The 1,153,433-nt window shown below is 41.6% G+C and overlaps 11 protein-coding genes and 1 long non-coding RNA gene across 33 annotated transcripts in view; 8 read left to right on the top strand and 4 right to left on the bottom strand.

Moving 5' to 3' along the window:
• Nucleotides 1-81,696, top strand: part of ST3GAL6 (ST3 beta-galactoside alpha-2,3-sialyltransferase 6) — a 96,670-nt gene extending 14,974 nt beyond the window's left edge. The window contains exons 1-11 of one of the 3 annotated variants that reach the window (XM_048817150.2): nt 20,892-21,001; nt 31,377-31,554; nt 31,885-31,975; nt 37,230-37,307; nt 45,889-45,992; nt 48,791-48,854; nt 62,924-63,019; nt 69,303-69,489; nt 70,872-71,009; nt 74,071-74,223; nt 77,292-81,696. In XM_048817150.2, coding sequence (XP_048673107.2) covers nt 31,548-31,554; nt 31,885-31,975; nt 37,230-37,307; nt 45,889-45,992; nt 48,791-48,854; nt 62,924-63,019; nt 69,303-69,489; nt 70,872-71,009; nt 74,071-74,223; nt 77,292-77,372 — 999 coding nt within the window. In that variant the 5' untranslated portion in view covers nt 20,892-21,001; nt 31,377-31,547 and the 3' untranslated portion in view covers nt 77,373-81,696. Of the gene's footprint in view, nt 1-20,891; nt 21,002-31,376; nt 31,555-31,884; nt 31,976-37,229; nt 37,308-45,888; nt 45,993-48,790; nt 48,855-62,923; nt 63,020-69,302; nt 69,490-70,871; nt 71,010-71,585; nt 71,672-74,070; nt 74,224-77,291 lie in introns of those variants that run through there. The other 2 variants (XR_012664657.1, XM_048817141.2) reach the window with 2 other exon arrangements.
• Nucleotides 81,697-83,390: 1,694 nt separating this feature from the next.
• On the bottom strand, nt 83,391-201,812 carry COL8A1 (collagen type VIII alpha 1 chain). The gene is made up of 4 exons (XM_048817019.2): nt 201,689-201,812; nt 126,232-126,358; nt 91,144-91,459; nt 83,391-87,055 (listed from the first exon to the last, which is right to left on the bottom strand). The coding sequence occupies exons 3-4, from the start codon at nt 91,454-91,456 to the stop codon at nt 85,149-85,151; spliced, it is 2,220 nt and encodes a 739-aa protein (XP_048672976.1). The 5' UTR covers nt 91,457-91,459; nt 126,232-126,358; nt 201,689-201,812; the 3' UTR covers nt 83,391-85,148.
• LOC142068782 (uncharacterized) lies at nt 190,974-333,588 on the top strand. The gene is made up of 3 exons (XR_012664658.1): nt 190,974-191,569; nt 297,106-297,227; nt 333,484-333,588. It is a non-coding gene; the product is annotated as an uncharacterized LOC142068782 (long non-coding RNA).
• Nucleotides 333,589-497,965: 164,377 nt separating this feature from the next.
• Nucleotides 497,966-560,883, top strand: DCBLD2 (discoidin, CUB and LCCL domain containing 2). Of its 3 annotated transcripts, none has more exons than XM_075118600.1 (15): nt 497,966-498,112; nt 518,953-519,180; nt 526,171-526,308; nt 527,708-527,759; nt 529,883-529,955; nt 531,002-531,135; nt 534,021-534,061; nt 536,345-536,560; nt 539,625-539,749; nt 551,942-552,089; nt 552,530-552,664; nt 554,449-554,542; nt 555,136-555,185; nt 556,373-556,510; nt 558,257-560,883. In XM_075118600.1, the coding sequence occupies exons 1-15, from the start codon at nt 498,016-498,018 to the stop codon at nt 558,682-558,684; spliced, it is 2,097 nt and encodes a 698-aa protein (XP_074974701.1). In that variant the 5' UTR covers nt 497,966-498,015; the 3' UTR covers nt 558,685-560,883. The 3 variants fall into 3 exon arrangements, with proteins under 3 accessions (XP_074974701.1, XP_048673010.1, XP_048673026.1); XM_048817053.2 differs by lacking the exon at nt 497,966-498,112 and adding an exon at nt 509,553-509,622; XM_048817069.2 differs by lacking the exons at nt 497,966-498,112; nt 518,953-519,180 and adding an exon at nt 520,171-520,187.
• On the bottom strand, nt 554,566-596,187 carry LOC125620868 (uncharacterized). 2 transcript variants are annotated; one of them, XM_075118599.1, is made up of 16 exons: nt 595,850-596,187; nt 593,844-593,954; nt 592,172-592,273; nt 590,322-590,412; nt 588,012-588,152; nt 586,805-587,014; nt 584,923-585,048; nt 573,739-574,418; nt 569,886-569,991; nt 568,330-568,448; nt 565,733-565,834; nt 564,436-564,662; nt 563,047-563,110; nt 562,236-562,298; nt 561,442-561,639; nt 554,566-557,578 (listed from the first exon to the last, which is right to left on the bottom strand). In XM_075118599.1, the coding sequence occupies exons 1-15, from the start codon at nt 596,051-596,053 to the stop codon at nt 561,442-561,444; spliced, it is 2,544 nt and encodes an 847-aa protein (XP_074974700.1). In that variant the 5' UTR covers nt 596,054-596,187; the 3' UTR covers nt 554,566-557,578. The 2 variants fall into 2 exon arrangements, with proteins under 2 accessions (XP_074974700.1, XP_074974698.1); XM_075118597.1 differs by lacking the exon at nt 554,566-557,578 and having other exon boundaries at nt 560,395-561,639.
• Nucleotides 596,188-602,196: 6,009 nt separating this feature from the next.
• CMSS1 (cms1 ribosomal small subunit homolog) lies at nt 602,197-970,463 on the bottom strand. Of its 7 annotated transcripts, none has more exons than XM_048817164.2 (11): nt 970,125-970,463; nt 819,320-819,401; nt 635,984-636,090; nt 626,015-626,086; nt 622,968-623,097; nt 619,018-619,077; nt 615,516-615,618; nt 609,138-609,198; nt 607,876-607,963; nt 606,454-606,542; nt 602,197-602,429 (listed from the first exon to the last, which is right to left on the bottom strand). In XM_048817164.2, exons 2-11 carry the CDS (start codon nt 819,393-819,395, stop codon nt 602,346-602,348), a joined length of 870 nt encoding a protein of 289 aa, XP_048673121.1. In that variant the 5' UTR covers nt 819,396-819,401; nt 970,125-970,463; the 3' UTR covers nt 602,197-602,345. The 7 variants fall into 7 exon arrangements, with proteins under 7 accessions (XP_048673121.1, XP_074974694.1, XP_074974669.1 ...); XM_075118593.1 differs by lacking the exon at nt 819,320-819,401 and adding an exon at nt 774,362-774,411 and having other exon boundaries at nt 970,125-970,187; XM_075118568.1 differs by lacking the exon at nt 819,320-819,401 and having other exon boundaries at nt 970,125-970,462.
• On the top strand, nt 662,252-958,450 carry FILIP1L (filamin A interacting protein 1 like). 7 transcript variants are annotated; one of them, XM_075118558.1, is made up of 7 exons: nt 662,252-662,568; nt 803,990-804,079; nt 848,181-848,454; nt 851,656-851,829; nt 866,832-867,010; nt 936,915-939,663; nt 956,384-958,450. In XM_075118558.1, exons 3-7 carry the CDS (start codon nt 848,197-848,199, stop codon nt 956,570-956,572), a joined length of 3,549 nt encoding a protein of 1,182 aa, XP_074974659.1. In that variant the 5' UTR covers nt 662,252-662,568; nt 803,990-804,079; nt 848,181-848,196; the 3' UTR covers nt 956,573-958,450. The 7 variants fall into 7 exon arrangements, with proteins under 7 accessions (XP_074974659.1, XP_048672943.1, XP_048672937.1 ...); XM_048816986.2 differs by lacking the exon at nt 956,384-958,450 and having other exon boundaries at nt 662,253-662,568; nt 936,915-940,151; XM_075118551.1 differs by lacking the exons at nt 662,252-662,568; nt 956,384-958,450 and adding an exon at nt 706,032-706,056 and having other exon boundaries at nt 936,915-940,151.
• On the top strand, nt 822,586-824,771 carry LOC125620912 (uncharacterized). The gene is made up of 2 exons (XM_048817189.2): nt 822,586-823,631; nt 824,220-824,771. The coding sequence occupies exons 1-2, from the start codon at nt 823,049-823,051 to the stop codon at nt 824,384-824,386; spliced, it is 750 nt and encodes a 249-aa protein (XP_048673146.2). The 5' UTR covers nt 822,586-823,048; the 3' UTR covers nt 824,387-824,771.
• A 4,295-nt stretch (nt 970,464-974,758) lies between the features above and the next one.
• TBC1D23 (TBC1 domain family member 23) lies at nt 974,759-1,032,316 on the top strand. 5 transcript variants are annotated; one of them, XM_048817030.2, is made up of 19 exons: nt 974,759-974,916; nt 988,927-989,038; nt 989,310-989,415; nt 995,939-996,143; nt 999,001-999,124; nt 1,001,573-1,001,697; nt 1,001,804-1,001,850; nt 1,002,991-1,003,094; nt 1,003,777-1,003,899; nt 1,004,971-1,005,063; nt 1,015,892-1,016,062; nt 1,018,015-1,018,057; nt 1,018,876-1,018,985; nt 1,021,153-1,021,295; nt 1,022,571-1,022,615; nt 1,025,557-1,025,645; nt 1,027,184-1,027,319; nt 1,028,518-1,028,712; nt 1,030,567-1,032,316. In XM_048817030.2, the coding sequence occupies exons 1-19, from the start codon at nt 974,882-974,884 to the stop codon at nt 1,030,646-1,030,648; spliced, it is 2,088 nt and encodes a 695-aa protein (XP_048672987.1). In that variant the 5' UTR covers nt 974,759-974,881; the 3' UTR covers nt 1,030,649-1,032,316. The 5 variants fall into 5 exon arrangements, with proteins under 5 accessions (XP_048672987.1, XP_074974645.1, XP_074974650.1 ...); XM_075118544.1 differs by lacking the exon at nt 974,759-974,916 and adding an exon at nt 977,613-977,819; XM_048817038.2 differs by lacking the exon at nt 974,759-974,916 and adding an exon at nt 987,621-987,642.
• A 3,601-nt stretch (nt 1,032,317-1,035,917) lies between these two features.
• NIT2 (nitrilase family member 2) lies at nt 1,035,918-1,060,905 on the top strand. The gene is made up of 10 exons (XM_048816927.2): nt 1,035,918-1,036,023; nt 1,040,808-1,040,926; nt 1,046,908-1,047,028; nt 1,047,172-1,047,260; nt 1,050,202-1,050,295; nt 1,051,825-1,051,899; nt 1,053,994-1,054,072; nt 1,054,920-1,055,018; nt 1,057,683-1,057,738; nt 1,059,769-1,060,905. The coding sequence occupies exons 1-10, from the start codon at nt 1,035,996-1,035,998 to the stop codon at nt 1,059,858-1,059,860; spliced, it is 852 nt and encodes a 283-aa protein (XP_048672884.1). The 5' UTR covers nt 1,035,918-1,035,995; the 3' UTR covers nt 1,059,861-1,060,905.
• A 1,516-nt stretch (nt 1,060,906-1,062,421) lies between these two features.
• Nucleotides 1,062,422-1,099,046, bottom strand: TOMM70 (translocase of outer mitochondrial membrane 70). Its single transcript, XM_048816914.2, has 12 exons — nt 1,098,730-1,099,046; nt 1,088,498-1,088,671; nt 1,086,954-1,087,080; nt 1,084,016-1,084,125; nt 1,081,886-1,082,034; nt 1,080,331-1,080,538; nt 1,076,495-1,076,629; nt 1,075,471-1,075,578; nt 1,074,630-1,074,746; nt 1,073,896-1,073,993; nt 1,073,201-1,073,323; nt 1,062,422-1,066,323 (listed from the first exon to the last, which is right to left on the bottom strand). The coding sequence occupies exons 1-12, from the start codon at nt 1,098,991-1,098,993 to the stop codon at nt 1,066,170-1,066,172; spliced, it is 1,767 nt and encodes a 588-aa protein (XP_048672871.2). The 5' UTR covers nt 1,098,994-1,099,046; the 3' UTR covers nt 1,062,422-1,066,169.
• A 12,953-nt stretch (nt 1,099,047-1,111,999) lies between these two features.
• On the top strand, nt 1,112,000-1,134,683 carry LNP1 (leukemia NUP98 fusion partner 1). Its single transcript, XM_048816939.2, has 4 exons — nt 1,112,000-1,112,235; nt 1,120,844-1,121,089; nt 1,131,774-1,131,866; nt 1,134,271-1,134,683. The coding sequence occupies exons 1-4, from the start codon at nt 1,112,086-1,112,088 to the stop codon at nt 1,134,367-1,134,369; spliced, it is 588 nt and encodes a 195-aa protein (XP_048672896.1). The 5' UTR covers nt 1,112,000-1,112,085; the 3' UTR covers nt 1,134,370-1,134,683.
• Nucleotides 1,134,684-1,153,433: the final 18,750 nt, after the last annotated feature.

Below are 1,153,433 nucleotides of genomic sequence, written 5' to 3'. Positions count from 1 at the left end.
GAAACTTGCAATGCCAGATTGTTTCCTGACCTACCAGTAGCAATCTGGAGTCAGGAAATCCGCCGTGGGGGTTGCTGTGATGCAAGAGTGCAGAGCCATTGACGAACTCCTCCTAGGCAGGTCTGTTACTCTGGGCAATTTGCAGGACATAGTAGATGGGTTTGCTGCAGTGGGATTCCTAAACTACAGTGGAGCAATAGACACAATTCATCTCCCTATTTTGGCACCAGATCACCTTGCCACTGTGTACATCAACAGAAATTACTATTTGTCTGTGATTATGCAGGCATTGGTGGATCACTGGGGTTGCTTCACCGACGCCTGTGGACTGGTCAGGGGAGGTGCGTGATGCTCACAGGAGAGTTCAGAAAGCTACAGACAGGGACTTTGTTTCCTGACTGGGAGATTACCATTGGTAATGTTGAAATGCCAGTAGTGATTCTGGGGGGCCCAGCCTACCCCTTGCTCATGAAGCCAAACACCTGTTACCTCACCACCACCAAGGAGCTATTCAACTACCAGCTCAGCAGGAGCAGATTGACAGTTGAATATGTTTTTGGTTGTTTGAAGAGATGCTGGTGGTGGTTACTCACAAGGTTGGATCTTGGTGAGAAAAACATCCCAATGGTTATACCTTCCTGCTGTAGCCTGCATAATATATGTAGCCAAGGGGGGAAAGTTTCTGCTGGGGTGGAGGTGGAGCAGCTGTCTGATGAGTTTGAACAGCCAGATACAAGGGCTATTAGAGCTCAGCATGGAGCTATACAGTTCAGGAAGGCTTTGAAAGACCATTTTGATAGTGAGCCAGAATAGTGTGTAGTGTTCTAGTGTGCTCTATGTGGCCCATCTCTTTTGTGGCCTGGTAGGAATTGTGTAGTGATTGTTGTACATGTAGGCATAAAGCATTGTCAATGCTGCTATTATTTTTGATTGTCAATGATCTGATGAGTTGTGTGACGCTGTGCCGTAACAGGTAATTGGTTGCTTTCAGAACTGCTTAGTGCTCAGCAGCATGTATTGCAAACTAATAAAGATGAATTATATTCCAAATAATAAAATTGTATTCTGTAACAAAATCAGTGCAAAAAAACCTACGCAATTTTAAAACAAATAAATTACAAACTTAATAAATTAAGAGAACAGACCTGATGAAGGGAAAAGAACATTGTGCCTATGTCAGCTGCACATGCACCAACCATGGCTTTTACAGGTTTGTAGTGTAAGTGAAGCTGTGATTGTCTTTAATGTCTTCCAGGGTGGAGTGGTAGAGGTTGTGCAGTGACCCCTGATGCTGTGTGGAATGTGTGTGTGGGCATATAGGGAGGTCACGATATTGAATTCTTGATGGACTGCAGGGGGAGGTGAGCCCTGAATCACTGAACCTGCAGATCCACCAGAGTCTGCAGCATCTGTGTTTGCTGTCAAGAGAAGCCCTATTATGTCCTGGTGCATCTCCCTCTTGTTTTCCTGCACTTTTCTCTTCTCTACACTTTCCTTCTCCAGACTGTCCTCAATGTTTGTCCTCCAGGCCCTGTGCTCATGGTCTGATGCAGCACTGGCTTGCATGATTTTGCTGAACGTATCATCCCGAGTCCTCTTCTTTCTCTTCCTTATCTGGCTCAGGTGTTCCATGGATATGAAGGGAGAGACCCGGAGGGTCACAGTAGCTACAGATAAAACACTACACGTGTATCGTGGTCAGTGCATTCACTATAGAAAGCGAAACTTAAGATGCTGAACTCATGCCCCTTGCCCCCCATAAGTTTTAAGCCATTCATTCTCACTTCTGCTTGGAATTGCTTGTGCATGGTGGCAGTCGCAGTGCCAGACAGGGTGAGTATGGTCTGCTGGAGGGGAGAGGAAATTAGAAGAGAATTTCTTGCCTGCCTGCTTCTAGCTCTATAGGACAATGACACTGAATACTGGCACCGTTTTCTACAGGAAGTGGTAATTTTAGCTCATGTCTCACTCCTGAGCGTAACAAAAGCAGTCAGAGCACACACAGCTGCTGCAGGCATCCTGAAGCCACCCGGGCCCGTATGCTGCTAGCCTCTTTACTGCAATGGTGGTTGCCCAAGTTGTTGCTGAGTGGCATGGGAAAGTCTCCTACCACGGCGGAAGAAATAAGGCTGCCAACCCTAGAAACCTTCAGGAGAGGAATCATAGAATATCAGGGTTGGAAGGGACCTCAGGAGGTCATCTAGTCCAATCCCCTGCTCAAAGCAGGACCGATCCACAATTAAATCATCCCAGCCAGGGCTTTGTCAAACCTGACCTTAAAAACTTCTAAGGAAGGAGATTCCACTACCTCCCTGGAAGTTTCATCAAGATCTCTCAGGAGGATTCAAAGGATGTCCCTATGTACATAAATAAACAGCTTCACACAAACCCTCTCCCCCTACCCGGCTCTTGAGGGGAAGAAAAAGCAGATATAATACTCTACCTCTCTTGGTTGTACCATTACCTCCTCTAGTATGAGCAAATTAATGTAAAGTCAAAAGACTGTGTCCTGCTACTCTGGAGGAGGGGCATCCCTTTAATTGAAAATTTGTATACACACTTCTCTGAGGTTCCTACCCCTGCATCGGGTTCACCTGTGCTCAACTGGCTGAACTGCAGTGGAATCAAAAACCGGTCTTGGCCCACTGCACAACTGGATCCCCTGGTCACCTGTCCCCTATACTCCTCCTCCTCCTTTCTCGTATACCACCACCTCCTCCTGGCTCTTCATGGCAGGGGCTTGTGACTCAGGCACCATGGTGCTTTTTTGTGGGCGGGGAGGTCTCTGCCTGGGATGGCATGCAGCTCTTTGTAAAAGCGGCAGGTCTGCAGCTTGACAGCAGATCGATTGTTGACCTCCTTGGCCTTCTGGTATGCCTGCCACAGCTCCTTGGCCCTGCTGCTGGTCCCTGTCGTAGCCCTTCTGCATCCCCTGAGCAATCTGCTCTTGGATGTCCACATTTCTGTAGTTGGATTGGAGTTGTGCCTGCACAGCCTCTTCTCTCCAGAGGCCCGAGAGAGCCAATGTCTCCTGTCTACTTCAGGCAGGAGTGCATCTGGAGCATGTAGCCAGCGTGGGCAGCTGCACTCGGCAATGGAGAGCCACTAGATGTGCTTGCCAAGCCTGGTAATTAGGAAAAAGGAATTTCAAAAATCTGTAGGACTTTAAAGGGGTCTCTGTGACCCCTCCTATTGGAGTTCACAGTGGTGACCAGAATGGTCAGTTTGGGGCATTGTGGGACAGCTGTTGGAGGACACTTATGGTCGACGTAACTAATGCAGTGTCTGCACTCACTGCACTGGCCTAAGTACGTCGACCGTTGCTCTACTCTATTTGCGGAGGTGGTGTTATTAAGTTGGCATAATGGGGCACTAATGTCGGCGGGAGACAAATTGAAGTGTAGATAAATGTTATACCAATAAAATAAAAACCAGCAGGATCTTATTAAAGGGGAAAAGGCAAAATGCCACATTTATTGTGAATACAGAAAGAATCATAGTAAGCAGTTGGTTATAGCTATAACATTCCATTCAATTTCATATTTACACACACACACACAGGTTCTGCAAGGTTGTTATCCTAGTTACTAGCCTTAGAGTTGCTCATGCCAAGCCACTGGCCAGGTGGCCTGGACATGAGGAGGGAGCAGGGCCTTGTCAGATGCTCATCTGATGCTCCTGGAAGTTGGTTTGCAGAATCAGACCCCAAAGTTCTCACTTTCTAAAGTCCATTTTTATAGGAATTTCTTCCTATGCCAGTCTATGGGAATTGCTTCATCATGCTGTTGCTGAATCAATCAGCAGATGGCACATTCCTGACGGCTCCGTGCTGCCAGAAGTTATCTTGTTCTTTGGCTCTCCCATTCTTGAGGCTGTTGGGTGGATTCCAGTCTGCCCTCCAGGGGTCCTCTGGTTATTTCCACTTGACGCCTTCTTAGCCGATGGACACTGGATTCGTAGGCTGGCACCTCCCTGGTCATTCAGTTATTATCCACGCCAAGCATCCATCCACATACATCTTCTATCTCTATTTTAATCACAATTGTTAACAAAGCGAGATGAATACAACAAAAGGGCGGTGAGTCTCCGGGTGCTGTTTCTGTTGTTACAGAGTATTGTTTTGAGTCTCTCTCTGTGTGAGTAGTTGTTGTTATAAAGAATTGCTTTGAGAACAGACTCTGTCTTAGAATGTACTAACACAATTAGCAGCTTGCAAGTTTCACACACAGTGGGAGAGAAACAGTACCAAAAACCAAGAGACCTCTTAATTAGTAATAGCCTGGAATTTAAACTATGGGGAATCAAACTCATTTGTGATTTTAATATGGAACTTCTTTAATATGATCCAACACACATGCACAACTAGATCGACATAAACTGCCTTATGTTGACCTAACTTTGTATTTCAGACCAGGCCAAATACAGTAACTGTGTGAGGAAGTTCAGGTGTAATTTTTTTTTTTTTCTTTTTGGTTTTCATGTTTGTCGTGGTTTGGTTTCATTTTTCAATCTAAGGGGACAAAATGATACTCTTAATACTCAATTCTTCTCACTGACAGATTTGTGAACATCTTCAATTAGAAAATTAATTGCACGTTTCCCATCATTTTGTATTGAAAGTTGATTATCTGATGGATCCTATCCTATGATTATCTTTTGAAAATAATATAGAGTCAGATTACATGTACACTGTAAGCCAAGGGAGTGATTCCCCTGCAGGTGTGCACACACTCGCTGTAGAGCAGGGGTGGGCAAACTATGGCCCATGGGTCAGCCCGCGAGCCATTTTAAGCCGGCCTCTGAGCCAGATCAAGCAGCTCGGCCCTGCTCCGGCCAGGGCGCTGGATCCAGGGCTGCACCACGCAGCTCGGCCCCGCTCTGGCGCTCCAGCCGGGGCACTGGGTCGGGGGCTGCATCACGTGGCTCAGCCCCACTTTGGGAGGCGCTGGGTCAGGGGCCACACCCCCGAGCCTCTCCCCACACCTCTGCCCCAGCCCTGATCCCCCTCTTCCTCTCTAAAGCCCTCGATCCCAGCCTGGAGCACCCTCCTGCACCCCAAATCTCTCATCCCCAACCCCAATTTTGTGAGCATTCATGGCCCTCCATACAATTTCTATTCCCCAATGTGGCCCTTGGGCCAAAAAGTTTGCCAACCCCTGCTGTGGAATTCAGCTCTCTCCACCAAGTAAATTTGCCACTCTGGAGTTTCTATTCTATTGTAAGCTTCATGAACTATCCAGCCCCACATCAAGAAGTAGTTTTAAAATAAGAGAAGGGCATTGTATGCAGTTAGGATGTGGATTTCCTCATGCGGGAAAGAACGGAGTGGTTTCTTTCTTTAACTTAAATGGCATGTAGAACTCAAATAGCAGTCACAAGCAGAACTTTGCCACTATTCCCGGAACTGTTGACTTCCGTGACCTTATTCCCTGTGTAGCATTGTTTTTAGTTAGGATCCCTTTTCCTTTAGTGCTAACTTAAAAGAAAATTTCCTAAATACCAACTCTCTTTATGCCAAATGTATTGTTTCCTTGGTGCATTCTCCCTGGTTGAACACGTCTAGTTCAACCAATTCCAAAGAACATGAAAGATGTCCCTGTATAAACTTAGACTGTAAGTTCTCCAGAGTGCTTGGCAGAATTTTATATAAACTTTCAATGGATAATATTAATGTTTATTTTTAAGCATTTTTTTTTCCAGATTTTTGTCTATTCAAATTTTCACAGTTGAGGGAAATTATGGGGGCAGGTCAGACAATGGAGGGGGTCAGACTTATTTAATGACAGGAGACACTGAGATTCAAAAAGTTAAAGCTTTACAATCATTAAAACGCAAATTGTCAACATTGCATGTCAAAATATACAAATTTAAATATCCTTAAATCAAACTCCAATAGGTTCTTAAGCAGCATTTTTCTTACTTTGCCCTATTTGTAAACTTCAGTTGTCATTGATGGAAATATTGCTTGTCTGTGGGTGTGTGGTGAAATTGATGGAGGACAGTTAGGGCAGACGTAACTAATGCAGTGTCTGCACTCACCTAAGTACATTGATTGTGGCTCTACCCACAATCAATGGGGAGGTAGTGTTATTAAGATGGTGTAATGAGGCATTTATGTCAGCGGGAGAAAAATTGAAGTGTAGACACATGTGCACAACTAGATCGACATAAACTGCCTTATGTTGACCTAACTTTGTTGTGCAGACTAGGCCAAATACAGTAGCAGTGTGAGGTTCAGGTATAGGGTTTTTTTTTCCTTTTTGTTTTTTTTGTGTTTGTGGTTTGATTTCATTTTTCAATCTAAGCCTAAGGGGACAAAATGATACTCTTAATACTCAATTCTTCTCACTCACAGATTTGTGACCATCTTTAATTAGAAAATTAATTGTGTGTTCCCCAACATTTTGTATTGAAAGTTGATTATCTGATGAATCCTATCCTATGATTATCTTTGGAAAATAATATTCCGTCTACACTGCAAGCCAAGGGAGTGATTCCCCTGCGGGTGTGCACATACTCGCTGTAGAGCAATGAGAGCTAGCTTGAGTGTAAATAGCAGTGCAGCCATGGTCGCAGGTGCAGCGGCGCACAAACTAGCCATGCTGAGTACATCCCCACTGGTTTCAGGAGTGTTCGCGGCTAAGTCATGCCTCTGCTGCAGCTGACCTTGCTACTGTGGCTACACTACTATTTATACTTGTGTGAGCTTTCAGCAAGCAACAGCGAGTACGTATACTCAAGCAGTGGAATCACACCCTTTAGCTTGCAGTATAGACATTGCCTAAGGGGCAAAAAGATTTTAACACTCATCACTTACAGGTATAAACTTTTTGATGCCTTCCCCCTATAATGTAAGTTTGCCAACTTGAGGGCTAAATATATTGCTTGCATCATCTGGTGTGTTCTTTTTAGAGCCAGATTTGCAACTACACTGTGTATTTACTAGCTCCTGAAATTTTCAGCTCTGCTTTGCATTATTGGGTGTGTTCATTTGCTGATGATAAATTCATGTTTAAAAAAACCATAGCATTCCAGTGATCATTTGCAATTTTGCAAATAATTCTCTGTTGTATATAACAATTCTTTGATAGCTGGAAAATCAGTATATTTTCCAATACCTTTGTTTGCATACACTGACTTATGTATTATAGAATTTCTCACTGGTGCTTGGCTTTTGCAGTGTGTGTGTTTTGTTTTAAAGAAAAAGATTAATGAACGTATTATTACTGGGAAAATCAAACTACGTATATAGACAATTGTATGAGCTTTGCAAACATACATAATATTTAAAATGCAAAAGATTTGAGCCCTTCAGACTTGACACTGCCCTTCTTTCAGATTTGGATTTAGCTTCCTCACAGTGACTAGTAGTTAAAATGCTGTCATAGTCCTACTTTTAATTTTCAAAATCAGAAAGCAGTGTGAATTTAAAATCCGAAAGGTGTTGGGTTGGCAGTCCTGAAGCTTAAAATCTTCCATGTTATTCAAAGAATAGAGCATAGGCAGCTGCAGTGCAAGCTTCCTTCATGCTTACCTGCAACTTTTACCTTAATTCTGACTTGGAAGGGTCACTGCTGGTGAAGAGAATAGATCAGTTTCCAGGACTAATGAATTAAGTGTGGTGAAATTTGATGACTCCCCCCGCCCCCCCCCCCCAAAAAAAAACTTAGCTTTGCATTTTTTACCAGTCGTGCTGTGAGAATATTGAGCGTCCTAGTCCTCCCTCCTCCCCCACCTAGCTAGACACCACAGACTAGCTCATGAAGTCTATTTCTAGGGTGAAATTTTGCTCTGAATGATTTTAAGACCGTTGCTTTTGGCAACTTTGGCTTATGGAGAGAAGATGTGGAGCAACATAGCAGTCTCACACCCACATTTATAATACATACACAGAAAAGGTCAATAGGGACTGAGGTCACCAGGCATACATGCATTCTACCTCCAAAGCCTGTATTTTGTCCTCAACCCCATGATCTTGCAAGGCCAGAAATGCCAAAGTATTAACAGTTGCAAGGGGAAGGGCAGCTGCTGCCCCATATTTCTGTTGGTTGTGAACCAGATGAGTGTCTCATGGTGCTTTGGGGCTGTCCTCATGGATCATGGTGTGGGTCCTGGAGCACCAGAAGTGTGGGTTGTTCAGTGGAAGGCAGGTTGTCCTTCTGCATAATTAGAGATGAATATTCTGCAGCTGTCAATAAGAGAGGGCTGTTGAAGTGGGCATCTGCTCTGCTGCAAATCCAGTAACAGGTGCTTCTTCTGGCCTTATGCTTCCTTTGGTCCTCCTCCAGTCTTTGGGGACATTATGGCAATCGGCAAAGCAGGAGCCTGTTAATGAAGTGTGTGAATTTTAATTGGAATTTTGGGCATCTGGGGCAAGGGAGCTCATGATCACATGGAGTAGATTCATCCTGTCAGAAAATCAGCACCAGTAACATAAGGCTTGTGTGACCATTCACAAGCAACCACATAAGTTCAAAATGTGAAAAAGGAACACCTTTGGTCTTGTATAGTTGCAGCTACCTTAACCAGTACAATTTTTGTTTGCACAAAGTTTTTGAAATTTTGTGAACTTGGTTGCATTCCATAAACTATGAACCAGGAATGTTTTGGTGGAAAGATCATTTTGTTGCAAATATTTCTAATCATCCTTACTATTCAGTCTTTGCCCTGCCTGTTGGGACTGCCAAAACAAAGGCCTATTGTGTAGGTGATACTTTATTATTATTAATTTATTTATTTTATATGTAGACAGCTGTTCATTGGGAGTTCCGAGGCTGCTCACTCCTTCCGCCAAAACCATCCAGGCAATCTCCAGATTGTAAAAACTTTTGGTCACTATTGTCCCATCCAGGAGTTGAACCAGTGAACTAAATTAAAGTGTTCTGTATTGGGATGTCAAACATCTGTCCCATCAGGTGAATGCAGCTACTTGTTCTGTTTATGCAGCCCACAGGGCACGTCCAGATTCTGCAGAGTCTCCATTTTTTTTTTTTCTTTTGAAGTAAGTTTCTAGCCCTTGTGATTGCAAAAAAACTTCTAAACATGAACCAGGGGTAAACTGATGCAATGTTACCTCCGGGAGCATGGAGACAGGCTGAAACAATGGCTCAGAAAGGCGTGAACTCTGCAGTTTCCTTGTAACCGCTCTGGAGTATCAACCACAATGATAACATTTTAATGTCAACAATAACTATGGTGTTGCTGATCCTTTAGTGGATGGAATAGGAAAATGGTTGAAGAGAAGCCCAAGAGCTAGACTTTGGGTATTGCTGCAGGGAAGGAAACTTAGAAGGAAGAACAAAGGAAAGGTGTAAAGACAAGGAAGAGGGAGAGAAATTGAGGAAGGGGAAAGAAGAGAAACAAAGGGCACAAATAGCAGTGATCCAAAGTTGGGGGAGTGAGGGGCATGGTGTGTCATATTCTTCCACTCCTTGATATTGAATGTGACAATAAAGTACTAAATAAATAATAGTAAATAAAAGTTTAGTTACTGCATTAAGGCCAGGTTCTAGCCTCCATCTTGTGTAAACCTCCTATTGACATTACTGGGCAATGTTGTGGATGAAGAGACTATGAAGTCCTACATTTATGTCCTGGATCGCAGACCAGAACTAAAAATGGAATTCAGCACTCTCCACCAAGTAAATTTGCCACTCTGGAGTCCTATATTCCATTGTAAGCTTCATGAACTATCCAGCCCCACATCAAGAAGTAGTTTTAAAATAAGAGAAGGGCATTGTATGCAGTTAGGATGTGGATTTCCTCATGCGGGAAAGAACGGAGTGGTTTCTTTCTTTAACTTAAATGGCATGTAGAACTCAAATAGCAGTATTCCCGGAACTGTTGACTTCCGTGACCTTATTCCCTGTATAGCATTGTTTTTAGTTAGGATCCCTTTTCCTTTAGTGCTAACTTAAAAGAAAATTTCCTGAATACCAACTCTCTGTATGCCAAATGTATTGTTTCCTTGGTGCATTCTCCCTGGTTGAACACGTCTAGTCCAACCAATTCCAAAGAACATGAAAGATGTCCCTGTATATACTTAGACTGTAAGTTCTCCAGAGTGCTTGGCAGATTTTTATATAAACTTTCAATGGATAATATTAATGTTTATTTTTAAGCATTTTTTTTTCAGATTTTTGTCTATTCAAATCTTCACAGTTGAGGGAAATTATGGGGGCAGGTCAGACAATGGACGGGGTCAGACTTATTATTTAATGACAGGAGACACTGAGATTCAAAAAGTTAAAGCTTTACAATCATTAAAACGCAAATTGTCAACATTGCATGTCAAAATATACAAATTAAATATCCTTAAATCAAACTCCAATAGGTTCTTAAGCAGCATTTTTCTTACTTTGCCCTATTTGTAAACTTCAGTTGTCATTGATGGAAATATTTTTTGGAGGGTGGGTGTGGGTGTGTGGTGAAATTGATGTTTACTGACCGTTACCAATACAAATCTAATTCCTCCATGCCTAGCCATAGTAGCCATGGCTTCATATATGTTTTTACTATGCCCTAGCACAGGGGTTCTCAAACTGGGGGTCGGGACCCCTCAGGGGGTCCTGAGGTTATTACACGGGGGGTCGCGAGCTGTCAGCCTCCATCCCAAGCACTGCTTTGCCTCTGGCATTTATAATGGTGTTAAAGAAACAAACAAGTGTTTTTAAATTATAATGGGGGTTGCACATGGAGGCTTGCTATGTGAAAGGGGTCACCAGTACAAAAGTTTGAGAACCACTGCCCTAGCATAATAGAAACCCTGGCTCTGATTCAGGCCTTCGGGTGTTACTACAAAAGAAATATAACAAACAGTAATGATTATATTCAGGGCCAAATTCTTTTTTCTTTCACACCAGTGAAAATCTGGAGTAGCTCCACTGAGTCAATGGAATTACTCTGGGTTTGTGCTGGTATGATTGAGAGAAGGAATATCTACATGGAGTTATTCCAGATTTACCACTGCTGCAGCTGAGCCATATTTAACTCTTGGTAGAGTTAAGCCTTTAGTACCATGGGGTCCTGGTCTGTGACTTCTCCTCCTAGACACTAGGGTATCACAAATAATTAATAATAATAATACTTAGCTCAACTTATATTTTAAATCAAAATTGCCACACCTCTTGTCCCTGATTTTGCATTCAAATTTCTTTTCTTTTTGTTCTTCAATTTTAAATGCAATTTATTATGGATTTAGACTGAGTTTTTCACAAGAAACTAGGGGATTTAGCCGCATATACTCCCCTTACTATTAATGGGAACTGAGGCTAAATTCGCAGCTCCCATTAAAATCAGTGGGAGCTGTGTGGCTAAATTTCCTAATCAGTCCTGAAAATCTCCGCTTCATTATTAAAAGGAAAAGCCAGTGTCCTCTTTTAAAATGAGACGAGCTAGGGCTTTGGGAAACATTCCCACATGTAATCAGGGAAAACTCCCTGGGTTTGTGGTTTTATTGGGAACTTTCTGAATTAACTCTGGTAGATTTGTGGTTTCTGGTAGAAATTGAGTGGGTTTGCATGAATTTTGACCCAAAGCTGGGCAAAACTTGACTGGTTTCAACTGGGCTTTAGACTTTGTGGGGGTTTTTCTTTGGGATGGTGAAGGGTTGTTTATTTGATCCTGACACTCTGGGCTGTGTCAACCCATGTGAATAGAAAACAATGATTCTGCTACGTGCCTTCCTTTAGAATGTTTTCTTTCTTCAGAACTGCAGATAGCAGACCCTTTGTCAGAGAGTAATGAAGTGTGCATGAAGGCGTAATCCGCTGCCGAGATGTGTATAAGGCTATTAATTAGGCCTGTCAAGCGATTTAAAAAATTAATCGCACTGTTAAACAATAATAGAATAACATTTATTTAAATATTTTTGGATGTTTTCTACATTTTCAAATATATTGATTTCAGTTACAACACTGAATACAAAGTGTACAGTGCTCACTTTATTTTTGATTACAAATATTTGCACTGTAAAAAACAAAAAATATTTTTCAGTTCACCTAATACAAGTACTGTAGTGCAATCTCTTTATTATGAAAGTTGAACTTACAAATGTAGAATTAGGTTGAGAAAAACTGGATTCAAAAATAAAACAATATATTACTTTACTGCCTACAAGTCCTCTCACTCCTACTTCAGCTCAGACAAACAAGTGTGGTTACAATTTGCAGGAGATAGTGCTGCCCACTTCTTGTTTGCAATGTCACCTGAAAGTGAGAACAGGCATTCATATGGCAGTGTTGTAGCTGGTATCGCAAGACATTTACGTGCCAGATGTGCTAAAGATTCATATGTCCCTTAATGGTTCAACCACCATTCCAGGGGACATGCATTCATGCTGATGACAGGTTCTGCTCGATAATGATACAAAGCAGAATGGGCCGACACACGTTCATTTTCATCATCTGAGTCAGATCCCACCAGCAGAAGGCTTATTTTCTTTTTTGATGGTTCGGGTTCTGTAGTTTCCACATCTGAGTGTTCCTCTTTTAAGACATCTGGAAGCATGCTCCACACCTCAGCCCTCTCAGATTTTGGAAGGCACTTCAGATTCTTAAACCTTGGGTTGAGTGCTGTAGCAATTTTTAGAAATCTCACATTGGTACCTTCTTTGCATTTTGTCAAATCTGCTGTGAAAGTGTTCTGAAAACAAACACGTGCTGGGTCATCATCCGAGACTGTTATAACATGAAATATACGGCAGAATGTGGATAAAATAGAACAAGAGACATACAATTCTCCCCAAGGAGTTCAGTCACAAATTTAATTAATGCATTTTTTTTTTTAAACAAGCATCATCAGCATGGAAGCATACCCTCTGGTATGGTGGCCAAAGCATGAAGGGGCATACAAATGTTTAGCATCTCTGGGACGTAAATGCCTTGCAACACCGGCTACAAAAGTGCCATGTGAATGCCTGTTCTCACTTTCAGGTGACATTGTAAATAAGAAGCAGGCAGCCGTATCTCCCGTAAATGTAAACAAACTTGTTTGTCTTAGCTATTGGCTGAACAAGAAGTAGGACTGAGTGGACTTGTAGGCTCTAAAGTTTTACATTGTTTTGTTTTGAATGCAGTTATGTAAGAAAAAGAATCTACATTTGTAAGTTTTACTTTCATGATAGACATTGCACTACTGTACTTGTATGAAGTGACTTGAAAAATACTATTTCTTTTATCATATTTTGAGTTAATCGTGTGAGTTAACTGTGATTAATCAACAGCCCTGCTATTAATTGCTTCCTGCTTTCTCAAACATTGTACAGCATGTCTCGTTAGTTATTGTCATGTGTTCTGTTTATTTTTTACATTCAAGAAGAAAGCCTCAGTCCAATGTTACTGCTGCATGCCAAGACTTATGGGGAAACAATTTAAATTGACTCAAACCCTGTTGACCTTCAGAGTAAGCAGTAAGGCCTGTTAATTTGCCAAGGTTTTTTAGAAGAGGAGTTAGAGAGGGAGCAGTTGGATTGGGGGAGCCCTAACACATGGCTGAGGAGAAGTCATAATTGTCTGGGTTTATATTGTTAATTCTCAGTGTGTCTTTTATATCATGTGCAATTTATAAATGAAAACATAGCTTGATCTGGTTAAAACTGAACATTTAGAGGATAATCTATGGTATGGCAGCATGGAAAAAAGCTTATAGTAACACAGTATTGTGATTGAGATTTTACATGCATACATGTCAGTTTGACCTGAATTTTAGAATTGCTAAAATACCCACAATTCTAGTTGAAGTAAATGGAGATTCAGGTGCCCAGCATTTCTGAAAAATCAGGCTCTCAGTCGACAGCTAAGATTTCAGTAGAGCATGCCATAAGTAGCTTGGTGGTTTGTTTTTTTGTTTGTTTTACAACATTTAGCGAGGCACGAGTCATAGAAGTACAGGTTTCAGAGTAGCAGCCGTGTTAGCCTGTATTCGCAAAAAGAAAAGGAGTACTTGTGGCACCTTAGAGACTAACCAATTTATTTGAGCATAAGCTTTCGTGAGCTACAGCTCGCTTCGTCGGATGCATAAAAGTGGAAAATGCAGTGAGGATATATAGGGCTGCCAGGGACCTTGAGAGAGGTCATCTAGTACAGCTTGCTCTGCTGAGGTAGGATCAAGTAAACCTAGGCCATCCCTAGGTGTTTGTTCTTAAAACTCTCCAGTGATGGAGATTCCACAGCCTCCTTTGGCAGCCTGTTCCAGAGCTTAACTAACACTTATCATCAGAAAGTTTTTCCTAATATCTAACATAAATCTTCCTGGCTGCAGATTAAGCCCATTGTTCCTTGTCCGACCTTCAGTGGACATGGAGAACAATTGATCCCTGTTCTCTTTATAACCGCCCTTAACGTATTTGAAGACTATTATAAGGGTCCCCTCCTCTGTCTTCCTTTTTCAAGACTAAACGTGCGCAGTTTGTTTAACCTTTCCTCAGAGGTCAGGTTTTCTAAACCTTTTATCTTGTTTGTTGCTCTCCTCTGGACACTCTCTCTTGTTTGTCCACATCTTTTCTAAAGTGAAGTGCCTGGAACTGAATGCAGTACTCCAGCTGAGTTGTTGTTTTACTTTGTATGGTGTTGATTTAAATGCTATAAATGGATGGTCCTAGTGCAGGTGCAAAAAGGGGTGGGTGGGTGAGAAGGATGCAAATATGCTTACTCTCCACTCTTGTACCCCTTCACAGAAGCCAGCCCCAAGGGTAGTCTGCTAGTGCCTCCTTGGGGCAGGGGTCGGCAACCTTTCAGAAGTGGTGTGCTGAGTCTCTTCATTTTTTCACTCTAAGTTAAGGTTTCGAGTGCCAGTAATACATTTTAACATTTTTTAGAAGGTCTCTTTCTAAAGGTCGATAATATATAACTAAACTATTGTTGTATGTAAAGTAAATAAGGTTTTTAAAATGTTTAAGGAGCTTCATTTAAAATGCAGAGCCCCCCCGGACTGGTGGTCAGGACTGGGCAATGTGAGTGCCACTGAAAATCAGCTTGCGTGCCGCCTTTGCCTAGCACTGCCTTGGGGTATGAGCCATCCCATAAGCAGTAGGGAGAAGGCAGAAGCTACGGCCTTGACCCTCTCCTCTACACAGGGCCCTGGAGCTTGCTGACTGCAGAGGAGAGCAAATACTCCACCCTTTTGGAGGTGGTGCAGTGGGCACAGCCCCCCATGGACTGGGGAGTCTCCCATTGGTCCGACTGGGGCATTGTGGCTCCACACTGACCCCAATACAGATCAGTAATTAGCTGCTGCAATCTGCAAATATATTATAAAATTTGGTGACTCTCCCCATCATCCTTCAACTCCTGACCCTGGAGGTAGCTAACTTATATCAGGAAAGTCTGGAATGGAATAAATATAATTACAGACACATATGTCTCAATAATAATTCAAAGGGGCTGTTGTGTTGAAAAATTATCCATGTATTCTCCAGCTGTGAGGATCGTGTCTTCCTTCATCATCAAACTCAGAGAAGAAAACATGAATCCAATCTTGCATTATAGTTACTGTTAAGCTAGTGTTGTTATGCTTTGTAGCTCCCACACTGTCAAGGAGAGGCCATCTCATTGTCTCCCAAAGTGGTTGACAAGTCAATTGCAAGACGACTGTGGTAAGCAAGGACACAATCTCACTGACTCCTTCCAGGGAGACTTTGCACCGCCAAAATGTAGCTTAATTACCAGCCTAAAATTTTCAGTGACATTTTTCTGAATGAGTACTTACATTTTTTCGCTTTCTTCCCCATTTCTATAATTGGTGCATTACATTTCCTGATGCTCAGTGTCACTGTTACAGGGCTAACTGCACCGTTGTTTCCTCTCTGGTCTCTCTGGGTACACCCATTCAGACATCAGAGCTCATGCTCGTTACTAACTGGGGTGGAACTGCATGATTCGCCCAGTCTTAAATCAGGTCCTGGGCTACAGCATCCCATGGATCGATTGAGCTTATCCAGCAGATCCAACTGGGTTTGGCATCTGCAGTTCTTCCCTTCGGGCATCTGTGACCAGCAGTGAATGTAGTGACCAGACAGTAGTCTTAACCATGGTACTGTATTGTTTAATTATAACAGTAGGGATATAAAGCATAACACTAGAGAAAAAGGATTTTAACACCACAAAAATTGTACACACGGCTATCGTCCATCTCCCTGACGGAAACTCCGGAAGGTCTAACTTCCTCAGACGCCCAGTGGGTGTCTTTGTGTCAGTCTGAACAACTTCTCAGTAGCAACTACCTCATCTCTGACCAGAGTCAGTCCTTTTTTAACTGTTTATAGTCCTTTTAATGTGCTGGCTGACAGCATTGGCTAAAACCAGCTTTGTAGCTTGGCTGGAGTCTTGCGGTAGGTGTTTTGTTGCTGAAGCAGCTGTAGTGTAGACATAACTTATATGAGCTGGTTATTGGGATGTTTATGGTATGAATATGTTGGTTTAGAATATCCAACCGTGAGTTACCTGTGCAGACGCCATACCACGGCAAGCATGGAGCCCGCTCAGGTAACCGTCACCCTATGTCTCCTGGGTGCTGGCAGACGCGGTACGGCTTTGCTACACAGTAGCAGCAACCCATTGCCTTGTGGCAGCAGACGGTGCAGTACGACTGGTAGCCGTCCTCGTCATGTCCGAGGTGCTCCTGGCCACGTCGGCTGGGAGCGCCTGGACAGACATGGGCGCAGGGACTAAATTTGGAGTGACTTGACCAGGTCATTCTCTTTAGTCCTGCAGTCAGTCCTATTGAACCGTCTTATGGTGAGCAGGCAGGCGATACGGATTGCTAGCAGTCGTACTGTACCATCTTCTGCCGGGCAGGCAAGAGATGAGGATGGCTAGCAGTCGTATTGTACCATCTTCTGCCGGGCAGGCAAGAGATGAGGATGGCTAGCAGTCGTATTGTACCATCTTCTGCCGGGCAGGCAAGAGATGAGGATGGCTAGCAGTCGTACTGTACCATCTTCTGCCGAGCAGCCATGAGATGTGGATGGCATGCACATCTGCTGCCAGCCGAAGGTGTAAAAGATAGATGGAGTGGATCAAAACAAGAAATAGACCAGATTTGTTTTGTACTCATTTGCCTCCTCCCCTGTCTAGGGGACTCATTCCTCTAGGTCACACTGCAGTCACTCACAGAGAAGGTGCAGCGAGGCAAATCTAGCCATGTATCAATCAGAGGCCAGGCTAACCTCCTTGTTCCAATAAGAACAATAACTTAGGTGCACCATTTCTTATTGGAACCCTCCGTGAAGTCCTGCCTGAAATACTGCTTGATGTAAAGACACCCCCTTTGTTGATTTTAGCTCCCTGAAGCCAACCCTGTAAGCCGTGTCGTCAGTCGCCCCTCCCTCCGTCAGAGCAACGGCAGACAATCGTTCCGTGCCTTTTTTCTGTGCGGACGCCATACCAAGGCAAGCATGGAGGCTGCTCAGCTCACTTTGGCAATTAGGAGCACATTAAACACCACACGCATTATCCAGCAGTATATGCAGCACCAGAACCTGGCAAAGCGATACCGGGCAGGGAGGCGACGTCAGCGCGGTCATGTGAGTGATCAGGACATGGATACAGATTTCTCTGAAAGCATGGGCCCTGCCAATGCATGCATCATGGTGCTAATGGGGCAGGTTCATGCTGTGGAACGCCGATTCTGGACTCGGGAAACAAGCACAGACTGGTGGGACTGCACAGTGTTGCAGGTCTGGGACGATTCCCAGTGGCTGCGAAACTTTTGCATGTGTAAGGGCACTTTCATGGAACTTTGTGACTTGCTTTCCCCTGCCCTGAGGCGCATGAATACCAAGATGAGAGCAGCCCTCACAGTTGAGAAGCGAGTGGCGATAGCCCTGTGGAAGCTTGCAACCCCAGACAGCTACCGGTCAGTTGGGAATCAATTTGGAGTGGGCAAATCTACTGCTGGGGCTGCTGTGATGCAAGTAGCCCACACAATCAAAGATCTGCTGATATCAAGGGTAGTGACCCTGGGAAATGTGCAGGTCATAGTGGATGGCTTTGCTGCAATGGGATTCCCTAACTGTGGTGGGGCCATAGACGGAACCCATATCCCTATCTTGGCACCGGAGCACCAAACATAGTCGTTGCTTCACATTCATGCATTCTTTATTCATTCATCACACAAATAGGGGGATGACTACCAAGGTAGCCCAGGACGGGTGGTGGAGGAGGGAAGGAAAATGCCGCACAGCACTTTAAGCACAGCACTTTAAAAGTTTACAACTTTAAAATTTATTGAATGCCAGCCTTCTTTTTTTTTGGGCAATCCTCTGTGGTGGAGTGACTGGTTGGCCGGAGGCCCCCCCACCGCGTTCTTGGGTGTCTGGGTGTGGAGGCTATGGAACTTGGGGAGGAGGGCGGTTGGTTACACAGGGGCTGCAGTGGCAGTCTGTGCTCCAGCTGCCTTTGCTGCAGCTCAACCATACACTGGAGCATACTGGTTTGATCCTCCAGCAGCCTCAGCATTGAATCCTGCCTCCTCTCATCACGCTGCCGCCACATTTGAGCTTCAGCCCTGTCTTCAGCCCGCCACTTACTCTCTTCAGCCTGCCACCTCTCCTCCCAGTCATTTTGTGCTTTCCTGCACTCTGACATTATTTGCCTCCACGCATTCATCTGTGCTCTGTCAGTGTGGGAGGACAGCATGAGCTCGGAGAACATTTCATCGCGAGTGCGTTTTTTTTTTTTCTTTCTAAGCTTCACTAGCCTCTGGGAAGGAGAAGATCCTGTGATCATTGAAACACATGCAGCTGGTGGAGAAAAAAAAAGGGACAGCGGTATTTAAAAAGACACATTTTATAAAACAGTGGCTACACTCTTTCAGGGTAAACCTTGCTGTTAACATTACATACATAGCACATGTGCTTTCGTTACAAGGTCGCATTTTGCCTCCCCCCCCACCGCGTGGCTACCCCCTCAACCTTCCCCCCTCCCTGTGCCTAACAGCGGGGAACATTTCTGTTTAGCCACAGGCAAACAGCCCAGCAGGAATGGGCTCCTCTGAGTGTCCCCTGAAAAAAAGCACTCTATTTCAACCAGGTGACCATGAATTATATCTCACTCTCCTGAGGATAACACAGAGAGATAAAGAACGGATGTTGTTTGAACGCCAGCAAACATACACTGCAATGCTTTGTTGTACAATGATTCCCGAATACGTGTTACTGGCCTGGAGTGGTAAAGTGTCCTACCATGAAGGACGCAATAAGGCTGCCCTCCCCAGAAACCTTTTGCAAAGGCTTTGGGAGTACATCTAGGAGAACCGCGAATGCCAGGGCAAATGAATCCTTTCACATGCTTGCTTTTAAACCATGTATAGTATTTTAAAAGGTACACTCACCAGAGGTCCCTTCTCCGCCTGCTGGGTCCAGGAGGCAGCCTTGGGTGGGTTCGGGGGGTACTGGCTCCAGGTCCAGGGTGAGAAACAGTTCCTGGTTGTTGGGAAAACCGGTTTCTCCGCTTGCTTGCTGTGAGCTATCTACAACCTCATCATCATCTTCTTCATCCCCAAAACCTGCTTCCGTATTGCCTCCATCTCCATTGAAGGAGTCAAACAACACGGCTGGGGTAGTGGTGGCTGAACCCCCTAAAATGGCATGCAGCTCATCATAGAAGCGGCATGTTTGGGGCTCTGACCTGGAGCGGCCGTTCGCCTCTCTGGTTTTCTGGTAGGCTTGCCTCAGCGCACTGCTTCGGGTGCCTGTTATGGCCTCTGTCCTTCATGCTCTGGGAGATTTTGACAAAGGTTTTGGCATTTCGAAAACTGGAACGGAGTTCTGATAGCACGGATTCCTCTCCCCACACAGCGATCAGATCCTGTACCTCCCGTTCGGTCCATGCTGGAGCTCTTTTGCGATTCTGGGACTCTATCATGGTCACCTCTGCTGATGAGCTCTGCATGGTCACCTGCAGCTTGCAACGCTGGCCAAACAGGAAATGAGATTAAAAAGTTTGCGGTTCTTTTCCTGTCTACCTGGCCAGTGCATCTGAGCTGAGAGTGCTGTCCAGAGCGGTCACAATGGAGCACTCTGGGATAGCTCCCAGAGGCCAATACCGTCGAATTGTGTCCACAGTACCCCAAATTCGAGCCGGCAAGGCCGATTTAAGCGCTAATCCACTTGTCAGGGGTGGAGTAAGGAAATCGATTTTAAGAGCCCTTTAAGTTGAAATAAAGGGCTTCATCGTGTGGACGGGTGCAGGTTTACATCGATTTAATGCTGCTAAATTCGACCTAAAGTCCTAGTGTAGACCAGGGCTGAGTTTACCCAGTGAAATCACACTGATCTGTTGCTAATCAGTTGCACCTTCTGGTTTTGTAATCGGGGGTGTGCTTGCAGCTCAGGTAGTCAGACCCATGCTAGTTTGAGGGCTTGTCTACACTGGCACTTTACAGCGCTGCAACTTTCTCGCTCAGGGGGGTGAAAAAACACCCCTCTGAGCTTAGCAAGTTTCAGCGCAGTAAAGCGCCAGTGTAAACAGTGCCCCAGCACTGGAAGCTATGCCTCTTGTGGAGGTGGTTTTTTTTAGAGCGCTGGGAAATCTCTCTGTCTTTGAGCATGTTATGCAGGATACTGTGTGTGTGTGTGTGTGGGGGGTACCTCTAGCTTCCTTGTCTGTGACCAGGTGCCACCCAATCTGTGTCTGTTGCCCCCCAGCTAACTTGCAAATGCAAAAGCTGCTGGGCTGTAGTACGTCACCAAATTCAACTAGAGGGGAAGCAACATGAATTGGGGGGTGGTAGCAGTAGATCCTAGATAGACAGGGAAGGAACAAGAGATTCTGAGCAAGGCAAGGAAGCTGCAAAGGGAACAAGAGATTCTGAGCAAGGCAAGAAAGCTGCAAAGGGAACAAGAGATTCTGAGCAAGGCAAGAAAGCTGCAAAGGGAACAAGACAAGCTGCACAGTCCTCCTGTAGCTCTGTTGCTGAATGCACCCAATGGCAGTACTCCAGGGCTTTTGCACGCCCGTGGAAGAGGGGATGGATTGTGTTGACTGGCTTCTCTCGCCTACATGTAAGAGTCAAAGATGGTAAATTGGGAGAGGATGAGAACTTTGTTGATATAGGAGACTCCAAGGTTGAGTGGGTTGAGAGGAGGTGGCTGTTTTTTTCCCCACCATGATTTTGGAGCAAGACTGAGGGCGTGTCTCGACTGCAAAGTTAAGTCAACGTAAGGCAACTTATGTCGATCTAACTATGTAAGCATACACGCTACTGAGTTCTTCCCCCCGCTGTAACTCTTCCGCTACGCTGACCTAGTAAATCTAACTGGATGAGTGGCGTAAGGCTTAGGTCTGTGTAGTTCAGGCAAAGCAGTGTCTGTATAGACACTACTTTTTACTTGTAGGGTTCCCGTTTTCAAATAGGGGGTGGGGGTGTTCCAGCTGTGAGCCCCAGCATTGATGACTGCTTAAGCCTCACAGCCGGGCACTGAGAGCCTGGGCTGTGGGCTCCCGGCAGAGCTCCCAGCTGGAGCCCAACTGCCATCTGGGCTCTCAGGCCTCCCCTGCACCCCGCCTTAAGTCGGTGCAAGTGCTCTTGGTGAGGATGTGCACCACTGACAGAAGGAGGGTCGTGTGGCTATGAAAAACCACAATAATTCCTATGTTAGGTTGACTTAATTGTGTAGTGTAGACATGACCTGAGAGTTGGAAGGGTGCCTGATCTGCTGGGATGGACTTTGTGTCTTGCCCTAGAGGTAATTATTTAGGAGCTTAGGGTGGAACAAAACTGTGGCACGTTGTGAATATGTAGGTTGGGGCCAGTTGGTTGTATGGGTTTTCGTCACTCAATTCCTGTGGCTGTGAGTAAAGATGCACAATCCAGGAAACAATACGGTGCAAAGTGTTTCGTATCAGTTCTCTTGTTTTTGCTTTTCTATCTCAAAAGAGAGGGGTGCCAACAGACAAGCAGCCCATTTAACCACTGATCTTGCATGAAATGACAAAGTGTTAAACCATCCCTGATTTGATTAGGGACGAGTGTGGTTTGTTTTCTTTAAAGGTGTTGATGGGCCAAGGAGGGAGAGGGTCTTCTAAGATGAGAAGGTGCTAGGGTGGTGGGGGACTCTGTACTCTGCCTATGACACAAACTGAGCCAGCCATGGTGACTACTTGCTGGGTGCCAGACACCAGCTAAATTTCTTATTCAGAAAATCATCTTGCTTATGAAAATGAAGGCAGGTTGAGGGTGAGAAGAAGGGTTAGAATAAATTTCCACTTAGCCTTGCATTCTTCACAAGGTGCTTTGAGCCCAAGGATATACCAGTCTGGGGTGAGTTACTGGCCTCAGAAGCAGCGTGGAGTAGGGAAGTGCAAGTATGTGTAAAACAGGTGCTAATGCAGAAGTCTCCCTAAAGCCTTGGGACAAAATGAAACCATGATGGTGTTTGTCTGTGCAGGGCCCAGTTGGAGGTGCTTTGCTTTCCCTTATCTGAGCCGGCTGGCAGGCTGTGCTGATGGGGAGCAGAATGGTTGTGTTGGCTCTATAACAGAGGGGGGCAAACTATGGCCCGTGGGCCACATCCAGCCCGCGGGACCCTCCTGCCCGGCCCCTGAGTGCCTGGCTTGGGAGGCTCGCCCCCAGCCCTTCCCCTGCTGTTCTCCGTCCCCCGTAGCCTCAGCTCACTGTGCCGCCGGCACAATGCTCTGGGCACTGTGAGCTCCTGGGGCAGCGCAGCTGCAGAGCCCGGCCTGACCCGGTGCTCTGAGCTGCGCAGTGGTGTGGCTGGCTCCAGCGCCGCCAGCCACCGGCGCACCAGACAGCGCAGGGAGCGGGGGTTGGGTAGGATAGGGGGCAGGGGAGTTTGGGGGATGGTTGGGGATGGGGGTGTGGATAGGGGTCAGGGCAGTCAGAGGATGAGGAACGGGGATTGTATGGGGGCAGGGGTCCTGGGGGGGCAGTCAGGAAGGAGAGGGGGGGTTGGATGGGGTGGTGGGGGACAGTCAGGGGCAGGGGTTCCAGGGGCAGTCAGGGGATAGGGAGAAGGGGTGGTTGGATGGGGCAGAGGACCTGAGTTGGGGGGAGAGGGAGAAGTCAGGAATGAGAGGAGAGATTGGATGGGGCGGTGGGGGGGTCTGTGGGTGGTCAGGGGACAGGGAGGGGTGGATGGGGCAGGGGTCCCGGGGGAGCTGTTGGGAGGGAAAAGCAGGGGGGGGGTCAGATGAGGGTGGGGGCCGGGCCACGTCTGGCTGTTTGGGGAGGCACAGCCTCCCTTGACGGGCCCTCCATACAATTTTGGAAACCCGATGTGGCCCTCAGGCCAAAAAGATTGCCTGCCCCTGCTCTATAAACACTATACTGTTGCAGTCCCTAATGTGATACCAACCTGATCCTGAAATAAAGGCAGGCCAGCCTTCAGATACTAAAAACAACTTACTGACCCTTCTGAGTGCCCCCAATGTACTGTGCAGCAATGCACAGCTTAACTGCTGGCTGCAATAGCAGGTGAAATACAGAACAACAAGATGTCAGTCTTGTCATCTACCACCTTCCCTTCTGAACACCACTGGTGGAGAATAAGTACTGGGGAAAATACCTGTTGCGAAGGAAATTCCAGCCCCCCTCCTCCCTGCTTCTGAAGCACTATGTTCTGTTCCTGGAGAACTACGTGGAAAAAATCCCCTACAGAAAGCTCACTCGCTCTGGGGAAGTACATACTGTTTTCAATGGAGGCAGTGTCTGTGGGAGTGCATTGCTCATCCAGTAGTGTGCCAGCAAGAGGAGGTTTCAGCTTCTGCAAAGCAAACAAACAAAACCATCTCTTCCCCTATCATTCAGATGGATTGGACAGGAATACCCATACATTATAAATTCTGTCCAGATCAGTGGATCTAACATAGGGGAAACTTTTTTTTTTTTTTAACTTGTAATAGGAGCACTTTTGTTGCAACACACCAGCAGGAAACCAACGATGCCATTTTCACAGTAGACTCTCAATGCGGGCAGTCGTGGCTTAGTGTGGAAATCTTTGAAGCAGATTTAGAACGACTTGCCCATTTAGAAATATTATGTAAGTAAGTTGAACTAAGACACTATTGAACTGACCATGCACAGCTGGAGAACAAAACATTGTCCTAGTCCCAAACCCAGGAAATGGAGTGTTAATTCAGAGATGGTTCATGATGATATTCAATTCATTTCCCAGCCTCATTTAAACATATAATTTTTTTTTTTAAAAAAGAACGCTCTGTCTCTTGCTAAATCGATGTCAGAATGGCACTGAAAGCAAGGGAAAATGGCAAAAAAGGGGAAGAGAGTTCAGGACTAGGTAAATATAATAAAATAAGATTAGCAAGATAAGGCCCTACCACAACTCTTTTGTGTAATGCCCATGACAGTATTTCCTTCCTGAAAAAGAGCAGAGATATCAAACAATGCAATGATATTTTGGAACAGATAGTAAACAATAGAAAAAGTCAGAATTAATGCAATGCACTAACTGAGCAGTATAAATATATTCTTTAAACCTACTCTACTGGGTATGTGTTTTGGCAGTTTATGAAGTTCTTTTTAAACATTAAGTTCTGGAATTAGCACTGCCTGTGTTTATCTTAATGAGCAGAAGGCCCACAGGAAATGTACTGCGGCGCCAACTACAGGAAAACAATATAAAGTTTTGTATTACAGTATTGCTACCTCAAGCAGTCAAAAATCATGAGTTGTGCCTCCCCTCCCCCCCCCAATTACCAGATTGGCTTAAATATCCATGAGATTAAAAAACAACAGCAACAACGAAAAAGTTTGGTTTTGTTTTTTGCAACTGGCTTTTGAACTTTTAGGTTGCACTCACTCCACATTTTCAGCTTTTCTCCACAACTATGAGGGCTGGAAGCTTACTTTGTTTTAAAGAAAGCTGAGATTCTCATGCAATCTCTTAATTGCTGCAGCTAGGATTTGAAGCAAAACACCAAATATCACAAGACTCGCGATGAAATTGCGAGAGTTTGCAATACTGGTGGTATTTATTTAAATTGCACCCAAAATCCGCTTCATAGAACTGATAAGGTAGAAGACACAAGGAAGAAACCCCTGTGAGCCCTAAAGGCTTGTCTTCACATACAGCACAACAGCGGCACAACTGTGCGGGTGCAGCTGTAACACATTAGTGAAGATGCGACTACACCGGCAGAAGAGCTTCTCCCATTGGTGTAGTTGAGCGGTTCTCAAACTTTAGCGGCCCAAGTACCCCCATTTTGATTTAAATGTTTTCGTGGACCTCTAAGCCCCGCACTCAGCCCTAGGCACCAACCCCACGCCACCCTTTCCCTCAAGGCCCCACCCCCCTCTTCCCACCCCGCTCCACTTCTGCCCCTTCCCCACCTCTTTCTGCCCCCTCCCCTGAACGCACCCCACTCCCCCCTCCCTCCAGCGCCTGCTGCACCCTGCTGAACAGCTGTTCCCCAGTGTGCAGGAGGCCCTGGGAGGGAGGGGGAGGAGTTGATCAGCGGGGCTCACGCGGACCCTGGAGTACCCCAGTTTGAGAAATGCTGGTGTAGATAATCCACCTGAGAGGTGGTAGATATGTTGAAGAGAGAAGCCCTTCCACTGACACAGCACTGTCTACATGAGTGGTTAGGTTGGTATAGCTACGTTGCTCAGGGGTGTGGATTTTTCACACTCCTGAGTGACATAGTTATACTCATACAGGTTTGTAGTGTAGACTGGCCAAAGAGTTTATCATTTCTTAGACATGATGCGATGAGTAAGGGTAACAGGCAGTAGGGAGCAGAGGAAGGGTTGAGGAAGGAAAAGGGTGGCCACATCACATGGTTCCTCAGTTTAGGTTTTGTAGCTGCTTCTGCACACACTTATTATACAATGGAGTGACCACACTATACATGTAAATTATCATGTAAATGCTTGATAGGGCACACAATTGGTGTGAAGTTGTTGCACCCTGCCCTCAGGCATTGTACTTATTGACACAGAAGAGTAAAGACTAATTGCAAATGAAAATATGGCCCCAGCAGGGATGCTGGTTCCCTATCCCAAGGAAAAAGGGTGGCTACACTGTTTACAAATACACCTCCTTACTAAGTATAGTGTATGATCTATTCTGAGTATGTCTGTATTTGAAGCCAGTGGGAGCAGGCTAAGGCCCTTGAGTTCAGAGCCGACATAGAGCAATCTTGGGTATCTGGATACTTTGTCACTTGAATATGTGGAAGGCTCTCCGAATATAGTAATAGAATCTGCTAGCTTAGTTTTCCTACATTTACACTGGGTAGTAGATAAAGTAAATTTGCAAAGGTTTATTTAGGCTCCTTATTAGAAATTCCCATGGTTCTCTCTTTACTTCAAAACCACATATCCAGTCACAGAAAATTACTCAGCAAAGGACTGTAAACAACTAATGCAAAGAATGTCTGACACTGGCTTATCACATTTCTTTTCCTTTTCTTGTAGGTATTTTTGAAGTGCTTGTGAAAGTTTGGACAGCACTATTTAAGCCCTCTGCTTACTCACCTATCACGAAGAGCAAGGCAGGTTGAACTCCCCAGGCCTAGAGATATCATGGGCCATTTTATCCTTGGCCTCTTTTATTATTAATCCTTTTTGTTAATTATTAATTATTAATCCTTTGTGTGTGTTGTGGCTACTTGTCTGATAGGAAACTGGGATGAAACCATCAACTAATTTCACATTAGCTAGCAAATAGCCTGTTCTCCAGCTTATAGCACTTCTAAATGCTCAGGTCTTAGTCCTGCTTTTGAGATATTTGGACATATGTTCATTTGTTTCTATGTAGCAGATAAACATGGTTTATTATAGGTAGGAGTGTGTGTGTGTACATGGCTAGTAACTGATTGAATACGGTATTTGGAAGTGCATTGGTATTTCTGAAGGCAGGATCGTATTAGTGGAGGAATGGTGTCTTCTGAAAGTGGGTAGGTAAAACTAATACACAGTATTTCACTCTGATCCAGTTTGCAGCCACAATTAAAGGTTATACGAACTAAAAATGTGGTGAGCAAAGCCAAGTCTGCCTACATACCTCTGGTGTCCTCAGTGGATAAAACCCACTATTGGGAAAGGATAGCATGGTTTTCAATGTAATACAAATGATCCCTGCTCCTGTAGGTTCTCCCTTGTAACTTAATAGCAATGCCCCACTCACTGGAGCCTAGATCGTTACATCTTTTAATTCTGGTTCCATTTATCAAACCAGTCTCGGGGGGAGGACTTGAATTATGCAATGGATTTTTAAAGTCCCTTAAAAGAAAAAGTTACCTTGGGCAACTTCTGCTTTCAGTTATGTCAATACCACCCCATTGGCTCCAGGTGAGTAACCTAGGGATAAATGAGGGTAGAATGTCCCCAAATCTTCTTCATCATTATCAGTTTGGTTTCTGATCATTCATAGCTCAAACCATTGTGCCCATACCATTCAGAGTCCCACTGAAGTGGCTCTTGATGCAAGCCAAGCCAAAGATAACTTGACATCTTTCATCTGATATAGGCAGCACACATTGGTTGCCTAACACTTTTTGCATCAAAACCCTCTGTCTTCAATTGCTTATTTTCTTGAAACCTTTGGGTCTGAAATTGTCCATGTCTGATGTTTGCTTTGTGTGTATTGATTGATTGATTGATTGGGGGAATAAAACCAGTAAATGCTGTCAATGTTAAAAATGCAACCTAATTTCTTCAGCAAATGAGGCAAGGATCCTATGGATAACAGCATAATTCACCGCACAAACTTCTCGCATCCTGTGGAAAAAACAGCATTTTAGCATGTGATTAAAGACTGTATCATAATGCATAATTCATAAAGGGGCAAGGTTAAGGTTGCATGAGCAACCTTTAATTCTGGCATTGTCTAACTTCTGAGTGCTTCACTGTGCAACCTTGGTGATGGTCTTTTAACATAGCTGTTCCATATGGAATTTCTATATAAATGAAAATAGTGACATTTTGTAAAATGCCTCTTGACTATGACTGACTTGTGTTCTTTTGTTTAGTAAATTTCTTTGCAAGGGTAAAGGGATACAAAGTAGTTATTAAAAACATAGATAAACATTTTCCAGTGCTTAAAATCTAAACTGAAATATAGTTTATGAGCTGAGAATTCAACTTTTTTTTCTATTTAGAATTCATTAGTAGTTCTAACAAAAGTGTTTAGGGGCTTATTTGCCTCTCATTTGCACTGCTTTTACACAGTTCTGATTCCACTAGGCCAGATCCTCAGCTGATATAAATTGGCATAGCTCCACTGAAGTCAATGAAATCAGTGAAGTCAGTGATTTGCTACTGCTGAAATTTGACCCATTGTCTTCAGCTGATTCACTCCTGATGTGCACTGATTGAAGTGGGAGGAGAATCAGGCTCTTAATATTTGTTACTTACCAATGTATCATTGTCTTCTGCTGTGTAGGTGGGTGGGTCAGAGAGTCTCTATTTTGATAGCTGTATACCCGATAATGTCACGGCAAACCTGGTGGCTGAACTTTGTGACTTTGTCCTCACCCATAACTATTTCACATTTGGGGACAATGTATACCTTCAAATCAGCGGCACTGCTATGCGTACCCGCATGGTCCCAGAGTATGCCAACATTTTTATGGCTGACTTAGAACAACGCTTCCTCAGCTCTCGTCCCCTAATGCCCCTACTCTACTTGTGCTACATTAATGACATCTTCATCATCTGGACCCATGGAAAAGAAGCCCTTGAGGAATTCCACCCTGATTTCAACAATTTCCATCCCACCATCAACCTCAGCCTGGACCAGTCCACACAAGAGATCCACTTCCTGGACACTACAGCTGTAATAAGCGATGGTCACATAAACACCACCCTCTACCGGAAACCTACTGACCGCTATTCCTACCTGCATGCTGCCAGCTTTCACCCAGACCACACCACACGATCCATAGTCTACAGCCAAGCTCTACGATACAACTGCATTTGCTCCAACCCCTCAGACAGAGACAAACACCTACAAGATCTCTATCAAGCGTTCTTACAACTACAATACCCACCTGCTGAAGTGAAGAAACAGATTGACAGAGCCAGAAGAGTACCCAGAAGTCACCTACTACAGGACAGGCCCAACAAAGAAAATAACAGAACGCCACTAGCCATCACCTTCAGCCCCCAACTAAAACCTCTCCAGCGCATCATCAAGGATCTACAACCTATCCTGAAGGATGACCCATCACTCTCACAGATCTTGGGAGACAGGCCAGTCCTTGCTTATAGACAGCCCCCCAACCTGAAGCAAATACTCACCAGCAACCACATACCACACAACGAAACCACTAACCCAGGAACCTATCCTTGCAACAAAGCGCGTTGCCAAGTGTGTCCACATATCTATTCAGGGGACACCATCATAGGGCCTAATCACATCAGCCACATTATCAGAGGCTCGTTCACCTGCACATCTACCAATGTGATATATACCATCATGTGCCAGCAATGCCCCTCTGCCATGTACATTGGTCAAACCGGACAGTCTCTACGTAAAAGAATAAATGGACACAAATCAGACGTCAAGAATTATAACATTTAGAAACCAGTCGGAGAACACTTCAATCTCTTTGATCACTTGATTACAGACCTAAACGTCGCAATTCTTCAGCAAAAAAACTTCAGAAACAGACTCCAATGAGAGACTGCTGAATTGGAATTAATTTACAAACTGGACACCATTAACTTAGGCTTGAATAAAGACTGGGAGTGGATGCATCATTACACAAAGTAAAGCTATTTCCTCATGTTTATCCCCACCACCACCGTTCCTCAGACGTTCTTGTCAACTGCTGGAAATGGCCCATCTTGATTATCACTACAAAAGGTTCCTCCCTCCCCCACCCCCCCCGCTCTCCCGCTGGTAATAGCTCATCTTAAGTGATCACTTTCCTTACAGTGTGCATGATAAACACCCATTTTTTCATGTTCTGTGTGTATATAAATCTCCTCACTGTATTTTCCACTGAATGCATCCGATGAAGTAAGCTGTAACTCATGAAACCTTGTGCTCAAATAAATTTGTTAGTCTCTAAGGTGCCACAAGTACTCCATTTCTTTTTGTGGATACAGACTAACACGGCTGCTACTCTGAAACCTAACAAATCATTGTGTTCGTTTCCTTGCAAAAGAGTCCCATACCTGACATTCTGTACTCATATAAAGCATTGCTAACAAACAGGCTATGCTGGATATAGTTTCCTTGCAGCTTTAGAGAAGGGCTTGTGGAAATCAGAGTTTCACTTTGTACCCCTAAAATGGAAGAAGACTGGACTGTGGCAAAAAGCATGCAGTCTGGATTAAGTTAAAGGTGTGGAGGAGATGCTAGGGAGGGTGATATGTGAGGGGTTGAGGTTGAAAGAGCAGTCTAGGCTAATAATACAATTCAAAACAATAAAGCAAGGCAATGTCGGGGGTGATCTCATGTCCTTCCTTTCTTTGAAATATAATTTGTTTATTGCATGAGTTCCTTACCTATGGATGCCATTACAAACCGTGGCTCCAATCCTGCAATCAGATCCATGAGGAAGGGTCTTGAACTCAATGGATTTCTGAGCAGGTGCATGGATCCTCCCTCAGGCTCAAAGCCTACATGTACTGTAATACTTTTGTCATTCAGCTTTCTGTGTGTTTTCATGCTGCAGTAATCTGGATATGGCAATAGGAAGTAGCAGTATAATGCATTAGTGTCATACAGTCACCTTTTTTATGTTTGTTATGAGTCAGGGAGATGTAATTCAGGTGTCTTAAAACCGTTAGGAAAACAAAAACAAACCAAGCCTAGTGCTGCTTAAAACAAGCCACAGGAGGATGTTCATAGAGTTACAAGGCCAAAGGCAGAGCACTTTCAGCTACCTGAGAAATATACCATTATGTGTATATTGGTGTAACTGATCTCTATTAGAGTATGGTTCATTAGCATTAAATCTCTTTTTCAAAAACATGTAAAAAGCATGGGGGACACATAGCAAAATATCGGCCTACTAAGAATGACTTTTCATGGTAGAGGGAAAAGTGAAAATAATAGAAGAGTACATCTTTCTTTTGCAAATTTCCACATCGTTTTGTGGCCAAACAGCTACTTTCAGAGAGTTCAGTGGCAGACGACATACTGATAGCTGTTGAAAGGGCAGTGTGGTAATTTGAAGGATGGTTCATTTGAAACTGTCACTTTTCCTCTTCCACCACTTCCCTTGGTCTGGCCCAGCTGCTTTTTAATTTTGATTGTTTTCTTAAACCACTTAAATTAGGTGAAAACTTTAACTTCTATCTAGCTATTTATTTATTTATTTATTTTTTAATCTTTTCCTGCTATTCCTCCCAAATTAAGTAGGTGCTTGAGTGCTCTCCTGAACTTGGACCTAAGTTTTCCTGCTACCCATTTAAAATAATGAGTAGCATTCTTCTCTCCACAGTGCAGTCACTGTCCTGAACTGATGGAAGTTTGAGGACGGCTGTGACATCATTAAGAAGGCCGAAGAAGCCAATCCCAACATGCCTTTGGACATTCCATTGATCAAAGCCTGACTTCATTAAAACGTGATGGGGGAAAAAGAAAAAGGCAGTATCAATTAAAAGTTAGCAATATGACCGGTAGGTTTCTGAGATCATATCCTGGCCTATTTCAATGCCATTAGCCAGTATATTTGTTGAACTAAGCAAATCAATAAGTTTATACTATCACAGTGGAATATTCATGTTTATAAATGCAGAGGAACATAGCATTCAGTTGCTGTTACTGAACTCTTGAATCCCTAAACTTAAGGGACCCAGTAACCCTATTTGCAGATTTTTAAGGCCTGAGGAACCATTTTGACTGAATTAAATGCAGTTAATAGTGATGATGACAGTTTGCACCATTCATCAAAATATGTTTGTGGAAATAAGTGAAAAACAAAAGTGTTTTATCTTCTTGCATTTCAGGTCTGCCAGTCATGAAACGGATTCTGCTGGTGATTTTCCTGGCTGCTGCTGTTATGTATGGTATACTTCTGTGGAAGACAAATGTCTATTTGTAAGTTTAATTTCTGCTGGGATGATGGTGGGATCCATGAAGCGATTTAGGTATTACAATGCTCTGGCCTTGGCTACCCTGGCGAGTTACAGCGCAATAAAACTGCCCAGAGAACTGTACCTCACTCCCTGTCCACAATGACGAGGCATGTACAGCGCTGCTGGTACTCCACCTCCCCAAGAGGATTAACAGCTGTTGCGCATTGGCTGAGATGCTCCAGTGTAAACGGGGAGTAACGTTATTACGCACTGATTGACCTCCGGAAACTCCCCATAACCCTTTTAACTGAAGCGTCCTCTCTTGTTTTGTTGTGAACTCTGGACGCGGAAGAGCCGTTTCAAAGCTCCGTTTCGGGGGGCTGCTTATCAAAAAAACAAGCACAGCTACTGTTTGCTTTGAATGAGTGAGAGGCAGGCAGGGGGGCTCCGTTGGAGTGCCAACAGCTAATGTTTGCTTGAAGAGAGAGGTGGGGGGTGGGGTTGGGATCCGTTTTGGGGAATGGCTGCTTATCTCGCCTATGAGAAAAAAAGAAATAGCTGCTGTTTGCTTTCAGTGAGTGAGAGAGAGAGAGAGGCGGGGTAGGGAGGGGGGTCTGTACTTACAAGACAACTCGCTGACACACACTCAGCACCCCAAAACCCCACGCTCCCTGTCACACTCCACCCCACTCCCCCCATTGGAAAAGCACGTTTCGGCCACTTGAATGCTGGGATAGCTACCCATAATGCACTGCTCCCAATGCAACTGCAAATGCTGCAAACGTGGCCATGACAGTGCGCTGTCAGCTGTCAGTGTGGACAGACTGCAGCGCTTTCCGTACTCAGCTGTACGAAGGCAGGTTTAACTCACAGCGCTGTACATCTGTAAGTGTAGCCAAGGCCTTAGTGTCACAGCACCTAACTTTTAACTCTCCTAGAAAATCACAGGAACAACACTGTGATCTACAAAGTTTGAGTTAAGCATCTAGGTGCCCTTTACAATGAATGGGGGGAGATCCACAGAAGACTGCACGCTTGATGTCGAGTTGCCTAAGCTAGCCAATAGGAGATGCTGACCAAAAGGATGTGCTAAGCCCTGTCCCTCTCATGAAGATAGGCAACTCCCTGCAGCCTGGACATAGATGACTATTTCTTCTTGCAATCCATTAATAGGAACCCAGTATCTGGACTCAGGTGGCTTAGGTGATTTAATTGCTTCTTGCTGGAATGAATTAGGTGCCTGCCTACTTCCAAACAAAAGGGCCAGAGGAGAAAGTGGTGGTGCCCACCTAAAAACATTTTGCCCAGTGGTTAAAGCACTTCCTGGAAAGTGGCAGAGACAGGTAAAAAATTAATAATCTGAATAAGTGTATGTCAAGCTATATAATTTCTTAAATGTGTATAGATATAGTGTATCCTCCTGGTTAATATAAAGAAGTAACAAATTGGGTGACTGGGCAACCCAAAATGGCAGATGAAATTCAATGTTGATAAATGCAAAGTAACACACATTGGAAAACATAATCCCAACTATACATATAAAATGATGGGGTCTAAATTAGCTGTTACCATTCAAGAAAGAGATCTTGGAGTCATTGTGGAAAGTTCTCTGAAAACATCCATTCAGTGTGCAGTGGCAGTCAAAAATGCGAACAGAATGCTGGGAATCATTAAGAAAGGGATAGATAATAAGACAGAAAATATCATATTGCCTCTATATAAATCAATGGTACGCCCACATCTTGAATACTGCATGCAGATGTGGACGCCCCATCTCAAAAAAGATATATTGGAATTGGAAAAGGTATAGAAAAGGGCAACAAATGATTAGAGGTATGGAACAGCTTCTGTTTGAGGAGAGATTAATAAGACTGGGACTTTTCAGCTGGGAAAAGAGATGACTGAGGGGTGGATATGATAGAGGTCTAGAAAATCATGACTGGTGTGGAGAAAGAAAATAAGGAATTGTTATTTACTCCTTCTCATAACACAAGAACTAGGGGTCACCAAATGAAATTAATAGGCAGCAGGTTTAAAATAAACAAAAGGAAGTATTTCTTCACACAAAGTGCAGTCAGTCTGTGCCAGAGGATGTTGTGAAGGCCAAGACTGTAACAGGGTTCAAAAAAGATCTAGATAAATTCATGGAGGATAGCTCCATCAATGGCTATTAGCCAAAATGAACAGAGATGTAAAACCATGCTCTGAAGCATCCCTAGCCTTTGTATGCCAGAAACTGGGAATGGGCGACGGGGGATGGATCCATAGGCGCCAACTTCTCCTGGTGCTGGTGGGTGCTCGTGGCCCCTCTGCCCCAAGCCCACCTCTGCCATGCCCCCTCCCGCCCATGCCCTGGTCCTGTTCCAACCCCTTCCCCAAATCCTGGCCCTACCTCTTCCACACCTCCTCCCCTGAGTGCGCCGCGTTCCTGCTCCCCCCCGCCCCCACAGCATGTTACTCCGCAAAACAGCTGTTTCACTGCAGCAAGCACTGGGAGGAGAAGCGGGGATGGTGTGCTCAGGGGAGGAGGTAGAGGCGAGCTGGGGTGGGGGGCGGGGCAGGGAGCTTGGTTGTCGGTGGGTGCAGAGCACCCACCAATTTTTCCCCATGGGTGCTCCAGCCCCGGAGCACCCATGGAGCCTGTGCCTATGCATGGATCACTTGATGATTACCTGTTCTGTTCATTCCCTCTGAAACACCTGGCATTGGCCACTATCGGAAGACAGGATACTGGGCTAGATGGACCTTTGGTCTGACCCAGTATGGATGTTCTTATGTTCTTAAATTTAGTGTAAATGCTCTATTTAGTTGCAAATCAAAAAAATGTTTTAATAGTTACCAACTAATGAAAATCAACCTTTAATGGAAAATAACTAAGAAGTACACATGCAAAATAAGATTTAAATCAATTATTTTAATCAAGTTTCCTGCTTGCTGATTTAAAGCATGATTAAAACTGGTGATCTAAATCACTTTGACTTAAATCAATCCACCTTGATTTAAAGACACTTCCTTCTGAAGGATTAGATTTGATGGTCTTTAGTTTCCACCTACATTAAACACTATTACGTGTCATTTTGTCACAAATAAGGCCAAATTGTCAAAGCCTGAAGAGCTGCCTACATGTGAAAAACTCACACATGCATGTGTACAAACACCTCAGGTAACTGGGTGCATGAGTTTATTGTGGAAGCAAACACCTATAATTAAGTTTCAAGCACAAATGTGGGTGTGCGCTCCAGAACTGTGGCCGCACATAGCCTTCCACTTCTATTTAAGTCTGATCTGCCAGATGGTGTTTATGTGGTTTGTGCTATAAAACCATGAACTCAGTGGTTAATATTTTTTTTAAACCCATATAGTATTTCTCTTAGTTTGGTTTGTTAGAAGTGCTATGTGGCAACTTGAAGTCAGAACATCATTTTGCATTTGATTATGCAACTGTAAATGGGTGGTTTCACCTGCCTGCTCCTAACACAGCACAAACACAACAGATATTGCAGAAAGTGAACCCCACTTTCATTCCTGGGCTTTGCCTTCTTAAATAAACTAAGGCAGAAATGTGCTTATGAATGTAAACATTAGGCCTGAACCCACAAAGATATTTAGGTGCCTAAGTCCCATTTTTAAGCACCACTGTGCTCCACAAAACCCACTCTCTGCTGCTGCCTAACCCTGTAGGCACCTAAACTCATTTGGTGCATAAGATTTGCAGTAAAAGTTCTTTAGACACCCATGTTTCTATCTCTGAGCATGCACACTGCTGCTTCACTCTAGGCATCCGGACACCTCTCTCCCACTTACGATCCAGTATGATCCACAAACAAGGGGAAGACAGGTGGCAGAACGCCTATCTAGCCGGCCAGACCTGAACTGATAAGCATGCTCAGAGACCACCTAGCTCTATACCAAACAATTTGAGGAAGGGGAAAGGACCTCCCAGTCCAGTGGTTAGTTACTCACCCAAGATGTGGGAGACCCCTGCTTCAAGTCCCCCCACTGCCTGATAAAGAGTGGGGATTTGAACAGGGGTCTGTCTGTGTTGCCTCTCAGGTGAGTGTTCTAACCACTGGGCTGTGGACAATTCTGATGTGAATCTTCCCAATCTCTCCTGTTTGAAGTTGTTCCACTGTAAGGAAATAATTTAAATATTAATTGGGCTAGAGAGAGACTCACTCTGTAATCCAGTGGCTCTAGACCACTCACCTGAGAGATGGCAGATCCTTGTTCAAATCCCTTGTTTTTATCAGGCAGAGTGGGGAGATTTGAACCAGGCGTCTTCCACATCCCAGATGAGTACCTTAATCACTGAGCTAAAGGAAGAAAGCGAGGTCCTCTCCTCCCTCCATTTTACATGGACTTGGTCAGATGCTTAATTCATTCTCTCAAGAAATGTCTTAGGCATGTAAGCCACCGAACTCCAGAAGAGGGTTTCCCGGTTGTTGATCACTAGCAGAGATAGGTGCCTCCCTGCAGCCTGGATTTAGTTGCCTATCTCCAGGAGAGGAGGAGGGCTAGGACACACTCTCTTGTCAGCATCTCCCATTGACTAGCTTAGGTGGCACCACGCCTAGCATGTTGGCTTATGTGGAATGCATTCTAAGACACCTATCTCTCCCCATTCATTGTATAGGGAGCCGAGGTGCCTAGCTTGCATTTTATGGATCCCATTGTTCCGGTGATTTTATTTTTTTTTCTAGACACCTAAAAGTTAGGCATTGCAATGCTCAGTATTGCAAATGCCTAAGCCCTTTCATGGATCCAGGCCTTCTCCCTCAAGCTTTATTCTGAATGGGCTGATTTCTCCATGCAGGATTTCCTCCTCCCCTCCCCATGCACTCTATCTTCTCACAGAAGAACTCAATGCTTATGTTTTTAAGTAGAACTAGTAAGACCCCACTTGGTGTGGCTATCAGGGTGAGTGAGCAAAAAGAGTTATGTATCTCCACGCAGGGCCCTAACACCTGATCTCCAGTTGTAGCAGTTTTAATAACTACTAGGTAATGAAGTTAGGTATCTTGGAGCAGCACTGAATGATAAAAATCTTACCAGTAAGAAGCATGGTATTAACTAGTAAAATTAATGTGAAAGCAACCAGAAGATTTACTTGCAAACCTTTATTTGGTCCTACATTTGTGTTTTATTCATTGGTGGGATCTATTGACATCAGTAGAACTAAAAATCAATGCATTGAACTTGATTGTCAAAGTTTCCCACCCTGTCACTGCCGCCTCCTTTAGTTGCCTGTTCAATTTATATTAATTCTTTTCTTTTAGGCTGCCGCCTACAGCTATACGAAGAAAAACTGGACTAGAAACGTGTAAATTGGAGCCACCATTTGCGTCTTTATTGAAGTAAGTCCAAATGAGGATGCGCTAACTGAAGAGAGATTTTAGTTATCAACACATTTTGACCATTAATATTTTTCATCTTAACTACCCGATCAGATGTGACCCTCAGGGTCAGTTTCCTGAGTATGCATGAGCTGCTTTGTGCCACTCTGTCCACACAGAGCGGCTGTGTGGTCATTTTATGTCACCAGGGCAGCACAAAGCAGCCAGAACATACTTATGAATCTGTAGTGAATAAAAAATTATATTTAATTATTTAATAATAGTGAATTTATTTCCATAATGGAGACACACAATATAACAGCTTTTCATGCTTGTACAGTAAATAAAGCCCTTGTTTCTAGAACTCAGTCATTCAGGGGCTTCCTCTGATTTTTCAGGGATCTGTGCTTCCACAGTTGCTTTCAGCATCTCTAAAAATCAAGCTATGAAACTGTAAACCTATCACACGCCAATCAATAGGCTAAAGCCACGGGTCCGATTCTACCTTCACTGAAGGCAGTGCGGTTGCATGGCTATAACTGAGGAGACAGAATTTTACTTGGGATGTTACTCAGTCAGTAATCCAGGGAGATTTTTGTGCATTTAGGGCCTGATCCAAAGCTCACTGAAGTTAGGGGGAATATCACTGTTGACTTGAGTGGGTATTGATATGGGCTCTAAAAGCCCAACATTTGGAGGTGCTTTCTTAACATTCTGTGGCAATACCTACAACTCAGTGGAATTGTGTCTAGTTCAAAGGCCAAAAAATGTGCTCATCCAATCAGGAAACAGGATTAGTTACATGGTATTATTTCTAACTACCACAGCTCAAATTTGTGAAAATGGACTTGAGTACACATGGTGAATGGTCTGATCAATCCATAGAGTTAAGAATGAAATAAAATTTGTTGGGTAAATTTTGAACAACAAATACATTTGGGGAAATTATCTGCCTACGGACACCATATGCATAGAAAATACTGGATGAATTTAATCTAAACGATAAATCTCAGCTCAATTTAGGACTGAATGAATAAGGACCTCAAGACTCGGCTGTATGTTTCTGTTTAGTTTGTTTTTTAATGGAAGTATACTTTTATTCTTGAAACTCACATCACATTGAAGATGGAGCTCCAACTTATTCTGGAAATCAATGCATCAAATGAGTCAAAATTAATTCCACCTTTAATGAAATATGTGAGTTTTAATGTCTGTATTTCCATGAACTAAAAAAGTGGGTTACTGATGGTTTACTTTCCATCTCTCCTTGGTGCACAAGGAATGTTTGATTAGCCTCATCCTCAGGCATAACACAACAGCTTCTACTCCATTTAAGGAAGCAAAAGTGCAGGTATTCTGGTTTTATTGTAATTTGAGAGGTAAAAGGGAAGAAGAATTAAATTACTCCTCAGAGAATTCTGCACTAAAAAATTAAAAATTATGCGCAGAATATTTTAAACTTCTGCAAAATTCTGCAAATTTTATTTGTCAATAAATAAATGTGGCTCCAGCATGGCAGTGAGGAGCACAGGCCACTGGCTTCACTGAAGTGGGAGATCACCCTGAAGCCCCCATCTCCCCCGGTACAGGGACTAGGCAGTGAGGCTGCACCTGACCCTGACATGGTGCAAGGGCTGGGCCTGCCCCAGAAACACCCCAGGGCCCTGCCCCTCTGTGCCAGGTGCACCAAGTGTGGCTGGGCAGGCTCAGCCCAGCAGAATCCAAGTGTGGAGGGGCTTAGAGTGGGGGGATCCAGGTGTGGGGTGAGAGGTTTCTGTGTGGGACAATCTGGGTGCAGGGGGCTCAGTGGGAGATCTGGATGCACAGGGACTCATTGTGGGGTTCTGGGTGGAGGGGCAATGAGACTATACAGGGGATCCAGGTGAAGGTGGTTGGGGCTCAGCAGAGGGGGTCTGGGTGTGGGGGGCTCTGTGGAGAGGTCAGGTGCTGGGGGAGTGGGGCTTGATGGGGTGGGGCTCCAGGTGCAGCTGCTTGGGGATCAGTGAGGTGGGGGTCTGAGTGTGGGGGGCTCGTCGGAGGGATCCATGTGTAGGGGGGTAGGGCTTGTCAGGGTGAGGGTTTGATGGGCCTGCGTAATGGGGGAGCCCCAGCTGCTGCCAAGGGGATGCTACATGCCAGGCTCCTGCTTCTCCCCACGATTCCCCTATCCCCTTTTCTTCTCCGTCTCCCTCCCTTCACTCCCACATTCCCCTCCCCCGCTCTATTCCACCCCCACCCCTTCCTGACCCACTGCCTCTTCCCCCTCTACCCCCTCACCTCCCCTTCCCCAGACCCACTGCCTGCACTCACTGTTGTGGCTTCCCTTTGCTTCCCTGCTGTTTTCTGCAGGGAAGCACAGGAATTCGGGGGGTTGGGGGGTGTCAGAGGTGTTTTCTGCAGGTGTGCAGTCACGCAGAATTCCCCTAGGAGTAGAATTAGGATGCTGAGCCAGATCCTGGGCTGGGGTAAATTATCATAGCTCCACTTTGGAGCTGATTTACAAGGGCCAGATCCTCCACTTATGTCACTTGTTAGATTGGAGGGATGAAAAGATTTTTAACCTTATGGAACTAGGCACTGGAAAGAAACCAGGTGCATTCACATCACAGAGTGAAGAATTAAGGTCCACTTTGGAGGGAGTAAGCTCCATCTGCCCCCGAACAGTAGGGCTTATTCCTAAAGCGATGACATAATATTGACTTGTAGGGTTTGGTATCATATCCAGGTTGGTCTCTTTATTTCAGATAAAATAACTTATATCCATAGTTTTCTTTTGTTGTTAGTATACTGTCAAATGCTTTATTAACATTAAAAATATTTGATGTTTGTTTTAGGAAGTAGCAATATTGACTCATTAAACAATGATGGAAGTATTTATTCTGCAGAACATAAAAGCAAGCCCTGAACTAACAAGTCCCAACGAACACTGCTCTGCCTATGTGTCCTTACAGCTGTTACACTAGGCTCCCTCCTTATGACAGTATTCACCAATCATTTCTCCATTGTCATTTTAATAATTTGTTGCTCTTTGAATGATGGTCCCTGTTGCGTTCCACTGAGAGTTTATGCATGCGCCTAGAGCCGGAGAATTTGAAGGTTGAATGGTCCGCTCCTTCACCCTTGCTTCGCTTCATGGTTTCCTCCAAGGTGATAAAGGGCAGGGTGGACTGACCGTGCCTCCAGTTTCTTCTCATTGCTGTATGGTCCAGGTCAGAGCTGCTAGTGTTTTGTAGTCTGCGATGCACTTAATTAATAAATAAATAAATAAATAAACAAAGAGTTTTACAATTGCATATAGTTAGTTTTATTCTGGTTTTTGCTGTTTTTAGTGTAGTTTAGTGTATAGTCATCATTTCTAAGAGATAAGAGACTTTGGGGAATCCACTTACCAGTGCCGTACCCACGCCACACCCATGCCTAGGTATTGGATTATGCTGAAGATGACTGGGTTCAAGATCTGCGCCTCCTTTCCATGTTTCTTCTCAGTTAGCAACAAGCACCAATACTGCCTCTACTTACTGCTTGGGAGAAGCCCACATTTCATCAAGGTGCAGTATCTGCCTGTCCTTCCCAAGCCATACCTGGTTCTCTGCCTCAAGAAGCACCTCATGGAGGTTGCCATGAGGTTACAGTCAGATCCAGGCTGGGGTACGCCCCCCGTGCATCGGCCTGAGAATCCTAGGAGCATGCCTCTGACCATGAAGACTGAGTCTTGTTTCGATGGTACCAGTATTACGGACCCCATGCTGGGGCCTTGTCAGAAGGCAAGGAAGCATGCACATAAGCATGGCATGGTAAGTCTTCCTCCATGCCCCTAAGGATGATGCACCTTACATGAGTTCCAGCCATGGAGAAATGGTGTGTTCCAAGGCTTGCAAGCAAGACAAGAAATCACACAGATCAGTGGTACCAAGCACTGAGCCACGCATGCCTTCCAAGTCGGCTCCCCTTAACTCAAGGGAACCGTCGATTTCAAGACAGTCCTCTGCTCCGGTTCTGGCTACAGGGAGGTTGGAAATGACGCCAGAGCAACATGAACTCTTCGCCCTGGGGGAACCAAGATCTCCATGCCTTACTCTGCTGCCTGTGCCTATTGAGGTACGATCTCCAACCCAGGGCTTACGTCGGTCAACTTACACTTCCACCTATTTGCCTACAGTTTATATGGTCCACCAGCTCCAATGGAACCAACATGGGAACTGGGATCCGAGTTTTCATCATTGGAGGATTCAGATGAAGTGCAAAGGCCACTCATCTCCTACCACCAATACAAGTGTCCTAAGGGACCACCAGCTTCGTGGCGGTACCCTACTTTCCCCCAACAGAGGAGCCATTGGTATCTCACTCCATGGGGCTCTCTGCAGCATCCGCCGGATGCATCCTGTTGGCCATATTGGGGGTCCTGGCCTCAATGTCCTCCTTTGTAGCCTTCCCATTCAGCAAGAGAGGGTTCACCCCTATCCCTGCTTGGGGCACCCTCAAGTAGGTGTTTGGAAACAGTTTTGGAGGATGAGCCACTCAGGCCAGTTCTGACAGTATTGAACAGGAATGATTCCCTTCATCCTCTCCAGATGCTGCTGTGACCTCAGCTTCTCCCACACCTGCCAGTTCCAGGATTTCCTACACAGGGTGTCTGAGGACCTTCATATTCTACTGGAAGAGGTACAAGACAAGAAGCATTAGCTTCTGGACATCCTTCATGCCTTGGTACTGACAGAATTGCTCTACCTACCAATCAATGATGCCATTCTTCAGCTGGCTCGAACTGTTTGGCGTACCCTGACCATTTACACACCTAACCCAAAGGGGGCAGAAAAAAGGTATTACGTACCAGATAAGAGGTCTGGGTTTTTATTCTCCCACCTCCCACTCAATTCCCTCATGGGCCAAGTGGCAGCACCCACTCTCCACTCCGGCAGACAAGGAGGCCAATGGCTGGACCTTTTGGGTTGCAACGTTTTCTCGTTGGCTAGCCTCCTATTTTGGATCTCGAACTACCAGGTCTTATTGGCCAAATATGATTTTCTCAGTAAATTGGAGAACTTTACTGGCAAAGATTGAGCCCATTACCAGGCTATCCTGGATGAGGGCAAACTTGTCACAGATTGAACAGACGTCAAGAACAGCGCTTCAATCTGCTGTAAATGCAGTGGATATCTCTTCGCGCACAATGGCTATGGAAATGGTTGTGCAGAGAGAATTGTGGCTGCATTCATCTGATTTCCCCAGGGAGGTACAAAATACCATAGAGGACCTCCTTTTTAATGAGTCTCCCCTATTTAACCAGAATTCTAACAGTTCCCTTCATTTCCTCAAGGATTCCAGAGCCATGTTACGATCTCTGGGTATCTATACCCCTGCGCCCAAAAGAAAATTCTACCACCTGCACAATGGTTCAGGACTCCCCAGTTTTTCCACCAACAACCCTATAAACCACCTTGCGAGTGACAGAAGACCCAGAGATCCCGTCCTCCGGGACCATCTTCACAGCCGTCAGCATCACATGCTCATTTCTCTCGGAAGCGATACTTCTGAATGCACCTAGAGAGCCACCAACCACCATGCCTCCTGCCATGCACCTGACCTACCCCCTTCGGGGTGGTCTAGCACTCTTTTTACCAGCTTGGAGTGCAATAACAACAGATGTGTGGGTCCTGGATGATGTTCGACATGACTATACAATCGAGTTCACAAAGCTACCTCATCCACATCCCCTTCCCCAATCCCCCGTCGGGGACCACACCCATGACAGCATACTCACTCTAGAGGTAGACTCTTGACTGCGGAGAGGACTGATAGAACACATTCCTCTGAACTATCAGAGCGTGGGGTTCTATTCCACTTATTTCTGGTACCCAAGAAGGACGGGTGGAGACCAATCCTGGACCTCCACCATCTCAGTTGCTTCGTCTGCAAACCCAAATTTCATATATTCACCTTAGCAGCCATCATGCTGGCACTAGAAAGAGAAAGAGGCATGTGGTTTATGGCTCTTGATATGTAGGATGCCTATTTTCACATAGACATCCATCCAACCCACAGAAGGTTCTTGGGATCACGGTAGGCCCTCAGCACTTCCATTATCAGATCCTACCATTTGGACTTACTGTTGCTCCATGGGTCTTCACCAAAGTTTTCTCTGTGGTAGTGGCCCACCTCTGGCCTCAGAGCTGTCCACCATTGGAGGAAAGAGAGCACTTTGGGGGATTGTCAGCAGAAAGTCCATGGTATGTCACTTGAGTGAATAGACTCTCTGGAGCCACAGCTGAAGACAGTGAAGGTGGTGGCCAAGGAGGGATAGGCAAGTCCTGACCAGAACAGAAGGACTGTTAACTAATTGGGCGACAAGTTCCTGCAGGATCTGGAATCTGTCCCTTGGCAGGTAGGCTCATGCTGAGACCATGTTGATAAAGGTCCCTATGAAATCCAGGGACTGTGTGGGCACCAAAGTTGATTTTTCGACATTTACACTTACACCCAGGGAGAAAATGAGTCTGAGTAACATGGAGGTCGAGGCTTGAGCCACATCTCTTGATCACGCTGCTAGTAGCCAGGCGTCAAGATAGGGGACTATAAGGACCCCATGTGCTAGATGTGGGCTTCTGGACAATGCTGTGAAGATGGTAAACTTTATAAAAGCTCATCCCTTGAATTCCTAAATCTTTTCCACTCTGTTATGAGATGTGGAATGAGCATGTCAATCTATCGCTCCACATGGAGGTTCGATGGCTGTCATGAGGTCAGGCCATGGCAAGTTTCTTGGAACTTCACTCTGAGATCAAGGTATTCTTTACAGACCACTCATTCCCTCTCTCTCACTATCTGCATGATTCAGTCTGGCTTTCACGATTGGGATACTTGTCATATACTCTCGCCTGAATGATCTAAATCTAGGACTTCAAAGGCTGTGGGGTTGGAGTTATGGAATCACTGATAGGATCACCTATTTGAAGTCGATGATGGAAAAAAAGCTGGAATTCTGGGCTCACTGAGTGAAGGAAAACAACACTGACATTTTCCCAAACATGCATGAATTCCTGACAACAAATGAATTACAGTTGCAGGACAGTGTTAAAGCTTGGGAGTCACCTAATTGGAATTGATACGAGCAATCACTCGAAGAAAAAATGGTTACTCACCTTCTCATAACTGTTCTTCGAGATGTGTTGCTCATATCCATTCCAAAACTGCCCGCCTTCCCCTCTGTCGGAGTAACCGGCAAGAAGTAACTGAGGAGGCGCCAGGTCAGCAGGGTCATATATTGAGTGCCATGGAGGTGCCACTCCAGGGGGCTCCACAGCCGACCCGATGGGTGCTGCTAGGGGAAAAACTTTCTGACAACTATGCACGCAGTGTGCACACACCTAATTGAAATGGATATGAGCCACACATCTCGAAGAAAAACAGTTACGAGAAGAGGAGTAACCATTCTTTCTTCAAGATGTGTGGTCTCTATCTGTATTCCAGTTCCACCCTCCATCTCCTCTACTGTGGATCTGTTTGATTTGCAGTGGAGAAGGAACTGGAGCATGGTTGATCCAGCCAGCCCTTTATCTCCTCGAAGGAAACTATGAGGTGAAGCAATGGCACATGCATGGACCAACGGACACTACTACTTTCAAATTCTCCAGCTTTGGACACGTGGTGCTCATGCGTAAACCCTCAGTGGAATACAGATAGGGACCACATATCTCAAAGAACCTCCAGTTACAGGTAAGTAACCTCCTCATCTAAGGCCTGATCCTGCAAGCTGCAGAGTATCTTCTGTGAGGTGCTGCATGTCCTCAATTCTTACTGAAGTCAAATCACATGCATGCTCAAATCACTTCCATGCACATGAAGGGACATTGTGCATGGAAGTCAGTGGAAGGTGAAGGTATTCAGCGCTTTATAGGTTTGGATTTACCGGTTCTATGTTTGTTTGACTTGATTTGGCAACTTATTCCACACAGTTTCTTCCTTTGTGTGATATAATCCTGCTAAACAGCTATTGAGGAGCCTCTGAACGATCAGATAACCTGTCTCCTCTGTTCAGGTTCTGACACAGTGCCACTCACCATGGAATCTGAGCACCTTCCAAACGTATTAAAGAGAACACAAGGAGATCTCTTCAGAGCAGAGCATCTGGTTAACCTCTGAGAAATCCCTCTCATGTAATTTTTTAAAAACCTTCATTAGATCTCCTCTATTTTGCCTCCAGTGTGAATAAGAGTTTTTAATTTTCAAACCAAAGTTAATTGTGGTTGTCGTAGCATATTGCAGACTCTCTCAAACTTGGGGTTAGTTATCTGCTGGTGTGAAGGGGCACAGCTGTATGGATTTCAATGGGTCTGAGTCAGTTTACACCAGCAGAGAATCTGTCCCTCTGACTTTCTTTCTGTTTGAACTTCTGATACTGTTACATTGTAAAACATTTTTCCCCATTCCAGGGGCTGTGCTGTTTCCATGCCTTTATTAGTCTCTCTAAAAAACTGATAGCATGCTATTTAAAGTATGATTTAAAAGGTTTTGAAAGTGATTGCTGGCATTGTTGGTTGATTCAAATGGGCATGTGTGTTGTATTAAAATTACTTTCTGTTCTCCCCTCCCACCCTTCTCTTAGAGGTCAGCAAATATATCCATTCCTATGTGTTAATGACTTCATGAAAGTAGCACTGTCCAATGGAAATGATAAGATTGAGTTACCTTATGGAATAAAGAGAGCAGGTAAGTATTTATTAGGGATGCGTACAGTATTAAATGTAAGCTATATCAATGGGTATATCTACACTGCACACTAAGCCTAGATCTGTGGGACCCAGGCTTGTGAACACCAGTGTTTCCAGGCCTGTACTTGAGTGTCCACATTGCATTGTACACCTGGGTTTACAGTTGATGACCTGGGTCTCACAGCGGTGCTAACATGTCCATACCACATTATGCAGACCTTCTGACTTGGGTCTGCAGCTTGACTATATCCACACCGCAAAGTGACAGGGCTTGGACCCAAGTCTGGCTCTGACATACCCCCTAGTAGGATCTTAGGACCTGGGTCCTGAGTGCTTGCTGACCTGAATCAGACTGATTTGTGTGTGGAGGGAAGTGGGGCTTGGACTCAAACCTGAGTCAGAGTCCAGGCTTAGTGTGCAGTGTGGACATCCTTAACATCAATTATTAAATGGATCTTTACTTTTTTTTATTCAGGTACAGTTCTATATAATATATATACACACTACTATTGTTAGAGAAGCAGTATGTGGACAAGGGTGATCCAGTGGATATAGTGTAGTTGGACTTTCGGAAAGGTTTTGACAAGATCCCACACCAAAGGCTCTTAAGCAAACTAAGTAGTCACGGGATAATAGGAAAGGTCCTCTCATGGATCAGTAATGGGTTAAAAGATGGGAAACAAAGGGATAAATAAAAGGTTAGTTTTCAGAATGGAGAGAGGTAACTAGCTGTGTTCCCCAGGGGTATGTACTGAGACCACTGCTGTTCAACATAGTTGTAAGTGACCTGGGAAAAGGGATAAACAGTGAGGTGGCAAAGTTTGCAGATGATACAGAATTACTCACGATAGTTAAGTTACAGGCAGACTGTGAAGAATTACAAAGGGATCTCACAAAACTGGGTGACTGGGAAACAAGATGACATATAAAATTCAATTTTGATAAATACAAAGTAATGCACATTGGAAAACATAATCCCAACTGTACATACAAAATGATGGGGTCTAAATTAGCTGTTACCACTCAAGAAAGAGATCTTTTGGAGTCATTGTGGACAGTTCTCTGAAAACATCCATGCAATGTGCAGCGGCAGTCAAAAAAGCTAACAGAATGTCAGGAACCATTAGGAAAGGGTTAGATAATAAGACAGTAACTATCATAATGCCACTATGTAAATCCATTGCATACCCACACCTTGAATACAGCATGCAGTTTTGGTCACCCCATTTCAAAAGAGATATATTAGGAATAGAAAAGGTACAGAGAAGAGCAACAAAAATGATCAAGGGTGTGGAACAACTTGCATATGAGGGGAGATTAAACAGATTGGGACTTTTCAGCTTAGAAAAGAGTTGACTGAGGTGGGATATGATAGAGGTCTATAAAATCATGACTGGTGTAGAGAAAGTAAATAAGGAAGTGTTATTTACTCATAACACAATGACTAAGAATCACTAAATAAAATTAATAGGCTGCAGGTTTAAAACAAAAGGAAGCATTTCTTCACACAACACACGGTCAACGAGTGGAAATTATTGCCAGGGCATGTTATGAAGGCAAAAATTAAAACTGGATTCAAAAAAGAATTAGATATGTTCATGGTAGGTAGGTCCATCAGTGGCCATTTGCCAAGATGCTCAGGGATGTAACCCCATGCTCTGGGTGTCCCTAAGCCTCTGTCTGCCAGATGCTGGGACTGGACAACAGGGGATGGATCACTTGATGACTGCCCTGTTCTGCTCATTCCCTCTGAAACACCTGGCATTGGCCACTGTCAGAAGACAGGATACTGGGCTGGATGGACCTTTGGGCTGACCCAGTATGGCTGTTCTTATGTTCTTGAATTCTTATGATGTAGCGAGACAAGAGTCAAGCACTACTAAATTCTCATCCCAGCTTTGCCACTCACTCACTGTGTGACCTTGGGCGAGTTGCTTAAGTCCAGACGTTTAAAGGGATTTAGGCATTGCATGTGCAGCATGACAAGGCCAAGTGACTTAGACAGCTAAGTCCCATTTTCAAACATGATTTAGGCATTTGTAGCCCGATTTTTAAAAGTGTTTAGGCATCAAAAGATAGGCACCTAAACACTGTTTAAAAATCTGGAAGGAAGACAATGGGATTTAGGCTCTTAGGTGCCAAAATCACTTGGAAATGGGTCATAAGTGCCTTGCAATGCTGACTGGAGCAATCCCTACATACCTTTAAAATTCTGGGCCTTAATCTCTTTGCGCCTCAGTTCCCCATCTGTAGAATAAGGGTAATATCCTTTCTCTACTTCATAGTCATGTTGGGAGGATGGATTCATTAAAGACGTTGAGGCATTCAAATGCTAATGATGATCAAAAGCCATTCAGTTACCTTAGATAGATAAAATGGCTAACAGTGGACCTTTTAAGATGCCATTTGCGATTCTGGTCCAGGATTCTAGTCCACCATATTTACTGTATTCATCTGTGTCTAATAGTCTCAGATCTGTAGTGTCTGAACATGAATCCCATTCTGTTCTTAGACCCAGGCATGCATGAGGGAGGTAAGGCAGCTGTTTATCCTGGAGGAGCTGTAATAAAACTGTATTGTGAACAAACATACAGTCTTAAATTATGGCAACGTTCTGATTCTATTTTCTGGGCAGACAATGAATGGACAAAAGCTTTTCTAGCTAAAAATGCTGTGGTCAAGGTGACAGGTTTCAGAGTGGTAGCCGTGTTAGTCTGTATCAGGTATGTTTATTTCTGCACTGTGAAGCACTGACCACTTTCATTTGAAACCCTTTTTTCACTTTCTGCTTTCTAGAGAGTTATTTTCACCTAGCCCTTTCAAGAGTGAATAACTGCGGACTATTCAGTGAAGATGATGGGTGAGGTTGTTTTTTGTTTTTGTTACTGTTCTTGTGTTTTACAGTGTAACTGTCAGTCAGAAAGTGAGATCAGTGGAGTTATTCTGGATATACAGTAGTGTGACTGAGATCAGAATCCGATCCACTGTATTTTATATATAGTATATATGAATGGTCCCACTGTATAATTAAGCCCAGTTTTAAATTCAGGTAGGGTCAACATTCAATAATTATCTTCTTGTGGGCGAACTTAGAATCTTGATTTTGTTCTGAAGAGGGTTCAGTGCTTTAGGGGGTTGCTAACTGAATATGGGCCCTTTACCCTTAAAGTCTTATTGACCTTAGGGAATTGCAGTTACCCCTGAAGCCCATATTATGACTTTCCTATTGAAAAGTCTGAGTGTAGGCCAGCCTAAGAAGATTTTAGTGCCAGTTCAGAAGGCAAGGTTGAGGTGGGTTTTCAACAGGTCACCAACAGTGGCCATGTCTATAATGGGGAAATTTACCAAAAAAAGAAAAAAAAATTAAAAAAATCTAGTAGTTCTAATACAGATTCAACTTCATTATTATGTGCCTAGTCTCTTCCCCTATGTTGAGCCCCGAAAGACTGTCTCTGGCAATCTAGTGATTGATAGGGAATGGGGATGGAATGGAACACACTCTGTGGATTGCTCATTGACTACCATGTATTAGGTTTTAGCCTTTGAGGTCTTCTAGGTGGACACCACTTTTTCTGGACTTTGATTTCTTAGTAGGGTCGCATATTTTCAAACTAGCTAACCACACTCAATCACCAAGCAACATACACGTCATTGTACCCCACACACCAAACAAGGTGCAGTTACCATATTTCTGGTTAAGGTGGAAAGTACTACATAAGTTTTGATACAAAGAATATCAATGCTTATTGTACTTTATTATTTTGTTTATGTCTCTTTGTCCTCAGAGAAATTAAGCTATAAATTATTGTTCTGCATCAGAATGCCAAGGGCATATTTTAAACATACTGCTTGGACTCTGCATATTGTAACTTAAGAAACTGGGGGCTAAGCCCAAGCTTTAGCTTATTTTAGGCCCCTGTTTTAAACACAGGAAAATGGTCATTTTTAACATTGGACCAATTTTTTTCCCCCAGGGAGCTCTCAATTTAAAAAAAAGCCTTCCTATTCTCACTTACAGGTGGTCTGACATCAGGCAGTCTCAGTCAGGGACGTGAGGATCAAGGGCCAGATTTGTAAACTATTTAGGCACCTAAGGCTGCCTGTTCCCACTAGCTTCCTATCTGCATCTTTAGATGCCGATGTACTTTAAAAAAACCTGGCCCCTAGAGACCAGTGCAGAAGCTGCTCATAGAGTAGAGGAGTGGCAGCTACTTAATGGCAGAAGACTTTGCACATTGAAAGAACATGCTGCTGCTCAGTGGCATCTTGAAGGAAGCAAACCCACAGATGTTGGTTCAGAAGATCATTATATTCAGTAGTGTCTATGGTGACTATGTCAAGAGTCTTTTAGTCATTTTGATAGCAGAGCAAAACCAGGTAGCAAAATTAAATTTAGCAATTCTCACTATAGATCAAAAGTAATACAATGGTTGTTTATCCATTTAATGTTGTTCTCCACTCAAAATTTGGTGTGTGGGTGTGTGTGTGTGTGTGTGTGTGTAATGTTTAGAGGTTTTTTTTCATTTTTGTTGCAGTATTATAGATTGTGTTTGTACTACTAATCAGTAGTGTGGTTACTTAACAGACAGTAGTTTAAATAAGCCTAAATGTGATGACTAGGTGCTATGTATTCTATTTTAATTAATCTAATTTGTGCGGTATGTACAGAGCATGAATCACTATAGTATCTAAGACAGGGGTGGGCAAACTACAGCCCACAAGCTGCATATGGCCCACCAGCCGTTTTAATCCGGCCTCAAGTTCCCTCTGGGGAGCGGGGTTTGGGGCTTGGCCCGCTCCCGTGCTCCACCCAGGGAGCAGGGTCAGAGGCTGCTCCATGCGGTTCCTGGAAGCAGCGGCATATCCCCGCTCCGGCTCCTATGCGTAGGATCAGCCAGGGGGCTCCGCATGCTGCCCCCGCCCCAAGTGCCACCCTTGCAGTTCCCATTGGCTGGGAACCACAGCACGAAGAGCCGCCTGGCCATGCCTCTGCATAGGAGCCAGAGTGGGAACATGCCGCAGCTTCCGGGAGCTGCTTGAGGTAAGCGCTGCCTGGAGCCTGCACCCATGACTGCCTCCCATGCCCCAGCCCCCTGCCCCAGCTCTGATCCCCATCCTGTCTTCTGAACCCCTTGGTTCTAGCCTGGAGCCCCCTCCTACACCCCAGGCCCTCTCCGGAGCCCTCACTTCCAGCCTCATGCCCTAGCCCGGATCCCCCCCCACACCCTGAACTCCTCATTTCTGGCCCCACCCCAGAGCCCGCACCCCCAGCCGGGGCCCTCACCCCCTCCCGCACCCCAACCCCCAATTTCATGAGCATTCATAGCCCGCCAAACAATTTCCATATCCAGATGTGGCCCTTGGGCCAAAAGATTTGCCCACCCCTGAACTAAGAGTTCTGGGTATATGTGTACATGTATATAAGATACTGTAGTATACAACATTAATCATTGGAAAGAATCCTCAAAAGCCCTATGTAGAACAGCAATTAAGTAATTAAACAATTTAGTATTACTGCAATTTAGCCTTGTTTACTCAAAATATACAGTGATTTGTCCAGTAATCTTTCTCATTCTGGTTCAGACTTTGTTTGTATAAAGTGGACCATGGCCATGAAGACATGTACCTCAAATCTGTATAAAAATAAGCGAATTATATGGGATACTGGTAAAACTGTCCAGAGTGAAAAGGGAGGGAAATGGTGTTGTTTTTTTATAGTGATGAAGTTTTGAAATCCAGTCTTAACTGAAATGCATATTTTGCAAAAGCCTATTTTGCAAACCCTGCCTCAAATTAGTAGTCCTACTGAAATCAGTGGAATTACTGACTTGAGTAAAGGTTTGCAGAGTTGAGCCATAGCTTTGAAATGCTGCATTGCATGTACTTTCAAGCATGCCAGTTCCTTATATGGGATACTTATATTCATGATACTTACTTGTTCTCTCATCAGAACTCTTATTCAAATCCTGGCTTCCATTAGCAATAAAAGTAGCTACTATAAATGCATTATGCAATAGTAAACATTTCTTTTCCACCCATCCCTTGCCAAATAGCCTCAAAGAAAATCATATAAACTTCTTCACAGCCTCCTGTTTAGGGAGGCTGAGATGATGCAGTGAAATAGTGGAATGAGTCTTCTATCTATTTGGAATGCCATGCTTAGGAAGGAGCTCTCCCATAGTACTTTAAACTTTAAAGGCCTTGCTTTCATTTTATAATTAGTCTTTTAACATTGGAAAATGCAAGAAGAGGCACTTTACAATAAATTAAATATTTAAATTAAAATTAAGTTTTTATAACTTCAAATTAAGAGGCTCCCCAGCATGATAAATCCAAGATTTTGTGTGTGTGTGTGTGTGTTTGGAGAAAGGAGACATTGCTGGACACATGAGTAACCCAGATATTAATATAACAGAGCAGTGGTCCTTTAGATTTCTGATCTCCCAATGTGTTAGACACAATTATTTATCCCCTTCTCCCACTACCCCCTTTTTAAATGTGATATTAGTAGACAGACAGTACTTGAGGTTCAATTTACAGTAGTTATGGTTAACTCAGAGCACACTTACTGCCAATTAACTATTAAGAGTACTTGCTAAAATGTCCTAGGAATAACTAGCTTAAAAATGGCATGTTTGATACCTGGAGCGTGGTCTTAGCAGCCCATCTGTTTCCATGTCTGCACTGGAAGAAGTTGTCCTTTAATCAGAGTGTCTCTGATCAAAGTCTAGTCCTGTTACAGATGTCTCCAGTAGTCTCTGCTACATACCCAAGGCTCCTATGAAACAGAATCAGGCCAAGAGCAGAACATATCTACGATAAAGCAACAACTATACTGTATAATTTTAATCCATTCGCTTAAACCATTTCCATCATCTCTCAAAAGTAGACAGTGATCAGATACTACTGCACACACTAGATAAGGAGGATAAAAATAATGTAGAAACAATTTGCATATGCTAGACCTCCAGTTGGATTTAACCTATTCAAGCCCCTTAGTATAGGCAGAGCTGAAAAACTGGTCTTCATGATTTGGGCGGTGATAGTTGTTGGACTCTGAGCTTGTGTATAGAACATCAAAGTATAATCAATCCACAAGTGACTTAGGGTATGTCTACACTGAGAAATTAGGTTGAATTTATAGAAGTTGGTTTTGTAGAAAGTGGTTTTATACAGTTGATTGTGTGTGTCCCCACACAAGTGCTCTAAGTGCATGTAGTCGGCAGAGTGTGTCCACAGTACCGAGGCAACCGTCGACTTCCAGAGCGTTATCCAGCAGTATATGCAGCACCAGAACCTGGCAAAGCGATACCGGGCGAGGAGGCGACGTCAGCGCGGTGACGTGAGTGATGAGGACATGGACACAGACTTCTCTCAAAGCAGGGGCCCTGGCAATGTGGGCATCATGGTGCTAATGGGGCAGGTTCATGCGGTGGAACGCCGATTCTGGGCTTGGGAAACAAGCACAGACTGGTGGGACTGCATAGTGTTGCAGGTCTGGGACGATTCCCAGTGGCTGCGAAACTTTTGCATGCGTAAGGGCACTTTCACGGAACTTTGTGACTTGCTTTCCCCTGCCCTGAGGTGCAAGAATACCAAGATGAGAGCAGCCCTCGCAGTTGAGAAGCGAGTGGCGATAGCCCTGTGGAAGCTTGCAACGCCAGACAGATACCGGTCAGTCGGGAATCAATTTGGAGTGGGCAGATCTACTGTGGGGGCTGCTGTGATGCAAGTAGCCAATGCAATCAAAGATCTGCTGATATCAAGGGTAGTGACCCTGGGAAATGTGCAGGTCATAGTGGATGGCTTTGCTGAAATGGGATTCCCTAACTGTGATGGGGCCATAGACGGAACCCATATCCCTATCTTGGCACCAGAGCACCAAGCCGGCAAGTACATAAACTGCAAGGGGCACTTTTCAATAGTGCTGCAAGCACTGGTGGATCACAAGGGACGTTTCACCAACATCAACGTGGGATGGCTGGGAAAGGTACATGACGCTCGCATCTTCAGGAACTCTGGTCTGTTTCAAAAGCTGCAGGAAGGGACTTTATTCCCAGACCAGAAAATAACTGTTGGGGATGTTGAAATGCCTATAGTTATCCTTGGGGACCCAGCCTACCCGTTAATGCCATGGCTCATGAAGCCGTACACAGGCAGCCTGGACAGTAGTCAGGAGCTGTTCAACTACAGGCTGAGCAAGTGCAGAATGGTGGTAGAATGTGCATTTGGACATTTAAAAGCGTGCTGGCGCAGTTTACTGACTCGCTTAGACCTCAGCGAAACCAATATTCCCACTGTTATTACTGCTTGCTGTGTGCTCCACAATATCTGTGAGAGTAAGGGGGAGACGTTTACGGCGGGGTGGGAGGTTGAGGCAAATCTCCTGGCTGCTAGTTTCGCACAGCCAGACACCAGGGCGGTTAGAAGAGCACAGGAGGGCGTGGTGCGCATGAGAGAAGCTTTGAAAACCAGTTTCATGACTGGCCAGGCTACGGTGTGAAAGTTCTGTTTGTTTCTCCATGCTGAAACCCCCTGCCCCTTGGTTCACTCTACTTCCCTGTAAGCTAACCACCCTCCCCTCCTCCCTTTGATCACCGCTTGCAGAGGCAATAAAGTCATTGTTGCTTCACATTCATGCATTCTTTATTCATTCATCACACAAATAGGGGGATAACTACCAAGGTAGCCCAGGAGGGGTGGTGGAGGAGAGAAGCACCAGGAGGGGTGGTAGAGGAGGGAAGGACAAGGCCACACAGCACTTTAAAACTTTAAAACTTATTGAATGCCAGCCTTCTGTTGCTTGGGCAATCCTCTGGGGTGGAGGGGCCAGGTGGCCAGAGGCCCCCCCACCAAGTTCTTGGGCGTCTGGGTGAGGAGGCTATGGAACTTGGGGAGGAGGGCGGTTGGTTACACAGGGGCTGTAGTGGCAGTCTGTGCTCCTGCTGCCTTTCCTGCAGCTCAACCAAGCATATTGGTTTGATCCTCCAGCAGCCTCAGCATTGAATCCTGCCTCCTATCATCACGCTGCCGCCACCTTTCAGCTTCAGCCCTCTCTTCAGCCCGCCACCTCTCTTCCCAGTCGTATTGTGCTTTCCTGCACTCTGACATTGTCTGCCTCCATGCATTTGTCTGTGCTATGTCAGTGTGGGAGGACAGCATGAGCTCAGAGAACATTTCATCACAAGTGTGTTTTTTTTGCCTTCTAATCTTCACTAGCCCCTGGAAGGAGAAGATCCTGTGATCATTGAAACACATGCAGCTGGTGGAGAAAAAAAAAAGAGGCAGTGGTTTTTAAAAAGACACATTTTATAGAACAATGGGTACACTCTTTCACGGTAAAGCTTCCTGTTAACATTACATACATAGCACATGTGCTTTCGTTCCAAGGTCGCATTTCGCCTCCCCCCACCACGTGGCTAGCCCCCACCCCGCCCCTCCAGCTAACAGCGGGGAACATTTCTGTTCAGCCACAGGCAAACAGCCCAGCAGGAACGGGCACCTCTGAATGTCCCCTTAAGAAAAGCACCTATTTCAACCAGGTGACCATGAATGATCTCACTCTCCTGAGGATAACACAGAGAGATAAAGAACGGATGTTGTTTGAACGCCAGCAAACATACACTGCAATGCTTTGTTGTACAATGATTCCTGAGTACGTGCTACTGGCCTGGTGTGGTAAAGTGCCCTACCATGGTGGGTGAAATAAGGCTGCCCTCCCCAGAAACCTTTTGCAAAGGCTTTGGGAGTACATCCAGGAGAGCCACAAATGCCAGGGCAAATTAATCCTTTCACATGCTTGCTTTTAAACCATGTATAGTATTTTAAAAGGTACACTCACCAGAGGTCCCTTCTCCACCTGGTGGGTCCGGGAGGCAGCCTTGGGTGGGTTCGGGGGGGACTGCTCCAGGTCCAGGGTGAGAAACAGTTCCTGGCTGTCGGTGAAAACCGGTTTCTCCACTTGCTTGCTGTGAGCTATCTACAACTTCATCATCATCATCTTCCTCGTCCCCAGAACCTGCTTCCGTATTGCCTCCATCTCCATTGAAGGAGTCAAACAACATGGCTGGGGTAGTGGTGGCTGAACCCCCTAAAATGGCATGCAGCTCATCATAGAAGCGGCATGTTTGGGGCTCTGACCCGGAGTGGCCGTTTGCCTCTCTGGCTTTCTGGTAGGCTTGCCTCAGCTCCTTCAGTTTCGCGCAGCGTTGCTTCGGGTCCCTGTTATGGCCTCTGTCCTTTATGCCTTGGGAGATATTGACAAATGTTTTGGCATTTCGATAACTGGAACGGAGTTCTGATAGAACGGATTCCTCTCCCCATACAGAGATCAGATCCCGTACCTCCCGTTTGGTCCATGCTGGAGCTCTTTTGCCATTCTGGGACTCCATCATGGTCACCTCTGCTGATGAGCTCTGGCCAGCGTGGCAAGCTGCAGGTGACCATGCAAACAGGAAATTTAAATTCAAAAGTTTGTGGGCCTTTTCCTGTCTACCTGGCCAGTGCATCTGAGTTGAGAGTGCTGTCCAGAGCGGTCACAATAGAGCACTCTGGGATAGCTCCCGGAGGCCAATACCGTCTAATTGCATCCACAGTACCCCAAATTCGATCCGGCAAGGCCAATTTAAGCACTAATCCACTTGTCAGAGGTGGATTAAGGAAATTGATTTTAAGAGCCCTTTAAGTCGAAAAAAAGGGCTTCATCGTGTGGACAGGTGCAGGTTTACATCGATTTTAATGCTGCTAAATTTGACCTAAACTCGTAGTGTAGACCAGGGCTTAGATAACCAACTTCAAAGTTCAGCTACCAACATCAGATGCTTTACCAGTAATTCAGAGGCTGCCACTTTTTTATGATATTCAGCAGTATTTTCCAATTCTCTCTAATTTATCACGAATGGGGCTGGAATGTGTGTGTTTTACCAAGCTATAAATCTCACTGAATTTTCAATTAATGGAATACTGTTTAAGCAGTTGTACTAGAACTCCAGATTAAGATCTTAACTGCACCATGAGAAAAAAATAGAATTAACAAGCTAACAACACGTACTCTAACTCTGCCAGAACACAGGCTCTGATCCTGAACTGGGCCCAACCTGTGCTCAGTGCAGCTTGGAAGACAAGGTGCAAAGCCAACTATTCCTTCCCACAACGCTGGGGCTGTCCAGCTATCAACCGGTTCCGCAGTGCAAAGAACTACTACTTCTGGCCTGAGGGGCCATTTCAGCAGCCAGGCATTGCTGAGGTGAAGAAATGCCCTGATCATGGCCCCTAAACCAAAGATTGGGAAAGGGATGGCATGAAAATTACTATGGTAGCTCTATACCACTTGGGGATTCTGCTATAGAGGATGTGTCATTTATTGGCTGGTTAACCAAACTTTAAGGACAATTTGTATCATCAGAGCAGCACAAAGCAGCCTTAATGGATGAGAGAGTGATGTCTGTAATTTTTATACCTTCACACCAAACAACCAGAGAGAATAATAAAAAAAAAAAAATGGGGTGAAGGGAGTGGGGGAGAGAAACAGTGGAGAAATCCACACCTGTCAGCTAAAGATCTGTTCATAAGTGGTGACTAGTCCATCACACTGGCAAAAATCTTTAGGGCCAGATTCTCAGCTGTGCTGACTTTTTGGAATCTGAAAAGCCAAGAAGAACAATAGGACAGGTAGCGCTAATCATGCAAATAACAGACATTAACTACTATTTATATTGCCTGGGATATCAGGGTGGTGTGATCTATATTGATCACTTAAAGAGGCATGTGGCTGCTGTTGGCAGTTGAAAAAGGGCAGATTATTATGAGGTAACCGATTCGCATTGTTAGTGCTTCTCAGAGTTCAAAGTGGAAAAACAATTGGTGGAAATGTACACATCTCTCTCCCTTGCTGTGCCCCTTCCTTCTTGGTTTCTCCCCTTTCACCTTCCTCCTTCCCCCACTAGCCTTCTATCTCTCTTTCTTTTCTTTCCATCCCTTAGAGGCTGCCTTTCTGCTTCCCTTCACTTCCCTTTCCCATGCTGCTACTCTCCTACAACCCAGCTGGTTCACTTTAAACCCTCTGATATAACTAGGAACAATGGAGCAGAATTAAGAGAGAGGATATTTTTCCATCCCAATTTCTCCAGCAATGAAGGGGGTGCATCAAACTCTGGGATACATTTGTTTGCTTCATTGCTCAGGATATCTTAAAACTAGATTGGACAAACAGCTGGAAAATCTACTGTAGGGAGTTGTCTCTTCGTGTGTTCACTGTGTGCTGCAGCAGAGTCTGATTGAACTGTCTAAGAAGACCACAGTAGTGAAGGGGTCACACGACCCACTTCCGGACAGGTCACCCCACCCCGGAACTCGCCCTGATTGGTCAAATCTCCTCTCAGGACGAAACCCATCCTGATTGGTAGAGGGCAGTGGGAGGAGTTGTTAGAGGGATCACATGACACACCTCGCATCCGGTCATGTGGCCGCCTCCCACTGCCCTGTACCAATCAGGAGGGGTTTCAGCTGCTGGGGACCACCCCCAAGAGGAGATTTGACCAATCAGGGCGAGTTGGCTGTGTGTGTGCTCCACCTGGTTTATTGTTGACAAAGCACAGTTTTAGCACCCTGTAGACTCGAAAGGGATACTAAGACATGTATGCCCGTTACAATGGAGCAGCTCAGTGAATGGCGGGACTTTCTGTTCCCCACTTGGGTGGACAAAGACACATCCCCTGTGACCCCTCTTTTATACGCTGATACAAACAAGTTATATATATTGCCCTTCTGATGTGGTTAGTTACCATCCTTTATCTTGTACATGTTGGTTTGATCAGAACATCTCTATCTGTCACCCTGACCTTACCTTTAGGAGGGGTCAGTGTGTCCTATGTTATCTTTGGGGAGTGTGCTTATACCATACTTGGTATTGGGGTGTTCTGATACTAATCTTCTGGAACGTGTTTACATGAGTGTCCTGTGCCTAGCACTTCTTAGGGCTGTTTGCGTTTTTGCAATACCAGCCTTGTTCTTGCCAGGTTCTGTGAACTTGCACATAGGCTTTTTTTGTAACAGGGCCTGACTTCTGCTCACAGCCTGACTTTGCTTTATATCAGCAGGGCCTGACTACTTCAGTTCAGGCCTTCGGCCTTATACCAGGCCTCATGTCTCAGACTCTTTCTTTCTGTTACAGCCTGAAAAGATGGATAAAAATGACTAAACAGGCTTTCTCCATCTCTAACTTCTGTGATACCAAACCACACTGAATTAAGCCATTGGCTGGATGTTTCAGCTAAAATATTCATCAAGGAATCAGTTAATTATATTAACATTCAGATGGTCATCATTGGGGCCCTACCAAATTCATGGTCCATTTTGGTCAATTTCACGGTCGTAGGTTTTTAAAAATCGTAAATTTCGTGATTTCAGCTATTTAAATCTGAAATCTCACAGTGTTGTAATTGTAGGGGTCCTGACCCAAAAAGGAGTTGTGTGTGGGGAGGTGTTGCGGTACTGCTACCCTTACTTCTGCCACCGCCAGCAGCAGCTCACTGCCTTCGGAGCTGGGCAGCTGGAGAGCGGCGGCTGCTGGCCGGGAGCCCAGCGCTGAAGGCAGAGCCGCCGCCAGCAGCAGCGCAGAAGTAGGGATGGCACGGCATGGTGTCGCCACCCTTACTTCTGCACTGCTTCCTGCAGAGCTGGGCCCTCAGTCAGCAGCCATCACTCTCTGGCCGCCTAGCTCTGAAGGCAACAGCGCAGAAATAAGGAAGGCACGGTATGGTATTGCCACCCTTACCTTTGCGCTGCTGCTGGCAGGGTGCTGCCTTCAGAGCTGGGGACCTGGCCCACAGCTGCCACTCACTGGCCACCCAGCTGCAAAGGCAGTGCAGAAGTAAGGGTGGCAATACTGTGACCCCCTCCACTCCCTCCACACAGCCCCTTTTGGGTCAGGACCCCCTGTTTGACAAAAGCTGGTCTTTCCCATGAAATCTGAATAGCATAGGGTAAGATGGGTGGGCAAACTATGGCCCGGGGGCCGCATCTGGCCCTCCAGACTTTTTAATCTGGCCCTCGAGCTCCCGTCGGGGAGCAGGGTCTGGGGCTTGTCCCGCTCCGGTGCTCCAGCCGGTGAGTGGGATTGGGGGCTTGCCCTGCACTGCATGGCTCCCCGAAGCAGTAGCATGTCCCCACTCTGGCTTCTATATGAAGGGGCAGCCAGGAGGCTTTACACACTGCTGCTGCCCCTGCAACTTCCATTGGCCAGGAACCGCTGCCAATAGGAGCTGCGGTGGTGGCGCATGTGGACAGGACAGCTTGCAGAGCCACCTGGCCGTGCTTCCATGTAGGAGCCAGAGGGGGGACATGTTGCTGCTTCTGGGAGCTGCTTGAGGTAAGCGCTGCCTGGAGCCTGCATCCCTGCCCCCTCTCATGGGCCCCAACCCCCGGCCCCAACCCTGATCCTCCTCCCGCCCTCCGAACTCCTCTGTCCCAGCCCGGAGCAACCTCCTACAGCCCCAACCCCTCATTCCCAGTCCCACCCCAGAGCCTTCACCCCCAGCTGGATCCCTCCCCCCCAAACCTCAACCCCCTGCCCCAGCCCAGAGCCCCCTGTGGCACCCTGAACTCCTCATTTCTGGCCCCACCAGAGAGCCCTCACCCCCTCCTGCAGCCCAATCCCCCAATTTCATGAGCATTCATGGCCCGCCATACAATTTCCATACCCAGATGTGGCCCTCGTGCTAAAAAGTTTGCCCACCCTGGGGTAAGAGCACACAAAAGACCAGCTTTCACAGGGGGAGACCAGATTTCATGGTCCGTGATGCATTTTTAATGGCCGTGAATTTGGTAGTGTCTTAGTTATCATTAGGCTTCTGAGCTAATACCCATTGCAATACGTGAGGCAGGTCACACCTTTCTTAGATCTATTGATTATCTGTTTGCAGAATGGTGAAAGTGACCATGAATTTGTTCGCATTTGGAAACTTTTCTTCACAACTGTGAAAGCTAGAAGAATTCTTTCCTTTTAATGAAAGTTTAGAGTCTGTGGAAACTGCTGGAGCCACCAAAGAAGTGTTGGGATGGTGTGCCAGCCCTTTGCACCTCATTTCAAGACTTGTGGCTGCTTTTTGCAAAATTCAATTTTCATAGACACCTACCCATTTACCTTTGAGATGTGTTACCGGCTGAGCAAGAATCCCCTGGTAAAGGAAAGGCATTTCCCAGTGCAGACATGGCTACAGAACAGCTGTTGAAAAGCTACTGTACAAGTGAGATCATTATAACTAAGGCTGTAAGTCAGTCACGGCAGTCACAGAAGTCACGGATTCCATGACTTTGACTTTTATGCAGCTGCAGCAGCTGGTGTGGTTGATCCCAGGGTCACCCAAGCAGCTGGCCCCGGGACCAGCTGCTGCGGCAGCCCCAGGGCCAGCTGCACTGGCCACTGCCAGAGCAGCAGAGGTGTCAGGGGCCTCGGAGCAGCGGGCAGCCAGAGGCAGTCAGCCCCTGCTGCTGGAGCAGGGCCCAGCTGTCAGCCCCTGGACCCCCCCGGCCCCGAACATCAACGCCCCAGGAGAAGCTAAGATTTAGTCAGGGGTATTTGTAGTAAAAGTCATGGACAGGCCAGGGGCCATGAATTTTTATTCACTGCCCATGACTTTTCCATGACTTCTACTACAAATACCCATGACTAAATCTTAGCCTTAATTATAACACTTTTTGACAAGGCCTGAGGGACATAGCATTGGCTCTTGTCTCACCTCTTCTGTACAGCAGTCGATTAAGGTTTTGGGGGGTCCTTCCCCACCCCTTCTGCCTGAGGCCCCACCACCATTTTGCCTCTTCCGTCTGCGGCTCTTCCCATAGCCCCACCCCTTTCTGATCCTTCCCTGGGGTGCCCCTGGAGGGTCCTCCCCATTCTGCCCCCCCCACCGCAGCCCCACAACCCCTTTTGCTCCTTTCTGCCCCCCCCTCCACTCCAGCCCTAGGATCAGAGAAGCTCTGTCCCCGTGCCATGGCCTGGGGCCACAGCAGGGCGTGAGAGCTCCTCCAGTCCCAGGGCCGCAGCCGGGGTCTGGGTGCTGGGGTTTCCCCCCCACCACCACCTGCTTTTCTGTGGGGAGCAGGGTCAGGCCCTTGGGCTTTCCCTGCTGCCCTGTGGCTTCTGCTGCAGAGTGGGTATGGTGGGTACTTGTGGGGAAGGGGGCGGCCTTCCCCCATCCTGTGGCTGCTGCTGCAGAGCAGGGTCAGGGCATGGGGACTTTCCCTGCCCCGGCAGCCGGGGCTCTGGGCTTCCGCTGCCCAGCCGTGGATTTTTTCTGGGGCCCCTGGACACAGGCCCCATTGCTAATCCACCACTGTTTCTGTAAGCTTTATTTGTCATAATTGTCTTTGGTCTGATTCCACCACCCTTGCTCATGTCAAGTAATACTTTGTTAAATCAATAGTCCCATTGAAAGAAATGGCCCTGCTTTGTATATTGAAGTACTGCTCAGTAGGCTAAATTACAGAACCTTAGTCATATTGAGTAGTACCTTAACTTGTCAAATAGTCCTATAAAACCGCCTCCAAGAAGTGCCCTTTGTAGAGTGCTGTGCTATTTATTGATTAAATATGATCTATAAATGCTCGGTGTTAGGTAAATAAGACCTTGTTTCATGGCTATGACAGTTTCCGAAATAACTCAGTCTGTGTTGGGAATGTTATAATGCCAGTGTTTGACTTCAGATGTTGCTTGCGTGCTGATGGGTACCCACTTTACCACACGCAAATCAAATCAAATCCAGACAATGGTAACTAAACTAAAAATCCCATCCTAAGCCATATTATGTTCTTGGTTTCTGTGCTATCCCTGAAACCAAATGTTCATAAGACAGGTACAATTTAAAGGAAAACATAATAAATTCGATATGTTTGATGAGCATGCATATTAAAGCTCTGTTTGTTCAACAGCGTTTTCTGTAGAAGGTGTGTTGTTGTTGGTAATGGAGGAGTACTTCGAAATAAGACACTAGGGGAGAAAATTGACTCCTACGATGTGGTAATAAGGTAAGTTGTATCTCTTCTTATAGAACAAAGTTTTCATGAGCTGCTTTGGAGTTCAGCTGTTATAGGTTAACCTGTTTAACAATAAAATTCCATTCTATCCTGGATATGCCTGACTACTTCAAGCAATTTGTAAAACAATAAATTGTGTGATACTATATTCTATATAATTAACAGATAACACTGAGTGATGGTTAAGGTTGCACCAAGACCCATCTCACTCACCCATACCTTTGAAAACAGGGAAATAACAGATAAAAGGAAAAGTCTCTAACATTCCTTGCCACCTTCATTTTGCTGTTTACAGCTCTCTCCAAAGGGCATTCATTTACATCCCCACTGCATATAGAAAAGTAATATGTACCCCAACTTTATTCAACAAGCTGTCCACAGCGGCACTTAGGTCAGTGTAACTTATGTCACTCGTGTGTGTGTGTGGCTTATTCACACCCCTGAGCAACATAAGTTATACTCACATAAGTGGTAGTGTAGACATAGTCTCACATTCAATTTGTGACCCCCAGATCCTTTTCAGTAGTACTGCCACCTACCCAGTGATTCCCCAATCTCCTACGTGCTTGCAACCCCTCCCAGCTTGGTGTCTTCTACAGATTTTATATGCATATTCTCCACTCCAGTGTCTGTGATGCTGGCTACATCATAGAACCATAGGGTTAGAAGAGATCGCAAGGGTCATCCAGTCTAACCCACTCCCAAAATGCAGGATTTATTGTGTCTAAACCATCCAAGACAAGTCATAATTTAGTTTATGTACTAATATTTCCCATTCTTCCTGTTTATTCCCCATACTCCTTGTATTTCTCTATTGACATCTAGGATTTTGAGCAGATTCCCCCACGTATTTCCCTCTTGTTGCTCCTATGACACTATTGCAATTTTCGATGTCTCTGCCCCTCCCAACATTTACCTTCTGGTAAGGTTGCCCTTTTTTCCTCATGGGGTTTTGTCACCTGCCCCCTTTGAACCTACTGTAAAGCCCTTCTCACTAGGGTGGTGAGTCAGTGCACAAAGATGCTCTTCCCCTTCCTGAAGTCCTGTGGTGAGGAGGTAAGCCCTATGTTGGATACACTGAATCTACCTAACGCCTCTGTCATGAGAAGATAACTCCTGAACTGTCTTAATAGCGTCTGACTTCATTAACGTGCCAGCCAGCACTACTCCTGTGTCTGCATTCTACTTTAGGTCATTTAGTAACAATATTGGCTTTGATTAGTAACATTGTATAATTTGTTACATCTAATATCCTGGGACCAACACAGCTGCAACAATACTGCAAACAATGTTCGAGCTGTAACTTTTAAACCTTTATATAACTCTTTATACAAAATATGTTGCCACTTTTAAACAAACTCTATTTCAGTCTTCTCCTAGAAAAGAATTTTGCATTCTTCGTTTCATAGCTCAGAGTGCTATGATGGTTTTAAAAAGGGATCCCAAGAAAATGTCAGGCGCCAGAAAAATTTTAATCAAATTTTAACCCTAGCATAACTTTACCTGTTGTGGTACCACCACCAAACTTCTTCTTATGGTACTGATATACTGTTTCAAAGGTATATTGTGGTGTAAATTCAAACAGTGCTTTACAAATACAAGACATGCTCATTCGCCATCAAGAGCGTACAATCTAATGGCATTAGTTTGCAGACAGTGCCTTCTACAGCCAATAGTCGATCTCTTTAGAGTAAATAGGACCAGTCATGGTAGTAAGCATTATGCTGCATAGCAAATGTTTGCAAGGCCAGGCAGGCCCTGAGAGAGATGAGAAAAAAATACATGAAAATTCAGGGAAAGGAAAATTATTGCGAAGAAGGAAAGATAGCAGAATTCTTGGAAGAAGTAGCTTTTAAGGAGGGTTTTGGAGAAGGGGGCAGAGGACTTGATGGACATGAAGTGGTAGTGTTGTAGGCATTGCAAACAAGATAATAGACCAGGGGTTCTCAAACAGGGGGGTTGGACTCCTCAGAGGGTCGTGAGGTTATTACGGGGGGGGGGGGGGGTCGCGAGCTGCCAGCGTCCACCCCAAACTCTGCTTTGCCTCCAGCATTTATAATGGTATTAAATATATTTAAGTGTTTTTAATTTATAAGGGGGGGGGGGGTCACACTCAGAGACTTGCTATGTGAAAGGGGTCACCAGTACAAAAGTTTGAGAACCCCTGTAATAGATGATGCAAAGCTTAGTGCAGAAAGAGCTGAAAGGAGCAGTGAGGGAAGAGGATTGGGAAGAATAAAGAGAGAGCTGGTGTGCTAAATAAAGTAGCACAACAATGAATCTAACTTTCCCCTTAAGTAAATCCTGTTTTTTAAAGGTTTCAGAGTAGCAGCCGTGTTAGTCTGTATTCGCATAAAGAAAAGGAGTACTTGTGGCACCTCAGAGACTAACAAATTTATTTGAGCATAAGCTTTCGTGAGCTATAGCTCACTTCATTGGATGCATAAAGTGGAAAATGCAATGAGGATGTTTTATACACACAGACCATGAAAAAATGTGTTTATCACTTCAAAAGGTTTTCTCTCTCCCCACCCCACTCTCCTGCTGGTAATAGCTTATCTAAAGTGATCACTCTCCTTACAATGTATATGATAATCAAGGTGGGCCTGAGGAGGGAGTCTACATAGCCAGACAATCCTTCTGTCAGGGTGCCAATGCCTGAGATGATGGGGCTCCCAGGATTTCCAGGTTTATGGATCTTGGGTAGTAGATAAAATATCCCAGGTTGAGGTTCCAGGGGTGTGTCTGTGCGGATTTGATCTTGTGCTTTTTCAGGGAGTTTCTTGAGCAAATGGCATAGTTTCTTTTGGTAACCCTCAGTGGGATTAGAGGGTAATGGCTTGTAGAAAGTGGTGTTGGAGAGCTGCCGAGCAGCCTCTTGTTCATATTCCAACCTATTCATGATGACAACAGCACCTCCTTTGTCAGCCTTTTTGATTATGATGTCAGAGTTGTTTCTGAGGCTGTGGATGGCAGAATTATGGCAGAATTATGTCAGCAGGATTGTCTGGCTATGTAGACTCCCTCCTCAGGCCCTACGCTACCAGCACTCCCAGCTATCTTCGAGACACCACTGACTTCCTAAGGAAACTACAATCCAAATCGGTGATCTTCCTGAAAACACCATCGTGGCCACTATGGATGTAGAAGCCCTCTACACCAACATTCCACACAAAGATGGACTACAAGCCGTCAGGAACACTATCCCCGATAATGTCACGGCAAACTGGGTGGCTGAACTTTGTGACTTTGTCCTCACCCATCACTATTTCACGTTTGGGGACAATGTATACCTTCAAATCAGCAGCACTGCTATGGGTACTCGCATGGCCCCACAGTATGCCAACATTTTTATGGCTGATTTAGAACAACGCTTCCTCAGATCTCGTCCCCAATGCCCCTACTCTACTTGCGCTATATTGATGACATCTTCATCATCTGGACCCATGGAAAAGAAGCCCTTGAGGAATTCCACCATGATTTCAACAATTTCCATCCCACCATCAACCTCAGCCTGGACCATTCCACACAAGAGATCCACTTCCTGGACACTGCAGTGCTAATAAGCGATGGTCACACAAACACCACCCTATACCGGAAACCTACTGACCGCTATTCCTACCTACATGCCTCCAGCTTTCACCCAGACCACACCACACAGTCCATTGTCTACAGCCAAGCTCTACGATACAACTGCATTTGCTCCAACCCCTCAGACAGAGACAAACAAGATCTCTATCAAGCATTCTTACAACTACAATATCCACCTGCTGAAGTGAAGAAACAGATTGACAGAGCCAGAAGAGTACCCAGAAGTCACCTACTACAGGGCAGGCATAATAAAGAAAATAACAGAAAGCCACTAGCCATTACCTTCAGCCCCCAACTAAAACCCCTCCAAGGCATTATCAAGGATCTACAACCTATCCTGAAGGACGACCCATCACTCTCACAAATCTTGGGAGACAGGCCAGTCCTTGCTTACAGACAGCCCCCCAACCTGAAGCAAATACTCACCAGCAACCACACACCACACAACAGAACCACTAACCCAGGAACCTGTCCTTGCAACAAAGCCCATAGCCAGCTGTGCTCACATATCTATTCAGGGGACACCATCACAGGGCCTAATAACATCAGCCACACTATCAGAGGCTTGTTCACCTGCACATCTACCAATGTGATATATGCTATCATGTGCCAGCAGTGCCCCTCTGCCATGTACATTGGCCAAACCGGACAGTCTCTACGTAAAAGAATAAATGGACACAAATCAGATATCAAGAATTATAACATTCAGAAACCAGTCGGAGAACACTTCAATCTCTCTAGTCATGCAATTACAGACATGAAAATTGCGATATTACAACAGAAAAACTTCAAAACCAGACTCCAGTGAGAGACTGCTGAATTGGAATTCATTTGCAAATTGGATACAATTAACTTAGGTTACCTTGCATAATGACTTAGCCACTCCCAGTCTCTATTCAAGCCTATTTCCTCTTGTTTTTTCCTACCCCCCGCATTCCTCAGACGTTCTTGTTAAACCCTGGATTTGTGCTGGAAATGGCCCACCTTGATTATCATACACATTGTAAGGAGAGTGATCACTTTAGATAAGCTATTACCAGCAGGAGAGTGGGGTGGGGAGAGAGAAAACCTTTTGAAGTGATAAACACCCATTTTTTCATGGTCTGTGTGTATAAAACATCCTCACTGCATTTTCCACTTTATGCATCCGATGAAGTGAGCTGTAGCTCACGAAAGCTTATGCTCAAATAAATTGGTTAGTCTCTAAGGTGCCACAAGTCCTCCTTTTCTTTCTGTTTTTTAAAGTTATGTGACAAGGGTACCTAGCTGACCTATGGTGTCTTTTTAAGTCCATGAAGACTCTTTAAAATCAACATGTATATACGGTAATCATTAACATTACATCAGAAATGAACTCACTTATTACCATGGACCTGTCCCACAAATACTGGAACCAGCTGTAACAAATAGAATTTTCCATAGTTTCTTTCTTCTTTTAAGTATTATTCATTTCCAAGCCCCTGCCCTGAGGAGTCTGCAGCCTAACTCAGACAAATGTGATACACAGTGTCATGTTTTAGACAAAGTGATAGAGATCGTCGTCTTGAGATTTTGTGAAAGCAGTGGATTTTAAGGAGGACTGGGAGAGTTCTTAGCATGCAAGGATTGGCAGATGGTTCCAAAGAGTACAGGACAGCCACAAAGTAAAGGATGTGCGATGGTGATTTGTACTAATACTTCCACCACTTGTCAGCTTGTTTAACTCTTCAGGGCAGAACAGAGTCCCCAATATCTTGGCTTCCCCCTTTTCTTTAATTCAGTGTCTCTGAGAGCAGCAGTCACTCAGCATTTACAAATATTAATTAAAAAAAAACCCCAGAAACTATATAAATGCACCACATAGGTTAAATTAAAACTAGGTAAATGATGGACACGGTCTGAACCCTAATTCTGTCGAGATATAGAAGAGAATTAATTCTCTTCATTTATCCAACACTTGGGGGGTTGTATTGTCTTCTCTGGAACCTGGATCTTCCAGCAGTTAATCAATAGCTATCCGTGCCAGGGCTTTCCTGGGGTGTTTTCACCACATTTGAGGATCTACCTAAGTATAGGATACTGTCTCCAGTTCCCCCTCTTTCTGAGCTGTTTCTCCAGCACAAATCCACCTTCAGCTGACTCTCCAGCACGTACGACTGGCCAGCAACTTTTCTAGAACGTCCCTATCCATAAGTGTACATAGATTTACCCTGGGGAATTGCCAGGGTGACTCTCCTGTTGTCTGCTCTAGGACAGTTTAGCTTTGTAGTGACCAGTTCTACCACATTTGTTACTCTCCCATCTTGGCTGTCAATTTACTAAACAAAAGAAACAAGAAAACAAAGGGCCTGGCTTCCTCCATCATGACTTAGGAGAAAATTGCTACTGAATTAAACTGAACTAGATAATCTGAAGTTTTAAGGCAGTATTCGTTTATGGGCCAAGTCAGAGGGAATCTTGCTGGAGTGGGGCTGCATGGTTGGCAATATTGTCATTTATTCTGAACCTCCTTGACCACATTTCCTAACAAGTTTGAAGACCCTGGGCTAAATTGTCAATGCAGGATCTACCTGCACATCTCCCAATTAACATTATTAATAAAAGTCACACTGCTAAATCCTTGTGCTATTTGCCCTGCAGAGCCCATCAAAATGGATTTATGGTGATCCTCTCTGTATATATTTTTTTCTCCCTTTGCCTACAGAATGAATAATGGTCCCGTCATAGGGTACGAAGAGGATGTTGGAAGGAGGACAACTTTCCGACTTTTTTATCCAGAGTCTATTTTTTCAGATCCAATTAACTATGATCCTAACACTACTGTAATTCTTCTTGTCTTCAAACCACATGACTTAAAGTGGCTCTGGAACATACTGAGTGGTCATAAAATAGTAAGTTTATTTATTTATTATATTTAGTTAGTTTTGGTTCAAATTGTCTTGGCTTTGATTATCTGGGCTGAGTGTATGCATCAACCTCTTTGTAGTACTCTTGGAAGTAAAGTGCTGTAATAAACTGAAGTAATTATCAGAACAGCTCATGCTATGTTCCTACAATTTAGCTGAAGACAAGAAAAACTTTGGAAAATAGTCTTGGTCAAAGCCTCAGCTGATGTCAATCAGTATAATTGAACTGAATGGAACTACAGCAGTTCACACCAGCTGAGGATATTACCCTCTGTTTTGAAACCATTCTACCTGTGTCATATAGTTTTTGGATTCTTTCCCCCGTCCCAACCCCCCCACACCAGGCCCCAATTCCTTCCTCCACAGTTTTATATTGCTAGGAATATATGCATGGAAACAGGATTTTATTTTTTTAAGTATTCATCCCCACTTGCTCTCTGTTCCACACCTAAATGAGAATTATTTTGATCCACACTGGATCATGGAATGGGAGCTCAACTGATTTACATGGCAGATGGAGAAGGAGAATTTTTTTATAGGACGTGGTATTGTTTTAACACGTAAGGGACATTAGGCTTGTTTCTGCTCTTCCTTACTCTGGAATCACTGGGTTATTGGGGAAGGTGGACTAGATGATCGGAATGGCCTCTTTTAGCCTTAAAATTTATTAAACTTCAGTTGAATTACTCCTGATTTTTATACCAATTCAAGTGAGATCAAAATCAGTTACTCCATTTTCAAAGTGAGTGATAAGCACAGTACCTGCCAACATTCTCAAAGCAAACATCAGTAGATTCTGAATTTGCATAAATGTATGTAACTTGCATCATTTTGAATAAATCTGCATAGTCTATAGGGAAAACCCTGTAAGGTAGAATTGGCAACCCTGTAAGCAGCAGAAGGAACTAAAATCAAAATGAATTCCCTGTCCGTGCAAACGAGCAAGCAAAGTACAGAAAATATGACTGATCAACCAAATTGTCTCAAAATCGTATAGGCCAAATTCTGTCTTCAGATACATAGGTGAAAGTGCTGTTGACTTCAGGGGGAGATGTCCCCATATATCTGAAGGTATTATTGGGCCCAGTGTTTTTCTAACTGTTCTATACTGTGCCAGAAATACTACTGGTGGGTATTTTATATACAAGAAACTCCATTATTTTTCTTATACTTAGTGACATTTTGAGAAATGTAAAAAATCAAAGACTCTATCATGATTTTTATTTATTTATTTATTTTAAATCATGTCTGTGGCTTCTCCTCTCTGCCCACTCCAAATGCATGACGTGTGAGTTAGACTTAGAGATGCTACAGAAAAGCAAAATCAACTAAGCCTAAAAGTAAAACAGTATATTTGACTATTACAGAATACTAATAGTTTCTGGAAGAAACCCGCCTTGAAAATGATATATAAAGCTAACCAAATCAGGGTACTCGACCCTGTCATTATCAGAAAAACAGCACATGAATGGCTTCAGTTCCCAACAAAGTTTCCCAGAAAAGAAGTAGGTATATTTTTGTTTGTTTCCAAGTAGATTATATAAAATTATCACCATAATCTGTTTGTTGTAATTCAGTATGTTGAAAAACCTCTTTCAGGTTTACGCTATATTATTGTTTTTTGGGGTTCTTTAAAATAATTTCATTGACATTTTCATTAGACAAAACCACACCATGGCCTTGTTTAGTCATTGACTATGAAGCACATCTGTATGTCTTAAAGTGTGCAGTATTTCCCATGCTTGTTTTGTAGTTTTAACATGAGTTAACTGGTTGAGATGAGCCCTACAGCTTTAGCTAACACACATCAAAAATAGACCTTTTATCCTAGTGTGGATATGGCTTCTGTGTCTACATAGATTCATGTAGCATATACATACAGAGGAAAAGAATACATAATAGCATGTGTGGGGAGAGGGGCTATAAAGACTTCATCATAATGGATTTGGGCTGGCTAAATTAGCCACTGGAATGAGATGGGCAATATTCAGTCCTGGAAAAATAGTGGTTTTAAGGTGTAATGGCTCATAACTAGAATGGAAAGCTTTATATCACTGGCTTCTATCCTTGCCTTCCAATAGGACATAGCCCTCACTTCAGCCCTGGAAAGTTCATAGACATTGCATCCCAACCATACAGCATTACCATGCATGGAAAAACTATATAGGTAAATTTTGCAGAAGTTAGTAAAATGTATCAGTTTTATTTTTCCTCCCCCATCCTCAGTGAGATTCACGATACTAAGCTTTTAGTGTTGGAGGAATATGAAAAATGGTGCCAATGTGGTTTTTATTTTAAACTGCCTGAAATATTCCTAAAATATTTTTGTTTATAAAACATTCAGCATAAACAGAATACCTAATGGTGGGGTTTGTTATAAAGATTTTAGTGGCACTTGCTTAGGTTGAGGTGTATATCAATTGAGCAATAGGGGCATCCTCAGTTAAACCTTTCCACCATCTGCCCCAGAGAGTCTTTCAGCATTTAATACACTGAAGCGTGTGACATCTTACCCGTTCCTTCAGAGATTAAAAAAAAGCATTGCCAAATAGGTAACACTGCTGTGGTGTTGAGTAAAGAACCACAAGAGAGGGAGAGGATACTTTTCTCAGTGGTGCCGTTAAGACTGGGCACTGGCATAGAAGTCCAAGGAGTCACAAAACCAGGAAAAAGAAAGACGTTTAGCCAGGGACGCCGGTACAGAACCCAGATTCATGGTTTTGTTATTCAAACATTGTTTTTAATGATGAAATATATTTGTAATTTATAACAAGACCCTCTGCATTTGGGGGCTATCATTCCTTAGTGGGCTCCTGCATAGTTCTGTCCTCTTCCAACAGCCTCTTTGCATTCTAGTGGAAGCAGTGCCATCAAGTGGTAGCTTTGCAAATTGAGGCAGAGCATTGCGATTGACGTAACCTCTTATTTTTATATTAAAATAATTTTAATTGATAGTTTCTTTCTAAAGAATGTTCTAACAGAACTGTAGGTTTCGACCTGTAAACCTTCTTTGTATAGGCAAGATTGATCTTAGACTGCACAGGCCTTTGTGATGTTAAGTAAATAAGCTTCATCTGCCATACCCTGAGGCCACAGACTAGTTGTTACACAAAGTGCTGTATCATAAAAGAGCAGCTGACGCCCCATGGAAATCTTTCCAAAGTATCCTCTGTAGAATAAATACCACATTTGTCTAATTTGACCTTCCTAATAGTTCTTGCTAAGCATATTTGATTTCCATGAAAGCAAATGTATCTGTTCCTGCTGCTTTTTTTTCTCTTACATTAAATCACAACTTGCATCTGCTAGCTCAGATGGGTTCTTTGGAAAGGACTGGAATGTCACAAAGGTGTTTATGGCTTCAAATGGGAGATAAAGCAACCGGAGCAGAGGAGAATCTAATGACCCTCTCAAGCCCCATAGACAGAGTGACCAGATGTCCCGATTTTATAGGGACAGTCCTGATATTTGGGGCTTTGTCTTATATAGGCACCCATTACCCCACACCCCTTGTCACGATTTTTCACACTGGCTATCTGGACTTCCTACCCACAGAAAGCCCAGTGGCTTTGTGAACTCTATGTTAGGAAATATTGTCCCCCTTAAAGGTGGCCTCAGCCCCTTCCGGGAGTGGCATGGGGTCAGGATAGGCAGGAAGCCTGTCTTAGTGGCAACTACACTGCACCGCTGATCAGGAGTTGCCAGAAGTAAGTGCTGCCTGGTGGGAGGCTGCACCCCAAACCTCTTCCTGCACCCCAGCCCTGAGCCCCCTCCCAGAGCCAGTACCCTGTACCCCCTCCGGCACCCCAGCACTCTGCTCCATCCCGGAGCCCCCTCCTGCACTCAAACACCTTCTCAGAGCCTGCACCCCACACCCTCTCCTGTACCCCAACCCCCTGCCCCCGGCTCAGCCCAGAGCCCCCTCCCACACTGCAAACCCCCAGCCCAGAGCCCGCACCCCCTCCCGAACCGTAATCCCCTACCGCAGCCCGGTGAAAGTGAGTGAGGGTTGGGGAGAGCGAGTGACGGGGCGGGGAAGGGGGGATGGAGTGACAGGGCGGGGCTTTGGGGAAGGGGTGGGGTAGATCCTGGGCTGCCCTTAAATTCAAAAAATGATCTTGGGCGTAAAAAGGTTGGAGAGCCCTACAAGAGGTCATCAGATAGATCCAGTAGTAACAATGAATTGAATATTCACATAGTCTTCCTCTGCTCTGGTAATACATTTTAATTGGCTCTTCAGAATTAAAAACTGGACACTGCTCATAGTTATCTTTAATGTACAAAGTGATGTTTTGACTTCTATGGTGTGGATATATGTTGCTGGGTCTAGTTCTAGAGACCTAAACAATTTCATCACTCTTGACAATTTTTCTTCCAGAAGAAAAAATTTTTTTTCTTTCTGAAATTACCAGCTCTGAAAAAGCTCAGAGCTACTTTTAGCAACGTTGCTAACTTTTTAGCACTGCAGAGTCATTAGTGCATTTTATGTTGTTGTTAAAACCCCCACTCTTGGATTTGTCTCCTTATATCAAGCTGACAATTATATTTGTTTGTTTGTGCTTTTAGAAACCCAAACATCCTACAACAGGGCTAATTGCCATCACGATGGCATTTCACATATGCAGTGAAGTTCACCTGGCAGGCTTTAAGTACAACTTCACTGACCGAAACAGTTCTTTGCATTATTATGGCAATGAGACCATGTCTGAGATGATTGAGGTAATGTACTATTTTCTTTTATGGGAAATGCTTAGAGAAAAATAGTCTTGTGCTAATAAGCTGGGAGACACAATGGTCTGAAAGAATGAGCATGGTTGAGGAGTCGGAAAGTCTTGAGTTCTATTCCTGGCTCTAGTACTGATTGGCTTTTTGGCATTAGTCAAGTCACTTTACCCTGCCTCAGTTTCCCCTTCTGTAAAATGGGTGGAGCTGGTCAGAAGTTTTCCAGTGGAATGTTTTTCTGTTGGAAAATGCCAGTTAGTCAAAACTGACACATTCTGCAGAAACATGTCTGTTTCATAGAATCATAGAGCTGGGAGGGACCTTGAGAAGTCACCTCATCCATCTCCCCCACACTGAGCCAGGACCAAGTAAACCTACCTAGACCATTCTGGGTAGGTGTTTCTCTAACCTGTTCTTAAAAACCTCCAGTGGTGGGGATTCCACAACCTCCCTTGGTAACCTATTCCAGAGCTTAATGACCCTTATGGTTAGAACATTCTTCCAAAAGTCTAATCTAAATCTCTCTTGCTGCAGATTAAGCCCATTACTTCTCCATGTCCCTGGAAAGTAGATAAGAACAACTGATCTCCATCCTCTTTATAACAGCCCCTAACACATTTGAAGACTGTTATTAGGTCCCCCTCAGTCGTCTTTTCCCAAGGCTAAACATGCCCAGGTTTTTTAACCTTTCTTCATAGGTCGGGTTTTCTAAACTTTGTATCATTTTTCTTGCTCTCCTCTAGACTCATTCCAATTTGTCCACATCTTTCTTAAAGTATAGCACCCTGAATCGGACACAAGTATTTCAGTGGAGATCTCACTAGTGCAGAATAGAGTGGGACAGTTACTTCAGGTCTTCCATATAATGCTCCTGTTAATATACCCCTGAACAATATTTGCCATTTTCACAACTGCATCACATTGTTGGCTCATATCAGGGGTGCAACCAGAATGACTCCTGGCTCACATCAACTTGTGATCCACTATAACCCCCAGATCCTTTTCAGCAGTACTATCACCTAGCCAGTTATTCCCCATTTTATAGTTGTGCATTTGATTTTGTTTTCCTAAGTTTAGTACTGTGCCCTTGTCTTTATGAAATTTCATCTTGTTGATTTCCGACCAATTCCCCAATTTGTCAAGGTTGTTTTGAATTCTAATCCTGTTCTCTAAAGTGCTTGCAACCCCTCCCAGCTTGGTATCAGCTACTCATTTTATAACCACACTCTCCACTCCACTATCCAACTCATTAATGAAAATATTGAATGGACCTCGGACCGACCCCTGTGAGACCCCACTACATAAACCCTCCCAGTTTGACAGCAAACCATTGATAACTATTCTTTGAGTATGGTCTTTCAACCAGTTGTGCATCCACCTTATGGTAGATGTCATCTAGATCACATTTCCCTAGTTTACTTATGGAAATGTCAAGTGGGACTGTGTCAAAGCCTTACCAAAATCAAGATATATCACATCACAAGAACAGCCATATTGGGTCAGACCAAAGGTCCATCTAGCCCAGTATCCTGTCTTCTGACAGTGGCCAATGCCAGGTGCTTCAGAAGGAGTCTACTGTTTGCCCCCTATGCAGTAGTCCAGGGACAGTGTCAAAGCAGAAAATTAGGTTTCCACAAATCTTCCAATGGAAGAGAGGCAGATTTCAAAACTTTCCTGCCAGGCAGGTTTCTGTCAGAAGGAACCGAGGAGCAGACCCACACAATTTTTGCTTGATGGGAAGAGAGAGCAGAGCTGGCCTTGAGATGCTGGGTTTTTTTCTGCTCCTTCCTGCCCTCTTGTGGAAATTATTTGGGCTGGCAACTACTTTCCTCTACACTCTGCCCTGTCTGAAATTTTTTGTTGGCTCCTGAGGAGTCAGGGGGAGCTCTGCTTGACAGGGCAGCGTTGGCTGCTGCTGTAGAAGAGGCAGCAGAGGAAAGACAGATGGCCAATCAGTTGAGGATTTCCCTAGGTGGGGTTTTTCCACAGACACACAGAAGGGTCAGAAAACCACTAGTCTGTCCCCACAGTATTTGGGAGGTTTGTGTAGGGCCTGATCCAAAACACATTGAAGTCAGTGAAAAGACTTCCATTTACTTCAATAGGCTTTGGATTGGGGCTGAGGAAGAGGAGATAGATTGGAATTTGGAGGGAGGGGCTGTTTTTGATGTATTGTCTAGAGACTGACTGATAGGACCCAGACCTGCCAAAAATTCGTCTGTGCACTATTCATGAAATCAGGTGGAGCTTTAAAAATAAATTCTTTTCCAATTCTGTATGAAGAAAGAAGTTTTCTAAATATGTATATTTATCTATTTCATATAAGCATGATGTGGAATCCTGGAAGTTAGTCATGGAAGAGGCCTCTGAGGTCACGTCCAGTCCATCTCTCTGCCACTGATAGATTATTCCCTGCAGTATAGTTTCTAATATGAGTCTAGTCTGGTTTTGACTTCCACCACTTCTCTTGGGAGGCTATTCCTCAGCCTTTGGATATATGCACACTGCACGCTTCTTTCAGTGGCTGTATAGTACATACCCAGGTAGCACCCCCAGCAAGGGTATAAATAGCAGTGTAGCCAGTGAGGGACAGTTTAGGTAGGTATAGTATGGACACACCTGAGTACATGCCCTACATAGCTCTCTACTCGCTCAAGCTGTGTCTCCCTAGCTGCACTGTTATTTTTTAGCAATGTAGTGTCCCGTTGCTCGGGCCTTTTACTGCCAGAGGTAAAGACTCTGTCAGTGGGGAAGGGCTCTGGCAGGGGGTGGACTTTCCTGCTGCCACCCCCTGCCAGAGCCTTTCACTGACAAATCGCTATGTGCTACAGTGTGGATGCAGCCTGCTTTTCACTGCTGCATGTAGCTGTATGTACACTATATGTTGTCACCAATGGTGTGCAGAGTAGGCGTAGCCTATAAGTGTATGAGTCCCTTCCCACAAACGTTTCTGGCTATAGCATTATGTAAGTAATCCATTTGATTCATGGAAAAGAGCGTACCTTTGTTGTTTGCAGTAACAATTTGATTTTGTCTTGTTTCCCCACACCCCGCCCCCCCTTCAGAATGGATACCACAACATCATTGCTGAGCAAACGTTTTTGAAGTCGCTTATAGATAAGAACTTTGTGATCAGCTTGACATGAGACTGAATAGACAATGGCAGAATGATCACTATTTTCAACAAGATAGATTTTATTTTTTGTACTGTATTTTTATTTTTTAAATGCCATATCTATTACTGAAATATTTAAAAGAAGCACGGATGCCTCATAAAGGTGGCGGTAGTGGAGTGCCACTGTCTAAGACTGATGATGAGTCGCTATCTCCTGGACACAAGTAGAGTGAACTGATGTCTGTGACTCTATTTAATTATGAAAAAATACAACCTTCAGCTAAAAAATATCAGGGATATATAAAAATATGATGCACACCATTTATTTAACAATAAGAAAAAAAAATTCAGCAACTGATGTCTTTTCCGTATCTTCCTTTCCTGTTGCCCAGAGACTTGGAAGGCTATGAAATAATTGATAAAGGGATACAAAGTCTTTCACCCCTCTCTTCTGGTTTGAAAACGATTTAGGATAAGTGTATCTGCAAATCATTACTATCTGAAGGATGTCTAGTAGCTGTATAGTATATAAAGTGCATTTTTAGTCTCAGTCCACCTCCCAGAGGGCAGATGTCCACATCATAGAAAATCACCTTCATAATTCACACAAACTGGTGTTTTCTTGTTGTCTATCTCAACAAAGAGGCCCCAGACTGAACTGCCCATGGACTTCTGGATATAGCACGTGTACACCTGGGTTGGAGACCCACTGGTATAACAGTGTGGGGAAGTCTGGATTGATTCTGCTCATGCTGTATCTAATATATGGATACATTTGTTCTCAGTGCTGTCAGTCTGATTTATTTCACAAGCACCTGAATTCATTTTTAAGAGGTAAGCACAATCTCCTTTAAACTGTGGAATTATAGAAGAGTTTTAAATATCTGAGTTGTTTTGACACTACTGTGCAGTATTGACCATTTTCAGATGGATTCACAACCAGAACACCCCAATGAATATGAACTAGAATCTTGAGTTTGTAAATTAAAATTTCTTTCAAACAAAATGTCTTTGATGAATAGATTTCCCTCCCCTCCCCAAACACACACACTCCAGAAGCCTTTGCACTTCTTATTCTCCCAAAGATGAAGATATATTTTCCAAAACAGCACAATTCCCCTCACCATAACAGGTAACTGTGAAGGGTTTCAAGAGCACCAAGAGATCATCACATGCACCAATCATCTTCTATATTTCTTGACAGTATGAGCAAAACAGCATCTGAGACACACATTGACCAATTCAGAGAATTACAATTTTGTTTTTATCTGGCAATTCCTTTGTCCTCCTTTCCTTTTATTTTTTCCTGTTCTCTTGAGTTTTAGGCTCTGTGTGTGTGTAACAGTTTCAAAAGTGCCTAAATGATTTAGGCAACTAAATCCTATTTTCAAACGTGATTTACGTACTTTGGAGCCTAAATCCTAACTCCTAAGTGCCTTAGTCATTCTGAAAATGGGGCCTAGACTTCTAAGTCACTTAGGGTCTTTTGAATTTTTTTACTCAGGATCTTCAACTATAAAATGTTTGGTGGGATAGTCATATATTGTGAACCAGTTTTCTCACAGAAGTCCATAGTAGCTCTAAGTGAAATCTGCTTGAGAATGTCACCAGGAGCTATGAAGGCCTAAGTTGCAAAGTAAAATTCCATTCTAATCATCCTATAAGGTACATTAGTCAGGGGAGGTACGTTTTAAAGCTCTGTGGTCAATTGATCGATCTTCTAGGAATCAGAAAATCACAAAGAAGTATGTTTCAAAGGAATTTTGAAAGTGGATAAAATAATCTAATATTCCACAGCAGTATATATTAATTTGAACAGAGATTAATCTAAAAAACTAGGAGTGCAGGATTGCCTTCTTCAGAAACGAGGGCATGAAGCAAAAGACTGAATCTTGCTATAGAGTATTGACCACTATTTTCTTGCGTCATAAATGTAAAAGTAAGCAAGTACCTGGTTTAGATTAGAGTGAAGTGGTCAAAGATTTTCTATTACACATTTTCTATTTCTGTCTGTCAGAATTGTTACAAGTATTTTAAAAAATTTATATGGGTCTCACCCTCTCTCTCTCTCTCTCTCTCTCTCTCTCTTTTTTTTAGCTGCTTGGTTCTAATGAGTGCTATAATTTTTTTTATCCCCGATGGTCTCAGATTAAGCTTGTTGGATTAGTCAGGCCTAAACTCTAGTGAGGCCACATCATACTACATTTTGTAAGGACATGATGATTTTGAGTAATTCCAAATGTCTTTAGAAGGTGATATTGAGGCTCTTGCTCTGTTAATCATGTTTACACTATTTTTCTCACCTCCACACTGCCATCATTTTTAGGCCCTTGCTTGAAAATTTATACGCAAATTGATCCATTGTTTTTCACAAGACCTTGAAGCTGGCTAGCATTCATTTCAATTCATTTAAAAGGCTTGTTTGTGTGGAAAGAAAACCATGAGGAGGTGCATCAGAAGAATTACAGTCATTATTTTTATGTGTTTAGTGCTGTTGAGAGAGGTTTTTATGTAATTACTACATGTGCAGCTTTCAAAAAGCACTCCGCATCAGTGCTGGCCTAACTCTGTACCCCTTGAAGACATTGGTAAAACTCCCACTTCCGTGGAAGCAGAGTTATGCCAAAAGTGAAAATTCTACCTTATAAAACTAGGAACACGGCAGCCTCATGCTGGTCCAACTACATGAGGTCTCTTAAGTATCTGTATAGAACCCATTACATTCTGGCAGTATATAGGTAGTAAAGACTTGTACCAAAGTGTCCAACTGTATCAAAGTGTCAGCGTTTAGTATGATAGTATCACAGGATCGCTTTCTAAAATTAGCTATATAATTTTCCCTCTCCTTTTGAGCATCCCCTGGTATTTATCTTTGTCATTTCTCTTTCCTTTCCTTTCCACCTTCTTCCTCATTGAAGAAGGGATACAGCAACACATAGCTTTGGAGAAGTGATTGTTCCTCATCTATACTTGTTCTCCAAATTGGTGTCGTCCATAAATCTACTCTCATCCACCTACATCTTTTCTTAAGTTCCTGTCATACGGTTTTTTGTTTGTTTGGAGACATAGAAATAAGTCATGGGTAGGTTTCAGCCAAAAGAGCTGACAATTGGGGTTTGTGACAGTCTAGTTAGTCACCTAAACTATACACACATCACCAAATGGTGACAACTGGGAAGGGGGAGATGGTTGTGAGGGAATGCAAAGAGAACAAAGTTAAGCTTTCAGAGCACTCCAATACATGCTTTGAATGCTACATATATAGAGCAGAGGGTACTGTCTTCAGAAAGCATAATTTATGGGTAAGTAATTTTATCTTTGATACTAAGCAGTGAAATAATTATTACAAAGATTTTTTTGGTAGCATAATGCAGGCTTTATAGAATTCTGTATACATTGGACCTGTTTCTCCGCTGCCATGTACCCTGTGTAGTTATTTACACCTGGGGAATGTGGACACCACATGGTTTCAAATCAGAATAGTAGCATTTTGCACCCATGTTGCACAGGTGTAAATAACTACACAAGGTGCTAGGTAGTGGAGAATCAGAATCATGGTGTCTGTTTTAAATATAACACATTTTTCAGGTCATCCTGTGCCACTGTTATTCCAACTTGCCTTGAGATTTTTCCTTTTAAAAATAAGTTGAGCAATTGGAGGAGGAACTTTTTCTAAGACTCGCTTTCTACAATGGGCCACTCTATTAAAAGCTGCTTTTTAATTTGATATCTGCAACAGTACAAGTTGAATTCCAGGATACTGCAAGCTGTAGTTCCATGTAGCGTGCCAGTATAACTGTGCCGAATACTAATGAATTTATTTCGGTTTTCCTTCTGTCAGCTGCAATAGACCATTTGCTTTAAGGCCCCAGTCAAAACACCACTGAAGTGAAGGAGAGTCTTCAGTGGCCTTTGGGGAAGATTCTTAAAGCAATGGACTGAGCTTGCTGTGTTGTGAAAGTTATCTTAATTTCTTCAACTGTAACAATTAAGGGCAATTCTGAGATGTAACTAAAAGACAGGTTACAGATTAATGCACGAAGGATGAATCTGTGAGTGTTTAATGCACATCTGTAGATTACATTTCAAATGAAAATGTATTATTCCTATTTTGGAATGACAAGAAGGGTGTTTAATAATTAGTATGTGACGTGTATTGTTATGTACACAAATAATATACGTATCTTTTTTCCAAACACCCTTACAGGGCACTTTTACATATTTTCTTAACCTAAAATATGGGAACAGGGGTGTTGTTTGTGTGGCTGTGTTGTTTTTGTATGTGTTTTAATAATTTTAAGAGTATGTGAAAATCAATGTTTTGTTTTTCTGGTTTCCATAAATATTTGATTTCATTTGCTGTTTGGCTTGATTTTTGTGTGTCTTTTACACAAACTGTATTTTGACAGTCATTGGCTGTTAACAGGTATTTTAAGTGGAGTTTTGAATATTGTGAGTCAGATTATTTTCCATATAATAAATCTGTTTTAAGGACACTGCCCTCTTCAGGCACATTTTAGCAAATCACAGTGCTAGACCTCATTACAGCACTATATAAATGATGTATGGTGGCTCTATCATTGCCGTTCAGTTGACACATTTAATTTGATAAAGGAGATGTCAAGTTTCTATGGTGGTGGGTAGAGAAATGGGGAGGGAAAGTGCCATCCATGTAACTTTAACATGAGCTGTAGCATAGTGCACAAATGATACACTCTATCAGAACGGTGGCTTTTGCTTTCTCAAAATTGAGGGGCAGGACAAAATCACTCTTTTTTGGGAAGATTGACACTTTGCAAATTAGGTTTCAAACTACTCTTTGCTGAGCAAAAGCAAAATCTTGTCACGGTTGGTGATGGTAAATTTCATCAAAGAAGAAAATTCTCTTAGAGGCAACATTTTCATGGGTTTTTAATCTTGTTCATCACGAGTCGTGTCTGGAAGCTCAATAGGAAGAGCTTGAGGAAACAGGAAGCTCACGAGAGACTTCGGAGGAAAAGCAGAGAAATACTAAAGAACATATTGTTTGCCTCAGTGCTATTTGTTTTTTCTCACTTTTTCCCCCCATGAACTTGAGTTTGGAAAAGAAAAAGCCCTTTCTTCGGTGTGTGGTTTTAGGGATTCTGAGTGTGGCCCAGTGTTCAAAAAGAAGAAGAAAAAAATCCACCATGAATGAATATGCAGGCACATTCACTTTAGTTTTGACATTTTGTGCTAGATTGTGACATTACATTTTGCCATGAGTAAGGGGCTGCCCTGCCCCAAGAGCACCTCAGGGAATGGACTGTGAGAATTAAAAATTTGTTCTCTGGTCTCTGTCTGAGCAATCAAGGCACCAGGAATTTGCTACTGGTCTATTTCAGTATCAGATTGTTTCCCACACTACGCTAGTTTGGTGAATAAACGTCTCTGTTCTACAATGGCAGATCTGGGAACAGAATTCAGATCTCCTGACTCTGGATCTGATGGCCCATCCTCAGCAGCATGCTGTACAGCCCACGGTATATTTATGCCTATTGGTAGGTTCAAGGCTTAAAAGGAGACTGTCACTAATTGCCCACCCAGAATGATGAGGATCATACTTAAGCATGTGTCTCTTGAGGCACATCCCCTCTTCCTATGCTCCACCCTTTTTTCAACCTGTGTTTTCAAGCAAGGTACATAGTTCTCCACACCAACCAGTACTCTACTTAAACTCTCTCTCCCACACACTCACTCTCTCTCTCTCTCTCTGAGCCTCCACAACACCCACGAGACATGGCTGTGCATCAAGCAAGGCCATGCAGGATTAAGGCCTATGTAGAAATGCCAGTGGTGTTTCCTCAGGGTGATATTTGCATTTGAGCACATTCAGGATTCTAGAGGCACCATCTGTTGGTAAATGCTCTGCGATTACATTGGTTTCTTTGTAATACGGATTAATAGCAAGCTTGGCAAAATAAAATAAAATGTCCTTTGTAGATCATCATTCATGCTGGTTTGTTTTTCTGCTCTGAAATGTGAATTTGGTGCTTCAAACTTTCTAGTTGCTCTGTTAATAAAAGGAAACTTTTATTTTTTAGATATTTAATAAGATATTTTTTTCAAATCAGTACAAAAAATTTAAATACAAAAATTATTTGCTATTGACATATCTCATACATATCCTGGAAACTCACCAAAGTCACCAGTGTCTGGTAAACTGTCCATTGCCACCAACATTCCATAAAATATCTGAGATCACGCACCGCACTAGAGTCATTGCAGCGCTGTGTTGGTAATACACTGCATTAAACTCTGTATTTAAATAATGGTAATGCCAGTTAAATCTTTTTTTTTTTTTTTCTGCATGGAAGTTCCTAGTTCATTTTGAATTAAATAGGGTTGCATTAGTCAAGACATAGATGTGTTCAGTCTACTTTTAAACTAATGGAATAGTGTGATGTGCAACACTGAAAAGGGAAACACAGAAAAGTACAGTATAAAGATATTTTTAAATTAATCTCAGTAATTAATTTTTTGCTGTGAGATTAGCACCATTGTTGAACAGACAGTACCTTGTAAAAATGTTGCTTCCCCCACATACACGCACATTTGATGCCTATGTATGCTCATATACAAACTTAGGCAATCAGTAACATAAATAAAAAGAACTGGAAATCAGTTATTACATTAAAAGAAATTGTTCTCAAATGAATCATAAGAGTTTAAGGCCAGTAGGGACCATTAGATTATCTAGTCTGACCTGTATATGAGAGGCCACCGACACCTCTCAGCACCCACGCACAATGGAAATGAGAGAAAAGTAAAAGAGTTTGCTTGATCCTTATTACTAATGAAAATTATTGGGCAACCTCAAACTAGTTTGTTTATTATTTAGCAAACAGAGCAAGTGCCGCTTTTGCTGTACATTCATTAATAAGCTAATTTTGGCTGAATCTCAGAACAAGCGCATTCTCTTAAAAGCCAAACAGAATGCAGTTTCTTAGGAAAGGTCTGGGAAAATGCGTGTATTTATACTACACTGATGTTCGTTGGCCAAAATGCTACATTATTTTAATAATTTGGCATAACATCCCTAAAGTCATTAGACTAAAACCATATCTCAAGTCTACCATGTCTACCTTCTGCTTTGTAAATATATATGGAGGTTTCTTGAATGCTGTGGTATTAAGGGTTGATCTATTGCCCACTGAAGTCAGTGGCAATTTTCCTTTTGATTCCAATGGCTATTTGGATAAAGCAGTGAATTAAAATTCTCTTGTGCGAATATTCTTTTCCATCTTAAGTATGTTATTAGAAGAAACTGTCCTGTGATACTGTATGTGGGGAAAATAAGGATTTCAGCTAAGAGAATCTTTGCTTATGGTGCAGGTTTAGATAAACCCTGCTTTAAAAAAAAAAGCATTACTCAAACTTATACATATATCAGATCATTTCATACTGACACATTCTGTTTAAGTTATCTTTTCATCTCACACTTTAGATCAATGTTCAGTTAAATAGGCAACAGGAGTGAGTGATGTATGCAAGATTTGACCCTTAATATTGTATTATTGTGAATGAAATGAAGTAAGTATGGTATCACAGAAATATATAATGTACAGCTAATATGTCCCCATTGGATACAGAACAACTGTTATGAACCGGATACACATCATAAAATATGTTCACCACACCATTTTTATAACAAGCTGTGCATAATGTGAAACTTTGTTGTACAAGAGGGATCTAAAACTGTCAGTAAATGCATCTTTCAATGGTATAAAAGTTTGAAGCAGAGGAAAAGAGTTGTAATTTTGTCTGGGGTTTTTGTTTTGTTTTGTTTTTACATAGGATACAATAAATATCCTGAGAAAGACGAGTGAACATATTGCCCTGCATAGAGTCCTGCTGCCTGTTCAGATGGCATCTGAATATAAACTTTGTCTCCAGGCATCAGTTGAATGACGGTGCTTCCAGAAGCTTGATCCAGGAAGCCTTTTTTATATTCATCATATGTGTACATCAGTGGCTCATTGTTCTTGTACAAAGCTACCCAGACGCTGGCCCCTTTACAGTGAATGTGGTAGGCAAAGTAGTAAATCCCAGGGATCTCACAGGTGAAGATACCAGTCTGTGGGTTATAGTTCTGCCTGCCATTGTAGAGAAGCTTGTCAAATTTCACAGGCACCCCGACCCGTGGGAAGGGTGTGGTGAGTTCTGCCGTGAATGCAGGCATTTCGTAGACAGTGCCACCATTCTTGCCTTTCTTGCCCATATAGCCAGGTGGGGTCTTCACTCCATCAATGCCAGGCCCCAGCTCTGGCAAATATTGTCCAAAGGCCGGTGGGGTGGGTGGGATTATTATTGGAGGACCAGGTGGACCTGGAGGCCCTGGAGGACCCTGAAGACCCGGCTGGCCTGGTGGACCAAGTGCCCCAGGTTTTCCTGGTGGTCCTTGCAGCCCTGAAACACCAGGTTTCCCTACTCCTGGAAAGCCTGGTGGACCGGGTACACCTGGTTCTCCTTTAGGTCCTGGAAGTCCAGGTGGTCCTATTGGGCCGCTGGGTCCTGCGATACCTGGGATTCCAGATGGACCTTGATGGCCTTGATCACCGGGGATTCCACGTTCCCCTTTAGGTCCTAATTGCCCAGGAACACCAGGCAGGCCTGGCAAACCTTTGTGACCAGCTTCTCCCTTTGGCCCTATTGGACCAGGTAGTCCTCTAAGACCCGGGGGTCCTACTTCCCCAGGAAAACCTGGCTTTCCTGGGAAACCTTGTAGGCCAGGTTCACCTTTTGGACCAATAGGACCTTGAGGCCCTACAGGTCCACCTTCTCCTTTTGGTCCAGGGAAACCAACAGCACCGGATGGCCCCATTATTCCTGGTAATCCTGGTTGACCAGGCTCCCCGGGGGGCCCACCCATGCCAGGGGGACCCATGTGCCCTTTCTCACCTTTAGGCCCCAGTGCTCCAGGGAAACCACCGATGCCACGATCACCTTTAGGCCCAGGAAATCCTGGTTTCCCAATCCCTGGTAGGCCTGGGGGTCCTGGTAAACCTGGCAAGCCTTGTTCCCCTTTTCCACCTGGGAATCCAGGCTGGCCTGGGATTCCATCTTGGCCTGGTTTTCCAACACCTGGAAGGCCAGGTGGACCTTGAATCCCAGGTGCCCCAAGAAGACCTTGTGGCCCTCGTTCACCTGGAAGTCCTGGTTTACCTATAGGTCCCTGTGGTCCTGGAAACCCAATCATTCCTGGTTTGCCTATCCCTGGGAGTCCAACTGGACCTGGAGGGCCAGGTAACCCAGGTGGACCTTTTAACCCTGGTAAACCTGGAATCCCAATGCCTTTTTCTCCTTTAGGGCCTTGAAGCCCTGGGAGTCCTGGTGGTCCTTTCATTCCTGGTTCACCCTTTACTCCTGGTTGTCCTGGTAATCCTTGACCACCTGGTTTTCCTATTCCAGGCAGTCCAGGAGGCCCTGGTGGTCCCTGTGGACCTGGTATTCCCATAGGCCCAATCTCTCCCTTTGGTCCCATCTCACCTCTTGACCCAGGGAGCCCCATTGCTCCTGGTTTTCCAGGCATTCCAGGCATACCTGGTTTGCCTATTCCTGGATATCCTTGTGGACCTGGTTTTCCTTTGGCTCCTGGCACTCCATGACCTGGTAATCCTGGGGCACCTGGTGGCCCTCTTGGTCCAGGCTCACCTGGGGGACCTTGCTCACCTCTCAAACTGGCTAACGGCATTTCTGTTTTTAAGAAAAGAAAGAGAGAGAACAACCATAATTTTACCTTTATTGGAAATCATGTATGCAGTTTAAATAGCTCGGTCTCATTTAGGTATTGCTTGGATTTGTGGTAGATACACTAGGTACTACCACCTCATGGCCCCAGTAGTTGATTACAATTAAACATGGCACTTTTATTGTTCTGAATGATTTCATGCACCCCAAATTTCACTTTTTTCATAGTTTAAGTGAAATAGTTATTTTCCCCTCAAAATCTTTCCTTAATTTTTATGTAAAAGCTATCCACACCATAGGTCAATTTGCCACATATATGGGCCAACTTTCAAGTCTGTGATGAAATGCAAAAAACCTTGAATTTTGAGTTGTTCTTTATTTTGTTATAAATATATCACCCCTCTAGTTGATGACTTACGATTACTTAGTTTACACTTAAACGTTTTGCTGGTATAGCTGTACCATTGTAACTATCCTGACAAAACTCTTCCAGTGTAGATGCAGCTTACACCAGCAAAAAAGTGCTTTTCTTCAGATAGCTTTTGCTGGTTTGACAAGCAAAATAAGCTAAGTAGCCAAACACACTTTTATGCCAGTATAACTGCATCTACACTCAGGTTTTTGCTGGCAGATGTGTTGCCAAAAAAAAAAAAAAAACCAACCCACATCCCTAACCTGTGCTGCTATGCCAGCAAAAGTTTCTTCTGTAGACCTGGCCAACAAGGCAAGATGTATCTCATTCTAATGCTTTCACTTGATTAAATTGTTGAGTAAACATATTTTGTAAAATATTCACCTCACTAATTAATATATATGACAATTTCTGTTGGGCAACTCTCTTAAGTCTATGCTTTTTAGTAAGTCCGTGTATTTCAGCACTGATGGCAGCCGGCTATACACAAAAATTTATAGTGAGATGTTAAGAATTGAATTTTAACCAACAAAAACCAGAAAAAGGTATTTACCAGTGTAATATCTTCAGCATGATCCTTAAATCTGGCATTCTTAATCTTTTCTACCCCTTTACCCCTAAATCACCCATTTTTTCCTCTCATGACCCCATATCCCCATTCTTTTCTGTCTCTGAATGTTGTGCCATTTCAGTTTAAAATATCTAAACTGATTTGATACACAATAATTTAATAAAAAGAAAAGGAGTACTTGTGGCACCTTAGAGACTAACCAATTTATTTGAGCATGAGCTTTCGTGAGCTACAGCTCACTTCATCAGATGTATACCGTGGAAACTGCAGCAGACTTTATATACACACAGAGAATGTATATAAAGTCTGCTGCAGTTTCCACGGTATACATCTGATGAAGTGAGCTGTAGCTCACGAAAGCTCATGCTCAAATAAATTGGTTAGTCTCTAAGGTGCCACAAGTACTCCTTTTCTTTTTGCGAATACAGACTAACACGGCTGTTCCTCTGAAACCTGTCAATAATTTAATAATTTGTACTGGCTCAATGCATCAAACTGCTCGGGGCTAGACTGTAGCTTTGCCACAGCCCTGTGTATGAGGAAGTATGTAGCAACACAGGGAAGGAATTGTACATCTGGGAGGCACAATTCCTGCCCTGCTTCCCCCTTGTTTCAGAAGTGGGGTGGGGGATGTTAGTGATTTGTTGACGTATATCAGCAGCAAACAATAACATCCTGTGCATCTGCTCAGCTGTTCTGGCTGGTGCTTTAGGGAGGGTGGAGTTAAAGCTCTACCCCCTCCCAACTCACTTGTGTGCATGGGTGAGAGGGAAACAGCATGTGCAGAGTCCATGTAGGAACATAAAGGGAGATCTTAATCCCCCTTAATTCCCTGCACAGGCACACACAGAGCAAGGGACAATCTACCCATAGCATTTATATAGCACTTAATATCTTCAAAGCACTGTACAAACACTAAGTGCTTTACACCCTATGCAGTAGATAAGTTTTACTTCCATTTTACATACTACTCATACTACAAGTTTTCCCTGTAGACTGCAGGTTTTCAGACCTTTCTATATAGGTCTGCAGGGAAAACATACCAGACTACAGAGAAATTCCCTGCTGATTAGCTGCCCTCCTCCATTAACCCTTGTAATAGGATGGTTTGCCCTATGCGATGGAGGGCCTGGGGATAAGCCAACCTGATTACAGAAAAAAGAATGAGGAGTACTTGTGGCACCTTAGAGACTAACACATTTATTTGGACATAAGCTTTCGTGAGCTACAGCTCACTTCATCGGATGCATGCAGTGGAAAATACAGTAGGAAGATACATATATACATAGAGAACATGAAAAAATGGGGGTTGCCATACCAACTCTAACGAGACTAATCAATTAAGGTGGGCTATTATCAGCAGGAGAAAAAAAACCTTTTGTAGTGATAATCAAGATGGCCCATTTCGAACAGTTGACAAGAAGGTGTGAGTAACAGTAGGGGAAAAAATTAGCAAGGTGAAACAGTTTTTACTTTGTGTAATGACCCATCCACTCCCAGTCGTTATTCGAGCATAATTTAATGGTGTCCAGTTTGCAAATTAATTGATTAGTCTCGTTAGAGTTGGTATGGCAACCCCCATTTTTTCATGTTCTCTGTGTGTGTATATATTTCTTCCTACTGTATTTTCCACTGCATGCATCTGATGAAGTGGGTTTTAGCCCATGAAAGCTTATGCCCAAATAAATTTGTTAGTCTCTAAGGTGCCACAAGTACTCCTGTTCTTTTTGCTGATACAGACTAACACGGCTACCACTCTGAAACCTGATTACAGAGTGAACCTCACCTGAGTGGAATCAGGCAATTCCCGATAAAGAGCAGAAGGTGACTACAGTAATAGACTGAGAGCCAGGCTTAAGTGGTGATAAATCTCAGCTGGGAAAAGCTCTGGAAGGAGAGCTAGGCAGAAAGCCTGGGGATTAAGACCAGCTCTCCAGGCAGACAGGACTGGGAGAGACCCTGATTAAGAAAGGAAGAGATGGAATCACCAAGAGAAGACCTTAAAAGGCTGGATAGGAAGTGGCCAAGAGAAAACTGCAGCTCAGGTAAAGGAGCAGACCTAGTTGTTTAATACAGGGCACTGGGCTGGAAGCTAGAGTAAAGGGTGGGACTGAGTTCCCCGTTGGCCTGAAAGAAGCACCCTAGGGAGGTGGAAGGATTTTTGTTTGTGTTAAAGAGATTTGTTTGGGACTGTGACCCTGGGAAGGGTGCCCTTAATATGGGGACCCAGCCAGAGGGCTGAGCCACTGACAGGGAAACTGCCACAGTGCTGGAGTGACTGTCAGGGGCTAGCCCATTAAGTGAGTTGTTGTGCTATGCCTGGCTGTGAGAGGGCCCCTAGCAGTGTGTGACCTTGGTTACATCTCCCTTCCTGGGGAAAGCAGTTATTGGGCTGCTCCTGCAACAGGCCGGGGGTCAGCAACCTTTCAGAAGTGGTGAGCTGAGTCATCATTTATTCACTTTAATTTAAGGTTTAGTGTGCCTGTAATACACTTTAGGAAGAGACCTTTTAAAAACTTTAAAGTCTATAATATATAATTAAACTATTGTTGTATGTAAAGTAAATAAGGTTTTTAAAATGCTTAAGAAGCTTCATTTAAAACTAAATTAAAATGCAGAGCCGCCCCCCGGCACCAGTGGCCAGGACCCAGGCATTGTGAGTGCCACTGAAAATCAGTTCGCATGCTGCCTTTGGCAAGTGTGCCATGGGTTGCCTAGTCCTGCTATTGGCGAACTAGGCAGCTTGGGTGGCCAGGCTGAACTTGACTGAGGTTGCTGCCACCCTGTGTGCCAGGTTGCAATACCACTCACTCAAGTGTGTGACACTGTGAGCTGGTGGTTGGCCCCTCCCCACTTCTACCACAAGCAGCTTCAGCCACATTCATTGGGCATGTACCCGAGTATGCTCTTCTGTGGCAGGAACCTGGCCAACTACTCAGGGTGCGTGCCAGGCTGTGTAAGCATCTGGCTGCAGAAGCAATGGGCAGTGATGTTTTATGACCATTATTTGTCTGCAGTTAAGTACTAATTATGATTCCTAAAACATTAACCCAGTGTTGGTCCCTGCAGGTCTGAGAGGAGTGGGGAGGGGGTTTCACTTGGTATGTTTACCTTTATCTTTTTTTGGCACCATCTCTTTGCCGAGCATAGGCAGCTGTGGGATTTCTTTCATGTACTGAGGCAGGTGAGGGTATTCTTTTCCATATTGCATATGTGGCACCTCCTTGCCCATGTGCTGCATTGGAGTGCCTTCTTTACCCAGTGGCATGTGAGGTACTTGTTGTCCAAGGGCCTGATATTGTGGGATTTGGTGTGGCAGCTGCTTGATCCCATAATAGACGCCCCCTTGAATGGATCTCACTAGCTCTAGGTAAACTGTTACAGCCACTGCCAGCAGCTGCACAGGGGCTAACAGCGCAGCCATGACCTGCAGGAGTAGAGAAAAGGAATAATTATTGCACATAAAAAATCTGCAAACGATATTTTCATAGCCGAAATCTTGTATCTTACCCAATGCCCCTTGCTCTCTGCTGCAAACGGGACCTAAATTCTGTAGCAAGATCTCTGGATTCTGCATCACTGGTGAAATCATTTTTAGCAGCTTCATATGCACTTTAATAGGAAGATTTGTTTAGACCTAAAAATGAATAATCCACTCAATGCAGTACTCCCTGTGTTTATATTTATTTTAAATCCAGTTTCTTTTATACCATTGCTGCTCTCACACTTTCAGGTTTCACAAAAAGAAAAGGAGTACTTGTGGCACCTTAGAGACTAACCAATTTATTTGAGCATAAGCTTTCGTGAGCTATAGCTCACTTCATCACGAAAGCTTATGCTCAAATAAATTGGTTAGTCTCTAAGGTGCCACAAGTACTCCTTTTCTTTTTGCGAATACAGACTAACACGACTGTTACTCTGAAACCTTTCAGGTTTCACTGTACCACAGGTTGTTGGTATTGTAAATGCATATCTGCACTCCAGAAGTTGTTAGGGGAGCTGGAAGTTAGAGTAACTGGATATGGGATGCCTTGGGCTTTTGTCACCTGGGCAGTGGGGGAAGCAAATTAGGATTTGTGGGATAAGCGCATTAGCTGAATCCTCTTACTAAAATCAGCAGTGAAATAGTTAACTGTGCTGTTTAAGTTCCCATCTTTGTGTTAATACCCCATTGAGAGGAACAGGGCATTTCACCTCTCAGAGCTTTTGTATTAAGCTATCTATGAGCTCAGGCAGACATTACATTGGCTACACTCAGGCCATGTGTCTGTTTTCTTCATGATAATGAGGGCTAGAAATGTAACTTTAAAAAAAAGAAAAGCTCAGATTCTGGAGCAGAAATCTGCATCATGGGGTGAATTCTGTGACTACAACATACACGGGGTCCTGATTGTATGTCTCAGTCCTTGTTCTTAGTTATAACTGAATGTCCAACCAGCTCACTTCGCTTTTGTATTGGCAGGACGTAGGGATTTGGAGAACTGAGAGTTTCCTAGGGAAGAACAGATTTTGGGGACCAGAGTAGGGTGTGGCCATAGATGATCTGAGGCAGTGGGAAGTCTCTCTATAGGCTATGCTTTACTGGGTATTTTAGTATTTGTGGTTTGGCTGCTAGTGTCCAAATGTATGCTGCAAACTTTGGGCCTGCTTCTGTCTTCCCTTACTTCCCCCAGGCCTCAAACTCAGCCCCAGGGAATGCTTTGAGCAAGGAGGTTCCCACACCTGGTAGCGATGTGTCAAAATAGCTCTTCACCACCCCCCATCACGTATGTGGAGGCATGACCAGGGCAGAGTACTCTGGGTATTCTTGGCTGTGGAACAGCATCTAGGAGGCCAGCTAGCTCCTTTACTTTACACCGGGGGCTGGGCAGGCCACTGGATGGTCTGAAAATACAGAGAAGTGCAAAGGTAGCTAAAGCCAGTTTCTTTCCCTCCCTCTCCTACCACCTCCTCTTTGCAAAGTGCAGCTTGGGGCCCAACAAAGAATTGGGGCCCTTTTTGTCTTGGTGGTGACAAAGTAAATTGTACTGAACAAGGCACTATGTCCATAATGAGGCATATTTTGGGGCAGAGCAGTGTTGCCATCCTCCTGCTCAGGCCAGGTATATATGGAGTCTATCAGTTCCTGGACCCTGTGAAGGAGGGTCCTGCCTCATATATATGGCTGCTACCACTAAGGCCCTGCCCCCTAGAGACCGGGGTTCCCTTGGTAGAGAGACCATACCATACGTGGCAGGACTCTCCATCTCTAAGGGGTGAGCTCCCCAGCTCAGCTATTAGTGGGCCAGGCCAGAGCCTGCCAGGCTCAGTGTGCATTGGACCTGGGCCTCCACCCCAACAGGAGGGGGAAGGCCAGTGGTCTTGCCCTGAAGATAGATTCTTCCTATGGAATAGGGAGCAGTGCGCCCCTCCCCCAGCCCAAGGAGGGAAGATGGGGGGGTTGACCAACCAGGCATCCCCAGAAGCAGAGGGAAAGTGGGAATGGCCACTGCCCCCTCCCAGAATACCCCGGGGTAAGTCCTACGGCAGGTCTGTGAGAGCAGAAGGGGATGTGTGAATAAGGGGCCTCGGTTCGGGGAGGGAGGGATAAGGGTGGTTGGAGCCCAGGGCGATGAGTACAGTGGTGGGGTGGGAGGGCTGCAGCAGTGGCTCCTGTTGCTGCCTTAAAAACTGGGCCTGCGGTTCTTGTCTCCCCCCTGACCCTGAGGTGATGGAAGTGGGTAGGGAGGTTGGGGATCAATGCAATGAATGGAGCACTGGCAGGTACCCTGCTCCTGGCTGTGTTGAGCCTCCTGTGGGTCACAAGAGCCTCCCAAAAGCTCCAGCAACCCACAGGGAGCAGATCCAGCAGTGAAGTGGTTGTGCATTCCACCAGCTGCTCTGACCCCACCCCCCTTCTCCAGGACCCTCAGGCCATCCTACGTCAGGGAGTGTGTAAGGAAAGTGGGACAAAGGCAGCTGGACCAGGTTAGGTTAGGGAGACCTGGGGAGCAAAAGGAACCTAGGGAAGGATCAACTTGGGGTTGGGTTGCTCCTACTAGCTCCAGCCCCAAGCTCCCCCTTTCCAGCTTAGCAGGGACCTGAGGGTGTATGTGGGGGAGGGGAGAGGGCCTCAGTGTAAGGCAGCTCCCACAGAGAACTTGCACTCTTAACAACTTTCTTGATAATCCCTTAGATAATGAGGGATCACCAAAGGCACAGCTTCTCTGTTACATTCTTTCCAGCATGCTGAGCTCTTCTGTAAATCTGACCACTGACTTTTGGTACCAAAATGGGGAGCCCAGGGTCTCTTAAAAAGCCCATAGGGTTGTATCCACTCAGCCTAATTCATATTCTTTCTCTCCTGGGTGGAGAGAGAGAGTGTTCTGAAAATGAAATGTCCGCCATTTTGGATTTTCTTTTTCAGCCATATGGTTCAGGATGCAGGGAACAGCCACAAATAAGTAGTATTTAAGCAAACAAAACATGAATGGAGAGGAACAAGATGGCAAACACTTGGGTGGAACATATACCCCTCTTTCTGGCCTGACCACTCTCAAATTAGAAGGAAAGGTAATAATAATACTTGATCAGATTATAGAAAGAGCACTTTCTACATAAGGACCTCAAAGATTTTACAAGAATAATGCCACACAACACTTCTGTGAGGTACATCAGATACGTAGTCTCTGTGTTGCATATGGGTAAAATAAGGTACAGATTGGTTAAGTCACTTGCCCAAGCTCACAAGATGGGTCAGTGGCAGAACTAGGAGAACTATATCATAATGAATAAGCACAAAGGGGCCAAATTAAAGTTGTATAGGGAGAACAGACAACCTTAATACTGGTTCTTTCTAATTTTTGAATGCTTCAGTTTGCAGCTTTAACATTCTTTTAGTGCATTTTTTGGATGTAATTATAGAATAGTATAATATCATTATTGTGTTTTCTTAATTTAGCATAGTGCATATCCATTAATCTGTCCAAGAATGATCCGAAGTCACACTTGAAAGCAACTGTAGAGGATTGAATTGTTAGAAAGAAGAACTCGGTGAATCATTAAAATAAATGAAAGTATGTTAGCAAATGTACTCTATATGGTGGATTTGTTTCATGATTCTGAACTCCCACTCCTAGGAATTTTAAGATCTCAAATATAGCTAGTTGCTTACAGTATGCAACACAATACAGCAAAGAAACAGCGCTGTCCAAATAAACAGTATGCTTAGTTTGTAATTTTGGATGTAAGAATTATAAAATCGGGATTAAATTGCTGGTACTAACTATATAAAACCCCAATTCAGTTGTCCATCCCTATTTAGCAAAACATTTAAGTGCATGCTTAAGTCCCATTGACTTCAGTGTTTTAGCACTTAAGTGCTTTGCTGAGTTAGGGCTTTAGGGTATGAAGTCTTGCACCCCTGAGCTTCCACGATACCTCATGGAAAGCCTTGGAAAACCTTCGGTTTAGAGTTAATGTTGCTGATGTTATGATGTGTGTTTTGCTTCACTTTTTTCTTATGGGATTTTATTAAGTCTATCTACTTGTGTAACATCCCTGGTTTTGCGGGATCTCAGTCATATGCACAGCAACCATTTATGGCATCAGAAGCAGGGTTTCAATTTTTAGGTACGAATTTTGTACAACTCGGAAAAACTACAGTTGTGCAGCTAACTAATGAAAGGGAGTTGCTCCATGTTTTCTTAATGAAAAGGTTTTTCCTTGAGATGGCTTCTTCAAAATGAAATTTTCACGACAATTGTCAATGTTGTTGAACTTTGTTTTTTTTGTGAACAATGTGGCCTTTTTAATTTTAAAAATTTTTATTTAATGTTTTTGGTAAACAAAACTCTGATCACTTTCATGACGTTTTCTATAGCTTCAAAAATTTTAATTTTAAAATGAAAATTTTTGATAAAGCAATATATTTGTCCATTTGCCTTTTTTAAAAATATTTCAAAGGATTGAAAATTGCTTGTGAAACTAGGTGTGTGGGGGGAGTGTTCTGTTTTTTTTTTCCAGTTTTTGACCAACTCTGTAAATCAGACTCTTTTTATTCCATTACCCATTCTAAGCGCTTGGTGTTTCTCACTTCTTCTTTTTGAAGATAGTGGAAATCTTTCTGTTCACTTTGGGACTGGATCAAGCGTTGTTGGATTAAGCCCTCTCTGGATAACCTTTCCAAAGGAAGGATGGGCAGATGTATCGCAAGAAAGGTAGGGCAGCAGCTAAGCCAAGTCTATCCTGCCTATGGCTCTTTTCTTTAACGACCTCTTAACTTTTTATTAGTAGTTTTTTGCATTCTTTGTGCTGCTTTGGGTAACTCTCAATACTAGGTTGCCAGTATCTGTGCACATAGTAAAAGTGTTCTTATAGAGCAGTCATTTGTAGATCTTGGTGTATTTCTTTTTTTTTTTCTTCAAGTATCATTATCTTCTTTTTTAGAAGTGGGGAAACCGAGCCACAGAAAGTTGAAGTGACTTGCCCAAAGTCTCCCAGTAGGTCAATGTACTAATGTCCTATTCCTTTTTTATTTAAAAAAAAATGATGCATCATTTTCAGTGTTGGTATGTCTTTTGCACCTTCTCCTCTTGTCTCCTCCGCCCCCCCCCCCCCCAATATGCAGCACACACAAGTGAAGTATGTCTCCCCGTTCCATGACTCATTCACAAGAGGATAACGGACTACTATGGCTGAAACTAATGAAATTATTTATTCAGTTTGAGTAGTAGAGTTTTATACTGAAGCTCTGGGTTTGAGTTTATTCACCATTCACATGGGGGTCATTAGGTTTACACTCTCCCCCCCCCCACCTTTTTTTCCTCCCAATTGGGGCCTGATCCAAAGTCCAGTGAAATCAATAGAAAGATTCACCCAGAGACTTTAATAGGTTTTTAATCAGGACCCTCTTGGACCCTAATCTGATTTTTGTTGTTTTTAATTTCCCTGCTATATTCTCACTGTTCCTTTTTGGTCCCTTTACTAACTGAATGGTAATTAACATACACTGGATGGGGGGCCCCTGTCTCAATGGGAAGGTGAAAGTCCCTCTCGCTAAGCATAACTTTTGTGTCCATCTTTTCCCACTTTCATCTCCAATCCAAAGGAATCTGTATAAAAAGCTTTGAAGGCACTGGCTAACTTGTGACTGACATTAAAAATTAAAATATGGGGGGCCTGGAGAACGGAGTAGTTAAATGGAAGCCTTGCCAACAACAACAACAACAAAAAGCCTTGCCCATCTTTTTGTGAAATGGAGAGAGGGGTAGTAGGCTTATTTTTTCTCATGCAATGCACTGCTTTTGTGGTTTTTATTACAAGATGACTACTGTGTGCAGGTGAGAGGGATGGAAAATGAAGAGTAGACAGTATGGACAATAAAATAATTTAAAAAAAATCAAATATCTCATGGAGATACACTAGTCTGCCCATAGTTTAGGGTGAAACAAACTCTCAATCCTAAGACTTTTTCTTTTTTTCTTTTTTTCTTTTTTTCTTTTTTTCTCTTTCTCTTTTTTTCTTTTTTTCTCTTTCTCTTTTTTTCTTGACTGACCTCTATCTTTGCCAAACCTAATCCAATTCACCTGCAATTTCACAGACAAGCAAGTACACCAGGGTGCAGGTTTCAGGGTGCATCTGATGAAGTGAGCTGTAGCTCACGAAAGCTTATGCTCAGATAAATTTGTTCGCCTCTAAGGTGCCACAAGTACTCCGGCTCTTTATATGAGGGTGGAAAGTCTGAGGCAAATCAGATAAGGCATATGGGAGATAAGACAGCTCCAAAAAATGAGGTGATCTCTCACAGTGTTTTTTTTGTAATGTTTTTTTGGCTTATCAGAACTCCAAAACAGTGTGGCTTGGAAACTTCAAATTTGTTTTAATCTATTGGTTTTGGCAAGGACTGGTGCCTTTGACTGGTTTGCGGGGTTTCTTTGTGCAATTATTTAGGGCTAGATTGTGACTTGGACTACATGCCCGTGGAGGGAAGTAAGAGTTTCCTAAGGCCCCTGAGGGAGCTACGTGGATCTTAGGATCTACAGCTGATAGCTAGGGAGAGGACAGGAAATGGGCAGAACCGTAGCTTTGTCCATCCAGCCACTGGCTAGCACAGCTGAGCCACTGCGCAAGGTGGTCTAATTTGCTGCAGGTACAGGTCAGGAGCAAACTATGGCCCCTGCTTCTTCTAGAGGAAGAGGGAAGCAGTGATGGAACTGTGCTTCTGAGAGTACCTCTGCACTGGAGCTGGAAGTGTAATTCCTAACTCGGATAGGCATATCTGCGCTAGCCCTGATTAAGCTAGCATGCTAAAAATATAAACAGGTTTCAGAGTAGCAGCCGTGTTAGTCTGTATTCGCAAAAAGAAAAGGAGTACTTGTGGCACCTTAGAGACTAACCAATTTATTTGAGCATAAGCTTTCATGCTTTGTGTGTATAAAAGATCTTCTACACTTTCCACAGCATGCATCCGATGAAGTGAGCTGTAGCTCACGAAAGCTCATGCTCAAATAAATTGGTTAGTCTCTAAGGTGCCACAAGTACTCCTTTTTTTAAAAAAAAAAATATCAACGTAGCTGCTGCAGTGTGATGGAATTGCATTTGGGGCAGCTAGCCCATCTGAAGCCATAGGTATGGACATAGGACAGCCAATCCATCCCGCTGCCCTGGCTGCTGTGGCTACACTGCTATTTTTAGTACACAAGGATCGGCCAGAGCTAGCGGAGGTATGATTGTCTGTCTGAGCCAGCAATTACACCTCCAGCTCCAGAGTAGACCTACCCTGAACCACAGTGCCTTCCAAAACTACTCCTGGGGTTGTGCAGCTTGCGTATCATTCCTTGCTGCCTCTGAGGGTCAACTTTTTAAAGGTATTTAGGCATCTAAAGACAAGGTGTGTAGAGAGGATTTTCAAAAGGGCCTGAGTACCAACTCCCATGGGAGTTAGACACCCAGCCACTGCAAATCCCACCAGGTATCTATGTGCATCTCTAGGGGTCTAAACACTTTTAGAAATGTGGCCCGTAGCTCTTAAATCAGCGTCTGCTTATTTTTACAGCTTCCATAGCCTTTATGAATTGCAGAAGCAGATGGTCACAATGCAGGTAAAAAAGCAAGAAAATGCAAGTGTAGAGAACAGGAGGGAGAAAACCCCATAGGGAGAGGCTACAGTCAAGGGCAAATGTGAACCCCCAGCAACTTAGTCACCATTCTCCAGATAGATTCACTTTGAGATGATCTGATGAGTTGTTAGCTAAGTGATCAGTTCCCCTCACAACCAGGCTTCCTTATCAAGTCTCCTGAATTGCTGTCTTATCACAGGGCTGGATGTGGTACAAAATACCTATGCTAATGCGTGAGTTCCTTCTGAGAAGCCTCAAGTGAAAAGGAGAGGGTGCTTTGACTTAAAGAAAAGAAGCTGTGTAAAGAATCCTTGTATCAGTGTGTGTGTGTGGGGGGGAATTACCCCTGTGAGTCAGTGACAGCCTCTCACCGTATTAATGCACTTTAAAGCTTCAAGAAAAGGAGTACTTGTGGCACCTTGGAGACTAACCAATTTATTTGAGCATGAGCTTTCGTGAGCTACAGCTCACTTCATCGGATGCATACCGTGGAAACTGCAGAAGACATTATATACACACAGAGACCATGAAACAATACCTCCTCCCACCCCACTGTCCTGCTGGTAATAGCTTATCTAAAGTGATCATCAAGTTGGGCCATTTTCTGCACAAATCCAGGTTCTCTCACTCCCTCACCCCCCTCCAAAAACCACACACACAAACTCACTCTCCTGCTGGTAATAGCTTATCCAAAGTGACCACTCTCCCTACAATGTGCATGATAATCAAGGTGGGCCATTTCCAGCTTGATTATCATACACATTGTGAAGAGAAGAAAAGGAGTACTTGTGGCACTTTAGAGACTAACCAATTTATTTGAGCATGAGCTTTCGTGAGCTACAGCTCACTTCATCAGATGTAAGTGAGCTGTAGCTCACGAAAGCTCATGCTCAAATAAATTGGTTAGTCTCTAAGGTGCCACAAGTACTCCTTTTCTTTTTGCAAATACAGACTAACACGGCTGTTCCTCTGAAACCTGTCATTGTGAAGAGAGTGGTCACTTTGGATGGGCTATTACCAGCAGGAGAGTGAGTTTGGGGGGGGGGGCGGGGCGGAGGGTGAGAGAACCTGGATTTGTGCTGGAAATGGCCCAACTTGATGATCACTTTAGATAAGCTATTACCAGCAGGAGAGTGGGGTGGGAGGAGGTATTGTTTCATGATCTCTGTGTGTATATAAAGTCTGCTGCAGTTTCCACAGTATGCATCCGATGAAGTGAGCTGTAGCTCACGAAAGCTCATGCTCAAATAAATTGGTTAGTCTCTAAGGTGCCACAAATACTCCTTTTCTTTTTGCGAATACAGACTAACGCGGCTGTTACTCTGAAACCTTTAAAGCTTCAAGAAGGCTGGAGGGCTGGCAAGCAGAGCCAGTTCATTGCAATAGAGGATTCAGTCTCTTGTTGCACTGCATGTGCTGAGGTAGCTCAAGTTGAGCCACAATGCACACAGCGTCACGTAATTTCCTTGCCCTATCCTAGATAAAGCAACCAGAAATGAAGAGACTCCTCTAAAGTGGCACCCACACGTTCCCTTTAATTATTTATTTTTTTAAGTGTTCCCTTTATAGAAAGCTAGGCTTGGCTTGTGGCCAACTTCAAGTAAGACTCTTTCCCAATAGTATTTTTTTTTTTTTTTCTCCTGGGAAAACTAAAAAGGACGTTTCTCTGGATATTTACTGTAATCATTGGAGACCCAGGTCTAAACATACCAGCAACTACACTTCTTAAATTAGCATTTAAAAAGTAACACTTTAACCCAGTGGCTCTCAACCTTTCCAGACGACAGTACCTCTTTCAGGAGTCTGACTTGTCTTGCTTACCCACAAGTTTCATCTTATTTAAAAACTATTTGCTAACAAAATCAGACATAAACATACAAAAGTGTCACAGAATGCTGCTACTGAAAAATTGCTGACCTCAATTTTTTTACCATATAACTATAAAATAAATCAACTGGAATATAAATATGGTACTTACACTTCAGTGTATAGTAAATGACTTGTTTATACTGCTCTGTAATCTGTATGATATTTTAGTTTGCACTGGCTTCATTAGTGCTTTTGATGTAGCCTATTGTAAAAATAGGCAAATATCTAGATGAGTTGATGTACCCCTAGAAGACCTCTGTGTACCCCCAGGGGTACCACCACCGCTTTAACCTGACTGTGTAAAGAATGCATGGAAATACTGAAATTTATTCATGTAGGACTTGTGATGTGACACCATTTATAGGTGGTCTGTCTGGTGAGACTTTTTACTGTTAGAATGGAAACTCAATTTCATCAGTCTTCTACTGAGAAGTGACTTCCCTGCAACAAATATTTGTTTGAAAGAGACAATAGGCAGCTAAGTCTGAGAATCTCTGTGGGGTATTCAGTTTGAGATTAGCTTTATACTGGCTTCCTCTAACTTGCAATTGCTGTCTGTGACAGTAAAATAACAGCCTGTCCAGGCTGATTTCATTTTTCAGCAATAAAGAGTTGAAGAGGAACAATCTGTGGTGGGGCCCGATCCCTTTCTCATTGAAGTCAATGGGACTTTTCAGTCCAAAGAGGATGAGAACTTTGTGGATTGGAGCCCATCCTGCAAACTTTTATTCCTATGAATAGTCCCACTAAAGACAATAAACCTACTCACACAAGTAAGGGGTTTGCAAGCTTAGCCCTGGATTTTCATCTTTGGGAGATCATACTGGTTATTGGAAATACCATTGGTGGTCCATTTCATTTTTTTTCAGACAAAGCTCCTGTTGATGTCCATGAGAATTTACCTAGTAGAAGGGCATCAGAATTAGACCCTTAATTTATATTGACAGGTTTCAGACTAACAGCTGTGTTAGTCTGTATTCACAAAAAGAAAAGGAGTACTTGTGGCACCTTAGAGACTAACCAACTCATTTGAGCATAAGCTTTCAAGAGCTACAGCTCACTTCATCGGATGCATACTGTGCAAAGTGTAGAAGATCTTTTATACACAAAAAGCATGAAAAAATACCTCCCCACTCTCCTGCTGGTAATAGCTTATCTAAAGTGATCACTCTCCTTACAATGTGTATGATAATTAAGGTGGGCCATTTCCAGCACAAATCCAGGGTTTAACAAGAACGTCTTGGGGGGGGGGGGGGGGGGGGGGAGGGGGTTAGGAAAAAACAAGGGGAAATAGGTTACCTTGCATAATGACTTAGCCACTCCCAGTCTCTATTCAAGCCTAAGTTGAAGAATTCTTCAACAAAAAACCTTCAAATCCAGACTCCATCGAGAGATTGTTGAATTGGAATTCATTTGCAAATTGGATACAATTAACTTAGCCACTCCCAGTCTCTATTCAAGCCTACGTCATTATGCAAAGTAACCTATTTCCCCTATTGTAACCTAACCTATTGTATGCATCCGATGAAGTGAGCTGTAGCTCACGAAAGCTTATGCTCAAATAAGTTGGTTAGTCTCTAAGGTGCCACAAGTACTCCTTTTCTTTTTAATTTATATTGGGTGGGAAAGGAGAGCTCATGGCAAACTGGGTTTGCCATTAAATGTGCAATCCTGCCTCAAACTACTCCCTTTGACTTCAGTGACGTGGTGTTTTTGTTGTTGTTTGTTTTTCTCTCCTCAAAGGGAAAAGATCTATAAAAACCTATCAACTTGAAATACATCAATTGCTCAGCATGTGGTGCTGTCTGCCTGTGATCAGCATAGAGACGTTGTTCTGGCAAGCTGCCTAAAAGCAACAAGTAGCAGTTGGTGTATTCAACTGCAGCCAGTTAGAAAGCACTTTCATTGTTGTTTGTTACTCTTCGCATTCAAAGGAAAATATACAGAAGTCAAGAAATCAACCACAAAAATCACTGTGAATAAATATGGGGGTAGGGAAAGGGGGTAAAAAAACAAATTAAATCAAAAGAAACCATTATAAAACAATACTGAGCCCTGTAAATCATAACTAGCCAAGTTTTAGATAGTCTTGTACTAGTCCATTTTAAGAAATGAAGGAATATCAACAATCCATTTCCTATGTCTCCTCTTACTGCTTTAAATGTATATGCTTCTAGCCAATCTTGATTGAATCAGAATATTTTGTGATGTGATGACAGATGACCTCTGCAGAGATCCTAAGTGGTGAAATTAATAGCTGGAAGAGGTTTAAAGGCTGAGTCAATGGTCGAGCAATTAACACTTGACAAGCCAGGCCATCACACCCAGAAGCCTCAAGATCAAAAAATCTCCTGAAGAAAACAATACTGTTCTTTGTGCTGCACATCCCCATGGCTTTGTTTGGGAGTGACTGCAGATACATGTACCCATAGCAGGTAAATCTAATCTAGCCTTTTCAGCCTTGGCAGTATTGCTTTAACAATTTTTGGGGGGCAGGGGTGGGCCCTCCAGAAGCAGCAATTAGAAAGCCACACAGGACTCTCAAGTACTTTTATAAAAAGAAAAGGAGTACTTGTGGCACCTTAGAGACTAACCAATTTATTTGAGCATGAGCTTTCGTGAGCTACAGCTCACTTCATCAGATGTTTACCGTGGAAACTGCAGCAGACTTTATATACACACAGAGAATATGAAACAATACCTCCTCCCACCCCACTGTCCTGCTGGTAATAGCTTATCTAAAGTGATCAACAGGTGGGCCATTTCCAGCACAAATCCAGGTTTTCTCACCCTCCACCCCCCACACAAATTCACTCTCCTGCTGGTGCTAGCCCATCCAAAGTGACAACTCTTTACATAATCAAGTAGGGCTATTTCCTGCATAGATCAAGGTTTTCTCACATCCCCCCCACCCCCATACACACACAAACTCACTCTCCTGCTGGTAATAGCTCATCTAAACTGACCACTCTCCAAGTTTATGTGATCTTAGGTTGAAACCATTTATTGTTCTCTCTGACTCCTTATTACAATCCCATGGTGTTGTGGGTTGCCCCTTTGTCATAAAATTTTGTCTCACTCACTAGTTTCTGAAACTGGCAAAACATTGTACTGTGTGTTCATTTTCTCACTTTGATGGTGCACACAATGTGTTTTCTTTCTTCTTGACTTCCTGCGGCTTTGCAGCGTCTTTATAAAAGCAAAAGGGCTTGGAGATGAATTGGTGCCACTTACAGCATTTCTATTTGCTGTGCTTTGAGTGTGTCAAAAAAGGCCGCTTCTGTCTCATTTTTCTTTGTGTTCTAACTTCTCAGAAACCCAAAGTGCCCAGCCAAGAGATATGTAAACAGTGGGGGGGGAGTCTGTAAAATATTTTTCTTGAAAGTACCTCTGGTCTTTCAGATAATTTTTATTGGAAGGATATTTCCATTGGAAAGGAAGACTCTTGCCTTGTGCATACTTTCCCTACCTTAATTCAAATATTAGAAGGAAGTGTCTCAATCCAGAAGACAAAACATGCCATAGCAGCCCATCCAGATGGAAAATAGAGTTGGAGGTTTAAACCTCCCATTTCTCATAATTTTGTTTGGGGTTTTGATTTTTACATTTTAATTCCTTTTTGTGGCATTTTGTTGTTTGTTCACTTTAACCATGGTAAGATGTCGTCGTCTTCTTCTTTTTTTTTTTTTTTTACAGAACATTGTTAAACACAGATGGGATAGCTTTCTTAATTCTGAACAGAGTAGATTTTATTTTCCAGGCTCTTTCTCCAAATAAATTAATTTACCGGTATCTTAATTTATGCTGAATATTTGTGTAGGGTTTTTTTATTTCAGAACTAAGGGTTTTTTTTTTTAACAAATGCTTCTAGACCATTTAATCTAGCTAATCTATGTACCAGGTCAACTGCTGGTGTAAATTGAAAGTCACTGGTTTATGCCAATTAACATCCCATGAGGATCTGGCTCCTTGTGTGTGGACCCCATCAATGGAGTAGCTGTATAATTTCTATAATGTCACCATTGCTGAATTACATTCATTTTGATACATCATCATTGCACTCCTTTATCGTGTCTCCCCGCTCCTGCCATACAGACACGTTCTGGAAATACCTCCTGGGTTTTGTATTTCTATTTGACGTAGCATTGAATGAGAACCATTTCTTTAGTATGTACTCGACTGATTAACAAGAAGGAACAGCATTTATTAGCATTTATTTTTTTTTATTACCATAGCACCTAGAAGCCCTAGTCATCTAGCCCCATTGTGCTAGGTGCTGTACAAAAACAGAACAAAAAATTATCCCTGCCCCAATGACCTGACAATTTGTTAGTTGTGAAATTTTTCCTAAAAGACTCCATGCCGTGTTGTCTATCAACTGAGAGATCCATTTTTCCTTTGTCATGAGATTATTTTAAAGACTTTCTCATGCGGTCTAGAAGCAAATATTATTATTCTTAAATAGTCTTCATAACTATCTGACTTTTTTGCCTGGTGTTAATTGCATCATTCTGTGTCTCTTTAATAATGGCTGACTTTACAAATTCCGGAGGTGTACAGCCAATGCACTTAGTCATTGGAGGCTACATTCATCCTTGAAGTCTTCCTAGTTGCACCACTACTGCTTAACATCAAAGATGGAAGGTGTGGCTAGGAGCAGGCCTTAAACAATTACTAAATTGCTGTAGTAATTGTTTAAGGCCTGCTTAAACAATTACTACAGCACCTCCAAGCCCTCATCATGGACCAGGACCCCACTGTGCTAGGTGCTGTACAAATATAACACAAAGAGACAATCCTAGGGATCCCTAATTAACATTACAGAGGATCTACTGACTTCAACAGGGGAAAATTCAGGCTTTTAGGATCTTATTCTGAGGACACTTACACATGTGTAACTTTACATGTGAGTAGTCCCATTGAAGTTCACTTGTATGACTAAAGTTTACTGTGGCTGTATGTATCTGCAGGTTTGGGCCTCTCGGAAGGCTTAAATGGGACTTCAGCAGTGCATAAGTCTTGTACTGGTCCTGAACAAAGGGTGAATTTCAGTCCAAAGGAAGATGTGCCAACAAAAAATTACTTTAAGAATTGAGAGAAAAGTAGTGTAGAGGAATTAACTGAGATTGCAGAGCTTTAACAGCTCTCTGCTTAGAATCAAGCTGTAATTTCACTTTTCCGCTCACTGGCTTAAGCATTAATAATAAGCTAAGAGTGACTGCTTTGTCCAACAACTAAGAACCTTTATCATCTGTGGGATTGTATGCAGTCCATGTTTGTGGCTAGTAATATTGTTTCCAATGTAGGTTGTTGCTAAACTGGATGCAATAAACATTAACCTGTACCAGTAGGTCACCAAAAAGGCAACATTTAAGAAAGGAAATGAGGCAAACTCACGATTCTTTTCAGTTGTCTTATTTTAAATAAATGCAATATCCCTCTAGGAGAGTGTGTTTGTTTATTTTTAAAGTGTTGCATTAGGAAAAAAAATACAAAATTCTGGCCTGGGGCCGTGTCACTATGCTCCATAATTTAGACTTGGAAAGATTAGATTAAAGCAGATAATATTGCTAATAAACAATTCCTCTATCTACCTATAAACTGATTTGAAAAAAGGTCAGCATCATAATCCTAATGAGAGAGAGAGAGAACGTTTAAAAACATCTTTTGCAGTTGCAGACAGTTTTGTGTCTCCTCTATTTAGACAAGTCCCTGCCCCAAAGATTTGTCTCGTACTATGTGTTTGTACAGACCTTAGAACAATGACACCGGGAGCTCAATTGGGGCTGGTGGGTGCTATGATAGTAGTAATGAGGCTAATATAGCCATAAGACACTAATGGGAAGAGGACAAAAGAGGGAATTTAGGAATAAGACCGTGCCTCAGTCAGCATCTGTCACATCAGATTGGCTAACTACACAACTTATTTGTAAGAACAACCAAGCTTGAAGCTTTCAGATCAACTTATATAATAATAATTAAAAAAATTAAACCCACTGTACTTCGGCATCCTAAATCAACCTTCTAGAGTTGTTTTCATTCTACTCTGGCGCACTCCTGTCCGTGCATTCCTTCCCATTTCACCACTTTGCTCTGTATGACAAATAGCTGCATCTTGTCTCTGTCCTTTTTTATAACCCTTTTGGCTTTTGTGTGTGTTTCCTGATACAAAGACTCTGAAGAGCAGTCAGTTGAAAATGATTTACTTCTTGATATTTAGCAAAAATGATGGTGAGCTGTTGCAATGTATTTGGGTTGGAATGAAACCCCTCATCATGATGAAATATGACTCTGTGAAATAAAGTCATCCAGGGTAACTTGAGATTTTTGGGCTATTTTTTCCTCCCAGTATTAAACAATACTGGGTCCATGTAGTATTGACATTGTAGTCACACAATATTTTCACCTGAAAGTCACTTCTGTTACAGAAGAAAAGACACATGGCATATATGTAGGGGTTTTTATTCGTGTGTTTTATCTTGGGCATGCAAAATTTATTAATGCAATATTCTTGTACAGTTTTCCTGGCTACTTTCTCTTGGCTCGTTCCAGACATTTGGCTGGAGAAAGAAAGACCAGAATTTTCAACTAAGCTTAACATTCGCTGAAGCCTCCTGTCACCATATAGCTCCGGAAATTCTCTCAGCAAAGTTCAGGTAGAATATAGAACCAGAAATAGACATTGGGGAAATTGATGTGGTAGTGGGTATAGCCTTAAAACTCTTGTTTGCCAATATCATTGAGGGCCAAAATGGAAGGCTCTCATTTGTGCTCTGGGAGTAAAGAAACAAAATAATTATAAAATGCCCCCTTTTGAGTGAAGGGTTGGCTTGAATCTTACTGGATCTGATCCAATTTCTACCTCTGGTGTTAATCGAAAATTTATCCACAACTTAGTTCACTTGGGGTGAAATTCATCCCTGTACAGAAGGCCAACACAAATACCATTGGCCTGCTGGGGTGAATCTCAGCCTTCAAAGAGCCACATCTTTGTTCTGTTGAAATCAGTGATTAAAAATCCCATTGGCTTTAGTGGAGCCAGGTTTTCATCTTCTGTTCGAATATCCATTCTTGAGGGGTGGAGTGGTGGCAGAATCTATAAAATAGCCAGACTGTTACATTAAAAGCACATATGCATATCTAAGTTTTGACTATCCTTTTCTAAGGAACTCATGAGAAAACATGCATATGGATCCCATTGCCTGCAAAGTTTGCTTGTTTTAAGCATTCAAGAAATCAATTGATCATACTTCAAAGGACTTTTTAGCTGGAAGTTCTGTTCATATCTTCACTGCATCTCAGCCAATGCTATCAGCCAACCCACTTCATACCTGAGGAAAAGACTACTTCTCTTTTGGCCTGCTAAGGAGCTCTGCAGAGCTGACTCCTGGCCAGCAATCAGGCCTATAAATCTCTGAGAGTATTTGTGCTTTGGAATTTCTCTTGCCCTTTGGATGAGGAAATGAGGGGGCTGCAGAGCTCCACCAGTACGTAGGAAGCTCATTCAGTTTTATTCTCTAACACTGTTATACTTTTTTTTTCTCATTTACAAAGTAATACAAATACCAAAGCCATGTGTCTGCTTATTTTGAGCAGTTTAATAATTATATTATCGGCGTCACCAGATAAGCTAGATTTTAGCCCTTTTTATAATGTAACCAAAGCAATCCTGTATATTGTGGGGTTTGGCTATATGCTTTATTGTGCTTGATCTTTACCCAGCTGCAAAGAGTGGTGCAAGAAAACACAGCAGGACTCAGTGTTCTAAATGTGTTTTGTGTTAAACTCCTCACAAGAGGCTTACATTTTAACCATCATTTGGAGCCTTTATTTTTGGTAATGTACTTTTTAGTCAATTAAACAGGCCCTAAAGAGAATGCATTTGGAAAGAAGCATCTTTGGTGTCATGTTCTTTTCATGTTGATACTGTGTAGTTGAGCATCAAGAAAAACAGCACACAGCCTTCTCCTTTGAAGGTTACTAAGCTTTAAAATGTCAGGTTTCAGAGTAGCAGCCATGTTAGTCTGTATTTGCAAAAAGAACAGGAGTACTTGTGGGACCTTAGAGACTAACCAATTTATTTGAGCATAAGCTTTCGTGAGCTACAGCTCTCTTCATCAGATGCATACGGTGGAAACTGCAGAAGACATTATATACACAGAGACCATGAAACAATACCTCCTCCCACCCCACTCTCCTGCTGGTAATAGCTTATCTAAAGTGATCACTCTCCTTACAATGTGTATGATAATCAAGGTGAAGTTTTTTTGTTGTAAGATAGCGACCTTCATGTCTGTAATTGTGTGACCAGAGAGATTGAAGTGTTCTCCAACTGGTTTATGAATGTTATAATTCTTGACATCTGATTTGTGTCCATTTAGTCTTTTACGTAGAGACTGTCCAGTTTGACCAACGTACATGGCAGAGGGGCATTGCTGGCACATGATGGCATATATCACATTGGTGGATGTGCAGGTGAATGAGCCTCTGATGTTGTTAGGCCCTGTGATGGTGTCCCCTGAATAGATATGTGGGCACAGTTGGCAACGGGCTTTGTTGCAAGGATAGGTTCCTGGGTTAGTGGTTCTGTTGTGTGGTATGTGGTTGTTGGTGAGTATTTGCTTCAGGTTGGGGGGCTGTCTGTAGGCAAGGACTGGCCTGTCTCCCAAGATTTGTGAGAGTGTTGGGTCATCCTTCAGGATAGGTTGTAGATACTTAATAATGCGTTGGAGGGGTTTTAGTTGGGGGCTGAAGGTGACGGCTAGTGGCGTTCTGTTATTTTCTTTGTTAGGCCTGTCCTGTAGTAGGTGACTTCTGGGAACTCTTCTGGCTCTATCAATCATTAAAATGTACATCTATGACTTGGCTTGACTGCACCCTGCTAGAGTGCACACATCAGAAATGGGCGGGGGTGACAGAATCCAGACCCAGAAAAGCTGAAGCTCATTACTTGAGGTATAATCTAAACTTCAACAGCTGCTATCTCTGAATTCAGATACAGCATTCTGAACTGAAATGCCACAAATGTTGCTAGCTCTCCAATCTCAAGGCTTCACTCGTCTTCATTCTCTTCACTAGTGTTTCTGGAGGTGGATGCGGGAGGGTGGGAAGGATGGATGAGGGAATAAGACTGTGGCCCAGTTACACACTGGCCTATGAGTGGAATGTAAGGTAACCTTGTGCTCGGGACACTGCCTCTGAGAGGAGAGAAGACACCTGGTTGACTTGCCACTGAATCCCTAAGCCCAGAGTGAGACCTCACAGATGTTTGATGAAACCCTCTTGTGGTACTTTCTTGAACACTCTAGCAGTGATGAGTTAAACAATGGATTAACCACTCTAGCTTCCTGGATCTAGCAAGATACAGGCCTGGCTGTGGAGACCACTGAAGGATACTCCAGGGCACAAGGCCTGATGAGTGTCTCAGAACAGCTGCTGAATGTGAAATACTAACCTATGAGCAAACTGTGCTATCGCACCTGGAAGCAGAAGGCCACAGTGATTTTGAGCCTTTAGCTCATAAATGATGAATTAAGGAAGGGACTGTTAGTGCCTCCAGAGACCTGTCCTAGGTAGGCACTAGGTCATGCTAGGAACTATATGATGGCAGCAACTGCAGCAGGAAGTATACAAGGAACCTATGAGGACTGCAATGTGCTTCCTGGGGATATAAATCTTGATTAAAATGTGGAATACTTACTTTACAATTCAAAGGTGTACTTGAAGGCAAACTGGTATGTGTTGATCAGAAGGCTATTAACGGAGTGCAAGGGAGCACTGTGCCAACTGAGGACGTACAGAGTGAAGGAAGAGTCAGTCTCTGTGTTGTTGCTTCACCAGGGTGTTTCACCTCTGGGACTAACCAGTGCAGTATAAACACCCTTCAAAACTATTAATGCACCACAAGGTCCTTGCCAGCACAGAGCCTAACTTCTGGTGCAAGGAGCTATGAAAACAGACCAGTGCAGATGGAAAATGGGACCGTGTCTGTACAATGGCTCTTGGGTTGTTCACTTTTCCATCAAATATTGGTAAAATGTCTGGTTTTCAATTATCCTATATTTCTATTTCTCCTGCCCCACCAGGTACGCTTCCTGAACTAAAAAAAGTTTGTAGCACTGCACCCCATATTCTTAAGTGATGTTATGATATGATTATGGCATAATTTTGATGTATTTTATGCAAGATGGGTCATGTGAGATCACTGGAAAGGTTATGATTTACTGAATATGATTATCCTATTTGTACATCTGTATCATTTTTGTATCTGTATGACAAATGTGTTTTACACCTGGGCAACACCCATTAGGCAAGAGGCTCTCAGTCTAGAGGGCTGGTTGGGAAGGGCCCATTCAAGTTAATGAACCGTTAGGGAGAACAATAGTCCTTAAAAGGAGTTTATTGCCCATGGAGGGAGGGAGCTTCCTGAAAGCGCTACAAACAGCCTCTGACTCATGGCTGCTGTGACACTTCAGGGACATGTGACCAGATCACCTGGTGCTGGACTCCATCTTGGGATACCAATGTTTTTCCACTGAATGGTGTGGGAACTAAGCTTTGAAACAAAGGGTTCCTGTCATAAGTAAAGGCTATATAAGGCAGGGGAATGAAGAACCATGATGTTGTCACTGACACCCCACCCAAAGAGATTCCTGGAAACACCTGAGGAACAAAGACTGAAGTGGGGGAAGTGCTGGGCTCAAGCTAAAGTGCTGGGCTTTAGCCTGTGAATGGAACACCTGGGGTTCCAAAACTGTAAGCTAGTGCATCTTACCTCTTAAAAATCTGCAACCTGCTTGCATCATTTAGGGTAAGGATCTTTTATACATCTCCAATCTGTTTAGTATATTAAGTTTAGATTGCATATTTGTTTGCTACATAATCTGCTTTGATCTGTTTGCTATCCCTTTATAATCACTTAAAATCTAGCTTTTGTTTAAGCTTTTTTCCTTTATCTAAACCAGTGTGTGTGGGAGTCATAACTGGGGGCAGAAAGCTATTGTCTATTCCTCTCCACATTGAGGGAGGAGACAGATTTCATGAGCTTATGCTGTAAAGTTCACTATGCAGTGCAGGATAGTATAATTTTGGATTTACACCCCGTGGGGGGATGTGTGCCTGAGCAGCTTGAAGCCTTCCCATGTAGAACTGATCATAGCATCTGCATGTAACTGCAGCTGGGTGTGTCCCTATCTGTATGTGTGATGGAGGGGGCTTGAGAGCTTGTCACAGCAATACAGTGTAAAGGGAGCCTAGGCTGGTGGGTCAGGCAGGGTCGGTGGCACCCCAGGGGGAACCCATCACTCTGTTAAGTGAAAAGACTGAACAGATGGATTTCCACATGCAAGTACAAGAGATAGGTCAGTCACACCAGTAATGCAATGAAAAACATTGCAGGCAATTTGAGATTAATTTTTCTGCTTCTCTGTTCTAGACTATTGTGCATAACTAAGAACGCAGTTGAGGAGGTACAATGTCAGCTGGAACTTTTATTTGATGTTTCTTCTTAGTCAGGGTGCCTGATCTCCTGCATACCTCTCCTGCTCCAAATAGAGTTTAGGCAAGTTGTATATGGTCAGACTTACCTCCTTCCTGGGGCTTGGGCTATTGATAACTCAGGCTGAGGATTATATTCTGTTTTTGTTATCTGAGTGTTCTCCTAAATCTGAATGACTTGCCTGCAAGACCTTTCTGTCTCTAGTTCCTTCTGCTCTGGTTACACCCACCTCTCCTACATCCTGCCACGAGTAGGCTCATGGGGCCTGTACTTCCCTGCGAATGAAGTCATGCTCCTCCTTGAGGCTTAGGAAGAGAGGCTGCCCTGCCATCCCTTTCCCAAAGACCAGGAAAATTGGGTCAGTATTAAACCCACTTTGCAACTCCCTAGGGAAAGAGAAATTGTGGGCTTCTCAACAGATATATTGTCCGATATATTGCAGGGCCTGCATGGCAGTACTTTTAGGTGCTTGGTTTTATCTGTTGTGAGGAAAGAGTGGTCTGGGTACTAGCCTAAGACTTAGGAAACCTAGATTCACCTCTTCATTCTGTCTCAGACTCCCTTGATGACTTTTTGCACAAGCCACTTTCTCTCTGCCTCAGTTCTCCATCTGAAAAATGGGGATAATAGCACTGTCCTATCTCAGAGGGGAGTTGAGGATAAATGTTACAGATTGTGAGGTGCACCGATACTATGGTTGTAGGGGCCATACAAGTACTAAGGTATCTAATCCATCTTCTCTATCTTTACCATGCTCCTGACCATGGAGATTGTCTTTGTTTTTTATTAAGGCTGCAATTTAGTCACAGAAGTCATGGAATCAGTGACTTCCAAAGACCTCCATGACTTCAGCCAGCACTAGCTGGGAGCTGCAGGGTCCCCTACTGTCTGCAGAGGCTGGAAGGCGCAGTGCCACCATGGATGGCAGGGGGGAGCCCCACAGCTTCCTGCCACCACTCCAGGCCACCACGGGCAGCAGTGGGGGCCCAGCAGCAAGAGGGACCTCCACTGCTCCCATCCTCCATGGGCGGCAGGGGAGATCCCCGCAGCTTGGAGCCACCAGTGGAGGGTGATCCTGGAACTCCCAGACCGCCCTCCCCCCCCACCAATTGCCCAGGCTACCCATTTTGTCATGGGTGCTTTTAGGAAAAATCAAGGACCAATCACAGGCTTTCGTGAATTTGGCCGTGACTTTACTAAAAATACGCATGACAAAAACTTACCCTTAATTATTATACAGAGAAGGGAAACTGGTGTGGGTCATAAACACCTCAAAATGCCATTATGTTCCCTCTCTTAGATTTCTCTGTTAACTGTAGCTGAGACCTTCCATAGATAACAGTCCCCATGAACTTCCAGCCTTTTAAGCAAAATGCACACTGAGCAAAAACTAATCATTCTTGTTGACTCAACATTTTCACTCTGGTTTATGAAAACACAAGAGACTGAAATACGTTTGTTAGGAAGATGAGCACTTCAGACAAACCATATTTATGAAGCCTGGAAGGGAATGAGAACTGTAAAGTCCCCCATCCAGGTTGTCTAAATAAAATCAAATAGATCTGATTTTGGATCTGTTTTTTTTTCTCATGCTAGGTACTGTTATTACTCTACTACTTAGATTTGGTCTCTCTGTGTATATTGTAATATCTAAAACCATGTGCTTGCATCATTTATTCCATTTTATTCAGATACTTCATTCATTCAAATAAGAAACTGGTGTCCACTATGGTAATTGGATACTATATTACTTTCTCTATTCTTGGTGCTAGGGCTGACAGAAAGCTACTCTATCAACTTAATTTAAACTCCAATATAATCACTCTCCCACCCCTTTAATAACAATACTGCTTCATACTCCTCATGACAGTTTGGCTTCCACTCTAGGACACTGAAAAGATGGAATAGTACTTCACAACTAATAAGATGCATTTCTTTGTCCTGACATTACAGCTAATCCGGAATTGGATCAGTATTGTGTGTTTTGGAGCAACCTCAACTTGGCTTAGCTTTGAAAGGCTTGTATAAGACACCTCCTTAACTCCAATTTAAAAACCGCCAGAACAACTTCTTGTCCTTTTTCAGTAGAAATGTGCCAATCAGTATCTTTTTTTTTCCCTTCCCTTTCTTTCTTTCCAGAAATGGTTAATTCCTAGAAAAATGTGCAGTTCTCTTAGAAGAAAAAAATAAAAGTAAAGTAGTAATAGTGATCTCAACTCCTATAAGTCAGAGTCAGAAAACAGCTATAGAGTCTGATTCTTGAGTGGTATAAATTAAAAGAAACTCTATTGATGTCAATGGAACTCTGTCTGTAAAAACTGGTAGGAACATAAGAATGGCTGGACTGTGTCAGACCAATGGTCCATGCAGACCAGTATCCTGTCTTCCAACAGTGGCCAGTGCCAGATGCCCTGTTCTGTTCATTCCCTCCCAAGCAATTATCGAGTGATCCATTCAGTCCAGTACCAGCTTCTGGTAGTCAGAGGCTTAGGGACAACCAGAGCATGTGGTTGCATCCCTGACTATCTTGGATAATAGATATTGATGTACCTATCATCTGCGAACCTATCCACTCTTTTTTTTTCTGAACCTCATTCTACTTTTAACCTTCACTACATCCCCTGGCAAATGATTTCAATGAGTTGACTGTGTGGCGTGTGAAGAAATACTTCCTTATGTTTGTTTTTAAACCTGTTGCTTATTAATTCCATCCAGTGACCCTTAATTCTTGCGTTCTGTGAAATAACACTTCCCTATTCACTTTCTCCACACCATTCACAATTTTCTAGACATGTATCATATCCCCCCTTAGTCACCTCTTTTCTAAGACCAACAGTCTCAGCCCACGTCTACACTACAAACTTATGTCAATATAACTGTCACTCAAGGGTGTGGAAAATCCATACCCCCGAGCGACACAGTTATACCGCCCTAACTCTCTGTAGAGAGTGCTATGTCGACAGGAGAGCTTCTCCCATCAATATAGATACTGCCTCTTGTGAAGGTGGAGTTCCTGTGCCAATGGGAGAAGCTCTTCTGTCAGCATAGATAGTGTGTTTTCACTAAGCACTACAGCCATGCAGCTGCACCGCTGCAGCACTGTAAGTGTAGCCAAGCCCGCAGTCTTTTAATCTCTCCTCATATGGCAGCTGTTCCATACCCCTAATCATTTTTGTTGCCCTTCTCTGTACCTTTTCCAATTCTAATATCTTTTTTTGAGTGGGTGTCAAGAACTGCATGCAGTATTCAAGATGTGGGTGTACAATGGATTTATACAGTGGCACTACATTTTCTGTTTTATTATCTAGCCCTTTCCTAACGGTTCTTCATGGTGTAACTGAAAGGATGATCAAGCCCATTGTTTGAAGTTATCTAGTCCATCCTACTGTACATTTTTTAGTGTGTTGGCCAGTCTGGATTTAAATGTTTCAAGGGATGAGGCTTCCATCACAACTCAGATTGGTGTTTAAAAATAAAGTTTAACTCACTCCCCCCAAAGACCGTTTCGCACATTTTTAAAGGAACAGTGGAATAATTCCAGCCAGACCAAAGAGCCTGTACAAGTGCAAAAAGAAAAGGAGGACTTGTGGCACCTTTAGAGACTAACCAATTTATTTGAGCTTAAGTTTTCATGAGCTACGCTGTACTCCTTTTCTTTTTGCGAATACAGACTAACACGGCTGTTACTCTGAAACCTGTACAAGTGCACAGGCTCAAGTGCAATTCTGCTGTGGAAAAAGGTGGGAGATGGGATTTGGCGACAATGCGCAGGGAGGTCACATATTTTGGACACGCTGACATTCTGCTGCAAGTGGGTTTGCTGTGCTCCAGCATGTAGGAAGCTGGAGAATGGATCCTGCAGTCTCTCTCTGGCTGCTGCAGTACAATGTTATTTCTTTCCTCTCCATGCCTGGCCACTCTCTGGAAGGGCAGGGGAGGGCAGACTCCTGGGTTACAGGGCTTTGAGGCTGCTGAATTGGCTGTGGATTAGCTGTGCTGCCATTCTGTGGTTTGGGAAAGGATTCCTTCCACCCACAGGGATCCATAACAAGGGCTGTGCACTGGTTCTAGTCTTTGGCCCTACATGATTAACAATTTGATAGCACTACTAGGTGAAGCAACTGCTAAAATACACAAAAATCCTCCCCCTGGTAACAATGGAATAGAAATCTATAAGGAAACCCTTTTTTATTCCTGTAGACAAGGGATTCTTTGAATGGACTGAACAGAGACCTTGGGTTTTATGGCTTATTACAACAACCCACTAACTCTCTCTCTTTGTCATGACTGCAGGGTTGTTAATGGACCATTCCACCTTGAATGGTCCCATAACATGTGCTAACTACTTATGCTAAACAATCTGTTCCATCTTGCATTTTTGCTATGATGGCAGGAGTCCTTTCTTGGGCCTAAAGAAGAGGTGCTGTATGTAAACTGGAAAGCTTGTCTCTCACCAACAGAAGTTGGTCCAATCAAAGATATTACCCTCACCCACTGTGTCTGTTTTGAATGGTTCTAATTTAAACACAGTTCACTGGATGATGATAAAGTCACATGCTGCTTTGTATCTAATCTCACAGGAAATGCCCTGTGCTGGGCAGTTCAGGGACAAACCGCTACATTCGTCACTATTATTTATGTCACACTTATTTGGAGTTTTTATTAGCTGCTGCAGTCTTTTTTTTTTTGGACAGACAAGTTTTAAAAGTCAAATCCAATCTTTCAATTTTGCAGATGCAAATGAGGTCCTACAGCCATCTTAACTGTTGGAGTGAATCTACAGCTGGGAGAGTTCATGTCCGCACTTGTAAACCTCCCCACACTCCCCCAGTCCATTTTCAGTACAATTTAAAAATCGGACCCATTGAATTACAAATATTGTGGAAGTTTATTTGGAAATGTTGATTATCTCTGCATTTATTTAAAATGTGGAAGATATTGCGGGAAGATGGTGGCAGATTCAAATTTATATGGAGTGATTTTTTTTAAATCAATATTAGGAAAAAAATTATTCTCTTAGGATTGCTGGGGGGGGGATAGCTCAGTGGTTTGAGCATTGGCCTGCTAAACCCAGGGTTGTGAGTTCAATCCTTGAGGGGGCCATTTAGGGATCTGGGGCAAAAATTGGGGATTGGTCCTGCTTTGAGCAGGGGGTTGGACTAGATGACCTCCTGAGGTCCCTTCCAACCCTGATATTCTATGAAATAAACAAGAGGTTAACTGAACTAGCCACTAGGTGGCACCAGTGATCCATTCAAATACACCAATGTCAGATTTTTAACTAACATGGGAAATATTTTATAACTAGGTTTGGCAAGTGTATTGGTGATACTAATTTTCTTCCTAACATTTGTTGGGGCACAATTGTATCATCAGAGATTGTGGGAGCCAGAAGAAGTAACTCCCCTGATAACAAGATAGTTGTATCCTGAAAACTTAGCATCCTCTTGACAGCAGAAATCTTTGACTCTGAATAAGGTTTAAGAAACAAATATTTCAGTCTGCTACGTAGTTTGTTGCAGACATTTTTATCTGTGGAAGTGAACAGAGAAGGCCCCACTGGACTTCTGCATTAACAATGCTCCTTTCTTTCTTTTTTTTTCCAGTTTCATTTATTTTTAACATCTGTTCTGTTTTGCCTGAACAAAATAGAGTGAGCAAGGCATAATTTTTTTCAGAAGTGGTCATGTTTCAATCATGTTGGAAATCAAAATTCAAAACCTTAGTTGCTGTGAGCCACTGTTGCTTGGAGCATGGTCTAACCCACCCATCTTTTTCTGCTTCTTGCTCGAGATAGATCAAAGCCCAACCTGTGAAACTTAACCCTTTCAAATTTAGGGCAGAAGGGGTGAATTGAAATCTGTCAATCCAGTTCTCTTTTCACATTGAGTCATGCCTCAGAAGAGCATTTGTCCTTATAAGATTTAAATCTCCCAGTGATGGGAAGCTTGAGACTTCTGGTTTTGTTGAGTCTGAGCCCTGATATGACCTCACATCCTGTAAGGAGAGCATGTACACTCCCTGCCCTCTCCTACCTTGTTAAAGTTACACACTATCCTGATCTCGGAGACGTTCTGCTCCATAACATGTATTTTAGTTCAGATTATTCAGCTGTTAAACCTAGAGGCAAGGGCCTCCCTATCCAGCTAAATAGAGAGGAGAAAGGGGAAATAACAGGAAAAGGGACAGTTAAGACAGGGCTACCTGGAGGGAGTTTGTCTTATCTGTACAGAGCATTAATGAGTAAGTGGGCAGCTAAATACCATGGTCTAGGGCTAGCCCGAGCAGACACTTGGTCCTAGGTGCAGTGAGGAAGAGCAGGGGGAGAGAGTCAAGTGCCAAAGAAGTCACAATGGGATTATTTAGCCCACACAGGGCTTTTTTTCGGTTTACCAGTCCTTTTGACAACCGGATGATTGTACCTCCCCAAAGTGCAGCATGACCCAGTTCATGGACTATTTTGATCCCAGTTTATTCCTGACAGGAAGTTTTTGGAGGGTCTGGATAGACTTTTGTTCCTTGGAGCAAGAACCCCAAACTAAGAAGCAGCTGCTGCTGTGGTAGTCCCAGTCCTCTGAGCAACCATAGCTGGGCAGTCGTCATCATCCTGCCTGGCACAATTTGAACACAAACCTGAGCCAAACTTAATCCTGATACAGACCCAAATGTCTCTGTCTCTCTAATTTAATGCCTGGTACTCTGGACTGAGACTGTTGCAGAAATCTCTCCAATGAGGGTTGGGAGTTGGTAAGCATTGGTGGAATAAATGGAACGAGGGCATCTAGAAACCATGACATGTAATTTAAAAATTGCTTCTACAGCTTCCCTTTGCTTTCTCCATCCTTTTGGCAGTTCTAATGCCTGGGGCTGGAGTGAATTGGAGCAATAAATAAATCAATCTTCTCACTGGTCTGTGTTTACCTAGAGCCAAAGCAAGACAAGGGGGTGTGCTACGGATGAAGAGTAACCAAGTCAGAAAAATAGAGAGATTTAAAGAAGTTTTCATGAGGAAAAACTAAACATACTCCATTTTCCCTCTGTTTCAATTTCCCTGACATTAGAGCAGTAGCACACAAATACACGGCCCCTCCCTCTGCCTGAGCATTAAGGGCCAGATTTTCAAAGGAATTTAGAAACCTAAAGCTGCAGATAGGTGCCTCTTGGGATTATAATACGTGCTTAAGTCTTTAGGCACTTGAATAAATTTGAAAATATGGCCTTAAGTGTAATGGTGACAGTCTACATCATGCTACAACTGTATGCCCACTGTATGAAAATATGTGAGAATAGAGCCCTTCATGTGATGAAATGACCCCTCTCCCCCCCCACACACAAAAAGATTCAGCTTGCACCAGGCACCTACAATCTCTTATCTTTATTATTTGCTTAGTAAAAACCTGGGAGGCATCTGAGTGTTGCAACTCCGTTCCAGGGCAAGCCCATCCTCGGACATGGCTTATCTGGAGGTATCTTATTGTTGCCTCTGGGACTACTGCTTCAGTGGTCCTGAAATAATGTATCCAGCAGCACTGTATTTCATAATTCCTAAGAGGACAAAGACTGTCTGAGGAAATTCTGAAGATATATCCCTTGTTCCATTTGGTGAAAATCTGGTAGATTCCAAAAGCAAAAAATAGCTCGCTGTCCATATTTTATGAAGCAGAGCTAAACCACTCCTAGAGGAGGCAGTGAAATAACCTGCAGTGAGGAGAATGAGTCCCACAGGAGACAAGAGAATCTCCTCACTTCAGTTCAAATGGTGTGTGGCAGGAATATCCTATACAAGTATTTGACATTTTAGCAGGGCTAGTCATTAGAGGAGGCAAGAGAAATATTACCTGTGGGCAGTGAACATTTTGGTACCCTCCCCACACCTGCGGTAAGTGCAGTACTGTGTTTACAGCAGTAAAAGTGAAGGCAGCTTGCATTAATTGAAATAGGGCAAACCCCGTTTGTATAAAAGAAAACTTCATGCTTTATCCTACGGAGTACCCTCAAGTAAGTTTTGTATGCCAAACTCAGATTTTTCTCATGTTCTTTTAGACTGAGTAGAGATGCTAAGTTTAGGAAACTGTGTCTATGTAGCTTCCTTACATTCTTAATTTGTATAGAGAACAAAGACGCAACACCAGGAATGCCTGCATTCCTGGTCACCTTTCACTGCAGAATGTGAACTTGCTCACTAAACTCAGGGTATATTTAGGCTTCATTATACAGGCTTCAAGCTAGTCACTCTCTTCTTTCCCTTTCTAGATCATTACTTATTAGTGACCGCTTCCCAAACACAATGAAGGGTGGGAGAACTTGTCTGAGTAAATTCCAAAATCTCTTCCAGCTTTTTCAGGCTCGAAATTGTAACCTCCACATTGAGCTTTTTCAAAAATAGCTGTCACGCAGGCAAGGTGGCATGAGTTATACCAGCAGTACCTCTTGTATAACATACTGTATATGGCAGTACTCTTATGGAATTGTCCAAAACATGGTGAAATCCTACAGTTATTTCTCAGTTAAAACTTGATTGATTTCAGCATCTCTATCCAGCATTCATTCTCTCATGTTAAATCACTGAAAAGGATGCTGAAGAGAACCTGTTGAAGTCAACGGGAGTTTCAGCTAGATAAAGAAAGCAGGGTTTGGTTTAGTGGTAACACTGTTATGAATTGTGATTTGTTAGTGTAGAATATGGCAGGGTTTCCTTTCCTCTTGTTTAAAGGATACAAATCTTTAAATGTATGCTTGTCATTTTAGAATTTTCAAAGCAGCTACGTTGTATTTGTGAGTTTAGTGCTCAGAAAGTTTAGCCCTGTGTAAGAAATATTGTGGCTGCATGTCAATTCAATATCCGAATAGGTTCAAATACTAATATCGGTATCCGTATAAGTTATGTATCTCTTGTTTAAGTGCTTCTGTAATTTTAGTCAGTTGGCAAACACTGACAATGTTCTCAGCACTGTATAAGACACAGGTATTACGACAGTTTCTGTCTCTGAAAGCTTACCGTCTGGAAAACAGGAACAGAAAGATAAGATTTCCTAGGAGACTCAGATGCATAGCAAATATATTTATCTGTAACAGATACACGATGATCTCACCAAAAGCTCTTTCATAAGGAATAATTAGTTGGATACATTTAAGTGAATTACGGGCTTTGGGGAGAAGTTGCACTTAAAGCGTTATCCTTCCTTGGTCATTGTACTGCATATGCTTTTTCCATAGCTACTAACTCCTAACTGCACCTCTGTTTTCTCTATGTTCTGCTGTTACTGAATGACCTGTTAACAAACCATACACTTCAAAGTACCCAGAACCTACAGTGACCAGGCGTTTTGGTTTTCAACCAGAACACCCAGTTGAAAAGGGATCCTGGCAGCTCTGGTCAGCACCCCTGACTGGACCATTGACTGCCGGGTTGGCGTCGCCGCACAGTGGAGCTGGCAGGCTCCCTCCCAGCCTCTGTGCCACGCAGCTCCCGGGAAGCAGCCACCATATTCCTCCACCTCCAGCTCCTATGCATAGGGGCAACCAGGGGGCTCTACATGCTGCTCCTGCCCCAAGCAGTGCCCCCGTAGCTTCCATTGGCCAATTCGAGCTGCGGGAGTGGTGCCTGCATACAGGGTAGAACGCAGAGCCAGCTGGCCACGCATCTGCATAGGAGCTGAAGGAGGACATGGTGGCTGCTTCCCTGGAGCCGCATGGCATGGTGGCTGCTTGAGGTAAGTGCTGGCCAGAGCCTGCATGCCTGACCCCCCTCCAGGGCCCCAAACCCCTGCCCCAGCCCTGATCCCCCTCCTGCTCTCCAATCCCCTCGGTCTCAGCACCCTCCTACACTCCTCCTCCCCAGCCTGGAGACCCCTCCTGCATCACAAACCCCTCAGCCCTGGCCCCACCCCAGAGCCCTCACCCCCTCCTACACCCCAGTCCCCTTAGCGATCGGGGGGGGGGGGGGGGCTAAAATCCTAAGAAATTTAGCTGGGGGTATCAGTGGCCTCCTGTCGGGGCACTGAAGAAAAACAGTCACTGCAAGGCCACTATTCCATTGTATTGACTGCAAAAGCCTCTGTATCTGTCTCAATGTGGGGAGAAGTAGAGGATTCTTGGAGCAGTAGGTCCCTCCAGACCGACCTTCCTTCCTTCCTTCCCTCCCTATGACCCTCCTCTTTGTGAGAGCAGCAGGCAGACATAGAGCCTCCCCAAATCCCCACCAACCCCCTGCCTTCTTCCCTTGGCAGTATAACTGCACTGCTCCGCTGTCGGGGTGTTTTGCTTCTGCAAAGAGTGAAGAAGAGGATTTGTACCTGTAATTTGCATCCCATCTACTGCACACTCATGAGGTACCTTTGTATCCTCACCAAGTGGTAGCAGAGTCTGTTTTGTGCCTTTTCCATTTGCATCTGTTTTAAATGTGTTTCAGTGACCAAGAAAAAAAAGCACATTGTGATTATTCACAATAACCTCTGCATTGGCTGAGGAAGGAAACACGTTCACCAATGAGAAAAGGGGACTGTATTTCTAAACTATTTCACAGCACTGCTTGAATTGAGGGGGAAAGAGACCATTTATTCCCCCCCTCCTACTCAACTTTTTTCTTTTTCTAATTACCCTTTAATTTTCTTCCAACTAGTACCAGTGAGAGGAGTATAAGGCTGGGATTTTCAAGAGGGACTAAAGGAGTTAGGTCCCAACTCCTATATAAAGTCAATGGGAGTCGGATATCTGGGATAAATTGTTCAGTACTCAAGTGATTTAGGAATCGGTCTCTTTCAAAAGTGACTAAGTCCCATTGAATGTCACGTAGCACGAGTTGATCTTAACACAGGACCAGAGCCTGAAGGAGAAAGACAAAGAAGACAGGGCAAACTAAACTTCATTAGGGTATTGGCAAAGAAGCCGGATTTGAATGGAGACAAGGTGATGAGTATAACAGAGGGGACTGAATTGGTGAAACCTGTATGCTAAGGGGCCACAGAGGAGAGTTCCTTTGAAAAAGAAATCGACAGGAGGCCATAAGGATACATAAATTGCAATTGCCCTACTCTCCACTTAAACTTCTCATTCTGGGCAGGTAAATTAAACCAGTTTAAGACCCCCAGACACTTACAGCTACTTTCCCCATCGTCCATAGCATATCTGCATTTGACCCAATATATTTTCCTTCTACTTTGTGGATTAAATTAGAATGTCTGGGAAGCTAAATTTATTCATCCTGGCCATTTTTCGGATTGCCCTCCCTCCACCATTTCAATGGCCTTTTTCAAATATTTTAATTAAAAAAAAAAAGTTATTAAAATAGTGCATCCGTCCACTTAGTGACAGCTGAGTAGGGCTAACACCGTAGTAGAATAAAGCATAGGTAATTTGAAACAAGTGAGATGCACGCATAATTGCATTTTAAAATACTTTATTACTTGAAGAACCTAAATCTCCTAGTCTAGAAATTACTTTCAGGTGATTGATATTCTTACATATAAAACTATTATGTCAAGCATTTAAAACTGTCATCAAACAATATTTTGATATCCCCAAGGGTTTCTTCTGAGCATCCTTTTCCTGTTTTGCATTTAAAATGACATACTAAAATAAGTGCCGGCGATGAAGGAAGATTCATATGTTATATTTTGTATTTTATAAAGGAAACCCAGCAGAACTGTTTGGGGGGATATTTAGTTACAGGAAACCCACTTGCTGAGTCACCCCCTACCCCTTTTCAGTTGAAACAATTAAAATGTTGGTTTTGGTTGGAGCTCAGAAATTCTATTGGATCCAAATGCCTTTCAAACATCTTCACCAGCTGATACCCAAGCTTGAAAATTTTCAGGACTGCCTATGAAGATAGGGCTAGGGCTTTATTTCAGGCTCTATATCTAAATGTCCTTGAATTCTGGCCAGGTTTCTATCAAGATCTGAACTTAGGTGTATTTCTGTGCACTGGAACAGGTCAGAAAAAGGGGGGAAATGGTAGTTTTCTTAATTTTTCACTAAAATTTTGAAAATGTACAATGCTATTCTACTTTATGTACACGTTTCTGAAAAGAGAAGGCATTAATTTTGATCATCTTAACACAGTGCTGTAGATAAAGCATTAGACTGGAGACACAATAACTGAGTTCTGTTCCCAGCTTTGCCATTGACTTGTTGAGACATTGAACAAGTCATTTAAACTGTGTTTCAGCCTCCCTTTCTGTAAAATGGGGATAATGATGCTTACTCATCTTTGCAAAGTATGTTGAAATTTATTGATGAAAAGAACTATGTGCTAATTATTCTTATTTTTAGCTGTCCGATGAAATATTCACTAGTTCTTATATAACCACTTTTAAGAATAACACGGTAGCATCCTTATGGAAAACTCCTATGAAATTGGCTAGAAAATAACCTGTCTTTATAATATTTTAACCAACCTCTCTCTAGAAATGTATAACTAGGTAATAAGAGGCCAATCCAATTCCTACTGGCGGATCTTTTCATTGGCTTTGACTATATTTTGGATCAAGGTTTGAAAGGCCTAATAAATTCAATAGGAGGTTTCAAACGTTCTGTAGAAAGGATCTCATTGTCTATTAAATTTTTGGGGTTGGATCCTTCAGTTGCACCAAGCTCACAAAGCTGTGAGAAAGATCCACCTTTCTGTTCCCCCCTCTTTTAGGGCCAGGTAGGACATAGGGCCACTAAGTCCCACTGAGTGGGACAGTCAGTGGGGACAGCTCCATTGACTGAGGATTGCACAACACTTTGGCCCTGCCTCTGTATCTGAGGAGGTAGAACAGGTGCAAAAAGTGTGTGTGTCTCTAACCAAGGCTGAGGACATAGCTCTATATGTTTTTAGAGTTCTTTTTATAGTAAGCTGTTGGTTTCATCCCAATTAAATTCTATTGGACCTTTTCTATAAAAGATCAAAACCATCAAATGTGCTTTTTCCTTCTCTTATACTGAAACATCTGAGGTATTTACATGATTCATTCTCAACAAATGGATTTTTTTAAATTAAATAAAATAATAATGTATCTTATTAGGCAACAATGATTTTTAGTTCCAAAAGTCACATTTGAGAATACATAATAGTCATGACCTGTGGATACTATGAGCTAATGTCTACTTGTAAGAAACTTTTCCACTGAAGTTCAAAATGATGTTTACCATCTACTTGCTGTTACTCAGAGATATTCAACATTAGAGTGCTGCTGCTGTGATTTTTATACACCGACTCTCACACACAGTATGAATATCATAAGTATATAATAATCATGATTCACTAGATTCTAAAGAGCCCTCAGCCAGCCCAAGAGAAAATTACTGTGCATGCTACCCTTCTCAATAGAAAAAAATCCTTTCCCAATGAAGCCCGTAACTGATCCCTCCCTAACCCGAGAAAATATTAATAGAATCCTTTAAACAAGCAGGAGAAAATGCAAAATGTTACAAAAAAGTCTAACAGTTACACGAAGAGCTACAAATTATATATTTTTTTCCTCACTTTGAATTTAGGAGATTTCCCCAATGGGGTATTTTCTTTAATTCTTTGAAAAACTCATACTGAGATTGAGTGCAAAGACGTTTTGTAGTGGAGAAATTTCTACTTGAACTTCAAACAGCATATGGCAAACACTTGAGTAACTTAGCAAGTCCTGTGGAAGACCCAAGTGATTATTTTATGACTGCTTGAGCCTTTAACCAATTGTGTTCAGGCTTAGTCATTGTGGATAGGTCATTTGGAGTGTCAAAACTGGGTATACTTACATTTAGATTTTTGGGAAAGGGCAGTACAAGTGGATCAAAGGCACTTGTGGTTCACCTTAAGAGGCCTGGATTCCGTGTCTGCTTTAGGTCAGTGGAGTAAGATATTTTGTTGATTCCAAATCCGCACCTACAAAAAGTTAGTTGTATTTTAAAACATCAGGTTAGAATTTAGACCATTAAATAAAGATACGGGCACTCTCAATAACAAATAACACAAAGTATTATTCTTTTTGCACAGACATCAAGAAACATTGACCAAGATTTTCAAATCCAAGTGGCTAAGAAACAGATGGCAATATTCCATTATGTTCTTTACCTCAATAAAAGCACATGACTCTTGTGTGTGCACTGTGCTCGGAAAAGACACTGGTTCTTCAGAGGCTTTGATCTCTGTGTGATATGCTTGGCACCTTGCTGGACTAAACTCTAAGTATGAGGATGCTGGACATTCAGGCAACAAGAGAATGCCAGTGTTTAACCACTGAGCTTCCTTTAATAAAACTGAGCGTGCACTGCTTCTTTTTCAGAATGCAAAAGAATTTAAGTCCGTTTTAAGGTAATGGCTTATTGTCATTAGTTTTAAGACAAAAATTAATGATAGTAGGTCATTGTCACTTTTTTTAATAATGTTTTTGCCTCTGAAAGTCCCCCATTAACAGTGGCAAAACACTATCGCTCTTGAATTGGATTTTGTGAATTTCTCACAAAAGCTGAGTTACCTGAAAGCTTAGATGTCCATACTATTGAGTGATGTGGTAGGGGTTTGACACAAAATCCCCTGAAGTCAATTAAGAGAATCCCTCAACTTCAGTGTACTTTGACTCAACCTGTGGATTCAGGCTCAGTCCTGCAAATTACTGAGCACTGACTTCAATGAAACTGCAGATGCATAAGTGCTTTGCTAGATCAAGTCAGAGAGTTCAGCACCTTGCAGGACTGAGGTCTTAAAAAGATTACAATAATGATAATTAATGATCTCTTCTTTAGCAGCTCAATTTCCATATTCCAGTTAGAGGAGGGCAAGAAACTGATTTTTCCATCCCTCAAAAGCATTTGAGATATTGAAAAATTTTCCTCTCCCAAATCAGATGAAAAGTTAAAATCTGAATTTTTCGGCAACTGAAAATCAAAAAATATTTTTGGTTTGGGTCAATCAAAACATTTCATTTTGTTAATCTTGGAATGTTTAATTTCAATTTTGATCTGCTTTAACTATTTTTAGTCTAAATTTACTAAAATTTCAAAACAAAAAATCATCTTGACATTAGAAACCGGTCATTTTTGATAATTTTAAAACTTGTTCTCAATATTATTTTGATGCAGGAGATTCATCAAACTGACCCTGTTTCATTAACAGTTTTGGTTTTGATGAATCAGCAGGGGACTTTTTGGTTTAAAAAAAAAAAAGTTAAAAAATTCCCTAGCAGCTCTTATTACAATAAGTAAATGTTTGGTAAATTAGAAAAGCAAACAAATAAGACTCTGCTTCCCACGGATGGTTCATTTTCTAGCCCAATTCCAGCAGAACATTAAGGCTGGCTGCCATGAAACCACATGAAAGGAAATGGAAAACACTTCTTCCAAGTCTCTAAAGTTCCTGGCCCATTTTTACATTGTCAAGAGTCATGAATTTGTTTTAAAATCTAAGTACTAGGAGATTCTATAGAACCAATAATATACTAAAGCTGAACACTTTTCAAAATATATTTCTTTTGTCTCCTTTTTAGCTATAGCACATTACTAGCTATGCAAACATAAATAAAGCAGGGGGGTAAACTCCAGGGAAGGAGAGGAGTTGTTTAAAGTTAAGGGCCAGTGTTGGTACAAGAACAAATGGATATAAACTGGCCCTCAACAAGTTTAGATTTGAAATTAGATGAAGGTTCCTAACGATCAAAGGAGTGACATTCTGGAACAGACTTCTAAGGAGAACAATGTGGGCAAAAAACTTAACTGGTTTCAAGACTCAGCTTGATAAATTTATGGAGGGAATGATCAGATGAGACTGCCTACAATGGCATGGGCCCATCTGCGACTGCTAGCAGCAAATATCTCCAACAGCCAGAGATGAGACACTAGGTGGGCAGGCCTCTGAGTTACTACAGTGAATACTTCCTCCCTTTCTGGCTGGTGGGTCTTACTGACATGTTCGGGGTCTAACTGATCACTATATTTGGGGTTGGGAATGAAGTTTCCCTCAGGTCAGATTGGCAGAGACCCTGGTTTTTTGTTTCGTTTTGGTTTTTTTTCCTTCCTCTGAAGTGTGGGCATGGGTTGCTTGCTAGTTTGCATAGAGTAAATGGCAGATTCTCTGAAACTTGAAGTCTTTAAATCATTATTTGAGGGCTTCAGAAACTCAGCCAGAAGTTAGGGATCTATTACAGGAATAGATGGGTAAGGGTCTGTGGCCTGCAATGTGCAGGAGGTCAGACGAGATGGTCATGATGGTTCCTTCTGATCTTAAAGTCTATGGGGAGATACAAATGAAAACCAATATCTTAAAGCATCCCTAAATATATGAAGATTTTGGGAGTAGGCAGAAAGACACAACCCATTCCCAATTTTATATTTTAAAACAGAAAATAACTTGACTTCCTTTTAACTCAAACTTTTTCCAGCCCACTTTGAATATATTTATCCTGTTACAGTTACCTATCTATCTAATCAGGGTTATCTGTTTAATCTATTTTAGTATAGGCAGAGCTGGTAGCAATTGCTTTTGTTAAGGTTGCCTAATACTTCCCATTATAACACCCTGTTTTCAATTGCTTATAATTTTGCCAAACTTTAATCTTTCTGACTGAAATACCCCATTCCAGGTGTCTGCCTCAGACTGATTTTGTTTTTTGAAAGTTTCAGCAAAAATGGTTCATTCTTTCCTGAGAATGAGATTTCTTTTTGTTGAGCGTTTCTAGGATCTTGGTGTTTGGAACAAGAGTTTGAAATGGGGCAAGGGGGATTGTCCTGATGTCAAGAATGTGCTTTTATTTTATCCCTGTGAAAATGCACCCAGATTTGGCCAAGTTATAAGCCTCTGAAAATCACAGGTTGCACATGCTCAGGAGAGACTCATTAGAGTTTGTCAAATAACTTCTTATAAGATTCCATCTGTACTAAGCATGTTCCAGCCTAGGATGGCAGGGACTGAGCAGGACTTTCCATGCAATTATTCCTTCCTGTGTCTGGCACCTAGTCGCAGGAACAGAGAGCAGGGAGTCTGTCATAAGAACATAAGAATGGTCAGACCAGTGGTCCACCTAGCTCAGTTTCCTGTCTTCTGACAGTGGCCTGTGCCAGATGCTTCAAAGGGAATGAACAGAACAGGGCAATTATCAAATGATCTATCCCATCATCCATTCCCAGCATCTGGCAGTCAGAGACTTAAGGACACCTGTCTCTCCTGTGTTCTCAATGCATCTCCTGCTGGCACGCAGGGGATGGAGCCAGAGAATGGGAGGGGGAGCTTAATAGAAGAGGGGTATTGAAGCCAGAGGACAGAGGGAGGGGCTGGACAGGAGTGAGTGGGTGGGTGGCTGGGGGGAGGGTCAGGATGGGGACAGGATCAGAAGTGCCTATAACCACTCCCCTCCAGAACCTGGAATCAAACCCAGAATTCTGAGTCTCTGAATTTCTATGTTCATAAACTGAGGGGTGGTAACTTTTGGTAAATGCTGATTTTTTTAAATGGATCCTATTGTATATGACCATATACCATAACGAGTAACTTAACCTAGAAGCTAGACACAAAATGTCCTAATCTGTGACAGTGACTCAAACAGACAGACAATGAGACTTCTAGTCTGTGCAGACTCCGAGATATAGAAAGAGCTTCAGTTTAGTATCCAAACTTTTGGGCACTTATCCAAAGTAATCTGAACCTCCTTTTGGGGTTATCACATTGTTGAGGATCTACAGCAAGTGGGACAATTTACCAGACATAGAACAGGCACTGTTCCTCCCTCCCCCATTCAAGTAATAATGTTTATCATCCGAAATCAGAACAAGTTAATATGCAGAAAAGAATAATAGAAAACTCCCCCAGCCTGGGGTTCAATGGTATATGTAGAACCTGACTTTCCCAAAGGCATTCTCCTCTTTCTGGCCGAGAATCTCAGCTGCACCCAGCTTCCACAGCTGAGAGTGGGGCCGACAAGGGAGCCAGCTGCTGCTTCTTGATTCTGGGACTAGTTCTATGCCAGTCCCATAGCTGGTTAGAGCAGCCCAGCTCTACTTTATTGTGACTGACTGGCTCCCCCAAGGGGCCATCTTCCAAGCAGCTATTGCCAGAGCATGATCCCCAACCCCCAACACACCCTCTGTGCTAGGGGTTGCATAGGAGTTGACTGGGGAATCTCCAGCTGGACATATATGGCTGCTTTCCTGCCTCTTTGTGCCACCTGAGCGGAGCAAAGGGTTAGATTGCTTGCGTGTGTGAGAGAGAGAGGGTCAGCTTTCAGCAGATAACTTATTGCCTTTCCCCCTCAGCACTTGTGCAGCTATGATTGCATTGCTCAATATACATTGCTACTGTGTTGGAAGTTTTTTCTAAGTGTTCTTTGAAAAATATGCACAGAAAGTTAACATTTAATAGGAGATTAAACTAGTGCATGAAGAGATGTGACAAGGCGTTACAAACGCCTGTGGCACGCATAAATCCTAAAGGAATAGCTGTGCTAAGAGTAATATACTGGTACTATCAGGTTATCTGTGTTTAAAAGCTTTGTACTGCACTTTCTTAAAAGTGGAGGGAGAGAATATGGAAGAGAAGATTGTAGAGGGCAGAATCCCCCATTCCATCCCTATGCCAAGAGGCAGCAGAGATGAAAGGAGCTTGAAAAAGGGGCTCAACAGACATCCATTGCCTCTTGCAAACAGAACAAAGATGAGAAAAGTAAAGTCATATTTTAAATGGACAGAATACAATATAAACAACGAGGAGTCCTTGTGGCACCTTAAAGATTAACACATTTCTTTGGGCATAAGCTTTTGTGGGATATAACCCACTTCATCAGATACATGTCATTGTTTTTGCTGATATAGACTAACACAGCTACCACTCTGAAACCTGTCCGAATACAGTATGTGTATTTCAAATAGCCAAGGGAAGAAAGTAACACAAAAGCCAGTGTCACACCCCTTTATCCCACTCAAGGGATAGAAGATAAAATAATGTACAGTACTTGGGTACTTAATGTGTTTCATCCCTTGAGTAGGATAAAGGGATGTGAATTGGCACCAGTTCTGTCTCATTTCTGGGTCTTGGAGATGCATCTTCTGCTCCCTAATTGCCATTTGCCTCTCAGCCTTATATCCTGCCAAGTAGGCTTCCTCATCTGAACAGCTGAGATACTCAATCCTTTGTAGAGTGAATCTATGCTCATTCATTGTTTTGAGCTCCAAAGTTCAGCTCGGGATCTAACCTTGCCCACAGTTTGCAGGGGTTTGGTTCAGCCCTTCAGAAAGGTGAAAGCCAGTCACAAATTCATATCCAAACTTTCCCAGCCAAATGACCTGCTCCTGCCCTCAATCCAAACTTCCACTGATTTCTCTGAGAGTAGGCCCAGGCCCAAAATTCATGGGTGTTTGGAGCTTTCTAGTTTGAGCCATTCTCTAATTATATTGAGTATCGTGTCTATATGCATAGATGTAGGAATCAGTTTCAGGACAAAGACATCCTTCCATTTAACTTCTTTTTAAAATTGAAACATTATAATTAAATTAAAGTTTATTTATTTATAATATGAGAAAAAGCTTGTGAGGGTTTCTACTATAACAGAGCTAGACCAATAATGCCAATGACTTTGTCAGCTGCAGCTCATGACAACAGGATGAAGGCTGTCCTGGGTGATTTGGAAAAGAGCATGCAGAGTAGGCAGAGGGCTTGGTCTTAGGGGACAGAACCTTGACGCGGTTCCTTTCTGGTGGACACAAGGAGAAATAGTCATGGGATGTGGGGGGGGAATAAAAGGGCTTCTGGAGAAGAAACATAAGTACAAGACCACCTGTTTGCACTGTTTCATCTGCTAGGTCTATATCTGTAGGTATGTTTTATGTAGATGTGTAACTGGAGAAATGAGGTAATCCCTGTTTTTGTTTTTTTTTGTACTGCACCTTTAATCACTGGGATCTCTCTGCCGGCTGCAAGTGGTAGCTGGGTGAGGCAGCTGATATTTTGTGTTTTCAGTTTGAATTCTGAAAGTCAGAGTAGGTCACTAGCCTCTCTCTCTCTCTCTCTCTCTCATGGAAGACAGTATGACACCGATTCAGCTAACCACTCACATATTTGTTGTACTGCATGTGATTAAATCCCGGTTAAGCACATGCTTAAGTGCTTTCACTGAATCAAGCCATCTACATCTTTGTTTCTTTAACCTGAAATAGAAGTAATCTAGATTGAAATACTGTTCTCTCTTTTATGGGGCAAAATAGGGCCAAATGCAGTCGGGTGCTTACATAGCAACCCTCCCATTGACTTCAGCAGGAACTTTTTTCTGAATAAGAACTGCTGAGGAATATAAGACTGAGTGTGAAGAAAAGCTGGAGGAAGATGTATATACAGCCACATTTTTCAGAAGTGGCACCATATGGAAGATTTTGTAAACTGCACCACAAAATGTATACATCATAGAACTGGTATTTGCACTTTCAACTGTAATTTTTAGTGCTGGTAATAAGCGGATATAAATTGAACATTATTTTTAAAGGGTTTGTAATATTTAAGGGTGAGAATACACATCATTTGCTCTTGTTTGCAAATCACATTCCTTTTTCGGTGTCTTTGCTTCCTTCACAACCTCTGAATTCCTTCCCCCGTCATAGAAACACAAACCTTTATGTAACTACAAAAACAACGAGGAGTCCTTGTGGCACCTTGGAGACTAACAAATTCTTTGGGGCATAAACTTTCGTGGGCTATAACCCACTTCAACAGATGCATGAAAGCTTATGCCAAAATAAATTTCTTAGTCTCTAAGGTGCCCCAAGGACGTCTCGTTGTTTCTGCTGATACAGACTAACATGGCTACCACTCTGAAACCTGTTTTATGTAACTGTGAAGCTTCCCTCTAGATGCACACCAAATTCTAGGAGAACACTAGAATTGCTTATGACCGATAAAGTCACATTACTGTTTTGTTTTGTTTAAACCATGAGAGAAATGAGACGTGGGGTAGAAATCAGTGCAGCTCAAGATCCTTAGTGCTTCATGATGCAAAAACATAAGCATCTATCCAGGTGCAAACCCCTCACTTTATTTTTTTTTAAAAAAAGTGTGAAATCAATATAAAGAGGTTTGTACTGAATTTGCAAATGCTGGCAGCATGCAATATTGCAATTATTGTCAAGACTTTGAGATACTGGAACCAGAACCAGGAGTTTAAACAACACAGGGAAAGGCATTTTTGCATTTTCTTTTGCAAAAATATATGAAATAGAGTTGAAAGCATTTCGCATGACTACATCTGAAATGATGAGCAAAGATTCTACCATTGACTGATTATATTAACAGAAGTAGGTAATGCCATGACTGTCACTTTTACCTTAAAAAACAAAAACAAAAAAAAACCAGAATTGTCCAGACAGTTACCCTGTTAAATTTATCAGATTTTTGTTCTGCAAAAAGAATTCCACATATTTTGCTCTTTGAAAAGAATCCTGTTAATCACCGCTTAGAGGTATTTTACTAACGCTTCATACATGTCTTGATTTGGCTGGATAAGGAAAGGTACCTTGCTTCTCTATTTAGTGAAGAGAGACGATAAATAGGATGGGTAACATCAGGCATTGGACTGTGCTTCTGCATGCCATCAAACTAAAACAAGGCATTAATCGTTCCAGGTTATGTGATCCAGTGATAACAATGCCTGTATTGTGAATCACCACTGCATGACGTAAGCTTTTTCTTGCCATTTAGCATATTTCTTCTTTTTGACCCAATGTCTACATAGAGGAGGCCCAATCCAGCTGCGTGCTGAGTCCCTGCACAACCGCAGTTCTCAAGAGGTGTTCAGCACCTTGTAGTTTGGGCCCAGATTTTGTTCAGTGTTAGAAGAAAGCTGTGAGAATTTCTTTCTAGATGAGCAATGGATGTTTCGGATATGAACATGAAAGAAGAATAATACTCTGAAGGCCCCAGTTCAGCAAGGTATTTAAGCACACAGGGAATTTAAGCATGTGAGTGATCATTTTTATGTCCTGGATTTGGATTACTTCAGTGGGACCATTCACATACTTAAAATAATGCACATGCATAAGTGCCTTGTTGAATTAGAGCAAGACCATGTTTTTCATTAGGTATTTTAAACCGATATTAATGATATTAGTCTGACAACACCCTTATGAGGTAGGCAAACGTTATCTTTGTTTAAAGGTGGTGATTTGCCCCACATCACACTATGAATCAATAGCAGATCCAGCAACTCATCCAATGACTCCTGAATCCCAGTTCCTTGCTCTAACCACTACCAGATACTCTGCCTTTGCAGTTCCTATGTAAAAATCCGACCCCTTCTAAAATGAAGACAAGAGCAACTGTTAATAGTGGCATGTTGCCCCAGTCTGGACAGATTTATATTATAATTTTTTTTTCATACTGCGCAGAAGAATTTAAACATAGGAACTGGAAACAAAACTTACACTAAAACAGCAAGAAAAATTAAAGATTAAAATTTCAGAACTAAATGGGTGGTTTTAATGATGCAGCTCCTATAGACTTTAGTGAGTGCATTCCATGGATAAAATCATTCAGAATTTAGCTGTAAAAATCTTAATTTAAGCCAATGAAAGCAAGAAGTTCCTTTTTACTACATTTGCCTCATTGTCTCAGAGTAATTCCCCTTTCTTACTCAGTTAACACAGTATTTCATCCCGATCTAAAATTATAAGCACAAAATATATTTCCTTTCATTTGGTTCTAGTAACTTAGAGCTAAAAATCAATACAAGTTAGGCACCTAGGCACAAGTCTCACTAGATGCCAATCTGCATCTTTAGGTACCTAATACTTTTAAAAAACTGACCCTGAATTCCTTGTGATAAGACTACTGGAGAAATCAGCAGCTGGCATGTGTGTGTGACTTGCTGACATGCAGGCACAGATGTTACATTTCCTTTAGGCTGTTGGACTCCGTAGAAATTCCGTAAAACAATTTATTCTTGTGGCACAATCTGGCTACTTATGAGATATTTACATGGAAGTGACACTCAGTCACAGTACCCAAGGAGATGTTAGATGAGTTCCCAAGAGATCTTCAGAAACAATGGCTTATGGCTACGGTGACCTTCCAACAAACACAGACAGGGACAGAGCGCACATCGCCAACCCCACAATTCTATTTGAATGGCTCTAGAGTTTCAGAGGAGCACACTGAATTATCGAGTGTAATTAAGGACTCAAGGTGCCAGGAAGCTTAAATGGAGCAATTAGGGTTGTTGAATCTTAATTCTTCTAGGCCTTCCAAGTAAAAATCCTATATCCCTGCATATCTGTGTGTGGGCACACCTGCACATAGCTGTGTGTATGATGTGTCTGTACTCAATGCACCTAGGCTGAGTTTTGTGTTTTGTAATGAAATCTGTGCCCTGGTGTGACTGTTGATTTCTTAGCTGAAATTTTCCCCAGTTCCAACTTTTAAATTGTCCAATACATTAATTGGGTTGACTAGCACCAGTCAATCTTGGTCAGCTCTGTGAAAGGTACCTCTAAAAAGAAAGATTAGGTGTAAATGATATGGTGGAATTATTGCTGGGTTATTTTTGTATGCCTCTTTAAATAAACCTCTCCATTTCCTTATTTGTTACATTCAACAAACCATCATTTTGGAACCATCCCTTCTGGAATTATATCTACTCTTGTAAGGAAAAATTTAGTGAAATGCACATTTTTGATATATCTTAATAAAATCAAAACACATAACTTGAAAGTATCTGTTGTAGCCAGTATTCGCCAGATCCAGGTCCTTAACCACAGCAGTAGCCAGCTCTGACTGGTACTATCCAACTCTTGCTGTTTTTATTTATTTGCTTATTTAAACTACCCACTCTCAGATCAAACACTTCCCTGTCATTGTCTTGAAAGGATAAATTAGAAGTACAAGTACTGTACTAATTGCTGGCTAGCCTATTCAAGGGAATTATTGTAGAGATCATAAATACAAATTGAATACTGTCTAATATTTTTACCTGGTGTTCTCATGCAGAAAGATTACATATTGTGTTAACTGCATAGATGACAGGATTTCTGGTGATTACCCCAATTTTTAGTACTGGCAGGCAGGCGTGTGCGCGCGCACACACACACAGAAGGAAACACAAATTGCATTCCTCGTTGCCAATACCTGGATCACTGAATTGTTGCACAGTAACGTAACTTTACTCACTGGCTAAAAGAGAAAGCTAGCACAGAAACACTTTGGGCCTGTGGAACCTCACAGCATATAGAAGAGGTAAAGCCTAATTTTCTTTTCTGTTCTAGTCTCTAAGGCCGCAAATTAGTAAAGGATTTGAACTACCCACATACTTAAAATTAGGCATATGTTTAATAGGAATACTCATGTGCTTAAAGCTAGGCATATGCCTAAATTCTTTGTTGTATCTTAAACCTTAAACCCAAACTGCTGAGAATGAGCAAAACCAGGCAAATCTCAAAATATAAATTGCAGAAAAGTTTAATTTATTTTTTTCAGGAGCATTCTTCTTTTATATGAAATGAAAACTGTTGATCATTACTTACACAAGAGGATGTACAGATTCTATCCACCTCTGGAGTAGGAAATCACACTCCATTTTAAAAAACATATTTATCCCTTTCCATCAGACAGTAAAATGTTTTGGGTTTAGAGAGTGACAAGTTCTGACAGCATATTAAAAAACACCATCCTTGTGAATAAAACCCCACTGTTGGCTGCAAAGGACAAAATCATTCACACTCTGCTAGCTACTCTTTTTAAGGCAAGCTGTTAAGCATTTTTCCCCCATTACAGGAAATTAGGAGAATTTTTTCAGTGCTACTATAATGGAGATAGATAGATACAATCTCCATAGTATCTGAGAGCCTCACAATCTTCAATGTCTTTATCTTCACAGCACCCCAGTGTAGTAGGGGAGTGCTATTATCCCCATTTTGCAGATGGGGACCCAAGGCACGGAGATGAAATAATTTACTCAATGTCACACAGGACGTGTGGTAGAGAAGGGAATTGAAACTGGGTATTCTACACCCCAGGCTAGTGTGCTACCCCTGGACCATCCATCCTCTCTATAGGAACATCAAACCTGGCCCAAGGTCAACAGGGCAAATACTGGAACAGGGACCTTCACATGCTTCAAAAGATCATGAAATGTACCCACACTTTAAACCATATTTCAGCTGGAGTGTACCTTGTGGCCTCAGACTAGCCTTAGTGAGCCCTGAGGAATGTATCGGGCGTTCTCAAGCACTGAATTACTGTCTATTTTTAGAATCTGTAGTTAGCTAATAAGAACATGCAGCACACAAGTAAAGTGTTCCTTCCAAGATGGGATTTTTTTCATAATTTCATCCACTCAGAATGATTTATTAGAGACACTCGGATTAGAATATTTAACAGGTGACTGAGCTGTAATACTATACAAAGACACATCGAAGTGTCTTGACATCGCAGTCATAAGATAAAGTATATTACAGGCTAGAAATGATAGTCCATTCCATCTTGCATTAGTAATTCAGAAAACTATTGCCATTGGACTGATTTTAATTAATAAAATGGTCTGGCAAAAGGACAATGTTAAGTGGTGTCTCTAAATGAAGCATTTCTTCTCAAATATTTATGCAGCCACGGACAGTTCATATACTGCAGAATACATTAAGTTCTTTCACTTAGTTGAACTCCCACAGCCAATTTAGGAACAGAAAGAACGTTGGGACAGGAGCATAGCTAGCAGGCAATTATGGAAGCAATTTGTGCCATAAAAAGCCAGCAAGAGACCAGAGCTTGAAGGATTGCTGAGACAATTCCTATAAAGATGTGCTAACAATTTGCAGACAAATGTCTAAGTCTGCTATGGACAGGAAGGTTTTGAATCCCAAAGGATAAGACTGTTCCTAATCGTAATCCTCAAGTTTCTGAAGGTACCAAGTGAGTGTAAAAAATATAGATTGTAAAATACTGACAATGGTTCTGGTAGGCAGATTAGAAAAAAATCCTGTCAAGTATAATTCAGTTTAACCAAGTAGGATTCAATCAGAACAGGTTGCTATTTAATGATGCTAGACAGTTAACTTTTTTAACATTTTTAACTTGCATGAATACAAAGGAGAGTCTTACACCAGCCACTTTTGTAGATGGTGAGAAGAGTGAGGTGGGACTACTTGTTCTTAGCACTGCAGCCAACTGAAGTTGGGTGATGGGTTATGTGAATAGATCAAATATTCAAACTATATGTGCATGAGAGAAGTAACTGCTAGTGTTAAACACCCCCTCCCCCCATCTCTTTCGATCTTGAAAACACATGCTATATAGGGGCTAAAAACCATTTGCAACAGCAGTTCTTGCTGGGAAACTTTGTCCTTTCCTCCTAGATGAAGACCTAGCTACTATGATCCATACATTTTGTCACTTCCAGGCTGGATTATTGTAGGTCACTGTACCTGGAGCTGAATGTGAAGACAATGCATAGGCTCCAGCCGGCACAGAATGAGGCTGCCTGCCTTCTCCCTGGCTTGGGCCACTATGAGCATATCGGGCCCCTGCTCAGGTCTTTCCATTGGTTTCCAGTCAGCTCTCAAAGCCAATTTAAGGCCTTTGCCCTAAATTTCAAAGCGATTAATGGGTCACGCCCCAACTATATCCAATTCTGAATTTCAGTCTAGGAACCTCCTTGACAGCTCTGCTCTTAGGGGACAATACAGATTGCAAAGCCCATGACAAAGGGCATGACAGCTGGCGATCGAGAATTCTCCGTCGAAGGAATCCAGCAATAGGAAAATACTTTTGGAGATTATCTGCTGAATCCAGACTGTTTTTAGGAAACCCTGCAAAAATCTTCATCTCTGAAAAAACCTTTTTGTCATAAGAGAGACACGCATGACACTGACACCCGCTTCTACTCAATAAAATCCCACCAACTACAAAAAAAGAGGAAACTAATAAAATCTAAAACAAGCAGAGTTTTGACCTCAAAAAGAGAGAATAATCCATGAAGTCCACTAGGGATGTAACTCTTGCTACTGATTTTTACATGGAAGGCACTCAGTTATTATAGTGATACGTGGCAGTATAAAACCCTAAGAGATAGGAGAATTTGCCAGAATCCTTGATTACTGGGAATTGGAACAATACAAAGAACTAATGTCTGTAGTTGAAAACACTGTAGCTGACCAGCCCCAATTAAATAGCCTCTCTTTCACTGAAGCTTGTTCGTGACTTTGGTTCCATATCTAATCACTGTATAAGGTTAATTAGGAAAAGTATTAGGGCTGGCCAATGTTGAAGGGATGTTCCAATTCTCAGCGGGATAGTTGGAAGCTTAAGTGGATGCCTGAGAGGTTAAAATATTTGGCTTTGATAACAGTGATGTCAAGGACTTAGTTAATTTAAATTTAAGATTAAGCTTGATTAGGGAAGATGTGTGGAACTGCAGATGTGACACTGATATCAAATACCATCCATTAGGATGAATGCTATTCCCAGGATTCCATACCTATGAACATCTTACCCTAAAATATACCCAGTAATTCCAGATTACTTCTATGATGCATGAGAAAGAAGCCTAAATTGTTTCTGGATGTACTGGAAAGAGGTACAAACGGAGGTGAAGGGAGTTAGTAGTGGTTTGTTTTCCAAAATTTAACATATTACAACATGATTCTTTGACTCTAAAACAAGCACTTTATCAGAGAAAGATGAAAAAAGCATCAGTATGGTTCCTACCAGAAAAAAAAAAAACCTTAAAGCTTTTTCTTCATTAATTGGCCTGAAGTACAACTTCTTGCAAAGTTCACACACTCAAAGAGCTTGGGCGTGGCGAGCAGGAAAGTAATGTCTTTACGATTCCAAGGCTTCTCTATGGAATAGCTCATATTCTGAGGTAAAGAAGAAAAAATGTGGATGGATTTCAGGGGATACATAAAGGTATTCAATGTAGTCAGCCTAACATAGACAGCACTAGGTAGGGAGGAAGAACAGAGTTATTAGTTCAGGAGACCACCTGCACCAGATTGCCTATGTGATGTTGAGAAATCTCTTAACATCTCTGTGCCTCTATTTCCTCATCAATCAAATAGGGACAATAATATTTACCAACCTCCCACTGAGAGGTAGGTAATGAGGCTAAATGGAGCAACATTTGGAAATGCTTTGAGACCATGGGATGGAAGTTGCCATCAAAAGTCCAAACTATTTGTTAGTATTCTTACTGCTGTACCCAGATGGTTTGCTCACATCATTTGCAACACTCCAGCAAAGAAATCTACTGGATAAATCCCAGTATTGGGTAGGTCCCCAAATGAGAAACTCAAACAATAGTTCTACATTAGCAGGCTGCTGTAGAAGATCCACCCCTTTTAAGGCTTATTGCAGCTTGGGGCTGCATAAAATACAAAGCAGTTTCAATTTATGATTCTATTTTTCCAAAGCCACTGAGGAATTGATAGCCACAGTTTGGAGTGGAACTGGAAACTCAGTCAAGCAGTGTGGAATCCCATTTGAGCAGATGTCACAACCTTTGCCTTGGACTGAAGCCTAAAGTTGATCCAGCAGAAAATAATTTTCAGCCAATTATACACCAAGGAGAATGACAACAGTTGGAACTAAAGTCAATGACACTTGCTAAAAGATGGGTGGTGAAATCCTGTCCATGTTGAAGTCAATGAGACCAAGATTTCACCTGGGGTGGCTAATGACCATTATGGTACCTACAGGTTATGGATAGTTTATGGGACTTTTATCATATCAGGGCTACTGAAAATGGTTTAGAGCTAGATTGAGGATCTATACGAGCAGAGGTCCTTGTCAGTAAACGTGCTGGAAGGCAGGAAGAAGCTGAGCAGGGAAATGTTAATTACAACTCACTGCACCAGCCTGGCTGTTCACTCCTCCACCAAGGGACCTACAGTGAATTAGCTCCACCCAAAAAGTGATCAGCACTGGCCAAAGAGAGGCTGTGGCCAGGTCAGAGGAGGATGCACTGAATCAGTACAGCCCCTGTGGCAATATTGCCTGCTTCCCCCACCAGTTTAAATTTTCCTTGTGGCTCAGGGAGCTGAAATTAATGACTTTCTGCAGCATCTTGGGTAGTTCTAGTCCTTAATCTAAGTGGCAGGCACTTTCCTTTCATCTGAGCCAATTTGAAGCTCACATCCTATACACACCTTGGTGGAGGCAACATGTTTTTCCTTCTTCCATGTAGTGCTCCTTTGCACTTTCCTGGTTCCCCCAGGAAGTACTGAGACCATGTAATAAGAAAAGATGTTCTAGTGTTTCCATTTTAATCAGAAGCAAGAAAAACAGTAGTTGTACCATAAAACTTATCAGATTTGCAGCTCCATTTTGCAGAGCAAATTTAATTTAATTCAGGCAAACATTCCAATGTTGAATGCTTCTCTCAGTTAGTCTTTGAAGCTTTTATGGTTCACACCATCTCTATTACATGTCATTACTATCTGGTCTCTTTCTTTTCTTTTTCTTTTCTTTTTTTATTAGGGTATGATTAACACCTGCAAACCAGGTTATTAAGATGTTCAGTGTTTGAGTTATTATTTCTGTGTTGCCTGTCGCCTGACTCTGTCCAGATAATATATCATGAAACAATTATAGATGCTTGGCCAAATCACACTAGTGTGTATTATACTACAATTATAGATATTTGGCACAATTCTGAGTTCATCTATATTTTAATAAATTCACAATAGCTCCATTAACTTCAGGAGAGTTACTCTAAATTCTTATTCTCTGTGCAAATTTGTGTTGTATATGTAAGTGCAAAACAGAACTCAAGTTTAATAATAAAAAGAAAAGGAGTACTTGTGGCACCTTAGAGACTAACCAATTTATTTGAGCATGAGCTTTCGTGAGCTTTCGAAAGCTCATGCTCAAATAAATTGGTTAGTCTCTAAGGTGCCACAAGTACTCCTTTTCTTTTTGCGAACACAGACTAACACGGCTGTTACTCTGAAACAAGTTTAATAATGGAGCCATGACTAGTGCCTGCATAATATCAGTTTCCCCTCTCCCTCTTTATTTGTAATTTGATTATGAACAGTATAGTGAAAATTGATCAATCCCAATTTTTAATGTCATCCCATAATACAAGAACAGTTGGTCACTATGACATTAACGGCTGGTATAAATCTCTTTTTGACGGTTTAAGTGGGATTTAAGTAAACCATTGGTCTTGATGTGAGGAGAGGAAGGAGACCCCTTCCTCTGAAGCATCGTGTATCTGTCGTTTGCTGTAAACAGGAGACTGTCTATGATGGCCTAGGATTCTGGTGCAGAAGTGCAAATTCTATTTTCTCATGGTACGTGCCATAGATATTGAGCCTGATTCTCCTCTCACTTAAATTGGTGTAACTCCATGCACTTTAGTGGGATTATTTCTGATTCACAAGGTGAAACTGTGAGACAAAGTCAGGCCCATTATTTATATTTATATTTTTTCCTTTTGCTTCTTTCTCTTGCCTTCTTTGTGTTTTAGCATCATGGCTCTGTAAGTGTCAGTGTTTGGTGCTTGAAAAAGAATCGATAAAAACAAAGGTTTTTTTAATAAACTGCAGCATGTTGAGGGAATGCTTATGCTGTTGTAATTTTTTCCAGTAAATTCCCAGGGTGCTTGTTAAAGAAACTGCTCTGACAGATGAACTTTCACAAGCTGCAAGAATTCAGATTAGTTCTGTGCTTCCAGTTTACAGCTCACTAGCTTAACAGACACATGTGAGACTTACGCAGAAGACCTGAGCAAGAGCCTTATGCTTATTTTGTCACAAATCACATGGAACGAACCATAAATCCATTGCAATAAATCACCATTCCTCTCTAAAGTTGTGGGAATCATGGGAAGAATCAGTGAGAAAATATTTCTGACCAGTTCCTACCTACATTCCATGCACCAGATCGTCTAGTCTCTTTAATGTAGCACAGGCCCTGGCAAAGAGACAAACCCCCAGAGAAAACCAGTGAGCAAAGTTTAGGTAGGGTAGTGATGCAACAGGTCAGTGGGATGTACTCCCCAACCTAGTGCTTTAGGACCCAAGTAGATCCCTAACTATAAGTGCCCCATGTTTGTACCCCAGGGTTCTCTCTTTCCTTTTGGTTTTAATGGGTAAAGTGCCCCAGAAGACCGCACAAGGGCTCTGCAGCACTTCAGTCCTATTTTGAGGGTGTTGGCACTTTGCCCAGGGGTGATTTTTGCCTTCAGACCTGATGCCTGAAATGCTTTAAGGTACATGGGGCTTGGTGGCTGGAAGGAAGTGGCAGTCATGCCAAGCACACACAAGCCAGCCTGCCTGCATGTAGGGACTGGGAAACTAGGGGTGCCTTAATTTCATATAATTCAGGCATTGCTAGAATGAGGCCACTGTTCCCACTTAGACTGTATTGCAGCTCAGTGTAACTGCTAGGTTAAGATTCTCAGTGGTTCATTTAACTATGGGATGAGAATTGGATGCAGCTCCCCACTGAGCTCTGAAGGAGGAGTGCAGAGTCCATTTAAAACTGTAGTTCTCTGGCTGTCAGGCCAATTCACATCCAGGTAGAAGAATCAACCAAATGCTGTGAAGATGCAATGAAAATGACATTGGCTTATACCCTGGTCTTTAATTTTAGTGAATGATGGGTCAGTGTTTAGGAGGGATGCTTTGAATCCAAAAGAAATACAGATGATTTAATCTCTGTTCAAAATGTAGGTGCCAGCTTGGGGTTTGATTCTGATAGGTGCTCAGAACACCCTTGACTCCGCTGGGAGCTGGAGGTGCCCAGCAATGTGCAGGAGTAGGCCCTTGAGATTCAGCTGCAGCTATAGTGGCTTTCATTCTTTATACAAATCACTGTAGATACTCTTTGACATATTTCCAGACACGAATTTAAGGTTTCCCATTTAAATGGGACTTGTATCAAGTATAATTCTGGTCGCACTTTGTGACATTTCTTAATAATCTTTAATGGTCAGATTGTGGCTTTTAAGCACTAGCCTATGCTGGACCAGATATGGAGAGGCCACACCTCAGCAGGTGCTGCTGGGCTAATTTTGTCTGACTCTATAAGAATTCTAGCAAAGAACTCCCAGGAAATGCAAGAGCAGCAGCTCCACCACTCTTTCAGTGTATGAAGCCTGTGTGCCAGGACAGCTTTAGTGGCTGCGGGGTGGGGGAAGACGAAGACCCTGGCCCCACCCTTACCCCAGTACTTCCCACCTCATTTCTTCTATAGTAGCTAGTGTCTGCCATAGCAGTAGCCAGGGCATTCTCTCCTGCATCAGTATGGTGCCTGGCTGTCTGTGCAAGAAACTCCTTGTGGCTTCCCTTCCCGCAGCACACCCAGAAGGTGGGACCAAAAAAGGAATCTTGTTTAATCCATTAAAGAAAGATGTAAAAAATAGCATTACTGCACAGTATAATTTCATTCGAACACATTACTTTGCTGAGCAGGTAACCCAGTTAAATCACTCTTACCCTTACCCATATCTGATGTAGTCACATCACGTGTAATGATGTCCTCTATGTTTCAATAGTACACTGTTTAATTTCTCTTACTTTCCTTTTTTCCCAAGTCTACCTCTAGATCCTGTAATACTCTTAACATATCAGCAAGTCTACTACAGTAGCTACTTTATTCAAACAACAAGACTTCTCCTTGAGTGAGGAATTAAGCAATCCTCGTTGGCAGCAGTCTGGTAGGGTGCTTAATTCTGAAAAGGTTGTGCAAAACCCAGGATAAACTACTGAAAGAATGTTTTAAAAAAAACCAAACCCCAGAGCTGAAGATTTGCTCTGTTGCAGTAAACTTGCATTAGTAAACTTGCAGTAAACTTGCATTAGCCGACTTCATTGTTGAGTGGCACAGAGGCAGCTGTCAGCACTAGAGCTTGACGTGCTATTTGAAATAGTTCTCTGGTTTGCGTCAACACTTAAAAATTACACCACGTGAAAGCGTTGTTCTATAAATTATCAAGGAAAACTCTATAATGTTTTACGTAAATCCCTCTTGGCAGTAGATAACTAGGGAAACTGCACTTACAACTGTGTTTGTTAACACTGATATTGGGCGCAATTGTAACTTGACCAGTTCAAATCAAGCTTCAAACAGGACTTTAGAAGGTGCAAATCAGCCATCTTTTAACAAGTATTGACTGACTCTATTGGAGTTTCATTCAAAAGTGTGTGTTTTGGATTGGAGCTGTTAGTATCTATTGATAAAATTCTGAGAGATTTCTTTGGACTGGAGTGTGTTTAACCCGATACCAAGGCTGTGGACATTAAAAAATAATGCCTAAAAGGAATTTGGTCAGAAAACTCAGAGGATTCATGCAGTGTGCTTCATACAGTTAGCAACTGAGACATCTGTTTTATTGCCTAATTTAATATGATCTGTTCTTCCACCTAACTCTCAAAGCTTGTTATGAGGCAACCATGAAGCATTATGTTGCCAAGAAAAAAGGTGATAGAATTTCTCTGTGTCGCATAGGTAGGATCATACCTAGAATACTACAGTGAGTTCTCTCTGCTAGAAATCTGAGGTAAATTTTAGGGATGTCATAGAGGAGCAACAGAAATGATTAAGGTTCTGAAAGACTATTAGATCTAAATATGCTAAACAACAAATGAAATGAGGCAGGCCATGCTAAACATGTGCAACTAGTTAGGACAGGTAAGAATGGAACAGAATAATTGGGTGGGACAAAGGGCATAATTGGTCATTAAGAAAAAGAATAAGTATGCTCAATATTATGAAAACAATTCTGACTGAGATTTATTACACTAAAACGTCCATGGAAAACACTGGAAGCCTGATGGCTTGAGACATATAAACCTAGACGGGTACTAGCACTAGAAAGTACTGGACTTCGTTGGCAATCTACTGACCTAGATGACCCGATAGCTGTTTTCTGTCTCTAACATCAGTAGTTTTCACCTTTTACCTTTCATGAGTAATCCTAGTTATCCCAGTGAGATTACTCAAGGAGCAAGATGTTCCTATTAAGTGTGAGTAAGGGTAACAGAGTCTGGAACATAATGATTATAAATATCTTTAAGGCAGAGCTCAATATTATTTTGAAAAAGCTAATTGAAATAAGTATTAGCAGCTAACATTGCTCTCAGGATTGGATTTAGAAACAGCTGGAGGTGGGTATCTCTCAGGGTGGGAAACATGGTGAGGAAAAAGAGCTGTAGACACTGAAATGACTTCTGTATTCTCCACTGAAAAGATGAACCTAGCATAGACAATTTCATAGTAATACTGTATAGCACTTAATGTTTTACAGCACTAGCTATTCCTCACAAGATTTTTATGGGGTAGGTACTGGCGAATGTTATTAATCCCATTTTACAACTGGGAAAACTGAGAAAGACAGAGGTAACTTGCTCAAAGTCTCTCAGCAAGTTAGTGGCAGTGCCAGGATTTAGGGTGGGATCCACAAAGATACCTAGGCACCTAACTCCCAGTTTTAGGCAACTCTGTGATCCACAAAACTCTTACCAAACCCCATAGGTGACTAAACTCTCTTGGCTCTTAAGTTTTCAGGGTAAAATTTCCCTTTATGCCTAAATTTCTGTCTCTGGCCAGGTGCACTGCTGCCTCCCTCTAATCTGGACACCTATCTCCTGCTTAAATCCCACACCAATTCACAAATCCAGGGAAGATAGGTGCGCATCCACTTAAATCACGTGCAAGACCTGATCTGGTAGACCTTCTCAGAGGCTACCCACCACTTCGGGTCCCATTCAAAGTCTGGCTGGAAGAGGAGGTAGCACTGCTTGCTTTATCAGTGCTAGCTCAGTGGTTGGAGTACTCCCCTAACTAACACGGCTGATACTCTGAAATAACACGGCTGCTACTCTGCTCCCCTGGGATGTGGGAGATCTAGGTTCCATTCCCCTCCTCTGTCTGAGGGGATTTCAACAGGACTGCTCAGGAGTGAACTCTAACCACTGAGTTATGTAATATTCTGGTGTGGGCCTCCCTCAGTCTTTCCTGTTGAAGCTGTTCCAACCATGGATAAATAATGAGTGATTTAACGCGGGGGACTGGATGCAGGGTCTCCTGCTTCCCAAATCTGTGCCCTAACCAGTGGACTACAGAATCTGTCATTTTTTTCACCTCCCTTCCCCCACCACCCGATGACTATTTAAGTATTGATCCACAGTGGAACAGTAGTAGTTGGGTTAACGACTAACAGTCATTGGGATAGAGAGTCAGAGTGAGAATGACTTCAGTGGGAGCTGGATGAGGCCCTAGTTTCTGAAATAATACAATGCATGTTTTGCTTTCGTAAACCATTGGTATTTATTTATTTAATTCTATAATTCAGCTTTGCTGATGGCTATACTTTAAATAATAATTCAGTTTTTACTACCACAAGCTACACATCAACATTGAGTCCATCTTTACATTTAATTTCAAGTTTTAAGTAAACCCTTCTGTTTAAACCAGTTCAGTATATATGTTAAAAAAAAGACCACATATTCCACATTTTTCAAAGAGCTGATTTCCTTATTTTTTGGATATGATGATCAGATTTCAATTTCCTCAAATCTTTTTTTAACTAGAAGATCTCACTAGGTAATGATGGTTTTTGACTGGTGTTTATTTTTGGTGTTTTCTGCATGCTTAACTCACTTGAATTCAGTCTGAATGAATAAAAAAAAAATCCCCAAACATCAATTCCATTATTGAACAAAAACTATTCAAAAACCCAAGACCTCCCTTAAAAGATCCCTTTGGGGCGTATTTTCTGGGATTTATCTATATTGTTCTTGTTTGTTTATGAATGTCCAATTCATCTGTTTTCTTCCGTCATCTTCCATTTTTGAACAGTATCTTAAAATATTTTTATTTCATCAGGGGTGTAAATAGCATGTTGAAAGCGAATAAATATGCCATTCACCTGTCAATGAACCCCCACCCCGGGGTATTAGGTCACCTCAATTTGTTTGTCTAGCCAGAGCTGGCCTCTTTTTGGGAGAATTTAAGCCAGCTTGATTCATCACCAAAATGTGAACCTGGAACTGACGCTGATTTTGCAGATGTGCATAATAAGTATCCCTGGAGTTTTAAAATAATTGACTTCAGGGAAAAACACAAAGCATGCAAATAACATAATGAATCAAGTAGAAGCTAATCCTGATTATTTTGTCTAAATAATAATTGTTGTTTTTAATAAACCCACTTAACATTCACAAATCCGGAGTATTTCTGAACTCTCTTCATGCTTATAAACAACAAAAGGAAGTGATATCATTAGATTTAGAGCTGAGAACTGGAGTGTGTGTATCGCTGCCACAATGCTCAATTTTAGAGCTTTCAGAGGGGCAAAAACCTTAAACTGAAAACCTAGTTTATCCTGGAACAATGAATGCTGAAAATATCAAACATGTTTTGAAGCAAGATTTCAATTCACTGCCCAGAGCAAGTGCTTTGCAATTGTAAATTTTGGGCTTCTAGAAGTGAACAGCAAAGCAGGAGCCCAGCTGAAAAAAAGACAATGCCCTCCTTTCTTTCCTCTCCATTTATGTAGGCTGTCATCCAAAGCTGTCAGGGAATCAAATCTTCTCAGCAGAGCTTTTTCGGGTGCTCTGTCTACTGGAAGTCAACATACAGACTGATCCAGAGATACAATGGCTACAGTAGTCCCATTGAATGGTGATTTCATTTCATTCTCTGTCCTGTGATTTAAGAATCTGACATTTAGTTTGGTTACAGCACATCTTTTGATGGGAGTTATATTTTTTATATGCTGATAAAGGCTAACTTAACTTGCTCACTTTTCCTCTCCTGACCTGGAATTGCATGACTTAAAATAGATGCTATTTTAATACTTGGCTTTTATTTTAAAACCCACCCGCTGATGCCTTATGGAAAAATTTTAAACAGTCTCTTTAGAGATAATTTGCTTGTATACAGTAAATCGTCTGCATTTCACTTCCTGCAGTTTAAATAATCAGGAAAAGCAGATTCTATAATTTTACAGTTTTAGATCTTTCAGCTTATTCATGTCTTTGCAGTGTTGTAATTACCAAAGAAATCAATTGTGATGTCACAAAAAGGAACATTATGCCCAATTTTTTAAGTGTTAGGTCTCCATTTTCTAATGGGGGCCTTAATGCAGGCTACAGTTTTGCATTCATAATCAATTACAGGTGCAACTGATGGTATTTAGATATCCAGGCCTACATTTTCAAAAGTGATTAATAATTTTGGGTGCCCTATTTGAAACACCTTAAAGTGTTTTCAGAAAAATCGGGGCCCTCTAAGTTGACTCAAGTTGGGGCCTCAGAAACTGAGATATTCAAAATCATTCTCTTGAAAATTTAGGTCCTGATAGAGTTGCCAACTCTGAGTCTGACTCCACATTTGTGAGCACAATCAAGTAGCTAAGTATCTAAATGCTGTCACTTGATTGACTGCTAGAGCAAAAATGGAGGCTTGTGTTAATATGACCCTGTTATTTAAAGTGAAAAATCAGTACAAGATGAGCTTTTAAATAATTCAATTGACATGAAAACAGATTATCTCGTTAGATCAGTGGTTCCCAGACTTGTCCCACTGCTTGTGCAGGGAAAGCCCCTGGTGGCCAGGCCAGTTTGTTTACCTGCTGTGTCCACAGGTTCGGCCGATCTTGGCTCCCAGTGGCCGCGGTTCACTGCTCCAGGCCATTGGGGGCTGCTGGAAGTGGCGGCCAGTACGTCCCTCGGCCAGCGCCGCTTCCAGCAGCTCCCATTAGCCTGGAGCAGCGAACCGCGGCCACTGGGAGCCACGATTGGCCGAACCTGCCGATGCGACAGGTAAACAAACCCCGCCATGGGCTTTCCCCGCACAAGCGGCGGAACAAATTTGAGAACCACTGCGTTACTGACCTCATACTTGGTAAGGCAAATCACATCTTTTCATGTATTTATACCTTTGTATTTTCCACTCCATGCATCTGATGAAGTAGGTTCTAGCCCACGAAAGCTTATGCCCAAATAAATTTGTTAGTCTCTAAGGTGCCACAAGGACTCTCATTGTTTTTCATAATTATCAAAACCATGGTGCTGGGAACACATGCAATTTGTTACTGAGCACAAAATGGCCTCTAACTAGAATTTGTTAATACTTTTCTTTTGAGGTGTTACTAGTGATGTTGGCTGGGTCTGCAATGCAGTCCATAATCAGGAAAAAAACAAAGATACTTTTGTGTTGCATTATAAACTCAAAACTCAATTTAGTGGCATGGAAAGGCACAGAAACCTTTCAAGTTAATTTGAGCTCATTTTCCAGATAACTTGTGGCTGTCTGCGTTTTCATATGGTGTTTTTAGAATTTTGGGGTTTGAATGTGCAAATCAAATTCAAACTCAAAGGTTCTGAAACTACATGAATCCAAACTCAGGAAAAAAGTTTCCCATGAAACCCTATAGAGTGAGACTCCTTGTATCAAATAGCTTGGATCAGTTGTATTTTTGTTACTAACTTTAATCAGTGCTGTTTCAAAGTGTCATTAATTACAGAGCTTAATATAAAATATAGTCTAGGTTTTAAAAAAATCCCTGTAAACTAAAATCTGTAAGGGGAGTTCTGTGGTCTTGCTCAGATGGTTCCTTTAAACAATATCAGAAGATACCAATGCTAGAGAAGGGAAGGAGAGGATTCAAGTCTCAATTAAATGATTGACAAAGGAGAATTATTATGACCATTGTTTCTCTAGCAGCCCTTTTAAAAATGTATTACCATATTCCACAGAATTAAATCAAAACATTATATCTTAGGTTAGAAAAACTGCAATATTTGGGTGATCACTGAAATGTAATGAGGGTTGTTGATTTTTTTTTTTTTTTTTTTAGTCCATTTGGTGAGACAAATAGAGGTGGTTTTCGTGGGTGTGTTTTTTGTTTTTTTTTTAAATGGTACAGTGAACTGTGACTTAAATTTAAATGCATATGCAATTGATTTTTTTTTATCAGTCATCAGGTCAACTCCACTTAGCAACCTCAAGCTAATGTTGAATCTCTGGTTGCACCCTTTTATGCATGCAAATGTTCCTTTTGTTTGTCTCAGACTGGGCTGTTCCACAGCCCACACAATGGCTGCTTGTCTGCTTCATGTTTCTGAACTTCTTTAATAAGATCCCTCAATCAAAGAGCTTTGGCCAAAATTTTTAAATGTCATTGCCTAAAGTTAGGCACCTAAAGCAATATTTAGGTATCTATATAAACTATATATAAAGTAAAAAGAAAAGGAGGACTTGTGGCACCTTGGAGACTAACCAATTTATTTGAACATAAGCTTTCGTGAGCTACAGCTCACTTAATCGCTGAGCACCCATAGCTCCCAGGAACCTGAGAGAGAGCTGTAAATACTTAGCCCCTCTGAAAAATCAGGCTACTTATTTAAGTGCCTAAATGTGGATTTAAATGCCATATTTTAGGGACCCAAGTTAAAATGTAGGCATTAGGGTTTTGGATTGAGTGTTATAAAACTTTCATGGAGGTTTTAGAGGCTCTAGCATGTTAAGATAAATTTTTAAGTATCCTAATTGTTAGCAAAAATGAAACAGGCAGTAATCCAATTTTTGCCCCAAATGGCCCCCTCAAGGATTGAACTCACAACCCTGGGTTTAGCAGGCCAATGCTCAAACCACTGAGCTTCTTCTAGCATTACTGTACTGCCAGTATTACTACTAATCATTTACAGAGTAGTGTTCAGTGAAAGACATTTGCCTGATATGGAGCAGGGACTTAAACCCAGATCTCACACAGGATTAACCAGCATTATGGTATTCTAGGATGGGTCTAGCTCAGTGTCTCCTGTTGAAATTGTTCCACTTTTTATGGACTATTTAAATAGTCATTGGCCTTGAATGAGAATGTGGTTGACTCTATAGTCCAGTAGTTAGGACATTCTCTTTGGAGATCCAGGTTGCAGTCCCAGCTCCAATTCCTATTTCTGTGCAAAGTAGAACTGCTTCAGTGGAAGGGTTTGAGAGAGCCAGACCCCTGAATACCTACGATGTGGGAGACCTATATTCAAGTCTCTGCCCCCCCTCAGGTAGAGTAGGGATTTCAACCTGGGTCCCTCACATCTCATGTGAGAACTCTAATGGCTGGATGATTGGGTATAAGGGATCAGAACTACCACTGTCATTGTTTTTTGTGAGAAAGGGCTCACCTAGCTTACACATCTAACTCCAGGAGAAGACTCAGTTATGAATCCTCAGCTAAGGGAGGCATCCTCTGGTAGGTACCTAGTTCTTTTTGAGGAGCAGGGGTTAGGCCCAACCTCACTCCTCAGTCTTTCAGATTAGCTAATTTAGTCACTGACTACTCAACTGCTGGCTTTTGTGAACCCCATTCTTAGCTGCCTAACTCTCCCCATGCATTGTATAAGGAGCCTGGGCCCCTAACTCAGGACTGTGAATTCTGCTAGGTGGCAGGGCACCTAAAAGTTAAGCATTGTAACACTGAGTCTAAATCCTCTTTATGGATCTATCCTTTAAGATTTCTGCCTCAGTTTCCCTATGTGCAAAATGGGTATAACAATGTTTACCCAGTTACTTCATTGAAGTGTTGTGAGAATTAATCAACTAATGCCTACACAGCACTTTGAACATGTAGATCACTTTATAAATGCTAAGTATGCTGCACATATATACATCAACTTCACTTTAGTGGTACTGTTCATGTGAGGGCCACTAATGAGAGTAAGGATTGGAGGAGCAGGCCTTACATTATATAGAATCATAGGCCTGGAAGGGATCTCGAGATGTCATCTAGTACAGCACTCTGCACTCAAGGCAGCACTAAGTATTATTTAGACCATCCCTGACGGGTGTTTGTCTGACCTGCTCTTAAAAATTTCCAAGGATGGCAATTCCACAACTTCCCTAGGCAATTTATTCCGGTGATTAACTACCCTGACAGTTTTTTCTTAATGTCCAAACTAAACCACCGTTGCTGCAATTTAAGCCCATTGCTTCTCGTCCTGTCCTCAGAAGCTAAGAAGAACAATTTTTCTCCCTCCTCCTGGTAACAACCCTTTATGTACTTTGAAAACTGTTACCATGTCCCCACTCAGTCTTAAACAAACCCATTTGTTTCAATCTTCCCTCATAGGTCATGTTTTCCAGACCTTTAATCATTTTTGTTACTCTTCTATGGACTTTCTCCAATTTGTCCACATCTTTCCTGAAATGTGGGGCCCAGAACTGGACACAATACTGCAGTTGAGGCCTAAACACTGCAGAGTAGAGCAGAAAAATTACTTCTCGTGTTTTGCTTACAACACTCCTGCTAATACATCCCAGAATGATGTTTGCTTTTTTTGGAACAGTGTTACACTGTTGACTCATATTTAGCTTGTGGTCTACTATGACCCCCCTAGATCCCTTTCCACAGTACTCTGTCCTAGGCAGTCATTTCCCATTTTGCATGTGTGCAACTGATTGTTCCTTCCCAAGTGGAGTACTTTGCATTTGTCCTTATTGAATTTCATCCTATCTACTTCAGACCTTTTCTCCAGTTTGTCCAGATCATTTTGAATTTTAATTCTATCCTCTGAAGCACTTGCAACCTCTCCCAGCGTGGTATTGTCCACAAACTTTATAAATGTACTCTGTATGCCATTATCTAATTCATTGATGAAGATATTGAACAGAACTGGACCCAGAACTGATTCCTCTGGGACCCTACTCGCTATGCCCTTCCACCATGACTGTGAACCACTGATCACTCCTCTCTGGGGATGGTTTTCCAAACAGTTATGCACCAACCTTATTGTTGCAAGATTGATTAAATTCGAAGTTCAGCCACCAGGTTTGCCGTGACATTATCGGGGATACTGTTCCTGACGGCTTGTAGTCCATCTTTGTGTGGAATGTTGTTAGACTCCCTCCTCAGGCCCTACGCTACCAGCACTCCCAGCTATCTTCGAGACACCACTAACTTCCTGAGGAAACTACAATCCATCGGTGATCTTCCTGAAAACACCATCCTGGCCACAATGGATGTGGAAGCCCTCTACACCAACATTCCACACAAAGATGGACGACAAGCGATCAGGAACAATATCCCCAATAATGTCACGGCAAACCTAGTGGCTGAACTTTGTGACTTTGTCCTCACCCATAACTATTTCACATTTGGGGACTGTGTGTACCTTCAGATCAGCGGCACTGCTATGGGTACCCGCATAGCCCCACCGGAAAGCCAACATTTTTCTGGCTGACTTAGAACAACGCTTCCTCAGCTCTCGTCCCCAAATGCCCCTACTCTACTTGCGCTACACTGATGACATCTTCATCATCTGGACCCAGGGAAAAGAAGCCCTTTGGGAATTCTACCATGATTTCAACAATTTCCATCCCACCATCAACCTCAGCCTGGACCAGTCCACACAAGAGATCCACTTCCTGGACGCTACAGTGCTACTAAGCGATGGTCACATAAACACCACCCTATACCGGAAACCTACTGACCGCTATTTCTACCTACATGCCTCCAGCTTTCACCCAGATCACACCTCACAATCCATTGTCTACAGCCAAGCTCTACAATACAACCACATTTGCTCCAACCCCTCAGGCAGAGACAAACACCTACAAGATCTCTATCAAGTGTTCTTACAACTACAATACCCACCTGCTGAAGTGAAGAAACAGATTGACAGAGCCAGAAGAGTACTCAGAAGTCACCTACTACAGGACAGGCCCAACAAAGAAAATAACACAATGCCACTAGCCATCACCTTCAGCCCCCAACTAAAACCTCTCCAGCGCATCATCAGGGATCTACAATCTGAAGGACGACCCATCACTCTCACAGATCTTGGGAGACAGGCCAGTCCTTGCTTATAGACAGCCCCCCAACCTGAAGCAAATACTCCCCAGCACCCACGCACCACACAACAGAACCACTAACCCAGGAACCTATCCTTGCAACAAAGCCCGTTGCCAGCTGTGTCCACATATCTATTCAGGGAACACCATCATGGGGCCTAATCACATCAGTCACAATATCAGAGGCTCGTTCTCCTGCACAGCTACCATTGTGATATGTGCCAGCAATGCCCCTCTGCCATGTATATTGGCCAAACTGGACAATCTCTACGTAAAAGAATAAATGGACACAAATCAGATGTCAAGAATTATAACATTCAAAAACCAGTTGGAGAACACTTCAATCTCTCTGGTCACTCGATTACAGACCTAAAAGTGGCAATACTTCAACAAAAAAACATCAAAACCAGACTCCAACGAGAGACTGCTGAATTGGAATTAATTTGCAAACTGGATACAATTAACTTAGGCTTGAATAGAGACTGGGAGTGGATGGGTCATTACACAAAGTAAAACTATTTCCCCATGTTTACCCCCCCCCCTTCCACCTCCCACTGTTCCTTGGACGTTCTTGTCAACTGCTGGAAATGGCTCACCTTGATTATCACTACAAAAGTTCCCGCCGCTCTCCTGCTGGTAGTAGCTCACCTTAAGTGATCACTCTGGTTACAGTGTGTATGGTAACACCCATTGTTTCATGTTCTCTCTGCATATAAATCTCCCCACTGTATTTTCCACTGAATGCATCCGATGAAGTGAGCTGTACCTCACAAAAGCTTCTGCTCAAATAAATTTGTTAGTCTCTAACGTGCCACAAGTACTGCTTTTCTTTTTACCTATATAGTGTCATTTCTACAATCGGTGTCTTAAAATAATTAAATAACACTCAAGACAGTCGGCAGCGTATGGTATAAACAAGACAAAAGAGGGGAGTGATCACATAGAATTTGAAATCCTGAGAATAATTTAATCAATCTTGCAACACAATATATTTTCAATAGAGTACATAATTCTAAAGTAGTGTACATAAGAACAGCCATTCTGGGTCAGACCAAAGATCCATCTAGCCCAGGATCCTGTCTTCCAACAGTGGCCAATGCCAGGGGCCCCAGAGGGAATGAACAGAACAGGTAATCATCAAGTGATCCATTCCCTGTTGCTCATTCCCAGCTTTTGGCAAACAGAGGCTAGGGACACCATCCCTGCCCATACTGGCTAATAGCTATTGTATCTAGAATGTATCTAGTTCTTTTTGGAATCCTGTTATAGTCTTGGCCTCACAACATCCTCTGGCAAAGTGTTCCAGAGGTTGACTGTGCGTTGTGTGAAGAAATGCTTCCTTTTCTTTGTTTTAAACCTGCTGCCTATTAATTTCATTTGGTGACCTAGTTCTTTTGTTATGAGAAGGAGTAAATAACACTTATTTACTTTCTCCACACCAGTCATGATTTTATAGACCTCTATCATATCCCCCCCTTAATAGTCTCTCTTCCCAGCTGAAAAGTACCAGTCTTATTAATCTCTCTTCATACGGAAGCCGTTCCATACCCCTAATCAATTTTGTTGCCCTTTTCTAAACCTTTTCCAAGTCCAATATATCTTTTTTGAGATGGGGCGACCACATCTGCATGCAGTATTCGGGATGTGCGCGTACCATGGATTTATATAGCAGCAATATGATATTTTCTGTCTTATTTTATATCCCTTTCTGAATGATGCCCAACATTCTGTTCGCTTTTTTTGACTGCTGCTGCACATTGCATGGATGTTTTCCAAGATCTATCCACAATGACTCCAAGATCTTTCTTGAGTGGTAACAGCTAATTTAGACCCCCATTGTTTTATATGTATAGTTGGGATTATGTTTTCCAATGTGTGATACTTTCCATTTATCAACCTTGAATTTCATCTGCCATTTCATTGCCCAGTCACCTCGTTTTGAGAGAGCATTTTGTAGCTCTTCGCAGTCTGCCTGGGACTTAACTATCTTGAGTAGTTTTGTATCATCTGCAAATTTTGCCACTTCACTGTTTTACTCCTTTTTCCAGATCATTTACAAATATGTTGAATAGGACTGGTCCCATTACAGACCCCTGGGGGACACCACTATTTACCTCTCTCCATTCTGAAAACTGACCATTTATTCCTACCCTTTGTTTCCTATCTTTTAACCAATTACCAGTCCATGAGAGGACCTTCCCTCTTATCCCATGACAGATTACTTTGCTTAAGAGCCTTTGGTGAGGGACCTTGTCAAAAGCTTTCTGAAAATCTCTATGTACATTATATCCCTCTTGTCCATATGCTTGTTGACCCTCTCGAAGAATTCAAATAGATTGGTGAGGCATGATTTCCCTTTACAAAAACCATGTTGACTCTTCCCCAACAAATTATGTTCATCTATGTGTCTGACAATTTTGTTTTTTTTACTATAGTTGCAACCAGTTTGCCTGGTACTGAAGTCAGGCTTATTGGCCTGTAATTGCCGGGATCACCTCTGGATCCCTTTTTAAAAATTGGTGTCACGTTAGCTGTCCTCCAGTCATTTGGTACAGAAGCTGATTTAAATGATAGGTTACAGACTACAGTTAGTTAGTAACTCTGTAATCCTAGTAAATTACTATTACTTGTGTTATATTTTATGGTACATCAGAGCTTAAATATAGTGTGTAAAGATGATTTTTTTTGTTTTTAAATCAGATTTGGATTTCTTTCATTTGCCTGCTGGTTTCTGAGCTTAGTGTGCAGTCAGGTCACATTTTCAAACTTTTCTCTGGAACCACCAAGGTTACAAATGTATTTTTTTATTTTTAAAAGAGACCTGAGATTCTCATGCAATCTCTTGATTGCAGCTCTGTGGCTTTACGAAAACACAAATAACAGGAGAGCTGGCAACACTGTGACAGGAACCTTGTTTTTCCCAGTATCCCTTTCTGTGGCTGGCTCTTTATATTTGATAGAATCAAGAAGCTGCAGCCTTAAGGGGGACATTATGCAAATGACTGCACCTCTCTCTTCTAGCTAGTAAGTAGTTTCGAATCCTGTTATATTTTTCATCCTTTTTTCTTTTGCTTTCTTCTGGGGAGATGACAAGATTGGAAATGTAACATATGGCACGAAAGGGAATTTTGAGGCTTTCAAAGTGGTTTTGTATTTCTTGTTAAATTTTACAGAACTGTATTTTAATAAGTATGTAAAAATGACACTCCACATTCATGCTGATAAAACTTCCTACCATACCTCAGTATCATGTATTGTGCATCTTGCAGACAAACTAATTTAGGAAGGATTTTTCTTTTTGGAAATATATATTGTATCCCTATGCCTGTATAGCCAAGTGCTTTAGTTACTATAAGTCCAATTTCTCTCAGAGAGAGAAACATTTAAACTAATAGATGTTAAAAAAAAAATCGGAAGTAAATTTTGGTACATTAAAAGTGGTGGTGCTTAAAAGTCCAGCATCTTGTGGTGCTGCAGGCTTGAGGGAAAATGCTGGGATCTATTGAGAAGAGTACTCCTATCCCTCACATCCAGTGGTATAAAGCTTCTTTTTCTAATCCCTGTAGTATCCTGAGATATCATACCTTAAAGCTAGGACATTTTTATGTATAGAAAAGCTGTCTGGGCCTTAAGCAAGTGTAATTGCGTGAGCAAGGAAAAGGAAGAAACCTTTCTCTGGCAAGTTGAGATATATATATTTAATAGCATCTGTTTGAAGCTGCTTAGAGGTTTGGAGTGTTAGGATAAGAGGGATTAGTACACAGATGATACTGCCCCAGGCATGTAAATTGCACAGTCATGTGACAAATTTATCACATGAACATTCTCTGCACACCCATGATGTCAATGCGTAGGTCTTCCTATCCATCTATTTACACACACAGTTCCCTACTCTGTGTGTTAAATGTTATATCTTTCTATTTATAGGCATACTCTTCTACCCCTATCCTTGGGGCTGGATTTAAGGCACAGGCATCATAGGCCTGTGCATAGGGCCCATGCTCCTGAGGTAATGTGATTACATTAGAACTTCAGTTTTCACTTAAAGTAAATTTTCTATCCTCATAGTTAGGAGATAAAAATTGAAAATGTAAACGGAGTGCAGACCAATGCAATGGGATCTGCCGGCATCTGCAGAGAGCTTGAAACAATAGCTCTGAGTGTGTGAACTGCCCCATTCGTCTCACTGGGGTTCTAACTCCAAGCCCCTTTGCTCTGAGAGGACTTGCCAGTGCCACCCCAGCCGAGGACTGGTAGGAGAAGGGTACCCTGGGTCTGGCCCACCCATCCACGTAAAAATACCTGGCTGCTCAGAGTCTTCCTCACTGTTGCTCTTGAGGTGAGGAGACTATCCCTACCGCTGTCCCTGAAGGCAGGAAGGTTGGGCCCCCTTTCCCAGTCCTGAAAGGAAAGATGGAGCCCCCGCACCCATGCTGCTGCACCCGATTCTCTGGGAGTCGGGGGCAGGGCAGGGCTACAGGTGTAAAGCCATGAAAGGCCCAGTGTTGAGGCATGGCTAGAGTCACTATCTGCCTTAATTTGGCCCTGCCTATCCCTACCCTTTTTTCTTCTCATTTTACTTTAATAATGTTAAAATATCTTAACAGGCATTGGAATGTGTACTTTACTTTTCATGGGGGATGGCTATCCCTAAATTATCCTCTGTGGACTGAGATTCTCTTCCTGAATGTAACTTCATTTAGGTGGGGAAATACTGTGTGAGGTAGAGTGATAGTGTGGGCCTGGTCCTGTACTCTTTACTCAGACAAAGCTCTCATTTTCCATGGGAGTTTTGTCTGAGGAATGAGTGCAGAAAAGGGCCCCATCAGGATGTTCTCTGAGTATCTGTCAAAGTGCAGGAACTTAATACAAATGTGTGAAAATTCCACAACCCGAAACATTTCCGCAGTGTCTGGTATTTGTGGAATATAAATTAAACAGGTAAATCAGAAGGGAACGTCACAGAACTTGGAGGGAAAATGTCTATATCCTACAAGAAGCAGTGGTGATGAGTATGGTATCCTGAGGAATGCATTCTCCTGTGTAGTCTTTTTGCCAGACTCTAGCTGAACCTTCTGGTGATTATTTGACTATTTCCAGAACCAATGAGCTCTGCACAGGTGCTGGCGTCCAATCACGACCTTTATCTGTTAAATAGATTTAATTGGCTGAAAAATTTGCAAATCACTGTTCTACAGGATGTGCCTGGAGTCTAACTGCTGTTACACTGTAATGTTCAGTAGCAAGTCAGATTTCAGCATTGTATGTCCCTCTTTACTATTGGGATGTTCAAAGAACTTTGCAGTTTAAGCTCTAATTGCAATATATTTATGAAGAACCCTTGTCAGATGAATTGGAAACACAGAGTTAATGTTGACTGAGGTCTTAAGTAACACAGAAAAACATGAATAATTATCAGTTGTCCTAATACGTTCCATGGGCCACACACACATAACTGAGGGTGGTATTTGGCCTATTGAATGAGAATTTGTTTAAATCGTCCTCTATAAAGGACTAAGGCCCAGATGGAAGTTAGGAGCCTAAATACTTTTATGGATCTGGGGTCAAGTGTTGAGCTGTGATAGAATTAGAGCTGGGCAAATAGTAGAACAAATATATTCTGCAAATATTAATTTGAAAATAAATTTTCTTTGCCTGTGTTTGCATGAGTTTAATATTCTGGAAAATGAGTTTACTGGTGGGAATATTCACTGAAGCATGTTCAGTTCCAAGTGAATACTGCTGAATATTTGCTGGCAGTAACGTTGAATTATTAATTGAAAGTATTGGATCCGCAAACTTGATCCTACAAATCTATGCTTATCCAGTCAAGGAACAGAAACTTGCCATATAATGTATGTGCCCAATATAAACAGTTCATATTTTGAATATTGCACACTTGCAACAAACTGCTTGTGAACAAGCTAAAAACCAAGAGCTATTTACAGAAATATTACAGTTAATTTCACTTAGCAATTGCTTTAGAAAATATTGTGACTAGTTACAATTTGAACAGTGAAAGATACATTAATCATTATTATTCATGCATCTCTTGCTAGAATAGCTCGTCTATCTAGAGTTCACAGTTTGCTTTAATAGATACATAGCATTTTATATACCTATATAAACAAACAAGTTTGAAAATCTGGTAATTTCTAATGGGAATTTGGCATCCAAATCCCTTAGGCAGCTTTGAAAATCCCACTCTGTATTATATGAACAAATTGTTATATGTCATTGTGAATCTTTGTTCAAGAAAGGACTAGGACTGGAACAAGAAGTCTGATGGGGCAAAACTAAGATGTCTTGGTAGACTTCATCTGGCTGAGTCTCCCATCTAGCTCCAAATAACACAGCTGTCAAGTCAAAAGGTCACTCCAGTTGTGGTCTGGTTTTATTAACTAAAAGGCAATTCCAAAATAATTCATGAACCCCCAGCCCTTTGCTTTGTTTCCACAGATTAGGTTGCTCCTAGAGTTACTTCTCTCAAGACCAGACTTTATCTATCTTTATTTTCAAGATGGAGTTTAATAAGCCACAGCTGCATCAATATGTCAGCAATAGTTACCCTGTTGCTATCCCCAGGATTCCAACCCCCTCTAGACTGAGTGGAGTAACAAGAGTATCCTGGCACCATTTTACAGCCACATTAAGTGGAAAAGGGTCTTTATACATCAGAACAGAGCAGTAAAAGGCAAAATATTTTATTTTAATTCTTGCTATGCAGGTCACCTTTGAGTGGAATTTTTGCTAAGATTGCCTCAGTTACGCAAGAGCCATAGGCATTCCCTGACGTCAGTTTAAATGGATTCCTTGTGAAACACCCCAGTCAGGCAGAAGTTCCAAATAAACGGATGGTTGATTAAAGACTGTGTAGGTATCTCTGCAAGTTTAATAACAAATTGATTTTTCTCACTTGAAGATATGTGTAGCATCAGGTGTGAATGTAAGAGGAGGTTGTTAAAAGGAAATGCATTGAAGCAATAAAGTGTAGGTCCTTCTCCTACCCCTTGTTAAAGTCAAGGGAGCAGGACTGGTCCCTAACTCTGCAATCTGGCTGGATGAGTGAGTTAAGGAAAAAACCACAAAGCCCCACTTCTAACAGCAGCATTTTCTACAGAGGTATTAGAGTATTAAGCACTGCTGCTAGTGAAGAAAGTTGGAAAAAACATTAAAAATAGTACATTGCACCAGTGAAAACATAATCTCAGCCAGAACAGCACAAGAGGTAGCATTGCAAAACACCCAGTCTTCCCTAGCATCCAATGGCATTTTTTGGTACGACAGTGAGGAATTACAAATCTTGCTGCTGGAAGTTTGTGTATACTGACTGGAATTGCACCTTGGTGCAGAAACATTCCGGATCTACCTCAGAGGTGCCAGAGCTTCTGCTCTCTAGTATATTTTTCACTTAGCCCCTTAAAATGAACTTTTATCTCAGTTTGAGTTCACTGTAGGGTGAGCTAGTATTTAGTTATTGACTGATGTAATCTCAGAAGCTTCTATCTGTCATTTTTTCCTCTAATTACCCGTCCACTGTAGTGAAATATTTTGTGGGTCTACAACAGTATGATCACCTTAACACTGAATCTATAAGAGGTTTTTCTGCAATAAATAAGATGACTTGTTGGATGTCTTTCTTTTTACTTCTTCAAAAGAAATTGTTAGTGACTTTGAGGGAGCAGCAGTACAGGCTTGAGTCAGGAATAAACTGTACAAATGCAGTAAGGAGCATAGACCGTTCTACTAATGCGTCTTACTCCTTACCTACAGCAGCTTTATTATTTTAGTCCTGGTCCAAGGCTGCCATTCAGGTAGTTGGTTTGAGATGTGCAGGAATAGGGTGAGATTAGCAAACCCATTGTCACTTGTGATTGAAGGCACAGTTTGTACCAAAGGTTTTATGCTATAGAAAGGTTAGAGGAGTAAGTGATCTACGAAAAGCTTAACACTGCCACCACAACAATTTCCACAGTGGTGATAACTGTGGGTGCTTATATAATCTACTATAATCCAGCGCTTTATGGAGCCATTGGACTGGGGCTTTCCCACCCAGAGAAAAAAGGGGGAGATGAGGCAAAAAGTTGTGCATGGAAGAATGAACATCTTTGAACTTGCCAGAAGGTTTCATTTTGAGGGATGGGTAAAGTTTTGTGTTGCATTTTTTTTATCTCCTTTCCCTAGTACATATATATGGCTGGATGGTCATTTACACTGGTGCAAAGGGGGAGAAGCAGATGTAAAATGCCACCAAGTTGGAGTGGTAGTATTTAACCCCCACTTTGCATAGATGTAAACAACTACATAAGGCAGTGGGGGAATCAGGCTGGCAAGCTCTAGTTTCACATCTGTTAAAAATGAGTATAATACGATGTCTCTACCTATCTGGCAGGATTGTTGCAACAAAATATATTTTGGTTAGTGTTTTCAAGGATCTTTGAAGATCAGGAGTGATGTAAGGGCTAAGCCTGCGGACGGTCAACATCAGCAAATTGTCTCATAGCCCGCAATCAGATTACCCTGATGGGCCACCTGTAGCCCATGAGCTGCAGGTTGCCCACCACTGAGCTAAGTTTTATTGTAAGACATATAATAAAAAGTAGAGATTATAAAATTATCCTCTTTTGAGGTCTGATTATACAAACTCTTAATCAGATGACCATTTCTTATTGACACAAATAGTGACATTAACATCATCCTTGTCATGAGCATTTGAAAGTTTATTCATTCATAGTTTCCTAGCTCTTAAGGCCAGAAGTGACCATTTGATCATCTGGTCTGACCTTCTGAATATCACAGGCCCTTTAATTTCATCCATTTACCCCTGTACTGAGCCCAATGACTTGTGTTTGGCTTAAGCATTTCTTCCAGAAAGGCATCCAGTCTTGATTGGCAGACCTCAAGAGATGGAGAATCCACCACTTACCTTGGGAGTTTGTTCCAATGGTTAGTCACCATCCCATTCGATGTGGGGAGCGTCTTTGCTCAGTTGATTACTTGAAAACGCATTCTGCACTGGGGCAATGAAAGGGGAGAGGCTCAATCCTGTGTGAGACTAAATGTCTGGTTGGTTGACTGCTGCTTATTTATGGATGTCCCACTACTGTTGCTTCCTTAATACTTTATCGTCTCCTTCTCAGAGATGTGACTCATTTAAGTATCTTTTTGCTTCACTTTATTCTTTTGGTCAAAATCAGAAACAGAATATGTCTGGCTTTTACTCCTAACTTAATCCCATAAACATTGTGCAGGAGCCCTGACTCCGTGCAAACAGTATAATTAAATTGGCAATAGATCTCATGATATGTTTATTCTTTAATAAATTAAGCTTTCACGCATGCCAATAGGCTCGTTCATTAAGTGAGCAAAGGAAAATGTAGGCTAAGCTGCAGGAAAAATATCCTAGCCATTACATCTATAGCTGACTGCAATTATCCTCCCAAGGGAGGAGGTAAAAAAAAAAAAAAATTGCTTAAGTCATTGACTAAACTGGATAAAGCACTTGAGAATATACTTTAAGGAGCACTCTGACATTGGCAGAGTCATAGGTACAGCAACCTACTGACTCTGTGTAGCTATAATAACCCTGCTGAGGCAGTCTTTGATTTTATTTCTTGTTCAGTGCTCCTCAGCTTCATTGCTTTCTGCATGGACAAGATGAATTAAGAAGGTTCTCTCATCTCTAATTTCTATGATTCCATGTTATATTCACTAAATTCTTCATCTCTGGAATGCTCTGCTGTTCACCTTGCACCAGGCTTCATCCTTTCCATTGAGATTCAGTACGCTGGGTTTCTTTGTTCTTCAGTTCATAGCATTTTGTCAGTTTCTTTCCATACTGTAAGGTGTTTGGGAGGATTTTCTTTATCATTTCTGTCTCTCATAAGAACAGGAATTAATGGAACCATCTGGTACGGTATTCCCTATGAATAAAAATCTCAGTCTCCTTTGTTATGCCATATCCAGCAGGCCAAGAGATGCTAGACAAGTCTCTAAACCTAAACCTTTGAGTCAATGGAGAAGTCTCTAAACCAGGGATCAGCAACCTTTGGCACGCAGCCCATCAGGGAAATCTGCTGATGGGCCAGGATGGTTTGTTTACTGGCAGCGTCCGCGGGTTCGGCCGATCGCAGCTCCCACGGGCCGCAGTTTGCCGTTCCGGGCCACTGGGGGCTGCGGGAATCAGCGGCCAGCACATGCCTCGGCCTGTGCCACTTCCTGCAGCCCCCGGTGGCCTGGAATGGCGAACTGCGGTCAGTAGGAGCTGCGATCAGCCAAACCTGCGGACGCTGCCAGTAAACAAACCAGCCCAGCCAGCTAGTGGATTTCCCTGATGGGCCGCATGCCAAAGGTTGCCGATCCCTGCTGTATACAATGGAAACCACTTCAAGCCAGGGGGTGCGGCAGCATCCTCAGAACCCCTAGTTACAGCACCTATGTACAGAGGTGTATGTAGTGTCAAAGCCAGGATTTTGATCCAAGAGAACCTGACTTTCAGTCCTCTGCTCAGACCATCAGACTTCCCTTCACTCTGCCATGGACTCGATAGATCAGTGAAAGCAACCACAAACTCTAAACTTCCTTCCCCATGACCAGGAATGCTACAGTTCACCTCTTGTCCCCCTATTTCTTTGGGAAATGTAATATCTGGTGTGCAGTAATGCCATCCATTTTAAGTGGAAAGCATGGTGGGGAAAGGGGCAGAAACAGAGCACAGAGTATTTGTTCACTGCTTTGCGCATTTGTTATGATGATTCTAAAATAGCAGAGAGTGCTCAATGCTCAGCTCAACACAGGAAGGGGGGGGGCACGTTTCATTAGCAGCTCATGTGGTGTTAACTTTCCATGGTGGTTGAAGATTTATTTCATAAAGAGACTTTGCCAAGCTCTCCACAATCTAAATTTGCCTTCTTCCTCACTGTTGGGAATGGTGCTGCTGTTTTCAGTTCAAGTGCTGCTGTTTATGTAGATCTAGGAAATTGCTCTCCTTAGCTACTTCCTTCAAATCACACGTGTGTTGATTCAAGGAAGCGGACAGTGATGCCTGAACCACCCTGGATCTGACTGGGTGATGCTATGGATAGTGTTAGCAATAATCCATTTCAGCAACTTTGCTGCCTTTGCTTATCACCAGGCTGTCAGTCAGCAGCACCTTCCTGCCAGCTTCCGGGGTGCAGATTCTGATAAGCAGACACAGCTGGATGGGAGGCAGCAGCTGAGATATAAGTTGTAGAGAATGTTGATGAAACCTAGTGGGAAATGTTTTATATCAGCCCAGCTTCTGTTGGCAGGGATGTACTAAGGATGGCTGAGCCATAGAGTTTTTCAGTTGTTCTGTTTAATATAAAACCCCAAGGTTTATTAAAGAAGGTGGTTTGCACACCCTGGAATATATAACCATGTGGTTCCTGAAGTTACTCATAATTGAATTAGAGGGTTCTTGTTTTGTAAGCATTTTGGCTAATGAATACAGATTCTCTCACTGGTTGGAAAGGGAACAAAACACCCTGTAATCTGATTCTACTGAGAGTCTCTCCAGGAACAATATAATTACATTAAAAAAAGTTATTTTAAACTAAAGGAAAAAAAGATTTAAAAAACAAATCATAGTTTGTTGTGACATTCACACTATTTAATCCTCTCCTCTTAGTGACATTGACTTAAAACACTCCAATGAGCTACAGTCAATTGGAAGCAGTTTCAAAATATACACAAGACACCTGATGTGTTCATTCATAGAAATTTGGGCTGAACAGCAGGGGAAAACTTCCTTGACAGTGCAATTCACCAGTCTGTTGAATAGTCTGCCTAAGTAAGTGGTGGAAGCATAATCCCTTAGGCCTTTTTAAAAAGTAGACTGGACAAAAAAACTAGGAAATGTGCTAAAGGGAACAGTCCCACATGGGCCTTCAAGAGATGAACTGGATGATTAAACAGACCTTTTCCATTTTGAATGTCTATAAAAATCTGGATTATTTATAGCCAACTGGTTCAGATAAAACACTATTTCTTTCCCTCTCTCCCAAACATCCATTAATATAATCAAACTCAAACCAAACTTTTTTTCCAGTGCATAGAAAATCCACTCCCCTGAGCAACGCAGTTTTACTGACCTAACATTGAGTGCAGACAGTGCTATGTCTACAGGAAGGTTTCTCCCATCGACATAGCTACCGCTTCTCAGGGAGGTGGAGTATCTACACCAATGGGAGAAGCCCTCCTGTCAGTGTAGGTAGCGTCTTCACTAATTACTATGGGTGCAATGGTGCTGCTACAGCACTGCAAGTGTAGACAAGCCCCAAGTAAGTGGATGGGACTGGAACCTGGGGACAAAAAGTTCTTACTGTATGTTTCCAGTCCCAGCCAGAAATAAATGTTGGAAGTCTCATAGATCTTTCTCCAGCTCAGGATTGTAGATGTGGGATAAGCTGAATATTCAGATGATTATCTGAACCAAAACTGATTTCCAAAGTTTTGCTTCCGAAGGTTTGCTTATCCCTCAGCAAGTTTCCTGATTAACTGTACATCCCTTAATGCTCTATGATAATTAAAAATAATCCAGACAGGTAATGGACTTATAGTGTAACAGAGTCGCAGTGAAGATGGTGTTCTTTACTTTTTTACAATAACTATGATTAGTACAAAACTTTTTTCCCTTTTAATCTTAGTACTTTTATGGCAAAACTTTGGGGAGGAAATGCAGCATTGATGTAAAAGACTTTGCTGTATCTTGGAGCTTGTCTTCATTGCAAAGTTAACTCAAGTTATAACTTGTGTGTTGCCCCGAATTCAGGTCCTGTGCACTCACCCAAACCTTAACTTGAGCGCAGTGGTGCTTCTGTATTTGAGCTGGCTGGCCCATCAAGGGGTATAGGCTACAGTTCATTAGCTGCTAACACAACCACTCTATAGTGTGGAAGCTAGCTAACTCCACCTGCGGGCTGCTGCTCCTCCTCCAGTGCCTTCCCATAATTCCACCCAAGGGGCCAGAAAAGACAGACAAGTTCTCCCACAGTTCACTGGGAAAGAATTAGTAAGTAGAGCGGCTCAGCTTACTGCAGTGCAAAGAACAATGGTATGTGACCCCAGAAGTCTTAGTGTCACACACGAGTGAGTGCAGTGCCAATGTGGACACAGCAGCTAGAGTGTGATTTCACTTAGGTTTCCGCTGCAGAGTTAACTCAAGTTATCAACGCTAGAGTTTGTCCTCTTGAGTTAACCTAAGTACATTCTATTGCCACAGACTGTTGTCTATTTGTTCCATCCCACCTGTTGGATAGGATGCATAAAGCCTATTCAGTGCTAATCAGTTCTCTTTTAATTAATTAATCAATCCAAGAAACATGTGCATCCTCTAACTTTATGCAGAAGAGATGCAGGGTAGAGACCTGTGTTTTTTTAGTTGTAGTCCCAATGCTGTCTGTACTGTATACAGAGGGCCCAATCCTGCTGTGAAGGAAGTAAATGGAAATTCTGTCATTGACTTCGGTGGGAGCAGGGAGCACTGTGATGTGTGTATCTGTCTGGCCCTGGATCATTACCTTATTTGTGAATGCTCAGAATTTCATGCTGCCAGAGATTTTGAATGTTTTTTCTTGCAAATAACAATGTTATACTTTTCTGTGCATGTCACATTCCTAATCATTTTTGGAAAAAAAAATTTAACATGAAAATTGGCTGCCAATTGATGATCATCCAGTTCTCTGTATTTGAGAACAAACATCTTGCTTCTCACTGTGAGAAGAGTCTTCTGAGAACAGGGCAAAAGTAGGAGAGATGTAAATGGAAAATCTTAGAAGAATGCTATCTTATGGTGGTTGTGGCTGAGTCAAATTCTGCAGCACTTTGGAAATTCTCAAATTAGATAAAAGGCATGCAAACCCCTATTCTCTCTCTTAACCATAGCAATCTGCCTGTAAGCAATTCAGTATTATAGATAGTCTTTCTGCCGTTCTTTTTCAGATCCTCTTGAAGTTCCTTAATAAAAGATATAAAGATCTCATCTTGTAGTTAATGTGGCTTGATTTAAGATCAGATTCAGTCACCCTTACTCCCACTGAGTAATCCTTCACCCCCCAAGTAGTCTCACTGAAGCGAATGCAATTACTCACAAAGTTAAGGTACTATTCAGTGTAAGAGTGGCAGAATCTGTCCCTTAGATTTTAGTTGAAACAATCTACCAGTATATTTTACTCCTTGCTGAACTTTTTCAGTTGTAAAGCAAAAAGCAACACAGAGAGTACTTTGTAAATGTTACGGTTTGTGGACTATCTTTCTGGCATTACACAGGCCCTTTATTGGAGAGACGAGTTTTTTCTGTAACATTTTGAGAGAGACTTTCAAGAACAATTCTATAGACAACAAGAAAAGTTCCTTTTCTGCCAAATTGATTCAGTCACACAGTATTAGAACAAGTTGCAACTGAAGATGTTGGGGAAGTAACACCCCAGCCCTTCCATTTGTATTCAGTATAAATGTGTCAGAAAACAAAAGACACATCCAAGAATATTTCCGTCCCTTCAAACAGAGAGACTGAATTACAACCAAATTCTTTCATGACTTTTGTTTTATATCTGGCCAGTCTTTGGAATTAGGTAATGGAAAGCTAATCTTTCATGCTGAGAACTATTTTTCAAAATCCACAACTAATCTGTCCACCTGCTCAAATATGAAGTACAAAAAGATATTTAACATTTGTTGTTCTTGTTCCTCTAAGACAGTGTTCTTAAATATTACATGCTACAATGGATTGTTAAGGTTAAATTAAACTCCCAGTTTAATAATTAATCTAAATGTCATATAGCACAGAGTACCTACCAAGGCAGTTGACTCCTAAAATGCCGGTTAAAAACATACAACTCCTTCTGAAATGGCTTGATTAACAAGAAAATGCGTTCACCGTGCTTAAACACATATCCTGCACTGACTCTTCAATCAACGCAAAATCTAGCCTCTAGTTCACTACCACTTAAGGTTATTGTGGGATTAACAATGATATCCAATGATATAGCTCCCTCTTACAGTCACACAAGTGTCTAATGCCGCAGATACTGAAAATAGTATAAATGCACGGCATAGGAACCATTGCTGAATGGGAAGAAAGTCTGTAACTCAGTGCAGCTGTCAATAATAGAGCCATTTTGGATTAAAGATTAACAGATTATTGCATCTCTTATGTGTTTGTCTATTACAGCAGAATCCCCATATTTCTACATGACTCTCAGTCCTGGGCATATTCATCCAGCCCAGATTCTCTTTCATGCAGGGACAACTGGAACAATTTGTTGTTCATACAACTGGAACAATTTGTATAGTGGGGGTTTTGAGAGCCATTGAACCAAATTGTAAACCCTGCGTATGATGGAAACCACTTCAAGCCAGGGAGATGTGGCAGCATGCACAGCACCCCTAGTTCCAACACCTATGCTCTTGTGTATTCAGTGACCATTTGGCCAGGAACATATACTAGTTACCACACCTCTCTATCCCTCTCTTGTCTTCTCCATTCCCCTCTCCAAGAACTTCTTATCTGATGGGTCAAAAAACAAGTGATGTATCAATGCTGTCAATCCATTAGGAAAAGTCTTGCAGGGGAGTCTTGTGCCCTGAGGGAGTCAAGGAGTTTAATGCAATCTCTGTTGGAAGCACATATTAAAGAATTACCCTGATGCCCATGGGCAGGAGGGCAATATTTTTGATCTTCCAACTGTTACTTAAAGAGCAGGGAAGAAGTGAAAGCTGTTATAGAGCACTTGGGTGGGAGAGTTGGCCTACCAGTTCCCATATTCCTTCTTTATACATTTCCATAGTGTGGAATACTCCTAATCCTGGAAATATCCCATTTCTAGGAACGTCAACATGTCCCCCTCAAAGGAGGATGTAAGTCTACAGATATTGGAAGGATATCAGCCCTAAGAAGGGAGAGGAATTCTTCAGTGTACTGCATGTGGGGTGTACTACTTGTGGGGATGAAATTAAGAATGGGGAAATTTTAGTTTGAATAGCTGGGAAGAAAAGGGGTGACAAGATGGGTCACGGATTCAGGCTGTGGAATACTCTTCAAAGGAACTGCTTGAACTTTCCCTCTTTTGGGACTTAAAAAACTAAGCACTAGAAAATGAACTGCAGAGAATAATGCTGCATTGGCAGGGAAATGGACTGGATGATGTAATTCATTTCCATCTTTAACTTCTATGAACAGCCAGACTCCTCTAGCAGCTTCTTCTAGACTAATTTCCAAGATATAATTGGTTAGGGATTTTGTTGTTTAATTGAAAAAAAAAAAAAGGCTAATTTTTTTTCCTTTAAAATTTTTTCTTTAATCAAGCACTCCCAAGGCTTGCTAAAGTGTGACCTTCTCTAGTAAGGAAACAAGTTGCTTCCCTAGGCTGTTTTCCCAAGCTGTGAAAGCTTTAGTAAAATTACATATTATGTTACATGTGGTATTAATCTCAGACAAATATTAGAACAGGTATGATTTGATTTCTACAAAACATTTTTTAAGTCTTTGAAGGCTGATAGTGATTTTCTTCAACCACATTTGTGAGGTTTGGATCACTATGGGGTTCTCTGTAATAAGAGCATTTGACCCTGAAAGGCACTGAGCACTGTAAAATCTAATTGGAATCACTTTTGGCAGATTGCAGCTGCTAATCACTGCTCCTTAACTGGCCAGAGATGAGCCCTTTGAAATAAGGTAAATTTCACCCACTGTGAATGGAAGATTATGTGCTGTTGAAAAGGCCTGCACTGTCAGGACTATATTCTGTTGTAATTAGAAATGAGATATTGGATGTGAACCCTATCAGACTTTAGAAATAGAATCTCTTGTCTCATGCATATCTTTCTGTATTGGGCTGAACTCCCTTGAACTTTGGATCCATATTTGAGCCTCATGATTCGGTCTACCTCCGTAGTGCTAATGACATATGTTGCTTTCTTCATCAGTTGTTGTGATGCACACAGTATGGAAACAAATTTGAAAATGATAAGAAAATATAACAGTGCCAACATTTCCTAGTCACACAATATTAGGTGGTTTTCTTAAGGCCCTAGCTCCTGGATTCATGTGATTATTTGAGAATTTTGGCTTTCATTTTAAAATAAAAGTAAGTTTCTAGCCCCATGGCTTCGGATAAAAATTTGAAAATGTGAACCTTAAAGGATCAAACACCAGAAGTCAAATAACAAGAATCCAAAATGTGGTATTTAAAAAAAATCTCATGATTCCAATATTATGATTTTTTGTGAGCCTCACTCATTATTTTTAAATGCCTGGGGTTGGCAATAGTGTGATGTGCTGTATAGATGAGAAAGAAAAGGGAGAAAGCTGGCCTCATAGTGCTGGCAAAGATTGTGTCCTGAACTCAAGTGAGCTGGTATGGCAAGAGTCTTGCGATGAATCAGCAGCCCCTGAAACACTGTATTGCAGATGCATTCCCAGAGACAGAGCTTTTCAGGCTTTATTGATGCTGTATTTAAGAGGTGAATTAGAAAAGCAATTGATTTTCTTCAGAGCTAAACTCAAACTGTATAAATGTAGTGGAGCCAGAAGGTGTGATTCTCCACTGCTTTGTATTGTTGTTTAATGACAACACAAGGTACAAAAAAGTGGAGAATCACACCCAAGAATTCCAGGTCAGATAAATTTCAGAGAAACTCCAACCCAAACAATATTCTGAGGGAATCCAATTACAAGCATTACCTCATTGTCATTGGCTATTTACTGGTCCTACGGATAGGATAGTTTTATTGGTTTTCTGAAAGTAATCATAATAAAAACTTTTACAAGGGACAGAAAGAACCTAATGATCACCAAGTTGCTGGATGTCCATAAACCATCTCCAACACAAAGGAGGGTTGTTGTGATGCTTGCCCTTTGAAACTGAAGTAAAAGAGGAGTGATTTGTGTTTGTCTACGGAGTTATAAACTTCTGAAAAGTGAATTTTCTAATGAAAATGTTGACACAATCTCTGCTACAACAGTACAAATGGCATCTCTAATTTGTCAAAAAGACCTATAGGTGGATTAGAGCAGTATTTTTTCAACAACCAGTCCATGCACTGGCGCTGGTCCCTGAGATCTCCCTGACACAGTTTAAGAAGGCAGCAAGTTGGTCCCTGCTATCAAAAAGGTTGAGAAACACTGGATTAGATGATTTCAAAGCAATCCCTGAAGTTTTGTGGTGGAGAAAAGCATCTGAGATGAAAAAAGAAGAAATTACAACATTAAGGCTTAGATACTTTTCAGACATAGAAAATTTGCTTTTATGTTTTTTCTCATTCTGAAGTGTTACCGGAACATATGGGAAACCAGATGATTATACTACAAAGAGGGGAAGATATCAAGATAACAGTGGGGCATTTTAAAAGAATAAAACTGAAGCCTTTACTGTAATAAAATTCCTTGGTTGACTTGGAAGCACTGCGGCAACCAAGCTGATTGTGAAATCTGAGACCTACCATAAAGGGAACTGATTCTGCTCCCATTAAAGTAAATGGCAAAATTTCCCTAAAATTTAATGGGAAAAGGATCAAATCTAAATACATTACTGGACTTCTCTCTCATACCCCTCTAAAGATTTTTCCTGAGAGTCAGCATAATCTTAGTACTTTCCTTATACCTTTGAACATGAGTTACCATGATTGTGTTTTAATGAAAGGTGCGTATATATAAACCTTTGATGAAGCACTCCAAATGATCAAAACCATTGAATGGTTCCCATTCAAATCAATCCAGTTCAAATGAAGAGATCTCTCTTCTAACTAAAGAGGTCCTGCTCTCTCAAACAGTTGCCCAATGCACTCTAAGGTGGTATGGTCATTTGCTCCAAATGACTACAAACTTCCCCTCAAGAATCATCTTTGACTTTGACTCAATGAAAGCAGGAAAGAAAAGATCCCCTGGAAGACCTAGAACACAATAGTTGGATGGCAACAACAGACTCCTGTCCCTCACAGGCATCCTAACCTGTAACAGACCAAATTTGGTTCAGACAGAACATCATGGACGTGCATAACATGTTCAGTGGCAGTCCATCACAGCATGAGAACTAGTAGTTCTATAGTTCAAATAGTTCTTTGGTGCGCTTTGTACTTTTCCTTCATTTAATAACGGAACTGAAGCATAAAAAAATATATTTTTTGTTGAAGGAAAAAATGCTCTGGCTTACTAGTGTGAGTTCAGTTGTTCCATTTTCTGGAGATGTGTAACTGATACATGAAGCAAAGAAATTTCACAAGTACAAAAGAGCCTATATCTTTCATATCTCTCATTCATTTAAATCAAGTATGCTGGGAGATGGGTTTAATATGATATTTTCTATACAACTATGCATTGTATTTTAACAATTTTAATTGAGTTGTTTTGCAAGATTATATGTTTTATCTATATCTAGATTCTAGGAATGTCACTCTCTCTGTGTCACGCTGAAAGCTATTATGTCTGTACCGTCAGCGTGAAGTGATGGAAGCAGCAACAAACATGGATGGGAGCTCTTTTTGTTCAGAATATCACCCTGTTGAATCATCACTGGGTTTTGCAGTTTGTTACCATCCAGTTTTAAAGTTATCAGCCATTTTTACTTTATGAATAACACTCATCTGGTGTACGGCTACCGTAAGGCATCTACCTATGACATGCCAAGAGTCCTAGATCATTGTGATAGCAGTGATCACTCAACCAATCAGCACCCATATTCTACAGTTAATTTGCATGCAACAGTGTCATTGCTCGTGTAAGGGAGACTGCACAGATGGTGAATTACTTGGCCCCAAATGCCACACCATGCACCCAGCTGCCATCCACAGAAATCAGAACATATCTCCTGGCACAACCCCCAGAAATGCAAATCAACACAATCACCTATACAACAACACACCATCATGCATGATAACCCCAAACACACACAGCCCCTCATTGTAGCACATTCCCTCACTTGCCACCTGCACAAATCGATACAATTCTGCCAGCACAACACAACCCACAACACACAATCTGCACACACAATAACCCCAAACACACACAGCTGCTCAGCCTTTTCTAGATCACGGCCAGCTATGTAAATACATGTGTTAATGAAAAAGGCAAAATTAGGGCTAACTCATCCTTCCTTCTCGATATTCATAAGTCCACACATAGGGACTCTGAGTGGGGGGGCTGTGGGTTGACAAATCAGTTTTAATTTTCTTTAACTTCACCCTTTCTAATACATAAGTCCACACATAGGGACTCTGAGTGGGGGGGCTGTGGGTTGACAAATCAGTTTTAATTTTCTTTAACTTCACCCTTTCTAATACAAATAGCCATAATGATAGCTCTTCCATACTTAAATGGTTGAAGCATTCTTTGTCTGTGATTTTCCTTTATTACTTTGTATGTGAAATATTTTTGATCAGATTTTTCTTTGGCTTTAAAAAAATTATCAGAAATAATCTACAATTGTATTGGTGCATCAAAGGTATAAAAATACCTCCTCAACAGGATTTTGACTCATCACTTTAAAATAGAAGAGAGATGGTTTACATCCTAGGGTACCAAGTCTGTAGTGAATAGCCATGGAAATCAAAAAAGGTATTGACCAAGATTTTCAAAAGTTGGGTGCTTTAGTTTTGGGTGCCCAACCTGGGACACCTGATATGGGCATGGTTTTCAGAGGGAGGGTGCTTAGCACTTTTTGAAAATCTGGTCCCTTTGAAGTATCTTAAATTATCAATTGAAAATTGTGACTATATCATTTTTTCTACTGGTGGGTTATTTTCCATTAAGGGCCTGAACCAAAGCCCACTGAAGTCAGTGGAAAGAGCCCATTGACTCCAATGTGTTTTGGATCAGGCCCTACTATACCCTGAGAATTAGGAAGTTTTTCCTAATGTCCAACCTAAACCGTGCTTGCTGCTATTTAAGCCCTTTGCTTCTTGTCCTGTCCTCAGAGGTTAACAAGAACAGTTTTTCCTCCTTGGAACAACCTTTTACGTACTTGGAAACTGTTGTTGTTTCCCTGCTCAGTCTTCTTTTCTCTAGAATAAGCAAACCCATTTTTTTTCAGTCTTTCCTCATAACTCATGTTTTCTAGACCTTTAATCATTTTTGTTGCTCTCCTCTGCACTCTCTCTCCAATTTGTCCACATCTTTCCTGAAATGTGGCACCTAGAACTGGACACACTACTCCAGCTGAGGCTGTATCAGCATGGAGTAAAGTGGGAGAATTACTTCTTGTGTCTTGCTTACAACACTCCTGCTAATACATCCCAGAATTATGTTTGGTTTTTGGTTTTTGCAACAGCGTTACACTGTTGACTCATATTTAGCTTGTGATCCACTATGACCCCCAGCTCCCTTTCCATGGTACTCCTTCCTAGGCAGTCATTTCCCATTTTGTATGTGTGCAACTGATTGTTCCTTCCTAAATGGAGTACTTTGCATTTGTCCTTATTGAATTTCATTCTGTTTATGTTAGATCATTTCTCCAGTTTGTCCAGATCATATTGAATTTTAATCCTATCCTCCAAAGGACTTGCAACCCCTCCCAGCTTGGTATCAGCCACCATTACCTAAATCATTCATGAAGATATTGAACAGAACTGGACCCAGGACTGATCCCTGTGGGACCCCACTCAATATCCTATTACAGCTTGACTGAGAACCACTGATGATTAGTCTCTGGGAAGTTATGCACTCACCTTATAATAGCTCCATCTAGGCTATATTTCCCTACTTTGTTTATGAGACGGTCATATGAGACAGTATCAAAAGCCTTACTAAAGTCAAGATATGCTACATCTACTGCCTCTCCCTTATCCACAAGATTTGTTGCCCTGTCAAAGAAAGCTGTTAGGTTGGTTTTACATGATTTGTTCTTGACAAATCCATGTTGACTGTTACTTATCATCCTGTTATCTTCTAGGTATTTGCAGATTGCTTGCTTGCTTATTTACTCCATTATCTTTCCAGATACTGAAGTTAAAATGATTGGTCTGTAATTCCCCAGGTTGTCCTTTTTACAGATTGGCACGATATTTGCCCTCTTCCAGTCCTCTGGAATCTCTCCCATTTTCCTTGAGTTTTCAAAGATAATCCCTAATGGCTCCTCAGTCAGTTCCTTGAGTATTCTAGGATGTATTTGATAAGAACATAAGAAAAGCCATACTGGCTCAGACCAAAAGTCCATTTAGCCCAATATCCTGTCTTCCAACAGTGGCCAATGCCAGGTGCTTCAGAGGGAATTAACAGAACAGGTAATCATCAAATGATCCATCCCTCTGTCACCCATTGCCAGCTTCTGGCAAAACCACGACTAGGGACACCATCCCTTCCCATCCTGGCTAACAGCCATTGATGGACTTATCCTCCTTGAATTTATCTAGTTCTTTTTGAACCCTGTTTTAGTCTTGGCCTTCACAACATCCTCTGGCAAACAGTTCCACAGGTTGACTGTGCATTGTGTGAAGACTATGCATTGTGTGTTTCATCAGGCTCTGCCAACTTGAAGACATCTAACTTGTCCAAGTAATTTTTAACTTGTTCTTTTCCTATTTTAGCCTCAGCTCCTACCTAATTTTCACCAATGTTCACTGTATTAGATGTTTGATTGCTACTAACCTTTGTGGTGAAAACTGAAACTAAAAAGTCATTTAGCACTTCTGCCATTTCCACATTTTCTGTCATTGTCTCCCCCCCCCCACCCCATAGAGTAATGGGCCTACCTGTCCTTGGTCTTCCTCTTTCTTCTTATTTGTAGACTGGTTTCTTGTTACCCTTTATGTCCCTAACTATTTTAATCTCATTTTGTACATTGGGCTTTCTAATTTTGTCCCTACATGCACGTGTTGTTTGTTTATATTCACCCTTTATAATTTGACCTAGTTTCCACTTTTTGTAGGACTCTTTTAGGACTCAGTACTGGCAGAAAGTGGAGTATATCTTTAAAATCTCAAATATACTTTGGTTTCAATTTTAAGAACTCTATTTTATCTCCCTATTTAGTTCCCCCCATTAGCTAATTAATCTGTCTTCTTTAGAGGCATTCTAAGTATTTACTGCTATCTGCATTTCAGCAAGGAAATGTAACCATTTATCTAAGACACAGTATTGAAAAAATTAATGAAAGAAAGCAATCAAGACTACTCTATCAATGCAACAGTTGATGGCATTCAATATGACATCTAATAACTTTCTGGACTCTTGGAAATTAGATACACAGACACATAGTTCTACATTGCTATTTCATTTTTTCCCTAGACTGACACATTTGTTACTTTTAGCCAGACAGTTAAAGAAAAAAGGAAAACTGCTACTATTTGCATATATGCTAATACAATCTTATCCACTTCGATTTTTTTTTTTTTTTTTTTTTGCTGACTTGTGTTTTTCAAACTCGCTTCTCCTCCTTCCACGGTGCTGGATTAGCCATTTATAATTTTGGTAATTCAGCTTCTTCAAGACTGATAGCCAGGCAACAGTTCTTCATCAGGCCCAAAATGTTTGGGAGAAAGAATAGGCCTCATTCAGAGTAAGTCATTAGCTAATACTTCTCAAAATGTATAGGCCCAGAATTTGAGCTACCTTCTGTTTCTTCTTTTGGCAAAATGAAATCTAGGTCTTTGTCTGGGAGAAGAAGCCCATATACATAACCAAATGGTAGGCCCAGAGCTTAAGCTGAAGAATTGTGGAAATAAATGCATAATTAAAAACAGTTACCCTGAATTTCTGGTGTGCATTTGGACATTTTATTTTCCTTTGTATTAGCTGCCAAAAAAGCACTAGTTTAGGTGATTGCTGGAACGGTGGCTTAGGTATGCAAATGCCTTTTGAAATATGTATGGGCTGATTTTTTATTTATTTATTTAGTTTAAACTCAAAGGCCTTGACAGAGGGAAGGAATGGTCTAGTGATTAAAACACTGGCCTGGGACTCGGGAGCCTTGGGCTCAAATCCCCACTCTGCCACAAATTCCATATATATGGTCTTAGGCAAGCCACTTAATCTCTCTGTGCTTCAGTTACCCCTCTGTAAAGTGAGGAAAATAGCTTTCTCATATCTCACAGAGACGTTGTGAGAATAACTCCATTAATGTTTGAATTGATCAGCTACTATAGCGGTGGGGGCAGTGAATAGATAGAGATGCTATGATCCAAAAGTCATATTGACAGCTACTCACCAGCATCCCTTTGTTAATAAACTGTGTCTTTATAATGGTGAACAAAAAAGAAAACTCATTAAGGAAACAGAGTACAGTTTCAGCCTTTTAAATGTGTTGTAAAGGCCCAAAGTATTTCTTATGAAGGCCAAATGTAGAACTGGGTTAAAAAAAGAATTAGATAAGTTTGTGGAGGATGGCTATTAGCCAAGATGGTCAGTGACACAACCGGTTTGTCCCTAAACCTCCGACTGCCAGAAGCTGGAACTGGACAAGAGAGAAATTGCTCTGTCCGTTCATTCCCTCTGAAGTATCTGTCAGAGACAGGATAGTGGGCTAGAGGGACCATTGGTCTGACCCAGCATAGCTATTCTTATGTTAAATCATAGTTTAAAAAAAAAAAATGGGGGCGAGAATCACTTAATTATGAAAATACCTTGTTAAATATTCTCTCTTTTCCACTGTGATTAGCTCACCTTAAAAAAGTGCATGGAGTGAAGTATATTGTTAGGACCGTTATATTGTTAGGTGCAGTGGCTGCAGTCCTTTCAAATGCCATTTTAATTTACAACACGCTAGTCAGTGAATAAACATATAGCATGAAGCAATTCTCAAAGAGGTGAAGGGCCCAATCCTCCAAACATTTGCTGCAAAATTTAATGTTAATGACCATAACAGTCCCACAGTTATGCCTGTTGCTGTTTGCAGGGCTGAGCCCTAAATAATCAGTAAATGTATGTTATGCAACTATCATTCCATTTTGGTGTTCTTGTGCCAACATAAACCAATAATGTGAAGCCTCCAGAAATGGAATTCCTGAGATGAAATTAGAGCTCTCTGCAGCAAAATGTATCTGCTTATCTTATTTTATATAATGCATGGATGCAGATTTTCTCTCTCCTTCTTTCTTTCCATGGCAACCCTTTGGTGCCTGACTTCTCCAAAGTGTGGTCCAAACAATGGCCTGCTTTTTTTCAGAGGGGTTGAATACCCCAAATACTCAGGCCCTCTGAAAATCAAGCTACGGGAGCTAATGCTCTGCCTTTAAGATGCAACCCTAGCTAAGGGGCAATGTAGAGCATAATCCCCCCCACCTGGCTTCTTCTGGAGCAGGGGGTGGCAGTGCAGCTCGCTCCCCCTGTATTGCTCCAAAGGGTCATGTCAAAAAGATTCATGACTGTGCTTCCTCTCCATTCCCTTTGGGGTGATGCAAGTCCCGAGGGACTCCTGGAGAGAGCTGTCCCTATATTTTCCTGGGCACAAGTCCTGCAATTATGATTAGTCCTGGTATGGGGTGTTCATGAGGAGGAAAGAGGGAGGAAAAGCCCCTTGATCATTTCCAACCCCGCTGCACACCTGAGCAAGGGTTAGCCACAATATAACCCTAATTAATTAATCATCAAAGTGCCCCTATGAGATAGGAAGGAGAGTACTATTCTCATTTTACAGATGGGTAAATGGGAGAGCAGGGAGGTTATCTCAAGCCATCTTGTAAAATCAAGCCCCACCGAACTTCAACAGAGGGATGATGCCTGCCCTGTAATATGAGACAGAGAGGGGAAAAAAAAAGATAAAATAACCATGAAAACCTACCAGAATCACTACCGAGTTTATCCGAGGAAAGATTTTGATGATTCACAGGTGGCTCTTGAGCTGCCAATCTTTTCACGTTGCTTGCTGTGCATGTAATGTTGCCAGTCACCTGTTGTTAATTTTAACATTCTATAAATCCAATGTTAAAAAGCCAACAGTGAGATTCTCAGTCCATGTGCTGGCTAAATGGACACAACAGGATCAAAAAGTCATTCTTCAGAGTGTATTCCTGGAGGAGTTTCCGTGAACCTGGCATTGTCACAAACTGATAGTTCTATTAAGAAAAATGCAAGTGGGTGTTTTGAAACAAATACGGATCCTGGCTTTGTATTATCATAATTTTAGGCAGCGCATCACCAGACACCACCACTGCAAGCTCTCATTTAATCAAACTAGTTTGTTGTGATGATAAATATTTTTGTTAGAAGCCACGCTACCCTCTTTTCAATGGATCTCATGACCTCTGTCTCAGTTCCTGTTTTTTGACATTATTGGAGTACCAAAGAAACATGGAAAATAAAACACAGCATGCTGAAATCACTCATTCCAGTGGCGCCCGTATGGTATTTTTGAGGACAATTAAAAGCATTTGATTTCAAGCAGAGGTAGTCAAATTCTTCCCTCACTTAACTGGGGGCAACTCCATTAAACTAGGTTTCAGAGTAGCAGCCGTGTTAGTCTGTATTCACAAAAAGAAAAGGAGGACTTGTGGCACCTTAGAGACTAAGCAATACATCCGATGAAGTGAGCTGTAGCTCACAAAAGCTCATGCTCAAAAAATTTGTTAGTCTCTAAGGTGCCCCAAGTCCTCCTTTTCTTTTTCCATTAAACTAGTGGAGTTACACTTCTGGTAATGAGGGAAGAATTTGGCCTTGGGAAAGTCACTTCACCTTTCTTTCTCAATTTCCCACTGTAAAACAGGGATAATGCTTACCCCCTTTCCCCCACAATCTCATAGGGGGGTTGTGGTTAATTTTTGTCTGTACAGAATTTTGAACACATAAAAGTTATTAAAAATATCAAGTATCATTATTGTTGACCCTAAGTCTATGCTGCCCTTGGTGCAATTCAGACAACTTCCACTTATGTTAATAGGAGACTGGCCTACAGTGATGCAAGTGGAATCCATTTCTTACTAGTACGCCCCCTCCCCCGCCCCATGTGGGGCTTGTGACCCCCCTCACGTGACCCTCCACGTGACTCCTCCCCATCCCCCTCCATGATTCACCCCCCTTACCTGGGGAGAGGGGGCTCTGTCTGTCCTCTTCCAGGCGCAGCTGCTGTACTGCCCCAGCCCTTCCACGCAGGGTCTCCTCTGTCTATACAGCAGCCAGCCCCACCAGGCCTGGGGGTGGGACAGCAGCCGTGCTGGAGGAGCTGCGGGCGTGGGGCCGCCCGGTGGCCCCGCATTCCGCTCCTTTCCCTACTGTGGTTCCCGAGAGACGCAGCTCCATGGAAGTGCGGGGCTGAGGTGGTTCTTTCCCTGCTGGGAGGGGCAGCAGGGAAAGGAGCAGAAGGCCGGCAGCTTCTCCAGCGGCTGTACCACTTCCAGCCCCCCCACCCCAGCCCTGTCCTCCGGCACAGCTGCTGCTGGGAGCCAGAGGAGACTCAGCATCATGGAAGGGCAGGGGAGCAGGACTGGGGTTCTGCTCCTTTCCCTGCTGCGGTTCCCAGGAGAGCCCTGTGGTTCGGGGCTCTCCCGGGAACCGCAGCAGGGAAAGGAACAGAACATGGGGCACTGGATGGCCCCATGCCCGCAGCTCCTCCGGCGCTGTTGTATTGCCCCCAGCCCTATCCTCCGGCAGGGCTGGTTACTGTACAGACGGGAGGAGACTTTGCGTGGAAGGGCTGGGGGTGATAAAGTTGCGCTGGAAGAGCTGAGGGCGTGGGACCACCCAGCAGCCCCACCTTTCGCTCCTCCTCTTTCCAGTACGCCATACCAGCTATAAATATCTTGCTGGTACGGCATACCGTGGCATACCGCCCTACCTGCACTGCTGCTGGCCCAACATCTAAACAGAAAGAAAACACATATTCGACACTGGTGAGGCCTCATTTGGAGTACTGTGTCCAGTTTTGGGCCCCACACTACAAGAAGGATGTGGAAAAATTGGAAAGAGTCCAGCGGAGGGCAACAAAAATGATTAGGGGACTGGAACACATGAGTTATGAGCAGAGGCTGAGGGAACTGGGATTGTTTAGTCTGCAGTAGAGAAGAATGAGGGGGGATTTGATAGCTGCTTTCAACTACCTGAAAGGGGGTTCCAAAGAGGATGGCTCTAGACTGTTCTCAGTGGTAGCAGATGACAGAACAAGGAGTAATGGTCTCAAGTTGCAGTGGGGGAGGTTTAGGTTGGATATTAGGAAAAACTTTTTCACTAGGAGGGTGGTGAAACATTGGAATGCGTTACCTAGGGAGGTGGTGGAATCTCCTTCCTTAGAAGTTTTTAAGGTCAGGCTTGGCAAAGCCCTGGCTGGGATGATTTAATTGGGGATCGGTCCTGCTTTGAGCAGGGGGTTGGACTAGATGACCTCCTGAGGTCCCTTCCAACCCTGATATTCTATGATTCTCCAACCCACTGATGAAGAAACTTTAAGTTAAAATTCTGAGTGGTGGTGGTGGTGGTGAATAAATACAAAAATCCCAATTCAGCTCTCAGTGACACGAGTCCAAACCCAGAGTAATTTATGGAGTCACTTTGATTTTAGGCCCTGATCCTGTAAAAACTAACATACACTGGTAACTTTACACATATGAGTAGTCCCACTGGACTGACTTTACACATGTGAGTAGTTCTTTCACTCACATGCATGAATTTTTGCAGGATTAGGGCCTGTCTGCTGGTGTTATTGAGAATAGAATTTGGCCCAAGACATTTAGCATATGAAAAGTGTGTGTATATACCCACATGTATGTGTTATATATATATATATGTAATCCTGTTTGTTTTAGTAACTGAAAAATAATCAGTAAAGTCCTGTTCCCTAATCATACCACCTATACAGAGGCATGCAAAGTCTCCAAAGTGCATTAGGAAGGATATATAAAGCTCCAGTACTGCAGAGTTAAAGACTTAACAAGCTCTAAGGGGAAGTTTATACAATTAATTTCTAATACACCTATCTCAGTTATGCATAATTTCTTTCTTTGCTCTACACTGATCCAACACAAAGCTAGTATATTAGTGTTCCTTGGATGAGAGACTGCAGTTTATTTTTAAAAAAATTAAAAAGTAGCTATACGTTTATTGGTTCTGCTTGCTAGAAAAATATGGCTTTGATTATTCTTAAAACTCTTGATTCAACCTAGTTTGAGAGTCAAGATACCTTATTTTTTTACTGCCCATACAACATATTGTGCATTTTATCTCAGATGAGATCCATTGGTACTGTACAATGGACTTACGTCAAAAGAAATTGGTGCAGCAGGCTCTGATTGGAAAGTGAAGTGTAATTTAAGAACTATTAACAACAGAAAGATAACACAAACAGTTCAGATTTTGGACTAGTTATTCTCCCAGTGGTTCAAAATGATGATTTTTAAGACAGAAAAAATATTAAGTTAATAAAGGAAATATTATTAACCCCTGAAAAAATAAGAGTTTGCCTAAACACAAGGCTTTAAATAGCCTCAAAGCATTAAGTGCCAGCTCTGTCCTTTCCCAGTGTTAGATTTTCATTAGTTTATTATGAAATTTTAGTCTGAGGCAGCTTGTTTAAATACATTTATAATATCCCATTACTAGTGACCAATCTTTCTCTGATACCTGTCTGTCTCTCTTTTCTTTTGTCTGGATCCCTGACCCACTGTGACTCCACCCACTTTGTCTTGCCTGAAAATGATTAATTCTTTACACCAATGGGATTATTTGACTCTATGCATCACTCAGCTGTGTCTGCAGAAACATGAAACCCTGAGAGGGTATCAAAGTGAGAACTACAGTTTTCCTGAGTTTTGTAACAGTATACAACAATAGGTTCTAGTCGTTTGTCCCAATTACAGAGAGATGGCTGAATTTGCAGCTAGCTAGTTAATGATGTAATTGGTAGTATTTGGTAGGAGAGGAGACATGAGAAACTATTTTGGGGCAGAAGATCATTGTGAAAGGCTCATATATGTACTTCAATTTCAAACCGCCTTACTGGTGTCGTCTTCTCACAGGGGAAGTTGTTGACACTTGTACTTGCTTCCAAAACTAGAATTAATGTGCTCATCCCTAAATAATGTACTGTTGTAATATTTATATGGATGAATAGGGCCAAAATCCCTCTGTCATTTAGCAAAATGAGTCATATTTCATGCTTTTGGGGTCATCGGCCACTATATTTCACAGCTGTGACATTTTGACCAGAAAAAAAATTAAGTGGGTGGGTAGCGGGGAAATGTTTACAATGCTTTTGCAAAATAAACTTGTAGTATGCAAGTGACCTAAAATCAGTAGGACAATATTTGAATGACTTCTGCTGTCCAATCTCAACATCCAATAATGGAGATAGTAGCAGTATTGACAGGTTTCAGAGTAGCAGCCGTGTTAGTCTGTATTCACAAAAAGAAAAGGAGTACTTGTGGCACCTTAGAGACTAACTAATTTATTTGAGCATGAGCTTTCGTGAGCTACAGCTCATAAGGTGCCACAAGTACTCTTTTTCTTTTTAAAGTATTGAAAGATTTGAATGAGCGAGAGCTGGAAAACTGAGAGACAAAATTTAAATATTTTATTCACAATATAAATCACCTCAGTTTGTCATGAAGGCCAGATGACAACAAATTGCCTCAATCGAAGGTAATACCTAAGTGGATTTTTTCTAAAAAACTAATAACAGTCGACAGATCTGGAATGTGCACTCCATGAAAATATTTTTCCGCTATGGCTTTTCCAAAAAAACAGAAGTTCAAAACTTAACTAATACATGTTATAAAAGAACAAATTTACCATAACACTTAAAGACGTGAGTCAGTGTGTTTGTCTTTTGGAAGGGGTGTTTATGTTACTTGTCAAGACAAGATTTGAAGCAAAGAAATTTGTTTGTTTTTATATCATTTTCAGTAAAGAAGTTATCAATACTGTATTTGACTGAATCAAAGTTATACTATGTTATGGCCCTTTCCACCTGAAGATCTCAAAGCACTTGATAAATATTAATTAATTAAAATTCACAACACTCCTACATGATAAGCAAAGTATAAACATCCTCATTTTACAGATGGGGACACTGAGTCATAAAAAGTTAAGTGATTTGACCCAAGTTTACCAGCAAGTCAGCAGCGAGTCTGGGAGTAGAATCCAGGGGTCCTGACTCCCATGTTTTCACTCTACTAAAGAATAGTCACTTTCGTTAGAGAGTTGCACACGCAAAACAAATAGTATTCAAGCAGAAAACAACGTGGAGAAGGTTCTAACATTCTATAGCTGGAACTAAATTTAATCTGTGTAACAATGAATGTGATTATGTTCTAGACTTTGTGGTCTTTTTAGTGGTGGAATTTACAGGGTACAATGGCCACTTGACCAACACTTCACCTAATGAAACCATGGGGTAAAATCTGACTTTTTGGTCAGAGTGGCAGGTGTTTGTTTGTCTCACCCTTTTCCCTAATGACATTTGGTTGGAATCTGATTCCACCACATACTTTGACACAAAGCTGCACTGTTATAGATTTTCACATGTACCCACCTACTGAACTGCTAAAATTCAGATGCATGCAATAAAATTTATTGTACCACCTACTGCATTGCTAACACCATTTTCTGCAGCCCCTGACTTCTCCCCACAGATCTCTCATCCAAGTATTAAATTCAGCTCAGCCCTCCTGGTACAGAATCTTAAATGTTGTATAAGAAGAAACCACACGACCAAGGGCAGGGCTAAAACTGACTCTTCTCACACAGCTATGCAGGTAGATATGACTAATACACTAGAGTCCTGTTAATGGGTCTGGACCTTGGCAGAAAAATGGTTGCTAATTAAGGGCCAGATAACACCTGTCTCTCTGCCAGTGTGCAAGGGGGGTGGGGAGAGAGTTCAAGGAATTTTGTCCCCTTAACCCACGTTCAGGCATAATCCTGATCTTTGTGCTCCCTGATTGGGGATCTCTAGCAATGCTGGCAGTGGGGTAAGGGCAGGTCCTGCCCCATTTCAATACCAGATCTCATGCAGGGGGAACACATGCTGCTCTGGTCCATGCCCCCACCTTACAATCTCTTGCAAGCAACAGAGAAAGATATACTCATTAGGGAAGTCAGGAAACTCTGATTTGTAACCTTGATGGTAGATAGAACAGGAGGGACTGTGGGCCCAAGAAAGCCAAGTATTTTCGGCATCGGGTAGACGCCATTTCCAGACACAGGATACCAGACAAGATGTGCCATTTGTCTGTTCCTGAATGGAATTTCCTATGTTCCCAATACCAAGCAAACTCTATTTATTTCTAATAGAGCAGCTTCTGATTTTGTATGCAGAACATTCTTTTTCTCTCTTTGTAATTCTCATAGCTAAGTTTAAACATTTTAAAGTAATTTATTTAGTAATATGAAGTTAATGAAACTCACAGGTCAGCAATTTGCTTTGTCATTAAATAAGGGGTGAATCGCTCAAGGCCTGGAAATTTGGTTCTGTTCAAGGTAAATTTAGAGGTTTCTCTGAAGCTTAGCTAAACTAACATGCACCTCCATGGGTTAGAAACTAAGCTAAAGTTCTCACAAGATCAAGGCCAGGATTTTCAAAAGTGACTAGTGATTTTGTGTGCCCACCTTGATATACCTTAAAGGAGCCTGATCTTCAACCAGTGCTGAGCACCCTCATTCTGAAAATTGAGTACCTTTAAGGTGTCTCAAGTTTGGCAGTTTCACCTCTCTGCCTCAGTTGCTCCATCAGTAAAAGGGATGAGGTAGTAATATTTACCTACACTACCCCTCAAGAGTCCAGCTTTTGATTTCAATTACTTTGGTGTAACAGAGTTCGGAATCTGACCCCAAGTGTAATTAGTTAATGCTTAAGTGCTGACAGCTATCGTGATCCTACGTGTACTATAACTTGTGTATTGTCTGTAGGGCAGAGAACAAACTCTCACGCTCATTGCTAGACATAGTCCGGACGCTTATTAGCAAAATAGATATCTTTTTTTTTTCAGTTGAGGGTTTTTTCCAATACCACTAAATAAACTTAGCTGTGTTTAGCTGTGACTGGACAAGACACAGCTGAACATGTTGGCTTATATAGAGTGAGCTCAGCCCCCAACAATAGTTTAGTCAGAGTTGTTTTATGAATTTATTTCTCTGTACGCATTTTTGATCAACAGTTGTTATATGACATTTTAGCTGGTCTACATTCTAAAAAGTTTATTAGTAATGGAACATCTCATTTTTTGTATTACCAAACTGTATTAGATCATCAACTTTTGAGATGATCTGGATGCTGGAGCAGAGGTTGAGGCAGATACTGCTGGCTGCAAGCTTAATCTCCTGGACAGAACCCTATGACAGTCCACACAGTAGACTCTAGGCAAGAGAGACTGGAACAACATGTGATAGTTTGGATAGTAGAGCTTAGAGAAGGAATCCTGAGGCTCTGTGGTGATTTGAAATCTGAGTCCATGGTTTGCACGTGGCCCATGACTTTATAGAGGCTAAAAAATAAACCCTGGGTGCTCTTCTCCCTCACACAGACAAACACACATGCACACTTTGGAGTATTCAAAAGCCAGATGCAGATCCACATTTGTCGGTTAGGGCAACCTCTAACATCGAGCAGCTGTGCAGCCGACAGAAACTCCTGTGAGGAGGCTGCTGCTCCTGCACAGCTATAGCCTAGCCAAGAACAGTGTATGCTTCTTCCTCAGTATGTAGCACAACTGCACCTAAGTGGTTGCTCGTGTTCAGAAATGAAGGAAATAGTCAATGAAAACCGTGATCTTTACCGACACGACCACCACTGTTTAACCATTATACTAGCCAGTGTCATCTTACCTAAGGGTGTCTGGAAATCTGAGGCTGATAGAGATCGTACAATATGTAGTATGGTCCCAGAAAGGAATAGCCGCACCTGGAAACAACATAACGCTAATTGGCAGATGCTGGCATCATTCTTAGCTGTAGTCCTTTCTCAAGGAGGTACCACAGTGAGGCTGTCTGGTTTACCCACAGGTAGCCGGACGTTTTTCTTGGCAGGCATCGCTATCACCAGTTATTTGACATTGTGATTCTTGCCCACATCTAGCCTTTCCTGTTTTTGCTGATGAAAAAGGACAGGCTTGTGGCTAAGGCACTGGACTGGGGATTAGGTGAGGTGGGTTCTGTTCTGAGCTCTGATAGGCTTCTCTGCATCTTTGACCAAGTCACTTATGCCAGACTTTTCAAAACTGCGCAGGCACCCATAAATGGATGGGGTCAGAGTTTCAAAAGAGCAAAGCTTCCATTTAGGCAAGCTTGAAGAAGCTCTTTGGAAAATCTGGCCACAAGTGTCACAGTGGGAGCTGCTGGGGTGCTGAGCACCTGTGTAAAAATGGCTCTTATTGAGAGGCCTATTGTGGGAATTGAGTTCTTCTGTTTGCCCCAGTTGCAGGTGCTGAGCACTTGAAAATCCATCCGTGAGCTGTTTTGAAAATCTGGTCCCGCATCTCACTCTGCCTCAGTTTCTGGTAAAATGGGGGTAATGCTATTTCCCAGAGTGCTTGTGAGGATAAGTTCATTGATCTACTGTATGTAAGATGCTCAGATGCTTCTTCAGCAAGGGGAGGGAGTTGCACTTTCTAGTATAATACCTTTCCAGACATACCAATCATCTGTGTTAGCAGAAGTGTGTTCAAGGGACTGCAGCAGGATACTGGGAGTCAGGGCTAGCTTTATGTGAAATTCACACTTCTGCTGTTTTGCAGATTTTTCATCTATTATTATTATTTGTCTTGTGGAAGCACGCAGGGGCCCCACTGGTGGACCAGGGCCACAATGTGCTAGGCGCTATACAAACACACAACAAAAAGACAATGCCTGCCCCAAAGAGCTCATAATCTAAGTTTAAGACAAGAGACAAGTGAACACGACAAACAGATGGGGGAGCACAGGGTAAATGGTTAAATACCATCCTACTTGCCATTTTCTTTCACTTGATTTTACAAGCCCACCTTTAAGATTTGCTTTATTCAGCATTTCTATCAAAAATTGGCTATTTTCATATCAGATGCGCAAAAATTGTAATTCCTCACTTTTTTTTTCATTTTTAACTCAAAGACCATCTTGGCTTAGGAAGTGAGCCATTTTTCATTCACTAGAGGCTTGGTATATTCCCAAACTGGGAGATCTGGAAGATTCTGCATTTCTTGTAGCATATGCTATCAACAGGGGCATCTGCTGGTTGGTCTTCCAACTCCCCACACCTTCTCTTCTCCTGGCAGCATGGGTCTCACATGAGTCATGGTACCATTACCTTTCTTCCTACAGATGGGTCACACCTCACTTTTCTATTCTCTTCCCTCTGGCACTATCAGAACAGTCCGAGATAACGCTACACAGAATTTTCTCATAGGTCTGCTGAAGGATATCATGCGTAATGGCTGTCTTCTGGCTACATCTGCAAAACACAAGATGCCTCAAATACGCAGTGTTTTCAGGGAAGGGAGAATGACCATTTTAGGACCACTGCTCTTTTTGGCCCCTTTGCTGTCCATTGGGATTAGAGGCGGGTTTGGATAATAACCATTTATCATTCAAAGAAAGAAAAGGAGTACTTGTGGCACCTTAGAGACTAACCAATTTATTTGAGCATGAGCTTTCGTGAGCCACAGCTTGAAGTGAAGTGAGCTGTGGCTCACGAAAGCTCATGCTCAAATAAATTGGTTAGTCTCTAAGGTGCCACAAGTACTCCTTTTCTTTTTGCGAATACAGACTAACACGGCTGTTCCTCTGAAACCTGTCATTTATCATTCAAGTGGAGGAATGCTGCAAATACTTTACAGTGCATAGCAATACCACAAAGCAATTTAGGACAGGAAGTGAAAAACCAAAATGTTGTGTCCAATGTAAATTACATGTGGTTTCTAGGGAAGCAAAATAAATACCCACATTGGAATTTGGCCATGATGATGACAATAAGTCCTCTAGTCTTGTGAAAAGTACCATAAGGTCAATAGAAGACAACTGTTGAAAACTGTAGTTTCACGTGTCAAACAGCAGGTGGCACTTCCAGCAGCCCATCTCCCTTAGTGCTATGCTGGGACATTCATTGCTTCAGGCTGACTCCAAGATAAAAGCACCACCTACTGTATTGCTAAAACCACTTCCTGTGGTACTCAAGTTTTCTCTACAGATTTCTCATTCTCGTCTTGAATTCAGCCCAGCCCTCCATAATGTAGAAACTTAAATGCTGTGCAAGAAGAATTACACTGCAAGTCTTGTGTTACTGTAGAAGCTCAGAGTTACGAACACCAGTTATGAATGTTCAACCACACGCCTCCTTTGGAATCGGAAGTACGTAATCAGGCAGCAGCAGAGACCAAAACAACAAAAAGGGGGGAAAAAAAAAGGAAAAAAGAAAGAAGAACAGATACAGTACAGTACTGTGTTAAACATAAACTACTAAAAAAAAAGGGAAAGTTAAAAAAATATTTGAAAAGGTAAGGAAACTTTCTGTGCTTGTTTCATTTAAATTAAGATGGTTAAAAGCAGCATTTTTCTTCTGCATGGTAAAGTTTCAAAGTTTCAGTCAATGTTCAGCTATAAACTTTTGAAATAACAACCATAACATTTTGCTCAGAGTTAAGAAAACCCTCCATTTCCGAGGTGTTTGTAACTGAGGTTCTACTGTACTTCTACCAGTGTCAGGATAAAAACAGCAGAAGAGCACAGCAGTATTGTGACAAGCGTTCCTGTGTTTTAAAATATCTAGTGAAATAAAACCGTGCTATTGTAACAGTTTTGAGAGTCAAGTTTACTACAGTATAAGCAACATTGTAGAAGAGTGTTTTATAGAGTGAGGAGTGATTTTAAACAACTCAGCGAGACAAAAAGTTTCTTATTACAATGATTGTTATCTTATGTGGTGGAGCAAGGGAAGGAGCAAAGGATGGGCGGGTGCTTCTTGGGTCTGAGCTTACAGGGTGCTGAGTGCCTCTGCGGAAATGCTAAGTAACTTCAGGCCCCGTTAGCTACAGTGGGAATTTAAGGACTACAGTATCCATGAGCTCAGCACTTTGCAGAATCAGGCCTTTTGTCTATGAATTTTCACTGAGTTACAAGAACACCTGTCAAAATACACCTAATGGATTTTTATATATATGTGTGTGTGTGTGTGTATGTTTCCTCATTTTCACATAACAAACAATGTGTAGCAAGAATAAAGGCACAACAGCTGGGAGAATATCTCCAACTGTCCACAAATATATGCCCCCATAAATAATTCTATTTGCTTTGCCTGTGTTTTGTGTTGACTTTCAGTGAATATTCTAGATTAGTGTTAGGAATGGTGTTGGAAACAACATTTCAAGTGAATATTAGAGGATGCTCATTGCAAGTGAATTCTGAACTTCTTAAGGGGAGTATTTATTTCTGAAATCTGATTCAAAGAATTATCTTTATCCAATTTGGAAACAGAGAGCATAGAAGCTATATGCCCTATCAAAATTAACCAACACTTTGTATTTCAGGGGCTAAGTATTTGCAACTGGCTGCTCATGAACAATCTACAGTCAATGATCAAAGTGCATTGGGTCTTTAAAAAACAAAACCTTAAAAATGATTTGGTAGTTTCACAGTGGCACAAAACCAGAAATTTTAGGTCTTCAAATGATTGTTTCCCTGTGCCCAAAAATCAGCCTTGCTTTTCAAGATGCAGTTTTACTACAAGAAATGATGCATGGATATTATTTCCAATTTCATATGACTATGGACTTTGGCTAGTGAACATGGGCAGCAACTAATTTTCGTATGCAAACTTACGGCACAATAAAAAGATGTTTGGGTCAGTGATGGCTTAAGCATGTAGGCCTAGATCCTCAAGGGTAGTTAGTTACTCAACTTCCATTGAAATCAATGGAAGTTAGGAGCCTAAATCTCTTTAAGGATCTGGGCCTCACTGACACAATAAAGCATGTCATTTCTGAGAGAGCAAATAACGGTCTATAGGCTTCTCTCTGGTTGGGCACTGGGAATTCTCAGGCAATGGCAACTTTGAAAGACAGCGTAGCATAGCTCAAATAGAGCCATGGTATGTGGAACTGGGGAGAATTGTAGGAGTCTCCATGACAGGCACAGAACTGCCTTTGGCTGCAGGAGGAACCCCTGGGGCGATAGATTAGCTTCCTTCCCCTCCTATAAGTATTTCCCAAGGAAGAAGTGATCTGGACCATGGCAACTGGAGGAGGAAAGGACCTCCAGCTCTCAGTCCATCTTGGACATCTTCCTTCCAGTTCAGGGTCCTTCACTGGAGAAAATACTGTAGTGCTATTCATTAGCAAGGCCTTGACATGAACCCTTATGGTGACGGTCTCACCCATTCACACGGGGACTGCTAAAAAGTGCACAAGTACAGTAGTGACTATGATCCTGCAGGCAGGTAGTGATATTTGAAGTATACAATCGTCGAGTGTTTACAAGTCGTCTACAGCTACACACTGGAAATTGTTCCCTGGGCAATTGTTTTGGTTTCGAAATAGGTTAAAGTGATCCCTGGGAATGATCACAGAAGATAGGGATAGGTTCTGTCTCCCATTTTCAGAGGAAAAGCTAGATTTGGTTGACCTCCCCCGCTCTCCCCCCCACCCCCCAAACACCTTTGAGCAGGGCTGGCAGGAGTCTCTCCATTCATTGGAGCGCTCCATGCAATTTGTGGGTTCTTATTCTATTCTTTTGGGTTGACCAGAATGTGGCTTTGGCCTACTGAGTGCTCCTCCCTACCTGACCAGCAACCACAAAGGCAGTTTATTACTAACAGAAATCTAAGAATCAGTTTTGGCCAGAGCTGCCTTGGAAAGTTCACTTACTAACATTGCTTTGGTTTTATTTCAAAAATGTCTTGACAAGCCCTGACATTTTTGGAACCGTTAAAGCACAAAAGATTTATTCCTAAAGGCCTAAAATGTCATTTTTTTCCCCTAGCAAACAACGTGATGTGCTACTATGGTAATTTCTAGCCACTGGTTGAAAGGGAATGAGCTCAGAGTGCTGTTTTTTATTTTTTTAAATGTATTTTATGTGGATTTAGTGCTGGTGGGAGGTACTGAATTAACTGCTCTGTAGATTTAAGTTTTCCCTTCATCCACAAAACAGGTAAAGTAAGGACACTGCAATATAAGCTTCCCCCATTAGACTGCCTCTGTTTCTCAACCCTGATGCAGAGTGACCACCTTGTAATTCCTCTGCTGAGGCTGCCAAAAAGGACCGCATTTGTTGGTTTTATTATAGTGACCTGTGTCTGCTGAGAGATGGACTAGGATCACTGATTTCACTGTCCATAGAAATGCTGAGCAATTGAACAGTTTTGAGGGTTTGGGGGAATTAAGCCAAATTTGGAGTAAAATTCTACTCTCCAGGCCAGGAAAGAGATCAGCTCTGATATCCTGTGCTGACTGGAATTCCATGCAAGGTGGGGAGAACAGAACAGCAGAGCAGTGATCATTTGTGTGGCTATGAGAACTGAATTTTTACCTAGCTTTCTTCAGTCAGATTTGATGGTCTACAATTTGAGTAGCCATGGGACCTTACCATTTTCAATTATGTTCTTTTAAAATTACATTGAATAATTCTGAGGCAATATCAGTACCTTTATTGGAGAGGTTGTAATATCTTTTTGTTACTTCAGTTCATTACAAAGGGGATCTTGTTGGGCTCTTGATTGAGTTTTGGATGTGTGGGTAGCAGCAGTGGCCAAAAATGCTTTTCTCCAAGTTCTCTTAACTTGAAGGTCAAGTGCAGACCATACCACAGTTATCTGTGCCTTCCTCACCTCCAGAGAAGATTGCTGCTGTACTGTAGAATGAGGCTCCCCACTCACTTAGCAGGGAGTGGACAGTACAGATGTTCCAAAGAAGAGTTTATTTCTGGCTTCTACTCATTGTGTTAGTTTTGACTTATAGTGCCCTTTGTGAATTGGGTCCTGTGTACCCTAAATGCCACCTCTCTCTCCATGATATCCTTGGCAGTTGAGATCAACTGAGATGCTTGACCTGAGAGTCCCTAGATTTCTGCATCTGGGGCATGGTGGATAGATTTTTCTCAGCAAAAACCTCTTGACTGTGGAACTTGCTTTCCCACCCCCACCCCCCAGCTTGGTCTGAAATAGCCGAAATGTATTGAGCTTCTCAACAGGCAGCATAAGCTGTTTACTCAGGACTTTCCTTAGGGGGTCAGGGAAGATGAGCTTGGGTTGGGATGCTCTCCCCCAGTGTCATCTGTTTAATGATCTGTAAATATGGACTTTTTATAGCAATTTTAAAACGTTACACTTTGGGGTGGCCTAGAATGTTAGTGACTGACAATACTTTAAGAAACCTTTTGAAAAATCAGTGTGTAATCGCTACATACACGGTCCTCTTGGAGAAGAGGCACAAGGTGTGGTTTTAGTATATTATGCATGATGGAGGGATGCACTAACTGAACAGTCTGGTAAATCACTGGGCTGGCAAGATGTGAGATGCTTGACAGAATGTTTCTAACCTCCTTGGAATTCAGTATTATTTTTGAGTGCCCTTCTGCTGAACTCGGTGTAGGTGTGGATGAGACCCTGTAATGAAATATGTCCACACACATGCACAGACACCACAGTCATCCGCTTATTGCATACATGCAGCACTGGGAATAGGATTTACGACCTTTTGCCTCGACAAACACAGCTGCTCCACAAACTGTAGGCTCTGCAGCCAGCAGAGGGAACTGATAAACACTCAAACAGGTCTGATTTCCCTCCCCCACTCCCATTCCCACCCCCTGCCATCTAGGAGAGGGCACTGGTTCACACTTACTTTCAAGAAGAGATGCTTACATCTAACCCCTCAGCAGCTTACCCTTACGTGCCAGATGCACTGAATTTTATTTAGCTGGCTTCTGCCGTGAAATATAAACTTTTGCACCAGATCTTAGTACATTAAAAGATGCCCATCTGCGAAATGGTGATACAATCCGATCATACAATTGACAGATTATTCATATATTACTGAAACGTAGCAATGCTTTCTCATATTACTTTGGTGTATAATGAATTTAAAGACCAAGCAGAATTATTTATTGGTGTGTAGTGTATCCATGACTGCAGAGATCAGGCCTAGCTATTATATAGCTCAAACACATGGGGCTCCTGGGCTAGAATCCTGTCAGTCAGGTGCATATGTGTAGTCCTGTACAACTTAACAGTGGCTCTCCAAGCTACTTTACCCTTTTCAGGAGTCTGATTTGTCTTGTGTATCTCTAAGTTTCACCTCAGTTAAAAACTACTTGCTAACAAAATCTGACATAAAAATACAGAAGTGTCACAGCACACTGTTACTGAGAAATTGCTTATGTTCTTATGTTTACCATATAATTATAAAATAAATCAAGTGGAACATAAATATTGTATTTACATTTCAGTGTATAGCAGATAGAGCAGAATAAACAATTCATTGTCTGTATGAAATTTTAGTTTGTGCTGACTTTGCTAGTGCTTTTCATATAGCTTATTGTAAAACTAGGCAAATATCTAGATAAACTGGTGTACCCCTGGAAGACCTCTGCCTATCCCCCCCGAGTATATGTACCCCTGGTGGAGAACCACTGACTTAAGCGAAAGAAGAATTCCCTTGACTGCTGCCAGTAGTAGATCCCTTATCCGCTTTGAGGACATGCCACAAGAGGGCAACATCATTCACTCACATAATCCTAGTATATCACAGCAGGAAAATTAGGAAGCATTCAATATAGTTATTTATTATTTTAAATCTCCTTAATTTTAATAAAAAATGGAACAAGCAGCCAATGTTCCACTGTCCTTTCTTGTTGCCTCGCGTAGCCCTTCCTAATAATCTGATGACCAAATGTTATTCTTAGAAGTGCAACATTTGTGAGAATAGAAAATTATCTCCCAGAAGGGCAAAGAATCCAGGAACACAGAGTCGCTTTAATGTCAAGAAACTGAGTAGTAATAGCAGAACGTGTGGATGTCAAAGTTCAGGGTAAAATTCAGCCCTTTGCTGGCTGAGATGTGTAAAATGAAGTGATGGTAGAGGGGTGAAAAATTCCTGAGCTGCTCTGTCTGTATACTGCAGAGTAGATGGGGTGCCTGGGTGCTACTTATTCCTGCTGCAGAAGTGAATAGCTTGCTCTCTCTGCAGTGTCTGCAGCTAGACAGTGGCAAAGTAGCCTGGTCATTTCCCCCAAACTGAACAGAACACCCTCCTCTCCCCCGGAGCTGTAGAATACGGATGGACAAGTTAACCAACCTTTCCCCCTTGCACTCAAGGGTGTTTTTCTAAGTTGATCAATAGAACTAACAAACCTGTGCCTTAACCCAGATCCATAAATGCAGTAATAATATAGACCACGGAAACACCCACATGATTCTCAAGGTACAAATCCGAGAGGTACAGGCTAGTTCTCCACAGTCAGCACTTAAGTCCCTCGGTCAATTTCATTATAATCTCTATAAACCCTTTTGTTTCAAACTGATTCGCAGCTCTTTGATTCCTTTGCAGACTCTACATTTATACCTATTCCTTAGCTTATACAGCGGTACTTCAAGGTGTGTTACAAACTGCTACCTTCCTTCACCAGGTCATTTGCACCAAATGCTTGGTCTTGGTTCTTCCTATTCTAATAAATAGCATTTCTTATTAGTGTTACTGATCTTTTAATTGTCTGTCTCACACGCTCGGAGTTCTGTCCCAGTGCTCCATGTCCACAGTGAAAACTTTTATTTTAAAAAAAGAGGAGACAGTATCCCCAAAGGCTACTGTGACAATTATTTCTTAGACCAAACATCAGCATAAGATAGACATCCAACAAATGGGGACAGGCAGCACTAACTCACTTCAGTTTCCTCCTAAATAAATATTTCTCCACAGAACTATGGACTGTCGCATATGCCAACAGCCAACCAGAGTCTGATGTTCTCATTTGTCTCCTCATATTTATCCACCATTTTGGACACAGATATGGGAGCCATAGTTCTTTCCCACATGCTGTTTTTCAGGGAGCTGAGGGTCAGGGAAAGAGTATTTCAAGTTTACACACTGCACATGAGGAGGAGGCTCAAAATTCATGAGACGTTGATTCTCCCCTCCACCTTTCTTTTAGGACAGTGCAGTTGTAGAAATTCAATGTTAAAATTGTGTGCTCCCATAAACGGGCTTTGGGAACCCAGACTTTAGGGAAAGGGCTAAGGGGAAAGAATTTTTTTGGTATTATCATGTCAGTTACAGAGATGTCACCAGGGAGAGAGTGTAAAGAGAATGGGTGCTTTGGAATTGCATTGCACAATAGCAAGGAGCAACGCCAAAGACTATAAACGGGCAGAGGATAGAAATTTGCTCCCATATTTCTCACCCCAGTGCCAATCTCTGCCAAAAAATATTAATCTAATTACCATGCTATCGTGCAAACTCATAACAAATAACATGATGCATGTAATACTCAGCATATAAATAATTTTGCATAAACACCTCCCACTTTCTATATGAACTTAATTTTTAAGGTTTATCATTACTTAGTTGTCAAGTACCAACTGTAGTATGTGTGTATCTCACACAATTTCTTGGCTATGGATTGTAGATAGAGGGACCTGTGTTTGCTCATTCTGCCTGAGGTGGCTCAGGCCTAAGGAACCAAAGCGGGGGATGCACAGTGGATAAGAAAAGATGATTTTCTGGTTAAAGCACTAGACTGGGGCCCAGAAGAACTGGGTTCAAGTCCCTCTTCTGCCACAGATTTCCTGCATGATCGTGAGCAAGTCACTTAGTCTCTCTGTGCCTCCATTCCCTACTTGTAAAAATGAAGGGTATCAGTACTTCCCTATCTTACACAGGTGTTGTGAGGATAAATTCATGAATGTTTATGAAGCTCTCTGATACCACAGTGATGGCGATTAGTATCTACAGAGTAAGTATATGGTTTAGCCTGTGTAACTAGGTGTCTGGTACAAAGCCCCTTGACATCAGTGGGAGTTTTCCCATTGATTTCAATGGACTTCAGATCAGTCCCTTAATGAATAGTATTAAAATATAGGTGCAGCCACTACAGGGAAAGACTGGACATGTCCACCCCAACATTTTTCTATCTTCATTATGTCCCTTCAATGTGGCTTTAAGATTAATGCATTCTATCAACTTGGGGGGGGGGGGGGTTATACCATGCTCATTGCACTCCTATCTGAGCACCTGTTTTCACTGCCACTTCCATTTTTTTTAATGTCTGCACTACTGTTTTTAAAAGACTGGGTGCAGTGCTTAATTTGTGCCAGGGCTTGCCACAGCAGAGCCCCAGCGCTTCTAGGCTTGGCAGTCGATAGCCCTAGCACCTTGGGGCTTGCTGCATCGGTTCTGAATATAAAAAACTTGAGCCACAGCACCTCTTTCATTACAAATTAAGCACTGACTGCATGCATCTATGGGTGTGCTTTTGGTGTTCAAACTGAACCGTATTATTTGCTCTCAGAGCAGAAATTTGTCTTTCTAAAAATCAGTTTTCATTTCAGTACCAGGAAAAAAGAGGGCTGTGTTACAAACCTTGACAGTGCATGTCTAGAAGGGTAACTTCTCTTGGATCCCTGCTGCATTCAACTTTCCTTAATCCAATGCTATGAAATGATGCTTAGCTGAATTAACTGCCCATTTTAAAGGATAAATTGCCCTCAGGAGATTCTAGTTCAGTTTAAATAGACACACAGTTTTTATGATATGTTCTAGGATGTATTTTCATATGCAAAAATAACACATTTCACCACAATCTCTACTAAAAGGTACTTCAGTGCATGCAAATGTTCTGTGCCAAATGTATTTTGTACTGTGTTTCTTCCTGGGAATTGCTCTAACAGGTAAGGCAACACAGTTCATGAGAACCAAGACTTCATGGTAGGATTTTATTTTAAGCTAAATTCTACAAACAATACATTCTTAACATTCTATTTTCTATGGTCTTCCGTACAAAAATACCAGATGTAAAGTAGGAAATAAGAATTTGCAACACAGTGTTAGAATGTCAGTTAGGGGAAAACCTATTAGGCTTTCTTTGTAAGTCTCGTGGAGGAAGTTTATGTGGATTAATTGTTTTTCAAAAAGAACAGGTTTTACTCCAACTTAAGCATGCTGTGGAATGTACTGTATTTGGTTCTTAGTAGCAACCTCAGGGTTTTTTGATTTTTTTTAAACACTTATGTAAGCTTTCAAGGAAACAGTTGAAGATGTTTGGGTTTTTTTTATACTCATTTAAAAGATAAAATAGATAATGCGTAAGATGTAGGACAGATCTCCTAGATCCACTACACAGAAAACAGTAGCATGAACAGTTATGCTGAGGTTATAAAACCCTGTCGTAGCTACTGTATTTGTAGCTATTGTGCAGAGGTGGTTATTTATAAAAAGACATTTTGTCTTAAAAAAAAAAAAAGTCTCAGGAAAGAAAGCAAAGCATTACTTGAAAAGGAGCTCTTTGGCTACAATGAAGAAAATACCAGCTTTTAACTGCAGAAATGTACTGCCTACAGAGTATGTGCATAGTAGGTACAATCAACATCTACTGTTCATATAATATTAATTCCTGATCTCTCTCATTGCTGAATACTATGGAGGCACTCTAGGATTAGGATTTGTATGATGGAATTTATGTAAACAGATAAATGTGTGTTAAAAATACCCTGACTCACAACTTGAGAAACTGGTACAGATCATTTAGATTCATCTCTGGGAGGCTGGACAGATGAACAGAGAGCAAAGCAAAAACATTTTTTTAAAAAATTTTTGCTTTAATGTGTTTAGCTTCTTAACTATCTCATTTAGGCTAAAATATTTGATCTCTTTAGTATTCTCTTCTTATAACATTTGAAATATATATATAAAAGATATATTAAGACAACTTTATATGTCATATAGAAACATAGTTCAAACAGCTATAGATATAATGAAATTCATCAACACAGTGCTTTTATACATAATGTCCTGTTGCAAGAGGTGGAATTTTGCTCTAGAAATATGTTCTTAAATCATGTTTAGTCCCAGATGGTGAATTTCCTTCCCCCCTTTCTAACATCCACCTGATTATTGTTCCTCTGTGAAGGCAGTAGTTCAAATATGTTTCTTTCCAAAGCAGTAAAACCTGGATCAGAAGATTTGCTGAAGCTGTCTTGTACATTTCAAAAACATCCCCAAATGACCAGCAGGCCTTTTGAGTGTACTGTATATTTTAATGGAAAATGTTAGGCAGCTTTAAAGTGCACTTTTGTTGACAATTTTGACTGGGCTACCCTCACTGAGATGGAAAATATTAACAGGATAAAAATTGTTTAAAATTTGACTGGCTATAGTACTGAACTTTTCTAAATCAATCAGAACAGAAAAGAGAAGCTTTTCCCAGTCACATATGTTAGTCTTTCTCAGCAAGAAATGTTTTCATTTCATTGCTAAAACAACAGTAAGTTACTAACCTAAATGTCAGATGGCTTGACATCTGAAAAAAGCTCCACCAACACCACATAGCAAGACAGTGGTTCAGCTGACACTAAAACTTCCTCAAAACTAGCCTGGTAGAATAGAAGCCTGAAGTAACAATAGCCTTACCTTGAGTGCACAAGTTCCAAGGAGAGGAGATGACTGGGTCACAACAGTGGAGGACTGTGAAAGTGCTCTGATCAGCTGCTGGTAGCATGCACTTGGCTTTTATGTGCAGGTGGGCGGAGCTAATCCTGACAGTAGGTGGGCAGCGAAGAAAGCAGGCAGGCAGAACTCAAAAGGCACTGTACAGTAGATTCTGTTCTTCAGGGAGTGAGAGGGAGGGGTGAAAGAGAGAAGGAGAGAGAGAGAGAGAGTTTGAATGGCATCACAGAGGAAGAAAAGCCTGATTTATTTGTTTTTATTACTCATGATTATAGCATTTATATTATTCCTCTCTAACTGGTACATTGTTCCAGTATATCATATATGAAGGTCCCACTTCACTTACTTTTAAGGACTTTTATATCAATAGGATAATAATCCAAAGTAGTTAGCAGAAGACCAGATAGTTCTCTTCATAGATCCTCCTTCATAGAAGAAAGCAGCTTCTTGATCCTGAAATTCCCTCCTACACAGTGGTTGGGCTCTCCTTATAGTCCATACCACCACTAGAATCATCATTCCTGAGGACTCCTCATTTTCTCTCTGCTGTGCTACCTGAATTTTTCTTGATGCAGCGGCAGCATGCACCAGCTGAATTCACCTTAGTTTGGAGCAGTTTGATGGGTCCTTGTGTCTAAATTCCAAACAATTTTTGCCATGTCATATCATCAAAAAGCAAATGTAACCAAAAGGAACACACTCCTTGTGGTTTCTGTGTACAATTATGCATTTTTCATTCAGTGCAGTCACTGCTTTGAGAACATGTGGGAGCAGACTTCGCAGTGTCTAGGGACATCCATAGCTCACGAAAGCTTATGCTCAAATAAATTGGTTAGTCTCTAAGGTGCCACTAGTACTCCTTTTCTTTTTGTGAATTCAGAGTAGTCATCCACTCTCACCCCCTTTCTTTTCCTCTCCTCTCTACCGGTAACTTAATGAGACATATATTCAGTAGCTGAGCTGACTCAGCTCTTTCTTCTAACCCCAAAGAATGAGTGCCATGCAGTTTACGGTGTTTTTCTCTTTTTGGATGAGAATTTAGACACTGAGCTCCTGTTTACGTAAATGTTAATGATCCCAGGTCTTTTTATTTTATTTTATGTTTAGCTGTTTGCCTCAATGTCCTTGGCCAAAATGTCCCCTCCTACTGTGTGCACTGTTTAGTTGCTCTGTTCCATCCCAGAGATAGCTGCCTTGTATTGGTGGTGTATGTGAATGGTCTGTAGATTATTTGTGCCCTTCACGATGAAAGGAATTCTATACATTATTATTAATAATTATAATAATTGAATTGTTGGCGGATAAGTTAACACATTTCTATTGCTAATTATAAATTAAATTGCCATGATTATTTTATTTTTATAACACCAAAAATTGCACTTCGATATATTACAGTAGACATGAAAAACCAGGGTCCCTGCCATGAAGGTCTTACAGTCCAATTTTAGACATGTTACATCAAGTGGTGGTAACAAATAATGAAGGAATGGGGTGAGGAAGGATGAAGATCACATGGTTAGTCACTTTAGGTATGTGTACATCATGGCAGATGAATTAAAAAATTACATACTTTATACCCAATACTAATCCTTCCCCACAAAACTGGGACTGTATTCAGTTGATGTGTAAAACAATTAATTAAGCAGTTCTCTGCTAGTAAAAATCTGAGTCAAGATTTTCAAAAACAGGAGTCTAACTTTAGGCACCCAATTCCTTATTCCGGTACCTAAATCAATGGCCTGATTTTCAAAAATGCTGGAGCTCCTAGCAACTCCCTTAAAGTCAACGGACACTGCTGGATGCTTGGCACCTTTGAAAATCAAGCTTCTTCTTTGGGAACCTAAATATGGACCAGAATCAACATGACTAGTGTGGGCTTGCTGAACTCTGTGTGGTTTAACCAGTTCAGTGACATATGATTCAGTGCTCCAGTACAGAGACGGCCCGAGAGTCCAGTGCTGTCAGTGATACTAACTTTCCCTAAGGGAAAGGCTGAGGGGCAAGCGCATGGCACCTCTTTGCCATTCATCAAATCTGTCCTTGTGGATGAGAAAGCACGTGCTGTGCTCTGTAGCAAAGGGTGCTTTGGACAAGCTCCCCCATAGCCCCAGGAGACACTGCTTACCTCCAGTACCAATGTCTTTGGGAGCTCCCACTGGGGCAGTGCATATCACAGGAGTCTACCATGTAGGTGCTTTCTAGCTTTCATAACATGGTAATTCACTATAATGCCTACTTCTAAAAGAGTATTAATAAAGTCTACAGTACATGGCATACAGAATATGAAAAGATGCCCTTTGGGGGCCATTAGGAGGATAAATTACTACAAAGCTTTCTTTAGGGACTTCAGATCTGATATTAAATGTATTTGCCCTTTTGCCTTTAAATCAATGGCTTCTATTAAATTAAATGGTCCCTGGGGCTTCATGCTAAAGGACATGGTGGGAGGCATCAGTTTTTAAATGTAGGGTAAAATTGCAGCTGCATAAATGAGTGGCTACTAATTGAGGGTCTTTTAAATAGAAATGTACAGTACGTAATCCGAGTATTTTTAATAATAACCTTGCATTGTTTTAGAGGACAGTGATCCTGTTTTCAAATGGATGAATTGGTTCCAGTAAAGGAACTGGTTTGTTCCTGAGAAGTCTTTTTAATCACCTCTAAGGCTAGGCCATATTCCCCACTGCATAACTTGCGTTTTACCCCATTGTAACATAGTTGAAATCAGCAGAGCTGCACCACTGTAAACTGTAGTAAAACAGGTTTCAGAGTAGCAGCAGTGTTAGTCTGTATCCATAAAAAGAAAAGGAGGACTTGTGGCACCTTAGAGACTAATAAATTTATTAGAGCATAAGCTTTCGTGAGCTACAGTTCACTTCATCACTTCGATATGCAGCCGATGAAGTCCTCCTTTTCTTTTTTTGTACTAAAACAGTAGTGAATTGGGTCCTCTGTGTTTCTAAGATTACCTTGGGTTTGTTCAAAGAAAAATGACAAGGGTGTTTGCTGTGAGTTCCACAGAAATAACTGTAGTCTTGAAGCTGAAGAAATATGCTTAGATTAAATATATTAATAAACAAAGTATTTAGACATAACAGTCTCTTTACTGACAGTCTGCAGTTGAAGGTCCATGCTAAGAAAGTCACCTGATAGGAGAATTTGTTGGATCAACTGTGGAAATTTGGCTAAAGGAGGACAGATGGTATGAATGGATGGCAGGTTGTCCCGTAGGAAAGAAATGATGGATTACATAACATCACAATAGGTGGCTAATATTACTAAGAGTGATAGTTACAAGAATTGGATTTCAGAGCAGTTGAATAGTGCTATAACTGACAGACTATTGGAAGCCAAGGGGAAAAAACAGAAACTGTTAATGCAAACCAGATAGGATCACAGGTGCCTTCCAATGTACGGCAGAGATCAGATAATAGTAACCTCATATGGTAAAAGTCCACACTTCCAACATCTTTTATGACATACCACATTTTTTAAAATACTTTTCAGATTTGTTCATGATGTTTATTATTATAAAGTCATTCAGAAAAGCCTGCAGGTAATATTTTGTTAATGTACAAAACCCTTGTGGAAAGGAATTCTTCTTTTCATTTTATTTATTGACTGTAGTACGGAAGATATTAATGATTTCTCCACTTGTCTAAAAGTGTATTTATTAACGTGTGGTTTCAGGCAATATTCCATCTTCTGTCATGTTTCCCATCGTTATAAGCTCTCCCAAAGTATTTCGGACAGATTTGCCTTTTAAAAGATTAATGCTACAGTGCTGCACTTTATATAGAACAACAAAGTTTACAATAAGGATCCACAAACCTAGGGGGAAAGTACGAGAAGAGAGGGAGCACACCATGTTTTTCAAAGTTCCAGATCATGAATTATTGATTTATTTTGCCTCCCCCGCCCCTTTGATCTTACCCTGGACGGTATCATTCAGAAGTTACTTGTTAAACTTGACTAGGGTCCTGCCAGAGTACCACCCATATGCCAATCCAACACTGGATCAGAAATTAGAATAAATTGTGAGACTTCAGGTCATGTGTTCTGGGTGACTATATATTAGGGGATGAAAGTCAACTGTGAGAGGCGAATTTAGATAAGACTCCCACAATACCCAACCAATATTGCTCAAGTGAGACAAGGTTCAGGCCACATCTGGCAACATGATTGACAGAAGCAGTGGTGGAAGAACTGAGAAGAGCTTACATGGAACGTTCAGTTTCCATAAGTGATGTCCTTTTGCATGCATCTGGCCTACTCTGACCCTGTTCAGCCTTGTTTGCCTCAAGTAATAAGATGTGAAAGTCATAAAAGTTCTAACAATTGGAAAATGCTAGGACCTTTCTCTTCCAGCTGCTTAAGCCAGTCTCCCCAAAAATCTATATATTGTATTCTTGTATTGTCCTTAATTGTTTACATCGTTTGTATCCCACATGCACTGTATCATTACAGCTGTATAACAGATAGAGATCTCTAGTGATATCCAAAGGTTAGAAGCAGAAGCTAGACATATCCAGATGAGAAATAAAGTGCAAATTGTTAACAGTGAGGATAATTAACCATTGGTACAACATACCTAGGGATGAGGTTGATTTTCCACCACTTGCAGTCTCTAAGTCGAGACTGGATATCTTTCTAAAACAGCTGGAACAGAAGTTATGGGCTTCATGCAAAAGGTCAGACTAGCTGATCAAAATGGTCCCCTCTGGCCTAAAAATCTGTGAATCTATGATTTGGGAAATTGGTCATCCCATGGAAATCCACTGCACCTTCATAGACTAATACTGATAAAGATCTCCAGTGCTCAAATTAAAATGTTTAATCTTTATCCATTGCTAAAAATAATGCAGATTTGTTACAAATGGAAATTTAATTTTTTAATGAAAATTTGTGGGATTAAACTTTTCTTCAATTCTACCAGATTGGTGGCAGTATTATGTTTTTGTGTGTGTGGTTTTTTTTTATATAGGATGTTCCTGGTATTCTTGCTCATATTTTTGTCAATTAACAAAAAAAAAGAGATATAATTGACATTAAATTTAATCTTTATGAAAGTTCAAACTATCCCGTGTTACAAAAATTAATAAACCATTAATAAAAAGCCTATAGACATTTCATCCTAGGTATCTTTTTTAAAATTTTTCTCCAGCACTGGGGAAAACTCATCCTAATTGCATGTTAATCATGGGCGATACTGCTTCCTTACAACTATCTAATGGGATAAATTCTACCCTCAATTTCATCCAACAAAACCAACTAGAAGCTGGCAGATCTGAGAGCAGAATTTGTTCCACTATGTTAGAAACATTCCTATTGTACCTTTGGATAATTTCCTTAATTAAAAATAGTATGAAATATGAAAGCATATGCCTAAGTCTCATCACTCCCTTCCAGTGTCCTATCTACTAGATTAACTGTCTCCAGTTCAAATCAATTGGACAGTTCACATGTGTACACATTATGCATCCGTCTCAAGTGTTTCAATTGGAAATGTAACATCAAAGGTTCCACATTCCAACAGCTTTTTTAAAACAACAACTGGTAATTCATAAATTAAAATTGTAACAAAAAATAAACCGTTCTCCATATAAATGAGTAGAAACTTTGCAGAGGACACACAAAACCTACATATGGTTATAATCAAACGCTTCCTTCAAAGTATATCATTGACATTTCAGTTTGAATCCAGTTTACCTGCTGACATAGTGGATCAGCTTCAATCTAGTCTTAGTGACACCAGTCTAAGTCTGGAGTAAAGGCCAAATCCTGGAACATCAATGACAAAACTCCCACTGACTTCAGTGGAGCTAGGGCCCAATCCTGCAGCCCTTACTCATGGTCTTTATTCTGGTATAATAGATCAGAATATGGGCAGGTGAATGTTTCACATGAAGAGCCTGCCAACTCAATGCAGCTTGCAAAAATTTCATAGCTTCCATTTATTTTAATTTATGTTAAGTTGTGAGAAGTATTCAGCTATGGCTTTTGGTATGCAGTTTAATGTTCTCTGTTACTCAGTTTTTAATGCAAACATTAAGCTTTGCTGACTTTGTCCCAGGAGCTGTAGGCTAATTTCATGTCTGTTAGGAGTTACAGAAGCTATTTCATGGGCTTTTTCTGTTTTGTTTTTTTAAGAAGAACTCTAATGAACTGTTCCTAAGAGCTGGGAACTTTGGAAACAAGACCTCTGAGCTTCCATTAGCATGATGACTAACAGTGTGTTTGAGTGTTCTGTCCAGCCTGTTTCTCAGGTCTCACATAGACAGCCGTTAATACCATTGTAAAGAGGCAGCTGTCAGACTGGAGGAAGCTCTGAGACGGGTGGAAAGTTTATTTCCCTCACTGTCATGCTGTTGGAGGTTACATTGCAACTTAGGGAATGAAGTCCAAAAGTGCTTAAGCTTTTTACAACTTTGATGATTTAACAAATGAAGATTTTACTTGCCACACAGTACTGTCTTCAAGTGAAGAGGAAAATAGAACTCATGCTTGCTTGACAATATGTTTATATTTATAATACTGTGAGCCATTTCCACCAGAAAAATGAAATATTTTGCAGTTTTCCTTCACAATTTTTCAGGTATTATTTTCATTCTCTCCTCAGTCAACTAGTATTTTTTTTCTTTTGAACATTCATAATCTTACCTTGAGCAAATGTGTGGAAAATTATCATTTATTCTGGAGTGGATAGGGGTAGCTCCATCACTTTTCTCTTCATTTTTCCCCTAAGAGTTCAACAGTCCTTTCCAAAATGAAGCTGGACACTTAGTTTAAAACCCTTCAACCAGTCTGATTAGGGTTTCACTTGAAGTTATTAGCTTGTCCATCTTTTGCATAAGGGATGAGATTTTCTGAAGTGCTCAGCACTGGCCTAACTGTTCCTGTTAAAGTCAGTGAAGTTAGGCCAATGCTGAGCACTTTTGAAAATCTCACCCTATGACTTTTTTTTATTGTCCTTTATAAACCTACTGGAATGTGATGAGTAGTGATGAGCAATTTGCCGAGATAAAGTAAGGGCAAGCTCAACTATTTGGTGACGCTGAACCTCTTTTGCATTTCGAAAGATGTTGGTTAATTTGATTTCATTTCTGCATGTCTCTAATTTATTAATTTACGTATATATTCATTGGTATTCCTGCGGTACTATAAATTAATTAAGCCTCACAACACCCCTTTGATAGAGGGATGTATTAATCCTATTTTGCAGATGGGGAAAATTAAGGCCCAGGGAAGCTGCAAGGAAAAAGACAAACATTGACAGTGATCTACATAGTTTTCTGTGAGCCTCTGTAGAGTCAAATTCAATTTTAAAATGACAGTGCAGAATGTAACACTGCCAGTTCTTAAGTACAATTTTCAGTGTTCCAAAAAATACATGAGGGGGATGGAGTGAGGGGACCAGGGCTGACACAGGAATCACAGAGAAGTAAGGGCTGGAAGAGACCTGGAGATGTCATCCAAGCCCAGACCCCTGCACGGAGGCAGGACCAAGTAAACCTAGACCACCTCTGAGTGGTGTTAATCCAAATTGCTCTAAAAAACCTCCAGTGATGGGGATTCCACAACCTCCCTTGGCAGCCTACTCCAGAATTTAACTACTCTTATAGTTTAAAGTTTTTCCTAATATCTAACCTAAATCTCCCTTACTGCAGATTAAGCCCATTGCTCCCTATCCTACCTTCAGTGGACATGGAGAACAATTGATCACCATCCTCTTGATAACAGCCCTTACCATATTTGTAGACAGTTACCAAGTCCCTCCTCAGTATTCTTTTTTCAAGACTAAACATGCCCAGTTTTTTAACCTTTCCTCAGAGGCCAGGTTTCTGAAACTTTTTATCTTTTTTGTTGCTCTCCTCTGGACTCTGCAATTTGTCCACATCTTTCCTAAAATGTGGAACCCAAAATTGGACCTAATACTTCAGATGAGGCCTCACCAGTACCAGGACAATTACCTCCTGTGCCTTACATACAACACTCCTGTAAATATGCCCCAGAGTGATATTAGCCTTTTTCGCAACTGCACCACATTGTTGGCTCATATTCAATTTGTGATCCACTATATCCCCCAGATCCTTTTCAGCAGTACTACCATCTACCCAGTTATTCCCCATTTTGTAGTTGTGCATTTAATTTTTCTCACCTGAGTATTAGTTTATGCTTGAATTTATTGAATTTCATCTTGTTGATATCAGACTAATTTTCCAGTTTGTCAAAGTTGTTTTGGAATCCAAAACGCCTGCAACCGCTCCCAACTTGGTGTCATCTTCACATTTTATACACATATTTTCCACTCATTCATTCCACTTTAAGCTGTCATGCACCTGGCATTGGCCACTGATGGAAAACAAGATACTGGTCTAGATAGACCTTTGGTCTGACCTGGTATGGCTGTTCTTATCTTCTTATGTCATTAATAAAAATAGTGAATAGTACCGGACCCAGGACTGATCCCTGTGAGATCCCATTAGAAACATCCTCCCAGTTTGACAACGGACCATGAGTATGATCTTTCAACCAGTTGTGCACCCACCTTGTAGTAATTTCATGTAGATCACACTTCCCTAGTTTACTTTTGAGAATGTCAAGTAAGACTGTGTCAAAAGTCTTACTAAAATCAAGGTAGCTCATGTCTGCTGCTTCCCCCTGATCCACTAGTTCAGTGACCCTATCAAAGAAGGGAATTAGGTTGATTTGACATGATTTGTTCTTGACAAATCCATGTTGGCTATTTCCTGTAACCCTATTATCCCCTAGGTGTTTACAAATTGATTTTTAATAATTTGTTCCAGTATCTTTCCAGGAAGGAAAGTAGAGATACTCAATAATTAAATTACAACAATTCTAGGGCCTCTTCATGTCAATGGAGTTTTTGCCATTGATTTCAATGGGAGCAGGTTCAAATCCCTAAACATAAACAGACTCATTCTGCAGATTGTCATGTAAAGTTTAGTCTCCTGAATTCTGTTAAGACACTATCTACTTCGTAGCCTGTTAATGTCTGCAAGCCTTCCACAGTGACTCCTGTGGATGAAATCTAAAGGGACAAACATCATACAGTTCAGGCCAGGCTTCTGTCACGGTCACCCTGAATTGGCAGGAATTTAGCATATCCTAATATCACAGGGTCCATCTTTTAGTCTCAACTTAACTCACAGAATAACTGTTCTTACTGAGTGAGATTTGCTTTTAGGTACTATTCACCTTGTTGGTCCCCCTGTAATTCCTGCAGGCAGCATGGGGACTATTTAAAAAGACCATAATAGAAGCTCAGACTAAATGTATACCCCAAAAGACAAAAAGAGGACTGAAAGAATGCCACCTCATGTGCTCACCCCTTGAATACTGTGCCCAGTTCTGGTTATCCCATATCAAAAAGGATGTGGTGGAACTGAAAAAGGTTCAGAGAAGAGCAACGAAGATCATCAAGGGAATGAAAAGGTTTCCATATGAGGAGATGCTAAAAAGATTAGGGCTGTTCAACTTAGAAAAGAGACAACCAAGGGGGATACAAAAGAGGTCTATAAAATCATGAATGATAAGGAAAAAGTGAATAGAGAAGTGTTATTTACCCTTTCCTTAAATACAAAAACCAGGGGCCACCTGATCAAATTAATAGGTAGCAGGTTTAATATAAACACGAGGACATTCTTCTTCACACCGCCCACAGCTAACCTGTGGAACTCATTGGCATGGGAAGTTGTGAAAGCCAAAGGTATAACTGGTTTAAAAAAAGAACTAGATAAGTTCATGGAGAATAGGTTCATCAATGATTATTAGCCAAGAGGGTCAGGGATGCAACCCCATGCTCGCAGTGACCCTAAACTGACTGCCAGAAGCTTTGAGGGGAAGATAGGGTGGGAGGTCACTGCCTTTGTCTTATTCTGTATAGTCCCCTGAAGCTCTGGTACTGTCAGAGGCAGGATACTGGCTAGATGGACAATTGGTCTGACCCAGTATGGTCGTTCTTATGTTCTAACACCATTTAAAGGGCCAAATTCTGTTGTTTGTTCCTCTTACAATCTTGCTCCTCCGTTGTTCTTGATAGAAATTGAGCTTCTGTAAAGAGAGCAGAATATTAGAGTCTGAATACGCTTGACTAATCAGAATTTTGTCCTTAGAGCAGGGCCCATTGGTTTCGTTGTTAGACTGGAAAGGTCAAGTGTCCAGACTTAGCGCAACTTTGTGACAATCTTGTTCTTCCACTGCTGGAGAAAAAAATGAAAGTAGTGTACCCTTTCTGTGGGAGATGGAGGGATTTCTGTGTTGATTCACTGAGTATTATTGTAAGACGTTTGAACAGGATACCCATTAAGAGTCTACTGTGAAAACAGAGAATGTTTTATAACTCCAGTCTGTTTATCGAAGTGCTCATAGTTCCCATTTTGAAGTAAAATACTTAGTATTAGGCATTTAAAATATTAGTGTAGTGTATGTCCTAACAGCACTTGATTTTGGATTGTTTGTTTTAGAAAGTGCAGGAGCACTTACTACAATAATCTGCCATACACCCCAGTTCCTATTACAAAAGACAAAATGAACTGCTATAGCTTCTCTTCTGAACTCAGTGTGTTTTGCAGTGGATATTTTGCCCACTATATGAGTGAGCCTCTCTGCTCAGCCCAGATTTGAAAGCATTTCATATCTTTTAATCATTTATTTGTATTTATATTGGATTGAGAGAGCCAACTGTTATTTTTTCTAAAACAGTTTAATGTTTACGTTTCTGTAATTTACTATTAACATGTTAATAAACACTAAGCCAAGATCATTTTGTCCCACAGGCTTTAAACTAAGTTTTTGCCAATTAGAGAATTACAGCAGCTGGTTCTTTTTATTTGTTTGTTAATTTTTTGAATATGTAGAACTGCTGTGAGCTGATCACTAGACTTCTGAACAGCACTAAAACCATTCCTCCCAAAGCACTTCAGGAATGTATTGTTATTCACCTTATGAGTTCTGTCTGGCAAAGCAACTGAGGCGACTACTAATGCTGATCACTCCTCCCAAGAGCCTAGGGATGAGTGTGACTCTCAGAAGGTTCTGAGTTCACTTTTGGTTTGGATAACCACCCGTAATTATAGATGTTTGTTTGAACTATGTGGGCCAGGGGGGAAAAAAAAAAGGCTTGGAGATGTGAGAACAGATTTTCTCATAGGATTCCAGGTACTTGCCATTTCCAGTTGGACACACAATGCCACAAATGCAGCCTTTCTCATTCTTTTAAAGGGTGATTTGGAGGGAGCATGCATTCACATGTGCGTGCGTGCATGCATGCATTCTGTTAATGAGTTGGAATCTTAGGTGGGTTTTTTTTCTGTATTTATTTTATTTCAGTGAAAGCATTTTCCATTAATCCAAAAATCATTTGCTCTGAATAGTCCATAGGCTAATTTTATGGCAGTAAGAAAATCATAGCAACCCATGTTTTTTAAAGTAGATCTTGACAGAACTGTTCAGAGTTTTGAATCTTGGGAAATAAGCCTTTCAGCCATGAGAATGCTCTGTCTGAACTGTACTGCTCTTATCTTAATGCTCCCATGATGCAGGAGAAATTAAGGATGTATTTTTAGTTTAGGTCAAGGGTGCCTAGAGCATATGGATAGGGGCCTTTAAAGCATTTGTATAATTCTAATAAATAAAATAACTACGACTGGAAAGAAATTGCAAGGAGCTTGGAGACAAGTGAGAGGTTAGAGTTTTGAGATCTGTGGCATTGCATGTCTTGCTCATCCGTGCTCAAGCAGAACTCCCTTTTGAAAGGAATAAGGATTTTTTAATATGAATTTGTAGGCTAGAGAATCCTTTTATTTGTTTTATTGTTGTTTTTTAAATGTCCTGGTCTCAAAAACTTGTTTCCTTTCATATATCCTTGAAACAAGCATATGTGTATGTGTGCAGTGGAGAATATAGTAATTGCAGCTACCACTGTGTGGTAACTGTTGGCAAGTGTTGCCTGATTATGGTGACCAATCCAAGCCTGGGTCTTAATCTTCAAGGCCTTGCAAAATGTCAGGGCAGGTCTATATCAGACACAGCCTCTCCAGTCATGACACACTGAGGCTGCTGCACACTTGTCAGACAATGCAGCTACCAATTTGTAGGATGATGTTTGTGAGACTTGGAGATCAAATGTACTTGCTCAAGGGTGCTGAGTGTGGAATGATCTACTGGAAGGGAGAAGACTCAGCCAGAGTCAGACTTTTCAGATCACACTCCAGAACCCCTGCTGGCCATGGCCTTCCTATTATAAATGAAGACAAAAGCCAGGATTTTCAAAAGTGACAAGTGACTTGAGTGCCTCAGTTTTTGAGTGCCCAACCTCAAACATCTTTAAAGGGGCCTGATTATTTGGAAAGTGCTAAGTGTCTACTCTCTGAAAATCAGTTCCCGATAAGGTGTCTCAAGTTGGACACCACAAGTTCCTCAACACGTTTGAAAGTCTTAGCTAAAGAATTTATGACGCTCAAATTTTAAAAACAATGAATGTAAAAGCAAAGCTTGGAGAGGCAAAGAGCAGAATTTACTATGATATCCTCTATGAACAATTTTAAGCAAGCCTAAATTACTGTATTTAGTGTTTAGATCCCACAGCACTCTACAACAGCGGTTCTCAAACTTCATTGCAGCACAACCTCCTTCCAACAGCGTATTAACGCCAAGGCCAAAAGGCCTAGGCCTAGGGCAGCAAATTTGCAGGAGTGGCAAATTTGTAAGAGCAGCCAGAGGCGCCAACTTCCCCCGGCACCGGTGGGTGCTCGCGCCCCCCCCCGCCCCACCCCAACTCCACCCCTTCCCTGCCCCCATTCCAACCCCTTCCCCAAAGTCCCCACCCCAACTCCACCCCCGCTCCCCCATTTGTCTTTCCTCAATCCCTGGCCTCACCTCCTCCCCTGAGCATGCTGCGTTCCCCTTCTTCCCCCCCCCCCCCCCCCGTGAAGCTGTTTCACACACAAGTGCTGGCAGGGAGAGGGAAGAAGCAGGACCCGGCAGCATGCTCAGGGGAGGAGTCGGAGTCGGAGCAGAGGTGAGCTGGGGTGGTGAGGGGAGCTGCCAGGGGGGCAATTATTTCAGGGCCTAGGGGCGGCAAAATCATTAATCCGCCATTGCCTCCTTCTGACAACAAAAATTACTACATGGCCCACGGGGGGGCAGGGACTGAAGCCTGAGCCCAAATAAGCCCCACCGCCTCAGGCAGTGGGGCTCAGGCATCGACTTCAGCCCTGGGCAGTGGGGCTTGGGTGTCGGCTTCAGTCTGGGGCCACAGCGAGTCTAACACCAGCCCTGGCAATCCCATTAAAATGGAGTCCCAACCCACTTTGGGGTCCTAACCCACAGTTTGAGAACCACTGCTGTAGGAAAACCTCAGATGGATAGATCCCTGTACTTTTGTTGCCAATCAAGCTATTAATCCCCTTGAGAATAACCTGTCTCATGTTATTTAATCATACTTCCTTCCAGTTATGGGAGAAGCAGGAAGTGGAGAAGTCCTCGAGTAAAAATGATTTAACTTTTTTTTCCCAACCTAACTTTTGATCTTCAGAAGGTTGTTTTGAGTTGGGATGACTTGTTGAGATTGAGTCTTATTTTTATCTGAACAGGTTAATCCAGCATTCATTTTAATTATTTATTTTAAAACAGGGGCTGGGATTGACCTTTCTCTGCAGCTTGGATAGTGGATGCAAAGGGAATGTGGGTATTTTTAGACCTGTCACTTTTGAAATATATTCATTGCATCAAGTAGCTATAGAAAGCGACTTAAGGGAATTTACTTAACACAAACATTTAACATTCTAAATTCCTAAAGTAACAATATTTTCATGGCATCATATTTTCCATATTCCTTAAAGAAATTTAGAATTAATGGTAACATAGCATGTATGGGAAAATAATCTATAACTTGATTAAATGTATGTATTAGCTTTTGATTATTATTCAAAATGATTGTTTATTATTTGATGTAATGAACTGGCTACTTCTAGAATGTACATGCACAATTGCCCTCTACTGGGTTGAATCAGAGCTGCTTTGTAGTGTGTCATAGGTCATATTGCTCCCAGCTAATGAAGATTCTGCTTTAGATCAAATGGTAAATGGCTTTTGGAGCTGGAGGATCTGAGGTCTAGCTCCACAACTGCCTTGATGTTCCAGTTGGCTATCATGTGCAGGATAGTGATATGGCCTGGGAGGCCCATGGATTTGTTGTATTATTTATGTATAGGTTGCCATTAACTGTATCATGGCTCTTAAAAATGTAGCCTAAACAAACCACACACATAAATTACAAATGCAGTAGAACCTCACAGTTATGAACACCTTGGGAATGAAGGTTGTTCATAACTCTGAACAAAACATTATGGCTGTTCTTTCAAAAATTTACAACTCAACATTGACTTAATAGAGCTTTGAAACTTTACTATGCAGAAGAAAAATGCTGCTTTTAACCATCTTAATTTAAATGAAACAAGCACAGAAACAGCTTCCTTACCTTGTCAAAAAAATTGTTTGACTTTCCCTTTTTTTCAGTAGTTTATGTTTAACACTGTACTGTATTTACAGTATTTGCTACTTTTCTTTCTCTCTCTTTCTTTCTCTTTCTTTTTCTGGCTTCTGCTGCTGCCTGATTGCCATTTAATGTTTGTATTTCAGCTTATTTTCCTTAATTGTATTTTCTTGTGTTTTTTTTAAACTGAATCTTATCTTATTTTCTGTCCGTGCTTCTAATCTCTGTAACTGCTTTATGTATTTCTCTGTCCTTGCTGCTATTGACAACTTGTCCCAGTTTCAGATCATCATCTGTGAATATCATTAATACTCTGTTCACTCCTGATCAATGGGGATACTAAATCAGACTCACTCAAGCATGAATCCCTCTCATACTCCCCTAGATACCTCACTCACTTTGATACTTTGCCATTCATCATTACCCTTGTGCTTAAATGCTTTCCTGACTTGGGGCCTGGGAGGCTACACTCATTTTTTAAGTAAAGGAGAAAGACTTTATAAAGATAGCTATTGATAAAGAGTGAAGGACTATTTGGAAAATGTAAATGGATACAAATAATCCCTTCCAGATGATGTATATTAAGGGAATTAACAAACACATTTACTGAACCACTGAAAATTATTTTTGGAACGTCACGGAAACTGGGACGGTGCCAGAAAATTGGAGGAAACAAATGCAGTGCTGTTACAAATGCTGTGCTGGTCATTGTGCCCTCCCTCCTTTGCCCCATCCCCACAAAATCCTGGCAAGTACTGATCGCTAAATCTAACTATTATCCCTAGTAAAATAATGGAATCAATATTAAAGAGAAAAATCACTAAACTTTCAAAAAACAGGTCTGATTCAAATTATGCATATTGATACCTCTAATAGGAGGAGGAAGAGGAGCACAACCACGTTGATCTGGTAACTAATGTGTGGGACTCCTTCAGCAGAATATTGGGATCCGAGGGTTCCACCAATGTGGTCAATACCAGATTTTGGAGAAATCCCACTGAAAATTGGGAAATTGACGGTGGTAGCAGAAGGTAGCAGGCTGTAAAATCACAGCACCTGTCACTGAAGCAGCAACTGTTGATCCCCTGATATACATTTGGATAAAGTAAATGATGGGCTAGAGCAGCCCAGGTGTGTGTGTTTGTGTGTGTGTGTGTATATATAATATGTATGTAATATGTATGTATGTGAGAGAGAGAAACCGAGAGCGAGCGATTTGCCATAGGAGAGCGTTTTAGCAGAATAGTGTAAATGAACCAACTTCTTTCACGGTTTGTTTAAACCCATTGTATTTATTTGTTGCTTGTCTATCTGCAGAAGAGTTAATCAAACATCAGTACAGTGGGCTTTTTAAAATTCCTAATACCTGTGCCCATATTCAGTTCCTGGCATGCAACCTGTGACTAACCTCCCCTTGTGAATGAGAGACCCTCATGAGGGTTCAAAGAATAGGTGGGATCCATCAGTGATTTGGAGTAAAATAAGCTGGGTTCAATAGAGTATGGGGGCTGATTTGTATAAGATGTGCACACAGTAAAGGCCACTGGGGCCCTATTCCCCATGCTGACCCAGTAATTGTAATACAGCGGGGCAAGAAGAGTGTCACTTTGTTGGTTGTTGATGGGGCAAAAAGGAGCATATAAAACTAATGAACACTATTGTTTGGCTGGTCATGTCGGCCTCTGTTCCGGAGTTGTCAGGTATGTAGCCAACTGAAAAGGCAGAACCATTTTTGCTACACTATGACATTCTTCTGTAACTGCTGTTCAGAGAGCAGTGATCTGCTGTAGCCTGTTGCAAATCTGGGTTCCTGAGCTGAGGCAGATATTGATACGGTCTGAAAGGCAGCACTGTGCTGGAGTCAAACTGAGGGCAACTAAAACCAGATTGAAATAATCCTTCATTAAAATATACAGTGTGGTCCTAATCCTGTTCTACTTGAAATCAATAGGCTTTGAAGAATACATGTCTTAGGAGTGGTCTACACTTATAAATTAGATCGCCCTAGCTATGTCACTCAAGGTTGTGAAAAATTTTGCAGCCTGTGCAACATACTTAGGTTGACCTAACCCCCGCTGTAGACACCGCTAGGTTGACAGAAGAATTATGCCATCAACCTAGCTACCACGTCTCAGAGGGGTGGATTAACTATGTCAATGGAAAAAAAAACCCTTCCGCAGACGTAGGGAGCTCCTGCACTACAGTGCTACTATAGCACAGGTGCCGTGCCATAGCTGGCCTGCTGTAGGGAGTGTTACTCAGTTCACAATAATTAATGATATCTAACTTACAGGACATTCTGCACTTATCCGTAGCTCTTTATAATGCACAAAAGTGCTGAGGGTTAGATTCTGGCTGCCCCATCATTTGCTAGAGGGGAGAGGGTGCTTTCACTAATAAGCTCCCTCCATAGAGTACTGGCTAGCCTAGCCAGTGGCACTTTACTCCCCATCGCATGATAGGCTGAGTGGGATGAGAATGTAACTAAGATCTCACCCTTACATCTAGACGTTTAAAGACTGGTGCTGGAGGAAGTGCTTTAAGAGACACTTCCAAGCATGCTCTATTTAGAGCCTATGAAGGAGTCTTATTTGCTTCAGCACTCAACAATCAAAATGCTTCTGTACATTATTTTATATGCTTTTAAAACAGGACATCAGGTCATCAGAATTACAAGAAGTATATTTTATTTCCAAATATATCACCCTTAATTTTGCAGGGTAAAGAAGAGACATCTCTGCCTCAGTACTTTTCCAGACTGTTCTTGGGGAGATCAAATCTCTTTTCCCTTTTCTGGGTACAGTTCTATATACAGCAAGTCTGAACAAAATAAAAACTCTGTCCCGAGGAATAAATCTTTCTCCATGCTATATCCATGAGCTGAACTTTTCAGTCACCAGAAGAAAGCTAATATACAACCACAGGGCAGTGTCTAGTTTTAGGTGCATTCATTTATTTATAAGCTTTCCTATGGCATTCATCCTCATAGAATCTGAGCACCTCTCAAACATTAATGAATTTATCTTAACGCCCATACAAGATAGGAAGTACTAAAATCCTCATTTTAGAGATGGGGAACTGAGGCACAGAGAAGTTAAGTGACTTCCCCAGCGTCATATAGGAAATCTGTGGCAGAGAAGGAGATAGAATCCAAATTGCTTGGGTAGCAGTCAGTGTCTTCACCACAAGACCATCCTTCCTCTCCTCTTATTTCTTGGAATTACCAGATGAATTAATAAATCAAACACTTAATGACCTGATTCTCCATTGCCTTGCACCTTATGTATCCATTTTCACCAGTGCAAAATGGGTGTAAAATGCTACCCAATCAGACTGGTGTGTTTTATGACCATTTGACACTCACTGGTGTAAATGACTACAAGCTTTGGGGAATTGGAGAATCAGACTCTTAGGTGAATAAAAACAATATCTGCAGTTAAATATGTTATGATAGAGATTAAAAGGGCTATCAGTACTCATGGTTCAGAGCATAGTGTTTACTTGCTAGGACCAAGGAGAAATTTCCCCCCACACCAGAGGTGGTGCAGTGGTAATACACTTTAATCACTGGAAGCAGCTGATGTCTAAAAAGATATCTAATTTTTTTTATCATAGAAACATACTATGGAAGGGGGGGAAAGGCAAACTAGTTAGAGACAGGTGTGACTCGCCCTTGAAACAACTGGGAGGTTTCCTGCTACGGTGACCCCCACCCCTCTTTCAAAATGTAAAAATGGGACACATGCAGGAGCCTTGCCCCCTTTGTGACCCTGCCTTCCTCTTCTGCCTGAGGCCCAGCACCCTGGCCAGGCTGGAAGCCAGAGTCAGGCCATGGTAAGAGCTGCCCAGGAAGCCCAGGCCTCTGTGAGGAGCCCCAGATCCTCCACCTGCCCTTGGTGGCGGCTGGGGTGCCCAAGAGCAGCCCCTGGCCCATGTCCCCACCTCTCGGGGCATATCGTCCCAGGCAGGTCTCGGACTCTGGGGCTCCCTCAGCGGCCTGGGCTCCCTGGGCAGCTCTTACTACTGCCCAGCTCCGGCTTCCGGCCTGGCCAGGGGCAGGGCCTCGGGGAGAAGAAGAGGAGCGGGGGAGAGGGGCTCAAGGCTGTGGGGGGTGGGGGGGCGCTAAGGCCTACCTCAGCCTCTCCCCACCAACCGGGAAGAGGCTGGTGCCGCCCCTGACCTCGGGAAGGCTGAGCAGCACTGCAGGGAGTCTGAGACTTGAAATGTACATTTTGGGACTGTCCCACCAAATTAGGGATGGGTGGTCACCCTATTTCTTTCCTGGGCCCTCAGAAAGGTAGGAGTTCAGCCCCTTTCTAGGGAGCACCATTCTTTGTTACTAATGAAACTCCCCAATTTGGGTTCACCCTCATATAGAGTAGGAGCCTTTCCCAGAAGGCTTCTCTGGCAGTAGATCCATTCCGTTTGGGAGAGACGAGCAACTGAAGCCCTAAAAGTGGCCATTTTATGTCTGGCTTCTTACTGTATCCATCTTCCTCTTCCAAGCTAGTGAGTATTTATAGCTCAGCTCTTCTCTTCTTCTATTTCTGAGAAAGTGCTACATTCTTCCATCCTAATGCTATACCCTCGAAGCATGCATCATGAGGGCTTTCTGCCTTCCCCTGAAACATGGTGGATAGGTTATTGCTGGCAGAATACCTAACTTTTTGGATGATTTATGGCATTTCCTAAGGTCCATATGGAGATGAAATGTTGTTGTGATGCAGTGTTGTGCTCCAGAACGGAGAAATCATTTGATATAATGCAGGGGACTAATTTATTTAATTATCCATTTTTATTGTATTCTATTTGTTTTGAAGTTTAATGTTTTACTAAAAAAACAGGATCTAAGTCAAAACAAGTTTGGGAGAAAAGGTTAATGTTTGTTAGCTATCAAAAGTGAAGTGGAAGACGATAATATTGGAGATGGACTCAAACTGTACCCTGGAAACCAAATTTGGGGGATATTTGAAATCTGAACAAGGATCCAGAACTGACCTTACAAATAGCCACTACCTTTGTATTGGCCTTTATAACAAATCCTATATCTTTGTATTGGAGAGAGAGAGAGAGAATATTCACTGACCAGAAGAAGGATGGCAAATGAAATCTGCATAAATGTAATTAAGCAAGCAACTTAGAAAGTCAGTGTGCAGTGGGGCTAGCAGATTTTCCTCTTCTTTGAGGGGAGTGATTTTGCATCAGTGCAAGTAAAGAGTTGTGTGCTATCATGGGTGACAGGGAGCAGAGCAGCAGTACAGAGGGGATGATTCCCTCGAGATTCCTTATTTCATGGACCCTGTATATGAGATTTTGGGAGGCTGAACACCCTGCCTCCTCCATAGCCCACAAGAGGGCCAATAAGAGGAGAAGATTGTAGCAAAATCCATGTGGTCAACTTTGCAGGCCTTAAAAGCCCTTCAAACCTTTCCCACGGGTAACCCCATAGTAGAGAACAATTTGTTCCATAGTTCTCTACCAGCCAAGGTCCAAATGGGGAAACCAGCTCTTTTCTGAATGTGTGACAGAGAAGTAAGTTGAGAGGCAAAATCCCAAGGAGCAGAAGTGGAAGTGTGAAATGATCTAGATTTAGCTTTGTTCACACAAATAACTTTTCCCATAACCTCACTTTCATGATTCAGCATTTTTAATAACAGTCTGGGCCAGATCCTCAGCTGCTATATATCAGCATAGTTCCACTGAAGTCACCAGTTTAGGATTGATGCATAGTGAACAATAGTACTTTGCCTTTCATCCTAGGATCTCTAACCTTTCTACAATGTTAAATAATTCTCGCAACACCACTATGATATAGGCACTGCAAGTGTTATTATACCCAGTTTACAGATGGGCAAACTCTCTCATTTACAGTAAAATAGAATCTCAGTTTTACAAAGACCAATCTTATGAATAACCAGTTGTATGAACCACTTTTTTCCCAATGGATGACAAAGATCACATGACAAAAGCAGTGAGGATGAAGAGCCAGTGGACATCCATTCACATTTCAATGTTATCAGTGCACTGCAAATTGTTTTGCGGTGGTTTGAAGGGCAAGAAGAAAGTGATATAGTGCACCGTACTGCTGCTTATGCAACATACCTACTGAGATTTTGAGATGTTCAATTTTATGAACTTTTCGATTTGATGAAATTCTCAGTCCCCCATTAGTTTGTATAATAGGGATTCTGCTGTATTAAGATAGGAGCCAAAACTTCAGGTTAATGCAGGTCCAAGGTAGAGCTATCCAAGTGAGTGCCTTGTGATTCTTCAGTGCAGAACACTTGGTACTGCATGGGATGTTCAGAATTGGATCATCTTTAAACAGGTTCTTATGCTTCTATTTAATGCCATTATGTAATGTCTCTTCTTCAACATCCAGGGCCTGTCTCTGCAACTTCACATATGTACTTAACCCATATTTGTAAATTTCTATGGCCCTGACTCTCCACTCTGTGATATCTGATTAGACTAGCTTAACTCTACTGACTTAATTTCTCAGATAGGGATCCTAGCCATAAATTAGGATTTGATGACTTTTCCCTGTTCTGTTTCCCCCTGCCCCACCTTTTGGTTTTCTGTGCTGTAACCAGGAACCACTTCACAGTTGTATTAAAGTGGCCTTTAATCACAGAGATATAGCAGGGGAAAGACAAGGACGTCCTATCTATCCCGCTACTGTAAAGAGCTTGTTAAGACAGAGAGTTTGATTAATTATTCTTTATTTCTTGTGGCAGTCAGTGGGCAAAATTCTTCAGTAAAAATACAAAGAGGAAAAAATAAACCAGGGAGAAGCCACGAGGAGCAATGTTATGTCTAGATCTGTAACTGAGAAATGGCTACTTTCAGAGCAGAATAAATGGTCTCAAGACAGCAAAAAGACTGTCCCCGTATACTTTTGACTGGTAATGTTTTTTCTTCCCATAAGCATAAGAGAGACTTTGTCATGTTACACCTTAGAAACTAACAAATTTATTTGAGCATAAGCTTTTGTGAGCTACTGCTCACTTCATCCGATGAAGTGAGTTGTAGCTCATGAAAGCTTAAGCTCAAATAAATTTGTTAGTCTCTAAGGTGCCACAAGTACTCCTTTTCTTTTTGCGGATACAGACTAATACAGCTGCTACTCTGAAACTTGTCATGTTAATATATCAGAACACCCCAAGCAAACATTGCTTAGTTCTAAGTCTGCCATAAATCCATCCTAATACAGTTTAGTTTCAACTATTTTAACAGGGCTCTTTTTCAATGATTTTGTTGTAAGTGCTCAGAGTTTTTATATTAATACAAGGCAATAACTATTCGAGGTATTTTTGGACAACAAAATATAAGCTCAGCTAGATTTCTGAGCTGCCTAAAGGGTTAGTAAAATGTATACAATATAGAGCTAAAGATTATTAATCGTTCCTTTCCTTCTAAAATGTGAATAGCTGACGTCACACCTATTTGGGTCCAGATGTCCCTGACTAGGCACAGGTGCACAAGTAGGTTGGGTGATGTAGCCCCCATCCATGCAGGAGCTACACATGTTCCTGCTAGAGACCCTCTCATGTGCTTGCTATTTGCTTTGTTGGTCTCTCTGCTGTGATTGCCAACATGGAGGTCAACTGAGATGATGGGCTTTCTGATGAGGCCCCCGGACATCTGTCCACCTCAATCTGATACATTTTATTCATCAATTTTCACTATGTGGTATGACCACACTGTTGCAATGTATTTCTCAAATATATCGTTTGCCACTTCTTGCCTCTCCCTACCTTTAATCAATCCAAGATGTTGCTTCTAAAGTCATCTTCCTCTCCTACCACATGAATATCCTCCTAGTCCTCTCACCTGACTGCTCCTTTTGCCTATTTCTCTTACATCAGGTCCTCTATGCTCCTATTTTTTTCTTGTTCAGAGCTGAGTCTAGTTTTGCATGGCTGTACTTTTGTACAACTGAGGGGAGTTGCACATGTCAGAGTAAATTCATAAATCTGTGGGCCAGATTCCAGGCTGTTATGAACTGGAAGGAGCTCCACTGATTTCACTGGAGCTATATCAGTTTAAAACCAACTGAGAATCTGGCCCTACGTATATACATTGAATAAAGCATATCCCAAAAGGTGAGGAAGAGAAAAAAAATCTGCCCTTTCTGTGCACTCTTCCGGGTCACCACTGGAGCTTCTCTAGGAATTTGAGTTTGAGCAACATGATTTGAAATTGATAAATAGCTCATCCTCTGGGGTTTCCAATATGTCCAATGATCTTAAACATATATTTAAGTACAATAATATGAAGGATCTACATTACAAGTGGAGGAATAAATTGTTGAGAAGTTTTATTGCTGCACCTTCTGAGTTTTGTTGAAAAACATGTGCCAATAAGTAGGAATATTTCAGCTGTCATGGGATAGGAGGCAAGGTCCTTTCATGGATGGTTAAAAGATAGGAAACAAAGGGTAGAAATAAATGGTCAGTTTTCAGAATGGAGAGAGGTAAATAGTGGTGTCCCCCAGGGGTCTGTACTGGGACCAGTCCTATTCAACATATTCGTAAATGATCTGGAAAAACGGGTAAACAGTGAGGTGGCAAAATTTGTAGATGATACAAAACTTCTCAAGTTAAGTCCCAGGCAGACTGCGAAGAGCTACAAAAGGATCTCTCAAAACTGGGTGACTGGGCAACAAAATGGCAAATGAAATTCAATGTTGATAAATGCAAAGTAATGAACATTGGAAAACATAATCCCAACTATAAATATAAAATGATGGGGTCTAAATTAGCTGTTACCACTCAAGAAAGAGATCTTGGAGTCATTGTGGGTAGTTCTCTGAAAACATCCTTGTAATGTGCAGCGACAATCAAAAAAGCAAACAGAATGTTGGGAATCATTAAGAAATAAAATACCATATTGCCTCTATATAAATCCATGGTACACCCACATTTTGAATACTGCGTGCAGATGTGGTCATCCCATCTTAAAAAATATATATTGGAATTGGAAAAGGTTCAGAAAAGGGCAACAAAAATTATTAGGAACGGCTTCCGTATGAAGAGAGATTAATAAGACTGGGACTTTTCAGCTTGGAAAACAGATGACTAAGGGGGGATATGATAGACGTCTATAAAATCATGACTGGTGTGGAGAAAGTAAATAAGGAAGTGTTATTTACTCCTTCCCATAACACAAAAACTAGGGGTCACCAAATAGGCAGCAGATTTAAAACAAACAAAAGGAAGTATTTTTCTCACAATGCACAGTCAACTTGTGGAATTCCTGGCCCGAAGATGTTGTAAAGGCCAAGACTATAACAGGGTTCAAAAAAGAACTAGATAAGTTCATGGAGGATAGGTCCATCAATGGCTAATAGCCAGGATGGGCAGGGTTGGTGTCCCTTGCCACTGGTTGCCAGAAGCTGGGAATGGGTGATGAGATGGATCACTTGATGATTACCTGTTCTGTTTATTCCCTCTGGGGCACCTGGCACTGGCCACTGTCGGAAGACAGGATACTGGGATAGATGGACCTTTGGTCACAGTATGGCTGCTCTTATGGTCTTATGTTCAGCATTTCTTTGGGATGTTTTGTAGTTTTTCATAGTATTTAATAAATAAAATAGGCCAAATCACTCACTACTTACACTGGCTCAACCCCCCCGACTTTGATATCTACCAGATATTTTATTTCATATAATACAAATTCTGTGTCCCATTCAAAGCAATGGTGTTTTGTCAGTGTAAATGAGAGCAGAACGTTATCACTGTGTGTGTTTATAAAGATAATGCTCTTTAAATTCATGCCTGTAATGAATAATTACAATTGTTAATGTCAATATGAGATATAGCGCAACTGCTCTAATATGAAATCCCCATGATGCTTGACAATAATGAGGGATAATTTTCTTTGGGGATCAGAAAAATCCTCTGTCATCGAGAGGATCTCTTTAACAGAAACTATAGGGCTTATCTTAAAGCCCACTGAAGTCTACAGACAGACTCCCATTGTCTTCACTGGACTTAGAATTCATAGATTCATAGAATATTAGAGTTGGAAGGGACCTCAGGAGGTCATCTAGTCCAACCCCCTGCTCAAAGCAGGACCAACCCCAATTTTGCCCCAGAACCCCCTAAATGGCCCTCTCAAGGATTGAACTCACAACCCTGGGTTTAGCAGGCCAATGCTCAACTTACTGAGCTATCCCTTCCCCTGGAACTTTAGATCAGTTCGCACAAACTGGATAGTGTCTGACTGTGGCAAGGGTAGTGAGTGTGTGAAATGTAGCATGCATTGTGTTCTGATCTCAACCTGAATAGCCCCATTTATATATCCTGATATATACTGATGTTCAAGCCTAACTTAAACTGTTTTGAAAGTTGGCAAAACAAGCATTGAATCAATGAAGTCATCCAGAAATGGGTTTGTGTATGTAACTGGGAAGGCCGGTAAAGAAATTAACACTCGGGGGTGGGGGTGGGGGTGGGGGTGGGGGTGGGGAAACAGTCATTCTGAACATCAGGCAGTCAGATGACATAATTTGTATACGGTTTACTAGAAAAAAAACCTTTTTCTTTTTCTTTCTTTTTTTTGCAGAAATATACACACATACCAGTGTTAAGTTTAAGTAAAGCCCTAGCAAGAATAATAAATATGTATTTTATGGGAACGTGTTGAAGCAATGAAAATATCACTGGAAATACAGTCAAGCCAATGATGAGTTAAAAGAGAGACAACCACACATGCTTCTGTCTATCAGTTTTAAACATTTATACAGCACCTATCACAGTAGTATCTAGACACTGATGTGTGCTGCTCCTGTATAAAGTCTGAGGCCCATCTGAACCATAAAGTTTCTGTGAGGGAAGAGAACTATAAGTACAATAGCATGATATTAGTATAGGTGTGACCTGCTAATGAGAAGATGTAATGTTAGTATGGATGGAATAATGCTAATTATAGGCCAAATTCTAATGCCTGTCCTCATGTTTAGTAATGTCTTACTTTGCGAGTAGTCCCATTGAAACCAATAGCCCTACACAGCATGGAACCAGCCTACCTAAAGGATCGCCTCTCCCTGTGTCATTCTGCCACAGCTACGGTCAGCAGAGGATCTCGAGCTGATCCCGGTTGTTATCAAAGAAAGGAGGCAACTGGCAGTGTGTTTCTGTGAGGGTTCTGGGACTCTGGAACAGGTTCCCCACTCTCCCAGTCCAAATTAACCTGAATTTGGTTACTTTCCAGACATGCAGCATAAGACATTTGTTTAAGAGGGTTTTTGGAGAAGGCTTCCTAGATGCTGAAGTAGGTAGCTGACAGGTTGACTGGCTGAGTCCCTCTGGCGCTGATGATTCGAATGCTGCTGAGATTTAATGTAATTGTTTATTGTGTAATTATTTAGGTTAGGACACTGGGCCAGATTTTCAAAGGTATTTAGCGAGCTAAAGTTGCTGCTAGGTACCAAGTGGGATTTTCAAAAGTGCCTAAGCATGATTAAAATCAATGGGAGTTGGACACCTAACCTGTTTAGGTGCTCCTGAAAATCCCACCAGGTGCCCATCTGAATCTTTAGGCACCTAAGTACCTTTGAAAATCTGGCCTTGGATGGGCATATTTATTATTTTAAAACTAACTAAATAAATAAGTGATTGGACTAATTGTGGAGTAACTCAGTGTGAGGGACTCAGAATCTCTCTCTACATGAGTCAGTGTACATGATATTTCTAAATTTCTCGATCAGAAAACATTGTTAGTATAGGGATACGGTTATAAATATTCTGTCCTCATGCCTTAAACAGTTTTTATCATTACATCTGTTTCTTGGTGGACGTTCAGGAGTTGATTTTGACAGTTTGATGGGGATGTGGTTGTGGTTTATGGTGTGATCACCCTGAATTCATTTTCATTTGGGTGAATTATTTTAATTGACCTCGAAGGCTGGTATCATTTGGGTAGTCATAATTTTGATCAGCAGTTTATATCATATGTATCTGATGTGCATTTATTACTTAAAATAGGTGTGTTTTTAATAAATCTCGGGGTCTGCAGTGCGATAGGTAGCTTGTGTAGCATGTGAGTGGGATGGTAGAATGGAGTTATAGGTGTCAGGCTAAATATGTAGAAGAGCTAGGTTGTGTGTGCTGGGGACAAGTTTGTGATCTACGGCATGAGTTTTCAATCTAGGGGTCACAAACGGGTTTTCAGGGGTAGTAACTTCCCTCCCTTTCTGTGACTGGATGAGAGGTCAGATCCTGAAACTTTTTCTTTTGCAACCCAGGGCTGTGGTATGGAGCTATGGAAAAGGTTGAGAACCACTGCAGTAGGATGAGAAAGAGTTTTGTATGTATATCTATTTCAGAGGCAGGTGCTAGAATCTCCACAATGGACAGCTCTTGCCCAATCTGCCCATAGGGGAAGTTGCTTCCTCATCCCTCTCCATTAGAGTCTATTTGATGGTACAAAGGCTCAAATTCCCATGGTGAATAACTCCGAAATGTTGCACTTTTCCTTATCAGAAATAGTCCTGTGGATGCCAGGGAAAATTCATTCAGAGATTCCAATGCCAGAAGGGACCATTGTGATCATCTTGTCTGAACTCCTGTAAAATACAGGCCATAGAGGTTCCTGAAAATAATTCTTAGAGCAGAACTTTTGGCAAAACATCCAATTTTGATTTAAAAATTGTCAGTAATGGAGAATCTACCACAACCCTGGATAAGTTGTTCCAATTGTTAATTGCTCTCACTGTTAAAAAACGACCTCTTATTTCCAGTCTGAATTTGTCTAGCTTCAACTTCAGCCATTGGATCCTGTTATACATTGCTATACTGCTATACTGAAGAGTCCATTATTAAATATTTGTTCCCCGTGTAGGCACTTGTAGACTGTAATCAAGCTACCCCTTAACCTTCTTTTTGTTAAGCTAATGAACAAATCACGTATGTAGTTTCTAAATTAAGCCATATTTTGAAGATATAGCCAAAGTAAAAAACGAGCAGATTTTGACATGTGACAACACCTTTTACAAAGTCCAGTTTTCCAGGAACCACTTGTCCAAGTAACCTCACACTTTCCCAAAATATGCTCCTCTGGCTACAGACCAAACATATGAGAATTTCAGGCAAGAAAAGTTAGAGGGCTCTGGGTGTGTTGGAAGAGGGTAATGATTCTCAGACTTGTAATGGAAAGGGAGCTAATAAAAATATGATAATACTTAACTTGCAACTTCTGCTAACAGTTATGTGTTACAAACCAAACTATGGAGCTGCTGCTGTTGATCAGTCCACTCCCTGTCCTAGTCATCATATATTTAAAAGATCTAGGAAATATCATGAGGCGTCATTCAGTAGATTTAAACAAAGCCGAACTTCAGTGACACTATAGATTTCCTTCCAGACAAATGTTAGCACCATCCCTTGCACTAAAGCAACATCAGCACCTGAGTGAAGAGCAGCTAGTTGAAGTTAAACAAGGGCAGGCCAGAGATGATGCTTGTTGGAAGAGGGAAACATTTCAAAAAGCTGGCCAACACCATAGCACCATCCTCCGTCAAGGGCATCTGTTTTCCAACCATTACAGTGGTATGTTACAGTGGAAGTTACTTCCCCCCTTCCGGCTGGTCTCACTGCTGCTGAACACCCAAATTGGAACAGCTGCTAGAAATGCCATATTCCATCTTAAATTGGCCAGGAGACTTTGACATATCCTGGCAGACGCAGTGCCATGCGTTTGTGATCTACTATGTGCTGCCTGGGAAGGAAAATAGGTCCCTGAAAGATGCAATGGCTGGTTCAGTATGCAGCAGCTCAAGGGCTAAGCAATGCAGGCTAATGCAAAAAGATCATCCTAGTGTTCCGATCACTGTGCTGGCTCTCTATCAAATACTAGATCACATTCAAAGAACTCAGTGGGCTTTAGCTATTTCAGGGCCCCACCGTGCTAGGCACAGCACAAATACTCAGTCAGAGTCAGTCCCTGCCCCCGAAGAATTTTACAATCTAAATAGATTTTATAATCCAAATATCTAAGCCAATGGCTATTGTGCTCTCCTCCAGAAGAGTGAAGAATGACAATGTATCTGACTGAATTCAAAATGAAATGTAACTCCTACTTCTTGGCCATTGCTTTCTCACAATTAAAAAAATCCACCCCAACCCCTAAATGAATGAACACTTCCCCTCTCACTACAGGCCCATGGAAAGAAGGGAGAGAACCAATATCAAGAGGTTACTTATAGTTACTTACAGCATTTTTCTAGAGATGCTTAGATAGTCTGTAGAAGCTTTCCCTGGATCCAGCTGACTGGATCTTAATAGCCGACTCTGCCCTTGCCTCTGGGGGCTCTAGGGAATTCTGCATTTGAGTATCCCTACCTCATGCAGGAGCCATACTGTACAAGGCCTAGAGAGAGCTAGGAATGGACAAGTGGGGGAAAGGAGTATCTTTCCTTGATGCTTCTTGCCTTTGAGGATGGGTATCCCCTGAAATCTGTGGATTTAGGGGTGGAAACCTTGGCTTTTTGCATTTATGAAGGAAAAGAAGGCCAAAATCCCACCCTCCTTTCAATGAAAGAAGTTCAAAGAAACTGCACAAGTTGAAACTTGAAGAGCAGCAACTTTCCTATGTAAGAATAACCCACACCGGGGAACAATTTGACCCTAATATTTACTGCAGTTACCATTGATAGAATTAACACATGCAGTTTACAGCGAGAAGTGGGGAAGCACTATCAATCACACAGCAAATTCTGTTAACAAAAAAGTAGGGTGTATATACGCTGTGACTTGGAATAATGTATTCCATGTTTAGTAAGGATTCTATTAAAGATATCATGTGTATTCGTCCAAGTTCCTGCCAACAAAATTTATGAATCACTCATTTTCGGATAGACATATGCCATAATATAGCTGCACAAATTTCTCACAGATGCTATCTTAGACTCAGCAATGTCCTAATTTAGGCATGGGTATCTTTTCCCTTTTTAACAAAGAAATTACAAATGCAAAGCAAGCCAGACGTGAATTTTTGCCGTGCCTGAGCAGCCATGTGACTGGGAGAAGTTGCAAAGAAAAGCAAAAATATATATATATAAAAAAAAAAACCTAGGAAGGCAAATGGCACCAATGGGATTAATTTCAAATACGTGAAAAACAGAAGGAAACAATGCAGTGGATTAGTGCTTTAGTGTGTTACCTGTCTTAAAGCTTGTCTCAGACTAAAGTAAGTTTGGTGATATTATTTTGCAGTGATCTAGTGCTTTTCACACGGGGATCACTACATACTTTACAAACATTAAGGGCATTGTTGTGGCTTTAGCTCTGAAAGCAGCAGTGATACCTGAAGGCATTCTGTCCACAGAGAATGGAAGCAGATAGAATGTCTCTGGGAGCACTGGAGAAAGTGCACTTAAGAGTAGTTCCTACAACCCTAGAGGTACAGTCTCTAGAGAAAAGGAAAATGTCTGTGGTTCATTCAATCCTTGCCATCTCCGCTGAGTCTATTAATAAAGATGCCAGTTGTGCTGGGTTTTCTGATGTGAACATTTGTCCTCTTGGAACTGGACTGAGACGCACCAGTATTCTGTATTCATTATTCAGTAAATACCAAATATAGAGCTAATTGTACAGAATAAGAGCTGGTAGCATACCATGCTATCTAAATAGTTTTCTTCACACAAAACCTCCTATTTAAGGTACCTGTATATTTGCAAATTTGGTCATCAGCCTTTTATTATAACATTGTGACATACATATCACAGAATTCATTATGGATAGAATTTCCAAAAGAGCCTAAACGACTTAACTTGAAAGTCAATAGGACTTGTGCTCCTAAGTCACTTAAGCTCTTTTGAAAATTCTGCCCCATAACAACATTGTTTAGCCCCCTAATTTTACTGTGTCACATTTAAGAATTCAAAAAGTCACCAGTCTGTTCACTAAAGAGGGCCAAAATGGTTTAAGAAAACTAGTTAAAAATCATCATTCCAGTTTTAGCAAAAGTAATTGGTTTTACTTTTTTAATTAAACCTAAGTTAAAACAGTGACCTCTGTTCATCTAAACTTTGGTAGGCCTGGAGACACACAGCAGCTAATTAAAACAAACGAAAAATAATAGACTTGGTGTATTTTATTGGACAAAATAGTTTTGCCCAAGAATGTAAAAGGCATGTGGTGATGTTGAACATGACGGCACTTTTCATTTATGCAGTGTGATGATTAAAGTTGGAAAATAACTATACTGTAGGATTAATTTCCCAGCTATTTTAAGAGTTATTTTTATAGGGGGAATTTTTAAAGGCACAAGTGGCAATTAGGCCACTTTCATTGGTTTTCAAAATCTCCTCCAGGGTGTATGCTACTTGCACTAATACTTAGTTATGAAGGCAGAGCTTTTCAAATCTACGTAAGGCATCCAAATCCCTTAGGCAGTTTTACAAATCTCAGCCTGAAGTCACAAACATTAACTGATCATCATAATTTCCTGTGTGAGGTAGGAAAATAAATATTAGCCCCATTTTACAGAAGCTGAGGTAGGAAAGGGACTTGCCAAGCAACAAAGTAGAGAGAGCTCCAAACAGAAACCCAGATCCTAGCACCTCAGTGTTCTGGGACGTCCACTTTTGGATCTGAACACAGCAGCCTGGCTACCTCTCTATTGCAGAGGGAAGCAAGGGAACTCAGAAGTTCCTAGTTTGTATTGAGATCCCTGGGCTTGGATTACAGCTCCCACAGGACAATGTCTGTGTTACTGAAATCTTGCTACAACTGCTCACTCTATTCTAGCTGTATATCTCTAAATATTGGGCTGAAACAAGAGAATTATGGTGAATCTAGAAACTGGTAAACTGCCATTTTGTGGGATGTTTGGATTTCTGTAGAAAATGAATAATGAATTTCAGTTACTCTGAACAGGAAAAGAAATGAAATTGGATATACATTAAAATGAATTAGTGGTCAAAATATTTTCCAGTGAAAGGGAACCATTGCAGCACTTATTATTCTTAGGCCCTGATCCTGCATATATTTATGCATATACTTAACTTTAAGCATGAGAGTTCAATGGGAAAATTCACATACTCAAAGTTAAGTACCCCCCATAAATATCTGCAAGATAGAGGCCTAAAATGGTCTATAAAATTTCCAGTGCTGAGTCCTAACCTTACTTGCAAGAATATATAAATATGCACAGTCTTCTGGCTTAATTCTCCCCTGACACTGGCTTTACATTAGTGTAATTCCATTGATTTCAGTGGAACTATTCCTGATTGACACTATCAGGTCCATTTTTTCCTTCCCTCATTTTAGATAATAAGACCTAGCTCTTTTATAGCACTTTTCATCAGTGGATCTCATAGTGCTTTACAAAGTAAAATTATCCTTATACAAGTGAGTAAACTGAGGCACAGAGAGACATGAAAAGGCCTAGGTAGGGAGCGTCGAATCGTGGAAGTCAACGAATGGCTACGTAGGTGGTGTCGGAGAGAAGGCTTTGGATTCTTCGACCATGGGATGGTGTTCCAAGAAGGAGTGCTAGGCAGAGACGGGCTCCACTTAACGAAGAGAGGGAAGAGCATCTTCGCGAGCAGGCTGGCTAACCTAGTGAGGAGGGCTTTAAACTAGGTTCACCGGGGGAAGGAGACCAAAGCCCTGAGGTAAGTGGGAAAGCGGGATACCGGGAGGAAGCACAGGCAGGAATGTCTGTGAGGGGAGGGCTCCTGCCTCATACTGTGAATGAGGGGCGATCAACAGGTTATCTCAAGTGCTTATATACAAATGCACAAAGCCTTGGAAACAAGCAGGGAGAACTGGAGGTCCTGGTGATGTCAAGGAACTATGACGTGATTGGAATAACAGAGACTTGGTGGGATAACTCACATGACTGGAGTACTGTCATGGATGGTTATAAACTGTTCAGGAAGGACAGGCAGGGCAGAAAAGGTGGGGGAGTAGCACTGTATGTAAGGGAGCAGTATGACTGCTCAGAGCTCCGGTACGAAACTGCAGAAAAACCTGAGTGTCTCTGGATTAAGTTTAGAAGTGTGTGCAACAAGAGTGATGTAGTGGTGGGAGTCTGCTATAGACCACCAGACCAGGGGGATGAGGTAGATGAGGCTTTCTTCCGGCAGCTCACGGAAGCTACTGGATCGCATGCCCTGATTCTCATGGGTGACTTTAATTTTCCTGATATCTGCTGGGAGAGCAATACAGCGGTGCATAGACAATCCAGGAAGTTTTTGGAAAGCGTAGGGGACAATTTCCTGGCGCAAGTGCTCGAGGAGCCAACTAGGGGGGGCGCTTTTCTTGACCTGCTGCTCACAAACCGGGTAGAATTAGTGGGGGAAGCAAAAGTGGATGGGAATCTGGGGGGCAGTGACCATGAGTTGGTTGAGTTCAGGATCCTGACACAGGGAAGAAAGGTAAGCAGCACGATACGGACCCTGGACTTCAGGAAAGCAGACTTCGACTCCCTCAGGGAACGGATGGCCAGGATCCCCTGGGGGACTAACTTGAAGGGGAAAGGAGTCCAGGAGAGCTGGCTGTATTTCAAGGAATCCCTGTTGAGGTTACAGGGACAAACCATCCCGATGAGTCGAAAGAATAGTAAATATGGCAGGCGACCAGCTTGGCTTAATGGTGAAATCTTAGCTGATCTTAAACATAAAAAAGAAGCTTACAAGAAGTGGAAGGTTGGACATATGACCAGGGAAGAGTATAAAAATATTGCTAGGGCATGTAGGAATGTTATCAGGAGGGCCAAATCGCACCTGGAGCTGCAGCTAGCCAGAGATGTCAAGAGTAACAAGAAGGGTTTCTTCAGGTATGTTGGCAACAAGAAGAAAGCCAAGGAATGTGTGGGCCCCTTACTGAATGAGGAAGGCAAACTAGTGACAGAGGATGTGGAAAAAGCTAATGTACTCAATGCTTTTTTTGCCTCTGTTTTCACTAACAAGGTCAGCTCCCAGACTGCTACGCTGGGCATCACAAAATGGGGAAGAGATGGCCAGCCCTCTGTGGAGATAGAGGTGGTTAGGGACTTTTTAGAAAAGCTGGACGTGCACAAGTCCATGGGGCCGGACGAGTTGCATCCGAGAGTGCTGAAGGAACTGGCGGCTGTGATTGCAGAGCCATTGGCCATTATCTTTGAAAACTCGTGGCGAACCGGGGAAGTCCCGGATGACTGGAAAAAGGCTAATGTAGTGCCAATCTTTAAAAAAGGGAAGAAGGAGGATCCTGGGAACTACAGGCCAGTGAGCCTCACTTCAGTCCCTGGAAAAATCATGGAGCAGGTCCTCAAAGAATCAATCCTGAAGCACTTGCATGAGAGGAAAGTGATCAGGAACAGCCAGCATGGATTCACCAAGGGAAGGTCATGCCTGACTAATCTAATCGCCTTCTACGATGAGATGACTGGTTCTGTGGATGAAGGGAAAGCAGTGGATGTATTGTTTCTTGACTTTAGCAAAGCTTTTGACACGGTCTCCCACAGTATTCTTGTCAGCAAGTTAAGGAAGTATGGGCTGGATGAATGCACTACAAGGTGGGTAGAAAGCTGGCTAGATTGTCGGGCTCAACGGGTAGTGATCAATGGCTCCATGTCTAGTTGGCAGCCGGTATCAAGTGGTGTGCCCCAAGGGTCGGTCCTGGGGCCGGTTTTGTTCAATATCTTCATAAATGATCTGGAGGATGGTGTGGATTGCACTCTCAGCAAATTTGCGGATGATACTAAACTGGGAGGAGTGGTAGATACGCTGGAGGGGAGGGATAGGATACAGAGGGACCTAGACAAATTGGAGGATTGGGCCAAAAGAAATCTGATGAGGTTCAATAAGGATAAGTGCAGGGTCCTGCACTTAGGACGGAAGAACCCAATGCACAGCTACAGACTAGGGACCGAATGGCTAGGCAGCAGTTCTGCGGAAAAGGACCTAGGGGTGACAGTGGACGAGAAGCTGGATATGAGTCAGCAGTGTGCCCTTGTTGCCAAGAAGGCCAATGGCATTTTGGGATGTATAAGTAGGGGCATAGCGAGCAGATCGAGGGACGTGATCGTTCCCCTCTATTCGACATTGGTGAGGCCTCATCTGGAGTACTGTGTCCAGTTTTGGGCCCCACACTTCAAGAAGGATGTGGATAAATTGGAGAGAGTCCAGCGAAGGGCAACAAAAATGATTAGGGGTCTGGAACATATGAGTTATGAGGAGAGGCTGAGGGAGCTGGGATTGTTTAGCCTGCAGAAGAGAAGAATGAGGGGGGATTTGATAGCTGTTTTCAACTACCTGAAAGGGGGTTCCAAAGAGGATGGCTCTAGACTGTTCTCAATGGTATCAGATGACAGAACGAGGAGTAATGGTCTCAAGTTACAGTGGGGGAGGTTTAGATTGGATATTAGGAAAAACTTTTTCACTATGAGGGTGGTGAAACACTGGAATGCGTTACCTAGGGAGGTGGTAGAATCTCCTTCCTTAGAGGTTTTTAAGGTCAGGCTTGACAAAGCCCTGGCTGGGATGATTTAACTGGGAATTGGTCCTGCTTTGAGCAGGGGGTTGGACTAGATGACCTTCTGGGGTCCCTTCCAACCCTTATATTCTATGATTCTATGATCACCCTGCAGGCCAGTGGCTCAGTTGGGAATAGAACCCGTGTCTCCCGAGGTCCAGTCCAGTGTTCTAATCACTGTCTCATAACTATCTCATCACACATTCTGTTTGCACAGATTGGCGAGCAGGAGAGTAGCGCTGGTGCTGGGGAACCTATACCTCAGACACTAGTCTGTTTTTTTTAATAGGGATTAAATTCATCTGGACAGAGGGCCACCACAAAGCTGTTTAAAACCCAAATCTGAAGCTGGAGCCTTGCAGCCCAGGGCTGAAGCCGGAGCCCGAGCCCCGCTGCCCAGAGCTGAATTATTGGTATTTTCAAGAAGTCCTGGAGGGCTCATAAAATCATGGAATCAGTGACCTCTCCATGACAGATTCATAGCCTTAATTATAGGCCTTGTCTGCCCCTCTACACAGAAGTGAATTTCACCCTATGTAAATTCTTTTTTATGTACAGCACCCAACTGCCTTTTGGTAATTGATATTAACAAATTATTTAAATAATCAACAAACCTTTTGTGTTTAAATAAACTTCTAGATACATTCTGGCTTTCTTATGATAAAACATATTTTGTTTGTTCTTTTGCACGACAATGTCTGATTGCATCCCTCATTATTTCTGACAATGTTTCAGTTCCTCTATTGCTTACCCAGTACCTACAAAAATAAAAGGAGCAAAGTCTGTATAAAACAAACTAGGCCAGACAATTTATGTTGTAATAAAAAAAAGTAAGAGGGGCCAAACCAAAACCCCAAATCCGGACACACACCCTGAACTTTGGAACATGTGGAATCAGAGTTGAATCGTGTGGCTCTGGTCTTTCTCCAGTTTGTACGTGTCCCAATTTCAAATATTTGGGCTCACAATTAGATGTTTGGGTTTTTTAATATGGGAAAAGATTGATTGAATATACTGTCTGACAAAGTTAAGGCTTATCTTGTAAATGTAGCCAAGATTTTAAACCATTATTTCAGATGTGAAGTATTTGGTTACAACAGATCATTGTTATTAAAAAGGAAGCCCAAATACATTATTCTTGGTCTGAGAATAATTTAGTTCTCTGTCAATGCTACTCACTCAACCCACAACATGATAAAGTTATATAAACAGAAAGAAAAGGATTTACAAGAAAATTTTGCTTTCGTCTAACAACACTTTTAGGGAAACAAATTAATTAAACTGATGTAGAGCACTATGCATGCTTGCAAATCCCAACCTTCCAGCCTATTTTGAGAAAAGGCTGAGGTATAGGCCAGTCTTTCTATTATAGGAGTCATTTATCCACATTTCCTTATAGCCTACTAAATAGAGAGAGGCCCACACTAGTAAATTCCCATTTCAGACACCCCCAAGTTTTGATACAAGGAAAGATTCCCATTGAAAGGCTTTGGATCAGGCCCTAAACCATGTCCAGTGCACTTAGATACTATTACAATGAAGGTTACCATACCGATAACATATACTTTCTATACATTGTATCAGCCATGTACATATATGTTTGCATTCAAATATAGACAAGGGTAAATGAGACTTATGCGAATGAAACCGTTTTCACTGATGGCACGTAAATCACTTGTTCTTGCCTCCCTGCATAAGCACTAACTGGAGCTCTGTGAACCGTTCTGATTATCCTTTGCTTACAAGCTGAAGTAAGGGATACATGGCTTACACCCATTGTTAGTTGCTTTTTCTATCACAGCTCTCTTCCATGGCCCTTAGCATATGTTAAACTAACTTTGCCTCCTCTATACTCACTTAAAATATAAAATCTGTCAGACAATCCAAGACAGAAGGCCAGAACAAGGTTTCTAAAATGGTTGGCAGCATTAACTAATTAAACCATGCTTGAACTGAATTATTTGCTAGTTCAGCAAACTCACTTTAAATTTAAGTGGCAATGAAGACAGAATCTTTGCCTCTGTGCTTGTGTCTGGTTTGGGGAGTGATGAGTCATAGTGATAATCTGGATACAGGTTTCAGAGTAACAGCCGTGTTAGTCTGTATTCGCAAAAAGAAAAGGAGTACTTGTGGCACCTTAGAGACTAACCAATTTATTTGAGCATGAGCTTTCGTGAGCTACAGCTCACTTCATCGGATGCAAGTGAGCTGTAGCTCACGAAAGCTCATGCTCAAATAAATTGGTTAGTCTCTAAGGTGCCACAAGTACTCCTGTTCTTAATCTGGATACAGTGGTCAACACAGGGAATTCTCCAAATGAATCCTCCTGAAGGGGTTTCCTTCATAGTCCTAAAGTGGAAATCAGGTTGAAATGTAGCAATAGTCAATTGGGGCACTGAGATCTGTAAAAGATGTAGGATTGAATTATGTTTCAAAGAAAATGAAATACCTTTGAAGAAATGCTATTTTTTCTTCCTTGATTGTATCATTATTACTTTAACTGTAATATCTGATATTTCATTATCTCCACTGTTGGCCTCTATATAAATTACAGACTGTATAGAATAAGAGCAGTAGTCCAACACACAATTACCTCTGTTAACGGGACACCTTTGAAGTAGTCCAAGGTTTCCAGTACAATTTTGGTTGCCCTTTAAGAAGACAACCTCTACTAAGCAACTAACTTTTGCTGTTTCCTTGACTAATTGCTTAAGACAGGTTTCTCTGTATATGTATTTTAACTTTTTTGTTAATGAGTATATGTTTGCATCTACATACTCCTTTCCCTTTTGGAAAATAAAATAAAATGTTATTGGGTTAGAAATGGTCACTGTAGTAGGGGAGTATTATAAGATCAATAACTCCTACTTAAAGGATGTTCTCCTGAGTAGAAAATGAGTAAGGACCTCAGTCTTAAGTCCCTGGGCTTTTCATCTCCAAAGTGCTTTACAAACATTATCTAATAAATACAGGGCCAGGTTCTCATTATAGTAAGTCTCTTTTATATCATTCTGTCAGTGCAAAGTGAGTACAAATGCAATTTACTTCCGCTTTCAGGCCCCTTTGTGCTGCCAGTCATATAAAAGGGCCTTAGTTGAAATGACAACCTGGTCCACAGTGTCTGACTTTCCACAATTGTTTTGTATGGTATCAGAGTCTTGACATGGAATCTGTGTTTGATTGATAATTACTCCCTATTTTATAAGCATTTTAATCCCAGTCACCAACTTTTTCAAAAGTGGTTAGTGTTTTGAGTAGCCATCATAAGACACCTCCCTCTACAACTACTGAAAACCAGGTCCCTTGAAGGTGTGTCAAGTTGGGCACCCAAAATTTCTAGTCACTTTTGAAAAGATTGGCCAGTGAATAACATGAAACATTTTTTTAATTTGAGAATTGTGCTATGAATGCACTAGAAATGAGCTTTTATGTGCTCGAATCTTCTTATCTTCATTGAGTTGTTCTTCCCACAGTGTGTATCTTTCTATTTCTTCCTGCTGTTGGTGTAATGTGTGGAAAACAATCTTTTGGTATATGTAAAATTTCCAAAACACCAAGGAGACGTAATGTAAACTTTATCTGTATGCATTGCCAGAAATATTGGCTTCAATTAACCACATACATTTTCTGGACCTTTTGATCTAACCCTCTGCCTTGTTGCAACTATAGACTTCATGCCAAATATTGTGTCCAGGGAAAAGAGAGATCTAATCTCTTTTTTGTGAGCTACAATGGATTTTTTATGATTGTTTGTGCTAAATTATCTAAGTATATTATCATTAGAGAGGTCAAATCATTTCTTCTAATTTGGACCATTTTTCTCTCAAATAATTTGCAAAAACTATTCATCATATTCAGCCACCTCATTAGATGGTCAGATATTATTCTGTGGATAATATTGTTTGTAAATATTGTCATTTTTCATTTAATAAGTATTTGCAAATAACTGTTGCCAGATTTAATTATTATGCCTGTTCCTAATTCTTGGGAAACATGATGCTCCAAGACATATTACTGGAGAATGGGTTTTCAGTAACAAAGGACCCAGCCTGCTTCTGCTGAAACCAATGGGCATTTTGCCAGTGACTTCTACCAGAGTCGCTGCCATAACTGTTGTGACTTAAATAGAAAGATAAGTAAGATGAGTGCTCTTTTAGACTTGTAATCTGCAGTCTGATCCATGCAAGTGGACCTTATTCTCATGTGAAGGTCCATTGACACCAGTGGGTTCCAGGTGGGCGGATCCCAGCACCTGTGCGGAACCCCAATGCTTTCAAGGAACCATCCAAGTGGATCAAATTGCAAGATAGGGTTTTAGTCACAAAATAGACTAAAGTGGCTTCTGAACTTGTCCTTAGTTCTTTGTGTAAGTCTTGTTTTCATCCAGAAAGACCCCTGTTGTGCCCGGGGAGCATTGTTCATTATTTCACTTTCTTTTTAAAAGTGATACAGCTTTTTTCCTTGTACAAAAAGAATTTAAGTGGCAGTGAAGCACTTACTTTTAGGAGTAAGGTCTTTACAGTAAGAAAGGTCTTTACATGCAGAGTGTCTGATCCAAGCATCTGAGCACCCTCAACTTCCACTGAAGTCAGTGTGAGTTAGGAGTGTGCAGTACCTTGTAAAATCAGGCCCTTAGTAGTCATATTCATTACATTTATGCAGATGCCCTATCATTATTATGGGCCAAATCCTGCTTGCTTTACTCACACAAGTGTAGCCACTGATGTCAGTGAGAAAAAATCTGAAACTTCATGTGGTATAAATTTTTTTTGCGGGGGGGGGGGGGAGGGGAGGAATTTCTTTATGTTTGAAACTTTAATAGGAGCTCCTAGAACTATTGATTTCCCCCCCCAAAGTGGATATTTTTTAAACCAGCCCTTTTCAGCAACCCCTTGCTTTACCCTATAATATCCAGTGTTCAAAGGGTGAAATTCATCCACAGCTCTTCAGTCCCCAGAAAGCCCCCAGCACAACAGATCTACCACGGTTCCACTGTGCTGAGGGACGAGCTACCCACTCATGCACAGAAGAGAGTCCGAGTCCCTGGTCTCTAGAGAGTAAAGGTGTGGTCACCAGTTCTAGGTAATCAAGATTCCACTGGCCAGGAACCCCCTTGTAGCTGGTATGAAAGGGGTTCAGCCCCTATTTGAGCTCAGGTGAAGGAGTTGCTCTGGCCAGGGGAAGAGGATTTCCAACCCAAACTTCCACATGGCCCCATTTACTTCAGACTGTTACAGACAATGAGGGGGAAGGAGGATGGTGTAGTTTTCACCCAAAGTGAGTTAGCATTCAGTTCCTCCTGCCTTTTATAGTGCAAAGATTGAATGATGATAGACATTGTCCTTTCTTCTCGTGTGTCACTTTGTGTGCTGCTCTTCTACTTAAATCACTTCTTCAGTATTATATAGAAATCCATTTGCCATTAGGTTCTCAGTTATAGCACAGATAATATCAGTAGTGTATGGATTGAATTCAGATTTATTTTAAATTTTCTAAATAAAAGCCTTCATTTCCCACTAACTAGAAAAAGAAGTCACCCAGCAAAAATCAATCCACTTCCATTAACCCTTTAGAATACTGGCAAGTCTCGAGATTGCCTACCACCTGAGTGTTCAGTTTATACCATACAGGTGCATGACCTCCAAAGGGTTAATTGCACACCTGGTAAAAATATCAAGCCAAAATGTTACATAGATTGTAATAGCATCCCAGGCATTTAAAATGTGTCCCCATCATGTTTTGAGCTAATGTATCTTTCTTGCTCAGATGTATATACATATATCATTAATCATTTTGCACATAACATGGGACCCAGCTTTTCTGCACAGTTTTTATTGGCAGTTTATTTTCTTAGCAACATACATCTGTTCCCAATTTGACTCCTGACTTCATACATGAACCTCCACAAATCATGTGGGGACTTGGTTTACATGTTTATGCCTCAGAGACCACAGAATAAGTCTGGGGTCCAACATCTTAAATGGGATTCTGCATGGAGACCCTTGCCTGCATACTATTGCTGTCTTCCTGGAGTCAGAAGCTATCCTGTCTATGGTTACCCAGGGGGTCTGTGATTTCCCCAACACAAAAGGGGAAGCAACGCAAATTATTGAACACTCTGTTTCTGGGAACTCACATTGGCTTTCCCCACAGGTTTGGTGGAAAGTACCTGACAGGGACATGACATCCACCCTCCAATCCTGCCCATTTCTGCCCTAGCTCCTACTCCTTGTTTCTGGATTTTAAAGCCCATGGAGCTCCCATAAAATTGCTTGGAGTGGGAGCACTCTGTCTAAACTCTGAACACCTACTGCTGCATCCCCCCCAGTCTGGATCTGCAAAACCATGCTTTCCTTCAGTCACAGGAATTGGGGAAGACTTTGAGGTCCTTAACCTCTGGACCTCAGTTTCCTTATCCATAAAATTGGGGTGATAATGATACCTTTTTTATGAGGTTTAAACAGTTAATTTTTGTAAAGTGCATTGAGGATGACAAGTGCTATATCAGTATTAAATATTGTTGCTAGCTGTCACTATTTGCAGTTGATACTCTGGTCAATTCATTGCTCTCATTTTATTTTTCATCTTTATTTCCTACACAGTAGCTCTGCATTGGTCTGGGTGCCAAATTCAAATGATTGTGCTGGCCTCCACTGAATAATTTCATGTTTTGTTTCCCCACCTTGAAGGTAGCCAATGTTCTGTGCTTGAATAATGTTCCAAACCCCAAAGTTTTGGAGTGGTTTTCCCCCCTCGAGATTTTATTGCATGTATTGATTTAAAGTGAACTTTAGATGAATTGCAGTCTATTTAACTAAGCAAGCACACAAACCCATAGTGGGAAGGCTTAACCATTCATCAGAGACATCAAATCAGTTGTTTTGGGAAGCACTGTTAAGTTTACATGCTCTTGTAGCCTTAGAGCTCAGTTCTAGCAGAGTTCACACAGCTTTAACCCAGAACTTCTTACCCATTGATTATTTGAAAGAATTTGGTGATTCTGAGATATATGAATTTGTATATACACCATTTGAATCAGGCAGCTAATATTCTTGGGTATACAAAAAGAAAAGGAGTACTTGTGGCACCTTAGAGACTAACCAATTTATTTGAGCATGAGCTTTCGTGAGCTACCGCTCACTTCATCGGATGCATACCGTGGAAACTGCAGCAGACTTTATATACACACAGAGAATATGAAACAATACCTCCTCCCACCCCACTGTCCTGCTGGTAATAGCTTATCTAAAGTGATCATCAAGTTGGGCCATTTCCAGCACAAATCCAGGTTTTCTCGCCCTCCACCCCCCCACACAAATTCACTCTCCTGCTGGTGATAGCCCATCCAAAGTGACAACTCTCCACACAATGTGCATGACAATCAAGTTGGCCCAACTTGATTGTCATGCACATTGTGTGGAGAGTTGTCACTTTGGATGGGCTATCACCAGCAGGAGAGTGAATTTGTGTGGGGGGGTGGAGGGCGAGAAAACCTGGATTTGTGCTGGAAATGGCCCAACTTGATGATCACTTTAGATAAGCTATTACCAGCAGGACAGTGGGGTGGGAGGAGGTATTGTTTCATATTCTCTGTGTGTATATAAAGTCTGCTGCAGTTTCCACGGTATGCATCCGATGAAGTGAGCGGTAGCTCACGAAAGCTCATGCTCAAATAAATTGGTTAGTCTCTAAGGTGCCACAAGTACTCCTTTTCTTTTTGCGAATACAGACTAACACGGCTGTTACTCTGAAACTTGGGTATACAAGTGTCTCTGTCGTTGATTTCTCATGTGAAACTGGTTGAGTGAAATTATCACCCAGGTCATAGTAATTCCTGGATGTAATTTGGATTTTTATTGAATTACTTGTAGGATTCCAAACCTATTTAAGATGCGTGACAGGGCTAGTGGCTCTGCCAGGTCCCCAGTAAACAAGGATTCAGCTTCCCTTTATCCTTACACAGATGCTCAAGGAAAGAATGCAAATGGGATGACTGAGAGACAGATTGGAAGAATGCCTTTGAGAAGGTCAAGAGCCACACTCCGGGTTATAGGATTGGTTTGAAACCCAGGTGGAAGGTGTGGGTGAAGTCTTCTGCTCTGGTTATAACCATTATATTTTGAGGAAAACCCTTGCTTTCTTCTTTGTGTGTTTTCTTTCTCCTGAGTCAGGCCACCAGTTTGCAAAGATGCTGCTGGTTTCTGAATGTCTATGTTTGTTGCTGCACCTCCTATGCTGAGACTGATCTCTCAGTTAAAGTTGCCAACTTTCTGATTGCAGAAAACCGAACACCATTGCCCTGCCCCTGCCACGCCCCTTCCCGAGGCCCTGCCCCAACTCCGTCCCTTCTCCAAGGCCATGTCCCTGCTCACTCCATCCCCCCTCCCTCCGTTGCTTGCTCTCCCTGACCCTTGCTCACTTGCTAATTTTCACCAGGCTGGGCAGGGGGTTGGGGTGCAGGAGGGGGTGCAGGCTCCAGGGTGGGGGCCAGAAATGAGAGGTTCGGAGTGTGGGAGGGGCCGTCAGGCTGGGGCAGGGGGATAGGCTGTGGGAGGGGATATGGGCTGTGGGTTGGGAGTGTGGGCTCTGGGGCAGGGCCAGAAATGAGGGGTTCAGGGTGTGGGGGTGCTCTAGGCTGGGGAAGGGGGTTGGGGTGCAGGGGGGGGAAGACTCCAGTTGGGGGTGTGGGCTCTGGTGTGGGGCCGGGGATGAAGGATTTGGGGTGCAGGAGGGGGCTCAGGGCTGGGGCAGGGGTTTGGAATGCAGGAGGGTGTGTGTGGTGCAGGCTCTGGGAGGGAGTTAGAGTGTGGGAGAGGTTCAGGTCTGGGGTAGGGAATTGGGGTGCAGGTAAGGGTTCAGGGTGCAGGCTCCAGGTAGTGCTCACCTCAGGCGGCTCACAGAAGCAGCCAGCATTTCCTCCTGGCTTCTAGGCAGAGGCATGACAGGTGGATCTGCGTGCCATCCCCATCCACAGGCACTGCCCTGCAGCTCCCATTGGCTACGGTTCCCAGCCAATGGGAGTGGTGGAGCTAGCTTTCAGTGTGGGGGCAGCACTCAGAGCCCCCATGGTCGCACCTCCACCTAGGAGAATGCCACCTGTTTCTGGGAGCCATGCAGAGCCAGGGCAGGCAGGGAGCCTGCCTTAGCCCCACTGCACTTCAGACCAGACTTTTAATGGCCTGTTCAGCAGTGCTGACCAGAGCCACCAGAATCCCTTTTTGACAACAGCTGGCAACCCTACTCTCAGTTGATATGTCCTTTGCAAGAGTTACATAAGGAAGAGCATGGTTTAGGGTCTGCAGTTCTAAGTTAGCTGCTGGGGATGAATGAAGCTCTCTGGTTAAATAAGAATTGATCCAACCTTCACTCATGCTTCTAACCAAACTCTATCCTTTTTTCAATGATCAGGAAAGTTCAGTTCAGGACCTTTTCCTTTCCCTTGTCCAGTCTGGGAGTCTGAGAATGTTCCAACATGATCCACATATCCATTCCCTAACTTCTAGCATACAATGTCAGATCACCTGAGAGGAGCATGGGCAAGCAGCCCACTCCTGCCTCCAACATTGAGTCTCATATTTAGAAGATGATTGGGAAATCTGCTTTCCTACTTGCACATCAAGTCCTCCTATTCAGGAAGCCTTTGTAGTCAGGAAGGTGTAGAGTCTCTTGAGAGGGAGCCTAATGGCTACTTTTGGTGTAGAGTCTCTTGAGAGGGAGCCTAATGGCTACTTCTCCACCCTGTCAGGTCATATGTCCCAAGGGTGCCAGGAACTGTTAACCTCCCGCTTGATCCTGCTGACTTGCTACTGAACTCAAGGAAATAGAGACAGATGTCTTGTACGTTCTGGTTGAAATCCTGAAAAAGCTCCCACTGATTTCAGTGGGACCATGGTTTCACCCTCTGAAAATTATCAACTATGCAGAGGATGCAAGGAAGTCTTTTGAGGCTCACCCATTACTAGTAATCACATGCCCTATCTTCATAGTGGCACATGATTCTGAAAACTAGTATTTTCCAGCATTTGAGAAGTGCAATTGCATCATAAAAGCCACATGCCCTGGGTGTGTGTTGGTTCATCTACAAAATATTGAGGTCTTGAGAAAATACTATAGTAATAATAAAGTCATAGAATCATAGGACTGGAAGGGACCTCGAGAGGTCATCTAGTCCAGTCCCCTGCACTAATGGCAGCACTAAATATTATTTAGACCATCCCTGACAGGTGTTTGTCTGACTTGCTCTTAAAAATTTCCAAGGATGGCGACTCCACAACCTCCCTAGGCAATTTATTCCAGTGCTTAACCACCCTGACAGTTAGGAAGTTTTTCCTAATGTTCACCTAAACCTCCCTTGCTGCAATTTAACCCCATTGTTTCTTGTCCTATCCTCAGAGGTTAAGAAAAACAATTTTTCTCCCTCCTCCTTGTAACAACCTTTTATGTACTTGAAAACTGTTATCATTTCGCCCCTCAATCTTCTCTTCTCCAGACTAAACAAACCCAATTTTTTCAATCTTTCTTTATAGGATATGTTTTCTAGACCATCAATCATTTTTGTTGCTCTCTCTGGACTTCCTCCAGTTTGCCCACATCCTTCCTGAAATGTGGCACCCAGAACTGGACACAATACTCCAGTTGAGGCCTAATCAGCATTGAGTAGAGCGTAAGAATTATTTCTCGTGTCTTGCGTACAACACTCCTGCTAATACATCCCAGAATTATGTTCGCTTTTTTTGGAACAGTCTTACACTGTTAACTCATATTTAGCTTGTGATCCACTATGACCCCCAGATCCCTTTCCTCAGTACTCCTTCCTAAGCAGTCATTTCCCATTTTGATTATTCCTTCCTAAGTGGAGTACTTCGCATTTGTCCTTATTGAATTTCATCCTATTTACTTCAGACCATTTCTCCAGTTTGTCCAGATCATTTTGAATTATAATCCTATCCTCTAAAGCACTTGCAACCCCTCCCACCTTGGTATCATTTGCAAACTTTATAAGTGTACTCTCTGTGCCATTATCTAAATCATTGATGAAGATATTGAACAAAACCGGACCCAGAACTGATCCCTGTGGGACCTCATTTGTTATGCCCTTTCAGCATGACTGTGAAACTCTGATAACTACTCTCTCAGAATGGTTTTGCAACCAGTTATGCACTCACCTTATAGTAGCTCCATCTAGGTTGCATTTCCTTAGTTTGTTTATGAGACGATCATGCAAGACAGTATCAAAAAAGTTTTACTAGAGTCAAGATATAACATGTCTACCACTTCCCTCGTCCACAAGGCTTGTTACTCTGTCAAAAAAAAGCCATCAGATGGGTTTGACACAATTTGTTTTTGACAAATCCATGCTGTTACTTATCACCTTATCATCTTCTAGATGTTTGCAAATTATTTACTTAATTATTTGCTCCATTATCTTTCTGGGTACAGAAGTTAAGCTTACTTGTCTGTAATTCCCCGGGTTGTCCTTGTGACGTTGCACTCCATATGTTTTATGGAAATATGCTTATGAGTGTGAATATAAAGTAACTGGAATATGCTTTATGCAAAAGATCTCTTGTAAGGTATCATTAGAAAGTTTTGTGATCTACTGAGTGTGTTCATCCTATTTGTATGTATGTAGCATTCTTGTATCTAAAACTAGAAATATTAAATATAACTCTGAGGTCCTACTGTAATTATGCAAAGTGTAGGCCATTAATGATGGTTTAGAATCTTGATGGCTCCCATTGACCCAGACAATTGGTTGTAAATGTTTTATTTACCTGTAATCCTTCCTGTATAGGTGTGGGCCAACCCAAGAAAAATTGAGACTAGGGGTCTTACAGTGACATGTGACCATGTCACATTATGTGGGAATCCATCTTAATCCTTGTACTTTTCCTTTGATGAGGCAGGGGTGGGGACTAGCATAGACAAAAGATTCCTGCCTTGTGCCAAAGCTATAAAAGGAGATGGAACAGGATAAAAGGGGCTGCTAGTCATGAGAAAACCCTTGCTTACCACCTGAAATGTCTGCTGGAACTAACAAGAACTGTACCAGGGGAAAGGATTGGGCCCAGACTAGGAAGGAATCTAGTCTGTGAAAGAAGTTTATTGGACTATCTCTGAGGGTGAGATATTAGCTGTAATCAGTTTCTTAACGTATTGGCCTTAGACGTGCGTGTTTTTGCTTCATTTTGCTTGGTGGCTTACTTTGTTCTGTCTGTTACTACTTGAAACCACTTAAATTCTACTTTTTATACTTAATAAAACCACTTTTGTTTGTTAATAAATCCAGAGTAAGTAATTAATACCTGGGGGAGCAAACAGCTCTTTATCAGTGTTATAGAGGGTGGACAATTTATGACTTTACTCTGTATAAGCTTTATACAGAGTAAAACTAATTTATTTGGGGTTTGGTTCCCATTAGGAACTGGGTGTCTGGGTGCTGGTGATAGGTAACCCACTGAGCTGTTTTCACTTAAAGCCAGCAGCTTTGGGGGCGTGGTCCAGACCCTGGCTCTGTGTTGCAGCAGGCTAGCATGTCTGGCTCAACAAGGCAGGGTTCTGGAAGTCCCAAGCTGGCAGGGAAAACGGGCTCAGAGGAAATTTCAGCACATCAGGTGACAGTCCCAAGAGGATCTCTGTGACTGAGCCTGTCACAGTCCCTATTTCCCTTTTTATAGATTGGCATAATATTTGCTTTTTTGCCAGTCTTCTGAAATCTCTCCCGTCTTCCATAACTTTTCAGATAATTGCTACAGGATCAGATATCTTCTCAGTCAGCTCCTTGAGTATTCTCAGCTTCTCAGTATTCTGGGATGCATTTCATCAGGCCCTGGTGACTTGAAGACATCTAATTTGTCTAAGTAATTTTTAACTTGTTCTTACCCTATTTTAGACTCTTCTGATCCTACCTTATTTTCACTGGCATTCACTATGTTAGATGTCCAATCACTACCAACCTTCTTGGTGAAAACTGAAACAAAAAAGTCATTAAACACCTCTGCCATTTCCACATTTTCTGTTGTTGTTTCCCCCCCATCATTGAGTAATGGGCCTATCCTGTCCTTGGTTTTCCTCTTGCTTCTAATGTATTTGTAGAATGTTTTCTTGTTACCCTTTATGTCTCTTGCTAGTTTGATCTCATTTTGTCCCTTGGCCTTTCTAAATTTGTCCCTACAAACCTGTGTTATTTGTTTATATTCATCCTCTGTAATTTCACCTAGTTTCCACTTTTTGTAGTATTCTTTTTTTATTTTTAGATCACTGAAGATCTCCTGGTTAAGCCACGGTGGTCTCTTGCCATACTTCCTATCTTTCCTATGCAGTGGGATATTTGCTCTTGTGCCCTTAATAATGTTTCTTTGAAAAATTGCCAACTGTCTTCAATTGTTTTTCCCCTTAGACTTGCTTCCCATGGGATCTCACCTATCAACTCCCTCAGTTTGCTAAAGTCTGCCTTCTTGAAATCCACTGTCTTTATTTTGCTATTCTCCCTCCTACCATTCCTTAGAATCATGAACTCCATCATTTTGTGATCACTTTCATCCAAGCTGCCTTCCACTTTCAAATTATCAACCAGTTCCTCCCTGTGTATCAAAATCAAGTCTAGAACAGCCTCTCCCCTGGTAGTGGTCTCCTCCTTCTGAAATAAAAAAATGTCTCCAATACATTCCAAGAACTTGTTGGATAATCTGTGCCCTGCTGTGTTATTTTCCCAACAGATGTCTGGGTAGTTGAAGTCCCCCAGTACTTAATTGTGACAGGTTTCAGAGTGGTAACCGTGTTAGTCTTTATCAGCAAAAACAAGAGGAGTCCTTGTGGATGGGTCACTAAAAAACTAATTTTCCCCCTGCTGATACTGACACCTTCTTGTCAATTGTTTGAAATGGGCCACCTTGATTACATTGAACTCATTAGCACTACAAAAGTGATTTTTCCTCCCTTCTTGTCTACTGTTGAGAATAGCCCACTTCCACCTTAATGGAATTGGCTCGTTAGCACTGACCCCCCCCCCCACTTGGTAAGGCAATTCCCATCTTTTCATGTGCTGTGTATTTATACCTTTCTACTGTATTTTCCACTCCTGCATCTGATGAAGTGGGTTATATCCCATGAAAGCTTATGCCCAAATAAATTTGTTTCCACAAGGACTCCTCGTTGTTAGTATTTAATTGTATAAGCCAACACCTAGATCAAAACTGAGATGCAGCTAGAATAAAAAATATTTTGCTTGTTTTTTGTTTTGTTTTTGTTTTTTTAAATCATTGCTTTCCTCTTTGAGTTGAGAGTGGCTTGAACCCAAGCCTGAGCAACTTCAAAGACTTTGCTCAGCAAATTCTGTGGTTCAAACGGAAATAGAGCTTAAAGCTGCAGACTGGAGATTTTAAGATTCTGGCGCTACCAGTGTTTCTTTTCCTGTTTGTTCTTTTTCTCTGGAATAATATGAATGTGAAAGAGGCCTCAGTGTGGCTAACAAACTCTGATTCATGTAATGGTTGTCTTGTAACTCTACAGGTTGCAACTTTTATCAACCAATTAATTTTTTCCTTAAAGCCTCCCCATTTTCTAACCGACCAGTAAAGAAACTGAAGGAAAAGGCAATACATTTAAAATAACTTCACATGCTTTATACAGTTCATTTAATCTTCCACGCAGATTACAAACATTAACTAATCCCAAAACAATCCTTTCAGATGGGTAGATACCTCCATTTTACAGGTGGGGAAAAACTGAAACAGAGAGATGATGCCACTATGTACTCAGTTTAAGACAAATAGAGACTAATTTTCAGAGATGTTGAGAGCAATAGTTCCCAGCTGAGGCCAATGGTAGTTGTGGGTGCTCAGTAAATCAGACCCTAAGGCCCAACATTTCAGAAATGTTCACAAATTCTGTCTGTTTCCATTTTTGGGGCCCAATTTGAGCCATTTTAAAGTGGCCTTATGCTCACTGAATACCTGCCCTTTGAAAATCAGGCCCTTTTAAGTTGTGTGTGCTAAGTGCTACCGAAAATTGGGTCCTAGGTGTCTCCAGCTGGAAATCCAAAAATGGAGGCACCCGAAATTAATGGAAATTTTGTACTTCATGACTTGTCCAAGGGCACAGATGGAATTAATGTTGGAATTAGCATCAGAAATTTCTTATATTGTGCTCAGGACATGAAATAACTCCTGTCTCATAGAGTTAAGGGCCAAAGAGTGTTCTTTCAGAAAGTCCTTTATAGGCATGTACTTTGTAGCTGACTCTGATTCCAAATGCCTATGATACATCTAGCATGTATTGTCTGATCTGCTCTGTCTGGGTGATGCATATTGTACCAGCAACATCTAGCAGGTTAAATAAGTCAAAAACAATATCCATGCTGACCAAATACATTTTATTTAGAATAAAATATGAAATTTAAAAGAGGACAAAGACCCTCATATAAGATTAGATTTCCAGTTACTTTTTATATCATGTTTCGCATACAATGCATTATATTTACCCAAGGGAAAAGAATCAGAAGATAATCTTGTGTCAGTGTCCACGAGATTCTAATCACATACACAGAAACCTATTGAGAAGAAATACTGATAGATTATTGCCTTTCTTTCTTACTTTCACTTGCTTCATTAATGAGAAATAAGATAAGAATTTTAGGAGTGTCTTTAATATATATCTTCAAAGGAGGCGGTGAGAGAAAGAGTATTCCAGTTTCAGATGAGTTGTGTTTATATTATTATTACTATATTTTGTATTTTGAACACTTTGCTGTTTATAAGGGTGTATATGTTTGTATTATGTAAGGATAACATGTCTTGACAAAATTCTTATAGGCATCTTCAGGTTTACAGATAACTATGACAGCATTGCTGAATAAATCAGTATTGACTTTATGTATGCAGTCCATGAAAACTTTCCAGATGTTTTCATATAAATCTCTTCTATTTCACATCCTGTTCATGATGATCTCATAGGAAGCCATTTGGGAAAGACTTCCTATTTACCAACTTCTGTAGGAATGAAATTATGTTTCCAGTGTTACAGGATACCAGTAAAGTCTGTCAACAACACCCCTGCAGCATTTCCCAAAGAAATATTCCTTGCGTCAGAGTCTAGTCTAATACCACTAAGGACACTGGATCGTCTTTCCTTCCAAACAAGGGGAAAAGATAGATGTTTAACCAAAAGCAGCTGTAAAAAGCAAACCTGCATATGACACTGATGTAACACTTCAGTTTTATTATCCTGTCCAATTTAAACTAGTTTTACACCATTTTTTCTTAGCTGAATTTTACTTTAATTATATATTACAATTACTTAATATCTGGAGTACTAGTAAGAGCTATAGTTAGCTTGCATTAGTGTTTCCATTTTAAGGCCCTGTTTTCTGCTGCTCCTAACATTCCCAAAGTTTCATTTTGGGGGTTGAAACCTTTTATGTTTATTCTCTGTTAATCTTTCGGTAACTTTGAACAAAAGTGGCTGAACCACTTTTAAGAAAGAGCGCAAAAAGTATACACATTTCCCATTATTTAAAAAAGTCAGTGCGGTGTTTTTGAACATCTGTAGTGCCAAACTGGGTGTGTTTGGTGGGAAAATAGTTAGAAAGTGCTTTATGCCTTTCATAATTTCATGGTTTCATAGAGTTTAAAGCCAGAAGAGACCAGTAGATCATCTAGTCTGACCTCCTGTATATCACAGGCCATTACATTTCACTCAGATACCCCTATGTTGAACCCAATGACTTTAGTTAAACCAAGGATCTCACTCCAACTATTGTGTGCCATAGACAGAGACCAGGGGAGACACAGGTGCCACCAATACCCCAGCCCCTGGAATGGCAAGGAGTTGATTAGGTGAGATATACCCAGATAATAGTTTAGTCTTTTCTGGGCTGTAATACTTTGGTCTAATTTTGGTTGTTGGGTTGAGTGTGCTGGGTGGTGTTGATGACCTGTGATGAACAGGAGATCAGATAAAATGACTTGGTGGTCCCTTGTGGCCTTAAAGTCTATGATCATAGCAGGCAATTCATACCTCATGCTTCAAAGGAAGCACAAAAGCCCCAAGGTGCCTGCCAATCTGACCCAGAGAAAATTCCTTCCCAACCCCATATGTGGCAATCAGTTAGAACTTGAGCATGTGGGCAAGACACACCAGCTAGGCAACTAAGAAAGTGAGTTCTCTCCACCACCTCAGAGCCCTGGTCAACATTGCTTGGTGTCCTAGTCCAGCTATGACCAATTTCTGATGCTTCACAGAAAGGAGGGGAAAAAAACCTAAAATACATCTGGCCAATTGTGTATCAGAGAAAAATATTCCTTCCTGACCCCCAGCAGGTGATCGGCTGAATCCCTGGAGCATGGGATTTGATTATAGTCGTCGAGCTGCAAGTGTTATGAGCATGTTGAGGGCAATGCAGGCACCCCTGTTCTCTCCATAGCCCAAAAAGGAAGGGAATGAACAGTGGGGCTCATAGAACCATAAATTCCGAGGCCAGAAGGGATCCCCAAGACTATCCAGCCCAAAGCTGGATTTAAGCATATCTTTTAGAAAGATGTCTAACCTTGTTGTAAAGACTCCAAGCTATGGTGAGACTGCCACCACCTCCTCTGGTAAGCTGCTCCAAAGTTTTATTTACCCTCACTGCTAGGGAATGACATCTTAATTCCAGGCTAAATCTGTTTAACTTCAGCTTCCAGACATTGGATCTTGTTTATGCCTTTGCTAGCAAGATTGAAAAGCCCCCCATCAGATTTCTTTTCCATATGTTAGTACCTATACACAGTGACCAAGCCACCTCACAGCTTTCTCTTTGATACACTGAATAAATTGAGCACCTTAGGCCTAATATCATACTTTTGTTTTCCAGCCCCTGGATCATTTTTGATTGATCATGTTGTGGCCCTCCTTTGAATTCTCTTCAGTGTTTCCACATCCTTCCCAAAGAATGGACACCAGAACTGGACACAGAATTCTAGTAGCAGTCTTATCAATGCTGTGTACAGGGGCAAGATCATTTCTCTATTTCTTCTTGATCCTCCCCTTTTCAGATATCCAAAGATCTCATTTGCCCTTTTTGTCATAGCCTTGCACTGACATGTTGAGGCAATTATCTATAATAACCCCTAAATCCTTCTCTGAGTCCCTACTTTCCAAGACAGTGCTTCCCATCCCCTAGGTATAATCTGTGTTCTTGGTGCTCAGATGTATTACCTTTAGATTTGCCTGTATTAAAACACATTTTATAGGATTATGACCATTAAACCAGGTTATTCAGATCACTCTGCAACTGCAACCTGTCCTCTTCATTCTTTTCTACCCCACCAATCTTTGTCAAATTCAAAATTTACCAGCAAAGATTTTATATCATCATTTAAATATTGATAAAAATATTAAATAATGCTGAGCCAAGAGCTGATCTGTGGGGACCCTGCTGGAAATGGCCCTGCTCATTGATATCTCATCAATAACAGCTACATTTTGAAATATGTCACTCAGCCATTTTTTAATCCATCTACTGTGTGCACTGTTACTTCCCTGTAATGCATGCTTTTAAATCAAAATGCCACATGGTACTAAATCAAATGCCATGGAGAAATCCAAGTATATTATGTCAGCACATTTGCCTTTATCGGCCAGACCTATAACCTTGTCAAAAAGACAACATATTAGTTTGACAAGTCCTACATTCCATGTAACTGTGCTGACTGGCATAATTATATTTTTAACCTCTAATTCTTTGTTGATAGTTTCCCAAATTAACCATTCCATTTTTTTACCCAGGATTGATGTCAGGCTAATTGGTCTGTTCTTCCCTGGGTCATCTTTTATCCTTTTTAAATATTGAAACTACATTGGCAGTTCTCCAATCCTTTGAAATTTCCTCGGTTTTCCTATATTTATTAAAAACTAACATTTAGTGGTTCAGAGAGCTCCTCAGCTTGTTTCTTTAAGACCCGTAGATACAAGTTATCCAGGCCTGTTGATTTGAAAATATTTAATTTTAGCAAATGCTGCCTCACATCCTCCTTTGTTATAGGTGGTAAACTTTCTAGTTCATCAACATCATCATATGGGATGGATATATTCTCCTGCTTCATTTCAAGTACAAAATAGGGCAGAAATATTCAATAGGTAATTCTTTCTACATCATTATGTACAATTTTACCACATTCATCTATACCTGACCTAGTTTTCCCCCCTAAAATATATTTAAAATGCTTACTTTTTGTCTTTAACGCAACTGGGCATTGATGCTTCATTGATTCCTTTAGCTGCCCTTATCATCTACATTTTTAAACTTGTAATTTATAGTCATTGCCATTAATTTCCCCTTTTTTTCCATCCTTTGTATATTATCATTTTATGTTTTATTGCCACTTCCACATCTCCTTTTAAACAGAATGGCTTCTTGCCTGCCTTAACCTTTCTGTATCCGTGTGATCTTGGCTTTTTGAGCATCCAATACAACATCCTTAAATGATCTTGGTGAAAATTGGGTTTGATTTTATGGAGTTATATTACCTCTTTTGGCATGTGCAGAACATTCTGAACAAGTTATTTTCCCTAAGGGCTAGATAGAGCTGTGTCAGCACAGTCCTGCATTGGGAACAGCATAAAGCCACAGCCACCCAGGGTGAGCAATGGGAGCATTCTGTCTTAAAAGACTCACAATGCCTTCTGGCGCTCCCTGGTGCACAAGGGAATGCTGCACAAATTTCTATACCCCTTTAAGGGTTGCGGCGTATTATTTCTATGTAATTCAAGTGCCTATTCTGCACAAGAGGGGAGTACTGAGGGAACTGCACTTCCCTAAGCTCAGATACTGCAATTCTGCTTCGCCTCATATAGGCCGTAGGCAAGGTGGGGCTCCTTCTTCCCATCCCTGTGTACTGAGCTGGAATATGGCCAGGATACAGGAGTTAATACTCTCTTATGAGGAGTTCCTTACAATCTTTGATGACTACACGATACTGATCCAGTATGCCCACGCTTAGCTTGTTAGATCTACAGAGTGACAGCACAGGGAGCTATTGCTATAAGGTTTCTGGTAGACTAGTTTTGGATGGTACACTAATTCTAAAATTAGATTTTTAACACCAATGTTTTTTCTATTAAAATTCGCACAACGTAAAAGGAATTAGAGTAATGGTATAAAAGCCAGTAAAATAATGCATTTCTGCTCCCTCCTAGGGTCAGGTTTTGAAGCCATGTATTTATATCTTGAAAAAATCTGATTTACTTGAACACCAGCACTTACACTACAGAGATGAGCTTCTTCAAGTAATTTAACTTTTCAAGAGGTCCATCTTACCCTGTCACAGGCTTGTCTACAAGAGGAAATTGACCATGTAGCAATTCTGCAATGGCTATTCTCGTATAACTCCCCTGCCTGGATACTCTATTCCAGAATAAAAGTGACTTAATTTTTGAATAATTAGCCCAATTTAATTACTCATTAATAATACTTATAAAATATTCAAATTTTATAATATATTTATAATAGTTTATAATTTATTTTATAATTACAACTATATAATTAATAATTACTTTTATTCCAGAATACAGTGTCCACACAGAGGAATCCTGCTAGAATAGCAAGAGTGAAATAGTTACTCCACTATAGCTATGCGGTTAATTTCCCTGTGTAGACAAGCCTCTACCATAAGGGAGCACAAGATTTATAAGGATAAAAACTCAGCACGAGTATTCAGAACTGCTATCATTAACAGGGCAATCAGCAAATTTTGTTGTTCCTTCCATGCAGTGAGGCAGTTTCACAAACCCCTGTGGAAAGTGTACAAAATTCTTTGTTTGATAGAAGAATCTTTGTTTGGCTTTACCTTTGTTCCTCAAAGAACCAGTAAATTTTATACTAAATAAAGCTCTTTCTTTTCACTTTCAAAGTTTCAAATATATCAAAGAGATATATGGCCACATTTATCTCTATAGAAAGCAAGCTCTTTCTTCTCTTTAATGTGTTCCCCTCACTGTTGGTATTCATCAGTTCACTGATCCTTCTGGCCTCTCATTATCCCTTTGTTAAGGAATACTTTCTTGAAAGATCTGCTCACCCTAGTCTCCATATGCTCAGCCTTTAGCTCTTGGACCATAGCATGATATCAGTACTTTTTTCAAAGGGCAAAGGGCAGTTTGTTGATGCTATATTTCCTCCAGCTTCTAAAGAATCCAAGCGTATTTTAAACATTACCAGTAGCCTTCCTGATCACAAAGATAGAACAAGTATTGATGTTAAATAGACTACAAATAAAAAATTTAATCTGCTATTCACTAAAATTGCAGCATTTTCATGTATGCAGTGTTGTTGTAGCCGTGTTGGTCACCGGATAATAGAAAGACAAGGTGGGTGATAGCTTTTATCTCTGAGTAACAGAAGTCGGTCCAATAAAATATATTACCTCACCCACCTTGCCCCTCTAATAATGTTTTCATGGCTTTCAGACGTCCTGAGGAACTGAATCATTCCTTTTGTGCTATCTAGTCATTACAGCAGAAGAATGGGAGCCAGTAGTCCTACATTTTAGTCCTGACTCTGCTACAGAATCTCAGTGTGTGACCTAGATCAAGTATCTTAATGTGCCTCAAGCTACCCTTCTGTAAAATGGGTATAACAACACTTCTAACTTACAGGAGTATTAGTTTACTGTGTATAAATTCTTGAGAATTTCAATATACTTGCAACTGCATAGTTTCATTATTTATTATAAAACTTGCATATTTTCCAAGCAATAGTTTGGAAAAGTTACTAAAAGAAGAGAAAGAAAAGGGATCAGAGATATCAGTAGTTGTAAGATTATGTAGGACCATCAGGGGAAGGATAAGTAACTTGAATTTGTTGGTATTAGAGACAGAAACCCAATTAAGAAATTCAGAGTTGGAGGTGATGAGCAAAAATAATTTAACGTGGCAGTATTTTGGATAGACTGGAGGATGGAATGTGAGAAGTCTGGAAAGGAGAATGTTACAGTAATCAAATTTGGAATTGGTATGGACTGCATGCATGCATTTTAGGGTAGAATTTGGCTCAAGTTGTATGTTACCACATTAGTACTTTGTCATATATTATACAGTAGAATAACATGCAGGTATACGTAGGCAAAACATGCAGGTACATATATGCAGTATTTCCAAGGGTTTATAAAAATAGAATGTTTTGCTACTCTTCTTCAGAATACTCATATCTCAGCAAATATTTAGGAAGGAATAAAAATAAAAGCTATTGAAGGAGCTCAGGTAGAGTTTAGGAATCCCTTAATCTGAACCACAAAGTGCTGATCTGCAACAACTAAGGCTTTGAGCACTGAAAACCCTTTTAATACCCTGTTTCTAATCTAATGCAATGGCACTGTGGGAAGGGGACCATAAGCACTTAATTCTGACAACTTGTATTGAGGCATGTGAGATCATTCTTGTATGGAATGATGGTGGGCTGATATATTTCTTTTATGCTCTTATTACCCAGTTATTGAATTTTGAACTTATTTTGTCAACTGTTCCAGTGACATGATCTTTCTCTGTCCATGAGTAACTGTCACAGCAGAAATATCAGAGCAGAATACTATGTATGTGCTACAATATGTGCTAGTTATCTCAGTCGATTTGTAGGAAACCAAAAATCATGACTAAAATGTGGTGAAATGGGTTAGTATGGATTGCCCTAGGGACTGCTATTTGTCTGGCGTTTCTAACAGGTGGCCCCATAAGACAGTGGTATTCATGTGGAGGAATTCCCACGGGGAATGTGATTTTATTTGCCGTGAGACTATGATTAGTCAGTGACTGTAGTTGCTAAACCAGTTTGTGTTAACATAGTTTTCAGTGTGTTTGTTAAACTGAGCCACAGCAAGTTCGTTAGAAATAGGAATGTGGTTTCTCATTTAAAAAAAAAAATCACAAAGAACAATCTACAGCTTGTGGACTAGAGTTTTGCAGCCATGGTGTTTGGGGTGAGGGGTGCAAAAGGAGGCCTTTATCTGAATGCAGAGTGCTGACATAGAAAGAATACCACTAGGGGTCTCCTGAGGAGAGAGCTAAGGGGCAGTAGTTGCTACACACTTTAAAAGAATATACTCTCTCTTCATGGAATAGGTCTAGAAGACACACAGCCCCACCCACGTTACTCAGCTATGGCTTCTGGGGATCAAGGAGTATAAGCACTGGGGTTGATTGTCCCGTAAGAGTGAAAAAGGGCTCCCTGAGACCAGGGCTGGCTCCAGCTTTTTTGCCGCCCCAAGCGGCGAAAAAAACCCACAAAAAAAACCCGATTGAGCTGCCTCCGAAGTAGAAGGGAGGGAATGAAGGGCCCACCGCCAAAGACCCGGACGTGCCGCCCCAATAACTGATGGAGTGCCGCCCCTTTTTATGGGCTGCCCCAGGCACCTGCTTCCTTAGCTGGTGCCTGGAGCCGGCCCTGCCTGAGACACCCCTACCTACCCTTTGCACATTCACACAACAAGCAGCCGCAATCTGACCCTATACTTTCTCAGAACTCCAGACCACGTCAGCCTGGTATCTTATCAGCTGCAGAACTGCAGGGAATGTCTGATTTTTTTTAGTTATAAATCAGGTTGCAGCTGAGCCTGATTAGGAGTTTGAACTGAAGCTGTCTTTGGAAAGCTGTGAGGTTTTATGGAGGAAGTGAAACCCAATTTTCCTATCCTCTTAGCTTGGCATGTGAAGTTGTTGTTTTTTTTAAAAGAATTTAAACTATGTGATCAAGGCTTTCTTCTTCTTCTTCTTGGAACAGGACTAATATGGAAATTTAAAGGTCTGAGTGGTTCCCCTCTGGAAGTTCCTAACATTGTTGTCAGTATCATTCCTTTTTATAAATGGAACCGTTACAGTTCTAAGAAATAAAGTATTCTAAGAATGCACTCATAAAAGATTATACATACAACGGAATTTTTTAGCCTCAATGGGAACAGAAAGCTTTGTTTGAGGGTTGGGGGGGGGGCGATGAATAACGTATTTAAATCACTTTTTAAAGCAATTGCTAAAGAAACACCATCCTTTGTATAATGGAATACAATGTGTGAAACAGTTATCCCCAAAGCAGCACACAATGAAAAACCAGCAGGGAAAGGAGCTTGAAATGATGTGAGATTTATTTTCTTTTACTCGTATTTCCATAACCTCATCTCATGACTCATCATTTCTGATGGAAATGAGCTAGTGTTAAATACATCACATGTGAGTGTGACTAAGATACATTTGGGTATCAGATGAGTGACAGATCTCACAGTTTGATTACAGTTCAGGTATGTCACACTTGTGGAGCACAACTTCTGCTTCTGCCAAGGAGTCCTGACTGCAGAAGCTCCTGAGAAGATGTGCTTAATCAGCATATAGTCTGACTGAACTGGCCATGCCCCTTCCATGGGCAGCATCATTGGCCCTATACAGACCTCCCATCAGAGGCGAGGTTGAGGTGCTTCCCTCAGCTGCAACCTCCCTCACAGGAGACTGACTTATGCCAGCAGGTGGATTTCAGAGCTCAGAGCCAGTGTTGCTCAAGCTGAGCCATGAAGAGATGTAGATTTTTATGAATTTGGTGATTCAGAGTTATCCAACGAATGGTTTAAGTGAATGAATCCCATCCTCTGGGTCATTTACAAACTATTTGCGAGGACAACTTTGAATGTTCTGTGCTTAAGCTGTATTATTAGTCATCTAGTTGCATGGTATTGTTTCTACACCCGAACTGGATGACTCCCAAATCTCCAAAGAGTTTTCAAGATGGCCATGTGAACACTTCCAGAGCAAATACACATTTTCACAGCTATTCATGAAACCGTCCATTTGCATGAACATCCTCATGAACAAAAACCTACTTAAATGAATGTCCATGGATAATGAATGTAAAGAGACAAAAATACCATGTAATCAAATTAATAGTTTTACTCAAATCAGTGTTCACTTTTGCACGGTATTCATCCAGAAACACACACAACTGAATTTCAGTGCCACAAATATATCTTTGGAAATTTGCTATTTAGCAGAGTTTGTTAGACACTCATTTCAACAGAGATAATATGCAAGAAAACTTGCTGGTGGGAATTGGTGTGTTTCTGCTTAGAACCTCCTTCAGGTTTTCTCATTCCCAGCCATCACATCTGGCAAGCATGTTCAGTTTAGAGAGACCAGAAGTGAGAGGTCACTGGAATGTTGCAAGCTGCTGTGTCATTGAGAAAAGGGAAGATGGACAGAGGGCTGCTCTGTCCAAAGCTGTCACTCCAGTGAGAAAACTTAGGTTAATTTGATACTTCATAAGGTAGTGAGTTCACTGGGGCCATCACTTTGAAGTAAATATACAAGTGTAAACAAGTGTTCGAAATTCCTGTTCTGCTCCTTAAATATTTCTGTCTCCTTAATTTGTATGCCCTATATTATCTAATACACTTTTAAAATATACTCTGTGAAATCGTCTTCTAACTTTTGTAGGGAAGGTAAGAGTATTCTTTAGGACTGAGGAGTGTTGTGTATGTTTTAATAGTTTTAAACTATTTTATTTTAACCTGATGTCCCACTTTAAAAAAAAGTAGATTAATGTCTAATTACAGTTTATATTTTCCAGTCAGAGTGAGAGGAAGATCCTGCCCTGTACGGTGCAGGAGCACTGGAAGAGGAAACCAGTTCTCACCCTGCATGAGCAGCAAAGCAGAATCTCTCTCTAACCCTCAGGAGATTGCTAAGAGCAACCCCTGGTTCCCATGCTGGCCTGTGCGCCATGTTGTCCATCCCCCTCCTTCCTCAAGGGATGCTGACTGCTGGCTAGAGGACTGAGCAACCCCTCTCAGCCAGCAACTGCATATATGCTGTGGTGTGAAGCCAGGGGATGCATGCTCTTTAAAAGAAACATTTTAACACACCATTCTTTCCCTCCCCCCACACTCTTGTCCCCACTCAAGAATTCATGCCCTGGGCATCAGGATTCAGTGTGCAAGAATTCTCTCTCTCTCTCTTTTCTCCTTCCCTCCCCACGTCAAATTTTTATAACTGTGCCCATCTGAGAGCTTCCCAAAAGGTAAAAAACAACCCCCAGAAAAGGCCAGAGGCCTATTTCGTATCTACCATTTCCATTCTCCTCATCAAGCAACTGGACAGAGTAGGATTCAGCCCAAAAACATTGTTTTCATCTCCTATTAGAAAACAGAAAAGGATTTGGTCCAAACCCGTTGAAGTCAATGGAAAGATCCTCATTCACTGGGCCTGATCCAAAGCTCACTGATGAGGATTTAACTCTAGTGGCAGTTTATGTGGCTGGTTCGTACATTTTAAGAATAATTTTTTTTAAAAGAGGCTTAAACTCATTTTCAAAAGATTGGAATGTTACAGGGTCTAGACCAAGTGGAATTTGGGGGCATAGGAGGAGGCAAGAGGAGTTAAACTATGCAATAAGCGATGTTAGCAAACCTGTGGATTTCTGAAGAGTCAGACTTTTGGGGTCTGCTCCTCCTCTCACTGGTGCAAATTCTGAGTAAGTCAATTGACTTCCCGGGGTGTAAAATTGGTGTAAGTGAGAGGGAAATCAGATCTGTTGTTATGTACATGTAGGGTAACTGTGCTGGCTGGGTATGCTGCAAAGTGCTAGCAGCTGTGTCAATTAGCAAGAGAAAGTCTCCTAGTTTTTAATCCAGATACATATATTAATGTCTAACTTTTAAAAAACACCACTAGGCTACAGTATTTCTTTGTTTAATTGTTTTACAGTTTTGAAGCTTCACTGCAGGGGTCACCCAAAAAAGTTTTCAGTTGCTTTTGTGACAAAATCATGTTTTCCATAGTTTTCTCCAGGCATTAACCAAAAGCAAAACTACAAACTTTGTAAGATTACTACACACAGAGGACAAGGTAATAAAGAAAATTAATTGGGGATTTGTGGCGTATCAAGACATAATATAATGATTTAATTATTACACTTGTGTACGAACTATGTAAGAACTCTTCATTCACGTAAGAGCAGCAACAGAACATTTCTGTTACATTATACTGTGATATAGTGGGGGAGATGATTCACACAAAGGAAAAGGCTAAATTTGTCTAATAAATTGTTGTGAATTGCTCAGCCATCTCCAGATACAAATGTTACCAACAGAGTGTTCAGTCCGAAGGATAGGTTGGCAAATCAATGGGTGTTACCAGTGGAGTTTTTTCTCTTTCCAGAAACCCTGCTCAAAAATAAGAGGAATTATGTAAAACCGCATAGTTATGATCAGTACCTTCCCATGTTATGAAAAATATTTTTACATATGACTGGACTGGACATTCACATGACTGGACTGTACAGGACATTAATGTTCTGAGGTAGACAACATTCCAGAACCACTACCAGCTTTTGTGCCATTACATTGATGTTGTATTCTGTCTCACATTGTGTAATTTGTACCTCGCTAAGATTATTTGCTTTGGCCAATCTGTGTCAGGTAATTGTTGACTCTTTCAAGAATATACAGATAGGTCTGTACATTTGTCTCCTTTATTTCTCATATAATTCCTAATGGCCCCTCAGACTCTGGTCCTGGACTTCATCTCAGAAACCACTAGCTCTTCATCCTCCATTGACCCTGGCATTAGGGATTCCAAACTCTGCAATATTACTCGCTTAACAGCTTCCACTGTACAATCTGTCACATACAATCTTACTAATAAGAGCTATGACTGCAACTGGAAAGAGAGCTCCCAAGTCAGCTATGTTTTAGTTGGATAACGTGTGTCTGATTTATAAGCCTGAGAAAATGAGCATATAATGGAACAGAACTTTGTTCTCCTATTTGGGAGCCTCTAGCTAACTGTTCTCAGCGTGACAGATAGGGCAATTTCCCACAATATCCTTGAAAAGACTTATTGAATTAAGTTTAAGTATCTTTGGAGTCCATTGTATTAAATGCAAACTATATGTATTATTGTGGGATTGTATGTAACTTCTCTAGTGGGGAAACATGGCCAAGGTAAATCTTGGAAAGTATTATGAATCTCAAAGGACTATTTTAAACAATATGCCAGGCAAGAAGGAACTTTTGAGACAAGTAAAGTTGAGTGGGTTTCTTAGGCAGTAACTGGAGGAAGGTGAATGCAAATTACCACTTCCAGATCCAACCTTTTGAAGCTGCGCCCTGAGGAGAAAACTGGTGTCTGCTGATTACCTATTCCCAGACTATAAAGTTCGAAAGCTCAAAGTGTATAAAGAAAAGACAGGGGTGCTTTTGTTCTGAGACAACGTTGTTGTGAACTTGTAACCACAGAAAAACCTCTTGGTGGGGGCTGAAGGACTGATTGCATACCATTTACGCTGTTCATAAGCCATCAGGGAGAAAGCAATCCATAGACTCTAGCTGTTTGGGCTGTCTGGCTTGCTGGGAATAACATAGTTTAAGAAACTGTACAGCCTGGAAAAAAATGGGTCAGGAGGAGGAGGGACCTGGGTGTCTACCCAAGAGAGGTGGCAGCTGAGAAGTCAGAAACCTAGAGTAGATGCCCTTATTGGACTATGAGGGTGAAATACAGGTGCAGTTGCCCTGAACTGTAACACTCAGCACATAAATTAACTTCTTTTCGTTCCGGTGTTAGTAGCATTATCAACAACTATTGGTTGCAAATACCTTCCCACCACGGTGGTCTGTGATCTTATCATGTCTTATCCAGTAAGCAGTGTATGGTCTGGTCAGTGTCTGGCTGGGAAACATCTATGGGAATTTTATTGCTCTGCAGGAAGTGGTGCTGCTTATTTAGTGCAGTAGGTGGCAGTGTTCCTCTCTGATTTAGTGCTGAACAGAGCTAGTAAAAAAACTGGGGGGGGGGGGAATTATTAAAATGTTAATAAAAAAAACTGTCTTTGTCTAGTCTACAAGCTCTCGTGCTGGCTGGCAGTTCTCTAGGACAGTGTTGGGAGCAACATACTCTCTGACAGGGCTGGCCCTAGACCAAATGGCACCGCAGGTGAGGAGTGTCTTTGGCACTGCCCCCCCCCCCATTTGTTAAACTTTTGAATATCTTATTTTTTTATTGGATTTGTAACCCATTTCACGACTTTGATTCATGATTTGCATGCATGAATTATGCTTGTCATATAAGAGGATAAATTTGCCCGATAGGATCTGTAAATCTGTATTTATTCATGCCATATATAATCAGACAAGAAAACAACACCCCAAACGTGGCGCCCCGCAAGCCCAGCACCACAGGCAGTCACCTGGGTTGCCTGTCCCTAAATCCATCCCTCCTCTCTGAGGTGCCATACACTCAGATGAGCTGTAAAATCAAAGTAATGGCTGATGATTAAAGCTGATTGGAACATTTTCACCAAAACAAAAGTTCATCAAAGCTGAAATGTTTCATGGAGACATGATTATTTCGATGAAGTTTTCGTTGGGAAGTTTTTTAGAGAGAGCGCTTGGGAGAGCTCTCACCCCGCATCCTGGTGGTTAAGGCCTGGCGTGGGATGGAAGACCCAGTTTAAGTCCCTGCTCTACCTGATTCATAGTGATCTAGGCTGAAAACCTCTACTCTGAATGAGGCAGATTCCCACATACCAGGCCACTGCCCTAACCACCAAGGTGCATACATGCTCAGGTTTTGATATGTTTTCATTTCAGCGTAGATTGAAAACACATTTTGAAATCTTGAAAGTTTCCCCAAAATGGAATTGTCCTCCAGCCAGCTCTACTGGTGATCATTAAGGATCCAATAAAACTTTTTGCAAGAGTAGTGGTGATTACCCAGGTATCCTGACGAAATGGTGTGTATTATGGTGTGTGTAATGGTGTGGCTTTTAGTTACCTGCTACAATAAAAATTGAAGCAATAAATGACTGACGGACTGTCCATCATCTGCAATGATGTTTGTTTTATAATTTTGACCAATATATGTTGCATTCATTAAACACTGAAGGAAAATATTGGGTTTCACTTTACTGTTTAATTCTAAGGCTGAGACATAACATTATTGTATCTCAAGCTTCCGACTCACGTTCCAATCTGCATTGGGCTGAGGGAATTCTAGTGTGGTTGATAAGTGGATCATATGTACTTTTGTTATAAAGATTTCATATAAATTGTAATAATAAAAAAGGCGTTTAGTTCAAAATGGAAGGATTTATAACCCAAGGAATCCTGGAAGGATTTCTGCTTCTGAACCTCTCTGAAGTATTGCCTCTGGTATCCTTATGGTGACAGAACAACTCAGTTTTGCACGATGAAAATGAACAGATGTTGAAATGCATGTAATGCAATATCCAATTAATCTCCTTAATTTGTTTTTCTCCGATGTATTTTTGGAAAGTAGTCTGTAGAGTTGGCAGCATCATTTTTGCTTTCCTGTAATCAATTTGTATCTGAGTTTTGCTAGGACTTTGCAGCATCAGCATTTGCTCCAATTCATTTCTTCTAGGTGGAGTGGCTTGAACACAGGTTTGAGAGTCAGGAGACCTGGGTTCTATTCTAATCTCTGCCACTGGTTCACTGTCTGGCCTTGAGCAAGTCACTTCGTGTCTGTGTGACTGAGTTTCCTATCTGTAAAACGGGGGGTAGTGACACTTACTTGCCTCTGTAAAGCACAGTGATGTGTGTAGAGGAAAAGGAATTGTAAGTGCTAAGTATGATTATTATTAGGTTTTTCCTGTGGAGTTAATCAGCCAAGGGAAGCAGAACAAAAACTCTTCCCTTTTGCAGTGACCAGTCCTCTCGCTCTGCAGCCTTTATAGATTCATAGATTCATAGATATTAAGGTCAGAAGGGACCATTTATGATCATCTAGTCTGACCTCCTGCACAATGCAGGCCACAGAATCTCACCCACCCACTCCTGCGATAAACCTCTCACCTATGTCTGAGCTATTGAAGTCCTCAAATCATGGTTTAAAGATTTCAAGGTGCAGAGAATCCTGCAGCAAGTGACCCATGCCCCATGCTACAGAGCAAGGCGAAAAAACCCCAGGGCCTCTTCCAATCTGCCCTGGAGGAAAATTACTTCCTGACCCCAAATATGGCAATCAGCTGAACCCTGAGCATATGGGCAAGATTCACCAGCCAGATACCCAGGAAAGAATTCTCTGTAGTAACTCAGATACCGTCCCATCACAGGCCATTGGGCCTATTTACTATGAATATTTAAAGATCAATTAATTGCCAAAATCATGTTATCCCATCATACCATTTCCTCCATAAACTTATCGAGTTTAATCTTGAAGCCAGATAGGTCTTTTGCCCCCACTGCTTCCCTTGGAAGGCTATTCCAGAACTTCACTCCTCTGATGGTTAGAAACCTTTGTCTAATTTCAAGTCTAAACTTCCCAGTTTAGATGGCCAGTTTATATCCATTTGTTCTTGAGTCCACATTGTTCCTGAGCTTAAATAATTCCTCTCCCTCTCCGGTATTTATCCCTCTGATATCTCCCCTCTACCTTCTTTTGGTTAGGCTAAACAAGCCAAGCTCCTTGAGTCTCCTTTCATAAGACAGGTTTTCCATTCCTCGGATCATCCTAGTAGCCCTTCTCTGTACCTGTTCCAGTTTGAATTCATCCTTCTTAAACGTGGGAGACCAGAACTGCACTCAGTATTCCAGATGAGGTCTCATCAGTGCCTTGTATAACAGTACTAACACCTTTAGAATGCAACTATAGTGTTTCACACACATAGAGATCTAAAAAAAGGGTCTCAAGCTTATTAACTGTTAGATGGGCCAACATGCTAAATATTTACAAGATACAAAAGCACTTTGGAACACTTATTGACCTTTCACTGGCAACATTAGAATTTAATATCCTCACATAAGAAAGTGTTTACACATTAAAATTATTAGAACATAGGGTTTATACATATGATTCACCTCCTTTTCAAAAAAGAAATCAATTTTATACACTAGCTTATATAGTTTGAGTATCCTACTTGACCACTGTAAACATATTCTAATCAAAATCCTGTGTTAGAATGTAACTGATTGTGACCATATTAATTGGCTAAAGCTAATTTCTTTGATCAGACAGACAATGGATTAAATGGACGGACCCTTTGGCTGCAGGTATTTTTTTTAACAGGAATGACAACTGTGCTGGTAGTCAAGGTTCAAATGTAACTTCCTTTATAACCTATCCTATCTCCTGTTTCAAATCTTCATAACTTTAACAAATAGATTCCTTTTAAAGAAAATATTCCATTCTTGGTTAGAGACAGGCAAATATATCTGGAATTTTTCAGCAACATTTATCCATCCATTTTTGGTTAGTGGTGCTATATATTAAAAAACACAATAAAAAAGAATCAAAAAAATGTGCACATGCATAATTCAATGATAGTTTAACCAAATGTGTTGAAACTTGGCTTGTTTTGTAGACCTTACTGGGACTTGAAGATCAAGCCGACCCTTTGAAGGAGTGTTTTTAAAGTTATGAAGAGTGAGCTTGATTCTTCACTCCCTTGCACTCTGTGTGATCATTTACGCCTATGTAAAGTGGGTGTAAAATGCTACTGTTTTGATAGTATTTTGTACTTACCTTGCATGAGCAGAAATGAAAATACCAGGCACAAAGGAGACAATTAAGCTCATTTTCTCTGACTGTGCATTGTATGAAGAAATGCTTCCTTTCGTTAGTTTTAAAACGGCTTCCTATTAATTTCATTGGGTGACCCCTGCTTTTTGCATTATGTGAAGGGATAAATAACACTTCCTTATTTACCTTCTCCACACCAGTCACGATTTTATAGACCTCTTTCATATCCCCCTTAGCTGACTTTTTTCCAAGCTGAATAGTCCCAGTTTTTTTGATAGTCTCAGACCCAGTTTTAATCTTACTGAAGTCAGGCTTACTGGCCTGTAACTGCTGGGACCGCCTCTGGAGCCTTTTTAAAAAATTGGCATCACATTAGCTATCCTCCAGTCATCTGGTACAGAAGCTGATTTAAATGATAGGTTACATACCACGGTCGGTAGTTCTGCAATTTCACATTTGAGTTCCTTCAGAACTCTTGGGTGAATACCATCTGGTCCTGGTGACTTATTACTGTTTAATTTATCAATTTGTTCCAAAACTTCCTCTAATGATACCTCAATCTGGGACAGTTCCTCAGATTTGTCACCTAAAAAAAATGGCTCGGGTGCAGGAATCTCCCTCCCATCCTCAGCTGTGAAGACCGATGCAAAGAATGGCCCATGGTTCAGATCTGGACCGCGAGCCATTTTAAGCCAGCTGTTGAGCTCCTGCTGGGGAGTGGGGTCTGGGGCTTGCCCTGCTCCAGCGCTTTAGCCAGGGCACAGGGTTGGGGGCCACTCCACATGGCTCTCGGAAGCTGTGTCATGGCCCCCCTCCGGCTCCTACATGCTCCAATGTCTCCCTCCAGCACTCCAATGGGAGCTGCAGGGGTGGTGCCTGCAGATGGGGCTGTATGCAGAGCCTCCTGGCCATGACAGAGGCAGAGAAAGGACATGTCACTGCTTCTGGGAGCTGCTAGAGGTGGACGCCACTCGGACCCTGCACCCCTGACCCTCTCCCCACAACCCAACCCCCTTCTCCAGCCCTGATCCCCCTCCCACCTTCCAAGCCCCTCAATCCCAGCATGGAGTACCCTCCTGGACCTCAAGCCCCTCATCCCCAGCCCCACTCCAGAGCCCACACCCCCAACCAGAGCCCTCACCCCCTCCCACACCCCAACCCCAACTTTGTGAGCATTCATAGAATCATAGAATATCAGGGTTGGAAGGGACCTCAGGAGGTCATCTAGTCCAACCCCCTGCTCAAAGCAGGACCAATCCCCAATTAAATCATCCCAGCCAGGGCTTTGTCAAGCCTGACCTTAAAAACTTCTAAGGAAGGAGATTCTACCACCTCCCTAGGTAACGCATTCCAGTGTTTCACCACCCTCTTAGTGAAAAAGTTTTTCCTAATATCCAACCTAAACCTCCCCCACTGCAACTTGAGACCATTACTCCTTGTCCTGTCCTCTTCTACCACTGAGAATAGTCTAGAACCATCCTCTCTGGAACCACCTCTCAGGTAGTTGAAAGCAGCTATCAAATCCCCCCTCATTCTTCTCTTCTGCAGACTAAACAATACCAGTTCATGAATTCAATTCATGGCCTGCCATACAATTTCTATTCCCAGATGTGGCCCTCGGGCCAAAAAGTTTGCCCACCCCCAAGTTAACCTCTCTGTGCCTCTGTTTTCTCTTTATAGCATTATAAATTATTATACACAACACAAATAATACACTACACAATATAATACAAACAGGAATTTCTCAAGTAAAATTTAAATGCAGTAAATTTCAATACAGTACATGCTATGTTCATACATGGCTTTATTCTTAAGTTTCAGTGATATCTACCAACGAGCCAAGTTTAAAGAAATTTGTTCAGAGTTTTTAAAGTTAAGAATAATTAAAGCCAGTAAATAGAAAATTTTTCATTTAGAAAATTGACTGTGAAGTTTTTAGCTTTAAGTGGATTTCACTTGTAGTATTTATGTTATGGACATTATTCATTATTTCTGTTCAAAGTTAGTGTGTTTTAGAATATTGCGTCATCTCAAAGCTCTGCAGAAACATTGCTCAGCCATTAGATCACGCTGTTATTAGAACATTACAATTTTCTCTTGTCATCTGGTATCAATTCAGTGGTTCCTAAATCCCCTCTCCAGCGCTCTATCTCTGCAGGTCAGCGTGGCGTTTAGATGAAACAGGAATGCTGGAGCATGGTTGTCAGAAATTGCTCTCTGATGCATCAGTATGTTTCTTATAAAATCACCTACCTACTGAATAAGTATATGCAAGCACAGTAGCTCATTGCAAGATTCAAAATAATATGTGACCCAAGATAGCTGTCATAACCTGCCCCTGCTTCATTTCACTTTATGCTGTATATGTAATTTCATAAACATTTATTCATAGAACATATGCTTAGCTGATCCCTTGTGCATATGTGAGTCATTTATTCTTGAATAATGTTCACTATTCGGTAACCAAAATATTATATAACCACTTCAAAAGCTGTCTGCTTGAAAAAAACCCCTAATTTATTGCTGACCTTTTCTTTCATTTTCTTAAAAATCTTTAAATTGTGGTTCTACTTTCACAAGCAAAAAATGGCACCATCTTATAAAGCTGCTGCTTGTGTATGTTTAAGTCATACAGACAAAAAAGGGGTTTCTGCTTTTTACTCCTATTAACCTCGCAGATCCAACAGCTCTGAGAGAGCGAGTTGGATTCTGTTTCATTATGTGTGACATCAACAGAGTTATCTACTAAAGTCTAATCAATTGTCCATTGAAGGCAAAGGGACTGCACAGGTGTCCCTGAGGGCTTAATTTGCTTTGCAATCACTTCGTTATTGATGACAATGCATCAGAAAGAGAATACTCAGCTTGACTCTCAGAGCTCAGGCTAAATTTGCAGGGCTGGCAGTTAGAAAAAAACATCCTTTTACTTGTAAACTCGTCTAATTTAATTAAGAGTCACTGAGATACAATAAACATGGACCTATGGTGCCAGTACAAAGGTATGAAAATTTAAATTGGAAGTAGGATGTACTAGAAAAACCCTTTGGGACCTTGATTCTGCCAGTCTTTACTTGGTGAGAAATTAGGAACATGGTACTCCAGCACAAGTATGTAGTTCTCCAATCTGAGCAGAAGTGATTTGTCAAGCCCTATCCATGCCAGCTCCTGTACAGGGTGAACAAGACGGGGAGAATGGTCAGAGAACAAGTGTTAATGAGGAGACATGGGTCTGTGTTTAAATATATTCTTCCCTATTAGGCCTTCCTAATGCTACTAGGCAGTAGTAATTTGGTGGCCACATAGCAGTTTCTCCTGTTCTCCCTACTCTCTTCATCAGAGATTACTCTGCACTTACATGTGCAGGATCCAGCCCTGAGTGAGTGTCACAGGTGCAAGGCTCGCTGCACCTCTGTCCCCTCTTTGGTCTCTCTGAATGCACTGTCTCAGATCTCAGGTCCCATGCCTTTACTTCTCCTGCTTGGAATTCTGCAGTTCTTCCCCTCAGAAACCAGGCCCTGGGTTAGAGTACCCTGTGGATCAACCGTGTTTATCCAGCAGGCCTGAGTAGGTTTGGGTACCTGCAGTTATTCCCTTTCGGAGCTTGTGACCAGCAAGGAAAATAGTGATCAGACAGCCTTCTCAACCCAAGTACTGTTTAATTTTAATCATAAGAACATAGTAATAAGAGAAAAGGCATTTTAAAACAACAAACGGTCTACACATGTCTGTCTTACCTAGAGTCTTGCCATCCTCCCAATGGAACCCGGGTAGGTCTAACTTACCCGAGACCACCGGACAGCATGCTCTGGGTTCTCGGTCTCAAAAACCTGCCCCTCTCTTGTGGGAATGTGTGTCTCTTTAGACCCAACTGGCTGCATTGACCTTCCCCCGCCCAGAAGTGGACTGATTCATTCCTGGGGAAACCTGTCTGGCAAGCCCAGCAGAGGGTTGCACCAGAGCATCAAGGGAAAGGGCTCTTGCTTTGTCTCTCCAGTGTTCTCTGAGAAGTGTATATCTGGGTTCACCTCCCTCTTCTTGGGTTCATTTCCTGACAATCGTGTTACTGAATTAACTCAATGTATGCATACAGCAAACATCGCAATAACCAGGTCAGCCCACACTATTCAGACATTACTACTGGCAGCTCCAAATCTGAACTGATTTGGTTTTAGGTTTGGGTCAAATGAAGTAGATGGTGAGAGCAAAGTGTTATTGTAGCCATGTTGGTCCCAGGATATGAGAGAGAAGGTGGGTGAGGTAATACCTTTTATTGGACCAACTTCTGTTGGTGAAAGAGACATGCTTTTAAGCTCCTCAAAACCCAGAATTGAAGAAGGGCTCTGCGGCGCTCAAAAACCTGTCTTTCTCACCAACAGAAGTTGGTCCAATAAAAGATTTTACCTCACCCACCTTGTCCGCGAACAAAGTGAGACATTTTACTACTTCTGCGCCCTGGGGTTCACACACAAGAATAAATCAAAATAAGAAAGGCACTCTTATATATTTAGATATAGTTTGTTTCTATGGATAATCCAGTGCTTAGTCCATTCCCTGCTTTTTAAGGCTGTGGGTGAGATTTTCAAAAGTCAGTTAGGTGACTCAGGAGCACAAGTTCCTTTGAAAATCAAAGGGATTTGTGCTCCTATGTCACATAGGCACTTTTGAAAATCCTACCTTCTGTCATTATCTTAAAACCACAACACTACAAAATTGGACTGTGGCAGCCCCTGTGCTATACTGTAGCTCTGCGGTGATTCTGCTGTTCTCAGAAAAGCATGTCAGGCCAGATACATGTGGCCCAATGCATTTGAGCTCAGCGATCCTGACAATAGGATGTGGTTTGATCCAAAGTGGGACATATTAGCCTGATTTGCCATCTGCAAAAGAGCTCCGCAGTTTTGCTTACATTACCCCTTGGTACCTTTCGCAGGCGGAGGCCAGGTCTACGCTATAAACGTACAGAGATATAACAACTATGTCGCTGAGCGGTGTGAAAACTCCATGCCCCAGAGTTATACCAACCTAACCCCCTGTGTACACAGTATTGAAATAGCTATCACTTCTTGTGGAGGTGAAATACCTATGCCAATGGGAGGAGCTCTCCTGTCAGCATCGGCAACATCTTCACTAAAGCACTGCAGTGCACAGCTGCACCACTTCAGCAAAGTGTAGACCTGCCCTCAGTACTTGGTGAAATTCTTTAAGGGTCTGATTTTTCCCCCTTTCTGTATCTCTCTCCATATGCCCCATATTTTCCCTCACAGGCACTACGTAAGCCACCCCTTCTGGTCAAAAAGCACCCCATCAGGGCTTTTCGGCTCTGCTGTTGAGTAAAGGGATCAGTACAAAGCATGTTTGGCCTCCTCTCCCAACTGGACAGCCTATACTTGCTGCCTCCACAGCTCTCCTGGTTAGTGGGATGTTTCCAATATTTTAACAAAGAAGTCCCCTTTATCATATGTTCAACCCTCTGTGGTAGAAGAGGAGTAAAGGATTGGAAAATCTAATCTGTTTTCCCATTAAAATATCCCTCATAACCTAGGGAAGAAGCAGCACCATTTGGCAAATAAACATATATGAAGTGCCCATTTGCTTGACATTGTTTAGACTTTGTTCCTGACGAATATATTGATAGCATAGCTCAATGCACTCTTTGTGTAGTCTGAGCCAGGGTGTGTGTGTGCAAAGAACTGTAGCTCATGTAAAGGAATGCTGGGGAGGGTATCATTCCTTTTGAAAATACTGTTCCTAACCCCTGACTTGGCAGAACCTGCTGCATTTCAAAGGCAAAATATTTGCTCTTAAAAATACCTTTGTGACTTTATAAGCCTCTGAAGGATGAATTGTCTTTGGCAGGGGTGGTTTAAAAGTATCCAGAGAGAGGATGAAATTCATCAGTCTGTGAAATCATCCCAGCTTTTCCCCCAGTTTGGTGGCAGAATTTTGATACGAGGCTCTCAGGAGGCAAAAGAGCCACCACCTTTTGGGAATAGCCCTCACTTTTGTTGGCCTTTATAAGGGAGAGAGACTGAGTTCAAAACTTAACCTGGAGTCCCCTGTGTGGTAGCTTATTGTATTACTTTGAGGCCAGCACAGCTACTGCCTGGCCCTGAGCAGCAGCAAATGTAGCTGCCAGGAGGTGGATATGGAGTAAGGGAGGTAAAGCTAGAGAGAGTTGCAAAGAAATTCAGGGAGAGAAAGGTCTGAGGGATGGAATGGAGAAGGGGAGGCTGGAATGTAATGGGAAGAGAACCAGGGGCAGGGGATGAGGAGAAAAGGTTGGGGAGTAGGAAAGAGGTATAACGAGGAAGAAAAAATGATGAAAGAGAGAGAGACTGGACTGAGAGAGAGAGCAGGAGGAAGGGAAATGCTGCAGGGAGCAAGAGAGGAAAGAGGATCTTGTGGCTAATGCACAGAGCTGGGACTCTGAACCCCTGGCCTCTGTCACTGACTGGCTGAGTGACCTTGGAAAAATCATGCCATCATCTTGCGCCTCAGTTACCCATCCATAAAATGGGGAGAATAATACTGTCATATCTCACAGGGGGGTGAAAGCACCATAAGATCCTTGGATTGAAGTATTTGCATTAATGTAGTATTTATCAGATACCAGTGAATCAGAAAAAAACTTGCTCAGTTCACTCACATCTGCAATAGCATTACTTAAGGAGCTGCTTAGCATTCGGTAGCTATGTTCACAGATCAACAGGCATTATATTAAGTGTCATTTACAATATATTGCCAAATGCAAAAACAAGTCTTTACATTTACTCCTTGTAATAATCCTTACTCCCTTCTCCCTGTGGTAAATATTTTAAAGCTACGTGTTTATATTGTTCAGATCATGTGAGTTTCTGTTAACTCACTTTTGAACATTTAGTTTTGTTCAGATTTTTTTGTTCTTGTTCTAAGCTCACATAGGTACAAGGAAAATCCTTAATATTTTCCGTTGTGTCAGGCGGTGCAGATGCATTTAGAAATTATACGAATAGTTCATCCAAGTATTTCCCATGCTATTCCTACTGCCAACATCCCTGAATGCTGAATGAGCTAAATTTCTTATTTAAGAGCCAAAGTAAATATTTCTGCCACTTACTGCTGAGGATTAGTCTGCTTCCAGTCTAAGCTACAGTAATGATGCACCTTGAAAAAGAAATAATTGACTAATGATCCTCATCCAGAATATATTAAGGAGCTGGACACATTTTGGTCATCAAGTATATATGCTCTAAATGTGCATAGAAAGAGAGCTTGTGTTTAACAATTACATTATTTGTATTTGATCATTACATATACAGCGATGTAAGCTTCAGCATGACTTAGTCTGTTCAGCCTTCTGTATCCAGAACCCCACCGACCTTTAGTCTCTGCAGCCACACACCACATCCTTACGCAATAATGGCAGCTGCTCCAGACATTGTGTGGTGTAAAAAATTTATCAGCCTGAGTTTGGACATTACAGGTCATCCCAAACTCATGCTAATAAACCTTTTGTACCACACCACCGTGAGCTTTCCGTATGCCACGCCTGAAAATGCATTTTAAGAATATTTTAGAGCATTCTATTGGAACTATTTCCTGTAACCCTCCACCTGTAATATCAGATGCTTTAGTTGCCATGAGTCCAACTGTTCAGGGATCAGAAGGAGAGAAAAACTAAAGCTAATAAAAGTAAAACGCCTCAAAAAATTACCTAAAAAAGATTTTCTATGTGTAAAAATGTCACGGGCTTTTTTTTTTTTTTTTTTTTAAGAACTGGAAGTGTTGGATCCTATTAGATGCACTGTGCCTTTAAGAAATCTGATAGTGGCACAAGCTAGGAAAAGAACTAGCTGGATCTGGCAGGCAGAATGATCTCTAACCAAGCTACAGTAAAGGTCTGCTTGTTGGAACCTCCTGTATTTTAGCTCTGCATTGACTATCTCCATGCCCTATGCCAAAATAGGGATGTTACATGGTGTCAGAGGAGTGAGCCTGTACCTCCAATTGTGGTAGAAAAGAAAAAAAGGAAGGCGGGGCAACTGAGAGAGAAAATTGATTCTTTCAGACCCCCAGTACCCACTAGCCCTACATGAAAATCATGATGAAAACCAGAGATGGTGGGAGTTGTTTCATGTACCATGCATGGGTAACAATAGGAAAAGATTCCATGCTTGTAAAACTAACTGGCTCTTTATTAAGAGAACTATTTATAGATGTGCTGCAAGAATACCTAGCATTCCACCATGTGCACACTGACTGACTTCCTACTGCCTCCTCCAAAGTCCAAATTGGAGTAGTAATCTAATGTAGTTTGGGTCATTAGAAGTGAACAGGTCTATTCTGACCTTTCCCCAGGGTCCTGGTTGGGATTTCATGAGGCAATCAAGTCTCTTTCTGTTGCCTGTCACTATATTCTTCAATACACCTTGCTCTGTTCCATTTATGCTTTTACTTGGGCATTTATGCCTGGCCTGTAGATATCTCCCTGGCTTGTCTCCCACCTGAGAAGCTTGTATCCATCCCATGATGTCAGCTCTTAAATCTGCTGGGATTACTGCTCAGTTCCCTCTAAACAAAATAGAGTGACAGTGTAAGGCCAGAAGGGACCACCAGATCATCTAGTCTGACCTCCTGTATATCACAGGCCACCAACACTACCCAGCTCCCTAACCCTAAAGCACCAACCAAAATTGGACCTCAAGGTGTTACAGCCCACAGGAGACTAAACTATTGTGTGCCACATGCAGAGAACAGGGGTACCAATGTGCATCGGTGCCTGAGTCCCCTGCAATAACAGGGAACTGATTAAGTGAGAAATACCCATATGATCATGGCCAGTGACCCTCACTATGCTGGTAGATGAAAACCCCGAAGGTCACTGCCAATCTGACCTTTGGGGAATATTCTTTCCCGACCCCACATATGGTGATCAGTTTGACCCTGAACCTATGAGCAAGAACTAGCCACGCACACATCTGAGAAAAAGGATGCTCAGTACCACCTCAAAGCACCAGTCCACGTGATCCCTGTCACATCTCCAGCCCTGGCTATCTCAGATGCTTCAGAGGAAGGAGGCAAAAAAAAGTCCAGGATCCTCTCCTGCTGATCCCTATCAGCTCACATCCTGAAGCATGAGATTTTAGGAACATAAGACATGCATCGAAGTCACCCCCAGAGCTGCTGAGCCCAGCTCCCCAACACCACAAGTAAGCCATCAGACAATCCCACTCATAAATTTGTCAAGCTCCAAACGACTGCTAATAGAAGGGTTTGATCAATGACCGTCCTGGGATTATCTCAGTTCAGTAGAATGGCCGAAAAGGCAACACATCCTAAGAAGTTATTGCTCAGAAACAAAGAGGAGTCGGGGCCAGGCCCACATTTGGTACTGAGGGAATACACCAGTGATTGATGCATGCCATCACCTGCACAAATGTTCTTGAGAAGGATGTTCCGTTGGAGCAACACTAAACTGGAATTTGGCCCCACAACTCCTAGGAGTCTGTTCCAGACCTTACTCTATCTAGCCTAATTTATTCATTACCAGTTTATACCGACTTGTTCTGTCCAACACTGTCCTTTAACTTAAATAATTCTTCACCATTCCTAGTGCTAACCCTTCTCCCCGATGTATTTATAGAGAGCAATCACATCACCTTTCAGCCTTTTTTTCCCCTAGACTAAACAGGCCAAGCTTTTTTAATCTCCTCTCATAAAATAGGGCCCTCATTCTCCTGATTATCCTAATAGCACGTTTAATTCATCTTTCTTGAATGCACAGCTCATCTCTCACCTGGTAGTAAGGGGTGGCCTCCTGTGGCACTTGCTCCTCTGGCCAACCCTGGAGTATGAATTGTTCTCCTGCATTCAGCACCCCAGCCTGTTCAGTGTTTCGTTAGGTTATTTGGAGCCCCCCTTCAGAGATATGAAGGAGTTGCAGTATTTTGATAAACTATATCTCCTGTTCCACAGAGCCATCAGTGTTGTGCTCTGCCCTGCTCAGTGTATCTGCCACCAAGAGTGGCTTCCCTGGGCAGTACCTTATTCTCACTTTTTAGGGATGGAGTCTCAGTAACGCATGTTGTAGTCACTTGGATTCACTCAGCAGTAACTTCTTCATGAAGCTTTCTAATGCTTGTGATCAGACTGCACATCCACCTTACTCCCAAAGGTGAACTGATGGAGTTATTTCCTTCCAAAGAACGCAGCCAGTAGCTCCTTTTCCATTTGACCACATCCTCCTTCTGTGTCTGTCAGAGCTCTACTAGCAAATGCTATGGACGGCTGGCTTTGCATCAGCGCTGCTCCTAGGCCTCCTTCTGATGCATAAAAGTGTAGCTGCTCCACAGGGCTAGTAGTCCTTTAGGGCTGGTGCCTTGCTTATGATTTCCTTTACTTTTGTAAATGCCTGTTCTAGGGTCTCTGACCATTCCTACACTGCATCACTGTGTGTTAACCGTTTCACAGGCTTCTGATAAGTGTGCACAGAATCTGGAAAGGTAGTTGGCTGTCTTTATAAATTGAATTCCCTTTGCATCCTTTGGTCTGGGCATTTCTTTAATGTATTTAGTTTCTCAAGGTCTGGTCAGAGTCCCTCCAAAATCAACAGATGCCTAATGTAGGGGACCGTGGTTTGTTGGCATTCTGCCTAGTATTCTGCTCCCAGAACCTGTTTAGAAGTTGTCACAGCTTGGTGATATGGTCCTGGATTGCCTATTCCTTGACATCTCCTTCCCCTACAATCAGAATATAATCAGCTACAATCCTGATGCCTGGAAGTCATTCTAATGCCTGGTTCAGTTTACACTGGAACTCCTCTGGGGCAGGGCTGAAACTTATAGGCATCCATACCCAACAATACCTGCCAAAAGGTGTGGCTAAGGTTGTCAGGTGGCTGGACGGCTCATCTAACTCCCTATGCCAGAACCCATTATTAACCATGAACTTTTTTTGTAATGGATAGTGACTTATTTTCAATGCTTCGCTAAGTGGTTTGAGGGGGTCAATGTAGAGCCTCAGTTTACCTAAAGGTTTTCTCCCTATTACTCTACTTTGTGCTAGTTTTGTTGGGTGTAGTGATGCCTCTTCTTTGCAGGCTTGCCCACTCCTTCTTTAGTGGCTCCACCAGGGCTAATGGAACTCGGTGGTTTGGTAGTCTCATGTAAGTGGTGGGTTATTGCTGTCTTCAGTTTGCCTTCTATGTGTCCATCTTCTTGAAATGTGTCCTTATATTCTGTTAGAATGCTGGACAGGGCCTGTGGTGACTGTTCTCCCTCTTCTCTCTCTTGTTGAGGATATCCTGGTGTTGTACTGTGATAAAATCTATGACTTGCATGGCTCTGCTGTGTATGAACTACTATAAACTCCAGGCAATAGCCTCTCTTGTTTCATGGGTTCTTTATTGACAGCTGGCGCTGGCCTCAGAATGATTTCATTGTATATCACCAGCACTTGGACACATTTCTCCAGTCTAGTATTGCTGCTTATCAGTGCTGATGGGATTATATGGTAGCTGGCTCCACCGAACAGCTGGAATCGAATTGATGCCTGGTCTAAGAACATAGTTGCAAATATAGCAGTTGAATGGCTGACAGCCTTCTTCACCAGTCCATGAATACTAAGAGTCTTTGAATCTGCTTACGTCACACTGCAGAGTCTTCTTCACTGGAAGTCAACATCCTTAATCACTGAATGTACTGCTGCTTTTTTCTTCTTGAGTTAGCTGAGGCATTGGGACATAAAATGGTTGTTTCCCACACTCCTTGCCCTGCTGCCCAGAAGCTGGACATTTTTGCTCTCTGCTTTACGTGTTGCTTTCCACAGTATATACTGTGATGCCTGCATTCTGAATTGGTCTGTATCTGTCTTGCTTCCTGGGTTCCTTTAGCTTGAGCCTATGTACTTGTTCCACACTAGTGGCTGTTATTGTTTCAATCCATTCTCTGGACAGTTCAGCTTCCCTTGCTATTTGGAGTCATTTATCTAAGGTTAGATCTCTTGCTCTCAACAATTTCTCCTGTAAGCTGGAAGCGCATGTCTCACAAATGATCCTGTCTCTAATTTAGGGAATCTTCAGTGTCTCCAGAGTTACATGTGAATGCCAAAGTTCTCGTCTCTGTAACGTATATATCTATTCAGTCTTCTGCTTCTTGGTTTTGGATAAAAAACAAACAAACAAACCCAGTAGCTCTCTCTACAGTCTCATTTTGTCTGGGGTCACAGTGCTCATCAAACATCTTTATCAGCTGTTTCAGTGTTTCAGGCATTACTCCTGGCAACAGTGTCTCATTTCTCATTCTTTTTTCCCAGTGAGATGGTAAAAAAGCTTTGCCTTAATTTTCTCATCTTTATCCCTCATGGTCAGCTCTGTATACAGACCCAATTCTTGCTTCCATGTTTGTGCAAGGATTTTTGTCTGGAAATCCAGCATTCCCAGTCGTCTGAACCCCCCTGTGCTCTCTGTTTGCTCTCTTTCTAGGTGCTGCTTTGTTTGTCTGTTAATCATGTTCTTTTCTTTGCTCTGGGTTTCACAAGGCTGACTGCTACAACCTCATTTCACATACCACGTGCTGAGTAACATCATGAAAAGTCTCCATTCATGTAAAGCTAAACTCTTTATTGAGAGAACTATTTAGAGGTACTGCAACTGCGCTAGCATTCCAGCTATGTGTACACAGACTAATCTCCTCCCACAAACCTTAGCTTTTTCTGCCAAATTCCATGCCAGTTGCTACAGGAGCAACCAAGCAGCACTTGGAACAGAGAAAAAGCCCCAGAAAATGCAAATAATGATCCTACTTCATGGTACTAGGGAAGATGCCCTTGAGATGTTCAATATTTTTGTCTTCACTGGTGGTAAAGCCCTAGCACATAGATGAAGTAAGTGCAAAGTTTAGAGAATTCCATTTCCAATCTAGAAGCATGGTGTCCAAAAGAGAGAAATTCTGGGATTTTTTTATTAAACTAATGAGAGAAACTGTGGAATAGTCCCTTGCTGAGCTTAAAATAAAATCAAGTAGCTATGAATTTGGCCCCAAAATGAAATGATCCAAGTCACAATAGACTTCTGTGTTGCAGAGGAGTGACTAAGACAGGCCTCTTAGGGTATGTCCACACTGCAATTAAAAACCCACAGCTGGCCCGTGCCAGTTGATTCATTGCAGTGTAGAAGTTGGGCTTGGGCTGCAAGGTGGGAGGGTCCCAGAGCTCAGGCTGAAGCTCAAACCTGAATGTCTTCACTGCAATTAAATAGCCCCTTAGCTCAAGCCAGCTGGCAAAGGCCAGCTGCGGGTTTTTAATTGTAATGTAGACATATCCAAAGTGATCCAAAACTCACGCTTCAAAAAGGGATGGATATATGCCGTACAGCAGGAACAACAAGAGCCCATCTCCAGTCCATGATGAGGGCCGGTACAGGAGAGAAGAGATTAAATGTGAGCAAATCAGTAGCTATGTGAGCTGATGCCTTAAAAGATGGGTTTGGGGCATGCTTAGTACAAGAATCAAGGCCAGAGCAAGAGCAGTAATATACTGACCTAGTATGTCCGGGGATAGTGAGACACTAAGAGAAGGATGCTCACTATGTGCACACAGCAGCCACAACAATCTGAGAGAGACACTGTGCTCATACAGGGACCCTGATTTGCCATTGAATAAGCTGGGTACTGATTTCTTTGAATATTGATCTTGCCCATTCTCACTGCTGGTTGATTATTTCTCTAAGGGTATGTCTACACTATGAAATTAGGTTGATTTTATAGAAGTCGATTTTTAGAAACCAATTTTATACAGTCGATTCTGTATGTCCACACTAAGCACATTAAGTCAGTGGACTGCATCCTCACTACCGTGGCTAGCGTCGACTTACAGAGAGGTGCACTGTGGGTAGCTATCCCACAGTTCCCGCAGTCTCCACTGCCCATTGGAATTCTGGGTTAAGCTCCCAATGCCTGATGGGGCAAAAACATTGTCGCGGGTGGTTTTGGGTAATGTCTTCAGGCCCCACTCCCTCCCTCCCTCCCTCCCTCCATGAAAGCAACGGCAGACAATCGTTTCACACCTTTTTCCTGGGTTACCTGTGCAGATGCCATACCTCGGCAAGCATGGAGCCCACTCAGCTCACTGTCACTGTACATCTCCTGGGTGCTCCTGGCAGACCTCAGTGAAGTCGATCGGGGCGCCTGGATAGACATGGCTATCCTCCTCTTAGAGCACTGAATGGGAGCCAGAGACCCTAGGTCATTCTCTTCTTTAAGGTTTCAGAGGAACAGCCGTGTTAGTCTGTATTCGCAAAAAGAAAAGGAGTACTTGTGGCACCTTAGAGACTAACCAATTTATTTGAGCATGAGCTTTCGTGAGCTACAGCTCACTTCATCAGATGTTATACCGTGGAAACTGCAGCAGACTTTATATACACACAGAGAATATGAAACAATACCTCCTCCCACCCCACTGTCCTGCTGGTAATAGCTTATCTAAAGTGATCAACAGGTGGGCCATTTCCAGCACAAATCCAGGTTTTCTCACCCTCCACCCCCCCCCCCACAAATTCACTCTCCTGCTGGTGCTAGCCCATCCAAAGTGACAACTCTTTACATAATCAAGTCGGGCTATTTCCTGCATAGATCCAGGTTTTCTCACATCCCCCCCACCCCCATACACACACAAACTCACTCTCCTGCTGGCAATAGCTCGTCTAAACTGACCACTCTCCAAGTTTAACTCCAAGTCAAACCAGAACATCTGGGGGGGGGGGGGGTAGGAAAAAACAAGAGGAAACAGGCTACCTTGCATAATGACTTAGCCACTCCCAGTCTCTATTTAAGCCTAAATTAATAGTATCCAATTTGCAAATGAATTCCAATTCAGCAGTTTCTCGCTGGAGTCTGGATTTGAAGTTTTTTTGTTTTAAGATAGCGACTTTCATGTCTGTGATTGCGTGACCAGAGAGATTGAAGTGTTCTCCGACTGGTTTATGAATGTTATAATTCTTGACATCTGATTTGTGTCCATTTATTCTTTTACGTAGAGACTGTCCAGTTTGACCAATGTACATGGCAGAGGGGCATTGCTGGCACATGATGGCATATATCACATTGGTGGATGTGCAGGTGAACGAGCCTCTGATAGTGTGGCTGATGTTATTAGGCCCTGTGATGGTGTCCCCTGAATAGATGTGGGGGGGTGGAGGGTGAGAAAACCTGGATTTGTGCTGGAAATGGCCCACCTGTTGATCACTTTAGATAAGCTATTACCAGCAGGACAGTGGGGTGGGAGGAGGTATTGTTTCATATTCTCTGTGTGTATATAAAGTCTGCTGCAGTTTCCACGGTATACATCTGATGAAGTGAGCTGTAGCTCACGAAAGCTCATGCTCAAATAAATTGGTTAGTCTCTAAGGTGCCACAAGTACTCCTTTTCTCTTCTTTAAGTTTCATCTCATGGAGATTCAGTCCTGCCTGGAATATCATGCAAGCTGGAGGCTTCTGCCTCAGGCTGCTCTCCCAGCTTGTAGCACCGTGCGGTCACACCTACTCCAGCCTACCCCTTGCTCCCATGGCTCATGAAGCCTGGACAGTAGTAAGGAGCAGTTCAACTATAGGCTGAGCAAGTGCAGAATGGTGGTAGAATGTGCCTTTGGATGTTTAAAAGCTCGCTGGCACTGTTTGCTGACTAAGTCAGACCTCAGCACAACCAACATTCCCATTTTTATTGCCGCTTGCTGTGTGCTCCATAATATCTGTGAGAGTAAAGGGGAGATGTTTATGGAGGGGTGGGAGGTTGAGGCAAATCGCCTGGCATCTGATTTGGAGCAGCCAGGCACCAGGGCAATTAGAAGAGCACAGCAAGGCACTCTTTTCATCAGAGAGGCTTTGAAAACCAGTGTCATGACTAGCCAGTCTTCGGTGTGACAGTTGTGTTTGTTTCTCCTTGGTGCAAACCCGCCCCTTTTGTTGATTTTAATTTCCTGTAAGCCAATCATCCTCCCCCCTTCGAAATAAAGTAACTATTGTTTTGAAACCATGCATTCTTCCTTTATTAATTAAAAAAAAAAAGAGATAATGGACAAGGTAGCCTGGGTGCAGTGTGGGAGGAGGGAAAGACAAGGCCACATTGCTTGTTGTAGCCACACTAAAAATCAGACTGTTTGAATGACAGCCTTCTGTTGCTTGGGCCATCCTCTGGAGTGGAGTGCCTGGGTGCCCAGAGCCTACCCCCGCCCCTCCCACCCCCGGCGTTCTTGGGCGTCTGGGTGAGGAGGCTATGGAACATGGAGAGGATGGTGGGTGGTTATACAGTGGATGCAGCAGGGGTCTGTGCTCTTGTTGGCTTTCCTGCAGCTACAACAGACGCTTCATCATGTCCATTTGCTCCCCCATTAACCTCAGCATCGCATCCTGCCTCCGCTCTTTGCGCTCACTTAATTCTTTCCTGGCCTCTGCCACTGAATGCCTCCATGCATTAAGCTGTGCCCTATCAGTGCGGGGGGACTGCAAGAGCTTGGAAAACATGTCATCGCGAGTGCATTTTTTTCGCCTTCTAATCTGTGATAACCTCAGGGACGGAGATGATGGTCACCTGTGCTGCTGAGTGCTGCTGAGTTCACCACGCTGACCAAACAAGGAATGAAATTCAAAAGTTCCTGGGGCTTTTCCTGTGTACCTGGCTAGTGCATCAGAGTTCAAAGTGCTGTCCAGAGCGGTCACAATGGAGCACCCTGGGATAGCTCCCAGAAACCAATACCACGGATTTGCGTCCGCACTACCCCAAATTCAACCCAGCAAGGTCAATTTTAGCGCTACTCCCCTCATCAGGGAGGAGTACAGAAGTCGATTTTAAGAGCCCTTTAAGTCGACGGAACGGGGTTGGTTGTGTGGATGCATCCATTTTAAAATTGACCCTAATGTGGCTAAATTCGACTTAACCCTGTAGTGTAGACCAGGGCTGTCTATGGGTGCTATGGCTGCTGGATAAGACCTCCAGTTCAGTGATTGACAAACTAAAAGCAGTATATGGTTATAGTACCCCAAGGCCGCTAGGGAGTGACCATGTCCCATCAGTGAATCTAAAATTCCACAGGACTGCTAAATAGGGGGGATCTGATTAATGACCATCCCAGGATTATCCCAGTTCTGTAGAATGACCAAACAAGACATATAGAGGAGCCACACTCCACAACAGCTGGAGATCGCTGGGGGGCAAAACCAACGCAGAGTCACAATGGCTGTGCTTGAAAGGCCACTACCTCCTGTGAATCCCGTGTGATCCATGCAGATCACGGGAGATCCTTCAGGCCTGAAGGAGAGTACCCTGGCTCATTCCATGGGGGAGAGGAGAAAAACCCTGCCCCTCAGCAGAACAGTTGCAGAGGAGTTTCACCAAGGGATCCTTGCCGCAATTTCCCTCACCCTTAGTCTCCCTCCACAGGTTTCCATCCCTGTGTTATTTGGCAACCCAGTTTTTTGCAACCTCTCCAGGCACGTACTACTCTTCACAGACTATTTAAATGCCACGTTTCATGTTTCAGTGTTTAGCCATCTTTGAATAATTGCCCTGGAAATAAATCCGAGAACAATTTTTTTTTTTACAGTGGACAAAATATTCAATATGTTTCTTGTTTTTACATAACTAAGAAATATTTTAACAGTTCGTTGCTTAAACTTCCAGAAAAATTCACCTTTGGTTGGATACCAAGCATGGACATTTTCAGCCAAAACCCCAAATGTTTTACAAAGTTCTGAGCAAATGAATACAGGGGTTTATAATGGAAGTTTGCAATCTTGCCTATAACAGGCATGAATAGCACCAACTGAAATATACATGTATACACAATATATACAGGACCCGAAGCACAACCTATTATTAAGGTTGCCCAACACTTCCCGTTTTAGGACCCTGTTTTCAGATGCTTATAATTTTGCCAAATCATTTGGGCTGGAATTTCCCTTATCAGATACCTGCCTCAGGCTGGGTATTTTTTGGAAAATTTCAGTCAAAACAGTTCAGCCATTTATGAGACCAAGATGAGGGGAAAATACATTGTTTTGCCCATTTCTGGCAACCTTTCCTTTGAAAACTCTACCATCCCTATGCTTTGTCAGAGGAGTGGACTTTGTGTCTGGGATTTGCCTGTTGTTGCCCCAAGAAAATCTGCCCAAATTTGGCCAAGTTCTAAGCCTTTGAAAAATTGCAGTTCACACATGCTCCGTAGAGACTTGCGAGAGCTTAACAGATAAAATTCCTGTAGACTCTATTTGTGCAGAGCATGCATCTGGCCAGGGCTGAGAAGCTCTAGGCTGCTGGGTCCAGGTGCCAGGTCCAGACACTGGAATGGAGAGCAGGAAGACTGTCTCTCCTGTGCTCTCGATGACATTCTTTCCTCTCCCCTCTCTGCCCCCTCCCATGCCCCAATGGGTGCAGACAGCATGGAAGTGGAAGCTGCCTGATTCGAATGCAGAGAAAACATGAGCCAGACCTGCAGGGGGCAGCAAAGGGGAGTAGATTGGAACAAGGAACCTGTGGGAGAAAACTGGGACTGGAGGCTGGGCAGTAGGCGAGGGGAACTCTGGGACTAGGAGATTCTGACTGGGTGGGCAAGAAGACTGGGACTGGAAGTTAGGGAGGGAAATGGGGGCAGACTGGGAGCCAGCAGGTGGTAGGGAGACCGCGATCACATGAGGAACTGGAGGGAGACTGGGAAAGGGGACTGAGAACTAGTGTAATGGGGGAAAAGAAGTAAGTGGTGAAGGGAGACAAATCTGAAGAGGAACCATAGTGCAGGTGGAGAATTGGGATTGGCTGGACAAAGAGACCAGGATAAAAAAGCCAGGTCTTAGACAGGGAGCTAGTGAGGTTGGGGAATGTGAGCAGAGGTGTGGGTGATTGGAGGCTGTGGGTAGCGAGAAACAGATCGGATGAGGAGCCAGGAATGGGGGAACTGGCTGATCAAGGAGATTGGGGCTAGGAATAGAGGAGTGGGACACTGGGACTGAGGCAGGGGATCGGGAAGGAAGAGAGTAGAACTGGTTGGGCAAGGAGACTAGGACTAGGATGAGAAGCCTGAGGAGTGGAGACTGGGACTGGGACAAGGAGTTAGGGATAGGGAGGCGACACAACTAGGACAGAAACAGTTTAGAGGGGACAGGACAGAAGGGATCGTGCTTGTAGGGAATTGGCAGAAGAGTATGAGCTCACTAGTGCACATTATCCTCCAGAGGCTGGAATGGAACTTCACATTCCTGAGTCTCACTTGCTGTGCTGTCAGCAAATATCTGTGAAGCCTCTTGTAAAGGTCCATCCACCTGTAGTGCTGGAGGGGGGGGCGGGGTGTGTGTGTGCAAAATTGGTATTATTTGTGTCACAGTAGTGCCTAAAGACCCCAGATGAAATCAGGGGCCCATTTTGCTAGGTGCTGTGCAGACTAGAGCTATGCAAATAACCGATTTGTCAGGTTGGTGGACAAATTGAAAACTCTGTGTGTGTGTGTGTGTGTGTGTGTATTTATATATATATAAATATATATATCATTTGGCGTTTAACAAAATTTTTTAGCTTTGCTTTTGAGTTTTTACCTTTAAAAAAAATGGAAGGAAAATTCAAAGCAAAGTTGTTTTGAATCAAAAAGTGAAAACTTTTTGACTTTGTCTGAATTTGTGTTTTGTTTTTTGTCTGAAAGAATTGGGCATATCTGACACAAATTCACACAATGTTTTGAATGACCCAAATCTGCATTTTTTGGAGGAAAAAAAGTTTCATCCAAAGAATTTTGCTCTGTTCTAGTGAAAATATATAGTGAGAGATCGTTCCTGTCCTAAAGAACTTGCAATCTGAATAGAGAAGACAAGGGATGGGAGGAAAAACAGAGGCACAGGGAGGCAATGTGACTTGTCAAAGGTCACATAGCGGGTAAGTGGCAGATCCAGGATTAGAATCCAGGTTTCCTGACTCCCTGTCCAGTGTGCAATCCACCAGACCATGCTGTCTGCAATCTCATATACTCAATGACATATTAAAAGGTACTGTCAGCACACCCCAGCCACCCCTAAAATATCACCTAATCCAAGTGGCCTGTGACCTTGTTAGTTGCCTAATTTCAGGTAGCCCTCACAGTAAAAGTGGCTTGAGTGAGGATTTGAATGAAGAGGGAATCATAGCCTTTACTAATTAGTTCAGAAAGGGCATAAATATAAATACTACATCTTCATCACCACTAGAGAAACCTCTGGGCCTGATTTGGCACTGTTATTCTAGTTTTACACCAGTGTAATCCTGGGAGTTAACACTGACATAAAACTGGAGTAACGCATTAGTGAATCAGGTCCAAAGTGTCATAAAATAACTAAAATAGCTGTATTTCTGAACCTTTAGCATAACATGTTGAGGGTAAAATAGTGATGTTTTTATATACATTAATCATGCTGGCACTTTTTATTGCTTTCAATGTCCTGATTAGGAATCTAAATGTCACTACTGAATGTCAACATTCATAAACTTGGCTTTGATAGGGAAGTTGGGAGTAAAACAGTTTGTCCAGTAAATATTAGCTGAGTGCCCAAACCATTAGTGTTTGGATTTACTTTTAGTACTGTACATTCATATTTTAGTGAGAAAAAGACCATTGTTACTGGCAGTCTATATGGTAATTGTTTTATGTAATTATGTGGGGAGAGTTCTGTGACCCAGAAACATGGAAACAACATGTGAAGATGATGTCTTGTTAATAAATCCAGGACACACAGTTGTATTACATTTATGCAGTCTATGTAAGGCAAGTGCTTTGCTGATTAAAAAAAAAACCAACAACACTATCTGCTGTCATATTGACTGGCAGGTTTCAACATTTAGAAGGCTGGTGTTTTTCTGAATACTAATGAAATGACTGATGAGGAGGGTGGGATCTGTAAGTCTGTATGTGTATGTGAACAAAACAGATACAAATAGTGGAGCGACACTGATTTACGCCAGATGAAGATCTGACCCAGAGACTGTAGACAGACAAGTATACACTGTGGTGTCGTGTGACAAAAAGATTTTATTAGCATGAGTTTGGAATAATCATGTTACTCAAGTGGCAACCGCATGAATGAATCTCACAGATAATCCCACAAATGCCTATAAAATCTTCACATCACACCCTATTGAGATGCATTCTGTATATACCTCATATGTTACAAAAGCAATTTTAGAAATGTTTTTAAAACATTTTGGACTATTTTTTAATCTTTCTAAATGGATAGATATAGCTGTAAAATTCAAATTCAGAATGAGATCAGAATCCACATTTTCCCAGCTTTTTTTTTGGAGTGTTTAGATCTGGACCACACAGCTTGAGTGCAAAAAGGGCTCAAAACTGATGCCCATACATTTCAAGAAAATTCAGATTCAGATCTGGATCCAAATTGCATGTCTCAGGTTGATGCTTGTTATTCAGTAATGTATGTGTGTGTGAACATATACACGTGCACATATACACATGGAGAAAGCCAAACTCTTCTCTGTCACACTAGTGCAGATCTGGAGTAATTCAAATCAAGCTGGAGTAACTGTATGTTTACAGCATCATAATTAAGGATATAATGCAGTCCATAGTCTCCAGAGTATTAAAGAAAACCATGGCCCAGCTCCTAAAAATGCTCACTGCTTGTAACTGCAAACTGGGCTGAAATTATATAACGTTTAATAATGCTTTCTGCATTTTCAGCCTTATTTGTTAGGTTCAGGGATTATTATTTCTTTTTGGCAACAGTAAATCCATCATTCTCTAGTTTCCCCATCTTGGAAATTGTTTTTCTTATTTTATAGTTGGCATCATCCTCAAAAGAAAACAAACAAGTCAGTGAAAGAAAGGAAAAGAAACATTAAAGAAAGGAAAAGAAAAAAAATCTTCAAATCATATTTAGCCCCATCTGGCCTTAGAAAAACATGGAAACGGGTGATCAAGTACATTTTCCAGGATGGCTGCCTTTCAAGGGAAACAAAATCTGGATATTTCTATGTCTAGACCACAGAGGGAAAAAATGCTTTAGTGCTAATTAACCCATTGAAAGTATAAAAGCCCTGAGTGGTACTAGACAACATACACAGGGAAGTTAGCAGGTTTATGCAGCCAAGGGATGTGGAGGGGAGGGAAGGACTGATTAGGGTATAAGAGTGGGAGGCAGGAGATCTCTGACCAGGCTTGCTATGTGGCTTTAGGTAAACGAGTCAATTAACTTCTTTCTGTCTCATTTTCCCCATTTGTAAATTGGGGCTCGTGATACTTACTCTCCACTGTAAAGCTCTTTGAGATCTACAGATGAAAAATGCTAAGTATTATAGCTGCAGATGGGATGTAGTTTATGAAACATCAGGTCATTGCTCAAGTACAACCATTTTCTGCAAGTTTATGTGCCAGTTAGATTTTAATTGTTTAACAACTGGGCACTCAGTATGTAAAGAATCACATACTTTAAATCAGGATCTGTGGTTGTAAGGGAGTGTTTATTACTAGAATGTATGTACATTACGTACATTTTTCATCGCCACAAGAGATCAGTAAAAGAGAATATAGTTATGTTTAAGAGAGGTCTAGAGAGTTTTATGGCCATCGGTTGCTGGTCAGAATATTCAAATATCATGTGTGACAGGGTCGGGCCAGATGGCTATAGGAGAGTAATAGCCTGGGGCTAATATATCAGCCTTCTAAGTAGGTCCCTTTTCCCTGAGTAAGGTAACAGGGAAGGTTCCAGAACAATCAGGAACCTTCTGGAGACAATTAAGACAGGCTGATTAGAACACCTGCAGCCAATCAAGAAGCTGCTAGAATCAATTAAGGCAGGCTAATCAGGGCACGTGGGTTTTAAAAAGGAACTCACTTCAGTTTGTGGTGTGCGTGTGAGGAGCTGGGAGCAAGAGGCACTAGGAGTGAGAACACGGACTGTTGGAGGACTGAGGTGTACAAGCATTATCAGACACCAGGAGGAAGGTCCTATGGGGAGGATAAAGAAGGTGTTGGGAGGAGGCCATAGGGAAGTAGCCCAGGGGGTTGTAGCTGTCACACAGCTGTTCCAGGAGGCACTCTAGACAGTTGCCTTCCACAGGGCCCTGGGCTGGAACTGGAATAGAGGGCGGGCCTGGGTTCCCTCCAAATCCTCCCAACTCCTGGTCAGACACAGGAGGAGTCAACCTGGACTGTGAATTCAGAAAAACGGCCAAGCTGAGGGCTGCCGTGAAGCTCCAAGGCAAGTAAATCCGCCAATAAGCGCAAGACCCACCAAGGTAGAGCAGGAACTTTGTCACTCATGCTTCAGGTTGTCATCTGACCTTACAGGAGTCACTAAACATGCGAGTCACGCACACAACCTCCATTATTACTCTTATATTTTTTTCAATGCTGGCTGCACTTTAGTGCTTCTGGAAGTGTAAGGATAACAACAGTAGCTTCATCCAGGCAGGTACTTCACTCTTCTCTTCCAGCCCTCATGGGTGCTGTGGGTATTGCCTCACCCCCTGCCTTGAAGTGGTTTCCATTATATACAGAGTTTACAGTTTGGTTCAATGGCTCTCAGCACCCCCACTATACTAATTGTTCCAGCACCCCCGCCAGTCCTCCTCAATCCCTGCCTGCAACAATGTGCTATTCTGCCCCTGAGCAGAGAATGGAAATCTTCGCCATGTGGCAGTTGTCTGAGTTAAACAAATATCCACTGGGAGACTAGAATGAGACCAAGCAATCTTCTTCTAATTTGTAATTTAAGAGAAGTGTCTCAACAGAAGTAAGATTGTCTGGCATTGGGGATTAATGTCCTGCTCTTTTACCAGCTTTATCTGACTCCTTGGCAACCTGTCCCCTCTCCAACCCACCTCAACTCCCTGCATAGGCCTCTCTGTGCTTCTGTAGCAGTCTGTACCTCTTCCTCCCTATTAAAACACGGTCAGAGTGAGTGAGGCACCGAGTGTTGCTCAGGTGACTGTTCCTCATTCTGAACTACGTGCTACCATTTCTCTGGTTAGGGCTTGGCTTTACAAACTCTGGGGAGAGCAGATATTACTGATGTGGGAGAGAGAAGCAGGGTGGTGGTTTGGAGATGGGCACTTCTATGCCATCAGTAGAGTTAGAGGGAGGTGAGAAAAGGAGGAAGGATGGGCAGAGTCAAACGCAATAAAGCAGGTAAGAGCAATATCCAAATCTCCCTCAAGCATTGTACAGATTTCCCTCTGCTGGAATTTGGCCACTCTTCCAGGTTTCTAGAAGTAGATGTAAGGATAAAAAATTAATCCCCATGTTCTTTAACATCTGGCTAGTATTTGGTTATTTAAATCACCAGTGACTTGGTAGCTTGAGAAATGCCCCGCTGATTTTCTTAGATCTATCCCTGTGATCTGTCATTCTGAGGAGCTGGAAGGAGCACAGTGACTTAGAGCAGAAGAAATATTGGGGGATCCAAACCAACATACTCATCAAGCTAGGAAAACATCCTTTTTGTCTCCTATCCTTCCATCTTTAGTCTCCTAATTTACACTGTCTTCCATTCATCCTGCATCTCTTAAGTCCGCATCTTCATTTCTGGACTCCTCTTTCCTTCTTTACACATGTTGTATGCTGCTTTTTACTTTTCATACACCCCGATACTTAATCTTTTCGTATTTCCTAGCCTCGCCATCATCTGAAACAGGAGTTGATAGGATTGCTGCTACAGGGAAGAAGCACTGAAAACCACAAGGAGCTTAGGCAGTAAGGTGACTTCAGCAGGAACAGTGTCTGAGCTTGAGAGACAAGTAATTCAAGATAGGGGATCTGCAGAGGATAGGATCAACTTGGTGAGAGAGGAAGTTCGCTGAACTGCTTGGTTACTTGATAGATCTGATAGCTGCAAATTCTATTCTATATGGCCTCATCTGTGCTGGCAGGGTATGTGGAGTTAAATATCAGGAACCTGGAAAAAAGGAAATGGGGCCAGGAAAACATCGTTTCTGGAGAAGAGACACTCTAGATAAGTGGGAATCAACTCAGAGGGAGAATCAGGTCAGGAGTTTTTCATTTCTCAGATTAAATTTTTGGAGCCAATAAGAGGAATAGGTAAGAGCAGCTGGGTGGCAGGAGGTTGGAGCTAGTTTAGCAGGAGAGCTGGAGAACAAGTCTGTTCCAAGACAGAGGGTATCTAAGTGCTGATGAGCAAGGGTGTGGCATTCAGTGGGGAAAGGAGAATGTAGATGAGAGACTGCATTGCAGAATATAGAAGCTGCCATCGGGAGGAAGCCAAATATGAAGTGGCAACATTCAGGTTTACTTTTGCAGTCATGAATAAGCCATAGTGAGCTCACTTTGATTTTCTCCCCTGAACTCTTCACTAAGTTTCAGTCCTAAAACATGAAAATTATTTGCCCTTCACAAAAGCTTAATAAGTTTATAAGCATTAAATATTTAAATTTTACCCTGCCAATACTTACCCTGCCAATACCCTGCAAATAGTGTGAACAAACTATACTCTAGAGGAAACAATTAGAGGGGAAGTCAAGTCAACTGACCTTTTAAAGTTGGTAAGCACATTTTTTAAAATATGCTAAGATTTAACAACCTTGAGGGGATTTGTTTGAATCTGGAGCTTTGTTGTAATTTATTTTAACTCCTGTGTCAGATACAACAGGCCAAATTATTAAACTAGAGCTGTAAAAAGCCAGGCTGTCAAATTAATGATGATTTATAACCTGTGATCCTATATAATTAAACTTAAAGAAAAGAGAGCCTTTGAAAAGTCCAGCGGGACATTCAGTCTTGGTTACTGAGCGGATCAACATTTTTCTTATCATTTTAAAAGCATTAAATTTTTTAAATGGGAAATCCACTCTTTCTCTTAAATTAGTATTCAGGTATATAAATAAACTCATTTTAGTGTTGCTTGAAAACTAAAACATTCTTGTTATTCTTAGTTTGAAGATCGAGTTCCCACCTTGTTCCAAATACAGTTTATGCATGCAGGAGGGAAGGCTTTACTGGTAACTCAAATAACATCACCAAAATACAAACCTCAGCCCAATTTCCACCCGCCAAATTTTGCTATTCCTAGGGCTTCTCTTCAGGACCTCATCTGTTGCAGCCTCTAGTTCCCTCTGACTCTAAAAAGATGATAAAGGTATCCTGGTTGGAGCTAACAAGATCCATTTCCCTGCATGAGTCAGTAATAATTATTCTGCAGCTATGTGCATGGTGCAAATATCTGAGTTTAGGGTAACTTGCAGTAGCACAGAGTTCCTGCGTAGAATCCTAGATCCTGCCAGCCTGCTGTAAAAAATTATAATATTTTACAAAAAGAAAAGGAGTACTTGTGGCACCTTAGAGACTAACCAATTTATTTGAGCATGAGCTTTCGTGAGCTACAGCTCACTTCATCGGACGCATACTGTGGAAACTGCAGTAGACATTATATACACACAGAGACCATGAAACAATACCCCCTCCCACCCCACTGTCCTGCTGGTAATAGCTTATCTACCAATTTATTTGAGCATGAGCTTTCATGAGCTACAGCTCACTTCATCGGATGCATTCAGTGGAAACTGTATCAATTTATTTGAGCATGAGCTTTCGTGAGCTACAGCTCACTTCATCAGATGCAAACCGTGGAAACTACCAATTTATTTGAGCATGAGCTTTCGTGAGCTACAGCTCACTTCATCGGATGCAAACCGTGGAAACTGTACCAATTTATTTGAGCATGAGCTTTCATGAGCTACAGCTCACTTCATCGGATGCATACCGTGGAAACTGGTATATTTTACATAAATAATCCAGACCATTGAAATATTGCTCTTGACACTTGTAATGATTTGTAACATTACAGTAGAATACTGTACTATTTTTTTAATAAGGGAATAGTTTATTTTTCCCTGGAGGACTCTCAGAGGAAGTTAAACACCCGTAACTATATAGAGAGCTTTACAAATAAAGAAAACTGGGTTTTACATAAATGTGAAACGTATAATGTTCTGCTCATGCAAGTGTCACTTTGCTACACCATTAAGCAAATAAATACATAAATAAATAAATAAGACTGTAAATTCTTCTTTCTTAGCAGCTATTCTTGTCTTACTTAGCAACTATTCCTGTGAGTTACATTGTGGGAAGATGAGGCAGCCCAAAGTCATAGGGCAATATCTGTCTGCAGATAATGATGTTACCAACAAGTTTCTCAGGAACTCTCAGTGGTAACATTTAGAGAAGGATGGAGGTTAGATAGTGCGTAAATAGTTTGGGAAATGAGATTTTAATATGGTTTGGCCAACCAGAGAAGATGGAACAAAACAAAATTAAACCTAGAAATGGGAAAATTGTGCACAAAACAAGCCATATTGAATATTTGCTGCAACAAAATTCAGAATTTCACTCCAGGATTCATGACCCCATGTATTCATTTTCTGCCAACATTCAGACAAGGGAGTAATTTTGCAAGAATGTTGGCTGAATGAATGAATGGATGCTCTCATGAATATATATTTGTACTAATATTCACACCAAAAGTATTCACGTTGCTATCCTGACAGCTCTTTGCATTTTTGAGAGAATCATCCACTCAGGAAGTAGAAATTAAAGCATGTGACAGAGATAACTAATCACAGTGTGAATGCTTATGCATGATGACTATGCAAAACAATAGTCGCAGCAAATAGTTTGTGACCAGTTCATAGGCTTAAATTTGTTTGCTTAAACCATTCATGGAATAATTTTCAATGACGAGCAAGTCCATGGAACTAGAGATTTATATAATTTGTGAACAGAAAAAAATGTTACATTTGTCAAATATGTCATTTGCAGTGAATACTTATTTTGGCTGTATTAAGATTTTTACTTTGCCCCATTCACACTGGCTGATCAAATCACGGTAGAACCCAGTTTAGCTACAACTGCTGAAGCACTGTTTTTAGCTTTTTATTTTATTTTGTATTTTTAGCTGGTGTAGCTATGATTTTGATCTGATGCTCCCACACACACCTACTATGAGAGGTTCTGAGTGAACTTTGTGAACTACTGAAGCTCCAAAAAAAAAAGCTCCAACGCTGATGAACCAATCTGGTAAGATTTAATATTGAATAATTTCCATCCTTCTCCACAGCTCTCACACTCGGTGCTACTATCTATCTATCTATCTGTCTGTTTTAGGATTTTATTCTGCTGCCTGTCTCTGTAGTATCTGAACATCTTCCATGTCATAAGAATGGCCTTACTGGGTCAGACCAAAGGCCCATCTAGCCCAGTATCCTGTCTTCTGACAGTGGCCAATGCCAGGTGCCCTAGAGGGAATGAACAGAACAGGTCATCATCAAGTGATCCATCCCCTGTCGCCCATTCCCAGCTTCTGGCAAACAGAGGCTAGGGACACCATCCCTGCCCTTCCTGGCTATTGGCTAATAGCCATTTATGGACCTATCCTCCATGAGCTTATCTAGTTCTTGTTTGATCTCTGCTATAGTCTTGTATGTCACATCAACATCAATAGCAAAGTCCCTACTGGACTTTGTGGTGCTCCTGGCACTTTGAGAGTCAAAATTCTTCTTGCAGTAGGATTTTTTGTTTAGATTTTTTTCAATAATTGTATTAGTTTCCTCTTTTGGAGGTGGGGTTGGGTGTTGGGTGTAAAAGGGGGTGTCAGTGTTGGGTCTACTGATCCTGTTGAGAGAACTTTAAGTACACAGTAACATTCTCCAGCATTTTACATCTCTCCCACTGACCTTGAGCTGTCTTTTCTTCCTAGACAGTCATTTACAAGCTTCATTCTCACCCCCACCCTCCCCATGGTGTAATAGCATGACCCTTGCACCAGCAAATCATGACAGTTTTCATCTGTGTATATAAATATATATATTATATATTAAATATATATATATATTTAATATAAATATGTGTATGTGCATATACCAGTTTTCTTTATCTGCAAAAATTCTTTTCAACGCTCTAACCTACTAGCTGTGGATGTGCAAAATGATCATTTACAGCCTCACTGCAAAATGCTTGAGAAATACTTGCAAAAATATTACAGAGATGTAAACATACCAGGAGACTTGGGTGCTATTCCCAGCTTTGCCTCTAACCTGCTGGGTGACCTTGGGAAAGTCACTACACCTCTCTGTGCCTCAGTTTCGTCTGCTGTAAAATGGGGATAGTGACACTCACCTCCTTTGTAAACCACTTGGAGATCTACTGATGAAAAGCACTAGATAGGAGCAAGGTATTATTATTACTAATTGTCTCATTTCTTGTCATGTTTGCCTTTCTGTTTGAATAATAGTCTCAATCATTTTCTCTGGTTTGATGGAGATAAGGGAGAAAAGGAGCAACTCAAAGAATTAGCTTAAAGTAAAAAGGACTCCTATTCAGGTCATTGTGATTGTTTGATTCCCTCAGAGTTTGTGAGGATTTGTGGCGGATTTTGTTGTCACAGCTCCTGAGGCACTGACCAGTGCTGGGTCATGGAGTCAGTAATATTAAGCTAGTAGTCTAATTTCTGTGAAAATTTTAAGCAACTTAATTTAGTTTTTCATTAATATATAAAAGAAAAAACAAAAAATGCTGACGGCTTCTACTGAAATGAATGCTAAAGATCCAGCTCCACCAGGTTGCTGCTTATTCAGTTTAACAAGTTACACGTGGATTATTTTTTCTCATTATCACTTACCCTTTGGCATCATTGTTCATATTGCCCAACATGTGCTTGGTGTTTTCCAACCAAAAAGTAGTATTCTTCTTTTGCCTCTCTCTGGCTCTTGTCATCACAAATTCCTTTGAAGATTAGGTTGTTAATTCTAGTTATTGACAAAAGTCCCATCAACTTCAGTAGGCCAGGATTTCACCCCATGAAGAGGAGGGGACCCTCTTAAAGTGTGATTATTCGGAATCATTGTTACTTATCTCTGTCATGTAATGGTCTCACCCTTTGGTGACTGACGTAGCAAGAAGCTATCAGAGGTGTCTATTGTAGCCCCAGAAATTTCCCTTTAATCCTAATATTAGAATTGCCAATTTGAAGCCTGGGGATTAAGTTATAATCCTAGAGACATGGTTATTTTGAACTATACCATGCGGCATTACTGAGCACCCAGGAGTAAAATGGGGTCGCAACCCACAGTTTGAGAACCACTGAGCTAGAGGATTCTGGTTCTAAATGAGAGTACATGGTGGTATTCGTATCTGCCCTCATTAAGCAAAGGTTGTTGACATTTGCAAAATAATAGTTTGAATATACAGATTATAATAGTAAGGACTGAGTCATGTACTGGTAGCCCTAACAGAGGTTGTAGATACATCTCAAACCTGCTCCCTTTGAGGGTTCCTGAATTCAGTCTTAATGGGAAGAAGGTTGGAGAAGGAAGTGGGGGAGGTTTGTCACTAGAGAGAACAAATTGTAGTGGGGAATACTAGGGTGTGACATAATCTGAACATGAGGAGAGGGGAAAAAGAAAGAAACAGCCAGAGCCACATGAAAGAACCAGAATGGTGCAGTCTCCTCATAATTTCATACCTCGAAAAAGATTAAGCTTGGTACAAATTCTAGACATGTTCAGGCTGGTTCTTATTTTATTCAGACTGATTCCATTAATCTATCATAGCTATATTTATTTCTATAAATTACTATAGCATCTATCTATCTGTCTGTCTGTCTGTCTATCTATCTATCTTGCTCTGTGATACCAGTGCAACCTACAGATATAAACAAATGGTTACCCAAACAAAGTTTTATGGTCCTGGAGCAGGTTTACCCTATCAAGAAAGCGCTGATTTGAAGTCTCTGAGATGTTGAGAGAAAGGAAACTTGGTCAGCTGATGAGTTGGAGGAAGAAGAGAATGCTGGTAGGGTGTACTGCATCCTATTCAAATTCTCAACTGGATGCCATATCAGGATGTACTTTTCATTTGGCCCGGGGAATTGATTTTTTGTAAGTGGTTGTTGGCAAGTAGAGCTGAATCCGAAAGAAAGAAAGTCAAAGCGGCCAAGTACTGCATGTAAGACTCAGAAAATAGTGCTGGAGACACGTACAGCATGATACAGTTACAATCCTTTTGTTGCTATATTCTTTTAACATGATGAAAAAAATAACTAACCAATGTCACAGATACCAACTCCATGACTCTGTGTTTGCTGTAGCTGTTTGGTGGATGGAGCACCACATTCACTGAGTCTGTAGTCATTGAAGTCAGAGATTTTTGCCAGTGACTTCAATGGTTGCAGGATCAGGACTTGGAAGATGTAGTGAGACTGTATGGTTCCTCACCGCCTCGGAGAGAGACGAGTCTGGGTGGAGCCAGGGAGCTTGGAGTCCGCCCCCCAGAGGGGCAGGCGTGGCACAGGAAGTATAAAGGCCCGACCCCAGAGCTCACTGGGAGGGCAGCCACCGGGAAGGCCAGACGCCTCCGGCCTAGCTCGCGATTAGGAAACCCCAGTGGCCGGCGGTAAACCCAAGGACTGGCCCGACCTGCCTCACGCCAGCTACCAGGAGGAGTTGCTGAGCCTACCCCTCGCCAGCTATGCTGACGAACCCATGGTGTTGGACCCCACCCCCACCCCCCGAGGACACCACCCTGACCCATGTACCTCAAGAGGGGGAGTCTGGAAGTAGCCTGGGGGCAGCCAACCCTAGTCTGGCTGCAGCACTACCAGTATCCACGTCAGTGGGTTGCGGCCAGGATCCCCACTGACGCAGCAGCGGGTCTTCTGCTGCTGCTAGGGTCCTGGGCTGGGACACAGTGGAGTGGGAGGGCCTGCGTCCCCGTTGCCACCCAACTCGTGGGTGACAGTCTCCCCCACTCCCAGGCCCTTCAGTTTACTGTTTATATACTGTTGTTGCTCAGCCCCTGCCTGAGTGCCTGACTCACCATTGTCCCGCCTTTACCTAGGGCCTGGGCTTACTGTGTTTATTTCTACCCTCACAAAGGCCACAGAGGAAGACTCCCACAGCTGGACTAATTCCCCATAAGACCTCTTCCCGAATTTAATGAGGCAGTGTGTCTCCCCACTGCCCCAGAGAGAGATGAGCCCCGGCTAACCTCTCTACAGAAGGATTGTCAGGGAAAGAATCAATCCCTGACAAATTTTAATCAACATGTTGTGGGAGCAGTGGTACAGGCTGGGCTGAAATGATGGATTAATGAAGGAGGTAGAAACCTAAAAAAGAAAGAGACAGGTGTCTCATTGGATGCAGATGAGCTTTGAAAATGGCTCTGTTGGGGAAGTTGTGCTCTTGAGTGACTTATGGAACCAGGGTATTACTCCTGGGGGAATTCTGGGCCAAAAAAATTAAAATTCTGAACATACTATTTTAAAATTCTACAAAATTCTGCATATTTTATTTGTCAAAATAACACAATATAATCATGCCAGTTTTAATTATTTTGGTAATTTATTTCAAAATACCTGTCAGCAAGTATGTCTATAACAATATGGACAACAAAGAAGATCCAGGAAATGTTTTTTGAGAAATAGATTCCTTAGTAGGCATATTAATACAGAACTATGAGCAATAATCCATTTAAACTACAATACAGAACCGTATTTCCCGCACCTCTCAGAAGCAGTGAAAAGGCTTGGAGGAGTCAGGAGTAACGGAGGAGCTGAGGGAGAGGGACGTAATTGCTGGGAAGGAATCTGGGAGGGAACCTGGAGGTTTGTTGGGTGTGGATAGAAGTATGGAACAGGGTATTTTTTTGTGGAGGGGAGGAATTGTTAAGGAATAGGGGAGCCTCCCCCAAGCAGACCTGGCTGACCCTTAGCCTCTCCCATTCAGTCAGGCAAGTCTGACCCATCCCCCTGCACCCTCTGCACCCCCACTCAGCCTCTCCCATTCAGTCAGGCAAGTCTGACCCATCCCCCTGCACCCTCTGCACCCCCACTCAGCCAACCCTCCTCCCTCTGTCCCCATGTGTCCCTGCAACCCCATTCAGCCCCTGCCCCAGTCTGTCCCCCCACTAGCCCTTCTGAACACCAGTCCGTGTGACACCCCAGCAGCACCATATGCCCCACTCTCTGTCCCTGCCATATTGCATGCCTCCTCACCTGGCCCCACGGGCAGAGTTCTGTGAGGAATGCAGCCTCTCCTCCTCCCCATTGGCTCCTCTGGGCAGTGAGCAGCTGCCATCTGTTGGGAGAAAGGCATAACTGAAACACCTCTCTGGAAGAATGTATTTTTTGCGACGAAAAAAATATCTGCCGAGGACATGAATTCTGCACATGCTCAGTGGCACAGAATTCCCCTAGGAGTAGGATATGTATGTTTTTTCTATCTTAGGGTTTTATACTGCTGCCCATTACTATAGTATCTGAGCATTTTACACATAAAATTAATAGCAAAGGCATGGTTTGCTTTCTGAGTCTGTAGTCGCAGGGAGTGGTGATATCAGAGGGACAGGGGAAGCGGGGGAGAGCGTTGTATGGCCTTCTGCATGCTGGTGGCTATCTGAACAAAGAGAACCACAGCTGAAGTGAGGGTGTGGAAGTAACAGAAGATGGATGAAACCCTCTGAATCAGAGCCAATTCTTCCTTACTTTAGGGTACATCTACAAAGCAGCTGACAGGTGATTTCCTCTGCAGATAGACAGATGTGCTTAGCTCTGCTTGAACTAAAGTGCCAACAATAGCAGTGTGGACATTGTGGCATGGCAGTGGCTTGTGCTAGCCACCCAAATAGAGTCCTACCCGACCCCTGGTTTGTGTAGTTTGGTGGCTAGCCTGAGCAATGACCCATGCGGCAACAGCCATACTGCTACTTTTAGTGTGCTTGCTCAAGTGGAACTCGCACATGTGTGGCTTCCCAGCCTGGGAAGCACCCTCCCAGCTGCCGTGTAGACACACCCTGTGAAAGGTGACTCCCAGCACAGTAGAGTGTTTGCCTGATTGATGTTTTCCATTGTTCACTCAGCAAAATACTCCAGGAGGGTTGCAAATGAGTATCAGATGGTCGTATGAACATTCATGTTTTCTGCCTCTGCATTGATAAATTGCTGAAACAGTCTCCTCATGAACATTCCTATTCTCCTGTAGTAGAGATGGTGAGAGTAGATTGGTGTGTTGGCACTTTATCATTCTCCCTAAATGGAAAGTAATCTACTGCAACACTTTATCTGTCATCTCAAAAAAGTTGTGCAGTCTGGGATTGGGATAAGTGTGAGGAGTCCACATAGGAGATCAGGAGTTGAGCATGCCTCTGAGGTATCTGCAGGCTGAAGGATAAACGTGATCTTGTTCTCCTCCTCCAGTGGTATCTGTTGTATGGCTGAAGCCAGAAGGACAGGCTTGGCGGCAAAGGGGGCAATTGTCCAGGGGCCCAGGTGATTTAAAAGGATGCAGGGTCTTCTGGCCTCCACTGCTGTTGCTGCGGTAGCAGCCGGGAGCCCCGAGACCTTTTAAATTGCCCAAGCAGGCCGCAGGGCTCCTAGGTGCATGTGACCACTCTGGGCCCCTCCACATTTTGGGAGGCGCCGCGGGCCGGCACGATTGCCCAGCACGCTTGATTCCAAAAGTGATGGGTGGTCCCAGAAGTGACGGATCCATCACTTCTGCTCTGCCCCTCCCACCCTGGGACGGCCCTGGCCCTGGGGCCTGGAATTGCTGTTGGTGGGCCTGCAGAAGGACATCAGGAATTGTGATTCAATTTAGGATACATCTTTCCTGCATGGAAGTCAGGGGTGCCTAAGAAGGATGTACAAGTCAGCAATTTTAGAAGGGTTAGGCAATATTTTATTGTTCTTCTCCATGCTATCTTTAAGGACATTAGTCAAACTAGGGTACGTTGACTAGACAGACAAACCATAGTTTGCAAGGTCCCACATATTGGCTAGATCAGGCTAGGTGAATCAATCTAGTTGTAGCAACGTTAGCGTCATCAGCTAAAATCCTCAAGAGTATTCCTGAGGCCCATGCTACTGGATTGGATAAATGCACTTTAGATACCAAAGGAGGAACTGTGCACAATTTGGTTGCATACAATCTATATATAATTTTAATGCCCTTCATACTGTCTGATAAAACTTGCCAATCACCTACACACCAAAATACTTGCAGGTGCTCCAAGGTGATGAGTATGATATACAAACAAATATAAATAGATACAGACAGAGTAAACTCCTGGAGCACTTGAGTCAGGCACAATAGGCTTTCTCCTGAAGAAGGGGAGGATGACAGAGACAGGCTTGAAGAAGGCAGAAGCATGAAATTGGTAGCAGCATGACCCAGGGCGCTGACTGTATGACTAAGAGCCAGAAACTCCTGAGTTCTAATCCTCGTTCTGCCACTGTCTCCTTCTGTGTCCTTGGGGAAGTCACTTAATCTCAATCTCTCTCTCTCTCTCTCTCTCCCCCCCCCACCCCCCATTTCTCCATCAGTAAAAGGGGGACAATAATACTGACCTAATTCACAGAGATTATGTGAGGGTAAATATATAAAGTTATTTGGAGACTATGTACACTGAGTTAAATTTGCTGATATATTTAATGACAGTGGCCTCTGACCTCTCTGATACCATGGTTAATTTGGAATCCTGACAATAATGGATAAAGTTCCACGTGTTTCAGCTAGTAATGAGTCTGAAACCCCTTTCGCTTTGAGGAAGTCCAGTTCTAACCCTCACAATTCAATCCCATTTCTGAAAAAATGGATAGATGCTGGGCTGATAATTCCAAATTTCCTCAAGCACAGAGGGAGCTGGGATCTAGATTCAAACATCGTAGCTGGGCCCTCTCTAGTTTCAGCAAGGGCTGAGTTGACAGATCAAGTTCTGAAACATAAGAAAAAACATCTATATATTCCTTCCATATGACTGATGACATTCCACATTATGAATGACCACTGGCAAGGATTCAATAGCAGATGAACAAAGGGGATGATGGGCACAGGGTCAGCCCACAACATTTTGGTACCTGGGGTGGGGAGCTCAAATGATGCCTCCATGCCCCCTCACTTGGGTCAAAACTTTGAAAGGTCTCAATTCTGCCTTCTTCCTGTTCTACTCCTCTCATGGTACTGCTTTGCTAACTACCCCAATAAAGGAGAACTAACAATTTAAAATGCCTCGTTCAAAAATTTTAAGTAACACTTAACTTTCAAACGCCTGAACAGCAAATATAACTTTTCTTGTCTGCATAGTAAACACTGGCATTTTTATCTGTTTGAATAATCAAAGTGGTGCTTTCTGTGCCTTCTTGGTTGCAAAGATTTGAACTGCTTCTTGCTGAAGGTCTACAGTCTGGGCCAGCTCATGCTCTATTGAGATGGTTGCAAGGCCGACCAGCCTCTCCTGTGTCATTGTGGAGTGTAGATGTGTTTTTATTAACAATTTTCTACACTCTGGGTCCTACTAGCACCCCCCCACAGTTTGGCACCTGAGGCGGTCACCTCAGTTTGCCTCATGGTAAGGCCAGCTCTGGATGGGCATCAGTGCTGTGTTTCTCTCTCCAGATAAAACCATTCAGAAATGCAAGAATTTGTAACTGCTAAAGTGAAGAGATCAGAGCACAGAATACAAATTACACACTCGTTATAAAAGGCTATTCAGGGCCACGGGGCTCAAATGTTAACAGCAGAAACTCCCAATCCACCTTTCATATCCCCTTTTCAACATTCACAGAGAGGGATACAGTGGAGATTTATGTACCAGATGCACTAAATTAAGTGACTTATAATATCACTGAATGAGTTTGTGCCTTTCATGAAGTCAATCTGATCAGCAAGGACCTGTTTGTACATCTTCACGTTATAGGTTTCAGAGTAACAGCTGTGTTTGTCTGTATTCACAAAAAGAAAAGGAGGACTTGTGGCACCTTAGAGATTAACCAATTTATTTGAGCATAAGCTTTTGTGAGCTACAGCTCACTTCATCGGATGCATACTGTGGAAAGTATAGAAGATCTTTTATACACACAAAGCATGAAAAAATGGGTGTTTACCACTACAAAAGGTTTTCTCTCCCCCCACCCCACTCTCCTGCTGGTAATAGCTTATCTAAAGTGATCACTCTCCTTACAGTGTGTATGATAATCAAGTTGGGCCATGCTTGCACTTCTCCGCTTTTACGGTCAGCCCAGCCCCCTGGAGTCGGTCCAGCACTTGTCTAACCTGGGACACGTGGTCCTCCCAGGTCTGGCTAAAGACATAGATGTCATCAATATACGCCACGGCAAAACTTTCCATCCCCCTCAGGAGCTGGTCCACTAGGCGCTGGAAGGTGGCCGGCGCTCCCTTGAGGCCGAAAGGCAGAGTCAGGAACTCATAGAGCCCCAGAGGGGTGATAAAGGCTGATTTCAGCCGGGCATCTGCATCCAGCGGCACTTGCCAGTAGCCCTTTGTAAGGTCCATGGTGGTAAGGTACCGAGCTCCTCCCAGCTTCTCTAGGAGCTCGTCCGGCCTGGGCATGGGGGTAGGCATCAGATACAGTGATGGCATTGAGCTTCCGATAGTCCACACAGAACCGGACCGACCCATCCTTTTTGGGGAACAGCACCACCGGCGAGGCCCAAGCGCTGGCCGATGGCTGGATCACCCCCAAAGCCAGCATGTCCCGGACCTCTCTTTCCAGGTCCTGAGCAGTTTTCCCTGTGACTCGGAAGGGGGAGCATCTTATCGGCGGGTGCGACCCTGTCTGCACCTGGTGGACAGTCAGATTAGTGCGTCCAGGCTGGTTGGAAAACAGCTGTCGGTACGGATGCAGCACCCCCCTGACCTCAGCTTGCTAGGCAGGGGTTAGCTGATCCGAGAGGGGAATTGTTTCCAGGGGGGAACCAGCTCTGGTCCCAGGGAATAGATCTACTAAAGGGTCATCTCCCTGCTCCTGCCACTGTCCACACACGGCCAACACCACATTCCCCCTGGCATAATATGGCTTCATCATATTCACATGGTACACCCGGCGGTGGTGCGCCCGGTTCGACAGCTCCACCACATAGTTTACCTCATTGAGCTGCTTGACAACCTTGAAAGGGCCCTCCCAGGCGGCCTGTAGTTTGTTCTTTCTCACAGGGATGAGAACCATCACCTGATCCCCGGTGGCGTAAGCACGGGCTCGTGCCGTGCAGTCATACCAGACCTTCTGCTTCCTCTGGGCTCTGGCCAGATTCTCCCTGGCCAGGCCCATGAGTTCAGCCAGTCTCTCTCGGAAGATCAGGACATACTCCACCACTGACTCTCCATTGGGAGTGGCCTTCCCTTCCCACTCGTCACTCATCAGGTCCAGGGGGCCCCTCACCCTCCTTCCATATAACAGTTCGAAAGGTGAAAATCCGGTAGACTCCTGGGGCACCTCCCTGTACGCAAACAGCAGGTGAGGTAAGTACTTGTCCCAATCCTGCGGGTGCTGGTTCATAAAGGTTTTCAGTCCTTCCAGTCCTGAGACTCCCCAAATCTGTCCTTCACAAGTTCTTAACTATTGGGCACTTGGACTTTTCTCCTCTGGGTCATCAGCCCCAAAGGCATGAAATCAGCCCCCAGGTATCAGTTCAGTTGGGGATATACACTCCACACAGTTTGCACAACAGAGACCTGCTTGGGGCAAAAATAAAGAAAAAGTTTATTTAATAGAAAAACCACTGATTCAAAGATAAAATAGAAAGGGAAGCAAACACAGACAAGTTACACAGAAAAACAAACAGAAAGACGCTTCCTCAGGCTTTACGTTTCCATATTAGGTGTTTGCCAAACACTCAGGCTTTGTCTAATACAAGGTTTCAGAGTAGCAGCCGTGTTAGTCTGTATTCACAAAAAGAAAAGGAGTACTTGTGACACCTTAGAGACTAACCAATTTATTTGAGCATATAGCTACAGCTCACTTCATCGGATGCATTCAGTGGAAAATACAGTGGGGCAATTTATATACAGAGAACATGAAACAATGGGTGTTATCATACACACTGTAACAAGAGAGTGATCACTCAAGGTGAGCTATTAGCAGCAGGAGGGGGGGGGAAGGGAGGAGAGGAGGGGAACCTTTTGTAGTGATAGAAATGGCCCACCTTGATTATCACTACAAAAGGTTCGCGCACCGTCCCCCCCGCTCTCCTGCTGGTAATAGCTCACCTTAAGTGATCACTCTCTTGTTACAGTGTGTATGGTAACATCCATTTTTCATGTTCTCTATGTATATAAATCTCCCCGCTGTATTTTCCACTGAATGCATCCGATGAAGTGAGCTGTAGCTCACGAAAGCTTATGCTCAAATAAATTTGTTAGTCTCTAAGGTGCCACAAGTACTCCTTTTCTTTTTGTCTAATACAAGTTACCTATTAGCCTCTGAACAGTTTCCCAGCGTGCCGTAGTGGGGATCCAGCATTCACAGACAGCCTCCCACTTTCAAGACCATCTCTCAGGTTCAGGATGAAAAATTCAGTTTCAAGCCTCCTTTTTTAAAAAGCGCCCCCTCCCCCTCCATGATGATTCGTGGTTATTCAGAGTGGGGGAATGCCATCTTGTCTCAATGTCTTTCCATTAACTTTAATGCTCCACTATTGTCTTTTCCTGGGCTGGAAAATGGAGGAGTCCTTGGAGCTGGTTTCAGGTAAACACCTGGTTGGGAGGTGCCCCTGCCTGGCTGATCGCTCACTGACCTGCTATGAGGTGGACCTGAAGTTTTATGGATAAATACATAAATTCATAACCAGAGACTGGATACCTATCTCATAATGATTATTAAGTTTAGAACATTACAAGCATTCATAAAAGACCTTACTCAACATATTTTATAGCACAATAACTGTATACAACCAGTTCATCCAATTGCTTATTCTTTGGGGTTCAGAGACCCCATCCCCCACCCCCATTCTCCCCTTGAGGTATCTGGACACTGATTGTCACAGCTAGATTGATTCGTTTAGGTTACTTGTGAGACATTGTTCTGTGGAGGTAGAGAGGGGCAATTACTGATACAAAGTTAGTGACAGCTGTGATGTACAAGTACTTGGGAGGCCGTAATACAAAAGAACAGGCCCAAAATCAGCAAACACATTCCTACTTTGAAGCATATGAGTAGTCCCATTGAAGCCAATGGGAGGTAGGGGTCCCAAGCACTACTGACAGTCATGCCCAAGGTGACTCAAGCTTAGGTCTTAAAAAATGGAGAGATCCAAAATCAGTGGTCCGGTCTGAAAATTAGCTTTAGCCTATACTACTTGCTCAGATGTCAAGCCTATTAACTATGGTCCCAGTTATCAAGATTTGGCTGCTAGTGACTGTTTAATAGCCTTACATGCACTGTTTATTTTTATTATTAACAATAATAAGCCCTAGTAGTACTAGGAGAGTTATGCCAAGCAAGTCATCCAGGGTTTAGGTAAGAATGGAATAAATTACAATCTTGGTGAGAACCAGGCATTAATACCTTTTCAGTCTTCACTTTACAGCACCATTGTTCTCCAGGAGATGTAAATTTACATACACTATATATGACCTTAGTTCAAAATAAGTTCTATGCTGTAGGACGACTAATAAGGTCAAGAACCAGACACTATGTTTCATGAGGTAAAAAAGGATTTCATAACTCAAGAATGTTACAGGCATGATAAGGTAATGAAAAAGCCTGTCACCGAAATGGAATTAACAAAGCTGTCCTACTGGACTTTGTAATGACTTTTAATTTTGCCCTTGTCATGAACTAAGTAGAGGAAATTTGATTTGAATTTTCCAAGCTGTGTTCCCAGATACTTATGACAAAAACAGACATTCAAGAAAGCATGAAAGCATATTCCATCGGATTTATAGTATTTATACTCTCCTATCTATGCCAGCATTTGTTTGATAAATTATAGCACCACTTATGGTGGTCATTCCAGTACACTGCACTTTAGAACATACAGAGCTTAACTATGAGAGCTGGGTAAATACCTGAATACACTGGCACAAATAAAAACCTCTACTTACTTAGGCTATTCTTCACTCTCCTTTTACGTTCTCTTTCTGTGGACACTCTAGCCAATCACTTTGCTGCAGGAAAGTTAATGGAAACAGCAAATTTTAAGCAAATACTAGGGAATATTTGTGGCAGGAGAACTTGTGTATTTAGTCTAGCTAGGTTCTTATAATGGCAAATATTGACACTGGAAACCTGATTCTAAATGTTTTGCTCACCCAGTCAGGGAGCAAAAATATACAATACTGTATGTCCAGAGCTTACAGAAAGGAGAGGCTAAAGCTCCCGCTGTCCTGTTAACATCAGAAGGAGAACTCCTTCCTCTTCGCCCTGGCTTAAAGGAGCACTTCCATTATGGAATCAAACAAAGGGACAAAGTTAATGCTGAGTGGGAGATGTACATCCAAGGTGGGTGATAATGATTAATGAAGGATTTCATGGCAGGGTCCCTTAACCTGTTCATTTCCAGACATTCTAGCATTTGGGTTTCTTAAAAGGTGTTGAATTTTTGTAAGGATGGTATAAGGTTGTTTTTGGGTTCTTACCTCAACTCCACTGAAGCACACTTTCAACCTTTTTTTAACAAAGATTTTTTTTTAAATTTTGGATAAATATCAGTAAGATTCTCCATCCTACGCAGGTCTAAATGGTAGGGACTGGAATTATTTGCAGAAAACATTCAACAAATTATATCACATAGTAAATACATTCAACAAAATTGGAAGCTGCTCACAAGCACTTCACAAACAGAAAAAGAATCTTAAGTTCATTGACTAAATTATTCCCTCTCAATTATTCCCTCCATCCTTTGTATCACGTTGGAAGAAGAAATCATTGCTCCTAAAGGCTACAGCAGTACTTGGTGCCAGTACTAAAAGTTGGACATATGTTATTCTGAGAAAAAATCCTGGTCCCTTCTCCACAGGAGGCATGGGCCCTGTGATTTTCTGCTGTGCTGGGGTGGGAAAGCAGCATCTGGGAAGTCAACAGGGGGAACGTACTGTGTGCCATAGAGCCAGGCTCCTCAACAGCTCCCTGCATGCTGCCACACAAAGGGAATTTGAGGTTCAGAGTGGCAGGGCCAGTGTATCCACTAGCAATTCTTCCTATATAGGGGAAGGTACTGCAGAGGCTCCTCCAGTTCTAAGCCTGGAATACTGGCTGGGGAGCAGCTCCGTTATCATTCCATTGTATAGGAGAAGGATCCCTTGCTCCCCAACTTAAGTCTTGGTGCTTGGGCTAGATGCTGGGTACAGGATAGAGCTAATCATTCTATTACTGATGTTATTTTATTTCTCATACACAGAGCTGCTATATTATATGCTTAATCTATTGCATTATAGGCAGAGATAGCAACACCCTTAAAGTTTCTAACTCTTTCCATTGTAAGACCCTGTTGTCAGTTGTCTGGGATCGCTGGGTCTGGAAAAAATAGAGTACCAAATGAAATCTAGAGTCTGCATACACTAGATACAGTTTAGAAAGTCCGATACAACAGCAGGACTTGCATCCTGTTAAGTTAAACAGTTTTAGTCCATATTCTAGGTGTGGCTGGTAACACCATTTAATAGTAAATTGGACTAACACTTCCCATTATTAAAGACCCCTTTTCACTTGGTTATAACTTTGCCAAACTTAAGCCATTCAGGCTGAAATTTTCCATGGCTGCTTTCTAAGTTTCAGCTAAAATGGTTCAGGCATTTTTAAGAATGAGGTTAGGGACAAATACATTGCTTTCCCCATGTAAAAAAAGGCCTTTCAGTGGTTTCATTGAGAAGCTCTAACAAGTCCATGCTTTGGAGCAAGGACTTGAAATCTGGACTTGGAAATGTGGTTGCACTGGTGTCAGGAATGTGCCTTTTGCTTTCATGGTGAAAACGCATCCAAAATTATATACCTCTGAAAAATCACTGTTCTCACATACTCATCTGAGGTTTGTGAGAAGCTGGCAGCTTAATTTCCTAAAGATTCCATCTGCAGTGAGTGCGCTGTTCACAGAATTCTGTGTGACCAGACTGTACAAGTGTCAGCCCCACAGAGTGACTGAGCATGCGCCATCCCAGGGCCGCAGGGCTGAGCAGGACTTTCCTTGCAATTGTGCCGTTGCTTCTCTCTCGAGTCAATTATCAGAAGTGAGAGCAGGGTGACTGTCTGTCCAGACGGATTGGAGGAGAAGGAGGAACCAGCCCGACATGAGTGTAGGAGGGTAAGGAGTGGGGCAGAAGGGAATAGGGAACAGAGGCAAGGACTGCTGGAGGGAACGGGAGATAAGAGGAATGGCAAAATTAGTTTCACACACACACTCCCCTCTAGAATCTGTTCCCGATAGAGGTACGTGCATGGGCAACCTTAACTCTGGCATTTCCTCTCTTTTAAGCGCTTCACTTTGCAACCTTAGCATTCTTTTAACATGTTTTTTGTATGCAATGTATATTGCAGTAGATGCATTAGGTGCCATACAGACATATAGGAAAATACATTCCCTATCCCAAAGGGCTTGAATACATGGCTGTATGAGAGAAAGTAAAACACCAGAGCTGAGTGTACCTGAATTTTTTTTTTTTCCTGGTTGAACCCATTTCAAGTCAAAAGATTTTCTATATAAAAAATTCTAATGATTCCTAACAAAATGGTGAAACAGTTAATACCTGGTGTGAGTCCTAGTTGTCATTTTTTCGGGTTGTCTTAATAGTCCGTACAGAATAATAGAACACTAAAACCTCTTTATCTCCACTGCAGGACAGAGGCTTTATCGTGATGAAATTTAGAATATGCTGTGCAGTACATTATGTAGTAGTCAATGAAATATCATCACAGTTTGCAAAGTGCAGTATTTCTTTCTGGTTTTGATTTGAGAGACATTTGCACATGGCCAACTCAGTCCTGACCTCTTCAGTAATTACAGTCTTTCTTCCAAAACAAATTTTAAGACAATCGCCAGGAAAAAAATGAAGATACTGAATATGGAAAAAGAAATCTGTTACACCAGTTCAAATACTAGGGCAAATAACGGACGTAATTAAAAAGAAACATAAAGAAAATTGTCTCACAGATTTTATAACTGTTAAATAAAGGCCACCTATTTAGCCCAGCATGCTTAAAACAGACTAGACTTAAGTGGACAATTTTTCTTAAAAGGCCAGCAACTGTATTTTTGTTGTACATGTCTGCTAACCACTCTCAATATCCTTGGCTCACAAAGTTCCTCATGACTGCAGGAGAAAAACTGATGCTTTAAGAAACATTTCCCCTTCATGTAGTCCGGCATAGTTCACAGGTCTGTGTTCCCACAAAGCATAGCTGAATAATACTAAAACTTTATACTTACATTTCCTGTGAGAAAGGGATCGCTGGGTCTGGAAAAAATAGAGTACCAAATGAAATCTAGAGTCTGCATACACTAGACACAGTTTAGAAAGTCCGATACAACAGCAGGACTTGGATCCTGTTAAGTTAAAAAGTTTTAGTCCATATTCTAGGTGTGGCTGGTAACACCATTTAATAGTAAGTTGGACTAACACTTTCCATTATTAAAGACCCCTTTTCACTTGGTTATAACTTTGCCAAACTTTAACTGTTTGGGCTGACATTTCCCGTGCCAGGCAGAAGATATTCTTTGGAAAGTTTCAGCCAAAACGGTTCAGCAGTTTCCAAGAATGAGGCTAGGGAAAAATAGGTTGTTTTGCTCAAGTTAAAAAATTCTGGAGACCTTTTCTTTAAAAAGCTTTTGCTGTACAATGTTAAATACTTTGAAAAATAGATTTTAAGTGCCTTAAATTTGGCACCCAGAATTAGTGAATATTGTTTACCTTAATATCTCTGTGCCTCAACTCCCCATCTGTAAAATGAGGGAATAATACCCTGTTCATCCCACAGCAGTGTTCTGAAAATAAAATGATTAATGTTTGTGAAGCACTCAGGTACTATAAGGTTAAGGCCATAGAAAAGCTCATGAAGAAATGTAATAATTCCATTTTTAGAGCAGGTTTGGAATAGTATGCAGTAAATAAGGCCTGAGCTAAAACAAAATATGACTAATTTTTTGAATTAATCATGTGAGTTAACTCTCATTAATCAACAGCCCTAGTCCACATTGTCATAGCGTAGAGAAGGCCAAAGCCTTCCAGGCTATATAGGACCGAATTTCTAATGTAAAATAAAACAACTGGGGGGAGAGGGAATCCTTTATCCATTATAACGAAGCAAAATAGAGCACAAGTCCTTTTTTGTCTTTGCAAATCACCTTTAACATACCAAGCACGCTCCCTTCCTAAATGAAACACCAAACAATATCTCTTGGCAGAGGGGTAGAACTTCCTGTAGGTCACTGCAGGAGGAGATGTTCTTAGGGTCTTTGTGACCCAGGGATGCCTCACAGGAAACTCACTATGATATAGTGAATGAGCATATTCCAAATATCATGCACTGTCTCTGGTGTCAACAGATAAACTTTTGTTATTTTAAATGTTAACAGTAGCAGCTACATAAGTTATGCAATCCATTAAAAGATAAAACAATGCAAAATGGTAAGAAATAAGCAATGTGCATTTAAAACCTTAAATCTTGTCCCTACCTTCTGACTGAGTGTTCTGTTCATTCCCTCTGAAGCACCTGGCAATGGCCATGGTTGACAGGCAGGATACTGGTCTAAATGGACCATTGGTCTAACCCAGTATGGCCGTTCTTATGTAAGATTCATACAAGTAAATACACACTGTATTCTTTCTATAATGCACCATTTTGATCTAAAACCTCTTAGTGATCAGGATTGATTGAATGTGATTGTGGGGAGGGATAGCTCAGTGGTTTGAGCATTGGCCTGCTATGAGTTCAATCCTTCAGGGGGCCATTTGGGATCTGGGGCAAAAATTGGGGATTGGTCCTGCTTTGAGCAGGGGTTTGGACTAGATGACCTCCTGAGGTCCCTTCCAACCCTGGTATTCTATGATGAATACACTGAGGCTGAATTTTCAAAGGAGGTGGTTAGGTGCCAAACTTTCAGTGGGAGTTGACCACCTTAAATCTCTTAGGCCTGTTTGAAAATCCCACCCTCAATTTTTAAATACAAAGAAATCTATAACCCTTAAGAGATACTGTAAAGTTCTAAAAAGATGTATTCATCTTGACTGATAGAGGGCTTCAGTGCAGTATAGTAACAGATTAGCTCTGGTCAGATGTTTTTCACAAATACCTTTTACCCAGTCAGGAGAACACCGCTGGCTCAGCCCCATATTCTTCACCCTTCTAGTCCAGGCAATCCCCATTATACTCTGATCATCTCCCAACAAATTCATAAGATTTCACATCTGGGTTTCTTTTACAGTCCATCAACACAGGACAGGCTAGAAAATAGTGTGCCCCAAATGTCATGTATGTGTGTCTTAATCATTCAGCCAAACACAATATTAGTATAGCTAAAAATGAGTTAATGAACCCGCCACATGCTTTTCTTATCATTATTATTATTTATTTCCACAGAAGCAAGGCTTAGGGAAAGTTCAAAAGCATAGAAAAGTCAAATATAGTCAGGATGGTCTAACCCTTTAGTTCACTGAAGGAATGAGAAAGTGGTAACATCTCTCATAATTCAGCAGTTTAATCAGTTAAAACCGAATGGAATCATTTGCATTGTGCAATAAGCTCTACTTTTCTGTCTGTCACATGGAAAACAGGTGAACAAAAACTGTGGAAATCCCACACAAATGGGTCCTACAGAGGGCTGCCTGGAAAGCAATGGCAGCAACACATTCCATAGCAACATCGGAAAAAGGAAGAAGTAGCAGTTGGAGTCATTTTCAGAGTTAATCTTTCATCTTTTGAATAACTTTGGTTGGTTCTCTAGAGTTGGCTGCTGACACATTTCCTCCCATATCTCCATCCTTCCCTTAGACATGTTTACCATTAAATTAATGAGACAGAGGTGGCCACCCAGGTGCAGAAGGATTGTTGTTTTTAAATGCAGCAGGAGCTATTAACATTTCAAAACATTCCACATTTTACCTTCGTAAACATCTTGGAAAAATTATGTCATAATTTGTAAAATCCCATTTTACCGGACATTCCAAATGCTGCCTTTGACAGTGACATTTTTTCATTCGTGGGATCAGAGTGAAAGGCTTCTCCTCTGAAAAGTGACTGTAAAAATGACAGTAGGAGTTCATATTTGTATCTAACTGATTTCCAGACATAGTAGAATCTCAAATGTGAATTTCTTGAGTTTATAGCATTTAGGATTTATTTCAAAATGCTTGCTTTTATTTTATGCATGACATTATATCCGTTGTTAGGGACACTTATGGTGTGGTGTGATTGCCTCAAAATTTATTGTAAAGAAATCTGATCTTTGGCATTTATCATCATGTTCTGTATTTATGCTTGATTATGCATTTTTAATCAGATACACTTCCGTTCTTTTGCTGCTTGCTAACATTTTCATTTGGGAAGAACACTTTTCACTAGCCCGGCAGATATACATGCTTCTTTGCAAAATCATGTCCATTTCTTGCAATAACATTGCTTTGACCTGGTTATAAGTTAGGCCACAATATGGTCTCTGATGAATCCTTCTGTTAACTGTCCAAATTCACATGCCTTTGCTTTATTATGTAGGTCAGTAACCTAATGGTTAATTGTCTCACTTGGCAGCTAGTCTCTTTGTGACAGGCTGGTCTGCCCCTTTAAGAGCCAGGAAATAACTGGCCCTGTTCTGGAAAGGAGTCCAGCAGGCAGGTTCTGGGAATCAGCCAACCCAGCTGGACAACATGTAGTGATTCCCAATCCAGGAATATCAAGGAGAACCCTGTCCCCAGGAAGGAGACTAGGACCAGGAGAGGTCTGGGAGGGCACTCTCCTATGGCTGCAACACAAGGTTGTGAGAGGGCAGGAAATCTGTGTGGACCTCCTTAGGCTGAGGGAAGATCCAGCACGTTAAGCTCTTGGATCTGAGTGCCCCACAATCTCAATTGAAGAACAGGACTGTTGCTTTTCATTCTTGTTCCAGTTTCCTTTCTAATAAACAGGGCCCTGACTCGGAAAGGGCTACAGTCTGAGTGTTTGTCCCAGGCTGATTATAGGGACTACCAGCCTACACCCTTGTAAAGAAAATACGCTTAACCAAAGTGACTTCCTTGCATGGGTCAAAGTATTATTACTCCTTTTGTCTCAAGCAGCTAGCCAATATTCATTGCAGATTGATGATAAAGGAGAGGAGAGGTTGATGATAGAGTCAGGTATTTCTTTGATGCATTCCTATTTATTTACAAATCAGTTCCCAGCCCCTGCACTAATAGTGGGTCTCACCTTTGGGCCGTGGTTTCTATTGTTTCAGCCTGACTGGAAGGTGATTAGCACACCCATCAATTTCAGTGAGGTTTGACTTGAGTGATTGCCCGTAGAATAAAGATGCACTTGCTGGCAGTCAACAACCCTCCAGAATAACAGTATACTAGAAAGTTCTGAATGGCTTTGCCTAGCAGTATGTAGTCTCTTCATGCTCCCACTGCAAAGCATTGTCAGTCTCCAAAACCTCTAGGAGTATAGAGCAGTGGTTCTCAAAGCCGGTCCGCCGCTTGTTCAGGGAAAGCCCCTGGCAGGCCGGACCGGTTTGTTTACCTGCCACGTCTGCAGGTTCAGCCGATCGCGGCTCCCACTGGCCGTGGTTTGCCGCTCCAGCCCAATGGGAGCTGCTGAAAGGGCGGCCAGCATGTCCCTTGACCCGCGCCGCTGCCCGCACGAACAGCTGATTTGCAGGAAGCCAGGGGGGGCAGAGAAGCAGGGCAGGGCGGCGTGTTCAGGGGAGGAGGTGGAGCAGAGGTGAGCTGAGGCTGGGCATGGGGCGGGGAGCTGCCAGTGGGTGCTCTGCACCCACCAAATTTTCCCCGTGGGGGCTCCAGCCCCGGACCACTCACGGAGTTGGTGCCTAATGCGCCATTTTTGATGAGATCAGTGGGGGGAGCGGCCTCTCCCCCTGCTTCTCCCCTAGCTATGCTCCCCCACCCCTAGGAGCCAGAGGGACCTGCTGGAAGCTTCCCAGGAGCCGCCCCAGGTCAGGACCGCCGTGACTCCCCACCTCGCCCCCTGGCAGGTCCCTCTGGCTCTTAGGGGCGGGGCAGGGTGGGCACCCATTACAGGGGCCCAGGAGACCCTCCTGCCCAGTTTTGGGCCATACAGGGGACAGGGGTGGATGGGGCAGGAGTCCTGGGGAGCGCGGGTGGGCCACGACCCCCTCAAGGGGTGAGGAGGGAACCGGTTGTTAAGATTTTGGCAGCTCATCACTGCTTAAGGGAGCTGAGCACCCAACTCCCTTTGCCTCTGAAAATCTCAGCTCTGGTCTTTTTCTATCATCGTGTAATAAAGATGTGACAGAGGCATGCTGGCAAGAGGCTCTTTATTTCTTGATCCCATTCACATGACCTGGGTCATAGTTACAAGAGGATATACCCCCTGCTAACACTTCAGTGTGTCAGAACTTTGGACGCCGACAAAGTTTTTAACTTCCATGAAGGCTCAAATTCCGGGTCTGTTCATGCCCAATATAAGCTTGTAACTACATCTGTGGTTTAACAGAAATTAACTCTACCAGTATGTTGGGGACACTGGGGTAGCGAACCAACCCCTGCTGTTGTTTTGCCTCTCGGCACTGGATGCCGGCAACAGGTACAATCAGTGTAGATTATAATTCTCACGAGCATCACTGATGAAACACAAGTCTCGCTAAAGTTACAAGTACAAATCCATACAGCCATTTCTGACTTGTATAAGGATATTTAAACACACTTATTGTCCACTTTAAAGAAGTTCCCAGACAGAAACTAATAGGATAGAGTTACTGGGAAAGTTGAGAATATGTTGCTCTTTTAAAAAGTTAAGAAAAAACCTAAGAAGCCCTAATTGCTATTAATGTAGGAAGTCTTTGTTTAAAGTTCTAATACCAATATTAATGCTGCCCCTGTATTCTCCATCTGTACAGCTGAAACCCTCTTATCTTGCCTGCCTTTTCAGTAGGGCCACAGATCACCACCAGCTTCATCCATATTATTCATGGTGATTGAACAAGCTACACTCCACACTTGTGACACAGGACAGTGACTCAGCCTTCCATCAGTCGGCACCCATTACAAGCCAGAGAGTTGCCTCTTACCCTGCATGTATAATCTAGGGATAAAACCCACTCTGATCTACCATCTCACTTAGTATGTACTGGACAGCACAATCTCTTTTGGCCACTCTCCCTATAGGGGCTGGAGGACCCATTTACCATGCCAGCAGGGGTAAGAGAGCACACCCTCCAGAAATAGTCTAGAGCCACACTTGCCCTACACATATTGGGCCTGATGCTCACTTACACTTAGGGCTTGGCTACACTTGCGAGTTAGAGCACATTAAAGCAGCGCCGGGCACCCTAGCTCACTCCCCGGCCACACTGGCAAGGCACGTAGAGCGCTCTGATTCCATGGCGAGAGTGCTCCTGGTACTCCACCTCGGCAAGAAGATTAACACTTGTTGTGCCTTGACTGCAACACCTGGGCATCAGTGTGAACGAGGTGTTGCATTACTGTGCTCTGATCGGCCTCCGGAAACATCCCATAATCCCCTTATGTCAAGTGGCCACTCTTCTCATTGTTTTGAACTCGCTGCAGGAATGCGGATATGTCCTTTGAAAGCTCCATTTCTGACAGCTGGCTGCTTATCTGCTCTGAGACAAAGCAGCCATTACTGTGGAATGCTGTGTGAGAGAGAGAGAGGCGGGGGGGGGGGTCTGCTGCTGTCTGAACTTACAAGACAGCATGCTGACATGCTCTCAGCCCCCCCAAAATCCACTCTCTCTCCCCCCACATACACACAACACACCTCCTGTTACACTCCCCCCCATTTGAAAAGCACGTTGCAGTCACTTGCATGCTGGGATAGCTACCACAATGCACTGCTCTCTGTGGCCATTGCAAGAGCTGCTAATGTGGCCATGCCAGTGCGCTTGTAGCTGTCAGTGTGGACAGACTGCAGCACTTTCCCTACTGCGCTCTACAAAGGCTGGTTTAATTCAAAGTGCTCTACATCTGCAAGTGTAGCCATGCCCTAGGACACCTTGACTCTGCTCTGGGAGAGTACAGGGACCTTAAAGTGAGTGTTAGTGTTAAGTTACATCCATTTTAAGGCCCGTTTACACTACCAGAACAGTGTAGAGGAGCTTTAGTATGAATGAAAATGAAGTGTCCATTAACTCTAGCACACCCCATATCCCTTAGAAGGGATATTACTTTTAGCCTGTCTCTCCAGGCATGAGAAAGATGCTGCTCTGAGTGTCCATCTATGGATGCCCCGATAGACTTGTTGTGCCTCAGCCAGTACACAGCTGTCAGCTTTTGCCTGTCACATTACTCATTCCTTCAGGTCAGTCACCAAGTCATGTGATCTTCCTTGAGCTCAAGATGCCTCAGGGGCAAATCCTTTCCCCAGTGCTCAGCATGAGTACCTGATGTAGCCACTGTTGCATTAGGAGAAAGTCCCCCACATTTCATCTACAAGACATGGAGCGAAAGTAGAGCCTCTCCATACCTGTTACGCCGCCAAAATCAGTTCCCAGCCCCTGCACTAATAGTGGGTCTCACCTTTGGGCCATGGTTTCTATTGTTTCAGCCTGACTGGAAGGTGATTAGCACACCCATCAATTTCAGTGAGGTTTGACTTGAGTGATTGCCCGTAGAATAAAGATGCACTTGCTGGCAGTCAACGCCGCCAAAAGAGAAGATTAGCATCTGTGGCTTTTGTGTTATGTCCCACCCTTGCCTCCTTATGGGAATAAGGACCAAGGAATCCATTCAGCAGTGAATCCTTTAGCTCCTCCCATAGCCCATCCTTGCCCCATTTGCAATCCCTTCTTTCTAAAACAGGGGAGTCCCACAGAGCTAGACTCCACACCATGCAAGAAGGGTTCATGCAGCCTAAATTTTCTCCTGGATGCCAATTTTCCGTCTGTCTTTGCCCCTAGTTTCCTCTTCCTCAGAGAAACTTCAAAAATCTTTTATGTGCACGTGTTGGATCTAATAGGACCCAGCTCATCTGGTGGCCAAGAAAATCTCTGCATTGCTGCACAGGATCCTGACACTCCTGTCTTACACAGCTAGTGGACATAGACTAACAATGGGGATTGTGAGCTTTTTCCAGACCCTGCTGCATACCAGAGGATTTTTTTGTGTGAGGTTTATGGGAGATATTCTATAAAATCTACGCCAGCACTTTGAAGAGCCCATGGTTTGTTTGAGTTAGTTGTACAATTCTGTTGATGGTACTACATCTACTGTGGGGTCTGTTTCTAATGGTGTAAGCACACACCATAATTCCTATCAGTGAATGTGCCAAGCATCTCTTATGAACTTATGATTAAATGAAAAATACACTTTTTATCAAACAGAGGCCTTGCTGTTACCTGAGACTTTCATTGCGTGAGATGGCATTTGTTAGATGGAAGTTTTTGGCATTGACTTTACTTTATTAATTCTTTTCTCCTATAACTTATGCCAATAAAGGCCAGTTTTTCACCTTGAATATAAGTTACTCATGGACACAGAAACATACACATGTGGTTATTTTGTTAACATTTTGAATATTAGTGTGAACATAACTGTGACCCCAAAATAGATTTCTGTTCAGGGTTTAGGATTATTAACGAACAAAGGTAATCATAAAAAAAAGGATTATGTATTTTAACTCATGTTTTGTATTCACAATGCATGCTATTTTTATCAACCCAACACAGTGTAATTCTCTAAAGAGACTTGAAATAATAAACTTGTCTTAAGTTGAGAATACATCCCATCAACCTGTTGGCTCCTAGTTCTGTTTTGAAATAAGCAGCACTGTGCTAGCAGCTATCTAGCTGTTCTTTTAGTCCGTGTTTCCCATGAACTCTTGGCTATAGGCAATATGTAAGTACAAAACTGGGCTCAAACATTGACATTATTGGAATTAGCAGCTTCTGAAGGAGCCGAGTGGAAAAACATTTACATGCTGTGCACCTTGTCTGATTGTGATTAATATAGAATCTTGATCTCCTCAGAGCTGCTATTTTTGTTCACTCCAACAGAAGCCACTGAGAAAGAGGGGCAAAAAATCCCCCTTTTGAACTTTGTTGTTTTTCCAAGAAATGAAACATTTTATAAGAATTTGGGTAATGTACGTGCATGGCTCTTTGAATTTATGTTGAGAATTTATGCAGGGTGGAAATCAAAATACATAGCATCTGTGTGAAGAATGTATGCAGGTCCTGGGGAGATTTGACATAGGGTATGTCTACACTACGGAATTAGGTCGAATTTATAGAAGTCGGTTTTTTAGAAATCGGTTTTATATATTCGAGTGTGTGTGTCCCCACAGAAAATGCTCTAAGTGCATTAAGTGCATTAACTCGGCGGAGTGCTTCCACAGTACCAAGGCTAGAGTCAACTTCCGGAGTGTTGCACTGTGGGTAGCTATCCCACAGTTCCCGCAGTCTCCGCTGCCCATTGGAATTCTGGGTTGAGATCCTAATGCCTGATGGGGCTAAAACATTGTCACGGGTGGTTCTGGGTACATATCGTCAGGCCCCCGTTCCCTCCCTCCCTCCATGAAAGCAAGGGCAGACAATCGTTTCGCGCCTTTTTTCCTGAGTTACCTGTGCAGACACCATACCACGGCAAGCATGGAGCCCGCTCAGGTAACCGTCACAGTATGTCTCTTGGGTGCTGGCAGACGCGGTACTGCATTGCTACACAGTAGCAGCAACCCATTGCCTTGTGGCAGCAGACAGTACAGTACGACTGGTAGCCGTCCTCGTCATGTCCGAGGTGCTCCTGGCCACGTCGGCCAGGAGCGCCTGGGCAGACATGGGCGCAGGAACTAAATTTGGAGTGACTCGACCAGGTCATTCTCTTGAGTCCTGCAGTCAGTCCTATTGAACTGTCTTATGGTGAGCAGGCAGGCGATACGGATTGCTAGCAGTCCTATTGCATCATCTTCTGCCGGGCAGCCATGAGATGTGGATGGCTTGCAGTCCTTCTGCACCGTCTGCTGCCAGCCAAAGATGTAAAGGATAGATGGAGTGGATCAAAACAAGAAATAGACCAGATTTGTTTTGTACTCATTTGCTTCCCCCCCCCCCCCCGGTCTAGGGGACTCATTCCTCTAGGTCACACTGCAGTCACTCACAGAGAAGGTGCAGCGAGGTAAATCTAGCCATGTATCAATCAGAGGCCAGACTAACCTCATTGTTCCAATAAGAACAATAACTTAGGTGCACCATTTCTTATTGGAACCCTCCGTGAAGTCCTGCCTGAAATACTCCTTGATGTAAAGCCACCCCCTTTGTTGATTTTAGCTCCCTGAAGCCAACTCTGTAAGCCATGTCGTCAGTCGCCCCTCCCTCCGTCAGAGCAACGGCAGACAATCGTTCCGCGCCTTTTTTCTGTGCGGACGCCATACCAAGGCAAGCATGGAGGCCGCTCAGCTCACTTTGGCAATTAGGAGCACATTAAACACCACATGCATTATCCAGCAGTATATGCAGCACCAGAACCTGGCAGAGCGATACCGGGCGAGGAGGCGACGTCAGCGCGGTCACGTGAGTGATCAGGACATGGACACAGATTTTCTCTGAAAGCATGGGCCCTGCCAATGCATGCATCATGGTGCTAATGGGGCAGGTTCATGCTGTGGAATGCCGATTCTGGACTCAGGAAACAAGCACAGACTGGTGGGACCGCATAGTGTTGCAGGTCTGGGACGATTCCCAGTGGCTGCAAAACTTTCGCATGCATAGGGGCACTTTCATGGAACTTTGTGACTTGCTTTCCCCTGCCCTGAAGCGCATGAATACCAAGATGAGAGCAGCCCTCACAGTTGAGAAGCGAGTGGCGATAGCCCTGTGGAAGCTTGCAACCCCAGACAGCTACCGGTCAGTTGGGAATCAATTTGGAGTGGGCAAATCTACTGTTGGAGCTGCTGTGATGCAAGTAGCCCACGCAATCAAAGATCTGCTGATATCAAGGGTAGTGACCCTGGAAAATGTGCAGGTCATAGTGGATGGCTTTGCTGCAGTGGGATTCCCTAACTGTGGTGGGGCCATAGACGGAACCCATATCCCTATCTTGGCACTGGAGCTCCAAGCCGGCGAGTACATAAACCGCAAGGGGTACTTTTCAATAGTGCTGCAAGCTCTGGTGGATCACAAGGGACGTTTCACCAACATCAACGTGGGATGGCCGGGAAAGGTACATGACACTCGCATCTTCAGGAACTCTGGTCTGTTTCAAAAGCTGCAGAAAGGGACTTTATTCCCAGACCAGAAAATAACTGTTGGGGACGTTGAAATGCCTATATGTATCCTTGGGGACCCAGCCTACCCCTTAATGCCATGGCTCATGAAGCCGTACACAGGCAGCCTGGACAGTAGTCAGGAGCTGTTCAACTACAGGCTGAGCAAGTGCAGAATGATGGAAGAATGTGCATTTGGACGTTTAAAGGCGCGCTGGTGCAGTTTACTGACTCGCTTAGACCTCAGCGAAACCAATATTCGCACTGATATTACTGCTTGCTGTGTGCTCCACAATATCTGTGAGAGTAAGGGGGAGACGTTTATGGCAGGGTGGGAGGTTGAGGCAAATCGCCTGGCTGCTGGTTACACGCAGCCAGACACCAGGGCGGTTAGAAGAGCACAGGAGGGCGCGATACGCATCAGAGAAGCTTTGAAAACCAGTTTCATGACTGGCCAGGCTACGATGTGAAAGTTCTCTTTGTTTCTCCTTGATGAAACCCCCCGCCCCTTGGTTCACTCTACTTCCCTGCAAGCTAACCACCCTCCCCTCCTCCCTTTAATCATTGCTTGCAGAGGCAATAAAGTCATTGTTGCTTCACATTCATGCATTCTTTATTCATTCATCACACAAATAGGGGGATGACTACCAAGGTAGCCCAGGAGGGGTGGTGGAGGAGGGAAGGAAAATGCCACACAGCACTTTAAAAGTTTACAACTTTAAAATTTATTGAATGCCAGCCTTCTGTTTTTTTGGGCAATCCTCTCTGGTGGAGTGGCTGGTTGGCCGGTGGCCCCCCCACTGCGTTCTTGGGCATCTGGGTGTGGAGGCTATGGAACTTGGGGAGGAGGGTGGTTGGTTACACAGGGGCTGTAGTGGCAGTCTGTGCTCCAGCTGCCTTTGCTGCAGCTCAGCTATACACTGGAGCATACTGGTTTGGTCCTCCAGCAGCCTCAGCATTGAATCCTGCCTCCTCTCATCACGCTGCTGCCACATTTGAGCTTCAGCCCTGTCTTCAGCCCGCCACTTACTCTCTTCAGCCCACCACCTCTCCTCCCGGTCATTTTGTGCTTTCCTGCACTCTGACATTATTTGCCTCTACGCATTCGTCTGTGCTCTGTCAGTGTGGGAGGACAGCATGAGCTCAGAGAACATTTCATCACGAGTGCATTTTTTTTTCTTTCTAATCTTCACTAGCCTCTGGGAAGGAGAAGATCCTGTGATCATTGAAACACATGCAGCTGGTGGAGAAAAAAAAAGGGACAGAGGTATTTAAAAAGACACATTTTATAAAACAGTGGCTACACTCTTTGAGGGTAAACCTTGCTGTTAACATTACATACATAGCACATGTGCTTTCGTTACAAGGTCGCATTTTGCCTCCCCCTACCGCGTGGCTACCCCCTCAACCCTCCCCCCTCCCTGTGGCTAACAGCGGGGAACATTTCTGTTCAGCCACAGGTAAACAGCCCAGCAGGAACGGGCTCCTCTGAGTGTCCCCTGAAGAAAAGCACCCTATTTCAACCAGGTGACCATGAGTGATATCTCACTCTCCTGAGGATAACACAGAGAGATAAAGAACGGATGTTGTTTGAACGCCAGCAAACATACACTGCAATGCTTTGTTGTACAATGATTCCCGAGTACGTGTTACTGGCCTGGAGTGGTAAAGTGTCCTACCATGGAGGACGCAATAAGGCTGCCCTCCCCAGAAACCTTTTGCAAAGGCTTTGGGAGTACATCCAGGAGAGCCACGAATGCCAGGGCAAAGTAATATTTTCACATGCTTGCTTTTAAACCATGTATAGTATTTTAAAAGGTACACTCACCGGAGGTCCCTTCTCCACCTGCCGGGTCCAGGTAGCAGCCTTGGGTGGGTTCGGGGGGTACTGGCTCCAGGTCCAGGGTGAGAAACAGTTCCTGGCTGTCGGGAAAACCGGTTTCTCCGCTTGCTTGCTGTGAGCTATCTACAACCTCATCATCATCTTCTTCGTCCCCAAAACCTGCTTCCATGTTGCCTCCATCTCCATTGAAGGAGTCAAACAACACGGCTGGGGTAGTGGTGGCTGAACCCCCTAAAATGGCATGCAGCTCATCATAGAAGCGGCATGTTTGGGGCTCTGACTCGGAGCAGCCGTTCGCCTCTCTGGTTTTCTGGTAGGCTTGCCTCAGCTCCTTAAGTTTCACGCGGCACTGCTTCGGGTCCCTGTTATGGTCTCTGTCCTTCATGCCCTGGGAGATTTTGACAAAGGTTTTGGCATTTCGAAAACTGGAACGGAGTTCTGATAGCACGGATTCCTCTCCCCATACAGCGATCAGATCCCGTACCTCCCGTTCGGTCCATGCTGGAGCTCTTTTGCGATTCTGGGACTCCATCATGGTCACCTCTGCTGCTGAGCTCTGCACGATCACCTGCAGCTTGCCACGCTGGCCAAACAGGAAATGAGATTAAAAAGTTCGCGGTTCTTTTCCTGTCTACCTGGCCAGTGCATCTGAGTTGAGAGTGCTGTCCAGAGCGGTCACAATGGAGCACTCTGGGATAGCTCCCGGAGGCCAATACCGTCGAATTGTGTCCACAGTACCCCAAATTCGACCCCAAATTCGACCCGGCAAGGCCGATTTAAGCGCTAATCCACTTGTCAGGGGTGGAGTAAGGAAATCGATTTTAAGAGCCCTTTAAGTCGAAATAAAGGGCTTCATCGTGTGGACGGGTGCAGGTTTACATCGATTTAACACTGCTAAATTCGACCTAAAGTCCTAGTGTAGACCAGGGCATAGAAACAGCCTGACAGTGTGTGACCAGACAAGCTGGTACCTTGCAAACTAGCTAGTATGTACTTCCCCTGTGTGCATTTAACTCCCATGCTATTGCTTTTGGACTAAGTCTCCTTGGAAATAAATGGCTTCATCGGTGGCACGCAATGTTATATAGTGTGCTGTGAACAGGTATGATTAAAAACAAATAATAAAACATTGAATTTGGTGTCCAGTGCCCAACAGCCACTGGGCACCTTAACAAAAATGAGCTTTAAAATCACAGAGAGAGAGAGAGAGAGAGAGAGAGAAAAGGAAACCAAATCTAAACACACACACACACACACAGAGAGAGAGAGAGAGAAAAGGAAACCAAATCTAAACAAAACCTAGAATGAAAGCACAAAAAATGATCTTAGGGCTCAACCATGTTGTGCATCAACGCAGAGAGGAATGGGAGCATATCAGAGATGCCACCGACCTGCTGATAGTGGAGGGACAGAGTGAGGGCAGCGGCTTCAGCAGATGTTACAGAGTATGCTCAGTTCATATGATCATACTCAGTACAATCCAAGCAGCAAATGTGGAGGGGTACGTGACCCTGCATGCCTGTCCACCCCCACATGCTGTCACTGGGGCATATGGAGCACTCATTATTCCCCTTGTTTGGGCTGCCCACACTGCTAGAGCCTGCAGGGAGGAGAGAATAGCTGCTCCCTTTATGTGCAGGTGAGCAGCAGGCAGGGGTGGAGCGTTGATAAAGCTTTGGCCTCAACAGCACGCTTCCCAGAAAGGGGGAAGTAATCATCAGTACCAAAAAGACTGGTGCTAGGTACTTGAAGCAGGAGCTAGATTCAGACCCACAAAATCAGTGGGATTCCTGCCCTGCTCCCGGGTCAGCCCAATCACGTGTAATGTTACAATAAAGCTATTAGCCAAAATAGGTCTGCTGTGAAAATGGTAGCATGGGCGTCTGCTCCTACTGTGTCTCAGTGGTGCAGTGTCCAACTAGCATGTAAAAGATGGCTTTCCTTAGCTGGCAGACCCTGAGAGTCAGACTGAATTTGTTCGTACTTATGCATCATTGCCAGGATGGAATAAAGACCCTGCAGACTGAATTACAACCTCAGTTACACCTGTCAGTGCCATTTGCCTTTATTAAGGTTACAGTGGTGTAGTTAAGGGCAGAATCTGGCCTGAAGAATGTTAATGACTAGAATGATACATGAGAAGGAAAGAACCCATAGAAAATGTATTTGTGAAATGAACAAATTTGATCTGGAATCAATGTGAAATAATAAACATGGAACCACATAGTGATATTTTTTCAGTCATTTTTCAGATTAGAACTACAATACAATTCCAATTGTATGTTTAGGAAGCAGTTGGTGACACTTGGTTACAGAAGGATATTGGATTCTCTTTCTGAATCCACAACAAATATTCTGGCCAGATCCAAAGGCCGTTGAAGACTCCCACTGACTTCAGTCAGGTCCCAAATGAGCTCAGCCAAGCCATTTAACTTCTCTGCTGTGCCTCTTCTGTAACAGGTACAATAATGCCCCTTTAAACATGGGTTCTGTTAGTAATGACAAATGTTTGTAAGGTGCTTTCAGATGGTTGAATGAAAGGCCCTATATAAGTGCCATGTCTAAGTATGATATTTTTAACAAGGTGTCATTTTTCTTAATCACCAGTTTTTTCGTAGATTGTAATTTCTTGAGGCAGCATAGAACCCCAGTTCCATTAAACGCTACTGCAATATAAATGTTAATCAACTGCAATAATAGTAAAGAAGCAATTCCTGCAGATATTATTTAATATGCTGGGTGCTTTACAGTGGAGCTTTCTCTGTGCCAGTGTGCCTACCCCCTGAATTCCAAGGATGATTGTCTAAAGCCAGGGAGCATAGTTAAAGTCACTCATTGGCCTCTCTCCTGGTTCTGCCCAAGAAATTGTCAATGGGTGCCCATTATACTAATGATTTTTGCAATGTGAACACTAGTCCACTGGGAACTGGACTGAGTAACCTAGAGGCAAATGAAGCCATCACTGCCATCTCCTCTTTTAATTCTGCCTGTTTGAAAGTCTCCATGTGTTATTACCTCACTTTGAGATTCCATATGTCAAAAAGCGGGGCAGAAGTACCAGACTGAAATCATCTGTGTTTGGTTAGACAACTCATCCTAGGTTCTGGACCTTTTCGTTTCTGCAGCATATTTGGAAATGAAAGACACACTGTTCGTGATGGGTGGTTTAAACTGACGCAGCCCATTGAAATCTGCAAGGAAAAGGCAAACTGCCATTACTAGCATTTTCAGGAAACAGTTGAATAAGGAAAGTAGAATTCTGGTCTATATTTCCAGTAATTCATAATGTCAGCTGAGTCCTGGAGCTAGAAAAATACTAAACACCAGCCGGCACTGTTATATGCATGAAGTTGACATTTTACAGGGCATTAAATATTACGGCCATATTTGTAGTCATTTTCTTTTACCAATGCCAATTCAATTACAGAATTTATTTTCTAACTTTAGTTATTTATTTCTGACTCTCTCACTCTTCTCAATCTCATTTTCCAGTTCTCTGAGGCTTCGTCCTGCTTGTTTTTTCCCAGATTTTCCCAGACTTTCTCCCCCATATCTCTAGGTTCTTTTCATCTAGTTAGTTTCATTCAGTACTTTTTCTTCTGTTTTTATACCCTATATTTCTTCACTTTTCCTCTTCCTTGCATTATTTATTGTCCTCTTTCTTATTTTGTTTCTTTATTCTCTCATTTGCATTATGGAGTCTGTATCTATATGTCATTTCTCTCTCATCCAGTATTTCTTTACTATCTTGCATAGAAAGATAGAAACTGGACATGGTCAGGGCCTTTTACATCGCTTATTTAATCCTTTGGCAGTGCGGGATTATTCCCCAGGCTATAGGGCCTGATCCAAAGCTCATTGAAGTCAATGGAATGGCCAGTCCAGTTTTAAAGGATTCAACAAGAGGGACCAATTTATTTCAATTGTGATGATCTTTTTTATGACATAAAACTAATCTGAGGCCACCATGTCCTTTTACATAGGCAGATGAACAACTCTCTGGTCGTAAATATTACAGCTGGTGGAAAAACGGGATGAAATTTCACATAACATTTTTGCCTTCTTCGACTCACTGAAATTTTGATGGACATTTTTGTTGAAATTGGGAATTTAAAAAAATTTCAACCAGCCCCAGTAATGCTGATTTTGGCCACTGACATGGACAAGATTTGAATTGTTGATATAGAGGTTAGGGCCAACATTTTCATAGATTCATAGATTCATAGATTCATAGATATTTAGGCCAGAAGGGACCATTATGATCATCTAGTCTGACCTCCTGCACAATGCAGGCCACAGAATTTCACCCACCACTCCTAAAAAAGACCTCACATCTATATCTGTGCTATTGAAGTCCCCAAATTGTAGTTTGAAGACCTCAAGGAGCAGAGAATCCTCCAGCAAGTGACCCGTGCCCCATGCTACAGAGGAAGGCGAAAAACCTCCAGGGCCTTCCAATCTGCCCTGGAGGAAAATTCCTTCCCGACCCCAAATATGGCGATCAGCTAAACCCTGAGCATATGGGCAAGATTCATCAGCCAGATACTACAGAAAATTCCTTCCCGGGTAACTTGGATCTTACCCCATCTAAAAACCCATCACAGGCCATTGGGCCTATTTACCATGAATATTTAATTACCAAAACCATGTTATCCCATCATACCATCTCCTCCATAAACTTATCGAGTTTAATCTTAAAGCAAGATAGATCTTTTGTCCCCACTACTTCCCTCGGAAGGCTATTCCAAAACTTCACTCCTCTGATGGTTAGAAACCTTCGTCTAATTTCTAATCTAAATTTCCTAGTGGCCAGTTTATATCCATTTGTTCTTGTGTCCACATTGGTACTGAGTTTAAATAATTCCTCTCCCTCTCTGGTATTTATCCCTCTGATATATTTATAGAGAGCAATCATATCTCCCCTCAACCTTCTTTTAGTTAGGCTAAACAAGCCAAGCTCCCTGAGTCTCCTTTCATAAGACAAGTTTTCCATTCCTCGGATCATCCTAGTAGCCCTTCTCTGTACCTGTTCCAGTTTGAATTCATCCTTCTTAAACATGGGAGACCAGAACTGCACACAGTATTCCAGGTGAGGTCTCACCAGTGCCTTATATAATGGTACTAAAACCTCCTTATCCCTACTGGAAATACCTCTCCTGATGCATCCCAAGATGACATTAGCTTTTTTCACAGCCATATCACATTGGCAGCTCATAGTCATCCTATGATCAACCAATACTCCAAGGTCCTTTTCCTCCTCCGTTACTTCTAGTTGATGCGTCCCTAGCTTATAACTAAAATTCTTGTTATTAATCCCTAAATGCATGACCTTACACTTCTCACTATTAAATTTCATCCTATTCCTATTACTCCAGTTTACAAGGTCATCCAGATCCTCCTGTAGGGTATCCCTGTCCTTCTCTAAATTAGCAATACCTCCCAGCTTTGTATCATCTGCAAACTTTATTAGCACATTCCCACTTTTTGTGCCCAGGTCAGTAATAAAAAGATTAAATAAGATTGGTCCCAAAACCGATCCTTGAGGAACTCCACTGGTAACCTCCCTCCAACTTGACAGTTCACCTTTCAGTAGGACCCGTTGTAGTCTCCCCTTTAACCAATTCCCTATCCACCTTTCAATTTTCCTATTGATGCCCATCTTATCCAATTTAACTAATAATTCCCCATGTGGCACAGTATCAAACGCCTTACTAAAATCTAAGTAAATTAGATCCACTGCGTTTCCTTTATCTAAAAAATCTGTTACTCTCTCAAAGAAGGAGATCAGGTTGGTTTGGCACGATCTACCTTTTGTAAAACCATGTTGTAATTTGTCCCATTTACCATTGACTTCAATGTCCTTAACTACCTTCTCCTTCAAAATTTTTTCCAAGACCTTGCATACTACAGATGTCAAACTAACAGGCCTATAATTACTTGGATCACTTTTTTTCCCTTTCTTAAAAATAGGAACTATGTTAGCAATTCTCCAATCATACGGTACAACCCCTGAGTTTACAGATTCATTAAAAATTCTTGCTAATGGGCTTGCAATTTCTTGTGCCAATTCTTTTAATATTCTTGGATGAAGATTATCTGGGCCCCCCGATTTAGTCCCATTAAGCTGTTTGAGTTTCGCTTCTACCTCAGATATGGTGATGTCTACCTCCATATCCTCATTCCCATTTATCATGCTACCATTATCCCTAAGATCCTCTTTAGTCTTATTAAAGACTGAGGCAAAGTATTTGTTTAGATATTGGGCCATGCCTAGATTATCCTTGACCTCCACTCCATCCTCAGTTTTTAGCGGTCCCACTTCTTCTTTCTTTGTTTTCTTCCTATTTATATGACTATAGAACCTTTTACTATTGGTTTTAATTCCCTTTGCAAGGTCCAACTCTACTTGACTTTTAGCCTGTCTCACTTTATCCCTACATATTCTGACCTCAATAAGGTAGCTTTCCTTACTGATCCCTCCCTTCTTCCACTCCCTATATGCTTTCTGCTTTTTCTTAATTACCTCTCTAAGATGCTTGCTCATCCAGCTTGGTCTACAACTCCTGCCTATGAATTTTTTCCCCTTTCTTGGGATGCAGGCTTCCGATAGCTTCTGCAGCTTTAATTTAAAATAATCCCAGGCCTCCTCTACCTTTAAACCCATAAATTCTTCAGTCCAATCCACTTCCCTAACTAATTTCCTTAATTTTTGAAAGTCAGCCCTTTTGAAATCAAAAACCCTAGTTTTTGCAAGTGGCTAATTTTGGGCACCTACATCTGTATTTAGGCACCGATGTATAAGTGGGCTGATTTCAAAGGTTCTGATCATCTGGAGAGATTTCATGGACTTCACTGGGACTTGTGAAACATCAGCATCTATGAAAATTGAGCCACTTGTATTTAGACGCCTAAGTGCAAATTTAGGATGGGATTTTTCAAGGCTGCAAGGGGATATGGACATTCAGTTCTCATTAATATTAACAGCAACTGGGCATGTAAATCCATTAGGCAGCTTTGAATAGTCTCACCCTTAGTTACTTAAATTTAGACATCTAAATTTGAAACGTTTGGTCCAAAACATTACTACTCCCTATTACTATCCCCTGAGCCATCTGGTTCTTTGTTCTTACTTATGTCTCATCGTACTATTCTCCATGCAGACAGGATGATTTAAGATATCTCTTTAAAACAATGCAGATGATAGCGTGTATCAGTATGTGCACTGTGGCTACAATCTCAGACAAAATTTACATTTTAACCCTCCTATTACAGTGTGTAGACATGCCCCGTTATACCCATCGTATTTTGTTTTTTATGCTATAGGATGACAAAATAATCTGATAGCCAGAGAGAAGCTACTCTACCCTACTAGTAATGACAAGAAGAGGAACTCATCACAATGCACAGAAACGGTGAGTATGACAGTGCTGTGACTTTTACAATTGTTTTCAGTTAGTGCTCTAACAACTAGCACTTGGGCTGACAGTTGCTCGGATGAGGTGGTATGAAATTTAGACAGCGCTGGTCTGCTCAGCACTCTGTAAACCTTAGAGAGCATTCTGGCCAAAAGACAGGCCCAGGCCTAAGTACATACAGCTATGCCTAATGATGCAGGGAAGACCCTATGAGTGAAATTCCCCCTTCCCCACACAAAGCCAAGGTAATCAGGCTCTGTGTGGGGAACTCAGCAATGATTGGAGATGTAAGTTACTTCCACACCAATCAACATGCAAGCTGCTCTTCCATTCATAGCCCTATCCAGGCCACACCACCTGATTCAGTGTCAGCACTGAGCTCCACCTCCATGACTCTGAGCACAAAGCTGCAGAAGCCCCACTGCATGGCCACTCCACTGAAATCCATAGCCAACACACAGTCCTACCACAGTGGTCTAAAGGGCTGTAGGCAGAGCCTTAGGGTGACATTCTCCCAAGGAGATGAGTGAATTGGAAAGCAGCTAATTGTAGCTATGACAGGATAGGACTCTCTTGGTTTTTGTTTTGTCCATAATTGTAATTGTAATTATTAGGGTGTATGGTGTGATTTTAAAAATATATTGGCAACTCCATATGCTGTGGGAAGAGGTTTTAACTGTCCCAAGGAATCATGTCTCAGCCTATTGCATACGAGCCATTTGAAGTCAAGTAAAGTGGTAACAGGTTTGTTAATTACTCGGAGCCCAACTCTACTGCAGAACAATTAAGTTCGCAGTCCACAAACAAAAAAGAGAAGACATCTGTAGATTCCCAAAGCCACAAAAGAGAAGCTGCATTTTTAGTCTAGATAGAGTGAACATGACCCAGAATAAGAGGAACCCAATTATGTTTCTTAGGCTAAAATTGGTTAGTTTGAAATTACCTCTCCTATCTAAAGAAACTGACAGAGGAGGTCACCTGTCTTGGATGTATTTTCCCAGAGAAAGGGGGGAAAGCGAGTCACGAGGTATGGGGGTGTCTATACAGGAAATACCATCTGGTTAAGTTCTCCCTCTGCTGCCCTCCGGATGCCATGATTTCTCAGAGGTCCTTTGGAATTACAGGACCTGGTGAGGGGTGGGTGATGGAAAAGTACAGGCTGGATGGGAAGATAAAATGAGAAATGCTGAGATTAGAGTGTGAGAAGATGAGCTCCAGGAATGGTGTGGGGCCTGGATAGGACCTTGGGAGGGGAGGATGTCATTGGGGTTGCAGGCTTGCTGAGTACTGGTTTATTTTGTGTTCCTGTGTACGTTTGGGCAATGACAGGGCTTATTTATATGCACATGTTTATATTGGCAACAGGGGTGCTGGAACAATTTGAATAGTGGGGGTGCTGAGAGCCACTGAACGAAACTGTAAACCCTGTGTATGATTGAACGAAACTGGAAACCCTGTTCAAGCCAAGGGGTCCTGCCTCACTCCCACTGCCCTTAGTTCCAGAACCTGTGACTGGCAGTACTGGGATTGTTTTGCTTCATGCTCTTCCATGCATATTAGCAATGCACATGCAGCTTGCATCTTTTTAATTTTAATATCCTTCATAGTCCTAAAAACAAGACAAGAATTTTTTAAAGGGCAAAGGGCATTTATTATTTTAGCTTGCTGATATCATGAGTGAGCAGGGGAAACTTGGAAAGCATCAAATACTCCCTCAGAGTCCATGACCAAAATTATGGTTGTTTTGGGGTTTGTCATTGAAAAGGCAAAACACAACAACTGAGATTTTTCCAAGAACAAACCACAGCTGCAAGAGTCTAACTCTAACAACTATACTCTAGCATCATCTAGCCAATTCCCAACACAACTCCCAACATCATACATGTGTACTTTTAAATTATCATCCAAATAAATCCAAATTCTGAAACTTTATAGGTTTGCCCAACACTAGTAACTAGTATAATGATGATGTTTAAAGACACTCAGATCTCCCATGGGTATTTTAGCATATTATCTGATTGTCACAGATCATCAGTGTCATTCTAGATTTATTTGTTGTAATTCTAGTTATCTGAAAATATGAAATGATGCGCAAAGAATGCAGGATGACAGCGCTTCTCCCACACTAATGCTGCATGGGCTGGGAAGCAGATTTATCATCAGCAACAATGTTAGACTGAGGGGAAAAACCACTGCTTTAAAGTTACATAAGAAAGAAACTACAATAAGAGGGAGAAAATATTTCCTATATTTAGACTGAAGAAGAAATTTAATGTACCTATTTGTTTGGGCGATCATGGCCTCAGTCCTTTTCAAAGCTGTAAGGATTGGAGTTTGAGTGACCTTAGCATCATTGCAAATGCACACGCAAAGGCTCACTCATAAATAATCTTCGCTCTGTGAGAGCCTACATCTTCATCCATTTTAAGGAAAATTGACTCAAGAAAATTGTAGTTTAAAATGTCCTCAATACAAAGCAAATGCTAACCTCTGAAATAAAAAACTTAGTAGAGGAAAGGATCCAAAAGGTGCCTGAGCATCCTCACTTCTTTTCCATTGGACTCAATGGGAGCTGAAGGCACACTGTACCTGGCAGGGTTGGGCCCAGGAATCAGCTCTTGGAAGGAAACAAGGCAGCTGTTTCAAACATGAGTCAAATTCTGCAAAGTGAACAGGGAGGTGTTAATGTATTTAGGTGAAGAGGGAGACGTTAATTTTTAAAATGTTAAAAAAATAAATTGAATTAAAATGTCACAAGTAATTACGAACAAATGGCTGTGTGAATAATGGATTTTTTGGTTCACTGGCAATTCTGAAAAATTGAGAGGGGGAAAAAACATTTCACATTAAACCAAAATCCAAAATGTTTCTAAATTTTCAGCAAATTGAAAAGTTTAAAAAAAAAATCGCTATCACCAAATCTGCATTTTTCACCCCAAAAAAATTGAGCTGAAATTTTTTCCCCAGCCCTACTAGTGATACAATGCATGGCAATGCCATTTATTTGTTGAAATTCAAAAAAGGAGTCCACTGTCCCATTGATGAATCCTTATGATGGCATATTTGTTACCCAGACCTAAATTAAATATTTCTCATTTATCTATATTATTGTGTCCGAATTAGGGTACCCTCTTGTCCCTACAAGCTCCTACAGACATGTGCCAGTTATTCCTTTTAATAAATGTACTGTACTGTATCCGTTTTTATCAAAAAAGAAAGGGTGGCAGAATCTAGGCTCCTTAATTTAGCCTTTAATTGTTAGTCAGAAGGTACTACATGCTGCATTTCAGGTCTTGGAACATCACAGATTCATTGATTTTTAAGGCTGGAAGGGATATTTGTGGGAGGATGGCATGTCCAACCAACTTGGGTATATGAAAATGTTGCCTTCTAGTGGCTGCAACCTTCAGAGGACAAAGACCCTAATATTACTACATTTAATAATCCGTTTTCCTCAAGTGTAGAGACATTTGACTGCTAAGCAGAAATTCCTGAGTTCTGTTCTTATTGCCCCATGTGTGTGATTTTTATCTGGCACCATGATGTCAGCATGTACATAGCATACATATGGGCTACAGAGTGCAGGAGTTCCTCTGCCCTGTTGCCCTAAGCGTCACTGTTTATTTTCTTCTAAACACCACCAATGAAGAAGCCTCAGCAACTTTCTTAGACATATTATTATTACTATCCTGTTTCTTCTGAAATATATGGAATTGCAGCAGTGTAAAAACAAGTTTAAATCATCTAAAATCAGGCCTGCTGTGTCTGATTTAGAGGTTGAATTTTCTAGGACAGGAGCCACGTATTTGTCTTGTTTGTAGAATGGGCAAAAACTCAAAATATTGCTACATTTTTCCAAAATCAGTTCATACATCCATCCTCAAGAGTCATCTATCAGATAGCAAGAATCAGGTGCCAGGTTTGAGGAGTAAAATAGCATGTACCAAGTATCAAGAATCAGAAAGCTAGTAGCAGGGGTCCTGATGTGGGCACTGATTAGCAGCCATTAGACTCTGAGACCATCAGGCATGTTTAAGATTTGAAAGCTGGGCTGACTTTTGGTCGTGGTCTTAGCTAGGGTGTAATTTAGTTTGCCAATAATTTTAGAGTGTTCCTTTCCAATGGAACCAAGCAGGCCTTATTAGTTGCTAACATTCCCATAGGACAGGTTTCAGAGTAACAGCCGTGTTAGTCTGTATTCGCAAAAAGAAAAGGAGTACTTGTGGCACCTTAGAGACTAACCAATTTATTTGAGCATGAGCTTTCGTGAGCTACAGCTCACTTCATCGGATGCATACTGTGGAAACTGCAGCAGACTTTATATACACACAGAGAATATGAAACAATACCTCCTCTCACCCCACTGTCCTGCTGGTAATAGCTTATCTAAAGTGATCATCAAGTTGGGCCATTTGTGTGGGGGGGGTGGAGGGTGAGAAAACCTGGATTTGTGCTGGAAATGGCCCAACTTGATGATCACTTTAGATAAGCTATTACCAGCAGGACAGTGGGGTGAGAGGAGGTATTGTTTCATATTCTCTGTGTGTATATAAAGTCTGCTGCAGTTTCCACGGTATGCATCCGATGAAGTGAGCTGTAGCTCACGAAAGCTCATGCTCAAATAAATTGGTTAGTCTCTAAGGTGCCACAAGTACTCCTTTTCTTTATTCCCATAGGAGTGGCTTTCAGGAAGCAAGTTTCACATGGTTTGAACCATACGGTTGGGCAAGCTGTACAGGGCAGAAAGCTCAGGATTCTCAAACTTGCAAGATAAATAAATATTTCTGTATTTAATTTAGCAATCTCTATGTATGCGAGAAGCTTTGTTTAAATGATTAAGTGATACATATCAGTGAGAAACTTTTAAATTATACTTAAAGGATTAAATTTAATGGGGATGGGAAGTGGACAGGGAGCCACAGATGGTCTTGATCGACATGTTAAATTGTGTAAGCCAAGCTGGAAGTGTCTGGTTTCATGTCAGCTCTCATGGTGAAGCAGGAGGGCAGAGTAGGAGAAGGACACAGTGGAGGCTGAGTAGTGGTGCAGTAAAAAGTGAAATCAGAGACAACAGGAGCATAGGGAGCAGATGTTAGTGGGTTGTTTTCATGGACGTCCCTTGCATCCAGCTGAATAGGCACATAAACATTTATATGAGAACACAGGATGGAGAAAATGGAAGGTGGATTGATTATTCCTTTGTGAAACAGTGGAGAACAAAGGAAGGAATATCGCTGTTGTCCCAAAATATGGTGTCTCTTCTAATTCCCAGATATTCAGGAAGAACCAGAGGCCAGGCCAGGCAAAATCAGCAAGATTTTTCTAAAGTGAAAAGTAAAAGCCATATAAGCATGTCATCAGTACTCAGATGATAATGATGATAGACAATGCATATTGTCCCATAATTCTCAATGAAAAATGCTTGAGGGCATCTTTCAAGTATCTGATTTTATATTGCATATATTTGTAAGGTTAGTGAGTACCTGATTTTGAGACCCAGATAACCGTAAATATGCTTCCACATTTATGTTCACACCTACCTCAAAGCATTTATTAAAGAGCCTCCAATGAGTTGCTTGGAAAAACCATAATGGGCTCATTCTTTCAAGCCCTCTAAGTAACTCAACAAATAAGACTGACAATCCAGTACTGTATTGCCCTATAAGGGCTCTCATCTCACAGTGGTGTCACTCAGTCTCTGAGGGCCATCCCGTATGTGTGTGCTCTCTGTGCATGTGTAATTAAACCTTACCATGTTATCTGTGCAAACTGACTTCCATGTAACAAAGTGTTGTGGGGAGTTGTCTTCATATTACGTACATGTCCATAGAGGAAGAAGTAAGCAAAAGACATCCACCAATGAGACTATTATCTGCTGATTTAGGATTATGGATGGTTAAACTGAGGGCCCTATGCAGTCTGCACCAATAGAAGCCAAATTTGTACTAAATCCATTATTGCCCCTGATGTCTAAATGTAGAGTCAACTCGTGACCCAGATCCTCAGATGGTGTAAATTGGCATGGCTACATTGAGGTCAAAATGGAGCTATGCCAATTTAGACCAGCTCAGGGTCTGGCCCCAGTATCTTTAAGGCACTAGAAACAGTGCGGCAAAACACTACTCCAGCAAAACTCTGCTGCTCACAAATCCCACATATGCAGATGTACCATAAAGGAGTGCAGCATATGCTACCCTGCATGGCCATCTAGGTATGCTAGCTGATGAGGAAGGGGGTCGTGGCCTTGTTTCTACCCTGCTTCTTTAACGGTCTTTAAAGCTAGAAGAGAGATCACGGGGACTGCAACTGTGGCCAGTTTGTGAATAGGGATTAAATGAAAAAAGGCTTCTTGCACCTCCCCCACCTGCTCACTCCCTCTAGAGCCAGGCTCAGTCTGACCTTTGTTCTGTATGATACATGCCTAAAAAGAACTTGGGGCTCTTCATAATTTTGCTGTTTGAATATCTGCTGTTCAGGACAGTGAAGATGTAGACAAGGGTGGTGAGGGGAAGAATGTCCATCATCAGCCAGTCAGATTTCAGGATGATGAGAAGCATGGGAGCTGAAGGCATTACAGCAAGGCCCATTGTAATTTACCCAATATGTGAAAAATTACAGTTCTAATGGTATTGTACTAAATATTGGCAGGACATGAATCTCTCTGTGAAGATTTTAGAAAGTATGAAAACAGCTATAGATCGCATTCTTCTTTGCCAAATCTTAAAGTTTGTAATCCTGCACTCCACTCTGGGACACCATATGGCAAAAGAAACAACACGTAGAACAGTTTTCTGTAGAACTGTAGTAGATACGAATACCAAACAATTTCACAAAACCACTAAATATTTGGCCAGCTTCTAGTCTACTGTAATTTTTAAAAAATGCTGAAGACAAATGTTTATGTTGAAGGGAAAATGTCCCCAGGATTGAGCTGACCTGTCAGTTAATCATTTCAGCTCTCCTGTATAGCCCATTCCATAATCTATACTTCGTGAACAGTGACTACTACACTAATTAAGCCTTTCTAAAGCTTTGAAAGGCATTTGAATTGTGGGTGAGTGCTGCTTTGGCTCTTCTGGCACGTAACATGCAGAACGTCTGGCCAGTTCTCCAGACTTCTTTCGCATATGTTACCGATCCAAAATAATTTCACCAGACACACTTGAGTGGAATCACAAGTTTGCCAATTTCCATTTCATGTATCTTCTCTACAAAACTGAAAATTACCGGCCATGATCATTGGTGATTTCTCAAAAGCTGAGTATGGCAGACATGCTCAATGTCCGAACTTTAACTCACTGGGAAAAAATATTAGTATTGATATTGATTGTGAAAATAACATCAATGCTCCCTGAGTCAAAATGGCCTAGAGAAACAAAATGATTTTTATTTGCGCCTAGAATGACAGCTTATTCAGCAGAGATGCAAACTCTGGGGTATTTTTTTCTGGGAGAAGTGCTTTCAAACCATTGATGATGTGCAGATTATTAACAATCCATATACATCTGGTTGAAAATGCAACCCCACAGCTGTGATGACATTTCCCTGAACCTGCATAGGTTTGAAAGAAAAATAATAATAAAAACCCTCAGTGTCTTTGTACTGTATAATTTTTAATTATCTCAATTTTCTGAGCTCCAACTCAGCACTTTTTCGAGAAATGTATATGTCAAAAGAAAATTTATCAACAAAGGTTTCATATTCTGATTTCCTTGGACTTTACCACAGGCAGAAAGAATTCTGGTTCACTTTTAAATGTGGGCAAAACTGCCAAAAAATGAAAAACGTTTGTTATAATATTACAGATAACATCGTCCAGTCTGTTTTGTTCTCTACCAGTGCTATGAGAGCTTAAGCAATATCATTTCACTAGGCCAGGCAGTCTAGGCAGAACTTCATTAAAGTAGAGCTATATGATGTGTTCCATGAACCTGGCTATGTAAGGGTTCAGTACTCAGGATATTAGCAGAGTACTAATCATTCATCCTTCTATTCCCAAAGCACTCTCTGGACACTCTCCGCACTCCCCCAATTTACTGTTCTCTTTGGAGAGGGTGGCTAATGGCTTGAATGCTTGCTGTCTCTTTGGATGGTTAGCCTATTCCCTGTAGACTTAATTGGATGCCAAATTGCCACTCCTCATCATACAAATCAATGGCCAGTTAAGGCCTCTCATCTTTACCATCTAAAAGATCTTTTGCGGGTCAATTAAATGACCTGATTTCCTCTTCTCCCAACTCTTATCAGCAAGGTATACAAGGATCAATTAATTATTCAAGATATAATGCAAAGAGTATGCCTACTTCCATGCATGGTTAATTCTTGCACTTTAACCCATATGGACACCCATACTCCCAGAGTGGAGCAGAAGTAAGAAACACTTTTCAGTGTCAACTGCCAGGCAGACTGGGGCAAAGGAAATATTGCCCTGTTGTGATCCCTAGTGCATGGCCTCTACAAAACACCTTGTTTCCCTCCCATTACTCTCTGGGTGCATGTTCAGGCCACTTCCTCTCCCTACAGAAAACATTTTGGACTAGAGTAGGGAGGGGAGGCAGAGAGTTGTGGCCTTAGCTATTGGCTCCCAGGAGATATATGATGGCAGGGATAATCTGGCTCCAGGAATTGTGGGGTTGCTAGGTGGGCTCCCATAAACTCAGCAAGTATTAGTGATGAACCAAGTCCAGAACTCCAGATCCAAACACCTCTGAATTGTGGGCATGTTCATATCTGGAGATGTGGACTGCATGTCTTAAACCCAGGAGGGGTCATTTCAAATCCATAACACCAGGAAGTCAAGTGATAGATTTCCCTAGCCACAGACTTAGGCCAAAATTTTCAAAAGTGACACGTGGGGTTTGATTTTTTCAAAGCTGCTGAGTGCTGGGATACCCTCCAAGACCTCTTTCCACTCAGCTTCCAAAGAGCTCAGTTCAATGCCAGCCTTCATCACTCAGGTATCTTTATTTGGCATGTAGCAATGCTCTGCTGAGTTGATCAGACTAAAATGCAGGGCGTAGACGCAGGGTACATCATAGATCCAAAGTTACACAGCACACCTCTTCCTTAATAAACATTTACTCATTACGATGCATTTACAATACATTGCATCACACGTTTTGGGATTGGCTTGGTTACTTTGTAGGAACCAATTCCTGTACAGCATGCTCTGTCCAAGTACAATTTAGGCTTTACCTCAACTTTACACTCCCAATTTATTTTATCCATTGTTGCCTTGCTCTTAGTAAATGGTCCCCGAGTGTTCCCCCTTTTTTCTTAGCTAGCTCAGACATTTTGTCTTTTAGATTACTGACCCATTTACTTGTCTTATCACAAACATTCCCTTTCAGCCTGCTGATCTTGTTACCTCCCTAATCCTGTCTTGCCAGAAATTAGGTCTTCCCCATGTTTAATTACTCGTGTCAAGACAGGCTTACACTGAGCACCCACAATGCAGCTGAAGTCAGTGGGAGCTGAAGTAAATAGGTGTTCAAGTATGACAGTGATGAGTATGATATAAGAATCTAGATCAGGACTGGCCAAACTTACTGACCACTCCAAGCCGCATACAATAATCTTCAGAAGTTCAAGAGCCGCAGAGCACGCACAGCCTGTGCCATTGGGCAGTGCCTGCTAGGGCATGGGGCTAAAGCCCTTAGACCCTTCCCTTCCTGCAGGGCACAAGCCCCTATTCCCACTGCCCTGCTGCAGGGCAGAAGCCCCAAGCTCCTCCCGCTCCCCCTAGTCTGGTAGATGGAGAATGGGGAGGAGCTCCATGAGCCGCGCTGTAACCATGGCCACAGTTTGACCATGCCTGATCTAGACAGAGCAGGTGAAGAGAGTGGCAATTCCCAGGGCCACTGAGGGGGGCATCCTGCTACCACCTTCCTTTGCATAAGGAAGTTTTGTCTTTGCCTGCCATGGGTCAGTTCCCTGACTCCACTGCCTTGCAGGCCTTGCTCTCTTTTTACAGGTTAGCAATAGGCACACACCAACTCCTGAGTCATCCGAGCATCCCTCTGGAGTGCCCAGCCTCTGATCCCTGCTGGACACTGTTGTAGTAGCCAGGCAACAGGACTTCAACAGGACTTTATTTTTTAAAGTGGAAACCTCTTTTCCAAGCTGCTGCTGCACCCTCAGTAGCTCTCCCTCAGCCTCTTCAACTCCTCCCCCTCCTTCCTGTTTCCTGTCCTTTCAGACTCCCAACAGCCAGTGCTCCCAATTCTAATAATTACAAGCAACATCAAAACACCACAGACACTCACAAAATTACCGGATTATCTACTTCCAAAGGAATAGCACATCCCAGCTTACTAGTTTCAACTCAGGGCCACTACTCCATGTGACACACAGCACTTAGATATGTCTGTAGTGAAAACTGGAACAAGTTTATTATCAAGGAACAGAGATCAAATGACTTTGGAAACTAATGGTTACATATAAAACAAAATCAGAACATGCTTTCTAGAGCCTAAGCTTAGCTCACAAGACATTTCCTGTCTCCTACAGGATAGCTTCCCTCACATCCTTTTCCCAGCATTTTCAAACAGGTTGACTGAGACACTCCATTCATCAGATCAGCCTGCTGGCAGCTTATCTTTGCAGACTGAAGGATGAAATCTCATCCCCTCTCCACTTCTTTTGTGAAGCTGCAGAATATGCCTGTAACAAGGTGCTGCAGGGCCCTCTTGGCTCCTACCCCTGTTGGGCTGATAAAGTCACTCAGAGACCCTGGGTTCAGTAACCACCGGTGCAGTTATTTACAGGTAGTGCTCCCACCACCTTTTCACCATACAAGTATCCCTTTACCAAGGGAGGGGAGAGCTACCTCCCTGCTTCCACTCCCTGCTTTTTCCCTTTCTCCCTGCTTCCCCCCCTGGCTTCCTTCCCCTGGGGCTTTTATACAGCCCCAGCCTAATAAGGCAGCAGCTCTCCCTGCTTCCCCAATAAGGGCCAGGTGTTCTAACCAGCTCCAATTCACATCCCTTAATTGGAGCTGGAGTGACAGAGGGCTGGCTCAGCAGTTCCTGCTCAGCACCCTGTCACAATGCCCCTTACCCCAGATGGTCCCCTTTGAGGTTCCTTTGTCCTTGTAAATCCTCTGGCCTGCACTTGGCCCAGACAGCAAACATAGCCAGTCTCCAAGTATGTCCATTGTTGTTTTTATTTTAACACTGACTGAGTTGGCCTGGAGGTATACAGTACACAATGGTCTGCCAGAGAGATGAGTATTTGGTCCTCCCTTCCTTCCTAGAATCTTTTTATCACCTTCTGGTGACCTGTGTGAACTTAGAACATAATTTCCAGTGTACATACAGAACTCCTTACACATTATGTGCACATACACTTTGCAATGATCATGACAAGCAGTGTGACACATGCTTTCAGTAGAGACTCTACATGACCCCTTTTGGTGAATCCAGGGGATTCCTGAATCGCTGTGCCCTCTGCCAGTTGGCACCAAGAGGTTTCTGCGTCACAAGAAGCACCTCTGAAATTCAGGCCCCGAGTAGGTGACTCAAGTTTTATTAGCAAAAAGTGATGTGTCAGGCAGGCAGAGCTGCAGGAAAAATATCTTTATTGAGTCAGGATTACATGTGTAATGGTATGTGTGTCCAGTAGCAGCCTGGCCACCAGCTTGAACTCCGGAGCTCTAGTTGTCACACCAAACTAGGTTCCTCCGCAAACCTGAGCCTCTTTCTCTAGTCCCACTCCTCATACTACAGCAGCCACACCAAGAAACCCACCAAGGCAGCATGTGGGTTTATCTCCTGAAGATAAGGAGAAGGATTAGGTAGTGGCCACCATGCCCCAAAACAGGACAAAGAAGTAGTGAGTGAGGGGGTTGCAAGCCACCAGGCAGTCATCCAGATGACATGAAAGACTAATCTAGACACATTTTTGTACCTCTATATCATCTTACAAACTGATATAGTTTCAGTGGTCCAGAAATTGCATGTAGATAAACCCTAAAAGAAAGAGAGTTCTAGAACCAGCAAGGAGCAGATGTTAGGTCAGTTCCTGGGGCAGGAGTGGTAGAAGTGCAATAATTTGATTCGGATTTGGTTATCCCAATATATGAAGACCCCTACATACTATTCACACCTCCGTACAGTGGGGAAGCTTCCACTGCCCCTCTCTGTGCTATTGCTACTTCTTGTGTGGGTAAAGAGGACTTCAGACTCCAGACTAGCAATATGGCACCTTTCACAGATCACTGGGCCTGACTCTCTCCTTCCCTGTGCACTCATTAACTCATGTTCAAAGTGACTGGAAAGTGGATGTAAAGCTCTGTGGTCCAGATGCTTCCCTGGTGTAAATTGGTACAGCTCTCTTGAAGTCAATGGAGTTATGCGGATGATGGTCTGGCTCTACCATTTTGAGATAACCCTCTTTGTACAGATGTACATGACTGCCCAATGTGGAGAATCAGGCCTACCCTCCTAGCCCAGCGAGCTTCCTATTATGAGACTCTTGTCTTCTCATTTTAACTGGTTAACGCAGGATAAGAATGCCCAATAAAAATCAAAATACACTGGGAACCTCAGTCTTGCCCTGGCGGCTGGTTTACAGCTGCTTGCAGGAGTAAATGTATCTCAGGAGGCTTGTGCTATGAAAATATTTCATAAATCAAAATAATTAAGATCTCAAAAATATATATATAATTTTTACAAAATCTGGCATTAAAGGATCACAGAAATGGTGGATTATAGTTTTATTCCTTCCAAGGTATTACAAATATCCCTTGAGTTTTCTATAGGCATGTATTGTGGGTCACAAGTCAGGAAGAGAGGCCCCCAGATCATTAATTATTAGACCGTAATTTAAGGGAGGGTAAATACACACAGATTCCTTTGGTGGAGACTCGGTGCAACATTCAGCACCTAAAGTGACCTCCTTAACCTCCGGAAACATTGACTTTTCTTCATCTTTGCTAATCTCTTCCCAGAAATACAGCACTGACATCTGAGCTTTTCAGCTGACAGCAATAAGCAGAGTATAGCCAAGAAACTCTGGTAGTGATGAAATTACTACAGAGCACCATCTACTGTTACAGAAAGCTCTTTGTGACCTCCATTTGGCTGCAATTAAAACTGGTGTCACTGTTGCAGCTGTCAGTCCTTTAGTAGACTTAGAATCCTGCTGTTTGTTAACCACAAAGTGGCAAATTATAGATTTTATGAGGTCCAGGAGTGACTGAACTAGTGTCCTAAACAACCCTGCAAAGGCTATTGAGGGTTTTGTTTAAAGCCAAATTATTTAGACTTGTAGCCAAAAGCTAGGCATCAAAATAAAAGTGGCCTGATTTTTAAAGGTGAGCAATCTGCAATTCCCACTGAATTCACTGAGAGTTGTGCGTTGTTCATCACCCAGAAAATGTGGTGACTTGTTAAGATATATAAATATGTAATTAAGGCCTTGATTCAACAAAGAACTCAAACATGTGTTTAAGTTCCATTGAAACCAGTGAGACTTGACCATATATTTAAGTGCTTTGCTGAATCAGGGAGTTAGGCCTAGATTTACTAAAGTATTTAAGTGCGTAAACCCCAAACATCAGAACCTAAGTCTGGGTTTAGGCTCTAAGTTCCATTTCAGGCTCCACTACATTTCACAAAATTCCCACTGAGCCCTGTAGGCACTGAGGGTACATCTACACAGCAACTAGACACCCATGGTTGGCCCATATCATCTGACTTGGGCTTGTGGGGGTCAGGCTGTGGGGCTGTTTCATTGCTATGTAGACTTCTGGACTCGGGATGGAATCTGAGCTCCCACCCTGCGAGGACCTGGAGCTTGGGCTTGGGCCCGGAAATCTACATAGTATTGAAACGTCCCCGCAGGCTGAGCCTGAGCTGACACAGGCAGCCATGGTTTTTCTTTACTGTGTAGACATACCCTTAGACTCACTCAATGCCTACATTTTTGGAGTAAAAAGTTCCGTAGATGCCTACATTTCTGCCACTGGCCATGCACAGTGCTGCCTTCTTCTGGGTGTATGGATACTCATCTCCCATCTAAACCCCAAAGTGATTCACAAACTGGGAAAAGATAGGCATTGGGATACCTCATTTGCGTGTGGGGCACAATCTGGTAGGTGTATTCAGAGGCAACCTACCAGATCAGGTCCCTGTCAAGTTCACACAAAGCAGCGGGGCAGAGGGGGGACTCTCAGTTATATAGCTTTTAGCCCATTCGTTTGGGTATTCACCTGGGATGTGGGAAACCCCAAGTTCAAGTCCCTCCTCCACCTGATGAGAAGAGATTTGAAAAGGAATCTGCTATCTTTCAGGTGAGTGCCCTAACAATTAGTTTTTGGGATATTCTGATGTGGGGCTCCCTCAATCTCTCTCTGTTGCAGCTGTCGCACTCTAGATAAATAATGAGAGTCATGAGAGAGCGAGCATGCAAGTGCACAAGCATGAGAATGACTCTATAGCCTAGTAGTCAGGCACTGACCCAGGACCCAGTCCCACTTCCCTAATGACTCTAATTTTTTAACCAGAATGCAGCAGCTTCAGCAGAAGAAGGGAGCCACACATGAGAATATACCATAGCCCAGTGGTTTGGGCACTCATTTGAGAAGTGGCAGATCCCTGTTCAAATCCTTCTCTTCATAAGGCGGAGGGGAAACTTGAACCAGGGGTCTCCCACACCACAGGTGAGTGCCCGAACCACTGCACTAAAAGTAATGTTCCTTGTAGTAGTAGTAATGTTGGTAGGAAGGTCTCTGTGGATTAGTATGTTGTTCAGAGGTGTATTGGAAATATTCCTTGAGTTGGAGACGTCGAAAATAGGATTCTAGGTCACCACAGAATTGTATCATGTTCGTGTGGGTGGAGGGCGTTCTTGACAGCTGCTGGAAATGGCCCACCTTGATTATCACTACAAAAGGTTTTCTCTCCCCCCCCCACCCCGCTCTCCTGCTGGTATTAGCTCATCTTAAGTGATCACTCTCCTTATAGTGTGTATGATAACACCCATTGTTTCATGTTCTCTGTGTATATAAATCTCCCCACTGTATTTTCCACTGAATGCATCCGATGCAGTGAGCTGTAGCTCACGAAAGCTTCTGCTCAAATAAATTTGTTAGTCTCTAAGGTGCCACAAGTACTCCTTTTCTTTTTGCTCTTAGGGTAGTCATTGGAGTCAATGGCTATTGACCTCTGTCATATGACAAGGATATTAATCTTTTGTAATCCTGACCCCTCTGGCATGCCTGAAGTTTTCTTATTGGCTAGGAAAGTCTTGGCATAGCAAAAGGTAGCAACAAAGATCAAACTTGCATGTGTATTTAATTAATAATTAATTAATCTGGACCCAGAGCAGAAGAGCAGCTCAAGAGCTGGTAATGAGAGGTGTAATGATTTCTATGCTGGCTAGAATTCTGGTCTGATCACTAATGTTCTTTCAGAACATTTTCTTGTGGTTACGTGGAAAATAATTATTTTGCCAGGGAAATCTAAAAGAGTTCTTTTTGACCCCTCAATACATATTCTTGAGCTGCTGGACAACATAATTTTTCCGAGCATAGAGTATGCTTAAAATATCTCAGAAATGAGAAAACTACTTTCAAAAGTAATTGTGTACATGTAACAGGAGTTACCTATTCTTGGTATTTGTGGATCTGGCATCGTAGAAGATCTTTCATTTTCCCATTTACTCTGGATACCATAGGAACCCAAACAGTTAGCCATTATACATCTTGAATTCCAAATAGCCATCTGTTTGTATCCAAAATAGTTTGGCCAGTGCTGTCAAGCATAACATATCACCAGCTGACTGGAATTTCCAAAGACACAGCCAAATTCAGAGGCGATGAGTAAGATGGTGCAAGTTACACAGGCAGTAGGTGGATGTGAGGGAGTCAGGGTTGGTGCAGCTTACATACCAATGTGCCAGAAGGGACCTTCTTTAGCTTACACCTTCTTACTGCTGTTCCTGCTACACCCTTTTCTTCCACCTCCTCAGTGTGTGGAGCCTGTAGGCCACTTTCTGAGGATTTGTATGGTTAGTTACACATTCAAAAGTGTTTGCAAGACTAAGGAAATCAATCAGATGAAATTGGTGTAAATTGTGGGCTGAGGAGGCTAGCAAGAAGATGCAAGTTACATTGACTTAGACTCACACTGTCCTGTAAATTTGTCCTGAAAGTTATCAAACCCCCGCCAGGTGTTTTTTTTAATTAAAAAAAAGTTGCTTTGTGTTTCAAATCCTGGGCCCCGTTCAGCAGTCTGTAACACCAATGTAAATTCAGAGTAACTGCAGGGAAATCCGTGGAGTTACTTACAGTGAGGACAGAACATGACCCAACAAGTGTTCTCTCTACACAGCACTCCATGAGAAGTGGAGGTGTAAAGAAGTGTGCTAATCAAACCCACCTGCACAAGTTTGTTTTTAAGGGTGTAATTCAAGGTGGGGTCAGGTGCTGCAGAACATGCAAAATGAAACAACGCAAAGTCTCCGGCACTGTGGGTGGGAGAGCAGAAGAAGGTGACAGCTGACTGTGGGAGTGTTGGTGTGCTAGATCTGACTTCCTGAGGCCAATAGGACAACTGCATGCTGACAGAGCAAGCAACAAGAGTGACAGGCTAGCAGCTAACCCAGAGGCCGAAAGAGAAAAAGTTGCCTTCGTAACCGCTCAGTCTGCAGAGAAAGGAACCCATTGCCTTCACCTTATAGTCCTTTACACTTGTGCAAAGTACAGAGTGGATGAAAGATGTTCTGATTTAGTAGTTTTTCAGACTGAATTTGCCTTCCCTTTGTACTGGTACAAATGACAACACAAGGTGTAGAGCAGCAGTGAATTGGGCCCATAATCCAGGATCACTCTGTGGACCCTGTACAGTATAGATTGAAAGATGGGATTCTTCCACATATCATAATACATTAAAACATATTAACACTGAAAATATATTTCCAATGTTGTTAATTTGGAGCACTTTTATAATCATTTAGAAAATAAGAGATGTATGGCGAAAAGATATTAATATATAACTACATAGCATATCTTTTATTAAATATTAATTATATGCCCAGGTAAACTTCATGCAAAAATATAATGATTGATAAAGGCATAATACTAAGACAATTATTTAATAAAATTAAGAAAAGAAAAATATCAAAATATTATATTACTACATGCAGCGTACATGCGGATCATATACTAACAGTATATTGTATCAAAGTCTGATGATGAACAAAATTTCTCATATTTCATTATATCCCCCATATAAAAGGTACTAGGTTCATGTTATATACAACACATTTTCAATAATGAAATGTTGTTTGGTTTCAGAGACAACTTTCCTGAAAGAGCAGAAAAATCTGTGTGTTCAGAAATTTGCTGTCAATGGAAGTGTAGGTGTGGGCTGCTTTATGTAACTTCCTCTTCACTTTCCCCACAGTTTGTACCACCTATTAGGCTATCTCAAGGGCGTCTTCACTGGAGTTGGACACTGTGACCGCAGCGCATGTCGACATACTAGAGCTAGCTTTGATCTAGCGAGATCAGTAACAGTGATAGCTGTGGCCGCACAGGTGGCTGCACTGGCTAGCCCCGCGCACCATCTCATGAGTCTAGGCCAGTATTTCCCAGCCTGTGTTCCGCGGAACACCTGGTGTTCCACACAATGTGAATAAGTGTCCCGTGAAAGAATCGTAATTTTAAAAAAAGGGCCTTGCACTTGATTTTGGTACTACTTTATACGCACTTTCCGGTTAGAAATTGTTAGTGCAAGTTATTTTAAACTAGTATTTTTGCTTTGTTTTATAATATAAAATCTATTTGAGCATAAATAATTCAATTTTTTAATCTGAAAACCAAACGACTACAAAATAATATTAGAAGGGTTCCGTAAATAGATACGCAGTGTTCCGTGGCCAGAAAAGTTTGGGAAATGCCGGTCTCGGCACGTACTCAAGAGGCCACTGCCTGTGCTGCTGTTGCAGTGTCCCCTTGACCATGTCCCTGTAATATCTTCTCCATGGGCCATGCCCTCCTTTTCTAGCTTTCCACCTGCCCCTCTAATTCAGACCCTATGTATTATTATTGTTATATGTTATTCTTGTAGCACAGCGGATCCCAAGTCACGGACCAGGACCCCATTGTGCTAGGCACTGTACAAACACAGGACAAAAAGACAGCCCTTGCCCCAAAGAGTGCACAATCTAGGCACCTCCATCTCTGGGGTATCTAACCTTTATCTCTTTTTAGACAGCCAATTAATACCCTATTGTTGAAATTTAGATTATTTTGGCCCCTGCACCCGCATTTAACTTGTGCCACTCTTTACATCACCATTGAATATAGTTCCAAGTTTTTTATTTTAATCATTTTCTAGAAATACAGAGCCCCAATTCTCGATTGACCTGCAGTCCCTTTGCCCTGCTCCAGTACCATTCCTTCCCTCCCTACCCCCCTGCAGCCTCCTCTGCAGGAGATGGGGCGAGGATGATGGCAACTCTGCACTCTGATAACTCCTGGCTGGCGCAAGGCCCCTTGGTGGTCATAACCAATCACTGCAGATTACAGCAAAACTCAAGATGCTCTAGTCTGCACTGGGACTGGCGTAGCATTGGCGCTAGATTCAGGGAGCCATAGCTGTTAACCTTGTGCTTCCTGCCCTGCTCATCCTTCCACCTCGGCTGCACCCAGATATGGGAATATTGGGCCCCACTGTGAATCTGGACCAATGACTTTCATTTTTTCCCAAAATCAAAAAATTGAGACAAACCTGCCAATAATTAGACTCTTTCTGAATCTATGGAAAACATGCCTCTTGCCAGCAGTGGGAATTTTTCCCCACAGCCTTCTTTATAAAGTGCAATATTGAGTTGACCAACAAAGTCAGCACCATTCAGATTTATAAATGCTTTTCAAAACTGTACTCCATGTCAGCAAATGGAGTGAACTTTCCCACCAGTTAGGTTATGGGATCACAGATGGCCCTTTTACAGTGAGAAATGAGGTCACAAGTAGACAGATAAGATAACATGGAAATTCATAAATTTATCGATCAGCACATGAAAAGCATCCTGCAGAAATGGGCCAAAAGGGCTTGAGAAGCAGACAAAGCAAATAATTCCACTCATTCCTTCAAGACAAAATGTAAATCAATGCAGACATTTTGCCAAACATGGAAAGTTCTCCAAAAATATTTCAGGTTAAGTGTTGCAGAGTTCTCTGCAGTCCTTGACACTTACCCAGCTGACATTTTAATCTGCCACTGTGAATTATTGCTTTTTGCAAACTTCATTCTCCAGGAAGTGCTGCCTTGAACTTCTATAATCCTCCAACTCCAAATTTGCTTACATATTTATTACAGCCCTACAAAAAGGAAGCCAGCTCTGTGGAGCTATAGCCCTGCAAAGAGAATGCGCACACTTGTGTGAAGCAACAATCAAAAAGAAGGCTCCATCAGTTGATTTTTTAAAAGCCTTTTTAAACATGATACAGGGCAAAATCTAATAAGCCTAATGCATGTAACTTGATTCACTTACCCAGTGGTATACAGCACAGCACAGCAAATGGGCTAGATGGGGAGGAGGCATGGCCAAAACACTGGGGAGGATGTTGATTCAGTTCTGCTGGTAGGGTTCCTTTGGAGCCCTGGCTGTAAGTCAAAGCTGCTCTGCTTTGATAGACCCCCCCAGGGCTTAGGACTGATTCTGACCGCACATACATCTTTGTGTAACTCCATTGACCTCACTGGAGTTACTCTGATTTACACCAATGTGAGTGAAATCGGAATCAGGCCCCAAGACTATAAACCTACCATCTATAGCTAATGCCAAATAACCTCATAATCAAGCAAACACTTTTGATCCCACCAAGCGGAAGCTCTTCTAGGAAATAAATCCAACAGCTGTACTCTGCATGCTCATCTTGTCGGTGAAGTTAGTTTTTAGATCTCACAAGCCTGTATGCATGACATTTGGGTGCAGCCTTTTCACTCTAGATGATCCAGAATATCTGTAATGAATGGCTTTCAAATTGTAGTGGGTGAGAAGATAACGTGGATGTGAGGGAAGCCTAAACCAAAACACTATGATTTATTATTTGTAGGATAGGAGTGCCCTAGAGAACGCAACCAAGATCTGCCATTACGCTAGGTGCTCTGTGTACATGAGTCTCTCTCAGCCATGAAAACTTACAATATAACTAAACCAGGCAGATAAAGGATTGGAGGAAGTATTATCATCCCCATTTTACAGAAGGGAATTAAAGCACTGAGAAATTTAAACCATAGCCATGTAATGAGCTCCATGTGGAGTTCATTGGAGGATCCAGGTCTAACTGACATGTGCAAGATCATATAGAAAGTCTGGGACAGAGCCAGGCATAGAAACCAGATCTCATGAGCCCCAGTTTAACTTAACTTCCTTCCTCTCTTCTTACTAGTAAGAATGCAGTGGTTAAAACCTCTCCGCAGTATCCCATGTGATTAACTGGGCTGGGCACTGGAGAATTCTGCCAGGGAAAACTGGTAAGGAATTCTCTGCCCCAAACATATTACGGTGTTAGAAAAGCAGCTGATTTTCAGTTTGACAGGATCAGGGCTTGTTAAAAGGGGTGAGAGTGACGACAAAGTTGATATTTTTCCCCTTTACCTGACTCAATTCTGAGTGAAAGAACCTTCACCTGGGGATTTTGAAAGTGTCCCTTGTTCCTGTGAAGTGTCTAAGTTCTCAAACTCTCTCTAAAGACTCTCCAAAAAAAAAAAAAATCCTCTCACTCTTTAAATGTCACGTTTGCAAGAAGAGGTGTCAGGAAATGTGCTCTGAGGTGGCATAGAAAACAAAAGTGCAGATATCCAGTGATCAAAGAATTCACATCCTCCCAGCTGTTGCCCATGCTACACAGGCCAGCTGGCAACAACCCTTATCCTTGAAATCTGACTTGGTTGAAATGGGGGCAGATTCAGCAATGCTATTTCCAGCTGACCCTCACTTCATCTGGAAAGACCAGCTGATTTTTTAAATGATTTTGATTACGGCAGGCATTTTCTTTATTATTATTATTATTATTTCACATGGGAGATGTCTGTAAGACTGAGAGTGACCACCCAGGAATAGAGCTGCTCAGAAATCTCACAAAAGTGAGAGTTTAATTCGTTTGTGCCTCTCGGAGTGGATGCTGAAGTCTGGCCCACGATATATATTATTCTGTGATAGCACTTTGTGCCTGTAATAATAATACCTAGCTCCTATATAGTGCTGTATTTGATCACTGATGTATTATTTTAAAACTCACGGTGGAAAGGAGCTTGGGTCATTTTCTATATATTTTGCTAATATTTGTGTAAGATAATTAATACCGAGCTCCTATACCGTGGTTTTCGTCAGTAGATCTTAACGTGCTTTACACAGGAGGGCAGTATATTTATCACTATTTACAGCTGCGGAAACGGAGGTAGACTGAAGTGCTGAAACAGTGAGGAGTTTCTGCTACTTTCTTTCTTTTCTACTTTCTTTCTCCCCTCATTTGTAACATTTGGAAGCCAGTCTTTATTAGGTGATTGTTGGGGCACAGAAAAAGTCCATTAGTCCATCCATTAGTCCTTTAGTCATGGAGAATAGGTCCATCAGCGACTATTAGCCAAGATGGTCAGGGATTTATCACCCTGCTCTGGGTGTCCCTAGCCTCTGTTTGCCAGAAGCTAGGAGTAGAGGACAGGAGATGGATCACTTAATGCTTGCCTGTTCTGTTCATTCCCTTTGAAGCATCTGGTATTGGCCACTGTCAGAAGACATGATATTGGGCTAGATGGACCTTTGGTCTTACCAAGTATGGCCGTTCTTATATTCTTAGTTGTGCAAAAAGCCAATCTCGTGACAATCATCCTTCAGGAAGGGGAAAAGATGAGTGCCCGGCCATCTAAACAGTGGAATCACATTGTGTGTGCTGTGGACCTAGTCCAAAGCCCATTGAAGTAAATGGAAAGTCTACTCTTGATTTCAGTCACTTTTGGATTAGGTCCATGTCCATACAAGATAATGGCAATATTTAAAGCTCTTGACATATAGCAGAAGACAGGAACTCCAGCAACGTGTTAGGGACACAAAACAAAGCTTGGTTGCCAGGGCCATTGTTTAATAAGGGAAAACCCTCAACCCAGCAGCAGATAGATCAGTCAGAGCTCAATGGTGGCATCTCCTGTGATCTGACACAGACTAACGAGCCAGCCCAAGGAATGGAAAGGGCAGTGCAGAGGGAGAAGCTCGAAAGCTATCCAAATCAGATCATTGTGCTCATTAAGGAAAACATGCAGCAGACACATCTGAGTCAGTGCCCCACATGGTCAGCTCCTTTCTCCACTTCTTTCCTTTCCCCTGCCAGCCTTGCGTTCTTTCCCTTCTGCTTGGGCAGAGTCTCTTTTCTTTTACAGCAACTTTGCCTTTGCTGAGTCCTCATTTCTCATGACCCCCAGTGCTCCGCTTATCCTTTCACCACTCAGGCCTCTAGTTGCCCATGCTACATTCTCCTGCCCCACTACTTACCTAGATGGAGGAACTTCCTAACAATGAGGAACAATATAATAAATCCTAATTGGCCTAACATCCACACCCTGGAGCATTAGAGCCACCAAAAATATAATAGGGTCCTGTTTTACAGTCTTAGAAAGATCTGATTCTTGGAGCATTAGAAAAGGAGTACTTGTGGCACCTTAGAGACTAACAAATTCATTTGAGCATAAGCTTTCGTGAGCTACAGCTCTCGTCATCGGATGCAGATAGATAATAGGATGCAGAGCCATTCACTTGGGTGACTTCAAATGTCAGCCAAGACAAAAGATAATGAAAGTTGTTACCATCTGTTATGATCTATGCTAAATGAGTTTCTCAATGGGCAGGTGCCCACATAAAAAAAAATTGGCAATAATTAGCAGCACCATTATTGGCAATTTCAGCAAAGAGATCAAGGATTAAAGAGGCCACAGGAGCTGAACTAATGCACACTAGTTTCACAAACACTTAATTCACTTCAAAAGTGATTTACAAGGATTTTTTTATAAGCATGTTTCAAACTGACAAACTGTAAATGAAAAATGCACTTTAACCAGTTTTTCTGATACTATTTATTTACAAATATGGGGGAAAGAAGTCATGTTTTACATAAGTGAAATACTGTTAGCTTTAGAAATCAAGTTCTGATACTGAGATCACTCTAGTTTTATAGCCATATAACTCCTCTAACTTCAACTGAGCTTCTCACAATTTATGCTGGGTGTAATTAAGAGGAGAATCAGGGCCGCAGGTTGCATTGTCAAGCTTTTTGCTTGTTATCTGCAGTGTTAACAGTCAGGACTTTGTGTCTGATTATGATACGTGTTCTTGGTTGTGGAAGGAGCCAAGTTATTCCACAAATCTACAGTGATTCTCAAACGTGACGCATGTGCAACAAACTGTGTTTTTTTAGGAGGAACAATCAAACGGCAGAGGAATTTATGACCATCCAAATGCCTTAAATCAGTTCCAAGTGAACCAGGACCTATTTGGTTTGCTCCTTTAAACTGGATTTTTCTCTATATTGTAGATGTTCTGGTGCGAGATGAAGAAGGGGACCAGCTTGGTTGCTTATTGCAGCAGTTAAATTATGAAGAAGTGTTTGTGCTGGAAATTCCATAAAAACATTGAGTAGAAGTTTTGTTTCCTTGTGGAGGGCTTTAGCCTATTGTTTAATCTTTTTGGACTAAGTGTTTTTTATTGAGTCATTCCACTAGCTCTTCATCTGGTCTCAGAGGTCTCCATTTCCCTCATTTGCTCCCAGTGCCTTTGCCCAATCAGCCCCACCCTCCCCTCCTGCCCCCAGCCTCCGGACCCCACCTGTCCCAGACTTCCCTCCGCCCACTCTGTGGCACTCAGTCTCAGCCTCCCTCTGGGATCCCAGTCTAAGATTCCTTGCCCAGCTAGTGTTTTTTCCTTGAGAGTTCCAGTTTCTGTCTCCCATCTCCCGTCACCTGACTCGTTGTCCCAATCTACTTTTTTCCAGCTTTTGTCCCTTTGCGTTCAGATGAGATGGCTTCCTCCTCCACGCTGCCTGAGTGCCAGCAGGGGGATCCTTGAAAGCATAGGAGACAGGTTACCTGCTCTCCATTCCTGCACCTGGCCTGGAGCAGCCATTACAGGGAAAGTCCTTCTGAGCTATTTCCCCCTCACACACACGTATCCCCAGATAGCCCTGGCCTGGAGCATATTCAGTTGCCCTCTGGGGTGGTGCATGCACAGTATGATTACATACAGGAAGTGTTAGGAGATGGTGCATGCCCAATCTGGTCAGCCATAGGACCTGTGAGAGGCTAAGGCATGGTCAGTGAGAATGGAATAGTCAGATTTTTGCGGCTAAAATCAAAGATGTCTCTACTGACCGTGTCCAGACTGCCATTTCTTAAAAGTTTATAACTTGTCCAAGTTTGGACAGACTTTCATAGTGACAGCAAAAGGTATATCTCTGACCCAAAGATCACCCCTTGCCAAATTTCAGGTCCCTGTTCCAAAGCGCTGAAGCTGTGGTTTTCAAAGATTTTTAATTTGCAGCCCCCCAAAAAATTTTGAATGGAGGCACGGACCCCTTTGGAAATCTTAGACATAATCTGCTGACCCCCAGGGGTCTGTGGACCACAGGCTGAGAACCATTGTGCTAGAGCATTTCAGGGGGTCGCTAGAGTATTTAAAAGTAAAGGCCTGAAGAATTTTGTAACATGGGGAAACAAGATATTTTTCCCTAGCATCATTCTCTGAAACAGTTGAACTGTTTTTGCTGAAATTTTCCGAAACAAACCATTCTGAGGCAGATAGTGGGCATGGAAAGTCAGCTCAACCAGGAAAAGTTTCACCCAAAGTGATAGGCAACTGAAAACAGGGTCTTATCATGGGAATGATGGGCAACATTACTAATTAAGCAGTACTACCAGCCCCACCTAAAACAGAATAGTGATGAAAAGCAGGCCCAGTATTTCTATGCAGTGTTAAATAGGCTAAAGAATATAATAGTGCAGGAAGATCAATGTAAGCACAATTAAATAAAAGGGTCATGGATTTATGAGCAACAGTTGTAATACCCAAGATACAAGGGGCTGTCAAGATGCACTTTAGGAAGGAACTCATTGAGGAGAAATTTTAATTGCATGTTTTAATTTCATCTCTACAACAGTAAGAAAAATAATTTAAAACATATTGGAATGCTATCAAAATGATGATCAAGTGAGGAATTCTTTCAAACATGCAACAATTCATGAGCGGGGTGTAACATCTTGAGTGATCTCTTGATTGAGACAAAGCGTGTATTTTTGTAATTAGATCAGACAACAGGCATTGCCTTAAGAAAAGGAGTACTTGTGGCACCTTAGAGACTAACCAATTTATTTGAGCATAAGCCTTCGTGAGCTACAGCTCACTTAATTGGATGCATAAAGTGGAAAATACAGTGAGGAGATTTATATACACCACAGACCATGAAAAAATACACATTGTAAGGAGAGTGATCCCTTGTGTCAGCTTTCATATGATTGAAAGTTTTCTCATCCTGTGTCAGGAAAGCAATTTATTCTAAGAAGCAGAAAAGTCTGTAATCTAGTCTTTGTGGCTTATTACATTTGTACAGGTTACGGTACGTAGGCCAAACAAATAGGGCTCTAACAGGGGTATGGTCCAAGCAAAGCATTTTTAAACCCCATCTTACACTCTCTTTTCCAATTTATATCACCCACCATAATTACAGCCTCTTTGCCCACCCAAAACAACAGGTCCCAGATCCTTCCCCTCACTCCAAGAGCAGCTGCATCATACACAGTGAAAGATAAATAACAATTCAAAAGGGAGGGACTGGGTGGACATGAACTGAACAACTTTCTCTAACCCTTACAGCTGTTCTGTCTCACTCAGGAGTGGGGGGATGTTGGGTAATCTGTTATTGCCACTTTCCATGTTTTACCTGCTCTATAGATAAATAATGGACTTTAGTCCAGCAGCTTCCACCAGCACTACAATCCCATGCTCTATTTATTTGAATTGGACTGGCAGCCTCGTGAAAACTGCCTGTTTCTGGCTGGGCCAAAATTACTGCAGTGGCCTGTCTCACTGTATTTTAGTGTTGGGGCAGAACTCAGATCCTTGTCTTTGTTCCAGCTGTTTTGCAATGCTTAGGGGGTGGCTAGGCATTCCCCAGATGTTGAAGAATTGCTCGATGGTATAAACCAGCATGGATAGCTCTCCACCAACCTGCTGTCCTACCTTCATGTGGGGGGAGGAGGGGTTGTGTGTGTGGAAGGGTGTGGCAGACAGGACTGGATTATACCACCATTATTTAGCCAGCAAACACAATCTGACAGCATCGCCAAGATTCTCTCATGCCATCTTATTCCGTCAGACAGAATGAGCAGGGGGTTGGACTAGATGACCTCCTGAGGTCCCTTCCAACCCTGATATTCTATGACTGAAAGTCTATGACTGGAACTGTCCTTTTCCTTCACCTCCCACCCCACAGATCCTGGATATTTGTTTATTTAGATTTATTAAAACAGACAAAAAAGGGTTCCCATCTTAGTATAACAATCAGCTAAAAATGCAGCCAAACATAAAAACAAATCCTGCTGCAACATTCAACATATACAGCAGTAAAGTTACTTAGACCACACAGCCATGAAGAAAATGACCCCATCCTCCCTAAATGTTGTCTGGTAAGCAACATCCCCTCTCCAAAAGCTGCTGTAAAAAGCTTAGCCTTTGCAGCATGCCATGAGGGTCAACAAATTTGGGCGATTTCTGACAATGAGTGGGAAGCAAGTTCCAAGCCAAGGAATTTAATTTATTTTTAATTCCATGAGACTATTTCTTCATGTTTGGGCTGTTGTAAAGCCTTTTAAAAAAATAGAGCTTAAGCTGAGGCCTTAACCTAATTTTATGTTATCCCTTTAACATGAAACAATGGAATGCACCCACAACATTTCCATATTAGCCAAGATGTCTTTCTCCAAATACGCACATTTATTGGACAGGATGCTATATTATTACTTTCCATTTGGGCAGCAGAAACAGCAAATGTGTCTTTAGATTTTTCAGAAAAGCTTTGTCCCAAACAGTTCAGACCCTCTGCATCCTACACACTCAACCTTTTTGCCTCCAAAAGACTGGAGAAGAAGATTCTAAGGAATGTATTAACTGAATATAACTTTCTAAAAAGTAGTCACTAGGTAGCTTTCAACATCATATTAATGATCATGCTACTGACCTAACCAGAGCTGACACAATATATTTCACCAGTACTCCAGCCACATAATATTAAAGATATGCTGATTAAAAACAGGAGAATTGTTTGGTTTTTTTACAATTAGACATTTGTTCAACAGAAAACCTGATATATACTGTATAAGTGTCTTCCCCTCAAACTCGAAAGTGGCTACTTAAGTCCTGGTCTACACTAGGACTTTAGGTCGAAATTAGCAGCGTTAAATTGATTTAAACCTGCACCCGTCCACACAATGAAGCCCTTTATTTCGACTTAAAGGGCTCTTAAAATCGATTTCCTTACTCCACCCCTGACAAGTGGATTAGCGCTTAAATCGACGTTGCCGGCTCAAATTTGGGGTACTGTGGACACAATTCGATGGTATTGGCCTCCGGGAGCTATCCCAGAGTGCTCCATTATGACCGCTCTGGACAGCACTCTCAACTCAGATGCACTGGCCAGGTAGACAGGAAAAGAACCGCGAACTTTTGAATCTCATTTCCTGTTTGGCCAGCGTGGCAAGCTGCAGGTGACCATGCAGAGCTCATCAGCACAGGTGACCATGATGGAGTCCCAGAATCGCAAAAGAGCTCCAGCATGGACCGAACGGGAGGTACGGGATCTGATCGCTGTTTGGGGAGAGGAATCCGTGCTATCAGAACTCCGTTCCAGTTTTCGAAATGCCAAAACCTTTCTGAAAATCTCCCAGGGCATGAAGGACAGAGGCCATAACAGGGACCCAAAGCAGTGCCGCATGAAACTGAAGGAGCTGAGGCAAGCCTACCAGAAAACCAGAGAGGCGAACAGCCGCTCTGGGTCAGAGCCCCAAACATGCCGCTTCTATGATGAGCTGCATGCCATTTTAGGGGGTTCAGCCACCACTACCCCAGCCGTGTTGTTTGACTCCTTCAATGGAGATGGAGGCAATACGGAAGTAGGTTTTGGGGACGAAGAAGATGATGAGGAGGAGGTTGTAGATAGCTCACAGCAAGCAAGCGGAGAAACCGGTTTTCCCGACAGCCAGGAACTGTTTCTCACCCTAGACCTGGAGCCAGTACCCCCCGAACCCACCCAAGGCTGCCTCCTGGACTCAGCAGGCGGAGAAGGGACCTCTGGTGAGTGTACCTTTTAAAATGCTATACATGGTTTAAAAGCAAGCATGTGAAAGGATTACTTTGCCCTGGCATTTGCGGTTCTGCCTTTGCAAAAGGTTTCTGGGGAGGGCAGCCATATTTCGTCCTTCATGGTAGGACACTTTACCACTCCAGGCCAGTAACACATACTCGGGAATCACTGTAGAACAAAGCATTGCAGTGTATGTTTGCTGGCATTCAACCAAAATCCGTTCACGCGGTGGGAGGAGGCAAAATGCGACCTTGTAACGAAAGCACATGTGCTATGTATGTAATGTTAACAGCAAGGTTTACCCTGAAAGAGTGTAGCGACTGTTTTATAAAATGTGTCTTTTTAAATACCGCTGTCCCTTTTTTTTTCTCCACCAGCTGCATGTGTTTCAATGATCACAGGATCTTCTCCTTCCCAGAGGCTAGTGAAGCTTAGAAAGAAAAAAAAATGCACTCGCGATGAAATGTTCTCCGAGCTCATGCTGTCCTCCCACACTGACAGAGCACAGACGAATGCGTGGAGGCAAATAATGTCAGAGTGCAGAAAAGCACAAAATGACCGGGAGGAGAGGTGGAGGGCTGAAGAGAGTAAGTGGCGGGCTGAAGAGAGTAAGTGGCGGGCTGAAGACAGGGCTGAAGCTCAAAGGTGGCAGCAGCGTGATGAGAGGAGGCAGGATTCAATGCTGAGGCTGCTGCAGGACCAAACCAGTATGCTCCAGTGTATGGTTGAGCTGCAGCAAAGGCAGCTGGAGCACAGACTGCCACTGCAGCCCCTCTGTAACCAACCGCCCTCCTCCCCAAGTTCCATAGCCTCCACACCCAGACGCCCAAGAACGCGGTGGGGGGGCCTCCGGCCAACCAGCCACTCCACCACAGAGGATTGCCCAAAAAAAAGAAGGCTGTCATTCAATAAATTTTAAAGTTGTAAACTTTTAAAGTGCTGTGCTTAAAGTGCTGTGTGGCATTTTCCTTCCCTCCTCCACCACCCCTCCTGGGATACCTTGGTAGTCATCCCCCTATTTGTGTGATGAATGAATAACGAATGCATGACTGTGAAGCAGCAATGACTTTATTGGCTCTGCAAGCAATGATTAAAGGGAGGAGGGGAGGGTGGTTAGCTTACAGGGAAGTAGAGTGAACCAAGGGGCGGGGGGGTTCATCAAGGAGAAACAAACAGAACTTTCACACCGTAGCCTGGCCAGTCATGAAACTGGTTTTCAAAGCTTCTCTGATGCGTACCGCGCCCTCCTGTGCTCTTCTAACCGCCCTGGTGTCTGGCTGCGCGTAACCAGCAGCTAGGTGATTTGCCTCAACCTCCCACTCCGCCATAAACGTCTCCCCCTTACTCTCACAGATATTGTGGAGCACACAGCAAGCAGTAATAACAGTGCGAATATTGGTTTCGCTGAGGTCTAAGCGAGTCAGTAAACTGCGCCAGCGCGCCTTTAAACGTCCAAATGCACATTCTACCACCATTCTGCACTTGCTCAGCCTGTAGTTGAACAGCTCCTGACCACTGTCCAGGCTGCCTGTGTATGGCTTCATGAGCCATGGCATTAAGGGGTAGGCTGGGTCCCCAAGGATACATATAGGCATTTCAACATCCCCAACAGTTATTTTCTGGTCTGGGAATAAAGTCCCTTCCTGCAGCTTTTGAAACAGACCAGAGTTCCTGAAGATGCGAGCATCATGCACCTTTCCCGGCCATCCCACGTTGATGTTGGTGAAACGTCCCTTGTGATCCACCAGAGCTTGCAGCACTATCGAAAAGTACCCCTTGCGGTTTATGTACTCGGCGGCTTGGTGCTCCGGTGCCAATATAGGGATATGGGTTCCGTCTATAGCCCCACCACAGTTAGGGAATCCCATTGCAGCAAAGCCATCCACTATGACCTGCACATTTCCCAGGGTCACTACCCTTGATATCAGCAGATCTTTGATTGCGTGGGCTACTTGCATCACAGCAGCCCCCACAGTAGATTTGCCCACTCCAAATTGATTCCCAACTGACCGGTAGCTGTCTGGCGTTGCAAGCTTCCACAGGGCTATCGCCACTCGCTTCTCAACTGTGAGGGCTGCTCTCATCTTGGTATTCATGCGCTTCAGGGCAGGGGAAAGCAAGTCACAAAGTTCCATGAAAGTGCCCCTACGCATGCGAAAGTTTCGCAGCCACTGGGAATCGTCCCAGACCTGCAACACTATGCGGTCCCACCAGTCTGTGCTTGTTTCCCGAGCCCAGAATCGGCGTTCCACAGCATGAACCTGCCCCATTAGCACCATGATGCGTGCATTGTCAGGGCCCATGCTTTCAGAGAAATCTGTGTCCATGTCCTGATCACTCACGGGACCGCGCTGACGTCGCCTCCTCGCCCGGTATCGCGTTGCCATGTTCTGGTGCTGCATATACTGCTGAATAATGCATGTGGTGGTTAATGTGCTCCTAATTGCCAAAGTGAGCTGAGCGGGCTCCATGCTTGCAGTGGTATGGCGTCTGCACAGGTAACTCAGGAAAAAAGGCGTGAAATGATTGTCTGCCCTTGCTTTCACGGGGGGGGGGGAGGGAGGGAACGGGGGGCTGACGATATGTACCCAGAACCACCCGCGACAATGTTTTAGCCCCATCAGGCATTGGGATCTCAACCCAGAATTCCAATGGGCAGCGGAGACTGTGGGAACTGTGGGATAGCTACCCACAGTGCAACGCTCCGGAAGTCGACGCTTGCCTCGGTACTGTGGAAGCGCTCCGCCGAGTTAATGCACTTAATGCACTTTAGAGCATTTTCTGTGGGGACACACACACTCGAATATATAAAACCGATTTCTAAAAAACCGACTTCTATAAATTCGACTTAATTTCGTAGTGTAGACATACCCTTATTAGTGTCTTGTATTCAATCTGATCTCGTCTTTTCTTTTTTGTGGGGGGAGGGAGACTGGAGGGAGGTGCAAAACAAAAAGATAGTATCCTTATTGCATAATTTTTGTACTATCCAAAATAGAAAATGGTAAGGAGCATTAGATAGTTAGTATGCCTTTAACGGCTAAATTTAGTGCCGACAAAAATGGATTTCAGTTCTAATAAACTGGTCAAGTTATTAACTTTTTTGTTTGTCCATCTGTAATGAAAGAATGGATTCTCATAACAGAACTCTTTCATGTACTCCTCTGTTTTAGAGCTCTGTTCTTAAAGTCCCCACGGGCCTGCTTTTGATCTCACTTTCACTGGTTTTACAACTAATTTAAAGAAACTTGTATCTATATTTTATGGATCAGATTCACCAGTGCGATCAAGCAACAGAAAGCAGGACATAAATCCAGTTTAACTGGTCAGTTAAGCCACATTTACAGCTGCTTAGCATCACTGGAATGATGCAAAGCAGCTGGAATGGATCAGTGGATCTGGCCTTAAAGCCCTAATTCTGTTTGAGCTTCATTGGTGTAAAGACGCAGTAACTCACTGATGTGTACTTGGAGGCTGAGCCATTGTCATGGAGCTCTAATTTTGACCTCTCAGCTTCAGACACCATGTGCCTGACCTTCAGAGGTGCTGAGAACCCACATCTCCAGCTGAAGTCCATGGAAGCTATGAGTGTCTGACGTCTCTGACAATTATGCCCAGGATGTCTCAAGCTGAGCAGTCAATATTAGAGCCCACTTTCAAGAAACTGAAATTATCAGCAGACATTTTGAGAGACTTCAGGAATGCCGCAGATGCTGTAGTGAGCTTGACATGTGTTTTCTATTTTATTTTTTCCAGCTGTGTCTTAGATGACTTTGTAGTAGGGCTGTCAAGTGATTAAAAAATTAATTGTGATTAATCACACGATTAAAAAAAATCATGATTAATTGCACTGTTACAGAATAATAGAATACCATTTATTTAAATATTTTTGGATGTTTTCTACATTTTCAAATATATTGATTTTAATTACCACACAGAATACAAAGTGTACAGTGGTCACTTTATATTATTATTTTTATTACAAATATTTGCACAGTAAAAACAAAAGAAATAGTATTTTTCAATTCACCTAATACAAATAATGTAGTGCAAGCTCTTTACCATGAAAGTTGAACTTACAAATGTAGAATTATGTACTAAGAAATAACAGAACTCAAAAACAAAACAATGTAAAACTTTAGAGCCTACAAGTCGACTCAGTTCTACTTCTTGTTCAGGCAATCGCTCAGACAAACAAGTTTGTTTACATTTGCAGGAGATAATGCTGCCCACATCTTATTTGCAATGTCACCTGAAAGTGAGAAGAGGCATTCACATGGCACTGTTGTAGTCAGCGTTGCAAGGTATTTATGTGCCAGACATGCTAAGCATTCTATGCCCCTTCATGCTTCGACCATCGTTCCTAATGCCTGGTTCTGCTGATAACAATCCAAAGCAGTGTGGACCGATGTATGATCATTTTCGTCATCTCAGTCAGATGCCACCAGCAGAAGGTTCATTTTCTCTTTTGTTTTTGGTGGTTCGGGTTCTGTAGTTTCCGCATCGCAGTGTTGCTCTTTTAAGACTTCTGAAAGCATGCTCCACACCTCGTCCCTCTCAGATTTTGGAAGGAACGTCAGATTCTTAAACCTTGGGTCATGTGCTGCAGCTATCTTTAGAAATCTCACATTGGTACCTTCTTTGCGTTTTGTCAAATCTGAAGTGAAAGTGTTCTTAAAATGAACAACATGTGCTGGGTCATCATCTGAGATTGTAACATGAAATATATGGCACAATGCGGGTAAAACAGAGCAGAAGACATACAATTCTTCCCCAAGGAGTTCAGTCACAAATTTAATTAACACATTATTTTTTAAAGAGCATCATCAGCATGGAAGCATGTCCTCTGGAATGGTAGCCAAAGCATGAAGGGGCATGCGAATGTTTAGCATATCTGGGATGTAAATACCTTGCAGAGCCATCTACAAAAGTGCCCTGTGAATGCCCGTTCTCACTTTCAGGTGACATTGTAAATAAGATGCTGGCAGCATTATCTCCTGTAAATGTAAATAAACTTGTTTGTCTTAGCGATTGGCTGAATAAGAAGTAGGACTGAGTGGACTTGTAGGCGCTAAAGTTTTATATTTTTCTGTTTTTGATGGCAGTTATGTAACAAAAGAATCTACATTTGTAAGTTACACTTTCATGACGAAGAGATTGCACTTCAGTACTTCTACAAGGTGAATTGAAAAAGAATATTTATTTTGTTTTATCATTTTTGCAATGCAAATATATGTACTAAAAATAATATAAATTGAGCACTGTACACTTTGTATTCTGTGTTGTAATTAAAATCAATATATTTGAAAACGTAGAAAACCATCCAAAGATATTTAATAAATTTCAATTGGTATTCTAATGTTGAACAGTGCAATTAAAAGTGCAATTAATCACAATTAATTTTTTTAATCGTGATACATTTTTTGAGTTAATCGCGTGAGTTAACTGCGATTAATTGACAGCCCTACTTTTTAGTAGTCAAGCATGTAGCAAGCCATAGTTAGTGGATATTTGGTTTTATTAGAATGTGTCAAAACTCATGTTTTTCTATTTTAAGAAGGGTGGTGACAGTGTTTATGAATGTCTTAATTAAGGACATTGTATTTTTAATTAGACTAATAATAATAAAAGGGGCCTTTTATCTTTAAACACTAGACAGACAAGATTTAACCAGTCCAGGTCCCATGAGAACAGTACAGACTTCAGGTATATCTAAATGACTATATGACATTTGAATTTGTGCTTGCTGAAAGAAACAAACGCATGCCGAGATCTTGCTGGCCTAAACACACAACTGTGGATCTAACACAATATATATAACTAAAGGGTGGGTTTGAAAAAGCAAAAAGACACCTGCTGGGTGCCAGTCACACTCAGTGTACAACATACATCTTCAGATTATTACAGTTAAGGAAAGAAGTTGAAAGTGTTATGGGGGCAAGGATGGAGAGATGGAAAAAAGTGCTGGTGTTCTATTTTCCCGATCCTGCCTTCTACAGAACTATTCAGGGGGAGAAGTAGTGACATGCAGCTCCACACAGAGGACCACTTTGGAAGCTGTTAGGTTCAGGCAGCATATTGTAGGTGTGAATAGTCTAGTGAGGGAACTCAAAAGCTATACATAATTATTCTCTACATGTACATCTCTCACAAGCTCAGAGAAAGAGAGGGTGCAGAGCTTGTACTGGCATGGGTTAAAGTATTTGCCAAAGAAACAGAGGCAGATCTCCCTGACCAAATATTTCACTATCCAAAAAGCAATGTTTGAATTCTACTCTGTGGATCAGATTCCTATCAGGTTTAAATTGTACCAAGGACCCTTCAGGCACTTATCCTGACCATGTTTTACTTGCAAACTCTTCACACTGGTGCTGTGTTTCGTGTACTTTCTTTTAGCAATAGCTATTAAATATGTGTGTGTGCACGTAAATGTATAAAATTCTCTTTCACTACCTGTTTCTATAAGGTTTTTGTTTGGGTTTACCTGTATAGCTTGAGGTACGCTTTCAGTTGAACGCATGGAATATTAGCCATGCAGCTTCCATTATTGTTAACGGGCAGTGTGGGCCCAGTTTCTGGCTCACTGTAACAAAAATGTACCCTTCAGAGGTTCATGTGTTTTCTTTTACAGTCTGTGCTAAAGATTTATTTGGCAGAGCGAGTGAAATGGTAGTGACCTACATGTCATCATTTCGATCTGAAGCTGGAAGAGATCAGCAAATACCTGCTTGGTGATTTTTGGCTGCTCCTGAGCTGAGCAGCGATGTGTCTGTGTACACTGAGTACCACAGAGCAAACAGGAAAGTACTGTAATAAAGGCACATCATGTAGCCTGTATTTTCTGTCTCTGCACTGGATTAGAGTTTTGTCAATTCACACATCATCATTAAGGCTGCAAGTGTGTCATGGAGGTCACGGAAGTCATGGATTCCGGGACTTTCTGGGACTTCTGCAGCGGCCGGTGCGGCTGGCTAGGGGGCCGCCTGAGCAGCTCGGGCTGCCCCTAGGCCAGCAGCACTGGCTGTTGCTGGGGCAGTCTTGGGCCGCAGCAGCAGCAGCAGGAGTTTGGGTGTGGGAGGGGGCTCGGGGCTGGAGGTTGGGACACAGGAGTGGGTGAGGGTTCTGGGCAGCGCTTAACCTCGGCGGGCTCCCCGGAAGCAGCGACATGTCTGTCCCTTCCTCAGCTCCTAGCTCAGCGCGCTGCCTCTGCCCGCAGGCACCGCCCCCGCAGCTCCCATTGGCCGCGGTTCCCAGCCAATGAGAGCTGCGGAGCTGGTGCCTGGGGCAGCATGTGGAGCTAGGAGCTGAGGGAGGGACATGTCTCCGCTTTTGGGGAGCCATGAGGGGCTGGATAGGGAGCCTGCCAACCCCCTCCTCCCCAGCACCATCGGGGGTCCTGGGCCACTCCCCCCCGTGCACCCACAGCGCCCACTGGGCCACACACCCCCTGCCCCTCCCGAACACCTGCAGCACTTTCTGGGCCACCCCCTCAAGCATCTGCAGTGCCCCTGAGCCGCCCTTCCACCCAAGATTTTGTCAGGGGTATATAGTACAAGTCATGGACAGGTCACAGGCCGTGAATTTTTGTTTGCTGCCCATGACCTGTCCATTACTTTACTAAAAATACCCATGACTAAAACGTAGCCTTAATCATCATTTGCAGGCTACAGCATTGATTCAGCAAGGTCAATACATATGCTGAACACTGAGGAAAGAAGGACAGGCATTTGAGAACCTTATTGTTGGGTAAATTATGAGCCAATTCCCATTTTCAGAAGTACCTAAGTTACTTAGGAGCCAAGTCTTATTGAAAGTCAATGGGGTTTAATCTCCCAAGCGATTTAGGCACTTTCGAAAATTTTACCCATTGTTTTCAAATCTGTTAAAGTTAGAATTTAATCTACATTGTACAATCCCATCTAATTGCTCTGTACCTCCTTGGTGCTCTCTTCCATCTCAAGCTTTCTTTCCCAGAGTAAAGTCACAAGCACACAACTCTTAAAAACACAGCAGTATCCTAAATCATTGTAGTAACATTGAGGGAGCAGTGTGGGCCAGTCGACAGAGCAGTGGGCTCAGGAGTCTTGAATTCTGTTGCCAGCTCAGCCACTGACCTTCTGAGTAACCTTGGACAAGTCACTTCAGCTCTCTGCCTCAGTTTCCCCATTTGTAAAATGGATATAATGTTACAGACCTCTGTAAAGTGCATTGAGAATTACTGATTAAAAGCGTTATATAAGAACGAGGTGGTATTATTGTATGCTTCCGTGTTGTGGATCATTACTGTAAAGTACTGTTGATATTTTTTAAAAAGAAACAAAGTAAAATGCTAAATATACGCATACACAGGCACTCACCCCACCTCTCTGTTAAGGTATCCATTTATAACATCACCTTGGTATCTGAGTCAAACTAAAGTTAAAAAAAAATCAGTCAATCTGAAAGGCTGTGTTCTGCCCATTGCCTTTATAAAGCTCCGAAAGGGTATGTGCAGTAAAGGTTTATTTTATGTTGGTTGCTGTTATTGTAATTTGTCACCCCCGGGGGTTATTGTTGGAAAGTTAATGCAGTGGGGAAGGGACTAATATTTTGTTCTGAGAGTGGTGGGAGCTGAGGTAATTTTAAAATCTTGTGAAAGGGAATACCTGTAGTCTAGCTGTTGAGAAGGCCCACTCCCCTGCCGCTGTGTCTTACACACTAGGCAAAGTAAACTCTAGTGTCTCCAAGGAACACACTTGTTGTGGTGGTCCTGATTACAAAGGCAATGGCAATTTCTCAGACGTTTGGGCTCAATCCATTAAGAATTTCAAGATCAGGGCCTTAAATTGTATCTGAAATGGTGCAGTGCTGACAAACGTTTTATGAAATGCAGAACAATGTGATAAATAGCACTTATGCACTTTTGACTGCTTCACCTGCCCTCTGTCCACTAATCCATCTCCCCAGGGGTCCTTCTAACTTTCCAAACCCTAGAGAATGTTCATATAGACACTTTTAAAGCCAAGCCACCAGAGAGCTATCTCCTGATTCTCCCTCCATCCCAAACTAGCCTGTCCTGAGGTCTAAGGCAAGCAATATTCAGTATTGGACTAATGACAGGTTTAAGATCCAACACTTTGTGACTTGTCAGAGCTAGTAGTGAAAGCCTCCCAGCTTACAGTGGGACATGTAATGCTGGATTCTAACCCTGTGAAGCCCTTAAAGTCATAACATAATGATGTATAGAAACACTATCTTGTTAATTTTTAGAGGTTTCTAAAGTGTGTTAGCTATAGATTTTCTCTCCTTCTGAGTTCTCGTGCCAAGTATGATCATTTGGTTTTATAGGTGGAGGGATATGAAAGTAATACCATTGCATTTTTTGAAAACTCTCCAACAAGCTTCTGGAATAGTTTTCCTGTGAAATGTGTAGTGTATCCAGAATGCCTGATGGTTGGTCTGGTGAGGTCTGAAGATTTTAGTTGTTCTCACTTGGGGTAACTTGCATAACTCCCTGATAGCTTTTCCACTTACGAGTAATGGTGCCATCCCAAACTCAGCCCAATAAAACCATGTTACCATACCATTATATATTCTTTATATAGCACATGTTCACATGCACAACACATCTGTGCTGATGATATCCATGTGATACATCTCTTTATTTTGGCAACTATTTGATATACTGTGTTTGGGGCTTGATCCTGCTCTGTAGTTTCTGGCTATATTTGAACTGAGCTGCAGTGTGTCTGTGTACACAGAGAACTTGCTCCAATGAACCAAAGGTTCATTTGAAGGTCAAGTGGCACTTGAGGAGACGGATACTACCAGATTACAGGGGAGTACAAGAGTCTCTGTGCTGCAGAAGTGCACTATTGATTTCCATCATCTACATGGCTAACCAATGCTGTGCAGCATCGCTGGTAAGGCAAGTGGGCTTGAACCAAGACCCACTGAAGTCAGTCAGCTTTGGGTCATTCTTTGTGCGAGCAGCACATGAGGGCATTAACGTGCCTCTGAGCAGACCAATCCTGGACAACGCCACTAAGGAGAGGGTGAGCAGTGCAAGAGGAAATGCAATATGTTTCTGAGAAGATCAGTTCCTTATAACATTGATAAGAAATTTGTGACCAACTCATTAGGGTCTCACTGTGCTATCGGGAGACTAGGACCCAGTTCACACAAGCAGCTATTGCTGGTGCAAGGGAGCTACAGAAACAAATTAGAGGGGAAACAACTGAACTGTATGATGGCAAGGTTGGCATCAAGATTTTATCGTGAGTCTTGCATAGGTGGTGTTTTCTTTATAGCCTCAGCTCCTGGAATCATGTGATTGCATGAGCTGACTCTCAGCTTTGTTAAGTAAGTTGCTTGCTTTCATGTTTGCAGAGAAAAGATGGAAAACATGAACAATAAAAGTTGAAAAAGCAGAAGGCAAACAAAAAGACCCAAATTTTATTACTTTATTTTTTGTAATGTTATGATTTTTAAGCCAACGTTACTATTTTAGCAGGAGGCCTGACTCATGATTTTTAAACACTTGGGAATGGTGATACTATAATAATGACTGCATTGTTAGTTTTCCTTTAACTTTTGGAAGTGTCGGGATCAGTGATGACAAAGAATGTGAAAAGGAAATGCAGCTTAATGAAAAAATTGAATAAAGTCAAGTGTGTAAGGGGCAGGGGGTACACCCTTAATGTGAAAAATGGAAAACAACTTGAAGTAGAATTACATAGAAGAATGGTGACTGGAAAGAGGTAGGAGAATAGGCAGAAACAGAAACAGGGCAGATGATTATGTTTATTATTTCTTGATGTGCAAGTCCATGCTAGACTTGCTGTCCTCATGCTCTCCCAAAATTGTTGTTTGTGAGGCTGAGAAAAGAGGAAAACTTCCAAACTATTTACATCTTCTTTGGGGCTCTTATAATTATTAAGCATGTGTGCAGGCTGTATCATATTCATCTCTCTTTGAATTTTGGGTTTTTATGACTAGGTTACAAAGAATTAAAAAAAAACAGATGTTGTATAGTTTGCCTGAAAGAAATGCAAAACAATGGTAATTTTTCTCAGATCTTGACTGTCTTCATTTTAGTTTACGTAATGAAATGCACAAACTTATTTTTTCAAAAGAATAATTTGGAATCAGATTGTGTGCAGTGAATCAGGATACACATTCATCTGAGACATAAACACTTCTGGCTTTAATTAAGAAAACATGGTTTTAAAGGATGTTATTTAGCAGACTGCAATTAAATATAATTTTTTAAATAACTAAATAACTTGCAGCTTGTGACATGAAAATGAAGGAATATAACTGCAAGATGTATAGCCTGCTTTCCTGGCTTGATTTTTTAATGGTTGGACCTTCTCTGCAGATCTGGGACTATCATGAATGGAGACTGCCAATTGTAATGTGGCAAACTCTATTATGGTTTTGTGATGTGGGCAAACGTCTACAAAGGAGACGACTGTTTTTCTTGATACTTGTTAGATTTAAACCCAAGTTTCAGAGGTGAAAAGCAAATGCATTATAAGTCCATGAAAGTCAATAGTAGAATTTCTGTTGACTTCAGTGGGCTTTAGTTAAAACCCTATGGGTGAAATCCTGGCCTCACTGAAGTCCTATTGGGATCCAGGATTTCACCCCAGAGAGCTAGTACATTGCATCACCTAGCATATTTGCAGACTTGAACAACAGCAGTAGCACACTGAAGCTTTGAACTTAAAGCTCCCAAACAGGACTGGATCCTCTTCATACTTGGATGGGAGACATCCATGAGGAAAATACCAGTTTTGCAGGAATTGGTATTGGTAATACAGCTTATGCACCTCCCTCGGAGGAAATATTGTACTGATACTGGAGGTGCTTTCAGATCACATGTAAATGAGAGGTCCTGACTATTTCTGGTCGTTAAAGATCCCCTGGCATTTATACACACCCCGCCCCCAGAAAAAAGTATGGCTGCTTGTCTGAATGTCCTTGTCACATTCACATTTGAGTGATACTCAAACAAACCCTAAGCAATTTTGATAACAACAATTTTTGACCCAACCCATTTGATGAAAATGTTTTGACCAGCCCCTCATGGATTAACTATATCCCTCCTATTTACGTTGTCCTGCAGCTGTGGAATTCGTCTACACTTCAGTCGACCGCAGAAGAACCTGCATTTGTGCCTCAGTGGGGCTCCGCGCACAGCCAGCCCCCCTATGGTGTACACTGCAGGAGAAGGCCCCTCATTTGTAATTGAGAAGAGTGTAGCGGGGCAGCTACCACACTCCTAAGCCGCAAGCCTAGGCTGATTGGGGAAGCATCCACAGCTGGGCCATGCCCCATTCAGGCCACAGCTGACCCTGAAAAAAGGGGCAATGAGCTTCAGAGGGAGAAGGACCTATCTGCCTGGGAGCTGAGGGTGCAGGCAACAGAGCAGGGCTAGGGAAAGGCAAGAGGAGCTGGGGGGAGCTCCCACCTGGCAACTCCCCAGGCTGCAGGCCCTGTGCAAGGCCAAACCAGCTACTGGGGTTGCAGAGGCTGCAGCCCAGGGGTTAGGGAAAGGCAGCAGGTCTAGACCCCCTTTGCCAATGATGAATGGCTTGTACACTGCAGTCTGCCCCAGTGAGCGAGGGCTAGATGGTGACTGGCAGTAACCATAGGCTGAGGTGAGGTGGGGATAGAGGGTTGGGGGTTCCCTGGGGAGGAGAGACCCAGAGGGTGGGTGTACTGCCAGGGGGCAGCACCCAAGGTAAAGGGGTACTGGGGTCTGGGAGGGACATGGGGACCTGAGGCAAGCGGGACACTGGCCTGTAGAGGGTGCTCTAGAGGCTGGCAGAGCTAATTCCCAGGACGACCAGCAGGAGGCGCTGAGTTGGTGAGTCACCGCATCGCTCCACAAGTATATTGATGTTTGTGAAAGGTGCTATAATAGTAAGTGACTTTTGGGGGGGGCTATAAAATCTGGATATTTTTCTCAGAAGAGCTGATTATTTGGTGACTGGCCTCACGACTGCTTTGTGAGGAGCTACTCTTCCAACTTGTTTAAAATAAATACTTAATCAACAACCATTACAAACAAATATAAACAGCTGTTTAAAAAAGCATAAGTTTACTAAACCCCCACCACTTATGTGTCCAATTGTAATTGTAATTTCTCATTATTAAAGCTGCACCTAGTACAAAATTTTGTTAAGGTACTAAATTAAAATGCAGACGTGTCCACCACAGCCTTTCATTCCCATGATCCCCACTAACTGGGACAGTGGTTCACATGCTTTAAGTGGTTGTGGCTTTCATATGTCTTTATTTCTGGTTTAAGTTACTGTCAATAATACAGGGCCCTTTACCACACTATCTCAGGGCACAAGTTCTTGGAAGCAGTAACGGCTGGGTTGTTTTTCTTCCTGCTTGTGTGATCACTTTAATTATAGCTGTTCATTTATTAAAATAACTAAGGAATATAAGTTTTAAATTCCAGCTGTTCAAACAGTCTTTTTATTTTCTTTGTGCACACAGTGTGGTGTGCAGTTTATTGTATCCATTTTCCTTTAAAATCTTTTTAATTCTCTCAGAAATGTACCAGATATTTTCCAGACATTCTCGATGATATCTGTATGAGAGCACCACTGCGCCAAAATCATGTCCGCTGAACAGCATTTCAGTATGAATTAATTTGGCATTGCTTTAAATGAACAAGATGCATACCTGAGGAAATGTATACCTCACTGATCGCTGTTCGAGGTGGTAGTCTGGAGTCACTGCTAGTGGCTGGCTGTCCCTCATTCAGTTCACCCTCCTTGATGAGAGGCCCCACACTGGAGTCCTCTCCTTTCCAAGCATGCCCCTTTCTTCTGTGCCTTTCCCCTGAGGGAATACCTGCACTACATTCAGATACGTGACGGTAGCACACATAGACATACCTGATCTAGCTGTAGCAGTGAAGCACAGGCTAGCTGCTTGAGTACCATACCCAGGATCCCAGGCAGGCTTGTACAGCCTGTGCTGCCACAGCTTCTCTGCTCTTGGTGTTTGTGTTAGCTAGATAAAAGCTTGCTGCGGCATGTCTAGACATGCTGCGATCACAGCACTGGTTGTCATGTAGACAGACCCTGAGACACATTAGCACTTATCCTAACGTGTGTTCTTTCACACACACACACACACACCCTTCCCTCTTCTCTGTGGGACCCCCACTGCACACCTGAAACATCCACTTATAACAGGTTACACTCTCCACTGAGGCACCTCCTTGCGGCTACATCTGGGCATTAGCTCTTGCCCTTCCATCAGTCTTTTGCCCCGGGATCACGCGCGTGCTCGTGCTCGCATGCGCGCGCGCTCTCTCTCTCTATGGTCTTGGGGTGTTTCCTCTTTGTGACTTGGCACTCCAGCCAGGTCACTATAGTCTTCCCCTTCTGGAGGTATCAAAGTCCCACCGGACAAATTGTCTATCTCCAGTCTCAAGCAGTCTTCTGAGCCACTTCCAAGTCTGTGCCACTTTCCCAGTGGCCAATAGAGGAATCCAGGCCTGCCCCTTACTCCAGGTTCCAGGGCAGGGTCCCAATACCTGGCAATCACAGCCTGCTCAAATGCTGACCCTATGCTGTTTCCCTGGGCTCTTTCCTACCTCTCTTCTTTAACCTCTAGCCCACTGGGTTATCACTGGAGCTTATTCCGCTCCCTGTGCCCGCTTTACCCCTCTTGACTTCTTGCCAGGATAGGATCCTAGGACTTCCTCTTCCCCCTAGAACTCTTCCTTGTATCTAGTAAACTCCTCCCCTCTCTGAGAGAGGCTACAGGGAAGACCTTTGCAGTCATTCTCCTACTACCAACTTCTTCTCTTTCTGAGCCTACCCAAGCTCTTCCACCAGCTGGGCTTCGTCAGCCATTAGGATTTAACAGTCCCTAGTTCTCCACCAGATAATTGGCCTATTTTACCTGTTCAGGACTCACATGGAGAGAACACCCACTTACACCACTCTCCCATGCATACTGATTATGGACATTTTATGGTTCATAACCCTACACTCTCTTCCCCATCAAGTGTGGAGGTGAACTCTTTCACTTAGAGACAAGGTGGGTGAGGTAACATCTTTTACTGGACCAACTTCTGTTGGTGAGAGAGAAGTTGGTCCAATAAGATTTTACTTCACCCACCTTGTCTCTCTATTATCCTGGGACTAAATTGGCTACACCATCACTACATACATCTTTCACATAGGACAGTTCTCTCCTCTGCCTCCAAATATATGAGGGGCCTGTTATAACCTCACCCTCCTCATTTCCCTCCCCCCGACCCGCATCTTCCAAAGGACTGGAGAAGAGGGAGTGAAGAGGTCTCTCCCAGCCAGATTCCTGCCTCACTCATTGCCTGTGATGAGGAGAAGCAGCAGAAGGTGATGTCTCCCAGCAGTAAACAGGTGCTGCTGGCCTGAATCCAGGAGAGATTCAGAATATGAACTGTAAGATCATATTTAAGAGCTATACATTCATTCTAAGCTCTTTTGTTTTGCAACCCTTAGTCTGGATGGACAGTTTAGTCAATGAATCCAAATGAGGTCTAAATAAAGGAATTTGTCCTTTCTATTATTATTGTTTGTATGTTTTTTATTTTGATAATACCAAAAGCAGGCAGTACTGGGACCTATTGTGCAAGCTGCTGTACAAACACATAGTAAGAGGCAGCCCTTGCCCTTTAGAGTTTGCAATATAAATAAACAAGACAGACAAAGGAAATATTTGCTTTACAGCTTGGGGACTTAGGAACAGAGAGATTAACATTCTGATTCTCATTAACACAAAGGGCTATAGCGTGTCTGGTGAAGACATGCTATGCTGATGGGAGATCGCTCTCCCATTGGCATAATTACAACACCTCAATGGGAGGTGGAAGCTATGTTGGCGGGAGAGCTTTTTACACCCCTGAGCAACATAAGTCACATTGACTCAAGCAGCAGTGTAGACAAACCCTTAAGCACCTTTACAATGGTCTGGGAGTATCAAGTGGCCTTAAAATGGCTGTATATCCCTTTAAGGCCCATTTATACTGTCAAAGTGGCCTTATTATAAATGGGTCTCAGGCCTAAAGGGTTTATCCACACTAAGTAAAAAGCTCTGTTTTTTTACCATGTGGTAGCTAACATATGGTAAAATCCTAGGATGGACAAAGCAGTTTAGTTTTCACACATGTTAGTCGGTTGAGGTAAATACTAAGGGGAAGCTTAGGGTTTACCTCAACCAGATAACACATTAGTTAGTTACCACATGTCAAAAACACCCTCTTTCCTAGAGAAAGATCAAGTAGTTCACCCAAGGTTACACAGCAAGTCTGAGTCAGTGGCAGGAAATGAACCCACATCTCTTGAGTTGCATACTAATACCTTAATCACAAGACCATCTTTCCTTTCTGAAACAAGATGCGTGCCTGCAGGAGTGTATGGTCACTCAGTGGGCGATTCACCCAATCATTCACTGAGCTGATCCTGAGGTTCTGTCTCATACAGTCTGATTCTCAGCACAAGGATTTGTAGATAATCCCTGTGTTCCATATTGAAATCTTTTGAAAATGTGTTTTTTGCCAGCTCTCAACCATATCTATTGTATTCACTACCTAGTATTATCAGAAATGCAAATTTAGGGCTGGATTCTGATCTTGCTTACACAGGAGTAAATTCAGAATAATTCCACTGAACACAGTGGTGTTACTTCAGATTTTCTCTGACTTCTGAAGCAGGCTTGTAGTGAAGGAATTCATTAATAAAACTGAAATCCCATCATTTTCATCTGGCTTTTCTGTAAATACTGAATCTAACCCAATTACAGGATTTTAATTTTTTCATCCAAATACTTTTGTAAGTATTTTGACATACTGTGTACAAAATGTGCTGTGTCCACAAAATTGGTATTTATATTTTACAATAGCAATCATATGGTTTCTACTGCCAATCAAGAGGCCAGTTTCCTTCCCACTGAAGTCAGTGGCATAATTATAATTGACTTCAATGGGATCAGGACCATGCTAACCCACCATCTCACCTCATATTATTTTGCACGTTATCCAGCTTGCTAGTTGCTATAAGACAAACCTTCAAAGAGGAAAATGTGATTTCATTTATTTTGGAAGAACAAACAACTACCCCATTAGAGACTCTTATTGCGAGGGAGAGGCATCAGATTAACATCAGCTAGTTCTGTTATAGAGTAGGTAATACAAGAGAATGCCCATAGCGACTACAGCTGAAATACACTCTCTTGCATCAGACAAGGTTTTGTCTACAGGATCTGATCCAAAACCCATTGAAATCAATGGGAGTCAAGCCTTAGGAGAAGTGATGAGGAAAGGAGCACTAGAAGATACAGGGAAGAGAAGAACTTTCCCTGACTCTGGATAGGCCAGCGTTTACTGTTTATAATAGACTTGCCTATCTTCAGAAATTTTGGCCAGCAATTTAAAAAACTCCAGAAACAATTATGCATATATATCATGTACTGCTTTTCTTCCCTATTGATTAAAATAATGAGAGCATTTTTTGTGTGTGTGTGTGGGGGGGGGGGGGGAATGGGCTTTGTGTCTTAGTTCATCTGTTCCTAATATTTATTCCAAAACACAAATCTCAGCCGTCTGTGACATCTCAATATCCTTGGTAATGATTTTTTAAGTCATAAACAGGATTCAGAGACCTTATCTTGAAATGGTCCTTACCTAAAAAAGGCAGGGATATCATGGTAGTTAGCAGAGGTGATTTTTACCAGTTAAAATCATATCACCCTGGGAAAACCTAATTAGACCCAGTGTAAGGCATTTTTGTTTTTTAAAAAACTGTTTCCTTAATGCACACCACAACACTTTAGTTTTAGTTCAAATTATGGTTACATAAGGCAATAGATTGTTAGGATTGTAAAACCAGTGTGTGTAAAACTAATATATGTAATTATAAAAATGAACATTGGAATATCTGTATATACATTTAGGTTCAGTATTTTCTCAATGAAGTTATACATTATCACAATTCATATTTCAGCTTTCAATATTATAAGAAAAGTCAAATATTTGATTAAAGGAAAATGATTATGCAGAGGTGGAGGTTTGAAGCTTTAAGCAATCAGAAGGCTGCAGAGTTGCAGACTACAAGTCCAGGTCCATTGGGCTATGCAGCCTTCTGTAGCAGCAGAAGACCAACTTTCATTTAGGGGATAGACTGAGCTTATTCCTTTAGTTTTGAAAGGATATATCCAAACTTTGAAAAGACTTGTTCTATGCTGGCTGGACACTGATGCAATTACTTTCTCAAAGTTTCCCAGGTTTAAACCAGTATTCATGAATGCCCTGTCCTAAACTAATTTTCCCAGGAAATTTCCAACCCTGAAAGCAGGGGCAAAGAAATCAAAACATCAGGAAAGTACGTGTTTTGGATGTAACATTTCAGAATGGGAAATGCTTTCTAAAACATCATCCTGTATGATAACAAGGGTTTCATTCACATTTGTGCAAGAAATGGACTAGGTTGAAAATGACTGCTGTCCCCAGATACTGCCAAAATACGTAACTCCTTGTGAGAGCCATGAACAGTTGTGCCATAAGATCTCCCTTACAATATTTTGGCTAGTTTCACAAAGCATTGCTTGGGGCATCAAAAAGCACAGTGGCGCTGACGCTGAGTGATTCCCTTCTGAACGCGCGTACACACACGCACAGCCACCTCCTGTGCGGTCAGAAATGCTAGGATGTTACTGAATCCCTTCCACTCACTCTCACTCGTACACATTTCAGTGCTCATCCTGCTCTGTGCTTCTCATTACAAGTTCTACTTGCACACTGGGTTTTCTGTAAAATGTGCAAGCCATCTGCCATGAGTCTGTTTTTGAGCTCATACATAAGCCATTTCATTGTGAATAGCGCACTTAAGTTTTCCTTTATTTATACTTTGAGGTAGACTAAGGGGGTCTTAGACCACCAACACACTCCTAGAATGCCCAGATGCATGCAGAACTATATACTATAAATAACAGAAGATGGTTTTTCCAAACAAATTTCCACTTTTCTTAGTTTGATTTTTTTTTTCATGTGTTCTGACTTTTCTGGGTTTTTTTCCTGATATGTTAAATAAGGACAGAAACACATTTTAAGTATATTAGGACATCACTAGAGTGGTCATAATTCTTCACAGAAAATGTCTAACATTTTTTTTTTAAAAAAAAGTTAAAATTAGGAGGGCTGGCACAAATAGTGTACCATTTAATAGACCTGATATTTTTAATCGTGTTTTAGTGTGTACAGTGCTGTTGAATTGTCATTTGGATTTTTTTTCTTTTGTGTATGGATATCTTAGGTGGCTACCATTATGGGATCTAAATGATAAGCTTGCTTACTTACAAGGTTTTCTCCCTCTCTCTGTGTTTGTGAGTGTGTGTGAAAGGGCATTTATTACTTGTAGAAAGCTTTACTGCAGAAATGGGCTTTATGCTCAATCTAAATGCATCCAGGTTGGAGCTCAGTCTGACTTCTTCCAAGGAGGAATTCCATGGCGAGGGTCTTGGCACTGACGGTGCTCTTCCCTCCAATGGCTGAGAGTCCAAATATACTGCTCTCTCTGGGTATCCTCTCAGTAGAGCATAGCTGCCTCAGTGGGTTGTGGATAATGAGGTGGTCTCAGAGGACTTCCTTAATGTATGTATGTATTTTTTAAAATCTAAAAATATTCTTTCAAGAGGAGTTATTCAAACTATCATAGAAATATACATCTGCTGTTCTCCCAAATCTGGGTGAAGGGGCTCAATAACTTGATAACCTGAAGTGTGAATTTCATTGTGGGGGTCTGTCTCCTCTTGTTTGATTCACGGGGCCAGATGTGCAAGGAGCAGCAGGTAAAATGAAATGTGACTTCTCCACATGTTTCGGTTAGGAATTTCCACAGCCTGCACAGCATTTCTCCAGTGACCTCAACAGATATCTGTATCAATAGAAAGTGGTAATTTAACTCACTGCACAACTTATTTAGATTATTCTGTCTCCAAAGGCTTTGGAGTGAGAGAAAAGATTCTTCACTTGTAGATGGATTAACCACTACTTTACAGCTGTTACAAAGATTTGAAGAACTAGACAAAATCTGCCAGTTTAAGGTCACAAAGTAAACACAAATAACCAAGTTCATTGTCTGGATAAATACTACCAAAAAAAGTCTGCAAATATTCATTGAATTTTTAAACCAATTGGCTTTAAGTGTGTTTAGTCCCTTTTGTTAATTTTCCATGACTATTGTAGTGAATGAGTAAAGTGAAAGGCATGTTTGTCAAAAGAACAAACTTAAAAAAACAATGTTTTATAGAATATTCACCTAATGTGAACTTAGAATTTGTAACTGAAAACCTGATTCTAAGACTTATACTTATCAAGTGACCGAAGCACTAAATCAAAACAGCTAGAATACATGTAATAAACTGATCGCAAATTAATGACAAACCAAGAATTAGACAAATCAAGAATAAATTCTTACTAGAGTTGGTTAGGAGCTTTTTGACAACTTTTTTTGTTGAAAAATGTCAATTCATTGAAACCAAAACTTTTCATGGAAACGTATCTGTTTTTATTACACTTTCATTGGGAAGGTGTCTTGTGTCTAGGGTGCAATCTGTGGTCAAAACACACGAGCTCTACTGAATAATAGCCTAATGGTTAGAGCTCTCACTTGAACTGTGGGAGGCCTAACTTCAAGTGTCTGCTCAAATTCAAGCAGAACACTCCCCACACCATTGGTTTTGGGAACGTTTCTTGGGTCCAGGATGGAATTTCTGGTCAGAGCCATAGAGACACCTACCTCAGATTAGCCAATATCCCAGTCATACCTGGGATGTGGAAGACTTGGGTTCAAGTCCCTGCTATGCCTGTATCTCCCACAGTCCAAGTGTGTGCCCTAACAGTGGGGATATTTGCTATTTGGGGTATATATATCCTTCTCTGGCTTTTTCTGTGAAATTTTTTGAAAATTCTTGATTTCAGAATGGAATGCAAAAGATTTTGCTAAACGGATTCTTTTTCTAGTCAGCCCTAATTCTGACTTCACACAACTCACAAGCAGAAAAATAGGCAACATTTGCCAGATAAATTATCCATTAAGAATTCTGCATGCACCTCTGTTGTAGACATGGCCTGAAGGCCATACTTTTATTTTTATTTTTTTTTAGGAGCTCACAAAATGAAGTTGGCCACTAGAGAAAGATGTAATCTAGCTTCTGTATGTTTCTTGATTGATGTTCACACCTGTTGTAAAACATATCTAGGAAAATCTTCACTTCATACACACAACTTGTACTGATCCTGTACTGAAAGGATTCAGACCTATGACAGTGTCCTGGAACTCAAGTTAGTTTTATGCAAGTGATCTCAAATGAAAGCTGTTCTGCCACAAGAAACTGTTGGGGGTGTGTGTGTGTGTTCCAAATAGTTAACAGAAAAATGTTTAGAAATATTATGCAGAGCTTTGGACATTGCTAAGGCCCTACCAAATTCACAGCCATGGAAAAAAGCCTCATGAACCATGAAATTTGGTCTCCCTCCATGGAATCTGGTCTTTTGTGTGCTTAACCTTGTACTATACTGATTTCCTGGGGGAGACCAGAATTTCTCAAATTGGGGGTCCTGACCCAAAAGGGAGTGCTGGGGGGGGGGTCACAAGGTTATTGGGGGGGGGTTGTGGTATTGCCACCCTTACTTCTGCACTGCCTTCAGAGCTGGGTGGCTGGAGAGTGGTGGCTGCTGGCTGGGTGCCCAGGTCTGAAGGCATCACCCTGCCAGCAGCAGCGCAGAAGTAAGGGTGGCAATACCATACCAGGCCGCCCTTACTTCTGTGCTGCTGCCTTCAGAGCTGGGCAGCCAGAGACTGGCGGCTGCTGACTGAGGGCCCAGCTTTGCAGGCAGCAATGCAGAAGTAAGGGTGGCCACACCATACCGTGCCATCCTTACTTCTGCGCTGCTGCTGGCGGCGGCTCTGCCTTCAGCGCTGGGCTCCCGGCCAGCAGCCGCCGCTCTCCAGCTGCCCAGCTCCGAAGGCAGTGCCGCCACCAGCAGCAGCGTAGCAGTACTGCAACCCCACCTACAATAACCTTGTGACACCTCACACACACACACTCCTTTTTGGGTCAGGACCCCTACAATTACAACATTGTGAGATTTCAGTTTTAAATAGCTGAAATCATGAAATTTACTATTTTTAAAATCCTATGACCGTGAAATTGACCAAAATGGACCATGAATTTGGTAGGGCCCTAAACATTACTATTGGTACTTTTTTTAATATCTTGCCACCTGAAAACCTAAGCTATCCTAGAATGAGTCCAACTTGTGTACATCTCAGACACAGTAGAAAATAACTAACATTTAGAAATCTCATTAAAATGTTTTCTTTTCTATAAATTATAAAGTCATGATATTAAAGTCTGATATATTTTGGGGAATAGAAACAAGTTATACCCATTAGGAAGTGGGAGATTCCCAACTGTTCCATGAAATAATCCTTATTACTAGCTTGGAGGGGTCAGAAGATGTTGGACCTTAAACCAATCGCTTGTCTAGGAGTGAATATTATTCATCTTCTCTTCAGTCGAATATATTTCTTTTTTACTGGGGGGGGGGGCATAGGAGGAGGAACTCCACACTGGGGGTGAAGAATGTTTGGTTTTTAAATTTTGGCTCTTTAGTTGCTGCTTGAAGGTTGGGAATGTTCAAATCAGTGGGCAGAGGTGAGGTGTGAAGGCTCTGGAATTTATCACCAGCACATATGGATATCTCATTTCTACATATGTACTGATGTGCAAGTGATATTATATATAGGATCACTTCACTCATGACTAAAATGCACCACTGATTAACAGTGCATAGCAACAGTACAAAACCATTCAGGCCAGAAAGTGAAGAATTAATGTTAGGTTACTGATGAATTTGGGATGGCAGATTCCATGCTGGAATCTGTCCAGCACACCAAGGCTGTAACACCCCTTAGCACACGAAGTATCATGGTTTTTAATCTATCTACTTTAGGTATTCATTATAGGCTACCTTAGTAAGTGGTAGGGCTCTTGGCTTTATGTCTCATACACAAAGGCTCACACAAACCTACAAAAGCCAGTGAGCCTGGAATAATACAGAGGCCCTGACGTTCCTTTCTCTTTCACACACAGATTTAATGATTTAAAGGCTCCAAGAGTAACAGTAAGGAATAGAAATAGAGAATTTGCAGCAGGTGTTTTGCCTGATGGCTCAGTGCATTACGATTCCACCTGTGCTTATCTAATTCCAGCCAACACAACCTCCTACCACCTCTTTTTCTAAGAAGGTAGAAAACTTAGTGATTCAAAATTGGAAGAGAGAGGAAGGTGGGAAGGAAGTGTGTTGGGCCTGCCTTCGGGTGCTAAATTTTCCTCTGACCTATACCTTTTGTGGATCACACCACAAACTGCTGGGCTTGCTAGAAGAAAACAAATTTTAAGTTCCAGATGTATCCAGTTGTATGAGTGACCCATCTGCAATCTACGCAGTGAACATGGAGTTATTTATGATGGGCTAGAAAGTTGTGACACTGACCCCATTGTATCGTGACTAGTGGGGCTGGAGGCAGAGGGTCCATGTTCTCTAGAGGGACTGTTATTGATGAGGTACCAGGAAAACAAAGAATGTGGGGAGTTAGGATGGAATGGAAGCAACACACAACCATATGGACAGAGCCATGGGCAGGCTTTAATAACATTGTTCAATGTGACATGCATTCAGCTTTACTCTTTGTGAAATGATGTGGCAGCATCAGAGCTGTGAGTTCTCTACATTGCAGCAGCTGGTAGCATGAGCCATGGAACTGGGTCTGAAGTCCCATCCTGAGCCTTGAATTTTGCAGTCACAAACCTAGCCCAGTGGAAGGGGCTGGTCAAGCTGTGCACAGACCTGGCCAGGCAGGATAGCAGCAGCAGCAGCAACAGGAAAGCTAAAATGGTAACTTTATCTTACTGGGAAACAAAGCTCGTCACTGCCTCGAGTTTCACAGCAGTCCTTGAAGCCCTGGTGACCTATTGATTCCCAAAAACAGAACAAAACTTGAGTGACACAGGTTTTTTTGCTAAAAACCATCCAAAGGAGATGGGATGGACCCCATTTTATGCCTTACACACCCTGGCTGCTGCATGCAATTTTGGGGATTTGACAGATTCCTTGATTCAAAACAGGATAGTCTGCAGCACTGGGGAACACCACCTATGGAAGCGGCTGCTCCTGGAAGACGATCTCACAAAAGACAGATACTTAGACATGGGGCGTGTAGCAGACGCCTGAAGAGAAAGGATGAAAGCCCTACGAGGCACAGCACCCCCAAAAGTAACATATAGTGAGACATCGGCAAAGGAGAGCAGGTGACCAGGGTTCCATACCTTCAGTAAGATGCATTTACTGTGGCAGTCAGCATGAGCAGGTAAAGGAGAAGTGCTCCACACCAGGACAATATTGCAAGGGGTGTGTGGCAAGGTGAACCATTTTAGCAGTGTGTGGAAGAGCAAAGGAATATATGAGAGATTCAGGCAGACTTGGACAAGAGGGAGATGGCACATCAGTGATGCCATCCTGACTCCTTGAATCCAAAAGCATTTTGGGATCAGGCTGTTGGAACAGGAAAGCAACAAGGGACAATACCAACCTCCATGCAACAATGTTAATAGGGAAAACACCCTGTGTGATTTCAGCTGAATAGCAGGGCCTCCTGCAATGTGATTCCTTGGGCTGAATTGAACTCAAAAACACCCATTATGAACAGCTGGGAGCAATCTTGTACTGTACAATGAGAGCATAATGCAGCCCTTACGAAAATATGACCTCAGAGTAACTCACCCAGAAAATAACAAAAAGTATGAACTGAAGTTTGTGGTGGTGGATAGTAAGCCCCACAGATTCCTCTTGAGAGAGACAGCCATACAAGCCATGGATCTGATCAGGGTTCAGTATCAGAATTTTTTAGCTGCACTGAGAGAGATCTGCTCATTGAAAGCAGATCCCAATAAGATCAAGGTGGTCAGAGACCTGGCAGCTCCCGTGGATGTGAAAGGGGTCATCACTGTAAAAGGACTATCAATTTTCTGGTGCAAGTTCTGTCCGCACCTGCCTGCAGTAACAAAACCCATACGTCAGCTCACAAGACAGCATGTTGAGTGGGGCTGGGCAGGTCCCCAAGAGCAAGCATTTGACATGCCAAAACAAATAACAGTGGTACGACTGTCCTGCAGTAGTACCATCCAGGAGAACCACTGACACCCCAGTGTTAAGCACTGGAGAAGGGATTGAGTGTCGCTGTTTTTGCAGGAGCAGGCAGTCGCTTATGCCAACAGAGTCCTGCCAGAGACTGAACAGGGGTGCGCCCAAATAGGAAACGAGCTGCTGGCTGTGATATTTGGAGTGGAGCAATTCCATCAGTACCCCTATGGCCACCCAGTAAGAGTCAATCATGGCAAAGCTCCTTCTAAGTGCTCCAAAGAGACTGCAGTGCATGCTGATGCACCTCCAGTGCTACCAGGTAGAGATCAGATATTGTCCAGGACAATTACGTGTGTTAGCTGACACCTGAGTAGGGCATAGATAACCAGTATCGGAAAGCTGAAGGGATAGCTCAGTGGTTTGAGCATTGGCCTGCTAACCCAGGGTTCTAAGTTCAATCCTTGAGGGGGCCTTTTGGGATCTGGAGCAAAAGTGAGGGACGGTACTTAGTCCTGCTGTGAAGGCAGGGGACTGGACTCGATGACCTTTCAAGGTTTCTTCCAGTTCTATGAGATATCTCCAATATTTAATTTAAAAAAAAAAATCAAAGAGGCTAAGGCAAAGGACATCTAACTACATACAGGCAGGCAAGAGAGTGATATTACAAGGTGGCCAGAAGAAAAAAGTCAAATACCAGTAGGAGCAGAATCATATATTTTGAAAGCAGGGATCCAACCAGAATTTTCTTAAAGACAGAGCCCAGAGCTCTCCCTCCCCAGCCCCACATTCTCTCCTCCTCCAGAATCTCACCCTGCATAGGCTCCCCTTCCCTCACTGCCTCTGCACCCAGCTCTGAGCTCTCCTCCCGGCACCTAACCTCAGTCTCCATGCCCTGAGGTTACCCAGAGTAGGGTGACCAGCCAACCAGTGTGTGTATTTAAAAAAAAAAAAAATTGGGACATGGGGTAATAGGAGCCTATATAAGAAAAAGCCTATAAAATCAGGACATCTGGTCACCCTAACCCAGAGAGGTGATTAGGCTGAAAAGCACCATCCACAGGTACAGGAGGTGGGGGGAAGAGGGTTGCAATTATTTGTGGTTTTTTTTTTTAAGGTTTATGTTAAAACATCTCTCCTCCTTTACAAATATATCTTGATCAGAGGAACCCATGTTCCCTGCAGGGACTGTTATTGATAAGACATCAGGAAACAGGAGCACTTAGGTTGGAAGCAGCCCAGCTGCGTGGACAGAGCAGTGCACACAGGGTTTAATGAAGTGCCACTTGTTCAACTTAACCTGCATTCAGCTTCACTCTGCAAATGAAACACCCAAAGATGGTCCTTTCATAGTCCATAAACTCCCTATTTTTACCTTCCAACTCCCCCATTCATGGAACTATAGCAATATAAATGGGTGGTGACTGAGCACCAAAGTGACAGCTGAGAAATTAATAGTACAGAGATGGAAATCTCTTAGGATTTTGTTCCTAAAATAGTGGGGCTTATAACAATGAATGAATTAGTAGATCTGGTGAGTGTATCCTTCTGATTATCGAGACATTTAATGCATAACAGGGTCTTCCTGCCTATCTGATAGAGTGCCCTGAGTGAGTAATAGTCACACTTACTCAAGTAAATATGCCCTCAATAAACTGAGGGCATGTGATCAATCCAGTCAGATACTTTGTAAAACAAAAACTGGAGACAATAATATAATTTACATGTATAGCCTCTGTGTAATTCTCATTCTCTCTCTCTCTCTCTCTCATATTGTATCTGAGTAGGCTTTAAAATCTTATAAGAGATTCAATTAAGGAGAAAACATTTACCCAAGCTGCAAAGGGAATTTTCAGGCAGCCATAATTCTCTTGAATGAGACTCAGAGGCTTAGTGTCCAGTCCTCTAATGAGTGTGGGAGCCTAAATTGGAGCACAGCAATATAAGGACACGTTAACAGCCTAGCATCTGCTCGTGTGCCACCTGGAATTCATTCATCATGCGACAGTCATTCACTAGCTCTTCTTACTGACTGCTTTGGACCGACCAACCAACTGTACTAAAACACTTCATAAATTTCCAATGAGATTATCATAGCAAAGTTTATTGCCTGTGAACAGGTAAGGTTGTTTCTGCTTTTTTGTAGGCATAATAGAGTGCAAAATTCAAACTAACATTAAATACGATTTTCCCAGCAATTAGTCAGCAGTAGACAATATGGTGACTGATTCAAGGCAGCAGTCTTAACAAACTCGAGTAGGCATAGGTAACAAAGTGCCACTTTTGAAGGTATTGGAGTGTTCATATGTAGCGAATACTGAGATGTAAACGCAAGGAATACGCAGGTAGAAAGCAGAGGCAGAAAATTCATGGTGGGGAAAGAAAAGTGGCTGCAACATCACCTCCAACAGCAGGCATATATGGGCCATCACAGCCCCAGAAGGGCATAGTGCTGGCTGGGGAGGGGTTGTAAACCAGACAGCTAAGAGATGCAGCCTGCCCTCAGTTTGTACTGGAAAATGGTATTGTTTTAACCACCATATGTGATTCAGGCCTCTGGTTGATCTACGCTGTCAGCTATATTTGGGGGTTTTGCAGCAGATATAGCATGATGCCATTCTCAGGAGTACAGCCTCAAACTCTTCAGAATAGCAAACCACTCACTGATCCCTGTGCAGCCTAAACCTTCCCCAGCGTGCCTCCCCTAGGGGTTGTACTCTCCAGGATGTTGTGAAAATGCTAGAGCAAGTAGGAAGTGGTCTCAGTAGCAGCATATGGGGCCTATACATGAGCCTCTGTGCAGCAGAATGCTGGGAAATGTATGAGTCTTTGCCCAACAGGTTTAGCCTCTCTCTTCTACACTGAACTAGTTTTTCTGACATTTTAATCCTTAAACTTTTCTTTCGGGATTGCCTAGTGCATATTTTTGAACCACTTCAGTTGAGACCTCTCAAGCAATTATAGTAGCTGTTCAAATGCTAATTCAGAGTAGATGTGAGATCTTAGAGATCTGATTTATTCTCCAGCAGCCAGCAACCTTCTGAATCATGACTACTCATCTCCTAGGCCTATTGTACGTGGTCAGCAAATATTCTAATCAAATTAATGGCTCTGTTCATTTCAGAGTGGAGAGAAATGGAGCCTTGTTGAATTTTTAAGTCTCTTCATCTGTTTATACAGTGGTTCTTGTTCAACTGAACGGAAGGTCCATTCACCAAAATAGTAATGGTATCTTCTATTTCTTTAGCACTTTTCATCCCAAAGTGCTTTCAAGACTGGTAACTATATGCAGGAATCACCCACAACTGAAATGCAGTCAGCTCCAAGGTGAAATACAGCAGCTGTTTAACAGTACATAGCAACACTACACAGTAATCTAGGAAAGGACACACAGAAGAATACTGTATCCAAGTGAAACTTTCAGGGGGAACTTAGCAATGCAGAATTGGAAGCTAGCCAGGGCACCTTTATTTGTATGAAAAGTGCTGTGGGATCTTTGGTGACCAAGAGTGATTAGGAGAGTGTTATCTTCCCATACCACCTTACCTTCAAGCTTGTCAGTGTGAGATAGAAGCAACTGAAATGTGTGACATCTGATCAAAATGAGAAATACCTTTGTTCTGTTATACACTGCACCATAAATAACGGATTATCATTTTTTAAGGATGGGTTCTCACCTTGTAAACGAAATAACTATTTACATAAAAAGAAAACTAGACAAACAGAATTGCCATCACATGCAACTGTAAAGAACCCCATGCATGGCTCAGTGGTGAGATTTAAACCCAGGGCCTTCAGATCCCCAGCACAGACTTCTATCACTTGAACTAGAGGAATCAGTGTTGTTTGCTCTGTTTTCCAGCCACTAATGAGAAATGTGACACAGATTTTTTGCCAGTGAGTTACACAATTGTTTGCTCTCGACAGCAATAGAATGTTGGGAATCAGGATTCATGGTTTCTGTTCCTGGAAGGGCAGCATTATCTAGTGGTTAGAGCAGTGGCTACAAGTGCATAGACTTCTCATTTCCAGTCTGAGGAAGCATGGATAAGATTTGGGTATGTCCTATTACAGTTCTGGGTCCTTCTTCTGGTTCTAAGGAAAGGAAGGAGTAAGAGCAGCAGAATAAGGATAATGGACTTCAAAAAAGCAGACTTTAAAAAACTCCGAGAACTGGTAGGCAAGGTCCCATGGGAAGAAAACCTAAGGGAAAAAGAAGTTCAGGAGAGCTGGCGGTTCCTCAAGGGGACGATATTAAAGACACAACTGCAAACTATTCCAATGCAAAGGAAAGATAGGAAGAATAGTAAGAGGCCAATATAGCTGCATCAGGAACTCTTCAATTACCTGAATATCAAAAAGGAATCCTACAAAGAGTGGAAACATGGATTAAATTCCTAAGGATGACTACAAAAGAACAGAACAAGTATGTAGGGACAAAATCAGAAAGGCTAAGGCAAGGAACATAAAAGGTAATCAGAATGAGCAAGAGAAGGATGAAGGAAAGTGTAGGCCCTCTACTTAGAGGGAAAGGAGAGCTGATAACATCAAGAAAGCTGAGGTGCTTAATGCCTATTTGGTTCAGTCAGACCAGATATTCAACACAATTAATATTGACAACCAGGGAGAAGGAACGCAAGCCAAAATAGGGAAAGAACAGGTTAAGTTAGGTGTGTTCAAGTCAGCAGGGCCTGATGACATTCATCTGAGGGTACTTAAGGAACTAGCTGAAGCAATCTCAGAGCTGTTAGCAATTGATGGGAGGGGTCCCAGAAGACTGGAGAAGGGCAAACATATTACCTATCTTTAAAAAGGGAAACAAGGAAGACTTGGGGAATTGTAGATGACAGCTTAACTTTAATAATTTGATCCATTATCTTTCCAGGTATTGAACAATCAATTTATATGTACCTGGAGGATAATAGGATTATTAAGGAATAGTCAGCATGGATTTGTCAAGAACAAATCATGCCAAATCAACTAGGGGAAAAGCAGTAGGTGTGGTATATCTTGATTTTAGTAAGGCTTTGGATACAGTTCCACATGACTTTCTCATAAGTAAACTAGGGAAATATGATCTAGATGAAATGACTATCAGATGGGTGCACAACTGGTTGAAAGACTGTCCTGAAAGAGTAGTTATCAATGGTTTGCTGTCAAATCGGGCAGGCATATCTAGTGGGGTCCCGGAGGGGTCAGTCTTGGTTTTGGTACTGGTCAACATTTTCATTAATGACTCAAATAACAGAGTGGACAGTATGCTTATAAAATTGCAGATGGCACCAAGCTGGGAGGTACTGCAAGCATGCTGGAGAACTGGTTAAAAATTCAAAATGACCTTGACAAATTGGAGAATTGGTCTGAATTCAACATGTTGAAAATCAATAAATACAAGTGTAAAGTACTTCACTTAGGAAAGAACAATCAAATGTACAACTACAAAATGGGGAATAACTGACATGGTGGTAGTACTGCTGAAAAGGATCTGGTGGTTATAGTGGATCACAAACTGAATGTGAATCGTCAATCTGATGCAGCTGCAAAAGAGGCTAATAGGATTCTGGGGTGTATTAACAGGAATGTTTGTATGTAAGACACAGGAGGTAATTGTCCCACTCTACTTGGCACTGGTGAGGCCCCAGCTGGAGTATTGTATCCAATTCTGGGCACCACCATTTAGCAAGGATGTGGGCAAATTGGAAAGAGTCCAGAGGAGAGGAATGAAAATGATTAAAACGTTTACAAACCTGACCTCTGAGGAAAGGTTAAACAAACTGGGCCTGTTTAGTCTTGAGAAAAGAAGACTGAGAGGCCACCTGACAAAAGTCTTTTATGGTGCTGAAGGGCTGTTATCAAGAGGATGGGGATCAATTGTTCTCCCTGTCCATTGAAGGTAGGTCAAGGAGCAATAGGATTAGTCTGCAGCCAGGGAGATTTAGGTTAGATATTAGGAAAAACTTTCTAACTATAAAGGTAGTTAAGGTCTGGAATAGGCTTCCAACGGAGGTTGTGGAACCCCCATCACTGGAAGCATTTAAAAAACAAGTTGGACAAATACCCGTCAGGGATGGTCTAGGTTTACTTGGTCCTGCTACAGCACAGGGGGCTGAACTGGATGATTTCATCAAGGTCCCTTCCAGCCCTACACTTTTATTATTCATAGGTGCTGGAACTTGGGGTGCTGGTGGTGCTCCTGCACCCTTGGCTTGAAGTGGTTTCCATCATATCCAGAGTTTACATTTTGGTTCAACAGCTCTCAGCATCCCCACTATACAAATTGTTCCAGCACCCACTATGATTCTACCAGAAGTGACATTGTGCAACCACTCAGTTCACTGAATTGTAAATTGGAAGGAATATACCTGCCTAGCTCCTCAGGAGGTATGAGGCCTGTCACAAGAGGAAAGGCAGAGAAATGTGCAGAAATATAAACACTAGTGCTGCACTCTGGTGTTCCTCAGAGGTCTCCCCTCCAGGAACTGACCCAAACTCTCATTGCTTGGCTTAGCAATGCTGATCGAGACCATCATGTGACTTTATGAACAGTAAAATTATTTTATGTGCATATTTAATGAGAGTCTGGAAGAGCAGCAACAATGGATCTAAAAGAAATAAACATCTGAAAAAAAGGGAAATGTATTTCGGGGAGCAATTTGAAGTGAAAAGAAAATAGAGGTAAAATATTTAAGAAACCAGAGCTTCAAACGTTACTTTGGCAAACAGCCCATGCTCCTATCCATTAGTCCCGTTGAGTTTATGTAAGAACTATTTGTAGAAGAGTCTGTAGATCCAAGCCCTCACTTCTTGGAAGTTCTGGAAATGTTGGGTTGCCTGAGTTCCGCTGTGGCCTTTCCCTGACTTCCCTCCTGTTCCTCTGAGGCACCTAGAGAACCCTTTATACCCCCACTCCAACAATCCCAGTGACTCCACAGCAGTTTGTATCGCCTCTATCTTTTCTGCATATTGATGATGAGATTTACAAAATGTGAGTTCAGTTCAGTCATGTTATTGTCAAGTAGTTATTATTGATACCTTTTATATTGCTGTACCTGAAGCCAACCAGGTCAGGGCCCCATTGTGCTCGACACTATACAAACATATAGTAAAGGATTGTTCCTGCCCCAAAGAGCTTACAGGTTCCATTAATTTCAGTGGGTCTGCTCACAGGCGTAAGGGCTGCCCAGTTGCTCCCAAAAGCTGTTTTTTTGTTTTTCTTAAAGTCTCTGGCTTTGTTTAGAGCTCATGAAAAAGAAGGCAGATTTTAACTAGTCTACAGCCTGGAACTCAGCGGGGTTCCCCCATCCGACTGAAATATTTCATTGCCATTCATGCTACAATTTTGGGAAGACATACAGCCCCTTGACAGACATTATACACTTCCATTTACAGTGACAGCCTTCAGAAATGGTGCTTTGTTTGCTGCATTGACATTCTTAAAGTTCTTTTCCACATTTTTCTGTTGGTTCAGACCATCTGAATCTTGAAATGATGGAAGGATATCTGCAGCTTCCTGGGTAAACTGGTGGTGTTGGCAGGCAAGCCAAACACTTGTGCTATAGTTTGCCATTCCACCAGAATTCAGAAAAACTTAAACTCGTAGACTTCATCTCAAGCAGACAGTGAGTAAATGTTTAGTCTGAGGTATGTTGTCTTATTTCTCTTTGATTTGACAACCAACATTTAACCTGTTCTCCTGCTGGTTTTTTGTTGTTTTTTTTAAACGCTGTCTTTGAAAAATATATTGAAGTCAGATTTTCCTGAGTCTCTGTCTTTTGGGCTTTGCTGAAATCACAAGAACCAATCTGGGTCAAAGGTGGGGTGGGAAATTGCTGTTATAGACTCTGCTTCTGGAGAATCCCTGGCTCATATAAGGAAAATGTTACTTTGACACTTTTTGATTTTACATCAAAACATTCTGCCTAACATCTTATTTAATACTGACAAAAGAACATCCCTTTCATGAAATATTGGAGATGTTCCAATGTACAGTTCAGCTGGGTAGTGTTATGGGTCAGATTAAGACCTTCTGTGTTGAATCCTTGGTACTGCTTTGTGGTTACAGAGGATAATTACAGTACAGAATGAGTTAGCTTTGCTATTGCTGACGCTTTTGCTGACAATGCTCAGATGTTCACTTGAGTAGTGGAATTTCTTTGGCCATGGAATTCGCTCCACTAGAGGGGAGGCTGCCAATGTGCAAGGTACATCCTTTTGGTCAAACATTTGTATAAGTATGTGCGATGGCTAAGAAAGTTTTTCTTACAGTGTGGTGGCATTGAGTATTATATAGAAGGAGCTGTTTATGTTGCTTATTGCAAGGAGTTTAATCCAAAGTATGACTACCATTTTTTTATGTCTCATGTTCCCTTGTGACACAATCAAGTGTGCATAAAAATTATTAAATACATTTAAAATCATTATTTTTTGGACTCAATATCCTAGCCACATCAGATTGCATCTGTCTGAAACCCTTAAGTTAAACTCCTCCTTGATTAATGAATTCTTTGTAATTCATTGGAATTACATCAGTGTTCAATTTGCCTGAGGAAAGCAGAATTTTCAAGCACTGGGCACCTAAGTTGGGGTGTCCAGTTGCACTTTGGAATATTCAGATACTCACTTGGGTGACTCAGCTAGGCATTTGAGTGCCTACGCATGGATTTGAGAGCCTAGTTGCAGACCTGGGAGTCCAGGTTTGAAAACCTGGGCTCTATTTGTACAGCTTCAGTTATGATGCACTGTTCGTCTTTAACAATTAATGTGACCACTGCCATGGGCAGACAGATAAGTTGTTTGTCCCAGGCCCAGTGGTACCTCCTTTTCAGGCCTGCCCAAGCTCTGACCTCTAGCTGGAGCCTTTGCCTTTCTGGCTTCAACTTTCAAGCTTCCTTGTTAGGGGTCTCCATCTTTTGACTGGCTGCCCAGATAGGGGGGCCAATGGAAAGAGTGCACTCTAGCAACCTGGCACAATCTGATCATTGCTGGGTCATTTATACAGTACTGACTTAGTGAGAGAAGGGTCAGCCTCCGAATTACCAATACCGGTTCCTGATGCACTTCAGTTTTCCTTAGAGATCACCCATCCCAGTACTGACCAGTTTCACCTTGCTTTACTTGGGAGTGCTAATGGGACAGCATCACAAGATTTTTATGAGTACTTCATTTTTTTCAGGTGTGTATTTAATTTGCCCCACAGAGCCGCAACACTGGAGCTAGAAGAAATCAATGATGAGACCTTGAAAACAGCATAAAACAAAATGAATAGAAATGTGCAAAATCTCATACTAATGTTTTCATTAGTTTTGCATAGGCCTGACATTTACAGTATCTACCTTGTCGTAGACCATCTGATGAAAGGTGCTCTGAGGTATTGTCCTTTACCAGGGACAGGCTGCTGAACTACTTGCTACAGCAATAGTCCCTTTAGAAGTATTCTCTTGGTGACCCTACTCCCACACCCACATTCTTGTATATCATTAAAGACTCAGGGCCAAAGTCTCTGCTGGTGTAAACTGGTGCAGCTCCATTAACTTCCTGTGTGCTGTACCAGCCATAGAATGTGGCCCTAAGTTGTACATTCACAAAATATGATCCAATAGTCTATTCATACCACCACGGTAGCCATACAATCAAGGTGTAATCAAAAGTGTTTAAACATCAGATGAGATGGGATATTTCTTCGGTTTTCAGACTATCCCTACACTGCAAGTCTTAGAGCTTTTACTTTGATAGTCACTGCAAATGTGCCAGTTTTATCTAGTCACTTAATATCTGAGCGATGTCTACAAACATGGATGGAGATATATATTTATGTGGATATGAGATTATTATACCCTGTGACATGAGGGGAAATTTGGCAGTAGCCAGGCCAATAGTTTTCGATTACTAGAGTTGCAGTGAGAGATGCTACATTCCTAAATCCCTGATGGTATATATGAATTAGCTCAGGACTGAATTCACTCTGAAAGATTATCGGACATAACAGTGCGATATATCCTTTATCACTGTTACAGAGAGAAATAAATGGACACATTGATGTTACATCCAGTAGAGTGTCTGTGTCCTTCACCCAGTTCTTCAAACATCATATGGAATATCCATCTTGCTAGCCACATGTGTGATCAGTATGAGCTCTCTTATCCTGTCTGCAGAGTATCTCTGTGGCCTGAAGCCAGCTTGTTCCTGCTGAAATAAGTAAAGGAAGTGTCTCCCTTACTTACTTCAGCAGTAACAAGCAGTCGTCTTGCCACAGAGATACTTTGTAGATAGGATAAGAAAGCTCCTACTTAACACACGTTGCTAGCAAAATAGAGGACATCATTTCTTATTTAGAGCCTGATCCAAAGCCTGCTCAAGTGAATGGGAGTCTTTCTATTGACTTAAACAGTGTTTAGCTCAGGCCTTCAATGTGGAAATGGTCTTCACCTGAATACCATTGATTATTTAAAACGGGTATGAAATTTGTTAAATTAAAATTTTGGAGAAATCTTCTCTCCCCTGAAATAAAAGCTCTGATATTTTTCAGGTAGAGCTGGGAGAATACTGCAAAATAGCTTGTGAGTATTCAGTCAAGTTTTTACATGAAGTTGTCTGACATGAAGGACAGGGTCCGCCTTGTTTCTGTCAGAGCTCTGAACAACTCAACATATTCCTCTGGCTCATACCCACTCTATATCTGCATGGTCTCACTAGCCCATTCTCAAACATAAGACATCCATTCTCTTTCTGGACAAGGAAATTAGGACAAAATTACCTCTAGAGCCAGTCTGTGCCACACCTTAATCATGCAAAATGTCTGCTGTTGGGTAGATTCTCCCCTTGATGAGAAGTTGAAACTCCCAATAACATTAATGGAGACTATAACCACAGATCATCTGGAATTTTTTCAACAAGATCTTGGTATAGATAATATTAACAGGAGACGAACCAAGGAAATTGTGATGCTTGGACTATGTCTTTGGGTGGTGCATGATTATAATTTTCCAGATTGCATTCAGATGTCAGAACTGGAAGCTGTTTCTGCAAACAGTCAGTATTCAGATTGACAACAGAGAAGATGGTGGTGATAACCAATAGAAAATGAAATGAGGAAATCTATATAGCATATTATTGGCATGTAAGATAGCATGCAGGGTCATTAGATGGCCAATGTTTTAGTTAACGTGTAGACTAACAATAATAGACATTGAATTTGGCTACTGAAAATAGTTATTTCAAGTTTCTTTCAAAATGCTGGGAAACATGACCCACAGATTTATCTGTGCATTCCTTTTGCCTTATTTGAGTGAAAAAGGTAATTCTCCAGCATGATCATCTCTCTATCTAGCCATCCATCCACTGCAGTATCTGAGCACCTCTGTAATATCGAAGAAAATTCTGACTCCAACTACCATGTTTGTTTCATTTTTAGACCAAAATGCATTACTGTTTTTTAATGAGCTTATCTGACCAAGGATTTAGGCACATAGATGGGACAGTTTGGGGGAAATTTACACTGCTGCTTCCCAGAGTAAGGCTAAATGGAGATTTTCAGAGCTTGGTTGCCATTTGCATTAAGGTCTCTCTACACCATAAGAGCCATTTATATGGTAATGGCAATGTAAATAGCAACCAGGCCCTCATTCTACAAGGCTTTCAATTAGGTACCTTTCATGAATATTGAAATTCACAGGAGACCTTTTATAAAAAGGAATCGCTCACAGAGTTTCAACACAAACTGGGTAGCCTAGAGTCATAAGAAAAGTACAAAAATAAATTTAAACGTCTATCTTTGTTTCAAACCTTAAAGGTTCAGGTCTCGTTCTAAGCTACAGGATGATGCTTCACTCAGACTGGTGCTCTGATGCTGACATGCACAGACACATAAAATATATATTTTTGAATTTTGTTCAAAGTCAGTGTTAGCCTAAAGTGGATGATCCAAAGAAAATGTGTTTGGTGTCCAAAATGCCTGTTGTTCTCTCACTTCAAATATTGACATTTGTCTGGGTGACTCTTGCTGTTTATGTTGTCCACAGACCAATTTAACTTAAGCTAGGTTGCCAAGAAATAGGATTTGTCTCAGTTGGAAATTTCATAATCAAGGCCATGCTTCTGTATACATTTTTTGTCTAACTTACAGTTTGTTTGGAAATTGCAATAAATTTTAATTTGAAAAGCTACACACCCTATTAAACTTTCTACAGTGGATCTCATAAAATGACATACAGTCTGCATTCATTCACAGCAACCTTCAGTATTTCCTTTTCTTTTTCAAGTGTGTGTGTGTTTTTCAGACAGGTAACATACAAGTTCTGATTTTTTTGACACTCAGGGTTTTAATTCACTCTGTTTTTAGTTGTCCCTCCAACACAGCTGTTACAAGGAGAGATTTTTGTCAAGCTTATAAGAAGAGCAGATCTACAGCTATATAGGAAGTAGAGGATAGCATTCTTTCTACTCTTAGCTTGGCCAAATGATTTATTTTTCTCGTGAAAAAAGGCAGTTCCTCCTAAAGACTTACTAATTTTTGAACTTTTGCCATCTTGACAAAGGTGACGCAATAGTGTTATGACATTTGTCTCACTTCTTGATTGTTGTGTTGTCATGTCATGGGGTAGTGTATCAACAAAGGAGTAAAAGACTGTGCTACTATCATCTTTTCAGCTTGTTCACACTGTGCCCTTTCGTCCCACTTTTTGGTTTGTGTGATTATTCAGGCTTATATTTGCAGTCAGTATGAACAGATGAAAATAAAATTCCAGTAATAAACTGTGTCCTTCTACCATCTTTCTTTGTGACACAAAATATTTCAGTGTTGGAATGGACTAAATCTACTACTATCTGCACCACAAAGAATATTACTGGCTTTCCTGCACCCATAATGGACAATATGGCAATTTTCCAGAAACAAGGGGGGGAAATTCCCAGATCTTGTGGCGCTCATGCTCTCTTGAGAGTAAAAACTGAAGAAAGGTGCAGGTATTCTACTACAGTATATTGATGAAAGGAAAGCAGAGACTTTGACTGTGTAACACAGAGTATTAACCAAGAGAGTGCTAAGGTACAGAAATTTATTTTGATAAATCTGAAGCATGCATTATATCAGATGCAACAACAGTTTTGCTGGATACAAATTCCATGATTTGAGGTCCAAACATTGCAGAGACGTGTCTTTTTCCACATTTTACTAAGTTATTATTTGTTGGTATGGCATACTCTAAAACAGATTGACCTAATAGCTTCATATTTGGAGTCACAAATTGCTTTTGGAGAGTTCTGGTTCCTTTGAATGATCTAGAGGGGTTACAGGGTAATTAAAAATAATTAGATGCTATTTTCACATTCATGTGAGAATTGTGGTGTTCTAAATAACCCCATAGGCTGGCTTGTGCATGACTTAAGACACCAGGCACCTGCTTGATATATACTTCGTCAGCTCTACATCAGTGCCTTAACTGCTGTTGTCTTCTACCAAAAAGCTACATGCGTAACTGGGTACGCTCATGGCTTCAAACCCAGACATCTTGAATTCTAATTCACCTACACTACTAACTAGCCTTTGTACTCGTTTTCATTTCTTTTGTACTTTACAGATATTATTTTGTTAGGCCTCACAACACTCCTGTGAAGTAGGCAAATCTCACTACACTTAAAATGAGAGTTAGGGAATTTGAGGCTGAGACAAGGTAAGACTGTTGCCTCAGCTCATATGGCAAATTAGGGGGATAATCAGTACTGGAGCCTAGGGCTCCTGCCTGCTAGGTAGATGTCCAAGCCACTAGACCTTGGTGCCTTCCAGGCAGATCAGAGCCTCTTGATGTCTCCTTTTATACCTCTGTATAACAGGGGTAAAGATACTTAACTATGTAAGTGTAGCTGTGGACACTTTTTAAATGCTTTCAATTTCTGGATTTCATGCATAGTGAGTATCATTAATGCAATTTTACCAACAGATAGAATGAGACTCCAAGAGGAGTCTCCAGGCAAGTCATATAGCCTCTCTGTGACGCTGTTTGCCCCATCTGTAAAATAGCCAGAAGAACTCACAGGGCAGCCCTGAGGATTCATCACTTAATGTTTTTATAGTGCCTTTGAAAATATGATGCTCTATATTACGGTGCAATGACACTGTGCTCAGCTGTGCCTCCACTGCTGCAGCTACGCTGCTATTTACACTATTTACACTACTATTCACACTAGCGCTGATTGAGCTAGCACAAGTATATGTGTACACAAGCAGGGGAATCACACCCGTAGCTTATAATGGAGACATAGCCATAATCATGAGTCACGTTTTAAAATCTTGGCCATTCTCTCTCTCACCTCGTATGTTGATCTTATCTGCCTGTCCTAACTAACCTTATCTTTATCTAGCTCTGTATTTTACTGGACCAATCACCATATCTTGACACTAAATGAAAATGTTAGCGGGGTGCTGCCAATATTTCAACAGGGGGTTTCCTTCCCATTTTCCCTCTTACCCGGTGGGAAACCCTGTGACCCAGAAGTGGGCGCTCTCATATTGAAATGGATATCGCTGGAAACGTTTATACTTTTGTTTCTGAAATTTATAATCTGACTAGATTGATTAGATCGGGTCAGGAAATTACTTCTTTTTTGGTCCCCTGCCAAACATTTTGATTAAAATGGACATTATCTGGAGGTAGAGAATTTGTTAAAAGCAGTTAAGGTAGAATCTGTCTCAAGGGAATTTTAAGAAATAATACCTGCCCTTTTGGTGCAGCCTGGCTCACTTGAAAAGGTAAAATATCCGCTCTTCAGAAATATTTCTAAAAGCACGAAAGATAAAGCATCTCTGGCAGGGATCCATAGAGGAAGTGAACTCCATTAGAGGCTGGGAAATCATCACAACCTTCTTTTCAACTGGGCAGCAGAATTTTAACAAAAGTGTCCCAAGAATTCCCCACAGTCACCACCAGCACATCACTGACAAGCATACATGATATGTAGCCACCAAATGCAAAGCTTATGTTGTCCTAGAATTACTGTATTATTTTCCCCTCCCCTGGAGGGTTTGAATTTCATAGATTTTTTTTTCTTTGGAAAATACACTTGGGGGTGTAAGGGAAAGTGTCTTGTCAGCCTAACTGTTGATGCCTCATCTACAAATCTATTCAGTATTGACCACAATGAAGAATCTAGAAATCACACCTTAACCTACCCTGACAACTTCTGTGTAGCGGTTTGGCTACAGAGAGCCATATTCTCCTCTTGTTCTGTGCGTAGAATTGCCAATGAATTCAATGGAAACTTTAGGATGAGTGCCAAAGTATTTTGTTTCCTGTCATCCTCTGTGGAAAAACATAAACTCAAATTTGACTTAACTGTTCTAATCTGAGCAGCCCCACATAGATTTCAGCCAGGCTCCTGAGGAATAAAGTAGGTGAAGTGACAGCAGACAGGCTGTGTGACCACGGGGCTGGCATTTTAGTGGGTGTGACTGACTGCTTTTTAAAGATCCAGATACTAGAGTGAAAGGATAAGGAACATCTGCAGGCATTCAGAATATGTACTAACATATTCACTGTGCCAGCACTTGACTCTTTGCTGTCCTGTATAAGCTGGCAAACACACATCATTACCAGCCCCACAGTCACTCGCACATTGAACAATCTCTAAAACCATTAGGCGTTGTCCTAGCCGACCACCTATTTTGCCTGCATAGGAGAACTAGCCCAGCTCATCCTCTAATAGTGTTGTCTCACTGTTTCCTATTGCAAACCTTTTCCTAGAAACTCAAATAATTGGTTTAAAACTGTCTCCTGTGCACAACACTGACCTCTTGTGTGAAGTCTGGTTTTAGGCTGCGGGAAAAACCATCTCTCTTGACTTGATCAGCTCAAGTAATTGATATTCCCCTCAAATCTCTTTTGTGAATTGATAAGGAGAAATGGGAGGGAAAATATTTACATAGGCTTTTACATTGAGTATTATCAGTATAGCAGAATCCCTGGAAAATTCACTGGCCTACCGAGCCTTCAGTCTGTAACATCCTTAAAGAAAAAAAGAGAAGCGCTAATTATGCTATGACTTTTTCTGCATAGGGCACGCTACTGTATTACAGTAATTAGTAATACTTTATAGCTTGGTAGGTAATCTTAGGGGCACAGAGGTTGTCCATGTGAGAAGAGATTAAAAGGAATTGGTATTATTGATTATTTGTTTGGAAAGCCGAAGATCTGACAGAGAAATAGAAAATAATGAATGTTGCTTCAGTGTGGGATTTGCAGAAGCACCCAGAGTGGGGCTAACTCTGTTGCCATTTAAGTCGATGAGAGTTTTATCACTGACTTCAGAGGAAGCAGAGTTAGGCCATCACTGAGCACTTTTGAAAATCTCAGCCTTAATATGGTAATGATTGGAGCTGTTGACAATACGTGGTGCTTTATCTTAAAGCTAAGTGTGACAGACTGACAATGTTCTAGACACACCTTATGGAATTAACACACGCTTTACTGAATTAAGTTAAGTTAAACCTTATTGAATTGGGCTTAATATATTTGGAGTCCATTGTATTAAAAATGAAATTCTGCATATGTTGTTGTGTAATTGTATGCACCTTCTCTAATAAGATGGGGATGCTAATATAGTTCCTCTGTTATCAGCCCTTCAAAGCCAACCCCATGGAGAGGGGTGTATATACTTGGTTCAAAGTGGATCCACCAGTGACCAACAGCCAAAGAAAGGGTTTTTGGATAAATAGCCCTGTTTTAAACTGGCTCAGGGCCTTCTTCCTGATCCAGCACACACACAGACAGGACCCCTAGTCCAATGCTTAGGGTAGGGTTGCAAGGACTTGGCCTACTGATGCCCTAACGCTGGGGACTTGTTCTTAGCTGAATCTGTGATGAACTTGAAACCACATGGCTGCCAGAGCCCATGAGGTTAGTCAAGTGATCTCTGATAAGGTTATTACCATATGTGTAGGTCCTTTTATTGTTTGTAATATGTAATCTCTGTAGTGCTTTTATTTTAAAAATAAAATAGGCTTGCATAGAATGAACCATATGGTAACTTATAACTGTTGACAATCCCTCAGTTAACAGTCTCTGAAGAGAAAGCAAGCGGTTGGGCAGCCTGTCTCTGCTGGGAATAACACAGTGAAGACAGGGAGCTGTGCAACCCGGAAATACCCCAGTCAGGAGGGGGAGAGAGATGCAGGTCTCCACCCATGGAAGGCAACAGCTGGGGAGCTGGAAGCCTAAGAGTGCCCTTGCTGGGCTACAGAAGCAGATACAGATGCAGTTGCCCTGAACTGTGACACTAAGTTTTGTCTTGCTTTGATATGATGATGTTGTATCTGATCAGGGGGGTTGGTAGGACGTTTTAGACCTGCCTGTGCATGCTCGTGTTGTTACTTCCAGTTGTTGCAACAAATCCTTTGTTTTCTATAAACAAGTATTCCAATATTGTATATAACAGCAGCCATCACCATGGCATCTGAGTGCTTTACTCAGTTCAGCGTGAGCGGGTCCCATGCCCACTAGGGATTACTAGGTGGAAAATAACACCTTTAAATTCTATCCTGCAAGTAATAGGCACCAGTGAAGCCTTGGTTTGGTTTCTGGGTGGATTTAATGTGTATCCCCATGGAATGCGCCTTGTAACTGTCTAAGCTCATGGCAACAACGGTGTGGATAATGGTAGCCCAGATCCACGTCTATAGAATCATAGAATATCAGGGTTGGAAGGGACCTCAGGAGGTCATCTAGTCCAACCCCCTGCTCAAAGCAGGACCAATCCCCAACTAAATCATCCCAGCCAGGGCTTTGTCAAGCCTGACCTTAAAAATCTCTAAGGAAGGAGATTCCACCACCTCCCTAGGTAACACATTCCAGTGCTTCACCACCCTCCTAGTGAAAAAGTTTTTCCTAATATCCAACCTAAACCTCCCCCACTGCAACGTGAGACCATTACGCCTTGTTCTGTCATCTGCTACTACTGAGAACAGTCTAGATCCATCCTCTTTGGAACCCCCTTTCAGGTAGTTTGAAAGCAGCAATCAAATCCCCCCCCTCATTCTTCTCCTCCGCAGACTAAACAATCCCAGTTCCCTCAGCCTCTCCTCATAAGTCATGTGTTCCAGTCCCCAATCATTTTTGTTGCCCTCTGCTGGACGTTTTCCAATTTTTCCCCATCCTTCTTGTAGTGTGGGGCCCAAAACTGGACACAGTACTCCAGATGAGGCCTCACCAATGTCGAATAGAGGGGAAAGATCATGCCCCTCAATCTGCTGGCAATGCCCCTACTTATACAGCCCAAAATACCATTGGCCTTCTTGGAAACAAGGGCACACAGTTGACTCATACCCAGCTTGTCATCCACTGTAACCCCTAAGTTTTTTTCTGCAGAACTGCTGCCTAGCTACTCAGTCCCTGATCTGTAGCAGTGCATGGGATTCTTCCATCCTAAGTGCAGGACTCTGCACTTGTCCTTGTTGAACCTCATCAGATTTCTTTTGGCCCAATCTTCTAATTTGTGTAGGTCCCTCTGTATCCTATCTCTACCCTCCAGCGTATCTACCTCTCCTCCCAGTTTAGTGTCATCAGCAAACTTGCTGGATTGCGTGCAATCCACGCCATCCTCTAGATCATTAACGAAGATATTGAACAAAACCGGCCCCAGGACCGACCCTTGGGGCACTCCACTTGATACCGGCTGCCAACTAGACATGGAGCCATTGATCACTATCCGTTGAGCCTGACTTCAGCAAAGAATCATTGCATCCTTCTGGCTCACCATATGGGAAAAAGCAGTTCTGTTTGTCACTCTGTCTGGAGTGGCCTACAACTGTGAGTGCCTACCTTAAGGCAGACTGTCAGAAAACAGGGCAGAGACCCCAAATTTGTAGTGTGTTCTATAATTAAATTTCACCAAACCAGTGACAAATATGAACTCCCGGATCACTATACCAGTCTTAACATGGAGTTACAGACAGTCCCCTTAGACTCTCCAGTCTATCTTGCCACACAGACAAACCAGACTTTGTGATACTTAAACCAAAAATCACACCACATCAGGTTGCATCCAGGCCCAAGAAAGTAGTCACTTACCGCAGAACAATTGGAACTCCAAATCTTACACCAAAGACAATGCTGATAGCTAATTCTATGGTAAACTAACTAAAGGTTTATTAGCTAAGAAAAGGAAGTAAGAGTTATTGGGAGGTTAAAGCAGATAAAATATATGTACAGGTGAGTCACAGTTTGTAATGCCAAATGGCGGCAGTGATGTAATAAAGTGCCAGTTTCCCAAAAGTCTTTTCAGCATTCCCAGATTGTCTCTGGGGATCTCTGCTTTGCATCTGGTACCCTTCTCTGTAAGAGTCCAAACAGCCCAGAGATCTGGGATCTCTCCTTGAATCCATACTTATAGTTTCTTCTCATAGAAAACAGGTTGACAGAGTCACTACCCACGTGGGCTTTTCCTTTGACAGAGAGCGAGGAATGCATTTTGAGTCTTTGACCTCTGATCATCACACACAATGACCCTTTGCTTTCATATTAGATCTTTTCCATTAGAGTTCTTCATTTGCAATCCACATGACTTCTTTCTCATTTCATGGGTCATTTAATTACAGGGATATGCACAATGTAAATGTTTGCTACTACATTATAACAGGATACAGATAAGTGAAAACAATGCTAGTAACATCCCACTAGTTGTCATGAAGTTTAAACACCAGATACACTCTTCTACGTTTAACAATCACTTTGATCTATACTAATACACAAGTCAATTGGCCTCGGCCTCTGGTATGAGCTGGCACGTGGTCTGTCAGTGTCTCACTGGTCACTGCTACTCCCTGTATGTCTAACAGCATCTGGGGATGAACACCATCCGTCTTGTAACAAACGCCTCTCATCAAAGGGTCAGATATAATCCTCACCCAGTCTTCTGGTTGTTTCCCAAAACCTAACAGGATCGCTTCCGTCTTGTCTGGATTGCGATTCTACCTGATTTCTACTAAAGGCAGGGTAAAGTGTGTGACACCATTGGTGGGCTGGTTGAGATAGTGAAACAAAGTTGGATGTTATCAGCATACTGAAGCCACTCTAATGAATGCTTCCCTATTAGCCCACCCAATAGACCCATAGACCTGTTGAACAAAAGTGGTGACAAGCTGGAACTTTCTGGACCCCCAGAGATATGAGTCCTCAGAGCAGAAGAGCAATCACCCAGAACTAGCCCTGGCATCCTTCAAGCAGTGTGAATGAACCCACCAAAAGGCTGCCCTGTGTACCTCTGCTGTTTGCAAGAAAGCCAACAACATCTCATGATCAGTGGTATTGATAAATCTAAAATATCAGTCTGGATACCTGATCTTCATCCATCACCAGGAGGTGATTATATACCAACACAACCAGTGCCCTCTCTGTGCCTCACTCAGGCCTGGACTCCAATTGACAAAGATCAGGGAGATCTGAGGCAGCCAGATAATCTGAGAGAGCTGTCTCACTGAAGGCTCCGCAATACTCTGCTGAGAATGGAAGATTAGTTACTGGATATTTGGGCAGGTTTTTTTCTGCATCAGGTGACCGTTTCTTGAGCAGTGGCCACACAGTAGCTTCCTTAATAGGAACTGGTAAACTGACCTCCCTAAGAGATGTTAACGGCCTCCACCATCAATGCACCCAGGTCTTCCTCGCTGCCTTTCTCTAGCCATGGAGGATGAGGTCCAAGCACAGGTCGTGGCACAAAATATTCCCAACACTTCCAGTACCTCAAAGTGACACAAGCCCATACCCAAGCAGAGAAGATTTAGCATTTCTCTCCTCCAGTTACTGTTCCACCTCCAGAAAAGCAGATAATTTGGTCCAAATCTTATTGATTTTTATCAGCAAAGTAACAAGAAACTTCCTGACAATGGGAAGGCTTATACTCCCAATGGAATTCCAGCCAGCCTCTTCAGAAGGGAACAAGAAAGAGAGAAAAACCCCATTATTTATAATGATAAATTATCAGGTAATTTGTAAAGATTTCCTCTCCTACTGACCAATCATCCCCTAAAGCCTACATTCCCTGCTCTCAGTGCTAAAACACAGAGTTTCTCACCTCATCCTAAAATATATGGAGAGCCAAAAACATCCTTAGAAGTGAGGATTACTTGTAGAACAGGGATTATGTTAGTTCAGCCAGCGGTTTTCAATCTATTTACCACTGTGGGCCGCATATGCAACTCTTTCTATGTGTTATGTGGGCTGCATCCACACAACATACATACCACCTGTATGGCCCTGAAGATGTTACATGGGCCACAGCTGTGTGCTGATTGGGCTGCAAGCGGCCCACGGACCATGGGTTGAGAACCATTGGCAGTTGCAGGTATGATTTCATACTCCAGAACACCCATTCTTTAGTTATCTGCATACTCTGGCACTTCACATTATGAGGTTATGAAAGAGCAAAAGTTCAGCTTGCCATTTGGCTAAAATTCAGGAATCTGGAATAGTGAGTGACTTTTCTTCTGAACTATTGTATATATCTGTGGTGTAGACTTGTATATAAGGCTAGTGCATTCCCATGTGTTCATGGTCTCACTTTCATCTATTTGAAAACTGTATTACTTTCTACCAATTTGATGTATTACTATCTTCAATGCTGAGATTTAATACATAATTTTATCATTTGTTTTTCAGAAAGCAGACCCTAAATATTCAGGGGCATGGGAGAATTTTTATTAGCACATGAGTTAGATCGAATCAATCTCACCGTACTCAAGAGCTTATGCTCTCTCATCAGAGACACCAGAAGCCAATTATAGAAACAAATACCTGTCTAACCAAAAGGACGGTTTCCATAAAATGCCCAAATCAAAATATGTACATTTCATGTTTAACCCATTATCAAACATCTCTTGAAGAAGGCCAGTTCGTAATGGGAAACAAATATCTTTCTTTGGTTGTAATTTCTTATTCATATGTTCCTGGATACATTTTCAGAAGGAAACTAGTATGTTCTGCCAGTTATGTACTATAATTTGGAATACAAGCCCTGCAGCTGCTTCTGCAAATTGTTGGACTACTAATCCATTAATGCTTGCTCAGTATCTAAAGGCCAATGGTATTAAACTGCTCTATAAGTCTTCCACTTGCTTTACCAACAGAGGTTGGGTCTGGTGGGAAGGGAGTATTTGCCATGGCTAAACAGACCCATTAGTCAATCAAGGAGCAGTGTTACTTCAAATGGAATCACGATGCAGACCCCAGCACTGATAATTGTGACACAGGAATTCTAGAGTGGTAGATGTCAAAGAGTTAGCTGTGGGAAAGAAATACGAAAAGACAGAGAAGCCAAATGTTAAAATAAATCTAGATCGTCATTTTCTTGTTGGGGAATATGATTATCTTTTGGCCCTGCATAATAAAGCATGGCCACACCTTAACTGATAACATTTTCTTCTACTTACACTCAACCGCTGGGCATTCTTAGTACCATAGATTAACATCCTGCTTCCTTGCCTCAGAGAGCTTACAGTCTAATGCCCCAATCCTGTGAAGAATACAGTTGATTCTATTTGGGCCCATTGTTTCCCATGGAACTGCACCCAGGTGTAAAGTTAAACACATCTGTAAGTCTTTGAAGGATCAAAGCCTAAATAAGACCCCCCAAAAATGACAAGATGCTGGACAACAGAACAAAGAAGGGAGTGTGTGAGAAATTATTAAAGAGATGTGGGGAGAGATGACTTGAAGAGGTAGGTTTTAAGGAGGGGGAAAGAGTGTATTTGGCAGAGCATAAGAAACTAATTATTGATGGGAACTGCACACAAAGATTGGGCTAAGTATACTTGTATTTCAGGATATCTAAACCAGGAATTTTTGTTTCCACTAATGCATAGGAGATGCTATCTACTTTAAAATATTATTTGATATATTTCCTCTATACTGCCTCAGGTCTGGACTGATTTTAAACTCACCAATATAATCGGATGATATAATTAACTGATCCCTTTCATTCCTAAATCACCTCCCGCCAGGGAAGTTTTAAACCATCTGAAGAGTTCTACATCCACCTTCCTCATCTGCACAGTCTTATTGGCATGTCTGAATGGAAGTTCCTTCCAGGGCAATTTAAGGTCTCACAGATCTGGAGGCAGAGTCTACATTATGGCTCCTGAGAGGCACGTCACAGAAGATGCAGCCCATCTGGTGGCAGGACCTACATTCTGTGCTGCTGCTGTGAGAACTGAAATAACCTTCTGTTTAAGTTAGAGCAGCCTCTAGGGCTGCTCAACCCCATGGCAACCTCTCCATGCCTGTGTCTGGGCTGTGCTGTATGCTAGCATCTCCATAACAGGGAGTGCTATGGGCACACCCTCACCTGTGAGTGCGGGTAACGTACAGCCACTTATATTTGTCCTATATGCCACTGCTGTGGCACACTAATTCTTTATTGGTCTATTACAAGGCCATTATGGCCTCCATAAGTCTCGTGTGCGGGTAATAGCCCAGTCCCTTCCCAGAGGTCGGACTCTCTCAGGATCTGCTCTGCTGTTTCCTTGTTCCCGTGTCTTGAATTCACAACCCTCCGAGCTAACCCCTTCCCCAGTCAATCAGGTTCTTCTTTAAGATTCCCTCATCTGTCTGCTTAAGGAAACGTTTCTTCCCAAGCACTGGTGATCTTTCCAGGCTGTACAAGAATTTGACCCAATGCAGAGGGGAGTACTCCCTTCTAATCAACAATCTCCCTGCTGCTCTTCTATAAGAAAGTTAAAGCCTTTCTGAATATTAAAAACATCACACACAAAGAAATGATATTTTTCTTTCAAACCCTCAGTCAGGTGCTCTTAAAAAATATTATTTTCCTAGCTGAATTTTTAATATTCTTGACTTTCCTGGCTGCTTTACATGATAGCTCTTTACTTACGATGAATTGTTTTCACTGCAATAGGCAGTATGGACCAGTGGTTTGGGCCAGGTGCCAGCAACTCCTCAGTTCTAACATACACTTTGCCATTGACTTCCTGCATGGTCTTGCACAAATTGTTTAGCGCCTCTGCATATCAGTTCTCCCCTTTGTAAAAATGGGGGAAGAAGAAGAAGAAGCAGACTTACTGAGGATCACTTAGTGTTTGCCCAGAACCTAATAACATGCAACGCTCTATGCAAGAGCTAATTAGTAATGTTACTATTTATCTCTGAAAACCCACTCCTTGGCAACTCGTTTTATCTCAGCAATTATGACTGCACACTGTTTATGAGAACACACCCATCTCAACTTTTTTTTTTAATTAAATCCACTGATAAAATAACCTTTCAAGGTAAAACTGTAAAGAGAAGGCAAGGAGAATGCCGGCACATCTCTCACTGACAATGTTCAATGCAAATAAAATTCAAGCAACACAAATTCTGCAGACACAAGCCGCTCAGTTTAAATGCCTTCTGTGGTGCTCTGCATTCCAGATGTTGTTGGATACCTGTCCTAGGGCTTCACATAATTTTTTCCAGTGGAATAATGCCATAAGTACAAAATTAGAAATGTGTTTGTTATTTTTCTTGGAAGTTGTCTTTTTTTTTTAAAAAAAAAAAAACTGAACAGGTTTTTAACTCCGTCAATTTTGATCTTTACTAATTTTTTTTCAATGAAATAACTTTCAAATGAAGAGTACTGTTCAAATTCTGCTGGCTTCTGCTTTTTAAATGGGATGTTTTCTAACCTGCAGCATAATGCATTTCATTGTGTATCACGTAAGCATAAGGGGAGAAACCAGTCAATCAAAGATGCATAAGAAGGTTTATTTGGAAGTCATTTCTTTCCCCCATCCCCAAGAAAGGGATAAAGTCTTCACTTTAGAGACTAACCAGAAGACACCTACTACAGGACAGGCCCAACAGAGAAAATAACAGAACGCCACTAGCCGTCACCTTCAGCCCCCAACTAAAACCCCTCCAACGCATTATCAAGGATCTACAACCTATCCTGAAGGATGACCCAACACTCTCACAAATCTTGGGAGACAGGCCAGTCCTTGCCTACAGACAGCCCCCCAACCTGAAGCGAATACTCACCAGCAACCACATACCACACAACAGAACCACTAAACCAGGAACCTATCCTTGCTACAAAGCCCGTTGCCAACTGTGCCCACATATCTATTCAGGGGACACCATCACAGGGCCTAATAACATCAGCCACAGTATCAGAGGCTCGTTCACCTGCACATCTACCAATGTGATATATGCCATCATGTGCCAGCAATGCCCCTCTGCCATGTACATTGGTCAAACTGGACAATCTCTACGTAAAAGAATAAATGGACACAAATCAGATGTCAAGAATTATAACATTCATAAACCAGTCGGAGAACACTTCAATCTCTCTGGTCACGCGATTACAGACATGAAAGTTGCGATATTACAACAGAAAAACTTCAAAACCAGACTCCAGCGAGAGACTGTTGAATTGGAATTCATTTGCAAATTGGATACAGTTAACTTAGGTTACCTTGCATAATGACTTAGCCACTCCCAGTCTCTATTCAAGCCTATTTCCCCTTGTTTTTTCCTACCCCACCCCTTTCCTCAAACGTTCTTGTTAAACCCTGGATTTGTGCTGGAAATGGCCCACCTTGATTATCATACACATTGTAAGGAGAGTGATCACTTTAGATAAGCTATTACCAGCAGAAGAGTGGGGTGGGGGGAGAGAAAACCTTTTGTAGTGGTAAACACCCATTTTTTCATGGTTTGTATGTACAAGAACATCTTCTGTATTTTCCACAGTATGCATCCGATGAAGTGAGCTGTAGCTCACGAAAGCTCATGCTCAAATAAATTGGTTAGTCGCTAAGGTGCCACAAGTCCTCCTTTTCTTTTTGCGAATACAGACTAACACGGCTGTTACTCTGAAACCAGTCTTCACTTTGTTGTGTTTACCAAATTATCTGCCGCAATCCCTCAATCCTAGAATCAGAAATGTATGGCTGAAGGGACCTTGAAAGGTCACCTAGACCATCTCTTTCCCCCTCCCCAACCCCACCATGCTGAGGCAGGACCAAGTGAACCTAGACTATCGCTGACAGGTGCTTGTCTAACCTGTCCTTAAAAACAGTGATTCCAGAACCTCCTTTGGTAACCTGTTGCAGTGCTTAGCTATCCCTATAGTTAGAATGTTTTTCCTAATAACTAACCTAAATCTCCCTTGTAGCAATGGGCGTAATCTGCAGCTTGTCCTACCTTCAGTGGTCATGGAGAACAATTGATCACCATTCTCTTTATAACACTCATTAACCCACTTGAAGACTATCAGGTCTCCCATCCGTTTTATTTTCTCAAGACTAAACCTTTTTTTTTAACGTTTTCTCACAAGTCAGATTTTTCTAAACCTTTTATCATCTTTTTTTGTTCTCCTCTGTGCTCTGTCCAGTTTGTCACATCTTTCATAATATGTGGCACCCAAATACTCCAACTGAGGCTGATTCTCACTGCAGTCAAATTTAGCCAGTGAAAGGACAACGCTGGGCTCAGGCCTACAATTTGGATCTTTTTCCAAGACCAACCAAAGCTGTGGTTTCTGTATTTGATTAAAACTTGGTGGTTGTTTTTTTTAAGAGAGACTTCCTAGTTTTATTTTGTTCCAACAGATAGGTGTGTTGCTAAAGGGGTCAGTTTTAAATCGGTGTTCTTTAGGGAAATACATGGCAAACAGAATTGTCTGAAATTTAGTACAAAGGATCTTTTACTGTCATTACTTGATATTTGTGTAAAATGATGTTGGCTATATCAAATATTGATTGAAAGGGCCAGATCCCTTAGCCACGGAAATTTCCATAATAGTTTTCCTGAAGGGTGTTTTCTGAGGTTTGGGGATGGCAGCTCCGATTCACTGAACACATAGTTCTCTATCCGTTTCAGGGAAAACCTAATGACAACAAAGTTATTATCAAGCTCGTCCCTCTCCTCATACTGCTTATTTCCCCGTGGAAGTACTCGTAGACAAAATCCCCTCTCTGATCTCACAGCTGGGAGCTGGGAAAGTTATTATTGGCCAACATTTTCAAATCTGCGTGCCTGGATTTAGGCATCTAAGTTCGTAGCTTGATTTTTAGAAGTGCTGAGCACACACAAAATTGGAGCTGCTGGGTCCTCAGAACTTTTGAAAATTAGGCCGCTTATTTATATATGGATTTAGGAGCCTCATTTCTCACATACCCAAGTTTGAAAACCTTGGCCATAAATGTTAGTATATTGTCCCAGTGCTTTGCACTTTACACTGGAAAAAGAAAAGGAGTACTTGTGGCACCTTAGAGACTAACCAATTTATTTGAGCATCTGATGAAGTGAGCTGTAGCTCACGAAAGCTCATGCTCAAATAAATTGATTAGTCTCTAAGGTGCCACAAGTACTCCTTTTCTTTTTGCAAAGACAGACTAACAGGGCTGTTACTCTGAAACTTTACACTGGCTAATTTTAAGCAAACCACTTTCTAGGGTCCAATTTGGCTTAAAATGTAGTTTTGGTAAAAATAAGTTTTTCAGAAATTGAAGGATAATCGAAATGTATCCCTTTTTAATTCATTTTTTTTTAAATGCTAACAAATAAACATTCCACTTCAGTGTTTGGAACCCAAACCTTGCAACAATGTGCTAGCACATGAGAACATGAGTGGGCAAATGACTAGTCAACCGTTACTGTCCAATTTTTCTTTATTTTTTTATATTACAGTAGCACACTGAAGTGAATGGGTCTACATGTGGAGCCAATGTGAGTAAGGGTATCACAATCTGGCTATAACTCAAAATATAGTCTCTTCTCTGCCTCTGATCTAACCCCACAGGAATAGAAGTTGGGCACTAAAACGATCTAGCAATGCAAAGCCACTTTGTCAAAGGAGGTTTTCTAGGGAGAGGTGCTATAGTCATTATTAGCTACACTCTGTTGAGGAGATTGAAGGAAATGTGTGGGTGGTTTTGGTTTTACGAACCTAATTAGACAGATTTTTATTTTTAGCAAAAGCAAAGGCAGTGGTTGTTTGACTTCAGGTCTCATTCTAGCCAACCCCACAAAATCTGTAGGAAGGTTCAGAAAAATGGCACCATCTCAAATTCTGGACAAATGTACTCAGCTGGCTGTTTCCATTCCTGCTGACAGTGCATACTCCATAGTGACGACCTGGAGAAAAAGTTCTTTGACTCCTTGTTTGCATTGGTAGCTTTTATGTTCAGCATGTTGAACCACATCAGCAGCTAATTCTATCCATCAGCTATCAGCTCTGAAGCATTTCCTTCACTGATAAAGTTGCCTTTGAGCCCAACGCACTGCCAAAGGCAGAACACGCATTCTCATTTCCTCTTTCCACGCAGTGGAGGATCTGTGTGTTCCCCAAAGACAGCATAATTCATAGTTGAAGCTGGTCCAGAAAAACATATCTGTGCCAGTAGATTTATTGTGTTATGACTTAACAAGGTATTTCATGGCTTGGTTTAATCTCCTAGGTCGCCTTACAATATCTCTTCTGTTATGCTTTTGTTTCCCTGAATATTAAGGCAGCCACGCTGGAGAAATCAAATGCACCAATTTAGTGTGGTGAACATTTTCAAAAATAGGTGCCTGCAGTTTAACTCCTGATGCCCATGATACTGAATAGTACCTTACACCAGGAATAGTCCCACTGAAGTCAATAAAACTCCTTGTGGAGTAAGATATTGTTCAGTATTAAGTCAGTGGAAGCTGAGAGTGCTAAACACTTTGGAACATCACGTTGGTCTCTAACTTTCTCACTTAGAAGCCTAACTTTAGGTGCCCATTTTTTTTAAATCTTGGGCTCTGTATGAAAGGGTTGGAAAACTAACCTCTTATTTTCAGATAATGGAAAATGTAGTTTGAAAGACACAATGTCAGCTTCAAACCAAACTCTACCTTCACCTGGCACCCCTCTCCCCCTGGCTTCATTATTGTTTTAAAGATGTAAATGTGTGCAGGAGTTGGTTCTTTGGGCCTCATTCTGCTCTCTCGCTGTTTTTACAGAATATAAACCTATTGACTGGAGTAGAGTTACCCCTGATGTACACACTATGAAAGCAGAATCAGGGTCTTCATGTTTCACTGAACCTTGTGAAAATTCACCATTCATGACTGACTTCTCCTTAGTTCTGTTCATGTGTTCATTTACTGCCCTCCAGTAGCAGCCATGTCATTCAAAGTGCAACTTAGCAATGTTAAAAGGTCATGAAACCTTGGAGCATTTGGTAAAAGCTGGTTTGAAGAGGTTTTGTTTTCTCTGCCGTTTCTGAATCTAGTTTATAAAGCGTGGTTAGTAAAGCTTTGAAAAAAGACTCCCACTTAAATGTCTAAAAAACAAGAGCTTCAAAACAAACCTCTGGTAGTCTTCAGAGGGCTCTCCCACACAAAGAGGCTAAATGAATATCAACTGTGGTATCTGAGCTAGCTCCAGGAAATGGTGTTATTCACCTCACCTTGAATGATCCCTTGAAATATGTGTAAACTAATTATACTAAATGATCAGTTCAGCCTTGCATTTAGCTGTGACACTGTGAGTCCATTTTCCAGTCCTGAAGAATAGCTCTGTGTAAGCTTGAAAGCTTGTCTCTCTCATTGACAGAAGTTGGTCCAATAAAGATATTACCTCACCCACCTGGTCTCTGTGTTACCAGGCATTTCTATCTGTTGTATGTATTTCAGTGGGTTGGTTCTACCTAAGAAGAGATCTGATGTTCTCCACTGACATTCATTTAGCTGTCTACTTAGTGATTCCCAGCAGAAGCAGAGGAAAGATAATGTAGATTAGTATGCAGTACCTAGCAAGCTGTCACTCATTATGGGCTCCATTAAAAAGTACAAAGAGTAGCAGGCTAAGGAGATAGAAGAGTGCATGCTAATCTCTATCAGAAAGGAACTGGAATGGGCAACTATATTTAGTTCTGACAATGATAGCAGCACACAAATTAAAAGGGTAAAGCTCTCACTGGAGAGGTAAGGGTGCAAAACTGTTTGGGAAAACTATCTTCCTGAATGTCTTGGCATATTCAGGTGAATCTGTATTAGCTAAAGGGAAAGGCTTCTACTTGCAGAAAGTTATTGTACCCAATCAAAGATTCAAGCTTATATTAATAAGGGCCAAATTCTGCAGGTTTTTCTTCACTCAGTCAAAACTTCCACTGAAGCTAAAGGGAGTTTTCCCTGAGTAAGGCAAGGCCTTATATCAGCAAACCCTTCTAGGGGAGATGCAGCATAGACTAGAAAAAAATGTGTCTTTGCCAGTATAGCTTATATTGGTTCCCCAAGTGAAATAAGATCTACCAACAAACACACTTTTATATTGACATAACTGCATCTACATTTTGCAAAAGTTTCTCTGTTTTTTTAACCTTTCCACACAGGTCAGGTTTCCTAAACCTTTTATCATTTTTGTTACTCTTTTCTGGACCCTTTCCAATGTGTCCACATCTCTCCTAAAGTGTGGCACCCAGAAATGGACACAGTGTTCCAGCTCAGACCTCACCAGTGCTGAGTAGAGCAGAGCAATTACCTCCTGTGTCTCACAGTCGACACTCCTGCTAACATACCCCAGAATGTATTTATTTAGATTGCAGAAGCATCCACCTGGTGCTAGACACTTTCCAAACACAGTTGAAGAGACAGTCGTTGCCCTGAACAGTTTACAATCTAGGGGGGGGGGGGACGGGCAAACTTTTTGGCCTGAGGGCCACATTAGGCTTCTGAAATTGTATGGAGGACCAGTCAGCGGAGGCTGTGCCTCCCCAAACAGCCAAACGTGGCCCAGCACCCCCAAGACCCCTGCCCCAAGACCCCTGCCCCAGTCCCCTGACTGTCCCCCACCACCCCATCCAATCCCTCTTCTCATTCCTGACTGTGTCCCATCCCCCCCCCCTCCCCCCCGGGCCCCTGCCCCATCCAACCACCCCTTCTCCAGGACTGCCCCCGGAACCCCTACGCCTGACTGCCCCCCGCCACCCCATCCAACCCCTCCTCTCCTTCCTGATTGCCCCCCCAGGACCCCTGCCCCAATGCAACCCCCCTGTTCCCCATCCTGACCCCTATCCACACCCCCATCTCTGACCACCACCCCAAACTCCCCTGCCCTTTATGCAACCCCCCCTGCTCCCTGCCCCCTTACTGCACCAGCTGGAGCACTGGTGGCTGGTGCCACTACAGCTGCGCCGCCCAGAGCACCAGGACAGGCAGCCGAGCCGCCCGGCTGGAGCCAGCCACGCCACCGTGCAGCACAGAGCACCGGGTCAGGCCACAGCTCTACAGCTGCACTGCCAGGCAAGAGCTCGCTGCTCAGAGCATTGCGCCGGGGAGGGGCCGGGGTCGAGCCTCCCAGGTCAGGAGCTCAGGGGCCGGGCAGGAGAGTCCCGCAGGCCACTGTAGTTTGCCCACCTCTGACCTAGGAAAACAAAGATAATGGGTGAGGGAATGAGATGTAATATATAGGCAAAGGGATCGGAGTGGTGTGCTGTTAATTGCATGTTAGGTTGGCTGATGGTGGCTTTTTGTTTTTAAACACACTAAATATCCCTTTCTGAGCCTCCCGCCATGATTCAGCCCTATCAGCTTTCTCCCACACAAATTCCCAGCTTCCATTCCAGTGCTGTCACACCACTTCCTCCTTACATTTGACACATGCCCACCTCCATAGATATAGAGGAGTGGTTCATTCATAAGACAGTTAAATAGATAAATGGATGATTTATCTAGTTTTTGGTAGGTTTTGTTGAAAGAGGTGTCTTCAAGAGGAGTGGAACAAAGTGCAAAAATGGCAGATCCAAGGAGCAATAAACTTGGCACTGTTGGTGGAGGGAGTGGTAATCAAAAACAATGCAATAAAATATAGGTGTGCATAAGTACAGAGAATGAAAGTTATTTAGGGCCTTGAAGAATTGCCTTGAACTTTTCCTTCATGTGGTGAGACACACACTATTAACATATCAGAGTAAGACCACCCCTAATATTTTCCATCTCACAATCAGGCTGCCTCACAGTCTAGGAATGAATAGTCTGAAAGCAGAGGACTTTTGAAATAATTGTGCCAAACCTTGGATAGCAAAACAGTGAGAGAAATGTGATTTGCAAGGATCACAGAGTTTCAATATAGTTGAACTATTAAAACAGTTAATGAAACAAAATATTCCTAGGAATTATACAGTATGTCAGAAGATGAAGTATGAAAAAAGTCATACAAGCTGACACATTTTTATGGTTGTATGAACTATGGTGAATAAAATATGTCTTTATCCTGTTGTTGCTGGATTTCCACCGCCCCTGCGAGGCTGCCCTCATCCTTTAGCAACTCATTGGAACCAATGATACTGGATATGTTCAGCAACAAGAACATAATTCAGTTGAAGATATCCTGCTGACCTCATGAAGCACAAAGCAGTTTATGTTGTCAGCAGGACACTGAGGCTTTTTTCTTGTTCTCCCTTTTAAAAAATAAAGCTACATTAACAAAGACAAGAATGAAGAATTTCATGTGATGGGGAAGAACTTAACTCATATCTAAACTCAAAAACAGAGATGTGCAACTGAGCTCACTAAAGACGTGTGGATCTGAGGTAGTGCACTCGTCCAGAATTCTGTTTTAGGAAAATGTTTACTTGCTCATTATTTATTATTATTATTTGTATTGCAGTATGGGAGCCGCAGTCACAGACCACAACCCCATTGTACTACGTGCTGTACAAACACAAAACCAAAAACATGTTCCTTTCCCAAAACAGCTTACAATCTCAGTTGCTTATCCATATATTGTTAGTACAGTTTTTTATACCAGTTTTAAAATCAGACATTTCAAGGCCCATTTCTCATACCACTCGGGCAACATAAAGTGGCTGTAAATGTAATTTATCCCCACTTCATGGACCCTTTATATTGGCAAAGCAGTATAAAGGGGCTTTAATGTAAAGGAAAAGGAGGCCCATGTGTCTTTGCCACATACATGCTGTGATGCTGGCAGACGAGGTGTCATCTCATGCCAAAATCCCCAGGCCTCAATGAAACACTGACAAATACATAGCTGGAATCAGGCTTGCTCAATGGTTCTCAAAGCCGGTCCGCCGCTTGTTCAGGGAAAGCCCCTGGCGGGCCGGACCGGTTTGTTTACCTGCCGCGTCCGCAGGTTCAGCCAATTGCGGTTCCCACTGGCCATGGTTCGCCGCTCCAGGCCAATGGGGGCTGCGGGAAGCAGCGCAGGCCAAGGGATGTGCTGGCCACCCTTCCCGCAGCCCCGCTGCCACTACCCCAGGGCTTTAAATTGCCCTCTCTGAAAGCCGGTCCTGGTACGGCGCGCCAGCTCTTACCGGTACACCGTACAGGGGCATACCGGCTTACTTTCACCTCTGGATGGAGGCACCCATCTGTCGCCCAACATGGCATCCTGGGAGGTATGCTGCCTGCCAGGGGCCCATATCCGAGACGTTAGGGGGGATTGTCGAGGATCATCCGTCCCTCTGACTACTCCCCCATTCTACTCATCCATGTGGGCACTAATGATACTGCAAGGTATGACCCTCAGGAGATCAAAAGTGACTACAGGGCTCTGGGAGTATGGGTGAAGGAGTTGGGAGCACAGGTGGTGTTCTCTTCGATCCTTACGGTCAAGGGTAGAGGCCCAGGCAGAGACAGATGCATCCTGGAGGTGAATGCCTGGGTGTCTCCAGGAGGGCTTCGGCTTCCTTGACCACAGTTTCAGGAAGAAATATTGCTAAGCAGAGATGGGGGTCCACCATCTAGGAAGGGGAAGAGCATATTTGGATACAGAGTGGCTAACCTAGTGAGGAGGACTTTAAACTGGGTTTGAAGGGGGCAGGTGACCAAAGCACACAGGTAAGTCAAGAACATGGAGACCTCGGAGAAGGGTCAGAATCTGGGGGGAGCATGGGCTGCTGTAGCAGGGATAAAGGAGAGACAAGACAGAACTGGGGGGGCGGGAAATCAAATCAGTATCTTAGATGTCTGTATACTAATGCAAGAAATATGGGGAATAAGCAGGAAGAACTCGAAATGCTAGTAAATAAACACAACTGTGGTATAGTTGGCATCACATATGGTGGGATAATACGCATGACTGGAATGTTGGTATAGAAAGGTACAGCTTGCTCAGGAAGGACAGACAGAGAAAAAAGGGAGGAGATGTTGCCTTATATTTTAAAAATATACAAACTTGGACTGAGGTTGAGATGGAAATAGGAGACAGACTTGTTGAAAGTCTCTGGGTAAGAATAAAAGAGGTAAAAAACAAGGGTGATGTCATGGTAGGGGGTCTACTACAGACCACCGAACCAGGAAGAAAAGGTGGATGAGGCTTTGTTTAAACAACTAACAAAATCATCCAAAGCAGAGGACTTGGTGGTAATGGGGGACTTCAACTACCCAGACATCTGTTGGAAAAATAACAAAGCAGAGCACAGATTATCCAACAAGATCTTGGAATGTATTGGAGACAATTTTTTGTTTCAGAAGATGGAGAAAGCAATTAGGGAAAAGGCTGTTCTAGACTTGATTTTGAAAAATAGGGAGGAACTGGTTGAGAATTTGAAAGTGGAAGGCAGCTTGGGTGAAAGTGATCACGAAATGATAGAGTTCATGATTCTAAGGAATGGTAGGAGGGAGAACAGCAAAATAAAGACAATGGATTTCAAGAAGGCAGATTTTAGCAAACTCAGGGAGTTGGTAGGTAAGATCCCATGGGAAGCAAGTCTAAGGGAAAAAACAATTGAAGACAACTGGTAATTTTTCAAAGAGACATTATTAAGGGCACAAGAGCAAATATCCCACTGCATAGGAAAGATAGGAAGTATGGCAAGACACCATACTCAATTATCTGAAACTCAAAAAAGAGTCCTACAAAAAGTGGAAACTAGGTCAAATTACAAAGGATGAATATAAACAAATAACACAAGTATGTAGGGACAAAATTAGAAAGGCCAAGGGACAAAACGAGATCAAACTAGCTAGAGACATAAAGGGTAACAAGAAAACATTCTACAAATACGTTAGAAGCAAGAGGAAGACCAAGGACAGGGTAGGCCCATTACTCAATGATGGGGGGAAAACAATAACAGAAAATGTGGAAATGACAGAGGTGTTTAATGACTTCTTTGTTTCGGTTTTCACCAAGAAGGTTACCATACACACTGTAAGGCGAGTGATCAGGTAAGGTGAGCTATTACCAGCAGGAGAGCGGGGGGAAAAACCTTTTGTAGTGATAATCAAGGTGGGCCATATCTGGAGCTCCAGCCACTGCTACCCCCTCCTCCCCCCCAGGGCCCTCCCCCCCTGCTGCCCGAGCCCTGGAGTAGCGGCAGCGGGGCTCTGGTGGGGATTTAAAGGGCCCCAGAGCTCCAGCCGCTGCTACTGCCCCGGGGCCCTTTAAATCCCCGCCTGAGCCCTGCTGCCCGAGTATTTTATTTTAATGATAAAGCAGGTATGGATAAATTTGAATATTTTCTGAACCTTCTTAGATCATTCTAAAAAAGTCCTCCAGTAATGTTGAAATGAATGTTTAATAATACTTTCCAAGAACACTGATGTAATTAAATAATTTCACTCCAGATATGGCCTACCTTGATTATCACTACAAAAGGTTTTTTCCCCCTGCTCTCCTGCTGGTACTAGCTCACCTTACCTGATCACTCTCGTTACAGTGTGGATGGTAACACCCATTGTTTCATGTTCTCTGTGTATATAAATCTCCCTGCTGTATTTTCCACTGAATGCATCCGATGAAGTGAGCTGTAACTCACAAAAGCTTATGCTCAAATAAATTTGTTAGTCTCTAAGGCACCACAAGTCCTCCTTTTCTTTTTACTCCAGATATTGTGGAGTGTGTGTTTGTTTGCAGAGACAATTAATTGTCACTTGTAATGTAAACATATGTGCATTTAGAGCTAAATTCTGCTCAGACCTATGGAGGTATACATCTGAAAGGACTCCACTGAAGTAAATGGAATTACTCCAGAGTTACACCTCTGTAAGTGAGAGCAGAATTTGACTGAACAATTACCATAGAATAGTATAGTGCAGGGGTAGGCAACCCATGGCGCGCTTGCCAAATGCTGCATGCGAGCTGATTTTCAGTGGCACTCTCACTGCCCGGGTCCTGGCCACCGGTCCGGGGGGGGCTCTGCATTTTAATTTAATTTTAAATGAAGCTTCTTAAACATTTTAAAAACCTTATTTACTTTACATACAACAATAGTTTAGTTATATATTATCGACCTTTAGAAAGAGACCTTCTAAAAACATTATAATGTATTACTGGCACGCGAAACCTTAAATGAGAGTGAATAAATGAAGACTCGGCAAACCACTTCTGAAAGGTTGCTGACCCCTGGTATAGTGTGTGGGTTATTCTTTTTTAATAAAGGAGGGTTTCAAGGACACAAATGTCTTGCAGGGGGTGTTATTTGAACTTTTTCCATAACTTTTGCTCAGATTAAGTGCAGGGGTCAGATATGGAGGGGAGAGGGAGTGATGGTACTATTCTACGCTCCACCCAAAACCCAATTTATGATGATTCATGATGCCAAAATGAAGGGCCACTAACATTAAATTGTGCAGACTTTCATAATATGATCATCTCTTTCCTTTTGTGCTTTGATCAGCAGTGAAATAATTAACAATGTTGACATTTAAGCTGTTATTAGGATTCACAAAGCACCCTTTGAGATATCTAGGGGAGGCTCATACTCCTGGGGCGCAAGTCTAAAACCTTCATATGGTGCTCCCTATCAGTAGCAAAAAGCGAAGCTGAAGCAGATACTACGCAAAATTGGAGACCAAGTTTTCATTCCAAAAAGTGAAAGACGGATATAGCCCAAAGGAGTCATTGTCCAATAGGGGCCCTTATTAGGGTACCTAGCACTGGGGTCAACTGTCAAAGTGCTGCACATCAGTATCAAGCTAATTTCAGTGGCCAAGTGGGATATCTTCCTCCATTTGGCTGTAGAACATGAAGCACACCTTATTTTGCTTCAGGAAACACACTCTACTTTCAATTCCTGGGCTTTGATGTTATGTCACACAAGCATCATAGGCAATACGGGATGGCATCCTACATCAGGGAAGGTATTCCAGCAACTCCAGTCTCATCATTGCGTCCAAATGATGTTATTGAATGGCAGGCTATAAAAGTGAAGGATCTAACTCTTATCAATGTCTACAAATCTCATTCCGCCAACTGGACAACTCCTGTCTTATCCATCTTCTCAGGACCTTTAGTCTACTGTGACTATTTTAATTCCCACCATTCCCACTGGGTGTACCCTGATGAGGATGTGGATGAAGTAAGGGTAGAAGAGTGGAAATCAGTGATCAACCTGCAGTTTTTAGATGATCCTAAGCAGCCACCCATTTTCTATAGCAAAAGATGATCTTCAGGTTTTTCTCCTGACCTCACCTTTTCTGCAACAGGACAACATCCTCCGGTGCTCACAAAGCATAAAGTGCTTGATGTGTATCATCAGTCCCAACATCAGTCAAGCCTGATCACAGTAGGCAAGCAAATTCTCACTACTAGGGGCCTCCAGAAACCCTGGTGGAATTTATGGGAGTGCTGCCTACCAAGCTTTTGTGATAAAGTTCTGGCCACTGAAAATAAATCTATACCTTGGGGATTTTGTCAGCAATTCATTCCTGGATGGTCATCTGATGCAACCAGACTATCTCAGGAATTTAAATCCACCGAGAATGAATAGGAGATTTTGACAAAAGTAGAGATCTTTTTCACCTCCTACATCAAGCCAGGCAAGAACAATGGGAAATAAACTGTTTCCAAATTGAACTTCATGCATTCCAGTGGCAAAGCACATCAAACTATTAAGAGACTGAGTAGAGATTTTAGCCTGGATAAGAGGGAATACCTAGTCACAGCAAACACCATCACATCCCCGCTGCTGGGCAATGGCAAAGCTCCTAAGTGAGATAGTTTTCAGCTACACAGTAAAATGATGGTTGCTGAGAGGTATCAGACTCTGAGTGTAGACACAAACCTGATGGCTCCTTTTTCTAATCAAGAGCCCAACCGGCATCATTGTTGATGCTTTACATCAGCTGTAGCCTCACAAGGCTCCTCGCATAGACAATCATCTCTCACTTTGGACCAATCACCAAAAGCTGATTGTTTCGATTTCTGAATTGTTGTACCCAGGATTGCACCATCCCAAAAGTCTAGCACAGAGAAAAGGTCGTAGCTGTTCCCAAACCAGGGAAAACCTTGACAGACCAAAAGAGCTACTGACTGATTTCTCTGCTGTGTGTTAACTACAAGCTGATGGAGAGACTAATCATGATGCAGATTAATGATATGGTCCATCTTCAGCTGCCTTGAGTTCAGGCTGGATTCAGGATGAGACAATGTACCCAAGATCAGGTACGTTGTCTCGCACAAGACATAGAAACTGAGTCAGGAAATAAAGTTGGTGCAGTCCCTATTTATCTGACAGTAGTCTATGATTCTGTGTGGCATATTGGGCTGATTGCCAAACTGCTACAAGTTATTCCTTGTGGGCCGATGGGGCAGTTCGTCCAAGAAACAATTAGTAACCGAAGCTTCATCCTGAGAGTTGGAGACAAAATCAGTCGCCTCAAACGCCTCCGCAGTGGGCTTCCACAAAGTTCAGTTTTGGTCTCTTTTTGTTCAGAAAATAGATAGATAGATAGATATAGACCTATAGATAGATAAACAGATGTATGACTTTCCTGAAACGCTGGCTGGGAAGTATGTGTATGCTAATGATGTGTATTACTGACACGGGAAATGATTTCCATAGGATAGAAGGGAATCTCAGCCAAGACATGGACATTTTGACCACTTTGAGCAATGGAGACTAAGTCTTAGTGAAACCAAGACAGTGACAACTACTTTCCATCTAAATAATCACCTTGCCAATCAACCCATCTTACTGCTGCAGGAACTTCCATTTTCTTTAATGGGATAAATTAAAAGATTCTGGGCCTGATTCCCCTGTAACTTACATTGGTATAACTCCATTAACATCAATAAAGTTACTCCTGATTTACACAGAATCACGACCACTGTGTTAATTATTTCCTCATTTATACTGACGCAAGTCATTAAAATCAGTGGAGTAGCACCAGAGTAGCTGAGAACAGAGTATTAGTTTATTGTTCCGACTAGGTACAGCACCAATCATTTACTTACATCTGTCTGTCTATGAACTAGCAATTCATTCTACATTATAGTTTTTTATAGCCTTTGTTTTTTACAAACTAAACTGTAATCCAAGGTGTGTGATATTTTCCCTTAAAATATTTTACATTGATTATGTAAATTGATTTAAATTTAAGAACTGTGAAAATTTGGAAACATTTGCAGGCATTGAATAAAATCTGTTCTTTCTTCCACAGTCTGCTCACAGCTGGAATCCCAAGCCTGACAGCGTTCTTAATTTTCCCAGCCTTCCATTACATAGTGTACCATACATGCAAACCATTCAGGACTATTAATGAGGGATAGTCCCTACTTTTCAGGAAAATGTTTCCCATTTTTCCATTCCATGTCCCTTAAAGCTCTTCCAGTCCAATATATTTCAATGCTGTTAAAATATGTCTCTATTTTGCTCTACACATGTCCTCTGTCCACCCTTTATTTTAACGGATATAGGGCCAAATTTTGAAGTTGCACCACATTTAATCAAATATCACACCATTGACTTCAGTAGAGTTGCTTTGGACTCATACTGCTGCGTGGTCAGATCCATAGCATACTAAATCCCATGCTCTGCAATACAATGGGAAAATTCAGATGTAAAAATATCCCTCTGTGGTAGATATAGTGGAAGCTGTAGTGCAGTCAGGTCACAAGCATTTTTAACCATAATGCCTTCTAATCCTAAACCTATATCCCATGCCTGCACCTGGTCTTCACTAGCACGCCCACTCTCACTACCACTGGTGGAGAACTCATTGTTCTATTATTCCAAATGCATGTAAATAAATAAGCTTTGTAAAGGGAAATCATGTCTCACCAATCTACTAGAATTCTTTGAGGGAGTCAACAAGCATGTAGACAAGGGTGATCCAGTTGATATAGTGTACTTGGACTTTCAGAAAGCTTTTGACAAGCTTTTTCCACACCAAAGGCTCTTAAGCAAACTAAGCAGTCATGGTCTAAACAGGGAAGGGCCTCTTACGGATCAGTAACTGATTAAAAGATAGGAAACAAAGGGTAGGAATATATGGTCAGTTTTCAAAATGGAAAGATGTAAATAGTGGGGTGTCACAAAGATCTGTAGTGGGATGTGTGCTGTTCAACATGTTCATAAATAATCTGGAAAGGGGAATAAACAGTAAGGTGACTAAGTTTGCAGATGATACAAAATTACTCAAGATAGTTAAATCCAAAGCAGTCTGCAAAAAACAGATCTCACTAAACTCGCTGACTGGGCAACAAAATGGCAGATGAAATTCAATGTTGATTAATGCAAATTAATGTACATTTGAAAAAATAATCTCAACAACACATACAAAATGATGGAGTCTAAATAAGCTGTTACCCATCGAAGAAAGAGATCTTGGAGTCAAAAAAGCTAACAGAATGTTGGGAACCATTAGGAAAAGGATAGATAATAAGTAAAGCTGCGAGTCTGTCATGGAGGTGACGGAAGTCATGGATTCCGTGACTTTCCATGACCTTTGTGACTTCTGCAACCGCTGGTGCTGGCTCAGGGGCTGCCCGAGTCGGGCAGCCCCTGGGCCAGCAGGGGTAGTTTGGGTGTGTGGGAGGGGGCTCAGGGCTAGGGGTAGGGTGTTGGGAGGTGGGAGGTGCTTATGTTGGGATTGGGGGCTCCCACTGGCATGGCCCTGCAGCTCCTAGGCAGTGGAGGGACCAGGGGAGGGTGGTTCGGCCTGTGCACTGCTCCACCCACAGGCCCTGCCCCCGCAGCTCCCATTGGCTGTGGTTCCCGGCCAATGGGAGCTGCAACAGCCAGAACTTGTGCCCCTCCGCCACGTAGGAGCTGTAGCGACATGGAGCCGGGTAGGGAGCCCCTCCCACCCCAGCACCAGCAGAGGTCCCAGGCCATGTGCCGCCGCTCGGCCCTCCCCCCACAGTGAGGTCCCGGGCCACCTCCCCCAGCACCCGCAGCGCCCCCTGACTGCCCCCTTCCCAGAGGACCCGCAGCCCCCCACCCAAGTTTTACTCACAGGTATTTTTAGTAAAAGTTATGGACAGGTTACGGGCCAGGAATTTTTGTTTACTGCCCAAGACCCGTCCACGACTTTTACAAAAAATACCCGTGACTAAAACATAGCCTTAATAATAAGACAGAAAATACCATATTGTCTCTATATAAATCCATGGTACTCCCATGTCTTGAATACTGCATGCAGATCTGCTGGTCCCATCTCTAAAAAGATATATTGGATTTGGAAAAGATACAGAAAAGGGCAGCAAAAATGATTATGGGTGTGGAACAGCTTCCATAGGAGGAGAGATTAATAAGATAGGACTTTTCATCTTGGAAAAGAGACGCCTAAATGGGGGATATGATAGAGGCCTATAAAATCATGACTGGTGTGGAGAAAGTAAATAAGGAAGTTTTATTTCCTCCTTCTCATAACCCAAGAACTAGGGGTCACCAAATGAAATTAATAGGCAGCAGGTTTAAAACAAACAAAAGGAAGTATTTCTTCACACAACGCACAGTCAACCTGTGGAACTTGTTATGAGGGGATGTTGTGAAGGCCAAAACTATAACTGGGTTCAAAAAAGAATGAGATAAATTCATGGAGGATAGGTCCATCAGTGGCTATTAGCCAAGATTGTATGGGTATCCCTAAACCTCTGACTACCAGAAGTTCATACTGGACAACACTGGCTCACAATAATTGCCTTGTTCTGTTTGCTCCGTCTGAAGCATCAGGCACTAGCTATTGTCAGAAGACAGGATACTGGGCTAGATGGACCATTGCTCTGATCAAGTATGGTCATTCTTATGTTCTTATGTAAATCTGTAAAAGGAGTTGATTATGGTCCTTATTGTGCCTTCCTTAGGCATAATTCATTCGGATGTTGATTCTCATTGATTTTATCTGGCAAAATTCTGCATGGCCATGCCCTATAACAGTTTCCTTTTTTAATAACAACTTGAGCATTTTTTTAGCTAGTGAATTTCTGTAATTGAATTGATATATATAAAACCTCTGCTCTTAAATATTTGTAGGTACTCTAGTGCAAGATGGTTGGCATGTTGAAAGTATCCTGGCTTCTCTGGTAAATGACCTATTCTGCTTTGTTCAGGGGACTGATATTTTCAGGGTATGATATTGCATGCATTAATCACCAAGGATAGAAACTAAAGCTATCAAGCTGTGAATCCTATATAGTTCTATGTAGCAGTATTTTCTAGCCCTGACAGATCACAAGATCCTAGACCTTAAAAATCGCATTATCCAGGTTATACTTTTGTATATCCTCTGTGACTTGTGCTGGTAGAATAATATCCTGACTTGTGACCAAGCCAGTCTGCCCTTGTAAATATTGGAGGTGGGTCTGAGTTGCACAAAGTTCAAGTCTAAAACAGGATCAGAACTCCTCCAAAGTTTTGGATTCAGTGCCCTGTTTTGGCTCTCTCTCCCATTTACACATAAATAAAATCCTGGAAAATATAAGAACTATCTTTTGTGATTTCCATATCTTCTAATTATTAAAAAGCTGCTTCTCAAAAATAACATTTTTAACTACAAAACAGAAACCTGGATGCAAATAGCCACAGCCTGGGTGTACCACAGAATGATAATATTTAGCCTTTGTACAGGCCTGGTGCAAAGAAGGTAGTGGTTCTTACTACTTTTATTGCTCTGTTTTATTTCAGTTGTCCCCTGCTTCTATTCAACCTCTCCCCTGGTCAGTGGAAGCCATCAATTCCAGAATGACCAGCAGAAGGTATTAATGAAGCATAGACAGATCATGATCACATTGATACCGATGTGCAAAAGTGGTAGGATTGAGCAATGTCCTGCTTTGAAGGTGATGAATCCTTTTGTAAATGAGGCGATCTGGAGAAAGGGAGATCAAGATCAGCCTTATAATTTGTGGGATCTCAAGTAATGAAACTACTTCAGGGACTCCTCTTCAAATCTTGGTGCCGGGGTGATGGCATCAGCCCAAAGGCCGCTGAGGTTACTACAAGGACCCTTGCAGGGCTTGATTCTGCAGGGTGCTGAATACTCTACTCCAGTCCAGTGAAGCACTTAAGCATGTGCTTAACTTTAAGTATGAAAAGAGTCCAAGGCTTCAGCGAGCACATTAACATGCTAAGTGTTTCACTGGGTTGGGCTCGAGTCCTCAGCACCTTGCAGGAGCAAGCCTGAGGCTTACAGCCCCAGGATGTTGCTTACCTTGCTCATGATAAGGAATGCTCCTGCCAGCAGAAAAAGAAGCACTTAAGGGGGACGTCTCCTGAGGAACTTTTTGGGAGGGCCCTAGGGACAGTCAAATGAGAATCTCATATTAACAGCCCAGCAAGTCGAACATTGAGAATCTCTAGGGTTCAGTCTTGTGCCTATTGAAATCAGTGATAAAACTCCATTTACTTCACTTCTGTAGGATTGGGTCCCAAGTGCAGACTGGGTCCCACGTGATGCTGGAGAAAATGTAAAAATAACATTAGGAGCTACAGCCTAATCCAGAGGTGCAATTTTTGATCTACACGAGGAAAATTTTTGCAGGAATGCTCTTTCCACCTCCATCTCTCACCCTCCAGTATACATGCACAATCCCATAACAATAACATAGACTGGCCATTGAACCAATCTATCCACTAATCTTGAAAACACGCTTTTTTATTATTTTATTTTATTTTATTTTATTTTATTTGTTATTCAGAGCTGTTACTATACTTGATACACTGTTTGTCATGCTTTGTCTCTGGAATGTCTAACTCCTAATTACACAGTGATGTTCTTAGGCAAGACAGTCATTTTCCGCCTTGCAAAATTGGACTGTGAAATTATCTCCCCTGCATTCTTTCATCCACTAAATTTCCTTAACACTTCCCTTCTTCCTCCTCCCTCCCACACCCATTTCACACAGCCATTTTTTCTGGTGTCTTTCAGAGCTGTGACATCGGTGGGATTTTATTTTATTCCAGTCAAGACATGAAGAGCACAGGAGCTTAAATAAATTACAACACTGAATAATGCTCTTGATAAAAGAATGCCAAAGCAATCTGGCCACCACATTTGTGAGCCAGAGCCAAAAAACTAGGAACTGATGTCTAGTAAAAGATGTCAGAATCAACTCTTGCTGCCAGCATCTGGCGAGAAAAATCTGTTCAATAGATAGTTGACCTCACTTAACCCATTTAGCACTCATCTGTAAAAGCAAGGATTCCTGATCATCAGTGAAATCATGTAGGTAAAATATAAGAAAAGCATGTAGGACTTTCCACACCTCTTGTTCCTTCCGTAATATTAACTCTGCCTATTCTGTTTGTAATCTGGGTTAACATAAAAAGACTTCTCCATAACCAGACAGATTTACAAGAGACATTTTGCACTGTTACACCAATGTAACTCCACCAAAGGTAATGGAGTTACTTGGGATTTGAACCAGTGTTAGTGAGAGCAGAGTTTGGCCCAGTGGGTTCAGTAAGACTCAGGTTCTCCCATCTCTCACATACAAGTGTACCTCACAGATTTCATTCTAATCCCCTTCCCTTCTGATAGAGGTAAAAAGGATATTGCAAAACTTTCATAATGCTGTGAAAGAAAAGAATGCTATTTCCTCCCTCTGTATTTCCTACTTCCAAATACGGAACCTGCTCCAAGGCATTCTTTCTCAAAACTGTGATTTCAATCCCACAGACTCCTAATTGATGCATTCCAATGTTGATCTCCTCTTATCACCCCAAGTCCACACACAAAGGTGCAGATTCTTGCCTTGGAAGGCAAAAATGGTTTAAGTAGCCTCCTTAGAGGAGCAAAATGTTCCCAAAAGCTATGCACATACTTGTGCCAACCTTCCCCTCTTGGAAGAATGCAAAGGGAAAGAATGCAGTGAAGGGTACACATGCATCGTACTGTGGCCAAGTCCCTGCACATAACCCTTCACGACTGACTTCACCCAATGATATGCACAAATGAAAGCGTAGAGGGAAGTATATCTCAACAGCTGGGAACTATCAATTAGTGGTTGTCACATATATAAGGAGAAGAGAAGCATGGTAGAGAGTCCTAGATCTCCCAAGTGTTCACCAAATGTATCCGTGCCATGAGGGGAGGCAGTTGGAAGTGTGTCAATGCAAAGCAACCTGATTTGAGTAGGTGATCCTGCTTAGCAAAACCAAGTCTATGGAGAAGCATAGCTGTATCTGTATTGCTTTCAGACATCAGGATTCAGAGTGATGGGATATGCTAGTTACACTTCTAGTCGTTCCGGGAAAAGATTCCAGTTCCAGATAGTAATCTAGGGTTTTGTAAACCTGGTAACTTAACTGCAAGGCTCAATATCACAAGGTCAATTCAGTAGGTCACACAGATCAAAAATAGCATGTGAATGCAAATGCCGGTGCTGCTGATACTCCACATCTGTCATGCCTGTTGTATGTAAATATTCACAATATAGTTTATGTTTGGCAGTCCAACATCTGTGCCCCTTCCATCTCCTTAGGGAGGTAAGTATAGCCAAGGGCAAGCAATTGCAAGCTATTTCTTGCAATATATGTATTTACTTGAGGGTGAAAATGTGTGATATCTATCAAATAAATAGCAACACTACCTGTCTTCTTCCCGAGAGACAAGGGAAACCGTGCTACTAGATGCTTTGTGTAATATGAGCCCTAATAGTTGCTCTTCCACAGTAAGCAGTGAAATAACAAATCGCTTTCACTTACACTGTTATTGGATGGAGCTAAAAGACGGCAGGCAGATCTTTTCAAATACTGACTGATTGGCAGCCACATGAGTTTTTCTCCTAGAGCCTTGAAATCTGCATGAAATCTGTATGTGTGAGGGATTTCCTTTATGACATGATGACAACTTGGAAATTATGATAACAGAATGTCATTCCCCCAGCCAGCTTCTAGAAGTTATTCCTTGTATAATAAACTCAATGTGCAGCATTCTGCCATATATCCACCAACACATGCTTCGGAAAAGGGCCTGAAACAAACTGAGCACTACCTATTACTGAATGGACATCCCTCAACCAGTCTGTTACTTGGCAAATTGATCCACCTAAGGATAATCAGATACAGTCAGCTACTATATCATAAAAGGCAATTACCAACCCATCTTCCCTGCTCTACGCTAACTGGCAAGAGGAGGAAAAGGGAAGCAGAAAGTTGAATGGGCACAATTGTACCTGGGCCACTTTCCATGCCTGTGGGCCACTTTCCATGCCTGTATAAAGAAGCAAGACTAACAGGTCAGGATTTATGGCTACTCCAGGAGGCAAGCCAAAGTATGTATCTACAACCTGATTCCCCTTTGCCATCTAGGGTGATCTCTGCAAAGCTAGAGAATAAACCAAATGGGAGGGGAAAATCTATACCCAGGGTGAGTTGGAGTTCATTTTTGATCTGTCAATGCAAGCTCATGAGCAATGTAGTAAAGGTGAGCCACTCAATTCTTGTATTGATCGGAAATGTAAAGTTTGGAAGATCATTTATATATGTAGATACCATGGGCCATAGTCTGCTCTGGCCTAAGTAGCTGAGGCTCTTGTGATCATCAATGGACTTCCAGCTGCTTACATTAAGGCTGCCCAACATCTCTGGGGCAGCTGGCTGGAGACTTCCCATTAAAAAAAAAAAAAATGCCTTCAGTGCTGCATGCAGAGTTCACCTCAAGCTACGTTTCGGACTGACTGTGACTACCTCCTAGCCCAGACCCAATTTCTGATTTATAAAATGTGCTAAGTGTATAGGTCCACTGCTTGTGACAGGGGCTGGTAGCTGAATGGAATGTACTGTAACATGCATATCTTAGCCCAAGATCTTCAAACCTGGGTGCCTAAAGTTAGGTACTTCAAGCCATATTTAAGCACCTAAATAAGTGTACTGGATATCAGCAGCACTGAAAACCTGCAGTTTCAGTGGAAATTGATAGGAACAGCGCTCATGAAAATCAGGTAACTTATTTAGGTGCGTGCTTTAGGTATGCAAGTTTGAAAATTCACTGTGCATCAAGGTTTGGGGGGAATGGTTTTGGTAACAGCCATTCAGAATTGTGCTTAACTATTTTTCTAAAAAAGAACAGGAGGACTTGTGGCACCTTAGAGACTCACAAATTTATTAGAGCATAAGCTTTCGTGAGCTACGAAAGCTTATGCTCCAAGAAATTTGTGAGTCTCTAAGGTGCCACAAGTCCTCCTGTTCTTTTTGCGGATACAGACTAACACAGCTGCTACTCTGAAACCTAGTTTTCTAAACTAACTATATTTTTATAGGAATGCTATTCTTTGATCTTACTTTGCTGTTTCTTTTAAACGTATTGATCCATTTGACTGTGGCGTGACAGCCTCCTATTTCCTCCCTGCCCCCTGACATGAGGCCAACAAACAACAGCCATAGCGGAGTACTTAAAGTAATTAGTGGTGTGTCACTGAGATACTCTTTCCTTCCTGACCAGTTGGCCAGTGACTGGCTGGTGTGCCCAGTAAAAACTTGAATATTGGTCATGCCAGCATGTGTATTTTACTGCCTAAACTCGCTTTCTTTCTGGTCCAATGACTCTTTAAAGATTTATCCAAACCCAACAGCTTCAATGGAGAGACTGAGGGAGCTGCTAACATCACAGTTTCAGAGTAGCAGCCGTGTTAGTCTGTATCTGCAAAAAGAACAGGAGGACTTGTGGCACCTTAGAAACTAACAAATTTATTTGAGCATAAGCTTTTGTGGGCTAAAACCCACTTCATCGGAGGCATGCAGTGGAAAATACAGTAGGAAGATATATATATACACAGAGAACATGAAACAATGGGTGTTACCGTACACACTATAACGAGAGTGATCAGTTAAGGTGAGCTATTACCAGCAGGAGAGAAAAAAAACCCAACCTTTTGTAGTGATAATCAAGATGGGCCATTTCCAGCAGTTGACAAGAAAGTGTGAGGAACAGTAGGGGGGAAAAATAAACATGGGGAAATAGTTTTACTTTGTAACGTTCCCCCCTCTCCCCCCCCCCCCCCCGTTCCTCACATGTTCTTGTCAACTGCTAGAAATGGCCCATCTTGATTATCACTACAAAAGGTTGGGGCTTTTTCTCTCCTGCTGGTAATAGCTCACCTTAACTGATCACTCTCATTATAGTGTGTATGGTAACACCCATTGTTTCATGTTCTCTGTGTATATATATAGCTTCCGACTGTAATTTCCACTGCATGCATCCGATGAAGTGGGTTTTAGCCCACAAAAGCTTATGCTCAAATAAATTTGTTAGTCTCTAAGTGCCACAAGTACTCCTGTTCTTTTTCCTAACATCATAGTATCCCAGAGCTCAGAAGTTAGAACACTTTTCTGAGCAGTGGGAGACCCTTGTTCAAATCCTTTCTCTCCTCAGGCACAGGGTGGGAATTGAACCAGGGTCCCCGCACATCCCAGGTTAATACGCTAACCACTGGGCTAAAATATATAGTGTAGGCACCACCTCCTTCTCCTCCTCCAGCCATTTTGTGAGGAGTTAGGCGCCTGTCTAGCTCATTGTCATAAGCACTGCTGGCACCTAGACATCCTGACTCCAGGCGAGGAGTTCCGGGTTATGGATCTGTAGCAGAGGTAGGTGCTATGCAGCCTGGACATAGATGCCTATCTCAGTGAGAGGGCCAGGACTTAGGACATCTCCCATTGGCTAGCTCCATTGGGGAACCACCTAGCATGGTAAGGCCCTTATCTCTCCCCATTCATCATACAGGGCGTTGAGGTGCTTAACTCAGGCTTTGTGGATCACAGTGTGTTCCTGTGATTTTCTAGATGCCTAAAAATTAGGTGTTGTGAGCAATTATCAAGAGATCCATCCCATGTTGTCCAGTCCCAGCATCTGGCAGTCAGAGGCTTGGGGACATCCAGAGCTTGGGGTTGCATTCCTGACCATCTTGGCTAATAGCCATTGATGGACTTATCCTACATGAACTTATCAAATTCTTTTTTGAACCCAGTTATATTTTTGGTCTTCACAACATCCCTTGGCAATGAGTTCCACAGGCTGTTCTGCTGTGCATTGTGTGAAGAAGTATTTCCTTTTGTTCGTTTTCAACCTGCTTCCTATTAATTTCACTGGGTGATCCCTGATTCTTGTGTTAGATGAAGGGGTAAATAATACTTTCTTATTCACCTTCTCCTCATCATTCATGATTTTATAAATCTCTATCATATCCACCCTTAGTTGTCTCTTTTCTAAAATCAACAGTCCCAGTCTTTTATCTCTTCTTATATGGAAGCTGTTCCATACCCTTAATCATTTTTGTTGCCCTTCTCTGTACCTTTTTTTGAGATGGGGAAACCAGAACTGCACACAGTATTCAAGGTGTTGGCAAACCACGGATTTAAATAGTGGCATTATTATATTTACTGTCATATTAACTATCCTTTTTCTAATGGTTCCTAACATTCTGTTAGCTTTTTTGACTGCCACTACATATTGAGTGGATGTTTCCAGAGAACTATCTATGAGAACTCAAAGATCTCTTTCTTGAGTGGTAACAGCTAATTTAGAACCCATCATATTGTATGTATAGTTGGGATTATTTTTTCCCCACTGTGCATTACTTCACATTTATCAAAACTGAATTTCATCTGCCATTTTGTTGTCCAGTCACCCAGTTTTGTGAGATCCCTTTGTAACTCTTAACAGTCTGCTTTGGACTTAACTATCTTGTGTAGTTTTGTATCATCTGCAAATTTTGCCACCTCACTGTTTATCCCTTTTTCCAGGTCATTTATGAATATGTTGAACAGCACTGGTCCCAGTACAGATCCCTGGGGGACACTGCTATTTACCTCTCTCAATTCTGAAAACTGGCCATTTATTCCTACCCTTTGTTTCCTATCTTTTAACCAGTTACTGATCCATGAGAGGACCTTCCCTGTTTTCCCATGATAGCTTAATTTGCTTAAGAGCCTTTGGTGAGGGATCTTGTCAAAGGCTTTCTGAAAGTCCAACTACACTATATCCATTGGATCACCCTTATCTATGTGTTTTTGACCCCCTCAAAGAATTCTAATAGATTGGTGAGGCATGATTTCCCTTTACAAAAGCCATGTTGACTCTTCCCCCGCAAATCATTTTTATCTTTGTGTCTGATCATTCTGTTCTTTACTATAGTGTCAACCAATGTGCCTGGTACTGACATTAGGTTTACTGACCTGTAATTGCCAGGTTCACCTGTGGAGTCCTTTAGCTATCGTCCAGTCATCTGGTATAGAAGTTGATTTAAGTCATTTTTAAAATGAGTTAAAATTATTTTAAGTAAAAAAATTACCAATAAATCCCCCTGTTATTTTTTGTGGTTTTACAGTCACATTTTCCAACTTAAAAAAAAATATCTCCCATAAGTATCTCCCATGGTGCTGTGTGAAAGACCCAAAAAACAAGAGAAGAAATTGACTGTATAGCAGAAACAGTTGAACAGACTAGACACAAAGTGCTATCAAATGCACAAAGTAAATAAACTGGAAAATATAAAGAAAAATATTTTAATGTATTTTTTATAGTAGGTTAAAAAGTCTGAAAGTTTTTAATTTTAAGAGTTGAGAGTGTCCTTTAAAACCAACTTCTACATTTGAATCTTAATGGAGTGGAGTTTCTCTGTGCTGCCTCAACTTTCTGGAGTAGTAATCATTCATAATTTTTGCAGCGGTTTAATTAAATATTTGTGATGTGAATCAAATCGGACAGGTTCTGTACTTACAAAAATCATCTTTATATTCTCTGTCTGGAAGCGCTATGCCAGGACCACCCCAGTGACATGGCTTTAGCACGTATAATAGAGGAAACCATAGGCTTTAACTCCTATACAAACCCTGGTTCTCAAATTTCAGACTTATAGAATATGAAGATGGAAACTCGGGACTCATTACAATAAAAACACCCTTTACATCTGTTCTATAAGAGAAAAAGGACTTGTGAGCCTGCCTTGGGGGCCTAGCAAAGCCTTTGTGGGATGACCTGGAAAAGGGGGTTATTAGGAAAGAATGCCTGCCTCTATGGGAATTGTGATAACTCTACAGCTCTAAGATATAGTACAGGTGACTCAAGAGCTGACACCCTGAGACCCTCTATAGTTCTGGGAGGGGAAGGCCTAAAATGGGAAGAAGAGCTGGTACCAGGTTTAACTATTTAGGTCAGCTGAAAGCTGACTGCTGCCAGAGATGATTGGTTTTTTCCTCTGGCTCAGAGAATAAGCGCTAAATCATCCAGCAACTGTGTGCTCCACTAGGCGATCAGAGCAAAAAAATTTTCCCCTGCTGGGCAGCCAGTTCAATCTCTTCTCGCTGCCAAGCTCTTCCAAACTGCCCAGAAGCAGCCATCCTGCCAATGCAGTTCTCCCTCCACTTCCTAGGGCTCTCTCTACCCCAGGCAGTCCCTGCTTTACACAGGAGGAAGAAACAGATGAAAAAAGGAAAGAGTGCGCCCATGCAGTTTATGCTTGTCCGTTCTTGATAAGGCCACATGGTTTGTGTTAGTTTTTTAATTACTCTGCTTTAAGGGGTATTAGAAAGCTCAGGAAAGAGGCTCCATAATCCAGCATCTTTCTTCTCTATCTTGTTGGCTTATATGTGGACCACAGTATTAGTGACCAAAAATGTTGCTGTCTAGTGGCTGTTCGGGGATCTGTGTGAAATGAGTTGGAGATCTCAGTCCAGTTCACCTCTTAAAACCACCACTGTCCTGGCACGAATTGTCAGCCTCTTTGGCGGTCTCAGTAGAAAGACCAAGGAAATGATTGGCCCAGGGAACTTGAACTGCGCTTCCATCCCTGGAGTGATTCCACTAGGTCTGGGATGGGGCAGCATGGGGGAAGCTTGCATTGCCGCTGCCTGGCCTGTACTTGTTCTGTGGATATGTAAAATCAACCCCCAAAGCTACCAAAATGACAGGAGTAATCAGCACTCACATTTATTTAATTTAACAAAGCCAGCTACTCTGAGAGGCGTTTAAATAATAAGACTCTCAGCTGTTCATAAGTATAGGAAGTAATCCTTTGACTTAGCATAGCTGGAACACTACTCATATTGGGGCTTATTTCAGATCCAGTGAAGCACACTGAACTAGGCAGAGCTCCTCTGTGTGCCAGCCATACTAAGACTTTCTAACTACCTATGTTTATGAAGTTTTTAGTGCTTCAATATGGTCTTAGATGGCAAGAATCCACAGAAGTGACTGGAAGTGATTCCTCATTTTTCTCTGACTATGCTATCTGCCAACCTGCATTTAATAAAGAAATGTTTGATTGGAGATGTACCAGGGATCTAGATAGCCCACTGGCTTCCTGCCTTCACCTTGAACATTTTTTTTTCTCCCAGGCATAGAAAAACTCAACAGCTTCTTACAAAATGAAGAAGTGGTGACACCTAGTGGTGAATCAGACAAAATAATTTCTTATTTCATAGGGAATTCTTCCATATTATTTTCAACAGAAATGTTAGTCCGATTGTAATGTGAGATGTGTGGGCATCATCACCATGTGCTTCTAAACATCCAGTCAGCCACTAGTTTCTGCTAAAAATCCCTACAATGCATGTTGCATCAATCATGCTGCATCAGACTATTGTCTATCCACCTAATGGTACATCCATTAAAATACAGTATGTAGTCCACTGTCACACTTCCTAATAAATGTGACACTGTGCTTAAAGAAACAGCAGTGCGTATAGGAAGCAGGTTAAATGCTTTGAAATCTGACAGCATTTCTCCTTAAAGAAAGGGGTAGCAAGCACTGGGTTTAGACTGGCTGGAAGTTGCAGACTTTTTCTTTTTAAGTGCTTCTGTATCAAGGCTGTTTTTAGAATGTGACTCAAAACTATATCCTGTGGCATGCAGAAAATTCCTGGCAGGCTGGCTAAACTGACTCAGTTGTTGGCAAATTCTATTGTCTTTGAAGACTACACAGAGTCTGCCTTGGTCAGCAGCAATCTAAAACCTCACCCTAGCTTTGATCTTGTGACAAGAAGTCACACTGAAAAGCAGTAACCTAGTCTAGACATGTACTAAGAAGGTATGGTTCCCTTCCTAACAGTGGCAAGCCCTGGTAGTATTTTTAGAGAAACAGAATAATGTAGTGCTGTGATAATGTAGTGCTGTAACCAGGCTGCAATCATTCAAGATCACCAAATGGAAATCTTTCTTGGCTTGATGAACTAATTGGTTGGGCACCAGCCACTTCTTATCATAGGAACCTGTTGCAGTGCAGTCAAAACATCACTGAGTATTGCTTTGGCCTCTGTATGCATGCTTGTTTGTATCTGTAAGAGTTGGTAGCAGTGCAGCTTCGCAACTTCATGTCCATATTTGTGCATAATACATTAAGTAGAGTTTCCATTGCCATTAGTGAGAGAGAGAAAATATCCCTAGTTTCTGGTATGGCTTGTGATTCTTTCATGCATCAGTTCCAAAATCTATGGATGGAAACTGAAACATTTTAAAATGCATTGGTGTTTTCACCTAAAGACTTATATTATCCCACAAGTCAATTAGTACACATAACTTCTCTCATTTTCTGGCTCAGATATTGTTAGTCCTCTTGGTCCAAGACAAGTGAATGTAAAAGGACCCTAATCCCATCCTTCCAGTTTTCAGCATGAGACCTATCCTGTGTCAATGTAATAACCATTTCTCATGGTTTTCAAATGATTCAAGCTGCTTAAAAATTAGTTTTATTTACAGTACTTTCTAAAGGGAGTATTGTTTTGTGTAAGTAGGTAAGTCAAATTGTCTAGCGGCTGCCCACAAAATGAGTTGGGTATCCAGTAATCAAATGAATCGTTTAAAGATGGCTAGTTAGGGCTGGATAGACTGGTGGAAAGAATGGCAAGTAGTGATTAGATCAGCTGCCTGGGCACCCGGATATCTCAGTTCTGGTTGGAAAACCAGAGAGTAATTATCAGTGGTTCACAGTCATGCTGGAAGGGCATAACGAGTGGGGTCCCGCAAGGATCAGTTCTGAGTCTGGGTCTGTTCAATATCCTCATCAATGATTTAGATAATGGTATAGAGAGTACACTTATAAAGTTTGCGGATGACACCAAGCTGGGAGGGGTTGCAAGTGCTTTGGAGGATAGGATTAAAATTCAAAATGATCTGGGCAAACTGGAGAAATGGTCTGAAGTAAATAGGATGAAATTCAATAAGGACAAATCCAAAGTACTCCATTTAGGAAGGAACAATCAGTCACACATGTACAAAATGGGAAATGAATGCCTAGGAAGAAGTACTGTGGAAAGGGATCTCGGGGGTCATAGTGGACCACAAGCTAAATATGAGTCAACAGTGTAACTCTGTTGCAAAAAAAAAGCAAACATCATTCTGGGATCGTTCTTAACCTGTGAGGATAGGACAAGAAGCAATGAGTTTAAACTGCAGCCAGGGAGGTTTAGGTTGGACATTAGGAAAAACTTCCTCACTGTCAGGGTGGTTAAGCACTGGAATAAATTTCCTAGGGAGGTTGTGGAATCTCCATCATTGGAGATTTTTAAAAGCAGCTTAGACAAACACCAGTCAGGAATGGTCTAGATCAGGGATCTCAAACTCAAATCACCACAAGGGCCACATGAGGACTAGTACATTGGCCAGAGGGCCCCATCACTGACACCTTTTCATATAAAGATACAAAAGGCCCCCCTCGGCCCCCAGCCCCGCCCCCACTCCGCCCCTTCCATGAGGCCCCGCCCCTGCCCTACTTCTTCCCACCCCTTCTCTGCCCCCATTCCAACCCCTTCCCCAAAGTCCCTGCCCCAACTCCTTCCCCTCCCTACCCCTATTCCAACCCCTTCCCCAAACCTGCCCCTGCCCCACCTCTTCTCTGCCTCCTCCCCTGAGCGCGCCACTCCCCGCTCCTCCCCCTCCCTCCCGGAAAGCGCTAAGTACTGCCAAACAGTTGTTTGGCAGTGGGAAGCATCTGGAGGTAGGCAGAGGAGCGGGGATGCAGTGCGCTGCGGGAGAGGGAGGGCAGCGGGTGAGGGGAGCTTGGCAGCCTCAGGAAATAACTCGGGGGGGGGGGGACCTTGATGGGCCGCAGCAAATAACTCTGTGGTCCGCATCTTTGAGACCCCTGGTCTAGAATACTTAGTCTTGCCATGAGTGCAGGGGACAGGACTAGATGACTTCTCGAGGTCCCTTCCAGTCCTATGCTTCTATTTTGGGATCTACTGCAGATTTGCCATATAGCCTTGCATGAGTCACTTTACTTCTTTGCTTCAGTTTCCCCTTCTGTAAAATGGAGATAATAGCAAACGCAAAAGAGGTTCATTCATGTTTAAGATGCTGGGCTGGGAGGTCCTCCAGAACTCCAAAGTACAGTAGAACCTCAGTGGGAATGGAAGTTTGTAACTCTGAAATGTTCGTAACTTTGAACAAAACGTTATGGTTATTCTTTCAAAAGTTTACAACTGAACATTAACTTAATACAGCTTTGAATATTTACTGTGCAGAAGAAAAATGCTGCTTTCCCTTTATTTTTTTATTAGTTTACATTTAACACAGTCCTGTACTGAATTTGCTTTTTTTTGTTTAGTTTAGTTTAGTTTTTTGGTCTCTGTTGTTGCCTGATTGTGCTGGAAATGGCCTACCTGATGATCACTTTAGATAAGCTATCACCAGCAGGACAGTGGGGTGGGAGGAGGTATTGTTTCATATTCTCTGTGTATATATAAAGTCTGCTGCAGTTTTCACGGTATGCATCTGATGAAGTGAGCTGTAGCTCACGAAAGCTCATGCTCAAATAAATTGGTTAGTCTCTAAGGTGCTACAAGTACTCCTTTTCTTTTTGCCTGATTGAGTACTTCTGGTTCAAAATGAGGTGTGTGGTTGACTGTTCAGTTTGTAACTCTGGTGTTTGTAGCTCTGAGGTTCTACTGTGGTAATACTGTTGTTTCAATAATCACCAGTCAGTAGCACCCCTGCCACTGATAAAAGAGAACAACAACAAGAAATTAAAGAGTGACAGCGAGGGCTTTCTAACAGATTCTGCCCCCATACTCACACTATTTAAAGCAACCCAGGATAGAACATATACTATTGTTGTGGGAGGAGAGAGCCAGGTACTGCAAGACATCTTGGGAACCACTTGTTCCATTTTACATTTGTCACCATCTCCACAGTCTGATAAGATCCCAAATTTTAAAAAATAGAAACAGAAATACCAATCTCTCTCTCTTCCCAGCCTGTAGGAGAAATAACTTGACAGGTTTACAATGGGGAGGAGAGGTTGTATTTTTCTTTATATGTATGAGTAGATGTGTTACACCTGTGAGAAGAATTTATTGGGGGAAAGCTAAGTGGAAGTGAGCATTTTGGGCATGATGACTATTTGAACATCCAATAGCAGTGAGTCTAAAAAGACCCCAGAGTTACTAAGAAATTACCAATCTGAGGTCAGGTGTCCTTGATAGTGGGGGATATAATAGAGAAGGCAGTTTCTGCAGATTTAGTCAGCGGCTCTTCATCTGGGTCCAGATTCCAGCTAAGCGTTGAGAGTACCTCGCCTAAACTGTGTCTCTGGAATTCTCTCCCTGAATGTTATAAGCCTACCAGTCACTCTGTGTCTTCAAAGCTGGGTGTGAGCTGTAGCTCACTTTCCATCACTGCTGTAGCTATTTTATATTGTATTGAGACTTCATCCCTTCGTCAGCTCTGACATTAATGCTAGTCTTGATTGCCTATTTGTCAGGTTTCCCAGCAAGCACCATTGTGCATTCTCCCCTGTGACCCTAACGCATAGGAGCCCCTGTAAAAATCCTCAAAACCGCCACATTGTTCTTTAAATCCCTCCTGTCAACTCACCTCTATCACAATGCCTACACAGTTCAAGAACAGTTAGGCAACTGATGGGCTGTGACCACTTCTAATCATGTGAATCATCATTATTACCTTGTGCTCCCCCGATCTGTTGTCTCTCAGCGTATACTTAAATTGTAAGCTCTTTCTGGCAGGGACAGTCTTTGTTCTGCATGGACACTGTGACCCAGAGACTTTTTGGCAAAGGGTCTCCTGTTCTTTGCAAACTACTCTCACCTCAGGCCTGACAAACTCTGTACACCAAACACAAGTCTTACAGGATATTATCAATGAAGAGTAACATGGAAGGTTTCTACAGAAAGATTGTGACTTATCAAGATTCATAATCATTGTGAAATGCATGTATGGGTAATATTTAAGGAATAATATATTTATATTGAAAATATTCTTTATGGACTTGGAGTAAAAATTAAGCTACGTCTACACTACAGCATATGTTGGCAAAATATTCCACCCCCACCCCTCTGAGCGACATACATTAAACTGACATAAGCACTCATGTACCCAGTGCTATGTCATCGGGAGAGCTTCTCCTGCTGTATTTGTACAGCTGCGCCACTGCAGCACTGTATGTGTAGACATGACTTTAGTCAGAGAATAATGTGCCTCAGCAATGCCCCATTCAGGCAATGGAAAGTTGTCACCCTGCCCTGTTTAGCTGGTGATGCAATGCAAGCCTCAATTGTTTAGCCTTGAACAATACTAAGACTTTCAGTTGGAAACTATCAAAGGCAACTGCAAACAATCAAAACCACTTGAAGGTAAAAAAGGAACTTTGCAACAAGACATGGGTTTGCCTTGTCTGTGAACAGAAACAAAAGGCTGTTTTCAGTAAAAACAAAGAGGACAGAGAAGCACTCAGTATCCATTCACTGAGAAAACCCTTTGTGGAGCAGGGGTGGGGGTTCATTAATATTTGGATCCTGGTTCTTGCAAAACCAGCCAGCTTTGCAACAGACTGAACTCTGGGGACATGGGGAGAACCTACTTTGTTAGATAGAAAAGGTAACTATTAATAAATGTAGATACAGGCTTGCGTTTGATTATTTGGTTTTGTATTGGAACCACTTGTTTCCACCACTTTCTCTCGTTTCTAGTTAAATCTTTAGTCTTTCTTTAATAAACCTACTTTTGTTTTATTATAAGTGCACACAAATGCTGTGTGGTTTAAGGCAGCTTAAGGTAAAATTAGCGGACTGCCTTTGGGTGCGGAGGATCTGGGATATCTATGAGTAGCCACTGTTGGGGCTGGATATCACAGGGGAACCCTTCAACAGGACTCACTCAGGGACTAGGGTTCACCTTTTGTTAACCTACAAGGTAAGGATAGGGCTGGCATAGCCCAGAGGATCTTCCGATCATGTTCTACCAAATTTAACTGACATATTGGTTTCCTGACATATTTAACTGACATATTGTTAAAGACCTTTAAAGCAAACATAACCATATACATTCCTGAATTAATAACAGGATTTTATTGTTAAAATTTCCCACCCAAAAATGAATAAAAGGTTCAAACAAAATATTAGAAAATTGCTGACCTGCAAAGGCTTGAATGCAGGCTATCACATTTGGCCTGTCATAGCTGGTGAGTCAGGAAAAAACATCAGACTTCCCTGCTCTGCTCCAAGTTTTAATGGCAGCCTCAAGAGCTGCAGGGGAATTAGAACTGAAAGAGAAGCTGTTTTTCCAATGTTTTGTTTAAGGTGCTTGTATCTTCTGACCCAAATGATAAAGTGTCCTCCATTTCTGTACATGGAAACTCATGCCTACATGCTTTGGGTTAAACCCACCCCCAGTTCTGAGCTCTAGAGTAGAAGGATTGGAGGAAACCCAGGTCATGGTGTGAATGCTGAGATAGTCTATGCAACTTAAACCAGCCTCATGATTGAATGAGGCTATTGACCCATTAATACTCGTCCACCTGCAGGTGGGAAGATCAGAGGATCCATGCCGTGACAGATCTTCTGGCTCTACCATTGCCGCACCCTGCACACTGCTATGCAAGGAATCCCTGCAAAGCTTAGCTTTCCACTGTGATGAGGTTAAGCATCCCCAGGGCCATCCGCTCTGCAAATCCAGCACTCACTTAGGCAATGGAACCACATTGGTTCTGCTACCTGCGGAACCTCTGTGACTACCAAGAAGGAGGCTAAAATTGCTCCTTTGAACACAAATACCTGTACAAGCAATGACACTAACACACACAGCTGTTAGCACTTACAAGGCATGTGCACAAAGCTACACGTGCAAAAACAGAGAGTAGGTTGAGGCCCCTATGAAAATATAGCACTTTAAATCGATGTATAAATTTTGTTCATGATTTGAAGTGACTCCCTACTCACCCTGCACAACACACACCAGGGATTGAATTAAAGAACCTCCAGAGATAAAGATATGAGTCTCTTTCATGGGTAGTCAGGGGTGAAAGTAAGTCAAGTGACTTACCGGTACGCTGGGGCCAGCTCTGGCGCCTGGGGGGTGGGGCCTAGGGTGGAAGGGGTGGGTCTGAGGGGATCAGAGCCAGCCCACCCTGTAAGGTAAATGCCCCCCACCCCCTTCTCCTTATCTTTCTCCTCCTCCTCCTCCCCCCCCCCCCCACCGGGGTAGCAGCAGCAGCCCGGGACTCTAGGGGCTATTTAAAGGTCCCTGGGCTCCCCCGCTTCTACTGCCCCAGTCCTTTAATTAGCCACCGGAGCCCTGGGGAAGAGCGGGGCTCCAGCGGCTATTTAAAGGACCGGAGCAGCAGAGGCAGCTGGAGCCCTGGCCCTTTAAATAGCTGCTGGAGCCCCACAGCTGCTACCCCAGGGCTCCAGCAGCGGGACTCTGGAGGCAATTTAAAGGGCCTGGGGCTCCAGCCAGAGCTGAGAGCCCCAAGCCCTTTAAATTGCCCCCCGGGGAAGCCGAGCTGCCCTGGTATGGTGCACTGGCTCTTGCCGGTATGCTGTACCGGGGCGTACCGGCTTACTTTCACCTCTGCGGGTAGTCAATAGGTTGCCTGTGGGCCAAATCCGGACCACTAGACACTTTTGAACGGACCCTGAAATCTTTTTATTTACTTATTATAATCATTATTATTATTTTTTATTATTTTCTCTGGAGTCTGGACCTTGACTATATCTTGACCAAGAAATTTGGTTCTTGACAAAAAATAATTGCTTACCCCTCTACTGCTTGAGCTAAAGAGGCAGGCTCTGAAGGTGATGTCTGTAACAGACTTGCATGCTCTGTGGTGGACAGAAAAAAAACATACTGACTAGTGGGTTACCCTTACACACACAGGAAACACCCTGACACCAACACTTCACTCTACTGTACATATATAGGACATAATTAAGCCAAAAAGTCTGCTGTGGTAATCCTGAGCCCTAGACAACAACATGGAACATGTGTTTATCATTAACTTCTTTGAACATTATTGTAGCTTGAGTCCTCTCTCTCTCTCTCTTCTCTCTCTCTCTAGTGAACACCCTTATGTAAGTAGGTCTATGCTTCAGATGAAAATATATAAGTAATAAAGTGAAGAAATGTTATTTCATATACTCGCATCATAAAGAATCTCTCTTTAAATCTAGGAAAAGAACATTTATAAGTGCCCCTGTACTTATGGCAAGACTCTGAAAATACACACAATGGTTTGAGGCTTCCGGTGAGAAATGAAAATAATCTTCAGTTGGGAGAGAGAGGGAAATCAGCTCTGAGATGTTACCAATTACCATAGCTCTGTTTGTTATCTCAGCATCAGTCACCTCTGCGGCCGGAGATGTCTGGCGTGCACACAGTTTTCTCTTGTTTCATTACAAAGTGGCCGGAGATGTGTTCACAGCAGCTGGGCACCCCTGGGGTTTCCTTTAGTCATTTAATTTTTTGCTTTTACAAGATCCTATGCAAAAATGGAGAAGAAAATGGGCAAAAGCAAGCTCGATTTATTTAAGGTGGGGGAACCCTGCGTTGTGCCGTGCTGTGCCAGTTCAGGTGATGTTGGTACATTCTGCCTGTGATTGAAAGTAATGTCACGTAATCTGTCAAAATACAGATTTACATGGGAAATATTGGAATAGTGAGTTGAAATATGCAGATTTCATGCTGGCTCTTTCCCCTTTTGCGATGTTTTGTGTCTTACGTAGCCCAAGTATCCGCAGCACTGGAGGGTAGGATCTCCTCAAAGTAAATGCTAGCTCTGTTACTGGCTGGCTGTGGGATCTTAGGCAAGTCCCTTTGTGTCTGTTTCCTCATCTGTAAAACTGAGATAATATCTAATAACCAGATTCATGCTTGCTACTTACAACTTGCAGATGAAGTTACTGCTTTAGCTCAAGTGTTAGGGGACTGCGCTTTTGTTGCTGAATGTCCAAAGCTCAAAATCCACTGATAAAAATGGTGTCTGAATATATATGGTCACAAGTGCAGCTATTCAGAATAGTCATCCCTCAAGCTAATGCAAAAAACAGATTAGTCACAGGCATGGCAATATCCTAACACAACACTATAGATCGAACCCAGTTCCATTACAAATTTTGGACCCAGTCTTGAAGTCCTTACTAGGAGCTTATTGAGCCAAAACTCTAGTGATATATTAAACTGTTTAAAGACTGGTTTCAGAGTAGCAGCCGTGTTAGCCTGTATCCACAAAAAGAAAAGAAGTACTTGTGGCACCTTAGAGACTAACAAATTTATTTGAGCATAATATTTCCTCAGCTACAGCTCACTTCATCGGATGCATGCAGTGGAAAATACAGTAGAGGGATTTTATATACACAGAGAACATGAAACAATGGGTGTTACCAGACACACTGTAACGAGAATGATCAGGTAAGGTGAGCTATTACCAGCAGGAGAGGAAAAAAAACCTTTTGTAGTGATAATCAAGGTAGGCCATTTCCAGCAGTTGACAAGAACGTGTGAGGAACAGTAGGGGGGAAAAATAAACATGGGGAAATAGTTTTACTTTGTGTAATTACACATCCATTCCCAGTCTTTATTCAAGCCTAAGTTAATGGTGTCCAGATTGCAAATTAATTCCAATTCAGTAGTCTCTCATTGGAGTCTGTTTCTGAAGTCTTTTTGTTGAAGAATTGCCACTTTTAGATCTGTAATCGAGTGACCAAAGCGATTGAAGTGTTCTCCGACTGGTTTTTGAATGTTATAATTCTTGACGTCTGATTTGTGTCCATTTATTCTTTTACGTAGAGACTGTCCAGTTTGGTCAATGTACATGACAGAGGGGCATTGCTGGCACATGATGGCATATATCACATTGGTAGATGTGCAGGTGAACGAGCCTCTGATAGTGTGGCTGATGTGATTAGGCCCTATGATGGTGTCCCCTGAATAGATATGTGGGCACAGTTGGCAACGGGCTTTGTTGCAAGGATAGGTTCCTGGGTAGGTGGTTTTGTTGTGTGGTGTGTGGTTGCTGGTGAGTATTTGCTCCAGGTTGGGGGGCTGTCTGTAAGCAAGGACTGGCCTGTCTCCCAAGATCTGTGAGAGTGATGGGTCATCCTTCAAGATAGGTTGTAGATCCTTGATGATGCGCTGGAGAGGTTTTGGTTGGGGGCTGAAGGTGATGGCTAGTGGCATTCTGTTACTTTCTTTGTTGGGCCTGTCCTGTAGTAGGTAACTTCTGGGTACTCTTCTGGCTCTATCAATCTGTTTCTTCACTTCAGCAGGTGGGTATTGTAGTTGTAAGAACGCTTGATAGAGATCTTGTAGGTGTTTGTCTCTGTCTGAGGGGTTGGAGCAAATGCAGTTGTGTCGTAGAGCTTGGTTGTAGACAATGGATCATGTGGTGTGGTCTGGATGAAAGCTGGAGGCATGTAAGTAAGTATAGCGGTCAGTAGGTTTCTGGTATAGGGTGGTGTTTATGTGACCATCGCTTATTAGCACTGTAGTGTCCAGGAAGTGGATCTCTTGTGTGGATTGGTCCAGGCTGAGGTTGATGGTGGGATGGACCACTACAAAAGGTTTTTTTTCTCTCCTGCTGGTGATAGCTCACATTACCTGATCACCCCTGTTACAGTGTGTACGGTAGCACCCACTGTTTCATGTTCTCTGTGTATATAAAATCTCCCTACTGTATTTTCCACTGCATGCATCTGATGACATGAGCTGTAGCTCAGGAAAGCTTATGCTCAAATAAATTGGTTAGTCTCTAAGGTGCCACAAGTACTCCTTTTCTTTTTGTTTAAAGACTGGCATCCATATTATCCATCACATTTTCTGAAAGAGCTATTGACAGGATTTCCAGACTCAGTAATGGAGAAAATGAAGATGAAAAGACTATTTCTCTTCAGAGACAGCCAGAGGGAATAAGAGAACATAGAACTTAATAGGAACCAAATAAAGGTGAAAAGACAATCATATTGGTCCGGTAATATGTGTAATGACTGGCCTAATGAAAAGAAATTAGATCGGCTGCTGTCGGAGCAAAGACTGTTTGGTAGCTTCAGAATGGCCACAGCTGGTGTAAATGTCTGAGCAAGTGGTGCCTCTAAGAAAAAAAAGAAATAGATTTAAAATTGGAAGCAGCTGCCTCACTCCGTGAAGCAGCCATCACCCAGATGCATTTTAATTACAGTGGGGCCAGGGCCAGATTTGAAGTGGGGAGGCCAGGGCCAGATAAGCGGAAATCCTGATAAAGGAAATCTATTAATGTTGAGCTTTTGTTTCCAATTACTTCATAAATTATTAATGTAAATCCTTTTCAGTTGGGATCACTCTTTCCCTTGGTGTAACACTATGAACAACTCCAAGGATTCAATGCAGCCTTTCCTATTTTTTCCCCTTCGTGTTGCCCGACGGCCATTTTTTACATACAGTTCAGCCTGTTACATTTCATGTCATGTATTTTGAATAGTAATATCACTCCAAGGTTTTATTTATTGATAAATAAACACACTAATAATCTAGAAGCGAGTGAGGTACTTGGAGGACTAGATTTGTTGTGGAGAGGCCGGTACTTTAAATTGTCCAAGCTTATAAAAGTCCAAATCAGCCTGTTACATAAAATTGTTTATAAAAGTCAGCAAAGGTTGGAGACAAATAGACGGGTAAAAACTGAACTGTTTAGGTAAAAACAACTGTGATAAGGGGTCTGCAGGGCTCCTGGAAAAGTCACAGGTTGGTATGAGATCTAGAAAGATTCTAGAAATGGGAGGAATGTTTATAATTGAAATATTCAAAATGTGTTTTGATTGGTTAATGTTAATGGCCAGAAGCTGGCACTCCTTCCTCAACATCATTGATCTGGGGAATCACTAAATGGGAGCAGGGGTACACACAGACTGAAAGAAGCAAGCTTCACCATCATGGTTGCCACCCCTACCATCCCTGGGATCCACCACGATACTGTAGGGTTTTCATCATCCTAATCCTGAAAAGCATCCTGATGAGATTGGGCCAGAGACAAGGAACCAGATGACATTGCCACCAGCTTCAGCTAAACCCTGAACACCTGGAATGTGAGACTTGGGTTCTGACTATCACCCCACCCCCACCACTCCCACTTTGTGTGATTTGTTTTCCCCACCCTTTTTCTCCTTTTCTTTCTCTCTCTCTCTCTACTTTTGCCTTCTGTTTAATGAGAGTCTGTCTTAGCCAGACAAGACTGTCTCTTTCACATACTCCTGTGAGCCTGTGACCAGTGAGGCAGCTAAAAGCAATGCCCAAAAAGAGCCCAATGCTGGTACAAGTTTGCCAGATCTCAGGATAGCTGATAAGACGGTGGGCTGTGCCTGAGTTTCTCCAGCAGAGACGTTTCAAGGGAAAAAGAGAGAAGCTTCATTTTCTGTCTTTTCTGTCCCCTTTTGAGTGTGTTTATTTTATTTTGTCTTCCAGAAAACTTGATCTGAATTAACAACAACAGCTCCACATCATCTTAAATTCGTGAATACCGTCTCGCAAAACACCAACAAGACTGTCAAATGGGGTTCTTTCCTGTAAAAACTCTCTACCGCTAAAAAGAAAAGGAATAAGGGATATTGTTAAAATGAAAGCCTTACTTAATACTTGAGACAAGGTGGGTAAGGTGATATCTTTTATTGGCCCAACTTCTGTTGGTGAGAGAGACAAGCTTTCAAAAAAGTTGGTCCAGTAAAAGATATTACCTCACCCACCTTGTCTCTCTAATATCCTGGGATCAACACAGCTTACTTAACACTTTACAAATAAATGCTTTAACTGTTTTTTCATCTTTTCCTATACCTTTGCTCAAAGGTTTTTAATGGAGGTTGTTACAGTGGAAGTCGCCGGCATGACTTGACTCAAAACCCCAGACTGCATTTTACTGTGAAATAGTAAACAAGGGTTTTATTGACATCTTATCCCTTTTTTGGCTCGAACCACCCTCCTTTTAAATACAACAGATTTCCACTTCAGTCCCTCTAAGGCAAGTGAGATTAATGGCCTGGGCCTGCTCCCAATGACATCACTGGGATAATGTTTGGATCTCAAATTTGTTCTTCTTGCTCACTGCCCTGAAGATTATCCTGGACTGAGGCAGGAGCTGCTCAGTGGTGAGGCCTCACCTGGGGAATTCCTTTCCCAAAGATATCTGTTGGAACCTCTCTCTGGCCATTTTCAGAACTTGCTGTCAGATCCTTTCTGTTGGGATCATTTTATCTAAAGACTACAATGGGTGTTATTTTAATCACCACTGGCTTGTACAAGTCAGTTTGGGCACTTTACTACTGGCTAGTCCTTGGCTGGCATCTGTTATCTCTTTTAGAAATATGTCCTCACTCATGTTTTGTGCCTTGTTCTCTGTTAGCATAGATAGGCTTACTTCTAGTGCTGTTGAAATTTTCATTATGAACCTGTAAATCATGTTCATTATTTTTTGCTGCATTTGCTAGTTATTGAACCTTTTGGCTTTGAAGAAAGGTCTGCTTCATTCCAGCACACCTTCTTTTTCTGTTTGATCCCTGAGTAGAGCTAGCATGATGGATTTGTAGCACCACATCCATTACCAAGTCATTAGACTGGTGTTTCTCAATCTTTTCCAAACCAGAACCTTCCTCTATCTGCCTTGAATCTCCCTAATATTTAGCAATATAGGAGGAGCTAGGAGGCTTGTGACCCCAGACTGAGAACTCATGCAGTAGACTGATGTCACAAAAATAGGCTTGTTGGCTTCATGGAGTGATCTTGCAGAAGGAGGAGCTGGATTATAAGGGAATAAGATGTTATCCAAGAACAAATAGGTGTATAATAGCAAAAGGAATAGCAAGCAATGACTAGCCAGCTAAATACCTTTGTGTAGTGATATTCCCTTTAATCTCTACACTTTTGATAGAGATTTGGATACATATAGAGTAAAATACTTGAACTACAATGGAATATATAGAGAGCCTGTGTTTGGAGACTCTGAAAGGTCTGCCAGTATGTAGAGAAGCAGAGATGTACAATATATATTTTATCATGTTACCAAAAATGAAGCCATTTGAATTTAGAAGAGCCTGAAAAGGAATATTTACCTGCCGTACTTGTACTCAGCCTGCCAAGAACTGGAGTAGGTGGTGCTGAATGCAGAACAAGCAAACTGGATCCGTAACTGCTTCCAGCTGTTTGAAATGCCGCAGGAGAGATGGTCAGAAGGTCTTAAGTGTAGAAAGTGTCTTGATGTGCAACACAATTCAGAAAGGAAGGAACTAGTTTACTCTTTCATAGCAAGACATAATGCAAATCATCTGAATTTATTCCCCCCTTATTCTATACTTGAAAACTTTAGTAGAGATACAGAATAGTTGAATGCTGTTGATGAGTCTAAACCAACGCCACACACACAAACACCCCTGAACACTGGAGCTACTTGAAATCCAAACCAGGATTCAAATTTTGCAAATGGACCTTCCTTTCTGTAATGAGCCAAACCGAAACACTGAACCTACCTATCCCAGTATTCAGGGTGTTTGAATATCTGCGTCTGAATTTTGCTGTCTGATCCTGTGATGTATGTAGCCATGATACCTCTGTCAGTGACTTGCACCTTTAAATCTCTGCCTGTTGGTCAGAGTCAGCAACTATTTTGTTCTCAGAGTTAATGCAGGTTGCTATTGAAGAGATGCAAATACTCATGGAGACTGTTTTTGTTGTTGTTGTTTTTCCACTTACTTTATATCTGAATGTCTTTAAGGTTAGATTATCTGGTTGCTCTTTGTGGTGGAGGGAAGAAAGCTGAAAGAGCCAGTCTCTATCAGATGAGGAATGGAAAACCAGAGGAACTGACATTTTGGTCTTTTAAGAGAACCCCAAATGTCCTCCTTTTTGGCAGAAATTTCCACTTTGTTTTGCTAGGATAAAAAGCATTGAAGTGCCTTTTCTGCTCTTCAAACCCTTCCTTTCCTTTTGCTGGCAAGGTTCAAAGGTAAAGGAGGGCTCGAGCCTCTGAAATTAAATCAAAATGTAAACCAAAAAACACCTCCATGGGAGAGCTGACCCAAAGGGGAATATCCTCTTTCGCCAGCCACATTAGCCCTTCCCTTGTGTGGATTAAGTGAGTCTCGACATTTTTCTGTCATCTAATCACCTGCTGTTATGTCTGTGTGTACAGTACATCTCAGATGCTCATGGGACTTCTCCACATTCAATACAACTTTATTTCAATCAAGCTTTTGAGCCTGGAGCATGGCCAGGCCCCATAAAACCAGCAGCAGGCAAGTGACATAGATAGACCATAAATAAAGGTTTCTGTCTGAAGATGCTATTTTCTATATGCGGAGAGTTAATTTCAACTGAGTGTAAACCTTAACTGAAATTCTCATTGGGGAAGTAGGAGCTGTAAATTATGTGCCTGCAGTCCTGGTTGGAATAAGCAGATACTTTGGGAAGTATTTGCACAGGCCCCCAGGAAGTGTTCAGACAGGTATTGATTGGAAAATTAAACTGTGGATATGAGATGTTGCAGGTTTTTGTCTGTGCTCAGGCTACTCAGATGGTTAGGGTCTGGAATTTACACAACCTTTTAATTTGAGGTAGGTGAACCAAAAAAAAAAAAAAGGTCCGAGGTTTGGTTTGAATGAACTGAGTGTGTGATTTTAATACTTGTTGAAGGTCCCAGGATGACAGCTCTGGACACTGAAATCCTGCATTCTTCTGCAGAACTGGGACAGTGAGTGTGGAAGCAGTCCAGACTTCCCCATGGTGCCCTGCGAATGTGTCTCAAACTTGTTCCGTAGTGATGGCGTCTAAGGCTGTTTGGGTAGGTCAGTTTCCCTGGCCATTCAGTCCTCAGCTTCTTCTGGTCAGTGCAGCTTATGATGGTGGCGGTTTTTGGGGGGTGGAGATTTTACCACCAGCTCATTTTGCACAGGCTATCAATCAGGCAAGTTCTTCAGCTGTATTCAAACTGGAGATCCAGCAATGAAAGGTTCTATATTCCCTGAGCATTTAGTCCTCCCAAACTGGGATAAGCTTCCAAGCTTGTCTGACTCTCATTGGCCTGGAAGTCTCAAAAGATTCCTAGTACTTCACAGCTGGACTGAAGTACCACTGGACTGAAGTACCGTGAAAGTAATTTCTTATGGCATTTTCTGCTTTGCAGTCATGTATGGAAAACAAAACACGCACACTTTTAAAAACAAAATATTTTCTGAACCTCAACGTTTTAAATGTTGTTGTGTCCTACTTTTAAGTGAAGGCTTGTGTCAGTTTTTCAAACCAGCCTGTGTGCTAGCAGACACCATTATCTTGCATTTTGCTAATGCAGGAAAAAAATCGATGGGCAGACTACAAGAGACTCATCAGTGACATGGAATGCAATTCAAGGCCAAATACAAAATCTTCTGCAAATAAACAAATGCTTTTCCAGAGCCTGTGCAGTATTGAGCTAAATTGGACAGAGTTTTTATTTAATCTGTCCCTAGATCTGTATTTCCTGGAAGATGCTTTTAATTTATCCACCAACGTTTAAAATAAATAAATAAAGCGACACCTTTTTTAATCTGTTTTTGCCCATAATGCTCTGCTGAGATCACTAAGGATTTGATTCCAACGTTGACTGAAGTCAGTGGAGAGATTCCCAATAACTTCAGTGGACATTGGATCATGTTCCAAATATGCATGTTATAAGTAACAGCACGGCAGAATATTGTTTTTAAATTAACATGAACACATCTACATAAATAATTATTCTCTGGATTATTCTATCGGAAAAATTAATTGGCAAAAACTCAATCGTTTTCGTAATCATATTTCCTTTTTTGCAATGTAAGAAGTTACTCCCCAAGGGTCAAGTTTTGTTCCCATTCTAGTTAATGATAAATTGTCTCTGCTTTCATGGGACCAAGATTACCCTAAAAATAAAACTGTCCCTCTGATAACCTCTTGAAACATTTTTTTAATCATAAACACAAGATATGTAGGAGTGAGTGCACAACAAAGATGAAAGTGACACCAATTCCACTGATACCCTCAGGGTCCAACTCTCTGCTGTGCAGGCAGTGCCAAGCAGAAAGAGAGATAAAGGTGGCCAGGGTCTAAAATGTCCCCCAGCTGCTCTAGTTCATGGCTGCCTAACGGCTGCAACTCAGCCTAGAACCCCCATAGCACCATGTGCTGCCTTTACACCAGCCCTATGCTGTGCCTGTGCTGGAGTAACCCTTTCCAGGCCACTTGCAATTCCTTTATGGCCCCTCTATGCTGCCAGGGTTACCACATAGGCTATGTCTACACTGCAACGTAAACCCATGCTCAAGCCTAACCCACCTTGTGTTTACACTGCAATTGCACTAGCTGAGGGCTCGGACCCAGGATCCTGCAGAGCTGGAGGGTCTGAGCTCGAGGGAAGCCGGAACCCAGCAACCAAGCCCTATTGCTTTGCAGTGTAGATGCAGCCCCACTTGACTCGGGTCCCAGGAGTCAGCTGGAAGTATCCCACAATTTCATAGGACAAATTCCTTAGTCCTCTCTATCCCAACAATCTGCAATCCACTATACTGAAAATGAAAGCCACCCCACTCCACCCCTTTGCAGATGGCAGCAGCTCAGGTTAGCGTTAACTCATTCTCTTCTGATCACTGATCTACCAGCACACTATCAGAGAGCCTCCTGGGTTTGCAATGGAGAGCAAATTAATCAAGACTTTTGCAAAGCAAGTGGCTTCCTAGTAACATACAGGGGGGCAGTAAAATTTTCCCACAGTGTACCATGATCCTAGGCTACAGCAGACACATTTCTTAGCACTAGGGACTCTGGGATGTGGTTACTTTGACTTGGGTCTGCACACTGCAGTGTGGATGCCAGAGCCCTAGATTCTAGGATAGTTTAGAAAAGTATCAACATAGGATTAAAATACAATGTAGGTGCTCAAGCCCAGGGTTTAACACGGGCCAGCTGACTCAAGTCCCACTAACCCATGGTTTACATCGCAGTATAGACTTACCATAAAGTCTATATTCTACCTTTGATTGTTGTGCAAGCCTCCCAAATGAGATAAGTGGCAGATCCACTATAGATTGAGGGTAGTGTGGAGTCCTACATTTATATTTCACCCACAGGCCAAAATTAAAAATAGAATTAGGCACTCTCCCTAGAATGAGTTTGAGATCTCAGGCTAAAGAGTACTACCCTGCTTCAGACTTCTAACATTCAATCTCTGCACTCCATGCACTCTCCCTTGACAGTTTGCATGACCCCAATCTTCCAGGAAAGAGGAGAATTTCAAAACCTTTCAAATTTCATTTTATGCAAAAACAATGAGCAGCCTGTGTGTGATGAATGGTCCCTGTGTGCAATGGAGTTCTGTTTTATCAGCAGTTTACTCTTGCAGTCAAACAAGGAGCAACGGGACTTTTCCAAAAGCCTTTTGGAGACTCATTTGTCGCTCTGCATGGGTATATCTGAACTCCTATGACCAGAGCCACTAACCAGTGTTACCATGCTGTGCTAGACAAAAGCTGTTTGAACTTGTGATCTACTATTTATTTAGTTCCTTAAGCAGTGTGGGAGAAGGGACCACACAAATACAATACTTACCTATCCAAGAGCAGCCATCAGTATTTTTCAGGAGATCTTCTCAAGTAAGCATCACCTCTCAAAACAAATGGTGCCCAGGTGGCTAGCTGTTGTAGCAGTAGCCACTTTTCATTACCATATGGAAAGCACATGTCCAGGAGCCCCAGAGAGAGAGAGAGAGGGACTCTCTCTCCCCACCCCAGTTCTTCCACCCTAGCCATGTTGATGGAGGAAAATAGGAACTGGATACCACAGTGCCAGCAATTTGAGACAGCTTTTGAATCTCTGTGTGGTACGTCTGTGAAAACCAATCTCCTTTTGTAGCCCTGATTATGTGAGCAACACAAATCTGAAGATACAAAACCTGGTTTATCTTTCAGCACAATGGATTACCCTTTATTTCTTTTTAGGTAATTGTAATGCTGTTAAAAAGTGCCATCTTAATTCTGCTGCAAACTGAAGTCTTCTCTTCACTGAACAAGTGCAGCATGGGTTATAGCAGTGCAAGCTATCTCATGCCACAGGAGCAATCTGGTTCAACCCTAGGCCTAGAGGAGTCAGAGGTTCACAAGCTTTGCACTGAGTTCATTCTAAGGAAAAGGTTATGTTTAGGTCAAGGTTTATTAACACACCCTAATCTAACCTCAATCCATTATCTAGTGTAGACAAGCCCTCAGAGACCTCCTTATACATATTTAATTCAGCCCAGGCACAAGCAGAGCTCCCCTTGACTTCAACAGGAGTCTGCTGGAGTTAGGACTAAGGAAAAAGAAAGTGAGAACTTCAGGATTTGGCCCACTAATAAATAATAACGTATATAGTGACAACAGTGTTCTAGGCACTTTACAAACAAATATGAAGATGAGGTCCTTGCCCCAAGGAGACTGCAGTCTAAGAGGCAGGAATGAGGAAGGGATTTAACAACACAGCAGAGTGATAGAATGCCAAAGTTTAGCACTTATCCTGGTCCATGATTTTTTTGTATTTTATGCTTGTGGGGGGGGGTAAACTTTTTTATTGTCTCTTTTACTTGCAATTCTTTGTGTGGAATGAATGTGTTTTAAGGTGGGACTTAGGGGAGAAAATGGTGGAGACATGATGGCGTGGGTTGCAGGCATAGGGAGCACTGTAAAGAAGAGGTTGTAAGGTGAATGCGGCTCATTGTGGTGCCATTGTCAGAATGTACTATGTGGGAATGACTATGCAAATGAAGCGATGTGATGTGGTAAGCCTCTGAGCGTGCCCAGTGTGAATGATATGTTAGAACGGATGTGAGTGCTCATGAATTAATAAAAGCGTGGTACCTTCTCTGCAATCAAACTGACCCCTGAGTGCTCAGTAACTTTACAGAGAGGAGGCTTGGGTGAATTTAGGGAGATAAGGAGGCCACAGAGAGAGATGAGAACACAGAGGACAGCAGGAGCTCTTCTATGCAGAAACTTAGGGCTTGTCTACATTACCAGCTGGATTGACAGGCAGCAATCGATCCAGCGGGGATTGATTTATTTAATCTAGCCTATGCAATAAATTGACCACCGAGCGCTCTCCCATCTACTCCAGTACTCCAAAAGGGCAAGAGGTGCAGACAGAGTCAACAGGAGAGCATCAGCTGTCAATTTACCACAGTAAATACACCATGATAAGTAGATCTAAGTATGTCAATATCAGCTACATTATTCATGTAGCTGAAGTTGCGTAACTTATATCGATCCCCCCCAGTGTAGACCAGGCCTACAGGACAAGGACCTTACATTTGCTGTGGAAGGTGCAAGGAAGCCAGTTCAGGGCCTGACAACGCACTGGATATGGGAGAATGGCAGATGTTTGCAGCAGCCTTTCAGATGGAGAAAGATGTGGGAAATAAAGCAGGTGGGAAGTGGAGGGTAGAGAGTGAGAGGTTGGAGTATTTAAGGCAGAAGAGGATCAGGGTGTCAGCAATGGATTTGGCATGAGCACTGACGAGAACAGGAGGGTTCTGTTTATTTTTTTATTTTTATTTTTTAGGATTGTTACAAATGACAATAAAAGAGCCAGCCATCCAATCCCCTGAGCACCCATGACAATCTCTCAAAAATATATTTTCCCCAGCTCCAATTAGTAACCTATCAATACATAAATACAATTGAAATTAATCATCTTGGCACACAACTCCCAGAGGCCCACATCGCCACAACCCAGCGCCACCCCACACCCCATCTCCTGATAGCCAAGGAGAAGAAGTGGGCTTGGCAGTGCACCTTGAAGGTTGACAAATTCCGGCTGTTGGAGATAAAATCTTGGCTAGAGATGGAAGAGACCGAGTCCTTTTCCCTTTGTATGGTTTGAGAGTTGCTCGTGTGTCTCCTGATAGTGCAAACTTTATTTTGCTACCATCCTACTGTTACCGCTTTTTAAAGCACCCAAACGTGTGATGTATTTTCAGATGTAAGCAATGAGCTTTCCCCGGATAGCTAATGATGACTTGGGGTATGCAGGGGGCGGGGGGAAGTGTTTCAGGACCAGATTGTATTTACATGATCACACCTACTCTGCCCAGGTATCCAGCAGACAGAGCTGTGTTGCCAAAGTGACCGATTTTGGCTGGTGTTGGGTTACAAATCACCTTAGTATTGAATGCAGGAGTAATGAACAGTTGTTATCCTTGTTGTATGAGTAAAGGACAGCAGAATTGTGCTTAGCCTGTCCTGATTGAGGGGGTCACCCACAACTGAACTGAACTCTCTGAGCAGGGGGGTTGGATGCCAGATCCCAGTGGAGATGCTGTATCCCATAGAGATGTTTATACCTGGTGGTGTGGGCTCTGCCTAAGAGTCACAGACACCATTTGACCTGCCCCTGTCTAAAGATAAAGTTCCATTGAGAGTCTTTTTTTGTGTGTTAAGTGATGGCTGGAGCTGAAATCACTGATATGGGACAGTGTCACTGGTGAAAGAGACAGCCCAGCCTGCCCTAGCAGTGCAGCTCCCCCACTAATAGCTGAAATCACTGAGAGCTGAAATCACTGAGAGCTATGCTAAGTGGTGGGAACTCAAGACATCCCAGAAGGTGTGGTGGGCGAGTGGCTGACAGAGCAGCAAGTGGGACAGCTGGAGTAGTGAGCAGAGTGCCTTCTTCCCCTTCCCTCCCCCAGGTGGGAGGTGAACTCAGACAAAGGCACCTCTGAACTCTGGGTCATCATTGACCAAGAACTGTGAGTGAGGTGCGAGGGAGCGAGAAGGGAGGGGCACATCAAAGGAACTTTTGGTTGTTAGACTTAAGAACCTGAGGCAAAAGACACTGCCCAACGCACTTTGGGATGGGTGTTTTGATCATGTGTTATGCTTATGAATCTTACTTGCAGCGTTTAAGGCCTGGAAGTTAATGCCGGGTTATTTCCTTTCGTTTTATTAGAAGTTTATTTTCTACACTGAGACGTGGTGTTTGAGAATTGGGAAGTATCGCCTCTGAGAGGCACCCTAAGGTGGTGTTTGACTTTCCCAGATTACTGGTGGGGTCTCAAGCCGGTTCTGTATTGTATTGTTAAGAGGGACCCCTGGATATTGAACCTGGCCCTTGTTGCTGCCGACTCCACCTGTCAGAAGGGTTACACAAACATTTTACAGGTTTCAGAGTAGCAGCCGTGTTAGTCTGTATTCGCAAAAAGAAAAGGAGGACTTGTGTAAACATCAGTATTTATGGGTCAGGAGATAAGGAATAGTGATTAACCACTTTGCTGTAGCTTCCATGGTGCAAAAGAGTGAGGCAGAGTTCTTCTGAAGTACAAGTGCTCCACTGGATCGCTATCATGTCCAAGCAGAAATATTTCACACATTGCATAGCCTGGCTGGTTCACTTTTTGCCCAGAATCCTGGGTATGTGAGCCAGAAATGAAGGGGTTAATTTATCCAAGATAAAATCCTGAGGTTCTTATTGAAGCAAACTTCATTGAGTTCCCTCATGATCTCAGTGGTGTGTCAGAGCAGTAGCTTTAAGCCCTTTAAACTGTAAACTCTTTAGGACAAGTGTTTAAGTGGTAATGCTGTTCTCCCATAATGAGATATAATGTGGTGGCAGAGTCGTTAAGGCACTCTGCTATAATCCTCAACATCTTGGGTTTGAGTCTCATGCTGAAAGGCTACCTCCACTTCACCTCGCTGCAGAATGGGTACCCAGTTTGTTAGGCTGGGACAGTCAAAGGCAGTTGCGTGTCATGCTGGCCACAACGTTCTTATTGAGTGTGAAACTGATATGCCTTAACTGCATCAGCCCAGTGAGCCATTGGGTGGGGAACACTGAATTTTGGCATTATGCTGTAAATAATGTAACACAGAATGCTAAGAACAAACTCACATGTGGGAGTTTTCCAGTCCCACAAATGAACCTTTTGGAACAAATTTTCAAGTAGGCTTCAACGAGGCCTCTAAAATTGCCGTTACAGTTTAGAAAGTACAAATTACTTTGTGGGTAAAAATTAATATAATTTGGTTTCAAACTTTTTTTAAAAAAGAAACAGAATGATTGACAGTGTAAATTATTTGCTTATATATATAGTGAAAGCAGAATGTATTTGTCTAGCTACCTGATTTGCTTGAAGCAATTGTTCTATCCTATTCTGTATAGGTTTTTATATAGCACTCATCACTGTAGTGTCTGCATGCCTTCCACTCGTGCATTAAGCAATGAGACTACACATCATATCTTGTTTGTTCTCTCATCCTCTCCCCAAAAGGAGAACTGTGTGTCATGAAGTGTCCTTTTTTGGTATTTTTAATGTAAATATAAATGTTAGGTATTTATGTAAGATAAGGCAGGGTTATAGAAATGTTGCCTTGCACTTGGAGTAGAAGGTAGAGGTTTGTGTTGGTTCTTAGCTCCTAGGGAAGTCCATTCCACAGTTTCAGACCAGAGAGAGTTCTGTCTCCCGCACAGACAAGCTTTTCTCTTATTGGTGGGAGTTTTATTGTGCCCGAGGAACATAGTTGATGACCACGATCTTTAGTTGAAGTCTAAAGATGGAATAAGGGCTTTCAGAGGGGAAATTATGTGTGTATATATATATATATATATATATATAGTTACAAGAACTTTAATCTTTTATTCTTATTTTGATTTTGGTGCGTGTGTATATATGCCTAAATTTATATACATACCTAAATCAAAATAAGAATAAAAGATTAAAGTTCTTGTAACTATTAGAACTTTTGTTCGTTTATCATGGCTCACAGAGGATCCGATGAAGTGAGCTGTAGCTCACGAAAGCTCATGCTCAAATAAATTGGTTAGTCTCTAAGGTGCCACAAGTACTCCTTTTCTTTTAGAGGATTTCCAGGTATTAATATACCATTGGATCATTGTGGGTTTTCCACCAGTTGAGGGCAGCATTGCCCTAGGATATCCTCTCAACAAAAACGTTACATTATTTTTTTTCTTACATTTGCTAACTGGTTATAACCAAGTGAAAGATCCCTTTCTATCTTTTACATTTATCTGCTCTCCATCTTTTCTCTACTAAATATTTTACTGTGCAGTTAAATTCGAGTACTTGTTTTTCACTAGCAAAAGTCTTGAATTATTATTGTTACTTATGAAGCCATTAATGTCCACAGTCTTAGAAAACACATGAGGACAGGTTCCTTGCACCAGGAGAATTTACAGCTGAACTCAGACAAACATGATACATGATATAGCAGCTGCAGGAAGATCCAGAAACAATAATGGTGAGCCTGTAAACACAGACAGGCTCTAAGTTTTCTATGTGGCATTTTATTGCCTAGTCTGAGTGATTGTTCACTAAGGCTGACTGTGGAAACCAACCATTCTCACCCATGTGCTTTTTCTCTGCCTACAATTTAACCAGACTTGTTTAAAGTCTTATCCGGGAGAAAATATTTTAAAGCCCTTTTTATTTCAGAATTTACAAAAAAATAATAAAAGGAACCTAAATGCTGTTTGCCAAGTCAGGCTCTTTTTATTAAAATTATTATTAATTATTATTTTTTTATTTATTTATCGTTGTTATTTTATTATTACGCCCTAAGGGGAGTGAGTCATCCATGTCTATGCTGTATCCTGGAGGGGTCTACTCTCACCCAAGAAGGTCAGCATCATAGCCAATATCCTTTTACCCAAGGAAGAGATCCTGGGGCGGGAAAGGACCCTCCTTGCACAGCATGCTAGACCCTCCCTGCATTATCAGCTAGACAAGGCATTGCTGAAAAAGACACGGTATCCCTTATTGGCCAACAGACCACAAGATTAAAATGAGGAATAGAACTGAGGTCTTCCTCAGAACTTCCGCTGAACTGAGCACTGTAGACAGTAGTGTCTTTACCTTTCTTGCTGTGCAGCTGTGGCCATTCCAGTAGAGTCTTTCTGGCACTGGGTTTTATATCAATGAGCCTGGCCACCTATCCTTCCCAGAGACAGATGGAATTACCCAGACCACTTGTCCCCAGTCCTTGTATGCTTCAAAAAATCCAGCTTAGCCCCTTCTCAGCCTGGAAAGTGAAAGAGTCCAGATGGTCTCGGAAGGATTCCCCTTGGAAATATCATCATGTGTTACCAGTTGACTAAGTTATTATAACTTATTTTTAAACTGGCATGTTATTTCCAGTAGGCTGCCCTCCTCAACTTGCTCCATGCAACGCTTTTCTTGTGAACACCCAGCACTTGGCCTGTGGTCTCTTAGTGGAATTCATCTTTAGTTTGATGGTCCTTTATGGGTTCTTCTTTTGATTCCTTAACGACGGTGAATAGGGAAAAGGAAACACTTGCAACAAGAAAAAAAAAAAAACATGTACCAGTAGGTTGTTTGCTATATAATCGGACACCAAAATGCAATTCAAGGGAACCACAAGAGTCTGATCGACCCAACTATTAAAAGTAGAACAGCTCAGGGAATTAGTCCCGCTATTTAGTGATACATAAGTTTGACTCTAGTTTAGGCAAACACTCAGATAATAACAATGAAAGAAGGCAAAACTCAAGTCAGCCATTTTCTATCAGAATTATGTATAGTAAGTTATTGATACACAAAGCAGTCCAAGGCAAATCTGTAAGGCAAATCGGCATATACCAAGGCAACTGAAGGCAAATTATCAGTATACAGAAGCAATCAGAGCCATACAGTAACACGAAAGCAAATGATCATTACATAAAAACAATTACAAGTATTAATAGAAATACAGTTTATTTACTGTAGTTTTAAACAAAGCAATGCCTTGTCTATGTATAAAAGGAAAGCCCTCTATTTCTGCTGGAATATATTTCCTATGGGGAAGAATTGTGGCAGCAATCGTTTTATATTGGATGCACACACTTTGGACCTTGTGCTGTTGCTGGTGTGTGCTGCACCACTAACACAAAGTGAGGCTGAGGCCAACATAGCCAGCCATGGCCGGATCACCCCAATATAAAAGGATCCTCTGATGGCCACTTCTTGGCTCCTTATGTAAGAAGTGTGGCCTCGCCTTCCCCTGATGCTCCCTGGCTGCCACATTGACTCCAGCAGTGAGCACAAGTTAGCACAGTCCTCCAGTCAGTCTGTCATTCCCCATGGGACTGCCCCTGTATATGTGATCAGGGGAATGCAAAGGTGCCTTAAAAGCCACTTTACACACACATCAATCTCTTCTCCTGATGTTGAGTTGTACATGTCTCAGCCGCAGATGAGGACTGAAGCCTTTTTATCTTAAAAAGTAGACCCAATTTGGTCTTTCTGTCACCTGTATGGTGCAACCTAGACATAAGTTAGTCAGATGCTGAAGCCCACTTCCTCCAGCTCTGGCTCCTCAGTGGAACACAATGGAACCATTGCAGTACTCAGTTGTCTTTATGGAAGTTATTCAAAATGTCAGTTGCTAATGCACATCTTAGGTCTACTGGATATTTTTGTGTGAAGTCAAGCTGCTACCTGAGCAATCGTTTCCAATTGAACTAATTATTCTGAAACACTAGCAGTTCCTCTCCAGCTGTTAAAGTAGACAGATGTCTTTTCGTTGAAGCTCACTTGACTGTGTATAACAAGAAAGTTATTTAGCATAAACACTTGCCACAGAGGATCTCTGGAGTTGACTGGGGTATCTTCAAGAAGCTTCTTTCTTGGATTTTGTTTCTGAAGTAATGCTGCATGTTCAGAGAGACAGCATAATTTCCTTGAAGGTTTCTAAAGCAAAGGAGACTTCTTTTTTTTAGGAGAGGGCTGGAAGTCTTGTTTTCAGTGGCACTGATTCCATTCTGGTTGTGACAGCTTGCTTGTTTAGGCATCAGTCAATGCCTGTTCCTTAGCAAACTTGAGGCCTGAGGTATCTGCCTTTTTATGCACCTTTCTGCTCAGTTGTGAAGTCCAGCTGAGTGAGACCAGATCGTTTAACATCCCCCACTGTACACTCTCTCAAGCAAACACTGAGGCCTGGTCAGGTATCTTAATAATTATCTGATGTTCCTTGAGCTAGCTGAATTCATTATTTTGTGAATAACAATTTTTCTTACCTCCTGGATCATAGTAGACAGTCATCTAATGTAATTGTGCTTTTATTCTTGATTGGGGAAGGCTATAACAAACTAAATTCTGGGCGAGTCATTGTCCCTTTTTTAAAATGTGATGTTCTGTATACTTTTAACCCCCTTCTCCTTTTATTCTCATTATAGAAACTTATTTTCTGTTCTTGCCTGAGGCCACCACAGCAGTCTATGATATTCCTCAGAAACTGCATTCCTGCCTGGGAGGATAAAATTCTTGCTGTGCAGATGTCCTGCCTAAACATTAAGGGCTTGATCTCCTGCCCATTAAAGTAAATGAAAGTTTTTCCATTGACTTCTATGGGCATTGGATCAGAACATTTGCAGCTCAGAAAAACAGATGCTAATAGTAACTCCCCCCATCCCTCTAATTTAAAGGCACATACTCTCCTAAATAGTAAAAATCACCTTCATTATCACATTGGTCAGACAAGTTCATTTCAAGTGGCAATTTGCTATCTGTGATATTAAGGTGATTGCCATTTTAAAATCTAATATTAGAACAGTGTTTATTTCCTTAAACCCTTTAAACTCTGGTCAATCTCGCAGTCCTTCCGCTAAAGGAAATTAAAGGTTACAAGGAGACCAGGAGAAATATTTGCATTTTAATACTAGCTACATGTCTCCCAGTATCCCACCAGAGATTACATCATTGCTCCTAACTGGCAAGGGCTGGTCACATGGGAGGTGATGTTTTTATTATGATCAGCTGCAGAGAACTGGTGAGGATGATCTCATCTGCAGCTGAGTATGTTTGAACTTTGTACTTTTCAGTATGCGGAGTCAAAAACCTCTTAGACTGAGGTATGTAAGACAGTCACATTTCCTGTAAAATTTGAGATATTAGTGATTGTCTACTAGAAAAGAACTCTTCAAGAGGGGAAAAAAAGTAAATAATACTCAAGTGAACGTTCACTGTATTGATTGTGGTAGTTTGGCCCCGAAGGATATATTCAAGTCTTAATTAGGTCCCATCTGGATTAACTACGAAAGGGCCATTCTTATGGTACAAATATCAGTCTTGCTGCTAACCCTAAATTTTCAGAATAGCTACAAGGATTTTTGAATGTATTTTCTTGTGTTAAATGACGTGAATTCTACCTAGGGCCAAGGGGCTGGGAATCTTTTGGGAGATGCTGAGAACCCTCAACTCCCAGCTGAAGTTTCAAGAACTGGTCTCTAGTCAAGACCTTGATAAATGTGTGCCACTTCTGCTTCACTGGGATGATTTCCAGGGAATCTGCACTTCCCTGACTTTCAAAGGGGAACGAATGGCAACCTAGTGGCACATCTGGTGTTGTCTGCAAATCAGTTTACAGTAGTGAAACACATTTGAATTGGCACTCACTCTCATAAGTGTCCTATTATGCAGCCCTTTATTGATTTCATCCCACTTCCCTAGCTGCTAAAGGATTATGTTTACCTTAATACAGATTTTGTTTCAAAAATGTTTTGATACTTTGCACTGTGGCTAAATTCTGAGGCATTCCTGAAATAAAAGCAAATAACTCCCAGCACAGCATGAAACTCTGATAACAGAAACAATCACTTTATCAGCACATTTCTGTTTCCATTGGAGTCAGGGCTAATTAACAGGATCAGCTTGTATACAGAGGGGAGGGGAGCAGAGGATATAAAAATATTTCTCTGCACAACTGATCTAGTCAAGTTTATTTACATGTTTTAAACAGACAAAGCTTTCAAAACAGCTTCCTTTCCAAGGTAGCCTGAGAAGCAGACCTAAGGGAGCCATGTGTTTTTGCCTAATATTAAGCTTTCACAACCATTTAAAACGTATGCATGTGACTCATATGGTCTGTCTTACCCAATATCATCTATTCAGGTGACACTGAGTTATCCTGGGAGACATCTTGAAGAAGTGAAGGAGTGAAGAGGGAAGCAGAACTAGGTCTGGAAAATGTCTCCATTAAACAGTCTCTCTCTCTCTCTTTTTTATGACTTAAGTGAAGGCAAAAAAACAACTTAAGGATATTCTATTATCACAGAGCTAACTTTGAGTTAGAAACATACTTTCTGATCTTTCTGTATTCTCTTTGCTAACCTAGGTTATGAAGGCTGAGAGGCAGTAATTTGGTCCTGTGCATTTTTATGAGTTAAAAAGAATGGATTTGGGGATAAGACGCTGGACTGGGACTCAGCAGATGTGGTTCAATTCCTGGCTTTGCCACAAACTTCCTGGGTGACATAGTATCCCTGTGCCTCACTTCCCTATCTGTAAAATGAGGACTATGATATTTCCCTATCTTACAGCTATGTTGTGTCATAAGGGCATAAGAACAGCCATAAATGGGTCAGAGTAATGGTCCATCTAGCCCAGGAGTCTGTCTACTGAAAGTGGCCAGTGCCAGATGCTTTTCTACATAACTAGCACTTTTACTATCAGAAAGCATGCAGTAAACATTAAGCTATTTCCCCATTGTTTTTAGTGTGAAATATTTCATTCAAAACTACTGTACACACTATGTAATCTTCCATCTCTTAGCTATATAGCTATAGCTATATAAATCCAGTTCGATCTTTGTGAGATCCAAAATTTAATAAATGATTGTTCTGGTCTCATCTTAGTCAGAAATTTAGTTAAGAGCCTATTATCAGTATCTAACAAGAGGTATTGATCTGTAAGCTCTTTTCCAACTTGGGTCTAACTGGAACAGTGGAACCCTGCCAAGATCTTAGTGAGTTGCTGGATTGTCTAATATGTGAAATATTTGAGACAACCACTGAAACTTGGTTTGGTGGTCAGAGTGAACTCATTCTAATTACCATCCACTCCAGGTTACGTCTTTCTTTCCAAAGATTTTATCACATCTGTGACTTCCTGACCATCTCTTGGCAAGATTAGAATCTCAGCCTATGTATCTGCCAATCCAGAGAGACCAATCATATCTAAAAGCTATCTTACATAAACTAACAACTTCCTAAGAGGTCTGCTTTTCTGTTAAAGAGCTGATGGCTTGGACCAAATGATGAAGTCATCTCATCTGCATTGATTATGGATTTTATGAATAATAGAGAACAATGTTTGTAATTGTCATATAGGACTGTTGTTTTTCTAACTGTAAATCTGGAAATCTTCTGGCCTTTTTCCTATGACCATATGTAGTGTTGTAGTATCATTCACTAAAGATAAAGTGACTGTATTTCCAAAATTACATACTGGGATACTCTGTGGTGACAATACTTATACAAAACTTACTTAAAACTGCATGCCGATGTTGTTGCTGTCATCTTCTGACTCAGCATTGGCCCATGCATACTTCTTAGAATGAAGGCTTTTTTTCAGTAGCTTATGTTCTGAGTATGTAGTGTGACATTGAACAAAAGAACAGCTTTGATGGTGTCATTTGACTTTTCTCTTCACTCCAAACACTATTTATCACAATGGACACTCATTCCACTGGACTGTTTGTTCCTGGTAAACCTGGAGAAAATTTTATTCTCTATAATAATAAGTAACAACAAATATGTTGAAGTTATTTTTAAAAATGAATATTTTGAGTGTTGGAATGAAAAACCAAGTATCCTGAAAGTTTGAGAGACACCAGGAGATGAAATGAAAATCCTGGACTGTCCTGGTAAAATGAGGACATATGGTCATTTTAGTTAAGAGGGTTACCTTATATAGGTTATTTTCCATTTGCGAGGCCTCAAAATATTCTGGGTTTCCTCAGAATCACTCAAGTGGCCACCCAGAGCACTCTCTCATTCAAGAGACACATATTACTAAGGGACTGATCAAAGGGAAAGTACAAATTCAATGCACGAAGAGAAAAGATAATAGAGTTCCAGCACTCTATTTATAGGGCAATAATCACCAATCTTTTTATCATAGTTGGTTTTGGAATCAGACATACAGTTTAATATTGCAGAGGTAAAATACGAAGAAGTGGGGATTAAGGACAGACCATAAAGGACAAGGACTGCATGGTGTACTAAGTCCCTTGGATCAAAGAATCATCTCACACCAGTCTCAGGAAACCCTCAGTTTGCAACACAAGGAGCGATGTTTATGGGCTCCAGAGAGAGCTATTGCTTAGGTGCTACCCTTAAATACTAGCATCATGGGCTCTCTAAACATACCAAAGATAGGGCCAACTCCTCTGCTGGTGTAAATCTGTGTAGCTCCACTGACTTCAGTGATTTACATGAGCTGAAGGTCTGACCTATGCTGTACATCCAGTCACCCTGTGAGACTTTGATCAAAGGGAAAGTACAAATTCAATGCAAGAAGAGAAAAGAGGAGGGTATTACAATACAACACTGCATAAAAAATGCAGACAAATTGGTAAATAAACTAACAAGAATGGAGATTAACCAAAAACAAGGGAACAGCTTAAATAATGACCAATAAAATCCCCAAAGATGTTAAAATGGGGAACCTAATGACACACTTTTAAGTCAGATATTGTACAGAAGTAGTACTGGTACATCTGAAATTTGGTACAGTAAACCATATTCCCAAATCCTTGAAAGAGGCCAAGATGCTTCCTGACAGTTTGTGAGACACTTGGTGCCTGCGTGCAGTTCCTAACTCAGATAATTCATGTGAGACAAAATGATCTAAGCTAAACTCCCAAGGCACTTGACCTAGTGTGTGAATTTCCTAGGATCAAAATTATGTACAAAATACTGAACTAAAATATTATCAAGGCTCCATGTATACTATGATTCCATGGCAACAGAATTTGCTGTAGAACTGTGTTCCAGAAGCTATTATTATTAATGTACAAAGAGGATGCCCAGAGTCCCTGATCAGGATCAGGGCCCTATTGTGCTGTCTACTCTAGCCCTCTTGGTTGTAAAAACAGCATTGAAAATGATAGCCAAGTATAACTAATGCAACAAAGTATTCATGAGTTTTTAGACAGCCTGAAACAATACATCTGAGATATTAGCTGCCCTATTCTTCTGGATGGATTGTGAACGCTGGGTCTTAAATATGACAGTGTAAATAGCAACACTGGTAAGTGTCTAACTACTGATGATTTAACGGATGAGTTAACGGGCTCATTGCACAATTCCAAATTGCCTTTCACATCTCCGCAGCTGCTGCACCTCCCAACTGCCCCTGCTTGGCTACCAAAACCTTCTACTTCCACCAACAACTTCTACAATATGGTTATGTGTTGTCAATGCAAAAAATCAGTGGCGCATTGAACATGATAAACATAGGGACAGCATAAAATAAATTAAAATGGATATCAAAATAAGAAGCCCAGATCTTATTGTGCTGATGGGATAGTTTGATTTAATATGTAGTTAATTAAAACCCTACATTTTGAAATTTAAATGAAGCTGCCATAAGATTTCCAGCTTGGTGCACAACAGTGCCACAGAACCCAAGCATCTAGCTCTAGAATTTAGGTCCAGCTTTTCATTGAACACACAGAGCCTTAAATATAATGTGCATGAAATAAATACAGCCCCCGAAAATGTCTGAGTTTGATTATTTTTGAGCTGAGAAATTATGTTCTGTAGCTATTTTAGTCCAGAGGAACAGAAGAAACCAAATATACTCTTGAGAAGATCTTAAAGGAGCTGATTTACATAATTTGTATTCAAGACCATGTATAACGTATAATTTATGAAGACATAATTTCACAGCCCTAAAAATACCCTTCTGTTGTATAGCCTAGAGGATTTATTTGCATGGTAATGGAAGCCAAGCACTAAACGATTCATACCCAACCATATAGGTAACTAATAGAGAGTCATACCCCTAAGATCCTTAACAATTCTGTTGCGACAAAATTCATTGTTGGGATAAAAAATTGTTTAGGTTTAAATTATGGTTAAAGGGCTTAAGGTTCATACTCCTTCTGGTGTATTGTTAACTGTGTTCGGTTAGCACTGACTGGACTTTACATACAACTTAAATGCATCTTCTTTAGACAACTCTAATATGGAGTCCAAAGTGGAACTGCTGGTGATCTGGTCACACACTCTACTGGCAATACTCCATGAAGTTAATATTAGGGCAGAGGCCATTTCATATCAAACTTAATCCAATTTTTATATGCTCAGGTTGGTTAGTTTGTTTTTTGTCCAACTCTAATTTAGAAATTTATCCCATCTTTATTTTATACTAGAAACAACAGGGTTCATAGCAACAGCATCCCAGCAGCACAGGAGTTGCAACTATATACGCAGCCCCTAGAGCCCTACTAAGCAGACAAGCTAAGCAGAGACGCTCATCCATGAGCCAATCCCAGGAGACTATCTGAGGCCAACCAAGGGGTCAGCCAAGTTCAGCGAGCCTCCGGATCTTGTCAAGGTTGGGCTAAGGCAAAGCCAGGGGCATCTGACACCCACCAAATGTAAGATGAGCTAAGCCAAGTTGGCACAAGCAAATGAAGGCATCTGAAGGCAAGCCAAGCCCAGGGAGTTTTCTGAGTTTCACAGAGGGTGAGCAAAGCTGACCAAAGTGCAGCAGGGCTGCATAAAAGTTCCTCTTTATTCAATGAAACTGAAACCCACCACACTTACTCACTAGCAATTTACAGTAAATTCTGAAGCTATCTATCCCCATCATCTTTCCCCAAGGCAAAGAAAACAGTGCAACAGAAAGATGTTATTTTACTGTGAGGGCAAGATGTCTCATACTCCCCCCTCACCCCCCCCCCCGACCCCCGCCTTAAGGTAACACGTCACATACAATCATTTCAGTTCAAAAGATGGTGAAAGATTGATTCAGTCAGTCCACAGCACCAATAGTTTCCTCTTCCCAATGAAAAAAGGTCTCTCTCTCTCTGATTCAAGCCATAGCGTGCTTGTCTCAGTGATGACTAAGGGACAGATTCTGCCACCTTTGCTCATTCTGAATATTGTCTTACTCCATGAGAATTTCCATTTATTTCAATGGGGCTAATTCACAATGTAAGATGCTATTTTCTGAGTTAGGACGATATAATCAGGCCCTAAAAGGGGACATGATAACAGTCTACAGCCATTTAAAGGGTGTAAACACCCAGGAGGGAGATTAATTTTTTATTGTGGTGTGACTAGGTATTAGGGAAAGAAATCAAGATAGACCAAAAAATTAGATTGAATCTCAGGAAAAACTTCCTGACAGTGAAATATATTTTGCTATAGAAATGTCTCCCAACAGAAGTTGTGGAAACCCCAAAGCTTTGGACTTGCTTTAAGCCTGATAAAGCACTAGAACATATACTGTAGTGAGCAATCCTGCATGTTTAAATTAGCTGACACAGGTCTTTTCCATCTCTAACTTCCATGATTCTAAGTCTTCTACCTCCTCCTTGCTCCCTGATAGGCATTCTCTCCGTTGTTGAAATGCCTACCTAACAAACCACCTTCCAGCTTGTTCTTCAGTTTTCCCACAACATTTTAGCTCAAAATTTGGAATAACCTTATACAGCTTTCCACCTACTTCATTGGCCCTTAGTCTATCCTCCTCCTCACCCTTCTTCTGCTTCTGCTTCTTTTCTTTTTAAGTTCTGTTTCCACCTTTGGATAGGGGAAAAAAACGGTAGGTGCTATTAGTACTACTGCTAATGAGCAAAAGTTACTTTCAGGGCACTGCCTGCAACCTGCATTTGACTGTCTGAGCCAAAACATAAGTGTTCTCATTCTTTCTGCTTAGTATCACATTCTGAGGTTTGCAGTACCAGTGGGTGGGGGTTGATTTTTATAGAACTGGTTCACATACCTCTAATTTCTCCACAGTCCTTCTGTGTACACTGTTAAATTTACATACATTCCACGGCTTACATTGTGTTGGAGTCATTCTTCATTTTCCAGCTAGCTAATCCATCACTATGTACCCATCTAGATCTGTAAGAAGTGTTTGCTTTTAAATCCAAGCTTTCTTACATCAACTTGACATTTTAGTCACTTGGACAAGCTGATTAATGGTGTTAGCATTGTACGTTTGCTTTGCAATGAATACTAAGCAGCTGTTGTACTGGCTTGTTTCCTCACATGATAGCCACCAACGGCCTGATCCAGCAAAACGTTATCCATGTGAGCAGGCCCATTGAAACTGACAGGTCAGGGTGATCAAGACCTAAAATTTGTTTTCAGCCTGAAGGAAGTGGCAGAGAATTATACCTCAGGCTTTGTCTACGCTACGCACCTTTTGTGCCACTACAGCCCTGCCGCTAAAAGGCGCACCGTGTAGCTGCTGTTTGTTGGTGGGAGAGAGCTCCCCTGCCAACAAAAAACCTCCCCCCCCCAACGAGTGGTGGTAGCTTGGTAGCACTCTCCTGCCGACAAAGCACTGTTCACACCGGCGCTTTTCATTGGCAAAACTTTTGTTGTCGGGGGGGGGTGGGTATTCACACACTGCCCTAAACAACAAAAGTTTTGTCATTCAGTTTCCAGTGTAGACAAAGCCTTAGTCTCCTGCATGGATCCTGCTTTTATATATACACAATCATGATTAATGGTAGATAGTTTTGTTCACCAGGTCTCTGAGAATGTCTTTATCTTAGAGCTTTAGGGCTAAAACCTGCAGCCCCAATGCAGGCAAAACTGCCATTGACTTCAGTGGGAATTTTCCTAGGACTGCAGGATTTGATCTACAGTGCATAGCTACTGTTATGCAGTATCTCTCTCTGTGTATGTGTGCACGTTTGTGTGTGTAGACATTGATAAGGTCTGATTATACAGTGTTACACAGGGGATAAACATCAGGAGTAAATCCACTGAAGGAAAGTTACACCAGCATGAAAGCTGTGGAAGTGAGAGCAGAATCAGGCACATCAATATATTAGAGATGAGCCTGAGCTACAAAGTTCGGATTCAGATCCAAAGTTTTTCAAACTTCAGGAAGTCTTCAGACCCAGGGTTTTGATATGGGCCCATGATATATAATTTATAAAGTGTGTGTTGTGGACTATAGCCTGTGAATGACTGGCAAAAGCTCTGAATATATGTGTATCCCAGATAGAGATATAACCAGACTGGTTGAGTCTGCTTTAACCTGGTTACTGAAAATCTCATAGAGTTATCAATGCATGTTTATTTTCAAAAATGATTTTCCTTCATTCTACACAGAATAGGAGAAACAAAATAGAATGACTACATATGATTAAGGCTAAGATTTTGGCATGGAAATGTTTAGTAAATGTCACAGCAGAAGTGCAGGGAAAATATGACAGATCACAGAAAGGTAATCAAATAATGTAGTTTCTGCTACACTAACATACACAAGAGTATAGTAGGGAGGTTGGTGAAAAGCAAGCCTACTTTACACTTACCCCTCAGCAGCAGCCCCAGTGCTGTGGGGCTGGGCCCAGCTCCCCTCTCCAGATGTTGCAACCCAGCACATGGGGTCACAGCATCAGTAAGGTTTGGCCCATCTGCCCTCCATAGACAGAGGGGCAGATGGGTGTCACATTCTGGTTGGGCTGCAAATCCAGACCAGTGGGATTGTGTTACCACCTGTCCTGTAACTGTGGGTGCCTCACTATGCTTTGCTGTTGTAGCTCCTAACCTGGGCAACTCACAACCAGCCTACCAGGTCACACCCTGAGTGTCTGTGTGCCAGGCAGCCCTGGGTCAGTAGCTCTGACCTCAGCAGCATGTCTTCAGCCCCACTCTGGCTTCCACCAGCCTGGGTTACAACCAGCAGGGTGATCCCAACAGACTCTCAGTCCTGAATTTCTCTGGAACTCTGTGCCCTGAAGTGTCCAGCCCTCTCCCGGACAGCTGAGAGAAATAATGAAGTTTAACTTGTTCTTCTAAAGACACAAAACAACACATCTTATTAACTGAACTGGGGGGAAACTACACCCTTCCCTTTAAACACCGCACTGAGTTGGTTTAAGATAAAACTGAAATAAAATTCTTAACAAAATATACACAGGATTAAGTGAGTTCAAGTATAAGGAATTAAGATAAAAAGAGTTACAAGTAAAACAAAACAAAATACATTTCTAAGAGTCTAAAACTTAATCTAGCAAAATACAAGCTTTGTTCAAGATGGTTCCTCTCACCAGTCATTCTTCTTCCCAGATTGCTGACTTTCCCTCAGTCAGGACCTTCCACAAAAGTACAAGGTGCTGGCTTCCCTTGTTGTCTTTGGGGGAATTATATTTGCCTCAGCAGGTTTCTCACCTATATTCAGTTCTAGAGACTTCAACCCCCACTTGGTTGAAGACCCCATCTTTTTCAGCTTGCCAAATCTCGGGCCTCTTACGTCTGTCTAGTGATGGATGCCAAAGATGGCTCCTGTCCTTGCCTGTATCTCCCAAAGCTCAATGACTTTGTTTCATGAGGCAGGGTGATGATGTCATGTTGTTCTTCCCTTCCTGTGTGCTAACCATCTCCCTGTATGATTTCTATGTAAATGGGGCTTCCATTGTTTCTGATTCCACCAGGCTTTATTTACATAGGAGACAGGTACATAGGATATAGCTGTGACATTCCCTCCTGGCTGGACAGACTGGACAGCTTCATCTCAATGAGTAGTCATAATTCCTTATATAGAGTTAATACATGCATCTCGCAATGATATTAATCACCAATGTGTCATTAGCTTTTAGAAAAGACCTCACTTGATACACTTCTATAATACAGTAATATTGTACACAATCAGGTGATTCAGGTGCTAATCACTTGAGGTTCAGCCCATCTCTAGAGAACAGTAAATTTTTAAATGGATACTTCTGAAAAGTAAAACCCAACCCAAGCTTCTCTCTCCTGGTGGATGTAGATGCCATACTGTGTTCTCCCTGTCTTGTTAGAATGAGGTTTGCCTTCACCCTTTCTTAGCTTTATGGATCTGTTTGCTGCTTATATGTGAAGTGAGGTAAACACACATTCCTTTATTTCAGCTAGACCTATTAAACCACTCCCCCAACATACCTGGTTTGCACACATACATCATGTGACCGGGATCCCAGCAGGGGCCAGCTGAGGTCACTCAATTAGGGTGAACTGCAAAGAATGGGGCAGACAATCCCAAAAGCTGGTGGATTTTTCAATAATTAGATTTACCAAGCCAGCACAAAACAGTTTCTTTATTACCTCACTGATTGCCCAGAAACCAGCAACACAGTTCCCTTAAAGTAACCCAGCCTCAGGCCTCCATGCAGGTATCCAAGTCAGATATGATGAAGATTTCTGAAAATCTTATTTCATCATGTAAAAGAAAAGGTTCTACCAATCCCAAAGGATCAGACATGTTACCTCCCAGGTTATTGAATATTCCAGATCTTACCCAAAAACATGCTTACAACCAATTCTTATTAACTAAACTAAAATTTATTTAAAAAGAAAAGAGAGTGAGAGTATGGTTAAAAGCTCCATATACATACAGACATGAGTTTAATTCTTGAGTTTCAGATTTATAGCAGAGATGGTGAGCTTTGTAGTTGCAAAGAGTTCTTTTAGAATTTAATCCGTAGGTTATAGTCCAATGTCCAGTGTGTACCAGCTTAACTGGGATCTCATCTTGCGACACAAACTCCCCCTGATGAAGCTTAAGCAGATCTGAGATACAAAGGTTTGGGATCCAAACATCTTTTATACAATCTCAAGCCTTCTTTGACAGGTTGGAGTCCTTTAGGGAACAATAGGTCCTCATTTCCTAAGCATCATCGTTAATTGTTCATACAGATTAACATAAGGCAATTGCCTGTTTTTCCACCATTCACAGGTGATTTGCTATACATTTCAAAGAGAGAAGAATACAGAGACATCCCGTGTTTATAATTCATTTAAATGCTAGGATGTTCTTTTGATCTCTGAATCATCAGAATACAACATAAACAGGGACTGTTGATTACATTGTTGACCACTACCCATATATATGTAAATACACAAAACACAAACATTATCTCCCCATATGTCTTTAAGGGTTGAATTTGAATCATTTATTTTGCAGAATGTTTAACCCTTTCTGGCCATGCGTCACACACCAGTTATAATTCCAGCATACATTCATAACTCTTACTACCCACTGAATACATACATCATGCAAGCATATTAATGATCCATGAGTTATTAGTTTTCAAATGATACTTCACAAGGCATATTTTGTACAAAGATTATTACAATAGGGTACAGGGTGTTTAGCATCACAATGAGCCAAACCTGAGTGGTGCTGCGACCCCGTGAGCCAGGTTGCAAAGCCACTCGGTTTGGGGGGGCTCTAGTCAAATGTGTTCATATGGCCATTTCTGAGATTTCCCTGATTTCATTCAAAATCACATTTTCCATGACAAAATTGTAGCCCTACACTTGAGACTTGCTCACCTAAGACCTCACCTGTTTCAGTGGATGCCAGTGAAAAGAGTACACATAATACCTCCCCAAAAAAAAAGTTCAAATGGGCCCTATCCTTAGGTGCTTAGGACCTGATTCTCAGAAGAGCTGAGAGCCAGGACTGTAACTGAACTCGGAGTAAGTGCTTAGCATCTCTGAAAACCAGGCCCATAACGCTGGCCTCCACTCCCAAATAAGTCGTTTTACAAACTCCCAGTTTTTACACTGACCTAGAATAGGCATTTATAAAATGCCTCCAGTCACTTATTACACTTTAATTATACTGGAATAAAAGTCACTTTTACTCCAGACTCGAATAGCCACAAGTGGAATTACACCAGTGGCTATAGTGGTATAATGAGAATGCTATAGTTCTGCTGGTCAGCTTCCCTATGTGGACAAGTCCTGAGTTTTTTACAGACCTCAGCTTGTGAGTTTGGCATTTTAGCCCTAACTGTAGAGAATTATGCTTTCCGCTCTGGAGGGCCTTGGTATTGGACAAGATGATGGCTGTCACACTATGTTATTTAAAAGGGACTGATATGCATTAAGAAAAATAACCAAGCACCTTCAGTACTATAATAATACCTGGATCTCAGTGACTAAACATTAGTTCCATCACTGTGAGAAAAGGGGAACATAGGGATCCCTTCACCCTCAACTGAAATGCAACATAACAAGGAGGCTTGAGATAAAGTAGGACACCTGCTAGGTTCTTTTTACACTTTCCTGCCATTTGCTTTTTTTGCTAAACATAGACCCCTATTCTTTTGCATTTCATTAAACTCAGGCTTTGTGAACCCCAAAACATGCACTAATTTAACTAAAAGTGTGTTTTTAAACCTAGTTAGTTAAACCAGTGCAAGTTTGTGTGCAGTCAACGCCTGAAGGCAATTGGGAGAATTTCCCAATCCGCCATCGCAATTTACCATGTAATTTAGGACCCATTCACCTGGGAGTCTGCCACATAAAGCAGTTTCTCACTAGCTCCATCCCCTTCAACCTGATTGTATCTTCCCAATTGCATATAATTTTGCAAGTGGGGCCATTACCGACGGCTATAGGGCTAGGAGATGGGAGGGGGCAATGTGCAAAGAGCACCATCCTTTCCCTCTTCCTGTTTCAAATGCTCCCTTTCCTTGCAATTTCCATACATTCACTTCATTTCACACTGCATAGCAGAGGAGAACATCTGGCCCTTTATTAGGACAGATATTATACTAATGAATATAAATCAGTTACCGAAACAAAAAAATACCTTGAGGAACACTACACTGGTTGGTTTTTCATATTAGTGTGGGTCCTGGTGTCTTAGGAGGACAGAGTAAAAATTCCTATTGTTGCCTATTGCCTTTCATTGTTACAATTTGAGAATTTTATGTGATAGGGTGCAAGGGTGCTACCTGGTCTTGGTGAGCAAAGAGTTAACTCTAGTTCAGCTTTCCTCTCCCATTGCTATAGTTACAGAAATGGCTGCTTTAAGAGAGAGGAGGAAATAATGACTTTGGGAAGGCTGGACTTTCAAAATTAGTCAATGGAAAGCAGGGGCAAATTTTCTGCAAATAAGTCCCTATCTTTGACTAGATCTAGCTGGACTCCACACCTCGGCATCATAGGACTGGATTAGACTGCAAACTGGAGAGTTTTCCTGTTTACCTTCAGATTATGTTAGCATATTTTGCTGTCTTGTTATAAACACCGAGCATTCTGGGAAAGCCCATGCTGATTGCACTGTTTCTTTCTCTGCTGAGCATACATCTTGCATATATTCACATTTTATCTCTTCTAGGGATATGCCTTGCATTCCTAACTCCCACCAAACTCCTTTTGAAATGAATGCATTTTGCTCAGATAAGGGCTTTAAGATTTGGCTCCTAAACTTTAGAAACAAACAAAAAAGATCACTTATTATTTCTTATAATATTATATTATAATATAATCAATTGTGCTAGAGACTGTACAAACATATAGTGCTAAAGACTATCCAAACATTTAGTGATAGATGGTTTCAGCTCTAAAGAGTCTAAATAGTCAAAACAAAGGAAAAAAATCACCTTTTTACACATGGGGAACTCACTTCTTGAACCCCAATTTTCTTCAGTACCTGACACATCAAAAGGTAAAACGCTGAACATTTCACAAAGTGATTTTTTTCAGTTTACTTTTCTTTATTATTTCTGGCTATAAATTATGCGAACACAGGTGAAGATCTCTTTTAAAATGCAAATGCGTTAGGAAAGGAAAATTCTCTTCATTGAGTGCTGTGTTTGTGATTCAAAGTTGATGCAGGGAAGTACACAGATAAGTTATTGGCAGTGGAACAGTGGAGTAATTCGCTTTCGGTCAAATCTTGATAGTTTTGTATGTGGGAAGGAAGGGGCATGTAAGTAGGTCTGGGAGCTCTGCCCTGGTCTGACTAATCCTGAAGATAAGCAGGCTGGCATGGAAAGGGTGTGGAACCACATGGTCAGCCCTGGTGGGGATGGAAGAGGGCACAAGAAGTCTCTTCACCTTTACTACACACCCATGCAGGACCCCAACATAATTCTTGCATTAGCCTCCCAGAGCACTGGTGGGGGTTGACGTTGGGTATGCGTAGAGTGTAATCAGAGGCGTGGCTACAGCACGTGTAGATGATGCACAAGCCCACCTGGGATCCAATGCTGCGGCTTGTGCTGCCGTGGCTTCACTGCTGTTTTTTACGGCTGTCGATTAATCGCAGTTAACTCACGTGATTAACTCAAAAATATTAATCACAATTAAAAAGATTAATTATGATTAATCTCAGTTTTAATTGCACTGTTATTTTGGATATTCTTCTACACTTTCACTTCTACACTGTAATTGAAATCAAAGTGTATATTATTTTTATTACAAATATTTGCACTGTAAAAATGATAAACAAAAGAAATAGCATTTTTCAATTCACCTCATGCAAGTACTGCAGTGCAATCTCTTTGTCATGAAAGTGTAACTTACAAATAAGAACTTAAGATCGGCCATACTGAATCAGATCAAAGGTCCATCTAGCCCAGTACCCTATCTTCCAACAGTGGCCAATGCCAGGTGCCCCAGAGGGAATGAACAGAACTGGTAATCCTCAAGTGATTGTTGCCCTGTTGCCCATTCCCAGCTTCTGGCAAACAGAGGCTACGGACACCATCCCTGTCCATCCTGGCTAATAGCCATCGATGGATCTATCCTCCATGCTAGATTGTAGATTTTTGTTTTGTTACATAACTGCACTCAAAAACAAAACAATGTAAAACTTCAGAGCCTACAAGTCCACTCAGTCCTACTTTTTGTTCAGCCAATCGCTAAGACAAACAAGTTTGTTTACATTTCCAGGAGATAATGCTGCCTGCTTCTTATTTACAATGTCACCAGAAAGTGAGAACAGACATTTGCATGGCACTTTTGTAGCCGGCATTGCAAGGTATTTATGTGACAGATATGCTAAACATTCGTATCCCCATTCATGCTTTGGCCACCATTTCAGAGGACATGCTTCCATGCTGAAGACACTCATTAAAAAAATAATGCATTAATTAAATTTGTGATTGAACTTCTTGGGAGAGAATTGTATGTCCCTTGCTCTGTTTTATCCACATTCTGACATAATATTTCATGTTATAGCTTTCTCGGATGATGACCCACCACATGTTCATTTTAAGAACACCTTCTTTGCAGATTTCACAAAACACAAAGGTACCAATGTGGGATTTCTAAAGATAGCTACAGCACTTGACCCAAGGTTTAAGAATCTGAAGTGCCTTCCAAAATCTGCGAGGGACGAGGTGTGGAGAATTCTTTCAGAAGTCTTAAAAGAGCAACACTCTGATGCGGAAATTACTGAACCCAAACCACCAAAAAAGAAAATCAGCCTTCTGCTGGCATCTGATCCAGATAATGAAAATGAACATGCATCGGTCCACATTGCTTTGGATTATTATTGAGCAGAACCATTCGTCAGCATGGACGCATGTTCCCTGGAATGGGTGGTTGAAACATGAAGGGACATATGAATCTTTAGTGCATCAGGAACATAAATATCTTGCGATGCCAGCTACAGTAGTGCCATGAGAACTCCTGTTCTTACTTTCAGGTGACATAAACAAAAAGCAGGCAGCATTACTTCTGGAAATGTAAACAAATTTGTTTGTCTGAGTGATTGGCTGAGCGAGAAGTAGGACTAAGGGACTTGCAGGCTCTAAAATTTTACATTGTTTTATTTTTGAATGCAGTTTTTTTGTACATAATTCTACATTTGTAAGTTCAACTTTCATAACAAAGAGATTGCATTACAGTACTTGTATTAGGTGAATTGAAAAATACTATTTCTTTTGTTTTTTTACAGTGCAAATACTTGTAATCAAAAATAAATGTAAAGCGAGCGCTTTGTATTTTGTATTGTAATTGAAATCAATATATTTGAAAATGTAGAAAACATCCAAAATATTTAAATAAATGGTACTCTATTATTTTTTAACAGTGCAATTAATTGTGATTAATTTTTTTAATCATGCAATTAATCATGATTATTTTTTTAATCGCTTGACATCCCTACTATTTTTATTCAAGCTAGCTAGATCAAAGCTAGATCAGGTATGTCTACACGTGCTACACTCACACTTCTGAATGCAGTGTAGACATACCCTAACATATTGAACAGCACTCTTCAGCCCCAAAAGGCTGTGGACAGCCAGCTCAGGGGCATGGTGTAGATCCTGTTCTCTCCTAGTGTGCTTGTATAATGGGATTCAGTGTGCCTAACCATGTTAGCACCTGACAGCAGGTGATGAAGGAATGCCCCAGCAAGTGTCAGAAGAGCTGCTATATGGTGAATTGCCCCACTGCTCTCTAATTGCTTTGTTGGTGCCTGCCCTGCAGAGGCTCTGGATTAGGGTTGCCAGTTTGGTAATATTTAAAAATCAGACATTCCAGTAGGAGTGCCGTAACCTCCCCTGCCCCGCCTCTTCCCCTTGAGTTTCCACCCCTGCCCCGCCTATTCCTCCAAAGCCCTGCCCCTTCCCCACCTCTTCCCCCAGTCCCCACCCCACCACCTTGTCCCCCCGAGGCCTTGCCTCCCATCCACTCCTCTTTTCCTCTCCCCCTTGTCAATCATGGCTTTTCCCCTCCCAACACCCCTCCTGGGTCAGGAGGGACTCACCTGTGGAGCCTGGGCTGGGAGCTGCGGCCACCCGATGCAGGTAGGGGGCAGCCCCACCTGAGTTGGGGCTTGTGCGGATGATGACCTGGCGCCTCCCCCGCCCGCAGAAACCGGACTGTGGGTGTCCAGTCGGACATTGTCAGGTCCTCTTTTCGACTGAACTTTCCAGTCGGAAACCAGGCACCTGACTACCCTACTATGGCTACCTCCGATCTCCTCTGCTCAATGATCCAGCTCTGTATAACCCATCCCCAAGACGTAGAGCACTCCCAGTACTGCCAATAACAAGCCCTCATGAGTCAGGCTCTTAGTAATCATGAGACTGGCTTAAAAATCATGTGATTTAAAAAAATAATGAATTTTGGATCTTTTTGTTTACCTTTGGGGTTTTCAAACGTTCAGGTGCACTCAGGTCATACTTTCAAGCTTCTTTCCACAACTGTGAGGGCTAGAAACTTAGGTTTGTTTTTGGTTTTTGTTTGTTTTTAATGAAAGGTGAGATTCTCACTCAATCACTTGTCTCCAGCAGCTGGGGACATATATCATGAGATTCATGATAAAATCATGAACATGGGCAACACTGCACTCCGGAGAGGGATGCTGGCACAGTTTGACCTAAAGTATGCAGCTAGGCATTTATGAAGAACAGTCCAGTTAGCTCTCTAATTGTCAGTAAATTTTACCATATTCTTTCATTTTTATATACAGAATTATTCACATAGCACAACATTTCTTCTAAAATATGTGATTTTTGTCAGTCTATTTTCCTTCTTTAATTCCAATTCCCATCAATTAAAGACTGTATTAAATTATAAGGACCCATGCAATTTTCACCTACAATTCCTGCTATTTCAGTTCCAAATAGCCATCAAGCTGTGAGTACCATTCAGCAATTGTGCATTATTTAGACCTGTGCAAAAGATGCTTACAGTTTCTATCAGTGAGCTGGTGTTCCTTGATTTTATGTTCACATATTGATTTTCTCTCTTCGCTGAAAAACCTTTTTGCCTTCCATTTAAGTGATTTGCTTGCAACTTAGCTCTGATCATTGCTATGATAGGATTGCATTCAACCACAAAAAACATTTAGGCTCCTGACCAAGCTCTTTATCTGGAAAAGACAATGTTGATACCATTATTTTTCATGGTCTGATTCACAATTTAAGGGCAGACAAAACATAATCTTTTGTAGAGTGGAACTTCTTTGCTACTGAGATTCCTTACCTAATGTGCAAAAACTGATATCTTTAGAGAACATATATATTTATCAAATACAAAATTCTATTTTGAGTTGTGTCTATTGGATCTTAGATTCTAGGTACTGTATTTTATGCAGCAAATTGCCAGGTTTTTGGATTCTCAAACCCTATTTCACCTCAAGTTTGCACCTTCATCTCTGACTTCTTGTTAAATCTATAAACAAGCATTACACTCAAATCACACAGCTTGGCATAACTGGTCATATGTCCTTGATGTATTTACAGGGTTTTTTTTCAAAATTTGGAAACAAAGGCTGATAATATTAAGCACTTAAGTTAAATAAAAATCAAGCACATAGAACCAGTTCTGTTGATTATTTCTATAACATTGGCAAATGTGATCAGCACTTTACAAGCATGTTAAAAAAAATTAAAGTGGTCCCTGTCTTGGAGAGATTATTAGCTAAAATCTTGAATACTTCAAATATTCCTATGTGTAGTTCTATTGGAGTCAATGGGACTTCACACGGGAATAAGCGTTTGTCAGATCAGAGGCAAATTCAGACTAATACAATGTGTGAGATAACAATTCAAGGGCAAGAATAGGGTGAAGATATGATCCAGGATGGGGAGAGGAAAGGAATCAATGTTGCAAAGGTATATGTAACAAATGGGTTTTGGAGGTGTGAGGCACTCTTGGTGCACAAGAAGTGGGAGACTGCAGAGGAATAGCATGAAGGCAGGTGAAAAGCTAAGGGAGGGGGGAAAGGAAAAGAGGGTACAGTCAAGAATGGAAAAGACTATAGGGAATGAGAAAGAGAGAGAGTAGCAAGAAAGGAGATAAGAGATGTAAGTGAGAATAGAATCAAGGCAGTAGACTCAGAGGCCCGATTCAACAAAGTACTTAAGCATGTGCGTAAATATAAGCATGTTCTTTGGTTCCATTGATTTCAATGGGACTAAAGAATGTGTTAAAAGTTAAGCATGTGTTTAAGTGCCTTGTTGAATTGGGGCTATAGTAATGCCACTTTGTCCCTGCAACTCCCATTGAAATGAGGATTCACTTCACCCGTGGGAGTGTAGGGTGCTCACCTACAAACATGTGTTTTGCTATTTGTAGCATCAGGCCCACAGTAATAACATATACTTCAGCTTGAACTTTGCTGTAACTTATTGAAGCATCTCGCTAGTGCTGGGCATTGATCCAACAAACATGAGCTGGTTCAAGGGTGGAAGGACAGTATGAAATCCTCCTGAGTGTTTTCCTTCTCCAAGTTAGGTTACACTACTTTACGTAAACACAAAACATATTTTTACATGTCATTTTCCAGCATTTTCTTTACATTTCACATTTGCAATGCAGTTGAAAATATTTTCTGCTTATAAAAAATTGTTCTTGGGATTTATGCCACAAGTTTTTCCCTGATCATAATTCTAAGGTAAAGTAAACTTAGCAGATATTGCCAAACTAAACCAGAACTAAATTTAAAATCACTCATTCTGTATTCAGTAATACATAGTAATATTATGAACCAAGTATCTTCAGATACTAAAATAAATATGCACATTATGTAATTGTGAAACTCCTATCTAAAATTAATTAAAAATTCATCTTTGAAAAAGTTCTCCTAGAGATCTGGTAAATGAGTTTCTGATGAGATTAATTGTACCTATTGATGTGAGTAATGTTCAATCAATACCCATTTTCCATTTCAAAAGGCTTGTAACCAGAGCCAGCTTTGCACTTGGGATTTCTTTTCTTTTAAAAAAAAATCAACACAATATGCAGAAAATACAGAACAAAGAGAAAAATTAGGTGGAAACCCTTACTGAAAATCATAACAAAAAGTGGAAAGATCAAATAAGATTCAGGTGACTGGTTACGGGATATGAAAGCCTTTCAGTTCTAAGCCCTGGTCCTGCAAACACTTACTACCAGACATCAGTCTTGAACTATAAACACTTAGTACTTCAGCAGGAACAGCTATAAGTACTAGGCCTGAAAGTAAGTATTTGCGAAATCAGGCACTAATTATTGAGGTGTAGCCCAGACTGGTAGAGTCTAGCACTAGCTGGTTTTTTGTTGTTTTTTGGGGGGCGGGGCGGTGTTTTTTGGAAGATGTTTCCATTTCACAGGGTTCATAGTAGATCCATATTTAATTTTTTCAAAGTTCTTCATGAAATTTTTAATTAAAATTTTATTGAAAGTGTTCTTGAAACTTGTAGCAAAATCTTTTGTTTACTAAAACTAGGGATTTTGGTAAATGCAAAATAATGATAACCATTTCGATAAAGCGTTCTTTAATATTTTAAATGCGAAATGTCAGGCTTGGTGGTAGGGGAAAGAGAAGGTGAGGGAGTTTGTAAGGATATGAAGCTTAAATGTTGATGAAAAAATCAATACTTTAATTATTATTATTTGTCCATTTGAAAATTGTTGCTCCTTTCCTTTCACAGAAGTTGAAGGAATTCCCATTAAATAAATTCTCATTCAGCTAGAAAAGCAGAAGCAATTAAAAGAGCCAAGTAAATCACAGAAGTTAGAGATAGAAAAATCGTATTAATTCATCTAGAGCATCCCCTACCAATAAAGGTCTGTTCCCTATAGTATTTCATCTAGTGATTTAGCCATTGAAAAGTGCATCTGAAATACAGTAAAAGAACCATGAAAACTAAAGGGTCAGTGATGGGGAAGAAGCATTATGCATCAGAATCCTCTCCAGGGAAAAGAGAGAGACAGACAAAATGAACCATACACAGAGGTAATCATTCCATTTACCTCTGGAAATTGCTAGCGATGGAAAAGACCCATCAGAGAAAAGCTCACCGATTCTTTTTCTTTAATGGGCTAGCATCCTTATATTATGTATGGTAAAAATTGGTTTTTCTCTTAACCTCTGAAAAGGTTACATTCTTTGTGTTTGTTTCTTAATATTTATTGGGAACTAGCCTCATAATACTGTTTATATATGTTTTGCATAATATTTTAATCCAGTATCTGTCTATTCGTCTTTGTTTTTTCTAAAGCATCTGTCAGTATGGCATCTAACTGTGGGGCTAATTAGCTATTGGCTGTGTAGATATAGACTAAGCTGGGGTCCATGTGAGCACCACTGTTCCTATTGAGAACAACACTCAAAAGTTACAATTTATGGTATTCTGCAGTTATTCTAATTAAATCTGGTTTGTGTTTAAAACTACTTAAAGAAGGAGGCTTCTAGAAGCCAGCAGGAGACTGTTTGGATTTATCTCTAATTCCTTGGAATGATTTTGCTGTGTTTAAATAAAAGGTAAGCATTTATTAAGGTAATCACCAGAGATAGTTGTGCTCCTGTAGGACAGTGCAGATGACAAAACCCAGAACAAGCGCTTGAGAGCTGTGGACAAAACATTCTCAGTCAAGGGGATCTGGGTATGGAACAAACTTCCAGGGGAGATTAAGAGAAACCAGAACTTAAGTGTCTTTGGGAAACCCTGCAAAACCCTTCCTTTTAGAAAGTGACACACCAGTCTACCAAAAGAACACACTAAAATTAAAATAAAGTAATTAAAAACCTGTAATTTGTAAAAATATGTAAAAAATAACCCTATCCTAATGACCCTGAAAAATACCCCAAGTAGAGATTTTAACTCTAAAAGGGGAGAAGTGTTAGAGACTACATGAAATCCATTAGGGACTTTGCTATTGATTGTATGTGGAAGATGCTCAAGTACTATGGTGATGGGTGGCAGTATAAAACCATAGATATATATATCCAAGTGGGTGCTTTGTGATTTTTCAGTATTTAATAGTTACCACTAATGATGGGAAATACACACATTCTGTAATTCAGAAAGGATATTATTACAGTTATGTAGCTGCTTTATGTGCCCTAGGGTGAGCAGAATTTCTGTGTCCAGTGAATGAAGTTCAAAGGAATGTGTACACAGATGACTTCTGATTCATGTTTCATCATATGTTGCAGAACTTCTTGGTAATCACTGCATCCCACAAACTGATTTAAAACAGCCTTAGGGAGGACATCTTTCCTTTGTCCCTGCTTTTACGTGCATTATTTCATCTGCTGTTCTGTTTTCTTTGTGATAAGGAACATAATTAGGGCTGTCAAGCGATTAAAAAAATTAATCGCGATTAATCGCGTGATTAATTGCACTGTTAAACAATAATAGAATACCATTTATTTAAATATTTTTGGATGTTTTCTACATTTTCAAATTTATTAATTTCAGTTACAACACAGAATACAAAATGTACAGTGCTCACTTTATTTTTATTACAAATATTTGCATTGTAAAAAACAAAATAGTATATTTCAATTCACCTAATACAAGTACTGTAGTGCAATCTCTTTACCATGAAAGTTGAACTTACAAATGTAGAATTATGTACAAAAAATAACTGCATTCAAAAATAAAACAATGTAAAACTTTAGAACCTACAAGTCCACTCAGTCCTACTTCAGTCAATCACTCAGAAAACAAGTTTGGTTACAATTTACAGAAGATAATGCTGTCTGCGTCTTGTTTACAATGTCACCTGAAAGTGAGAACAGGCATTGGCATGACATTGTTGTAGCTAGTGTCGCAAGATATTTACATGCCAGATGCGCTAAAAATTCATGTCTCTTCATGCTTCAACCTCCATTCCAGAAGACACACATCCATGCTGATGACGGGTTCTGCTCAATAACAATCCAAAGCAGAGCAGGCCAACGCATGTTCATGTTCATCATCTGAGTCAGATGCCACCAGCAGAAGGTTGATTTTCTTGTTTGGTAGTTCTGGTTCTGTAGTTTCCGCATCAGAGTGTTGCTCTTTTAAGACTTCTGAAAGCATGCTCCACACCTCGTCCCTCTCAGATTTTGGAAGACACTTCAGATTCTTAAACCTTGGGTCAAGTGCTGTATATATCCTTAGAAATCTCACATTGATATCTTCTTTGCATTTTGTCAAATCTGCTGTGAAAGTGTTCTTAATACGAACATGTGCTGGGTCATCATCCATGACTGCTATAACATGAAATATAAGGCAGAATGCGGGTAAAACGGAAAAGGAGACAGAGAATTCTCCTTAAGGAGTTCAGTCACAAATGTAATTAATGCATTTTTTTTAACAAGCATCATGCCGAAGCATGAAGGGACATATGAATATTTTGCACATCTGTCACATAAATAGCTTGCAACGCCAGCTACAAAAGTGCCATGAAAATGCCTGTTCTCACTTTCAGGGAACATTGTAAATAAGAAGCAGTCAGCAGTAGCTCCTGTAAATGCAAACAAATGTGTTTGTCCTAGGAATTGGCTGAACAAAAAGTAGGACTGAGTGGACGTGTAGGCTCTAAAGTTTTACATTGTTTTGTTTTTGAGTGCAATTATGTAACAAAAAAAATCTATATTTGTAAGTTACACTTTCACAATAAAGAGATTGCACTGCAGTACGTGTATGAGGTGAATTGAAAAATACTATTTATCTTATAATTTTACAGTTCAAATATTTGTAATAAAAATAATATAAAGTGAGCACTGTGCACTTTGTATTCTGTGTTGTAATAGAAATCAATATATTTGAAAATGTAGAAAAATATCCCAAAATATTTAATAAATGTCAATTGGTATTCTATTGTTTAACAGTGTGATTAATGGTGATTAATTTTTTTAGTCGCAGTTAATTGTTTTTAATTGCGTGAGTTAACTGCGATTAATCAACAGCCGTAAATATAATTAAAATACTATGACAACAAATACTTAATCTCAAATTTAGTTTTCTGCATACACAAAAAGAAAAGACCCTCTACCACCATCCTCCGAGTATTCGTGAAGCCAAATAGCTCCAGAGTGTGCACCACCAATTTTTTGTACTTAGCTTGAGTCCATGTTGAATTCTTGCAAGATTTGGTGCATATTTGGTGTCACAGACATGCCTAAGGTGTCCTCGAGGGTGGAGAGGGAGCCAAATGAAACTCCGAAGGTTTGTTTATGAAAGAGCCTCACAAAATCTCCAGATAGACCTGGATACATTTACATAGAATCATAGAAGTGTAGGATTGGAAGGGACCTTGAGAGGTCATCTAGTCCAGTCCCCTGCTCTCAAGGCAGGACTATGTAATAACTAGACCAAATGTATGCAGGTAACACAACCTTACTAATTGGACTTATGTAGTATATAAAATCTCTAGTATATCAATGGAAGAAGAGACCCTGTAGTCTCTTCTTCCACTACTGTGTAATAAACTTTATGTAGCCATGTTTCCAGAGAGAATCTCATATTGGCTTTGCATTGGGGCAGTTTATGGTCCAGATAAAACTTGTTTTGTAAATCAAATCTGAAGCTGTTTTGGTCTCTTGCCATATATCTCCAGAAAACAAGCCAAGATGTCAGATTTACAATACTGTCCAAATAATAAAAGTGAGAGTTAAGGAAAACCACAGGTTGCACGGACAAATATAATGCAATGATATGAACTACTGGAACTCACCTGAAGGCAACTGTGTCCCAGTGAATGTGATGCAGTCTGCCTTACCAAACACTTAACAAACATTAGTTAGCTAAAAGAAAAGGAGTACTTGTGGCACCTTAGAGACTAAGCAATTTATTTGAGCATGAGCTTTCGTGAGCTCACGAAAGCTTATGCTCAAATAAATTGCTTAGTCTCTAAGGTGCCACAAGTACTCCTTTTCTTTTTGCGAATACAGACTAACATGGCTGCTACTCTGAAACCTGTCATTAGTTAGCTAATTCTCAAAACAACTTTGTGAGGTAGGTAAGATAAAGCATCTATGGAATCACTTCATCTATCACTGTAACGTAGTCAGCAGCTATCCTTTGGCTGGAATGTAGTAACTATAACAGTTTGACAGGAAATGCATAAGAATACTTTTCAGATTAAAACTTAGGGAGTAAGAACGGAACCATATGAGTTGGAGTTTGGCCATGACACTAGGGCCAGTACCTGCAATGACCCTTTAACAGTAGAAGAGAGGAAACATTGGAATCAGAAGGTTCCATGGCAGTAGACCGGCCACTCTTTTTAGAATCTTGGGCTCCAGAAGCCCTATTCCCGGTCTGAGGAGGTTGATGGATGGGAGGAGAGAGTGGCAGAAATCTTTGACAATGGGGCTCTGAGGAGGGAAAGGTTCTGAGCTGAGGAATTTGAGGATGATTCTTGTTTCCTCTCTCTCTGTCCCCCCACGCCCTGATAGGAAGGGAAGAGAATGAAACAGAAAGCACAAGTACAGAAGTCAGTCTAGGACAGTGCTCCTGAATAGCTTTCCTGCAGCATCCTCATGCCTGCTTCCAGAAGCTCTGGCACCCTACGTCCAATCCTTGATGTTACCCCCCACAGATAGATCATAGCCAGCTCTGGAATAACTATTTATGTGCCAAGTTGCTTCTATATAGCATTTGCAGCCAGGGTTAGCACAAGATCTGATGACTCAGCAAGCTGCTTGGGGTGGGGGTGGGGGGGAACAAATGCAGTTTTCCAAGCCATGCACAACATGTGAACTTGGAACTGAAACTTGGAGGCAACATAAGATACATCTACACTAGATATTTCTAACTAATATTTCTATTAATTAGAATGCACTTAACACATTTGTAAAGGCTAGTCTACTCTGGACACTCCCCACACCTTTGCTCAGGGCCACAAAAGTTTGCAGTTTACCCTAGCCTGATATCTTATGATTGACACCTGGATCTGGCTGTGTCATCTGTTTTGTCTCAGTTTCATTTGTCAGAGTTTAAAGTATACCACAGTACCAGACTGAGTCCAAAGCTTGCTTTCCTCCATCCTCCGTCTGCAAACTGTTTAGGGCAGGAATGGTTTCTTATTTATGTGTGTCACAGGTCCCTGATCTCAGTTGTGTCCACTAGGTGCTAAAGTATTAGAAGGATTAAATCGTAAATTATACGAAGCAGTTGAATCTTTCTCTTCTTCTTTTTCCTCACTGATCAAGAAAAAGTGAAGTGGTATGAAGATTTCAGAGTAGCAGCCATGTTAGTCTGTATCCACAAAAAGAACAGGAGGACTTGTGGCACCTTAGGGACTAATCAATTTATTTGAGCATAAGCTTTCGTGAGCTAAGCTCCCTTCATCGGATGCATGCAGTGGAAAATACAGCAGGGGGGGATTTTATATACACAGAGAACATGAAACAATGGGTGTTACCATACAGACTGTAATGAGAGTGATCAGGTAAGGTGAGCTATTACCAGCAGGAGAGAAAAAAAACCTTTTGTACTGATAATCAAGGTGAGCCATTTCCAGCAGTTGACAAGAAAGTGTGAGGAACAGTAGGGGGGAAAATAAACAAGGGGAAATAGTTTTACTTTGTGTAATTACACAGCCACTCCCAGTCTTTATTCAAGCCTAATTTAATGGTGTCCACTTTGCAAATTAATTCCAATTCAGCAGTCTCTCATTGGAGTCTGTTTTTGAAGTTTTTTTGTTGTAATATTGCGACTTTTAGGTCTGTAATCGAATGACCAGAGAGATTGAAGTGTTCTCTGACCAGTTTTTGAATGTTATAATTCTTGACATCTGATTTGTGTCCATTTATTCTTTTATGTAGAGACTGTCCAGCTTGGCCAATGTATATGATAGAGGGGCATTGCTGGCACATGATGGCATATATCACATTGGTAGATGTGCAGGTGAACGAGCCTCTGATAGCGTGGCTGATGTGATTAGGCCCTAGGATGGTGTCCCCTGAATAGATATGTGGATACAGTTGGCAACGGGCTTTGTTGCAAGGATAGGTTCCTGGGTTAGTGGTTTTGTTGTGTGGTGTGTGGTTGCTGGTGAGTATTTGCTTCAGGTTGGGGGGCTGTCTGTAAGCAAGGACTGGCCTGTCTCCCAAGATCTGTGAGAGTGATGGGTCGTCCTTCAGGATAGATTGTAGATCCTTGATGATGCGCTGGAGAGGTTTTAGCTGGGGGCTGAAGGTGATGGGTAATGGCATACTGTTATTTTCTTTGTTGGGCCTGTCCTGTAGTAGGTAACTTCTGGGTAATCTTCTGGCTCTGTCAATCTGTTTCTTCACTTCAGCAGGTGGATATTGTATTTGTAAGAATGCTTGATAGAGATCTTGTAGGTGTTTGTCTCTGTCTGAGGGGTTGGAGCAAATGCGGTTGTATCGTAGAGCTTGGCTGTAGACATTGGATCGTGTAGTGTGGTCTGGATGAAAGCTGGAGGCATGTAGGTAAGCACAGTGGTCAGTAGGTTTCCTGTATAGGGTGGTGTTTATGTGACCATCGCTTATTTTTGTTGGGGAGGAATCTGATTAGGTTTCCATCTGTTATATTATTCATCTATTATGTTGTTGTTGTTTAGAAGTTATTGCATTAGTGATGATGAGACAGGTTTGCTGATGTAGCTGCTAACACAGATGCCTCTGTAATAGTCTGTATTGAGGGTCTTTTCCTTTTAATGTACCGAGAGATCCAAATAGGGGGACTGAGTGAAATTTTATGGAGGTGATGATTTATGTGTTTTTTCTGATAACATTTGTTTAGTTATAGGACAAGTTATCCATGGTTTGAGATATAAGACTGAGGCCTGACTATTTAGGACCTTTATTTCACTGATGTTCAAGTCTGTAAAGGAATAATCAATCTTGCTCCTACCCATTGCTGGTCTGAAAGTAACCCAAAGGATTTTCCAGAATCATAGCAATGCAGGACTGGAAGGGACCTCAATAGTCCCCTGCACTGAGGCAGGATGAAGTATTATCTAGACCATCCCTAACAGGTATTTGTCTTACCTGTTCTTAAAACCTCCAATGATGGGGATTCCACACCTCCCTGGGAAATTTGTTCCCATGCTTAACTACCCTGGCAGGAAGTTTTTCATAATATCTAACTTAAATGTCCCTTGATACAATTTAGGCCCATTACTTCTTGTCCTGTCCTCTGTGGTTAAGGAGAACAGTTTATCACCCTCCTCTTTATACTGTAACGGGCTTTTTACATGCTTGAAGACTGTTACCATATGTCCCCCCCCTCCCCCCCCCGCTGCATCTTCTCTTCTCCAGACTAAACAAACCCCATGTTTTCAATCTTTCCTCATTGGTTGTGTTTTCTAGACCTTTAGCCATTTTTGTTGCTCTCTTCTGGACTTTCTCCAATTTGTACACATCTTTCCCAAAGTATGCTGCCCAGAACTGGACACAGTACTCCAGTTGAGGCCTTAGTGCTGAATAGAGTAGAAGAATTACTTCTCGTGTTTTGCTTACAACACTCCTGCCAATACATCCCAGAATGATCATATTTTTGCAACAATATTACATCGTTGACTCATATTGAGTTTGTGATCATCTATAACCCCCAGATCCTTTTCTGTAATACTTCTTCCTAGGCATAATAACATTCCAGAGCAACATTTGTAAAGCTAGATCCTGAGCTACTAAATCAAAGAATATCAGCAGTCATTTCCCATTTTATATTTGTGCAACGATTATTCCTTCCTAAGAATCGTACCTTGCATTTTTCCTTATTGAATTTCATCCTATTTATTTTAAACTATTTCTCTAGTTTGTCAAAGTCATTTTGAATTCTAATGCTGTCCTCCAAAGTGCTTGCAACCCCTGCCAGCTTCCGATCATCTGCAAATTTTATTAGTGTACACTCTGTGCCATTATCCAACTCATTTATGAAGATATTGAACAGAATCAGACCCAGCACTGATCCTGTGGGACCCCACATGATAGCTTGATTATGATCCATTGATAACTACTTTTTGAGTATGCTTTTCCAATCAGTTGTGCACCCAGCTTATGGTAGGTTTGTCTAGGCTATATTAATCAGACCTAGTAAGACTATGTGTAATGGAACATGTAAGCAGTTATATCTTGGAAGAAATGCTGCACTGATAGTTGTGATACACTCCTTTTTGAAAGTTGAGCATTACTAGTAGAGGTTGGTTCACTCCCTAACACTCTCTAACTGGATGAATTTCTTGCATACAGAGGTGCTGCCTATAGGTAAAACAAAAACAGTGGTGTCAAAAACATCAAATTTATTTTTTCTTCCATTGGGGGATATGCAAATCAAGGTGCACATGTTGAGCAGTTTCTTATCAGTCATAGAATCATAGAATCATAGAATATCAGGGTTGGAAGGGACCCCAGAAGGTCATCTAGTCCAACCCCCTGCTCGAAGCAGGACCAATTCCCAGTTAAATCATCCCAGCCAGGGCTTTGTCAAGCCTGACCTTAAAAACCTCTAAGGAAGGAGATTCTACCATCTCCCTAGGTAACGCATTCCAGTGTTTCACCACCCTCATAGTGAAAAAGTTTTTCCTAATATCCAATCTAAACCTCCCCCACTGCAACTTGAGACCATTACTCCTCGTTCTGTCATGATATTTTGTAATCCCATGGAGTACTTTGCAGGGTGCATTTTCTCCAAATATGGTTTTTTCCCATTTTGGGGAATGAAGTCCACTGTGTTGCCAGCTATTACAGTTCTCATGATATTTTGTGTTTCTCATAAAGCCCCAGCTCCTGGAGTCACATGATTAGGTGAAATTTTCAGCTTCCTTTTTTTTTTAAAGTAAAGTTGTAGCCCTTGTGGTTGCAGAACAAAGCTTATAAACATGAACCTAAAGGCTCAAACACCAGAAGGCAAATAAAAAGAATTGACAATTCAATACATCATGATTTCTAAGCCAATCGTTATTTTTGAATCCTGACTCATGATTTTTGAATGCTTGGGACTGGCAATACTGAGTCTGGTTCTCTTTTCATGAAGCTGTTTATGTAGGGCTGTACTTTCATATCTTTCTAGGAAAAAAGTTGGAAATATTCTTTGTCAAAATATAGGAAATTTTAGGGGCATGTGTGAGGCACAGAGAATATATATGAGAGTGGATAGAGGAGGCTTTGGGATATTTTATTTCAAAGGAGTGTTTGGCCACAGAGACCTTTGAATCAACTTAGGCTACCCTGAGTCATGCACATTTTTTAATTTAGGGCATGTATTATGAGCTCACTGAGTAGTAATGTGTGCTCCTTTGCTGGTCTAGGTCTGCGTAAATGGAAGTATAGGTCTGGTGGAGATCTGATCAGATGGTGATTTGAGGTTTTGTGTGAGCAGCAACTATACGAGTCCGGCTACTTTAGTGGTGTTGCTGGTGACAAATTGACTGAAGCCAAGTCTCTTTTGCTGGCATATTGTCTGGGTTTCCTTTCCTACATTGCCTTCCTACATTCCTGTGATGTATTCCCGCATTGGGGTGTGTTGTGGGGGGGACGGGACACGCAGGTTAGTATCTTTCTGTCCTCTTTTCAGAGTAGCAGCCCTGTTAGTCTGTATCCAGAAAAAGAAAAGGAGGACTTGTGGCACCTTAGAGACTAACAAAGCAACTAAACTGGTTAGTCTCTAAGGTGCCACAAGTCCTCCTCGTTCTTTTCTGTTCTCTGTTAATGTTTTCGGAGCGGAGGGCTGTGGGTCTATCTGGGGGGATTCCTGGTGAATGGCGGGGAGGGTGTTTTTTGTGGTTTAGGTTAGATTTTTTTTTTTTTTAATGAGCACCATTTGGGGAGGGGAGGGAGTTTACTTTTCTCTGGCGCCTCCCCGCCCCCGCTGTGTGTGTGTGTGTGTGTGTGTGTGTGTCGGGGGGGGGAGGCTCCGCAGCGGGGACGGCCGGGGGCCGGGGCCGCAGACCCGGAAGCGGTTGCGCCCATGGCAGGGGGCGGTGCGCGGGCTCGGCGGCGGCGGCGGCAGGAGGGGCTAAACCCGGGGGCGGCGCCGCTGGCTGGTCCCGTTGCCGGCCGCGGGGCAGGGGAGCGCAGCGGCCCGGCGCGGCCCGCGGGATGCACGGGGGCGGCGGGCGGCCGCGCTGGAGACGCCGCGGGGCATGCTGAGCCCGGAGCGCCCGCTCCCCGCGGGGACCCGGCCGGCGGCCGCCGCGCTGCTGCTGCTGCTGCTGCTGCGGGGCGCCGGGGCGCAGAAAGGTGCGTGTGAGCGCGGGAGTGACAGACAGACAGACAGACAGACAGACAGGCACCCCCCCACCCCCCGCGGCTGGGGGATGGGTTTGCGGGGGGGGGGGTGAGAGGCAGGGACACCCCCCCCCCGCGGCATCTCCAGGAGTCCCCAGCGCCCGGAGGCGGGTGTTTACCCGCCCCCGAGGTAAGGGGTGAAGCAGGGGCGGTGTCTTGTGGACGGGCAAGCCCTAGGGTGACCAACCAGCAAGTGTGAAAAAGCAGGACGGAGGGGGGCGGGGTATTAGGCACCTATATACGAAAAAAAACCCGAATATCAGGACTGTCCCTATAAAATCGGGACATCTGGTCACCCTTGGCAGCCCCCAAATCTCTGGGGCATCTGACTGGGTAACTGATGATGAGGCAAGAGCTTGTGCCCTCTTCCCCCCCCGTGTTTGACCTGACCGCCCTGTCCCAAACCCCCGAGCTGCCCCCATCCCCGCGTCTGCAAATAAAGGGGGGAAAGAGGTATCCTGTGTCTGTAACCCCCTTCCCCACCCCTGCTCTGGGGGTTTCATCGCCATTCGAGAGTGGTCTGGTGTCAGCCTCAAGTCCTAGAGATTTGTCACCCAACACAGCCCTGTGTAGTGGGGATGGAGAAGAGGGGGATGCTTGGTATTCCCTCTTCCTAATCTCAGTTTCCCATGAGAGTAGTGATCATCGCTATCCGAGGAGATTTAGCGGCCCCCCCCCCCATTTTCTGTCAGTCACTGAGTTGTTCTCCTAAGATTAGTGAGGGAGGTGGGGAAATGCCTCAACACGTGTCTAACGTAGGAGAAATTTGGCTTTGGTTGTATCATTTTAATGTTGCTTCAGCCCAAATTAAAAGTTGAGGTGGGAGGGCTTTCACACAAGTGGGATGCATGTAGGAGGATGGTAAATGGAAGTATAGGGAGGTGCCTTCCAGGGTTTGGGGAGCAGGAATCTGTTACCTTCTATGTTTGCATCATATTGTTGTTTGTGATTTCCTAGTATGTTCTATTTCTGAATTGCATGTTACTGTATTTCTGAGGTGATTTCAAGAAACATTTGGAAAATGCAAGTTCAGGAGCTAGCGGGTAAAAGGGCAATACTAATGTTGGGGTGGTTTGTATATTTGAAATGTGGGACCTTCAGTATATTGACACCAACTTGCAGTTTTTTTTCTCTCCACAATGTGTGCAAACTGGGATCAGCTAGAAGACAGGAGTTGAGTGGTTAATTTATAAAACCAGAGTTAGACACCACACATGTAACATAATGTGTGCAGGGGTAAAAGGGACATCTCTGGCAGAATAGACTGCACAATTCTTTTAGGAAAGTTGATGAAATGTCTCCTTTTTATGTGAAATAACTGACTGCACACTTATGTGTGCTGAAATTTACAAGTTTCAGAGTAACAGCCCTGTCAAAAGACCAAACCATTGTCAAAAGACCAAATGTTGCCTTGTAAATTTCGCAAAAAGAAAAGGAGTACTTGTGGCACCTTAGAGACTAACCAATTTATTTGAGCATAAGCTTTGGTGAGCTACAGCTCACTTCATCGGATGCATACAATGATCAAATAAATTGGTTAGTCTCTAAGGTGCCACAAGTACTCCTTTTCTTTTTGCGAAATTTACAAGGCAACATTTGGTCTTTTGACAATGGTGAAAGAACGGGGAGTGTAAGATTAACTATCACTTTGATCTTATGCTAGAAAAAAATGGCTGAGGGAATCATCACCATCTTAAAAATCTCAATTCTTTTCCTAAGATTGTAAATAAGAGATTTGAGGAAAAAATATTTTATTTTTTTCAGTTTACTTTGCTTCTGACTGTACATTAGAAATAGTGATGCTGGCTGTGCACAGTTTTCTCTGTTTTTGCGTGTCTTTCAGATGGTAACACAGGAGAAGAAAACATTTTTTTAAATTGTAAACTATAGGGAGGGCTCAAAGACTGTAGTAGTGTTAATCTACATTTAACTAATTTTTTGACCTGTATCAGAGGTTGCACAAACAGTGATCCACAGAGCATAGTAACCATACAGTTCGGCTTTTCTACTTTGTTTCCAGCTAACTGCATGAAAAGAAATTAAAAATACGCTACTTCCCATGTAAAAGTAACACTAGTAGAAAGCAATTTCCATAGTAGCCACAGAAATGCCACATTGTGAATTGTCAGTGGGAGGAAAAGTGGTGTGTTTGTGATTGGGAAGGGTGTTGATCCACAAGACAAACTCTTTAAGATGTCCATCCATGAAAACGTTTGGGAAACCCTACACTAGCTTTCAAGTTGAGGGTGTCCTTTGAAAACACACATTTCTCCTGAATTCAAACATTTCTGTGAGGTGAGAACTAGATTAAATGGCAAATTTTGTTTAAAAAGGCAGTAAGAGGGGAAGTTCTTCTAAAGTTTTGTGGCCCCAGTGTTGCTGAATTCAATGCTGTTCAATATGGGTGATTGTCAGTACGTTGTAGAAAAGTTAAATTTGTGTTATATTGTTTCTTTGCAAAAAAATATTCTTCAGGTTGTTGGGTTTTTTGGGGCAAAAATTAACATCAGTCTGCTTCCAGGGGTGGAGGGTGGAGAGCCTGTTTTATTAAAAGCTATAATAGTCCTGTTTGAGTAAAGAGTCCCAGAGTAAGATAAAACACTTCCTCCCTATGGAATCCATGAAAAATTCTTTCAGAACACACGAGAAACTATTATATGCAGAATACACAAAATGTTTAATAGAACATTATTGAGATTGCAAAGACTAGCACAAAAAGGTCAGGAAATGCCTATGTAATCTTAATTCAGACCCCTTGTGCATATGCATTATGATGCAATCTTTAATTACATGGTCATACTATTTTTTTTCCAAGGACTCCTGCCTCATTCAGTGTTCAGAATGGACAGTGCTCACTTTATGAGAAGCTGTTCACTACTTTTTTGCCTCACTGTTCAGTATGTGGCCCTAGGTTTTCTAATCTGCACAACCACTACTCTGAAGATAGCATGATTGATTTCCTAAAGGGCTTTTCTATGGTGGTCATCACTATGATATCAAAGTGCTTGAAAAAATATTAATTATCTTCACAACATCCCTGTGAGGTGTGTAGGTGCTATGATGGTACAGAAGAGTAAGATTAAAAGTTTCCACAAATTTGGGGTGCTCGATTTGAGACAGTAGGATCTGATTTTTCAGAGTACTTAGTGCTATATAGGATTTTATACATTCAGAGCACAGCTTCCATTGACTTCATTTGCAGATGTGAATGCTTCTGTTAATCAGGCCCCAGGGTCTGAAGTCAGGCATGCATAAAAGGAAGAGCACACAAACAGTGACCCACTGCCTTAACCATGAGACCATCCTTTCTGTCCCTGCAATCCTCTGCCTCATTCACTACACACCTTCCGACTCCAGCAACAAAGAGGTAGGGGTCCTACAGACAACAGCCTTCTTCATTACACAGTACTGATTCATCCGCAGAGCAGGTCCATCCTGTGCACTGAATGAGGCAGGGGTCCTGTAGAAAAAATAGTATGTGATCCTGTTGTTAAAGGCTATTGTTATGCATATGCACAAGGGGGCTGATTTAAGGTTGCACTGGTTACTCACTAACTTTTGAGTGCTCGACTTTACAAGCTTAGTAATGTTCTTTTAACATTTTTTGGACCTGTAATTTCCTAGGTTAAAAATAAAACTAACCCTGAAAAAACAAATTCCATCATGTGCCATCATATTGACACTCATATGACTGGAATCTTTAGATCCACCCATGGCCCTCTGCCTCTTGAGCGGATAGCAATAGTAACTTGTCATCTTCTATGTGTAGACCAGCACTAGACCAGAATGAGACACTTTGCCATTGAGTTTCATGGATATTTGCTGACAGCAGAAAAATGGTGAGAATCTGGAATTTTTAGTTCCATTAAAGCTGTGGAGGGAAGTGTGCTTTATTGGGCACAGACACTTCTGCCATGCTCCCCAAACTTGACTCTTTCTGTGCCTCCTCCAGTTCCATTCCTGTTCCCCCCTTTCCCCACCCCCCCCCCAGCCCCTTGCTCCTCCCCTAGTTCCATTCTCCTCATGTAGTCAGTCTCACTCCTTGGGCTTTGCCTCCCCATTGTAGTCTCCTTGCCTAGCCAATCCTAGCCCCTTAGTCTGGACTCCCCATCACAGTCCGAGTCTCCCCTTCCCTCCCTGAGCCCAGTCTCCACTACCCCCTGGCATTTTGTGGCTCCTCTGCCTATCTGTGCCGCCTCCTTCTCCTCCCCAACTCCACTGGCTCCCTACCTAGGCTCCTTATCTAATCTCAGTGTCTTGTTCTCCCCCACTCACTCCTACCAGTTCCTTCTCCCAGTTCTCCCCACACACCTGGCCTCTCATCATGTCTATCTCCCCTTTCCCATACCTCGTTCCCTCTTCCACCCTAGCTCTCTTTGCCTTGCTGTTCCCAGTTTCTTTTCCCCCTGGCCAACCTCTAGTCCCTGTCTCCTCATTCCCTCCCCCGCCCCACTCCTTAGGTCCAGTTTACTCCCCAAGGTCTGGCTCTTGTCCTATCTGCAGTTGAATCAGGCAGCTTCTTCCTCCGGGCTGCCTGGGCCCAGAAAGGGAGTCACTGAGAGCACAGGAGACAGGGGCTCCCTGCTCTAGAGTTCTGATGCCTGGCTTTGGCTCGGCCCATGGCAGTCCAGTGCTGGAGTTGCAGGGAAAGTCCTGCTTAGGCCCAGACTAGGGCATACCCAGGGCAGATGGAATCTTCAAGGAATTTAGCTACGAAGCTCTGGCAAGTCTTGACTGACCATGTGCAAATTGGGATTTTTCAAAGACTTACCACATTTGGGTGGATTTCCATGGGGATGGCAAAAGGTACATTCCTGACCGAGAGGTCATCCCTTGGCAGATTTCAAGTTGCTGCTCCAAAGTATGGAGCTGGTAGAACTTCTCAAAGGAAATGTCTCAAGAATTGTTTAACATGAGCAAAACAACTTATCTTTTTCTAGTGTCATTCTCAGAAATGGCAAAAAAGTTTTGGCTGAAATTTTCCAAAAATAATTCAGCCTGAGGCAAATACCCACAAGAAAATATTTCAGCTTAAAGGGTTACCGTTTGGTAAAATTATAAGCAAATGAAAACAGAGTTTTATAGTGGGAAGTGCTGGGCAACCTTAATAATGGATTGTGTTGCCAGCCCCACCTATAATAATTTGAACGAGGTTTGATAGTTTCCCAGTGTGCTTTGCAATATAATCATATTCGAAGAAACAAAAGGTAAAATATGCATGCCATCTTGTAAAGGTTTTCATTTGACATGGAAGAATGTACAATATAGATTACCCACATTTTAATCAGTATGACAGCAGTTGTAAAATACTTGAGCATAATCTCATTCCGCAAACAAGAAATGTTACCAATTGCTAGGAAGTTCTTGTGTGTTCATGGCTGTGTTCGAGCTCTGCCCTCACTTAACAGTTTCTTCCATGTTCTCAGTAACTATCAAAAATTAGCATACCAGTTTTTGTGTCTTGTGGGCATTCTGATCTGCTATCAGACATTTGTAAAACAGTCTGCTGTTTGACATGTTATAAACATAATAGTGATAGATGATAACGAGGAATTACTGAGGACTCCAACACCATAGTTTTTGAAACTACTTTTTAGTGAGAACCATATTTTAATACAGATTGTCTCTTGGATCACCACCTAATCTATTCACAGTTGTGCAGACCAACTCCCTTTGCTCTTGTGATTATATAACATCCTTGGGGCAATGATAGCAGTTGCTTACATGGAAAAGTAATATTGGGAAAGTATTTAATGTATTTTTTAGTTGCTTTTAATGCAGTTTAGCAGCTGGAAATGGAGAGAGAGAGAGAGAGCCAGCATCACGTAATCAGCCAGCTCTCCGTGGACCTCATTTTGGGAGCTTCTGCACTTAACAGATGTTCAGCTATTGTCTTGTTCTCAGTGTGGCCTATTCGTCAGTTAAACCTAAGTTATTTTGGCTGTCCAGTAACAAAACAGCCAAGTGAGAAAAGGACGCCGCTTACTTTTTTTCAACATAGAAATTCAGAAGTGTTTCAGTAGCTTGGAATTTATTTAGATCATTAGGGTAGGGGCCTAGTCTCCTTTTTATTAATAAAGCAACTGGTACAGTTTGGTTGATGTGTAACGGAGGTATCTGTAGTGACTCCATACTTAAGGTTGTGTTGTAATTTAAACTTAAAGCTGGAGTAAACTCCCATTGGTTTTTTTCTTTGAATTTAAGCTCCAAATTTGACACACAAAATAGCTGAGCATAACTGAATTTTCTTTGTAATTTTTTTCAGTAAGATCTTTAACTCTTGGAGATGAAACATCTTAAAATGTACCTCTTTGATATTTAGCTCCCCCCCAACCCCGTTATGTTTTCTTCTAAATTACCATAACCACCAAAAATGCCAAATTTAAAAAATACACATTTGGATATAAGCTATTTTGAAATTTCAAAATCAAATACATGAAGAATTATTTCCCTTTACTTCTTATAACCAGGGCGTGAAAAATCCACTTATTCAAATATCTTTGAATATGAATCTTCCCAGGATGCGTGTCACTGACTTCTGAATGGTCTAAGCTTGTATTTAAAAGAAAAAATAAGTTTCCAATCGCTGTGGTTGCAAAGATGACCATCCAAATTTGAGCACTTAAGTTAAAAGTAATGCAGCAATGTCATCCCAAGCCTGCAGAGAGACAGCTCAATTGACACCACTGGTGTTGGTTTGCAGAGGAGTTCCTGTGGCTGGTGCTGCTGTTAATCAGCCAGTGTGAGCGGTCTGGCTGCCACTGGGGAATACCCCCAAACTTCCTGGAGCAGGGGGCAATAGAAATATACTTCCCCTTGGAGTAGAATAATGTATGTGTCCAGTGTAGATTGATTTAAGTAATGTAGCAGGAAACCTTGAATTAAATAGTCAGATTTTTAATCTTGTTTTGCATTTGTGCTGCTTTGTTTTCATAAAGAAAGGTTGATTCTTGTTCTTTGGTAAACATTAAAACATATTGATTTGCAACTAAATATAGCCTTTCTACTAAATTTGGTACTACTTTTTGCTGACAAGCAAGATACATTATACCTATACACATATTTAAACACTTATTTAGCTTCGCATACGTTTATTCAAATTATTAATTTTCCATTGTTATGTTAAAAAGTAGGGAATGATGCATTTCTTGTTTGCTAGACCATAAATGCGTTAGTTGTAATTTGTGTCAAGTGGAATTTGGATAAAAAATTGAATTTAATTAAAAATGCACAAAAACAGGATTTTAAAATTTATTAGCTAAAAAAAAATTACCTTACATGTGCTAGATAAATAAGGAAAAGTTTATCAAAACATGTTTTAAATACAGAACATAACTGATTTTTTTAAACAAAGAAAGTATTATCTGTAGTCAGTGAATTGAAACTGGTTGTTTCTGCTCACCACGTCCTTCAAGATTTCAGAATTAGTAGATCTCATACTCTCACACCCAGTTTTTATTCATAACATGGAAGAGGAAAACAAGCTTTCCTGCTCTTTCAATTTCCAGTTGGTTTCTTAAATTTGAGTGAACTAGGCATTGAACTGAACTAGTTGAATTAACTCAAATGAAGAAAATATCCTGTCTGCAGGTGCAGACGAGGCTACTGTTGTCAAAAACTGGTTTAGCATTTCAGTAAACTCTGGCTCCAGGTGCTTAACCAGTGACTTCCACTAGTTCAGTGGTTTGACTTCTTTAAAACTGGTCAGCAAATATACTGCTTAGTATTAATTATTTAGTGTAAATGATTTTAATAAATGATAGTAAGTTTAAGCCTTAACGTAAGTTGTCAGCATTTCAAATTTCATTACATAATTTTTTAAAATAAACCCGTATTCAATTTAAATCTGATTTTTTTTAAAAACAGAATTTAAACAATTGATTTGTATCCATGATGTAGGGTTCCCAACAAGCCAGGTAGCAGACACTGTGTGGCTTCTTCCTACAGCTACACAGTAGAGATCTACTAGAGTGACAGAAAGGACTTTTGTAGAGCCTTTTGCTTGGGTGAGTGGTGGTGGCAAGGGGCCACACCCATGCAAGAGCCCTCTACTGAGGTGAAAAGCAGGGCCCTTGCTGTTACTAGTCATCACGTTGGTTGGGACCTCCCTGCTCCTCACACCATTGCTTTCTCCTTGGTTGGGCTCGGATTTGATCCAGGAGGAAAACCTTCATCTTCTGCTATACCAACAAAGGACTCTGTGTTTGAACAGAATAAAATTTATTGAGGGGAGCAGAGGCTTGTCCAGTATTAATCAATCTGTATGTGTGGTGTTGGGGAACATATGTTCTTTTTGTGTATGGGAGGACAACACTAATTTATTTGGTATTTGTATGGAGCCTCTGGCACTAATTAGGAGTACAAACTTCAGTGGTCAGGAGACTCTGCTCTTTGGGCCCAAGAATTTTGGGGATACCTAATCAGGAGGGAGTATAGCTCAGCGCACAGGTGTATTCAGCTTGGCAAGTAGCCTTATCCTTGTTCTTGGAGGTACTGGGTGAATTTTTCAAGTCCTGGTCATAATCTAATGCAGTTCTACCAAGTTTAACTGACAGAGCTGCTGCTATCCGTCAGCTAATTCTGTTTTGAATCTGTCTGTCTGATTCACCACCTGTGTCTTGGGCATACTCTGGTGAGACATGCTGGATAGCAGGGATATGGGATGAGCAGCAGGGGTGGAGCTTTGAGGAAATGTAGTAATAGTGTGGTTAGCAAGGATGTGCAAGAGTCCTGGGGAGGAACAAGTTTGTACTTGGAGGTTATGGTAGAAGGGACAATGGAAGGGGAGCCCAGTTCTCCTGTTGTTCAAGTGGCACTTGAAGGGCTCCCCTGGTAGTTCTGGTGTGTCTATGGCATGCTGAAGTAGCAGCTCTATGCAAGCGCTTTACCCATTGATGCTGGAAACAGAGACCCAGGAGTGGTAAATTTCAGAAGAGGTGCCTTTTAAGAGCAGGACTTATAACTGAGTAGCTTTCCTTTACCTTTTCCAGTTAATGGTAGTCCTATTGGAGGCTTCTGAGGTGGTAGACAGAAAATGTGTGTGTTCTATAGGTCCCTTTTGTCTAGGAGATCCCTCCTCCAAGTAGTGATCCAGCCCAGCCCTACTCATCTTTTGAGGCCACATGAGATCAGGCCTCACTAGCTTAGCACAGTCCTGTTTAAAATATTCATCAACGACTACTTCATTTACAACTTCTTGTGATTCTCCTAATTAATCCCAGGATGCATTTTACACTCCATATAAATGATATAGAAAATGTATACTTTATAGCCACAACTCAAAATGTTAAATCAAATTGTTGAGTTGTGCTCAAATGAAGTTAGTGAAAACATTCTTAAATTTTTTTTGTCACTGTTGCTGTGTACCACTTAAGTCATTTGACCTTCTTTGAAAACATAATTTCCCTCCACTCTGTTAGTGGCACTGCCTGGGCTGACTTCTGCAGCCTTCTTTATACTAATAACATGAATCAGCATTTCCCAGATTTTGAAAGCTGAGTCCTCCCCTTTGGGAAAATGGAAATAATCACCCATCCTTTGCAACCCCACCATGTGCCTACACTTGGGATAATGCTTGTGTAGATCTTCGTAATATGATTAATACTCATTTGTTATGCATTTTGAGCATGAAATAACTAACAATGATGACATTTAAAATATCTTTGGCAACTGTGATAGCATCCACCAGTATCAATGTGGGCTGGGCAGGGAAGGTGCATAACGCTTGCATCTTTAAGAATACAGGACTGCTCAAAAAGCTACAAACAGGGACTTTATTTTTCATTGGTGATATTGAAATGCCAATCCGGATCCTGGGGGACCCAGCCTACCCCTTGCTCCCCTGGCTCATGAAGCTGTACACTGGCCAACTTGACAACACCAAGGAGAGATTTAACAACTGATTTGGCTGGTGCAGAATGACAGTTGAATGGACTTTTGTTGGACTGAAGGGACAGTGGCATTGTTTACTGACAAGATTGGATCTCAGTGAGAAAAATGTTCCAATAGTTATAGCTGCCTGCTGTGTTCTGCATAATATCTGTGAAGCAAAGGGGGAAAAGTTTCTGCCAGGGTGGAGGTGGAACGTCTGTCTGCTGAGTTTGAACAGCCAGACACAAGGGCTATTAAACGAATGCAGTGCAGGGGTATGGGTACTTTGAAAGAGCACTTTAACAGTGAGCTACAGTAACATGTTTTGGTGTACTGTGCTATACCTGGCCTCGTTGTTTTGCTCCCTGTTAGGAATTGGTGGTGCTTGGTGAACATCTATGACGGGGTCCCCAATGCAGTGCCTGCCAGCGCAATGGCGCCTGCCGGGGCAGTTGTGTGTGCCCGCAGGACACTGCACCATCAAACAGCCGTCACTGAGCAGCATTGCCGTTTCTCAGCGGCCTCTCGGCAGTGACGCTTGTTGCCCCTGCCGCTTCTCAGCGGCATTTTGGTGGCGGAGTGTCTGGTGCCTGCCACAGTCTTCTGGGAATAGGAATATGCTATTCCCACAGAAAGGTTGGGGACCACTGATCTATGAATATAACACTGTCAGTGCACCTATTAATTTTGTCTGTCAGTGATCCTATGAGTGGTCATATTGTACAGTAACAAGTAATTGGTTGCTTTCAGAAATGGTTGGCATTCTGTAGCATCTGTCGCGAACTAATAAAGATGAATTATGTTGCAAGTATAATTTTTTTCTGTAACAAAATCAGTGAAAAGAAAAATCTGTGCAATTTTAAAGCAAATACATCAAAACTTCATAAATCCCATCCATTTAATTTATTAAGGGGAAAGAACATTCATGTCTATTTTAGCTACACACACCAGCCATGATTTGACAGGTCAGTGTATGTGAAGCTTTGGTTGTCCTTAATGCCTCCTGGGGTGAAGTGGTAGAGGTGCAGTGGTCCCTGATACCACATGGAGTGTTGTGCGAAGAGGTGTAGGGAGGTGTTGCAATGGAGTTCTCCATGGACTGCAAAGGGAGGCGATCCTGGGATTGTTGAATCTTTAGGTCCACAAGAGTTTGCAGCATTTGTGTTTGCTGCTAGAGAAGCCCCATTATATCCTGGTGCTTCTCCTCCTCCTTTTCCTGCTGGGACTTCTTGGCCTTTCTCCTTTTCACTCTTTCCTTTTCCAGGCTGTCTGCAGTGTTCACCCCTCCACACCCTGTGCTCCTGGTTTGATGCAGCACTGGCTTGCAGGATTTCATTGAACATGTCATCCAAGTCCTCTTCTTTCTCTTCCTTTTCTGACTCAGACGTTCAGTGGATGTGGCGCAGGAACCCCTTAAGGCAGCAACGGCAGATAAAACGCACAGAGGTACCATTGTCAGTGTATTCACAACGGAAAGCGAAAGTTAAGATTCATAGCTCCCTTCCCTTGCTCCCCTAAAGTTTTAAATGACCTGCTCATGGACACATCTGCTTCAGAGTGCTTGTGCATAGCTTCACTAAGCACCAGCCAGGGTGAGTGTGGCCCACCAGTTATGAGGGTAATGTGGAGGGAATTGTGTGGCTGCATGAAACTGAGTTTCCTGAATATTGGCACCATTTTCCACAGGAGGTGGTGACTGTAGCTCATATGTCACTCCTGAGGCTAACAAAGGCAGAGAGAGCATAGTGGCTGCTGGCATCCCAAAGCCACGTAGGCCCACATGCTGCTAGCCTGTTTACTGCAATGGTACTTGCCAAAGTTATTGCTGAGTGGCATGGGAAAGTGTCTGATTGCAGAGGAAGATATAATTCTGCCATTCCTAGAAACCTTCAGGAGAGGATTGTAGAGTACCTCCATGAAAGTGTCATCAAGATCTCTCAGGAGGATTCAGGTGCCATCCCTGTGTACATAAACTGCTCTGCGTGACCCCCTTGCCTAACTCTACAGGGCAATGAAAAGCAGATAACAACTCTACCTCTCTTTGTTCTACTGCTATCTCTTCTCGTATGAGTAAACTAATGAAAAGTCAATAGCTGTTTCCTGTTAAGTGGGAGGTGCCATCACAGTAATGGGAAATAAATTTACACACTTATCTGAGGTTCCTTCCCCTGCATCAGACTTTCCCCGTACTTGGCTGTTGGGACTGACTGGACTGTGGTAGAGTCTCAAATATGTTCTGGCTGACTTCATAGCTGGACCCCCAGTCACGTGTCCCCTATCCTCCTCCATCTTCACCTTGTCCTCACTTTTCAAGCCAGAGGTCTGTGGTTTGGTCTCCTCTGAGGTATTGATGGTGGTGTGTGGGGTGGTGGTACCACCAAGTATGGCATGCAGCTCTTTGTAAAAGCAGCAGGTCTGTGGTTTGGCACCAGATCTACTGTTGGCCTCCCTGGTCTTCTGGTATGGGTGTCACAGTTCGTTGGTTTTCACACGGCACTGCTGCTAGTCCCTGTCATTCCCTTTCTCCTGCATCCTCCATGCAATCTGCTTATAGATGTTCATGTTTCTGCAGCTGATCCATAATTGTGTTTGCACAGCCTCTTCTCTCCACAGGCCCAAGAGATCTAATATCTTCAGTCTACTCCAAGCTGGAGCATGTCTGGATCATGTAGTCAGCATGGTCAGCTGGCCAGCTGCGTACAACAATGGAGAGCTGTTAGGTGTGGTTGCCAAGCTAGACAGGAAAAGCCATTTCAAAAATGCAGAGGGCTTTAAAGGAGAGGGGGTCTTCTGGTCTCTATGACCCCTAGGCAAGGGAGTTCACAACTGCGAGTGAAGCAGTCAGTGTCAGTAATTGTGGGATAGCTGCTGGCGTACTGTTAGGGTTGACATAGGTATCACAGTGTCTACACGTGTGTTGCATTGACTTCAGTACATCAACCATGGCTCATCGTTGTTTGGGAAGGTTGTGTTGCTGCATCGCTGTAACAGGGCTCTTTCATTGGTGGGAGACAAATTTAAGTGTAGATTGTAGACACATGCACAGTGGGGTCGACACAAGGTGGCTTAGGTCGGCCTAACTTTGTAGTGTAGACCAGGCCACAGTTTACTTCGTAGACCTCATTGCACAGGCAGCTTTTTGCTGCATCTTGCCAAAATCTGAAAGCCACTACCTAAAGTCCTGGGATGTGTGTCTGTACTCAAGATAGCTACACATGGGCTATGAAGTCCACTTACTAATAATAAAACTATGTCATTTTAGGCGTTGCTAATCAGTGTTCTTTTGTGATCCATTCATACAAAGTTTACTAAATATTTAAGTACGTATCCGTTACCAATGTGTCCAGCCCCCACATCCCCTGACTCCTTCCCCAGAACCCCTGACCCATCCAACCCCCCCGTCCCGTGACTGCCCCCCGAGAACCCCCGCTCCCCTCCCCCTTACCATTCCAGAGCCAGCCACGCCGCCGCACTCCCAGGTAGGAGCGGCAGGCCAGAGCGCTGGCCACGCAGTGAGGTGAAGCTGCAGGGGAGGGGAAACAGCGGGGGAGGGCCAGGGGCTAGCCTCCCTGGCCAGGAACTCAGGGGCCAGACAGTAAGGTCCTGCGGGCCGTAGTTTGCCCACCTCTGTCTCAGAGCTATAGGCAGATACATCAGGAAATTTCAGTTCAGAAGGTTCTCTCTCAGAAGGATCATTCACTACCTGTCTACTCAGGATTGGGTCGCTGCTCTCAATATCAAAGATAATGTATTTTTGTATCCCCATAAGACCATCACACTGAAAGTATCTATGTTTTGCCCTTGTTTCAGAGCATTTCCAATACAGAGTCTGACTCTTTGGCCTCTCCACCGCACCCAGAGATTTTACCAAATGCCTGGCTTTGATAACAATGTATCTAAGGAGACAAGGGATTTTTATCTTCCCTTACTTAGACAATTGGCTGCTGAAGCCCCTGTCCAAAGAAGAATTAGAAAGACATGTTCTCCATTTGGAACCTTAGGTCCCCTCATAAACAAGACCTTGTCTCTGTTGGCCACTTTTAACGGCTATTGGGTACTTCATACTTGTACCCTTGAAGCTACTGTCTATCCTCATTCCCCTCATTAGGACACAGGTTTGTGTAGCTGTTTCTTCTCTCATACTCCCTTACCCATTCTTCTGAGACAGTTTAGTTTGTGTATGGTAGCAGAGAAGACAAATGCCTGATCTGTTATGATATTATAATTTGAGAGTGTTCTATTTTAAAATGTTGTTACTGTATCCTGTATGTTGAATTTAAATTAAAAGTCTAAATGCCAAAGTGTTTGCTGCAAATAAATTTGGTGTCGGAAAGCTAAGGCAGTGCTTCAATTTCTCCATCTGTAATAAAATGGGGGTGACGCTTACTCACATTTATAAAGCTCTTTGGCATGTATGGATAAAATTCATTAATTGCTATGTTACATTAGTCCAGAATATGGGTAGTACTAAGTAAGTGAAAAGGATCAAATTGTTATGATGAATTGTTGCAAATTCATTCTTTTAATGTAAGAACAGAGGTTGCAAAACTCCTCAAACAGGCTATTAAAATCATGAAAGGCAAACTGCATGTTTAACTCTTTTGGCCTTTCTTCTCTTGCCCCTTCCCTCGATCCATAATCTGTTGTTCACTCAACTCCTTTCTCCAGTTGCCGTCCTGTCTTCAGGCCTATGTTTCGCTCCACAGAATAACAATAATATATTTTTATTCTGTTTCAAAATAGAATTGGGTGCCAGAAATTGGCTCTCTCCTAATGTAAACAAGTTGCATAAACACAAATGATAATGACTGTGGAGACAGGGGAAACAAGCTGAGCCTGAAGGGAAGGAGAACTCTTGAGCGGGAGGGTCTGATCTTCCACCCAATGAAGAGTCGCTCCCACTGAAGTCGATAGGAGTTCTATGAGCAGGATTGGGGCTGAAGGAGGGAAAGGACTCAAAGTATTTTAAAATAATTTTTTAAAAAAACGTTTGTAGTTTGGAAGCCCCATTTTCGTTACTTTTTGGTATTTCTTTTTCATGATACATTTTTTTGAGTTTTCCTGCCTCATTTGAAAGGAATGAGAAGCTGACACAGCATCTTTGCTGCACGTAAACAGCAGAAAAATTCTGTGCAGAGCATCTTATCAGAGCAAGAGGGATTATAGTAGCCCATCAAAGTAGACGGTTGCATATTCAGAGTTAAAATGAGCAGTTTGAAGTTCCTTTCTTTGCTTAGATTCATCTAAGAACTCTGGTGCTGCCATCATTCCATTCAGTTAAGAGAGAGTTAATTTTTCTTGCTATTCTCTCTTGAATTCTCATTATTTGTTTTCAGAATATAGTACTTTATGCAGACATCTTGTCAAGAAGCCTAACAGTTAAATTCTCTCTCCAAACATACACTGCATGTATTAAGATTCACATTCATATTTTGATATGCATTTTATACATTTTGCATCCTGTACTCTTTGCAGACAGTAATCAAAGTGTGTGTAGACCTGGTTTCACGCTGTTCCCTTCTCCATGTTAGGAATGGGAAGAGGATTTTCTTGTATTAAATTTCAGATTTGTAAAAGGATTTTGATAGCAGTTCACTTTGTTCTCCAAAAAGGATCTCAGAAGAAAATTAGAGTAGGTTAACTGTGTAATGGAGATCTCTAAATTACAAATTGCTTCCATGGGTGGTCTTTACTTAAACACTCTATTGCACATGAGTATACTCCTCTAATTTGCTACAAGGGACTTAGCAGGCTTTTCACGTTTTGTGTTGGGCCCCATGCATCATGTGGTGGTTATGGTTTTACAGTTACTTTGTATTGATTTCACAAATTTGTTTGAGAAGTTGAAAAGTTAATTGTATTGCAGATTACTCATTCAATCACTTGGCCAGTGCAAATTTTCTGGATGATCTTTTCAAATGTCAGAGATGCCGCTTATTAAAGACCGTAAAACTTGTCAGCTCATTCAAGAAAAATGGGCTATGTAGGACTGGACGTTAAGATTCTTTGTCTGAACTCTAGTAATCCAACATAATGTCTGTGTGTCCAGCTCACCAGAAGCTTGATCCTATGATAATTGAGTTTGATAATGACCTTCAGATCAATAAAACAGATGTCATGGTAGATATGTGCCTGGAATGCAAAGAACATTTGCAATGGGTGTTTCCTCTTTCTTGAAGAAGTGTCTGATAGCTGTAGAACTTTTCCCCTTGATCAAAGATGTCTGTCTGTCTGCAGATGATCAACAATGTTATATAACTTAGAAGCAATGACACACTTTTTATGCAGGTGAGGTTCAAGTGGTCTCAGAACCAATAAAGCAAAACAAGATTCCCTTGTTTAGCAGATCTCAGTGGGAGCAAATACAAGTAATCCAAATAGTTCCTGAATAATAATGTTGTCCTTGGTGAACTGTACATTGGGTACTAGACTAGACATGCAACAGTAATCTGTAAATTCTTCAGGCATAAAAATCTGACCTTCCCACTATTGCTATCCCAAATGAGACACCGAACAAAGAGACAGACCTAAAATATGTGACCAGCGTGAGCCACCAGAGAAATTCGACTTTGACACAACGATCCTATTGGTTTGGGCTGCACGTGCCAGGTGGCATAATTTAGACCTTCCAAGAGTACCTTGGAGATCTACTATTTCCACTCCCATCTAGTGTCTGTAAAGCAACTAAGGCCTGGTCTACACTGGTGAAATAAATAAAAAATTCCCACCCCTTAACCAACAAGCCCCTTGGTGGACTCAGTTATACTGGTATGAAGGTGCCTTATACTGTTATAGTTATTCCCGTTCCCATGTGGGAATATTTGTACTGGTATAAAGCACCTTCATACCAGTATAACTGCATCCACACTAGTGGCATTGTACTGCTTTATACCAGCATAGTTAAAGCGATACAACTTAATAGAGTATGCAAGCCTGAGTGTGGTTTTGGTGAAGCAAAACATAGACTTCTGTTCATAAGCATATAATCCCAACAGGTCCTCTACCAGTAAATAGGAAGAGGTTACTTCAGGCCAGTGGAAACAAGACTGAACTTTCCATGCTTCACGGGGTAAAACTGTTAAAACATTTTAACATTCTTTTTTTAAAAGGTTGTGTTTAAAAAATGCATGTTAACTTGTTTTAACTGATATATTTTAAAGCACAACCTAATAATTTTGGCCTCCCTGTTCAAATTCGGTGCTGGGTATTTGGGTAATTATGGTGATGTTGTATCTATGTACTATTTTGAATATATAAATAACTAAGCAATCACCAGTCCACATCACAGAACAGGAAAAATTCAGGTAGGAAGTATAGCAAATCAGCTGAATTGTTCATTATCTTAATTAGAATACAGCCTGAAATCAGCTGCCATTTATGTTGAAAATTAATTTTTTTATGTCTGTGATATGCCCGGGGTTTTGAAATATTGGCTATAGGTCAGAAATATGATCAATATGGATTGGATAAAAAGCTACGTATTTGTTATTATACAGTAACTCCTCACTTAAAGCTTTCCTGGTTAACGTTGTTTCGTTGCTGATCAGTTAGAGAACATGCTCGTTTAAAGTTACGCAATGCTCCCTTATAACGTTGTTTGGCAGCCGCCTGCTTTGTCCACTGCTTGCAGAAAGAGCAGCCCGTTGCAGCTAGTTGGTGGGGGCTTGGTACCAGGGTGGACCAGCAGCCCCCAATCAGCTCCCCACTTCCCGAAGTTCCCTGTGCGGCAGCCTCCCAGCATGCTATCAATTGCCGGCAGTTCAGCTGTCCCTCCCCCCACTGCCATGTGCTGCTCCTGCCCTCTTCCTTGGAGCAGCTCCCTCCTGCTTGCTGTGCTGTGGGGGTGGAAGAGTGGGGCTAATATCAGGGTGCCCCCCTCCTCCTGCTCCTGCCACCCGCTTACGACATCTCCATAGAGCAGCAGGGGGGACACGACAGGGCTCAGGATGGAGGGAGCTTGCTAGCAGCAGCTGCTGTCTCAACTTGCTTAAAAAGTAGAGTGCAGTCAGCCAGCATACTTAAAAGGGCAATGTGCATCTCTCACACTCACACGGTGTGTCTCTGTCTGCCATGCTGTCTCCTCTCCCTCCATTTGTGCTGCCTTGTAGAGAGTGTGGCTACATTAACAGCAATGTGTTAACCCTTGAGGGCTCAGCTGAGTACTTGTTCATCATTTAGTAGTAAGGCATTCCCTGGAAAATATTCCACCTTCTTCCACCCTCTGACTTCACCATCTCAACCAAGCTTCACAATCATCATTGCCGTATACAGTATTAAATTGTTTGAAAAAAATTTCCCTGGAACCTAACCCCCCCCCCACCCCATTTACATTAATTCTTATGGGGAAATTGGATTCGCTTAACATCGTTTCGTTTAAAGTTGCATTTTTCAGGAACATAACTACAATGTTAAGCAAGGAGTTACTGTAGTTATTTTTAACCCACTGAGTTTCATGCTTTTGAAAGATATAAGTTTTTTGTCCTTGCTTCTCAGCAGAAAACCAGGAAATCCTATGACTTTGCTCATTACTAGCAAAGGAATTGGAATATTTTTTCCTGAGTTTCAAAAATATTCTGAAGAGCAAGGATTTTGAAAATTAAGGGTTGGCTTTAGTCTATTTCCTATAAAGTTTCTTAATAGTAAATCTTGCATTCACACAATCTTACTTTTATTGAGATACTGAAAAATCCTTTTACAAACAAAGGATATACAAAATATACATGCTGACCACTTAAGCCACATCCATGGTAAAATGAGGCAACTGTTTACTAGTATACAGCAATGCCTATTAGGGTAGTAAATGAAAAAGACTTTGTCAGGAGGGAATTTAGTTAGAGACCATATAATTATTGACCCATTACCAAAATGGAAACAACAGTGTTTATGGCATATAATGTCAACTGATGATGGAACAAACAATTTTCAAACAAAATGCTAAAAATAAGATAAAGCGAAGCATTGTCAAATGAATGCTTTTACAACAGAACCTGTGACTACACTGAAAGCAATTTTGAACATGTTAACTTTTTTCCAAAAGAAAATATACGCTGTTGTTTTAATACTACTAACAGAGGTGACTTATGACTCCTTTCTTTTTGGAATGCTAATCTGTATTCTTGCACCACCAGCAGCTGGGATTTTAAAACACACACTTTTCTTGCCTTTTTGAGGTCCCGGGGAATGCAAAGAAAACAGTTTTTAAAAATGAAGGGCCTCTGTGGGTTTAAGTCACCAAATATTATTATTAGTTTTTTGCGGTCTTTTCAGTGCAGTCAACTTGCTGCTACAATCGTTCTAGCAAAAGGCACTGTCCATTTTAGGAGGATTCTTTTTTTCATTTGTGTAGTCATTACATAGTCCTTAGACATTTCAGCATGGATTGTTTTTTAACTTTAGGACACAGAGTAGCAGGTTAGTATATAAAACAGTGGCATACTGTGAAAGCTTATAGCTGTTGTATCAAAAAGCTGTCTCCAAGAGTAATGTTGACCGTTGTGGAGTGCTAGAATGTAGTATCTGAACATACTTTCTAATAATGATTATGTCTTCTGTTGAGAAAAAAGTGAGGGATTAAATGAGTCTCCGGATGGGGGGGGAAGAGTACTTTTAAATAGAATGTTGAATTGGATTTGTGCCTGCACCCCTACTGTTCTCATTTGAATGTGTAAAATAAAGGCTGATACCTGTACTTTGAGTGTGATCTTGTGAGCTGCTGAACACTTCCAAAGGGCCCTACATCTCACAGGGTCATGCCCTACAAGAGTAGTGCAAACCCTAATACAATAATTTAATACAACTGATTTCAGTGGGTTGGCTCCTATTCTTCAAGTGCTAACACAAATATTCCAATTTGCAGGGGGTTGTTTTATTCCAAATGTTACAATTTAGCTGGAGTCTTCCAGTTAGAACTACTTCCTTCCATCTTGGGAACAATGTTCATTAAGTCCTTATCGCTACTTATGTAGCACTCTCATATTCAAAGCAGTTTACAAATGCTCATTTCATTTTACTGGCTACAGTTCATATTCTGCTATTGAGTAAATACTCTTAGGCTTATTAGTTAGTTTGCCCTTGTTATGGATGTTTTGCTGATACATTTGATTAATGCTTGTAAATTTACAACCACATTACATTTTTCTATTCACAAATTCATAGATTTTCCTTATCATTGTATTATTATTATTATTATTTATTTATTATGTAGTAAGTAATTGTATTTTTTTACATTTATACAGTGGTGGTGCTTCAGAGGCCCCCTAGGCACTACACAAACATAGAAGTTGCAGTGCATGCCCTAAAGAGCCAGTAAGATTAATACAAATATATTTTACTGGTAACCAAATACAGTCACCACCTTAAAATTAAGTAGTTTATGAGCACACTTCTTTTCAGCTATTTCCAGGGATTTGTTTTGCTCTCCACTCCCCAAAAGATCATGTTGCGCTTCTGCTCCTGTTGCCAAAATGCTAAGAATGCAGAATCAGCAATTAAACTGTCTTCCTATTTAAGATCACAATTACAATAGGGCTGGATTTCCTCTCCCCTTTTTGTTCAAATCGTGTGTGTGTGTCCATAACCCTGAAGGAACACCCTATCCCGCTGCTTGTGCTATGTGCTTTTTTTTTTTTTTTTTTTTTAAAGCTATCAGAGTAATCTTACCTGTTGGGGACAGTTGTTGCAGCTCCCCGGTCAGATGTGCTCAGGAACTTAGACACCTAGGGTAAAGTTGGTTAAATCCTATTTTGTCGCAATTATAGTTTCACCACTGTCTATTTTGCTTTTGAGCCTTATCACAATGTAGTTAGTAAAACTTACTTTCAAAAATCTTTTGCCATTGCAAAGACCAGGTTGACTACTAATGACCCTTTAAAGGCACATGCTATATGAATAATTTATTTGTGATAAAATTTTCTTTTTTTAAGGTGATGGTTGTGGACACACTGTTCTGGGCCTGGAAAGTGGAACTCTTACTTCAATAAACTACCCACAGACCTATCCCAACAGCACGGTGTGCGAGTGGGAGATCCGTGTAAAATCCGGACAGAGAGTTCAGCTCAAATTTGGTGATTTTGATATTGAAGATTCGGATGCTTGCCATTTTAATTACTTGAGAGTTTACAATGGAATTGGAACCACCAGGACAGAGATAGGTAGGAGCTTTTATGTCCCTTTGTTTTTTAATGTTTGAATGCTGTTGTGTGGGGTAGAACTTGAAAAATATTCATTCCTTACTATTTGTTTGCTTTCAGAAATACTTAGTAAACTGTACTGACCATGAACTAACGCGTATTTAATGGTATACACACAGTAACTCTTCCCAAAATGCCAGAGGATTGTTACAATTACATTGAGTTCTAAGCAGGCTGGGACCTTGTCTATCTGTGTGTATGTGTACAGTGCCTAGTACAGTGAAGGCCTTTGGGTGCTATAGTAACACATGTAATAAATGATTAAAAGGAATGAGATGTGTACTGTATACGAGGGTCTCAAATAGGGGGAAGGAATGAATTTAGTGTAATAGAGCTATATTTTCTCCTGTTTCCAGAGCAAGAAAATCATGCAAAATTTTTCTTACTTTGATGGCATCTGCTCTTCACAATATTAGAAGAAAATTGATTAGCATGCAGTCAATTTGCTAACAATAGCACTCTCCTAAAAGTACTGTTATGGAAGAGTTAACTTGTAGCTGTTCTGTATGTTTTTTTGTAAGAAGGAAAGGGAGGGTAGAAATAAAAATCTAACAGTATGAAATTTAAGAATAATAACCCAAAGAAAAGGAGTCTCCAGATTTTCTGTGCAGATGCATTTTGGCTGTTTTACACTTTCTTCTGCAGATATTTCTTTCGGCAATGGTGTGTTTTTGTATAATCCAAGAATATTGAAGTGGCTGAACCAAATCTTGCTGTAAAGGCACTTGTGGAATGCTGGCTTTTTTCAAGCTGACTTGTCTTACTGTTACCTAGATGACTGTGTGAAAATAAGTACGTATGTGCTCTGAGCCCTTGAGCCAGACTCAGTCTAAAATAACAAAGCACTGAGGTCCTTAAATGGCAAGGAACGTCCAGTTGTGATCAGTCTGTTACTCACTTTTACAAGTGGCTTAAGTAAATATTCTAGTTCATTTGTTTCTTTTGTCTTTCAGCTGTATCCAGCTGGTGTGAGTATAATACGTTGAGCAGTATGTGTCTTTTTCTGCTACTAGCAGATTAATTTATGGAACTAATAAGGATGCTAAAAATTGCAGCCATAGCTAACACAATTTCTTGAATTTACATATTTGAAACAACAGACAGTGGAGATATTAGACAAGTGACTCCCATTTTGATCCTATCTCTTGATGTTGTCTCTAGGCACTTATCTCAGGCAAAAAAAAATCTAGGGTTAAGGTGGAAGGAATCTCAGTTCTGCCAAAAATCTCATAGGAGACTGTTAAAGATTTTTCCTCTTTCCCACTAGTCCCTAAAAAATAGCCAGGAAATTCCAGGTTAAATTTCAGCTTTGGATTTTGGATTTCATTTATTTATTGCACAATTAAGATCAGTCAAAGATCTTAACTCTGAAGTGTCATCTGAGAACAACCCTAAATTCTGAGGCAATCTTGTGCATCCATGTGTGTGTATTGAATACCCTTACCTCTTAATAACTTTTTTGGGGTCATGAAAGAGATGAAGATGGATAAAGTTGTTGTAAGGAACTATGGAATCAGAGTTATGGTTGTGACCCTGAATGTATTTTGTATACTTTCAAATGGGTTTTTTTGTTTGTTTTTTATTTTTTGGTAAATTGAATCATTCATTTGGAATTTCCAGGCTTTAAATGTTTGTGGGTTTTTGGAAAACTACAAAATTCTCAAGTGTTGTTTGGCTGAAGAGTTAGTTTTTCAAACTTAACTTTCAGTTAATGAACTATTTGCCAGGGAATTTTCTTATATTTAAAAAAAAAATAGCATTATTCAGTGAAAGGAGTCCCTGCACAATTTGGAAGCCCAAGAGGGACTTGGTGAACCTTACAAGCATTTCATTCTTCCTAGACAACCTCTCATCTTCATGTGGCTTGATATCGCCTATTTCCATTTAACCTCCTATACCTTTCCTTTTTTCACCCCTTCAAGTCTGGGTTGCTTCCAGCAATCTACACCTGGGCCATTCATATTTTGCATATTTTATGCATATTTAAAAAGATACACACATTTTTGAAATATGGACATGTATATAATATATAGTTTTAAGTATGTTTATGTTTAATGTAGTCTCATAACACTCAATATCTATGTAACTTATTTGTACTGTCCAAGAAAGTCTATGAGAAGCACTTATACTTGTTAGAAGTGAAGTTTTAAATCCCTTTCAGTTGCATCACATGAAGGCAGACAACTAAGTATTGACAAATTTTATAAGTGTATGTATAGAAATGCTAGAAGTCTAAATACTAAGATGGGTGAACTTGAGTGGCTGGTGTTAAATCGGGATATTGATATAATAGGCATAACAGAAACTTGGTGGAACGATGATAGTCAATGGGACACAATAATACCAGGGTACAAAATATATAAGAATGACAGAGTAAGTTGCGCTGGTAGGATTGTGCACAATATGTGAAAGAAAGCATAAAGTCAAATATAGTAAAAATTTTAAATGAATCAGACTGTACATAGAATCTCTCTGGACAGAAACTCCATGTTTGGGTAATAAGACTATAGCAGTAAGAATATACTCTTGACCAGAATGGTGCCGGTGATCATAAAATGCTCAGGGATATTAGAGGAGCTACAAAAACAGAAAACTCAATAATAATGGGGGATTTCAACTATCCCCATATTGACTGGTTACATATCACTTTAGGACAGGATGTAGAAATAAAATTTCTAGACACTATTAATGACTGCTTCTTGGAGCAGCTAATCCTGGAACCCAGAAGGGGAGAGGCAATTCTTAAGTTTCTATATGGTCAGAAACGTGATGAGCCAAAATGTAATCAGAGGGAAAAGTGAATCAGAGGGAAACTTTAAAAACCATGTATCTCAGAAAACTCTTCCTTTGTCTTGCTCCAAAATATCCAAAAATATTCTATCCCATAATGAGATACGGAATGTGAAATTTCAGGTGTGTTGATTATTTTTGATGGACGTAGGGGTGGGTGGGAAAGTCTGAAAATCATGCTTATCATGGGAAGTTAGCTTTGTTAGCACTTCTTCATAATAGTGTTCAATCCAGTATTTGAGTGCTGTATACCACTAAATGAAAATAAATGTTCTACAAATACATCTATCTGCAAATTAGGCCCATGTGAGTTCCAAGTGCATTCTTAACCTGTAATTATTACAAGGTACACGATACTGTTTATTGTGATCAACTGTTAGTTAATGGAAAGATCCAAAGTATAAATCTACTGTCGTGCATCGATTAACAGGGTAAAATTACAGCTGGTCAGCGAATACTGGGGGCTTGCGTTACCTGGAAGAAAGTTATTTTTACAAAAGTCTTGGAAAAAAAGTCTACAAACTCAAACCACAGTGGAAATTCCAGTCAGAAATTACATATCTCTACTAGAATTTGTGGATCTGTGATAATTTTGCAGAACAACATCTTCTTGCGTCTAAAGATCTCCACAAAAATTGTGATATACCTTAAATACCTGATGGAGAGAATCCTCCCTGAGGAAGAAATCCCCCAGATAAAAAATATGGCTTATTACAGAAATAATGAAAGTAGACTTTGATTTGGGAAATACATTTTGCTGCTAAAAGAAATGTTGTTTTTTGTTATTATTTTAAAGCAGGTTTTAACTGTTGTTGCTTAGAACAAAACACCCGCGCTCCCCAAACGTATCTTTTGACTAATAATGGCTAACTGCTTCCCAGATTTTTACTTCTGGGGGAATTCTGTGCCACTGCGCATGCACAGAATTCATGTCCGCCACAGAATTTTTTGCTTCCCTGCAGAAAATAACAGGGAAGCAAAGGAATCCGCAAGAGGGGGTCACATGCTGGTGTAGTTTCTGGCACATGGAGCAGCTGTGGGGGCAGGACTGGGGGTGCCCATGCGTGTAGTTTGTGGGGGGCATAGCCCATCCAAACGTGGTGCTTGGGTGGGGCATGCAAGATCACGTGCCACTGCCTCGCCCCCATTTCTGTAAGCATAAAGTTGCCTGGGTAAAGGAGGGTTTTGCAACAGCTAGCCGACTCTGCAGCTGGACACCACTTCCTTGGTCCTAGTGCTGGTTGTACTTCCCTTCTGTGTGCTGGGAGCCATCCTGTTTTCTGTACAATGGTGAGTGCCTGTGGTGGGGTAGAGCAGGGTGGGTAGAGGAAATAGGGGAATGGGAGTGGGGTGGTAGGGTGGGGGGAAGAGGAAGTGGGGAAGGAAGGGGGATGGTATAGTGTAGGGGGATGTGGGAGTGAGGGGAGAGATGAGGAAGTGGGGAGGGGAAGGGGGATGGGATAGGGCACTGTGCGGGGGGAACCTAGCATGCGGCATCCCCTTGGCAGCAGCTGGGGCTCCCCCGTTAAGCAGGCCCATCGAACCCCTACCCCAACAAACCCCACCACCCCTGCACATGGACCACCCTGATGAGCCTCCCATCCCACTGAGCCCCAACTAGCTGCATCCAGACCTCACCCTATCGAGCCCCACTCCCCCAGCATCCAGACCCCCCTGTTAAGCTCCCCACACCCAGACCTCTGCTGCTGAGCCCCAACCACCTTCACCTGGATCCCCCCGAAGAGTCCCATTGTCCCTGCACCCAGACCCCCCAATGAGTCCCTGTGCATCCAGATCCCCCACTGAGCTGCCTGCACCCCAATTGTCCCACATAGAAATCTCTCACCCCACACCTGGATCCCCACCCCCCACTAAGCCCCTCCATACTTGGATCCTGCTTGACTGAGCCTGTCTACCCATATCTTGTACACCTGGTGCAGAGGGGCAGGGCCCTGGGGTGTTTCTGGGACAGGCCCAGCCCTTGCGCTGTGTCAGGATCAGGTACAGCCTCACCGCCAAGTCCCTGTCTGGGAGTGTGGGGAGGCTGCAGGGTGATCTCCCACCTCCGTGCAGCCAGTGGATGTGCTCCCCACAGCCATGCTGGAGCCTCCACATTTATTTATTGATAAATAAAATTTGAATAATTTTGCAACGTTTTAAAATATTGTGTGCAGATTTTTTTTTTTCCTCAGAATTGTTAGGTGCAGAATTCCGGTAGGAGTAGATTTTGGAGATGTAATGTAAAGTGTATATTAAGCCAAAGTACAGAGGGGGCATTATGTGGGGATTAATGGTCAATTAGGAAAAGCTGATGTCCCACAGTGACCATCTCAGGTTATCAGCTCATTCCAACTATTAATTAGTACCCAAAAATGGATTAGGTGACCGTTTGCTATTAAATATAAAAACATGTTTAAAAGAAGCTTTCTTCTGGACTTCTTCTAACTTCAGGATTCTATTCATTTAACACCACTGGTATGATGTAATGTGAGCGGCACGTTGTATCCTTGGTGTCTGCTTCATGTCCGTTAAATGAAAAATGTTGGAAGATCATATCTGACTGCTTCAGATACTGTTCAAGATGATTTTAGCGAACATTAAATGGATTAAACACTGGATAACTTGTCATCTCAAAATGTAATATTTCATGGATTCATCATCAAGGAGTGGGGGAAGAGTTTCCAGTGGAGTCCTAAAGAGATTAGTTCTCAGCCCAGTTCTGTTTAATATTAGTATAAATAAATTGGAAAAACATATGTATAATCATTTCTGATAAAGTTTGCAGATGGAATCATGCAAGCACATGTATTTTTCACCCTACCTAGTAGGCTTAGCCCTTGAGCTAGTAGGTACTGGGGAAATTTTTCTAGCTTCATGGTTGGTCTTGCAGTATACATAGTCAGGAGAATTCAGTTTTTATTTTTTTTTTATAATTTTGCTAGATAATATCTATTCATTTTTAAGCATTTTTTATTTTTATCTATTTAAATTTTCACACTTATGGGAAATTATGGCGGGAGGAGGTTGTCAGACAATAATTATTTAATGACCATAGATGTTTAGATTCAAAAAGTTAAAGCTTTGTAACTGTTGAAACACAAATTGTCAACATCATGTGTCAAAATATACAAAGTGAACATCCTTAAATCAAGCTCTAATAAGTTCTTACGCATCATTTGTCTGTCTTTGCCTATCTGTAAATGTTGATTATTGATGGAAATATTTTTTCATTGCTTTGTGTATGTATGGTAATTTGACTTTTACTGACATTTTACTAATAAAAATCTAATCCTTCCAAGCCTAGGGTATACAGAGTTCACCAGGAGTCTGTGTCCATGGTAAACGTCGGGCTTTGCTGCGAACAAATGCTTTCCCAGGGCTAAAACCAGACAATATTTAAACCTGTTGTGTTCTCTACAGGTCTTAATAGTATAGGAACCTGTTGTTGTAGTCTTGCTGATACTGGGACTTAGTTCTCATGCAATTTGTCATATTGTTGTTCTTTCCTATTTAACAATGGTAAAAGATTTAGAAAATGTGAACTGAAGAAAGGTTAAAAAAAACCCGGATATGTTTAGTCATGAGAAGGAAGACTGAGGGGGATATGATAGTTCTTCAAATGTGTGAAGGGCTGTTATAAAGAAGATGGTGATTGGTTGTTCTCCATGTCCACTGAAGGTAGACAAGAAGTAATAGGCTTAATCTGCAGCAAGCGAGATGTAGGTTAGATATTAGGAAAAACTTTCTAATTACAAGGATAGTTAAGTCCTGGAATGTGTTACCAAGGGGAGTTGTAGAATACTCGTCACTGAAGGTTTTTAAGAACAGGATGGACAAACATCTGTCAGATGGTCTAGGTTTACTTGGTCCTTCCTTAGTGCAGGGGGCTGGATGATCTCTTGAGGTCCCTTCCAGCCCTACATTTCTAGGGTTCTCTAATAGTCCTATTTAACTGTTATGCTCTTTAAGCTCATGTTCATAGGTATCCGTGATTGAATCAACAGTTGAAATGCATATGATGTCTGTACTCTCCATCTCAAATACTGAGTATGTTCTTCACTTACAATCAGTTCACTTTAGCTTCAGTGTAATTAGAAAACTTAATGTGAGCTTACACTGAACATAAACAAGTTTTTTTAATGATTTTTTTTTTCTTCATAGGAAAATACTGTGGTCTGGGCTTTCAGATGGACAGTTTAATTGAGTCAAAAAGTAATGAAGTCACAGTACAGTTCATGAGTGGGACACACCTTTCTGGGCGTGGATTTCTTGCCTCATATTCAACCACTGATAAATCAGGTATTTGTCAGATTTAGTTAGTTGCTCTGTGTAGTGATTAAAATTAGAGCTGTATAATGAGTACAAACTTTTTTTTTTCTGTGTTTTCAACATGAGCAGTAGATATCTAAAAATACACACTCTTTTAGATGTAGTCTTAACACTTCTCAACTGTCCTACCCCCTGGATACACTAAGTTACTGTTCAGAGTGGGTTAAGGAATGAAACCAATGAAACAGCTGCTTTAGATAAAAGATTAAATACATTTGTTTGGAGTATAACAACCAAGATGCTGGATGAAGGGTCCTGAAAGATTTTTAGTGTAGATCACCTCTTTATAGAGTGGCAGTACCATGGAATTCTGATCCCATTCCCAGTCTCCTATAATCCCTGTGGTAACTGTTGCATTTTTCTACCTTTCTGTTTTCACACACATCTATCAGTTCCAATCTTTCTGTCTGATCTGCTCCTTGTTACCTTGTCCCTGCATGGTATCCTATTTCCTTGCTTCCTCCAAGTGTTCTTATGGCTGGGGCTCAGCTGGCGGCTTCTTGTCTGGTTTTTTGCAAACAGCTTCTTTGTTCCTCTTTCATGCTCTTGTGGTGCTGTGGCCTGCAATGGAGGCTGCTATACGTGTTCTTCCTCTTCCTTTACACTTGCTTCTACTGGTTTTCTACTTGCTTCTATCCTCCAGTTCTCTGTGGACCACCAGCAAGTGTTCTGCAGGCAACAGTTTGAGAATCTCATTGTTAGAGTTAATACTACAAAAAAGTGGAGGAGGTCTTCCTTTCGTTCTCAATTTTTATTATATTTGTTTTCTAATTTGACTTGCATAAATTTGTGTATTTAAACTTGACAGCTCAGATTGACATAGTGGATAAACGTATCAAATTTTAGTTGTCACTCTTTGATAATATGGGAAAGGCCCTCCTGTGTTCTGTATTTCATCCTGCTCCACTTGTGCAAGACTGTCATATGTTAACACCCAGAACCCAAAACTAATTTTATCCTCTCTATTCAGTTTCCTCTTGTAAACAGAGTATAAGAATTTCTGACTTTTTAAAACATAGTACAGTGCACTTACAAGCATTCTGTGAAGCATTCCCAGGAATAATTAAAATTAAACTATGCAAAATAAATGAACAAGATCAATTTTGTAATGTTTACATGCTAAATTCTCAGTGGATTTTACCAGTCATTAGTACAAATTATCAAGGTTCTACTGTAACAGAAAAGATTCACAATTAGTATGTTATTTAACAAATACATTGTTTTTCATTCAAAGACTTTTCTGATTGAACCACACACAACTGATGAGTCTGAGAGATTCAATTAGATGGGCTTCATGTACTTTTAAAAAAGTTGGCTAAAATTGGTTGTCTCTGTCTCGTTCTTGACTTAATATTTTTTTTCTTTCCAGACCTAATAACCTGTTTAGACAATGCAAGTCACTTTTCTGAACCAGAATTCAAGTAAGACTGCTCTGCTTGTTTTTTCACCCTTCACTATGGTTATTTTACTGTGATTTTATTCATGCTGTTACACACATCATTTGCACTTTGTTTCAAACAGAGTCCTTTGGATGGTGAAATTTAAATGATTAAATGACAAAATCATAAGTTTTGACCTTATAGTTTCCAAAAATGAAGATAATCATTTTAGTATGCAGTAGAACCTCGCTAATTTGCACTAAATGAACACACAGAAAAACCAGCAGTGTCCCCGCTTTCCAGCCAAAAATTAATAGTGCTAATGAGGGCTCATGTTACTAAAAATTCATTGCTTTTACAAAATAGATTACAAAATGTGCAGTAGATAAAGAGAAATATTACCTTTAGTACTCATGTCACCCCTAGGGGATGGTACTTCTCTGAAACTGTTTACAGTCCCAATGACCACCATAATCACTTCCCCACACACACTGGTTTTTTTAGTTCCTGGAGGAACTGTGGTATCTCTCCCTCCTGGAATAGAATACAGTCCCTAAAGATACTGTGTGTGGTTGCGATATCTGTCACAACTTATATCTAACATACTTTTGTCACATGATAAAAGCATATTTTGTGATGCATTAGCCCTTGCTTTTCTATTATTTATTCACTTACTAATTTGTAAAATTAATTTGTCATTGGCCTCACAGTTAGTGTGAATGAATGAAGTTCTGCTGGGACGTAATAGGCATTTGTGTTCTTTCAGGTAAATGGTAGACAAGGCTAGTCATCAGGAGACCTGTTTTTCCCAAATAAATGAATCATTTAAAGCTACAAAGTATTGTAAAGCCAAAACATTAATTTGGGCTACAATAGTTACATTTTACCTATAAACTCATGGCACCACCACTCTTTCAATATTTGACCTTTGCAATCCTTTCTTCGCAATCTCTGCATATTCTACATTAAGGCTCCAAATCAACAGTTTGCCCCTATTCAGCAAAGCACTTAAACACTTGCTCAGATCCCATTGACTTTACTGGGACTTGAGCACATGCTTAAGTACTTTGCTGAATAGTGTATTCCAACTTTTTTCCTCAGGTGTTTGTTTTTTCTTATTTTGTGGTAGAAAGTGGCACTAGAAGGTGAACATGTGCTTTCATCAGCAATACAGCTATCTTGCCTCCTGCTTTCTATGCTCTAAAAGCATTAGCCTGAAGCCAGCCAGTTTCGTATGATTATATTCTGTACCGTACACTTTTCAGAGTTAACATTTTTTTAAACACGGTTTAAAAGGTTATAAAATAAAAAAAATCACTAATGCTAGAATTCTGGATTCTGATTTGAAAACTTCAGAATTTACAGATGTTATGTAGTGTTGATACCAGACATAGGGATATAGACTTATTAAAAATGTAGTTAAAGCACATACTTTCATGACATTCCTGTCAAATGCCTGGTTTTTACTGTTCTAAATCTTTTCCCGAATATATATTTCTGATTTATATGCAGTGTTGTTGTAGCCATGTTAGTCCCAGGCTATTAGAGACACAAGGTGGTTGAGGTACTATCTTTTATTGGACCAACTTCTGTTGGTGAGAGAGACAAGCTTTCGAGCTTATACAGAGCTCCACTTCAGGTCTGGGAAACATGCTGAGTGTCACAGCTTAAATACAAGGTAGGACAGATTGCTTAGCATAAGTAGTTAACATTTTTCAAGGGGCCATTTTTAACAGGCCACTTCACCTTGAATGGCCCCTTGAAATATGTTCTCTGCTTATGCTAAACAATCTGTTCCACCTTGTATTTAGCTGTGATGCTCTATTTAGCTGTGATGCTCTGAGTACATTTCCCAGACCTGAAGAAGAGCTTTGTGTAAACGCAAAACCTTGTCTCTCTCACCAACAGAAGTTGGTCCAATAAACAATATTACCTCATCCACCTTGTCTCTCTATTTCTGACTTGACGGCTATCTCAAATTATGACATACTGATAGGTGGCAGCTTTAGACAGCATTATAGTACAGTATTATAGTCCTACCAAACGGCCAATTGTCTGTTTGTGGTTTAAGCTGCAAAACTATAAATTACAATGTGCTGCTTGCTCTTTTTAAAGTGAAGTGCAATGGCATGCATATATTGACTTCATATCTCCTTTTCTTCCAGTAAGTATTGTCCAGCTGGATGTGTGATTCCTTTTGCTGATATTTCTGGCACTATTCCTCATGGATATAGCGATGTAAGTAAATTTAGACAGTACAGTATATTCATTTTAAGTTTGATTAAATTCTGCACTTTTTGATAAAAATCTGCTACATATGTTTGTTTTCTGTCAGCTCTATTTCCTTGGCTCTGGGAGTAGATACTTCCTATTGTGACATGCTACTGATTTTGCTCAGCTGCTTAATGGCTGGAGCTCCGGACGTTGCTGTCTCCAAGAAGTGGTTAAGCACTCCATAGTCTTATGTTTTGATATCCGCTGAGAAATGTGGATCGCTAGAATAATCTTCGGTACTTCCCATTTTATTTCTGTTGGCTGGCTGTCTCAAGCCTATAACATTCATGTTCCTAGAGAGGAATCTAACTTCTTATTGGCATCCTCTGATTTCATGACACTAATGGATCTCAATAAACAGCAGTCATATTTTAGCTCTTCCTCACAGAATGGAGATTGATCATGTGCACTACATTATACTCTGGCAACAAAAATAGCTGATTATTTAGTGTTTCCTCTTGTAATGTGTATAAAAGCATCTAAGTTGTGTGTGTTTAAGTGCTAAAAAGTGTATTCTCTGACAACAAACAGCACAGATGAGATAACATGATGAGTGGTGCTCTGTCAACAAATAAGTATGTAGCGTCTCAGAATTGAATAGTGAGCAACTATACCCTTTCTGCACTTTCTGTTAAGAGAAACGGGTTACAGTAACCAGTTTTTTCCCACCTGTCTTTTAGAATATGTAGATATGTATATTCTCCTTACCTAGTCTAACCTAAAAGATTCTCAGGAAAATAATCTTAAACTGAAAATCACTTGCATCACCTAGTATGTAAGTTTCAGCAAAAGACCTTATTTAAGCATAATGTTGTATTCTGTACACTTCCATTACACTTCTTTTTTAGAAAACAGAAAAATGCAAAGTTGTACATTTCATGTCTTATAAATTCAAAAATGAATGGTGCCTGTGGGGAGACAATTAAATAATAACAGTTTCTTTATGGCATAAACATTCTGAAACAGTTCGGGGAAAAAAATATGAACATTATTTTCTATTTTCTTCAAAGTCCTCGTCACTTTGCATGGCTGGTGTGCATGCAGGAGTGGTGTCCAATATTCTGGGTGGCCAAATCAATGTTGTAATCAGCAAAGGCATTCCATATTATGAAAGCTCTTTGGCTAACAATGTCACCTCAAAAGTGTAAGTATATTTGCTCTGTTGTTTTCATATATTTAATGCTAACCTCTTGGTAATAGGAGATGTAAATCAATCTGTGATCATCAGTTGTATCAACGGAAAACTGTAAACCAGTGGAGTTACCCATCTATAGCAATGGTAGATTCTGTTCTAAGTAGGTTCTTATACTGTACTCATTTTTGTGGTGCATATGATTTCCTGTCCAAATTATTGTAATATCTAGGCCATAAGTGAAAATTAAGACTTCATTGCAAAACTAGGGAAACTACCTTCAAAAATATATGGCACAACCATAAACTCCGAATAGTTTTTCTTTTAAATAATAATTTGATTGAATATATGGTGTTCTTGGCTGCTACTTTGTAGTTTGTTGTCATTCATGTATATAATAAAACTATATAATTTTTGTAATTCTTAGTTCAGTTTTTCTACAGTGGGATAGTTTTTTTTTTTTCATTTTCCATTTTAAAAAAATAGCCAGGGAAGGTTTTTTTTAAAAAAATTCTTACCTATTTTAGTGTAAATCTTCAGTTTGAATCTCAACAGCTGATACTATAGCATGTCCTATTGCTGATTGAGACACTGAGGAAAGAGCAGGTGGCTGCTCTTAGTTTACTTGAAACCTGTTTTTCAAGGCTGACTGCTCAGACCAATCTGAAATCCATTGTGGTATGTCTTTGGACAAGTAGATCATTGTCTGTTTTGAGACCCCCATCTACATTTGGGAAATTTTCTGAAAATTTTCTGCCATTGCTAACCCGCTGTTCAGCCTCGTTGATGACCGCAATGTTGGGAGCCCTAATGTAGAAAGACTGCTGGCTGCTCCTGGCATTTTGAATACTGTATCATGTAAATTTCTTTAGAGCAACTCTAATTGGTAGGGTGTAAATGCCAGTGTCTGTTCTACACTAGGGCTCCCAACATCGCAAATACCAGTGGAGCTGAACCAGTGTTGGTCACAGTGGGAAATTTTTAGAAAAAAGTTAGTTTAAACAGGACCTAAATTCCCACAGTATTCTTGTCAGCAAGTTAAAGAAGTATGGGCTGGATGAATGCACTATAAGGTGGGTAGAAAGTTGGCTAGATTGTCGGGCTCAATGGGTAGTGATCAATGGCTCCATGTCTCGTTGGCAGCCGGTGTCAAGTGGAGTGCCCCAGGGGTCGGTCCTGGGGCCGGTTTTGTTCAATATCTTCATAAATGATCTGGAGGATGGTGTGGATTGCACTCTCAGCAAATTTGCGGATGATACTAAACTGGGAGGAGTGGTAGATACGCTGGAGGGCAGGGATAGGATACAGCGGGACCTAGACAAATTGGAGGATTGGGCCAAAAGAAATCTGATGAGATTCAATAAGGATAAGTGCAGGGTCCTGCACTTAGGACGGAAGAACCCAATGCACAGCTACAGACTAGGGACCGAATGGCTAGGCAGCAGTTCTGCGGAAAAGGACCTAGGGGTGACAGTGGACGAGAAGCTGGATATGAGTCAGCAGTGTGCCCTTGTTGCCAAGAAGGCCAATGGCATTTTGGGATGTATAAGTAGGGGCATAGCGAGCAGATCGAGGGACGTGATCGTCCCCCTCTATTCGACATTGGTGAGGCCTCATCTGGAGTACTGTGTCCAGTTTTGGGCCCCACACTACAAGAAGGATGTGGATAAATTGGAAAGAGTCCAGCGAAGGGCAACAAAAATGATTAGGGGTCTGGAACACATGACTTATGAGGAGAGGCTGAGGGAACTGGGATTGTTTAGTCTGCGGAAGAGAAGAATGAGGGGGGATTTGATAGCTGTTTTCAACTACCTGAGAGGTGGTTCCAGAGAGGATGGTTCTAGACTATTCTCAGTGGTGGAAGAGGACAGGACAAGGAGTAATGGTCTCAAGTTGCAGTGGGGGAGGTTTAGGTTGGCTATTAGGAAAAACTTTTTCACTAGGAGGGTGGTGAAACACTGGAATGCGTTGCCTAGGGAGGTGGTGGAATCTCCTTCCTGAGAAGTTTTTAAGGTCAGGCTTGACAAAGCCCTGGCTGGGATGATTTAATTGGGGATGGGTCCTGCTTTTGAGCAGGGGGTTGGACTAGATGACCTCCTGAGGTCCCTTCCAACCCTGATATTCTATGATTCTATGACCTGAATGAGCACTGAAATAGATTTTATTTTTTTTAATGGATTCATAGTCATGTTTTCTTCTGAAGCACCAACATACTGTGTTATGGAGTCTGCAGGACTTTGAGTATTAAAGGATTACATATTGTCAGAAGATCAAAAACTGAACTGGGCTGTTGGTATTTGTCTAAATTTGAAGCATCAGTGCTGCAGTGCTCTTTGAAATATTAGAACTTGTAGAACTGAGCTTAGGTTCAGTTTGATCTATTAATGTTTCAAGTGTTGTTGTGCCTGGACATTTGGTACTTGGAAAAAGGATATTGCACAGTGCAAATTGAGAGTAATGTGGTGGTCCTCTTGATTTAGAGCCTTCTTCTGGTGTGACAAAACCCCAGTAAATGAGAGAGGGTTTGGGTGGAGGGAGTTGACCATTGTTTTCTTGTTCAGCTTCATCATTTAGATAGCCAAATCTTTTTAATTTGCTCTTCTTCTAGATATATCATTAGCTGCACTTTTATACTTTTATTTTACATTTGAAATGATTTAAACTAGGTGGTACTTTCTAGGCCAGGTTTTAGCCTGAAGCAAAGGTGCTCAGACTGACAGTGCTGAAACCATTATCCATAGTGGTGGTAATAGGTGCTACTTCAATAGAAAAAATATTTGGGTGTGAATAGGTTCCTGGTGGGATGTAGTACTAGAGGAAAAATAAATTTGAGAACAATTTGTCTTAAATGTTTCAGTGACGGCCACAAAAAGAGCTTTCTTTTTGTTTTTTTGCAGAGGACTATTATCTGCAAGTCTCTTCACGTTTAAGACTAGTGGTAAGCATATCACTCTATGTACTGCATATTGATTTTTGAGACACTTTTTTTAAAAAATAGACCTGTTGTGCGTGCAACTGACATTTTTTTTATCGTGTTAATCAAATACAGTAGTACATTTTAGATTTTTGTGTTTTCACTGGATTATTGTGAGGATTGGTCGGAGTTTGAGGACTTGGAGTATACAAATAAATGCTGAGTATCGTTGGTATCGATACTTTTGTCTAATTTAGTGAGACCCTTTAATTTAATTCAGTTGCTCTGAGACATATTTTTACTTACTCATTCCTAAATTAAACCTCGACATTTCCAGGTTTGAGACATTTAAAAATGTGTTCCCTCCAGCCTCCAAAGTTATTGTTTAGCCAAGTTATAATTATTTGGCCCTTTAAATCTTTTCCCATATGCCAATATTCAAGAAGGTTTTTTTGCCCTGCTACAGAAAGAGATGTTCTTTTACCTTTTTGTTGCTTTCTTAATATAGTTTTAAAATATAAGAATAAAATTATTGTAAGTGTATTCTGAAAAGTGGCAAGGTTAGTATTTGCTCAGTCATTCTATATTTGTAGCAGTTTTTTTACATTCTATTTCTCTGTTCTGTTTTACTTCATCCTTAAAGTTGCCTCTTGCTGAGTGTAAACTGAGTTTTAAAAAATATAATTCTCAAGCCACTTAATTTGTATTCTATGTTCTTATCTTTCTGGTATTGAGATGCCCAGAACTGAATATAACATGCCAATCCAGATTCTTTCTTGCCAGAGCCTTGCCAAGAAACTGTCAAATCCTTGTTATGCCAATATGAATGCCTCTGCACATAAAGCCACAAATTTCATTGATCCTTTTTGTTGGTGCATTGCATTGAAAACTCTCATTCAGTTGCTGTGCAGTATAATTAGTCTTCTATCTTTCAGAGCATTACTTCTTTCCATGTTTTACCCTTCCGTCCAATATCTCTTCCAGCTTATTTTCTCCAAGATACATTAGCTGTTGTTTTCCAAACTGAATATAACTTTTCTGTAGATCACTTTTTAATTATTTCTTTGTCCTTATTGATATTTGTAACACCTCCCAATTCAGTTTCCTCTGTAAATTTCATTGATGTACTATTTACCTCCTGATCTAACTCCATTAATTGATTAATGTCAGACTAATGTTGCTCAGCAGCCCACTAGAGCAGTGGTTCTCAAACTCTTTTTTTCGCCGACCACTTGAAAATTGCTGAGGGTCTCGGTGGACCACGTAATGATCTTTCCAAATGTTGTTTGTACGGTTAGCTAACTATTGTAAAGTGCTTCGGATAAAAGCACTATATAAAAAACAACTTCTTTTTTTGTTCTACAAATAAAAGCACACAACTCGTATTTTAATATCAGTAGTCTTACCTTTCTAATGTGATGGATGTGCCTTCTCTCCCCCACCGCAGCAGCCCCAGTGCTGGGGCTGGGAAGGAGGGGGGTCTCTCCCCAGCCACAGAGCTGGAGCTGGGAAGGAGGGCCGTCTCTCCCCAGCAGCCACAGCACTGGAGCTGGGGAATGTCGCCTCTTTCTCTGGCCACTGCAGCCCTGCACATCCCAAATTCCCCCCCCAGCCCCTCTTCTCACCACACTGCCCCTCCCACCTACCCCTTGTTCCCCCCCAAGGCCAGCACCTCACCTTATATGTGCTTCTTCTCCAGGGTCCAAGCACCTAATTAGTGGAGCCACGCCTGCGCGGCTCCACTAATTAGGTAGGTGGCCTTTCATTCTCTCGTGTGTGGCTGCCCAGGCATGCACCTTAGAGGGAACTATCCATGGACCACCTGAATGGAGCTCACAGACCACAGCTTGAGAACCTCTGCACTAGACAACTCTTCTGTAACTGAATATGTTGCTTTTTATCATTACCCTTTGTTTATAGTTTTCCAATTTGAATTTACTTCGTGAATTTTTAGACACTGAAGTAGATAGTTTGCCATGGTGCATCAGACTTGCAAAATATCAACTTGCAAAAAACAATGAGGGGAGGGATAGCTCAGTGGTTTGAGCATTGGCCTGCTAAACCCACGGTTGTGAGTTCAATCCTTGAGGGGGCCATTTAGGGATCTGGGGCAAAAATTGGGGATTGGTCCTGCTTTGAGCAGGGGGTTGAACTTAGATGACCTCCTGAAGTCCCTTCCAGCCTTGACGTTCTGTGATTATATTACACAATATAACTTTAATTTAATAAGGGAGAATTCAGAGCAAGAAAATTTGATTGTGTAACTTTTGATTTTGCATCTGAGTCCTCCTCTCTTATGTTGTTCAGGTTGCTATGGGACACTGGGAATGGAATCTGGAGTAATCCCTGATTCTCAGATTACTGCATCATCAAGTCTAGAATGGCCTGACGAAACAGGCCAGGCAAACATCTGGACTCCTGAAAGAGCCAGATTGAAAAGGCCTGGACCTCCTTGGGCTGCTTTTACCACTGATGGATATCAGTGGTTACAAATAGACCTGAATAAAGAAAAGAGGATAACAGGTAAGCAGATCTGAGATGGCTTTTAAAATTGTATTTGGAAAGGTAGGAGTAGAGTAGGTTAATAACTGATGCAGTTTGAATCTGGGGTTATAGATCAGCAGCTGGCATTTGACTAATCAGAGCAATGATATTTCCATGGTCTTGGCATACTCAATAAATTCTAGAATTACAGGTGGACAAGTTAGGCTCCACTCTAGGGGGTGGTTTGGCATAGGATCTTTCCAACAAGTTTTGTGTAACTGATTCCCACCTTATATTGGTTTTTCAGCCTTGTCCTGTTTCTGCTGATTGTCCTCTTGGATCCACAAGGCTTTTCTGCCTCTCTTATATCCATGTTAATTCTCTTTAATGTGGCAGTTCACATTCTTTGAAGAGGATCACCCAAAGAAGGAGTTCCAATTTTACATAATACTTACAAACTAATTTTTGACTGCTGACTTCAGTCTTTTAGTGGTATCCACATCTTAATCTTCCTTTTTTTGTTTGTGTAACAGGGTCTAAAGTGATATCTGTTAGTCTGCATTCTTTTCCTAGTCCTGTTTTCTGATTAAGTAGTTAGATTTTATATCAAGTGACCTTCCTGTGATAAGGTTTTTCCTTGACACAATAACTACAAAAACTGCAGCGTTATACTTCTGCTTATAATCATTCTTAATTTGAAAAATGATGGATTCCAGGACTCATGCCTCATGTTGTTCTGATGCTTTCTTGTGTGCGTGTTGAAAGCCCTTTACTGGCCCTGTGCATTCCCATCTGTCTCCCATCTCATCATCTCTAACCATTTTCCTGTGCATAAAGTGATATCCTTCTAGTTCAAAACTCACGAGTTTCACCTTGCCATCTCCCATTAACCTGAACTCTAGCTGCTGTCACTCATGCCTCATTATATTAAAAGTATGTAAACAGAACCAAAAAAACCCAGGAAAATCACCAAACTGAATCAATGTCCTTTCTAGATGTTCTCCCAACAACTGTTTCCCTTTCCCTTTTCTCTTCATACCACATGGCCTGTTGTCACTTTCCCCTAATTGTTGTATTTAGATTAGAAAGCTGCCTTTTCTTTGGACAGACCTTGCAGTAAACATACACTTTTCATTTTAGTAGAGTGGGGTATGTGACCATAGAAGGAGAAAGTAACCATCTTTTATTCTTGCATGTTTTGTGCGTCTTACTAATGTCCGTGCATGTGCTCTTTCAACATTCACATGTCTCATTGAATTCATTGCTGTGTGCTTCAAAAATATTTAATTTTTTAAATATAGATGGCAGGAATGGCAATGCTAATTTATTTTTAACCTGTTTTCTGGTGGTTTTTTTCCTGCTTTGTAATTTCCTCCATATTTTCACTAAGCTATTTGGGGTGTGATCCCACACAGCAGCTATGTGCAAGCTTAACTTTTATGAATAGTCAGATGGACTACTCATGTCATAAAGTTAAGCAAGTGCTTAGTGCTTTCCTGGATTGAAGCTTTGATGAGTGGGATGTGTGTGACAGTTGGTTCTAGATAACTATTAATTCAATAATACAATAAGTGTTTTTGCAGTTTCACTGCATATTGAACAGCAGTGGAGTTTGGATCAGTCAGGTGGCAACTGTTGCATGAAGGGACCGATAACTATCAAACCATCTTACATTGAGATAACAATTAGTGTGTGCTGGGAAATGGAACCCCTGCCCCTCTTCGTGCCTTAATTCAGAGGTTTTTCATGACTTTGCCAATGTGATCACTGTGTCTCCCCCTGTATATATAATATAGCTGGCTTTTTTTTCTATTGCTGTTGTTCCATCTGTTCTTAGAATTTCCAGGGAGAAAAAGGATTAATTCATGTTGATTAAATCAGCCACCCATCTCTGAGAAGAGTTCTTCCCTAATTCTGTTCAGAAAGGCTGCTTGTGCCTTAGTACCTGTAGTAAATATTAATCTAGAGAGAGTAGTATCTGCTATTTTCTCAATTCTGCCATGGACACGCTGCTTTCTATTTGTGGAAGTGGGTATGTTCCTCAGAAAGTAGAGGACAGGGTACCTCGGAGGTACACTATACTTGCTCTGTCCAGAACACAGAAGCTAAGAGCTTTAGGTCAAATCATGGCCATGTGCTTCAGTGGATGGCAGCATGTGTTTTGTGTGAAGTAACAGAGAGTTGGAATACTGGCTTGTGGTGTCTGTCTTGGTCAGGGTCTGGGGATGTCCCTGGCATGTAAACCCAACTGTAGGGTGACCATTGCATGACAGGTTGCATTCACCTCTATTTCCTCTTCTGCATTAATTCTTCAAAGTTGTTTCACCTTTTCCTTATTGTGTGTGTTTGCAATCTGCCTCATGCCAAACATGAATTAGTTTAGGTGGGAATGGTTATGTTGTCTAACACCTATACTTCAAGAAGACAATCCTAAACCATCCCCTTTTAAGTGGTCAGTTCAGTCCCACCGCCCTCTCAGGAATTGTCTTTGTAATCCAGGCTAATAGTCTCACTGCCAGTGGCCGTACTGGTTCATGAACTTCCATACAACAAACTTCTGTTCTCTTCATTCCATCTTCTCTCTGGCTGTGATTCACAGTTTTGATCTCTACTTTTCCTTTAATTTCATGCCGGTATTAATACTTTCTATAAAAAACCTTTCTTAGACTATTATAATACTGTAAGTACCTGCCTAAGAAAGCTTGTGGTCTTTCAGTGCTGCTTATATATAGCCTGTGAATCCAAAACCAGGCTTTGATTTTGTCTTTGTAAATCCAGAACACAAGGCCAAATGCAGCAGCTTGATGCCCCATCAAAAAATGCAAAGAAAAAAAACGTTAAGGATGTTTTCAGAAAAGTAATTTCAAATAATTATAAGGAGACAGTCACCAGATGAGGAAGTTATAGATCCTGATGATTTCAGAGGAAAACCTTTAAAATATTAACTGACAGAGGCGAACCTATGTTTGATTCCTCTACCTAAAGTTGCCATATCCTGGGTATATGCTTCATGTTGTAAATCATTGCATGAAAACATTGACATAAACATTTTTCAAAGAGAGACATTTGGCATTTATGTAAATAGCAACCTTCATATTCACAGGCATTATAACTACTGGATCCACCATAGTAGAGTACTACTATTACATCTCTGCCTACCGAATTCTATACAGTGATGATGCACAGAAATGGACAGTATACAGAGAACCTGGTGTTGATCAGGATAAGGTAAAATTAGTAGAGATTTTCTAGATATAGTCACAGATGAGTGTTTAGATATTGTATATATGACCAGGCATAATGAGGAAAATTACCAAGTGATTTTTCTTCACAGCATGGTAAATTACAGTTTTGATCCTTGGCCCAAGAATAGCATATAAGCAAAATTAAATTTGAATTCATACAAATATCAACGTTCATGAGATGTGGAAAATATACAAATATCCAGTAAAGATCTGAATTACAGAAGTGATATAGGGAGCAAAGATCTCAATTGGAAAACTCCCATTATCACCTTTAGATTGACTTCCTATATTGTATTCCCTTCAGAATATCTAGACTTTTCCCCAAATAGATTTTTCTTCATCTTTAGTAACCTAGATCAGAGAGATTGTCTTTTCCCTGTGAACATAGCGTAGTATTGGGATTTCTCCTTTCTCTACGCTGTTCTGTTCATCTCCCCCCTATTTTCACAAAAATATTAGCACACACTCTTTTTTTCCTCATGACATTTAACTAATTAAATTCCATAGTAAACATTTCATTTTTAAAAGTTCTCATTCAGAATGAGTTATTGTAATATGTCACTTCAAAATAAATCCATATTAAAAATGTAAGATTATTAAACATGACATATATGGCACTAAAAAACTTTAAAGGTATCACTTGAATGGTGATAGGTAACAACAATTAGATAAGACTAATTCTCTCTCCTTAATTCTTCCCAGTGGTCTAAATTTGGATTCTGTTAAAATAATGGCAAAATTTCTGCTGACCACACTGGAACGAGTTTTTGGTTTATTTTGCTGCAAATTTTTAGGCACAGTATAGGTTACCTGACGGGTTTCAGTAGGTGTCTAGAATCCAATGAAGTGCCTTTTCTAGACCCTAAGGTGAATACGGGTTTTTTAAATGTTAAGTTATGTTAATTTGCCGTGCTCTTTTCCATACACAGGCAAAATTATAAAGAATCCAACCATATGTGGGAAGTCTGATCATTTGACTGAATATGCCAATACTTTTCTTGGGGAAAAAAAAGATGCTCTCTCATGCAGCTGAACAACCAACAAACTGTCCCATTGCTACTCTGTTAAGCATACTCTTTAAAATTACACTAATAACTTTATTAAGATGTCACAAGTACTCTTCATTCTTTTTACTGATAGAGACTAACTCGGCTACCACTCTGAAACTAATAACTTTAACATCAGGCTTTAGGAGTATTTCATAATGAGATTGTCCTACTTTGTCTCTTTGTATTACTGGTGTTATACTTTTGAGTGGGATTGCTCTTTTTTTTTCTTTCCCAAAATGTTCATGTAATGAAATAATATTTCAAGAAATGTTAGAGGAGACGGTGGCCAAACTTTTTAAAACCAAAAGTTAGAAATATTCAATTGTTTTTTTCTCATATCCAGGCTTGCCGTTCCAACACTTGCTGCTTCAGGAGGTAGGACCAGACTTGTCAATCATCCGAAAGGAGCTTGGTTCACCCTTCTAGAAAATTTCCTGGTTCCCTCTGCCTCCTAACATAAGAACATAGCAAGCACTTAGAGGAATAACTCTGTAACCACACTAGAATTCTTTTGTTTCTCCTAGTTGGGAACATTTCTGTTCCAGTGTGCAGTATCTTGTGGTCTCCCCAACCCCCCTGGCTTCAAGCAGAGCCAGAGACCAAGAGGCCTTAAATGGACAGATCCCCTGCAAACATTCCTGGCAGAGAGATCCTGTCCTTTCCGTATCTAGGAGGAGCCCTTCCCAGTGAGTGTGCTCTTGTAAGCTTCCTTCCAGTACCAGCAGAAGTGACATTCCAGTTGCTCAGCTGAAGTGAGGAACCTGGCAGCCTGAGTTCCCAGCAGTAGCCAAACAGGAAGGCCTAATCCAGAGGGTTCAACAGTTGTGAGAGCAGCACCACCATTGGTATAAATAATGGTGTCCTCGTTACCAGGTTTAGTTGTACATCTGCGAACGTGCCAGCAAACAGCTCCAGTGCTGCTCCAGATGCCTCTTCCTGCACCTAAGACTTCGTCAGACAGTCTCCTGGATGCCACTGGCAGATTAGGGGCTGCTTAGCTGAACTCTGCTCCAGAGCAGAAAAGCCTGTCCAGTCACTGAACAGTCACACCCCAAACAGCCGCCAGTGTTTTCAGCCAGCCCTGGGGTAAGTAGCTCACCACTGCTGATTTTAAACTCCCTAGTCACCCTAGAGATACCCTGCTGCAGAATTTATCCAATGATTGCTGCCTGTCTTGGACAACTGAACCGTTTTATCATCATCCTCCATCTCAGTCATCATTATGGCTAGTGCAGGATAGCCTACCATCTGAGCTGGTCCTGAGAGCCTCGTCTTCCCCTCTGGACATGGGCTTTTATTCAGGAGAAGGCAAGCAAAGGTCAAGTATATCACTCAGAGGGAATTTCAAATAAGGTGACATTGACCCCTTCTGCTTCGGACTCCATTCTCTTGGAGGAGATGAAAGTGTTCCTGCAACCTATGAGAGGAAGCAAAGGCAGTCTTCGTCCTACCTTGCCTAGCCTCTACAAGAATATGGCTGACAGAAATTGGACGTAGATCTGAACCTCTTGGAGCTAACCAGTCTCACTGATCCTTCCATCTCATAAAGGATTAAATCTATAGCTCTGGTAATGAGAAGCCAAAGACAAGAAAGAGACATGTACTGAGGTCACCTGAGGACTCACTCATCTGAGAATTTCCTCTTCCAGACAACTTGCCTGCCTCAGGTTTTGATTCAAAGGAAGAATCCCAGGAATGGCTTGTCTTCTCTCTTCACTTTCTCTCCTGCCAAATATCCGCTCTGTATATTGGTACACACGTGGTTTCAGGGTTAAACACAGGATAGTGAGTCAACAAAGATGTACTTTCCTTAAGTTTCCAAAGTGGAACTCTTGATCCAGTCCTGGAAAATATTTAAAAGCAGAGTGAGGACTACCAAACAGGTTTAATCAGTACTCTGAAATGGCTCAAGTTTAACAAAGCCTCAGAGTTGAAGTCAGACTGCTGCCCTCACAAAGGGTTTACTCAGCCATTGCTAACCCTGAGAATCAGTCATCCTTTCAGAAGGCAATGTCCTATCCAAAGAGCTCAGTGATCAGAGGCAAGAGACCTCCTGGTTCTGTGGCCACATCTGCAGGACTTGACGTCTTCTCTTCTGCTGCTGCTACATGCTTTGTTTGTGCTATTTTGGCCTATATGGGTTTCCTCTCAGAAGATACCTGGCTGGGCCTAAGGACCTGAAATCAACTACTACATAAAATTGCTCTCTCGGAGCAGCGTTCATATAAGATATGTGCCTTGTTCCATTTGCTTTGTGGCTATCCAGGAGCACAATAATAGGGCATTTGGGGACTGTACAATGGAAGGCAGCCATCCAAAGACTTGATGGCTTTTTTACTGAGCAGTTTATTTTTGAGTGCTTTGAATGCTTAGACAAAGCAGTGTCCTAGAAGTCAAAGATTAGGATGAGAAAATCCTGCCACTGGCAAGATACCAGAGGAAAGATTTACAAACCTCCAGTTAGGAACAAACAGTCCTTTTGAGGTTGTTCTTCATCTAACTTCTGCTGATGAGACAGTAACTTGATGGAGAGGGTATTGGACAGATCCTGCAGTAAAAGTCCCAGAAGTATTTTCTCCAGATATTCACCCTGAACAACAAAAATACTTCCCTTCTCTCCTGTACCCATCTGAAGGGGGGAAACCCTGTGGAGTCATGCTTCTCCAATGTCAGCCAGTAGCCTGCCACCTCTTTGGATCAGTGGGCGACAGAAGTAGTTGATAAAGGTTCTGTAATAGAATTCAGATCCCTTCCAGCTAATTCCTGCCTCCTCCGTCCAACCCCCTTTTCTTATTTCCAATTTCTGATAAAGTATATCCATATGATTTGGGAGGTCGCTGTCCTACTTGCCGGTCGTTGAACCAGTACAAAACTGGAGAGATACGCAGGGACCAATTCCACAGTCTTCTTCATCCTACGCAGTCACAAGGGATCAGAGTTATCCTGGATTTGAAGAGCTTGAATGTGCATCCACTTCAAAGATTCTTATTCCTTCTTTCCCATCTTCACCTTCACGCTATTGCAAATTGCTCCCAAGAAGAGCTCTTAGCATTAGCCTGGAGTTAAACCAGGAATGGATTCAAATTGGGACACCTGGTTGAGAAACTGGACAAAATTGCAATTACTAATGTGCTGGCCTTTCTTGTTACCTTTCATCTTGCAATTCTAACCCATATTGTGATGGGAAGTCTTCTGTTGACAGTTGAAACATAGGAAAAGGTGTCTTCATTACTTTTATTTTGTGTATCAGAATTCTTAGGATAGCTTGGAAACAGTCACACTGGGAAGTCTTCTGCAGGGGGGAGTAAGACACTCCCTGGTGACTGACAGGACTGGTCCTGCCTGCTGAAGCTACACAGGAAAACTGACTAGGAGCTGTGAGTGAGCCTTGGGCAGCCTGAGAAGAAACGGAATCAGCCATTGATTTTAATTCTAGCTTTGACTGCCCTCTTCTGGCCTTTAAGGTAAAATCTTCACTCTTTAGCCTGATAATTAGACTTTATGATTGTCAAAGATGTTTAATTGGATCACTCTCCTGCCTGAGAATAGAAAGGTTTTCTATTTTTATACTTAGATATTAGCCTTTTCTACAGAGTATTTGAACTATGTGTTTTTGTCTCTAGTATAGTGACCACCTGCAAATTCCTGAAGTAGAATGCAATATGTAGCTTGAAAGTCAGTTGTGGTTAATAAAATGAAGTCTTAAATAAAAGAAGAAATATTTAAAAATACATTTGTAGTAATGTATTTAACCAAAACCCGCAAGTTGTGATGAAAAAGTATATTTAAATAATTGGAGCAAAAAGAAATCTATAGTTATACTGTAGTATACTTTCCTCTGCTCCTAGATCACTTTCTATACAGCTGTGCTTTTCAGTGGCCCCGTATATGCGGATGTTCTCCCTTTGATTCTTAAATATATGCATACTGCACACATCTGGAGGTTTTATTCCAATTTATATTTTTAAAAATAAGTTTAAAAAGTCAAGAGTTGAGCACTGTTGAAACTCTTGCTAGTAGCTTCGTAACTCTTGCAAGTTATAAGGGAAATTGTGAGAAGAAAATGGTGATGCAACCAGGGCTTTTAGGAGTGTGTTTCTGCAACTGCTTCTAACCTTTTATTTTGAAAAAATCAGAAGGAAGCATTTGAAGTGGTGATTAATGAAAAGTGAAAGATAAAAGTCAACCTGTTGTTGCTTTCTGAAGGGGAGGGGGAAACAGCAGGGGCAGATAGGAGTACAAAGAGAAGATGGAAGTTAATTTTTAATCTAAAAGAAAAAAATCTCTGCTTCCCTTATATGTGTTTTCATGTTAAAAAAATAATTGAGTTTAAGACCAATCTGATTGAGAGACTACTTCAGTGCTTGGTACCATAAATTTGACCTAAATAGAAAGAAGCAGTGAATGAGCAGCAATACTGTTCATTGTTAATCTTAGTGAAGACGCTGGCTAACATTATCAAAAGCAACTAATTGTTCTACTTGCTTCCGTTCTTGGGTGCCCAGATTGAGAGAGCTTAAAGAGATTAATTTTCAGAAAATGCTGAGCACATGCCTGAAAATCTGTGCCTAATAAGGTGTTAAATTGGGTTCCCAGAACCCCTATACACATTCGGAAATTTTGGCCACTGTTTGGCATGTTTAAAAAAAAATAAAAATCACCTTTTGCAATTGGGTGTCTTAATCCAAGAGCAAAGAGCTGTTTAGGCAGTTGCAGACCAATCTTGCTCCATTCAGTAGTGTTTATTGATTAGCATTACATTATTAAACAGTATAGAAAATTGAAGAAAGCGTTGTTTCCTATTGCTGCTATCACATTATCCTAGCAATAGAAACGGGCATATAGCACAAACAAGAATACAAGTGAGTAGTTAGGAGAACAGATCATTGTGCACTAGGCATCAGCCCACTCATTTGTCTTTCTCCTGAAAGTGCTCTCCTTCTGTGGGGCCCATAAATGCTACCCTATGTCAGTAAGAACTGTCAGCACACTATTAAAAAAGAAAATAGTCCTAAATTAGAGCCATCTTCTGTGTCTCTCAGTCTGTTCTTGTGATCTGTTTAGATTATAAGAATTTTGGGATGGGGACCACGACTTCCTCTAAACTGTGCAGCACAGAGCGCGCTGTCTGAACAGTAGGATATTTTAGCTTCTATTATTTTAAAATAAACGGAATAGACTCCTTTTGCCAACATACTTTCTGAGCAAATGAGGTCCATAATATATTTGCAGGCTTCAGTGTCTCGTTTATACACTTATCATTCTGAAGAATGTTTTGATAAAACTCTGGAGCCTGGTGTATGGTATACTGAGAACGTCTTTAATTTTGTGCACACGCACGCACACACAACCCACCCCCACCCCTCTGATACAGCATGCTATCCATGTACTAATGTTATATATTTTGGTGAATGAAATGACTTTCTGTCCCTTCAGAAAGTAAAAGTAGAAAGAAAGTTGAATTACACCTCTAGTTTGGTTAGTGTTTTCAAACTTGAGAAAATATACTTTAATCCTTAAATATGTAATGCGAGACTAAAATCACGGAAATGAATCCGTGAAAGTCCATGAAGATTTTTGTTGCTTTTATTCCCTCACCTAATAAAATAAAACACTATTTACTTACAACCAGATCATATATTTTAACCACCTTTTAAAAGAGGTTTTCACTAGGGCTGTCAAATGATTAAAAAAATTAATCATGATTAATCATGCTGTTAAACAGTAAGAGAATACTATTTATTTAAATATTTTTGGATGTTCCCTACATTTTCAAATATATTGATTTCAGTTACAACACAGAATACAAAGTATACAACACTCACTTTATACTTATTTTTTATTACAAATATTTGCACTGTAAAAACCAAAAGAAATAGTAGTTTTCAATTCACCAATTCAATTGTACTGTAGTGCAATCTTTATCATGAAAGTTGAATTTACAGATGTAGAATTATGTACAAAAAATAACTGCATTGTTTTATTTTTGAATGTAAAACTTTAGAGCCTACAAGTCCACCCAGTCCTACTTGTTCAGCCAATCGCTCAGACAAACAAGTTTGTTTACATTTGCAGGAGATAATGTTGCCTGCTTCTTATTTACAGTGTCACCTGAAAGTGAGAAGAGGCATTCACATGGCACTGTTGTAGCCAGTGTTGCAAGTTATTTACGTGCCAGATTCATATGTCCCTTCGTGCTTCGACCACCATTCCAGAGGACTTGTGTCCATGCTGATGATGGGTTCTGCTTGATAACGATCCAAAGCAGAGCGGACCGACGCATGTTCATTTTCATGATCTGAGTCAGATGCCACCAGCAGAAAGTTGATTTTCTTTTTTGGTGGTTCAGGGTCTCTAGTTTCCGCATCAGAGTGTTGCTCTTTAAGACTTCTGGAAGCATGCTCCACATCTCGTACCTCTCAGATTTTGGAAGGCACTTCAGATTCTTAAACTTTGAGTGAGGTGCTGTAGCCATCTTTAGAAATTTTACATTGGTACCTTCTTTGCGTTTTGTCAAGTCTGCGGTGAAAGTGTTCCAAGACTGCTATAACATGAAGTATATGGAGAATGCGGGTAAAAGAGAGCAGGAGACATAACTATTCTCCCCCAAGGAGTGCAGTCACAAATTTAATTAACACATTTTTTTAATGAGCATCATCAGCATGAAAGTAGGTCTTCTGGAATGGTGGCCAAAGCATGAAGAGGCATGCAAATGTTTAGCATATCTGGCATGTAAATACCTTGCAATGCCGGCTACAAAAGTGCCATGTGAATGCCTGTTCTTACTTTCAGATGACATTGTAAATAAGAAGCGGGCAGCATTCTCTCCCATCAGTGTAAAGAAACTTGTTTGTTTTAGTGATTGGCTGAACAAGAAGTAGGACTGAGTGGATTTATAGACTCTAAAGTTTTTTACATTATTTTGGTTTTGAGTGCAGGTACGTAACAAAAATCTACATTTGTAATTACAGTATTGCATGAGGTGAATTGAAAAATACTATTTGTTATCATTTTTGCAGTGCAAATATTTGTAATACAAATAATATAAAGTGAGCACTGTAAACTTTGTATTTTGTGTTGTAATTGAAATGAACATATTTGAAAATGTAGAAAAACATCCAAAAATATTTAATTTCAATTGGTATTCTACTGTTTAACAGTGCAATTAAAACTGCTATTAATTGTGATTGATTTTCTTGAGTTAATCACGTGAGTTAACTACAATTAATCGAAAGCCCTAGTTTTAACTTAGTGTTAGTTGTGGAAGTATGTGATATCTATAATCTTATATATGACATAAATTTGAAATTAGAATTTCCGCTCAGATTCTTGCTTGTTTGGACCCAAAACTAGATGTGTGATACACAGTGTTTGTTGCTGCATTTTGTAACTCTTCCTTTATGGTGCTATAACAATCACTGATCTGGGTATGAATCTACAGAAGTAGGAGTAATTCCTTTGTATGTTTTTTTAACACATTACTTTTCTGCCATGGAAGCATCTTAGACATTTCTGATATTGCCTATCACTACAATATCATCTGGTGCTATGATAGTATGCAGTCATAACTCCACCATTGCATACATCACAGTGTGCATTTTAAAAATTAACCTGCACTTGTCTCTCACTGTATCTGTATTACTGTAGTGCCTAGGACAGTGATTCTCAAATGTGGCCGTTTTGGAGCTCTTTTCCCAAATTGCCTGCTGCCGCCACTACTCTGCTCCCTGCAGCAGCCACCAAAGCCCACGGTTGGCCCAGCAGCATTTCACTGTACTGTAGTAGGGCTGCTGCCTCTGTGAATTCCATAGAGATGAACAACTGAAGCGCCCTCTCTGTGATCCCTGTGTGTCGGAGCTTGACAAGTTTTGGTGTGCAAAGCATTCAGATCACTTCAAAGAACCTGTGTATGTGGCTGTAGTGATGCCAAACACATTTCCAACAACTGTTATACATGAGTGTGCATTCAGGGCACTTTATTTTGTGAAGAGCAAATACAGAAACAAGCTTACTGACAAAAGCCCAGAGGCTGCACTCTGACTGGTACTGGAAGAGAGGAGTCATGATCAGTTCCCTTTCAAGAACCTTTTGAAATTAAAAAAGTTCATATTTACAACTATTTGGCTACAAAAAAGTGAGATAGTTTGTTACAAACTTTTTAAAAAATTGTTAGTTATAGATAGTAATATAGCTAGTAAAAACCGTGTAACTTGTGGTATTAATAGTACATATTATTCTTTATACTGAAAAGATATATTGTTTAATCCACATGACTCTTTCAAATAACCAAGTGACTAGACTATCCCTTGTATATTTTAATGTTCAAAACTGTGGCCACTATGAATATGTTGTGGCCACACATTTGGCCACAGTAAAAACTCATTTGAGAACCACTAGCGTAGGAACTCCCTTCACAGACCAGGACCTCATCCTATTAGGTACACAACAAAAAGACTGTCCCTGTCTGAAAGAGCTTGCGTTGATCCATAGTCTGGCAGAGAATACAATGCTATGCTTTATAGGGGATTTGGCTTTACCTAGACTCTATTCTGTCCTATGTAAAGAAGTGCAAAACTTGCAGTTGACCAGAAAATGTGTATAAGACTCTGTTGTGCATTATAAGATGACTGTACCCGTACCATAATTTTCTCTCTGTGATTAGATTTTTGTATAAAAGCAAAGATTGTATTGGCATATGCATATCTGAGCAATGCGCGAATGAGGAAGTTTGGGGTAAGTGCTCTTGCAGTGGGAGGCTGGCAATGACTTCTATTCAAGCACTTTTTAATCCACTGCAAACTGCACTCCATCCTTTTACGTAAATATTCAGTGACATATAAGTTCCTGAACTAGAGATCATATGTTAATCATATCCAATTTACAGTAGATAAACTTGTGATATTATATAAGTAATCTTAATTAAAGGAAGAATGGAGGAACTGGTAGGAATTTTTGTTTTCTTTCTTGATGTATTGATGGTAAAAGGGCAGGTGTTTTGACTTTCAATAGGAAATTAGCTGTCTGCTGCCTTTTTCCTGTAGATGGAGCTAAAAGTCCATGTGATGATCTAGCATTATCTTTTCCTTCCCACCCTTTGGATTAATAGAGGATTATGAAAAATACCAGTCATGAGCTTGGGGCTGCATCTAGAAGGTTGTAACAGACTAATGCTGCAGTAACGAAGGCCCTTGTGCATTGAGGTGCCACAAGGTTTTAATCTCAATTTTGCTTTATGTCTCTAACACGTCTCTAATGCTGGCAGAAAGAAAATGCAAACAATACATAGATACATTTCCCTTGATTCAAATGCAAACGATGTCCTTCTCTAGCTATCTCAGAACCTTGATGAGATTGGCTTCTGGGAAAGACAGAGGTTATGCTTGTGGATAGAATACACTTTGAAGAACTATAGGGGGCACTTGCCTTATCTCCATCAAAATAATGCTCCACATAGCTGTCCTGGACTGATCCTAGAAAGAGCATCTAGACAAACTTTCTTCCACGGCCAGCTGATCAGAATATACCCTATCCTGCGAGACACAAACTTGGCCACAGTAATCAGATGTTCTTAAACTTAGAGCCGATTGTTGTAATTCACTCTTCATTTGGGCACTAACGAAATGACAGCTGGCGCAGAGTGCACCTTCTGGCTAACCCGGGTTGCTAAAAACACAATATGTTTGTGTCCAGATAACTGTGCTGCCTGCCTATCGAATAGCAGATCAAGTTTGAAACCCTACCCTTGACCTAAATGATCGTGACAGGCTGGGTCAGCAGATCCTCTAAAAATGATAGAACAAAGTATGTCTGTAGGGACTCTAGCGGGCTTATGGAAAGTATTGTTTCCATGTCTTTGTTTTAGATATTTCTGGACAATATGAGGAAGTTGCCTCCATTCCCAGGATTACTCAGTTGTCAACCCTAATCAAGCTTGCTCTCTCAGGGTTTTTTATGATAAACTGCGTCGGTTGAAATTGCCATATATATCCCATTAATATACCAACAGGGAAGTGCAGGCTCAAATAGACCTTGGCTCCCAGGTATTTTTTTTTTTTTTCACCAAGGACGGTCTAGTTACTAGTATTTTTCAAGGCCGCCTCCTGCTTACACTGCAAAGGGAAGGAGGGAAATAACTTTCTATTGGGATCTCATCCCCTCCTTGTAGTATGGACCAACCAACCCATGCCCCCGAATTTCCGGTCAGATTTGTGTGATCATGTTCAGTACCTTCAGAGACGCTGGATTTGGTTTCTCTTTTTCCAGCACACGTTCAGAGTAGACTTTCTAAGTCATTAGTGTGTGTCAGGTTTAGTGATGGTGGTCAGATAGTAACTATGTAATAGCTGGCATTTGTTTGATTTTTTCTATGTGAAAATAATTCATGGCCTGTAAAATTCCATGACTGAAATAATCCACTATTTTTACCCTGAACAAATATATGGAATTGTTCCTAAAGGTCTTTTTGTGGGTTTTTCAAAATTCCAGAGTCCCTTTTGTTTTCATATCAAGATTTACAACCTCTGTAGACTGCAACCATATGAGCACTCGAGTGTAATGTTGATTACATACTTGAGCAGGTCTTGAATTCCATTCAGTAGAGGTTTTATCCATACACATGACAACCTAAAATATTATAAAGGCATCAACAGTTTTTTTTGGCATTCTGTTGTTGCAACTGCCTGCCATATTTGAGGTCTAAGTACAAGACTGATGGATATAAGATGCATAATTATCTATCAGTAAGATTAGACTCTTGCCATAGGTGTTATACATAAAATGACAATGGAGTAATGTCATGATAGCTGGCAGATTTTATTCTGAGACAATGGTACTGGAAATGAGGTAGGTGATGGGCACTAAAGTTCTTTCTACTTGTCTACTCTTGAGGTAAGATGTTGAGGTTTTGGTTCTGGTTCATACTTCTCTGCAGTTAGTCACCCTTTCTCTTTGAGACGCTTGTCAGCAGCACTGTTCAGGAAACAGGTAGTAGGTCCTAATTACACAATGCAGTGTACTGCTTATTTCGTTAATTGAAGTTGTTAAATACGGCATAGTTAGCAATGAATTGGTATAGCATACGTTGTAGGAGCTAATAATTCAGTTTGAATGTCTTTTTCTTTTTCTAGATATTTCAAGGAAACACTGAGTATTACCAGGAAGTTCGCAATAATTTCATTCCACCTATTATTGCACGTTTTGTTAGGGTTAACCCATTAAAATGGCATCAGAAAATTGCAATGAAAGTGGAACTGCTAGGATGTCAGTTTAATATAGGTAAGACCATTAAAAATGCCTCAGTCACTGTAAAACACTGGAATATGTTTGTAGATATCACCTAAACTTTTGGCTTTGGTTTCCATCAGAAATCATGACAAAATGTTTTTTCTCTAAAATATTTTTGAGGAGGATCAGAAAAATCTCATCTTCCTGTAATGTCCACTGGACTAATATTTTCTAGTTTGACACTCAAAATATTCTGAGACTTATGTAACTTGGAAAATACCTACCTGAAGTGCTCCATGGATAAGCTCCTTGTATCAAAGATATTAGCAATTGGCTTTTACTTTTCATGGGCTCATGTCCTTTTCTGACTGAACAAAATGAATGAGTCCTTTGGTAAACTGGCCACGTTTTCCTTTCATATGCAAGGAGTTTGTTCAACTTAAACCAGCACCATGATTGGGTAAACTTTTTTCCTAAATATCTTTATCCAGGTCGGGCTCCAAAACTTACCATGCCACCGCCACCACCACCACCACAAAGTAGCAACGACTTCTCCCTGCAGACTGACAAAACAACCTCCACTCCTGAGATCAAAAACACCACTGTGACTCCAACTGTAACCAAAGGTATCAACACTTAAGTGGTGATAGTGTTTGAGAACTGTAGTAATAGGTCTTATGTTAACATATCTTTCACTGGTGTTTGCAATGTTGTTGGTTCCATGATATTAGAGACAAGGTGTGCGAAGCGTTACCTTTTTTTGGACCAACTTCTTTTGGTGAGAGACAAGCTTTCAAGCATCACAGAACTTTTCCTCTGTGTCGCTCGAAAGCTCATCTCAACAGAAGTTGGTCCAATAAAAGATATTACCTCACCCACTTGTCTCTCTTACGCCAACATAGTTTATCTAAATGTAAATTATTTTGGATTTACTTTCTGCCCTTTATGGTGCGCTGAACTTATACCTGCTATAACAAATCCTATCACACTCACTTTTCCTTTTTAAATATTTATATTACTCCAGTAGAGCCCCATATGATGGGTAACGATTTATAGCTACATTCTGCCCTCAGATATGCAAATGTACAAATCCTTTGGAACAGCTTCTATCTGAAAGATTAAAAAGACTGGGACATTCCAGCTTAGAAAAGAGATGACCAAGGAGGATTTGATATAGGTCTATAAAATCATGAACGGTGTGGAGAAAATAAATAGAGAAGTATTATTTAATCCTTCACATAACACAAGAACTAGAGGTCACCCAATGAAATTAATAGGCATCAGGTTTAAAACAAAATCAACTACTTCTTCACACAACACACAGGCAACCTGTGGAACTCGTTACCAGGGAATGGTGTGAAGGCCAAAACTGTAATTGGGTTAAAAAAAAAATTAGATACGTTCATGGAGGATGGGCCCATCGATGGCTCTTTGCCAAGATGGTCACAGGGACAACTCCATGCTCTGGGCGTTTATAAATCTCTGAGTGCTAGAAGCTGGGACTGGATGATAGTGGATGGGTCACTCAATAATTGCTCTCTTCTGTTCATTCCCTCTGAAGCATGTGGCACTGGAAGACAGGATCCTAAGCTAAATGGATCATTGGTCTGACTCAGTATGGGCATTCTTAAATATTCAGGTGCCCTTTTGAGCTAGAATTTTGAAATTGGGTACACCTCTTCATTCAAGGCCACTGTCACAAGAAAGAAAAATTCCAGATTTGAACTTTCCATCTGAGTGAGTTCACCAAAAAGACATCAGTGTCTGTCTTATTGAATTTCAGCCATTTGTTACCTATTGTCAAAAATTGATGAGTTCTAATATTTTACATTAATGCCATTAATTTCTTCCATGAAGCATCCATGCTGGTATGAAACCTCATCACTTTGATTGATTTTTAGCCAAGAAAATTGTCAAAAGTAAGTAAGAGCACTAAAAGTGCAGGCAGTGAGGAACGGCAGTTGGGACAGTAGTCCAAAGAGTAGGCTGCTGCCAAATGATATACGAATACTGTTTAAATGTCGTTGACACCTTCAAGTCAATTTTAAGTGCTAAGTTCAGAAGTCTGTGTTCCCGTGATGTTCTAATTTTCTTTAGGTTGATATTCAGGCAAACTGTAATTTGAACTGTTTTTTCATATACAAATAATAAGAAATCTTCTGACTCTGATATAGTAGCTTGGAAAAACTACTGATTGTACATATATGTGGAAAAATTGGGTGTTAAATTTATTATTTAACATTTACATTTAAGGTAGCACCTAGAGGCCAGCCTGGTCAGGACCCCATTGTGCTAGGCACTGTACAAACATATAAAAAATTATGGTGTCTTCCCTAAAGAACTTGTGAACTAAAAATGGATGTGCAAAAAGTTATTCTGTCCTACACCACTTTTGTTTAATGGATTTCAGATGTGGCACTGGCAGCAGTCCTAGTTCCAGTATTGGTGATGGTCTTCACTACTCTCATTCTGATCTTAGTGTGTGCATGGCACTGGAGAAACCGGTAAATTAATGGATGATTAGCACTCATGTAAAGTATTTTAATTTAACATGTAGGTATGAAATACACTGCATATGTAAGTATGGAAACTGTAGTTAAACCTTTCCAGAATGGATTTATTAGTTCATTCATATACGAAGAGGAAATGTTCTGCATCCTGAAGATTCCATATTTTATTGGCTAGCATTATGAAGGTTTGCTGTATTCTACAGAGTTCTTTCCTGAAATTTTGGGAGACACTAGTTTGTGGGGGATTATATTTTGAACCTCGAGCACCAGCTACAGCCAAGGGCATGGTCAAGGCCTTCTCTCCCCAGTCAATTCAAAGGGATCCAGCCTAATACATGACCCAGCGGTCTCCTTTCATGTTGACCAGTTGAGGAGGTGCTGAAATTGGAAAGTTGCAGCTTCATATCCTCCAACGACCACCAGCTATCAGGATTTATAATAGAAATCATCACTAGTCTGTAAACATTTCAGTGCTATAACTTGTCAGGATTTTTCTTCTGAAGCAAAATGTTTGCTAAATCAGTATTAATGTGTTTTTACATTTGAATATGGTAGCTAAATGTGTCCAACTTTTTATTTTTTTCCAGAAAGAAAAAAGCTGAAGGAACATATGACTTACCTTACTGGGATCGCGCAGGTAACAAAATGGTGACAAAGTCTCTGGACTCAGTGTCAGCCTTAATGAGCATTAGTGTTTAAAACATGCATTTTAAACAATGATACTATCTGTAACTTCATCTTTACCAGCTTGTTGTAACACAGTGGTACTGAATTCCTCTTCCATTCAGACTTGTAACTTTTATTTCTGTACGTTGGCTTCAAAAATAGGAAGACTCTTTTTTTCCCAAAGTATACTATTAGACCTCCACTCAGAACCTTGTAATACTGACTTGAAATTCTACACAGGAAAGGTTGGAATCTTTCCATTTAAACAAGAGAAACAGAACAAGGAATCTCATTTTGAGCAATAATTTTTATATACAGTAATTGGATATCCTGAGAGTTCTGAATATTGATGAACTTTTGTAGGATTTTTTTAGTACTGAAAACACTTTAGTATGCTTGTCAACTTTATTTTCTATTTCCCCATTGCTCTTTTAAGTGCATGAGATTTTCTCAACCTTCCATGCCTATAATATTATATCTGATTAGCTTCTTGTGATTTTTCACCTTGTGAAAATCCTCAATTTAACACACACTCTTGTGACACACAAACACCCACCTTGTTTTAAGGGGCAGGGAAGGGTGGAGTTAAAATCTATAGCCTAGGAGTGCTAATACACGGGGCTCCTTATTCACTAAGAATGCTCACTGTTCAACACAAGAAGTTTGGCCTCTGTAATATTTTCCATGCTGTATTTTGAACCTAAAAATTTATTTACTGAAATTCTTACATCTGTGTACTAGGACCAGCAATGGTGGTAACACAGAAATTCAGGGCTAGATTCTTCATTCTGTCCCTGTTGCTTTGGAAATGATATCAGTTAAAAATGGAGTGGAAGCCTTATTACTGAGCCTCCTGCCTTTTGTCAGACAGATTTGTTGGACATCAGTAACTTCAACAATGTATTAAATGTAATTTTATGATTGTCTGGTAAAGTATCCTATAAGCTCCAGGTGTTCTGTGAATAGTGATAACTAATTTGTTGACCTTTCTTTTCTGGGGGGGGGCGGGGCAAAGCAAAGGCAAGCTGTTTTCACAGAGACTAAGAAAGGTGTGTGATACTTTTAGCATCTTTAGTAACTTACATGAATGAATTACCACTGACTTTTTATTATGCATTGTTGTAAGTTCTTACATCTTTTATTTCTAAAATCTTGAAGGGTGGTGGAAAGGCATGAAGCAGTTTCTCCCTGCCAAGTCAGCAGAGCATGAAGAAACCCCTGTTCGCTATAGCAACAGTGAAGTTAGTCACCTGAGACCAAGAGAAGTCCCAACGATCTTACAGACTGAGTCTGCAGGTACCTGTTTTTTGTTGTGGACCATGTATTTTGGCTTAATGTGTGAAATGATTTCTACTGCATGCATTTGCTATAGCTGAAATCTGGTTTTACCCCTCATCTCCTATTGTTTGTGCTGGAGAGAGAGAGAGAGAGCGCGAGCGAGCAAAAGACTTGACTTTGGTATATTTCTCCTTTCCTCCCTACCTGTTCTGTCTTCTCATAGTTATTCAGATTATAAAGGTTCCACAGGCAACCTTAATTCTGGCATATCCTAATTTTTGAGTGTTTAACTTCCTAAGGTCAGGTCTACACTATAAACTTGTATAACTATGTCACTTAGGGGTGTGAAAAATACACACCCCTGTGCGATGCATTTATACTGACCTAATTGCTCGTGTAGATAGTACTATGTTGAGGGGAGAGCTTCTCTCCTCAACATAGCTACCGCCTCTTACGGAGGTGGATTAACTACACTGATGGGAGAGAAGTCCTCCTGTCAGAGTTGTAACATCTTCACTAAAGCAGCACCAGGGTACTGCAGTCTGATAGAAGGCAAACATAGTGGTCACTGGATGACTAGTTTTCTGTTCCCTGAGTGAATCAGGAACCTGCTAGAACCAATTAAGAATTTACTAGAATCAGTCATGGCTGGCAGACTAATCAGGACACCTGGTTTAAAAAGGACCTCATTTCAGTTAGTAGAGGGCATGCTGTTGCTGGAGGACTGAGGAGTACAAGTGTTATCAGGCTTCAGGAGGAAGATCCTGCAGTGAGGATAAAGGTGCTGGGGGGAAGCCGCCCAGGGAGTTGTAGCTGTCACGCAGCTGATACAGGAGACAGCCGTTAGCCACAGGGCCCTGGGCTGGAACCTGGTGTAGAGGGCGGGCCCGGGTTCCCCCCATCCCCCTCAATTCCTGATTGGACACAGGAGGAACTGACCTGGTCTGTGAGCAACACCAGCAGGGAAGGTCTAATTTGGAAAGGGATCCTGTCCCCAACCCACTAGGTGGGACAACAGAAATTGTTCTTCGTTTTCCCCATGCTGGCCAGTGATGAGGTGAGCAAATCCGCCAGAAAGCACAGGACCTGCCAAGGCAGAGGAGGAACTTTGTTACAATAGGCAAACTGAAAAAACGAATTCCATCTTGTGGAATCATATTAACCCCTTTAACAGCAGGATTGGAACCCCTACCTCCACAGCACAGACCTCTGCTAAACAGAGTGACTGTTAACAGTAGAAGGTTCCCTCCTCTTTGTGGACCAGCCCTAGAGGAGAATGAGTGAGGTGGGTTTCACAGCTATTTGCTGACATCAGAGGAACGTAGATATTTGGGAATCCTGGGTTTAATTCCAGGTTCTGTAGTGTGCTCTAGTGGGCACAGACCCTTCTGCCTATGTTCCCATCTTAGTCTCTCACCCCGAGGCTCCTTGTCATCTGGGTATTGGAAACAGCTAAACAGTTTTCACTGAAACTCCAATCTGCTGGGCAGACAGGCAGCATGGTAAATTTTCAGCCCAAGCGTCTGTCAAGCTTAATTATAGGTATTGACTCAAATAATGGTCTACTCCTGGGTTTCTTGCACCTTCCTCTGAAATATTTGGCACTGGCAGAGAAAAGATACTGGACTAGATGGACCATTGGCTTGATGCCGTGTGGTAATTCTAATGTCCCTTATGAGGGTTTCTCTTTTTAACACAATGCCACCATATTAGAGTAAAATATTTTCCCATCTGTAAAATTTTCTTTTTTGGGACATTGCACAGAGTATGCTCAACCACTGGTAGGGGGAATCGTTGGCACACTTCATCAGAGATCAACCTTTAAACCAGAAGAAGGAAAAGAAGCAAGCTATGCTGATGTGGATCCTTACAACTCACCTGTACAAGAAGTTTATCATGCTTATGCTGAACCATTACCTGTCACTGGACCAGAATATGCAACCCCAATAATCATGGACATGTCAGGTCATCCCACTGCACCTCTTGGTGTCTCTTCTATTTCTACTTTCAAGACTACAGCGAACCAAGCCCCTCCCACAGTAGGAACTTGCAATAAACTCTTAGCTAAGACAGATAGCTCATCATCTGCACATGCACTGTATGATACACCAAAGGGGATGCCTGGACCGGGTTCCTCAGTTGAACTGGTGTATCAGGTACCACAGAGCATGCCACATTTCACAGGAAGTTGAGAACTGAGGTAAGTCATGAATGAGCTAGGAGGTAGCAAATGTGAGTTCTTAAAATGGCTGTTTTGAATCCCATTGAATTTTTTTTGTATTGTAAGTTGTTGTAACATGGAGTTGCACAAAAATGTGATAGCGGAGGTCCAGGAAACTAACGATCCTGCCATTTCTTTGAGGGTATATACATCTGATTTACTTGCTGTTCAGAAATCATGGACACCCAGTTTACTACTGTACATCAGATAGAGGAGCTCCCTAAGATGAACTTCAGAGATTGATAGTCAGCGGAAAGATTGTCATGGTGCATGGAGAGGAATGATACATTTCTATAGCCTGAGCGCCAATAATTTAGACCTTGCTGAAGGTACATGTGAATTTCAGAAACAGTAAGAGATTCTAGCTTTCCCCCCAGAGAACTTCAAAAACGCTTAATGTTTCTGGGACTGCTGTAACTGAACCCTAGGACAAAACTCCCAGTGACTTCATTGGAAGCAGGATCACCACTCCAGAGTTAATTTTTCTACTGTTTTTAGCTTCCTTTAAAAAACCCCACCATCTGTTAGCTTTGCCTCATGGACTTTAAGGTCAGAAGGGACCATCAAGATCACCTAGTCTGGCCACAGGACCTCACCCCTGATCTTTTCTAGGGATAATTTCTCTGTACAGTCAAACAGACTAGTATGATCAGTGTTCTTAACAATAGTTACTTGAGAGTTTATCCCTAAGTGAGACTACTGAATAATCCTCTGAGGTTCCCAATGTGGCTGGCAACTTGGTCATTCTTTGAGAGAAGAGTGACTTTTTTTAAACACTTGTACTGGTTTTAATGAGTAGGCAAGTACTGCTAGAGCTTTTTAAGGGACAGGTTTAAAGCTTGTGCACAAACATTTCAGGGTATTGTAGGTGCATTTGGTCCTCTAGACTGATGGTTATTTTCACCCTTCATTCTAGAGATGAACAGAGTCTTAAACTAATTGAGATTTGTTTTAAAGTGTGCAACCGTTTAGAAGCCACTATATAACCCATTGGATTCATCCTAAAATAAAAATACTGCAGGGAAAGTTGAAACAAAGCTGTGCTGAATTGCATATTAAGAGAAATGGTCTTCTGAAAGAGAGTAGTCTACTTACAAAGCACCATAGCCTTGTTTAACCTTGCCAAATGAAAACTTCTCTGGTTGCTGTTTAAAAAAAACACTAAACAAATGAGGAAAGTGAAATGGCACTTGCATGCCCAGTTTTATGGACTTTTCTGTTGACACATGACTCAGATGAGCCTTGTTGTTTGTCTAAGGCCTGTGTAACAACTAAATATAATTTGATGACTGTGCCAATCCCATTCTTGCTGCAAATTTACTCTGCCTTGATATTTAGTTTTTACAACAATGTGATACATAACTTATTTTTCTCCTGGTACTAATCACGTTTGTGATTTTGGAATTACGTACACTGTGTTTTAAGGCCTGATCCTGCAAACGCTTACTCATGTGACTAGAGTTTTGTAGGATTGGTCTCTAAATGTGAATATTTTAAGTCTCAGCCTTCTGCTAAAAGTTTCACTTACTAGGCTGTTGTTTAATGGAAGGATTACATAAATGTGTTAAAATTCCGTCTGTGGTATTTTCCTAAATGTATTTATTTGGAGACTCTGTATCTGACAAACTTACTCTTCTGGATAAAAAAAATTGTTGTGCTACCTAAGGGCAATGTATGCACATAAAGTAACCAGCTGCAGTACGAAAGCAGGGTCTATGTGTACCCCAGCCATAGCACATAAATGAGTGGCTTTGAATTAATTCACTTAAGGCAGGTCAGAATTTCAGTAGAAAAATATCTAGAAGCAAAATCCCTCCAGTGCAGTAAGAGTTTGTTTATAGAACAAAAAGCCAAAATATAATTTTCTTTCCAGGTTTACCAAAGCTTAGTTTAAACACTTTTTCTCTATGCATGAAATGTCTGTGTTACAAGATAAAAGGTTTATTTTAAGCCAAACTTGAGCTAATGGCCTGTACTGTAAGATGCATAGTCCCATCTACAGAGATTAATGGATACAAAAAAATCATTGGTATGAAACTGGCTATTCTCCCAGAATGTACTGTCTTACCTCAGCCTGTACTGTATTTGTATATATTGCTAGACTTTAGATTGTATAAATAGTGAGATTATGTATTTTGAATAAATTGTACATATGTATCATGTTCAGGAATGATTGCTATAGGATGTGTATCCTTAAGAGTTCTACACAGTCTAAAACTAGAATCTATGGAGTCTACAGCTCCTCCATTCTTTGTAGGAGTCAAGGATGCTATTGGGACATGTTAAACATATCATGGAAGAACTAGATTCACCAAAAAGTTAATACAAGAGAGGGCTGGGACCAGGGGGCCATGAAGACAAACTGTGTTTCTACTAACTTCATTTATCCTGCTTTAAAACAATTTAGGGGAAAGGCTTGTGACACCAGGATTATTATAGTGCTTTCTTAGGCTAGGAATTAATTTTAGATTAGATAGCAACTAATAAATAACTTTAATTATTCTTTTATGTATATAAACACTGACCTTAAGCGATTCCTTCCAGTGTGCAAAATTCCTAATGGCTTTAAGCTACTCAAACCAATCATAGTGATCTAGGAGGAGGAGTCAGAGTTTCCTTACTTGAAAAGAACAAACCTGTATTTACATGGTGATTGAAAAATCAACTTTCACATACACAATTCTGGCAGCATATTTGTTCACACAATTTAGAAAACTCAAGGGCATACTCATTGCGAAAGATTAAGTCTTTCAATTATTTTTTCCCTTTCTAAAAAGATATCTGTTCTTCGCAAGATTCTGTTAAGTCTTCTCTTAAGATAATCATTGTCAGAATCTTGGGCATTCTCCAGTGGCTGAGAAACAGGTGTCTTCTCTTTCAACATGTGCCACTTCTCTATTTCAGCTCTTGTATTACACAGGTGTTCCTAAAAGGAGAATGCATATTAGATGTGCAGAGTCTATATTGTTCATATTTGCCTCATTTGGTATTTCAGAGCCTTCTCTCAGGGAGCAGACATGACTCATACTTAAGTACTAGTAACCAAGGTAATTTGACAGTTAAGTGAGACAACTGGTCCAGGATGCTAATATTAGTAATCCTACAACCTAGTCTGGAGCCAGAGCCTTCTGCCACTCCAAAGCAATCATCCTCGAAGTTAACAATGACTTTGCATCACTATTCTCTTATGGTGGGGATATTAGCTAGTACTGCAAAGGCTGATCAATATACATCTGGTCTAGGATCACTGAAAAAGTCCCAAGGGAATAGCCTGCCAGGTCACATGTGCAGCAAAATAATAGAAAAGCTCAGACTATAGTTACTGCATCCACCACACTGGTATCGGAGCACGTGGAGTTCACCCTAAAAGATGTATTTGCATAGCATTCACCTTGCAGTGTAGGCCACCGACCCATTAGAACAGACTTTGATTTCCAGTGGTTGTGGCATGCTATGCACGTTCTTTATTACTTCGCAACCCCGCCTTCACCAAAACATTGCACCCTTATGCCTGTGACTGACCTGAACTTCTGCTAGTTTTGACTGTGCTGCTTCAACTTTGCATTTCAGATTCTCCACATCTTCCTAGTAGAAAATAAAAATAACAGTTTTCAAGTACACTGTAGGTGGATAATCCCATTGACAGAGTGGGGCAGAAATGTACCAGCATTTCTACAGATTAAATACCAAAATGAGTTTTGAAAGGAAGCATCCAGCTGTTATTGGAATATCCACACCCCACTGCCTGTAGAGGGATGGAAAAGCCATGCTGTACACACACAGTTTTCTTGGTACCTTCTGCAGTCACTGAAAAGCAAATAGTAGTGCTTACAGTGTAGTCCCAGGCCACAAATGATCTGCACCACTATTTTACTCCTCTCTAGAGAGGAGTAATAAAGGTTTTTCATGCAGAAGAAAAAATGCTACCAATCCATAACTTTGTCAGCCTCAAAGTTCTCTTCTACGTTAAGGCTGCAGCTTCATCTGAGCTACCCAAATAGGATCAGATTTATTTTTAAACTAGAAAATTCTTGAAAGCTGTGAAAAGGACTTGCACAGCCTCTGCCAAGCAGTTTTACGATCATCCCTTACGAAGGGCAGTAGTCTTAACATGCAAGCTTTGGAATAGTGAGTGGAGAAACAGGTCTTCAATCCTTGCACCTTCTATCATGCCACCGCTAAGTACAGTCTCCCACTGCCCCCTCATCATCAAACACCCAAAACCGTTCCATACACTGGACTTGTATCCCAGATTTTATTTCTTTAGAAAGACAAGGGACTTGAGGAGTGGTTGTCCAAGATGGCTTATGGACAGTAAGATAACAGAACTTACTTCTGCTTGCTGTACTCTACGTTCCACTTCCTGTATCCGTTGTTTACAAGACTCTCTCTCCAGCCTGGAAGACAAACACATTATGCTCCCGATTTCTGATTATCAGAACCCCTTTATGGAATTACAGCCTTCTAAATAAATTGGTGTTGACAGGCAGGAGGACAAGGGAATGATTTAGTACAATACAAATTCTTAAATGAACATGAGCTTACGCTAAACTCTTTAGAGAAGTGAATTAGTTTTTTTTTGGGTTGATCCAAGAATATCAGTGGTTTTAAGCCACAACGAAATCAATGTATCTTAACCAGCAGCTATAAGAACAGGCAAACTGCTTCTTAGATAAGGTTCAAAGGCCATTTAGTACAGTCAGTATACTCAACCAGACCCTGCATGCTTGCCACCACTGTCAACAGGAGTTATGCATAAGGATCATGTTCACTTTTAAATAGCAGGTGTAATTCCAATTAGCACTGGGCATGGAACTCAGATCAGTCCAAACACTCGTTATTTGAGTTACTGACAAAAGTCTAAGTAAATGCAATGCCATTCAACTCTGTGCTGAGCCTTGGGAGCACTGCTTGAATATGCACATTAACTGAGCATGCAGTTATTAGGCATTCCAAGAGCTCAACAACTAGGCAACCTCTTCTGAGACAGGCACAGTGAAATCAATGGGAGTTATATGCAGCAACTTGCTTGCACCTACAATTTGGCCCTTAACGTTTTGTATCTGTGACAAAAAAGAAACACCATTTTAAAAAAAACAAACAAATACAGCCTTGTGACATTTCCTATCTTCCAGTATAAAGCATACACTAATAGCTGTTAAACTCCTCCCCCCTGCTGAATGGACAAGATGTTAGGACTATTCAGACATCAATTCAATATGGAGATTATGCAAAAGGAACTATTTCTTCACACAATGCAGTCAGTTTGTGGAACTCCCTGACAGAGGATTTTGTGAAGGCCACGACTATAACAGGGTTCAAAAAAGAACTAGATATATTCATGGAGGAGAAGTCCATCAATGGCTATCAGCCAGGATGGTGTCCCTAGCCTGTTTGCCAGAAGCTGGGAATGGGCAACAGGGATTGGATCACTTGAGGATTACCTGTTCTGCTCATTCCCTCTGGGGCACCTGGCATTGGCCACTGTCGGAAGACAGGATACTGGGCTAGATGGACCTTTGGTCTGACCTACTATGGCTGTTCTTATGTTAAGCTTCCCAGTCCTCAAATGGGGAGGAGGGAGGGAGGGAGTTTTGGCTTAAGTTTCAGCCTACCATTATGCCACAGTCCAACTCTAGTCATGTTGTGTTTATACAGCACAAAGTTGCAGTTAAAAAGATTCCACCCCCCTCAGAGGAAACCAACAGGTTTAGAGAATTACCTTATTCCCTGTTTCTGAGGCAGTTGGGCAATGGAATGTTTTAACATCTTTAGCTCTTTTGTAAGTGCCTGAAGTTCAGCCCTCTCTTGCTGTTGGACATGCTGCAGTTTCACAGGGTTCAGCTGCCCAAGCACAGCTTTTGACGGTAACGCTTCGACAGCGGCAGGATCCATTTCCTTTCCCAGGACGGCTCTTGCAAGTTGGACTGTTCTATCATAAGACGTTTTCTGAAGTGAAGGCAGAAAGTCAGTGTTTCATTAACAGCGAAAAAAATCAGATGGAAAGTTATTGCACAAGTCAACAGGTTTCATGTTAGAATACAGATATACATTCTTGGTTAAAAAATACTAGTAGAGTAAAACACTCCAGGAAAACTGGTACTAATAGGTCTAATCCAAGCCATTATGTAGGCTTGTTTCATAACCGCGTAGGTAAACTCAAACAGATGTTTTGTGTTACTGTACACAATCTTACCCGATTTACCAAGATACATTAAGAACAAATAATTAGCAGGATTTTTTACACAAAATGCTTTATAGATGTTAATTAGCTAAAGCCTCATGCCACTTTTGTGAAGTAGGCGAAGGCTGTATAGCTCTTCGCCCACCTCTGGAGTGGAACATTGCACCAGTTTAATAGCAGCACTTCTTAACTGTTTAGGGAAAGTTACTAAAATTAGAACTTGCTCAGGACACTAAGCTAAGACTCCTACTGGTGTAAAGACAGTCTGAAGATTTTTAATGACCACAAACAGTCAGGTCTTTGTTATAATGTCTCATCTGAAAAGCAGCATCTCCAGCAGCATAAAGGTCTCTAGTACCATGCTTTATCATTGGTTCACTAGCAACCAATTCAGAAGAAGAGTGCCACTTCTGAATCAGTAACATTACTTCCTGCATCATCTGGGTATTTCTAGAAGACTTCCCATATCTAAGTTCTGATCCAACATGATGCTACATAACTTATGAAATACAAAGATCACAGCACACCCACACAAGAATTCTTCGTATCCTTTAAGCCACCCGCACTCGCAGCCACAACTCCTTCTAGGGTCCCTGAATCATAACGCTCTCCAGAGAGCTGTCAGTGCTGTTGCTCATTTTCTATAGGTTGCTGTTTAGTACCACAAGAAACTCCCACCCCCTGCACACACAGGAAGATATTCTGGGAATACAGAACATTAAACTACAAGGCCTATCTAGTCGATATAAAAACTATTACTTGAAGTGAAGAAAGGAAACAAAAAAATTGGCAGCATTAATCTTGCATTGTAGTTTATACGTTGTGGGCCAGTTACCATTTGTACTATCTCTTTTTGCACTTTCTCTCGCTGTGCGAGCAGCAGCTCCTTTGTCTGAATCATGCTGGTTAGTTCCTTTTGTAGATGTAAATATTTTGCCTGTAAAAGAAGTTTTCATCTTAGTATCTCACACACAGGTTCTTTAAGTACTATATAAAAATACGAAGCATTTCCAGCTCATGAAAAATTATTTTTTAAAAATGCGGAGCGTGCAAAAATAGAGCAACTATTGGAGCTGGTTCCTCACCAATCAGTATTGCACATGACTTTGCTTATATTGTTATACACATTTATAGAGCTATTCTTCATCAACATATCTCACCCTAGGATGGCCAGTATCTGTTTTTATTAAGATATGTAAATTATAAGCTTTATTTTTGTGTTACTGTACAAACACTATAGGACCCTTCCAAATCTATTCCAGCCTTGCAGCTTTTCAGGCCATTAGGTTCCCAAGGGATTTCAATAGGAAATTAGTTGGCAAGGTACTCCAAATTATTTAAACCAAAATGTTACAGGGACTAGTCTGTGTGACTGTGTGTAATACGCTCTTAGCAGAGTTATGACCAGGGCCAGGGTTCTCCAGCAATTAAAACAAGTAATTTCAGATTTTCAAAGCTGTATATTTTGGAAATTTTTGATATGCATTATATTCATACAAAAAAGAGTGTTTTGTATTGTAATACTGAGGGCTACAGCCAGCTGTGCAGGGGAAGTGGGGGACAGATGCTGAGCACTGAGCGCTAGAGCCAGGCCAGCTGTATGCAGAGGAGGTGGGAGACAGACACTGGGTACAGAGGGCTGGAGCCAGGCCAGCTGTGTGCTGGGGGAAGGGAGCAGGAGTCAGCTGTGCAGGAGAGGTGGTGGACAGATGCTGGGCACTGAAAACCTAGAGCCAGCTGTGAGCTGGCTCCTACCCCTCCTCCCAGCAATGTGCCAGGGGAGAGGTGCTGTGGATGCTCCCAAGAACAGGCGTGAGCACCGTCTGCTCTGCAGCCTGGCGAGGGAGCCAGGTGCCCCGCTGTCAAGAAGCTCTGCGACGGTTTTGTCAAGCCCAGGACTGTGTGAGGAGGGGAGAAGTTGAAAGCAAGGCTCAACAGCAGCCAGCCCCCAGCCTCTGCCCTGGGGATGAGTTAAGTGTCTCTAGGCAGAAATCGGGGGGGGGTATGCACATGACCATGCATGCCCCACCCATGTGTCAGAACTACCCCAGGCTCTTCCCTGTGCCTTATGGATGAGCCAGGTGTCTCCAGGCAGAAATCTGGAAGGGGGTGGAGCGGTGACCCTGCATGCCCTAGCACCCTCTGATCAGCGATCCTAGAAATGAAGAGTCATTTCGGAAAAAACGCAGCAACAGCAGCAATTTCCAGAAAACACTGTCCCTAGTTGTGACCATACTAAGCCAGTAGGTTCATACTCTTATCATAACCTCAACCCTGCAGACATTGATCAAGCAGTTTAGAACCAGTTAGCTGCTTTCGCTCTTTCCCAAACTTATTCTCTCACCAGACTGACTGCCCTGGAGACCTCCATTACAGATGGAGCACCAGCAGTACAAGCTTCCCCAATTGCCCTGCTAATTTGCTTCACTTCTGACACATGGATCAGCATGGGGTATAAAAGGGTGCCCATTTAATCTCTCACCTCTTTTCTGAGACTACTAAAAAGGGGGCAAATCATACTCCTAGGGGAAGTATGTGCCGAAACTTTAAAAATTCTGTGCACAGTATTTTAAAATTCTGCAAATTTTATTTGTCAAAGTAACATAATATAATCACACCAGTTTCAATTATTTCGGTAATTTGTTTCAAATGCCTGTCAGCAAGTATGTCAACAATGCAGACAACAAAAATGATTCCCCCCCAGGAGTAGAGACTTAATGAAATCCCTCTAACAACCCAATTCCAGTTGGGGGGTGCTGGAGAGGGCTGTGTGGGGCCCCCAGCTCCGAGACATACCCCCCCTTCCTCCCAGGGCCCAGGCACAGGCTCTGACCTGTGCACTCTGTCCCATGGGGGACAGGGTGCGGCCCTGGCCTTCCTCACCCTTTGCCAGAGCCAGGTCTCCCAGGCCCACAAGGATCAAGCCGGTCAGCCAGAGCATGCAGAGGATCCATCCTCGCCAGGCTGGCCAAGCAGCCCCAATTCTGCAGGAAAACATGAAATTTTGCACAAACTCTACATTGCACAGTGGTGCAGAATTCCCTCAGGAGTAAAATTAGTACCAGGACACATGGTCTTGTGAGCTACCTGTCCACTGGCTACTGGATAGAGACCAAACAAACACTACAGGGGCAGCAGAGGGCACTTGAGCTACCCTAAGGGAAAAATTCCCAGTGACTGTGCAGGGGAACACACCAAGAGCGGAATGCATATGTGCAATCACTCAGAGAAGAACACAACTTTGTGGCAACAAAGTGATACTAAAGGTTTAGAATCTGGTTTCTGATTAAAAAACGTGCACTATTACAGTGAGACCAATAGTTCCATGTGCCCTCTCCCTAGTTTATTTAGGAAAAAAAAATGACAACTAAACAGATCCTTGTGATCCTTACATTTTAAGATGGAGGCTAAAATACAGACAGACAATCTTACCTTCAACTTCTGTGCTTGTTCTTGGTTTTTCATGTGTCGAAGAAATTCCATATCTTCTTTAGTGCATTGGTAGCCTTTTATTCTGTTAATCATCATGGATATATTCATCTCACTCAACCCTAGTCACGTACAGAAAAACAGTTCTCAAGGAACCAAAAGCTGACATCGAGGCTCACTACTGCCAAGTATCTGCATATGCCCCAAATCTTAGGTCAGATCCGGTGCCACTGTCTTGAATGGGAGTTAGTAGCATCAACTTCAATAGGTATAAGATTTAGCTCTTAAAGTGCTCTGACAATTATTAGGTGAGCAAAAAGTCACTTATTAGCATGGTAAAAACAGGAAGGGAGCTGTCTGCTTTGTAGTCCATAATACAATATTTCAAAGCAAAGACTTCCTTCCCAATCACTTATCAGGTGCAATAGAGGATGGCACTCGGAAAAACAGAGCAAAGGGAATTTTAAATGAAGATATCCCACTAATCTATCTTTAAAATCACAATAAAAAGTATGTTGCCAGTCTCAGACACCTCTTTTAGAAGCTGCAAAGAACAATCATTAAAGAGCTTTAGGCCAATAAGCCACAAGATCAGAAATATTTTCAGTCTGTCATAACTTTTTGAGAGTGAGAGAAAGCAGAACTTCAAGTTTAACAGTTAATGTGCTCTAGTATGATAAATGGAATGAAGGATCGGTAGATAGATTGCAAACAGGAAAATGCTTCTAATAACAAAATCTATTAAAGCTGCAGATTTGTCTCCTTGGGAAGTGTTGGAAGAGCTGTAAATCATTTTAAACAAGGCTGGACAGCAAGAGAAATATATTGTGAAGAATCTGGCAAGAAGGGGTGAGGAAAGAAGAGAAGATAGAATTCCTGTTATCAATTCTCCAACTTCTATTATACACAGTGTTACAAAGATGTGAAAATACATGGGTTTGCGCATATCCCCATTCAATTTGGTGGGACGCTGCACAGCTGGTGCCTACCATTATTAAAGAAGCACTAGACACAGCTACTATGAAGGAAAGGCATCTCTTCTGTAGAAGCGTGGTCCATTACATAAAAAAAAAAAAAAAAAAAAGCTAAAATCAGAAAATGGGGACTTCATGATAGCACTTTTCCCACAGAGATTCAGGTACAAGGCCTCTGAATGGCAAAGGAGAATGAAAGTCATTTACTTAGTCCAGCGCTTGGTCAACTGATTTGATTTAGCTTACTTTTGTTTTGAGTTTCTTCTAGTTCTTTTGTATTAGTATTTGTTCTAACAAGGTATCCCGAGGACAGTAACAAGAAAGGCAGATTTAGTGCTCTCATTCACCCAGAGTTGCATATGTAACCTGGGTTTTAAAACAGTCTAAAGTTAGCTTGTAGCTATGAAAATAGGCACTATTAAAAATTAAATGAAAGTTATTGCACTACTGAAGTCTGAGGTCTTCACATCCATCCTAAATTTGCACGAGAATTGTGATACAATTTAGGAACATACGCATTAGCAAACTAATGGACAAGTGTGTCTAAACAGAAATAACTATACATACAATAAAACCAGTACTTGCCTTGAACGGGTATCTGACTTAGTCTTCTCCTGTTTGCTGAAGTAGTAGTGAAACACTTTGGTACTGGAGAATCTTCCAGAGGTTCAACTCTTTCTTGTAATTCTTGCTGTAAAGGGCACACCCAGAAATGTAAACCATAAACAAAATATTCATAGAATACATAAAGAATATAAGCTTCTTTGCATGGCTGTTGAACAGATTGATAGAAGTCAGGAGCAGGTTTATATACAGGGATCCAACATACACGTGTTTTATCACACTGAGTGCTCCATCCTGTCTAAGGCCTGGTCTATACTAAGAAATTAGGTTGGTATGCCCCTAAGCGATGCAGTTAAACCAACCTTACCCCGGAAGTGACAGCACTAGGTTGATGGGAGAATTCTCCTGTCAACCTAGCTACTACCTCCTTGGGAAGTGGATTACATATGCCAATAGGAGAACCCCTCCCACTGACGTAGGTATTATCTTCACTGAAGTGCTACAGCAATGCAGCTGCAGATGTGTAGACAAGCCCTTAGATTAGTCAAAATGGGCTGTGGAAAGCAGATAATAGCTATAAATGCCTTAATACAGGGGTGGGCAAATTTTTGCCCCAAAGCCACATCTGGGAATAGAAATTGTATGGCAGTCCATGAATGCTCAAAAGATTGGGGTTGGGGTAGAGGCTTGTGGTGGGGCCAGTAATGAGTTCAGGGTGCGGGAGGGGGCTCCGGCTGGGGGTGCAGACTCTGGGGTGGGGTTTGGGATGGGGATGAGGAATATGGCATGTAGGAGGGTGCTCCAGGCTGGGACCGAGAGGTTTGGAGGGAGATCAGGGCTGGGGCAGGGGGAGAGGCTCGGGGTGCAAACTCCAGGCAGCGCTTACCTCAAGTGGCTCCCAGAAGCAGAGGCATATCTCTTCTCCAGCCCCTACGTGGAGGCACAGCCAGGTGGCTCTGCATGTTGCCCCGTCCGCAAGCACCGCCCCTGCAGCTCCCATTGGCTGCGGTCCCCGGCCAAAGGGGGCAGTGCTTGGGGCAGGGAAGCGAGCAGAGCAGAAGCCCCTGCTTCCGGGAGCCATGTGGTGCAGCCCCTGATGCTGCTGCCCTTCTGGAGCACCAGAGCAGAACAAGGCCTAGACCCTGCTCCCCAGCAGGAGCTCAAGGACTGGATTAAAATGGCTAGTAGGCCAGATGCAGCCCACGGAATGTAGTTTGCCCACCCCTGCCTTAGTAGTATGTTCCTGGGAAACATCACTTTTTCTTAGTGAATTATTCTTTCTTTAGGAGGTTTACCATTCTTAATTTTTGTTTTTAAAAAAAGACAGAGCTCCTATTTAAAGACAATCTGGGAAGTTACCATGGGCTTTGCGAATAGTTTTAGAGGCATTTATAAAAATAACATACACTTTCTAAACAACTATAGGCCCCAGTCCTGCAACTGGATTCGTGAAGGCAGATACTTAAACCCTACTGATTTCAACAGGGCACTGTGCAGATGTAAGGATTTGCCCACAAAAAGCCCTATTTAAGTAATTATACCTCCGCATGGGCACAAAGATCTGCCTGCACAAGCTGAATGCAGGTTCAGAATCTAAACATGCAACAAACTCCTGAAGAACTGTGGTGTGGACTTCAAACACAATCTAAAGTATTTTATTTTAAAGTCTCTTCTTACTCCTAGCTATAAGTCTATGAGAGCGAGTGACAAATCCGAGCAGTCACCTTACAGTTAGTAGCCTGTTAAACCGTATAGTTTGTACTAAATGTAAAAGGGTAAATCCTGTAACTTAAGAGTGTAATACTTGGTTACAATAGACTGTGAGATATTTACAACTCTATTTCAATCACTACAAACATTCAGGACTTTGAATTCAAATATGCCAGTTTCCTACTGAAACCAACTTGCTTTTGGATTAAAACTTTCTGATAAGCACACTAATAATAGGGAATTGAAAGTTAAACTTGGTCAAAATCCAGGTCTTGCTTTTATAAAAGGAACACTATCAACCTGACTGCTTTCAAAAAGTAACTAATTTAAAAAAAAAAAAAATCTATTTCCTAACATAGGATATATGCTGAGATTTTTTTTAAATCATTATTTTGATTTTTACTTTTTAAAAAGGTGTTTTTCTGCTTCCATATTTATGTTTAAGTATATTTTCAATAAGGGATTAAAAATGACTACAAAAGAAAAGTGAAACTATACAACGTGCTGTCAAATGTACAAAACACTGTTGCTAATTTTTCATTAATAATAATTTTAAGTGTGTCATTTATTACTCTAGTAGTTCAATCTTTTTGGACACAGTTTTCAAGTTGCCAATGTCCCTTTAAATTTGTGAGATAGCACAGTATGATTTTAATATTCAAAATACCACTATGCCTTTTCCTCAGCCCCTCTTCAAGTCTGACCTGATTTTAGTGTTCAGAATCTTGAACTCAGTAAACACAGTGTATCCCATCTGAGATCATGTAATCCCACCTTTAAAATGGTATACAGCACCAATCATTTAGTCTAGGAGTTTGAGAGAATATAAACTGCTCTAGAAAATACTGGATATTAGAGCTGGGGTAAAAAAGGGGGAACAACAATCAGAATAACCTTATTTTCAAGTATGGGTGCTACGGATTTTAGTGATATTCAACAATACTGAGTATTAATAGTAAAACTTCTCAACCATCTCACAAGTCCCAAAGATGTGTACTGCATAGTGGTTCCACCTCTCAGCAGAGAAGCACTTCCACCAGGGATTGGGTGGTACAAGTACTAAAACAAAACAGCCACCACTACCAAGAGAATGAAATCATCAGACTCAGTCTTTCAAGATCTTGATAACCAGGCTGGATCGATTTAAATCACAGTGGTTCAAATAACCAAATTTTAATTTAGTTGTGCATTTGTACTTTTTAGTCGTTTTCTTGAAGAAAAAGTTAATTCTCATTGTATGGTAACCATTAAAAGATATTGATTTGCAACTAGATATAGCTCGCTTTCTAAATTTGGCACTTCTTGCTAACCAGGAAGACAGTCTATATCTATACACATTTTATTTAAGCAATTATATAGCACAGCATTCATTTATTCAGATTTACAATTTTTAATGTTAAAAATGGTGAATAATGCGTTTCTTTTGTAGATTTTTTTTTTTTACTAGTGGTTTCTGTCAAGCTGCTTATGGACTAGAAATTGGAACTCAATTAAAATTCAGTTAAATTCAAGTAAACCGCATTTTTAAATTGTTTTATTAAATAAAACTACCTTATATGTGTTAAGCTTACTTGCTTACACATTTGCTTTTAAAACCGATTTACTAAACAAAGTTAATCAATTGATAGATTGTTTCTAGTCACTATGGACCAGATTTTCAAAGGTATTTTATGTGGGATTTTCAAAAGTTCTTAAGCAGGTTACAGTGCTTAACAAATTAGTGGGAGTTAGACAACTAATGCATTTAGAAGGTTCTGAAAATCCCACTAGGTGCCTATCTGCATCTTTAGATAATCTGGCCCCATGTGCTTCTACTAATTCTAAAATCTTGATCTGACCGTCTCCCACCAGGTTTTTATTTATAGACAAAAAAAAACAACTAACCTCTGGCACTGATAGAGTTGATTTGCAAAGACTAAGATTACTGATAGGGTTTCAGTGTTACATAGTCAAACTTCATAGGTCACCGGAAAGGGAACTGTTTCACAGTGTTTTCGACAGACATGCCCAAATGTCTGCAGAACTACTGGATTCCCATACCCCCCCACCCCCCAAAGTTGCACGTTTATGATAGAGTTAAAACTGCAGGTAAATAATTTTATAAGACCATTATTTGCACAAGACACAATAGCAGCTCTAAAGTACCTGAAAGAAGACATCCTACCTCATCCTCAACTAGAGATGGTGCCACCTCCTTGCCATTTGCTGTATTGCCAGAGATGCCGTGGTTGTCGTCAGGCTGCTGTGTACACTGGCAAATGGAATCTTTTTTCCTAGTGTAAACCCATGCATTTGAGGCACGAGTCTTTACAGAAGTCTCCTCCCTCAACAGTTTCTCCAACACATCAGCAATCTGAAACTTAAGTGTATCACATTCTGAATGACTAGGTCCAACTACACCTGTTGAATGTCTCTCATTCAGTACTGTATGGTCCTTTAAAGCTTCTAGCAACAATTTCCCTTGTTGATTTGTGTAGAATGGGGTACGAGGAAGTTGTCTCCCTGTGGGAATAATATTGTCTTTAAAAGTTGTTATACTCCATTCTCCTAATTTGGGCATTTTTTTTGAAGAGTAATATTCTTCTCCCACGAAATCAGATGATTGAGATGGCAACAGTTGTAGGATCCCTGGCGCAGGAGTTCTTGGAGTTTGCAGACCAAGACTCAGAATGTTCTGAGGAGCTGAACAAAGGCTCTCACATTTGACTTCATTTTTTTTATGGTATTTGCCATTCTCTCTCTCAGTCATTTTAAGATTACTAATTTCACTGAGAATATTTTCAACTTCATCTTTATTCAGGGCAGTTTTAAAGACACTTCCATCTAATTTCCTTGTCTCCATGTCTTCTCTCAGTCGCAAAAAACGTCACATGTAGTCAAAGGAAAATGTGAAGAAAAAAAAATTAACTTTCTTTAACCCTCATAACACAAAAGATTAATAACAAAGTACTGAAAAGTCTCCTTTATAATATCCCAAGAAAGAAAAAAGTAAAAGTATAATTATTTTCATATAATTTGAGACAAAACTCCATCTGAAGTACAGTTCTACTCAGCAAAGATACTGTAAAAAGGCCACCTACTTATTCAACGGTTCTGCTCTACTTGTGTATTCAGAATCAAATCTATTTACTTAACTGACTAAAGTGTATAGCGTTGTTAGCCCTGCAAAGCCAGTACAACAGTGGAAAAGCTGGATTGTCTTCTGGCTCACTGATCAACAGATTTGTGGCCTTGATCACGGATACTAAATTTAAAATTGCCAATATTCTGATTGAAGAACATTTTGGCTCTGAGGTAATCTGGAAGAACCTGTCTTTGCTTTTAAATCCCCAGTATAAATTTGCACGACTTGTAGTTAGAAAAATCAACATGTTGCTCATAAAATGAGCATTTTAGCTTGAGTCTCAGAGTCGTTAAACAAGGAACCTCATGATGTCATTTTTACAGTCAATTTTCAAAGTAGAATTGCACTTGGAAGATCCTGAGAATATCCGAGCTGCAGACTTCCTGGATTCTCTGCCAGAGCAAGTAACATTGCGAAGAATTACAACAGGCAACTGCCATGACCAATGCAACATTTTACTCCAGACATGTCAAAGGCTGTAATCACTGAGGACTCTGCAGGACAAGTTTGAATTCTGAGTTCCAGAGTGCATCTTTGAGGGTTAAAATAAAAAAATTAAAACCAAACATTTTGTATCTGTCTCCCCCCACTTCTGTAAAATTTCTGCCTCCTCCAAAATGAAAGGGAAGTTAAAAAAAAAAAAATCAAACCCAATATCTTTGGGCTTAAACTGTGAATGAGAGTTTCAGGCCAAAGGGAAAAGATGCAGAAAGTTGGGAGGCCCAGAAATAGGAGACTACAAGGGGTACAGCCTCCAGTGTAAGTTTCTTACAGTACAGCCATTACCTAAACTAACTAGTGGAGACACCACAAGTCTGCAGGCCTTGTCTGTTTAGGAATAGTCCTGATGCAGCCATCACTGTAGCTGCTCCAGTACTGATCCTGAAAAAATAGACAAGGGCAAGCCAAGGCTTGAACCAGCTGAGTTTGAAATTGGGGTTGTCAAGGTTCCTCCCCCACTCTGAACTCTAGGGTACAGATGTGGGGACCTGCATGAAAACCTCCTAAGCTTACTTTTACCAGCTTAGGTTAAAACTTCCCCAAGGTACAAATTAATTTTATCTTTTGTCCTTGGAATAACCACTGCCACCACCAAACTCTAACTGGGTTTACTGGGAAACGTAGTTTGGATACGTCTTTCCCCCCAAAATCCTCCCAACCCTTGCACCCCACTTCTTGGGAAAGGTTTGGTAAAAATCCTCACCAATTTGCATAGGTGACCACAGACCCAAACCCTTGGATCTGAGAACAATGAAAAAGCATTCAGTTTTCTTACAAGAAAGTTTTCTTAATAGAAACAGAAGTAAATAAGAGTAAAGGAATCACCCCTGTAAAATCAGGATGGTAGGTACCTTACAGGGTAATTAGATTCAAAACATAGAGAATCCCTCTAGGCAAAACTTTAAGTTACAAAAAAGACACACAGACAGAAATAGTTATTCTATTCAGCACAATTCTTTTCTCAGCCATTTAAAGAAATCATAATCTAACGCATACCTAGCTAGATTACTTACTAAAAGTTCTAAGACTCCATTCCTGTTCTATCCCCGACAAAAGCAGCATACCAACAGACCCAGACCCTTTGTTTCTCTCCCTCCTCCCAGCTTTTGAAAGTATCTTGTCTCCTCATTGGTCATTTTGGTCAGGTGCCAGCAAGGTTACCTTTAGCTTCTTAACCCTCTACAGGTAAGAGGATTTTTCCTCTGGCCAGGAGGGATTTTAAAGGGGTTTACCCTTCCCTTTATATTTATGACAGGGGTAAATCGTATATTAGTTTGGTGCTAACTCCAACTCATCCTTGGCCTTCTTTATAGGAAAGAAACTGTACTGGTTTAACAAAATTCATTTTAAATCAGTCCTGTTAAACCACTGCAAGCCCCCAACAAAGGTGAACTTCAGCCAGTTTAGCACCGGCTTAGAACTAATTTAGTTAAACCTGGGGGGCTTGCCTACACAGAGCTGCACCCATTTAGCTAAAGGTGAGATTAAAGGAGGCAATGCAGCCTGGGGGCTAGAGCACAGGACTGGGCCTCAGGAGACCTGGGGTCTGCTCCTGGCTCTGCAAGGCCCTGTCCCTTCCTCTTCCTAGTTACCTCGACGCTTGCAGTGGTGTGTAGCACACCCCGCGCACCAAGTACGGCTGGAAACAGCGGTGTGGACAGCAAGTCCCCTACGGGGCTCGCTACACACCCCAGCGGCGCCTCCCATCTACTCTGCTGGTTGCAGCAGCGGGGTGTCCCGCCCGGGGCCTGCCCCTGCCGCGCCCGCCCGCGCAGCCCCGGCCCCTCGGGCCTCAGGCTCTGGAACCCCGGCGGGCGGGGTCTGGACCCAACCTCCCGGCAGGGCCGCTGGGGGGCCGTGGTCACTGCCAGGCCCCGAGGGCCCGCCCCGCTGCTGCAGCCAGCCCACCCCCGAGCACCCCGTGACCCGACAGAACCAGTTCCACCCCAGCGCGAGTCTACACAGAGGCGCCTAATCCGAATTCAGGGAACTCGGGGGAAACGGCTGCGTCACGAGCCCCGGGCAGCTTCGCCGCGGCCCAGCGCCGGAGCCGCCGCCCGGGTGTCGGGGGGAGCGGGACACCCCCGGCGTTGGCTGGCTGGCTGGCCACCGCCCCGCACCTTACCCGCTGCAGGCGGCCCGGGCCTTGTAACCGCTCCTGCCGCAGCGCCCGCCGCTCTTTCGAACCGCCGCTCCTCGCTTCTCATTGCGCGGAACGACCAGCGCCAGCCGATTGGCCTGCTGCTCCCGGCCCCTTGACTGGCTACCTCGCCAGCCAATCAGGGGCGAGCAGCCACCCGCGCCCACCGGGCTTGCGCGTTTCCACTGCCGTGAGCGCTGCTGGCGTCTGACTCAGACAGGGCAGGGAGGGGAAAGCTACTGCGGCCCTTGTTCCAACGGGGCTCCTTGTAAACGCCCCCCGGCCCTGGGTCACACAAACCATCTTCTAGGCGGTGTGTGCGGTCCAGGCCCTTGAGGAAGGGGAGGAGAGAATTCTCTGTCCTGTATTTTCAGAGACGGTCACTGTAACTGGAGAATCATGAACACTCACATCCTGATAAACTGTAAGGGATGAAATGGAGTCAGTTTGGATCTAATTCACAACAGTGTAAATCTGAAGCAAGTGACATGAATTACACCAATGTAAATGAGAGCCAAATCAGGCCCAGGTTAATAATCTATAGTGTCAATACAATCTCTTCATTCCAATAAAAGATACACCATGCTAACAAAATGCACAAACTATTTCAATTCCACCTCATACAAGTGCCATACTTTGTCAGCTCCGACGGATCAGTCATGCTCCATTTTCAAATCATAACCTCTGAAAAAACAGTAGTGACACCATTTCTAGCACTGACTGCAAAACATTGAAGCGCTAATAAGGGCTAAACAGAGGGCACCTAAGCATATGTCTACCCTTCAATACCCTGCACCTGCATATGTCTACCCTTCATTTTTTGTGTCATGTACTTATCCTTAGGATGAATAAAAAATTAACTGAGTCAAAAAATCACTGCAGGATTTGCTCTGCAGGATCATTAGCAGATTTTTAGAGCTGAAATCTTTCCAAACGCTGGTTAAAGAATTCAGATACTAAAGTGAGTACAACAATATAAATGTCTACATAGACAAGATGACCAAACAAAAAGAAAGGGCACACGACTTTCCTCAAATGTGCAGGAGGATGGCAAAGGATCCGGATGATGGGAAAAATGTAGGAAATACAAATCTAGTTTTATTGAGACACCACATGACTAGTACTCAGATTTTCCATTTGTACTTCCCATGAAAGATGGCACCTGCAGAAGCACAGCGTCTTCTAGGGCCAAGTTGAGGTATTGTTTCAGTACTACATTCACCACCTATTTCCTATAAGTCGATACCAGAAGTGAAGACTACAAGTAGGTCTGCCATGATAGTCTTATGTTCCCAGCCTACCCTAGCTAGAACTGCTAGGAGCCAGCCTAATCTGCCACTGAGAGAAGAGGGGAGAAACAGCTCATCTCTCCATGAAATTCCTGCCTCAGGCCCTAAACACTCATGTATGCAGAATGAGCTTCTTCATCAACCACAGATGACTACTTCAAGACCACTTTCTTCCCCTCAGTGACAGTGTCCCTTTTCACACAGGGATTCTTAACAGGCAAACCTGGAACAAACTAAGCAAAACTGGGAGTTCCCCTCATAAGCCTCAAAATGCCTGTACAGCCAGTTACTCTTCTGAATAGCCCTCCCTATCTACACAAACAAACAAAAACAAAAACCATAATTGGGTGAAAATTTGTCATTTTGTTATACACAGTATTTCAACCATCAAACCTCTGAATAAAAATGTATAACCATCAAGTCTTCAGCATCTGTTAGACTTTTACGGCTTTCAGACTGAAAACAATTAAAAGCTACTGTGAAAAATCAGAGTCTTGTATTGAAACCATCTGTCAAACTAAACTATCCAAAGACACTTGTTCTGTTGATGATTCCTCCATGTAAGAAGAAACTGCTTTGTTAACTCTACTATTCTAATCAGTACATCAAGTGTTTGGGATTCGGTTAAAAGTTCATGGCAGTTCTCAAGTAACAGCAATGTGAATCCCTGGTACTATCCTCGCGCTAGTGACTGTGTATTGTGAAAGAATCATAGGGAGAATGGCATGTTGACAAGAAGCGTAGAGTCAAGAAGGAAAGGAACTATCAATATCTAACGTTATAATTACCCAGATTGTTATGATGACTAAAATTTGTAGAATATCTTTCATACCCAACACCCTTTACAGACTGAACCACTTTACCCACCAAAGGCAGCCACCTCTGAGGTAAAATGGGACAGTTATTTCCCAACACACAGTAACATTACACAACATCTTAGCAAAAACAACAAGGAGTCCGGTGGCACCTTAAAGACTAACAGATTTATTTGGGCATAAGCTTTTGTGGGTAAGAAGCCACTTCTTCAGATGCATGGAGTGAAAATTACAGATGCAGGCATTATATAATGACACATGAAAAGAAGGGAGTTACCTCACAAGTGGAGAACCAGTGCTGACAGTGAGTGAGGACAAATACCATATCCAGCTGACACTGATGGGGGATTTAGGCAGACATAATACAATTATCCAAATTTGAATTTGGCCAGGACACTGCAGTCAGCTAGTCTGTGTGTTGAAAATGTGTCATGAGATTTTTAATGACTGTGGAGGTCAAGAATTGGTCCCAACAGCACTGTGTCTCTAACACTATGCCAAGGTAGGGATTTAATATTGACTCAAAAGGAAATATGCCACTGATGCCCCAATTGCAAGTAATGGAACTTGTTTGAAAATCCTGTTTAAAAACAGAGCAGTTCAAACAGTTCATGCTAGGCTGGCAACACTATGGTTTTACTTTGATGTTTCAGAGGCAAGAAATGTGTTTTGCACTGCAATGCATCGTTACAATTTATGGCACTATATGTATTACTAATAACAATCTCCATGCTACAGAGCTACTTGTATAAAATAGCTACAGTGTATAATTATTTCTTTCAGTTACTACAGATCATAGTAGTAGTAGATCACAATCATTCAAGAGTCCATCCTTCTTTTATTTTTGGCCCAGATGATTTAAGCAAATGTGTGTGTTTGCAACAGAGAAAAACTAACCAAGGCAGACAGATGTTGGACATATCTGCATTAGTAATGAAACTAAAAAGCCTGAAAGGGACTTGGCAAATACTATAAACCGAGTGCTATTGAAAAGTCCTGTAATTCATGCTTCAGTTAATATATATTTCCTATTAATGAAATTCAATCCTGATGGGAGCTGGCAATAAAACAGAAGTAGTGCATGAGTTTTTGACATTAAAATATAAATCCCTTGTATGCTGCACTCTAATGTAGAAGTTAGATTTCAATTCGAAATAAGATTTTTATAATAGTAGGATTTTTTTTTTTCTGGATGTAGTGTTAAAGGTGAACTACGTTGCTTTAACAGGTAAACATGTCAGAATCCAAATTAGTAATGGACTTCAAAATTACAAGTAAATTCATGAAAACATATACACAGATACATAAACAAAATACAGAAAAACCCTATTTAGTTCAACCTCATTAGTCCAAAATTCCCTCTGATAGGAACCTAGATTATGTCACTTGATGTGAATCATTGATCAGTAACTGCCTCAATTACTCATCCCTCCAATTATTTTATTATCCCCAAAATGTTCAGATGAAATGAGATTTCATTTACAATAATTTTCTCCATCATTTACCTGCTCTGTAAACAGTTGATGACAAGAAAACCAGATGGCCTGCACTGCTTTAAGCATCTATGATGTCATCAACTCTGGCAAGACAAATTTAGAAGCTTGCATTCAGCTTTTGGCAGGTGTCCTTCCTTTTTCTGTGTAAGAAAAATATCTAGATCCATATGCTTCCTAGTGCTGGCTGTAGTTTAACATTACAAGATCGGGTTTTAAGCAGTCCTGGCAATGGTTGTGCAGCACTTTCCTTTGCAAGCAAGAATTATGGGTGGAATTCTTTTGGAGCATTATGCCATTTATTGGGTGGTGCCAGCATCTTTAAGGAAACGATTCAAAACATGTTCAGTTTTCTCAGTAAACAAGTTGACTACAGGCCTCCATGAATGTAAGGTGACATTGTACAGCAAAGGATATAATATCTGTACAGACAATCATAATACCCCATGGGTGATGGGCAAGGAAGCCAGGCCCATACATAGGAAGGGTGGTCGTTGGGAGATAAATTGGGAAAGGCACAAACAAAGAACTGCAAATGCATCCTTTCTGTTGTACAGATTACCTGAAGCCCTAGCAATAGAAGTATTATTTAAACCTACCCAAATTGCTCAAATGCACTACAAACAATTCCAAGAATGGATGAATTATGGATGAGGACGGTATTTTGAAGAAATAAAAGGTCTGTGTGGGGCGACTGGATAGGCAGAATAGGTATGGGAGTTGGAATACTAAATGCAGGCAATATAGAAAATCTGCAAAGGAAATTAGGTTATTCCACGAATATAGGAGACAATCTATGGGAGGTGGGCCAAAGGCAGGTGCAATTCCTAAAAACCAGCACAGTCCTCACGGAACATTTAAAAATTGCTCTCCTTAATCTAATCTGCAATCCTAATTGGGGAAAAGGCTATGCTAAATGAGACATGGGCCAGACAATTTGCTATGGCTGAATTACATTTGTTAAGCGATGTTCAAGGTATAATTAGGAGCTTATTCCATGGACACTGGCCAGTAGAATGGAATTCTTTCTATTCTGTAAAAGTGAACGTTAGTTCCTGAATAGATCCCAGGTGGTGGAAGGTTACACTTTTAAATTGTGAATGGACCCAATGTACTGTGCTGGCCTTCAGTCCCTTGAATGGAACTCTCATAAATACCTATCCAATCATTAATAATGGCATTTTACATAATGAGTCATTCATATACCCTATGAAAGGTAATAAATGGGCAGTAAAGAACAAGGCAGCAAGGCTTGGTAATGCAGATTTCTCTGTATGTGTAGAGGATATTCAAGAGGGGTGGGTTTATCAGCCAGGATAATTGCAATTGGTAAAAGGTGGGTGTGGGAACACGAGTGAGCACTCCCATCTTTTGGGTCCCGAGCCATATTACATACTTAGGGAATGGAAAGGTCTGTCTCTAATAAATTTGTTAGTCTCTAAGGTGCCACAAGTTCTCCTTTTCTTTTTGCGGATACAGACTAACACGGCTGCTACTCTGAAACCTGTCAATACTAATAATGTGTCAAGTGTCACCTTGGAAAGGCACAGAAATTGTGTAAAGGTCTCAGAAGGCACACAATACAGCAAAGTGTCATTAAAGAGTATAAAATTGGGAAATGAAAATTGGCAAATTGTGCCCCACATTATCACTCAAAATATAACCTGGTTGGGGGAGATTTGTTTCATAATATAAAATTAGAGATTCCGCTATCAATGCATTGGAGAGCCTTGCTGAAGTCTGCAGAGGTTGTATGGGGCACTGCTTAAGAAACAAGCAAGACGTCACATATCCTCAGGTTAAGTATGGGTGAGGATGTGAACACTATCACAAAATTGGGAAAAGACATTACAACAGCAGGAGCCAATAACTGGTGGGATGACTTAATGCATTCTAACATGGAGACTGAAATACAACACCTGATCCTGCAGCCAGTGACAATCATGTGCCTTATGCAAGGGTTAATTATAATCTCTGTGTTTTTGCTTCGTAGGGTGGTTGTGTTTATATCGACGCAAAATGTTCAGCAAGACCTTGTGTGTTCTGGGCCTAACATCCCCAGGCCCATGTATGGCACATTAATTGGCAACAATATCTCATGCCATGCAAGGGGATGTGCTGGCATTCTTGAGATATGTAGGGCACGGAATTGGGTTGTGTTTAAAGAGGCCACGAATAGTAGCCTAGCCCTGCTGGTTGACATTTTATGGCCCAAGTCATGTTTTCCCCAATGGCTGGTAGGGGGCCCACCACATAAAAGTTAATTGAGTGCAGAACCCATATCTAGCATTACTTATGTAGGCATGCCGTGACAACTAACAGTGAACAATGTAAGGACAGGGCTAGGAATAATCATCGAACCGATGGTCACCTGGATCAAAGGACTCTCCCCATGGACTTATTCAGGCAGGACAGAGGAGCAAGACAGTTGGTAGTGCTACTGAAATAATGGACATTCTGTATGGAAGTATTGGACAAGAATGGTAGTACACAGATGGCATCTTGTACCACAAAGGCCACAGATTTGCAGGAATATTAATATGCACCAAGCAGGGGGTGTTTTTCTGGAGACACCCTGAACTGGAAGAAACGGACAAGTACATAACAGAGGACAGAAACATGGCGTAGTGGGTGCACGTAAAACAAGAAAAGGAGGGGATATGTAGGATGTAATATGTAGAATGTATATTTTAAGTGTTGAGACATATGAAAAGATGCCAACTTGTCTGGCAAGGAAAGAGAACAGCCAGGTAAAAGCCAGCAACCTGATCAGGTAAACAACTGGGTCAGCAAACTAATCTTAGTGCTAGGCAGAAAAAGCGTTTATGCAATATACAATGAATAACTTTGCAACACTGTATTTAAGGCGAGCACCTGAATGAATGTGGAGAAACGCTTGCATTTAACCCTATATTGTGTCGTTTCAGTGGACTGATCTCTCACTGAAGCAGCAAATAAACGACATCCTTCTTCAGCTCAAAAGTCTGTCTGTGGAACTGCACTCTGGGTGGCGGGGAAAGAACCAGGTCTGCACTAATAACTTACGCTGGTATAACTATGTCACTCAGGAGTGTGAAAAATCCACACCCCTGAGTGACGCAGTTATAGCGACCTAACCCGTGGTGTAGACAGCACTATGTCGACATAGCTACCGCCTCTCATGGAGTTGGATTAACTACGCTGAGGGGAGACGCTCTCCCAACCCCATTCACTTCAGTGAGATGACTCTCCCAACTCTCATAGCCAGGGTATGCTCCCAGGGGGCCAAATCTCAAGGTCCTTACTCAGGCACCGATGCAGCAAAGCTCTTAGGACCAGATTTTTAAAGGCACCTAACTCCCACTGAAATCAATGTGAGTTAAGCACCTACATATCTTTAAAATTTGACCCTTAAGCTTGCATGTAACTTCAAGCACATAAATAGTCCCACTGATTTCAGTGAGAATAACCGATGCCTAAGTGCTTTGTTGGATCAGGGCATCAGTTGTTAATCATGGAAAGCTCCCAGTGAAGTAAATGGGAGTTCTGCCTGAGTAAGGACTTAGTAAAAACTGAGTAAGGACCTTGGGGTTTGGCCCAGTATTTGTGCTCAATACTATTTCTGGAGTTTGTACTTCTAAAATTACTAAGATTTCTCTTACTGATGCTCATGTCAGACCTTGATGGGTAGTCACTAGGGGAAAATTTACTTCTATGTAATTCATATGCTAATAAGACCACAAACCAAGCCAAGCTGATCAGATTGTGTATGTTTTGGGTTATGAGAAATCATCACCCTGCTTGTAACTCTTTTGTATTTACCAAATCCATACCATGACTGAAATGTCTCCACTGCTAGGAGGACATTGTGAAAGGTCCATGCTCCCCCCATCCCTTGCTCAAAGGTGCACCTTTATGTTTGTTCAGAAAGCTATGTAATTTGGGTCATCTCTGAAAGTATGTTTTCTTTTTTCGGAGTTTTAAGTGAATCGCAGTTATGATAAAACCTGCCAGCACCGTCACCGCGCCAGAAACCGTGTAGGCAATTCCCAGGAAGAGGTTACTCCCTCCACACCACGTGACGGTTGAGAGAACCACCTGCTTTTTCCCTTTTAATTTGGTAACAGGGAAATCTGATGAGGCGACGTTAAAGTTTCATTAACAATCAGGATAAAATATACAGTGAGGAGTGTGCAAAAAATACTCTTCAAAATACACAAGGTGGGGATTTTTGCATTTGTTGTAAAAGTCTTTTATGGTGCTTTTAACTATTCTGTATCCCCTTGCCTCTTGTTACCAGTGGGTCCACAACCCCCAAAATGGCTGGGTGTGGGTAAGAAACTCACACACATCGTGTGCATCTACGTCTTAGCAAGATTATTGAAATACACCGGATTCTTTAATAATATGATGTCAAATTCATCCTCATATCGCTATGTACTGCACTGGAGCTGCATCATAATATTTAAAGGCAGCCTGCAAAAATTACTGGGAAATGAGCTTTTTGGGTGCTATTGTAATGAAGAACCTTTTAGCATTTTCCTTGACACTCCAGTCTCTGACATGAGGACACTCCACATAACATTCTTGTTGCATCCCCACCTCTCAATTCTAAGTCATGTTTATTCATCTAAGGCGTTGTCTACATGGGAGAGTTTTACCAACTATGCCAAAATAGTTATTCAGGTGTAACCCCATGTGTGGACATTTTTATTCAGTTTAACTTAAACCCCTTCCCAAGCAACATATGCCAGTAGCTCTCAACCATCTAGTCCAGTGGTTCTCAACCAGAGGTATGCGTACCCCTGGGGGTACACAGAGGTCTTTCAGGGGGTACATCAACTCATCTAGATATTTTCCTAGTCTTCCAACAGGCTCCATAAATAGCACTAGAAAAGTCAGTACAAACTAAAATTTTATACAGACAATGACTTGTTTATGCTGCTCTACATACTAGACACTGAAATGTAAGTGAAATATTTATATTCCAATTGATTTATTTTATGATTACATGGTAAATATGAAAAAGGAAGCAATTTTGCCATAATAGCGTACTCTGACATTTTTGTATGTTTATGTCTGATTTTGTAAGCAAGTAGTTTTTAAGTGAGGTGAAACTTGGGGGTACGCAAGACTCCCGAAAGGGGTAAAGTAGTCTGGAGAGACGGAGAGCCGCTGATACAAGCCGAGCTAGAAAACAGCCACCTTGTAGTACAATAAGGGACATCTCCATTGCAGCCGGGGATGTTAACGGCAGCTCGTGTAAACGTCCCCGTGCTAGCTGTACTCTAGCTAGCTCACTAAAAACAAAAGTGAAGATGCCGTGGCACAGTCTTCAGCATGGACTCCACAAGCCTGCCTGACTCCCAGGATACGTACTCACTAATGTAGCCCATGCTGAAGTCTGTGCCACGGCATCCTCGCTTCTGTTTTTAGTGAGCTAGCTCTAGTACCTCTAATGCAGAGACGTCTACACAAGCTACCATTCACAGCCTTGACTGCAGTGTCGACATGCCCTAAGTGTGTCCACACAGGTGGTGAGAACAGTATAACTATATAAGTATAAATTCACCCCTCAGGTTATGCTGTGTGGATAAAGTCTAAGCCCTTTTAATTCCCCACCATCTGTACCAAAGCTGGCCTCCAGCCAAAGGTCAGGCAAGCAGTTGCCTTAGAAGTTAGATCTAGTGTCACACGGCCTGATATAGGGCCTTTAAGAGACATGTCTTAACTCCACCAACACAGGCTGCAGGAAATCCAGGGATTCCCCCCAAACTAGATCTCCCTCAGGTTTTTTGTTGTATTACTGCCAAGCCACCATACTAGCAGGCATCTCTTTTTTTACCTGCCTAAAAATTAAGGAGTACCTTGGACATGATGAAAGGATACTGTAGGCAATGTGGAAGGTGTAATTCCCTGCTGGGAGACCATCAGCAAACTGGTTGGTATGGCTGACGCGACGGTAAAGGTTTCTGAACGTGGGAAAGGCTGACACACGCATCCAGATGATTAAGTCGTCGTTTAGATAACCGTTGTTCCTTTCATCCTCCTCATCCAGTAAATAAGCTGGTTTCTGCCAGTAAGGAGGCCTTGTTGTTCCTGGGGAGGAACAGGGATGAGCTATCAATGTTTAGAATGCTGCTAAGACAGGTAGTTCAATTATTTAATCCTTCTGGGTTTCTGATGTTCAACCGAGAATACAGATCAGACAAAGGTTCTGTCCAATATTCACAAGACATAGAGCCAATCACACTTTCCATCCAAAGATCTCAGATCACGTCTCAGACATTAACAAAGTGAACCTCACAACACCCCTGTGGGGTAGGTAAATAGTATTAGCCCCATTTTATAGATGGGGAAACCAGTGCAGGAGAGGCAAAGTGTACAGGAACAGTATCCCACTCTAATCATAAGAAAACTTTCCCTCTGCATTTAATTGTTCACCTTTATTTTTCATTTTTGTGCATTGATTCCTTTCTGTATACCTACAAACTGCACTAAAAGAGCAGTAAACATATGCATCTTATTTGTCATTAATTTGAAAAATTTTCTACAATATTTAGAAGAAGAAGAAGAAGAATATTGAAACTACTTAGATGGTTACTTCTTAAGGGACAGGGTCTGTTTTGTTGTTCTGTGTTTGTACAGGACCTACCACCATGGAGTCCTGGATCCATGACTGGGGCTACTATATTCTACTGCAATACAAACTAATAGTAATAACAAAACAGTGCTAATGAATATACATTTAAAGATGGAACAAATAGGTGATTCCACTTGGTTAACTCCTTTTGCCCAAGACCTTTAGTGGGTGAGGATGGTGCGGAAAGTAGTGGGGCTTCACTCTCCTGACATTCTAGAACATCTTTTTCTCTTCATAGCATCCCAGTCTCCTCTCTAAATGTGGCATAGTTCCCCATTGAAAAGTTGGAGAAGATCTCGTGAAGTTGCTCTCACAGTGCTTCCTCTGGACAAGTTACCTGCCATCGGGAAGAACACATAGACCCGTCTCCCAGAAATTGTGCATGTCTCAGGAGACTTCCACAAACAGAAGGAAGACTTTTATAATAAGGCAGGGCAGTGGAATCATTCTTACCTGCAAATGCAGAAGAGAGATTGTATGATGTTGGATTCCGAAATTTCACATTTTTATCTGACCACCAACTATTTCCAGTCTTCAACAATGGGACTTGGATAGCAGTGTATGAGTTAAGATAGTAAGAAAGTTGAATAGAATCTGCAGGGAGATCCAAAGTAATACATGTTACTAACAGGTCTGCAACTTCCAATGGTCACTCCAGTAGTCAACATGACCAACTGAAACCTTAAACAGAGAGAAAGAGAGGAGAGAGTCTTGTGAACAAACAGAAAGAAAAGACCGAGAGAGGGTTTTATCATTACTTCATCATGTACACATTCTGCGTGCCTCAGAAGTAAAGGACCATTCAAATTTCCTGAGTAAGAGCACCCTTGGAAGTTTTAAAAGCTGACCGTTTCCCTACTTAATGACAGGTTTCAGAGTAGCAGCCGTGTTAGTCTGTATTCGCAAAAAGAAAAGGAGTACTTGTGGCACCTTAGAGACTAACCAATTTATTTGAGCGTAACATCCAATGAAGTGCACTGTAGCTCACGAAAGCTTAGGATCAAATAAATTGGTTAGTCTCTAAGGTGCCACAAATACTCCTGTTCCTTTTGCGTATCCCTACTGAAAATTCTCCTTGCGTCACCATGACAGAATATCTACAGCTGCATTTCATTTACATTCCTTGATTCCTCTGTGATCAAATTCTTGGGATTGTGTCACCTGAAGCTTTTTGTTTGTTTGTTTTTTGAGGAGCTAGCGAAGGAATGATAGTTACAATCTATGAGCAGGCTTACTCTCCTATTTACCCCTGCCTTGGATTTTATTAGGTAGTGTAACTGAAGTGAATGTGATCCTACTTGCTGGGGTTTGAAGTCTCCACTTGCATTTCTGAAGCAGGTTCTATAATATGCAAAAATCAAATGTCAAAGATATATGAAGAAGACTCCTTAATTGAAGCTGCTATAGAGTGACGAGCCTTTGTAGCTTGTTACCAGCAATTTCCTTGAATCATCTTTTCCAACATCCAAAAAGAAACTAAGGGAAAGTGTACTAGAGTCATGCACCACCCCTTCATTTTCATGGAACAGAATGTGCATCTTTGTCTATGTTGAGAAAATATGGAAAGATAATGTGACAAGTAGCTACAACCTTAAACTGGTTTATTTTTTTAAAACCTGAAAACTGTAGTTCTTTATTAATTAGCTTGTCAAAGATAACTTGGTAGCTTCTGAGAACAATGTCAGGATAGCTTTCTCCCTGTAAAATCCTGGTGGAGACAAGGGACAGGCAGTTTTTTACCTCATTGTATTTATTGAGGAAAACTCCAGGTGGGGGGTTTAGTGTTGACCTCAGCTAGTAACATCGAGGTAAAAACTACTCGTGCCTTGTCTCTACCAGGATTTTACAGGGAGGAAGTTATCTTGCTGTATAAATGCACTTTTTCTTTTGCAGTAAAGATATAACCCAAGGAGTCCATGTCTTGAAGAAACATTTTGATTTGTCTTCATGAGAGCGAGGCTGTGTCTACACACTGAAGCTGTGAGAAGCGGAGAAGCTATATTAATACAGCTGCATCCATACTAGAGTTGCCATATCAGTATAACTATATTGGTTAAAAAAGATTAGATTCTGTAATCAATGTAGTTGTGCTTGTACAAAAGCCATTGACGTGCAGACCTGGCCTTATGCTGACTTAAAACTGGTTATAGCAGTTTAGCTTGCACATGTAAATTGACTGACAAGTTAAATCACTATAAGCCAGGATTATTAAACCAATGTAAGTACGTCCATAGAGGGGTTTGCATCAGTTTAGAAACACAACTTTAGTTAAGACAGTGCAACTGTTTGTGTAGACCAAGCCGAGATCAGATTCTCCATTTCAAGAATGTGCCACACTTTTAAACCGGTCACCCTAGGAAAGCGGAAGCTGAGTTTTCCAGGCCCACTCAATAGCCTGTTGTCAGGCTAGGATCAGGCGATAAATTTACTGTCTCCCTCTTTTTCTAGGATACTCAGTTCCCCAATCCTGCAGCTGGATCATGTGGGTGGACTCCTGCACTCACATGGAGTCTCACTGAGTTTAGTAATGTAAGTGGAGTCACTGCAGTGCAGCATGTCGGGTGCCACATCCACTTTGGCCACACCGTCGAACAGTTTAACATCCATATACGAGAGAGCCAGACAGAGGTGCCGGGATCAGACATGCAGAGAACAGGCAAGAATCAGCACTTAGATGGGGCTCTGTGAGGTCTCAGGGGCACAGAGATATTTAAATTGGTTACATCTGTGCAGGCAAATAAATCTGACATGGACGGTACTTACCATTGAACATGCTGTTGGCAATGGCACCGCATGGAGCCATTGGAGTTCCATTTGGATAGGTGGTGAAAGGCGCACAGTTGCTGTTCTGAATCTGAACTCAAGGTCAATGGACAATTAGAAATGTCTTTTCCTCATCAACATTTTTTTGGTCAATCTTTTACTCTTATTTCCCCCCTTTAAAAAAAACACCCCCCCCCACCAAAAAAACCCAACAACCCAAAAAAGAAAACCACCAAATATCTAAGAGTGCTAGGAGTTGCCAGTGCTTTCCAGTCACATTAGAGATGGGCCCCAAACAGAACGAGACTGGGGTGAGGCGTATCTGCCGTGGTCTAGTGGACTGAGGGGGTATGTCTACACAGCTGCTGGGAGCATACTTCCCAGCACAGACTGTTGCTGTGTGACAGATCCCCACAAAGGGAAAACCAACTAACTATTCAGGGGAAACTGTTTATGTGGAAACTAAACATACTGAAAACTATCGAGATTTGTTTTCTCTAGTCTCTTTCTTTCTGTTATATTCATATTTTACATATAAGAGAGTGGTGGCAACACTGAAAGACCAGCTTAGGTCTGTTAACAGGATTATAAAAAGGTTTTGTTCCATCTGCACGGTACTGGGAGTCCATGGTATAATCACAGCTGGGCTACAGTGATGTTGTAACGGTGTGCCTTAACACTGCTGTAACTGCAGGCTGATATGTTCAAACAAATTGTTTTGGTTGCCGCAGTTTGTCGGTACTCCATTTGAGACCTCTTAAAGGGGCCTGGCATTCGAAGGGTGAGTGCTCTTTTAGTCACTTTTTAACATAAAGGCTGCATCATAGAGAGGACCTTAGGGCCCATCTAGACTAGAATTACAAATAACAATTACAACCAGCTCACAATGATGTATTCCCCGACCCAGGTACAACATAGTTCCATTTTTCAGTGTAGACAGGACATTTACCTGCATCCCCAAACTCTGCTAAAATGTTGGACTTATTTAAGCCTTTACCATGGATTGAAGACATGCGTAAAAAAATGGCTAGGTGCCATCCATTCCCCAGGACAACTGTCTTGTAGCTGTGTCCCCAACTCGTGTAGATTGGGTCTAAAACGGCTAGCAAACCTCCAATAAAATCCAACTACTAATGATATTGCTGATAATTCTCGGCACTTGTGATCTGTAGACCTCAAAGCACGTTCTGAAGAAAACTCCTTTTCCAGGCATTGAAGTCAGTCTCCTTCCCTGTTTGCACACACATGCTACAGCTTCTACGACAACCAAATTGTTTTATCAGAGTTACAATGTGTGACCGTTGCTTCTGTACTTAATACCGAAGCTTTGCAACATCCCTGTGAATGGTTATAAGTGGGAAATGCTAGTAGAAAAGTTTACAGTGCCTTCTAACCTGAAGGAGACGACACTCACTAAAAAGTTGAGAAAGGGAGCTTACCCCTTGCAGCTGACCACATTTTCTATTCCCCACAAATAAGATGGCCAGGTCTAGTGCTCCAAATTTAAAGAAACTGAGGAATAAAGATATTGAGCTCTGGCTTTTTTTATGCACTTTTGGGCCCATCTGGTTTATAATCACAGCCTACCCTGGAGGAGAAATAGAGGGGCTCTGTTGCAACAAGAGACCCAGGAGAAACTCCGGTGATCTAAGGATACACAGCAACAGAGGAGAAACATTAAAAAAATTAAAATAAAAAAGGTAAATGTGGTTGTAAAACCACAAAAACTCGCAGAAGGACTCAGAGGCAGGTGTAGTACCAGAAACGACTTTTTAACCAGAGAACCACACACTAAGAGCTTCCTCACCCGATGAAAATATTAATGATGTAACAAAAAGGAATACACTTACGTTAACATCTTCACCCAGCAATTGTGAGTCACTTCTGGAGAGGACATACCGACGGTGGTTCTGATAAAAGTTTAGTAGACGATAGTAGATAAAAACATCACCCTAGAATTCAAAGGAGAATAATATAGGATGAGGAGAGCATAAACAAAATAGGCCATTTTTACAAACTGTTGGGAAAAAATCCCGGAGGGGGAGAGAGAGGGGGAAGGGGGGCAGCCTGATGGATTTGTTGTTTACATTTCAGCTGACTATTTTAGCAGAAACATTCACTTTCCTTGGGCTTGTGGGTGGAGCATGGACAGAATACCATCATTCTCCCCACCCATTGCTTTGGCATCGCTGAACTACATGAGTAGTTCCATTGAGGTCACAGTTTTTTTATTTGGAAAGGTTGCAGGATTGGACCCCCAGTTTTCTAAATATGTTAAGATTATTAAATTCAACTATCAGCATTTAAAAAAAACAGATGTAAAGTAATTTAGCACTTGTGAAAGGTGCTGCACTGAGAGTGCTGTAGATTGAGGGTATAATTGTCAAAAATGCTTACCTGACTTAGGACCCTATGTCCTATTTTCAAAAGAGACTTAGGCACTTTTGGCTCCTAAATCCCTTTTGAAAAGAGACTTGGGGCTTGTCTACATGGTGCCACAGACCAGTCAGTGGGGGCGTGAACTGCAGAGTGCTCTAGCAGTCCCAGGAACACCCTGCCGTACTGCACACCTTGCACGGATGTAGTCCACAGAATTACGTAAATGCACACTCGATACCTTTTAGTTTGCACCACCACGATCTACATGGGCCAGGTAGAGAGCAACATATTAGAGCATTCTGCAGTTCACACCCCCATAGGCCTGTCTTTAGTGCAGTGTAGACAAGCCTTTAGCCCTTTTGAAAATGTTGAGTCTTGAATCTACAGACCAGATCTCATACAAGCAGCAGAAGTACCAGTTTGTACATGCAATATGGGAAACTGACATTTTTACTTTCCATTTTAAATGTTTTCAAACCTTGACACATTCTTACGGCTGAAGGATTTTCATGTCTAATGCATTTATAGCCCCTTTCACTCTGAAAAACTCTAAAGTTGTGGGAAGAGCTACAGGAGTTTTACTTACCAAAAGTGGCCGCGGCTTCAGTTTTCTGTCTCATCTGAAAGAAGGTCCTACCCCTGCTGCACAGTACCAACTAACACCAGGGTGTGGCCCTGGGTCCCTACTGGGGCATTGACTCACTACTGATTCAGAAGAAAGAAGTCACCTCTTGACTCAACAGCACTTCTTGCAGCACCTGTTTTCACCTGGGAGGTCTCCAATCTAAGTATTATGTAGCCTGATCTTGCTTAATTATGGGATTTGCCAAAATGAGTAACAAGCAGGGTAAAGGCACATCTTTTGGGTGTAATCGTGATGTACATATCAGTGGTGACATATTATTACTTTTTTGGAAGGTGTGCAGTACTGCAGGGTGTTCCTGGGACCGCTAGAGCACTCCGCAGTTCACGCCCCCACTGACTGGTCTGTGGCACCATGTAGACAAAAAAGTTTGTTAGGTTTGTGAAAGGTACTGACATAAAGCCCTGGCTTAGTGTCCTTTACAGGACAAAATTTATACTTCTTACACATCCCGAAATACAGGAGCTGGGGTCTGCGGGTGGTTTCACACCTTCACCTACCAGCATATTTTCCTGCAGTGTGACGTGCACGGAACAGTTGCATTCTTTATCCCAGTTAGAGGAGTTTTCACGCAGTTTTGAACAATTCAAACATATGTCCGAATAGTTAATCTGTCAAAGAAATAAACAAGCAAAGATTATATTGGGGTGGACAAACTACGGCCCATGGGCCAGATCCGGCCCATCGGGGCTTTGGATCCAGCCCATGGGATTGCCACCCCGGTGGCCAGCACCATGTCCCTGCGGCCCCCTCTAGGAGGGGGAGCAGAGGGCTCCGTGCGCTGCCCTTGCCTCCAGGCACCGACCCCCCGCAGCTCCCATTGAACGGGGGCACCCTGATTCTCCAGCTGGCTCTCTGCCAGCATGGGAGGAGTTTAGATTGCCCTGAGAACTCACCTGAATTCACTCAGCTGGTAACAATCCCCAGGGGCTGTCTGCCAGATGACAATACCTGGAGTGCTGTGGATTCCTACCCTCTAATCCTGAGTTGCAGGGGGTTTGCTAGAGGAGCCAGTTATGCTGCCGCTGCACGCACCGGGCACCCTCGGCAAACAAACAAACAACAAACCAGGGAATCCCCAGTTGGAGTGCGGGGGATGAAAACAGTTTCTGCTCTTTTTGTGCCACCTGAGCAGCACAAAGAGAGTGGAGCAGGGGTGAGAGTCAGGTCCACAGTAACTGGGGCAAACACTATGTTGGAAATAGCATTATTTTCTCTCTCTTTAATATTTTGCATTTATTTAGCACCTTTCATCCGAAACAAGTGCATTTAATAACTGAAAAATAATACCATCCTACTGTAACTTTTAGCAAACACTTATAATAAGGGCCGATAATTAGTTTTTACTTTTATATTTTTATCCATTACAGTGTACGCTCAGACTACAAAATATAAGAGGCAAAGTTTGGGCTCTGAGACTATCCTAATGGAAAAACAAGCCACATTTTTTTTCCTGTAAGGTGACCGGCCCACGCAAATCACCATGTACTATTTTGTTTGGTTTTTTCACCCCACAGGCCAAACAAAGAAATAATCTAGCTGTCCTTGTCAATTCTAGTGGGTGCTGTATATACAAATGGCAATGTGGTTTAGCGGTTTGAAGAGAGAACTGGGAGCCTCGTTTGCTGGCCAACTGACTCGCCGTGAGACCTCGTGTAAATCATTCTGTGTTTTAACATACCCCGCCCCCTGTAAAACTGATGTCAAATTACCTAATTACGGCTAAAACAGGTTGAATTATTCATTGTGAATACTATGAGTTGCAGATTTATTCCTCTTTTCTGTTCACAAGTCAGTCACAAACCAAGCAATTTTTTTTTTTTTTTTTTTGCTGGTCTATTCATTATCCAAGGTGTGTGATTGGTACACATAGTATTGTACTGCTTCCCAACTGGATGACAAATTTTCAAAACTAGAGAAAAACAGATAATGCACTTCAAAAACAATTTATCAGCCTAGTAATTTTTGCTAGAATTGTGAAACTGTCAAGATTCACGATCATTTACACAAATACTAGCTGTCTAAACATTCATAAAGAACAAAATAATAGGAGGTAACAAGTCAGTGGATTGAATTTAATACTTTGATTTTGAAATTGGCCTTAATATTCAACCTGCTCGACCTGCAGCAGCCATCGTTAACAAATGAGGAATCTCTTGTGTTTTAGGATTCTGGCTTGTCAAATATTTATTGACATTTTTCTAGTGCCTAACAATACCAAAGTCACCACAGTTTATTTCCTTCCCTAAGCACAGGGACAAATGACAGTGTCCCGGATATTACCATCTGGTAGATTAGCAAATGCTGACTTTTTAACAGTGACCACTTTAATGGTGACCACTTTCACATGGGGTATTGTGGGTTCGTTTGACATCCTGGGGTAAAAGGAGTACATCCATGATAGAGTTACTACCCCCCTTTGGTCTGAAGCACACACACAGTTATTTTCTCCCAAACATGAGCCGCTCTCTAACAACACTCACCAAGAAAACCACCCAAAACAAACCTGGATTTCTTTGACACTTCTTGCAGATAATATTAGGCAGATTCCCATGAGAAGGCAGAAGAGTCCAATGATAAACAAGCTGGAGAGGACAGTCGGAGCGGTGAGCTTGGGCTTCCAGGCTGGCAGTTTCTGTTGTTTAAATGCACTGTTATCTGGACATCTGGAGGGACGCTCCTGTGCTCCTTGGCTGTTCTTATTTTCCATGCTGTTGCCGTTGGAGAAGGGTGTGTGGTTTTGGGGGTGGGAAGGGTAAGGGTGTCGGTGTTAAGACTTGGTCTCAACTTAAATACTCTCTCTGATGTTGGAGGCTGTGTTGTTTCTATAAACCTTTGTTACTTCCTGGAATTACTCATTAACTAGACCTTTCTTCCTCTGTTCAGGCTCATCCTGTCCGTTGGTGACCTCAATCACCTTAATCAGCTGGTGCTATCAGCCACAGGTGTACTTTAGTCAGAGTCATAGGGACTGCATCCTAGACAGTCCGGACTCTCTGGGAAAGTCACCAAGAGTCTTTTTCTGCTGCACCACTTAGTACAGTAGAACCTCAGAGTGACGAACACCCCGGGAATGGAGATTGTTCGTTACTCTGAAACGTTATAACTCTGAACAAAATCTTATGGTTCTTTCAAAAGTTTACAGTGGAACATTGATTTGAAATTTTACTGTGCTGAAGAAAAATGCTGCTTTCACTTTATTTTTTATTAGTTTACGTTTAACACAGTACTGTACTGTGTTTTCTTTTTTAGCTCTCTGCTGTTGCCTGATTGCGTACTTCCGGTTCCAAATGAGGTATTTGATTGACTGGTCAGTTTGTAACTCGGAGGTTCTACTGTAAAGAGTTTATTAGGTTTCACTAAGTTCTGAGCTATTGATCACTTGCAGGGCCAATATCTGCTACCTGAAAGGTCTGTACACAGTTTGGTCCCTTACTCCCTCTCTTCCCTTTATTTCCATAGTCACCCTAAACGGAGCAGTGTTATCAAAAGCAAAAAAGGCTTTTACAAGAGAATGCTGTGTTGGATGACAATGTGAAGGGCTCCTACCAGTGTGAGGCCTTGGGGGAGAACTTACCAAGGGAGGAACTGCAACGCCCTTTGTAAGGGCACAGCATTTGGAGAGTTGGTATGGCCCCTTTTGAGTTCCCCAGTGCTAGCTTTGGTACTGTGCACCCCTCCCCCTTTTGCACTGAGAGCACAAGATCCCCAAAGGAAAGATCATCCTACCCTCTTCATATCACCACTCCTTAGACCTGATCACAATCTAGTCAACAACATAACCAACACAGAAGCTGCAGGTCACGGGAGAGATTGAGCAGTGAGAACAAGAGCTAAATAGTACAGACTGTATCCCAAGTTATATTCCCTCATACTCACTGGCTGACATGCATTATAAATGGGATTTGTTTACAGATCACACTAATGTTTGATTAAATAAATTCCTATTAAATCTCATCCAGATACAGGCAGTTTTGAATTTTAGCCAAAAGCACCCAGAAATGTTTACTCAAAACTTTGTTTCATTTTTCAATCAACTTGAGTGTTTCCTACTACAGATATCCATATTTTGCTAACTAGTCCAATGAGCATGTTTTACTCGATTTGCTCTATAGAGCCGACACAGCCAAGGGACAGCAAAGTGTATTCTGACATCACAGTAATCAAAATGAACTAAAATTCTAGTAGCAAATTCTTTATTTGCTGATAATGTGGAAACCAGATAAACCTAATGAAAAGGGCTATAGGATTTTTACTCACCACAAGTGGTCAGGGCTTCAGTTTTGTGTCTATTTGAAAGATGGTCCCTACAGCAACACAGTACCCACTAACAGGCACTAACTTTGATGTGCAGGGGTGGTTGAATAGTATTCAGCAAATTCTGCCCTCTTCATCACGTATCACATGATTTGTCAGTGGCACTGGCTCACTACTGACTCAGATGAAAGAGAAGTCACTCCTTCAGTTCATATTCCTGCCTGAGTTTGCAGGGCCTGCAGTATGAAAAGAACTCTTTTTACTTGTAAACTGAGCACCTTTGATCTGAGAGACAAACATGGCACCCCATGATACCATTTTTGCAAAGCCACTTTTCAGGGTAGAACTGCACCCAAAGAGAGAGTCGAGTGCAAATACAGCTTGTTTCAGGAAGGGAGATAGGAGGGGCTGCAGGGAGTCAGGTAGATTGTATCTACATTATGAGATAATGTTTCCAGTGGAAGAATGAAACTGAACTTTCCAGTGTATCACAGTTTGTATTGTTGGATCATATTAAAGAAGTTCTGTATTAAAATCACAAATGAGTTTGATTCCCCATAGTTTAAATTCCAGGGTATTACTAATTCAGAGGTCTCTTGGTTTTTGGTACTGTTTCTCTCCCTCTATGTGTGAAACTTGCAAGCTGCTAATTGCATTAGTACATTCTAAGACAGAGTCTGTTCTCAAAGCAATTCTTTGTAACAACAACTACTCACACAGAGAGAGACTCAAAGCAATACTCTGTAACAACAGAAACAGCACCCAGAGACTCCCCGCCCTTTTGTTGTATTCATCTCACTTTGTAAACAATTGTGATTAAAATAGAGATAGAGGATGTATGTGGATGGATGCTTGGTGTGGATAATAACTGAATGATCAGGGAGGTGCCAGCCTAAGAATCCAGTGTCCATCGGCTGAAGAAGGCATCAAGTGGAAATAGCCAGAGGACCCCCAGAGGGCAGACTGGAATCCACCCAACAGCCTCAAGGATGGGAGAACCAAAGAACAAGATAACATCTGGCAGCATGGAGCCATCAGGAATGTGCTATCTGTTGACTGATTCAGCAACAGCATGATGAAGCAATTCCCATAGACTGGCATAGGAAGAAATTCCTATAAAAATGGACTTTAGAAAGTGAGAACTTTGGGGTCTGATTCTGCAAACCAACTACCAGGAGCATCAGATGAGCATCTGACAAGGCCCTGCTCCCTCCTCATGTCCAGGCCACCTGGCCAGTGGCTTGGCATGAGCAACTCTGAGGCTGGTAACTATGATAACAACCTTGCAGAACCTCTGTGGTGTGTATGAATGAATGTGTGAATAAATATGAAATTGAATGGAATGTTATAGCTATAACTAACTGCTTACTATGATTCTTTCTATATTCACAATAAATGTGGCATTTTGCCTTTTCCCCTTTAATAAGATCCTGCTGGTTTTTATTTTATTGGTATAACAGTATTATTCTCCTGCAAATAGCCATTTGGAATAAAAAGAACTAACAAGTGGATCTGATTTATTCTTTCCTGGTCTGATATTAGCTGGATTGTACTGGAATAATAGAACACGGTAGAGCACATGTGCTTTTTAGTAAAGATATTAACATCAAATTATGCATGTTTTCTCACCAAGGTCAACCTCCAGTCCTACTACCAGTTACAAATGCAATAGACATTGCCTTAGTTGCAATTAAAGAAATCCTGTGGCAGTTAGAGTCATAAAATGGTTAAGTACCTGTGACCACAAAAGGATAGCAAAGGTTATTCTAATAATGTCTGGTTTGTGTCAGAGACCTTCCAGAATCCCTCTAATTTGTCCTTTGTTACTCCTACTGCTCCCCTCTGAAAAAATCACCTTATACATACAAGCCAGGGTGAAAAATACCTGTGCTGCCATGAGCACCCAAATTGCTTCCCCTCATCCCCCGGCAGGAATGACAGCTGAATATTGTCTATGTACTCTGACAATTTAACAAATATACAATCAATTTTCCATTTAATGCAATTTAAAAATGTAACTTATTCAATAACAGAAAAGAACATCTGGTGAATATACTTGGTTACTCACCAAGTAATACTTGACCAGCTGGCAGAACACAACAAGAAAGTATTTGACATATCAATTACAGGATGAAGACTGGCAAAATTTGCTGAATACTATTCAACCACCCTTACACATCAAAGGCAAAAATCCCTGCATCACAGGAATCTTTCCAAAGACAGGGAATGGTAGGAGTTTCACTTTTCTCCCTCTAGAAGAATGAACAGCCTTTGTCAGCTCAGAGTGAGGAACCGGAGTAAAATCAAGTGGTGGAAAATCCCAAGCGCTGGCTCCTCTCTTTCCTAAGGGCCTTGTCTACAATAGAAAGCCTTGGCCTGCATAGCTATGTCAGCAGAGCCCCCTAGTGTAGACACAGCATATGCTGACAGAAGGAGTTCTGCCAGTCCCCAAACAAAGTTAGCTATGTCAACAGAAGCACTCTTCTGTCAGCATAGTTGCACCTACACTGGGGTTTTTGCCATCATAGCTATGTTGGCTAGGTGGTGTGGTTTTTCACACACCTGACCAACGCTATGCTGACAAAACTTTGTACTGTAGACCAGGCCTAACTCTTCTCTTTCCTTTGGAATTCCATTCCTTACTGACAAATCAACCCTTTATACTGGAGTCAAAGCAAGGTTTAAAGTGATCTCGGAGAATTGCTAAGCCTTTCCATGCTGAATGTTGGAATTTAGCTGCTTTGTAATGACATTTTTGGGCTGGGAGAGCTTGTTTAATTGCAGTAGTTCTATTGCTTCCTTTGAGAAGTGAATTTTAATCTTGGACAGCAGAAACAGATGGCTAGCAAGGTAAAATCTACTAGTCAGGAAGTGCTGTCTCTCTCTGTCAGGCTCTCTGGAGGATGGACACAAAGCAGTGACACTGGAGAGTTTGACAGGCCTGGGATGCCCAACTGCCAAACCTGTGTGTTCAAAAATCAGCAAACAAACCCAAAATAAACTCTCGAAATGCTCCCCGAGACTCTTTCTATTGCTGACAGAATCAGACCCTGAAAAGAGCACTAAATAGACAGGGAAATGTCTCTGAGATGGGCCACTCTGACCTGCCTGTGTTGCCAGGTGGAGAGCAGTCTTTCAGATCTCCCCCATTACAATCGTCTCTTTCTAGCATCTAAGTCAGGGATGAGCAAACTTTTTGGCCCGAGGGCCACATCGGGGTGCGAAACTGTACGGAGGGCTGGGTAGGGAAGGCTGTGCCTCCACAAACAACCTGGTCCCTGCCCCCACCCCCTATTTGCCCCCTCCCAATTTCCACCCCCTGACTGTTCCCCTCACAACCCCCGACCCATCCAACCCCCGCTGCTCCTTGTCCCCTGACTGCCCCAACCTATCTATACCCTGCCCCGCAACAGGCCCGCCCAGGACTCCCACGCCCTATCCAACCCCCCCTGTTCCCTGCCCCCTGACCACCCCAGAACCTCTGCCCCATGCAACCGCCCCCTGTCCCCTGACTGCCCCCCAGACTCCCTACCCAACCCCCACACCGCCACGCATGCTGCCATGGCCCCCTTACCATGCCGCTCAGAGCAGCAGGAGCTTGCAGCCCCACTGCCTGCGCTGCAGCATGGCTGCGTGGGAGGGGAAACAGCGGGGGAGGGGTCAGGGGCTAGCCTCCCAGGCCAGGAGCTCAGGGTCCAGGCAGGATGGTCCTGCGGGCTGTAGTCTGCCCACCTCTGATCTAAGCCCTTGCACGGGTCTCTGGTTTTGATACTTTGTGACCCCTCCAACCTCACTGTGGTCAAATCATCCTATGTTATAACCTGAATAAATACTGGGTGAAGTTTACAACTTCTCGCTTGTGATACTGAATAATGTTGATTGTTGGGGTGGGTGAATGTGCCATAAAGTGAGGCTCATTAAGCAAAAACATGAACCAGGATGTGTACCCAAAAAGCAAGTGTATCACCAACCCAGATATGCTCATGTCCTACAGCTTCTATCTCATGACAATAGCAACGCTATAGTTGGTGGGATCACCCACAGGAGTGAGAGTTGCAAGATTAGACCATTTTTATGCTGTAGGTATCATAGTAATTTTTCTGTCTTAAGAAGTTTCCTGCCCTAGCATGAGCCACTGTTATTTTCCAGCACACATCTTTATGATATAATGTAGTGACAGGGTTTGTGGAGGACAAGAGAGCTCTAACTCATCAACACACTGTGGGGGTAGCTACATAAGGTACTAAAGGAGCTAAAACTTCTTGACTAACTCTGGACTGGTCTCTGTAATGGCCAGATGCCTTCTGCATGCTAGGAAGTTGCAGCAGTGAGGGTTGGGAATTTCTGGGCCAGAGGTGCCCAGAACTGGAATGGGCTGTCTTCTATCACTCCTAGACGGGGATTGAAGGTGTCCTTTTGGAAGAGTGAAGGGGGGGGCCAGAAGCAGAGTTTGGCTGTGGGAATCATTCAGGATAGGCGCACTCATCCTCAGTGTCCTAAGGGTAGTGGAGAATGCACACCTACTGTTTTATATGCAGCATACATCTAATTTCAGTATCATACTGTTCAGGCAATAACCATCTCTGGTACAGAATCTACATGCAAACCTTTGCTTTATTATAAGAGGGTCAGAAGCTGACAAACATTGTAATACACAGCATCTCAGAAATGGAAGTACTGAATCCAGTCAGCCATTGAACAGTTGCCTACTACAGCTGTAAATTGCATCCATGTTAGTTACACCATTAAAAGAGTCCCAGCTTCACAGAATCTTCTCTGCACAGCTTTATAATTCCCATTTCCAGAAGGTCAATTGTTTCTTTCCTTATCTGAAGGAAACAAAAATTAAACAAGACAAGAAGTAGGAAGATTACTGAAAGTGCTCTGCACACACACCCTTATTCTGCTTAGCTACACGAGTTTTATTAGAGGCTGAGTGAAGGAGGGACCCTCACACACAAACAGAAGTTTTACAAAATAAATATAATAAACTCTAGAAACTACCTATTGAGCTGAATATTTCTTAGCTTATCTACTTTAAAGACCACCAGATGTATTTGAGAGGAAATACCGACTAACACCATGGCAAGGCCAGGAGCTCCAATGCAGTTCTGCAGCAAAGAGTCATGCATCTGACGAAGTGGGTATTCACCCATGAAAGCTTATGCTCCAATACGTCTGTTAGTCACAGGACTCTGCCGCTTTTACAGATCCAGACTAATACGGCTACCCCTCTGATACTGCAGTTATGGTTACATCAGGGCTTTCATTATAACCCCATTGTCAGCTCTGACTACCTTACAGAGAAGTTCACCTTTTGGGCTGAATGTTTCCATGCTTCACCTCAGCCCAGAGATGAAGGGTGTGAGAAAGCCTGGCAAATTTCTGTTCTACCCTTTTAAAGTTATACAAAGGGGTGGGGGATAATCATCTCTCCATTTGAAGTACATTTTAAAAGCTTTTTTGCTCACGTAACTTGAATAGCTGAACTTTACAAGCTGATATTTTCAGACTTACTGAAGGCTTTGAGAGCTAGGCTACTACTTTGTATTGCAGGCAATATCTACGTAGTAAGTTTCTGATGTAGAAAACTTTGTCTATAGGCAGTTTAGACTGTGAAACCAGACTGTACTAGGCTCATTATGCTTTGGCAGAGTTTAGCAGTTCTTCAGGAGAGAGCCTTTTAAGCTCCTCTAGCCTGATTATTCTGAATGTCTCCTTTTTTCTCTCTCCTATTTAGGATGAGGATAGAGGCAAACAAGGACATGAACATACAACAACTTTCCCTAATGTGATGTTAGGGTTACACATCTGCTCAGTGTTAAGTTGGAAAATGTGGAAGAATACATAACTGTGCCTGTGACACTGCAAGGGCCAGCATCAGGATGTCCCTGTCCTCTCCGGAAGTGGCGGGGTCTAGAACCAAGGCATGGGAGGGCTTTGGTTTTTGTTTTTAAACTTGTGTGTTTATTAGAACTCCACCAGGTAAAAAATTAACCCTGCACACCAACGTCCCCAAGAACGGCTGCTCTCTGTGTTGTTCTTAGCCCACAACCTCCGTCTTCTCTGCTGCCTTCTTCACTCCCCCCTGGAAATGAGGTAAGTGTTCATTTAGAGGGAGCTGTGGGTGCTTCACACCTCTGAAAAATCGGGCTATGAGTTTTTCCATATGCCAATATAAAAATGTGCATGTTTCCAGCACTCCTTGGCTTCTATGTGTTTAAACAAACAGTACTGCCCTATTTACAGTAAGATGCAGTAATGAATCCTGTTAATTCTACAGGACCAAAAGTTATTCTGCAGAGAGAAGTTATTGAAGAAGCCAGGGCCATCTTGTAAAAGGGCCTCTGCCTGGTCCTCAACTGTATTGGTGCAATTTTGCATCCATGATTAACTATGGATACAAAAGAATTAGTACATCATCTGACTGAGTCTGCTAATGGAGCTGCTAGCAGTTACACACTATCATCACTCCCACCTTCACTTAACTGTGGATACCAATTAGTTATGTAATTTTTGCAGGCCCACAAACTGGCAGCCATTTCTGAAAATCTGGCAGTATCATGTTATTATTTATTACTATTTATAGTGTTCTTGGTATTGTACACAGAAGTAGGAGAACAAGGTACCTGGCTCAATGAGATACTCCAAATGTAAAGTCTTACCTTTGCCAGCACCTGATGGGATTCACTATTGCCCTGTTATGACACTTTATCTGTACTATGCTATCTGAGTACAGTTTACTACATACCTTTCATATAAATGATTTTCCTGGACTCTTTCTGGCATATGCAGTAGTACAAAGTACTGTACTACAAGATGCTTCACATACGTATCCAAGGCTGCTGGGGGAAAACCCCGTATGTTGTGTTATCTGAGACATAGCAGGTGATTGAAGGCTGTTCCATAATGCAGAAAATGCACAAAAGGGCAAAGTTGGTGTTACACATTCACCATTAACTTGCACAATTCCTAGGCTTTTAATTTTGTATTCTTAATGTTACATTATTTTTTTCTAGTTAAATACAGTTAGAGTCACAATTTTGTTATCCAGGCAGCATCCCAGCTGTAGGACTACTCCCCATGGCGAGATAGTATTCAGGAAGTTTGGCATGCTCCCTGAAGAACAAATGTTTAGTTAAGCTGTAAGGAATGGCTAGGAGGCCTCAGTCTCAGGTTTGCGATAGCACAGGTTCAGATCCAGGTAGATCAGCCAGAGGCTGCGGCTTGCTGCCTGTGGCTGACTCACAGAAACCCTGGTCCATCTGTAGTCCATATGAGCCCATAGCACTTTTCGTAATAGTAGGGCTTTGTGCCAGTGTCCTTTGCTAACATTTCTGTGATCTGTTCATCAGTGTCCGAATTGCTTACATATCCGTTTTAATGCAAGTACCCTATCAAACTCACACCTTGAGATTTCTATTGATGATTTACCACAAGGGGGAGCCTCTTTGCTTCATTAAGTGAAGCTGCTCTTTTTGCTACTTGATTTCTTCAAGGTATTTTAGTAGACACAGTAGTTCATCCTGGAGCATGAGAAACACAACCTTGCACACGTGGTGGTGAGTGATACAACACACTCAAAAACATGTTAAAGTACAGAGCAGGATGGGGTGTGTGACAATTTTCTTCCTTGTGAAAGAGGTCTGTGCTACCTGTCAAAGGGATTGTCCTCTGGAGGCTCCAGACATTGGAGCCTACATTCTCTACCGTGCCCAACACAGCAATACCCGCAACACCTACCTATGTATTATCGTGCATCTACTTATTTACCGTTAGCATATGACCAGTAACATCGTCGATTAATTTGACCCTAAACATAAAAATTATTGATTTTACATAAACTGTTTTAATGATACGAGCATTATACAGGCAATAAAGATGAAATGACATAGGACATAAAATTAAACCATTATTCTCAACCATGAATATTGCCACAGTAATGGGTCATTTCTTAGTCTAACTAATCACGAGAAATAAGCAACCCTTGTCAGTAAGATACAACATTACCAGTTTCAAGCCCATTTGACTACGACGTACATAACTGATCTATTCTGGCCTCTGGTTGTTTTTTCAGGCACATAAGGATAATAAAGTTCATTCAACTTAGAGGTTACCGTTACCCATGCCTGCACAGGAGAGAGGTAGCCTTTTCATACTGATTGGAGAGACTTGTGGTCAGTTCTCTCTCTGGGCTAAATACTGGTTATCTACATAGCCTACTACATATCAAATAGCACAATACCACAGCACAATGCTGCACACCTAACAATGTGAGTGCTGCAACATGCCACTGAAAAGCACATGGAATTGTCAGGATGAGAAGGCTCTACCAGTGGATTACAGGCCAATGAGTTTTGCTGCTTTATGGGATCATATTGTTCTAGATGAGGTTGTAGTGTGACTCAACAGGCCAATGTGCTCCTTCCATCTTGGAGTCCAATGTGTCCTCAAAAGCTGCTCAAAAGGAATCTTAGTTCCTTTTCTTCAATTTCTGAGGAAAACTTTCCTCCCAGGAGCGGGTTGCTGAGAGTCTCTGGGAGGGGCAGAACTACTAGCTCAGAGACATCTGAGCAGGAAAAATTGATAGAGGGCGCTGGAACCCATTGGTACCGTTTGCTGCAGCTCACGAGATGAGAGATGAAGAAGTGAAGTGCCTCAGTTCGGAGCTGGGGAACCCAGGGTGCAAAATTATAGGTAAAATGCTAATTCCTTTGTGTTCCTTGAGTGCTGATACCAGAAGTCAGTTTCACAGCAGAAAATCCTGACTTCCCAGCATTCAAGTGTTAACTACGTTTAGACAGAAAGGTTAATATAATTACGTCATTGTTTAAAAAGGTGACCATACTGTACCTCAGGGATATCAATCATTCTCCTTAACTTCTGATCTCTCCAGTTCCAATCCAAAATCAGATACTTCAAGGAGTTCAAGCTAAGGCCATCTGAAAAGACAGAGCAAGTCTTACTATAATAAAGGTAAAATGACATGTGCTTATCAAAATGATTTTTGAGTTTTTCATCCTTTGCAGTCTGTTCCCAGGGCACTGAACATTAAGCACTACATTTGCTGGTTGGAAAACTAATGCAATGACACTGCAAACTTCCTTACCACATAATCCCATGCCTTTTCAAGAAGATAAACGCAAAAGCAGAGCAACTAATATCCTGCCTGCAAAGAATTCCCCAGACTTCCTCTTCATGAAACCACAGGAGTTGAGTTTCCATGGCTGACGACAAGTTGGTAAATTATAAGGACCTGAGCCAGCAAGAGCCAATCAGTGGGAACTGAGGATACTCAGAAACTTGCACAATCAGGCCCTAAATAAGCTTTAGGTCAGCAGCACTGCGAAGGGCTTTGGTCATCTTCCATTTCAATGGAAGGAGACAAGGAGGCAGATGGTTCTTTGGGAAATGACCCTTCTGCCAGCTCTGCTAACTCTTCCATAGCTAGTGGGTGATGTCCACAATTTTTCTTGCTAGCTTTTTCTCAGTAACCTCCCATGGCAGCACTGAACCGTCAAACAGCTCTAGACATGAAGAACACATGGTCAGCTTCTGCTCCTAGCCCACTGTCTCTCGTCTTGACATATCTTTGGGCTGATGCAGCAACATCAGCTCTATGATGTGCTGTTGAATTGTGATATCTTAACACTCTTGTAAAACACAGCAACAATGAAACATCTCACTGTTCCTGTGCTTCCTGGAGGGAGAAACAGTGGAGTCCCCTACCAGAGCCAGCTCCCACCCTCGAGCAGGGTATAGCTTGGCCAACTGACCCAAAGATGGAACTGCCGTGACGGGACCATGGTTAGTATCCTGTGATATCTACGTTACATTTTGTTTTTATTGCAAATATCTATTTAGGAAGCAAAATATATGGCAGGAAAAAAAACTTAGATTTGGGAAGGAGAAGGAGGGTTAAACAGAAAAACTAACTTCCTGTTCAAGACCTTCATGCCTGGTAGGAGATTGGGAATAATAAACTGAAAGACCAAGCAAATCTAGATTTTGTTGGGCGGGGGGTTTCAATAAAAGCTGAAATTGAACTCAGAATTGTGCATAGCATAGCTCCTTTTGTCTAAGCCACTGTGTTCGGCTTCCCAGATTTTTAACTTTATATTCTTAATCTGCATTTGAGTGACAATTGTGAGAGCAGATCCCCAAATTCACTGACTCAGGTAAGTCCAGAACCTTCAAACTCTGTATCGAAGTTTCACTTGTTCTGCCATGTGCAACATGTCCATTACCAGAGCCCATTCCAGCCTCTTCTCCTACCTTGTTCTACTAGTGCTTTTATCCTTCCAGGTGTTCCTACACCCAGGTGGATGACACCACTCTCCAGCATGTGCATCTGTTCTTTTATCTAATTCAAGGACAGTAAGAGAAAATGTTGCATCAGTAAACCCACAAGTGTTTAGGATTCCCTCTTAAAGAACATTTTATTCCACACTGGAGGTAAATTCCAAATAGCACAATAACTCCTCTTAAAACACCATCTAAAGTCAAGTCCATTTGGAGAAATAGTGCCCAGCAAGCTGGGATGTAATCTACGGTATTATAGCCTGCTGTGTGTAACTGTCCCCGTGGGTCCTGCTACCATGCATTAAGAGTTCCATAAGCACACTAAGGAACTTTTAGTGTGTGGTACCGGGGTCCACACGGACAGTTAATGTGTGGAAGCTAAAGCACTGTACATTCAGACAGTAAGAGACACAGTGTTCGTCTCTCGGATTGTAAAACTGGTACATATGGGGGAAAGCCACAAAGGGCAGTGAGGTGTCCAATTCCCTTTGAAAGTCAATAATTGAAATTCACTCGATTGTGCCTTTCAAAATCTCACCCTGAATCCGTTTTCTGAGGTCTGAATAGCACTGACCTCCCAACAATTAAATCAATCCTCTAGAACTAAATGGAGAGCACACAATCTGGGGAAAGTTAATGCAAAACTGGATTCACACTAATCTGCCCAAGACTGGGGAAGGATGAAACATACTGTGTGTAACATTTACCTGTTTGACAGTATTTATATAGAAGGCCAAATTTACACCCACTGTCTCTGATTTCCTTGATTGCAAAACAACCCTATCATTTGTACACACAAACAGGCATTTGCATTGGGTAGCTGAGCATCTCACTACCTGATTTGCACCCACCAATGTGGGTGAAGGTGGAGTTTTGTGGATGCGAACACATGCACATGCTTTTTGGTTTTGGTTTTTAAGCAGGCCCAAAATCAGAGACTGGTTTGAGGCACAGAATGTTCGAGTGTGTACCACACAGGTTCCTGATGGATGTTCTGATCTTAATGTAGGTGCCCATGCTGCACAAAAAACCACAGGGGCATGAGGAGAGTTGAGGAGCAATCAGAGGAATTGCTTGGTTGAATGCCCAGAACTGTGTTGCTGGGGTACAGAAAGGAGGCCCTTTTCTAAAGAAAGAAGCTATGTCCATGAAAAGTATCCTTACAATATCACACCAAAGACAATGGTATGTGATTGGTTAGCCATTTCATCAAAACTACCTCTGAACTTGCTTACCTTTATGTGTTTTGCAAACAATTTAATAACTTTGCAGTCTCCTTTGAATGCCGTCACTGACCTAGTAGAGGATAAATTAAAAATGAACTCAAACATTAGAACTCGGATTAGGAGTGTATAACAGGCACAAGAGGAAACCAAAACTAGTTAATTTAATGCTTAAGAATGGGATGTATAAATGAGTTAGGTGCCCAACTCCCATTGACTCCTATTTGTGCTTTGAAAACATCCCAATAAATTATTATTTAAATCTATATTTGGTAATTGTAATGATCTACAACCAGACCTACATACTAGAAGGCACAATTTAGGAGTAATTAACGGACATCTTTTTGATAGGTATTTATGTAATATTTAAAGAACATGTACTTTTACAATTGACTTCCTTCAAGACTACTGACTAATCAATTGCCAAATTTAAATAAAAGAATGATTTCACTATTGAATTATAGGCACATCAGAAAGCATTCTGAACCGGAAATTTAAGTTATTACATTTATTTATGCAATTATTAGGAAAATCATCCCTTCTGGGCTGTCATAACCCTTATTACACAAAGGAACCTTGATATCCACACCCCTGTTGACCACAACTCTTTTCATCAGAAGACCAAAATTGCGTCCTGAGCCTTTGCTTTGGGACATAGTTCTATATATAAAAAAACTTCATGATCTGTATAATAAACTCAGCAGGAGAAAATGAATACGGAGCTTACAAAGCTCCAGTTGAAATAGGCTTTTCCCTGCACTCAGGAAGAAATCAATGCACCAGTGACATGCAAGTCACATGTTAAAGCCTTCCTTTACAACCATGAAGTCTAGAAACTTTTTTTTGTAAACAATGCGGAAATTCAACAGTCATCATTTGAATTCTGGAGCCAGGAGAGGAGACATGACCAGAGTTTTCATGCCTTAAACCCAGCCTTGCACTGCTCTGCTCTTCACTCCATGGTGTATTGTGGGATAGCAAGATCTACATCCGCTATTGGGAAAGCTGGGAGCAGAGGAGCCTGGGTACTCGGATCAAGAGTACGGAGTGGAGAATGCAAACCACTGATCTAGCGGTGTGTGTTGCAGAAACTATGACAGTTCTCATCAAGAGACTGGGCCAAGAGGAACAAATTCTGATTTTCATACCTTCTGTTGGGGAAGTCAGGTTTGGGCAGGAAGCCTTTCAAATCTCCTGAACCAATATACAAATCTCATCAACTCTATCCCTGTGGAATCAAACTGAATGAATGTGGACACACCAGAGCTTGTTCCTGCTGTATCCTCACTCTGGTTTTCACAAGTTACAAGGCCCTAGGAGCGTCGGGGCAGTAGCAGCACCTCAGCACAAAATTAACAACTGCTGGATAGGAACCAACTAAGGAGAAGGGTCATGCAGACACCACATCGGTCGTAGAGAAATGAGAGAGAAAGGAAAGTGACCCTACAACAGGGTGGATCAGACACAGAACGGTTACTGGGACATACAGCAGGATGGGATAGAAGCTGGGACACGATCTACATGCCAGCGAAACATGGAAAACAAAAACAGAGCCCACAAAATCTAGAATCAGCGATTGCAAAGGGAAAGAAAGCAGGAGAAAGAAAAGTACATGAGGAACCAGAGATGAATAACTGTGCAGCTAATATGACAGAGGAGAGAGGGAAACTCAGACTTTTTCTGCTCCACTCTCCCAACAACAGGGAGTGTGGAACGAGACTTCCGCACACAGTCAGTTACTGAAGGACTTTCCATCCCAAAGTGAGGGAGTAAGACCCCTGTCCACATTGGTGACAAAGGAAAGAGATGGCAGAGACAACATCTCAGTTCTGCATTGTGATGTCACTCTACTAGCACAAAGCCCAGCCTTTTGAAGCCAGCAGTGAGGTTAGCACAGCATCTGAGTGAAAGACGAAGCTTGGGCTCCCTTCCCAGAAGGGACCAGAGACTTCAGCACAGCAGGAGCAAAGTGACTGGATGCACCATCTGGTGGCTCAGAGAAGTCCTTATGAACAAATAAGTTCTGTGTATGAAGAATGAGTGTGTATGTGCTGACAGGTGTCTGTGTGCAAACAGGGGGAAAAGTTCAGAGAAAATACTACATCAGTGAGGCTATGAAGATGTGTTCATAGTGCGGCTGCAGCTGGACCTTGTCCTTGTAAAACAGCATATAGGGCGGCTCTGAAGTAAACACCCTGATCTCAGAGACCACACAGGCAGACTTTATTGTGATCAGGAAAGAAACTTTTCAGGGAACAGGAAGCTAGAAACTTGAAGGGAGGACCCCTGAGCCACGACAGCATAAGGTTGAGGTCCCAGTGAGGGACGGGAGCCATGACATGCAGGTAGAAACTCTCCAGACCTTTCAAAAACCAGACTGTCATGTCGTGAGCGAAGACCAACCTGTCCTGGAGCGGAGGGTGGAAGGCCGAAATAGCAGCCAAGCGAACTTCGACTGATGACAAGGACAGCCCTTGGAGCTTGAGGTGTAGAAGATAGTCCAGGATCACCTGCAGCGAAGCCTGCTCAGCCAGGTTACTCCAGGCCAAAGTCCAGCATGTGATCCGCTTCCACTTGGCTAGGCAGGTCGCTCTGGTGGAGGGTTTTCTGCTACGCAACAAGACCTGTTGGACACAGGCTGAGCATTCCCGTTCCTCCGCATTTAGCCATGTGGAAGCCATGCTCTCAAGTGCAGCGATACCAGGTTCAGATGCAGAAGACTGCCCTGGTTCTGGGACAGCAGGTCTGGCCAGAGAGGAAGCTGCAGCGGGGCGGCTACTTAAAGGTCCAGCAGCGTGCCGAACCAGTGCTGCCGAGGCCACACAGAGGCTACCAGGATCGCCTTTGCCGTGTCCTGTTTGATCTTCATAAGGACCTTGTGAATTAGCGGCACCAGCGGAAAGGTGGACATCAGAGCCCCTGACCATGAGAGCAGAAAGGTGTCTGACAGGGAGCCCCTGTCCAATCTCCAGAATGAGCAGAACACGTGGTATTTCCTATTCTGACAGGATGCAAACAGGTCCACCTGGGGAATCCCCCACCTCCGGAAGATCCCACTGACTGCCTCCGGATAGAGCGATCACTTGTGGCGAGACAAGAAAGTCCTGCTGAGGTGATCTGCTAACTCGTTCCTGGCCTGGGCAGATGCACGGCTACCAGATGAACGACATGCTGCACAAAGAAGTCCCAAAGGCTGAGAGCTTCTTGGCAAAGGGCTGACAACCTGGCTCTGCCCGACCTGTTGATGTAGTACATGGCAGCAGTATCGTCTGTCAGGACATGCACCACCTTGCCCTTCACGTTGGACAGGAAAGCCTGCCAGGCCAGGTGAACCACTTTGAGCTCCCTGACATTTATGTGGAGGGACAGATCATTCCATGACCAGTGGCTTTGTGCCACTGGTGCCGTTGGTTGCTGCTCCGAGGAGGTGGCCGAGGAATGGAATGATGGAGGTATCGTCAACACAGGCATGTCTCACGCGCTCCAGTAGGGCCATTGGCCTTGCTGCCACAACGGCATCACGGAGGTCGACGCAGCCTCAAGTGCCCAATCGCACCAGTGCTGTCGCAGTGAGGGGCTGAATTCTCTTTCTGTACGAGAGGAATCATCTTCCGGTGAACATGGAGGGACCGTAGTAGAAGGCCGTAGTGTCTGGTGGCTAACTGTCGCCGCAGGAGACCGGTGCCTCGAGTAGAAGGATTGGTGCTGGGACCGGGAAGATTGGTACCGTGACGGAGACCACTCCCACTGTCTGGGAGATGTGGATCTGCGCCATGGAGACAGCCGGCGGGAGGATTATTGGTGCTGCCAATATGGTGACCAGTGCCTTCCTCTAGGCGACCCGCGTTGAGAGGGAGGAGACTGCGAGCACAATGCTGGCGATCTAGGATGGCCTGCAGAAGACAGAGACCTGGAGGGTGGAGACGGAGAGTGCTGACTTGTCTCTGGAGACTGGCATCGTTTGCCTGCTCTCTGCAGGGGTCTATATAGCTGGCTTGCACTCGCTGAGAGCCTTTGCCGTGTCCTAGGACACGTGGTGCCGGTGGCGCTGGTAGAGGCCTCTGCTCTCTGGGCGCCAGGAGGGCCTGGGAAGGTGTCAGCCCTACCACTAGTCTGGGTCCCCTACCACTTCCTGGAGTCAGCGGCGGATCCCTTGGGGGACTAGGGGGCCCCCAGTCAGGCAGGTGGCCCCAGTGTGGGCTGGCGGTCCAAACTGGGTCCTCTTTCCTTCTTTCTCGGTGCTGGGGAGTCACTCTTCTTCAACCTCTTCTTAGGCACTGGTGACGGGGAGCAATGCCAGGCAGAGCCCAGTGCTGGGAGTGTGCTGCACACCAACGCCAAGGTGCTTGGGGCAGAGTCTGGCTGGGAAGGCTCAGATGCTAGGCGGAGAGCAGCCTCCGTGAGAAGAGCTCTCAAATGGATGTCTCACTCTTTCTGAGTCCTGGGACAAAAGTTCTTACAGATGTGACACTTGGTCCTTCCCAGGCTATTCCCCCAAGCACTTGAGGCAGCTGCTTTGGGGGTCACTCACAGGCATAGGCCTGTTGCAGTCAGAGCATGCCCCACCTCGGGCAAAGTCCCTGCTGGGATGCTATCGCTAAGTAACTACTTACTAACTACTGTATACAAACAATTTACAAGGCCTTAAGGCTCGGAAACTGAAGTAGAAGAACTGCTAACCCCTGCCAGGTAAGGGAAAGGCACTCCAACTAACCACCACGGGCGGTAAGAATGAACAGAGGGCATAGGGCCGGCAGCGCCTAATATGCTGACGCGTGAACACAGCACTCAGGGGACACCACAGCCAAACCAATGGATACCACTAAGGCAAAAATCTCCAACGGCCACACACGTGGGCACGTGCACACCTAAAATAGAATCAACATGAGCAAGCACTCGAAGAAGAACATTCATTTATTAAACAGCATGTATCCTGCTAAAAAGCAATAATGTATAGTGCCCTGTTCTCAAATACATATGTTCATGACCTTGGCATCTCTGATGTTGGCAACATTGCCAGGAACAGGTCTTGGGTCAGGCTGCTCAAAACTGGCAGAAACCTCCACACATCTCCCTCCCAGTCACCAGCAAACATTTCCCCCAGCTCTCATAAATATGATGCAAATTAGAACTAACAGAGAGAATACGGGGCAGATGACCCACACCCCAGACAGTGTATGTCACACGCCTCCCTCCCTTTAGCCTACCAACAACACAGTCCACAGACATCAGCAACTCTGTGGGGACTGAAATAGCTCCTTGCTCCTGTCCAGATTTCTACTCTATGGCTTCATGAGCTAGGGAAACAGGCATTAGGGCTGGGTTCACCTAGAAAAACCGCTAGTACATCCAGAGTGTCTAAGCTATGAGAGGGGAAAAAATGTTCCTCGTACCAGTCTTGCAAACGGAACTGGATTTGTGAAGACCCTGGCTTCATGGAACAGCCAATATTTTATTACCACAGTAGTAGTGTCACAGTAGTTAGTATTTTTCTTTAAGGCCCAGCTAATGAAGTTAGGAAACTTTCATCCTTCAGTGGGGGAAAAAAAGAAAAAAAAAAGATTCTAGCTCTCATGGTTGCAGAGAAAAGTTTGTACATGTAACCATAGTGCAGCCTAAAGACTCAAAACCACAGAAGACAGAATTCAAAATAAAGCTTATTCTCTGTAAATCAGTCATTAAGGAGTGACAGAATCACACCCTCCAGAGCAGGCCTAGTATTCCAGGCAGGTGAAAACAGGACATTACACAGACCAGTGTTTCTCAACCAGTGAATCGTGACCCTGGGATGCAGAGTCACAAAAGCTAAGTGGGGTGGGGATGTGAGGGACTGAAAATTTTATTACAATCTATTATTATTGCTACATTTTCTTTACTCTTACTTTTATAGTAAATGCAAGGGAGAGGGAAGTCATGAAAAAAACTGGCTGTGAAGAAGGGGTTGCCAACCTGAAAAGACTGAGAAACACTAACCCAGGCCAGACACATTGGTCTCCACAGGGGTCGCAGAGCACTGTGTTTCTATTGAACTTTGTCATCGAAATGTCCTGACACTGCACTCAAAATGATAGTGTTGAGCTGTGCATCTTTATCCACTTAATCTGTTCTTAAGTGTAATAGGTTGTATGTCTTTCTAAGAGCAACTATGCTTTAGTCTTGGTTTGTAACAAAAACAGTAGATCTATGCAGCTGAGTTATTAAGTTCTACTTTAGTCTAAACCAAATACCACAGTACCACGGTTTGGAGGAGTGAAGGATATTGCATCAGTTGAGTCAGTAATTTTGTTGGCTAGCAAAGGACATTGTCCCGATTTTGCCTTTATGTCTAGGGTTCCAGGCAAAACCTCTGACCAGGTGCCAGTCTCAACATAACATTTGCTTTCAACATACTTAATGAGCTCCAAACAACGGAGAGCAGAACTGCAGATAATCAGCATCAGCACAGACTTCTTCTCCTTGTGGTTTTTACGAAGTTTTGCCCATTTGGGACAGACTGCAACAAGAAATACAAAATACACAGAGAAAGCTATGACTTAAATACATATTGCCACGCTAAATTATACAAGTACATGATGAATAGCTGCCTGCCGAAAGACTATACTTATGGCACACTACTTCATAGTCTTAGTTTGTAAAACATTAAGATATTTCCAAAAAATTAACAAACAAAAGGTCTCATGTACCGAACAATGAAATATGATTACCAAATGGGTTACATTAGAAAACAGGTTACATAAGGGTCAAAATGCAGCGACTGTTTAAATATGCGCAAATCCATTGACTTCATTTGACCCTAAATTTGCAATGCAATTTGATTTATAGTAGTGCTTTAATAGAGAGAAAAATTGTTAAAGGGGATACATTTATTGCACCTGTACCACAAGGATGTAAAAGCAGATCTAGTTAACCAGGACATAAGAGAATTAAAATTCTCATTACTAATTTCAATAGCCAGGGACAGGTAGAAATGGTACAATAAAATGAAGACAACATAATTAGGCCTTGTCTACACTGGTGGCAGCGTACAGGGTACACATAGCTACACCAAGCAGTGAAAAATGCAAGCTGCGTCCACACTTTTTGCGATGTGTAGCTACACAAAGCAGTGAAAGGCTCTGGCAGGGGGGAGAGAGTGGGGAAAGGCTCCAGCTACATGATGTTTCCAGAGCATTTTCCTGCTGCCTCCCCATTGCCAGAGCCTTCCCACACTGCCAGGAATCTTTCACTGCAGCAGGGAAAGGCCCCAGCAGCGGGGAGCTGGCAGAGCCTCTCTCTGCTCCCTTTCCCCTTCTCCACTAGCCTTTCACCACTGCCAGAGCCTTTCCTTGTGGCGGGGAAAAGCTCCAGCAGCAAGGAAACAGCAGAACACTGCACTGCTCAAGACAGCAGTGTACACAGGGAGGCACTGCTTGGGCGTGTAGACAGCCGTGTAGGGCATATGCCATAAGGTTCTGGCATGTCTTTACTCATGTAAAGCTCACCATCTACACCTCTATTATTTATACCCATGCAAAGGGGGCGTGCATTGTATGTACTCTGCACACTACTGTAAGCATAGACACAGCCTTACATATTTAACCAAGTGTGGTCAAATATTAAGAAATATTTCTCAAATATTATTTAAAAGCAAAACTAAAATATTTTGATGCAAAATAATAATCTTGCAGAATACAAATATGCAGAAACATAAAAGATGTAATATAACTGAATTTATGAATATTTCAAGGGCAAGATTAATTTTAATCCTTTAAAAAGTGGAAGTTAAATCCTAGTGAGGAAAATAGAAAGGAGCATAAAATCTGGCTAAATGAAGTGTAAAAATATAATTAGGCAGGCCAAAAAAGAATTTGAAGAACAGCTAGCCAAATACTCAAAAAGTAATAGCAATTTTTTTTTAAGTACATCAGAAGCAGGAAGCCTGCTAAACAACCAGTGGGGCCACTGAATGATCGAAGTGCTAAAGGAACACTCAAGGACGATAAGGCCCTTGTGGAGAAACTAAATGAATTCTTTGCATCGGTCTTCATGGCTGAGGATGTGAGGGAGATTCCCCAACCTGAGCCATTCTTTTTAGGTGACAAATCTGAGGAACTGTCCCAGATTGAGGTGCCATTAGAGGAGGTTTTGGAACAAACTGATAAATTAAACAGCAATAAGTCACCAAGACCAGATGATATTCACCCAAGAGTACTGAAGGAACTCAAATGTGAAATTGCAGGGCTACTACCTGTCGTCCGCAACCTATCATTTAAATCAGCTTCTGTACCAAATGACTGGAGGATAGCTAACGTGACACCAATTTTTAAAAAGGGCTCCAGAAGTGACCCCGGCAATTACAGGCCGGTAAGCCTGACTTCAGTACCGGACAAACTGGTTGAAACTATAGTAAAGAACAAAATTGTCAGACACATAGATGAATATAATTTGTTGGGGACGAGTCAACATGGTTTTTGTAAAGGGAAATCATGCCTCACCAATCTACTAGAATTCTTTGAGGGGGTCAACAAGCATGTGGACAAGGGGGATTCAGTGGACATAATGTATTTAGATTTTTAGAAAGCCTTTGACAAGGTCCCTCACCAAAGGCTCTTAAGCAAAGTAAGTGGTCATGGGATAAGAGGGAAGGTCCTCTCATGCACTGGTAATTGGTTAAAATATAGGAAACAAGGGATAGGAATAAATGGTCAGTTTTCAGAATGGAGAGAGGTAAGTAGTGGTGTCCCCCAGGGGTCTGTACTGGGCCCAGTCCTATTCAACATATTCATAAATGATCTGGAAAAGAGTAAACAGTGAGGTGGCAAAATTTGCAGATGATACAAAACTACTCAAGATAGTTAAGTCCCATGCAGACTGTGAAAGGCTACAAAAGGATCTCTCAAAACCGGGTGACTGGGCAACAAAATGGCAGATGAAATTCAATGTTGATAAATGCAATATAATGCACATTGGAAAACATAATCCCAATTATATATAAAATATGATGGATAGTTCTCTAAAAACATTCACTCAAATGTTCAGCAGCCGTCAAAAATGTTAACAGAATGTTGGGAATCATTAAGAAAGGGATAGATAATAAGATAGAAAATATCATATTGCCGCTATATAAATCCATGGTACGCCCACATCTTGAATACTGCGTGCAGATGTGGCCGCTCCATCTCAAAAAAGATATACTGGACTTGGAAAAGGTTTAGAAAAGGGCCACAGAAATGATTAGGGGTATGGAACGGCTGTCGTATGAGGAGAGATTAATAAGACTGGGACTTTTCAGCTTGGAAAAGAGACGACTAAGGGGGGATATGATAGAGGTCTATAAAATCATGACTGGTGTGGAGAAAGTAAATAAGAAAGTGTTGTTTACTCCTTCTCATTACACAAGAACTAGGGGTCACCCAATGAAATTAATAGGCAGCAGGTTTAAAACAAACAAAAAGAAGTATTTTTTCACATAACGCACAGTCAATCTCTGGAACTCCTTGCCAGAGGATGTTGTGAAGGACAAGACTATAACAGGGTTCAAAAAAAGAACTAAATAAATTCACGGAGGATACGTCCCTCAATGACTATTAGCCAAGATGGGCAGGGATGGTTTCCCTAGCCTCTGTTTGCCAGAAGCTGGGAATGGGCGACAGGGGATGAATCACTTGATGATGACCTGTTCTGTTCATTCCCTCCAGGGCACCTGGTATTGGTCTCTGTTGGAAGACAGGATACTAGGCTAGATGGACCTTTGGTTTGACCCAGTATGGCCGTTCTTATGTTCTTAAGTGGGCAGATATGCATACTATCTTGTGTATATATCATGAGGATTTTACTTTCTCTTGAATACTGCTCTAAAAATTTTTTTTTTATAAATGAACTCCACACTCCTTGCGACCAATATTTTACTCACTTTCCTTCAGGTATGAAGAAAAACTGTGGGTGAGGTCATTGGCTGGCAGGAAACAGGAATCTGAAACCATAAGAGACAAAATGTTTTTGTTGATAGATGTGCAACAGAATAATTGAGTAGATTCATAAGTTTACAGTACAACACTAGGTATATCTATTAAATCTTTCTTGGATTAAATCTACCAGTAATGCTTATTCTTTGAAAACTATGTGGATTGCCCTTTGGAAAGGCAGAGTTTTGTGGTCCCCACTACGCAAACGCAATGAGCTTGTGAACTGGTTAACTGAATCATGGTAAAATCTATCAACACAATTTTAATGCCCTCCTCAATTATCTGAATGTTTTTCTCCCCTCACCCACCATAAATATAGCATTACACAACTGACCACATACATAATGGAGGGTTTTCACATGCCTTTGTGGCATCTATCAGAAGCCACAGCCAGAACCATTATGATTTTTTGGATCATTGGTCCAATCCAACATGGCAAATCCTACATTCAGGAGTCACTAAAACAATCAGGATTGTATAGAATAAAAGTAAGATGTGGGTCATCTTCTTATCAATGGGGTTACTTTTCTCTCTGGACTTTCACATTGCACAACTCTGTAAATTATGCTCAATCACAGTTATATAAATATTGACATGCATTTTAATTCCCCATCCTCACTAGAAGGCTCTCTGCATGACACTGTCTCTATCCCAGATATAAAGCTGCCAAATTTTACCCAGCCGCTAATCTCCATTCAGTTAGACCAATAGCTGTCAATGGCCATTAGTCTCCTCCTTTTTGTGAGGACGCACAAACTCAGAGTTTTAACACAGACTACCAGATGCACCCAACCACACCATCATTATGCTGCATGAAACCTGGCACTCCAGGAAGCATGTCTTTAGGAGGAGTATGTTTAGTAATGTGTCTGTAATCATGTAAATTAAATATTTTTTTATTCTGACAATGATAAAACTATTGGATTAAAAAATCTCTCTGACCATGTGTTGTAAAATACCTTATGTGTTAGTTAAAGGCAATTTGGTGTCAATCTGAAAACCTTAATGAGAGGACACAAAAGGTATATGCTTCCACATGATTTGTGCCAAGTATCAAGAATGGGCAGTTTGTTTCTGATACTGTAACTGTGGTGTCCCCTAGAATTTATTTTAAAGTAGGATGGCACAAAATTCTAGCCTGAGGTATTTCAGAACGACTTGCGCTGAATCCCAGACCAGAGCTGCACTTGCCAGTTTAACAGCTTTCCTTCTGTTTGTCTCTCCTAGTTTTAAATAATTAGTATTAAGTGATCATGAGAAAGCATTTTGATTGTGGATGCACGTGTAATTATCAGCATGTTACTTGTCCAAACATTAAACAGAACATATTAACACCTCAATCTATCCGCTAACAGGTTTTGGACCAAATTAACCCCAGCAGCTACCTGTTGTCAACTGATCCCCAAGCACCTGACAGGGGAATCACTCAGATTCAAACAAAGCCGAGGCTATGTTATTGCTGCCAACCTCACTCCACCATTTCTGACAGCCTGAATGTGAAGGCAGACTTAATTTATAGCTGGAGCACAGCAGAAGCCCTGCCAGCTAAATTTGCTGAAGGAAGCTGCTTTCCATCATTGCACTCTCCATGTGGTGGATTTTCTATTGCTGCAATCTTAGGTTTTTACCACTGGAATTCAGAATCTGACCCCTTGTATTAAAATCACTTCCTAATTGTTTACTTAGGGGCTCGTGTCTAAAAGGAGGTGAGGGTGCTCAGTACCTTGCAGGATCAGTCCCTGATTTATGCATTTGGTTTTCTATTTACAAGATGCACCTCCCCTGCACTGTAGGATAAAGCACTAAGGTTTCAACTGCAGTTTTATTTCCAAAGGTGAAGCTATCAATTCTGAATGAGTCCAAAGGGCAGCGTAGAAAAGACTTTACAAGGAGTAATTTCACAGCTCTAAATGTCTATTTTTGGTGCTGTCCTATCTTCAGTCCTTCAGGGTAGTTGTGTCATCTATCTTTGCCATTATTTGTGCTAATGAGGGCCCAGCCAGTCTGAATACAGTAACTCATATTAATGACTTAATAATGCTGAATAATTCAGAGGAAGATGTAGAAGGACGGAGTTCTTAATTTTCCAATTTCAAAGGGAAACTAAATACATGTCGTAGGTCAATGACTATTTTCACCAAACCATCAGAACCGGGATGTTAACAGTACCTTAAAACCCCCAGAAAGGATTAAAACCACATAACCACAGCTTGCAGCAGCCCGAAACCAAGTTGGCTTAAACCCGAACATCTAAGTTTAATATTTTGCTAACACAACTAAACAACTTCAAGTAGATGCCCTCTGTTCTGCCCAGTGAGTTGATATGAATGACTTGACAGCTACAGAAGCCACCAACCCCTTCGGCTTTGTAAGCTTCCAAATCTCCCTTCAAGAAAAGAAAGAAAAAAACAACCCAAGACCCAATCCATATGGAAATGGGTTGCTTCACTAGCCTAAAGGCCTTTCTTAATAGGAAAGTGACAAAGTATTGTTATTTGCACAAAACCCTATGGGTTTAGGGGTACAGAATGTAAGTGCTTCATAGCAATACAGAGGATGAAAGAGACTTCTCTGGTTTTTAGGATGCAACGCAGCAGGATGGCAAAACTCTCCCTTGATTCAAGAAGAAAGCTAAGCTGACCCTAGAGAAAGAAAGGAAGGTCAGTCCAGGATCACGTCTCTGCATGAAGCTGGGAAGAGAGTGCAGTTATCTAGAAAGACAAGCTTTGAACAGTCAAAAACAGAGAGTGCAGCTTGACTGAAAGGATCATAGTGGGGCACAGGGCACAAAGAGTTCAGTGTGTATCAGTGGGATAAAATGAGAGCCAACAGACTTGTTACTGGGGCCCTTTTGACTCTGAGTATACAATATCAATACACAGGCGCTCACAGTATCTTCTTATATAACCTAACAACAAGAATTAATGCTACAGCTTGGGCTCAAAATAAGGAATCATGAAATTTTTTAGGCTAAAGCTTTTAGGGGTTAAGGTAAGCTACGCCAGGGGGTGGAGGGAGGAGGAGAAGGCCTCTCTGTCTAAACCAAAAAGAAAATTGTAATGATTTTTATTACAAGCCCCCTCCCCTCCACTTTGACAGCACTGGAAAAGTGGATTTTTATTAAACCTCCTTCCCCCCTTCACATTGACAGCACTGGAAAACTAATTTCACTTTATTCATAGAACAAAAAGCACAGCAGTGCAGTTTCCTCTTCACCTCAAACCTTTAGTGGGGTGAGATGGGAGTTCAGTCTCCATGCCCTACCCATTTTATCATTGGGCTCACCAGTCTCTCTCCAGTCAGACTGCCAACAAGCAACCAGTTTAGGTACAAAATCTGTCCACTAGGTCTGAAGGACTAAAGCTGCCAGCTCATTTCATACAGCTCACCAAAAAGCCAACAGGTGATAAGAGCAGTATAGTCAGCATTCCATAGCTAATTCAGAATGGTGTCTGACTATTCTTCCTTCTTTAGAATTTATTGCAGCTCAGGTGAAGCCTTATCTTAAATGTCTGAGTACAGCGCCACTAACCACAGGAATAAGACCAATTTTCCTGGCTCTCAGTAACTTGAAAACCATTACTTAGAAATCCCTGCACTTCTATCAAAAAAAGAAACTTCCTGAAATTAATGTTCTGCAAAGACTGGATATGTTGAAACAATGCTTCCTTTCGTTTCCTTAACTGCACCATTTAGAAAACAAACCCACTTACTTATTCCAAAAGAACTCACAACTCATTTTAAACACCACAGCAATACCCTACAAGAAAAAATTCTCATAAAACCCCATAGAACTCAGAGATCTGGATTAAGAAGCCCTTTAGTTCCTAAAACAGATGAATCCCCATCCCCCATGCAGAAGGAAATGCACAATGCTCTTTGATACAGCACATTTTACCTGGCAGTTTTAACTCTTCTAGTTCAATCACTGAACGTTTAGTACCGAAGTGTTGATTAAGCAGCTTTTGTAGGTCTTCAGGGACACCTGGTTTTGGAGATGATTTTGCAAGAATATCAGAAATTTTCTTCTATAAACAAAAGTAAGAAAAAAAAAAAAGGAGATGTAAGGCATTTTCAATATGGTGTTTGCTATTTGACAATCTAACGATAATCTGTAAGAGTATGTTTCTTCATAATCTTATACAGGTGAAACAGAGTCCTAAAGTCCTTATAATTGGGCAAAACTCCCATTGCCTTCATTGGGAGTGAAAATTTCAGAGCTGGGTCCGCAGCCTGTGAAGTAAAAACAAAAACATCTTTTCTGTGTACCTCTGTTATGCACTTTACTGCAATACTGGGATTTTCTCAAAGATTGTGTTGGGGGAGGAGTTGGGTGATGGGTTTTTTAATTTATTACTTTATCACTATTGCCAAGTCTCACAAATGTGTCACAAATCTTACAATAATAGGTGTTTTTCTTAAAGCAACAGCTAGAGGAGTCAAGAGATTACTGAAGAATCTCAGCTCTCATTTAAATGTAAAAGGTAAACTTGCAGCCCAATTGATTGCATAGAATAGTTTGGAAACACAACTAGAGAATAGCCTAACAGCTCAAAAACCAACAGGCAAAGAAAACCCCCCAAAACATTTATATGAAATGTTATTGCTTTTAAACTGATCGTGATTCTGGGGGGCCTAGTTCATGATTTTTGAATGACTGCGGTTGACAATACTGCTCTAGAAATATCAAGAATTAGGGTTCCCAATTGTGATTGGATGTATTCCTGGAGATTTCATCACATGACATAATCATGAATGGAAGATTAATCTTTGATTCCTGGAGACTCTGGGCCAATCCTGGGGGGTTGGCAACCCTATCAAGAATACCAGGCCCTCATTTCCATCTGTTTGTTGGAGGATCTTGGCAAGATCTTTCTAGGACCTGGATGGTGATATCTCAAGAGGCTGAAACCTGAGGTACAGTTTTCAATCTCCAACTAGGGGACAGGAGCAGGGATGCTGGGTTGTACAGCATAAGGACATGTCAGCAGTTGAAATTTCAAGTGCATTATTATATATAAACACTTTGAGACTATTTGCATACATCATAAAGGAGAATGAAACTTTTTAAAAATTCTGAGCAGCCTACCTTTAACCAGCAGTCATGAAGATAATATTTTATAAATGAAGCCTACATTTAGGGCTTGATCTTAATCCCACTGAAATGAGTCAGAGTTTTGCCATGCTTTGAAGTCATAATTTCACTTTCTAAATTAATTAATTAAATGAATGACAAGGGAAGAGAACCTGGGTCCCTCTTTATTTAAATGATCTTACTGCTTTTAAAAACAAGAGATTTTCAAGCAGAGAAGGCAGCTTGGCATGACAGAGGGTATTACAATATGGACAACCCTAACAGCCAAACTGTGAACTCCTTATTCCTGTTAGTAACATGTTACTCGCTTGAGCGATCCCAGCTAACTGCTCACCAATGGGACTAAAGAGATCAGAACCTGGCCCTAAGAAAGGTCTTGAAAATTTTTTGTCCAGTCCCAAAACATTTAGGCCCTGAACCAGAACCTTTTGAAAGCACTGGGAGCATTTGCAGCGGACTTTGGCACAAGCCCTTGCAGTGTCTATGTGATTTCACTCAGTGAACAGCAGTAATTAAAGTTCCATCCTGATTCGGTAAAATTTTCCTGCTGTGTAATGACTGCAAGCTGGGCCACTTTTTGGAGATGTTTTATAGAGAGTAATTATCTAACAGATAATAACCCAAGAACAACAAGACTCATTCTGCTTAGTACCACAGGATAATTGGCGTTTCACTGGCTCATTACGTCATTCACTGACTCACTCAATTCCTTCTGGAAAATTATGGTTCTCTTGAGGAAGATGCTGATGTTAACGAGAAATTCCATAACAGTCAGTTCAAGGACACCTGATCATACTCTTTTTCTTCAAGGAGCGCTCTGGGAAAATGTTCTTCACACAGGAAGTTTTATTATTTTTCCTCCAATCCATTCCAGATGCTTAAGGAGCAAAGGGTTTTATTTGACTTTATTTATTTATTTATTTATTTATTTATAAAAGAGAGAGTCATTAGTTTCAGACCTATATGTTAGTACAGTATGATAAATTCTTCATGATGATTATTTGACAGGTTATGTGTACAGACTTAATGGCATATTACCACTGAAAAAAAAGATCTAACTAAGCCTCTACTGTTTGCATGAAAACTGGAGGTTTATTTTAGGTCCAGTCACCCATTTCCATCATGGGACACATTTGTTTTGGCTGCAGAGAAAGTGACGTGGTTATTAATGCCAGAGCTACATTTAAGGCAAAATCCTCCCATCTGCTGGGGTGTGTGCAAGGTCTAACATGAAATTAAAACCCTGTGTACCTGCTCTGTGAGACAGTTCAGCATTTTAGTCTGTTCAGAAAGACAACACACTTTGTGCTATATAATCTCCACCAGGACTGTGGAGGGTCCCCCTGGGGACAGACATGGGTCATGGTCAGAAGGTCAATACATAGCATGGACCCCAGTAGCTATACTGTGGGGAGAAAGGGGACCAAAGCACTACTGCTCGTGAAATGCAGTAAATGCTGCAGCCTGGCTGCAAGGATGGGATGGGGTGATTCTGTCTCCCCCAATGCTCTTTCAATCCCTGCATTAATTTCTTCTAGTCAGCTTTGGACACAAGGTTGTAGCTGGGTACGTAGGTGTGAAGCAGGTATTTGACTGGAGTTGAGAAAGGTTTCTCTTCTAAGACAGAGTTGATTTTCTCTCTTTCATAAAACTGGCTGCAATGTTATGGTCCCAGTACACTACACCAAGGGAAACAAGCTTCTAAAACCATTTAAAGGACATCACTGGCATTGTGCTATCCTGAAGCTGACATGTCTTATAAAAGCAACTGCACTCTGCCAGCCCCTGAAGACCATTTGTGTTGAACTTTTAGTTGGGAGGGGGGTGGGGGGAGAGGGGGTTTCCAATACCTTCTTTCTCCTTTTCACCTTCGCAGTGCTTTCTTCTTTTTCCTCAGGACGAGTTAGAAAACATTCCGCAGGCTGCAAAGCACATATTGTAAAAAGAGATTCATTATGAGAGAGATTATTACCCCAAAACACCACAGAACATGATGATGTGGGGGCAGATGTTGGGTACAAAGATTCAGATACTGACAGAGAAAAAAAAATATGTATAGGTTTGGGGTAAAACTCTGCCCTGTTACAGTGGTGTAAAGCTGGGGTAACTTCTGGAACTACTTCATATTCACTCTGGTGTAACAGAGAACAGAGAAAAAGCACAGAAACCTGAAACGTACGAGACACAGGCACACCATTATCATCCGGTTTACAGCATGTTTAATACAACAACAAAAATCATAAGGAAAAAGCAAACAGAGCTTTCAAAAATTAAATACATGTAATCTCTATTATTGTGTGAGACAATCATTCTAACTTTGCCAAACAGGCCTTTGTAATAATTGGGTACAACCTGAACAACCAGCTGGTGAACTATACTGTACAGATAGGAGAGAATAACTTGAAATAATGATTTTTCTGTATTTCTGATTTCCTTTATTTTATGTTTATAATGTAACATTTTTCAAGAAATGTTTTCAAATTTTGCTTTTGCTGTTCCTTATTTAATACCAGGAAGATTGGCTTTTTAGTCCATGAAATGTCTCTTTGGTTCATTTCTCCATACTTGTATGTGTTTAGGATGATCAGTATATGAGCACTCAGTTTGTAAAGGTGGCAAACGAGAGAGATCATGTCCAGAGGTCACAAGAAAATTAAATATAGTGGCAGCTCATGTACCATCAATGGTATATGCATAACAGTTTGAGAACTGCAGGTGTAGCTGACAGCTGGGTTTTATTAATGGGGCTTAGTCCAAACAGCTCCTAAATCCTGCCACTATGAGTGTGACTCTCATGTGGACAGCATGTGTTAAGATACTAAATTAAAGCCAAATCATCTTCCTAACTCTAGCCGAGATTATAAATGGAGCCAGGAAAGGGAAATCTCTCTCTCGTCCATTCCCCACCTCTCATCTCAGTCCAGCAGGTCACAAAGTTTCGGATCCATTATCTGTGCTGTTATCACTGTTGTAAGAGACACAAGGTAGGTGAGGTAATATCTGTTGGTGGAAGCTCTGTGTATCTCAAAAGCTTGTAACTTCTACCAACAGAAGTTGGTCCAATAACAGATATTACCTCACCTACTTTGTCTGTCTCATATCCTGGGACCAAAAGGGCTACAACAATACTGCAAACAATTATTGCTATAAGTTACTTCCATTGTGGTAGCATCTCCAGGATCAGGAGACCATTGTGCTAGATGCTGTACAAATATAATGCCCAGGCAACTCACTTCCCTGTTCCTGTGAGTTTAAGTTTTTCTCTTCTTAGCTGCAGAAGACTCCTTTGGCAGTGGAGCCGTGTAGGCCTGGTGAGCTGATGAGCCCATGAACACAAGTACAATTTATTCAGACACAACAACTCCACACCACATATAACTGAGATGTTTGCATAAATCTAATTACAGTGAATGGCTGTGAGCTTATGTGTGTCCTTTGTTGATGGTTTGGAATCTTCAGTAGTTTAAGTATCTTATCAAGACCAAGCTTCAGACCCTTCTGCAAGTATTGTTTCTCCTACTCTTGCTCATTCAGCAGCTTTTTGCAAATTGCCATTAAAAAAATTATTTGCATTTTTTCCTTCTGAATTGTACTGTGCAGACAACCCACTGATTTTGACTTGGCTCCATGTACTCTGCATATTTTTGTGCTATTTTTATATGGAAGTTTTAAAAATGCAGAAAAACAGGAAATTTGTGCTGAGACCTTTGATTTATGAAATGAAATGCCATGAATTTCATGTTTGTTAATCACAGACAGAACATAAAATGTTTCCTGTGTTATGTTTCTAATGCAACATCTCTGCACGTCGCCAAGTTACTGAAAAACCAAAATGTAAAGTGAAAACATTCTTGTGTCTGAGAGAGAAAGAGTGAAAGTTTACATTCCAATTAAGCCATCCACTGAATTTGGGAGTTACTGACAAAATAAACATTTCAACCCCCTGCTTTAAAATGGAGACAAATTATTCTTTTCATTGTGGGTCTGCAGACAGTCTATGAATTAATTGAACTATCAAAATAGTCTGTGGACTGAAAATATATATGTTAATAATTCCATTAATTTCTCTCCTGACTGGTTTCCATACAGCAAGGCCACAACAAAATAGCTTCTGGACTGTAGATTAGACAGGAGTGAAGTGGATTACATCTGCAATTTAATATGCACCAGAAATGCAAAATTCAAGTGAAATACAAACATTAAAATTATAGGCACTTCTATAAACATATTGGATTAGAAAACTTTCTGGCAACAAAAAAGCTGTATGATATTGTAATGAATTTGTGGCCTCATGATGCCACATACCATTGCCACATGGAGCGTCATAGCTGCTGTGGGGCTAAAGCTCAGAACCCTCCTGCTCCAAAATCCAGGCTTCTACTCCTTAAACTAAATGAAGATCTTTGTTACCAGCAAAAGTCCTAGACCAGGGTTCTCAACCTTTTTCTTTTTTTCTTTTTTTTTGGGTGGGGGGGCGGGCACTCAGGCATGGGTGTAATTTGATTTCTATTTTGGATGGGCACGGGCCAGCGGGGCTTGAGTCAGCTTCACATGGCAGGGTTCATGGAGGGAGCACCACCTCCACCCCATCTCACCTCAGCAGGCCACCTACCAGTCTGGGTTGGGTAGCGGGAGGGGCAACCAAAAATTATAGCTCAAAGGTGGGGGGTTCAGCTCAAAAAGTTTGAAAACAGCTTAGGGTGCAGGAGGAGAGGTAGCTAAGGGCTGTGTGTGGGCCAGGAGGTAGCTCAGGGTGCATAGAGGGGGGTAGCTCGGTGCAGGGAGGGGGGTAGCCAGGGGGTGTCTGTGGGCAGGTGGGTAGCTCAGGGTGCGGGGGGGTAGCTCAGGATCCAGGGAGAGGGGTAGCTAGGGGCTGTGTGTGGGCAGGCAGTATAGCTCGGGGTGCAGAGAGGGGCTGTGTGGGGGCACGGGGTAGCTCAGGGTGCAGGGACAGCAGTAGCTAGGGGTTATGTGAGGGTGCAGAGAGGGGGATAGTAGGGGCTGTGTGGGGGCAGAGGGTAGCTCAGGGTGCAGAGAGGGGGGTATAGCACAGGGAGCAGAGAGGGGGATAGCTAGGGGCTGTGTGCAGGCAGGGAGGTAGCTCAGGTTGCAGGGACAGGGGTAGGTAGGGGCTGTGTGGGGGTAGGGGGTAGCTCAGGGTGCAGAGAGGGGGTAGCTAGGGACTGTGTGCGGGCAGGGGTGTAGCTCAGCCATGGTCTACACTAGGAGTTGAGGTTGAACTTAGCAGCATTAAATAGATTTAACCCTGCACTCGTCCACATGACGAAGACCTTTTTTTCGACTTAAAGGGCTCTTAAAATCTATTTCCTTACTCCACGCCCGACAAGGGGATTAGCGCTGAAATCGGCCTTGCCGGGTCTAATTTGGGGTACTATGGACGCAATTAGACGGTATTGGCCTCCGGGAGCTATCTCAGAGTGCTCCAGTGTGACCGTTCTGGACAGCACTCTCAACTCAGATGCACTGGCCAGGTAGACAGGAAAAGGCCCGCGAACTTTTGAATTTCATTTCCTGTTTGGCCAGCGTGGCAAGCTGCAGGTGACCATGCAGAGCTCATCAGCAGAGGTGACCATGATGGAGTCTCAGAATCGCAAAAGAGCTCCAGCATGGACCGAACGGGAGGTACGGGATCTGATCGCTATATGAGAGGGGAGAGGAATCCGTGCTATCAGAACTCCGTTCCAGTTTTCGAAATGCCAAAACATTTGTCAAAATCTCCCAGGGCATTCAGAGGCCATAACAGGGACGCGAAGCAGTGCCGCATGAAACTTAAGGAGCTGAGGCAAGCCTACCAGAAAACCAGACAGGCAAATGGCCGCTCTGGGTCAGAGCCCAAAACATGCTGCTTCTATGATGAGCTGCATGCCATTTTAGGGGGTTCAGCCACCACTACCCCAACTGTGTTGTTTGACTCCTTCAATGGAGATGGAGGCAACACGGAAGCAGGTTTTGGGGACGAGGAAGATGATGATGACGAGGTTGTAGATAGCTCACAGCAAGCAAGCAGAGAAACCGGTTTTCCCGACAGCCAGGAACTGTTTCTCACCTTGGACCTGGAGCCAGTACCCCCTGAACCCACCCAAGGCTGCCTCCCGGACCCGCCAGGTGCAGAAGGGACCTCTGGTGAGTGTACCTTTTTAAACAGTATACATGGTTGAAAAGCAAATGTGTTTAATGATTAATTTCCCCTGGCATTCGCGGCCAGTACAGCTACTGGAGAAGTCTGTTAACGTGTCTGGGGATGGAGCAGAAATCCTCCAGGGACATCTCCATAAAGCTCTCCTGGATGTACTCCCAAAGCCTTTGCAAAAGGTTTCTGGGGAGGGCAGCCTTATTCCGTCCACCATGGTAGGACACTTTACCACGCCAGGCCAGTAGCACATAGTCAGGAATCATTGCAGAACAAAGCATTGTAGTGTATGTTTGCTGGCGTTCAAACAACATCCGTTCTTTATCTCTCTGTGTTATCCTCAGGAGAGTGATATCATTCATGGTCACCTGGTTGAAATAGGGTGCTTTTCTGAAGGGGACATTCAGAGGTGCCCGTTCCTGCTGGGCTGTTTGCCTGTGGCTGAACAGAAATGTTCCCACTGTTAGCCACGGTGAGGGGGGAGGGGCTAGCCACGTGGTGGTGGGGGGAGGCAAAATGTGACCTTGGAACGAAAACACATGTGCTATGTACGTAATGTTAACAGCAAGGTTTACCGTGAAAGAGAGTGTACCCATTGTTCTATAAAATGTGTCTTTTTAAATACCACTGTCCCTTTTTTTTTCTCTACCAGCTGCATGTGTTTCAAGGATCACAGGATCTTCTCCTTCCCAGAGGCCAGCGAAGATTAGAAGGTGAAAAAAACACATTCGCGATGAAATGTTCTCTGAGCTCATGCTGTTCTCCCACACTGACAGAGCATAGACGAATGCGTGGAGGCAGACAACGTCAGAGTGCAGGAAAGGACAAAATGACCGGGAGGAGAGGTGGCGGGCTGAAGAGAGGATGGAAGCTGAAAGGTGGCGACAGCGTGATGAGAGGAGGCAGGATTTAATGCTGAGGCTGCTGGAGGATCAAACCAATATGCTCCAGAGTATGGTTGAGCTGCAGGAAAGGCAGCTGGAGCACAGACCACCACTACAGCGCCTGTGTAACCAACCGCCCTCCTCCCCAAGTTCCACAGCCTCCACACCCAGACGCCCAAGAACGCGGTGGGGGGGTCTCCGGCCACTCCACCCCAGAGGATTGCCCAAGCAACAGAAGGCTGGCATTCAATAAGTTTTAAAGTTTTAAACTTTTAAAGTGCTGTGTGGCCTTGTCCTTCCCTCCTCCACCACCTCTCCCAGGCTACCTTGGTAGTTATCCCCCTATTTGTGTGATGAATGAATAAAGAATGCATGAATGTGAAGCAACAATGACTTATTGCCTCTGCAAGCGGTGATCGAAGGGAGGAGAGGAGGGTGGTTAGCTTACAGGGAAGTAGAGTGAACCAAGGGGGGTGGAGAGATCATCAAGGAGAAAAAAACAGAACTTTCACACCATAGCCTGGCCAGTCATGAAACTGGTTTTCAAAGCTTCTCTGATGCGCACCGCGCCCTCCTGTGCTCTTCTAATTGCCCTGATGTCTGGCTGCGCATAACCAGTGGCCGGGTGATTTGCCTCAACCTCCCACCCCGCCATAAACGTCTCCCCCTTACTCTCACAGATATTGTGGAGTGCACAACAAGCAGTAATAACAGTGGGAATATTGGTTTCGCTGAGGTCTAACCGAGTCAGTAAACTGCGCCAGCGCGCCTTTAAACGTCCAAATGCACATTCTCCCACCATTCTGCACTTGCTCAGCCTGCAGTTGAACAGCTCCTGACTACTGTCCAGGCTGCCTGTGTACGGCTTCATGAGCCCTGGCGTTAAGGGGTAGGCTGGGTCTCTAAGGGTAACTATAGGCATTTCAACATCCCCAATGGTTACTTTCTGGTCTGGGAATAAAGTCCCTTCCTGCAGCTTTTGAAACAGACCAGAGTTCCTGAAGATGCGAGCGTCATGTATCTTTCCCGGTCATCCCACGTTGATGTTGGTGAAACGTCCCTTGTGATCCACCAGTGCTTGCAGCACTATTGAAAAGTACCCCTTGCGGTTTACGTACCCACCAGCTTGGTGCTCCGGTGCCAAGATAGGGATATGGGTTCCGTCTATGGCCCCAACACAGTTAGGGAATCCCATTGCAGCAAAGCCATCCACTATGACCTGCACATTTCCCAGGGTCACTACCCTTGATATCAGCAGATCTTTGATTGCATTGGCTACTTGCATCACAGCAGCCCCCACAGTAGATTTGCCCACTCCAAATTGATTTCCGCCTGACCGGTAGCTGTCTGGTGTTGCAAGCTTCCACAGGCCTATTGCCACTCGCTTCTCAACTGTGAGGGCTGCTCTCATCTTGGTATTATTGTGCCTCAGGGCAGGGGAAAGCAGGTCACAAAGTTCCACGAAAGCACCCTTACGCATGCAAAACTTTCACAGCCACTGGGAATCGTCCCAGACCTGCAACACTATGCAGTCCCGCCAGTCTGTGCTTGTTTCCCAGGGCCCAGAATCGGCATTCCACCACATGATGCCCACATTGCCAGGGCCTGTGCTTTGAGAGAAGTCTGTGTCCATGTCCTCATCACTCTCGTCACTGCGCTGACGTTGCCTACTTGCCCGGTTTCACTTTGCCAGGTTCTGGTGCTGCATACACTGCTGGATAATGTGTGTGGTGTTTAATGTGCTCCTAATTGCCAAAGTGATCTGAGCGGGCTCCATGCTTGCCGTGGTATGGCGTCTGCACAGAAAAAAGGCGTGGAATGATTGTCTGCCGTTGCCCTGATGGAGGGAGGGGCAACTGATGACATAGCTTACAGGATTGGCTTACAGGGAATTAAAATCAACAAAGGGGGTGGGGCTTTACATCAAGGAGAAACAAAAACAACTGTCACACAGAATGGCCCCCTCAAGGATTGAACTCAAAACCCTGGGTTTAGCAGGCCAATGCTCAACCCAATGCTCAACCCACTGAGCTATCCCTCCCCCCGGTATTTCAGGCAGGACTGAATCTCCATTAAACTTTTCAAGGTGCCCCTGACAGACCTCATTGAAATGATTGCCGGACGTTGATTTCACGGAGGGAGGGAGGGGGGAGCAAATGAATACAAAACAAATCTGGTCTATTTTTTGTTTTGATCCACTCCATCTATCTTTTACATCTTTGGCTGGCAGCAGACGGTGCAGTAGGACTGCTAGCCATCCTCATCTCCTGCCTGCTCGGCAGAAGATGGTGCAACAAGACTACTAGCCATCCTCATCTCCTGCCTGCTTGCCATAAGACGGTACAATAGGACTGCTGGCAGGACTAAAGAGAATGACCTGGTTGAGTCACTCCTATTTTAGTCTTTGTGCCCATGTCTGCCCAGGCGCACCTTACCAAGGCGGCCAGGAGCACCTCGGACGATGGTTATCAGGCCTATTGCACCGTCTGCTGCCACAAGGCAATGGGTTGCTGCTGTGTAGCAATGCAGTACCGGGTCTGCCAGCACCCAGGAGAGGAACGGTGACAGCGAGCTGAGCGGGCTCCGTGCTTGCAGTGGTATGGCGTCTGCACAGGTAACTCAGGAAAAAAGGTGCGAAACGATTGTCTGCCCTTGCTTTCACAGAGGGAGGGAGGGCCTGATGACATGTACCCAGAACCACCCGCGACAATGTTTTTGCCCCATTAGACATTGGGATCTCAACCCAGAATTCCAATGGGCGGCGGAGACTGCGAGAACTGTGGGATAGCTACCCACAGTGCAACGCTCCTGAAGTCGATGCTAGCCTCAGTACTGTGGAAGCACTTTGCTGAGTTAATGCACTTAGAGCATTTTGTGTGGCGACACACACAATCGACTATATAAAAACGAGTTCTAAAAAAACTACTTCTATAAATTCGACCCAATTTCGTAGCGTAGACATACCCTCAGGGTGCAGGGAGAGGGGTAACCAGGGGCTAAGTGCAGGCGGGGGGTGGGGGGAGGGAGAAGTGTAGCTCAGGGTGCAGGGAGTATGGTACTAGGAGCTGAGTGCGAAGAAAGCTCCCCTGCGGTTCCTGTTCCTCTGCCAGCCATGGAACCAGGTGCCAAGGCACCGTCTGCGTGAGCAAAGAGGTCTGCGAGCTGAGGAGCAGCTTCAACCCCCTGCACCAGCAGCAGCAGGAGACGAGGGAACGCCGCAGCTGCCTGCTCCATGGCACCAGCCAAAGCAGTAGCTGTCCTGCACTGCCCGTGCCCAGCTCCAGCTTCCCACCTCCGACCTGGCCAGGGGGCGGAGAGAGGAGGTGGAAGGATGTGTATGTAGCTGCCCCTGGACTGCCCTGCTCTTGAGGTGTAGTCTGGGGGGAGGCAACAACCCCATACCTCCCAACTCTGCCCATGGGCTCAGGGCTTCTGCCCCTTGGGGAGCACCAGGGCTCGGGGCTCCGGGATTCAGCCCTGCTGCTCCTGGCTTCAGCCCCGTGGGGGGCGCCGGGGATCAGGGCTTCAACTCTGCGGTCCTGGCTTCAGCCCTGCGGGATGGGGCTTGGGTTTTAGACGAGGGGCCTGATGGCCCTCCTGAAAGAGTTCACAGACCCGCTGAAGAACCGCTGTCCTAGGCCACAGTTAAGCAGTCTAATTTCATCCAATAGGAGACAGTGCTACATGTACAGCAGCTTACTCTTTGCAATGACTTTTATTTCATTTTAAATGTTAAACTGTAGTTAGTGGTGGCAAAAGTTGCTGTACTAACAGCCTTGAACTCCTCTGTTTATCTGCAGCACAGATACAGGATGGGCAATGGTAGTGTAAGCCTCCCACACATTCCTCAGCCAAACAGCCCCCATCATGACCAGGAGGTGGACAGACGTTCTCTGTCCATGGCACATTCAGTCCTTGGTGCCTCTGCAGAAACCACCAAATAAGGTGGCAATAAATGCTAATGGTGTTTCTGACACTTGTCCATCACAAGCTGGAATGATACTACAAGCTTACTTCACCTGTCCCACTGGATACCCATCATACAGTTAGAACTTCTAGCTACTACTGACCTGCGCCAAATTGAAAACTGATGACCTAAAGCAGAAAGATTCTTATTTCATTCCTAATCCATTATATCCATCCAGTTCACTCTCGTGTATGATACTTTGAAGGCAACAATACTAGGAGACCTTTTAAACTCCACAGTATGTTATGGATGAGTCTTCTTTCTGCCTAGTTGCCAGTTTAGTCAGCTGGATCTTTTATTATTAAGCACATCCTGCAAGGTGCTGAGCATCCTCAATTCCTGCTGGTTTCAGTCGTAGTTGAAGGTGCTCAACATTTTACAAAACTGGGCTCTAAAAATGTCCATCACCTGGGACCCAGTCAGTCCTCCCTCAAGTCTAAGGGCCATTTCAATGAGGGCAGGTTCTGGTTGTCTCTCTGGGTGCTGTACAATATTTAAATCATAAACTATAAGACTCTTCAGGCAATGTCAACATTAAAAGACTGGCACATCACTTAGCCCTACACCACAGCACAGTCACCTGACTCAAGCCTGGGGAAAGAGATGGGCTCTGCGCCCTACTATACCTGTATAAAATGAGACTAAAGTTATTGAAATTTCTTAAGATTGGAACCTAATAGTTTCCAAATAATGCTGGCAACACAGCAGTACTAAGCAAGAGATCAGGACAGTAAGTGGAGAAATGCACCGTTTATTTAGGGTGAAAAGCCTGATTTCATTATGTATTATTATCTCTATAGTCATAAATCTTACCAACCTGTTTTCTTTTCTTTGATGCAGCAGGTTTGGACTTGGAGTCCAAGTCAGGCTTCGCTGGTTTACTTGCGTTAGTTGATTTTTCCATTTCTTCATCATCAGAAGGATCTGAGAAAAAACGCAGTTTTGTTTTTTTTTAAACACACCTCTCAACTTTCCATTAGAAAAATGTACAACAACAGTGATAATAGCTTCTATTGGGAGGAAGGTCACTGTAACATCATGCCCAGTTTATTTACATGAAACAACTTCAGCAGCAAGTAGCATAGTTCCAAAATACAAGTGATTGAAGATTACTTCCATAGTCACTCTTAATATTTTCAAGCCTCTCTGCTCTATAAGACAATCTATTTTTCTATCTTTGTGGAATTCAGTGAATAACCTGCCACCTGCAGTATTATTAATAGTAATTTACAACCCCTCCAAGAAATCTCAATCTCAGTTAGCAAAATGCCAAAAACATATTCATTCATTGTTTATTAACTACAGTTCTACAAGTTTAGTTACATAGCTCAGCTTTATTTCAAGACAAGTAAAAGCATGACCCTGATCCATGGCCCAAGATTTCCTATGTTCAGTTGTGGACCAATCCTAATAAAGCACTGCTAGATCAACAAACCAGCAACAACACTACTGCTAGGAAATAATAATTTTTAGACCATAGGATTGCTGGGAAAACATCCCTTTCTTGATAGGTTTGTTGGCATTTCTCTTGGAAGAAGTCAGCTACTCCTCCCCCCACGCAAGACACAAGATTTGCACTTTGAGAAAAAATACCTCAGACTGAAAGTCCAAACTGCTTTATTAGTATTAATTACTTATAAGAGTAAGAATGTGAAACTTGGTGGCACGTTCTATTCTATAAAGATATATATATATTCAATGGTGTGTATAATTTTAGGCCATGGGACTCTTATTAGTGATGATTAGGGAATAGCATCATTCCCACACTTAAAACAGAATGACCAGAAAGCTAAAAATGCTGATGTTTTGAGAAAAATAATATGGATCAAGGAACATTCTGAAATTTTTTTATTTTAAGGGAAGCATTGGGAAGAAAGGCCATTCAAAGAGGTAACATTAGTCTCCCATTTCACGCAGATGTCAAGTTAACCTAGGAAAGCAGTTGAGATGCTTTTATTCAACTGCAAAAAACTTTCTGATGTAGACTAAATTACTATCTATAATTATTCCTCTGCTAATTGTCAGAAACTTCGTCCTATCAATTTTAATTATTAAAAGTGACTAATTCAATTTCTGAATCAAATAATTTAGGGGATCTTATTTTTTCTGTTCCTAATATGTATTGACAATAGTTGAAATCTCCTACGTTCTGAGCTTAGCAGTAGCCTATCTAAAGATTTTGCTATTTATTTGAAAAATATGAACAATATGATACTTTAAGCATCAAACTACAGAAGACGTGCCCATTCACTATTATGTAAAATCTGCGTGACCACCAGCAATAAGTACTTACAGACTCAAGAGATTAATAAAGAGAGACAAAAGAGAGAGACAATGAACTGTATTTGGTACTTACTAACTCACAGTGATTTATTTATTGAAAAATGAAGCACTGGAATGAAAAAGTCTATATAGTCCTCACTCCTCCAGAGATGCAACAATGCACATTAAAGTTTTGCAATGGAAGTTTGGACATTTTTATAAATGGATTTCTACACATCAACACAATAATTTGGACTCACATGGGAAAATCCTAACATGACATAATGGTTATCAATGATTTTACATATTTATCCCAGGAGACTATTACATTCTAAGTTCTCACATTTTGGAGAATTTGAATTACAGTAAGTATCCTAAAACTGGACTTTGAGAGCTGCTGAGTTTAAAGTTTGTGAGCTTGATAGCTAGTAATGGAAGAAAAAAATCAGTAAACACTCTGTAATAGATTGGATACCATCTGTCATTAAATCATATTGGATACAGATTTGATTATGGAAAACTGTAATCACTCTAGAAGCAGGATGGGGACTGAAAAGGAAATTTGTTTCCTCTCCCACACATGCAACGGCCCCCTCACTGAGAGGGATCTATCAACATGCTAATGAACTTAATTCAGATCAGAATTGTGGGCCAAGAAAGAACAGGGATTCATTTGCCACCTATGAAGGATCACAAGAGATTTTGAAATCCCAGGAGGAAAGTGAACAAAACAAAACCCTAATATTGCAGATCTAGGGTGGTGGTGAAAAACATCTCTTGCCCGGCGCACTGAGTCAAAGGCCCAAGGGAACGATCTGCTTGTCCCAAAGGGTTGTTAAGATAATCACTTTATTATGAGCAGGAACTATGTACCGAAAATGAAGTAACCAAAGTTTCTACTATTCTGTGTAGTCGCAGCCTGCAACTGCCTTGTTCGGGGTTTCTCTGTTTCTGCCCCAACAGAAAGGGTGTCACAGGAAATTGATGGTAGTATCTAGAGTCTGCAGGAAGTGTGGCATCTCTCCATTCCCTGGAGGACTTAGTCTACAGCACATCTTCCCTTTTTTAAATTTCCTGACTGAACTAAAAAACACTATAAAACAGTGGTCACCAACCGGGCAATCGTGATTGACTCGTCGATCCTGGAGACTCTCCTAGTTGACCACAATCTCTAGCTGCTAAAAGTCCAATGGTGCAGTGGGACTGCCGCTAAGGCAGGCTTGCTCCCTGCCTGCCCTGGCCCCACGCCACTCCTGGAAGTGGCCAGCACGCCCCCATAGCCCTGGGGGAGGGTAGGGGTCTCCCTCTGAGTGCTGCTCCTGCCTGCAAGCACCACCGCTGCAGCTCCCATTGGCGGGGGAACTTCGGCCAATGGGAGCTGCGGGGGCGGTGCCTGCAGAGAGGGGCAGCGTGCAGAGTCACTTGCCCCCCCCCCCGGGAGGCCACAGGGGCATGTTGGCCCCTTCCGGGAGCGGCACAGGGCCGGGGCAGGCAGGGAGCAAGCCTGCCTTAGCCCCGCTGCACCGCCGCCCGGGAGCCGCCCAAGGCAAGTGCCACCTGGCTGGAGTCTGCACCCCAACCCCCAGCCCTGAGCCTCCTCCTGGAGCCAGCACCCCATACCCCTTCCTGCACCCCAAACTGACTTAAATCTTAAGGTTGCTTAAACACAACTCTAACACATCTCAATCTGCTGTATTGCAAACTCTCTTTAGGCAAATTCTTGCCTGTAACAAGCTGTTCAATCTCATGCTTAACAACAGGGTCACAGTTTGTGAACTGTTTTCAGCTAGTATGTCTGCTCTCACTTCATTTGTCTCGGCCAAGTTTTCAGGTATCTTGAGCAGACGCGTACAATTCCTTTGTAAGATTTTGCCTTTTCCTCTGTGATCACTGAGTACAAGTAAGGTGACTCTTCTTTGATCACTGTAGCTTGGACTGGCCAGTGTCCATCTTGCCAAATTCTCCCTTTTTTTTTAACTGTGGCGGGTGTCTTGGTCCTTTATTGTATTAGTTCGGTTGTACTTTCCTAGTTCTCCCCCTCACTATCAAACACTTCTTAATCATCCTTTCCAATGTCCCATACCTGATAATCAAGTATTTATATGTCTGTTGTAGAAGAGTTCAGTGGATGACTTTCCACATTGCAGCAGTGTAGTGCTGTAGCTGAGTACTGCTAAGATGGATCTTCTCTTGCATCCCTGCTTTTTTGATCAAGTTCTTCAGTATACATAGTCCACATTCAGATAATCCACTGATCTCATGATATGTGGGACTAGATGTCTCATAATGAAAGCCATACATTTTACCAAAGTCCAGGAAATCCCTATTCTTGAACTGTGGTCCATTGCCACTTCTTATTGTTCTTGAAATTCCATGATGTGAAAATCAGATTTACTATGCCTGACTACTGGTGTTGCTGTGGTATCTTCAAGTGTGTTTACTTCTGGGAAATTGGGTAAGCAGTCCATTATAAATACGTGATCATGTCTTTTCAAGATGAATATATGAATTCCAACTTTGTCTCATAGAATCTCAAGTTGTTCACATGGTACCATTGTTTTTTTCAGCTGAGAATCTATATTTTTGACATGTTCCACTCCCGCTCACCATTTTTTCAATGTCACTGTTCATCTGTGGCCAGAATAAAATTTCTCTACTTCTCCCTTTTTGATTTGGTCATTCCCAGGTGCCCCTCATGTATCTGTTCCCTTCTCATCTCTGTGGGAACCACGATCCGTGTTCCCTTCAAGAGCACTTCTGAGATCACTGATAGGGAATAGGCAGGTGGGAAATGTTTTTCCCCTCCTTTACTTATCACTTGTATCTCTGCTTACATCATTTTATCTTTAGCCTAAAAATACACCATGTGACACTTATATTCACATATATGTTAACTGCTTGTTCCAGATCATCAGGCTATATATTGTCAGATGAAACATATGATCTTGACAATGTGTCTACCCTTACTAAGTGGCATCCAGGTTAGAACTCCAGGATCATATCATGCTTTTGTAATTTCAAAAGTAGTCACTGTATTCTTGGTTATGCTTCTCCAAGTCCCTTTTTGTGTACTGCAATCAATGGATTGTGACCAGTTTCTGCTTTGAAGCTATGACCACAAAGAAAGTCATGAAATCTTGTACATTCATACACCAGACCTCCTGTCTCTCTTTCAGCTTCTCTTCAGCTGCCTATATGTTCTCTGCAGCTGTCACAGCCCTAGATGCATTTGAGACTGGCAACCAATCAGTTCCATGACAATGAAATACTACTATTCCCAGCTCTCCTTTCAAGGTGTCTGTGGAGAGTTTAATGTCTTTCAGTCAGTCAAAAATTTGCAGCACTGGAGATGGTGTCAGAATGTGCTTTAAATCACATTAGGCATCTACACTCATTTGGTGACCTTGTGAGATGCCTTAGATGACTTGTGTGTGTGGTAAAGGTAGACATGTATTTGCTGACATAATTCAACACACCTAGCAGCCTTTGAATTATCTTTCTATCTTCAGGTCTCAGTATGTTCAGTATTGCGCCAATCTTTGATTCACTGGGCAAGATTCCCTTGGAGGTCAGTCTCTCTCCCAAGTAAGTTATTTCCATTGTCTGAAATTGGCAATATTCACCTTAAGGTTATGAGCTCTCACAATTTCCAATACTTTCTTCAGTTGTTCCTGATGTTCAATGGCAGTGCTGCCCCCAAATTATTACATCATCAGTGTAGACTTTCACACCTACTAGTTCCTCTCACATCTGGCTCATTGTACAGGGAAATACTTCTGGAGCCGAATATAGTGTCTTGGGAAGTAGTTTGTGCCAAATGGTGGGTTGAAAGTGCAGATCTTGGAGCTCTGAGCATCTGAGGGGATATGTCAAAATCCAAATGAAGCAACTAGTTTGCTGAATAACTTGGCTCCTGCTATCTCAGACAACAGTTAACTTTTCTGAGGCCAAGTGGAACTTTTCTCTTTTTACGTTTTTGTTCACTCCTTAGGGTCCATACACAGCTATTGTCCCCCTCCTTTTCATTAAGGAGTGAACCCAATTGGTTGGTTCTTCTATTCTCCGAATGATACCATTTATTGTCATGTTTCACAGCTGTTCTTTTAGCCTCTTTCTTAAGGCTTGTGGAACTTTTCATGCAATATGTAATTAATGTTATTTACCTTCTAGAAATTGGAGTTCTTCGAGGTGTGTTGTCCCTTTGGGCTATTCACTGTGGGTGCACATGTGCACCATGCATCTTAGACCATCAGATTTTCAGTAGCAGTGTCCATAGGTTGGTGTCTGCATACTATGCTTCCTTGTGCTCTGAAGTGAGGGTATCATGGGAGGCATAGACGGACCAACTCTAGTCCCTACTCTGCTGCAAATCAAGAGATTATCCAAGTGGATGGGAAGGAAGGTGGGCAATGGAATACCCATATGGACTAAACATCTCAAAGAACTCCAGGTACTACAAGGTGAGTAATCTTTCTTTCTTCTTTGAATGCTGGTCCTTATGGGAATTCACTGTGGGTGACTACCAAGCAGTACTCACAGAGGGTGGGGGTGAGGATGCATGTTGCCCCACCGATTAGTGAACCAAAGGAGTCATTCAAAGATAAGCTTCAACAAAGGTATAATACTTAGTGAAAGGTGTGAGTAAAGCCCCAAGTCACTGTTCTACCAATCTTTAAGAGAGATGCCACCAAGGCAGTCTGTGCTCCAGTTGAGAGTGCCCTGACACCCTGAGGAGAAGGGGCTTCCATAAGCTCATAGCGAAGGAGAAGGCACTGGGAAATTGATTTTGAAAATCTTTGTGAAGAGACTGCCTGACCGTCCATTCTCTCAGCAATGGAAACAAACCATCTGAGAGACTTTCTAAAGGGCTTTGTTCTTACAAGTAGAAAGCTAGAGCTCTGTGGTTGTCCAGGGAGTAGAGTTTCCTGTCTTCCCTGTTATTGTGAAGTTTCAGGTAGAAGACCGGCAAGTTAACAGTCTGGTTCAGGTGAAAATCCAAGGGGACCTTCAGGATGAATTTGGGATACAATCTCAAGGTCACTTTATACCTGTGGAATACTGTTGGTCTTCCATGAGGGCCAGAAGCTCCCCCACCCTCCTTGCAGAGGGGATTGCCATTAGGATGGCCACTTTAATGGAGAAGTAAAGAAGAGAACAGGAGGCCACAGGCTTGAAAACCGGATGCACAAATGACAAAAGAACCAAGTTCAGGTCTCAAACAAGTGTAGGTTGTAAGATCGGAGAGAATGTTCTTATGATACTTTTCAAGAACTTGACTGTCATGAGATGGGAGAAAACTGAGCATGGAAAACTGGAAAACCACCAGGGGATGGAGGGTGCTGATGGCTACCAGATGCACCTGTTATGAACAGAGGGGAAGGCCCAGCATCTTCAAGGAGAGAAAACAGTCAGACTCTTCTGTAGGTAAGTTATGGTGTTGACAGCATAAGCAGAACTGCTTCCATTTGGTGGCATAGCACTTTCTTGTAGAAGGTTTCCTGCTGTTGTTAAGTATGGATTGGACCTGCCTGGCACACAGTCTTTCTAGACTCCCTCAGATGGAGGGAGTCCGAGTTTGGATGACTGGTCCTGCCTTCATTCTGAGAGAAGAGGTTAGGGAATGGTTGAAGATGAATGGAAGGGCAAGCGGCCACCTGTAGAATGGTGGTGAACCAAAATCGTCTCGGCCACCATGGTGCTCTCAGAATTACTGTTGCCTTGTTCTGTTTGAACTTCCTGAGGATGTGAGATAATAGAGGAATGAGAGGGAAGGTGTATGTGAGTGGGTCCGACCACTATACCAGAACAGCATCCCCCCGGAGACGTGTTTCTGGACAGCCCAGAAGCAATAGGCAGGGCACTTCTTGTTTGCTTTGGTTCCACAGAGGCCACAGAATGGAAAGCCCCACTGTTGGAATAAGTTCTGCACTGCTGTTAGGTGGAGCTTCCCTTCATGATCCTCATGGATATGCCTGATGAGGCAGTCTGCTAAGGCATTCAATATTCCCAACAGGTGCATTGCTGAGAGGTGATCTGATGCCAGATACACCAATTCCAAAGCTGGATTGCTTCTATGCAGAGTGGGGCCATCCCAGAGTGCAGTTTGGGGCCACCCCAGAGCTCCAAGCCACCGCGGGCAGTGGGGTCCCCTTAGCTCCCGGCCACTGCTGCCCCCAGGAGTCCCCCTGGAGCTTCAAGCTGCTGTGGGCGAGGGGGCCCCTTGAGCTCCTAGTCATGGGCGGTGGGGGACCCTGGAGCTCTGAGCCCCCATGGGCGGCGGGGGGCTCCCAGAGCTCCAAGCCAGGGCCTCTGCAGCTGCTGCGGGCACTGTGGGGACCCCACAGCTCCCCATTTTGTCATGCATATTTTTAGTAAAAGTCACAGACAGGTCACAGGCTTCTGTGAATTTTTATTTATTGCCCGTGACCTGTCTGTGACTTTTACTAAAAATATGTGTGACAAAATCTTAGCCTTAATCATCAATTCCAGATCCCTGTAGATCGCCAGGTACTCGAGCAGGGAATATTGAGGCTTAAGAGGTGAAGAGTGGGAGGAGCTTGTAACTCTAGATGGATCCGCTGGTGCAGGCTTCGGTTCAACAGTCTTTCTTGTGCGGTGGTACCGCTCATGTAGAAAGTGAGTGGTACCTTCTATCCTTAGGGGGAGCAGAAGTCCGTGCACAGGGAGCTGGATCTCCTGAAGCTGTCTAGTACAAGGGGAGAAGGAACTGCAGGTTTCGCACTTAGAGGGAATGTGCAATTCCTTGAAACAGTACGGACAGCTCTCATGAGAGTCTCTAACCAGGAAGACCCAGGGGCAGGCCAAGAAACCAGAATTTTGAGCACTAATGCTGGCAGAAGCTGTGGACACTGAAGAGCTCAGACCATGTGTGGTAGAAGGAAGTGGAGTTGGCCAATCCTTATACTCTTGCTTCAGAGCATGGAGGTGGCCCAAGCATGGACCAGGACCAACGGATACTGCTACTGAAAAATTTTCCAGTACCAGACACATGGAGTGTATGCGCACCCACAGCGAATATCCTTATGGACCAGGACTCAAAGAATCTACACAAATTCTGCATCTTCATTTAACTGTATCTTGTATTTTACAGGAAAGCACCCATTTCCTGTGAATACATCTTCACATGATGCTATTAACACTTTCATATCTGGTTCTACGTTGTCTTTCTATGTCTATATAGTATACAGCCTCTTGAAGAGGCCAAGCTCCTCACAAGTGTGTAGGCCCAAGACAAGTTGTTTGCCTCAGTGTACCACCACAAACTCTTGTTTTATCCTTTCCCCTTGTATTAAGTGCCAGTGTGCACTCTCCCAGTTCTGTAATTGTTCCTCTATTAAAGTTTCCCAAAACTATTTTGACTCCATTGTTATGTGCTCTGTATAGCTCTCTATTCCAGGCCATCCTCTTTCCCCCCACTATCATCTGTGTGGAATTCATTGTATACATCTAAGGGCTTCTGTGCCTGCCACCGTTAAGAGCAGGGCAATCTTTTGCTCATCCTCCAGTTTATTTGCCACAGGGCCTTTCATTGACAGTTCACATTGCCGTATGAACCTTTGCCAGGCATATTCAGCATTTCCCCTGATTCTTAGGGCCAGTGAGGAAGTTCCTTGCAGTTGCACAGGCTCTGTAGCAGCCATTTCAATGTTATCTCTTGCACTGGGTCTTCCTGCACACCGTGCCTTCCACTGCTGGTACCATGTAGTACAGGGGTAGGCAAAGTACAGCCCGCCAGCCATTTTAATATGGCCTTCGAATTCCCGCTGGGGAGCAGGGTCTGGGGCTTGCGCCGCTCTGGCACTCCAGCCAGGGAGCAGGGTCGCTTCATGCGGCTCCCGGAAGCAGTGGCATGGCCCCACTCCGGATCCCAGGCATAGAGGCAGCCAAGGGGGTCTGCTCTGCGTGCTGCCCCAACCGCCACCCCTGCGGCTCCCACTGGCCAGGAACTGCAGCCAATGAGAGCTGCAGGGGCGGTGCTTGCGGACGGGGCAGCGCACAGAGCCGCCTGGCCGCACCTCCACATAGGAACCGGAGAAGGGACACGCCGCTGCTTCCGGGAGCTGCTTGAGGTAAGCACCACCCAAAGCCTGCACTCCTGAGCATCTCCCCCAACCCCCTGCCCCAGCCCTGATCCCCCTCCCGCCCTCCAAACCCCTCGATCCCAGCCCGGAGCACCTTCCTGCACCCCATATCTCTCATCCCTAGCCCCACCCCAGAGCCTGGACCCCTTCCCACACCTCAACCTCCTGTCCCAGCCCTGATCTCCCTCCTACCCTTCGAACTCCTCGGTCCCAGCCTGGAGTACTCTTCTACACCCCAAACTCCTTATCCCCAGCCCTACCCCAGAGCCTGCACCCCCACCCCGAGCCCTCATCCCCCTCCGGCACCCTGAACTCCTCATTTCTGGCCCCACTCCAGAGCCCGCATCCCCAACCCCCATTTTGTGAGCATTCATGGCCCGCCATACAATTTCTATTCCCTGATGTGGCCCTCGGGCCAAAAAGTTTGCCCACCCCGATGTAGTATCTGCCTGACAAGCAGACTGGTGTCAAGATAGTTCCTGTTTGTAATAAAGGGTTATGTATAAAAATATGGTAACAAAACTTTCCACTATTCCGTGTAGCTGAAGTCTGTGACTGCCCTATCTCAGCCTTCTTTGTTTCTGTCTCAGCATGAAGTGTCCTAGGAAACCACAGCCTGCATCCATTGGTGCTGGAACAATTTATACAGTGGGGGTGCTGAGAGCCATTGAACTAAACGTATATGATGGAAACCACTTCAAGCCAGGGGGTGAAGCCACACCCCCTAGTTCCAGAACCTATGACTGCATCTAGAGTCTACAGGAAGTGTGGCATCTCTACACTTGTTGTAGGACTTATTCTATTATAGCACAACTCAGGGAAACCTTAGTGGCCACGAGGAGTGACCAGAATAAGGGGCCACAGTTTACATTTTAAAAACTCTTAAACAGAACGTTTGTTCAAAAATAACAAAAACAAACAGACGTTTGTTCAAAAATAGACATATCAGTTCAATGAAAGATATAAAGTCCTATGTAATCTAGCCTTGGACAACAGCTAAGTCTGATAACGTACAATTTTTTAGATTCATCAGGTTAAGCAAGTTCATTTAGATCTTAGAGTCCCAGTTATGCTGGTACACCCTGAATTTTCGTCATATTTGACATGCATACCTGGATGGAGGCCTGAGACTGGATCACTTTAAGAGAACTGTGTTGTTTGGATTTGGGGGAGCAACTTCCCTGGCTGTAGTGAGACGGCATTAGTGACAAGCCAGACAAGGCATCCTGCTTTTGCAAGTGATAGGTTCACTCTCTGTTCCACCACCCCACGGGAAGCTTGTAGAGTTACCAACTTCTACACAACCTGCTGTAACCCTGCAGCGTATTCTATGGCCTGGTTATTTGAATGCAGTCCATCCCACGGTTCAACCCCACCATCCAATCCATCCGTGTCCATACTGGAATATATTTGTGTATCTGTGCAAATGATGCATCAGTTGCTTCTCAGGATACTTGTCACATACTGTAACTAATAGGCACTGCACAGGGAACAGCTAGCCAAGAAAACTGACAGCTATCTTTAAACATTTCTTTATAAATCCTAATCTGGCATATCCAAAAAGGAAAGAATGAGGGTCTTTAACAGTAAGCCATAAATACCCTCTCTCTTGTATCTAGCCTGCTACTCTGCTGGTTACATAAATGTACGACCGAACAAATGGTGTCCATGATATAACCTCACAAACAATGCACCACCTGTTCACTGCCTGTCTGAGTTTTAAACCACACTACGATGCAAAATCCTTGTCCTCATTCATCTTGGAATGAAAAGAAGAGCAGGCTCTGAACATAATAACAAATGTCCTACATGCACATGTCTCCAGTTTGAGTATGTCTTAATGAACTATTTCTTATTCTACATGACATCTGGACTTGGCACCTATTCTGGAAACAATCATTCATATCCCAGCAATACAGCAGGTGGCTTCAAACTATCATTGTTTGTGACACCACGTCAACTCCAGATCTAGCAATGCTAGAAATGTTTTGTTGTGTGGACTCAAATTCCACAAGGCCAGATTCTGCCACCCTTACTCTGTGGATAGTTACCTTAAAGTTAATGGGCTGCTCACAGAGTAAAGTGAGTAAATGTGGCAGCACCTCTCCCACAGAATGAAAGACAAAACAAGTTCCTCCTTCATATTATCGGTTGTGGTTCCTAAGTGTCCCTTTCAATGTTCCGGAATCCGGTTTGTTAATAAACTTGCACCTCTAATGACGTTAGTGACTTGATGTCCATGCACGGATGGAATAGTTTACTGCATGGATGCTGTTATTTAAAGGAACAGTTGTCTGTATCCATTTTCCTATTGATACAGTCTAACAACTATATTGGTGTTTATTCTCATATAAGGGTATTGCATTTTCATGTAATGCTTTTGATCTGGATAACTAAATAAAAGTGCTGATAAGGGTTTTGGTGCTGTTTCACTTTTTCTTTCGGTACCAGACCACCACCAGCTGTATCTCACATCTGCGAGAACTGACAGACTCCTTGTGACCCGAAGCACCCCTGTATTCACACCACTGCAATAATACTTATACAAAATATGCCTTGTGAGGTATCATATGAAAGCCAATAACACGCTGGTTGTTAATATTGTTGTAAAATGCAGGTGTTAACTTATATATGAAGTTATGACTTCCCTCTGCATGATGTTTAAGAAAAGACAGCCTAGCCCAAGTGATAAACACGTCTGTCTTAGACAATGGAATGTGGGTTTACCTCAATTTACATATTAGCAGTAAATAAGGCTATCAAGCTAAACAAGTAGAGGATATCTTGTTCCTGAACTCAAGAGACAGAGAATTAACAATGGTTCTTGCACCCCAGAGAAACACAGGGAACTGAATCCCCAGTAAGCCTTTCTGACTTGTAAGATAAAGAAATCCCTATCGGACTATAACAGGATACACTCACTGCTGGGGCACCTTCTTGTGGCTGGGTCTGGGGATAAGCTCTCACCTGGTCTGGCGCCTCCTTCCATTGGTTCTTGCACCCTGGCTTCTCTCTGGGTCTTCGGGTGTTCCCTCTTCATGACTCAGCCCTCTGACCACGTCACTATTCAGTCCTCCCCTTCTGGGGCACTGACATCACACTGGACCAACTGTCCAGATGCCGCCTTCACCACTCCTGAACTACTTCCAAGTGGCTGCTAGAGGAACCCAGACCTGCTCACTACTCTGGGATCCAGCTCAGGGATCAGCAGCAGCCAAGGTATACACAGCCTCAACCCCCATGGCTCTTTCCCTGGGCTTCTTCCTACTCTGCCTTCCACAGGCTTTCTTCCCCGTAACTCCTCTGAGTAAACCCTTCCCACATGGCTAGGATCGGGGGGCTTTCGCTCCCCCTGGGTCTTCTCCTGCCCCACCTCTCTGTGCTCACTCTGGGCTTCATCAATTAGCTTTTTTCAGTCCCTAGCTCTCTCCCTGGTGTGGCCCATATAGTTAATTGGCTCCTTCTGAGCCATCTTAACCCCTTCAGGGCTGATGTGGGAAGAACACCCCATCACAACGATACACAAGAGAGCGAGACTTCATCTTAAGAGACAGGGGCAATGGATCAGTGATCTCGTCATGCACCCCATGAGTACCCAATTTATACCAGAGAAACTGATTATCCAATCAGCAGACTGCATTCAAAGTCCTTTCTGGGGCTGAATCTTGGTCATCACTTGTTAGCCAACATTCCTGATGCAATTCCGCTCCCCTCCCTCAATATTCGAGCCATCAGACTAGTCCTGAGAATACTGCACCTCAATGCTGAGGGACTGCCAGCAGCTGATTGTGACATTAACAGTGATTTATCCTAATTTCATCGCTTGAAACATGAATTCCACATCGTCTACTTCAGAGGCACCCTAGAGAGGTCTTTCCCATATTTTAATCACCTGAGGACATTGCAGCTAAGGTAAGGAGGCATAACCTTCTAAGCAAATTGGTTGGCACTTCTAGAGGAGCAAACTCTCAAACTCTCCTATTATCTGGGTTAGCCCTCTGTTACTCTGCAGCAGAATACTGTGGTCCGGTCTGGCTCCATTCATTTCACATCAAGTTGATTGACACACAACCACACTCACCCATGTGCATCATAGCTGGGATGATTCAACCCACATCAGTACCATAAGCACACATCCATTGTAAGGATGCTACAGCCAGAATGGTTAAGAAGATCAAATACACACACCTTTTTGATCATCCAACAGTACACTTGCTGTTGAAGCACCCACTGTGGGCCTTCTTGCCTGCCCAGATTTCTCTGTGATGTCTGTTTGGCTTGAAGAATGGTCTTCAGCTGACATCAGAAACAAGTCTCTTATAATTGACTCAACCATGAGTGTACCCAGTTTTGACTTCCCATGCTGTTCATGGGCCTTTCTGAACCAATTTTGAGTGGTCCAGGGTCAATGTATAGCTGGCCTTCACACCTGAAGCCAACGAGAGGTTCCTACATGCAGCTATGGCCAGAGACAGATAATGTTACACATCACTGGTGACTGCCTTCTGACCAGACTTGATGGTGGTCTGAGGGCTCTGCACTTCGCTGATGAGGCTGCCACAAATTGGCTTGGCAAGCTCCACATCTGATAAGAAGATCTTAAGAGACAAAGAAACTAAGCATTTGATCTCAGTGATGGCTCCTGGACAGTAAACAGCTGGAAAGGAGACTGTGGATAAAAGAAACCATCTTGAACAAAGACTGTATCTTGCCAGATAAAGATTTAGACTTTTAGATGCATGTTTCCCTTTTATTTGCTCTATCTTTCTCTCTTTCACTTGATATCATTTAATCCATGCTCTTTTGTTAATAAATTTGTTTTACTTTTACTATAAACCATTTCAGTGCTGTGTTTAAAGAGAAGGGTATTTATCCCAATTAAATTAATAAGTTATGATGTACTGACTCTTTAACAAAGCAGCGAACTTAATATCTTCTGTGAATACACAGTGGTAGGGACTGAGCATTGCAGAGAAACAGAGAGGAGCTGTGGGGCTGGACTTCATTGACTATTCCTTGCCAGGTAAGGTTTGCACAGGCGCTGACTCCGGAGCTGGAACTACAGACACTAACTTTCCAATGTGTCAGGGGATGCTCACTGCTCAACCCCCTGCCCTGCCCCCACTCCACCCCTTCCCCAAGGCCCCTGCCCCTTCCCCCGAGCATGCCATGCCCTCATTCCTCCCCCTCCCCACCTGAGCCTCCTGCACATGTGAAACAGCTGATTGCGGCGAGCGAGAGGCGTGGGGAGGGAGGAGGAGGCACTGATTGCCAGGGCTGCCAGCAGGTGAGAGGCGCTGGGGGAGAGCTGATGCAGGGCTGCTGACGTATTACTGTGGCTCTTTGGCAAAGTATATTGGTAAATTCTGGCTCCTTCTCAGGCTCACCTACAACAAACCCATTAATTTAGGAAGAATTTTATTTCCCAGAGCTGCCAGCAAAAAGAGAAATATTTAGCTCTGTGTAATGTTTCAGCCAGGGGAAAACCCCCCAACTACTATGCTCTTGCTTGAAATCTCAGATTACTTGGGGAAAAATTAAAAATAAATAAATAAATAAATAAACCAATTTCTCATCTTTTTCTTACCTCTGTCATTTAAAATTACCTAATTCTTCAGTGAACTGGATAATTAATGTTAATGTTAATGCAGTTCTTTGAATTTTTGTCTTTTCCTGTTCTCCATAAATTACTTCAAGCGTACATTGTGTGACTGCTTCAGTCAAGTTCTCCTTTAAATTAAACTGCTGCGGAACAAAAACCACCTTCTAGCTCATCCTAGTTCAGTTAGAAGTTGAATGGAATCAGAATTACTCAGATATGTGCGAAAGGCCCATACTGCTAATATCAAAAGCAGGTTATCCCTCCATTCAAATGGTAGAGGCCTAGGCTTTTGGTGAAGGAGTATCTGAGTTCTTCCCTTCAGCTGACATGAAGTCCTTAACTTCCATGGTGTGATATTCTAGTTGATGGTCAAATGGTTGCCAAGCAAACTTATTACAAAAGAAAAACTACACTTTACCATCCTTTTGTTCTGTGTTTGTACAGCCCTAAGCACAATGGGGTCCTGGTCTATGACTGGGTATTCTACAGTAGCAGTAGTAGTAATAAAATAAAATAAAATAAATAATAGGAGAGATCAACACATCATCAAAATCAGCGACAAGAAAAGTGGTTCCTCCCCTCACTTCCAAAGCATCTCTGGTAAATTGGACAGAGAAAAGACTCAAATGGCAAAACATTCCCACCTCCTTTCTGCCCTCCCAACCAAAAAGTCTGTATTCATAGGTGCTGGGGATGCGGCAGCACCTCCTGGCTTGAAGTGGTTTCCATTGTACCTGGGGTTTACAGTTTGGTTCAATGGCTCTCAGCACCCCGCACTATACAAACTGTTCCAAAGCCATTGACTGTATTCCTTCTCCCCCTCCCTTTCTCCCCCCAGTAAGCAGTGTACTGAAGCACGACTGAGAAATCAAGAAGACTGGAAAAAAACAACCCAAATGCTTCCCTCTTGGCTAAGGATTAGAAAAACATGTTAAAATTCAGACAATAAAACATGGTTAAATATTAGAAAGCATTAAGATAGCAAGTGTAATGACAGGAAATGAAAAATTAATGTTCAATCACATAAAGGGGCAGAATAATTATAGCTCACTGGAAACCTTTGATGCTACATGGAAAGACAGACTGACTCATCAAAGTGCCTCTCTTCTTTAAAAATTAATACAGATCTTTCTTTTCCAATTTATTGCACTGCGAAGGATTTTCCAACTTAGTAAAACTTGTGGAAGTAACTTCTTCAGGGCCTTTCTGGTCATGGGTCCATGAAAGGGCCCCTCACATAGAATGCATTCAAATACTCAGATATCTTAGCACTTGGGTCCTAAAAGCAACAAAGCAAGTAGCTGGAAACTACAAGAATAATTACTAGTAGGCACCGTTCACAATGGCACATGAAGCTTTGCCTTACAATGACTTTGTCATCTTAGTTCTAGCTCCTATGTCAACCTTTGCTCAGTCTGTCCTTGGCTGCAGAGGTAGCAACCTGGCCCAATGGTTACATCAGGGATTACCTTTGATTCTTGCCTATGTTTCGCTCTCCACGTCTCTCACCAACCACAGCAATCCATCCAGTCCATCTTTTCTTTCCCTCACTCATATGCACTGGGCTTTCCTTTTCCAGAACAGGCTTCCCCATTTATTCAGGGCAGTGGGCCTCCTGAGATACCAAATGGACTCCAGAATCCCTTACTTTAACTGCAATGAAGCTTCTGAAAGGGTGGGTCTGTAGCCAAAGAAAGCATTGTAATGCACATCTGAGACCCATGGGCACTTGCCATATGTGACTGAGCAGAAATAGGCACAATCTTATTAGGGGACTGACCAACCAAACAGGCAGAAAGCCTGTCCTGTTCAGGAATGACCAAGATGGTCCCAATGCCTTCCCAGGATATTTTATTTAATTTATGCCTAAACTGTGGCTGTATGAACAATCTATAAAGATTTATACTTATCGGTTCCAAATAAAGGCATGACTTTGTTCCATAAAGAAAAATTTCTCACAGAATGTAAATATTCTTCTCGGTCAATTCATAAGAAAAAATTACTGATGCTCAATTGCCGGACAAGTCTGCTGGTACAGTGCTCAACATAGTTTCCTTCTTCCTTTGCTTAGTGGCAACTTGAACTAAAAACCCTACCATTTCAGCTGGCAAGAACAGTGCTTGATGGCGACATTTCATGTTATTTTTAGATTTGCTCGGACATGGTCCACCACGCTTAGTACGCAGACATTAATATCTGTCATATTCTATCTGCAAAGAATTCTTCATGGAGCATTTCTAAGAATTACCTCCCCTTCAACTCCCCTTTCCAGCTTCTTCTTTCAACACCCCCCACCCTCAACCAGAGCTGATGTTTCCAAACCAGTCATGAGTTCACCTTGATTCACTAACTGGAAGTGAACCAGAACAGAAAAAAGGAATCCATCTACAAGTGACAGACAGGTAGAAATGTTTAACCTATCACATTGAAATAACTTATACGGACCTGTGTCATATGAGATTAGCTCTACAACGCTTTAAATTAGGCTCAGGTTGCAGACTGACTAGAATTCAGCGTCCTGATTACTTGACATTGAAAAAAAATATTGCATCCAAAGGTATCACTACAAAAAAGAGGAAATGCACAAACATGACGGAGGAAGAGCAGCTACAGATAAAAATAGCTGGTTATCCTCTTTCTAACCAACACTACCTCCGGATGCTAACCAGAATGATTGTGTTCCTCTACAACTAAGGGGTCTGATGTAGTTCACTTCTGCTTTCTGACATAATGAGGCAAGCGGGACCACAATGCTCTTTTACAGGGACAGAAGGCAAATGCTTTTAGAAAATGTATCTATTTACCTGGTTTTGAAATCCTAGGTGGTCAAAGTACAAACCAACAAATACAGTGTTAAGAATCTGACAGCCCATTTTACTGTTTCCCATTCTTGTTAACTTCCTCATAACTAGCACTTCACTGGAACAACTGGTGCTTCAAGATGCCTTTATATTTTACCATGATGTACAAAACAGACCTGTCACCTGCCACGGCAATGTTAAAATCATTGACACTATAGTGAAAGTTCAGATGCACTTTCATCTCTTTCAAATCTCCCAGCTGCTTAAATTTCTCAAAAATTACCTTTGTTCTGAAATTTTGCATGTTCTTTCAGCTCATAAGTAATTTAAAAAAATATTTCCAGAAAGTCACTTTGGCTTTATTGAGGTAACATGGAAAATGAGGCTCTCAGCTGTTTAAAAGTGTTTCAGGTGCTTATTAAAACAACAATAAAATAAATATTTCACACATATTTAGGGCCTTTCTAATGGATTCCAAGATGCTTCTATTCTTGCATATACAAGAACCACTTTACAAAGAACTCAAATGCTTCCAACACTAGATTTAACACTGCAAGCAATATTACCCACCATTTAAAACAGCAAGGCTCTGTATCCAACTGAAATCACAGGAGAATTGAGAATCAAATGTAATAACCACCTTAAAATTTGGACAGGACACAGGGGTTAATACCGCTAGTCTTGTGAAAAGTGCCACAGAATTTTAATGACAACAACTATCCAGGGACTATGATTTTACTCAGAAAATAAATCAACTGAAAAGAATCATCTAACTCAGGGGTGGCCAACCTGTGGCTCCAGAGCCACACGTGGCTCTTCAGAAGTTAATATGCGGCTCCTTGTATAGGCAGCCACAGGCGCCAACTTTCCAGTGTGCCGGGGGGTGCTCACTGCTCAACCCCTGGCTCTGCCACAGGCCCTGCCCCCACCCCATACCTTCCCACCCCTTCCCAAGCCTGCAGTGCCCTCGCTCCTCCCCCGCCGCTCCAGAGCCTCCTGTATGCCACGAAACAGCTGATCGGGAGGTGCGGGAAGGAAGGGAGAGGCGCTGATTGGCAGGGCTGTCGGTGAGTGGGGGGTGTTCAGAGCGGGGAGGTTGGGGAGAGCTGATGGGGCGCTGCTGATGTATTACTGTGGTTCTTTGGCAATGTACATGGGCAAATTCTGGCTCCTTCTCGGGCTCAGGTTGGCCACCCCTGATCTAACTGAACAACAGTGCTCTGCTTCAAAATGCCTCTTTGTGGAAATATTAAACCACACCCATATACCCCATTTAGTTAGTACTTTTAAAGAACCTCCATATGGGGCATTGCCCTTAACAGTGAATATTCATAGATTACTAAAAAAAAAAGGAGTACTTGTGGCACCTTAGAGACTAACAAATTTATTAGAGCATAAGCTTTCATGAGCTACAGCTCATTTCATCGGATGCATACAGTGGAAAATATAGTGGGGAGATTTTATATACACAGAGAACATGAAACAATGGGTGTTACTGTACAGACTGAAACAAGAGTGATCAGGAAAGGTGAGCTATTACCAGCAGGAGAGCGGGGGGGGGGGGGGGGAGACGAACCTTTTGTAGTGATAATCAAGGTGGGCCATTTCCAGCAGTTTACAAGAACAGCAGGAGGGGAAATAAACAAGGGGAAATAGTTTTACTTTGTGTAATGACACATCCACTCCCAGTCTTTATTCAAGCCTAAGTTAATTGTATCCAGTTTGCAAATTAATTCCAATTCAGCAGTCTCTCATTGGAGTCATGGTGGAATTCCTCAAGGGCTTCTTTTCCATGGGTCCAGATGATGAAGATGTCATCAATGAAGCGCAAGTAGAGTAGGGGCATTAGGGGACGAGAGTTGAGGAAGCGTTTTTCTAAGTCAGCCATAAAAATGTTGGCAGACTGTGGGGCCATGCGGGTACCCATAGCCGTGTCGCTGATTTGAAGGTATACATTGTCCCCAAATGTGAAATAGTTATGGGTGAGGACAAAGTCACAAAGTTAACCCACCAGGTTTGCCATGAGGGATAGCTCAGTGGTTTGAGCATTGGCCTGCTAAACCCAGGGTTGTGAGTTCAATCCTTGAGGGAGCCATTTAAGGATTTGGGGCAAAAATTGGGGATTAGTCCTGCTTTGAGCAGGGGGTTGGACTAGATGACCTCCTGACGTCCCTTCCAATCCTGATATTCTATGATTCTATGAAGACTTTATCGGGGATACTGTTTCTGACGGCTTGTAGTCTATCTTTGTGTGGAAAGTTGGTGTTGAGGGCTCTACATCCACAGTGGCTAGGATGGTGTTTTCAGGAAGATCACCGATGGATTGCTTGCGCTACATTGATGACATCTTCATTATCTGGACCTATGGAAAAGAAGCCCTTGAGGAATTCCACCATGATTTCAACAATTTCCATCCCACCATCAACCTAGCCTGGACCAGTCCACACAAAAGATACACTTCCTGGACACTACGGTGCTAATAAGCGATGGTCACATAAACACCACCCTATACCGGAAACCTACCAACCGCTACACTTACCTACATGCCTCCAGCTTTCATCCAGACCACACCACACGATCCATTGTCTACAGCCAAGCTCTACGATACAACCGCATTTGCTCCAACCCCTCAGACAGAGACAAACACCTACAAGATCTCTAGCAAGCGTTCTTACAACTACAATACCCACCTGCTGAAGTGAAGAAACAGCTTGACAGAGCCAGAAGAGTACCCAGAAGTTACCTACTACAGGACAGGCCCAACAAAGAAAATAACACAACGCCACTAGCCATCACCTTCATCCCCCAACTAAAACCTCTCCAACGCATCATCAAGGATCTACAACCTATCCTGAAGGATGACCCATCACTCTCACAGGTCTTGGGAGACAGGCCAGTCCTTGCTTACAGACAGCCCCCCAACCTGAAGCAAATACTCACCAGCAACCACACACCACACAACAGAACCGCTAACCCAGGAACCTATCCTTGCAATAAAGCCCGTTGCCAACTGTGTCCACATATCTATTCAGGGGGCACCATCATAGGGCCTAATCACATCAGCCACACTATCAGAGGCTCATTCACCTGCACATCTACCAATGTGATATGTGCCAGCAATGCCCCTCTGCCATGTACATTGGCCAAACTGGACAGTCTCTATGTAAAAGAATAAATGGACACAAATCAGACGTCAAGAATTATAACATTCAAAAACCAGTCGGAGAACACTTCAATCTCTCTGGTCACTCGATTACAGACCTAAAAGTGGCAATTCTTCAACAAAAAGACTTCAAAAACAGACTCCAACGAGAGACTGCTGAATTGGAATTAATTTGCAAACTGGATACAATTAATTTAGGCTTGAATAAAGACTGGGAGTGGATGGGTCATTACACAAAGTAAAACTATTTCCCCTTGCTTATTTCCCCTTCTACTGTTCTTGTCAACTGCTGGAAATGGCCCACTTTGATTATCACTACAAAAGGTTCGCCCTCCTCCCCTCGCCCCACTCTCCTGCTGGTAATAGCTCACCTTTCCTGATCACTCTTGTTACCGTCTGTATGTTAACACCCATTGTTTCATGTTCTCTGTGTATATAAAATCTCCCCACTACATTTTCCACTGTATGCGTCCGATGAAATGAGCTGTAGCTCACGAAAGCTTATGCTCAAATAAATTTGTTAGTCTCTAAGGTGCCACAAGTTCTCCTTTTCTTTTTATGGATACAGACTAACACGGCTGCTACTCTGAAACCTGTCATATATTACTAGCACTCACTACATTATAAGTATTTTCCAAACATTCCAAGGAGCCCACAGTCTACAGACAAACAACAAGACAAAAGTTAGGGGAAAGGAAACAGCAACAGTCAATTTATATTCAAGTCAGCTTAATTCACTATAAGCAGCAAGATAGAAATGGGTCTTTTAGAAGGATTAATATGTGGACAACCAGTGCAAAATATCCATAGAGAACTTTGACGAGGCATGAGTTAATAATTAACTCTATAGTTAAAGGGATTGTCTCAGGCTATGAGGTTTAGGAACCTCCAGAACTCACACAGCAACCTTGCAGCTACACCAGAATTTATCTGCATAAAAGGGCATTGGTAATAAACTCCAAAAGAATTAACAATATTCGCTTTAGAAAGGATTTTTTCTTGCTCAGTTTGTTTGGGAATGAAGCAATGACTGACTTTCTGAAATCATGATCCTTCCTATGTTTTGTTATTTCACGATGGATGGTGAGGGGAGAGAAGTCTGACATTAGCGCTGGTGAAATGTAGTGGACTGACAGCTCTAGAGCCTGAAGTTCTCCATACACAGAAGTCACGATACATAGGCAGTGGTAGCGAGAGCTTCCCTCACATAGCCCCACCAATGCACCTCAAACCTGACCTAGAGGAGCTCCCCGCGACACTTCAACAGAGGATTTGGTTTTAACAGCCCCATCAATTCGTATATATAACAGCCTGCACTATGCACGTTAAAGCAACTAGCAGAGATATACCACAAGCACTGGCTTCTTTATTAAAAACGTGCTCAAGACACCACAGGACTGCAGCACCAGAAATCAGAAACCTTGCTGATCCATTCCATAAACTAGATCATAGATTATTTTCTATGATAGTCCTGATATCATCTGGCATCAGAATGAGGAAACATGCTACGGCAACATCATAAAGGTATCAGAGAGTCAACCCACAGCCCTGAGAATGTATATGAAGAAAACAGGAGTTGTCTGGAGGCAGCCTAATTCATTTTTCATATTCTCTCTTAAAGTCAAACACCAACTTCCTTTATTACAGCTAGCTTTTTGGCCTACAGGAGCAAGTCAAAGATGTTATGATACACCGTTCTAATAGATATTCCATTTAATTAATAACAGGTTTAGTTTATGATCTCTGACTCTAGCATTGCTGCTCAAAGTTAGAATATTGCTGTTTCACTTCCCTCTACAGCTATTCAATCTCTTTTATTTTATTTGTAGGTATATAGTATCACTCATGGCTATAATGCCCCTGATTTCCTTTCTGAGCCTTGTTTTACCATTAAGAATAGTGTGGCATGCATATGAACTAGCTGAAGCAATCTCAGACTGAAGAAGGGCAAAAATAATATCTATCTTTAAAAAGGGGAACACAGAGGACCAGAGGGATTATATACAGTCAGCCTAACTTTGATATAGGAACAAATTATTGAACAATTCATTTATAAGCAACTAGCATATAGTAGGGTTATAAGAAATAGCCAGCAAGGATTTGTCACGAACAAATCATGCCAAACCAACCTCATTTCCTCCTTTGACAAGGTTACTGACTTAGTGGATAAGGAGGAAGCAGTAGATGTGATATATCCTCACTTTAGAAAGGCTCTTGACACAGTCCCACAGGATATTCTCATAAGCAAACTAGAGAAATGTGGTCTAGATGAAATTATTACAAGGTGAGCATGGGGGGCGAGTTCTATGGGCCCGTGGTGCCTGGAAAGCTGTGGGGGCAGTGACTGGGGGGTAGCAGCACATGGAGACTCATGGCCCGCCCTGCTTAGGAGCCCCAGGTAAGTGCCGCACCCCCCACCCCTCCCAGAGCCTGCACCCCCCTTCGGCTCCCAAACTCCCTCCCAGAGCTTCCACCCCCTCCCTCCTCACCCCCTCCCAGAGCCTGCACCCGCAACCCCAGCCCGGAGCCTGCACCCAGCACCCAAACTCCATCCACGCCCAGCCTGCACCCCCACCCCCTTCCCACATACCCTCTCCTTCCCCCAAACTCCCTCCCAGAGCCTGCACCCCTCATCCCCTCCTGCACCCCCACCCCTTGCCAAGCCCAGAGCCTATACCCAAACTCCATTCCAGAGCCTGCACCCCTCACGCTCTACTGCACCCCCAAAGCCTGCACCCAGCACCCAAACTCCATCCCAGAGCCTGCAACCCGACCCCCTCTCCTACCCAACTCCCTCCCAGAGCCCAACCTCTCACCCATCCTGCACCCCAGTCCCCTGCCCCAGCCCAGGGCCTGCACCCCAGACCTCCTTTCCCTAACCAAACTCCCTCCCAAAGCCTTAGGCAGGTGGGAGGTGTAGTTTGGGGGGGCGTAGTTTGGGGAGGGGGGCGGGTTCTGGGCACCACCAAAATTTCTACAAACCTACCACCCCTGAAGGTGAGGGCACAACTGGTTGAAAAAAAATGTACTCAAAGCATGGTTATCAACAGTTCATTGTGAAACTGGGAGGACATACTTAGGCTCTGCCCTGGTCCGGTATTATTCAATATTTTCATTGATAACTTGGATAAAGAAGAGGAGAGTATGCTTATAAAATCTACAGACACACCAAACTGGGAGGGGTTGCAAGCATTTTGGAGGGCAGGATTACAATTAAAAACAACCTTGAGAAATTGGAGAATTGATCTGAATCCAACAAGATGAAATTCAATAAGGACAAGTGGAAAGTACTACACTTAGGAAGGAAAAATCAAATGCACAACTACAAAATGGGGAATAACTAGCTACGCAGTAGTACTGCTGAAAAGGATCTGGGGGCTATAGTGGATCACAAACTGAATATGAGTTAATAATGTGATGCAGTTAAAAAAAAGGCTGATATAATTCTGGGGTGTATTTACAGCCACGTCGTATGTAAGACACAGGAGGTAACTGTCCTGCTCTACTTGGCATTGGTGAGGTCTCAGTTGGAGTATTGTATCCAATTCTGGGAGCCACACTTTAGGAAAGATGTGGATGAATTGGAGACAGTACAGAGGGCAGCAACAAAAATGATAAAACGTTTAGAAAACCTGACCTATGAGGAAAAGTTTAAAAAAACTGGGCATGTTTAGTCTGGAGAAAGAAAGACGGGGGGGGGGGGGGGGTCTTGACAACAGTCTTCAAATATGTTAAGGGCTGGTATAAACAGGAAGGAGATCAGTCGTTCTCCATGTCCACTGAAGGCAGGACAAGGAGTAATGAACTTAATCTGCAGCAAAGGAGATTTAGGTTCAATGTTCCCTCTAATTTTTGACAGGCCATGTGCGCAAAAAATTTCTTCTGTGCAAATTTTTGTGCGTGCAGTGTTTTGCCGTGTGCGCAGGGTTTAGGATCTGTGTGTGCAAGCACACGCTCACAGCTTAGAGGAAACAGTGTTTAGGTTAGATATTAGAAAAAGCTTTGTAACTGTATGGATAGTTAAACTCTGGAATCGGCTTCCGAGAGAGGTTATGGAATCCCCATTGATGGAGCTTTTTAAGAGCAGGGATGTCAGAGACGGTTTAGGTTTACTTGGTCCTGCCTCAACACAGGAGGCTGGGCGTGATGACCTCTAAAGGTCCCCTCCAGTCTTACATTTCTATGGTTATATGAGTGGCATTCAATACATGGGAGCCAGTTGGATGTTGCCAACAACAATCATATTGAAATAGAGAATACTATTGCAAACAAGCCTATGTCCTGACTTCCCCAATAGAATAGAAAATGTGGATATAAAAGTTGTTTTTCACACAAGTCACTGAGTGACATTGTAACACAGTTTTATAGTATATATCAAGTTAATTCTCCATCAGCTTAAGAAGAAATACCCTGATATATTACCACTTAGGGTTAGTGGAAAGCTCACTGGATTATAAATACCAATATCTGTTTAAAAGCACAGTTCTCCATCAAAGGCTAAAGGCCTAAAGGTTATATTTCTATAACTCACATACTTCCTTCTGTAAAACTTCCTTCTGCATATACTCACTCTTCCCTGTAAATTGGTCTCAATGCAAATTACATTCCCCAGCCTACATATGCTAATTTGTAACCCTTTCATACATAAATTTCATGGTTTACCCCAAACCTTTCCCAAAATCTCAAGAAAACCAACAACAAAAGGAGAGAGAGAGGGATCTTAATGTTAAAATGTTATAAATGGAAGCACTACACTACACACATTGCTTTTAGAAGGGGAAAATGTCATGCCCTTCCTACTGATCTTACTTCAAGGCTCTGTAATGTTTAAGGCTGGAAGGTACAAAATGACTCAAAGCAATATCCCATCTGTTATCTCTGTTCTAAACTTGTATGCAGAGTGTGTCTGAAATGACCAAATAAAGAGCTGTATCTCTTGATCTAGATTGTAATTACCACAAAAACAGAGTTCATACCTAAACTTGTTTGCTACAAACAGATGGCTGCTTGCTTTTTTGTCCCATTACACGGCAGCTCTGTCCCATTAGATCCTCTTTGTGGAGAGTGACAGCCTGCGAGGTCAGTTTCTGACAAGGTCATCTGCCTTCAGAGTATGAAGGGAATGACACAGAAAGTGGGTTGGGTTATATTTAGAGTTTGGTCAAGTCAGTGTCATGGTTCCCCACTGTCTCTCCCTTGCAGCACTGTCTCACGTCTCTGGGTATAACTCTCTGCTGCTACTCAGCCTACAGAATACAAACAGAGAAAAATCATTCTGAATTACTGTTGTGACTAGGTTTCTCAACTTGCTAAAACAAGTGAATTGGGAGCTCAGAGAAGGAATCATCAATTTCCTTCATTCTGTATCTTTAAACAGACAATTTTCTTTATGAAAGTGGATTTGCCCCTTTGGAGTGAATGAGAGGAAGGAAATTGTCCAGAATACAGCAGAGGAAGATTTCCTGCACTAAGGTAAGCTTGTTTTACCTTGAGGATATCATCATCATTGAGAAATTGGGTCGTTTGTTTAATGCACTAGACATGATTCTTCTGTTAGACCTGTACTCTATTTACCCTTAACATGAAGGGTTTTTTTGGGTTAATGACCTGAATATGGGTCTGGACAAATTCTCAGCTATTTGAGTGATGATGTATAAAATATCAACTTGCATTATTAATATGGGAAGTAAACAGGAAAATGATTAAGAATACACCAGCATGTGCAATTCAGTATCCCTGTCTGATTAAATCAGATTTAAGAACACCACAGTAAATATTACAGATTTAGTATTAGAAAGCGCACTCCAAGAAACGGTTACATTCTGAAAGTAAGCAAAAAGCGTGTATATGAGCAAATATATGTGAATGTATGCATGTGTGTGTAGTTAGTGATTATATTTATGTGCATTAAGTATATGCAGGTTCAGAAACTATCTTTCCATTGACAGTAAGCATGTAAAATAGGGTTCACTGCAAGCAGCAAAGATCACTTTTAAATAAAGGTCACTCAAAAAGGTGCTCAGGCTCTCTCACATTTCCAAAGAAGTTGTACAGCTTCAGGGCAACTACAGACAGGATACAGAGGGCATATGACAGAGGTGTTTTCTTTTCAACAGAATATTCAGACTGGTAGCGCACTGTTTCCTTGTAAAACTTAAAAGCAAAAGTAGTTTGTTTTCCTTATCTATTTTAATCTGTTATGATGTTTAAAAGAAAAGCATGGACAGAGTACAACATGCAATATGTAGTAAGGGCTAGGAAGAAATCTATCCAACTAGAGAAGTGACACATTTATCACTTAAACGTTACAGAAACATACAATGCTAATTTCCTTTCCACAGGAACATGATGAACAGAGGAATCTGTTTATAGCGAAGTCTGATATAAGTGAATCTCTGTTCATAATATAGTAAAGAATCCTGAATTGTTTCAGTGCATCATGGCATGCACATTGCAATTCTTAACATGACAATGAATTTCTAATTAGAGCTAAACATTTCTGTAGAGTGAAAAAATGGCTTTCCTCTATGAAGCTTTCCTGTGTATTCTCCAGTCACATTAAGTTCTTGTTTTAATGCAAACTGTGAAATGATGCTCAAATAATAATACTAGCACACTTGAAGTATTAAAAACCTTATAAGTACAGTACACTTAATGAAATTAATATTTTGTTACTGACAGACCATTCTTTGGTCCTGAAGGCCTTATGGAGTCATTTTAGTGGAGATACACCAACAGAACTAAGGTGTAAGAGCAGTTTAATGCAATAGCCTTGTCTGTGGCTATTTATGGCTTTAGCCTTAATAAACAGCTCTACAAGTCTCACCATTCAATGCTAATGTGCTAGGATCCTCAAATGCAATACTTTAAAGTCTATTTTTGTTTTTGATTTGCTCATGTACCACCCATTGGTGTTAATGAACGTTATAAGGATGACTGATAAGGCTGTTACTAGCCCCCAAATTTGTGACACGGTCTACTTCTGTCCCTTGTTCTGCTGGCTGGCAGAACAAATAAACACACTTCAGGTCACAGGACATCACCATACAATGTCATGAGTCCAACATGAGGAGGTTGTGTTGCTATGTGATGAGAATATGTCACAATGTGTTACTGGAACATGGGCGCATACACCAATGCAACACCACAATGGCTTCTTGAAAAGCAAGCGCAAATAGGTGTCAGCCAATTCTAGAAAACACTCAGCCAATAAGTTGCATTGTGAACAAAAGCTCCAGACATTTTTGACACTGTACCACTAGAAGTTCTCCTTTCTGTCCCCAGTGCAAACTTGTTGCAAAAGCATATACCTCAGTTGATGCATTTGAAGGCTGGTGGCCTTTATTTTAGGAAGAATAATAAGGCAACAGGAGAGCACTGCCATTCATATGGAGTTAGTTCATCTGTGCAATGCCGACCAGTTCAATTCTCGTTATTAATTCCTGTCTCCTTTTTCTAATATATCTGCTATTAAACTCTTTTGTATAGTATCTTACATTAGGCTAAAAAAGTATAACGCTTACATTCTGGCAGAGTCTGACATGCTGAAGGAATTTATCTTGATCACTTCTCTTAACTTATATAAGATCACCCTCTGATGTTACCGTCTTTCCAATTTCATTTGGCAATGTACTTGCAAGGCCTGAGTACCTGACTGATTTTTGGCACAATGAAAGTATTAATGGCTGACGTCCATTTCCACAAAAGTGCTTCCTAAAAGTTCATGAATCTTAAAGAATAACTGTTAACGGAATCTGTCATTGTATAGATTTGGGCTAAGTAGGAGGTGATCATTTGGATTTTCTAGAGGATTTTTTAATGTGAGAAAATTGGAGGACAACATACTGTATGTTAGGCTGTAGAAGAAGTGCTAATGTGTTCCAAAAGTTCATTACCAGGTAAGGACTTAATAGTATTAAGCAGTTACCAACATAAACTAAAAATAGCAACAAGTCTTTGTAGACGGAATTGTTTTTACGTGGATGGGAGGTGAGAGAAATATAAATGTTCACAATGAAATCTGAAATCTTTGGTAGTTTGTTGCATATTGTTGCAAATTACAAACTGGTTTAGTTTTTGTGACATTTCTATGCTTGAAGGCACCTGCTGAGTGAAATTATTTGCACAGTTAAAACATTATGTATTATGTTATTATTCTGTATGTTTTCCAAGTGATTTTTTTCCCCACTGGATTAAAAGCAAAGTAGATGTGCGTCTGATTTAGATATGCAAAGGTACCTTTGGGAGACAGGCTGAACTGCCACTGAATTTCAAAGGGAGTTGGGGGCTAACTTGCTCGGATGACCTTGAAAGGCTCAACCTAAACTCTTTGGGACAATGACCATGTCTTCCTCTAAGGGATTGGTCCTATAAACTCCTTCTCACATGGGTAGTCCTTACCCAGACAAGTATTCTGACTGAAGTCAATGGGGCTGCTTGCTTAAGGACAACAGGCTTGATCCTGCACCCAGTGAAGGCAATGGGAAAGCTTAGCCAATATCTTAATACAATTATTAAAATACATGTGAGATATTAACATTTTAATATAAAAAGCCCACAAAGTGTCAAAAATTGGAGTATGGTAAGAATGGAGAGCAGACCTGTATTTGGATAAAACAAGTGTGTAGGGGTCATGGTATTCAAAGTAATTCTAGCCCTCACACTGCCCCAACTACAAATATCACCTAAATCTTGTCCCCTTCCTGGGCATACCCTGCTCAGCAGGATTTCTTCTCCCCAGCCCTTTTCAGAATGATCAGGGGCTGACACCTGAGCGAGCCTTATGGCTCACTTCTGCTGGGCTGTGCCAGTGGAGTCCTCTCTCACCCCAGCCTTTATGGGGGTCTTGGTGCTCTGGCATCTTTGCCCCCCTTCCCTGGAGAGGGAAAAAAGGCAGCAACAGGGCTCGAGTTCTTTGTGATCTCCCTTCGAGGATGGAAGGAGAGAGACACCAAGTAGATCTTCACCACCGTACTCAGTTAGACACAAGAGAGGGAGCACTGGGGTCTAGGAATCAACTTCCTTGCCCATTCTGGGGATTTGGGAAGGCCTTACCTTTTTTCTTTCCCTCTGCACCAAGACTGTAAGGATGAGGAGTGCTTGTCTGTTGATTACCCATATGCTGCCAGCTGTCCAGGCAGAACTCTAAGGGCACATTCATCGATTCATAGATTCCAAGGCTAGAAGGAACCGTTGTGAACCATTGTAATAATCTAGTCTGACCTTCTGTATAACACAGGACAGACGACTTCCCCAAAATAATTCGTAGTGCAGATCTTTTAGAAAAACATCCAATCTTGATTTTAAAACTGCCAATAACGGAGAATCCACCATGACCTCTGGTAAATCATTCCAGTGGCTAATTACTCTCAACATTAGAAATTTATGCCTCATTTCCAGTCTAAATTTGTCTAGCTTCAACTTCCAGCCATTGGATTATATTATATCTTTCTCTGCTAGATTGAAGAGCCCGATATTAAATATTTGTTCCCCATGTAGGTACATATAGACTGTAATCAAGTCACCCCTTAACCCTCTCTTTATTAAACCAGTGGTTCTCAACCAGGGGTACATGTACCCGTGGGGATACACAGAGGTCTTCCAGGGGATACATCAACTTATCTAGAGATTTGCCTAGTTTTACAACAGGCTACTTAAAAAGCACGAGCAAAATTAATACAAACTAAAATTTCACACAGACAAAATCAGAACATAAGCAATTTGTCAGTAACAGTGCACTGTGACACTTTTGTATTTTTATGTCTAATTTTGTAAGCAAGTAGTTTTTAAGTGAGGTGAATCTGGGGGTACACAAGACAAATCTGTTTCCTGAAAGGGGTACAGCAGTCTGGAAAGGTTGAGAACCACTGTATTAAACTAACTAGATCAAGCTCCTTGAGTCTATCCCTATAGGACATGTTTTCTAATCCTTTAATCATTCTTGTGGCTCTTCTATGAGCACTCTCCAATTTATCAACATCCTTCTTGAATTGTGGGCAGCAGAACTGGACACAGTATTCCAATGGCCAGCACACCAGCGCTAAAAACTGAGGTAAAATAAGAATTCTGGTGCTGACAGAGTAAAAGGATGGGTGACCAAATCCAAACAACGCGTGTATCAGCTGGAAATATTCAACCACATTCAGATAACCAGTACTGATGCTAATATGCTTGCCTACACCGAGCACCTCCCAATGCAACTGAACAGCGACTGGAGCTGGGGTATTCCGCTCAGTCCTGCTGTCCCTGAGCCAAAAGGGACTGGAATCATTACTCAGGCTCTGAGGTGGGGCCAGAGTATCTGACCATTTTCCCAAGTGATTCCCTTTGGCTGGTGATCAGGATGATGAGGGGACTGTGCCCAGCATCCCTCAACCAAAGGAAAAGTAATGTGATGGGAGAGGAGAGGAGAGGAGAAGGCTGCAATGGAAGAGGGGAGAAAGTGGCCAAAATATATTCAAAACTAAATAACTGTCTAATTAGCTGCAATTCAGTTGCTCTCATTTTTAAACATGTATTCTGTGGCAGCCTCTTGAGGGGAACCAGGTGGGAGCCCCATTGTGCTAGCCCCAGTACACAGAAAATGGCAGTCCTGGACCTCACCCAGCTTATGGTCTAGGATTCTTCAGTAAGAGTCATCTCAAGAGCTGGACACAGATTTCCCATGGAATAATCATGATGCATTTCACGTTTTATGCAGGCATACTGTCCTTGCAAATTAACTCATTTCAACATTCTTTCATGCTGATTATCGTGACTCTCAGCATGCCCTATTACAGGAGGGATGATAATGGAGATGGTGCTCTCACATATGGAAAAGGAGGAGGATGGGCTGGCTTATTAGATAGCCAACAAGGACAACAAAAAATTTCAAAACTGGAGTTGAGCAAAAAATTCACATAATTTCATTTTCTGCTGAAGAATCTATTTTCCCACCTCATTTTATTGGTGACAGGGAGGAAGAAAAATCAGAGTTGATACTCACAACAAGCCACACAGCCCCAAGCTTCGTCTGACCTGCTTTTACAGATCCATCGCTCACAATGCGACAGAAAAAAAGAAAAAACTTGTCCATGGGGTTGCCCGCCGGATTTCACCCTCTGTGCACCAGACAAATAACATCTTAGTGACATCTCAGTATAGAACAACAGATATTCTGCTCTGAGAAAAACAATGGCATCTACAGCCTGCGTGCTTTCTCTGTCTGGGACATTGCTGGAGTGAACAGAAGCATCTCCGACATTGCATTTCAACTGTGCATTAGAAAATATTACCCCCATAAGGGGAAATTCACCCTTCCCCTCCCAAAAGCACCTGGCTTTGTGTTTCTATCCAAGGAGAGGCTGGGGACTGCCACCTGCAGTCATGGGCAGGCTACAGGGGCTACAACACAGTCTCTTTGTGACTGCTATTACAGTTGATGGGCCGGAATATTGACTGCTACTCCTCTGTCCTCCAAGCACAGATTCCTGGACACTGTATCCACTTAGACCTGGGTCTAGTGGTCCCTCCATCAACATATGGCCAAATATTCACCTCTGTAACAGATTATTCAGAATTGGTGAAGAACCCACTTCTGAGGCAGAAAGGGCACAGAGTCCCCCCTGTGTTGGATGAATTTTGCCCTTAGAGCCAACTCCTGGGAAAAATTGCACAACTTGAGTAAATGGGCTGGGCGCTCAGATTAAAGCATGCAAAAAGCACAAGAACAAAACTGTAATCTGTAGCTACCACATGTAGTAGTTGGTGTCCACCTGAGCTTTGCAGGTACCACATGGTACCTCAAATGCAGCCCCACTGTTGCTCCATATGCAGATGTTCTGCCCGTGCTCCCATCTACAGGCAAATTAGGGAGTTTCACTACATGAATGCCCATTGTCCAACCACTCACACAACACAAAGGTGATGTTTGGGACTGGCTGCAGGGAGGGCAATTCATGATTTGCCCCTTTGATTCTCTTAGAGGAGAGTATTTCTTAAAATGGCCCTTAGGCTTTGCTGGGTGAGGGGGGAGAATAACAATGAAATCTTCACTTAAAAAAAGAAAAGAAATATGATGACAAAAAAGAGAATTAAAATGACCAATTCACAGTATTTGAACCATTTGATTTACCATGCAAAGAAACATCCCAGTTTTGTGTGCATCAGTTTGGACATTTTCAGGATAAAGATCATTATCTATACCTTACATATCCACTTTCAGCTGTCTCCAAAGAGTGATTACTTTTACTGGACTGTGTCTTGCATTATTTTCAAAATTGAACATAGCTGTTTACAGCTTCCAGGCTACTGACAAACTAGAGCAGTCAACTGAAAATGAGCATTAAGGTTGGAGATCTATTCCTTTCCATGGCAACAGATGTTCTATAGCAGGTTCACAGATAGACCCTTGGTCCCACAAGGGATTAGCTCAGAAAAGTCCAGAAGGAAGACAATAGTAGGGGGAAATTACTATAACATTTCCACCATGGCCTGAAACTTGGATTTGTGCTCTGAAGCCCTAGCTGACAGGAGTTTAGAACGTACATTTAATCTCTCAGTATGCTAAGGAAAGTCCACAAGTTAAACAGAGGAGCTGAAAAGCCTAGAAAAGCGTTGGCATCAATGCCAAAACTTTGCTGACGGGGCCTTTCTAAGAACAGTGTAGCTGTAGACTTCAACGCCAGCTGCCGAGGGAGTGTAATACATGCAGTGCTGACATAACGGTACATTTCATTCGAAGATTACTTAATTTTATTAAAAATATTTTTCATTAAAATTCCCATTTTCATGCTATGGCCATAATTATATGGGAAAAGGCAATTAAAATTCATTATATATTATATAATTTTTTCATTTGTTCCTCAGGCAAATATTTCATCTTCAGTTATATATACTAAATGTCACCAGCCTCAGGTAACTTGCACCAGGACTAAAAAGTTAAATCTAAGTATAAAGACTGTACTGAATTCCACTCTCTATCCTACTGCAAAGAGGAGATGTATTTGTGCATATCTATGCATTTTATATACAGACAAATATGGCTTGAAGACCAACTCCAACAGACAATCCCCTGCTTTAAGCAAATATTTTAAAGTAACCTTTCTAATTCATTTTTTACAACTTTTATTCAAAGCCACCTTTTCTAAGAGTCATTTATTGCTGGCCCCATGGCCGGTCATTTACATGGAAAGTAAGAACAGTGTGAAAACTCTCCTACGCACACAATGAACACTATTTAAAAAAAAAATCAATATTTAGCGTGCTTTACTTTACCACAGTATTTTGGAATTTCCTATACCACAAACAACGCTGCATGAGACAGAGAATGCATAACCAAAAGAGGAAAAAATGCAAGTCACTCCCAACAGTAGACCTTTGGATGATAAATATTTGGGAAGATCTCTCTATGAAGTTCAACCGCTAGTACAATGAAAACTGGATATGTTAGGCCAAATCTTGTTTGTCTTAGTTACACGAGTGGTCTCACCCAATAAAATAACTTATGAAAGTAAAACAGGCAGAAAATGTTACTTATTTTCACATCCCTTGTTTGGTGGAGTAGAATTAAGGGATAAAAAGGTCAGTGCTTGCTCTCTTGCTGAAAGCCATTAGGAGTGGTGATCTCCCAATGAAAGAGGTACAAGCATTTGGCTTGTAAATTGTTAATCAGAGTCACTTCCTACAAAGGGGACTCTATCGGTGCTGGTGTCACCTTGTGAAATCATTTTAAGGTTTGCTGCCTTTCGTTGGGTCAGCAGGAGTGTGATGCCAAGATCAGCTGTTTGAATTCCCAGTTTGGAACATAAACATGTGCTGTAGCTGCTTATGCAAGTAAAGTAGGGCTCAGATATCCTGCTGATGAGGGTGGTATTAGGCTCTGAATAGAACAGAACTAGCTACTACTTCAGTTTCAGTCCGTTACTGCAAAAGTCACCCTACTGCTATCCCCAAAATAAACAAAGCACAAACCTTTTTTTTTTTTTAATTGTTTTTGCATGTCTTTAGGTTTCAAAATTAAACTCTCCCATTAGCTATATCAATAATTAGGAGGGGAAATTCCACCTGGAAAGGAGGGTGAATACTTAATTTATTTGCACTCGTGAAAAGTGACAGATTAAAACCAACTGGATGGACACAAAAGTAGCGCAGTCAGTTGCTCTGCAGTTCTTCCTACATAGCGGTGCCAATGCACATCAAGCCTCAGCAGTAACACCCCATGCTGTTTGACTGCTCAGGAGCTGAGTCAGCAACATTATTTAATAGTTTTTTTTGATGTGGACAAGAAAGACATTTCAAGTTCAGACTGAGATGACCCAACTCTGTCAGTTTGTAACATAGAATTTGAGCCTACATCTCTAGGTGAAAAGTAGAGCATTAATCCCCATTATAACTACTTTCACCTGACTGCTAGTGAGTCTATGTAGAGGGACAAGTAGCCTAATTATAGAGGGAACACTCCTTAAAAATTTTCCCTGTGGTTGCTCTCATGAATCCCTTTCAGAACCCCGATTATCTCCCATTTTATAAATCCCACCCAGTTTGCACCTGTGGAAGGGTTGCTGTTAAGTTGTAGGAAATGCCCCCTCCAGCCAGTGGAACACAACACAGAAAATCAACAGGTCTCACCAGGTAATGCACAGCATTATCATTAGGCCATTGGAGCACTCAGGGCCGGCTCCTTCTCTGTCGTACTCTTCTGTAGCACGTCTTCTAAAGAGTGCCTTCATAATTGAAGACAATCTATTGATATATTAAAATGTATCCGTTTTACATTATTTTAGAGAAGGTAAAACACTAACTGCTTGACAGTTTCAGATTTTACAATTGTTGAAGGTATATTAAAGGCATTAGTTTATGTTGCACATATTCTTTGCCTTCTGTATAAATACCTATTACATACATTCAGAGGGGGTGGCTCCAGACAGTACACTTGTAGTGCAGCTGTATGCAGATCTGTGGGAAAGTCTGTTTAGTGGTTGTATTCGGTGTCTGGGGGTAAAGATTCCTAGATTTACTCCTAGCTCTAATACTGACTTGCTGGGATCTTTGGCAAGTCACAAAACCGCTTTTTGCATCAGTTTGCCCATTTGTAAAAAAGGACCCGTAACACTGTCTACTGTCAGGACAGAGCACCTTCAGCTGAGCCTGAGGACTAGTCAGCCCTGCCTCCAGGCAGATAAATGAACTCAGCTGGGTGCAGGGGTCCTGGAACACTGTGTATAGTGTGGGTGCTGAGAGCCGTTGAAACAAACTGTAAACCCTGGAATGTATATGATAGAAACCACTTCAAGCCAGGAAGTGCAGCCACACCCCAGGCACCCCTATTCCTGCACCTATGGCTGGGTTGTGGTAGGACTGCCTGACTGCCAACCCACCTGACTGGCTGAAGGGAGCCAGCAGCAGTACCAGGTTGCTGGGTGCTCAATGCTTTGCCCACTGCTGTGATTGCTCATGCTCCAGCCTTGCTCCTCACTTCTTCCAGCCCTACTTCATCTCTGTGTCCCTTTCCTGGCTCTGGCTCAGACCCTTGGCTCTGGTTCCCGGCTCCTGAGTCCACCTGATCCTTGGCTCTGCTTCCTGGCTCCCACCACTGACCTCCAGCTCTGGTTCCTGGCCACCCCCAGTCTGGTTCTAACCACTGAGCCGGTCTGCTGGCACTTGGGCTCCCGACACCTACCTTACTGGGGTGGTTTGAAGCTTAATTAATATTTGTAAAAGGCTATGGGATCCTTGGGGGAAAGTGTTGTAGAAGCATAAAGAATAATTAGTGAATTTATTACCTTCATTTTCCCCATGTACAATAAGGACAGAAGGAACACAGAGTCTCTGTGCGATCCACTGAAAAAGAAGCAGTGCTTTGTAATGAGCTCCATGTATCTGCCTTCAAAATGTCAAGATGAAAAACTAACCTGAGGCTGGCTCTATCAAAGACACAGCTCTGGCTAAATGAGACAGAATTTAACCCTCAACTTACAATTCTGAAAATTCTGCATAGTAATAAGAAATATTCGAAGTGTCACTTTTTCATAGCTTTATTAGACCAAAACTGTCTAGGAGAATGTGTTGGCATCGAAAAAAAGATGGAGAGGGATCATGTCTATCCAAAAGATTTGACTGTTGCACACAACCCAAGGAATAACTGGAGAAAGATTTTGTAAAGCTAGGGTTGGAATACATGGTACAGAGGACACAGAAGCAGTATTTTCTCTAGGCCCTGAAGGTCTCGGTGCAGGAGACAATGCCTCATAATGCAAATATCAAATATATATTAATTTGATATATTTAAACTTAACCAATTATATATCTTTCTGACAAATACATGGTAAATGACAAACTGCCAAGTAGTGTGGGCCCAACATTTAGATTTTGTGTAAAAACATTATGAAACCCAATAAAAATGACCGTATGCACATTTTAAAATTTACAATAAACACGTCTTGTTTTATTTTCTCATTTGCAGCCCAAACTTATGAGAACCAGAATCAGAAATTAAAACTTTCTAGAAAGTCTAGTTTTTTAGCAGTAATGGGAGGAGGGAGGGAGCTCATCTTTAAATACATGGATTTATTTTAACCTAATAGTGTTTCCTTTCAACATTTTGAAGTTATTACATTCTGAATGCCTACAATCAGGTCTCTCAAGCTCTCATTACATGGGAAACCTGAATACATTTCTGCTCCATATCTGTGGCCCAACCAGACCTGTGAAGGTGGCTAAAACTGTATCTTCTAGGTTAACATTTGCCTACAACACAGCACTTCCCCACACAGGCAATAATTACCAAGACATAGGACATTTCCTGAGGATTAATTATAGTTAATATTATCCAGTCACTAATCTCCAGGAAATGCCCTGAGCCTACATTTATTACTATTGTAAACTAAGGGAAAATATTCATCTTATTTTCTTTTATAGTGGGAAATGTAGTTTCAGGTGGTCTGCACTGAGTATTTCCATATATACAATATGAATGCATTGTACAATAGCCATGCGGATTGCTTGAATGATCTCTTAAGAGTCAGTTTGAATTATAATATATCAAACTGTAATATACTTTGGTAATCACTAGTTCCAGATCCCTGATTTCTTAGGCTTGAAATCAGTCTGAAATTCATCCTACCCTGGAGTGAAACTGCATTTACTACTTGTTTCTTTACTATGCTTTTAAATAACTGAACTTCACTCACAGAATTTCAAGGACTTCACTCTCCTTAAAGAACAGTGCATGTGAAAATAACTAACATGATGGTGTGAACATTTCTGAAACTCACTGCTTCTCAAAAGCACAGCTGCACTTGATCCTGTAGCTTTATATGGGTCCAAGATACAGGATTCTGGTTCAACGATAGATATCGTCCCCAGTGCTCTTTGATCTCTATCCATGTACTCTATCTATCCATCCATCCATGTACAGGTACTTACATTGTGACAGTCATTGTAGTGTTGATGTGCTAAGTACAGGAATTTCATACTAGAAGGGTAGGTCTATACTGCAAATCAACATCCATGGCTGGCCCGTGCCAACTGGCTCAGGCTCGTAGGGCTCAGGCTATGGGACTGTTTAATTGTGGTGTAGACATTCAGGCTTGGGCTGGTGCCACAGCAGGCATCTCCACTGAGTTAAACAGCCCCATAACCTGAGCCCTGCAAACTTGAGTCAGCTGGCATGGACCAGGCTTGTGTGTTGAATTGCAGTGTAGACCTACCCTAAGGGGCTCTTGTTTGTTTAACCTGCCAGAGTGTGCCCACTTATAAGAAGGGCTAGTGAACAAATTAGTCTTTTCTTCCTGCTTTAGAGCACAGTTCATATGTTTATCCTGATCTCTTATGATAGAAGAGTTCCTTGGCTAGATGCTTTTTGCTAAGAATGAGCATGACCTCGGTAACAACAGCTACATTGCAACTATTGCTCACAAGAGCTCGGAGTGGTGAGCAGGGAGAAGGAGCTCTTTTAGATAGATGGATCCTAGTCTACTGAAGACTTTCAGGGTGAGGCCCATGACTGGGACACCAGTGAAGTGTGTGATGCACTCTTGTGATGTTTTTTGTTTTGGTATATCTGCTTTGCTCAGGGGATATGCTGTTGTATTCTATTCATCTTCATTTGTTAGCCCCACGTAGAGAGAGTAGCAGTAGCCCATCTCAAACTAACAAAGGCGAGAGCCCTTGTGCCCAGGTCTTTGTTTGAGAGAGAAGGAGGTGTGGCTATTTCACAACTAGAAGGTAGAAAAAAGCACTTCCAGCAACTGCGGGTAAACAGGCATAGCCCAGGGGTGGAGTAGGATTCTGAGACCAAGCACCCCTCTGACAATCAATAGAAAAGATGACCTCGCAGTGATCCTACAAGATCTTAAGAAATGCTTCTCCTTAATACAAGCATCACATCCATTTTACTTGGGCTCAGTTTGAGACAGCTGGTGTTCTTCTGCACAAGGAAGAAGCTGGGTGACAGCACTCTGCCTCAGACAAGAAGAATAATGTAGAGCTTCAGAGGGGAAGGGGTCTAGCCTTCTGGAAAGCCATGGAGAGCACTCACAGTGAGGAGGAGCAGCTGCCCATTTCAGCCCTCTGATGAGAACGAGATGAACCATCTGAGACTGTTTCCATTGACTCATGTTTTGTTCGGCAGGCAAGTTAGCAGTCTCTTGTGGATGCCTCTGTTGAAAGCAGCAGACAAGTCCAGAATCCCTGGAGAGTTCATTTTTCAGCCGTGTGCACTTTCCAGTTCTTTGAGAAACTATTCAAGGCCAGAGCAAGAACAACTTCCTGATTTATACTTGTGTGGCCGAAATGTAGCCAATTATTTTAGTTTATTATCCATTTATTGTGTGATGTTATGATTAACCAATATGTTATATCATATATATTCATTGTATGTTAATTAGAATGAATTTATAGGATTATAAAAGTGTAAGATTGATCACTATTTAGTAGAACCAAGTATTAGACATGAGTAAGACAAGCTGAAACACAAGAACCTGTAGGATGAAGCCAGCAAAAGTTTAGTTTAGCTATTTTAGGCCTTGGAAACAAGAAATGATGACATAAGCCAATGTCTGGAAAATAACCTGATGTTCTAAGATTATGGGAAAAGAGAGACCAAGTGGTAATACCATGCAAAATTACCCAGAAGGTTAATATTAGATCATAAAAAACTGTAAAGGCGCATCTGTCTCCAACATGTGTCTTAACCATAGGATACAGGTTGTGCATCAATACTAATGAGAATAAAGGGAACTTACACAGCCTATAGAAAACTGGGGTTTCTTACGTTTCCAGGGGACACAGACCAATAAGAGAAAAGAGGACTGACACTTTTATGGACATGCACAGAATGTAGGTATAGACACAATCATATTAAAAAAAGGGGATGCCCAGAATGGGAAAATTGAGCTCCATATGGGAGACTCCAGCAGGAATCATCCCTCTACTGATGATCAAGCCATGAGAGACCCATCAGACCGTAACACTGTCGTTAAGGATGTGAGTATAACTATATTTGTAACTTGTGCATAGGTCTGTGTAGAATTTTTATATGCTTGCCGGGCAGGGCAGAAAATGTCTTCAGTGCCCATCTCTGAGCACCTGAGTAACACACACCACAACACACAGCCAGCCAATCAGCGGAGGGAGAAAAAAAAGCTGGTGCCCACAGTGACCACCCTGCTTGACTGACTCCAGAGCAGCCTTGAGTATGAGATGCTCAGGAATAGATCCTAAAGAAGCATTTGAGTAAGAAGCTGGTATATGAGCTGTTCTTAAGTGAGAATACTTAATTATTTGTGATATCAGTCAGAATCGGAGTTAAATAAGAGAATCAGTGGGACTACTGACTACTTTTCCCATCTAATGGGGTTTGGAGTGCGTTGCTCTCTTTCCTCCAGTGTAATTAGTGGTGGCTTGGTGCAGCTGAATCAAAAAAATGAAGTCATGATATTCAGTACCCTAAAATGGCGGAGACAAAAATGATGTTCTCATTTATAAGAGGATAGCAGTTACCGATCTCACCAGACTGTAAAATAGGCAAGAACTGCTTAAGCATTGCCAAGAATGACTTGCTTCATCCTTGTCTGGAGTTTTTTTCTTCTGGCATGTTGGTTCTTAAAAGGGGAGAAATTCACATATTTTGTTGTACCAAAGAAAGTATCAGAGTAGCAGCCGTGTTAGTCTGTATTCGCAAAAAGAAAAGGAGTACTTGAGGCACCTTAGAGACTAACCAATGTATTTGAGCATAAGCATCTGATGAAGTGAGCTGTAGCTCACGAAAGCTTATGCTCAAATAAATTGGTTAGTCTCTAAGGTGCCACAAGTACTCCTTTTTCAAAGAAAGTATCATAATTCTTTAATAGGAAAAGGTCTCATGGAAAGGTGGACAGTATAAGTAGTGGAGATTATCCCTCAGGTACTGCAGGATAGCATTCTAGATAGTTATTCTATTTAAACAGCTTGAATACTTTGTATGTGTAACAATCACTCTTCAATCTCTTTCCCCAAAGTTTATTTGGCAAACATTACTACATTTCACACATTTCTGGAGCAAAACCAATTTCTTCACAATATGTGGGGGATGAGTTTTACGGAAGGGAGACATACAAATCCCCCCATAAAGAAACTTGTTATGCCAAGGTGATATTGACCCCTTTTGAGCTGTGTGTGTTGATAGCTCCCATATTAGATCTAATGAATTCTGCAGGGAAGCCTGGAGTCATCACCGTGTTGTTGTTACATGTGTTTCTAAAGCACTCATCACTATAGCATGTGAGTATTTTGCAAAATTAAAGACAGATCAGTTCTAGTTGGAAGAGTCCTCCTTCCTTGTCCTGTGAAGTTGCTCTGTTGCTCAGACATTGATGGGTGATTTTAGAGATAGCTGTCAGGTATCTCACAACACGATTGTTAGGAAGAAACTCTTGCCTGTATACACCTAGCAAAATGATGTAAAGACGGTAAATTCTGATATAGTATTGCCAACCCCAACTGCTCACAAATCATGAGGCAGGCCCCTAAAATAATGAGACTGGCTTAAAAATCACATTATTTTTAAAAAATGAGTTCTTTTTTTATTTGCCTTCTGGTTTCTGAAACTTTAGGGTTCATGTTTTCAAGGTTTTCTTGGCAAAGATAAAGGCTAGAAAGTTTTGGTTTTCGGTTTTTTTTTAAATGAAAGCTTAGATCCTCCAGTAACCATGATTCCAGGAGTTGTGGCTTTAAGAAAACCACCAAATATCATGAGACTTATGATAAAATTTCAAGAGCTGGAGATGTTGGATTCATGACAGATGCAAGTCCACAACTGCAAACTCTCAGTGGAGAATGCCTTGTTTCTGACATCATGAGTTCAAACAGAACTCCGTCAGCTGGTACATCCCTGCTAAGTGTATGGGGAGCAGAGAGGGGTCAGCACTGAGACATCTGTGTGCTGAGCCTATTTAGGAATTGGAAGGTGGGGAATGAGGACTTAGATATTAGCCAATGGAGAACTCAGAGCACTGGGTTATGCCCCAGCTATGCTTTTTAGGGAGTTAGCCCCAAGTGAAGCATGTTGCATTTGCTTACTGTTAGAGCGGGGAGGAAAAATGAGAAATTAGGGAAATTCTAGATAACTTAAGGCAGCATTGTGTGTGTGTTTCTGCTTTCAACCTTTCCTGGTGGGGGATTTCCCATTCCCGTTGCTTGACGGGGCAGTTAGATCAGTAGTTTCTGTTCATGTTGTTCTGAGTTGACCATAGTTTTAACCTTCAGCATACACAGCAGGTGTTAAATGCATCACCTCAGCTCTTTTGAAACCTGAGCTAAGCACTCGGCTGGTAGCACAGTGTGCAAAATATCAGAATGCTTGGAACTTGCAAGTCTGTACAGAAACTGCCTCTCCAAGTAGAAAAGCTGGGCTTGAGCCTTGTTCTAATGTAGTAATTTCATGCTTTACCCTTTTGGCTTTTCAGTCCAAACTCTCCCTAATCCTTGGTTCCACAAGCAATTATTGCTAGACACAAATCTTTGTTTTCCAGTCTGGAAATAATTTAAATGGGCCCAAGAATGTAATTGTCTTTATAAAATTGTGATTGTTTTCTGCTATAAATTACTACTGTAATATTTGCTGTAAAACCCACTATAAAATAGCATGTCTGTAGTACTGTCAAGTTAAAAAAAAATTTAAAGGATTGCAGAAATAGGTGCTTGGCAAGGGATAATTTTTCCCAGACAGTCTTTATCACTTCCACTGGCAAAGGAAATCCATTATCATCACCATCAATCATGCATGTGCTTTACTGCTTTTAAACTGAAATGTCCCACCCTTTTTTTACTAAAATAAGTTTCACCCTTGAATATTCATCTCATATTTTCTTACTTTATTTTTTTATGTATACCAGTCATGCAGATGCACAAAGGGAAGAGTGGATGCAAGAAGGCCTGCCCCTCACACATACTGCTCTCTTGCACAGAACTTGTCCCTCCTAAAAGGAAGCAGGCAACAGAGAACTGATCTGTCATGGAGGAGCGTGCATATTGTACTCCTTTAAGAGGTGTATTAGCAACCAACCACATTCCTCCTACACACAGAGGAGCTCTGAGCTTCGTGCACCTTGGAGCTACTTGGGTTCCACACCAACCGTGATGCAACCCAGTACCTTAAGTGCACAAAAGAGCCCTCCTTCTCCCACCACCAACAGACTGAAGACCTCTCTGTCTCCTAAACACCAAGTATGCAGTGGAGATCTCCAGTTCATAGCATTGATTTTTTTTTTTTTTTTTTTTGGTGGGGGATATGGAGAGAGGCTATACGTGCATATATTTGTATGTCTAGACCAGGGATGGCCAACCTGTCGCTCTGGAGCCACATGCGGCTCTTCAGAAGTTAATATGCGGCTCCTTGTATAGGCACCGACTCCAGGGCTGGAGCTACAGGCGCCAACTTTCCAGTGTGCTGGGGTGTGCTCACTGCTCAGCCCCTGGCTCTGCCACAGGCCCTGCCCCCACCGCCCCTTCCTTTCCCCTCCCCTGAGCCTGCCATGCTCTCGCTCCTCCCCCTCCCCCCAAGAGCCTCCTGAACACCACGAAACAGCTGATCAGGAGGTGCGGGAAGGGAGTGGGTGGCGCTGATCAGCAGGGCTGCAGGTGGGCAGGAGGCGCTGGGAGCCAGGGGGCGGGGGAGGGAGCTGATGGGGCGCTGCTGATGTATTACTGTGGTTCTTTGGCAATGTACACTGGTAAATTCTGGCTCCTTCTCAGGCTCAGGTTGGCCACCCCTGGTCAAGACCACAAAAAATGGACCACACTTTGTGGTTTCTTTACTGCAATAAAGGTACAGCACCTGCAAATGTGACTTTACTAATTTCTTCGTATGGATTTGCAAACAAAAATGCTAAGGGTTTGATATTATTTCCCTTCATCTTACAGCTGTGGAATAACTGATTTTTCGGTTCGCTGGTAATTAAAAAAAAAAAGGCTTTAATATTTTGTTTTGGGTCAACCCCAAAAATGAAATTTTGAGATTTTTGGCAAACTGAAAAAGTTGAAAAAACCATTATTTAGTTTCATTTCCATTCTGATCATTTTTAAAGGTTTTTGATTTTTTATTAAATAAAATTGAGGGAAATTTATAACTGAAAAGTTGCTTTGAACTGAACATTCTAAATGTTTCGTTATTAAAATGTCAATTAAACTTTTTGACTTGTTCTGAATTGTATTTCAAACTGAACAAATGGAAACATATTTGCAAAATGTTTCAATGTCATTGAATCTGCATTTTCCAACTAAACTAATTTCAGGCGAAAAATTTCACCGAGCTCGACTTCATTTATCTATGAATTTTATACTGCTACCCATCGCCATTAATCCTGACCATCTCCCCTAACCCCTGTTCCTCCACAGCTACCTCCAGCCTAGCCATTGTACACAGCCTGTCCCCTAAGCTTTCATAGGCTACTCTGCAGGCTGTTTTCTCTAATGACACCCCAGATCCTTTCTTCCTTCCCTTCTGCTTCCCCCCCACCCATCTCCCAAGGAGCAGACGCTCACATAAGTTGCTACCAGTGAGCAGAAGTCAGTTCATTTTACAGTTATTTTCTTCAGTAAAAACTGGATTTAGAACATGTTAGCATGATAATATCAGAGTCATAGGAAGCTTTTTAATGGGTAATTATACAGAAACAGTATAGATGAATAGTGTCACCCCACCCACACTTCATCATCAGAACAAGTTGATAAAGATGTCATATTTAATATTACCCTTTTAAAGACGTATTTTTGACAAGATGAATTACCTATTTTCTGAGGTATTCTGCCCACATCAAAATGACTGGATATATATACCTGCCTACCTAAGCATTTATACCACACTCATTATCGTATTATCACATGGCTTCAAGCTTATGTCATCCACAGTAAACTAAAAGCTCCAAAGTTTTATAGACACTCATCCACCTAAAGTCTATCCAAGTATTTATACTTACACAAGACTGTGGTCGGCAGCCAACATTCCCCTGTGTATGAGAGTACATGCACATACAGGCATTTGATACCACACATAACAGCTCTCAAACGCTAAGGCTGAAAATATCAAAAGAGGCCACTAATTTTAAATTTCTCCATTTTTGTGTTCTCAACTTGAGACACGTTGGGCCTGATTTTCAGAGGTGGTCAGCTTCTGTGGCTCCCACTCACTTAAACTGGAGCTCTGGGTGTTTGGAACCTCTGAAAATCAGTTTGCACTTCCAAGGCATCAGTTCTTCATGCAATTTGGGGAGAACAAGGAGTTATATGCAATCATTTTGCTATCTAGCTATATTAGTCTATTTACTAAATTGTTCAAAGGACATTCCTAAAGTGAGGGCCAAATTCAGAGGTGATGTATGTCCTACCCTAGCCTGGATTACAGGCTGTTTAGGTGTCAGTCACAATAGTTAAAGGACAAAACAACTTCTAATTTATTATACATATTTTCATAAAAGTTGAGAGTTACTAACAATTAATTTAAAATAAAACAGGTTTAAAAATATTTGATCACATTATTGGTGCAATCCGCATTTTCCAGGAACATTTTAATCAAGCAAAGTAATGTTATAAGCCTATTTCAAAAATAAAGAGTTACAGAGTATGGAACTAAAACCATGTCTAAGGGCCAGGCCATGTGTGGACTGGAAAGATGTGATCATCCCCGTTATTTTTCGGTACACATTCTGCCATTAAACATTAACACTTTACCAAGTTATGCAGGAGACGTCCTGCCATGCCTTTTGACATTGCAAAGCATTCAGGAGACTTTCCCCAATCCAGGTCTCCCTACCAATATTCGGCAATATACTTCACTGTACTACTCAGCTAAATTAGCTGGAGATGGAACATGCATTAATTCCTTCGTTGTTCTCTTTACGAATTGACCTGGAAATGTCTACTTCACATGCTCAATTTCAGCCTTGAAAAATCACATTAAGTGATTAAGTCAAAAACAATGTGCTCTGGAGCATGCCGGTCACTTTCTCTGTCACATCCAAATTTTCAAATCCAAGCTGCTTCAGCTGAAAGGGGGTGTGTGTTTGTTTAAAAAATCACTGATTATTGATAATACAAAAAATATATTTTTGTATTCTGTTAGTACTCAAAACATGGCTGAACCATTTTTGCTCAAATTAAAAAAAAAAAAAATTACCTTCAGCCATAGATAAGGCCAGGAAAATTTCAGCCAAAAAATTATGAGCAACAGAAAACACAGGAGTTAGATATGAAACTATTATGCAACCTTAACTAAAGCAGTTGCTGCCATTATTGCTATAATATATCTGCTTTTAAAGTTGTATTGCATGGGAAGGGATCGATCTGTCAATAAATAGGTTGGTGACAAATCTCGAAATCTCGAGCCACTTTTCTTGGAATAGTCATATGTCTGGATATCAGCAGTGAAAACAGAATCCATGCTGAAGGTGAGAGTAATATAACCCACTGACTGTAGACATTAACACTGTTTTAGAACTAGGATCCTGTTTCTTAATGGAGTGACATGGACCAGGCTCTTCGAATTCAATCTATTTATGGGCAAGTACCATTCCAAGTTCCACATCTGTTAACTTGGCTCTCTCCTCCCTTCTCAGAATTATCTTTTGCTGTAATGTTAGTTTGCCATTCCAACTCAACCGCAGAGTGCACTAAAGGCAAAAACAATGTTAAAACAACCGACAATACTGTGCAATGTTAAGACTGAAATTCTAATCCCTCAAAAAAAAAGGGCATTCAAACCTATGGTTCAAACAGCAAGTCCAGTTGTACTCTCTTGAATTTATGTAAATGTGATAAATAATAATACTTTGAAATCTACAAATGAAAGTGGTTATAGAAGTGCAAAATGCTTTACAAAGGAGGGTAAGTTATCCCTATAATAGGGGATGAAGTGCAGAATGGTGAAGTGACTTGCCTAAGGTCACATATCAGTTCAGTGGCAATGCCAGGAGAAGAACCCAGGTCTCAGATTTCCCAATCCAGTTCCCCAATCACTAAATCACACTAATTTGATTAGTTATCTTACATAGGAGATGGGAGGATTAATTTTTGTCCAGTGCTTTAAAAATGTGTGATGCTATATACAAGTACTAATGATCCCTAATGCCTTATTACATGGGTGTAATGTCACTATTGCTGCAGCGGGAACAATACATTCAAATAAGATGACTTTAACGGAATTAAAATCCCACCCTTAATGATGCAATTAGAATATGTAGTTCTGCATTTAATTTCCCTGGTTGTTGGTTTTGGTTTTTTTTAAAGTACGTTTCTGGCACAGGGGCCCACTGTGCTCAGCCATTAGCTCATTTATTCAAAGTATTAGGGCCCAGTTGTGCAATCCATATTCATGTTTGTAAGCATTTCATACACCAAGCTGCATACAGGGACTTCCACCATTAGGCAAATGAAACCAGCCAAATTCTGATTTAATCTATGCTGGTGTAAATGTAATCAGATCTAGCCTTACATTTCAAAGGGCATGAATGGTTTGCTTTATTCCCTCGTCTTTGCGCATTAACTCCAGAGCGAGTAAATAACATTTAAATAAATTTTAATAATCATCTGTGAGCTGAGAACAAGAAAAATACCAGCACAAAGTGTAATTTTTTTTCATGAGCACCTGGACATAGAAGCTTAGATGAGAAGTGCCTCCTCACTCATAACAAATATAAGAACAATATAACAAAGCTTATTAAGGGCAGAAAAATACTTTTTTCTATGTTCAACAGCAGTTCAACAGCACTTAAGACTGCATCTTAAGCTTTCAGTGTCTGTGCTGTGGGATCTACAAATATAAACATAAGTGGAGTTATACACATTATGTCTTTTTTAAAAACCTTGCCTTCTCAGATTAGCTAATTCATTGGACTCCAGCTCATAGATAAACTCACAGCACTTAAATATAGTGATGGGCACCTTAGAAATGCCACCGCTAAATTAGCTGGATAGGTAAAGAATTCAAAACTCATCTTTCTGATGAACAAACACAGACAGCAACTTGGGATGTACATAACTGACCCAATGCTGAATTCAAAGACTGTAGAGTAAAGACTTCTTTTTGTTTTATATCATCTGACGGACGCCAAATCTGAGCGTGAGCACACAGTTGAGGGCAGGGAGAAAGGTTGGCAAAAAAAATCTATCTGACCCTAACTCTTGAAATGCAGGACTTTTCCTGCCAGAAGGCATCCTTCTCTTTTAAACTCAGGAATGCCATTTTTCATAACTAGTGATTACCATGTTAAGAACATTTTATTTACTTTTTTCTATTCTTTTTTTAAACATACTTTCTTTGAATGAAGAACCCTTGTGGCCTAATGCCAGCAGTGGAATATGCCACAGGTGCCAAGGAATAAACTGACAATTTCAATGTAAGGATATCATAAAAATATCCCCAAACATTCCAATCCTCCATGAATAAATCTCTATTTTTCTAATTGATCCACTCAATTTATTCTTTCATTTATTCATTTTCTCATGACATGGACAGACCTCCAGCTTGCTCTTCTGTAACCAGTGCAGGAGAGGTCACTGACTTGGCAATAACAAACTGCCTTAGAGCCAACTAAGGGGAGAGGGTACTCAGAGACCTGCTGATAGTTTGCTATCATTAATGTATTTTTTCCTCCTCAAAGGCTCTAATGTCACAGCAGCCTCCTGATTATGAGGAGGGTTTGGAAGCAGCTCCTTCACCTGTAACTTTCCCAACTGTTTGAAGTGATTGCTAGAAAACTTTACTGGGTGCTCACCCTCCTTCCCCCACAGCCCATGATCAGGATAACAGAGCTGATGTCTGGAACCCTTACATGGCAGCACAAGGGTTTGGACTTGATGACCCAATACAATCGTTCCTACAATTTTGGGGACTCTGTAGCAGTTTACCTCAGTTCAGCTTCCTCCCCATTTTCACTCAAACCATCTGACTTCCACCAGTGGCCAGCAACCGCTTCCCCTCCTTACTTGAATGATGAGTTTGGGATTAGCATCCGTATTTTTCAATACTTTGTGCACACCTTCTGTTCAGTTACGCGTGTGTTAGTTTGCTGTGGAGTTTCGGCTGCCTCATACAGATGTCTTGTGTACCCCATGACTCAGAGAACAAGTTAAATGAACCCCATGAAAATGAATTACAGATAGGCACTGGAGATCCAGCCAGGGCACAGGACAAAGATTGAACCCCATATTGATCATTAAATTAGGGAGAAGAACACTGCCAGGTGGAAAAAAGCCAGCCAGCTGTGTACTGACTTTCACTTCAATGGGAGCTCAGCCCTGTTGTAAACAGGGATATGGGTCTTTCTCCGTCTCACTCCGGTAATTGTGCTGCCACCACACTACTGAGCCTTAACGTTTCACTTGAGAAACAGAAGGATACGGTGGGGTTGGTTTAAGAGGATCCCTGGCTAGTCTTGTACCTTTCTCCAAACTTAGTAGCAGCACCGTTACCTAACCATGATTCACTGCATTATTCTGACTAACACCGCCGAGCCAAGTGGCTTACTCTTCCCTTAAAAGAGAGGTAGAAGGGTTCTTCACTGGGAAAAGTTGTGCCTGGATAGGTAATGCAGCAGCACATGGAGGTGCTGAGGAGAGGGAGCAAGCAGACAGGGCCAGGAGGGAGGAACAGGGCTGGGAAGAGTGGCCATCAGAGAACTGGGGGTCGGTTTGAGGTCAGTGGGAGGGAGCTCCTTTGCTGAACAGATCCAAGTCTTTTGAAAGGCTCAGGTTTGGTTCAGAGGAAGACGTGCGGTACAGACAGATGCTTACAATAGTAAAAACCTGTTCACACGTTCCTGGATGACAGTAAGAGAACCACTGATGGGATGTCAAGAGAAGCACTTCTATCAACTGTGAGTACGGCTGAGAAACCATGAATCTATCCGAATCAGGTGGCAAGAAGAATTAACATAATTTAAATATGGCAGTTTAACAGACTTATTCTTCCTTGGGGCAATGCTGTGGGAATTACTTTTCACTGCAACCCCCCCCCCCCCCCCCAGATGCTGTTGCCATTGATGAAACATCGGGAAGAAGAAATATTATTTCAAACGAGCCTGTTCTTCGACTTTGTTCTAGGATCAGTGTTGAATGAGTAACTCTGCCAGTCAATCACCTTCCGCCGCTTGCACACAAACCCAAGTCAAGTAACCTGAGGCGACTTTAGCAATTCAAGGCTCACCGCAGCTTGACATCGTGGTTTGACCAAGTGGCACAAGTATTTAACCGCAATCCTTGACAGCAGCAGGCTGCATGTACTAATCCCCCACTGACATTTCATGTCAGCTCCTATTGTAAAGTTGCACAGAGAGCAAGGCACTTCAGTTTAACAATTTGGCTTTTCTAGTGCTTTTGGAGTAAGGAGATGTTTATTGGTTATATCTAAATGGCATAACAACCTTCCCCGGTAGTATGTCAGATTGTGCTTTACAACAGCTGAAGAGTGGTCAAGATTGTCTCCACTAAAAATGCTTTAAACATTTGAAGGAAAAACAGCTAAGAAATTGATGTAATGTACATGTTACCTGACTCTGAAGAGTGACCTTACCAGCTATAGAAAGAGAACATAAGATAAAGAATCATCTCAGTACATTATTCATTACCATGGTTAATCCAAATACAACCCCCTATGCATTTTCATAATGTTCAGCATGCACAGTGATAAGTATAAGTGTGTGTTAGCAACACATCTGATGTATGAATATACTGTACGTGCAACCAGTTGTCAACAACCTGTATTACAATATACACTGTGGAGTGCTAGAAGCTGCAAGACATGCCCCCACCCTGAAGCACTAAGTCCAGTCCAGACAAGAAAACAACCTTTCCAGTAGTTTCTCAGTAGGTGCTCAGGCTTCTCAGAAACTTTCTTGCAATGAGGTGGAATATTACTGAAAGTTACCCGGGCCATTCAAACAAAGAAACTTTCCAAAATCCATTCAAATAGTGCCAGTAGCCCATTGAGATAAATGTTACCTTTCCCCTGAATACATAAGGAAGTATTCTCCTTGATGTATTTCTGGCCAGCATCTTGTCTCCTCAGTCTAAAGCACAATAAAAGAAACAACTAGGTGGACAAATCAGAACTGCAACAATTATATTTACAATGAACATTTCTCTAAGCACTGCATATTGATACTGTAGATTAAGCAACACTAGTTCAAGTCTAGAGAGGAACAAAAATGAAAAAAAGAATGAACCTAGCACATTCGTGGTGTTCAAAAAAATAATAATGCTATGTCCAGTTTTCCATACTCAAACAGGCTTTCCTGGGTAGACTGAGGGCAAGGGGATCATAGGTGCTGGAACTAGGGGTGCTGCTGCATCCCCTGGCTTGAAGTGGTTTCCCTAACATACAGCAGTGGAGGGCAACATGCAGTCTGTCAGGGTAATCCACTGGTGGGCCGTGAGACAGTTTGTTTACTTTGACCGTCCTCAGGCACGGCCGCCCGCAGCTTCCAATGGCTGCGGTTCGCCATTCCGGGCCGCTTGGAGCTGCGGGCGGCCGTGCCTGCAGACAGTCAATGTAAACAAACTGTCTCACGGCCCACCAGCAGATTACCCTGATGGGCCGCAGGCTGCCCACCACTGATATACAGGGTTTACAGTTCGGTTCAATGGCTTTCAGCACCCCCACTATACAAATTGTTCCAGCAGCCCTGGATTAAGAAAAGAGAGGAGGTTGAATTGGAGGGATAATTGTTCTTGGTTGGAAAGGCTTGTGAACTAGATGCCCCACCAACATTTAAGGACCTAGCTAAATGAAGTTAAGAAACTGTCCCGTGCTGCTTGCAGAAAAGTCAGTTATTCCCTTCCAACTCATCTCTTTCAGCTATGGCAAAAAATGTACTCAAGAGACATCCGTGAGTTCAAATGGAAGGATTAGTTGAAAAATCAGATAGCCAGTAATTTTTTTAAAATGGAAATGTAGTCAGAATATGTTTATTCTCTCAGTGACAATATAATTTATGAAGCCTATTACTTGGTCATATAATAGGAATCAATGTTCTGCTAAACATTAGCTTAAAATTTGGATTTTCCCCCTCCTGTAAAACACTAGGTCTTTCCAAAAAACCTCTACATATAATCCTGCAGTTTATAAAACAGACAATACAAATGCTTTTGCACTTCACTGTAGGGAACTGAACAGTACACTTAAAATCTCTAAGGAAATGCTGGGATAATATTTAATGGTTGAGTCCCTAGAGCAACATTTTTCAAATGACCTCAAGTTTAAAGTTACCTGTACTTCAAAGCTGCTTTGCAGACATGTAGCTCTGGGCACTGGTTCAAGTTCTTTTAAAATCTACTTTAAAATATGCAATAATATGGAACAACAAGGAAAGCAAACTGAGGAAAACTAAAGAAAGTATCTAACGAACAGAACTAGGCAGACACATTATGTAAGCATTAGCAAACCTGTAAGAGTTCTAAAAGAAGAGTGACTAGACACCTAATTCATCCACAAATTGCTCAGAGGTTCATTTTCTTTGGGCTAGTCTACACTGGCAACGCTAAAGTGCTGCCGCAGCAGTGCTTTAATGTGGCTTGTGTGGCTGCGGCAGAGCGCTGGGAAAGAACTCTCCCGGCGCTCTAAAAAAACCCACCTCCACGAGAGGCTTCGCTACCAGCACTGGGGCACGGTCTACGCTGGCGCTTTACAGCGCAGAAACTTGCTGCACTCAGGGGGGTGTTTTTTCACACCCCTGAGCGAGAAAGTTGCAGCGCTGTAAATTGCCAGCGTAGACAAGCCCTTTCACACTCTCATAGGTGCTGGAACTAGGAGTGCTGGGGATGCTGCTGCACCCCCTGGCTTTGAAGTGGTTTCCATTGTATACAGGGTTTACAGTTTGCTTCAGTGGCTCTCAGCATCCCCATACAAATTATTCCAGCACCGCTGTCAGAATGTTTACAGGTCTTCAAAACTTGTCTGTGGCTTACTCCTCAGTTATGTCTTGACACCATATAGTGTCAAAAGCTTCACAACTGCCCCTTGATAAAATGGCTGCATCCCAGATTACTGCTTTGTGAAGCTTTCGGAATTTTGACTTTCACAAATTACAGTGCCATCAGCTATCAGCGAAATACACAATTTCTCCATGCTGGTTCCATCTCTCAATACTGGCTCTGAACCAAGAATTTCACCATTGAAGAACAAATGCGGAAGGGCTGAATCCCAAGATAAGTAAGAATTAGGGCTGACCTCATTAGCTGTTCTCACACCATCAAGATTGCACCAGGTTCCTGGAAATGTTTATGAAAAACTGGCTTTAAGGTTTTACCATCCATGAGCAAGAAGTAAACAGTGTTTGGTGTTAATTAAATACACTTGTTAGTCAAAGAAATTTAAAACACAAAAGTTAGTAAAGAGTGTGCCTGGGTTACAAAGGTACTAACATATAATAAGGCTATGTAGCTATGACACCAAGGAATGGCAAAATTTAAACCTGCAGATTGGGCATAAGTGCACATCCATAAGCCTTTGGAAAGAACTACAGACCACAAGTTTTCAAACATCCCCTAAAGCCTGTGGCTTGTACACTCCATGGGTGAGATTTTCAAAAGCACTCAGTATTGGCTCAGCTCTGATCCCATTTAAGTCAATAATAAAATCTCCAATTCATTTCAGAGGGAAGAGAATTAAGCCAATGCTGAACATTTAGAAAATCCCAACCTAAATGTTCTTTGTGATGGGGTGAGTTGAGAAATACTAGTATTTTTAGAGAAATGGAAAAGTTAAATATTGCAGCCCTGATTTTTAAACAATTTTGTGCCCACAATGAAATAAATCCCAGTCTTGCGCCTGCAGTTCATTCATGCTTTTTCCTAGTGTGATAACCCCCTGGATGGATGGTTTGTGGGGATCTCTGGATCTAAAAGCATGAGCTTCTGCTGAACGAGCTAAAGGACTCAGTCCTGTGGCAGGAGACAATGGGCAGACTCAAATCTCCCATGGGATCCTGTCATTAATAGTGGACAAAGACCTACGGGGTTAAGGTGGGTTATACTAGCAATTCACTGCAGGTGCAAAATTGAGGGTGCCTGATTCCAAATGAGTCGTTTATCAGTTTAAGCATTCTGAGTACTTGACTCTGGCATATCTGCCATTTTCATACAGATGCATCTAAAGATTCTTGGTACTAAGAATGGACTCTGTCAATTGATTTTTAACTGCCATAATAATGCAATCTCAAAGAACCGGATTAATACATGGAATCAGTAGCTAGAATGTTGCCGGGTGAACACTCAGGGTAAACACTTAGTGTTCTTTTATTCTCTTAGAATAAGCAAAGAATTCAGATTGACACCCTTCGCACCAAAAATCCTCTTTTCTTTAAATTACTAACTATTCAAAGCTGTCCAGCAGCACGCAGATGGGGCATGTTCTTATTTTCTGCTTTGAGAGATAATCACAACTACTAGGATAAACAATCTTTCAAATTTTTGTTTCTCCTCAAATATTTACTGATAACAGCTCACATTTTTTCCCAACTCACTCATCACTAAAACGTTTTGGAAAGAAAGAAAAAAAAATCACCCTGTAACAGACATGCTTGCCCTCGAAAGTAACCTATATGAAACACTCATGGAAATCCATTCTGAGGTCTCGATAAGCCAGTGAAGAAAATTCCTATTGTAAACTGATTATCTGTACAAACAACATGCAAAGTCCTATTAGTTAAAATGATGTTGCACCCTAGAAACCCGTGGTCTAATTTTTCACAGGTTCTGAATTTAAGGGATTTTGGTGGCCAAATCCTATTGATTCTCAATGGGATTTGGACACCAGAGTCTCCAGGGACTTTGAAAATCCCAGCCTCAATTCTCTTTTACTCCAGCCCCAAAATCATCAAAGTCAACATAGAATCATAGAATATTAGGGTTGGAAGGGACCTGAGGAGGTCATCTAGTCCAACCCCCTGCTCAAAGCAGGACCGATCCCCGACTAAATCATCCCAGCCAGGGCTTTGTCAAGCCTGACCTTAAAATGTGTTATCAAAAACTAGATCTTCTAATGTCACATGACTACATAAATCAAAGCTATCTTGCAAACGGTTCACTCTGGGGAAGTGCTCTGCTGAGTGCAAAACACTGAGTTTTGGGGAAACAATATTTCCTCCAACTGCTGCTCTTTAATGTCCATCTGTGACCTAAAAAGTTCACATTCTCTTGCTAGTGTTGGTTGAAAATTTTCCATCAAAAGGGCTGTTTTTCAATGGAAAATTGGATTTTCAGCTACACAACATTTTCTGCAGAAAGTGTCCACTTTTGGCTAAAACAAATTTCTATTTGTGAGTGAAAAGTTTGGTGATTTTGGATTTTGAGTTTTCTGACAAAAAGTCAAACTTTTCTGGGGGAGGGAAGTGGGTGGAACATTTAGAAAGCCCAGGTTTGTACATAATTCCATCGCCTAGACACAGTGAAAAAGTAAATGTGAATTTCTATATAAGGCCCAATGAACAACTGTACAGATTTTAAATAGCACATGCACGTTCATCTCAAGTGTGTTGTGAAGCTCACAGCTGAAGGTCAAATGCTTACAAAACCCAGTGCCTGTGCATTCAATTCTGTCAGAGCACACAAAGGAAGAACAAATCACAGTAAGTTCCTGTAAACCAAAGGTTTTTTCTGTCCTCCCTGCTTTGTAATTTTACACAGAACCTGGATAAATCCATCTTTAAATATGCTATTAAAAATTCAGTTTACAAAAGGTGGAGTAATCGTGTCCTCTGATATACTGTGAGACACTCATAATGCACATAAAAATATCACTAATAAAGATTTAGGGTCTGAGTCTGATCTCATACCGATGTGAATGAGGAGTATTTCAACTGAAGTCTACGCAGTTACACCAATGTATATGAGATCAGAATCAGGCTCCCTTCAGAATTATCTCAAATCTTAAAACAATAGTTACAGCATCTGTGGCCAATGTCCATATTAGACACATGTGCACTATCCTAAAAGGAGATTTTAATTATTTTTATTGTGTGACAATGTTCCCTTGACTATCTTAAAGTCATAGTAGGACAGACCAATTAAATTTAATTCTTGAAGAGACAATAGCAAACATCTGCACCAATGTATCCACATAGAGAAGAACATATTTTTCGTCTTTTTAAGTGACTAGTGACATCTCACCAACTTTTCCCCAGTACTGTGACGCTATTGACAGACAACCACTGCATTTGAGAAAAGTCCTAGTTGCAGCCAAGCACACAAAGCGGCAGTTTTTCACTAAGCCAGCTGCATGAAAAATGTGTAACACAACATTTCATTTTGTAATGAAGTGTCAGTTAGCATATTTACCATCCCATAGCCAGCCAAACCTCTTTCACTTTGAGAACTAAAAATACATTGCAAAATTTTATTAATAGTTATAAACAGACCTCACATTTGGAATTTTCATCCCTCCTGATGCAGAACTGCCCGTATGTGTGAACTTTCAGGGCATGCTCTATGACCCAGATTGTAAGCTCCTTGGGGCATGGATTGTCTTTTTGTTTTGTGTCTGTACAGCACCTAGCGCAATTAGGTCCTGGTCCATGACTGAAGATCCTGGGTGCTACCATTAATATAAATAATACCTGGCCCCATACCATAATATTTGAAAACCTAACAAACATTAAGTAGTTTATCACAAGCCTCCTGTGAGCTACAGAAATATTATTACTCCCACTTTACAGATGTAGAATTGAGGCAGCCAGCAAAATGGCCAATTGAGGCCTTTTCACTGACGAAAAAAATGGTGCATCGTCAACATGTTAGATGGTCAACATATCCTAGGGTGAAGCTCAGGCTTACCTCAACCAGCTAACCAGGTTCAAACTACAACTTACATGGTCTACACTAGGATTGCAATGTGTGTTAGCTAACATGTTCAAAATATACTTTTTTTTTCTAGTTTAGACATGGCCTTAAAAGTTGTAGCTGCTTGTCTCTGTCAAACTGAAAGTACCAGCTACCACCCTGGGAAAGATTCCCACCAAAGTTTCCTTACAGTGGGGAGGATATGCAAGCAGCATTCTGCACATGTAGAGTGTGAAGAACTGAAGCTATAGTTAGCCTACAGTGGCCTTGCTTTTGTCAGTTCCTTGACATCAGACCAGTACATGTTGTGCTTATGTTAAAACAATCCTAAATACAGTATGTCTGCAAGTTCATACTCTATGATGGCTTTTTTATAAGGATTCATATACAAGGAGTTTTAATCTTCCTTGCCCTCAGTTACATCAGGTGCATTTCAATAAAAGAATCCACTGGAAATAAGTAGAATTTTAATTTAGGAGGAAATCAAGAGGGTATGGTCTAGATTCACTATACCAAGTAATTATCTTGGCTGTTTTGACATGTGGGTGTGCACGTAACATCATTAGGAAGTAATGTAATTTAATCCTGGACCTAAATATCAATTTTTAACTTACACACAATCACTAAAATTGTGAGCTACCTGAAAGACAAAATAAAAATGGGAACACTAAACTTCTCCATATCCACTGACGCCAGGAACAAGTACAGATATGGAAAAGATCTATGGACTAGAATAGGGATTAAATTGATAACGTTTCATAGAAATGAAACAGGGTTATTGATATTGTATGTAACACTGTAGTGCTATAAGAATATGTATTTATATAAGCCAAACAGATACAGCTAGACTGTTAATGATCTTACTTATGAGACTAAATCTTGTTTACACATTTGTTTTATTCAAAGTATGACCGAGAAAACAGTAAGCCAGATGAGTTCTTTTTTGTAGCCACCCTGCTCATGACTGACTTTGAACTCCAATGGCATTCAATTATGTCCTTGTGCACTAAAAACAATGGAGTCGCCCATGAATTGAACTGAAATTGAACAGTCTTGGATACATTTCCCACAGAACGGTAAATTAAAACTCTCTAGAAGTTTGGTTATGTTAACGCTTACAGCTGGCTCCTGAATGACAAGCCCTAGAGACATATCACATGGACATACGCCATGTGCATCCCAGAGTTAGCAATTTGGGGGAGGAAAGCATGTAGAATCAAGGTGTAAGTAACCCGTGTTGGATTCAAAGATGACAAGGACGCATACATCATCACATGAAAGATAACATCTCTGACAAAGTTGCTTTGATGTGTCCAGAGTTTGCGTGTTATGTTATGTTGGCATAACTACAACGAAGTAAACCAAAACAAAACTAAGTGCCGTGTGTTGCATAATTGAGAATGCTGCAACCACAAAAAGAAAAGAGCTGGTATGTTGGCAACATCTTTTAGCAGCATGCCAGGAGTTTTATGTCTTGAAAGCAAAGGAACTGGAATAGAACTGGGTAAAAAACATCTTGTTTGTGCTTCATAAACTCAAAAAATGTGATATTTCAAAAACACTTTTACTATGGGACAGCTTAACTAGTTGAAATGCACCATTTTGCCATTAAAGCCAGAATTTTCCCCTAAGCTTTATGAGCAAAACTTGTTTTGCCTGATACTTAAGTATTAACTAGAACATGAGAGACTTCTGTCTAAGGTACTTATATGGCCTCCATTATCACACTATCTGATCACCTCACAAACTTTTTACTGGTTTCAGAGTAACAGCCGTGTTAGTCTGTATTCGCAAAAAGAAAAGGAGGACTTGTGGCACCTCAGAGACTAACCAATTTATTTGAGCATAAGCTTTCGTGAGCTACAGCTCACTTCATCGGATGCATCCAATGAAGTGAGCTGTAGCTCACGAAAGCTTATGCTCAAATAAATGGATTAGTCTCCAAGATGCCACAAGTACTCCTAAACTTTTTACTGTTATCCTGGCAGCACCTCTGTGAGGTGAGGAAAAGAATAGTTATTTTGGTGTCTGTGGTTTTTCAAGATGTTGCAGTCAGTGTAGAACCTACTGAAAGTTCCCATATGCCCCGCGTACACAACACTGGATTCTTTTAGCCAGCACTATCACTTGAAGCCATGCATGCATTCTGAGCCTCCTCATCATCCCATACAAGGGCATAAAGGGTGGAGCAACCACAACACTCCCTCAGTTTCCTTGTAATTGGAAGCCTGTGTTTGCTGAGGATTCTGAATGCGGGGACAGACGGCCGGTCATAGGATCCATACTGGCTACAATATCTTGAAGAACCCCAATTACTGCATGGTAAATTAACCGTTCTTTCTTTGAGTATGTATCAGTGTGGATCACGCTGTAGTTGATGGCCAAGCAGTATCCTCCTTGGATGGTAGGACTGAGGAGTCGCAGCTCATCAAACAAATGTTGCAGTATTGCCATTTCAAACTTGGCATCTGCCCTGGCTGCCATGTCAACTGTGTAACGTTCAATGAACGTCAGCAGCTTACTCCAAATCCCTGAGCATGACAGATTTCTGAAGCAGGCTGTGTTCTGGGGGAACACATCTTGACATTCAGAGGGAGAAGCTGACCAGCCATCAGGCAGCCAATGGAAATGTCCAGTGTAATCCACTTGGTGAGTCTCTGGGAAGACTGTCTGGCCCTTTGTTAGATCTAAAAAGGCCACAAAAAGATGGCGAGAAGGCTGGAAGGACTTAGTCTTGTCTGAGCTCTTGAGATGTCCAGAGTGTGAAGTTTCTTTTCTGCAGGAGAAGAGTGAGGTTTCAGAAAGACGACCAGCAATGTGACTGATTCAGATGAAATTCTGAGATCACCTTGGGAATGAATTTGGTGTGTGGTCTCATTACCACCTTGTCCCTGTGAAATGACACACATGGCAGTTCAGCCATTAGGCTTGGATTTTGCTGACTTGCCGTGCCAACATGATGGCAATTAAGATGACCATCTTGATGGTAAGGTGGCATAAGAAGCAAACATTCTGACAGAGGTTTGAAGGGAGGGTCCATGAGCTCCAGGAGGATCACATTAAGGTTCAGGTGTGAGCTGGGTCTTTAACTGGAGGGCGGGAATGAAGGAGGCCCTTGATGAATCGTGATGCCACAGGGTGTGAGAAAACTGAATATGACTGAACTTAAGCATGATTGCTCCCAGGTGGCCTCAGATTGCTAAATGGCAGTCCTAACAGTTTCAGGAGCAGCATATAGTCCCAAATCTTTAGAATCGGGGCTCTGACCAAATTCACATTGTTCTGGGCTGGTGTTGATGCCACCATTGGTGCTGGTTCTTTACTTGGTGCTACTTCTTTGCTGAGGGCCCTGGGCATCACCTGACTGCTTGATGGAAGATACAGGTTTGCCAGGTACAAGGGTTTTAGAGCCTGGATCTTCTGGGTCCAACACCTCTCTCTTGGATTATTCTAAGAATTGGATTTTGGGTCTTGCATCCCATGATTTTCAGATTTGAGTAGAGAACAAAAAGCAAACCAAACATTTAGTTGGGATGTGGGATGAATTCAGGCAGAAGAGGCACTTCCTGTGCCTGTCTTTAAGCAGAAGTCCATCACAGGATGGGGGAAAGCCTGAAGCCTGTGGGTTTTGAGGTTGCCATCTTGAGGTCCTTGTTCAGAGGGGGCTTCATGGGGAGGGGGAGTCTGAACAGAGAGGGAGGATTGTAATGGGGGTCTCTACAGGGGGGAGTGGTCATAGAATTTTGATCCAGACAAGGGTTATTCAATCCAAGATGTGAGCAGGTTAGAAGTTAAGCTCTGAAGGCTGTTCAGAAGGTGTTACAGAAATTTAGATGAAGACAGCTTATGCTGGAGTTGTCAGTAGCTAAGATACCGCATTGGGTGCATGCACACAAGTACCCACACAGCATATATATTTTAAACTCTATCTTCAGAGAGTATAGATGACAAAGCAATTTGTTAAGAGGAAAGAAGAGACAAAACAGATCTACTATTCTTCCAAAGCAATACACCAAAATATTTTTTAAAAATGAACACACTGAGAATGACTAGTGGAATTAGGCATGAAATCCACTCAACTGTCCTTAATTTCAGGTATATTACTTTGAGATTTTTTTCCCCTTTAACTGATTTTTTTTTTTTTTTATTACACAGACGTTTTTTGTGCAAGTACAAAGAAAACATAACCGAGTCTCCAGATAGGGCCCAGATACCATGTTTATTACTAAATGAAATTAGTTTGAAAACTGAAGCAATACAGAAATAATAGACTATCTTTCACATTTTCACAGCCACTGTGATTTTTTTAAGTCAAATTCATTACAAGGCTCACACTCAAGTGGACGATGGAAAATACTTCTTAACACGACATTTCCGAAGTATGGCATTTCTGACACACTGCCAGTAATGTAGTAGATAAAACAAGGCAGGCCCTACTAATTGTTCTCATGTGTAACCACAGTGACATTACAGTACAGGTTATTTAAAGCCTGGTGGGATGTACTTATGACTCCGGGTAAAGAATACTTTTAAAAGTATTCTGTTAAACACTGTCTGAAAATCTGTTCCAAAAAGCTGAAGCGCAAATTTTACAACCCCTGATACTGATTTATAGTCAGGCAGTTCATGACCTGTAAAATAATCAGAAGTTTTTATCTTTTCGGAATAGTTGGCATCCTGTGCCCTTACAGACAGTTTTTAGATTTTGCTCCCTAAACCATAAAAATGTCACGAGAGCTGTTAGTAGTTTGGAAGAAGCTCAAGATCAGCTTTTATTTTTAATTTAATTCCCCAGGGTGTCTAGTTATCAAAACTTACAAAACATACTTATGCACTTTGCTAAGAGGATTGTAAGGTCTTCTGGCTTCATAGTCCAAGGACTACAAAACAAAATTCCTGTTATGGATATCTTTCTGATGCTGGTGGTATGTCACGCATTCCCCCCACAGACAGTCATTTGCTTCCCCTTGCTACAAGAACTCAATTTAAAGAACATGGTTGCAATACTTCCATGAAATTGCTGTAATTTAGCCATTTTTCTTTTAAAAACACTGAAATGGAGTCAATAACATAACTATCAATTATGCTTTTGCCTCTTTGTGTGTGTTAATTAATCCCAAAATAGCCAGCAGGGCTGAGTTATTAACATGTTGTTTGCTTTGGCTGTCACATTTATTGGTTGGGAAACTGATTCATAACATTTCAACATAATTAGAAGCCAGATTCTGCCTTCAGTTCCATCCATAAGGCTGTAGTTAAATAGGTAGTGGGGTTGCAGAGGTGTAGCTGAGGACAAAGTTTGTCTTACAAGAAGGATCTTAGCTAGCATTTCTGTGCTAGTTTACACAAAAGGGAAGATGAGAGAAAGCTGCTTTGTACTTGCTGCCAGATGATTCCTGGATAAAGACTAAGGTTTTGGCTTTGATCTATAAAGCTCTTTTGTTTCAAGTCCTAGCTACCTTAGAAAATACCCCTCTCCTCATATGATACTGTGGGAGTTGCAATCAACTGAGACAATCCATCTAAAGACCTCCTAGTTGAAAACGAAGTATCTTTGTAGAACATTCATTTACATTACCGGCCTACTGTAGACTGAACGAGGAGTCCTTGAGGCACCTTAGAGACTAACAAATTTATTTGGGCATAAGCTTTCATGGGCTATAGCCCACTTCATCAGATGTATGGAGTGAAAAATACAGTAAGCAGGTACCATGGAACAGATTAAGTGAGTTATTTCGGATTTATACCAGTCTAACTAGAGCAGAATCTGGTCTAGATTTAATTGCCATAAGCCAAACCTTGGTCCCATTGATTTTAGTGGAATAGCATTTAGTTCCAATGTGTTGTAATTTAACATTTATAAAAAGCAGTTAGGGAGCCCAAAACTTACTCACTCACTCAGTGTGCACATGGAGACAAAGTACTTTGCTACATTTCACAAATACCTACACCAAATTAAAATCCCATCATATTTATGTTCTCCTATAAACCACCCTGGCCCCTTGCAGTGCTATATAAATAAAAACAAATAATGCATTCTAACTTTACAAAACAATAAATCAAACATAACCGACTTCCAAGTACTTTTTCATAAATAGCATAAAGCCACAAATCGGTGCCTCTTGACACTTCAGTATTTTTTTTTTAAATATGAGTGTCTTTTTACAAATCCAATAGCCTTGTCAACTTTTTCCACTGTCTAAGAGAGGAAACACAGTGTGCAACAAATTAGAGTATTATTTATTGAGCGTCACATAAATAAGTAGCATCAAGTCTTGGCAAAGCAAACAGTGATGTTGAACAACCTTTTAAGAAAAAAACTTGCTGGCATTTCTTTTTAGGAGAAAAGAGGATTTCTCCATAAAAAGCCTCTGCTGATGTAAAAATTAAACACTTACACATCTGCTAGAGTTATGAGCATTTTACTCATTGAATTTTATAGCCTGCAGTTATTTGCCGTATTTCCAATAAGAATTGTTAGAGAGGTTTTCAAAGTCTCTGAGGACAGTTTAAGAAATAAAAAATGAAAACCTATGAACAAGCCATGTCCATGGGCATGTCACTGATAGACATGGAAGTTTTGCTTAGTCTCATGAACAGTTAGTTTTAGGCACATACAGTAACTTATTGACTAAGAAAATGGTTGACTTGCTGGAGCACTACCAAAGGACCATTCCACTATTAAATACCATATTACACACAATGCTCTGTTTAAAAGCGTATTGTGCTTTCCCATCCAGGAAAAGCAGCACGAAAGCCTTCTTCTTCGAGCCTGACACAAAATTTACTCCTTCCATGCACTTGGGGTAGGGCAGGTTTTATGTAATTCGGTGAGAGAGGACGAGAAGCAGGGAGCTGAGCTGAGGTTTGTAGAGCAAGCAGAACAGCAGAAGCACTACCTATTGGTATAACTGGTATCATGTCTGTCTGCACTCACCTAGGATGGGGATAATAAAAACAGAATTACTCACTTCTTGGAGGAGTTCCTGTTTTTCTTTCCAAGCATACACAGCTCTTCCTCAGCACAGCAGGATATTCACGCTCCCCAGGTCAAGAGGAATGTAACTAGCCATACCCATACTCATGTCATCACATCCCCTCTAATAAATGAAAGATACTTAGAATGCACCTGAGCCTGACTGTAAAAGAAACAGCACTGTACAAAATAAAGTACTGTAGGTAGCCTAGTTAAAGGAGAGTGTACAGTGAGGAGTTCAGTATGTCAGAGAATGGAAATGGAGACTCTGCAAGTAACTCAGTTCCTCTCCATCTCTCCATGAGTGCAGCTCTGTAGATTTCCCAAAACACTTACTAAATGGAATGGAGGTAAACAAAGAAATATGCCTTGTGAGCTTTTTTAATGAACATGAAAGCAATGGATCCTGAAAAAGTAGAGAGAGAGAAACACAACAGGAGAGATTTACTAGACTAGCATAGACTCAACTCCATCTGTAAGACACTGGAGAAACTGGAGGCAGAAACTGGAGGCAGAAACTGGAGATCTAAAGACCAGCTACCTGTCCAATCTCGAATGCACTGACTCATGAACATGTCCAGAAGTTTTGTGTCCACATTGTAGCCAAGTCAGCACGGCCAACAAACTGTGGGATGTCCCTAAAATAATATAAGGATATGGTAACAACCAAAATATGACCTACCTTGCAAGGAGCTCTTATTGTATATGGTAGGTCTTACCCAAGGGATTCCCACAGCATATTTCTTCTTTAAAGTCCTCCTTTGGAAACCTCCCCCACAAAATTTGAAATAAAAATCGCTATCCAACATATTGTCAGTCTTGGTAAATCCAGATACAATGTGGCTTCTTACAGTTGCTGAACAGATTGCTTCTTAAGGAGTTTCATGTTGAGGAAAGCTTGAAGCTAAAGATCTATAAACAGGGGTTGAACTGGTGGGAGCGGAGAGGAATGAAGGTAATGGTACCCTTCCTAGGTCCAATCCACACAATCATCTCCATCTACCTGAGATACTGCTCACAATAGACTGCGGAATGTTCAAAAGATGATTATGTGCACTCTGCTAGGCTCACTGGTCTTGGCTACTTCTTTATTGGGGTAGTATCTCCCAAATGGCACCCACTCTCATGGCACCGAAATACAATGTTAATCACAGGAGATTGTGCAGATCTTCAAAATACGACATCCCTTTCCTTTCTTCCGTGCTTTCATGAGCAATAAAAGTTTACAGACATCTGAGTTAATACCCATTGGTAGTTCACACCTCTCAGAGTTTTAGTTTCAGGCTGTCTACAGCCTCAGGCAGTCATTACTGCACCGGTCAAACTGCACATGGCGTGCAAAGAGTTTTCTCTCAACCATAATGGCTAGAAACTCTGGACTACTTCTTTCTTAAAACTAAAGCAGAAATGTTGGAGAATAAATAATAGCTTCAGCAAGGTGGTGCTATGCTGTATCACAGCCTACTCCACCCCTCCGAATTTGAGCCTTCCCCATAATGTAGTTATTCTACAAAAAGTGATGGAGTCAATATTCATCAGCTCCCAGGGATTCCACAAAGATGTGCAGCTTGCATGTAATATGAAGACCTTTTCAAACTGCAGCTCTCCTAATTCAACCTGGAATTTGAGAGTAAAGCTGGGGTTTCCCCGCCCCTCGCCACCTTTTCAGTCTGTGCATCACTACCAGTAAGAAAGATTCTGTAGATTTATTTACACTTATGCAGTCCCACATTGCCTTCAAGCAATTTCACAAGCATGAAGAAGTAAATGACATCAAAATCTGACCCATCCCACTAAAGCCCCTCAGGACTGATAGGAGCAAAAAGTAGAAAATCATGAAGAAGTTACCTATAGTATGAATTTTTACACTGCTGCACTGAATGTAATGATTGAAATTTCCCCCCAAAACCATCTGTTTAGACCTTAAAAACTGAAGCTCCTTGCAGTGCGGTTCTACTCTGAAGAATAACTCTGTAAAACTGGCAGTGTCTTACTCAATATACTTTACAATTTGGGAAAAAACCTCTTCAAAACGACAGTATTAGCCACTCAACCTCATTCTATCACTTTGCCTGATCTCATAAACTAAGCTGCGATGGATGCAGCCAGTACTTCGAGGGGGGTAAATACAGTGTTCCAGAAATCACTTTGGAGATTCAGTACTTTACTTCCTCCTGAGTCAGTATGAAAACCCTACTACAGCATTCTGTTCAGGTTACTGTTCTGGGAGTTCTATCTTTTGCAGAAGACATAAAACGGAAGTCTTGGCCACTTGTGCTCATTAAATATGTTAATCTCCATCCCCACTCTCATATGCTCTGGCCAAATTCCAACCTGAATGATTTCATTCCATCTCCCAAGATTTTCCTTACAGTTTTAGTTGGATAAGAGATCCTTCAATTCCTGTCCAAAACTGCTACAGAAGTGCACTGTTAAACAGCAGCCATGTTTCATCCCAGAGATGGCTGCATTTCCTCCATATGTCTCTGTCTGTTGAATGTTCCTAGGGCTGAGCTGCCAGTACATTTTTCAGTAGATATGGAGGAAAATTCAAGTTCAAGACTTGTTGATAACTTGAAAGCTTTTCCTTTTGAAAAAAAAAGACTTTTTAATCTTTTTTTCAAATGAGCAGTATATGCGTCAAGCAAGCTAGTAACACTTCAAGGAAAGTAACTGCTATTAACAGATGCATTTACAACTGCAGTGATGAATGAAAACAGAGCCACTAGGAAAGTTTTAACAAGCCAAGTTGGCCAAGGATCAATGGACGAGGTACTTGCACGCAGCTGCAGAATAACTGACAGAACTTCCTTAGCAATCTTAGGAGCACATGGACAGATGTTATTCACATTTTCTGCAGGAGTGAATTCTTACAATCACATCCATCAAGAGATGGAAGTTATATTCTAATGTTACTAATCTTGTCACTCACAGAAACTGATTATAGTTCTATGTAGAATTATCGCCATCAAAATGTGGAGACACGGAGGGGATGAGAAAACTGCCAATGCCTTAAGGAAGCATAACGTGATGGTACTTATTTACTAATGATCAATAGAGAGAAGCATTACTAGACACGGCCTTTTTCACTGCATTATTATTAATTTATTAAGCTCCGACAGTGGACTTGGCGTTGTACAACACAAAATATAGATGATTCATATCTCAAGAATCTTACAGGCGGTATGTTTATAAATTTATATGATTTCAGTTGTGCTATCCATATTTGATATGGAACACCAACCTAAATGTCCTTCATTTCTTTTATAATTTGTGGGCACCTTCACTCACCCCTGAGCACTTGGTACAATTTAGGGGAAGAAAGAGAGGCATATACTGTATATTAGAAATACAGATTGAGGGTGCATGAACAGACCAAATAACCAACAGAGAAAGCTTGAAAATAAACTTTCGCTAAATGCAAAGGAGAGTTGACTTACTGGGGGTTTAATTCCCCACTGTTGGTAGACGGTGATTAAGCAGGTAATTCTGGTGCAAAATTATTTTCACAGCACCCAAAAATATGTTGGCTTCTTTATAGTACAAACAGAAGAATGAGATGCATCTGGTGCACAGGGATCACTCTCTAATTTGGACATGATGAAATGTGAGTTGGGGTGGGGGTGATGGTAACAAACAGTAATGAGGAGAGATGGTGAGGTAAGAGGAGGTTTACAGCAGCAAGTTGATGTGCTTACTGAGTTTAGGCATGTGAACTTCTACATGGTTCTAGAAAGAGTTGTCTATTTTTTATTATTTAAATTACAGTTTAAGGCCCCAATCCTGCAATCAGATCAGCCCAAGCAGAGCCTTGCATCAAAAGTCCCATTGAGATTTTCTGGCTATGGGACGTCAACCATGAATACACTCAAAGCTCAAATACTACCAGATGTTAAAAAAAACACACAAAAAATTAAATGAACATATCAAAAGACCACTAAAAAGAACTCCCAAGACCAAGTAATTATGCCTCTAATCTAGCAACTGGATCCACTAAGACAAACTCTGGTGCCCATGTGGAGCCTAATTGAAGTTTCAAACATACTCATGACTGGCACGCAGTGTTTCCAGCTCTCATGATTTTATTGCAAGTCATACTGTTTGGTGTTTTCCTTTATCCCCAGCTCCTGGAGTCAATGATTTTGTGAAACACTCAGCTTTAATTTAACAAAAAAGTTTCTAGCCTTCTTAGTTGTGTAGATGAAAGTTTGAAAAAGTGACCCCCTAAAGGCTCAAATCCCAGAAAGCAAATTAAAAGAACCCAGCTTCGTTTTTGAATCTCATTATTTTTAAGCCAGTGTCATGATTTCGGGGACCTGAAGATTTTTGAATGCTTGGGAATGGCAATACTGCAAATATCAATAAACAAACATAAAACAAATGTATAAATCCGACTCATGGAAGACTGTGCTGAAATCCTTTCCAACAGCAATAAACCAACAATACTGAAAGACTTGAGATGCCAAGGCCATATGCTCTTAGGCAGAAGAACAGAAATCAGCTTGTACACTACAACAAAATGAAGAACAAAGCACAACAGCACCACCTTGAGAAACAGCACACGCCAAAGAAAAGATCTTACCCACCTGCCTCGCTTGTGAATCAATAATCTAGGAGCCTGCTCCTGCTCACATTGAAGACAATAGAAAAAATCCATTGACTTGACTAGTGCAGGATCAAGACATAGTAAATCTCTACCTTGAGTTTAGAAACACAAAGTACAATTAACATACATACAACAGCCCCTCTAGTTTCTTTCACTAAGGCAAAACATAAATATATCCTGCTGTGAACAGAAATGAGGGAAGAACACTAATTCACTATCCTCCGATGGATTTCACAGACATTCTAATATGGAAAACAGAAACAATATTTGACAGCCCTAGCCTGCACAGAGTTAGCACACAATGCTACTGGACCAAGAGGTACTGCAGAAATCATATAGATCGCAAGATTATTGAGGGACAATGTGAGCTTAGAAGAGTTAAGCTCCTGAAATACTTTAGGGCAATGAGAAAATTTGAACTCCTGTGACATTCTGCACCAGCACTCACTGTTCATGAGCGACACTCCTTCTTTCAATGCATTCTTATAATGGCTATCACCACGAGTAGATGATGTCTCTATGATTCTTTGCTGACACTATCAGCCACAGTCAATCTTTTTTAGTATTTCAGGGACTCTATTCTCACCAGCAGCTCAAACACATCATTATCTCTTCCAAAGCTGATTCATATCTCCACATTTCCAGTACAGCTGCTTTGTTCAAGTAGCTAGCTGGATTCCATTTGCTTCTCTCTGCCATTCAGTCACTGCAATTCTAACCAATGGGGACAGCTGAAATCCACTGCTGCAGACACTAATAGCTACAATACCAATTATCTACTCCTTTCCACTGCTCTCAACCACAACAGATGAGAGGTGGTGACCAGATCCAAACTTTAATAAACCACCACCACCACCTAAACTGAAATGAAAACTTGGAGAAAACGAGTTTTTGGATAAACTGAAAATGACAATGTAAAAATAGGGCTAAAAAAGCAGCTGAAGGTTTGTTGCTCTCCATCTCTCCCCTTAGCACTCCTGGGAGAGGCAGTGAAGCGGAATCAACGGCTCCATCTCCCACATTAGCGCTCCTGGGAGAGGCAGTGAAGGGGAACCAGTGGAACCCTGGGACACGCCTGCCGTCCCAGTGCTAGGTCAGTAGGTTGCTGCTAAATGAGGTACTTTTCAGTCTGCTAAAGTACTGTAACACAACTAGCACAGTGTCCTTCCTCCTCTCTACTCCCCCACTAGTGGCTGCTCCACATGAAAGGATAAGAACCTACTACGGCTACTAGCTGGAGGACTCACTCCTTTAGCTCAAGCCATAGAGGCTCGTGCTTTTAGCATCCGAGGTCCCAGGTTTGAACCTTGTTGAAAACCCAAGCAAGGGGGGTTAGTGTTGGTAATTTAGTTGTACTATAGCTACATGAATTGCTATTCAAAATATAGGCAACAATAACAAATGTTCCCACAATAGATTGATTTTTACATTTTACCCTTCAAAAAATATCTAGCACTTTATATGGGCCTAAACAGTGAAAGTTGCCCCTTACCACAGAAATCTGAAATGATACCCCTAACTCTGGGGCTTATTTTATTGACATCTGACTGTACACGCCTATGGGTGAGCCATACACTGACCACAAATGAATGTTCCTCTTGAAGCCATATTACATCATTCTGCTGCTGCAAACAAGCTATTATCAGATGTTAAATGTATTTGATTTGGGCTTGAAGTTGGTTGCTGAAGGTCTGAGTTGTTTGATTCTATACAGTAGAACAAATTTAACATGTTAAATAAGTAGGAAACGTGCTTTCTCCCGCTTTGATACCAGTGTATCCTGAATCACCCACTGACCTTTGATTCATTTAAAGAAAATTCAGCACATTCTGAATTACGAAAACAAGAATCATTCTCACTTTCTAAAAGTTCTCTCTTTGTCAGTGACAATTAAACAAAACTAGACTTACCTAGACTATATATTTCAATTCAGTATGGTCATAAACCATTTAATTTGGTTAAAAAAAGTAGGTGTTTTTTTTGCCTTTTTCTTCAAACCTAGACCAAGTTGGTATTCAATGCACATTTAGCTCAAATGCACATTTTAAAGGCACACTGTGAGGGTAATTAACCAATGGAACAGTTTGCCATGGGACACTGCGATGCTCCATCATTTTAAGTTTTTAAACCAAGATTGGGTGTCTTTTTAAAAGAAAGGCTCCAGTTCAGCCACGAGCTAGTGGGCTGCACGCAGGAATTACTTGGTAAGGTTCTACGGCATGGGTTATGCAGGAGGTCAGACTAGATGATCACAGTGGTCCCTTCTGGCCCTAAAAATCTATTAATCTATGAAATAACCAAAATTAAGTGTGTAAGAGCTGCCATATTGGGTCAAGACCATGGTCCATCTTGCCCAGTATCCGGTCTTCCCGACACTGGCCCATACCAGAGCTTCAGGGGGAGCTACAGAGCAGGGCAATTATGGAGTGGATCTACCCCTGTCTTCCACTCCCAGTTTCTGGCAAATCAGGGGTTTAGGGGCGCTCTGAACATGAGGTTGCTTCCTGGACCATCTTGGCTAATAGCCATCAATGGACCTAGCCGCCACAAACTTATCGAGTTATTTTTTTTTAACCCAGTTATACTTTTGGTCACACAACATTCCCTGATGAGTTCCAAAGATTAGTTATGTATTGTGTGAAAAAGTACTTCCCCTTGTTTGTATTTTTGTATGACGTGAAAGGGTAAAAAACACTTCTCTATTCCCTATCTCCACATCATTCATAATTTTATAGACCTCTATACTATCCCTCCATAGTCATCTCTTTTCTAAGATGAACAGCCTCAATCTTAGTCTCTCCTTGTATGGAAGCCATTCCATAACCTTGATCATCTTTGTTGCCCTTCTTTGAACCTTTTCCAGTTCCACCACATCTTTTTTGAAAAGGGATGGTCAGAACTGGATATAGTATTCAACTGTGGGCGCACCATGGATTTATATAATGGCATTATGATATTTTCTATCTCATTTTCTATCCCTTTTCTAAATTACTAACCTACTGTTAGCCTTTTTGACCGCTGCTGTGCATGGAGAGAAAGTTTTCAGAGAACTGTCCATGGTGACTCCAAAATCTTTCTTGGGTGGTAACAGCTCATTTGAAAAGTATCATTGCATACGTAAAGTTGGGATTATTTTTTCCATTACTTTGCACTCAGCAAGGTAGAATTTCGTCTGTCATTTTGTCATCCAGTCACCCAGTTTTGTGAGATCCCTTTGTAACTTCTCACAGTCTGCTTTGGACTTAATGATCTTGAATAATTTTATATCATCTGCAAACTTTGCCACTTCACTGTTTTCCCCCTTTTCCAGATCATTTAATTAATATGTTGAACACCACATGTCCCAGTACAGATTCATTGGTGACTCCACTATTTGCCTGTCTCCATTAGACACATACTTTCCTACTCTTTATTTCTTATCTTTCAGCCAGTTACTGATCCATGAGAGGACCTTCCCACTTATCTCATGACTGCTTAGTTTGCTTATGAGCCTTTGGTGAGAGACCTTGTCAAAGGCTTTCTGAAAATTCAAGTACACCATATCCACTGGATCACCCTTATCCACATGCTTGTTGACTCTTTCAAAGAATTCTAACAGACTGGTGAGGCATGACTCCCTTTACAAAAGTCATGTTGACTCTTCCCCAACAAATCTGAATTATCTATGTGTCTGGTAATTCTGTTCTTTCACTAGAGGTTCCACCAGTTTCCCTGTCATTGCAAGTATCTCATCTGAAGCCCTCTTTAAAAATCAGTGTTACATTAGCTACCTGCCAGACATCCAGTACACAGGCTGGTTTCAGTGAGAGGCTACATACTCAAGTCAGTAGTTCTGCAATTTTATAATTGCAAATTAAGGTTAGTAGTCCTATTGACCTCAATGGAAACAGAGCACGGTTGGGTACTTACAACAAATATACAACAAATATACACATGACCTAAAACAGAGTGCATTAAGTACATGCAGATTTAGTGAGAGGCAAAAAGTTACTGTAGTTAACACCATTATGCCATAAACATAGTGCTGAAAGCAAATCTGTGTTATGGACTTGTGTCTTTTTATAGTTCAACCATACATACTGCATGTGTCTGTTTCACTGGTACCATGGTAACCATAAAGAGAAAACACACACCAACCTGAAATAGTAGCAATCACATCACTTATGGGAATCGCCAAGTACAGGATAACCATGTGTCCTGAAAGCTGGGAATGTTCCTGTTTTCAGGGCCTGTCTCACTGTCACTGCCGTTTTGAGCAAAAGAAGGTTGGTTTATCCAGTTTTTACAATTCCTGCAAACTGTCCTCCTGAGCAAATGAAACTGAGAGGCTGGCTGAACAGAGGTGCACTTCAAGGATCTCTCCTAACCAAGCCTGTTGCATGTTTCCACACTGCCCTCCCCTTGGGGCCTCTCAGTGAACCCTCTGATAACCCTAATATGAAATCACTCATATGCAGGCCCTGCTACCACAAGCTGATCCACACTGCTGGACACCCATGCTCAAACGGAGCCACAGAGAAGTTAATGGGGCTCCATGGAAATGCAGGGATCTGTTCACAGGGATAAGTTTGCAAGATCAAGGCCAAAGGGCCAAACCCACCTGTTCTGCCTCACCAACACCCGACCTCTATTATCCCCTGTGTTTCCTCCACATCTCTATAGGACTTTTCCATAAGGAGTTTAACAGGAGTTTAACAGGCATCACATAAATAGGGTACTACAGAAAATACTATAAAAGCCTCTGGGATTTAATAGACCGCAAAACTCCTTCTGTAAGTTTTGCTGAACAATTATATAATTTTTCTATTAAATTCCATCTGGCTGGTCAAAAAACCTACAGCAAGATTATAAATTTCTATTAAATTCTACAGGAATACGAGTGTCCCAGTTTTTCCACTTTGAAAACCCAGTCAAACTTTTCAGACAGTGGGAGTGGGGGAAAAAAAGATGACTACATATCTATTTGCACAAACTCTCCAACTCCAATACGTACCATTACCTGTTATGAAGTATTCTCTATCGCCGCCGCAGTAATCCTAACATTTAGCTAGTTAAGCGCACCTACATACCACACCTGACATTTAAAAATTCAAATGTATTCAAGTTCATCCCACAGAAATAAAGGTGGTCAGGATTTCATTTTTACATATTTTTTTAACCTTCTTTTAATTTCTAAACTTTTCAAAGCATCCAAAAAAACCAAAAAACAAAAACAAAAAAAGAAACCCCAGCCTTCACATTTTTACAGTGTCCATGCATGGAAAATATCGGCCAGACTGGTAAATGTTTCAGAAGGTTGTGAAAACAGGGGATTGGAGTATAAACTCTTCTGCAGCTTTTAATTATAGTGACGGCAACCAGCCCATTATAATTACTGTGCACATTTTCATTTCTACTAAAGCAGTGGTTTTCAACCAGGGGTCCGCGGACAATGTCTAAGGGGTCCACGAAAGGTTGTCGTTATCATAGAACAATAGTTTTCAACCTGTGGTCTGATGACCACTGGGGGTCTGCAGACCACGTGTAAGATTTCCAAAGGGGTCCGCCCCTCCATTCAAAAATTTTTAGGGGTCCACAAATGAAAAAAAATTGAAAACCACTGCACTAAAACAAGACTTTTCCTAGTGGGAAAAGAGGATTTGACAATTCTTGTTTTTAAGCCTGTAATATCCGTAACTCCTTTAAGTGCTGTTTGCTTTTCTCTGAATCGATGTTTAAAACATTGTCACTTGAAATGTCTGGCATTCTCCTGAGGCCAACTCACTGAGATCTTGGTGGCCATCTGGTCTGTAGTTCTCAGAAAGCAGGAGTCCTAACAACTGTTTTTCGAAGCTTTCAGAGCAATCAGCATGCTGTCGTGCGCTTTAATAGAAATGGCATTTTCCACTGGAAACAAAGCTTTTAATGTTTAGTGAAAATGGTCATGAGGACTTCCCCTTCTGAGGACTTAAAAACGAAGATGGATGCTCGGAGTTTTATGAGTGAAGCTAAATGACTGCCAGACTTCTGAAGTGACAACACATTAGGAAAAAATTTCCTGTATGTTTTGTACACTTGAACTCAGCTACATTTCTTGCCTGACATTGGACATTTTAATATCTGCTCTAATGAAATATAACTCTCAGATAACACAGCTGCAAAGTATAGGGTTTTTTTGTTCACTAGCTAGCAGTGAGGTTTTGGCCTTATTATTATTAATACAGAGCCAAAAGTGTGCTAAGCCCTTTACAGACAAGTCTGAAGATAGCGTTTTTGCCTTGTATCTGCTCTATACACAGTGTGCATAAGATATTCAACCTAACTGAATAAATCAGATTTATTTTTCACAAAATAACTATAGCCAAGACACACGTTATGACAGAAGAACACAAATACAATGTAAGCAATACTTGGCCTCTTTTTTCTCTTCTGTTTCAGTCTGCTAGCTTACAGTGGGATACAACTTGTTGAGATTTTTTAAATCTAGCTTCAGTGCTTGAAGAACCTTTTTGTGGCCGGGACTGGTGTTGTCTGGTGTGAAAGATGGTGGCATTTGTTATTACTGAATCTGGTTCTTGTTGTTTAGGACATATTTTTTAGTTGCTGTCAGTGTCAAATATATATTATATGATATGTATATTTATTTTGAAGGGATGTTTACATATACGTACACACACACGTAGACAATGCTCACGCATTTCAAAGCTCAACTACACAACAATAAGAAGTCCAGCACTATAAGCTAAGTGACATGAAATCACTAGTCAATTAACCAGAAATCTGAGGAGAGTGCATCCTTCCTATCCCATTAACTCAGGAGGCAGGCAGGTGTGAAGCAGCCAGCATTGACTTCTTCCTCCTCCTCCTCCTTGGTGTCTGACCCCGCTGCACCAAAGAGGCACAACAGGCCAAGGGAGTCTTGGGAACTCAGCAGTCCTGAAAGCAATTTGTTTTTCCTGGAAGGCACAACTGCAGGGGGAACACTGCTCATTCTCTGCAGCCCTGATTATGAGGGTCATTTCAGTAAGTCTGAGTGAAAGTGACAGCCGGGGCAAATGTGTGACTGCCACTCCAGGTATGCCCGCAAGTAGGCATCTAGTCTGAGCACCTCTGCTTGCTAGAAGAGCTGCAATACCACACAGAGAAAGAAATGGTTTCTCAGGGAGACAGTTTCCAAGCCAATCTAAAAGCTTTATAGATCAAAACCAACACCTTCAACTCCACCCTAGAACCACTATGCAGCAACTGGAGTCATGAACTCCCAGTAAGATACTGCAGAGGGCCAAACACATTCAGGACCAGCTTCAGTTTATAAGCAGATTGAAGGTGTAGCCGCAGGCAGAGTACAGGGCAGCCATCTCCTCTCAAGACAACAAAGGTCCATATCAAAAACAAAAGGGTTCCAACTTTCTAGCCAGACACAGGCAGGAAAAACAAAAGACAATTCTGGCCACTACTGCTAGCTGGATAATCACCTTACAGCAGCTGGTGAGCTAATAAGATCTCCAAATTGTCTACTCCAGTAACAAGCAGTGGAGTGCACAGTCTCAAGGGCTGATTAATTTAAACCCATTTGAGTGGAAAAAAAGTACAAAGAACCAGAATTGGGCTCATTAGCTCTAAAGAGACAGAGAGGAAAGCCTCTGAAAAACATAAGGGACAGATTTTTGGCAGGAGTTAATGTTAAACTGCTCTCAAGGGGTGTTGCCTACTTGTGCAATCATAAAATTAACAATTTGTTTGATTCATAAAATGCAACAGCAGCTAGATTCAGTAGCAATACTTCCTGCAGTCCAGATTGTGTTTTCATGAGGCAACTGAGGAGTTGTACCCTCTTTCTGAAATCCTTAACAGCTTTTTGATGTGGATCTGTGGCACATGAACTGCTGTTTAAACAAATTTTGGATTCTTAGTGAATGACAACAGCATATCGGCTCCTTCTGAGGTTACAGTGAACGATGAAAGGATCCATGTTTACTTTTTCCCATTGTGGAAAAAAGTTTGCGTAACATGGTATGGTGCAATGTGTTATGGTGGTGGTGTCCTCTGTCAATGCTGCACTTCATTTCCAAAACATAGCTGTGCCGGATGAAGTAAGCGTTACACTTCAGTTTCTCCAGATTACTGACATATATTACACTTGGTCTCTAATACTGCAGGAAGACAGAAGATTAAATAAGAGAACACAGTTCATGACCTCCCAAGCACTGGGACAAATTCCGACTACTCCCTGCAGGGTATGCTACACGGAGGTACCCCCACATGTGCAAGGTGGGGTTGGGGAAAGGGCACAGGGAGACTTCCTGCTGCACACACCTCACCCAGGCAGAAGTTAGTCACAATGTAGACCTAATGATCCCTTGAGTGCTACTGAGGAGTTGGGGTGGTGGAGCTGGTACAGTTAGCATGACTGGCTGCACTCTACAGGCACAGCAGACTGGGGAGGTTGTGACCAGGACTTCATCCACATGCTTACTGGGAACTCTGCCTCAGTAAGGTCAGAATTAAAACCAGGTAAGGTCTTTGAGATTTCACCCATCCTAAATATGGCCCTTTGCTTTGCTAAAGGAAAAAAGAACATTTAAGATAAAAAAAAATAAAGTATTCACCAAAATATAGAAATAAATGCTTCTAATGACATTAAAAGATTAGGTTATTTCTATAACTGTATACAAAGGTAAAAGCCACATATTTTAATAACTGGCTTGGCTTTTTCTTTAGAACATAAGAATGGCCATACTAAGTCAGACCAATGGTCCACCTAACCCAGTATGGCCATTCTTATTCTCTTGTGTAATACAGATATGTTCTCAGGTCAGCGTGGTACAGGTGGGCAATCTTCGGATGCTGGAACATCATGGAAATAAAATATTAAAACATACTGTAGGAAAGGCACTTTCAGGTTAAGGAACCATCTGGTAAATTAATATTATTAAAATATATGGTTCTAAAAACAAGACAAGGTGAAGAATCCCATTCAACACTCTCAATAACCTGGAATTTAGTTATGATAAGAATTTTAGGCAGATTATTCCTTAGCCCTAAAACAAAATACACTCATAAGTCTTCCAGATGTCTTAAGTCATCTTTGTGTCATGTAGCATTTTTCAGAGATCTTCATTTGGTATCGTTTTACCCAACTATTTCTCAAATTTGAATTATTTGCCCAGGTTTTGATCTCAGTGATATCCCTATAAAAGTGGAGCAATTTTACTACAACCTGAGGATTGTGGAAGTATTCTGGATTTACTCTGGTGTAACTGAGATCAGAACATGGCCTGATGTCTATTACAGACATTTTATGATTTGTTTTCCATTATTTCAAATCAAATATTTTTATTATTATTATTATTATTTGTATTATCGTAGTATCTGCCCTAGTCACAAACCAGAACCCCATTGTGCTAGGTAGTCCCTGCCCTAAGGAGCTTACAATCTATGCAGATGGATACTGAAAGGGGAGTACTTAAGGGGGAGTACAAGTGAACAATTAGACTATCACCTACCTCGTCTCTCTGTTGTTCACCATGACAGGCAGTGGTCTCTGCACACCAGCAATTCAACTGTTGTCAAGTTTTTTGTAGTCATCACAAGAAAAGAGTTTTAAGCAGGGATTGGAAGGTGGATAATGAGGTATCTTTGCAGATATTTACAAGGAGGGCCTCCCAAGCATGAGGATTGGCACAGGAGAAGACACAAAGATGATTGAACATTTAATAAGTGTGAAATAGAGGCTGGCATCATGGGCTGATTGAAGACAAGCATCAACAGCTCAGTGGCAACTGAGAGATGATAGGTAGGGTGGGGACTGAAGGGCTTGAAAGTGAATACAAGCTGTTGACGTTTGACACAATAAAGAAGAAGGGATGCAGAGAGAAGGATGACATGGTCAGAGCGACTGGCTAGGAAAATGATCTTTGAAGCATCATTGTGAATGGCTATGAGCAGGGCAACATGGCATTTGTCAAGGCCAGTAAGAAGGATGTTGCAGTAATCAAGATGCGAGATGATGAGAGCCTGGAGGAGAGTTTTAGCTGTGTGGATGTGTAGGAAAGGCTGTATTTTAGAGATGTTATGTAGAAAGAATCTGCAAGATTTAGACATACCCTGGATCTGAGGCCCTAGAGAGAGGTCTGGGACAAAGTAGTCCCTCTTTTTAAACTATTGCATTTCCTGGCATTAGAGATGCCTAAAGGCTACTACAATTTTGCAGTGACCACACCCAGTAAAATACTGCTGCTCTAATACACAATTTGCTACATTTTTATAAAGTCTCAAACCTTAATTTGTTTTAAGCCCTTGCCATTTTAGAAGGACTAAGTATGATTAAAGCCAACAAATGCTCCTCTCCAAAAATTATTTCCCTCCTAGCTGGTGCAGAAGCAGTGACCATTTCAGGAAGAAAAATAACACTGCACTTAGTAATTAAGAGGACTATTGATGTGATCTATCCAGCTAGGTTGCTTCTATTTGTTACGCTGTTTGCTAAAACTATCTTGAGCCCTAACATTCTGTTTCTCACATGGAGTTCAGATTCTAGTTTCTGAATTTTGCATACTTTATGAAAGTAGATTTAAAATTTTACATCTTACACCCACATAAATGGAACAGTTCTTCCCCTTCTCCAGCTCCCAGAATAAAATATCCTGGCATAAAGTGATCAAACAAAATAGGTGACTTATGTTTTTACTGGTTCCTCCAGACTATGATGACATTTCCTAAAACACTGAGCCAGGAAACTATTAATGTCTCTGAAAAATTGAAAAGGATCAGGCTACTTTGAAGGGCCCATTCAGTATACAGTGGCTCAGATGGCTTCCTTGTAGCTGTACAGGCTACTTACAATTCAATTAAAAATAACAATAATATTTAACATTACTTAGCACTTTCCAGCTTCAAAGTAACTTACAAGTTTGCTTCATAACACCTGTGTGGTAAGGAAGTATTATCCCCATTTTAGATATTAGAAACCGCTTAGACAGGTTAAGTGGTTTGACCTAGATAACATACAGAAGTCCATGGTTGAGCCAGAATTAGTACTCAGGTCTTCTTTTCCGCCAGTCTCAGTCAAGTAGTAAATGATGGCTTTTCAAATCTTGATTGTGCTGCTTTCAGCAGCAGCAAAGAAAATGGTCTGAAGCTATTAGTCTAAAAAACTAGAAGGATCATCTTCTAGATTTACTTCAGCTTTGTGTTGCCTGGAGTTTGCAGCATTTGCCAACCGGGTCTTTAAAAAGAAAAGCTCACAGAATTGGCAAGATGCACACATGCTTCAGATGTCTGCAAGATGAAGTGACAGGTGGAGCTAAAGATTCCTGATGAAATTCAGTTGAAATGTTATGCACTGATCAAACAGTTGAGCTTTTCAGTGATAGTGCAGTACTGAATGGAGAGCAGGTGGAAAGATCTTACACAAGATCCAAAAGATAACACATCAGAACACGACAGCATGTTCTACAAAACCTTGTCCATAAGAGAATATGACAGCTCCAAAAGGGTTAAGCAAGAATGGGGGTCATCCGATGATATGGGAATGCTATCTTTTATATGTTACATCAAATTAAATATGTTTAAAAGGCACCAGAGCTTTTTAAATAGTAATGGGACTCATTTTATCTTCAAAATATTGTGGGCCTCATTTTGATTTTGATTAAACGGGTCCAGAGCAACTCACCCAAAATCAACAGTACTAAATAGTTGTAAAAGTGGCCTACACAGAATCAGGCCCAATGTGACAAGAGAGTACTACAACAGTCTAAAAGAAATAAGTATCTAATCCCTCTCTCCAGGGACTATATTCTGTGATAGCAGTGAGATGGACTCAACAATCTAATAGGTCTTTTACATCTTAAACAATTATGATCCAATTACATCACATGAACACTAGGTAAAAATCCCATTATTGCACAGTGCCATCTGCTGGGCAAGGAAAGATTGAAATAAACCCATGTCAGCTCCTCAGCTTCAAAGTGTACTTTCAGAGTAACAGCCATGTTAGTCTGTATTCGCAAAAAGAAAAGGAGTTCTTGTGGCACCTTAGAGACTAACCAATTTATCTGAGCATAAGCTTTCGTGAGCTACAGCTCACTTCATTGGATGCATCCGATGAAGTGAGCTGTAGCTCATGAAAGCTTATGCTCAAATAAATTGATTAGTCTCTAAGGTGCCACAAGTACTCCTTTTCTTCAAGTGTACTTTGTAGCTGTCAGGTCAGAAGTTACTCTGTTCTCAATACACAAGCAATGAATTAAGTGAACGCAGAGTTTAGTGTTCATGATTCCCATTGTGAATTGTGGACTGAGTAATTCTGCTTTTGACAACAACAATGTTCACAGGCAAGTAAACCTAAAACACTGAATTTACTAGTGTATTGCCGGTTAATCACAATGTACTGATTAGGGTTTCCTTTTAACATCCAGACAGGAAATAGGAGCACAGGAAGTGAAAGCACAATAAATTCTTGCATGTTAACTAATTCACATGAGCCATTTCAATAACAAGTCTTCTTTAAACTTATCTAAAGCCAAACACGTTGTCTACTCAGCTTCAAACATTTCTTCTTTCTCCTTAAACTCAAGCCATGTGTTTTAAAAGAGATGTATTTGTTTCACACAACACCAGTGACTGGAGAACCTTCTGCTGTGGTTTACAGTGTAGTATGCTATGCCATCCTGAACAGTTATTAAGACCACTGTCTTATAAGCTGAAGAGGAATGGGTCCTTTGGAGCTACTCAGTGCCCATCTGAGATCGGGCACAGAGATTACTTTTCAGTCACTCCCTAGAATGCTTTACCTCTGGTGGCTTCAAACCAGGAAGCAAGAGAGTCAGAGATAACATACCCTGGTCCTCTCCACTCCCTCCCCAAGGCGCCAAACCTCACTCTGCAGCTGCTGTATGTACTCAGCATCACACTCCAATGGCTACCAGGTCACAGTGCAAATGAGCAGGGAAAGGAATAGGAGTAAGAGCCACTTTATTGACTCTCCCTCTTTGCCAGTGAACCGGCAGGGGTGAGGACAGCACAGGTAGAAATGTGGGTGGGCGTGTAGCACCGGTGCTGTGCTGTCTCTGAGCAGAGCGGTTCCTTCTCCATTCAAAACCATCACATAAGGCTTGGGAAGAGGAGGAAAGGACCTGATGGGACCACAAGCTCTACCTCAGGATCTCCCGGGGGGCAGGAGGAGGAACAAAGAAACCTTGTAGGTGAACTGGAAGAACATGAAGAGTGTAGAATAGATGAGGGACAGACTAGTTTTACTGACTGGGGTGGTACTCTGGAGGAGCAGAAACTGGCTAGAAGGCTTGATTGGGGAGCAAGAGGAAGGAGTTAGAGAATCAAATGTTCACGGATTATTTGGGGCAGAAAATTAGTTGATTAAGAAAAAAAGATAGATTAATGGAGCAGAAGGATAGCAGAGCATAGACTAGTTGAGAAAATAGAGTGAAAAGGCCAGAAAGAGAGAGGAACCCCAGCAAGAGCAATAGAAAGACAGACTAGGGACACTCAAGAAGATGGTACAGGATATGGGGAGCAGCTAGGAGCAGGAGGACAGAGAACAGAAACGTGCACAGAGTGAACAGAACAGCTTCTTTTGTTTGCCTAGCTGTGGGGATAAACACACCTCTTTAACTAGCAACCGATCATATGTCAAAAATGGAGTGGAAACCGATTTAGACTTTGGGGATTGGCCTCCCATAATGACAGCAACAATTTCTCTGAAGTCCTTTGCCAAAAACAACAGGCCCTAAAATGTCAAATAAAGTTTCTTCCCTCAAGCATGCTGTGCAACCCCATTAACTCCAGCAGGCGTGAGCAAAAACAGAATTACATTCAGCTGATTACCCTATATTGCATTAAACTGGCTGTGTACCACTGGCTTCTATAGGATGGAATTAGAACTGCTCAAGTGCATACTCTGTACTGCTAACAGCGAGAGGAGATTCTTCTTTAGTCTAAGTGGCAGGAGCCAGGAGGATCTGAGATATAGCTCTGCTGCAATTGTAAAGTGCCAAATGGCCTCGATTTGCAGCATCAACCAGCAGTCAACTATAAAGTCCTATCTAGCTGACAGATTTGTCGTAATACAAGACTGGAGATGTGGACCTTAATGTGGATTTTCATACTGCTGCTCTGAGAGACAAAAAAGGTAAGACAGAATTTTCCCACAGCTTTTCTTTTTAGGACCCTCCATCTCAGACAGTTTTCACAGTGGGTATTCCCCATTTCTATGGCAACTGGAGGCAAACCAGATCATTGCAAGATTCCAAAGCTGAAAAATACTAGCTATATAAAAGTTTAAAGGTGTTCAACTCAAACCATTCACAGAATAGCACTGACATGAAATTTAGGGATTTCCTGGAGGAACTCCCTCTTTCCTTTCAAACTCTTAACAGGAGACCAATAGCCAGGAAAAACAACCTTGAACATAATGCAGTCCTCCCAAGGGAGGGTCAGACTGTCTGACACGGAGGATCCCAGAATGAAAATTCACAAATGAGAGAGAATTTTCTCTTTCTCAGTCCCCTCCATATTACACAATCTTCACAATGGGATGTAAAAGCAGTAAATTATCCTAAGGGAGGGAGAATTAAATTTACCCATGTAGAACTGAAAAGGAACGTAAGGGTTACTGGGGCACCATGTTTCGTAATACCCTTCTACCAAATGCTGCTTCAGCAGAGGTGAGTATGTCAACTCTATAGTGTTGGAGAAAGTGTGGATGGATAATCATGTAATAGCCTTACAAACCTCCTCATAACATATATGTAATCTCTTCACCCCACAAAATCGCTGCTGCTTTCACAGAGTGCATAGTCATGAGAAGAGTTGTACCTGAGGCTTTGACTACCTCTGCTATATACACCTTTATTCCTCTGTAGGCTCTGTTCACATCTAACTTATACATCTCTACTCCCTGAGGATATTTGGATTGAATCAGAAGGGCAACACTATCACTTCCTGTTATATGATGAAGATTGTGGTGACCTTGGGGATAGACAGCTGGTTAGTTCACAGAACTACCCTGTTTGATAGAACACATAAGAGAGGTTTCTCTGAGAGTAAAGCAAACCTGGGAAAATCCTTGGACAAGGAGGTGGCGTGTATACAAGCAAGATACTTTCAATGAAAAGAGGAAGAAACCTACCGACTGTGAAAATGAATGATGGTTTTATTAGGATACTTAACCCACGCAGCAAGACCGAATCTGCATATTGCCAAAGGACTGATAAGTGTGGCAATCCCAGGGATCTGTTGTGTGACAGTGATGAGAGACTTTCATGGGTTTCCTACAATGCAGTATGCCTGCAGTTGCAGACTTGTCTTTCCAAAGGGTGCTGGGTTTGAGCTCCATGGTCAGGCCATCTTGTAAAAGCACTATAATGTCTTTTACTTCATCTGTTGCTCTGATATGTGTCCCCTGTAACAGCAACATCTAAAATTCTGGTAATACATCATTTGTCAATTTCCTCTGAGATAGAAGATGTTTATCTTCTTCATAGCGACTGTAGTTCCTTCCTCTAAGCTTCCCACCTGAGGGGTCAGGATAGGTTCAGGATAGGTCCCTACTGAGGGTGTATGTGTTGTAGAAGTTTGAGAGGAGATTCCAGTTACGTCTAAATCAGGTCTGAGAACCAAGATCTGAAGGATAATGAGAAAGTGATTATAATCTCTCTTGCCTTCACAATCTTCTTCACCATCTTTACTGTCAGTGGAAGAGGGAGGAAAGGCATAAAGGAAGCCTTTTAACCTACTTCTGAGAAAAGGAGACCACAGCCTCTGCTTTCAGGTGTGTCTTCCTCATGTAATACCTCTTGGTTTTCCAACTGGACTTGCATGCACATAAATTCACCAATAAGCTTCCAATCTGGCTGGTGAGGCACCAAAAGACTAGCATATCTAGACTGTGTTCCCTTGGTTCTAGGTAAGTCTTGCTGAGCCAGCTGACCCTGATCTTCCTGATCATATCTTCGGTAGCTCCCCAGGAGGTTTATTTTCATATTATCTGAAGTTTTGGAAAGACAGTGCTATAACGATCGATTTCAACACTTCCACTTGGATGTATTGATCTCTTTATGGACTTCATAAGAGCACTGAGATCTAGCAGTTTTTAGCAGTTCTAAGGAGCCATCGAAGAAACAGATATTTAGATAAAAATCCTATAAAAATCCTTTGAAAACTTTGCTCCAGAGGGAGACCTGGAGTCTGCCATATGTGCCACTTGAGGCAGCGCATCCTGGAAAGTTCTTCCTGCGGGGCGGTCTTAAACCCAGGCTCAGAGCAAAGTTCTGGTCTGCCTTCAGTTGCCATGGAGACAGGGAACACCCGTGAAGACTCTCTGACATGGAAGGACTGCCAATGACATAGTTTTCTTTTACAGGTGGAGAATCAGGGAGAAAGCAATATTGCAATGCCAGACAAGCAACACAGACAGCATTCTGTGCAGTAGGTTCTCTACCAATAGGCTCCATGGGCCAGATTTTGTGTGTGCTCTGTTTGAGGAACACAGCCTCCCTGTTCTCATTGTTTTAAATCATTATGATCATGATTTAAACAATTTAATCTATTATTACTTCTTACCACATGGTAAGTGACTTACTACACATAACAAAACAATTAAGTTCCACAGGGAATTGCTTGCTGTTGGAAGCTTAACTGATACGTTGTTCTTGTAATCTGAATATTGCAAATTAGTTGACATGTACTTAATTATGAATATGGCACAATTTGCTGAATAGAAAGGGTAAGAAGAATAGGTAGCGCATAAACTGGAAACTCCCCATTCTCCCTCCACTATTTCAAGTGTCCTGTGATACTGTTAGCTCACTCTCTATCTCCAAATGTCACCTCAGTGTAACACATTCAGGATAATGGGGACAGCCACTAGGTAAAACTGCATGTGCTGGCACTACTGAGTCTAGAACCCTGTTTCTTCTCTCTCTCTCTCTCTCTCACACTCACACACACACACACACCTCTACCACTGCAACTGAAGGAGAATACCTACTAGTAACTAGTTTCTGAACCTCGTTGGGTCAGCTATTAGGGGACATTATCATACACACATTCACACCATTACACTATCATTCACTTAAGAACATAAGAACATACATACTGGCTACGACCAATGACCCATCTAGTTCAGTATACTGTCTTCTGACATTGGACAGTGCCAGATACTTCAGGAGGAATGAACAGAATAGGACAAGTTCAAGTGATCCATCTCTGTCATCCTGTTCCAGCATCTGGATGTTGGAGATTAAGGGGCACCTGGAGCATGGGGTTGCATCCCTGACCATCTTGGCTAACAGCCATTTATGGACCTATCCTCCAGGAACGTATCTAATTATTTTTTTAACCCAGTTATATTTTTGGACTTTACAACATCCCCTGGCAACAAGTTTCAAAGGTTGACTGTGCGCTGTGAAGAAAGTACTTCCTTATGTTTGTTTTAAACCCGCTGACTGTTAATTTCATTAGGTGACCCCTAGTTCTTGTGTTATGTGAAGAGGTAAATAACACTTCCCTATTCACTTTCTACACACCACTCATTATTTTATAGACCTCTATCATATCCCCCACTTTTTCATCTCTTTTCAACAGTCCCAGTCTTCTTAATCTCTCCTTGTATGGAAGCTGTTCCATACACCTAATCATTTTTGTTGCCCTGCTCTGTATCTTTTCCAATTCTAATATAACTTTTTTGAGATGGGGTGATCAAAATTGCTCACAGTATTCAAGGTTGTGGGCATACCATACATTTATATAGTGGCATTATATTTTCTGTTCTGTTATCTATCCCTTTCCTAATTGCTCCTAACATTGATAGCTTTTTTGACGATCACTGCACACTGAGCAGATGTTTTCAGAGAACTAGCTACAATGACTCCAAGATCTCTTTCTTGAGCGATATCACCTAATTTAAACTTCATCATTGTGTATGTACAGTTGGGATTATTTTTTTCCAATGTGCATTACTCGGCACTTGTCGACGCTGAATTTCATCTGCCATTTTGCTGTCTGGTCACCCAGTTTTGCGAAATCCCTTGGTAACTCTTCACAGTAAGTTTTGGATTTAAGTATCTTGAGCATTTTGTATCACATGCAAATTTTGCCACATCACTGTTTACTCTCTTTTCCAGATCGTTTATGAATAAAGGAGAACCTCAGAGTTATTAATATCAGAATTACGAACTGAACAGTCAACGACACATCTCATTTGCAATTGGAAGTATGCAATTAGGCAGCAGCAGAGACCCCCCCCCCCCAAAAAAAAAGCAAATACATTACAATACTGTGTTAACCATAAACTAATAAAAATAAAGGGAAAGCAGCATTTTTATTCTGCATAGTAAAGTTTCAATGCTATATTAAATAAATGTTCAGTTGTAAACTTTTGAAAGAACAACCATAACATTTTGTTCAGAGTTATGAATATTTCAGTGTTATGAATAACTTCCATTCCTGACGTATTCGTAACTCTGAGGTTCTACTGTATGTTGAACAACACAATTCCCTGTATAGTTCTTTGGAGGACCCCACTATTTAGCTCTCTCCACTGTGAAAACTTACCATTTATTCCTACCTTTTATTTCCTGTCTTTTAACCAGTTACTGATCCATGAGAGGATCTTCCTTCTTATCCCATGACTGCTTACTTTACTTAAGAGCCTTTGGTGACGGACCTTGTCAAAAACTTTCTGAAAGTCCAAGTCAACCACCCTTATCCACATCTTTGTTGACCCCCTCAAAGATGTTCTGTCACAAAAGCCATCTTGACTTTTCCCCAAAATATCATGTTTATCTTTGTGTCTGACCATTCTGTTCTTTACTATAGCTGCAACCAGATTGTCTGGTCCAGATGTTAGGCTTCCTGGCCTGTAAATGACAGAATCTCTTTTGACAGAGGCTTTTTTAAAAATTGGCATTACATTAACTATCTGCTAGTCATCTGGTACAAAAGCTGATTTAAGTGATAGGTTACATACCACAGTTAGTAGTTCTGCACTTTCATATTTGACTTCCTTCAGTACTCGGGTGTATACCATCTTGTCTTGGGGACTTATTACTGTTTAATTTATCAGTTTTGTTCCAAAAGGATCTGGATTTTGGATTGTAAACTTTTTGGCAGAAGGTTTGTTTCTGATTATATATAGTTCGAGATCAGGCTGCCATTGTGCTGATATATTTACAATCCAAAATCCCAATCCTGCAAAGAGTTATGTACATCCTTAGCTTTATGCATTCCGAGTAGTCCCTTGAAATCAAAGGGATTATTCACAGTGCGTAAAGTTAAGCACATGCATAAATCTTTGCAGGATGGAGTCTTTCATGGACAAGACAGAAAAAGGAAGAAGATAGGATGCATTATTACCCCCTATTTTACAGACAATGAATGAAGGCAAAACAAAAATGTTAAATGTATGCATTCTATTGCTGCTCACACAGGAAAGAATACTTTCAAATTTCAGGTGGACCCATGCTCTGTTCTTCTATGAAGATTTAGAAGTTCCAATGTGTATTCCTAATTATTCCTACTCCTCTCTCTGCATTTTCAGTAATGAGTATTCCCCCGCTTCCTCCCCCTTAGTTCTATGGTCACAAGGCCTGTAAAGTATCCTTGTTTAACACTGAAATGTGAATGGATAAACTAGGAAGTGTAAAATACAAGTAGCTAAAAGGTAATTAAAGCGAACTAGGGAATACTTAACATAGCACTGCAACGTATACAGTACATCCCTTCACATCTGATGAAAGGCAGAAGATGCAATTTAGTGCAACCGACTGACAAGTACAGCTGTTGTGAGGGCCTGTTATGCCGGTATTATCCAAATGATATACAGTAAAGGAAGAATGGGGACATACCCTATGCAGACTTACTTTTTGATACTTGCTGTCTCTCTGGTATAGTAACTGAAGAAGCACAATTTCATGAAAACAGATGCCAAACAATTTTTTTTTAAATCACAGCTGCCAAATGTGGGGGAAGCAGGGAAAGGATAGAATGGCTTTTAATCTCTTTCCAAGCTTCCTATCGGATGGAAAATATTCCTGGTTTTGAAATTAACAACTATTATTATTCCACGTCATTTGCACATACTTAGTTACATTTTACAGGGAACAAATGCATATAGGAGTGCAGGTGTGTTGCACACACAGTACATTCCCTGAAAGGTATGGCGAGGCCAATAGCAAATGTGGCACCCAGACATCAGGTATGCCCCTCATTTAAACCTTTTGGACTAAGTCCATCTCACAGAGAGGGGAACATTTCTACAGTTTTGACTGGACTTTCTTACCCCTGTGTGGATTGGCTGTTTGCTCCAACCCTCCCTCAGTCTCTTCAATTCAGCTTCACTGCACACTTATCCCTGCTACCCACTTCCCCCTTCTTTTCAAAATCCCTCTCCCTTCCCCCTTTCCCTCTTCTATTTAGCGTATCTCTTCCTATCTGACCCCCATCTCACCCCACTCCTCCAAAGCAGTAAAAAATAGTGACATTAACGTGATGTTTGCTGCCACCACACTGTTCACTCCACCTTGTGTGTTCTACCTCTTCTCCCACCCGCTGTCTGTCCTGTCTGTTTAGACTGTGAGCTCTCCAGAGCAGGGACTGTCTGCTAGCCTGTGTTTGTACAGTGCCTTGCACAATGCGGCCCCATTCTTGGTTGGTCCTTAGGCACTGCCGTAATAAACATGATTATTCATAATAATATTAGGTAAGTGCTTCCTTTGCAACCATAATCCTGCTCTACTCTAGAAGTTGAGCTTTTATGTAAATTCGCTGAGACTTGCCTCCTCCCCAGAAATAGTGCTTGAGCAACTTCCACTAAAGTCAATGGGAGTCTTGCTAGTGACTTTAATGGGAGTTGGGAGGCTCAGTCCTCAGACAGGAGTCAGAACTCCTATTTTTCCTAAATACAAAATTAAATAAGAAACTACGGATTTGACCTGTGTAGACTGCCTACAGTAGGTCATCTACCCAAGTTTTGCCCACAGTAATCCTGAGACCTTGGGTGCCACTCAAATCCACGGTGATGAGCTTAGTAGAAAATCCCAGACAACTAAGACATGGGCATGCTGTTTCTCACAGCAGCATCCAAAACTGTGCCCTGCTGCCGAACATTATATTATTAATCACCTGCAAAACGAAAGATGCAGTTGACAAACATCCAAAAAAGGAATTAAAATATTTATCTTTTGAACAGGCTGGCTGAGTAAACAAGATTGTAATGAGGTATCAGTTGTGTTTGATTATCATGGGGAAGACTGAAGCAGATATAAATGTTTAGAAAAGTCCTCTGTCCTTTGGATAGATCTGGTGCGTGTATGTGTTGTGTGCATGTGTGTGTGTGCATGAGTGTGTGTCCATCCATCCATCCCATGTATGACAGGAGCAGAGATTCTGACCCCCTGTGGGGCCTGAAGGTAGCAGGTGACCCATAAAAGGCTACTTTTAGCTAAGGCAATAGAAGTGGTATTTCTTGAAAGCGGGCCACAGCAAAATGGGGGAAATCAGTACACTTTACCAGGGCCCATCCAGAGGGCCACTAGACCATCACCATGAGAAAAAAAATTCAGGCTATGGATGTTTTAGTTTGAGATTCTGAACAGTTAGCTGGTCCTCTAGGATGCATAGAAGGGTTGAGACGAGATTCCAGGGACAAGGAACAGTACCTCCAGGGTCCCTAGAGGGTATTTGTCTCAGATGTATCATTAATATATGTGCCATGCTCCTATGTCTGGCTACAAATACAAATCAGGCAGCCACAAACATCAGGAGCTTAAAGAAAGGGAAAGGAAAGATGCTAGAGGATGCCAGTCAATCCACCAGTTTTTCCAGACAGGCAAGGCCTCTCAATAGTCTAGGTCAAACAATGCAAAAACTGGGGAACTGTAAAACAGTAAGGTGAAGGTGATTTCAATATAGACACTGTGGACGCTGATGAAGAAAAGCAGACAAATGAATCATGTGATTCCAATCTAATGACCTCCAAAAGTAGTTGCGTACTATTACCACCAGCAGACTCAGAGGAAGGCTTGAAAGAAGCAGAAGAGAGTAGTGCTACAATACTTACAGATTCATGTTTTTAAAAGGATCCAGGAGTGTGGCCGACACACGTTACAGATCCTGTTTATGAAAAAAATGGTCCTATCTGGTGTAATGAATTCCAGAGAAACACGGAAGCTAGCGAAGTTAATGCCAAAAGATGTTGATGGCCGTAGTTTGCCTGTATTTCTTCTCAAATGTAAAACTTCCAGCAACAGAGAACATGGCTTGCTCAGAGGGCTACCTACCAAGCACAGTACTGCTTTCCATGTCAGCAATTTTCTGAAGGGGAAGACAAACAAACAATGCGGTATACTGGCAAAAAGTGAAGGATATTTGCCAACCGTGCAAAAATGGCACAAACTATATAATAAACTTCCTGAACATGAAAAGAGCACAGAACATAAAACCTGCTGTTGCTGGTGGAAGGAATTAGAGCAGTCGCTGTCAGGTAGAGTAAACAGTGAGATTCAAAAACAAGCATTAACAGAAGCTTCAAGATGGAGAGCAATACTGGAAAGAATGTTGGATATTATCTGACATCTCATTTCAAGAGGTTTAGCATTCCAAGGAGATAATAATCTGACTGTGATCCACACAACAGTAATCTTCTTAGAACTCTTGAGTTACTAGCTCATTATAACAGCATAACTCATGACCATTTGGCTGAAGTCAAACAGAAGCAGACACAGAGGATAAAACAACCCAAGGGCAGGTACATTACCTCTTACGGGAGACTCAGAACAAGTGGACTGAATTATGCGGTAAAAGCATGCAGGAGGCCATTCTTTCAGAGAGAGAGAGAGAAAGCCATCTATTATTCCATCATATGGAATGCTAGTCTTGATGCCTCTCACCATGAACAAAATGTGTTATATTCAAGTTTGTACTTCAGGACCAAGGCAGTGGTGCATTTAATATTCAAGAAAGATCTCTTGAGTTCATCAACTTTGATAAAAAAAGTAGAAAAACAGATAGGCAGCTGAAATGCTAAGTGCCAACATTAAGCACCATACCATTCCACTTGATGATTATAGAGGTCCAGGATTTGATAATGGTTCTAATAAGTCAGGAAAATTAAAACCCATTCAGGCTTGCACTGTCAAAAAATAAACTTGCGGTGTATTCTCCTTGCCCTTCTTATTCACTTAATCTTGTAGGAGTTAATGCTGCAGTTTCACATTCTGAAACAGTAACACTTTTTGGTTGTGTGCAGTGACTTTTCATGTTTTTAGTGCCTGTCCCGTGAGGTGGAATATTGTAACCAATAAGATACACTATTCACTCTATGTTCAGTCAGACACAGGTTGGAGTGCACATGCTGAAGCTGTCTGTTCAATAACAAAGTATATTCCAGGTATTCTGGCAGCACTGGAATGGGCTCTTGAATTAAATTTGACACACAAAACTTGATCAGAAAGTGTTAGTACAAAAACAGTACTTCACCTCATTTTCATACCCTTTATCTAGCTTTTGGTATAAAGTTCCTTCAAGTATTGATGAGAGAAACAAGATTCTACAACCCCGAGGAATCTCTCTTGGTTCAGGGTCAACTCTGATTGATGATATTATGAAGAATTAAAGCAATTCTGAGATCAGTGGCTCAAAATTCTATTAGAAGCATGCCTTGTGGTGATAGCTATGCAAATTTTACCACAATTACTGCAGAAGAGAGGTAAAAAATTGAAAATAGTTCATCATGAGACACCTGAGGAATCATGCTCTATCACCTCTGAAGATGAAACAAAGTCTTCATGCAGAAGGAATGTGTTCTGTGCAACTTTAGACAATGTTACCTGTGAGTTGGAGCACTGATTCAAAGCAACCAGTTGCATTTGTTTTACATTCAGTTCAAAATATGTCACACTCCAGCTGGAGGAACTGGAACAAACATCCACATGTCTAGTTCTCAAATATCCTGTGGATCTTTTGGAGAACTTTCCACATGAAATGTTGCAGCTGAAAAAAAAACACAAAAAACTTCAGGTCTACTTTTGGAAAAGAACTTGAACTGCCACCACTTATCTTACTGAGTGAGATTTAAAACAGAAAACTACAACTAGTTTTCATTGAAGTGTGCACAACCCTACCCATTTTTTGCACATTGCCAGTAACTATGGAAGAAGCAGAAACAAGTTTCAGCAAGCTGGCACTCATCAAAACCTGCAGACAATCTACTATGATACAAGAACATTTAGTCATCTTCCTGTTTTCTCTAACGGGTGTGAATTCATAAGAAAAATTACTTTAGTAAGGTCCTTTTGATTTTACAATGAAAAAGGCCAAAAAAGGTAAAGCTGTAAAGTGACACGGTCTAGCTATGCCATTTCCAAAATAACTTTCAGTAACTGTGTGGGATGGGTTGAGGAGACCTCACCTAAAACAAGGCATAATAGAGTCTTCCCAGAAACTAGGACCATGTTTGTGAAGGGTTCCACTGCACATGGTTCTGATCAGGTACGTGGAAAAGACAAGCTGGAGTGCAGACAAGAAACACAGAGACAGGTTTATTGGTCTAGTGCTGGCTAAAAAGGCTTGGGCTATAAACAAAGAGGCTATCCCATGCATTTGGTACCCTCCGAGTTCCAAGAAGCAGAACTTTGTACATTACTTGTAAATAAATAAGACTGCATAAAAGAAAATACCAGGCTCCATCAACAATTACTATTTTCAACAGAAATAACATACAAGGCCCCGAATTTTGACTAACTGCTGTGGTTGAAAAGGGGTAACCCACTATATACGAGGCACTGTGTATAGCTACATCTTTTCTTTGTATTTTTCTGGTATTAATATACCTTAGACATACCCTATTTTGATCAAGATGTTGCCCTTGGCTTCCTTGAATACTATATGGCCTACAATAGTTTCTCAGTTAGGATCTCTGTCTACTGAAATGAAACGACCAATGACTTGAAAGGCAGATATTTGGAAATTATTGGTCAGAATATTTAGTTTCAAGCAAGGGTTCTCAATCTTCTCTCCCTCTCCCCCACTACATACCGAACATTATCCATTTTCTCATTCCACAACACCAAACAACCTACTTTTCCCCCTGTAATCCTCATATCCCAGAATCCAGTGTGTTATTTAACCCAAAACCAACCAAACAAACCCACATTCTGCAAATAACAACAATTTGATACCTTTTAAGTTCATTGTGCCAGGTTTGGCCACAGTTGCTCTTTACATTTAAGGGCATGTACTTTTGATAATTTCACATTAAAAAAACTGTAAAAATGAATACATTGTCATTGAAAATGGCATAAATTGCTCATTCTCAAAGATACTATAAACCTAATTACTGCATCTGTTTACATTTGGAATGGGTTTCTTCTGATCCTACTAATGGTAAGAAAAATAGAATTTTTTTCTCCAATGAAAATTTACATTCTGTAGAAAATGTCATTCCCCCATTCCTCACAGAAACAGCTTTATGCCCTAACATGAGAGGTAACCCCTGGTTTAGAGGAAATGGTTCCTCACAGAAGGGCATCCTCTTCTGTTATCATTTTAAAGAAAACTATATTTTACTGTTTGGAATCTTGGAATGAGAGAAAATTTAAGAGCTAATGTCCTGATTCAGCAAGGTGAGTAACTCCATTGACTTCATTAGGACTGAACTGGGGTTTAAAGTCTGATCTCAGATGCACACATGTGGCTCCCACTGACTTCAGTAGGATCTGTATTTGCACATCAAAGGAAAGAATCTGTACTTAAAAAGAAAAGGAGTACTGGTGGCACCTTAGAGACTAACAAATTTATTTGAGCATAAGCTTTCATGTGCTGCAGCTCACTTCATCGGTTGCATGCAGTGGAAAATACAGTGGGGAGATTTTATATACACAGAGAACATGAAACAATGGGTGTTACCATACACACTGTAACAAGAGTGATCAGGTAAGGTGAGCTATTACCAGCAGGAGAGCGGGGGGGAGGGGACCTTTTGTAGTGATAATCAAGGTGGGCCATTTCCAAGAATGCGTGAGGAACAGTGGGGGGACGGGGGGGGAGGAAATAAACATGGGGAAATAGTTTTACTTTGTGTAATGACCCATCCACTCCCAGTCTTTATTCAAGCCTAAGTTAATTGTATACAGTTTGCAAATTAATTCCAATTCAGCAGTCTCTCGCTGGAGTCTGTTTTTGAAGATTTGTTGTTGAAGAATTGCCACTTTTAGGTCTGTAATCGAGTGACCAGAGAGATTGAAGTGTTCTCCAACTGGTTTTTGAATATTAAAATTCTTGACGTCTGATTTGTGTCCATTTATTCTTCTACGTAGAGACTGTCCAGTTTGACCAATGTACATGGCAGAGGGGCATTGCTGGCACATATCACATTGGTGGATGTGCAGGTGAACGAGCCTCTGATAGTGTGGCTGATGTGATTAGGCCCTGTGATGGTGTCCCCTGAATAGATATGTGGGCACAGTTGGCAACGGGCTTTGTTGCAAGGATAGGTTCCTGGGTTAGTGGTTTTGTTGTGTGGTGTGTGGTTGCTGGTGAGTATTTGCTTCAGGTTGGGGGGCTGTCTGTAAGCAAGGACTGGCCTGTCTCCCAAGATCTGTGAGAGTGATGGGTCATCCTTCAGGATAGGTTGTAGATCCTTGATGATACGTTGGAGAGGTTTTAGTTGGGGGCTGAAGGTGACGGCTAGTGGTGTTGTGTTATTTTCTTTGTTGGGCCTGTCCTGTAGTAGGTAACTTCTGGGTACTCTTCTGGCTCTGTCAAGCTGTTTCTTCACTTCAGCAGGTGGGTATTGTAGTTGTAAGAACGCTTGCTAGAGATCTTGTAGGTGTTTGTCTCTGTCTGAGGGGTTGGAGCAAATGTGGTTGTATCGTAGAGCTTGGCTGTAGACAATGGATAGTGTGGTGTGGTCTGCGTGAAAGCTGGAGGCATGTAGGTAAGCACAGTGGTCAGTAGGTTTCCGGTATAGGGTGGTGTTTATGTAACCATCGCTTATTAGCACCGTAGTGTCGAGGAAGTGGATCTCTTGTGTGGACTGGTCTAGGCTGAGGTTGATGGTGGGATGGAAATGGTTGAAATCACGGTGGATTCCTCAAGGGCTTCTTTTCCATGGGTCCAGATGATGAAGATGTCATCAATGTAGCGCAAGTAGAGTAGGGGCATTAGGGGATGAGAGCTGAGGAAGCGTTGTTCTAAGTCAGCCATAAAAATGTTGGCGTACTGTGGGGCCGTGCAGGTACACATAGCAGTGCCGCTGATTTGAAGGTATACATTGTCCCCAAATGTGAAATAGTTATGGGTGAGGACAAAGTCACAAAGTTCAGCCACCAGGTTTGCCGTGACATTACCAGGGATACTGTTCCTGACGGGGATACAGACTAACATGGCTGCTACTCTGAAATCTGTACTTAGGCTCCCCACCTCCCTATTTCATCTGCAATGGGGATTACAGTTCTCTGAAAGATGGTGCTGCAGGCTTGTGCTTTTCACAAGTCGCCTTTGTCACAGAAAATAGTAATTGAATAAAGGGAAATAGTCAACTTTAAATCTAATCATTTTAGAAGAATTAAAAGAGATTACACCTCCCCAAGTTGTCCTGCTAATTCTTATGGCTTTGCAATCACATTTTCATAGCTTCTGAAAAATGCTTTTCTCTCCTTCCTTGCTGTCAGAACCTCCCCTCCCCCCAAATAATGGGGGGAAACTCACTTGGCTAGCTGGCTAAACAAGCGGAACAGTGAAACTAAATATATTTAAAGGGTGCCAAACGTACAATTGAAAACAACTGAGAGAAACATTTTTTGCTCTAATCTATTTCAGTTACAGCAACTGTAGGTATTACTTGAAAAATGTTATGGCTGGTGTATGAATTTTAAGTTGATGATGTGCCTTTCTTATATCTAACAAAGTGTTGGTACATTTAATAACAGTGAGAGCATTTTGATATTGTCCATAGGACTAACACTTGTTTTCTTGCTCACCGTGGCATATTTTTCATATTATGTAATAGTTATTGTATGTATTATTATGATACATAGCTAAAAGCTACCAATAAAGCTTTCACAAGTAGTCATGGGGGGAAAACTGATACACCGGTAAAAAGACAGCACTTCTGATTGTTTTTCCTTTTCCCCTTTTGTAGTCTTTGGTGGTTGTTAAATCAATATCTTCTGATCAGATCTTCTAACCCAGTGGCTCTCAACCTTTCCAAACTACAGTACCCCTTTCTGGAGTCTGATTTGTCTTGCGAATACCCCTAAGTTTCACTTCACTTAAAAACTACTTGCTTACAAAATCAGAAAAAAAATTACAAAAGCAAACTATTACTGAAAAATTGCTCACTTTCTCATTTTTACCATATAATTCTTAAATTAATCAACTGGAATATAAATACTGCACTTACATTTCAGAGTATAGTATATAGAGCAGTATAGTATACAAGTGATTTTCTGCATGAAATTTTAGTTTGTACTGACTTCACTACAGCTTTTTTTGTAGCCTGTTGTAAAACTAGGCAAATATCTAGATACGTTCATGTACCCCCTGGAAGACCTCTGCCTACCCCAAGGGGGACAAGTACCCCTGGTTGAGAACCACTGGTCTAACGTCTCCCACTGTCTTTATGAAGCCATTTGTCAGCTCAAATTTTGATTTCAATTTCCGTTCCTGTGAGGAGAAGAGTTGGGTTTGCTGTAGAAGTGACTGAGGGTCACTACACAAAGACAGATCCTACCACCACAAGTCTCTGCTGATTTTACAATATCATTCCACACTATACACACCAAGTGCCCTCTTTTATAGGATGGTTTATTTTCAGCATATGCTGATTCCGGAGGAACTGATTGGGGGGGTGGTTGGGAGACGCAGACATGGCGGTGGGAAATCAACTAAATCTAAGACCATATTAGGTTGTCTTTCATGGAACTGTCCTAATTTAACTGTAGATGTCATCAGGACAGATCTGTAGAAATCCTCATGAATCCAGGTCCAATCAAGCTTTTACTAAAACTTGTAAAACATTTTCATCACCAAAGCCAAGTCTTTCATTAGCTATCTTTCTCTAGTTTCTCTGTTTAGGTTTCTACATTTACAAAATCTTGCCAAAGCTACCTCTTAAAAGACTCAGGAATGAATTAACTGATACTTTCCAGGTGGCTATTTGTCACTGAGAAAAGCTTATGAATGTGGAGAGTTCAGGCTATTCAGATCTTGTTTCTTTTCTTTTGAGAAACTTCTGTGTGCTTAAATGTTACATTACTGTGCTATGAGAAACAGATGAAATATAAATATTGCCAGGCTCAACCTCAGAGATATTTTAAAAGGTATTTTAATATTTTTATTAAATTATCATTTAATTATTAAAAGAGCGGAGTAGTGCAAATTAGACCCCATAAAATAAACTATTTTAATGTCACACAAAGATTTAAGAAACTGCACAAAGTTGAATTTTTAGAGACTAAACATATTTAGTTTATTATTAAATATTAAAGTAAAATTAAATAAATGGGCAACCACTTCAAAGTAAGAGGATATATAACAGTTTGTTTACATGACTGTTACCCTTTCCAAATAATCTGAGGTCCACTCATGTTATTATGAACTCCTGCTGAGCTGCAATAAAAATCTGCCTACCACTTCTTCAAGCTATCCTCCTATCCTTCTTCAACAAGCAGATCCTCCTTTTAACTTAGGCCTTGTCTACACTAGAGACCTTACAGTGGCACAGCTGTACAGATGCAGCTGCGCCATTGTAAGATCTCCCATGTAGCTGCTCTATGCAGACAGGAGAGAGCTCTCCCGTCGACATAATTAAACCACCCCCAATGAGTGGTGATGGCTATGTTGGCAGAAGAGTGTAGTTAGGCGAAACGTAATTTTGAAAGCTAAACAACTTTAAAATGAAATCTCTACAACTCTTCTAAAAATATATTTGATATCTTGTATTTTGGAAACAAAATGTTTGTACCTCATAGAAGGAAGGAGGGTTGGAAAGGATGAGGAATTTGGTTTCTGAAGGACAGTTGTCACATACCTGATAAGCTAAATAATCATTTGGACATTGATTAAGGGGTTCTGAATACCAAAAAAAACATTCAACAGTAAGAGTCAATTTTCAAACTTTTAAGTGATGGTACCCAGTTATTAATAGTTATTTGTACTCCAGCAGGACCCAAAATGTGCTGGGCACTAAACTCTTAGAAAGATACAGTCCCCACCTCAAGGAGCTCCCCATTTAGAAACATGCAAAAGTAGATGGAGAGGGAGTGATAAAGGGATATAAAATACAAGCAAAGTGGTCAGGGCAATGGCAGGTATGTAAATTAATTAGTTCCAGATGCTTCTTTTGTTTGTTTGGGGATTTTTTACATTTTGTAGGCCTGTGTGGAAAGATGGGATTTTAAGAAAAGATTTCAATGAGGTCATTCCAAACGCAGCAGGGGAGAAGACACAGACACAACTACGAGCAGGAGAAATGGAAGAAGAAGAGCTTGGTGTCACTATCAGAGCAGAGTGAGAAGGGAGGGGAATCAAAACTTGAGGATAAAATAGAGATGTATGCAAATCTGCACTGTGCTGAGCCTTGAAAGAAAAGATAGAAAGCTGACATTTGCTCTGCTGTGCAATGGAGAACCAGCGAGTCAGAAGAAACAGGGGTAAGTGACATGAAGGAATGAGTAGGAAAGACACTTTTGGCAAGCAGCAATTTGAACATGCTAGAGGAGGAAGATTAGTATAACAAAGATCTCAGAGGAGCACAGCGTAATAGTTAAGGCAGGAAACAAATGATCCAACAGGGCAGAAAAGAGGGGTCAAATATTAAAGTATGTAGGCAAAGAAGTGACGAGACTTTGTTATGGTGTGCGCGTGGGGGAGAAAGGAGAGGGGAGCTGAAGATGACCTTGAGGTTGTGGGTTTAGGTGATAAGAACATGGAAATCAATTTGCACATAGGCACCTACCATGACTCTCTGAAAGTATAAGGAACCTAATCCCGTGGAGTGCCTTCAACTCGTACTGACTTTCAGTGAGAGATCAGGATGCTCAGTACCTTGTAGGATCAGACACTAAGGACTAAATTTTCCAACTGCAGTTAGACACCACGGGGATGTCTTCACTACCAAGGTTAAAGTGCTGCCGCGGCAGCACTTTAACGTGGCTGAGTGGTCGCAGCACCAGTGGGGGTCGTGGCTGTAAAAATCCCACCCCCACGAAGAGAGTAGCTCCCAGCGCTGGGGCACTGTCTACACTGCCACTTTACAGCGCTGAAACTTGCATTGCTCAGCGGGGTGTTTTTTCACACCCCTGAGCGAAAAAGTTTCAGTGCTGTAAAGTGGCAGTGTAGACAAGACCCATATTTCAGATATATGCAACTAGATATGAATTTAGCTGTCTAACTTGTAGGCCCACGAAGATGGGAAATTCTGGTCCTAAGTGATTTGGGCAGCCAAATGCAAAGCTGTGGCAACCAAATTTTAAAACTGGGCCCACAAAGAGCATTCCATTAATCTCTCATATCACTGGAGCTGACCTTAACAACAAAGGAACATCCCTCATTTTGGAGCCAATCTGACCTGAGGTACACATGTACATCCTCTAATCTCAACGTTTACTTCTTGCCATCGCTGTTTTTTTCCCAGAGCAGAAAGGACACTCACCCTGCCATTACCAATAACTAAAACCGAGACTCACATATTAGTGCTAGATCAATCTGCCTCGGTCAAAATGTGGACAATTCAGACCTGCTAGCACGAAGGTAGCTCACTTTCTATGCCCATTCAATCATAAACCAAGACCCCAATTATTAATAATTATATGTATTACTGTTGCATCTAGGAGCCCTAATTACAGAGCAGGAGTCCACTGTGCTAGGTGCTGCACAGACACAGAAAAAAGATGGTCTCTGCCCCACGGAGCTTGCAATCTGAGTAACGCCCAATATGGGGGGTTTGTAACATAGACAGTTGTCCAGTGGGAATCGAACTGAAACTATCAAATTAATTTCACACAAGCCACTGAACAATTATCCAACTGTACTTTCTTTCAGTTAGTACTGATCTAGGGTGGATCTGAATTGGCAATTTGGTGGTAAAGGGCATATATATTCACCAATACTTTACTAATTCCCATCCTTGTTGTGTCATATTGCTATGATGTAAATGACAATTTGTTAACCTCCTGTAATCAGATAAGATATATCTGTTTGCAAAATGCAGTTAATATCCCATCCGTGCTATGAACTGGGACTGTGCTGTATCCAGGTCCTCTGATTCCGCTGTGTTCGTAGTCGTGTCAACTCACCCACCTTATTACGGAAAAAAGATCAAATACCGTTGAAAGGTTTGGAGACAAGTATGTAAAACCTAGATGGGAGAGCTAACAGGTTAGATATGTCAAGAGATATGGACACAATGTGCGCCATTGCAACCCAGAAAGAATTGATTAGTCAGGCTTTCTGTGGTTTTGCACAGGCTTCCATGGCACGGAATATATTTCAATAAAAACTATGTCCATGCCCTAAGTGATTACAGAGACATCCCCACTGCTTTTGGATGACAAGACCAATAGAATGCTAAACCATGACCCCAAATTCCCCTCAAAATGAGCAGTGTAACATGATTCCCATCCAACACACATTTTTTTTAAACCATGCCAGAATGCAAGGCATGCTATGACAAATGCTGTATTACATTTTCCAAGACTTATGCAATCCGTAAGACACAGAGGGAGGAAAGGAAGGAGACAGTCAGCTTGAGCATAGAGTCCTACATCTCTCATTATGAGGAAGGGGCAGCCAAACGCCCAAGAACAGCACAAAGGTCAGCAGCAGGGCTCCCTTTGACAGTTTGCATAAGAAAATAAAAGGATGGACAGTTTATCTGAACTCTGCGCAAACAGAAAATGACAATCTTCAGCACTCTGCTAAGTAAGCAGAAGATATTCTCCCCAACTATGTGCTACAAGATGCCGAAACCTACCACTATGAAAACCTTTTGCCATGACACCAGAACGCATCAGAAATTTGCCTGGTTTTGCAATCTGTTTCAAAACCAAAAATCTGGGCCCAAGTTTAGAATGAACTCCCTTCTTCTCCATAGTTTTTGGAGAAGGATTTAGGGTTTCATCTGAAAGCAATGCTGCATGTTTCTTCTCAAAAGCAGGCAGTACAAAAAGTTTTCAAATCACTGTTTCCCAATCCCATCGCTATTTAGACTACAGTAGAACCTCAGAGTTATGAACACCAGAGTTCCAAATTGAACAGTCAACCACACACCTCATTTGGAACCAGAAATATACAATCAGGCAGCAGCAGAGACCCCAAAAAAACCCAACCACCCAATACAGTACAGGCCTGTGTTAAATGTAAACTACTAAAAAAATAAAGGGAAAGCAGCATTTTTCTTCTGCATAGTAAAGTTTCAAAGTTGTATTAATTCAGTGTTCAGTTGTAAACTTCTGAAAGAACAACCATAACATTTTGTTCAGACTTATGAACATTTCAGAGTTACAAACAACCTCCCTTCCTGAAGTGTTTGTAACTCTGAGGTTCTACTGTATTAAATGTACAGTGCAATGTGGTTGAGACAATATTACTCTGGGAAGCTTAACTTTTGCATTCCTTGCTGCTGATTCTCCCATTGCAGGACACAATTAACTTCCATTGACTAAAAAGGGATGTCTGGTGTCTAACAATTGGGCCCCCGGCTATTTGTGTTTTAATATACAACTCTAATATTGCATTAAACTTAGCCCAAACTAACATACACTGTGTCTGATATGGTGACTGTTAGAACATGAAGTGCATTGATGGCTCTTATTTGCTAACAGAAAATCCTAGACTGCACAAGGCTGAAACCAAGCCTAAATACTTCAGAGAGAGAAACCTATAATTCATATAAGAGACATTTTTTACTCTTCAATTTAAGGAGAGCCAGAAAGCATCAGAACACATCTGTAGTGTTTCACCTTTTGGTGATTCTGCATTAGATAATACTTAGTCCTGCCTTGAGCGCAGGGGACTGGACTAGATGACCTCTTAAGGTCCCTTCCAGTCCTAAAATTCTATGATTATGTTCATGCTAGAAGACTGGCATCTCCGTTTATGGGTGGAACATGAGGATTCACTCATGGATGAAGTTAGCTTAATAGAAACCCCATGACAAAATCTATTCAGACATTATAAACAATTTTAAAGGACAGAAGATGCACAGATGGACAATTTTTGATTGTCCTAAATTACAACCCAGAAATGACATTTTTGAATGAATTTGTGCCAGTTTTTAGTCAATCCCACAAAACTGGACCTTTTGTCTTTTTGTAAAAATAATCTATTTAAGTTATAAAATTGATTTTTGTGCATTTGCGGTAATTTTTATTGCACAACACAAATAACATGCATTTGAAAAATTGTCTACATACATACATACATATTTAAATCATTAGACCAATATATTAAGTTGATTCTCAAACAGTTCACCAAGAACTTAAAAAACAAAATCCCAAGTATAATGACAGTAGAAGAATAACAACCCACCATGTTGTTGTGGGTTTTTTTGTTTCGGGATCCCTAAAAATGGAGCTTCTGGAGGAAAAGCAGCAGCATGGGAGCTTCCAACCTTCTCTGCCTCCAAGTCCCATTTACTAGGTTAGAATAAATGATAATGGACCCATCTGCCTTGAGAAAATCTATGACTCCATGTATCACCTGCTGGGGGGTGGAGGGGAGAGTGTGCACGTGCGCACATATGTAATTGTTTGGGTCTCACTGGATTGTGCAGCCTCTGTCTTTTCCCAGAGCAGTAGGAACACCCAATTGCTCTTCAAGCCCTCCCCTCCTCCTTTTCATCATGAAAAGTTTGTCTGATAAGAAATGGAAACAGTTTCTCTTTCCCAGTTTGATTCAGAAAGCGCGTGATTGCAGGAGAAGTCAGCCACTCCCCACCAACTCCTGCCATGCCTGTGCCGGCCTCGCTGATGCCCAGCTGAAACAATCACAGTTGCCGCACTCAGCAACCAACAGACCATAATGACAAAACTGTAGAGAAAAAAGACTAGAAGCAGTCGCTTGAGCTTGGAGTCACAGGAAGACTGGTCCAGTGGAGAAAAACTGTCTGGGAGAACCTCGGGAGCAAAAGGGGTACTTTGGGCTTCCATTCAGGAGTCTGAGGTTCCTTTCTTAAGAAAGAAATATGGAACTAACGGTCAATTCACCAGCACTTGGAGGGTGAGCAGGACCCAAGCTCTGGCCCACATCACAAACTGACCAGGGCAGGGAAGGGGGCAAAGGACTGATGGAGAAGGGAAGGTAGGAGGAGAAAGAGAAAACTCTGAAGAAAATAGAGGAGAAAGGGTGACAGGCCAAATCTGAAATCTGCGAGCAGGAGAAAGGCAGACCGACAAATGGTGACATGGAGAGGAGCCAAAAAGTTAACCAACTCTCACCCTCCGCTAATCCCAGAAAACCCACACTGAAATAGAAAAGTAAAAGTGGAGAGAAAAAGAGGAAAAATAAGGCAGTGGTTTTTAATAATTTGTGTAAAAATTTGTTTTATGCAACCAACTGGATTTAATATTTAATGGTGGCATGGCTGTTTTTAGCAGCATCAATCTACAAACTCTACTGGCTTTGAACAGGGATGGTGTGAAATCCTCCGGGTGCTATCAGAATTACCTTTTTCTTTTTTCAAAACCTGACTGTTATGAAAAATCAACCACTTATATAGATGAACATTCAACTCTGCATGCTGTATCTGGGTAGACAGGAGTGAAACAGCTTTTGCGTAAAATGATAAATACATGTTCACCCATTATGATGACTACTGCAAATGTCAAAAGGCCAGCAAATATGCTGAACCACAGAGATGCCAGACCTAATTCTAAAATCTGAGGAAAAAAACCATTGCAACAATAGCGTTCAGCTCAGAAATAAAAAAACACGATGGCCACAAAAGCAAAGCAGACCTTCCTTTATTGTCTGCACATTGGAATGTGACTCAAAAATAGCTACACAGAGATGCATGCTGTGTATTGGAGATGAGAATTGGTCAATGTTTTCATGCTAGCTGCCAATGTCAGAATAGTTTCAAGACCATTTCAAAAGATTACATGACTCCAGCAAGAATTAAAAGAAAAATGTCTGGGGCCTTTAATAGATTTTTTTTTCTTACTTATGTGAACGTGGAGTGTACAGACAGGCTTTGTTTTAGAGAGGGTTGTTCACTGTGAAATAAAGAGAACCAGGATAAAAACCATTATCAGTTTTACTAACTACTAATACGTGTCTTGTTTGGAGACAAAAATTGATCTGATTCACCCATTGCTTGGCATAAAAGCCGATGGAGGGTCTCTGAGGTAGAAAATACACAGGAGGTGGTTCTGGGTTTTTTGTTTTTGTTGTTTTGGGGATGGGGGGAGAGACACATAAATAGGCACTGATGGTTGATAAAGGGCTATTGCCAGGTCAGCTGGGAGGTGCATTGATTCACTGTGTTCCTCAGCAGCTTCTGCCAGGAGCCTTGGCAGCAAATGAAATTTGCTCCCACCACAGGAGAAATCTCAGGTCAAGGTGTTGAGAGAAACACCACTTCCCCCTTGCTCAGGATGAAGCCCTCACCAAGGTGCAGAGGGGCTTTGTGGGTTGCAAGAAATGTAATTTACCTGTCACTGCACTGACAATAGTTAACCTGACCCTATAACTTGCACTTGTAGGGAGAAGGATGCAACCTATTGTTCTTTTCCTGCTCGGCCTTCTCCCCACCACCTAACTCAACCCTGTTTCTTGGGAAGACCAACCTTAGGGTTGAGGGAGTAGTTCAGTTTGCAACCTCTTTCAGTTTATGGCCTCGCCACAGAGACTGTCAGCAAAGGTGACAGTAAGTGGCCACTGCAGTGGTGGCTTCTGTGATTGGGACTGGGAACTAACCTGGAATCAACCCATTTCACGTGAGGTACTGAACAGTCATCAACTGGTAACAGATTTGAACTAGTGACTCACTGGTAAAAAGCTTCAGATCCTAGTTTTCCGAGCTGTTCAAGAGGTTCTTGCTTACCCCCTTTCAGCCACTTCTGTAAAATCCCAGTCTATTTGGAAGTTTCGGTTTTTCAGTAAAACTTGTAAAGATGTTAATTATTTTTATTATGCTCAAATGCACAATTTAAAGCTATTTGTCTTATTATATGCTTAGGTATAATGGTGACAAGGGGTGCACGGTGTGCATGGATTAGATAAATAAAAATATTTGTGTTATGAGCTAATTTAAACTGTTAAAGAATGATATTGCTACTTCAAAAATGGCATAGCATCAAAGGAGCTAAAATATGACAGACAGACATGAAAGTGAGAGAGATCTGGGAAGTATTGATAGAGTAACATTTAATTTGAATGAGAAACAGGAGGAATTTAAAGACACATGGCTACAATTCATAGAAATTTATGACCAAGGCAATTCTGTTACTGTAATTTTCTTTGTACCATGAGACATATGTAATGACTCATCCTTTTAAGTGCAACAACCATTCATGTCATTTTTGAGAAATTTAAAGGGTTTTGAATTTGGGATCCATGGGCTGGCAATACTGTGTAAACTTAGGGAAAACTTCTATCTCAAAAAATTGCCCTAAGGTACCCCTCAACGTAATGAGTATCATTCTCCTCCTCTTAAACAGTTTCTCTATGTATTTTCATAGTTCCACAGTGTATTTTCATAAACACTGTTTGACACCTGCATGAACAGTCACTTCCAATAGGCAATGCCCTGCTAAGTTCCCTTGCTTTCTAGTATAATCCTGTTCATGCTTTAATTAAAAGAGACCCCTTTACTAGGCAACCAATTATTGCTAGTCGCTTGTGTGGTATTTTAACACAGGTAGTTCAAAAAACTGTATGTCAAAGCACTTGTATGTTGCGTGTCTCAGACTTCCACTATACATTATATTCAGACTTCAGCTCTTTCTTATAAACGTAAAGATAAAAATCACAGATTAATTTATTTATTTTACCCAACTCATGAAGTTATAAACAGTGTCCTCTTCTCCCTCATAGGTCAATCAATATCCAGGATCCCAGATATGCTGAAGCACTTTGTAAGCTAGTAGAATGACTGCACAGGAAAAAACCCTAGTCATAGGCAGCAAAGTCTCCTCCCAAAGGGTGACTGTTTTTACTAACGCATTTAAGTTTACCGAACTAAAAAGTAAACAGAAAAACTCCCCAGCATGAGGTTCGACTCTGTCCTCTGACTCCTGGATGTGATGCCTGACCTTCCCACAGGCATTCTCTACCACTCCTCCTGCCATGCAACCGTTCTTATAGCTCCTCCCATAACCACTTACTCGAGCGGAAGGGGAAAGGGAAAAGGAAGCTTGAGTTCATAAGGAACCAGGTAGTGCCCCTCGATCCTATCACAGACTTACTTTGCTAACAGATTCATCTTGTGCAGCTCTGAGAACCCATGCTGAGAACCTCAGACAAATGTGTCTGGCTGTTGAGGAGGCCTGTTTTCCTCTTTGCATAAAACTGCCTGGTGTTTACAGGGTTGTCTGCTCTGTTGTTGGTCCCAGTGTTCTTCTTCTGGTCTGGGGCACTATTTTAAAATTAAATACAACGTATGAAGGAAATACAGAGAATATACTTCCTCAGGGGGCCCTCCGCAGGGAGTGGAGCCCAGCCTATGAATTATGAGGGAGTCTTATATCAAATATAGGCAGTTATCTTGGAGTCTATACGAAATATAGGCAAGCCAACTGCATGCTCCCCCAGTCTGTTTCATTATCAGACCACTATTGGATCCAGAAGAAGAAAGATCATGGGATGGGATGACACCAGGACAAAGAGAACTTGGGAGCTCTAAATAGCTATAACTGCATTAATGGGTACAGCAAGAACTCATGTGGGCTAAAAAAAGTAAAACTAACTTTATTTTAAAATTAGAGGTCCATGCTTTGGGATGGCCAATGAAGACTGGAGTTTGGAAAGAGAGTGACTTCAGGTAAAATTTTCAAAAGCACCTCAGTGATTTGGGAGCCCAATTTCCATTTTCAAAAGTGACTTTGGCACATAAGAACCTATGTCATATGAGACTTAAATGCCTGTGTCATTTTTGAATATGGATCTCAGGCTCCTAAATTACTTAGGCACTTTTGAAAATTTTACAGTGTGCGCTGGTAAAGCCTCACTAAAGGCCAAGGAGAAATATTGTTCTGAAAGAAAGCAAAATATTTTTTAAGTAAAGGCAGTCCCTTCCAGCACTGCTTGGTTAATCAAGGATGTCCCTTTTCATCATCATTCTTTTTTACATGCTTCTTATAAAAATAATACATCTTCCCAATAGAACATCTTGTTTTGCTTTTTTGTTTATTTAATAAACCAAAAACAACAGAGGAAAAAAAAGTTCCATATGGGAGAAGCACTCTTGGCAGGGAAAAAAAAGCACCTCACGCACATAGCAGGAGCATCACCAATTGTGTCACACTGTTGGAATGCTTTATAAAAACCACTTACATACCATTTGGAATGATATGTCACAGCCGTTCTTGACAATGCACCTATATATTTTTAAATGTTACACTTGGAACTCACACAATATAGGTTTCAGAGTAACAGCCATGTTAGTCTGTATTCGCAAAAAGGAAGCAGACTAAAAATCATAGGAGGAATGATACTCCCATGTAGGTAGAACGTTACCTATATTGTGTGAAAAGAAAAGGAGTACTTGTGGCACCTTAGAGACTAACCAATTTATCTGAGCATAAGCTTTCGTGAGCTACAGCTCACTTCATTGGATGCATACTGTGGAAAGTGTAGAAGATCTTTAATACACAAAAAGCATGAAAAAATACCTCCCCCCACCCCACTCTCCTGCTGGCAATAGCTTATCTAAAGTGACCACTCTCCTTACATGTGTATGATAATCAAGATGGGCCATTTCCAGCACAAATCCAGGGTTTAACAAGTACGTCTTGGGGCTGATACATCATACATCCATTGGTGATGTATCAGCCACACTATCAGAGGCTCGTTCACCTGCACATCCACCAATGTGATATATGCCATCATGTGCCAGCAATGCCCCTCTGCCATGTACATTGGTCAAACTGGACAGTCTCTACGTAAAAGAATAAATGGACACAAATCAGATGTCAAGAATTATAACATTCATAAACCAGTCGGAGAACACTTCAATCTCTCTGGTCACGCGATTACAGACATGAAAGTTGCGATATTACAACAAAAAAACTTCAAATCCAGACTCCAGCGAGAGACTGTTGAATTGGAATTCATTTGCAAATTGGATACAATTAACTTAGGCTTGAATAGAGACTGGGAGTGGCTAAGTCATTATGCAAGGTAACCTATTTCCCCTTGTTTTTTCCTACCCCCCCTCCCCCTCACACGTTCTTGTTAAACCCTGGATTTGTGCTGGAAATGGCCCACCTTGATTATCATACACATTGTAAGGAGAGTGGTCACTTTAGATAAGCTATTACCAGCAGGAGAGTGGGTTTGTGTGTGTGTGTGTGGGGGGGGGGGTTGAGAAAACCTGGATTTGTGCTGGAAATGGCCCAACTTGATTATCATACACATTGTAAGGAGAGTGATCACTTTAGATAAGCTATTGCCAGCAGGAGAGTGGGGTGGGGGGAGGTATTTTTTCATGCTTTGTGTGTATAAAAGATCTTCTACACTTTCCACAGTATGCATCCGATGAAGTGAGCTGTAGCTCACGAAAGCTTATGCTCAAATAAATTGCTTAGTCTCTAAGGTGCCACAAGTACTCCTTTTCTTTTCACACAATATAGGTAACGCTCTACCTACATGGGAATATCATTCCTCCTATGATTTTTAGTCTGCTTCCTAAATTTCATAACCTGATTACCGAGTGCATTAGATTTCAGTTTCCCACTTTACAACACTGAAGGAAAGGGATTATCACCAAGGAAAATAAAGAGGAAATAACATTCTTGCTATTGGGTAACACTTTCAGAAGCGTTTACATGACTGAGGTGCTTAAATCCCAGTCATTTTACTGTAGCTAAAACGTCACATAATAAACAGACGGTCACTGAGCCCTGCATGCTGATGGGACAAGAGGGTGGATATGTACGGTGATGAGCAGAGGGCAACAACAATTTTACACCACTGGAGATCTGACCTTTGATTTTCCTGAATTGTGGGTATCTCTGCACCACGCCAACTATCCACACACAGATTGATATTTAAATATTAAAGACACTAAAAGGCAATGTTACTACACACAATTTTCCATGACAATTAAAATTATTCATATGTTTAAAAAATTAATGCTTTTCTGCTTTTACTAAAACTTGACCCACCTTTGTTTCATTTACTAATGGGTCAACAATAAAAAGATTCAGTTGTTAATGACGGAAAAATTAGAGGTGCTGCCAGCTATTGACTCTAAAAGCTGCTTTCAAGCCTATACTGATGTTTCTGAGGTTTTTAATTTCAAGTGCCATATTAAAATAGGAGATACCATCATGCCTACAGAGAGATTACTGCACATTAGGCTAAAGGATCATGGGACTTCAAGTGGTTCTAGACATAATAAAAATGATAACAGAGACACTGCAGCTAAAATGGAAAAGCATGTGGTATAGGAAACTCCTCCACTGCGACAACAAGAGTTGACAATGCTATCAAAAGTGTAATAGAAAAACACCCAAAACAAAGCAATGATACAATATGTATTTATACTCTCAGTAATGCATGTAAAAAGTGGTTCATACTAATTAATTCCTGTTCAACATTTAAGCAATAAAGCCATTCTGATTCATTTGGGGATTAAATTGTATTTTTAATTTATATACTGAATACAGTACTTATGTAAAGAGTAACAAAGTATAATCCCTCCCATAAAACAAATAAAAAGAAAAAATTGTTCATATAAAGTTATGGTTGGATGGATGGGGAAAAAAATGCAAGAAATTTCTCAGTAAAGTCTCTCTCTCTCTCTGTATCAAGGGTTTTATTAATTCCTCGTTTATTACCATGGTATCATAATACCTTAAAAGAAAAGAAAATAAATACATGTTAGGTTCTTTCCACTCTTAAGGACAGAGGGAGTACTTTGCATTGGTTGAGTGGGAAGGGTGCAGAGGTTTGATCTTGTTTCATTTATTATTATTGAGGGAAAACTAAGGCACAGAAATGGGTGGTGAGAGTTTTGTGGCTATTCTTCCAGCCTTTCATTCAAGCCCAGGGGACAGGGGGCATAGTGGGGGCGGAGAGGGGCTCTCTTCACAAGATCATATGAAAAAATGAATGGAGATACAAAGCTGTGTGGGAACAGAGGGGACAAGAACCCAGGTGAAGGGGAAGCCAATGGCGACATGTGCTGCTTTCTTGGCATACTTACCTTTGAAGCCCAAGGGACTCCTCATTCAAGTTCAGTAGCGACACAGTCAGTATGAACTTAGGTGTTGGGCTCCATGTACACATACAGAACTTCTCCCCATGTTGGAGAGGGGGGCAGGTTTTGGGGTCAGCAGAGGGCAGGCAATCTTCTGGCTGACTGACTCCCAGAGAAGCCATGCTGCGCAGCGGGAGGCAGATGAAGTTGGGAGAGCAGAAGGTAGTGCAAAGCCAGGCCTCTCCCTGCAGATGGCTCTGGCTTTTGGCAACTCTTTCAACATCCTTGAGCTTCAGGGGCCAACCCCCTTGGTCATTCCATGGATGCAAAGGGAAAAATCCCTCCACACCAACGCACAGCAGGGAGAATCCAGCCCAGTCTTTATCAACAGCTAGATAACGTGCCTTGTTACACATGCTTCTAACGTGGTCTGGTTTAGTGTATGCACACAAGATCAAACGGTATAACATGGCCAGGGCAGTAACATGTTGAAGCATCAAGCTGCATTACAGGAGAATTTGCAGGATATATAAGGCTTGCATGTAATCTACATGTCATTTTGACAGGTTTCCCATGTCCCATTATTTCCATACTTTGTTGTTCCAGGGAAGAGAGCCTGGCAATAAAAGGAAATACAGAACAACAGTTTCTAGTTTGGCAGCTGCATGAGGGTACTTCCTATTTATAAATTAATAATCGTATCCTGGGCTAATGAACGCTGAGGCCAAAAAGCAACACCACTAGAAGCCCAAGATGAAGTTATTACCATTAGCAGTAGTTATTCTACAGAAGCATCTAATGATCAGGATTGCCTTAATGAACTGCTGCGCCCAGGGCCAAACCTGCTGGCAGGGAAGCTTCAGGTTATGAATGGTCTCCATTCTGTTCCAGCTTGCAGGGGACAGCATAATGATGTGTTATTTCTTACCTACTCCAATCCCCCTAACAGACAAAAAACCAGGGCTGGGCTGTGAAATGCAAAGCTTGCAGGAGAGTTGGGGTCCCCAATATGTGAAGCCCCAAGCAGCCATTTATTTTGCTCATGCTTAAGGCTAGCACAGCTAACAATTTCAATATTCTGAGACACAGCTGGGTTAAAAAAAAAATAACAGAAGAGACCTATCAGATCATCAAGTCCAACCTGGAGTGTGTGTGTGCAGGGGAGGAATTAAAGGGAGAGGTGGGGAAGAGCCAATGAAGGATAGTCCCTGGATACCGTACACTTTGTAGTGCTTTGTCCAATCTAGTTTTAAATGTCACATCAATGACACTGATTCCACCACTTCCCTGAGAGACTATTCCACAGACCAATGCATCTCACAGTCAGAAAATTTCTCTTACTATATTATTTCAGTATTTTAGAGAAAGGAAAATTGTCCCTTACCCTGCCCTCTCGAATCCCTGCTATGCTGTAGTACACGTGTTTATTATATGGTAGTGCAAGCCACTACAAGCCAGCTAACTTTTTTTACTAGGTAGCTTTAACGTGGGTGAGGCATGAGAAAAGTTAAGAATTGCAATGGCTAATCCTTGCACTGAACTGAGAGTTTCAAAATCTCTTCCTGTCTGACAAGGGGAGGAAATGGGGGTCAAGGTGAAAAAAAAACAGTAGAAGTACAAAACATTCACCCTGTTTCACCCCTGCCTGTCATGCCGACTACATTCTCTCTCTTTTTGTTACCAGAATGTACACAACTAATTCTATTTTCTAACACTGCAATTGTTGATTGATGAGTCATCTTTCCTGTAAATTTATTTTTTAAATAATTTTGGCATTATTCCTTGAAATTCCTGTCCAGCTATGTAATGGAAATTTTGACCTCACACTCTGGTTTCTTTAACATCACAGATACTGAGATTATGAGTTTGGGAAGACTAGCCAGTTGATCAAGGGATGCAGTGGAGAAATCTGTAGTTTAGAAAGGAACAAAGCTGAACTAAATAAGCTAGAAAGTAAATATTTAGCTCTATTGACATTAGGTTACATTCATAATACTATAGCAAGTCATTTGTTACAATTAAGGATACATTTGTTTTTTCAGGAGTTTATCACTTGGCTATAAAAAGTCATTCTCAAATTAAACTTGGCGTACAAGGACTCAGCCTGGAAGCAATATGTTCTTTTAAAACAAGCCAGATTATAGATTCTAAAAATGTTGCAATTAGTGGACAGAAAGCAAGATTAGTGATGTAAGACTAGAGTTATGCATTTATATAACTAGGAAGACATCTAACATAATAAGCAATTCATCTACGGTATGGTGTTATCCCTTTGGGTACTATGAATGTTTTTGTTATTTTAATCATCTTTAAGATCAATAGTTCTCAGCCTCTCCCTCCCATTTGACAATATGGGAAGAACAGGTTGGTTTGTTGAGTCCGCTTCTCCCAAAGGGATCGGATCTGCAATATGAGAAAATGTGGCCCAGATATCAAAATTTTGTACTGCAATAATCTGCTTTGTAACAATAATACTGCAATAACATAATGTCAGAGATTAGAATGGATTTTCTGGATTATCATATATTGACTAAAACTGCTTTGATTTACATACAAAATTGGAATAGGTCAGTTTCTAATTAAAGAAGTAACTTCTCAAGACATATAATCCATATTCAACGAGTGGAACCTGTCCCACTTAGAAGACAGGGAGATAAAGGCTTCATCTGATGCAGATGTAGCCTCAGAGTAATTCCCGTAGTCAGCGCTAGGTAGATCATGTTACTCTAATTATATTTAGGAGGTGACAAATGCATGACTCTCTGTGGCTAGGACAATGAATGGGGGCTTAATTCCTAGGTCCTTCTGCTAACTGGGCTCTTCACGTGAAGAGACATTACAGTATGATTGAAATTGCGGACCCTTAACCATCAGTGGGCAAGCTCCCTCAAACAAGGATATCATCATGGTCCCTGGCATTTCTTTAAAGTGATGCCTCCAACAACCAGCATCTCCTCAATCCTGTCCAGATTTAGGTTAAGCTAACCAGTTGTCATTCAGGTCCACTAGGTCCTCATTATGCCTGGGGACTGCTGTGTCCATGCATAGTGAAAAGGAGACAGAGAACTGTGTTCAATCAACATACTGATCAAGTGGTGTGGCAGTCATCCCTCCCCTTATCGGTCAGAGGGAGGCCTAACTGCCTCACTACATTGTCAGAATCGCCACTAGTATCAGAGGGGAATTCGTAAACAAGGCGTTAGCGTCCTGATGGGTTTAACAGAGCTGAGCTCCCGAATGGGCAATAGGCTACAGCCCCTAGGCTGGGGCTGGGCAGCCCGTAGGCTTTAGTCCCTGGGACCTTTATAGACTACTGGGTTTGCCCTGGCCCCTGCTTAAACTCTGGGCCCCTTCAAGAAGAGACAGAGCCAACACAATAGTCTGTTGCCTCTGAGCCCTCTAGCCAGGGGCAGGGCAAACACAGCCGTCAATTAAGCTCTGAGACCTGGATGCAGGGACAGAGGAAAAACCCAGAAGTCATGCGTCCTAGCTCTGGCAGACGACTGACAAACACAGGTCTCTTGACCTGGGGAGAGGAGGCTGCCACCCCAGGAGTGGATTCCCGGGTGAGGGGAGGAGAAGCAGACCCACCCTACTCCACCGGGCCCCAACCCAGGGCCCTAACAGTGGCGGAGTGGCCACTGGGTCAGCGGGGATTCCAGCCACAATATGCAGACAGTGCAGTCCTGGTGGGTCCAAGGTAAACATAGGTTCCCCAGTGGGCAGGGCGTCGCTGGGTTCGGCAGCTGAGTCAGCAGGCTGGAGCAAAAAGGACACATCTGTCTCCTTTGGCATCCTGGCTGCAACTGAGCCAGAGGCTCTCCTTTTGTACTTCCTGTTCCTGGAACCCACTTCCAGCGGGAGCGGTGAGGCAGGTCTGACTCCACTCCTTCGGGCACAGAGGGTGGTTCCTCCCCTCTCTGTGTCAGGGGGAAGCCACACTGCCTAACTAGACTGATGACACTGCAGTCCACAGTGCCTCAGTCTTCATTTATATGTTGGACAAGACCCCAAAACTGAGCCCTCTAGAAATCCAAAAGAGGCCTTGAAGAAAAGCAATTGCACTCTGAAAGCAATAAGTGTACCCCCACTATTAAAGCAACTCTATCCACACACGCCAGGACCTGCAATTGTGTTGAGAGCACCTCAAAATCAAACACGTCAAGGGCTGGTGACAGGTCTAATGGTATTAGCAAAGATGTTTGTCCTGTATCCATTGCCATGAGGAAATCAGTTACTATTGGTGTGGAGCCTGATTGACAAGGATTTAAAACATTTGAGATGGTAAGATATTGCTGAAGTTGGCCTGCACAAGTTTCTCAGTGAACTTCCCAAGAAATAACTTATCAGAATTCACAGAAAAGACAGTTTCAGAGAATCTGGAACATTTTTAATTTTATTCTCTCCGACTACCCAGCAGTGTAACCAGAGATACCAAGCCAGTGAACAGAAATATCAAATCTCCTGTGTAAGTGCCCCTGAAATATTCTTAGACCAAGAAGGTCTATGAGGAAAAATTCCTTCATCTGTACTTGGAAAACAGTACAGAAAGGGAGAATCAGGTTGAATTTGTTTTTAAACACACGCAAATGGAGGGTGACAGGGTAGAAGTAAAACTCAATCCACCTGTGATCTAAGATGATACATAGACACCTTTAGTACAACTAAAGAGTCCGCTATCCGCAATCACCGAACATAGGAGTGGAAATGTCAAAAAGCCTTTTAGTTTACACGAAAAACCAAATGATGCATTTACTGTGTTTCCTTTGAAAGCGAAGCAGTCATTCTTACAAATCATCCTTTACAGCCCTAGAAATACTCATTGTTTCAAGCTCAGGGCATATTAATAGAGTTGAGGGGGCCTAGTCATTGTAATGATGAACATGCAAATGTCTGTATTTGAAAGAATTAAGTTGGATAGAATATAGAAAATTATCCAAGTTAATGTCTATGTAGTTATTTGAGCTCCTAAAGAAACTTGCACCAGATGTTTTTAGATGTTACCTCAGCTGCCTCCCAAACCACTATCACGTCTGTGCTCTTCCTTATTAAAATACCAATGTTATTAACTGGAACCATGCATATGTTTCTCCTGGGAAAAGCCTTAATATATCATTTATAGGCTTGCTGAGAACCATGTCTTTATTAGAAACTAAAAAGCACAAAAAGTGTAACATGTCAAAACTCAGTAACAATGACTACATTTAATAATATATAATATGCAAATGAAAGAGCAAATAAATATTTCCCCCGTGCTGGAACATACAAGTAACATATGCAGGCAGGGTCATTTTTGAACACAGGCAGTACTTTCCTGTTAATTGTTAATGAGAAAAACTACATTTTAGATTCTTCCCCCCACTATGAATTACATTTACAAGTATGAGCAAATGTACCACAATCATGACCACAACACCAAAGCACCACAAGAGGGGATGTATTAAAAGTGAATTACAATAAACACAACATAAAAATCACAGCTTTACCAGCCATTTCATATCAGATTTAAAGGAACAATGTCAAGTGCTATACAAGCCTGAGATTTGAAAGACCCAGGTTCAATTCTCTGCTTTGCCACAGACTTACTGGGAGACCTCGAGCAATTCACTCTGTGCCTACCTATTTCATCTGTAAAATTGGGATAATACCACTTGCTCATCCGATGGTGTTGTAAGGATAAATACATTAAAAAGTAGGAGGTGTTCAGCTACTACCGTAGTAGGGACCATATGAGAACCTAAGATAGATAGGTGAAAATGAATAACTGCTATGTCCATGGGATACACAGAAACAGTGCTTTCTGTTGAATTTGTAGTATCAGCTAACTAATCACAGACATAAATGCCACCCCAGTGACATTTGTAGGCCCATGAGTCTGCCATAGATGCTGGAACTAGGGGTGCTGAGTATGCTGCGGCACCCCCTGCCTTGAAGTAATTTCCATTATATACAAGGTTTACAGTTTGATTCAATGGCTCTCAGCACTCCCACTATACAAGTTGTTCCACCACCCCTGGAATCTGCCTTCCTCAGCACAAATTTCTCTCTTGTGAATGGTGTGGAGATTGTATGGTTATCACGCTAGTCATGTTCTTCTTTTCAGCATGATTAAAAGGATAGCCAAAAAAGATACACACATGGAGGAGTGAGAATGGGTAGAAAGGAACTGAAACAAACTCAGTGAAGCAGGAGAAAGAAACTCTGGATACGGAAGGAGCCCAGCTTAGAAACATAATGAAGAGAACGTTCCACGGTGAACAAGCCCATTTCTAGTCCCTTTTGCTTGCTGCCTTAATTTAGCGGGGAAATTTCTACCAAAGCAGTGATCTTTTAAGACAGGTCAACCTGGAACCAAAGTAGAGTAGTCTAAAGCTGAAGGAAGGTAACAAACCACTGGTAAAGAAAAAAAGCATGAACCAGAGCACTGAGGCAGTACAGTAGTTTAACAACAATTAGAGACATGGAGCCCAGTTGATCAGTATATTTAACCTTAATACAATACACTTAGGACAGGTCTACACTACAAATTTACATCAGCGCAGCTACACTGGTGCAGCTGCGCTGCTCTAGCGCATCTGGTGAAGAAGCACTAAGCTAAGGGGAGAGAGCTTTCCTGTCTGCTTAATAACTCCACCTCCCCAAGAGGCAGTAGCTATGTCAGCAGGAGACGCTCTCCTTCAGGCACAGCACTGTCTACAGGGCGGGGTTAAGGTCGGTATAACTACATAGCTCAGGGTGTGTTATACTGAAGTAAGTTGAGCAAGCCTTAGATAATTGGCTGCTACATTGAATTAAAGACCTAAACCTCAGAGGTGCTAAATGGCCTGTAGGCCCTTGTTCAGCATGGTACTTAAACACATCAGAAGTCAGTGAGACTATTCATATGCTTAAGGTCAGGCACCTGCATATGTACCTTCCTGAATCACAGCCTTAATGAAGCGTAGAGGATGGTTACCTTCAGTATGTTATTTGACTAATCAGGACTTTGTAAAAAAAAAATTTTTTTTTTTTTGCATAGTATGTATGACCCACATGAAAGGCCATAACCACATACTATAATTAACAGCATGGTATTCTAGTTTTTGTGGTTGTTGATAAAGTGAATGCTGAGGGAAGAGGGCAAAATCCACCTCCAAGATAAACAGGCAGAATCTCAGGTGAATCTAATCTAATCTGACATCGTTCCTAATGCTTTATATGGAAATAACCCACACAAGAGGTTTTAGAAGGTCAACAAGCTACTAATTTCATTAAATTGCATCATATTTAAGAGGAACATCATATATTTCATTTAATCCATTCATAATTATTTTGTATTTTCAAGTCTCTTTTTTGCTGTTTCCCAGATAAATCTGTTTGCTCTTCAGTTTCAACATCAGCTAACATTTGGAACAGAGAATCATAACACAGTAAACCAGCTTTACCACCAATTGTCCCACACATACCGTATCAAAAACATGCCAGGATTTGTTGCACCAACAGACAAAGACACTGTATAAAATTCCTGGAAATAAATCCTTCATACATCAGGCAAAACAAATTACTTGAAATGCAGTTCAGATTTCTTGACGGACTTAAAAAAACACTTCACAACCATTTATGACCCTACACTATTTGCAAATATCTGAGTCCTACCAAGGGTATTGACTTGAAAATTTTTGATGAAATCTTTTTTTTTTTTCATTTTTAAGCAAACAAAAAACAATTTTGGCAAATTTCAGAGTAGCAGCCGTGTTAGTCTGTACTCGCAAAAAGAAAAGGAGGACTTGTGGCACCTTAGAGACTAACCAATTTATCTGAGCATAAGCTTTCTTGAACTACAGCTCACTTCATCGGATGCATTCAGTGGAAATCTCCTCACTGTATTTTCCACTGAATGCATCCAATGAAGTGAGCTGTAGCTCACGAAAGCTTATGCTCAAATAAATTGGTTTGTCTCAGAGGTGCCACAAGTCCTCCTTTTAATTTTGGCAAAGTCTCTTCTGTTTTCATTGAGCAAGGAAACATTATCAGGACTGTTCTGTGGCAACATCATACTGAGAATGTGAATGTAAAACATTCCCTTATTTCAGAAGTGAAAGAGATAGCATAATAGATTTTACACATTAAACTTGAGTGATGATGAATTAAGGAGGTAAGCACAAACAATTTAAACCAACATCTTCCTCTGCAACACAGCTAAATCCCCTAAAACAAAACTGATAGTAAACATTTACAAAAGCTGTTAATCAATATTGCCAGGAAAAAAAATATAGAAGGGATAGATGCCTCTCTTCTCATGTTGGGCTCAACTGTGTCCAGTAGCTAGTGCTCTCAACTCCACTGAAGTCATGTGGGTGCTCAGCATACTACACGATTGAGCCACAGGTTATTTTACTATTATGCTTAGCCTAGATCTAAGTTTTAGATTATTTAAAAATTAGATTAAAAATGCATAAGTCTGAGGAATGCTAAATTTGACATTTGCTGTTTGAAAACTGTTCTTCACTCCCAAATAAGAAATAACTTTTCAACTCCTGCCACAGGTAAATTATTTTTCTACAGCATTCTCAAGCTACAAAAAAGGACAATTTTAAAAAACCCAAGAAATTAGTGGCAAAAAGAAATAAAAAATAAGGGTGATTATGTGATAGAACTATCTGAAAATCATTTACTGTTTAAAAATATAAAGAAATAGGTAGCATCCACCAAAATCATTACTGCAAAAACAAATGAGAGGATTATTTTTGATTTCATATTTGATGAGCACAATTTTTCTTCTACCCACATATGATATAAGAAAAATACCAGAATTAATGGCCTATCTGAACAATCAGATATAAAAAAGAAGAAAAACAAGAATACTAACAGTTAATTATAGCTCATTTACTAGGAGACTTATGAATGTAACATTCCTGCATATTGGTCTTTAATATAAACTTGCTACTATATCCTGCTTGTTTTACTCACATAGCGAAGTTTTATTTATTTGAACAGCACACTACTGCCGTAAGCAAGATTTGACCCCTTTGTACATTAGTGGAAATGTTTGCATTTGAACACTCAAAACTAAAACCCTAAAACCTATATTTCCTTATCAACCTCTTCCCATCAACATTATATATTTTGGAATATTAGAACTTACCTGGCCTTAAGCCAGAGCTCATTGGCTGCACTTAAATAGAAGACATTTTCTAACAACAATTTTAAAAAATGTTTCTCCTTAAGTTTTGACTGATAAGGAAATCTGCTCATAAGACTATGACACAGGATGTCAGTGAACCAGCATATTACCTTTAAGGATTCAGTCCCATTTAGATGGTATTATTAGGTTCATTAACAAAGTGCTAATTGATTACTACCAATTGACCTCTCTCTTCCAAATATGTTTGCTACAGCAAGGCCGTTTACTATCAGCTCCAAAGAAACGTTTCTGGTTATTTATTATATGTAACATACTAACTATAAGAAAAGGAGTACTTGTGGCACCTTAGAGACTAACCAATTTATTTGAGCATAAGCTTTCGTGAGAGCTCACGCTTATGCTCAAATAAATTGGTTAGTGTCTAAGGTGCCACAAGTACTCCTTTTCGTTTTGTGAATACAGACTAACATGGCTGTTACTCTGATACTAACTATACAATAGGGAGAAAGCACAATCTAGAGGTTCAACAGATGACTGGCAGTCAAGAATTGTGCATGCTGGTGACACTGCTGCTCACTTGCTCAGTAAGACTGGAAAAGTCACTTAGAATCACATGTGCCGTCATTTCTGTGTCAGAAAAAATGGGAATATATACTTAATGATCACAGAAGCAATAGCAGGCTTAATTAACAATTGAAAAGCAGCTTGGGACCATCACACTGTAGGTGTTACAGAAGTGGAAAGCAGTACAGTGTATGCAGTACAGTCTGAGGATGAGAAGACACTTTCACAAGCATTCCCATGCACATAAATTCCAAACAGGAATAAATGCATCGAAACACTTATTTCCTATCTACAGCACTCTGATTTTCATGACTTGGGTAGGATGGTTAGAGAATGGGCCTAGAAAAAAGAAAATACAGTAAGTTAGATGTTCATACTCAGGTGCGGTTTACATTTAGCTCCTTTCAGCCTAAAGCTGACCAAGGGCTTCATACTGCCACAATAAAACACAGCCGACTCTTCAGTATAGGGTGGAACCCTCTGCACAACAGTGTGGGGCGGGGACATTCTTTTCAAGGATACTAAGAAAATCCCATGGCACTGTTTATAAGAGTTTGTTAGAGCTAGAATGTGCATGTAAGCCCAAAATTCTTGCAGAAGGGGAATGGAGGCATTGTGTGTCAAACAGGGATAATGCCTCAAGAACTATCAGATGTCAGCAGGACAAAGTGATCCTCTCCTGGAAAAGCAGAGCAAATGCGCATCCTCTTGCCAGCCCAGGTCAGCTGGCTGGTGAGGAGGGGGAGAGGGCAAGCCTATTGTTACATTCACCTTGCTGCTCCCTCTAAAGAGGCCAGCACCGCACTTTGCAGCAACCCAGAGATGACCTTGTGTTCAGGAGCTGAGTGTATAAGAACAGGTCTGCTCCTGGTAGCAACAATGAAAAGCTGTAATGCAAATGTATTTAGAGTTTGACAAGTCAATGATTAAAACATCCAATTTTGCGCTACACTATAGTTTCCAGTGTTGCTACCACTAGAGGAGAATCACCCATAATAAATTATGACTATGAAGCTTGCTCAGGTAGGCTGCAAAAGACCTGACAGTATGACTGGTCCCTTTGCCGGGTAAGAAAGAGGTGAATGGATAGGGAAGGTGTTTGGTATCCTTTTCCTCCACCCTCTGTCCAGGTTTAGTCACAAGCTAGTCCTTAGCATCCACACAGACTGCTATGGGTACCCGCATGGCCCCACAGTATGCCAACATTTTTATGGCTGACTTAGAACAACGCTTCCTCAGCTCTCGTCCCCTAACGCCCCTACTCTACTTGCGCTACACTGATGACATCTTCATCATCTGGACCCATGGCAAGGAGGCCCTTGAGGAATTCCAACACGATTTCAACAATTTCCATCCCACCATCAGCCTCAGCCTGGACCAGTCCACTCAAGAGGTCCACTTCCTAGACCAGAGGTGGGCAAACTATGGCCCACGGGCCACATCCGGCCCACGAGACTGTCCTGCCTGGCCCCTCAGCTCCCGGCCAGGAAGGCTAGCCCCTGGCCCTGCCCTCGCAGCGCCACGCCACCAGTGCTCTGGCCCGCTGCTCCTCCCGAGCAGGCTCCGGCAGGGCTGAGAGCTCCTGCTGCTCTGAGCAGCATGGTAAGGGGGCAGGGAATGGGGGGGGAGGGTTGGATAAGGGGCAGGGAGTCCCAGGGGGCAGCCAGGGGACAGGAGGGGCTGGATAGGCGTGGCAGTCCTGGGCGGGGGGGCTGTCAGGGGGTGGGTGTGTGCAAAGGGGTCGGGGCACTCAGGGAGCAGAGGGGGTTGGATGTGGGGTGGGGTTCTGGGGGGGCTGTCAGGGGGTGGGAGTGTGCATAGGGGTCGGGGGGCACTGAGGGAACAGGGGGAGTTGGGGTCCCAGGGGGGCGGTTAGGGGCAGGGGGTCCCAGGAGGGAGCAATCAGGGGACAAGAAGCAGGGGGGTTGGATGGGTCGGGAGTTCTGAGGGGGGCAGTCAGGGGGCGGGAAGAGGGAGGGGGCAGATAGGGGGCAGGGGCCAGGCTGTTTGGGGAGGCACAGCCTTCCCTACCCAGCGCTCCATACAGTTTCACAACCCCGATGTGGCCCTCGGGCCAAAAAGTTTGCCCACCCCTGTCCTAGACACTACAGTGTTAATAAGCAATGGTCACATAACCACCACCCTATACCGGAAACCTACTGACCGCTATACCTACCTACATGCTTCCAGCTTTCATCCAGACCACATAAAATGATTTGTGGTCTACAGCCAAGCTCTAAGATACAACCGCATTTGCTCCGATCCCTCAGATGTACATGGCCCCTCTGCCATGTACATTGGCCAAACTGGACAGTTTCTATACAAATGAATAAATGAACACAAATCTGACATCAGGAATGATAACATTCAAAAGCCAGTAGGAGAACACTTTAATATCCCTGGTCACTCAACAGACCCAAAAGTGGCAATTCTTCAATCAAAAAAACATTCAAAAACAGACTCCAAAGTGAAACTGCAGAACTGGAATTAATTTGCAAACTGGACACCATCACATTAGGCCTGAATAAAGACTGCAAGTGGTTGGGTCATTACAAAATCTAAACCTAATTTCCCCCTACTGTTACTCACACCTTCTTGTCAACTGTTTGAAATGGGCCACTCTCATTATCACTACAAAAGTTATTTTTCCTCCCTTGGTATCCTACTGTTAATTGAATTGTCTCGTTAGACTGACCTCACACTTGGTAAGGTAACTCCCATCTTTTCAAGTATTCATACCTGCGCCTGTATTTTCCACTCCATGCATCTGATGAAGTGGGTTCTAGACCACGAAAGCTTATGCCCAAATAAATTTGTTAGTTTCTAAGGTGCCACAAGGACTCCTTGTTGTTTTTACAGAGCAGACAGGAACTTAGTTTAAGAGGCTTCCACCAACAGAAAGGATCAAAGATATTTGTATTTTTAAAGGGATGCCATCTACTTCAAATCTAGTCCACTTAAAGTAAGAAATTAAATGAGTTTTCAGGTACCTGCCCCTTACTCTCCTTGCCAATTTCTGTGGTTTCACAATTTTCCTAATTTTTGTTGATCTTTTTCTTCTCCTCTATCACTGTGAGAAAGACCCATACAAAACAAAGGGAGAAACTTCCTTATCTTTCCTGACTACACAACGGAAACAGTGAAATAGGACTCCCCCACCTCACACACACACACAGGGCTGCCAAGCACACATCATGGACTAAAAAACCAAAAAGACATGTTTCTCTAATTAGTAGTAGTCGTAGTAATAGTAGTATTACTGTAGTACCAAGGAACCCCAGTCCTGGGCCAGAACCTCATTGTGCTAGGTGCTGTATGAACACACAACAAAAAGTCCCTGCTTCAATATCTTTTGGTTACAATAAACTTAGCTGTTTCTTGTAATAATACAATGCAAATATTTTTCTGACAGAAGTATGATTTCTGAGTTGACTGTGACCCTTTAATCAGCATTACCTCAATTTGTAACTCTTAATATATGGATAATGGAAATAAACATTTCTCCCTCTGTGTGTCAATTTATGATTAAACTAAACAAAATTAAAAGCGACAGAGTGCATAACACCAATCGGTTTCTCTGAGTGTTCATCCATACTGCACGTCTGGCTGTGGTTTCAAAGAAATCTGGATTAAGTAACATGATTCATATGTGAAAAGGCTGACAATAAACAGAATTTTAGTACCATTCAGTCGTAAAACAGCCAGCATTTGCTCTGCATGTACATATTATGTCCATAACAAAAATTTTTCCTTTGAGAGCAACATATTAGGTGTTTAATCTGTGCGCCCCAAAATTAAAACCAGAGGACTTGTTTTACTGATTTCTCCCCCACCCACCCACACACACGGACACCTTTCCATCAACATTTTATACTTAAAGCAGAGACACTAAACCTAAAAATAAAAATATTTACTAAAAATGAAAGCATCCTTTTAAAATCTCATAAAAATAAATTTGTTTAATTAAATTATCCATTTTTGTCATTTTCAATAAAGCCATTTTAGAATTCTCTCTTTCTTAGAGGATAATGTTCGCAGCAGACAAGGCCATTAATGGCTTGCCTTTGTGGGTGGTTAACTGAAGTGGATCTGAAGCCTTTCATCAGTGCAAAGGCTGTTCACTGTGAGCATGCCATTCTGTGAATGTAATTTAGGGCCTATTCCAGGGCAAGGCAACAGAAGCTCCTACACAACACTGCATGTAAACATCCAACCTCTCTCACACTTCATAAGGGTTGGGAATTCTCCACTCCTGCCTCCTTGAACATTCTGTCAGGATTCTGTTGAGGATGGGGCACAAAGTAAAAACTGCCTGAAGGACAGTTTCAGCGTGGCAACTATTTAAGGGTGTGAGACAAAAATGACTAATTGTTCTGAGAAGTGATGTAATTGTAAGCTCATGGAGGGTTCGTAAGGATATCATTGTGCTGAGTTTCCTGAGTGGCAGTTGACTGAAATCCTTATCTTTTTGTGTAATAAATATGTGATATAATTGCATACTGCAGCATGTTATACAACTACAATATATGGATGATGACTAAAAAAAGTCAAGCAGAGCAGTTGTGTGCACTTAAAATCGCACTATTCATGTGAGGACACAGAGATTACTGTCAATATGTGTCACACTGATGCACAACACAACTTTTCTGGTACTTGAAATAGGAAAAAACTGCAAGAAGAAAATTGCATTTTGGGAGGTTGGCAATAAATGAATGATAGCAGCTCTCACATGGGTCATGAAGTTACCAGAACCTCAGAACGGCATTATATCCTTTATTTACATGACTGCTTAACTGTAGTTCTTTTATATTTAGCAGATGTGGATTATGCAGAGATACCTACAAATGTCTGCTCTGCTTAGAAACTATTCTAAATTACAGTGTTCTAACTGGGCAAAGACAACATGAAGTTTGAGTACTTTACGAATTTCTAGCGGCATGGTGTCCGGAGCCAGGGCCACAGGAATTTATCCTGAAATACACTCCCTCTGCCGCTCTGGGCAAGTCACATCATCTGTCTGTCCGTTTCCGCAACTGTGAAAACCTACCTCTTAGAGGAGATATTGTTAGGTTAAATGAATGCATGCGAAGCATTTAATATTGCCATCTAAACTCAGATATAACGACTGGGCCAAATCCTGCAGTTCTTACTCAGTTATCTTTGAAAACTCGTGGCGAACGGGGGAAGTCCCGGATGACTGGAAAAAGGCTAATGTAGTGCCAATCTTTAAAAAAGGGAAGAAGGAAGATCCTGGGAACTACAGGCCAGTGAGCCTCACTTCAGTCCCCGGAAAAATCATGGAGCAGGTCCTCAAAGAATCAATCCTGAAGCACTTACATGAGAGGAAAGTGATCAGGAACAGTCAGCATGGATTCACCAAGGGAAGGTCATGCCTGACTAATCTAATCGCCTTCTATGATGAGATTACTGGTTCTGTGGATGAAGGGAAAGCAGTGGATGTATTGTATCTTGACTTTAGCAAAGCTTTTGACACGGTCTCCCACAGTATTCTTGTCAGCAAGTTAAGGAAGTATGGGCTGGATGAATGCACTATAAGGTGGGTAGAAAGTTGGCTAGATTGTCGGGCTCAACGGGTAGTGATCAATGGCTCCATGTCTAGTTGGAAGCCGGTGTCAAGTGGAGTGCCCCAGGGGTCGGTCCTGGGGCCGGTTTTGTTCAATATCTTCATAAATGATCTGGAGGATGGTGTGGATTGCACTCTCAGCAAATTTGCGGATGATACTAAACTGGGAGGAGTGGTAGATACGCTGGAGGGCAGGGATAGGATACAGAGGGACCTAGACAAATTGGAGGATTGGGCCAAAAGAAATCTGATGAGGTTCAATAAGGATAGGTGCAGGGTCCTGCACTTAGGACGGAAGAACCCAATGCACAGCTACAGACTAGGGACCGAATGGCTAGGCAGCAGTTCTGCGGAAAAGGACCTAGGGGTGACAGTGGACGAGAAGCTGGATATGAGCCAGCAGTGTGCCCTTGTTGCCAAGAAGGCCAATGGCATTTTGGGATGTATAAGTAGGGGCATAGCAAGCAGATCGAGGGACGTGATCGTCCCCCTCTATTCGACATTGGTGAGGCCTCATTTGGAGTACTGTGTCCAGTTTTGGGCCCCACACTACAAGAAGGATGTGGATAAATTGGAGAGAGTCCAGCGAAGGGCAACAAAAATGATTAGGGGTCTGGAACACATGACTTATGAGGAGAGGCTGAGGGAACTGGGATTGTTTAGTCTGCAGAAGAGAAGAATGAGGGGGGATTTGATAGCTGCTTTCAACTACCTGAGAGGTGGTTCCAGAGAGGATGGTTCTAGACTATTCTCAGTGGTGGAAGAGGACAGGACAAGGAGTAATGGTCTCAAGTTGCAGTGGGGGAGGTTTAGGTTGGCTATTAGGAAAAACTTTTTCACTAGGAGGGTGGTGAAACACTGGAATGCGTTGCCTAGGGAGGTGGTGGAATCTCCTTCCTTAGAAGTTTTTAAGGTCAGGCTTGACAAAGCCCTGGCTGGGATGATTTAATTGGGTATGGGTCCTGCTTTTGAGCAGGGGGTTGGACTAGATGACCTCCTGAGGTCCCTTCCAACCCTGATATTCTATGATTCTATGATTCTATGAAACGCTAGTTGAAGTCAGAGGATCCCTAGGTGCAGTAGGGAACCACAACTTTAAGCTGCAGAGTTGGCACAGCTTGAGGGGGTACCAGCAGAGGTAAAGTATCCCTTCGACTCCTCCACTAGACAATGGCTTTAGTGATCAACACCAAGAGGCCCACTGATGTTATGTTGCTGTTAGATCCACTCCTTCCCCTGCCCTTCACTGAATGTCGCGTTAGGGTATGCAGCCGGAGCCTGGGCTCTCGGACCCCAGGCTGCGGGACGGTGCCAGAGCTTGGGCTGCAGCCTGAGCTCAAATGTCTACATCACAATTAAACAGCCCCTGAGCCTGAGCCCCGCAAGCCTGAGTCAGCTGGCACAGGCCAGCCCGCGGGTTTTTCATTGCAGTGTAGACATACCCATGGTGATTTCAAATTCAGAGAGCTCCCGTAGCTGAAGTTTTTCTCTCAACTTCCTTGGAGCGGCCTCATGCACTACCGCCAGTGTGGTTTGTTTGCCTAAATGCCGACCAAATAGCTTCATTCACACATTAGCAGAGAGTCTTCCCCCCCCCCACCCCCAAGTGCTACTAGACTTCCTTAAATTGTGAAATGAAATGAAAGGGAAGCTACCGAAAACACTGTAATTTAAGTGCCTACAGTTGGTGATCTTTCAACAATTTCAAAGTTATCTAGGAGTGTGTTTAATTCCTACCAAACTAGGCTCTTACACTGTCACTCATCACCATGCCATCTCCACTGGCTTTATAGCAAGAAGCATAATTTCACAGATGTGATACTACTGTGTGGTCCTATTTCACACAGAGAATGGTTTTAGAAGATCTTGTGTGATCCAGCAACCAGATTCCAAAATTTTAAGGCCAGGAGAGACTATAATGACCATCTAGTATAATTTTCTGTATAAACACAGGGCATAGAACCTCACCCAGTAATTTCTGCATCAAGCCCATAATGTCTGATGGGCTATAACATACCTTTTAGAAAGATATCCAGTCTTAATTTAAAGACTTCGATTGATGGAGAATCCACCATGTTCCTAGGTAACTTGTTCCAATATACAATAAACTGACAATCTTAGAGTAAGTGCTTTATTCAATGTTTTTACAGCATTTGGCACAATGAGGTCCTGGTTCACAACTGGGGCTTCTAGGTGCTATGGCAATACAAAAGAACAAACACATAAACAACAACACAGCAGTCAAATGTCAGATAAAAAGCTATCAGACAAAATGAGTATATCTGTATCAGTCATTTGGTCTATAACAAACAACTACCCTAAACCCAGGGTTGTGAGTTCAATCCTTGAGGGGGCCATTTAGGGATCTGGGGCAAAAATTGGGGATTGGTCCTGCTTTGAGCAGGGAGTTGGACTAGATGATCTCCTGAGGTCCCTTCCAACCCTGATTTCTATGATTCTATGATTCTACCGGTACATTGATTTAGATTTTAAAGTCCTCGAGGCACGGACTAGGCCTTCTCTTCTATGTCTCTTAGGGTATGTCTACACTGCAATGTAAACCCAGGCTCAGACTCAGGCTCAAGCCTAACCTGGCTTTGGTCTACACACAAATCACGCTAACCTATCGTACCAGGGATGACCATGTGTACCAGCAGATAGCTAAAAAGCTGACAGCTTTGCAAATTTACCTAACCAGTGACCCCGTGATGGGAGTGGATTAAGCAGCTCAAGAGTGAGTACCAGAAGACCAGGGACCGGAACCGCACCTCTGGCAACTCGCCAATCTCATGCCTATTTTATTAGTTTGACGGGGGCTGGGCACTGAGCTCAGCATGGAACCAGCCATGGTGCATGATGACCTGCCAGCCAGAATGGTGCCCTGCTGTCTCCTGAATCCAGCATGGGGACTGCTGGGAGCCAGCAACAGGCTCCAAGTGAAGAGCATGAAGTGACTCTCTTTCTGAAACCAGTTCCAGAGCAGGCTGTGGTACAGGATCAACAGCAAACTCTGGGCCCAAGCCCAATGTCAGCATTATAAAAAAATCCAAACAAACACTCAAATGATAAAGTCACTGTAATTGAGCAGCAACACAGGATCAATGTCCAGTTGCTAGACCCCACTATCCTATGATAAGGTTCCATTCACACAATCTCTTAATTAGATAATGGTTCACATTTAACTATTTTTTTTGTGTTCCTATCACAACAGAGCACATGAATCTAATAATGGAATTATTTGAAATCTATCACTAATCTTTAACCTGATTGTCTCTAAACCAGAAGCCAACTGACCTCTGTCTGGTGTAAGGATAGTCATTCCCTGGGAATATTTCAGCCTCTGTGCAAAATATATTTTGGAATTGCAATAAAAGAAATGGAAACTCTTAAGCATGATGTTACAATTCTCCAATTTCTGTCAGTATTATGATAGAACAGCATCAAGGAATTATAGATACCATATCGCTGACTGTTCATTGGATATCTGAAGGCACTCAAAAGATTAAATAGTAATCCTATTCTAAATGGTTCAGTTTGTTGTTTGCCTGGCAACTTTTGGCAGTCAAAACAAATAAGGGATAGATGTTTTCCTAAACTGAACTCAGAGACAAACAGACTTTCTTTCCACTGTACATACCATTTGTTAGTAAACTGGCGCACATTTTTCATCCATTTATCTTAACTGACACCATCTATACTACATGCTCCTTTCTTCTCCTACACAGCATCCCCTCTAAACCTCATTAACTAAACTGAAACAAAGTAGTGGAAGGGCTAACCAATGGTCCTATATTTAAAAACAACCAACTGTAAAAAGTGACATTGATTTTAAAAGACCTTTTAAAAACTGCACCAAGAAGTCCTATGGCTGTTTATGAACCTTTTTGATATACAGTTTATATATAATTTATATGACATAAATACAGTAAGCTGTTGTATAATTAAGGGTCCTCATCACATTACAGTTTTGCATTCACTTAAGCAAGGTCCATTATTTTCAACATACACAGGGCTCTATCCTGAAGTGATTTTTCAGGGCCAGACCACCACCTCCCACAAGTAAAACCCATGGGAAGAAATTTCTGTGAGGTTCCCCTCTTGGAAATCCCCCTCGCATCTCACTGGGGAAGTAGAGTTTGCCTCCCCCACTCAGAAGAAAGACCGCAGGGCCTGCCCCCTAACACGGCATATCCTAGGGCATCTGCAGTCATGTCTCTATCATCAGCTCTGGATCTTATCCCTGGCATCGCAGCTCCATTACACTCATGCTATCAAGTACTCTCTTTGGCCACGGCTGTCCCAGCACAGCCAAAGAAAAGATTAGCAAGTCCTAGGTTGCATTGTCATTGCTGACTAAGTTTAATGGGGCTGGAAGGGAAACATTGTGTGTACCCTCTGGCCCCCATCTTCACTTGTCTATCCATCCCCAACCCCACACCTGTAGAGGGACCCTTGCAAGACCCAGAGAGAGGAAAGAACAATATCATAGACATGACTGATTCCCCCTTTCCATCAAAAAGTGGGAAGATCCAAGTGTGGAAGGCCCCCTGCTCTCTTCCTGGATATTGATTTGGGTGGGGTGATCCTAGTTCTGACTCAGTGGTTACAAAGGCTAAGCTACCATGGAAGCCAGTGGGAAATAAGAAAATACCAAACAACATCTGAGTAAGGGGGCTTCAGAATTAGCCCCCACTGCATAAGAGTTTCTACGTATACTCAGTAGTATTACATGAGATGACAATGCAGTCCAAATCTTGAATATTTTTATTTTCATTTATAGCATCAAAAGCATGCTAAGACTCTTAAAGATAGAAACAGACAGTGCAAGTTTTAGGCAGCAGCACCAAGAATTTCAGGTTTACCGTAAATTTAATGTGCAGAATGAAAATTCATAATTTGATTCCCAGTACTGCAACATACTAACTGCCTCATCTCCAACGTAAGAGCTGAGGGTGCTTAGCAACTGTCATAAGGTTATCAACACCTTGGACAATCCTGAGTACACATTTAAATTCCCATGGCAAATCTGTGCATTACTTCATGCTTTGTAGATCCTGGATTTCCTTCCTATACTTACAGATACAATCAACATCTAGACACTTGGCAAACTTTGATTCAGTACCTATTGTTCCTATTCCTCAATCACTCAGACAGCTAACATATACATTCCTGACCCTTTCTCCTTAATTAACAACAATATTTATTGTAAAGACAGTGCATCAAAGTCCACTGCAATAGTTCTTTCATGCTGATTAAATTGCGACAAAACATTTTGGTCGGAAAAAACAATTGTCTTAAGTTCATGAAGCTAAAAACCAAGATACACAAAAGTGAAGCATTCCAAAGTTAAAAATAATCATTTTAAACTGCAAGAGCCGAGCTGTAATTTTGTGCAGTTCAGCATGACATCATGGTTTATATAGGGCCAGCTCAATAAATCAAACTTCACCTAATTAGAGATCCTACTGCATATCTACATTATTCAGACAAATAATTAAAACAGGACAATTCATAACACAAGCCAGATATGTTTACTAAAATATGTTCTTTTCAATGTTTTTTAGCTTCACTGCTGCTTACAGAGCTTTCACATTTACTAAATTACAGACCTGAAGCTTTTACTTTAGTCTGACTTCACTTTCAAGGAATTCTTCAATTAACTTTACACTGCTTTAAGCTCTTCATCCAATGAGAGAACAATCTGTGGTTTCTAATTCCTTCCAATGCCAAGGACTGCCATCCATGTTCGACTTTCAGATATACTGTCTTTTCAGAGCTAGGCTCTGTTTGCTGAAAACCAACTAGTCGTCATAGCATTTTGACAAGCAATATTTTTTTAAAAAATGAAAACAAAGGAACAATACTTTGTGATGGGTAAATTAGTAGGAATAATTAGGTTTACTATCACTTTTTGAACAGATTATAGCAAAAACTTGGTCAAACCAGAGCAATCAACTCTAAGTGAAAAGCCCTTATTAGTTAGGTTGTTACCAAATCTTCTCTGCATTTACTGATCATCTGTGATCCACTATCTTTTTCTTTTTAATTGTGGGTTTTGTTGAAAGCAGAAGTTTATGAAACATCAAAATATCTGAAGTCCAACTGAAGGATGCTATCCAGCTAAGGTCTCCATTAGTGGAAATGCAAGAAGCTTTTTGAATGGCTAGATATCCTGCTGCTAGTGCAACAATAATTTACTATGTACAAGATGTCAAATCAAAAGCCAAATACAATTTCATAAAAAGCATGAGTTTAGAGATAGGTTTCTTTGCTAAACAATAAGGGCTTTTTCCCCTAAACCTTGAGTTTTGTTCATTATTTTTACTGGTTGTTTTCAAATATATATATATATTTTACTCATCAATTGCACCAACAAATGCAGTGTTTGAAATATTAAGCCAATAACCCAAGAGCTAGCTTTCTATAAAAGGCATAATACAGCAACCTAGAAGAAATGGGAATACACAGAAAAGGAGACACACGTCTATGTTAGTTCAGTACCAGTTTAATTCTGACATCTGTTGTACCAAATGTTAACCAGTGAAAATCATGGAAGAGTTTTAATTTATTGTAATATTGTAATTTATTAGGTGTCAAAATGAACCAAACCACACTCAAGACTATCTAATGTAGTGCATAAATATGTTTACAAAGACATGGCAAATGGACTTCCTGCAAGTACATGCAGAGTAAGCAGATGGACAGAAGAATCCTTCCAAACTTTTGCTGGACATATTTTAGTTCAAGAAAACATTACACCCAACATGCACTAGTCATGACAAACAGAACTGGAGGAATGTTGGCAAGGTAGAGTGTTAAGGCCAATAGTGAATCTGGAGTCACTTGCACAGAATGTTCAAAAGGATCTGACCTCTAGAAATAATCCAAGTCATATTTTCTTACTAATTCTCATCTAGAGTCAGGTGCACAGGCACAGTCGCCTCCAAACCAGCAGCTAAGTTCACAGGGCTGCATGCTACTTGAAAAGCACAACATTACTCAATTTTCTTCCCCTTTGTTCTCCTTCACAAGCCTTGCTCCCACACGTCCCTGGTGGGGCACAGCAGGAAACACAGATCTATTGCACTTCAGCTCAGGTGTTTATGCAGGCTATGTACTAGAGCAAGTAATGGCAAGTGTTAGGCGTAGTCCTACAATTTAAGCAGCAGTAAGTCTCAAGCCCCTTGACAGCATCTGAGGAGACATGGAGTTATGTATAGTCTTGATAGCTTATGAGGTGGTTAGCTTTGTGCTTCACTCTTAGGCCTTATTCTTCCTTCCAAGCACGAGTAGTTTGGTGGCTGCACACGAGCACTCATTAATGCAGGATCGGGTTCTGCTCATCGTTTTTTATTTTGTGCGCCACACCTGTGCTGTACGCAATCACACCCTTAATCTCCACCAATCGGAATTCATATTATCACCATTTCAACAGGCAGCAAACACAGAACTGCAAATCACCTGCTAAAGAAAAATGGACCTCCAAACCCAATATTCACACTCTCCTTATCCTTTTCCACCTGTCCTTATTTAAACAGAGAACAAACAACATTATAAGAGTTTTCAGAAAACAATGAGGGTCAGACTTCCTGTTAAAAACCATACTGCAGGGATGCACTGTAGAGCTCCTTATATGAGCAGGTGGCATAAGGGTGGGAGGAAGAGACTTCCGTTCCATTGTTAATCTAATTCCACAATCCCACCAAACCCTTTCTGGAGAAGTTGTGCAGGTCTTGGGACCCATGTACGGGAAAGGCTGGAACGGTTGTTCTCCATTATATTGCATTCCCCTTCCCCGTCAAGAAAAATAATGGGAGTAAACTCAAGTTGACCCTGTGGGCATCAGCTTTTCAGGATTTCCTTTCTGCAGCTAAGAACACCTTTCTTTCTTCTGGGCAAGTTTTGGGATGGTCAGGGATTCATACAGTCACAGCGCCTCAGGGGAGCTGGGACCCTGTGTGAAGGCAAAGGACTTGTTGTGGATCTGTAGGTTTTTGCTGGTTTAAGAGAGTGAAATTCCAGGCTACCTACCATGAGGAGTGCAAACCCCCACACACTTCTAGGGATGATTTCCATTGATTGTACAATCTCATGAAGTTTCTCTGCCCCTATGTGGGAATAACCCAATCAGGGATATGTTCTGGCCCATAATTATTGAATCAAGATCTTCTCTCAAGCTCTTCCACCATTTCCCTCAAACACCTGCCTTCCTGATATAAACCATTTTTTAAACCATGACCAACATCTAATCTGGGAACTATTGCTCCTGTTAGTCTGATTTGCAATTAAAAGAATCAAGGACACAAACCTGAAGCCTCAGTTCTGTTAGTGTGTGCCATAAACTAGTTTGTAAAGCAAATTTGGTTTGAAATGACTACTTGTCTGGACAGAAACATAACGAATAATCATCATCAAAGGATAGCATTTGGGTCCCCCAGTAAGTGGCCAGTGATCTTCTAACAAAACCCCAAGATTTCCCAAAATTACTTCTGCAAGCAATAGTAAAAATTAAAAGAGGTGATCTCCCTAGAGCAAACCCACAGCCCTATTTTCGTAACGTGCTTTTGAAGCCTGATGCTTATCAAATGAAGTAATTTCATTCTCTTGTGTTAACTTGTACAGCTTGCTTGCTATTGATCTTCTGAGTCATGTTTCTGGCAGTAAATTAGTATCCTACTAGAAAATATAAGTGCTATAGAACAATTGATGTAATATATTAATAATTTAAGTTTGGATTTAACTCTTTCAACATATTAGCAGGAGATACTGTCTGTACAAAATAAGGATATCCCCTGAACATTGAAAACAAGAAACCAAAATATTTAGAGTAAAATTTAAAAGATCACATTTTAATGTGAAGGATTTGGATTATACTCATGTGATTTTTTTTTTTTTAAGATTATGAGCTACATAATGAATTCCTCCTAAAATGTTTGTTGGTTTGTTTGTTTTGAGGGAAAATGGTTGTTTCAGTCTAACAGGTATCACTCAGAGAGCAGGATTACAGCTTAATCAGGCTGCTGTATTCAGGCTGTTGGATTTCTAATTGCTTTCTTTTTATCTGGACTACACCCAGTAGAGCACCCACATAAACCATAGAGAAAACAGCCCTCACAAAAGTCTTACAATTCTTCATAGAATCACCTCTATCCTATCTGTGCTTACAGAAAGCCAGATCAAAAGAAAACATATTGTAGATTAAAAGCTAACTGAATACAGCAGGGGTGGCCAAACTAACTGACCCTCCAAGTCTCACAGGACAATTTTCAGAAGTTTGAGAGCCAGGGCACAGCTGCTGGGGCTCAGGGCTTAAGCCCTGCACTCTGGCAGGCACCTCTCGTGGGCTGAAGCCCAGAGACACCCCTCCCACACTGGGCTGAAGCCAGAGATGACACATGGGGGGCATGTGGGGTCACGTCATTCCCTCCACCCCCCATTTTTGCCAGGGTTTGCTGGCTCCACTCAGTCACATGGTGCTGCCAGGCCCCCTCCCTGCGCGGCAGCTGCTGGAGCCAGCAAGCTGGGAGCTGCAGCCCTAGGGAGGGACAGCAGCAAACATCTAGGAGCTGTAAGGAGGGGCCGCTGAGGGTAAAAGGAAGGGTCTGATTGGGGGCATGACTCAAGCTGTGGGGGGGGGGGTGAACCTTTAAATTGTGCCCCCACACCCCACTCTCAGCAGGCACCAGTGGTCTCTGGCAAAAGCCCCTAGCCCCATCACCCTACCACAGAGAAGAAGTCCCGAGTTCCTCCCCAGTGTGGCAGGTGGAGAATGGGGGCGGGGGGTTCCGTGAGCCACACTTTAACTGTAAAAGAGCTGCATCTGGCTCACAAGCCGCAGTTTGGCCACCCTTGGAATATAGGTTAGAGAAAATTATACATACTCTTATGATATATATCTGTACTCTGTGCATAGCATACATATACCAACTGTACATGCATCTGAGGCCAAATGCTGCCTCTACTCTTACACAACCCAGAACAGATGCTCACCAATATTACAGGGTTATGGGGTCCCTGTCACAGGAGGAACATTCCATCATCCCTACCACAAACTCATCCAGATAGTTTTGGTAGAAGCAGAAATAATCTGCAGAGGAGGGAAGCTGAGCATAAGGGACATGGCCAGGTCAGGGATATACGTATGTACAAAAGCCAAATGGGAAGACTATGTTCCTTAGGTGAGGTAGGGCTTGAAGATTTTGGCACCAGCAAAGATCAGCATGAAAATCTCCTGCCCTTTGCTCCTCCTCCTGCTATGCATGTGCTTCTGTTGGCAACGATGAACAATGTGCTCCCAGAATTTGTCTCGTAGCTTCCAGTGTTAACCTGAGAACACCATCAAATCATCTAGCAGATGGAAGGATAGGAAAGACGCACACCTATATCTTCAGTGCATTAGAGAACTTAGCCACACAAGTTGCACTGATTTGAATGGAGTGCTATGGCTAAATTCCAAGTTAAGTATTTTCCAATAATCATTTGATTGTTGGATGAAGTTCTTTAGCCTGCGCTATGCAGGAGGCCAAACTATATAGTCATAATGGTCTCTTTTAGCCCTAAAATCTATGAAAATTCAGATGGTATAGTTTAAAGACGAGGAGATCTCATTTCCCAGCATGTATTACATTACTTCTTTATTTTATTTTTAGTCCTCTATAAACATACAAAATCCCAAGGAATACACAGTATTCAGAAGCGCAGAAAATGTGCTCTTACTTGCCTCAGATGCAAACAGCTACATACTGTCCAAGTGACACATAGTTTTGACCAAGGAGATAGCAGTATCAGTGTTTCCATAATTCTTTATGAAGAATTACAGGATTTAAAATGTCTCTTTCCAGCATTACCTAATGCATGGGCCTCTCGATGATTAATTAAAACTATATACATATAGAAAAAACAAACATCAGCACTGCAATACTATGTACCAATGTACAGTATCCTTGGCAAAAAGAAATGGCCTGCTGTTCTCAACCAAAAGTCAATTTCCATATGTTAATTGTGAATTGTAACCAGACAAGATCTCTTTTCTAAAAAAGTTTCCAGCAACTGGCAAACTGTGTCCAATACACAGGAAATCGTATTTATAGTTTATACTCTCCACAATGTATCAATTCTCCTCTCACTAGGAGAACCAGTGGCAACTTTTAAATGAACGGTCTTGTCTCTAGAATTCTATCATCACAACATACAATAGCTAATTCTAGAGTCAATAACTGGGGGGATTGAAGGGGGAGGAGAAATATAGCAGAGAGGTCCCTTCCATTGCTGAAGAATCCATAAAATAATGGCCTATCAGAGTTCTTTACTCAAAAGAGCAAGAGTTTAAAATCCTGCTTTTGCAACCCTTTGTCTCATCATTAAAACCATGATTCACTGAGGTACTTAAGCATGTGATTAACTTTAAGCAAAAGAGTAATCCTATACTACCCATGTGCTCATTTATATCTCATTTAATATCTCATTTAATTAGGGCTTAAACAAGTTACAGCCTCATCTGTACCTGCTAATTATAAACTCCTCTAATATGCTACTTTTTTAACATAGAAAATGGGGATGAAAACCAACAAAAGCATTGCTATGAAAACTTCAAATGCTCTTATAACAAGCATTTAAGAACATGTATAATTACTTGGTAATCATCTTGTCCTCATGTTTTTTGCTATGATTCAGAGAACCATGTGCCGTTACTAAGGCAAGCCCCACTTTGAAAAGCAGAAAGGTAAAATGTCAAAGCTTTTAATAGAGATAGGTTAATACTTTACCAAACGAGAAATTCCACCAAGGGCAAAAGCACTGCAAGAAGTGTTCTTACCTACAATTAAGAAAAGTAAAAATCATCACTCTGTATATCACAGTTTAAAAACACAAGTAATTCCAAAATAATGAATTATGGATATCATGACAACCATGGAACAACCCAAAGAAAACAAGAAGCTAACATCAGAACAGGAAATTGCCATTTTTTTGACACAGTAATTAACATTAACAGGGAGACTGCTAATATATACAAACAATCAATAAAGGAAATTTTGTATTAATACAATGAAACCCAAGGGACCAGTTTTAAAAAAAAAAGGTTACTTCATAGAGGTGGGTTTTCAACTAAAATTCAGACAAAACAACTGAGAACCACATGTGGAGACTTCAAGGTGGTCACTTAAGAGAGAAGCTTGCCTGCTGGAGATGAAGGTCCTTCATTCAGATTTTACGGTGTTTAAAAAATTAGCAATACTATATATTTATTTGAATTCAGACAGGTGTGCATGGGCTCTTATATGCAATCATGAGGCATATGTCTCACAGTGTCTTTGCTTGTCCTAGCCATGCTGAATTTTGAAGTTTGATTCCAAATAATTGTCAACTTTTGTAAACAACGGTGATCAAAGTAATTTGTTTTGTAGCTATTTACATTTTCACTGCACCACTCCCTTCTTTTCCATTTACAGTGGCAAAGTGAGAAAATGGGCTGTGGACCAAAACACACACATAAACAAGTAGTTTTCATTTTTTGTTGAAAAAAATCAGACAATTTTTAAAACATTGATTTTTTTTCACAAAAGTGTTAGTTTTCCAAAAATGTTTCTTAAAGTTTCAAAATGAAAAATGTCAACCAGCTCTACTTATTACAGGTTAAGAAAAATCAGTTTTTCCTCTTTAAAAATAATTTTTAAAATTGTGTTTATTAATCTTGGCTGCTTTTTGCTTTTGAAAACTCTTTGCAGTTCCTAAATACTCATAGCGAGCATTAGTTATTCTGCAACCAGTGGTCTCTAGTGAAAGGAAAGTATGTTTTATGAACAGGGTCATATGAAACCTGTGACTAAATGCACAGTAAAATCCTAACAGGATTGTTCCTATACTTGATTTGAAATTAAAGTCTCCATAAGCAAGGACGTTTTGGAGGCTTTGTTTATTTGTTTCTCCTTGATATAGTAGGCGTGAGGCAAGTCTCCAAAACAGGCCATATTTTTGGAGTTTAATGTACCCATACTTCACACACCCACATCATACATTATTTGAAAGCTTATTTTTATGTCCATTTAGATGAGGTATGATGGAGAGCTACCACGTGGTGTCATAAGCCTGAAAGAGAGGTAAAACAATGGTACCCAAAATGAGAAAATGTCCTTTTTTAGATAGTTTCAGAAACACTGCAACATGACTGACTACAGTTTTTACAATTTAAGTTAATTTCAATACCTTAATGTGATGTTTATTGGTCAAAGCTACCAAAAGATGATGTATTAAAAGATTTTTACTGGTTTTGCATGAGCAAGTCTTTTTTTCTCCCAGAAATGATGATGCTGTTTAGCATGTGGCAAAAATGGTAAATATCAACATTTTGCAATATACTAACACGAAGAGTTTTCACATCCCATATTCTTAATTCTTAAAGTATCTCACAAGTTTTCTATATTTTCAACTAAAATTTGATAACCAGGTCAGTCTCACACCGAAGGCTGGGCACCAGTAGCAGGAGATCGCATGCCCTCAGTTTGTACTGCAGAGTGGGTAAATATAAATGTATGTGAATTCCTAAAGTAATGCTACTCTATTTGTAAGCTTTTGTACAGACAATGTAGCATCTAGTATGCCTGGTAGAAGGTTCCAGTTTGTAATTGCCTACACATGCAGCACTATCCTTTGAAATAGTCTTGAAACTAGCTTTTTAATTCAGTGATAGTTATACACAGATCAGTATCAGTGTTAGAGATGACAATGCACAGTTGCATATTATGAATATGAAAAAGTTATGAGAGAACAAAGTAGCCTAACAAGTAGTTGTGAGGACAAAGTCCACAAACAAGCCCTTGTCTCTGCACTGAAGATGGATGAAAAGCGTGTTACAGTTCTTACCAACCATATCGTCAACAGTATGACAAACCCATTTGACCTTGAATCACTTCCAGAGGTAATTAACAACATGTCTACTGGACTGCAAGTAACATCATATATACAAGGGTCTCTACGGAAAATAGCAGATGTTGGTGAAGAACAAATGGAGAGATTTGTGAGAGGTGTATTTGATCCTGCGGGGACACTACAGTTTTTTCAGCCCAGTCACGAATTCTGGCTTTCAAACATTTGCTGACATGGCCAAGATGATCAAATTTAAGCCTAGCAACGGAGAGACAATCACAGCAGCTATCACTCCAGAAACTGTTTTCCGCTGAGCCCTGTCCTTACCAAGATGCAAAGATGACATTTCAATTGCAACTGTTCTTAATCATCCAATACAACCTGAATCTATGTCCCTCTTCCATGCTGATGGCACAACGAAACAAACAGACAAAGTTGAATTAAGGCATCAGCTGGAAGCTCAAACTGAAAGAAACCATGAGCTAAGAGCATACAACAAAGAAACCACAGTGTACATCAGACGTCAGGGCTGTCATACAAATTATGGCTGGAGACAAATTCCACACATTTGATTAATTGGTCGCTGAGTACTTGAGGCATGTTCTAAAAGGATATGACAAAGCTAATTCTGTAATCAAAGTCTTTGACAGATATGACAACAGTAACTCTGTGAAAACTGCAGAAAGACCACGCCAGACAGGATCTAAGATTGTATGAAAGAAATACCAGGTGATTGGTGGATGCCCCTCTGCCTCCATGGAAAAAGTTTCTAAACATAGCATCTAATAGGAAGTCACTTGTAAAATTCCTCTTTGAATATATGGTTCAAAACACACTTTAGAGTGCAGGAGCATACCCAACACAAACTCTCCTCTTTACTGGAGGGTTTTCCAATGGTGAAGTAGCAAAGATGTGTCATTAGATGTGTTGAAAAAGCCCAAGCTTTGCACAGAACTCAAGAAGAAGTGGACACAAGGATGACTTTTGGATCTCCTGGTGTCAAAGGATGCATAGTAATTAGATCACTTGATACAGGTGTTTTGGTCTTTGCTGTTCACTCCTTTCCCAAAATGGAGCACATAGATAACATATGGATTGGAGCAGGTACCCTTACCAGCACAACTGACAAGCTTTGTTGTGACATTGTGGGGATCACCCAGACAATAAGGAGTGCTGTCCGCACCTGCCTTTTTACTTAGAGTGCCTTAATGCTATGCTGCTACAAACCCAAGCCCTGACACCACAGAAGTCTCACCCTGGCTTCCACCATCCTAGTTACTCTTTGCAGGGTGACCCCAACAGCCCTTCCAATTCTGAGTCTCCCCAAATCCATTTACCCCCAGTTCTTAATTACCAGACACTCAGACATTTTTCCATCTGGTTCATCACCCCCAAAAGATTGAAACCTGCCCCGAATTATCAATTCACTTTGACACACACACTCTACACAACAGTGACCGGCTTCAGATAAAAATAAACAAAAGCTTTATTTGATAGAAAAATCACAGATTCAAAGATGAAATAGTCAGGGAAAAGCAAGTTACACAAAAAATAAACAAAGACAGAACCTCACGTTTTACACTTCTATATTAACTAGATTCCCTTTTCTAATATGTTATCTATTTTCTCTGAACAGTTTCCCAGCGTACCTCCATCAGAAAGGGGATTGAGCATTTCACAGACAGCACCCCACCTTGATGCTGGCCCTCAGTTTCTGGGTGTCCTTCATTTCAAACTCCTTCTGGTATGGGAAATTCCCTCCCCTCTTAGGGGAGGTCTACACTACAAATTAACATTGGCGCAGCTGCACTGCTATAGCACATCTGGTGAAGATGCTCAGTCTAAGCCAACGAAAAAGAGCTCTCTGGTCGGCTTAATAATTCCACCTTCACGAGAGGCAGCGTACGCTCTGTAGTGCGGCCATAGCCTAAGGCCATGTCTGCAGAAGCAAACTTACAGGGTACAACTGTACTGATGCAGCTGCGCCCCTGTAAGATTGTTCGTATAGCTCTATGCCGACAGGAGAAAGCTCTCTTGTCGACATAATAAAACCACCTCCATGAGCAGCAGTAGCGACGTCATTGGGAGAAGCTCTCTCACTGTCATAGCATTGTGCACGAGTGCTTATGCCAGCAAAACGTGTCACTTGGGGTGTTTTTTTCACACCCCTGAGCAACATAAATTTTCCCATAAGCGGTAGTGCAGACATGGCCCAAGACTGGGGTTTTCTTTTCCGTTTCTTATTGTTCCAGCCAGCTGATTCAATTGCTTATTCTTTGGGGTTCAGGTTAGTTGTGTCCAGATGTTGATTGTGACAGTCACTTCAGACCTGTGCATGCGATCTGTGATGCACTCACTTCTGACTTCTACAACGTATTTCTTCCTTTACACACAGTAACAGGATATGACTCTGTGTCATCCCTATTTGGTATTGGGTTGGAAAAAAAAAACTGTTGCCAAATTGGGAGAGAGTGAAAGACAAGCTGCAATTTCTGCAATAAGGAAGTTGGTAGCAGTGCTGTATGAGAGCAATAAGAAGGAAAAGGACACTTTAATTGCTTGCGCCTCAATCTAGCCATCAAAAAGGACATATAACTGGCCCAACTCCAACTTGTGAGGACAGGTTTGAAGAACATGTCAAAAGAGCATCTTGGCAAATGAGATTTGGATTCCTTCGCACATAGGTAAACCAGATGTTGATCCCCACAGCAACACAGATGGAAAAATGTGGATGATGAACTACTGCCTGGGTTCTTCTAGAGCCCAAAGGCATCCAAGCTTCTACTTTGAGTCAAGACTCTAAAAGTACAGTTCAGAAGGGAGCAATCTGACCCAAGACAACTCTCCTCAGTAAAATACTAAGCTTTGAATGTTGGATCCTGACTCTAGGTTATAGCACTGCTTCTCTTTGTATCTTTTAGCTACATTACATCTGTGTTTACATATGTGGCATTTCCACTGACTGGCATGCACATGACTGCCATCACCATCTGCTTCCCGGTTTCGGTTGCTCTGTTTCTATCTGCTTGAGATTGTCCTTTCTTTTGAGTTTCCCCGGGTCATTTTGATGTGTGACAGCTGTTGTGTACTTCTGTAGGTTTCATTTTTGTTTTTGTTTGTTTTTTTTTGATCATATGATTAATTTACAGACTGAGCATGCAAACTCTAGGCTAGCAATTGGAAGAGCAGGAGCCAGAGGCTTCACGGATTCTTTACAGAATGTAAAGTAGCACCATCTAATGTCAAGCTACTTAAGTCATTTGCGTGCTTCCTTTGGTCTTATTACTACATCATTGTGATTTATACATTGCAAATGGCAATAGAAATACAATAATACTTGCTCTTATTAATAAAAGATGGATTTTTTTCTGCTTTTTTTTGAAGCAACATCACAGGGTTTCTTTTAGAGACAAAGAGAGGGATACTGTAACGTTGTTGGCTGCTGTTGCATTTTAAACACTTGCCAAACAGAACACAAGAAAATCTGTAAAATGAAAAGCTCTGGGGAAAATGGAACACTAAAAGATGGTGCAACCTTCACTGGAAAAAACTGTCTAACTACATATGTTAACAAACCTAGTGATTAAGGTAAAAATAGTGATGGTGAACAGCACTAACTATAGACAAACTACATGTGAAGGCAAGATACTATAAAAACATTGAGCAAAGCAAGTTATTTTTGTTCTGAGTGAGGCATGTCATGTGTAAACAGTACATAAATCCCTTGCAGAAACCAAGAATTAGGTAATCAAATAATTGCAGACAATGCACTATAGTTCTGGCCATGAAAGTAACTTGGTTATTTTGGCTTCTTACACTTGTTATTAGGTTACCTGAGCCAGGACAGTCTTTAGTAAATCTGTTTTCTGCTTTTGGGCCCTTCCTTACTCAGAACTCCCATCTCAGGAGGAGTTTTGACTGCGTAAGGAACGCTGAATGGGGCTATTTTCATATGGTTTGCTACTTAATTTAAGTAGCTAAGTGAAATTTCAGTTCAACATTAACTGGACTGCTGATGAAGTCCTTCCTCAAGATTTCAGGTGAAGGATTTTTAATAGTAGAGTGAAAATATCTAAATTTTATTTTTGATTTTTACTTAATTAAAGAGAGTTTGTGCTATACATTTGGTTTTGGTGAACAAAAACAAAATCTTAGAATTTTCTGAACAAGTTTAAAACATTTCAATGAAAAGCTACTTATACATTTCTTAAACTTTTGCAACCCACATATTGTTAGCGTAAGAACAAGAAAGTGAAACACACCAGACCTGTTTCAAGGCTCAAGCTGCAAGTTATTTAAAAAACTCACATACAATTAAGTGGTGAAGAGTAAGTTAGATTTTCAAATTCTTTCAACATTCATGGTTTTATCTGTAAATCAGTGAAACGAACGCAGATTTCATAACATTTTTTTTAATAGGAAAAAAATGCAAACAATGTTAAGGTTGCACGTGCAATTTTAACACTGACCCCTTGTGTATATGCATTATGATAATCTTTAATTTCATGACCACATATTTCACAAATAATACAGCAGAATTTGTTCCATGACTTTAGAATATCTTGAATTTAAAACTCATACTCTTACAGATTCACATTATTTTCATTAAAATGAATTGTCCAGTATAACTTTACCTTAAATGTGTAACTAGATAAATTCTCATCTCATTAAAATATGCATTTCAATAATGCAATCAGAAACTATGTATTATACCATTTATTTTCAACCATCAGTACAATTTGTGTCAGGTACAATTCAGGGAATTACAGAGTTTACTACAAAGCATAGTTTCCCTTACCCATACTTCTCAAGTGAACATCGTTCAGAGGGATGTCATTCATTTCGGTCCCAACATTATCTATGCTCCAAACAAACTTTGTATTCCCTCTCTTTTATTGTTAAAAATATCACAAATTAAGAATTATGAAACTGAAGTTATAGAAAGAATTTTTCACTAAAAGAATGAATCCCAGGGCATTTTAAATTTCCACACGTCCTTTTTTTATGTCCACCAATTTATATCTTTTTCCACACATTGTGACCCACATTAGGGCTTCCACATGTTGAACAGCAGGAGCTGGCTGAAAAATGACAGCAAATTTTCACTATTAGCCTCTATTGCTATACTTAATTTGCATTATGTTGTGTAAAAATGCTTACTGTTTATATAGTTTATACACATAGTAATAGACACAGTGCTACTATATGCTAAATTCGGGTGTATGAGTGTGCCAAAGACTTCATGATAGCCTGACACAGGAAATGTGCTAAGTTTGCAAAAGTTTGAGAACCTTCTGCACAGTGTTCATTGTCCTCATACCACAATGATCTCTTTAAACGGGACTTAAGACCACTTGGCATCTCTTAGAATTATGCCCTAGTTCTAACAAACCTGGTGGCTAACTCCACAGTACACACTTCAAAGAGCCTGTAAGAAATCTGTCTTAAAGAAAAATAAAAGAATAATAGAAAAAGGACCTTGCTGTAACCCTGTTAAGGAATCGACTGTTATAATGAGCTTCCCTGAAAGAGTTGTAGCTACAGGCCGGGCCTCAGCTGAGATACCTCTAAAGCAACAGCACGGTTCAAACACCAGTGGCTTTGGTACAAACTTGCCTATATTTTTACAGCATATGTGCACACACACCCAAATCAGGATAGCTAGTGAACGCCAATATCTGAGGACTTATGGTCCTACAGCGAAGCTCATTACTGCTGTTAAGCTATCGTCATTAAATCTTCAGGCAGTTAAAAAAAGCTAAAGTTGACAGAATCAGAATTTATCTAAGGACAGCAATATCCTCATCGAGTTTCCACAGTTGCTTGAATCACAAATATCAAATGGGTCTTTCTGCTTAAAAACGAGGTCACTTATCTGTAAAAATTATATTTAATGTTTCATAAATATAGGGCTTAAAACAAAAGTGCTTCTAATCAGATCTGGCATGAAAAGAAGAAATGCATAAAGTGAGGTAAGTGTGATCTTACCCAGCTGAAGAACAGGAGATGGCAAGGCGTCAGCACATGACTCACACAGACACTAAACACTAGAGAGCTAGAGATAATTCTCAGGTAAACTTTGCATGAGCCACTACGTCATTCCTCTCTAACCTTCCTGCATTAATCATGTCACGAGTAACCTTATGCAACCCAAGAAGAATGTCTGATTTACAGGGAGAAAGGCAATACTAACAGAACAAACACCTTGGCATGACAAGAAACTCAAGACCAACCTGAATTTCATTTCAGCTCCTTAACACACCCCAGAAGAAAATAAACCTTTTCCATTCCATAGGAAAATTGCTAGTTCAGGGATTACTGATTAATCAATTACTGAGAATACAATAAATAATAAAGATGTGCACACAGGGTTGAGTAAAAAGTAAGAGCCTGCCTGAACCGGTAACTCAAAAACTCAAACCAAAACTTTGTTTTGAAGCTTATTAAGAAAGAAGACAGAGTGTCTTTCATGGCAGGCAGGGCACTGGGCAGCTGGAAGAACATACAAATGAGCCAAACAAAATAATCCCTCTGTTGAACACTACTCAGAAAGAGAAAACTTCTGGGATCTCACACAGAGGACGTACAAAAGTGTGGTCCAGGGTAAACAGGGATGTCAGAGCCCTGTTCATTCCCTAAGTGAGGTCTCTGATTGTGCAAATGGACCTTGAGAGCTCATCGACTCCAGCCCTCAGCACTGAGGCAGGACCAGGTAAACCCAGACCACACCTAACAGGTGTTTGCCCAACTTGTTCTTACAAATCTCCAATGCCTGGGATTCCATAACCTCTCTTGGAAGTCTATTCCAGTGCTTAATTACCCTTATACATACAAAGTTTTTCCTAACACCTAACCTAAATCTCCCTTACTGCAATTAAATCCATTAATTCTTGTCCTGCCTTCAGTGGACATGGAGAACAATAGATCCCTGTCTTCTTTATAACAGCCCTTATTTGAAAACTATTACCAGGTCCCCCCGGCAGTCTTCTTTTCTCAAGATTAAACGCACCCAATTTTTTTTTAACCTTTCCTCATATGTCAGGTTTTCTAAACCTTTTATCTTTTTTGTTGCTCTCCTCCGGACTTTCTCCAAATTGTCCACATCTTTCCTAAACTGTAGCATCCAGAACTGGACACAGTAGTCCAACTGAGGCCTCACTAGTGCCGAACAGAGAGGGACAATTACCTTCAGTGTGTTACATGTGGCACTTCTTTTAATACACCCCAGAATAACAATAGCTTTTTTCACAACTGCATCACATTGCTGACTCTCACTTAAATTTGTGATCCACTATGACCAGCAGTCAGCAGTACTACCACCTAGCCAGTTAGTCCCCATTTTGTAGCTGTGCCTTTGATTTTTTCTGCCTAAGTGTAATACTTTGCTCTTGTCTTTTCTGAACTTCTTGCTGATTTCAGACCAATTCTCCAATTTGTCAAGGGTCATTTTGAATTCTAATCCTGTCCTCCAAAATGCTTGCAACCCTTCCCCGCTTGGTGTCATCCATACATTTTATAAGCATATTCTCTACTCTATTATTCAAGTCATTAATGAAAACATTGACTAGTACCAGACCAAGGACAGACCCCTAGATACATCTTGTCAATGTGACAGGAAACCACTGATAATTATTCTTTGAGTAGTCTTTCAATAAGTTGCACACCCACCTTATAGTAATTGTATGTACACCACATTTCCCTAGTTTGCTAATGAGAATGTGAAGTGGGACTGTCAAATCCTTACAGAAATCAAGATTTATCATATCTACTGCTTCCCGCCATCCACTAGGCCAGTAATCTTGTCAACAAAGGAAATTAGTTTGGTTTGGCATGATTTGTTCTTGACAAATCCATGCTGGCTATTCCTTAGAACCTTATTATCTTCTAACAAACAGACTGTTGAATAATTTGTTCCAGTATCTTTTCTGGTACCCTGGTAGGCTGATGGTCTATAATTCCCCTGGTCCTTGTTGTTTCCCTTTTAAAAGACGGACACTATGCTTCCCTTTTCCAGTCCTCTGGGACCAAACCCATCCTCCGAGTTCTCCAAGATCATTGCTAACAATTCCAAGATTGCTTCAGCTAGATCCTTAAATACCTGATATGATTAACATAAAATTGCAGTATGTACATAAGGTTATATAGGACACATCACTTAGTGTCCAAGACAGATATTTTAATTAATTCATTAAGGGAACAATTAGGAAAACAAGTCTAAATGTAAAATGTGTTTAGAATATTTCTTTTTTAAAGATTGCAATACAACTTGGTTTAGTAAACAAGTTTTGTGGGATATACAAAGATTGTTTAAATTAGAATGCATGGCTACTGTACCCTTTCATAGAAGGATGGAATGGTTATTTGAAAGAATTGCCAATAATTTTCATGCATCCTACAAGCAACTAAAGGTTTACTTTAAAGAAGAGGAAAATTATCCATCAACTATTGCACTTCAATTACATTTCAATAAAACTTTCATAGCAAGGTAGGAGTATGGTTTATTAGATGCACTGCAAAACATGCAGGGCCTTATCTGGGGGAGCTGTGCCATTGACTTCAATAGGAGCAGGTTCATACTTGCAGTATTTATTGGAGTGCCCACTGTACAATAGCTTACTGGAGTCTCTATATGTGTATGTAAATATCCCTGTAGCATTATTCAATATCCCAGTGCCTGTACCCTTCATTCAGGTTCTTGCAACTTTAGAAAATGCAATGAATAAGCAAATTGTGATGCTAAACACACTACATGTTTCTCTCTTAGATCTAGTTTTCTGGAACTCTCCCTCTCTCATTTTGTCATCTCAGGGACCAGCCCTGTGAACTGCTGACCAGTCTCAACTTCATGACTTCAAATCATAGGATTGTGGCTTAATTTTCCATCTCAAAACCATGTTATCTCCCCTCCAAACATTCCCTACTCTAGTGCATCAATCCCCTCATCTTTCCCACTTCCACAGCCCACTGTCACATCTGCATGGTCAGGTACTAGCTATCGGCTTTACTGTGCCTGTTGATTATTTGTATTCATTTTACTGCTGCTCCTGTTTCCTTTGTTTAAATACCCAATACTTAAATATTTACTCAGCATTTAAGTGTTATAAAAAATAAATACAATGTTTGTAACTTAAATGTAATGCAATATATATCTCTTCTTCTTCCTTGCCGCTTCCCTATTCACGGTCAGCAACTTTTGCAGCATTCTTCCAAAACTTACAACCATCCAGGTTATCATGCAGATTGGTCTATCTGAGGTCCACTGATATCTGGTCCTCAGACTTGGTTGTCTTCCGGCCGCAGTCATTGCAAGAGCCATCCTACCAATATAGCTCTCCAGTCTCTGCTGGATACACCCACACCAACATGACCTAGCCTCCTTCAACCTCCCTTCAACTGGAGCATATGGCATTAGGCCCCTTCCAACTTGTTTCATTTCTAATGACAGAGAGTCTAAATATCTGACCAGCTCAACATCTTCAATTCCATGGCGGCAAGCATACTGATTTCCTTTCTTGTGACTGGCCAAGTCAAATGATAGTTTTATACTTTCTACACTAAGGGCATTTTTGTCACAGAGAACTGTGAGCTGCCATTCACATCATGCAGCTTAGTATGATCTGGGTATCACTCAGGAGAGCACCATCATCAGCAACCATTTATCCTAAGTATTGAAATTCTTTCACTCTTCTAAGCTACCTGACGGATATCCTTTACGGTGAGTCCTCCTCCCTCAGCTTGGTCTTACCAGTATTCATGCTTGCATAACGTAACATTATCTATCAAATAGGTGATATATGCAGTGTTGTTGTAGCTGTGTTGGTCCCAGGATATTAGAGACACAAGGTGGGTGAGGTAATGTCTTTTATTGGACCAACTTCTTATGGTAAGCAAGACAAGCTCTCAAGCTGCACAGAGCTCTTCTACAGGTCTGGGAAAGGTAGTCAGAAGGTATGTCAAAACTGCAATTAAAACCCTGTGGCTGGCTGGGGCCAGCTGACTCGGACTCGCGGGTCTCAGGCTAAAAGGCTGTTTAATTGCAGTGTTGACGTTCAAGTTGGGGCTACAGCCTGGGCTCTGGGAGCCTGTGAGGTGGGAGGGTTCCAGAGCTCTGGCCACAGCCCGAGCCCAAATATCTACACCACAATTAAACAGCCCTTGGCCCAAGCCGTGGAAGCCCAACTCAGCTGATTGCAGTGACCTACCCAGAGTGTCACAACTATATACAAGGCTGAACAGCTAGTTTAACATAAATAGTTAGTACCTATTCTAAGGGACCATTCAAGGTGAAGGGGACCATTAACAGCCCTGTAGTTACTGGACAAAAAGGGGACTTAATGGATTAAAATGGGAGTTCTGTTGGAGGAGAAGGTATTTGTGTTTGGTTTTGTATTGGTAGTATTTGTATGTGGAGAGGCTTGTAGGGGCTTTGTGCTGGGAGAGAAGCTGAGTCCTGATTAGGGGGCGGGGCTTCTCTGACTAGGGGTCCTATAAAGGTAGCCAGCCAGTCAGGCAGCGGCACAGGAGCCGCAAACAGAGCTGTAAACAGGGGAGTTTGTAAAGGGAGTTTGTCTTGTGGTGCTTGTTTTATTGCTGTGGGGGGTGGTGTTTTGGTGTGGTTTGTGTTTCCCAGATTAACAGGATTTAGGTGGGAAGGCTATGATAGATACAGAGGCAGCAGTGGGAGTGACCCATGTAGTGGAAGACACAATGAAGATGACTGGATGTGGAAGCTGTGGTATGTACATGATCCTGGAGGGGGCACCTGATAAGAGTTTTGTCTGTATGAAGTGCCGTCTGATAGAGCTGATGGAGGAAAAGATCCGAGGTTTGGAGATGCAGGTGGAAAGTCTGGCCGAGTTTCGGAAGGGGTTTGAGCAGATTATGGAGCAAAGACATGAGGTATCTGAAGGGAAAAGCTCAGACTTGCAGATGGAAGCAGGACTGAGGAATTCTGAGGGGAGACTGGGTGAGGAAAGTGGTCAGTGGAAGCATGTGACTAAAAGAACCAGGCAGAGGAAAAGACAGAGCTTAAGAATAGGTATGCAGAGTTGGAAAATGAAGAAGGGGCTCAGCAGGTAGTCACTGAAGGTGGAAGGGCAAGGAAGAAGAGAAGAGTGGCTAGTCCTATAGGAAAAGGGGAAGAGTTAATGGAGATTAAACCAAATATGAGCCCTAGGAGGATACAGGATGGGTTAAAGAGGATTACAAGGGAGAATAGGAATGGAAAGAACTTGCAGCCAGAGGGAACAGGGGATAGACTAGAGAATAGCACCGTCACTAGGAAAAGACAGGTCTATGTGATTGGGGACTCTTTACTGAGAAGAATAGATAGGCCTGTAATCAGAGCTGATCCGGAGAATAGGAGGGTGTGCTGTCTTCCAGGTGCTAAGATACGGGATGTAGACCTGAGGTTGAAAAGGATTCTAAAGGGAGCGGGGAAGAATCCCCTAATTATCCTTCATGTGGGAACAAATGATACGGCTAGATTCTCGCTGGAAAGTATTAAGGGAGACTATGCTAGGCTGGGGAAGACGCTTAAGGAAATTGAGGCTCAGGTGATCTTTAGTGGGATTCTGCCTGTTCCTAGAGAAGGGCAACAAAGGTGTGACAAGATTATGACTATCAACAGATGGCTTAGGCAGTGGTGCTATAAGGAGGGCTTTGGGATGTATGGCCACTGGGAGGCATTCATGGATAGAGGACAGTTCTCTTGGGATGGACTTCATCTGAGTAGGGAAGGAAATAGACTTCTAGGATGGAGGCTGGCAAAACTGATTAAGAGAGCTTTAAACTAGGAATTAGGGGGAGATGGTTGGGAGATGTCCAGGTAATCTCCACGCCAGAATTTAGCATTGAGAGGAAAGAAAATGAAGTAAGAGTGGATACAGCCGTGGGTAGGAGGAAGGGCAGTGTAGATACAAGTCTAATAGGTTATACTGGTAGTAAAATGACCGTGCCTAATAGGGTACAGAATGTGAGTGAGGCCAAACAGCAAAAATTAAGATGTTTGTACACTAATGCGAGGAGCCTAGGTGACAAAATGGAGGAACTAGAGCTACTGGTGCAGGAAGTGAAACCAGATATTATAGGGATAACAGAAACATGGTGGAATAGTAGTCATGACTGGGCTACAGGTATTGAAGGGTACGTGCTGTGTAGGAAAGACCGAAATAAAGGTAAAGGTGGTGGAGTAGCACTGTATATCAATGATGAGATAGAATGTAAAGAAATAAGAAGCGATGAAATGGATATGACTGAGTCCGTCTCGGCAAAAATTAAATTGGGGAAGAAAACTATTAGAGCCTCCCCTGGGATAGTGCTTGGGGTGTGCTATAGACCGCCGGGATCTAATTTGGATACGGATAGAGCCCTTTTTAATGTTTTTAATAAAGTAAATACTAATGGAAACTGTGTGATCATGGGAGACTTTAACTTCCTAGATATAAACTGGAGGACGAGTGCTAGTAATAATAATAGGGCTCAGATTTTCCTCGATGTGATAGCTGATGGATTCCTTCAGCAACTAGTTGCAGAACTGACTAGAGGGGATGCCATTTTAGATTTCGTTTTGGTGAGTAGTGAGGACCTCATAGTAGAAATGGTTGTAGGGGATAATCTTGGCTCAAGTGATCATGAGCTAATTCAGTTCAAACTGAACGGAAGGATTAATAAAAATAAATCTGCAGCTAGGGTTTTTGATTTCAAAAGGGCTAACTTTCAAAAATTAAGGAAATTAGTTAGGGAAGTGGATTGGACTGAAGAATTTATGGATCTAAAGGTAGAGGAGGCCTGGGATTATTTTAAATCAAAGCTGCAGAAGCTATCGGAAGCCTGCATCCCAAGTAAGGGGAAAAAAATTATAGGCAGGAGTTGTAGACCAAGCTGGATGAGCAAGCATCTCAGAGAGGTGATTAAGAAAAAGCAGAAAGCATATAGGGAGTGGAAAAAGGGAGGGATCAGCAAGGAAAGCTACCTTATTGAGGTCAGAACATGTAGGGATAAAGTGAGACAGGCTAAAAGTCAAGTAGAGTTGGACCTTGCAAAGGGAATTAAAACCAATAGTAAAAGGTTCTATAGTCATATAAATAAGAAGAAAACAAAGAAAGAAGAAGTGGGACCGCTAAACACTGAGGATAGAGTGGAGGTCAAGGATAATCTAGGCATGGCCCAATATCTAAACAAATACTTTGCCTCAGTCTTTAATAAGACTAAAGAGGATCTTAGGGATAATGGTAGCATGACAAAGGGGAATGAGGATACGGACTTAGATATTACCATATCTGAGATAGAAGCGAAACTCAAACAGCTTAATGGGACTAAATCGGGGGTCCCAGATAATCTTCATCCAAGAATATTAAAGGAATTGGCACAAGAAATTGCAAGCCCATTAGCAAGAATTTTTAATGAATCTGTAAACTCAGGGGTTGTACTGTATGATTGGAGAATTGCTAACATAGTTCCTATTTTTAAGAAAGGGAAAAAAAATGATCCGGGTAATTATAGGCCTGTTAGTTTGACATCTGTAGTATGCAAGGTCTTGGAAAAAATTTTGAAGGAGAAGGTAGTTAAGGACATTGAAGTCAATGGTAAATGGGACAAAATACAACATGGTTTTACAAAAGGTAGATCGTGCCAAACCAACCTGATCTCCTTCTCTGAGAAAGTAACAGATTTTTTAGACAAAGGAAACGCACTGGATCTAATTTACCTGGATTTTAGTACGGCATTTGATACCGTGCCACATGGAGAATTATTAGTTAAATTGGATAAGATGGGGATCAATAGGAAAATTGAAAGGTGGATAAGGAATTGGTTAAAGGGGAGACTACAACGGGTCCTACTGAAAGGTGAACTGTCCGGCTGGAGGGAGGTTACCAGTGGAGTTCCTCAAGGATCGGTTTTGGGACCAATCTTATTTAATCTTTTTATTACTGACCTTGGCACAAAAAGCGGGAGTGTGCTAATAAAGTTTGCAGATGATACAAAGCTGGGAGGTATTGCCAACTTAGAGAAGGACAGGGACACCCTACAGGAGGATCTGGATGACCTTGTAAACTGGAGTAATAGTAATAGGATGAAATTTAATAGTGAGAAGTGTAAGATCATGCATTTAGGGATTAATAACAAGAATTTTAGTTATAAGCTAGGGACGCATCAATTAGAAGAAACGGAGGAGGAAAAGGACCTTGGAGTATTGGTTGATCATAGGATGACTATGAGCCGCCAATGTGATATGGCTGTGAAAAAAGCTAATGCGGTCTTGGGATGCATCAGGAGAGGTATTTCCAGTAGGGATAAGGAGGTTTTAGTACCGTTATACAAGGCACTGGTGAGACCTCACCTGGAATACTGTGTGCAGTTCTGGTCTCCCATGTTTAAGAAGGATGAATTCAAACTGGAACAGATACAGAGAAGGGCTACTAGGATGATCCGAGGAATGGAAAATTTGTCTTATGAAAGGAGACTCAGGGAGCTTGGCTTGTTTAGCCTACCTAAAAGAAGGTTGAGGGGAGATATGATTGCTCTCTATAAATATATCAGAGGGATAAATACCAGAGAGGGAGAGGAATTATTTAAGCTCAGTACCAATGTGGACACAAGAACAAATGGATATAAACTGGCCACTAGGAAATTTAGACTAGAAATTAGACGAAGGTTTTTAACCATCAGAGGAGTGAAGTTTTGGAATAGCCTTCCAAGGGAAGCAGTGGGGGCAAAAGATCTATCTGGCTTTAAGATTAAACTCGGTAAGTTTATGGAGGAGATGGTATGATGGTGTGGAAGTATAACATTGTATAAGTATAACGTTGTATAAGGGGACATGCTGGATACATTGTATATGAGAGGACATGCCAAAACATGTTACAAAGTATCTGAGGGAGCACACGTAGGGACAGTTAGCTTTTGAATGGAGAAGCAATTAAGATAGAGCCAGCACGTCTAAGAAGCAGGCATCAGAATGGAAGGTGTGAAGGGCAATTAGTTAACTGGAAGCTGTTAAAGGAGATTGTTAAGGGTGGCAGGTAATTGAAGATACGTGACTGGTCTCAGGGATCTTGAAGGGTGGTGACTAAAATCTTTTTCTTCTTTTGTCTGTAACTTGTTCTCCAAAAAACTGTATAAATTAAAAGACACAAGCCCCACTCGGGGGGCTCACTTCTAAATGTATTAGCAAAGCAGCTTTGCTAATAAAACAGAGTGGTCTGATAAATTGTGAGTCTGAGTCAAACTTTGACAATGGGATAACATGATTTTGGTAATTAAATATTCATGGTAAATAGGCCCAATGGCCTGTGATGGGCTGTTAGATGGGGTGAGATCCGAGTTACCCAGGAAAGAATTTTCTGTAGTATCTGGCTGACGAATCTTGCCCATATGCTCAGGGTTTAGCTGATCGCCATATTTGGGGTTGGGAAGGAATTTTCCTCCAGGGCAGATTGGAAGAGGCCCTGGAGGTTTTTCGCCTTCCTCTGTAGCATGGGGCACGGGTCACTTGCTGGAGGATTCTCTGCTCCTTGAAGTCTTTAAACTATGATTTGAGGACTTCAATAGCACAGGTGTGAGGTTTTTTTTGTAGGAGTGGTGGGTGAAATTCTGTGGCCTGCGTTGTGCAGGAGGTCAGACTAGATGATCATAATGGTCCCTTCTGACCTAAATATCTATGAATCTATGATTACAGTTGTAATATACCTTAAATCCAGTGTCTTTATTAAGACCATGATTTTTAGTGTCTAGCAAAGTTATGAATTTAAGCTCCCAGGCACGTCTTTTGAAAGTGTTGTACAGGTTTCCTTTGAGGATGTGGACTGATAGGTCACATATAGAATGATCATCTTGTGAAAAGTGTTTACCTACAAGTGAATATTACCTCACCCTTCTTGTCTCGCTCATATATGTGAAATGTCAGTTTTAAACAGAAAAATATATAGAATAAAAATTAACCATAAAGAAAATATAACTTTTTTTTTTTTTACATCAGTTTGGATAGTTTCTCAACTGGGTTATATGTATCTGTTGTTTGTTTGTTTTTTAAATGATTAAAGCTATTTTATTAAAACTGAAACTAGAGAGTTGAAATGGTTCAGAGGCTTATGTTAATGGGCACTTTCCACCTCCAGTTCACCAATTTAAAACCTACCCAGATTTGTAATTGAAAGCCATTTTCTCCTGGCAGCTGTTCAGTGACCTATGTGAAATAACTTGTTGGTCTAAATTTGTAGCAAGCAGGCATCTGCCTAACAAACACACCCAAGCTGGTAGTTTCAGCAGATTGGTTGAGGGCTGAACGGGCCACGGAGACTGAACTAGGCTCCAGAAATGGCTGTTCCAAAAACTGGGTTCAGGCAAACTGTCAGGCCAGGGTTGGGGAGGCTTGCCCTGCCAAGGCCATGTCCTGGGAATGTATTTCAGTATGTACTTCAGTGCCCCGATCTCTCAATCCAACCCTCTTCAAAGCATTAAGTTCACTTAGATTTTTTTAACACACTTGAAAAAATTGTAAACAAAAAAATAAAACTGAAAAAGAATGCCAAGAGTCCAGAAAGTGTGGGCAAAGGAAGGAATTCTCTGAGAAAACAGATTTCACTTTCAAAATTACTTCAGTGTTAGAAACAGTGAACAAAATTTATGAAGCCTAACTTGATTGTGCTCTTAGAATAATTACATTCAGACTTCAAAGAATGTCTATCAAATACCACAATTCACTCTGTGCATCCATAAGCTTGATATAAATAAAGTGAGTTATGCACTTAAAACATTTATTAGGGGACATCTCAACAGTTTGCCCATAATGGGTATGTCTACACAGCCCATGGCAGATAAGCCTCCCAGGCCAGGTTGACAAGACGAGTTTGCAGGGCTCACACTAGTGCTCTAAAGGTAGCTTTGTAGACATCACTTTGAAGTTGTGACTCAGGCTGGAGACTGGGCTCTGAAGCCTAGGGAGCGGGGTGGACTTCAGAGCCTGAGACACAACTTTGCCTACCCACTATTTTCAGCTGAGCTCTGCAAGCCTGAGGCCTGGTCTACTCAATGTACTCAATGCTTTTTTTGCCTCTGTCTTCACGAACAAAGTCAGCTCCCAGACTGCTGCACTGGGCATCACAACATGGGGAATAGATGGCCAGCCCTCTGTGGAGAAAGAGGTGGTTAGGGACTATTTAGAAAAGCTGGACGTGCACAAGTCCACGGGGCCGGACGAGTTGCATCCGAGAGTGCTAAAGGAACTGGCGGCTGTGATTGCAGAGCCATTGGCCATTATCTTTGAAAACTCGTGGCGAACGGGGGAAGTCCCGGATGACTGGAAAAAGGCTACTGTAGTGCCAATCTTTAAAAAAGGGAAGAAGGAGGATCCTGGGAACTACAGGCCAGTGAGCCTCACTTCAGTCCCAGGAAAAATCATGGAGCAGGTCCTCAAAGAATCAATCCTGAAGCACTTACATGAGAGGAAAGTGATCAGGAACATTCAGCATGGATTCACCAAGGGAAGGTCATGCCTGACTAATCTAATCGCCTTCTATGATGAGATTACTGGTTCTGTGGATGAAGGGAAAGCAGTGGATGTATTGTATCTTGACTTTAGCAAAGCTTTTGACACGGTCTCCCACAGTATTCTTGTCAGCAAGTTAAGGAAGTATGGGCTGGATGAATGCACTATAAGGTGGGTAGAAAGTTGGCTAGATTGTCGGGCTCAACGGGTAGTGATCAATGGCTCCATGTCTAGTTGGAAGCCGGTGTCAAGTGGAGTGCCCCAGGGGTCGGTCCTGGGGCCGGTTTTGTTCAATATCTTCATAAATGATCTGGAGGATGGTGTGGATTGCACTCTCAGCAAATTTGCGGATGATACTAAACTGGGAGGAGTGGTAGATACGCTGGAGGGCAGGGATAGGATACAGAGGGACCTAGACAAATTGGAGGATTGGGCCAAAAGAAATCTGATGAGGTTCAATAAGGATAAGTGCAGGGTCCTGCACTTAGGACGGAAGAACCCAATGCACAGCTACAGACTAGGGACCGAATGGCTAGGCAGCAGTTCTGCGGAAAAGGACCTAGGGGTGACAGTGGACGAGAAGCTGGATATGAGCCAGCAGTGTGCCCTTGTTGCCAAGAAGGCCAATGGCATTTTGGGATGTATAAGTAGGGGCATAGCAAGCAGATCGAGGGACGTGATCGTCCCCCTCTATTCGACATTGGTGAGGCCTCATTTGGAGTACTGTGTCCAGTTTTGGGCCCCACACTACAAGAAGGATGTGGATAAATTGGAGAGAGTCCAGCGAAGGGCAACAAAAATGATTAGGGGTCTGGAACACATGACTTATGAGGAGAGGCTGAGGGAACTGGGATTGTTTAGTCTGCAGAAGAGAAGAATGAGGGGGGATTTGATAGCTGCTTTCAACTACCTGAGAGGTGGTTCCAGAGAGGATGGTTCTAGACTATTCTCAGTGGTGGAAGAGGACAGAACAAGGAGTAATGGTCTCAAGTTGCAGTGGGGGAGGTTTAGGTTGGCTATTAGGAAAAACTTTTTCACTAGGAGGGTGGTGAAACACTGGAATGCGTTGCCTAGGGAGGTGGTGGAATCTCCTTCCTTAGAAGTTTTTAAGGTCAGGCTTGACAAAGCCTTGGCTGGGATGATTTAATTGGGGATGGGTCCTGCTTTTGAGCAGGGGGTTGGACTAGATGACCTCCTGAGGTCCCTTCCAACCCTGATATTCTATGATTCTATGATTCTACACTGGGGGAGAAGGAGAGGGGGAAATCAATCTAAGATACACAACTTCAGATATGTGAATAACGTAGCTGAAGTCGACGTACTTAGATCTACTCACCACAGTGTCTTCACTGCGGTAAGTTGACTGCTGATGCTCCCCCGTCGACTCTGCCTGCTCCTCTCGCTCCAGTGGAGTACCAGAGTTGACAGGAGAGTGCTCAGCGGTCGATTTATCACGTCTTCACTAGACACAATAAGTCGACCCCACTAGATTGATCACTCTGGAGGTAGGTGTAGACGTGCTCTAAGTCTGTCAACTAGGGGTGGGAAGCTTGCTGCCACAGGCTGTGTAGACGTACCCACTTAGCACTATGTCACATACCAAATAATTTTAAATGAATTCTGTCCTGTCTGGATATTCTGCTCCAGTCCGTCAACACACATCAATGAGGTCTGTGCTACCAGAAGTTATTTAGAACATATTCTTTATCTATCTTATACACATTAAGGGCCAGACTGACACCCAGAACACAAAGGTAAAAGGAGGCTTTCCCACCCTGTATGCCCCTATACAAGGACCAGTCACAGTTACAAACTCTCCCCTCTCCTGACTGAAGACGCCACTGACTTCTCAAACCCCTGGAGACTTTAGCCACTCCAAAGGAGGCCCAGGAAGGGCAGAAGGAGGCATTGCCATGCCCCATTTACACACACACACACACACCGACCAACATAGCTGGTCACTTGTGAATGGGAGCACATGCTGCATCCTCCCAAGGGGCAATATTGTGTCGTACACATTTTTCCTATATATGTGGGTGTTCTCCAATACAGGAGTTCTCAACCTTTATATTTATGAGCTCCCCTTCCCCCCAACATGCTATAAAAACTCCATGGCCCACCTGTGCCACAACAACTGGTTTTCTGCATATAAAAGCCAGGGCCGACAATCTTCAGAAGTTTGAGAGCTGGAGCACAACTGCCGGGGGCTGGGGCTTGATCCCCTCGGGAGGGGCCTGATGGGGCTCGGGGATTCAGGCCCGCTCCTGCTGAAGCCCTGAGCCCTGGCAGGTGTGCCCTGCAGGGCCGAAGCCCCAAGACACCCTGTCCCTGCTACGCAGAAGTCCCTACCCCACCACCCCGCTGCAAGACAGAGGTCATGAGCCTGCCCCTCCAGTTTGGTAGGTGGAGAATGGGGAGGTGGGCAGGGAGGGGGTTCTGCGAGCCGCAATTTAATGGTAAGACTCATGAGACCACCCCTGCTCTAGAGCAACAAATTCCAATCCCAGTAGGGCCAACTGAATCCTTCATTCTTTTGCAGTAGATAAACTGAATTTAATTTAGTTTGCGGAGTATGATACTTTTGGAGGAGACCACCTTTAAAAACAAGGTTCCGTCTGCTTTCCCATCTATAGATTTCAAAAGTACTTTACAACGTGGGAGGGTTAAGTGTCATTATCCCCATTTTGCAGATTGGAAAACTGAAGCACAGTTTGTGAATTGCTCAAGGACACATACAGTGGGTCAGTGGCACAGCACAGAAGCCAGTTCTACTGACTCTCATGACACTTATCAGAATGTTTTACAGTGATTATGAAGCTAAAATGCTGAGTGGCTAATGAGGAGCTAATGGCTTATAATATACTTTATGTAACATTGTTTTTTACTGGTTGTAATTGATTTGCAGTACAGTCCAAACACACAGTATGTGGGGAAAGGGGATCACTAGTGGAAGGACTTAAGCATTCTGTTAGAACAATTCAAGGCTGTCTGGAACATGTCCTAAGAGGAAATTCAATTTCACTCTTTCAAGAAACTGCATTAGTCGGTTAATGTCATGAAACAAGGGCCCTATATTCCATATAGAATGTCAAGGAGTCCATACGCAGATGACATTCGGAAAAAAATATATCACATTGTAGGAAATATCAGAATTTGTTGCTGCTTTGTGCATGTGTAATTCTTGAGAGACTTGATTTTTGCATAATTCTTTTTAATAAAAAATTCACAGATGTTTGCCTGGGAACTTTCCAACAATGTTTTTAGATAGTCCCTTGCTAAAAAATGGTCAATGTGGAATGGTATCTGATTAGGTTTCTTGTGTAAACCTGATTGGTTTATCAACTCTGTAAAACACATGAAAGTTAAAATTAGGGCTGTCAAGCAATTGAAAAAATTAATTGCAATTAACTGTGTGATTAATCGTGCTGTTAAACAATAGAATACCACTTATTTAAATATTTATGGATGTCTTCCACATTTTCAAATATATTGATTTCAAATTCAACACAGACTACAAAGTACACAGTGCTCACTTTATATTTATTTTTTATTATAAATATTTGCACTGTAAAAATAAAATATAGTATTTTTCAATTCACCTTATACATGAACTATCATGAAAGTTGAAGTTACAAATGTAGAATTATGCACAAAAAATAACTGCATTCAAAAATTAAACAATGTCAAACTTTAGCGCCTACAAGTCCACACAGTCCTACTTCTTATTCAGGCAATCGCTCAGACAAACAAGTTTGTTTACATGTGAAGTATATAACGCTGCCCGCTTCTTGTTTACAACGTCACCTGAAAGTGAGAATAGGCGTTCTCATGGCATGGTTGTAGCTGGGGTTGCAAGATATTTACGTGTCAGATGCGCTCAAGATTCATATGTCCCTTCATGCTTCAACCACCATTCCATAGAACATACGTCCATGCTGATGACGGGTTCTGCTCAATAACGATCCAAAGCAATGCAGACCGACGCATGTTCACTTTCATCATCTGAGTCAGATGCCACCAGCAGAAGGCTAATTTTCTTTTTTGGTGGTTCGGGTTCTATAGTGTCTGCATTGGAGTGTTGCTCTTTTAAGCATGCTCCACACTGAAAACATGCTCCATACCTCGTCCCTCTCAGGTTTTGGAAGGCACTTCAGATTCTTAAACCTGGGGTCGAGTGCTGTAGCTATCTTTAGAAATCTCACATTGGTACCTTTGCGTTTTGTCAAATCTGCAGGGAAAGTGTTCTTAAAATGAACAACATGTGCTGGGTTATCATCCGAGACTGCTATAACATGAAATATATGACAGAATACAGGTAAAACACAGAGCAGGAGACATACAACTCTCCCCCAAGGAGTTAATCACCAATTTAATTAATGTGTTATTTTTAATGAGCGTTGTCAGCATGGAAGCATGTCCTCTGGAACAAAGCATGAAGGGGCATACAAATGTTAAGCATCTCTGGCCCATAAATACCTTGCAATGCCGTCTACAAAAGTGCCATGGGAACACCTGTTCTCACTTTCAGGTGACATTGTAAATAAGAAGCGGAAAGCATTATCTCCCCTAAATGTAAACAAAGTTGCTTTTCTTAGCGATTGGCTGAACAAGAAGTAGGACTGAGTGGACTTGTAGCTTCTAAAGTAAAAACAAAACAGTGTAAAGAGTGCAGTTATGTAACAAACAAAATTTACTACACTACAGTACTTCTATGAGGTGAATTGAAAAATACTATTTATTTTGTTTAAAGAAAAGCTCATGCTCAAATAAATTGGTTAGTCTCTAAGGTGCCACAAGTACTCCTTTTCTTTTTGCGAATACAGACTAACACGGCTGTTACTCTGAAACCTATTTATTTTGTTTATCATTTTTACAGTGAAAATATTTGTAATAGAAATAATAATATAAAGTGAGCACTGTACACTTTATTGTAAAGTGTTGTAATTGAAATCAATATATTTGAAATGTAGAAAAACATTCAAAAATATTTAATAAATTTCAATTGGTATTCTATTGTTTAATAGTGCGATTAAAACTGCAATTAATCATGATTAATTTTTTTTAGTTAATCTCATGAGTTAACTGCGATTAATCGACAGCCCTAATTATAATGACTTCAGAGTTTGAACATATTACTTTCATTCCAAATTCCTTCAATACATCCTTTGGCTTTAAAAATATTAATAAACAATATTATGAGAGGAAGGTCATAGGAACATGCATATAATTCATGTAAATAAAAACATGCAATATAACAGTTTGGTGGAGCAGAGTGGAGGATTACTGTTTATTTAGAAGTTATATTTTAATATTTTAAAAGCATATGTCTTGCATATATATATATTATTGAAAGGGAAAAATGGTAGAATTTTGAAGAACAGCAGCATCTGAAGTTTTCTTCAGACTACGAACATAACATTGAATGTATATATTATATTTTAGGTCACAGATGTATAACATGAAGCAGCACTTCTCTATTATGTCCTGACACATTGCTGAAGTAACAACTTTTTGACGATGATGGAAGAATGGAAAGTCATACTGTCAAAACATGGCATAATCTTGAGATATTAAAAAATGTAACTAGAACTTGCCTGAAATACAGAATAAATAAGATGAGACTATTTATGGCATTTTCACAATGGAAAGATTTTCAAAATACACAACTTTCAAAAGAAGTTGAGTTCCGAACTGCCCTTTGTTGATCTAGTGACAATGCTGAATGACCATATGAATAGCTTATATTAACAAGCATTGAGCACAAAGGACAGAAGTATGACAAGGAAAATAATAGACCTCTCCAGGGTTATTAGAAAAACAAACCAAACTAAACCAACACAAAGTTTGCTTCAATCTATGATTCAAAGAGTGATTAAAGAAAGCAAACAGCTGTTTGGTTCTTAACAAAAGAGTTCTGTCACAATGAGTTAAGAGATATTACACTGTCATAGGGTGACATAACCAGCTGTGAAATTTGCGAGAATTTACTTTTTCCCTTTGAATGGTTGTTCTATTAAGTACTGCAATGAGATGGGATTTGCCACACAGAGTCAGCCTACTGGTCTATCCACTCCAAGTCTAATCTGCTTCAAAGACTGTCCAATAACTGATGCTTCAGAGAAAGGTGAAAATACATAATAAAAACATAGCTGATTATGTAATATTGCACATCAGACAAAAAGTTCCTCCCTAACCCTGAAGCGTAAGTTTCAGTTCTCCTTACATTAGATCCTCTTTGGTCATAAAGATATCTGGTGTTTTTTGTTTTTAATCCTGGCTATAACTCCTCAATGGCTTTCTTGCAGCCAAGAATTCAACAGGCTACCTATACACAGGTGTGACAAAGTAGATCTACAATTCAGTCCTGCAAAGGAAGGGAGACAAAGTGATTGGTCTTACATATCTTTGCTAACATCTATGATTTGTTATTTTCTTTTTGCTGGAGAGGTGGCACTTTGCATAGTAACTTAATTCAGATGTGCAGGGAATATTCTTGTAAATTCCTCTAGCTCCTGTAAAAAATAAACCTGATAGTCAACTGGATTCTAGAGTGATTTTTATATTTCACACTATTTCAGGAGGGATAGCTCAGTGGTTTGAGCATTGGCCTGCTAAACCCACGGTTGTGAGTTCAATCCTTGAGGGGGCCATTTAGGGATCTGGGGCAAAAATTGGGGATTGGTCCTGCTTTGAGCAGGGGCTTGGACTATATGACCTCCTGAGGTCCCTTCCAACCCTGATATTCTATGATCAGGACTATGCCCCCTATAAGATCTATATAAAAATAGAAGAACAGTCAGACTGGATCAGACCAATGGTCCATCTTGTCCAGTGCTAGATGCTTCAGAGGGAATGAACAGAACAGGGCAATTTATTAAGTGATCTATCCTCTGCCATCCAACCAGCTTCTGGCTGTCATCTCAACATCTTGGCTAACAGCCATGGATGGACCTATCCTCCATGACCTTATCTAGTTCTTTTTTTAACCCTGCTATAGTTTTGGCCTTCACAACATCCTCTGGCAACAAGTTCCACAGGCTAAGTGTTGTGTGAGGAAATAATTCCTTCTGTTGGTTTTAAACCTGCTGCCCATTAATTTCATTGGGTGATCCTGGTTCATGTGTTATGTGAAGGGGTAAATAACATGTCCCGATTCACTTTCTCCACAAACCAGTCTGGATTTTATAGACCTCTGTCAGATTTCTCCTCAGTCATCTCTTTTCTAAGCTGAATAGTCCCAGTCTTTTTAATCTCTCTTTATATGGAAACTGTTCTCTACCCTTAGTCATTTTTGTTGCCCTTTTCTATAACCTTTTCCATTTCTAATATATCTTCTTTGAGATGGGGCGACCAGAACTGCATGTAGTACTCCAGGTGTGGGCATACCATGGTTTTGTATAGGAGTATTATTTATTATTCTGTCTTACTTTCTACCTCTTTCCTAATGATTCCTAACATTCTGTTCGCTTTTTTTAACTGCCGCTGTACATTGAGCAGATGTTTTTAGAGAATAGCCACGATGACTTCAAGATCTCTTTCCTGAGTGCTAACTAGGGTTGCCAGATGTCCCTTTTTGACTGAGTGTTCCCGTCGAAACCCGGACCCTGGCAATTCCGTTAAAAGTCCAGTTGGTGGCGCTGCTGGTGCAATGGGGCTGGCAGGCTCTGCACGGCTCCCGGAAGCGAGCATGTCCAGCTCCTAGGTAAAGGAGCGGCCACGGGGCTCTGCTGCATGCTTCTCCCGCCCACAAGTGCCACCTACGCAGCTCCCATTTTCTGAGAACCGCAGCTAATGGAAGCTATGGACCCGGCACCCGGGGCAAGGGCAGCACGTGGAGCCCCCGGGGCTACCGCTTTGCCTAGGAGCCAGACATGCCAGCTGCTTCCGGAAGTGCCTGAAGTAAGCCCCACCCAGCAGGACCCCACACCTCAAACCCCTTCCTGCACTCCACCCCCTCCCCCAGCCCTGAGCCCCCTTCCACACACCCAGCCGGAGCCCTCACTCCCCCCAAACCACAACCTCCTCGGCCCCAGCCCAGAGTCCTTTCCTGCCCTGCAAACTCCTCATCCCCAGCCCCACCCCAGAGGCTGCACCCCCAGCTGGAGTCCTCATCCCCTTTCGCACCCCAAATCCCTATCCGAGCCCAGAGCCCCAATCCACACTCTGAACCTCTTGGCCCCAGCCTGGAGTCCTCTCCTGCACTCCAAACCCCTTAGCCCTGGCTCCACACCAGACCCTGCACTCCCAGCCAAAGCCCTCACTCCCTCCCTCCCGCACCCCAACCCCCTGCACCAGCCTGATGAAAATGAGCGAGTGTGTGGGAGAGCAAGTGATGGAGGGATGGGGAATGGAGTCAGCAGAGGGTGGGGCCTCAGAGAAGGGGCAGGGCCTTGGGGTAGGGGCATTCAGTTTTCTACAATTAAGAAGTTGGCAACCCTAGTGGTAACAGCTAATTTAGACCTCAGCACTTTGTATGTACAGTTGGGAATATGTTTTCCATGTGCATTACTTTGCACTTATCAACATTGAATTTCACCTGCCATTTTGTTGCCCAGTCTCACAGTTAAGACAAACCCCTTTGTAACTAAAGATTAGATTTAACATTTTCACACACACGTAAGTATTTGCAAAACTGACTTAGGTATTTAGGAACATAAGCCTCACTGAAAGTCACTACAGATCCAAAATCTAGCGTCTACCTGTTCAAAATATTGAAATAAATAAAACTTAAATCAGAATACATAATTGAACTGAATGGGGCCATTAGGTTTATAAACCCTGAAGTGCTTTTTATTATAAGGGGCGATATATTCTAGCTCAGATGACGTTAAATTATCTGTTTTATTTAATTTTACAATACGGACTACATGACACAATACTTCAAAAAGCAGTGGGAGTGCTATGTTGGCAGTATATGAAGTGACCTGTCAGTGACTTGGGAGAAGAGATAATTCATCATGTCTCACTGCATTTTTGACATCAGCATAGAGTGGTAGAATTTCACAAATCTTAAAAGTTCACTAAAGAATTATCCAGAATACATGAGCTAATGCAGACTAACTGGTGCCTTCTCCTCCTGCACTGTCATTATCTATCAGTAATAGATGGTTTAATCCTAAAAATATATTATGTGGTTTTCACTTTGGCACTAGATTCCAGATGGAGTGGGCAAAATATGAAATGTAATTTAGTTTGAAAAGGCTCTGTGTGTGTTCAATAAATGAGTTCCCTAGTAAGGTCAGAATAAAAATTGTTTTTGTGATTCCAAAGAGTCACATTCAGCTTTCCCTTTTTGTTCTTTGTTAGGTTTTTGGATTTTCTAAACATACAGCCCACTTATGTTATGCCTCAGCATACAGTAGGCTTTTGATTTTTGCCTAGCACTTTATTTTAGTGATCAGCCTTAACCTCCCTAAAACATCAACTGAATGAGCTGTAACACAGTAACTCAGATGAAAAAGACAAACAGTGCCTAGCCTTATAATAGTCAATATCAGTGCAATGCCATTTCCCAATCATGCTCCCACATCTGCCATGCAAGAGGCACTATACCATACAACAGACCAAGGGGCATGCCTGACACAGCTGATTGTGCCTATTAACTCATAAACGTGGATGTTTAGTATAAAAAATCCCAGAATAATGTTTGCTGCATTTTTCTATTTTTCATTATGAAGAAAAATTACATTTTTACTGTGTTACAGGTAGAAGAAATAGTTTTTTAAATAAAATACAAATGGAACAAATACATACAATTTATATACCTCTTTCATGGACACAGATCAATCTGACCAATTACAAAATGATGAGCATGGTCTGTACACTTCACAATTCAGACAGTAGAAATCCTAAGCAGAACTACAGGCTTCCCCCGAATAAACTGTTTTGCAGAAATTTACCAAATTAGGGCCTAATCTAAAGTCCACTTAAAAAAATGGACATCTTTGCATTGACTTTAATAGGCTTTAGGATCACGCCTTTAAGTAATGCCTGCCTATGCTTGTTATAAAACTATGTTATGAACTTTTCTTTTTTATTCCAGATTCATACTACAAGAGACAATTCTGGACACTATTACAGTATGTGACCAAGTGGAAAACTCACTGCTTGCAAACAGCAAAGTACAAAACTGGTAGGAGAGATTTTATTTTCACGTTTTAAGAAATTAGGAAACAACCGATAATACAAAAGAAATAGCACTTAGTTTTTATTTTAAAAAGATACGTGGTAAACAACAAAACTAGAAAAAGCATCTGAACTTGTCACATTTTCAAATTACCTATATAAAAGTGTCCTGTAGAGTGACTGTTAATCAAACGTGTCAAAGTTTTTCAAACATTCTTAGTTGATTAGGGTCCTTGCTTTCTTGGGCAGAAGATTTGGAAGAGGTTCTTATATCTCCTGAACTGAACTGGCACCATCCTGAGAATCCTCCTCATTTTAAAGCATTCAGTACAGAATGTAAAGCCAAAAACTTTCATTTCCACTCAGTTCAGAAATGTAGCTCCTATTTAGTTAACAAGTTAATATGTGCAGTTACAGATCTACAGATCCCTAATTCATCTTGTTACTTCTAAAGTATGGAAAATGTATTTAAGCAAAAAAATCAGATACTCAACAAATTGCATTTTCACTCCACTCTTTCACAAGCTTAATAATCTCTTCAAACTCATACAAAAATTGTCAAAAACACATCTGATTCCTATATATTATTGCCACTTAAAAAGCAGCTTCATGGAGATAGCAATCTGTAATTAAATTACATCTGAATGGTGGCTATTAGCGTACAGCATGTATCAAAATGAGTTTTCATTTGCCATTTATACACTAAGTAATCAAAAACAGTCTTTTGGACAGAAATACTGTTGCTGTAAATACATTTTTGTGCAAATTTAATTTCACCATCTAATTTAAATTAACTTTATTCTTGTAGTATGTAGCCCCTTGAGAGAGAATATTTCTGATAGTTTTACATAGCACATGTACATTTCTAGAACATATCCTTTTTTTTTCTTTGCACCCTTTTTGGAAATTATCACTATTGTATAACAAGGATGAGGTCATTTAGGATTGTACAGATAGTTTACAGCAGCTGTTAGATGTTTCTTTGAAACTACATGAGCCTTTAACTCTTTATTTGCCTCACAAAAATAAATCTTTCAGCCTGACATGACCACAGAAATAATGGCACTTTATATGGTGCCTTCCATTTAATGATTTCAAACAGTTTGTTTTAAAAGAATGGATTAAACCTTATGCTTGGGTAAAGGAAGGCAGAGAGAATTTAAGTGACTTGCACAAGGTCACAGATTTAATCAGCAGCACTGCCAGGAAGTGAACCTTACTGACATAGGTAATTTTAAGAAATAAGGCCCCAGTTCAGGAAAACATTTAAACATCTGCTTAAGTCTATCCCTGTGACCAAAAAAAAAAAAAGCACCTAAATACATATTTAAGTGAAAGCCCCATAGACCAGTGAGGTTTAAGCACATGCTTAAGTGCTCTGTTGAAGAGAGATGGACTTAAGCATGAGTTTAATTACAAACAGAGTTTCAAGTGCTTGGCTGACTTGCTAGCCACCTAATTCCCATTCATGCTATCATTTGTTCAGATGAACTGGTATAAGTAAATGTAGGAGCCCTAGTGAAGACAAGGCTTTTCAGCAGTTTTGACTGGGGACTTGTCTACACAGCCCCACAGTGTGGACTATGGGGGTGTGAACTGCAGTGCTTATATGCACTCAAGTGTTGGGCTGTAACTGCCCTGTGTAACTGCCCTGTGTTTGAAAGAGCACTATGTTAACGCTAACTAGGTACCTTTTCATTCGCGCTAGCAATGTCTACATAGGGCAGTTACAGCCCAACGCTTTAGTGCACACTGCAATTCACACCTGTGTGGTCTGCAGTGGTTGGATGTGTAGACAAGCCCTAATGTAATACAAAAGCCAGAAGAAACTGCCAGTGAGAAGGAATTGTAGTGTAGTCAGGCCTATCAAGGCCTTGTCTCTATTAGTTTCTTGCTCTCATAAGAACACACACTCCCAATTCAGTTCTACTCTTCCAGGGCTGATCTGACATTCCAAATTGCATGATTTTCTGTAGTACACCTCTGTTCACAGAGGAAGAGGGAAGGAAACCTCTGAAACATTGTAGGTGGTCTAGCCTGTAAAATTTCTTCCCCCAAACCGTCACTATTCTCTTTGTATAACAAAATCTATCCAGGTTTTTCAACTAGTTGTGTGTCATTTAGGATTGCTCTTACGCAGAAATTATCCTCCTTCTCAATTACACCTTGGGAATTTGGGTTCTGAAAGCTTTCATTGTGGCATCCCAGGATTTGTTACAATTCAGGGTAAATATGCATGATAGCAGTCATCAAACTCCGCCCCCCCCCCCCCCCCCGAAAAATATCTCTAGCTCTCTTCCACACTGCAATTTCAGCATGAAACACCCTCCTTCAATTGATCCTTAAGGCCTCTAACGTATTCGTCCGAGATCCACTTCTCCCATAAGGACTACAATAAGCTAGCCAACTAAATAATGGCAAGGCTGAGGAATGGTTGAGTATCACTGAAGTAATATATATAATGAGTATAAATATTGGACATATTTCAGTGGCTGCCCTGCCTCCATCTTCACGTGACAAAAGGAATGACAAAACTAATGAAGATGATACGTAACTATCACCACTCAGACAGACTGGCTTATGTTCCACTCTCCCACTATTCATCTGTTTTTGTTTTATTAGATTGTAAATGCTAAGGCAGAGATTTTCTTACTATGTATTGGTGCAGCATCCAGCACAGTGGTGTCCTAATCCTGGCACCCTGACTGGGCACTACTACAATACAAACAACAAGCAAATCCTAAATTCAGGTCATTATTCAATGTTCCATCCTTACTTGGGCATAACTCCCATTGACTTCACTGTAAAATAAAGTAATCTCTCACAGTAGGGAAGTTTCTTAATATGTTATGAGCAATCGCTCGGGTGTTGATAAGATGCGAGTTTACAAGATTGTGTTTGAGTAACATAATGTCTAATACACATATCGATAATCACAGTGACATCTTAAATATCTAGCTGATATAGCTAGTGAAACTCATGGCTGGGCTGCAGAATTATTTTATAATTTGGATAATCCTGAAGACCACTGTTCTGATTCAGAAAACAAACTAATTTGGATAGCTGATTACTTAAATCACAAAGTAGACTGATGCTTTCACTCACGTGGATCATCCTCCTATCTAAGATACTTATATGGCCCCATTACCATCATATGATGAGCACCTCACAATCTTCAATGTATTTATCCCGCAGGAGGTGTGGAAGTACTATCATTCCCAGTTTACAGAAGGCAGACTGAGTCACATAGAGACTAAGGGTCAGTTTTTTAAAGAAATTTAGGGGCCTAACTCCCACTGAAATCAAGGGAATTAGGCACCTATGTTTAAAAATCCTGGCCCTAAATGACTTGCCTGAAGTCACAAAAAATGTCTGTGGCAGAGCAGGAAATTGAACCCAGGTCCTCAGAGTTCCAGGCTAGCACCCTAACCAATAGGCCAATCTTCTGAAGGCCTGTATGGTTAAGGCTGATGATACAGAGTCCACCAGTTGCAATCCAGGTACCCCATCTGCCTCCCCTGTGGGGAGGCAGATGTATATGATCTGTGTGGAGGAAAGGGAGACAACGCTTGGGGCAGAGCACTGAACAACATATGTGCTGGAACTGGGAGTGCGGGGGGTGCTGTTGCATCCCCTGGCTTGAAGTGGCTCCCGTCATATACAGGGTTTATAGTTTGGTTCAATGGCTCTCAGCACCCCCACTATAAAAACTGTTCCAGCACGCTTGCTGAACAATAGCCAAGTTTTAAAGCACATTATAAGGCTTATCAGCATTGTTCTGCAGAGTCCCACTTGGCTGTTTCATTGAATGTAAAACAAAAAATAATATTTACTAAATGGAACCAATGAAGCATACCTAAGGCTTTGTCTACACTATGGACCTTTCAGCGACACGGCTGTGCTGCTACAGCCGTGCCGCTAAAAGGCGCACAGTGTAGCTGCTGTTCGTCGGCGGGAGAAAGCTCTCCCACCAACAAATATCTTCCACCCCCCATGAGCGGCAGCAGCTTTGTTGGCAGGAAAGTGCTCTTTTTTTTTTTTTTTTTTTGAACACCTTGAACAACAAACGTTTTGCCAACAAAGTTTCAATGTAGACAAAGTCTAAGGCTGTGCAAGCAACAGAAACTAAATGGAATTTGTATGGACTCTACCATAAAAGGACACCAGTATTTCCCTCTCCTACTATCACCACAAACTTTGCTTGAGTTGTCAGGCTGGATCACTGGTTGTCTGACCCTATCTCTATGAGATCAAGAGGATTAGCAGAACCCATTTTGATTCATTTTCTCAGAGGAATTTTGATGCTTTCTTTTGCAACATGGCATTAAAACTCTCTTACTGCCCCATCTGTTAAGACCACATTGGATTTGATGTGGGGGAACAATGGCCTTGCAAGACACCAGGATCCAAGTTAGTGTCAACACAAAAAAAGGGAAGAAACAACCTTTAAGACTTGTGTCAGTTGTTACATACTGCCTAGTGACAAAATAGTACATCCTCACTAGCAAGGTATACGAGAGTCTGAACAAGAACGTCCCAGAAATATTCCAGTTTGTGAAAACAATTTTAAAATTACATCATTCCTTCAGGGTTCAAAAACAAAACACATTAATCTTTTCTTGAATGTGTGGTATGTATAAATTGGCACGTAGTTCTGTTGAGATAAAAGAAGCAAGTTCTTTAGGGATAAATTACCTTTGATGGAATGGAAAAGTTGTTCAATAAAAAAAGTTTAAGGGATAAAGTTTAATTTTTGAATTAAGGCCTTGATTCACCAATATGTGCCTAATTTTAAGAATGTGAGTAGTACTATTGACATTAATGGAAATATTCATGTGCTTAATATTAGGCTCCTGCTGAATTACCTTGCTTATCTGGGGCGTATACAAGATTTAGATGAAAATTTAAATATCAAGATTTCAAAGTGACCAGCTTTATTTTGAAACTCTTTCTGAGGAAAGGAAAAAGTAACCTAAGAGAGTCTAACAACTACATCTATTTTGAAAGAATATGAATATATCACCTGCCTTTCGTCTGAGGAACTCAAGGAGTTTTACAAACTTCACAGCACCCTTGAGCAATGGGTATCATCATATTTATTTTACAAGTAAGAGGCAGCATCAGAAACAAAACAGGAATCAATTTGCTGGGGTTATCAGCAAGCCAATCCCTGCATGTTCGGGTGCCAGTTCAGCGACGGAAGCCTATAAAGACCAATGTGATTTACACTAAATATCATGAGAGCTTCCCTAAATCTTAAGACGACTGCAAAATAATTTCCCAAAGAAAAATGGTGAAAGGCTCATCCCTGGAAATACCTAAAACTAGACTGGACAAAGTGGTAGAAAATAACTAAAGAGAACAGTCCTGCATCAGTGAGTTGATCAGTTATAGGACATATGTTTTGTTTCCTTGCATCTCTAATTGCTATTAAAATTCTCTAGGATCCTGGGGAAGAAAGGTAGAAGCTTTGGTTTAGTGCTGCATAAATGCAAGCCTGAAGCAGTTACAGTTCCATGTTAAAATGTCAGTTAATATGCTCAAAAATACATGCAGATTTCTGACAAAGAGTCATTCCCACTCCATTATAAACTACCTCAACAGAAGCCCAGATTATTTCAGCCAATAAAAAATTATTTTTGATAACTTTTTTTTTTAACCTTGTCAGATCAGGTTGGCTTCATGCATCAGTTTAATAGCCTCTCCCCAGCAGCCCTTGCGTAAACCCCCTTCCGCTGTGGGAGGTGTTGAAAGATAAAGGAGCCTGAAGCAGTTCCCATACTGACTTTTTGATAAATGCAATAATCAGCTTGCAGTTGTTTCACAATGTCAATGGCATTAAACTATCAAAAGATGTTCTTCAACAAGGGGGATTACACTGTCATCTTTCTTCTTAATAGAATACCTTGTAATGAAAATATTTGTTTTTTGACCGCAAGAGGCTAGGAACCATGCAAAAAGTACAGACTCACAATTAATGCTCTAATAGAGGTATCTGTTTCTTATCCCATAGGAGTCCTGAGTCACATCTTGATAAACATGTTCTAGGTTGCCCTCAAAATGTAGTAATACATAAAGCAATCCTATGATTTAACACGCATGTTGTCATTCTCATAAGACACGTCCCTTCACAATAAAGCCAATTCCTTAGGAATATGCAGGATTCTATCCCAAACTTATACAGATGCTGTTCATTAACATAAATCTTTTTTCAAATAGGGACCCTGGACATCAGACATTTCCAAATTCCATTCTCTCTCCGATACAGAATTTGTATAGTGAGTACAGAAAAGAAAACCACAGTATTTAAATTCCAGTCCAAAGCAACTGGCAATGTCTCAGGGTTTAATACAGATTAGTTCCTAAAATCCTCATCTCAAGGACTATTCCCTCCCAACGCTCCAAATGGAGTTAAGATAGCACATGATGTAGGACTGGTTTGGTCAGTTCTGGCCCAAAATGCCTTTCTAAGTTAAGTAACATCTCCCGTAGGTCACTCAGTTTTACAGTCCTTCTATTCCATGCAGTCTGAGAGCGCTCAGTTACAGTGAGACAAATCTTAATATTACAATTATATTAAAAACATCAAAAATAAATGCATCAGTTACAACCTTGGTTATAACAACATCATGAAAAGCACCATAAATATTGGCACTCTCAGTAGAGAAGTGAAGGATTGATCTGAAGAATGATCTTCCTCTCACTTCTGAAGATGCTTTCTCTAGATCAGGGTTGAATTACGTCTGCCAGGCTCACCCATTGCCACCGCCCACGATTTATCTGATCTTTAACGAGAGACCTTCATTCTTCAGGACTACAATCCAGCACCTTTCACCAGTACTAATTTCACATGGAAAGCTTCAGAGGCAAACCGAAGATCTTAAAGTCTCCCACAAATCTAAATTCAAATAAAATGTCTCAGCTCCATACATAACTTAAATATTCCTCGCACAGAAGGGCAACAATTTAATTTCATACCTGTTGTAAGAACTTGTTACTATACACAGAAACATGAATATTTTTCAATGGAAATAATTAGTCATAGCAGCTGCAATTTGCAATATAAAGCATCAGACATGTGAAGTTATTCTGCCTTGCCACTGTATTAATTAATGGATGGGGAAAATGTGTTAGAGTATCAACTTTCAAGAACTGTAAGTTGATATTGAAATCCTACATCATACACCTTTACATTTAGGATATCATCAGAAGCCCATGATGAATTTATGGGCTAGTACTCCATCTAGAGCATTTATTTTCCAAATGTAAATCTCTGACACCCAATTAATTCTCTAATGCTTCAGCAACTGAATATCAGTGCATTACACTGGACTCAAATTCGTTTTTATTATACCAGCAAGGGCTAGATTGTTTTTTTAAATGTCTTTTTACCTTTGCAAGATTGGTCTCTCTCAAAGCACAGTGTTTTATTATAAACTGCTGGCTTCCGGTGCCTAAATTTGCTTTGTACAGACCATCTTCTTATACTAAACAAAGTATTTTTCACTTTCCAAATTTCCATGAAAATGAACATCAAGCTTCCTAATCATGGATAACTAAAAAACAAAGTAAAATAAAATACATGATATACAGGCCAAAATCATTAAATTTGGATGCCTAAAGTCAGGCTCCTGGATCCACATTTAGGCATCTAAATGAAAATGGCCTGATTTTCAGATGTGCTCAACACCTGCAACTCCCAACAAAAATAAAAATCTTCAAAACTGCCTAATGAGCGTCAATGGGAGCTGCAGGTGTTCAGCACCTATGGAAGAAAATGAAGCCATTCATTTATTTTGGGAGACTATATCTGGTACGTAGATGTTTAGCTTTAGGCATCCAATTTTGGACATAGCACTTTACATTGCACTTTCCTTCTTCGAAGAGCTGTCAAAACCACTCAGTCCTCACAACAGCCCTGTGAAATATTAAATATTATCCTCATCTTTCAGAAAAAAGCAAGGTATGGAGAAGCGACTTGCTTGAGGCCACACACAATGTCTGTGTCACTGAAGGAAGTTCCTGCCTCTTTGTCCTGATCATTGGACCTTTTCTGCCCCCAGGGGTGCTCCTCAGAAGAGATTCCAAAGTATGCATAAGATTAACTCTATTGTACAACAAAGCTGAAAGTACAATATTACCTGACATTCACCCCTAAACCCCAACTTTCCTGGTCCCATTTCCTCCACAATGACGAGGAATTAGGACTTTATCTGTATGTCTGTTTATTCCACCTCTGCAGTCTCCTTTCTATCTGGGACGAGGTTCCTATGTCTTGTCCCATCCTAAGCCCTGCCAAACATGGGGGAAGAGGAAAAATTATTTAGGCCTTGTCTACACTGGCAAGTTTCTGCGCAGTAAAGCATCTTTCTGCATTGTAACTCCCCAGGTGTACACACTGCCAAACCACTTAGTGCGCAGAAACTTCACAGTTGCAGCGCTGTAAAAAAAAACAACAACAGAACACACCGACGAGAGGCGTACGGCTTTCTGTGCCGGGAGTACAGCACTGCGGTGCCAGTGTAGACACCCAGGTCGATTACAGCGCTGCGATTGGCCTCCGGAAGGTGTCCCACAATGCCTGCTCTTGCCTCTCTGGTCATCTGTTTGAACTCTACTGCCCTGCCCTCAGGTGACCAACCATCATCCCCATCCCGTAAATTCCTTTGGAATTTTGACAGCCCCCTTCCTGTTTGCTCGGTGCTCGGTGACACGTGCACTGGTCTCAGCGCATCTTTCCAGGTGGCCATGCCTGCTCCATCCACCAGGGATCCCCTGCTTGGAGCAATGCTGAGCTGCTGGACCTCATCAGCATTTGGGGAGAGGAGGCTGTCCAGTCCCAGCTGCTCTCCAGCCACAGGAATTATGAAACCTATGGACAGATTTCACGATGCATGACAGACAGGGGCCATGACCGCGACACACTGCAGTGCAGGGTCAAAGTGAAGGAGCTGCCGAACACCTACCACAGGGCGCAGGAGGCAAACTGCTGCTCCGGTGCTGCGCCCACAAGCTGCCGGTTCTACAAAGAGCTGTGTTTTTTGGTTTGTTTCTATACTCCTGTTGTTGTTTTTTAATAAAAGAATTGTGCTGGTTTGAAAGCAATCTTTATTCTATTAACTGAAAAGAAACGGAGCCCTGCAAAGCAACAGGCAATTTTCTAAAACCTTCATAGTGCATCGTCTGCACCAATCACAATCACCTCCTAGCATTACAAGCACTGCACTGCAGAGCATAGCAACCAATATTTGTGGCTTTCAGCTTAAAACTGCTGCCTCAAGGCATCTCTGTTCCTTATGGCCCCGCACTGCACCTCTCTAATAGCTCTGGTCTCTGGCTGTTCAAATTCAGCCTCCAAGTGTTCAGCCTCAGTGGTCCAGCCCTGAGTGAAGCTTTCACCCTTCCCTTCACAAATATTATGGAGTATACAACACATGGCTATAAGCACAGGACTATTGTCATTGGCCAGGGCCAGCTTCCCATATAGGCAGTGTCAGCGGGTCTTTAAACAGCCAAAAGCAAACTCAACAATCGTTCTGCACTTGCTCAGACTGTTGTTGAACTGGTCCTTGCTGCTGTCAAGGTCCCCTGTGTTTGGCTTCATAAGCCACGACATTAAGGTGTAGGCAGGGTCTCCCAGGATCACAGTGGGCATTTCGACTTCCCCTACAGTGATCTTCTGGTCTGAGAAGAAAGTCCCTGCTTGCAGCTTCCTGAACAGGCCAGTGTTCTGAAAGATGCATCAGTCATGCACCTTTTCAGACCAGCCTGCGTTAATATCCATGAAATGCCCACACTGATCCACATGCGCCTGGAGAACCATAGAGAAATACCCCTTCCGATTAATGTATTCAGTGATCTGGTGCCAGAATTGGAATACAAGTGCCAAATATCTCCCCTCCACAGTTAGGGAAGCCCATTTGTGCAAAGCCATCCAAAATGTCACGCACATTGCCCAGAGTCACCGTCTCTCGGAGCAGGATACAATTAACGGCCCTGCACACTTCCATCAACACGAGTTCAATGGTCGACTTTCCCACTCCAAACCGGTTAGTGACCGATCGGTAGTAATCTGGAGTAGCCAGCTTCCACAGTGCAATCGCCATGCATTTCTCCAATGACAGGGCAGCTCTCATTCTCATGTCCTTGCGCCGCAGGGCTGGCTCATCACACAATCCCATGAATGTGGCTTTCCTCATCCGAAAGTTCTGCAGCCACTGCTTGTCATCCCAGATGTGAATCACGATGTGATCCCATCACTCAGTGCTTGTTTCCCGAACCCAAAAGTGGCGTTGTACTCTGGTCAGCATCTCCGTGAATGCCACAAGCAATCTCATGTCGCAGCTACTACACATGGCAAGATCAATGTCACACTCCTTTTGCCTTTGTAGCTTAAGGAATAACTCTGCTGCCACTCATGACGTGTTGGTCAGAGCGAGCAGCTTACTGGTCAACAGTTTGGGATCATTCCTGCAGCCCGAAGAGGCAGGGTGCGCAATACACAAACCGTTGAAAGGTGAAGCCAAATGTGGACAGAAGCACAAGGACTGCTGGGATGCAAAGCAATGCATCATGGGGCATTGGGACAGGACCCAGGATGCCTCCTGACCTCCCTCCGGCACTGTAACTCTGCCAGTATAGACATACCCCTAGTCAAAGGTTCAACCACGATTTATAGGCACCGGGATGAGCTATGGGAGCAGGCCCCCAAGTAGTCTCCCTTCTCCTTTCCTTGCCCTCCCCTCACCATAGGCTCTCTCACTTTCGGGCCTCTCATGCGTGACAGAGGGATGCACCCTTCAGCCCTCATCCCCACGACAAAGCCCAAGGGAGTGACTGTCACCTGGGCCCAAGTGGCAGCTGCACAGGCAGTCTCTCTATTATGCTCTCTGTTCTATACAGCTTCTTATACTACACTCATCACAGAAGTATCTGCACACCTTCCTGAAGTGCATTAAGCAACTAACACGTCCTGTGTGGTTCATTTTCTCCTTCATCTTTTCCCTGGGGGTAAAGTGCATGCGTGGGGTTAGGTTTTGGTAGCGCTCGTTTCCTCCCCATTTCCACCTGCAAATTCTCCTATCCCTCTGCCCCACTGCTGGGAGGCAAACTGAATTCTACTCCCACCGGAGAGTTTATTAGCAGGGGGAAGGAGCTGATGACCTGACACAGTCTGCAGCTGCTAATCAAAGCTCTGAGACAGTCAGGAGCAGGGGCTGGGATGAGGGCAAAGTTCTCAAGTGCCTCCCCACTCACAACAGCAGTCCTGGGTACAGCTGGCACTCATGCATCTGGAAAATGCCTATAATTCCATTGTCACGTCTGCGAGCTGAGGGTGCAGAGGACCCAGACTCAATGCTTAACCAGGCAACTGCAAATTTGACAATGCTGTTTCTTACAAGTACAGTGCGAGTCCACAAGGGGGTCTAACTCTCAGCAATTACGTATTACACGGGTGATCTGTATAACTTGACAAGAATTCTGTTCTTAATTATTTTTCAAAGTCTGAGCACTACATTTATTACTGTAGTCTTGCCTAAGCCTTCAAACTATTTTTATGAGGCCTTGAACAAGAATAATTTAGGGTCAAGTTAAACTTGCTAAATGGAATTATATCCAGTACAAAACCTTAGACCTTACACCCCAGCAAGTCCCAATTATCAGGGAGAACACAGCCTGGGACATTCCTGGTTTAATAAAGGTAGGGACAATGCCATCGAGATAAGGATTTGCCTATATTAAATATTTATCAATCGTGCCCTAATGGGAAGCAATCTGTTTTGATGTCCTTTTTACCCACAATTTGCACTTTAAATCCAGGCACAAATGCTTACGTTTTTAAATGACAGCACAACCATCCTTTTCAACTTTTTGAAGTGAAAACAAGGATGATCTACAGCACACAAAGTGGTATATATAGAACCATGGAAAGGTTTCCCCGTCACCTTTCAAATGCAGGTGAGCCAACAGTCACACAGAACACCACTTAAATAAGAACATACACCCAGGCTGCAGGACGAGAAAAGGAAAGAACAACATTCCATCCGAGCCAAAACAGACCAGAAGCTTTACATGGCTCCCGTGGTGGGAGATAATGATTAACTTTTTTAAAAAAGTCTATTAAGACAATGAAGTTTCCTGCTACACTCTTTGATGGATAGAGAGCACTCCATAAGGGGCCTCACTGTGACCCTGATTCAAACTATTTAATCATGTGCCTAACTTAAGCACATGAACAGTTAGTTTGTTAATGGAACTACTCACAGACTGTAATTTTAGGCGAGTGCTGAAGGACCTTTGTAAACTGAGGCCTACGTTAAAAGAACATTTAATTTGCATGCAAATAAAGTTATGCAAACAAAGGGTCTAATCCTACAAAATGCACTGGGTGTTCTACTTACTACCATAAGCAGTCCTATTGACTGCAACACAACTTACTATTATTACATATAGTGCTCACTACTGTCAGTTGTCCTGTTGTCATCAATAGGACCATTCCCAAGAGAGAGCACTAATCCCTAACAGGGTTTGCAGGATTGATCGCTATATGTAAACCAGTCTTCGGAATCATCAAATAACCCACCGTTTATTAGATCAATTTACAATTTAAAAGGACAGTACAGAAAGATAAGTTAGATAAACAAAATGCTGTTACCTCCATGACTAACACCATCCAAGATTACTAACATTGAAAGGGTTTAGAACAAAAAATTCTTGTTTACTTGTAACCATCAATACTCCGCATTTACTTTTTGCATTTTCCTTAGATTTTACTACATAAACTGTTCTTGGATCTATGCACCAGCCCTGATGCTCTTGTATTTGAGCTGGAAATGCTGCAAGGAAATTACTAAATCAAAAAGAAAAAACTGTCTACTCTGGAACTTAAAACAATTAATATGTCTAATATTAAGCTTATAAAGTTACATTTTGAACCTGACCAGATAGCCTCTTTAAAGCCAAATAAATAAATCTTGCATCAGATTTATACTGGCAAGAAGAGTTGCAGAAATAAAGGCACAATCCTGCAATCCTTAAGGTTTGTCTACATGCTACTTTTATTCTGAGTGAGAGTGTCAACACAGGAGTTTAATGCCGTTTAATCTGCTTTAAATTCACTTTCCTGAGGCTGGTCTACATTAGAAAATTTGACAGAACCAGCTACGTTGCCCGGGGGTGTGAAAAATCCACATTTTTGAAAGATGTAGTTAAGCCAACCTAAGTCCCCATGTAGACAGCACTAAGTTGATAGAAGAATTCTTCTGCCAACCTAGTTATCAGCTCGTGGGGAGGTGGATTACCTACATGGAAAGGAGAACCCCTCCCGTCTGTGTAGGAAGTATCTACACTGAAGTGCTACATTTCAAGTGTAGACAAGCCCTGGGTGTCCCCAGATAGACATGTCCAACTCTCATAAGTAATCCTTGTTCATATGAATAGTCCCACAGACTTCAATAGGATTACTTGTGTGAGTAAAGGTCAAAGGATTCTACCAGGAGTACCCTGATTTCTACAGTGCTTTGCTCAGTAGCAAGAGTGGAGAAAGGAACCTTTATTTTTTTTTAGTAAGAATAATTCTGTTTTTTCTAACTACACATAATCAGAGTGCAGAAAAAAAGTAATGTTCTGATGTCAGAGAAATATTCCAATTTATTACCTGTGACCATGCCTTCCATTCTAAATGGCATGTACTGAAACCAGAGGTTGTTCAGGTCTGGATATCCTCTTAAACAAGGTAAATCAGCTCTACTATTAATGTGTTTTAAATACCTATTCACCCAACAAAAACTGAATTGATCAGAACAGAGTGTTAAGAAAATTTATCCTCTTACAGAATGAATATATACTTTCAATCTGCTAGTGTGTTTTAATACTAAATACGCACCTATTTCCTGTTAGAATTACTCATTTCTAACCATTCAAGAATAAAACATCACACAAAAGCACCTTTAAAAAAAATTAAGCAAATGTTCACAAGTTAACCTCCTAGATGTTGGAAGTGAATTTTTTCTTTTGATATAAATATTGTCTCACACTGCAGGTTTGAGCCTATGTATCTAGACTGAATGGGAAAAGTGCACCACACCTTCAAACATGGGGGATGTGATGGACGAGATTCATAAGGAAGTGGGCATATTAGCACCTGAGCTGAGCCACTTCTGAATATATAGGGCAACACCAAGGGCTATGCATGGAGGACAAAGGGTCCAATCCTACAAAATGCTAGAGTGCCCCTGTGAAGCGCTAAGCAACCTCAACTTCTACTAAAGTAATATATGTGTTGACAGGTTTCAGAGGAACAGCCGTGTTAGTCTGTATTCGCAAAAAGAAAAGGAGTACTTGTGGCACCTTAGAGACTAACCAATTTATTTGAGCATGAGCTTTCGTGAGCTACAGCTCATCTGATGAAGTGAGCTGTAGCTCACGAAAGCTCATGCTCAAATAAATTGGTTAGTCTCTAAGGTGCCACAAGTACTCCTTTTCTATATGTGTTGAGTGTGCTCAACAGTTCCCAGTAGTTTATAGGGTGGGGTCCAGTGTTTAACTTTTGGGAGGGTGGAAGATTTGCACGTGAATGCAAGTATTAACCAGATGTGATGTTTCTGTCTCCATCGTCTCACCTCCAGTCAAACAACTGCACAAAGCCCAAGTCTATCCCATCATCACCAAAATGCTACTCACCACAACCAAATAAAGGCCCCAATCTTGTTCCCACTTAAGTCAGTGGCAAAATCATCTTTGATTTCTTGTTGAAGATCAGTCCATAAACTCCCATAGAATCTTCTTGTGCTATGTATTTCCTGGTCTAACTGAATAATCAGAGATTTCCCCACACCATACCACTCCTGTAGCTCAGTTCCAAAATAATATTTTAAATATCTGTGTTAGAACAGTCTCATACCACCACCCTCCTCTGGTTCCTACCATTCACCCATCTGGTTCCACAAGGCTATCAAGCACCAAGCCAGCTTCAAGTAATAGGCCAGGAGAAAATTCACCACCACTCCTTTCTGTGTCAAAAAAGATACTTCAAAACATCGCTCCACCTAACATTGTTGTACTGGTGCCAGACAGCTTCGCTGAGAATTATCAGAGCTTTGTTTAAAATTTATCAGGCATATATCTGAAAGTCAATGAGAATTTACACTGGGATTTGCAGAGGCCTAAGGGAGTTAAGGCAACCAAGTCCCATATACTTGCAGTGCCCTCAGGCCCCTTGGAAAATCAAAGCCTTAAAATAATATACCTGCACACCCATGTGTCTCTCTGTGTTTTCCCCCTGGCTCCCAACAGCCATCGGGATAGGAATTGTCCACAACCATCTTTATCTGAACAAGTGGAAAAACAAAGAAAGGAACAAATGACAATGTGTTCAAAGCCGCCTCTGAAATACATGTTACCCTCAGAAGACTGAATTACAACATAATCAGAAACAGGATGAAGTCACAGCTGTGGCTGCAAATCAGAAACATACTTCCTTAAGTATGCAGCCTATGTAGTGGAATTGCGAAGTCTGCTATCTAATAACAGAAGAAATTTACAAGTTCCACCTCTTTCCCCTCCAACCAGAGATGACAACCTAAATACACAACATTTCAACCAAGAAAATTGGGGACATACAAGAGGCAATTTTACCCTGCGTACAGAAAACCATTCCCACTTCCTTTTTCAGTGTGGAGGCAATTTAATTTTACTGCTTTCAAGAAACTTCCTATTAGAAAGCTGTGGTTTCCAATGGATTTTTATTGCATTTTCCAAAGTTACATCATTGGAGCTGGGTATATTCCCAAGAGGGCTGAAGGGTCTAAAACTGTAAACTACTACAATAAATAATAATGAATATCATGGCTTATAAAACCTGTAATCTGAACACAGACAAAAAAGAATTTTCACCTTATATAGTTACCCTTCAAAATCTGCACTTTTCATGCTCCCCTTTGTTTGCCTGCCAAACGTGTACAGGCACAGCCACCAATTAATAATATTAACCATATAAAATATATAAACAATCACTCAGAGCCAAAGGCATGATTTTACTTCGGTTCATTTTAGGCAATGAGAAAAACTTAATCTCAGGGAAAATACATCTTGCAAAAACACAGCAACCAACAATAGAGTTGAAGTGATAAGCTACATGGAGACGTCTATATTCTTCACATTATTATTTAATTGCCGAGGGCCTCATGCACTTTACAATAGGTAGAAAGTAGAAAAAAAAAGGGGGCATGGTCCTGCTGTCAATGAAATCAATAGACGGTTTGCACTGAATCCATGCCCTCAAAGAGATTACAATCTGAAGTCCCAATCATGCAGAAGTAGAGAGCACCCTCAACTCCAACTGGATTTGAGAAATGAGAATGCTCACAACTTCATAGATGATGTTTGTACCTTGCACATCTCGGGCCTCCTAGTAAAAATAGATACAGTCCAGTGTATCATCACTGTGATGCTGGCACGTCGGGATGACCTGGTCCTAGTGGATCTTTGGCAGAGGATCAGTGTTTGTGTCACAAACTGGCAAGAGCTGGGTGCGTGATGGAACAGGATTCTTTCCTCAGAGGACAGGCAACAAACTCATGTCACTCTCCAACACTCCTTCCATCTGACTAACCTAAGCAGTGCCACAGGGAACAGGATCTAGCACTCTCTGGACGGAAGGTCATCAAGAGGAATGAAGACCTGATCTTGACAGATTCAAGTCCCATTGGTCTCAGTTCAAAAGGTGCTGTGGGTGCTCAGCACCTTTAAAAATTGGGCCCTAAATCTGGGGGGAAAAATGGAAAATACTGGATGACCTTCCATGAGGGCAGGAGTAAGGGTGGGAAAAACCCTGCAACCCTTTTAACATTTCTATTTTGTGTTAGTTTTCAGATCCAGGAAAGCAGCTTTACAGCATATTTCTTATACAATACAAAAGACATCTGTTGTCCAACTTGGCCACATTATTTGTGTCTGGCATAATCATGACTAGGTGTTAACTTACAATTATAAACTCATTATTATTATTACTGTTTAATAAACAAACCAGAGAACAATAACATGTGAGATCACACCTTCTGTATTACAGTATATATACAGAAGGGAATAATTGTGATAATACAATATTCCTTTAATTACTACAGCACGATGTAGTGGTTCACTGAACATAAACTAACTGAACTGGAGCTTTATAATGAAAAAGGAAAATCCAGATTATGAATTAGATGAATGCTCTCAAGTGACAGTACAGAAGAAAACTTACATGGGTTAATTTCTGATTGAATGAACTTTGATGGTTACTTTCAGATTTCTAGGTGGCTGCAGAATAAGGTCATTAAGGGCTGTGTGAAATCTGTTATGAAATCCAACACCCTAGGATTAAGTACAAACTTGAATCTCAACCTAGTTTTGTTGAAATCCAGATGCTTAGATACCATGGTGATGAGTACAGTATAAAATGTCTGGAATGAGAAATGCTGCTCTAAGCAGTCTTAAAAGTGGGGTGCATTCTCATAGGAGGTACAAAGGAGAGAGAAAAGGGCACAGAAGATGCATAAATAAAGATGGGTAGGCCTTTAAAACAGGGCAAAGTTGCAGAATGGATGGGGGGGTAGAACACAAATTGATCCATTTTCTGAAAGTAGAGGACAAGCTTTCAAAAGTTTGAGAATGCTGGATTTGAGAGAAGTTGACAAAATTTTTAGAGCAAACTTGGGTGATCCACAGTTTTGTATGGTTTACATGAATCCAGATACCCATGCAAGCCAAAAATCGAAGTTTTGATGAATCCTTGCAAACCAAATCTGGATATTTTGAACTTTTGAACATGAAAAACTCCAAGTATTTTTGTTTGAAGTTCAAGTAGATCATCCCACACAATGCAAGGGAAGCACAACAGAGATTTGGGCTTGTGCACAGTTGTATTATTCATGTCTTGTTAAAATTATGGGACATCTGTGGGGCTTTTCTTCCTCTTCCCCCCTCTAAACAAGAGTCATTTACGCTCAAACTAAGTAGCTAATGATCAAACAAGTAGAATAATGATCCTGATTGTCCTTTAACATGCTCAGCATAGACATGAGTTCATGAGCAAGACAGGCACGCAGCCTCATCAGACATTAGTAAACACTTTTGATCTTCCTTTGAAGAAACTATTCTCAGGATATTCAGAAGCCTGTGGTTTATATTCATGTGTGCAGGAGAGCAATGCTGAATAGAACACTCCCACACAGAGAAAGATCTCAGCAAAGCTATGCTTGTTAAACTATCCCTGAAGAAAAGGAGCTGGAAATTAGGAAGCACTTACTGGACTGAATTAAGGGTACAGTTTTATTCTTCAATCCAGATTGCAATCTCTATTGCCCATTCTACATTTCTTCTTCATGAGTAGAGCTCCCATTGCTATGTTTTGAATATAGCGTTATCTCTAACTCCACAGCAAAAATGAATAATGGTGGGAACAGAGATGGACACAAATGGTTAGAAAACTAATGTGCACTTAGAGGCCTTAACAACCTTTTTCTTTAAGAAAAAAAATATTTTTAAAAAATAAAAACACTAAAAATCAAAAACCTGGTGGTTACTTCCTCCTATTTCACCTAGAACTATACATCTGACATTATAAAACCATTTGTTCCTTAGACCTGGTCTACACTAGGACTTTAGGTCGAATTTAGCAGCGTTAAATCGATTTAAACCTGCACCCGTCCACACAATGAAGCCCTTTATTTCGACTTAAAGGGCTCTTAAAATCGATTTCCTTATTCCACCCCTGACAAGTGGATTAGCGCTTAAATCGACGTTGCCGGCTCGAATTTGGGGTACTGTGGACACAATTCGATGGTATTGGCCTCCGGGAGCTATCCCAGAGTGCTCCATTCTGACCGCTCTGGACAGCGCTCTCAACTCAGATGCACTGGCCAGGTAGACAGGAAAAGAACCGCGAACTTTTGAATCTCATTTCCTGTTTGGCCAGCGTGGCAAGCTGCAGGTGACCATGCAGAGCTCATCAGCACAGGTGACCATGATGGAGTCCCAGAATCGCAAAAGAGCTCCAGCATGGACCGAACGGGAGGTACGGGATCTGATCGCTGTTTGGGGAGAGGAATCCGTGCTATCAGAACTCCGTTCCAGTTTTCGAAATGCCAAAACCTTTGTGAAAATCTCCCAGGGCATGAAGGACAGAGGCCATAACAGGGACCCGAAGCAGTGCCGCGTGAAACTGAAGGAGCTGAGGCAAGCCTACCAGAAAACCAGAGAGGCGAACAGCCGCTCTGGGTCAGAGCCCCAAACATGCCGCTTCTATGATGAGCTGCATGCCATTTTAGGGGGTTCAGCCACCACTACCCCAGCCGTGTTGTTTGACTCCTTCAATGGAGATGGAGGCAATACGGAAGTAGGTTTTGGGGACGAAGAAGATGATGATGAGGAGGAGGTTGTAGATAGCTCACAGCAAGCAAGTGGAGAAACCGGTTTTCCCGACAGCCAGGAACTGTTTCTCACCCTGGACCTGGAGCCAGTACCCCCCGAACCCACCCAAGGCTGCCTCCTGGACCCAGCAGGCGGAGAAGGGACCTCTGGTGAGTGTACCTTTTAAAATGCTATACATGGTTTAAAAGCAAGCATGTGAAAGGATTACTTTGCCCTGGCATTTGCGGTTCTCCTAGATGTAGTCCTAAAGCCTTTGCAAAAGGTTTCTGGGGAGGGCAGCCTTATTTCGTCCTTCATGGTAGGACACTTTACCACTCCAGGCCAGTAACACGTACTCGGGAATCACTGTAGAACAAAGCATTGCAGTGTATGTTTGCTGGCATTCAACCAAAATCTGTTCTTTATCTCTCTGTGTTATCCTCAGGAGAGTGAGATATAATTCATGGTCACCTGGTTGAAATAGAGTGCTTTTCTTCAGGGGACACTCAGAGGAGCCCATTCCTGCTGGGCTGTTTGCCTGTGGCTAAACAGAAATGTTCCCCGCTGTTAGCCACAGGGAGGGGAGAAGGTTGAGGGGGTAGTCACGCGATGGGAGGAGGCAAAATGCGACCTTGTAACGAAAGCACATGTGCTATGTATGTAATGTTAACAGCAAGGTTTACCCTGAAAGAGTGTAGCGACTGTTTTATAAAATGTGTCTTTTTAAATACCGCTGTCCCTTTTTTTCTCTCCACCAGCTGCATGTGTTTCAATGATCACAGGATCTTCTCCTTCCCAGAGGCTAGTGAAGATTAGAAAGAAAAAAAAACGCACTCGCGATGAAATGTTCTCCGAGCTCATGCTGACACTGACACTGACAGAGCACAGACTGACAGAGCACAGACGAATGCGTGGAGGCAAATAATGTCAGAGTGCAGGAAAGCACAAAATGACCGGGAGGAGAGGTGGAGGGCTGAAGAGAGTAAGTGGCGGGCTGAAAAGAGGGCTGAAGCTCAAATGTGGCGGCAGCGTGATGAGAGGAGGCAGGATTCAATGCTGAGGCTGCTGCAGGACCAAACCAGTATGCTCCAGTGTATGGTTGAGCTGCAGCAAAGGCAGCTGGAGCACAGACTGCCACTGCTGCCCCTCTGTAACCAACCGCCCTCCTCCCCAAGTTCCATAGTCTCCACACCCAGACGCCCAAGAACGCGGTGGGGGGGCCTCCGGCCAACCAGCCACTCCACCACAGAGGATTGCCCAAAAAAAAGAAGGCTGTCATTCAATAAATTTTAAAGTTGTAAACTTTTAAAGTGCTGTGCTTAAAGTGCTGTGTGGCATTTTCCTTCCCTCCTCCACCACCCCTCCTGGGATACCTTGGTAGTCATCCCCCTATTTGTGTGATGAATGAATAACGAATGCATGACTGTGAAGCAGCAATGACTTTATTGCCTCTGCAAGCAATGATTAAAGGGAGGAGGGGAGGGTGGTTAGCTTACAGGGAAGTAGAGTGAACCAAGGGGCGGGGGGGTTCATCAAGGAGAAACAAACAGAACTTTCACACCGTAGCCTGGCCAGTCATGAAACTGGTTTTCAAAGCTTCTCTGATGCGTACCGCGCCCTCCTGTGCTCTTCTAACCGCCCTGGTGTCTGGCTGCGCGTAACCAGCAGCTAGGCGATTTGCCTCAACCTCCCACCCCGCCATAAACGTCTCCCCCTTACTCTCACAGATATTGTGGAGCACACAGCAAGCAGTAATAACAGTGGGAATATTGGTTTCGCTGAGGTCTAAGCGAGTCAGTAAACTGCGCCAGCGCGCCTTTAAACGTCCAAATGCACATTCTACCACCATTCTGCACTTGCTCAGCCTGTAGTTGAACAGCTCCTGACCACTGTCCAGGCTGCCTGTGTACGGCTTCATGAGCCATGGCATTAAGGGGTAGGCTGGGTCCCCAAGGATACATATAGGCATTTCAACATCCCCAACAGTTATTTTCTGGTCTGGGAATAAAGTCCCTTCCTGCAGCTTTTGAAACAGACCAGAGTTCCTGAAGATGCGAGCATCATGCACCTTTCCCGGCCATCCCACGTTAATGTTGGTGAAACGTCCCTTGTGATCCACCAGAGCTTGCAGCACTATCGAAAAGTACCCCTTGCGGTTTATGTACTCGGCGGCTTGGTGCTCCGGTGCCAAGATAGGGATATGGGTTCCGTCTATAGCCCCACCACAGTTAGGGAATCCCATTGTAGCAAAGCCATCCACTATGACCTGCACATTTCCCAGGGTCACTACCCTTGATATCAGCAGATCTTTGATTGCGTGGGCTACTTGCATCACAGCAGCCCCCACAGTAGATTTGCCCACTCCAAATTGATTCCCAACTGACCGGTAGCTGTCTGGCGTTGCAAGCTTCCACAGGGCTATCGCCACTCGCTTCTCAACTGTGAGGGCTGCTCTCATCTTGGTATTCATGCGCTTCAGGGCAGGGGAAAGCAAGTCACAAAGTTCCATGAAAGTGCCCTTACGCATGCGAAAGTTTCGCAGCCACTGGGAATCGTCCCAGACCTGCAACACTATGCGGTCCCACCAGTCTGTGCTTGTTTCCCGAGCCCAGATTCGGCGTTCCACAGCATGAACCTGCCCCATTAGCACCATGATGCATGCATTGTCAGGGCCCATGCTTTCAGAGAAATCTGTGTCCATGTCCTGATCACTCACGGGACCGCGCTGACGTCGCCTCCTCGCCCGGTATCGCGTTGCCATGTTCTGGTGCTGCATATACCGCTGGATAATGCGTGTGGTGGTTAATGTGCTCCTAATTGCCAAAGTGAGCTGAGCGGCCTCCATGCTTGCCATGGTATGGCGTCCGCACAGAAAAAAGGCGCGGAACGATTGTCTGCCGTTGCTCTGACGGAGGGAGGGGCGACTGACGACACTGCTTACAGGGTTGGCTTCAGGGAGCTAAAATCAACAAAGGGTGTGCCTGTACATCAAGGAGTATTTCAGGCAGGACTGCATGGAGGGTTCCAATAAGAAATGGTGCACCTAAGTTATCGTTGTTATTGGAACAAGGAGGTTAGCCTGGCCTCTGATTGATACATGGCTAGATTTACCTCGCTGCACCTTCTCTGTGAGTGACTGCAGTGTGATCTAGACAGGGGAGGAGGCAAATGAGTACAAAACAAATCTGGTCTATTTCTTGTTCTGACCCACTCCATCTATCTTTTACATCTTTGGCTGGCAGCAGACGGTGCAGAAGGACTGCATGCCATCCACATCTCTTGCCTGCCTGGCAGAAGATGGTACAGTACGACTGCTAGCAGTCTGTATCGCCTGCCCGCTCACCATAAGACGGTTCAATAGGACTGACTGCAGGACTAAAGAGAATGACCTGGTCAAGTCACTCCAAATTTAGTCCCTGCGCCCATGTCTGCCCAGGCGCTCCCAGCCGACGTGGCCAGGAGCACCTCGGACACGACGAGGACGACTACCAGTCGTATTGCACCGTCTGCTGCCAGAAGGCAATGGGTTGCTGCTACTGTGCAGCAAAGCCGTACCGCGTCTGCCAGCACCCAGGAGACATAGGGTGATGGTTACCTGAGCTGGCTCCATGCTTGCTGTGGTATGGCGTCTGCACAGGTAACTCAGGAAAAAAGGCGCGAAATGATTGTCTGCCCTTGCTTTCACGGAGGGAGGGAGGGAACGGGGGCCTGACGACACGTACCCAGAACCACCCGCGACAATGTTTTAGCCCCCTCAGAGTGCTCCATTGTGACTGCTCTGGACAGCACTCTCAGATGCCCGATTGTTTGCCATTGCTCTGACGCTGGGAGGGGCGCTTACAGGGTTGGCTTCAGGGAGCTAAAATCAACAAAGGGGGTGGCTTTACATCAAGGAGTATTTCAGGCAGGACTTCACGGAGGGTTCCAATAAGAAATGGTGCACCTAAGTTATTGTCCTTATTGGAACAAGAAGGTTAGCCTGGCCTCTGATTGATACATGGCTAGATTTACCTCGCTGCACCTTCTCTGTAAGTGACTGCAGTGTGATCTAGAAGAATGAGTCCCCTGGACAGGGGAGGGGGGGAAGCAAATGAGTACAAAACAAATCTGGTCTATTTCTTGTTTTGATCCACTCCATCTATCTTTTACATCTTTGGCTGGCAGCAGACGGTGCAGAAGGACTGCATGCCATCCACATCTCATGGCTGCTCGGCAGAAGATGGTACAGTACGACTGCTAGCAGTCCGTATCGCCTGCTCGCTCACCATAAGACGGTTCAATAGGACTGACTGCAGGACTAAAGAGAATGACCTGGTCAAGTCACTCCAAATTTAGTCCCTGCGCCCATGTCTGCCCAGGCGCTCCTGATCGACCTCACAGAGGCGACCAGGAGCACCTCAGACATGACGATGACGGCTACCAGTCGTACTGTACTGTCTGCTGCCACAAGGCAAGGGGTTGCTGCTACTGTGTAGCAATGCCGTACCGCGTCTGCCAGCACCCAGGAGACATAGGGTGACGGTTACCTGAGCGGGCTCCATGCTTGCCATGGTATGGCGTCTGCACAGGTAACTCAGGAAAAAAGGCGCGAAATGATTGTCTGCCCTTGCTTTCACGGGGGGAGGGAGGGAACGGGGGGCTGACGATATGTACCCAGAACCACCCACGACAATGTTTTAGCCCCATCAGGCATTGGGATCTCAACCCAGAATTCCAATGGGCAGCGGAGACTGCGGGAACTGTGGGATAGCTACCCACAGTGCAACGCTCCGGAAGTCGACGCTTGCCTCGGTACTGTGGAAGCGCTCCGCCGAGTTAATGCACTTAATGCACTTAGAGCATTTTCTGTGGGGACACACACACTCGAATATATAAAACCGATTTCTAAAAAACCGACTTCTATAAATTCGACCTAATTTCGTAGTGTAGACATACCCTTAAACTGGATTATCGAGGGAGAGATCAGATTAGCAAGAAGTTTTTGTACACCTCATTTTTGTCCACCTCTCTCTACAGAATTGTTCTCTATACTGTATTATAATGTTTTGTATACGGTAGCTTTGAAAAGATGTTTTAAACATGAATATATTTTGCCCAGTTAAGTAGCACTGCAAGAAACTATCCAGTGGATACAATTTTGTATAAATAATTACAATGTAGCACTAACACCAACAGGCTGTCAAAGACAGTAGCCTGTACCAGCTTTTTCAGAAGAAAGTATAAGAAACCCTGTAGTAGGCAGTTATGGAATGACCTGCCCATAGGGAAAGATTCTGCTTAAGCCTAACCCTGATAAGTAAGAGTCTGGCTTATGCCCTGAAGTACGAAAGCGTATATCCCTTCCAAAACTTTTTTAAAAAATATTTGATTTCCAACCCCGGATATTCTTGTTATCCATACAAATCATAGAAACATAGGGTTGGAAGAAGGGACCTTGAGAGGTCATCAAGTCCATCTACCTGTTCTGACCATGTAAACCTAGACCATCCGACAGGTGTTTATCTATCCTGTCCTTAAAAACCTCCAAAGGTGGGCATTCCATAACCGCCCTTGGAAGTCTATGCCAGCGTTTAATTGCCTTGTAGTTCGAAACTTTTTCCTAATATCTAAGCTAAATCTCTACTGCAGAAAGTTAAGCCCATTACTACTTCTCCTACATTCAGTGGACAAGAAGAATAATTGATCACTATCGTCTTTATAACAGCCCTGAATGTATTTGAAGACGTATCCGATCCCCCATCACTCTTCCTTTCTCAAGACTAAATATGCGAAATATGCCTCTCCTCAGTGGTAGGGCTCTACCAAATTCACGGCCATGAAAAACATGTCACGGACCAGGAAATCTGGTCTTTTGTGTGCTTTTACATTATACTATGCAGATTTCACAGGGGAGACCAGTGTTTCTCAAATTGGGGGTCCTGACCCAAAAGGGAGTTGCAGGAGGGTCACAAGGTTATTTTGGGAGGGTGGCAGTATTGTCACCCTTACTTCTAAGCTGCCTTCAGAACTGGGTGGCTGGAGAGTGGCAGCGGCTCGCCAGGTGCCCAGCTCTGAAGGCACCACACCGCCAGCAGCAGCATAGAAGTAAGGGTGGCAATACCATATGTGACAAAGTCCCTCCTCTACCCTGGTGGGTCTTGTGCTTATTGGCGGATTTGCTCACCTCGGAGATTCACGGCAGGCTTCAGTTTGTCCGTTTTCGTGAACCCACAATCCAGGTCAACTCCTCCAGTATCAAGCAGGGAATTGTGGGGGGTGGAGGTTTGGGGGGAACCCGGGCCCGCCCTCTACTCCAAGTTCCAGCCCAGGGCCCTGTGGATTGCAGCTGTCTCCAGCAGCTCCTGTAACAGCTGCGTGACAGCTACAACTCCCTGGCTACTTCCCCATGGCCTCCTTCCAGCACCTTCTTTATTCTCACCACAAGACCTTCCTCCTGATGTCTGATAATGCTTGTACTTCTCAGTCTTCCAGTAGCACACATTCTCACTCTTAGCTTTTTGCGCCTCTTGCTCCCAGCTCCTCGCACGCACACCACAAACTGAAGTGAGCTCCTTTTTAAACCCAGGTGCCCTGATTAGCCTGCCTGTCTTAATTGATTCTGGCAGTTTCTTGATAGGCTGATTAGAATAGCTGCAGCCAATCTGCCTTAATTGTTTCCAGAAAGTTCCTGATTGTTCTGGAACCTTCCCTGTTACCTTACCCAGGGAAAAGGGACCTACTTAACCTGGGGCTAATATATCTGCCTTCTATCACTCTCCTGTAGCCATCTGGCCTGACCCTGTCACACATACCATGCCATCCTTACGTCTGTGCTTCTGCTGGTGATGACTCTGCCTTCAGCGCTGGGCCCCCAACCAGCAGCCACCACGCTTCAGCTGCCCAGCTCTGAAGGCAGCGCCGCCATCAGCAGCAGCGCAGAAATAAGGGTAGCAGTAGCACGAACCCCCCCTTACAATAATTTTGCAACTCCTTTTTGGGTCAGGATCCCTACAATTAAAACACCATAAAATTTCAGATTTAAATAGCTGAAATCATGAAATTTACAATTTTTAAAATCCTATGTCCTTGAAATTGACCAAAATGGACTGTGAATTTGGTAGGGCCCTACTCATGTTTTTATCATTTTTTGTTGCTCTCCCCTAGACTCTCTCCAATCTGTGCACACCTTTCTTAAAAATTAGCACCCAAAACTGGACACAGTATTCCAGATGAGCCTCACCAGCATCAAGCTGAGGGGAACAATTACTTCTCATGTCTTACTTATGACACTACTGTTAATACACCCCAGAACAATATTAGCTTCTTTTTTTTTTTTTTTTTTCAATTCCTTCATATTTTTGGCTCATATTGAATTTGTGATCCACTCTAACCCCCTGAGCAGTACTACCCCCTATCCAGTTATTCCCCATTTTATAGCTGTGCATTTGATTTGTCCTTCCTAAGTGAAGGACTTTGCATTTGTCTTTACTGAATTTCATCTAGTTGAATTCAAACCAATTCTCCAATTTGTCAAGGTCATTTTAAATTCTAAACCAGTCCTCTGAAGTTCTTGTGACTTCTCCCATCTTGGTGTCATCCACAAATTTTATAAGCATACTCTTCACTCCATTATCAAAGTCATTAATGAAAATATTGAATAGTACCAAACCCTGGACTGACCCCTGTGGGACCCCACTAGATACGTCCTCCCAATTTGACAGAAAACCATTGATAATTACTCAGAGTATGGTTTTTCAACCAGTTGTGTGCACCCACTTCATAATAAGTTCATCTAGACCACATTTCCCTAGTTTACTTATGAGAATGTCATGTGGGACTGTGTCCAAAACCTTATGAAAACAAGCTTAAGTCTATGGCTTCCCCGCATCCACTACGCCACTAAGAAGGAAATTAGGTTGGTTTGGCATTTGTTTTTGACAAATCCATGTTGGTTGTTATTTATCAACCTATTATCCTCTGATGCTTACAAACTGATTGTTTAATAATTTGTTCCAGTATCTTTCCAGGTATCAAAGTTAAGCTGTAATTTCCTGGATCCCCTTCACTCCCCCTTTTAAAGATAGGTATTATCTTTTCTCTTTTCCAGCCCTCTGGGACCTCACCCAGCCTCCACGAGTTCTCAAAGATAACTGCTAAGAATTCTGAGATTGCCTTAGTTAGTTCCTTTTCCCTAGGGTAAATTTTTGTCAGTCCCTGCCAACTTGAATACATCTAACTTATCTAGATAGTCTTTAACCTGTTCTTTCCCTATTTTGGCTTGCGTTCTTCCCTCTTGTTGTTAATATTAATTGCGTTAAGCATCCACTCACAATTAACTTTCTTAGAGAAAACTGATGCAAAATAGGCATTAAACACCTCAGCCTTGGTGAGGCATCATGTGTTATTAGCTCTCCTTCCTCATTAAGTAGTGGACCTACACTTTCTTTCATCTTTCTCTTGCTCCTAATGTATGTCTAGAACCTCTACTTAATGCCTTTTTATGTCTCTTGCTAGGTGAAACTCATTTTGTCTCTTAACCTCTCATTTTGTCCCTATATGCTTGTGCTATTCTTTTGTATTCATTCTTAACAATCTGTCCATATTTCCACTTTTGGTAGGATTCCTTTTTGATTTTCAAGTCATTAAAGAATTCCTGATGGAGCCATATCAGCCTCTTAATATTCTTCCAACTTTCCTCTGCATCAGGATAGTTTGCTGTTGTGCCCTTAATATTGTCTTTGTGTGAAAGTGCCAGTTCTTCTAAAGTCCTTATTCCCTTCGATTTTTTCCCCCAGGGGACATTATCTACTAGTTCTCTGAGTTTGTTAAAGTCTGTTGTTTTTTTTAATCCTTTGTCTTTATTCAGCTGCTCTCACTCCTTTCTTTCATTAGAATCGTGAAGCCCATGACTTATGATCACATTCACCTAAGTTACATTCCACCTTCAGGGCTGGTCTACGCTACAGGGGGGAGGGAGGAATCGGTTTAAGTTAGGCAACTTTAGCTATGTGAATAACGTAGCTGAAGCTGACATACTTAGATCTACTTACCGCCGCAGTGTGTCAACAGGAGACGCTCTCCTGTCGATTCCGCTTGTGCTTTTCATTGAGGTGGAGTACCGGAGTCAACACTAGAGCGATCAGTGGTCGATTTATCGTGTCAATACACGATAAATCGACCCCCGCTGGATTGATCACTGCCCATCGATCCAGCCAATAGTGTAGACAAGCCCTAAGTTTCACAACCAATTCCTCCCTTAGTCAGAATAAAGTCTAAAATGGCTCCCCACACCAGTTACTCCCTCCATGTTCTGAAGCAAGAAGTTATCCCCAACACATTCCAAGAACTGAGTAAACATTTTGTGTTTTGCCATTACTTTTCTAAAAGATGTCTGGGCAGTTATAGTCCCCTACCAGGTCCAGGTCTTGTGTTTTGAATATTTCTGATATTTGTTCTAGAAATGCCTCATCCACCTCCTCTTCCCGATTTGGTGGTCTGCAGTAGATCTCTACCATAGCATCACCTCTGTTTTTCCCCCGTTCATCTTCACCATGAAACTTTCAACTGGTCTGCGCCTCACCTCCTTCTGGACCTCAGGACAAGTGTATACATTCTTAATGTGCAATGCTTCTCCTCCCATTTTTCCCTGCCTGTCCTTCCTGAACAAACTATAACCTCCTATTCCAGGATGCCAATCATAACATTTATCCCATCAAGTCTCTGTGATGCCAATTATGTCATTCCTCTTGTATAGATACCTAAGATGTTGGGGGAGTCTGCTCATTGTTTTCCCTCTCGTTGCTCCTATGACCCTAATATAATTTTCCATTCCTCCACAACTTCCAGCTCTCTGGCAAAGTCACCTTGTATACTTAGCTGTGGGTGTTTGCCACCTGCCACTTAATGTCTAATCCCTTCTTGAATCCTGCTAAACTCTCTGCCTCAGTGATATCCTGTGGTAATGAGAGCACCACAGATTAATTGGGGGCCATTTGAAAAAAGTATTTGTTTAATCAGCTTTGAATTTGCCATTTTTCATTTCTCCTGAATGTCTGATCTCATATGCTGAAAAAGAGAAAACACAAGTTTTCAGTCTACCTTCTCTATACCATTCTCTCTTCTCCTTTAATAAAATGAAACAAAATAAAATAAACCTACATGGGTCATATTTATCTTCAAGTATTGTAAAAATGTAGGATCTGAGTCTTTCTGCTACACAGTTGTCTTTTGTCCAGTTAATTTTAGGGTACATAGATAAAGGCTGCATTTATGTACATAATTTGTAAAGTAGGAACATTTTCTTTTCATGCACCAGTATTTCCAGCTTTTGCTTTGAATAGTCCTGTAATTACAGAATAATTATATATGGAAAGCTAACTTACAGCAGCTGCAGAATAAATAGTAAACCACAAAAGCTATATTAAATAATGTGGACTGTGTCTTAAGCTCATAAAAAAGGCAAAAATACACATACTTGGAATGCAACCTGGTATAACAACTGAAATATAAGAAAGTTGCATTTTATTTCAATGGGTGATACTGAAGATAGCAGGTAAGCATCTCATCTTTGTTAAAAAGGGAGTAAAAGATAATGCAGCCCATAGTTTTAAATGCTTAGAACTGTATTTTCTAACCAAATTTCTTCAGATCACATCAAAAGCACTTGTCCTCACTGAGGACTAAGTTCCATGGTAAGTTCAAAGTATTAGAAAGAACCTATTTCAAAAGTGTTTGAATATAAAATAAGCATATGAAATCATTTAAATAGTGAAAAAATATTCCCTTCACACACTGATCTCTCATGAGCAATTGAATGTAGTTAAACGAACCTCCCCTCAAGCCACTTTTGGGAGAACAAGCAAGAGAAATTTCAGTTAAGAGCAACCTATCTCCCTCTCCCCAAAAGTTATAAACTCCTGAAAACAGGGCCGTATAATGGCAGAGTCTTGTCACTCATCACTACTTTACAGCCAAGTTATAATACACAGGTATCAAATGATTTAACTTCAGAATCACTGATTCTAATTTTGCTTGCATTGAAATCAATAGCAAAATCCTCAAATGGGCCAAATTCAGAGTAAGTCTACTTTCTTCCAGCATCTTCAGCATGTAAATTATACTGGTATACATTCTCATCCCTCCGACTACCATCCACGTACAAAAGCTGAAAAGCCTTTACTTAATCTAGAGGAGTTACAGCTGGTGTAACAAACAGAGGTGTGTGAAAAAGACTGGTTTAGCAAGAAAAGCAACTAACAGGAAGGTCTAACATAATCTGTGTGTCTTTGGGTGATGGTCTAAGTCATAGGATATATTTATGCAGCAGTTGGGAATTACACTTCCCAGATGCTGTGTAGATGTACCGTAAGGGGTGCCAGAAGGTGTAAATTAACACAATCTTAGACTCATCTCTGAATTTGGCCATTGGCTTCAGGAAGAAAAAGATTGGGCCCTATAAGGGTGCTATAGATTGGGAATGGGTGGACAGTTTTGTTAATGAAGTTTGATCTAATGCATAAGGAGGTTTGAAGTCTCTAAATGGAAACAAGCCTCTTTCAACAGATTAGAAACAATTAAACATGAATGCTTAATAGCACTTAACATTTCTGATAATGCGAATGAACTTTGACATGTGTTTTGGGTAATTGTAGCATGCATTCCGAGTGCTGTATGCTGTGAATACCAGCTCTTGAGTTCTCAAACCACAATATCAACATAAAATTGCTTCTAAATCAGTGGCTCTGAAACTGTGGTCTGCAAGCCACAGGTGAGCCACAGAGTACTCGCTATTCATATGATGAGGGCTGACTGGACACGTGGTATTGGCTCTTTCTCCCTGTTTCCAACTGTTACATTGAATTATATGTTTCAGAGGAACAGCCGTGTTAGTCTGTATTCGCAAAAAGAAAAGGAGTACTTGTGGCACCTTAGAGACTAACCAATTTATTTGAGCATGAGCTTTCGTGAGCTACAGCTCAGCTGTAGCTCACGAAAGCTCATGCTCAAATAAATTGGTTAGTCTCTAAGGTGCCACATTGAATTATATGAAGCTAATAATATATCACATTTATCTCCTAATATCACTTTGCCATGTAAGCAACTGCTTAGCTACAGCAAGAATGTATGCCAATGGGAACAGAAGAGACAGCCCATGTGAACATGACTGGGAGGGGAACAGATTTATGACAATACAAGGAAAGGTGGCTGGTGTAATCATAATCCACAAGACGATCTTTCCATTAAAATGTAATCCACACTATGAAAGATTTGGAGATCCCTGATCTGAAGATTAATGCTCAAAAATTTAAAACTGACAGCAAGAGATCTTATTGAAAAGTAGTTAGAGGGTATGCATGATATCTGCAGAATTCTGGTTAAAAAAATAAAAGACTTCCTATGCCAATTCAGCACAGTCAGTCAGTCTGACCTTCAAGTGATCCTTCTAGACCTTTCCCAGGCTCTCCATAGGTTTAAAAAAGGGAGGAAAGGCACAAGCTAAACTGAATTTCCATGGCCCACTGCCTGATTCTTTGGTACATGAACGGCATGAATGATGCAAAGACTCAAGTCTACCCATCAGCCAAGGAGAATTTTTTTGGAGACGTGCTTTAAGTGCTCTTTTGCTCGCTTATATTGGCTTCCAGGGCCAGATCTCAGCAAGGTATAGTGATGAAGGAACCTAGCTTATAGGGAAGGAGGGTGCATCACACCACTTTTACCCTGAGCACGCTGTTATGGAAGAATTCTCTCCGATGTATTTCAAAGACCCGGTATCATCCTTTGACCCAGATGGACTCCCCCAGCCGAAGAGATGGTAAACTGAACATTGGTCAGTTGAAAGAACATACCAGGCTCCACCACAGAAATGGCTTTCAAGGTGCTCTCTCTCTCTCTTTCTTTGGAAACATTTTATGTGATCTCTTGGAGCCAGATTCTTGCCTGGTTTGAATAACTACTCTCCTGAATTGTGTAAGAACTGCTGCTGCAGGATCCTTGAGAAGCTAAGACCAGAGGTCCCAGTTTTAACAAGACCCTATTACAAAGAAAAACCCAAGCTGCTTGTTTACTCTCCCTGTGACAGCAGTTTGACTCTCCTGTGATACCACGCCAAGAGACTCACTGGGGATCAACCAGGGGACCTGTCCTGCCCCTGGATTTCCTGGACACCTAGTTCCATCTTGCAGACCCGGTGGAGGAACGGAAGTGCTTGCTGAATCCTTGAAAGCTCCCAGGTGAGTTAGCTGTTGAAGAAAAGATCTCTCTTGTTTTGACCATATCCCTTTAAATAAGAGAGGTTTAAAAAAAGAAACACATAATTCCTTGCTTAGTCATGGATTCTTGGAAGGAATATCAAGTTCTCAACAATTCAGGATCCTTACCATGGGATTAATGGAAGACATGCTCCTATGAGCAATTTTGTTAGCTTTTAAGTCAATCACTGGCTAAAGAGAGAAAATACTGATGGGAAAAGGAAAAAAAAAAAAGATGGATGTTTCTTAAAACCCTCCGGTGTCTGTGGTGAAGTCATCTCTGCAGGATATTTCTGTCTTTCCCACAAAAACAGTGGGGATTTCTGAGCCACCTGCTTGTTCACTGCTGCCAAAGAGACAAATGCAGTTTCATCTCTCACACAATATGACTGAGAGGGTGGAGACCAAATTAACGTCATAGAAACATTCAATCACCTGTTATTGTGGCTCTTAAGGAGACCATATTTTGATCCTATAGATTAGCCCATCACTAAGATTTCTTTCTTAAATGTAAAAGAACATTCATGTTAGGAGATAAAAAATACAATTTTAAAGACCCCAGCAATGAGAACAGATCCTAAGGTCTCAAACCTATTTGAAGAAATTACTTCCCTCAACTTTGGTTTTCCAACTGGATTGGGGAGAGGGGAGGGCAGAAAAGAAATGCTGCAATTTAACACCCACTCAATTCAGGTCTGACAATGTGACTGCGACAGGGTCTACAGAGCTGCACTGCATCTCGTAAGCAGGGATATCATCACCCTGCCACGTACACCAAGATGCCTCTGCAAAGACTACCAAGGAGGCAGACAACACATCATCTGAAGGCAAGTAAATGGGCAGAGATCATCTAGGTGGCCAGCACAAGTTCCACATGGGAATGATGACAAGCTTAATAGGTAGCAAGCACCTGATCCCCTTGTAATGTTGTAGCTAGAGTGTACAAGTACCATTGCTCTCTAGGGTCTGTTTTACAAGAGATAAATATTAACACACAGAGATGCAAGATGGCGTGCTTTGAGTCAGGTCTCCTCCTCCTCTCCTTACCCAGCTGCTACCAGCTGTCACTCTGTGCTCTCGTACCACTCTAGTTGTTGGTACAGAGTAATGGGGAGCCTGAGTTAGCTCAAAAGAAGAATATACCATGAAATACGAACAGTTGACAGCTCTGTCCTCCAATGGGGATTATAGGGGAAGTTAATGTAACCTCAGTATGGTGAACTACCATCTCTGCTACAAGAGGGAGGAATGTTTAACCATGTTGCAACACCTCTCTGCTGTAAACAGGTCCTCTTGGTGTGGTTATTATAGTGTACAGCTGACAGAGGGAAAGATTTTCCACTCATTAAGCTAATGTTCAGAACCCTGGCTCTGAAGAGATGACAGACCCTTTTAGGGTGCCATGAGACAGTTGATATCCAGAAACTTCATGGTACTATTAAAATTTTGTCCTTTTTATTTTCAAAAAAAGAAAGAAGAAGAAGAAGAAGAAAGCTTCTAACTTTCACTTGGGTGGAAAATGTTGCTCAATGTAAAAAGGTAAAAACACAAAGTTAAAAGTTAAAAATGACTTTGTTCCAGTTTATAAGTTACACTGGAGCCATTCAAAAGCTGACTAACCTTACAGAAAACCAGCCCGATCTGCACTACAATGGATTATCTCTCTGCAGTGGCCACAGTGTAGTACGCTGCAGTCAGTGGTCTGTCTAAACTGTCAAGAGCCCTGAGAAGGTCAACCATTAGGTCATGTTGCAACTGGGGGGGGGGGGGGGGGGAGGCTCTGGCAGTTTGGAAGAGAAAGCTAAGAATTTCAAGATGGGTGGATGAAGTCTATGTTTTTCACTCCTGCAGTAGTTCTTTGTTTGCTGCACAAAAAGGGACCAGTGTCTGCAGAAACATGAAGTTTTTCAGTTCTGGGTAATTGTAGCATGCATTCCAAGTGCTGTATGCTGTGAATACCAGTTCTCGAGTTCTCAAACCACAATATTAACATAAAATTGCTTCTAAATCAGTGGCTCTGAAACTGTGGTCTGCAAGCCACTGGCGAGCCACAGAGTACTCACTATTCATATGATGAGGGCTGACTGGACACATGGTATTGGCTCTTTCTCCCTGTTTCCAGCTATTACATTGAATTATATGAAGCTGAAAATATATCACATTTACCTCCTAATATCACCTTGCCATGTAAGCAACTGCTGTAAGAACTGAGGTGGTTCTTCAGTCACAGATGTGCATTTCCCAAAATATAAAATCAACTGACAGCATGAAAGTAGAAAGAAATCACTCACTCAATATGCAACCTAATAATTTGTGTGCACGAGTATTCATCTGGCCTCTCACACAGCTGTAACATTGACTGGGACCCAAAGTAGCCTAGAACATCCACTATGGACTACGCAGCAAGCCAGCACAATAAGTTTTTTTTTTTAAATCTTATCTTCACAAACAATGTGGGAGGGAGGGTGAGTCACAGTACAGATTGATGTAACTAACTGGAATAGTCTTTGCAGCCTAATTCCCAATTGTCCCTGATCATGTGTTTAACTTTATTATTTGAAATACACATTCTACGATGTGATGCAGTGATAGCAATAAACTTGCTTGATAAATAAAAAGCTTAATTTATAAACATATCCCGGAAAAGTACAACATTCACCCACTGGCAGGCAGGCCAGCTGCCATTACCACACCAAAACAACACCAACAACAGAACTTTAAAATAAATAAATAAATAAACCACCAAAGTTCATGAATAAGTGTAACCAAGTAAACCATGTGCAAGACAGAAACTCCTTACTATGGCATGTTCCCTGTTCTCCTTTCCCGATTTGCTACGCAAGTGGTGCCAGGGAGCGGGTGGAGGCATCCACTGGGGAGGGAGCAATACAGCGGACTGCATGGGCCAAAGTTGCCCTGCCCAGCTGCTCATGGGGCCTGCTTGCATGGGCCACCCAGCCATAGAGATTTCCAGTTGTTTCTGGACAGTGTCACATGGGACTCAGGCCGTGGTGTGGGTGATGCAGAAGGAGCTGATACTCTTGTGGTCATTAGTGATACCAGCTGCTCAAACAGCTCTCTTTCTGCTGAGCTCTGTCCTCCTCCCTTTGCCACCATTCCTGTTCCAGGAACTGTGAAGCAAGTGCCTGCTCCCATGCTGAAACCCTATCCTCAAGCTGTGTAGCCAGCCTCTGACTTCAAACATAAGTTCATCATGGAAATGCTTCCTCTTAGAATGGTCCATGAAAGTACATTGGCCCAGGCTTCTGCTGCACGGTGGAGGTTCTGTAGCCTGTAGAAGTCAAGGGGCTGGACTAGGACAGAAGGTTATTGTCTCAAATAGCTCAGAGCAGGAGAGCAAGAAAACTCCTTGTGGAATTCCAAGGACATAAAATGTTACTTTTCCAAACTAAACTTCAGTATATTGTGAGAAGGATGCTTCAGACCAAGAAGCTCCCTGGACACAGCCTGGTTAATCATAATGAAAGAAGAGCAGAGACAAAGGTAAGTTAAAAATTCAAAGCTGTTTATGGTTTTCTAAAAATTGCAAAACTACTTGGATTTTGGGTGCGGGGACATGCTAAAAAAAGCCTTTTTTTTTTTAAATCATTTCAGGTCTTCCCATATTTTGGTGATGCCCAAGTGGTAAGGGGAGATGCTATTCCAAGCTACCAGTGGGATACCTGCAGTGTATGCAACAGAAGTATTCAAATGGATGGTGACTGAACAGCACATCTATGAGTGGAGTGGGCTGGTCAGCTACTGAGGTATCCCTGGAAAATACACCCTTCCCCAAAATGTGACTACCTATCTGGAGTTCCTGCTTTGGGAAAAGTCTGCATCTTATCAGCACCAGGAATTGGGTCAGAATTCATGAGGGAATCAACAGGATGCTTGCTGCACTAGCTTCCACATAGCTTAGCCAGTTATGGCTGCATGGAAACACATACAACTACATAGCCTCCCTCCTAGCCCCGCCCCACCAGGCATATTTCTGAACTAAAATTTCAAACCCCAGTCGAATTTGGGAGAAATTATTTTGTCACCTGTGGACTGACTTTAACTAAAATGGACTAGATTCATGAATGAAACACATTTACACACACACACACACACACTCACTCACTCACTCATTCACGAGTTCACTATTTCCAAGTGGCTCATTCCACCATTGAATGGTTTGAGAGTGGTATACTAACAAGTGTGGCAATGTGAGGTTATTATTTTTAAGAAACAGGAACAGCCCAAACAAATAAAACTGCGCCTTTCCAGTAAAAATTCACTTTCAGGGTGTTTTTACTGCTTGCATTCCCCGGTCGTCATTTTTAACTCCACGTGGTGGAGTGGGCTGGCGTGTGTGGAGTGAAGGCACTGGAATACAATCCGCCATTAGCGGATACATGCACCTAGCTGGGGCTTCTCTTAACTTTTGCACTGGTTCATAGAGCGGAAATCCCTCCCATTCCTATATTAATAAACATTAAAATGGAATTTACCAGGCTCTACGGCAGCTTCCATCTCTTCCTTTGTCTGCTGCAGGGTTCAAGGCAGGCTTTTCCTTCGGGGACCACCAATTATCTCCTCCAAGTATGGCCCCAGGATGTGCTGCTGCTGCTTCTACAACACAGCCTCCTGGGGGACCAGTTTCAGCAACAGAGTCACTTTACTGCCCACACTTGCCGGGGGCTGCTGGATCCCATCAGTCCCCATGCTGGATTCTGGGCCCAGTAGGGCACCATCCTGGCTGACAAGGTCATCATGCACCACCGCTGGCTCCATGCTCGGCATCCAGTCAAACTCCTCATAAAACAGACATGATGTCAGTGAGTTGTGGTTCTGCTCCCTGGTTTTGCTGTACTCAGTCTTGAGCCATTTAATCTGCTCCCTGCGCTGGTCACAGTCTGGTAAATCTCCAATGCTGCCAGTCTTCATTGTTTGCTGGTAGGTGTGGTCATTCCTGTACTCTTGCTGAAATCCACTGTTTCGCTGGCCTTGCACCAGAGAATTACCAAACTCTGGCTCTGCTCCCATGACCATGAAGCAGCGCACTTTGCAAAAGGTTTCTTCTGGTCAGTTTCCACTGCAAACACAGAAGGCTCTCTGATGATGTGTTTGCAGCTTGGCAGTCAGAAGACAATGGAAGGGTTAAATGCTGACTCACTGAGCTGCTGCACTACAGCAAGTGGGGTTGCTTCCATTTTCAGTTCAGTGGATTGGAGATTGTTGGGATAGAGAGGACAAAGGAAGTTGCCCAATGGATTGTGAGATATTTCTGGTGGACTCCCAGGACCCAAGTTGCCGGGGGAGCTGCATCCACACTGCAAAGCAATAGGGCTCGAACCTTGGGTTCCAGCTTCACCCTCCACCCACACAGGGTCCTAGGACCCTAGGTCCAAGCCTAAGTCAGAGATCTGTGTGTAGATGGAAGGGGAGTTTGGGATCAAGCTAGAGTCTGAGCCTGAGCTTATATTGCCGGGTACACATATCCATATTACACTCATTAACATGATATAAATTCTTGAAGAGATTAACAGATAAAATAGATTAGACAGATAAAACAGTACATTAATAACAGCAAAACATGGGCCTTCTTCAGATACAGTAAAACAACTTTAAAGTAAACTTAAATACTACTTTAAAAAGTTCCCAAATATTCCATTTGTGTCTAATCCTTTTCATTGCTCACTGAACCTAGGACACTAAACTTTCTAAACTACTACATGCCACAAGGGGCCACAGCAGTGGTTCCCTCAACCCACGCAGCAATATTGTTAACCTATCCAACTATACTCTCAGCTCAGCAGAAGCAGCTGTCCTATCTCGGGGCCTCTCCTTCTGCCCCTTCACCCCCACGAACATGATACAGTTCTGTGGTGACCTAGAATCCTATTTTCGATGTCTCCGACTCAAGGAATATTTCCAACACACCTCTGAACAACATACTAATCCACAGAGACCTCCCTACCAACACTACAAAAAGAAGGATTCTAGGTGGACTCCTCCTGAAGGTCGAGACAGCAGACTGGACTTCTACATAGAGTGCTTCCGCTGACGTGCATGGGCTGAAATTTTGGAAAAGCAGCATCACTTGCCCCACAACCTCAGCCGTGCAGAACACAATGCCATCCACAGCCTCAGAAACAACTCTGACATCATAATCAAAAAGGCTGACAAAGGAGGTGCCGTTGTCATCATGAATAGGTCACAATATGAACAAGAGGCTGCTTGGCAGCTCTCCAACACCACTTTCTACAAGCCATTACCCTCTGATCCCACTGAGAGTTACCAAAAGAAACTACAGCATTTGCTCAAGAAACTCCCTGAAAAAGCACAAGATCAAATCCGCACAGACATACCCCTGGATCCCCAACCTGGGATATTCTATCTACTACCCAAGATCCATAAACCTGGAAATCCTGGGCGCCCCATCATCTCAGGCATTGGCACCCTGACAGCAGGATTGTCTGGCTATGTAGACTCCCTCCTCAGGCCCTACGCTACCAGCACTCCCAGCTACCTTCGAGACACCGCTGACTTCCTGAGGAAACTACAATCCATCGGTGAACTTCCTGATAACACCATCCTGGCCATTATGGATGTAGAAGCCCTCTACACCAACATTCCACACAAAGATGGACTACAAGCCGTCAAGAACACTATCCCCGATAATGTCACGTGGCTGAACTTTGTGACTTTGTCCTTACCCATAACTATTTTACATTTGGGGACAATGTATACCTTCAAATCAGCGGCACTGCTATAGGTACGCGCATGGCCCCACAGTATGCCAACATTTTTATGGCTGACTTAGAACAACGCTTCCTCAGCTCTGTCCCCTAACGCCCCTACTCTACTTGCGCTATATTGATGAAATCTTCATCATCTGGACCCATGGAAAAGAAGCCCTTGAGGAATTCCACCATGATTTCAACAATTTCCATCCCACCATCAACCTCAGCCTGGTCCAGTCCACACAAGAGATCCACTTCCTGGACACTACAGTGCTAATAAACGATGGTCACATAAACACCACCCTATACCGGAAACCTACTGACCGCTATTCCTACCTACATGCCTCCAGCTTTCACCCTGACCACACCACATGATCCATTGTCTACAGCCAAGCTCTGCGATACAACCGCATTTGCTCCAACCCCTCAGACAGAGACAAACACCTACAAGATCTCTATCAAGCATTCTTACAACTACAATACCCACCTGCGGAAGTGAAGAAACAGATTGATAGAGCCAGAAGAGTTCCCAGAAGTCACCTACTACGGGACACGCCTAACAAAGAAAATAACAGAACCCCCTAGCCGTCACCTTCAGCCCCCAACTAAAACCCCTCCAACGCATTATTAAGGATCTACAACCTATCCTGAAGGATGACCCAACACTCTCACAAATCTTGGGAGACAGGCCAGTCCTTGCCTACAGACAGCCCCCCAACCAGAAGCAAATACTCACCAGCAACCACATACCACACAACAGAACCACTAACCCAGGAACCTATCCTTGCAACAAAACCCGTTGCCAACTGTGCCCACATATCTATTTAGGGGACACCATCACAGGGCCTAATAACATCAGCCACACTATCAGAGGCTCGTTCACCTGCACATCTACCAATGTGATATATGCCATCATGTGCCAGCAATGCCCCTCTGCCATGTACATTGGTCAAACTGGACAGTCTCTACATAAAAGAATAAATGGACACAAATCAGATGTCAAGAATTATAACATTCATAAACCAGTCGGAGAACACTTCAATCTCTCTGGTCACGCGATTACAGACATGAAAGTTGTGATATTACAACAGAGAAACTTCAAAACCAGACTCCAGTGAGAGACTGTTGAATTGGAATTCACTTGCAAATTGGATACTATTAACTTAGGCTTGAATAGAGACTGGGAGTGGCTAAGTCATTATGCAAGGTAACCTATTTCCCCTTGTTTTTTCCTCTCCCTCCCCCCCCCCCCCCAGACGTTCTTGTTAAACCCTGGATTTGTGCTGGAAATGGCCCAACTTGATTATCATACACATTGTAAGGAGAGTGATCACTTTAGATAAGCTATTACCAGCAGGAGAGTGGGGTGGGGGAGAGAAAACCTTTTGTAGTGGTAAACACCCATTTTTTCATGGTTTGTGTGTATAAAAAGATCTTCTGTACTTTCCACAGTATGCATCCGATGAAGTGAGCTGTAGCTCACGAAAGCTTATGCTCAAATAAATTGGTTAGTCTCTAAGGTGCCACAAGTACTCCTTTTCTTTTTGCGAATACAGACTAACACGGCTGTTACTCTGAAACCTGAACCTAGGTAAATATTTTGGTTAGCAGATTTAACAGAGTTGCTGTGTTTGTATTCAAGTATGCCACAACAGAGTACTTCTATGCAGCAATGGTTCTGTTCAGCGGAAAATACTCACGGTACTTGGGGCTAAGCATACACTGGAGTATTGCAGAGACCCCATCTGCCTGGGCAGCTGACCTATTCAGCAGAAGGTCAGCTTGCCTTCTCAGGCATAAAGCACCTTGTGTTAGTAAACTAGCGACATGTCTGGGTGATTAAGGAGTTGCCTTGACAGATTCCAAAGGCGGTCTCAGCCGGCCCTCTTTGGTTGTGAAGAAGGTACATGGCATGGGTCCCCAAGGATATGAGCGTTTGTGTGTAAAAGCAGGGGGAAAGGGAGGGGAAGCACAGATCTTGCCATTTCTGGTCAGACCATTGCTCTATCAAGTCCAGAATCCTGCTTCTGGTTGTAGCCAAAACCTAATGTTTCAGAAGGTGAAAACTTCCTGTAATACACCTGGCCTACAGGACAGTTCTGTACGTGGGGGAGGAAATGCCTTCTTGAGCCCTGGAATGATCAGTTTAAAACAAGCAGGAGCTGCGGTTTTGGGTGCTGCATAAAGAACATGCAGAATCCACTAGAAGAAAAATAAAGCAGGGCTTTGTGCATCATTTATGCATTTCATGGCATGCTACACGTGCAGCATAATGGTGTATTAGTGATCAGATAATTGAATTTACTACATCACCCCTGTATTTGTTGATATGATTCTTATTGACCACTTTTACTGTGGTAATGCCTAGACTCTAGAGGGCCGGGCCAGGCCAGGGCCCTATTGTGATAGGCATTGTACAAACATATAGTAAACAACAATCCAGGTACTAAAGCGGTTACAATCTAAGAGACAAGACATAACAGGCAGATAATACAAACAAGCATGTTGGGTGGGGTGGGGGACGGTGGGTGGAGGGTAGTGGGATAAGAAACACGGCAACATAAATATTAGGATAAGCACAATACCTAACCAATCAAGCAGTAATCACAACATGCCACCTGTCTAGCCATTATTAGGTTGCAGTCTTCTGAATATATTATATTGAGGAGGGACTTGAAGCAGGATGTGATGCTGGCCTTACAATGAGCTCCTACCCCAACCGTATACTAGTAAAAGCAAAACCTGATAAAATAGGTATCCCAAGCACTTTGCCTCAAAACTGGTATATTCTGGCTCTGGGAGACCAGAAGGAATGTTTCCTCCTGTGGTGACTTTAAGAATACTTTAAAATTATTATGTGTCTATTACAATGGGACTTTACCACCACAGAAAATTTCCAGCGATACAGAATTCCACTTACCTTTCCATAATGTTCTTAGTCACTTTTAACTAATCAACCCATCTTTATGCTGAAATAAAAGCTCTCTCCCCTCTCCTACTCTTTGAATCCTCCTACTGCAGTGAAACCACAAAAGCTACTATATATGTTATGATCGCAGGAGCCGACTTTATTTAAAGATGTAAACCCAGGATTAGGATTTCCATTCAGGATCAGACAAAAGGAGGAACTCTGCTGGAGTATTCTTATTCATAGATTCACAAATTCTGGCCGGAAGGACCACTGTGACCATCTAATCAGACCTCCTGCATAACACAGGCCATAGGACTTCCCTGAATTAATTACTATTTCAAATCCAATAGATGTGATGGAACTAGAGCAGATCTTTTAGAAAAATGTCCAATCTTGATTTAAAATTTGCCAGTGATGGAGAATCCACCCCAACCCTTGGTAAATTATTCCAGTGGCTAATTACCTTCACTATTAAACATTTTCACCTTTTCTCAAGTCTGAATTTATCTAGCTTCAATTTCTGGCCACTGGACCCAATTATATCTTTGCTTGCTAGATTGAAGGGCCCTCTATTATCATGTTTCTGTTTCCCCTACAGGTATTTATACATGGTGATACAGTCATCCAATGACCACCTTTATGAGAAGCTGAGTAGGTTGAGCTCCTTGAGTGATTTAATGTTTGTAAGAGTATTAATTAATTGACAACAATGTTTAGGATGTAATATTGATATAAATAATAGCACTCAGAAGGCCTAGTCAGGATTGGGGCTTCATTAGGCTAGGCACTGTCATCTGTGCCTTATCTCAAACTAGGATTGCCAAATTTTGGCTGGATGTATTCCTGGAGGTTTCATCACATGACAATCTTTAATTACAGATTAATCTTTAATTCCTGGAGGACTGGCAACTCTAAAAGCTTACCACCAAAAAAGGGAGATCTTTAATCCATAAAGATATCCAATAACAACAGACAGAGTACGGTACATTATACATTGCTTCTCAGTGAAAATACTCTTAATCCAAATTGCCCTATCTACAATGTTTCTATCTCAAGTGAAATTCCCATAGTCTATATTTCACACTGGAATTTGGGTTTCCTGTGATGCAGACAGACAATATTTCAGCAAGGCACAATGCACTACTTAAGACCCTCAGGGCAAAGTTCATCCCGATGCAGTAGGTTCACACAAGCTCCGAGGGACATACTGACCAACATTGTCAAACTAATTTCAGAGAACGGTGGTGGGCCAGGGGCACATGACATATGCCTCCTTGATGTGTCTCTGCTGAATGTGCACAGTGGTCAGAGTTCTGGCAAGAGCAGTATGACCACAGAGATACCCAGCACTACTTTGCAACCAGTCAACATTCCCTCTCTCCTACCTGTCTGCTGCAGAGCGCAAGTGAGATAGCCCGAATGGCCAGTATGTGAGAGCGCCTGCTTGCTATTGCCGGGGACGGGACTAGCTTCATGCCCACCAACCAGAGAGCAAGAAGTGCACTGACCCCTCCAATTCTCCCTCGGGGCCCAAAGTAAGGCACCTGAGAAAGGAATTGGAATGCCTGGTGCCAAGCAGGAGAAAGCGTATTGCTATTGCAGGAGATAACATTAAAAAAATCAGGAGTTGGGAAGACTCCCATTTACAAGCAAAAAGCTTCCGACAACCCAGGAGACTTGGTCAGTCTGCTTATGAACCATTTACACCATTAATATAGGACTTCTGTTCCACTTAAGTGGCGTACGCAGACTTTTGTGGACCCTCTGTTCTGAGGTGAATGCCACCACCGGTAATTCTCTATGTTCAATGATGGTTAAAATATTTCACTTTTTCCCCCTTCCTTCCAGCTCCAGGGACATACACATGCGCTCCAGAAGTAACAGCACAGAAAGTCCAACCAAATCAAAACAGTGCCAGCAAAAGATAAGAGGCCACCATGAGGAAGATGCTCCTTATGCTGGGAGAGTAAACATGAAAAGGGGACAAAATGAGAAAGAAACCAGCACCATCCTAAGAAGCCCCGAATCTGAGAAAAAACAAAAAAGATATTCCGAGAAAGGAGAGGACCTCTCTCGAGATGACCTGCTATTTCTTCTTAGTGTGCTTGAGGGTGAATTACAGGTGTGTTTTATGTTCCAAGTTGTAGGTTCATTGCATAATCTACTCTAAATATATGCTTTCCCTCACCCCTCTTTTAGATAGTACACCTATTTTAATTGGTGCAGGTGTACAAATGCAAAATGTAAGAGTACATAAAATATTCATCCATACACCACAGACAAGAACTCCCAACCCAAAACAAACACTAGACTTTCCCTACTCATCCCAGTATATAACATATTTGAAATATATAGGTGTCATCATGGAAACGTCTTAGTGGCTCAATGGTCCCATTACTCTCAAAGTGTGCAACTACGTGTGAATTCATTCCTACAGACAACAGGTAAAACTTTAATTCCACACAATCCCATCTGTATTCAGAATATAATATATTTGTTATATAACTATTTTAGGAATGTTTTAGAAATTTAAAAAACAGAACTTTTATTGGGGCCATTTCTTGTGTCCTCCTGTAAAGCCAGCTGCATTAGTTACTTGGAGTACAACTGTACAGGATTCAAAGGGAGCAATAAAACCCCCTAAAAATGTCCTAAAATAGGTTTACAATAGCTTAAAAGGTCCATTATATCAGGCCTTACTGGGCTAGGAATGACTGCTGGCTCCCACCATGGCCATGAGATATTGGATTTCAAAACTGTGACTTTTTCTATATGTAAAAGCTCTCAATGGCCCAGGGCTGAATGCTGCCCACCCTGGGCAAATATAATTTGGGAGTGAGAATGGAAGTCTGTATTCGCAGAAAAAAGGAGAAGAGCTAGGTGATTTAATAAAAGTAGCGACAGCTGTTTGAAACTGCTCATGAGTTTGGAATGTTTGTGAGCAGAGATCAGGCAAATTGGTCAAAAGTGCATGATAAATGGATTTATCACATGGTTTCACAGTTTAACATCTCGACATTACCTATGTGAGTACTTTTATTATTAATATATGTATATGTAGACACACATTAATATTATATATATTCTGCGTGTCTGTTTATTCAACTGGTCATTCACACATAAGCGACCAGTTGAACACAGATACACATGCGCACCCTCCCAGGTCTACTGTCAATTCTTGTAGAATATGTTATTTTGGCCCTTTCCACAGGGAAATTCCGAGCAACCCTTTCCCCGCTCCGCCAATACTGGGCCCAAAACACAGGGTGGGCTATTTCATATGAAATCAGGAAGTGATGTGTGTGTTAAGAAAAACGCTGTAGTATTAAACTTTTTCAAAGTCATCATCTGTTTCCCTGCCTTCTCTCTAAATTTAGATCAAGACCCAGATTTCCCAAACACTCTCTCTGAAAATGCAGTTCTAAGCAAATACATCTCTGTCTTGTTTAAAAAAAAAAGAGAGAAGAAAAGTCCAACCTTCTCAGTATGTTTAAAATTGAAATGGTTTAAATTAAAAATATGAACATACTCCAGTATGTCACTGCATAATTTGCCGGTTGTTCCTGTAGGTCAGAGAGAAAATACTTTTGCAGAAAAAAAAGTAGGAATGCAATTTTTTGGATTCCTGATTTGCCAGTATACAGTACTGCCAACTTCAACCCTTCCAAAATTGTGATTCAATCCCCAAAAATCATGAGATTATCTTAAAAATTAGATTTTAAAAAGTTTTAAATCTTGCATCTTTTATTTGCCTTCTGTTTTCTGAGAGGAGATTACTTGAGTCACTTTTTCAGCTTTTCTCCACCTCCAGGAGAGTGAGAAACTGTTTTTTTTTAAAGCTGTTACTTCATGAGAATCTCATGACTCCAGAGGCTGGACCTTTAAGAAAAACAAACAGTATGACACTCATGATAAAGTCGTGAGAGTTAGCAATATTGGGTGTACAACCTGAAAATGTCATTACGAATTTTTTCTGGAAACCCTAGTATAGATTTATTTTAAGTGACTTGACTTTCTGCCTTTCCTTTTGACATTTTCAGAGTTAATATTAACAGGCATTCCTCCCCCTCTAACTTCTTAACATCTGTCACCATGAAGGAGTAGGAAGTTATTTTTTAAAATTGCATGGTATTCGCTTTTATTTGTTTTATATACCTATACCTCTCAAACACTACCTTTATATACCTATACCTCTCAAACACTATAGGCTCCCCGGAAATACAAGCAATGTGTTTCCACAATAGCCTTTGTTACACAGTAACTTGACAAAAGGTACAATGCCTGCTGTTTTGTCCCAGAACGTATGCAAACATACTACTAAGTAAGCGAATTACCACTCTACTCTTAAAGAGAATGTTGGCAATTATGGTAGTATATAAAGAAAAATACATACAACTAAGTATACAGAGTGTATAATGTACACATATGCAGCCAAAATTTTCAAAGGTGACTAGATTTTTGGGTGGGCAACCTGAGACATCGTAAAGAGGCCTGGTTTTCAGAAAGCAGGGCTCAACACTTTCTGTAACTCAACATCCTTTGAAGTGCCTTGAGGGGGCACCCAAGATTGAGGACTCTAATATTATTAGTTACTTTTGAAAATCTTGGCCTTATGTATTTCTCACACACACACACACACCCCTATACATAATCTCTCTCTCTCTCTCTCTAACACACACACACACACATCACTTCTGCCAGCTTTAAGGGCAATTAATCTTGTTCTAAAGAGCTGCCATTATTGCATGCTTTTGGAATGCATGTTGTGAAAGGTCACATCCTCTGCACCATGTACCTCACTAGCTTCAGTGAACAAACATGTACATGTAACAATAGAAGCTGACTACCTCCGTATCAGTTTAAACAACAAAAGCTGCCTTTGTACCCTGTGTGAACAGAGAATGCAAAGCTTCTTGGCTTCCCAAAGTACATTAAAAACTACATGAAAATCTAAAAATAGATGCCAATACCTGAAATGACATTTTGTTCTAAATTCTTGTACAATGAAAAGTATGTGTTCGTACAAAAACTGAGTTACATAATCTACTTTTAACAAAATATTCAGTATCACAGAAAATGTACCTAAAAGCTCATATTTATATATATATTTTTAAAAAAAAGATTAAGCATAGGATTTTGAAAATACAAAGACCAGTATTTCTCTTATAATTTTAAAGAGTTCGCTTTACCAAATATCTCAAGGGTACTTAACGTACAATTTGAAGAACTTTAAAAACTATTGCCAAATGTTAATGTAGAAGCTACTCATTGAGCATGCCAATACATAAAACTAGTTTCACTGGAATTCTTTGTGTTTCTGCAGGCTCAAGATGAAGTCATAGGAGTTCTTAAGGCTGAAAAAATTGACCTGGCTTTGCTTGAAGCACAATATGGCTTTGTTACTCCCAAAAAGGTATTAGAGGCACTCCAGCGAGATGCTATCCAAACCAAGGTTGCACAATGGCAAGAGGATATCTATGAAAAGCCTATGGGAGAGGTATGCATAGTATTATACAATATACACACAGAAGGACTAACCATATTGCCATCAAAGTCAATAGCAGAAGTCCCATTGACTTCAGCAGGAGAAGGATATTGCTCTCAGACGGCACATCCAATATGGACTATCAGGTAGTAGAGCAAAGTACAGAATACACTTTGCTGTAAATTACAAGGCATCATGGTCTAACTGATTTAGCATGGAGCAGAGACCCAAGACATTCTAACCCTAACTCCCATAGCAATTTGGTACATGACCCTGGAGAAGTAATTTAATCTCTCTGGGCAAAATTCAGCAGGTGAAACTCCATTGCAGTCTATACATTTAGCCCACAAGGTTTGTTTTCCTCATAGTCCTCATGCTGGAAGGGCATAGCGAGTGGGGTCTCACAGGGATCAGTTCTAGGTCCAGTTCTATTCAATATCTTCATCACGGATTTAGATAATGGCATACAGAGTGCACTTACAAAGTTTGCGGACGATACCAAGCTGGGAGGGGTTGCAAGTACTTTGGAGGATAGGATTAAAATTCAAAATGATCTGGACAAACTGGAGAAATGGTCTGAAGTAAACAGGATGAAATTCAATAAGGACAAATGCAAAGTATTTCACTTCAGAAGGAACAATCAGTTGCACACATACAAAATGGGAAATGACTGCCTAGGAAGGAGTACAACGGAAAGGGATCTGGGAGTCATAGTGGACCACAAGCTGAATACAAGTTAACAGTGTAACGCTGTTGCAAAAAAAGCGAACATCATTCTGGGATGTTGTCATAAATATAAAGGAAAGGGTAACCACCTTTCTGTATACAATGCTATAAAATCCCTCCTGGCCAGAGGCAACATCCTGTTACCTGTAAAGGGTTAAGAAGCTCAGCTAACCTGGTTGGCACCTGACCCAAAGGACCAATAAGGGAACAAGATACTTTCAAATCTTGGCGGGGGGGGGGAGCGGGGGGAGAGAAGGATTTTGTTTGTGCTCTTTGTTTACGTGTTTGTTCTTTCTTGGGACTGAGAGAAATCCATCTTCTCCAACGCATCCTAATCCAAATCTCCAATATTGCAACCAGTATAGGTAATCCAGGCAAGGCAGATTAGTTTATCTTTTGTTTTATGTGAATTTTCCCTGTGTTAAGAGGGAGGTTTATTCCTGTTTTCTGTAACTTTAAAGTTTTGCCCAAAAGGGAATCCTCTGTGTTTTGAATCCGAATACCCTGTAAAGTATTTTCCATCAATTTTACAGAGGTGATTCTTTTGATTGGTGAGGATTATCATCAAGCCTTCCCCAGAAAAGGGGGTGTAGGGCTTGGGGGGATATTTTGGGGAAAGATGTCTCCAAGTGGTCTCTTTCCCTGTTCTTTGTTTAAAATGCTTGGTGGTGGCAGCATACTGTTCAAGGCCAAGGCAAAGTTTGTACCTTGGGGAAGTTTTAACCTAAGCTGGTAAGAATAAGCTTAGGGGATCTTTCATGCGGGTCCCCACATCTGTACCCTAGAGTTCAAAGTGGGGAAAGAACCCTGACAGATGTATTAGCAGGAGTGTTGTAAGCAAGACACGAGAAGTAATTCTTCCACTCTACTAAGCACTGATTAGGCCTCAACTGAAGTATTGTGTCCAGTTCTGGGCGCCACATTTCAAGAAGGATGTGGACAAATTGGAGAGAGTCCAGAGAAGAGCAACAAAAATGATTAAAGGTCTAGAAAACATGACCTATGAGGGAAGATGGGAAAAATTGATTTGTTTAGTCTGGAAAAGAAGACTGAGAGGGGACATAACAGTTTACAAGAACATAAAGAGTTGTTACCAGGAGGAGGGAGAAGAATTGTTCTTCTTAACCTCTGAGGATAGGACATGAAGCAATGGGCTTAAATTGCAGCCAAGGAGGTTTAAGTTGAACATCAGGAAAAACTTCCTAACTTTCCAGGTGGTTAAGCACTGGAATAAATTGTGTAGGGGGAAGTTGTGAAATCTCCATCACTGGAGATTTTTAAGAGCAAGTTAGACAAACTGTCCGGAATGGTCTAGATAATACTTAGTCCTCCCAGGACTGCAGGGGACTGGACTAGATGACCTCTCGAGGTCCTTTCCAGTCCTATGATTCTATAATTCTATGCTTATTTACTTCACCGGAAGAGAGGAGGGAAGTTGTAGTAAGTATTGTTAATGTCCACTCAGACCTTTAAAAATTAGCTCAATAACTATGTTGTTTATTGTATCAGTTTGCTTTCTGGAGGACCAAATTCACATCTGGTGCAAGCAGACATCTCCACTAGCTTCATGGGAATTTCTCTGCTTGTGCCAGGTGTGAATTTGGTCCAAAGGGCTCAACCCTGAGTCCTTGCATGCTCTAAGCTCCAAACGGAAGTTGTAGGTGCACAAGAACTGTAGGATCTAGCTTTTTACCGTTTATTAAAATTACTGAAGGTTACACACTTCATCAAGGCAGAAATACAACATGGATAATTAGGCTACAGAAGTCGTCATTTCTGAACTATGTTTCTCTGAATTTAAATTGTGACCCCCCCGCCCCCCAGTGTATATCACTTACATAAAAAAATCTCTTTATATTTATTAATCCAAATAAATTCTTGAATGTCCCCCCTTTCATTCTGATAAACATGATTTTAGTGCTCATTATAGATTACTGTTATTAAAAAAAGTAATGAACAAAACTTCTTCCACCAAGTGTTTTCCAGGCTCTGCAACAAAAACATATCCCAGGATACAGAGTTCATTTCACAGAAACTAATGTCACGCAAAAGGTCAGGGACTCATTTCAGGAGCTCGAAGGTTAAAATCTCTAGCTATAATCTAAAACAGATAAAGTTAAATTGCAGAGGTTAATTTATTTTAGAACACTGTGTCATTAGGTCATAGATACTTTGAGTATGAATGGAAATGATTTGAACAACAGTCAAAAGAAGTTTAAAAACTTTAAGTGCAGTCTGCTATTTTGCATAAGTTTAGGCACAGGTTTTTCCTTCTAACACTTTAATGGCACAAAAAGGATTTTTTTTAACATCACTGGACTTAGCAGTTACAAAGACAGAGGTAAACGTTCTGAGCATGGCAAAAATGATACAGATCCCTGGTACACCGTACATTTCAGTAAACCAAAGGACTGTCAAACTGCGTAGAATTTTTTTCCATTTTATTTATTTATTTTACGTTTTAGGGACAAATTTCAGTTTTTGTTTGCTTTTTGTAAATATGTATGAGAAGTGAGGGACAACCACACTGTGGGAAAAAGGGCTCTGTGAACTTCCTCATGTAGCTCTGGCAATCTACCTCAGCCCTGACCTGTAAAATGCCTGCTGTTCTGGCTTCTCTTGAGCGTTTTCTCCCCGTCTTGACAAACTACGACACAGGTTTATGATGTGGATCAACACCTTCAAGGAGCTAAGTGCAGAATGCCCACACTCAAGTTAAACTGTGATTCGACTCAAATGTTAAATCCGACTATGAGTACCCCTAAGGGCAAGAAAAATACACTGCTTTCTCCCTCCTTGAATAGATTCCAAGAGACACTGTAGGGGCAGGGAACTTGGCTTTTTAACCAGGAAGAGTTGGAGGATCCTCATGCAATCTGATTGATCTCAGAGCATCTTATGGCTTGTCTTGACTACCACTCAAGTCAATGTAACTTACCTCGCTCCGGGGTGTGAAAAAACCACCTGCCTGAGCAACGTAAGTTACAGCGACTTAAAGCGGTGTCTATACCACACTGTGTCAGCAGGAGATGCTCTCCCACTGACATACCTTCCGCCTCTCATTGAGGTGGCGCAATTATGCTAACGGGAGAGCAATCTCCTATTGCCATACCATGTCTTCACCAGACACACTACAGCACGATCCATGATCAAGAACATGTTGTAGTTTATACACAGGATGTAGTTTATTTTCATTGGGATGAAAGGAGAGAGGGATGATGTTTAGGTGGGATAGAAGATAGGTGTGACGGACTCCTATGTGCTTTCTAGTGAGGGTGGGATAAGGTAAACATTGGAGGAAGATTGTTACACCCCCCCATCCTGCAAAAACCAAGGTGGATGAAGCAGGATAGGAGTCATCAGAAAGGATTCCTATTGGTCTTGAACTGGCCAGAAAAGAGTTTGGACTTCAATTCCAGCTCACAAAAGGAGTATTACTTGCCCGGGCTAGAGATGCACTTCTCAAACAATTCTCTCAGGTCAGGCAAAGTGGTTCTCTTCTCAGAGACTTCTTTCAGAACGGAGTCTAGGATGTTAGAGGAGAGCAAGGAAATGAAGATAAGATGAGACTGTTCTCCAGAGAGTGAATCTAGAAAAGCTGTGAGAGGCAGCCCATGAACTGACGGTGTAAGTTCCAAGATGGATGGACCTCAGATCAATGAGGCTGAAAACCCCCAGCAAGGCACATGGAAGGTTTCTACTGATCAAGAAATGTTGTCTTACATCTGAAATAGTTACCCTGGAGGTGTACAAGGTGCAGATGGAAGTGGTCACAGTCTGCTAGATGGCAGGTTTTCCTGAGTATATTATCCATTTTACAATCAAGATGATCACAGAAGGAAATGATAGACTCCAGAAACAGGTCTGAGGGTTTGGTATGAGATGCTACTGCTGAGGCCACATTCGTGTGGGCCAGTCACAAATCATGAAAGGCATGATTCAGTCACAAGATTCTTTGCAGGTTCTTGGGGCAGGAGGGAAGGGAACCAGGGGCCAAGCAACCTACCATGAACAAGGAAGAGCCTGGTCCAATGATTCGCCTACATAAAGATGGGGGAAACAAGCCTCATCCTCTTGGGCATTAGACTCTATTGGAGAAATCTTCAGGGTTTTAGTGGGATGGGAGAATAACTAAACCCATTCCTCCACAGAGACTCCAGGATTCTCAGAAGAGATCTGAAGGCTCAGAGTACAGGTCCAATTCTCCTTCCTCCACAGACTCACAATATGAGATAAAAAGTAAACAGGTGGATATTTTGGCTCCTAGCCAGAAAAGAAGTTCCTTGCAATTATTGGGGTGGTGGCTTGAAAAATACAGAAAAATACAGAAAGAAAGTCTCTTTTGGGAGATTCTTGGGTTAGGGAGAGAGAAGAAATACCCTACTGGGACGCCATGAACAAATGGCTAATCCAGTCTCAGACCTTGGGTGGAGGCCCTCTCCAGATAAATCAAAAGAAAACAGGGAGTGGCTCTGGGTGTTGCCTATCCCAGGACTCCCCCTATGAGTCTGAATTTGCTAGGTCTTACTGGATGGTACAGTCCCTTTCTATCTCTGGTACGTTAGGAGCCAGGAGCAAGCCTAATCCCATTTGACCAGGCTATCATTGCAACAGGACAGCAGGGAGGGGCGCGGGACTTCACACAGAACATGCTCACACAGAAGTGGTATTTTTCTGTCCTCCTTCCCTCAGAGAGCCATCTCCTTTCTTCTGCTCCATTAGGGCTCTGGAGCCTTAAAAGGCTTGGGGGAAGGGGGGTGACACCTTGAAGAGACTGTACCAACTGCAGCTGCCTCTGAGAGGCTGGAGAACAATTTGGGGACAACTCTATTGTATTCTATACTAGTTCTTGTACTACTCTTATCACCATAGTATCTCAGCACCTTCCAGTAGTGCTTTAAGAAACGTGAATTAACATGTGGTTAATTTGCCTGCCATGTCTGTCTACGTTGCCTGCTATAGGGCAAGAGGCTGGCCATGGATAAACCTGACTTCAGATTAGTTGCCACTTGTCTGACAGATGAGAGGAAATGCACCAAACATACTGGTGGCAACTGCATGATGGAAGCCCTTCCCCCAACTTTGAATATTTTTTTTTAAAGATGGGGATAGGAGGATTAACACTCTCCTCTCTTTTTCTATTTTAATATCCCTATCGTTAACAAGCCACTTCAGATTTAGAACTCTCTATGGCCACTGGTAGTTTAGCTGTAGATCAGCTGTTTTGGACCTCATGCTCTGAAGCTCAGAAATTTGCCATCACCTTCATCTCTGGTCAGACTCAAAAGGGTGTAACACTGAGATTTGTCCATCATGCCTCCTGGGGGAGGGGGCGCTAACATCTTGTATCAGTCTAGCCCAAATCAAGTTTTAATCCATCTGTTCAAGTCCAACGCCAATCAGCTGAGAGAAGGATGCATGCTTATCACCTACAAAACAGAGCACATTCAATAGCATCTCTATCATCTTGCAAATTTTGGCCACTAATTTCAAATGCCCATAGAAGAAGGCAGGCAGTGCCCATGGATTATAAAAGTCATGGGGGGCAAAAAGTAACATCAATGCTGGAAACTTGGCAGCTGGGACAAGAATATTTTGTCTATATAAATATTTGGCTCATACTGTTGAAAGGGAAGGAAAAAATGTCAATATGTATTCAGAAAGACCCAAATCTCTCTCTGCACAGTGCTTTATCATATATAATCTTAAACCAAAGATTATTTACACAAATATACTCTAACACTGGCATTATTAATTAATTTATTCATTCTCTGAACATTGGATTTATATAAAGAAAAGCAACTCTCTCGGATTTTATATTGGCACAGTGCCACTACACACAAAACAGCCTAGAGAAAAAGTTTGAGAATCCAGTTACAGCACAACAGATATGAGACATGCTATTCTGTTTTGATTTTAGATACCAGTGGGTGGTAAAATGTTTCTAAATGATTAAATTCCTGTGACCTTCTAGCTTTTGAAACTATTCATCATTACGCAAGAACTAGCCTCTCACATTTTCCATTGTATTGTACAGTATGTCCAAGTGTTAGATCTAGCAAAAACACACAGCTAGCAAGAAAAAATTACAAAACAACAGATCATTTAATTAAGATTTTGTAATTATATTTTTAGTGGACCTTTACATGGATGCTTGTTTGCACTCTCTGGGTCTTTAGTTAGAGACTGTATACAGAGCCTATTTATTGCAGATGCAGCATTTGGCCGGAGAGTTTGGGGAGCAATCCTGCCTATTTAGAATTCTCACATCCAGTGTCTTTCCTTGGATTGCAGTTCACATCCTTCCAATCCTAGAGTTGTAGGTACCAAGTATGATGGTTTAGGGATATCTTTACCTTTCACCCCTCCTCCCTTAGTGTCTCAGAGTGCACCCCACCAAGTGACAAGCCCTGTGCCTATACCTCTTTCAAAGCAGAATCAGGGGCGTGGCCACAGCCCACCCACTTAGCTTCCAGGCCCACCCAAATCTGAGCAGGGTATAGTGCTGCCACAGCAGCCCAGAGCATCACTGAGGCACCTGAGATCCAGGACAGAGCTATGCGCCCACCCTTCAGAAAGCTACACTCCAGCAGCTCTGCCTGGCCATCTTCTGAACCACCCCATGCGTGTGCCCCACTAAGCAGGTGAAACCTTGTGTCTGGGGCACCAGGGCTAAGAAGAGGGCGTGACATCAGGGGAGTAGCTGAGCTAGCACAGTCTGTCATTGCCCACCCACCTGAAAGTTGGACCCACCCAAATTTCCACTCCTAGCTACTGAACAGAATTCCACAATTCTCCCACTCTGAGACCCTGTCCTCTGACTACAGCACTGGGTGTACCAACCGTGATTGCTCAGCCACTCTGGGCTCAGCTACCTACAAAACTTCCCTTCAGGAGCTGTGACAAGCTGTGAACACAGTGACCCTAACAGCCTTTTCAAAACAGAGTATTGTTTACTCACAAAGGTACAATCAAAGCATAACAAGAGAGTAGGAGTTTTTTTAACACAATAAACAGCCTTTACAGCTATCTGTCCAATCTAGAGGCTTAGGCAAGCCTAGTTATCACCCTCACCCTCTGGGGACTGAGGTTCAATCTGCTCCCCAGAGTCCTTGCCTCACTCTTCCCTCTTCTACAGGAACTGTCCTTTTATCCCCATCAAATTCTTTGTTTCAGTTTCAGCTGCCCCCTCTCCTGCCAGGTTACAGCCAGGCTGTTGATCTCAGTGAGGTCAGAGGCAAACCTTCCAAGTGAATATCTGCATTGTCCATTAAGTATCAATGAATGGAACAATGTGACTTTGTTGTCCACTTCCCTGCATACATACAAGTAATCACTGCTTTAATAAACCTCTTGTAATTACAGCAAACACCACAATGGAACTCCAAACAGATAGAACATATAATATTAATAAAATACTATAGGGAGCTCCCAGGTCCTTCACACCAAGAATCACAAACAGGAATATTTTCCCCTTTTAAATACTATTTATTCATATCAGATTGACTACCCTGGGCATACACCTCCAACAGTCATTTATATGCTGGGAAACCAGCCATTCCTTTATGTTTGGCTTTAATGAAATGTAAGCCAAGAAATTTCATTAAGTTTTCTAAGATAGCAATTTCCACCCTGTTGAAATCACATACACATTTTTGAAGCAATGGCCATATGGATCTCTCAGCTTCTGGCTTCCTTCTTCCCTGTCCCCACAGATACATACCCCAAAAGATCTCAAGCCTCACACCTCCTATCATGGCCTATTTTCCTGAATTCCCTTATATCATTGACTGTGACTCCACTAACGTCATCAGGAGAAACTCACCACTTACTGAAGCATTCTCAGTGAGTCCACTGAATTGTCAACTGAGCCAAAGTGAGGGTCTCCTCCATGCTTATTTATTGCCAACTTTTAGATTATCTGCCTGAAAGCTGACCAGAGCCACCTCATCTGAGAGCAGGAGACTACATAAAGTTTAACAATGTGTGGAGCAAAGTTTTACCAGTCTGAATCAGAAGCTGCGTAATGGGATGTAGAACACTTGCTTCTAGAGCAGGGTAGAATTTTACAAATTTTGAAATATTAAAATATCTAAAAAATTTGGTAAATACTTCAAATCAATTCAGAAAAAAATTCCCTCTCTTTTTTGACCAACAATAGAGCTGGTCAAACTATTTCAGTTTTTGGAATTCCTATCTTTTTATTTAAAAGGGAGAGGTTTAAAAATAATTGAACTTTCTTCTTTTCCCACACCAGCTTTACTTGCTCCCCAGTGAACAAGGGGTTAACTTCAGCTCAGTCTTGCTATCCTTTTGCACATGATTTTTGAAGAAGGGCTATAACTGTAGCTGTTTGCGAAGCAGAAGAGAGCACGGAGAAGGTTGGACTGTGCACAGTAGATACACAGGAATGGGTTGGACCCCAGAGGTTGGGGAGTTTTCTGATTAAGTTGAATTATTCCACGAAGAAGAGACCATGCTGACTGGGGCAATCTACCACCCATCCACTATGGCTGGGCAAACTAATCCAGGAAGAGAGTATTTTTATGGGTTTTGCATGAAATTTAGCACCAAAACATTCTTGTATCCTGACTAATGAACAAGAGGGCCATAGCAGACTGTCCCAACACTCTCTCTGACATATATAGACCTTAAGGCCCAAAGGGAACATCATGGTTGTCTACTCTGATCTCCTGCACATTGCAGGCCACATAACGTCATCCCCCATTTCTTCAATAGACCCATAACTTCTGGGTGAGTTACAAAAGCCCTCCAATCTTGATTTAAAAACTTCAAGTTACAAAGAATCTACCATTTTACTCTAGATCAAACCAGCAAGTGACCTGTGCCCCATGCTACAGAGGAAGATATAAAATCACGAGGGCTTCTGCCAATCAGACCTGTGGGAAATTTCCTTCCCGACCTCAAATATGGAGAACAGTCAGACACTGAGCATGTGGGCAAGACCCACCAGCCAGACATCTGGGAAAGAATTCTCTGTAGTAACTCAGAATCCTCCCCATATATAAAGGGACTGAGAATTCTTTTTATTTACAAGTCTTCTCTAACTAAATTCTTTAGAAAGTAAATACCTGGATAACAGCAGTTGTCTACTTTATACTCCTATACATTTTTGGGTAAGAGGGAGATCTCAAGAACTTCCTAATGGCCTGCTTGGAACCATCAACCCCAAGTTAAAAAAAACCCCAATATTACCATGCTTGCCATCTGGCTCCAAAGTACCGTACAAATCATAGATATTAAGCTACATACAAAGAAGAGCATCACTACAGATCAGAAAAAGTGCCACAGTAAATAGGAAAGAGGACAAAACAAGGGCTGTAGGCTGATTTTTCAATCCAACTCACTTCTGTTCCTGGAACTCATGGCAGAATCCAGCCAAATGTGCTGCAAGATGAAGTCTTGGTTACTGAGAGAACCACCATATCTAGGTTTCAAATAAGACAACATTTTCCCCAACTCAGAGAGACTCTCTTTCAGCCCAGCAAATCAAGATTGCCTTGGTCGAAGGACAGCCAATCCTGACTGAACAATGCAGGCCGGAGAAGAGCTGTTCCATTTTATGTTTCCCTTAATCAGGCACAAATACAATACAAGTCACTGTAATAATAAAGGTCTTTTGCCACTTCAGAGAAGAGCTGAAACTGACATTTACAGAATGAATGACTTCTCATTCTTAGTTTTGTTTGAAATGGAACTTGAATTTACGTGCATCATGGCTACACAGAGAACTTTCCCTCAACCAATAAAGAGTGCCGAGAAAAAACAGGAAGGGGTATTTCCAAAATAAGAAGGAAGAAGACACATATGAAAAAACCCATATGAAAAATAATCTTTTCTGTTTGGAACTTCAAGTTAACAGTCTTACCAATGCTTTGGATTGCCACATATGTTTGGGTTACCATTGCAGATATGGTCCATCTGTCATCCTCTGAATACTATGATATCATCAAGATTGGCACATTTCAAATAGTCAACGTCTACAAGCCTCCTAGCATTAGTTGGGGTCAACAGATCCTTCCAAGCTTACAGCTCTTTATGTTGGAGACTTCAATAGCCATCATACAGGTACCAATCGCCACAAGCACAAAAAAGCACCAGCAGAACTTGTGCAAAGCCAGCTAGGAGAAATACAGCCAGGCACTGGGACAGAGTATTGTAACGATACCACCCCACCACGTTCCGATAGAGGAGGCTTACAGGCATTTCTGTAGAGCCATCCATTCCACGCGGATACTGCCCTGTGTACATCCCCTGCCTTGAAGAGGAGTGTGATGCTCTACTCAAGCAGTATGATTCACCTGGTCAAATTTAATCAAAGTTTTGAGCTGTGCTCACCAAGCCAGATGAGAGAAAAAGACTAAGAACCTGGACTTTACTCGTTCCAGCAAGAAATGCTGGCGTTGTTCAGCAACCACCAACAAAGCTGATCATCTGTGAGTGCTAACCAAATAGCCAGGCACTGGCTTCACATGGGAACGACACCCTTGGAAAAAGAAGTGAACATTCAAGTCCAGAGCAAGTGGAGGGTGTTCCAAAGGCAACACAGATCCAGAGCTTGCCCCGAACCTTTCACTATCCCAGAGCTGGACAGAATGCTAAATAACATCAAGTTTGGCACGGCTGCCAGCTATGACAATGTCCTTCCAGAGTTCCTGAAAAATCTTGGCCCATGTGCCTGCTCTTGGCTGGCTCAATTCTTCACAAGGGTCGCCAATGAAGGAAGGCGGCCAAAAACCTGGCACATGTCAAAAGTCATCGGCCTCCCAAAACCACCACCTAGTAAAAACCAGGCGTCACTCTACACGCTGCTTTCTATGTGTCTCAAGGTTCTAGAGCATCTACTTTTACAGCAAACACCACCAGAGGTACAAAATACCTTGAATGTCGAGCAAGCAGGCTTTCAACAAGGTCAAAGCACATGTGACCAAGTACTTGCCCTAACCACATTCATTCAAAACAGGTTTCAAAGAAACCTTGAAAACAGGCGCTATTTTCCTTGACCTCACTGCAACGTACCTCACAGTGTGGCACAGGCGTTTACTTGTTAAAGTATCAAGAGTCCTCCCCCCATGGGTTACTGATGCCATTGAACTGCTACTCCGAGACAGACGGTCCAGGGTACAGGCGGGTGAGAAAACAAGTGCTTGGAAAAAACAGATGAATGGGTTACCCCAGGGGTCTGTTCTAGCCCCAACCTTGTTCCAGCTATACATCAATGACCAGCCATCCACCCAGGCAAGGAAGTTCATTTATGCAGACAAAATCTGATGCAGGCTATAGGCTCAGACTTTTTCCAAGCTGGAGAAGACCCTGAGTGACGATGTTACAAAGCTGGTCGACTACTACAAGACCTGGCGCCTTCAGCCTAGCACCAGCAAGACTGTCCCTAACACATTCCACCTCCACTGTGCCAATGCTAAAAGAGAACTAAACATCATAATGAATGGCCAGAGCCTGAAGCATACCCAGCATATCGAGGGTGTGACCCTCGACTGAACACTGACATACAATAGCCACCTGAGCAAGATAGCAGCAAAGGTCAAGACATGCAACAACCTTCTCAGCAAATTAGCAGGCTCTTTTTGGGGAGCGGATGCTCCAACCCTAAGGACCTCAGTCCTTGCCATCTCGTACTCAACAGCAGAGTACTATGCATCAGTAAGGAGTGGGCTGGCACACACCAAACTTGTTGATGTGCAACTCAGCTCAACAATGTCTATCATCACAGGAACACTCTGATTGACTCATTTTCCATGGCTTCCAGTTCTGAGCCATGTTGCTCCCCCCTTACATGGGGGGGGGGGAAGGGGACATTGCAGCTGAAAAGCTGATTGAGAAGGTGCGTGCCAACCCACACTTGCCCTTGTTCAATGACCCTCTTAGCCCACAAGCCACACATCTTTCATCATGACATCCACTGTGGTTGAGGCTGCCATGCCAGAACATGACAGCGGAGTCCCTGAGGCAGGAAGACTGGTGCTTAACACCAACCACCAATCAGTTCCTCAGCACAGACCCTACTGCTCACCCGCCTGCCTTCAACCTGCCACGTCATCAGTGGCCCCATCTGAACCGATATTGGATGGAGTAAGGCCTCTGTGCTGCCAATCAGCACCGTTGGGGTCTTTGAGAAAATGCAAGCTGCAGCTGCCATGCAGATCAAACAATGATATACACATTGTCAAGGAGTGTCCACTAACCAAATTCAGCGGTGGGCTCTGAGAGTTCCACTTGGCCACTAAGAGCGCTGTTGCTTGGCTCAGCAAATACACAAATGCTAAATAAATAAATAAATGCTTCTGATTTTGTCACTGTCAGCATCACCAAATAAGTCAACAATGATTAAAGAAGAAGAAAGAGAGCCTACAAGATCTATCTGAAATAAACCATAAACAGATCACAAATTCTGCAGAAAGCTTACAAAGAGTCTGGGTCAGGTACGAGGAAAGATACTGGGACCCACAGGGGAAGAACAAAGAATGTTCACTCATCCAAGGAACTCGTGTGTCACTCTAGACAGAAGGGCAGAGGTTTCGTCCTTACATTTTCCATCGTCTCTAATCTTGGGAGAACCGTGAATGAGCATGAACTAAAGATGACCCATAATGCTCTTTGGTATTATACATACATACATACATAAATAAAATGGGCCTGGAGAATCTGAGGCCTCCAGCATTTCTATGGGCCCATGAAGTGCCTTACCGGGAAAAGATGCAGAAAGATAAAGCAACTGAAAGCTAGAACTGGTCTTGCTTTACTAACATTGACGATTTCTGAATTTTCCCGTTAATAGAGTAAAATACTAAAAAACAGTCATGACCCACTAAAACTGAATGTGGTTAAAAGAAGACCCTAACCTTATACCGCAGACTTACCTTTCCAAAAAAAGGAAATCAACATGATTGAGTTAACACAAGAACAATGACAACCTTCTGAGAAGGAGGAGGTGAAGAAACAATGGGACACAGATTCAGAATTTCTCCTAGTTTCTCTGGCTGCTGAGAAATCCCTCCTCTTACCTTCACTAACAAGATCAATGGCTCCTAAGTGCAAAATCCAACTCTTTATTCCCAGTTTTGCACAAGTATTCCTGCACATTTTTAGGGGAACTGAATTTTAAAAGCTATCAGCTATTCTCAGGTATTTTTGAGGAACAACAGGCAGCTTAATAAAGTAACACTTAATGAAGTAACACTCCAGTAATGCCAATGGCAAAATAAAATTTTTAAGCCATTTAGGAAAATTAAAATATGCGGTCTAAATTTTAAAAAATTCACTAGTGAGGTTTAAGAATAAGACACCTTTAATAGGGGCCTGATTTTCAGAAAGTGCTGCATGCCTACCCTCTGGAAGTCATGCCCATTTAAGGTGTCTCAAGTTGGTCACCTTCTGATTGAGGCAAGCCAAATCACTAATTACTTATGAAAATGTAGGCTTAGATTTCTAAAAAGCATATGCTTTTCTTTGAAACAATCCTGTCAAATAATGAAAATAACTCCTCATTGTTTAAAACTAGCTGTTCTTCCATCAGTTTTGTCATTTTTTGTAAGATAAACACCAAATTTTGTACGTCCCACACACAGGAGGAAGTGCGGCTAAGTGGAATGAACATAGGATAGAGCCAGAAACAGAGGTCCAATCCTGCCTTTACCATACATTTGCTTAAAGACCTTGACGGAAGTCACTTTTTGATATATGCACCTCCCTCACAAGGACGTTGTGAAAAATAATTTGTTACTGTTTGTAAAGCGTTCAATATAAAACACTGTACTTAGTAATATTTCAAATGGAGCTGAAATTAAGATGGCTATTTTTGCTTAACAAAAACAAAAAACAAAAAAACAGCTCCTACCTAAAGTAGAGAGTACCTTATGCCAAGACATCTGTTTCTCTCCCACATTATCAATGATATGAGCACAGCTCTGGGAACAGTAAATGTTTAATAGCTGCTAAGGAGCTAATTGTTGAACACAACGTAGTTGAGAGTCCCACAGAATAAAACCTTAATTTATTTTAAAATTTCTCAGCAATGAAGTGGTGCAGTTAAATAATGCTTTCCAAGTAGATTCCAAAGAATTTGGCTATCAGGTTATAAATTCTATTTTATATCGGGTTAAACTTTGGGCCTGTAGTACTTAAAAATGTCTCTCTAAAGATTATATTGATGACTAAGAAAGAATTTAGCATAATTTGTAGTGAACAAATAAATACTGATGCAAGTAAGAATTTTACAGCACTGCAAGAGGTTTTTGTTTTTTTTGCAGCTTGACAAACTTGTTGAGAAACAGAAAGAAACTCACAAACGAATGCTGGAGCAGCTTTTAATGTCAGAAAAATCACACAGACAGACTCTGTATGAGCTAGAGGATGAGAAGAGGAAGCATACAGAGTATATGGAAAAAAGTGATGAATTTACAAGTTTACTGGAACAAGAACGAGAAAGGTAAGATTGCCTTATATTTGTTTACAAAATGTTACTTAATTCAAAAATTACTTCTAAATAGTTTTCTACTTTCTTGTTCTGCATTTAGACTAAGACCAGAAAATATCTCCAAAACAAAATGTTTTGAAAATCATACACACACACACACAAAAACCACCAATGTACACAACTCTGTACCGCAGGTGAAGTGTGCCAATAAGTTAACAGATCCTCATCCCAAGCAACTTACAGTTTAATATTATAACAAGGACATTAAACTACAAATCAGAAAAAAGTGTAAGCACATTATAAGCTAAATGCAGCACAGAACTGGTGAATCTTTCAAAGTTTTTGAAGGAGGTTAGTGTCAGGACAGTACGAAAGCAGGCATGGAGTCCGGAGTGGGGGAAGGACACAAAGTAAGTCTCCAGAAGAGATATGGACAGACTGAAAGGAACAGAGACAGGGTAGAAAAAGGCAGAGAGGAAGTTATTAAGGGCTTTGAAAATTAGGAGAAAGCCCTTAAGCACTTGCAGACCTGCAATGGTATCAAAACAAAACTTTCTTTCTAAGATGCAACCCTGAATTGCCACAAACATCCAGCAAAAGCACAGTATGAATATTTTGCACTGGCTATCACAAAGGAAGGATCAAAAGAGTTTGATGTCATTTACTGTCTTTAAAAAATAACTTTTAAAATGTCCCGCCTCTTTAAAACAGCAATTAACCTGAACATATCCCCAAAAGGTACAGGAAAAAATAACTGAGGAACGTATCCTATTCCCTGGACAGCTACTCCAGAATATATGAGAATATCGTCTCTATTTCCGTTTGCTTAGGAACAGCTTCCAGATGGAAATATTTGGGTGTGAGAACGTCAAGCCTATTCTAAACTCACATGATGCATAGATAATTCTTCCTCTGCTTTGCCTGTATAACATCATGTTTCATGTATTTTGGCACTGTTCGCGACTTTCACTCTTCCTGCTGCTGCACCTCTCTCATTCAGGTCTATCACAGACGGCATCTAGGCTTTCTACCAAGGACAAAGCCATACGTATGGAACTGTGATTTAAAAGTAAATGCTATATGCATAACAGGAGAAAAAATTATCTTATTCATAGATAAATATAAACAGATGTAGAGGGACACGGACACAGGAGGCAAAGAAGAAAGAACAGGGTCCCCAGGAGACACACAGTGGTGTTTTCTCCAACCAACATATTGTAAAATGTTGATATATCAGGAGCCAAAAAACAAAATGGACAATGTTTTGGTCTACACCCTTCTTCCCAAACACGCACACCTCTCTCAAAAAGCAAGAGAAAGTCACTTCTAAAGGCCTGAGCACAAGAACCCAAGATACTAAATGAAACAAACTGTCATCAGCTATACCCAAATCTGTGGGAGTGTGCACAAACTCCACAATCCTTGTTAAAAGAAAGAGGGGGGGGGTTGGGGGGAGAGAATAAATATAAGATTAAGAACCTTTAGGAATAATAAATAATAATAATGATAATAAAAAGACTGTAAAGAGTTTACCACTATTATCTGCAGCATTTAGTAATATCTGTCAAGGGAGGAGATGGGAATTATTGAGGTGACTAATAAGACCTTAGAGCAGTGGTTCTCAAAAGCAGTCCGCCGCTTGTTCAGGGAAAGCCCCTGGCGCGCCGGACTGGTTCGTTTATCTGCTGCGTCTGCAGGTTCAGTCAATCGCGACTCCCGTCCTTCCCACAGCCCGCATTGGCCTGGAGCGGCGAACCGTGGCCAGTGGGAGCTGCGATTGACCGAACCTGCGGACGCGGCAGGTAAACGAACCCATCCGGCGTGCCAGGGACTTTCCCTGAACACGTGGCGGACTGGCTTTGAGAAACACTGCCTTAGAGGCTATAATACTAGATTTCAGATTAAGTCCCAATTTCTGTTTTTTCTTTGGAGAACTCATTTTATGTGGAAAACCCTAAAGGAGTGTGATGTCACATGTTGAGCAGAGTCCAAAATGTTTGCCAAGTGATGTTGCCATCAAGATCTCTAAGCAATTGCCTGCCATAGTGGGGGAGGGGGGAAATCTCACATAAGTTAAGACGAAGCTCCCTTAATGTTATGCTGTACAGCTTGATGTTTGAAACACACACATCATATTTTTTTCCCACTTCAAAACTCCCATCTAACTATCAATATTCTGATTACCTGAATTTTGCATTAGGCTTGTGAACAAGCAGAGCTATGTGAAAAGCTTCACATGAAAAGCAATGCCAACGATTTGGGGCTTTATTTTTTATTCTGTTTTTTTAAAAAGCAGCCAGTTTTTCATCAATGCACTTTAACAAATTTTCCACATAAGTAAGAGGCAGTCTTCCCCTTTAAACGTGAAAAGTAATGTAAAATTTCTAATATGATTTCCATTTCAAAACAAAATCCAGAACTTTTGTTCAACTAAGTTTGTCTCATGAAATAATGAAACTACAGTGTATGCAAGAAGGTTTAACTTTGGAAGGGTAGCATGCATGAAAGCCAAATGGGATTATGAATAATATGGGATTATGCATCCAAAATAATACTTAGATCTCTTGGAACAGACTCCAATTATGCTGGAGCACTAGAACGGTCATTGAAATGGTACTGAGACCATCAGGAACTATCAATCAGCTGCAGCTCTTACTTATCGTTGAGTGCCTTTTATCACCTTCCAATCTCAACAGAAAGCAACCGTCTCCTATTTCAGGAGGCACAAGAGCCAAGAGCTGAAATGAAGAGTTTTCAGTGACATTCTTGGTGATGAATCAGTCACTTATTTATCAAAAAAATATAAAAACCACCAGTCTCCACCTTTCCGCTGAGGTGGTTTCCTCAGACATTGCTTTTCTCTTGCAAGCAAACAGAGCTTATGGTTTGATCCTGCAAAATGTTGAGCACGCTGGCCCTGATCCAACGAAGCACTTAAGCATATGTTTAACTTTAATCATCATAGGAGTAGTTTGATTGACTTCATGGGATGGCAACAAGACTATTTGTAAATTGCCACCACCAGAAGTTTCGGCTTGCAAGAAGACTAACACTAGCTCTCCAGATGTGGGAACCCATTCTGGGTGGACTTTCAATGAGACATTTGCTGCTAAAATCTTTAGTTTGTTGTTGTTGTTGCTGTTGTTTTTTAAATCTCCTTTCTTGTTGCCATCCTGTGACAACCATTCCATGGCCTTCTCTCATTAAGAAATACAAAATGGTTTCCAAATTGCATCTTGATGGTTAACATCCCCTTTCTGAGATTTACAGTAAGTATCTGAAGACACATGTTGAATTTATTTTTCCGGGGTTGTTTTCCTTTTTGTTTTTTTAATTGCTGCTGGTTTGTTAGTGACAGGAGGAAAAATTAACAATATTTTTATTACCTTTATTCATTCACAGTTACATGTGCCAATTTTATATTAAACTTATTTTACTTATTAAAAACCTAATAAAATAAACAAGAATTATTGCAAATGCTGCAATAATAAGTAAATGCTGGTTTTTCTTTCTTTCTTTTTAAAACACAGCCCACTGTATAACACTTGCTCTTTGCAATTCTTACCAGCCAAAAAAACAAGTAGAGTTTTGTGAAGACTATAGGGGTCACTGGGCAACAGGGTGGGGACAATGGACAATAACTGGAAATGTCTTTCCCACATATAAGCACAAAGTATAACCAGTATGTGTCCTGGCCAAATAGGAATGAATTGGAATTTGTAATGAAAGAGGTGCCAGGGCTCAAGCATTTTTTTTTTTTTTTTTTTACTTTCATAACTGATGCGGTAAGCCCAGAGGTGCCTGGGCTATAAACTGCCAAGCCTAAAGTGCCGGGCCTGAACCCTGGCAAGCCCTGGCACAAATTAAGCATGGATTGGCATGAATCCTACAGACACATGGCAGAGAGTAAGTCGTCGTCCTATGCCTGCAGAGGAAGGGTGCTGTTTTTTTCTACTGGAGCCTCCAAAATAGGTAGACTCAGGGTGAATTTGATTTAAACCATGATTTAAATCACTAGTCAGGAAGACTCAATTTAATTATGGATTTCTACATAAAAGTGCATTCTTGTTGGTTGTTATAACCTTAATACATACTCTTCACAACTCAGAGATAGATGTAGGTTTCATTTTCAGAAGGTACACACTATACATTTTTTAAGTGATTTATTTTGAAAACTTTTCAGATTCCTTTTACAGCTATATCAGGAAATGAATGATTCTTTGGTTATTTCATTTACGAAAGGTAACTGAAGCAGATATTTATGAAGTCATTGGGAGGAGAACTACTCCAATTCAACAGGTCAATTATTAATATTTGGAGGATTTTCTTGCCATGCTGTATTAGGAGGAGAACATCACCAGACAGACATTTAAATAGTTTTATTTAATTCAAACAACAACATTATGTATTCTGGATTTTTTTCTTCAACAGCAAACATAATATTTTAACAAAACAAGCATATGAATTTTTGAATTTAGTTAAACATTCAAGATTTTTAAAATCAGGTTTGTTTTTGTTAAAATTGTTTTTAACTAAAATAGTTAAATGAAATATTTAAAAAACAAAACAAAACAAAAATTGACTATGTCAGCCAGGTCAACATGAGACAGCCAGGTCAACATGAGAAACTTAAAATACTGGCTTCTGTAGCCAACTCAGTCATCTTCACCTTTATTTTCCTGTTTGTTCATAATCTGGAAAAGAAAAACAAGCTTTCCTGCTTTTTCAGGTCCCAAACGACTTTTCAATTTGGAATGAATTAGTCCAAAGGAAGAAAATGTTCTTTCTACACCAGCAGAAGAAGCTACTGCTGTTAAAAGTGAGATTATCACTTCAAGAGTCTCTAAATCCAAGTGCTTAAGTGACTTCCAACAGTTCACTGGTGTGAATTTCTTTAAAACATCATCAGCAAACATATATTTCTTGAATGGTTCTTAATCCCAAACTGGATTCTCTTTTACGGCCTGCTGCCATTACAGGTTTTCCCTTCTAGTGAGAGAATGGTATGGTAGATCTCAAATCAATGAAGGCTATACTCAGAAAGATCTCAAGACTTCTGCAATACGCTGCTCAAACAGTTTCACTTTTGGGTCTACTGCCTGTCCCTCCCTTCTCACATTTATCTTCAGACTTCTTCCTCTTTTCCAGATCTATTCCGCCCCCAACAATCTTCTATTCATTGAACTTTTTGAAACATTGCACTTTTAGAGAGAGGTAAGGGACTGACTCTGTGAACACAAATTTGCAGAGGAACAATAGCGTTGAGGTCTGTTATTTCTCACCTCTAACTATTATTTATTTATTTAAAAACATTTTTATCTCTGGAGACGCAAACCACAGTTTGAGAACTGCAAAACTAAGCATCTCTGATGGTATCTTCTAGACTGATCACTGAGTCCCATTGGGTAGATAGAAAGATTAACCTAAATAATCTATACAGATGCCCCTGAAACCCCATAAAATTGAGTCCCTAATCCATGAACGATTGGAACTCATTTACAAAACTTTTCTTAAACATTACATGAATATATTGTCTCACACTATAGAATTATAATTTATAAGCCCAATTCCATGATGAGATATCTTTGAGCTATAATGTATCTTAATTAAAACTATCTTTAGATAGTTTTTTTCCTCAAAAAGCATTTTCTCAATTAACTCTGATTTAAATTTTAAAAAATCCAATTTTTTGTATTTAAAAAAAAAATTGATTTTTATCCACCCTGGGTAGAGTCCACTCTGTCACCACAAGATCTCTGCTGAAAGTTGTCTGTATGGAGACTAGATGCAGGCCCAATGCTGAAGGCATTAATGAGCCATGCAGCTGCAGTTATTACTATTAAGAAGGGCTGCACCTGCACAACTGCAGCAGAAGAGCTGTGGTGCTTGTTTACAGGCCATTGCAGGCAAAACATAAGATTAAGGAGGATTGCTACTTTGCACCTCTAAAACCTAAGTTTGACTGGGGTTTGACTGCGTGGGCATCTTTTTCTCCTGACCATCCTCCCTCCCCGTTTTACATCTTATCTTCATATTTCATTTCTCCCTTTTCCCACTCCCTATTGCTACAAGATTTTACTTCACATCTACAATGTGCTCAGGGCTGCAAAAGGCTGAAAAAGACATTCTAGTCTAGAAGAGCTTACAGTCTAAAAACAGCCTTTTTCTTGATTTTCCTCTCATACGAAGGGGATCTGATGGGAGGGTGAAGGTAGTGGGGAGGAAAGAGCATAAAGGCAAGATGTGCATTCCATGCTTCCATACTGAAAGAGGGAGGGGAAAAACAGCAAGGAATGGAACTTGCTATAGACATCCACTCTGACTGACAGTCCTTATACCCAGTGATGAGTTGCCAAAATCTTAACAACGGGTTCCCTCCTCACCCCATGAGGGGGTTGTTGCCCACCCCCACCCCCTGGGACTCCTGCCCCATCCAATGCCCCCACGTTCCTTGATGCCCCCCCAGGACTCCTGCCCCATCGACCCCTCTCCCCTGTCTGCCCCCAGAACAGGGCAGAAGGGTCTCTTGGGCCACCGTAGTGGGTTCCAACCCCTAAGAGCCAGAGGCACCTGCCAGGGGGCGAGGTGGGGAGTCCCGGAGGTGCTTACCTGGGGCAGCTTCCAGGAAGCATCTGGCAGGTCCCTCTGGCTCCTAGGGGCGGGGGAGCATAGCTGGGGAGAAGCAGGGGGAGCGGCCGCTCCCCCACTGATCACATCAAAAGTGGCGCCTTAGGTGCCAACTTCCTGGGTGCTCCGGGGCTGGAGCACCCATGGAGAAAATTTGGTGGGTGCAGAGCACCCACTGGCAGCTCCCCGCCCCGCACCCAGCCCCAGCTCACCTCACCTCTGCTCTGCCTCCTCCCCTGAACCCACCGCCCCGCTCTGCTTCTCCGCCCCTCCCCCCCCCACACACACACACACCAGCTTCCCGCGGATCAGCTGTTCGGCAGGAAGCCTGGGAGGGCTGAGAAGCAGGCAGCAGCTTCCCGCTCAGACCAAGAGTGGCGGAGGTGAGCTGGGACGGAGAGTGGTTCCCCTGTGCTCCCCCTGGGTTACCTGCTGCGGCGCGGGCAGCCCTCCTCGCTCCCCCCAGCCCCAGCTCACCTCCGCCTCCCTGGGTCTGAGCGGGAAGCCGCGGCCTGCTTCTCAGTCTGCCCCAGCTTCCCGCGCATACAGCTGATTCGCGGGAAGCTTGGGGGGGGGCAGGGCTGGAGAAGCAGGGCGGGGCAGCGCGTTCAGGGGAGGAGGCAGAGGTACTGTAAATGTAAGATCAGGTTTATTGTCCTTAATTTTGACATATTAAAGAGACACTTTATATGTACAAAAATACCATACTGTATCTCTTACACTTGAGAATCCACTACCCTACAACAGTTGCCACAATTCATATTTTCATTTTAAACAAATTCATCTTCTTTGGTATTCTAAGAAGCATGACACTGTCTATATAAAATGATACAGCAAAAGTAAACACTTTTGACTTATTTTTATTCTACATGTGTAACCAGCAGTTTTTAATTTCATGCACACTAAACTATTGTTGGAGATTGCATTGTACTCAAATGCAATCATTTCCTTTCGGTTTTCTGGCAATGGGTTATATATTACATATGCCTGAGACTATGTCTTGCAAGTTGTGAAATGGATGCCAGATCTCTATTCATTTGACCTTTTTCATGGGTATCTAGTGTTTGTAGGTGAATGAGTGAGACCCACCACAAACACAACTTTAGCATGGTAATTCTATACAACACCCCAATGGGATAGGCCAACTACTTAATACCACTGAGGCATAAAGACAAGCTCCAGGAAGTGATGCACACAGATTAATTACCTCATGCTAGTCTATGAAAAACTGTCTACCATTACATAGCATAACTTTCAACAGATGTTGTGAAGCTAAAGTCTTGTCAAAATCCACATGATTCAAAGGTTTTCACAGAGTTCCTTGAGCATAATGCAGGGTTAAAATAATGATATAAATACTTTATCTTTTTTTTTAAATGAAAGTAAAATCAAAGAAAGTAAAAAGTCAGAGGTAGAAGAGCTTTTTGACATGATTAAGAACTCATTTTTCTGTATGTTAAAGCAACAGAAAAGCATTCATTAATTCAGTGTTATTTTAAAATGTTCTACCTATTACAAATTTGGAGACAGGTCCAAGGACTGTAAGCCAAGTTCATTTCTGGTGTACCTTACTGAAGCCAGTGAAGTCAGAGACAGGAATTAATCTGATATTATTGTTTATTTATTTAGATTTTTGAATAATTAAAAAGATGCTTGTCTACAGTGCTAGACATCCTGAAATCAATTAAAATCATAGACAACATTGCACAATACAAGGGAAGACCTCCATCCGCTTAAAACCTTAAAGTAAACAAACCAATACCTCATTTCACCTCAGACCCAATGTCATGCCCTCTATTCTGCTACCCTCCCCACATGGCTGGGAAAACAGACAAGCCTTGTAGCATGCCCTAAAGGTCAATGGGTTTAGACTGTTTCAGACCAAGGAAGGGGAGTGAATTAGTACGTCATGTGGCCCTCACAAAGAATGCCTTGCATAGCGGTAATTGCCCAAGGAAAAAGACGGTCTTTCTAGTTGGCAGGTACCAGAATATTTAAGGCTTCATAAAACACCACGAACTCCACACAGTGTACCTGGAACTTAACCAGCAACCATCGCAGATCACTGAGCACTGGTATAATGCATTTCTCGCAAGATGCTACCTTCACCAATCAGGTATTCACATTCTGCATCACTTTAAACTGCTAAATTACAGAGGTGCAATGCTGTCACTATAGTTAAGGTTGCATCAACTAGTTCCTTTTACAGGTCAACCTTTCTAAGTCCTCTAAAATTGACATGCTTAACTGGTTTCCTCTGAAATTTGGTGTGTGCCTCAGGAGGGTGCAGGGTAGGGTTAGTGAACTAAATATAGGCCTATTTGAGCTATTGGTTGTGAAGATATAAACACCACCCCCCGAACAGCCATTTTTCAAAAAGTTTCTAGGCAGGGTTTTGTTTTTGTTTTGCTCAGAGCTCAAGATGAAACTATCACTGTGATGAGGGCCAAACTGGTCTCACTCAGTCAAGTAAGGTAGTACATGGCATCCACTAAGTCTTTGGGGGACCCAAATTGTGAACATCATCTAAGAAAATGGTCACTTCTTCGCTCACACAGATGTGCAGGCTGGAAGGACGACAGCATGCCTGCACCAATAAAGAAAAACAACAAACACGAGTGGGTTTCCATGACGCCACTTTAAGGTTGCCTGCATAGAGTGACAGAGTTTGAGGCCAGAAGCGACCACCAGATCATCTAGTTTGACCCTATCACAAGCCAAAGCTGCCACCACCACCCAGCATCCCCCTCCCCCCAACGACCGAAATTAGACCAAAGTATTACAGCCCACATGAAGTTTGACTATTATGTCCCACAGGCATAGGGGGGACTAAAGTATACCAGTGCCCGAGGTTCCTGCAAAGGCAGGGAAATGACTAAGTGACGTACACCCAGATGATCCTGGCCAGTGACCCACACCTCCAAGGAAGGCAAAAAAAAACCCAAACCCTCCCACTATCATTACCAATCTGACCTGGAGGAAAATTCCTTCCCGACCCCAAACATGGCCATCAGTTAGACCCAGAGCACATAGGCAAGAACCATCCAACCAAGCACCTGAAAGAGAGAATACTAGGTACCACCTCAGATCTGGGTCCATCCCACCGAATGTTCCATCTCTAGCCATAGACATCCCTGATGCTTCAGAGGAGGGAGTTTAAAAAAGAAATAAAACACACACAGAATACTTTTTCTGAGGGAGAGGCTGAGGGGGGAATCCCTTCCTTATCTCTGCAGGTAGCTGGCTGAAACCTTGAAGCATTAGCTTTTAGGAACATAAGACAAATGGGAAGTGAGCCCCATGTCATTGATGCCTGCCCCCCCACCACCACCACCACTCCAGCATCACAAGCAACCCAGTCATACAATTGCACTCCTAAATTTGTTCCTCTCTCTTAAAACTAATTAAGCTGTTTGCCCCCACAACTCCCATCAAGAAGTTGCTCCAGAACCTTACCATTCGGTTGCTTGGAAATCTTATAATTTTCAGGCTGAATTTGTTCATGGCTAGTTTATAGCTATTTGTTCTCATGCCAACATTGTCCTTTAGCTTAAATAGATCTTTACCATTCCCAGTATTTGCCCCTGGTGGTTTGAGGGAATGGGCTGATGCCACTGCCCTAGTGAACACCCCACCACTGACATTTCAAGCCTGAACCTTTCCATATCTGTGCTATAAAGATATAATAACTCATGTTGCTTGCTGCAGGTTGTCTGTGTTACAACATTTTTATTTTCTGGAGTGGTTTTACTATGAACACAGTGGAATAGGCAGCAGCCAGCCTAAAAACAATTTGTGTTATACTGGGTGGGGAGGGGGAGGAGTGAGATAGGGAGTGGTGATATGGCTGCCAAGGGATTGGTTGGATATTGCCATATGTTGGGCAATAAAGATGGGTGGTACACAAGCCTTGGGATTGGTTGTTTGAGAAAACATGTATTTTACTAGTCTCTGGGTGATCGTGCATGTGTGCGTGCACAGGCTACTTCCTGATCTAAGGGCAGATTAATGTGGTGCTTCCAAAGACACATTGTAGAGGACATTTGAAACTGATAGTGTGGATAGGTTGGGTTGGGATTTTTTTTGTCCTTTAATAGTGTTGGATGGAATCCTGTGGGTGAAAGTGAATGGCGTGTGAAAGGAAGTGAAGAATTTGTACATTTCAGAAACTCTGGCGCTTACAGAGTAAAGGTATGTGTGGTTACTGGGGCATATAGAGGCATTGCTGAAAGAGAGCAGAGTTAAGGTTGCAAGGGCAACCTTATTTTGTGCACTTCCAGGTTTTCAGAATTTTGAGTTTTCTTCAACTCAAAGCTCTGCACGGAACAACATACCACCGAACAATCTTTAGCTCTGCAGTAACTCTGCTGTTTTTTCATTGAGTAAGACTGGGAGTGTTGCTCCATGTACAGCACATTCTAATCTCAAAACGACTAAGGCATGGATGGCTGCAATAAGGTCTGTGACTGAAAGAAGAAGCCATGCATTTCTGGATAATTGGCAAAATGTGGCACTAAAATTTCCAAATGGGCATTTGAAAAAATGTTTGATGTACAGAAAATCTTTAGTTCATTTTCTGGGATAGAAGAAGAGGGTGACAAAGCATTACCATGATTTTCCAAAGTAAGATGTTGTCAAGAGAAAGGTTATATGCGTGTCTGAGAAGGAAAAAAAATAATGTAGTTAAGATCTCTTCCTTGTAATAGAAATATTGAAGTATAGTGCTATAAATTAGTCTTATAACTTAACAAGCAGACAAGAGAAAAATGACCATGAGAATAGATAGCACAGGCCAATCATCAGTCAACCAGGCATTCAGTCTAAACTCGTAATTAAGTTTCCTATGACATAATATGAACTTTATGTCTTGGCTACAAAATCACTGGAGATTTTTACGTATATTATATACCCACCCACACAAACGTTCTAATGGATTACATGTATGATTGAAGCTTTGTAGGAAAATGAAGGCCACAATGCTTGTAACCTGTACTTAAAACAGCAGTTTTAAACACAGAAAAAACAAACACAAACAGGAAAAGGTAAAGTGAATTCTTAGCTCCAAATCTGCTGAAAACAAAGATTACAGTCAAGTTTTTTTAAAATAACCCCAAAATTTCCGTACATGAAAATGCAACTTTTCATGTGTCCACAAACATTTTGTTCCTTCAGTCTGTAATGTATACTGTGGATGACATCCAAAACAACACCGCACACTCAGACAAGGTAATACATAAATGTACTCAAAAGTGTGAAGATCAAGCAGAGTGACTAAGCTGAAATAGCAGTGCATTGTACTTTAACCACAGCCTGTCCCATCTTTCCAAAGTAAAGGCATAAAGACATATGATATGTGTACATGCAGAAATAGCCTTTTGGGTATTACAAAAATAGACAGACAGACAGACTGTCAGAATGTTCCATTTCAAAATACTATATTAGGGGAATGGATGGCTCACGGAATAGGAACTGGTACCGAAAGACGTATTAGATCACTTAATCTCGTCCCTGACAACGCAGGATTGCTCTCCAAAATACACTGTCTCACTGTCTACTGCTTTGTCCAGTCTTGTTTCAAATGTCCTAAGCTCTCTCACTCATTCCCCTGGACAAGTGTTCCTCACCATGTAAGTTATGTAGAAGGTTTTCTCCTCTATTATTCATCATAAATTTTCCTTTTCCTCTATTTCATCCCATCAATCCTAGTTAGAGCCCTTGTACTCTTTAAATATTTGTGGACAGTAATGTCTCCAATTTAGTCATTACTAAGCTAAGTTATAAATTTTGGTCATCAGCTGAAATCAGTAGGCAATAAAAGGTAGTAAGTAACCTGTATGCAATGAGTTTGTTGTCTCAGCACACTTCCAAAAGTCCACCTCACTTGAGAACTCAGACACTCAGTACCTCGCAGAATCAAGGTTTAAAATTGACACACCTTTGTTGGCAGTCTGAGAAGAAAAGACAAGGAATGAAAAGGCAGGGAGGCTGTACCATTCCTTTTACCCTAAACAATCAGGTCAAGGCTGAGAGAGAGAGGCGCACATCAAAGCTTGAATTGCTGATCCTCGCGTGACAGTTCTGTGGACAGAAGGCTTCAGTGTTCACAGCTGTCAATCCAGCACCTTTCAGCAACAATAAAATTCACTTTAAAGTGTAAAAGAAAAATTGCTGTGATAGTCTGAGTGTGATAGGCTGACAAATATAGAAAAGAAATCAAATATTTCTCCATAAAGAAGGCATATTTTTATTCTCCCAAGGGAAACTTTCAAAAAATTAGCTAGAAACACAGTTATTTTGCAAATGTCCAAATAGCTACCCAACCAGTTGGAATGAAAATTAAAAAATAGCAAACAGCAGAAACTGGATAGGAGAGTGCAAACAACAAGATCTCAAAATGCCCTTTGTTACAGGCAAAAAAAAAATCATTTTTTGTATAGATTGTACCATTACATGTCACATCTAACTTCCAGGCTCATAATCAGTCACATAGTACTATTGTCAGTCCTCCCTTCTCGCCTTCTGTGTTTGGCAAAAGGGCAAACTCATGGAATCCAGAAAAGTAATGGGCTAGCTAGATGGCATATCACAATGAGCTTTGATCATAGGATTGCCTTTGACAGCTTGTGCTTGCATTCTTGTACCCAGAATATTCTGTGCAACACAGAAGCGTATTGATAGTGTCAGCTTGGAGACTGTCTAGTTGAGTTAAGTTATTATAAAAGGTCATTAGTGAGACTGCTCTTCAGAACAGTAATACTTTGTTTCTGTTTTGGGGATGGCTCTGAACATACATATCTTGGGCTAAATCCTGAAAGCTGCGGTATGCCTGTTACTCATGCTGACTTCAACAGGAGTTGCTGTTATTCAACATCTCTCAGTGTTCGGTCCATTACCTAACATGATAAAATTACTCAGCCACAGTATTTTGATTCAGCAACACATTCCGCCGAATCATGACGTCTTTACACAAGGCCTTACCCTGTAAGGCGCTAAGTATGCTCAAACCCCACTAAAATCAACAGTTGAGGTCATCCGGCATCTTGCAGGAGGTGCTTGGCACCTCTCAGGATCAGTCCCTCACTCTTAACCAACTCCCATTGAGGTAAACAGGAGTTTTACATTAGTAAGGACTAAGAGAGGACTTCATGATTTGGCCCATGGAGAGTACTGTGAATCAGCAGTTGATTTGCTCTGTAACAGTTTGGTGAACCAGTTTCCTACAAATGCCCAGCAATAAGGAACTGGATCTTTGAGTAAAAACAAGATTCTTCAATAGAACTGGGGCAGTTCACTTTGGCATTTCTAATACCACCTTCCCACTGGTACTCAGGAAAACAGAGTACCTGGCTGCTTTCTGTTCATAGCTTCTTTAAAGGTCAGATGTGAGCTAAGGGAACATGTCAGAGGCAGCTTCAATTAAAGCTAATGGAAAAACAAGACAACAGTTATTTATTTCCAAGAAAAATATAACAGTATTAACAGACACACTTTTTAAAACATTTTAAGCTACCACTAGCCAAGCCATTTCTGTGTATGAAATAGCAATGAGAGGCATTATGGAGCTTTTACACTTTCCTCTGAAGCACTCACCATTAACAATTGGGAGGATACCACACTTGTTTTGGTGTAGCAATTCATGTCTTTCTGAGCCAAATCCCGAAGTACTTACTAAATATCTACACAGTCAAAATGCCAACTGAAGTCAATGAGATTTTGCCTATGCAAAGAGGAGTGAATGAGGACCTAAGGATGGCATTCTAAAGAACACTGCTTTAAGTGAGTCATTTGCAGAGATGTAAGCCCTGCAAGGGATGTTCTGGAGAGTAGCCACCTCTAGAAAGAAGTTTTTGATAATTTGGTGCAAGCTAGCACATTCAACGGATACAAATATTTGTTCTTCAGTCACACCTTTATGAAGCACTGCGAAAAGCATGATGTGGTAGGGAGGAATATTTTATTTCTGTCTTCCTCTGTGTTTTCCCAGAACCTATCACAACAGGACCTCGATCCTGCCTGGAGACCTTTGGGCACTACTGCAACAAAAATATTTATTTGGTTTTGGGAAAGGTGCACCCATCCGATGCTCTTAGTCTAGGTGCATTAAAGACAACAACAAAACTTAAGAGACAAGTGATAAGTTACCAGCTCTCCTCTCTCTTCAAGCTGTCGAAAATGATGAATACGACCCTACTGAAATCCCATTACATCCAAATCTAATTGCTCCTTTCTTGAAAGGCTGGGAAAACAGATGTTCCTACATCCAGATAGCGGAATAAAATCCGCTAGGAACAGGAAAATTCTTCCAACTTCTCTTGCAAATGCCCCTGCTGCCCCATTTCAATTTGCGTACAGCAAAATACTTAGGATGTCAGGAGACTGGAAAACTGTTAGCAATGTACAGTAATCCGACATCTAAACTCATAACTAGTGAATTTCTTTTAAAGTCAAATGTTCTGATTTTCAGGGCTACACAGCATCTGCAACTCCCTTTCTAGCCAATGAGTGCTCAGCAGTTCTGAAAAACCAAGTCATTTATTTAGATGCCCAGGTAGAGAATGAAGTGCTCATGTGAATATTGAGCCTATATTTAATTTGGGGGACTATTAGAGAAGATCTCTCTACAACTGAAATCCTGAAAAGCCTTTTTTGTTTGTTTCAATAATCTTGCCAGCAGAATTCTGAATTTACTTGCATTCTATCAGATGGGAGAGTGAGCCAGTTCGTCTTTAACTGGCTTTCTAACAAGAAAACTGAGAATTTTGATGACATATTTGGATAAACATGCTCACTGAATAAAGTTACTTCAGCTTCTCTCTCTCTTCAGTGTTCCATAAACCTCTGAAATCCTTATAGACAGGATGTAAGCTAACTTTAGCCAATACAAACTAAATAAACTTAATGAAAACTCAAAAGGACATTGTAAACATGCTTGTCAAAGGCTTACTATTGGAATACAGTGCTACAGCCATAAAATCTGAGTTATTAATCACTAGTCAATCACACCTCTTACTGAAGCATCATGCCTGTGTAGATCATCTTCATTTCAGAACAAAATTTTCTCCTGATCTATGAATACACACTAACAGACAACACTGTAACTCTGACTGACAGAGTTTTGAGGGTTCATCCCAATGAAAGGAGACTGGAGACAATCACCTGTACATATGTCAGGATTTTTTTTAATGTGAAAGCCTGGCCTGGAAACAAGTGATGGTTGATATATCCTATTTCAGCTCCACATACAAGGGCAAACACTGCGCTAATTTATATCCTCAAGAATGCGGCCCAAGAAAGAGTGACTTGTTTGAAAGACCATGGTCCAAAAGAGAATGAAACAACAGGATTTTCATCACTCTTTGTCATTGTTGACATCAAACATCACACACCCAGTGTCCCATTTGTTGAGGAGAATATTTTGCAGAGTTCTAGTACTGATTTGCATGGGTTCCCACTCCTGTAAGTTTTGCTTTAATTTCAGGTATGAAGAAACCGAAAACAAAACTCTAAACAGTCATGTTTCATCAGCTTTCATGTCTAAACCATATGAAACTATAAATTTTGCATGAATTCAGTTTGAACCCACAAATCATCCCAGAGTTGCCAGACAGGCTCTCAAACTTAACAAATCATTAGAATTAACCTGGTCTGAATTTCATGTTTGTAACTCAAATCAACGTAGCTTAGACCTACTTACCGCAGGGTCCACACTGTGCAATGACTCTCCCTACTCGTCTCGATCCAGTGGAGTACAGGAGTCGATGGGAGAGTGATCTGCAATCGGTTTAGCAGGTCTTCACTAGACCCACTAAATCGGCCAATGATGAATCGATCGCTGCTCATTGATCCCCCAGTAAGTGCAGACAAGCCGTCAGAGATCTTGGTTTTCTTAAATGAAGCATGTAATCCTGCGGTAGAGACTTCGGAACAGAGCTACAGTCCACCTCAGCATATATCAGCATTATAAATTAGTACTTGTATTTAGACTAGCTATGTTATCTGCATTACAGCATCACCCAGAGAAAGATAGTTACTCTAAAAAAAAATGCATATCATAATAGTTATTTTCCTGACAAAGGAAAAAAACCTTGCTTACTTTAAATATGTAGTGCTAAGACAGTGCAGTTCTATTCTGAAAGGTTACTACATAAAAATGGCACCACCGAACTCAACATTCCTCACTCTGGCACCTCCTTTTCACTGTGTGTATTAATTTATATCTGCTGACTCAGTGACAAAAAATAAGGTTTTAGTGCTTTTAATTTCTGTAAGCCTTACAGCAGAATTAGTACAGCTAAAAAAGAAACACTGCTGGATTTGTGCACCAACAAAATTGTTTTCTCAGTTCCAGTCAGCTACCCCTGTGCAAACCCACTGAGACCACACAAGCGTAAATAAGCAGAATCTTTTATTTCGATGAGGATGAACAAGAAGAGACCCAGCTTAACTCTCGGATCCCAGGCAGAGTTTTTGCAAGTCTTGAAGTTAGCAAACAACCCATCAATAGTGACTTGATGAAAATCATTCAGGGGCAGTATGGATGGAAATTCCTTTCACACAGGAATTAGTTTCCAAGGAGAACTACACCAACTATTTGAAGGCATATAACGTCTCTAAATGCAGAAAAAAGTAGGGTGGGGTTTTTGAAACACCTTAGTGACTTGGCACAAGTCACACTGTTTTCAGTGGAGCTTGTACTGCTGAATCACTTAGGCACTTTTGAATATCCCACCCATAAGTAATATGAGCCCATCCAAATGAAACCAAAAAGTCAGGAAACCTCATTCTTGTTGTAAGCTGCAGTTCTGCATTAAGTAATACTATTTTCACAAAGTTTAACATTCAATCGCCTGCCTTACCACATATGAGTAAAAGAGATAGCATCAAATATACCAACCTCCTCGTTTCTGAGGGTTTGAGATGGGGAGAGTTGTAGCAGCATCTAGATAATGAACTGTTTTACTTTTTTTTTTTTTTTTTTTTAAAAAGCACGCTTTTTTTAAAAAAAGTAAATAAATAAAAAGGTGCAGTGAGGGAGTTAGGAGTAGGTGTGCCTTTAAAAAAAAAAATCTGTATTTTAAAAAAATATTTAACACCAGCTTTTTAAGCATTCAGCATCTACAACCAGGGTTGTATTTTAAAGCTCAGCTCCCATCTAGAAACCTAGCAGGTCCTACTGAGAGCAATACGAGCTGCTGAGTGCAAAGCTCACTGGAAAATCTGGCTCCTCATTTTAGGTGCCTACATGGGAGCTTAGCTCTTTTGAAAATTGGGCTATTAAAGATTATTTCTGGTAAAGTCACAATATAGGAGAGGTGGTTTAAAAAAAAAAGCTAAGTCATCACAACTGTGGCAGAGTCATCTGAAAGTGGCAGAGATTGCTTCACAGGCCCTCTTCAACAAGAATCAGCAATGTGTGTAACCAGGCAAGAGACATACGTTGACACGTATAAACTCCCAAAACCTGCAACAGGGGCTGCTACGTATATCTTTTCCGTGAAGATCGTTCCTATGCTTAATAGCAATACAGAAAGTGTGGGTGGGAATGCCCAGAGCCAGGATATTGGTGAACACAAGGGGCAGTCTACCTTGGAGCCGGAGAGTTAATTTCCAGCCCAGGTAGACAAACACATTAACTTTGATTGAGCAAGCATGCTAAAAATAGCAGTGTAGCTACAATGGCATGGGTGGCAGACAAGCCACACAAGTGCTTACCTATAATCTCAAACGGGACTGTATTCGGGCAGCTAGCCAGCAGTGTCACGGCTACACTGCTATCTTTAGCACACTCGCTGAACATGAGTGTGCATACATCTACCCAAACCGGAAGTTACAACTCCAATTGCAGGGTACGTAGACCCTAAGACAGCTTTTGCAAAGTAAATTCATGCCCATTTGGAAAGCCGCACCACTTTCTTGTAATTGTCAGATTTCTGTCCTTATTCAGTAAGAAAATCTTCTTTAAGATGTCTTGTCTACTCAACTTTCCTAATTAGGCCATGGAAACAGATCAGGAAATAACTTGCTATGTGGCTGCAAGTCATCACCCATCTCTGTGCCTCAGTTTCTCCACATATTAAATGGGGATAATGATAAATAACTAAAATATCAGCCTCGGAATATTCTATTACCTTTCACAAAATGCACCCGAACATTTAATATGAAAAACACACAAGATAAAGGCGTACACAGGAGTATAGGCAGTATAGATTATGGGGTATAATTAGCATACACATTACTGTTAAAAATTATATTTTTAATGAGTTTATTCCTTTCGGTCCATCTTTCCTCATATACTTCAGTTGTTAAATAATACATTAAACGTTCTAGTTCTCTTAATTCTTTTATTGTTGCCATCATTTTTATACATGTCCTATACATGTTTTGCAACTGATGAAATACATTCATTGCCTGCTGTCACAATAATTCTAAGCATGTATCTTTGCTGCATTTAAGTAAAGCAGGCCATTTCTCTGACACCACAACAACAGGGACTGGGGGAGTAAGTTAACTGAATGATTCCCGAATCAATTTTTTATCATAGGCCTTTCAACTTGGGAAAATGCTAGAATCCTCTCAAGTGGGTCTTGTGGTAACAGGTTGCTAACGCGATTTATGTGACAAAAACCTCAAAGCAAACAGGAAATGTCATAGCAGGGATTCATGCACATCACAACTAACCAGAAACAAAACAGACACTTTCTCATAAAAGGTCCATGATTTTAATCCTAAAACTCTTTTCACATATGCTTACTTGGATGTTTCTGGTCTAATGGTTAGAGGCACACCACTGGGCCTCATAAGTCCCGGGCTCTGTTACACTCTTTGTCAGTGACCTTGGCAGCAACTTATTTAACCTCTCTCTGTCTCAGTTTCTCCATCTTTATGATAGGTATAATACTTACCTCAAAGGCAATATTATGCTGAAATAATTAGGAGCAAATTGTGCTGTGGGATATGTGCACCTCCCTTTGGCTTCAGTAGGAGTTACACATGCCCACTCAAGAGCAGAATTTGAGCCTCATTATTATTTAAACATAGAAATCTGTGAGGCACTTTACAGAATAGGCAAACATGACTTCTAACTGCCTAGGGCAGGGGGGCCACATCTGGGTATCGAAATCATATGGTGGGGTACAGGAGGGGGTGTGGGCTCCAGCTGGGGCGGGGGCTCTGTGGTGGGTCCAGAAATGAGGAGTACAGTGTGCGGGAGGGGGCTCCGGGTTGGGGCAGGTGGTTGGGGTGTGTGTTGTGGGGGTGAGGGTTTGGGGTGCAGGAGGGTGCTCCAGGCTGGGATCAAGGGGTTCGGAGGACAGGAGGAGGATATGCGCTGGGGTAGGGGATTGGGGCATGGTAGGGGATCAGGGATGCAGGCTCTGGGCTGCGCTTACCTCAAGCAGCTCCCAGAAGCAGTAGCATGTCCCCCCCCTGCTCTAGCTCCTATGTGGAGGCGCAGCCAAGCAGCTCTGCTGCACGCTGCCCCATCTGCTGGCATTGCCCCTGCAGCTCCCATTGGCCATGGTTCCCAGCCAATAGGAGCTGCAGAGGCCGCACTTGGGGCAGGAGCAGCGTGCCAAGCCCCTTGGCTGCCCGTATGTGTAGGAGCCGGAGCAGGGTCATGCTGCTGCTTCTGGGAGCTGCGCGGAGCCACGGTATGCAAGAAGCAGGGCAAGCCCCCGACCCCGCTCCCTGACTGCAGTGCAGGAGCAGGGCAAGCCCCAGACCCTGCTCCCCGGTGGGAACTCGAGGGCCAAATTAAAATGTCTGAAGAGCTGGATGCGGCCCCCAGGCCATAGTTTGCCCACCCCTGACCGTGGGGATGAGGAAGAAACTTCCTCTGTGGTTTCGTTATTAAACGTTTTTCTATTATGGGACTTCTTGCACCTTCCTCTGAAGCATCTGGTAGTGACCATACCCCATGACAAGATACTAAACTAGGTGGGACTACCTGTCTGATCCATTATGGCAATTACAATGTTCCAGTCTATAACATACCTATCTTCTCTGCACCTCTACACCCTGAAGTTCTTGCCTTCTCCTTCACTTTAGTTGATTCCACAGTCAAATCCTCAACTCCATTCTCTCCAACACCTCTGCCTCCAATACACATGCTCACAACACACTGCTCCTCCCTCTGACACCCACCCCGCCCCATCCAGCCTTGGCTGACATTCCACCTTTGCTTCCTTCTCTCATTTCAGGGGCCTCAGTCTTCCTCAACTTCAATGCTATCATCTTGTAAAACAGTTCTGCCTTTCCTCCCTCACTGAGGTCTACACCTAAGGCCCTGGTGCTCGCTTGATGCCTCTGACTCCCTTCTCAAGTCCCAGCTGCCCGCATGTCCCTTTTCCAATTAATATATTGGAAAGGAAGCACCAAGATGACACATTAACAGCCAGGATGTCTGTGACACAATAAAAGGGAGGAAAATCAAAAGATGGCTCAGGCTGAGAACAGGGGTGCTGGGGATAATGGTGGTGATGTCCATAATAAGGTAGGGGAAAAAAGAACAGAGAACCATGGCAGGTAAAATAAAAAGCTTGAGTTGTTGTCCACATTGAGCCTGAGTTGGTGATAAGGGCCACACTACGGCCACACAGGAAAACACATCAGAGAGATAATTCCATATGGAACAGGATGGAGTGGTCGTGTTTGGAGAGAGACTTGTAAATCATCAGCGTGGAGAAGTTAGTTGAATTTGTGCACATGGATTAGGTTGCCCAGGGATAAGATATAGAGGGAAAGCAAAGGGACCATGGACGGAGCCCTGAGGAACCCTGAGAGAGAAATAACAGGGAGGACTGGACGCTGCAAAAGTATCCAGGAGGATGTGGAACAGAGGTTAGGTCTCCCAGTGCACCTCATTTTCTGTGTGTCTCTTTTAAAATGTAAGCTTTGTCTTTTGTGTCTCTTATGCAGCCCCAAGTGCATGCTATTGGCACTTATCCAATCACATTTATAATAAGGTCCCTGCCATAAGCTTACAATCTAAATAATGTTCGGACTTTAGTACTTTATGAAGAACTGTGATATCTTTGGATGAAAGGTGCTCTCTCTCACTTCCTCTCTGAAGTATTATTACTGCACAGCAGATCATTGTGCCCATAGAACAGACATGTTAGTTCTTTTCACATGGAATAAATATACCTTTTGGAAAGATCACACATTTGAAAAAGCAAAATCCTAAAAGTAACTGGAAGATACACAGTTTATACACACCTACTAACTTTCATTCACTATTCTGTTGTCAAGAACAAATGGAGCTGGGTTGGCAGACACTCTGTGTAGGCAGGCTGAATTATTTCTCACAAGGTTCCACTTGGCAGTAAAAGATTGAAAACAGTTAGGAAATTGGTGCTAAAGCCAAAACAATTTAAACTAAGAGTAAAAGAACAATATCTTCCCAAAATTACTACTTTCTGTTCTCCATATTCAAAGTCAATATTTTTATTTATCAACAAGGGAAAATATTGAAACATATCCAGTCTAAAGGTGGCTGTATTTTTTTAATCACTTGGCTAAGTATAGAGTTACAAAAATTGTTTATGTTAAGAACCTGAGTTTTGTTTGAATGTTTAGTTTAAAAATACCTACAGCCAAGATGCTAGTAAAGGAAACTGTGTATTATCATTGTCAGTGTAAACTACAGGTCTTGCATTGCCTTAATCCTTTGCAATGAGATGCTGGCAAAAAGCCAAACAAAAGTGCATAATTTAAAACACTCAATCACTTACATTCTGAGGCATTTGGTTAGTGTTTAATAGCTTCTCAAGGGACAGGGAAATTACTAAAGTGCATTGTTTTAACATGAGCTAAAATGAGTCATCTCTCGTCACTACATTTTTGAGGATTTAGGATTAATTTTGAGATGAACTTAAAATTATATTATAGTAAAATATTATATATATATATATATATATATATATATATATATATATATATATATATGTGTGTGTGTGTGAATGTACACACACACACACACACACACAAGACAAAATTCATTTTGCTAAACAGTTTTGCAAAGAAAATGTTCTTTATTTCATTGCAGCTTTAAACTGGAATCTGTGTGTTTAGGAGGCTTTCTATAGACATTTTATCTACCTTCTCTATACCATTACTTTACATAGTTTTATCAGAGGGGACATGACAAAAGCATATAAATAATGAATGTATACAGAAGATAGATAAGCAGCTTCTGTTCTTCCTCATAACACAAGACATTCAATTAAATTAAAAGGTGGCAAATTCCAAACAAAAAATATTTTTTCACACAATTTCATGCATATTTCGACTGTGAAAGTCATGGTCACAGGAGATTGTTGAGGCCAAGAATTTAGTAAGATTCAAAAATGGACCTGACATCTATAGGATAGCAAGAATACCCGGAGTTACAGCCGTTAACAGAAAAATTTTCGTTCTTCAGGGCTTTGGCCAATATCTATTAGAGATCAAAATGAGACCTAATGTGGGGGACAGATTACCTCCCTCTGTGAGGTTGTTACACCTCCCTCTGAAGCAGCTGGTACAGGCCAGTGTTGGAGACAGCATACTGAATTAGACGGACCTTCGATCTCATCCAATATGGCAAATCCTCTGTTACAATCAGCAGCTGGCATCACTGTTTTTTGCCATTATATCATGTCACATGTTACGTGACAATTCAAAGGGAGAGTAATAATTCAGTTTCCTATCTGCACTGGTCTAGAAGACGGGGCTTCCAAAACTAGTCGTGCTGTGTCCAGTTCAATGTTTTCTAGTTGTAAATATGTACTGCAATTCTTTGTGCTGGCTGACACGTTACCTCATTTTAAACCGTCTGAATATGGGTACAAATAAATTCCAGATTACACATGGGATCTGAAAATGCTGCATGTGGTTCAGCAGAAACAGGAAGCCCTTCCAGATAAGGTAATAGACCAGGTAGAGGGCAAGAAGGGAGTACGGTGCAATGGATTCTCTTGGACTTTGATGATAAACACTGGGAAAATCCTTCATATAAGAAAGCAGGGAGAAGTATATCTGCCATGAGGGCAACAGCATTGTTCTAATTTAAATTGATTAATGAATGCTTATGCCTCCTTCCGTTTCAAACTATTACATTAAATACGGCCTAGAAGGTGAAAAATGGGGGAGAGGGGGTTTTAAATTTTTAATTTATTTATTTGTGATGTATAAAGAAGGATGGTTCTTAAGGAAGGAGGACTGTAAGGCTTGTCAGTGGTTCTTTTTATTTCTGCTTTAGAAAGTCAGATCCCCTTTGGATGATTAGTCAGTCTATGACACCAGATACCAAGGCAGTGGGTTTCAAAGATATGTGTAACCAAAAAATAAAACCTGATTCATTGAGAAGGGTAGTGTATTTTATACACAACATTTAAAAGGTTTCTGTGCAGGTCATGGTGGTGGCGACAGGGAGGAGGGTTGGATTTGACTTTGTTAGCACCTATTTCTCATTTTACAAACTGGGAGGAAAAGCTCTTTTGTTAAAGACTCAATTCCCCTAAGGAGCTACGTCTCTGGATCCGCCAAGGGAGACATCCAGCAAGAAAAGAGGGAAGACTACACATGACATTCCAAATAATTCTTAGATTAAAAAATTAAGAGAAGAGAAAAAATTCTCTCTCACCTTTTTTATCCACCACAAAATAAACAAAGAAAGGACAATCCTGCAACCCATGTACAATTCAAGTGTATGGGACTTCCTACATGAGTAAAAATTTTCAGGATCAGGCCTGTAGGATGTGTAATCTCCACCCACTTGTAGTGAAAGCTCCTTTACTTGAGGCACTTTAAATTAGACTTAACAAAATCACTGGAAGTTATATGATAGGGAACAATCTTTCCTTAACAGGGAGAGATGAAGTAGATGATCTAATAGATTTTTTTCCGTCTTTGACACCAAAGACTCTGTATCAGCCTCACAGTTCTACCAGCATAGTGTATGTGTTCACTGCCCTCTACACCTTCAGCCTCAGTAAATAAATTCTGTTTCTGCAATGCTCCAAACATTTTTTAGTCCCTTGCTGGCAGCTGTACTGAGCTTGTGCCTCTGCAGTGCCTCCTGTTCTGTCTTCCAAGGAAGACCAGTGCTAAGTACAAACCAAGAGAAGAATGACATTTATACGTAAACCCCACACACTAGAAATGTGAGAAGAGGCTCTCTTGTAAGACAGAGGTGGGCTGAAGATAGTGCCAGATGTGGCAGCCATGTGCTTTGTTACCCATTGTCTCAATTTGTAAATTCCCCATACTCCAGCAATTAATTGACATGAAAAGGACATGAATTGGTTGAGAGACATGCTACGCCCTCATTGTGGTTCCCTCAACTCCCTGGTAATATTCAGCGTTACAAGTAGCATGTTTAAGAAAAGTTATTCTTGTGGTGTTTTGTTTTAAATCCATCAGCTCTATAAAAAACACAAGACATGAAAACTATGAGGGAGGGTATGCACACTTCTCAGGGTGCTGATAACACTCCAGATTTCCATCAGCTTAGTGGAGAAGATCAAATTCAGATGAGGATTTTCACAGAAGAGACATACCATAAGTCGCAAATACATTGTAGTCTTCGGGGCAATTTTGCTCCAAGAGGTTCAGAATGTACTTGCATATCTGCAACTGGACCCAGATAGCACAGTGAGCTTATTTTCCCCACTGTCTGAGTAAGGCAGGAACTTGAAAGAGAACAAGCTGTCTGAGGCTCCCTCTAGACCAGACTGGGGTGATCCGTGTGAGCTGGAGACCCATTTGGAGACTTTGACAAGTATATTTGCTGACACTGTTGAGGGAATTTGTCCATTGTTAGTGTGGGGTTGTGTGTGTGTTCTTTGACCCTTGTTTGCACCTGAATTATCTGACAACAGCAGTAGCTTTGAGTGCTTTACTCCATTTATATCTGGTTAAGAAGTTGCAGATGTTCCCCTCAGTTATCCTCAAGACTAGAAAACTACAGAGGTTCTCTAACCTTTCCATTAGGCAGAGTGAGAGTGTGAGTGAGAGATCCTGTCATGGATCGAGCTCCTTTCCCAAAACCTCACTCGTGGTTCTCCAAGTACATCATTCTTCAGAACACCAGGAAGACCACAGTTCGAGACTACAGGACTAGTTCAATATTCTGTAATTGTGGCCACTTTTGCAGATCACCAAGAATTAAGCTAGTGCAGAATACTGTAACAAATACCCTTATCAAAAAAATAAAACCTTTGCCTCCAAAAGTATTTGTCAAATAAGTGTAAGGTCTATGTAAAGTTAGTTATTAGCAAAAACCTGTGTATCTGCTCTAATTTTGTTTTATATTTCCCAAATCCTTTTTAATTTGTTGCTTTAGTAATGGCTATAAAAAGGCCGGGAAATATCCATAATTACCAGAAATGACTAGAAAAAATGTAGTGAATTTAATTTGTTTGGTTTGGGAAGTATTTTTATTCCCTATAACCATGCTGTTATAAATGAAGTTGACTGTACTCGTTTGTGATCTAAACATATATACACACAAAAAGGGTCTTAAAATTCAAGTTAAAATACATTTTTGTGATGTTTATTCTGTGAAAGACAACACTTATTTGTGTTTTAAATCAAAAAAATTTAAGTACTTGAGAAATTCCCAACATGGTGACCATATCTTAACATATATGCATACAGCCTTCAACTCACAGTAACCTGTATAATATCCTTTTTGTGTATATGTTCTAAGATTTCCTTTATTTGTCTGCAAGTAAGCTATTTTAAATGTTTTTCATTTTTTAATTGCCTTGACTAGCCAGTATTCTTGGTGTTTACATCATTTAAAAACATGCAAACAGTTTAGACCTATATATAAGGAGCATCAAAAGGCATTCTAGGCTTTAAAAAAAAATGTTTACTTATAGTATCTGTTCCATAAGTGTATTACACCCCTGGATAATTTCTAAGTACTTGTTGGTTAGTAAGAATCATATTCTCCTCTTAAACCCATATCAGCCAAAATGAAATCTATCTAATAGAAAGGGACTTAGTGAGCTCAGATGGCTGGTAATGGGATATAAATACCATTTCTAGATCACCATTTCAAATGCAGTACAGGTTGATAGTAACTGACATTTGTTGCTGCAGGTTACTCATGTGAGTAATGATGGCATTACCATGCCTAAACCTGTTTATTGAGACGAGGTGTTCTCAGGGTCCAGGAGCATGCATACACATGTATGCTCTCTTAGGCCTTGTCTACACTGCCACGTTACAGTGCTGCAACTTCCTCGCTCAGGGGTGTGAAAAAACACACCCCTGAGCACGGCAAGTTTCAGCGCTGTAAAGTGGCAGTGTAGACAGTGCCCCAGTGCTGGGAGCTATGCCCCTCATGGGGGTGGGTTTTTTACAGCACTGGGAGAGCTCTCTCCCACTGCTGTACCGCGACTACTCTGCCACTGGCAGTGCTTTACCATTGCGAGTGAAGACATACCCTCAGTCTCCCTCCTCAGCCCTGCAACCTCAAGTGATCCAACTGAAGTTAATTAGTTACTTCAGAGAAGTCTCTAGGACAACTGAGAAGACACACTTCTGTAGGTTAATAAATATGAAAATAATTGGAAAGGTGATATTTTGTTGTTTATAATTCCCAAGATTCTTGTTTGATTTTAAGAGAGATAATAGGGTCATTATTTAAAAAAAATATAATTCTGTATTTTAACAAAATTTTCAGACAGTCACCATCTTTTTTACGATCTTGCTGATTTTGAACTGCATGTTTCCTGGCTTCTTGCTAGAACGAGTGACACCCCAAATACCATAAACAGGTTTCCATCTGAAATCCTTGTTTTTATTCCTTTTGTCTACAGTATTTGTGATGTCATTCAATCTGATCAAGAATCCAGGAAATATGTAGCTCAGATTTCTCAAGATTTTAGGGAATTAGTTTTGTTCAAATACAGCACTAATTACATTTTTAAAAAAGAGCCAGAGAAGTTTTGCCTTTTTTGGAACCTTAAATACCTCTCTCCCCTCTGCTTTAAAATAAAGTTGGCAAAGTCTTGGTACTTATCACCTTTAAGATAAGTGATGTTGGAAAGTATAATGCACCCAACTTATAAACAGATATTTCTTTGTAATTCTGGGTGCACTGTATCATATCTTGTAGCAGAAATATGGCGCTTGCCACATTACTGGCCCATCAAGTCCTGCAGCCAGAGGTGACCAATACCTGAGGCTTCAGAGGAAGATGATGCACCTGTTCAACTGTGCCATCCTAGAGATGGGCAAAGAATACCTCAGATTGTAAGCTCCTATAGGATCAGTTTACACTCTGACCACTCAACTATAACTCTCCAGGGACTCAGTCACTCTGCCAAGCAAAAGGAGAACAAAGAGCTGGAGACACTGATGAGGGCTGGTTGAAAATTCTGTCAAAACTGTTTTTTCAATGGAATATTGAGTTTTCAACTGAACACTTTTTCTTTTTTCTTTTTTTTTTAAAGGTCTACATTTGGCTGAAAACTTCAGGGTTCTGGCCAAACCTTTTTTTAAAACAAAAAAAATCAGTATTTTTAGCAGAAAAAAAAGCCATTTTCAACTAGTTCTAATTCTGACTCTCCCACTCAAGCACCAGCCCTCCTGGAGACAAACTATGCCTGCTTCCTGGATAGAGTGCTGGGAAACAGAGAGGGTTTCTCCTGACCTCTCCCCCAGTAGCACACTCATGTATGGTGAGACATGAATGAGACCCAAATATCAGGGTACTAATTATGCAGCATAGTTGTAGCCATGTCCGTCCCAAAGAAGTTGGTAGTAATTGTTTCAACACCCTAAAAATACAACACCCTCAGATTAAAGTACTAAATCAGTGTGTATTTAGCTTTGAAAACATTGTACAACATGCTAGGCCAGCTCTCCTTTTTAATGAGTACTGTGGTTCCCCTGAGATCTTTTCCATTTGGTTTCACAAGAACTTAGTTCAATTCCAGTTTTGTCACTCAGGTTCCTTTATCTGGCATATAGGAAGGCTGAGTTGATCAGACTGAAGTGTTACGCAGCAAACCTCTTCCCTCATATAAATTTACATATCTCATTGCATTTACTATACATTGCATTACACATTTTTGGATTGGCTGGGTTACCTGGCAGGAACCAATCCCTTTACAGCATGCTGTGTCCACATATTATCCATGTTCAACCTACTTTTTACCCCATCTTTACATTCCTAAATTACTTTTTGTGCATTTTTATTTTGGTTGGAGTAAATGGTTCCCTTGGTGTTCTCCCTCTTATCTTAGCTGGCTCAAACATTCTGTCTTCTTTGCTTACTGACCCATTTGCTTATTTAAATTACACAAATATTCCGTTTTCAGCCTGCTAATTAATTTAGTTCCCTACTCCTGTCTTCCAAGAAATGAGGCCTCCCCCATGTTTAATTACTTATTTCTGGCCAGCCCTACATTCCTACAATGAGTGAATCTATTAAGTTGTGTAAAGCCATAAACAACGTGACTATAACATGAATTAAAAGCCATTTTCAACTTTACTTGCCCCCCCCCTTAAAATGTTCTAATTTTTTTGTGTATGAGCAAGGGACTGTTTTTCATACTCAGGTTTCCCCTCTCTACTCCTCAACAAAGGTCCCCTACATCTCACACATGCAGAGCCCCTTGTCTGCCACCCCCTTGTCTGCCATCCCCTCTGGAAGTTGCATGCCCCTGGGTTTAACTTGTATGCAAGGCAAGTTATTAAGGAACTGGAAAGATACAGACTATATACAGAAAACCTGCCTAAGTGGGGCATACAGTTTTTTCTTTAAATAAATCATCCTTCAGTAGTTAAGTGTACCAATTATGTGGCTAACATTAGGGCAACAAATTTTCCCTTGCCTTCCTATTGCCATATGCCTGTCATTTTTTTCCTGCAGTTTCCATTCACTGTTTCAAACATGTGTTGCCACTTATGTGCCAAGAAAGGAATCTCTGAACTACCCCCTTTATGTATGATGAAATGGCAGACTGAATGGAGCCAGAGAGAGAGCACCATTAGCACTTATTCACACTTCTGTTTTCTCTTAACTTCCTTTTCTTTAAAGTTTATTCCTTCTGTGCAAGGATGTGTAACTATAAAGACATCCATGACTCATGCTGCAGAATATATAACTTTAGCCATGTATTGCAAAAGCTTTTTTTTTTTTTTTTTTAAAAGGCCACCTTAAATAAACTTTTTCTCCTTTACATTTCCAGATGGCGGATTCTTTTGTGAATCACTTACCCAAGCATCCAACACTGGTAATCCAACATTCTTTTCTTGTACGCTCATTGCTGCAGTTTACCAGTGTTTAGGACCCTATCTTTTTATGGATCACTTCTTCTTTCAGCATCAGACTAGTTTGTGCATTTTTAGGTTTTTCAAAAGCAGAAAATAATGAAAAGCAGCATTTTTCTCCCACAACAAAATGGTGAAGGGGGAAACCCATGTACACGTTTCTTCACAGAACACAAAAAGAAACTTTTAGTAAGAAATAACATATTTTTAAAAAAAACAAACATCTCAAGCCAGTGTGATGGCCTGTAACTCCATCAGTTCTCCTGAGGATTACTATTATTGCTACATGGGCAAAAGTTGGAAATCCAGCTGAGTAAGAGCCCAGTATAGCAGGTTATCTAAGTTTTGTGCTAGCTCAGTAGAGCAAAGTCAGTTGTTGAATTATGAGTTATATGCTGAAATGGATGATAGCTGCTACATTTTAGGCTTCCTAGCAATGGAGAGTGACAACAGGAAGTTAACCCATCAGAACACAGGTTAAAATATGGGACAAAAATAACCAAACGTTCCCAGAGTGAGTCATTCAAGTCAGACAGCATAAGGACAAAATCTAGTGTAAAAACAAACTGTGTTGAATAGCTTTAGAGAGATAAAATAACGTTCAGTAATAGTCATAATAAATCTTTCAAAACTAAAAGATATTGAAAAAAAACCTAGTTAAAGTACGACAATCTTAAAACAGTCAGGGTTCAGTAGATTTCAACTCAAATATAAAAGCAACAGGAGGTGTGTAGTTTTACAACCATATATAGATATATATTAATTATCTGCATAAAATGTTCAGCTTTGTGGGACCGCATCAAGACTATACTAACTCTAGGTGACATGTACTTATCCAGCATTAATCGTGTACAGGATTGAATGGTAGTTTCTACGCACGGACTGCTTGTAAAGTAAAACCAACGTGAGCAATTTAAATGTTTTAAAAAATAATTGCATAAAATCATAACTGTTTTATCATCATGTTCATATTCATAGAATCAAAGAACTGGAAGGGACCTCAAGAGTTCATTTAGTCCAGTCTCCTTCACTTGTGGCAGGACTAATTATCTAGACCATCCCTGACAGGTGTTTGTCTAACCTGCTCTTAAAAATCTCCAATGATGGAGATTCCACAACCCCCTTAGTCAATTTATTCCAGTGCTTAACCACCCTGACAGTTAGTTTTTCCTAATGTCCAACCTAAACCTCCCTGGCTGCAATTTAAGCCCATTGCTTCTTGTCCTATCCTCAGAGGTTAAGAAAAACAATTTTTCTTCCTCCTCCTTGTCACAATCTTTTACATACTTGAAAACTGTTATCATGTCCCCTCTCAGTCTTCTCTTTTCCAGACTAAACAAACCCAATTTTTTCCATCTTCCCTCATAAGTCATGTTTTCTAGATCTTTAATCATTTTTGTTGCTCTTCTTTGGACTTTCTCCAATTTGTCCACATCCTTCCTGAAACATAGCGCCCAGAACTGGACACAATACTCCAGTTGAGGCCTAATCAGTGCAGAGTACAGCAGAAGAATTACTTCTTGTGTCTTGCTTACAACACTCCTGCTAATACATCCCAGAATGATGTTTGCTTTTTTTGCAACAGCATTACTCTGTTGACTCAAATTTAGCTTGTGGTCCACTATGACCTCTAGATCCCTTTCTTCAGTACTCCTTCCTAGGCAGTCATTTCCCATTTTGTATGTGTGCAACTGACTGTTCCTTCCTAAGTGGAGTACTTTGCATTTGTCCTTATTGAATTTCATCCTATTTACTTCAGACCATTTCTCCAGTTTGTCCAGATCATTTTGGATTTTAATCCTATCCTCCAAAGCACTTGCGAGCCCTCCCAGCTTGGTATCATCTGCAAACTTTATAAGTGTACTCTGTATGCCATTAACTACATTATTGATGAAGAACAGAACCGGACCCAGAACTGATCCCTGCGGGACCCCACTCATTATGTCCTTCCAGCATGACTGTGAACCACTGATAACTCCTCTCTGGGAATGATTTTCCAACCAGTTTTGCACCCACCTTATAGTAGCTCCATCTAGGCTGCATTTCCCTAGTTTGTTTATGAGAAGGTCACATGAGACAGTATCAAAAGCATTACTAAAGTCAAGATATAGCACGTCTACCGCTCCTGCCCTATCCACGAGGCTTGTTACCCTGTCAAAAAAATCTATCAGGTTGGTTTGACACGATTTGTTTTTGACAAATCCATGCTGACTGTTACTTATCACCTTATCTTCTAGATGTTTGCAAACTAATTGCTTAATTATTTGCTCCATTATCTTTCCTGGTACAGAAGTTAAACTGACTGGTCTGTAATTCCCGGGGTTGTCCTTATTTCCCTTTTTATAGATTATAAAATAATTCAAAAAAAGTTTGTTAAAAATAAGCTAAAATGAAATTTCTAAAGAGAATGTGTATCCTAACAGCCACTCACTTCTCTGGAACTCTTACATTCTTTTACTATTTGGTATGCAAATAACTGCCTTATGAATTTTATTTGATTTAACACACATTTAATCAGTCAGTAGACAAACTGGAACTACACATAACTTGTGTTCTTAAAAATTATTGCATTTAAATAATAGGCAGTTAGGTATAGAGGATTGCAGAGGCTAAGTATTGCCAAAGGAATACGTTTTGCTCTACGCTGCATAAGATGAAAGTCAGGGTATTATCTATTAATTTTATACGAAGGAAGTTAAATAGTTGAAAGCGTAGTTCTACTCTGAAAAATTGACTGTAAAAATTACATCTAAGTGCTCCATACTGATTACCTCTAAACAACTTCAAATTAAACATGTTCCATTTACAAGGAAAATGATGTTTTTACTTAAGTGCCAGTCCTGAAATCTCAGCCTGTGATCTGAGAGTCAAGCTGAGTATTCTTTTCTTCTTGCTCATCATCATCATCATCAATACTAAAATTCTATATGTTGCTGCTGTCATTGACACTTGTGCCATCTCACTGGTGGAATTTAGTAAGCAATTCTCTTGGCATGCAAGAAAAAAGGAAAAAAAAAACAGTTCACAATCTCCTTACGGGGCTAACTGTGCAACAATAAGAGAAGTAAAATGCAGCAGTAACTTACTTTTATCACTTAATGTGAGCAAATATGACCCAAGCGTCTCTTACGTAAGGTGGTGCTATTTTCACGCAGAAATTTTTAGAGGAGAACTGTACTTGAAGTAGTTTTTACCAAAATGATCTTCAGACAGTAGTAATGAGAAAAGAATTAGTTAACGGGACCTATCAGCAGGTATTGTGTTCCTTGAGTCATCTGCCTTCACTGATGGGATACAGTAGACAAGAAAGCTCTGTGCTTTGAACAATCCCGCAGGAAGGGCCTTTGGTATAAGTAAGCAGGCAATGAGCAAGGGGGAACTAAAACTGTACTGTATGATCTGTCAGGGAAAGATAAGTCCCAAATCCCTCAGGAGTTTGTAACAGTCTGGACAGCCATCCAAAATAGAATCCTTGTTTGTAAACACTGATGGACAAGAGGCACATTTAGTGCTCAAAACATAACCATAATACTTTGTGTAGCATCTGCTTTGGAATACTGCTTCAGTTGGTGCAGATTATTGGGAAATTTGGAAAATAAGGACGTCTGCCTCACCTTAACGAGCAACAAGGAGACCCTCCCAAGGAAGGGAATGCCACACAGAGAGGAACAGATTGTTTGCTGAGCTGGATGGTTGGTGAGAGGAAGCAAGCAAGAAACAAATGGCAGGGTACCAAACCCCATCTTTGGCTGATAGTAATTACAACTTGTATAGCACTTTATTTACTAATTCCCAATGTAAATAGTTCTGGCCTTGTTCTCCCTGTGAGGGCATAAGAGCAGAAGTATTAAATAGGTAAAAGTATAAATATTCTGCTGTCCGTTGTGAACTGATACAACTACAGTAGCATCTGAAATAAAAAGACTCCACACTTCTTTGGCGCCTTTCATCAAAGGATCTCAAATGTTAAACATTTATAATCCAACTATCTTCAAGATATTGTCCCCAATTTATAGAAGAGAAAACTAAAAGTTAAGGCCAACATTTTCAGAAACAGTCTCTGATTCTGGGTGACTAAAAAATGAATTCAGTTGAAATTGAGGGTGCTCTGTAAAAGGACTAATCCAAATCTAGGATTCTAACACAAACATTAAGGCAATAGTGTTTTGTTATGGTATCTAACAAATTCCCACGGCTTGACATGCAAATCTCAAAATAAAAAAACCTAGCCTAAGGAAAGCTACTAACACAGACCTAATTCTAAAGTTATTGAGTATGATTTAACTATGATCCTCAAAATGAAAACTCAATCCACAGAACAATTAAAAAGTCAACAATGTGATTATCATACCCTTAAACTCAGGAGGTTGGTTGCAATTATTTTTAATTGTGATTTTTTAAGAGATTTCATTCCAAACATATGAGAGACTTCTTATTTTTAAAAGATCAGTTTGTAAAACAATATACTTCATTCAGATTAGAATACAAGGAAAAATATCAGATCAACAACAACAAAATTTTCATGTCACTTCAACACAATCTGAGGACTATAAACCAGTACCACATCTTCTATAAAATTCTTGCTCAACATTAGATCAGTTTTGAGTTTGGATACTAGGAGTGGCCTGGCAAACTACTTTATACATATGGTACTTAAAAGTGAACAACGCTAAAAGGGGCTTAAATTAGCATAATAGCATATGCTATTAGCATAAGATGACAAGTTTAATATTCCATGACTGAAAAGATTTCTTTCCAGTGTTTGTAAGTGGATCACTTTCCAATAAATTAAACCAATGACTGTGGAAATTGCTCTGCCTTAAAAATCTACCTTAACCAGCATTTACAGACAGACAGATGGAAAGAAAGAAAATGAACTGGTACCAAAATAAGATCATCATCTGTGTGAGGTATACCCTTTCCAGGTAATTCTGCCTGCTTGGACCAATACACTGGTATACTTACAACCGATAATGCAATGCCTCTGAAAAGACTGATTTCATAAGGTTACTTCTTCCACGAGCAACTACAGTACCATTTATCAACCAAATGGCCTTTGCTGTGATGGTGTAATGTTTTTAAATTTTATATCCCACCGGGGAGCTTTTGTGAATGCAAAGACAAGTATAGAAGTGATTCTCCAATTGTGATGATGTAATGTTACCATGGAAGTGACCTGGCTATACAGGTTTCCAGATTCTGAGCATGGCTGGTGTGAACCAGAAGTCTGAGCATTTTCACTTTGAGCTGACTTCTAATGCAACTGTTAAAGTGCTGTGCCTACTCTCCTGACCAACCTGCCTCATGAGTTCTCACTCAATTTCTGGCACAAAATAATGTTATCTCAAATCAAAGAAAGAATAATTACTTCAAAATTCTCTGCATTTTCCAAAGAAGTCACCCAGAAAAAATGGTTTCAGTTTAACCAAGCAGTTCTCAAATTGTGGTCCATGAATCACAAGTGGTTTATGGAGCACTAGCTGGTGGCTCGCTGGGGGAGAGATGGCAGATTTTGTGGTCAAATTTACACTAAATCTTACTCCAAATGGAATCAGTCTCAAAAACCTGCATTTGTGATTAAGCCTAGGAATGCTAATAATATGAAAAATGAGTTTTCTAGCAGTATATTAAGACCATGCTAACCATGAGAAATGCATCCAGGCAAAGGAGAACTATTTTTCCTCCAGCAGCACCAAAGGAATATATGTACGAATTGTGCATTTCTTAATAGATACCAGATACATGGGAAAATATTTCATAAATGTAATCTGTAACTGAAAGATGTGAAGGATTTTTACTAATCAGAATCTCCTTCAGATTTAGACATAATCTTTACAACAAAGGAACACATGTCTACAAATCTCAGTGTTATATAAAGTGGAAACAGTAATATTTGAATGTCCTGTGACTGTTTACATTTTTCATACACATCTGACTTAGGCCTGGTCTACACCTAAAACTTAGGTCCACGTAGCTGCACTGCTCAGGGCTGTAAAAATTTTTGCATCCTGCACAATGTAATTAGATCGACCTAACCCCCACTGTAGATGCAATTAGGTCTACGGCAGGATTCTTCTGTTGGCCAAACTACCATCTTTCAAATAGATGAATTTACTATAGTGATGGAAAAACCCCTTCCATTGACGCAGGAAGAGTCTTGCAGCATTTGTAGATATACTCTCAATAAATGAGTGGTCATTTCACATGACCTGTGTCAATTCCACAACATCAGGACTACAAAGTAGGGTTTATTCATGAAGACACAAGGCAAACCTTTTTACTTCTTGAGAATCTAAGAAGATAATCTCCAAAAGGACTGAAGAACTTTAAAAACAGACTGTCCTAGCCACTATTACCTCAATTTTCATTCTTCCATGAAGAGGATTAGTAGCAAAGAGTGGCAAATAAAGATAAACAGGCGGCGAGAGACAGAAACTTGAGCAACAGTGGCAGCAAATGAAGATTGTTTGAAATGAAGAACGTTTACAAGCCTGGCAGTTAAGAGATCATTCTTTTCCAATGTCCAGAAACCACCAAAACATGCCAAAACAGTGGATCACTTTCTTTAGCATGCAGACCACAGCAGAACCCAGCCCCATCTGATGGAAGGGCCTCTCAAGGTGCATGGAAGCCAATTCCCTGCACAGGACAAAGACCAGCTTCATTCCTGAATTCAGACTACTGCTAGAGTCTGGGCTTGTCTTCACTACCGGGGAGATCGACGCTGCTGCAATCAATGGAAAAGCACTCTTCGGTCGACTCCAGTACTCCAGCTCCCCAAGAGGAATAAGAGTAAGAAGCTGGAGTAGCATAACTTAGGTAAACTTACCCTGGTAGTGTACACAAGGCCTCTGACTTAACAGCTGGGAGAGAAAGAAAATTAGATTTCTCTTGCCTTAATACAGTGGTTCTCAAACTTCTGTACTGGAGACCCCTTTTACACAGCAAGCCTCTGAGTGTGACCCCCCTTATAAATTTTTTTTAAAAGTTTTTATATATTTAACACAATTATAAATGCTGGACTCAAAGCGCGGTTTGAGGTGGAAGCTGGCAGCTCGCAACCTCCCATGTAATAACCTCGTGACCCTCTGAGGGGTTCCGACCCCCAGTTTGAGAACCCCTGCCTGAATGCTTCAATATAGAGCAGATGGAGCTGCAAACTTGTTCTAACTGAAATCAGATTTCAGAAACTCAACCACCTCCACCTTCACATCCTTGCATCTTCCAAAAAAGACATAATTAATCCTTATTGGAAAAAGATCTTCAGACATGATACCCAGCTCCCTTCTATACACCTTAAGCATAAAAAGCCTAAACCATCCTCTGAAACATCTGGGAATTCATTCCCTAGAGGGCCAGCTCTATTGCTTAAAAGATGCCTACAAGAATTCATTTCTGGTAATAATGGAGCAATGACATTGAGTCAAAGTATGTTTAAGCAACCCAGACTCTGACATCAATGTGTACAGTACCTGTCTTGACAGCGCTATTACAAGTATTTGTTGATGTCACCAAAATAAAGATCAGTGCTGTATTTAAAGCAAGGTCTTGAGAAACACTGCTGATAAATAACTCCTTCCAAAGCATAACCAAGACATCTCAAAAGCCACAGGAACTGAAGAAATCAGGAACCTCAGGGCTATCAACCATAAGAGCTTAAACAGATCCCATTACTTCACCCTGAGTCAAACAATGTTTAAACTAGCCGATAAAGGAAATGCTATCATGTCTTGAAGCATAAACTTCTTGGATACACTTTCAGATATAAAAGTCTCCTAACACAAACATCTGTAAAAGATTTTAATGTGTGACAACATACCGCAAGTCACTTGATTTTTCATGTCCCATTCCGAAGTAATGCATTAGATTCTATAATATTTAACACTATGAAACAAACAAACAAAAAAGGCATAATGAGGATATATCAGGCTTCATATATATCATATATCAGGCTTCATAAAAAATTTAAAGTATTCAAAAACTATCGAACCATCTGAGACATGCAAATACTAATCTTGGTCCAATAAGTCATGATTGGGTCTTACTGACCAGCACAGAAAGGTTTAGGGATTGAGAAAGGATATCTAGTATAATCTGTGCCTGTAGTTTGTTGAGTCCAAACACCTCTTTTATATATATATATATATATATATATATATATTTCAATTAGCAAAAAAGATAAAGTTTGTCACTGTACTGGAAAGATTCTAGAAGTGCTGTTTACTGTAGAGCAGCGGAGTAACTAAGATAGATACAGCCAGGAGTAGGCAGAAGGGGGCAGAAGGAGGAAAACTATGATCAAATATTTGTATTTTCTATGGGGGTGAAAAAACAGTGCCCAAATCTTTTTGCTGACGGGATCACTCATGAGCAGAGAAGTTTTACATTCTTGTGATTTTCTGTTGCAATGTCACTGTTAGGAAAGTGAAGTGAGCTGTAGCTCATGAAAGCTTATGCTCAAATAAATTTGTTAGTCTCTAAGGTGCCACAGTCATGTAAGAGAAATAGAATAGTATCATATGAAATATGAAATATGACTTATGCTATGCCAGTTCAGGGAGCTGATCAACTCTGTTAAGTAACAATGTAACATCTCTCAAAGAGTAAATCATTAAGACCCTACATTTAAAAATGTATTTTGTAGAAGAAATGTACACTTTATTCCACATTAGATTTTTTTTTAAATCTAAAGTTCTAACACTGTATTAAACAAACCAATCTCTCTTAGCATCTCTTAGCATACACTTGGTCCTACACAAAAACAAATCAAACACAGACATATGCGCTATGATTACAAACCAACTTCGCTTATGGACTGTAGTTATTCTTCATCTAAAGAGCATTAAACTTCACATTATTTATTTATATTATTGTAGTCCGAGGAACACCAGCCATGAGCCAGGACCCCTTTGCGCTCGGCGCTGTACAAACACAGAACAAAAAGACGGTTCCTACCCTAAGGAGCTTACAATCCAAGTATAAGACATGAAACTAGAGATGGATGCAGACAGCTGAGGGAGTACAAGGAAACAATATTGTCAGCATGCTCGGCAGTGGTCTCAGCACACCAACAGCCTCACCATTCTCAAGTTTTTTGTAGGCATCATGACAAAGGAGAGTTTTAAGGAGAGATCTGAAGGAGGACAATGATGTAGCTTCACAGACATTTACAACAAGCACCTTCCAAGTGTGAGGGGAAGCATGGGAGAAAACACAAAGGTGCCTGTTTAACAATTTAACAAGCTGGCATCCTGAGTGGACTGGAGCACTGACAGCTCAATATGGAATGAGAGGTGATAGGTAGGCTGGGGAATTGGCTGTGAAGCTATGTTTGATGCAATAAAGATGGGGAGTCAGTGGAAAGATGCAAAGAGAAGGGGTGATGTGATCAAAGCAGCAGACTAGAAAAATGAACATCTGAGCTTGAAGGCTGGAGCCAATGTAAGCCAAAAGTGAGGTTCTAAACTGGAATTCCTTTAGTTTGGAAGAAGTTATTGTGGGAAATAACATTGCAAGGAATAGAACAGAAATTTTATCCACTCATTTAATTAAAAAATGGATAACAGAGCTGAATAAAGTTAATTGGAACAACTTGAGGTAACAAAAAACAAAACAAAAAAAATAAACACTCAACACCACCATAACTTCCCACCATGGAAAACCATTTTGCATCCGATGAAGTGAGCTGTAGCTCATGAAAGCTTATGCTCAAATAAATTTGTTAGTCTCTAAGGTGCCACAAGTACTCCTTTTCTTTTTGCCAATACAGACTAACACGGCTGCTACTCTGAAACCTGTCATTTTGAAGAGAGTGCAGGATAAAAGTGGAATTTCAAGGAACGGAAGATTTAGTGGGAGGGGGCTTAAGCTCTGAATATGAATTGCTTTAAAGTCACTCCCTTGTGCCCCAGCAAAGTTTTCTGGAACGAAACACTTTGCAATTTATTCAAGCATTCAGATCATCCCCTGTATGGTTTTCTTAGCAACTCCAGTCTGTGCGCAGTGTACCTGAAAGTATCAGGTTGATGAAAGCATTCCCAAATACCAATGAATCTTTATCATTGCTGAATTTAAGATGAGAACATCTCTGCTGACTTGTCCTTCAGAAGCTTCCATAAAATGGGAGATTAACCAATATCCTTTTGAAAGTATTCGCTCTCCTCCTACCTCAAGGATATTGTGGAATTTTTGTTGCAGACCTCAGGAGCAAACTGGTATCTGAAGCCTGCAAAAAAACATTCCCAAAACCCAAGAGACCCCCTTGAACAGTACCAGCTATGGGCAACGCTCATACAAAAAACTAAGTATGTACTATACATTAGGAGATCAAGAAATTCCGTAAATACTTTTCCAGACTAGAGAACTGAACCACACCAAATTCCTAAATCATTGACTCATCAGATAGCACAGCATTTCTGAATCCCAAATGGACCAAAGTTTTTCAAGTTGTGTTACATCCCTAGAAATCCACAATTCAGAACAGTCATCTGGGATGTATTAACCACTGTGTTAGTTCAGCACAGATTCCTTAAGCAGATACCAAAATGATCAGTATCCTTAAAATACTGTTATAGCCACTGTATTGTTATACAGTGATTAGTGTCTGGCCATTGGGATAGTAAGAAGCAGAGTTGCGTTTACTTAGGAGACAACAAAAGATTTTTTGGTGCTAGTGAATCCTAATAAAAAATATCATTTGAGGAATATATTTTTATATATGTTTATAAAGATATACAGTAAGCAGCAGCGCTCAGAATCACAACTAACATAACCAATTACCTTCAGCAGACACTTTCTGTAATGGTTACACTTTCACTGGCTAAAGCTGCAGGTAGGGGGAGATGGAAGCCACCATGGCGGGGCGGGGGAAACTACAATAACGAAACAAAAGATTTGAGTATATTTTAGTCCTGGACTGGCCCTAATCGGTGATCAGTAAAACTTTTGATAGGCCATGGCCCTTAACGAATCTTGTAGCATTTGGGATAACAGAACCAACACACTTAATGACAGATCACTTCAGCCTGCATGCTGGGCCTCACATTCCAAGGCATCTCTGGAGCAGGTGTACTAAATAACAAGCAGGGAAACTGGAGGTCTCAGTCATACATGTGAAGAGTCAGATGGGAGGAGATATAAAACTGTGCTAAGAAGCTGAAAGGACTTAGGACACCATGAAATACTTCCCTGGCCTATCTGTTCAAGGCCTTGACAGGCGAATCCCTGTGCTGACACTTCTTGAAGCCTGGTCTACATGGAAAAGTTGTACTGGTTTAACTTATGTTGTATTTTAAAATGGATTCAGTTAAACCAATGCCAGAGTGTTCATAGAGGAGTTTATACAGCTATAACTACATTGATTCATTTCACTTCTTAGGTTAAGCCAGTGCTACTTTCTCACAGAGACAAACCATAACGGGGACCAGGATTCATGGTGAGGCAGATCTGAAGTTGAAGAGCAGTCGGGAAAACTATAAATCTGACACGTTAGGTTAGGGTTAATCTTGTCCTGATTAAACATAGATGTTAGATCACCAGCCTTTTCTGCTGGAGCACAATGACTAAACAAAGAGAGACATTCTTTAATGCCGTTTCCAAGAACGGTCATGCATGCACAGCATGGTCCTCTCCAAAGCACAGAAATGCATCAGAGTCTATAAATGATAACCTCTTCCTGGTGCTGATGAAGTACTATTGAAGCAGCTGCACCACTTGCAAGGGCAGCTCAACTACGCATACACATTTACAGAGTAAAAATTCAATGCAGAACAAAAAAAAAAGCTAACTTTTAAAAAAATGTTAAGTTTATATGTAAGACCACAAAATGTTAGAAAATTATCCCAATTCAGTGTGGGGGGAAAAATACATGAGGGGGAGGCACACTAACAAAACCGACATCATTATAGGCTTAGAAAACCTGTCAATTCACCAGTCAAATAACATTCAGTTACACCTACAGATAAAATCTCAACTATCCCAATTTTCTTCTTTATGTTTCATGTCCTCTAACACCCCTCTTAAATGAGCATTAGTTTAGGTGGGGAAGAAGAACGTATATTAAATGCTTTTATATTGCTTTGGGGCAAACTTTGTAGTTATTTGTCCTACAGTGCATTTTTCTAAAATTTTCTCAAGATCACATATACACGATAAGGAACCAAATGCATTACCCGGTAGGAAATGTCTTTCAACTCTGTCAGGAGAAAAGGAATCAGTGGTTAAGTGAAGAAATACAGTCACTATATGTCTCGAGACTGTGCTTTGAGGAAAAAGGACCTAACTAATCCTAATAAGAACTGGCTTAGAAGCTCGGTAGCATCTGCCAAACAGGAGAGAAGGAACACTAGATAATACAAGAGTTTGGATAGCCAATTCTCTCCCTCTGCCAAAGGAATGAAGAGCTGAATCTGCTTCTGTCCATGGCCCACAGTGAAAGCCAGGTGATACAAGAGAACGTTATCTTTAAGAACTTTCCACTGTTTCCCCCCACATATACAATCTATTGGACATCAACGGGTTTCAGACTCTTATTTAGCCATAACAGCCTCAAAATTTATCTCAGTAAAGTGCAGAAACTAAAGTGAAGAAAAAGTTGGTCTGAAAACCAGAAAACAAAATTTATGGTGAGATCTAGTAGTCTATGGAATCAGATGTTAAGGGAAGGGGAAAATCAAATTAAATTGCTTTAATCATGTAAAAGGGATACTATCAAATTATAAAATAAATGTACAGCCTGATCTTGCTTCCATTTAAATTAATGGCAAAATTCCCACAGACTTCAATAGGAACAAGGCTAGACATGTATTCAGAAATAAAATACACGGTTATTAGAACAAATATTTGGACATCAGTTCACCTGTTCGTCATGTATGTTAGGCAATGAAACTAGACTGGTCAAGTTAACTTTGGTTCTCATTCCCTAAATCAACAATACTTTCTGTTACCTTTGATTTTCCAACAGTGTGTGCAAATGTTTATATACAATTGCACAACCCCCATTCTCCAAAAGAAAAAATGGTCTCAAAAGTATGTCAATTTTTTAAATTAAAATTGTAATTTTTCAATTTCTGTGGCTATTTGTTATAATCCAAATTTTGGACCTAAACTACTTGGTAGTATCCTTTTAAAAGTAAAAAAGAATTCTTCAGGCTACACCAATATGAAACTAGCTGACGGAGGCCCTATTTCAGCCAAGCATTAAAACACGTGATAAAACTTAAGTAGGTGCTTAAGTCCATCCTGTTCAGCAAAACACACAAGCATATGTTTAAATGCTTTGCTGAACTAAGGTCCATGATCAATATTTCCTTTTTTTTAATCTTAGATGTGAATTGCAAACGGAAGAGAATCAAATGCTAGAATGGTTAGGGTTACGAAACTGTAGCTAGGAATGGCTTGGTGATGGAAGTGTGGGGGAGACAAGAGATTTAATAATGGACAGAAGGGGAAGAATGTAATGAATTTAATTTTAAAGTCAAAACATGTAACTAACACACATACCCATCATCACCCCAATCACTTTCCTTGCATGTTATATGTCCTTCCCTATCCTTCACGTGCTTGTGTCTTTTTAACTCTTCAAAGTAGGGACCTTCTCTTCAAGTAAGCTCTTCCACAGGGTGGACACTATCACAATTTAAATAGTAAAATTAAACTGAAGAGTAATCAGCCAACAACAAAATGCATTCAAGAACACGCTACAGGGAGCAGTCCTGCTCTGGCATAGGATAGACTAGATGACTTAATAGGGTTTTCTTTTTGTCTCTAATTTCTATGATTCTTTGGTTTTTCTATCCTGCTGTAATACTTATGAGTGCAACAACAATTTTGAAAACTATGATTAGTCACTAAGGAAACAGAGCTTGTTTTCAGGGAGACAGAGAAGCAAAATGACCTAAATAATAGGCTTTCCCCTCTCTTATCTAATTCTTCTATGGTAGAGAACAGTGGTCAGCCCTTAATGTTCTGCAGTCCCTCTCAATGATGCAGTAAGTTTCACGAACAAGCACTGCATTTTTTTACAAACTGAGTACAAGGTCAGATCCATCATTTTGTAGAATGAAGATCGCTTCACTCCCCCTGCTAAATCTGAACTGGCAGCAATGTAGGAATTTAAGTAAATTGTATGGGGCGGGGACTATCTTTTTGCTCTTTTGGTACACTGCCTAGCACAATAGGGTCCTGCCCATGACTGGGGCTCCTAGGTGTTAGTGCAGTACAAGTAATAAATAACAGTAACATCAAAGTCACTTAGCAACCTTAAAATAGCACAGCATTAGCAGAAAACAAGGTGTTGGGCACTGAAACATCAGTAAACTCTGTAAGGACACAAACCTAAGAGAAGCTCCTGGAAGATGATGTGTGACTAAACCACTCATTAATGCCAAGAGGACTGTCTCTATATTCAACACTAACATATATGATAGACAGCATCTTGCAGGATTGTGCCCTGATACGACAGAAACATGTGAGCATAATCAATCATTTCTGGAGGATACATATAGTGTTTTAAAATATAAATCATTTTTAAAGTGTTTCTGTTGCTTTGCATATAAAATTAATTTAAAAGAACAGGACACTCCAGCATCCTGACAACTTCAGCATCTTCACTGAAACCAGCTCAGCTTCAGCAGCGGGGTCTACAGAGCCTCTGAAGTGGCCACAGTTTTGGTCTAAGCCACTCTGAGCTCCAAAACTGAAGGCTCCTGGGCAGCGTAGAATGTTAAGTAGGTGCATTCGTTACAACAGAAACACTGCATACCAGTATAATGACAAAACGGAATCACTGACTGATTAGGGGTAAACAAATGAGTACTGACATGTACACGGTGCATGGTCATCACTGAGACTAGGTCTACATTGTAGCTGAAATTGTGACTCCCAGCCCAGGTAGGCAGACAAGCGCTAGCTCTACTCAAGCTATTACACTAACAATGGCAGTGTGGATATTACAGCATGGGCTAGCCAACAAGTACAAACCCGCTTTCACCCCAGGGGGCAGTAATTGGGTGGGTAGCCTGTGTCCCCACTCATGCTGCAATGTCCATGCTGCTGTTTTTAGCACGCAAGGTCAGTCAACCCATGCTTCAGTGTAGACATATCCTGACTGAGGGGGAATTCCTGGCTCTACTGAAGTCAAAGGGAATTTTGCTATTTAATTCAATAAAGGCAGGATTTCTGGGCTAGAGGTGTAACAGGCACCAAGGAAGGCTCTTGGGAACCTATTACACTGAGACTAATTTTTTTAAAATTATATTAATCAATTCTTACATATTTCCTTCACACAAAATTCTTCACTATTTCAACTTAGTACTTGGAATAGTCATCTAGCCCAGCTGTTATAAAACTGTGACATCATAGAAGAAGCAAGTGGAAACAGGTAATTACATACTTGGCAGATGCACTGTGGCAAAGCTGCTTTGCAACAGGCTACAGATGTGAACATTTTTATTGAGGAGCAGGATTAATTAGGAACACTACAAGGTCATACTTTGGCCATCCCTGCTGTAAACACGGATTTATAAACAGGGGGATTTGCATTCCCCACCCAAGCAGGAGAATGTCACAAGCTTACAATGAGCACTATCTGGGCTTTGTTCCTTAACAGCGGGGTGTTCCTGTAGCAGCATCAAAACAGAGCCAGATTGGGAAGGCTGGTCCGTTTGTTTTATAAGGATGCTGGGATATTCTACTCCTCCAAGTTTTGCGCACACAATTCTAATAGACCACATTATGTGGAAGGGCACTTGGAACCTAGGTGAACTTAACATGGAGATAGGATCAATCAATGGAGAGCAGGCATGAAGTGGGGAGAGAGGGACATGGAAGAAAACAGAGTAGGGAAGGACGACGGAAAGAAATGCTTACATTTCCTATCTTAAAATGTTACATAGTGCTGCTATGCTCTGTTAAACAGCTGCCAAGACCCACACTAAGGAGGTGGCTTTTCAGTGGAGAGTGAAGTGAGCTACAGCACCTCAATGCGGTATTGTGACGGTTAATTAACATTTGTAAAGCACTCTGATGAAAGGTGCTTGTACAGCGTAAAGTATTATTTCCTGGTCAAACATATGTTAGTTAGGGGATCTGAACACCAATTTCACCCAATGGACAGTTATCTACATATAGTGCTAAATAAATTATGTTGTTCTGTCCATAGGACTAGTAAACCATAACAAGGCTCGAATGCTTGTCTCTGTCACCAACAAAATAAAAGGTATTAAGTCACTCACCTTGTCTCTCGCATAATAAGGCATATCAGTCTCCCAAACACAGGTTGGGAGGGATTTATATATGGGCATTTATAATGCCAACTAGGTTTGAAAGATGGACAGGTCTGATCCCCTCTCATGCAATACACACACACACACACGTATGTATGCACCCATTACACCCATACATACTCACATCTACACACACACACACGACAGAATTTGGAATAAGTTCTGCTGCAGTAGTGGTACAAAGAGATCCACTGAAATTTCTAAGTAAAGCATGAACATCTTTTAAAGGACAGAAGTTTGACCACATGTGTTTATTATGCTTACACTGTCTTTTCCATAACATACATATTTTTTGGTATTTATTTGTTCTAGTACCTGGAAACAATATCTCTATCTAAACACAAGTACTGTCCATCACACTGGCCTTATTACTCGCATTTAAATAAAAATGTTCCATTATGAGCTTTTTAACAGATTCAAGTAAGCACACACACCAACTCATCTGAAGACTAAAATTTCAAGGGGTCCAAATGAAGCAGATGCATCCATAATTCATTTAGCTGAGCAGAACATAAGTTTAGAAAGCACTTAATGGTCTAATTCTCATATCAATATGTAAGGATTTATTCAGTTAACTCCCATTAACCCTAAATGGGGCTTCAACAAGCGAATCCCCTACATATTGCATATAGTCCCCCAATGTTTTTAGGGTGTGGTGGTGGGGCTGGAGGAGAGGAAATCAGAGACATAAATTTAAGTCCTACAGTTATATCTTCCTGTTTGTCCCCTCAGTCCTTTAATCAACTGATTTGTTTCTTTAAAACCTTCTCACTAAAAATAGTTGGTCAAACTCCTAATTGCCTTAGCTGAAACACAAACATGTGAAAAGGAAAAAAGGGTTTTGTCGGAAAAACACTGAAGAAAATAAAATAGGATTTCATCTGGCATTCCCATCATCACTTGAAGAATTGTTTTGTAGTTACATCATCAGGAAATAAAATACTTTCCTCTGGGGACCCTGACTCTTTACAGAAAGTAAAAACGAGAAGGCTTGAAGCTCATATCACTTGCAGAGGAGTTCAGCTAAACTCACATTTTTTTGTCATCTTAAAAACAAAAAAAAAGGACAAACCCCTGCCAGGCCACTTCATTAAGTCAGATGCCCATGTTTTTTCTAATGCTGGGCTAAGCAACTAAGAGGAAAACATTATAAAATAATCAGCTAACGACTTTCCATGACTTTATTATCAATAATAAAGAGGAACTGCCGTTACCCATGCCTTCCGCACATTCTTTTTGACCATGAACTGGGTAGACAAATGAAATATTTCACACAGTCCTGAGCGTCAGCTGGAGCCAGAACACATTAATAAGCTTTCTAAGTTCTGGCTATCACTAAAGTACACTAGTCAGACACGACGAGTCTGCACAACACCGAGTTCCTTATATGGCAATACAATGACGTAATGCTCCATAGGCTTGGGGCATGCAAGGAGTCTATCTCTCATTGTTTGGTGTAACTGCCGGAATGCTCACATCTCTGATGCTTAGGAGAACTGAAATCCCAACACCATAGAGCAATAGCTAAACCAGGGAATTCTACAGTCCATGCATATAAGGTAAGAGAGAGGTGGGAGGAAAGTTTCTTTTAGCAACCAATGGCCATTTCTGGTTAAAAAATCATCAGCATCAATAATTATTTCCAAAAACACTGGATTCAGAAGATGTGTCCTGTTGTTCAAAACTAGCATAACTATTGAAACAATTTCTATACTTTCCTTCTTTTTAAAAAAAAATCCTGCAGATGTAACAGATGAGGCATTTATTTAATGTTAAAGGGGTAGGGAGAGAGCTATGAATTACGCACACTTTCCAAATGGGCTGGACAGAATAATGACTGCATTTAAAACTGTGGAAAGAATCCAACTGTATTGTAATACATTAAATAGAGCTACTGCATTTCTCTTTATATGGTGTGTTTATATGTGTATGTGATATATTAGAAGACATGCATACACACGTGCATACTAGAATTTATTTGTACTTTTGAACATCTTTTATTGTAGTTTAAAAAAGGCATTTAAATTGTACTCTTAGCGTTGAAATATTGCTGGGAGCACAACTTTGTAATAAGGTTACACTTTGTTTAAAAGCATAAACTAATTTAATTTCTACAAACTATTCAAGTCCTAGGCACTAGTTCCCTCTTCTGTGTCTTGTGTGTAAATGTCAAATAGAAAGAGGAAAGAACTGTCAGATCTTCGTTTCAAGACTTTTAATTACTGGCCATCTAGCAAGTTTTAAAAACTAGAGGTAATTCATTACCTTCTAGAGCTGATTCTGCAAGGTCCTAAACTCCCAGCAGTTGAGAGTACTCAGCACTTTTTAGGAGGTGCTCAGAATGTTGCAAAATCAGACTTGAATATGATATGGTGCTTTATGTCTGCATCCTGAAGAAACACTCCATTCTCTTATATGACTATGGACCCAATCCTGTAAACTGTTACTCACAGGAGTAATCCTTACTCATAGGCATAATCCAAGTGCAGGCAGTTGAACTATGCTGGCAAGCACAGACTCAAGCACAAAGGTTTGCAGGATCAAGTCCCAAGTGTACACCACATTTTCGTTATTCTATAGTCAATAAATTAAATATGCAAATTAAGTTCTAAGACAAATAAAGTCACACGAACACATCCTACACATTAACCCACCAAGTAAACAAAAAGCTCATATTCATTACTTTTTCAAAGCATTATTATTAACTGTCCACAAGATCAAAAGGAGTCTGCATAAACCGTTGGCGGAGGTTTGTTTTTATTTTATGAAATATTGAAAAACCTGCAAGATTCTAGCTTGGCAGTATACATGGAAGAATGAAAACTGTTGCATCCATAACCATTGATGCACTCTCACCTATATGTGGCTTTAAAGACAAGCTACAAAATTTAGTGTTATGAATTTTTTTTAAGAAGATCTTTTTCCCACAATAGACTAAGAACTAGGGCTGGCTGGAAAAGTAAAACGCTGTCTTAACATTTTAGTTATAAAATATTCTGCTTTTTGGCAAAAAATTGGTTCTGTAGGCATTTTCCAGATAGCTCCAACAACTTAATTTAAAAACTGAAATTTAATTACAGTGGCAAATTGGGTATTCCTGTATTATTAGCATTGGCATTTAAATAATAATCTCTCTCATCCCTGCTTTCAAGATAATCCCTATAATAATGAACAGACAGCATTCACACCTCAATTGATGCTTTCAGTCATGCTGGCTACACAGCTGACAAGAAAATGCTATATTGATTTGCAGAGTGAAAAGAATCCTAGCAACCAAAATAATTGGAAGTTTAATTTTTTTAAATAAAAGTTTGGATTCCACTGCCTTAACCCCCACAACTTTTTTGCCATACCTGTGGCCTTCTCTCCTCTTTCTGCCCCTTCCCTCCTACATGATCATTTAACAAAACACAGAGGTAACGGTGTTCCCTAATTATGTCCAACCAATTTAATTTAATGCATGATTTAGTAAGTTAAACAATGTAATTACCAAATGTACAAAGGAGAAATATTCACTGAAGTAAAAAAAAAGACCAGACTGCTTAACGCAGAGTCCAGTAACAGATTCTCAGAAACTGCTCGTTTAGTCAAAGAACAAGAGATTTCACAACAATTTGTCAAGGAAACAACCACAGACAACTAAGTTATATGGAAATATTTCATATGCAATAGAAAACCTTTTTATTTGATAAAGGCTGTAAATGGAAATGGAAAAATTCCATCCTTAGTAGAGAGACTATTCAGCTCTTTTGAATCTAATAGAGAAGGAGGGAAACAGAAACAATTAATTACTATTTCAACAATACCCAAAGTACCATCTGTACTATAAACTGCAGTCAGCCTGATGCAAATCATGGCATCAATCAATGCCTTAACACCTGTGTTCCCTGTAGTCAGCCTTTTTTTAATTTTAAGGGGAAACACTTTATTTTGCACTTTCTTAAGCCAATTCTGTTCTCATTTACACTGGCATAAATCTGGAAAAACTTCACTGAATTTACACTGAAGTAGCTGGCCCACTGAATTTATACATCTGCAGCTCTTTGCTCTGCTCCTTTCCCCATTTTATCATTTATTGCTAGTGTGAATTATTTCTCCCTATCTATACTGACTTTTAATGTAATAGAAATGTATTTAAATTGGGTGCAGCCTATTTTAGGGAAAGATCTCATTATGATGAAGTCAGAAGTGTCGTCTTTATCTTTTTTTTCCACTTTCCAAAATCAGTAATACTTGTTATTTTGATTAATTGCCTGAGGAATGTATTGAGGACATTTGATTAACAGTCTTCAAATGAATATTTTCTTTATTTAAACGTAGTATTACAGTAGAAAACATTACAACACTCAGTGTGAAAAGTTAATAGTCCATGATAACTAAGGACTAACCCATTAGTTGTATGAAATATTATTTCTCAGAAAAACTGCATGATGCTCCTATTTCCCCTCCCCCAACAAAAGAAATAATATCTAACTAGTTTTCCATCTCTAAATAACAGTACTTTAAATCTTCCTCCTCCCCAATCAATTCTAGGTAAATCATGTCACTGCTTGACTCTGCTAATTACCAGCACTTTTGTATGATTTTCATAATGTTGGGATGGATTTTTCAAAAAGATCCAAAAAGCCCTTCCTAATTTCACTCCCAACTGCAATTCCCATTATGTACAAATTCTCAAAAGGTCCATGCCTCTTTAATAAAGATCTGTGCCAAATGTACTTAGAGATGGGAAAGTGAAAGATTACCAATGGTGTATATTCTTTTGGAACTGTTCTGCAAGCAACTTCTGTCAACACCTGGGTGTGGTAGTAACTAAATAATACTGATGCATTTACAATTAAAAACTGGTAACTGCAAGATAGTATCCTAAATATTTTATACTGTAGAAGTAATTAAAACCTTTAAGACCATTAAGTCAAGTTTTTAAGTTCTGACTCACAGAGTTCAGTCTAATGCTTTTCACCTTTCATCTACCTGGTAAGAACATAACTATACAATACTGCTAATGTGAATTATTTTGAATTGTTTATGTCTGTCTGTCTTTCATTGAGTGGAACTTCTGAAACTCCTCTGACCTAGTTTGACGCAGCTGATAGGCTGGTCAGTTCAACCACTGACTCTTCAAAAAAACATTTAGTATTCATCTCCAGGTGGGTATGAGATACCGCCAAAAAATGCTAAATTTAAGGCCCTTTTAGATAAAGTAAGTCAATGGGAGCTGAGGCACTCAGCACCTTTCAGGATTAGGCCCTTAGTTTGAAGTCTGCCACTGTTTTCTCTTAATGAAACAAGAGCCAGTTTTGTTTGAGTTTTCAGGGCCAAGATTGCTCCTATTGAAGTCAGTAATAAAACTCTCATTGACTGACCAATGGTGCAGGATCAGGCCTTCAGAACGGTCTTTCTCAAGCGTTCAGACTCACAAGAAAATGTCTTTAAAGTGTTTTTTGTAGCACTCAGTAACCTCAAGTTTGCAAACAATCTAAAGTCAAGCTCTCTCTCAGTGCTGTCTCCACATTAGGGCAGCTGAAGTGGGAGAGAAAAAGGAGGAGGAAGAGGGAAATGAGAAGGGAAGAGAAAACTTTAAGCAACAATAGATCAGATTCTGTGAATGCAAAATTAAGGCATACATGACAAAATAATGTCATAGTATAATTATTTTTTAAATAAAGTAAATGAAGTGGATGAATCTCATTAGAAACTGCTGAATATTCAAACCAATTTCACTACAGGGCATTTCAGAAACAAACAAATAAAAAAGATTCCTTTTATCCTGCTCATTCAGGTGTACAATGCACCGTGCCCTTTCCTGCCGCAAAGGCCACCCTCCGTGCATGTCCCACCATGTATATGTTGGAAACATGTGTAGCCCCTTTTTAGTTCAGCTTCAGGCAGAGCATACAGCCAGTTGAACTTCTCCAGAGCAGAGTATACAGACACTGAGCCATCTGAGCGGAACACAGTCACCTTACAGGTTAATATTCCGGGGGAGCTGAGCAACGGTAGTCCCGAATGGCACGAATTAGAATTGCGAGTGCTCAACTGTTCAGAAAACTAGATTCTACGTATTTCAGGTTGGGCACCCAAAGTAAATGACTACTTTGGAAAATTTGGTTTTAAGAAGTGCAGCACTTTTCTGTCCTGAAAGTAAAGTAAAACCTGATTTACTACCATCTGAATCGGGGTTTTCTGGACCTTTAGAAGCCTTTGTGAGCAGTTAGGTGGGCTTTCATTAAAAACAAAAAATAAAGCACACCCTCACTGATCCTGCAAGGACATCATTCATGTCTGCCAGAATAGACCAGAACTGAATATCCATTTCTATGTTTGCGCAGCACCCAGCACAATGGGTCTCAATCCAAATTGGGGTCTTTAAGTGCTACTTCAACTTTAAAAAACATAAAGCAAAAAAACCCTTTTGGACAAAAAAATTGTCAGGGCTTTTTTTAATATTTCAAAATTCTAAAGACGACTACACAAGTCCAATTGCATTTTCCTTTATAGGCTCCCACAGAGCTGCCAAGAAACAGCAACATAGATATAATCCTCCAATGTCAAGGCAAATTTGGCAACAATTTACATTTTATAAAGATATGTCTTAAGCCTAACATTTCAATGAAGTTTCTGTAGAATTCAGTGTAAACAGCTGGATTTTTTTTTAAATTAATTAAATTTCTCCTTCAGTGTTTGCAAAACCAATATTGCAGCTTGTGCATGACAAACTAAGAGAGAAAACTAACTAGACACACAACTGAAACTAAGACTATGTCTGCACTGTGCCACAGCATGGATTACTGCGGGCAAATTGCAGCCCACACTGAAGCGTTACGCTCTAGCTGCCCTGAGTATATCGTGTTGGTGCAAACTAAAAGGTACATAGTTCGCATTAACTTAGTCAGGACTATGTTAATGCAAACTAGGTACCTTTTAGCTCACGCAAGCAGCATCCATGCAGGACAGTTAGGGTGCAGCATGCTATTGTTCGCTACAGTTCACATCCCCCATAGACGGAACTCAGGGCCACATAGACGAGCCCTCAGTAGCCTATTGTCGCTGCCCTGAAAAAAGGTACACTGCGTAAACAGAAAAAAAGTAGATTAGACCTTTAAAATTATTTTATTTTTAACAATCTATGGCGTTATGTGTATATTGACAAGAACTGTATTAAAATTATTTTTAACCTAGGTGTTTCTTTAAAATAGTGTCTTTATCCATTTTCTGGTATAAAACTTACATGAGATGCAGTCATCATATCCAAACTATAAGAAACTGGGAGATTTTAACAATATTAGACTTGCCTATAAATCATCTGGAACTAAACATGTGATGTCATCCATCACATCAGGGAAAACGAACTCCCAAACCCTGCATGTATTATAATTAGTTACAAATCGACTACATGGGGGCAGGGTGACCAGATAGCAACTGTGAAAAAACAGGACAGGGGGTGAGGGGTAATAGGTGCCTATATAAGAAAAAGCCCCCCAAAATGGGACTGTCCCTATAAAAATGGGACATCTGGTCACCCTACATGGGGGGGGGGAATGCCTAGTAACCCCCTTAGACCTACTTTTCAACTTTAAAATATTCCTTCCAGTGTAATACTTTTTTCAGGTTTAGCAGAACTTTCAAGTGGAACACTTTTGTTTCAGATCTCTCTGAAACCGCTGCATGAATAAAGTAGGCCTAATTTGTAAGGATGGACACCTAAATAGGGCACCCAACTCCACAGCTGAATACCTGAAATCCACCACTGAGCACTCTAACTTGGGAGCACATTTCTGAAAACTAGGATCTCCAAGTGCTGCTAATGATTTTGCATGTGAACAAAACAAGTGTTCAGTTAATTTGTGTGAAAAGATCTCTCCCTATTACAAAAATATTCTTGATTTGCAAAGTATCATCATGCACTCTTTTATATAATGAGATAAAGCCTGTCACCAGCAACATAAATTATATTCCCAACTACAACAATGACTTGCATCCTGGATAGTGAAATCACTAATATTGAGAGGCCCGAACTGTTTTTCTCCTAAATTTAAAAAAAAAAAAATTCTAAACAGGTCTCCCTGATACAAAGGGGGAAATTATCAACCCTCCAAAACAAGCTCTGCAACAATCTTAATATTGCATCTAGTAAAGAGTGCAACCCAAACAAAGCAAACCAGGGAGACTTGATTTGTTGAGGATCAGAGGCAGAGTTCTTGTGACTTGAGAATAAACGTGCACGTGCACTCACTGTCCTGCTGCTCCTCTCTGGGCTGGCAGTAGACTAAAAGTGACAAAATTCTCCAATTTAAATTCCTTGCTCGCTCATGAAAGAGAGATGGCAGGAGAACAGAAAGGTAATATAGTATTCATTACACAACTACATCCATCTTAACACACTAAGGGCAACATTATCCAAAGTGGCCACTGATTTTAGATAACTCCATTTCTTGGTGCCCAAACTGAGGCACCTTCAAGCTTGATTTTCAGAGGTGCCAAATGCCTATCATCACTCCTAGTTACTTTAACTGGAATTGTAGGTGCTCAGCATCTATGAAAAATAAGTTTCAAGGTTCCTTGAGGTGGGCACCTAAAATGAGTGGCCACTTTGGAAATTTCTGGCCCAGATAGGCTGGGTTTGCTATTGTTTTGACCTGTCTCCTCAGCCTAGAGGTTTAAACTGTTTCCACCATCCTTTTGAAGACAGAATTTTTCTACTTTGATGAGAAGTCATGAAAAAATTGCAGGTTTTAAGGAGGGTCCAATTTAGGTCCTATCATTGACCCTTAGATATACTCAGGCTAACAAGGTTTGGTAACAAATCAACAGCAAGAACTTCTAGAGGTAAGGTTTTCTTTTCACATTCTGCTTTTGAACTCACTTTTAAATTAATGATAAAAAGTTTTATTATATATAATGAATAAAAGTGGCAACTGAAAATAGGGAAATATATCCTAAACACTACAGATCATCAGCAAAGGCAGGAATGGTATTGGGATAAGAAAAAAAAAAATCAGACAGAACACCCAGAATAATTTTGCAAAAAGAACAGGAGTACTTGTGGCACCTTAGAGACTAACAAATTTATCTGAGCATAAGCTTTTGCGGGCTACAGCCCGCTTCATCGGATGCATGCAGTGAAAAATACAGTAGGACGATTTTAACCTTAACTGATCACTCTTATTATAGTGTGAATGATAACACCCATTGTTTCATATTCTCTGTGTATATAAAATCGTCCTACTGTATTTTCCACTGCATGCATCTGATGAAGTAGGCTGTAGCCCATGAAAGCTTATGCTCAAATAAATTTGTTAGTCTCTAAGGTGCCACAAGTACTCCTGTTCTTTTTGCGGATATAGATGAACACAGCTGCTACTCTGAAACCAGAATAATTTTGTAGTTTCTATGTTGCATGAAAACTGTATGTAGTATATAGATTTTACAAGGAAAACAGCTACTTGATTTCACAAGAGCTTGTCTTTGGGCTTGGGTATGATTTCTAAAACGCACTAACATGCTGTGCATTAATGGGTCTATGTAGACCCTGCTAGTGTGCAGTGAAGGCTCCCTAGTGCACTTTAACAGATTTACGTTGAAATGCACTAACGAAAACCTTTAAGGTGCACCAGCAAAGTCTACATGAACCCATTAATTCACAGCATGTTAGTGCACTTTAAAAATCACACCCCGATGGTGCTCATTACCCAACCATGTAGATAAGCTCTTTGATTAAAGTAGTGCATGTAGCCAAAGACAGTCAGCCATACAAAGACAGAGGCATAAATCAATTCTTGGTACAATAAAATGGTGTGGGAAATGCTGTAGAATGACCAGTTAATGAAAGAAGTTTTTTAAAAAGGATTAATGCTCACACTGAATCTTCATCTAAGTACCTTTACTGAGGTGAGGGTGAAGGGTGATATGCAGACGTATAGTCCTTCTGTTTCCCCATAAATGCATTGTTTTATTAGAGACACAAGGAATAGGAAACAGAACAGATACGGAAAAATAAGTCTCTCTCTTGGCTTTAAAGGGATAGACCAATTATAAACTACATTAAGAAACTATTGGCCACAGTGAGCATAGCTATACCCAGTAAATCCACTTTTTTTCACCCTACCAATTTTAATTTCCTCTCCATGAAAGAAAGAAACCTTTGGTTTCCAAAGCAAGCATGTTAGCCACTGCCTGTGTTTAAACAGCTAGACAACAGAGGCAGATTCTGGAAACAGACTACTGTTCATATTTGAAGTGAGTATATGACTAAAAGGATCTCCAACTGTGGCCTTCATGTTAAAGCAGAGAATTTGAATGTAAATGCAGTAAAACATCAAACAACAGGAAAACAGAAAACCCTATCTTGATACACAAGAAACAATTGATCTTTGGTTCTTGATAGTCAATAAAAAAAATCAGTGTTCTCAAACTTCTGTATTGGTGACCACTTTTACACTGCAAGCCTCTGAGTGTGGCCCCTGCTTAAAAATATTAAAAAATTTGTTTTTAATTTAACACTATTATAAATGCTGGAGGTGAAAGTGGGGTTTGAGGGTGGAGGCTGACAGCTCGCAACCCCCACATAGTAATCTCGCAACCCTCTGAGGGCTCATGACCCCCCACCCCTGTTTGAGAACCCCTAAGCCCTGTTTTAATTAATAGATTAAGAATAGTTGCTTCAACAGGGCTATTTTTGTCCCATCATGTGTTATTAAAGAAGTTATTTAAATTTATCAAATGTACCTATCTAATAGCCCATAGTCACACTTACAATATGGTCCTTAATACATGATTCACTGAGTAATATCATCATTAGTTTTTGACTGTAGACTCCCATCCTACAATCTACTCTTAAAACAACCAACCTGCAACTACCTCACAATCAGCCCCTCAGGCAAGAGCCTGGAATAGGAAATATTCTTATTGACATGCTCAAGGCTTATGGTCAACAGACACAGGTTCTAGTGAACCAGGATACGATGCAATTTCCAACCTCAACTTGTTCAGATCTAAAGATGTTTAGCAAGAATGATTCAGCTGACCTCAAAAGGCTGGGGAAGATCATAAACAGACAAGCTGTCCCCCAGATATCCAAAGATCCCATCACACTTTGAATTGCACTTAGAACCAAAAAGAAATCTTTGGAGAACTGATTACGTATTTTCAGAAATTAACACTCTGCAGCAGGCCTATGTGGTGGTAGTCTGCACCAGTGATAGCTTCAAAGTGGTCTTGATTAATAATCTCAGGTACAGCACACTGCCATCAATTCAGATTGGCACATTAGCATGAAATGGATGAATTCACCTTACCAGGCGAAGATGAAAAGATTCATATTTAGATCATAAAGGAAGTTATGTATAAGGGGTTTTTTTTCACTGCAAATATAGTTCCCATTTACTTTTGATTTTGTTATTAAACAAATCCAGGCCATTTATGTAAACCAAATTTACTAGGGTCTTTTGTTTGTTTGTAAAGGCTTGACCATAATACTTCAGAAATTTTAGCATCAACAAAAATGTATTTTATCAATTAAGGTTCACCTTTTCTGCCACAAATACAATGGATTTCCCCACAAAACTATATCAAATAAAGTAATTGCACACAATGACATTATAACCAGATTAGCATGAATGTATAATGTAATGGTTTACTGCAAGTGATCACCATGTGATCTAGAGGCTGACACTGGCAACTACAGCAGCCTGCTATTAACTAAAGGCTCTCTGATTTAGCTTAATAGTACATACAGGCATGCTGAAGGTATAGATGAATAGGGTCATAGTGCATACATGCAACAGTATACAACAGATATGCAGTCATGCCACCCACTCTGACCCTGGCTGAGAATTTCGTCCAGACATTTATTTCTATACATGTTAAAATTGTTTCAGAGAACATCTAGTTCCTGGAAATGCTGTGGGAAAATGACATTTATGGCCAACCAGTCTCCTCTGAGTAATATGATGAGTTATTGTTGGAAAACAGCCATTCTCAAAGTCATCCTAAAAATATTAGCTAAATTTAAGTACGATTTTTTTTTTGTATCGGGGTACTTGCTTAACTATGCTCAGTGCTGGTTAAGATATCAGCATAGCTCCTGGTGAATCACGTACCATAAAGACAAAAGAGTAACAAACGCATCATGTAATACACAACCATGGATCCACATGTTATAGAAAGGAACAGAAGAACCAACAAATTACAAATATTTACCTGTGTAGTAACCACCTAAAGAATGCATGTCAGAGATATTCTTGAAGACCTATATAGTAATATACTATGTTAAGGGATGACTTAAAGGTGTTGCACTTCTGATAGGGACCTGAAGTTGAAAGTTTCATGATGGGCTTCATCAACAAGACTTACATCCAGCTGAATATGGCCGACACAATTCAGTCATTTCACTCATTTTTTAAAATAATTCTGATTAGAAACCAAAGACAAAATTCAGTCTTCTTCTACTCTGGCATTTTCATCAAGTTTGCAGAAAGTGTTCAAACACAGTTCCAGCTAAACAGCTTTGAAATAAAGGGCTCTGTCCTGTAGTCATTGAAGTCAGCAGCACCACTCACACAACCAAGGGCTGTAAGACCAGGTCTTCCGTTTACCCACTCAGTATAGATGGGCCAAAAACCACAGTTTTAATCCTGGTTTATGGACTACATTTAAACAGAATGTAGACAGGCTCCCCTATATAGTATTTTTATTGTCACCCCTTAAAATTTAACTATCTGCGGAATATTGTAGTATGTATGTTAATTAGCAGTAATTATGCATGCTTAGCTCTAGGATCCGAAATCAAAGCAAATTTATTTTCCCCTTGAGACTTCAGAATGGGGCAGAAAATGCTATTGCACAAGCGCTGCTACAATTCTGTGCATAATAAATAAAATTGTAGAAATAGAAATTTCACATTTGGGGACCTGTTAAGTAGGTAGCACTTACCGCAATAATGCAGTGCTTAGTCACAGACTGGGAAATATTAACTCTATTTCCAGCCCTGACAGAGACTTCCTGTCTTATATTGAGCTAGTCACTTAATCTTTCTTTGACTTCATTTCCTCATCTGTGAAGGAAGAGGAAGAATACTTTCCTACCGCACAGAGGGGTTGGGAAGATTAATGTATTAATTTTGGTAAAGTGTTTTGAGATGCTCAAGAAAGATGCTACGGAAGAATTATAAAAAGATTTTCTTCTGTAACTACAGTTAATTCTTGCACGTAGTTTTCACTTGCTGTGTTATAGCAGCAGCATGCTGGCTGACACTTATTTTCTGCAGAAATAACAAAACCCCACCTCCATGAATACTTAGCCATAGAGAAAATTTAACAATAAGAATTCCAAGGCAAACACAGTAGTTTCTTATCTTCAAACCTTCGAGTATTTTGTAACAATAACTATTAGAAAGGATTTATAATCAGGCTGCTGAGAAGGGTAGAGTTTTCCAGCAATACATTATACAGTATGCACTTTTTTAAAAATGGAGGATGAAGAACACAGATTTCCCCCATAAATTCAATTTATTAAAAATGTAATGAATCTGTAATCTTTGAATACAAAAATTAATAATGGATTTCATTGGAAATGGCAACACTTAGCCCTTTCAAAGCATTTTTCAATGTTAATCATTTGATTCTGAAAATATACTGTCAGATAGGTCAACCTTATTATCCCCATTTTATAGATGCAGCAGTTGAGGTATAGAATTGAACTTGTTCAAGCAAAAGAGGAAGGTAGAGGCACAGTCTGGATTAAACCTCAGAAGTTCTTGCCTCATACTCCTGTTTCTCTGACCACTATACCACATCTCTCAAAACGCATCTTTCCATTTCCTCCTGTAAGCTTTCCATCTGCAAAACTATAATTTCCTGACTGACGTAAATTCAAGGAGTTCCAAATTCTGGAGTTGCATCTGAAGTTACTTGCTTTATTTCTGGCTTCACAGGCAATTTGCTTTGCAGAAAGGAAGATGGAAAAAAGATGCACTATGGTAATATTAAAAAACAACAAACAAACCATTAGTCAAAAAAATAAAAGCATCATCTTGGAGTGACCACAACATTAATAGTTCATAGTTTCACTTCAAATTGATAGTCAAAGAGGAAACAAGTCTCCAGAACAGAAAGAGATTAACATTTATCTTGCATGCACAATTATATGCCATTGTCATATTAACAACAATAGATGTCAATTCTAACATCAAACAAAAATGATTCAAATAGCAGTTAAATCCAGGAAAGGGGATGGGGGGGAAGAAAGCTGTATCTCAAAATGTAACATCAGAACAGTACAGCTCAGCACTCATACTGCCATGTCCTCCAAAAGCTCTCTCTGCTCTGTGGGAGTTTTTCAAGGATAACCCCAAGTAAAGCTCATTACTGTAGTCTAGTCAGTACAGAGCTCACTTGTAACTATGTTTTTTCAAAAGAACTCACAATCAAATATTTGAGACCCCCAGCCCCCCAAAAAAATTACAGACACACCAATAACTTGAAAACCAGATTTCCATGGGAAAAATATTACCTACTGTTTACTTGTAACCCCAGAGATTACTAGAACTATAAGAAATTAGACAAAACAATATTTTTCAGCACATGAACTGCCCTTTTCTAACTCCAATATATTTTGGAGTAAACCAAAACCATTTCGAACATAAGAACGGTCATATAGGGTCAGACCAAATGTCCGCCTAGCCCAGTATCCTGTCTTCCGACAGTGGCCAATGCCAGGAGCTTCAGAGGGAATGAACAGAACAGGTAATTATCAAATGAGCCATCCCCTGTAGCCCATTCCCATCTTCTGGCAAACAAAGGCTAGGGACACATCAGAGCACGGTTTTGCATCCCTGCCCATCCTGGCTAATTGCCATTGATGGCCCAATCCTCCATTAACATATCTAGTTCTTTTTTGAACCCTGTTATAGACTTAGCCTTCACAACATCCTCTAGCAAAGAGTTCCACAGGATGACTGTGCGTTGTGTGAAGAAATACTTCCTTTTGTTTGTCTTAAACCTGTTGCCTATTAATTTAATTTGGTGACCCCTGGTTCTTGTATTATGAGGAGTAAATAACACTTCCTTATTTACTTTCTCCACACCAGTCATGATTTTATAGACTTCTATCATATCCCCCCTTAGTCGTCTCTTTTCCAAGCTGAAAAGTCCCAGTCTTATTAGTCTCTTCTCATATGGAAGCTATTCAATACCCCTAACCATTTTTGTTGCCCTTTTCTGTACCTTTTCTAACTCCAATATATATTTTTTTGAGATGAGGCAACCAGATCTGCATGCAGTATTCAAGATGAGGGTGTACCATGGATTTATATAGAGGCAATATGATATTTTCTATCTTATCATCTATCCCTTTTCTGTGGTTCCCAACATTCTGTTAGCTTTTTTGACTGCTGCTGCACATTGAATTGATGTTTTCAGAGAACTACCCACATGACTCTAAGATCTCTTTCTTGAGTGGTAACAGCTAATTTAGACTCCATCGTTTTTTATGTATAGCCAGGATTATGTTTTCCAATGTGCTGTACTCTGCATTTATCAATATTGAATTTCATTTGCCATTTTGTTGCCCACTCACCCAGTTTTGTGAGATCACTTTGTAACTCTTTGCAGTCTGTTTTGGACTTAACTATCTTAAGTAGCTTATCAGCAGCAAATATTGCTCACCTCACTAGGAATATGTTGAACAGTACTGGCCCCAGTACACACCCCTGGGGGACGCCACTATTTACCTCACTCCATTCTGAAAAATGATCATTTATTCCTACCCTTTGTTTCCTATCTTTTAACCAGTTACCAATCAATTAGAGGACCTTCCCTCTTATCCCATGACAGCTTACTTTGCTTAAGAGCCTTTGGTGAGGGACCTTGTCAAAGGCTTTCTGAACATCTAAGTACACTACATCCACTGGATCACCCTTGTCCACATGCTTGTTGACCCCTCAGAGAATTCTAGTAGATTGGTGAGGCACAATTTCCTTTTACGAAAACCATGTTGACTCTTCCCCAACAAATCGTGTTAATCGTGCTAATCTGTTAGTCTGATAATTCTGTTTTTTACTATAGTTTCCAACAGTTTGTCTGGTACTGCAGTTAGGCTTACCAGCCTGCAATTGCCAGGATCACCTCTGGAGCCTTTTAAAAAAAAAAATTGCCGTTACATTTGCGATCCTCCAGTCATCTGGTACAGAAGCGGATTTAAGTGATAGGTTACGTACCACAGTTACTAGTTCTGCAATTTCACATGAGTTCCTTCAGAAATCTTGGGTGAATACCATCTGGTCCTGGTGATTTATTACTGTTTAATTTATCAATTTGTTCCAAAAACTCCTGTTCCTTAGATTTGTCACCTAAAAAGAATGGCTCAGGTTGGGGAGTCTCCCTCACATCCTCAGCCGTGAAGACCGATGAAAAGAATTCATTTAGTTTCTCTGCAATGGCCTTATTCGTCCTGAGTGCTCCTTTAGCATCTTGATTGCCCACTGACCCCACGGGTTGTTTAGCAGGCTTCCTGCTTCAGATGTACTTAAAAAAAATTTTGCTGTTACTTTATGACTCTTTGGCTAGCTGTTCTTGAATTCTTTTTTGGCCTTCCTAATTATATTTCACACTTCATTTGCAATAGTTTATGCTCCTTTCTATTTTCCTCACTAGGATTTAACTTCCACTTTGTAAAGGATGCCTTGTTGCCTCTAACTGCGTCTTTTACTTTGTTGTTTAGCCACGGAGACACTTTTTTGGTCGTCTTACTACATTTTTAAATTTGGGGTATACATTTAAAATTGACCTCTAGTATTGTGTCTAGAAAAAGTTTCCATGCAGCTTGCAGGAATTTCACTTTTGGCGCTGTACCTTTTAATTTCTGTTTAACTAGCTTCCTCATTTTTGTGTAGTTCCTTTCTGAACTTAAATGCTAGTGTGGAGGGCTGCGCTTTGGTGTTTCTCTTCCCCCCCCCCACCTTCCCCCGGGATTATGTTATGGTAACTATTATCAAGCAGTTCAGCTACATTCACCTCTTATTTTTGACATTGACAGTACTTGTTGTGTATAGTCATTTTCACAGATTTTTTTTTTGGTCAGTTCAACTTCTGCCTTATGCACTAGTGTGATATCATTCCTTTGCACTTCTGATGGGGAAGAGTTTCTGGGAACACACTTCCCAAAGCCCTGCATGAGAACAGTTAGCAATAACAGCAAAGTTTGAACTGAAATCAATCAAGGAGGCAGTCATATACAAGAAGGATAACGTGGGGAGACAGTAGATTCTAGCATGTTTTTGCTGCTATTCTCAGGACTGCCCAAAAGACCTAATAAACATCAAAAGGAGAGCAAACTGTTGCAAGTGTTTTTCAAGGAATGTTGAGAGGCTGTGCATACTACTCTCTCTCTCTCTCTCTCCCCTTTTTTTTAAATGATTCTGTGGCACTGTCAAAGTACAAGGTGTTCTACCAAAATATTTAATTTTTCTGAAATTAGTCAATTTAAAGAATCAAGTTACATGTCCCCTTTAAAGACATACATGGCAGCCCAGCAAATAAATTATATCTTGGATATACCCAGTGGGGTATATTATTTTCTCTGTGCCTGTTTCATTTTAAATTTCCATGAATTAAGTTACTTGTGCATCCAGACCACAAAGCCTTCTGTTTATGATCCCAACAGATCTCCATCTGATTAGGGTTGTATGGACAGATAATCACCAAGGTACATTCAGATAAAAAAGAACCGTGGTGGATAACTCAAGAACTAATACACTTTCTCAGCAGTCAATACTGAACTGGTGCCTTTGGGAGAATATTAAAGGAGCGTTGCATTTTAGAGTAAGACTAAAACCAAGGTCCCAATCGCTATTGGTTGTTATAGAGAATCTATTACTTTTTCTTTCCCTCTTGAATACATCTGTGTGTGTCTGTGTATATGTCCGGCATCAAGACTAACTTCCAACTCAGATAAATATATTCTGGTGACCTATTTTCTACTATTATGGATGAATAAGGTATGCCTCACTTCTTGTCCTAAACTGTTACTGTTGAGTTTCATCCCAGAGGTGGCAGCACAGGTCCCTGTATAGTCACTTGTCTAGGAATGTTAAGTTTATAAAACAATTTAGGATTAGAAGGATGCTATAAAGATGTGATTAACTGCCCAGTGGAGAACATACCTTACTGTAAGAGTTCACATTTTAAATTAAACTTTCATATCAAGACATCTGTCTGAAAATGCTCTCGGATCTTGTATCTGATGTGCCTTTAATTTTCCTTTAGTTCAAATTTGGACTTAATTTTTAAAAAATCATTTTAAAATAATGTCAATTTTAAAATAAAGTGTTGCCATTCTGTTGGGCAGTGCTGATTGATCCAGATAAAGCCAATACATTATATAATTGCTGTAGCATGCTGTTGCTGCTATGATTTTAGAAGCCTTTGACTTTCTTTATAAAAGGAAAAAAGTAAGCACCAATAAAGATAATACATAGGATATAAAAATAGACATAACATAGGTATTCATAAACATTACACATCAATAAGTAGGATTGCAGGGAAGGAAAAATGTATGCATACACATCCCAAGACTGGAAAATAATTAGTAAAGCCAAGCTTTACTGCCATAAACTATAAGGGAATGCAAGGCTGACTTTCTTCGGGAAAGAAATACTTAACTATATTGGTGTTAAAACTCACACCAATTTGTAGGATTTACCAGAAGTGATAAAGCATGTTTCTTTTCTTGTTAATGGCCAGGCTTTGGCTTTTCTAGTTACTGGGAAGAATGCCTCAGACAGAGTAAGAATCATGATTTCATTTACATTTCAAACTTTCAGCTTAAAATTTTTATTTACATTATACAAAGGAATTTCAAATACATGTCCAAAAACATAGAAGCAAGTCTCCTCAAGTTGACACCTGTAGAATATTTGCTGAATGACATCTTAAAATTAACTATAAAAACATCCGTAAGCTTTACAAATAGAGAAAATATTTTAGGTTTACACACAGCTTTCAAGATGACACCAGAATTCTCTTCAAAAATATGAATCTGAAGCTTTATAAAAGTCTCTGGGTCTTAGAAATGACAGATATTTTAAGTGCCTATGGCCTGAACCAAAACTCCACCTACAGCAGCTTCTTCACTGTTTGAAGGGAGACTTGTCAAGGTACAAATTTTACAGGCCGAGGTCCCTTTCTGTTAAATCCTTGAAAACTTATCCTTTTCAAGTGTTCACTATGCAGAAATGTAGGTCTGTTTTACTCTTGGTACTTAAAATATAAATCTCATTCTTGAACAAACTAAATATGAGAAACAGAGCGAGACACAAAAAATTACAGAAACAAGGATCTTATGATCTCATCCCTGCCACAATCTCTTTAGTTTACTCACAACACAAACTTAAAGAGAGAGCACTTCCCCTACTGTCCCACAAAAATTCCTAACGATACTAACGTAATATAATACATGAAGATACTGGAAAACCCCACTTACTAAACATACCACATGACACCATAAAACAATGTGCTATTAGATATGTTTTGTAAGAGGCAGATAGTCATATGATACTAAATATAACTAGTGCAATCTAACCCAGTGAGCAGTTAGGTATGGAGAAGAATTGAATACATATAGAGACTCCAACAAGCTACAATATGTCCATTGGAAAAAGTCAGCTATGATGAAAAAATGAGAATTTCAAGGATGATAAATATGATTTTTTTTTAAGGAACAGGCAATTGGCATTTCATATATAAGTGAGATAATAAACCAGAATAAGGTTAATAACTTATATAACTATAACAGAAGCTCTGAAGACAAGAAGTAATAAGACACTGCTTTGACTCTGTTTAACTACCTAACATTCATGTCTATAAAAACAGCTTCCAAGACCTGTTTTTGCTGGACTGGATTCAGTAAATGCTCTTGTAGTCCCATGGGATCAAGTACTTGGAATTGTCTAAATGATGTATCTATCTTTGTCTGAAATGTAACTACACTCTTATGAAATACAACTCAAAATGGAAATAATTCAAATATTTAACCTAATTGGACAGCCTGATGATTTATTGATGGTTTCCTTTCCTTCCTCATCACTCTCCAGTAAAATGTATTAGTGTCCTTTAGAGGAGACTTGGCAGGTTAAAAATCACATTTTAAAAACAAAACTTAGCTATATTATAGCTACATCTTACATTATTAAACCTCAAAACATTGTACAAAATCAAATTTGTTCGTCACCTTTTATGCTTTTTCAGGACTGACTCAGAGAAGCACAAAAAGTAAATGCACACTTCCCACCAGGTGTACTGCTTGCCACGGTGAAAAGTCCCACAACACCCTCTAGGTAGTCAAGTCCTGATCCTGCAATAAGCTCCACATAGGAAGTCCCCTAGAGAGAGCCCCTCAACGTCAACCCATACCAAGCTCATTGCAGGATCAAGGTCTAAGTATTTGCAGGAAGGAATTTTCAATCTGTTCAATGAAAACTAACAACTCAGTTTCATGTTTTTCTTGTCAATTTCACTTTCTGGTTGGTTAGTACTGTAGTGTGATGTCTGAATTGCAAACACTACAGGGAAATGTTCACATCCAATCAAAAGAGACAATGAAAATATTTATGATGTTAAGGCAATTTATTTTATTTTTGCAATCTCAACAACAAATACATAACAGCACTGATATAATCCCATAAATCTCATACTGTATACAAATATGCTATATGTCTAAAATACGGAAACAAAAACTAAAGTTTAACATACACATTAGTTTCACGGTCACCTTCCTAAAATTCCTTTCCAAAAACCAGACAACTATCTCACAATTATGGACGTGAAGAATTTATGAGCTTTATCAAAATATTCCATCTTGTAATTGATTTTATCGAGTTAAACAGTATTTTGCTTTTTATTTCCTGTAGGTTTTCAAAATTCCATTTTAAAAAAAAATTTTTAAGTGAAGGATAATGTCTTCAATATACTGCAGACATCCCTTCCAGTTGCCTGACTAGGACTTCAGAATGACCAAACAGACTGGGCCCCAGAGAATTCATCCAGATTAGACAATGAGCCAGGACAGGTACCAGTAATAGAATTAACTTGTTTAAATACTAATGCAGAGCAGACTTTATCGAAGCTCAATTTGTGTACCTCACTTGAGTCTCAGGCCCTGATTCAGCAAAGACGTTATTAAGACTCAGGTGGTCCCTTACTTTAACAAGCAGTCCCAATAACTAGTGAGATAATGCTATAGAAGAGAATGAAGATACAAACAGGAATGCATATACAGTACACATGTTGAAAGATTTCAGTGACTACTCACTCAGACACCAGTCAACTGAAACATTTAAATTAAAGAAAAATCTGTTAACTAAATTGCATTATAAAATCACTATAAAACAACCATGGAAAAGTTAGAACTGTTTAAGGTTTTGTGGCCAACCACGTCCTCTAGAAATAAAACTTTAAGAAATAAAACATGGCAAGAATTCAAACATTTTTGTTTTTTGGGCTAAGTCGCTATCACCTAGTTAAAAGGTAATCAGTAATATACTCAACAGCTAATTTAAGTATTACTCATTTGGCCCTTGTCCAGATAGTATCCCTTTAAAAAAGAATGATCAAGATAAGGAAACAATTTGATAAAGTAAAACCAAGACTAATAAATTGGAATAAATTCAACCAGCATTATTACAAGATGGCTAACCTCACAAAAGCTGAACAAGTCCAAGTGAAACTGCTAGTTATGCTTCTGTTATGGTTTTGTATCTATGGCAACACCAAATCATCAACTGAACTTCACTACTAAAGCACTCAGGGGTGGGGAAGACAGGAGATTTACACTGTTGGGAACACAAATACAAGTTGTAATATATAAAAATGAAAGAGAGTCATTAAGTAGAACTTTTTTTTAAAACCAACAATGTAATAATAAGTCTTTGACTCTGTTGCTCCTGCCATCTTGAGCAGACTTCCTGTATTCGTCTGCCTTATCAACCCACTCTCATTTCTCAAAGCTCACTTCAAAAAATTCTTCCCTTGCCGACGCCTTTTAACGTCCATTTCCCAATTATATTCTTAAAAACTCTATAAATAATTTGACAATGTTTGTAAGAATGATTCCATATAAGTTAAGCTTACCACATTTTATTATTATTCTTCATGCTGTCAATTTTGCACATAAAGAACTTCACTGCAAGACCAAAGATTTATTTGCTGTAACAGAATAAATACCTTGGGTATAGTGAATGTGCTGTGAGAGATTTTGTATAGCCAATGTAGGAAACCTCTATTCATTGCCACCATTAGAAATGGACACGTACCAGATCGACCTGCACAGTGTCAGAAGCTTTCTACCATGTAAGAATCCAGGCTCTATTACTGCCAAATGACTAGGTGTTGCTGAGACTGCATGCTAAGCCCTCAGGACTATGTTCCTCAAGTCAATGAACAGCTTATTAAGGATCAGCATGGATGGAGTACCACCTAGTTCTTCCTGAATGAGATGATGATGGTAGTTGTAACATGGAACTATAGAAAGAGTCCTGTCGCATAATCTCTTTTTTCCTAATAAATGTCATTTAATATAGACATTACATGCACAGACATTCACTGTGCAGAGATTCTAGTATTTGTTTCTCTATTAAGTTTTTTGTTTCTACTTATGTTTTTCACATGCTTTTTTAATGCTTCAAGGAGCTTACTTTGTGGGTCAGAAATAAATAAAGAGCTGATGGAAAGGAGGCAGAAATAGTGAAAAGATCAGGTTACATGTTATTTTAGCCCCCTCAGTGTCTCGGAGACAAAAAAGAAAGGCCCATGAAAGATCCAAATACTAAGATATTTGGGTTTATTCAGGTCCCTGCACGACACAAATGCACAGTCCTAACATACATCTTTTACCACTGAAATACCCTGCATCTCATAAACAAGGAAAGATTATGAACCTATACTTGAGCTACAACAGTTACAGGTAAAACCTGATTTTAGGAAAATCTCAAGAAACACCTCAAGCCTTCACAAAACGGCAGGGTTTCATACTATGACTTTCAGATACACCATCATATCTGAGTTTTGGACAACAAGGAATTTGGGATTTCTGAGGTGCAAAACAACTTCCAACCTAAGCATTTACCTGTTTACAGCAGAATTAGACTGCTACAAGATGGCAAGGATCCCTTTTCACTTAGAAGTGGCTGACACTCTGTTTTTCTATTAATTTAGCTATATCAATTGTTACACTGCCATAAGTAAATCAGTGAAACCCCTTACTGTGGACATCCACACTAGATTGTAGTATTGATATTACCTACATCAGTTTCTAAATAACCAATACAACTAAATAGCGATAAAAACCTGTGTGTGTAGACCAGACCTTAGGAACCAGACAATTTAATTTTGTTCTAGAGTGGGGTGTCTGAAGCTTGCCCAACTGATGGAGTTGCACTGGCAAATGCAGAAGCCTGAAGGCTGTACTGTACCTTTACTGCAGAAACAGTTAGTAGAGCCCACAGATCTGAATGAGCAACATGGACTGGCATGTCTGGTTAAAATAAAGCACTTCATATGAGGACTTCTAGTCTCTGTGGCCTTTTCCACTGCACGACAAAGTCAGGCAGCCTCAGGCTACATCACAGATTGCACTTTGTTCACCTCTACTCTAGATGGTATCATAATTCTAAACACATGTATTTGAAAAATCCACTACGAAAACTACTACAAAATAAAACAAACATACTTTGTGTTTTTCAGATTGAAAAAGCTGATTGACCAAGAAACAGCCTATCAGGCAAAAAAAGAGAAGGAAAACAATAAGAAAATAACTAAATTGAAAGAAGAACTGACAAAACTAAAATCATTTGCTTTAATGGTGGTGGATGAACAGCAAAGACTTACAGAACAGTTGAACCAACAAAGTCAAAAAATCCAAGAGCTAATCACTACTACAGAGCAAGTACACGAGAAACTCACCATTGCTGAAGCAAAAGCGGAAGAAGAGAAGCAGAAAGCCATCAGGCTGGAAGCAGAATTGCAAGCGCAAACCAATAAGATTTCCCAAGAACAAGAAACAATGATGGCCAAACTAACCAATGAAGACAGCCAGAATCGCCAGCTCCGGATAAAATTAACAGCACTCACTCGACAAATTGATGAATTAGAGGAGACTAATAAGTCTTTACGAAAAGCAGAGGAAGAACTGCAAGACATAAGGGAAAAAATAAATAAAGGAGAATGTGGAAATTCCACCCTTATGTCTGAAGTAGAAGAATTACGAAAACGTGTCCTGGAAATGGAAGGTAAAGATGAAGAGCTCATAAAAATGGAAGATCAGTGTAGAGAGCTTAATAAAAAATTAGAAAAAGAAGCAGAACAAAACAAGAACTTTAAAGCAGAAGTTGACAAACTCAACAAAAGAATTATGGAGCTGGAGAAATTAGAAGATGCTTTCAACAAGAGCAAACAAGAATGTTACGCTCTGAAATGCAATCTAGAAAAAGAAAAAATGTTAACAAAGCAATTATCTCAGGAGCTGGAAGGCTTAAAAGCTAGAATTGGAGAACTTGAAGCCATTGAAATCAAGTTAGAAAAAACAGAATTCACACTCAAGGAAGATTTAAGTAAACTGAAAACATTAACGGTCATGCTTGTGGATGAAAGAAAAACAATGAGTGAAAAAATAAAGCAAACAGAAGAAAAGTTACAATCTGCAACTTCCCACCTTCAAGTGGAGCAAAAGAAAGTGATGTCAGTTACAGAAAAACTAATTGAGGAAAGTAAAAAGGCACTGAAATCAAAATCTGATGCAGAGGAAAAAATGTCCAGTGTAACAAAGGAAAGAGATGAACTGAAAAACAAACTAAAAGCAGAGGAAGAGAAAGGAAATGATCTCTTTTCCAAGGTAAATATTCTAAGGAAAAGGCTTCAGTCACTAGAAGCCATTGAAAAAGAGTTTCTTAAAAATAAATTCAAAGAGACAACTAAATCAAGCACATCCTTACAGCAAGAGAACAACAAGATTAAAGAACTTGCCCAAGAAGTCGAGAGGTTGAAAAATAAGCTGAAAGAAATGAAGGCCATAGAGGATGATCTCATGAAAACTGAAGATGAATTTGAATCTCTAGAGCGAAGATACATCAATGAACGAGACAAAGCTAAATTTCTATCAGAAGAACTGGAGACTGTGAAAATGGAACTGGCCAGGTATAAGTTAGTAGAGAAGGCAGAGTCTAACCAAGAACAGTGGCTTTTCAAAAAACTTAAAGAAGAAGAAGCGAAGTCAGGGCACCTGTCTAGAGAGGTAGATGCATTGAAAGAGAAAATTCATGAGTACATGGAAACAGAAGACGTAATAAGTCATCTACGGGGTGATCATATGGTCCTACAGAAGAAATTCACCCAGCAAGAAAACAAAAACAGGGAGTTGGCAAGAGAAATTGATAGCCTTACCAAAGAATTAGAGAGATACAGACGCTTCAGTAAGAGCCTGAGACCGAGTCTTAATGGAAAGAGAATTTCTGACTTGCAGGTTTTCTCTAAAGAAGTCCAGACAGATCCAGCAGACAATGAACCACCTGATTACAAGAGCCTTGTTCCTTTAGAACGAGCAGTCATAAATGGGCAATTGTATGAAGAGAGTGATAATGAAGATGAAAACAATGATGAGGAGCAAACAGTGTCTTTCAAATGCAATTCATCCATTGCAAATGCAGTAAACAAAAAGTTATGGATCCCATGGATGAAGTCCAAAGAAAGCCAGCCTCAAAATGGAAAAATTCATAACAAACAGAATGGAAATTGTGCACAGCCACGAGACTTAGTTCTAAGTCACACACCTGGTCAACCTCTTCATATAAAGGTTACACCAGACCATGGACAAAACACAGCTACCCTTGAAATAACAAGCCCTACCACAGACAGTCCTCACTCTTACACTAGTACAGCAGTTATACCCAACTGTGGCACACCAAAGCAAAGAATAACAATTATTCAAAATGCCTCATTAATGCCTTTAAAATCAAAAATCGCTGATGGTTACATGAGTCCAGAGCAAGCCGTGCCACCTATTACATTGGCTACTTTTGCAAGATCTCAAACTCCTGAATCATGTGGCTCAATAACTCCAGAAAGAACAATGTCTCCGTTGGCTCTGACAGGTTCTTCCAGTTCTCCAGAACAAATGCTTTCTCCAGAGCCTTTGGAAATTGGTGCCAAGCATACTCTTTTTAGAGTATCCCCAGACAGGCAATCGTCATGGCACTTTCAAAGATCTAACAGCACTGGTTCAAGTGTAATAACTACTGAGGATAATAAAATCCATATTCATTTAGGAAGTCCTTATGTTCAGGCTCTTGCTAATTCAGCAAAACCTTGTACTCCAATTCAGGATAACAGAACTCCAGCACTAACTAATGGAATACACAGTAAGCCTACTAGTAAAATCACAAGCAGTATCACAATCACACCAACAGCCACTCCTCTCCCACGGCAATCACAAATTACAGTAAGTAATGTCTATAACTGATCCCCACCCATGCCGACTCCCTTACCAGCAACCCATCCTATTTTTCATCCCAGCAAGAATAATTTAGAACACCCCCTTTATTTTGGGATAGATCTGTGCATGAACCGTACAATCCTATTTGGAACTAATGTTAAGTTTTGCCTGCTTAGTCATATCAAGTGTGCACTTACTGTATATCTTTTCATTGAAATATCTTTATGTAAAATATTTAGTCTTCCACTTTTATAAATGCATCTTTATGTATTTCCATTTTCCATAACTCACATTACTTTTGATTGCAAGGTGTATTGGTGAAATATTTTAACATTACAAAACAGTAAATAATTGGTTGTTTTTACCATTGCTTACAGAATTATTTGTTCTTTTGGGCTGTGTGTGTGTGCGCATTTTGTATTTTTGCATGTGTGACAGACTTTTATTTTAATCCTTGAAATGCCTGCTAAATACAGATAAGAACCGTTTCATTACCTTCCTTCTATTGCCCAATTTTTCCTAGCCTTATTACTCAAATTATTATTTTTAGATCAAACACACACAAAATCACATGTACAGTACCAATTTTAAGTTCATGATGCATAAATCACATGTTTTGGGGCATGTCAATCACTGGGAATTTTGTGAGTGTGGATTTTTTTAAACACTTCGTCATTCCGTTAAAACTCAATCTGTTTCCTCCTTCAAATCTTGGCTTGAGTTGAGAAGTTTATATCACAGAATTATTTTGTTTTTCCGTAAGGCAAGCTCTTAGTCTACATTAAAAATACTAATGTTTAAAGACCTTGTAAGAACCTTAACAGCAACATGTACATTTTAAAAAGACCAACCAGAAGAATGGCTCCACAGCATGATTTTATTATTCAAGAAAGGAGGGAAGGAGGGAGCAGGGTTGGAACCTAGATTACAGTCCATCATTCTACATATTAGTTCGGCACAGTAAAGAAGAGAAAGCAAAATGAATGACAGGACACCTTATAGTTTCTGAAATGATAAAATAAGTTGGTTACCAAAAATGAGAATACGATAGTCCAGCTATTTGAATTTATACATCCCTCCAGACACAGTACAGACACTAAGGGTATGTCTACACTATGAAATTAGGTCGAATTTATAGAAGTCGGTTTTTTAGAAATCGGTTTTATATATTCGAGTGTGTGTGTGTCCCCACAGAAAATGCTCTAAGTGCATTAAGTGCATTAACTCGGTGGAGTGCTTCCACAGTACCAAGGCTAGAGTCGAGTTCCGGAGTGTTGCACTGTGGGTAGCTATCCCACAGTTCCCGCAGTCTCCACTGCCCATTGGAATTCTGGGTTGAGATCCCAATGCCTGATGGGGCTAAAACATTGTTGCGGGTGGTTCTGGGTACATATCGTCAGGCCCCCGTTCCCTCCCTCCCTCCGTGAAAGCAAGGGCAGACAATCGTTTCGCGCCTTTTTTCCTGAGTTACCTGTGCAGACGCCATAGCACAGCAAGCATGGAGCCCGCTCAGCTCACTGTCACCGTATGTCTCCTGGGTGCTGGCAGATGCGGTACTGCATTGCTACACAGTAGCAGCAACCCATTGCCTTGTGGCAGCAGACGGTGCAATAGGACTGGTAGCCGTCACCGTCATGTCCAAGGTGCTCCTGGTCGCCTGTGTGAGGTCGATCAGGAGCGCCTGGGCAGACATGGGCACAGGGACTAAATTTGGAGTGACTTGATCAAGTCATTCTCTTTACTCCTGCAGTCAGTCCTATTGAACCATCTTATGGTGAGCAGGCAGGTGATACGGATTGCTAGCAGTCCTATTGTACCATCTTCTGCCGAGCAGCCATGTGATGTGGATGGCATGCAGTCCTTCTGCACCGTCTGCTGCCAGCCAAAGATGTAAAAGATAGATGGAGTGGATCAAAACAAGAAATAGACCAGATTTGTTTTGTACTCATTTGCAAACCACCACCCCCCGCCGCCCGTCTAGGGGACTCATTCCTCTAGGTCACACTGCAGTCACTCACAGAGAAGGTGCAGCGAGGTAAATCTAGCCATGTATCAATCAGAGGCCAGGCTAACCTCCTTGTTCCAATAAGAACAATAACTTAGGTGCACCATTTCTTATTGGAACCCTCCGTGAAGTCCTGCCTGAAATACTCCTTGATGTAAAGCCACCCCCTTTGTTGATTTTAGTTCCCTGTAAGCCAACCCTGTAAGCCGTGTCATCAGTCGCCCCTCCCTGTGTCAGAGCAATGGCAAACAATCGTGCATCTGAGCTGAGAGTGCTGTCCAGAGCAGTCACAATGGAGCACTCTGGGATAGCTCCCGGAGGCCAATACCATCGAATTGTGTCCACAGTACCCCAAATTCGACCCGGCAAGGCCGATTTAAGCGCTAATCCACTTGTCAGGGGTGGAGTAAGGAAATCGATTTTAAGAGCCCTTTAAGTCAAAATAAAAGGCTTCATCGTGTGGACAGGTGCAGGTTTACATTGATTTAACGCTGCTAAATTCAACCTAAAGTCCTAGTGTAGACCAGGGCTAATAGTACAATGCCGCTATTTTGACAAAACTCGGTCACACACCACAGTGATAGACGCTATATTAGTGCATATAATAATAAATAATGACAATAGTATAAGCAATGCTGGCCTCAATTTGTCTGTATACCAAGAGTAAGACGCAATCAATGCTAACCTCTTGGAGAACATTATATACAGTGACACCAGAGCTTCATTTTAAATTTATAAGGCCAAAAGGTCTTAAATTCACTTCCCCAACACCTCTCTTTCTCTAAATAAAGAGCTACTACTGACATTCACTCTTTTAAAAACAGCTTTTAAAAAAAGTTAATCAAATTATGCATTTAGAAAACAAATCTTTTCACCACTTTGCTAATCATCATAAAGAGATTTGTGCATAAATAGAAGCTCTCTACTTCAAACATCACAGCTCAAGATGAATTGGGCAGAATGAAGACAACAATCTTTTCCATGATTATAAACTGTGATATACATCTGATGAAGTGGGTTCTAGCCCATGAATGCTTATGCCCAAATAAATTTATTAGTCTCTAAGGTGCCACAAGGACTCCTCTTTTTTTTTTTTTTGCTGATACAGACTAACACAGCTATCACTAAAACCTGTGGTATTAATTGTCCTTCAACACGGATTCAGCAAAGGACTTTAAGCACGTGCTAAAGATGAATGGGGAGCTAATGATTATGACAGAAGACAATGGCTGATTGTAAAAGGAAAAGTTTTTATTTAGAAAACACAAAAATCTATCTTGATAATCAGCAACAATGGAAAAAGAAACAAAAATAAGGTCCATGGGAGTTTCAATTAAATCAATTTTAAGAAGTGCACCAGAGTATTGCAACAGCATTTTTAAAAAGATTTAAACTACACAAGATAGGGTGAGCCCAATCCAATCTCACTTACAGCCTAATCCAAAGTGGGCTTTGGAACAAGCCCTTTGCACCTGTTTTACAGCCGTTTAACTCCAATTACTTCAAAAGCTGAATTGAGTGGAACCAGAATCAGGCCCAGCATGTGATGTTCCTTAAGGCTCTTATCCTGCAAGGTGTGTATTGACTTCAGCATCCACTGACTTCAATGGGAGTGTTCAGCATCTTGTAGAATCAAGACCAAAAGAAGCATAATCTTATATGATGAGAACAACATACACTTTATTACATTTGGCTTTAGCGTTCTTTTCTGCAGTGCCAATCCAAAATGGACATTCGATCTCTACGTAACTAATTTTCAACATAGATCCTGTAGGTATGCACATTTTACAACAGTGCATAACTCTGCAGTAATCACCAATATTCTGTTAGCAGACATTTGAAAATACTGAAAATGCCAGAGTCCTTTAAAAGAAAAAATCCTATTCCAGTCCTCACACATTTAAGATTTACATTTTGTTTTTATTTTAAAATTATGTAGAAAACAAAAATATTCTGGTTTGCATCTGCAATCTAACTAGATGCACAGAAATTAGTTGAACAACAACAAAACTAGGCAGTAATCTGTTACAATGTCTTTCAAAAATCAACTAAACAGTAGGAATTAGATTTAGTCATTTCTTGTCCTTTGGACAGTTGCCCAGTTCTTCTGAACAAAGACACTTAGAGTTCTATGTTAAGTGAATTAAAAAACTTAGACCACAGATCACATCATTAAAAAGTTTAATTATTCAACAGGACTGTGCTTATTCTTCCTTGTTCATTTTTTACTAAGAGAAAATAATTTTCAGTTAACAAAAGGCAAAGGAAACAGCCATAGGATATTACTATTCATAGAAAAGTTGCATCAAACTTGCCTGTGAGCATCTTTGTCACATTTCCCCATAACAGTATACCTTTTGATTAAGATCAACAGATATGCCCTCTGCCAAAGAGACTATACATATCATACTTGCAGGGTCATGGACTCCATGATGTATTTATTTTTGCTGTTGACTTCCACTCAAAGAAGCAAGATGGAGCAACGACTTCAAGTACAAGTCAGGCTTTCAGAAGACAAACTGTTCACTTTTCTCTTATTCCAAAGAGCTGATCAGTAGTGGATGAGGAAGCAAATTTATTTCTGGATATATTTACAGACTGTAACATAATTAATTTTAAACAACTTTCTTAATTAAAATAAGGTAGCTTTAATGTTGTCACAAAGAATGAAATCATTGTCTAGTGGTTGAAGGCATGCCTACTACTTCCCTATGTTATCTTGGGCAAGTCACTTCACCTCTCTACCTCTCAAATTTCCCATCTCTAAAACAGGCATGATAATATTTACCTACATCACTGGTGGGTTGGAGGATGAAACTCAGTTAATTTGTCTATACATTGCTTTATGAGCCTCCCTTGATGAAAGGTGCTCTATTAAAAAGGTCGAACTATTATGATATTAAAATATAATAATGAATAACAATTGAGCAAATATAAAGCAGTTTTCATGAGAGGATCTCAAAATACTTTACAAAAAGAGGGTCAGTATCACTATTCCATTTTGCAAGTGGAAACTATCTTTTGTGTTTTCCAGTAGCTAGCACAACTAAGCCCCAAACCTGAGAAGTGCCTTTAAGTACTACTGTAATAATGCAAATTAATAATAATAGTGAAAGTATGGATACAGAAAATGTTAACCAGGCTGGATCAGATGAATTGAACCTCTGGAACAGATCACCATATCATGCTCAAAGCACAGACTGTTTTGAAGGGGGCGGGGGGGAGGAGACCACATCAATCAACTGAATATTTTGCTAACCAAAACATAGACTTGCATGTCATGCATGTGTGTCAGACAGAGAAAGAGAAAATGAAAGATTGCAGATTTTGTGTAATGGCCACTGACCCAAGGTTTTGAAGAAAATTTGTTGTCTTTTTATTTATAAAGTAATTAAAAATAATTAAATTTGGTGCAGATGCTAAAAATGGACATCACTGTGGATAAATTGTTAGCATAATAGTAAAACATACTAGTGCCACAGGAAATGGAACAATCTCTAGAGTGAAAGAGGTGGAGAATAGATTTGGTGACCTTCCTCCTTGTACCATGTATAGATTCCCTGTGATCGTCACTGACTCTCTTCCATTCTATCCTTTCTTCTCTTTCCATTTTACTGTGCTTTTGTTGTGAGAAGTAAGAACAAAAATAAGAGTAGGACATATCTGAATCTTGGGTTCTTGTTTTTAAAGATTACAAAAAAGTGCTAAAAAAGTTTAAGCCTCTTATTGTGCTTCATTATTGTGCATGAAGACCGTCAAAGAGATTTTTAAATATTTTGTTCTTCATAATTATAATAGAAAGTGCAGATCTTTTTGTTGGAAGATTTCAGCAAGATTTCTGGAGGTACGATATCACATAAGGTTGTAACCTGAGGTGCGGCTCTCCCTATACACAGCTGAGGGGAGGGGAATATTCTCAGTCTTGAAAGGGGAAGAGAATGGGGATTGCCTCGTCTTAGAGTACATCTACACTGTAGCTGAGAGGTATAATTCCAGGTTGCGCAGATGTACATACGCTAGCTTTGATGAAGCTAGTGTGCCAAAAACCACAGTGTATCTGCAGTGGTGCACGGATAGTGTCCCTAGCCTCTGTTTGCCAGAAGCTGGGAATGGATCACTTGATGATTACCTGTTCTGTTCATTCCCTCTGAGGCACCTGGCATTGGCCACTGTCGGAAGACTGGATACTGGGCTAGATGGACCTTTGGTCTGACCCAGTACAGCCTCAAACAGCATCTCACAATTCAGACTTTCAGAAGATCTTGTTAGCATTCTCTACGAAAAAGAGACCCTGACATTTCTAATTTTAAAAACAAACTGTATGTATGCGTGCACATGCCAGAGAGCAGAAGCAAGCTTGAGGCTATTCTTATACGTCATATGAAAGCAGTAAAGGACAAAAAAAACAAGACAGGTTGCTCTGTTCTGCTTCATGGTTCACTTCTACAGGGAAAAAGTATTTTCTCCCCACTTTGACTAAGAAATTAGCAAACTCTGGTAAAAAAAAAAAAAATTATAGAAAAAAGATACTTGATTATTAAATAAAACATTTCTAGATCAAGTGTACACAAAAGATTTCCCTAGAAAGCAAGTTCAGCTAAGGCCTCTCTTCCATCCTTCTCATAAGACAAACAGTAAGGGTCACTATATGCCCTTGAAAAATAGGAATGTCCAAAACCAGTATTTTGCCCTGTTATTTTGTAAACCCTTGCAGAATGATCACCTTAAGAAGCTGCCAGCATTTCAAAGGCCACTCTTGCAAGTCTCATCATACATTGACACCAACCCCTTCCCAGACCCTTCAGTGAGCCCTACTCCTAACAAGCCTTTGAACAAACCCTTCCCCTGGGTATGGAGTCAAACCCTCAGGGAAGGAGGATGGGGGCTAACTGGTTATGGAAAGGGAGGGGCTACCACCCTTTTCAACAGACTTCTTTGATGCCCAACATGACTGTCCCCTGTGTGTCCTCAACAGCATCCTCCCATGACAGACGTACTGAATTTTCACTTTGAAGATATGCACAATGGGAGCTGCTGGGTGCTCAGCACATTTGAAAGTCAGGCCACTTATTTAGGTTTCTAAATATGGAAAAAGGAGAGTAATTTTAGGCACACAGGTTTGAAAACCTTGTCAATTTATTTGGGAGGAGAGCCAGTCTAGTAGCACGGCAGTGCTCTCTACTGTCTTGCAAGAGACATACTTTTGGTCCCAGTTTCCTGCTGTTCGGAAAATTCACAGGTTAAAATATTGCAGAAGTAATGTGCTCATCTGATTAATGGAGGCAATGCCCAACATTATTCAACAGCAACCCCTAATAGCTAGTTAAGGAGATGAATTGATGAAAATTGAAGGTACAGCCAGCTAAATCCTCCTTACCCAGAAGGACAGTAGACAAGCAAAGCTGAAAGAAAAAAAAACTGGGACTCCTTACACCTCTTACAAGGTTTTAAAATGCATCCTTCCCCACACAGAAAAAATTTGGGAAACAATTGTATGGCAGAATGATTAAGATGAATCATGGATTGGGGCATAGAGACGGAGGAACCATGTGCATCATAACTAGGAAATATTAGATATTGAGACAGGCTAAACAAAAGCTGACAACTCCCAAATCTCCAGACTTAAGCAATGGGTAGAACAAACATTATGTTACCAGTGTAACAAGAAAAGAAGATCTTAAGACTTCAACGCAGCATGGGTGGGTGTGGGAGAGACATTTTAATTCTAAAATCAAATGCTAAAATCACCCCACTAACAGGAAGGTTTTAACAAATATAATCTGACTGTGAAATGTTATTACAAGGGCAAATCCTACAATCAACAGCCACAAAGTATTATTGCATTCTCTGCACGAGAACATAACCTCCTGGTCCAACATGCTGAGGTGACTCAATCAAAGAGAGACACACTCAAAATAATCAGATTAGTCAACTGTTACAACCAAACATGATTCATAACAGGGCACAGAGTGGGATTCACATGTAAAGAGGTTTTAAATATACCAGAAAAGGCTTTCATATTGTTGACGGTTTATCTGAAAAGCGAAAAAGTGTGTATACACTTAAATACTGGCACTCCCCTCAAAAATACTTAGCACATACAGTACGGAACACTCATCTTCAAAGTACAGTACTAACTTTAATTAATGTTAACAGCACCTCTGTGAGGAAAGTAAGAAACAATGTCTTCATTTTACAGCTGGAGAAATTGAAATAGAGAGGTTAAGTGACTTCTTTAAAGCAACAGAGCGAGCCAGTCCAGGACAAGATTAAAACTCAGGAGTTCTTAAAACTCATACTCAGGTCATTACAGACCACGTTTCTCTTTTAGATGTGAGCACCACAAAAAACAAAAAAATCCCAACACACACAGACTAGAAGGTGATCCTGGTCAAAACTCTTTTAAAATGTGGATTTCATAGAAGAAAAACCTTACCCTGAAATCTACAGCAGTTCCCAAGAATCCAAATGTGGATCCCATTTGTGAGCTCTTTGGGGCAGAGACTCTTATTTTCCAAATGTTTGTGCACTAGCAGACAGAATAGGGCCCCAACATTGTTGACCTCTGTGCGCTCCCACACAGTATGCTAAATAATAATGGGGGGAAATATATATTTACATTTTTGCACAATCAATCAATCCCAGTATTGAAGAAATTTCTGCTTTAAAATACATTTACGTCTAGTTCTACAGCTTCATATGCATCTTTTTTAGGGTGACCAGAGAGCAAGTGTGAAAAATCGGGACTGGGGGAGGGGGTACAGTTGGCTAAATAAGACAAAGCCCCTAATATTGGGACGTCTTTTCGAAAACAAAACACTATAAAAAAAGTTATCACTGCAATCTTTAGTTGCCCAAAATCTGTACAAAAGAATCTCTGCTGCCAATAATCTTATGCAAGAAATAGATAAACAGATTTAAATCAAGAGGAAATGAGTTTACTGAAAACATTACCAATGTACATGGAGGTAACAGGCTAACATGTAAGTGTCAACTCTGCCCTCTACTGGATAGAATCAATCCTACCCAAGTATTGGCACTTCTAGGGGCCAGCCTACAGAGTGAATAAGTCCTCTAATTAAACTACTAACAGAAAATGGAGATTTCCCTTTAAGCTCAAGCAGCACCTTGCTTTTGAAGCACAGGCTTATCTTCACTAGACAATTTAATTGCATTTAAACACAATTTTTAACTATTGAGTTAGGCAATACAACACTGACCATGGATGACTGGTCACTGCAGACAAGAACAAATTGTGTTCATCACCACATCAACTACTCCTGGGTAAACCCTGGCCTTGGTAGAGTTTACCCACAGCTCATTGATGATGACCTGATGATGGGCACAAAATGTCTTTGTCTACGCTGACCAGTCAGCACTGTGTCAGCTAACTCAATGATTAAAAGCCAAGTTTAAAGATGATAAAATGTCCTAGTTAAGACAATCCTGAAGAGAAGGAGGGTATATGATAAAATTTTGGTAGTTAAGGTTTTTGAAAGGGACTCAAGATATTTTGGCTTCTATTCCCAACTCTGCCTGATTCCCCGTGTGACCTCTCTGTGTCTCAGTTCCCCACCATCAAAATGGGGATATTAAGAATTTCCTTTTTTATAAGGTGCTCAGATATTGTGGAGATGAGCTCCACAGAAAAGTCTAAAATATAATATCTTTATGCGCCAGGCCACCCCATCTGGTTGAACTTTTGACAAAGATCATGTCACGGGTGCAGAAATTGCATCTATTTTTAACATAAAATTTCCTTCTGAATAGTTCAAGTTCATGAAACTAAGCAGTTCTATCCTGCCCCCACTGTAAATGAAACACTTTACAATAATCAATCCAATGAATGCATCCGATGAAGTGAGCTCTAGCTCACGAAAGCTTATGCTCAAATAAATTGGTTAGTCTCTAGGTGCCACTAGTACTCCTTTTCTTTTTGTGAATACAGACTAACACGGCTGCTACTCTGAAACCTACAATAATCAAGATACCCTTGGGGCATCATATGCATTGGAAAGCAAAAATCAACATCACAAGTTATTACAATTAACCTTTTTCCAATCCTTTCCACCTCTAACTTCCATTTTAAAATGACTTATAGTTAAAAATGGCAAAACCCAAGAGTACTTAGTTCCACAGTATGAGCTGTCCACTATATGCAAAATTATAGGATTAGGATTATCCAGTGAGCCAACTGGCTCAACACCCATGGTACTTTATAATATGGTAATAGTGAGCCATTCACACTGCTACAGTTAAGGACCTGTCTGCTTTTCTACAGAGACACCAGTTTCTAAGGTGTTTACAATTCAACCATAAAAACATGATCCAGTTTAAACACTTGGCATATAGGCCTGAATATCCAGGATCAATTCCACTCCCCTTCCCTCCCCACCCTTTTTAAAGTTCTATATGCAATTCAAGGTCAATTACGCTTTTTTTTTTTATTTTATTAAAGGCAGTGTCAGATTTTTTTAAATTTCTCCTACAGGTTTTGAAATGCTAGTGTGCACTTTCGGGGCAATAGCCACCATCATACGGCTGAAACGGTTTTATTGATATTTTCCTCCGCCATTACTAATTGTAACAACAAATAAATAAATTGTAATAATAAATTAATAACGATACTTCTCAGGCACAGATCGCAAAAGGCCAGCCTGTGTTATATGTGTTCAATGGCACCTTGTACCACAAGTAGTCACTTTGAAATGGGTATCACAATCTGACAGAAAGCATTTTACAAAGGGAGGACAAGTATCATTAACCCCACTTCACAAATGGGGAAACAGGTTCAGAAATGTGAAGTCACTTGCTCACAGTCAAAAAGTGAGTCAGTGGCATAGTCAGGATTAAAACACAGATGTTTAGATTCTCCATTCTGCACCCTAAACATGCACTACTGTTACTGTAGGGTTTGTTCATGGGCACTGCCTCTGCAGTTTGAATAAAGAAAATAAAAAAAGCCTTGAAGAACAAATTGTGAGAGGAAAGGCACTGTGTAAACTCACTACGCTGACTGACTACAGATATATGATAAAGACAGGCCATATTTTGAACTAGCCAGCCATGACAGCATCCCTTTAAATCAGAAGATAGAAACTACAGAGAAATGTGGTTGCAGATGCTTTGTTTGCGCTTTTGTAACTAAACTGGGTTGTGTTTTTTAACATTAATACCTCTGGAGAGGAACAAACAATCTAGTGCCTGTTTGGTATATTAACTACTATAGCAGGATTTAAGTGAAGCTACTGAGCATTACTGGATTCCTATTCATTCCAGGATTCATTTCAGACCTTCTGAAAATCCACCTTCCCTCTGGTCACACCCACTGTGTTCTACATACATCCCACTATCTCCCCAATGTCTGCACAAAGGCCTTCTCCTGTGCAGCTTCTGCAAGCATCTCTACCCTAAAAACTTGCTCTCTCTTTATTCAGATCTCAGCTCCAAAATGTCTTTTTCTCCCTCAGCTAAGGGAGGAACAGTGGGTGCCCCGTACCTCTTAAAAGTCAGACTACTTATTTTGGTATCTTCAGAGGGTATGTAGGCTGTCTAAAGTTGAGCATCAAGTTGGGAATTCTTGGCCTTGATGACCAGAGTTCCATAAGGCAAAGACAGAAGAAAGTACATTAGCAACTGTAAAAATGAAATACTACAGCAGTAAGATGCAACGTTTGGGACCTTTGTTGCAGAACAGTACAGTTTTTCTAAATAATCAATCACTCACTCACTCACTCACTCAGAGAGGCAGAGCAGCTGAAAACCTTCATTCTGACTAACCTGAAAGATTTCAGAATGAAAACAGAGGGGTTCAGAAAAACAGGACGAACTAGAAGGGCCTTGGGGTGGGGGAGGCTGGAGAGAACTATACAAATCAACAATTTACTATTTGACAACTAAAAAGAGAATGCTACTTCAGGCCCAATCCTGCCTTCTTTACTTAGCCCTAACTCACTCCTGAAAAGGACAGCAGGACTGAGATTTTAATGAGCTGAGGAAGCACATGGCGAAATGTTTTAGAACAAGGGGTAAGCAATCATCACATTTCTTTTTGGCACCCTCATACATATGCCCTTTCTAGACCAGACTCACACTTCAACTGCCCTCAGCAATCAGAGGACAAACTAAAGTCTGTCAAGATATGCATATGGTTATTCGCATAACTGGTCTATACAGAGCCGTCCCACAGCCAGAGAGTTTGAGCAGAACAAAAATTAAGAGAGGACTCCCTCTGCTGTTCAAACCTTTCAAGCTAAAGTGCTGAAAAAGAACAAAATGTAATGTTATCTTTCCTAGATGCATTTCTATAATGGATGCAGAAAGATATATGAAGAAAGCTAGCCATGAGCACTGCACACTCCCCTTTGTCCATTAATAAAAGGCATAAATCACTAAGACAGAAAACATGCAGCCACATTTTATGCTATTTTCCACAGAGAAGTCAGAGTGGAGAGTTAGGGTTCAAGCAGATGGAGACAGCCAGATAGCTAGAACTGGTACCTTTCAACATGCCCATCCTGCCCCCTGCCACACCCCTCCTGCTTTCCACATGCCCCCCCCCCACTTCTGTACCCAAAAAAGGGGTTAATTTACACTGATGACTCAGAAAACATAAAAGGAGAAAAATTCTAAATTGTTAAAATATCTGATAGTGTTTCATTTAAAATCGGGCCATCATTACAATTCCTTATCAAACAAATGCAAATAAGACACAAACATATAATGAATATAGATCTTCATGCTCAGAGCACAAGCCAACTACTGACTGCCTGAGGTGAGAAATAGAATAAACTGCCCCCAAGCATGTTATTCCATACTTGTCCCTTGCAGAGTTTCCTGCCTCTGCCCACTGTCAAGAAAAGGACACAGGGCTAGATATGCCACTGGTCCAATCATGCATGACAATTTCCACATTACTAGGTTTTCATTCTTCTCACCCAATTCCTATTTCCAATAAATGACATCCATTCTGGAGGTTAATTTAACAGGCAGGAAGACGAAGCCTGTTTATCAAATTGCAGTTCGCCCTGGTTCTCAGCACCCTACCCCTTATTTGCCTTGACAATGAATTTTAACTGTTCATTTCAACGACTGCTGACATTACTGCCAAAAAAACCTTGCCATATTTTACAAACTAATCTTATTCTGTGAAATTAATATCTGAAGCCAATGTTTTACTATCATGCTTATAGACTGAGAATCAATGCTTGCTTTGCACATCTCAAACCAGGTCTATTTTTAAAGCCTAAACAGTAAGAATGTCTTTTTTTACACTTCCCCTTAATTAGTAGACCTGTATGTACTACACAACTGAAAACTTTGGAAATGGCTAAGTCCCAGGTAGATAGTATCTTGGAATGGGCTAGTTTCTAGGGGTGTTTGGAAAGCAGAATTGGGGACTGTGATGAAAAAGGGACTCCAGGTTCTGAGGAGCATCAGTTGCTACTTAAAGGATAATTGAATTGAATTCCACACCCCCTGTTAACTCTCTGAACAGGGAGCAGAAAGGAGAGGGCATTTACATGGGGGAGGTCAGGGAGACAGACAGCAGTACTAAGGGACAGAGGGAGCAAGCAGCTGTACCAGCTCAGGGAATGCTTCTTCTGGTTGTCAGAAAGAAGACTGGAAAGCTGAGAGAATCCTTCATCTTTCCAGGGAAGGGACACAGAGGAGAGGGAATCAGTGTACAAGAGGGTGGTGTGTATTTGCAGAAATTATTCTTGATGGGAATACTGACTTCCCTTCACTGACCCAGAACGAATATCACTCTGAAGAAACAAAAACCAACACACACAATATTCTAATGGTTGACACCTTCCAAGCGATGCAGCGGTAATAACTATAACATAACCATTGCCATGCTGTACACTCAAGACTAGACAAGGAACTAATTGAGGATTCATTCTATAGAACTCTCACCATATAACCATAACAACTGTGGTACTTCACACCCAAGAATCTAAACACGTGTTACAGACTATAATTCTCACAGTGTACTTACAACCCAGATCTTACAACAGCCCTACCATGACGCAAGGGGATGATCTAGGTAAGGTAACCCAAAAATGTTCTTTCCAACCCTCATATCTGAGGCTCACATTTCTCAATCAATCTTTTAGACCCTAACACAGCAAACACTTAAGTAGGGGCTTAACTTTGTGTGTGTCAATAGTAGACTGTCAGGCTTAAAGTTAAGCACGTGCTTAAGTGCTTTAACTGGATTCATACTTTAGTTTTGAAAACTGAATGTTCATGTTTTTTACTAATATTATTCATTCCTCTCTCTCTTTGAACATCCATTCTTGAATAACTGTGAGACAGGGCTTGTGAAAAAGAAACTTACTTTCAGGTGCTGAAAGAGGAGAGAAAGAACTATAAAAACAGTCTAAGTTTAAGGCCTTGTCGACACATAAAAGTTGCACCCCTTAAACAATGCTGGTATAGTTAAAGTGCTACTACTACCCTAGTGTGGATGCAGTTATACTGGTTTAGAAACACGTACGCTGCTATAACTTACTCACACATGGATAAGTCTTATAGCAGTATAGAGAACCTTTATAGCCAGTGTAACTGCATACACATTAGGGGTTGTACTGGCATAACTATTTTGGTTCAAACAATTAAAAAAAAAATCATACCCTAACCAAAACAATATTACAGATACAAAAACTATGTACACCAGGCCTTACCAAATGAATCGTTTCTCCAATACACATATCAGTTACAATATCAAATGCAACTGAAACATCATCATTTATCAGTGAGAAACTGCAAAGCCACATAAAATCATAATTTAAAAACACCAAGTAAACCTTTTTCTGCAATGGGAAATCTGACTGCTGCAAAATACACATACACAAAAATTAACATCAGCTGGAAATTGTTAAAAAATAAATGATTGTTTTAAATAGGCTAACAAAGGTGATCAGCCACTTATTGCATGAGCAATTCAACTGATTTATTTTAAATTGTTTACCTACACTGGAACATCTCCCCAAAGGGAAACACTGTACTGTAAAAGTCAGTTAAACCTCCAGCAACAATTCAAGGAAAGAGCAAAACATTCCTTAACTATTTATCCACTTATCACAATTGCTCTTATAATTATCCTCTAAACTACTAATCCATAGCAATCTCACCAGCATTAATGAATGGAATGTTTACCATGTTTTTCTCAAGATATTTGTTTAAAACAAATGCCGTTTTGCCTTATGCTTATAAAGCAGCAATGTATCACCCATCGACCCACACACAATAAAGAAAAAAGTCACTTTTCTTTCTTAATTCTTTCTGATTTCTTAATACAGTTAAGATAAATGCAATAAACACTGTATTCAGAGCAAGTTCTGTCTCCAGCACAAAAATAAACAAAATTATTCTGTTGCTGAAGGAACTTAAAATGACAATACTGAGACACTCTAATCCTGTGAAGTCAGTTTAATTTTTCTTTTTCTGAATTTCATTATGATATACTCAACCCCTTGAACATCCTAAACAAGTGTATTGTTACCTTGTCACCCCCTCATTTGTTAGTTCAGTCACCAGCTGCATATAGATTGAATCCCAGACTGTGAGTTCTCTGGAGCCTTTGTGTTATTGGTTTGTACAAAGCCCAGTACAACGGCTCCCCTAAAAATAATTATTCTACTCCCTCGTTACTGTACACATTCTTCAAACAATTAAATCTATGCATTCCCATGGAATAGCCATCTGGCCAAGCTATACCCAAGTATTTCTTTAAATCTTTACGAATAAGGCAGCTCCAGCTCTTTTTGGTGCTCTCCAGTTTTCTAGAGGTTTGTGTATATATATATACATACATACATACATACACACACACACACACACAAATGAGAATATATATACACAAATGAGAGAGAGAGATTAACATTAAGGAGATGCCCAGAACAACAGTAAGTACTTATACAGTCATTTTCATCTATAGACATCAACATACTTTTAAATTATAAAGGAAGATTAATATCATCCCCATTTTACAAGTGGGGAAACTGGGTCACAGAGACATTAAATGGTTTGTCCAAAGTCACACAACAAGCCCATAGCAGAGCTGGGAACAGATCCCAAGTATCTTCATTCTCAGTCCCATGCCCTATTCATTGTGTCATGATGCATCCCTGCAAGCCAGGGAAATCAGTACTTGAGGCCGGTCTCACAAAAGCTGTACAGAAAAGTGCTATCAATATCACATCATCCTTCATGATATGGTATCTTTGGGTATACAGCTTAATGTGCATTAGCATTTTTTTCTTCATCACATTGCATAGGAATCTTTTTGACCATCTTTAAAATACATTTTTTCCCACTCAGTATTTAGTTGATTTAGCCACAAGGTGCATTTTGTTGTAGACTGTAATAGCTCAGTCAAGAATAAAATACTTGTATCGCTGCAAAACCCCAAAAACTCTTCTGAGACTTTTCTTGAATTACAGACTTTGCTGCCACGTAGAGACAAGAAGCCTCCAAAGAGTAACAAGACACTCAGTCTTCCCCCATCATTCAAAAACTATCATTATTTCATGTGCCTCAGTGTACCATTAAAAATAAAAAAAAACAAAACAGAAAAATAAGGAAAACTACACTGACAACAGTTCTTAATCAGATAATGTAAATGTCCTTTTCTGAAAAGCTGAGAAAGAGCACTAAAGAACTATTCAAACCACCCAACCTAACTGCTTACATTTTTTCTTGGTTCATTTCAAGATTGCTGATGTAGTCCAGCGTACAATTCCTACTCGGATTCCCAAACCAAAGTCCATGAGCACGACTAAATTACCTGTGAAAACACCTACTGGGCATCTCAACAAACCACTCCAAGAAAGCAATGCTGGAAAGCGACACATCATGAGAACTGTATCTAACACTTACCTTCAAAATGGAGGGAAAAGGTAAACAACTCTCTGCAATGTCCAGGAGTAAAATATATTTGTGGAATAATGTGAATCACTGTAGCAATTACTTCTAAGGGCTGTTTCAGAAAAAGGTAATGTTTCCACAAGCAGTGAGATAAAACTATTCATACGTCTGTAAAAAGACTGCAATGCTCACACTAGAACCACAACGCATCACTTACACTCTCTGGACCAAACTCTGATCTCGGTGCGCCAGTGTAAATCCTGATTTACAGCAAGTTAAATGACAACAGAATTTGGCCATTATCATGAAGTGGCAAATTAAATTGCAAAATGGGTTTCTATTATGAACCAAAATTTGACACACAACCCTCAGCAACTAATAACCACAACCTTAATTCCACCCTAGTAGATTTACAACAATGACTACAATCATAATGACAAGCTATCACACAAGGATTTTGTTTTCAGTTGGTCTTATGGAATTGTGTTTCAATGTGGATATTTTTAGGTTAAAATTTAAGTGAGAGGAGACAATACTTGGCAAACTATCCCGATACAAATGAAAGAGGAAGATAGTAATAGAGCAACATGAATGTACACAGAGATCTTCAATGAACTGAAAAGCAAAGAGGAATCCTACAAAAAGTGGAAATATGGACGAACTGCTAAGGATGACTACAAAAGAATAGCACAAGCATGTAGGGACAAAATCAAAAAGGCTAAGGCACGAAATGAGTAACATTTAGCAAGGAACATAAATGGCAATAAGAAGAGATTCTATAAATAGATTAGAAGCAAGACAAAGACAAAGAAAAGTGTCAATCCTTTGATAAGGGTGAGGAAGGAGAACTAATAACCAACAACATCATGAAGACTGAGCTGTTTAATACCTATTTTGCGTCAGTCTTCATTACAAAGATTAAATTGTGATCAGGTGCTTAACACAATGAATATTAACAACAAGGGAGAAGGAAGACAGAACAAGTTACAAAATATTTAGTTAAGTGACATGCATTTAAGTTGGTAGGGCCTGATGAGTTTCACTCTAGGATACTTAACTATCTGAAACAATCTCGGAACCACTAGCAATTATCTTTGAGAATCCTTGGAGGCAGGACTGGCTCTAGGCACCAGCAAAGCAAGCCCATGCTTGGGGTGGCACAATTCCAGGGGCGGTATTTTTTTTTTGCTTGGGGTGGCAAAAAACCTAGAGCCGGCCCTGCTTGGAGGACAGGTGACTCCCAGAGGGCTGGACCAGGGCAAACTTATCTATCGTTAAAAAGGGGGAATAAAGAGGACACAGAGAATTATAGACCTACCAGCCTAATGTTGATACCTGGAAAGATACTGGAACAACTGACTAAATAATCCATTTGTACCTAGAGGATAATAGGGCGATAAATGATAAGCAACGTGGATGTGTCAAGAACAAATCATGCCAAACCAACCCAATACTGGCCTACTGCATGGTGGGAAGCAGTAGACATTATACATCTTGATTTTAATAAGATTTTTCACACAGTCCCACATGACACTCTCATAAGCAAAATAGGGAAATGAGGTATAGATGAAATTACTATAAGGTGGGTGCACAACTGCTTAGAAGACTGTACTCAAAGAGTAGTTATCAACAGTTTGCTTTCAAACTGGGAGTGTGTATCTAGAGGGGTCCCACAGGGGTCTCTCCTGGGTCCAGTACTATTCAATATTTTCATTAATGAGATGCATAACAGAGTGGAAAGTATGCTCATAAAATTTGCAGATGACACCAAGCTGGGAGGGGTTGCAAGCATTTTGGAGGGCATGATTAGTGGAGTGCCCCAAGGGTCGGTCCTGGGGCCGGTTTTGTTCAATATCTTCATAAATGATCTGGAGGATGGTGTGGATTGCACTCTCAGCAAATTTGCGGATGATACTAAACTGGGAGGAGTGGTAGATACGCTGGAGGGCAGGGATAGGATACAGAAGGACCTAGACAAATTGGAGGATTGGGCCAAAAGAAATCTGATGAGGTTCAATAAGGATAAGTGCAGGGTCCTGCACTTAGGATGGAAGAACCCAATGCACAGCTACAGACTAGGGACCGAATGGCTAGGCAGCAGTTCTGCGGAAAAGGACCTAGGGGTGACAGTGGACGAGAAGCTGGATATGAGTCAGCAGTGTGCCCTTGTTGCCAAGAAGGCCAATGGCATTTTGGGATGTATAAGTAGGGGCATAGCGAGCAGATCGAGGGACGTGATCGTTCCCCTCTATTCGACATTGGTGAGGCCTCATCTGGAGTACTGTGTCCAGTTTTGGGCCCCACACTTCAAGAAGGATGTGGATAAATTGGAGAGAGTCCAGCGAAGGGCAACAAAAATGATTAGGGGTCTGGAACACATGACTTATGAGGAGAGGCTGAGGGAGCTGGGATTGTTTAGCCTGCAGAAGAGAAGAATGAGGGGGGATTTGATAGCTGCTTTCAACTACCTGAAAGGGGGTTCCAAAGAGGATGGCTCTAGACTGTTCTCAATGGTAGCAGATGACAGAACGAGGAGTAATGGTCTCAAATTGCAGTGGGGGAGGTTTAGATTGGATATTAGGAAAAACTTTTTCACTAAGAGGGTGGTGAAGCACTGGAATGCGTTACCTAGGGAGGTGGTAGAATCTCCTTCCTTAGAGGTTTTTAAGGTCAGGCTTGACAAAGCCCTGGCTGGGATGATTTAACTGGGATTTGGTCCTGCTTCGAGCAGGGGGTTGGACTAGATGACCTTCTGGGGTCCCTTCCAACCCTTATATTCTATGATTCTATGATTAGAATTCAAAATGACCTTGATAAATTGGAGAATTGGTCTGAAATCAACAAGATGAAATAAAATAAAGACTAGTGCAAAGTACTACACTTCAGAAGGAAAAATCAAGTGCACAACTACAAAATGGGGACTAACTGGCTAGGCTGTAGTACTGCTGAAAAGGATCTGGGGGTTATAGTGGATCCCAAATTGAATGAGTCAACAAGGTGATGCAGTTGCAAAAAATTCTAATATTCTGGGGTATAACAACAGATGAGTCATATTTAAGACACTAGAAGTAATGTTCCACTCTGCTCAGCACTAGTGAGGCCTCAGCTATAGTGCTGTGTCCAGTTTTGGGTGCCACTCTTCAAGATGTGGACAAATTGGAGACAGTCCAGAGGAGAGCAACAAAAATGATAAAGTGTTTAGAAAATGTGACCTATGAGGAAAGGTTAAAAAAACTAGGCATGTTTAGTCTTGAGAAAAAAAGCCTAAGGGGTGAACTGATAGTCTTTAAATATGTTAAGGGTTGTTATAGAGAGGACAGTGATCAATTGTTCTCCATGTCCACTGAAGGTAGGACAAGAAGTAATTGACAATCTGCAGCAAGGGAGATTTAGGTTAGATATTAGGAAAAACTTTCTAACTATACGGATAAGCAAGTAGCGGAAGAGGTTACCCAGGGAGGTTGTGGAATCCCTGTCTTTGGAGGGTTTTATGAACAGGTTAGACAAACATCTGTCAGAGATGGTCTAGGTATACTGTCCTGATTCAGCATAGGAGAGATGGACTTCACTAGATAACCTCTCCAGGTTCTTTCCAGCCTTACAGGTCTACGATTCTACGAATGGAGGAATGCATGAAACCTGCCATTGATTATGCAATTTCAAGAGCTTAAATAAATACCGAGCTTTTTGATGTGCATACCATTAATTTTTAAAACGGAATTTGAAAAGGGTCAATTCCCTAATGTATTAGTTAACTAAAGTGATGTAACTACACTTGTTTATGAGCAAACACTGCATTATGAACGTGAATGCAAGAACTGAGACTTCCACTTTTTTTAATTTATTTTTTTTATGAGCTGTATTAACGTTTGCAGTTTTACTGGGATTATGGTATTTAGATCTCATTTGTGCATGCTGTCTCTCCTGGAGCAGGGTTAAAGTTGTGGTTATTTTATTACGATTAACATATATTACTCTGACTGCACTTCTCAATCTTAGTTCTTAATATCCTGGGGGGATTTTCCCCTCACCAAACTCAAACATTCACACACAAATAACATATGTACCTGCAACTGTAACTCCATCTTTGTGAAGATTTTGACCAAGCTACTTGATACCTATTACTGATCTTTTGCAAGGGCACTTTTAGTCCATGCAACACAGAGCAACTGCCTTTTCAGTTCTTACTGAATTTATGCATTTAGCTAAAAGAATCATTTCTACTTGAGTCTTTGCTCAGCTTTTGTATAAATAAAAAAAAAAAAAACAAGGCTTTATGTTTTCCAGCAAAGAGACTGTTACTATAAGGATGCTGAAAACTGTTACACATAAACAAGCTGTATAAGAATACAACAATACTGTTTTATTTCTTGAAGGATAATTGTCATTATGAATTGTCAAAACTGTCATTATGAAAAGGTGAACAAAATTCTATAGAAGAGTTCACTGAAAATATTGATGTTATTTGTCTAAAATGAAAAATCAACAGAACACTATTATTGCAGAGTATAATGTTGTGTACCCTATAACACTGACTAATTCATGGGGTATTGTGCTACAAATTCCTTTGACTTCCTCTTGTCATTATCTCCCTCATCCTTCCCCCCTCCCCCCAGGGAACTCATTCCAATGATCCCACTAAATGTGATTTGTGGAGCATCTGCAGTTTTGAAATTAGGCTAACGTGGATCTTTTTGCAGCGAGAGTGGATTTCTAATTCCCAAATTAAGTGAAAGTCAGTGGTGACCACAGCAACCAGGCTCAGGACTGTTCTGCTCCAGAAAAAAATAACATCCTAGCACCCAACCTACACTATTTTTTAATTTCATAGCTAGAACTTTAAATTACTTTAAACAAAGACATTGTGGCAACACATCATACAAGCACAGTTGTGGTAATCTCTGTAAATGTGTGACTGCAATATGTACGGCTCTAAACAATTGATCAGAAATTCCCCCCCTCAGTACTTAAACATTAGAGAGTCAATCTAGTGAGAAATTTATTCAGAATGCTCCCTACAAGATGTATTTTGTGATAAACTTACAGAAAATAGTCAAGAACTAGTTTCCTCAGATATAAGAAGAAACCTGTAGGCTTCCTTCTAATTATTTCATTTACCAAACTTACATCTATCTGAAAGATAAAGTGTATGCTATGAGGGCCAGAGGCTGCAAGGTGTTGAGAACTCTCACATCCCAAAGAAGTCAACGGGAGACAAGGGTGCTCAGCATCCCCCATGAGACACCCAGCACCTTGCGGAACTGGGCCTTAGTGTGTTTTATAAATAAGGGTTTCAAAATAATTACGATATCAAAAAACACAATAGAGATTGCTTATAAAAATACTTATCAATTTGATTATACTATGTTATAAACTTCATTAGAGCAATTCTTGAGAAATGTCTTTAGTCATGCTTCATTTTCAGCAGATCTCCCAGCTCATATTAGAAATCTATCAGAAGGAGGTCATAAGGTAGGTCATAAGATCAGCATGTCTTTCACATTTAGGTCACCAGCTAGATTCCACTCCCAATGAGTTCTGACTGGCTGTAGCACTCGTTGAAGGGGATGCTGTGAAAGCCAAAACTATAACTGGATTCAAAAGAATTAGATAAATTCATGGAGGATATGTCCACCAATGGCGATTAGCCAAGATGGCCCAGGATGCAACCTCATGCTCTGGTTGTCCCGAAGCCTCTGACTTGCAGATGCTGAGACTGAATGACTGGGGGAGGGATCACTTGCTGTTGCCCTCTTCTGTTCATTCACTTTGAAGCATCTGGCACTAGCTGCTGTCAGATGACAGTATACTGGGCTAGACAGACCATTGGTCGACACAGTATGGCCGTTCTTATGTCTGACACTATTTAGCACCATCATTGCCAGGCTCCATAGAGAGGCCAAAGACTGAACAGGCTTGCCATTGAACATAACAACTGAACTAACTTCTCATTTAACAGTGCTAGCCTGTGCCTTAGATTATGATAATAGGCCCCTCACCAGCCACAGAACCACCTCCAGTTCTCCACACAATTCTAGTGCTAGTGAGCCACTACAGAAATTAAACTCCCTGGCCCTGCTTCCTTCTTGGAATACTGCAATTCATCTCCACCCCCTGGCATCCTAATCCTTGTAGCGTTTGACCAAAGGAAGAAAACAAACAACTGGTAAAGTCAGCCACCACAACCTGATGGAGTTGAGGGGGACAAGGAAAGTATGAAGAATACACATGGAGAGACCCGGTCACAGACAGTCAGGGGGACTGAAAGAATCCCTGAACAACTCAGGACCACCCCTGCTCCTAGAAGTGGTCCCTTCAAGTCAGCGGGTTGTGGCACATGGGCTGTAGGCAATGAATGGAGCTTGCACCATTGCTGCCAGTGCTCCCCCTGTTGTACAGAGAAAGGAGTTCAATCTCCATGGCTGTCAAGTCAGCATCTTTCACCTGCACTAATTTAACCTCAAAAGGTTGTTGAATTTATCAACTCCCTTCCCCTCCCAGAACCCCATGCAATATCACTAGCATATTTTTTAAAAGTATTAGTAATATCATGTTTTAAAGTTACATCACAATGATGTGGGGGAGGAGATGTTACACTGAACATTCTTTTTGATATTCCACAATGCACTAATTGGCTGTGAAACAAGCACACCAACTCACCTGCTTTAATTTAGAACCCTTATCTCCGATTACAGAAGTCATGGGCTTGATGCAGAAATTATTGGGTGTGATTCTTCAGGCTAGATTATCATAATGGTCCCTTTCAGCCTTAAAAATCATTGAATAATTAATCACTTACAAACAGCATATACATTCACACCACAAAAAAGTGAGAACTATTACCAAAATAATAAATTTTCTTTATTCAACAACAGTTGTGATGATATAATCGTGAAAGAGGAGATGACATAATAAATCATTTTAACGGTGTGGCCAGAAAGACACAAATGACCACTCCCATATTACCTGCGAGAATATATATTTTGTGTTTTTATCCCCATTAGGTGAATTTGAAAATCTGTTTCAAACACTTTGTTTCTTCTAAGTTTAAATTTTGCTAAGGTACAGAACACACCGCAGGGGGTAGGTTAACAGGGAATGCATTGGTTGGAAAAAGAAGCTTGGGCCATTGGCTGGTTTATATTTTTTGCATTGGAGTTGGTCTGGACGGGCGTGTCAATGTATGCTGGTGTTTTAGTTGTGAATCTTAAATATTATTCTGATAAGCACCTACAGCTTCAGGAAAAGTGATTTTAAAAAAAATCTAAATAAATAAATAATAACGTTAGACAAGAAAATAGCATTTTATATTTTTAATCCCAAAGTTGGCAGGATATTTTAAATGTATGCATCTCACATTGTAAATTCTGACTGATTTACTCCTACATGTCAAATGATGTAAAAGCATTCTATATTGTCCATATTATGCAGTCTAAACTGAACATTAGACTTTTCATCCATCCTATGCAGAGAATAAATAAGTGAATCAAAATAACGGAAAATTCTGTAGCAGCTTCTTAGCTTATTGGTCACTTGTATCAAACTCAGTACTTGCATGTGGCAGTAACTGGCTCCATATTGGGACCTTGATGACAGGAGCACAGATACAGGATGTAGACTGCAGATTATGGGATCTGTACAGTAATCACCTGTTCCCATTACTCCTAAAGCACGCTACAGAGAACAAAATTATATAGAGATCTCCAAATAAAGAGGGAATCCAGCACAATACCAGAATAATACCATAGGGATTTTGAGAGAAAAACGGCTCCTATTTATCTACAATATAATTTCCTCCATACTCGTGCTTTAAATTTAATTTAATAGAGCATGCTTTGGGACTTTGCTTCAGTAACCATCATGACAGATTATTATCCTGTGTGTTCTAGAAACCAAGTACTTATGTGTTTATGGTTGGCAGGTTTCAAAAAATTCTTACTTCAGAGTCCTATCCTCAGGATAATTGATGGCGAATTCAGCATAAATGGAGCTAACAATGATGATGCAACTATATACCACATGCCAATTTGTTCACTGCAAGTTTTTGTTACCACTTAACATTGCTGGGCTCTGATAGGTCAGACTGCCATGGAGCCGAGATCCACCACCTTCCAGGACTTGCACGCCCCAGAAGGCTGCTTATATTCTGTACCCAGTAGCATCTTGCACGGTAATACTCAAACATGCTATCCTAAAATTCAATTCTTTCGTAATTCTTTAATGGACTGTAAGATAATTACTGTAGCTGGCTGTATACCAGCAGCATCATATTATGTGGAGTAAATGATGGGAAAAGTTGCTTAGGTACTCAGATCCTTCAGGGCTCTTTCATATAATGTTTTCAGTAAAAAAAAAAAAAAGAATACTGCTTCTTGAGCTCCACATTTTATGTCATTACACTTACGCTTACACTCCAGTTGGACCAACCATATTTTATTTTTAGATGAATATTCTGCAATAACTACTGGCACAGCATGGAGCAATTAACCTCAGGGCTAAAAACAATGGGCACAAGCAAAATGTATTGATATGAGGAGGGAAAGGGGAAGAGCATGCACTGCGGGTTGGTGCTAACAGCCCTTTTCACAAGCCTGTGAATTCACCACATTGAATTTCAGAAGTGTTTTGGGTTTCATTTTTGCTGCTCGCTTCCAACATAAAAAGTCTAGTCAACATCACAACTGCAAAAATCCTTGGAAACTGGATAGCTCAGAGTATTGGAGTTCAGAGCTTGTCACCTAAACTGCTGGTTCAAATCCACCCTACGCTGACAGTAGCCAAAAGCCGTTACCATCTGGCAGCTGACTAATGGCATATATTAAATTAGTTGGTGATCCCTGCACAGATCCTAGCAGAAAGCGGTCCACCATAACACCAACCACTTTAACAACTGGCACCAGAGAACACCCTTCGCTGGCAGACTCAGCAGACAGGCCAAGGAATGAAAAATAAATACATTGCACTTATGCAGAGCTTCTCATTCAAAAATCCCAGAGGACTTTACAAAGTGGCAAAATATCAAATAAATCCATTTTGCAGACTGGGAAACTGAGACAAAGACTGTCTAAGCAACTTGCCCAAGATTAAGAATATAACCCAGGTGTCCTGACCCCAAGTTCCCTACTCTAACGATTTTTAAGCATACTGTGTCCAAAGAGCATCATTCTTCTGAGTAGGCTTGGAGACTGAACTATCCCCAAAATTCTACATGGTTCTCGCTAGGTCTGAAATTAGATATATTGGTAAGAAGCAATGGGAAGTGAATATTCATTAATTCACCTGTGTTATATCTCTTCAGTGGATAAACTGAAGATTTTAATGTCCAGGACTTAGTATTTTTCACAAGTGCCAAGTTTATACCAACACAAAAAACTGCAAGAGTCAACCTCACTTTACCTTATCAAACATGAACATGTAGTATTATTTTTTTTTTTTAAATCTGTATTCAGCAAGTCACAGAGACCTAGATACAGGGCAGCTTTAATGTTAACAGAACATTTTATTACTGAGAGATACAACACAGAAGTGAAAAATAACAGTCTGAAATTCAGCATTGGGAATTCAAAGCCTTACAGGATAAGAGCACTGAGAGTATTATTGCAGTGGAACACTCTTTTATTCCAGTAATGCAATCCATTGCAAGTATATGTGGCCCTGCACCAAGAATTCAGAATATTACAATCCACACAGTGGCACAAAATTGGCAGTTTTGAAATATCATCCAGTTGACATCAATTTATACCACACCTCACCCTTGTGAGAAAAGATTTTATGACATATTCCAATAAGATTTATGGCCCACCATTTTTATAAGACAATTTGGGGGACTTATCTATGTACAGCTTATGAATTCCAGTTTCATGTTATGAACTCTCTGTGTATTTAGGCTGTTTGACTGCCTTTTGCATGTATTCGTACGTCACACTTCTTATGTTAAGAAGAGGGAGAGCAGCACCTGAGTGCCTGCCTCTGATTGATATGGTTTTTAAGAACCACAAACAACTGAATCGGTCCTGCCCCTACCCTAGCTGAGCAATGGTTATGCCAAAGAGTGTGGCCAAAACTGCAATAAACCAGTTTTTCAAGTCTGGACTCCATGTGGGTGGTAACCAAGCATCAGATCACATGAGGGGGACCTTGAGGCTGACCAGGAGGTTCACATGGAAAGAAGACTAGAAGTTATAAAAGGACCAGCTCTCTCACCAAGAGAAACATGTACCAGAGGAGAGAAGCCAAAGAGAGGGGATTTGGAAGCCTGAAAGGACAATGACCAAATCCCAAAGAATGCTAAAGAGTGGTGAATAAACTTAGGCAGGGAATGGTATAGATGTGTTTCTTATTTTACATGGATCTGTATAACACTTGTGCTGTCTCAAATAAAGAGTGACTAATTTAAGAAATCCCTCTGCAAAGTCTGTGTCCTACTGGCTTCAACCCACATGTCCCTGAACAATTAAACTGTAAACAGGAGTACTCACTGGGACAAAATGAGAAAATGTCTGGATTATATTTTTATAAATATTACAATTGTTAACACTTCCTGTATGCATACAGTTGAATGAAAGGAGGCTGGAAAAGGGGGGTTGTTACGACATCCAGGAAAGGTAAAACGATGACACAGACAAGATAGCTCTGATGTACCCAACTTCAAAGGAGGTACAATAACAATGGTTGGCTCCATCCAGGCTAGAATGGGGCATCCTCCCCAAGCCTGGGATCAAAGGAGGCAAAAATACTAAAGACCCTAGAAAAGGGAGGCGGGTTACAGGGTAAGCTGAGAGAGGCTGGCCAGGATGTGTCAGTGAAAAAGTTGACAGCGTGACTGAGACACACAGAGATACAGATGTTGTGAGGAAGACGAGCTGATACTCACAGCAAGAGATGAAGTTAACTGAGCTGAGGGGAACTTACAAAAGTATAAACACCACCTTTGCATGTAGCCCTTTTACTGTTGTTACACTTCATTCATTTCTCAAAGGCACAAAGTATTTAGACCGGTCAATACTTTGTTTTGAAGAGGCTGTTTTGAGTCACCAGCTCCCAAAGGGAAACGCTGGCAGGGTCCACCAGCAGTTGGATCTGCTGACTTGGTCATGGTTAGTTCCCAGGGGGGTGTAACCCAGGTCCTGGGGTCTGAGAGTGGGTGAGTGGTGGAATTCCACTCCAGCAGAGGTGAAGGCCTGAGACCCATGGCCTGAGACCCATGGCACTCAGAGAGACCCCAAGAAGGAACAGCTAACCCAGTAACCGTGACACACACTAGAGTGGAGCTCTGAAAAGGATGTGCTTAACCTACAGGGAAGTGCAGCACTGGTCCTGGGACTAGGGAAGCTAGGCTGCACAATCCAACTTATGAAAAAGGTACCAGACAGAGAGTCAGTGCACCGGCAGTGAACCTAGAGGCCAAAGAAAGAGCCTACTCAGGCCCAGGGGAACTTAATGCACATGAACACAGCATGTGGGTCGAAACACTACTGTGGGTCCAACATGGGGACAGGGCTGTGACATAAAATTTATTTTTGGGTTTTATACTTCTGCCAATCACCATATTATCAAGCACCTTCCACATAAAATAGATAGCAAAACTGAAGTCCCTAGAGGATTTCATGAAGTATTTCTCTGGTGCCTTGAACCAGAGGTACGCCCTCAAAGCTTAAAAATAAACCATTGGAAAATCTAAAAATTTCACAATAAAATAATTCCATTCATAAAATTTCCAATTACAAGATGCTCTCACAAAAACAAAAGCACTCCATCCAACCATATATATATCATATCACAGGATTTCACTTAATACTCTCTTAATTTCTATGCCCTATCTATGAACCCCTAATGTTCCCTCTACAAATACAGTACAATCAACTCAGAGGGCCCTGCTACGACAAAGCTGTCATAGAAAACAGTTGCAACACAGTTAAAGTTTGTAGCTTAGACCAGTGGCTCTCAACCTTTCCAGACTACTGTACCCCTTTCAGGAATCTAATTTCTCTTGCATACCCCCAAGTTACATCTCATTTAAAAATTACTTGCTTATAAAATCTGATATAAAAATACAAGTGTTACAGCACACTATTACTGAAAAAATTGCTTACTTTCTAATTTTTACCTTATAATTATCAAATAAATCAATTAGAATATAAATATTGTACTTGCATTTCAGTGTATAGTATATAGAGCAGTATAAACAAGTCATTGTTTGTATGAAATTTTAGTTTGTACTGACTTTGCTAGTGCTTTTTAAGCAGCCTGCTGTAAAACTAGGCAAATATCTAGATGAGCTGATGTACCCCCTGGAAGACCTCTGCGTACCACCAGGGATACATGTACCTCTGGTTGGGAACCACTGTCATAGACAGAATTTAACCATATTTTAGCTAGGTCCTCCAATTCAGTTACATTTGTACCATAACTAGACCAGGCTCATACCCAGGTTTAGGACCAAAACCCATACTGTTCACACACAAATCCTTCTGGCTCATGCCAGAAACCTCTTAGGACTCAGACCTGCAAACCTGCCAAGATGCATGGGTGAGAGTCCCACTATGGGACAGGTCCAAGCCCACCCATTTTGCACACCCAGATTTACTATGCAGTGTAGACCTTACATTTTTTTTAAAAAAAACTCATCAATGTTAACTGTAACAGTTTGGCAGCAGCCTAATACCTTAATAGATATCCTCTGTAAAGTGGTTTGAGATCTACTGATGAAAAAAGCACTATAAAAGCTAGATATTAATAATAATTAATGATCATCATCATCATGCAAAGCAGTTGTAGAGCATCAGCCGAATAACGTGGTTGAGGGAGAGTGAGAATTCAGTTCCTATCCTTCTGACATACATGACACTAGTGATAAAGTGTCACTTCACTGATGAAGTGAGCTGTAGCTCACGAAAGCTCATGCTCAAAGGAGTTGGTTAGTCTCTAAGGTGCGACAAGTACTCCTTTTCTTTTTGCGAATACAGACTAACACGGCTGTTCCTCTGAAACTAGTGATAAATAGTGACCAGTCCCACCAGCTGCTGCACGTGTTTACCGCCAAAGGTTTTATAAACGCCACATGTTTCAAAAGCCTTTTAAAAACTTAAGTCTCCTCAGTCAGCCCTGCTAATACCCAGAAGAAGACCAGAAGTCCCCAAATCAGAAGAGAATACGCTTTATAAGCTTAATAAAGACAGGGACCAGTTAAGCTCCAACCTCAAAAAGCATCCAGTTCCTCTACCCCCCTCCCCCGCATCTTTATTTAAATATAAATTGTCTATTTCAGTGACTATTTCTGTTTAATGTTTTCTGTGTATAACTCCTCCTGGGGAAGAGGAATATAGACCGGACATTTTGTTTACAAGCAAACTTGAAATGTTTACACCCAACTCGGGAGGGGCGATGGGAGGAAGGGCCGCTGGAGAGAAGGAAGGAGCAAGGGGGCAGGCTGAGAGGAAATGAGGAGTGGGTCTGTGTGCGAAAGGTGAGGGAGGAAGGGAGGTGAGGGAGACGAGGAAATGAAAGGGGGAGGGGGAGTCCAGCGAAGGGGCTGCTGCTATGAGCCCAGCAAAGGGAGGAGCAAGCTCCCCACGTGGCGAGCAGGTACCTGGGCTATTGCTGTCGCTGCTAGCGTGTGTTCCAGGCTGAGGCTCCCACCAAGGCTCGTCCAGCGCGTCCCCCATATGTCCCAGCCGCACCGCGGGCCACGCCGCCGCTACTCTACGCCGTCCGGGAAGAACCCCGCACCAGCTCCGGGGGACGCCGCTGCCGGCTGCTGACACCGCCCTCTCCCGCCAGAGACGCGCCCCCTCCCCGCTCGCTACTAAGCCTGGCACCGCGGGGCGGGTTTGCGGCGAAGGGCGCGCGGAAAGCAAAGGGCTCAGCAGCCGGGCTGCCTGCGCGCGGCGTGCATGGGAGCCCTGTGCACACGTGGTGTAGGCGCAGATATGTGTGGTGTCTGCATGGCGTGTTTAGGTTCGTGCGTATCGTGTGTGCACAGAGGGACGTGATGTCTGCATATGCACATGTGCTTGCTGGGTTAGTGGGTGGCACACTGGCAGACATAAGACCCTCTAATTAGACACGTTTGGTGGGGAGAAAAACAGGGACATTTCTTTTAACTCTGTTGAAACCTAGTCGTGAAGGAGAACTTTCCAGATGGACAACTTGGGGCAAAGACCAGCATTTGAAAAGGGGGGGTGGGGTAGGGCACAATTGGTATGTGTAGTATGGATAAGTGCTGAGTCTTTAGTATATATACATATCTGTGCACACATGCATGTGTCTGGCAGGTTTAAGGATGCTTTACGTCATGTAATATTGAAATTATTTACTATCCTTAGTTCATCATACATATGTTACAACTCTTTTGTTAGTAAGTAGTAAGAAAAAAATAGGTGTTCAATTTTCAAGCGCTGCAATCAAGTTAATCAAAGATTGCAAGGGGGAGAAAGGAGCTGCAGCTAGAACTCAACCATTCATGATGTTTATTTAAGTCAGACTGCATCTGTCTTGTTTGGGCCTGGAAAATATCTACTTTCTTTATTATGATACTTCATAACCTCTTGCCTGAGAAAGGACTATAAATATGTGAAAATATATTGTAACCTTGTAACTTTTTTCCCCTTTCACATATGGAACACGGATCTTGCAAACACTTAAGGAATTATGTAATTTTGTTCACAACAGTAATTCCATTGAAGTCAATGGGACTACTCAACCAACTAAATAAAGTTATGCAGTTTCCTAAAAATGTGCAGTATCAAGGCCATACAATGTCATTGGCAATGAAAAGTATTTTGAGACATTTACACAAAATCTTGCAGTACATATATTTGTATGTAATAAATACTTTTTATAAAGATAAAAATCATATTTATGCAATAACTAATTCAGTAGCAATTGCTTTGAAACTACTGCCTTCCCTCATGATATGTAATACTATTAGGTCATTTATTTGAGTGTAAATCTTCAAATATCCTTTGAAGTGTACAGAACAGCATAATCTTGCAATGTATTTACAATCTCTGGAATCAATTCAAAGCCCCCTTGCTAGGAAAGGGAAAGTGGTATCAGTATTAAGATTTAACAATTCTACTTTAAGGCAATGAAATATTAGTAACAGGTATTAATTAACATATTAATGAAAATTAAAGGGCTGGTCCTGCAAACATTTATGTATGAGCTTAACTTTAATACTGTGAGTAGTTTTGTTGATATCAGTGGAACCGTTCACAGTAGTAAAGCTAAGCACGTGTGTGTTTTCAAGATTGTGGCCAAAGATCATGCTAATAAACTCAAGGAAACATTGTTCACTTACTCTGAGTGAAGCACAATGTTTATAAGCAGAGCCTTCATATTAAATATTGTATTTATAGTCTATTGTTTGCAAAAGCAATTAAAGCACACAAATAACAAAAGTAGATAAATGCAATGATCAGATGCAACAAATGAATATACTGTAAAAAGAAGCCACACACTTATCAGATCTATAATAGATTTATATACATGGAATATAGCCGAAGGCAGGGGTTCTCAACCTTTTTCTTTCTGAGACACCCACAACATGCTGTAAAAACTTCATAGCCCACCTGTGCCACAAAAACTGCTTTTCTGCATATAAAAGACAAGACTGGCTTTAGGGGGTAGCAAGCAGGACAATTGCCTGGGGCCACCATGCTTCAGGCTTCAGGTTGCTCAGGCTTCAGCCCCAGGCAGTGTGGCTCAAGGCCCCAGGCTTCAGCCCCAGGTGGTGGGGCTTCAGCTTCCTGCCTTAGGTCCCAGCAAATCTAATGCCAGCTTTGCTCGGTGGACCCCCTGACACCTGCTCACGGCCCCCCTCCAAGGGGCCTCAGGCCCCTGGTTGAGAACCACTGGCTGAAGGCACTAGTGTGAAAGAATATACATGTGTAGTAACCATAAATAATCATGAGATGGCACTATTCGTCCATAGAAATGAATCTAACCCTGTTTGTTAACACTCAAAGCCCGCTACCAAACTCTTTTTGCCTTGGTCCGTTCACGTATCCGGACAGAGTTCCTTTGGGTGGCATCCACTGACTCCCTTGACACCTTTGAGGAGCAGTGGGCACTGTCCAGGGTTCTCTGCTCGGTGTCCCCGTCCGGTTCCCTTCATTTGACCCTTTGACCACACTCCTGTCCCTGTTATTTCATTAGTTGTACCCCAGATTTATTTGGTGTCCAGGTCCTGTGGATCCCCCTCTTAGGCTGGGGGAGGGGATCCTTTAGCAGTGGACAGGCTTCGCCCGCCCACTTCCCAGATCCTAATAGGACCAAACTCTTTTTGGAGAGAGGTGAGAGAGTGTGTGCAGTAAGAATAAATAGCACAGATACAAAAAGATTTTAACACCAAACAGGTGCATAATAATCTAATATTAAAGTTAATTTATTTCCATCATTTTCATGACATGAAGCCCGGTGGTTGAGGCAGGGAAGGTAGAAGAACAGGAGTGGAAAAGTCAGCATCCACAACAGGTCCTCTAGCTTAAAAATTGGTCCATGCTACTAGCAAGCATGGATACTTTCCAAGGAGCAGCTCAGGGGTCAACTAAGGGTACCTGATAAGATAACTGCTTAAATGTACAGGTGGGGGTCAGGAGCATCTTTGACCCTTAAAAACCTGACAGCTTTGGGAACCAGGAAGAAATTACTTCCTTAAGAGAGACAGATGTCCATGTTGTGGAGGGAGACTGGAGGAGGATATATGCCCCCCCACCACTACTTTGCAGAAAGCACCTGGCAGCCTGGAGGGAGGGGTGTTGTATGTATTGGGAAGTAACACAATTCCTTCCCTCCCTCCAAAAACAAAAGGGGGGGCAGTGCATTGCATTGGAGCTCAACTGCTCCTCAACACTTAATTCCCAGCTCCCTCTTGTTGCTGCTCCACAGCTCAGTGTCCTTTAGATATGCAACCAAGCAGAAGAGGAGAGATCAGAAAGTGGTCTCTGTATCCCCTCCACTCTCAGGCACTCAGCATGGGTGACATATATCTCTTACCCTTAAATAGTGGAGAAAGAGATCTGAACCTGGATGGGATATTCCTCCTCTGTCCCTCACAGGCAGCAGATCAAATGGCAATAGCTCACTTTGCATGAATTTATGATGGGATCGTGGGTAGCTCAGTGCAGTGGTCCCTCATAGCATTTTCCTCTACCCATCCTCCACCTCATTCACTAGAGGAGGAATACTCCTTTCCAGCCCCTACCCAGGCTTCCAGATTTTTTCCTGGGGAAGTGGCACACAGGCTTTTCTGGCCTCCCTGTTTGTAAATGGCAATTTTACAAGAAGTTACAGGGAAGCCTGAAGTTTCTCTGTGACATGTGAATACGAGATTTAATTCTGCTGGTGCTCCTTTGTAAACTGGTATGGGTTTTAAGTAAAGCAAAGTAACCCCTTCAGCTACTGTGCTTTTATTTCACACTCCACATCACACATGCACACCTGTCCTTCTTGGGAAGGGTTTTTCATTTCTACAACTAATAATTTGGCAGTTTGGAGGCCGAGTTGCTGATCTCTGCTATGCACATGCATTAGCTACGGTCCTGTGTTGACTTCAGGTAATTTTTGGTGCTTCCATGTCCTCTGACTCCTCTTGATAACATTGCTCAGGGATTCTCACATCTTTCCACAATGTGGATCATAATTTAACAGATTGTTCTTGTGGATCAACTTCCCCCTCCCCCACTTACATGACAGAGCCCTGTGACAACTACATCATTTGCTCACGAAAATAGGTTTATAACTGCGTTTAGAGCAACACCTTGCCTTCCCGAAGAAAACAAGGTCACCAACACATGCTCTCCTTCTGCTCTTCAATTCAGCCCCCGAGCCCCCTGCATTAGATCCCACACTGGGCCACGGGGTGGGGTGGGGTGGGGGAATGCTCCCCCTTCCCCAGCTCTGTACACTTACTATTACTATGATTTATGTTTATGATGGTTGCACCGAGCTGCCCCAGGCCCGGAGTCAGAGCCTGCGCGCGCTGTCCGCACACAGCAGCACTCAAGCTCAGGGCGGCGCCAGCGGGCTCCAGCACATGCCTCCCGCCTGGGACAGACCCCGTCCCGAGCCGCCCCCAGCGCTTCTAGCTCCTCCGCGTTCCAAAGGGGCGGGTCTGAAAGAAGCTCGCGCGCGCGCCCCATCCCCCAGGCCTCATAGCAACAGCAGCAGGCCGACGGCTCCCAAGGGCGCCCACGTCACCGACCGCCCGCCCGCCACCCCCGCGCTTTACGGCCAGCCTGGGCTTTACGACAGCGCCGCGGGCCGGGAAGGGGAGGCGGATGTTTTCTCCAGCTGTCGAAAATAAGCCGCGATTTACGGCATAGCGAGGGCACGTCAACAGCTATGGCGGAAGGGGAAGAGGTGCTGCCGGGCAGCTGGTGAGCGAGAGCCCGTCACCCCCTCCCACGCCCGGGAGCGAGCCCCGGGGAGAGAGAAACCCCCCCTCCGCTCGCAGCCGGCCCGGGGGAACTTCCCCTGGGTGGGACAGTAGGAGCCCCGCCGGGGCTGCGCCTCCCTGGGCAGGGACGGGGGGAGCCGGCCCGGGGCAGCCTCGCGGGAGGAGCTCCTGTCTGGGCCGGCCCGGGGCAGGGGCAGGGGCAGCAGCGTCATCCCTGGCGGCGGCGGGTCTGGTCGGCTCCCGGGAGCTGGGGGTCGCCCCAGTGGAAAGGCTGGTTTTGCCCGGCCCAGAGCCGCCGGCGCGTCCTTCGGTTGAGTTCAGTTTCCTCCTGCGGGCCCGGCGCGTGCGGGGAGCTGGACTGAGTTCTTCCCGGGGACGTTTTCTTCCTCCTCTGAGCCGGGTCACCTCTAACGGCCTTCACCGTGTACCCCTAGACCGTGCCCTGCCCCCTGGGGACGCTCCGAGCGAGCGAGCGCGCCCCTACCTGCCTTCAGAGGCAATGGCCTTCGGTGGCCCCAGAGATGGGATTTTGGTCTGTGTGCGCCCCTTAGCGATTCCATATGCCATTTTTGCTGCCGACGTGGCTTCTTACGGTCACTTGAGACTAAATCTTGCTCCGTGTTGTGTTGAATACCAAGGTTAAACACTTGCACTGTTTCTTCCTTTTTATTCCTCTCCTTGTATCTGGCTCCTGTATGTCACCTTGCTCCTCTGTTGCCTGCTTGCTCTTTGTCCCTTCCACATGCACACCTTAAAGCTTCCTTTGGTTCCCTTGTGTGCAGCCACCTGTGCAGTTGCCCCACTCACTGTGATTTTCCAATTCCCAATCACCTGTTTTGGCCCACTTGTCTTATGGTCTGTGTATGTAGAGTCTATATTTAGGACTAGGCATGGTTTCTATTGATCAGTCTAGCTCTAATGTAAAGAAACTGGATTTGATGTGAACGTTGGTGTAACTAAGGCCTGGTCTACAATATAAAACATGAACAACATAGTAAGGTCAACCTGATTCCCACTGTAGATGCAGCTATGTTGGGGTGAGCAAACTTTTTGTCCTGAGGGCCACATCTGGGTGGGGAAGTTGCATGCAGGACTATGAAAGTAGGGTTGGGGTTCTGGAGGGGGTGTGGGAGGTGGTGCGGTGTGCAGGAAAGGGCTCAGGGCAAGGCATTGGGGTGCAGGAGGAATGTGGGCTGTGTGAGGGCTCAGGGCAGGGGGTTGGGGTGTAGCAGGGGGCTCAGGGCAGAGGGTTGGGATGCAGGAGGGGTGTGGCAGGGGGTTGGGGTGTGGTGTGCAGGATGGATTTGGGATGTGGGCTCCGGCCCAGCGCCACTTACCTTGAGTGGCTCCGGGGTGGCGGTGGCAGCAGCACGCAGCAGGATTAAAGCAGGCTACCTGCCTGCCCTGGCCCTGCACCAGTCCTGGAAGTGGCCAGCACCAGGACCCTGGGGCGGGGCAGAGGTCTTCATGAGCTGACCTTGCCTGAGGGCACCTCCCCCCGCAGCTCCCATTGGCTGGGAACCCCCAGGGGCTGCAGGGATGTGGTGCTGGCCGCTTCTGGGAGCGGGGCTAGGGGAGGCAGGGAGCCTGCCTTAGCCTCACAGCGCCACAGGGGTGGCAATCCCACGGGCTGGATCGAAAGCCCTGACGGGCTGGATGCAGGCCGTAGTTTGCCCACCCCTGAGCTAGGTGAATGGAAGCTCCGCCTCCCATGGGGGTAGATTTACTACATTGACAGAAAAAACCCTGCCATTGCTGTAGGAAGTGTCTGTGCTACTGCAGCTGTGCCACTTGTGGTGTAGACATACGCTGACATCAGTTGCTATCTCTGTACTATGACCATACGAGTCCTGCATGTATGGCTCTCAAGGGGTTAAATCATTCATCTAACTACTGAGTTTTGTTCACTGGCAATTGTAAACTGACAGCATTCTTCTGGTTACAGAAAAGTAAATAAAGTACAGTGTTAATTATTAAGATTTATGAAGCACATTGTACAGGTAAAGCGCTGTATGACTGCTAAGTGTTGTCAATTCTAAATAAAGATCTACTCATATAGATATATAATTATGCACTAGAGCAGTGGGTCTCAACCAGGGGTCTGAGGCCCCCTCCGGGGGGGGGCCACAAGCAGGTTTCAGGGGGTCTGCCAACCAGGGCCGACATTAGACTTGCTGGGGCCCAGGCAGAAAGCCAAACCCCCACAGCTTGAGGCTGAAGCCACCTGCACTTGAAGGTCTATCAATGCCTTTTAGATGGACAGGGATGGTGTCCCCAGCCTCTGTTTGCCAGAAGCTGGGAATGGGTGACAGGAGATGGATCACTTGATGATGACCTGTTCTGTTCATTCCCTCTTGGGCATCTGGCATTGGCAACTGTCAGAAGACAGGATACTGGGCTAGATGGACCTTTGGTCTGACCCAGTATGGCCATTCTTATGAAGCCAAAGCTTAAGCTTTGCAGGGCCCCCTGTGGCGTGGGAACCTGGGCAATTGCCCTGCTTGCTACCCCCTAACACTGGCCCTGGCTTTTATATGCAGAAAAACAGTTGTGACACAGGTGGGCTGTGGTGTTTATAGCGTGGGAAGGAGGGGCAGAAAGAAAAAGATTGAAAACCCCTGCACTAGAGCACCCACTTGTAAAACTGTTGGGTCTTGGAACAGTGAAGCATAATCTTTGAGATGAAATCTGAATCATGTTAAAGAATCTTTGGAAAAAATACTGCAGTCCTACCACTTCCAATAATAATTGCTGAGAGTACATGCAACCTTGAAGATCTCAAAACATTGCTAAAACGCTTTTTAAAAAACTAAACAGTGAGTTCTCCATGAGAAATGCTGGTTCCATACAGATTCACTACAAAAATATGAAGATGTTTACCAGGTGTGGCCTATATTTATACCATGCTGAATAGTAACGTTTAGTTGTAATTGGAATAAAACTAAACAGGGATGGTATTATTTGGATGGGAGAGCTTCCCATTGAAAACTTTGGCATTGTAGGGAGTTGTGGGGATGATGCACTAGGCAAGATTTTTCTTTCAGAATCAAAAACTACATTATGATGTCAAGTGACACTGCTAGCAACACAGTGAATCTTTTGGGTGAAATGTAAAACTGATATCCTGATGGTTTGACTTCAGATGTCATTTATTGTTTTTTTCTTTCAAGAATTAATGGTCTGGCCCAAATTTCAATCTATATAATTACCCTTTTGCCTGTCCCCACTAAATTCCATCTGCTTTTTTATTGCGTTTCTTGTGCTTTGTATATAATGTTTCAGTGTGCTGTTAAGTACCTGCTTTACTCAAGGGGAAGTTGTAATTTAAGGGGTGAATGAAGTGTTCTCTCAGAATAGTATGCAAAGAAATTTGGGATATTTCTTGATGTAAAAGAATTGTCAGTTTGTCTCTCTAGTTCCAGAGAAGTTTAAGGACAAAATACTTGATTTCTACAAATACAGAGAAACTTAGTGAAACCAAGTCCCTTGGATCCAAGCACAAGGAAAATTACACTTTTGTCAGAGGAGAACATAGTAGAAAAAGTAATTTAAACCTATTTACTAACGAAATTCTTTAGGAAACCTACAGTCTTCTGTGTTGTAATAGTCAGTTTATTTTTCTCTTAATGGTTAATTGTAAATACCTGTTGGAATCCACAGTTCTTCCTTTATTTCTTGAAGAACAGATTTATGAAAATTTGAGGCATGTTGGGTAAGAGAACTCTATTTTAGCTCATATATCGAGGAAAGCAATAAAATTGTTTTCTGACTTTAAAAGAAACAAATTGTAAATTTTAGGGTGATGATTAGGGTGTATAGTCAACAGGGAGTAACCAGAAGTTTTTGATTTGATATGGGGATATACTTTCATATACAATATGCTACATTACTGTGATCTGCTTCATGGTAGCTTTATTTGTTTTGACTTTTTTTTAGTAGGAAGTATTTATTTAATACATGGTTGCAAAATAAGTCATATTCGCCAATTTGCCACTTTTGGGTAAATGTGTGAGAATTCAGCAATATTATTACTTTTGTTTGAGGCTAGAATAGTTATCGACATCTAACTCTAAATGCATTGTGAAACAGACAATGGGTGAAAACACTTAAATGAAACAAATAATTTGTGTTCCTTTTTTAGCATATTTTTGGTATGTCCCTACTTGTGCATACACACATTTTCTCATTGAAATTAAGTGTAATTTAAATTATAAAGTTTGCAACATCAGTTGAGCAGGAGATAAAATACATCCTGTTTTCTTTCCCTTACATCAGGATTACATTTAAAACTATAGTGAAATCATGCAAACGTGGTTATGAACCTACAACAGTTGAGAGAATCTACTGGAAGGTGCTTAATATATTTAGCCTCTTATTTAGTTTTCAGGCCTCACACGAGTGGATGCAACAGCATATTTTTTAAACAACATCAGCAGTTCAATAGTCTCAAGACCTACTTTAACTGGAAAACTGAAAGGTGCTTCATTGTGGATGTAATCACTATGTGTGCCTCTAAATTTCACTGTTGGGTTCCTGAACCATAATTAAACTGTTTGAGACAGAATAATGTGACATAAACTATTTACCAGTGTAATACTATTTTTCGATTCTCATGACACTGCTTCCTAAATCTGAGAAACCTTAAGGTTAAATGTGATACTGTAACACATTTAGGGGGAAAATACCCTTTTTTGAGTTATTCAAAATGGTGCCGCATTTGGGGCATATTTCACTGCACCTCTTTTTTAAAAGTTGAAGACCTTCTTTTTTATTTACATCAATACAAAATAGCTGTTGCTGGAGCTTTTCCATTCCAGTGAGAGGATCATTAACTAAAAATAGGAACCAGAGCGTAACGGAGGTTGCAGAACGTTTGGCGTGTGGGGAGAGATATTTCTGGAGGGTAGAAAAATATATGTAGATTGAAGTTTTTATAGTGGAAAGCTTTTCTTTAAAAAAGATTTGCAAGATACAATACTACAAACCTATGGCCTCTGACCATTTGTTCTACTGTTGGTCACTCAGCCAGCAGGCTTGTTTTGTTTTTTTTATTTACTGTATGTTAATTTATGATGTGTATTTTATAAAACATTTCTATAACTGATGCAAAACATGACCTTAAGTGTGTACTCTTTTCAGCCAATTGATATAGTTAGAGGTAGTTTCTGTGAGAAACATTTCATAAATTCAGTGTCGCTGGTTTAACTTTTCCTCCTTAATCTGAAGTAGTGGGGTAAGACTGTAATAAAAGAGTTAGAAACGCACAAGGTGGTTATCTGGTTCTGTGCATGTCTTCACAGGACTACACAAAAGAACTTCTTTGGTGAAAGTAAATTTGAACTGTAACTGTTTTCTGTTCCGAGTGAGAGAGTACTGTTTTCCTAATAGATCTCTGCTAGCAGCCCTGCTTATGCTAGCATGGATCTCCACACACATTCCCCATATCTCCTGTGACAACAGCAATGCCATAAATGCTCCTGCTTTCTCCTTTTTCTGCCCATGTTCCTGATAATCCCAAGATGTAAGGCATTTGAAGGGGCAGGCTCCAATGTCATGGTGCCAGCAGATGAAACATTGGTAGGGATTCAAACTTTAGGTCCTGTTCGGACTTGTTACATTTCTCAACTTATTGGGGTTTTTTTAATTATTTGCTTTAAGGTTAAATTTAAAGTGACCAATAAGGCAGTGGGAGGTAGGTGTGTGCATGGATGGGATGGGGGTGACACAGGCTGTACTGATGGCAGCCTGGTTTCTGTTCTAGGAGGTACAGGGAGCGTGTATGTAGATCCATACCTACTAAATACATGCTTACAGTACTGCTTGCTACCATGAAGATGGGCTGTATATTAAGGCAAATAATGAGTGGTTATTATACTAGGCTGTTGCCTAAGGAAGGCAGATACAAGTAATGAGAGCATCTTTTCAAGTATAGTAGCATAAACAGATCTATGAACAGCATATGGCTAAGCAGTGTAGTAATCTGGGTGGAGATAATTGTTTTTAAGGTTCATACAGACTAATGAATGAGTGTGATGGTTTACCCGAAGGGTATGTATTACTGATTAGCTTTTTTCATCTATTCTTGTTTATAGTCAATGTCAGGTTAGCCCGTGTATGCCATGCAGATTTAAACTAAATAGGGGAGAAAAGCAACATTGTAATTTCTTATAGCAAGATATCTAGGTGTCTTTCTCAGAACAAAAAATTTAAGGGGTACATTTTCAAAGCATTATCCCAGTGATGGCCTTTGATCTATGCTAGCTATGCAGCTGCATAAAAGAGTCTCTGTACTGCCAAATAGGTGAAAGTAATAGTTCATCAGTAGTTTTTCTGCTTCCTCTCTGTTCAGCCTCTCCTCTGTCTGTCTGTGATCTGGTTCCAGAAATATTTTTCTGCTGACTCTCTTCCCTGCTTGTTTACCTCACAACAGCTTCTGATCTGATTTGGCAGCCTTGTCACGTGTATGCCATGGTTATGGAGCTTCTTCACAGGCATAGAAGGAGCTGACTGCAAACCTATACGAAATATTAGGTCTGGTTTTACCATGCAGGTCCTATCAACATTATTTGAAAGTGCTCATCTTAACTCTATGCATCCCCATTGAAATTGAAGGGTTAAGAATGAAATATCTTAATTTGGCTTTTACATTTTAATTGTGGTCTAATTTGGTGACTGTCTTCTTAATAAATAAAAGCTTTCCAGAAACTCAACACACTCAGTAATTTATGTGAACTTCCATGAAGACTAATAGGAGTTGGGATCATAGGTAGTTAGAGATGGAAAATACATACTAGATGCTTGAATTTCACCCACTACGAGGGTGAATATAGTCCCAGATGCATTCACTTGGAGACCATATTGATGTTATGCTTGATCTTGTCTAAAAGGCCAAGAAAAAGCGCTCGTGCGCGCTCTCCTTCCCTCTGCATGTGTGTGCATGTGTGTGTATTAATCATTTGTATTGCGAGGAGCATGTGGATTCCTTTTGTTTAGCTTTTAGCTTTGTTTCATTTATGATGACCAAAAAAACCCACCTGGTTTATCAGAAGTAGTGTGCTGTTTGGTCAAAGTTTCCTGAATGGTTTATTTCAGAGGAACAGCCGTGTTAGTCTGTATTCGCAAAAAGAAAAGGAGTACTTGTGGCACCTTAGAGACTAACCAATTTATTTGAGCATGAGCTTTTGTGAGCTACAGCTCACTTCATCAGATGCAGGACAGGGGCCCAGCTCATTTTCAGTTTTCTCTTGTAGTTTCTTGCTGTAATATTACTTTCATAAGTAACGTTAAAATCAGTCTGAATCTGATTGTTTTGTTTTTTTTATTTGGAGGAAAATCAAACCCGAAAGCTCCTATTAGCAATTGAGACTCTACCAGGGCTCTTTAAGAGAGCAAACTCAATTGATTACATCACCCACCATTCTGAACAGTCTTTTTAGGTGTGATAGAGGAAAAGAATGTCTGACTGTCATAGCCACAGCAGAGTAATGGAAATGACTTCTGTGTTGCAATCCATGTCATCTCAGGGTTCCTTCCCCACTCTGAACTCTGGGGTACAGATGTGGGGACCTGCATGAAAGACCCCCTAAGCTTATTCTTACCAGCTTAGGTTAAAACTTCCCAAAGGCACAGATTCCTTTCTTGCCTTGGGATCACTGCCACCACCAAGTGATTGATTTAACAAACGATCAGGGAAAGGACCACTTGGAGTCCTATTCTCCCTAAATATTCCCCCAAGCCTACACCCCCTTTCCTGGGGAAGGCTTGAGCGTATATCCTCACCAGTTGGTTACAAAGGGACTACAGACCCAAACCCCTGGGTCTTAGAACAATGGAAAAATCGGTCAGGTTCTTAAAAAGAAGGATTTTATTTAAAGGAAAGGTAAAATAATCACCTCTGTAAAATCAGGATGGTAAATAGAATCATAGAATATAAGGGTTGGAAGGGACCCCAGAAGGTCATCTAGTCCAACCCCCTGCTCAAAGCAGGACCAATTCCCAGTTAAATCATCCCAGCCAGGGCTTTGTCAAGCCTGACCTTAAAAACCTCTAAGGAAGGAGATTCTACCACCTCCCTAGGTAACGCATTCCAGTGTTTCACCACCCTCATAGTGAAAAAGTTTTTCCTAATATCCAATCTAAACCTCCCCCACTGCAGCTTGAGACCATTACTCCTCGTTCTGTCATCTGATACCATTGAGAACAGTCTAGAGCCATCCTCTTTGGAACCCCCTTTCAGGTAGTTGAAAACAGCTATCAAATCCCCCCTCATTCTTCTCTTCTGCAGGCTAAACAATCCCAGCTCCCTCAGCCTCTCCTCATAACTCATGTGTTCCAGACCCCTAATCATTTTTACAAATACTTTACAGGGTATTCAGATTCAAAACACAGGATTCCCCTCTGGGCAAAACCTTAAAGTTACAGAAAACAGGAATAAACCTCCCTCTTAGCACGGGGAAAATTCACAAGCAAAACAAAAGATAAACTAATCCGCCTTGCCTGGCGTACCTATACTGGTTGCAATATTGGAGACTTGTATTAGGATGGGTTGGAAAAGATGGATTTCTGTCTGGCCCCTCTCAGTCCCAAGAGAGAACCCCCACACAAAACAAAACCTCCCCCCCCCCCCCAACAGATTTGAAAGTATCTTTCAATACCATCTAATGTAAGGTGATAACACTTCTGTAGTGACAAATCATGCTATCAGTTTAGTGATCTTCAGGGTCAGGCAGTAGACTAGTGCCATCCCCTGTTTTGTGCTCTACGGGGAACAAAGTACTGATGATAGAATTTCTAGGGAATGACTGACTGTTTTAAGATGGTATTCTGCTGTTGGGTATTTTTCCCCCTGTGTGATTGTTTCCATTTACATTATGGCAAAAGCCAATTTTGATATAAGTACAAATACATAGCTCTTTAATCTGTAAATATCAGCTATTGGTAGCTGCAGAATTAAAACTAGTGGGTCCATTAGAAATTCTCTTCCAGGTGTGTTTGTAATTAGGCTGCTTAATTCTTTCCAGAAGAGTCCTGCACTTAGGACTAAAGAATCACATGCATTGCTACAGACTAGGGACCGAATGGCTCGGCAGCAGTTCTGCAGAAAAGGACCTTGGGGTTACAGTGGACGAGAAGCTGGATATGTGTCAACAGTGTGCCCTCGTTGCCAAGAAGGCTAACGGCATTTTGGGCTGTATAAGTAGGGGCATTGCCAGCAGATGGAGGGACGTGATCGTTCCCCTCTATTTGACATTGGTGAGGCCTCATCTGGAGTACTGTTCAGTTTTGGGCCCCACACTACAGGAAGGATGTGGAAAAATTGGAAGGCATCCAGCAGAGGGTAACAAAAATGATTAGGGGACTAGAACACATGACTTATGAGGAGAGGCTGAGGGAACTGGGATTGTTTAGTCTGCAGAAGAGAAGAATGAGGGGGGATTTGATAGCTGCTTTCAACTACCCTAAAGGGGGTTCCAGTGCAAATGGTTCTAGACTATTCTCAGTGGTAGAAGAGGACAGAACAAGGAGTAATGGTCTCAAGTTGCAGTGGGGGAGGTTTAGATTGGATATTAGGGAAAACTTTTTCACTAGGAGAGTGGTGAAACATTGGAATGCGTTACCTAGGGAGGTGGTTGAATCCTCCTACCTTTGAAGTTTTTAAGGTCAGGCTTGACAAAGCCCTGGCTGGGATGATTTAGTTGGGGATTGGTCCTGCTTTGAGCAGGGGGTTGGACTACATGACCTCCTGAGGTCCCTTCCAGCCCTGATATTCTATGATTCTATTAAAAGAAAAGGAGTACTTGTGGCACCTTAGAGACTAACCAATTTATTTGAGCATGAGCTTTAGTGAGCTACAGCTCACTTCATCGGATGCATACTGTGGAAACTGCAGAAGACATTATATACACAGAGACCATGAAACAATACCTCCTCCCACCCCACTCTCCTGCTGGTAATAGCTTATCTAAAGTGATCATCAAGTTGGGCCATTTCCAGCACAAATCCAGGTTTTCTCACCCTCCGCCCCCCCCCCCCCACACACACACACAAACTCACTCTCCTGCTGGTAATAGCCCATCCAAAGTGACCACTCTCTTTAAAATGTGTATGATAATCAAGGTGGGCCATTTCCAGCACAAATCCAGGTTTTCTCACCCCACCCCCATACACACACAAACTCACTCTCCTGCTGGTGATTGAGTTTGTGTGTGTATGGGGGTGGAGGGGTGAGAAAACCTGGATTTGTGCTGGAAATGGCCCACCTTGATTATCATGCACATTGTAGGGAGAGTGGTCACTTTGGATGGGCTATTACCAGCAGGAGAGTGAGTTTGTGGGGGGGGGGAGAGGGGCAGAGGGTGAGAGAACCTGGATTTGTGCTGGAAATGGCCCAACTTGATGATCACTTTAGATAAGCTATTACCAGCAGGAGAGTGGGGTGGAAGGAGGTATTGTTTCATGGTCTCTGTGTATATAATGTCTTCTGCAGTTTCCACAGTATGCATCCGATGAAGTGAGCTGTAGCTCACGAAAGCTCATGCTCAAATAAATTGGTTAGTCTCTAAGGTGCCACAAGTACTCCTTTTCTTTTTGTGAATACAGACTAACACGGCTGTTACTCTGAAACCTATGATTCTATTTGTTCCGTAGGTGTGTTTGTCTTTAATTTAATTACATTCTCTCCAATACATGTTGAAATGTGGTTTATATATTACAGCCTGAGGCTCTAGCTACACTATGACTTTTAACCAGTTAATTATGTAGCTGGTGGTAACAGTTTTGTTTCCACACACATGGTTAAAACTTGGATAGTAAACTGTAGCAGCTAACCATATTTTACCCGTGCTATAGGCCTAATCTGGCACTTGATTGTCTCTCTCTAATCAGTTTGACACACTGAGTTCAGGGTTTTACAATACTGATGGGACCTCCTAACAGTGCCTGCTTAACAGGATTGGCAGTTTCTCCTTCATCTCACTTCTCTGTGCACCTGGATATCCCAGACTGCATTGCCTACATGCTGCTGGTTCTGCTCTGTGTGTATGTCCTTCAGATGCTTTATCTTCTTCTATGGAAGAATGGGTTCATGGCCCACATTTTCCAGAATGCACTGGTACAAATATAGTCAGACAATTTAGGGGTGTATGAACAAACAGGGTTGCATAGTTTTGCACAACTGTGTCAGTATGTGGACACCACTCAACCATGTTTGTCCTATGTGTTAAGGAATGCTAATTTATTTTGCCTTGCTGGGTTATATGCCTAAATTGCAAGCATTAGAACCGTGGAGCATATTGTGCTGATAATGTTCACTGGGTAGTGCTGTGCTGTGTGCAATGTCTGGTGTTTGTCAAATGGAGTTTGATCCTGTGGTTGCCACCTGTCAAACTGGACTTCTGAACAGAACATTAATTTCAGCTAGGTACAGGTTACATTATTGTGCTAATGAAAGATTGCACAAAAGGAAGCATATGAAAAAGAAATCAAGTGGCTAGTGTGGCCATTTTATAAATACATGAGAACCACAAAACACAGCCATCACTAAATTTTTAGGTGTGTTTTTATTTTAATCTCTACTTCTATATGGATCAGGCTTTCTGAAGTCTTAAGACACAGAAAAGATTTGCTCAAATGAATTCAGGTTTGCAAATATTTTGTTGGTTTTATTTTCCCATTTGATTCGTATTCATCAATGAGGATCTCTTCTATTTGGGAGATTATTCAAGTGAGCAGCTTGGCTTCCTCATGTCTCTTTTAGATGGGAATGAAAAGTGATAACTGAATTGCTCTAATGAATGATGTTATGAGCTATTTATTAAGGGTATAAGTAGGAAGCATTATACTACTATAGACAAAACATTAAGCTTTGCAGCTACTGCTGGTTCTTTAGACTCCCCAGTTTAGAATTATAACCCTCTTGACATAACCATACCACTAAGGCGGTAATTTATTGCACAGCTGTGAAGATAACTTTGCTGTCTCTCATCTAAAATCAGCAACTCCTCTAACATGAGTATGCATAATAGCTTTGGGAAGGTGTGTGGGGGTGTTCCTCTCCAACAGACATGTACCTGTAATCTATTTCAGGGGTGCTGGGGAGCTGCTTATTAAACTCTAATAAATTTTAACTACAGAGTAACATGTAAGGGCAGATATCTTTCCTGACTAAAGCCTTAGACTGTAAACTCCTTTGTACGTGTACAATGCCTAGAACAATGAGGTCCTGATCTGGGTTGGGGCTTCTAAGCACTTCCGCTGTACAAATAATAGATTAATTTAAAAAAAAAAAAAACCTAGAAAAGTGAACCTCTTCTTACGAAGTCTTGCTACATTTTCATCCAAACTGGGTATGAATATGTTGGCTTTCATACAATATAATCGACATATAAAATCTGATTTTAAAGCACTTATGCTTATAAGCCTATTGGAAAAAGATACAAACAATTGTGCAGGTACTTAACTTTAATATCTAACATCCTGTGTAGTTTTGAAATATGTAGATTAATCTTTAGAAAATCAGATTTTTGTGTGTCTTTTAAGAGACTAGAGTTGATATGTCTTGATCAAGGAACTCCATTGGGAGTGGGTAGTTAAACATTAAAATTAGCATACTAAACTAGCATCTGACTTGCTGTATCTATTACAGGAATATGAACTGTAGCTACCGAAGACCATGGACAAATACATACCATAAGAAAAGTGCCTAAATGTGAGGAATTTTACTGGGTCTGCTATAGAATGTTAGAATTTAATATCAGCCAGTACCACAATTCTTCCTTATGAAACATACCTTTTTAAAGGACAATGAAGTTCACGAAGTAGATTGTGATGTGGCAACACTAGTTACTAACAGAGCGCTTGAACTGATAAGCCTTTAGTACCCACATGTGCAAGTATATACATCTCTGTATTTTGGAGTAGAATCATTCTGTACTTAATATATGTCAAGTGTGTCACGCTCTTCTCACTCTGTAGACAAACTGTTTTAACTGTCACTTCTGATATCCCGTTGCACCTGCCATTTTGCCATAATTGTAACTTCACATGAAATTGTAAGAGGTAGCTGAACAGGTGCATTCAGTCTGCAAGTGTGTGAAATGTTCAACTGCAGCCAGCAAGAAGATATTATCTGTTAAAAATACGTACGTAGTTTTCACTTTCTGAATAATCACCTGTTTTGTCTACATTTAAACATTTTTGGTGAGACATTAAAAAAAAATCTTACAACTGGAACATCTTGAGTATTCTGTTATATGCTAACTTGTTATATTGCAGTATTAGTGTTAAAAGCTTTTTGATATCTTTTAAATCCATTGATTTGTTGGGGTTTTTTTGTTTTCTTTTATGTTTGCCACACTAATTATGCCAGATAAAACTGAAGACTAGGTTAATTAATTGGCTAGCATCCCATGACATGAATGCATCTGAAAAAGGAAATATGGAGTTAACTATTGATAAACCTCTGGAAAATATTTTTCCAGTATCTAGGTCATCTAATGATTTTATTTAATGAGACATTGCCACCTAATTTAGGTCCCGAATTTGCATTTGAGTGTGTCGTGTGGGTGAAAAAATGCTTCCTTAGAATCTCTAACATATCAATGAAAATAGTGCAGCTCCTTAGGTTTAAACAATCTTCTGCAATGTTTGACCAATTTTGTAGCAATGTGCCACTTCATGAGAACCAGAAAATGAAATAATTCATTTTCATTATTTAAACTGAGTGGAATTAGAAGTCAAGCAGACCACACACATTGTGAAAAATAAATTAGATTTTACAGTATTTGGTTTCAATAATCGAAGTTTTTATAAATAACAGGTCAGGAAACGTATTTTTAAATATATATATATTTTTTTAGGTTGATGGCATCCTCCAGCTTGGAGGGATCTTTAGCAGATACCACATGTGTATACATACAGGACGATACTGAATAATCAAAACATATTTTCCTGTTTAAAGTACTTTTAAATGTATTACAAAAAATTTCTGTAGGGAAAAAGACCTTGAAGAAGCTCTAGAAGAAGGAGGTTGTGACCTTGAAACAGTAAGAAACATAATTCAAGGGAGACCACTGCCTGCTGATTTGAGAGCCAAAGTTTGGAAGGTAACTATGACTTTAAATAAAGAGGATAATGCTTGCAGATATATTTTTATTTGAAGCTGATGGCTTCAGTATCATGAATAATTATAAAAGGATTACCCCCCACCCCCATTCGTGTGTGCATGTGTGCCATGCAGAATTCTGAAGTGTGTTTAATTCAGTTTTGAAATGTTTATTCTCCTTTGAGCTTAAATCTGTAGAGTTCATTGAGTGCAGTAACTAAATCGCTGCATAGGTACAGCCAGTAATGCTTTGAAGAACTGTTTGTTTTCAGATTGCACTGAATGTTGTAAGAAAAGGGGACAGTCTGGCATCCTGGGATGGTTGTTTAGATCTACCGGAACAGAGCATAATTCACAAGGATTGCCAAGAGCTAATTGGTAAGTTTGATTACATTTCTGTAATGCCTGCTCTCTTAAAGTCATGTTGTTTAACATAATTATCTTCACTAGTATTTAAACTGTGAAGGGGATTTTGGGTGGGGAAGGTAAAAGCTTAGCACAGAAGAATAACTGAATATCTTCGATGTGCAAGCAAAACTTTATCTTTGAATGGAAGACATGCAGGAAGTGCAAAGTATTATCTGTTATGTGAGAAACTGCATAATCCAAATACAATCCAATGGAAAAAGGGCTGTGATTGAGACTGTGTTGAAAAATGTAAATTACCACTTTCAAAAAAGTTGGTCTGTTGCATTTGATGTGTTTTATATAATGTCCTTCAGGTTTTGAACTTTGGGATGAGTTGCCATCTTATGCCAAAGAGCAACACAGTGCCTCCTAACACCATAATAAACACTGATTCAGTGAAAAGAAAAGGAGTACTTGTGGCACCTTAGAGACTAACCAATTTATTTGAGCATGAGCTTTCGTGAGCTACAGCTCACTTCATCAGTGCTGACTCTCAGGTTCACTTAATCACCAATACCACTTCCTACAACTTTTGAGGGAGGAACAGTCTCCCATCGGTTTAACTCATTCTGTCCCCATTGGATATTAAGATGGGGGTACCAGCTACAGCAGTGTGTAATACTTCTGTAACACAGTTGCACATATTTTTAGCTATATTTTTAAACGCAATCTAAAACAAGGAACTCATTTTTTTTTAACTTAGAGCCGGGTTACTTCCAGTGACTTCATATAGGAGAGAGAAATAAACTTAAATGGACATTGTCAATTTAAATTACTCTTTTTGTCTAGAACTTTTTGTCAGCTGTAGTTAGAAGGGACCCCTAAGTTTACTAGAACTGAAAGATGAGAGAGGGAATTCCTTTCCTTTTTCAGTCCCCCACTCCCATTGTGCCAGTCAGTTTCCCCTTTTTGTTTAGGTATTTCACACAGCAACACAAGAAGAAGTGATACATAACATAGGAAAATGCCATTTTAAAACTAAATATTTGTCAGGAAGATTAAGTGGCAAGTGTTTTATCTGAAAATACTCCTAACTCATTTTTATGCAATAGTGACTGACTTTTAAATTGATGACATCCCTTTAGTAACTTAGGCAATCCCTACCCTTGCATTTGAATTCTTCCAGTTCCTGTTTTTGTTTTACTTTGTTTACTTTCAAGCTAGGCTGCAAAGCCAGTCTTCAGCTCTCTAAGAGGTTAGATCTGAGTGGATTAGATGAAGGAAATTTCAGAGTATTGTGTGGTTTGGGGGTGATCTATAGTTTTTGATGCTGGTCCAGTTATATGACTTAAGGTTTTATGTATATAAGCAGAGCAATGGATGAGCAGGTTTCTTTATAAAATATATATATATCCTAAACTTCAGCCAGTGACTAGTTATGATTACATGTCCCCCTGTGTATTTGCTACTAGATATGTCATAGCCAGGAGCTCTACATTTCTTTGCAGAATTCAGAATTGGATGCAGAACTGCTTTGGAAACTGGTGGCCATTATTTCATTGTTTCTCTTCCTCTCGTTTCACTTTTCTCCCTATCCACCATTACAGAACCTTAAAAAAACTAAACAAACTGCTGCAAATGCACTTGCCCTAGTTCTAGAAATTGTCATTGAAGGGCTTCCAGAAGTCCTTAGCATAATGTACCAATAATCCAATAATAATTTTTAAACTGTTTTTGCATTTGTATAGTAGCTATTGAGAAGAAAAAGCTGTTCCCTATGTGAATTCCTCTTCCCTGTTTCACTTCTGAAAAAAATCACTTAAGTAAATAGAAAAAAAAATCTAAAACGCCACTATTAATGTTATTAGGTTACTTAGCTTTTTCAGGAGTACAGCAAAATGGCACAATCAATTTTAATGTTGTATGGAACTATGGCACATTACATCTGTAAAGTCACTATTCCTTGTGGGTTTTTTTCCCTGTTTTTCTCATCAGGCCAAAAGAAAACTTTCATATAACTAGTTTTGTGACCATACCAAAGTAATTAATCTAATCAATATAACATGGTGTTAAGGTTATATCTAAGACTTGCATTTAAAACAGGATTGAAATCCTCTATTTCACATTTTAGTGACGGTATTGAGTCTGCAAATTTATAACTCTTCAGATGACACTTGCATTTTCTTTTATATATTATAAAAAAATATTTACCAACTTTTGTGAAGGAAACCTTTTTAAATGCGTCCTTTGTAGATAATTTTTACCATCAGTTATGGGTTGTGGGGTCCCTGTAGCAAAATAACTAGTCACCACAAACTTCATGTGGACACACTTATTATTATAACATGTTAAATTAAAAGCAGCCTATACTTAAACACAGACTGTCATTCCCCTTTTTTTGTCGTTACCCAATTCAGCTGCATAAAGAGAGATGACCGGGGGAGGGAGGAGAGGAAGGGTATGTGTGAAAAATCTTTTTAAAGTAAAAATCCAATTTTTATTTAAATTGGATTTTTATTCACATTTTTTCTTTTATAAAATAAGCCTGTTCAAAATTAAACTTTTATTTGTGACAACCTATGTTAAGATCTAAACTTACTATAATCAAGTAAAATAAAATGAAAAATATACTGAATCAATGAGCTCTCCTTATAAATTGTAAATGTTGAGTTAAAGGCTGCTTTTATACATAGAGAGAATAAATGTAAAAACATTTAATTCAGAGGTCAAGCTTTATAAATAGGTCATGATGTCAAATTCTTCATTAAGTATCATTTTCAGTCTTCACAGTGGAGTGAATGCTGGTATTTTTTCCAAATGTCAATACTTGCAGTCTCTGCAGGACAGCTTTGCATCTCTTTGTTATGTATGCAACTCACTTCTGGTAATGTTCAATAAAAATTATTTTAAAATGCTAGTTTTTCACATTTTTAATTGAATTTGAATTTCCGTTCAAATGTAGCTTGACACAAAGCGTGAATAAAAAGTTAATTACCTTGTAAATAAGAAATACACTTTCTAACAATGAAAACATAGAAATCTGAATAAATATGCTAAGCTACATATTTGCTGAAATAAATGGGTATAGTTATATACCCCCTGGTTAGCAAAAATTACCACATCTAGTTTAAAAGCTTTATTTAGTTGTAAATAATCAAATCAACATGTTTTAATGGTTATACCAACTAGCAAGAATGAACCTCTCTTTAGGAAAATACCTAAAAAGTATAATTGGAAAACATGATTAAAATTGATGATTTAAATCAGTAAGTGAAAATCAAGGATTTTGAGTCGTGATTAAAAGTAATATTTTTAAATTAATCTACCCTGGATAGAACAGTCAGTCTGCCAGTTACATCCCTTTTCCAGGGCTGTCGGCTTGCCTACCTGATTTAACAGCTGTGCTTTTTGTGTACACCACCATCACCTTGGACTCTGGGAAGGTAGTAACACAGGCGAGTCAAATGGCTTCCAGCCTGTATGCTTTCTTGTTCCTCAACCATGGTCTGTATCCATCCCAAGCTCTGCTACCTAACCTGGCATTTGCATTTGCGGGCTGGCTATTCTGAATGCAAACTGGTTAAACAGACAGCTAGCTCACTCATTAACCTATGTTCTTTATCCCACTCCTGTTATACCCCCCCCTTTCCATACTGCTTGTGACCAGTAAGGTTTGTCAGTGAGTCCTGCTCTGACTAACCTCCTAAGGATTCGCAAAAAGAAAAGGAGTACTTGTGGCACCTTAGAGACTAACCAATTTATTTGAGCATGAGCTTTCGTGAGCTACAGCTCACTTCATCAGATGTATACCGTGGAAACTGCAGCAGACTTTATATACACACAGAGAATATGAAACAATACCTCCTCCCACCCCACTGTCCTGCTGGTAATAGCTTATCTAAAGTGATCAACAGGTGGGCCATTTCCAGCACAAATCCAGGTTTTCTCACCCTCCACCCTCCCACACAAATTCACTCTCCTGCTGGTGCTAGCCCATCCAAAGTGACAACTCTTTACATAATCAAGTCGGGCTATTTCCTGCATAGATCCAGGTTTTCTCACATCCTAAGGATTGTCAGAGTGGGTCTCCTCTTGTAGTTCACCAGGCAGGCTTTTCAACTACAGAATGTGCTGCAGTGTGGAGATGCAAACTGTGCTTGTCAGCCTGATCAGTCTGCAAGTCTTTTCCCTCTGTCTGCCACCTCCCCTCATTTCCCAATCCCTGGTAGCCAGAGGTGGCGTGGTGGAGAAAGGTAGGAGGGGAGACTTGCAACTTTATTAGGCTAACAAGCACAGCCTACACCTCTACAACAGAGGAGATATGTAGTTTGAGTATGACAACTCTCTAATTTTGCCATCAGAAGACCTGCTCTGATATTTTAATCTGTCTGAGATCAGAATTCAAGTTTTGTATGTAAGTGGGTTTTTGAGGAATTGGAGATATGCATTATTGATTAGTCTGTTGAATTAAAAGTCCCTTTTGACTTGTGGAGCTGGAGAGACTGTTATGTGCTGAGTGCTCCAAATTGGAATAAAAGAGGGGCATTTAGCACATTTTAAATCTACCTCTTTGTTTCATGTAGGCTAGAAAATACAGTCTCATCTGTTCCCACTTCATTGTGACATCCCCGCTTGCTTTGAAAATTTAGGCCAATGCCTTTTTCTTAAAACTAGGGCTGTCGATTAATCACAGTTAACTCATGCGATTAACTCAAAAAAATTAATCGCACTGTTAAACAATAGAATAGCAACGGAAATTTATTAAATATTTTGGATGTTTTCTACATTTTCAAATATCTATTTCAGTTACAACACAGAATTCAAAGTGTACAGTGCTCACTTTATATTCCTTTTTATTACAAATATTTGCACTGTAAAAATGATAAACAAAAGAAATAGTATTTTTTCAATTCACTTCATACAAGTACTGAAGTGCAATCTCTTTATCATGAAAGTGCAACTTACAAATGTAGGTTTTTTTTGTTCATTGTTTCATTTTTAGTGCAATTATGTAAAACTTTAGTGCCTACAAGTTCACTCAGTCCCACTCCTTGTTCAGCCAATCATTAAAGAAATAAGTTTGTTTACATTTATGGAAGATAATGCTGCCCACTTCTTAATTACAATGTCAGCTGAAAGTGAGAACAGGCATTTGCATGGCACTTTTGTAATTGGCGTCACAAGATATTTATGTGCCAGATGTGCTAAAGATTCGTATGCTTCTTCATGCTTTGCCCATCATTCCAGAGGACATGCTTCCATGCTTATGATGCTTGTTAAAAAAAATGTGTTAATTACATTTGTGAACTCCTTGGAGGAGAATTGTATGTCTCCTGCTCTGTTTTACCTGCATTCTGCCATATATTTCATGTTATAGCAGTCTCAGAAAATGACCCAGCACATGTTGTTCGTTTTAAGAACACTTTCACTTCAAACTTGACAAAATGCAAAGATACCAATGTTAAATTTCTAAAGATAGCTACAGCACTTGACCCAAGATTTAAGGATCTGAAGTGCCTTCCAAAATCTGTGAGGGACAAGGTGTAAAGCATGATTTCAGAAGTATTACAAGAGCAACACTCACCAAAAAAGAAAATCAACCTTCTGCTGGTGGCATCTGACGACTCATGATGATGAAAATGAACATGCATCGGTCTACACTGCTTTGGATGGTTATCAAGCAGAATCCATCATCGGCATGGATGCGTGTCCCCATGAAGGGACATATGAATTTTAGTGCATCTGGCATGTAAATATCTTGCGACACTAGCTACAACAGTGTCATGCAAACGCCTGTTTTCACTTTCAGGTGACATTGTAAACAAGAAGCAGGCAGCATTATCTTCTGCAAATGTAAACAAACTTTTTTTGTCTGAGCAATTGGGTGAACAAGAAATAGGACTGAGTGGATTTGTAGGCTCTAAAATTTCACATTGTTTATTTTTGAATGCAGTTATTTTTGTACATAATTCTACATTTTGTAAGTTCAACTTTCATGATAAAGAAATTGCACTACAGTACTTGTGTTAGGTGAATTGAAAAATACTATTTCTTTTTTTACAGTGCAAATATTTGTAATCAAAAATAAAGTGAGCACTGTACACTTTGTATTCTGTGTTGTAATTGAAATCAATATATTTGAAAATGTAGAAAATGTCCAAAAAATTTAAATAAATAGCATTCTGTTATTGTTTAACAGCACAATTAATTGTGATTAATTTTTTAATCACTTGACAGCCCTACTTAAAACCTGTTTTCACACCATCACTTAAAAATCTGATTCGAGCTACTCTATCTGCAGTCAGTTACAGTTCTGTATGTGAGTGTAACTGCCATATGAAACTATTCTGTAACTTGTTTCAGAGGAACAGCCGTGTTAGTCTGTATTCGCAAAAAGAAAAGGAGTACTTGTGGCACCTTAGAGACTAACCAATTTATTTGAGCATGAGCTTTCGTGAGCTACAGCTCACTTCATCAGATGTATACCGTGGAAACTGCAGCAGACTTTATATACACACTGTCTCAAGTATTTGTTATACTTTTCTATTTCCAGATCAGCTGACAGTGCCAGAAGAAGAGAAGTCCGTATTACTTTTGGATATTGAATCCGTTACAACCTTTTATTGTAAATCACGTAATGTTAAATACAGTTCCTGCCTCGGTTGGATACATCTACTGAAGCCACTGGTGCATCTTCGAATTCCACGCAATGATTTATACAATTGCTTTTATGCTATCATGAACAAGTACATTCCTAGGTAAAGTAAGTGTGTGTGTGTGTGTGTGTGTGTGTGTGTGTGAGAGAGAGAGAGAGAGAGAGAGAACACACTACTGTTGCTGGCATCGAATATGTAAATTTTTCAGAACTAGTTTATCTCAAAAGATAGATTATGGTGGATTTTGCAAATGGTATAGAGATTTCTGCAGTAATAAAGGAGTAGCATTGTTTGTAGCAAAACTGCCACATTCCCTCAGATTATTGTAAAATTGGAGGTGTACATGAAAATGTAACTAATCTAAATGCTACAGACATGTTAGATATGATTCCAGAAAATGACTACTGAAGTTTTCATGATCTAACTAATTCACATGTAACTGGCACACATTCCCTAGACCTTTTAAAAAGCACATTATCACCTCATGCAATATGGGAAGTACTTGTTTAGAAACTGTTCTGCCTATATGTTCTGTAAGATGAACTTTCTCTTCCCTTATTAGCATTTTGCTTGTCTATAATGCCTGCCTTCCAGTGACTTCAAAGCACTTCACAAACACTAAGTTTCTCAACATCACCATAAAGGAGGTAGAGACTATTGTCCTCATGTTAATGGGTGCGTAAACTGAGGCACATAAAGGTCTGATTTCCCAAGCTACACAGTAGATAATCAATTTGGAAATAAAACTAAATTTGGAAATAAAACTCAGGAATCTTGAAGCACCCCCTGCTGTTCTAACCACTACATTTACTCCCTCATATTAAAATTAATATTACTTGTGCTACAGTAGTGCCTGGAAACTCCAAATGTGCAAAGTGCTGTACATAGACATACTAATGGACAGTCTCTGCTCAAAGATCTTAGTCTAGATGAGAAGAAGGGTGTGAGAGGAAGTATTATCCCCATTTTACAAATGAGAAATGAAGAGATTTAAATAATTTGGCCAACATTTCACAGACAGTCTGTCACAGAGTTGGGAATGGAACCCAGATCTTTTGTGTCCAAGTCCAGTGTCTTAACCATAGGACTATCCTTATACTTTCCACACACACAAAAAAAGGCAACTTAATGAAAACAGGATTTCTTGTTAATAATTTTACCTGTTGCTGATACTTACCTGAAATCCTAATTGTAGGCAGGTTGTTGTAGAAATTGTTTTAAGAGAATGTTGACATCAGGTAGGGATATGTGCAGAAAGAGCAGATGAACTGTTAAACCGTAGCTGGTTTCTCTTGAAAACAGCTTATTTAACAAAACAAGGGAAGGAAGACACAATGTAGAAAATTAATATAATTCTTATAGAGAGAGTGATTTTCAAACCTTTCTTACATGTGATACCTGTTCTCAAAAGTTTGTTTATTTATTGTAATAATAAGGAAGTTCTCTTCTCCCTGCATCTCGCTGTATTTCTCTCCTTATCATGTAGAATAATAATGATTTTTATTAGCTGGACAGGGTAAACTAACTGCTTACATGAAAATGTCAAGCCATTAATGTTGACACATCTGTTTTTATTAAAGGGCTATTTCTTTACCCCTCAGCAGGAGAAAATGAAAACAGATGAGCACACATTTATCACATCATGCAAAGATACAAATTAGCACAACATGTGTTTTAGTATATGATCTGAAATAGTGATAAACAACCTAGAATGTTGCTGAATGGTTGATGATAGAGTCTACAGTATTTCCTATCCTCATTTGATAATGCTGGCAGGGGTTAGGTTGAGAATTCTGTTTTCTCATGGCAATATTCCCTCTAGTGAGGGATGGAAAATAGATTCCTCTTAAGGTGGTCAGTTCTGTTCTTTCTTTGGCTAGAGAGCGATTCTTAAATCAGCATCTTGAGCACTTTTTTTTTTTTTCTTTGTGTCATTCTGCCTTTTCACCCCTCCAGTGATAGAGGAGGTAGGTATTTGAACTCGCTGCTCTTGAGAGGCAGTGAATTGCATTTAGACATCTGGACAGGCCACTAGAGGATTGATTGAGCTGGTAAGTAGTAGGGAGCAATTTATTCAGCGGAGCAATTTGAGAAAAATCCTGCTACATCTGAAATGGAGATTTTATTACAATCGTAAGCTGAAACTCAGAGAAACTAATTCTCTAAATTCTGAAAGTTTTTTTTTAGTCCATTTTGAATATTAGTAGCTGATAAAGTGTGAGTGACTTGAACTCTTCTATTAACCATTCAGATTGAAATTAATTTTTGAGCCTAAATTGTTATGCTAAAAATAAGACAATGGAATGTCTGTCTTCGGTTTGTTACCATTACACTGTTAACTGAATGGGAAAGCAGAAATCTTTTAATAATTAAAATAACGCATTAAATTGGTGGAATGTTTCACTTCAAACTTCAACATAATAGAATTGCCCACATACCTACATTGAACTACATTGATTGGGAGAGCTGTGTATTGAGTGAACTTAATTTACAAGAAAGATTTGTCTTTACTGTCTTCCAAATTTATTTTGCCCTACTCCATACCATGATTGCCTCTCTTCCCTCCCCACTAGTTGCTTAATGTGAAATTTTTATTCAGGTGTACATGGAGATCTTTTAAAATCACTTTGGTCAGTTCTATTAGAATAGTTAACAATATTCTCTGTTTAGATTGAGGCACACTCCTGCCCAAAGTGACTTTCACAAACGAATGTTTAAACTTCATTTTGATATTTAAATGTAGTGGCTTAAATTGTTTAAAAATGTTAAAGTATTTGTTAATTCTCCCCACCATCTGATCAGCTTTGATGTGGCCATTTGTATGAGCGAAGGGATTACATGTTTCCTCTTAATACACATAAAGTTATGTTTTCTTCTTAGCTAAGAATTGCCAATATAAGCCTAATGACTGGAGTATTGTGGTGTTTTCATAAACATTGTCTTGCTACTTGCTTTTTAGGGATTGTTTCCAGAAGGGGAGACCATTTCATCTATTTAGGCTTCTCCTCCAGTATCATGAGCCTGAACTGTGCTCCTTTCTTGACACTAAGAAGATGACACCGGACTCGTATGCACTCAACTGGGTAATAAAGTGAAAGTAGGGAAACATAATAAAATAAATTTCTGTAGAAACTTTTAAGTACAAACTGCTGAGCTATGGAATAGTGATGCAAAAGGAATTTGGAGGTTTTATTTTTTTAATCACTTCCAAAGTGTTCTGAAATAGAAGAACACAAAGGTGTATGGTTTTTTAGTATGTCACTTTTATAGTCTCTAGTCATTCCATTCCAAATAGAAGGTGAGATCTTGTGAACATTAGATCCTTACTGTAGAAATAAAACCTAAGCTATTGATACTAGGGATTGGAAGTGCTTCGTATTAAGTATGAGTTGACTGCCACTTCCAAGAGGTGGTTAAATAGTACTGCATACCACTTCTCCATATATTCAATTGTTTTGCGTATGGACGTCAGTTCAGAGATTATGGATTAGAATAGGGCTAATTCATTTTATAAATTCAAGTTACTGTTGTCTGTTTTTTTAAATTCCTCCCTCACTTAACTAAAATATTTGAGTTGACAGAACTAATACTAAAATAATTCTTTTCAGGATTGCAGCCCAAGGCTGTGTGTCACTGTCTCTTAAAGAATTGGCCTTTTCCCCCAACCTTTAATTTGCTAATTAATATGACCTGGCACTTGTTTTGTAGTCACACATCATATTGAAGTCAGTGTGAATGTGCATCAAAAAACTGCAAGATCAAACTCGATAGTAGTGTAGGAAATCCAAAACTTTGTTTGAGACAGTTTTCTTAAATTATATTTTGCAAGAGAAGTCTGTAAAGTAAAGTCTGTAGTAAAGACACTGATGGTAAGCTGTGAAACCTAGATCCTAGCAGTCAGGGTGTATTTTTGCATCCTTGGGCTCTACCAAGTTTTTCAAAGGTTCTTCACTTCAAGCTAGAGGAATAAAAAGCCATAAAACTGTGTATAAAATAGCACCTCTTTTAATTAGAGCTTTCTGTGCTGCTACTAACTTAATACTAAATTGCAGCAGATAAAATCTAATATTAATATACACACACAAATAAATAAAATCTATCTTTGGCCAGTCATCATCTAAAGCAGCAGTCAGATTTGACTGTAGTCTGTCTAGTATATCTGTATATTACTCCCTAGTGAAAGTATGTTTCAATAACTATTATATAAAAAGAAAAGGAGTACTTGTAGCACCTTAGAGGCTAACAAATTTATCTGAGCATAAGCTGTAGCCCACGAAAGCTTATGCTCAAATAAATTTGTTAGTCTCTAAGGTGCCACAAGTACTCCTTTTCTTTTTTGCGAATACAGACTAACATGGCTGTTACTCTGAAACTGCTCTTTCTAAGATCACTATATTTTGAGGGATTGGGAGTGGGAATTCAAACACACAAAAGTTTGTAAGAAACACCATTTATATCTGTCAGTGCACCATTGTCTTTCAAAGAAAGACTGTATTCAACAGAGCTTGACTCAAAATTGTTCAAACCTTCTGACCCTTATTACAATAGCAAATTGGGAGGTGTTAAATGCTCTCAAGATAGGTTTTGTAGGTGAAGTGCTATTGAAAGCCATGACAATAGCGATCCCATCTGGAGCACAACAGTAGGCTCAGCAAGCCCCTAAATCAGCCAAGTATTACGCCTTTCAGTTAAGTATCATTACAAATGTTGTCCAGCAGGGAAGGAAATTCACAGCTTGTTTTCTTTCATCCACTTTGCACTTTCTGTGTAGTGGAAAGGATACATTTTTTAAAAGTGTGTGCGCCCAAAGATTAATTTTTTTATAATAGTAATAAAACACTCCATTCCTGGCAGATAATTAGTAACTCATCTGTCAGCCTAATGCTTTAAAACTTAAATGGTGTGTCTCACTGCCAAACTATATGTGTGATCCTCTTTAATTTAGTCTGGTTCAACTGTGAAAATGTAAAAATGGCTCCACCTTAATAGGTATTCACTGTTTCACAGTGTGTATTCAAAGTCATGTCTGCTTGCTTTACTGACTAGAATAAGTTCTGTCACTACTTTTTGTTAAGATTAGCCCTGCACAGCCAACAAAACAGTAGGGAATGAATTCTGTTATGGCTTATGCCTCATCAAAATTAACAACTAAGTTAAATTTCAAAACCTCTATTGCTGAAGACATATGAGCCAGAATTAAGCCCAGCCTAACTTTCAGATCCCAAGTTGAGCTTGTAGGGCTGACAGTAAAAAACAAAAAAAAACTTCAGCTGTGAAGTGAGCATACGTAAAAATAGAGAAACCATTTGGATCCCCACTATGCAACTTTTTAAAAAGTAATTTTTAAGGGTAGAATTACCCTTCAATGCACAGTGCAGATGTACAATTTCAAAAAAAGAAAAGGAGTACTAGTGGCACCTTGTCCTCAATGTTTTTCTTTTAGCTAGCTTGTCTATCTGTTAGCAGTATTGTAGTCCTGCTAAAGTTGTTCCTGACTCTGCTTTGTTTCACGCTATTCCCCAACGTTTCAGCTTGGAAGCCTCTTTTCATATTACTGCTCAGCTGAAGTCACTCAGGCAATATGGGATGGATACCTACAACAAGCAGATCCATTTTTTATTTATTTCTTAATGTTAATCATCCTTGTCAATGCAAAGTGAGTACCTAGTTAATAATATGAATTCGCTGGTCTCACAGTTTTGTCCGTATTTGGTGTTTGTTTTTACTGACTTAATCCATACTTGTGTTTCTACTATTTTCAGAGATGTTATTTTAGCACAAGAATCAGACAGCAGAGAAGAAATGATAAGTACGTACTGCTCTTGTAATGCTGCTGCTAAAATAATCTTCCCCATTTGCCAGTCTGATTCCATCACTCCCTCAGCAAATCCCCTCACTCGCGGTTTCTTTTCATAATGTTCCTGATTGTCACCTTCAAATCACTGCATTGTAACACTTTCTGCCTGTATTCTGCTTTCATTTCTTCCTTCATTCCCCTGTCACTTTTTGCATCCTACCCATGCTTTTCTTGCATTTCCCTTTCCTTCTCTCACACTTGGCAGCATGCCTTTCTTCATGTGCTTGAAACAACCTCTCTATTCATGCTCCAGTCCTCTCACTAGCTCTTTCTCTTAGACACTCTATGCACCCATTTTTGTGTGTGTTCTTCCCCCATGTCTTCATTTATATGAATTAGACTGTAGGCTCCTTGGGTAGGGATCTCATCTATTATATTTCTAATGTTGTGTTCACATCAATGAAAATGCAGGTCTATGAACTATTAAACCTAAAAAAATAAAATAAGAAAGTATTTACTTTTTTTATAAATCCAGTAATACACAGTAAAGTTGTTTTGGTTTTTTGCCATATTGGCATACACTGCTGAGTTTCACCCTTTCATCATGATGGACAGATAAGTGTCAAATAGTCACTAAGAGTTTTTGGTGCTTTCCCTGGATCTTCCTGAGCTATCTCTTTACTAGGTGAAGTATTGATTTAGGATTAAACTATAAATTTAGATAGAAATGCTCTAAACATGAGTAATTCTGAGTTGAAGCTTAAACACTTAGCAAATAACATGCATGTGTGTGGTGTTTCTGAGGTTCAGAAACCTTTAAGGGGACAACAGATATTTCCTGCATTTTCTGGCTCCACCAGTCTGTAACTAATGAGATTTGACTAGCAGTCCCATCCCATCACTCAACAATACAGGCAGCTTAAGAAGCCACCGCTATATTCACAAATGTACTGGTAAATGGTACATATTTTGAATATGTAACTTCCAAAACAATTATGTTCCTGAATGAGAGGATAAACTAACATGCAGGTTAGTCAAAAAAAATTGTGTTGTGCTTTATTAAAGAAAGTATATTTTACTGTTTGAAAAGGCCACATGCAATGTTTTGTTTAAATGTTTTAAGTATTAATTTCCATATGTTGCATGTTACAGGATTCCTAGAAACTTCCCCAGCCAGTTTGGATATAGAAGATATAGAAGACCTTTTCTCTTTGGCACAGTATTATTATAGTAAAACTCCAACTTCTTTCAGAAAGGTAATAGCCAAGCAGTTGAGGAAATTACTTTATAACTTGGTGATTTTTATGAACACTGAGCAATTCAGACAGGCCAAACTGATACAGTAGTTCTCTGGCAGGGATCGGATAGCAATCTTGGATGTAATTTTGAGAAAGTGAGCAGAAAAAGCTATTAAGATGAAGGATAAATAGGGCTCTTTGTATACTGGAAAGTCCTGCACTTCCTACTGTCCTAAGTAGTCCCACTGACATCAGTGCAACTAATAACTTGTAACTGGTACTCATTACTTTTGGCTTGCTTGTTGTGCTTTCTTCTGAGCATGGTGTACACATGTTTTGTAGTAGACCAGTAATGGGGATTACCAAAGGGGCAGGATTTCCTTAACACCAACTTCTGTTTGCTGAGATGAAAAAATGTGTTTTTTTTTTAACCATGTTGACACAACTGTAGTGATATAGGGCTGTCAAATTATTATTTGACAAACTTGAATGTAAGGGAAGTCTGGCTGTTTTAATGGTTTTCAGAAATTCTCTGATGGAAAAACTCATGTGGCTGACTCTTATTTTTAACTTGTCTATAAAGTCCAACATACACCTGTAGCATTGTAGAAGTAACAATCTTAGATTGGAGTCTGATTTTTTTTTTAAATTATAATAATTGCAATTAATGTAAAAGGTATTTTGTGTCTTACCATAATAGAACAACAACAGTCTCTTTGGCAGCAGCTTATTGGGACTCAAGGATGACGACACAGACTTGAGCCAAGCTCTATGTCTAGCTATTTCAGTATCTGAGATTCTTCAAGCAAATCAGCAACAAGGGGTCAGTAACTAGACATACTACATTGCTGTTTTCCAAAAGAAGAATAGAAATCTTTCATTTTCCCATCTAGCTGAAATATTTTTTTAGGAGCTCAAAATACAAGTTACTGTTTGCTGATTTAGAAATAATTTCGTGCCTTGAGATTCTAGCTCCCTTGTAAAGGATTTCCTGGCCACAGCGCAGCCTTGCTATGACGGGCAATGATACCCCCCGACCCCCCCCAAACAAAAAAAAAATAGTAGGCCTTTCATGGGTGGTGAGGAGCCTAGGGTGGCATTCCCTTAATTTGTTTTCCTGAAATAGGGATGCAGACTTAAAAACAAAACACACACTTGTGTGCGCACACAATATTCCAGTGAAAGATCAACTCTTTACCTGTAACTAAAATACTGCTACAAGAGAATCCTGCCTTTGGGTTGTGAAATGTGAATTTGTGCTAAGGATCTAAGTATTTGTGTAATAGTTTGTAAGACAAATATACTAGCATGCAGAGATTTTACTCTCAGTATTTTAGTATAATACATGGATAATGTTGTAGTTTGATGTAAGCCCATAAGACAGTAAGACAGTTTTGTCTTTAAAAAGGTACCTGCCTTTTTAATAACAGCTTTCTGGCCTCAATTCAGTAAAGCATTGAACATATGCTTACATCTACCCCTTTTGAGCTAAGCACTTAATCACATGCTTAGCTTTAATTTTATGTTGGTTCTCACTGTGTATTGTTGTGTGCTATTAAGTAGGGGCTGCATTTCTTCCCAATGATGGTTAAAATGATTTCATTGTGTATATAGCACTTGGAGTCTGTTGGAAATGAAAACTGCTATGTTAATGTAAGATCACTGTTGGGGCATTATTGGTGTTATTGCTATACTGCTCTAGCTGGGCACTCCCACACTAAACATAGTTTTTTGATAACTAGTAAGTCACATCAGGAGATCCATCCCTAAAGCATAGGAGTTCTTACTAAAAAGTGGTTTGCATAACAAATACATTTGAATGATGTGACTTTCCCATTAATTATTTTAAACTTCAAATTAGTAAATTGCAACAGGTAAAATGTTTTTCTTTCAGGAAGGAGTAAGGTTCTTTGTAGTGGATTGTCGTCCTGCGGAACAATACAATGCTGGGCATTTATCAACAGCATTTCACCTAGACTCAGACTTGGTTAGTATGCTTTATGTTTTGGACAAGAGCTGTTCTTTAACTTCCTTAGTTAAAACAAAACTGAGAGAGAGATGTCTAGTTCCACAAACCACTGGTTCTCAAATTCAAGCCAATGGAGCACTTGGTGGTGGTCTTCAGTTTATACTTCCATGTTTCAGAAGTGAGCTTTTTCTAAAAGTCCTAGGTTTTTGTTTTGTTTTTTTAAAGTCTCTACCCAATTTGCCCCAGATATTTTTCCCCCTGAAATGTTATATTGGCAAATAGTATTCCTTAAAACTTAGTGTATATTTTATCTAAAACTAAATGTATATTTACTTTGTTGAGTGTACTGCTGGTAGCAGCCATCTTGCTGACAAATTTAATCTTTTGTGACACCAGTAGAAAGCCAACATAAGCGAAATCCTGGTGTGTCAAAATCTCATCCTGCTTGGATGAGAACTCCAAATAATTTAGTAGGTGGCACTCTTCTTTGTCAGTACTAAAGCAAGACTACAGTGTGGCTTTACGGGGCACTGTGCTGCTGGGAAATACTGCTGAGTTTGTCCCTTAGTCATTAAAGCTCTCATTGTGCTATGAGGGAAGGTATGTTAGTGTTGGGGCTGAAATGTAAAACTGAGATCCTGTTAACTTCATTGCAGATCCCACTGGAATTTCTGTACAAGTGTGGGTGTGAACTCTTATTACACATTTTTGCCTTCTTGAAATTCTCTGCCATTTCAGTTGGGTGCCATAACATTATTCGCTTATTGTCCTAAACTGTCTTGTAATGCAGTTGTTTCACCTCAGAGGTCGCTGTTTTTTGTTGCTCGGTGAAGTGAATACCATCTATGTAGCTCATAAAGTGCTTTTTGATCATTGATCATTCTGATCACAGAAATGGGCAACAAAAAGATGAAATATAGTGTTGCTATGTGCAAAGTAATGTACATTGGCAAACAGTCCCAACGATACATACAAAAGGATGGGATCTAAATTAGCTGTTACCACTCAAGAAAGAGATCTTGGAATGATCGTGGATAGTTCTTTGAAAACATCTGCTCAGTGTGCAGCAAGAGTCCAAAAAGCTAACAATGTTAGGAACCATTAGGAAAAGGATAGATAATGAAACAGAAAATATCATAATGCCACTATAAGGTTTCAGAGTAACAGCCGTGTTAGTCTGTATTCGCAAAAAGAAAAGGAGTAATTGTGGCACCTTAGAGACTAACCAATTTATTTGAGCATGAGCTTTCGTGAGCTACAGCTCACTTCATCGGATGCATACCGTGGAAACTGCAGCAGACTTCATATACACACAGAGAATATGAAACAATACCTCCTCCCACCCCACTGTCCTGCTGGTAATAGCTTATCTAAAGGGATCATCAGGTTGGGCCATTTCCAGCACAAATCCAGGTTTTCTCACCCTCCACCCCCCCCACACAAATTCACTCTCCTGCTGGTGATAGCCCATCCAAAGTGACAACTCTTTACACAATGTGCATGATAATCAATCCTGCTGGTAATAGCTCATCCAAAGTGACCACTCTCCCTACAATGTGCATGATAATCAAGGTGGGCCATTTCCAGCACAAATCCAGGTTTTCTCAAACACCCCCCACCCCCATACACACACAAACTCACTCTCCTGCTGGTAATAGCTCATCCAAACTGACCTCTCTCCAAGTTTAAATCCAAGTTAAACCAGAACATCTGGGGGGGGGGTAGGAAAAAACAAGGGGAAATAGGCTACCTTGCATAATGACTTAGCCACTCCCAGTCTCTATTTAAGCCTAAATTAATAGTATCCAATTTGCAAATGAATTCCAATTCAGCAGTTTCTCGCTGGAGTCTGGATTTGAAGTTTTTTTGTTTTAAGATAGCGACCTTCATGTCTGTGATTGCGTGACCAGAGAGATTGAAGTGTTCTCCGACTGGTTTATGAATGTTATAATTCTTGACATCTGATTTGTGTCCATTTATTCTTTTACGTAGAGACTGTCCAGTTTGACCAATGTACATGGCAGAGGGGCATTGCTGGCACATGATGGCATATATCACATTGGTGGATGTGCAGGTGAACGAGCCTCTGATAGTGTGGCTGATGTTATTAGGCCCTGTGATGGTGTCCCCTGAATATCTAAGATATGTGGGCACAATTGGCAACGGGCTTTGTTGCAAGGATAGGTTCCTGGGTTAGTGGTTCTGTTGTGTGGTATGTGGTTGTTGGTGAATATTTGCTTCAGGTTGCGGGGCTGTCTGTAGGCAAGGACTGGCCTGTCTCCCAAGATTTGTGAGAGTGTTGGGTCATCCTTTAGGATAGGTTGTAGATCCTTAATAATGCGTTGGAGGGGTTTTAGTTGGGGGCTGAAGGTGACGGCTAGTGGCGTTCTGTTATTTTCTTTGTTAGGCCTGTCCTGTAGTAGGTAACTTCTGGGAACTCTTCTGGATCTATCAATCTGTTTCTTTACTTCTGCAGGTGGGTATTGTAGTTGTAAGAAAGCTTGACAGAGATCTTGTAGGTGTTTGTCTCTGTCTGAGGGGTTGGAGCAAATGCGGTTGTATCGCAGAGCTTGGCTGTAGACGATGGATCGTGTGGTGTGGTCAGGGTGAAAGCTGGAGGCATGCAGGTAGGAATAGCGGTCAGTAGGTTTCCGGTATAGGGTGGTGTTTATGTGACCATTGTTTATTAGCACTGTAGTGACCAGGAAGTGGATCTCTTGTGTGGACTGGACCAGGCTGAGGTTGGTGGTGGGATGGAAATTGTTGAAATCATGGTGGAATTCCTCAAGGGCTTCTTTTCCATGGGTCCAGATGATGAAGATGTCATCAATATAGCGCAAGTAGAGTAGGGGCTTTAGGGGACGAGAGCTGAGGAAGCGTTGTTCTAAATCAGCCATAAAAATGTTGGCATACTGTGGGGCCATGCGCGTACCCATAGCAGTGCCGCTGATCTGAAGGTATACATTGTCCCCAAATGTGAAATAGTTATGGGTAAGGACAAAGTCACAAAGTTCAGCCACCAGGTTAGCCGTGACATTATCGGGGATAGTGTTCCTGACGGCTTGTAGTCCATCTTTGTGTGGAATGTTGGTGTAGAGGGCTTCTACATCCATAGTAGCCAGGATGGTGTTATCAGGAAGATCACCGATGGATTGAAGTTTCCTCAGGAAGTCAGTGGTGTCTCGAAGGTAGCTGGGAGTGCTGGTAGCGTAGGGCCTGAGGTGGGAGTCTACATAGCCAGACAATCCTGCTGTCAGGGTGCTAATGCCTGAGATGATGGGGCGCCCAGGATTTTCCAGGTTTATGGATCTTGGGTAGTAGATAGAATATCCCAGGTCGGGGTTCTAGGGGTGTGTCTGTGCGGATTTGATCTTGTGCTTTTTCAGGAAGTTTCTTGAGCAAATGCTGTAGTTGCTTTTGGTAACTCTCAGTGGGATCATAGGGTAATGGCTTGTAGAAACTCGTGTTGGAGAGCTGCCGAGCAGCCTCTTGTTCATATTCCGACCTATTCATGATGACAACAGCACCTCCTTTGTCAGCCTTTTTGATTATGATGTCAGAGTTGTTTCTGAGGCTGTGGATGGCATTGCGTTCCGCATGGCTGAGGTTATGGGGCAAGTGATGCTGCTTTTCCACAATTTCAGCCCGTGCACGTCGGCGGAAGCACTCTATGTAGAAGTCCAGTTTGCTGTTTCGACCTTCAGGAGGAGTCCACCTAGAATCCCTCTTTCTGTAGTGTTGGTAGGGAGACCTCTGTGGATTAGTATGTTGTTCAGAGGTATTTTGGAAATATTCCTTGAGTTGGAGATGTCGAAAATAGGATTCTAGGTCACCACAGAACTGTATCATGTTCGTGGGGGTGGAGGGGCAGAAGGAGAGGCCCCGAGATAGAACAGCTGCTTCTGCTGGGCTGAGAGTATAGTTGGATAGGTTAACAATATTGCTAGGTGGGTTGAGGGAACCATTGCTGTGGCCCCTTGTAGCATGTAATAGTTTAGAAAGTTTAGTGTCCTTTTTCTTTTGTAGAGAAGCAAAGTGTGCGTTGTAAATGGTTTGTCTAGTTTTAGTAAAATCCATTGTACATTGTAGGGAGAGTGGTCACTTTGGATGAGCTATTACCAGCAGGATAGTGAGTTTGTGTGTGTGGTTTTTGGGAGGGGGGTGAGGAGGTGAGAGAACCTGGATTTGTGCAGTAAATGGCCCAACTTGATTATCATGCACATTGTGTAAAGAGTTGTCACTTTGGATGGGCTATCACCAGCAGGAGAGTGAATTTGTGAGGGGGGGTGGAGGGTGAGAAAACCTGGATTTGTGCTGGAAATGGCCCAACCTGATGATCACTTTAGATAAGCTATTACCAGCAGGACAGTGGGGTGGGAGGAGGTATTGTTTCATATTCTCTGTGTGTATATAAAGTCTGCTGCAGTTTCCACGGTATGCATCCGATGAAGTGAGCTGTAGCTCACAAAAGCTCATGCTCAAATTGGTTAGTCTCTAAGGTGCCACAAGTACTCCTTTTCTTAATGCCACTATAGAAATCCATGATATGCCCACCCCTTGAATACTGCATGCAGTTCTGGTCACGCCATCTCAAAAAAGGTATGTTAGAATTGGAAAAAGTACAGAGAAGAGCAACAAAAATGATTAGGGGTATGGAACAGCTTGCATACAAGGAGAGATTAAAAAGACTGGCACTGCTTAGCTTAGAAAAGAGATGACTATGTGGGGATATGATAGTGGCCTCCAAAATCATGAAGGCTGTGGAGAAAGTGAATAGGGAAGTGTTTACCACTTCGCATAGCACAAGAATCAGGGGTCACCTATTATATTTATAGCAGCAAGTTTAAAACAAACGTAAGGAAATAAATACTTCACTCAATGCACAGTCAACCTGTGGAACTTTTGGGTTGTTGTGAAGGCCAAAATTATAACTGGGTTCAAAAAAGAATTAGATAAATTAATGGAAGATAGGTCCATCAGTGGCTATTAGCCAAGAGGGTCAGGAACGCAACCCCATTCTCTGGGTGTCCCTAAACCTCTGACTTCCAGAAGCTGGGACTGGATGACAGAAGATGGATCATTCAATAATTGCCATGTTCTGATCATTCCCTAAAGCATCTGGCACTGGCCACTATAGGAAGACAGGATACCAGATGGCCCATTGGTCTGAGCCCCATATGGCCATTCTTATGTTATGAATGAAAGTTTTTATGTCCTTCATTTATATCACTAGTTTTCATGTTTCTGTAGTATTGTTTTAATCATCAGAAGGCAGTTAATACTGAATATTTAAATACAACTATTGTCTGTACAGGTAAGTTCTTTTTGCAAGTGAACCAATATTTATGTAGGAAAGAAACTTACATATTTTCCTATTGATGCATGTGGATAATAACTCGCATTAGCCTTAATGAAATATTTGTGTTCATTGAGGTAGAAATAGGCCCCTTTAACTATTACATGTTATAGAATAATATGTTTTATTAATCAAAATTAGGTCCTTCAAACTGCTGTCCTCCCTTTTCAATATACTGGACATATTAAAATAGGCATTTAAACGAGAGATAAACTGGGATTAATTGCTGTAATTTTACAGTTGACTGGCTATAATTGCCCTTACTGGAATAAATAAAACAAGCTGTCATATCACTGATGAAAACACATTCAATTAATAAAAATAACCTGTTGCAGTTTTATTTGTGTGTATGCTGGGTACAGTATGGAGGATTTAATGTAAGAAGCAGTATGTCCAAACAATTGCTGATTGAGAATAAAAGCTATTCAGGTAACTTTAATGCACTTTATTCACATGTAACAGGTGAAATACTTTCACAGGGGGAGTAAACATTTGACTCCATGTAATTTGTATATGGCTTTAGTGGCAGGAAGTAGTGGGGTTTAACGAGTAATTAAAAATTACAGCATTTGGCTGTAAGAGGATCCTGGTTCTAATTTGGGTTGAACTACTGACTTGCTGTGTCACCTTGGGCAAGTTGTTAGATCTGTGTGCCTCATTATGAAGTCCAACTAGAAAACTAGATTAAAAAAATTTTTTTTTCTCTTAACCTGTTGTGTGAGCTGAATTTTTCTGATGGACTTAATTAAGTCTCCTTTCTTAAGCCCCTGCCCCTTGGGGGTGGCAGGAGTCACTGGATTTGGGAAGTCCACTTTTCTTCCCCTTTTTGACAGGCTGCGCATGTTGTTGTTTGTGTGATAAATCTGACCTGTAGTGTATTCTGTTCTGTAGTCTAGAAGCTAACACAGTTCTAGTTTTCGAAGTGTACTAAGAACCCTTTCATCCATCTGGCTATCTTAAACTTGTCTGTTTGTTTCAGGAGCTCAGACAGTTATAAGTTGTTACACAACTAGCCCTTCCCTACATCTCTCATCTCCCTGTGGGCAGGTGGTGTATGAGTGCATTCGGTGCAAAGAGCTCCTGGCCCTCAGAGACCATGTACGGGCTTTGGAGACCAGAGTGGCTGAACTGGAGGAGCTGAGGGAGGCAGAGAGGTACATAGATGAGACTTTCTGGGACAAAGCAGAATGGTCCCATCCCCGGTCTGACAGCCTCTGTGCTGTTGAGGAGGATGAAAGTCGCAGGGAAGGAGAGTATCTAACTGGAGCAGAGGGAAACAATCCCATAGTTGGGACCCTCCTTCCAGATGATGATGTGGTATCCTTTCACACTGAGGATACCTCTCCGAGGGAGGGAACTCCAGCTATTCAAAAGAGACAAGTATTAGTAATGGGCGATTCAATCGTTAGAAACAGAGATAGCTGGGTTTGCGATGACTGGGAGAACCGCACGGTGACTTGCCTGCCTGGTTCAATGGTTGCGGATCTGTCGAGACATCTATATAGGCTTATGTGTAGTGCTGGAAAGGAACCGGTGGTCATGGTATATGTAGGTATCCGTGACATAGGGAAGGATAGGAGAGAGGCCCTGGAGGCCAAATTTAGGTTGCTAGGTAAAAGATTGAAGTCCAGGACCTCCATGGTAGCATTCTCTGAGATGCTCCCATTTCTACGTGCAAAGCCAGTTAGACAGGCAGAACTGCAGAGTCTCAATGAGTGGATGAGACGAAGGTGTAGGGAGGTGGGGTTTAGATTTATTGGGAACTGGGGAAACTTTTGGGAAAGGGGGAGCCTATACAGGAAGGATGGGCTGCACCTAAACCAAAATGAAACCAGATTGCTGGCACTTAACATTAAAAAGGTCGTAGAGCAGTTTTAAAACTAAGGGCTGGGGGAAAGCCGACAGGTGCGGAGGAGCACATGGTTCGGACATCCCTTAGGGGGTATCTATTAATAGAGAATCTCTATGTCCTAGTGAGGATGAGAGGATGGAAAATGATAAAATACAGGCAAGGTCTGATCAAAAACAGTCAAATAATTCCCATTCAACTACATCGTGTAATGGCAGACACATTTTTAAAGTGATTATATACCAATGCTAGAAGTCTAAATAATAAAATGGGTGAACTAGAGTGCCTGGTTTACATGAGGATATTGATATAATAGGCATCACAGAAACTTGGTAGAATGAGGATTATCAATGGGATACAGTAATACCACATTACAAAATATATCAGAAAGACAGAACAGGTCGTGTTGGTGTGGGAGTGGAATTATATGTGAAAGAAAACGTAGAATCAAATGAAGTAAAAATTGTAAATGAATCAAACTGTACCATAGAATCTCTATGGATAGAAATTCCATGCTCTAATAATAAGAATATAGTGGTAGGGATATATTACCGACCACCTGACCAGGATGGTGATAGTGACTGTGAAATGCTCAGGGAGATTAGAGAGGCTATTAAAATAAAAAACTCATAATAATAATAATTAATAATGGGGGATTTCAGTTATCCCCATATTGACTGGGTACATGTCACCTCAGAACGGGATGCAGAGATAGTTTCTTGACACCTTAAATGACTGCTTCTTGGAGCAGCTGGTCCTGGAACCCACCAGAGGAGAGGCAATTCTTGATTTAGTCCTAAGTGGAGCGCAGGATCTGGTCCAAGAGGTGAATATAGCTGGACCACTTGGTAATAGTGACCATAATATAATTAAATTTTAATATCCCTGTGTCAGGAAAAACACCACAGCAGCCTAACACTGTAGCATTTAATTTCAGAAAGGAGACCTACACAAAAATGAGGAGGTTAGTTGAACAGAAATTAAAGGGTACAGTGCCAACAGTGAAAGCTCTGCAAGCTGCATGGAAACTGTTTAAAGACACCATAATAGAGGCTCAACTTAAATATATACCCCAAATTAAAAAACATAGGAAGGGAACCAAAAAAGAGCCACCATGGCTAAACAACAAAGTAAAAGAAGCAGTGAGAGGCAAAAAGGCATCCTTTAAAAAGTGGAAGTTAAATACTAGTGAGGAAAATAGAAAGAAGCATAAACATTGGCAAATGAAGTGTAAAAATACAATTAGGAAGGCCAAAAAAGAATTTGAGGAACAGTTAGCCAAAGACTCAAAAAAAAATTTGCTATTACTTTTTAAGTACATCAGAAGCAGGAAGCCTGCTAAACTGGACGTTCAAGGTGCTAAATGAGCACTCAAGAACGGTAAGGCCATTGCGGAGAAACTAAGTGAATTCTTTGTATTGGTCTTCATGGCTGAGGATATGATGGAGATTCCCAAACCTGAGCCATTCTTTTTAGGTGACAGATCTGAAGAATTGTCCCAGATTTGATGTATCATTAGAGGAGGTTTTGGAACAAATTGATAAATTAAACAGAAATAAGTCACCAGAACCAGATGGTATTCACCCAAGAGTACTGAAGGAACTCAAATGTGAAATTACAGAACTACTAACTGTAGTCTGTAACCTATCATTTAAATCAGCTTCTATACCAGATGACTGGAGGATAGCTAACGTGATGCCAATTTTTAAAAAGGGCTCCAGAGATGATCCCGGCAATTACAGGCCTGTAAGCCTGACTTCAGTACCGGGCAAACTGGTTGAAAATATAATAAACAACAGTATTGTCAGACATATAGGTGAACATAATTTGTTGAGGAAGAGTCAACATGGTTTTAGTATAGGGAAATCATGCCTCACCAGTCTACTAGAATTCTTTGAGGAGGTCAACAAGCATGTGGACCAAGGGGATCCAGTGAATATAGTATACTTAGATTTTCAGAAAGCCTTTGACAAGGTCCCTCACCAAAGGCTCTTATGCAAAGTAAGCTGCCATGGGATAAGAGGGATGATGCTCTCATGGACTGGTAATTGGTTAAAAGATAGGAAACAAAGGGTAGGAATAATGGTCAGTTTTCAGAATGGAGAGAGGTAAATAGTGGTGTCCCCCAGGGATCTGTTCTGGGACCAGTCCTATTCAACATATTCATAAATGATCTGGAAAAAGGGTTAAACAGTGAGGTGGCAAAATTTGCAGATGATACAAAATTACTAAAGATAGTTAAAACCCAGGCAGACCGCGAAGAGCTACAAAAGAATCTCTCAAAACTGGGTGATTGGGAAACAAAATGGCAGATGAAATTTAATGTTGATACATACAAAGTAATGCACATTGGAAAGCATAACCCCAACTGTACATATAAAATGATGGGGTCTAAATTAGCTGTTACCATTCAAGAAAGAGATCTTGGAGTCATTGTGGATAGTTCTCTGAAAACATCCACTCAATATGCAATGGCAGTCAAAAAAGCAAACAGAATGCTGGGAATAATTAAGAAAGGGATAGCTAATAGGAAAGAAAATATCATGTTGCCTCTGTATAAATCCATGGTATGCCTACATCTTGAATACTGTGTGCAGATGTGGTCGCCCCATCTCAAAAAAGATATATTGGAATTGGAAAAGGCTCAGAAAAGAGCAACAAAAATGATTAGGGGTATGGAACAGCTTCTGTATGAGGAGAGATTACTAAAACTAGGACTTTTCAGATTGGAAAAGAGACGGCTAAGGGGAGATATGTTTGAGGTCTATTAAAATCAAGACTGGTGTAGAGAAAGTAGATAAGGAAGTGTTTACTACTTCTCATAACACAAGAATGAGGGGGTCACCAAATGAAATTAATAGGCAGCAGGTTTAAAACAAATAAAAGGAAGTATTTCGTCACACAACGCACAGTCAACCTGTGGAACTCCTTGCCAGAGGATGTTGTGAAGGCCAAGACCATAATAGGTTATAAAAAGAACTAGATAAATTCATGGAGGATAGCTCCATCAATGGCTATTAGCCAGGATGGGCAGGAATGGTGTCCCTAGCTTCTGTTTGCCAGAAGCTGGGAATGAGCAACAGGGGATGGATCACTTGATGGATCTTTGGTGTGACCCAGTAGGGCCATTCTTATGTTCCTCTTGTCACATCTCCCTCACCCCTCTCTGCTCTTCCCAGCAGCCCTCAGGTACCAATGTAAAAGCAACTCAGAAATGCCTAAAATAGAGGCCAGCCTCTGTGTCCCATTTGTGTCCTTCTCAAACTCTTATTTTGTGTGTCTTTTTGTACGTCATCCCACAGCTATGGAAAATCCTCCTGATTCCAGCTTGCTACCTGTCTTCTCATTCAAGTCCTCCTTTAAAAAAGACTAATTTTTTCTACTGTGTCAATAAGAATTGAGTTAATAAAAATAGAGTATTCCCTTCTGAGGATTTTACAGAAAGTCTTCTGTGTGTGTCTTTGTTAGATAATATGACCTCTGGGACACAGACTGTCTTTAATTTGTGCCTTGTAGAGTGCTGGGCACATGCTGCTTAGTGAATACCAGACAAATGAGAGTCCTGATGCCTTTTTTTGTGTGTGCGCTGACAAGCTGTATGCTAAGAAAATAGTTAACATTCTGTTTATTTTATTCTGTAGATGCTCCAGAACCCATCAGAGTTTGCACAGTCTGTAAAATCCTTGTTGGAAGCACAGAAACAATCCATACAGTCTGGCTCCATAGCTAGTGGGGAGCACCTCTGTTTCATGGGAAGTGGCAGGGAAGAGGAAGACATGTATATGAACATGGTGTTGGCACACTTTTTACAGGTACAACTAGGATATTGGAATTATTGTTTGAACAACTAAAGAATTACGTTCTTTCACACATCAATAAAGAGTGACAAAATAGACTTTCTTTACACATTAACTGTTCTTATAACTACACATGGTTTTGAGCAGTCATTTAATGACCACCAAAATTAGTTGTTCACTTCAACCCAGATCTTGCCTTCCTTAAACAAACCCACGGTAGAGGATCTTGGCATCAGAAAAATTCTGCAAGGGTGCACTGGCACAGTTCTCTCCATATTATTCTATGGGGAGGTAAGATTCATTCTAGCCCTTCTCTCGTGCTCTCTCTCTTTCTTCTCCTCCCCTGGGAAGATGCAGGGATCAGTCCACCAGATATCTGCATCCATCAGAGAGCTGGGGACTATGGGTTTGTCTACATTACTTGCTGGATTGACGGGCAGCGATTGAACCAGCAGGGGGTTGATTTATCACGTCTAGTCTAGATGCGATAAATCGATCGCCAAGTGCTCTCCCATCGACTCCGGTACTCCACCAGGGTGAGAGGCGCAGGCAGAGTCGGTGGGAGAGCGTCAGCCGTCGACTTACCGCAGTGAAGACCCCACGGTAAGTAGATCTAAGTATGTCGAGTTCAGCTACACTCTGGAGGAAAGTTTAATGCAGTCTGAAGCTGCAGTATCTTGCCTGAGCATTCCCCATAGAAATCCTCCAAAGCTATTGCCACCAGTTCTGTGATTTCACAGCTACCATGGAGCCAGTCTGTAGAGATTCAGATAAGTGATGTGGGTTTTTTGTTTAATGATATGGTTTGGAATAGCATTTAGGGATTATAAATCCCTGTTGCAATAATGCTTCAGAATGGCTGTTACTGTACTCTCTCCAGTTTTCGGTAAAAGCTATGCATCATGGGCCTCACTATGGTCATTCATTCTTTCATTACATCCTGGCTAAAATTACTGTAATTAACTCGTACTTAATTTTCTTTTAAATTGATTCAGAAGCTGCCACAATTACAAAATTTTACTCCTGTAAAGAACATTTTAATGCCAGCCTTTTGCAGTCTTCCCATGAATTCAATTCAAAGTGTTGCTGATGGCATCTTCAGAAATCAAATTCCAAGGGAAATGAGTTTTCTCCTACATCTCTCCAAAACTATTATAACTGAATACATACTGATCTTAATTTCTTTTGGTGTCTTTGAGGAGTGCCAAATGGAAGACTTTTCCATTAGTCAGATCACTTTAACCATTTTGACTTCCCTTTTATACCAGCTCTTCTTTCTGGATTTTTCCTCCACCTCCTCCCCCATTGGTGGTGAGTGTGGCTGACTTTTCTAGGCCATCCCTTTTTTTAATGTAGGTAGTATTTTAATTTGTAGAGTGACTTAGATTCTTGAAGATGGATGTACACAAGCTGAGATGTAATAAATATTTTTTTAAAAAAGCTTTTCAGAAACATGCCATTAGCTAAAAATAAAATGATTGGCCTTCATGGAGTCACTTATGCATTGTCATAGCTGTGAAAACCATATATGGTACATACTGGGGCATCACAATGAAGAAGAGAGAGAGCTGACTGCAACTTTGTGATATGGAGGAAAGTCGAAAAGCAAGCAACAGAAACATATATGATCTGGTACTTGCAGCACGCTTCTTTTCAGGATTAGGGCTTGAGTATCCCAAATAGTAAACACTCGCACATGCTTAACTTTACTCCATGAGTAGTCCTATTAATTTCAATAAGAGTATTCTAATTATTAAAGGTGAGCACATGTATAAGGCATTAGACCATAACTCTATCACTCTCATTTTTAAAAATAAGACTTCCTTGGTTCAAAGAAACTCCAAATTTATCAAGTAAAGTATGCTAAGCATATGTCACACCCTTAAGGTAGGGACCTATTTTTCCACCTTAAATTTGAAAATCCATGAGTGTCACAAATATGATTTCCAGTGTTTTTCTTGTTGCAGAAAAACAAGGAATATGTAAGCATTGCCAAAGGAGGATTCATGGGTAAGCTTTTGATTTAATAATGCTTTTTACATTCACTCTTGGCCTGACAAAGCTTTGAATGCGTTTTTTAATGCTGTTGGGATTACTGTTGGTATTTGTTTGGCAACCAGTTAAATGGATGGCAAACGTAGTTTATTCACTAGCTTTTTGTCATGTGCTGTTTTTAACACTGTGCAATTGCATGTTCATTGTTAATTAGCTTTACCATTGTCACAGTGTATCCTGAATTCTGAATTAATCATGAATGGCTGGGAAGCTTCCCTCCCAATGTCTTTATCCTCCCTAGTGTTCTTTCTATGTATGTTAAAACAACTACAGTGTTTCCTAATTATACTTGTTAACAGTGCTGTAATTCTTCACTACTTTGTTTTCTTAAAAATCAGTAACTAGGTTCCCAATGCTGCAATTTACAATGCATGGGCAGACCAGAGTTGAAGTCAATGAGGCTCTGCATGAGTGTAGGGATCCACTCATGTTCTAAATGGTAGGATCAGGACCTAATAGCTTCTACTTTGACTAATAGCACTATTTTGACACACACTCCATCTGATCAAAAATTAAGCAGCCAGTTATTTCCTGGTGCTTCTATGTTTTATGTAGTGTTATTTTCCTGTCTTTTATTTCATTACAATAAGTTTGTTTAGAGGCTCTGTAGTATTGAAAGGAGAAAGCAGTAGCAGGAGTAGCATTTGAACTTATTTGCATTTTTGTAAATCATCTAGAGTAAATGTTGACATCAGCAGTCTGAAGTGAGACATGATCAGATGACTCATTCAAATGTGGCTCTGAACTTCTTTTAAAAATGCCCTTTCTAACAGCACTCCAGCAGCACTTAGCAGACATCAATGTGGAAGGACCCGAAAATGGATATGGCCACTGGATTGCTAGTACCTCAGGCTCAAGAAGTAGCATAAACTCCTCTGTTGATGTAAGTGTATTTATAGATCAGGTTGTACATTTGAAAATGACAAGAAGCAGTGATTTTTGTGTGTTCCATAGTGCCTTTCTATTCTATAAACTCAAAGTGCATGTTTTTATTAATTTAGGCCTGATCTTGCAACTGTATGTGTGTGGAGATTCTTGTGCTTGTGTGGCACCTGTGGATATCTGATAGAAGGATCCGAGCCATAATTTTTTGCTCTGTCCAATAGATGTAGATAAGATGGGAAGATGGGTCCTAGATGGCCTAAATCTACCCTTCTCTTACCTCAAGTCTATCCTGCAGAATGTATTGCTACAAATTATAATTGTCCTTAGCTGTATATTTAATTGCAGATTATAACCATCTTTTATCCTGTTGGAAGTAGCCTGAAGTCATCTTGTCTTAGAAGAGAGAATCTTCAGAGAAAATCTCACATTGGTTGCATTTCAATAAAATATATGGAATAGCTACCATTCTTAGATCTTCCTCACTTTGGGGTATATAAAATACATAAGGTTGTACATGGGATGATAAGATATCCTTTTGGAATTTCAGGAAACCTTCCCAAAGGTGTAGAAGAACTCAACCAGTTGTTTACCAAGTCAGTGGCTGGTCCTTCCAAAATTGTTTCATAATCCCACATGAGGTCTATTACATATCTAAAGTCACTTATTTCAGAAAGTGAGGTTGTTCAGGTCTAATGGGTTAGTGAAAGCCAGTGGCAATGTGACTCCAGCATGAGGGTGACCAGCCATCTCTAAGAAATGGTGCACTGTGAGGCTAAATTCTCCTTTATACATGCATCTGAGAGATCCATAGGGTATGGAGGTTGTGTTTCCATGGCACCTCTAAATTCCTTTGTTATACCAATAAAATAAAAACCAGCAGGATCTTATTAAAGGGGAAAAGGCAAAATACCACATTTATTGTGAATACAGAAAGAATCATAGTAAGCAGTTAGTTATAGCTATAACATTCCATTCAATCTCATATTTATTCACACATTCATTCATACAAACACACACACAGGTTCTGCAAGGTTGTTATCATAGTTACCAGCCTTAGAGTTGCTCATGCCAAGCCACTGGCCAGGTGGCCTGGACATGAGGAGGGAGCAGGGCCTTGTCAGATGCTCATCTGATGCTCCTGGAAGTTGGTTTGCGGAATCAGACCCCAAAGTTCTCACTTTCTAAAGTCCATTTTTATAGGAATTTCTTCCTATGCCAGTCTATGGGAATTGCTTCATCATGCTGTTGCTGAATCAATCAGCAGGTAGCACATTCCTGACGGCTCCGTGCTGCTAGATGTTATCTTGTTCTTTGGTTCTCCTATTCTTGAGGCTGTTGGGTGGATTCCAGTCTGCCCTCTGGGGGTCCTCTGGTTATTTCCACTTGACGCCTTCTTCAGCCGATGGAAACTGGATTCTTAGGCTGGCACCTCCCTGATCATTCAGTTATTATCCACACCAAGCATCCATCCACATACATCCTCTATCTCTATTTTAATCACAATTGTTAATACAACAAAAGGGCGGGGAGTCTCTGGGTACTGTTTCTGTTGTTAGAGTATTGCTTTGAGTCTCTCTCTCTGTGAATTGCTTTGAGAACAGACTCTGTCTTAGAATGTACTAACACAATTAGCAGCTTGCAAGTTTCACACACAGAGGGAGAGAAACAGTACCAAAAACCAAGAGACCTCTGAATTAGTAATACCCTGGAATTTAAACTATGGGGAATCAAACTCATTTGTGATTTTAATACAGAACTTCTTTAATATGATCCAACACCTTCCTTACTTGTAATATTCCAAGAAACACATTTCCTGAATCTTCTGTGCCCCTTCTAGTGGTAGGTAGAATATGGCTTTTAATTTTTATATACATTTACATTTTTACATGGTTAGAACTATTTCCTCTCAGTGGAGTTTCAGAGCACAGTTCTAAGTAATGGGGCTTGGTAGCTTATTTTTTAAATGGGCTTTACTTTAGTCCTTTATGGCTGCCATTCTTTTTAAATCCTATTTCTGTGATAAACAATACTAATAGTCTAGAGAACTTTCCTGTAAACAATAGCAAGTGATCATGCTCAGTATGTTGTAGCTTTTCATTCTTAACAAATTACTGATAGTAAAAATGTTGTGTTACAGTTAATTCTTAGAGCACTTACATTTACAGGGTGATTCTCCTAATGGTTCAAGTGATGGAAAAGGAGTCAAGTCCTTGGTAAATAAAATGACTGTTGCTTTGAAGACTAAATCTGTGAATGTGAAAGAAAAAGTTATTAGTTTTATTGAAAATACATCAACTCCTGTGGACAGGTGGGTTATTTATATGTGATTATCAGTGATGAATGACTCCCCATTTCAACTGGATGTTTTTGAAAGTATGAAGATTAGACTAAATAATAAGAATCAAGAGAAGATAGCTTTCAGTTTATCAGGCTTTGAGTGTGTTTTATTTGTCTTCTCTTCCTTTTCCCCCCGCCCCTCCCCCGGGCCCCCTTTTTGGAATTTCCTTCACTAGCATTTGCAAGATATCATTGTCTTAAAGCATGACTAGTTTGCTGGCTCATAATTCCAAGGCTAGTATCTGCACCCCCATCTCTGGATGATAATGCAGCAAACTGCCACTATAATAAATTTATAACAAAGAAACCTGTCTAGTGATAAAGGCATTTAGAATGGGTTTTTCAAAAGCGTTAGTAAGACTCCCATTGACTTCAGTATAAGCAGAGTTAAATCAACACTGAATACTCTTGAAAATCCCACTCTAAATCTTTATTTTAAACAGTTTTGCTCATTGCACATGCATTTGCTTAAAGGGGAGGAGCTGAAACAAAGAGAAATATAAAAAGTGATTGTCCTGACTTTGTGGCTTGAACACAGAACTAAGATCCATGAACTCCTGGATTCTAAGCACAGTTCTAGCATAGACTTTCCCTTTCAGCTGGAGAGGTTTTCAGAGTCTTGTTTTCCCAACTATAAAATAGGAATATTGATTTCACAATGGGTTCAGTGACAGTTTTCGTTTTAAAGTACATTTAAAGTTGAAAATCTGTTTTCTAAATATTTGTGAATAGGTCTGAATTTGATAGCCTATTTTACAACTCTTCTTAATAGTTGCAAGGTTGTGAAAGATGGATGCTATTGAGTGCCTTTTAAAGCACTGAGATATATTTACTTGTTAATGAGGCTCAGGATGGCTGCTGTGGTGAACAGTGGTTCTCAAATCCTCACCTACTTAATTTTTAGTCCAACTAAAAGGGTTGTTTACAGCTTGGTTTCTCTGTTGCAATGATGCAGTTACTACTTACACCATGGTTTAGGGCAGAAGTATCTTGTAATAAAAATACCCTTTTGTTTCTGTTGCACCAAGCATTCAAATAAGGCTCATATATAAATCACATCTAATGTAGAAATGCCTCTTCAAAATAATTTCTTCCAAGCTTCCTGTGGTCCCTGGGTAGGTCTGCTGAAATATTGTTGGGTTTGAGGAGATGTAGGGAAAAATTGCTGATACAGAGTACTCATTTTTTTTATACTAGGTTTTTTATTTTTTATAATTGTTCTGTCCTCTGCCCCAATTTGCTATAGAATATCTTTCAATCTTTCCTGGCCAGACAGAGCAAGCATGGAGCGGTAAGCCAATGAGTAGACCAATCTGACTAAAAACACCTTTGTCCTTTTGAGCATGACTTCACAATGTTTGTAAGCATTGGTCTCACTGACATCTCTGAAATTCTATATATCAACTTTTTAAAAAGCTATGCTTCGCATCAAACTTAACGTTTTCAAGTGCTATTCTGCAGTCAGGGGAAGAAAAGGGAAATATTTCCAGTGCTTTCTTATTCTCTTGGCTTTTATTCAGTCTTTCAGTTTCCTTCCTCTTTATTTGAAACTTTTTTTTTTAAATCTAGTCACTTCAGTTTTGCATTTTATTATTTGTTGTAGGGAAAAGGGGCAGAAGCCTTTATTTAGCAGGCTTCAGTTTTGAGCTTCAGAAGGAAAGACTTGAGCTTCAAAGGAGACCTATTACAAGCTGTTCAAAAAGTATCTTCAGAGCTCAGGGTGCTCTAAGAGTGTTAAAGTCCTCTTGGAATTTTGTCAGCAAGTTTAAAACTACTGCATTCCTAGAGAGACCTGGTGGATAAGGTAATATCTTATTGGACCAACTTCTGTTGGTGAGCGAGAAGAGCTTCTGAGCTTTCACAGAGCTCTTCTTCAGGTTAGCTGGAAAGCTTCTCTCTTTCATCAACAGAAGTTGGTAAAAATATTACCTCACCCACATTGTCTCTCTAAAGTCCAGGGATTGACATGTCTACAACAATACTGCGTATTCCGAGCACATTCTTAGCCTGTGGTAATGGAATATGCTGGTCAGAATGAAGATGCTCATACTGTGGGAACAGCTAACAGAGCCAGAAAAACAGGCACACCTCTCAACTGTCCCTCATTTCGTTCCCAGAGTTAACTGTGTTCCACACAAATTTAGTATCCCTTCACTTTTAATGATAAAATTATTGATGTCAGAAATAATCATGAAACTGTGCTTATAAAAAGTTACTTATGCCAAACGAAGGAATCCATAGCATTTCCTGCACAAAAAATACTTTGGTCTCCCTCATTTTTGGGTCTTTGTCACACATTGCATTCCACATTTGAGTCTTGGCAGGTTGTGCTGTATGGAAGTGGGTGCTGAAAAAGTCATATTTTTTTAAAAATGTCAGTTCTATTTTTAAGGATTTTGATTCACTTTTTTCTAGTAGATTTGTCCATTCTCTGAGAATGGGGGAACATCATGCTGGCTATGCTAGGTCACTCAATATTATTAGAGAAAGGAGATGGTATAGGGTGAGCAAAAACAATAGTTAATGTTAAGGGTATCCTTGTAGTCCTTGGAAGGAAACAGGAATATCCCAGTAAAACTGATACATATGGTTATTTCAGGATTTATAAAGCTACTTTAAAAGAATAAAGATAAAAACCTCTTAGGAAACATTAATATTAAACTATAAAATTGTTTCTTTGCAGCTTTTTAGTGTTGTACGTCAGGTGTTTTATAACTGACAGACCATCCTACTTTTTGTTTGTTATGTAGAAATATTGCTGCATTGAGTATGTACTTGTCCCTTAAAGGAATATTGCTCCCCTACATTCAAATCATCTTTCTTTTTCCATTGGAAAGTTGTACTGACAATATTAACTAGTTAGAACCCAGGTTAAATTAAGGTACTAAGACTATGCTTTTCTTAAAATTCCAGCTCTGTAAAGTGGAAAAACATTTTTGTCTCATTGATTCAGTCATGCCAATTTTATCTTAACCTGCAAAATCAGAATGTTTTTGATAGTAATCAACTGAATGGAATTAGATTAAATGAGATCCCTAACCTGTACCACAAACTGATCTCGTATAGTGCCGTTTAATTCCTGTAGAATTCCCCATTTCTAGTTTAATATAGTGCAAAAATTTATATAGTAGGCCTTTCTTTTTTGCTTTGTCTAACCTTCGTCTGTTAATGCAAATATAACCTCTTTTAAACCCTAGCTATGAATTTCAATTAACATTATAAATATATAATCTTATTAAACATAACCTCCTCTTACCAAATCAGTAATCTACAGTATTCTTCCTCATTCTTTTTCCTTAAAATTCAATATGCACAAAAGTCTAGCTAAATAGTAAAATAGAATCACTGCCCTCTTGGATTGTCAGTGTCATCGATGCTTATTGTCTTAAATCACTAATGAGCACATTTTTATATTACTTTTTTTGTATAGCATATTTCTGTTTTTTCTCAATTAACAATTAGTTTTTCCATGTTCTTTCTCATTCAGTAACTTCTAATCAAATAGCCCTAGAAGATATAGCAACTTGTTAGACTTCCATGGATAGATAAATATCAGCTTTCTTCAATATAGTACTAAAGGCACAGGTACCCTCTTGGACCCGGGTCCACAGATGTATATAAATTAGTGTGCATCAATATATTGGCTCAAAACAGGAACAGAGCTTTATAGATGTTTAACTGAAGCAGATTTGTTTCCTTTTTGTATCTACACAGTGTTATCCTTTGGGAAAATCTCTCCAAGAGTGACCCTCTTGCCAGTCCAGCGAACAGTCAAATGTACTTTTTAATATTCTCCATCTTTTCCCTCCACCCCAATTTACAATCCTTCCAGAGCCATACAGCATGTTAAAATGTAATTCAGACAAACACTAGAGTGCTCTGCTGGGTATTTCAGAGCATCTCCTTAAATGTTTTGGATTTTTAGAATGTTTTTGCTGTTCGAGAGAATGGTTAGAAGTTGTATGTAAGATGCAGGACTACCTGCTTTTCAGTTACAATGCTTAAAAGTGTTCAGTCTGGCAAATAACCCCATGATCTGCTTTTACTAATCTGGTGCTTTCTGGGTCACTCCCGGCTTTCTTGCAGTAGACTTTGAGACTGTGGATTCCTCTCTAGTTGCACAGATACGGTCACATTTTGATATTGCATGCTGCTATAGTAAATGTTGTACCATAGGATCTTAAAAGTTTTTTGTTTGTTTTTTTTCCCCTCCTGCCCTCTCCCCATGCCAGACATGTTAGCAGCAGTGACAGATTGGGAAAACCCTACCGTGGTGTAAAACCGGTATTCAGCATTGGAGATGAAGAAGAATATGATACTGGTACAGTAGGAAACTCTATTCTTATTTGAAGTCCCCTTAATTTAGACACATACATAACCTCTTTTCTATTTGACTGTCACAGGGTACCATTGTTGTCTATCATTAACTACAAATTAAATATTTTCAATTAACAAAAATATTTTTAAATAATTATTCTTCTTATTAATCAGATTAGAGGGGCTTAATGACCAAGCAAGAACAGGGCCCCATTGTGCTGGGCATTGTACAGACACCGAATAGTAGACATTCTCTACCCTGAAGAGTGGTTCCCCCCCCTTTAACTGCCAACTCTGCAAATTCACCTTGAGGATCTGACAGTCAAACTGCATTCTCTTTTTCACTCATTTGTTTTAAATGTCTTGCAAGCCCACATCTGTCATCATTTACACGCATGCAACCCTGTTAACCTCCACTGAGGTTAAGCACTTTGACCTGCAGTACCTTTTATTACTGGCGATAATGATCAAGAAGAAAAAAATCCAATTTGATTGTCTGATCCTAGGTTGTCTGCTTGGCTGGCAGTTAGGCTGTGTGTATACTGCTCTGTAGTTTGGACTAGGAGGGTGTGAATAGCAGTGCACACCAGAGTGCTGTGCTGTAACTCCTCTGTGTGGACACTGCAGTCACAAACTAAAAGATTTATAGTTCACATTAATGGCTGTTCAACCAGGACTACATGCTCCTTAGATGTGTACCGACTGTATCACTGATTGTCACTGAGTGCTGCGATCACATAGCTGCCATCAGGATGGGCACAAGCTTTTCCACTGTCAGTTCAGTAAATTCTGTCAGTGTGTTCTTGTCCCCCAGAAAAACCTCTTTCCACACTTATATTTGCAAACTATTTGTGGAAAGTTTTCTGCCATTTCCATTTGAGGATGTGATGTTACCGACTAGGGTGTATACAATGGATATGATCAGGTAATTTAGGTCCACAGTAAGGCTTTGTCTATAGTACTTATGTATTTTTTAATAAAAAGTGTTTAACAATTAGCTTTTAGGATTTTTTTAATTTAACATTCTTTTTTAAAACAAATCCTGCAGTATGAGCAAAACCAACATTGCACAAATATATTGTGCTTGTGCAGAAGAACAAAAAAGGTGAAACTATTTTCTGTGCAGTTACATTGTATTTACAGTGGTGTAATTGGGAGCAGAATTTGTCCCATGACTTCTAACTTCAGTGTCCCTTCTTAAAAAATTACCTTTTTAGATGTGGATGTGCATAGCTACAACTCTAAATTGTCTTGAAGGAAACATTCTAACTAGAGCATGCAAAAATAGCTTTGAAAAAGGAGTAATTAAGAGAATGGAGGTGAGAACTCAAATATGGATGCAAGATGATTGGACTTAGTAGATAATGGGTTCCTTGCACTTTTGTGGTTTACACCAAACGTACTATTTGGAATTCTTCAGTGTTCTAATTGGGATATGAAACCGAATTATTTTTATTTTTAATAAGCAATAACATTGTAAACATTGAAGAGCTGACAGATGTTCTGTCTGTGTAAAAAGTCCATTTTTCCTCTTCCATATAGATGAAATTGATAGTTCCTCAATGTCGGATGATGACCGAAAAGAGGTAGTCAACATCCACACATGGATAAATAAACCAGATGTGAAGCATCATTTCCCCTGTAATGAAGTGAAAGAAAATGGACACATGTTTCCTAGGTACTAAAGTACTATTTATTCTTAAGAGTATGAAAAAGCTAGTGGTGGTGTTAAATTGTGTCTGGATATTGTCTATAATGAACAATAAGTGTCTGAGCCACTAACTAACTAAGAGCTGTAGTATTTATTGTTTGTATTGTCACAGTGCCTATGAGCCCTAGTCATTGTGCTAGGTGCTGTACAGATATGCTCCTTGACTATTTCTACAGCATGTGTACAGAATTTTACTGCTAAGATTACAATAGAAAGAATAGTACTAATTCTTTTGCAAAACAAGTTGTTTCAGAAAATACTAAGTTTCGAGTTTATTTTCAGCATTGGGGCCCCAAACATCCAAGTGTGCCTGCAGTCTGTCCTTGTCAATGTCTGCATAAAAATGTATTTCAGAGGCACTGCTGTCTCTAAATCAGGACACAGTTGCAGTGACCTTTTTATCTGGTCATTAGGAGGTACTGGAGCATGATGCGTAGTGCATGTTCCCTTAGCTGCCCCCAAAGAGTGTGACTGTAGGGACCTAACACACTTGGGCTGTAGTGTAAAGCATGGTGTCCTTTGCTCAAAACACTAAGTTGCTTAAAGTTGTGTTTTGCTCTTATTTAGACAGATGGACAGAAAACTATTTTATATTTTTATTAAAAAGAATCTGGTGGAAGATAAAACTCTAGAATTTGACCAACAATTTGACCAGAGACTGCAGTCAATGTTTCACTGTTGCATTTTTGTCATAGTTCCAAAGAACTATACATTTAAACCACTGGAAAAGTTCATCTAGGAAAAAAACCAGCAAGCTCTTCTAAAAATTTTACCTAGGATGATATTGCCTGAAAGCTGCAAATACTTCTGCATGTACATCGAATACAGGATCAGAACCTCTGTGTTGGCTCCCTGTGAGATGTACATGTTAGCTATTAGTTCCTGAGAGACTGTGCAGTGTCAGTGTTCATTGACAAACTATATGGTTTTGCTTTGTGCTATTAAACATCTGCCATGTTTGACTTCAGAAGTGCTTGCATTTCAGTTCTGAGAGAAGTTTGTAAAGTGTTTAGGAATTCTGAATTAAATATGCGGCATAAATATGAAACTGTTGGAATTTGAAAACTGTGTTAGCTAGCTCACAGTGAGAGTTATCTTTAGTATTAAACTTTCTGTATATTTGACCCTTACTCCATTTGTTGGTAAATTCTTTCTCTTTTTAAAGTCATCTCTTAGTAACTGCAACACATATGTACTGTTTGAGGGAGATTCCATCACGAAGGGGATTGGCTTACATACAGTCTCGTCAGGCCCTAAACTCGGTAGTTAAAATTACATCCAAGAAGAAACACCCAGAACTAATCACCTTTAAATATGGAAACAGCAGTACTTCGGGCATAGAAATTTTGGCAGTTGAAAGGTAAGACTGTTTCTCAATTATGAACTGATCACAAAACAAAGGGGCTCATCCTGCAAGGTAGAGTGTGCCACTAATTCCTTGGGATATCAGTGGAAATCAGAAGCACTTGGCACTTCCAGAATCAGGCCCAAAGCTAACACTTTGTTTTTAATAGCTGTAATGTCCTGACATGAATCAGGATACACAGCAGATCTACAGTCTCTCTCAAGGAATATTGAGTTTGTGTATTTTAGAAAAAACAATGTCACAGATTGTTAAACTGATCAGGGTACAATCAGAAGATAAGTCATGTAGAAAGAAATGTCTCCTCCTCCACCCATACCTCCGTATAAATGCCTCTGAAATACTTTTTAAGTTAGCTTTTTATTTTTGAAATAACTCCTTTTAGTAACCATTTTACTGAAAAGTGTCCTCTTAGTAATGGGTCCAGGTAAGAGGCTATATGTAAGTTTCTATCCTGCTACAAAGGCCCCAAATGTATCATGTGGAAAGGCACCAGACATTCTTCATCACTAAGATTTTGATGTTGGTTTATCACTTTGGGAGAGGGCAGGGAGGGCATAGCCTCCAAAGCAAGAGAAGTATTTTGGGCTTTGTGCTTGCTTCTTTTTTTCACTACAGTTTATAGTTTCTCTTAAATCTTCGTGTGTGTGGAAACTCCAGTATTTAAAGACATTAAGGTGAAGGAATTTTTTTTGTTTTAATAAAGAAGGCTCATGATTAACATACAGACCTTACCTGGTGATGTAAATAATGGATTCCAGATTCTTGTACGTCTGGTTTTCCCAGACATGAAGAGTCTGATCCAAAGTCTATAGACTTCAGTAGACTTGGGATCAGACCCAAAACAATTGTCTTCAGAATAAAATTAACCTAAGGCGATCTGTAAAGTCTGTGTTCTAGAAGACATGCACTTGAGAGTAAACGCGTTAATGAGAGGAGCGACCTTTTTTGTATGGAAAAATGTTCCTTTAAACGTCTAAGTTTTCTCAATGTCAGTATTGATGCATGATTTTGAAAATTATAATCTTTTTTTTAAAAAACTGGTCTTTAGGGGTTGGACAGCTGAGAATTAGTAATATGATATAGAGCCTTTAACCTGAAGATTGCTGGTGCAAATCTATTCTATATCAGTTCTTATACTGGACTCATCACTTTAGTACAGAGCGCCTTCCACTACTGCATTAAGTAACATGACTAACATATGTCACAGGTTGGTTGTTCTCTCATCCTCTCCCTGAGGGAGAAGCATGTGCAGTGAAGCATCTTGTTTTGGAAGGGTTTTTTACCTAGATCAGTAGTGGTTAAAAGTTACTATAATCTGATGCCTGTTTGGGTGTCCTGTGTGAAATGAGTTTGGTGGTATTGGTCCAGTTCCCAGCAGTAAGTTGTCCATATCACAGAAAACACCACCACACATGGCACTAATTCACTACTTCACTGGCTACCTCCATATAGTGAGCAAGAATTGAGTGGTAAACATGGAAAATGAACTATTCTCTTGTCCATAGAAGTATCTCCAGATTAGGATTGGTATGCATTGGTGGAGTAATGTATGGAGAAATCTTGCCCTGCTGTTGCCCATTCTGTACCTTTCTATGACTAAATCAAGGTTTTCAGTCTTCAGGGTTCTCAACCCAATACTTTTCATCAGCACTGAATTCACAGGAAGAACATTTTCTCTTACTCCAACTACAAAGAATATTACTATTTACCCAACAGTTTTACATTTTAAAAGGGGATTTTCCCAAATCTTACTGAGGCTAAGCTAGAGGATGAATTCAGACATCAGTTTTTATGATTGGCATGGAAAGTTGGCACAGTGTATTAATGATGGTCCTTTCTCTTTTAAAGGTATTTGATTCCAAATGCAGGTGATGCTACCAAAGCCATAAAACAACAGATCATGAAAGTTCTGGATGCGTTGGAAAACTAATAACAAAAAACTGTTAAGATAACGGTTTAAAAAGAAGAGGCAACCAAGATACTGTATGTGGACACAAAATGACTGCTTTCCAACTGAATACTAATCTAAGAGAACATCTCTGTTTGCTGATGGGAATGCCTGAGTAGCAGGCTTAAAATAGGGTAAATTATTAATTTCTCAGCAAGATTTCAATAATTTTTTTGTTTAATAATTTTGGGTTTGTTTTTTTTTTTTGCAAAAGTTGTTTGTTATGAAGGTCAGATTTTTTAAAAGCAGCTTTAATGTAGCAGTTCAGTTGTGTAGAACTATATGAAGGGAATGCAGGTCTTTCGGGTATGGAAAAATAGTTGAAGTGTTGTAAATAACCTTGAGAATTAGAAGTCAAAAATGTCTAAAGCCTACTGCCTGTAAATTTGACTTTGCCTACTGGTAGTATCAAGTATTGTTATCAGTCCTTAGGTTTGTAAACAGAAGAGACAAAAGCTCAGTAATACTACTTATGCCTCTCAAAATGATTGGAACCCAATTCAATCAATCTTCAACTCAAGGTGATTGAAAAATGCAAACCATACTATGGAGGGGAGAAAAAAGTTGATGGTTTTTTTTTTTTAAACCTACTATACACTATCAGGTAAAATAATTTGAATGGTTAAATGACTGTTTTTAAATACTAGACTGAACTGTATACAATAAGAAAAACTTACCACAGGGTTATGATTTTGTAATTATGCAAATTAAATGTTTTCTGGGTTGAGGCAGTGTTACTATTGTAGTACAAATGCGTGAGTGCTTTTGAGCAAATGAAATTAGAATTCATGCTTCACATGACAGATTACTAGGTGAAATATCTAATAAAATATATTCTTTGGGCTGTCATTTCAAAACCCTTCAGTTCAGCACAGATGGATTTGTACTAACTTGAAGGTGTGTTCTGCAACAAGAACACACCTAATGCACACAAATAAAGCAAAGTGGTCAAAGCACTGAATATCTGTGATAACTATTTGTTACCTTCAAGGCCATATGGATTTTTCCTTTGAATAACGTTTTAAATTCTTTAATGCCAGAGAACTGACAACTATTCTAGCATCTTTCAGATTTGATCTAAAATAGCTTTCACTAATCTGCAGCTTTCAGATTTCATCTAAATTTGGTTCTCAAGTTAGCAAGCCAATCCTGGAATGCCCTTATGGCCATGGAATAGTTTGTGTGCATGCTGATGCTGAAAGTGGCAAAAACTCTGGAATGATGATTATGGGAATCAGCTGTACTGTGTGGAAACCACTTAGTATTTACAGTTAATAAAATGTAAAATTGATGTATCATAAGGAAATAAATGAAACTGACCTTTATAAAAATCAGCTATTTTAAGTTATTTGAGTAGGAATCAAGCTAAGGCACCTTAATTCTGGAACAAATTCCTTTTAAAAAAATATCTGAATAAACCCCAATAGAACTTGAACTATTGAAAGTATTTGCATGAAATTGCACCTGGCCCAACGCTCCTAGTTTTGCCCTGCAGCTGTTGTATTACATTCCCCACTTCCTGTCCTCTGAAGAGCCTCTGACTCTGTGCCTACTTCAGCAATGAGATTTTTTTCATAATGTTAATGTAAAGATGTTTGTGTTACTGTTTATAACTACAATTGTAAATAAACCTGTACAATTTGAACATAACTTGTTCTAACAGAAGGCATTTAATTTTACACTGTTTGATTTCTGGTGGCCTAACTATAGTTTTTCTAAAAGTAACTTTTTTTCATGGGTTGGGGGGAGGGGGAATTAGATACTTAAAGTGAGAAAAGTAGTTGGCTACAGTTCATAGGCAGCTGGTGTGAGTTTTTTTAAAGTATTTATGTTTGCTTTTAATTTTGAAAGACTTTCATATATCAAATGAAATATAACAGTAGAAAATAGACAAAGCTCCATTATGTCAGTAATATATTTGTAAGTATATGGTTCACCTATCATTAAAATTCATTTGGTTAATTTTATTGGCTGACAATGGTCAACATTGCAGGGATCAGAGCTTATATTTTGAACTTTGCTGTTTATAAATGAACAAATGGTAGAATAATTCAAAAGCTGATTACAAAGCATTCCTAATTCTGTCACATTTTTGTTATGAAAAATATTGACAGCATATTAATATGTAACAATTTTTGCTCACTATTAGTGGGAGGAGGGAAAAAATAATTTTGCATTATATTACTGACTTGGGAAGTCAGGGTATAATGGTTTCACAAGTAGCTGAAGTATTTCTAATGTCTTGAACAATCCAGCTATCCGTAGTGAAAATTACATTGTTTTAAAATAATTAGCCATGCTTATTTCAAACATAGGAGGAAGGTAATATACACTGCTCCATTATCAGCAATATATGTCCTTTTAGCTAACTGGTACAGTAACTCTGCATTAAAACTTACTTGAAGCGGGTTCTAGACCACGAAAGCTTATACCCAAATAAATGTGTTAGTCTCTAAGGTGCCACAAGGACTCCTCATTGTTTTTATCTCTGTAGGTTAAACATCACCAACATTATGGAATTCATAATTTATGCCACCAAAAGGGATGATAAAAAACTAACCATTTCTGAGATAATTTATAGGTTGTTTACAGAATTATATTAGACAACCTATGAAAAACGTTTTCAGTATTTTTTTATCTCACAATGTAATTATCCACAATTGGAGGAGGAGACTGTTTTCAATTCATTTTAGTAACTTGCATTTTTTTAATATGAAGTAGCTACACAGCAGTTTTTTGCTAAACAACAAATCCAATTACAGTGTGGAGTGGAGTGTAAATAGGAAGGGTATATTAGAAGATTCAAAATGTTACCTATTTATCTTCCCCCTCTATCTTCCTTATATTTCTTTTAATTATTCTCTAGAAGCTTTCAGAGTCCTGAATTATTGCAAAAGATGTCTGTGTGTAGCCCTCAGTGTTTCTGAATGTAAAATGGAAGCTGCTACCTCCATTTTTGATGAATTCTTTCTCTGTTTCATTTAACTCTCTTTGGATAATGGTCTAAGGTCTCCAGCCCAATCCTGAATGTCTACACTGCAGTTAAACAGCCTCTTACCCCAAGCCCCATGAGCCAGAGACAACTGATGCAGGCCAGCTGTGGGATTTTAGTTGTAGTGTAGACATTGTGAGCACATGTTTACCATTTCTTAATTAATAAACCAATGGGACTAATGTGTAAAACTGAAATATGTGTATAAGTATTTGCAGGATTGGGGCCTTTATTGCTAATTCTTATTTCTAATGCCTTATCTGTGGAGATAATACCTTCTTAATTGCATTGTCCTCTTTAGATTTAATAAGTTATTTGCTGCTCTTTCAGTTTAGCTTCTGTTATGAGCATATACCATTCCAGTCCTGTAACCTGCTCAACAGTATTGATTTTTACCATGATTTTAAAATGTATTTCCCAAAGTACTGAGACAGACATGTAACTTAACTGTTTTAGTATAGAGATTCTATTAAATTGCATAGAGAATTTGCCCTTTAAAAATATACCTTCTGTGTACTAGTAACTTGTGCTGTTGGGGAAAACAGTACCCAGAAAACAGCTTTCAAGCCTTGTGAGTTCGACTTTTAAAAGACTATTTTCAGTTTTTCTGGTATTGTAATATTACAAAACTATACCTTTCAAAACTTACTGAATTTTGGATTTGTAGATTTGACTATTTTTAGTGTTTTTTTCTAGGAGTTTTCCTAACAGGCATGTTTCCCATGCCACCGAGCCTCCCACTTCTCTCTGCTGAGGCTGTCTCTCCAATATTTCTACTTCAAGCTCTTGAAGTCTGAGCTGTGGCACCATCTCTTTTTATGCTGGGTTGTCAACTGTGCTGAACTATATGGTGCTTTTGTGGGCTGAATAAATGTCATTAGGATGAAAATCAAACATCTTTCCCATTTACACCATGTCTAGGTTAACAGGAGTTAAAGGCATATTGTACTTTAACACACTGCACCGTACACGCCCCCTGTTCAAATGCATCTTTAGTAGGTTTGTAGTTTTTAGCTAAACTGATAAGCACGAGAGTTAAAAAAAGCATTATTCATGCAAAATAACTGTAGTGCATCTAAATACCTAAACAAGGGTGTTGCATATTTCTTAGTTGGTGTAGCCAAGCTTATTGCACAGAGCAGTGTTCCGTGTATCCCTAATAGTTGGTTCGTTTTAACTGTTTGCTATAATTGGAACCTTGACTGAAATTATCCAGACAGAAGAAACGCTTCTGAAAAATATTAAGAATAGGAAATATGGAAATGAGGGTGCAGGGGCAAAGTTATGCAAAGTAGAGCAGTAGCTGGTAGTCTGTAGAACCAAATCATTAGAAAACTATAGTTAGGGGAAGTCCTCCTCTGTAAAGGAAGAATGGGATATGGTGATGTTGATGGATAACCTGTTCGCTAGAACCTGGCTGTATAAGACCTGATCTCCAGTGAATAAGCCTTAAGCATTCTATGGTGGGTACCTGGAGCTGCAAAGGTAAAGTCACAATACACAGACTATCACAGCAGACAGCTAAGAGGCCCAAATTCACAGCTACCATGTGTGAGGTGACTTTGGCCTGAGTTGTTCTTGCAGATCCTCATCTGCCCAATTGGTCTGTTTTAAACAGGAAGAGCAAGAACCTCAAGGCATTTAATAGTTTGGGTGCACATTTGTTTTAATTACATTAAAATAGAAAGCCAAACTGTATTCTATACAAAAATAGCCTTTTAAGCTTTCCATTCTCTTAAGTATCAGAGATCATCCTGTGGACTCCCTTGGTGGGGGCACCCTTGGTGGGGGCAGTGCTGTCTCCTCAGTTTTCCCATGCTGGGCTCTCTCTCAGCAGTGGTATAAGGGTCTGAACTAATCACTTAATCTCTCTCTGCCTTAAAGTCCCAAATGGCCTGGGACCGTTCGCTACAATCTGGCTGGAACGTTTCAAATTGCTTGTTAGTCCACAGTGCCTCTTCTAGGGCCGCTTCCCAGGGGTCGATTTCATATTTCAAGGTGGGAGTGAGCAGTAGGTCCAGGTGGAGTGAGGTTGCTTCCAGGAGGCCCGTGTGCTGGGGGAGAGCATACTGCTGTTGTCCTTCCCCCCAGGGAAGGATGTGCCTGCGTTCACAGGGGCCCTGCCCTCATTCCCCAGCCCCATGAGGGGCACAGAACAGGGCAGCCTCACACCCCTCTTCTTTGCCCGCAACTCCTGCCCTCCGGAGCAGAGGACGTGGCTGCGCGCAACAGAACTACAACACCCAGCAGGCCCCAGGTGCGATCGTTTCCATTGCGCATGCGCCCTGCCCTCCCCCGTGGGTCTGTCAGCTGAGGCTGGGTTGGCCTGGGGCTGAGATGCTGGCGGCGCGAGGAGCCATGGCCAGTGAGTGACTCTCCCTCGTGGGGCAGGGGGGCCGACTGCGCCGCCCGTGAGTGCGCGTGCGCGGGGAGAGGGGTCTCCAAGAGCAGCTCCCACCCCGGAGGCGCAGGGGCGGGGGCGCTTCCTGCGTGTGCCTGTAATATCGGGTTCCCATCCCCCCGCACGGCCCAGGGGGCTTGGCTGCCTCTGGGAGGGAGAATACATGTAAATCTACCTGCTGCCCCCCAGTCTCCTTCCCCCCATGGGGCTCCTGGCTTCCTGCTCCCCCACAGCACCTCCCCCCTCTGCCCCCCAACCTCTTTCCCCCATGGGGCTCCTGGCTTTCTGCTCCCCCACAGCACCTCCCTCTCTACCCCCTAACCTCTTCCCCCCCATGGGGCTCCTGGCTTTCTGTGCCCCAACAGCACCTCCCTCTCTGCCCCCCAACCTCTTCCCCCCCCCCATGGGGCTCCTGGCTTTCTGCTCCCCCACAGCACCTCCCTCTCTGCCCCCCAACCTCTGCCCCCCCCCATGGGGCTCCTGGCTTTCTGCTCCCCCACAGCACCTCCCTCTCTACCCCCTAACCTCTTCCCCCCCCATGGGGCTCCTGGCTTTCTGTGCCCCAACAGCATCTCCCCCCTTTCCCCCCCAACCTCTTCCCCCCCATAGGGCTCCTGGCTTTCTGCTCCCCCACAGCATCTCCCCCTCTGCCCCCCAACCTCTTTCCCCTCCATGGGGCTCCTGGGTTTCTGCACCCCAACAGCACCTCCGCCCCCCAACCTCTTCCCCCCCCCATGGGGTTCCTGGCTTTCTGTGCCCCAACAGCACCTCCCCCTGCCCCCCAACCTCTTCCTCCCCATGGGGATCCTGGCTTTCTGTGCCCCAACAGCACCTCCCCCCTGCCCCCCAACCTCTTCCTCCCCATGGGGATCCTGGCTTTCTGCGCCCTAACAGCACCTTCCCCTCCGCCCCCAAACCTCTTTCCCCTCCATGGGGCTCCTGGCTTTCTGCGCCCCAACAGCATCTGGCTCTCTGCCTGCTTCCCCCACCAACCTCCTTTCCCTCGCCCCCCCATGGGGCTCCTGGCTTCCAGTTCCCACATAGCACCTCCCTCTCTGTCTGCTTCCCCCACCAACCACCTTTCCCTCCTCCCCATGGGGCTTCTGGCTCCAGCTGCCCAATGTGCCCGATCTGTCTCCCAGCCTGCCGTCTTTGGTACTTTTTTCCTTTCCTCTCTTCTCCCCTGGTAGACCACAGTCAGCTATGTGGTGGGAGGGGGAAAGTGGGTCTGAGAGTCTATAATCTACTTGAGTCTCATTGTGTTCTCTTCCTCTCACACCAAGTTCTTATTTTTTATTTTCAGTTGTATGGGATGTTGGATGCTGCCAAAGGCAGGATCCTGAACTAGATCATCTGATAATCTGATCGGGTGTGTTAGATGTTGACAATTTTAAGCCTTCAAACCATTTCACAGACTGTTACACTAAGGTTTGTGAAATATTAAAGGCACACAGGATTAAGCAGGCTTGTGCATTCTGCACTTAGCAACAGAGTGGTAGAAGGTTATTGGGCTATATATTGGTAGTTCTGAACATGAAGTGTTTTCAAAGACTTGGTCTCCAATTTGTTTAGCTTCTGATATTTCATAAAGCTGAAGGATGCTTTGTAGGGATGCAAAGATGAAGCAGGGTTGGCTTGTGCCGGCAGCTGAGCAGTCTGCATACCTGGAGACCTGAATCCATCCCTTATGATTTCTTTTGGTGTATTTTCTGTAGATGCCAAGACATAGAAAATTAATATAATTGTCTGTACTTCTATTAGTCTTCCATCTAAAGATCTTAATATGCTTAAGAACATTAATTTAATTTATGAAGTCTCATAACTCATAGTGAGGTGGGTAAGCTTTATTATCTCCATTTCACAAACTGAGAAACTGAGGGCACAGAAAGGTTAACTCAAGTGACTTGCCCAATGTTTCACAGTTTGGCACTTAAACATCATGCCAGGCTATTCAATTTCTGCACTGTGCACGCTCTTGCTCTCTCTGTTATTCTGTCCGAATAACTGAGATTTTGTTGAGGTATAAAGTCTGTTTTTATTTCAGTGAGCAAATTTTCTAAAATTGTTTTCTGAACTTTCAGAGGAAGGGAGAGGAGTTGAGAACACCACAAATTCTTGCCATTGTTAAACAGACTCTGAGGTCGGATGCGTTCCTGTGTGTTTAAAAATTCAGTGAAGTTTTATTTACTCAGTAAAACAAATATTAAAACAGCCTCCAGTGTGAACTGTGACATAGTGAGGATTTTATCATTTGCTTGACCTTTAGCACTCATGAGCTTGGCTAGTAATGGGTGACTGAAGGTAGAAGAAGGTCTTTGACTGAAGATATGTTACATTTTACAAGCAGCACAGCTGCAGGTACGCCATGGTAGCATAGACACTTGCTGCAGTGACAGGGTTTTTCTCTTGCTGTAGTAAATCCACCCCCTAAGAATTCTTCTGTTGACCTAAGTGTGGGTATGTCTATACTACAAGCATTTCAGTAGCAGCACTGCCTGAGCTCTGCCACTGTAGTGTAGATACTTACTATAGCAACAAAAGAGGTTTTTCCATCACTGTAACAAATCCACCTCTCCAAGAGACACCACCTAGGTCAATGGAAAAATTCTTTGGTCAGCCTAGCTGCATCTACAGTGGGGGTTAGTTCAACCTAAGTAAGGCCATGTCTATGCTTACAAGCTTACAGCAGTACCAATATAGCTGTGCCGATGTAAGCGCGCATGTGTAGCCATGTTATGCCGATGAGAGCTCTTCCATCGACATAACGCCAGTTCAACGAGAGTGCCTCCCGCCGACATAGCACTGTGCACACGAGCGCTTATTCTGGCAAAATTTATGTCACTCACAGGCGTGTTTTTCACCCCCCTGAGCGACAAAAGTTTTGCCAACATAAGCGCTCGTGTAGACATGGCCTATGTGGCACAGGGGCCTGAGTGTTGTAGCTAGGTCAACCTAAGTTTTAGGTGTAGACCAGGCCAGTATCTATACCACGGCTTAGGTCAGCTTAACTATGTCTTTCGGGGTGTCAGTTTTTCACATCTCTGAGCAATGTAGCTAAGGTGACCTAAGTTTTAGGTGTAGACCAGGCCTGACTCTTCTTGGCCCAGTCCTCTCTTCTCTGGGACCGGTTTTTGCTCTCTCTCACCTTTTTGAAGTGAGGTTTATCATTGCTCTTTCCTGACCCTGTACTTATCTTCCACAATGGGGATGGAAGGGGTGGGAGGCAGTTCTTTGAGGTATTTTTCTTCTCCCGGTTCTGGTCTATTTCCTTTCAATGTCTATGGGCATTTTTATTGTCAGTAGGCTGGACAAACGTTTTTCTGAAGCCTGAGTTGTTTTTTGCGAATACAGACTAACACGGCTGTTACTCTGAAACCTGAGTTGTTCTGAGACTCAAGCTAATGGTGGAAGGAATTCTAAAGAAAGCTAATGAACTCTGCATAACACTTGATTAAGGACTGGCTTTGTGGAGTGTGTGCTGGACTAGAAAAAAGCACAGTAAATAAAAGTCTGCTAACCCACATCATTCAGAGGACCCTGTTAAGGTGTCATCTAGTAGAAGTTCAAACAAGCACAGTTTTGCTTGCCGACTACACAAACTAACATTGCTGTGTAACTCCTGGGTCAATCTTCTGTCTTGATAGGGGTATAACTGAATTGTAAATGTGTTATCTTTACTGTTAGATATGTTTTTGCATTAATTTTGCCAAGGATGAGAGGGGGAAAGAAAGCCATTAATTTTGTATAAGACTTTGTGCTTAGCCCAAAATATGAGTTCACTATCTCTGTATAAAATGCCAGTTCAGTTGACATGTTCCGAAAAGGTAATTCTTAAGCAGAGGAGGTAGGTTGGGAGGGAAGAAGCAGACTCAGAAGAGACCAATGGTTGTGAAATGGATAGAAAAGACAAGAAAAACACCATTAGGACTGGCATCTGACCACTGCTAAACTGAAAGAGACAAGACAGGTGAGGTAATATCTTTTATTGGACCAACTTCTATTGGTGAGAGAGGCAAGCTTTCAGGCTCCACTGAGCTTTTCTTCAGGTCTGGGAAAGGTACTCCGAGTGTCAGAGCTAAATACAAGGTGGAACAGATTGGTAAGCATAAGAAGTTAACACATGTTGCAAGAAACAATTGCCCACTTCATTTTGAATGATTTCTTGCAATATGTGTAACTTTCCTGTACCTGAAGAAGAGCTCTGTGGCGCTTGAAAGCTTGTCTCTTTCACCAGCAGAAGTTGGTCCAATAAAAGATATTTCCTCACCCACCTTGTATCTCTCATCCTGGGACTGATATGGCTATAGCAACACTGCAAACACTATTAAACTCTCATTTTTGGACTCGTGCACTTAAAAGCTCCCCATTCCTTATACAGGATTTTGCCTGAGAACTTGGACAGAGCGTGGTCCGGTGTTTAGTGGGTTTCCTTCCTACGAGTCTGTCCAGTTTGAATTAACATTTGAGTTTATGGTTGTTAAACTGACGGAAGTCTTGGTGCTGTGCAGCTCCTACCTATTGGAAGAGCTGGTTGCCGCTCACATGCATGACTCCTCTTGGTACAGTGGTATCTCCAGAGGCAGCTGCAGGATCCTCCCCACACTTATTTGGAAGTGGTCTGTGTAGTAATTAAGTACATCAGGATAGGTGCAAATTTTATTATTTGTTCAACTCCTTTTTAAAAGCTCTAATTTATAAGTGTTTTAGCAAAGCTGCATTGGCTAATTATTTGTCTTCTCTGTCTTTAGACTTCCGTCTGGCGCTAATCCAACTTCATGTATCTACTGTCAAATCAGATAATCTGAACAAAGCTTGTGGCTTGATAAGAAAAGCAACAGCACAAGGAGCAAAAGTTGTCGCTCTGCCTGTGAGTATTGACCAAATCTCAAACTACTATGCCACACACCCCCACAGACACCTGTTTTTCTTGGGCCAACTGTGCACTAAAAAGTTAGGTCAACTCAACTATGTTGCTATGGGGTGTGAAAAATCCACCCCCTTGAGCAATGTAGTTAAAGTGACCTAATCCCCAGTGTAGACAGAAGAATTCTCCCGTCGTTGTAGCTACAGCCTCTCTGGGAGATGGGTTAACTTCAGCAATAGGAGAACCCCTCCTCTCACTGTAGTGTCCACACTTAAGCACTACAGTGGTGCAGCTGCAGCGGTTTCAGTGTAAACATAGTCTTGAATTGGTCAAGTACTAATTTCTGTCTCATTCCTGGTATGCTAAGGTTCTCTGAAGTAATAGAGTTAAATAATAATGAGCCTTGTTAGGTGTTAATGTCACATGTAAGAAACTTAAGCGTACAACGAGAGTTGGCTGGAACTAGCAGGTCTTCTTTACATGGGGCCAGATTCTGATCTCCATTAAACTAATTTAAATCCAGAGTAACTCCATTAACTTAAATCAATTTACTATGGATTGATAATGGTGTAGTCAAGATGCGAACCTGGACCTTTTTGTTCTTTTCCTTTTCTGTTTTTCTTTTTGTCACTCTGCTGGTGCAGAAGTATTATGTGCTGCAGCAGCAGAGAGAGAAGGTGGTTCTCCAAAAGAAGAATATTTCTACACAGGTGGGAGAACATGAGATTCCCATGATTCTGTGCCACATTCCCTTTTGCTTCTCTCTCCAAATGCACGCTCAGAATGAAGAAGTGAAACCAAATGGATTCAGATCTTTCTTGTGGCTCTTTAGTTGCAGAATTTCCTGGCCCTAACATTCATACAAAAAATGCCTTTTAAAACACGAGAGCTGTGTTTGCTCCCAGGAAGAATACACAGTTAAAAATAGGTTTTGAGACTTGCATCCAGCTAGGGAAATGTGTTCTGATCCAGATATTTCACCTTCCTATGCTTGAACTCTTTTTTTGTGGTTGATCTCCATGGGTGGGGTCATGATTTCCTTAAAACCTACTAATGGCTCCTGATCTTTCTAATTTGTATCCTCTTACCCGTCCTTTTGCCTTCTTTTGTTCCTCATCTAAGGCCATGTCTATATGTACAGCGCTGCAGCGGCTGTTGCCAATGGGAGAGAGCTCTCCCGTCAGCATAAAAAAACCCATCTCTTTGAGTGGCAGAAGCTATGTCAGTAGGAGAAGCTCTCCCATTGTGCACACAAGCGTTTATGTCAGTGTAACTTACGTCGCTTGGGGGGTAGTTTATTCACACCCCTGATCGACATAAGTTATGCAGATATAGGCTGAGTGTGGATATAGCCTAAGGGACAGCACTTGCAGCAGTGACTTTTCTAATGCATCTATGAGCTTTTTTTCTCTTACAAGGCCTATGTGTTAATCCTCTGCTGGGCAATGAATGCAGGACTCAACAGTACAAAGTTCTTGGCAGAGTGGACTCTAAATCTAACTTTTTGATTGGAAACGTTTAGCTCTCCTATTATTCGGAGAGTAAGTGTTACAGGCAAACTTCCCTGCTCAGTTGTGCCAATGCAGCTCTCACATAACAAATACGACCTTTGATTTTGCTGTACTTGGCCTCCTACACTGAGTTTACCAAATGTTGGCTAGTTTTGCATGTGTGCAAATGCTAAGACCACCAGATTAATTTCTTTAAAGTGAAGGTGTAAGAGAGCATAGCTCACTGTGGGCTTGTCTTCCCGTACGGTGCTATAGCAGTGTAGCTGGACTGGTGCATCTGCACTGCCATAGCACTACGTGAAGATGCTACTACGTCGACGGGAGAACATCTCCTGTTGACAGAGTTAATCCACCTCCCCAAAAGGCAGTAGCTATGTCGATGGGAGAAGCTCTCCTGTTGACATACCACTGTCTATATGGGGGGGGGGGTTAGGTCAGTATAACTATGTCGCTCAAGGGCGTGGATTTTTCACACTCCTGAGCAACGTAGTTCTACGGATATAGATTTGTTGTGTAGACCTGGCCTTGAATTGCTCATCAGTTGTGTCTGACAATTCCAAAGCACTGTACAAATGTAATTGAATTAAGCCTCATGGTACCACTGGGACGTAGGCAAAACATATTATTCCCTCACCATTTTTTTTTTTCTTTCATTTTAAACAGATGGGGAAACTGGTACACAGAGAGCTGAAGGGACTGTCTCAGGTTCACATAGTAATTCTGTGCAGAGCTAGGCCCGGCACTGATGGCTGACTCCCGGTCTCGTGCTTACACAGCAAGACCACTTTCATCAGTCCTACACCCCTTCTAGTGGACTTTAGAGCTGCATTGTGCTGTTTGCCACGTGGCATAAAACGTTTGACTTTGTGGGGAGAGGGCCACTGTTCTCATTACACATTGACTGCTTGTTAACTTTTTTCCCTTTCAGTCCTGAACAGAGAAATGTCGAGGCCAAAATCAAGTAATAATATTTATAAATAAATATTAAAAATTTAAATACAGCTGCAGCTGTTGCAATTTTGTTACAGCATTGAGTTATTGTGTAACCCTATAACTTATCCCATTCTCACCGGTATGTAGCTCCTGTGTTACTCAGCTCCTCATTCTGGTGCTTTGATTCTTGTTGCCCTAGCAGCACTAGTTGGGTTGATAATATCAATATAATAGTAAAGGTCTGCTATCCAAGGAGGAATCAGCAATGAGGGAAAAAAGGGTTGGGTTGTACAACAATTAGTCCAGTGTTGGCTCGTGGGTTATAAGGCTGGAAATGACCACTGTGATAATCTAGTCCAGCGTTTTCCAAATTGGGTATCGGGAGTGGGGCATGGACAGACATTTGAATTGCTCTCCACAGTCTCAGCTTTTTTTTTTTAAAAAGTTAGTCTCTAGAGTCACAGATTGTTAAGGCCAGAAGAGACCACGATGTTCATCTAGTCTGACCACCTACATAGACATAGAACTTCACACAGTGATTCCTGCGTGAAGCTACATAATGTGTGAATTTTCTAGATTGGTGACTTCAGCATTCATATATATGTCACAAAATTTTAGAAGGATATTCCAGTCTTGACTTAAAGACCTCAAGTGCTGGAGAATCTAGCACAATCCTTGGGCAGCTTTCCCAGTGATTAATTTACCCTGAGTGTTAAGAATTTGTACCTTGTTTCCAATTTCAATTTTTCTAGTTTCAACTTCCAGTCATTGGAGGTCAAAGGAGAGCAGAAACTTGGTCCAACTAACCAAAGGGTACATAACTCTCTCTCTGGCTGACAGTAAATCTTAGCGATGGACTAAGGACACAGCTTGCTGGGCAAATAGTATTTAACAGATTGCTTTGGAAGGCCTAGAGGAAGGAAAAACACCTTAGAAAATAACTTGTGTTTGTAAAAGCACTCTTTAGAACGTGGGCTATGCACAGCCACAAATTCCACAATGCTGATGGGGTCTTCAACCATAACTTTTCAAACTAGCCACTGGGGGGACCAGATAGCTTAGAGTAACAGTAACAGGAGATGTTTCAGAGTAACAGCCGTGTTAGTCTGTATTCGCAAAAAGAAAAGGAGTACTTGTGGCACCTTAGAGACTAACCAATTTATTTGAGGATAAGCTTTCGTGAGCTACAGCTCACTTCATCGGATGCATACTGTGGAAAGTTTAGAAGATCTTATATACACACAAAGCATGAAAAAATACCTCCTCCCACCCCACTCTCCTGCTGGTAATAGCTTATCTAAAGTGATCACTCTCCTTACAATGTGTATGATAATCAAGTTGGGCCATTTCCAGCACAAATCCAGGTTTTCTCACCCCCCCCCCCCCCCACACACACACACAAACTCACTCTTCTGCTGGAATAGCTTATCTAAAGTGACCACTCTCCTTACAATGTGTATGATAATCAAGGTGGGCCATTTCCAGCACAAATCCAGGGTTTAACAAGAACGTGGGGGGGGGGGGGAGGGTTAGGAAAAAACAAGGGGAAATAGGCTGCCTTGCATAATGGCTAAGCCACTCCCAGTCTCTATTCAAGCCTAAGTTAATTGTATCCAATTTGCAAATGAATTCCAATTCAGCAGTTTCTCACTGGAGTCTGGATTTGAAGTTTTTTTGTTGTAAAATAGCGACTTTCATGTCTGTAATCGCGTGACCAGAGAGATTGAAGTGTTCTCCGACTGGTTTATGAATAAAAAGAAAAGGAGTACTTGTGGCACCTTAGAGACTAACCAATTTATTTGAGCATGAACTTTCGTGAGCTACAGCTCACTTCATCAGATGTTCATGCTCAAATAAATTGGTTAGTCTCTAAGGTGCCACAAGTACTCCTTTTCTTTTTGCGAATACAGACTAACACGGCTGTTCCTCTGAAACCTGGTTTATGAATGTTATAATTCTTGACATCTGATTTGTGTCCATTTACTCTTTTACGTAGAGACTGTCCAGTTTGACCAATGTACATGGCAGAGGGGCATTGCTGGCACATGATGGCATATATCACATTGGTGGATGTGCAGGTGAACGAGCCTCTGATAGTGTGGCTGATGTTATTAGGCCCTGTGATGGTGTCCCCTGAATAGATATGTGGGCACAGTTGGCAACGGGCTTTGTTGCAAGGATAGGTTCCTGGGTTAGTGGTTCTGTTGTGTGGTATGTGGTTGTTGGTGAATATTTGCTTCAGGTTGCGGGGCTGTCTGTAGGCAAGGACTGGCCTGTCTCCCAAGATTTGTGAGAGTGTTGGGTCATCCTTCAGGATAGGTTGTAGATCCTTAATAATGCGTTGGAGGGGTTTTAGTTGGGGGCTGAAGGTGACGGCTAGTGGCGTTCTGTTATTTTCATTGTTAGGCCTGTCGTGTAGTAGGTGACTTCTGGGAACTCTTCTGGCTCTATCAATCTGTTTCTTCACTTCCGCAGGTGGGTATTGTAGTTGTAAGAATGTTTGATAGAGATCTTGTAGGTGTTTGTCTCTGTCTGAGGGGTTGGAGCAAATGCGGTTGTATCGCAGAGCTTGGCTGTAGACGATGGATCGTGTGGTGTGGTCAGGGTGAAAGCTGGAGGCATGTAGGTAGGAATAGCGGTCAGAAGGTTTTCGGTATAGGGTGGTGTTTATGTGACCATCGTTTATTAGCACTGTAGTGTCCAGGAAGTGGATCTCTTGTGTGGACTGGACCAGGCTGAGGTTGATGGTGGGATGGAAATTGTTGAAATCATGGTGGAATTCCTCAAGGGCTTCTTTTCCATGGGTCCAGATGATGAAGATGTCATTGATATAACGCAAGTAGAGTAGGGGCATTAGGGGATGAGAGCTGAGGAAGCGTTGTTCTAAATCAGCCATAAAAATGTTGGCATACTGTGGGGCCATGCGCGTACCCATAGCAGTGCCGCTGATCTGAAGGTATACATTGTCCCCAAATGTGAAATAGTTATGGGTAAGGACAAAGTCACAAAGTTCAGCCACCAGGTTAGCCGTGACATTATCGGGGATAGTGTTCTTGACGACTTGTAGTCCATCTTTGTGTGGAATGTTGGTGTAGAGGGCTTCTACATCCATAGTGGCCAGGATGGTGTTATCAGGAAGATCACCGATGGATTGTAGTTTCCTCAGGAAGTCAGTGGTGTCTCGAAGGTAGCTGGGAGTGCTGGTAGCGTAGGGCATTTCAACTCAAGGTTGCTGATTCAAATTGTTACCAGATTGGGAAATATGCAGAAATTGTTACCATCTGTTTGGCCTTTGTTAAATGAGCTAGTGGTATCTCTTCAGTTTCCAGTGCAAAATTGTTCACATTAAACGACTATCAGGGTTGGTGCCAATTGTTAATCTTCCTCTGGCCTGTATATTAGCTTATGAGTAACCTCATAGGCCCTCAGATATTATGTTGATGAGGGCCATTTAAGTACCTAGATAGAGAGGTTTCAAAGGCCACACCTTCCAGTAGTGCTTTCAGATTTTAATTTTGTTTCTTTGTTTTCCACTTCTAGGAATGTTTTAACTCTCCCTATAGTACTAAATATTTTCCTGAATATGCAGAGAAAATCCCTGGTGAATCCACGCAGAAGCTCTCAGAAGTTGCAAAAGAGTGTGGCATCTATCTCATTGGAGGTAGCTTTTTTTCTTAGTGTTTGTCTTCTGAGTTTAAATTCAGGTCTTAGTTTGGGAGCAGCACAAGCATTGCTTGCTTATTTGTGTAGCTGGATTGTCACTATATGTAATTGTTGGAAATCTGTCTTCTCTTCCTAATAAAGGATCCATTCCAGAGGAGGATGCTGGGAAGTTGTATAACACCTGTACTGTTTTTGGACCTGATGGTGCTATGTTGGCTAAGCACAGAAAGGTAAGAGAAGATAGAAGCGTTTTGTTATCAGTGGGTTTTTCTTGATTTGGCTGTGGCTGATATTTGGCTGTGTTGTGTAGTAGTGATAGCTGCTTTGTTTTTAAGTCTACATCTAGGTTTCTAAAAGGAAGCCAACATCCACAGACTTCACAAATGAATATGAAGAACAAAAGAGGTAGTAGTTATGAGAATACATTGTGCAATCATTTCATTATTATATATATGTAGTTTTCATCTGAGGATCTAAAAGAACTTTAAAAGGGGGGGGGTTAATATATTTGTTTTACAGATGAGGTAGGTGAGGGGCAGAAAGGTTAATTAGCTTGCCCAGTGTGACATGGCAAATCAGTGTTAGAACTAGAGTTCACACTGAAGTCAATGGCAAACTTTCCATTGATTTCAATGGGGGTCAGGATTTTACTCTGTCTCCTGCCTCTCATTCCATTGCTCTGTCTGTCTACAAACCCATGCTGTCACTATTTTTGCTATTACTATAACTGTTTGTTGTAAATAGATTTTTGGATTAATTTAGCCTTTTTTGTGTTCATAGAAGTTTGGATTTTTATGTTCTTATTCACTATTTGGTGAACAATTACAAAGAGTTTGTCAACAAATTTAATCTGCTGGGTTGTTCGCAAGCTGTTCACTTCCGCTCTCTGCTGTCTATGGTGAGCAATAGGTCACCCAAGTCATACTTGTGTATTGTCTGCTCCCTGATTGGATGTTAGAAACTTTCTATACAGGACAATAGCAAATAATAGATCCCCTTGTTTGCACACAGATACCCTGGCTCCCATGAGAATACAAGTGTTTGTCTGAAGAACACCCATTGACCAAAAACTTGTGTGAAGAATATCGCTTTCTTATGAATAGTGAATAACAAGAGGCGCACAAACATTGTCACATTGAACAGTAATTCAGAACTTGATTGAATTAGGCGCTGTTCAGCTAGGTCTAGTATTCAGCCACTCACCTATTCTGTTGCCCAATACAACATAACTGCTGCACTTGGGCTACCCTGTTAGATGATGTCACTTTAAAGTTATTTTCTTTTCTTCATTATTTTTTTTTGTAGGTGTTGGGAATGTTTGTGTAGTTGGGTTTGTACTGGGAGTTGAAGCTTGTACTGGGCCATTATTTTTTTATTGTTTAATACCTGTGTAGCATAGCACCAAGAGGCCCCCCTTTTGCTAGGTAGAGGCAGAGCTGGTCTAAGATTTTTGGGGCAAAAGCCCCAGTCCTGCAATCACTTGTGCATGTGACTAGTCAGAATGAGTTTGATGGAACTTCTTGACTGTGGAAAGTTACTTGCCTGGGTAAGTTTTGCAGGATCGGGGTTAAGACCATGTTATCATAATTATCCTTCTCTTTGAACCAAGGTCTCAGATTTTACTTACAACTTCAATGTCAGGGTAATTTAAGTGTCTTTTAATATGTACATATCCCTTTGGAAGGTAGCTCATCTAATCTAGTCTAGTATAAATGAGTGAGGACAGAAACTAATAAGTATAGTTAAATAGAGGAACAGGTTGCCTATGGAGGTTATGGAATCCCCATCTTTGAAGATTTTTAAGAATAAGTTAGACAAACACTTGTTGGGGATGGCTAGGTCAGCAGTTCTCAAACTGGGCTGGGACCCCAAAGTGGGTCATGACCCCCTTTGAATGGGGTCGCCAGGACTGGCTTGGACTTGCTGAGGCCCGGGGCTGAAGCCGGAGCCCCACTGCCCAGGGCCGAAACCAAAGCCTGAGGACCTCAGCCCTGGGTGGCGGGGCTAAGGTTGCAGGCCCCCTGCCTGGAGCTGAAGCCCTTGAACTTCAGCTTTGGCCCCCCTGCCTGGAGCAGTGAGGCTCAGGCTTTGCTCCCCTCTCAGAGCAATGGGGCTCGGGTGGACTCAGGCTTCAGTCCCCCCTCCGGGGTTCGTGTAGTAATTTTGTTGTCAGAAAGGGGTCACGGTGCAATGAAGTTTGAGAACCCCTAGCCTAGGTATACTTAATCTGGCCTCAGCATGGAGGGATGGACTAGTCGTCCCTTCTAGCCCTACATTTCTATGATGAACAGAGTAGATAAAATCCTACTGCTATTTCTGAATGACTCTTTTCATGAAGAAATTAGAGAGCCCCAACAGGAGTTGTTTATTATTTGTTATGTCTTTAGCTAGTTTTACATAGTTTCTATTACTGCATCATACCAAAGACTTCATTTTATCTAGTAAGCAGTATTAAAAACTGGCATATGGATTAACTGGTGCACATTGTTTAAAAGGCATAGACGTTTTTTCAAATAGTTTAGGAAATGTATACACAAATCCAGGACAGGCTTTTGCGCTAAAAAATCTTGCCACAGTCCCAAAATACTAATTCAATCTAAAAGAATATTTGATTGTGATTCTGATAAGGCACTGGTCTAGGATAATAAAATAGGCTAGAGCCGTGGTTCTCAACAAGGGGTATGTGTATCCTTGGGGTTATGCAAAGGTCTTTCGGGGGTACACTCATGTAGATATTTGCCTAGTTTTACAACAGGCTACATAAAAAGAATTAGCAAAGTCAGTACAAACTACAGTTTCATACAATGACTTGTTTGTACCGTTCTATATACCGTACACTGAAATGTAAGTACAATATTTACATTCCAATTGGTTTATTTTATAATTATATGGTAAAATGAGAAAGTAAGCAATTTTTTTGTAGTAGTGTGCTGTGACACTTGTATTTTTATGTCTGATTTTGTAAGCAAGTAGATTTTAAGGGAGGTGAAGCTTGGGGGTACACAAGACAAATCAGACTCCTGAAAGGGGTACAGTCTGGAAAGGTTGAGAGCCACTGGGCTAGAGGATCCATAAGTTTAACATAGGCTCATACACAGTAGGGAGAAATCCTTGTTAATATCATTGTGCTGAATAATTTGTAAGGAGTGTCTTGGGTTATTTTTGAAACAGATTCATTTATTTGACATTAACGTTCCTGGGAAAATCCGGTTCCAGGAGTCAGAAACTCTGAGCCCAGGGGACAGTTTCTCTGTGTTTGATACTCGTGAGTATAAGAGAATCAGTTATCTTTCTAATGGGCCCTAATAAAATGACTGCAACCACCATCTTGACATTGTTTTACCGTAGCAGTAGTATTTATGTCAAAGTGTGCTACGCATTTGACAAACAGAGGAAGATAGAGAGTGCATTTTTCAAAAGCATCAAAGTCCTGTTATCAAATTAAGGAGCCTATCTCATTGGGAGTCAATGGGACTTAGGCTCCTAAATCTCCCAGATACTTATTGAAAAGTTTACCCATAGTCAAATCTATGATTTAAAAAGACAAAGACAGAGGGTGGTGGAAAGAGCTGCAACATCCAAACAAAATGATCTGAGCAGCGATAGACATGTATCATGTTGGTTCCATTCATTAAAGAAGATGGTTGTAATATTGTGTAACTAGAAGTCTTATACTTTAGTTGAACAAAAGGGTGAATTCTGTTTTTGTAAGGCCTCGTTTGGAGTGTTACACATGCCATGATCTGTATTTATAAATACAGTGGTATCTCACAGGAGTGATGTTGGTTTGTGGAGCCCTGGCTTTGCTCTTGTGGTTTGGAGTTCTGGTTCCATAATTCCCAGTTGCCTGTTCACAGATGGTGCCTAGACTACTGTAAGATTTCCTCTCCAATTGGAATGGAAAGAATGAGAAAAGCAATTACTGAAGCAGCTTTTCTGTGAGTGCTCAGTATTTCCATAGCACATACTGGCAGTTTACAAAATTAGTTTGAACAATGGAATCATTTTATTTAGGTCGTTTATATGGGCCTCATTACACCCAAAAGTTGTCTTTGAAAAAAATAAACAAAGTGTTGGACTAGAGCTGACAAATTATATCCTGTGAGGATGGCATGGTAGTGGAGATTTCAAATTTTCAGCTAACATAGCAGAAAGTCCCATGTGATTTGTTTTATATCCACTCCCAAGATGACTTGCTGCCTTAGGTGATGCTTGCACTTGCTATAATCCCCACCAAAATTACCCTGTCCCATTAACTGAGCTCTCTCCAAATTATCAAATATCCCTTGGGCTGTGGTCATCTTCTTGCAACACAATGGGTTGTGTATGGGAGAAATCTCTTAGCAACAACTTTGTTGTTGTTTCAGTGCATGTAGTTTGTGTTTTTTCTTTCCCATCTGTGTGCGTCATTGAGAAGTTGATCAATAATGTTTGAGACGATACCTATAAAACCAGACAGAGACATAACATGACAAGCTTTTAGTGGATATAGCTGCTTGATAAGGCAGATGTGACAGGGACTTCTTTCTATTCCCTAAAATAACTAACAATATCCACATTTTAAAAAAGAAAATTCTCAGACTGGTGCACTTTCTTGGGTAACACTTGCAGAAATTCACTGCAGGTACAGTGGTTGCAGATAAGAAAACACATGTCTAAAATCAGTGCACGTTTTTTGTGGTGGAAAGTATTGTACAAGAGCTTTCGTGATTGATGGATGGAGACCTGAGATTCCCTTCCTGCATTCAGCATGACAGTGACTTCTGTTTTGTGTCTCTTCTGTTTTGGGAACAGCATACTGTAAAGTGGGACTGGGGATCTGCTATGACATCCGATTTGCTGAGCTTGCTCAGATCTACGCACAGAAAGGTGAGGAAGTGTTGCTGAGTAAACTTGCCCAGATTTTGTACAGCAGGGGCTTGCCATTAATTGAGAGGTGACCCATCCATACAGAACTGTTTCAGAAAAAGTGTTTCTTGCTGTTCAATACACAGCTGCATACATAGGGTCAGACCCCATGATTATCCACAAACTGCATAGATAGCATCAGGAATAGCGCTCATGAGCTTCTGGTCCAAAAATACAGCTATCTGCTTGGCTAGTCAAAGGAGCAGTGTCTCTCATTGAGACAGTAGGGAGGCTCTGGTCCTACATGAATACATCAGAATATCAAAGATTGATGCATGCACCTATTCCTGTGAGCCAGTGCACAAAAGTATTCCCTGTGGTTTACTTGGTATAAGTGCATATACATACCCCTTTGTGGAGGTTCTGCATATTCTAACCTGTTAGGGATACTGATGTCTTTAAGTAAATACATTCAAAGGAACTTCCTCTCCTTTCCTCTTCTCTCCCAGCCCAGCCACACTGTTTTTCCCCCCCGGCTATGTGCCAGGGTTGATTCCCAGGCACTCAGCTACTGGGGAGGATGGAAAGTTCCTGGCTTAGGGGAAGCAGGACAAATCAGGACTCTTAGGAGGAATTGGTCCTGCTTTACCTCCCCGCATGCTGCAAACTACCCTCCAAAAGCCAGATTTGGGGGAGGGGAGTGAAAGGACTGCATGACTCATGACATAAAAGGGATGATGCACATCTTCATATAATGGTCTCTCTTCCCTTTCTTGCATGCTTTGATGAGCAGTGAAATAGTTAATAATGTTGCCATTTTAAAATGTTAGTACTGGGTTTCAGAATCATTGACCCATTGAGATAAATCAGGCAGTTCATGTCTCTGGGCTGTCACTTTAGGCTGTCTGCAGAGTCCAAGCATCTGATATTTGCTGCACAATATGAAGGTTTTCTTCACAACCATAAGGAGAAGAGACTTTCTCCTCTTTAAGGGAGAACTTAGATTCTGGAGAACAAGATGGCAGCTGCAACAGAAAGATACCAGTTCACTGAGTCACAGTGAACTGGACCAATCCTCCCTGGCCTGGCTTTTGAAAGGGATGTGGAGGAAACAGGTCACATGAAGAGGTGAGGATAAAGAGGAATAGTCCTGGATCTTGAGGTTGCCAGGGTGGGGAGGCACTGAGTTTAGCTGAGAGGATCCTGTACAGGAAATCTGAAGAGGACAATATTCTATCCTTGGAGGAAGGCACATCTGTTATAATATCTGGGGAGTGCTCCCAGAGGATGATAGGCAGCAAGTCTGCTGCCAGGCTGCTGTGAAGAGTCAATACCCCCTACACTTCCCAACTGTGTCATGGCTTTTAGCTGACTTGTCCTGTCCTTAATTACATCCATGCAACTTACAAACTTTAGACAATGTAGAAGTTAAAGGCCAGTGACCTACAAAGCATTTTAAAAATGAGAAAATATATCACTCCACGGTGACTGCAGCTGATGGAAGAACGTTGGGCCTTGTGCTACATACAGGAGAGAACTGGGTTTGTTAACAAGTCATGACAGCTGGGATCAGCCCTAGTAGTCCACATTTCTCTAGTGCCTTCCCTCTGAGGGTCTCAAAATACTTTCAAAATATTGATTTGATTTAGCCTCACAGCACACCTGAGAAGATGTATTGCCTACAGATGGGTTAACCAAGGCACGCAGACATTAACTTACTTGCCCAAGACCACACAGGAAGCCTTTAGCTAAGCGAGGACTAAAGCCCTGATTGCCTGTTGCTCAGACCATCCATCCCTGCCTATTACTTGGCAATAAATATAGCACTGAGCAGCATTGGTTTTGAGTGTCTAAACACCAGCTGCCCTCTTTTATTGGAAGGTGGGCCAAGTTTTAATAGCTAAGTACAAGTCAGATTCGTGGTGATCGAAGTGGTCAGGTAGCCTGTGCTGGCTGACTCCTAAAGCCACTACGCTCTTTGACACAACTTACCTGATTGACTGTGCATATTTCAGTGGTGCAGGGAAACTGCAGCTCTGAACTGCGATAACCATGCTTCCCCCATGACCATTCTTTTGTTATCTTATAATACCGAGGCATTCTTTTTTAACCAAGGTTGCCAGCTGCTAGTGTATCCGGGGGCTTTTAATATGACAACTGGACCAGCCCACTGGGAACTGCTGCAAAGAGGACGGTAAGAACTAAATAAAAGCCTTTCCCTCCTCTTCCTGAAAGGGATTGTTGAACTGACTCAGAATTTTGTTTTTAAACTGTATTATTTAATAAACAACTGGGCTTTGGTGTCACATGATTCTTTCTATCCTAACTCCCTTATGTCTGATAGGCCATACACAGCACCAAATCATTCCCACCATCAGTAGGAAAACTCTAATACTTCAGTCGTGATATAAACACCTTTGGGCCAATCTCTCAGATACCAAGCTCTGAGAAAGCACTTTTCATCTGTACACCTCCGAGTGCTTTACACAGAGAGGTAACCCAGATGGGGAAGCTTGAGGCACTGAGAGGGAGAAAGGGGTTAATTCTAAGAGTTGCTTGCTGTGATTTTTCCCAAGATCAAGCTGAGTCAGTGAAAGTCAGGAACAGAACCCATATCTCCTGAATCCCAGCACCGCTTAGTCACTTAGTTGGCATGTTGGCTCCTGTGTTACTGTCTAGATCCTGAAATGTAGGCAGTGGTTGGGATTCAGACTGAGTGTGATTCAACCAGCCATCCCTATTGAGCAAAGGACTTAAACTGGCATTAATGGGAGTTTAAATGCTTTGTGCCATTCAATCTGGTCCACTTGGCGTATAGAGATTTCTCCCATCCTGAGTCTCTGGATTTTTGCCTTGCTGACCTTCATGTTATTTATGGTTTTGGCTATTTTGTATTTCCTAAAATGCAGCAAGATGGAAAATCCACATCACCTCTTTGGCATAATTTTTCCTTCCCTTCTGTTTGTTTTTTTCAAATGCAGCGAATCTGTGGTGTACAAAGATGTGGACAGTAATTTTTTCTTGTCCTTCTTTGAATGCAGAGCGGTTGATAACCAAGTCTACGTGGCTACTGCATCTCCTGCTAGGGATGAGAAAGCATCTTACGTTGCCTGGGGACACAGCACTGTAGTAAACCCATGGTAAATGGAGAAGAATAACTGAATTTTTCTGCTAACCAAACTTTAAGGGATACTGTCAAACTTCTGTCTGAAAATGTTTCTACCTACTCTTAAAAGTATCATCTAAGATTCCTTTAACTGAAAATGACACACAGTTCTCTACTCTATTTTTACCATTAACTTTATGCATCTGACAGCACCTTATGTATAGCCACTTTGCTCTTTGTGGGGGTTTTTCACATAGCAAAAAGGAACGGAGAAACTTAGATAAAATGTGGTTGTAAAAAGACAGAAATTGTCTGGAGAATTCAGAGGTAGGGATTAGGCACCTGGGATTACTTCACCGATAAAAAAACATAGGCTGGATTTCAAGTTGTTCTTGTGTCCATCTAAGGAAATCTGTCATTAGTTTAGTTTAGTTCCTTAAGCTAATACCCAGCGGAATTGTGAAATAGCCATTAAAAGCAGGATAGTAAGAATATTTAACTTCCTGTGAGCTTGTGCAGCCTTTTTCTAACTAACTGACAGCCAAGTTATATTTTTCCTTTAAGTGTAACAAAAAGACTACAAAAATAAAATTACTGCTCAGTAGAAATATTTTAAAGCTAAAGGGAAGCAAACCTTTTACCGCAATGTGATCATGGCTGCTTAAACCAAACAAACTGGGTTTGGGTGAGTGATCAATATCCAATAACAAATAGGTTTAAAGTTTTCCTCTGAATATAACTGGAGCTGCAGTTGGCCCTTTGAAAGCTTTTTACCTGGATTAAAAACTAATCTCAGTGTATCAAACTCTGCATCATCCACTCTCTAACTAGCTTGATATTTTAAATTTTATTTACAGAGAAGAGAGAAAGATCCAGTTAAAAAACAATTGAGTATATACCATAGTCTTGGGAAGGATAAAACAATATATTCAAGTTGATTATCTCATCACATTCCACAAGAAATCTACTCATTTACGTGACACTTACGATAATTATCTGTATAAGAGAGAATATTAAAAACCAAACCACCATTCAGAAAAGTCGGACTGTGTGCAGAGTATTATGTGGTTAATTCCAAAGCTGAATCACCTTGGGAGCTGTCTACTAGAAACTCCTTAACTAGAGCTTTACAAGGCTTTGGCATCATAATCAAAGAATAAAATGAACTTGATCTTTGAGACAGAATTAGCAGGGTGTAGACCAGATAGCTCAGAGTGTATTCCATAAGCAGCAGTTATTTTCATCGACGAGCCTGAGTAGCTTTGGGTAAAATCAGGAAAAATATGTAACCAAGAATCTTTCTAGGCAATAATTACCATTTTTCTTCCAAATAATTAACTCCATTCATGTTACTCATCAGCTAGAAAACTGCATTCTAAGTTCTCGTGTAAAGCTGAAACCTGTTTATCTGATTGTTGGTGCCTCAGCCCTTTCACTCAGCACATAGTAATGCCTTTGCAGCTAACAGCAGAGATGGTGAAAAAGAAGTGTCTAGGATCAGTAATGTTTGTTTGTTAATCCGGACTTTAAAATATGCCTGCCTGGCTCCTTGCAATAACACACTAGTAGAATCTGAGATGGGAAGGACTTTTAGCTAGTCAACCCCCAGCATGAACAGTAGTGCTGGAGTATCAGGGGGCAGCCGTGTTAGTCTGTAGCCACAAAAACAGCGAGGAGTCCGGTGGCACCTTAAAGACTAACAAATTTATTTGAGCATAAGCTTTCATGGGTAAAAACCTCACTTCTTCAGATGCCAGTATTGCTGGAGAATATCTGATGCTAAACTGATCTTACAGATAAACTTTGCCTGTGTAGCAAAGACCATTTTTTTTCTTCATATAAAGTACTTTTAGATATATAGATTCAATGCTGGTTTGTCTACAGAGGATCCCTTCTTAACAAGAGCTATGTACAGCCTTATTCTACTAGAGAACTTGAACCTTTGAAATGTGAACTCTTTTTTACTTCAGATTGAAGTGGTGCAATGCATTCATGCTAGCCATCCTGTTTTGGTGCTCGCACACATCCATCCACTTGACTCTGTTGCAATGGTATGTTCTTCTAAGTACCTATCCTGCAGCTCCTTAAAGTGGTGGATTGTGGGAGATTGCTTAAGGTCTTGTGCCGTGTCCAGGAGGCTTCTGGGAGTGGGAGATCAAAAACCTGCTGTCTGCTCTGACACTGTAGTGGTGCAGAATGACATAGTGAGGAATACAGGAGTGCTGAGACCTACTCAGGGCAAGTGTTAATCATCAAAGTGCGGATACAATTATGGAGGGGAATCTAATGAGGGGCAGTCTTCATAAAGCACTGCAACTCCCGAATGACTTGCAATGTGTGCATTATGCTTGCTGATTTTTAAAAAAAATCTTCTGATCCAATTTCTCAGTCTTATTACTTAGATTCATTTTACATGTTTCTCAGTTAAAACCAAGTGCCCGTGGTATGCTCGAATCTGAAAGTGCTGTACAGTAGGGGAAACATTCTACTTTTCAGGCTCCCTCAGTCCCAAGAGAACTTGTGGGTGTGACCATGACCATGTGCTTAGATTAACTCTTAGATTGTATACTGGGGGGGCAGGGACCATCTTTTTGTTCTGTGTTTGTACAACACTCAGCACAATGGGGCCCGGGGCCCCGACAGGCTCCTAGGTGTTCCTGCAGTACAAATACTAAATAAATATTGTTTCATTTTGCAGGGGGGAAGTCATAGCCAAAGCTGGCACTGAGGAAACTGTTATCTACACAGATATAGGTAAGCCACTGGGTTTTTTTTGTTCTTTCTTCCCCACCAAAAAAAGAGGAAAAGAGAAACTGGAGTCAGTGAGGCTAAACCACAGGTCCCCAAACTGTGGGGTGCGCCCCCCTAGGGGGCACTGAGGGGGCCCAGGCCAGCCGCCATGGGGGGCAGGAAGTGCCACCCAGCTCAGCTCCTGGCTCCAGCTGCTGACCCTGCACCCAGGATCCCAGCTGCCAGCCCCAGCCTCAGCCCCCTTACCCCTGTCTGCGTCCCCCCCTCCAAGAGCTGTGGCCCCACAGAATGTGGGGCGGGGAGGGTGAACATGGGGGGACAGGAAGTAAGAAGTTTGGGGACAACTGGGCTAAGCAGACCAAAACCCTCTATAAGCTGGGCATCTTTGGGCTCATCTGACCCTATGCATTTAGATGTGGTATGTTCAAGTTTTATTTTCCTGTTTCTAAAGCCTTTCTGGTGAAAGGTGAGAGCCTCGTGGCCGGCCCTCAGCTTCAGAAACTGAAGGCTTCTAGTCATTCACAGAAACTGGTATAACACGGGTAGCAGCAATGCCAGACACTGCCAATCTGCCTCAACACCGACCTGGAAGGCTCTCCTCTAGGGGCAGAGGGAGCTCAGTCTCCATGAGCCATTCAGTCCTTAGCCTCTCTGCCAAGACCACTATATATGGTGCCTAGCCTTATCTGTGCCTTCCGGGGAACAGCTCCGCAACTCGACAGGCAATACAAGCGCTCCCCACTAGGCCTAAGTAGGCCCAGCTATCTCTCTACGAGTTTGGGATAGGCACCCTCCGACTGGCACCCTAGAGTGTCCAGCCCTATCCCCCTGGACACTCGCAGTATTCAGCTTCGCTACTTCCAAAGAAGCAGTGCACCCCAACTTATCAGTTACGCCTCCGATCACTGCTCTGCTTAACACACAGCACTTATGTTTGTAGTGAAAACAAGTAAAAGTTTATTTAATGAAGTATAGTGTGCGAGCACAGCAATTGAAGTGGCAGCAGGTTAGAAGTATTGGAAACAAATGGCTACATAGAAAATCATAACACAGATTCTAGAACCTAGACTTACTTAACTGGAGACTTTCCTGTCTTCGAGAGAGCAAAGCTCACGCAAAGTCCTTCCAGCATTTTACAGCCTGGGTTGGTTGTGATCTTCCATTCGTGATACAAATCACGCTGCCCGTTTGCCGCCTCGGTGAAGGATCCAGCATGTCTGTTTGCACCCCAGACATATCAGAACAAGCCTTACTGGTAAACCGGATCTCCCCTTTTCCCCCCAACTTATTTTGTAAATTTCCTCCCTTGAAGATTTCACAATCTCTTGATCAGCATTTGGCTCAGTATGCAAATAGGCATCCAGTGTGAGACATATGGTGCTCAATACATACGTGACCAGCGAGAGGGACAAGCCTATTACCCCCTGCTTTAAAGAAACCTGTCCTAGACGTGTCACCACCTGGGTACCTGCCTTCCAAACATAATTTTTAATATAGACACAACTCCTTAAGTATTATCTGTCCATGCCTTTTGCAGTGATTATGATGGCTACTGGCTCTGAATGGAAACCCCACAGGCCATCCTTTAGTGAATTATTATGCATATATCTGACCCCAGGGATCCCTGTGAAACTCTCTGCACCATGCCCTCTGCCAGTTGGCACCAAGAGATTTTTGGGTCACAGCGTCAGTTGTGATGATGGTTTTTGTGATCTAGCCATTGACCATCCACAAAAATGCACAGGCCCAGATTGGTCAAACCCATTCAGACAAGTTCCTGTTCACCTGACTTGTACAAGTCAGATAATGTACATATCTCCTGCCTTGCATAAGCATCAGGCTCTGTGTTTATGCACGCAAGTCAGGTGTACACAAATGCGTGCAGGTTTGAAAATCTCACTAATCCTTTTTCAGTTCCTCCAGCTCTGGACAGTCCCTTTCTCATGGATGTTTGTGTACAATGTGGTGCACGTGCTTTTTTCCAAGTATCAGTTGGAGTTTGTCTGAACAGTTTAACTTTTCACTTTTTACAGACCTGAAGAAGCTTGCAGAAATCCGCCAGCAAATCCCCCTTCATACTCAAAAGCGCTCAGATCTTTACAGCGTAGAGGCAAAGAGAGAGTGAGGCTTCATGCATACGGCTTCATGCATACAGCTCCATGCTCTTCAAAACTCAGCTCGAGAGCAGCTCCTTTGACATTTGCTTGTATCTTCAGACGGAACAAGACCGTAAAATAATCATTTTCACAAACTACAACTGACCTTGCATCCAATACCATACTGTTAAGCAAAAAAGCACATGCTAGTCTAATTCTGAAATGAACCCTAAGTGAAGCTGAATAGAGGTGGCTTGTGAGCTGGCTTTTCTCTCCTTTCATACTTTAGCTATTTCCTGGTACTTTACAAAGCCATGAGTTACTGCTGGGGCAGAGACTGGTGACAGACTAGGCTCCCAACTCAGCGATAGCTTTGCATGCAGCTTTTGAACACTGAACCTTGTCTAGCTGAGGAGGAATGCTGGCCAGGACCCTGCACTTTCTGAAAGTGCCATGACGCTTTTAGTTTCTACCCAAACGATTATTGAAGGTTTAGTATCTCAACTGTATTGGATAGGAGTGAGTCCTGCCATGAGGCTTGAACCCACTGCTTTGTGGTCCAGAGGTATGGCTAACACCGCCCCACTGACACATACTGAAGTTATATTTTCTGTATGCAATGATGTAAAATCAAAGGTTTCTTCTGTGCCTGTCACTGTCGTATCTAGGCATCAGATTAATAACTGACTTTTCTTCTCCTTCCTTTCTGCCCTGTGCATCCCAGCCCGTGCATAGAGGATCCCTTCCTACTACCATTTGCTGCTCCTTGAAGTTCTCTAGCACTTGCCTCTGTCTTCCTGCCTCAGGTTCTCTCTGGAGCCTATTGCTGTCAGCCCTTAGCTGGTTGCAGAGCGGGAGGGAGCTGCCATTTTATGCAGGATCCTTGCAACTGTGTTCAGCATCAGTATCTACCAAGTTAATTTTTGCACTGTTCTTTATATTAAACACACTATTATTCTAGGCTGGTGCTTGTGTTTAATGCAACAAGAGGAGCTGGCATGGATTCTTCTGCAACCTGGTGGTGGTGGTACAGCATCCTTTTGACAGGCTATAATAAACTCCAGTTAAACAAGATTGTGACTTTAGATGGCTCCTGGAATATTTTACCACCTTGCAATGTACAATAAAGCACTGATCAGTAGCCCTAATAGAGGGTGTGATCCTGCACCCCTCTGGGTGTGGAATTCCCTCTCATGGGGGAAGGGATTGCATGATTGGGCTTGTTTTAAATTGCAGATAATTAAAGCAAAACTAATATGTAAACAAGTGTCAGGGTAGCAATTTTGGTAAATAGGGTTAGTGGAAAATCTGAATAACTCCCCTCAAGAATGTGGGACACCCAGGATGAGAGAGGAGGTCATCATGCCGCCTCCTCTCCCCCCCTCATCATATTTGCTTTGGTCTCCCTGACTTCTGGAGTTCTCTGGACAATCTAGACCCATTCCCTTGTCACTTTAATAGCTACTTCTCAAGAGTTTGTAAGCAAGTGCCCAAACTCTTTTATGTAAACGTTTTTTAAAATGTAGTAGATCAGTAGTTTGTCACCATTAGCTCATCTAATAACAAGCTACTACTCCTCTTCACTGCTGTAAGCAATTGACTCACTCTTAGCCTTTACACAAGTCATTCAATTTAATTTCTAATTGAGTCTGAGTTAGTTTTGTAACTAAAGCCAGACTCCAGTAATGTAAACATACTAAAAATGAGGGGCCAAATTCTGCCCTGTGACACCAAGGAACAGCTAGAATATCTGCAATGGATTAATTCCAGATTTAGAGTAGTGCAACAAAGGTTTTAGGCTATTATGTCTTGTATAACTTCCACTTAGCAGGTAAGTAATTTTCCACCAAAACATGCTAATGATGGTGCAATTCCTGGCTTTGGCAGCTGGTGGTGCAAGTTTAGTGATGTGGAATTCCTTTTCTTTGTGTGGCAGAACTCAATGTGCACAGACTTTGACATACAGTACTACCTAAAGTGGCTTTTTTCTAATGGTTAATTATGGCTCCTGCTATTTTGAACTGAATAATTTGCAAGCAGAAGAGGTGGTTAGAAAGGTACCTTTTGCTGAGGAGCTTTTGGAAACAGGCCTATTGCTGGAATTTGATTTCTAAAGCAGAAAAAACAATTACTATTCTCGAGCAACATGTGCCTATGCCAGAGAGACACTGAGCAACTGAAAACAACTGAACAGGTGATTGCTGTACTAGCCAGCTGGGAAGAGATGCGGCCTGTCAGCTGCAGAGGATCCTTCATTTCTTCACTGTTCCTCTCACTGAAATGAGTGACAAATTTCAGTAACATGCTTCATCATGACAAACTGGCAGTTTAAGTAGCTAAAATACCTTTTCAACAAAACAATGTCTTTTGTGCTACCAACTCTGAGCATAAGAGACATTATTTGCCAATTTCCAGGGTTTACAGTAGCCACTCTCTCGCTCTCTCAAAAAAAGCACCATAACAGTGGCTGCACGTCACAAGGCCTTTCTAATAGCAATGACAGCAGCTTGCTTCTCAAATACAAAAATAGTTTCAGCACCTTGTTTTCATTAAGTATACACACTACATAAGAATTCCCCAAAACAGACTCTAAGATGAAATGAAGATTTATTAGTTGAAAAATATAAGATTTAGCAAACAATGTACCATTTTGAGTCTAGTTTAATATACATTTCTGCAAGGAGCAACGCCCTGAGCCTTTCCTGTCTTAGAGTGCTGTCTGCCACCCTCAGCATGATGATAACCCAGGTCAGCATATAGGACTTATAAACACACCAGCTATTTGTTTCATTTTTAAACTACAGTGTCTGACAGTAAGAAGGATAAGGTTTTGGGGGTTTTTTTTGCTTCCCATGCAGCAGAATGTAAACTCAAGATTATTTTTCACCTTTAGAGGATTAAAAGAAGCAGGATTCTACATTGCCTAATTCTTAGTTTTGCAAATGTAAAGTGCAATCTACATCTGGTGGTAGGATAAAGAGAAAATTCACAGAGAGGCAGGGACAATTTTCCTAGAGAGCCAAACTGGAATAACAGTTCTCAGTTTGATAGAGGTCACAAAATGATCATAGCTGAGGCTCAAATATAGCAGTTTTGAGCAGGTGGCAACCTTCTTCCAGCAGCTCTTGCTGTGGCTTATTGCAGCCACTTCAAAAGGATATCGGGGGGGGGTTGGATATTTCTGGTTTTTCACACAATCAAAAAAAAAAAAAAAAGCCTTCCCATACCAGTCTTATGTTATTTAAGAGTTAAGCAGTCACTAATACTTTCTGTGCTGATGAAAGACATACTTTATTAAGGCGCTGTATTATATACATATGCATCAGAATTCTATAAATATAGAAAACCATCAGCACTGCACCAGGATCAGCATATTCCCCCAAGTTCAGCTGCCAGGAAAAAGTAGTTTTAGGAATGACAAAAAACAGGGCAATATCTTGCATTTAGACAGAAGGCAGGAAAGCTGGTATGAGCACTGTTTGGAGGTCTGGGCAGAGCTATCCCTAGCAATTCAGCTGCTCTCATGCACCAGTCCAACAGAATATGTAGGCCAGTTGTTGAATAGTAACAATTTAGTTTTGGAAGCCTGCCTTAGTTCTTCACCTTTGAAACCTGGGTTCAAATCCTGCTAATTTAAGTCACAAATGAAGCATGATCTCTTGCTAACCTCCATTTATGCACCTTGTGAACTATTTATTTGGCATGCTTCTCTAAGACTCTTTGCACAAGAACTAGAATAGCAGGGATTTTACAAGATCAGGATTAAGCTACATGGCAGAAACATGAGGGGAAGCTGCTTCTCACAGTACCAGGTGCACCAAGCCTGCATTAAGGTCTGCAGTATCTGTGGCTCACTTTCCCTAATTATGTATTTAAATCAACTATGGAAAACATAGGAATTTTTAAAAGCTGGTTTACATTCCTGGCTTTAAGGCAATCGGTCACCCCTACAGCATGCTATTACTGGGATTTTGAGCAGAAACTGCAGACTGGGGGGGTGTGACTGTAAGTGGAACGCAGACTGCTCAATTTCCTCACTAGCAATTGGATGGCCTTTCCTCATGTTAAGTTCTTAACATTGTGCCCAAACATGTCACAGGTTGGGTTGTTTATTCATCCCACTCGTTTTTGGAGGAGAAATGGGGAGAAGACAAAAGGAAGTTTTGAATATTCATTAGTTAGAATCCGTTCCTCCTAGATTCACAGAAACGTTGTTTACACAAAACAAGCTTATCGATTGGTATAACTTCCACTTAGCAGGTAAGTAATTTTCCACCAAAACCTGGCCTTATTATGTGAGAGAGAGAGAGATCTGAATGTAATATTTATTTGGTGACTTTACAGGTGATAAGTCATTTACAAAAACAAATTACAGACAAATGCAGCTTTCAGTGCAGCTTCAGCTACCTGAAGAACAGGCAACAGTCCAAGAGGTGGAATGCTGGTAATAGGCACCACATGCTTTTTTCTCTTTAATCTTTTGGAGGAAGAGGAGGAGAAGGAGGAGGAATACCTGTCTCTAGTAGATAAGGCCATGCAAATAGAAACCCTGCTGGAGAACAGGATACAGTCAACCTCAGGAGTAGTTTCTGAGAATTGGGCAGGTTTTTGTTTTCAATTAACAGAAACACGGATTGAAAGTTTCATAAGCAGCCCAGTGCTCTTCTTTAATGCAGCGTCCTTTGAGACTGCTTGCGTCTTCAACCACCTTTCATTCCATACCAGTACCACTGGTTCAGGAGCAAACGACTTCCTGAATCATGTGTAAATGGGAGGATTAAGCCACTATGGCTCCAGGCCCTCCTCTGTCCCATCATTCAGAGCAATTGCTGGGAGAGAAGAGGAAAGACAGGGAGGCTGAGGTAAAAAAAATACAGCTTGCCCATTAGATGCCAGAGCTAGCGGTTAGTGCCTGATAGTTTTGCACTTGGTTAGCTCATTCCTTTAAATGACATAACAGATTAGAAAGTCAGCACAGATTTGCATATATTTTGGGGGTGGAAATAAGACCCAAAATTAAGGGTATGAAATTTGATGAGATGCAAGATATTAAGAGCGCCCTACATCCCATGAAGGTAGTGGGAGGCAATCATGGACTGACTTTGGTTCCAAAGAGTAATGAACAGCATCTACAGTCCCCTTTACAATTCCTAACCAGAGGAAGACTTCGTTTATACTAGTGTTCTAAGAAAAAGTCAATCAGAACGAACGTGCTGTTCACTGAACAATTGTGTTATTTGTATAGAATATTTGTAGTTTTAGCAAATATGGTTTTCTAAGTAACAAAAAAAATTAAATCCAAATCCATTATTGGGCAGTTCAGACTAAGCTTTGTTCATTTTCTCATCCAATCCTGTAATAGGTACTTACAAACACTTGGCGAGAACAAGGATGTATGCATTTCTTGAGTTGAAATTTAAACAGCATATTATCTGTAACATCTAGGCCAAAAGTCTGAACAGGCCCAAGTTTGAACTCAGACACGACTGTACCTTGGCAGTTCCAGTCTCAGCAGTACGTTCAGTTTCTTGAAAAATTCGCAGCAGCACTGGGAAACTTTTTAACAATTTCCACTGGCATTAGAGTGAGGACAACTGTAGAAGGAAAGGGCGTTTTCCTTTTCAGCATAATCTATGCTTTACATGGAAAGCTTTTTTAAATAGCTCTCAAATATAGTACACAAGTGCTTTTTGGGGAGAAGGAAAGGACTACCAAAGTAACCTCTTAATAGCTGCCACAGGACCATTTCTAAGTAGTTATGCAGAGGGTGGAAGAGGTTGTAAGGGAAGATTGTGCATGCTTGGATGTATTTACAGGGTTTGTCTTCACATCTATTGGCTTTTTAAAAATCCCTACAATTAAATAGTTTTGTAAATTAAGTTTTGTTTTTGCAAAACTAAAGTCAAGCCATAGAAATTAATTGCATATAAAAGAAACCTATTTTACAGCACTATTAACTATAAAATCAACAGGAAAACATGCTGTAAAATTCTATTTTGATAAAACAAAAATCGCCCACAACATCACCACCCAAAAATTAAAGTCTTTATTTGCATGGCCAAAATATCCTTTATTCCCTTGCAACTTTGTTTTATTTCCCTAACAGCTGGTAAGGTTTCCACTGCATAGGGAACAAGTCGCAGCACAGCATACTTCCTTGAACAGCCACTCCCACAACACCTAAACATTTAACAGATGTAACAAATGACAACACCACGAACGGGAAAAAACTAAGTTCCACCATTCAACATCGTTTGCAACAGTGTCTTCAAGGCTAGGTTGAAGTGGGCAACTTTACGTTTAAAAGGTCATTCTCTCCCTTCCCCCCCATTGTTTCTTTACAATGTTGGCGGTTTCAGTCCATACTTCTTTGCAACTTCTGTCTGGGCATAGGCAGCATCACAGAGTGAGTAGAGGTGGGCCATCTCCATTTCAGATTTGGCCAGGTTAATAGCTTTGTTGAACATTTCAATGGCTTTATCCAGATTGCCTCTGAAATAAACCAGATCATCATCAAATTAAGACACTAAATAACATCTTACATTTCTATAGAACCTTTATTTTCAGAGAGTTTACCAATCCACAGGTATTGCACCAGTGAAACGCAGCAGCAAGTTTGGTAACCAAAGACAACAGAGGAGGGAAACACTTGTCTTACGGGTCATGTTTTGAAGTTTTCAGACTAGAACTTTCCATGATTGATGCAGGACAGCACAGATTTAACTAGCTTTGTTATTACTCAACTACATCATCTAGAGGGACATCTTTCAGTGGACTCTATGACATGCCAAAAAGGGGGAAGTTTAGGGGGATGCCACGGAGAAGTTTTCAATCCATGTTCTTGAGGAAATGGGCTCTGTCGCCCCATAAAAGCAAATGTATTGATCTTGTACTGAAGTAGCTTAGTAGTGGCCTTCTAATCAAGATGGTGGCTCAAGTAACGCAGATTAATTATTCTAAACAAAACTGCTTGCAAATTATTCCCGGCAAAAAATACAACTGTCTGCTTTTCTGATGCCCATGTATGTCATGGACTTTGTCAGAATCTACACTGCCCAAAACACTTACTCCAACATGCTATTCTTTTGTCTTTACCAAGTCAGTTTGTATCCCCTTTGCAATTCTTCCAAGTTCAAAAACTCAAATAACTGGAGGAAGGGGTAACAGGTAAAATACTGTAAGAGGTCCTAGCCAGTTGCCAGCTAACTGTCCTTGTCCATGCTAAGAGCAAAATTGTTTCACATTTTCCCAGCATAATGAATTTTCACAGTTGTAATACTAGCTGTTATGTAGCACTTTCTATCAGTAGATCTCAAAGTACTACAAAGGAGGTCAGTATCATTATCCCCCTTTACAGATGGGGAAACTGAGGCACAGCCAGCCAGTGTGACTTGCCATGGTCACCCAGCAGGCCAATAGATCAGCTGGGACTAGAACACAGATCTCCTGACTCTCAATACAGTGCCCTTACCATTAAGACACACTGATTCTTAGACACGGCTTAGAAGGGAAGACAGAAAGAAAGAGGGCAGAGGATGAGACTGATAGGCTTGGTCAGAGGGTGTCACGGAGTTCCTGGGCGATGCTCTGGAACTGCTCCCCATGAAGTCAGTCAGGACTCTGGGGTAGTCGCCTTTCTGTGAGCAGCCTGTCTTCAGGACACACAGCTCACACAGCTTCCACCTTCCTGGGTCTGACCTCGGAGCATTCAGCATCCTCTGCCTCTCCGTGCGCTTCCCACAGCGAGTCCGCTCAGGCGGTGCTCCTGGGGAAGCCAGAGGGTCCTGCACCCCAACTTCGCAGTCAGACGTGACTCTCAGCCAGCCAGTAAAACAGAAGGTTTATTAGACGACAGGAACATGGTCTAAAACAGAGCTTGCAGGTGCAGAGAACGGGACCCCTCAGCTGGGTCCATTCTGGGGGGCAGTGAGCCAGACAACCACGTCTGCACTTCACTCCATGTCCCAGCCAGCCCCAAACTGAAAAACCCCTCCAGCCCCTCCTCCTCTGGGCTTTGTTCCTTTCCCGGGCCAGGAGGTCACCTGATTCCTTTGTTCTCCAACCCTTCAGCTCTCACCTTGCAGGGGGGGAAGGGCCCAGGCCATCAGTTGCCAGGAAACAGGGTGTCGGCCATTCTCTGTGTCCAGACTCCTGCACACACATGCCCTCTAGGGCACTGCAATGATCATACACCCTTACCCCACCACCTAGATACTTAAGAACTGCCTAGGGGAAACTGAGGCACCCCCACACTATTCAGAGGAAACATTAAGAACAGTCCCACTTCGTCACATCTCTCCCCCCTTCGAGATCGAACTGAGCGGGGTCACTTTAGCCGGTGACCTGGGGAAGTTCGAAGCCACCAACGTTCCCATGGATGCCCCAGCATCTCTCCCATTCCTTGGTAGGAGTTACACCAGGCCCTTCCAGTTTCACGCCCTCCCTTAGATCAGGGGTGGTCGATAGCACTCGCAGGCCGCATGTGGGAAGGTTTATGCAGCCCATGCCCTTTGGCCACCCCAAGAATGTCTCCCCATTGACCATCACCTTCTACTCCCACTGGAGGTCCGGGGGGCCTGGCCCCAGGAAACTCCACACAGACATATAGGTTGGGGTCAGGAGTGGGAGCCTGTCCACATCCCCAACCACCTGGCTGACGGAGTCTATGGCCTTGGGACCCAGCAAGGGAGCTAGACACCGGGGCTTTTCCGCAGGGTCCCCTTGGTTCAAATCGCCAGCCTGCTCAAAGGCAGTGAGGTGGGCATCCACACCCCCCCCCCTCCTTAACCAGGGGCAGCAATTTAGTCTCGAGGTTCCCTGCGGAACTGGCCCCCCGGGATCTATCCCCACTCACCCCGGGGAGGTCCCCTAGGCCTCTCCGCCCCACCACCGCCAGTTCATGCTGCTGCTGCTTCTGCAGCTCTTTCTCGGGCTCTCGCTGTCTCCCACGGTCCTCTTGCTCTCTCAGACTCAGCTCCAATCCCGTCCGTCTTGATCCCCCAATGGGGAACCCGATCATGAAGACCCTCGTCTGGTCGGGGACAGGAGTCTTGGCGATGCCTGGCTCCCGCTTCAGCTGCTCCCAGATCCTGCTATAGCCCCAGTTGGGGTCAGGAATCTGTTCCTTAGAGCGGTCATCCTCCTCCAGCTGCACGATTAACTCTGCTTTGGTGAACTTTCCAATGCTCAACCCTCTCTTTCTGCACAGGGTTACAATGTCCTTCTTAAGGAGACGGTGACAGGCCATCACTCCGCTCCTCCCAAGTTGTTGTGGACTCACAGGCCCGTGTGTTCTCAGCTCCCCACGGTTTCCAGGGAGAACCCCTAGTGTGCCAGCCCTTCTCAAGGTCACCACCTCTTTGCCAGGGTCGAGCTGCAGACTCCTCCGCCCCTGAGACTGCTCACTGCAGTCCCCAGGGGGACCCCATTACTGCACAGTACTTCTCGCTGGTCACACACTCCCAGGGGTTAACCGCCCCCCGAAACCGCTCCTCTCTGAGCCTTCAGCAGGCCTGGTCCTCGGCAATCCCCCTTCGTGTTACTGCTCCCCAGTCACTTACTGCAGGAAGCGCCATCCACGGGGTGCAGTAGATCCCACCGCTCCCACCAGTTGTCACGGAGTTCCTGGGCGATGCTCTGGAACTGCTCCCCATGAAGTCAGTCAGGACTCTGGGGTAGTCGCCTTTCTGTGAGCAGCCTGTCTTCAGGACACACAGCTCACACAGCTTCCACCTTCCTGGGTCTGACCTCGGAGCATTCAGCATCCTCTGCCTCTCCGTGCGCTTCCCACAGCGAGTCCGCTCAGGCGGTGCTCCTGGGGAAGCCAGAGGGTCCTGCACCCCAACTTCGCAGTCAGACGTGACTCTCAGCCAGCCAGTAAAACAGAAGGTTTATTAGACGACAGGAACATGGTCTAAAACAGAGCTTGCAGGTGCAGAGAACGGGACCCCTCAGCTGGGTCCATTCTGGGGGGCAGTGAGCCAGACAACCACGTCTGCACTTCACTCCATGTCCCAGCCAGCCCCAAACTGAAAAACCCCTCCAGCCCCTCCTCCTCTGGGCTTTGTTCCTTTCCCGGGCCAGGAGGTCACCTGATTCCTTTGTTCTCCAACCCTTCAGCTCTCACCTTGCAGGGGGGGAAGGGCCCAGGCCATCAGTTGCCAGGAAACAGGGTGTCGGCCATTCTCTGTGTCCAGACTCCTGCACACACATGCCCTCTAGGGCACTGCAATGATCATACACCCTTACCCCACCACCTAGATACTTAAGAACTGCCTAGGGGAAACTGAGGCACCCCCACACTATTCAGAGGAAACATTAAGAACAGTCCCACTTCGTCACATCTCTCCCCCCTTCGAGATCGAACTGAGCGGGGTCACTTTAGCCGGTGACCTGGGGAAGTTCGAAGCCACCAACGTTCCCATGGATGCCCCAGCATCTCTCCCATTCCTTGGTAGGAGTTACACCAGGCCCTTCCAGTTTCACGCCCTCCCTTAGATCAGGGGTGGTCGATAGCACTCGCAGGCCGCATGTGGGAAGGTTTATGCAGCCCATGCCCTTTGGCCACCCCAAGAATGTCTCCCCATTGACCATCACCTTCTACTCCCACTGGAGGTCCGGGGGGCCTGGCCCCAGGAAACTCCACACAGACATATAGGTTGGGGTCAGGAGTGGGAGCCTGTCCACATCCCCAACCACCTGGCTGACGGAGTCTATGGCCTTGGGACCCAGCAAGGGAGCTAGACACCGGGGCTTTTCCGCAGGGTCCCCTTGGTTCAAATCGCCAGCCTGCTCAAAGGCAGTGAGGTGGGCATCCACACCCCCCCCCCTCCTTAACCAGGGGCAGCAATTTAGTCTCGAGGTTCCCTGCGGAACTGGCCCCCCGGGATCTATCCCCACTCACCCCGGGGAGGTCCCCTAGGCCTCTCCGCCCCACCACCGCCAGTTCATGCTGCTGCTGCTTCTGCAGCTCTTTCTCGGGCTCTCGCTGTCTCCCACGGTCCTCTTGCTCTCTCAGACTCAGCTCCAATCCCGTCCGTCTTGATCCCCCAATGGGGAACCCGATCATGAAGACCCTCGTCTGGTCGGGGACAGGAGTCTTGGCGATGCCTGGCTCCCGCTTCAGCTGCTCCCAGATCCTGCTATAGCCCCAGTTGGGGTCAGGAATCTGTTCCTTAGAGCGGTCATCCTCCTCCAGCTGCACGATTAACTCTGCTTTGGTGAACTTTCCAATGCTCAACCCTCTCTTTCTGCACAGGGTTACAATGTCCTTCTTAAGGAGACGGTGACAGGCCATCACTCCGCTCCTCCCAAGTTGTTGTGGACTCACAGGCCCGTGTGTTCTCAGCTCCCCACGGTTTCCAGGGAGAACCCCTAGTGTGCCAGCCCTTCTCAAGGTCACCACCTCTTTGCCAGGGTCGAGCTGCAGACTCCTCCGCCCCTGAGACTGCTCACTGCAGTCCCCAGGGGGACCCCATTACTGCACAGTACTTCTCGCTGGTCACACACTCCCAGGGGTTAACCGCCCCCCGAAACCGCTCCTCTCTGAGCCTTCAGCAGGCCTGGTCCTCGGCAATCCCCCTTCGTGTTACTGCTCCCCAGTCACTTACTGCAGGAAGCGCCATCCACGGGGTGCAGTAGATCCCACCGCTCCCACCAGTTGTCACGGAGTTCCTGGGCGATGCTCTGGAACTGCTCCCCATGAAGTCAGTCAGGACTCTGGGGTAGTCGCCTTTCTGTGAGCAGCCTGTCTTCAGGACACACAGCTCACACAGCTTCCACCTTCCTGGGTCTGACCTCGGAGCATTCAGCATCCTCTGCCTCTCCGTGCGCTTCCCACAGCGAGTCCGCTCAGGCGGTGCTCCTGGGGAAGCCAGAGGGTCCTGCACCCCAACTTCGCAGTCAGACGTGACTCTCAGCCAGCCAGTAAAACAGAAGGTTTATTAGACGACAGGAACATGGTCTAAAACAGAGCTTGCAGGTGCAGAGAACGGGACCCCTCAGCTGGGTCCATTCTGGGGGGCAGTGAGCCAGACAACCACGTCTGCACTTCACTCCATGTCCCAGCCAGCCCCAAACTGAAAAACCCCTCCAGCCCCTCCTCCTCTGGGCTTTGTTCCTTTCCCGGGCCAGGAGGTCACCTGATTCCTTTGTTCTCCAACCCTTCAGCTCTCACCTTGCAGGGGGGGAAGGGCCCAGGCCATCAGTTGCCAGGAAACAGGGTGTCGGCCATTCTCTGTGTCCAGACTCCTGCACACACATGCCCTCTAGGGCACTGCAATGATCATACACCCTTACCCCACCACCTAGATACTTAAGAACTGCCTAGGGGAAACTGAGGCACCCCCACACTATTCAGAGGAAACATTAAGAACAGTCCCACTTCGTCACAGAGGGGAGACAAGAACTCTTTACTGAAACTCAGCCAAAGGGGTCCCATGAGTATCTGGCTTAGCTGCCAAGTTTATGACTAGATATTCTGCAAGTAGTTTCAATTTGATTGCTCAGTTTTTAGTTAGACTATTTTGGAATTTCAGGCAAATAGTCCCAGAGAGGTGAAACAACCCTCAACCTCTAAGAAGAGTTAGTCAGGGCCAGGGAGCCTAGTCTGCTCGAGCTTCTTGGGGAAAAGGGCATGGATTAAGGAGTCCTCTCCCATCAAGAGATATTACTTGCAGAACTGTGGTTTAACAGAAACACAGGGAATGCCCATTAGTCATGGATGTGAAATGAGTTTGAAGAGCAAGAAGGGACATGTAGATGGGAATTTAAGTTCACTAATCAGAGCAGTCTTTTTTGCTTTTCATAGGCGTAGGTATGGATATTTTGAAGGTCATGCCAAGGGATGTGGAGAGGTTATTTTTAAGAAACAACTTTCATCACCACATTACTACACCCTAATTGACAAAATCCTATCACCTGAACCTCAGCTGATCTATCTGCCCACCAAAAACTGTATAAAAGATGGCCCTTGTATTTAACTTGCTCCTCCCACACTCGGCATGTAAATGTTAAAGGCTGAATCATGACTGGAAAGCAATTCCTTGAATGCAGTGTGTGAAACCTGCACTGTATCAATTACAGAAAAAGGGTTACTCCAGACACTATTCTTATCTCAATAGCACAAACTTCTGGGGGAGTTTATGGGGTCACTAGATGGTGAAATGCCAGGGAGAGGGAGGATTTTTCCCAAACTTTACACCAGGTAACTCTTGGGTCCTGCCCCACAGCTTCCTATTGTTCAGAGCTCCTCTCCAAAACAAAGAGGTTTTCAAGAGTGATGGAGAAACCTACTGGATTACTATAATTCCAAAGGTAACTTGACAGCTTTAGTCTCTGCAAATGAAAGTGTTATATTTTAAAAAGTTACCTTTGCACTTCAATCGTTCCCATAGTTTCATATGCAAAATCACATTTGTTATCAATTTCGATGGCCTTGCTTATGAGCTCCAAGCCTTTGTCTAGATCCTGCTTCCATTGAAGTTGAAGTAAACTGCAAAAAGACATACCAATTACAGACCAGACTTATTTCTATATATCCCATACATAGTCCTGTCTATCTTAGGGGAAGTGAATATCCCATATAAAAAAAAACATAGTTGAGTTCCTTATGTAGGGTGGACAATAATTTTCACTTCATATATGAAATAACACTTTCAACAGTCATTTAAATAACAGACTGTCAGCAGTTTAAGGACAACAAAGAGAAATTATCTCCTCTTCATGTGTATAGAACTCTTTCCATTAGGAGGATCAACCACCAATTGTTTTTGTCAACATGAATATCTGGAGCATTAAGCTCCAATTTAGAGTGATTATCTACTGCATAAAGAAGTTTTAAGATTTGTAAACTAACATTCTTACATTGATATCAAGCGGATATGCCTTTTGGAATTCATGCTAATGAAAACACTGACATTTCAGTTTGATTTACATTTTAGTTGGAAAAAAAAGTCAATTATAATACTTTTTTTCTAACTTTGAAATTACTCAAGTACTTTCAGGGGAGGAGCTAGCTAAAAATGCAGACAGTCCCTTAATTGTAACAGACTCAATAATACATACCCTTTATGAACATACGTAGTAGCATTGTCTGGCTCAAGGTCAATACATTTATCGTACATTTCATCAGCCTTACCAAATTGCTGCTGATCTGTTAATGCCTGCATGAGAAGAGAGACTTTAAAAAAAATGAATAAACCAACACACTGAGCAAATCTAGAACTATTTAAAACTGTGTGGGTGCCATTCCCTCCCCACTTGGATGTCTCATTACAGGTATGGGCAGGCACACACACAAGTTAATCACCATTCTTAATTTCCAGAAATCACTATTTTTGGTCTTTTGGTTCATCAGCCCTTTCAGAAACAAGCTGTAGAGCTCTAACTACACAGATTAGTGATCACAATGTGCCTAACTGCAGGTCCACAGTGACCTGTTCTAATTATACTGCATGTGAGGAACAATAAACCAGTGAGCACAAGTCTCAGGTTGTGAGCTATACCCCAGCCTTAAGAATTCTTGTCTTCAGTAACTTCTGCTGCTGAAAACACACAAACGTCATAGGAACTCTATACGCCTCCCCACCTGCATTACCTATCTGAAATCAGAGTACCAGTGAATGCATTCAGATAACTTAAAGCCAACTGACTATTCATTCCAGTCATACTTACTTACAATGCAAACCACATAAACAAGTGTACTTAATAAAGCGATGCCAAATTCTAGTTGCTTAGGGTACTTTTTTTTATCTGAGTAAAACAGAATTAGTTTATAACAGAGATAAGATCAAACATACCTGAGCATAGAGCGCATAACCCTCAGCACACCTTGGAAATATTTTAATGACATCCTCAAAGCCTTTCATGGCTGCCTGAACTTGTAAAGGATTATTTCCAGTATATGCTTGGCGATACTATTAAAGAACAGAGTAAAAACATAAGAAAACAAAATAAGTAGCAAGGACAGGAAATCAGCCTCCTGAGAGCATTTTAAATGAAATCTAATACCATTACAAACAAATTACACAAAGTGGTACGCGTGCCTACATTCTGCTAAGTCAGTGTCTGTAGGAGTTGGCCACACTTCCAACCATTCAGGGGCATGGACCTTGGGGAAGATGGGGAAGCCTGGGAGCCACCAGCAGCCTCCCTCCTTCCAGAAGGTTTGGATCCCTTCCTACTCCCATTATGCCAGCTCTCCCCTGCAAAGTTTCTCATATGGGTGGAGTATCCGCTTGCTTGAAATAGATACTTTCCCCTTCTAGAAGACTGTCTTGTTTTTTCCAGTTGCATTAATAAAGAACAGCTGCATCTGATGTGTTTAATGAGAAAAAATTTCTATTGCTTTATTACAGGATGTTAATAAATGGCTACTTTTAAAAATATTGATATGACAAGATATGAGGTACTTGCCCAAATACAAAAAAATTGGCCAAATGAACAATACTCCCACGCTGAATAAGAAGTTTTCTGTATCAGTTCTTGAATTTGATAACAAAGGATTGCAAGATGTATTGATACATGACTTTTCAATTCATTTAAAATGAAAATGGGAAACCAAATAAAAAAAAATAAACCCGGACAAGTTCAGTGAAAACAGCAAAAACACAGACACAAAAATTACAGGACAACACTTACCAATGCAAAACATTTCTGTGCTTGTGCCAAGGCAGAATCCGGTCGTAATCGAATACATTCATCAAAGTCTTCCACAGCCTCTTCAACTTGGTCAAGTAGGATTTTCAGCTAAGGAGAGAGAATAAATCCTAACTCCGCATTTAATCTGTGTTTTATATGCTTAAACAAGATTTCTATAGTTGTTCTAGTTAGTGATATGAAGAGGTTGTTTGTTCAGTCTTACAACTGTAGCTAAATCCTACATGATCTTCAGGAAAGTTCCTGGCACTGAATGTACCAAACAGCTGTCAAAGAACTGAACTTTGGCTTCATTCACAACTGTTCAAATGTAAGCATACAGCCTATAGGTCTGCACATCTTTTTTCTTATTTCTGATGTTGGTTGTCTGCATTAATCCTCTGGCACAGATTTTGTGGGTTTTCATGTTGAACATGCTCTCTGCTTGGTTTTCCAAAGCCACTTAACTTCACTTCATTTGATGCTAATGGATTATCTGGAGGTTAACAATATAATCTTAGTTCTCTAAAGTTGTGTTTTAAAACACATCTTCTAACACATAATTAACCAAGTTCAAATTCTTCCTTTTCATTCGCCAGGCATTTATTTTGTTTCCGAAGTCAAGTTGCACAGAAATTTCATTCCTCTCATAAGTCATAAAAGAACTGGGTTTCTTGTTTAGCATGATCAAGGTAGGCAATGCTAAATTATTTCAACAGTTCAGATCCACATTCTGTATTAAACAAACAAAATGTGATCTAACTTGTGAACAGAACCATTTAGTCTTAGTGAGTTCTGCCTATGTATTTAACTATTACCATATGCATATTCACTTACTCCCTTTTATTTCTAGTGGATTTGTTATGGTTGCAAGCTTATTATTGTTAGAATTCAGTTTTTGCCATGCACTATATCAAGTGTGTATAACAATGTATTCATTTTTGTTCTGTATTTTTCCTTTAGTTCAAGCTAATCAAATATCTAAACTCAAAGAATTAGGTAGAACTCTGTGCAGTACAGCTCTTACCTGTCCTCTGTGGTGGTAAACATCTGCATTCTGAGGATCAATATCAGCAGCCATGTTGAAATCTTGAGTGGACAGCATAGGCTGTTGCTGCTGCATATACATGCTACCTCGTTTGATCAGGGCATTAGCACGGAGCTATAAAAAAGTTCAAACATTTTTATTTTTAATTATTAGATGTTGCTACTTTTCTTGTTGGTCTGAAGATTTTTAGTTGCAATAATGTTAACAACTTTTCATTTTGTTGGTTCCTTCCATGACAAAACAGAAATGTGTTTTTCATTCATTCTAAGCAGTAGTAAATTGTGCTACATAAAGTTTAAAAAAGCATTAATACAATTACATGCAAGGGTCATTTCATACCAAATCAACCCATGCTTCCTCCTTGACTTACACTTATTTCTTTTTGATATATGCCTTGTGAGTGCAAGGGACATATCTACCAAAAAACAGCAGCCATTTTCATAGGAGTTTAGTGTGCAAAAACCAATTGAGCTACTGTCTTACTTATGAATTAAGTTGTTCACACCTAACAAGTACCTTACCTTACTGACTTCAAATCCTATCTGTTGTCTAATTTTCATCATTCAGCCCAGGCAAACCCTTCTTGTTTCTTTCTTTATTTTCTTAAGGGAGGTTCTCTCCCTTAGTCATACTGCATAGGATATTAGGGATTTACCAATCTGAGCTTCCTACTCTAAGGTCACTTTTTTTCTTCTCATATGTAAACGGGTCGACAATTAGGAGGGGACTTAATCATGTCAATTATTTTTCTGTATTTATAGTTTAAATGTCTCCTACAATTTCCAAAGAAACTAAGATAACCACAAATACAGATAAGATGTGGCAGTGAACATGATCCCATGATCTGCTTTTAGTTAGAGAGAGCCCAACGTGACCATTTCACAAGTTACTTCACCTGTGGTATTAACACGCGGTACACATGTAAAGAAAAAGACCTTTCCAAACTACTGGTTTCAGAGTAACAGCCGTGTTAGTCTGTATTCGCAAAAAGAAAAGGAGTACTTGTGGCACCTTAGAGACTAACCAATTTATTTGAGCATGAGCTTTCGTGAGCTACAGCTCACTTCATTGGATGCATACTGTGGAAACTGCAGAAGACATTATATACACAGAGACCATGAAACAATACCTCCTCCCACCCCACTCTCTTGCTGGTAATAGCTTATCTAAAGTGATCATCAAGTTGGGCCATTTCTATTTGTGCTGGAAATAGCCCAACTTGATGATCACTTTAGATAAGCTATTACCAGCAGGAGAGTGGGGTGGGAGGAGGTATTGTTTCATGGTCTCTGTGTATATAATGTCTTCTGCAGTTTCCACAGTATGCATCCTATGAAGCGAGCTGTAGCTCACGAAAGCTCATGCTCAAATAAACTGGTTAGTCTCTAAGGTGCCACAAGTATTCCTTTTCTTTTTCCAAACTACTGTAAAGCTAATTGATACTTAACTTTCTTGGGTAACGTCAACACTCCACATCACTGGCAGTGACAAGTAGCGTACCTGGAGCTACACGCTGCATCCACATGGCAGTGTGTAACTACACGTCAGTGAAAGTTCTGGCAGAGGGGAGGCAATGGGGAAAGGCTTCAGCAGCTTTCCACTCCCAGAGCCTTTCACTGCGGTAGGGAAGGGCTCCAGCAGCGGGGAACATGCAGAGCCTTTCTCCACTGCCAGAGTCTTTACCTACACTGGGGAAGGGATTCAGCAGCAGGACAATACACTGCTAAAAATAGCAATGTAGATGGGGAGGCCTGGCTTGAGCGAGTAGAGAGCTGTGTAAGAGCATGTACTCTGGTATATCCCCGCACCCTTCAGCCGGGTCTTTACTCTACTTGCCTAAGCCAGGCCCCACCTTGAACGCTGCTGTTTATACCTGTGCTTGGAAGGCTACTTGAATGTGTACTCTATAAACTGCCGAAAAAAGCACGCAGTGTAGACATACCCTTAAGCATGCCAATCACATTGTAATGAAAATATCCACCCACTGATAATAAACACACTATGAATAATTAGCCAAAGTGAAAAAAGTAGGGCTGTCAAGCAAATAAAAAAAATAATCGTGATTAATCGTACTGTTAAACAATAATAAAGCACCTTTTATTTAAATATTTTTGGATGTTTTCCACATTTTAAAATGTATTGATTTTTATTTCAACACAAATCGAAGTGCACAGTGCTCACTTTATATTTATTTTTTATTATAAATATTTGCACTGTAAAACAAATGAAATTGTATTTTTCAATTCACCTTATACAAGTATTGTAGTGCAAACTCTATCATGAAAGTTGAACTTAAACATAATTATTCACAAAAAATAACTGTATTCAAAAATAAAACAACGTCAAACTTTAGAGCCTACCAGTCCATTCAGTCCTACTTCTTGTTCAGCCAATCGCTCAAACATGTTTGTTTACATTTGCAGGAGATAATGCCGCCCACTTCTTGTTTACAATGTCACCTGAAAGTGAGACTAGGCGTTCATGTGGCACTGTTGTAGCCAGCATTGCAAGATATTTACTTGCCAGATGCGCTAAGGATTCATATGTCCCTTCGTGCTTCAACCACCATTCCAGAGGACATGCTTCCATGATGATGACGGGTTCTGCTCGATAACTATCCAAAGCAGTGCAGACTGACGCATGTTCATTTTCATCTTCTCAGTCAGATGCCACCAGCAGAAGGCTGATTTTCTTTTTTGGTGGTTCAGGTTCTGTAGTTTCCGCATCGGAGTGTTGTTCTTTTAAGACTTCTGGAAGCATGCTCCACATCTCGTCCCTCTCAGACTTTGGGCAGCACTTCAGATTCTTAAACCTTGGGTCGAGTGCTGTAGCTATTTTTAGAAGTCTCACATTAGTACCTTCTTTGCATTTTGTCAAATCTGCAGTGAAAGTGTTCTTAAGACGAACAATATGTGCTAGGTCATCATCTGAGATTGCTATAACATGAAATATTTGGCAAATGCGGGTAAAACAAAGAGCAGGAGACATACAACTCTCCCCCAAGGAGTTCAGTCTCAAATTTAAATTAACACATTATTTTTTAATGAGCATCATCAGCATGGAAGCATGTCCTTTGGAATGGTGGCCGAAGTACGAAGGGGCATACGAATGTGTAGCGTATCTGGCATGCGAGTACCTTGCAATACCAGAGACAAAAGAGCCATGCGAACGCCTGTTCTCACTTTCAGGTGACACTGTAAATAAGAAGAGGGCAGCATTATCTCCCGTAAATGTAAACGAACTTGTTTGTCTTAGCGATTGGCTGAACAAGAAGTAGGACTGAGTGGACTTGTAGGCTCTAAAGTTTTACATTGTTTTGTTTTTGAATGAATTATGTAACAAAAAAATCTACATTTATAAGTTGCACTTTCACAATAACGAGATTGCATTACAGTATTTCTATGAGGTGATTTGCAAAATACCTTTTCTTTTGTTTATCATTTTTACAGTGCAAATATTTGTAATCAAAATAATAGAGTGAGCACTACACACTTCGTACTGTGTTGTAATTGATATCAATATATTTGAAAATGTAGAAAAACATCCAAAATATTTAATAAAGTTCAATTTATATTATATTGTTTAACAGTGTGATTAAAACTGCAATCAATCATGATTAATTTTTTTAATTGTGATTAATTTTTTGGAGTTAATCACATGAGTTAACTGCGATTAATCGACAGCCCTAGAAAAAAGCTTAACATCTTCCATTAAATATCCAGGGAATTTGAAAATACTGAACTGGTTTGCAAGCAGTCACACTTTTTCAGCAGAACCCATGCAAAGTAAAATCTGTCCATTTTAAGATTTCTTACCTTGACATTAGCATCTTCCATACTGATGACCTGATCTAGATCAGGTTTGGCAGCATTTGCATTGCCAATAAGCAGATAGAAAGTGGCTCGCAGCAGCAAAGCTTCTGCCATATATTTGCCTTGAACATCAATTTCTTTTGTGCTCTCGCTGATGATTTTATCATAGTTTTCTTCTTCCATATACTGCTTTGCCTTTAAATATCCAGAGCTGCAAATTAGGTGTAGAACAGTTAAAATACGTAAAAAAAAATTTCAATGTGAACGTTTCACTAGGAATTCAGATTTCTTGATCACAATACCTAGCAAGCTTGCTACACTATAATTTCCAACAATTAGAGATACTGGCCCCATGAGTAAATGTTTCCTGGATCAGGGCCATTGTAAACAAATTAGTTTGGAGGAAAATACACAAGTTACATCTGTAGGGGAAGAGAATCCACTCCAGCTCTCAAAATCCACTTCTTTAGAAATGATAAGTTTGGCAGGGGATGACCTTTGGTCAAGGAACAACTATCCTTACACTAGGACTCTGTTTGGCCCTGGTGCTATTCTGAAGTCTTCTGCTTATGTCATCAGGGCAATCATAACCTCTGCCTGAAACCTGGGAGAGTAGGCAGGGGATATAGATCAGGGAATAAAATATTAACAGTAGTGCTTTTTAACAAATAATTTTAAAACCTCAGCTAAATTAACACATCAATTTTTATATTTTGAAGAGGATTTGGTGGAAAAAAATCATACTGTAAACAGTGGTGTCTGCTCAACTGTGAGCCTTTGAATCAAAACATTTTCACAGAAGGAAAAAATCCATTAGTTTGCCCCAGCTTGCTCTAAGAAGCTCATAATGCTGCTTGCAAGTTTCCTTATTGAGGGTGAAGACATGATCCAACAATAACTCTAACGCAAAACAATAAAGTACACAAGCACCCCTCATTACATTCAATATGAAAAATATGAGTACTCAGTATTTGTTTTTCTTGGAAAACAAGCATTTCATTTAGGTACATTGTAGATATTACCATTCTGAACAATATCAGATGGTGTTTATTAACTTGTTAAAAACTATAGGTTTTTCGGCCTCCACTGTTTTAGTTCAAAGCTGCTGCTATAAAAGGTGCTAGTTTATATAGCACACTCTTCCCCATCTCCTCCCTCCAGCATGATTACAGACAGCACCAAAGGAAGGAAGGGAAACGCTCCTCCAATCCAGCACTGTTGCAGCTATCCACTTCCTCCCATCCACCAAACCTTACTGCAGCACTGTTGCTGTTCAGTGTCCCTTCTCACTGAGCCAGCTACCCACACCATTACTGCTGTTCTCTACAGAAATAAAATGCTAAGAGAGCTAGTATTTAGGGTGGAGTCAAAGCTAACCAAACTAATATGTCAGATCTAATTAAAATTTTATTTTTCTTTTAAAAAGTTCCTATTTTGTAGGTACATTTACTATTATAAAATTTCCTACCCTAACACTACATTATATAATATACATATAAAATAAAACAGTGCAGAGTATGAGGCTGCGACAAGTTTTACCAACAATTCACATACTCACTTTTCTTTAATGTCTGATGCCTCCCCCTCCTTGTCCTTATCTTCATCAGATTTCTCACCCTTATGCAGAGGTTGGGAGATGATGTCATCTGTGAAAGAGCTGAAGTAAGATTTGATGAACTGTGGAGAGGGCATCAAAGGTTCACGGTTCTGAAATGGGAAAGAAAATGTAACATTCACGTGTTAAATACTTGAGATCAGGTGATAAATGAAGAGGTGGATGGCTTTTACTAGTGAAAAAAATCCATTCTTGACTATTCCATTCCTTTTTGGATATATTTTTGCACTGACTATTTCTTGTAAGCCTGTTAATAGGCAGAAGGGTTGGGATCAGTACGCACGTACTATAACACTCTGCCTTAAAAAGGCAGATGCATTTCCCCATCAAAAGGGAAAATGAAAGCAAAGACTAAATGAAGGAAGAAACAGGATATTTTCTCATAGGGTAGGAAATGGGGAATCCCTTTAATCCTGCTTGCTCTTAACACATCTGGGTAGACATACATCTCCTCCTTGTCCCTCCCACAAGAGAAGTTTGTTGATCCCTATGATGGAGGCTCTCTCTTGCTAGGGAACATACTCACTCTGCCTAGCGCTCTGCTCAGACATAGCTCATTTCACCTTTGATCTGACAATTACCAGGGGTGAGCTCCTTTGTATGGCAATACACAGTATCTTGTTCAAAGTGAGGGTAATACATAAGGGTTACAATTCACTCCTTCCTGATATTAAATTCAAATGCACTCGCCTTAATTTAACAAGTCCTAATTAACTTCCAAGAAATGTTTTGTCCATTTCAAACAGCTCTGAACGAAGACTGATAACCCTGTTCAAGATTATTCGCTTACACATTATTTATTATCTTCGCTTCCCAGTCACAGGAACTCTTGGAAAATCGGAACCTTTAACCAAAATAAATCATAGACAGGTGTCTTTCATCCAGTGTTCAACACTGAAACACACCACAAAATATGCAATCTGACTTAGATGTGCCTTCACTCCTCTACCTAGGCCCTCTACCCCATCTCTCAGACTCCCTGGCTCCAGGCATGGTTCCACAATCACAGTTTGTATCTAAACATCTCACAACCATTACTAGAATAATGAATACAGTGATACTCACAACTCCCCTCTGAGATATTATCACCCCTAATTTACAGATGGGGAAGAGAAGCCAAGAATAAGCAACTGACCAGCCCAAGGTCATGCAGGTAATCTGTGATAGAGCTGAGAACCAATCCCAGATCTCCTGACCCAGAGTCCAGAACCTTAATAAGAAAGCCACACTTCCTACTGCATGCCTTTTCCTCATGCAACTCCTTCTCAGTTTTAAATAAGCTCTCAGTTCTTTATACTTTAAAAGCAAAACATCTTCCTTGACCCATCTCTTTCTGCTTATTTTGCCCTGGCAGTAGGAAAAGATTTCAGTTTCTAACTTTCTATGTTGATTAAAAAAAAAATAAATCAAGAACGTGTATGAAACACCTTGCCAATGCCCTTTTACATTTTAAATCCATTATTACATCGGGAACAGAACAATTGATCACAACTACTCTTCATCTTTCCAATTCCTGTTGACTGCCTTGCCTAACTTAACAAGCACCATAATTAAACTGATGGCCTGCCATCTAACGGCACATTTAGTTGATAGAACAGCAGCAGAGAAATAGCCTTTGGTGACACTGACAGCCCCTAAAGTAGTTCCCATCATACCTTAATTCTATTAAAGCCCTGATTCAGGCTACACACCAGCTTAGTCAGGAGTGTTGCCTGTGCATAATAATAAATTAGGCCGAATCGTACAGGTTACTCTCTGAGATGAAACCACCAAACTGTTTTGCTCAAATCTAGAATACATCTTTTTACACATTATGGAAGTTAAAAGACATCCTTTCCACCTTTCTTACAGGTTGTTTTTTTGTTTTGTTTTTTAATAAAAGCCTATAACAGAGCTCAGTGGAGAACAGCAACAGTAAAACAGCAGCTCATCTCAATTTTAGTATTTTAGCTGGTTAAAATAGTAGCTAATTAATAATCATTGACATAGAATCTGAGCTACCATCAGTGCTTTTGTAATCCAAGCAATGTATCAGATAGAAGCAGAATCTTTAAGTTTGTATTACAGTCATACCTTATATTTCTCTTTGGCCTTTTCTTTTCCAAGGAGTTTAAGAACTTTATCAGCTAATAACATGCTTTGCTGGTTTTGGAAACCTTCTAAAATACAGACCGCAGTGACATCTGGGAAAAACAACACAAAGACAGGATTGTTAGTAATTACCAGTGCAGTGGTCTTTAAAGTGCTACACAAACAGCTATCGTAATGAGCCACTACCGAGGAAACAAAATCACGCATTTGCAGGCTGAAAGTCTTCACATGAAGTTTGCTACATTCTCCAGAATATCAAGTTGTTTATAAAAAGAAATAAGGCTACGTCTCCTTGTTGCAAAGAACTTTAATGAAGACGGATGTAAGTAATTTTGTTGTATCTACAGCCAAACAGTCTCAAACCAATGTATCTAGGTCTGAACTTCCATTGTTGGTATGAACAATTTGAAGCTCATCTGTGATAGTAATCCGCTATGTTCACGGAAACAAGCACTAACGTGGAATTCCTGTTTGGTGACTAGGTCTCTTGTCGCTCTCTAAGATCTCTAATTTTCTACCTTTCCAAGTTCCTATCCTTTCCAGCCCTGTATCCTGCACCTTACCATCTGATCAGTGTTCTTTTTAAGCTCCAACTCAAACTGCACAGCCTTCATCTATGCCTGGGGAAGAGGGCAAGCTTAACAGGAAATCCCACCACTGTGCTACCTCCTTGCCAGTGTTAAGTCCACACTGTATCCACTTCCACCCATGCATGATGCTTCCTCAACTCTAATAGCAGCGTGACAGGAGAATCATTGTTCTAATGCTGCCCTGCGGACAGGTTAATATACCTGTATGGACCCATAGAGTCACAAGGACTAATTGGACATAAAATAATCTTTTCCCACAGTTCCTCAAGAGATGGGAGACAGATTGAGGAGACAATTTTTTTTAAAAATACTCAATACATGCATGCAATATTGACACAGGTTTTCCCATATTACTATACTTCTGCTCAAGTTTCTCGCTCATTCAAATGAATATATTGGGGGAGAAGGAGGGGAGGGAGACAGTGAAATATTGGAAAGATGCCTACCACAAATGAGCACAAGCCTGGAATATCATTCCCATCAACTCAGCATGCAAGGTTATTAATTTGCAATGAACAGGATTTCTATTTCAAATGTAGGGGTCAATTTGACTTCTGTAGTAAAAACCAAGTTTTCCATCCTTGCCTTTCTCAAGGCTTGTCTATACTACTGTGTAAGTCGACCTAAATTATGCTACTCCACTTAAATGTCTACACTGTGCTGCGCTCACCCGTCAACTTCCCTTACTCTTCTCAAAGTGGTACATTACCAGAGTTGACTGGAGAGTGCTCTGCAATCGATTTAGCAGGGAAGACCTGCTAAATCAACACCTGCTGCATTGACTGCCACAGCGCCAGTCTACTGGTAAGTGTAGACTGGGACTCACTGTAGTTTCTATAATCCTGCATGGTTACAAGGAAAGTGTCCTCCACTAACCCATTATTTTTATAGTTATTCCTATGTAATAGAAAGGCATCTCGCTCAGTGAAGAAAGCGACAAACAACTAAAGGTCCTTTTTAACTCAGCTTAAGAAGCCTCTAACGAAACCAACTGATGATTTCTTTACTACACCCACCAAGTAATTTATAGCATTGTTTTTTCATCACCTCTTTGGGGATGAGCATCAGTATGATTGAGACCAATTTCATTTTTCATGAACACACATCAGTAGGAATGAAGTGCAGACGTAACCTAAGCAATGGTATTAAAGGGACAGCTTGAAATATTGTCAATTAGTGAAAAAATACTTTCAGGAAATACATTTCAACAGACTTGCCAACTTATATTGTGTTTTGATTAAATGGCATGGAGGAAGACAATTAACACTGTATTCTCACTTATAAGATGATAGCAGACTTGCCCCTCATTTGAAACTGAAGGCAATTTGAAACTCTGCTTAGAGTGAGGTGGGAGTTCTGGAAAATGCTCATACCACCATCCAGTTTGGAAGGGCGACTCCACTTGCCAAATAAACGTATACAAAGGGCACTTGCTGAAATTACTTATACAACTTTATATACGCAAACATATTTTCAGCAGTATACCAAAGAGGTGGGTGCAAATATAGCCCTTTCAGAGGGATGCAGGGTTAAGCAAAGACACAAAATCAACAGAAGTATGTAATAGAATGTCTGCTAGATTAAGGGTGAATGTGTACAGTCAACCTTCTCCTCCTCCAAAGTCTTAAACATTCCCCCAGTAGGAAGGGTTGGGGTTCTCAATAGGGTTTTGAGGCAGAGACCTTGACTGATAAACAAACTTTTCCTATCTTCCTTTTCTTGTAATCTTAGTTGTTATAGGTAATGGTAGACAAAGAGTTTTGTAAGAGTTTTGTTTTTTAAATTGGTGTCCCTTTGAACACCAGACCACAGGATTTAAGGGAATTTAATCGCTATTTTTGGGATGTTTTCCCCACCATTATAATGCACTTCTCTCACATCCCCAAAAAAGAATGTAGGTTTCTAGACTAATTCTGTTCCTCCAGAATGGACAGAAAGGAACATTTTTTTTGTTAGGGCATGAAACTAGAAGGACTAACATCTTAATTAACAGTGTATATTCCCTTATTTAACTGAATCTTGCTTTAAAGCATAGGGTGTTTACTGAAACATGAGCATAACGAACAGCTACAGTAAGAACAACTAATTTCTCAGATCTAAACCAATTAATTGCTCATAGATTGAAAGATGCACCTAAGGTTAGAGAAATTTAACTGAAGAAAAAAACTGACATGTAGTAGCTTTGAATTAATAGTTTTAAAGGAGTTACTGTGTATTCCACCACATTTACAGAAATAGAACCAAGAGTTCTTTCATGTGCTCCAAAGTTCACGCTCTTAAATATTAACTTAACAACTTCATTTCAAGTACGTACACAGAAAAGTACCCACCTTCTAAACATTCCTTCTTATTATCTAGTTTCTCATACGCCTTTGCACGTCTGAAGAGAGCTTTCACATATTTAGGATTAAGCTCAACTGCCTTTGTGCAATCTTGTGCCACTTCTTTCCATTTTTGCTGCAGGTATAAGAACAGCCTAGTTAAAAAGGTACTGCTCATTCAAAGGGCATTCTAATAATAGCTAATTTCTCTCAATTTCAGAGCCCCAGCCAAGTAATTATAGCTGTAAGTCTTATGATGCTGGTGCCTCCTCCTGGTTTCCAGCTACTTCTGCATGTTTTTCAATTAGTCACCTAGGACCACAAGCTGTGGGAGCCACTCACAGAAGAGGACAAAGGATACGGGAAAGGAATTTCCAGGGAAGAAGGGAACCAAGCAGTTAGGCAGCATATGTGGGAGAAGACAACGAAATGGCAGGAAAGCATGTGCAAAGGAGCAGAAGACTAGAACACAGGGACACAACAGATGGAAAGGAAAGATGAAATCAGGAGCAAAAGCATACCATGAGATTAACTTCTTGAAGGAGTTACTTCACAGGGATGTTATGCAATAGCACACAGGAGTAGAGGTGGTACTCAAGAATCTCTACTAAGGTGTGGTCTACATTACAAAAAATAAGAACCCCCAAATGAGGTCTCATTCTTTATCACCTGTAAAATCAATATTAAACCAACACTGGTGCTTTAAAATAATCAGAAAAGAGGAAACTCATCCGTAACCTGTCACTGGGATAGAACTGTTTATAAAAATGTTTCTCATATAAAACTGTTTTATAATTACAGAGTCAAACAAGTGGTGTTAAGAAAAAAAAAAACAACAACCATATTTATTCCTTCTCTAACTTTCACACCAAATTCACTCAGTTTTCAAGGCGAGACTTTTGTAACTGCCAGAGCCCAAGTCTCTACCTGGTACTTTAAAATACAAAGCTGACATCCACATACAGAAGGCCAGTTCTTAAGCAGCAGTACTCGTGTTTGTCTTCCTCTCCCAAGGCCTATAAGACAGACTAGAGGAAGTCAACAGAAATAACTTTTAATTATATCTTGAATATTTGGGGTTGGGAAGGAATTTCCCTGCAGATCAGATTGGCTAAGACCCTGGATTTGTTGTTTTTTGGTAGGTTTTGTGTGCGTTTTCCTGTGCAGCATGCAGCATGGGTCACTTGCTGGTTTAAACTAAAGTAAATGGTGGATTCTCTTTAACTTGAAGTCTTTAAATCATGATTTCAGAACTTCAGTATCTCAGTCAGAGGTTATGGGTCTATTACAGGAGGGGGTGGGTGACCTGTCCAAGTTCTGTGGCCTGCAATATGCAGGAGGTCAGATTAGATGATCACAGTGGTCCCTTCTAGCCTTAACGTCTATGAGTCGGGGGCTAGTGAATATTGAGGGTACAGGTGATAAGATTCTGCTTTCTACATGCAAGAAGGAAGGCAGCACTATTCTGGCACGTGCTGGAGTTGGGGAGGCCAACGGAAGAAGACATAGCACTTTTCGGAGTACAAACGCACTTTAAAGTTCAAGCTTCATACCAGTTGTTCATATGCAGCAGCTCTGTTCTGGTAGAAAGTAGAAAGGTCCATGTTTTTCTCAGGGGGGCATAAACTGATGGCCTCTGTGTAGCACTGAATGGCTTGCTCATATTTTCCTGCTTTAAAATACTTGTTGCCTTTGTTCTTTGCTGCTTGGGCTCTATCAAGAGGGCTCTGAAAAAGAAAAAACAAAGTGACTGGTCAGCCACACTTAGCCCTCAGAGTACAAATAAGAAGAGCTACAGAGTGAGTAATAAATAAATGTGGGGGGCTGAGTCCCAATTGTGTCTCTGAACATCCTCCTTTGTGGTTTTCAGGCAGGGCATAATGCAGCCATCTTTTGCAAGAACATAAGATGGCAGAACCACTTCTAAACGGACTTCGAGACACACCATCAACAAACAACATGTTTGTTCTTTATAAAGCTAGGCAGGGTTTTGCGGGGAGGATGTTTAGGCCACATGACTGATGAGCTACAAAAAAACAAGGAGACTGGTTTGTAAAACCTATTTCTGTAGTTTAAATGATAGCATCAATGTGAAAAAAACAGAACAGCCTCAAAACAGCTGAAGAAGGAAATCTGTTCCTTACTAAAGTGCAGACACTTCATTCACCTGTGCTAAATCAATGGTACGTCAAAAGCATGTTGACAAAGAATGTGCTGTGAAAAGTCCTATTAATCAGGAGAAGCAAAACCTGTTTAGGAAAGCAAAGTTTAATCACTTTCTGCACACTGGACAAGCTATTAACCTCTTGAGAGCTTCAAGTGACCTGTTCATTCAACCTCAAGCTGAAAATGAGAACTGGCCTAACACCCTCTGTTGTTTGTGGCAGAAGAAAGAGAGATGGCCTTCCCAAGATGGCCTGCTTCCTTACTATATTCCCCCTCTGGCTCTGCTCTGCCTGTTGCATCACACACACTTTGGAAGAACACCACATGGCCAATTAGGTGTGTCATCTCTCCAAAATACAGAATAAGGTGCCCCTGCCATTCCATGTTCACAAGGAGCCTCAGGTGGAGGCCAGTCTTTGTTTTCAGTCTCATATCATGTATGCCAGATAGAAACCAGCCCAGAATTTGTTACAGTTAAAAGGACAGCATCAACAACCCATACTGTTGGCGTTCCCCTCCTACTACTGTTGTTACAATTAACACTTAGATCTGGTCTACACTTAAATATAGGCTGACACAGTTACAGCATTCAGGAGTGTGAAAAATTGACAACCCTGAGCACCTAGCTAGGCCAACCTAACCCCTGGAGTAGACATAGCTAGGTTGATAGAAGAATGCTTCTGTCAGCCTTACTACTGGAGCATGTGGAGGTGGAGTTCCTACAACAGCATAAAAAACCCCTTCCATTGCTATAGTCTGTGTCAACCCTATAGGGTTACAGCAGCATAGCTATGCCGCTGTAGCAGCCAGAGTGTAGACATGGCCGTAGACAACTTTAATAGGCTAAAATGAAAAACTTTTCATTTTAATGCATGGGCAACAGTCTAAGCTAGTCAGTTCCCCTTGTTGTTTGTGTGCATCTTTCACCACAATATGAAAATATTTTCAGTAATGGAAAAAATATTTGTAAAACTGCAAAAAATGGGCATTGAGGCCTCCGGGCAACTGTAGCACCTGATGCTACTCTAAACTTTTTTTAAATTGACTAGATCTCAAACTGATAGGGCACAATGATTAATAAAACCATAACCAAAACCATAGGTTAAGACACAAAGACTACCACAACTTATTTATTTAAAACCTATCCTTTTGGCTAGATATATGAGGTTTGAGATCCTTTGACAAGTCACCTTAATTTACCTTCATACTGCAAGGAAGGGAACTTTGAATTTCCTGATTTTGTTTTTAAAAGGAGGATTTACGTCCAAGCATAACCCTCTTTTGATGTACCTTTGTGACTATTTAATTATAGGCACATGCATACACGGAAGCATATGTTTCTGCTAGAGTAAAAAAAAACAGTTTTATCTAATCATATCAAAACGATTACATTTGATTAGTTTGAAAGTTAAACTGAACCTCAGCCTAATCTGTTACTCATATAAGTGTGAACTTCCTTTCAGATGCAACTCCCAATAACTGTTTTTAGGTTTTACCATTGTTCAAACTGACAGGCATAGAAAAATATTACTGTAAGTACACAGAAAACGTAAGTAACAAAAACAGAACAATGTCATTCACTAGTCTCTGTAGAGATCATCATTTATCTCTTAAACCCATTAACAGCATGCAGGACACTTCTGTATTGATTTCTGATTAAGTCTCTCCAATTGCCATGATATATTTGATAGTGTATAAAGAAAAAGAGTGCAGTTCCACAGAAGATCCCCCCCAGTGAGTTATTCCCAGTAAAACAGGCAACATTGCACAATCACTCTGACAGCCTTCCCACTCTGCACGGCTTATATTTTATTAAAATTACATTCAAAAGATAATACCAATCTATTTTTACACTTGAAAATAAAGAGTAGACCACTGTCTTCAAACTCTTTGGTGATAGTAGACATATAATACATTGGACTAAACAGTCATTTGGCCTGCACTCTGTAAAATGCCAGTGTTAAATGTCTTGATCCCAAATAATGACTTGTCTGATGTTTTACTTTGGCAGGGATTCCTAAATAAGTGTTTGAAAAAGCAGGACCCCAGTTTCTTCATAATTATAGAAGTAACATTTGAGGTAATACAGAATTGTGACAGCACCTGTTACAAAGTTTTTTTTCCCATGGGGTTTATAACTCCCATAAAAATGGACTGGGCCAAACTCTGCCATGAGGATAATTTCTCCTGGACAGAGAGATGGATTTATAATACAAATAGTAGAAGGGTCCAAAATACCCCTTTGTACTACTCTTGCAAATTGTGATAGGAATTGTTTTGTAAATTTTAACCATCAAATCTATTGTACACTTTTGGAAAGTGCTTTTGGGAAACTAAAGAGAAAAGAGAAATTTAGGACATTAAAAATTGCACTTTATTCTGCATGCAGTCTTCCCTGACGCCCCCCCCCCCAAAAAAAAACCTCAAAAGGTTATAGAGATTTAGTCTATAAAAATGGGTAAACAGAACTAACAGGACAAAAGCCTACTTTAAAAGCACCTTTACATTTGTCTACTGAGTTTACTACTTTATAACAAAGTAAACAGAAGTTAGACTGTTACAAGTTAACATTTGCCAAGAAATATATTCTTTTGAGTGCATATTTTAATGAGTTATATGCACATACTACCAGAAGGATAGTTTACACATTAACAGTATCTCATCCCAAAATCCTTCATATGCTATGTGAGACTGGGAACTAAAGGGGGATGGGGAGGCTGAAACTGGTTGAACAAGGAGACTAGGATGAGGAGCTGTGGGGAGGAAAGAGACTTGGATTGGCTGTACAAAGACTGAGATGGGAAGCCTGAGGAGTGGAGAATGGGACTGGGTAGGCAAGAAGAATAGGACCAGGAATTCAGAAGTAAAATCAATAGTGCCAGAAGAAACAATTTTGCTTCTCAGAAATGTGAACTGGCCCACATGGGTGTTAACTCTGAAACTTAAAGAAGGCAATTAAAATGACTGGCAAAATAGTTAATGCTGACATTTAAGTACATCCAGCAAATATACGGTAATAAACAGACATGACAACAAACAAGCACATATGCACTTAAAGCTGGGATAAAATCTGTCAGGAATGTATTCCATATAGGAAGTAAAAACAGGGTCGATTTAAACAAAAAATTGCTCTGAGAACCCGTTTTAAAATTTTAACAACTCAAACTGTATGACAAATTTACTTGAAAATTAATTCTTTACTCATAAACTAAGTGCAGTAAGTTGGAGGATACATTGTTATTTACATATGGCAAAGATTTTTATTCTATGCTTTATGTGAAAATCTTAACACAACCTTAACCATGGAGCAGCTAGGCAGCCTTTACAACAAGACTAAATGAAGTTCATAATCCATGTACTACCAATATATGTTATAGAAAGATCCAGTGTTTGAACCATGCCATAAACTTTTCTGCAGTAATTTGTAGGAGAAGGGAGGGAAACACATGTAAAATCCCAAAATTCAAAACTTAAAGTACATTCACAGCTTCTCTAAACATCTTTAAAGGGTGTTCTTTCATTTTGGTAAATAACCACTTTCCTTGCATGAAGAACTAGATATTTCAAAGATCTGATTTTTGCAGAGTGTAATTTAGGGGTTTGTTGTTGTTTAAACAATTTATCTAGTTCTTTTTATTTTTAGTTTTCATTTGATTTAGTTGTCCATGGATAGATTTAGCAGAGCACATGTAAACTGCCAGAGAACCACCAGTGATCTGTGCTATTACACTCCCACTAATGAATAACTTTGTGGAACACAATAATTTACTTCTCTACATTTAAACACAAACTGGTTTTGGCTGCTGTCCCACCAGAAAGATTAGTTTTACAGTTGCTTCTTACTACTAAGCCTTCCTCTCTCCTTCCAAAACCCAACTAGCATTATGATCAGCTTTTCTAGAGGTCTCTACAAACTTAAAGCAAAAAATAGTTACACTGTCTGAATATGAAAAGGCAGTACTTAGGTAAAATACTTACTGGGTACTAATAGTAATACAAAGGAAAGATTCTTGAGCCAATCACTGGCATCACAGCGTAGCACCACCTTCACAACAAAAATTCATGAGGGTTGTTTGAATTATAGGATTATTTTCAACACACTGACAGAGTGCAGACTAGGGATGTAAAAGGTTAATCGGTTAGCATTAGGCTTACAGTTAACCAGACCTTAACTGTTAACCCCGGTGGCCAGCCTGCCGGATCAGCCCCAGCTTCATCGACCAGCCAGCCAGAGGGACCCCAGCCACGGCTGAGCAAGCAGGAACCCAGCCACGGTGGGCCAGACAGACCGGAGTTACTTTTGGCTCAACAGAAGGACTGAATCTAGAATGACAGGTTTCAGAGGAACAGCCGTGTTAGTCTGAAGTGAGCTGTAGCTCACGAAAGCTCATGCTCAAATAAATTGGTTAGTCTCTAAGGTGCCACAAGTACTCCTTTTCTTTTTTTGAATCTAGAATGAAGCTGTTCTGATGCAACAAAATAATGTAACTATTTCAACATGTTATGGTCCAAATATGCACCAAATTAAAGCAATCTTGAACTTTGTGACCAATTATGTTATGATTAATCCGCACCTCGATTTACCACAGATTCTAAAAGAGGAACAATGACAACTGCAATAGTACACAGAGCGCCTTATGTCTGAGCCTTAACTAGCTTCAGAGTGGAAGCAGTGTTAGTTTGTATCAGCAAAAACAACAAGGAGTCCTTGTGGCACCTTAGAGACTAACAAATTTATTTGGGTATAAACTTTCATGGGCTAGAACCCACTTCATTGGATGCATGGAGTGAAAATACAGGAGCAGGTATAAATACATGAACGGACTGGGGGTTGCTTTACCAAGCGTGAGGTCAGTCTAATGAGTTAAATCAATTAACAGCAGGATACCAAGGGAGGAAAAATAATTTCTGAAGTGGTAAGAGAGTGGCCCATTACAGACAGTTGACAAGAAGGTGTGAGTAACAGTAGGGAGAAATTAGTATTGGGGAAATTAAGTTTAGGTTTTGTAATGACCCAACCACTCCCAGTCCCTGTTCAGGCCTAATCTGATGGTATCTTCAAAGTAACCTGTCTGAGGAGAAATGGGAACTGTTAAGCAGCAGGGCAGACTAAGCCTGGTCTATGCTAGGAAATTAAGTTGGTATAACTACGTCGCTCAGGGGTGCAAGAAATCCTCCGTTAACCTAGCTACCACCTCTCAGAGAGGTGGATTACTTATGCTGACGGGAGAACCCATCCTGTCTGCATAGATAGCATCTTCACTGAAGCACTACTATGATGCAGCTGCAGTTTTAAGTGTAGACAAGCCCTAAAAAGGCTTGTCCTGTAGTCAAAGGAATATTAAGCTTAAATAAGGGTATGTCAACACTTAAACCGATGCAGCTGCACTGTTGTAGCACTTTAATGTAGACTCTACCTATTCTGACGAGAGGGATTCTCTTGTCGGCGTAGGTACTCCACCTCCCTGAGAGGTGGTAGCTAGGTTGACTGAAGAATTCTTCCATGGACCTAACACTGTCTATGCCAGAGGTCACCATAGCTATGTCTCTCAGGGGTGTGGATTTTTCACACCCCTGATAGCTGTACCTAGGCCAATTTAAGTTCCCAGTATAGATCAACCCTAAAACAGGGCAGACACCAGACCTTTGTAAAGGGGTTTACAAGTAAATGAGATGGCACTTCAGAAAATAACTGGGTTTTCAAGTGAACAAAAAAGGAATATAAAAGAATGCAACATGCAAGAATGTATGAGATCTAGATCAGTGGTTCTCAAGACACATGGTACATGAACTCATCTAGATATTTGCCTAGTTTTACATCAGGCTACTGAAAAAGCACTAGCGAAGACGGTATAAACTAAAATTTCATACACACAATGACTTTATACTACTCTATTCACTGAAATGAGAGCACAATTTTTTATTCCAATTGATTTATTTTATAATTATATGATAAAAATGAGAAAATAAGTAATTTCTCAGTAAAAGTGTGATGACACTTTTCTATTTTTATGACTGATTTTGTAAGCAAGTAGTTTTTAAGTAAGATGAAATATAGGGTATGCAAGACAAACCAGACTCTTGAAAGGGGTACAGTAGTTGAGAACCACTGATCTAGATTACACCACAATCTTCTGCCACCCATAAGCATACATTGCCCATTTCGACTGTATAAATATACTACAGATTCTAATTTGTACATTTGGGATTAAACCTGGACTGATTTCAAAGACAAATCCATGATACAAGAACAAAGCATTACAGTAATTCCAATAATCATTAATTTTTCAGTGAAATTAAAGGCTTGTACATTTAAAGCTTTTTAAAAGATTATGCTACCTCACATGGGTGATAGTCAACCTGTACAATTCAATGCTGCAAGAAGCTAGTGAGTACAATACTGTGGTGGCTGCAGGTAAAAGTGAAATTGTTAATTTTATGACAAAAACATGTATAGCTGTCAAGCTAAGTGTAGCAAAATCTTATGCTTCATAAGCTATTTTTCCACCAGGATCTCAGAAGAAATTCCAGAAAAGCAGCAGTACGGCCAGTCTACTGCTGGCACCACACTGTTTGTTGATGGACTATGCTCATACCTGAGTAGGGCAAATATGATTAACTTTACTCTACCTCTTCTGCAAATTTACCAAATGGTTTCAGTTTCAGGATCTTTTCCCATTACTTTGCGACACCCTTCAAGGATCTATGGATCATGTAGTCGATCAAAACATACGTTTAAAAAACGTGTACAGCTCCAGCAGTAAGATTTCTGTAGCAGAAATCTGAAAAAGTTTGGCATTCTAAAGAGAATCTAATGCTTGCAAATTAGGAGATGCTCGGTATTTTCATAGAATCATCATAGGGTTAGAAGGGACCGCAAGGGTCATCTAGTCTAACCCCATAATCCCCACATTTTCCATATATAAAAGATTTAACTCCTACTTCAAGTAAAAGAGTCAACACAACAATAGCTGCAGAGCCATTTTAGGCCCTCCATATTTAGAGGACAAGTGGATTTGAAAACAGTTTTTAGACATCAACACTTGGATTCATGTTATCTGTGTTCATCATCAAGTGGGTTTGCCATTTAAAGTTTTGACATCTAAGACTTTAAATGACTAAATATATTTGTCAATTATATAATCAGATCAGTAAACAAAAGAATCTATGACAAACACTGCACCAAATGCATTTGTCAATTAGACTGACATTTCTGCTAAAGTGGTCAGCAGTGAAATAGTTGTCATTTAATTGAAATCTAAGAATGGGTTTGACAACCCACTGAGATAATGGGGCAGTTCACAACTCAAAAGTATTTTTCCACTGTCTGCACACTTAGGAGAGCAATAGTGTCTTGTTTGAACTTCTATATTTTAGATTTTTTTTCATAACAAAGAGAGCTAGAAATGGGTTTTTTTCTAAATGAAGGCTTAAGATCTACACTAGGGGAACTTTTATACTGATATAACTGCATCTACACTGGTGCTTTTACCAGCATAACTATGTTAGAGAAAACCCCACACTATCAACCAACATAGCTATCATGGCAAAGCTTTCTAATGCAGACCTGCCTTCAGCTGCTGGAGAGTCCTTTTGATTATGAAAATATTGTACAATAATCACAATGTAAACAAAAACAGTTATGGCTAATGTAAATAAATCAAAATTTAACACTAAGAAACTTACAAACTAGTCCACATCTTACATTTTGCTATAATTTAGAAGTCAATTTTCAAATGTGAAAATTCAGGAATTTGCTAGAGAAATAAAAAAAAAGTGCAATTTAAAAAAAGATCACAACCAACCAACTCACTGATTTACTTGAAAATTCTGAACGTGTATTCTGCATATAGTCAATGTAAGTTTGGAGATCCTACCTACTCATGCATATAGATTTAATCTCTGCTTTGAATGCAAATCTCAATAACTGACTATGGATCAGATATGCTGGCTTCATATTTAAAGAAAATAAGATTTTGCTGCTGATCCTGCACTCATTTCTACTCTGTTCTACCCAGCACTTCAGAATAAGATGAGTCCCCAAACCAGAGTCAACAGCTATAATTTCCCTTTGCATCTTAGTCTCAGAAGCAATTTGGATGTACATATTTATGGAGCAATAATATATTTCCAGATCCAATTACTTGTACATAAGGCATACTGCATGATGGGATTCTCCAAATCACACTCATAGTCCTTCTCAAAACTGAGTTATCAGCACTGGGAAGCAGCCAAATTAGTGTTTCATAACAAGCCACTCAAAAGACCAAATAAGTAAAGGAAACATGAATAACTAAACAAGCAAAGGGGTTCTGAAAACTAAAAGCTGACCATTTAAGTTAATAAACTAAACATGAAAGCTAGCTGTACACTGATACTAGGTAACAGTGCCAAGTTAAGGCAGGATGATGCAGACTAGTTATGCCTGTCTCAGAATCACTCAACGCCCCCTCGCCTCAGGCAAGAACATAAAGACCGCCACACCAGACTGGACACAGTGGTCCACCCCTAAAATAAGGGGCCAAGTCTCTTCTCGCACCAGTGTAAACCCACTGCTTTCAGCATGTTACTCCGCATTGACACCAGCGGGAAAAATGCTAAGTCCACACTACAAATTACTTCAGTATAAATTACATCACTCGGGGTTGTGAATAATCCACACCCCTGAGCAATGTGAGTTGTAACAACCTAAGCACCAGTGTGGACAGTGCTGCGTCAGTGAAAGAGCTTCTCCCACCGACAAAGCTACCGCCTCTCGAAGAGGCAGGAGTTACTGTGGCTACAGCTGTGACACTGTAGCACTTGTGGTGGAGATGCTCTAAGAGATGATGGGAGATGGTTTAATAACTCCTGCCTCTGCGATAGCTAAAATGCTGACTATACCAGCACTTAGGTCTTGTAACTTAGGCCTTGTCTACACTATGAGGGGAGATCGATCTAAGTTATGCAACTTCAGCTATGTGAATAATGTAGCTGAAGTCGTCATACTTAGATCTACTTACGGCGGGGTCCACACTACACGATGTCAACTGGAAACTCTCTCCCGTCGACTCCCCCTCCACTTCAAGTGGAAAACAGGAGTCGCCGGGAGAGCGATTGACGATCGGTTTAGTGGGTCTATCGACCGCGGATGTATCGGTGAGTGCAGACAAGGCCTCACATCACTCAGGCGTACGGATTATTCACATCCCTGAACCATGTAAATTATACCGAAGTAACCTCTGGTGAAGACAAGGTCTAAACCGATGGGAGAGCTCCCTACCCTGCGCTCAGTGTCTTTACCAGACGCTACTGCAGAGCAAAGTCGCTCCCTCACCCCACCCCGGGGGGGGGCAGGCGTCAGGCTGGTGCCGACAGACAGGCGGACTCGCCCATTCGCCCCCTCAGGCCACGCGCTTTGCTCTGCCAAAAAAACACGACCGTAAAAACCGGTCCCAGGAGCGAGGCCAACTCCCAGGGCGGCTCCTCACCCCGCCCGGGCTGCTCGGCGGAGAGCGGGCCTGGGCGCCGCGGAACCCGCGGGGGGGGGGAACCGGGACTGCGACTCCGGCCAGGCCCCGCTGACCCGAGACACGCCCCCGCCCCCTGCAGCCGGGGCCCCGCGCCCCGCCCCCCTCACCATCTCCTCGTGCCCGGGCCCGTCGGGCTGGCTGCCCCCGGGGGCGGCGGGGCCCGGGCTGGCTCTTCCCTCCGGCGTCTTCCTCTCGCTCGGGCCCTTCCCGCGCGCCGGGCGCCGCCGCCGCCCCCACAGGTAGAGGGCGCCGGCCCCGAGCAGCAGCGGCGCCCCCAGCGCCAGCGCCACCTGCCAGCGCGGCAGCCCCGAGCCGCCGCCGCCGCCTCCCCCCGCTGCTGCAGCGGCCTCCACGGGCTTCGAGGCGGCCATGATCCCCGCTCCGCTCGCAGCGCCAGCCGGGGGGGGATGGAGGGAGCAGAGCGAAGGGTCACCGGAAACCCGCGGCATGCCGGGAAAGGGTCAGGGGGAAGCACTTCCATGCGCCGCGCGGCCGGGCTCGCCCGCAGACAAGGGGCGGCGGCGCCACCTGCCGGCGGAGAGGGGTAAGCGCAGTGCCCGCCCCCTCGCCTGGGCTCAGACACGGAAGCGGCGGCGCCACCTGCCGGCGGAGAGGGGTAAGTGCAGTGGTTCCCTCTTAGGATCTCAGCGGGGAGAGCAGGGAGCCCGCAGGCTCCTGCTAGCATGAGTGCATCCTACAGGGGAAGTCGGATCCTCCCATCCCAGTTAATGCACCAAGGCAGGGTGAGAACACAAGCTGCTGGGCGTGGATGCTAACACAGTGTGGCTAGCTCCAACCGTCCAAAAATTAGAGTCTGGCCCCCAAACTCAGGAGGTTTTCTTAAAAACAGTGAGTGCTGGGTCCTGTTTATTTGCCTTCTGTCTTTTGAGCCTTTAGGGTTCACGTTTCTCTGCGCAGCCCTGAGCGCTAGAAACTGACTGGATTGTTGTTGTTGTTTTTCAATGAAAGCAGAGGTTCTTCTGAAATCACATGACCCCAGGACCTGGGACTTTCAGGCAAATCCCAAATATCACAAGATGTGTGATAAAATCACAAGAATTGCCAACCTTGTGCAGTGAGACTTCAGTTGTATTGGGATAGATCCTGAAAGGTGCTGAGTGATTCCCACTCCTATTGAAGTCAAAGGGGCCATTTTTCACATCCTTAATTTTAACTCATATGGGGTCAATGGGGCTCTTTAATGATAAAAGTTAAGCATATGAGGTAACCCCAAATATCAAAACAAATCATGATTCAGTTATCAAAATTCATAGGATTGTCTTAAACAACAATAAATTGTGCTGGTGGGGGGATATTATTTGCCTTCTAACTTTTGAGCCTTTACGATACACTCTGATCCCATTTTCAAACTATTCTCTACAACCGTAGAGGATGGAAACTCACTTTTTCCTTAAATAAAAGCTGTGTTGCTCCTGTATTTATATAATGTTATATAACTCAGAGGTTCAGCCCTAATTCATGTCACTGGTGTGAGGTCCATCAGGGACCAGACACCATTGAAGGATCAGAGGTCTGAGAGTCTACTCTGCCATGCCCTCTCCCCAACCCCAATTACAACCAGCCCTGCCGCACCTCTCCTTCTTCTTACGGCTGGACCATGGCTGGCATAGGAGACAGTTCTGGCATCTCCACCAGCTTTACACTAGCAGAGAGTTCCCTAGCTCATGAGGGAATTCTCCACTGGCCTTACCAGGCATTTTATGGCAACTTTGCACTGCTTACCTAGCACAAAGATGTTTTAGCAAACTGGAGAAGCTGGCCCTCCAATTTGTGCTCAGAGAAATCACATACAAAAATTGTTCCGAGCTTTTCAACAGCCCCTTCCCCAACTAGTTCCTATCTCCAAACAACAGAAAGAGAAGGAAAATTAATCACTGCAGCTATTTTTTTTGCCTGGCACCTTCTGTGACATACTGTACCCCCTGTACCCACCTATTCAACACTGTTATATGATTATGATATGTTTTGTACAGAGTATGCCTTGTGAGGTATTATTTGGAAAGTTATAATCTGTTGCGCATTACTATCCTGTTGAAATGCATATATCCTCATTGTATATGAAGTTATGAGATTTTGCTATATGTGGTTACTGAAATAGGTTGAGAATCTGGGAAATGCCCACAGATTAGCTCCTCAGAGATAACAGAAGAGTGACCAACATGCAGCCAGGTGTTAAGCGACCATCACCAGCTATTCTCAAGTAGCAGAGTTGTAAACAAAGACAGTTGCTTGAGTATGTACACTATCGGGACAGCCTAATCCCATGACACAGCATAGACTTTTCTAGCACCGGGAGAAAAGTATAAATGAGGGACAGTGATATCGCTTTCTCCTCCCCATCTCTATACCTGGAAGCAAGATTGTTTGGAAGATAAAGAGACGTCTCCTTGAACTGGGGGAAAGGGATGGACCTAACTAGAAAGCTGTCTAGTTAATATGAACTGTGAACTGAAAACTGCCTGCAACATCCAGTAAGGTGAGAAAAACTGTTTGATTGAAATCTTGCTTAGCCTGATAAAGTTTAGGATTTAGAATGCATGTTTATTTTTTATGTCTTATGTAACCAAGTCTGACCTTTATGCCTACCACTTCTAATCACTTAAACTCTATCTTTCTTTAGTTAATAAACTTATTTTCATGTTTAGTCTAAACTAGTGAGTTTGTTTTAAGTGCTTGGGGGATCTGCCCAGATTACAGAGGCTGGGGCATGCCCAGTACCCTTTGAAGAAGTGGCAAGCTAATAAATGGGCTTACATTGATCTGGGGTGTAAGGCTGGGGTTGTGGGAATTTGCTGGTGTCTCCCTATATACAGTTCATGAGTGGCTTGGGAGAGCCTTTATGCAACTTAGCTGGGTATGCCTGTGCACACCGATGACTGAGTGAACAGAGCCTGGAGGGGTTTGCAGTTCACTGCCATAGCAGTGTAAGAGACAGTCTGGGCAGGAGAGTTAAAGCTGACACAGGGGTTCTACAGTCTGGATTGCACTCCAGGGTATGTCACACCTTCCCCTGAGAAAGGTGCTATTGGGGCTGCCATTGACGTAAAAGGAGCACTCACCTGAAAAGAAAAGTTTGTTGCTGATGCTGTTGATTCTGCATGTTCGATGAAAGAACTCAATGGAGGGAGAAAAGGAGGTTTGATTGTTACTGCTTCTTTCTTGTCTAAAGCATTCAATGGAGGAAGAAAAACCTTTGTGGTCGAGGAGGAGGAGAAAAAGGAGGAAGAAGCTTCCTTGTCTGGAGCTCTTAATGGAGGGAGGGGAGCAGATGCCATAGACGATGATGATGCTGGTGATGGCTTGCTTGACACTCTCAGAGGTGGGAGAGGACCATTGGTCATGGATGATGATGGTATTTCCCTGCTTGGAGGTCTGACTGGAGGGAGTGGAAAGTTTGCCGTTGCTGCCTCCGCTTGCTTACATGGAGCACTCATCTAAGGGTAAATAGAAAAGTTCGCTGTGTTATTATTTTTTGCTCAGCTGTACTAAGCATTTTGCACCCTGCAGGTAACTTGTTGGCTTTCTTTATAGGTGGGAGAGAAATGAGCTATTTAAAGAACTTTGATCATTATTCCAAACAAAAGTGCCAACGATTACAAAGATCAAAGTATCAAGTATCAGAGGGGTAGCCGTGTTAGTCTGGATCTGTAAAAGCGGCTACAAGTCCTGTAGCACCTTATAGACTAACAGTCGTATTGGAGCATAAGCTTTTCTGGGTGAATACCCACTTCTTCAGGTTTCAGAGGAACAGCCGTGTTAGTCTGTATTCGCAAAAAGAAAAGGAGTACTTGTGGCACCTTAGAGACTAACCAATTTATTTGAGCATGAGCTTTCGTGAGCCACAGCTCACTTCATCTGAAGTGAGCTGTGGCTCACGAAAGCTCATGCTCAAATAAATTGGTTAGTCTCTAAGGTGCCACAAGTACTCCACTTCTTCAGATGCATGTAGTGGAAATTTCCAGAGGCAGGTATAAATATGCAAGCAAGAATCAGGCTAGGGATAATGAGGTTAGCTCAATCAGGGAAGATGAGGCCCTCTTCTAGCAGTTGAGGTGTGAACACCGCGGGAGGAGAAACTGCTTTTGTAGTTGGCTAGCCATTCACAGTCTTTGTTTAATCCTGAGCTGATGGTGTCAAATTTGCAAATGAACTGAAGCTCAGCAGTTTCTCTTTGAAGTCTGGTCCTGAAGTTTTTTTGCTGCAGGATGCCTACCTTTAAATCTGCTATTGTGTGTCCAAAAAAATCGAAGTATATTAAGGTTGCAAAGTGAAACACCTGAAAGTCAGGTGACACTAAAATGAAGGTTGCACATGCAACCGTTATTCTGCCCCTTTGTGCTGATGTGTTATGACACTTATTGACATGATCACCATGACAGGGTATTTATTACTCCTCTCTGTTTTTTCCCTGACCAGATTGCATTAACCACTGTTTCTTTTCTTCTCCATTCTTTTCTTTCCTACCAAAATATTGGTCAACATACTCCTGCTTTGTCTTTCCCTTAGTGATTCTGTAGACAAGAAAACTGACTGGACTCTCACTGAAAAGGAGTCAGTTCCCCTTTAGAAGCTGGCACTAAACACCTTGAACCAAGTATGCACTGGCATATAGCCATAAAACAATATTAGTTGCCAACTCATGGTGCGGTTGAGCAGCACAGAATTCGCCCCTTACCTCCTCGCTCCCCAGTACATGCAGAGAGATCCCTGTGGTAGGCAGAGAAGGATTTAGACTGATTTCTCCCTCCTCATAATGAGAAAAGCAGATGCCTGAGACTGAGATGCCAAGGGTTGGCTGTGCTTAAGAGAGAGATTTACAGACCCAAAGAGTGAGACTTTTCAGGTGGTGTGTTAGGTCATTGCTTAAGACAGGGGCTCTCATCTTTGGTCCTTGGCGACATCCAATAGTCCGGGTTTGTAATTCAACCAGCACTTAATACTTTGTTTTAAAATGTACACAGCTTAATATTGCATATGAAACACTTAAATGTCCTAGTTCATATTAGTCTAGAGCACGTGGGAATTCTATATGCAATGCAAACCAGTGGATTTTAATAAAAACAATTATTCGCTGGTTGGAGCAAAAACCTGGAGGATTGGAGATCTGTGAGGACCAGAACTAATAACTCCTGGTTTAGGCACAAAGTCAGTGGACAGAACAGGAGATATATTAAAAAATAAACTGTTTTTATATAAACTTAAAAAAGAAAACATTATTTTGCATATCACCTTGTCTTAGTGTCTTTACAGTACAAATATTATTTGGTTTATATATTATTGCTCATATTATATTTACAGGAAACTAAAATAATCAGATTCCAAAATAAATTAATTAAAATAAAACACAACCAAACAACACATTCAATTAATATAAAAATAAATAAAATAATTAAATTGAATTGAATTAATTTGAAGCTAAAAACCATAGAAAAAGGACTCAGATTCCATATTTCTTTTAATATCTAATTTGGTGTCACATTTTATTCATGTGCTTTGTTATATTGTATGTGGCCCCCTTTGTTATTTTTATAACTTCTTTTGGTAGCTCAAACTTGAAACGTGGCTCAGGATTTGCCAGCTTTACTTAGATAATAGAGGACAGTGTCCAGTCTAGTCCAAGATTTGGTCTAAATGGTGTCTTATTCTTTTGAACAAGACTGAACCCATTCCCCACTCCCGCATTTGAGTGGGGTAAAATTAAAATGTCTAGCAACCCTGGACAGTAATGGGAAATTGAGAAGACCACTAGTGCTTTTGACATTTCTAAGATATGCCCATACAGTGTCCATCCTGCATTGCACAGTAGCGTTATCTGGGTCAGTCTGTAGTGTTACCTCATCCCAGACACCAGCGGTCTCCAACCTTTTTACACACAAGATCACTTTTTTAATTTAAGATGAACCCAGGATCTACAGTGCCCCTTCCCTGAGGCCCCGCCCACTACATTCCCCCCTCCCTCCATCGCTTGCTTTCCCCCACCCTCACTCACTTTCACCAGGCAAGGGCAGGGAGTTGGGGTGGGGGAGGGGGTGCAGGCTCTTGGCTGGGGCCGAGAGGTTCAGAGTGTGGAAAGGGGCTCCGAGCTGAGCCTGGGGCAGGGGTGTGGGGTCTGGGAGTGAGTTTGGGTGCAGGAGGGGGCTCTGGGCTGGGGCAGGGGATTGAAGTGCGGGAGGGGGTGAGGGGTGTGGGCTCTGGGAGGGAGTTTGGGTGCAGGAGGGGGCTCCAGGCTGGGGCAGGGGATTGGGGTGCAGGAGGGGGGAGGGGTGTGGGCTCTGGGAGGGAGTTTGGGTGCAGGAGGGGGTGTGAGGTGTTGGCTCCAGCCGGGAGGCGTTTACCACAGGGAGCTCCTGGTCAGCTGTGCAGTGGGGATATGGCAGGCTCCCTGCCTGCCCTGGCCCCGCCCCACTCCCAGAAGTGTCTGGCATGTCTCTGCGGCCCCTGGGAGGGCGGAGGCAGCCACACACGCTGCTACTGCCCCCGCTCCCCAGCACCGACTCTGTAGCTCCCATTGGCTGGGAACTGCAGCCAATGGGAGCTGATGGGACGGTGTTTGTGGGTGCAGGCAGCGCGTGGAGACCTTCCCCCAGGGCCGCTAACATGGGGACCTCCCCCGGGGACCACAAGCGCAGCCCCCGCATTGGCCACAGTTCCCGGCGAATGGGAGTTTCAGAGTCGGCGCTGGGGGTGGCGGGGGCAGCAGCAGGGCATGCAGCTGTCTCCCCCCCTTTCCCCTGGGGCTGCAGAGACATGCCAACCGCTTCCAGGAGTGGCATGGGGCCAGGGCAGGCAGGGAGTCTGCCATAGCCCCATTGCACCACCGGACTTTTAGCACCAGAAATCGCGATCAACTGGCAGAGGCTCCAGGATCAACCAGTTGATCGCGATCTACCAGTTGCTGACCACTGCCATACATGCTGAGGGATATCTGATTTCTGCAGCAACTGGTAATCAACAAACTCCTGTTACAACTTCTCTATCTCAGGTGGAGAGAGACTGAACATGAGCTACTTTCTGCCAACAAAGTGTTCAACATATTTAGAAGTGCAGTTTTCCTTCATATCAAAGTTCAGAAATGCTGCCATCTTTAACATTTCATCATTCAAAGATAGTTTCTCCCGTGCATACTTGGCACAGGCGTAGAATGCTCTGGCTGCACAAAAATAATTTCTGTTTTGCAATTCGGGGCGCCATTTCAGATTTTGGCATGGGGGCACAACTTTAACCATGATTTGTGGGCCTACTTAGACACTTAAACTATTTTTTTTGGCAGATAACTTAGCAATTAGCTGACAGGAGCACTGTATCTAATTTGTATATACAAGAAAGAAAATTAAATAAATATTAGACCCACTCAGCTCTAATACTAACGTGTTCTGACATCTTGTGGTAAGTCACTTAAGGGACACTAGTTAGTTTTAAAATTTTAATGTATATTCTTACTTTGTTACTAATTCTGCAGAGAGAGAGACCCTGTCAGGACTCCTGGATTCTATCCCAGCTCTGGGAGGGGAGTGGGGTCTAGTGGGGCACAGCGCGGGGGAAGATATATCCCGGTTCTATATAAGAACATCAGAATGGCCATACTGGGTAAAACCAGTGGTGCATCTAGCCCAGTATCCTTTCTTCCAACAGTGGCCAATACCAGGTGCTTCACAGGGAATGGACAGAACAGGGCAATCATCAAGTGATTCATCCCCTGTCACACACTCCCAGCTTCTGGCAAACAGAGGCTAGGGACATGCAGAACGTGGTGTTGGATCCTTGCTCACCCTAGCTAACAGTCATTGATGGACCTATCCTCCATGAACATATCTAGTTCTTATTGGAACCCTGTTATAGTTTTGGCTTTGACAACATCCCCTGGCAAAGAGTCTCACAGGTTGACTGTGAAGAAATGCTTTCTTTTGTTTGTTTTAAATCTGCTGCCTATTAATTTCATTGGGTGACCCCTAGCTCTTGTGTTATGTGAAGGAGTACATAACACTTCCTTATTTACTTTCTCCACACCAGTCAAGATTTTATAGACCTCAACCATATCCCTCCGTAGTCGTCTCTTTTCCAAAGTCCCAATCTTTTTAATCTCTCCTCATATGGAAGCTGTTCCATACCCTTAATCATTTCTGTTTCCCTTCTCTGTACCTTTTCCAATTCCAATATATCTTTTTTGAGCAGGGGCGACCAGATCTGCACATAGTATTCAAGATGTGGGCGTACCATGGATTTATATAGAGGCAATATGATATTTTCTTATTATCTAACCCTTTCCTAATGATTCCCAACAGTCTGTTAGCTTTTTTGACTGCCGCAAAAAACAGATGTTTTCGGAGAACTATCCACACTTATTCCAAGATCTCTTTCTTGATGTGTAACAGCTAATTTAGACCGCATCATTTTATATGTATATTTGGGATTATGTTTTGCCATGTGCATTATTTTGTATTTATCAGCATTGAATTTCATCTGCCATTTTTTGGCCAGTCACGCAGTTTTGTGAGATACCTTGTAGCTCTTCACAGTCTGCTTTGGACTTAACTATCCTGAGTAATTTTGTATCATCTGCAAATTTTGCAACCTCACTGTTTACCAGATCATTTATGAATATGTTGGACAGCGTTGGGCCCAGTACAGACCCTTGGGGGACACCACTATTTACCTCTCCATTCTCATTATTTATTCCTACCCTTTGTTTCCTATCTTTTAACTGGAGTGCCTGGCAATGCTTTCAGGATCATCTAAGGATCCTTAACTTAATTTAGTGACAAGCCTTTTGTTATCTTAATCACCTGGCCTCTGTTTATAACAAACTCCCAAAGGCAGAAGCTGGGAGCAGCACAGAACTCATCACATATCACACTCAAGCTGTGTTGCAGTTAAGAGTGCTGTCTGGGGCTAGACTGTGCGCTGTGAGCGGATCTCAGGTACGAAACTTGGGGGGAAGGGGGGCCTAGAGCCTCCCCTGCCCCCCAATGGTGCCCCTGTTTGCAAGAGGACTACTATCTTCCAACTTCTGTTTTGTGACCAAACCTACAAACAGACATGTGTCTCAAAGGGGATTGTCAGAATTAGCAAAGTCTGCATCTGTAAACAAGACAGCATTTTTGATCACTTGTGCCTGAATAAACTTTCCAAGAAGTTTTCTCACAAAAGTAGAAAGCACCCCATCTACCATGTATATATAAGGATCTTCCCTCTGCAGAAACCTGTTAGTGGTGCTAAACACTGGGAGGATGGTAGGACCCTGGTAAAAGAACAAATAAACCTCTGTCATAGATCCCTGAAAGCAGGGGCGGCAGGTTTGTATGATTTTTGGTGGTGCCCAGAATGGGTCCAAGTCCCGCTCCCCCACACACACCTGCCTATGGCTCTGGGAGGGAGTTTGGGTGCTGGAGAGGGTTTGGGGTGCAGGCTCTGGGTGGAAGTTTGGGTGCGGGAGGGGTGCTGACTCTGGGAGGGAGTTTGGATGCTGGGTACGGGCTCTGGGCTGGGACAGGGGGTTGGGGTGTCAGAGGGGATGTGGGAGGGGGTTTGGGGTGCTGGGTGTGGGAGGGGGTTTGGGTTTTCAACATCACAGACGTGACAGAACTCCTCCAAGAATGACTGTCATTTTGTTCTTTTGTCAAAGTAATGGTAGCAATCAATACATACATCTTTAACATCAAATTCTGACACTTTAGAAAACTGTGTAGCACCAGCACAGTGGTATTGTGGATGAGGTGGCATGGACATCCCATGAAATACACACATGCATTCTTATTTCGAAGCAGTGTCTTAACTGAATTATTCGTACCCATGTTTACACTGGCATTGTCCAAGAAAATCCAACACCGTTATCCCATGGTATCTCATGTGATGTCATTCTCCCATCAATTTTGGAAAAGATTTATTTTGCAGTGGCTGTATGAATGCCAGTAGTGAGGCATAAGTCAAGTAACTGTGTTGTCACAAAATGTTTCTGGATATCAAAAATCCTCACTGTCAGTGGATTCATTTTTCTAAGTTTTTGTCATATTAGAGCCATCAACAAAAAGAGAAAAGGCTTCAGTCTTTATTTGTCTCACAAGAAACTCTTGGAAATAGGCAGTAATGGCACCATTCAACATACATGTTGACTTGGTTCTTACAGATGCATAATACTGGGCAATCTGGCTGTCAGAAAAGATATCTTTAAACAGGGGGCTCAAGTTGTCTGCGGTTGCAAAAGGAATAGTGTGCTGTGCAAGCAGAGTTGTAACTTTCATTTTTCATTTTTGCATGTGTCACCTAGGGAAAAAACATTTATATTTTGTACATAAAAAAGGTGTAATCTATAAAAAATTGAATATTTTATCAAAGTTAATATCAAAATGGGAAATTAATAGACAAAATACATGCAAACAGTATAACAAAATGTTCACAAGCATATATGTTAATGATATGATACACATAGTGAGTGGATTTTTTATGTGATATAAGGATTGCAAATTTGTGTCTGGGTAACTTTGTCTGTGTAACGTACGGTATTTTAATAATCCTGTTGCCATGGATAAAGGCATCAGCTCAATGAATTAATGAATATTTAACCCTCATCAGGACACATGGAAAACCAAAAATCTTGGATCCAATAAAAATTAATTCATAAAAACAATCAAAATTTTCTGAAAGAACATTGCAAACAGAGTTTCTGACAAAGTACTAGGAATAAATTAGTGTACTACCAAAAAACCCCAAGTCAGCAAGCAAATTATTTCTGGGGAACTCAAGTGCCCCGAAGAGAATTATTAGTATTATTACTATTATTAACAACAATAATAATTGATAATAACAACAAATCATAATTATTAAACATATTTGACTTACTTTATCAATGAGGCAATTCGCCACAGGTACAAAAAGAATTTGTAGTTGTGAACACACTGCTCTGCTATTTACGTATTTCATTTTCCAGATGACGAGTTACATCTTTTTCTCCTTGATGGCCACAGGACAGCTCTGGGGTGACCCAGCGCACAGTTAAAAAGAGAAGTCTTGTCTGCTACTGGGACAGTGAAGGGCCATGAATTTGTCCAGTGTGGTTTAAATTTTGAACTGTATTTTGCAGAACCTGAAAACTTTTGTTCAAGTGCTGCTTGTTTTTTGGGTGAACTCATATTTTTTTGACCGTCAAGTATTCACACACATGAGCCTGCCACCGCCCTGGATAGCCTCCTGTCCTGTATAGAACAAGGGCCAGTAGTCTCCATGGCTATCACAGTACACAAGCTTGGAAAGCGGCTTTCCAAGCACGAAACCCTGTGCCTGAGGCCCCGGCTGTATTGTTGTCTCTTTCAGTGCCTGAGTAAAAATATTTTAAATCTTTATATATTTACTCAGAATGAGTGAGATAAGTTTAGGGAAGTATGTGAGATTGAGACAGCATGTTAATGAATGAGACTTGACATGTCTCCTGAGAGATCCAAGTATGCAAATAAATACGCTGATGGTATATAGTTCTTAGTGTGAGTTATTCAAACTCAAAAGTCCAATTCAGGAGGTTTGAGGTAATTCGATATTTTTTTCCCAGTAACCCATAGGCCCTATCAATACTAGGCCAAAAGGCACCGCAGCCAACTCTTGGTTGCCATCACTCACACTTGTGATGCCTTTGGAAGGCTTTGCATCCATACAATGAACCAGTGTAGTCTATAACCCACATGTAGATGGAAAGGCACAGATGTTGCAAATACATTCATTCCTCTGGTCCTTCAAATTCTATCTCAAAATACAGCACCTTGCCTTTCTATCTAAGGCCCCCCATCACCAAAGTATCTGAGCACCTCTTTAATTTATTTATCCTCACAACACTCCCGCGAGGTAGGGAAGTGCAGTTATCCCCCTTATACAGACAGGGAAATGAGACACAGACAGGAGTAACTTGCCCAAGGTCACCCAAGATGTCTGTGGTGGAACAGTGAATCAAATCCAGGTCTCCCAAGTCCTAGACTAATGCCCTAAGCAGTGGACCATGTAACCACTCTGACTCAGAGTCCCACATCAGTCTCTGCCCCTAGTTTCCCACTGGACAATTCCACAGGGAGTTTCTAGGGCCTGATTCTCCATTGTCCTGCATCTTGTGCAGCCCTTTACACCAGTGCAAAGGGAATATAAAATGCTACCAAATCAGAATGGCAGCTTGTGTTTTAAACCCACCTTGTGCTCAGTTTGAACTGCTGTAAATGACTACACAAGGCCCAGGGCAACACAGAATCAGGCCCACAGGGCCCAGCAATTGTTCTGCCCCATCTGGGGAGGCAGCTTTGGCCTTCAAACAGCTCTGTCACCGCAGAGATCCTTTTACTAGCACTTGCAATTCCTTTGTCAGACTTCATTCCTATACACGCCTCTAGCACAAGGGCATCCCATGGCAGATTTGTCTACAGCTAACATGTGCGCCAGCAACTGGTACTCAGTACAGTATTTGAAGACAGCATGCTACACTCCCAGGTAGAGCGAGACTGTGGTTTTGGGCCGATCTCTCTGTAGAAGCTGAAACTCACCCCAGAGCAGAAGGACCACACATGGTCCTTGCACCATTTGAGCCCTTGAGTAGTAGCCATTTAGAATGGATGGATGCAGTGCTATTGTTTGTGCTCTGTAGGCTCAGTCCCCGCTTGCCAGGAGCGCAGTGAACACGGGGACTGTGCTTGGCCCAGAGCTCAAGTGGGCAGGTTAATGCTCTTTGCACCCTTGCCCTTCATTTCTTTGTGCACTGGAGCAGTGCTAAGCCCATTCTAGCCCTGATTGTGGGAGATGAATTGACCTTGGTGAAAGGTGAGTGATCTGGCCTTAGACTCTAAGATTCTGTGAACCAAAGTCACTTCATGTTGTCTGACATTGCTCCCCCACAATAGATCATAAAAAAGATTTCTCGGAAGAGCCCTGCTTCCTGCCAGGCAGGGAATATTTTTTAATACCAGCTGGAAGAACACAGCCAAAAGTTATTTCATAAAGTCAGTTAAGCCTCAATAAACAGCTGTGCCAGTTTCTGACCACTGTCAATATATCCATTCTCCTTCTCCAAATTACAAGCCTGTTTCAAATCAGAGCGTGCACCTTCCAGGCATGTTTTTGTGGGCAACTCTCCATTGTTATTGACAGTTGATGCACTCAGCAGCAATGAATATGAATTAGGACACACATTTTCCTTGCCATTCTCCAGGCTGTGTGACATTGGGCATCTCTGTAATGGAAAGATTAAAAGAAACCTTGTTTAAAATAGATTACTAAGGATTGGCTTATATATAAGCAGTGCCTAGGGCTGCATTGGCTGGATTGTTTTTTTTGTTAATTTGGCAGGGAGTGTTTGAAACTACAGCCCCTTTGCCTCTTTTTGACAGATCATTGTGGGACTATCTGCTTTGCAGTCTGCTCTAACGTACATCTGTCCTGTCTGGTTGGGCGCTCCCCACAGTTTGGAGTGTCTGTACATGGAATATGAAGAGGATGATGACATTTCCTTTGCAAAATGGATGAGCAGTTTCTGGGGTCACAGCTTGATTGATGAGAATGAGAAAGAGGGTAGAGGCTACAGGAAACGACAGACGCGAGCCTTTAGTGAAAGGAGAGCCTCCCTTCCAGTAAGAAGTGTGTGTGTGTGTGTTGTGGGGAGGGCAGAGATAAGTGCCTCATCAAGGGTATGATCTTGAGATACTGTGGTGATGAGTGTGCTACACATTACTGAGTAAATGTAATTCCTGTTGGCTACATTGGGAGGTGTGGGTGCTCAGCATCTCTCAGCATCAGGCTCCTGGTACCTTTATAACGAAAGAAAGAAAGTTTGGTCCGTGCCAGAAAAACAATTAAGGTATTTCAACTGGATGAGCAAAATGTTTTCACTCCTTAAAAGTTTAAGCCATAGGGGAAGTTAGGAGGTATATATGGGCTGTGCTCACAGCATAAGGGAATGGATGTGCTTTAATTATTTATTGAATGAGGATGAGTTCTGTGAAAGAGGATGAAGGGAAAGTGAGGGGGTTTAGGGTTATTTCCTGATGGGTTTGGTCCTGGAAGATAGGATTAGGTTATCTCAGGTTTCAGAGGGGTAGCCGTGTTAGTCTGTATCAGCAAAAACAACGAGGAATCCTTGTGGCACCTTAGAGGCTAACAAATTTATTTGGGCATAAGCTTTTGTGGGCTAAAACCCACTTCATCAGATGCATGGAGTGAAAAATACAGTAGGCAGGTATATATATTACAGCACATGAAAAGATGGGAGATGCCTTACCAAGTGCGGGGTCAGTGCTAACGAGGCCAATTCAATCAGGGTGGATGTCGCCCATTCCCAACAGTTGACAAGAAGGTGTGAGTATCAACAGAGGGAAAATTACTTTTTGTAGTGACCCAGCCACCCCAGTCTTTATTCAGGCCTAATTTGATGGTGTCAAGTTTGCAAATTAATTCCAGTTCTGCAGTTTCTTGTTGAAGTCTCTAAGGTGCCACAAGGACTCCTCGTTGTTTTTAGATTATCTCAGATTCTGCTCAAGCTTTGGTGGGTGAGCTATTGTATAGATCCTTTGTTGTTTAAGATTTATTTTTAATGTAACTTTTTACATAGAAATAAAATGACTAATTGTTCGAAAACGCATGACAGGAATGCAGCCAAGGATTAAGCCCATGTGGAAGGAGTATTCCAGAAAGATTTCTGTCCAGGACCCCCTACTTCACTGCTTTTGCTTAGCCATCTCACGTTCTTCTTCTTGTAGGGAACAAACCTGCTCTCCTTTTTTGGGCAAAACTCCCACTGACTTCAATGGAAGACTTTCCTGAGTAAGGAGTGTAAAATTGCACTTACAAAAAAAAAGATAGTAATCTCCTAAAACACTGCAGTATGGCTAGTGTGGGCTGACGCACTTTTTTATAAGGGTGAGCCAGCACAGAAATCTGTAGTATAATTATGTAAAATATGTTATCAATTTAAGACCCTGATCCTGCAAAGCCTTAAGCACCTGAGTAACTTTGCACACATGAGCAGTCCCACTGACTTCAAAGAGACTACTCTAATATGTAAAGTGATGTAGGTGCCTATATCTTTGTAGGATCAGGGTCTAATTCTGTAACTATTCTGAATCAGACAAGTCTGACCCTGCTATCCTTGGCCCCACCTGTCTGCGTGTATAACTTCTCCTTGAGGTCAGACTAGATGATCATAATAGTACCTTCTGGTCTTAAAATATATGAATCATTTAAATGAAAGATGCTAAAATATAACAAAGCTTACTATTGTATTGTGGAGATCCAGCTATTTTTGCAAGCAATTTTCTGCATTTACCCCTTATGGAGACTATATTATCTTGCTGAATTTCATCCACCCAAGCTGAATCCTTGGTTCCTTTTCTCTGACGTATATTATGCTGTGGGGGTTTTCATTGTTAGAATAGGTTTTCTTTTTTAAAAACACTCTACTTTGGTACTTTAGTCAAGTTCAGGAGACAGGTTAAAGCTGCAACACAGATTTACCAGTTTTGAACTGTCCAGTCAAGTTCATTCTTGGGCCAGATCCTGGGATGGAGCTATGCTGAGAGAATTCTCCACCTTAGGGTATGACCCAGAATGTATTTATATAACCATAGGTTTAACACAACCTTTCCTAGTACATTAAAAATTTGTCAATTTTGCTGCCTGTGGGTTTTGTCTCTCTCAGAACAGTATACATAGGAGTCACAAATCATACTTAAAGTTAAACATGTGCTTAAGTACTTTGCTGAATAGAGATGGTTTCCTGAATCAGAGGTGCCTGGAGTATTTTCTAGATCCCTGTGCTTTTGCAGTAAAGAGAGAGAGGACTGGGATTTTTCCCAGAGGCCACAATAACCAATCAATGAGAATTGTGCTGTTAACTTCAATGGGACTTGGAGTTGCCACTTCTAGTAGTGTCCTTGGATAAATTAATCTCAATTCAGTGGAGTTAGGATACATTTCACCTGTTTTGTTTCTCAGTCTCAGAACAATATATATTATTTGAGAATAGAAATTTCTGACCTAGAAACCTGACTAATTTGCAGTGAACAGGGTTGAAAAATGAAGCCTGTGATCTATTTCTAAAAATGATCCAAACAGTGGCACTTGTAGTTTCTTAGAATCCTCTCCTTTAGTCATTTCATGCATTCACTGTGTGCCATAATCTCCTATGGCAGACCTGCCATTGCATGCACATGGTCATTTATGCAATGGGCAATACAAGATATCTATGTCTAGCCATGTATGGACCAAGATTTGTAAAACAACTCCCACTGCTAACTGCTATAAGAAAATAAATAATAATTTTCACTTTTCATGTCAGGATCCTAGTATACTTCATAGACATTAATGAGATGAACCTCACAACATGTCTCTATGTATTATTATCATTCCCATTTTGCAGAGAGCAAGCTGAGTCATGGGATAAGAGGGAAGGTCCTCCCATGGATTGGTAACTGGTTAAAAGATAGGAAACAAAGGGTAGGAATAAATGGTCAGTTTTCAGAAAGGAGAGAGGTAAATAGTGGTGTCCCGCAGGGGTCTATACCGGGACCAGTCCTATTTAACATATTAATGAATGATCTGGAAAAAGGGGTAAACAGTGAGATGGCAAAGTTTGCAGATGATACAAAACAACTCAAGATAGTTAAGTGCCAGGCAGACTGCGAAGAGCCTCAAAAGGATCTCTCAAAACTGGGTGACTGGGCAACAAAATGGCAGATGAAATTCAGTGTTGATAAATGCAAAGTAATGCACATTGGAAAACATAATCCCAACTGTATATATAAAATGATGGGGTCTAAATTAGCTGCTACCTCTCAGGAAAGAGATCTTGGAGTCATTGTGGATAGTTTTATGAAAACATCCATTCAATGTGCAGCGGCGGTCAAAAAAGCTAACAGAATGTTAGGCACTATTAAGAAAGGGATAGATAATAAGATAGAAAATACCACGGTACGCCCACATCTTGAATACTGCGTGCAGATGTGATCACCACACCTCAAAAAAGATATATTGGAATTGGAAAAGGTTCAGAAAAGGGCCACAAAAATTATTAGGGGTATGGAGCGGTTTCTGTATGAGGAGAGATTAATAAGACTGGGACTTTTCAGCTTGGAAAAGAGACAAATAAGGGGGGGATATGATAGAATTCTATAAAATCATGACTGGTGTGGAGAAAGTAAATAAGGAAGTGTTATTTACTCCTCATAGCACAAGAACTAATCTCCTCAGTGCCAGACACAAATGAGACATGTGCCCTGTTCTGGGCATTTGCAAATTTATCTCCTCAGGTTCTCTGAGTGGAAAACTGAGTTATGTGGAAGGCAGAAAAGGAAAGAGGGTTTATTTCTATATAAACATGTTCACTTTCCAGAAGACATTGCTACTCACAGAGATGAATTTGATAAGCAAGCAACATAAGTGCAAGGGTAGAAATCATAGAAATGTAGGGCTAGAAAGGACTTCAAGAGGTCATCTACTCCACCCCCCTGCACCAAGGCAAGACCAAGTAAATCTAGACCATCCCTGACCATACCCTATTCTTAAAATCCTCCAATGGTGAACAGTCTACAACCTCCCTTAGAAACTTATTCCAGTACTTAACTATTATTATAACGACATTTTTTCTAATATCTAACAAAAACTGCCTTGCTGCAGATTAAGCCACTTATTTTTTGTCCTATCTTCAGTGGACACAGAAAACAATTGATCATGGTCTTCTTCATAACAGCCCTTAACATATTTGAAGATGTTATCAGGTGGGTCTTCTTTTCTCAAGACTAAACATGCCCAGTTTTTTTAACATTTCCTTATAGGTCAGGTTTGCTGGGTTGCTGCTGTTGAAATTACTGACACTTTATCTATGGCAGATGGTTCTCAGCCTGCAGGCTGGGGGCCGCTTGCACCCCAATCAGCACACAGTTGCGGCCCATGTGACATCATCAGGGCCGCACAGGTAGTATATATAGTGTGTGGACGTGACCCACATAGCACATGGAGAGCTGCATATGCGGCCCACAATGGAAAATAGGCTGAGAACCACTGATCTATGGAGAAGCAAAACCAAGTCAGACTGAAGGTTTGCCTATCACCACCCTATTAAAGAAGACAAACCTGATTCTAGGCTCAAACCATTTTCAGGCACAGAATGCTTGGTTATGAGGTTCTTCAAAGGAAAGAAAGGAATGGACAGATAGTTCTAGATTCTGAATGTCTGATGTGCTGGGGCCTACATGCTCCAAATCTACTGTGATTCTTGAGTAGGCCTCAACAAACAATCAACAGTAACATTGGTACAGTGAAGAGCAACTCTGTCTATGGGAGCTGAGGGAGCTTAGTGCCTCAGAGCATGAATAGTTTTCTTCAACAAAAATCTGTGGCTTATAAAAGGAAAAACATTTTATATTCTGGGCTATCCAGTCAGCATAAATCTTGCTTGTGATGACTGGTGCTCACTGGAGGCATCACCTAGTGGATAGGCGGTCAGACCTTTAGTTGCCACATCTCTACTCTTTCCCCCAGACCACCTCCATGCCTGGTGTCAGTCTGTCTTCTCTTTGTTTGGGGTGGAGTTGACCCTGGAGTCACAACAATATGATTATATAGATTGGTATTTAATATGGCCCTGACTCAGTGATCTGCACCAAGGCCTACTCAGTGATCTTTAGTGCGGCCTATTCAATGATCTGCTCTGAGGCAGATACACATTTCTGAGGAAGACCTGTTCCTTAGCTGGAGCAATTGTCACGTCTAATATGTGCTTTTCAGTCTGTCTCTTGCTTTAGACCTTATTCTATAATTCCACATTGTGAATGCAAATTTTAAAAATGTGTTAATCAAAAAATAGAATATTTTCAAATACTATACAGAAAGAATGATAGAATGTAATCCTGGATCTCAAAAGTCCTCCTGTTTTTGCCCAAATCTCCCAAGAATAGTAATTGATGCACGCATTGACCCAGGAAATAGACTCAAAAGGTATAGTTTTGTTTAGCTTAACATAGTATGTTTACTTTCCCCCCAAACTTAATTGATTGCTTTGATGTACTTTTAAACCATAATACAATATGACTTAACAATAAATACAGCCATATCGACCTGTTTGAAACAGCTATGCTTCAAAGTAAAAATAGTTTGACCAGAATCATTACAGCTTTTCTCAAAAGTGATTGTACTGGTGCTTACTGAAGGAAGTTATGTTTGGAAATGAGAACTGAGAGGATACAGTACAAGATGAATAGCCCTGAGAGCAAGGTGGTTCCATCTGTAGTAAAAATGTGGGGAAAAGGTAAAGATTTGCAGAATTCTACTGCAAAAGTGGGATGTACAAGTTAACAATTAGCAGGCCAGTAAGTCACAAGAAACATCTATATAACAAGATTCCAAGAATGTCACTCTATGTGTCAGTCTGAAACCTGTTACGTCTATCAAGTCAGTGTGAAATGACTGAAGCAGCTACAAGCATGGATGAGAGCTCTTTTTGTTCACAATATCACCAGGTTCAATCATCACCAGGTTTCATGGTCTGTTAGCATCAAATTTTCAAGTTTTCAGCCATTTTGATTTAACAAATTACGCCCTTGTGGTGTACAGCTACAGTGAGGCATGAATCTATGACATGCCAAGAGTCTTAGACCATTGTGATATTAGAGGTAACTCAACCAATCACCACCCTTCCTCTACAGTTAATTTGCATGCAACAGTTTCATTGGGTGTATAAGGGAGACTGCACAGATGGTGGATTACATGGTCCAAAAGCCACACCTGTGTGTCCAACTGCCACGCGCACAATCCAACACAAATTTCCCTACACAAGCTTAAGCCAGACACAAATCAATGCAATCACCCACACAACACAACCAGCGTACACAATAAACCCAAACACACATAGCGCCTCACTGCAGCACATTCCCCTCAGTTGCCACGTGCACAAATTTACACATCTTTCTCTGCACAACAACACAATCAGCACACACAATAACCCCAAACATCACTCTGAAGCCTAAAATGTGTTTTGGGTTAGTGTGAAGCTATGGAAAGAACTACGCATGGTTGAGAATATCACCATGTTCAATCGTCACTGGGATTCACAGTCTGTTACTGTCCAATTTTTAAGTTCTCAACCCTTTTGAGTTTGACACACTGACTTTACTAATTACACATGGGCTTCAGCTTGGGATTTTAATTACTGCCAGTGTGTGTAAATCGAAACAACCAATTAAAAAGTCAAAATCCATGTATACGGGACTGTCATATCTTGATGAAAAATGCATAGCTCTGTCTTGCTTCAAATATGGCAGTATCTGGGCCTGCACAAATGTAAATGTCAGTGAGATTATTTAATTATTTATTTATTTAAAGTCCCTTGGAGTCTGAGTGAAGTCCACCCATTCCCTGCATTGTTAAAAATCCACTGAAACTGGTTCATGCCACGCTGGTACACCGATTTCTGCAGGCAACCAGTTATTGCTCCCAAGAACAGCCATAATGTGCGAGGTGCTTTCTGTAGTAAGGTCCGTTATTTGTGTAGGATACAGGCGGTTGTAGTTTGGCTTTTCACTGACTCTTCGTGTGATCAGATAGACCACACCAACATTTGTGGGTTTTATGGATATTTTCTGGGTCTCATGTTTGGGACCATTTTTGTATTGTATGTCAGTATGGATGCTCCCAGTAGGTTTAGCTTTGCGCTATTATTGCTAATAAGAGAGACCTGAAGATCTTTGCAAATAACAGTACCATTATTAGTGCATCAGACCCAGAATGCACAATTCATAAATTCAGTGGGTGTAAGAAATCAGAGAGGTGAGGCTCATAGGTTCTATCATGACTCCAAGAGCTAGAGTCATGTTTCGGAGAGGAGAAGGAGGTAAATCACTGGAGTAGGATTAGCCAGAGGCAGCAGATATCAGATTAGGGCCTAATTTTAAGAGGCACAGAACACCAGATGTAGTTAATGGGAGCTGCAGGTGCTCAGCGTATAAGAAAATCAGGCTCCCAATGCCTGTGTGTATATGGGGAATAGGGGAGAGTGAGCTCCACAGTGGCTGTTGCTAGACCATTGCTCTGCAACTGCTTACGAGCACACAGAGGAGTGGGAAAATCAGGTTATGGCCAAGGCCTCAGCCATGCCTGCTCTGGAGCAGAAAGTGCTTCCAGCCTGACTGTGTACCCTCCTGGCTGGGTGCTGCGTGGGATCACTGTGTGGAAAAGGAAGACTGTGCATTAAGCCTGTGGATAATGCACAAGCCCCATTCAGAAAATAGACCTCATATTTAATGCTCTTTCTCATCTTTTCTTAGAATATATTTCTAGACTGTGAGACAGATCCTCAGCTAGTATAAATAAGTGCAGCTTCCTTGAAGTCAATGGAGCTACTCTGATTTACAGCAGCCAAGGATCTGGCTCCAACTGCAGAAAGACACTGTTGACGATTTTGAAGGCTACATAATACTTAGTACTTAGATGTCACTTCAATCTCCTTTACAAACATTGAATTAATCTTCACAACATCCTTGTGAGGCAGGTCAGTAAATGTTATCTTCTTTGGACAGCTGAGGAAACTGAGCTACAGAGAGTCCAAATTTTTCAAACTTGGGTATCTAAACGTAAGGCACCTAAACTAAGGCTACATCTATGCTATGAGCTAGCAGTTTGACTCCCAGTTTCCATAGACATACTCGCACAAGCTCTCATCAAGCCGTCAAACTAAAAATACTAGTGTAGCCTCAGTAATACAGGTTCAGGCAGGTTTGTGCACAAGGCGGCCAGCCCATGCTACCCTCATTGCCCATGCTACCATGGCTATGTTATTGTTTTTAGTGTGCTAACTCAATGGGAGCTAGCACGAGTATGTCTACACAAGCTGGGAATCACTCCCTGAGCTCACAGATAGATGTAGCCACAGTGCCCTGATTTTTAGAGGTGCTGAGCAGCCCCAATTGCAGCTGGAGTCAATGGAAGCAGAGAGTGCTCAGCACCTCTATTAATTAGGATATTTATTTGAATACCTAAGTTTAGGTATTCACAATTGAAAAATTGGAATAAAGGGCAAATTCTGCTCCAGTCTCTGTGGAGGGTCCCTTGGCAGGGTGGTTCACGGCACAGGGCAGTCGGGCTACAAGAGGCTGTACAGTGTCCTTCATTCGTTCTGTAGCAGAGTTTGATGTACATAAAGGCCGCTCTGCTGTTATATGTAGTACTGAACATTGACGTCTTCTATTGCAGGCCAAGCTTTCATCCATCCATATGACAAGACTTCATGCATCTACCAAAACCCCATCTTCAAGCCACTTGAGGGGCTGCAAGGAATTTCAAGAGGGCCAAGATGTTAAATGCCATTGTCACATGAAGGCATGCAAAATATCCTCACCAGATGGCTCAGGTTCAACAAGTAGATCAGACTCGATCCAGGAATTTTCAGAATCCTTTGAGAAGCAACTGCATTTCAAAATCAAGCGCTCAGTTTCTTTGGTAGGTAACCACCGTTACAGGGTGCTTAGTCCACATAAGAAACAATGAGCCAAATTCATCCCATTGACTTCAATGGGGATATACCAAAGATGCATTTGGATTAGTCTCTGAAATGAGGCAGTTTGTACTGTAGCACAAATAGGATTTTAGTTTGATAATATATTATTAGCTTGAACACCTTTAATGTAGTGCAGTTCTCTATACCAATTGCTGGTGGGATTCCAAAATAAGGCAACTAGCTGGCCTGGACTGACCATGGCAGTAAGATGTTTTAAATGGATTCTCCAGCTGTGGGAATGAAGTGTTACAATATTAAAATGTTCCTGCTTTTTACAGCTGGCCAGGTAGCTGCTCACCTTAGGTGTGAAACTCTGTCCTCTTTCCCATTGCTACTGACCTGTTTAACCATATGGAGTGTTGCTCATAACACTCTCAACCTGAAGCATAGGCATTTTATTATATTTTCTGCTTTTCTTGTCTTGATGACACAACTAGTTTCTGACTTTGCTGTCTTATAGTTCCGTTTCCCAGGATTTAACACATATTCTCCTGCTTTAACTATTCATAAACATGGAGAGAGAATAATACATTTTAGCATTTTTTATTTTTAAGGCCTTTCATAAGAGGAACACAGTCAACTGGGAGAATAACATGAGGGGGAAAGGAGAGCTGGTTGTATTTTAAATGACAGGTTTCAGAGGAACAGCCGTGTTAGTCTGTATTTGCAAAAAGAAAAGGAGTACTTGTGGCACCTTAGAGACTAACCAATTTATTTGAGCATGAGCTTTCGTGAGCTACAGCTCACTTCATCAGATGTATACCGTGGAAACTGCAGCAGACTTTATATACACACAGAGAATATGAAACAATACCTCCTCCCACCCCACTGTCCTGCTGGTAATAGCTTATCTAAAGTGATCAACAGGTGGGCCATTTCCAGCACAAATCCAGGTTTTCTCACCCTCCACCCCCCACACAAATTCACTCTCCTGCTGGTGCTAGCCCATCCAAAGTGACAACTCTTTACATAATCAAGTCGGGCTATTTCCTGCATAGATCCAGGTTTTCTCACATCCCCCCCACCCCCATACACACACAAACTCACTCTCCTGCTGGTAATAGCTCATCTAAACTGACCACTCTCCAAGTTTAAATCCAAGTTAAACCAGAACATCTGGGGGGGGGGGGTAGGAAAAAACAAGAGGAAACAGGCTACCTTGCATAATGACTTAGCCACTCCCAGTCTCTATTTAAGCCTAAATTAATAGTATCCAATTTGCAAATGAATTCCAATTCAGCAGTTTCTCGCTGGAGTCTGGATTTGAAGTTTTTTTGTTTTAAGATAGCGACCTTCATGTCTGTGATTGCGTGACCAGAGAGATTGAAGTGTTCTCCGACTGGTTTATGAATGTTATAATTCTTGACATCTGATTTGTGTCCATTTATTCTTTTACGTAGAGACTGTCCAGTTTGACCAATGTACATGGCAGAGGGGCATTGCTGGCACATGATGGCATATATCACATTGGTGGATGTGCAGGTGAACGAGCCTCTGATAGTGTGGCTGATGTTATTAGGCCCTGTGATGGTGTCCCCTGAATAGATATGTGGGCACAATTGGCAACGGGCTTTGTTGCAAGGATAAGTTCCTGGGTTAGTGGTTCTGTTGTGTGGTATGTGGTTGTTGGTGAGTATTTGCTTCAGGTTGCGGGGCTGTCTGTAGGCAAGGACTGGCCTGTCTCCCAAGACTTGTGAGAGTGTTGGGTCATCCTTTAGGATAGGTTGTAGATCCTTAATAATGCGTTGGAGGGGTTTTAGTTGGGGGCTGAAGGTGACCGCTAGTGGCGTTCTGTTATTTTCTTTGTTAGGCCTGTCCTGTAGTAGGTAACTTCTGGGAACTCTTCTGGCTCTATCAATCTGTTCCTTTACTTCTGCAGGTGGGTATTGTAGTTGTAAGAAAGCTTGACAGAGATCTTGTAGGTGTTTGTCTCTGTCTGAGGGGTTGGAGCAAATGTGGTGGACCAGGCTGAGGTTGGTGGTGGGATGGAAATTGTTGAAATCATGGTGAAATCAATTTCCATCCCACCACCAACCTCAGCCTGGTCCAGTCCACACAAGAGATCCACTTCCTGGACACTACAGTGCTAATAAACAATGGCCACATAAACACCACCCTATACCGGAAACCTACTGACCGCTATTCCTACCTGCATGCCTCCAGCTTTCACCCTGACCACACCACACGATCCATCGTCTACAGCCAAGCTCTGCGATACAACCGCATTTGCTCCAACCCCTCAGACAGAGACAAACACCTACAAGATCTCTGTCAAGCTTTCTTACAACTACAATACCCACCTGCAGAAGTAAAGAAACAGATTGATAGAGCCAGAAGAGTTCCCAGAAGTTACCTACTACAGGACAGGCCTAACAAAGAAAATAACAGAACGCCACTAGCGGTCACCTTCAGCCCCCAACTAAAACCCCTCCAACGCATTATTAAGGATCTACAACCTATCCTAAAGGATGACCCAACACTCTCACAAGTCTTGGGAGACAGGCCAGTCCTTGCCTACAGACAGCCCCGCAACCTGAAGCAAATACTCACCAACAACCACATACCACACAACAGAACCACTAACCCAGGAACTTATCCTTGCAACAAAGCCCGTTGCCAATTGTGCCCACATATCTATTCAGGGGACACCATCACAGGGCCTAATAACATCAGCCACACTATCAGAGGCTCGTTCACCTGAACATCCACCAATGTGATATATGCCATCATGTGCCAGCAATGCCCCTCTGCCATGTACATTGGTCAAACTGGACAGTCTCTACGTAAAAGAATAAATGGACACAAATCAGATGTCAAGAATTATAACATTCATAAACCAGTCGGAGAACACTTCAATCTCTCTGGTCACGCAATCACAGACATGAAGGTCGCTATCTTAAAACAAAAAAACTTCAAATCCAGACTCCAGCGAGAAACTGCTGAATTGGAATTCATTTGCAAATTGGATACTATTAATTTAGGCTTAAATAGAGACTGGGAGTGGCTAAGTCATTATGCAAGGTAGCCTGTTTCCTCTTGTTTTTTCCTACCCCCCCCCCCCCCCCGATGTTCTGGTTTAACTTGGATTTAAACTTGGAGAGTGGTCAGTTTAGATGAGCTATTACCAGCAGGAGAGTGAGTTTGTGTGTGTATGGGGGTGGGGGGGATGTGAGAAAACCTGGATCTATGCAGGAAATAGCCCGACTTGATTATGTAAAGAGTTGTCACTTTGGATGGGCTAGCACCAGCAGGAGAGTGAATTTGTGTGGGGGGGTGGAGGGTGAGAAAACCTGGATTTGTGCTGGAAATGGCCCACCTGATGATCACTTTAGATAAGCTATTACCAGCAGGACTGTGGGGTGGGAGGAGGTATTGTTTCATGATCTCTGTGTGTATATAAAGTCTGCTGCAGTTTCCACGGTATACATCTGATGAAGTGAGCTGTAGCTCACGAAAGCTCATGCTCAAATAAATTGGTTAGTCTCTAAGGTGCCACAAGTACTCCTTTTCTTTTTGCAAATACAGACTAACACGGCTGTTCCTCTGAAACCTGTCATTTAAAATACAACCACAAATGGACACAAATCAGACGTCAAGAATTATAACATTCAAAAACCAGTTGGAGAACACTTCAATCTCCCTGGTCACTCGATTACTGACCTAAAAGTCACAATTCTTCAACAAAAGAACTTCAAAAACAGACTCAAATGAGACACTGCTGAATTGGAATTAATTTGCAAACTGGACACCATTATATTAGGCTTGAATAAAAACTGGGAGTGGATGGGTCATTACACAAAGTAAAACTATTTCCCCATGCTTATTCCCTCCCCCCCCGCCCCGCCCCCATTACTCTCACCTTCTTGTCAACTGCTGGAAATGGCCCACCTTGATCATCAGTACAAAAGGTTTTTTTTCTCTCCTGCTGGTAATAGCCCACCTTATCTGATCACTCTCCTTACAGTGTGTATGGTAACACCCATTGTTTCATGTTCTCTGTGTATATAAAATCTCCCCACTGTATTTTCCACTGAATGCATCCGATGAAGAGAGCTGTAGGTCATGAAAGCTCATGCTCAAATAAATTGGTTAGTCTCTAAGGTGCCACAAGTACTCCTGTTCTTTTTGCGAATACAGACTAACATGGCTGCTACTCCGAAACCTGTCAAAATATGAGAGAGAATTTGAGAGTGCACTTGAAGTTGGATTTCAAGTTTAGCCATGAGAATTCCTATTTCTCTGAACACTATAAAAGTCCTTGAGGTGGCATTCAATCCCTCCTTTACAGTGCAACACAGGAAAGATACATGGGAAAGAGGTAATCCTATTCAACCTCATTCTTAATGTATCGCTTCCCTCTTGAAAGTTGCATTGATGACAGCTTATTAACATCTTCAGCACCTGTGTCTGGGGAGGTCTTCAGAACCAACAGAGAACATCATCAAGGAATGTGGAGGCTTCATTACAACCTGGATCAAGTGAGAGAGTAGCAAGACGGAGTCTGGTGTGAAATCCCAGGGCTCCTCCTCCCTCATGGCCCTTCAGATGGGTGATCCCAGCCTGTAAGTGTGCAGCATACCAAAGTTATAGGGGAACACATGTTGCACCCTGCTGGGTTTTAGGGTGACTACTCTGGGGCCATGAGTTTGAGACAGTCATTTTAATGCTGATTTGTCACAGGTAGGTGACCAGAATTTTTATAATATCTTTTTGATTAAATAAATTATGAGTTTTTGTCACTCTTTCGGGGATTTGTTTCTAATTTTCTCCATTCTATTTTCCTTTCAGCAACCTGAGGGCATGCAGGAGAGGAGAGCAAGGCTGTGCATGTCCAAGAGCAGATCTCACAAGAGAGAGGGAGGGAAGAGGGAGCCAAAGAAAGAGCAGAAGGAAGAAGAAAGACCAGAGATTCCTGCTGGAAAACAAAGCAAATAGCTTCCATCCTAAGCAGGAATTAAAAAGAGAGATTTCTGCATAAAAGGTTACAGTGTTTTGGAGCCATTTACTGAAAGAGTAAAGTGAGTTTTGTCATTTTGTGTTGACTAGAAGGAAGAGGCCAGTTAGCTCAAGTAAAGTAAACCCTAATTTTTAAAATAAAATGATTACAGTGATACCTTTGAAGCTGTGTTTCTATTGTCCTCTTTTTACTTTCTCCATTAGAAGCATGACACTTTAAGGAGAGTGGGTGCCTAGCTGGATCAAGGTTTAAGTGAGCCCTGCATCATTTTAATCTGGATTTCAGTCAGATTTAGATTTAGCACAGCAGTGGACATGCTCATTTAAAGGAGAATGCACACAGGTTGCAGAGCCTTGCAAAATCACGTGTAACCCACTTCATTTCAATTTTTGTTAAAAATTGGAAACTGAGCCCAGCCTTATCAAGAGGTTTGAGAAAGAAAAATGTCACACAAACTGCCAAGCATCGCATAGCTCTGACAGTTGGTTTGGTTTGTCTTGTAAATGAAACATTTATTTCTTTAACCACCCCCAAAACATTTATTGAAGAATATATCACTGGCTCTGTTTAAATCCAGGCTTGCTGCCACCCCTCCCCTCCCTGTTATACTTCATTGCTTCATCCCACCACATTTCCTTACCCTTTACTATCCCTCTGTGTTACCCTCCACCTCATCTCTCCCCACCATTCCCCCAATGTCAATTTCCGCACCCGTGAACTAATGTGCCCTCCCACTTCTACCTCCCATGCCTCACCCCCTATCTACCTCAATCTCTCTTGTGCTGGTCCCCCCGCCTGTCTATCTCACTTACCCACTCCACACTTCCTGTGAACCCTTGTTGTCTCATTTCTGACTTTACCTCTCTTATACCCCTGTAATCCAAAGAATTCCCCAATAAAACCAGACAGATGGCCTTCCCAACTATCCCTCACCAGTCTGTGTTCTTCAGGGAGGTTGCCAAGAGAGAACACTGCTCCCACAGTCCAACAAAGCAGGAATGTTCAGCAGAAGGGTAGCAGCACTTTACCCTTACCACTTGTTCCCCTTCCACGATTAGTGTCTTTGCCAAATGAAGGGAGCTGGGCTTCTGGTCTGCCTTTTGTAAGCAGGGCCTAGAGAAGCCCCATCTCCCAAGGTGTACACAGGGGAAAGTCCCACCAAATATGGACAAGATTTCCTTCTGGGCGCAGGAAAAATCTGCCCAGGTGATGGGACTTCCCTCAGCAGAGGAAAAAAAAAAGAACTAGATAAGTTCATGGAGGATAGGTCCATCAATGGCTATTAGCCAGGATGGTCAGGGATGGTGTCCCTATTCTCTGTTTGCCAGAAGCTGGGAATGGGCAACGGGTTGGATCACTTGATGATTACCTGTTCTGTTCATTCCCTCTGGGGCACCTGGCATTGACCACTGTCACAAGACAGGATACAAGGTTAGATGGACCTTTGGTCTGACCCAGTATGGCCTTTTTATGTTCTTATGTAACGCTCCCCATTATGGGAAGGGCTTCCCTAGGTCTTGCCTATAGAAAACAGGGACTGGGTAATACTATTAGGGAAGATGAAAGATAATGACACTACAGGGAAGAGTAAAAAAAATGTTGGTTGTCCTAACTGTGATTTTTCCATGATTAGCAAAAATCTTGTCACTTTAAAGCAAAGTAGAGCCTTAATTTTGAATTTCCAAACTTTAAAAGTTTAGGTTGTCTGTAAAGCTTTTCAAAAACTTAGCTCCATCTTAATTCCCTTTTTGTTTGGGAGTATAAAAAAGGTTATTGACCTGTAGTTAGTGTCTGTTAAATGTTTTTCCTTTGTATCAAATGTTATAAAATTAATAAACACAAATGAAAGAACTAAAGATGTGCTCATTTATAGTTGTCATTAGTGGGTTCCTTTCAGGTTCAAACTGGAATTTCACACAGTCCTTCTGTCATACAAAACTGCCATGCTGATGCAATTTTCTTTAACTAAAATTTAAAAATTATATTACACAAGAATTTAGGATAGACGCTGTCACAGCTACTGGGTGAGCTATGATTTGGACCCCTTTGCAGTCCCTGTTGAGTGTACCCCTCAGGTGGCAGGTTTTACCTCTCTCAGGGGTAGAAACCTGCAGTTCAGCTGCTCTTAGACTGGCTCTCTGGGTTGCAGGCCCCCCTGTTTCCCAACCATGTTAATGTGACAGGGCCAGCTCTATTTGGCACCTGCAAGATACTTCCCTCCAGGAGCATGAGACCAGTGGCTGATTAAAATTATTCAAAACAGCTTCTTCTTCCAAACCAATGTCTTGCCATTTGTCTTTGACTAAATAAACAATCAGAAAAAAAGGTTAAAGGCCTGTAGGCCGGGGTCTTACCCAAAGCTTAATTATGAATTGCAAATTGAAGTAGATGTGGGAAGCTGATCTGGAAAAAAACAAGTCGTGTTCCCTCAAAATACTCATAACCAACTGACATCGATGAACTGAGCTAATTTTAAAGCAAAGGCCTCTATCACTGGAGCTAATGAAGAACTAGCTAGCTGCAGGAGTAGGTGTTTTAGCTTCTCTGTGGGGCAGTGACTGAAGGGTGACCTCACACATTTGTCTATGCACATTTTAAAGCCAGTACACTACACCTCCCCTGGCTCACTGGGGATAGGTTATGTCTATTAAAATAATTTCCTCTGCTGTGTTTCCTGACACCTGAGACTGACTTGTATACTCTCCACTGGGAAGTGAATCCAGGGGTACACAGATAAATTCTTCTGTAATAGGCATCTCAATAGCAGGATCCATCCGTAACAAGATGATTATCAAGAGAACTATCAAAGGTGATTTTCCATCCGTAACAAGAAGACTATCAAACCAGTTTACAGTGTCACTACCCACGCTTTTAGGTTTGTGAATGTTCAGCATCACAGCAGAGTAAAAATACCCTGATGCTTCTGATGTATTGTTTAATCAAAGCATGATTTTGAGGATGGATCAAAGTTCAGCTACATATGTCTATAATTAAATGTAACAGCTGACAAGGACAGCATGAAACCATTGATGCATTTATTTATATACTAGCAACACATTCTAAGAAAAAGGGGGAAATTGGTAACAGAAAATCAAAACCAAACAACTCAGAGCCACTATATACATAAAAATAGAATATGAAATAAACAGAGTAAAAGAAAAAGCTAATATTAAATATGCAAACATACAAATGAATACATTTTGCATTTGTTCTCAGATGTATGAAATGATACTGATGGACGCCCATGCCAGGCTCTGGGTGCTCTCAATGCCCACACATTGCATACAGTCTCTAGATATATTCATATAGACTGTCTAAAATTATCCACTAAGAAAACCAGTCATAATCACAGGATATGCAATTATCCCATCATCCACCAAAGCCCTGGAAAACAGAGAGGTCTTGTAGCATGTCCAGAAGAATAACACATCCAGGGTTGGGTGGACTAAGCTGAGAAGTGAATTCCAAGAGTCAGGGAACCTTCACAGAGAATCAGTTCCCTTTCTTTAATATTGTGGCCTTGTGTATACTACGGGGGGAGATTGATCTAAGTTACACAAATTCAGCTAATAACGTAGGTGAATAACGTACGTGAATAACGTAGCTGAAGTCGACGTACTTAGATCGACTTACCACAGGGTAAGCTATGTGGAGGGAGTTGCTCTCCTGTTGTCTCCCCTTGCGCTTCTTGTTCAGGTGGAGTACAGGAGTCAATGGGAGAGCAATCTGCGCTCGATTTAGCAGGTCTTTTCACTAGATCCACTAAATCGACCACCAATGTATCGATCGCCGTGTGTCAATCCCCCGGTAAGTGTAGACAAGCTCTGAGGCAGCTCCAGCTTACCCTCTATTTAAATGAATGAGGGAGTAAACTCACTCATCGCAGCACACATCACCAAGGATCTGATTTTCATTTACGGTAAGGCTGCTTTACACTGCTTTGGTTATTTACACCCACTTTAAGGCCTTTTAACACTTCCCAGTGCTTAATTTGTAACAAAAGAGGTGCCAGCGCTCAAGCAATTAGGCGCTGGGGCTAAGGCAATTTTTTTACTTTCATAACTGACGCCACAAGCCCAGAGGTGCCGGGGCTGTGAACTGCCCAAGAGGTGCTGAGGCTCAGCCCTGGCAAGCCCTGGCACAAATTAAACACTGACGCTGCCGGAGTGGTATAAAGTGACTTTAGGCAAACAAGAACCAGACCAAAAGTGTGACCTAGCATAACACAGTCCATCTGGCTCTTTTCCTTCTCACAGACCTTCCTTTGCTAGTCTATAGGAGGATGTACCCACTCTGTGGAACTGATGGGCCAGACTCCACTCTTCCTGCAAGGAAGATCTCTCTGAATCCAGGTCACCAATCATAAGCCCAGTATGACCCCTCCTGAGCGGTAGGCAAATACAGCTTCCCTCAGCAGTGTCTTGTCTCCACCGCCGTGCAGCAAATAGCCAGGAAGAAGTTGTAAAGGGTGGACCATAGCTTTATCTACAACCAGCTAATATGTTTTCAAACATGACTGTCCTTGTCCATGCTAATGGCACGATTGTGCTCAACATCATGATGTTTAAATTTGGTTAGTTAACGTATTTTCTAACAAGAAAAGGAGTACTTGTGGCACCTTAGAGACTAACCAATTTAATTGAGCATAAGCTTTCGTGAGCTACAGCTCACTTCATCAGATGCATTCAGTGGAAAATACAGCGGGGAGATTTATATACATAGAGAACATGAAACAATAGCTCACGAAAGCTTATGCTCAAATAAATTGGTTAGTCTATAAGGTGCCAAAAGTACTCCTGTTCTTTTTGCGAATACAGACTAACACGGCTGCTACTCTGAAACCCATATTTTCTAACATGATGCATTTTCCCAGTGTAGACAAGAACTTGGAGAAAAGACACAGGTGAGGGATGTATGACAGTTGTACTCAGCAGCAAGGCTATGGAGACCCTCCAGTCCTTCCCACATAGCATGGGGGATCCTAAGCTAACTGAGTTTATTCTACTCACGGTGCTGAAGGTATGAATCAAAGAGAAGCTCTGCTTCTGCTCTGCAGCCCACAGGGAAGGATTCCTGGATGTCCTTCACTCATACACTTCACCAATGCCTCGCCAAGTTATTCAGGCTGGGTCCTAAGCACAGAATTTGGTCCTTAGGAGATAAATCTGCTCACAGATCTATACAGCAAATCTCAGCTGATATTCTGGGCTCCCTGGATGCGCAGAATGCCAGTAAAAGGGCTGCCATGATGGCCTTAAACCTGATAGATCTGCTCCCTGGAGGCTCTCTCATATGGAGATCTTGGGATAGCAGAGAGCAGCCCTTAACGGTTTCTACAATGGGCAGGAGGGAACCAGCCCAATTAAGGGCAGCCGCAGGATTGGGGTGGTGTGCAAAGGGCATCTTTGTGTCCCTCTCCCCAGCTGTGACAAGTGCTACTCATCCGTAGTTGAGGACCTGGCCATTTAAATTAATAGATTTCTTTATGCATGGGATAAATTCAATCCCAGGTCAATAGAACTCAGCTCTCAGCTGTAAGGTAAGTAAACATCATATGTAAAGCCACTCTTTGGTCTGCTAACTTATCCAATACAGTCCAGTTACTCAACCACAAGTAGTTCTGGGTTGGAGTCATCCTATGACTGACAGTAATTTATGTTCCTTTGAAGGATGAAGATTCGGATCCGTGTGTTATTTGTCATGATGATCTCGAGAATGGCAGTATAGTGGAACTTCACTGCATGCACAGCTTTCACAAAGAGGTACTGCAAGAAACTCAAGGGGCCCTATTCCCTGTCAGTAATAGTTACTTGGAAGAGGAAGGATTCCATATATGACCTTCCACAACAGCAACTAGACTTTGACTGAGCCCCTTTTACTGGTGATTGAGATGGCGGGTGGGGGTGTAGAAGCTGCTGCACTACTTGATGCTCCTCCTACACTGGATGAATTCCTCAGTGCCCAGCTAAGCTGCTTCCATGACAGCTTTGTACTAGAGGAGTGGGACAAAAATTGCCCTAATGCAGGGCCAGATCAGAACCTCTGTATCCAGTGTGTATTTGTTCCTGATATCAATTGGTTGAAAAATAATTATAGCAAAAGAATGGAATCCGGAGGTCTCAGCGGAATTGGTACTGGGATAGGGATAAGAGGGTTTAACTTCTAGGCTCTAGTTCAAATCTCTCCCAGGACAGAAGTGGCCAAGCATTGCTATAAATGTTGGATGCTTGGTGTGAAAGAGTTTGGTGGGTTTGGTACAATCTTCAATGGACAGCTGATCACATGGCAACAACCAGTAGCATAAATGGCACCCTTACTAGCACTCTCAGCAAAGTGACCAAGGATCAAATTAGCCATAGAAAATGTATCATGTCCCTAGAAATGATCTCCCAAGGTGATGTTTTAGGCATAATGGCTGGGAAGCTTGATACTGCTGCTTATATTATACCTCTTCTGTGGATAAACATAGGACCTTAGTCTCAAGAACTGTCAATCTAGCACTAAATTAACTAACTAACTAACTAAATAAAGAGCGAGAGAGAGCTAGAGATCTTATACTCCTGAAAAATTAAAATTGGGTCTGATCCTGATCTTATTGAAGTCATTTAAATGAAAGCAGAATTGAGTCCAATAACTGCATTCATGGAGGAACTCATGGAGGATGGGTGAGATCATGGAGGACCAGAGAAGGGGACCTGGGGAATTACAGACCAGTCAGTATAACTTCGATACCTGGGAAGATACTGGAAAAAAATATTAAACAAACCATTTGTAAATACCTAGAGGATAACATAATCATGCCAAACAAACCTAATTTCTTTCTTTGATAGGGTTACTGGCCTAGTGGATGGGGGGAAGCAGTAGCCAAAATATATCTTGATTTTCATAATGCTTTTGACAGAATCCCACTTGAAATTCTCATAAGCAAACTGTGGAAATGTGGTCTAGATTAAATTACTATAAGGTGGGTGAACAACTGGTTGTAAGACCCTACACAAAGGGTAGTTATTGATGGTTCACTGTCAAGCAGGGAGGGTGTATCTAGTAGGGTCCCACAGGGGTGAGTCCTTGGTCCAATACTATTCAATATTTTCGTGAATGACTTGGATAATGGAGTGGATAATATGCTTATAAAATTTGCGAAATGACATCAGGTTGGGAGGAGTTGCATACACTTTGGAGGACAGGATTAGAATTCAAAATGATCTTGAGAAATTGGAGAATTGGTCTGAAATCAAGGAGACAAAATTCAACAAAATTAAGTGTAAAGTACTACACTTAGGAAGGAAAAATCAAACGCACAACTACAAAATGGGGAATAACTGGATAGGTGATAGTACTGTTGGGGGTTATAGCAGATATCAAATTGAACATGGGTCAACAATGTGATGCAGTTGCAAAAGAGGCTAATATCATTCTGGGGTGTACTGACAGGCGTCATATGTAAGATATGGAAAATAACTGTCTCATTCTACTAGGCACTGGTGAGGCCTCAGCTGGAGTATTGTGTCCAAGTCTCTCTGTCACTCTTTAGGAAAGATGTGCATAAACTGAAGAGAATCCAGAGGAAAACCAGAAAAATGTTAAAAGATTTCAAAAACCTCACTTCTGCGGGAAGGTTAAAAAAACTGGGCATGTTTAGTTTTGAGAAAAGAAAACAGAGGGGGGATCCTGACAGCAGTCTTCAAATATGTTATGGGTCGTTGTAAAGAGGACAGTGATAAATTGTTCTCCATGTCCACTAAAGGTAGGACTTAATCTGCCACAAAAGAGATAGATATTAGATATTAGGAAAAACTTTCTAACTATAAGGATAGTTAAGCCCTGGAATAGGCTTCCAAAAGAGATTGTGGAATCCCCATCACTGGAGGTTTTTAAGAACAGGTTGGACAAACACCTGTCAGGGATGGTCTAGGTTTAGTTGGTCCTGCGTCATTGCAGGGGGCTGGACTTGATAAACTCTTGAGGTCCCTTCCAGCTTTATTTTCTGTGATTCACTGAATACATGGGTTTTTATGCTGCATTTTAAAAAAACGGTTAGATCAAAGCTTTGGTCATGTATGGGAATTTACCAATCATCCCTCTCAAAAATCCTGGTAGTTGAGCGTCAGTGCAACAAGTTTCGATTGCTAACTTTCTCTTTCCCATATTCTTTTCCTCCAACAGTGTATTGAAAAGTGGCTGCTAAAGAAACCAACCTGCCCAACTTGTCGCATCCATGTGCTCATGTCAAACTCTATTTTAGACCTTCATCAACCAGGATGAAAAGGGAGCTCAGAAGGACTCCATAGAGGACTCATTCAAAGCTCCATTTCACTTAGAGAAGAAAAAACAAAAAAGAATTGTCATGCCTTAGATCACAGGGTACAAGGTAGTTATAACAAGTATAGCTTTTTTTAATGTTAGAAATCAACTTTAAAGATCAAAAATGACTTAAATGAAAACCAACTAACATATTCTGCCTGTGCATGCCACTGCAACATGAGAATGTTTGTGGGAAAAGAGTGAAAAAAAATATTTGTTTTTACAATTGTACAGACAACTGTAAATAAAAATCACACATTTGCTACAAAAAGAAATAAATTTAATGGTGAATTTAACTCATTTTTGTTAAATGGCTGGATGATATGATTATTATACAATGGGGGAACTCTTTAATCCATATTGAGAGAATTAAGTGACACACTGGGATGAAGTTAAACATTTATTACAGTGCCACTGAGAGACTCTGGATTGACAGATATTACAATGAAAGCAGGAGCAGTGATGCTGTAATCTTCCATTTTTCTCTAAACTTTCCCCACATTATTCTTTTCAATATCAGTATATTAATCCTATTCATTTTTGGGGTTCTAGGTTCCCATGGCTATTATGAAAATCAGTTGACTAGTTGGTCGATCAGATCATAGTGCTCTGGGCCAGTTGAAGGACCGATTTAAAAAAAACTTGCTTATGCAGAAGACACTTCAAGAAGATATATCAACAGACTATAATTCCACTAGCAGTGTTTAAATTATGGCAGATGTAGTGATACAAAATGAGAAAGGGCAGGAAATTATTGTAACTATAATCATATGCAATACAAATCTAAGGCTGACTCTCATCTCATGTATCCCATAAAGTCAAATTATGCCCTTGAATGTGCATGCAGGAGTCTCACTGGTGTGGATGTGAGCAGCACAGGTTGCGGGGCAGAATTTGGCCTGTTGCTTAGGGATTGCAGCATATACTGAGTTGGTCAGTATGGGATATTGCTGGCATGTCTAGAACTGCCCTCCATCTATATTCTCTAGTCACTAAATCATTATGGAAAGGAATTCCCAAGCCATACATCAAATCCCATAGGCCAAATTCTTCCATATCATCACTGATAGATTTGAAATATTGCATTCCCCAAGAATCAGCCCTATTTTCCATGTTGTTTAATGTACTCTCTATGTGAGGCCTTCTGGGAAGATTGTTCCTTGACACAGGGCAGAACATCATGAGGAGACTGATAGTATACATCTTGTCCCAGGGTCATTGCACATTTGGTCTCTACTCTGAAAGAATCTTTCAAAGGGTGCAGAAATGGTGTCTGATCCTAGAGGTATCTTACTGAGAATAGGGAATATTTATTTTTCAAGATAGCAAGTTTTCTTCAACAAATACAGAAGAACCTCAATTTTATGAACACCAATCATTTGAACAGTCAGTTATATGAACAATTTTTCCAGACAGAAAAAAACCCCACAAAACAAAAGTTATGTTAATGAAGAATAAGTCAACATTCCTTCATATTCCCATGCCCTCAGTGCATTAGACATCACTTTGCCATGGTTTGAAGGACAAGAAGAAAGCAAGGCATGCACCACACTGCAACTTATGCACCATACTTTTTGTAATCTTGAGATGTTAAGTTTTATAAACATTTTGATTTTATGAACTCTTCAGTCCCCAATTTGTTGATAAAATAGGGGTTCTATTGTACATCTTCAGAAGCAGTTGTTTCTTAAAGCCATCTGCCTTAGCAACACCTTTAAAAAAGAAGAACATTTTCCTACCTGACGATCTAAGTTGAGTATCTGTTGCTTAGTAGATCTATCCATGATTTGTGTGAAAGGGTCACAGTTCTTCTTCTCTTATCAGTCAGGTAGATGGACATTTGGAACTCTGATTTCACTCCACCATCATTCACAGAAAAATTTCATTGCTCATGTTTTCTGGTCACAATATCCTCTCTTAAGAACTAAACACAACAGGCTATTTTTTGTTGTTGTTCTCTAAAAATATAATAGTTGAAAATCAGAAAAGCTCTTCATACTTTCAAAACAACTCCATTAATGAGAATATGAGAGTGAACTTCCCCTCCCTTGCTTAGTCTGTCACCGTTAATATATTTCAGAGAAAATCTCGGAAAATTAAGTTACACTGCACATTAGAACCTTGATTCTGCAAACTCTTGCACACATGCTTAACTTTACTACCTTGAGTAGTTCCAGTGAGTAATTGTTTGCAGGATTGGGGTCTATGCTAAGATTTTTTTCTGTCAGATAAAGTACCAAATCTCTTAAGCAATAAATAGAAGCAAATGGACATATAATACAGTTAACTTTCTTAAAAGACATAATTTTAAAAAGAAATTAGCAAAGTGGAAATCAAAATAAAACAAAAATGATGGAATAAATTTGATAGTGCATCTTTACTTATTTCAGATAGTTTACAGAAGAAGTGTTACCTGGGAGCTGAAGCGGGGACTGAGCATCAGGAGTCATGGCTTTTATTCCTAGCTCTGCCACTTACCAGCTGAATGACTTTGGTCTGGCCATTTCACCTCTCTGGGCCTATTTAGACAATCTGTAAAATGAGCACTAGTCATACCTGTTATTCCAGGGCATTGCAAGGCTTAAAATTCCATCACCAAACTTTGTTAACCAGAAGACATGCTGAAAAACCTAGGCTGTTATAGCACCAGTGATAAAGGTCAGAGGGTGTTGCATCAGCTGCACTGTTTTATCATTGGTGATGTCATAAGGCAATGAAGTTCATTCTTCTCTGTAGTATGGCGATATAAATTTTTCTCCCAGTAAAGAAATATCTTTCTTTTATATTATTAGATGTAGAAAACCCAATTTTGTCCTTAGATGCAGAAATGCAACTTCAGAAGCAGTAGTTCCCAAAAAGTTGGTCTGTCCCCTTTCCTTTAAGAAAGAAATTATCTCCATCTTTTACCCAAGTTGTGTCACTGAGCAGGTGCATCCATCTATAGTAGCGGGTCACAGTGTGAGTGGACTGTAGACAAAGTGAATAACTACACTGCTTATTTCCTTTTTACAGTGAGCATTGGTGGGATATGCAACCTAGCCACATTAACTTATAGTTTTGCTTCGTTTTTTTGGGGGGGAGGGAGCAGGGATTTCTCAATTTTCTTAATAAGTATCTACATTGACAACTATTCATATGGAACAGGTGTCAACAATGAAATAGATAGATAGATAGATAAGATACCTCAGACATCTCTCAGGCCCCTTCTCTGCTTTGCCTGCTGGGACCCCACACACTTGCACTACTAGTCCAATTGCCTCCATATTTCCCTGCACAGTCCTGCTTCCCCTATTCCCCTAATTTTCTCACTTCAAAACATGGTCCCACCATAGTTCCTACCATTCCTCCTATTTTCCTATCGCGCTGTGTTCTTAAACTGCTGCTTATACCCCTGTATTTGACAGGTTTCAGAGTAGCAGCCGTGTTAGTCTGTATTCGCAAAAAGAAAAGGAGTACATCGGATGAAGTGAGCTGTAGCTCACAAAAGCTTATGTTCAAATAAATTGGTTAGTCTCTAAGGTGCCACAAGTACTCCTTTTCTTTTTCCCTGTATTTGAGTTACCTAATACAGTATTTTTCTATGTATCCCTGTGTACATGTATCCCTGTGTACATGAATCAGTGTTGATACATACTAACACAGAGACAGAGGGAAATGCTAAAACAACTAAATTTGCAAAGGGGGGTATATAGTAGAGAGAAGGAACTGTGTGGAGGGGTGGACAGTAATATGCTGGCAGTGTGCCTAACATACCGACCCTGTGAGCAGTGACTTTAATTCTGGAAAAGAAAGAGTGAAGTGAGTTAGCACTGACTCACTGTTGCAGAATAAACTGAGACTTGGATAGACTGGCCTGCTTTCAGGAGATAATCTGTTGCAAACACCAGTCCTGTTTTGGTTGGGAGGAAGTTGAAGTGGGACTGAGCCTGAGGAGCAGGCTTGGCTGGAGAGCTCATGTGAGGAACCCAGGATCCTAGGGTGGCTTGTCTCTGGGAAATGATTCAAGTGAACAGGTCAGAATCAAGGAGAGGTAAATATGTGAGAGGTTGTGGTGTCCAGTGTGGACAGAGGAGAACCTGTGAGGAATCACTTCGGGCAGGGCTTGAAGATCCTGGAGTCTTGTTTGAAGTGTGATGGGAAACAGGGCCCTGCTTTCAGGGACCATATTATGGAGTAAGATGGGAGAGTACAGGAGCCTCCGAGAGGAAGAGGCTTGCCTGGAATCATAGAATCATAGACCTGGAAGGGACCTCGACAGGTCATCTAGTCCAGTCCCCTGTACTTGTAGCAGGACTAATTATCTAGACCATCCCTGACAGGTGTTTTTCTAACCTGTTCTTAAAAGTCTCCAATGATGGGGATTCCGCAACCTCCCTAGGCAATTTATTCCAATGCTTAACCAGTGCTTAACCACCCTGACAGTTAAGAATTTTTTCCTAATGTCCAACTCAATCTCCCTGGCTGCAATTTAAGCCCATTGCTTCTTGTCCTATCCTCAGAGGTTAAGAAAAACAATTTTTCTTCCTCCTCCTTGTAACAACTTGAAAACTGTTTACATACTTGAAAACTGTTATCATGTCCCCTCTCAGTTCTTTTTCTTTTCCAGACTAAACAATATTCCCTCATAAGTCAGGTTTTCTAGACCTTTAATAATTCTTGTTGCTCTTCTCTGGACTCTTTCCAATTTGCCCACATCTTTCCTGAAATGCGGTGCCCAGAACTGGACACAATACTCCAGCTGAGGTCTAATCAGTGTAGAGTACAGTGGAAGAATTACTTCTTGTGTTTTGCTTACAACATTCCTGCTAATACATCCCAGAATGGTGTTTGCTTTTTCTTCCAACAGCGTTACACTGTTGACTCATATTTAGCTTGTGGTTCACTGTGACCCCCAGATCCCTTTCTGCAGTACTACTTCCTAGGCAGTCATTTCCCATTTTGTATGTGTGCAACTGATTGTTCCTTCCTAAGTGGAGTACGTTGCATTTTTCCTTATTGAATTTCATCCTATTTACTTCAGACCGTTTCTCCAGTTTGTCCAGATCATTTTGAATTTTAATCCTATCCTCCAAAGCACTTGCAACCCCTTCCAGCTTGGTATCGTCCGCAGACTTTATAAGTGTACTCAGTATGCCATTATCTAAACCATTGATGAAGAACAGAACCGGACCCAGAAATGATCCCTGCGAGGTTAACCTTCCAGCATGACTGTGAACCACTGATAACTACTCTCTTGGAATGGTTTTCCAACCAGTTTTGCACCCACCTTATAGTAGCTCCATCTAGGTTGCATTTCCCTAGTTTGTGTATGAACAGTCATACGAGACAGTATCAAAAGCATTCCTAAAGTCAAGATATACCACGTCTACCACTTCCCCCCATCCACAAGGCTTGTTACCCTGTTAAAGAAAAATATCAGGTTGGTTTGACATGATTTGTTTTTGATAAATCCATGCTGACTGTTACTTATCACTTTATTATCTTCTAGATGTTTGCAAATTGATTGCTTAATTATTTGCTCCATTATCTTTCTGGGTACAGAAGTTAAGCTGACTGGTCTGTGATTCCCTGGGTTGTCCTTATTTCCCTTTTTATAGATGGGCACTATATTTGCCCTTTTCTAGTCTTCTGGAATCTCTCCCGTCTTCCATGACTTTTCAAAAATAATTGCTAATGACACAGATATCTCCTCTAGTATTCTAGGATGCATTTCATCAGGGCCTGCTGACTTGAAGACATCTGATTTGTCCAAGTAATTCTTAACTTGTTCTTTCCCTATTTTAGCCTCTTCTGATCCTACCTCATTTTTACTGGCATTCACTATGTTAGATGTCCAATCACTACTAACCTTCTTGGTGAAAACCGAAACAGAGAAGTCGTTAAGCACCTCTGCCATTTCCACATTTTCTGTTATTATTCTCTCCCTCCCTGCCTCTCCCCCCGCCAACCCATTGAGTAATGGGCCCACCCTGTCCTTGGTCTTCCTCTTGCTTCTAATGTATTTGTAGAATGGTTTTTTTTTTTGGTTACCCTTTATGTCTCTAGCTAGTTTGATCTCATTTTGTGCCTTGGCCTTTCTAATTTTGTCTCTACATACTTGTGTTATTTGTTTATATTCATCCTTTGTAATTTGACCTAGTTTCCACTTTTTCTAGGACTCTTTTTTGATTTTTAGATCATTGAAGATCTCCTGGTTAAGACAGGGTGGTCTCTTGCCATACTTCCTATCTTTCCTATGCAGTGGGATAGTTTCCTCTTGTGCCCTTAATAATGTCTCTTTGAAAAACTGCCAACTGTCTTTTATTGTTTTTCCCCTTAGACTTGCCTCCCATGGGATCTTACCTACCAGCACCCTGAGTTTGCTAAGGTCTGCCTTCTTGAAATCCATTGTCTTTATTTTGCTATTCTCCCTCCTACCATTCCTTAGAATCATGAACTCTTTCATTTCATGATCACTTTCACTCAAGCTGCCTTCTAATTTCAAATTCTCAGCCAGTTCCTCTCTATTTGTCAAAATCAAGTCTAGAACAGCCTCTCCCCTAGTAGCCGTCTCCACCTTCTGAAATAAAAAATTGTCTCCAATACCTTCCAAGAAGTTGTTGGATAATCTGTGCCCTGCTGTGTTATTTTCCCAACAGATGTCTGGGTAGTTGAAGTCCCCCATCACCACCAAGTCCTGTGCTCTGGGTGATTTTGTTAGCTGTTTTTAAAAAAGCCTCATCCACCTCTTCTTCCTGGTTAGGTGGTCTGTAGTAGACTCCTACCAGGATATCACCCTTGTTTTTTACCCCTTTTATCCTTACCCAGAGACTTTCAACAAGTCTGTCTCCTATTTCTATCTCAACCTCAGTCCAAGTGTATACATTTTTAATATATAAGGCAACACCTCCTCCCTTTTTCCGTCTGCCCTTCCTGAGCAAGCTGTACCTGTCTATACCAATATTCCAGTCATGTGTATTATCCCACCATGTCTCTGTGATGCCAACTATGTCATGGTTTTGTTTATTTACTAGCATTTTGGGTTCTTCCTGCTTATTCCCCAGACTACTTGCATTAGTATACAGACATCTAAGATACTGATTTGATTCTACTGCCCCCCCCACAGTTCTGTCTTGTCTCTCCTTTATCCCTGCTAGAACAGTCCATGCTCCCTGCAAATTTCAAACCTCCCAGGTCTCCACGTTCTTGACTTACGTGTGGGCTTTGGTCACCTGCCCCCTGTGAACCTAGTTTAAAGCCCTCCTCACTAGGTTAGCCAGTCTGTATCCAAATATGCTCTTCCCCTTCCTCGATAGGTGGACCCCATCTCTGCTTAGTAGTCCTTCTTCCTGGAACAGCATCCCATGGTCAAGGAAGCCAAAACCCTTCTGGTGATACTATCTTCGCAGCCAGGCATTCACCTCCAGGATGCATCTGTCTCTGCCAGGGCCCCTACCCTTGACCGGAAAGATCGAAGAGACGACCACCTGCGTGCCCAACTCCTTCACCCATACTCCCAGAGCTCTGTAGTCACCTCTAATCTGCTGAGGGTCATATTTCACAGTATCATTATTGCTGACATGGAGGAGTAGCATGGGGTAGTAGTCAGAGGGCCGGATGATCCTCGACTATCCCTCCATAATGTCTCGGATATGGGCCCCTGGCAGGCAGCATACCTCCCAGAATGCCATGTGAGGGTGACAGATGAGTGCCTCTGTCCCTCTCAGAAGAGAGTCACTAACCACAACTACCCTACGTTTCCTCCTGGGAATGGTGGCTACGATCCTTCCAGACTTGGGGGTACATGGCTTCTCCTCCTCCTCTGGGGGTAATTCCTCATCCCTCATTGCCAGGGCAGCATATCGGTTTCCATCACCCATGGTGGGTGGGTTGGGGGTTGGGGTGGAACGCTGCCTGCTGCCAGAAGTAACCAGCTGCCAGTGTCCTTCCTATGACATAGCCACATCCTCCTCCCCCGGTGGTGTGCTAGCAATCCTCTGTAGCTGAATAGCTTCCTCAGCCTTTGATGTCTCCATGTAAATTCTCTGGATGCTCCTCAGCCTAGCCACCTCTTCCTGTAGCTCTCCCACCTGCTTCCTGAGAGATTCCACCAGGAGGCACCTTTCGCACTGGATGGTCCCCCCAACTTGGCTTTCTGTGAGTGGGAAATGCAGGCTGCAGTCTCTGCAAATCTACACCAGGATCTGGGTAGAGGCATCCATGGTTAGGTTCTTTGTCTGGATACAGGCGCAGGTGGAGGAGACAGGCGCAGCGTTGGCACTGACAATGCGGCCTTTCCTATCAATAGTGACTATAGGACAACTACAACTCCCTCTCAAACTCTCCTGTTGGCTAGCTCCCCTTGGTCACTTTGCCTCTGGCTTTTAAGGCATTCTCTCCTAGCTCAGCCCTACCCCCTCGTTAATCACACAGGGAGAGGGTGATCAGAAGGCTGACTGAGGCTGATCAAAGATGATCAAGGATGATCCAGGGAACAAAGGCTCAAACAGTCCCCAGACACACAATCCCAACTGACCCAGTAACTGAAATAACCTGAAAGAGAAAGAAAAACACAAACAGCCAAACAAACTCACTCACCCCAAAGTTAGTACTCACACCTTGTTCGTTCAGCAGGGGGATGCCCTGTGCCTCAGTTTTGAGGATGTCATAAATATAAAGGGATGGCTAACCACCTTTAAATCCCTCCTGGCCAGAGGAAAAACCCTTTCATCTGTAAAGGGTTAAGAAGCTAAAGATAACCTTGCTGGCACCTGACCAAAATGACCAATGAGGAGACAAGATTCTTTCAAAGCTGGAGGGCGGGGAAACAAAGGGTTCTCTCTGTCTGTGTGTGGCTTTTGCTGGGACCAGAGCAGGAATGCAGGTCAGAACTCCTGTAAAGGGTTAATAAGCTATCTAGTTAGATATGTGTTAGATTCTGTTTTGTTTAAATGGCTGAGAAAATAAGTTGTGCTGAATGGAATGTATATTCCTGTTTTTGTGCCTTTTTGTAACTTAAGGTTTTGCCTAGAGGGATTCTCTATGTTTTGAATCTGATTACCCTGTAAGGTATTTACCATCCTGATTTTACAGAGGTGATTCTTTTACTTTTTCTTCAATTAAAATTTTTCTTTTAAGAACCTGATTGCTTTTTCCTTGTTCTTAAGATCCAAGAGTTTGGGTCTGTGTTCACCAATGCAAATTGGTGAGGATTTTTATCAAGCCTTCCCCAGGAAAGGGGGTGTAGGACTTGGGGGGATTTTGCGGGTAAAGATGTTTCCAAGCGGGCTCTTTCCCGGTTATATTTTGTTAGACGCTTGGTGGTGGCTGCAATAAAGTCCAGGGACAAAAGGTAAAATAGTTTGTACCTTGGGGAAGTTTTAACCTAAGCTGGTCAAAATAAGCTTAGGGGGTTTTTCATGCAGGTCCCCACATCTGTATCCTAGAGTTCAGAGTGGGGAAGGAACCTTGACAGAGGGATAGGCCTTTTTAAGGGATTCTTCAACACCACCACCTCTGTTCCCCTATGCACTTACCCCTTCAGCAGTAGGGGAATCTCTCTAATGCACCTATGCAGAAACCTGGCTCCTTTGGCATTGTTGCCTAGTGCTTGGGGGCGGGGGGGCAGGGAAGACAAGTGCAGCACCAGCCTCTGCTCTGAGGCATTAGCACTAAAGGGCTGTCAATGGCATTGCTGCACTGGTATGCTGGGGAGCTGAGGTGGCAGCTAGAGCTGGGTTACTTTTTTTATGTTACCACTTTTTAGTGAAAAAAAAGGCAGGTTCGGTGACAAGCGTTCTGTGAATTCATCTTGGCTTTGCCAAACTGTCATCATCAAACAAACACAACGTTCACTAACATTGTGATACTTCAGAAATGTTTTGATTTTGCAGCTCAAAATAACTTTTAATCTAAACACTTTGCAATTTTTCATTTTGTCAAAACCAAAAAAAAATGACCCCAAACATTTTTTTTTCCTTTTTGATTCACCAAAATGTTTGAAAAATTGTTTTCATGTGGACCTCACCACGTTTTATTTAAATCGCCAGTGAATGGAACCATCCATTATTTGCCCAGCTCTAGTGGCAGTACCATGAGAAGCCTTTGCTGTGCCTATGTACAGACATAGCACTCTGTCCATCCCTGGCTGCCTGCACAGTTACAGTACTACTCTGGCCCTCCCCAAAAAGTATTTTTACTCTGCTACGCACACACAGATGGAACCTCCCTGATGTTCTCCAAATCACTACTCAACCTCGTATAACCTTCAGGTCCTGCTTTCTCTGTCTGGGTCCCTGCTCACACACATCTCATATCGTCTCAATATCCCTTCTGGCCAGCCTGCTTTCCTGACTCACCAAAAGTACGTGCTGAGGACAGCTAGTGAGTCAGAGGTAAAGCTGGCTGGAGAAAACACTGATGAAAAGGAAACTGCATCATAAAAATACGGTTAAAATAACATTAAGGTTGCAAAGTGAGGAAATGCCTAAACTGAAATCGCCTTGCCAACCATAACATGGTCCCTTTGTATGTATGTACTGTATTATAATACCATCTTTAATTACATGATCACATCCTATTTTCTCTCCCATAGCACCCTCTCTCCAGTGCTTAGAGAACAAATTGGGTCTCTTGATTCAGTGTGTGGCTTCAGGCCTTATTTGCCATACGCCATCCACATCCCAGTCTGAATACAGAAATATTAATTTTTCCATGGGCATTTGTATGGTATTCTCAGCTGTAGTATATGAGGACTTCATAAACATTAATTAACCTTCACAACACCGTTGGAGTAAGGTGGTATCTCCATTTTTCTGAGGGGGAACTGAGTCACAGAAATTCAGATCAAAATTACCCATAATTTTTGGAATATACCTCAGGCCAGACTCTTCTAAGAGTATTTTGCACTTTATAAGGTTGAAAGCACAGCTCCAAATAATTTCAGTTGGAGTCATGCATACATAGCACTTCTGCAAATCTGACCCCAGATGTCTTTTATTGGGCACTCAAAACAAGAACACACAATTAGTGACCACCTGTGAACATTTTGGTTTAAGGGACTTGCCTACCATCACATAGGAACTTTGTGGCTGAGAGAGGGATAGAATCTAATTCTTCTGTGTGGCATTCTACTTCCTTAGCCAAGAGGCTATCCTTTCTCTTGCTACAATCCTCTGCTTCGCTCACCACACACTTTCCAGTGTTCGCAATAAATAAGCGAGGGGGGCAACAGACAACAGCTCCTTTCACTACACAACCCTGATTCTTCATCAGAGCAGGTTCATCCTGTGCACTGAATGAGGCAGAGGTTCCATGGGCAGAGGGTGGAGTATATTATTTATGAAACTAAAGATTGTATCATAACACACACACAAGGGGGCTGAGTTAAGGTTGCACAGGCAACTGTATATCTGGCATTTCCTAACTTTTAAGTGCTGGTCTTTGCAACCTTAACTTTCTCTTCATGTAGCTATTTTGGGAAGTGATTCCTAAGTCTTTAAAAAAACAAACTAGGAAGAAAAAAAATTCCAACATATGGAAACTTCAGGAGGATTGGAACCTTTAGATCCACAGCACAACCACTGCCACCTGAGTTAATAGAATATAAATGATAACAGTAATAGGCTATTATTGTGAATGTGGACCAACCACTATGCAAGTGGCCACAGCTATTGGCTGATATCAGAGGGCTTTTGAGATTCATGACTCCTAGGTTCAATTCCAGGTTCTGTCTTCCAGTGTTTATTTGCCCTTGTTCTTTTCTCTCTGCTCCTGACCCCTATTCCTCTTCTCCCTCCAGCTCTTGCTCATGCTCCTCACCCTTATGTATTTGAACCAGTGTGCTTCATTGGTCTCCTCCATGCTGCCTGGGTGCCAGCAGGAGGGGGTTTGATGGTACTGGAGAGACAGTCTCCCTGCTCCCAGTTCTGGTGCCCACCATCAGAGCAGCAGCTGGGAAGAGAAAATGCAGAGAAAGTCCTCATTCTGGATTATATCAATTTAGGTTGTGTTACTGTAGCAAAAAATCCAGTGAAGTAAAGGCTGTGTGACTAGGCTGTGATGCTGGTAAACTGTCATGGGGGGCTAGGTTGTGTGGAGATCACTAAACTTTTTAATTTTGATCTAAATCAAATCTCAAGCATGAGAGAGAGAGAAAGAGAGAGAACACACCATTTTCACAATGTTGTACAATTTTTCTACTTCTAATAATTTGTATGCTTCTGACCCATGTGTAATACAAGCTACAGCCAACAGAAATGAAGTTCAATTTGCCTTCATTAATTTTCAGTGTTTATATTGGCATTTCACTGAGAAAAATCTGCTTCCTTTTTATGTTCTTGTATACTGTCCAGGTAAGACTCCTTTAAGCTGAAGTCTCATCAGTACCAAACTGGACACTTTCATAGTGGGAAGTGAAGCTCCATATGGCTGAGTAGCTTGCTCTTCCATTTTATAATCCACACTTTTTATTTTAAGGGCATTTGAGAAAGGGAAATCTGATAGTTGGAATCACATGGAATTAATAGGATTTACCATACTGGAGAAGGTACATAGTCTGCATAGTCATCCAATGAGGGAACGGAAACAGTATAATATGCTATCATAATCAGACCTAGCCCATGCAGTTCACATTCTGAATACTTGCACAGAACTCTTCATACCATGAAGTTAAAAATCAGAAAAAAGCCAAACCAAAACAAAAGTCAGACAAGTTTGAATAACCAGTTCACTGGAGGGATTCAATATCATGTTGTCGACTTTCTGCAAGCAGAAAAAAGGTGAAATTCATCCACTAAATTATTCCCTACAAATTAGTCACATAGCCTTAATAACCGATCACATTATTTTACACTTTTTATTGTATTGTAGAGGATAATCTTGAACAAGTTAGGTTGTCTAGTCCACTCCTACAAGTATTTTCTACCTATATAGTAGATTTTACATGCTTAAACTGTCTTGAAAGAATTTATAGCACCTTAGAGACTAACCAATTTATTTGAGCATGAGCTTTCGTGAGCTACAGCTCACTTCATCAGATGTTTACCGTGGAAACTGCAGCAGACTTTATATACACACAGAGAATATGAAACAATACCTCCTCCCACCCCACTGTCCTGCTGGTAATAGCTTATCTAAAGTGATCAACAGGTGGGCCATTTCCAGCACAAATCCAGGTTTTCTCACCCTCCACCCCCCCACACAAATTCACTCTCCTGCTGGTGCTAGCCCATCCAAAGTGACAACTCTTTACATAATCAAGTCGGGCTATTTCCTGCATAGATCCAGGTTTTCTCACATCCCCCCCACCCCCATACACACACAAACTCACTCTCCTGCTGGTAATAGCTCATCTAAACTGACCACTCTCCAAGTTTAAATCCAAGTTAAACCAGAACATCTGGGGGGGGGGGTAGGAAAAAACAAGAGGAAACAGGCTACCTTGCATAATGACTTAGCCACTCCCAGTCTCTATTTAAGCCTAAATTAATAGTATCCAATTTGCAAATGAATTCCAATTCAGCAGTTTCTCGCTGGAGTCTGGATTTGAAGTTTTTTTGTTTTAAGATAGCGACCTTCATGTCTGTGATTGCGTGACCAGAGAGATTGAAGTGTTCTCCGACTGGTTTATGAATGTTATAATTCTTGACATCTGATTTGTGTCCATTTATTCTTTTACGTAGAGACTGTCCAGTTTGACCAATGTACATGGCAGAGGGGCATTGCTGGCACATGATGGCATATATCACATTGGTGGATGTGCAGGTGAACAAGCCTCTGATAGTGTGGCTGATGTTATTAGGCCCTGTGATGGTGTCCCCTGAATAGATATGTGGGCACAATTGGCAACGGGCTTTGTTGCAAGGATAAGTTCCTGGGTTAGTGGTTCTGTTGTGTGGTATGTGGTTGTTGGTGAGTATTTGCTTCAGGTTGCGGGGCTGTCTGTAGGCAAGGACTGGCCTGTCTCCCAAGACTTGTGAGAGTGTTGGGTCATCCTTTAGGATAGGTTGTAGATCCTTAATAATGCGTTGGAGGGGTTTTAGTTGGGGGCTGAAGGTGACCGCTAGTGGCGTTCTGTTATTTTCTTTGTTAGGCCTGTCCTGTAGTAGGTAACTTCTGGGAACTCTTCTGGCTCTATCAATCTGTTCCTTTACTTCTGCAGGTGGGTATTGTAGTTGTAAGAAAGCTTGACAGAGATCTTGTAGGTGTTTGTCTCTGTCTGAGGGGTTGGAGCAAATGCGGTTGTATCGCAGAGCTTGGCTGTAGACGATGGATCGTGTGGTGTGGTCAGGGTGAAAGCTGGAGGCATGCAGGTAGGAATAGCGGTCAGTGGGTTTCCGGTATAGGGTGGTGTTTATGTGGCCATTGTTTATTAGCACTGTAGTGTCCAGGAAGTGGATCTCTTGTGTGGACTGGACCAGGCTGAGGTTGGTGGTGGGATGGAAATTGTTGAAATCATGGTGGAATTCCTCAAGGGCTTCTTTTCCATGGGTCCAGATGATGAAGATGTCATCAATATAGCGCAAGTAGAGTAGGGGCTTTAGGGGACGAGAGCTGAGGAAGCGTTGTTCTAAATCAGCCATAAAAATGTTGGCATACTGTGGGGCCATGCGCGTACCCATAGCAGTGCCGCTGATCTGAAGGTATACATTGTCCCCAAATGTGAAATAGTTATGGGTAAGGACAAAGTCACAAAGTTCAGCCACCAGGTTAGCCGTGACATTATCGGGGATATCTAACCTGGTGGCTGAACTTTGTGACTTTGTCCTTACCCATAACTATTTCACATTTGGGGACAATGTATACCTTCAGATCAGCGGCACTGCTATGGGTACCCGCATGGCCCCACAGTATGCCAACATTTTTATGGCTGATTTAGAACAACGCTTCCTCAGCTCTCGTCCCCTAAAGCCCCTACTCTACTTGCGCTATATTGATGACATCTTCATCATCTGGACCCATGGAAAAGAAGCCCTTGAGGAATTCCACCATGATTTCAACAATTTCCATCCCACCACCAACCTCAGCCTGGTCCAGTCCACACAAGAGATCCACTTCCTGGACACTACAGTGCTAATAAACAATGGCCACATAAACACCACCCTATACCGGAAACCCACTGACCGCTATTCCTACCTGCATGCCTCCAGCTTTCACCCTGACCACACCACACGATCCATCGTCTACAGCCAAGCTCTGCGATACAACCGCATTTGCTCCAACCCCTCAGACAGAGACAAACACCTACAAGATCTCTGTCAAGCTTTCTTACAACTACAATACCCACCTGCAGAAGTAAAGAAACAGATTGATAGAGCCAGAAGAGTTCCCAGAAGTTACCTACTACAGGACAGGCCTAACAAAGAAAATAACAGAACGCCACTAGCGGTCACCTTCAGCCCCCAACTAAAACCCCTCCAACGCATTATTAAGGATCTACAACCTATCCTAAAGGATGACCCAACACTCTCACAAGTCTTGGGAGACAGGCCAGTCCTTGCCTACAGACAGCCCCGCAACCTGAAGCAAATACTCACCAACAACCACATACCACACAACAGAACCACTAACCCAGGAACTTATCCTTGCAACAAAGCCCGTTGCCAATTGTGCCCACATATCTATTCAGGGGACACCATCACAGGGCCTAATAACATCAGCCACACTATCAGAGGCTCGTTCACCTGCACATCCACCAATGTGATATATGCCATCATGTGCCAGCAATGCCCCTCTGCCATGTACATTGGTCAAACTGGACAGTCTCTACGTAAAAGAATAAATGGACACAAATCAGATGTCAAGAATTATAACATTCATAAACCAGTCGGAGAACACTTCAATCTCTCTGGTCACGCAATCACAGACATGAAGGTCGCTATCTTAAAACAAAAAAACTTCAAATCCAGACTCCAGCGAGAAACTGCTGAATTGGAATTCATTTGCAAATTGGATACTATTAATTTAGGCTTAAATAGAGACTGGGAGTGGCTAAGTCATTATGCAAGGTAGCCTGTTTCCTCTTGTTTTTTCCTACCCCCCCCCCCAGATGTTCTGGTTTAACTTGGATTTAAACTTGGAGAGTGGTCAGTTTAGATGAGCTATTACCAGCAGGAGAGTGAGTTTGTGTGTGTATGGGGGTGGGGGGGATGTGAGAAAACCTGGATCTATGCAGGAAATAGCCCGACTTGATTATGTAAAGAGTTGTCACTTTGGATGGGCTAGCACCAGCAGGAGAGTGAATTTGTGTGGGGGGGTGGAGGGTGAGAAAACCTGGATTTGTGCTGGAAATGGCCCACCTGTTGATCACTTTAGATAAGCTATTACCAGCAGGACAGTGGGGTGGGAGGAGGTATTGTTTCATATTCTCTGTGTGTATATAAAGTCTGCTGCAGTTTCCACGGTAAACATCTGATGAAGTGAGCTGTAGCTCACGAAAGCTCATGCTCAAATAAATTGGTTAGTCTCTAAGGTGCTACAAGTACTCCTTTTCTTTTTGCGAATACAGACTAACACGGCTGTTACTCTGAAACTTGAAAGAATTTGTCCTTCTTTGTAATTATTTAACAGAATACGTCTTATGTTACCCTGGATTCTTCTTTTAAGTGAGAAAAATTTTAAATAATTGTTGTTGCTTCATTTAACCAAATATGATCATGATGAGTATATAACCCATTCAGAGGTTGCCAGAAATGAGCTTACCTATCCCTCTAGCTAGAGAAAGAAACACGGTTGCCTTCTGTGAGTACAGGATTTTTGGGTGGTGGGAGGTGTAGCAAGGTTGGAGCAACTGTGTGGAATTAACTCCCTGCCATCACACTGTATAAGAGGAAGGTGTGCACCCTGTGTTCTGGGGTTAGTTGTAACTGAGAGGAGAGCTAAGAAGCATTGGGCCTTCCGTACCTGGCTGAAATTAGTTGTGCTTTTGACCTTTCTTTGGACTTAGCTAAAACAATCATATTCCTACTTTGGCTAAGGGAAGCCCTGTTGTCTCCTAATCCTTAGACCTTAAAGCAGGGGTAGTCAATAGGCAGACCATGGGCCAAATCCAGACCGCCAGATGCTTTTGAATGGACCCCCAAACCTTTTAATTTACATATTATTATCATTATTTATTTTTTTTAAATTTTCCTGGTGTCTGGACCTTGACCATACCTTGACCAAGAAATCTGGACCTTGACAAAAAATAATGGACTACCCCTGCACTAAAGACGCTACAGAATATTCTTGTTTACTTTTTGGTTTTTACAGTAACACATACCACAAGAGCATTCAGACTCCCCTAGGGGTGCAGAATCCTTTGCTGCCCGGCTGGTTAGAGTATTCTCACAGGGGGAAACACTTTGCTTAAAAGGAAAAGAAAAGAGGTGAGTGTAAAGATGAAGATGGTGAATCCCAGAAGGGCAGAGATCACTGCTGCCAACACAGACTCATCAGACAACTGGTAAACAGATGAGGTAAGTGCACTCAGATTGAAGCAGCTTAGCCTGCCTGAAAACTCCCCAGCAGCAGAAGGATATCCATTAGGTAGAGACAGTATCATTACATGAGAAGCACTCTGCTGTCAGTTTTAAAATAAACTGCTAAAGAAGTACCTTGTGACCAGAAAACAGGTCTGGATGCCATACAGGTTGGATCCAGCTGTCGAGTACTCTCAACAGATTTGCCAACTTATAGTGTGGTTTGATTAGATGACCTGGGGGAAGACAATTAACATTGTATTCTCACTTATAGGTTGATACCTTTTATTAAATTCTGACTGCACATGGCAGACTTGCCCCTCATTTGAAACTGTGGACAACTTGAAACTCTGCTTAGAGTGAGGTGGGAGTTCTGGTAAATGCTCATATCACTATGCAGTTTGGAAGGGCAACTCCACTTGCCAAATAAAATTGTATAAAAGGCACCTGCAGCAACTACTTATACAATGTTATATGCAAGCAAGCATATTCATAGCAGTATACTAGAGAGGTGGGTATGGATTTAGCCCTCTCAAAAGGATCCAGGGACAACCATAGGCACAAAATCAAACAGAAGCATGTAATAGAATGTCTGCTAGATCCAGGATGAATCTGTATAGCATTAACCTTCTCCCCAAATATCTTATACCCACCCACAAATAGGAAGGGTTGGGGTTCTTAATAAGGTTTAGAGGCAGAGAACTTGAATGAGGGCAGTTTTAGGGGTGCAAGGATTTAGTCTGGAAAGCCCCATAAAACAGATAATTTAGTAGGCAGAAGAGGTGAGATTAGCATCATAGGCTATTCCGGGAACCTTGGAGGAGAGGGATGGCCACTCCAGCTTGTCTGTTGCTGGCTCTAAGCAGGGACTTTTTAAAATACCTGTTTACCAGAATTTCCTGGTCAACACTTGCAAAGAGAAACTCTCTCTGTTTAAGGCTTTTGAACTGTGTTGATAGTCTCTGCCAGCTGATATTGTGCAAATAGTGTAAGGTATCCTTTATAGTATAATGTATTATTATGCTGTTAACAGACTTTTCAGTTTATAATAATTCCTGGGTTCTATTCCTGGCTCTGCCATATATTTTCTGTGTGACCATGGATAAATCATCTAATTTTTCTGTGCCTCAGTTTCCTCCTCTGTAAAATGGGCACAATAACACTTGCCTACTTTTGTAAAGATCTTTATGATCTAGAAAAGGCACTTCTATTATAAACAAAGTCACTTTTCTAGCTAATTAACCAGAGAGAATGGGGGGATAGGAACAAAAGAACGGCGATACTGGGTCAGATCAATGGTCCATCTAGCCCAGTATCCTGTCTGGTGACAATGGCCAATGCCAGGTGCTTCAGAGGGAATGAACAGAACAGGTAATCATCAAGTGATCCATCCCGTTGTCCACTCGCTGTTTAGGCATATCCACAGCCTGGGGTTGCATCCCTGACCATCTTGGCTAATAGCCATTGATGGATTGAGCCTCCATGAACTTATCTAATTATTTTTTGAGCCCCATTATAGTTTTGGCCTTCACAACTTACCCTGGCAATGAGTTCCACAGGTTGACAGGAGAGGTGACAGTTGCAAGA

The sequence above is a fragment of the Caretta caretta genome, chromosome 1 (genome assembly GCF_965140235.1).
Source record: "Caretta caretta isolate rCarCar2 chromosome 1, rCarCar1.hap1, whole genome shotgun sequence".
NCBI lineage: Eukaryota > Metazoa > Chordata > Testudines > Cheloniidae > Caretta > Caretta caretta.
The sequence above is the reverse complement of the archived record's forward strand: the minus strand, read 5'-3'. Positions and strand labels throughout refer to the sequence as shown.

What these genes read in the sequence shown, in the direction of transcription:
- LOC125620912 (XM_048817189.2), top strand. Translation starts at nt 823,049, where the DNA reads ATGCAGAGCTCATCAGCACAGGTGACCATGATGGAGTCCCAGAATCGC. An exon ending in AGGCGGAGAAGGGACCTCTG is followed by an intron (nt 823,632 to 824,219) that starts GTGAGTGTACCT and finishes TCTCTCCACCAG; the next exon opens with CTGCATGTGTTTCAATGATC.
- LOC125620868 (XM_075118599.1), bottom strand. Translation starts at nt 596,053, where the DNA reads ATGGAAAATAAGAACAGCCAAGGAGCACAGGAGCGTCCCTCCAGATGT. An exon ending in CACTGCAGGAAAATATGCTG is followed by an intron (nt 592,274 to 593,843) that starts GTAGGTGAAGGT and finishes TTTGAATTCTAG; the next exon opens with GGTGATGTTTTTATCTACTA. An exon ending in AAAAAGAGATAGTACAAATG is followed by an intron (nt 564,663 to 565,732) that starts GTAACTGGCCCA and finishes CCTTCACTTCAG; the next exon opens with AAAACGTCTTATGATAGAAC.
- TBC1D23 (XM_075118544.1), top strand. Translation starts at nt 977,764, where the DNA reads ATGAGAAATGCTGGTTCCATACAGATTCACTACAAAAATATGAAGATG. An exon ending in GCATAAACTCCTCTGTTGAT is followed by an intron (nt 1,018,986 to 1,021,152) that starts GTAAGTGTATTT and finishes TTACATTTACAG; the next exon opens with GGTGATTCTCCTAATGGTTC. An exon ending in GAAATTTTGGCAGTTGAAAG is followed by an intron (nt 1,028,713 to 1,030,566) that starts GTAAGACTGTTT and finishes TCTCTTTTAAAG; the next exon opens with GTATTTGATTCCAAATGCAG.
- NIT2 (XM_048816927.2), top strand. Translation starts at nt 1,035,996, where the DNA reads ATGCTGGCGGCGCGAGGAGCCATGGCCA. An exon ending in TGTTGGCTAAGCACAGAAAG is followed by an intron (nt 1,047,261 to 1,050,201) that starts GTAAGAGAAGAT and finishes TTTTTGAAACAG; the next exon opens with ATTCATTTATTTGACATTAA. An exon ending in TCAGATCTACGCACAGAAAG is followed by an intron (nt 1,051,900 to 1,053,993) that starts GTGAGGAAGTGT and finishes TTTTTAACCAAG; the next exon opens with GTTGCCAGCTGCTAGTGTAT.
- TOMM70 (XM_048816914.2), bottom strand. Translation starts at nt 1,098,993, where the DNA reads ATGGCCGCCTCGAAGCCCGTGGAGGCCGCTGCAGCAGCGGGGGGAGGC. An exon ending in GTTATGCGCTCTATGCTCAG is followed by an intron (nt 1,073,994 to 1,074,629) that starts GTATGTTTGATC and finishes CTTCTCATGCAG; the next exon opens with GCATTAACAGATCAGCAGCA. An exon ending in ACTACGTATGTTCATAAAGG is followed by an intron (nt 1,073,324 to 1,073,895) that starts GTATGTATTATT and finishes GTCTTTTTGCAG; the next exon opens with TTTACTTCAACTTCAATGGA.
- COL8A1 (XM_048817019.2), bottom strand. Translation starts at nt 91,456, where the DNA reads ATGGCTGCGCTGTTAGCCCCTGTGCAGCTGCTGGCAGTGGCTGTAACA. An exon ending in GGTGCCAAAAAAAGATAAAG is followed by an intron (nt 87,056 to 91,143) that starts GTAAACATACCA and finishes TCTTAAAAACAG; the next exon opens with AAATGCCGTTAGCCAGTTTG.
- CMSS1 (XM_048817164.2), bottom strand. Translation starts at nt 819,395, where the DNA reads ATGGTTGTGGACAATTCCTATCCCGATGGCTGTTGGGAGCCAGGGGGA. An exon ending in AGGTGAAAAGGAGAAAGAAG is followed by an intron (nt 623,098 to 626,014) that starts GTATTGGAAACC and finishes TTTTGTTTATAG; the next exon opens with AAGAAAATTTCTGATATTCT. An exon ending in AAAAGCACTAGTAGAACAAG is followed by an intron (nt 606,543 to 607,875) that starts GTAGGAGAAGAG and finishes CTGTCTTTTCAG; the next exon opens with ATGGCCTTAGCTTGAACTCC.
- LNP1 (XM_048816939.2), top strand. Translation starts at nt 1,112,086, where the DNA reads ATGGAATATGAAGAGGATGATGACATTTCCTTTGCAAAATGGATGAGC. An exon ending in TCAAGCGCTCAGTTTCTTTG is followed by an intron (nt 1,121,090 to 1,131,773) that starts GTAGGTAACCAC and finishes GTTCCTTTGAAG; the next exon opens with GATGAAGATTCGGATCCGTG. An exon ending in TGCACAGCTTTCACAAAGAG is followed by an intron (nt 1,131,867 to 1,134,270) that starts GTACTGCAAGAA and finishes TTCCTCCAACAG; the next exon opens with TGTATTGAAAAGTGGCTGCT.
- FILIP1L (XM_075118558.1), top strand. Translation starts at nt 848,197, where the DNA reads ATGCGCTCCAGAAGTAACAGCACAGAAAGTCCAACCAAATCAAAACAG. An exon ending in ATGAAAAGCCTATGGGAGAG is followed by an intron (nt 851,830 to 866,831) that starts GTATGCATAGTA and finishes TTTTTTTTGCAG; the next exon opens with CTTGACAAACTTGTTGAGAA. An exon ending in CTGGAACAAGAACGAGAAAG is followed by an intron (nt 867,011 to 936,914) that starts GTAAGATTGCCT and finishes TGTGTTTTTCAG; the next exon opens with ATTGAAAAAGCTGATTGACC.
- DCBLD2 (XM_075118600.1), top strand. Translation starts at nt 498,016, where the DNA reads ATGCTGAGCCCGGAGCGCCCGCTCCCCGCGGGGACCCGGCCGGCGGCC. An exon ending in TTTTCTGAACCAGAATTCAA is followed by an intron (nt 527,760 to 529,882) that starts GTAAGACTGCTC and finishes CTTTTCTTCCAG; the next exon opens with TAAGTATTGTCCAGCTGGAT. An exon ending in TAAAGAAAAGAGGATAACAG is followed by an intron (nt 536,561 to 539,624) that starts GTAAGCAGATCT and finishes TCATATTCACAG; the next exon opens with GCATTATAACTACTGGATCC.